Source organism: Acomys minous, assembly GCF_964271855.1.
Source record: "Acomys minous genome assembly, chromosome: 5".
NCBI classification, from domain to species: domain Eukaryota; kingdom Metazoa; phylum Chordata; class Mammalia; order Rodentia; family Muridae; genus Acomys; species Acomys minous.
Window position 1 is genome coordinate 47,376,390 of NC_140494.1, and position 919,284 is coordinate 48,295,673.

Sequence of the window (919,284 nt, forward strand, 5' to 3'; positions counted from 1 at the left end):
TACCTAACAGGTAGTTTTTATTGTCTCTGATATAAGGCAACTGAATACTAGTTTATTTTTTCTGTATTTAACTGAAACAAAGCCAGATACATAATCAACCTACTTCGGTGTGGGTCTATAGGAAAGCAGCCCCAAGTATTTTATAGTAAATGCAATTAGTATTTTCATTTTCTTGAAAATGGTTGACTTATTATGAAACTGCCTTCTATAGTTCTAGTTAAATGTCAGTGTATTGGTTATTAAATCCTCACTTAAATTCAGTAGCTACATTCTGTCTATTTCAACATCAGTTCTAAAATTCTAACTAATGCCTATGTGATACATTATCCACATTTTAACACTCATATTTTTATTTACCATACCTGTAATGTATCTTCAACCTGGCAACCAAGAAAGTCTTACATTAGACTAAATAAAGCCAAACTATTTCATTTTGAATCATATATTCATAGAGAAACTTCTGCCATGATTTTATGTTGGGAACACATTTAGACATTAGCATTTAATTCTTTGTTCTGAATTATATCTTCAGCTCCAAATACTCTGCAACAAGATATGAGCACAAGTATCTTGGCAATCAATTCCTGATCATTTCCTTTACGTGCCTTACTGTAGGCAATCACAACTTACCTCTATATGGAGATTCACCTTACCCACAGTCTTCTCCTTAATCCTTTTGAAATTCCGTACTTCTATAGATTCACCAGAAAATATGTTTCTGTCATAACTTTTTAGTGGTTTCTACAAAAACATTTAGTTTCTAAGTCTTTGCTGATTATTAATAAACCCTGCAAAGAAGCACCTAAAATGCACGTGTAGACTCAGGTAATTAATTTTATTCCTCCTCAGGTCTCTGGTGGGATTGAACACCAAATAGTTTAGTTTTACAATTAAGCTTAGTTGTTTAGTTTTTAGGTCTAGATAGATGTTTTAAGTTAATAATGAGGAGATATGATACATATAGATGTACATTCAGAAATTTAGACTCACCAAATTAGGAAAAATGTTTTCTTCAAGGTTGCCAAATACAAATAGGCAAAACACTATAAATGTAACATATATATATATATATATATATATATATATATATATATTTCCTAATTACTTCATGGTTCTTCTTGATGTAGGTAGTTTATTATATATTTGTAATAATATAAATGTATATGTAAAAATATTTAATAAAAATTATAAAAAATTGTTATTCTCTTAGTAGTTCCTGTAGTTTTATAAACACCATTTTGTGTAGAGTCTGTCTAAAATGTAAGTCAAGCATTGTATTAAATTGATACTATATTTATATCAAGATGTATCAACTATGATTTGTAAAACTTTGCTGTGAGGCATCAGTGTTGTGTCCATTCATGGCTATTTGTTGCACTGAAAGAAAGCAAAAAATACATATGCAAACAGCTCTCTGAACTCTCTGAGACCTTTTCTTTCATGTTGATAAAACTGTAGATTAAAAAAATAATAATTTACTGTTGCTTAAGTAAGTGACCATTTTATAGAGCATGATTTTAATTACTATTTTTTTTATTCAAATAATAGAATTAGAATCCTGAAACCTGTTTTGTACTTAAACTAATTAACTAACTCTACTTCCAGGGTCCATATGAAATGTAGCCTGGAATAGCTTTCTTAAGTTGTATGGGAAAGAAAAATAATTTGATGCCAGAAAGGGACAATATTTATCTTCATATTTAGATTAATATCAGGTTCTTAGAAGCAATATATCATTATAATTAACATGTAGTTAGAATTAAGTAAGTGTGCAACCCCTCATTCTACCAAACCAGTAAAATATTTTAATATTCACCACCATTTGAAGACCTTGACTTTGATTATTTGATACAGAATTGAAAGGATACACAGATTTCATTCTTCAAACCATCATTTGTGAAATAACCTGGTGAATATGCTTACTTATTAAAATATAATGGTAACGTTCTAAAGATTGAATGGAATTTTAATATTAGACACTCTTGGTCCTAGCAGATTACAGAAAAAATGACATCTAGGTTCATTGCATTTGCCATGGAGGACCTGCTCCTCAGGTAGAGGATGCTTCCTTGTTTCCATAATCAGACCATGAGTGTCCTCAGGCTGTTCTTCCTGCCCCTCTGTGTCTTTTGATTTAGTCGTACACAGGAAGGCACCTCGTTATGTTGTTTAAAAAATGATAAAGCAGCATCTGGGAAGCTACGGTGTTGTAAAAAGCTTAAGTTCCATTTTATTCCTCAGGCTTAGAACACAAACTGAGAATTATTCAAATTAGACTCAGTTCCAAAACCTTGAAACTGGAATATGACAGCACAAGGCAATTTCAAACAGAGGCACAGTCCCAAAGTTTGCACAAGGGTGGAATCAGAAAACACCATATAACTTTCCGGGGAAATTATATTATAATAAATTTAAAGATTAAATGAAAAACATCTATTCCTTCAAATACTTGATACCTCTTGTGTTTAAAAATTCCAATTTACCAACAATACATAGATGAGGTAATTCAGAGTAGTACCTTAATTTTCTTTTTTTTTTTACATAAAGCCCCCAAAACAAGAGAAAGAAATATTACTTAAATAAGTGTTTTAAAAGCCCCACGAAGTTATAAGGAAAATGAGATTATTTGGAAAATATTAAAATTATTAGACTTGTAAATTACATATTTACTTAACAATAGATTCACTTTTGAAGGTTTAATGAGATGTTTTCATCATGTGATCATTATCTATTAAAACATATGTACCTATATATGTTTAAACTTATGGCATCAGTAAACTAGATGATATGTTTACGTCTTCAGGTAGCAGAATACTTTGCAGTTGCCAAAGAGGTCTTACAGTGCCTGCTTTGTCCTCACAAGAGAACTGGGAGGTAGGCAGAACAGGCATTGACGTTTCTATGCTGCAGCTGGTGACCCTGATATTAAGAGACTCTCAAGGATATGTTTCAGGGGTCATCTGTATGATTCCTCTATTTCTTTGGCCCATTCCTACGTATTTAATAAATACCACAAGTACAAGGACTAACTGGGGAAATTGAGGCTATCTAAACCCACATGAGGAATGAAGTTGCCTAAACAATAGTAGATACCACAAAGTGATCAGACTAACTATGCGGCTTTCACATTATTGATGACTACCAAAGGTGGAAATAAGTGAACTGTGATGACGTATAAACATGTCAGCAAAACAAACTGATAACCAATTTTGGGTATAAGTGCACTAAAGTGAAAAGGGGATCAGAAGATAGATATATATAAAGTTTTCAATGTTTTATACAGGATGAGGTGTTTGTAATTATTTTTAAATAAAAAAATTCCCTGACATATCTGATGAACGGAGTCTACTCAGTCTATCAATTTGAAAATATTGTCTCCTGTTAACCTAAAAGATGATGGACAGGACAGAGACCTTTGTCTCCATGCTGAGAACAGTGCATGACCAGCGCACTGATGTTGCATATGTCATAGTGCAGGCAGCAAATCCCCGTGCTCCATCAGCTCTGTATGGAGGAAAGAAGTGGGGAGGGCAGAGGAAAATCGGACAGTCAAATCCATGACTGAGTTGCCTGGTATGTTGGGAATACCTCATGTAATTTAAGCAAAGGAAAAGAATGAGATCTGTCACAATAACAGATTAGGGGGGTCTCAAAATTCCACCCAGAAAAGTAGCAAAGAAGGCTGTGACTACCTCTGTATGTTTCTATACGCAGTGCACTTCACCATATAGATCTGAGGGTGATTTTTTTTAAGCACCCCCCCTCATTTAATTTGGCTTTGAGAAAAAGAAATCACAACATCATGAAATAAACATTCATTGTTTGGCTTAGTTCAGATATTCTTAATTAAACAGTACCATTGACTTTATTGAGCATTTGAAAATATACACAAGGAACAATAGTTTTTTTTTTCTGTATTTTTTTTTCTATAACTGACCTTCTTCCAATTAAATAACCCACTTTTGATCATAAAAAGGGCACTTGTTTCTACAGGAGCTGTGTACACCTTGCTCAGTTCCAAGTACTGTTTCCACTCGATTTCCTTGTCATTTTTGAGGCCATCTCTCCACTTGGTCGGGAAGCAAATTCTACAAAGCTCCAAAAATTAACCCTCTAAGTTGTTCTTTCAGATTCCATTTCTCCATAGAGTTCAGCTAACTTTTTAAACTCAGGCCCCCAGTCTCCAAGGTAGTGATAATCCTGGTCTGATTGTGTGGTTGCAGAGTCCAGCGAGCTGATAGACCCAGCTTCTGACCTCTGACCCTCGTAGGCGTAAGTCTGAAGAGAGTCATAAGGGGGCACGCTGGGGTCCAGATCTGCCTCTGCCAGTCTTTGCTTAATAAACTCCTGAACGTCTATACTCTCCATGGCGGACAACGACTGGTGTCTAGGAGCGAGCTTCACTTCAGGCCGAATGTCTCTGCGGTACTTGAACTCCTCCGCAGCGGAAGGATTCCTCAAAGCTGAGATGTCGAAGGCCTCGGTGTCTTCTTCCCCACCTCCCTCGTCATCGTATGTGACTACATTTTCCCGCACATCTTCTTCTGAAATGATCAAGGGCTCTTTTTTACTGCGTCTCAGGGTGATAAAAAGGACCACAATGGCTGAAGAAAAAATGGAAAGAGGATGAGGTTAGCAGAGAGAAAGAAAATTTTGAACTTCGGGTATCAGTGTTTTACAGTTCCTATTTCCTCCACTCTCTAGAGTTAAGACTGTATCGCAACACAACCTTGATTTGCATGCTACTGAATAACTCCACAGACATCTCCTTCAAGGAATGTCAAAACTGGTATCCTCAATGAACCATTGTAGATTTCCTGATCTCTGAAAAACTGTAATACTTTCATTTGCTAAGCTTGTGTCTTGGCACTCACTGCAGTACAAACAATAACCATAACCATCCATTGTCTTGTGTGATGGAGAAAAAAAATTCAACCTTTGAAATCAACAATTCAACAAACTGGAAAAAGTGTGTGTGTGTGTGTGTGTTTTAGATATTTATGTATATATATTTGCAGTTGTAAACGTGAGCTTTTAAGTATTTTTTAAATTTTTATTTTATTAATTTATTCTTATTACATCTCAGTGGTTATCTCATCCCTTGTATCCTTGCATTCCTCCCTCCTTCCCATTTTTCCCTTACTCCCCTCCCCTATGACTGTGACTGAGGGGGACTTCCTCCCCCTTTATATGCTCATAGGGCATCAAGTCTCTTCTTGGTAGCTTGCTATCCTTCCTGAGTGCCACCAGGTCTCCCCATCCAGGGGACGTGGTCAAATCCTATTGGGACTCTAGATGAGAGAAGCATGGGAGAATAGCAAAGTAGAAGGATCCAGAGGGTCCTAGAATCCTGCAAGTAGAAAATTATGGTAGGCAGATCTGGGCTCAGGGGTCCTGCTCAAACTATGGCACCAGCCAAGGACAATAAGTGAAGTAAACTTCAAACCCCTACCCAGATCTAGCCAATGGACAGGACATTCTCCACAGCTGAGTGGAGAGTAGGGCATGACTTTCAAAAGTTTGTGTTTTAATTCATGCATAATCATTTTGTTTAGTTTCACAAAAGTCAGGAAGTATTTCTACAATATTCAAACCTGTTAACATTTGGTCATTTGTAGAAAGTCAGTGCAGGTGTAGTGTGTATGATTGATCTCTTGCATTTTGCCCCTTGAGCTACATTATCGGGAACTAATATTTGGCATTTTCCTATAAAGCTCCAGAATATTTTTTTACTTTACTTATACATCCTTTGTACTATATAGAAATTGTTCACTTTCTGACATTTCTTTATAATTTATGTATTCCACAGAACAGAGCTGTAATTCGACTAAATTATAAAATGAAGAAGCAGAGACTAAGAAGAGAGGAAATACTGCAGCAGTCAACAGACTTACTGAGAAAGACACTAGGCAGAAGAACTGAGAGAATAGACATGATGTCATCACAAGGATGATGACGTTTGTAGTAAAAGTTACCCTCCGTAATACAGATATTGAGTGCATATGTTAGTGCAGATATACACATATTTAAAAGGCTGAGAAGCTAGACTGTGTTTTAGGGTCTCTTACCAATTGTAATTACTAATGTTGCAAACACTGGGTAAAGGCTTATAAATGTCTTGGGCATTTGAGTTTGGACATTTCTCATTGCCTTATGCCTTTATATTCTAGTAAATAAAATAGAATTTCAGTTTAGATTTGTTAGAGAAACTAATGCACATAAAAAAGGGAAAAAGTAATAAACACTATGACAGACTTAGGAAGACCATTTGTGTTCTTCAAAATGTAAATGCTTCAATACTTTGGTGTACAACATTAACACGATTCAATGTGAAGGATAATGATATATTTCTTAAGTTGTGACTTCTTGCATGTATCTGTTATGCAAAGGCTTAAAATAGTCAAGAAAAATAGAGGTATTTTTAGATTTAATTGTTTTAATTCTATGTGTATAAGTGCTCTTCCTGAATGTATGCAGGTGAATTTCATGCATGCCTGGGGCCTATGGACACTAGAAGATGATACTTGAGCCCTTGTTTATGCTCTCATGTGGGCCCTGGAAAGCAAGTCTGTGTCCCCTGCAATAGAATCAGGTATTCTTAGGTGCCAGACCACCATTCCATTTCCTCAAGATAAGTATTGATTTAAAATATAACAATAGTTACTTAAACATTGAATCTAATGTTTTTGAGTTTTGTTGTCATTGTTGTTTTTTGTTTGTTTTTGTTTTCTTTTGGTTTTGTTTTGTTGTTGTGGTTGTAGTTATAAATAAGGGTTATTTCCTAATAACCAGTAAATATCATATCTGATACTTACATGTATAACATAATAGCAAAAACAGACAATTGTACCACCTGATTTGTTTACAGAGGAAACGGATGTAATTTATACTCCTATAGCACATACATTGTCTTTCTAGTTACTGGAAACATCAAGTTATCTCGCAGAAGATAATTGAAACACACTTGATTATGGCCTGGCTGTTGTAAATCATATTTCTCAAGAGCTGTTGTTGGAGCAGGTGACATTAAGTAGATACTCCACAAAGACTCTTGTGGGTGAACAAAGAGAATTTCGATGAAAGTGGCATCATGCTCTGTGATGAGTGATTCCATGTGGCATGATTAGCCTTTCTGAAAATGTTGCTGTCAAGTGTTCCCTCTGAATCATTTCTGGGTAACTATTAGTGCTGTACCTAATTGTTCTGGACAACACTATGAGTACTTGAAACTTGAACTAAAGATTTTCATCAAATCCCACGAACAAAGGCAGATCATTTTAAGAACATGAGTAAAGATATTAATTATACAGATATATCAAAGACAAATAAAGTCTTGAAAACTTAGAGATGAAATTAAATATTCAAATAATCCACCTAATATTTGGAATTATGCACATAATATGAGTATGTTACTGTATAATAGGCTGATTGGGAAGTACAACATCAAGGAGCCATAATGTTATGAAAATAAATCAAAAAAGTGAATTTGTCTTCTCTGTTTATTATTATGAATCATCCTGGGATATTCAGTTGCACAACCTAGCATGGAATCTCCAAAATTTGTTGTACTTTTGAGATGTTTTCATTCTTTATTACTTTATTTTAGTTAGTGAAATTCTCTTTTCACTCATAATTTACAAGTTACAAAGAATTTGAGATTATTGTTACTAGTCTTGTTTATGTATGTTTGAGACATATTCTGGTGGAGCTCAAGCCTCCTCAACCTTACTTTGTAGGCCAGGATGACCTTAAACCCTCCGTCTTCTTATGTACTTTTTTCTCAGATATGTTCCTCTGCACCTGGTTTATGTCATGCTGGGGGTTGAACTCAGTACTTTGTGAACACGAGCCATCCACTATATACATGCTGCTGCATTCCTCCTTGATAATATAGATTAACTATTTAGTATAATTTAATGAGTGCAGATGTTCTGACATCATGTAGATCTGTGTACCACTTGCATATAGTGCCCCAAAGGCCATATGGCAGTGATGAAGATCCCAGAATTGGAGTTAGAAATGATTGTAAGTCACCATGTAGTGTTGGGAATTGAACCCAGAAACAACTGAAGTTAACTTCTAACTGCAATTAGAAGCCAATTTTCCAGCTTCCCTGGTACTATAAACAAAAATCCAAATAAAATTGTTTTGCTTCATTTATTAATTTTATTCTCAAGGAAAAGCACATTCAGAGAAATACTGGCTTTGTACTGGCTTTTTAGATTATTTTCCTTTGAATTTCTTATCATCCACATAAATGCACTACTCAGGGCTTTCCTGATTCATACATAATCCTTGTATAGTTTGCATTTACTTTTATTGTATGTTTAATCATAACATACTCTCTGCAAATAGCTATCATCACAGACGTATTTAACTCCAAATGTCTGTTGATTCTTTTATATGCCAAAATATCTTGGTTTTAAATATGGTAGAAATGAAGTGGCAAAATCACAGTGATTATGTTGATTAGCTCCATAAATGCTATTGGCAGCCAATGGTCATGGTAATTTTTTCTGAAGAATTTTCAACTCAGATACCAAGGGTCTTCAGAGTTTTTAAATTGAGAACTCGTTGGCAATTGCTGATAAAGGCTTCCTGCTTTTTCTCAAAGTCTTCTTTTCACTCGTCATCTTCTCTTTCTGCCCTTCTATATTGTTCTCAGGTCATCATATTTCTCCTAATCTATCCTAATATCTATCTATTAGTATTAGAGATTACTGAATGATAAGTGGTCATGCCAAAACCATGTGTTCTTAAGTGATCTTGGAGACACTAATAGTATCAGAAATTGTCAGTTTCTGAACTAGTCACATTTTGTTATAAGTTGCAGGCTAACAAGAACTATCCTGGTGACTCCTGCAAATAAAGAATATCATTGAAAAATTAATGTCAGGAACCAGAAATAGGGAAAACGGATCCCCTAATTTAAATAGTGAACTCTAATTCTATCATAAGATACAGCTTAGAGGTCTCTCTTTCATTATATATCATATCTTTAAAAATCATACGCAATGGGAGAGAGACACAGTATAGAGAGACAGAAGTGGAGATGGCTGGGAGAAGACACACACACACACACACACACACACACACACACACATACATACACATAGATGGAGAGAGAGAGAGAGAGAAACAGAGACAGAGACAGAGACAGAGAGAGAGAAGTTAAGTATAAGAGATAGAGAGGAAGGATATGAAAAAAATATGATCAAATTATGCTATATAAAAATTATTTAAAATATTTATTTAAAAATAATTAAAATTTTAAAATTTGCTTTTGCTTAGAACAGAGAGTTCCATGACTCATTTAAAGTTGTATTCTGTGTAAATAACAAACTATTATCTGGTGAATAATATATATGTAAATTGAATAGAATTAGATGTTAAAGCAAGTAAACAAAAACATGAAATTTGAGTGATGGCATTAATATTTTTTAGCTGATGTTTTCTTCTTATATGTTTGGGCATAAAAAGAAGAGAGTATTAAAGAAAAGAAAACCTTGGCTCACAATTAATCAAAGTGGGATTAATTTTATATAGCTGCTTTTTATAAATATAAATAACATAATTTTATATTAACATATTAATTTCAAAATTTGATCAGATTTAAAGATTGATTATTAGAATTTCAATTTGTAGAGTACAATTTTACCATACTCATCTCTTACTGGAAAATCAGAGAAATTATAAATAGATTTAAATTACAGATAACTAACGTGGGTCTAGTGACCTATAATACCTGAATAATAATAATTCAATAAAAGATATAATTAAAACTGATGTGCAATGATTATACATAAGAAAACAAGGTCAAAAGTCTAATGTTTTGCTTTCTTCTTTTATGTGTATTTTCATAAAAGTATAAATGAAAATTATGTTTTTTTATTTTTTATAAAAATATGTAATGCTTCACAAATTTGTGTGTCATCCTTGCTCAGGGGCCATGCTAATCTTCTCTGTATCTTTCCAGTTTTAGCATATGTGAAGCAAGCACGAAAATTCTTAACTCAACAATATATGACATCCTGCTAAAATGCACTAAACATCAGGTTCCATGAGGCTGAGTGTGATCAAGATTTGCTAATCAAGTTATTTATCTCTAAGTTACTCCTGACATTATTAGTAGATTTGATGTAAGACATATTTGTTTTCTTTGTCACCATTTTAGTTTTTGATATTCATAACACTACATGTTTCTGCTTTTTCTTCTTTCTTCATTACTTTCTTCTCTTTCTTTCTGCCTGTCTGTCTTGCTTGCTTTTTGTTTTTTTGCTCTCTCTCACCCTCTCCTTCTCTCCTTTTCTCTCTCCCCTCCATTTTTCGTATTTTTATTATTCTTTTATGCTTTTACCTATTTTTTGTTTTATTTACAGTTTCAATATACCTGCACCCTGGTCTTTCATTTCTGCACATTTTCTTTTGCTATCTCACTTGCACAACGTGTTCCTCTAGGGCTAAGCTTGCAAAATCTCATGGGACCCTCTACAAGATAGAGTCTTCCTTGATGCCATCCAAACTCACTCAAATATCTAAGAATCAAATGTTATTTGACTTTTACACAAAGTATTCTGTTTATTAATTTTTCTTTAGCTTCACTCAAAGTACACAGGTAAACACCATACCAAAGCATTGTGAAAGTTCATCATAAGAAAAATCCATGCTGCCATGTTTTTTATCCACATATGTAGGCCTTACTCTTCAATTCCTTCAGAGAGATGTGCCATAGTTATCACAAGAGTAGCCACTTACCAAGGAGAATGACAACACAAAGAAGAATAGCGATTAGGGCTCCTGTGCTCAAACCAGCCGAGGACAGGAAGGCTTCTGCATGGCAGGTCCGCACGTGCCCATCTCTCTCGCATGCACAAACCCTGATGGTGAGGGTGCTGCTGCTGCTGAGAGAGGGGATTCCACCATCAGAGATCATAATGGGCAGATAATACACATCCTGCATAGTTCGACTAAATCTCCTCCGCCTTGTCAGAATGCTGGCTGTGTTATCTATGACAGACATAAGCAAAACAAAATACACTTAGTAAATCTGCCATTAAATATTCACATTTCCTTTCATGGATACAATAGGTATATGTATCTTTCCAGCTTATTAAATGGCAACACGACACGAGGGGGCGATTTTTCAATGGAATAGCAAATATCCGTTCTCAAATAGAGAAACATGGTTGAAAAGTTAATAGATCCAACTGCAGTAATAGGAGGAGAGTGGCCTGAAAGAGCAGAAAGGAAAACAGAGAAAACACTTTGGACATAGACATAGTAGCTGAAACATTTAATGGGTGAAAATAGCATGAAGCCAGAAGCGAGCCATAGGAACCTGCTAAAACAGAAGGACTGCTGGCAAGAAGCTGGGCAGATGTTTCTATTCATTTAGTAAATGTTTTAGGTCACTTTATTTTCATTGATTTTTGAGTGCACAACAAAACTAGACAGTACAACTCTTATTGACCACTCTTTAGAGAGAACACAGAGATGCCAAGCTTAATTTAAGCTGTTAGCTTCTTTCCCAGTGTCTATCATCGTGATTAATGCTGTTATGCAGGCTGTAGGGGGGAAATGTCAATGATCATACCTTGTAGTGTGCCCTGTGTGCCACAACACTCAACCACTTGATAAACAGAATTTTTGAGGTGAATGAACACTAGAGATGCAGTTACATGTGATTACCACAAAAGAAGTAAGAAGTGCTTTATAGTAATTTGAGTTTATAATAGAACTTTTATGAAAGGGTGACATAAGACCTTTATTTTTCTTTTCAACTAAATATCTGATTATATAGACTGTGTGTGTGTGTGTGTGTGTGTGTGTGTGTGTGTGTGTGTGTGTGTGGAGAGAGAGAGAGAGAGAGAGAGAGAGAGAGAGAGAGAGAGAGAGAGAGAGAGAGAGAGAATATTCAGGAAGCAATAGCCTCTCACCTAGAAACGCTTATCATAGCAGAATAATAAGGCCCTGACAAGGGATATTCTGTACCTCATTAAAGCCATAGAAAATATACTTGTGTGACCCCTCAGTGAACTTGAACAGGAACTCTCAACATCAGGAACGAACATCAAAGTTGGGAAAAAACGTAAACTCACAAATATAAGACAGGCCTTAAGTGGCAATACATGCCTAGATAGACGGATGGAGATAGACAGATGAAAAATATATGGATAGAGAGATACTGATGAAGAAAATATAGAACTAGCAACTAAACTAAAATAATCATTGAAACACTACATATATATATGTATGTTACATGTATATACAAACATATACACATATATGTTACATATGTACACATATATGCATATATATGCAGCATGTATTTTCTAGTGACAAAATTTCACAATGCTGATGCTCCATATACTTTGATACAGTGTTTATCAGTATATTTTGAGTTAAGCTAATGGAAAATTCGTAATAGAATACTTTGTGTAAAAGTCAAATAAACTTTGATACATGTTTGAGTTAGTTAACATGGTATCAAGGAAGGCTATATTATAATATTATATTAATTATATTTACATATGTATAAAAGTTGATTAATCTTTTCACTAGGGGAATTAACATATTATTCACAAATCATGTCTACTGTTTCAAAAATGGCTTTTTAGTCAAATGGTGTGAGCATGGAATAACTCACTTAATATAATGATAAAATTAGAAACTAAATTACAGATAAAGAATTTTGAAATAACAAGGAGACCACATGCCAGGTACACATGGCATGTCTATAAGTAATTCCAGACACTGCTAAATTACTTTCAGAATACAACTTAGGTAATTGTGTTTGTAGCACATGCGCTATAAGTTCAGTGTAGACATACCAACAAATAAGTTTTACTTCTTTAAATAGTATACTTTATTTGCTACTCATACATATTTCTTACTCAGAAATGAATTTGCAACATGGTGGGTGATCCTGCACAGATATAATATTTGCTGTGGAAACATTATAATAATATTGTGATGACTTAGAAATAATGATATTCAAAGCCGTTGAAAAGCAATAAGATCAACTGTGGTACTTTATTTATGGAGCTATGAAGTACCAGAAGCATTTTGTACTTGATAATTTTGTGATATTTTTCATGAATGTATTTATAGTAAAGTATATTGTTGAATTGATGGCTGTCTTTCCACCTCTGTTTCAGTAACAATAAAAGGCTACAAAAGAAGAAGTGCAATGGAAACTTTTATTGGCAATAGAGTTTGGATATAATTTTGGAATCAATTTTATTAATATTCTATTTCTATATATTTTAAAAATATCCCACATAGTAGATCCTTATATCTGACCTACGTTTAGTAAACTAATTGTAATTAAAGTTAAAATGAGGCATGCTTTAAATATATGTTCAGTGGCTAATAAATTTCAATTTAAAATCCAACGTATCTTAGAAAGTATCGAAACCATGAAGGTGAAAAGCAATATATATGCATTCCTTGTCATTGCAATGGATTTTTGCTATCAAGTACGAAGGATGCATTTTGTACGAAATTCAGACAAACAGACTAAAGAAACGATCTTTCCAAACCCAAGTCAGCAGCAGGAACAATTGAGAGTCTCAGCAGGGTATCTCTAAATAGAGTAAATGTTTTAAGTTTTGTTTTTTTATTTATCTGATTTCAGCCTCACCCAGACAAATGAACAGGCATGGTTTTATATTCTCTATGTACCCCAGCACTGAAGCAGCTGTAGGAGCCATTCATAATTCAGCTGCAAGAGCACCAGCATCAAACAATGTGTCTCAGTTTCCTGTAAGGCTGTGCTTACATAATATGTTTTGTCATGAGCTGTACTCGGCACGAAGTTATCTTCTGTCACCTTTTTATTACATTGTCATGTCTTAGAAAATTAAAACCAAAGCAAACCAAGCAAAATGTACAATCCTTCCACAGCGTAGTCTGCTGGACTGTTTGGAGGCGATTCATACTTCCTGTGTTTCTTGCCTCCCCCTTCACAAAACCCTAAGTATGATTCCAATATCTGTCTCAGCTCTGGACGCTGTCAGTTCACTTAGATTTGCAAACATCCTATGGCCTCATTTGTCTGCCTGCCAGTACACCAACCTTCCATCCAACATATCAGTATGTTCTCATTTGCACCCGGTAAGACGATTCCTTTGACCATCTGCTACCCTTCTTCTTCATAAAATTTTAAATTCCAAATAAGCACAAAAATCTAATGGTTCTTCTTTTAGAATTACAAATATTTTTTTTAAAAATTATGTGCTAGTCACTATACTTAAACCACATGTTTTATAGATCAACAAAGCATTCAAAAGAGATTAGAAATCAATCAATCAAAATTTACTTTTCATAAAATACAGTAAATAAGCACTTTTAAGTTCTTTTTTTCCCCATGTTTGTCGAGCCATTCTATCATTCTCATTAGGAAAACATCTCTTCTTACAACTAAAGTAAATGCTTTATCAACTTTATCAACTGTAATAACGATATTCAAAAAACTCCTAGGTCCATTTGACTATTAATTATACAGAGGGGTTATAGGCATATATAACCAATCATACAAGACAGTAAGAAGAAAATATAAATATATATGAATCAAAAATGAATTTTCTGTTAACAGGAAACCTGCTCATGAATAACATGAGGGTTAATTTAGGAGAAGTGTCAAATAAGAAAACATTAAACAGGCAGGTGAGTGCATGTCCATTTATAGCAGCACTCAGGCAGCAGAAGGGGGTAGTAGGGGGCTCATGACAGCCTGTTCCTGGTCAGCTCAAATCCATGAGTTAAATTCACAGACGTTTCTCAGAAGAGAAGAAGAAAGAAACGGTGGTGTTGAGGGAAGAGATGATTGGGTCTTTAAATTTAAAACACACACAAAAAATTCCAAACAATTCATAAATATGGAATATTAATATAATGGTAGAAATAGTGGTAAAAGTAAATCCTTTGTTAAAAGGAATATCTCTAGTTATTAGCCATACAACTGCTAAAGGGTATTGCTTTTAGCATTAAATAGATGAGTCATTGCAGAGAAAATAGACCTTTAGCTACTGGAATTTCAATCCTTAGAGAAAGGCTTAATCAGCTTTGGTGAACTCTTTAAAATCATTGAAATATTCTCCGCCCTTTAAGTAGATGTTAGGCCATGTTACTCTAGCAGGGCTGTGGTCTTTCCAATGACTATAATGAGGTAAAAATAGGGCTACTGTGTCTTCGGGAGAAGAAAAGAAAGCAATATATATGGATTGATAAAAGTAGACTTTTTAAATTTTTTTATGTGATATTTCACATTTTGTTTTCTAAGAGAATGAGTCAGCTTTCCTTTTGTTCTCATTGCGAGTGGGAGGATAAAAGGTGAGAGACACTGCGGGTTAGTAAATCCATGAGGGGAGAAAGGATTAAAACAGCTGCATAAAAACAACACAGAAAACCAGCAATCCTTGAAACATTCAGAGAGAACAAAAGCATATTTTTTCTATCTACACTAACAGATTCTACCAAAACTCCATGCTATAGCAGAAAGTCACACTCTCCCTCCTTCAGGGTCCGATAGCGCACACACGGTGTTTAACTTGACGGTATTCAGCTCTGAGAATCTACAGCTAAAAAACAACGATGTTGTTTAGGTGAAGTCGGACAAATGTTAGTAGCTGGTGACCCTGAGATTTGACTGGTAGAGCAATGACCACAGTAGAACAAAAACATGTCCAGTGCCTCCTTGACAGGAGTTAAGTGACTCAGCAGGGCACAGTGGCTGCTGCATCCATTAGAGGATGTCTCATGTTTGGTTTGTAACTTAAGGGAGATTGTGTTTGTACTATTTTGTTTAGGAATGGGAGAAATCACTAAATGTTTTCCTGAAACCCTGTGGATAGAAACAGAATTTTAAATGTTTATGCTCGATGGAGAAATTAAGCACATTACAGCACCAGCTGCGAGTTCTTATTCGAAGGCCAAAAATAAAACTATGGGGATATCGACTGCTATGCAGCTGACAATGCTAAAGAAATATAAAAAAGCACTAAAAAGCTCCCAAGGCTTCTAATGTGTCTCAAACAAAATGACTACATTGCAATACCAATGCACTGTGAAATTTGAAAGAAAGCGTCAGAAGGTACATTAAAAGGTACATAGCTACAACAGAATTATTTTCTGTCGCTTTAAATTTTCAGTTAATGCAATCCCAAATACCCCCCACAAACCATCATTATACTTTTCTTTTAAATATTTTAATAAACATGTATGCACACTACAAGTAATTCATTGTATATTTTCAAAAGAAAAATTAATACTATCGAGAAATAGTATAAAGTAATACAATATAATTGAAGGAAAAATCATACTGTAGCAAAAATAAATACGTGGAAATAGACCAATGTCTTCTGGAACCAATGTTGTAAAGTCTTGATCACAAGCCTGGGGTCACAGGGGGTGCTAGACATTAATGAAGAGGATGCAACTGGGTTTTCGGGCCACGCCCACCTTTTCTGTACTCTTGCTTTCCAGCTGCCATTGGGTGAGCACTTTTTCTCATCAAGCATCCTGTCATGATGCTTTGTCTCAACTCAGGCTTAGAGAAACTTGACCATGTGACCCAAGAATGAACCTTTGGAATCCATGACCCAAACTGGGTTTTGTTTTTCCCTATTTCATTAATTCTTTCAAAAAGTATGTAAAATCACTAGAAAGCTGATCCAGACATAACAGGTTTTGGTGAAATATGATTAAATAACAATTGTCAATGTATTTTATTGTTATAAAATAATTTATATATTTTCACATTTGGAGATTAAAATACAATTACTTCATTAATTCATTTCATTACCGTCATCCTAACCCTCCTATGTAGTATGTACCAGCCTTGTGTGCCCTTGCTCCCTAACAAATTCATGGCCTCTTTTATATGTGTGTGTGTGTGTGTGTGTGTGTGTGTGTGTACACATATATGTATTAATTTGTGACATATATGAATTAAGAATATCTATATCTACCTGTTCCTAAATACATGAATATAATCTTTTCAGTCTGTATAATGTCTCTTGTAAACATATGTTTTCAGAGCTTACTGAAAGGGGAGGGGAGTAAACGGAAATGGAGAGAGGGAGGAATGGGAGGATACAGGGATGGGATAACCATTGAGATGTAATATGAATAAATTAATAAAATATATTAAAATTATGTTTAAATATATAACTTGAGGATGTATATCAAGTAAGAAATATAAAGAATATTAAATAATTTAGGTACTTATATTTGAAAATTACCATTAAGTCTCATTAGAAAATACCATTATACACCGTATTTGACAAAATATTAACTACTAGGAATGTTAAAAGAAGTAAGAAACATACATATTCTCAGTTAACCATTTTTAATACAGCGTTACCTGCAGTACTAAAGTAGAAAATGCAACAAAAACACAGGATTTCAAAAATTGTGGTATGAAATACCTATTCATGCACATATACACAAAATAGAACTGTTGGTGGCGCACGCCTTTAACCTCAGCACTCAGGAGGCAGTCAGGTGGATCTCTGTGAGTTCGAGGCCAGCCTAAACTACAAAGGGAGTCCAGGACAGCCAAGGATAAACAGAGAAACCCTGTCTCGAACAACAAAAATAAAATAAAACCAAACTATTTTTTAAAACACTGTGTTTTAGTATGCTGCAAATCACTTAGATGCAAAGTTATAGGTAATAAAATTCATTGCTAAAATCTGTAGGATTTACAAATACACTTTACAGTTACAATTAAGACTAGGACTAAGTCTGGGGAAAATCTATTTTCTTTAAATGTAGTATAGTCATTCACGACCCAGGAGGGAAGTTCATAAAACAAATCAGATGTATGACAGTTGACGAAGAATGGCTTTATGTTAGAGGAATAAGTTGTTCTGACATAGTAGCAAAGACATAGACAACACTGTGCTAAAAACAAAGCCATGATCTAATCTTTTAACGATTTATTGGCCGATATTATGGCTACAGCTCATTAACTATAAGTCTGTGAAACTATAAATCTAAACTTATTAAATGGATGGATAATTTTATTCTTAAAATTAAAATCATACCAATTAAAAAGGTAGCTTAAAGAAGGAAAATGTGCATATAGATCAACAAATGTTGCAGAGGCTACACAGTAGTGGCACACGCATTTTATCCAAGCACTTGGGCGACAGAGGCAGACAGGTATCTGTAAGTTCGAGGCCAGCCTGGTCTACAAAGTGAGTCCAGGACAGGCAAGGCTACAGAAAGAAATCCTGTCCTGGAAGAAAAAAAAAATTAAAAAATTAAAAATAAAAACAAAAAACCAAATGATTCATATATTTCCTGCTAAAAATTTAATCTTACTTTCTTTAACATGTTTTAATGCCTTTTTAGATTATTCGTTTATTTTCTTACTGTATGTTTTGTCCCATGTATGTGTATCTTTTGCATACTATGCCCATGGATGTCAGGAGAAGGCTACAGATGACAAGACAATGAAGTTATTAGTGGCTGTGAGCCATCATGTGGGTACTGAGGACCCAATCTGGTTTCTCTACTTTCAGAGATACCATTTCTTCAGTCCCTTAAATGTGCTTTAAATTTAAAATAATATTTCATCATTAACATCATATTACTTAAAAATGATAGAGTTAATTAAATTAAATGCTCATACTTTATTATACAGTACTTATAGTAAAATAACTATCCATTTTATTATGCTTACTAAATGTGATACATAGTTATTTATTTAACTAGAGAAAACATCTTTTCAGATAGACATTGTCAATTTCTGTTTAATATATAATATATTTTTGTTTTGTATAGTATATCTTCTATTGATAACAGTTTGAGTGTATCTGTCAAGGAGATGAATGGCAAATTTATTTTGTGATTTCTGAACATAGGCAACATTAACATATATATGAATGATACTTCAAGAAGAATTAAAATGTGACCAAAGCTCTGCACCAGTCCGCTGGCTAGAATTTTTCTAAACATTGCAACACTGATTCATCTGTCACCTGTGTAAACCTCCTTGTTCAAAAATGTTCTCTCTGTCACCCTATCTGGTCAGATCACATTTCTCATACCTTCTAAGTGCAACATAAGTGCTCTCTCTACAGTCAGTTTACTGGGTTGCATTGCAAATTACATCTCAGGCAATTCTTGTTTCTTGAACCACACAATAAGGGCCCTGGAAACAGGAGTGACAGGTGATTTAATTCTGTGAATTCCACACAGCTTATGCCACTGCCTATCACACTGCAGACCGCATGCCACTCTAAAGAGGAAGTAGCAGGAGCAAAACAGTGTTAACCAAAGAGCTGACAACAGAATTTCTCTTTGAGGAAAAAAAATAAATAAATCTTTCCAAGCAGGGAAAGGAAGAGAGGTGCTGGAGAGTGGTACAGTGAGAACTGGAGTGGCTCCTGCTGAAGAACAGTGTGAAATACTAGTTAGAGAGAGAAGGATATGTCTCTGCAAGCTGCATTACATTTAAAGAAAAATGAGTTTTCTTTTCTTTTTGGTTTTTTTTTTCTTTTCATTGTTGCCCAAGAAACGAGCACTGAAAAATTTCAAAGCATATTTAATATTGAGTATTGCTTACTTTGTTTTTAAATAAGTGAGATTTTATTTTATCTTATTTTTTGATTTTTAAATATATTTTATTAATTTATTCATATTACATCTCAATTGTTATCCCATCCCTTGTATCCTCCCATTCTTCCCTCCTTCCCATTTTTCTCTTATTCCTTTACCCTATGACTGTGAATGAGGGGACCTCCTCCCCCTGTATATGCTCATAGGGTATCAAGTCTCTTCTTGGTAGCCTGCTATCCCCCCTCTGAGTGCCACCAGGCCTCCCCATCCAGGGGACATGGTCAGATATGGGGCAACAGAGTTCATGTGAAAGTCAGTCCCCACTCTTCACTCAACTGTGGAGAATGTCCTGTCCATTGGCTAGATCTGGGTAGGGATTTGAAGTTTACTGCACGTATTGGTTGGTGCCATAGTTTGAGCAGGACTTTATCTTATTTTAAGTGTGTCTTGACGACAATATCTTTTCATAATGACATTTTATAACAGCTCATACAAAGTTGTTAAATTTTCTGAGCATTCAGTGGGTACATGTGACCTCACATCAATTCTAAGCGAGTTATATTTTAGGTAGGCAGTTGATTTATTTATTCTACTCCTACTTCTAAAACTAATAGTGGCTATGACTATTTGATTTTAGTTTGTGGAAGACTTTTATTTCCATTCAATATTTTTATAGTCTAAACTCATTGTAAACATTTTTCATCTGTAAAATTATTCTTGTTTTTAATATTATTTCTTTTTCATTTCACAGTTATAACATAATTACATTATTTCTTCTTTCTGTGAAAACCCTTCCTATCTTCATTCCCTTCCCTAATTTTTTTTCATATCCATAGCTTCTTTTGAAATTAACTCCTAACTACATAAGGTATGATTTGCTCAATCTGTATAATGTTATAAATATATATGTTTTCAGAGCTGACCACTTAGTATTGAGTAACAAACTGGTGTGCTCTTCCCTCCAGGAAGTTTGTTTTTCCTGCTGCTAGCATTTTTTAGTTGCCTGTGTTTCTTTATGCAGCACTGCTACTTCCTGCCTTTTCCCTGTCCATATTTGTGTGTCTACTGTAGTTTCCTTGCCTACCATTTTTTCTTTTTTACTTATAATAGAAAATATTCTGTATTATATACTATCAACTTCAGTGTTTTACATTACTTGACCCCTACTATTTTGGTTACTTTTCCATCACTGTGACAAAATATTAAGACCAAGAGCAATTTAATGAATAAAAAGTTTGTTTTAGTTTACATATCTAGAAAGACAGAGTTCATCTCTGGTGGAAAGGCAAGGCAGAGAAGCAGCTGCTAGAAGTGCAACGATGGCGTTGTCATCCATACAAGAATAGAAGAGCAGAAACTGAAGAAGGCCAAGGCTTTACACTCTTAACCCATCCCTAAGGAGACACTGCCTCCAAAAGGTCTACTGCCTGCTGAAGACCACTACCAACTGAGAGCTATGTTTTCAAAGATATGAGACTACAGAGTAACATTTCTCATTCAAAATATAAAACCCATCACAACCTGTAACTCTCTGCTTAAACAGACATATCTGATTTCCTTTCAAACTTAAGTAAAATAAAATTTTAGATACACTCAAAATTACTTTTTAACTCTCCATGTTTTCAAGTAAAATTATGAGACATGAATTTGATTGGTATGAGATTATGTACTACTACTATTGCAATCTTTTCCCACAACTTCAAGTATCTACCCAATGCAAGGGAGCTAATCTCTTACCATGGTGTGCCCGTGCTTTGTATGTGGTATAGTCTGTCTATTGTGCACACTGTACTGTGAGGAACAGAGAATTATAACAGGTTTATGAAAGTAAGAGTAGAAGGAGGAGTCATAGAAGCAGAGGAAACTGGGTTACAATAATGACTGTAACATAAATGATACACTGTTACAAACTAAAGGTTCTAGAAAGAATCCCAAAAAGCAGAATGTTCTAAAATGGCTGGTTAAAATATTACAACTTTAGTATATACAAAGAAAGGGGGATATTTTAGGACCTAAGCCAAATACATCAGGTTATTTTTAATACCATAAGTGGCCATATGTACCATACCCCTGTATGTGAGTTAACATCTCTCTATGAGGGAAATCTTTTTGGAATGCATGTAGCTTTCACATGGAAATAAAAACTAAACATGTATGAAAGCATCTGAAGACAGTTGCCCAGAGTTTCTGACAGCTTTGTAATACCCAAACTGATTGTTAAACCAATGCCTTTGCGGATATTGATTTAGAGTCATTCTTTGTTCTATTATTCTAAAATTTTTATGAAGCCATTACCATATTGGAACATAAAAATTGGTATAACCTAAAACTGGGTTTCCAGCACAAAGTAACTTATATTTGGCTCAAAAATAAACTCTCTTATTTCCTTGGATTTGAGAGTTGTGTTTTAAAAACATTATGGTCCGTACTAACTCTCAGATATTTTGAAAATATGTGTTCTGCTGCAAACCTTGGATGAGATTCTGAGTCAATTACAACTATATTCTAAATAGCAAAGACTTTAGTATATTAGGAGTATACACACAGCCATCATTGTGAAGAAAGATAATCACTGATTATCTTCTTTTCCAACCTAAGTTAATATCCAATCTATTTAGAGAACCAATTTCCAAATTTCTCTGGGCTTTTACAATGAAGTGACACAGAGAGTAAAAGAAATGGGTGTTTAGGCCAAATTGTACTCCACTGATTAAAAAAGTATCCTTGTAAAATGGGAAGCAAGTATCTCTTTAAGGAAAAAGAGAATCCCTGCAGCAAGATAAATAGGAAGAGTAAGATTCCAGAGAGGAGGAATTGTAAACAGATAGTCGACAGACAGCAAGTAGTGATTTGTTCTACCTTCACTTGGTTCTAAGAGGAGCCTCTAAGCAATCAAGATTAACTGGAGGCAGAGCAACTATGAGAGCTCTTCAAAGTTTCCAGGGCTGATACTGAATCTGGAAGTGAAAAGACTTTAAATAAGTGTGACTGATTTTTCCCTAAAGAGTTTTACTAAAGTGGGAGTTTCAATTAGAAATTACTTTTGGAAGTCTAGCAGAGAGCTGAAGTCCTAAACTAAAGTTCTATGAAAGTCAGAGAAATGCAAAGAGCTCATTCAGCCTCTCTCCATGTTGAGTAGACCATGGTCTAGGAGCAGTGTTATGGCACTGTTGGTGTAAGGGTCTTGTGAACTGTGTAGTTAACACTTGTTCATTCAAATGCTGATTTCTCTAGCCCACTATCTGGATTCAATTCAGGAATTACATTGTGATGTTTATTCTACTTTTCTCCTGTCTGAAGTTTGTGTAAACATTCCACCATTTGTTCTCTGTATTGCCAATGAAAGCGAAATAACCAATGCTAAGCGATACAGAGAATAGGATGGGACATCTTGGTCCAGTGAGGTGAGGAGAAAGAGCAAAAGTAGAAGACTGGAAAACATGAGGAAGAATGAGCTGGATCCAGGCAATGAGTAAAAACAAAGTATAATGTGAGAAATACAAATAGGAGGAAACTATACTAGCTTGGAAGTTTAGGATGGAGTAATTATTGTGCAGGACTGTGCTATAGGTTAATTAGATTTTAGTCTCTCAATGGGCTATTCGGAGATAAATCTGGTTAAGAAGAACCCACTGACTTACCTAAATAATAAATTAATATTAAATATTAATAATAATTCAATATGGCACAGGTTAACTCTCGGTAAAATCTACCAGTCTTCTAGGGACAGGGAAAATCAGACATCTACATGCTCTCCTCCACTCACTTTCTGACTGGATTCAAGTGACTGTTTTGGTGCGCTTTCTGAAGGAAATAGTGCATCCTTCTGTGGGAATGTGTTACCATGAGAGTATCTTCTAGTGCTAAAATTCAAATGTTTCAATCCCTTTCACAGTGAAAGCTGGAAATTTAATCAACAATACATTACTGTTTAGAGTTGGGTTCTAATATGAATTAAATAGATCTACTCCTCTTGAGTGGATTTATTCCACATGGCAAGAGCTCTTATGGTTACATTTGCTGATATCCAGAATGAATCTCTTAATATGAATATGATCAAGAAAATACGTTTTTAAAAATTAAAAGAAAAATCACATGTCTTGAATGTCTGTTATAAAAAATGGCCACCAACCAAAGCAGTGAATGTTTGGAACACATTTTCTCTATGAAACTTCCTGTTTCTCTAGCAGATCATTAGCTCCATGCTGGTGTTGTCTTTCAGCATATTCCCAGCATATGTCACTGTGAGTAATGAAAAATAAGAAAGCCTAAATAACTTTTAGTAATGAAATGAAACATTCTTGATGATTTTAGTTCTTCAATTCCCTGATAAATTAGTAGATTCCAAACTAACAATGAAATAAAATGAGTCATAAAACATGTAATGAAGCCAGGCTGTGCACTTGGGAGGCAGAGGCAGGCAGATCTTTGTGAGTTCAAGGCCAGCCTGGTCTACAAAGCGAGTCCAGGACAGTCAAGGCTACACAGAGAAACCCTGTCTCGAAAAACCAAAAACAAAAGCAAAAATGTAAAGAAACATGAGCATCATATTAAATCATGTTATTCAGAATGGAGTTCATAATAATCAGGGGATTATTATTACAGTACAGATGATAGAAAATTCATTTACCTGATGCAAGGAGTCTAGCTACCGCTTATTAATTAATCTAAGCCCAAGGACTACTATAGTATCTGTCCCAGATTATATAGGTGACTTAGAGGTTCTTAGAGAATTTCGCTCAAACAAATCAGTTACTGTAAATGGCTCTGTCTTCATAGTCTTATACCATATTAACATGCCATTATGTATAGATAGCGAGGTGTGGTGGCACAAGCTTTAATCCCACCACTCAGGGAGGCAGAGGCAAGCAGATTTCTGTGTGTTCAAGATAATCATGATCTACAAAATGAATCTAGAATAGCCAAGGCTATGCAGAGAGACCCTGTCTCAGAAAAATACAAGCGAGCAAACAAACAAAACCCAGCATTTAAGGTTGTTCAAAGAAGGTGCAGTCCTTCTGAATCTAGACAAAGTTATATTTTATATAAGCTCCACTGAGCCACATAAATTCTGATTCAAATCAATTTTGCCTAATATTATTGGATGAATAGGGATGATGTGCAAAACATTAGGTGCACGAGGAATATACAGTCCAAATGATCCATTACATATTGGCTTCTTGGACAAAAATCTTAGGAAGGAGGTAGTATTTAAAGAGTACTGTCCTGATATAACTAATAAAAAGAATATACTACCCCTGAACCTTAAAGGATAATTTACACAGGTATTACAAATAAATATGATTCTTTTGCCTTCTTACAATCTGTTTTCCATGAAAAAATTAAAGCACTCAGTCTTAAAGCTTACATTACTTCCTCTCAGTTGTTAGTTTTTATATCTTCCTTTTAAGACAAGAAATGGAGACTAGCTTTCAACAATCTATGAGGCTTGGATAATTGGAATTTATCCTTCATGGATATTCTTAATATGACTTCCACCTTTAGTAAATGTTGACATCATAGGGTTCTTACCCATTTCTTTGTTCTTATTCTGTAACAGTTTCACTCTTAGACACGTAAGACTCATTCAACTTCCTGTCTAAATCTATCAACCATTCTCCTCTTCTGATGCTAAACTTTCATCCTTTTTAAGTTGGTTTAAAACTCTTCCATTTCTGGTGAGAGTGCAAACTTCTACTACCACTTTGGCAATCAATCTAGCGTCTTTGCAGAAATTTGAGAGTAGTTCTACCTCAAGATTCAGCTGAATCATTCCTGGGCATATACCCAAAAGATACTCCACCAGACAACAAGGACATTTGCTCAACTGTGTTCATAGCGGCTTTATTTGTAATAGCCAGAAACTGGCTGTCCCTTATCTGAAATGTGGGACATTTACATGGTGAGATACTACTCAGCTATTAAAACCAAAGACATCATGCAATTCTCAGGCAAACTGAAGAACTAGAAACAATCATCCTGAGTGGGGTGACCCAGACTCAGAAAGAAGACATACATGGAAAGAACTTATAATGTACACAATAGCTATGGTACAATCCACAGACCCAAAGAAGGTCAATAACCATTTGTGGATAAATGGATTGAGCTAGAAATGATCATAATGAGTGAGTTAACCCAGAAGCAGAAAGACTCAAATGGTATATACTCACTTATATCTGCATATTAGCCCAAGGGGCATGTCCCACGAAAGCCTTCACTTATCAGGAAACTGAGACATAGGAGAGGACATTCTAGTGGGACTCTAGATGAGAGAATCATGGGAGAAAGGCAAAGTAGAAGGATCCAGAGGGTCCTAGAAGCCTACAAGTAGAACATTATGATAGGCAGATTTGGGCACAGGGGTCCTGCTCAAACTAAGGCACCAGCCAAGGACAATACAGGCGGTAAACCTTAAACCCCTACCCAGATCTAGACAATGGACAGAACACTCTCCACAGTAAAGTAGAGAGTGGGATATTACTTTCTCACATACTCTGGTGCCTCACCTTTGACCATGTCCCCTGGAGGGGGAGACCTGGTGGCACTCAGAGGAAGGACAGCAGGTTACCAAGAAGAGACTTGATAACCTATGAACATATACAGGGGGAGGAAATCTCCCTCAGGAACAGTCATAGAGGAGGGGAATAAGGGGAAAATGGGAGGGAGGGAAGAATGGGAGGATACAAGGGGTGGGATAACCATTGAGATGTAACAAGAATAAATTAATAAAGGAGAAAAAAAAAAGAAAAAAAAAAAAAAGAAGCTCAATAACAAGTAGGGCCCAAAGTAAGATCCCCAAATCTCACTCAGAATGGGAAATAAAGTAGACATCTGAACTAGATGGAGGGAGTAAACTGGGGAAGACCGGGATAGGGAGGGGTAAAAAGGTAGAGGTCAGGTGTGAGGAAAGGACAGGAGGGCTGCAAGAGAGAACTGAAATCAGTGTGGGTCACCACAGAGGCTCCTAGGAGTGGGATTTCGAGAAGAGGGAGGGACACACACACACACACACACACACACACACACACACACACACACACACACACACACTTTTTACCATTTCAGTCAATGACTGGCTCAACTTGAGTCACATGCCGTGAGAGAGAGATCACCATGGAGCTCTGTCTTAATAATATACTGCTATTCTTGCAGATAGCAGGCTAGGCTAGCATAAAAGTCATCTGAGTAACTTTACTCAGTAGCTGATGGAGACAGACGCAGAGACCCACAGCCAAATATTAGTTGGAGCTTGGGAAATCTAAAAAAAGAGGTTGGAGGAAGGACTGAAAGACCTAGAGAAGTCAAGGACACTGTAAGGAAACCTAGAAGTTCATCTAGCCTGGCTAGAGGCTCACAGAGACAAAGCCACCATCTGAGGGCATCCACAGGACAGTTCTAGACCTTTCCCACAACATTTGTAACAGATTTAGAGCTTGGTCCTCATGAGGGACCTCTAACTGCGGGAACAGAGGCTGTACCTGACTCTTTCGCTTTCCTTTTGGATCTGTTTCCTCTAACTACAGAGTTTTGTCTAGCCCCAATAAAAGAAGATGGGCCCAGTCCTACTTGATATGCCATAATGGGTTGATACTCAGGGGAGGTCTACTGGTTGCCCATTCTCTGAGAAGAAAGGGAGAGGCACAGTGGGAAGGGAGGAGAGGTGAGAGGGAGGGACTGGAAGGAAAGGACAGAGGAAACACTTCCTACAGGGGTGCTAAGTTAGTAAGTAAAATAAAGCGTGAAGACAAATAAACCTGCTGGAGACTTGATTCTAAGTCCTAACTCCAGGAAAAGGAGTGGCGTGTAAAAGCACACAAAACACTGTTTATTCTTGCTACCATTTCAGTGCTGTTGGTGGTTTATTGGAAAGAGCTTAAATTGGATCCTGGATGCGGTTCTGAAAAGAAAACCACACATTATGTAAACTGACATGGAGCTTTTCCAATCTCTACTCGCTGTGTATGTTAGACCATCTTCTATCTACACTAGAAAACTCATTAGACTTATCTGGCAAACTACTTCATTAGGGTGGAAACTAAAAGAACATTTCTCAGTTGAACTTTGATAATATCATTTCGCTACATTGTATAAATATTTTAACAAAGTACACAGAACATATACACACTTCACTGTACTACTGATGCTACTTTTCAATTCTGCGCAGAGTTAATTTTGTGTTTTATGTTTGCTTCAAATATGCAGAGAAAGGATTACATGCTTCCTATTAGATGAGTGAGCTACTGTCACCCACTAGGACACTAGGTCAAGAGGTGAATCCTAGGACAGAGCATAGTCAAGTAATCACCAAAAACATGAGAAAGTGGCATTGGTGCCAATTAGAAAAATTATATCTACTAATTATTTTAGTAGTCTCTGTAAAGTGCAATAAGGGCCTTGTAGACTGAGGACCTTGAGGAATCAGTAGACAGATAAGATTGAACAAAAATTAATTTAAAACCATCGTACAATTATACACATTTTTCTGTCCATTTTCTAAAACACACGTAAAATAACAAGAGGAAATAGAATTTGTGCAGCACTTCTTGAGAGTTTTACTAATACAGCATGATTTCAAACACTGCATCTTATTTCTTGACTCTCTCTGAAACACATTTTTTACTTTTCCTAATTTAAAAATATTTTCCCTTCTGGCAGTTGCAGTAGCAATCATAAACATGTTTGTCAGCTAAGATTTCTCTTAAAATTTGCCAAAGAACATACTACATGTGCAAATTCTTGTTTAGAGTAATGCTTATGAGTAAATTCAATGAACGTTATTTGTACGTATGACTCAATTTTAAATGCAAGATATTCATAGCCCACACGACATTAGCATCACATTGAGTTTAAATGCCAATTTGCAAGCTGTTCCTGGGTGTAGAAGAATACAGCACAGCTAATCATGCCCACACCCTCCCACTCACAACAGGTAATGCATAGATCAATAACAAATATTGATGATCACCTTCATTGTCCTTAAGTGTGAAGTTCGGGTTCACGGGCAGGCGTTGATCAAGAAAAAAATTAAATCTTGGTCCATTGGCAAAATCTTGGTCTTTGTCAGTGGCAGTGATGGTGTGAATAACCTAAAGAAAGTAAACACGCTAACAGTAAGTTAGATTTGTTTATGCCTTTGATTTAATTATGCTGTCATTTTGGTTTTTGTTCTTATCAGACTTTAAATATCTATTTTTCAACTCTAGTGTTTAAAATGAAAAATATCGATGAAACAATTAAGTTGCTTTCCATTCAATCGATTTTAGGAAAAGACACATAGTTTAATTTATAAATACCCACACTTTATTTCACTAAGCTTATTTTCTTTGTGAACCGCGATAATTTGGGGCTTAACTTCTCTGTGGTACATGAGAGCTTGGGGATAATTTGTCATAATATGTTGGTGAAAATTTTAAAAACAGGATACATTTTATATAAATATAACATTTCAGTTTCAAGGTAGAACAATGTTGCTATATAGATTGGTCTCTCTCCATTAATGTTAAAAGAACAATAGAGGCTGACCCCCAAATTTAAAGATTCAAGAATATCAACCAATGACAATGCAGGCACTCAATTTCATATGAGAGAAGACTGAGTCCCATAAACTGTGATGTGCCCAGTTTCTACAACAGTGGCCCAAGCTACCACAGAACTCTCAGTGATTTATTGATGCAATGTGTCCTCTGTGGTGGCTCAAACACAGGAGGCCCAATTTGCACTAATGCCTATTTAGGAACAAGGTGAGATAAAATATATGGGGGGAAAAAAGAATTCTGGTTGCAAATGAGATTATCCAAATTCTAATTACCTTGACTTATATGGTGGCAAAACCCCAAACAAACAAACAAACAAACAAAAATATATGATGTTTCTTACTTAAAAGATTAGTTTCCTAAACATTCAAGTTATCCACTTTCATTCTTTTAAATAAGGAAAGGGAAGCCCTAAAATAGATTCTAATTATGGAGTAGATTATGCAAAATGAAAAAGTAATGTTTTCTAAGGATATCCAATATTATGGTTTTACAACACATTTAAATAATAACATAATTTTAAAAAGTCTGAATCCTTCACTGTATACTGAGATCATTGGTTGATAAATGAGATAACTAAGAAAAAACAGGAAAAATAAAAGCCAAAACAACACTAGCCTGTCTTTGTGTCCTGAAAAAGGGGCAGTGTATACCATATCAAAGGGGCAGATGTCTTCCATGCACACTCAGACCTCAGTGTACGCCTCTGCCATCAGACAACCTCTATGACCTCAGAGGGACACTGTCCCTCAGTCCTCATGCTCAGTTTCTAGAGAAAGAAATCAATTGTGCTTTCCTAATTTATTTCGCCCTGGAGTATTTGCTGTAGGGCTGAAAGTTCATCCGCTTGTTTTCCTCTTCCATTTCACTTACAATTGCTTCTCCACTTAGATCTTTTCTTCCCTTCTGACTTTTGACTCCTAGTACACAAATATGCTGCTAGAGAATCAAAGGAAATCACACCATTTTTCTCAAATGTGCAAAAAGTTTCAAATAGAGTTCAAACTGCTGTGTCAACTGAGCAATATACTTGCATTCTCCACACCTCTGTTCTTAATATAATTTTAGCGAAAATCCTGTCTGATTTTCAAATTTGTTTTCACGGTTAAATATACTCAAACATTATACTTCATGTTTCACTTTCCAATACACACACACACACACACACACACACACACACACACACACATTTGTAAACACATGGAAAAACATGCAAAATACATGTGAACATGTTTCAAAGCTAATCTTAATCCCATGAGGTTTATTCATTCTCATTCTTTAGTTTTAAACCTTTCCACACATTATTTTGTACCATTATCATCTATTTGAAAATCACTTTTTTGTTTGTTTGTTTTTGTTTTTGTTTTTGAGACAGGGTTTGTCTATGTTATCTTGGCCATCCTGCACTCGATTTATAGACTAGGCTGGCCTCGAACTAACAACGATTCCCCTGCCTCTGTCTCCCCAGTGCTGTGATTAAAGGCCTGTGACACCATGCCTGGCTTTGCAAATCACTTTTACTCCTTGACTCAGGATTTTGGAAGGACTGTTGAAGAACAATTTATCTAGAGCAACTCAGTATTTTATCTTGACTCTGTGTGTGTGTGTGTGTGTGTGTGTGTGTGTGTGTACTTTACTAAATTCATAATGAATTTATAATCTTCTTATAAACCTGAGCTTCTCTGTGGTAATTGTGGGTCATTGTGTTTTCTGCTGGTTAATTTTTAAAAAATATTTTATAAAGCATCCTTTCTATTTTTGTACAAATCATTTCAGATTTGAATTTAATATAACCTCATTAATTGCAACTGTTTGTTTGAAACAACCTCCATTCTCACCCACAGAAAAATGAGAGCTTAATTTTGCATTGTGCTTCAATGTGTCCTCTGCACATCATACTCTTAAAAGTTTGATGGCCAAGCACAGGCATATTTATTTTTTAATTAATTTAATGTTGTAACTATGCTTAATTCTCCTTTGTATTTATCACTTCTGAGTTATATTAATTTCCCTGTGTATTTAAACGATTAAAAATTTAGCATATAATTAAACAGTTGACAGTTCTTCACAATCTAAAGATTTAATGTTGTCGTTTTTACACTGTGTTATGGATACTTTATATTTCTGTCACTGGAAGGTACAACTTCTACAACTTATTATTATTATTATTATTATTATTATTATTATTATTATTATTATTATTATTATTTGCACACAAATATTCTCAGTCATTGATCCAAGTTCTGTTTAATACAAAATATATTTGATTATTTTGTAAAACTTGACAGACAGAAAGTTACAAAGATAAGCATTTTAAAAGCGAAGGAGGAGAACTTCCTGTCCATCGGCTAGTTGGGGTAGGGGTTCGAAGTTTACTGCCTATATTTTCCTTGGCTGGTGCCATAGTTTGCGGAGGACCCCAGGGCCCAGACTCGCCTGTAGTTTTCCAGGACTCTCTGGATCCTTCTATTTCCTCATTCTCCCAGGCTTCTCACACCTAAAGTCTCAATAGGGTGTCCTCCCCTCTGACCCATTTTCCTGGTAGGTAAAGTTTTTCATGGGGACGTACCCTTTGGACTAGTGTCTAAATACAAGTGAGTATATACCATTTAACTCTTTTTGCTTCTGGGTGAACTCACTCATTATGATAATTTCTAGTTCAATCCATTTGTCCACAAATTCCGGAAATTCCTTGTTTTTAATAGCTGAGTAGTATTCCATAGTGCAAATGTACCACAGTTTCTTTATCCATTCTTCTACTGAGGGACACGTAGGCTGTTTCCATGTTCTGGCTATTATGAATAAGGCAGCTATGAACATGGTTGAGCATATGTCCCTGTTCTGTGGTAGTGCATCTTCTGGGTATATTCCAAGGAGTGGAATAGCTGGGTCTTGAGGACTGACTTTCACACAAACTCTGGTGCCCCATATTTGACAATGTCTCTTGGATGGGGATGACTGGTGGCACTCAGAAGAAGGATAATAGGTCACCAAGAAGAGACTCGATACCCTATGAGCATATACAGGGGGAGGAGGTCCCCCTCAGTCACAGACATAGGGGAGGGGAATAGGGGGGGAGGCGGCAGGGAAGGAGGAATGGGAGGATACAAGGGATGGGCTAACAACTGAGATGTAATATGACTAAATTAATAATAAAAAAGGGAAAAAATAATCAAAGTGTGTTATACTTAAGTATAACTTGATCTAAGTTTTATACAACATACATGTATGGAAACATCACATTATAATAGATATGAATACATAGAATTTCATGTTTTTAATTGAAAAAGAAATTTCACTCAATAATACAAAAAAAGTGAAGGAGGAATCAACTTGATATTTGCTAAGTACAAGTAAATAAATGCTAAGAAAAATTAGACAATATCTATCAATAAATATTACTGCTTTAAATTTTTTTATTGACCATAGTGTGTTGATATGAAAGTATATTGTTGGGAAACAAATTAAATGTAACAATTTTAAATTGATGTAACATTTGTCTTTGGGAGCACGTGTTTTTCCTTTCGTTAATTCATTTTTCTTTTGCATTTATGAAGCACTGGCGATGGAACCTTGAATCTGGCCATTGGTGTTTTTAATTGACAAAAATATATGTCATGTGAAAGATGTATTATTTAAAATTTTTCTTCTTCTTCTTATTATTATTATTATTATTATTTTCTCAAGACAGAGTTTCTCTGTGTTAGCATTGGCTGTATTTTTTTTAAATCTAAGTTATCCTGGATTTCCTAATTTCTATAGAAACAGAGGGCTGGGTGAGCACTCAGCCAATGGAACTATATTCCTAGCTAAAAAATAACTTTTAAAGTTATCTATCTCTGACTTTAACTTTAATGAATAATAAAAAGGTTACATCATATTTGCTATGAATCAAAGTTTCCAGTTTAGGCAAATATAAATTCTTTCAGATTCACTGTAGTTTGGGAATTGACTGTAAATTTTATGCACACCTGACTATCTGTGGTCTTCACTAAGTTATATAAAATAGATATTTTTCAGAAGAGTTAAGCATATTAACTGAGAGTTAATCAACGGCTTTGCTGCTGTTTATATCCCTGTTTAATCTGACCTAACTGCTATAGTACAGGTTTAGGGCTTCATAAACTTCCATTATCAACCATAGCAACATCATGACAAATTTAGTTGCTCAACATCTCTACAGAACAATATTCAAGCTTATAAAGAGCTATTACACAGAGAGGCGTTATTCTCTGAACAGTTCGAACAAATCAAGCTTATTACAAACCTCAAAGTCTAAAAATTATTGTATTTTAGCTTTAAGGCAAAATGTGTGGAATTCCATCAGAAATCTATCAGCATGACTTCCAGAATGCAGCCAAAAACAACAACTTATATATATATATATATAAGATTTTTCTATTAGGGGCCAATCATAGAAATCAAAGTGTCAGTATTGATTTGTTTGAATAGATTGAAAATAATACTTAGAGTTACTTTTTTCTCTCTACTGTTAAATTCATTTCAGTAATAGAGTTGAAAACATACTGAACATTAAAAAAAATTGAATTCCCAGGAAAATAATGCGGCTGGAGACTTCAAAATGGTAAAGATTACATGTTTTTGGGAACTTCTACACACAAAAACAGGGAACAGTGGAGTAAGTCTGGAACAGAAATATAGCTAATATCAGTTCTCAGGAAAAATCACCATGAACTGATAAGCTAATTACTGTTGAGTGTCATTTCTTCACACTTCAAGAGAGTATAAATTTGGCTAACGATCAAGCATGTATTGCAGAACTGCTAAAAGAGAACATAATATATTTTTGAACTTCTAAATGATTTCACAACCTAAAAGGTAACTTTTATATATTTGAAAATATATACATTTATACAGGTGTTTGGAGTAATGTTTTTTTTTATGTAAAGGTAGAGCAGGATGATATTTTTGAGTTCTAGGACAGAGTAGACTACACAGCAGGTCTCAAACCTGCTACACCTGTTTCAAAAGTAAAACACAACAATGTCTGTATTATGTTATAAATTGATTATATAATATATATTTAACTATATGTAATCTCTTATCACACAATAATATATGTACATATAGCATATTATGTATAATAGAATAATATAAATATAATATAGAAATATAGGTAAACTATACATAAATGCACAGTTAACTATAAGTGGCCTTAAAATGTCTTATATACTCATTTATTCCACATTATAAAGAGATTGAATGTTTCTATTTCTTCTACATTAATTAAATTTACAAACAAACAAATCAAACTTGATGGGATGCATATCTGAGTTTTACAGATTGCATATTTAAGGAATAATTGATGATAATAAGGGAACATTCATTTCTTGTTGTCTTAGATTTTCATGTTTAGTCTCTCTTTTAATTGTAGTCTAAGTAGCACATTGGCACTGTGCTTAGCAGATACATAAATCTGATTTAAATTTTATATATAGATGAACCAATTTGGCTTCTATTCTCAGAAAAATATTGACTGCATTTGTCCTTATTAAATGCTGTGGATTTACTTACTTGAGTAATATAATTTCTTCTATTTTTGTTTACTATTCTTTTATTTATATTGTGTATCACTACATTATTAGTGACAACTTAAATCTGTATTCAGAATAGATACCTGCTCTCTGTAGAACAATGAAGGATGATGTTGTAATTTATTTTGGTTCTTGTGCTGTTATTACCTTTAGTAACATATTTCTGGAGGTGTTTTGTATATGTAATCCATTTAGTTAAAAAGAACAGACCTAGAGGAAGGGAATAGGGTGAAAGCAGGAGGGAGGGAGGAATGGGAGGATACAGGGGTGGGACAACAATTGAGATGTAACTGGAATAAACTAATTAAATCATTAAAAAAAACCAGCAGTCAGTATTCTGGTGCCACTTTTGGAAAAAATTAAATAAATGCACCAATTCTAAATTTTAAAAGTCTTCAATAATATGATTTGTATTTACTACTAGCATGCCATACACCTCAAACCTATTAACTTGTTCTCCTTTACTATTCTTGGCATTGCAGTCTATTTTCTTTCTTTTCGTTTTCTTACTATGATTTTTTCTTTGCATGGGTTTCTTAATGTTTTCAGGAGCATGGTATAATTTCCACTTCATCTTTTATTGTTCATAAATATTTTTTTCTTTTCTAATGCACATAGGCTAAAACATAATTTTTGTAAAATCAAACATGAATATTTATTCTACTTTTATTGTTTTATTTTTCTATAATAAGAATTAGAATTAAAATTATGCCATTTATATGGAATAATTTCTGTGTATTTGATATAGCATATGAGCACTCTCATTCATTGTACATATTCTTATTTTTATAAGTAATAAGAATATTTATTTACTTATTCCAGGTGGTAGTTTTGGAAAATAATTATGAGTTTCTCCAGAAGGTTTTCTGTGAAAATAATAATGGAAACTATGTTTCCTAAGTTTTAAATCATTGTCATCCAGCCAGTATTAAAATTTTGTTAAGCATCTTGTGAATAGTTGCAAACATGTGTTAATATGAGATGAGAGTGGCAAAAATAACACTTGGCAATCAGGATGCTTTTTCAGTATCATTGACAAAAATTGTTTGTGAATATAGTACTAACTGCCATGTGGTCTCATTATTTCTGTTTGTTATTTTATATATATTTCTTCTCACATTAACAACATTGTATATCTAAATGTAACACTGAATGCTACTTTGTTGAACAATCTTTATTGTTAAAATCAAATCTGCCTCTGTAGACCAAATATGCTATTTGATAAATTTTATTTTTCTGTAATTGTATATATGTGTATATGTATGTACATATATTCTTATGTATGTTTTGTATTGTTTATAATTTTCTTTTTTCTTTTTTAATAATTTTTAAAATTTATTTATTTATTAATTCATTCATATAACATCTCAATTGTTATCTCATCCCTTGTATCATTCCATTCCTCCCTCCCTCCCATTTTCCCCTTATTCCCCTCCCCTATGACTGTTCCTGAGGGGGATTACCTCCCCCTGTATTTGCTCATAGGGTATCAAGTCTCTTCTTGGTAACCTGCTGTCCTTCCTCTGAGTGCCACCAGGTCTCCCCCTCCAGGTGACATGGTCAAATGTGAGGCACCAGAGTACGTGAGAAAGTCATATCCACTCAACTGTGGAGAATGTTCGTAAAAACTTTGTACATTGTTTTGGATTTTGTTGGATTTATTACTGAGAAATGTGTATAGAATTATAATTAATGGCTGTTTGCATAATGTTGATTTTGAAAGATACTGTTTTATTTTGAATTTTACAGTGTCTTATAAAACATCAGCTCATAATATTACTCATCCTTTGATTGTGTTTGGTGTACATTTTTAATTTCATCTTTAATAAAAGGAAAATGATATGTGTTTTTAAAAAATTACACATAAACATTTTTGCATGGTTTTTCTCTTTCCTTTAGAAGTGAGATCTTCCACAACAATGTCATGGCACATGTTTTGGAAGTAATATATATCCGATGCAGAAAATTCATATCATCTACAGTCAATTACATAATGATGCTCTATTTGGGTAGTGATCACAGTACCATCCTTAGTCCTTTAACCTCCAGAAAACAATACAATATGTTTTCTGATTCTATACTCTTCTGATTCAAAAAGTAGCTTGGTTTAGACTAAATATATATGTGTATATTATTCTGTCAGTATTAAAAATTAATAAGTACTATGTATGTTAAGAAGCTACTATTGGTCATCCCTTATAAACGCATATAAGACAAATACTATTTCATCATATGTGTCAATTTTGAGTTATGTGTCCATTCCAGTGAAAACAAGTATCACCAAGCTTGTCTAATGCTGAGCTTTGATACTCTCTTCCTTTGCCGGTAGTTGATAATTTGTAAGAATGCATATCCTTCTCTTCTCTAATCCCTTTGCCTGAAGTGTGAATAAAACCTGTATCTGTAACTGGCAACCAAATCTGCTGAAAATACTCATGTACCACTTAGCAGATTACATTGTATGAAACAACTGCATTTCAATGCACAAGAGAAGTTCATTTTAGTTAATGGATTAATAAGCAATTGCCTTTTTAGAGAAAGGCCATCTGGCAAGAAATTAGATGGGCTGTCTCACAAACTTAAGGGCCCTTAGTAGCTAAGAAAACTCCCGGAATTCTCCAGTTTAAGGCTAATTGGGAAGTGAGGCTAAAAACAATTTGTGAAACTCAATAGATTTTCCAGGCTTGGCTGAGAACAAGAATGCTGCAGCATTAACAGCTCTGTGAGACTCTAAGAATACTGGGGTAAGCCATACTTTAGTGTGGATGCAGAACAGCAACTGGGGCAATGCATGTACTTTGTTTTAGCTGTGAGTGCCATCTATTTTCTCATACAGCACTTAAGATGAATGCACATTCCCAACCTGTTTGTTTGCCTCAGATGCTCCTGCTTTCTCTCATGTGTTATGTTTCCAGACTCCTTCCCTGTCTGTCCTTTCCTTATTCTCACCATTCTATAACACATAGAGGCTCTTTATAGTGTACGTAAATTCACATCAACACACACACACACACACACACACACACACACACACACACACACACACATATACAGGCACCAACACAACGCATCTTTCGTAACTAATATTTCACTACCATGTGGCACTTCCTTAGAGTCCCCAAAGTGATATAATCCAGGTTCTTCTCACAGATACGGTATCTCGCCTCCATCATGCCATGAGAGGACACTGTTTACTCGTCATGTTGTGTAGGACTCTACCTAGGCTGTTCAATACAATATTATTGCCATGACAAATGGCTTATACCTACATGATCTTATTGTTCTGAATTACACTGTGATGGGAGGAAAATTTATTTTGTATAATGCTCAAAAAGAAATCTATTTGTACTTAAAACCTTATACAATTATTGTCACTGAGCATAAAAATGACACTGAGGGATTTGGTGAATAATACTTTAGAATAATAGAAATAAAGCTGCTTATTTCTCTTCTGTTCAGATGGTAGGAAGAAAAGAATTAACTTACCTGGCCAGGCTTAGAATTCTCACAGACAACAATATCGTATTCCCTTGCAAGTTCGGGTGGATTGTCATTGACATCCAGAACTCTAATGCCCACAGAGACGTGGCTCAGCAAACTTGGGTTGTCTGCAAAACACACAGGGGTATATTTAGTATTGCAAAACACACTTTAGAGGCTTGGCTTACAATAAATCTCCTTATTGCTGTAGCTTGCCTCTAGCTCTGTATGTAGTAGCAGGGCTGTTAGCAAAAGACAACTTTATGAAGGCTGTCCCTGTTAGAACTCATTAACCTACAGAAAAATGAAAAATGAACATCAGAGCTTGACAGGAATACAAAAATGATATTTTTTTCATATCAAGGAAATTACATATTTTCAGGAACTGGAGTGGGAAAAAATTCTCAGAATTCATTAACAGCTGTCAAAGCCTAAGGGACAAACAATTAGTTTTAGCAATGCCACAAGAATAGCACAGCAGCTACTACAAAACAACAACCAAACAAACAAAAATACCACACAAACAAAAAAACAAAGACCATAGAATCCGTAAAATATTCCAGCTCTAAATTATATGTAAACTCACAGAAATTATTAAGGAATGTTTTGTTGTTTAATTTCAATAAAATAAAAATTCAACATAGAATATTCACATAACAAATGCATTTGTAAATATTCAGTGTTATAAAATATGTCTTAAACTTAGTTTTTACATCTTTCTGAAAGTTCATTAACCCTAGTATGCATGTTGAGGTTTCTCTTCCCAGAGCACTCTAGGTTGATTTATGTTGCTAAAGCAGTAATCACAACAGTGATGAATATTCTCAAATACATGGAAGTAAGCAACATAGCAAATTAATTATAGAACACGCATAACCAATCATTCAACATACAAACAGGAAATAAGAAATAAAGCTCATCACCCACGTATTCTAGTAGTGAACAAAGTAGACAAATATTCAACATAAAATATTATTTATGATGAACACTAACAAACTTAATTAACTAAAGAAGAAAGAACTTAAGAAATAGTCTAATAAAGTATATAGGAGATCTATATACAGAAGGATTTATCAAATTTTATTGAAGGAGAATTAACACAATTAAGATTCCTATTATGTCTGTAGTCAAAGAAACAAAAATAACATAAGCCAGACTGTTCTCTCTAGGTCAATGTGTGGATTCAATATAATTAAATACAAGCCCTGATAGCCTCTCATAAAAGCTGAAATTTGATTCTAAAATTCATAAACATAAATGCTATTCAGACTTGCAGGTGAAAAGCACAGTAAAAGAAACTAGATGTATGATTTATTGATGTTGCTTTATCTTATTAAAAGTAGGTACTGTGGCAGTGTCAGGTAGAAAGTGAATGAGAAACAGAAAACAAAACACAGAGATATTCAGGACCCTGAAGATTGTAACAATGAAGGAAAGGAAGATAAATGGAGAGAGAAATGTTTCATCAAGGAAAGATTTTTCATTCTACTTGGTGTCTGCATAACAATGAGAATGAGATGTTAATGCTGGTATGTATTACATTTATTTCATGTCCGTATAACAATAAGAGAAAAGACATTAATGCTGATACATTGCCAATGACAAATTATATTTTCTTACTGCTGACTAGAACCAACCTTAAAGCATATTTGGAGGAACATAAATGTGTGGCATCAAAATACATATAAATTTTGAAGAAGTATTTACATGAATATATGATTAAGGTGAAAAATGTCAAAGCCCACATCATAATAGTCATGAATATAATAGTGACAAGCTCCCGTTTGTAATCCTATCTTATTACTTCCCATGTGTGACAAAAGAACAGTTCAAACTGAAGGTAATTGATTAAGAATAGGACGGTATATTAAAATGTACCTTAACTCCATATTATTTTGGCTAATCAGGGTATTAGTTAATTGTTTGTTTGTAAATTAGGAACTTCATTTGAATTTTTTCCAGAACTTATATTGATTCTTCAGTAAGTATTTTATCCTGATTGTCAAACATTTTAGCTGCAATATATATTTGTATATGCTAACACATTTTGTAAAACTAATTTCAGAGACTTTTCTAAGCTACTAATGGAATATTTGTTCTTGATTTTTTCCTTTTTGTGTCTCATTTCTAGAAATCAGACTTCTTATTGTTTTTTATAATGTTTTAATTAAAGTGTATTATTACTAGAGATACTTAAATACTATTTAAAGCATTCTGCAATATCAGGAAATGTATAAATTTGCTATTTTTAGACTTAGTGTGTTATCTAACTAAATTATATTGTAAGATGCAATTAAGGCATCATGCCAATATTAATACAGTGACCAATAGGGAAATTATAATCGAAAGAGTATTCATGTCTATGCAAAAATCATAAAAGAACAAAAATATGTAGTTTTGCTAATTCAATAATTGTACTTACAGTAAGATTTTCCCAAAGGGTCAGCTCTTGGTTTAGTGATTCTTTGTATTGTTATCTTTGTTTCTAATTTATTGATCTTAGCCCTGAGTTTGATCATTTCCTGCCATCTACTCTTTTTTGGTGTGTTTCCTTTTTTTGTTTGAGAGGGCTCAGATATATTGTTAGTATGTGCTAGTTTATTAGAGCACTTCCTGGTTCATAATCTACATATATTTTAATATCATTATCAAATATAATCAGGTATTTACAAAGGTTAGGCTAAAATCACTTACTAACATAATATAATTTACTTTCTCAAGTTGTGATTTTATTATAGTCTCCTGTTTTAAAGGTGAAAAGTGAAAAGATTTCACTTTATAGATGGCTTAGAACTCAATATGTAGACCAGAATAGCCTTGAACTTATAAAAATTCCTATCACTGCTTCCCAAGCTAGGATTAATGAAAGACATATGCTACTTCTACAAGTTTTTAGTATAATATTTAATAGTTTAGTAAAAAAGTTTACATTTTTAGTAAAAAAGATAAAATTGCCTATTATGCAAAAGCAAATTTCTACTAATGTATATTTTAAAAATTACAATCATACTTTAATTTCCATAAATGCACATGAGCAAAAAGGACTTATATATTAGTTTAAAGCAATAGCTTTTTATTTGTTACAAATATCAGCTGTTCTTTGTATCTTTGTCTATTTGTTTTTGAGGGAATTTCAGGTAGTGCAGGCTGGCCTCAAGCATGTGGCATTGTGCCCATACAGCTCAATTATACTATAAGGTTTACTTCCAATACTTTGAAAGTGCAATTGCAGTCTGTTTAGTATAGGTAAGTTACATAAGTAATATTTTAGTTGATCAAATCGTGGTCATATCAATTACTAGTCTGTTTTTATCATAAGAATATACATAGAGTGTAACAATAATATATTTTAAAAAATTGGTCACTGTTTATTAACTGACTCATTACAAAAGTACTATGGTAGATAACATAGTTCACCCTTCAAATAAGATTCTTTCATGGTCTTCTATGTTGAGAACACCTTCATCCTCTTCAAAATGAGCTGTCACTTTTTTCCCCCACTGGAGCCTTGAATTGTTTTCTGATACTATAGAAGCTGTGAATCAGATTTTTCCATGCAGATCGTGTCATACTTACCAAGAAATGGGGCAATCAAGGAGTGATGTGTTAAGGAATTTCTGTCTCACTGATTTTCCATAGTCATGTGTGGCCATGAGGTTGAGAACCCCTCATGCACTATATGATACATAGTCCTCAGCAGGATAACTGGTTTCACTGAGCTTAGCGAAGTTTCCATTGTATAGCTGGCACAGTCAGGGAGGCAGCAGTAATTTGCAGATCACTGAGCATAAATCAATTATATCTCAGATTCTTATGACTAATGGCAATTTGGTTTCTGCAAGTATGCAGAAGTTTAGAGCTTTTCTTTTCTTCCTAGCTATCTGAATCTCAGTATTGAACATCTATGTTTAATTCTTGTGAAAGTTTTTAGCTTTTCCTGAACTTGCTCCTTGCCTCAAGACACCTCTTTGGTCAATCTATTTTTTTTATCTTTAAATTTTCAGATTATATCTTACTTTTATCTTCCCATTCTCCCCTCCCTCCATCTTTCACCCTATTCTTCTCCTCTAGGCCTGGGACAGAAGGGGACCTCATTGCCCACCACATGATAGCAGCCTATCAGGTCTCATCCAGGTAGCCTGGCTTATCCTTCTCTGAGTGCCACCAGGACGCCCCACCAAGGAAAAGTGATCAAATAGGGGGCATCAGAGTTCATGTCATAGTCCATTGTGTGGAGAATGCGCTGTCCATTGGCTTGATCTGAATAGGGGGTCTAGTTTTACTGCATGCATTGTCCTTGGTTGGTACAGTAGTTTGAACAGACTCTTCTGGGTCCAGATCCACTGCCTTCATGGTCTTCTTGCAGAGTTCTAGGACCCACTGGGTCCTTCTATTTCCCCATTCTCCCATGCCTCTCTCACCTGGAGTTACAATAGGAAGCTTCAGCATCTTTTTGCAGGTATTTTACCTTCAATTTTGTGAACTTTCCTCACTTTTTCCTACAGTATTGCAGTAAAGTAAGAACCTTCTTTTTCTTCTCTATAGCTCCATGTTTCCAGTTAATAAGAGAAACTATAATGAATGATATTTTTATTAAAATATTTTCAAAGGTTCTCTTTAATGCATCATACAATTATCTGTCAGCGACTCATTCATCCCAGTACTTGGGAAAGCAGAGGAAGGTGGATTTTGGTGAGTGTGAGAGCAGCCTGGTCTACAAAGCAAGTCCAGGACAGTCTACAGAGAAATATCCATCTCTATCAAATGAACCAAACAACTGATATAACAAAAAACTCAAAAGCCCAACTAACTAACTAACTAAATAAACCATCACCACCAACAAAATCATTTGACAAACAGAATACTCAGTCTTTATTTTCTCTGTCAATATATTTGCTTGTTTGAAAATGAAGATAGTCTGGATACTTTTACTTGCAGATTTTAAAATTAATTTTATGAAAGTCACATAGTTTCACAGCCATAATTAGGGTGTGGTGTTTAGTGATATGATTCCAGTGATCCTAGTATTTTATTTAGTGTGTGTGTGTGTGTGTGTGTGTGTGTGTGTGTGTGTGTGTGTATGTGTGTGTGTGTGCGTGAAGGCACATTTATGCCATGGTATACTTCAGAAAGTCAAAAGAGTTTTTGTGGGTTAGTTCTCTCCTCCCGTTTTGGATTCTGGAATTTTACCTTAGTTGTTAGGCCTTCTTGGCAAGTACTTTTACCTGCTGAGCCAATCCTGTATTCATCTTAGGCTTATTTGATCACTGAAACTGCTTATGTTTAGGAGAGGCCTATGTTATTTATAGACTTTCTTTTTTCTGCCAATTTCACTTTATTTGATCCTGTCTTAATATCAAGAAATCACTATTTTAAAATAATGTATTATTACTGATATTAACATGATTTTGATTGAAAATGTCACAACCTTTGCTTTATAACAGAGAATTAAAATGCTTTATTTTAATAAATAAATGATTTATTTAAACAAATATTTGAGTAAATGTTACATAATTGAAAACTAAACTTCACATGTCTAAAACATTGATACCAAATAATGACAGATATTATTTTACAAAAAAATCTATTGTTTAAAAATACAAAAAGGGGGAAATTGGAGTTATAACATCTAAAATACATCTCATGTATTTGCTTAAGTTTTTTTTTAGTGAGGATTGTTTCTGCAAAATTATTTCATACTCCTCTTCCAACTTCCTGACTGAGATGAAGTGCTTAGAAGGAATGAGTTGACCCCGTTTACACACAAATCCATATCCCTGTAGGTATTCATTGTGATGGCAACACAAATTAGAGGATTCAAATGTAAGCTGTTCTTTTGATCTTTTAGAAATGAACACTGTCTTTGTTCTATATCATGACTCTAGAGTCAAAATAATTCAGTCTTACTTGAAATAAAAAAAAATATAACTCTTCACATTGATATAAAATAAATTAGGAACTATCCTTTATCTATGCAAAAGTGCTGCACTAGGTTAATCCAGTTAGAATGGGAAAATTTAGCTGAAATATGTCCTCTCGTGTTTCCGATATTTCCAAATTAACCATTTATTTCTTATCTTAGTATTCTTACTCATAGTATCTGTGAACTATTTTTTAGCTTACCTCTTTCTAGAATATATAAATTCATTACATAATCAACACTTATACTGTCCTTTCAACTCACATTTATAATTATGTTTCTGTGCTGCCTTGAAATTTGGAAATACTTATTTCTGAAGTAAAACCCAAGTATATCATTAACAGGAGAACTAAGAGCTTTTTTTTTTTTTACCATTTTCATTTTTATGATGTAGTAATATAAATATGAAAAAGTTTTGTTTTAACATCATTGATAACAGAAAATTGTAAATTAAAAATGGAAATTATAAGAAATGTTGTAGGAAACAATGATAGTACGTTTAAAGTATTTAGAAATTAAATGTTTGTAGTATTTGTAAGCACGATCATTCACCAATACTCAATTTCTCACTGAACTGAAAAAGGTTTATATTTTACCACATATTTATGTTCATTGGCTGCTAGTGCCAGGAAGCTTATAAAAAGGTCACACATTCAGTCATCTAAGAAGCTTAAAAGAGACAACATTTTAGTATTTATAGAAAACATTTTAAGTATTTATAAAAATAGCAGTAAAGAAAGGATATAAGGGAAGGATATAAGGGAGGATATAGATTTAATGAGAAAACAAAAGCCTTGAATTACACGGTCTGGTCAATACCGGTGCTGATATCACAATTATTTTAAACAAGTATTGGAATTCCAATTGGCCGCTTTAGAAGGTTAGTACAAAAATTATAGGAATTGGTAAATTATCAAAAATACATTAAAGCATATAGTGTTTTAAGTGTGTGGGATCAGAAAGGCAAACAAGGAAGTTGAGGCCCTATGTGGCTGACATAACTGTAAGTCTATGGGGAAGGGATCTCTTACAACAATGTGGTACTCAGATTAATATTCCTGCGATCACAGAGACAAACAATGATGAAGTTAAGGGTTAAATGGTACAGATTTCTAGGGAAGACATTAAAATGAATAATCAGGAGCAACTGTCCCTTGCCCAAATTCAAACAGATATTGAGTTTCCAAATTTATATGAGGTGCCAGGACTTCAGTGGCAGGGTACAGTAACAGATGTATGAAAGGAAAATATTGGGCTAAGGATTGTCAATCTAAAAGTGATATGCAAGATAATATTTTACCAGCCAGAAAGAGCAGGAGGTACCCATTAGCTCAGGGCCTTACCAAAAATACCAGCTGGATTTCCCTGCCCAGTCCAAACGTAACAGAATCATGGGAAAACAAAAATTAGGTATTACTGATCTAATGCATGCTACTGAAGACAGCAGCCTTGGATCTCACCTCAAATATATCAATTACATTATCTTCATGGGTTGAATGTTACAAAATATATACTGATTTTTACATCCATTTTCCTCCAGGGACAATGGGAATAATTCTGGGAAGAAGTGGATTGATTTCTCAGGCGATAAACATCCTGCCCTCTCACAAGTCTGTTCCCCATCCCACATTTGGGATCAACAACAAAACATGTTTATCTCTCCTACACAGCAGTGTCTCTAATTTGTATGAAATTCACTGAGAAATTATAAATACCTCACCTTTTTCTCAATTGCATGACTTAAAAAGAAAACAAATTTCATTATCCATCTTATGAAAACTTTGAGCTTACACTACACAAAACTGCTGTAGGATATCTGATCACACTGTGACACCCAGGACTGTGTATGGGGAAAACATGTTTCTAATTGTTGTGGCTCAGAACTTTAATCCAAGAGTTTTCTATAATGAGGATTAAATGAAGTAAACTGTAGGTCTAGAAGTGGAGCAGTTGACAGGGAGTGAACATAAAAAACAAAGCGCATAGAGATTGAGAGGAAATCTAAGGATGGATAGAGAGAGGCACAGAAAGTAGAAAGGGGATATTTTCAGTTTGAAGGAATTTTAAGACAGCACGGAGACGGACAAGGCACTTAGTAGGAAGGTCAGCTGGGTCCTTTCTATGCCTCTCTGAGCTTGTAGGCTTGGCATTTGGCTCCTAAGTATTGGTAAAATTAAATTAAGATTTTGTTAAAAAGCAACACTTAAATAACAAATCTTGATTCCTCTGTGTGCATGAAATTACTACTGTATAATATTTGTGTTGATTGTCTGTTTACAATAAATTATCTGATTCAGAAGTAGAATAGAAAGCACAGCTGATTATTTTCTCATGATGTCCTACCGTGCATTGTAATTTATTCTGAAACTAATAAAAGTCATTGAATAATCTGCTCTGTGACATCAGAAAGTTGATGATACAAAAGAAACCTATGCTTTTTTAGAGAAAAAGACAGAAATGACTAATTCTTGGGCTCCCAGGAACTTCTATGGTGCATCCATCAAAAAGAGTCTGGTTGTTTAACTCTTGAAAAAGGTACTGCCAAAAGATCACATGATAAATTTGATGGTCTACTATATATATCTAAAGTTTGTGTTGTTTGAGTCTGAGTGAAAGTGTTGTCCATGAGTTGGAATGTCCTCCATAGGCAAAAAAAAAGTGTGTCAGATCTCACGAGGCTCTTGTTAAAGGTGGTTGTTATAACAAATTGGGTGTTGAGAACTGAACTCAGATTCTCAGATATAGCAGAATATTGTCTACTACTGAGCCATATGTCCAACCATAACCTATGGTGAAAATTCCTTTAACCCCATTGAGCTATAAAACAGCATATCACAGAACTGTAGGGGACAGACCAATTACTCTAACTGACTCAAGGTTCAAGCTGGCTTCTGCTACCTATCACAGCAAGAACAGAATTCAAACTTGTTTTTCTACTAGAGACTTTTATCATACATGGCCAAAAATGTGAGAACTAGACCACAGTATATTTTGGCTTATCTGTTCTTTTTCATGTGTATACATACTTATTCAGGTTTTTCAATAGATGGGAAATTATAAAATTATAATTTTAATTAAAAATAGCATAAAAAGAATTGATAAAACATTCTGCTCTGGAAAAATGTGAGTACCCTATATTTCTGTCAGAATGAGTTGTCATCATAGAAGCAATAAGTATCCTAGTTACCTGAATCTGGGTAGGAAAAAGGAAGATAGAGTTGCCAGTCAATTAACTGAAAATATTCTATTGTATAAGCTGGTGGTTGTAGCTATATTTAATGTTTTGTAAGTTAGTTAATAATTAGAATCATGAAAATATTTGAAGGGACAAATATATTAATTTCCATGAGAAGATCATGATATAATATTCACAGTTTTTTTATCATAAGCCTAAACTTCCATAAGTGCACAAAATTAACTTGTGTGTGAGTTTTGTACAAGTTGAAATGAATCTAGGAAACACTTAAATCTAGCTTGAAACACATACATACAAAAATCATACAGACATATTCATACATACATGTAAATGTATGTGTGTATATAGACAGAGATAGAGAAGATATATATAGATGTTGTCTTTCTATGTAGATGTGTGTGTGTGTGTGTGTGTGTGTGTGTGTGTGTGTGTGTGTGTGTATTGTGTGTGAATAGCTGTTATGAGAATGTATAATTAACCTAAGGAAGAAAATAATGAACAGAAATCAGAAATGAATGTTTTATCATAAAAGGAAAATTATTTAACCTATCATAAAATATATTTTCTCTAAAATACAATTAGGGTAAAAAAAAAATAGTTCAGCAGTGAAAGTTCCCTACTGCCAAGCATAAGGACCCAAATTCTATCCCCGAACACAGATGTTTTTTCTTAAGCTTTTAAAGAATCTTTTTTTTTTTTTTTTTAGTATGTGCATTACAGGAAACAAAACACAAGAATCCAAGAACTAAGTCACCCAGTCACAAGCAGCTCAGCTAGTGTGTCCTTCTAGATTCTGCAACTTGTACATACACTTGGGTAATTGAGATTTTACAGCACGTACCATGCTTTCCCCCATATCGTGAATATTCACCAACCAAAAACTCCACACTACATGAGCATTCCCAAGAATACACCATGCCATCTCATTCTGTCAGACAAATTTGCAATCCTGTCTTCCTTGGCAAAAAAATTCATAGAAGACAAAAATGGCAGCAGGCCTCTAGATAGACTTATTGGCAAAGCCGAACCCAGATGTTAAAAAAAGAAAAGTGATTCCACAAATGATTTTCTCCTCACCTTCTGGGCTCTGACCATTAAATCCAATCTCAATCAACCATCCATATGTACTGTAAAAATTGTTAAATATATAACTAAACAGCTTCAAGAAAGAATAAAACTATAACAAATTACTTATGCCTGAGTTATGCTGAGGGAGGATGCTTAAATCTCTCTCAGAAGGGGAAATAGAGCAGACAGTGGAAGTGTTGAAAAGAAAGAACAGAATAGGGGAGGGAGTGCCAAAGGACATAAGGGTGGGGATCAAATGAGGGGAGGAGAGGGTGAGAGGACAAAGGCTTTGCAGTGAGAAGAGAAACCGTGCGCAAGAACACCTCTGAGACCAGCAGAAGACAAATAACATGGTAGGTGGGGTCCTTCTTGGATGATAAGAGGGAGACTCTAGCTGAGACTCCTAGTATCTAGGGTCATGGAGACTAAGGAGGCCACTCTCTAATCAGACAAGACTCCTAGTGGAGGGAGAGGAACACCAATCCACCCAAGAAATCTTTGACCCAAAATTTACCCTACCTGCAAGATGTGCAGGAATAAAGAAAAGGCAGCATTGGGGGGAATGTCCAACCAATGAGTGGCCCAACCTGAGATCCACCCCCATGGGAAAGAGCCAACTCCTGACACTAACAAGGACACTCCACTATGCTTAGAGAAGGGAGCTTCAAATAGCTTTTTTTCTGAGAGGGTCCACCCACCATTGGATTGAAACTGTTGTTGAGACTCACAAACATTACCCAGATCTCAGGTAGCATGTGGAAGAGTGGGGTTCGGGGATAGAAGGATCTGGAAAGGACAAGAGCACCACAAGAAGACAAACAGAGCCAACTAACCTGCCAAGTAGAGACTGAAGCACCAACCAAAAACCATGCATGAGCTGAGTCTAGGCCCCCTACACATATGTAACATATGTGCAGGTTGTTCTTCATGTGAGTCTCCTAATAAGGAGAGCAGGGGCATTCTATGACATAGATTAGATCAAACACAACATTAAACCTATTTCCGTAAAAGTTCTATAAGTTAATACATGTCTTGTAAATCTAGAGAAAATTGAATAAGTTTTTTAATAACTGAAAATATTCTCTTTTGTCAAATAATTCCAAGATATTAAGAACCCTTCTATCCTAAACACATATAACTCTAAACTGCTTTCCGCCAATGGGGAAATGAATCTTCATCATCATCATCGCTGGACTCCCAGCATACTCAGGTAATCAAGTTTATTCCTTCTCAAGTCTCTAATGGATTTGAAGACCAGGTATCTTAGTTTTACAATGAAGCTTAGTTGTTTAGGGGTTCAGAAGTTTTTAGGTCTAGATAAATGTTTTACGTTGATAATGACAAGAGGTGACCGAGATTGATTTACATTCAGAATTTTAGAAGCACCAAGATAGGAAAGATGTTTTCCTTAAGGCTTTCAAATACATATAGGCAAACCCTAAGAATGTAACAGTTATATAATTCCTGATTGCGTCATTGTTCTCCTTGCTATAAAAAGTTTATTGTATATATGTGTAATAATATAAATGTATAGGTAAATAAAAAACTACTAATGGAAAAAAAAAGAACACACCAATGGATGTGTTTGAGAGAGGAATCCTAGAAAGGTTTAACTGAGCAGGAACACAGAAAGAAGTAGCTGTGAACGTCAGGTGATACACTCCTGTGGCCTGGAATCCTCTACTGAATAAAATGTCATAACCAAAATCTGTGCAGCAACTTTATGGACAGACTTGAATATGAACAATTCACTAAAACTGTTCTCATTTTAGTCATCTACCCTGATGTGTGAAAGTATTCTTAACAGAAAAAAAAAAAAGAAAGTATTCTTAACAGGTATTTTAAATTTGTATTTGGAATACAAATCTGTCTTGTCATTCCTCAGGCTAGACACTGACAGATATATTCATGAACAGACTTCCACATAAGTGTTTTATTTCTCTTGCCTATTGGTGAAAGAAATACCAATTTCATTGCTGATATTCCCTTTGTGTGCCAGGCAAAGAAACTGTGCCAATTAGGATCTCTGTGTGTGCTAAGTAAAATTAATAATATGAACACATTTGTGGAAGACAGATGACATACATCAAAATATCATAGTGACATTAAGAAGATGATGTGTAAAAGCTTTGGGAACTTGAAACCACTCAATCTCTTCTAATAGATTTTTGAATTATTATATGCACCTGCATAAAATAATATCAGATTAAAGGCAACAGGGACTATATTCATAACTCCTAAATTTAATTTGTAGCACCTGAAGATACAAGTTGCACAGTTGAATTAAATTTAAAATTTGGAATTTAAATGTATTTGCATGGAAAGAAGAGAGTCAATTAATACAGCAGATATAAGAATGGTTTTTCGAAGAGTTGGGAGTGTAATAAGAGGAAAATCATGGAATAGTGAGTTAAAAACTATGTATTTACATCACTGCAAGGCACATACATTTGTTTCTGCTATCATTGCTTAGTTTGTAGAAAAATAAATTCTCTGATTCTCTAAAATCACCAGAATCATATTTTTTGGTGAGGGTAGGAGGAGGAAAAGGTTTATTTGGCTTATGCTTCATCATCATTGTTCATCATTGAAGAAAGTCAGGGCAGAAGCTCAATCTGGGCAGGAACTTGGAGGCAGGAGCTGATGCAGAGGCCATAGAGGAATGCCACTTACTGGCTAGCTCACATATCTTGCTCAGCCTGCTTTCTCAAAGAACCCTGGACCACTGCGAATGGCGCCACCCCAGTCAACACTAACAAACAAAATGCCCTACAGGTTTGCCTACAGCTTGATCTTACAGAAATATTTTCTCAAGCAATGCATCCTTCTCTTCAGTGACTCTAGGTTGTGTCAAGTTGACATAAAACTAGCCTGGCCAATGAGTGTTTTACCTGCGTGTATGTCTGTGTACAACACACATGCCATGCATAATGCCCTCAGTGGCCAGAAAAGTGTATTGATTCACCTGAAACTGGAGTTGCAGACATCTATGAGCTACAATGTGGGTGTTTTGAATCAAACCTGAGTCATCTGTTAGAGCAGTCAATATGCTCAACTGCTATAATCACCAGTCATTTGTAGATGCAAGAGAATAACAGTACTACACAAACTAAGTATGCTTCCTTTATTAACTCAGGATTGACACAAATGACCTGCCAGGAGGAGAAGAGGAAGGGAGATACAATTAGGATGCAAAGTGAATAAACAAATAAATTAATTAAAATTAAAACCTTTACTTTTCACATGGATTTTCTTTCATAGGTTCTCTCTCTCTCTCTCTCTCTCTCTCTCTCTCTCTCTCTCTCTCTCTCTCTCTCTCTGTGTGTGTGTGTGTGTGTGTGTGTGTGTGTGTGTGTGTGTGTGTGTTATCATTAACAAAGCTATGAATTAAATTGAGTAATCCCTGGAATGAATCTTTTTAAGTTCACATAGAATCTAATATAATACTGACCATTTAACTTCTACCTGCAAAAGGAAACTGGAGCAGAAACACAGCTCAGTCTGAAAATCCATATAGATTCCTGGTCATTAGTTCAGAATGAAGACAGAACTCAGCACTACTATATTTACAATACTAAAAGTTGAGATCCACAGACGGCAGAAACTCATTATATTGGAATGCAAAGTGATGGAATGTATCACTTAGGAGGTAGAATACATAGGAGCCACAATATATGAAGAGCTGTTTTGAAATAACATCTATGTGTGTAGGGGGGAGTGATATAGACATTGTAATCAAGATCTAAGCAAGTGTAAATTATATCACTGTGTATGCACAGGAATAGACCCAACAGTCCAGTATATAAGGATTCCTTTAATTCCAAACTCTTTGCTGTTGATAGACGTGGGCAAGGGGTAGCCGCTGCCTACATTTGTGTACACACTGATGGCTTCACTGAACCATAATGATGTTCCGTTCCAGTGTTCACACTGATGGTCTTGGATAAACGAAATGAGTCCTAAGACCAAACCTAAAATCCTCAATCTGAGAAACGGACTCTTATATGCACCGAGAAAGGCTAAGTTTTGAGAGGTGAACAGGAAATAAATGAGGATGTGGGGGACAAAAGTCAGAGCATATTATATATTTTTATGTAATCTTTAAAGATGCAATCAATAAAAGTAATGTAAGTAGTCTTGACTGATATTCAGAAACTGCAAAACTTAAACAGTATGAATGAGCAGAGCTTAGGTCACTCTGAAGTGAATTTCATGTGTCTCCTTGATTCGATCCTGAGTTTTTAAGGTGTCTGGTCACACTTTATTTTGTAACTTTCTATGTCACTGTTTTAGTTTCCATCAACATTTAAATCGGCAGGCCAAACAAAGCCCCTTCTTCTTCATGCTGCACTTGAATCTCTCTCATAGAGACCTGAGCACAGCAGAAATACCGACTGCCAAGCCACAAAGAAATCCCTTCCTGAAAGCATTCACTCTGAAACATGAGTCTCTGCTTACTCTAAGTCAGCTGGTCTCCCAGGCTGCTTTCCTACTCTGACTGTGCTTTAGAACAGTAAAGCCCAGAAAAGCTATGAGTCAGTGTCTTACGATAAATCACTCTCCCAGTTGTTGCCCTTCTTTTCTTCTCTGCTCCATGCCTCACACCCCCCCTCCTTCTCTACTTCCCTTCCTCTCTTCCTCACTCCCTCCCTTCCGCTCTCTCTCTCTCTCTCCCTCCAATATTCCCTCCAGAGTTCATACATACAAAATATGGCTGTATGGACACCTCCTTCCATTCAATTTCTCAACAGTGATGACAAATAAATGCATATGAGCATATCTACAACTTGGACAAGATATGCAGGTTTAACTTCTGATTCTTCTCCAGAAAACTGAATGCATTCATTAGCCTCTTGATGAAACCATCACTGAGAAATTAAACTCCACAGTTGCTTTTGTCATTCCTAGTAACACATATCCTTTCACTACAATGAGGATTTATAAAGAAACTTTCTGTTTGTGTTGTTCTTGGCTCTAAAACAATTTATAGTCGGATTAATGTATCTACCCAGCTTGCTGTTGAAATATCACTATCTAAAAAGCATCATTCACTAATAATGTAAAAGTGTATTATTTAATAAGTGTCTTATTGCAGAGATTATAAAGCATACCAAACCGAGGACTAACTGGTAAGCTTTTGGGTTTTTTTTTTTTAATCTGAAGAGACTAAGAAATCCAATAAGCAGAAAAACCCAATCTACATATGGAAGGTGGAGAACAATATTATTTGAAATTGAAATATCCTGCAACGGCAAGTGCACCCGAAGCTGATGATAGGTAGAAAAAAGGAGCTTACTTCAATATTCTCAATGTAATACATTTTGCCAAATAGAATGAGTTGAAAATCATATTTGACACAAGAGTCACTAGAAAGACCACAGAATTGACATCTGAAATCAAGAGTTTTTAAGCCATAAGAGGATTCCAATTAAACCTACTTACTGATGTATTTTTTTCCTCATCTTTTTCCATTTAATTCTATCTCAGAGACTCCAACAGAGTCAGCCTGTACCTCTGGGCTAGCCAAGTATTTACCATGTGTTCCTTCCCTTCTCCTGAATTCTAGGATTACAAGAGGTTTCTCCTCTAGTTTAAGAAACCCTTAAGTTTCTAGTTAGAGCAGCACAATTTATTGAAGATGCTTTTTTTTCCATTGTATGACTTTGGCTTCTTTGTAAAAATCAAGTATCCATATGTGTGTGAGTTTATTTCTGTATGCTCTTAGCAATTCCATTGGTCAGTTTATCTGTTTTCCATGCCCACACCATGCAATTTTTATTTCAATTGCTCAGTAGTGCAGCTTGAAAATGGGGATGGTGATACCTCTAGAAGCTTTTTTATTGAATAGGATTATTTTAGATATCCTGAGTTTTTTTCCATATGAAGTTGAGTGTTGCACCTTCCAGGTCTGAGTGTTGGTTTTTGGATGGAAATCGCATTGACTCTGTAGATTGCTTTTGGTAGGAGGGCCATTTTTACCATATTAACCCTTCAGATCCATGAACATGGGCAACTTTTCCATTTTTTGGTATCTCCTTCAATTTCTTTCTTCAAAGGGTTGTCATACAAGTCTCTCAATTGATTGGTTAGAGTTATACCATGATATTTTATATTATTTGTGGCTATTATGAAGGGTGTTGTTTCACTGCCCTAACTGGGTGTCTGCATGTAAAAGAATGCAAATAGATCCATACTTATAAAAGGCATTGGACTGAACTCGGCACAAAATCTTCCAAATATGTAATTCCAGCAGTCCCTCTTTTGGGCAGCACCCATACATTTGTTGTTGTTCCTTTAAGGCTTGGTTGGAAGCCCTCTGAGACCCTAAATCTAGAGTGATCTGCCAGACACAGCAACTGCAGCACCCAGAAGCCCATGTTGAGTGGGGCTGAGGCTGCCTGCAGGAAGCTTACCAAACACTGTAACCCAGGTAGCAGCCAGCAGTACTTTTGTTTCGACTTCAGATGGTGAGCTGGTCTGCCACCATCCCTCACTCTTTGATTCTATTTTCCCTTTGGGAGCACTAAGCATGGTCATTTCCATCTTCTAAGCCAGAAACTCTCAGCAGACCAGGGGCAAACTCACCTTTCTGACAGTTCTGCTTTTGATTGCACTCTGTGGACTGCCCTGTCTCCTCCTAATTAATTTGTTTTGACCTATTTATTTTCTCTTTTGGTAGTCTTTCCCCAACTCAGTAAATGGCAACTCCATTCTTGCAGATGCTCAGACTAGAGAAGCCTCCAGAGTCATCTTTGACTCCTCTTTATCTAGCATCCTGTGTCTAATTGTTTATATTGGTAATATAAACAACAGTGGCATACTAAAGGGTTTCTGAAGAAAACTCAGTGGGTTATTTACCAAAGTACGGTCAAGTTGAGGGGAAATAATAAGAAAGGGTGACACAACTAAGAGGTAGAAGCAATGACCAACAATGCCCAGAGGCCAGAAAGAGTAAGGGTAAGGAGAGCTTATCATATTAGCAAGAACTGTGGCCACCAATACACAGCTGCCCAACAAGCCACCAAACCTGTCAGCAAAGGAAAGCACCCATTGTCAAACAATATCCTGGCTGAACAAGAGAAAGGAGGAAGAAAAAAAAAATCCTCTCCTCTTGGCCTGCCCTCTCATCTCTTTTTGGGTAATTCTATTGCTTGAACCCAAGCAAAAGAGGGCAGGGGTTGGGGTTCAGGTATTATAGCTGCTGGAGATGGGACTTTCAGGCCATGGGACCAGAGTGGTGAGGATGAGGAAAGCGTGGTGGCACTTTCTCTTCAGAATTGTTCAGAGAACATCTTCAGGCTCATTCTTTGGCTGTTTTGAACTGCATCCAGAAACTAACTATCCTTCATTATCTCCCTAGTCTAAGTCATGGTTTCTCATATGAGAAAATTCATTATATCTGCCCCAGGCCCCACCCCTACCCCATCTATCCAGAGTTTTAAAAATTCTGTGATCCTTTAAAATATATGACTTATTTGCTTGCTCCTTTTCCATCACTCTCCACTCAAATGTAAATTTTACAAGAGGACAAACTTTGTCTTTTCAATACATATCAAATTAATTTTTAATGTAATTTGGAGTTGATTGTATTCAAAGGCTATTATGTGATTCAGATTCATATGGTGTGATGATTTGTTCATAAAAATGTATTTGTGCATATAAACATTCTGGAAGTATTTAAAACTTCATTAAAAGTGAATGTCACTGGGGAAAAAAGTGCATAAAGCTTGATTCCAAATGCATCAAAGACCTAAACATAAAACTGCATACACTAAATCTAATAAAAGAGAAAGTGGGAATAGCCTTGAACTCATTGGTATAGGATATAACTTTCTGAACAAAACACCTCAGGCATTAACATAAGAAATTAATAAATGGGAACTTTTGAAACTGAAAAGCTTCTGTAAGGCCAAGGAACTGTCAAAAGGACCAAATAGCAGCTATGAAATTGTAAAAGATATTCACCAACCTTACATCAGACAGAGGGCTAATATCCAAAATATATAAAGAACTCAATAAATTAACCAACAAATCAAATAACTCAATTAAAAAGGCGTCTAGAGATAGAGGATTCTCAGCAGAGGATTCTCTAAAGGCCAAGAGGCACTTAAAGTAATGGTCAACTACCTTAATGCAAAGAGGGAAACACATCTGACAGTTCATCCTACACCCTTCAGAATGACTAAGAACAAATACTCAAGTGATTGTGAAGGGTGGCAAGGATGTGGCACAAGGGGAACATCCTTCATTGCTGGTGGGAATGCAAACTTTTACCATCAGTGTGGAAATAAATCTCAAGGTTTCCTAGAAAATTTTGGAATAGAACTATCTCAAGATGCAGCTATACCACTTTGATTTGTACTCAAAAGATCCTCCATCATACCACAACTACACTTGCTCAACTACATTCACAACAGCTTTATTCATAATCACAGATACTGGAAACAACCTAGAGGTCCTTCAACTGAAGAATATATAAAGAACATATGTTACATCTACACAATGAAATACTTCTAAACTATTTTTAAAAAGACATCATGTAATTTACAGGCAAATGAATGGAACTAGAAAATATCATCCTGAGTGAAGTAACCAAGATTCCAAAAGACAGGAATGATATATACTGACTTACAAACAGATATTAGCCATGAAGTACAGGATTCATGGACCCAAAGAAGCCAAAGAGAGTCTAAGGGAGGAAGCTTGAATCTTATACAGAAAGTAGTGTAAAATAGTTATCTAGGGTAGATAAAAGGAATGAAATGGGTGGGAGAATGCATAGGTAGGTTAACTAGGGGGGAGATATTTTGAGAAGAAAGCAGGGTATTGGGGTGGAGCACATGTAGAGAGAAAATAAGTCAATGGGAGATATCTCTGGAACAGGGAAGGCTTCTGTGAGTTTATGGGGATCACTAGCTAAGAATCTTTGCAGAAAAGTTAAGGAGCCTGAAGTCTCCACCTCCAGTAGCCAGATGAAACTTCCAATAGAGGGAGAGGGCCATTACCAACCCTTAAAACCTTCAACCCAAACTTTATCTTGCCAACAAGAAGTGTAGGGATAAATATGGACCAGAGAGAGAGAGGAAACAGAAAACCAATGACTGTCGCAACTTGAGACCCACCCCACGGGAAGAGAGTCAATCTCTGATACTAATGATACTCTGTTATGCTTGTAGATAGGAGTCTAGCGTGACTGTCTTCTGAGAAGCTTCATCTAACACCTGACGGAAACAGATGCAGAGTCCCACAGCCAAAGAATATGATGAGCTAGGAGAGTTTTGTGGAGGAGGGGATATGGAGGATTAAGAAGCTGAAGAGTAAAAGACAATATAAGAAGACCTATAGAGTAAACTTAGCTTGGCCCATGGGGATCACAGAGACTGAACTACCAGCCAAAGACCATGCACAGCCTGAACCTATAGCATATATGTAGCAGGCATACAGCTGTCTCTGACTCTGTTGCCTGCTCTTGGATTCCTTAACCCTAGGCTGTGTGTCTGGCCTCAGCGAAAGAGGAGGTGCTTAAGGTATCAGGTCAATTGGTACCCCTTGTCAGTCTCCCCTTTTCTGATAAAGAGAGGGAGAAGGGGTGTCTGAGGTTAGGAGGAGGGAAGGTTCTGTGATTATCCTTTAAAGAGATTAAATAACAACTTCAGCAAAGTAGTTGGATACAAGATTAATTAAAAATAAAAACAGTAGCTATCCTGTATACAAGTGATAAATAGGCTGAGAAAGAAAATAGGAAATTATACCCATCATAATAGCCACAAATACTATAAAATATCTTGGTGTACCTCTAACCAAGCAAGTGAAAGACTTGTATGGAAAAAAAAAACAAACAAATCTTCAAGTCTCTGAGGAAAAAATTTGAAGAACATAAAAGAAGATGGAAAGATCTCCCATGCTCATACATTAGGAGTATCAACATAGTAAAAATGACCACTTACCAAAATCAAACTATATATTCAACACAATCCTTATCAAAATACCTACAAAATTCTTTATAGACCTTGAAAGAACAATCCTCAACTTCATATGGAAAAACAAAAAGCCCAAAATATCTAAGAGAATCTGGTACAAAAAAAAAAATCTTCTGGAGGAATCTCCATCCCTGATCTCAAGCTGTATACTTTAGAGCAACAGTAATAAAATGGCACAGTACTAGTATAGAAATAGGCTGCTTGAACAATGGGATCAAATAGAAGACCCAGAAATAAACCCACACACCTATGGACACTTGATTTTCTACAAAGAAGCCAAACCATGTAATGGAAAATGATAGCATGTCAAACCTGTTAGAATGGCTAAGATAAAAAATGCAAGTGAAATCACATGCTGGTGAGGTTGTAGAGGATGTGAGACATTGTTCCATTGCTGGTGGAGTGCAAACTTGTATAACCAGTTTGGAAAGCAATCTTCTGCTTCCTTAGAAGGCTGGGAATAGCTGTACCTCAAGACCCCCGCAATACCACTCCTAGGCATAAAGCCAAAAGATGCTCTACCATACGACATGGACATTTGCTAAACTCTGTTCATTGCAGCTTTATTCGTAATAGCCAAAATATGTAAACAACCTAGATGTCTCTCAATGAAAGAATGGATAAAGAAACACCACAATATATTAGCCAGATATCAAAAACAATGTAATTATAAAATTTACATGCAAATGAATGGGACTAGAAAAGACCATCTTCACTAAGGTTACCCAGACTCAGAAAGACAGGCCTGGTATGGTTTACATATCTTGTAAAATATACTGTGTAAAAGCCGGATGCCCTTTCCTCTGACAGATAAGCACCCAGGGGATCCAGGAATGTTATATGTTATAAAAGGGTTGTCCCTTCAATGGTAGAAATGCACAGTTTGTTTTCTATGCATAAAGCTGGGAGTTGATATAGTTTATAGCATGATGACTTTGTGTAATCTGTGTGGCTGAGACCACATGGATTTTGCCCCCAGACCCTTATCCTGAGCTTGTTTCTTCTCAATCTATAGACTCTATCTTTGTGAACTATATCACACGTACTTTGAGAGAGAGAGAGAGCAGATGGAGTCATGTCTTAGGCTTTGTTGTGTAAACAGAATTGAGTTCATTATCACTAGGATTGTTTTTACCAGATTACTCTGTGCCCCAAATATCCCTAAAATAAAGTACTTGGGCTCAAACTTCCTAAGTTTGAAGCTACACAGGATGTTTAACTATGTGGAACCAAACTGCTATCTTACCCCTGTGGATCTTTGCTCTGCTTGACATGGTGATCACAGAGACCCACACATAATAATAGTTCCTTTTGGCCACAGCAGAAAATTATATCATACTGCAGGTACATAGTTATGGCTTTTACCATGTGCTTAGGTGACTGAGCCACCACAGTGACCAAGGGCAACCAGATGGAAGAATCAACTTTTGGTCATATTTTATGTAGTTTCTTTTATTGCCTTTGACTCTCATTGAGTGTGCACGGGCTCCTGATTGAGTTCGCCACTGTCATCTACAGCATCTCCACCAGGGCTGACCAGTTGACAGAAATCACAGTTTTCTCATTTCCTTGGCAGACTCTCCCTCACTAGGTGAGGCTCCTGCCCCACATTTAGGGGGTATAGGCTTACATGTGTGACGTGCACCCCATGCTTAAGCAATCTTGTTCTCCTAAACTTTGATATATTGTCTCTTCTGCCTAGAGAGGGCTCTTCTCATATTTGCATAATCCGCACAGTAGAAAAAATAAAGTCCTTTGAATATTAACCAGTAGAAGCAATTCTACAGGAAAGTCTACTCTGTAGAAAAATATTACATTAAGAAGAGTTTTTAAAAGAATTGGAAAAAAATAACAACTGCACTACGAGCAACGTGTTTTGCCCATGTGGCTAATGTTTAAGTTAAGGATCACAATTATAGGAGTTTCTGCCAATACTACGGGACAGTTAGGCTCAGCAATCAGTGCCAGCTTGTGCACTTCTCTGAAACCAATCTGCCAACATGGTTATAAAATCTTAACTAGTGCTTATTCCTTCTGTACACCTGTTTATAGTTGGGATTAAATTATATTTCAGTAATGCTCATTGAATGGGTCTCTAAGGCTTTTTATTGCCAATTATAAAATGCAGGATTTTACAATTTACTATTCTATTTTACTTAATAGATATGTTTTAACTCTATCCGCACAAGAAGGAATAGCAAACAGGAAAAAAAATACTCTACTAAGTTGCTAAAGTTTTACTTTTACAGAAACAGGTCTTTCTTTGGTAATGACTACAAGTGATACATTTTTATATGCATGTCTGTGTTTATTTATAAGTTGGTTTTTACTTGCTGCAAATATTAAGGGGGGCATACGTGATGATTTAGAGTTAAATAACATTTTCTGTTTAAATGCCAAGAATTGTTTCTTTCTGCTGTTTATTAATGTTTTCAACATTATTTTAAGCATTTTAATGTAATAATTCCAGTTTGTCACCTGATTTTCAATATTATTTATTCAAATGCTTTTCAACAAATATACAAAATTACACATTTAGCCTGGATATTTAGAAAATAAAATTTGACCATAATGATATGAAATGAACCCATTTAGTGTTCCTTATAACACCAATTTAAAGGATCTAGTGAATAACTGTTTTTCAACAGTATAATGAAAATATAATTTAAATAAGATTAGAGACAGAAGAAACATTATAAAAGTTATAGGTTGGAAAGAACACAGTAAAATAGCGTCTTCTGGAAATGACAGGACCAAGCATTTAAGAACCCACAGTAGTCACTTCAGAACAAGATCAAGCCAGGCAACCAGTCAGTGTGGATGGGGAGGAGTTTATGGTGTGTCCAGACAGGGCTGAAGGGTTAGGGAGAGTTGATGACTTCTTGAGGTATATTGGCTGTGCTCTAGTAAATGGCCTCATATTCATGAGAACCTATATGGACAATACAAAATGGATTTTGTAGACTAGGAGAAAAAAAAGACTACATGAAGTTGGAAGGAAACGAAAGGAACGGTTGTGGTTCTGAGGAGGAATTATAGGGGAAAATGAGAGCGAATCAAAATACAATGTACACACTGACGAAATTTTCAGAAACTTCATTAGAATTATGTTTTTTAAAGGAATGTAAATAATATGTACAGAATAAATAAAAGGATTTGCATGGATTCATAACAAAGATATAGGACAAGACACAAGGATATCACTTCACACCCTCTGCAATATTGTTAATTGCAATATGCAGAATTTGGAACCTCATTTTCCAGATCACAAAAAATGTTGCAGCTCAACAGGAACATAGTTCGTCAGTGAAATATTTTAGTAAGTAGTAACCACATAAAACAGCAATTCTACACTTAAGAATAAACTCAATAAAATGCAAATGAAACATTCTTATCCTAGTATTTTCATGCATGTGAACAATATTATTAATAACCTAAAAGCAAAACTGCACTTAAACCCATTAGAATGGAGAGTTAAATAAAATTTGCTAGACACATACAATGTAGGAAGCTTTACTTATCAGTGAAGAGCTATGGAGTTGTGATGCCTCAGTCTACGATGTGAATCTACCATAAAAAATTATAAGTGAAACTGATCAGCCACATCGGCACACATTCTGTAATTATTCTGCAGCAACCACCAGTTTCTGCAGATATGGGCCATGGGTTTCCTTACTTTTCAAGAGAAATAAACATGGTTCTGTATTCATTGTGATAATGGAGGAACAACTAAATTATATAATTTAAATTGACAGACATATGCCATGCCAATCACATCTAAATGCATCTCTTAAAATATTTTTAAATTTCCTGCATCATCCTGAGAGATTAAAAAGCATAATTTTGGTTCACATGGCAATATTTTTTACTATTAAATACTCCTATAGCTATATGTATGTTTTTCATAAGTATGTTGAAATATTTCATAATGATTCAGGCCACTTTTGTCTGCAATTCTAAACTGAAGCTAAATGGTACCTTTTATTTATTTACTAACATATTAAGACATCATTATCAAAAAATAGATCTCTATATACTTCTTGTTTCATTTTTACTGACAGTCAAACTTTCTCTTTTGAATGCTCACATAAAAAAATTTTTTTTAATTTTAGATGTTTATGCAATGCCCTCTATCCGTGTCTATTCCAAAGCTTTGTGCTGTAAGATTTGTATAATGAGGGTATCCTTATACTTTTGAGATTTTCCATGTAATTCTATCATTGCAGATTTTATAAGTGCTAATTCAAGCAATAATATTCTAGTGACATCTAAAGGCTGAACTGCCAAGTTGATAAGTACCCATGTTGAAAAGACTTGGTGGCATAAGTGAAGTTTAAGTACCAAGAACAGAAAAGTAGCACAATTAAGAGGAAAAAAAATCAAGTACTCTTGACTAAAAGATGAGGACCAATCATTCTATAAAGCCAATTTTCTAACTTCATGCTGGGAAGAAAGTGAAGGAAAAGCTATAAAACTAACTCATTACATTCAGATTCATGAATGACTTCACCTATACATCCTGTGAGAGTCTGAGAAAAAATGGGCAGTACCTTGCTGACCTGGAAATCTGTGCATAGGATTTCATGCACAATAATTGTTTTCCTGGGATACATAAAGCAGTTTACCTTTTTCTGAAGCAGTCACTGTAATATTGTACCAAGGTGTTTCTTCTCTATCAAGTACTTTTGAGGTCTTAATAGTTCCAGTATTGGAATCAATATTGAAAAATCTGTCCTCTTCAGCACTGTGGTTGATAAAATACCTGCAAGAGAATGGAAATCTTCTTTGTAAGTAATGATAAATAAGGACAATATAACATAGTAAAGGGAGCTTTTAATTCTTTTTAATCATTAAGTCACATAGTAAGTGTACTACAGAGAATTCTATAATTAACAAATTCTATAAATAAAAATAGACAGTGCATTGGAAGCTGGAGAGGTGGTTCAGTAGCTAAGGGCAAAAACTGCTAATGCAGTTAAGCCACGTTCACTTCCAAACCCTCACGTTATGTGGATCTCAGCTATATACTGCCAGCTAGCATTTCAGTATAGCATGGGGTGTTTCAGTAGATGACCCCCCAGATCCATGAGTATGTAGTTAGCACAAACTGGACATTATATATTATATAGGCTCATATAAATATAATGAGTTGGACTGGATTGGTTGCCAATCTGGGAGAAGTTGGAAGGTGGCAAGGATTTAAACATATTGTACATATGTAAGAAATTCTGAAAGGATTAATAAACATATATTAAGATGAGGTCTAATCTCCTACATACAAGGAGAATTTTGAAATAATGAGATGCGTTAGTACATCAAGCACTCTTGACTCAAAGAGGATGATTATTCATTCTACATATATATTATACAGAATCTTTACACACTGATAATGTGAATATAAAATAACCCAAACATTGATAAAATTATGGAAATTCCACAAGAAATTAAAAGAGATACAGCACATGAATCACCAGTGTCATTTCTGGTTTACTTTAGGAAATTTGTAGTTTAATGAAACACAGAAGTTTTTGCACAAAATATTTGTTACAGTGTTATTTACAGTAGTCATACTAAGAATTAACTTAAGTCTCTTTCAATAATGAATTGATAAGTAAAATATGGAGTACATAACATACTGAATAAATCTATATTGCTTTCATGAAAATGGCTATAACTAGATGCTGCACACCTTCAGGTGTATCCCATTTTAAACATATGTCAGAGTATGTTGGAAAATGAGAGCTGTAGGGAAAATAACATAGAAGCAAAATTATCTGAGAGAAGATATGAAGCTAATGGACATGGAAAGAGAGAGGAGAATGTAGGAATTAAGTACTGTCAAAGCACTTAATTGTGCATTGAACTGGAATGCGCTTATGAAACCCATCACTATGTACTATGAATTAATGCTAATAATTATTATAAACAAAAGAATCTTATAGTAACATTTTGTAGATTTGTCACTGCCACATACTTACTATATTACATGTGAGATAACCATCAAAATAGTATATAGTCATGATGTAAAATATTTAGTGTCAATATAACTGGATTAGGAAATGCCAAAGATATTAGCAGAACACAACTCATGAAGATGTTTCATTAGAAAGTTAAACAATGTCTTTAAAAAATTGTGTAGGTATTTTGATAGGGATTGCATTGAATCTGTAGATTGCTTTTGGTAGGATGGCCATTTTTATTATGTTAATTCTCCCAATCCATGAGCAAGGAAGATCCTTCCATCTTCTCATGTCATCTTCAATCTCTTTCTTTAGAGTTTTGAAATTTTTTTAAAACAAGTCCTTCACTTGCTTAGTTAGAGTAACTCCTAAGTACTTTATATTGCTTGTGGCTAATGTGAAGGGTGTAGTTTTCCTAATTTCTTCCTCTGCAAGCTTGTCATTTGTGTATAGGAAGGCTACAGACTTTTTGGAGTTAATTTTGTATCCAGCCAATTTGCTGAAGGTGTTTATCAGCTGTACGAGTTCTCTGGTGGAATTTTGAGGGTCACTTATGTAGACTATCATATCATCTGCAAATAGGGATAATTTGACTTCCTCCTTTCCCATTTGAATACCCTTGATCTCCTTTTGTTGTCTTATTGCTCTGGCTAGAACTTCGAGTACTATATTGAAGAGATATGGAGAGAGTGGGCAGCCTTGCCTTGTTCCTGATTTTAAAGGAATTTCCTTGAGTATCTCACCATTTACTTTGATTTTGGCTATTGGTTTCCTATATATAGCCTTTATTATGTCGAGGTAAGTGCCTTGTATTCCCGATCTCTCTAAAACTTTAAACATGAATGGGTGTTGGATTTTATCAAATGCTTTCTCTGCGTCTAAAGAGATGATCATGTGGTTTTTTGCTTTCAGTTTGTTAATGTGGTGGATTACATTGATGGATTTCCGTATATTAAACCATCCCTGCATGCCTGGAATGAAGCCTACTTGGTCATGATGAATGATATCTTTGATGTGCTCTTGTATTCGTTTTGCAACCGGAGGAGTCTCTATACCTGATCTCAAACTGTACTATAAAGCAATAGTAATTAAAACAGCATGGTACTGGCACAGCAACAAGCTGTTTGACCAGTGGAATCGAATCGAAGACCCAGATATGAATCCACACACATATGGTCACTTGATTTTCGACAAAGAAGCCAATTCCATTCGATGGAAAAGGGATAGCATCTTCAACAAATGGTGCTGGTCTAACTGGATGTCTATGTGTAAAAAAATGAAACTGGACCCATATTTGTCACCTCGGACAAAACTCAACATAAAACCAGAGACACTAAGTCACTTAGAAGAAAAAGTGGGGAAGAGCCTGGAACATATTGGCACAGGAGACAACTTCCTGAACAGAACATCAACAGCCCAGACATTAATATCAACAATTAATAAATGGGACCTCATGAGGCTGAGAAGCTTCTGTAAGGCAGGAAACACTGTCAAGAGAACAAAGCGACAGCCTACAGACTGGGAAAAGATCTTCACCAACCCTACATCTGACAAAGGTCTAATATCCAAAATATATAAAGAACTCAAGAAATTAAACACCACCAAACCAAGTAACCCAATTGAGAAATGGGGCTTGGAACTAAACAGAGAATTCTCAAAAGAGGAATATCAAATGGCTGAGAAACACTTAAAGAAATGCTCAACCTCCTTAATCATCAGGGAAATGCAAATCAAAACAACTCTGAGATTCCATCTTACACCCATCAGAATGGCTAAGATAAAAAATTCAAGCGACACTACATGCTGGCAAGGATGTGGGGAGAGAGGAACACTCCTTCATTGCTGGTGGGAATGAAAACTAGTACAACCACTTTGGAAATCTATCTGGTGCTATCTCAGAAAAATGGGAATAGAGCTTCCTCAAGACCCAGCTATTCCACTCCTTGGAATATACCCAGAAGATGCTCCAGCACACAACAAGAATATTTGCTCAACCATGTTCATAGCAGCCTTATTCATAATAGCCAGAACATGGAAACAGCCTAAGTGTCCATCAGTAGAAGAATGGATAAAGAAACTGTGGTACATATACACTATGGAATACTACTCAGCTACTAAAAACAAGGAATTCCCGAAATTTGTGGACAAATGGATTGAGCTAGAAATGATCATAATGAGTGAGTTAACCCAGAAGCAGTAAGACTCAAATGGTATATACTCACTTATATCTGCACATTAGCCCAAGGGGCATGTCCCACGAAAGCCTTCACTTACCAGGAAACTGAGACAGAGGGGAGGACATTCTAGTGGGACTCTAGATGAGAGAAGCATGGGAGAATGGTAAAATAGAAGGATCCAGAGGGTCCTAGAAGCCTACAAGTAGAACATTATGATAGGCAGATTTGGGCCCAGGGGTCCCGCTCAAACTAAGGCACCAGCCAAGGACAATACAGGCGGTAAACCTTAAACCCCTACCCAGATCTAACCAATGGACAGAACACTCTCCACAGTAGAGTGGAGAGTGGGATATTACTTTCTCACATACTCTGGTGCCTCAACTTTGACCATGTCCCCTGGAGGGGGAGACCTGGTAGCACTCAGAGGAAGGACAGCAGGTTACCAAGAAGAGACTTGATACCCTATGAACATATACAGGGGGAGGTAATCCCCCTCAGGAACAGTCATAGGGCAGGGGAATAAGGGGGAAATGGGAGGGAGGGAAGAATGGGAGGATACAAGGGATGGGATAACCATTGAGATGTAACAAGAATAAATTAATAAAATAAAAAAGAAATAAATAAAAAAGAAAGTTAAACAATGAAATTTCTCACAATAAGCAGATTAAATCTCTGATAGACTCATAATATGCCATTAATGAGAAGTTGTGAAAAGTAGAAGGTAAAGTTTCACTAGAGGAAGTGTGTCCCAGGAACAGGAATTTGAGGCTTTATCTGCCCTAGCCTTTTCCTGCTGCAATTTCACTGCTTGATGCTCACAATGTCCTTCTTCTGATATATGGCTCCAACAAATGATTTTCTATCTCGTAGTGGGTTCAGAACACTGGGCTAAGCAAGAAATGAGTGAACCCTTTAAAAACTGTGAAACAAAATATGTAATTATTCTTACATTGCTTTTTACAAGGTAGATATTTGATAACCAATAAAATAAAACTAATATAATATTGTGAGAATTGCTTCAAATAAGTACCCATTAATAAGGTGAGGTTCATAATACTCCAGACTTAGATTATTGGAAGTACAATAAAGTTGCTGCTAATTCTTAATTGTCCAGTATTCCATAAAAGCCTTCTGCAGATAGGAGTTGAAAAGAAAGAAAGGGGCATATAGAAAAGTAAAGGGAGGATAGAACCAAAGATAGATTATTGAATCTACCCCTCAACTCAAAGGCCTTAATTGTTATTCTGATATGAGGTTATTTTTAATCCAATGGAATAGAATTTTGTATACTGATGCAAATCATCGTCATGTCAAATACTAGTCTAATTTTATCACAGGAATATATATCCTAGGTCTAACAGATAGATATGATTATATATATATATATATATATATATATATATATATATATATATATATGGGAAAATAGTTAAATAAGGTCTTAAAAAACCTCAAAGACCTAGAGAATATGGCATTTAATGATGTCTTTATTATTCTAACAACTGAATGTTTAGATGCACCAAGATAGGAAAGATGTTTTCTTCAAGGCTGTCAAATTCAAATGTTCAAAACACTGAGAATGTAACATTTATATAATTCCTAATTGTGCCATGGTTTTTCTTGCTTTAGGTAGTTTGTTGTATGTACATGTAATAATATAAATGTATATGTAAAAAATTTTTTAAAATGTTAATTAATTAGAAAAAAGAAAGTGAGCAGTTAGTGCTCCACTTACTCCAGCATCGAGCAATAAAGATTATTTGACAAGACAGGTTAACTCCTGGCAATACCAGCCTGCCTCAAAAAAGATAACGAGCATAAAAGAACCTCCTTAAGGTGTTGGCTTCAAATGTGGCAAAAGAGCCACTGGGAAAATTTCCTCATTTGTGCCACTGACAGATTTCTGCCTAAAAATGGGCAAGCTTAGATGCAGGCAGAGTCGATGGCCAAACTCTGCCAAGACAGGGCAATCAAGTTCTCAATAGTTCCTGCCTCGCAAATATGTCTGTCAGATATATTGGGTTAGAAGGCTGAAGATGATGCTCCAACCTTATAGAGAGTGTTGTGTGACTGTTCAGGCAGTAAACTGTCTCGGTCATTTTTTCATTTTGGAAGCTGCTAACCTGCACTACTGGTTCACTTGGGTATTTAAGTTTTATTCCTTCTTAAGTCTCTCACGGGGTTGAAGAGCAGACAGTTTAGTCTTACAATTAAGCTTAGTTGGTTAGGGGTCATGATGTTTTTATATCAAGATAGATGTTTTAAGCTAATAGAGATGAAATACGATAGATATTGATTTCCATTCAGAAAGTTAGACCCAACTAGATAGGAAAGAAGTTTACTTCAAGTTTGCCAAATACAAATGGCCAAATCACTATGAATGTAACATTTATATAATTGCTGATTGTCTTGTGATTCTTCCTCCTGTATGTAGTTTATTTTATTCATGGGTAATTATATAAATGTATATGTTAAAAAAGAAACATAATAACAAATCATGAAAAATAACCCTTCTGGGTTAGTTGATGATGTAATCATTAATATTTTAGCATTAGCAAATATGCTTCTGTTTGCAACTTACCTAGCAAGAAATCATCTGACAGTTTTCTTTCCTACACAGAATTATGAGTTATGATTATTTATTTTATAGAACTTCCTATTATGACATAAAACATGTGTATGTTAATACTCACAATATGTATATTTTATTTTATTTTATTTTTTTGCAGTTCAAACTGAAAGGTCTTCCAGCCCAGGAGAACTTTTATTTTTCTTGTGAAAAATAAGGAACAATTTTTCAAAACAAAAAGAAAATTTATTATTTCAATTAGCACTTCAATGACCAACACACAGGGAGACAAGCTATGATTAAAATAAGTATTCAATATAACGAATGAGTACATTTAATGATGATTTTCCCCAACAAAGAAATCAGAGAGTTCTTCATTTGTCAATCAATTCCCCGGTGATATTGTAGGAACAGGGTAAACGATAATTTTTTTTTACATTCAAGTGTATTGGAAAAGTTGTTTTTCATTTCAGTAACAAAATCTCATTTCTCATGGGTACTTGCTTTATTCTTTATAGACTTCTCTTTCAAAAAAAACTTAATTTCAAGCATGTGTTAAAATATATTTCTTTACTGATTTTCTTTAAGAGTATTAGTTAGACTAAAATACAAATTATTTCTATTATTCTTTGTATACTTGTAGGTAGTAAAGAGAACCCACTGAGATTTCTTTCTCATGTAGTTGTTTTCTAAGGTGGTTGATTATGAATGATAGTTGAAAAAACTCTTTATTTATCTCAGATCTTATGGGATAACATGGAAACCTGCATTTATCTGCAGTGAAATTAAAGGTCACTCATCTGAAAAATAGCAAGCACTTATATTTTTAAAAACATTTTCTTCAGAAGGCTAGGACAAGAAATATATTAACCATACAAATATCCAGAACATAATCATTCTTTTGTCAATAAAATTTTCAATAAATTTGTAAATAAACTAAAAGAAATATTTGTCATATGGTAATTATGGTACTACACTCCAGTGTATAATAAAATACCATGGGAAAAAAGGTAATGCAGATTATATATTACATACTAGTTGCCTGTATTATCCTGAGAGTTTGTCTGTGTTGTTAATCAAAAAGAAGTGTGTGGTGTCAGCATTTAATGTCTAATTTTTGATTGAGACCTCAACACTTAGAATTTCTATCTCAAGATGTTGTTCATTAATGAAACCCAGAAGGGCTGCTCTAGCCATCTGTGGGCTCCTTACATGTCAAGTGTCATATGTACACGGTATTTAAAGTAAAGTCTTAGGCATGCTTTTATTAACTGTATCTAATTGATTGTAACATATCTCAATGTTAAGGCAATGAAACAGTCTTTAAAAAAAAGGACTACTTTTTCTGTCTCTACTCATGTTTCATTAAATGATTCTGGTGGATCATCACCATTATATTTGGAGATTCTGGTACTGTTTTGATTAAGGCATTCTTATGATAGAACTAAAAGAACAACATAAATTAGTCTATGGTTTTTTTTGTTTTTGTTTTTGTTTTGTTTTGTTTTGTTTTTGGTTTTTCGAGACGGGGTCTCTCTGTAGCCTTGGCTGTCCTGGACTCACTTTGTAGACCAGGCTGGCCTCAAACTCACAGTGACCTGCTCGCCTCTGCCTCTCGAGTGCTGGGATTAAAGGCGTGTGCCACCATGCCCGGCTTAGTCTAAGTTGTAAATGAGATAAATTCTACATAAATTTGTCAATTGAAATCTATGAGTCAAGTACTTAATCTCAGATTTTTTTCTTTCAATTTAGCTTCTTCAGTGTTGCCAATCTGACTATAGATTTATTTTTAAATCTTCATTCTTCATGCGTTTTTAACATTCCCAGCTAGTGGAGCACTGGTCCTTTATATTCCATCACACACAATGTGAATATTACAGGAGGCATAAGAAAATCAGCATACCAGAAAAGATGCAGTAAACATCCTGGCTGTATTTACCCACCCACATTCTAATAAATCTCAGAACAGCCTACATAAACATTTACATTCTCAGCTATTATTTAAAAAAAAGATGTCATACTTTAAAAACTTATTTACAAACTGATTAATAGTTTAAAATATAATAATGATTACATTTCATATGTAAGCAAACAAATTAAGTCATTGGGATCATGTAAAATAATTATTCATTTTTTGTTCTTTTTTTCCTCTCTTAAAATAATTCAAGTAAAAAGGATTATTTCTTAATAAATATGTAGGAAAATTTAGATTCCAAATCAAGTGAAGGAAGTAAAGTTGCAAATAGAGGATATTTTATGTAATTTTAGCTTCAAATATTGCTTCTTGCAAGGAATGGCTATACATTTCCATTTTATGTACTAATGTTTAAGGTTATGTTTTTATATTGAAAAATTCTTACATATATGACCCACTTTATTACTTAGATATTAGAATGAAATGGAAAGGCACTGTCATCACTGCACCCACTTCCTCGTGTCTATATCAATCTATACAAAAACAGCCTCCAGTTAGGATCTTAATCACTGGCTTTTTTTGGGTTAATTAAAGCTTCCTTGATTTCCTAGCAATTAAAATTCAAGTTTTAAAAAATAGGCACTTTGGCCAGGCGTGGTGGCACTCACCATTAATCCCAGCACTCGGGAGGCAGAGGCAGGCAGATCACTGTGAGTTTTAGGCCACCCTGGTCTACAAAGCAAGCCTAGGACTGCTAAGGCTACACATGGAAACCTTGTCTCCAAAAACAAAACAAAAAGACACTTGGTTTTTGTTTCTTAATGGAAAATTTACAGTGCTTTGTAAAATGTGTTAAAATTTTACCTGTAAAAATGTAAACTCTAACTATTGTCATACTATTTCATAGAATTTCCAAGTTTTGGGGGGACTGAGTATATTCAGCCTACTTGAGACAGGATTTTGTATTTTCCAGCTCCTCCAAGGTAAAATTCCTTAATTCAGCTTCTATTAAGCTAGAAAGTAAGTAGACTGTCTATACCAAAGAGCTCTCAGTGCTTGTAAGCTTCCAGCTTCTGATTTAATGTATTTTTAAAGAAAAAGTGATGATTATATTTCTGGAAATTTTATGTGATTTTGAGCTAAACAACAGACAATGAAGAAAACAAAACAAAACATAACCTTGATATAGTTTGCTATAAAAATGTGAATAATCTAATACTTTTAAAAACTTAAGTACAAACGAATAAAATTAAGCACAATTTCACAAATTCCTCTAAGATTGCAAATAGTTTTATTATCAATTGTGTGAATGGGAAATTAATGCACTTCCTGGCTCATGCCCAGGAACATCCCCTCCGAGTACTTTCATGAAAGAAAGACTAATGGGGCTTATTTTTATTTTTGTGATTATTTTTCTCCCTTTTTCATTGTTCTCACCTTGCATCCTACATGAATGACACATTTTTATTAAAATCAAGTACAAATGTTATGTAAATTATACACGCTAGGAACAGCTTTAAAGTTTCTAATTATTTCAAGACAACTAAAGTAAATTCATTTTACTTTTTGAATCAAAACAAAACATAAAATAATGTGTATGCTAATAAACCAATTAGCATTTGAAGACAATGCATCAATCATCTCTCTGTAGCAACATTTAATGCTGTGAGGGGTCTGTTAAACTTCCAATAACATGTGGAAAATACTAAGGCAATTGGAAATATCACAGGGCAAAAAAATTGTTTGTAAAACTAGTTTATTTTTTAGATTGATTAGAGAATGTGAGGACAGTCACATGAGCATGCAGCCTATGATTTAGGAGGACTGACACTATATTCCATAAAGATCTTTAAATTTTTTTATTAATAAATTTTCCATAACATTTCATTTATGTTCAGATGTATCAGAATTTCTCCCTCTTAGCCTTATGTGTATTTGGGGCCCCAGAATTCTTTGTGATGTGATGTGAACGGTTTTACTGATTGAGTGTCCTGAGTTCTTTCAGTCACAGTCCTCACACTGTTGTATTCTAGACACTTCTAGCCATCAAAATGCATAGACAGGGTCTTTGGGAGGTTTAAAGTTGTAAGACTGGGAGAAGAGTCCTTGCAGATGAACCAAGTAGCTAGTTTGAGAACACATGTGTACTGAGGATATGCCATGGTAGTAATGGAACATAGGAGGCTTCCCCTCAATCCATATACACCAAGATCCTGAAATGGAGCTAAGAAAATAAAAGTACACTGTTTAGAAGCTGGCTATGTTATAATCAGATAAGTACGAATCATGTCTTTTCAAAAGTTGCTTATAACCATCTTGTAATCTTATCCAACCCCAATTGGTCCAGCATTTCAGATTGTCCTACACAGGACACTAATTAAGCCTAGATTTCTCAACATTTAAAAACTGGAGCACGGATGCTATTCCTAGCAAACTGTCTCTGTCATCTTCTCATTTGGGAAGCTGCTAACCTGCAGTCCCTGTATACTTCAGGTAATTAATTTTATTCCTTCTCAAGCCTCTGATGGGGTTGAAGAACAGAGAGTTTGGTTTTACAATTAAGTTTAGTTGTTTAGGGGTTGAGATGGGTTTTAGGTCTAGATAGATGTTTTACGTTGATAATGATGAGATATGACAGATATTAATTTACATTCAGAATTTAGATTCACCACAATAGGAAAGATGTTTACTTCAAGATTGCCTAATACAAAAGCCAAAACACTATCAATGTAACCTTTATATAATCCATGATTGTTTCATAGTTCTTTTTGATATAAGTAGTTTATTGTATATATGTATAGTAATATAAATGTATATGTAAAATATCTAATGAAAAAGAAAATTAATAAAACAAATCGAGAGCAAAAAGGGTTATATGACTACCTAAGACTACCTTTTTATGATTACCTGTTGGTATGACTGCCTTGTTATATCCACTTTGCAGTCATGCCTTTGTTTCAGGAGGACATTTGGATTAACCCCTGTAACCCCAACTATTTTGGTTGCCAAGTCCCCCGTTTGGAAACCCTCTACACTGGAACTATAAAAAGTTTTGTCTTCTTCACCTCCAAAGCTGACCATTTGAACTCAGACTTAAGGCTGGACAGCCCGTGTACACGGATACTAAAGCTGCTTTAATTATTTTGCCATGGTGGCTTATGTTGGTAGTCTTTCTCACCCATCTTTGGGATTGAAAATAAAACAAGAGTAAACAAGAGTTGAACCTACATTTTTATGGAAAATATTTTCTTTGTACATATAATCTTTACAATTAAACAGACACTATAATCAGCTTATAATATAAAATGGAGTGTTGTTGTTGTTGTTAATAAAGGGTAAAATACAAGAATAAAAACTTTATGAAAAAACTAGAAATTCTTAAGGGTGTAAAACTTTCTAAAATAAAAATTAGAATTCAATGGAGATAAATATAGACAAAGAATCTAAATGCATGTGCATATATGTAGTTCTTTTTGCCATTGATAAGATTAAAAAAAACATTTTTCATTATGTGAGAATATTAATTATTCTTCTTACATTATATAATTAAATTTAAGCTACAGAAAGCATTTATGTACTTAGGTTTGTACTAAACCCTTCATTTTATTCTACTTACATCTGATATATATTTCTTTATTTAAATATAATAAAGTTGAGAACCACAAAGTTGAAGAAATACCACTCACAGTGTAGTAAAGAAACATTAGTCTTTGGCCTTTCAAGTCTAGACTCTGACTTACTGTTCTATATTTCCTTAAAACCATTAGCCTTTATTGAGTGGTGGTTACATTCAGAAAATTCTACTTGGTGGTATGATCATCCTGTGACCTCACAACAAATCAGAAAGATTTTATGTGTCTTTTACAGAAAAAGTCACATAGCTAGTGTGGACTATGAACCGGTTGTCAACAGGGGTGTCAGAATTATTCCCCAAACTTTACCTTTAACATTCTATCCATATTTATTATCTTCAATTAATCAAAGTTTATCTAGTTAATTTTATGGATACATTTTTCCTAAATAAAGTATGCCAACTCTTTAAATCAATGGGAAATTTTATCTACGTTTTCCATAACACGGGGGTGGGGGCAGAAGGATTCTGTGTGTGCTTATCTGTCTTTCTGTCATTTCCATTCTGTCTCTGTTTTGGAATCTGTGTATCTTTGTCTCTCTGTCTGTGTCTGTCTGTATGTCTGTCGGCCTGCTTGCCTGTCTCTCTCTCTCTCTCTCTCTCTCTCTCTCTCTCTCTCTCTCTCTCTCTCTCTCGTTCTCTCTCTCTCTCTCTCTCTCTCTCTGTGTATCTGTGTGTAGGGTGTGATTCACACATATGTATGTCATGTGTGTGGATGTGAGTCCACATGTACATGTGTGTATATGGAGGCTTGAGGTTAATATGAGGAGCTTTCTTAATCACTCCTCTCTCTCTCTTTTATTGAGGGAAATTATCTTGTTGAACACAGCTTAATGAAAAACAGCATCTACATAGCAGTTGCTTCAAAGGACCACTATATTTGCCTTTGGACTACTCTAATTATAAGTTGAAATTTCCAACAGATGTTTAGATGACATATAATTCGGTATTCTTGGATAACAATTGCTATATATTGATAATTTAATAAACTCTTCTCTACTAAATTATTCAGATAATTACTTAATTGCAATAATTCAAAACCCATCTGAATAAAATATTTAACTATACTTTAATTCACATTAAATTACCTTAAGAAATAAACCAAATCCTCAAGCACTTGTGAGATCAAGAATATACCATACCTTACTAAGCTATTAGCAATGTCTGGATCCTGTGCCAAGACGGTGCCAACAATTGTCCCAATCTTAGCATTTTCATAGACTTCCATGACATAGGAGGGCATAGAAAACAGTGGTGGTTCATCCACATCTCCAACTATGATCTTCAGCATCGTGGCATCTTTAAATGGACCCAAGTGGGAAAAGCGGAAGTCCAGGTGTGTATTTGCTCCTTCGATGTTGAGTGTATAGGACTTTTTTTTCTCATAATTCAGTGGCTGTAAAGGAAAAACAGGGCAGCCAATGGTAAAAGTTTCACATTTTTTCAAACATAAGAGTTATTTTTATACTTTATGAGAACCATACTAGGTATAAGCCAACTTACTTTTCTTTCAAACAACAGCTATAGTATTTTCCTGAATTACGATATCCATACAGAAGTTTTAGCAACCCAGGGCTTAATCTGTAGTTATCTTTGCATAGCTCTAAAATGTGATGATAACTAGATACACAACCAAATTCCTCTCGGGAAAACAATATGCCTTTCCAGAGACACGTTTCTAGTTCGTCCTCGCCATCTTCCACCAGCTAGAAATATTTAAACGGATAATCTAAAAACATCTGCTGGTAACTTGTTTAAAATGTGAATGAGCTGGGCAGTGGTGGCGCATGCCTGATATCTCAACATTAGGGTGGCAGGGGCAGGGCTACCTTGGGAGTTTCAGGCCAGCATGGTCTACAGATCTAGTTCCTGGACAGCCAGAGCTACACACAAAACCTCTGCCTCAAAAAATCCAGAAATGAATTGATAAGTATGTATTTAAACAAGGAAAAGGAATAAGACTTGAAGTAGCTTTTTACATTTATGTGATTTTCTCACAGTATTTCTTTGTTTTAGTCACATATTTAATCTACTTTGTTTCTCAAATTCCTTATTAGATTATATTTGGAGCAAAGTTTTAATAGCAGCCTTTTTTCTTTGCTTCATTATAACTATTTCAGCTTTGACCCTATATAACTAGGTCATTATAATCATTTTAGTTTCTTCCTTAATTAAACATTTTCCAAGTTGGAGCATTTTGTGTTTTTGTGGAAAGAACCATTGTCTGATGCATTAAGAAAAATTCAATAATTGAACTATATAATCAGTCCTACAAAAAATAACTACCTTGATTAAAAATATATATTGGACATTGTAATTGACTAATATGCAATGATGTTATCCTACACTTTGTCCCAAAAATGAGATTATGTTATTTTAGGATACAAAATAGTAGATAACTATTTTATATTAAATTTGTACATCATATTGATTATTATTCATGTCAGCATTGGTACAAACTAATAAAGATATACATGTAAATATGTGAATTTACTTTCTGAGAACTGAAAGTTGGTAAATGCTAACCATTGGGTTCATTTATTTTTGTATATGGGTCTGTTAGAAAAAGTGATCTCAGATTTAGTTTTAACTTTATGAAAATTTGGATAGAGAATTTATAACAGATGGTATGAGAAGCTTTCTTTTACTTGGAATCTATTGAAGTATTCATTGAAGCTACTCATCTTGATAAATATCTGTTTAAACGAGTACCTAGAACTAGTTCATTCCTTTTACTCCTAATTTGAAACAGTACTGATTGAACATCATAGCCTTTTTGTTCTTGCTGGAACCAGATATATCCATTCCTTATAGATGGGCTAGGATACTTTCCTTTACCCAAAGGCCTGTCCTAGTAAATTTTGGTTGCTTAGATAGAACATCACAGGATTGGAGATTTTTTTTACCAGAAAACACAATCTTACAACAGTTCTAAATGCATGGATATTCTATAACAAAGAGCTAGCAGATCTGCTGTCCAATCAGGCCCACATCCAATTTTGCAAACAGACTCTTTCTGTATCCTTAGATTTTGGATATGGAAACATTAATTGTTTATGTTCTTATTAAATACATAATTCCTTTTGTGAATACATTACCCATGCCTAAGCATCTCTTTGAGACTCCACGTCCAGCTATTTCATAATGAAGATGAAGCTTCAGCATGTGATTTTGGGTGAGTCATTTATGCCTCACTCCACATTACAGAGAAAAGGTACCAAAAAAGTATTATTAAAGGGATCCTGTAAATATGATCCTCAGCACTATCAATGACCATGTCTTCTGACTCTTCCTGACTGCCTTGAAAATTGGACTTCTTAGGTTGCAAATATTATATAGACAAGATAACATCTATTTTGTTTCAAATCAGAGCTTAGAACTTGGAGGTTCCTAAAGCCATAGTGACATGGGTAAATATGGACCTCAGTAGTCATTTTATTAATTTTATTATAAGTAAGTAGCTTATTTGAAAAATCAAAAAAGCTCAAATTCTCAAAACTTGGACATAATTAATCTGCTTATATGCACATAGAGTAAAAACCTTATGCATTTAGATTTATACACTTTTAATGATAGGCTAATTAAATCTGAAGTCTGTAGTCTACTAATTGGAGTTATTTTTTTGGAGAAAGAGCTGAAACTAAAAATAAATCCTTAACATAATTAATGACTCTTTCTCCAAGAAGACCTAAGTCTGGTCAGGATATACATATTGAACACTTTTTTCTAGTTTCCATTCTGCTTTCAAGAAATAAGAATCTGTCTCTGAGGGCTTTATAAACCTCACACAAATTTAAGTACGTTATTCGAAAGTTTGTGAACATTTGGTGCATTTTGAAGATGAGGTTTGTGCTGGATAGAAGCTCAGTGTTTACAGGCCATAGAGGACCTCCTGCTGGTTTCCAGCACCCATATGGAAGTTCACAATTGTCCATTACTCCAGTTGGAAGGAACTTGATCACCAATGCACCAGGAATTCACATGGTTTTCATACTGATGGAACACATATTTAATTATACAATAAAATAATTAAATTTTTACATAACAATAATAAAAATAATTGTGGATAGACACTACCCTCTTTATATCTAGACCAAACTATGTGTATATGGATGTCATTGCTCAGAAGCAGAAGCCTAGATAACTCATATTTGCTTTAGATTAGTGCTTATAATATTATTTATTAAACCTTCTTTTGTGTATAATTTTTTGATCACTGTTCTCATTATTCTAAAATCCTGGTTATATTTGCTTTGCTAGTAGTACATCATTTCTTTCTCACAACATGGAATTTTAAAACGTACATCTTCATTCATTCATTCTTATAGAATTGTAATCCTTTTGACTCACTGAGTTAGTGAAGAAAGTATTGGTCACATTTAGGACTTTTTTTTTATGTTATTATTAAAATGTGTATTTAGGAGAGAACACAGATTTTTCTAACAGATCCTTTTGACAAAATAGATGTCACTTGTCTTAGTGCTGCCCACCTAATGGTAAGGTGCAGGCTGTTTTCATGGACACATGGTTTCATGTTAATGATCATCTAATATAAGCTTAACTACCTCCAGGCAGAGATAATCATCCTGGGAGGCTTTTTTGCCAAGACTGGCAGATGGATGGATAGGGACCATCTGCAGCCACAAAGAAAGAAGAGAATAATGTCAGATTGGGTCAGAAATTTAAAGACAGATTTACCATCACAATTGGAAACATATTAAGAGTTTCCTTTATGAACAATAATCGGTAATATTGAATTGTCTTATAGACAACTAGGAGGAAGTGTAATCATTCATGTATTTTGTATGCATTCAATATCAAGTACATTATTCTTCATATTATAATCACAGAAGTATATAAATACTACAATGTATTATGTACCTATATTGTCACTGTGGAAAACAGATTCACATATCCATCATTTATAATAAAAGAAACTATAAATCTTTGGATTTTTAGATTCTATATAGTATTCTTCTGTGGAGCTTAATATTCCTTATATACATGCAAGTTTCTTTCATCCAAATAAAATTCATCAAACACAGTATGTTAGAAATGGCAAAACCTATTTACCAAGTCATATAAATCAAAAGATCAAACTGAAAAGAAATAAAAGGGAAAATTCATTTGGACTATTGATGTATAATGAAAATCAATAACATGAAAAATCTAGGAATTTGTAACCTAAACCCATAGCATTTTCTACTTAAATATTATAAAGTTATGAAAAGTATATTATAAAGTCAATGATTGTTTATGATAAATTAAAGTTTTATCATAATTTTGTTTTATTGTGTCAAATACATGTTTCTATGTAATTTTCAAGCTAACAGAGGCATTATGGACACAGTGTTTCTCCGTTTTATGATATGAATCTTTATTAAAATAATAGACTCTAGTCCTTGGCAATTATTTTTATTATTATTTAAAGATTCTGTTTCACTCATATACTTGTTAGTGGTTGGGTGTGATTATTTGAATCATAGTTTACAGACTGCAGATCTGGAACAATCTCCTGGGTGGAATGCCTCATCTGCATCATTAGTTTGTATTTAGTGTGAGAGGCAGCTAACCTTACAATGTTTCTGCATCAAAAATAATAAAGATAAATTAAAATGCTTTGGAAAAATTCCAGGTATATAAACAAAACATTGCTCTGTAGGTTTTTTAATTCATTTGTTTAGTTTTCTTTCGTTTCTGTTTTATTAGGATTTCTTTTAGGTTTACTTCTTTTTTTAATTTTTTTATTGATTTGTTCATATTACATCTTGATTGTTAGCCCTTCCCCTGTTTCCTCCCATTCTTCACTCCCTCCTACTTACCCCCTTCTCCCCTCCCCTATGTCTATGATTGATGGAGACCTCCTCCCCCTATATATGCTCTTAGAATATCGAGTCTCTTCTTGGTAACTTGCTATCCTTCCTCTGAGTGCCACCAGGCCTCCCCGTCCAAGGGACGTGATCAGAAAAGGGGCACCAAAGTTCATGTGAGAGTCAGATCTCACTCAACACTCAACGGTGGAGAATATCATGTTTGGCTTAGGAAACAAATTATTGCCTTCCAGTCTCTGTGAGCTTTGTTGGTTTATTCAGTCATCTATTGTGATAATGACTACTGAACAGGGTACTACAAACACTAAGTAAATAACCCACCACTAAGTAGTTGATAAATCTAAAGTGAATGAATGAATGAATGAATGAATGAATGAATGATAGATGCACTCAGAAGAGGGCATCAGTTCCCAGTGTAGAGAGTTGTGAGCCACCATGCAGTTGATGAGAATCAAACTCAGGACCTCTGGAGGAGCAGACAGTGTTGTTAACTGCAGAGCCATCCCTCCAGCCGTGAATACATGAATTATAACTTAAAAAGCTACACTCACTATGATATACTGCAGGTAGCAGCTTTCCTAATTGATGAGTGAAGCACAGATCTATGATTATAGCAATATGTCATCACGGGCTGTTTTATTGATATGTTCATTTAACAGTATAATAATAATAGCGATTTCTGTTTTCTGAGTACTCATGACCTAGTTACTCTCAATTTACTGGCCTTGTTTTCAGTGTCAGATGTATGCTCCAACTAACAGAGTTGCCTTAAGTCTACCCAAAAAGTGGTTGTACAATCCAATAACATTTGTAACAATATTCTGTGGGAATATTTGGCAGGCAGGCCCAGTTACCTATTTGACAGGTATATGGTATGTAACAGCGTTTATGATTGAGGGAGATTGAGGATAAGACTCCCAGTGCTCTAGAAATATGCACGGTATGCTTCAGCATTGCAAATGATAGGCAGTATGGGTGAAGCTTCTGGTTTCTCATTGGACACATATAATTACTCCATGTTTAATGACATAAGTAAGTGGTGTGTTTATCAATAGGGCTTTGCCATCAGGATGTGCAAGGTAACAAATAGAATTCTCCAGTGCCCATGGTGGTTGGACGACTACGAGATGTCCTTTTGGCTAGCAAGACAAAAAGATGGAACCTGCTCTATTATTGGGGTTTTACTTGGTAACATATGATGCCTATCTGGGACATTGTGTAATGCATTATATAAATCTTTGTGTGTGTGTGTGTGTGTGTGTGTGTGTGTGTGTGTGTGTGTGTAGTATAGTGTATAAGTACACACACATATATATGCACTATATAAGTACAATAGAAGGAACTTTTTAAATTTGTCATATATACATTTAGGAAGCTTTTAGAATATTAAGTTTCCATATGCCTTTACAAATATCATTTGCTGTTAGTTATTATGACCAATATTCTCTACTTTATTCTTCCCTCCTTTCTCTTCCCCATTTAAACCTCTACAAATGAACAGTGTGAAGATAGCAAGTGACTTTGGGGTACTCTGTCTTAAATTGGATGCCATTAACAAACTCCTCACATCAGGACTCAGATATCTATGAAGAAGAAAGATTGCAAAGGCCAAAAGTGGTGAGTGACTTCCAGGAAATGTGTCTCCCAGTCACAACAGGACTCAGGGACATATGATCTCACAGAGACAGAGAGAGCTTGCACAACATGACCACATATTCAACCAGACAAAATTGAAGCAATGAAAAGACTAGTAGGCACAAAGTCCTACCTCTAAGAAAATATTTATAATGGATACCTGCTAAGAAAAGTGAATAAATTCTGTGTTCTCCAATGAAGTGACAGTGGCTATATCTACAATACTTCATGTGAGATATCAGGAAAAAGTGGCAAACATAAAATTCTGTCTTTTTTCTATGCTTGTTTTTGTTTCTCCATTATGTATTTTTTATTGTTGTTGTGTTTTGCTTGAGATAAAATGAGAACAAAAGTGTGAAATGTAGGGTGGTGTGAAACATCTTGGTGAAATTAGAAGAGTGGAGAGAATATGAAGAAAAAAAATATATATGTATAATATTTTAAATGCTAACAATGTTGTTTTTAACTACACTAAACTAGATTAGGAAAAAAAACTATATTCAGTAAAGTGAAAAGACTATGTTATTAAACTTGCTTGTTGCCATGCCTCATGGGTATTGCTTTGATTCTTGTGATCTACACAGTAGAAGGAGTGAACTGACTCCAGAAAGATGTCCTTTGTTTTACGGATATATGCCTGCATGCAAATGAAAGCACCACCACATACCCCAGCACACACATATGGGGGTGGGGGTGGCAGAGAGAGAGGGAGAGAGAGAGAGAGACAGAGAGAGAGAGAGAGAGAGAGAGAGACAGAGAGACAGAGAGAGAGAGAGAGAGAGAGAGAGAGAGAGAGAGAGAGAGAGAGAGAGAGAGATTTTAAAAAAATATCCAACAATCTTTTGTAGCCAAGAAATACACCTCATTGGAAAAAGTACCACAGGATCCTTTAAAGTCAAAAGATTCCTTATTCAGTGTAGGGACTTTGCTAAAAACTGTGTTTCTTGGCATTCCTTGGTTAGGTGTATGTTCAGACATTACTGGTAAGTAAAGCATCACTTGGTGTCTAGGCACTCTGATTGCACTGTTACTCAACAACCAGCCAGCGATGCCAGGGGTTTGTTCTGGAATCTCAGCTTAGCTGCTATGGGTAATAGAGATTCCTTTTAAGACAAACATAGATTTCAGACAAGGTAAGCACTGAGCTGAGTCAGTGGACTGCAAAGCTGCAGGCTCAGAGAACTGACCAGAGCCATAAAGGGTTGTCCTCAGGACTTGAAATCAAATGAAACGTACCTTGCTAGATTTTAAACTGCTTTTGTAGTAGAAATTTCTTATTTCATCCATTTTGTCAACTTTAAGATGTCAGGTGTGTTAACTGCATTCTGTGCCTCTCCTACCACTGCATTTGACTGCAAAAGGATTATTTTCTAAGCTTATAAGTCCACAGATAAAGATTGTTGCCCTAGTATCAAATATACTCAGAGTTTCACCAATATTAGATTTAGATAGAAGGATTTGGGTCTTCAGATTGAATTTGTTGAGCACTGAGATGTGTGAATGTGTTGAGGTGGGGTTGTGCTATGCATGAAATAGAAAGGAATTTTGAAGAATTAGATGCAGATTTTATATGTAGGAGCCAAATTGTGACCTGAATATACACACACATACACACACATAGACATTTAATACACATGCATATATATATATATATATATATATATATATGTGTGTGTATATGTATATATATATATATATATATATATATATACATGTGTGTAGTAGGTAGTCACACAAACACACCCACACACACACACATATATATACAGTAGATATATATTATATATATATATATAATATATGTACATACAGGTGTGATGATCTTATCTATTACACACATATATGTGTGTACATATGTGAGTGTTTGTGTGTTTGTGTGTGTGTATGTGTCCTCTTCTTCGATATGCAAGTGGGTGCTAAATCAAACTATAATAATTCTTCCAATTAAAGGTGTAAATAATGTAAAATATTGTCACCACATGCACAGAGATTGGTGCCTATGAGCCAAAACTTTCTGAGAAACACTAGAAGAATGCTTGCTCATGATGTGAACCTTTCATACAATTCCTCATATTGTGGTGGCCCCAAACCCTAAAATTAGCTTGTTGTTACATCATAACTGCAACATTGCTATTTTAGTAAATCGTAATATAAATATCTGATATGTGTCACCCAGATGGGCCACGACCCACCAGTTGAGAAACAATGCTCTAGAAGCTGAATGAAGCAAGAAAGGTACATCATCAGATGCTGGGGAGAGTGCAGTGTAGAGGTTGAAACTCTGAGGGAAGTAGTTCTACTGATTCAAGTGATTTTTGTGAGTGATATTTTGTTATACTTTCCTACAAGGAAATGGACATAATTGGATTCATTTAAACATGCAACAGAAATGATCTATCATTTTATTTCATGTGTCTGATGGGCACATAGAATTGGATTTATTTGCCTTTCCAGATTAGATAGAGCTAGTAGAATTGCATGTAGAGTGAGGTTTTACAGAAGTAGTTCATTTCCAAACAGAGTTTACCTTATTTTTAAGTCTTTGTATGTGTGACTATGAATATATCTGTGTAAGTACAGGAATGAAGATGCCAGCACCTACAAATGGACGTCACAGGATAGACTTGTGAGGCCCTTGTCTTCGATACTCTTTGAAAGCAAAATCGCTCAAGTTCTCAGGCATGCATAAATCAGTATTATTTGATTTTATTATTTCAAGGTGCCTTCTCAACATAGGAATCCTGGGATTATATTGATGTGTTATTGTGTTGAATTTACAGGTTTTCTGGAAACACAAACTCAGGTTATGTTTGTCTAGAAAGTTCTTTACCCACTAAGCAATGTTTCCAGCCTCTATCTATCTATCTATCTATCTATCTATCTATCTATCTATCTATCTACCTATAGTGTGTGTGTGTTTATGTGTGTGTTTGTATGTGTATGTGCACATGTACATGCACGCATGCACATATATATGTTTAATAAAATGGTATAAACGCTATTTGCTTGTTGTCTTCATATATGAAAAGTAAGGTTATCAGATACAAAACATTTTCTCATAGTCATTTACTGAGAGTATGGCAGATATTGCTTCAAAGATATTCAAACATAGTATCTCCGGCAAATGTCCCTGACATTCTCCCACTTCTCAAAAAGTGCTTTTTCTAAATTAATGGAGATTAAAAAAAAAAAAAAACAATTCAAGGGCAAGTGGAGGATACTACAGTCATCCATGCTTTGATGATACTGAACATCCATGTATTCTCCCCCCAAGAAACTATATTGTCTAACTCCTATTCAAATCTCATGTATCTTAAGTAATATGTGTTACAGGTAAAGTGACCTATAGTTCTTTATCACTTTCAAATATACCCATGTTTAACAGGCTACCTACCCACTTAAGCATGCAAAATTACATATATTTTTGTAATATGAATTGTCAACAGTTGCATGTACCCTAAATGTTTAATATAAATAGATTCACTTAATCCTGACATATTAATTATTCAGTTGTTCCTTTCTTAAAATTGAAGAATAAGAAGTCATTGATGTTGAGGAATTTCTAACTGAAAGCAAGTTTTCAATTCATGCCGTGTACTCTCAGTGTTGGGGGTGACATCATATTGCTGGACACCTAACAGGCAAAATAAATAGGATGGCATAAAATACATAAAGAATTAGGCTTCTTTACACATATTGTCCTCAGAAAAAATAGTTCATTCATCATTTTTAACAATTATTTGTTAATAATAAATGAGTCAATAAATTCTCTATTTCTAAGTACAAGATATTTGTTATTTTGTAATTTCCTTATTTAAAATAATTATATTTTTATGAAACTAACAGTATTTGGGCAATTTTTTTATCTTCTTGGTTTTTGCAAGAAGTGTATACCCAGGGGTTCCTTGGGCAGTTGGCTACTTTTCTTTAGCTACTGCTCAATACTCTAATTTAACACCTCATTTTTAATGATGTCAGTGTGAGTTTCATAGAAGATTTTAGTGTCTTAAATTTATCTCATTACTCTTAGTAACTGCCTTTGCTTATCATTGCTTTTTCTCACATATAATACAGCACTTTTGATCTTAATATTAATGCATTTCACATTTCTGTTGATGATTTTCATTTATCACATCAGTCTTGCTTCACCCAGCTTTATATATTTAGGACATTTTAATAGTTTCTCATTAATTTCTTCTACTGTCCCTTCAATCACCCTTGTGTGTTCTTCCTCTTGAACTATATTACCTTGAAGAGTATATGGACACTGAAACTATTATCAAACCAAAAAGAATGGGCAAATTTTCATGGAGTACAAGCAGAACTAATCGTTTTATTCTCAAAGGCAAAAGGAGAGATATTCAATTATATGTTATACCTATATTTGGATTTGCATTTCATGGTGAGTATATAATGATTCAGTTAAGCTTCCATTTCCATATATTAACATTTTATTTTAATAATGGAATACAGCCAAATTCCTAATAGTAAACATTATCATCTTTACTTATATTTTTCTTCAAAGCTTCCATTTTAAATTATGATATGAAAACATAATGAGAGATAGGATTATTTAAATTATTGATTCCTGGTTTGACTTTCCTTGCTTGGTATATTTTGGAGTCCTTTTTGAGTTTTTTTCCAGGGTGATGGAAATTCTATGGAAAGTAAAGTTTATGCATATGCTCTCTTGTTATAAATTTTACTCAACTGAAGATTGAGCATTTATTTGTGTATAAGTTCAATATGAATAATAGTAATACATGTTTTACTACTGTGACTTGAACATGGAAAAGGGAAATACATTTCATCTCAAATAATTATTTTATATCTAATAAGACCCAACTTTGTATATGTATATGGATGTTTGTATTTATGTGCATATACACTAGGTGTATAAATATATATTTCTATATATAACATGAATATATAAGCCAGAAAACCCAATTGCATCAGTATTCATGATTGAATAAAACTCAGATAATCACCACGTATTATATCACCAGTTTCCTACGATCGCACAATATTATTTTATGAATCATATATTAAAGACAATAATAAACATTTAGTGGTTTCATATGATTCATCATTCCAGGCTTGGGGTCATTACTAAAGGTAAACATCAAGAATAGGGTTTGCCCAAGAGCAGTCCTCTATCAAATATAATAGAAATAGAGCAATCCAGCTGATGAAATTGAAATTTGGACACTTATCTACATTGCTTTTAGATGATCAAAATAAAATCCCAACTGCCAAAACCTTGTAAGAATCAATTACTATTAGGATTAGTTTTTAAAAGTCAAATAGCAGACATTTTTTATAATGAATAGTATATTAGAATCCAAATGTGAAAAATCATGATTTTTTTTTTGCTTCTGTGTGCATTCAAAGATAGTTATTTTATCTTACTTGTTTCTTTGTGGTTCAACAAATATAAAAATGCACAAAAAATAAGAACAACTTGGCCTCATACTTTAACTCAAAGCAAAAGAATAACCATAAGAATCTGAATAAATTTTTTTTTCCTTTTGGAATTAATTTTATTTTATTATATATATATTATTAATTTATTCTTGTTACATCTCAATGGTTATCCCATCCTTTGTATCCTCCCATTCTTCCCTCCCTCCAATTTTCCCCTTATTTCCCTCCCCTATGACTGAATAAAAACAATTTTCTAAGGAGCAGAGATATGTTACCTGGAATAATCCAAATATGATTATAATAGAAAATATATCATATTTTTCTCTTAGAATCAACCACAGTGTCTCTGTGGTCATTAACACATGTAGTTCATTGAGTTATTATATACATGTAATAAATCCAGACACATAAAATAATAATAATATGTTAAATGGGTTTATGTATTTAAAGCATATATATGGAGTTATTCACAAATGGCATCCTACAAACCCTCCCTCCTAAATATCACATGTGAGTACGAATGTTATTAATTACCCACCACTACCTGAGAGTAAGGCCTATTGTTGACTATACCATTTATGCAATTAAACATAGAGAAATTAAGCTGGTGCCCAGTGAGAAGCTTCACCCCTACTGAGAAACAACCACAGGGATGGAAGTTTTTATGCTTTGCAACAGAGGAGAAAGCAGCTTTAATATCAACCAGCTACAAACTCTTTGACTTACAGCAGCAACCCGGCTTTGAGATATACTGGTGGCATAAATGATATGAGGCTATCCAACCATTTTACAAGAAAATAGATTTAAAGCTGACTCCATTAGGTGGAACTCATATCAAACACTGTCTCTCAGGGAGTAGAAACAGAAACTAGATAGGTCATGGGTTTGAGGGGACAAATGTACTGTATTATTCTGTTAAAGGAGCATAGCAATAAAATCCCCAAATTGTATCACTACAGCCATAGACCAGAGGATTGATTGACCCCTGTTAGAGAAGCGTCTTATTGTAGTAGATGGGAATTAACACAGAGACCCACAACTGTACAATTTATAGAGACTGAGAGCATTGGATTACTCAGAGCTGCTAAATGTATTAATCATAGCTTTCATGAAGGCTCAGGAATATTTGCAGGAGACGATTTTGGAAATATTGTAAGTCAAAGGCAGTGGATGGTTCTGAGAAAACAGTGTTTTCCAAACATGAAAGGACTGATGTACATATGAACTCAAAGAAACAGAGACAGTATGCTCAAGACATTTCAATGGTCAATAGTTAAGCAGGAATAAAGAGAAATAGATGCCAAATCCCAATGTTAATTAAGAAGCTATGTGAAGTTGAAGTTAATACCTACGAGTGAGGAGATAATCAGTGGTCTCCTGTGGAGTGACAGTAGGCATCTCAACCATTGTCAAAGGCAGACTTTATGCTCAGGAGTAGTTGGCCAACACAAAAGAAGCTCCATATTTTTGTATGATTTTTGTTTTGTATTCTTTTGATAATATTTATTACTTTATTGTTTTATTTATCTTTTTGAAAGGGAGAAAGAATATGAAGTCGGGGGCTAAGGAGGTAGGCAAAACCTAGGGGACATTAAGGGATGAGAAAGAATACAATAAAAATATATTTTATGTACTTATATTTGTAAAGCCAATATACACAACAAACAAAAAGCATACAGTAACAAGCAATAATAAGCATACTATGATACAGAGCATGAGATGATCAAATTAATCAAGGATAAGGGTAGATAAACGATCATAGGGAGTAGTAATCAAGCTAGGTTGAGGTGCATCTACAACAAAAATCTGCCTTTCTGAAGAATAGTAAATGCACTTGTCTTTTATTTATGTGAATACAAAGAATAAATAAAATGTCATACACTAATCTTAAAAATAAGTAGTAGAAGCAAGAGTTTAGGTCTTCAGTGAATGGATGAATAGAAAGTGGGATCAGACAGAAGACGATAATTAATTGTGAAAATGGCGGTTGATAAAAGAGTTGAGATAATGACTAAAATTGAAACCTTAAGTTTGAAACGACAGTTGCCAGAGAGATGGCTCAGGTGTTCAGAGGAATTGCTCTTGCAGATGACCTAGATTTGATGGCCAGAACTCACTCGGTGATCCATCAACCTTTATTTCCAAGTGATTCTATGCACTTTTCTCACCAGACACGCATATAAATATGTCCAAGCAAATACACATAAATGTATTCTAAACAAATGAAATTACAACCCAACAACTTTTGCACAGGGGACCTCTTTGAACAGCGACCATAATAAAAGGTTCTCAAAGGCTACTATACACAGTCCCATCCTACACCTTCAGATGGTTTTGTCAAAGAAATGAATAGAACTTTCATTCTGCCTTATCTTTCTCGCCTTTCCACCTCGTCAGGCTCCATTAAAGTATGAATGAAACTTATCAAAGTGTATTTACAATGTACCATGCCATGCGTCAGTGAATTCAACTTGGCAATTTCCTGATGAAGGGATGATATGGGCTGGGATGAGCCAGTATGCCGGCTGCTGATTTATAGAGCAGCACTGATTTTGATCTGTGAGGAGATTAGCTTTTCTGCTTTGCTGACTCAGGTGAGCTGCCTTAGAGATTAAATAAGAAACAGGTTTTCAAGGACTGCTTTATCTGTGTCTTGCCGGCTGAACCAGTATCATCTGAAGGTTAAAACACACTGAAGAACAGAGCTCATTTTAAAATTGCAATTACTTATAAAGTACACTGCAATGAAATAACTGATAATTTGATATGTATTTAAAGTTAAAAAATTTTCTAAGTCTAACATTTATTCAACTAAGAGCAAATATACCTAGGAAAGAAAGCCCAGGTTTTAGACAATAAGAACTAAGTATCAAGACTATTTTCAGTACATCTTCACTAACCTTTAGCCAATTGAAATAGTTTTACATATCCATTGGATGCTTAGAAAATAGGATGGAGTCAATCAAATATACAAATGTGTGATCATTAATTTGCTTATTTGGAAAATAAACTATGGTAATGTAGGTGGTAAGAGCTCTACATTGTCCTTGTTGATGTAAAAAATATTTGTATTTTTATTGGTACAGAAATCCAGCTACTACTAGTTTTATTTCTGAAATTCTAATTGTTTTGGATTGAATAGGAAGAGACCCATGGGGAGTGGCACTATTATGAGGTATGGCCTTCTTGGAGTAGTTGTGGCTTTGTCTGAAGATGTGTGTCACTGTTGGGGCAGGCTTTGAGGTCTTATATACGGCCAAGCTCTGCCCAACATCGAACACAGTCTCCTCCTGGCTGCCTGTTATCAAGATGTAGAACTGTGAACATCTCCATCACCGTAGTATCTGCTTAGATGCTGGCATGCTTCCTGCAGTGACTATAATTGACTAAACCTCTGAAACTGTAAACCAGCCCAGGATAAAATAGTTTGTTTTGTTTTGTTTTGTTTGTTTTGTTTTCTTTTTATTCAAGTTGCCTAGGTCATGGTCTTCATACCATTAAACCTTAGCTAAGATTCTAATCTTATTTTAAATTTTATAAAATTAGTAAGGCTCAGTACTAGGATGACCTCAAAATAAGCATGTTATAACTAGATTGTTGTAAATATTTGTAACTGTACTTACTTACTCTTCTCTTTTATTTGTCTCAGGAGTATGCATACTATCATAAACTACTATTTTTCCACTATTCCTTCACTTCTTTAAAGATAGTACCATCCTCTAATGCATCTTTAAAAATCAATGATTCTCTTGAGTTATCTCTTGCAGTTATTCTCTTCTGAGGTTTGTAGGGAGAGGGTTCTTTTTTCTCTTTGCTTAAATTTATAACTTCCCATCATGTTACTATTTACTAGCATCATAACCTTTTATACAATACTAAAAAGCTTTCCAAACAAGGTGATATGCTTCCATTTTTTAACAAATTTTTTGATTCCTACTCTTTTTTAATAGCAACATGATATTCATCTTGTGTAAATATAAAGTAGTCAGTCAAAAGACTAGAAAATATTTTATATCTGTATTTTATATCATACAGATAAATAAGTATATATGAGACACATTGCCAAATAGCCAATCATGATGCAGAAAATCACTTCAACATCTTTAAGTTAATATACAAATTTACTCAACTCATTTATGGACTTATTTTACAGGAGAAAAACTCAGGATCTTGCTAAAATATAAAATGTCCAGGGTCATTGTATATTTTTTTGAAAACATGCTTTGACTCCGACATTAGTACTCTGAAATTACCATCATAGGAAGATGAAATCTGAAAATATTTAAAGATTTGGAAACTTTCCATGATAATTTTCCCTGTACTTAATGAATTTATGAGGACTTGAATTTATTGTCATCTTAAAACCAAAAAATAAAATAAAATTTAAAAAAAAGAACCGAGGAGTAATTAATTGATTCATATAACTGACTTAAAGGTTCCTTGACTAAAAAACAATTTTTTATTTCCTAATGAGAGTAAGACAAGACTTTTGTGTCAGAAATCTATTGATATTTTAAAAATCATATAATTACTTAAATAGTGTTATAGTATAACACAGCTAATGGCAGCAAACAAATTATCATTCATAATAAATCTACCCTTCTAAAATACAAAAATTTGCTGCACAAACATAATTTAGAGAAAAGTGGATTAAATATCATTGAGAATTAGAAAACAGGAAAAATAAATAAAATGAGTCATACACTGAAAATGTTGGACATTTAAAGGAAGGATGATGCAGATTGCAAAACTTCAGATTCAAAGGAATGTGAATTTGAGAAGAAAAAGTGCATAGACAAAGATATAAAGATTAACCAACATTGTCAACAGAGAGAAGGCAGAAACACATCAAAAAACAGATCATGGCATATTTTTTTCAGGTTTTCCTCTGTGCAAATTTCTCTGGCATGTCATAATCACATCAAGTAAAAATTAATGGTAAGGTATTGCACATAAAAGAAAAGAACCAATGTCATCAAATTTTGAGTGGTATTTTTCTAAGAGCAATAAAGGATATTTTAATAAGTGCACTAATACTAATCAAAAGAGATATGTGAAGATACATAATTTTAGAAGTATGCCTCTTGAAAGCTGAAGTAAAGTACTAGAGTCTGAACTTCACAAATATTATGAATATAAACACACACACATATATATACACATATCTAAAAGAGTGTATACACACATATGTATATACATATATTTGTGTGTTAATAATGAACTCTGTATCAAATCTTCCTACCATAGCAACGTATATCCCCAATAAAGGATCAGAAAATTCAAACACACACCCACAAAAAATAAAATTTAATTCCATCTCAGAGTAATGGTAGTAAAAATCTTTGGTAGGCTTTCATGAAAGTTTGTGATGAAAGATTAACTCTAAGAGGGGGTAGGTTGTTTAAATACAGATTTTGGTTGATAATTGGAAATTAAAAAGTTCTCATCATTATGGATTATCTCTATGGAGAAAGCTATGCCACATATGAGGAGAATCATTAATTTAAAAGAGTATAGTGAAGGAAAGACGGCTTTCCTTTTATTCACAAACAGTAAAAAATATAATACTTTACACGTTCACTTTTAAGGATCAGAAAACTTGTTTTTTTCACATTTTTGCCAAAATTTGATTCCTAAAAATATTGACAAGTGGTGTGAATCAGCATGTTTCTGTCTGTTTTTGTTTTTGTTTACCTTCTTTAAGGAGAGTATTCCTTCTCTGGTGTCCTTGTCAGTGGAGATGGAGAATATCCCAATCCCATCTCCGTTAGTGATGGAGTAAGTCATGTCTGCATTTGAGCCTGTATCTGCATCGTTTGCCTTGATTTTCCCAACAGCTGAGCCAACTTGAGCAGACTCAGGAACATACAGCTGATAGTGTTCTGGAGAATATTTAATAATTATGTTACTTATGATACTTTTCATAAAGTACATATTTCATAAGAAAATAACAAGTACATCATCTGCAATATCACATGAACACAGTATAGAGTGAAGTGAATAGATATTTTTAAATCATTTAAAGTATTCTCTTAGGTTGTTATAAATATTTCAATATATCTATATAAAGCATTATAACATATGTAAAATAATATACTACAGCATGAAATATTTTATTTTTCTACAATACAAAACAACAGAAAAATAATTTTAAAAATTCACTTATGTTCCAACTTACCTTCTTTCACATTAGTATGAAATTCAAATATGTATCTACATGTGTGTGTGTGCGCGCGCGCATGTATGCTTGAAATTTGACAAGAGGGAGAAAATCATACCAGAAAATGTAAGCTACCACTTTATGTAGTTTCCTTACCAAAATATTATATTTTCAAAACTGAAATCAAAACAATGTAGCAGTGGAAATATAGAAGTCTACACACAAGGTTTTGTGCAGTTGTGCAATGGTTTCAGTTTTACCAGTGTTCTACTATGTGCAAAAGAAACTCATACTGTAAGTATCATTGTCAGGAATATGTAAACAAAAACCAAGTGAATGTTTTACTGATATAAAATATTGGGTCAATGTTGATAAAAGTATTTATTAATATACTTTAAATGAAGAATATCATAATCATAATATATATACCCTTGAATTTATTTATTTTGCTTTTACTTGCTTTTATAATTATTCACTTTACATCTTGGTCATAACCTTCTCCCTCCTCTCTACTGGTCCCACCGTCCATCTCTGTTTATCCCATCCTCCTCTCGTACTCCCCAGGTAATGGGAGCACCACCTACCTACCCACTCCAGCTTATCAGATCTCATCAGAACTGAGGGTGTCCCCTTCCCTTGTGCCCCAGCTAGGCAGCACTGCCAGAGGAAAAGTGACAAAAAAGCAGGCAACAGAGGCTGTGTTAGAGCCAATATCCACTTCCCTACTAGGGTACGCAAATAATGCCTGAGCTGCCCGTTGGCTACTTCTGTGCAGGGGGGCATTGTCCTGGCTAGTGTCCCAGTCTTCAAAAGCACCTTCTTGAGACCTACTTATTTGGCTCTGTTGGTCCTCCGATAGAGCTCCTGTCTCCCCCTGAGTCCCCTCTGAGTCCTCCATCCATCATCATACTCTTTCCCAACACTCCCAACTTGAGTTGCTCCACCCCGTGTTCGGCTGTGAATCTCCCCAGTTGCTTCCATCAACTGCTGGCTGGAGCCACTGAGAGAGCAGCCATGCTTGCTGACATCCACAAGCACAATAGAGTACTGTCAGTAGTTCCAGGGGTTGGCTGTCCTCCACGGGTGGGTCTCAGGATACATTAGCTGAACATTTTCACAATCTTTGCTCAATTCGGGTCCCTGCACATCTTGTAGACAGGGCAAGTCCTGGGTGGAAGTTTCTGTGGATGGGTTGGTGTTCCCCTACTTCCGTTAGGCATCGTGTCTAGCTAGAGAATATCCTCTACAGTCTCCATGATCCCTCCAACCAGGAGTCGCAGCTAGACTTACCCTTATAACCTCCTTGAAGCCTACCCAAGATCTCCAGCTTGTCACAGAGAAGCTCCAGCCCAGTGTTTTTTCTCCCTCTTTGCAAGCCCCCTGTCCTCCTGCCCCCACTCACCCCAACTCTGATATCAACTCTCATTTCTCTCCATGCTCCCTCTCTTACTATGTTCCTTCTCCTTAACCTTTCCTGCCGTCTATTCTATCTTCTAAATCTGAGTGAGATTTAAGCATGCTGTCTTGGGTCCTCCTTGTTGTTTATCTTCTTTGGGTCTCAGAATTGTGGTATGGTTAACCTGTATTATATAGACACACATTGAGAATACACACAATGTGTGTCTTTCTGGGACTTGGTTACCTTACTCAGGATAATCTTTTCCAGTTCCATTCATTTGCCCACAAATTGGATAAATTGCTCATTTTTAATAGCTGGGTAGTATTCCATTGTGTAAATGTACCACAGATTCTTTATCCAGTCTTAAATTGAAGGACATCTGAATTGTTTCCAGGTTCTGGCTATTGATTAATAAAATGGCTATGAACACAGTTAAACAAAAGTCCTTGTTGTAAAATGGGGCATGTTTAAGTATATGCCCAGGAGTTGTATAGCTGTGTCTTGAGGTAGAGCTTTCCCAATTTCCTGTGAAAGAAGAAGATTTATTTCCAGAGTGGTTGTACAAGTTTGCACTCCCACCAGCAACAGAGGGATTTTTCCATTTTCTCTTCATCCTTGTTGGCTTGTGCTGTCATTTGTGTTTTGATCTTGGCCATTCTGATGGGCTTAAAGTGAAATCTCAGAGTTGTTTAGATTTGCATTTCTGTGATGACTAATGACATTGAACACTTCTTAAAGTGCTTCTTAGCCATTAGATATTTCTCTGTTGAGAATTCTCTGTTTAGCTCCCTACCCAGTTTTTTAATTAGATTATTTGGTTTGTTGGTATTTAATTTCTTGAGTTCTTTGTATATTCTGGATATTAGACCTCTATTGGATGTAGGATTGGTGAAGATACATTCCCAGTCTGTAGGCTGTCAATTTAGCCTATTGAGAGTGTTCTTTGCTTTACAGAAGCTTTTCAGTTCCATGAGGTTCCATTTATTAGAACCTGAGCTGTTGGGTTCTGTTCAGGAATTTGTATCTTGTGGAATCTTTAATTTACATGTAACTAAATAAAATATTCTATTGAATATTATAGCAAAAATATTAAACAGGTAATATGCAGATCAATGTTTGGGATTAGGAAATATTATTGAGTTTAGTACACAAGCATAGAAAAATTGATGCCACATATTCTCCTTTATATGATGCTTATCTTTAATACTCTATTTTTATGTGTTTAACTTGGAGTTCCCATAGAGACCAAATATCTAGAAAGAGACTACTATGAATGTGGAAATAGAACTGGCAGGAGATATCATGCTTGGTAAAATTATACAAGGAAAGGATGGAGCAAGGAAGTGGGGAAATAGTTAATCAAACTAAAGAGAGTATGAAAATTAAATCCTAGTATCTTGTAAATAAGCAATAAACAATTTATTAAACAGAATTTTAGCAATGAAGATACTCTGCACTGCTGAAGAAATTTTCATTAGATGCCATGCGTTAATAAACGAAATTTACTGTGTCAGCTGTAGGATACATTCATATGACTTGTGGGTCAGAGAGGCTATAGATGCTGCCAAAATAGCTCAGGATCTTATCATTTCTATTGGTTGCCCAACAGAACATGGGCCGTGTGGCCCTATTGTTGAAGACACAGTGTGTTAGTAGTACCATATAGATAAGTGAAGTTGGAATTAAGTAGGACACTTCCTCATCACTGTCCAGTTTAAGGAGCTCTAAGAGGTCATGCAGTTAGTTGGAGAAGAAAAGGCATCATGCATATCACTCAGTTATGAATGCCTCTAAGAGGAATAGTAACCAGCCAATCAAGATGTGTCCATTGTGAAGTAGTGGTGTGCCTGTTCTGGGAGTTTCTAACTATTCTCCTAAACTCAGGCTCCAAAGGACATCATCCACACCTTACCAGGTGTGGTACATCCAGTCAAAACCCATAACAGGAAGGAGATCTGGAGGAAGGAGCTTAAGTCTGTTGTTTATCCTAGTTGATGCATTGTCTAATCTCATTTTAAATATATAAATACATCCATAGTTAATTACTACTTTCAGATCAATCAGAGAAGCCTCTCTTTTCAGGGAAATGCGGCAGCTGAATAAAGCTTCCTGTTGTGCTCACTTGGTGGGAAGAAGAGAAAGCTAAGTGCACAGCCCTAAACAAGACAATTATACCATTCTCTGAAAGGTACAGCAAACATTATGGAACAGGGGTTTGAAACAAAGTGGGACTCAGAAGATAGTAAAAATTAACTGCGAAAATACCGTCTTCAGAACAGAACACAGTCAGTTCAGTCAGTACAGAGTTTATCGAAGTCCATTTGGATATCAGCTGGGGATAACTTAGGCTCGGTGTGAATCTTGTGGCTCGCTGGCTGGCTGGCTGGTGACCCTGCAGACTTTCTCTGAGGACAACCTTCCAGGCCAGAACTGATTGTTACCAGCAATAGCTTCCACTGATGGTGGCAAGCAGGGGCTAGGGCTGATGGGTCCTATTGGGAGTTAGAGCTGATGGGTCCCAGCATTAGTGATGGCAAATGTCTAAAAAAGAAAGGGAAAGAAGGAGAGAAAAGAACCAGACATGCGGGGCGGGCTGGGGGCGGGGGCGCGGCCTTGGGTGGGGACAGGAGACATGCACATTTCATGACATAGTAAGACTCCAGCAAGAATTCTAACAACTTCTTCTTCTTCTTCTTCTTCTTCTTCTTCTTCTTCTTCTTCTTCTTCTTCTTCTTCTTCTTCTTCTTCTTCTTCTTCTCACTTTACACCCAGATTGTATTCCCATCCCCCATTGCTTCCTGGTACCACTCTCCCTCCCTGACCTCCTCCTTAATCCTCAGGAAGGGGGAACGCTCCTCCCCTACCATTTGACTTCATCCTATCAAAACTCTTCTGGTTTGCCTGTATCCTCTTCCTCTGTGCCCTATCAAGGTAGCTCAACCAGGCACACATGTCCAAAGACTGGTCACAGTAACAGTTTGAATAAGAACAGCCTATTAACAATCAGAAACTGATGTAGGAGAATCTTAGGGAGTTCCAGGCTTAACTGAGAAACTATTTTTTGATGATATGTTCAAAACCGGGTATCATTGCCTTCACTTATGCGTACCCAATGGTAATCCCACTTGGTATCAATGGACACTTTCAATCCAATGGTCAGGCAAATGGAACTAGTAACTAAATGAGTCAAATATTTAAAAAGTAATGAATCTAGCGAAGGATCCAGAAATAACGATAAAGGGTTCTTTGGCCTGAAATGGAGGGAGAAGAAGACAAAGAATTAAATAGTAATGAGAAACCATTAAATACACATAAGAAAATTTCCAAGAACTAAGTATAATTAGATAAATAATTATGCTTCAAGTAGACACTTTATATATCTCCTTTTTATTATTTCTGAAATTAATTCACTAATAATTTTAAAATATGTTAAATAAGAGGCTAAGAATAAAAATATGTATTACTAATATCAACTATACATAATGATAATCATAAAACAAAATGATCAGCACAGATACTAGTGAAATAATGAAAAAAGTGCTGCAACGTGTCTTTCAAAAAAAAATATTGACCTCAAGAGAAAAAGAATAAATTTTCCATTAACCACACTAAAAAAAAAAGTAAGAAACAGACAATTCAAATATAAAAGTTTGAGAAGAAAAGGAAGTTTAAAGTAGTTATCAGTGGTATTCAAAGAGGCATCATATATGATCAATGAATTCAACTTTTTTTAAAATTCAAAAAACTTAATACTTGATGATTTTCTGAATACATTTGACCTAGTATCATCAATAACACCACCAGCACAACCACCAATAAATCTACAAAAGGGATTGGTTTGAAGCACTGCTTAAAGGGTTCTCAGCTAAAAATCCCCAATACTGTAGAAATGTCCCCTTTATTTAAATATTCATAATACTTGACATATTATATATAAACATATATATTTGACATGTGTATAATACTTGATATATATGTATATATGTATATATATATATATATATATATATGAAATGCAACAGATGAACCAAATGAAAACCAATATAGTTACAGCTACTTAAACTCTGATGGCACTGACAAAATAACATATTGGAGAGAAGACAGCATCTTCAACAAATACTGCTGAACAAACCATGTATCCATATGTGAAAGAACAAAAATAGATGCCTATTTCTCACCCTGTTTTAAAAAATACTTAACATAAACCTGAACTCAAAGAGTTAGCGACTGACACATGGAGCACACTTAGAGAAGCAGGCACAGGCAAAGACTTCCTGAAAAGATGCCAAGAGCTCAGAAAAGAGAAGTGAGAATTGATAAATAAGATTAGTCAAAATTTAAACGTGTCACTGTAGCAATAAAATATCAAGTATGTATATATATACTCTACAGAACCAGAGAAAATATTTTCTAATGACCCATGGGAGAAAGGATTAATTTTAGATTATATAAATAACTCAAGCTGAGGATAGAGTTCAGTTTTAACAATATATCAATCAACTGATAAACTTATTCAGTAAAAAGTTCAACACAAATCTCAGAATTTAAATGCCAAGAACAAACAACACAATCAATATTTAGATAATGAAGAAATATTTATTTTAAAATGAAGTGCATATGGGCAAATGTAGAATTTATAAATTATTTATTAATTTATTATAAATTCAATAATTTGCCTTTTTCCTTTCTTCACTTTAAATATTCCCATATATTTCCACTTATTCTATTTAAAATTCATGGCTGATAATCTTTAATTGTAGTGGCATACATTTATGTATATGTAAAAACATACATATTACTAGATATAAAAATATGCATTGCCTTTTCTGCATAGCTTTGATTCCATCTCATTATTAATGTATGAATATTTAGTAACGGAAAACCAGTTGTGGTGTTCAGTCCTGTAGAAGACAGTTCTTCAGCATTATTAAAATGGACCTGGGATCTGAGCACAAAGTTCTCTAAGAGAGAAAAAGTGGCTAAGAACTTTTTTAAATGAGGGAATACAAATAACTTTGACATTTCATTTTACACCAGTCAGATCTTTAAAACAAAGACCAGTAAAGCAACCTGCGGCAAATGATAGTGACACTGAAAGAAACTGGAACTCTTATTCTCTTTGGTGGGATGAAAAAAACTGGTACAGACACTCTGGATGTCATTATGCAGAATTCTAAGAAAGCTGAAAATAAATCTTCTATATTGCCTAACTACACTACTCCTTGACATATGTCCTAAGGGCTTGAGATCCTCCTCCATAGGTATTTGCTCAGTTGTATATATTGATGCTCTTTCCCACAATATTCGGATAATAAAAACAACCTAAATGTATTTCAACTAATGAATTGGCAACCAAATGTTGTACAAAAACACTATTAAATAATATTCACCTATAAAGAAAATGGCAATCATGAACCTTGTACCTATTTAATATATGTAACATGAACAGGTTCAAATGAGGGAAGTAACAGTGTCACATATTCTCTCTCATCTGGAACTCAGTAATCAATATTTTAAACATTTTAAACAGTTGGTATTCAAAAGTTATAAAGGCTGAAAATAACCGATAGTCCAATAATTTTCAACAAGAAAGCAAATTAATGATCTAGTGAAAGAACTATAGGATAGTATTACGTATTTTCTTTAAAAATTTTTTATACATTTATTTTTATTGCACATGTATAAAACAAACTACATACAGTAGAGAGAACCATGTGACAATCATGAGAATAATGAGTTCTATACATGTTACATTCATAGTGAATTGGCCATCTGCAGTCTTCCAGTTTGAAGTGTCTTTCCTGTCTTGTTGGGTCTAAATTTCCGAATGAAATTCAATATCTATCGTATCTCAACTCTTATAGTTTAACTTCTTTCTCTTGATCAAAAATTATCTTATCCCCTAAGTAGCTAAACTTGGTTGTAAAACTATACTATCTTGTCTTCAATGGCCCTCAGAGACTTGAGAAGGAGTACAACTTAAATTCCTGAGTGAACCAGCAGTGCAGGTTAGCAGCTTCCAAAGTGTACAAATTGGCTTAAGATAGTTTACTGCCTGACCAGTCACCCAATACACTTTATAACATTGGAGCCTCATCTTCAGCTTTCTGGCCTAATATCACTGCCAAACTTGTTCACAGGGCAGAAATTATTGAGAACTAGCCTACGCTGACTTGGCAGAGTGCGACCGTGGAATCTGCCTGCATCTAAGTTGCCCATTTTTAGGCAGATTCTGTTTGTGGCAGGAACGAGCACATTTTGCTCAGTGGCTGGTTTGCCACCTTTGAAGCCATGTCTATAAGGAGGCTCTGTGATGCTCATCATCTTCTTTGAGGTTGGCTGTGTGTTGTCCGGAGTAATTGATAGACTTCTAGTCTATTTCCTATGATGTAATTTTTAAAAAATAACAGATATGTGTTCGAGTTGTTATTTGGACTCATATACTGATGTATATAAAGGATATTATGTTATATTTTACTAATTATAAGGTAAAATTTATTATTACATCTATATGTATAAATTTAAAAGTCTAAGCTATAGATTATGGAATAGAATTGGTTAATCAATGGTTCCATCCCTTCTATGAAGCAGAATAGGTTTTTAAAGGTTAATTATGATTTTAATATGTCACATATTAGAACTTCTTAAATGATAAACTGTGTATCTACAGACAGAATAAACTACATGAGGGGAACTCTGTTAAGGGTGGACTTCATTGAGGAAAAAATCATTTAAAGACTGTTATCTTTATAAAAACTTATTTTACATAATATAAACATGTACAAGTCATAGTTACCAATTAGATCTCAATAAACCCAAAAATTAACTTCAGGACTGATGAGAAAAAAAATTCATGGAATAAATCCACAAACACTCCAAAAAACAAAAAGGAAAGTTAATTCAATGAGCTGCATATGCCTCTGATAAAACTGAACATGGAGAATATAAAAATTAGCCTTATTAAAAACTAGGTACAACACTGAATACACCAACACATATTCAAGGGATAATACAACATATATTTTACAGAATATAATATGCACTGCATGATTTATTGCTATCTTATTTGTGTTGATTCTAAATTGAATGAGCATACTGGATTTGCATTTCAATCCTCAAAATAATATCTCCAGTTTCTGCTGAATTTTTATTTTAACACTTTGTATGTCATGAAATATTAAACATTTATCACAGAAATTTTGTAGCCAATGAAAAGGATTGTCTATGCACAGACACTCATGTCTCAGACAGACTCAGACATTCCCATGTAATGAGATTAGCAATATAAGTTATCTTCTTGTTATGCAGTTTGAATTCTTCACATCCCAATTGTAGCCCCCTCTGCCATCCCCTCCTGATGGCCTCCTCCTTACCTCATCCTGTCTCCCACCCTCCCCTAGCCCTCAGATAGGAAACCCTCCTCCTCTAACATATGACCTCAGCCTACTAAGTCTCATCTATACGAATTCTATCCTCTTCCTCGATGGCCTGGCAAGGCCACCCTTCCAGAAGGAAATGATCATAGTTGGAGAGGTCCAGAGACAAAAGACATAGTCATATTCATTATTCCTTTAAGCTGAGGCCTAGGAGAAGAACAAATCATGACTCTGAATTCAGTAATGGGGAGCAGTTGACAAGGAAGCTACAGAAAAAAAGCAAGAGAGCTAGCTGTGATGTGTTCAAGAGGTTTAAGTGCAGACATCTAATTTTAAACTGAAAGTTCAAGCTAAGGCATTTTGAGGAAATTATAGCAGATTATAGAAAGAACTTACATGATGGTTAAAGAAACACTAAGTAGCTAAGAAAGACCTTGCTCTTGCAGAATTCCTAGGTTCTATTCTAAGGCTCAAAACATCTGTAATCTAGCCCTGATGCCCTGCTATAACATCTCTGACATCTTCACACATGTGTATACACACACACACTTATGTACATAAATTAACATAAAATCAAAATAAGGATTACTAGATAAAAAAGGAAGATACTGTTCCAAACAACACATTTTCAATGCAGATCAGCATTTTATTTAAAATAAAACCAATAGCAAACTCACTCCATCTTATATTTAATGATTATGTCAATGCCTGGTTTCTAAGTTTAAAAAGACAGACTGGCTTATTGGTTATGGTTAGTGCAGCTGTGACACTGGGTAGAAATCAGTGCTCATTTACATAGAAATTTAATTTCCTAGAAATCCCAAGATATGGAGAAGTGATAATCCAAGAAAATAATGCTTGTGATTCTCTTAATGAGCTCTCTCTCTCTCTCTCTCTCTCTCTCTCTCTCTCTCTCTCTCTCTCTCTCTCTCTCTCTCTCTCTCTCTCTCTCTGTGTGTGTGTGTGTGTGTGTGTCCTCAGCAGAGGGCTTGCATATTTGCTTTAGAGTTTCACTGTTCTCTCCCATTCTTGCAAGTTAGCTCAATGAGATTGAACTTGTATTGTCTCCATTGGAATCCTGAACTTCTGATCTGCTCTTTTAACAGACAGATCTGTACTTTTATGTCATTTACATTCAAAGTATCTAATATAAGGACCTCTTACTGTAGACACCCAGGGAAACTGGACCCATCAACAGCAGTTAGTAGCATTATGTAAAGGGAAGAAGTAATCTCATGACAGCATTAGTATGACAAATTGGAACTGGTTTGGGATGATTTACTCTCACCTACAATGGATGTTAGCAAGGTCAATGCTTTAAATGTACTTCCATACATTTAGAAGAGAAAAGTATAGGACTTAGGAATGAAAATAGCTTTCCAAATAAATTACAGTGAGAACAGATGGGGGCATGTTTTTCTCCTCATCCTCCACACCAAGATTAAGTGTTTTATTTGGAATTCCTGTTTGTCTTCATAAATCTATCTGTAAAATCAATTTCTGTAAATGAAATTCATGACTTCCAATTGAGGTCATAAGAACAGTCCAAGACATGAGTAGAAAACTAGATAACTTCAAAAATATTTTGGAGCATAATGCACAATAATCCAAGGTTTTATTTTTCACTAGTAGACATACTTTTTATAAGACATTACAAAACATTCTAGACCTATGCATGTTATTTAAGTTTCTTATTTAACCCAGAAGCAGAAAGACTCAAATGGTATATACTCACTTATATCTGCATATTAACCCAAGGGGCATGTCCCACGAAAGCCTTCACTACCAGGAAACCGAGACAGAGGGGAGGACATTCTAGTGGGACTCTAGATGAGAGAAGCATGAGAGAATGGCAAAGTAGAAGGATCCAGAGGATCCTAGAAGCCTACAAGTAGAACATTATTATAGGCAGATTTGGGCCCAGGGGTCCCGCTCAAACTAAGGCACCAGCCAAGGACAATACAGGCGGTAAACCTTAAACCCCTACCCAGATCTAGCCAATAGACAGAACATTTTTCACAGTAGAGTGGAGAGTGGGGTATGACTTTCACATGAACTCTGGTGCCTCATATTTGTCCAGGTCCCCTGGAGGGGAAGACCTGGTGGCACTCAGAGGAAGGACAGCAGGTTACCGAGAAGAGACTTGATACCCTATGAACATATACAGGGGGAGGTAATCTCCTTCAGGAACAGTCATAGGGGAGGGGAGTAAGGGGAAAATGGGAGGGAGGGAAGAATGGGAAGATACAAGGGATGGGATAACCATTGAGATGTAACAAGAATAAATTAATAAAAATTTAAAAAGGAAAAATATGTTTTTATTATTTTAAAGATTCTTTGACAATATGACAAGTTAACTCCTGGCAACACTCAGCCTACTTCAAAGAAAATGAAGAGCATCAAAGAACCTACTTATGGAGATGGCTTCAAATGTGGCAACAAGCCAATGGGCACATTTTTCTTATTTATCCCACAGACAGAATTCTGCCTAAAAATAGGCAATCTTGGATGCAGGAAAAGTTGAAGACCAAACTCTGCCAAGACAGGGTAAGAAAGTCCTCAATATTTCCTGCCTCACAAGTATATTTGTCAGATAATCGGGCCAGAAATCTGAAGATGATGTTCTAACATCATAGAGACTTTAGGATGACTGTTCAGGCAGCAAATCATCTCCATCATCTTCTCATTAGGTAAGCTGCCAACCTGTACTCTGTGTATACTCAGGTAATTATTTTTATTCATTCTTAAGTTTCTTGAAGACCACTTTGTTTAGTTTCACAATTAAGCTTAGTTGTTTGGGTTTTAGAGATTTTTAGGTCTAGATAGATGTTTTACGTTGATACTGATGAGATATGATAGTAATTGATTTACAATCAGAAAATTAGGCTCATCATGATAGGACAGATGTTGTCTTCAAGGCTAACAAAAACGAATAAACAAAATACTGTGAATGTAACATTTATATAATTGCTGACTATTTCATGGTTCTTCTTGCTACAGGTAGTTTATTGTATATATATCAATACAAATATATATGTAAAGATAAATTTAATAAGATATAGTAAAATATATTGAGAAAAAGATTTTCTGCCTTTCATTAATGTGCATTTTCACTTTCTAATAAATTGCGATTTTGCTGGAATAAGTTTTAACTTCCTCTGTGATCCTTTTAATTCACAGGTTAACTATTCAATGCTAGAGGCCGACTGCAATTTCATATTAGTGTTTATCATGCCCCCATAACTCAATGCAATCATTCATTTTTAACTCAACATGAGATCCATCTCACTCCCTTTTTCTGCTGGAGAATTTTGAAGCAATTGGAGTATACCTAATTTGTTTAACTTCAATATCGATTGTTAGGAAACATAAAGAGCTACTGAGGGGGTGAAACTTTATGGAGTGACCAGTCTCTGAGCACTCACAATATACAGAATGCTCTCTGGGTAAATGTGTCTTCCTGTGTGGACATGGCTCAAGTGATCTAACATAATTCTAACTGTAACATCAAGATCTGTGGTCACAGACCACTGTGATAGATATTGTGATAATGAAACAGTATAAAAGATAATACCTGTTTCTGAAAAATTGTACATATAGAATTGTTTGAAATAGATCTACACAAAACTTTAATTTTCAAAAATTGCATTATTTGCTAACTGCAATAATATTAGGAGAATATGGTGAGTCACACTTATAAGAGAAGATTAAACTGAATAAAATATTCCTCAGAGATACTAAATATTCTTCAAAATGGAAAAAAAAGAGAAAAGGAGACATACCACAAAGCAAAGGATTCAAATGATAAGAATCGGACCCCTTTAATGGAATAACAGAAAAATAAAACAAGTATCTTTGCCAAGATATTAGTTTTGCTATGGATGAAGCATAGACCTCTTGAGATATTGAGCCCATTTATATGGGACTGTATACATTACACTAAATATAGTATTTTAAAAATGTCTTCCTTCCCATTTTGAATATTCATGAAACAGACATTCATTTGTTATATTGTACCACATTAGCACATTTTTCTGGTAATATGTTCAAATGCTGCTAATATTTTACCACTATAGTCAAACTGACCTCATTATTCCCCATTTTTGTTCTTGAATGGGCCATAATTTCGCACACTGTATGAGATCTTTACTCAAGATTTTTTTGACTCCGCTGTGAATGCCTAATACACTCTAAAGCATACTTCAGAAATAGAGACCTGATGGGTAATGAAAAGGTATTTAGTTCACTAGCCCTTGACCACTTTAATATATACATTTCCCTCCCAAGGCAGTGATAACTCTAATTGCTTTTGCTTTGCCAAGAACTAGTTGAGGAGAAAAGTTCAACACAATGACTTTTAAATTAGAAATATTAGGAAAAGGTTATAAATTAAGTGTGTTCATTACATTTAAATTAAAAGGGCGGTCGTCTTTATTTTAAACCAAGGCTCTGTACTAGAAAGTACAAATGCAATTGAGGATTTCATTGCTGAAATGTACGCTTAGTTAACATAGCAGATAAGATCATTGGAGAATTCTAAGAACAGAGAAGTAAATTCATATAGAGATTGCAAGTAGCATAAAACACTCAGTTTAAAGAACACTCATGGAAACTATATATGTACAGAGGGGGATAGGCCTGCCGTGTTCATATGGCAGATATGGTATTGTAATTATTGCCATAGAAATTTTAAAAAATGAATAGATTATAACAAATTTTTCTTACCTCTCATTAGCTAGATTTTAAAAATACAACCAGGGGGAAGAATAAAATCAGGGTCTATATTCATCGCAGTTAAATTGAAGAAAACAGAAGAGAATACATTACAACAAAATGCATAATTTGTGGTATAAAAAAGTATAGTATATTATTGCAGTTAGATTTTTAAGTAAACACAGGGATTATTTATTATAATAAAGGATGACTACTATGTACATGATAAAAGTCTTATTTGTCATACACATATTAATGGAAAAAGAAGAAGATTTGAGGGCCTGATGTAGGATGATATGATGCACCCATTCATAAAGTGAGTTGCAGTGATGTGGTAGGAAACATCACTTAGTTTTGTGAAGAAAGATTGAAGTCACAAGTGCATATATTATATAAAACCTCATATGTCAAGAGAAACAGAATATTGTGTCATTCCAAGTGCCAGATATCTACATACACCTTGAAATATTGAGAGATTCATGGACAATCTCATGCTTTGTGAAATGTAGTCTTTATTATATATATTTATTTTCAAATAGCCTATCATGATTTCCCACTATGTAAATATCTATTTGGTAGGCAACAATATAGGTACATAAATCTATAGATTCTTCTATTGCAATATATGATAACAGTGGTACCAAGTTATTCAAAATACAGCATTATATTTAGTTTTAATAAAAGTCAAACCTTATTTTAGACATGACACTATAAAAGATTCTGTGAAAATATATCTTCAAACCAAAATGCTCACCACATTTCTGAGAGTGTGTTCTTAACATACAAGTCTGTTCTTAACATAAAATGATGTAAGGGAAAGAAATGCACAGTAAGCTCAGCCAATGTGCACATCTCATGTTTCCCTGTCAGACAGGACAGTTGCTTTATATTTTGTTTTGTTTTGTTTTAATAATGAACGGACATGGTAACACCATCATTGTTATCAGCCAAAATTATAAAATTAGAAATGCATTTCTCACCTATATTCAGCTATATAAACCATATTATCAACATATGCTAAAAGTTCATGATTATTTATATCTCTTATAGAATCTTAACTGGCATATAAATGTAACAACTTTTAGAGATAGAAATAGAGATAATGGTAGGGACAAAATTAGGAATAGTTTGGAAATAGTAATTCTACTTCAAACAGTTGTTCATTAAATCCCTACCTTGTACAACTTGAGTTTAGGGACTATTTAGAACTCCAATATTAAATAAAAATTTGAAATAAGTACTTCTGAGAAAATAAGGGATGTTGGAGAGGGTGGTAATGGGAAAACCAGCGAGACAATTATGTTTAAAATACACTAAGTAAAATTCCTAAATAGCACATAAACATATCAATAAAAAGGTACTCTGGTATAATTGAAAGGAAGACAGAAACTTTCACGTTTCGAAAAACAAAACTTATATCCAGCTATTGTGTCATGTTTTCTCATTGCTTAAAATTTTATATTGTCATAAATTGATATAATACTTATACATATGTGTGCAAAATATTAAGTTTCAATACATTTATACCTTGTGTAATAATCCAGTAAGGAAATTGATATATCTATTACTTAAACATGCCATTATGTTTTATTTTCAGAGTATTTAAAGTCCTCTCTGCTAATCTGAAACATTCAATATATTCTTAAAGAAAAAAACTACTGAGGCAAGAGATTGTGGGCACTTATTAGCCAATAATAAAAAACTGGTGCAGTTAGAAAGGAGAATTAAATTTTTGTTATGATGTCATTAAGAGTACCTTTAAATCTCCCTTGTTACATATTGTAGAATGATAATTGTATCAGAGTAATGTATGTTCTATGAATATTATCAACAGTACTCTTAGAAATATATATTGCATGGGAACACAAATATAATAATACTTGGATATATTGTACTTTGTAAGATTGTTTATTGAAGTTTAATAGTATGTATGTTTAATTATAATGTAGACTCACTGTGCTCTATGCTTTTCTTTTGAACATGTATTTCCATAGTGAAAAGTCATATAATTGACCCTATTACAATCTGATCTCTGGCAATGTCATTTTAAAGAAGGTTTGATCTCAGTATGTAGTACATTACAGGGCTTTTATAATGATCATTTAAACTGTGATTGTTGTAAAACATATTGAAATTCAATTAATTAATTCACTCAGTAACACTTTACAGATTGAGGTAAGCATGTGAGACAACAATGCAACTCCAGGCTTCCATGTTGTAGAGGGAATATATGGGTATAAGCATGAGATGGACAAGGGTGAGAAAACCAGGGAGGAGGATGTTATCCATGATTGTGCTGATTCTATCATAGACTTAAACAAGCTGCAGCAGGGGGATTATAAAGCCATGTAAACACATAAAATCTCCAGATGAAATAAAGTGGGTAATATCTGAAAGAGGCATTGTCCCAGCATGGCTAGGGATGGAGATGCCGTGGTATGGACATCTCTCACTAACTTACAACAAATTTATGATTCATTGTATTATGCACTCGATCGCATTTTCTAAGCAGCCTTTGTGACAACTCATAAGCAGGGTTGGTATGGAAAGTTACCAATTATTTGATTAAAAGCTGACTCCAGGGTCTGCCATATCAGAAACACTGTATTATATTTTACTTACAAAATTGACACTCTGAGGTTTGCATAAAAACCAACTCCTTCCAAACACACAGAATTAACATATCTCTGCATCTGGACTGTATTTTGAATTATGAATTATGTTTTATACAGTCATATTCTATTCTGAAACATGACCTTATTAAAACAGTTTTAACAACCTTTAGAAGATATTTGTTTTGTGTGGAAGAGCATGCATGTGAGTGCACATGTGTGTTTATGTATGTGTGTGCATGTGCACACAAGCAGTATACATTTATTTTTAATACATTTGCAATTTCATAACCTGAATGTGATATTTTTGTCTGGATAAAACTCCCACATAAAAAGGTCAGTAAATATATCCATTAATGTGTTAATAACAGGTACCTCCTTAGTAACAAGTAAGAATTCATTACTGTTGTATTGCACTAGATGTGTCTCAGAATTAGAAGCTAGTAAGTCAAGTGATGTCTTTACACATGAATAAGAAAAGACACAAGCACAAAGACAAAGAGCTGGGAAGGAATAAAATAGTCTTCTTTGATAAAACAATATATTGTGGATTCAATTATCCAATTTGTTTTGCATAATTAGCGATGATAAGTGCAACATGTAGACAACAGGTACTTACTCTGTGGAAACCGTGGTGGGTTGTCATTGACATCAGTCAAGGTAATGTTGACAGTTGTGGATCCTGAAAGTCCTCCAACCTGTCCGGCCATGTCTTTGGCTTGAATGACCACTGAGTAATGTTCTCTGGCTTCTCTATCCATATTGTGTAAAGCTGTTCTAATGACTCCTGGAATATGAAGATTAAAAAACAATCAGTACCAGTAGTACCTTAAATGAGTAACATTTTGAGACTCATGATAGTTTTTAAATAGCAAATTTTAAGTAAGAACTATTTTTAAAAAAGAAAATCTTAATTGTTATTTAAAAACTGAGTCATTGACACATTTATTTTCATGCACATATCTTAAAACATTCTTTTTCGTCTCAAAAAAAAACTTTCATTGTTTATTTCCTGGGTAAAAGGACTCCCCAAGGTAGCCTTCAGCCTAGACATGCATATGGAGTCATAGGACAGCTTGTGAATAAATGTTCTCTCTTTCAGATCAAACCCAGGGTACCAGGCTTGGTGACAGCTATTTTTACCCACTGTATGACTTCACTGACTTGCCAGACATTTTGGAAACATCTTCATTAACATATCTTAGCCATCTTACCCTTGAGACAAACACCAGAAATATTCATCAAACTCATTCAATTAGTTTTCATTATGTCATATTAGAAGTTACCAAATATAGCTTTTGGTTCAATTGTTTTTAAAAAATTTTAAACAAGATATATATATGTAATATCTTGACATAATAGGATTATTTATAACCTAAGGTTAAAAATAAAAAGAGAAGCTATAATAGCAGAAAGAGTAAGTGAATTCAGCCACAGTATACAATGCAGAATGCTAAGATACTTTTTTTCTCTGTCTCTCTTCTTTTACAACTGAATTGATTTGATTTACAGTGACATAGATGGCAAGGCTTTAGGCACTAAGAAATAAGATACCACAATTTCAAGCATAATGAACAAATAATTTAGGGCATTTGGGAGAGATTTTCCCAAAGGTAAACAGAGAAGAAAATGATTGCTATCAAAATAAAATTCTAACAGTATGATAATAAATGATTCACCTAATTCATACATATGCAAAAGAGTCTAGTATTTCACTTGGAAAGAGCAGTGTTTCATCACTTATGCTAATTACAGAAGTGGTAATTGGAATCACGTAGGAATTAACATGCATAGAATACATAAATTTTTTGGTAAATGGTAAATATACTGTATATTTGTAGTATTTGAAAAATAGAGATAATTTTATTAAGAAAAACATAATATAAATTTGACTTATTGTCATATAGGAAATTAGTCTTTACATAAAATTATTAAATTTATATTTACAGAACATAAATATCTACAGGGAAAAAACAGTCATTGCACAGCAAATGGCAGTTTTCTTTTTGTATATACTTTTTAAAGTCAGTCACGTTGAAGGATCAAGTCAGAAAGAATATAGAACTTCCTGCTCCACAAATGCACTGAAGTCACTATATGTCACTTCTGGTGCACAGTATCTACATCCTGAATCAACTAGATCAACTAGAAAGAAACATAATATTCAAATTAAATATATAAAGAACAGGTTATATCCAAACTAGCACAGAGATCTCAAAAACAATGGTCTTGGCTTCATCTATATATACAAATTTCTTTGATACAGGACAGTATGTGATGAACTATTAGAGACATGTGAAGGATTAGATAATCAAACAGTTTACTGATTTGATCTCATTATAAACTGACCACTAACAACAAGTTTAGATGTGTGTGCCTGGGGGATCTGGTGGTGGATACTAGCATTCGCTTTCCCTTTTGTATAGTTTTTTTTTTTTTTAAATCAGATTCTATGCCCTCTTACAGTAAAACTAGAAAGGAGAATGCAGCTGAGTTAAACATACTTGTCATTTCTACACCCCCACAGAATTACAAACAATCACTGTCTCTTAGTGTGGGGCATTTTTTACAAGCCTTCATGGGCATCTCATTACCACGGTTAAAGCAAGGGTCTCTTTTGGTTTTCTACTCTCTATGAGTTCTGGCAGATACATAATGATGCATATCCACGTTTCTAGTTAATAAAGAATTTCCCTTACTCTAAAACACTTTTCTCCTTGGCTTAATCATTCTTCCCTTCTGTCATCATTGACAGTCACTGTATTATTTTTTCTTTTTGAAAAACTTAGCATTTACAAATATTACATAACTTGTATTTGTGGTATTTTCTAATTTGGATTGTCTACTTCATACTTAAGGTTTTCTCCTATTTTTCATACCTTTGAAGTTCCCGTGAGTGATACTTTATTATCTGTATGTAGCACATATTGTATATCAATATATCAACACATCAATACTTCACTATCTGGAGATAGCACATATTACATACCTATAAAATGCTGTGTTTTTTACTGCTATCTTTGATGATTATAGACAACACTGCTGTAAACATCTGCATACAAGATTTTATATGTTTACATTTTGTAAAAAAAAAAACAAGTGTGTAAATATCTAGGAAAGTGATCACTATATCATAAGCTAAAAGTATGTGTTTTTTAAAAAAATACCAAATTTGCCTCAAGTGTTATTATAACTTTTCTGATTCTTGCCAGTAATAAGCACCTTGTTTCCTACATCTTCACAATGCTTTTCAATGCTCTTTTTTTCTAACTATTATTTGTGTAGGCAGTACAATCTAATTTTTGTTATAATTCACATTTGCGTACTAGCCTATGATGTTGAACATTTATATGCCAATTTATCACATGTATGATATTTTGAAGAGGATATTTTTCAGGACTTTTGTAGATTTTAAATATGGTACTCTACCTTTCTATTGTTATTTACTATAATGATTTTTTACATAGTGGATAACTCTATGCATTAGTCAAGATTTTCCTGAAAATACTGCAAGTAGAATTGGTAAATGATAACAGATGATAGATTATAGATAGACAGATGCATACATGCATAAACACATTTCTTTATACACCTATGTAAATAGATAATAGATAATTAAGGAAAATTTGAGCCTAAGATCTTCTATAATGTCTATCTGCCAACTAGAAAAACAAGAAAAATGATGGTTTAGTACAGACCAATTCTAAACTGTTGACCATTAGAAGAATTAGCAGCAGACAATCTAGATAGAGCAACAATGTTCTGGCATAATCCAGCATCTTCCATCAGGATCCATCTTCCCATGCTTCATTCTATACTCTCTCTAAGCCCCTAGCAGATTGAGTGACTTTCTCTTGTTTTCACAGAAAGATTTTACTTTATCACATCTATAAGGTGAAATACTCATCTCTTCTGAAAACACTCCCTCATAGAAACATGGAATAATGTTTACACCATCAACTGGACTTCCTGTAACTCAACTCAACTTGGCCACATATGGTTTTGCACCTTTGTTCTCAGTGTTTGACATGACTTCTTTTTATGTTAAATGATATAAAAAAGCAAACATCTTAGCTAATATTCAATTGTGTTATTACACGACATGATTAAGATCATTCTTAGAAAAAAACTTTTTTTGGACCTTGCCTACTGAATCAGAGGGTTGCAGCCATGATTGATAATATGGCACCAACCAAAGACAACACATGCAGTAAACATTGAACCTCTACCTAGATCTAGCCAATGGTCAGGACATTCACTACAGATGAGTGAAGAGTGGGGACTGACTTTCACATGAACTCTGGTGCCCCATATTTGACCATGTCTCCTTGATGGGGAGGTCCAGTGGAACTCAGGGGAAGGATAACAGGCTATCGAGAAGAGACTTTATACCCTATGATAATATATAGGGGGAGGAGGTCCCTCTCAGTCACAGTCATAGGGGAAGGGAATAGGGTGAAAATGGGAGGGAGGGAGGAGTGAGAGGATATAAGGGATGGGATAACAATTGAGATGTAATATGAATGAATTAATAAATAATACAAAGTGCATTTATTCCAACTTCAAAAGTCCCATAGTTTTTCATAGCCTCAACAAAATTTCATCTCAAATCTTTTCTGAGACTCAAGGCAATCTCTTAATTATCACCTCCTAAAGAACAGAAAAGCAAATTGCACATTCCTAACATACAATAGCACAGGATACACATTACTGCCCAGAGGAGAGGAATGGAGGTGGTAATGTGAAGAAATGCTTGACTAAAACAAGACTGAATCCTTGCAAAACAGGATTCACTTGTAGGCTTCTAGGACTCTCTGGATCCTTCTATTTTGCCATTCTCCCATGCTTCTCTCATCTAGAGTCCCACTAGAATGTCCTCCCCAAAGTAGAACATTATGATAGGCAGATTTGGGCTCAGGGGTCCCGCTCAAACTAAGGCACCAGCCAAGGACAATACAGGCGGTAAAACTTAAGCCCCTACCCAGATCTAGCCAATGGACAGAACACTCTCCACAGTGGAGTGGAGAGTAGGATATTACTTTCTCACATACTCTGGTGCTTCACCTTTGACAATGTCCCCTGGAGGGGGAGACCTGATGGCACTCAGAGGAAGGACAGCAGGTTACCAAGAAGAGACTTGATACCCTATGAGCATATACAGGGAAGGTAATCCCCTCAGGAACAGTCATAGGGGGAGGGGAATAAGGGGAAAATGGGAGGGAGGGAAGAATGGGAGGATACAAGGGATGGGATAACCATTGAGATGTAACAAGAATAAATTAATAAAGGAGAAAAAAACCAGGATTCACACCCTGTAACTATAGGTAAGATGTCAAAGAGATTACATGGTGGTCTCTTACTTCCAACTTTGCTATTGCAACACATCTCTTTCTAGGGCTGGATCCACTTCCTATGGGCAACTTTTCCTGGTAACATCCCTTGGCCCTCATACTCCAACATCCTAGGGTCTCCAAATACAATCCAGGATTCACTTTCACTGCTTGATGTGATGGCTTCTTCAGGACTCCATGAGGTAAAACCCCAGCCACATTCCTGGACTCTAACTTTTCTTGCTCATGGAGAAAGGTCCCATAACTCTTATATATTTGTATACATCTTAAGACAGAAGGGCACGGCTAATGTTAACAAATTAAGATGCATGCTTTGCGTGAAACTTGTGTCTTCTTGATTTACATTTTTTTTCCTTTCAGCATACTAGCTAGGTGAGAGGTATCACCATGAGGACACCACACCATTTATTTCAGTTCTTCTGAACTATTTCAGTAGAAACATTGGCTCTGATACTAAATTTCAACATTTTTTCCTATTGTAGACTTGGATAAGAGGTACACAAATAAGCATAGGCCACAGTAAATATTAAGGCATCTTCAAGTCTCCATCACCAGCTATGCTAGTCTAAACACTTTAGTTTAGCTTCAGGCAGATATTTTATTTATTTGTTTGTTTATTTGTTTGTTTGTTTGTTTGTTTACTGGTCATAGCTGTATTCCTCCTCACCTCCCATTCCTACCTTCACTTTTCCTCATTCCCCTCCCTTAATCTTCAGAAAAGGGAGCCTCCATTCTCATCCACCCAAGCTCATCATTCATATCAGGGCTGAGCATGTCCTCTTCCCCTGTGGCCTAGCAAGGCAGTCTTGCAAGAGGGAAACAAATGAAAAACTGACATGAGAGTTCATGTCATAGACAATCTCTGCTTCCCTTACCGGAGGACCCACACGAAGCCAGAGATGTTCATCAGGTACAAATTTGTAGGGACCCAAGGTCTAGTTCATGCAAGGTTCTTGGTAGATGCTTCAGTTGAAGCAGGCCTCTCTGGGCCCTCGACAGTTGGCCCCTTTGGTCTTCTTGTAAAGCTCCTGTCACCTCCAGGTCATTTTCTCTTTCCCTTCACATTTCCATAAGGCTCATCACCCAATTTGTGGCTGTGAGTCCCAGCATCTGTTTTGATATGGTTGTATATGGAACCTCCTAGAGGACAACTCTGCTTGACCCTTGTCATGTGTGTCTTTCTTGGTTTGGTTTATCTCACTCAAGATTGTGTTTTCTAATTCAATATATATAAATCAATTATATATACATATATACATATACACATATAATTGATTTATATATATAATAATTTATATTATTATATAATATATATAATAAAAATGTGAAAGGGAAAAAGAAGAAGAAGAAGAAGAAGAAGAAGAAGAAGAAGAAGAAGAAGAAGAAGAAGAAGAAGAAGAAGAAGATCTCCCACTATCTTCCATTTCATTATTTTATTAATTATTCATATTACATCTCAATGGTTATCCCCTCCTTTGTATCCTCCCATTCCTCCCTCCCTCCCATTTTCCCCTTACTCCCTTCCCCTATGACTGTGACTGAGAGGGACTTCCTCCCCCTGTATATGCTCATAGGGTATCAAGTCTCTTCTTGGTAGCCTGCTATCATTCCTCTGAGTTCCACCAGGTCTCCCCCTCCAGGGGACATGGTCTAATATGAGGCACCAGAGTATGTGTGAAAGTCATACCCCACTCTCCTCTCAACTGTGGAGAATGTCCTGTCCATTGTCTAGATCTGTGTAGGGGTTTAAAGTTTACCGCCTGTATTGTCCTTGGCTGGTGCCTTAGTTTGAGCGGGATCCCTGGGCCTAAATCTGTCTTTCATAATGTTCTACTTGTAGGTTTCTAGGACTCTCTGGATCCTTCTACTTAGCTATTCTTTCATGCGCCTGCACACAACAAGAAAATTTGCTCAACCATGTTCATAGCAGCTTTATTCATAATGGCCAGAACATGGAAACAGCCTCAGTGTCCCTTGGTAGAAGAATGGATAAAGAAACTGTGGTAAGGGGCTGGAGAGATGGCTCAGTGGTTAAGAGCACTGCCTGCTCTTCCAAAGGACCCGGGTTCAATTCCCAGCACCCACATGGCAGCTCACAATTGTCTGTAACTCTAAGATCTGACACCCTCACACCAATGCACATAAATTAAAATTAAATAAAATATTTTAAATAAATAAAAAAAGAAACTGTGGTACATATACACTATGGAATACTACTCAGCTATTAAAAACAAGGAATTCCCAAAATTTGTGGACAAATGGATTGAGCTAGAAATGATCATAATGAGTGAGTTAACCCAGAAGCAGAAAGACTCAAATGGTATATACTCACTTATATCTGCATACTAGCCCAAGGGGCATGTCCCACGAAAGCCTTCACTTACTAGGAAATTCGGACAGAGGGGAGGACATCCTATTGAGACTCTAGATGAAATCTATACCTTAATTTCAGAACTTGTCCTTTTTTCTGTTTCCATCCTCACTTCCACAAGGAGAGAAGCCTCCTCTAACAAAGGCTCCTGAGGCAACACTCTTCTATCTCAACTCTGGCTCAAAGAAGGAGACCCATCTATCCTTGGATTGAAATATCTTAAACCATAAACTGAAATGAAGTCTCTGTCCTTTAAATAGTCTCTCTCACTTTGGCCACACAAATAAGTCTGATTAATACATAATATTTACATTATGTATTTAAGTATATAGTAAGTTTTGCCTCTGACATTTGTCCACGAATCCACATGCCCAGTGACTGCAGTTTCAGTACATTTTGATGTTGTAAAATAAATATGGTCATACCCTGCATCATTTTCATTAGCAAAATTTTAAAAAAATATAAAAAGTCTTTCCCTTAATTAGCATGTTAGGATATGTTCCACATGCTGTCATTAAACAGAAAAAGAAAATTAGGTGTACGATAGAGGAATGGCTGTGTCTTAGTCTGAATTTCTGATATATTTTTCTAACAATGTTTTGCACAGATTTAACAGGATTCATTGCCTTTTCTTCTCCTACGTTTCTGGGTTAAATCAACAGGATATGATTGCTTGCACATCATTCTGTTTTGTCCTTATTATTTTCCCGGTGAGTGATTGCAACTACCTTACTGCTGCACGTTATGTTCGGATGTTGTCACATGTGCTTTCCAATCAGCTTGGTAGGGAGGCCTTGTTATTCGGAATTATTCTCTGCTGAATAGGAGTTCTCCATGTTGAAGCCTCATCTACAGTTGCGAACATAATTTCTTGAGTCTCATTCATTGGCAGATCTAAAGAGTTTTCTTCCTAACTAATGGTATTCATGTAACAACAATTCACCAATGTTTTTCTGTATATCTCACTAGTAAATAAGTGTATAGGGGGAAAATACTGGCTAGCTTTGGTTCATTAATTATCTCCACAGAAAACTGCAAAATAAATATCACTAACACACAATAATAAATAAATACAGAACACAATCAGATTGCTACAGAAGTTTCTTAGGTTCCTGTAACATTTAGAACAAGACCTCATAAATACCCCTTCATGTGTAAACTAGACATGTTTCCTTTTGCTTAATTGCTGGGAATCTAACACATTTCTACAGCATAATAGTGCACATTGCAAGGATTACTGAACTGGTGAGCAAAAGAAGAAAATAAGTATTTGATCATGTGTAAAACTAAAGCATTTTTATAGGATCAAAGACTTAAAAATAAGGCTGGACACCAGATTGTATGAGAAAATACAAAGAATACATTGAAATATTGGAATGTGATACAGTTCTTTAGACAAGACTCTCAAATTACAGGAACATAAGCAAAGACTTTTAAAAATATTTACATTAAATTAGAATACAGTGCATAAAAATAATAATACAGATAGAGTAAATACTTATGTTATATTTTTCAGAAGCAAAATATGACTAATATGCAAATAAGCATTTTAAGGATTAAAAACAAGTGAATATATTATAATAAAATTATTTCTTAGGATTATCAAAGGAAGTCATTGATAGACATGATGAATTATAAGTATGACAGTTCATCATAATAATGTAAATCAAAATCAGAGTAATATACCAATTCACAAAAATGTAAAAATATCATACTTGTAAATGTAAAAATAGCAGTAATCACAAAGGAGCAAGGTAAACAGAGCTGAGGGGATACAGAGAGGCTAAATTATAACTGCTGTTCAAAGTACAGTAACATGGTTAATGCTATTATAAAAAACATTATAAAATGATATTATAGAAAGGCATGGTGGGACAAGCCTTTAATTCCAGCACTCAGGAGGCAGAGGCAGAAGCAGGCGAATCTCTGTGAGTTGAGATACTTTGTTTCAAATAAACCAAAAACCAAACTACAACAACAATAACAATAATGACATTGATGACTCAAGATGTCAGCCCCAAGTAAACAGCATAACTGAACAGGAGAACAACAGTGAGATCAGAGCAATTGACAGACCCCAAATCCGCAAACATCCATCTTTTCCAGTGAGACAAGAGCCCATAGTACATGAAACTCACGGCTCACCCCAGCTCACTCTGCTAAAACATAGAGAAACTCCCAGGATTTCTTGGGTGCAGCCTCAGCCTCAGGCCTTCTGGTACTTGGGCAGAGCAGCTACAGCTGTTTGCACCCACTATCACTGAATGGAGACATTCCAGAAGCTGAAGCTTATGGGGGGGCGCGGGGGTCCAACCTCAGACCCTCCCATGAGGTGGATACCTTCTTAAACAGGCACTTGCAGCTGCTACCTCGGGTGCCCATTATCACCATGCTGTGACGACTTTCATGATACCACACTCAAGGCCCTTCCTGTGGAGTGGATACTTTCTGATACCTAAGCAGGCAAATTCAACCACAGACTCCTCACCTGAATAAGCTCAGTGTCTTAGCACATTAACAGATCACAGTGACGGGCAAGAAAGCCAGTAGCAAAGGAGTCAACTCTGGGAGGTCCCTTCACATGAGCTAGATCCCCAGACTACTGAGGAGCCCTCTTGGCCCCAGGATTCTATAGCTGAGAAGAGTACCTGGCAAGTCCCTGAGAACCACCTGCCAATCCAAAAAACTATACCCAACAGTGTGAGAAGGGCACATTCAGGAATGTCTAGCTTCCTGCCAAGGGCTCTGCCAGCAACACCCCTCAGAACTCCAAGGGGCAAAAGGGCCTACCAGCCAACACCTTAGAAAACAAGCTTGCTAAAGGCCAGTGTAAAAACACAATAAACAAAAACCAAAGCAATAACACATCTTCAGAACCCAGATATCCTATGGCAAGCAGCCCTTGATTCCTTAACACATGTGAAACACATACACACAGAAATTACATTAAATCTATACTTATGAAAAATGATAACGGATGAAACAGAGAAAATCCTTAAAGGAATACAAGAATGTACAAGCAAATGGCTTGGGGTCTATAGAGATGAAATGAATAAATCACTGTTAGAATATCAGAGGGAAAAACAGCTGAAAGAATGGTACAAATCATATGAAGACATGGGAGGAAAATACAAAAAACTAGATGAAGAATATCAAGAAAACAGTTCAAGATATGAAGATAGAAATGGAAACATTAAAGCATAAACTGAGGAAATCCTGGAGAGGGAGAATTTATGGGTTAACATAGGAACTACAGAACCAACAGAATATAAGAGATGGAGGAAGAAATATTAAGAGTAGAAGACACAATTGAAGAAATTGATATGTTTGTCAAAGAAAATGTTAAAGCTAAAAATTCATGCCAAAAAACTTCCAAGAAGTCAAGGACACCATGAAAAGATGAAACCTATGAATTGAAGAAATTGAGGACAATATTTTCAACCAAATCATAGAAGAATATTTCTCCAGTCTCAAAACAGAGATGTCTGTAAGCATACCTGAGGCTTACGGAACACCAAAGAGATTAGACCAAAAAAGAAAATCACCCCACCCATAATAGTCAAAACACTAAATTCACAGAATGAAGAAACAATATTAAAATCTGTAAGGAGAAAAGATCAAATAACATATAATAATAAACCTGTCACATTTATATAATACCTAATTGTTTCATGGTCCTTCTTGCTATAAGTGGTTTATTGTATATATGTGTAATAATATAAATGTATGTGTAAATATTTAAAAAATATTTAATAAAAAAAGAACAAATGCAAAGAACATACACATGAGGGAATAAGTAAGTGGTCTTTTGAATAAATATTATATTGTCTGTTTTACTTAATAAAAAAAGTAACACAAATCCGTTTGTCCAATCTTATTATTACATAGTGTGCTTGCATGGTAATAAAATATAGCACGCAATCAATAAGGCACCCCAACAAAAATGTTATGTTTATGTATTTCAACAAAAATACAATTAGTATTAAATGATTAAAATTCTATTTTGCAAGCTAGCCATGCAGTTAGGAGGGCTCACTCCCAAAGGAGGAGGACTTGATGCAAGATACCTGGAATCTACATGAAGAACCCAGACATAGCTATACATGACATTATCCAACTTTTGGGAGGTGGAGACAGGCAAGTCCTGGGAGATACCTGGATGGCCTGCATAGCTGAAACAGGAGCTTCAGCTGCAGAGATGGTCTCTCTCTAGTAGTAAGGCCCCTGGCATCCTCCACTGTCCTCTGTATGATCAAATATAGGTACATAGTACATGTATCCTCTCCTCACACACATGGGAGACTCTCTTTCTGTCTCTGTCTATATGTCTCTGTATCTGTCTATTCTCTCTCTCCCTCTACACACACACACACACACACACACACACACACACACACACACACATACACACAAACACATGTATGCACAAGCAGAGAGAGAAGGGGGGGAAGGGAGGGAGGGAGGGAAGGAGAGAGAGAGCACAAAAGCTAAAAAAAACAGAAAAACAAGCCAACCAACCAAAAAACAAAAAACAAAAAAATTCTTTCAAATTGGGATTTTCTCTGTTTGTCCTTAGGTCCCCTGAGCCTCAAGATGATGACCAGGCCCCAGGCACCATCCACATTCAGGGTGCATTTTTCCTCTAGTAATGTATCCTAAGAACTGTAATTTATAGTGTGTTTTACTATCTTCTAAGCATCTCTGGATACAGTCACATTAATAATCAAGACTAACAAGGATGAATTCAAATTACCATTAAATTAAACACTAAAAACTAAACTATTTTTAGACTTCGTGTATTAGGATACAGGGGTGATGTGATAACAGACATAAATCTTGGTGACAAAATAATCGAAGGGTAGCCATACATGGACAAAACAGAGCAGCTTATTCATAATTAATAAAGCACACATACACACATATATGTATATAAACGCTATATAATACACAATATAATATATATAATACAATACAATATACTCAAAATATACAAATAATATGTATATATAAATATATATATAAAACACAGTTCACTCTAGAAATTTTTGAAATAATACGAACACTCAGAAGTATTGATATATTTAGATATTTCATTTGCCATTCACTGCAGAGCTTGATTTTTTAAACATAATTGTGATTTAGATAAGATATTAAATTGCTATCTAAGTGTATATATATCTGTATATTCTAATTTCTCCCTATTGGTCTAACAAGTTATTTGGGCCTCTGTAATTCTTGTCTCCACTGAAAGATGCATAATGAGATTGTCAATTAGCACCTTCTTTTGGAGGAACATGCCATGCAGTAAGGATTCAGAATTGCAGTTGCAGCAGAGTAATTAGGAAAGTGAGACCCACTATAGATGAATGTTTGAATCAAGAAAAAAATCATGGATTTATCATATGCATACATCCACACATACATACGTACATACATACATACATGTAAGAATGCACATATGCATAAATACATACACACATTCAACATAATACATATGTATAAACACACACACATACAAAAGTATATATAAAATAATGGTGTTCAAGTGCATGTCCAGATTGTCTAAACCACAAGCTCCTAGTTATTGTCATAGCTACAGCTATAGTCATTGTCATAGACACAGAGGCATCTAAAGTATGCATGTTTGATAAGCAAATTTCAGAGTGGATAGGGAGTAGGAGTAGTACTTTGGGTTTTTTTATCTTGTATAAATTATTTAATTAGTAAATATAAACGTAAAGTATCAGTAAGGCATTGGCATTACAAACTTTAAAGAAAAGCATAGTTTCTCTTAAAGCTATGAGCATTTAAGCAAATATCTATTGAGACTGATCTGGGTGGTAAAAAGAAATTCACCAAACCCTGAAAACAGGCTGACGGAAGTCAATCCAGAGTCTGATAGTGACAGAACTGCTCTTGGTAATTTTTCAATGAAACACTTTTTCCCCCAGCAAAGCAAGTGCTCAAATTACCACCTGTTTTAGAACAAAGAGAATGTCAGACCTGGAAATGAGAAAAATGCCCAAAACCGGGACCTTAGCTCATATAATATAAATTTGAAGTTAGTAAATAGATAATTATTCAGCATCTGCCTCAGTGCTTCCTACTCATTGTCAGTTAACTATGGAGACCACTGTAAACCTGTGCTGGTCTGCGCTGTGTGTTAGAGCCTCACTCATGTTTGCTTGTCTTCTGAGATGTTCACCTAAAGAGAAAATGAAGTGCTGAGATATGGTAGATTTTAATAAAAATAATGAATTGTCCCCTGGAGGGGAGACCTGGAGGCACTCAGAGGAAGGACAGCAGGTTACCAAGAAGAGACTTGATACCCTATGAGCATATACAGGGGGAGGAAATCCCCCTCAGGAACAGTCATAGGGGAGGGGAATAAGGGGAAAATGGGAGGGAGGGAAGAATGGGAGGATACAAGGGATGGGATAACCATGGAGATGTGACAAGAATAAATTAATAAAAAAAAAAGAATTATCTCTAATGCTTTTGGGTTTGGTTGAAAATAAGGTGGATAGCTATTGACATGTTTTATGCAAAGAAACAACATAATCTTATGTTTTAGCACAGTTAATTTTGATGTTGTGTGGGGAACAGACACCATAGAACAAGGCTGAAGTCAGGAAACAACTTAAGATATTATTACCACTAAGGTAAGGAATATAGAAATACAGAGCAGTATCAGACCCAGAACACTTGGTGATGAAAGAGCTATGTGGTATGAATGGAAAAAAATGAGACAAAGTATCATAGGATATGGTTGTACTTGAAGCATGTTGTAAGAAGTATTTGTGAGGAAGTGATATCCACTGGTTCCTATGGTGTGTGTGTGTGTGTGTGTGTGTGTGTGTGTGTGTGTGTGTGTGTGTGTGATATACTGTAAACGTACATTTAAACATGTCCAGTAACATCCATCTTAGAAACTCAGAAGAGATATTCTATGAGCATACAGTATATCAGAGGATCAGTTAGTATAACACTATAAACTTATCATAAAGATAAGAGTTATACCTTTTAGTATAGTGACGTTAGCAAAGGAAGAAGCATATATGAAAATGCTCAAATATTGAATCCTGGTTCAGAAGGAGGAGGAAAAAATGCACACCAAAGAACAGGGACAAGAGATTAAAAACAAGGAGATATGGCATTCTGCAAGCAAAGAGGTATTTCAGGGAAGAGGAACTGTTAAAAAAAAATGTGTCAAATGCTGCTGCTAAGTCAAGTATGATACACTCAGAACAGGCTGCAGAATGAACTGAAGGCACAGACATAATAATAATGGGAAGTGTGGCGGCCTGACCTAAGTTTTATCAGTGGATATGAGGTGAAGGAAATGTTATGTGAGGCATTTTGAAGTGAATTTTAAGGACAAGTAGAATGGGGCACGATGTCTGATTACAAGTGGGCTGTGAGAAAAGGGCATGTTACTAATGGCACTCTGGGATTTGGCTTAAGGGCCCAGGTTAGATGAGGGTCTCTCTACAGAAGGAGAAGTATCAGCTGAAGATCTCTGAAGAGTGTTAACTCTTGACTATATTGAACTTGATGTGCTTGAGGGATGTCTGGGAAAAAGAATTATGGGCAGTCGGATACACTGCACCATCTAGAAAGGTCTTGGGCTGACAAATGAAGATAATTGAAGATAATAATTACAATTTCAAAGAGAAAGATGAAGCTGTTCTTACTTCTGTAACACACCAAAGAATATGTCAATTATTATAATAAATGGTCAAAATTGCTCCTGATTGAATCTTCATTCCTTGTATTATATATAAAAGGCTACAAAAGTTAGCTTTTGAGAAAAGTGCATGAGATAAAAAATATGAAAAAGATTGGTTATTTTGACTGAATTTAACAATGATTTGGCTTAATATATGTATACATGCATATATACATATATGCATGTATAAATATATGTGTGTATATATGTACACACACACTAACACACAATTATATATGTGCCATTCAGAATAGGCAAGAAGAGGCAACTCTATTTAATTTTCCTCTCTTAAATTTGAAGAATCCCTACTTTACATAATTTAAACACTTGGAAAAGCAGGCATTCCATTCCACTAATGGAGACTAACATGATTAAAAGAAAAAATACTATTATATAAACAAGGGAGAGTTTTTAAAATGATGTTACCCATCTAAATCTATGCACACCACCATTCTGCTGCCTGTTTATTTGCTGTTTGTGCTGCTCATTTTTGCCATTCTGTAAACTACAATATATCTAGCCAGAAGAGGCAATAAAACATCCCATGTGGTAGTTTTGAATTTCTTGTGTTTTACATTGCATAACGCAACACATAAGGTTTTATTTTATTTTATTTATTTTATTTTTAATTTTTTTCCAATTAGCAACAATTTTGTTTCTCATTTTTAAATATACATTTATATTATTATACATATATACAATGAACTACATACAGCAAAAAGAACCACAGAACAATCAGGAATTATACAAATGTTACATTCCTAGTGTTTGGTTATTTGTATTTGGCAGCCTTGAAGAAAACATCTTTCCTATCTTAGGGCATTTAAAAGTTCAAATGTAAATCAATATCTATAAAGAATGGACAAATATGGATAAATAAACTAGGTGCATTTATGCAATGGAATACTACTAAGTTATTAAAACAAGATATCTTGAAATTTGCAGGCAAATGGATAGAACTGGAAAAGACCAGCGTGAGTGAGGTTACCCAGACCCAGAAAGATGCATGTGGTATATACTCACTCATAAAGAGGTATTATACAGGATATAATACAGTAAAACCACACTACAATACAGAAACTGATGTACCGATCAAGGACCAAGTATGATTTGGACCTAGATGCTCTGCTCAGATCTAGAAGATAGGCAGCACAGTCACCTCAAGGATCCCGCAATATGGGCAGTAGGAACATATAAGTTTAAAAGATATATTGTTTTTATTTTTAATTAATTAATTTATTTATTTATTGACTTTACATCCTGGTTGTAGCCCCACTCCCTCCTCTCCTCCCAGTCCTACCCTTACTTGCTCTTTCCCCATCCCTCCCCTATTTATCAGAAATGTAGAGGCCCTCTAACAACAAAACCCATCTCAACAAGTAGCATCAGGACTGAGCACCTCCTCTTCCCCACCAAGGGGAAATCATCAAAAAGCAGGTAGCAGAGTCCCTTTTACAGACAGCCTTTGCTCACCTTATTATGGGACCCACATGAAGCCTGAGTTGCTCATTGGCAACATCTGTATAGGGGTACTAGGTCAAGTCCATGCATTGTCATTGCTTGGTTGGTGATTCAATCTCCACAAGCCTCTCAGGTCTCTGGTTAGTTGGCTTTGTTGGTCTTCTGTGGAGTTTCTTCGTTCATAGGTCCTTTTTCCTTCCCCCAGCTCTTCCATAAGACACTCTATGCTTTGCCAAATGTTTGGCTGTAAGTCTCAGCATCTGTTTCAAAGTACTGCTGGGTAGAACCTCTCAGAGCTACAGTCTGCAAGCATAGCAGAGTATTGCAGTTTTTCATTTTTTTATTATTTATTTGATTTATTCAGATTACAACTCAATTGTTATCCCATCACTTGTATCCTCCCATTCCTCCCTCTCTCCTGCTTTCACCCTATTACCCTCCCATAGGTCTAAGACCGAGGGGAACCTCCTCCCTCACTATATGGTCAAAGGTTATCAAGTCTCATCTTGGTAGCCTGCTTATTTTTTCTTTGAGTGCCATCAGGCCACCTCACCAAGGAGAGATGGTCAAATATAGGGCACCAGAGTTCATGTCAAAGTCAGTCCATTGGGTAGATCAGAGTAGGGGATTAATGTTTACTACTTGCACTGTCCTTGGTTAGTGCAATAGTTTGAGCAGACCCACCTGTGCCCCGATCCTCCCATCACGATATTCGTCTTATAGGTTTCTAGGAACCTCTGGATCCTTCTATTTCCCCATCTCCTATATTTTTCTTACCTAGAGTCCTCACATCTACGAGATTGGCTCTCTTCCATGGGGGTGGGTCTTGAGTTAGGCTAGGCATTGGCTGGATGTTCCCTCAATCTCTGATCTCTCTGCTCTGTCTTTAATGTCCGCCTGTGCTGTAGGCAGGGTAAATTTTGGGTCCAGGCTTTTGTGGGTGGGTTGGTGTTATCCTTCCTCCACTAGGAGTCTTGTCTAGTTAGAGGGCGTCATCTTCATTCTACATGGCCCCTGATACTAGAAGTCTCAACTAGGGACCTCCTGCTATGTTCCCAGAAGCCTATATTAAATTAGGTCTCCAGATTGTCACTGAGAAGCTACAGTTTAACTTTCTGTCTTCTCCCCACCTCCACACCACCCCCTTTCCCTTGGTCTGATCTCCATCTTTATTTCTCTCTGTGCCCCCCGTTCCTACCTTGTTTCCTCTCTTTTTAATTCTTAAGCTCTGTGTCTAGATACTACTTTGATTCTGTCACTAAAAGGTTTGTATTGTGTGAGATATCAGCAAATGCTGAACATCGAGAGTGACTGCTCTCCTCTCCTATTCTCAGGCCAAGGACTTTGTTCCCTCGCTTACTAGCTGGATTGTTCTTTCCTCTGCAGAACCGACAAGTTCAGAATCCAGCATTTAAGGCAGCCTATAGACCAAGTAGAACAAATACTGCATTAATGAAGCAATGAACCACAAAACACGTGCAAGGTTCTGATTCCCTGGACACACATGAGAATTCTCTGCAATGAGTTATTTAAGATTTGAAGAATGATCTCTATTCTTCAAATAGAAAACAAAAAACTAATGCTTACAAAATGAAGCCAGAACTTGAAAGAAAATTAACACAGCAGTAATGGCTGAGGGAAAAATAAACAAGGCATTGATTTAGAATTTAAAGATCTTTTTTCTTTTAAAACAAAGTAGAAGTCATGTTATTTTTTTGTTGATTTGGGACCTTTCATTTCTAAAACCACCATTCACTCTTAATGTTCCAAAGAAATTATAAATGTCTTTCTATTGACTCAAGCATGTTCCTCACAGTCATTGCCAAAGTTCTTAACATACACACACGCACACACACACACACACACACACACACACACACACACACACACACACACACACGAGAGAGAGAGAGAGAGAGAGAGAGAGAGAGAGAGAGAGAGAGAGAGAGGGAGTTTTTTGGCCTTATCTTGTGCAGTATTTTTCTTTAGAATTGTTTGTAAAGGGAGCTAGCTAAAGAGGGAACACCAAATATAATCAGAGAGAAACCAGACGTTCAGGATGCTTCACCATATGGATAATTAGGGTGGCTTATAATTGAGGAAGATTACATTTCCATTGTAAAGCAGAAGCAGCAGGACGATATACCTGACATGTGATTCTTTTTTCTTTCACTACCCGCATACCAAGTGAGATTTAAGCTGATTCTCCACCTATCACATCTTCTTCTGAGGTAAAATCATCTCATGCGCTCAAGACTGCAATCTAAGAACACTATATTTTGCGTCTTTAACGTCTTTTTGTGTATTCACTCCAAAGTCACTGGAACAAGTATTTCTCAGATTCTAAAGCCATTTCAAAGGTATATGGACTATGATGAGAGATTTACTATATATCACAGCAATATTCATTTCTTTGTGGAAGGATAGGATGTAGACTGAGTGTATCTCAGTCAAAGAAGAGTTGTGTAGCCTCAGTGAGCTCTGGATACAATTAAGTTGAGCCTTTCCATCAGTAGAAAAAAAAATGAGACAAACTAAAATTAGTTTTTAAGAAGTGACGATATGGCAAAATGTGTTTAAATTACTGACAAGATAAAAAATAGTCACAATCTAATAACATTAAGTTAAGATACAGTATCATTCAAATTGTGTGTGTTTATTGTGTTCCTACTAAAACCCAGTGCCTTGCATTCTACATTGAGATACAAACCTCAGATCTTAAATTTGTGTTCTGAGTAAACCATATAAATTTAGATATTATGTTCATTCAAAATATAATTATTTTATTTCATATTATTGTAGCTCTCTGTTTTTGTCATCTGATGCCTGTTTCCATAGCTGGGGTTTCTCTTGGCCTCATAGGTATTTGACTGTACATCACATATGGCAATATGAAAAGTCTGAGAAGTTAGGAGACTTTGGTTAGACCTTTTAATTTATTCTATTTTTATTTATTTATTTATTCACTTATTTTTGGTTTTTCAAGACAAGCTTTCTCTATGTAGCCTTGTCTAGCTGGGCATGCATTTAATCCCGGCAATTGGAAGGCAGAGGCAGGCAGATCACTGTGAGTTGGAGGCTAGCCTGGTCTACAAAGCAAGTTCAAGACAGCCAAGACTACACAGAGAAGCCCTGTCTTTAAAAAAAAAAAAAGAGAGAAAGGAAACCTTTTTTCGGGCATGGTGATGCATACCTTAAGTACTCAGGAGGCAGAGGCAGGCAGATTGCTGTGAGATCGAGGCCAGGCTGGTTTAGAAAGTGAGTACAGTTTAACTCTTATGTTACTATTTTATTGCATGTTTTCCTCTTAAGTATGAACACAAACATCATCAATGTCCATTTTTTTGGTCATTATAAAGTGGTATTGGTCAAATCATCAATAATTTTAGAAGAATGAATATCACAAGGTGAACTCTCCATAGTAATTGTCCTCTCATAAGAGAGTTCTTGAATCAATTTTGCTGAGAGACAGACATATTTTTATTGAAAGAGTTAAATATTAATAGGCTTGTCTTTAAGATTAAATTTATTTTTATTTATTTTTACACCTGAATGAGTATTTGCCACAGGAATGTGCACCTACTGAGACCAGAAGAGAGCACTGGACTCCCAAAGCCAGAGTTACTAGACTTCAAGCTGCTCAACCCTGAGCAAGGAAGCAATATGCTTTTGGGGATGAGCAGTGAGTGCTCATAACGTCTAAGCCACAACTCTGGACTCACATTACAATTTTAAAACAATTTCTACAATTTTCCCTAACCATCACTGGTGAGTTTTGCAAACATGGATCTCGTTTAATTGTCTGTCTCCAACTGTTTTAACAAAAGTGGACACTTTCATTGTACCATAGTCATAACTACAATCCCACACCTAATTTTTCTCCCCAACAGAAGTTGACTGTACCATATTTTTATACGCAAAATATACTATTTCTCCCTCCACTCTTTCTGGGTAATTTGTTAATGTGTTTTACTATGGCTTGTTTCTAATTCATTTATTTATTTCCTTCCCAAACTCTGAACTTCATTTACCCTCCTGAAAATTATACTGAAACTTGAACTTTACCTAGCCTTTATTGAATGTCACCAGGGATCACGTTCTTCCTTCTAGGTCCCCAAATAGAAGTGCATTTATATACAATGCACTATGCTAAATATGAGTCTAGCGATTATGTAATTTAATCTTTTCCTGATCAAAGCTATTCTTTACAAACTCTCAGCAGTATGGAATATTTTAATGCCCACTGGTTCTTTAATTGGGGCAATATGGTTCAGGTGAAGACAACCTAATTGCTTGTATTCTCTGGATATTTTCCCATTACTGAAGTCCACACTGACTCTTATGTGTACAGTTTCATTTGGCTGGTGTATTGGCATCACAGCTGGCAACAAAGATTGTTCTTGGACTGTTGCAGTCCACTAAGCACAGAACACAGTGTGCTGTCTCCTCTGTAAGCCAGTGTGATGTATCCATTCATGGTGTATTAATTGGCCTCCAATGTGTATCCTAGCTTCTTGTGGAATATGAAGAAAATAAAATTCTCACAGGTCTTGGTAAATCTAAAGTCTTTTTCTACTTCAAGGTTTTCATTTCCTTTTTTTTTTTTGCTTCCAAATAGAATTTAATCATGAAACAAATACATGAGACTAATATGCCAAAAATGTTAAATATAACCTATTTTGTCCAATTTCATTTTGTATATTAGAACTAAAATGTTATAACAAATTACAAATCACAAAATGATTCAGTAGCAACTTAATGGTGTCATTAATTCAGTTAACATTAATTACATTATGAGATATGAAGTATTCTAAATAAAAATTTCATAGAAAACATTTTAATTCGATGTGTTCATAGATTAGAATATAATAATATTACGTTTTATAATAATGTTTCTCCAAAGGGTATTATCAAAAGTAAAAAAATGTTCTCCCTCTCTTTTCTTCCTTCTCTCATCTTCTTTGTACAATTGAGTAATGTACAATAGAGTGCAGGATTATGCTAAATTATTTCTCTGGATATTTAATCATGGTATGTGCTTCCCAATGTAAACATTTATAGGAAAATTAGTGTAACTACGCAAATTTGATGGATTTTTACTTGTCCTTTGGGACCCCTGTCCTTGAAAGACATGAACAATCGGCAGTGTCAGTGATCTGCTTCACACATAGCCAGCTCCTTTCCCTCAGATTACCATACAGTGCCTTGCAGATTTATAAGGGAAATTTTTCATTTCTCAGAGTTATTTATAATATGTGACCTATAATAATTTCCAATAATCATCTTGACACATTGATATGTTGCAATTTAATGGTTTCATATTTTGGTTTCTTTCTATTGGCTTGTAAAATATTTCTACTATACTGCACGTACTGTAGCAACTAAGGACATGGACTTAGGAAGTAGAATGATAGGATCTCAGGCCTATTCTTACTGGTTATTTCTGCGCTTTAATGAAACTATTGCTCTATGAATCAGTTTCTTATTTTAAATATGTACACAAGAATCATTGTTTGTAAGGCTACTATATCAATTAAGTAATACAACATGCTGAAATTCATAGAAAAAATGTCCAAATGTGCATGAATGAAATAATAAACAGAGTTAAATGTGTTCTTACTCAGCAACGGCATCAAGAGCGGTAGCCACAATTAGTTTTCTCCAAGGAAGTCTCACTGAAGAAACAAAGAACTTTTAAAGGATCATATGCCCAGAAATAACAGCTCACAGAAAATGAACTCAGAGGCACCCCAGGGGGGTTCTTTATACGTTAATGTTAAGTCAGGGTGTTTTGTTATTGTAGTGCTTTTGTTTGTTTGTTTTGTTGTCTTACAGATTCTTTGCAGATATATTATGGCTCCCAGGTTTTTTGTTTTGTTTTTCTTTTCATCTTCTGGGATTACTGAGTGTGCAAATGTTTGTGTCTCTGTATTCATATGCTCCTCTTGTTGCTTTATTCCTTTGGTTCTTTTTCCTGTTCAGGTTGCTTTGTCATATTCACATTTATTTATTTTGATTTATTTTATTCTGTATTATTATTATTTTTTATTATTATTTTAGATGTCTTTTTGTTTCCTGAGAAAAGACTGAAAAAGTTTGGATCCAGGGAAAAAGTAGGTGGAAAAGAATTGGAGAAGGGGAAGAAAAACATTATCAAAATATATTGTATGGGAAAAATCTATTTTCTATACAGAAATAAAGGGTTTTGTTAACTACATAGTAGAGAAAGAAGTACCCATATAATGTGTTTGAAATCTAATATTTTCATAATGTTTTAAATGCAGTTCTCATTGTATAAACTGAAAAGCAACATGATTTTCTTTTTAAAATACCCCTAGGGGATGAAAGTGGAGCCATGTATACATTAGAAGCACAGAAACATGTTTTGGTTTTTCCTCTGTCGACTCCAGTTTCCTTTTCCAAGTGAAGGGGTAAAAGGCAATATCAACATTACAATATTTTTTTCTAATCATAGATGTCCAGGAAGTACTGGATACCTCTTTGAAACACATATATTTGATGCGTTAAATGACATATGATATTAGACAATTCTCCTAACATCATATGAAACACAGTCCCTATGGTTGTATTTATGAGAATTCCAGATATTGCGTTCTGGTGACTGGCTTCTGAGACGGGAGGCCCTGCTGTTTTGCTGTTGATAAGATAATAACATTTGAAAGAACAGAGAGGATAGATTGTCTCCTTATAACCACTTAAGAAGCAATCTTCTCATCTTTTGAAGTTACATTAAATGATTAAAAAATAGGAAGAATTTTTAAACAAGAGGTGATTAATATAATTGTACCTAGTAGTATAAGATTGGGCCAGGTGAGTATCCTGCATTTGAATCAAACCAACAACAAAACATGAATCAAAGCCATAAAAAAAGCAAAGATGTGAGTGGTCACATCGTCCATGAATACTCATCACCTGTCAATTCAATTCCTTACTTTACTTGTTGCCTCACCTGGCAAACTGTCTCTGAACATAATTTTGACAGGAGAATTAAAGACATATTATCAAACTCTAAAGAGTTGTACTGAATATAATTCTCAAAGTAATTGTCTTGAAACATAACATCATTTTATGGATTTTGGTGAAGGATAACTAAGGGATTGCAATTAATTTTAATAAGATTTCATATTTATTATAGGTGATCGCAGTGACAAAAGTGGTTCATGAAGGTAGGGAAGGATTTTTCTCTTAGTAAAGTGCCAATAAATTGTGAAATATTACCCAATAAAACCACTATTTTCTGAAGTAGGCTTGGGTCAATGGATTTTCAATTACTAAGTTAAAACGTCCTCCTTTGACTTTCATGTAGCCTGATTCCGTTAAGAAAATAAATTCTCCAGAAAAACAGTATGAACAGTGGATTTATACGGATACCTAATTTTGGAGCTTACTTACTGATAATTACTCATCTCTTTAATTAATGTTTTTTTAATTGCCACAAACCATTATGTTTATCATACAGCCTGAGAGTTTCAGGACAATGGATGTGGTAGATCACTGTCTGCTGAGCTGATAACTTTATTTGAGCAGCTGTGACTACTTGAAACAGACCATCAACGTAAAGACTGTTCACACTCCCTCACAAAACAAAACTCTTTAGACGTTCTTCTGAGATCCTTCCTAAACTTACCTCCCAACTGTACGTGATTGGGCTCATGCTACACATGCTCTCAGCACACAAAGTGTGGCAGTTTTGCTGCAGTACATTTATGTACCAATGGGAGAAGTCATCATCCAGAGGGGTTGGGGGTGGGGCCTGTCTGTGTAGCTCCTCTGGTGGTCTACAGGCTCATCTTAGTAGTCCAACCCATATTCTGCAAGGAAGCTCAACATTCTCAGGTTCATCAGTCTGTAGCTGTATGAGATTCGGACTTTGGTCTGTAATTGGTGCTCTATCTGGTGGTGGTGGATCAAATAGTCTCCCCTCTCCAAAAAAGTTCCATGCAATATATGCTATAATATCATTAGATCTGGTTACTTAGTATACTTATTATCTCTAAGTGGTTACATTTTTTTCCACATACGAACACACAGCATGTTTATTCAGTTACTATATTTATTATTTTGGTGTCTGGACCTATACATGTAATGTTCTTATGATGTGTCTCAAGTGTGTTTAAAATGTATTTGACATTTAAATTTTATTTCTTCACCTTTAAATCTTTGAGTATCAATATAAGTAATATGTTATCTGCTTATTCTGAAGTTTGAGTTCTTTAGAGTTTTAATTCTTTACATTCCAGTTGTAGCCCCCTCTCCTCAATAGTTCCTGTCTCACAAATATATCTGTCAGATATACTGGACCAGAAGGCTGAAGATAATGCTCAAATTTTAGAGAAAGTTTGGGGTGACTGCTCAGCCAGTAAATCGTCTCTGTCATTTTTTTGGAAGCTGCTAATTTGCACTTCCTGTTTACTCAGGTAATTAATTTTATTCCTTCTCAAGTATATGATGGGGTTGAAGACCAGATAGTTTAGTTCTACAATTAAGCTTAGTTGTTTAGGAGTTAAGATATTTTATGTCTAGATAGATTCTTTAAGTTAATAGAGATAAGATACTTACACCCAGAATTTTAGACTTACAAAGATAAGAAAGATGTTTTCTTCAGGGTTGCCAAATACAAATAACCAAAACACTATGAATGTAACAGTTATATAATTCCTGATTGTTTCGTATTTTTTCTTTCTGTAGGTAGTTGATTACATGAGTGTGTACTAATATACATGTACGTGTAAAGAATAAAAATAAAGAAAATATTAAATAAAAAACCTTTGATTATAAAGTTTCGTAGCCACTGCTATCTCTAATCTCAAGCATGTATAATTGTTAGAAGTAAAATTAAAAATCTTTCAATCTATATATTTATACAAGGTTTGACAGCAGGCATAGTCACTTTAAAGTAAATAACAGTGCTCAAAATAGATTTTCTTCTGTGGCCAACATTTTCTTAAACCATGTTAACATATTAATCATAATTATACCATTTAATAGTAAAAGTATGAAAAAGGTGTAGCTGAAGTTTAATGATATATTTTCCTAGTTATGTCTGTAATCCACAGACATTTTGTAGTAGAAGCTCACCTATTTACATAATAAGCAACTTATGATTTATAAGTGCTGTTTCTCTCCTCTTCCAGCCAAAAATGAGAAAATAAACACTTTCTTCTCTCAAGCAAAACCGAGAGAAAAGACTTGAGCCTATGCCATCTGCGCTTCTTCTCTAATGAGTTTCTGTTCCTCTAGGGGAAATGAAGTCTCCAGAAACAGGTACAGTCTGTTTTTCTTATCAGGTTTATCTTCTTTATTTCTTTCACAAATCGTAACTTATAAAAGACTTTGTGTCTTGATTTTGTACAACATGTTATTTGGAAAAAAGAAATACAGTGCAAACTTGGGAAAAAGTTGGTGAATATTTGGATATTTAATGGGTAGGTTATGAACATTTCATTTCTGTGTTAGAAACACTAACACCTGTATTAATTACTCCATGTTTCTACTTCTTACTAACAAAGATTCTAAATGTTGCTTTGCTCTAGTCTTTTTTTTGTAACTTTTTTTTCTCTCAACCTGGTGTGGATGTTGGAACTTTGATATTCACCTCTCCATTGGGTAGCAATTTTTGAAATGTTTTATGAAAGTATTATAGAGTTGATTCATCACACATTCCTTTCCTACATTAAAAACTCTCCTGTGTAACCACTATTACTTTCTTTCAAATTTATATTCTCTTTTTCTTTAACTCTTTTTACTCTTCCTCCTTCTCTGTCTCTCTGTCTCTCTGTCTCTCTGTCTCTCTGTCTCTGTCTCTCTCTCTCTGTCTCTGTCTCTCTCTCTCTCTCTCTCTCTCTCTCTCTCTCTCTCTGTCTCTCTGTCTCTGTCTGTCTGTGTGTGTCTCTGTCTCTCTCTCTCTCTGTCTCTGTCTCTCTCTCTCTCTCTCTCTCTCTCTCTCTCTCTCTCTCTCTCTCTCTCTCTCATATGTCTAATATTACCTGTATGTATGTTTTTAGGGTTGAGTATTTGGTATCAGGCAAACAACTGTAACATTTCCTGAGGTAGATAATTCTTCCAGCTCTAAATGCTCCTTAGTAATCTACTGGCTTTTTTTTTTTCACCTATGGTTTAAACATTGTGACTTTCCTCCACACTACTCTCCAGTGCTAAGACTCTTCATCCTTCCTCCCTTCAACATTGCTATCCTCGATATCTGTTATCCTCTTGACCTGCCCTTTTCTAATCCCCATTGCTTCTAGTCTTTCTTTGCTTAGGTTTCTGATTCTCCCACCTTCAATCTACCTTATGACTATGAACCCCATATTTTTCGACACTATTCACAGTGACATGTCTCTCTTCCTAGCCACAAAACCCCCTGTAGTGTTCCTTGAGTTGTGCATGATGACGATGATAGAACAAATATTGGACACTTTTTAACAGTACTGTGAATTTTTTTGTTATATTTATGTTGTTTTGTCTATATTTTCTTACCTGACACCAAGAACATGAAACAATATTATTTATAAGCATATGTATATACTCATAGTTTTCATATTCAAGACATCTCAATGATTAATCAGCATTTATATGTTTTCAATAAATATTTCTTAGATGAGAAGAGTGGACAAATCTCAGAAATATAGATTACCTGAAAAACTGAAGAATGAATCACACAGATTAAATAATACCAAATAAGAAAACTGAAATGTTGTCCCCACTTATAAAGACAGAAGACCAGATGGCTTTATGGGTGGGAATTCTCCGACCCAGTTTACCAAATATAAATGTCAATATTTCTGAACCTTCACAAAAAATGAAAGCGGTAACATATACATTCATTCTACCAGGTGTGTGTTGTGCTGATACAAAACCCAGGTAAATGTACAATAATAATTAAATACAAACCAGTGTTCTTATGGCAATATGTCAAAGAATAAGAAAGAGCTATCACATGAAAATAATTATAATGAGTAGATTCTACTATTATTTTGTAAGCAAAATTTCACTTGATAATCAGTTATAAGCACAAATAGAGAAAGATTGCATTAACAAAACCACAAAATCAAAAATCAACTCATGAGTTAAATTTTTTTCCACAAAAGACACATATAAGAAGTCTTTTTTTTCAAACCTTCTAAGTTATACATAAAAAATCAATAGATATGTTTATAATTAACAAATAATGCTGAAAACGTTCTCTATGGAATGCAAAATAAATATCTATACTCTCCTTCACCTATGCTACTGTAAATAATCTACAGATACAACACAAACTTTAAGAAAATGTAAATAACATTACTTCCATAAATACTAAATTAATCCTAGAGTTACATTACTCTATGGTTTTGATATCTGTGAAGGTGACAATAATACAGAGCATAATATTCTTATTCATATCATAAACTAAAACAACTTTGAAATATAAAAGAGATACAGGAAACTATAAAATAGCTAAACTTAACCATTAGGAAACACTTTTCTGACAGTGGTCTCAACAAAAATTTTATTTTCCAGGATTCCAAAGGTAAAGAACAAACGCAAAAAACAGAGAACTGGTATTCCATCAAAATGGAAACCTGAACAGTAAATGGCACAATTAGTAGACTAAATGGAAATCTTACAAAATTGAAAAGAGTGTTTGTTAACTATACATATAATAAGCTTGATAACAATCAAAATAAACGTATCAAAATCCACAAACATACAAATAAAAATATTGAATTACATAATTAACAAAAGGATAAACAATATCTACTTCAATGATAGCAATACCAAGAGGAAAATATAAATGAAAACATTTTGAATTTCACTAACCTTTCAGACTTGTCATTTAAGAACACAAAGTAAATACCTTTTCAAACATTCACAGTGATTACTGTCAGAAAATCAAACATGATTGCTTGTAAAGATTTAGAGAAATTGCATCTTTCTGCTATTGCTGACAATGTAAATTAATAGAAAGTTCATGGAAAATATTTGAAGGCTTCTCAAAAAACAAAAGTAATTCTATAAGTACCATGGACAAGGGTTCAAATTCAAAGAAATGAAACCAGAGTCTTGAAGTTATACCTGTACTAAGGTATTTGTTGTCATGTTTTGCAAAATAGTGTGGATTAGGAAATGCTGACAATTTAATGAAGGATGAATATACAGAGGTTTCTTAGGATAGTTCACAAATATATTTATCCATATAAGAAATACTCACGCTATAGTTTTTATTATTTTTCTACTTTGATATTATATAAAACATTTCCTGTGTTTGCTCTCTTCAAACTCTCCCATATGTCTTTCCTTAATCTCTTTGAAATCCATGACCCATTTTCTCTGTAATTTCAACATGCATATATGTATATGCATAAACATATGTATTCCTAAATACATAATAAATAAATACCACATGAACAGTGTGAGAATAAAGTGGGAGTGTGTCAGTTTTGAAGTTTTACAAGAAAGAAATCTTGCCTTTTGATTATGATGGATGAAGCTGGAGAAATTCTGCTTTGTAAAGTTACCCAGATTAGCCTGATTTAGAAAACATAATACTAGGTACATCCACTTACAAGAGTAATTCAAATTTTATCAGATTATATATAAGTAGAATAATGATTTCCTGGACAATAGGGAGAGCAAAATGAGGGAAATTTTAGCAGACAAACATATAGCAATGTGACAAATGACAAATATACTCATTATTGGAAAAAATTTAAGATGGTATTTAATTCTACTTATTTTCATAAAAATAAAATTGCTAGTAAGTAACTATGTGAGATTAAAGATATAGATATATAATGAATACACATTTAAAAGCATTGTATCCCAAGATTTGAATATGCAAACCATGAATTTGCATGTCACCTCAGTGATAATGTGAGGGAAGAGAAGACATAACATTACTTGTAATTTAAGGGATAAGTGATAACTCACTAATCACATGTAGCAAATTAATCTATGCAAAATTCTTATTTAAATAAAAGATATTGGTGTTGGAGAAAGTATACAAATTTAGCAAACCATTCACTTAGAAGCCAACAACCCACTCTAATAGAGAATCTATGCCTGGCACTTTAAATCTGCCTTCCAAGCAGAAGAAATCTCCAGTGATGCAGCTTTGATGAAGATAGAAAATGGGAAAAAAAGACATCTGAGGCCTGATGGTACAGTACTCCTCTGCTTTGTAAATGGCACAGGAAGCAAAGAGTTTTCTATATAATTACACTTTAGCAACATACTTCAAAAAGTAAGAACTGTAGTGCAGATGAAGCAAAATGCCAAAGCTTGTCTAAAATATCGTGAGGCAAGGAAGACCAGTGCAAACAAAGAGGGCAGGACATGTACATGACTCAGGCCAATCCTTGCAGTAGAGAGGCGTCATAGCTAAGAAGAAGTTTTTATGAAATTGTTTAAAGGGAATAGTGATCAAACCATTCATTGAAATGAAGATTCTTCAGGGAGTTAAGTAATGAGAAAAAAACATATGTTTTTCATTTGACTGCTCTGGCCCCTTTAGAGTCTCTGAAATGGTAGTACTGGTTTACATCAAACTAGCTATCAACTTCACATGTGGAAATTTAAAAAAAAAAATTGGTAAGAACCATGCCTGCTCAAGTTAAAGCCACCCAAATCAATTGAGTAGTTTCCATTTGTTTGCAATAGTGGCTAACAATACATTCATTAAATTTAGAATACTCAGGTTTAAAGTGTGTTCATTCACTTAATCATTACTGAAGACAAATGGCTCAATTCTCTCACTTCTTTCTTGAGCTGAAGACATAAACATAGTAGCTGCATTTTGGTTATTACTGACAAGGGAACATGAGACTGGCAGATTGGCCCTGCTGTAGTTTAGGGCACTCATGCAGGTTCATCTTTATTAAACACTGTTAAGGATGTCAATGTCAAAGATAAGTCTTATTATAATCACAGTTTCATGAACGATTGTCTTTCAGATAAGTCAATCTGTGAGGTACCAGGCCGTCTTTGGTTCTCAGCTAGTACACACTTTACTCTTTTCTGGCTGCTTTGAGCAGGGCCTGTTAATTAGACAATCCCTCTTTTAGCGATAGTAAGACTGTTTATTTTTCTGATGCATTGAGTAAATCACACTGGAAGTATGAGAAGCACTGCACACTTGGGACCCAGACCACAAATACTCCGTCTGTTGGCCTTGTTAAAGTCAGGAAAGCTCAGGCAACCTATGTTACCTTGAAAGCAATTCACTATGGGACAGATAAGTGCTTTGACGGACAAGCTATATATCCTTGTTTGTCTATATCTATTTTTTTTGGTGATAAGAGTTTTTTTTACCATTTTATTAATTTATTCAGATTACAACTCAATTGTTATCCCATCACATATATTATCTGCTCCTCCTTCCTCCACATCCCTACCCTATTCCCCTCCCCTAGGTTCTTCCACACTTTATGGTCACAGGCTATCAAGTCTCATCTTGGTAGCCTGCCTGTTCTTTCTTTGAGTACCAGCAGGACTTCCCTCCAAGGGGAAGTTGTCAAATATGGGACACCAGAGTTCATGTCAGAATTAGTCACTGCTCTCCACATAACTGTGGAGAATGTCCTTCCCATTGGCTAGATCAGAATAGGGATTCAATGTTTACTACATGTATTGTCCTTGGTTAGTGCAATAGTTAGAACAGACACCCCTAGTCCCTGATCCACATGTTACAATGTTCTTCTTGTAGGTTTCTAAGATCCTCTGTGTCCTTCTATTTCCCCATCTCCTTTTTTTCTCTTACCCAGAGTCCCAGTAGGATGTTGTAACATCTTTGCCAATCTCCTGGTAAGTGAAGACTTTCATGGGAGCCTATTCCCAGTTTAATGAGAAAGCACCAGATAGATTTCCAAAGTGGTTTTATAAGTTTGCATTCCCACCAGCAATGAAGGAGTGTTCCTCTTTCTCCACATCCTTGCTACCATGTGGAGTCACTTGAATTTTTCATCTCAGCCATTCTGATGGGTGTAAGATAGAACCTCAGAGTCATTTTGATTTGTATTTCTCTAATGACTGAAATAGTTGAGCATTTCTTTAAGGCTTTTATAGCCATTTGATATTCCTCTGTTGAGAATTCTAATTCTCTGTTTAGTTGTAAGCCCCAGATCTCAATTGGGTTATTTGGTTTGGTTAATTTCTTGAGTTTTTTATATATTTTGAATATTAGATGTCTGTCAGAAGTAGGGTTGGTGAAGATCTTTTCCAAGTCTGTAGGCTGTGGCTTTGTTCTCTTCACAGTGTCTCTTGCCTTACAGAAGCTTCTCAGCCTCATGAAGTCCCATTTATTAATTGTTGACCTTAAGGCCTAGGCTGCTGTTGTTCTATTCAGTAAGTTGTCTCCTGTGCCAATTTGTTCCAGGCTTTTCCCCACTTTCTCTTCTAACCAATTTTGTGTTTCTGGTTTTATGTTGAGGTCTTTAATCCAGTTGGACTTGAGTTTTATGCAGTGTGACAAATATGGGTCTAATTGCATTTTTCCACATGTAGACATCCAGTTACACCAGCACCATTTGTTGAAGATGCTATCCTTTTCCCACTGAATAGATTTGGTTTCTTTGTCAAAAATGAGGTGCCCATATGTGTGTGGATTCATATCTGGGTTTTTGGTTCATTCCATTGATCAACCAGCCTACTGCTGTGCCAGTAGCATGCTGTTTTAATTACTATTGCTCTATAGTACTCCTTGAGATCAGGAATGGAGATTCCTCTGGAGAATCTTTTATTTTATAGGATTATTTTAGCTATTCTGGTTTTTTTGTTATTCTGTATGAAATTGAGATTGACCTTTCAATGTCTTTAAATTTTTGTGAAGTAATTTTGAAAGCGATTTCATTGAATCTGTAAATTGCTTTTGGTAAGATGGCCATTTTTACTATGTTAATTCTCCTGATCCACGAACAAGAGAACCTTCTATCTTCTCATGTTATCTTCAATCTTTTTCTTCAGAGATTCAAATTTTTTTAAGCAAGTCCTTCACTTGCTAGGCTAGAATAACTCTTAGATATTTTATATTGCTTGTGACTAATGTGAAGGCTGTAGTTTTCCTAATTTCTTCCTTTGCATGATTGGCATTTGTATATAGGAAAGCTACTGACTTTTTGGAGTTAATTTTGTATCCAGCTAATTTGCTGAAGGTGTTTATCATCTTTACCAATTCTCTGTGGAATTTTGGGGTTCACTTATGTACACTATCATATCATCTACAAATAGGGATAATTTGACTACATCTTTTCCCATTTGGATCTCCTTTTGTTGTCTTATTGCACTGGCTAGAACTTCAAGAACTATATTGAAGAGATATGGAGATAGTGGGTAGTCGTATCTGGTCCCCGATTTTAGAGGAATTGCCTTGAATATCTCTCCACTTAATTTGATGTTGGCTATTGGCTTGCTGTATGTAGCCTCTATTTTGTTTAGGGATTTTGTCAAATGCTTTTTCTTCATCTAAGGAGATGATCACATGGTTTTTTGCTTTCTGTTTGTTTTTATGGTGGATTACATAGATAGATATCCATGTATAAACCATCTCTGCATGGTTGGGCTGGAATAAAGCCTACCGGTCATGGTGAATGATATCTCTGATATGTTCTTTTATTGTTTTCCTAGTATTATATAGAGTATTTTGTGTCTATGTTCATATGAGAAAATCATCTGAAATTTTCTTTTTTATGTTGGGTCTTTGTTGTGTTTAGGCATCAATGTGACTGTGGTCTCATAGAAAGAATTTAATATTGTTCCATCCATTTCTATCTTTTGGAGTAGCTTGAAGACTATCGGTATTAGCTCCTCTTAGAAGTCTCGGTAGAATTCTGCTCTGAAACCATCTGGCCCTTGGCTTTGTTGTTTGGGAGACTATCAATGATTACTTCTATTTCTATAGGAGAAATATGGCTATTTAATTTGCTTATCTGATCTTGATTCAATTTTGGCAAATGGAATCGATCAAGAAAATTGTCCATTTCCCTTATATTTTCAAATTTTGCAGCATATATGCCTTTAAATTAGGATTTTATGATTCTTTGTAGTCCTTCAGTGTCTGTTGATATGGTTCCCTCTTCATTCCTGATTTTTTTTTATTTGGATAGTGTCTCTCTGTCTTTTAGTTAGTTTTGCTAATGGTTTGTGTATCTTGTTGATTTTCTTAAAGAATCAGCTCCTGTTTTTGTTTCTCTTTGTTTCTAATTTATTTATTTCAGCTCTGACTTTGATTATTTCCATACATCTACAACTCTTGGGTTTTTCTCCTACTCTTTTTCTAGGGCTTCCAGATGTGTCAGTAGGTTGCTTATGTGGGATGTTTCCAATTTCCTTATAAAGGCACTTAGTGCTATGGATTTTCCTCTTAGCACCGCTTTCAATGTGCCCCACAAATTTGGGTATGTTGTTCCTTCATTTTCATTGAATTTCAGGAAGTCCTTTATTTGTTTATTTCCTCCCTAACTCAGGTGTCATTAAGTAGAGAATTGTTTAGCTTCCATGTGTGTGTAGACTTTTTGTTATTTCTGTTGTTTTTGAAGTCCAGCCTTAGACCATGGTGATCTGATAGGATATAAGATATTATTTCAATACTCTTGTATTTGTTAAGGCTTGCTTTATGACATACTATGTGATCAATTTTGGAGAAGTTTCCACGGGGTAGTGAAAAGAAGTTATAATTCTTTGTGTTTGTGCAAAAACTTCTTTAAATATCTGTTAGACCATTTGATTCATGATGTGGTTAATGATGTTATTTGTCTGCTTAGTTTCTGTTTCAATGACCTATCCTTCAGTGAAAGTGGGGTGTTGAAGTCTCCCACTATTAATGTGTGGGGATTGATGAGTGGTTTAATCTTTGTTAATAGTTCTTTTACAAATGTTGTGCCCTTGTATTTGGAGCATAGGTGTTCAGAATTGTGATGTCATTTTGGTTGATTTTACCCTTGATGAGTATGAAGTTTCCTTCCTTCTCTCTTTTGATTAATTTTGGTTGAAAGTCTATTTTATTAGATATTAGAATGGTTATACCAGCTTGCTTCTTGTGATCATTTGCTTAGAATATTTTTTCCAGCCTTTTACCCTGAGGTAATGTCTGTCCTTGTGCATGATATATGTTTCTTGAATGCAGAAGAATTTTGGATCTTGTTTATGTATCCAGTCAGGTACTCTGTGTCTTTTTATTGGAGAATTGTGACCATTGATGTTGAGAGATATTAATGACAAGTCACTACTAAGTCCCTTTGTCTTTGTTGTTTGTTACAGTCGAGAGTGTGTGTGGTTGTGATTTTGCGATGGTGTAGTTATCCATTTCCTCTGTAGCTTTGGTTGTAATTTGTGCCTTGGGGGTGAAGTTTTCCTTCTAGTAACTTCTGTAAAACTGGATCTGCCAGTAGATACTGTTTGAATTTGTTTCTCTCATGGAATATTTTGTTTTCTCCATAAATGGCTATTGATAGTTTCATTGGGTATAGTAATCTGGTCTGGCATCTGAGGTCATAAGGGTTTGCAGGACCTTTGTCTCGGCCTTTCTGGCTATCATGGTCTCTGCTGAGAAGTCGGGTGTAATTCTGATAGGTTTGCCATCATATACTACTCTGCCTTTTTATCTTGCCACTTTTAATATTTTTTTCTTCTGTATATTTTGTGTGTTTATTATTATGTGGTGAGAAGATTTTCTTTTCTTATCTATTCTATTTGGTGTTCTGTAGGTGTCAAGTATGTTCATATTCATCTCCTTCTTCAGATTGGGGAAATTTTCTCCTATGATTTTGTTGAAAATATTTTCTGGGCCATGGAGTCGGGTATCTCCTCTTTCCTCAATGCCTATTATTCTCAGGTTTCATCTTTTAACAGTGTGCTTTATTTCTTGGATGTTCTGTGCCAGGAACTTTTCAGATTTAGCATTTTCTTTTATGGTTGCTTTGAGTTTTATGATTGTATCTTCAAGTCCTGAGATTTGTTCCTCCATTTCTTGGATTCTTTTAGAGAAGGTCACTTCTACACTGCTTGCTTTCTTCTCTAAGGCCTCTTGATCACATTTTCTTCTGTGTGTTCATTTATCATAGATTCCATTTTCATCTTCAGATCTTGAAGTGTTTTATTGATTTACTGTTTGTTTGTATAATGTTGTTTTCTTGTTTTTGTATTGTGTTTGGGTTCTCAGGGTTGTTTTCTTTGAGGTAGCTGGGATCTGGAGATGCCAAACTGTTTGTATTTTGTTGTTTGCATTCTTACACTGTCCTTCAGTCATTTTGCTCTCTCTGATGTTGGGAGGAAGCTTCTGCGGGCTTTATTGGTTGTTGAGAATGGATAATTGGTGAGTGATTATAGTTTGCGGGCCCTTGCCTGTGGAGACCAGGGAGTTCTTCCCAGGAACAGGCAGGCCACCCCTGGAGACTAGCTTTACTCGGTAGGCTCCAGACTGGGTCAGCAGAGGTAGGCTTTTGCCTGGTCCTTTTCAAGTTACTTCTGTGTTTCAGTCCAGTTGTATTGGGGACCCAGGCAGCAGGCGACACACTCCAGCTGGGCAAGTTGCTCCACGCTACCTGCTTTTCCACCGCCCTGTACTCAAGACCCCACCTGCCTATGATGCACTGTGCTGTGGCCACCTTTTAGATCAGAGTATAGATTCCTCAGGGTTGTCAGCCTCTCTCCAGAGCATGGGAGATCCTGTTGGGGCTGTAGGACCTGGCCAAGCTCGGTTCTAACTCCACAGGTCTGTGGCTCCACTGCTGTGTTTGGGCCTGTTCTGTCTCGTGCTCTAGCTGGGCTAGGTGGATCCAGCCACCTGTGTTTCCACACAGCCTCAGGGGCCCTCCGCAAATTGGCATGAGGAGGGTGAAGGGGTCGAAGGGCAGATTCACCTGCTTTCTCTAGACTTCCCCAGGCCAGGGGCTCTGGTGTACCACTGTCCCACACACTGAATTTAGGCTTTATAGGCGGGCTGCAGGCCAAAGGTGGGTTTTGTTTGAGTGTCTGGAGAGTGTTTTCAGGACCTCTGTGGGCTGTTGCTTGACCCAGCACAAGGCCTGACAGTGGTGTGTGCTGTGCGGGACCCCAGTCACCTAGAGTTCTATAGATCTAGCAGTTTGTGGCTCCAGAAATGTCCCTAGTCTCCATGCAGTAGATCAGGTACAGTGCGTGATAGACACTGCAATCTTGGAACTCTATATCTATTTTTACTTAATCTGCTGGGATGGGTTACCTATGTTTGTGACTCAACCAAAATTTCTGACAGGTGTTATGTGTTGAAGCCTATAGCTGTTCATTATGTGAATTCTTTATTGGAATATATATAATAACAGTGATCAGTAGAACTGATAGCTGGTGACAATTAGCTGCTTCTTATATGCATGCCATGGTCCCTTTTAGCTATGTCAACAGACTGCCTTCCAGTCCATTTTTTTTTTTGTGGTTTTTAAAAACTTTATTCTTGTTATATCTCAATGGTTATCCCATCCCTTGTATCCTCCCATTCTTCCCTCCCTCCCATTTTCCCCTTACTCTCCTTTCCTATGACTGTGCCTGAGGGGGACCTCCTCCACCTTTATATGCTCATAGGGTAGCAGGTCTCTTCTTGGTAGCCTGCTATCCTTCCTCAGCAGTCCTTTGATGCTAGTCTGGCAACACCGTATAATATGCTGCCTTGCAATATTGAAATATTATGCTTTATAAAAACATCCTGTCTCACAACAGAGGCTGACTCAGTCAAAAAAAAATATTCTCCCGTGGAACACTTTGCCTAATTGTGGTTTTTAGTACAAGGCCTCTTAGGCTGCCTACAGGAGTGACATTAGAGTCCAGTGGTTTCTGGTAGGGCGGCTGCTAGATCAGAGGATTCCTAGAAAGAAGTGAGAAACCTGAAACCCAAAGGTGTGAGTAGTAACATTATGAGGTAACATAGTTTGGGGGGCATAACAAAACAACTCTGATACCCATATCTCAGAGTGCCAACACAAGGAAGCAGAGGATCAAGATAAAATGCAATAGGGCTGAATTGTAAAACTAGGGATAGTGGAAGAATTTCAAAGAGCATCATCAAAAATGCAATAGGGAAACTGAGGTAAAGGAAGCTAGAAACAGTGAAAAACCAAAGATCACTTACCTAAAAAGACTGCAATACCTGTTCATTAGAGTGTTAGAAAGAATTGCCAAGTGTTCAACAGCTGGAGATCCTTACTTCTGTGCTCAGAAGATGAAACACTAGCAACTGCTAGCCAAAGAGACTTGCTCTCTAATTCCCATCTTAATTGAACACCATTAGCCCCAATTTTAAAATGTTGGAGCCCTAAGCCTTAATTCTCCCAACTCAAAGATTTTTGTCTCTGCTTTTGAAATTCATCTTGGGATCTCTGGGCTTATCCGTACCACAGGAGCCTTGCTGACCATGAGGTAGCTTATTGGCAATTGCTAGTGAAAGAGAACCATGTGAAATGACAGTGTTTCTACAATCCTTGGAAGTTTTAAGTGATATCTTATGAAGAACAGCCAAACCTGAGACATTAAGTTGAAGTGACTTGAATATTATATGAAGTCGTTAGAGCATTTTATAGTATTCTAACAAAGAATGAATATGAGAAAAAAAAGAAAATGTGGCTGAAGTAGAGTTTGTGGAAGGAGAGGAAATTAAGAGGAGAGTCAACAGAAGTCAGGTTGGGAAATACAAATCATGTATATTCTCTCCCATTTGGGTTATAGAGTGAACAGAAACATATAAAATAGAATGGACATTATTTAGGAAGATGAAGAAGAACAAGGAGAGCAGACAGGAGGACAATGAGGGTGATGGGTGTGAAAATGGCCCAAGACCGTTAGATACCAGAATGAAAATGTCAAAACTAAAAGATTCATTTTGTACAGCTATATATGCTAATGAAAAAAATTTAAAGGAGAATGAACAATGACAAACAGGCAAACTTTGGATGTCACTGCAGCCTAGGGCTTACTCTTCCACTGTCAGAATAACTGAATGTAGTTTTTTTCTGTTTGTGTTGCTATTGTTGTTGTTGTTTTAGGTTAAAGAGGTAGTTTATTCAGAAGCCAAACTTAAGTAAGTGATCATGACTCAGAATCAAATTTAGTTTACCCTGAATTTTGTGTTTCAGTGTGGAAGTAGTTTTATGAAGACAGTTTTCTATTACATTGTTGGAAACGTTATATAGGAGAGTTGAAGGAAAGTAGGCAAACTTCTGATAAATAAACAACAACAAAAAAAAAAACCAAAAAAAAAAAGACTACCCAATTACAATTTTAGGAATTTTTTAGGATGGTAGATACTAGTGGTATTTTTTTAAATGATCTATTTATTTATTATTGTATATACAGTGCTCTGTCTACATGTACACCTGCAGGCTAGAGGAGGGTATCAGCCTCCATGTGGTTGCTGGGATTTGAACTCAGGTCCTCTGGAAGAGAAGTCAATTCTCTTAACCTCTGAGCTATCTCTCCTGCCTGCAAAACTAGTGGTTTTTAATTATTGTATTCCAAAAATCTTTATTAATTAGTCTGAGTATTTTAGGTTAGAATAACTTGTGAGCATGCAATGGTTATTTAGAGGGCTAAAGATAGCCTATGATAAATTATAATTAAGGTTCAGACTAGCAACCTTCACAGCTCTTCGCAGTCATTAAAATTATAGGCAATCAATCCATTTTTTACTTTTTTATATATACATTTATATTATTACACATATATACAATAAACTACTTGTAGCAAGAAGAACCATGACACAATCAGGAATTACATAAATGTTACATTCTTAGTGTTTTTGCTATTTCTATTTGACAGCAGCCTTGAAAAAAACATCTTTCCTACCTTGGTGCGTCTAAAATTTTGAATGGAAATCAATCTCCATCCCATACTGTCATTATCAAATTTAAACATCTATCGAGACCTAAAATCCCCTAAACAACTAAGCTTCATTGTAAAATTAAGCTACCTGGTCTTCAACTCCATCATTGACTTGAAAAGGAATAAACTTGATTAGCTGAGTATGCTGGGAGTGCAGGACAGTAGCTTTCCAAATGAGAAGATGACAGAGACAGTTTGCTACCTGAATAGTCACCCAAAAGTCTTCATAATGTTAGAGCACCTTCTACAGCCTTCTCATCCAATTTTTTTCTGACAGACATACACAAAAGGACAGTGCATCTGCTTTTCAGGGAACTTTCTTCTTTCATTTAAATTATGCAGAATAAATCTTTATACACATTTTATTAATTTATTCATATTACATCTCAATGGTTATCCCATCCCTTGTATTTTCCCATTCCTCCCTCCCTCTCAATTTCTCCCTACTCCCCTCCCCTATGCCTGTGACAGAGGGGGACCACCTCCCCCTGTATATGCTCATAGGGTATCAAGTCTCTTCTTAAAGGGCATCTTATGTAGACCAGACTAGGTTCAACCTTGCCTTGTTACTGAGGATGACCTTCAACTTTTGATCTCCTACTGCCGTTTAACATGATGTTCAAATTAAACTTCATGAGAAGTGAGATATCTGCTGAAAAAAGAGGCAACACAATTTTGTGATGGAAGGTTTACTGAAGGGATTATTGGAAATTACCTTCTAGTTTTGATACTGGCATTACTTGTTTTTTGCCTGTGTATCTAGAACAATGGTCTTTCTGCTAATTGGGATGAGGTAGAATGAGAAAAAATATGTGAGGGGAAAGAACATTAATAAAGCATACTGTAGAGAGCACCTAGAAATATATTAAAAAATACTTTCTCAAGGATGTGAAACACTGAACTTAAAATGACACATGATATATTTATATTAATGAAAACCAGCATCGAAAAATCAAAGTAAACTCTTAGGTTAGAAAATGATGCTGATGTTATCTCAGAGTAAAGATTCAAAATAAATCATGGAAAAAAATCTAATATGAAGTACATCTTGTTATCATAAGAGTGCCAATAAAGTTTTTTAAAACTAAATCCCAACATAGGCAATGCTGAAAATATAAAGATGAAGGAAAGCAAAAGGATGAGTAAAATCAAAGTGGCATAGGGATCATTATTACTGAATCACAATGAGTTTTTCATATGAAAAATGTTCCTAGTGTTGGATAGAAGTTTCACAGTAAATACCATTTGTTTGGTTGGTTTGGTTTTTGACACAAGGTTATTCTATGTTTCCTGGCTTTCCTGGAACTTGGCTCTGTAAACCAGGTTGCCCTGCCTCTGTCTTTTCAATACTGGGATTAATGGCATGTGTCACTTACTGCCTACCTGCTGAGCAAATAACAATTTAACAGTTTAACAATAACAGTTTAACAATTTAATCATTCTGTTTAAAAAGCTCCCAGAGCAAAGTATATATTTGTTACATTAACACCCACCTCCCTAGGCAGGAGTCAAGGCCTTATAATAGAGATGGAGCAGTTACTTTGCTTATTGTCCTACTGTCTAGATGGCAAGTGAGTTACCTATGCCTAACTTGAGAGTAACAAGTACACAATTCAATCCTTCAGCCTCTTGTGAGTTCACACAGCCTTTCTGCAGTAGAACCTGAAGGTCAGCCCCCATCAAGCACAAATGATTTAATAGCAAACTTTACGCAAACTTTTGAGCTCAGTTTTCTATGGAGCTCACACACAAAGCAAGTCAACTGTGATGCTGTTATTAAGTCCACTGCAATATTTCACGATATGCTAATTAGAATGTCAATAATTATAAACCAGGTATACACAATACAATTTACTCAATATAATCCAGCCTGCAAAATTACACAATAATACATAAAACACTTCTTGATAATGGAGGCCAAAGGGGCTTGTATGGCTTTAAGCTGGAATTCCTTCTCTACAGTGTATTTTACAGCAATCTCCTTTTCTCCAAGTCTAAAGAGTCTTAAAATAACATATTTCAGTAAAAACCAAATATAATAAACCAAGGTGCTAAAAGTTGAAATGTGAAGAGTCTATGAGTCACATTTTATTTACACTATGAAAAACTCCGGGCATTTCTAGTTGACAGTGAGGAACCCCTGAGCACACTGAAGGACAAAGACCGCAATATCTCCTGAATCTGTTTTTATGTGAAAGAGTAGAGATGCACAAGATGCATATCTAGGAAACCAACAACACAGGATGTCAATTAGGAATGGTATACTAATACTTATAAGTTAAGGGTAAGAATTTAAAAATAAGGAAAATAACTGAAAAATATCCATCTTATTTTTTATTATGTTTCTGAATTCACTCAAACAACCACTCAGGACTACAATGCCATCAGGTAGAAAACACGGACACATATAATGTAAATTACATTTGGATTTTAGAATGGATATGATCTAAATATATTGTACTAAAGTATGAAATTACCAAAGAATAAAGAAGTAGGAAGATAATGGAAACTCAACAGAAAACTCTTTTGTACTTTTAATTGATGATTTCATTACCGAAAATACTATATAATTGTTTTAATTATGTTTATATGTAGATGATATCATATAATTATAATATTAATCAGAAATTATATCTCACAGCTAAGTCTTGTTTCATCCATTTGTTGTTTTTTTTTTATGGATGCTTTTTGACTTGGCAATCTAAGGTAAATAATGTAATGAGAAAAATTTATAGTAGACTAATATGACAGAGGCAGGTGATGTGCCTCAAACTTAATGCTGAGGTAATTCAGAAAAGGCTCCTAAATGCTTCAGCATTATTAGAGTAAGAAAAGCTGATGACTTCCAGGACACAATAGGCAGCTGCTGAGATGACCTCAGAGTATGCAACACTTGGCAGACCTAGGTAACACACAAGCCAGACTGACTCCCAGGACACTAGTGTAGCTGGGAACATATTTGTAGATGTAGATGAGGAACTACTGGCAAACTTTAGGATTAAGAACATTAACACAACAGAGCTGTATAGAAAGCAAGTAAGTAAAGACACCGAGGAAAGTCGCAGGCTACAGATGTGTCATTTTCCAGTCATGGTCATGCATATGTTTTTGAGGAAATATTTGAAAAAAATGAGTTTATGTAAGAAATGGGGTGCATAATCCTCAAATAGCAAGATGTAAATCAAGGTATATATCATGAAAAAACTGATTCTTTAATGTTAAAACATGAAGGGGAGAGGAGAAGACAAATTATTAGAATAAAACACCAACAGTGTTATTCTTAGAGAATTTCATACATTGAGTTTTATCATACTCACCCTCCCTCTTATAAGGCCTAACAAGTTTGACCCTTTTCTTTTCCCTCTGAACTCTGTGTTCACTTTTTCCATATTGTGGCCATTTTGTGCTGTCCAAATCTTCTTGCATGTTTGACTCTTCACTGAAACATGGTTAATTTACAAGGAGCAACATTCTTAGAGATAACTAAGCATTCCTCTTTCAGGATCTCATAACTCCCAATAACTAATCAGCTAGGGGTAAAACAATAAGCCAAGTTCCAATCTACATGGAGCCTAAATAACTCAAGCCACAAAGACATAGACTCTCCTACACATACCCCTCACACCCAAATTGGCAAAAGAATGGAATCAATCTTTCAGAAAAGAATCCTTGCAAATATTAAGTACATATTTTTTAAAAAATCAAAATTATTGATCAACAGCAAAATGCAAATCAAAACGCCAATTAGAACACTCCATTGCCTAGATTGAAGATAACAAAAGCTTGGAAGAATGTACAGAATGCTGAAACTTCTATTGCACATATTGATAGGATTGCTATTATTTCATTAAATAGAAAGCAATATGAAGTTTCACCAGCATTTTAAAATGGAAGCATCTGTAGGACCCAACATGCATTAAGAAATCATGTAATTAATTGTGGCTGCTGTGAAGGGTATAGTTTCCCTAATTTCTCTCAGCCTGTTTGTTGTTTGTATGCAGGAGAGCTACTGTTTTTGTTGGATTTTGTTTTGTTTTTAATTAATCTTGTATCCATGTACTTTGCTGAAGGTGTATATCTGCTGCATGAGTTCTCTGGTGGAATTTTTGGAAAATTTCTGCCAGTTTGTATCCATTGATCTCCTTTAGTTGTCTTGTTGCTCTAGCTAGAACTTCAAGAACCATATTGAAGATATGGAGTGAGTAGGCAGCCTTGTCATGTCCCTGATTTTAGTGGAATTGCTTTGAGTTTTTCTCCATTCAATGTGACGTTTCCTATCAGCTTGCTGTATACAGCCTTTATTATCTTTAGGTATGGGCCTTATCCAAGATAACCCCTTGGAAGAGAACCAGCCCCTGGCACTGTTAGCAACATTCTTCTAGGCTGGCAGAAAGGACCTAGCAGAGTGGTCCTCTGAGAGGCTTCACCCAGCAGCTCTTTGAAACAGATGCTGCAGTAGGCGATGCTTAGGAAGTCTTGTGGGAGGAAGGAGAAAAGATCCTGGAGGTGACAAGAGCACCACAAGAAGACCAACAGCGCCAACTAACCAGGGTACAGAGGGGCTTGTTGAGACTGAAGCACCAACCAAGGACCATGCATGGACTGGACATAGGACCTCTACACAGATGTAGCCAATGCTTCCTGTGGGTCCTCTAGTAAGGAGAGCCAAGGATGACTCTGATATGAACATTGTTGCCTACTTTTTGATCACTTCCCCCTGGTGGGACTGCCTTTCCAGGACACAGCAGAAGAAGACATGCTCAGTCCTGACGCACCTTGATGAGCTGGGTTGGGTGGAAGGGGCTTTCCATTTTCTGAGGAACAGGGGAGGGGGAAGGGGGAAAGAGTGATGGAGTGTGGGGCTTGGAGGAGAGAAGGAAGGAGGTTAACACCAGGATATAAAATGAATGCATAAATCACTTAATTCATGAATAAAATAGCATGTAATAGCTTTGTAAATGGACTGTGTAATTATGTGAGTTACTCTAGTTGTCTATTACTTGTTCATAACTGACAAGAACCAGAACACTTTAAGTTTCTGTCAGTTTATGAGTAGGAGAAGACAGTGTGATTCATACAGAGTGAAACATTGGTCAGGTACAAAACAGGGAATCTGGTCATTTCAGAAAATATTAATGAAACTAGAGGTGGTTTTGTTAATTGAGATAAGACAGACTGATAAATATAATTAATAAGGATCACCACCATGAATGAAGTAAAAATAAAATGGTAGACCTCATATTGCTATTACTATTGCTACATTTCTTTATGAAGAAAAAACAGAAGTTAGAAATGTTAAATTTTGCGAAAGGATATAAGTTAGAGCCAGGAGCAAACACGTATTAGATCTCATGGACTGTTACATGCTATAGTGAGTGCAGTAATGTTTGATACTGTGTATTCAAAAACACTGAAAGAGAAGATAGCAGAGATGGTTTGCTGCCTGGATAATTACTCAAAATTTCTATAATGTTGGAGCATCATCTTCAGCCTTATGGTTTGTGGCCCAATATATCTAGAAGACATATTTGTGAGGCTGTCATCTTCTCATTTAGGAAGTTGCTAAACTGAACTCCCTGTATACTCAGGTAATCAATTTTATTCCCTTCTCAAGTCTTTGATGCGGTTGAAGACCAGATAGTTTAGTTTTACAATTAAGCTTACATGTTTAGGGGTTAAGACGGTTTTAGGTCTACATAGAAGTTTTAGTTGTTAGAGATATGATATTGATTTACATTCAGAATTTTAGACTCACCAAGATATGAAAGATGTTTTCTTCACTGGTGCCAAATACAAATAGTCAAAACATTATGAACTTAACATATATATGTATAATACCTAATTGTTCCATGGCTTTTCTTGCTATAGGTAGTTTATTGTATGTATTTGAAATAATATAAATGTATATGTAAAAATTGTAAAAAAAAAAAAGTAAAGAAAGAAAACAGCCTGCCAAACTACAATATTATTATAATATGTATAACTTATAAGTTTTTCTGTACATATTTCTTTTAAATAAAATGCAATTGATTTGAAAAAGTAAATCAAAACAAAAAACAAAAACACAAACAAAAACACTGAAAAGATTATCAGTATCTTTACCAGAGAGATAAGAAAAACATATTTGAGAAAAAATGCACTTGTTCCAGTCTGCATGTTATATCCCCTTTATAATGTATGAAAATATCATATGATATATGCAATTAGTATGCATTTATAGCCCTTTAAAGTAAATTTAATTGTTTTCCAGGTGTGGTGGAACATACCTATATTCTATAATCTCACTACTTGAGTGTTTGAGGAAGGAGAACTAATCCTAACCCACAAACTGTGCATGTGTGCGGTGCTCACATGTGTACAAACACATACACATGAGAGAGAGAGAGAGAGAGAGAGAGAGAGAGAGAGAGAGAGAGAGAGAGAGAGAGAGAAGCAGAGAGATAATTAACATATTTTTAAAACTGGAAAAAAGGTAATATTTCTGAAGAAAAATTCTGAATTCCCAAATCATCGACTGTAGTAATTAAAGATTTCAGATGAAAGAATTCTCATTACTTAGGAAACTCATCCCTTAACAAGGATAATGGAAGAATATTAGCACCTGAACTAAGATAAGTGTTAAAAAAATTCTTAGAAGGCAACATGTACATATTGATAAGATTAGGAATAAACCCTAGACCATCATTTACTAGTGCTAAGATCATAGCCAATACGCCAAAGTCCTATTGCTATATTTAAGTCAATATTTATTTTCTCATGCATCAAGGAAACTAACTTTCTCCATATCTCTTATACAGGGAGTGGAACCTGAACAATTCTACTCATTAAGTGCCACATTGGATGTCTCTTCTCTTCAAGTTTCCCTCCTGCGTATTTGAAACAAGCTATTCAAAGTGCAAGGAGAGCAACAACAGCCCCAGAGCAATGCTTCTGTGCTTGAGAGAATCAGTTATCCTGGTGTCTCTGGCAGCAAAATCAATTCATGTACTCTGTCACTCTTAGAAAGGACTTTCTAACATGCTGTCAGCAGTAAATTCTACAGGATATCCCCCAAGTCAATTGTTCCTTCTATTTGGGATTAAGATAAAAGCAAATTGATCCTTCTCATACATACAGAGAGCATGTGAGAAGATAAAATTTCAGTCTCTTCATTTTTCCTCCTGACTGACAGATTTCTCTTGCCTTGCCAATGTAAAGTCCTCACTAATTGAAATTCTTGCTGTGACATATGCATCAGGATAACCAACAGGAATGTAATTTGCATGCCAGATACCTTCCACTATAGAAAGAAGGAAATGTAGTTATGAGCAACTTATTCTGGGCACATAATGTTTTAACTGACATGTCAGCTAGGTCATGACATCACCAACATCTTCCAAACACCTGTGATAATAGCAATTTGTGTTCGTTTTACTGAAATTGAGCAAATTTAGACTTAGTACTTGAAAAGTCTTCATAAGTTGTTTTTTTAAAATATATTATCTTAATATCCAGGGAGATGTCTTTAAAATTCAAGCACATATTTGCATAGTCAGAAGCAGGTGATGTTCCCATTCAAATGGATTTATTTATTCTTACTCTAGAAAACATATTCATAGCACAGATTAAATTTACAATTATCCTCGTTTTTCTTTCTTTCTTGAGTGGCACATAGATTGGTGCAGTCCAGAAAACTATTTCAACTAACCTGGATATTAACAAATTCAGATGCGGTGATCAGACATTTTCAAAGAATAAAGGATATGATAGAAGTAAAATAGATTATTCTATTTCTGAATATTACTTTTTAAATGCTTTTTAAAAGTTTTGTATTGGAGGCTGGAGAGATGAATCAGAAGTTAAGAGCACTGGCTATTCTTGCAAAGGTACTGAATTCAGTTGCCAGCAACCACAGGACTTGTCAGAATGCTAAGATCAAAAACTCAAATGCTGGTGGTGATGCGGAGAAAGGGGCACACTCCTCCATTGCTGGTGGGAATCAAAACTTGTACAACCACTTTGAAAATCAGTCTGGCACTTTCTCAGAAATTGGAAATAACTCTACCTCAAGACACAGATATTACACTCCTGAGCATATACCCAATAGATTCTCTGCCATACAACAAAGACATTTGCTCAACTATATTCATAGCAGCTTTATTCATAATAGCCAGAATCTGGAAACAATCTAGATGCCCCTCAACCATTGGCTGCTGAGGTAAACTCCCTGAAAACTGTATTGATCATGTCATCTCTATCTCCCCAAAAGTCTCTTCATAAGGTTTAAGTACATACAAACCTGAACATCTTTCCTAACATTTTTCTAGTATTTACTTATATATGAAAATAACTTTTAAATTATAAAAGATTTAGGATACCAATAGTGGAAATTACTACTACTTTTGAATAAAAAGTGATGATTCAAAAACATATGAAATAATAAAAAACATATATTTATGTGCTTGTATACCGAATTCCTTATGTTTAAATCCAGAACAGGACATATTAGGCAAGAGCTTTACCAGTGAGCTACATCAAACTCAATACTTTTTATTTTTTATCATGGATATTTGATTATTATGAACTGCAGAAATAATTATGAAGTGTTTCAACATAGATTTTTCTCTTGTTTTCATATGGTTGTTTTACTTATTAATTTAAAATTGTTGCTTCTGCTGCAGACTTAGCTCAGCTAATAGTTTATATCAAGCAAATGTCTTTGCTACTGTTTTGTATGTTTCAAAAATTGTATTTATTATAAATAAATTAAACATGTTATTCATAATTAGTATCAACAAATTTTGGTAGAAAAAAAATGCAGCTGATGGTAAAACTCAGTTATTTTTTCAGGTACCAAACATATATACAAGATTCATGAGGCTCTTTCTCTCTCTTTCTCTCTCTCTCCCTCTCTCTCTCTCTCTCTCTCTCTGTGTGTGTGTGTGTGTGTGTGTGTGTGTGTCGCACACACACACACACACAGAGACAGAGAGAGAGAGAGAGAGAGAGAGAGAGAGAGAGAGAGAGAGAGAGAGAGAGAGAGAGAAAGAAAGAAAGAAAGAAAGAAAGAAAGAAAGAAAGACAGAGACAGAGACAGAGACAGGAACCAAGCCAATATTTTCAGATAAACTCAAATTTTACTTCAGACTTTCTTAAGTATTAAGAATTGTCATCACCACATCTAGGGAAAGTACTTCATAGTGAATCTGGAATAGATTTCTCAGTGATATCTTATATAAATTAAAATGAAATGATTCTGCATCATTTAATGGCATGACATTAAACAAAAAAATATTGAATCAAGACAGTTATGCAATGTGCCAATCACATAAAGAGGAAAATCAGAATATTATGCTCTGGGGAAATGTAGGATTTGAATATACCCATCAATTCCAAATATATTAAAAACTACTGAAAGGCTTCAGTTTTGTGTCCTGCTAATATCCTAATAGTCTCAGAATCTTCATGCAGTATAATTTCTGCCTTTCTACACGTGAGCCCACAGGAACCAGCTGCATTTTGAAATCTAAGAAGCCAGTCTGTCAACAGACAGCAATAGCACCATCTACTTAACTTTGGACTGCCTGAAATTTTAAGAAAGAAAATATTCTAGATATTAAAAAGCTTTCCCTCACTCAGTTCCAGAGGATGTGTGACAGCACCATACTTGTTGATGCGTCTGCAGTTAAAGCACAGATATTCTAGGATGTGTGAACCAGTTCACATCTCACAATGTGATAGTTTTATATTGTTTTGAAACAAGGATAAACATAAATATTGGTTCTCAATCATTTAAGTGTTTTAATGATTGCTCCCAATTCCTGAAAGTAGTTTTAAAGAACGGTAACTAACATTTTACCTCACTGGCATCATTTCTTTTTCTACAGGGATTATACGGACCATAGGTTATAACGGTTCTTCAGAAAGCAACATATAAAAATGAGACAAAGAGGACATCAGAATTGATAGGTGTTTCTATTTTCCCACTTAAAACATGATTGAGATTACTTGTTCCCACTTAGGTTTTAAAAGTTAAGAATGATACACATGTTACCCAAATAACATATAAAAGACAAGCAAAGGGCCAGATAAATAACAAAACAATATTTGAAACAGAATAAAATATGGGGTTATAAGTATGACCCGAATGCCATACATATAAATGTATAAAGTACCAAATAATAATAAATGAGCTTCAGGCCTCATTCATAAGTGTTTATCATGACTGCATTTCAGTGACAAAACCAAGGATCCATCTTGGTTTGAATGCAGGCACCTAAGGGGAAAGGGGTCTTTGTCTGTCACCTGTGACTGTCATCAGGGCCTTGCATCTTTTTGGCTCAGTCCCTGCTGACAAGACTAGTTCAGTTGCGGTGATGCTTTGTGAAACATTTCTTTTATCCTCTCTACTGATTTGTCTAAAATATAAAAACCAAATAGATAATGCTGTGAAAGGATGGTTTGAAAAATTACATCATTGGCTAGATCTGGGTAAGGGTTTGAAGTTTACCGCCTGTATTGTCCTTGGCTGGTGCCTTAGTTTGAGCGGGACACCTGGGCCCAAATCTGCCTATCTTAATGTTCTACTTGTAGGCTTCTAAGACCCTTAGGAACAATCATAGGGGAGGAGAATAAGGGGAAATGGGAGGGAGGGAAGAATGGGAGGATGCAAGGGATGGGATAGCCATTTAGATGTAACAAGAATAAATTAATAAAAAATTAAGAAAAGAAAAATTACATGATTTATAAAAAGCATACATATGAAATTCTATGCATTTCTCTAAGTAATTTTTCACTAAAGTACTTATTTAATGAAGCATTTATGCAGCATGAGTTAAAGAGCAAAAAGTAGCACGAGTATATAGGAAGCAACAAAGGCTCTTGAAATCTTAGACTGCAGGTAACCACTGCTCTCTCTGTGATTTTAGGACTGAACGATTGATTTTCAGAGTTCTGGCAGCCATAATTGTTTTGCAATCATTTGACCTTTAGAAAGAGAAATTCCCAGGTCAATTGAACCTATTCAAGATCACTTTAAGTGCTGTTTTCTTCTTCTGGTAGCTGTACGTATATTCACAGAGATTTCAAATGCAGGAAATATGAACCACAGAGAGACTTTCTGTTGTGGGCTTGGAAAGGGCTGTAACCTTGCCAAAAAGGACCTTGGAACAGCTTTGCAGAATAGCCCATGATCCATGCACAGTCCCAGGAAGGTAGTTTGGCACCAGAGCTCTGCAACACAACTAGAAGGTGCTGGTTCATAGGATTTCCATGTAAAAGCCCAGCCAGCCTACTACACGGACTTCAACCATTGTGAGAGTCTATGCAGAAACTCAGAATGAGTGTCCTGGCCTTCTGAAATTCTACATGGAAGGACAAGTTTATTGTTTCGAATAACCTCCAAATTTGATGAAATCTAGTAAGCATCTTGAGATAGTAAGATTAAGAGGCATGTGATACTGTCATCCTGAAATCCAGCCATAGAGTGTTAGAAGTGATCAGATTGATTCATGTCCTGTCTAAGCTAAACAATGGCTCTACACAAAGTTGAGGAAAAAAGCAATGAAGAACAAATCAATTAAAAAAAACAACAAAAAACAAAAACAAAAAAAGAAGGAAAAGTTTTTAAAATATATCTTATTAATTTATTCTTGTTACATCTCAATGGTTAGCCCATCCCTTGTATCCTCCCATTCCTCCCTCCCTCCCATTTTCCCCTTAATCCCCTCCCCTATGACTGTGACTGAGGGGGACCTCCTCCCCCTGTATATGCTCATAGGGTAACTAGTCTCTTCTTGGTAGCCTGAAGGAAAAGTTGCTAGTACATAATATAATCAAGTGAGCACTTAATTTCTAATGCATACAGTTAGTTTCTCTTTAGTTATTAGTTTTTGATGAAAAACTTCAAATCACAATAGACTTCAGTTGTTCCTAGATCACACTAAAATGGAAGATGTTAGGGTGATGCTGCATTGACAAAACTGCTCAGCAGTTAAAGTCGCTTGTTGAAGCCTGGTGACCCCATTTCAATGCCTGAGGCCCACATGGAAGGAAAGAACTCACTCCCACAAGTTGTCTCCGGACTTCCGATCACATACTGTGACAAACACAAACAATAAGAAAATGTAATCTGAGCAAATGTGTTACATTATGGGAGGTAGAAATATGCCACAGTGGGAGATGACACTTCTTTATGACCATGATATAGATGCAAGCATTCGAGTTCAAAAAATAAAGTGTAAACAGCGAGTTTAATTTTTCAGGGGTCTACCTGAAGTTGGGGTTCATATAAGGCCTTATCACAGGTACAGAGAAACCAAGGAGAGGAGAAGGAGAGTGCTAGTCTCAGTATTTACTTCCTCATAGTAGAAAACTGCAACCTAATAATCACATCTAAACTCACATCCAGATCCATCACTCTTGAGATCCAATTCCTACAGGGGACTCTCCAGACCAAACATAGAATCGAATAACTAAATAATTACTTTGGCCCACTCTTTGCCTGTCTTTTGCTGCTTAGAAAGTATTTAAATTTTGTACTATTTTTAAAATATTTATATATGTACAAATTTGGGGTTGCGGAATGGTGCTGGAGACCATCCCCAGAGCCTCTAGCAAACTTTACTCCTTACTCCTGCCCTATCCTTGAGCTATATCCTTGGTCCTTTTATAACATGTTTAAATCTCATACAAAACTGCAAGCATATTTTCCGTTTGTTCATCATGCTCTTCCAATTGAAGTATTGGTGCATATTCTGAAAGCATAATGTGCGACTATTATATCCTTAACATCAGATCCTTAATGGATATTTTCATTTATTTCCAGCAAGCATTGGAACAGTAAGGCTCATGAAACATCACCTAGATATTTTGGAAGAGAAAAAAAAGAACAAATGGGTCACTTAGTCTCTAGGAGTGCTACGTCTTGCTGTGAAAATAGAGGCAAATATTATCCTATTAGAACTCTTGCTGTGACAGTATACTTCAGTGACATATACCTAGAGTTTATCACTAGAAAAGCACATAATTGGGCAATCTGTTATCACTACCATATTTGCCATATTTCAGGTTTAGTGACTTTAGATGCCCTATTATTTTAGATATACCAGTTAAAAATGTCTTGTGACTACCCTTTCTACCTGCACTACATGACTCATAGATGAACATATAAAGCTGAAGTCATACTCTGTTTATCATTCCCTATATATGCATTAAGTATGAATTTTTGTTTATTCATACTATATGGTATGTGAAGTTATACAAAACTATGAGGGATGAAACAATAAAAAACTGTATTAAGAATTATGGGTATCTGCTAAGACAAAATACTACACATGTGAAAGTCATAAGTAAGGTTAAATTTCTGACAAATTTAGAGAGAATCTCAAGTAAGTAAGGAATGCTGTGGAGGTGTTATAAAATGCTTAGCACATATCAATGTGTTTTCTATTTTGTTGGAGCAGAAGGAATAGGTCAAATAAAATGGGGAAGCTGATAATTATATAAAACTCAAACTTAACAGAGCTTAATAATTCTCAGATATTTAACTATTCCAATAATGCAAGTATGCCTTTAAGTTAACAAGGGAAAGAGTTCAGAACATCCCCTTTATAATACTAATGGGCATTTGGGTATTGAATACTTTTGAATTAATGGATTGAATTAGAGGATTGTGTCTAAGTAAATAACAGGACTGTTCATAAACTCTTCTAAAGGGTATCATTTAAAACAATATGATCCATTTTTATAAAACAGACAAAATGCAGATGCTAAATGCTATTTACAACTGTTTCTGAAAATATCCATATCTAGTTATTTCAAATTTACTTGTTCTTTCGTACATGCCTAGTGTCCTTTTAGGCCAGATTAGGTGTTAGATACCTTGGAACTAGAGGTACAGATTGTGAGCCCAATCCCATTTCTCTGAAATAGCATCAAGTGCTCTTAACTCCTGTGCTATAGCTATGGTCCCAACTCCTGTCTTTTAATAACTACAATCTCTAACAACCATGTATACAGCATAATGATTTCATGCATGCATACAATATGCAGTGAATGTATTTGTTAGAATTTATTATGTTATAATACATGAACTATAAAAATATAAAACATGAAATGACTGTAATAAACTCTACTCTCTCTCTAAAGGTTGTAAGGCTTTGTGTGATCTCTTCAAATTAAAAATATTTTGATATTCCTATACAATCCTTTTCTATAATCTTTCAATTATCCTGTAATCCTCTAGGATCACTACATAATTACAACATGTGCATGAAAACATATGCTCTTTGTGTGTTTTCTTTTCACTCAATTTTCTCTGATTTCTTTAAGCTTGTTCTAAGTGATAACACTTCATTTATATCCTATCAAGTTTTAGAGAATTTAACTAATACTTTTCAATGAAAGAAAACTGATTGCTGTTCTAATTTGGCCTTGAATTCTGCACCACATACATTGCAAAGTTTTACTTTGATGAAAAAGGCTTGGAAACAATTTTAAGTTAAAACTCTCTTAAGCCTGAATTTATTAAAGCTATGGTGGGGGCAATATTATGATATCATTAAAATAATCTCTGAAAAAGAAAAATTTAGTAAATAGGTAGAAATTATTTCCAAGTGGAATTATTTCCTTCTAGAAATAGTCAAAGAGCTATAGACACTAAGAAGGACAATGCAGAAAAGTAAAATATTTCTTTCTTATAATCCTAAAATTAAAAGTTATTTGACCAATAAACACACTTTTACTTTAATGAACTGTCACACAGAGTGCAGTTGCTTCTTTTATAGAAACATATTTGCTACTACATGACAGGAACTCAATATAGCATGTTAAATTTTTTTCTTTGGGTCTATGAATGTAGTATGTTTATCCAATATTATGTGGCTGAAATCTGCTTATGAGTTTATACATCCACTGTGCTGTTTTAGGTATGGATTACCTCACTCAGGGTGATCTTTACTAGTTCCCCCATTTGCCTACAAATGTCATGATTTTCTTGTATTTAGTAGCTGAGTAGTATATTACATTTTGTAACTGTACCACAGTTTCTTTATTCATTCTTCAACTGAGGGACATCTCGGTCGTTTCCCTATTCTGGCTATTACAATTAAGGCTGCTATGAACATAGTTGAGTGAACATTCTTCTTGTATGGTGGAGTATCTTTAGGTATATGCCCAGGAGTTGTATAGCAGCTTTTTAAGATAGAGCTATTCCCGATATTCTGAGAAAGGGCCAGACTGATTTCCAAAGTGGTTATACAATTTTGAAATCCCACCTGCAATAGAGGAGTGTTCCCATTTCTCTGAATAACATGGAAGATGCAAGGGAGATGCTTAAATCTCACACAGAATGGGACGAATAGACAGAAGTAGTGGTTGAAGAGCGGGAACAAAGTAGGAGAGGGAGCTCAGAGAGAAATAATGGTGGAGATCACTTGTAGAGAATTATCACAGGAGGACAGAAGGGTTGCAGATATAAGAAAAACTGTGAGTAGGGACATCTTTGTGACAAGTTGGAGAACTAAGTCAGAATGGGCCTCTGGGAAGATACGGGAGTGACTCTAGCTGAGACTCCTAGTGGAAGGGACTATGAAGACTGAGGAAGACAACCTCTCACTAGACAAGACTTCTAGTGCGGGGAGAACACTAATCCACCCACAAAAACTTTGACCCAAAATTTATCCAGCCCATAAGATAGGGATAAAGATAGAGCAGACAGAGCAGAGATTGAAGGAATGTCCAATCAATGACTGGCCCTATCCAAGATCCACCCTAAGGAAGAGAGTCAACCGCTGACACTATTAATGACACTTTGCTGTGTATGCATCCTGGAGCCTAGCAGAGTTGTCCTCCGAGAGGCTCCACCCAGCAGCGATTCAAACCAGATGCTGAAACTCAGAGCAAACATTGTGTGACGCACAGAGAGTATTGTGGAAAAGTGCAGAGAAGGATAGAAAGACCTAAAAGTGACAGGAGCTACACAAGAAGACCAACAGAGCTAACTAACCAGGGGGCAGAGGGGCTTGTGGAGACTGAATTAATGACCATAAATGAAATGGGTCTATGCCTTCTACACAGATATAATCAATGGGCAGTTCAGGCTTCATGTGAGTCCTCTAGTAAGAGGAGTAGGGGCTGTCTCTGAAAGAGACTTTGTTACCTGTTTTTTGAGCACTTTTCCCTGGTGGGACTGCCTTGCCAGGCCGCAGGAGAAGAGGACTCACTCAACCCTGATATTATTTGATGGAGTGGGTGAGTAGGGGCTCCCATTTTATGAGGAAAAGAGGAGGAGGGAAAGGAGAATGGAGAGAGGATACGGCTGAAGGGAGTGGAGCGAGGGGAAACCACTGAGGAGTAAAATGAATAAGCCAATTAATTTATAATATTTCTTGTTTATAAAATGTTAAAACGTTCTTAAGTACTACAGTAACAAATTAAGCATGTAGCTCACGGAACTATATTTAAGACAGGTATTTTCAATGAAAATAAGAATATAGAATAGGTCTATGCAATACGACAGGATGAACCATTTAATCTTATGGTGTTATTTTGGTAACAACCATTAAAAATTGTGAAGTAATTTGACTTCAAGCATAAGTCATGACATTATATATATACATATACATACATATTTATAAATAATTCATATATGTAATTCAAAGAAATATTTAATAAAAATTCTTCATTTATTCTACTTTTTAAAAGTCAACACACTCATTTTTTTCCTCAAGAAAAAAAAAGAGAGATTGAAATATACCACAGTGTTATGCTCTATAACCAAAATTGTGACAGAGAGCAGTAATTTTACATAAAAATATATTGTCTGCTATGCAAGCTACATTATCAGAGGAGGATGAATTCAGTTTTATTTTAGTCTAGTAAAAAGTTTGGTAAAATATACTAACAAATATTATCAAGAATAAAACTAAAATGGTACATTTCGTATTTCATAAAATAAATTCCAAATGTTGGAGAGACTTCCGGAAGGGGGAGAAAACAGAACAATATCAACCCAATGATTTTTCTGGAAGAGTTTACAAAATGCATTATTAGTAAATAAAGAATATGACATTAAAATGCATTTCCTCTTTCCTTTAAATATGTTGAAGTTATGATACAATTTTTAATCAGGAAAGTTGCTGTGTAAGCACACAGAAAATAGTTCTAAGTCCCTCCTTACAATATAATTTTGCAGAAGCCATTGTTCTCAAAGGAAATTGATTTTTGGCAAAATGGTCTTATCCAAGGATAAACAGGATATTTCGCTGTCACAGAAGTAGTGACAAGAGTCAGAGAAAAGGAAGAAAAAACAAACTCATAAAAAAATGAAAGAGGGAGGAAAGTAAACACTTAGGTGTTTTATGAAAGTACTATTTATGGCTTTGCCCATCTTTCTATGGGCTGAGAGGACAAGATAAGCAGGTCCATACAAATTTATTTACTTTCTTTAATTTCAAAGAGCTATTTAAAGGCTTTATTTATCTTTATAGTGAAATCAATGATAATGAAAATTTCAAAAATGATATATTACCATCTATGTGTTATGCTTTAATAAACATAGGTTTCATTTCAAAATATTACTAGTTCAGAAAATAAAACCATTATAGTCCTCAATAATAAGTAGGTGAGTGGCAAAAATGAAGAAATGGTAAACAACAGTCTAAGATTGAGGCATAATTTGTAAAGCTATGATGTGCATATTTCAAACTTTCCGTATTGTGTCTCTACAACATTGATCTAAATACATAGAACAGGATTGTATATATATATATATATATATATATATATATATATATATATATATATATATACATTTTATATACTTTGAAATTTCTATCCAGGAAATATCCCAGCCCAAAAATTAGAGGAAGGACAGCGGGTTACCAAGAAGAGACTTGATACCCTATGAGCATATACAGGGGGAGGTAATCCCCCTCAGGAACAGTCATAGGGGAGGGGAATAAGGGGAAAATGGGAGGGAGGGAAGAATGGGAGGATACAAGGGATGGGATAACCATTGAGATGTAACAAGAATAAATTAATAAAGGAGAAAAAAATTTAAAAAAAAAGATTTAACTTCTTATCCCAGTTAACATTATCCAGATCATTACCCGCAGATATGCAGGTACACAGAAGAACCATTTTCCAGGGCAGTCTAGATTCTGTAAAATGGACAACACTAACCATTTTGACTTAAGCTCCCTCCAACTTACACAAGGATCGTTGAAAACTTTAGAAGCTGTGTCGCTTTATTTGCTAGAATGTTTGTTCATGACACCATGGTACCTAATGTATGGTCAGTACTTTATCTGCTAGAGTAACTATATCACTCAGATTCCTGTGTGAAGTAGCACCGCAGGCTAACACACTAGGTAACCAGGAGAGTTCGAAGTTCATATCCACTGGCACTTAGGCAAGTCAGGTTTGACTCCTATTTTTACTTCTTTATGCTAGTCAACCATAAAATTAAGATAATTATATCATAGCAATCTTGAGAATTAAATTTCAGGGACAGGCGCTTATTAAGTAAGTGATAATTGGCTTTTTATTCAAGAGAGTGCTAGCTTTTCTCAAGTAATCCAGTGTTGCCTTTTGAACTGGAAAGTCTCTCCCTTTCAGTTTCTCATTTTTTTTTTTTTAGAATAAACCAATCCATTCTCACATTTTCCTATATGACTCCAGAAGCACCCGAATGCTCTGAAACTATTTTGAACAATCAAATAACTTCATGCATTTTTAAAAGTTAGATCATTGGTTTTAATCTAAGAATTCTTTATATATCCAAGAAATTTTAAATAGATGAATTTCAAAAGAGCAGTGATGTCCAGGGAAAGGCAATGCTATAATAATGAAGTTATTATCTGACATAAATATAAAAAGTTCTAAAAACCACTTCATATTGATATGAAAAGTATTGTGATAATGTTAATTAAAAGAGAATTAGGTGTCTGTCTTTCACAAGCAGGTCTGAAGGATCTAAATTCTGAATTTGGATTTATAAAGCCTACTATTTTGAACAATAGTACACGTTTCACATCACAGTTATTTTCACAGGAAATGATTTTCCTATCTGAAATAATTTGAAGTATTATTAAATCAGAAATATCTTTACCTGATGTCCTTCTGAATTCAGCTTAAGTAAGAATAGGCCACGAGTTATTTCATTCTACAGCAAACAATATCATGGCACATTAATGACTCGGTTTTTACTTATTTATGTCAGTGAAATGAGAGGTAATCCTGGGAAAGTCTTTTCACTGAGCTTTCCTTTGTACTCTGTTTAGTTTCTTGTTATATTTGACAAGAATTAATTCTGACAGTTAATTTAACTGTCATCAGGTAAAACGTGACATAGAACACCTTATTTCATAACAATAAATATCTTGTAGCTTATGAAACATTTAGAAATTAAACAAGCCCTTCAACCAGTTATTTGTGTATTTTCAATTATCTTAGCAATGAGCCCTACTTTATTAGGAAGTGTAGATATTTGTAGTATGAACTGTCGTAAGTCTCTTCTATGTTCAGTTTTGATAAATTGTAGCTTTTTAAGCCATGATATTTTAAGGTAAATAATAGTTTGGTAAGAGATACAAGTCATTGGCTGGATCTTCTGGTATTTATTTGGTTATCGAATTTAAGTATCTATATAAAGTATTATAGTTAAAATTTTAAAATTGACTCAGTTTTAATAAGTTTCATTTGATATGTTTATGCTTATATTTTACCATGTTACAAATAGATGGTTGTTTTAGAATGCCATAAACTCTTTACCTCAGTAAATGTGCATCATTTCAAAAGGGTATGAACATGCAGCCAATCTTATTTATGTAAAAAAATGATCTATTAATTTGGTAAACTGGATAATATGCCTACAATATTACAAACCAGAAAGTCTGAGAGCAGCTGAGGCTCCAAATCTGAAGTCACCAATATTATACCAATTGTATGTTTATGCCAAAACATCCATAAACTGGACAAATTTCATGGTTCTTTACAAGCTAGAATAAAATAAAGAGGAGCCAAGCAGAAAATACTCCTGCTTCCATTTTCCCCTGAAGTTATAGAAGAGACGATACTGAATTGTAAGAACAACCAGTTAACTTTGTGGTGAATTTAGGACAGAATATAGAATGAGAGGTAACCAAGGAGAAATAACAAAATTTTTCTTAGTGATATGCAAGTATGTGCTCAATAAATTTACATTTAGTTGTAAAATAGAGGCTATATTAAAATTGATAATCAATTAAGGATATAATAGAGAATGAATTAGAAATTACTTCAAAAACAAAATTAAAAGAGGGAAACAAAATTATTGGTCTTCGTCCAAATTACATCTAAAATATTGGTATCTGAAATGTTTGGCTTCTCACTTTTACTTTTGTAAATACTAAGATTATTTTTCCCAAATTCATTGACTGGAGATTTAGAAGATTATTTGTAGTTCAGTTTTATAATTTTTGAAAAATTTACTTTATAGGTAGCCAGTTCCAAGTATCTTAAGCATGTTAACTATAAAACTAAAAAACTATAAACACCACTGGTTGTCTGCAAACTCAGTATAGATTGTATATTTATATCTACACTGATATATATGAGTGTAGATTCTCTCTCTCTCTCTCTCTCTCTCTCTCTCTCTCTCTCTCTCTCTCTCTCTTTCTCTCGCCCCCTTTTTCCCCTCTGTGTGTGTCTTTGTGAGTGTGTATTACTGAGGAATAAATGATATGAATGTAAATTTTATTATTAATATGCACAATACAGAACACTTTTTAAATAATGTGTTTATCTGCAGAAACACACATTTAGAATATTGATATCATTCACATGCCAATACCTCAAATGGGGACCAGGAAATGCAATTTCTTAGTTTCAAAGCATTCATTTCGGTTTTAATTACAGAAAAATTAAAGATAATAAATAAGTAAATAAATTGTGGCTATAAAGATGGTTCAGAGTGTAAGAACACATATTGCTCTTGAAGGTGACCCAGTGTCAGTTACCAAGACCCACACATTGCTTCCCAGCCATTCTTCATTCTACCTCCAGGGGATGCATTTATCTTTTCTAACACTAGATGCCACAGCATGAGGCAGGCAACTGCACACGTGTAGACAAAACACTGCTGACATAAAATAAAACAAATGAATGTAAACAATTACAACTTTGTATTTTGATTCCTGAGCTTAAGGCTTAGACTCTATTAAAAATATATTTCCTCTCACAGTTTCTCTCTCTTCCTTTCTGCGCATGAGGACGCAGTGCGATAAGCACAAAGAGAAAAGACTATGCTTGCTGTAACACAGTAATCAATATCTCTGTTTTTCCTCTTACTTTGTACTCACAGAACCAACTTATTCTTCCTTTCCAAGACAGCAGCACAGCACTGCAGCATCACTCCCTAGAGTACGAGTTACTGCTCTCTGGGTTCATAGATGCAGCGTTCTGAGTCACTTTTACCAGGAGGACAATATGACTATCACACATCCTCAGGGACTTCTTACCCTATCACTGGGTACCATGCCACTTTTCTAAGTTATTATTCCTCACTGGTTGCCATCTCATTTGTTCACCTGCCCAGTGAAGGACACAGGGCAAGAAGGAAAATCGCTGCCTGCTACTTCTTTTTTTTTTTTTTAATCAGTGTCTATATTCTTAATCCTCACAGTTCCCTAAAACACCTTTAAAATTTTGTTATCTTATTTTCTCTGTGTTAAAAGAAGCAATAGGATCACTATTTTTTCCTTACAAAGTGTTGATTGATCCCATTGAACTCTTTAGGAAAAGAGGGCATGAGGTGTGAATTTTCTCAAGCCCCATTGAACAGTTACATGTGAACTATATTGACAGGGAAAATAGTTATAATTGTGTGGGCAAAATATCATAAAGTAGAAAAATGACCTCCTAGCACCGTTTTCATTAGCATAAATAATTACATTTTTTATTTATCATTTCTCATATTATCAAATACTCTACCACTTAGAAAGCCATTTCTCTTTTAGGTGCTTGAACTATAATAACACATTTCCTTACTTTTTATAGAAGTATCTTCAGACTTATTTCACTCTCAGGTGTTCTGGAGTTTATACTGTATAGCTAATCAGTAAATTCCCAGTTGGCAAGAGGTAGCAGAACTCATTCCCACTTTGCTGTTTTGAGTACTTTCTTCTGAACAGTTATGTCAATATTTTATATAGTCAAATACCACAGTGCAGTATTTGAAGTCTTGATACCCTATGAGCATATACAGGGGGAGGAAATCCCCTTCAGTCACAGTCATAGGGGAGGGGAGTTAGGGGAAAATGGGAGAGAGGGAGGAATGGGAGGATACAAGGGATGGGATAACGATTGAGATGTAATATGAATAAATTAATAAAAAATGTAGAATGCTTGGCTATAAAATACACTCAGACGCAAACTCAAAAAAAAAAAAAAAGAAATATTTTATGATGCATTTTTGCCACTCCGTGAGGACTCTTTTCATACCTGATTGCAGTTTCTCTAATGTTATTAGTTCTGAAGTTTTGTACATGCACACCAAGTCTTCATCCTGTAACACAGCTATCTTCCCCCTTCCTTCATTACCAGGTTCTGACTGTGCTGGAGGCAAGGCTTGGACTACAGAAAGAAGGTGCTTTATGGTGGCTAACAGATTTAATTTCTCGATGGCAAATTGACCCTGAATCCCTCTTCAATAACTGCTAGCTCGTAGTTTATTAAAGGACCAATTAAACTCACCAAATCATAGAATATCTAATGACATTCTGTTGCTTAACATTATGACTATTAATGTTGAGTGTTAAATTGTTACATAGTAACATCAGCCCACGGATCGCTCACTAAAATAATTTGTCAACTTAGACACTTTGAACACATTTGTTTTCATTTTACATGTCCTCAGTTTTGTACTTAAAATGACATCTTAGAGAAAAGGTTCCTGGTCCATAATCATTACAGTTAGGCTTAGATGTGCATCTTAAACTTCCCTGAAGGAGAGCAACTCCTTCATCTCTTTGTGTCCTCTAGGCAGGGTACCTGGTCACTGGATCACTCTGTAGTTGCTGATATGTGAGCAAATAACTGTAGAACCACTGCCAATCCAAGCGTGTAGTGGACACTGCCCAGAATCAGCCTGCAGGACAGGTCACTGAGCTACTCTTAAGAGCTCCAAAGAGATTTTCTCCTTTCCTTTTCTATGCATCTGTGCCACAGAATAGTTGGCTGTCCTTCCTTTAATTTCTACTGTTCCTCCAAATAGTTTTCTTTCAGATGAAAAACACTTCATAATATTTCTAAAATTGTGGAGTGACTGCTCTCACTGATTTCCTAAACCTCGGTAGATATCAGTCTAAAAGTGGCCAACGTTCATACAGACACCTGCTTAGCATCTGTTAAACTAAGAAATGCCTGGTTTTGTTGTAACTCAGCAACTTATTTCCAAGTAGATCTGCCTAATAGAGAATTATGTTCTTTACTATGCTTCATATTTCATATTAATAAGTAATTTTAACATTAATATTTTCTCCAACATGTTTCTTAAAACCAGAATCAATGGAAAAAAGAAATTTTTACTCATTAATTTGTACATCGTAGTCACACAAATTATGTTTTATATAACTAGTATGGGATATATATAATCAATATATCAGGAAAATAATAAAAAATCTAAAATTACATATCAGTTTTTGTTCTAAGAATGTAGTTTTATATGGAAAGTATACTGTACAAATTTAAATGCAAATTTAAGAACACTTCTGTAAAGATTACAGTTTTAATTGTAGACAGTGTAATGACTCACATATTACATAAGAAATAAAGAATGGAATGTTTGGGGTTGGGATTTAGCTCAGTGGTAGAGCACTGAGCCTAGCAAGCCTAGCAAGCACAAGGCCCTGGGTTCGGTCCTCAGCCCCGGTGGGGGGGGGGGGGGAAGACAGGAATGGAATGTTACCTGACTGAGAGGAAAACCAATGGGGGAAAGAGAGAGGGAAAAGGAATAAACCAGACATTCATAATTAGTAACTAGCATAGCCTGAAGGCAGACTGTTTTTCTCAACTTTTCCTGGGTTGAGTTTGTTAACCCCTGTGCATGTGAGCACTGAGCTTGGACCAGACCTTTCCAGGTCTGAATGCTGGCATCTTCCAGGTGAGACACTGAACAATTACTGAGATCCTTTTGGCTCTAGGAGCTTTCCCTTGCTGCAACTGGAAAAATGACCAGAGGCCATATGGGAATGGAACCACCCAGCCTCCTTAATAATGCATGATTTGTTCATTTGCAATTTGGAATCTTCAACTGAGGGGGGGGGAAGAAATAACAAATTAATTACAGGAAGAAAAAATGTTGGTTGAACTTCATGTGCACTGTGTAAAGATCGTCTTTATATATTTAAATGCTGATTTCTCTACCATCAGAGAGCTAAGTCCAGGCCAGACTTTGGTATTGTTATTCTTTGACTGCATCGTAGTTTGTAAACACTCCCTCCAACACCAACTCATTGGATTAATGAAGAGCGGAGTTGCCTAGAGCAAAGATAGGAGAGATAAACAGAAAGAGGAACTCTGGGATGAAGTCAGAGGAAAGATGATTTGATTCTCCAGTTGGCCTTAGAAGAAGAAACAGGGCGCTGGGACTGACAGACTGAGGAAAAGCAACAAGCCATATGTAGAACATAGATTAGTATAAACAGGTTAATTTAAGTTAATAGCTAGTTGGGAACAAGCCTAAAGTAAGGCCAAAGTTTAATAATTAATAAAAGGTCTCCTCGTCATTATTGCAAGCTAGTAGTCCAAGAAAGTCCCAATATGATTAGCACCAATGTCTATAGAGAAATATCTGAAGACGAAATAGTTATTGAATCTCACAGACACAAAAAAATCCAAACAAAATTTTGAGTCTATTTTTTTTTTTTCGGTCAACTACATTTGGGCAGGGGCCTTCCTTTCAGTTGTATTGTTATACTCAGTACACATGATACTTTATTGTAGAAAAATTTTAAATACAGGAGGTTAATTGAAAATAAGCTTCTAGGATAGGATTGGAAATTTGTGTACACTTCCCCTTCTCAGTGTTCAGATAGTTTTCTGTTTTGAAACTGTGCTGGTCTTGTGTGTCCTGCCTCAGCCTTTGTGAGTTCATATGTGTATTTGTACAGTTTATCTAGAGGAAGCTGGTTTAACTGCAACTCTGTAAGTGAAAAACTGACATAATAATAATTTTTAAAAATCTAATAAACTGTCGAAAGAACTGAAGGAGACCCCAGAAGATCTAGATGGATCTCATGTTTACAGATCCAGAGGATTAATATTGTGAAAACGATCACTTTACCAAAAGCAAATCAGTGAAATCTTTACCAAAATACCCACTCGACTCTTCACAGAGTTTGAAAAATCAACCTTTAATTTCATACGGAAGCATATACACACACAGACATATCAAAACAAACAAAAACAATCCAAACAAAATAGAAAAACAAAACAGGATAGTCAAAATAATTCTTAATAATAATAATAATAATAATAATAATAATAATAATAATAATCCAAAACCAAAAAAACCCGGAATTAGAGGTTTTCTAGTTTCTCCTCCTTTCTTCTTCCTATGTATTTTTTAATGTATTCCAGTTGCCACTTTTCTAGAGGCAGAACTATGGCTACTGTTACAGTTCAGATGTGTTTTCTTTCCTATTAATAGTCAAAGGAAAGAATATCCTAAGAGCAAATTCAAGATTTTGATTATATTTCCTTTTCTTTTCTTTGTATCGTTGTTTGTGCTTTTCTTTCTTTGTTTCTTTCTTTTCTTCTTTGGGTTTTATGAAACAGTGTTTCTTTGTATAATCTTGGCTGCACTGGACTTGCTTTGTAGAAAGGGCTGGCCTCCAACTCACAGAGACCCACCTGTGCATTACAGATTGCTGGGGTCAAGGGTGTGCACCACCATGTTTGGCTTGATTAGATTTTCTTATGTGACTTGCCCTGCAATGAAACAGCTGGTTTGCTCTTTTAAATAGACATCTGTGAATATCACTATGTCTGAGGCTTTGTTTACATTGCTGAATTCATGTCAGTGACTTATCTGGGAACAGATATTTTACTAGGATGCAAAACCTTTCACAAAAAAAAATAAAAGTATCTTTTGAATTAACAATAGCTGTATGCCAGTGTCATTTAACACTGCAGTTTTGTGGTGAAAATCTACATTGGACAATCCTTTTTCAGCTTCACAAGGCCAAATTATTCTTTCATTATATAATGATGTCATCAGCACATAGTCTGCCCTGTGTTGTCTTGTCCAGTTCAATTTCTTGCTATCTCTTTGTCGATGACGATGACCTACAGCCAGCACTCTTTGCTTTCATGTTCCAAATCTCTGCATCACGGACTCCAAGAACAAATCTCCTGCCTTGCTGTGGCTTCATTCCTCTCTATTACAATGGTGTTGCCTGGTTGACTTTTATGCTGTTATATCATCTTTGGAATCAATTTCTTAAGTTCCTGCTGCTTGAAAGAGATATTCACTCTCTGGACACTGATAGATCACAATACAGCCAGAAGAAATGTCTTCAAGATCACACAGGGAATTTAGAATTCCTTCTTATAAAACATAAGTACATCATTTTTATAGTCACTATTTGTAACACAGATGAAGAGAATAGAACAATTTACACACACTAGAAAGAGGAAAATGGTGTTCCTAGACTAGAGCATTTTGTGACAACAGGAAACCTCATTAATTGTTTGAAGTCCAATTATGAATAATTTCACCTTCCTATCAAACTTTTTGAGATACACTTATATTTCAAACATCTGCAGAATAGCCCATTGCACTATGATTTGTTGGCCACATTAAAAGTTTCCACATGTACAATGAAAAAAAGAGTTCTAATTATGGTGAGAAATACTAGAATATGTCTCTTGTGCCAAGAAGAGGAAATTGAGATATTTCTCAGGTTAAAAATGAGACTTTGGATAAAAAAAATCAAAGAGATTATATGATGCCTGTGTGTGTGTGTGTGTGTGTGTGTGTGTGTGTATGGGTATGTATGTAGATACATAGATAGATAGATAGATAGATAGATAGATAGATAGATAGATAGATATAGATATATATACCTTAGAGAAAAATGGAATAGTTTGATTCTCTGGAGAATGTGAACTTAATAAAATTAGTGTTGTAGTTTAAATGTTTTTTACAATGTAAATAAGGCATTTGCCTGAAAAAGAAAAACAATTAAGCACCTATAAAACTTGTTATAAACTTCTTCGTTTTAAAGACCATTCAGTTAAGGTTGCATTCTGTGACCAGAAAGTTGAAGGGAACGTTGATTGTAGACTTGATCAAACAAGTACGTATCAGTTAATGCTCAGATATTTTGGCTTCAGAAGTTTTAATTCTGATTCTTTGAAAATAGAATGAAGTTTTAGAAAAAGCAAGTGATTTTTTTGAGCACCTGGGTTATCTTCCTCTACCATAGAATTTTTATTGTGTAAACAACATTTTAAAAACTTAAAATAAAGTGAGACTGGCGAGATGACCCAGCAATTCAGAATACAGGCTGCTCTTTCAGAATACATGCAGATCAATATAGAGGAGGAGGAGCGCTCACATAGTGGCTCACAGGCACCTGAAAATTTCCTGTTCCAAGGGATCTGGAGTTGTGCTCCTCTGATCTTCACAGTGATCACATAATCACATGGTGAACAAGCAGACATGCAAGGCAAAAATTTCATAGAATAAAAGTAAATAAATCTATATAATTCAAAATAATAATAGAAACTGAAGATTGAAATAACAATAATTTTAATAGAGAATATTCCATTTTTTAAGCTGCTTGTATAGAATTAGTAAACATAGATACATTTCTACTTATGGCTGTAAATCTATTAAGAATTGTGTGAATAAATGGACAGCAATGGTATGTTTTAAACGTAGCCAATTAATGCTAAAGCAATCGATTGAAGAATATTTACTTAAGCTCACCAATTAAGAGAAGACTTTATTTTCCTTCATAATCATGAATCTGCACCTTTGTCCATATCATTTCTGACTATTCTAAATACAGAAATGTATCTTGACCTCACCGCTCTCACAGATATTAGACAAAAACAATGCCATTGAACTTCAGCCGTCTAGTTACTTTTTATTTTGAGACTGATTCTCACAAATTTGCCCAGGCTGGTTTTGAAGTCACTCTGTTACGCACAATGCCAGAAAATAAGTCCTCCTACCTTAGCCTTCTATGTTGCATCAGTAACATGCATGCACTGCCAGTGCCAGTTTTGATATCATATTTCAACGTGTCCTAATTATGTATAAAATTGACTGTAATTTAAAGGACCAACATGATGATTCTTCTAGGAAGTGATATAAATAAACTTGAATCTGAACAGTATTGCTCTTGATCTCCTCCTTCTTCTCAAGTAATAAGTCCATAAGTACATCACTGCATCTTTAAAGGGAATATAGACATAGAAACACAAATGCAGCCTCCAGTGATGGTGAATTTGTGACCCAGCACTGATAAATTTAACCTTTCTGTTCTGAGTTGCATACTACTTACTCCTATAAGGATATACTCACACACTAAAAAAAATTGTGCAACTTACTCAACTTGCATATTTTAATACAACTTTCCATTTTTTCGAGTCCTTTCTAAGAAGTAGTGTTGTAAAATTAGTGAAAACAATAAATAGAGTTTCTAAACTCTTAGACATTGGGGTTATTTAGATTTATATGTTAATGCAATTCAATACAAGTTCTTTGCCTGGAGAACAGTAATAGCTACTATTTTTCTTATTCTTATTTTATTATTGGGATTCCTATTATTATCATTATTTTACCAACACTGTGTATCAAACCCAGGAGGCAGATATTTGTCAGTATCAATATCACAAATGTAATTTTTTTTTTCTTTCTAAAACAGGATATCAGTAAATCTCCGAGACTAGCGTGGATGTGACGGTATCCCGGCAGGTACTGAACTTTGCAGCCTCCTGCCTTGGTCTCTTGAATAAGAGTGATCATAGGCTTGTACCCGCATGCATGGCTTCATGTGTGACCTTTTTAAATTCGCATTGCCTTCTAGAATTTACTGCTCTTTGTGGTCAACCAAAAGTTGTTTCTTTAATGTTGATTAAAGTCTGTTGATTGGCAATAATACATTGTAAAAAAAAAAAAAGTGAGTGCTGAAGAGGTGGCTTAGCTAGCTGAACACTTGCTGTGCAAATCTGAGTGCTGGAGTTTTCTGTAGCATTCCATGTACTCACATATACACATGTACTCACACACATGTGATCAGCATATATATATGTGTATGCATATATATATATATATACATAAATGCACACACTATACACATGTATGCAAAACCATTTTACCTAAATTGGTGAATAGGTGAATGAAAAATGTAACTCCAAAGGGATAATGATGTCATTAAGGAAAAATGTCCCAGACAGGTTTTCAAACTTGTAAACATTGGGATAATTTAGATTTCTATGTTAATGCCTTGAAATGAAAGGAGGTCTAAGGAGAGCTAGGCACTGTGGGTAATAACAACGATGCTGCCCCAAAGCACTGGGTTACAGTGATTCATGTGAGAGAAGCAGGACATTAGTATCCTTTAAATAATATTTTAATGTGAATTGCATAAGTATGTCTATATCTATGTGTGTGGCCATATGTGCAAGATACTGCAGGTAAGCCCAGCGGCCAGAGGTTTCAGGTTCTCTGGAACTAGAGGTAGTGATCAACGTCGTGAGTCAAGATACCTGCCTGCTAAGAAGAGGAACTGGGTTCTGAATGGAAGCAATAGATGCTCTTAACTCCTAAGCCATCTCTCTCGCAGTGATTTCCATTCCACTTGGTTGCCTAGGATAAAACATAAAACTTCTTTCCTGGAGCAAGATTAAGGACAGTGAGTGAGTGATTCTGTGTGAAGAGGAGAATGAGAAATATAGTTACAGCTTTCAGGCATCTCTGTATGCACAGGAAGGGATACAGAAATTTTCTGAAAGGATGCAGGCACTGAGGGTTTGGTTTCTCAGTACCGAAATGCCACAAAACTTAAGCCTTGTTTGTTGAACACATACATATTAAGAATGTATATTGTTATTCCATTGCATACTCTCTGCAAATATTAACTTCTTAAAAAGCTATCAGATTAAGTAACAGTGTAAGAACTCAGCATTCTTAAATACTAATTATCTATGTATTTTTTCATGCAGAGAATAGACCAATACCAGTGATGATTTCTTTCTTTATACAAGCAAATTAGCTCTTTTATTAGAATTAAAATTTAGACAATATTAATAGCTTTAAATATACTTCCTATTTTTTCATCATAATTGTAGAGCCTCAAATACCATTGTAAATTTCTCTGGCAATGACGCTAAGATGTGCCTCTCACAGGTTACTGTGGGGCAATCAGTGTCCTATAGGGCTGCAATCAGGAACCAGGCAGACTTTGTGAGCTTGCACTTTGAATAACTTTAGATGCCAGAATCCAATCAGAACTCATTGCTACTATGGTGTACTGCCACCGCTGCTTCCCTAATACTGGTGATTATTCTTCTCCATTGGACAACACTCTAACAATATAGCAGAATTCAATGGTTATTCACTTGTGTGTACTTTATAGTGTGTATATCTCTTTGTTGTAATTATGTTAGTCCATTTTATATAGATTTATTCCTGTTTCTGTGCTTGTATATGTGTGTATTTTGTGCTCGTGTGAAACTTTGTTAATCATCATGTCAATTTGATTGGTAATTTGGGCATTTGTGAGTTTATGTTTTCATTTATGTACTGTTTGTTTGTTTGTTACTTGTTTTTAAGGATTGTACACAAAGTATTTCTCATGTGCTTCCTCTAAATAACACGCAAGGAATGTTTTTCCACTTTATTTGGGACAGGAAATAGTGAGTTAATTTACTTGTACTTTATTAAATTAATTTCCATTCAAGATCAGAAGAAATGGTCACCCAATAAAATATCGTGAATTCTTTTACCCATGACTTTCTACTTCTCAGAAGGCACTACTATCTCATCCGTCCCTCTGCCTTCCTCTCATCTCTTGCTGCATCTGCTCTCGTCTTTTTCCTATCTGCTTCCTGCTCACTCCCCCTTTTCCCTATTTCCTGTCTCTGTAGCTCAGGACTAGATTACAAATAAGCAGATATACTTCTCAATTTGAAACCTAAGAACTAATTTAAAGATAGAGTTTTAGAATTTGGAAAGTGTTCTTAACCAATACACTATAACCAAGTTCTCAGGGAAATGGATATTTAACACTAAACAATTCCATGGCAGAATTTCAGAGATATATCTCTACTATCTATTGGCAGTCATTGTAGTGACTTTATGCCTTAGGGTAACTATTTCCTTAGAGCAGAAAAGCATTTAACGGGGCTAGGAATTTCATTTCCTTCCTCATTTTATTGTTATGGTATAAAAATGCTTTATTAGCCTATCATGATCACAGCTTCACATAATTTAATTAATTTTTAATTGAACCATTGTTTCAGCATAGATACTTTTAATCCATTAAATATTTCATGTAGATAAATTTCCCAAACAATACTCTAGACATCTTTTATTCTGAATTAATATTAGAAATATACTCATGGTAAATCATAAAGAAATTGTGTCATGCAGCTTTATTGGCAAGGATGTGCTGCAGAGTTTATGAGGATTTTGTCTAATCAACATAAACTTTAGTGGCAGAGAAGCCTGGTTTTTCTACAAGCAGTCCTCACTAAAGGTATTTTTAGATGGATCCTATGGTGAGCAGGTTATATCATCCACATAGATGTCACTGGAGTACTCCTCCTGTTAGCCACAAAACTGAATAGATCTGTCATTTGTTAAAACCTATTCTGATAAGGACCAACATTTATTTTTGTTCTTTTCTACTCAAGAAACTGGCCACTGTTAATTTCACCATTGAGAATGCAAGATTGGATGCCCAGTAGTTGTTATTTGGAAATTTTAATGGTTCCTGGTTTTATCCTATTAACTGAACAATTTTGATATTTAATAAAGAATAGAGAACACCCACATTAAGCCACAAATAAACTCTTAGTGAATAAACCAGGTGACATGAGTCATATATGAGTAATTTATACATGACTTATGTTTAAAACAACACCTTAAACATACAATAAAATACTAAATAAAACCATAAAGTGTATATAGTGACTAAATGTACCCCATTTTACTTATCATGTATTCTCACATATGCCAACAGTATTTAGCATTTGCTAGGGGTGGTGTACTGATTTTTTGAATGCAAACTAAAATTAAATCACCTTATTTATTTTTAATCACAATAAACCATAGATAAATTTCAGCTCAATATTTCACATAATTGATGTTAATACTTCTATATTAAACATATGAATTATGTAAATAGTGTTTCAGATTCACAGTTGTGAATTATATATGCACTGTTTTTTATTGTAGGCATATTGTTTGTCATACAAAGTTTGTGTTTGAACACTTAATTCAAATTCAAAGAATTCCACTATATTATCCAAGGCATTATCAAAATTGGAAAATGTACATTAATTTATGCAAGATTTATTCAGAAGCTGATTACTATCATGTCACATTAGTATAGGAAATCATTAGAAAAATATTTTACTCTGTAGCTTGATTCAGGTCTCTAGAAATATGAATCAGTGAATCATAATTTTAATAGAAAGAAAATGATCTAAGAATAAAAGTTCAGTTGTTGTTTCTTTCAGATAGGATTAGGGTAATTTGAAAGCCTTTCACAAAGTGATGGCAATATTGAGACTAGTGCAAGACTACTTTGACAACCAAAGCCTTAGTATGGTCCTAGAATCCTAGCTGTTCTGCAGGACAAAGTAGAAGAATTACAGATTCATGGTCAGCCTGGCAATTTAGTGAAATCTTGTTTCATGCTTACCATAATGAGAGAGCATGGAGGGAGGGAAGGAGGGATGGAGGGAAGGAGGGCAGAAGACATGTAGTTCAGAGACAAAACTTGTACATCGTATGCATAAGACCCTAGGGATAGTCTCAATACATAAGGAGCAGAGTAAACAGAAGGCAGATCGGCAACCTTGATTATATACACTGAGCTTTCATAGGGAGATTATACAGTATATATTCCTGCTTATGTTTTTATAGCCCCTCCTCTGCTTTCCACAGATGAACATCTCCTCCTATTTGGGGAACAGTTTTTATTGACTGTGTCCAAGGCCTTTGCCAGATATATGGAATATATATATATATATATTCTTCCTTCTTCCTTGGAATGATTCAACTCCTTTAAATTCTATAAAAGCAGCATTAAATTCTGTCTATCTCCGTCTTTAGGAGACTCAGTCATATTCTCCTTTCTACACACAACCGTATTCATTTGGGAAGCAAAAATTTTACAGAAATGTCACATTCTTCACTATGAGTTTGCATTGATTAAATGATTGCTGCAGTGTGTGAATATTTATTACTGTTTTATAATTTCCACATGGTAATCAAATGTGTGTTATTTCCATAGCATAAGTGTCACAATAAATATTTTTAACATAAGTTCAATGAAAGATAATATATATTGTATGTTTTGTAATAGTCAGTGTAATCTATGAGTGTAATAAGGGTTGTTACTTTGCATTTGACATATATTTTGAATTTATGAAAGCTAAATTGAATAAATAGAACAAAAATATATGCTCAGAATTATATAATGCTCTTTATAATAACTTTGTTTGATCTATAAGAAAGTTCAAATTTTAATAAACTCAAAGTCCAGGTGTGTATAGATAGAATTGTGTAAATTAGAAGATATCTATAAAAATGACAGAAATACAGGGTATTTTATTTTAATTTCCATTTTCTGTACTTTCTCATTTGTTTAAATAGTACAAATTTTACTTATCTGAGAAGAAAATAAATTAATGTCAGTTTCCTTTCATAACAAAAACTGAAAGGCTTAATTTCCACTCAGCAAAAATTAGAATTTGAATATCTATGCAAAAAAATTAAATTTGATAAGACTTTTACAGAGATTGTAAATTGGAATGGAATTGGATCGAGGTAAAGAGATAGTCCATTCTAAGTTCAGGTGACATGTCTTGGAGGATTTTGATTGATGATTGCACTAATATTTCAGGATGATCAACATCCTTCCTCTGAATTCAAGTTCAGCTGGCAAGTATATGCTGTCAGCATGAAAAACAGATGCTTTTCTTTATTAATATTTCTCAGAAGTCCCATGTGTTTTCACTTACTTCACTTTTCTACAGGGCCTTAAACATAATGGAGGCCTTTAGCTTTACAATAGTAGGATGAAAATTCAGCATAAACTCAACCCAGGATATACTCTAATCTTAAATACTGTATGTCATGTTGCATATTTTATTTGAAGGTTTTAAAGTAATCAATGTATTCATTTAAATGGTTATTATAACACTTATTCAATGCATATATAAGAACAAGCTGGCACAGGGATTATACACCTGACTTTCATAATCCTCATATTCATTGTTTGAGGTCTATGTTTTCACCCATGTTACTTATATTATTCCACCTGCAATAGAGTTGTTAAAAATTTAAGTAATGTCTTCAAGATAAACTTAACAAAAGAAGTCAGAATCTAGAAAGTGTGAAAACTATACATTTTTTTCTTTACAATAAAGAACAAAGTTCTGAGTCTAAAGACATTTTTAATTTCTTCCTATAAATGATGCATGTTTATGTCCTCCAGTAGTTTAATTGAAATTTTGAGCCCATTGGTAAAGAAGGATCATGTGGTAGTCCACTAGTTTATAGGAGAGGATTTGAGGCAAAGGCTAAGGTACATGACAGAAAGGTCTCTTCTATGGTACAGAAGGCTACTGTAAAATGTAACTAAATGTAAATCCAGAAGAGTACTCTAGAGGGCCCATTCATTTTGGTTCTCTAATTCTAAATTCTCAACCTTGAAAACTATGAAAATAAATCTTTGTTGATTCATTTATTCAGTCTATTGTCTTAAGTAGAACTGGAAATGTACTTTTTTTTAAAATTTGTGATAGACTTTAATGTACTCTTAAGAACTCTGTTTATGTGTATGCATGTGTCTGGGCATGTGTCAATGCCAGAGGCCAATAATGAGTGCTTTTCTTGGTTACTTTCTGTCTTATTTTGCTAGAGAGTGTCTCTATTGACCCTAGAGCCCATTAATCCTGTTAATCTAGATATACACTGATTCCTACTCACCATCTTCTTGAGACAGATGTTAAGGACACACCTCACTAGTCAGTATTTATTCAGTCCTCCACTTAGTCTCATTATTACAATTCCTTTTTGTAAATTTTTGTATCCTTTTTCACAATATGAAGAAAGACCCAATCATTGGTACAGACACTTTCTTATGTCCCATTAATATCATATTACTCTCAGCTGCACATTAATCAGCATAACATCCTGTCAACAAGCTTGGTCCGTGAGTTTTCCTTTGCTGTGACAATCTATCTGGCAACATCCACTGACAAGGATGAAATTTTATTTTGTTTCTTAGTTTCAAAAATTCAGTAAGTAACTGAATCATCATCATGGCCTTTGAGAAGGCAGAATGTCATGTGTAAGATGCGTCAGAGTAGAGATACTCACTTCATAACATCAAGGATGCAGGGACAGTTGATTTGTAACATAGGCTTCCTTCAAAGCTCACAGAACTCTATCTAGGCCATTATTAGCAACACTCTGGAGGCAGAGGTAGATGAGTCTCTAAGTTAAAGGCCAGCCTAGTCTAAAGAGTGAGTTCTTGGACAATCAGGGCTACATAAAATGTTTGTGGCAAACAGTAAAACAAAATTAAAGAAAAACAAAATGCCTCACTGAGCCCTGAAGCATACATCTACATAAATTCACTCAGGATGTTTGAGTTCACGATCTAGTCATCTTGGTAAAGCCACCTCAGAACATTTATGTTCTAAAGTCCTACCTGTAAGGACTGGATCTGTTCTAAATAAGATCCCAAACACAGAAATTTCTATGTCAACCTGTGCTTTTTTCCTTGGATACTTTGGCTGTATCTATATGGTAAAAAGAGCATCAACATGTTCAGAAAAAACATATGCATAAAATTGGAGAACCTTTCAATAAAGGTTTATGAAGGTGAGAATTTTAAATATAAACCAATAAACTTGTTTCTATTTGCTGTTTTTAATTTGGGGGGACAAAATATAACAGTAGTTCCCCTTCTTTTACTTATTCTAATATAACACTGTAGATTATAAGTGTTCACTAAGAAGTGAAGGCAAAGAAGTCATGTTCAGTCTTCACAAAATTCAATTTATTCATGTTCATAATTTAGAGATATAAATGTCAGACAGCATAGATATGTAAATAATAACTGTTGAGCAAATATCAGACACTTTCCTGAGTGTCTTAGAAATTTTATATTTAATCTCCAAAGTAATCACATTGGAAATTTATTGCTTCTCTGATTTCATAGGAGATGGCAACCAAAAAGAAGGAATGACATTTCTTATATATAAAAAAACATGTACTTTTGCATGTAAGCCAGGCTTATATAAATTAGTTACTGAAGCCTACTATTTGAAAGGAGATATGAAAAATATATCAGAATTGTTGCTTGCAGTAAGAATAAAAAGATGAATTGAAGAAATGTGATGTCCTCCCTCCCAATTTCAATACACACTCCCTGGTGTCCAGTATCTCTTATGATCTCTCTTGTCCATAGAGGATCATAAATTTCAATGTGGTAGAAGGGAATGCATTGCTAATGAGAATACTAAACTAACTAAACTCGATAACTACATACATATAAGATGTTAAATATTAAAGATTAAGTTATAGAAAACAATTTGCTGTAAAAATTAAGCCTCTTGGCAGTATCACTTTCTACTTCCTTGGAAGTAACTGAACATATTTGTGATATTTGACTCTTAAGGGATAGTCAGCCAGCAAGTAAAAACAAGACAGATGTAGCTTTGGGTTTGAAACCTCTATCAATCAGCTATCCCTGGTAATCAATCAATCAGGCATTCACCTGGAGAGCAGCATGGAATTGCTTGGCAGGCCTGAGAAGAACGTGGGCAGCAATGAGCCATTTTGACAGTTGTAAGGGTGCTGCTCAATTTGTTTTTGAAAGATATCATTAAAAGGAGTGGAGCCCTGTGAATCTGTAGGGTCTGTAACAGTGAAGCCGCACCATAAACACTCCGCTCTCAGAGGAAATGGCATATACAAAGCATCATAAATATGCAGTCAAGGAATAAATACATGAATAAATGTTTTAAAGATGTAGAACAAATGTCAACTGCTGCCCATAACTGTGCTATGAAACTTCTATATACTATGTATCTATATCCACATAAACATATATATATATATATATATATATATATATATATATATATATATATATATACATTTTATTTATAGTTAGTTTACATTAAGCACAAGATTGCAGGAGCTATTTAAATGTGTTGCTTGTCTCTCCTTTATTATCTTATTTTACTTTATTTTATTTTTTGTTTGTAGGTACAAAATCTGTACAGAGAGGCTTTGGGACCAAAAAGCCCTCATCTCTTAATACATAAGTTATTCCTGCCTCGGATGAATGCTTCACAAACTAAGAATGACAGTCTCCTGCGGGTGTTTTGAAAGCATCAGAATGCTGAAAGAAAAGCTTGCCTGTCAAGAAAATTCAGGAACTCCCTGTCCTGTGCATGATTTTGTGTCCTGGGGTTTTTCAATAGTGATTATATTTTCTCAAATGACTAGGCCATGTGCCTTTGTTGCTATGATAAAATTTAACTTACACCTCACATCCAGTGAACATTTTTGTCATCATATCCAAAGGAAGTATTAAGCAGGTATGAAATATTTGTGTACCATGCAGGAGATGGAATGCTTGTCTTGCATTTATTTGGTTGGTACTTTATCCTTGCTCCATATGCTGATCTGATGTATAAATGTGTGTGTATGTGTGTGTGTTTGTGTGTGTGTGTGTGTGTGTGTGTGTGTGTGTGTGTGTGTGTGTGTGTGTATGACCTAATTTAATTTTAAAATCAAAACTTCAGATTAGGAAAATACAATGGGGAAAATAGAAAAATAAATATATACAAGCAATCTGAAGAAGACATATAGTGATTATGATCAGTAAATGATGTTAAATAAGAAAACATGCTCCTTCATCATGAAGGGCCAGCTTTTATAGTTCTGGAAGGTGCTATGCATGCAGGAGAAATGTAGTCCCCTATCTTACATAGATGCAATAAAAGCTGTCCATTTAAGATATGTCCACTGTTGGAATAATGGCTCAAAAATATGGGCATATCCAAACTGTTTTTGATTGGATTTAAAGCCTGATTCACAAGATGGAACCCCTACCTAACATAGCTATCAGAACTTGTAGATAGAAAGGTCATCGCTCTGAGAGGTGAGCCTCCTATTATCATTCTGAAAAACAGACACCCCATAAAAATTGATCCTAACATCTCATTGTTATACCCAATACACAATAAAACAGTGACTCACTGAGCTCTCAAAAAAGAAGATTTATCTTGCAATACATGATTATCAAAGAAAATGATAACTTCAGAGAAAAAGTTTCTGTTGTCTGTTCAGCAATAAACAGGCCACCTATATCATGCCCTTAAGGACAAATTTCAGGGATCATTGCAAAAGAGGGGGCAGAATGATTATAAGAGCCAGATGTTGAAATAAATGAAAGCACAAAATTTTTAGGGAAATGGGTGGAACTAGAAAAAATTCTCTTGAGTGATGTAATCCAGATGCAAAAAGGCAAATATAGTATACATTTGTGTATATACTGTAAAGAGAAAATCAAATGTGGAATGGGAGGGAAAAAAGCATGGGCACAGAATATGGGGAGGGTCAGCTAAAAGTCAAGGCCATTTTAGGGGTCAAATTCAACAGTAACAGAGTAGAAGCTTCCTAAAATACATACATGTATGAGGGTGATGAATATGGGGTCCCCAGTTAATGTGAGAGACCAAATCCTAACTGGACATCTATAGTCGACAAATGAACCCTCCAGTTCTAGTAATGCATTATAGGTAATTTGTTTGACCAAAGAGGCCTCATGAAAGACCGTAACCTCCCAGTCTGTTGCCAAGGATATTAGTTGCTGTAGCCAAATTGAGAGTCAGGTCTTCGTTCTGAAGACAATACTAAAAAAAAAAAAAAACTCATTGAACAAGAAATAATTGAGCTAGTGTCTACCTGCTCCCTATGACTACTACTATATGACTAGTGGCCATGGTACTGGCAGGCATTCATCAGGCTACCAAAACAGAAGGGGAAACACCAATAAATTATAAACCTTTCAATCTACACTTGTTGTCTGTTTCCAAAATGTGCTACTACAATGCAAAATTGTGATGCCAAGTTTTAGTTAACTTGACATATCTATAGTCATCTGAGAGGAAGCAACCTTTAATGAGAAATGCCTTCAGAAGATCAGATAGTAGGAAAGTCTGTATAACATTTTATAAATTGGTGATTGATGAGGCAGGGCCAAGGGCATTCTGTTTTGCCACCCCCTAGTCTGGTTGCCCTGACTTCTCTAAGAAAACAAGCTGAAAAAGACACGAGGAGGAAGTCAGCAAGGAGTATCCCTCCACAGCCCCATCCCAGCAATAGTAACCATAACTTGAAAAATAATAAAACAATATCTGTCTAGATTTAATGTCTATTCCATGAGAAGGAATCCAATCCTGAAACAGCTCAATTGACTTAGAACCCGAGAGCAAAAGACTACAAACCTGTTGGGTGTGTATGTGGGGAAGGGGGAATCAAGTACTACTGTTATAGAAGTGGGCCATAACATAACTTTTATTGACATTAATTCTGCTGTAGTTATAGGTCAGTGCCTTCCTCTACAGTCATGCCTCCTCCTCCTCCCCCTCCTCCTCTTCCTCCTCCTCTTCCTGCAGCATTTGGGAACAGACACAGCTGGACAAAGTGCAGAGGGTAAGAGACGCTGGAACACTCAGTACTAAATGAGAGTTCTTCATCAAATCTTTCCCCTCAGGGTTCAGAAAACCCTACAGAAGAGGAGTCAGGAGGATGGTAAGATGGAGGACACCAGAGAAACAAAGCCTTCAAAACACAGCAAGGCAGATGCACAAGTGACCTCACAGAGACTGTGACAGTATGCACAGATGCTACATGGTCTGGGCCGGTGGGGTCCAAGGGCTGAGAAAGTAGACAGTAGTCATCACTTATGGCCTCTGCATCACCTCTTGCCTCCAGGATCCTACTTGGAGTTCCTGCCTTGATTTCCCTTAATGGACTGTGACTCCTCGTGTGTAAGCCAAAAAACTCAACCCCGCCCCACCCCTCACCATTTCATGTTCCTTCCCCAAAAGAGCCAGAAATATTGGATTATTGAAAAAAATAGTATATTCCAGATGTATATATGTATGTACTCATGTGTACTATACTACTATGTAAAAGCTCAAGTCCAACAAAATTCCAGCTTAGGATGGAGGGAGGAAGCATGAAGTCCTATTGTAGCTGGTTACTTATCGGTACTCCATTGCTTCAGGAAAAAGGATAATTGGTTTCCTTTAAGGCTGTGTCCCTGTTAGGTAAACCATCATACAGGAAAGGCCACAAATCCAAAAGTGTTAGAATGAATTTGGACAGAAGAATTGAGCTTGCTGTGTTAATAGAGAGGAGCAGGGAGGGAAGGTGGAGGGAAGAGATTAAAAAAGAAAAAGATAGAGGGAGTTCCATGGTACATGGAAGTGGAGGTGGTGGGCATAAGCGAAAAGAATGAATTTAACGAAAGTCCATTGTAAGAATTTCTCAAATAAGGAGTAATAATACCACTTAAAAGAGGATGATGGCATCAAGGATACAGAAGGCTTTGGTAATGTGAATGTTAGGTGGAGTGGAACTCTTAATTTAACAATATAGGAAATATGTTTTTAAAGTAATTATTTGTATTTTCTCTAGGTAGCTCTGTATAAGGAGAAAGATTGTTGTTTTGATTTGAGAATAAATGCCACACTATGTATCTATTGGTGTAATATTAATGCTTCTGATATTTAACATTGAACAGATTTGAGGCTAAAGAAAGTTCTTATGTCTCTATATATGCACACTGAGATTGTCTTTGGTACACTTGGAATAATACGACAACATAAAGAGAAGAAATGCACCCCACAATGAGTGCGATGGAGCCTTAATAAATGAAAATAGCAGGTCCTATTCTGTGAACAAAGAAAAATCAAGTGGAGATATCTAGCTTCTGTTTCAAGTTGGTTCTGTTTTGTATATTTAAAATTATCTCCAGAATTGTTTCATCCTTCAGAAAACCAAACAATATCCCCTATTGCCTGTGTGGCTATCAAGCGTTTGGGGAAATTAAACTAAAGTGACTTTTGTCCAACAGCAGGTGAGACAAGGGCCCTTAAAACTAAACTTGGCTTTTCTCGACTAACACTCAGGCTGAACCCTTCCTTTCATAAATGGTTTCTAGAAGCTAAATATTCCGAGAAAAAGAGAGGCTTATCTCTCTTTCCTCATACAGCATGCACTGGAAATCTGAGGGTGTTTCTTATAATTTTATATGAAAGTTTTATTTTATAAAAAAATGGTAAAAGTTACTCATTTTTAGAAAAAGGAGATAAAGAATAAGAAACAACAACAAAAAAGGATGTCTTCTCTGTTTACTGTTAACTTAGACATGTGTAAGATTGGAAACAGTTTGAACACATACGTAATTATAAGAGAAACTAAATGTGGTCAAGATATTCTATCATTTAGAGACTATTGTGTTTTACTTGGATAAAATGTACTAATCACCACATAAAATATGCAAATGAATAAGGACAACTCTCAGGGAGTTTGTAACTTATGAGTTTATTGTTCAATCATCCATGTACAAAACATACAGTTTTATCAGTAATGGTTTACCTAGTGAATCCATGACTCAACAGCAATTTAATTTATACTGGTGTCCCCAAATACTTTGTTTACTAACAGCTTTTCAGTACTAATTTTATGGTAATCATTAGAAAAGTCCTATATTTTAAGCTAAGCTTATGTGGCTAAGAGAAAGACACCAAAATAAAAACAGATGTTTATGGCAAACTGGAGAAATGGCAGATATTATAATATATAGTCAATGTAACATTAATATTTAAAAATGTTTGAGGACAGTAAGTTTTTTATGCAAACTATAGACAGTTTGGTAATTTAAACAAACAATGTGCAATAAGAGGAATCTTTTTTCTGTCAATGAATCTTTAAAATAATAAAAATATCTTTAAATGCCATATTCTGTATGTCTCTGAGGGCTTGAAGACCTCATATAATTATTTTATCTTATCTTTCTATAGAATCAGATCTGTCTGTTACACCTAGGATGGATTTTATTGTGATGAAAATAAGCTAGCTATTGATATGACCATGATATGATCAGCTAAAAATTAACTTGTATAACTTACCTTCAATAACACTTCAAAGTATTGGAAGTAAGTCTTGTATTAAAATTGAGTCATATAGGTATAATAATGCATATTAGGGTATATATATATATATATATATATATATATATATATATATATATATATATGTATATGTGTGTGTGTGAAGAATAATCTAAGAATACTCTTAAATTTGAATTCTATACCAAGGCATCTTAAATTAAACTTATTCTTCATCTATATACAAAATTCTATGCCAATGATTTAAAAATAACCATGTGAGTAACAAGAAAGGAATTAAGTTGAGTGGATTCATGAATCTACTTTTTGTCTATCATCCCTATGTATTTCTATATTCTCCCTTCTTTCTTTGCAACCCCTATCTTCAAATTTAAGAATGAAAGATAAAGGAAAAGAGAGACATTTCTAGTCCAGAGTTGTTTTCTTTCTAAATAAGACGAATAATAACTTATAAGCAACTCCCCATGAAAAGAATCATCTATCGCCCAAGAAAGCAATCAAAAACCTACCAAACCCCCCTTAAGAAAAATGGGGTATCATTCTCAAGGCTTCTTCTGGCTGACTTGTGATGAATAATAACTTTGTAGGGGACCAAATAAAATTGGGGAAAATGGATAAAGAAGCTAGGAATATCATTTATGGACCAGTAGCTGTGGTTGAGAAATTCCAGACTTAATTAGAGTCCTGTGTTGGACCATCTAAAATGCTGAACCAACTGGGTAGGAAGTTTCCTTTGTATCATTCCTGGGAGCTGTCCTGTTAGGATGAGGCACACCAACTGAAGCACTAGGTGTTAGAACATGAAGGATTCCAGATGTCAGTGTACAGCATGCTGAGAGGAATGCATCCTGTCAGGTCTGATCCAGAGTCAGTGTCATAGACAGGTTAATTCTTAGCAACACCCAGCCTACCTCAAAGATGATGAGCATCAAAGAACCTCCTTACAGAGAGAGCTTCAAATGTGCAAACAAGCCACCAGGCAAAATGTCATCCTTTCTACAACAGACAGAATTCTGCCTAAAAGTGGACAAGCTTATATGCAGGCAGAGTGGAAGGGGGCTGTGCTGGCTGATTTTAAGTCAATTGGACACTGGTTGGTATAGTTTTGGAAGAGGAAAGAACAGTAGAGAAAATTATCCCTCCTCACCATAGTGCCTGTTGGCAATTCTGTGGCTCATTATCCTAATTTATGCTTGGTGTCTGTGACAGGGTAGTACACAGGGAGTGTTGCATCACCTGGGCAGTTCGGTCCTGGGTGCTATAAGTAAGTGACCTGAGAAAGCCAAGAGGAGCAACCAGCAAGCCGCTCTTCCTATCAACCTGAAAGTCAGGTTTAGCCTTCATACTCCTGCCCTGCTTGAAGTCTTATTCTGACTTGCCAGTGATGGACTGTGGTGTAATCTACAATAAGGCCTTTCCTCCACAAGTTGCTTTTGATCATTGCTGTGTTTTATCACCGCAATAGGAACCCTAACTAAGACAGGAGCCAACAGTGTCATCAAAATAATGATGTTCGAACTTTGATGGGCCGTCCAGCAGTTGACAGAACGGTATCACGAGAACCACAGGGAAGCTAGGCTATCTGTTGAATGAAAGCTTCACAAAGTAAAATCAGAGCAACAACGGAATCTGCGAAAATCTGCTCCCCAGAGGGAGTAGACCACCATGACTAAGATGGGCTAAAGGTCCTTATCCTTTTGCATGTTTTAAATACTCTACAAAATGAACCTCTTTTTGTGTTACTCTGCCCCATACTGTCTCTTACAGCTTAGGAACTACAATCCTTCAAACCCTTTATGAATTAGACAAAGTGAGATAATATTCTCCCAGGTAACCCATGCTGAGGTACACTTCTGATTTAGTGCATTGGAATTATCTACAAGAGAATTATGTGTTTTAGCATGGAGAATGCTAAGTAACTGATATTGCTTATTATGTCTTATGATTATGTCACTTATGATCATATGGTCACTATATGATTTAAATGTAGTGATAATGAGTTAAATGAGCAAACATTACTATTATTACTTTTATTAATTATAGCATGCATTTTGTGGATCCTTTCTAGTTAATATTAGAATCCATACAACTTTACAAACATATTACATATTTTAAACATTCACAGCAGAATTTCTAATATTTTTATTAATTGGTGAAATGAAATGAACTTGCCTGAATTAAATTCAAACTATGATGAACTACCACAGGTGAACATATAAAAAGGTTAAATGCTAGTATTCATTTTTTGTAATTGTGTATTTCTAATTGTGATTTATGTAAATATTTGTAGAAAGTCTGAAAATATGCAGACAAAATGAGTTTTAGTGCCAAGTCCTCTTTGACATTTTAAAAATTAGGTTATGAGTGTTAGCTCTTCATATGGGATTTTTCATACATATTTTATTTTCATCCCTCTCCCCCCCAGTTTAATATTGTATATTGCATCCCATGTTTGTTCCCTGTACTCTGTTCTATTGTCTTCCAATTTAAGTCTCTTTTGTGGAGTTTTAGGTCCCCTTTCTAATTTTCTTCTCTTTACTGATGTTTACTCTCATCTGAATGCATAAAGGCTAGGTTATGCTAGGATATGAGAGTGACCATTTTAAGAATGTCTTTTAAAGCCCAAAGAGTTAACTTGCTTGGTAATTTTTACAGTTTCATTTATTTTCCAGCAACTTTCATTTTTATTTGTGGCTGAACAAATTTCCATTGAATGAATGTACCATTATTTCCTTTTCCATACATGTGTTTCTGAACATCTAGACTAATTCTATTTGCTTCCTGCTTGAAAAGAACTTCCATAAGTAGGACTGTAGAAGTGTTGCTGTAAAAGCATGTAAATCATATTGTGCAGAAGTCACATAACTGGGTTTTATGGTACTGTAGTTTGCATTGTCTGAGAACATTTCACATTGATTTTCATAGTGGCCACACTAGATTTCACGCTGTGCAGGGGTGGACAGGGGTCCTTTTCTCATAACTACATGCACATACATTGTCATTTGTTTTGTTGATGATTGCCATTCTCACTTGGCTGGAGTGGACCTTTAAAATAAGTTTTAATACATTTCCCTAGTGGTTAAGGATATGGAACACATAAAAACATTCGTGTCATTTTTATTTTTATTGCTTTTTAAACATTCATCTTTTTACTTTTAGTTATGTGTGTGGAGATGTATCTTCGTGTTTTTATGAACACTCGAATTCAGTTGCTCTCTGTGGCCAGAGGTGTTAGACACATTACAGGAAACTGTCAGTCTCCAGGCATAGGCACTTGATATTAAAATCTGGTTGTCCAGAAGAGCAGCGCATGCTGTGTTTCTAACTGCTGGTTCATCTTCCCAAGCACCAATTTTTAATTAGTCTTCTAAATGCTTAGTTAATTTATTGGCAAATGCAAGCCTTAGCAGTTTGAGTGTGTGTGGGTAGTCATGTGTATCTGTGTGTCTGTGTTTTTTTTTATTATTTTTATTGTTTATAATTCTTTATAGGTTCTATATATAATGGCCTTGAGTGAAATACAGCAAGCAAAGATTTACTGCCATCTTCTAGTCTATCTGTTCATTCTTTTAATAGTTCCTTTTTCTGTGCAGAAGCTTTTAAGTTCTTATAATACCATTTGTCTGTGCTATCTGTGATATTGTGTTTCTACTCAGAAATTGGTCGCCTTTATCTATGTCATAAAGTGTTTTCCCTGAACTCCTTTTGGTGTTTCATTGTTACAGCTTTAAATGAATGATTTTAACCTAAGTGAGGTCATTCAATTCTTAAAATAGAACATGTGCTACACTTAAAATTTCTGGATTTGATGAGCATTTTCAGTAAAGTAGGAAGGTACAAGATCAATAAATCTAAACCAGTAGTTTCTTTTTGAACTGAAAAATCACATTTCTGATATGAAAATCATTAAAACCATCCTGTCCACAATATCCTCAACAAGTGTTGGAGTGAATCTAACCTAAAGGTTGAAAGACCTCTGTAAAGAACACTTTAACATGATTAAAAATAAATTGAAGAAGACGCCAGATGGTAAAATTGCCTCTTGTGTTTTCAAATTGACAGGATTTATATTGCAATCTCCACCAAACTTCCAAGGACATTTTTATAGAACTACAAAAATAATTCGAGAATTCTTATAGAAACAGACAATACCCCATATATCTAAGCCAATTCTAACAAGAAAGAACACAGAAAAAAACAATAAATTACCTGATTTTAAAATGCAGTATAGACCACAGTGATAAAGACCCCCTGACACTAACACAAACACATATGTGCAAACTAATGGCATGTTCAGAAGTGCCAGCAGTAAATCCACACAGCTATAGACAGTTAACTTTTGACAAAACAATCAAAACCCTGAATCGGAGAAGTAGGTAACCTTTTCAATTAATAACACTAAGTAAATGGGAATTCACTTGCAGAAATTAGATTATGATTCCTACATTACACAAAAATCAATTGAAATGACAACTTTAAAAAAAAACTGTAGGAATCTAGGCTCGATACTTCTTTCATTCAATGTAATCATTTTTTATTTTGCATTCCAGGTATCACTACTCTAAAGGCATCATGAGAACCCACCATTGAATATTACTGAAACCTTATTAATACTACATGATAAAGAGGACACAGAACATTGGTGGACACCTGCATTTTTCCTGAGACTTGGCTATGAGCACTACACTGCTGTTCTTGAGATATCTAGATTGATACTACTATCCTATATATATATATATATATACACACACACATACAGGGAAACTGGAATATACATTTCATAGAATCTGAATAATTTAGTAAATTTAAGTGGTACCATTGTATCAACGCATAAAGTATCTTCAAACATATTCAATGAAAGTGTAATTTCTTGTAAAATATTATAAATTTAGTTTTATGTATCAACATTATTGAATATTTTAAATGAATTAATTATAACATGAATCTGTTAATTACATAAATATTTTGATAAGAAGGCCAAGTCAACTTCTTCACTAAATGTATAATATGCCATACATAAATAATTAGTGATATGACTTTAGCCTTTAGAAACACAAATTATCACTATGTAGAAGCCTCTATATTGTATAGAGAAAAATCCTGTGCCTGTGGGTTGGGTGTAATTTCTGCAGAAGTGTGTGATAACAAGAAATTTGATATTCAGTATCTGTTTTTTAAGCAGTAAACACTAAGCAATGTTTAAGATCTAAACCACACTAGGAGTGTTAAAAGTAAGTATATGTAGTGTTCTGAATAAATTAAAGTGAAGTAGTAAGACTTTATATTTTATATATCTGAAAATTAAACATGATATTTATGAAGGCAATGTTTTTATCTGATTAAATAATTTTAATAAATGTTTGTAAAAATTAGCATATATATAAGAAGATGATATAATTATTTATAATTAAATGTTATACAATGAAGGTACACCTGGAAACAAAGCAATTTAACCATTTTATTTAGTATGTGTCAAAAGCTAACTCTGTGACATGTACTCAAAGAAATTAATAACACCATTGTAGAATGACAGAGTATATAATCAGCTCATTTTAGAAAAACATATATAAATCTCAGTTTGCATGTGGTTAGCCAATATAGCATTCTTACATCATCCTTTATTTCTGAGTTCCTTTTTATCTAGATTTTTAAATTTCCTGAATTGATCTTCAGGAGAATTGAACACCATTGTGACTCAGACATTTCTTGTGTGCCTTAGCAGAAAATAACATGGAAAGCCTTCTGTTGCTGGCTGTGGAATAGCTAGTAAAGAGAAACATTAGATCACTATCAAAAGAGGGACATTTATGTAAGATTTCATTCCCAATTAAAAACTGCATATTTGTGCTGCATAGAATAGTTGATTCTTCCACTAATACACTAGAAATATATCTCCTCAATATCTGCTTCTTTGATCTAGATAATGAAACTAGATTCTATGTAAGGCCAGTTGATTATCCGGCTCCTACAGACATCTTCAACATAATAGTTTACTTCTAATGGTTTCGACAATATAATGATGTAACTAGGATTGAGGTCTCTGCTGTGTTAGACAATGATCCCGCCAGATTCCTCCCTAATAGGATAACTCCAATTACAGCAACTTTTATCAAATGTTTTCCTCAAGTGTTTCTGCTTTCAGTAATGGTAAACATTATTATTTGCTTACTCTACAGCAAAGCTTTGTACATATCATTCTGTCATAAATAGTGATTTTGTATGTTATTTCAGTATGGGTGCCTACTTTTCAAGTGGTAATTTATGTTAATAATAATACTTTAGTAGCCAGGCGTGGCGGTGCTTGCCTTTAATCCTCCTACTCAGAGAGGGAAAAGGAGGCTTACCTCTGTGAGTTTGAGGCCAGCCTGGTTTACAGAGCAAATCCAGGACAGCCAGCAACACACAGAGAAACAACAAGAAAAATTAAGTATAATAATAGTAATAATAATAATAAATTTTACAATTAATAATACGTTAGTAGGTGCTGTTCAGTTGTTTTCTACAGTGAGGAACATCATATCAAATATAACAGAGGTTACACAGTTTATAAATTATAAGCATTTTGGTTCATATTAATAATAAATGGATTTCAACTTAAAATGATATGTTATTAAAATATTATCTATGAAATAGGAGCAACAGTCCATATTTCTTATCTTTTTGATGCAGCTACTATAATATAGTTTATACCATGGAAAGACATAGTCTCTTTGGGAATTCATTATTATAAACTCAAGGTGAATACCAAAATGTACCTTGTAACATAGTGAAAACAAGGCAGCACAAGTAATAAATGTAATGATAAGCACTGAAATCTCAATTATATCTGGGCACAAAAGTTATGCATTATTATAAAATTGGAAATGTTTAGAGATGGATTATTCAATTAGGAGAATGAAATTAAGCTTTACTACTAAAGCCCTCCTTTATAAACGACTAGTATCCCACACTTCCTATATGACATCTCATCAAGGCAAACTGATTATCTAATTTTCACTATGTCTGTTCAGATTATATCATAGGCATTTTGAAGCACAATTGCAACAATATCCATTAGTTCTGAGAACGCTTAATTGCCTGGTAATAATGTTTTTAAGCACAAGTAGCCAAAAAGTGGATGCTCTGAAGATAATAAGGAGTGTTTATGTTAGAACTCTTCTTAGCACTTTCTGCAATAAATGTCTAACACATTTACTGAATTAATACAACTTTAAAAATACTTTCTTTCACTGCTGGTATCCTATGGAGCAGATAGACCCAGAGGTCCCATGACACTTTAGCAAGCGAAATACTGACACCAACACACTTCAGTATGGAAGCATGCGTTTCATCTAACACATTACACATTCTGAAGAAAAGAAAGAGCAGCCGGATCTATTAGACTGTCATACGTTATTAGGAAGTGTATTAGAGTCTATTTGTGTTTGAGATAAAACTCTGTTAATCATTACTTAACAATGTACCTGTAAAATATATAACTATACTCAAATGCTAATTATATTTAAATGTTATGTCACTGAAGGCACGCTGATTAGAACTGCTAAAGAACACAAATGAAAGGCATGCACAGCAGGGAAACATCACCTTCAAAAGCCTGCTTTGCCCACACAAGTTCCTACTCACACCCGTTAGCGTGGACCCACACATAAACATATGCAACTCTTCCCACAGTGATACACACAAAGAATGGATGTTTGTTAACCAATAATAGGCATAATAGTACTAAAGTGTAAAATACATTTTATGAAAGAGGTCTTTGCCTCCGTTTACTGTTAAATGAGTTTGATATTTTCTTATAAGTAAACATTTGACTAGCCTATGGGAGACTAATGGATTTATTTAGGTACATATGTGTTTATATATAGAAATGTGTGAGTATACAATACAAAACATAGCAATGCTACAGTTTATCTGCTTATTTCTTTCACCTAGTAATTTGAGTATTTAAAGTAGAAATTTATTTCTTTTGTATTTTAAAAAAGCAGTGTTTAGAGGAAACAAGAAACTGAGTACCACATATATCAAATAGGTGATTCAGATTTTCAACAAATTTTCAGTTGAAAAACAATGTAAAAAAACCATAAATGTGGATTTCTCTTGAGACATTTTTAAAACCATGTTCAAAATAATTTTCCTTAATTATGTAGTAATATCTTGGAACAAAAATAACTGAATAATTTATATCACCCTAATGATGTTTTTAATGCTTATTTTTTATATCACTGATGAAATATTTCACTCTATATTATCATCACTATACGTAATAAATATGTCGATATATGAATGTTTTTATGTGAATTTATCCTTCACTTATACTTCTCTCTTTGAATATAGGTGTTACGTATTTTCACTTGGGGGAAATGAGAGATACAGAAAGCTTCAGGTCTCTTCCTGGCACTGAATCTGAATTTTGGAACTCTTTAGGAAAATGGAGGAAGATTACTTAGTCAAATCCTCTTATACACGTGATAATAAAAACTGCTCAGAATAATCTAGTCGTACTAGGTGCTGAACATGTGCTTAAGACCTGAATCTTCTTAACGATGTGTGTGCCGTTATATAGGATGATTTGTGGCAGACAAGATTTGAAACCATCCACATGATGAAGAATTTCTTTAACTAATAAAATCCCTATACCAAGCACTGCAAATCTTCAAATGATTGGGCAGCAAAATCCAAGGAACTGTCCTAACAATACAGAGTGTGGACTTAGTCCTTGATTGACACTTCCAGACTGAAGGTAACACCCTATTGTTGAAGACACTGCCTACTCAGGACACAGAATTCCAATGATTACAGCTATATCAGACATGAAAACTTCCTCCTGGCAGTGTTTCTTCGAATGGACCAAAAAACACTAAGCAAACTTTCAGATGCTCTCTTCTCCAGCTGCAAAACTTATGAAGAGCAATAACCAGGATGTCAAGGTGGACAGAATATGCTACAGTGAGTGGCACTCTCTTGTTGATGCTATCTAATTGGACTAACCAAAGCTCAGTTAACATGAGGGAAATCATGGCCGGTGATAGAAACATAGGCAGCTGCCCAGGGTTAGGAACATAATGGGCTTTAGGTGGAAATATGCTACTGCCAATTTCCTAGATGAGCATAACTCCTTTTTACATCTTGGATCTTAACCTTATAGTCACAGAAAAGCATAGCTGCCCGCCCTCATTCACAACAGCTTCTCAAAATGATTGTACAAGTTTGCATGCCCACCAGCAATGGAGGCGTGTTCTCCTTTCTCCACATCTTTGCCAGCATGTGCTGTCACTTGAGTTTTTTTCTCTGAGCCGTTCTGGCAGGTGTATGGGAATAGTGCTACATCAAGACCCAGCTGTATCACTCCATAGAATTTACCCTAAAGATGCTTCACCATACAACCAAGACATTTGCTCAACAATGTTTATAGCAGCTTTATTTATAATAGACAGAATCTGGAAACAACCTAGATGTCCCTCAACCAAAAATGGATAAAAATAAATCTGTGGTACATGTACACAATGGAATACTACTCAACTATTAAAAACAAGGAAATCTTGAACTTTGCAGGCAAATGGAGGGACTAGAAATGATCATTCTGAGTTAGATAACCCAGACCCAGAAAGACAAGCATGGTATGTACTCACTTATAAGTAGATTTTAGCCATATGGTACAGGATAACCATATTATAATCTACAGGCCTAAAGAAGCTAAACAACAAGGAAGACTCTAGGGAGGATGCTTAATTTCCATTCAGAAGCAAATAGAATAGACTCTGGAAGCAGATGAAGAGACAAACACAAGGACACCAACCATAGATGACCTCTGAAACTCTCCATCCAGCATGAAATCAAAGCAGATGCCTCTGAGACTCAGCTAAACTTTGGCAGAGCACAGGGAGTATTATGGAAGAGTTGGGGGGTAGAAGGACCCAAAGGGGACAGGAGCTCCACCAGGAGACCAACAGAGCCAAACAAATCTGGACCCAGGAGGGCTGCAGAGATCGCTGTGCAAATGAAGGACCATGCATGAAGCAGACACGGACTCCATGGTAAGATGTATTCAAAAGGCAGCTCAGTCTCCATGTGAATCCCCAAATATGGGGAGCAGGGGCGGACTCTGCCAGGGACTCTGGCGCCTGCAATTTGATCACTTGCCCTTGGCCTGGTGGCCTTTGCCAGGTCAGGGAAGAAGAGGATGCAGGCAGCTCTGGTGAGACTTGGTTTGATGGAGTCAGATGATAGGGAAGGAGGGCTCTCCCTTTCTGAGGATAGGAGAGGGAGCTGGAGGGTAGAAGGCAGGAGAGTGGGACCTGGAGGAAATGAGGGAAGGGGCTACAATACAGACAGAAAGTGAATAAATTAAAAAGTAACCTTTGAAAAGCTTCTATTTACAACAAATAAAAACCATCACCGAAGCCAAATGCTGAAAAAAAAGATACATAAATCACCATACCATGGAGCATACAGCCCCAACAGACACACCTACAAGTAGAGCTTCGGTGTCTATGGCTCAGGGACCATTTCATTAGAGGGGGCAAAAGACTACTAGAGATTGCATACCAGAATGTCTGATGTGACAGACTCCTAGTAATTACTGCATAGACCAAAATCAATCAGTCAATCAATAAAAAACACATTCTAATGCAGAATAGGAAAATTTCACAGGTCTCCCTATTAGAATAAAAGAACAACAACAATAACAAAATTATATACAACTACTGATGGGAGAGGGAGAATTCATCTCTCTCAGGAATGAGCCCTCTAATCTCTGTTATGAATGAACTCTCTTAAGTAGTTAACCAACACAAAGTTTTCAAAGATGAAACACAAAACACATACACACAAAAAAAAAAACATACACAAAGAGCAAGGAATTCAAATATTTGTGCATATATATTTATACACATAGAAATGTCTGTAACACTAACAATGAAAAGAGAGGTTATCAGTTTTGTTTAGGAAGAAGCAAGGAGAAGTTGTTAAAAGGTACCTGGGAACGATTGGTAGGAAAAAATAGGAGGAGAATGATGTAATTCTAATTTAATTATAATGTACTAAATATATAGATAAATTGATTTCTTATATGCCATATAATGTATTAAAGGAGACATTTATGGACAGGCACACCTTATTTGGATACAGTTACAGGACTTTCCAAGAAGGTTCTATGTCAACTGATTCAGAGTGCATCTAGTTTGTTCAAAGGGCACACAGGGGTCTGCTAGAACCTCCTGGACTTCTTTTGAAATCTATTTTGAAATTGTTTAAAATTTTGTAGAACTAGAGAGTTGCGGGTTACTAAACATTCTCATGTGTTGGAAACTGGTATATAGTTCCCTCGTTTTACTGACAAGTCAGTTAGCCGGGACATTAGCTTTTGATGTTTTTTTAAATAAGATGATAAAACAAAAGGCTACTGAGTCCTGTAACTCGAATGATGGGATGAAAGAATGTCCCTATTTACCAGAATAAAAGGAAAAAATAGATAATTCATAGGTTTATCTGAGTAGGAAAAGACACTTAATAGTTTTGGTAATTATCTTAATTTATATAATTAATACATTAGAGTGATGAAAGAATTTATAATTCAGAAAAATAAATCCAAGGGGAAGACACAGAAGTAACTCAATGGACTGTACCTCATATACTTGTATTTAGTATGCACACAGATATACGTGCGGATCTTCATGTATGAGTTCCAGAGAAGATATTTCACAACCAAATTCTTATAAAGTACTACAAATTCTACTGAATAACTTCCTTTACTTGATAGAAAATTAAAAGTGGTGTGTAAATAAAAATACGTGTGGAACTATTCAATTAATAAAATATTCACTATTTCTTTTGAAAAGAGTATGTTATTATGTGTTATCGTAATAATCAATGGCAAATTTCCATTGGTATATATAGTAGAAATAAACAGTTATCTTGATATTTACAGTGCTTTAGGAAAATAGCAATATTTTTAAAGGTATTAGGTGTCATTTTCTTAGTAGGAGCACAAATAAAAAAGATCTTCCTTTTGTTTTATTGACAGAAACACTTGCACAACAATGTATATAAATGCACTAACCTGTCTTAGGATCTACAGAGAAATAAGGTTGTCCTTGCAGGATACTGTAAACAACTCGCGCGCTGTTTCCATAGGTGGGGTCATCTGCATCTGTAGCTGTCACCTGCAGAACAGAGGTACCTGTGCATTCAGGAAAACAAATTTTAGTGTGTGAACACAGTAAAAGAATTTGTTAAACATCAGCGCACTTCTAAAATGACTTTGTCCTACAAAATGTAATTCTTATTTTAAGATTTATTTTCATTTTTATTCATGTGCATGTTTATGTGTGTCTATATGCGAGCATATCCATGTGTAAGTGCAGGGGCACACAAAGCAAGAGGACGACATTGGATATCTGAGAACTGGAGTTACAGGTAGTTTTGGGCACCCTAATGTGGTCATTAGGAATTAACCTCAGGCTGTCTGGGAAGGTAGCCAATGCTCTTAAAAACTGAGGCAACTGTTCTGCCTACTGAATATTGCTTCTTATGTTTATGTACCAGATTTACTGCTTATCTTCTCTTTATGCTATCAATAAGATTGAATGGAACATGGGTAAGATTTTTTTTTTACCACAAAGGTTTTATGACACGGATCTTTGCTATAGAACAAGAATAATCTCAAATAAAACACTTGCTAGGTGTTGTATTATAATTCTTTATATGACAAAAAAATTAAGAAATTTAGTACAGATTACTATTTTGGGAGAATCAGATTATTCCTAGTGTTCTGCTTGCTGCCATTTAAAAAGAAATTAAAGAATTAGTTATTTTGTTCATTCTAATGAATAATTGTATTTCAAAGTTTATATGAAAAATCAGTATCTATTTATTTTTCATTGTTATTGTATGTGTTCTATGTTGAAGCCAGATAGCACAGGAGTGGAGGTGAGAATACATGTGTAGTAGGTTTTTCCTCCTCATCTCTCTCTCAATAATGATCCTCTCACAGTGAAATGTTCAGTTCCTTTATTGAAAGTTAGAACGGAAATTCTGTCAATGGTAAAAAAAGGAGAAAATTGCCAAATCACTAAATGAAGATTTAGAGAATAAGGTCTAGAATTGCATGAATCTTTTTGGAATATTGAACTTAATAATCTCAGAGAGTTATTTTGTTTTGATTAGAGCATATTGGGGCTACATCACGTTCCCTGCCTAACTGACTTTTCCTTAGAGAAATCTTGCCTAAGTGTGTGAAAACATTTTCTGTTTGCAGAGCATTTCTATTGAAAACAGCAACTCTGGAGACACTGTATTCTGAAGTACATAAGCCATTTCTCATGCAATGTTTTATTCTCAGTATTTCCTGTGGCACAGACTCGCTGTACAGAGTCTAGGGATTAGTTCCTCTCAGCTGATGTTTTATACAAATCTGAAAAGATTTAAATACATGAAAAAAGCTTTCAAAATATCTTCTTTACAATAAACCTTAAGTCCCTTTTTCCTCTCGGGAATGTACTGTGTCACTCTCTTCAACTGGCTTTTCTTTGTATGATGCTTTTTTAAATACCACACATTTTATCCAGTTGCATATCAATGAGAAGCAATTGATGGGACTTCTTTGAAAGCCCCTAAAGACCAATTTGACATGTTTAATAAGGTATTTTAATACTAAGCAAATACTCTCTGAGATTGCCAATTGCTATGCATAACTTGTCAGAGTTCACAGCTCTGTTAAAATCCCAAGAGAATTGATGTTGAGCAAAAACTTTGGATAAAAATAAGCTGAAAACTTATGAAGGCTGAAAATATTTCTCTGAAGGAGGCTCTTAAGGCTGACTCCTCAGAAGACTTCCCCAGGCTTTCAGGGAAAGCAAGACTCATTAAGACTCAGCATAAATTTTGTGCTACATAGAGAGACTAGAATTTCACCAACAGACTAATAAGAGCAGACTTTAGTTGTTGTGTAGTTTAGTCACACTTTATTCACTCAACAGTTATAAAATTTTTTTAAATAACTGAGATAACACTTATTATATATTTGTGCTGTCAGAAAAATAACTATTTTAAGACTGGCCACAATTTTCAAATGGACAACCTACTTGCTCCCAAGATAAGTGACCTGAGATTTTTCTCTAAACCCACATGATGGAAAATTCTGTGAATTGTCATCTGACTTTCTCATGCGACTCATGAGTACGTGCATGTGAAACATACACACACACACACACAAAGACACATGCACATACACACACCCACACAAAAGCATGTGCCCTCACATACACACACACACAAACTTTCAATCTTTATCTCCATTTTATTTAACACATGTGTTTAAATAATGACCACTCTTAATTATATATATATGAACTAATTTGACTATCCATTTTGAAATTTCTCATTAGGCAAATAAGTTTTATATTCTTTTCTTTAAATGAAAAAATTGTATTCAATGATACAATATGTATTTTAATAGGCTGTGTAAAAGCCATTACTATAAACCACTTAATTTAATAATTCAATAGGTGTATTGAAAATGTTATAGCTAATGATATTTACAAACATTATGTTGATATTTGAAAGGCTATACAATTTGAATACATTTATGTATTCTGAAAAACATCTATATATTTAATTGCCCCGCCCAGTCCTAATTTTCTCCTTTCCTTAAACTGTTCCACGTTTTCCTGACATTTTCTTTTATGTACCCCTTGATAAATTTCAATCCCATTTCAGGTGCAACTATATGAATTCAAGCACTTTTATTAGCCAACTCTATAGAGAAAAGACAACAGTATGAATATATTTTCCCAAATGAGTCTCTGAAGTAAAGTGTCAAGAAGAAGTATTTATTGTGTAAATGGCTTGTTGTTTCTTGCTCTTCCAGAGGTCCTAGGTTCAATTTCCAGTACTCCTGTCAGGCAACACACAGCCTCCTATAAGTCCATATCTAGAAGGGATCTGATAACTCTGGCCTAGCCTCTCAGAATACCTGCAATAGCATGCACCACCTACACACAGACACATACATGTACATATACTGAAAAATAATAAAAGTGAATCTTAATAGAGATTGACTTAGCCATTCTGACAGGTATAAGAAGGAATCTCAGTGTCACTTGGATTGGCATTTCTCTGATGACTAAGCACTTTGAGCATTTCTTTAAGTGTTTTTTAACCATTCCAGAATCCTATGCTGAGAATTCTCTGCTGAGCTCTGTACCACATTTTTAATCGGAATATTTTGTTTGTTAATGTTTAAATTTCTTGAGTTCTTTACATGTTCTGAATGCTAGCCCTTTGTCACATGTAGGACTGGCTCATCTCTTTGGGTCATATTACAATGCATCTTCTGGACACACAATAACCATGGGAGATTATCTTCACTTGTCTCAGAGTATGCTGACTTTTCCATCCTACATATTCCATAGTTTGTTTTTATACAACTATAACTTTTAGTGAATTCATTATTTCCTGTTGAACATTGATTGATTCAGTAGGTATTAGTCTATATTTCCCTGAAATTCATCAATTACTATCTTATATGAATTAGTATATTTTGCTAGCTGTACTAATAGAACACATTCAATATAAAGGTCCTGTTCTATACTCCGAAGTGCTATGCTGAGAAATTTAACACACACACACACACACACACACACACACACACACTCACTCACTCACACACATTTTAAATACCATACATTTTATCATGTTACATATCAATGAGAAGTGATTGAGCATACTTCTTTGAAAGCACTGAAAGACTAATTTGACATGTTTAATAAGATATTTTAATACTAAGCAAATACTCTTCCTCATTGTCATTTCCTATCCTTAGTATACACACACACACATATATATATGTGTGTGTGTGTGTGTGTGTGTGTGTGTGTGTGTGTGTATTCATTGAGTAAGTAATGGCAACTAAACAGGACTCTGAGATTCTATCTTAAACCCATCAGAATGACTAAGATAAAAAACTCAAGTAACAGCACATGCTGGTGAGGATGTGGAGCAAGGGAAACACTCGTCCATTGCTGGTGGGTGTGAACATTTGCACAACCACTTTGGAAATCATTCTGGCAATTTCTCAGAAAATTGACAATAGTTCTACCTCAAGACACAGCTATATCATTCCTGGGCATATACCCAAAAGATGTTCCACTATACCGCAGGGATACTTGCTCAACTATATTTATAGCAGTTTTATTCATAATAGTCAGAAACTGGAAACAACCTAGATGTCCCTCAACTGAAGAATGGATAAAAACAATGTGGTACATTTACACAATGTAATACTACTCAGCTATTAAAAAAGAATGGACATTATGAAATTTTCAAGCAAATTGATCGGACTAGATAAATCACTTTTATAAAAACAAATTCTTTGCTATGCCAACCACTACGGAAGAAATGTCCTTAAGGTATTGTCCTTTGATGAGTCCTGAATGCAACAATATCCTGAATACGCAAAAAACTTTATGAAGATAATTCAATGCTTTCTGATAGGAGTTTAGGCCCAGTGCATACAAAAGAACACAGACCTCATAGTGTAAACTAATCAATAACCGATGTCTCTAAAGCTCACAGGCCCTAGTAGGGAAGCTACATTTGTCTGCAAACTCAACATGTTATCAAACTACCCTCCCAGTCTTTATGGCTCTACTTAAGAGTTAGTACTGCTCTCATTCTTAGCCTGAAAATTTGCCTGAGAATGATTCACCTTATTTTTAACCCTTAGACTTATTTCTATGAATATTTGTAACAATGTAATATATACTATATCGCTATTGTTTTATAAAGTAATAAATTACTTTTTCTAGGGATAAATTTGAGAGACTGAGTACCCAAAGGACAATAGCCAGACAATAGGCACATGTAAGATACAAAATCATAATGGGGAGTAATTAGCACAGATTTCTGAGTCATTATCTCCCATTATCTCCAGGCTCGAAACCATAAACCAGATTCACCTGTAAATCAGACTCAGGGGAGTTCAGATAATCACTATTTGCTTTGTTCTGGGAAACAAAGAATAATCCTCCCAACAATGGCTCACAAATGATCAATACTTGATTAAAAGCTGACAATTTGCTTGTTTCTAATCCCCATTTCCAATTTAGGTTTAAGCAAAAAAAAAAAGTCTAAAATGATTTTGTAATCAATCTCCTGTGATAATACAGTTTTAAATATTTTTGCCTGCAATGTCCTTGTGCCAAAGCTTCTAATGAAAATATAAAAGTAGCTTTAGCTTTTTCATCCCAAATATCTGCATGTATTTGAATCTACGAAGAAGAGGAAATTATAGTGACTGATTTCCTTACTTGCATAAGAAAAATAATATTTTACTTGGGGGGGAGTTGGTAGGTCTTAAAGAAATAATAACTTCTTTTAGACAATAAGAAATTTATGTTAGTGCTCACTTCGGCAGCACATATACTAAAATTAGGACGATATAAAGAAGCTTAGCCTGGTCCCTGCACAAGGATGACATGCAAATTCATGAAGCATTCCATATTTTGGGGGACTCTAGATGAGAGAAGCATGGGAGAATAGCAAAGTTGAAGGATCCAGAGGATCCTAGAAACCTACAAGAAGAACATTATGATAGGCAGATTTGGGCCCAGGGGTCCAGCTCAAACTATGGCACCAGCCAAGGACAATACAGGCCGTAAACTTCAAACCCCTACCAAGATCTAGCCAATGGACAGGCCATTCTCCATAGTTGAGTGGAGAGTGGGGACTGACTTTCACACATATTCTGGTGCCTCATATTTGACCATGTCCCCTGGATGGGGAGACCTGGTAGCACTCAGAGGAAGGATAGTAGGCTACCAAGAAGAAACTTGATACCCTATGAGCATATAAAGGGGGAGGAAGTCCCCCTCAGTCACAGTCATAGGGGAAGGGAGTAAGGGGAAAATGGGAGGGAGAGAGGAATGGGAGGATACAAGAGAGGGGATAACCATTGAGATGTAATAATATGCAACACATTCTCTCTTAGAAATATAAGACAACTATTTTATTGAGATAAATCCAGAATAAACACATTGACAATATAACTGTAAATATCTATAAGTCAAATTTGGAAAGCTACTAAACTGTACTCCTGGCATACTCAGGTAATCAACTTTATTCCTTCTCATGTCTCTGATGGGGTTGAAGATCAGGTAGCTTAGTTTTACAATGACGCTTAGTTGTTTAGGGAATAATATGTTTATAGGTCTAGATAGATGTTTTAAGTTGATAATGACAATATGTCATGGAGACTGATTTACATTCAGAATTTTAGATGCACCAAGATAGAAAAGATGTTTTCTTCAAGGCTGTCAAATACAAATAGCCAAAGCACTAAAAATGTAACATTACTATAATTCCTGATTATGTCATTGTTCTTCTTGCTATAGGTAGTTTATTGTATATATGTGTAACAATATAAATGTATATGTAAAAATAAAAAATTTTAATTAATAAAATATATTCTAAATATTTACATGTATATATATGTAATATATGTAAACATTTGTAAATATATATTCTCTATTTTGAACCCATTTTTATTGCATTAATATAGATTTTTACATGGTAAATTATAGCTAATATTATACATTTGCTTCATGATCATAGAGATATTTGCAGCAGATTGTTAACTGAATAAAGAAGGGCATACCTGTTTACAGAGTGACAATGACTACACTATAGAACCTTGTTTCTGGCCTATTAACAGAACTATGGCTGTTGTTGTTTTGACGGTGTTTAGTTCTGTGGAATTTACTGGTCCATAATTCACCATGCAGACAAGAATAGCCCTGAACTTATAGACAACCACCTTCTTCTCCTTCCAGAGTGTTTGGGATTAAAGGCCTGTGCCACCACACCCAGGACAATTATAGATCTTTGAATTAATAGATAATCTTCTATTAGAGGACACAAGAATTTAATAGATTTGCTTTTCTGCAGCGATATGACACTCAATTTGTGATTATTTTTCCTTATGTTTTCCTTCTTCCATGAAAATATCCCATGTAATTAGTGCAACTCACATAACTGTCAAAAGGAGATTGAATGGGAATATGTCTTGTTGTCTTCTAGCAAAGAGGAGTCCATGCTAGTTCTCTTGCCATAGAACTACATTAGAGCTAACCCTTTAAGACCACCTAAGTCCCTCAACTGCTTGTCCATGACATCCACCTCCTCCTTGTCTGCCTTACTCCATGTGGTACTTAACAGACATAAGCATGAACAGCACCAAGGATCCTAAAGCCATCGGACAAGACACAAATATTAGAAACATGAAACACCCTTGACTGTGGCCCTCTAGTTTCTTTGTTGAGCCTGAAGAGTGGTCCAAAATGTGCGACGAAGTTGTTACGGGCTCCTTACCAAACAGTTGGAGGCACAAGAAAAACAGAAGACTTGAATAATGAGTATATCCCCAAATGCCACAGAAGCAGAGGAAAGGGAATTTCATCCCTACTGTGTGTAAGCTTATTCCTGAATATTGTGATCTCCCTATATAAAAAAGAACTTGATTTGAACACAAAAGAAGAAGAAACACAACCACCCATCATAAAAACACAAAATCATTGAATAAAAACAAAACAGCATGTCAGCTGGAAAAATACATATCCCATAGTAATAGTGCCTATGAAAAATAAAGTGGAACAAGTTATGGAAAATTCAAAATAATGATTGTGAAAACATGAAGGCCAGAAAAAATAGAATGATTTTATCTAAGTCCAGAGCAGCCACAGTTGTTAACCCAGACTGTCATGCCTACAAACACACACAAACAAGCACAAATACAAACAATTACATTAGAAAGAAATTAAAATGTTCCATAATAAAAACAAATTAAAGGAATTTGTGACAATAAAACCAACTCTACAAAGGATTCTAAATGAAGCCCTTCAATCAGAAAAGAAAACTAAACACACTCAAATGATCATATAGAATATATAGTTGTACAATTATTCAAAAGAGATATAAAAACAGCAAAATCAATAAAATTACATATATTAACACATATATTTCAATGCCACTGAATAAAAAAGACACAATAAACATATTGAATAATAAGACAGTATTAATTTTTTTATCACCTTCAAGAAACCATGCAAAACCAAATAAGGATGGTTAAATGTATTCAAAGATAATTAAACTAAGCAACAAGCAAATATAGCTATTCTAGTATTTTGGGTTGGAGGGATCTTCAAACAAAAACTTTCAGAAGGATAAGGAAAACTAAATAGTCATTAAAGGGAAAAATCTACCAACTAGATATTATAATCCTACAAATACACAACCCAGACACAGGTGATCATATTTGACAAAGGAAACAGTATTTTATTCAAAGCTGCAGCTTAGATCCACCATAGTGACATTCAGTGATTTCAATACCCTATTGTATCTGGTATCACACAAGTCATAGGAGGTGGGGACAACAACAACTAAACAGAATAATTTAAACTAAATTGCATTATAAGCAAAATGGATGTAATAGATATCTATAGGACATTGTATTCAAATACTAAGGACACAAATTTCATCACTTCATGGAAATTCCTCCAATGTTGATCACATATTGGGCCATAAAACAACATTCAACAAATATAGGAAAAATTGAAAAGACACCCTGATTTCCATCTGAGCACCATGAACTAAATGAAATAAATTAAATTAGTTGTTTAGAAATAACAGAATAATGTAGTAGAAGGAACAAACAGAAGTAGAAATAAATTCATAAAAACTAAATGACAAACTACTAAGACAGTTGAGTCAGAGATGAAATCAAGAATGAAAATGAAAATTTTCTACAAGAGTGAAAATAAAAACAACACCCCCAAATACATGAGGCACCATTCAAAACCACACTACGCTTCTGCTGAAACTTTCTGTTCATGTTACTTCACATGTCCAAGATCATCCATTTAAGTCATTTGGTCTCAGGTGGGAATGGTTCTCACATTCATCATAGGAAAAGGAAAAAAAAAAAAACAAGAAAGAAAGAAAGAAAGAAAGAAAGAAAGAAAGAAAAGAAAAAAAAAGGAGTTTCACATGCAGTTGAAACAAACAAAAAGCCATGCAAATGTAAGATATGCTGTGTAGTGTGATAACAAGGGAGCATGGTTTCAAATATTTTGTAGTATTTTTAATTCAGTACAGTAAAACACTATAGGGGCATTGTTATTGCAGTAGGAGGCTAAGTGATAGCCTCTGTCCCTGAGGAATGTCACAGAGCAGCAAAAGTACAGCATCTGCATGTACAGTGTAAAGTACAACTCAAGGCCTGGGCCTTTGAGCTTCTCCAATAGGGGTGTTCTTGTTATTGCAATATAATTGTGTTACTACAACATAAAACATTGTTGAAAACAAGTAACTATATTTCATCCTGTTACAGTGTTTCTGGGGCCTCTTTAACTTAGTAATTTAAAAACATTTTCCCATGATATGTATATTGATAAATAAGGGATAAATCAGAAAATATTTCCCTAAACCAAGATATCCACAATCAGAAATAATAGAAAAAAAGAATTACATAGTTGTTATTACTAAGCAAGCCTTCTAGAGTCCTGTGGGTAATGATGAAGCTAAATTTATAACCATTATATTTCAGTGAGAATAAATTATTTTATACAAAAACTAAACGCCAGGCTAGGTATTGGTTCCATGGGAACAAGTTATTCCTGAAGAAGGTTTAAAAATTAGATTTCCCTCCACCTATTTAAAAAGCTGGACATGTCTTCTTATACACATGTAACTCTGAAACTTTGGCATATAGGGTAGGGACAGGAGGAATTCTGTCCCTAGCTGGATTCTAATGAGGTCCAGGTACAGTGAGAGATCCTTTAACCAATATTAAAACAAATAGTGTCAAAGCAGACACCCAGTATTCTCCTTTGGCTTTCTCACACATGTGCATGTGTGTTTGCACACTGACACAGACACACACACATAACTAACACTCACACATTTTTAAATAAGTTTAAAAAGAAAAGTAAATATATCCATAAGTTTGTCTAATAAGTAAACATATTTACCTCAAATACCATCAAAATATATAGCTTGGTTTTGATTATTGTATTCAAAATTTCTTTATTTACTCTCTTATAGTAATGTATGTGTTTCAGTCTTCTACAAAGAAGTGTGTACATATGACAATATTACTTTGTCACACATAAAATATTATATATGAGTTTAATTTGAGCAAATTATGGCCCAGAAAATACATAAAAATATTTATTCTAATGAGGTGTTCACTTTATCAAAGAAATTTAAAAAGACAAAAGAAAAAGCAAAAAATCAGTTGTACTTAAAATTCAAACCACTGGTTCACCTAATGTTTTAGTAAGAATGAGACAATAACTTGAATTATTTTTTCCTCCTTAAATTTAGAATTAAAATATGTATTCCCAGGTGGGTTGGTATCCTGTTCTGTCCACCAATAGTCTTATCTGGTTAGAGTGTGGCCTCTTCAGTCTTAACAACCGCCAGGACTAGGGGTTTCAGCTAGAGTCACCCTCAAAGCCTGTGTGTCGCCTACCCTGTTGTAGGACTCCTTCTTGCCTCAGAGATGCCCCTGCCTACGGCTTCTCTTCTATCTGCAAGCCCAGCCTCATTTATCATAGCACTCCCTTTCCTATCCTGTTCCCTCTCTTCCACCACTTTCCCTGTCTATTCTATGTCCCTTCCAGCATCCTCCCTTTGGCCCTCCTTGTTTTAGCTTCATTGGATCTGTGAAACCTAATGTTGTTATCCTGTATCATACTGCTAATATCTGCTTCAAAAATGGTACTGGTCTAACTGGATGTCTATGTATATAAAAGTGCAAATAGATCCATATATGTTACTCTGCACAAAACTAAAGTCCAAGTGGACTTAAAGACGTCAGCAATAAAACAGATACATGAGGGGATCCATGATGGTAACGAGCTGGGTGGGCCTTGTTTAGAAACCAGATTAATCAAGGCAGGGATTTGGACTATTTTCTCGACTAGGAACACCAAGCTTCCCACTCCACCACAGCAGAAGAACTCCACTGTTCGACAGAAATAAACTACAGAAAACCGGCATATCTGTGAACTCACGGAGATCACGGACACCATGGAGAGCAGCCACAGCAGCTGCAGTATGGAGGCGGCAGCCACTCAAGCATATAGCCTGGAATGCAGGCAAGGTTTCATCTGTTGAGGTGATTGGTGTGGTGCCTGGAAGATCTGGGCAATACTAGGTCCAGTGGGAATACAGAGTGTATTTCTGGGGGATCACAGAGAGACTAAGAGCCTGGCAGAGGGCATGGATTTCTATGGGGAGCAGCCGTCAGGGCTGCACGCAGTAAAGGAGGTCACCAGCAACTCAGACAAGGCCCTTCCTACTGTGGTGATTAGCGTAGTGTCCCGAAGATCTAGATAACACTAAGTCCTGGGGGAACAGAGAGGGTATCCTGGGCCCACCGGTTCACAGAGACCCAGAGCCCATGCGGAGAACATGAACCTCTATGCAGAGCAGCCACCACTGCAGCAGCCAATCAAGCAGGTAGCTGGGAATGCAGGCAAGGTCCTGCCTGCAGGTGAGATTGGTGTGGTGTTCAGAAGATCTGGACCATTCTAAGTCCAGGGGGAACATAGAGTGTGTTTCTGGGCTTACCAGTCTGCAAAGAGTCCCAGAACCCGGCAGGAGACCAGGCAGCTGGGGTTACACTCTCCAGCTACAGTGTTAAAGCTGTGCTCTCATCTTCTCTGGTCTGTTCTAAGAATTTAGAAGGGTCCACTCTTCCCAGCAGCAGGACAGCTGCCTGCCATTATAAACCGGGAGCTTTGTATCTGAGACTGAACTCTGAGCAGTGTATCTCCAGGCTTGAGCTACTGGCCCAGGAAAAACACAGAACAACAGGTGGCTCTGATTCCAGACCAACCCGCTGGTCCCGAGAAAGCCCCAGGTGAGCCAGGTGAGCATGAGTGCAAAATCTAAAACCAGAGCTGAGGGTGTTGGCCTCACTTGTGACCCCTGTCTTCCTCTCAGACCATTCATGGGCCCGTTGCCCCAGGGGGAATAGAGAGCATAGATCTGAGCCTACCAGTCCACAGAGAAACCCAGGGCCCTCACAGGAGACCAGGCAGCTGTGGACACCCTGCCCCCAGACATACCCTAAAGCGGCATACTCAAGTGGTTTAATCTAAGAACGTGGAGGAAGGGTGCCCACTGTCCAACAACTGGACAGGTTCCCACTAGGGATAACCAGGAGCTTGGTATCTGAGACTGAACTTTGGGCAGTGTAACTCCAGACTAGGGCTGCTAGACCAGGAAAAAGACAGGAAAATGGGTGGTTCTAATCTAGGAATAACCTGCAAGTCCTCAGAAAGCCTCAGGATCTGGAAACCACTGGAGTGTGAGCACAAACCCAAAACTCTGAGCCAAGAGCATTAGCTTCAACTACATCCCCTCTCTTCCTCTCTGACCACCTGAAGGCATGATGGCCCAGGAGGAACGGAAAGCATAGATCAGGCCCACCAGCCCTTGGAGAGATCCAGGGCCCACACCAAGTCTCAGGCAGCTGCAGTCAAACCTCCAGCCACAGCTTTAAAGCTTCCCACCACGGAGGAGGTGTGTCTGTGTTCTTGTCACACCTGCCCACCCTTTGTCTCCCTCTCTGGATGCTCTGTGGGCCCGTAGGCCCAGGAAGAACAGAGAGAGTGGATCAGGGTCCCAACATCAGAGACAGCAAGATGACTAGATGTCAAAGCAAAACCATCAACAACAAAAACCAAAATAATATGGCATCTCCAGATCCCAACTATCCCAATGAAATCAAGCCTGAGAACTCAAACACAATTGAAGTACAAGAAAATTACCTCCAATCCTTAGTAATGAAGATGATAATGGGGAAAACTAATAAGATCTGAAAACAAATGCAGGAAGATACAGCCAAACAGATTGAAGACATTAAAGAGGCCAATGGAGAGGCACTGGAAAAAAATCCAGGTAAAGACAAACCACATGAAGGAAATCAATAAAACAGTTCAAGATTTGAAGACAAAAATGGAAACAATGATAAAAATTCAGACAAAAGACTGGAACAAGTGAACTCAGAGAAGTATGCAAGTAATACAAACCTAAGCTTCTCTAACAGAATTCAAGAGATGGAGGATCGAATCTTGGCAGTAGAAGATGCTATGGTAGAACTTGAAACAACCATTAGAGAAAAAGCTAAATCCGAAAAATTCCTGACACAAAACATCCAACAAATGAAGGACACCATGAAAAGAGAAAATTTGAGGATAACAGGAATTGAGGAAAGAGAAGATGCCTGGCTGCAAGAACCAGAAAATATCTTCAACATATAAGAGACCTATAGAAAACCAAATAGAATAGACCAGAAAATAAAATCCTCCTATCACATAATAATCAAGACACAAAATATACAGAATAAAGAAAAAGTACTAAAAGTGGCAAGGGAAAAGGGTCAATTAACATTTAATGGCAACCCTATCAGAATTATACCCAACTTCTCAGCAGAGACTATTAAAGCCAGAAGGGTCTAGACAGTGGTCTTGCAAACCCTAAGAGACCACAGATTCCAGCAAGACTACTCTACCCAGCAAAACTTTAAATAACTCTTGATGGTGAAAACAAGATATTCCATGATAAAAACAAATTCAAACAGTTCCTAACCACTAATCCAGCCTTAGAGAAGTTAATAGGAGGAAAACGACAAACCAAAGTGACAAACTACAACGAAAACTACACAGGAATTAGATAATCACAACATAATTACACAAGCACTCTACTGGAACTAACATAAAAATCAAGGGACTTAACAATCACTGGCCACTAATATCTCTCAAAATTAATGGTCTCAATTCTCCAATAAAAAGACACAGACTAATCGAATGGATGCATAAACAAGACCCAACATTCTTCTGCATCCAAGAAACACATCTCAGCCATAAGGATAGACATTACCTCAGGGTAAAAGGCTAGGAAAATGTATTCCAAGCAAATGGACAGAAGAAGGAAGCTGGTGAAGCCATTTTAATATCTAATCAAATAGACTTAACACCAAAACTAATCAAGAGAGATGAGGAAGGATACTCTATACTCTTCAAAGGTAAAGCCAAGGAAGATGACATCACAATTCTGAACATCCATGCTCCCATTGCAAGAGCGCCCACATTTGTAAAAGACCTATTAACAAAGCTTAAACCACACATTGATCCCCACACACTCATAGTGGGAGACTTCAACACCCCACCTTCACTGAAGGATATGTCAATGAAACAGAAACTAAACCGAGAATAACAACATTAACCAATGTCATGAATAAAATGGATCTAACTTTTCATCCAACACAAAGGATTATACCTTCTTCTCAGCACCTCATGGAACCTTCTCCAAAATTAATCACATAATAGGTCACAAAGCAAGCCTCACCAGATTAAATAAGATTGAAATAATACCATGTATCCTATCAGATCACCATGGTTTAAGGCTGTACTTCAAACACAATAGAAATAACTAAAAGCCTACACACATATGGAAACTAAACAAATCTCTACTTGATGACACCTGAGTCAGGGAAGAAATAAAGAAAGAAATAGAAGACTTTCTGAAATTCAATGAACGTGAAGGAACAACATACACAAATTTGTGGGACAAATTGAAGGCAGTTCTAAGAGGAAAACTCATAGCACTAAGTGCCTTTAAGAAGAAAGTGGAAACACCCCACATAAGCAACTTAATGACACAGCTAGGTTTCCTTGGGAAAAAAAAGAAGCAGATGCACCCAGGAGTAGACATCTGGAAATAATCAAACTCAAAGCTGAAATAAATAAATTAGAAACAAAGAGAACAATTCAAAGAATTAACAAAATCAGGAGCAGATTCTTTGAGAAAATCAACTAGATAGACAAACCGTTAGCCAAACTAACTAAAAGGCAGAGAGACACTATCCAAATCAACAATATCAGAAATGAAAAGGGAGCCATAACAACAGACACTGAAGAAATACAAAGAATCATAAAATCCTATTTTAAAGCCATATATGCCACAAAATGTGAAAATCTAAGAGAGATGGACAATTTTCCGAATGGATTACATTTGCCATAATTGAGTGAAGAGCAGATAAACAAATTAAATAGTCCTATTTCTCCTATAGAAATAGAAACAATCATTGATAGTCTCCCAACCAAAAAAAGCTCAGGGCCAGATGATTTCAGCACAGAATTCTACCAGACCTTCAAAGAAGAGTTAATACCAATACTCTTCAAGTTAACCCAAAAGATAGAAATGCATGGAACTCTACCAAATTCATTCTATTCATTCATTAGGTATCATTCATTCCAATTCATTCATTAGATATCAACCGTTCACGTTGATACCTAAGCCCTACAAAGACCCAACAAAAAAGAGAATATCAGACCAATTTCTCTTATGAATATTGATGCAAAAATACTCAATAAAATACTCACAAAATGAATACAAGAATATAACAAAGATATCATTCACAATGACCAAGTAGGCTTCTTTCCTGGCATGCAGGGATAGTTTAATATGTGGAAATATGGAAATATATGAATGTAATCCACAATATATACAAACTTAAAGAAAAAGAAAAAACACACAATCATCTCCTTAGATGCAGAAAAAGCATTTGACAAAATCCAACACCCTTTCATGGTTAAAGTTTTGGAGAGATTAGGAATACAAGGCACATACCTAAACATAATAAAGGCTATCTATATTAAGCCAATAGGCAACATCAAATTAAATGGTAAGATACTCAAGGAAATTCTTCTAAAATTGGGTATCAGACAAGGCTGCCCACTTTCTCCATATCTCTTAAATATAGTTGTTAGATTTCTAGCCTGAGTTATAAGACAACAAAAGGAGATCAAGGGCATCCAAATGGGAAAGGAGGTAGTCAAATTATCCCTATTTGCTGATGATATGATAGTGTACATAAGTGACCCCTAAAATTCCACCAGTCTACTCCTACAACTGATAAACACCTTCAGCAAATTGGCTGCATACATATTAACTCAAAAAAGTCAGTAGTCTTCCTATATACAAATGAAAAACATTCAGAAGAAGGAATTAGGAAAACTATATCCTTCATGATAGCCACAAGAAATATAAAATATCTAGGAGTAACTCTAACCAAACAAGTGAAGGACTTATTTGAAAAAAATTTTAAATCTCTGAAGAAAGAGATTGAAAAAGATATAAGAAGATAAAAGGACATCCCTTGTTCATAGATTGGGAGAATTAACATAGTAAAAATGGCCCTCTTACCAAAAGCAATTTACAGATTCAGTGCAATACCTATTAAAATACGCACACAATTTTTAAAGACATTGAAAGATCAATTATCAATTTCATATGGAAAAACAAAAAACTCAGAACAGCAATAACAATCCTATACAATAAAAGATCCTCCAGAGCAATCTCCATATCTGATCTCAAGCTGTACTATAGAGCAACAGTAATTAAAACTGTATGGTACTGACACAGCAATAGGCTGGTGGATCAATGGAATCAAATCAAAGACCCAGATATGAATTCACAAACATATGGTCACTCGATTTTTGACAATAAAGCCAAATCTATTAAATGGAAAAAGGATAGCATATTCAACAAATGGTGCTGATCTAACTGGATATCTGCATGTAGAAGAATGCAACTGGACCCATATTTGTCACCATGTACAAAACTCAATTCCAAGTGGATCAAACACCTCAACAGAAAACTAGAGACACTAAATTCGTTAGAAGAAAAAGTGAGTAAGAGCCTAGAACACATTGGAACAGCAGACAACTTCCTGAACAGAACACCAACAGCCCAGATCTTAAGGTCAAAAATTATGGGAGATCATGTGGCCGAGAAGCTTCTGTAAGGCAGGAGACACTTTCAACAGAACAAAACCACATCCTACCGATGGGGAAAAGATCTTCACCAACCCTAAATCTGACAAAAGTCTAATATTCAAAATATATAATGAACTCAATAAATTAATTACCACCAAACCAAATAATCCAATTGAGAAATGGCGCTCAATATTAAACAGAGAATTCATAGCAGAGGAATATGGAATGGCTAAGAAACACTTAAAGAAATGCTCAGCATCTTTAGTCATCAGAGAAATGCAAATCAAAACAACTCTGAGATTCCATCTTACACCCATCAGAATGGCAAAGATCAAAAACTCAAGTTACACCTCATGCTGGTGAGGATGTGGAGAAAGAGGAACACTCCTTCACTGCTGTTGGAATACAAACTTGTAAAAGCACTTTGGAAATCTATCTGGCACTATCTCAGAAGACTGGGAATAGGGCTTTCTCAAGACTCAGCTATTCCACTCTTTTGAATATACCCAGAAGATCACCAGCACACAACAAGAACATATGATCAACCATGTTCATAGGGGCCTTATTCATAATAGCCAGAACCTGGAAACAGCCTAAGCATCCCTCAGTAGTAGAATGGATAAAGACACTGTGGTACATTTAGACTATGGAATACTACTCAGCTACTAAAAACAAGGAATTCCTGAAATTTGTGGACAAATGGATTGAACTAGAAATGATCATAATGAGTGAGTTAATCCAGAATCAGAGAGACTCAAATGGTATATACTCACTTATAAGTGGACACTAGCCCAAGAGGTATGTCTCATGAATGTCTTCACTTACCAGGAAAGTGAGATAGAGGTTAGGACATCCTATTGGGACTCTAGGTGAGAGAAATATAAGAAATGGGGAAATAGAATGATCCAGAGGGTCCTAGAAACCTACAAGAAGAAGAAATCTATCATGGGCAGGTATGGGCCGAGGTGTTCTGCTCCAATTATGGCACCTACCAAGGACAATACATTCAGTGAGCATCAAACCCCTAACCAGATCTAGCCAAGGGACAGGAGCTTCTCCACAATTAAGTGGAGAGTGGGGACTGACTTTCACATGAACTCTGGTGCCCCATATTTGACCATGTCCCCTTGATGGGGAGGCCCGATGGCACCCAAAGGAAGGATAGCAGACTACCAAGAAGAGACTTGATACCCTATGAGCATATACAGGGGGAAGAGGGTCCCCCTCAGTCACAGTCATAGCGGAGGGGAATAGGGTGTAAGAAGGAGGGAGGGAGTGATAGGAGGATACATGGGATGGGATAACAATTAAGATATAATATTGAATTAATGAAAATTATAATGCAAAAAAGAAAAAAACAGACACACTAATCTGTTAGAAGAAAAAGTGGGGAAAGGCCTTGAATTCATTGGCACAGGAGATAACTTTCTGAATAGAACACCAATAGCTAAGGCTCTCATTACAACCATTAATAAGTGGGATTTCATGAAATCAAAAAGCTTCTGTAAGGCAAAGGACACTGTCAATAGAGCAAAACCATAGCCTACAGACTGGGAGAAGACCTTTGGCAGCTGTACATCAAACAAAGGGCTAATATCCATGATATATAAAGAGCTCAAAAAATTAAACACCACCAAACCAAATAACCAAATTTTAAAAAATGGTGTACAGAGTTAAGCAGAGAATTTTCAACAGAGGAATGTTTAATGCCTTAGAAACACTTAAATAAATGCTCAATGCCCTTAAGTCATGAAGGAAATGCAAATCAAAACAATTCTGAGATTCCATTTACATCTATTCAGTACGGCTAAGATCAAAAGGAAAAGTGACACCATATACTGGCAAGGATGTGGAGAAAAAGGAACATTCCTCCATTGCTAGTGGCAGTGAAAACTTGTACAACCACTTTAGAAATCAATCTGGTACTCTCTATGAAATTTGGGAATAGTGCTGCTTCAAGACCTAACTACACCACTCCTGGGAATATACCCAAAAGATGCTCCATCATACAACAAGGACATTTGCACACCTATGATCATAGAAGCACTATTCATAATAGCCAGAATCTGGGACCAACCTAGAAGTCCTTCAAACAAAAAATTAATAAAGAAACTCTAGAACATTTACCCAATGTAATACTATTCAGCTATCAAAACCAAGGAAATCATGAAACTTGCAGGCAAATAGATGGACAAAATAATGATCATCCTGAGTGAGGTAACTCAGACACAGAAAGACATGCATGGTATGTGCTCACTTATAAGTGTATATTAGCCAAACATGGATGTCCTCTGAGAGACTCCACACATGAAGCGATCTAGACAGATACTCAGACTCCAAACCTGGCTCTGGGCTAAATTCTCAGAGTTTCATGGAAGAGTTGGGGCATGGAAGGAACCTAAGGAGTCAGGAGTTCCAAAAAGAGACCATAAAGCCCATTTATGTAAACACAGGGGTGCCTGCACAAACTGATACCCCAACAAAGGATATTGCAAGCAAGTAACTTAGGCCTCCATGTTCAGAGGTAGCATATTGACAGCTCATTCTCCATGTTGGCAGGGGGAAGAGAGTGGAGACTGCCTTTGCCACAGGAACTTTGGTGCCTGTGATTTGATCACTGCCCCTTGGTGGGGTGGCCTTGCAGACACACAGAGGCATTGGATGATGGCTATTCTGACGTGTCCTGATAAGCTGAGGTCGAATGGTGGGGAAGGTATCTCCTGCCCATAAGGTCAAAGGTCTAGGGAAGAGTAATAGGGCAGAAGAGTGATGGAGCACAGTGGGATCAGGAAGATAAGAGTGAGGGGATAAGAACTGGGATGCAATGTGAATAAATTATTAAATAAAAATAATAATAAGTGAGTACATATCATGTATATCTTTCTGGGCCTGGGCTACCTCACTTAGGGTGATCTTTTCTTACTCTATCCCTTCCTACAAAATGTGAGAGATTAAGATTGAACAGAGATTGAAGGAACATCTAACCAATGCCTGGCCCAAACTGAGACCCACACCAAGGGAGAAATGCAATGCCTAATACTTTTAATGGCACTCTGCTCTGCTTGCAGACAGGAGCCTAGTATAGATGTCGTATAAGAGGCTCCATCCAGCAATAGATGCAAACATACATTGGGCAGAGCACAGGCAATCCTGTGGAAGAGTTTGGAAAAGAAGGACCTGGAGTGGACAAGAACTACACAAAAAGACCAACAGAGCCAGCTAACCTGGACACAGGGGGCCTTGCAGAGACCAAAGCACAGACCAAGGACCATACAGGGACTGTACCCTCTACATATATGCACTGGATGGGCAACTTGGTCTTCATGTGGGTCTCCTAGTAGGGGGAAGCAAGGGCTGTCTCTGACATGGAGTTTGTGGAATGCTTTTCTATAACTTCCCCCTAGCGACCTGCCTTGCCAGGCCACACTCAGTCCTGAGATGACTTGATGTCCTGGGGTGGGTGGTGGGGGAGCTTTCTTTTCTAAGGAGTAGGGAAAGGCGATAGAGAGGGAAGACAGAGGGAGGGTAGGACTGGGAGGAAAGGAAGGAGAGGGCTACGATTGGAATGTAACTTGAATAAATAAATTAATTAATTTAAAAATATTTAAAAGATATATTCATACATTTGAAAAAGATAAATACATCATTAATCAATTCAGTTAACAACAAAATTTAGCCATATATCCAAACAATGTGTGGCACATATTAGGAGTCTATCCTTCAACTAATTTCTTCTTCAGAGTGGAAGTATTTTTGGAACCAATTGTTGTGTCTTTACAGAACCAGTATCGGGAGTATGTTTTGCTTCAAGTGAGAAGGTTACAAAAAACTTTCAGACTAAAATGAAGTAGTCGTAGTCCTCCTGAGGTTCCTTTTCAAACATTTCTTTTCATTTTGGGCTTGGCCTTTACTTTCTGTCAGTAACATCCTTCAACGTAAACATTTTAAAATTAAAAACAAAATCCCTGTAGTTTCTCGCTCAGCTTCTGGGAATACTGCTGTTTGAGCACAGGTGAAGAGGACCACTCCTTCCTCTCCTCTTGGAGTCAAACATGGGCATTATTATTGTCAAGGCAGGAGCTGAGACCTTAAACAGGACAAACTGAATCACACAGCCTTACTCATCAGTGTGATCTATGAGAAAACACAAGCTAACTGTGTGTGACCATGTAATATAATACTGTGGCTACCAGGCCATCAAAAAACACAATGTATATTGCTTTGGGTTTGTGCTTGTTTGTTTTGTTTTGTTTTGTTTTAATGTAAAATATCGTGTAAGCTGGTGTGCTTAAAAACTTGACGCTTCGATGTTGGTTCTACTTTAGAAGCTCTGAACTATTTGGAAAAAGGTAAAAGCTTTGTGACAAAATGGACTACCGACAGCTAGTATTGAAGGATGATATCACACCTCAGATCCCAACTAGAACAGCTCTGTGTTTCCTGACTATGAACACAATGTGGTCCAGAAGCCAAGTCCTCCTTCCACAAAGGATTGTATCTCCTTAAACACTGAGCCAAAAGAAATTGTCCTTTAAGTTTCTTGTAGAGTGGTTGGTCACAGCAAATGTAACAAACTCAGCTACTATTTCCTGAACTTGCATTTTCTATAAGATGGAAAGCAAAATTTAAGAAAAGTTACCAGAAGAAAGAAACAAGAAAAAGACGGAAGTTGCATAACATGGCAATTTTTTTTTTTGTTCAGTGAATGAATGAATGGTTCTTCAGGTCCACCTTGTAAATCCTCAAGTAAGAACTAGGTGCTGTGTGAACTGTAATACAAGCCTCATGATACTAAAATCATATCATCCCCAAGATCATGTCTCCAGGGTGGATATTTGAATACAGCTTCTTGAATCCTGGCAGGTGTCCAGAGTGAAGCTCAGGGGATATGTGGGCAAATCTAATTCAAGGTCCCTACAAACAGTGCAATAAAAGACACCACAGCTGCTGACTGTTGCTGCTGTACAACAAGATATACACAAAAAGAGGATCTGGACTTCAAAGATCGGTGGCAAAAGATGGAGAGGAATATGAAACGGGAAGAGGAATAGGGGCATTTAATTAAATAGGACAGGGAACACAGAGTATTTAAGGATTATGTGTAAAATAAATAGTTTTTCCGATACCTGAAAATGTTTCAGTGCTCCAATGAACCCAAAGATAGTAAATGATATATACATAATTCTTTACATTGTATATAATAGATTAATAATCTCTATTTTATAATCTGTTTTAATGATTGAATATCTTAACCAGTTAAGAAGCACTCTCCTTGTGAGAATGTGAACTTCATTTAAATAATGTTTTATTTATTCTCCTTTTCATTTCTCAAGTACCATATTTTCACCTACCTCTAACTAAAATAATAGGTAGCATTGTGTGTGATGAGGACTATTTATTTGGACTATGGAACTAGAGCACTGAATTCATATCACCTTTTAGTGTCTCTCAAAAAATGACAAAACATTTCATACCAATATATAAATAACTTGGATCAGTATAAAACCCTATCCTCTTTGTTATTGGAAGTGAAAAATACTTTTAAAAGAGTGTTAGAGGGTGAAAAAAAGAGATCATTATTGTCATAATTCTGCTCTTGCTAGAGGCCATCCTCTAGAGGCTCACGTGCTGGAAGTTTGGTCCCTCGTGCAGTGATGATGAGACGTGACAGGACTTTCAGGAATTGAGGTGTAGTGGGATGTCACTAAGTCACTAGGGTAGCCACTCTCTTTAAGAACTAAAGTGGCTCTTGTGGGACCATAGTTAGTTACCATAGACTTGATGTTTAAAAATATGCTTGTTCCCCAGTCCCACAACCTCTCTATCATTGTATGGCCACTCGCATGTGTGCTGAGAGGAGACATCAGTTTTGTTGCTCGGGCTCAGGTATATAATGTGATAAGAGAAATGAACTGAGATGGTCACCAGTACTAGCAAGATAATATTTTGAAATAATGAACAAATGAAAAGTGTTAAATTTGCATTGATACAATTTATGTTTCTTCTGGACATACACAGGAAACTATTGACTTCAGTAGTGCCATAACAACATTTTACTCCACTGAAACTTACTAAATATGTATAGATATAAATAGGATAATATATACTTGGCATGTGCATATATATATATATATATATATATATATATATATATATATATATAGAGAGAGAGAGAGAGAGAGAGAGAGAGAGAGAGAGAGAGATGGGCATCTGCAACTATATGGCTATCCCTACACTGATTTACTGCAAATAATCTAAATAAAGTTTATAAGGCCAAATTTCTTTGAGTTTTGGAAGTTATAAGTCTCAACACTCAAGCCAGTGTTCTTCATTCTATAGTCGAGACAACTATAGTTCACCCACAAGTTTGTTCCGATTATGTTCTCTTATTAATTTGAATATGATAGTTAATATTTCAACACCAACTTTTAGTGTAGAATAACTTTAGTCAAAAAACTATATGTCTTGATCATGGCCAGCACTGCGAAATTCACAGTGTGTGGAATTCCAAATTGTACAATATATTCTTTTACCCATTCTTCTATATTTTGTCATTTCCTTATCATGTATACTCTGGGCTAGTAATTCTCTTTTTTTTCTCCTTTATTAATTTATTCTTGTTACATCTCAATGGTTATCCCATCCCTTGTATCCTCCCATTCTTCCCTCCCTCCCATTTTCCCCTTATTCCCCTCCCCTATGACTGTTCCTGAGGGGGATTACCTCCCCTGTATATGTTCATAGGGTATCAAGTCTCTTCTTGGTAACCTGCTGTCCTTCCTCTGATTGCCACCAGGTCTCCCCGTCCAGGGGACATGGTCAAAGGTGAGGCACCAGAGTATGTGAGAAAGTAATATCCCACTCTCCACTCTACTGTGGAAAGTGTTCTGTCCATTGTCTAGATCTGGGTAGGGGTTTAAAGTTTACCGCCTGTATTGTCCTTGGCTGGTGCCTTAGTTTGAGCGGGACCCCTGGGCCCAAATCTGCCTATCATAATGTTCTACTTGTAGGCTTCTAGGACCCTCTGGATCCTTCTACTTTGCCATTCTCCCATGATTCTCTCATCTAGAGTCCCACTAGAATTCTCAACTGTTAATTGTGAATGACTTAAAAAAATTTTAAGGATATTTAGCAATCTCTGGAAATGTCAGGCTTGGGTGTAATGTGAGGGATGCAATACCATGGATTAGGTATGAATGAATCTAACACTCCTACTGTGATAAGGGCATTTGCAAAAAACTTCAAGACTTGTAGTTGTACTGAGTTTTGGAAGTTATAAGTCTCAACACTCCAGCCAGTGTTCTTCATTTCACATATAACAGGAGATATTACATTGTGAAAATCACACAAATGAGAAGAAGATTTATATAGGAAAATTTTCTGAACCATTTGATTTATGTTTGCATCTGTTTTAAACCATCTACAAAGTGAGTGTTGTTTTATGATTGTTACTCTTTAAACATAAACACACTAGACTTTTTTTACTGAGTAGTTTCCCAAATAATATAATAGAATCCTCCATACCAAGAAAGCTTTTGATACTACCATTTCTGTAATCATTCCATGTTTTGAAAAGATGTGTAGATATTATTATCACAATGCTGTTTTTTAATTACCTAACAATACAAATATGTATACATACACAAGCACATTCTCTTTCCTCCTTTTCTGTATATATGTCCAGTAGAGGAAAAAGGAATATTTGTCATCACTTACTGTCTACTTAAAATGAAGTGTTCACTTATTTTAATCCTGTTTCTAAATGATAAGCCTTAGGCATTGCGAATAATCCATTATTACAGCTTTTGAGTGTGTAAGCTGGTCTTCCTTTCAAGTTCTTTACAGTAACACTAGACATAACTATATCAAGATTGGATGAGGCAACCCCAGTAAGATAAAAAGGGTTCTCAGAACAAGTGAAAGAGTCAGGGACACATCGCCTCCTAACGTTAGGTTTCATGCTAGCCTTTCATAAAAAAAAAATTCTGTAGTTTTTAATAATAATGGTATTCAAAACAAGAAAAACAGAACCCACTTTTCATATGCAATTACTTTCATGCATATATACACATGTCTTTCTCCCTTTCAGATAGTTTTCTGTGCATGGCTATGAATATTCTTAAACAAATTCATTCTATAGTATAAATTGCTGATTGTTTTATATGTAAATAGGGAAATTTTTATGTATGCATATATGTGTATTCTGGTTACTATTTCCACATAGTATATAATATTTCAATAGATATTAATGCATATATTGTTACATCTACATGGGATAACCTAGTGAATAGCTCCACAAAATATTTCAGTCCAGAAAGACAGAAGTATTAACCAAAATAATAAATATATTAAAAAATCATATTGAAATTTAGTAATTTGTCAGCCAATTAAATATATTTTAAATAAGAGTTAGACAGAATGTATCTATATGGCAGAATATTTTGTTACTAAAAGCTAATGTTATTGATCAGAACTCTAAATATCACCTAAAGACTATCTCCTTATTAGTTATTTGTCAGGAAACCACATTGCAACCTATTAAAAATATAGTTTCTGGTCACTCCTTTTGGCTAACCATCAGAACTAAATAATAAGTGTCTAAAGCATATGTTTATTACAAGTAGATAAATCAATCTGGAACTTAAACTTTCATAGTAATGCATGCTGCTAAAGAAAAGACAATAACAGTTTTAACTAACTGAGAACTCTTGGAACTACCACACCAAATTGGCAGGCAAAATACACTTACTAACTCAGCAGTGGCATGACTGTTATAGGAGTAACCTACCCGTCTAAGATAGGACTTGAATTCCACACCATGGGAGGACATTTATGCCTGATACTTGCAAAATTTTATGGCTGAAGAAGTTTTAAGCCCTAATGTGGATATGTTACTACTGTGTAGTTAATTTTAAAGTGATTGAGATGCCAATAATTATATATATATATATATATATATATATATATATATATTCTGATATATATATATCAGAAATAATTGGGAAAGCTTCTCTTTGAATCAGTGTTGGTGAACCCAGAGATGCATGGCTCCTCTGGTTGCAGAGAATAAGTGATGCTTTTCTTTTCCCTGAAGAGTCAGATGAAGATAAAGGCTGTGAAACAGTGGCCTTGTAGTTGTGGCATTATTCTATAGATTTAATTACTTTGCTTTGTTCTTCATTGTAGGAAGAATGAATACATTTTCAACATTCAAAATCTACTCATTTCAATCACTGTGATTCCTTTCCCCTCTTAAAAGTGACTTCACCATGCACTGGCCTCTCCATTGTCTTTCAACATTATTAGAATTACTACCTGTAAAAGTAATAGTTTTATTATAATACTTTTAATAACACAAAAATGTTACTACTTTCTCAAGAACTTTATATACCATGTTTGATGTAAAAACCCATACTTCTCCATCTAAATCTATATATACATCTTAGTGTTAATTTTTTTCAAATCATGGTCCCATATGACTGCATAAATATTAGATATAAGATTTTCTTTTTCTTCCTTTGTCCCAGGGATAAGTTTATCTTTTAACAGTAGAAAATTCTACCCCCCCAAATATGTGGTAATCAGTGGGATGTAATAGTAGTAAATACACATTGTTTAATGAGTCAAAAAGTTAACCTTATTTCTTTAAACTTTATGCTATAACATCTGTTTTATATTGCTACCACTGTGCTTCTGGAATATTTCTGTAAGAATTGCTCTTGAAATAAGTTGTATGCATATTTTAATATTATTTCTAAAATAGGAATAAAAGACTTAAAGATATACCTAACTGAAAATTTTCTATGTATTTCTTAATAAATATGTTATTTTAGACAAATAAGGCTATTCTGTATTTTATTTTTATTCTCAGTAAACCAAGAATAACCATCATGTTGACACTGTGATGAGAATTATGACAAATGCATGACATTGTTGTAAATATAAAAGATTTTGCTGACACTTAGCAAGTGTTTAACAAGTGTTCCTTGTAGTTGTCGGTTAGATCATTCTCACAGTTGCTATGGTGACCTACATTCAGATTCTGGCAAATTTTTTGTACAATTTGTGATGAAGGATTTGAAATATGTTTTCAGAGAAGAAAGCCTATATTAAAAAGAACAAATCTCATTACTAGATTAATTAGAACTTTTGTGAGTACAAATAATTTTCATTAGAAGCATGATTTGAATATTTGAAATAAGCAGGTCGCAGCACTCAAGCAGAAAGAAAATTTTCTATCATAGCAAGTTTTCTGAAATCATAATTAATCTGTAGGATAGTAGAAGAGAAAGGAAGTAGGAATCTCATATATCCACTCAAATCAAGATTCTTAAAAGAGAGCAGAATTACTGCTTCCAATAAGAAGTGGGAATAATTTGCCCATTCCAGCTCCCTCTATCCTTCCTCCCACTCTTTCAGAAGACTCTCCAAACTCAGCCTATTACTTAGCTGATGTTCTCTGCACCTGTTTCCATTGGGTGCTGGATGAAGCCTCCCAGAAGACAATTTTGCAAGGGCCCTGTCTGTAAGCAGATGAGAATGACATTAATAGCCACAGGGATTGGCTCTCTCCCATGCAGTGGCTCTAAAGCTGTACTAGTCATTGGTTTGTTATTCCCTCAATCTCTGCTCCATTTTTATCCCTCCACTTCTTTCAGGCAAGGAAATTGTTGTGTTGAAGGTTTTATGGGTGAGTTGATGACCCTCTCACTTCACTGGAAGTCCCAACTGGCCACAGAGATGACAGCTTCAGGCTCCATATGCCTTGCGGCTACAAGTCTCGGCTAGGTTCACCGCCATAGACTCCCTGAAGCCTCCACTGTTCCAGAGAGGCCCATAACTTGCCAATATCCATTCTCCCTCCCAGTCCTTGCCCCAACCCCACTCTACCCACACCTGAACCATACACCTGTTACACTCCCCAACTCCTCTCCCATCCAATTCCTTCCCTCTGTCTATTTCAGATGTCAATTTTATTTCCCTTCCCGAGTGACCCTTCTTTACTTCTCTGGGTCTGTGAGCCGTAGCATTATTATCTTGTACTTTATGGATAATATCCACTTACATGGGAGTAGATATCATGAATGTCTTTCTGAGTGTGTGTTACTTCACTCAGGATGATCTTTCCTAGTTCCTCCTTTTTGACTGAAAATTGCATGGCATCTTTGTTTTTAATAGCTGAGTAATATTCCACTGTGTAAATGTACCACATTTTCTTTATCAACTTTTTTGGCTGAGGGATAACCTAGATAGGTTGTTCCCAGTTTCTGCTATGAACATAGTTGGGCAAGTGTCTTGAGGTATGTTGGAGCATTTTGGGGTATAGGCTCAGTAGTGACATAGCAGGCAAATGAGTGGCATATGTTTGTAATCCTGACAGAGGAAAATTAGAAAGAGGGTAATCCCTGGGACTTGCCAGCCAACCACCCTGGTGTAACTAGCAAGCATTAAGCTAACATTTGCATGGTACTTTAGTAACAGTGAAATACAGCTTTCCAGTGCTTAGATGACTTGCAGAGTGGGTCAGAAGGGAAGAAGAATGATATTTGTTTACACAGAATGGTGCCCTTCTGTGAAGTGTCAAGCCCCACCACATAGCCTCCAAAGAACTTTCTGGCTCAATCAGTAGAGATCTTCTTATTCCAGACTATATAGAACTCTAGTTATTCTGTCTTGGGATCATTCCCTGTAATCTCCTACAATGCAATCAACAAACCTTGCTTTTCTAAAAAATAATCAGTACTTTAGGATTTGAGATCCACACAGCCTTCATCCCAACCGCTTAACTCTATTTAATGTTTAAATTATGACAGATATTTTTACATGAATAATTGACTATGTCTCTAGAAACCATGATATGCAAAGTCAGCAAGAACAGACTCTGTTCTGCTATTCTCTGATGCTCCCATGTCTGCAGTAAATTAGAATTTTATTTCTTCAATAATAGTTGATGCATCATCCTCCTTTCTTAAGTTGCAACACACACACACACACACACACACACACACACACATTTTCAAATCATCTTTCATATAGTAAATATACAATGTGAATTTTTATGATGACTTTACACACACACACACATACAATCACATATGCCTTTGTCACAATAATTAGCTACTGCTTTTCCAAAAACAAAACTAAAGTGTAATTTCTAATATTGGGCATCAGACCTCAAAGAAATTGCTGTCATGAAAATATTTTTGCCTAAAACCACATGGGTACAAAGATAGCACTTATCTGTCTTGTTTTGCTACCTTCAAAATTAAGGTTTTTGTCCTACAGAAAGTGCCCCACACATTCTTGTCAATATAATGTTAGCTATTCATTAGTTTCCCTATCTTTCATATTTCATATCTTAGAAATATTTATTTTTTTAATTTTTATTTTTTACATGTACATTTATATTATTATACATATGTAAGCAAGAAGAACCATGAGACTATCAGGAATTATATAAGTGTTAGATTCAGAGTGCATTGGTTATCTGTATTTGGCAGCCTCGAAGGAAACATCTTTACTATAGTGGTGCATCTAGAATTCTGAATAGAAATCAAACTCCATTACATCTTGTTATTGTCAACTTAAAATATCTATCTAGATCTAAAAACATCTTAACCCCTAAACAACTAAGCTTCATCATAAAACTAAACTGTCTGGTCCTCAACCCCATCAGAGACTTAAGAAGGAATAAAATTAATTACCTGACTAGACAAGAAGTGCAGGTTAGTAGCTTCCAAAATGAGAAAATTACAGAGTTTGCTACGTGAACAGTCACCTAAAACACTCTATAACATTGGTGCATCATCTTCAGCCTCCTTGCCCAATATATTCACCTTGCTTTGTGGATTTTATTAGAGTACACAGGATCCTTACCAGTACTCAAAAGTGCCAATTTGCATGTTTGGATTTCATCACATATATGTACCCATGTCTGTTTCAGGGTTTATCATTGTTATAATATGCCATCTACTTAGTGATTTGACTCAGATCTCTTATCATTCTATCATTTTCAACATCTCAATTTTCCTTATCAGCCATTACAGTTTTGTTTTATATTCAGCCTTTAAAAACATGGTCAATATTTGCCTGAACTTAGTTTACTTATGTTTCCTTCAAATGAGGAGTCTCCATGAAGGCTATAAACCCTGGATCTCTTTATCTGAAACTGAAAAATTCCATTTTCCCTCGCTCCATGATTTTTTTCATTCTTCGTCTTTGTTGTTGGGGACATACTTTGTTTCCATAATTTATTAGAAGTTCAATAAATGTGACTTTTACAGGCTTTTCATTGAGACCATGTTCTCTCATACCAAGATGGAAATCCAGCTGACTTAGTGACCACGTGTTATCTTAGGATATATGTAGATTTTGTTGTAATTTTCTTTTTTAATAGAAAGCATAAGAACCCAACTCCCCTATTCTCTCTAATGTATTATCTAAACACCTCCTGTGTTCTTCTTATTACTGTTCACTGGAAACTGCCTTTGACTGATGACAATTCTGCCTATTTCATTCTCTCTTGTTATCTCCATATGTCTCTGGTGGTTTTGTGTTTGCTCTTATTCTCCACCACACTCTGGCAGCCTGCTAGCAGATTTTTTAAAAAACTGATGGTGTATTAAAGCATGGCATATTTGTAAAATAGAAGGGACTTAGACATTGTGATGATGGCCTATGTGCCCTTGGCAGGGCATGGGGAATTATTTTCAAGTTTTTGCTCACAGACTCTTTCCCATTTTTTTCTTTATGTGTCCTTAGAGACCAATAAGCCTGAACACATTCTAAGCATCTGCCAAGAACTGCTACGGCGTTGTCCCTGAGCTCTGGTGTGGAGGGAAAAGGTTGGGAAATTGTTTTCTCCCCAGAGGCTCTGGCTGAGAACATCTTGCTCTTGATTTCCACCCTTTCTCTACTAGCTGAAGATCTACCTGGCTCCAGTTCTCTCAGGATAAACTAAAATGATCTGCAATAATAATGGGGAACAGAAATTCTCTTCTTCATAAGAAAGCTTCATGTAAACATTCACACACTGACCTGATCAGTGACTACAATACCAAATTTAGAATAAGATTGTCATATTATTTAAATGAAATTCAAAAATCACCACTCAAAAATGTGTCCAGAAGAGACTCATAAAGCAAAAAATTTATGTGATTGCTTAACTTAATTTTAATTACTTTCATGAAATTTATCAACGCAATAAAAATAAAGTGAAATAGATCAGCCTCAAAAATCAGTGAGCAGAGAACGTGGCCCACAATTCAAAAAACTTGAGAACTGATTCAAGATATTTCTTTTTTTTCTTTTTTTTCCTTTATTAATTTATTCTTGTTACATCTCAATGGTTATCCCATCCCTTGTATCCTCCCATTCTTCCCTCCCTCTCATTTTCCCCTTATTCCCCTCCCCTATGACTGTGACTGAGGGGGATTACCTCCCCCTGTATATGCTCATAGGGTATCAAGTCTCTTCTTGGTAGCCTGCTATCCTTCCTCTGAGTGCCACCAGGTCTCCCCCTCCAAGGGACATGGTCAAAGGTGAGATGTTTCAGTTGCAGTATAGTCATGCAATGAGGTGAATCTTATATTAATTCCCTGTTTATTTCCTAAAACTGAGATGTTTGCATGTTTACTTTATGATGATTGCACATTTAAAATAATCTTAAAATAACTAACATGGTTTTGTATATTTTGAAATAAATATGTAAATGCTCAACATCTGAATAGATTTATTGGTTAAAAAATAAATAACATCTAAAAGTAATGTTATTATAATTCAGAAGGACCTGTAAAGTTATAAATGATGAAGGCAGAAGTTCAAAGTGGTACACATTTTATCTTTAACACAGTTCCTGTGGACTGTGTTAGAATTTCCTATTACTCAACAATATGAAAGAAAATTTACATTATCTAAATTAATGTCAATTAGAAAAGTAAGAATTAAATATATTATACAATTCATTATTTCTACCTTGAAATGTTCAAACTGTGATCTATATATCCATGTTCATAAATTTATTTCAGTTAAAACATAAGATTCAGTAATGGATAAGACTTTATGCCATAAAAATATTCTAATATATAGAAGTTTCTCAAATTCTTACAAATATACATTTAGAAACAGTACTTCCAAAGAAAATTTTTGTGTTGTAAATTATGTAAATTAATTTCTTCACAATAAAAATAATTTTCTTACCCATATCTGACATTTCAGGCACAGTAACGATGTATGGTCCATCTGTGAACTTTGGAGCATTATCATTGATATCTTGAACTTTGATGATAAACTCAGATTCAGGTTCAAGAGGTTTGTTTGTCCGTCTGTCAATAGCTTGGGCGTGAAGCACATAATGAGTCTTCTGTTCTCTGTCCAAGCTTTTGGTAGAGTGGATGTCACCCGTGGTGTCATCAATGATGAATATAGTCCCAGCACCTTCTCCAGTAAGGATGTACTTGACAGAGCCATCACCTTTGTCAGAGTTGGAGTGCAGCTGGAAAATACACATGAAGGAGGTCAGTATGGCTGATAGTCTGATGACCATGATTTGTTCAACTAACAATTCCCTTGTATTACTTAACTATCCCAAGCAGCATGCAATAGCACTTTCAAAGTATTAGGAGAAATCCTTGTGTTATAGTTGAGTTGTATGGGCACAATACTTCATATTAGTGTAGAAATATATATAATGTGTATGAAGAATAATCATTTGAAGATGTTTTTATTAGTTTAAAGATTCTTTGACAATAAGACATGTTAACTCCTGGCAACACCCAACCTTCCTCAAGAAGACGAACAGCATCAAAGATCCTTCTTATGGAGATGGCTTCAAATGTGGCAAACCAGCCACTGGGCAAAATTTCCTCATTTCTGCCACAGAGAGAATTCTGCTTTTTTAAAAAAGGCAAGCTTTGATGCAGGCAGAGTCAATGGCCAAACTCTGCCAAGGCAGGGTGAGCAAGTCCTCAATAGTTCCTGCCTCACAAATATGTCTCTCAGATATATTGGGACAGAAAGTTGAAGATGAGGCTCCAACATTATAGAGAGTTTTGTGTGACCATTAAGGCAGGAAACTGTCTCTGTCATTTTTTTTCCTTCTCATTTTGGAAGCTGCAAACCTGCAATTCCGGGTCACTCAAGTAATTAACTTACATTCCATCTCAAGTCTCTGATGGGGTCTAAGTCCTGATAGTTTATTCTTACAATTAACCTAAGCTCTTGAAGGGTTAAGATGTTTTTAGGTTTTCATAAAGGTTTTGAATTGGTAGTGATGAGAGATGATAGATATTGATTCTCATTCAGAATTTTAGACTTACCAAGATTGGAAAGATATTTTCTACAATGTTGCCAAATGCAATTAGGCAAAACAACTTGAATCTAACATTCATAGGTTCTCTGATTGTTTTGTGGTTCTTCTTGCTGTATGTAATATTTCTACTTATGTGTAAGAATATAAATGTGTATGCCAAAAATAAAATAAAATAAAATATTAAATTAAAAAAAGAATATTAGTTCTCTTCTATACTGTGAACTTCATGTTACAGCAGCCATTTATTTTCTTATATTTTTCTCTACTTAGTATTTTATAGACATTCTTGAAGTCTCTGAGCTTCTATTTTTAGGTCTTTTTATTAAATATATTTTTATTTTTATATATACATTTATATTATTATACATATATACAATAAATTACCTATAGCAAGAAGAACTATGATACAATCAGGAATTATATAAATGTTACATTCTTAGATAACTATTTTAAAGAACTGATAAACAATAGGTTATTTATAGTATTGTAATAATGACCTGTGTTTCTCTGAAACAACATTACACTATGCAATGTGAACGTATCAATATTAGACTATATAATAAGAGAGAAATGACATTTCCACCACATCACTATTGCTTTCCATGCCTTGAAGAATAACATTTTCATTAGAAATTCTTAGGAAGATTCATCAACATGGTATTTTAGCATTAGATCCTGAAAAAGTGAGTAGGAGAAACTGAAGATAAAAGTTATCAAATTTTCAAAATGCCACAAAATTAGCACCAAGGTACTAATTTTATAATTCATAGAATATGAAGTATGACATCAGTTAGGATAGATGCTTCACATTAGAAATTATACATATTGTCTGACATTTTCAAAGATAGTTGAAATATAAATTATTGAAAAAAATGGCAAGACATAAGGAAACATGATTTTTTCTGGGTAAATGATAACAACCAAAATGTATCTAGTGTGATATCATTCCTAATTTCAGTTCTCTTTTTCCTAAGCATAAAGCATGCAACATATATTCTCCTTATGGCAAACACATAGCAACATACAGCAGACAAAATCACTTCGTACAAATTTATGTTGATATTTTTAAAGTAGAAAAATTAGCCAACTAAGGAGCTCAGAGCTTTCCACGAGTCCCACTTTGTTATAGATTCTACTCCAGGCCCAGGCTGTAGATAAATTGTGTGGAGACAATAGTGCACATGTATGGAGGTCATTTATTTGTTGCTGCCTGTCTCTTGACAAATCATTTCATCATCCAGAGTAAAATGCATCATTTATGAAACAGGTGCTGAAAATCATTGCTATAGCAATTAACTTAAGCCATTCTCTGTCTTTGAAACTAGTTGTACCTAACACACAATGAAAAACTAAAGCTGTTGAACAAAGGTTTCTAAAAGCTTTTCTAGATCAATTGCTACTAATAAAATAAGAGATAATTTGGAAATATTTCACATTAAAATGTAAATTAATAATGTTAATTATTATAGCTTACATAGCTGTCAAAAATGTTTTATGCTATTACAGAACTAATTTCAGAAAGATATAACTATGCTGAAAACAGAGCAATTTTCAGAATATATACGCAGAACTCACCTATATACTCATTGAAATTACTGTGAAAATTATTTTTGAATTTAACACTCATGCTATAATTAAATAAAAATAATTCATGTATATATAAAAATCACGAATGTTAGTTTTTACAGAAATTTTATATGCAAACTTTCCTTACTATGTATTTTGCATATTTCTTTTTTGGGGGGAGAGTCTTTTTAAAAATTTTTTATTAATAATTTATTCTTGTTACATCTCAATGGTTATCCCAACGCTTGCATTCTCCCATTTTTCCCTCCCTCCCATTTTCCCCTTATTCCCCTCCCCTATGACTGTTCCTGAGGGGAACTTCCTCCCCCTGTATATGCTCATAGGGTATCAAGTCTCTTCTTGGTAGCCTTCTATCCCTCCTCTGAGTGCCACCAGGTCTCTCCTTCCAAGAGACATGGTCAATATTTTGCACATTTCTTAAATTAGTAAGATAACGGAAAAATATCTGCAAATTTATGAGTTTGGCATTGCAGGCTTGAATCTGGTACAATACTCACAATATTTTTACAATTAGTAAACAATTCTACATAGAAGTTATAATTAATTTGAATCTAGTTCATCACTGATAATTTAGAAATATTTTAAAATTTGGATAAGATTACTAATAGTTACACAAAAATATTACAAAATGTATTGGAATTATTTATCAGTTGTTAATAATACTTAGAATGAGTATTAATAGATGTGATTATTTTATTAATGAAAATTTATTCTTTTAGAAAACTTAATCATGAAACCATCACTTACATACACAACTCTGAAACTATTACATTATCATTTAGTCGATTGCTTAATAATTTATATAATTTTGATGACTGCTGTTTCTGAAGGAGCAAAGAGATCCGCTCATATTTCCTTTCCCTGTTCCAACCTTTCTGTTATTATTTCTGATTGCCAAATTCACTCATAAATACAATTTTAGCCTAAGAGAACTAAACTCACTCTACTGTGGATTTTTGTTTACTAAGAGATTTATAAGTACCCAGAGAGATCGTAAGATTGTGTATTAGGAGTAGGAAAAATGAGATGACAGAAAGAGTAATGTATGATAGGATTGGTACTAGGAGAACGGAAAGGAGGCACACACACAGGTGGTGGTTGATATAAAGCATGGAACAAAAGACAGGAAAATTTAGTAGATGTAATCACAATAGAAATCTTTTCCTTTGCATACAGTTCACAATCATATATTAATTAAAAAGAACTAAGGGAGTATATACCATTTCAGTCTTTTTTCTTCTGGGTTAACTCACTCATTATGACCATTTCTACCTCAATCCATTTGTCCACAAATTTCGGGAGTTCCTTTTTTTTTTAATAGCTGAGTACTATTCCATAGTGTATATGTACCACAGTTTCTTTATCCATTCTTTTACTGAGGGACACTTAGGGTGTTTTCATGTTCTGGCTATTATGAATAAGGCTGCTATGAACATGGTTGAGCAAATTTTCTTGTTGAGGGGGAGACCTGGTGGCACTCAGAGGAAGGGTAGCAGTTTACCAAGAAGAGACTTGATACCCTATGAGCATATAGAGGGGGAGGAAGTCCCCCTCAGGAACAGTCATAGGGAAGGGGAATAAGGGAAAAATGGGAGGGAGGGAAGAATGGGAGGATACAAGGGATGGGATAACCATTGAGATGTAACAAGAATAAATTAATAATAATAATTTAAAAAGCTGGCTCTTACAAAAAAGAACTAAGGGTAAAGCATGGAAATTATAAATATTCAATATATAGATCACTGACTTAATAGCTATGAAATGTTATTCACTTAGATAAATCTTTGAAACTAAATTAGAAAAATATTAGAAAATACAGATAAATAGTACTACATAGGCTGGCATGTTTTCTGAAGATATTTCTTGACTCCGTACTCCGTAGTGAATAAACTTTTTGCTGACTTTGCTACCAAGTTAAAAGTATGCCTTCAGAGTATTGCAGTGAATCTGATCCATTGTGAATTCAGCTTGATAATGTTTAATATACCTTTATGAAAAAAAAAAAACAGTGCAAGCAACCTTGCTATCCTTGGATTTTCCATGCAAGTATCTTTCACAATTTTAACGAAAAGCCTAATTTTATTTATTTTTATTTTTTTATTATTATTAATTTATTCATATTACATCTCAGTTGTTAGCCCATCCCATGTATCCTCCCATTCCTCCCTTTCTCCCACTTCCCCCCTACTCCCCTCCCCTCCCCTAAGTCTGTGTCTGAGGGGGACCTCCTCCCCCTGAATATGCTCATACGGTATCAAGTCTCTCCTTGGTGACCTATTATCTAAAAGCCTAATTTTAATATATTTATGTATTCCTCCATGCCCTCATGCCCTGACCCAGAATTCTCTCCCTGTCTCTCTTTGTATCTCTGTGTCTCTGTCTCTGTCTCTGTCTCTGTCTCTGTCTCTGTCTCTGTCTCTCTCTCTCTCTCTCTCTCTCTCTCTCTCTCTCTCTCTCTCTCTCTCTCTCTCTCTCTCTCTTCTCTCTCTCTGTGTTTGTGTGTGTGTGTGTGTTATGGTAATCATTTTCTAAAATATTCCAGTATGTTGAAAGCAACCAAATGACACAAATGACAAAAATTTCAGAATTAGCATGTGAATAATATCTGCATGTAGATTTCAGTTCTACTCCGGGTCCTTTGTTTTTAGGATAGGAACTTTTTCTTTGTATAAAAAAATTTCTTTTAAAGATTTCTGTAAAGTCTTTTTCCATTATTTTCATAGAACATGTTTTGTATAGTATTCAATAAGTACAGAATAACTGCAGGCTTACTCACAGGCAAAACAGACAGCCAGATCAGGCAAGGCATTACCCCAAAACTACAGATTATCTGAAGATATAAGTTGAAAAGTGGAGAATTCAAATTTGGACACATTATTGGTCTAATTTATCCAATGGACTATCTCTGCCTCATTCTTTAATATGGTACCAATATATTTTGATGCCTTTTTAAGGTTTTTTTTTGTTTATTTTTTGTTTTTACTGCATTAGTCGATACACATGTTAAAAGAGTTGTAACAGGGTATTATAAAATGCAGGAGGAGGAATAAATATTTAGATACCTGAAGTTTTGTGAGACTTATATTGTCTTTCTTATGGGCCACGAGATGTAGATATTTTCTTTATGTGTCTGTTCACATAATAAAGCAATGCAAATAAATACCATTTTAGCAGACAAAAAAGAAGGAAGGGTAAAGAAAAAATAGAAATGTAGCCAACCAAGTAAGTATCATAAACAGTTTCTTTAATTTCCTTCATAAAGTGGATTTTTCTTCGTGTTAAATAGAAACATAGGAGACTCTCAGAGCTAATATAGCACACATGGATTCACTCCAGAAAACTATTTATGCACCCTAGAACATATTAGGATCATGACCTAAAGATTTATAGCTTTCAGTCCAATGCACAGTTGCTCTCTCAGATAATAATGTGGTTCCTTAGAGACAAATAATTTTAAAAGGTTAAAGACATGGTGGCAGTGTCATTAATTTTGAAAGTTGCTTTGAGTTAGGACTTCAGGTTCTATTACAAAGGTGGATCACAGAGTTAAAATGCAATATAGTACAGTATATAACATTTGGGTTGGGGAAATTTTTATCTTTCTATTTCAGTGGAAGAAGGAAATGTTCTGTCAGAAGGTAATGCAATCTGTCATTATCAATCCAATACAGTTTACTGAAAAATATTGGTAAAGTGATGAAAATATAAAAATTACAGTATTTTGTCTTATGGATAATTATTGTGTAGATTTAGATTGTGTTATATTTTTAATTAAAATGTAAATGTGTATAATAATAAATCGTTATCATTAAATAACTCATGTTGCCTGAAATGCATCAAATACTAGCAAGAGCTTGGTACCTACATACCAGTGTTTGTGAGAAAAAAAATAATAATTCTATCCTAAAATTACATTTCAATGAACTTACAGAAATGATTAAAAGAAAAGTTAATAAATACTCAATCAACATGGAATTAATGTAGTAAGACAAAACAAAACAGTACTTTAGAAAGCATGGAATGATAAACATTTTGTTTGTCAACATCAATATAAAATATATCTTGAATAAAAACTTAACATTTAAATTTTATCATATTTACATTTATTCCTGGAGAACTAAACTAATAAGTGAAGAATAGAAGGATAAAGAAGCCAAATGCAACATTAAATATAATATTAATCTTCTAATTCCAAGATTAGAAATCTTGATATGCAATATGAGCAGCCTCATTTCTCTGTAACTTGTAGTGGTCGTAGGACCATATCTCTGGCTGACACTTTGGCATGCCCTTCGATTTGTTCTTAACATTTGGTCACTAAGAGAGTACAGCCAGTGACAGACAATTTCCTTTTTAACTGTTGGGCAAACTGAAAAAGTAAAATGATCAAAGAAGTTGGACTGAAGCAAAGTTCGTTGCATAGATTGGTACCTGTAATGACACACTGGCTTTCTTTTGTCTTTCATCAGGGTCTACATAGAAAGAGGTTGCAATAAAAATAATTATAGCAATCTCAGACTTTAGAGCTAAGAAGAGTTATTAATTCTTCAGATTCCAGTGAAGAAATGCTGTTCATATTAGCCTGATTTGTAGTCAGAGGAAGAAAGTGTTGATATATATGAGAGGAAAGGGAAATTAATTGGATATATTTTTGAGAACTCGTGTGGCAGTAAAATAGAAAACAACTATTTGATGTGACCAACAGTTTTAGTTCTTCCAAAAGTCATTTCATATATAAACAGTATATCTGTTTTATTTTATTAAGTTTTCTGTTTGTTTGTTCTGTGATTTACTTGGTTACAATGCTAAAAAGCAATCAGGACATTCTAACTAGAGTCTAAAGACATTTAAATAATGTGAATAGAGCAATTAAGAGAAAAACGCAACTGATATGTACTATGCTAGTAAGTAACCATCAATACAGCTAAAATAAAAAGCTGGAGGGGGTAGAATAAAGAATTAATATCAGCTATTGTAGTATTGTAAAAAACAGTGCAGTTTTAAACATAGGCTATGCTACGCTCAACATTATGCACACAGAACTTTATCTGGCAATGGATATTTAATATAAATGAATAGAAAAAGTTGAAATTGAGGATATTGTTTCATCTTAAGCAACAACTTAATTATATTAATTATATGCTAAAGGAAAATGATATGTCCTTGTTGCTACAAGGGATAATAATGAAAACTCTGAGGCAGTTTTGGCACTTCATTCTGTTTTGGAAGTCTACGAGGCTTCACACAAGAATCAAAGGGAGGTCTCTTGAAACTAACAAAAGGGAGTAAATGCATTTTTTTCTTGACACTATAAAAGTGGCAGTAGCTCTGCCCACTTTTTACTTGAATCCAGTGGGAATTATTTAGAATTTATAACCCAATAATTTGTTGGGAAATATTGTTATGTGTCAATTTGGGGGGATATGCTGTAGAACTTGGAAGTGTTTAACTTAGAATCACTAGTGAAAACACATTTCAGCATATTCCAGAGAGACAACAATGTTTAACAAGTACACATCTTAGGAGAAAATATTACAAGGATAAAAAGAATCATTTTAGAAATATTTCTAGTAGATTTCTGAAACAAGATGCTAGTGTGATCAGAAGAGCGTGGTGAAGAGGAGGCGGGTAGGAAAGGATATCAGAGCATTGTACAGATGTGATCTTACAAATAATAGTACATGAAGTGGAGAAACTGGGGCGTTTTGAGCTGTGATTTTATCATAGCAAACTAAGACTTATAAAGGACGATGGTGATCTCAAACTGGGGAGGGGAATAAGCGGAAAATGGGAGGGAGGGAAGAATGGGAGGATAAAAGGGATGGGATAACTATTGAGATGTAAAAGGAATAAATTAATAAAAAAATAAAATAAAATAAAAAGAAGATTAAAGTGACAGTAAAGATAACTGCAGATCTAGGAGAATAAGAAAAAAAACATTCATAAAAGTAACTTTTGTCAAATTGATACTAAATAAAAGTAGTAAAACAGTTTCCTCCTATGTACGTATTCTGAAAGTCGAAGGTTCTACAAAGGAAAATCTCCATTATAAATTGAAAGAATGATGAAGTAAAACATGGTTTTGGCCACAATTACTGAAAAAAAAATATGAGCCTGCAATGGATCTGTTGAAAGATTAAGTAACACAGAACTTTTGAGGGACTCTGAGACACTACTTGTGCGTGTTGATTGAGATGTCCCCATATAAGGTCTCAGGGAAAAAGAAGGAACACTCCTTCATTGCTGGTGGGAATGCAAACTAGTACAGCCACTTTGGAAATCTATCTGGTGCTATCTCAGAAAACTGGGAATAGGGCTTCCTCAAGACTCAACTATTCCACTCCTTAGAATATACCCAGAAGATGCTCCAGCACACAACAAGAAAATTTGCTCAACCATGTTCATAGCAGCCTTATTCATAATAGCCAGAACTTGGAAACAGCCTAAGTGTACATCAGTATAAGAATGGATAAAGAAACTGTGGTACATATACACTATGGAATACTACTCAGCCATTAAAAACAAGTAATTGCCGAAATTTGTGGATAAATGGATTGAGCTAGAAATGATCATAATGAGTGAGTTAACCCAGAAGCAGAAAGACTCAAATGGTATATACTCACTTATATCTGCATATTAGCCCAAGGGGCATGTCCCACAAAAGCCTTCACTTACCAGGAAACTGGGACAGAGGGGACATCCTATTGGGACTCTAGATGAGAGAAGCATGGGAGAATAGCAAAGTAGAAGGATCCAGAGGGTCCTAGAAACCTACAAGTAGAACATTATGATAGGCAGATTTGGGCACAGGGGTCCCGCTCAAACTAAGGCACCAGCCAAGGACAATCCAGGCAGTAAACTTTAAATCCCTACCCAGATCTAGCCAATGGTCAGAACATTCTCCACAGTAGAGTGGAGAGTGGGATGTGACTTTCTCACATACTCTGGTGCCTCACCTTTGACCATGTCCTCTGGAGGGGGAGACCTGGTGGCACTCAGAGGAAGGACAGCAGGTTACCAAGAAGAGACTTGATACCCTATGAGCATATACAGGGGGAGGAAATCCCCCTCAGGAACAGTCATAGGGGAGGGGAATAAAGGGAAAATGGGAGGGAGGGAAGAATGGGAGGATACAAGGGATGGGATAACCATTGAGATATAACAAGAATAAATTAATAAAAAAGAAAAAAAGAGAAGAAAAAGGCGTCAGCACAAATGTAACAATTGTAGAAATAAAGTTATGTGATGTTATTGATGAACTAAGAATAAAGGACAGAGAATAGACTGAGTTCAGAATCTTGTTCACTAATGTCCAAGCAAAGCTGCTTCTGGTTCGTTAGTCAGATTGGTTCTTATTTAATGATGCCTAAATAGTTTATCTTTTTGTGTGCACTATTCCTAAAATCTGTGCTGAATTTCCAGGCTTTCTGCTTAAGTTTCCCAGGTATTTCTATTCAATACCTATTAATTCATTATTTTCAGGATTTCTTGGATTTTTTTTAACCATGATTCTTTTACCAATGTCTAGCTAATCTCTGTCCTTTCCATTTCTGTTCATAATCATAGATATTACCTGAATTAACACACTCCAAATAAGTAATAATGTCAATTAAACATAACTGTGTGCTAGGGAACATACCAATGTGAATTCAACAGAGATCAGTGTCATCATGAGTTTTCATATTTAGAGACCAAGGAAACACTGCTGACCCAGCCCTTCCTCATCTCCTATATTTATCTTACCTAGAGCCCAGTAGGATGTCCTCACATCTGTCCCTATCTCTTGGTAAGTGAAGACTTTCGTGGGACATGCTTTTTGGGCTAGTGTCCAATTATAAATGAGTATATACCATGTGAGTCTTTCTGCTTCTGGGTTAACTCACTCAGTATGGTCATTTCTAGTTTCCTCTATTTTCCTGCAAACTTCGTGATTTCCTTGTTTTTAACAGCTGAGTAGTATTCCATAGTGCAAAGTTACCAAAATTTATTTATCCATTCTTCAACTGAGAAACATTTAGGCTGCTTGAATGTGATTATTTTCCAGATAAAATACATGAAAAATTTCCCAATGATTTACAAGTAAATATTACTTTATTTTTTCTATCTCAGATTATGTTTTCAACTTTTGGATATCCACCATTTATACTAAATTAAAATAAAAACAGAATAAACTGGCTCCTAAATTGATAATAACTTAAAACTAATTATTTAACACATGTATTTTCCATTATCTGCATGGATTTAAATGATTTTATTTCAATTTTTGATCATTTCCAATAGCCAATTTGTGACAATTAATATGGCAAATTGACAGGATATAGAATCAGCTAAAGGAAAAAGAGACTTTGTGTAATAGACCAAACAAATAGTCTGCTGCTCCATAATAGTTTCACAGAAGTTCATATTAGTATACCACTCATCACTGTCTGCATCTTACAGCATCATCTATGCTGTGGTCCACATTTCCATGGTTATTTTAACTCTCACTCATGGTAGCACCAAAATTCCGTTCACTTCTTCCATAGCATCAAATCATTTTGATTACCAATAAGTATTCATTTATATATTTACTTTATTTTCTGGTGGTAGACCCACCACACTTTACCTTCCACTCCCTCCCTTCCTTCCTCTCTCCATCCTCCTCCTCAATCCTCAGTAACTGTGAGCCTCACCTACCCACAAACCGCAGCTCATCAAGTCTCCTCTGGACTGAGCACGTCCTCATTCCTTGTGGCTTGGCAAGGCAGTCCTGCCAGAAGGAGGTAGTAAAAAAGCAGGCAAGATAGTCCATGCTAGAGAGAGCTATCCCCCTCAATAGAGGACCCAATGAACCCTGAACTACCCACTGGCTACATCTTTATAAGAGTCTTAGGCCTAGTCTATGCAAAATCCTTGGTTGGTGCCTCAACTCAGCAGGTCCCTCTTGACACTGGTCAGTTGGCTCTGTTGGTATTCTTATGAAATCCTGTCATTGGTAGATCCTTTCCCCCTTCCCCCAACTTTTCCACTAGACTCACTATGCCTCGCCCAATATTTGGCTCTGAGTTTCAGCATCTGTTTTGAGGCATTGCTGGGTAGAGACTCTCAACAGACAACTCTGATAGACTCCTGTCTAAAAACACAGAAGTGTATCCTTAATACTGTCAGGGTTCTTTCTCTCCCATGGGATGGGCCATGGTTTAGGACAGGCATTGATTGGACAGTTCCTCATTCTCTGCTCTATCTTTATCTCTGTATATTCATAGACAGGGTAAATTTTGGGTCAAAGATTTTGTGAGTGAGTTGGTGTTCCCCTCTTCCTCCTAGGAGGTTTGTCTAGTTAGAAGGTATCCTTTTCAGTCTCTATTGCCCCTGCCACTAGGAGTCTCTGCTAGAGTCTCTCTCATATCCCCCAAGGAGCCTACCCTGACTTAGGTCTCCAAGTTGTCACAGAGAAGACCCCACCCACAGTTTCTGATTTCTTTACAGGCCTTTTGTCTTCCCATATCCCCAGCTCTCCCAGCTCTGATCTCCACCCTCATGTATTTTCCCCTCTCTTATATTGTCACAGACTAACTGAATGGATGAATAAACAAAACCCAACATTCTTCTGCATTCAAGAAATGCATCTCTACTACAAGGATAGACATTACCTCAGGGTAAAAGGCTGGAAAAAGGTATTCCAAGCAAACAGACACAAGAAGGAAGCTGGTATAGGCATTTTAATATCTAATAAAATAGACTTCCACACAAATTAATCAAAAGAGATGAATATGGTCACTTCATACTCATCAAAGTTAAGGTCAACCAAGAGAACATCACAATTGTAAAGATCTATGCTCCCAATACAAGGGCAACCACATTTGTAAATGAACCATTAACAAAGCTTAAACTACACATTGATCCCCACACGTGAATAGTGGGAGACTTCAACACCCCACTTTCACCAAAAGATAGGTCAGCAAAACAGAAATTAAATTGATAAATAAGGAAACTAATCAATGTCATGAATCAAATAGATCTAACAGATATCTATAAAACTTTTCACCCAAACACAAAGGATTATGCCTTATTATCAGCATTCCATGGAACCTTCTCCAGACTTGACCATATGTTAGGTCACAAATCAAGCCTCAATAGATTCAAGGAGATTGTAATATTACCTTGTAACCTATCAGATCATCATGGTCTAAAGCTGGACTTCAACAACAACAGAAATCTCAAAAAGCCTACACACATGGAAACTAAACAACTCTCTACTTAATGATACCTGAGTCTGGGAAGAAAGAAAGAAAGAAATTAAAAACTTTCTGAAATTCAATGAAAATGAAAGAAGAACATACCCAAATCGATGAGATACATTGAAAGCACTGCTAAGAGGAAAATACATAGCACTAAGTGCCTTTGTAAAGAAATTGGAAACATCTCATATAAGCTACTTAATGACACATCTGAAAGCCCTAGAAAAAAGAAGCAGAAACACCCAAGAAGAGTAGAAATTTGGAAATAATCCAAGTTAGGGCTAAAATCAATAAATTAGAAACAAAGAAAAGAATTCACAGAGTCAATAAAACCAGGAGATGTTTCTTTAAGAAAATCAAAAATATAGACAAAGTGTTAGCCTAACTAACTAAAAGGCACTATCCAAATTAAGAAAATCAGAAATGAGAAGGGAGGCATAACAACAGACACTGAAGAAATACAAAGAATCATAAAATCCTACTTAAAAGGCATATATACCACAAAATTTGAAAACCTAAGGGAAGTGGACAATTTTCTTGGTTAATTCTCCTTGCCAAAAGTCAATCTAGATCAGATAAACAAATTAAGTAGTCCTATTTCTCCTACAGAAATAGAAGCAGTCATTAATAGTCTCCAAACCAAAAAAAAAAAAAAAAAAAAAAAAAAAAAGAAAAGAAAAGAAAAAAAAAAGCCCAGAGACAGATGGTTTCAGCACAAAATTCTATCGGACCTTCAAAGAAGAGCTAATACTGGTACTCTTCAAGCTACTTCAAAAGACAGAAATGCATGAAACTCTACCAAATTTATTCTATGAAGCCGCAGTCACATTGATACCTAAATCCCACAAGGACCCACAAAAAAAGAGAACTTCAGACCAATATCTCTTATGAACTTTGACATAAAAATACTCAATAAAACACTCACATCCCAAACACAAGAATATATCAAAGATATCATTCACCATTACCAGGTAGGCTTCATTCCATCCATGCAGGAATGGTTTAATATACGAGTATCCATCAATGTAATCCACTATAAAACTAAAACTAAAAGAACTACATGATCATCTCTGTAGATGCTTAAAAAGCATTTGACAAAATCCAACACCCATTCATGTTTAACGTTTTGCTGAGATCAGGGGTAAAAGGTACATACCTATACATGATAAAGCTATATACAGCAAGCCAATAGCCAACATCCAATTAAATGGAGAAATACTCAAGGAAATTCCTCTAAAATCAGAGACCAGGCAAGGCTGCCCACTGTGTCCTTATCTCTTCAAAAATAGTTCTTGAAGTTCTAGCCAGAGTAATAAAAAAAAAAAATGAGGTCAAGGGGATCCAAATGGGAAAGGAGGAAGTCAAATTACTGCTATCTGCAGATGATATGATAGTGTACATAAGTGAGCCCCAAAATTTTACCAGAGAATTCCTACAGCTGATAAACACCTTCAGCAAAATGGCTGGGTATAAAATTAACTCAAAAAACTCAGTAGCTTTCCTATATACAAATGACAGTCATGAAGAGGAAGAAATTAGGAAAACTACACCCTTCTTGTAGTCACAAGCAATATAAAATATCTAAGAGTAACTCTAACCAAGCAAGTGAAGGACTTGTTTGAAAAAAAAAACCTTCAAGTATCTGAAGAAAAAGATTGAAGATGACATTAGAAGATGGAAGATCTCCCTTGTTCGTGGATTGGGAGAAGTAACATAGTAAAAAAATTGGCCATCTTACCAAAAGCAATTTACAGATTCAATGCGATCCATATCAAAATACATACAAAATTTTGTAAAGATATTGAAAATTCAATTCTCACCTTATATAGAATGAGAAGGTATATTTGGGAATATATTTACATACATACATGCATGTAACAACAATTAACTTAAAAGGCTATGAGTGTAAAAAAGAGAAAAAGATTATATGGGAATATTAGAAGGTTCTGAGAGAAGGAATAAATTATTTCATTATACAATTTCAAAAGAAATAATTTTTAAAACTAGAGACATTCCATGCAAAGTAAGTCAAAAACTTGAACAAACCCAAAAATAAACAAACAAACAAACAAACAACCTGATAAGTGACTTGGAATAAATAGACAGGAATAAATAAATATAAAAGTGTTCACAGCAAATGGCTACCAACTGTTGACAATGGATAACTAACATCATAACTATTCTTGTAAGAAAGTATTGTTCATGTTTATAGGCAGATGACTAATGACAAAGGCAAATGATAGATAGACAGAAATGTACCCTCAGATATGTAGATAAATGATTGTTACTCAAGGCACAGATATATAATAGATACTGAGTTGATAAATAATAACAAAGATATAGATAAAGGACAGATTTTCATAGGGCTGACTAATAAAATTAGACATCTCTCTTATTTAAATAAAATTATATGTAGTATATAAAAATTTGTATAATAGAACTACCATGTCTAAATATATTACAGAAATGGTCAAAAGTAGACTTATCTGTATGTAACTTTTAGTTTCCTCTTAGTTAAGATAGTACAATAAAATTAGATTATTCCAAATTAATATAAAAATGTAATAAATACAGCAAAACTTTCAAAAAATGTAAAAAATATATTTTAATGTCAGTATATTTACATTACAAAAATGTTGATATGAAACAAACCATCATAGATGAGAAGATAACAATATGATGAATGTATACTTGAATTACACGTATTTATTTATACATGTATCAGAGACTCTAAGCTGGGAAACCAGAAGTAATTGTCTTTAAGAGGTATGAACATACATGATATTGCATGTCTGTAATAAAATAAATAAATTTTTCAAAAATGTTGATTACCACAGACAAAAATCAACTTCAAAATAAAACAAAAACAGAATTGACCATATAAGTGAAAAATCCATCACCCAGCCTTCACAGAGAAAAAAATGATAATAAATGTCTGAACTTGGAAAGCATCTTACTTACAGATTAAAGTTGCTGCTAACGAACCAATATGGATATTTAATAATAAAAGAGCTAAGCCAGAAAGAGTTTACACTTACAAACATGAGCCCAACACCAGTTGTAATGAATATATGGAAAAATGAGACTCTGCAGGCAAAATACCCAATTAAACATGAATAGTGGCTACTTGATGGTGATTTTTGTAGTCTTTGCTTATGCAACTAGATGGAATATAAACATAAAATGGAGGACTTGAAAAATCTTGACCACGTCCCCCAGAAGGGGAGACCTGGTGGCACTCAGAGGAAGGATAGCAGGTTACCAAGAAGAGATTTGATAACCTATGAGCATATACAGGCGGAGGAAATCCCCCTCAGGAACAGTCATAGGGGAGGGGAAAATGGGAGGGAGGGAAGAATGGGAGGATACAAGGGATGGGATAACCATTGAGATGTAACAAGAATAAAATAATAAAAAATTTAAAAAAAAGAATCAAAAAAAGAAAAATCTAAGTAAAATATATTTAACAGATGTTTAGAAAAAATTTAAATAAGATATCACTGAACAATTTTATTTTCATAATTGATTCTTCCATATGAAGCATACAGAAGGAATCAATGTTAATAGTTTGATAACTAAAATGATGTAGTTTTTGCACTGCAAGAAAGGATTTAGGATCAAGAACTGAAAAAAAATATATAAGTGAATAAAAACTTATACAGTACACTTAAAATAATAATTGAATTAAGAAGAAATCACAAAGGAAATATAGAACTTATCTTAAATTTTATGGACTATAAACATAATGAAAATTTAAGAATCTATAGTTATAGAGCAACAAGTAATAAAGAAAAAAAGATGAACAATCAACAAGTTGATTGTTAAGTAAAAAATAAAAAAATAAATGACAATTTTAAACATTAGCTAATTTTTACTTTAAACATTACAATAAATTGAAAATCAACTATAGGGTAGATAAACAACAACAAACCATGTATTTGATAAGGATTCTGTTTCTAAAATTTATAAAAAATATTCAACATGAAAAAAAGTGAGAAACCAATTCTAAATGAACAAAAGATTTCATGGGCATATTTCAATCAAATATAATAAAAGTAATCATAGAACATGGGAAGTCGTTGTCACCGTTAGTCATTAGGAAAATGCAAATTAAATCTCCAAGAAGTTACCATTTAACACCCACTAACAGCTAAAATTTCAAAAAGACAGAAAATAAACAAGTGCTGGCAAGGTTGTAGAGAGCCTGGATAGCTATACCCTGCAGATGGAACTGCAACAAATTATAGTCATTTAAAAATATGATAAATTTTAAATTGTTACACACATAATTACTGTATGCAGCAACAGTTATAACTTCAGTTATCAAAGAAAGAAAATATGAGCTACAAAATCATCAAATCTGTATGCTGAAGAGTGCAGGATGGAAAACCAGGGGCATTGATTACTAATGAGGAGAAGATTTCATTTATGAGGAGGGATATGAAAATTTCTGGATTTAGAGGCTCTTATGATATCATAATTGTGAATCTATTAGAAATGAGTTTATCATAAACATGTAAATGTAAATTATATATTTTAATTATATGTATGTTTTGTTACATTTTAATTTCACAGTTCTTTGCTATTTTGTAACTAAATATTTGAATAATATGAACTAAAGGCAGAAACTTCTAAATTTTATAAAGAATAAGTATACATGTTGCCCATGGCCGTGTCCTTTACATATAAGAAACATGAAGGAAGAAACTAACATGTGACTCTTGCCCTAAGCATTCACAAGCATAGCTTGTGCTGATTGTGAAGGTGCCTGTAACTTGGGTGGATTCAGCAGGAGAGTATGGGGTTCAAAACTAATGCAGATCATATTGGCAACTAGCATTTTCAAAACTAGAAAGGTATTATTACTCAGCTATTAAAAAAAGACAACTTTCAATGTTCTTTTTTTCTCCTTTATTAATTTATTCTTGTTACATCTCAATGGTTATCCCATCCCTTGTATCCTCCCATTCTTCCCTCCCTCCCATTTTCCCCTTATTCCCCTCCCCTATGACTGTTCCTGAGGGGGATTACCTCCCCCTCTATATGCTCATAGGGTATCAAGTCTCTTCTTCTGTCCTTCCTCTGAGTGCCACCAGGTCTCCCCCTCCAGGGAACATGGTCAAAGGTGAGGCACCAGAGTATGTGAGAAAGTAATATCCCACTCTCCACTCTACTGTGGAGAGTGTTCTGTCCATTGTCTAGATCTGGGTAGGGGTTTAAGGTTTACCGCCTGTATTGTCCTTGGCTGGTGCCTTAGTTTGAGCGGGACCCCTGGGCCCAAATCTGCCTATCATAATGTTCTACTTGTAGGCTTCTAGGACTCTCTGGATCCTTCTACTTTGCCATTCTCCCATGATTCTCTCATCTAGAGTCCCACTAGAATGTCCTCCCCTCTGTCTCAGTTTTCTGGTAAGTGAAGGCTTTTGTGGAACATGCCCCTTGGGCTAATATGCAGATATAAGTGAGTATATACCATTTGAGTCTTTCTGCATCTGGGTTAACTCACTCATTATGATCATTTCTAGCTCAATCCATTTATCCACAAATTTCGGAATTCCTTGTTTTTAATAGCTGAATAGTATTCCATAGTGTATATGTACCACAGTTTCTTTATCCATTCTTCTTTTTGTTTTCTTTTTTAAATTTTTATTAATTTATTCAGATTACATCTCAATTGTTATCCCTTCACTTGCATCCTTTGTTCCTCCCTCCTTCCTTCTTTCACACTATTCCCCTCTCCTAGGTGTGTGACAGAAGGGGACATGCTCCTCCACCATATGGTCAGAGCCTATCAGGTCTCATCTTGGTAGCCTGCTTATCCTTTCTCTGAGTGCCACCAGGCCTCCCCACCAAGGGGAAGTGGTCAAATATGGGGCACCAGAGTTCATGTCAGAGTCAGTCAGTCTCTGCTCTCAAAACAGTTGTGGAGAATGTGCTGTCCATTGGCTAGATCCGAGTAGGGGTTCAATGCTTACTGCATGTATTGTCCTTGGTTGGTACAGTAGTTTCAGTAGACACCCCTGGATCCAGATCCACCCATCATGATGTTCTTCTTGTAGGTTTCTAGGACCCCCTGGGTCCTTCTATTTCCCCAGTATCCCAGACCTCTCTCACCTAGAGTCCCAATAGGAAGTCCTTGTCTCTATCCCAATCTCCTGGTAAGTGAAGACTTTCATGAGACATCCCTTTTGGGCTAGTGTCCAATTATAAGTGAGTATATACCATGTGAGTCTTTCTGTTTCTGGGTTAACTCACTCATTATGATCATTTCTAGTCCCATGCATTTGTCCACAACTTTTGGGAATTCCTTGTTTTTAATAGCTCAGTAGTATTTTTTTCCTCCTTTATTAATTTATTCTTGTTACATCTCAATGGTTATCCCATCCCTTGTATCCTCCCATTCTTCCCTCCCTCCCAATTTCTCCTTATTCCCCTCCCCTATGACTGTTCCTGAGGGGGATTACCTCCCCCTCTATATGCTCATAGGGTATCAAGTCTCTTCTTGGTAACTTGCTGTCCTTCCTCTGATTGCCACCAGGTCTCCCCGTCCAGGGGACATGGTCAAAGGTGAGGCACCCGAGTATGTGAGAAAGTCATATCCCACTCTCCACTCTACTGTGGGGAGTGTTCTGTCCATTGGCTAGACCTGGGTAGGGGCTTAAGGTTTACCGCCTGTATTGTCCTTGGCTGGTGCCTTAGTATGAGCGGTACCCCTGGGCCCAAATCTGCCTATCATAATGTTCTACTTGTAGGCTTCTAGGACCCTCTGGGTCCTTCTACTTTGCCTTTCTCCCATGATTCTCTCATCTAGAGTCCCAATAGAATGTCCTCCCCTCTGTCTCAGTTTTCTGGTAAGTGAAGGCTTTCGTGGAACATGCCCCTTGGGCTAATATGCAGATATAAGTGAGTATATACCATTTGAGTCTTTCTGCTTCTGGGTTAACTCACTCATTATGATCATTTCTAGTTCAATCCATTTGTCCACAAATTTTGGGAATTCCTTCTTTTTAGTACCTGAGTAGTATTCCATAGTGTATATGTACCACAGTTTCTTTATCCATTCTTCTATTGAGGGACACTTAGGCTGTTTCCATGTTCTGGCTATTATGAATAAGGCTGCTATGAACATGGTTGAGCAAATTTAAGGGAACTAGAAAGGATAATTCTGACCCAGACCCAGAAAGACATACAGGTTGTAAGTGAATATTAGCCCTAAAGAAAAGCATGATCATGCTACAATTCATAGACCCAAAGAAGATAAGTAACAAGAAGGGCTCAAAGAGGTCACAGGAATTTACTGACAAGGGAAAATGGAATAGATCATGGGTGGATGGTGAGGGGGTAAGCGAGGGGACTAGACAGGGATGGGGATGAGCATAGGAAGAGGAAGGATCAGTTGGCTTTCACCCAAAAGCCAATGAAAATCTGGAGCCAAAGAACAGACAAGTGAGTGTTGGGGACAGTAGGCCATATAGTCAATGTTTAGTCATCCTGTCCAAGTCTGCACCTTTAAGTCTCTGTCTTTCCCAAAGCTTGCCTTTCACCAGAAACTAGCTGAGCCTGTTGTGAGTCAGCAGTTAGACTAAAGACAGATAGGGATGGAGTGACCTTGTTGTGAGTCAACAGTTAGACTAAAGCTAGATGAAGACAGAGCAAGATGCCCTGTGTGGCAGGACATTATGACCCTCCTTGGAATTCCCTATGTTTCGAGAAAAGCCTGCAGTTCGGTTGCTGTAGCAATATGCTCCCCTGCCTTCTGACTTATAAAAGCTGCTGCCTGACTAATAAAGTTTGAGAGTTTGATCAATCAGACTTGCTCTCCTTCTTTGTGTGTTGCATTTTCAACAGGTGAACTCCATCCCGAGTTTTAGTAGAACCCCGCAGGCTGGGGCAAGTGAGTGAACAGGGAAGAGTATTTTCTGCCAAACTGAGCCTTATCTCAATTTGTTGCTGTTACCTCAATAGCAGTTCCAATTGATAGCTTGACCCCTGTATTGTGAGAGGCTTGCTGTCAGAGCAACCCAGCTAAGTTATGACTGAAATTCTGTTTCTTAGAAACTAGCACGACAAACATTACATGTGAAGGCAGAGTCATAACATAAATGGACACGTTTGATGGATATGTCTGATGGTTTTATCGTTTGAAGTTAAGTTAAATCCACATCTCAACATATTTGGAAGTTCTGATGTTGAGATTCATTTATTAAGCTAGTTGCCTCTGCGTGCAGTGACAAGAACTTTTTCCTCCAGTGATAGACACAAAAGTCTTATATTTTCATGTATTTTCGGTTATTTTATAAAGTATTTGTTTTAGCCCCTGATACTTTGGGAGAGAGAGGACAAGAATAAGACATGGGCATGACACACATGGGTGTTTTGAAAAATAATGTGCAGAATAAAGAAATCAGTTCTTATGAAACATTTGTAGTTTGGCTTCCAGTATATGAAATGAAAGTGACTGTTGCTAAACTCAAATCAAATTGGAAGTTGTCAACATACAAGATGAAAACTTGAGCTGTAATGTTTAAGCTTGGCCTGCATGGTTCATAGATTTTTAAATGTTTTCAAATTATATATGTGCTATATATTTTAACATAAGAATTGAATAATAAATCTACAAATTTTGGGGATTACCTTTATATTAGAGGTTCATGATGTTTGTGCAAATTACTAGAAAGTGTACAAATTGTATTTATTACATAACCATAGGCATTTTCCTTAAATGGTAGAGTACATTTACTTCCACATATCCAAAATTCCAATTTGTTCTCCACAGAACCTGGGAATTTGCACCCTAAAATTCCCATAAAAGTACTAAAGAGATGACTAACAGATAATCCTTGGCAGGAATGAAAAGCTAAAATTTTCATAGAAGCCTATCTGAAATTACCTCATGGAAGCATATGTACAAAAGTAGCATGGTATTGATACAAATTAAAAGATGTAGATGGAGGGGAGGGGAGTAGTAGGGAGGAAGTGGGAGGAAGGGAGGAATGGGAGGATACATGGGATGGGCTAACAACTGAGATGTAATATGTATAAATTAATAAAAATGTATTAAAAAAAGATGTAGATGGATTTAATGAAGCAGCCAATTGAGAATTAAATTCTTAAAGCTCTGACCTGATGTCTGACAAAAAGGGTCAAAATATGCATTTGAGAAAATTTGCATATTTAACAGTGGTGATGAGAAAGCTGGATTTCCCCATGATAGAGGAATAAATTTATTTCCACATCCTTCATCCTAAACAGAGAGCAAACCAAAGTGTATCAAAGTTTTTAATGTAAAGGCAACATTTTTGCAAATTATAAGAGTACCACTAAACCACTTCAAGATATTGGCACAGGCAGTCTTACAACCATTCTAATAACATGATAAATAAAACCAGAAGCTAGCAAATAATCACATAAAATTAGAAAACTAATGTATAACAATTTCAACAATCATGAGAGTAACAAAATACTCTTCAGAAAGGGAAAAAAATCTGTCTGGAGTAATTCTTTCCTAGTTAGTTTTAACAATTCTTTTAATTTTAACAACCTATAGTCACCTAAGAAAGTGATGTCAATTAAAAAATTACATAAAATACATTGGCCAGTGGCCATATCTGTATAAATGTGTTTCTCATAGATATAGAGATACCCAGACCCTGTGGGCAGCACAATATCTATATACTGGGAATGAATTATCCTGTAGATGTAGTTAAGCATGGGCCTGTGATCAACCACCATTTGGTACTCTTTTATGGTCCCTCTTGAGGTTGTACTGTAACTTCCCTCAAAAATGGACTGTGAACAGGAAACATAAGCCAAACAGACTTTTTTTCTGGCATAAACTGCTTTTGGCTAAATTGTTTCATTACACAAACACAAGGGATCCTAGGAAAACATCAGATACGACATTCCTATAGAGAGAGTATAAGGACATGGGAGAGAATTAAATGCCTGAGGGAAAGAATGATCTCATCAATCAATGGTCTAATAAACTAAAGAGAAAACATTCACAAGAAAAATAAGAACATCAATAAATAGCTTAAAATTTGTTTGACCTGTTTCATAGTCAGAAAATACAAATTAAAATTTCTTTTATGGTTCTAATCCCTTCTCGATAGAAAGGCTTTACATAAGGAAACAAATAAGAACAAAGCCTGGCAAAGGGCATAAAGAAACACAAACCACTATTTACAACTTTTGAGAATGAAAACTTTTGCAGCACAGAGGAAAGATTAAGAAATGTGGGGGAAATGAAGAGAAAAGGAAAATTTTATACAAACAGAACTACTGTGTCACCGATAAAACTTACTAGTATGCACTTGAAAAACAGAAAGTCTACATTTTATAAACACATAGTCACCCATGACTATTACTGCTCTATTCACCATAGAAAATTAAATTAGCCTGAACATCCATCAATTGCAGGTGCAGCTTCATTTTATTTTTCTGATTTGATTTGAAAAGCCATTATTCTCCTTTGTGGCTTATTTATCCTAGAATCTACTCACTGTGCCAATATGAAATGAATATGCAATAAATATATTATACAATCATAAACAAAAATGAAATAAGGAGTTTCCAGGAAAATTGAATGGAACAGAATTCGTCATGTCAGGTGGGGATATAAAGAACACAAAGACAGCCAAATATTGCATGTTTTCTCTCATATACAGAATGAATATAGAGATATACCTAGCACCAACCCCTGCTGTCAGGCTTATATTTCTGAGCTTAATACCTAGGGTGGTTTGACCTCAGTTTGTACAGAAATATCTGTGTGTCAGGACAGCAATGCTGAGAATCTAAATATTTGTGTCTGCAATTCATATGTTTAAATAGTAATATCTGTTATAATTAATTATATTAAAAAGCGGACTCTTGGGTAAGAATTAAGGGATAAGGCTAGAGATTTCAGGAGTGAAAAAAATCAGCCTGTCAAAGGAACCCCAGCGTGATTGTTCTATGAAAGAATAAAACAGACCTACATAAAACAAGACTATGTGGGCAGTATCACATAAAACTTCCAGTCTCAAAAACTGTAAGAATTTAAACTGTTTATGAACCAATTTGTCTGTGGTATCTTGTTGCCACTATAATACCGAAGCCCAATGATGCAGCTTATGAAAGCCAGGTTAGGAACAGCAGTGAAGATTAAGAACAGTAGAAAAGAAAGACAGCAAACCAAATTGAAATAGCTGCTCCCCATCGTGACAAGCCCCAGTGAAGACGAGAAGTCACTCCCTGATTCCTGACCATGAAAGGCCCCTGTGAAGATGACTAGTCACTGTCGGTATTGGTTCTCTTCCACAATAATCTGGAGTAGAGCTAAAGGGGATCAGAAATACTATTTTCTTCTTATTTCCAGATGAGGCAGATGCATACCTACAATGGGCAAATATGAAGCTTACACATGAAAAACGAGCATATGTTCACAATAAAACATTATGAAACATGAAAAAGTATGACTTTGAAAGTGAGAGCTACAGACTCACATTAAGATAAAGAAATCATTACCCTGTATGCAAAATGAAAAGAGGAATAAAGGCTGCAATTACAAAGATGCTCAAACAATATGAAGCCATTAAGAATGTGGAACCAATTGAAAAAAATACTATCTGGAAGAGTAAAATATGAAAATCAAAATGTTAGTGGGTTATTAAACAGTGGATATCACAGAATCAAATATATATGCATGAGAAGACTGAGTAGGGATTAGAATCATTACTATTATAGAACAGTAAATCCTAAAAGGCCTTTATTGTTAAACTTGTGTGTAGATGTGCTATTGTATATGTTTTTGTCTATATATGCATTGGTGTGTGAATATATGCACACATGTACATATATCTGTGTATGTGTGTGAACATAGATATCAGAAATCAGTGTCATATATTTCCTTTGATTTTTCTTCATATTGTTGTCTGAGTTATGGTCTCTCATTAAACATGTTGCTGATCAAAGACTCAGCTAACTGCTTGCTAATGAATTCCAGGTATCCATCTGGCCACATTCTTGCAGAGGGAGGGTTGCAGACAAATTGGCTGCATCATGAAAATTAGGTAAGTATGTATTTAAAATTTTTGAAAGTCTTAAGCCTCTCAATAAAGGTTGATACTAATGTACTGTAAATTGCTATGGCTAAAAGCTTAGAATAACACCTTAAAAATATAGAGGCCAACAGCTAATAAGTGAAGATTTGGACTTACAAAAAACACACAAAGAGGCCAACCACATCATGGTCTTCCTGAAATGCCTGTCTTCCCTACCATGAAAGACCTTGTTTATTATAAGATATTTTGTCATAGACTGCATTCTTCCATGTCACGCTTGCTGTTTTGTAATTGTTTAATGCTAGGACATCTGATGTTTTCGGTAAAGATGAAGGGAAACCATTTAGTGTCCTCTCTTAGGCAACACATTTATTATAATGTAAATTTCTGAGAACTGAGCAGTATCTTTTTATCATTGCTGGTAATCTTTCCACACAAAGAATAAGGACTGGGCTGCTACTGTTTGGAGCTAGCATGAGCCCTGAGGTGGCTCAATCTCCATGTACCTTTCCTGTATAAAGCAGGATAGTCAAGCCTCCTTCTGTTCCCATTAGCAAATAACATATTCACAGAACACTGGGAAAGTGAATCTTAAAATAAGCTCAATATGGGAATCTTATAATAAAGCAAAGCTGCTGTCTAGTAATAGTCAAACTCCTGATAAGGGTGACTGAAAGAGACAGGTGGCTGAGCTAAAAGGATGGCACGTTGTGCCAAGTCACTAACTCTTTATATCTTTTTTAACTTTAACTCTTTCTCATTCTTTTTATTACTCACACCTATCCTCTTCTCTGTTTCTAACTCTCCTTATATAAATGGTGACTTCCACCTTCTTCTGACTTGAATCAAAGCCTTCCTTGCATGCATGCACCTTGCTTTGAACTTCCTTCTACTTCTCAACTTCCAGAACTGTGAGGAATGATTTTTTTCCTGTATACACTGGGAAATATCTCACATTCTTTTATTTTATTAAAAACTAAACTAAACTAATAATATCTTCTCAGTCATAAATTGAGAAATAAAAACTAAGGATAAAACAGACTCACACAGTAAGTAGTAATAATGAAGGCTATGTGTGTGTATATATGTATGTATGTGTGTATCTCTCTCTCTCTCTCTGTCTCTCTCTGTCTCTCTCTTGCACTCTCTCTGTCTCTGTCTCTGTCTCTCTCTGTCTGTCTGTGTGTGTCTCTCTCTCTCTTTTGTATGTGCATGAAGAAACATCTGACAGATGAGAAAATTTCTTAGATATTCCAGAATCATGTAACAATTTCTTTTATCTACTCCCAATCTATGTTAGGTTTTGCTATTTTAATTTTTATATTTTACTATGCTGATGATTAGTTTTACTATTGTAAATTTGTACTATTTTAAAGTACATAATATCCATATTTGGAAAAATACAAATTTTCAAATTTACTAAAATAGTTACATGTAAATTATCATAATTGCAATGCTTTTGTGATTAGATAATTAGGACTACACTTCAATATTTCATTTCAAGTTGATTTCAGATTCATTTAGCCATTTGAAATACATGAGATTAACTGGAAATAACTTTGATAGGATAGCATTTGTATCCTTTGCCACTATTTTATCTTAACTAAAGGTTAAACAATGCATTCCAGAATAAAACTGCAGTTACAAACTTTATATTGGAAACATATTTGGTATTTATTCATTATAAATACTTAATTACATTATATATAAACACTGTTTTATATTTCAGAACATTCTACATTTTTGATTCATCATTTGACTACTATTGAAATGAATTGTTTTCACACACACACAGACACACACACACAGAAACACACACACATATTTATGTACAGTATACATATATGCATTTATGGTGTATGTATGCACATGTACACATATGGAAATATATATGCATGTATATTTGTGTATAGATATATTCTAAGCCCACTTATTGTTTAAAAAATTTGTATATAAAAGAGTATTTTCATAGTACTTGTAGACTGGTCAGTTTTGTAAATGCTGATTATTTTTCTTGCAGATTGTATGACACTTTAAAAAATAACTTATTCTAACTGGAAATCAATTATGTAATGTGTAAAGTAGGATAGTTAATAGTAACTGGAATATGTATGACAAATAACATATTTTATGTGTTGTTATATACATCAAATGCAGTGAATTATTTGTAGCTCTAGGCCTATTATAATTAATGATATATAAATGAAATGTCCATTTTCAATATATCCAATTATGTATTAAAATTAAACATAGTGTTGTCCTTAGCCACTTTTATACAGTTTCTATTAATGAATATCTGATTATATGAACCTAAGTGAATATCCAAGGCACATATGCTTATGTCCTTTTTTATTTTACTATATTTTTGGTTCCTCAATGTGTTGGATATGTTCCGAATACTCTTGTTCACTGTTTAGTGTTAATGATGAAGTTAAAAACAATAAAAACCAGAAATTGCTCTTGTTTTATTCCTTTTACTACATACAAAACTTTCAAAACTTTCCCTCATTCTTTGTTCCTTGCACCACATAATTCTTTACCGCTGAAAGATCAACTCTCAACTTCATATACAAACACACACACACACACACACACACACACACACACACACACACACAGAATAGTTAAACCAATCTGGCACAAGAAGACATATTCTGGAGGAATCTCCATCCTTGATCTCAAGTTATAGTATAGAGCAACAGTAAATAAAACAGCATGGTACTGGCATAGCCATAGGCTGGTTGATCAATGGAATCATATTAAAGGTCTAGAAATAAATCCACACACATATCGACAATTGATTTTTGACAAAGAAGCCAAATCTATTCAATAGAAAAGGGATAGTATCTTCAACAAATGGTGCTGGTCTAACTGGATGTCTACATGTAGAAAAATGCAAGTAGACCCATATATATCACCATGCACAAAACTCAAGTCCATGTGGATTAAAGACCTCCATATAAAGCCAGAGACACTAAATCTGTTAGAAGAAAAAATAGGGACGAGCCTGGAACTCATTGGCACAGGAGACAACTTCCTGAACAGAACTCCAGCAGCTCTGGCTCTAAGATCAACAATTAATAAATGGGACCTCACGAGGCAGAGAATGTTCTGTAAGGCAGAGAACACTGTCAACAAAACAAAGTGACAGCCTAGAAACTGGAAAAAGATCTTAACCAACCCTACGTCTGAAAAAGATCTAATATCCAAAATATATAAAGAGCTCAAGAAATTAAACACCACCAAAACAAATAATCCAATTTAAAAATTGGGTAGAGAACTAAACAGAGAATGCTCAACAGAATATTATCGAATGACTAAGAAACGCTTAAAGAAATATTCAACATCCCTATTTATCAGGGAAATGCAACTCAAAATGACTCTGTGATTCCATCCTAACCTATCTCAATGGCTAAGAAAAAAAAACTCACATGACAGGCAGGACATGCTGGCAAGGATGTGGGGAAAGGGGAACATTCCTTCATTGCTGGTGGGTGTGCAAACTTGTACAACACCTTTGGAAACTCTACGTCAGTATCCAGCCATACCACTCCTGGGAATATACCCAAAAGATGCTCCACCATAAAACAAGGACATTTGGTGGACTATGTTCATAGCAGCTTTATTCATATTGCCAGGATCTGGAAACAACCCAAATGTCACTCAGTCAAAGAATGGATAAAGAAACTGTGGTACATTTACACCATGAAATACTACTCAGCTATTAAAAACAAGGAGATCCTGAAATTTGCAGGCAAATGGATGGAACTAGAAATTATCATACTGAGTGAGTTAACCCAGACCCAGAAAGACTCACTTGGTACATACTCACTTATAATTGGACACTAGCCTACAAGGGATGTCCCATGAAAGTCATTACTTATCAGATTAGGATAGATGCTGCTACTCCCTACTGGGACTCTAGATGAGAGAAGTATGGGAGGATGAGGAAACATAAGGACCCAGAAGGTACTAGAAAGCTACAAGAAGAACATCATGAGGGTTGACCTGGACCCAGGGGTGTCTACTCAAACTACTGCACCAACCAAGAACAATACATGCATTAAGCATTGAACCCCTATTCAGATCTAACCAATGGATAGGACATTCTCTACAGTTGTGTGGAGAGTGGGGACTGACTCTTACATGAACTCCGGTGCCCCATATTTCACCACCACAGCCTACAGCCTATCGAGGCTGTGATCACCTGGTGGGGGAAGGTGTCCCATTCTGTCACAGACTTAGGGGAGGATAATAGGATGAAAGAGGGAGGGAGGGAGGAACAGGAGGATACATGTGAGGGATAACAATTTAGATTCAATCTGAATAAATCAGTTAAATAAAAACAAAAAATGAAGGTCTTTAGAGTAGGCCAACTTTTGGCTCCAGCTTGTTATGAAAAATAGGAAGTAAGTACCGGGATACAAGCTGACTCTGAAGATGATCAGACAAGGCAAAGCAAAACTGATTATCCTTGCCAACAACTGCCCAGTTTCGGGTAAATATGAAATAGAATACTATGCCATGTTGGCTAACACTGGTGTCCACCACTACAGTGGCAGTAGTATTGAATTGCTCACAGCATGAGGAGAATACTACAGAGCATGCACACTAGCTGTCATTGACCCAAGAGATTCTGATATTATTAGAAGATGCCAGAACAGACTGGTGAAAAGTAAACTAGGAAAGTTTTCCTTTAATAAAATGTTGCCAGAGTTCTTTAAAAAAATCTCAGGTTAGTGGCTTGGCCACCTGCATTTGAACACCTCCACTTTAAAATTTTCCTTTTAAAAACCTGACACTAAATTGCTCAACTGTACATAGATTAGTGATCCTCCAGTCTCAGAGTCCCAAGCAATTAGACTCTAGTTCTGTTCCTCCATGCTGTCCTTGAGATTTATAATAGTTATTTTTTATATAATTAAATGCATTTTTATATCTGTCCACAACTCAAGTATGTGACTCACTTTCAATTACAACTAATTTTCACTTTTAAAAAACGGGGCTCACAGACTACATTTTTTCCTCTTTGCTTAATTTAGTGATGGCAGCAAATAAATCAAGATTACATATTCATGTTATATTGCCTAGAGATGACTGAAACTCCAAATACAAATTACCACCATATAGACCATGGCTGAAGAGTCACTTTGATTATTTGAAAATAAAGGAAACACTCTGTGTGGTGAGAAATTATGGGCACAAAACACTGAGTAAGTTTCTCCAGCATAGTGTATGAGCTTCCTAGAGAACTATAAATGTTCTAACACTTCTAAATAAACACACACACACACACACACACACACACACACACACACACTCACACATGCACAAACCTGTACACTACACATTTAACCAATAATTTCCTGAAATGTATTTCTGTTAATAAGTGCTGAATAATTGTATTTTGCATTCAAAACAGAAAAGAGTATATATATATATATATATATATATATATATATATATATATATATATATATATATATATATTTATCTTACCATAGGACATCTAGCTTTCTGAAATTATAATTACTTTAATATTTTTCCTATCATGCACAACTGTATGAGGTATTTATTTATTCTCCCTAAGTGGAAAAGTAACTTCCATCAGATCCTGAAGCTGTACATTACAGAATTTCTGTTTCCCAGAAAAAGAAACAGCATCTAACTCAACTGGCTTTCAGTAGCAGAATTCTGAAAGTAATTACCTGACACAGCAGAATCCAAAGAGTGCTCTACTGTTATTTTCCAACTCAGACTCCAGATATGAATCAAATTTTCACAAGAAATGTGACAGAAGTAGGAAGGAGTAGATGTAGTTATTTATTTACTTTAGCCAAAGCTCATCTATATTGAAAAACATTCTGAAGGACACCGGTCACCCTTCAATAGTTCCTGTCCATTTTTCCTTATTTACTGATGTTCCACAATGTTTCTCAACATACATATATAAATGTTTCTCAACATACATATATAAATATTATGTATTTTTCATTATATAGGATTAATTCACCGTAATATATCTAGTGCCTGTTTTTAGACACAGTCAGTCTGTTAACAAATTTTATATCTCAAGTTTTCTAACTTGTTGAATGCCCAACTAGCTGTAAACATAATTTTTAGTGACATTTTCATGAGTTATCCCTGGCAGGACTAGCATCAAGTTAGTGGGATAAGTAAAAAATGTTTACTCTGGATCATATAGGAATACGCCATCATCTCCCCTGACATCCCAGTTAGAATACCACTGTAGAGGGAAAATGGACCTGTTCATCTAGAGCTGAGATATCTTTCTTCATCAGGCTTCAGAAGTCATATAAGCACTCCCATTTTAAGAATTGTGCCTCTGGGTGATGAAGGAGGCAGAGAAGTCAGTGACACCAGAGGAAAACACACAGAACCAACTAACCTGGTCCTACAGTGGTTAACAGAAAATAAACCACCAAATGGCGAACATACTTGGGAGAGAACCAGACCCTCTGTTATGTAACAGCTGTGTATTTCTGTCTTTCTTTAGGACTCTTAACATCAGGAGCTGGAGTTGTACCTTACTCTACTATGAGCCTTAGGATTCTTTTCCTTTAACTGGGCTGCCTTGCCTAGTCTCAGTAGGATAAAATGTGCCAAGTCCTACTACAACTTGAAATGCCAAAGAGGGCGATATCTGAGCCTTTCTGAGGAGAAAAGAGGAAGTGTGGGAGGATGGTGGGGAAGTGAGTAAGAACTAGAGACTGGGAGGAGAGCAGGAAGGGGAAATTGTGGTCAGGAAGTACAATAATAATAATGATCATGATGATAATGATGATGATGACTATGATGATGATGATGATGATGATGATGATGATGATGATAATAATAATAATAATAATAATAATAATAATAATAATAATATAGTTCCTCTGGTCTTAGACATTAAAGAAAAGAAAGGTTTAACTAACATAATCAATTTTATTGTTTTTCTAAGTTAAAGGCAGCACAGAGCATGACAGTTCATTCTTCAAATTTATGTAAGTAAATCTGTATATATGATAATATATCATATTTATATAATCACATGTCTGTGTTCAATTATCTATGGTTAGTCTGTTGGTTTGTCTGTAATGTGTTTTTTTTTTCTATTTTTATGTAAATCTCTAACTAAATGTATTGACTTAATGCTGCAGTTAGTTTTTGGTAACAGACCTCTTACAGCCTTATATATTTGATATTACGTGTGTTCATCATTTAAGAAACACTGATAGGATGCTACCAGTTTCTGATAGAGTCTGGTCTACCTAAACCACAGATACACCGACTTCTTACGTGACTGTAGAGAAGCCTTTTCCCACATTATTGCTTTTCAGGATATGAAAACCTATAGGTCTAGGGATTTCTTCTTTTAAATATACTTTGCTTTTCATAAAATGGGTGATCTGTGGGATGTGATTTTTTTCTTTCAGGAAATGTCCTTATTATTTTCGTTCACTGTGGATGTTTCCTATTCAGTGCTGTGATCTCCTTAACAGTCACAGCTGCTCTCTAAGCACCCATAGGAACATTCTCATGACATGAAGTTTCCAAAATGTCCACCAAAATTTTTACTGTGGTATTTTAAAACCAAGTAATTCATCTGAAAATGATAAGAAAATAAATATGTACTAACCAAAGGTAAATAGTTATTCAGGTAACAAATGATTTCTATTACAAAGGGTGGACTGGATATCATTCCTCCTCTTTCTGTTTCCAAAGTGCTGGTATAACAGAAATGCACACCACAAATTCTGTATTTCTGTTAGTTTCAATAACTGCTTTAGCTATTTCTCTATTTGTTTTCAATTCTCTTCTCCTTGTTAATGTTGGTGTGGTAATTACTGTCAACTGGTTAGCGCTCTATTGTTTTCTGTGTTACTCATATGATTGAAACTGTTTGATTTCTTCCTTACAAACCAGACCAAGCTGTAATTCCAATCTTCTTAGTTGAAGTTATTTCTACAAAGCTGTATATTTTCCAGATAGAAAAATGGGACTCAGTTTACCCTGGACTTAATTATTGCTAAGCCATATTGAATAATTAATGACTAGAAGAAAAAGGGAAAAAAAAAGACTCTCCCTTTTGTAACCTGTGCCCCAGTAGGTATGACTGAAGTTACTTCACCTAGCTTGTGTTTCAGAAGAGACCCTCTCTCAAAGCAAAAAGGGTAATAACAACAAATGTCTTCATGTATTTGTCACATGTATTACAAACATTCACCATATAAAGACCTCATACATAGACACCCATAATAACTAACAAACTAACTTAATTAAATACTCAGTAAAAGGAAAATTCCAAATAAAATACAAAGGGAGTCTCAATTTTATAATACATTTTCTACAAAATCTATATCGTCATATAAAACATTAATGGCAATAAAAATGAATAAAAAGATAGATAGATGATAGATAGAGAGTTAAACAAACTCCAAAGCTAGATTACTACTTCTTATAAAGTTTTTTTGATAATTGTTAGAGACTAAAAGTAGAATATCATAGAAAATGATAAATCAAAGAGAATGGTAAGTGAATATGAATTAGCAAAGAAACAAACAACAGGGATGAAGCTATAGCCAATTATGAGTCCCCCAAGTTGTACTCTGGGAGGCAGGAACAAAAGTGCTTTTAACGGTTATACCATCTTGTGAGCCTGAGGCCATAATATGTACAAAATTGCATAAAGCTCCATTATGAAGACATGGTTTTAATCCACTACAATAATTGAGTTACCTAGCCAGAAATTAATTCAGAATTTCAAACGTAAGTTGCTTGGCTACTCCGAAGTTTATCTTGAAGAGTAGTTGACTACACCTAAGGACTCATGGTTTCTATGAATATGGAGTTTTTAGTATTTTCTTTACAATCAGATATGTCCTTTCCGCCAAAGGATTCCTATAAACAAATATGATCTAGACTTGTTATATGTCTTAAGATTCAAGTAAGCATGAAGTTCACAATTACTTATATGTATGAATTCTTGTGTCCATAGCTTCAAGAAACTATTTCTTTTCTTAAAGAGAGTATTAAAAACACAAATAGCCAAAACAATATGAATGTAACATATATATATATATATATATATATATATATATATATATATATATATATATATATAATTCCTGGTTGTTTCGTGGTTCTTCTTGATGTAGGTAGTTTTGTGTATATGTGTAATAATATAAATGCATATGTAAAAATATTTAATAAAATTGTAATTGGGGCTGGAGAGATTGCTCAGTGGTTAGGAGCACCGCTTGCTCTTCCTAGAGGTCTTGAGTTCATATCCCAGCAACCACCTGGTGGCTCACAACCATCTATAATGTAATATGATACCCTCTTCTGCAGATAAAGCACTCATATGCAATAAATAAAATAAACAAATCTTTTAAAAAAATTGTAAAAAGAAAAGAAAGGTATCAAAAAAAACTGATAATAGTTTAATATAAATCTTGAGGCTTGTACCTCCCAGCCTTTGTGATCTTTGATTATTAGGGTTATTTAAAATCATAATTCTTTCATTTTTATACTTTATGCTACTCATCACTTCAGATTGCTATACTTGTCAGGTATGCGATGTTATAACTTATTACAGTTACAAAGTGAGTTTGATCTAGTCCCTTCAAAGGCCAATAGAAAACTACAAGACAAAAAGAGCACAGTTTATTTCATTAAAGCAACAGAAAGAATTTTGACTACATAGCATGATAAAAAAAATATTCATGCATGGCCTTGATTGTTAATGATGAAGACATATGCTTAAGGTGGCTAAAATTAATATGAGTATTAAAAGCAAGCAAATACTACACAGACTTATGTTAATTTTTTATTTGCCCACTGTTCCTGTATTTCCTTTTGGAAATTAGATTTGAAAAAATTATTCTCTGAACATCAAGTTCAGCCTGCTTCTCTTTAAGGCTCTGCACCTCTTCCTTCCTTCCTTTGTACCTGCTCCCAGGGCACTGATGCCAAACCAACTGCGTCACCCTCACTTGTAGGGTGAGCCCTGTTTTTTTTTTTTTTTACTATAAAATGCTTGTTACCTATGAAATGATACTTCATATGGATACAATACTCTAAATAAGCATAAAATCTTGTCACTCATACATCCTGTCAGAGATGTGTCACCTTTTTCCTGTTAATTTCTTCTGTACTTGAGAATCTTAGTCTAGGTTCCTGAAGCGGTGATGCACCTGATGCTGTCAAATTTTTATAAATGTTCCAAATCGTTTCCTGTCTGTAAACCTTTTATGGTGCTGCCCTGATAGAGCTGGAATACTCTTTCCTTTTATTCACTAGGATATTTCTTTCCTTGTCTCTTTTAAATGTTTATTAATTTATTCACTTTACATCCTGATCATAGTCCCCTCCTCCGTCTCCTCTTGGTCCCACCATCCCACCCTCTTCCCCTTACCCTTTGCCCCCTTATCCTCATAAAAGGGGAGCCTCCACCCTCCTACCAACCCACCCCAGCACTCAAGTTACACCAGGACTGACCACATCTTCTTCCACTGAGGTCAGGCAAGGGAATCCTGCCAAGGGGAAGGAATAGAAAATCAGGCAATAGAGTCCATGTCAGAGACAGTCCAGGCTCTACTTACTAGGGGACCCACATGAAGAATAAGATACTCATTGTCTATGTATGTGTAGATCGTCTAGATATAGCCCATGTGTCATTCCTGACTGGTGCTTAAGTCTGCCTAATTCATGCTGAACTCAGGTTATTAGAATCTGTTGAATTTTCGTGGTTCTTGTCCCCTCCTAATCTTTCTACCCTTTCTTTCAGTCTTCCATCAATGTTTGCCCTAATGTTTGTCTGTGAGTCTCAGCATCTTTTTCAATCCTCTGCTTGGTGGAGCCTCTCAGAGGAAAGCTATGCTAGGCTCTTGTCTGCAAGAATAGCAGAGTATCATTAATACTGTCAAGGGTTGGCTCTCTCAGGTCTCAGGTTGAGCCACTCTGGTTGGACATTCCCTCTATTTCAGCTCTATCTTTATCCTTGTACATCTTGTAAGTAGAGTAAATTTTGGATTGAAAGATTTTGTGTGTGGGCTGGTGTTCCCCTCCCTCTGCTAGAAGTCCTGTCTGGCCATACAGTTGACCCTTCAGCCTCCATGACCCCTGCTACTAGGAGCCTCATTCTCATAACTTTCTAGGAGCCTACTCTGTGACAGCTCACCAGGTTGTCTCAGATGCCCCCACCCCTTATTTCCCTCCTTTCTCTAATCCCTCTGTCCTCCAGCCTCCTCTCTCCCATATCTGATCCATGCCCTCATTTCCCTCCTCACACACTCCCCTACCATGTTCCCTGTCTTTATCTACTTCTGTTGTCTGTATTATTTCTCCTTCTGAGTGAGATTCAAGAATCCTCCCTTGAGCCATTCTTATCAATTATTTTCTTTGGGTCTGTGAATTGTAGTACGGTTATCCTCTACTATATGGCTAATATCTGCTTAAAAGTGAGTTCATACCATATGTGCTTTTCTGGGTCCTGGGTACCTCACTCAGGATGATCTTTTTTAGTTCTATCTGTTTCACTGCATTTTTTTTTTGTGTGATTTCCTTGCTTTTAATAGATGAGTAGTACCGCATTGTGCAAAGAGTTTCTCTATCCATTCTTCAGTTGAGTGACATCTGGGTTGTATTCAATCTCTGGAAATTATGAATAAAGCTGCTATAAATGTAATAGGGCATCTTTTGGAAGTTATATGCCCAGGGGCGCTGTAGCTGGATCTTGAGGTAAAGGTGTTCCCAATTTTCTGAGAAATCACCAGATTAATTTCCAAAGTGGTTGTACAAGTTGCACTCCCACCAGCAATGGAGTAGTATTCCCCTTTCTCCACATCATCGCCACCCTGTGCTGCTGTTCTTGAGTTTTCATTCTTAGCCATACTGTCAGGTGTAAAATGGAATCTCAGAGTCCTTTTGATTTGCATTTCATGGATGTCATTGAGTATTTCTTTAAATGTTTCTCAGACATTTGAGATTCCTTTATTGAGAATTGTGTTTAACTCTGTACCCCATTTTAAAATAGGATTATTTCATTTGTTTATGTTTAATTTCTTGAGTTCTTTATATATTTTGGATATTAGCCTTCTGGCTGATATACTGATGGTAAAGACTTTTTCCCAATTTGGAAGGTGCCATTTTTTCTTCTATTGACAATGTCTTTTGCCTTACAGAAGATTTTCAGTTTCACAAGGTCCCATTTATTAATAGTTGATCTTAAAGCCTGAGCTGTTGATGTTCTGTTCAGGAAGTTGTCTCTTGTGCCAATGAGTTCATGGTTGCTCCCCACATATTTTTGTAAGTCATCCACAGCCACTGATTTCTGTCCCTTCTGTACTCCTCTAAAAGTGACCTGGATTCATGCTATTCTTGGTAGCCTTTAAGCACTAAGTCACATTTGATATGCAACTCCTAAAATTCCACTGGAGCCAACTCCTTTTTCCCATAAATACATTTTGCCAGTCTCCTTTTCTTTTTTTCTTTTTTTAATGTACTATTTTTATTTATTATTTGGATATCTCACATTATGAACCCTGATCACATTTGCCAGTAAGGCTAGGTTCACCTCCTCCATCATTGTGGCCTGCTCTGCCACCACCGCCACAAAGAAAGAAAAAAATAAAAGAACAAGTCTAAGCTGTGAACATATAATCTACTCAGTGGAGCATGGTCAAACTCCCACTGGCTGTCCCCTTAGATATAGAGTCCTTCCACACATGCACCCCTACCAGAAGCCATTGATAGTAGAATGTACTACTTGAGCATCCTTATCACAAATTGTAAGGGTTATCTTGGATGATTTCCTTTCTAGGCTGCTATTTTGGGGGTGCGATGAGGGTAAGGTCTGTCACAGATGCTTTCTATGTCTCTTTTTCTCAACTGTGAGTCTGCCATCATCTATACTACTGTGAAAGGAGCTTCCTTGTCCTTTACAGTTAGCATGAGCATAAATCATAGTTCGCCACATGGTTTCTATTTTCTATGAATGAAAATGTTACTCTTAGCTCAAGAATTTATTCCTTTTTAAAAAAAATAATACTGGTTGAAAAAATACTCATGGGAGCTGCCTTTTCAATGTACCTTTATTCTTGTCTACAAAAATTATATTCTTTGGAAAAATGATATAAACCGCTTACATACTAGATAAATACAATTCCTTCCTAGTCTTTCAACATAAAAATGGATACCTGAATATATATTATGAATAGGTCTGAAGGTATCATCCTAACTGACATTATAACATATAGTTCATAAAACACTACTCTTGTAAATTTACCTTGTAACAAAAACATTTTGTTATACATGATGCAAAGTACTTGCATTTTCAAATATACTGTAGATCAAAATGAATAAATTAAGCTAGATGTGTGTTTGTATATGAAATACCGGCTTTTGGTAGGTGACGGTAGTAGATATAAGGTTTGAAAGCCATCCAAAAAAAAAAAAATAGGAAGTTTGAAGCCAGGCTAAGATGCATGAGACAGTGCCTTAAAACAAACAAAAAATTTTAAGTTGGCAAAGAGGTTAATTAGACCTTCTTGGAAGATATTATATCGAGGCCAAAACAATCATTTCCTTTTTGTATACTTGTTTAATATGGGGTCCTACAAGCATCATTGCTGTCAAGAGACAAGGAAGAACATATCAAAATTCAATTAAATATGATTCAGTTGGTGACATTTCTAACTTCTAGCGAGTTTGACACCAGGCTGTTCATGGTAAGCATATATAAACATGGTTCAATTTTGGAAAAAGGCTTCCTGGTATAAGACAACCCCCACTCCACAAGAAGGCATTAATTACTTTGACCCTCAAGTGCATGTGACTATGAAGATGAGATCTATAGCTTAAGGACCTAGGATCTGGTGTAAGACCCAAGAAAACATAGATACCATCAAGCTATAAAGGATATGTGACATTTCCTCCAAAGATGGAGCATGAAACAAAAATAAAAGTAAATATCTAGAGGAGAGTCTAGGAAGGATATTATAGGGGATTTGGTTCTACAAACAGTAGTGGTAACCAGGTCATTAATGACATCCACACTCAATCTTCTGCATGGAAAACAGGTATCTATTTCCTCCTTTGAGGAGACAACTCTATGTGGTTAAAATTCCTGTTTTCCCTCATAATCTGTGAATGTCAGGATGTTTGTGCTTCCAATAATCTGACTTTTGAGACATTATCAAATGAAGCTTGGGCTTCTTGGATTTAGTGTATATATTAGGAGGGCCTTCAACTCCAAACTACATTTCTCCACATCCCAAGTGTCTGGTTTAAAGGTAAATACCAATATACTCTTTCGAAAATAATTACATATTTTATTTTGGACAGTAGCTTATTTTTTCATGTCCCTATTATTATGAAAGTATTTAATCCCAGTAAGAGAATTATCCTATTTCTACTTAGAAAAAATATATATAAACATATGTACATGATCATCAAAATAGCCGATACAGACAGAAAATGACAATTTTACCATGAGTATTAAAAATGGTTTATAAATCTGATAATATCCTATCATTTGGCTAAAATCCATCTTACCTGAATTCTATATCAAGCAAATAAAATTTATATTTTTTACAATTTAAATAAAAATCAAACGTGCAACTGACCTACTTATATTTTTGGTGGTTAATTAATATCCAGTAAAGAATATAACCTAAGCTTTCATCTTTGTTGCGTATTTATTTGTTTTTCAGTAATGTTGTTTTTTAAATTAAAATTTAAAATATCAGTGCATAGGAAATAAAAATGTTTGTTTACATGCATAAAATAATGTGTTTGTTCGGATTAAAAGATCAGCTGTTCTTTGCATTTCTTAGAAAACCAACACACATATGATCACAAAAGGTATACAGCTATCAAATTTAGGAAAAGAGAGTTAAGATGCATAAGAATACTCACTTATATCTGCATACTAGCCCAAGGGGCATGTCCCACGAAAGCCTTCACTTACCAGAAAACTGGGACAGAGGGGAGGACATCCTATTGGGACTCTAGATGAGAGAAGCATGGGAGAATAGCAAAGTAGAAGGATCCAGAGGGTCCTAGAAACCTACAAGTAGAACATTATGACAGGCAGATTTGGGCTCAGGGGTCCTGCTCAAACTAAGGCACCAGCCAAGGACAATACAGGCAGTAAACTTTAAACCTCTACCCAGATCTAGCCAGTGGGCAGAACATTCTCCACAGTTGATTGGAGAGTGGGATATGACTTTCACACGTACTCTGGTGCCTCATATTTGACCATGTCTCCTGGAGGGGGAGACCTGGTGGCACTCAGAGGAAGGATAGCAGGTTACCAAGAATAGACTTGATACCCTATGAGCATATACAGGGGGAGGAAATCCCCCTTGGGAACAGTCATAGGGGAGGGGAATAAGGGGAAAATGGGAGGGAGGGAAGAATGGGAGGATACAAGGGATGGAATAACCATTGAGATGTAACCAGAATAAATTAATAAAAATTTTTAAAAAATTAAAAAAAGATGCATAAGAAGTATCATGTGACTGCTAAACATAATTAGTACATTTGAAAAATTAATCGTGATAATCTAATGCATTACATGCAATAATTTAAATAATAAATCAAAATATTAAAAATTATCTTATAGGTCATCATGGATAAAGGAAAAAACAAACAAAAACAGATAAAAGTTTAAAGTATATGTTCTTTTGTGTTTAATTTGGGAAAATAACAGCAATATATAAACTGAAGTTATTATCACATTGTAAATAAATCAGTTAGACAGTATGTTGAAAAGAATGTTCTGAATTAAGAAAAAAGCAAATTAACACCAAAATGAATGCAAGAACAAATAACACTATATTTCTGTAAATGTTGGATTATATAGTGTAAATAATAGTTACACAAACTTCAATATAAAAAAGTTTGTAATTTCAGAGTGTCATGACATAAATGTGCATCCATGTGTTCACATCTTTGTCCCAGTACTCTTAAATGTAAGCTTCCTCAGAGAAGAGTCTTTACAGCATGAACAAGTCAATGTTAGACCATTAAGATGAATTATAATTTAATATGATACCACTGCAAAAATACATGTGCAGCTTCATTTTATTTATTTATTTATTTGTTTGTTTATTTATTTATTTGATTTTATTTGAAAAGTCATTATTCTTCTTTATGGTTTATATATCCTAGAATCTTCTCATTGTCCCAATATGAAATGTGTAGATAAAGTAACTCTGAAGAAAATTTTCACCAGTAATTGTGAATAGCCCTTGAGGTCAAGTCCCCCAGTAGTTAGGAACTTTGCCGTTTACCTGCATGAATATTAACACATGCACGCACGCGCACACACACACACACACACACACACACACACACACACATTAGTAGTGCATTTATAGTTCTATATAAGTTGCAATGTAATATATTAATTATGCTGTTATTCTTATGACATGCATTGTTTTTCATTGGTAAGTTTTAAAAAATAAATTAAATCTGTAAAAAACTAAAAAATTCATTAATTTGGTCATTTAATTACTCAAATAAAATATAAATTATTATCTAAAAATTTAAATAACCTTCTATATATGATATGATTATCATATAATTAAAAGTCAGTTAAACTTAACTGAGATACCTGTTAAATCAAATTTCCCTTTGCTGTGCTTAGTTCCTTCTAGATCTAAAGTCACATAGGCTTCTAAAGGATTAGATGACCCATAAAATGTAATCCATAATTCTGAATTAACAAGGCACGATGTATTCATGCTGTCTGTTATTCATTTGAATTTCAAATATCATATTTTAATAATATGAACTTTTCAACTTCAAAATTTATCAACCTGATGATATGAAATAGTTACTGGGTCCATTTTTGGCTGTATAATTAAATATTAATTCAGAGTCCTTTGACATTAAAATTCTGAATTTTTTCTGAAAAGCTGAACATCTCAATAATGTATGATATTTTCTTTTTTTAATCTTAAATTTGTATATTTCATATAAATATTTGATATTTCAATCCAAAAAAAAGATTTACTGGTTTATTCTCTGTAAACAAAAGTACAGAAAACTGAAGCCATCATCAAAGCTTTCAATAATTTCACACTTTACAAACTAGAAATTATTTTAACTATATAATTTGATATATTAATTGTTCTCTGATGTTGTCCTTACAAATCCCACAAACACCAAAACGTCACTTTGCAGTTCTGAGCTTGTTTCTCATTGCCTCAGATATGTAACAAAATGATGATCATATTTGTTACAGATTCTTAGAGTTCACTTTTAACTTCTACATGATTTTAGTTGCTTATTAAACCCACAGAAGAGTAATGCTCTTCAATCTACATTGTTGGGTGAAAGGGGAGAGTAAAAGTGAGATAGATTTGCTCACTGCATTTTAAAAAATTTTTTATTAATTTATTCTTGTTACATCTCAACGGTTATCCCATTCCTTGTATCCTCCCATTCTTCCCTCCCTTCCATTTTCCCCTTATTCCCCTCCCCTATGACTGTTCCTGAGGGGAATTACCTCCCCCTGTATATGCTCATAGGGTATCAAGTCTATTCTTGGTAACCTGCTGTCCTTCCTCTGAGTGCCACTATGTCTCCCCCTCCAGGGGTCATGGTCAAATGTGAGGCACCAGAGTGCGTGAGAAAGTCATATCCCACTCTCCACTCTACTGTGGAGAATGTCCTGTCCATTGGCTAGATCTGGGTAGGGGTTTAAAGTTTACTGCCTGTATTGTCCTTGGCTGGTGCCTTAGTTTGAGCAGGACCCCTGTGCCCAAATCTGCCTATCATAATGTTCTACTTGTAGGTTTCTAGGACCTTCTGGATCCTTCTACTTTGCTATTCTCCCATGCTTCTCTCATCTAGAGTCCCAATAGGATGTCCTCCCGTCTGTCCCAGTTTTTTAATAGATTTACTTGATATCTTCAATACTTTATGGCTCAAGTATAGCGATAATCATGATGGTTACATAAAGTATTGCACAATTTAATAAAGTATGGTATAATTACTTCATCATAAAGTCCTAGTATTTATTAACTTTTTATCATATCTATCTTTATATCAACATAGGAAAACTGAAGGTAAATTCAGTAAAATGGTTCTATTAATCTACCCTAAATTATATAAAGCCTTTATTCTTAATTATTTAATTATATACAATATAGATGATGGTCATATACAAATATTTGAAGTAAACATGTTTTTTTTCATTAAAACAAAATATAAAGCAGACATAAAAATTCCACAAGGTTGCTCTCATATTCAGATACTAGCTCAAAAAATTTTACAGTTTAATGTGGAATACAAATGAAAATAAGAATAGTAGGATACATTAAAACTTAGGATAATAAACTGTGGAAAAATGAAAAGTACGATTGTGGACTACTGGAGGTGCTAAGTTTAAGCAGAAAGAGGTATGGAAAAAATGGGGTCAATATAGGGATACAGGTAACATAAAGTAAGGGTTCATAAAACATTATGCAGAAGCCTTCTATCATTAAACAATAAAAACATGGCGCATGTAGTAGAATCTGTGTGACACGAGAAAAGAGGGAGATAATACTAGTAGTTCTCATATTCAGGAACCAGGATGGAGGAGAAGCAAAAGTAGTCAGTCTTAATCAAAATTCAGTATGTGTAGGAGCATAGTGGAAAGTCACTAATTTGTAATATAATTTCAAAATAAACCTTGAAAAGGATTTCGACAAAATTATCCTGAGCGGATGGAAATTTTTGCTCCCAAAAGACATGAGTTATTACATGGAATTGCACTCTAAGGCATGGGATATCTCCTTAGGAGATTTTGGTGAGGTGTATCCCAGAAGTCTCTGAAACAACACATACTATTGGCATTGCCTTTGATTATCTGCCATAACACCATGGTAAGACCCTATTGCTGATGATGCCACATCTTTTGGGTGTATGACCAGGTAACCCCATCATGGGGAGCTAGCTCTCATAGTATTAGAAGGTACATAGTATATACAGGCTGCTGCGAAGAAAAAAAAACAATGATTTAATCTCTAACTGGACCCTTCATAGGACAAAACTGACCTGTCTTTCAAGATCTTCACACTTGTGTAATAATAACAGGATATTTATGAGTAAATGTTCTCTCCTTGTATTTATGGCCTGTTCCACAGAGGAGTATTTCAAGCCTGTTACTTTATTTAATAATGTTAAATTCCAGGCTAGGATGTCACAAGCTTTAAGACAGTATTGGTCATTTTTATTTTGCTAACTGGTAATATTGTCTCCTAAATATTAATGTTTATACTCATTTGACCTGTGCTTCTCTCAGTTTCAGTCAGACAAGCGTCTTTTTACAGAGGACAGGAGTCACTGGAGAGATGTTTAACTGGTTAGAAGCCTGAGAATAACAGACTGAGTGTTCATATTTAAAATGTACATCTTTATCACACCTGTGAGGCTCAGGAATGTTTTGGAATACTATAAGAGCACAAAAAAGTGAGGAACCCTATGAAACACTGTCTCTGGACTACATATAGATATCACTTTAATGAATTCATAGCTTCTTTGATTATTTGCATATGTCCTACACAAGAGGGAGACAATAAAATTCCATCTAGCATTTTACTCCAGGTGCCAGCCCTAACTTAAATATTCTGTAATTAGCAATATTGAAAATTTTAAATCCTGTTCCCCTTTTGTGCTATAGCTACTCAATCCAAACAACCACAATCCATGTGGAACTAAAGAAATGTTGTTGGTTATGTAAGTGTCCACATATTTTGGGGTCATCCTTCATCCATGCGACTTTTCTATTAAAACATGAGCAAGTGAGACTTTACACTATGAACCTTCAAACCTGCCTAATGTTCAGAAGTTTTCAACTACAAATTCATGGTATCGTGTCCTAGAAATTGCTTAGAAGGGATCCTTTCATTGAAGCATCATATTTCTTTAGACTAGTTATGGCAGAGAGGAAGGAAAAAGCTGCCCCACCCTTCCCTCTTCCCTTCAAAAATTATGTTTTCATATTTATTCAAATTAACATTAAATATGTGTAACTTTTTAATATTAAAGTGTTTTTCCATTTTCTCCAAATAACCGATACTTCTGTTTCTTCTGTTTTGATTTTATTTTTAAAAATTAAAGGATTGTCTGTTCAATGGAATTAGAAGTTTATAAAAAAATTATTTGCAACTCATTATGCTATGTTTAAATATTGATGTATTTGCCATTTCATGAAACACACTGCAGGGCAAAAGTACAAAATGAGAGATGAATTATTTGTTTCATTTAGATGTGAATATTGGAGAATTGTTTTAGATCTTTTTCTGTGTTTTATAAACTGACCTCTTGGTTTCTAGGAAGAACAGACTCCCCAGACTCCCTGATGGCCGTGTTATAAAACAGGTTGCTTTTGATCCTGCACAGCCTACATGCAAAGGAAGTACCATGGTCTGGAACAAGGACTATATCTTTAACCAATAGATAAAGCAAAACCCAAAACCAAAGCAGTCTCCTTCAGGGAGAAGGAAGGAGCTGTGGCTGCAGTCAGTGATCTGACTTCTGTGCAAACTGCTTCTCTGATGGGCATTAAATGGAGGGAAGTGCAGCTACCTCCACAAATAAGCAACCAGTTGTGAGTAAGCTTTCCCACTTCATTGTCTGCTCTAGAGTGAAAGTAATGCATCAAGATATTGACATGCAACTCGATTTTTAAAAGAACAAAACTTGATCTGACATTATTAATAATTTGCTAACTACATTCTCTTTTGATTTTTATTACCATGCACGGTTAACATATATTGAAAACAAAGCAACATATGTATGTGATGTATTAACATATATATATATATGTTAAATTATATATGTATGTAGATATATATGTTAAAATTATTTTTAGATATTAGATAATATGTCCATCTAAAGTGAAATAAATATTAACAATAGGAGCTAAAGTGTTAATTTATTTTTTGTTTTATTTTGTTTTCAATTTTTATTTTCTTTTTTTTATTAAATATTTTTCCTCTTCCCTCTGAACTGATTTTCAGCATTTTTCCTATTGAGAATCAGATGTGTCTAATACTCATTTATTACCAGTCTAAAAGCAGGCTAATCTTTGACACTACTTTTATTAATGTTCTGAAATTTTCACACACCAAAATATATCATTATCCCTTCTAGTATAAATTCTCTGTTGATAAAATACATAGTGTATTTTTTAGTAAAACCATATTCCACTGGGCTTTTGTGGGTTTTGTTGTGGTAGTTTTTAGTTTGTTTGTATAAAGTGTTATTTTAACATCATATCCATTAGCCAGAAAAACATAACTTATCAGGCAACAGCTGTGGACCAATGATAAAAATTGTGAATTTTAATACAACTTTATGACACAGAAAAAAAGGCACTTATTTGCATGTCCAATTAAACGTGTTTTAATTAGAAGAGAAGATAGCAAAACTGGTGGAAAGAGTAATTCAGTATATGTGAATCACTTTTTAAACTGATATAATCTGAAGGACAGTGCCTGTTTTCCACAATTTGAGTTTTCTAGTCAATGGAACAGCTTTCTATAATGTAATAAATGTCTTTATCTCTTCATTCATTTTCTAGCTCCACCTTTCATCTCATACCACAATTTCTCAAAAGAAGAAAAACTACCAGACAGTTCCAGAGAAATCAAAACAAACTTACTTTTCCAACATACTGTGGATCTGGTCCCATATGTTCTTCTAAAACAAAGAACTGGTTCCAAACCCATCCCCTCTTGGGACGATGATGAACTTCTGTTTCCCCTTCAGTGTGTTTGGTTTGGTTTCGGGTCACCTTGATGGAGTTGTGGTGAGCAGTTCCATAACACCTCTGCACAAAACAGAGACACACGAGGACTGGACAGATGCAAGATGTGCTCGTAATTTTCATTGTAAGATTACTTCCCGTTCACAGTCCTTCTTGTCTTCGTGGCCTACGAGGGCTCAGTGTGCATTCAAGAGAGAAGCCAAAGCATCTTTTGGAAGGACAGTCCAAAGTAGGTCATTTAATCTGTCCATGATTTAGCTGCCCATCACGGAAAGGTCAGACCATATTTACATCCTTATTCAGGGGTGGAATCATGGTGGCAGCCATTGGATCCCAAGCTGTCACTGTAGATTAGCAGAGGTCATCATTTTCTACCTATTGAGAAGACAGAATTGCACACATCACTAAACATGTGAATTTTAACTACATGTACTAAATACAAGGTTTACTACTTTGAACCATGCAGGTGATTAGTGTGGATTTGTCTAGAAGACACACCACTGGGCCCTGCTATGTAGTTATTTTTGAAGAGATTTGACTAAGGAAATTTTTACACCCCATGGAACAGGATTCTGTACAGACTAAAAATGGAAGAGAGGAGAAAGAGCTGAACTTACATGTATCTCTTCCTGATCACTGATTCTGGCTATATGTAAACACAGAACTCACACTCCTATTGCTTGCTTTCATCATCATGACAGATTACACCCTCTGAAACTCACTGAAACTATAACATAGTTACTACCTCCCCTAAGCTACTTCTTGTATGGTATTGTTTCCTGCAATAAGAAAATTAACTAAAAAAAATAATTCAAAATGTGTAAATATTTTCAAACGTACACAAACTCTTGTGCTTTAATGCATTTTATGTAGTTTCTTACCTTCAATATTCATCATTAATTATACACCTACTTATATATGTAATGCTATACTTATACTTTTGTGAGATATAATAAATACTGATGTGTATATTACAAATTAGTACTACATAAAAATCTACAACCAATAATTTACTAACAACATGCTATAAACACCTGTTATTATACACAGAGATAAATATATCCTTCATGACTGTCAAGAAAACTTCTTTCAATAGACAAAGAATACTTCAGAAAACCACAAGCAATCAAAAGTTGGAGATCTGGAGTCCATTTCCAATGGAAACAGGGAAAAGCATTCCTTTTCCTAAACAGGGATCATTGTGGAAGATTGGGTAGAAAGAATGGAAGAGCCAGAAAAACAGAGAGTTTGCTGTGAAATTGTATTTTCTAGTAACATAAGAAGAAATAGCCATAAATTCTCACCAACATGACTACACAAACATGAGCTGAACAAGTAATACACCAATGAACATACCATACTGGGACAGGGGGTGGGTAAAGTCCATGACGCATCAACCCTATATGAAGAATGAAAGCAAGCCACTAAGTCTGAGTGAGGGAGAGGAAGTCAATTTGGAGAACAAATATAGCAAATTTCTTTACAGTGGCTAATGGGCAGCCCTGAAAATATGCATGAAAGTAACACTACACAGAGTTAAACTGTAGTTAGTGATGCATATGTATGTACAAAGTTATATGTGCCATCAATGACAATTAATATAAAAGATGCCATGAAATTAAAGGATAGAAGAGAAAGATGAACGTTTACAATTTAATCCCAATATCAAGTAAAAACAACCATTGGAGTAGGGGCTGCCTCTGATTCTGTTACCTGCCTTTGAATCACTTTCCCTTAGCTGGGCTGCCTTGTCTGGTCTCATTGCAGCTTAGTCCTGCTGCAATTTGGCAAAGTGGGTTGGTACCCAGGGGGTAACCTCCTCTTCTCTGAGGAGAACAAGAAAGGAGTGATGGGGAGGGGATGATAGGGTGGGACTGGGAGGAGAGAAAAGAGGAGTCTGTGACGATGCTATAAAGTGATTATTAAATTAATTATGAAAATAATGAAACAGTTATTCATCTATTACACATATAACTTTTAAATATATACCAAATTTTCTCTCAATATTATAAGAAAATCAAGTAGGCAAATAAAATGCTTAGTTATTAAGAAAATATGGAATAGAAAAGATGATGCCCATTGGAAAAAATCTATGCAGTTGAAAATCTCCCCAGAATTGGGCACAGGTTGACATAGTCAAGCATGAGTGACAACATCAATTTGATGATCATTGGCCAAATATTTTCTTAGGTGCTTTTCAGAATGTCCTAATGTCTGGACTTATTGGATATCCAAGCAAGACAGATTTCCAAGTTGGGGAATGGCTTCAATAAAGGTTTTATTTTAGCACACAGTTTTAGCAGCTGTATCAAGAAAGGCTTGAAAGAAAAACAATGATAAAATTACCAAAAGAAAAATTTTTATTTGTTCATGTAACAAGTGTCCAGAATTTCACCTTATACTTTATAGTTAAAGGAAATGTAACTTTTTATAGGAAGCATGAGATGTTTTACTTTATTCCTTATTAATTTTCCACCCATCATATAAACCTGAGTTATCATGTCAAGTTAAGTGAATTGTATTCAGGTAGGCATAAAGTTATAGTTAATTGTTAATAAAACAAAATGAATCATCCTTCGTAGCCTGATAGTTATGTTTAATTGGAAAATGCCATCAGATGGTTAGGAATGAAAATGCTTAAGACCACCAGTATGATTTTTAATCTGTTAGCAATTTTTCTGATAAATTTGAATGGATTTTACATTTTTTTAACTGACACTACAGGAATAATATAGTATTGGAACTGGAATTATATCTAAAACATCTGAAAATGTGCTATTCAAATTTTTCACTATGTTGTGAGATCAAAGATATATTTTTCCAGTGACTTAATATAATTCAATATTCCCTGTAGCTTATAATAAAGATGTGTGTTATTCTACATTGAAAGTTGTATGGGCACTAGAAAGAGTCAGACCCCACAAAATTTATTATGAATCCTTTTTTTTTATAAAATAATTCCTCAATGTTCACATTTGAATAACAAAAATTACTTAAATCATAATATTCACATCTACTAAAACATTTGGCTTAAGTAATTACCTTCCTTCTTTCTACTTAGTACCAAATTATTTTGGTGGTATATTTTTAATTTCACACAGATTTTGTCAACTCATGAATTTAAGAAAGATTTTTAGTAACTCTTCTTCGAAGCCAATGTGACAAATATATAGAAGGTGTTATTATCTTAATGCTTTCTCACCACTTGGTGTGATTTTCAAATGAAATTAACATCTTTGCCCTTTATGCTGTTATTTAACAAAGCATAATTCATGAGTGCAAAGTGAAGAAAGTGAATTTTGAAATGCATTACCAATATGTTGAATGGGTGATTTTCTTTACAATGTTGATCTTGTGTACCATTGCAAAAACCTTTAAGTGCATTTTCATCTATATAAACATAAAATTTTAATCTCATCAATGTTATGAAATGTGATGAATGCATTGCTGGAATGAGAAAGGAACAAACAGAACTATTGCACTTGTGAACATAATTTCATGGTTCAGCAAATATGTCATAGTCCAAAAATGGCTGCATGCATTGAAGCCACACGCTGTTCCCCTCCATCGGGAAGTACATGTCTCTTCTTGGTCTTTCCCACATTAATTCTTCCTTTGCTCTAAGCATAATCTTATGGAGTCTCATTAGTTTGATGGCTGTAAGATACTCTTTTAATAATTATATTTTTTGCTTTCCAAAAAATGGTTTTTAAAAAAATAATTTCTGGTATGAATGCTATTATAATAATACTCCAAAATGTAATTTCCAAAAAATAGACTATGTGAACTAATATAAAAAAGACCACTTTCCTTTTTGCTCTGTGTTCTGCCTGAGTGTGTCTGACATTGCTTGCAGGGTTTCATCGCTGAAATATGGAAGGAATCACTTTTCTAAAAGGAGTTAATAATACCAATAACACCGGGATTTCTAGCTTGTAGTGCTCATTTTAAAGGACGATATGCAAATTCTATTTTTGCTTTTGGAGATTCATATTTCTATTTTACACTCTAAACATTATTTCTTGTAAATAAGATATTTAACTGGAACCACTTTTTAAAAACCAATGAAATCTTATATTTTAAAAAGCCTTAAACTATTTTATATTAAAAAGAAATATATTCCTGGGGCTGGAAAGTTGCCTCAGAGGTTAAGACCACTGACTGCTCTTCCAGAGGCCTTTAGTTCAATTCCCAGCAACCACACGGTGGCTCACAACCATCTATAATGTGATATGATGCCCTCTTCAGGCATGCAGCTGTACATGCAGACAGAGCACTATATACATAATAATAAATAAATCTTTTTTTAAAAAAGAAATATAATCTTAATCAAAAGTATATAACCAATGCTGACCTTCAGCTCGCGAATCTTTCCAGTCCACTTCTTCAGTATGTCCTACCACAATTCCTTCATTAATTATAATTAAAAAATAGGACACTGAACTGACTGAACAAGATTTCCCAAAAGAAAAAATGAATAACAAATGAGTAAGAAATATTTTTTAAAAAGTGTTCAGTGCCCTTGGTTGTTAGAAAATGCAAAGTGAAACCTCTTCCCCCAATCAGAATGCCTAAAGTCAAGAAAACAAATGACAAAAACTCCCGTGTTGCTAGGGGTGTTAGCTGGTGCCATTACTGTGGAGGTGTCACAAACTATTCCTGTAGATCTACAATATGACCTATAGCACCACTCCAGTGACATGTGCAGAGGCTATTTCCGCTTCTGAGACATGTGCCAATTCATGATCGTCTTATCAATTCACGATAGCTATGCCATAGAAAGTCTCGATTTCCATTAACTTGATGAATGGAAAATGAAATTCTGGTACCCCCATATGCAATGAAGCTTTATGTAGCAGTAAAGAAAACTGAAATTATAAAATTTACAAGTAAATATATAGAAAAAGAGTAAGGTAGGTGAGGTAACCGAGGTTCAGAAATACAAATGTCAAATATTCTAACACACACAGATCTTACAGGAGAGCCTTATTGTGTACATATTGAAAGAATGCAAGAAATAAGAGGCCAACGTAGTGGATCCTTGAGATGGGAGGAATCACACAGAACAAGTGGCATGAAGGGAAAGAGTAGGAACAGGGCAAAGCAAGGTTTAAGTGGGAAGAGGAGTAGGATGGGATTGTGGGATGCAGAAGGTATTAAGGTGAGAAGTAACTAATACCACATTTGAAAAAAACAAACAAAGAAACTTGTTATTACATAATGTATGTGGAGGTCAATGAAGTTACCTGCATAAACAATAATAATGCTCCTTTCAAAAGACATCGGTTGTCAAATAAAGAGGCAAATAAAAGTGCCAGGTGTGGGATAACTCTACTGAGTTGTTGGCCAGGGATATTCCAGAGACCACCCCCACAAAACAATAGAGACTATTGTCATTGCTTTTGGTTGCTTTCCAGAACTTGATGGTAAGACCCCACTACTGAAGACAACAAAAACTTTGTAACAAAAACCATAGAAATCAAGTTGGTACCAACTGAGATATTTCCTCCCTCTCTTCTAACTTTCTTTATTATTATTAATTTATTCATATTACATCTCAATTGTTATCCTATCCCTTTTATCTTCCCATTCCTCCCTCCCTCCTGCTTACCCCCCTACTCCCCCTCCCCTATGTCTGTGACTGAGGGGGACCTCCTCCCCCTGTATATGCTCTTAGGGTATCGAATCTCTTCTTGGTAAATTGCTATCCTTCCTCTGAGTGCCACCAGGCCTCCCCATCCAGGAGACGTGGTGAGAGATGGGGCACCAGAGGTTGTGTGAAAGTCAGATCTCCTTCTCCATTCTCTTCTAACCTTCATGGTACTGGAAGGTGCTACCATTTTACCGGGGGTGAGTGTGTTGTGGAGATTGTGAGATGCCATAATGTTTTGCTTTGCAAGCCATGGCCATGGATGGATAAGGAACATAAATGTTACAGGGGTGGTAACTGCTTTCTTATTGGTTTGGATTTAAGGCAAGATCCACAGAAGGAAACACATACATAGTACTATAAACCTAGATAAGAAGCCATGACTGAGGAGCTCACAGGCCAGAAAGGTAGATTAGTATTAGTATTTTGTTAAATGAAAACATTATTCAAAGGCCTGCTCATTGTCATCAGAAATTTTTGTGCAGTGGACTATAGTTAACGCAGAAACCCACAAATGGATAAAGTATAGAAAGCATCTGAACATTGCGAAGCCTAAAATGAAACATTAACATTACATCCCTCCCTGCATGGTTTAGGCTTATATGATACTAAAGAAGACAGGTACAGAAGAGATTATGAGAGTTAGACAGTAGAGGAAAAGAGCAAAATGCTTTCCTCTGGACATGACTGAATTCTGATAAACTCGCAGCGCCAGTTGTTACCACCTAATTTCTGCACTATATCAATTCATTCTACATTCCAGCAGGAAGATTGAGACTCAGTGCACAACCCTGGTTAATGAGCTACAGGCAGCTGATGACAGCAGGAGGAGGAATCAGTTTTTGCTATGTTATGCCCTTTAGTAGTTGATGTTGCCCCAGTGAGTGTGCCCACAATCCACGCATATGAGGAGCACAATTTGGAGTCAGTGGGTTGTTATTTTTTTAAAGCCCCAACCTGAGACTTAACCCGTGGGAGATAACCAACCCCTGACACCTGATTAATGATACTCTGATACATTTACAGACAGGAGCCAACACAACCATCCTCTGAGGCCCTAGCCAGCAGATGATTGATTCAGATCCTGAGATTCACAGCCAAACATTAGGTGGAGCTTGGGGGAATCTTACAGAAGAGTGCAGGGAATGACAGAAGGACCCAGAAGAGACAAGAACTCCACAGGAAGACGAACAGGGTCAACTAACCTAGGTTCATGGGGACTTACAGAGAGGGAAGCACCAACCACAGAACATGCATTGACTGGGCCTCGGACCCCTACACATACGTCACAGTTGGGCACTTGATCTTCATGTAGGTCTCCTAGTGTGTTGAGTGGGGGCTGTCTATGACATGGAATCTATTGCCTGCTTTTAGTCACTTCTCCAGGACCAGGGCTGCCTTGCTCAGACTCAGTAGATGAGGATGAGCTCAGTCCTGATGTGACTTGATGTGCTGGGTTGGGTTCTTCTGGGGAAGGCCAGCTCCTCTTTTCTGACAAATAGGGGAGGAGGGATAGAGAAAAGGGATGAGAGTGTGGGACTGGTAGGAGAGGAGGGACAGGGCTACGATAGGTATGTAAAGTGAATATACAAACTATACATATATTTTTTAAAAGGCAACAAAGTTGACAAGGCAGATAGGATGAATCTGGAGGATTTAAGGATAGCAATGAGGAGTAAATATAATCAAAATGCATTGTGTGGTGACAGGCATCGTGGTGCACACCTTTAATCCCAGCTCTTGGGAGGAAGAGGCAGGCATATCTCTGTAAGTTCTAAGCTACCCAGGTCTACAAAGCAAGTCCAGGAACCAAGGCTACACATAGAAACTCTGTCTTAAAAAATCAGATCAAACCAAACCAAACCAACGCCCCCCCAAAAAAAGCATTGTATGCACATTTTTAGTTCTCAAAGAATTAGTAAACAGTATAGTTAACTCATATATCTTCTTGTTTCATGTGTGTTGAAGGTTAACTTCATAAAAGCTTGATCTCATTTTTCCTGAATGATCCTTCCACATACTATTGCATTTACTCATAAAACAGAGTTAAGATCACCATGAACTTCTAAAGACTTGTATTATATATTCATCTTATGTAAAGCAACTATACCTTTAGTACTTATTCTAGATAAGGTGTACCACATTGGACGTCATTTATTTAGGAACTATTTCTTTATTTTGGGGATACATAAAGACATTTTCATGAGTAAAGCAACAGGGACATTGTGCTCAGTGCTGAGAGAAGTGCTCACTTAGAAACAATAGCCCATAGAGCAAGTGTTAATTTATTTAATATATATGGAGCCACTCTGAGAAAGTATAATTTATAGTAATAAATATTATCAAAATCTTGAAGAAATAAAACTATTGTGAAATAAATATTTGAAATTTTAAGTAGGCATCAAACTAAACTGGAATGTAACTTGTAGCTGAAATCTAAAATTCAGTGTGTGTGATGAATAGTCTTCTGTTTTGAGAGAATGCAACTTCATTTTTTCCTTTACAGGTTCGTCAAAAACACTGATACTGTCAGGCATATTAAATATGAAATGGTTGTATTTGACTATGTTGATTTTAATAATTAATGATGAAATTACAGATATTGAAAAAGATCACTCTTTATTCTTTACTTTTGATTCATTACATGTGCTGAATTAAGTTACATATGGCACATCTATGACTTTAGTCAAAATACCTTTCATCTCAAAACCCAGAGGTTTCCACTGATGTGGTAGACATGTGTGTTTCTTCCTTTGCCAGCTAGACATTCCTTCAGATACTTGAGGATGGAGCTGACCCTGGAGCTACAGCTTCCAGTTTGTGTTGGATCCACTCGTTACTATGTGTTTACAAGTCTTGCTTGGAGTTTGTTTCTTCATTCTCTGATGGAATGTGCTTCTTGGTTTTTATAATATGTTTCATTCCTTAGCACTCTGTTTTAATTCTTTACTCCATAACTTTGTGGAAGCTTTTATATCACAGTGTACAGTGTGTGAGTTGAATAATTAAATTCACTCCTCCATCTGCCAATTGACATAAATAGCTTGTGCTCACAGTTCACATGTAAATTTGTATACTCCACACAGAATCATTGAGAGCCTTACTAAACTTTTGTCCCTGACTCAGAGTAAGTTACCATCTCCATAATTATAGCTGTACCAGGCCAAGTTGTTTGCTTGCAGGAAGGCTAAAATACCATTCTCCTTCTTCATGTGGTGGCACATGCATGCAGTCACAATATTAGAAGGACTAAAACAAGATAACATGGTATGATGCAAGCTTGGGCTGCTCAGTGAGATCTAGACTAACCCGTATTATATGAGAGTTTATCTCAAAACTAACAAACAGAGGGTAAAAAGTTATTGTAATCCCTTAACCTTTCACTTGAAAATACAGTATTGAAGATTGCTTTTATAGTCTTTGTCTCTGCATTTTTTTTTAGATTTACTTTAAGCATTTTATTTTATTTTTTATTTATTCACTTTTCATCCCAATTGTAGTCCCCTCCCTCATTGCCTCCTGGTCACACCCTCCCTCTCTCATCCACCCTTCCATCCTCCCCTAATCCTCAGTAAAGGGATCCCTTGTCCTCTATCATGTGACCTCATCCTATCAAGTCTCTTCTGGACTGCCTACATCCTCTTCTTCTGTGGCCAGGCAGCACTGCCCTCTTAGGGGGGAGTCCATCTCAGAAGTACTCTTTGCTCCCCTTATGTCTCTAAATTTTAATAAACTTTATCTAAAATAGTTGACAAAAAAACACTTAAAATGAAGTAAGGGTTTATTTTTACTCACATTTTAGAGATATAGAACTCTTAGGGGAGTTAGGAGGAGATTCATGCCGCTGACTACGTTGGACAATCAGTTACAAAGCAGAAAATGATCCATAATCTTGCTGAGTTCATTTTGTCCCTTTAATTTAGTGTAGAACCCAAAGCATGAACAGTATCATTCACAGTTCAGGTGAATCTTTAAAACTGCATCTTTGGACTAATTCTGCTTCTTGGGAAAAGCTGGCCATCACACATGGTATTAGAGTTAGATCAGGCCCTTCACACTTAATGTGTTTTCCATTTCCATGCTAACAGGCTTGGTTTATTTCATTATTATAGACAGTATGTAAAAATTTGTTGAGAGAAGATAAACTAAAAGTAAACAAATTAAGTCCTGGCTCTGGTAGTGTTTATGTTGTTAAGATAGTTAGTTTGAATTTGTGACATTTAAAACTGTAGAATCCAAGTTGTTTAAGCAGGCTACCAAGATGACACTTGATACCCTATGATCATATAAGGGAGGAGAGGGTCCCCCTGGGTCACAGACCTATGGGAGGGGAATAGTATGAAAGCAGGAGGGAGGGAGGAAAGGGAGAATACAAGGGATGGGATAGCAATTGAGATGTAATCTGAATAAATTAATTAAATAAATTTTTAAAAACCACGCTTTGAGTCCATAAAGAAATCCTGCCTTTGACTTAATGTTGTGTTGTAATCACATTTCAAATTACCAGATAATAAAACTCTATTTTGCCAATAAAATTCGTCTTTTACTATGTTCCTTTAAATATAAAAGATATTAAGCAGTTCAAGATCAAGACAGTGAACATTTTAAGACCAATGCTTCTGTACATGGTACTAAATGAAGAGTTTAAAACACAGACTAAATATTCTGACCTTATCTCCAATGAGACAACTGTTTGTTTGTTTGTTCATTTGTTGTTTGTTTATTCCAGACATGGTTTCTCTGTGTAGCCTTGGTTGTCCTGGACACTCTTTGTAGACCACACAGGTCTTGAACTCACAGAGACCCACTTGCCTCTGCCTCCTGAGTGCTGGGATTAAAGGCGTGCACCAGCACACCTGGCTGAGAAATCACTTTTATATTGCTTAATTATGGAAACAACTTCAAATAGTACTACACAGCCTAACTAATGAACATCCAATATCTCAGCAGTTTAATGTAACTCTTCTTTTTTTCAATAGAATTCTTTCCTTCTTTTTTTATTTTTTATTTTTCTCTCAAGAGGGTTTTTCTGTACAGCCTTGGCTGTCACAGACTTGCTTTATAGAGCAGGTTGGCCTTGAACTCAGAGATCTGCCCTCCATGACTGCTAAGATTAAAGGCTTGTGCCACTTTTAATGTGAGATGTATAAGTAACATAAATTTTGGGAAACTGAGGTAACTTATTTGAAAAAGATAAGAGAATTTTAAAAATCATTGCATTTGAACTTCAGAGGTTTTCCGTGTAGATGTTAAATTCATGTACTGTTAAAATCATATACTCAGTTCTTTCTTAACCATGCAGAAAAGGCTCATAGGATACCCATTATGCCCCTGTCACTTCTCTAATACCATATATTACTAATTAATTACACACTGGATACCCTTGGTACTATGTTAGATTTAGTTAAAATGTAAAGAAATAAACATATACAGATATTTGATAGTATAATGCAATACTGTGGGAAAAAGCAAATAAACAAAATAACAAACTGAAAACCACATACATTTAAACAGGATAAAATTTAGGACACAACTAAATGAGTCATCAGGGAGAACTCTTCTGTATTAATGATTAATGCTGCCGGTCCTGTCTTCAAGTACATTTAAACATTGACATGTTCTTTTTCTGTTGAAATAAATGTCTCTTTAAGTGCATAGTCTATTTCTAATCTGTTTTTGTTTGTTTTACTCTTGAGTTGAAGGGATACCATGTACTTTAGATAAAAACCCAATCACATTAAGGACTAAAAGAAAATAACAACAATAAAACCTCTCCTAACCTGTATACAGATTATGTCTTTATTTCTTTAAACAGCCCTTCATCTTCTTGTTAATCTCCTTTCCTTATGGTATCGTATAATGAATTTATTGGTTTGTTTGACAGTTCCCATAAGTTCCTTAGACTTTCTTTTCTGTAGCATGGACTTGTCTTTATGTTCTTGGGTTCTTTTTAAACTCAAGAAACACGTATACTGAACTCTTATAGAAAATTAATCCCACGTCAATGATTGTTCTATTCACTTCCAAGATCCAAATAGTAAAAATCTCACTTATTATTGAAATTCCCATAAGTTTCAGGTATTGTTTTTCTTGAATTTGCTGAGCAACTTTTTTGATGGCTTTAACTTATTAAGTGATGTTACCATTTTATTTTTTAAGGTAGTATGGACCAAATAAACCTGATTGATTCATAATGCTTTTCTTTACTTGCCTTTCATCTTTGGGCTAGGAGTTTGTAAAACTGAATGGTACCTGAGCCCTGGGTGTTGAATAAACATGCTCCAGTAGAGGTTGTACTTCTGCTCATGAGAACTAAATGAAAACACCATGACTAAGACCTTTTCCTATTCCACAGAGTGAATCCTAGTAAGCAATGCTGAAAGGTCTTCACAGAAGAGAGCAGGCTGCCAAGAGACAGCAAAACAGGTTACAATAAAGCAAAGAAAAACCCCTCCTACCAAGGCTGGCCAAGGCAGTACAATAGGAGCAAAGTGGTGTAGTGAAGTGGATCTGAGAGAGAGGAGAGGCTGGCAGAGGCTGGAAGGCAGGGGAGAGAAGAATCTGCTCTTATTGCAATGTATGAAAGAATAGTTTTAGTTTGAGTAGGACTCCTGGGCCCAAATCTGCCTATCATAATGTTCTACTTGTAGGTTTCTAGGACCCTCTGGATCCTTCTACTCAAACCATGGCACCAGCCAAGGACAATACAGGCAGTAAACCTTAAACCCCCACCCAGATCTAGCCAATGGTCAGAACATTCTCCACAGTTGAGTGGAGAGTGGGATATTACTTTCTCACATACTCTGGTGCCTCACCTTTGACCATGTCCCCTGGAGGGGGAGACCTGGTGGCACTCAGAGGAAGGACAGCAGGTTACCAAGAAGAGACTTGATACCCTATGAGCATATACAGGGGGAGGTAATCCCCCTCAGGCACAGTCATAGGGGAGGGGAATAAGGGGAAATCGGGAGGGAGGGAAGAATGGGAGGATACAAGGGATGGGATAACCATTGAGATATAACAAGAATAAATTAATAATAAAAAATAAAAATAAGTTAAAAAATAAAAAAGAATAGTTTTACATTAAGATAGTTAAATTTTAAAAAGTCTTCAGAACTGAGTTCATATTTTTACTTTATTTTCCAGTATTTATTTAATTTTTACTTAATTAATTTATATACTCACTTTAAATCCTGATTGTAGCCCCTCCAGTCTCCCCTGCTGGTCCCACTGTACCATCCTCTTCCTCTGTCCCCCACACCCTTCTCAGAAAAGGGGGAGCCTTTCCTGGCCTCAGAGGATGAAGATGAGCTCAGTCCTGATGTGACTTGATCTGCTGGGGTGGGTTGCTAACTAACCTCTCTGCAAGCTACCACATTCTCATCAGATACCAGATTTTTTACATTTTATATTTTAATTATGTAGGTATGTATGGGAATGTGAATGAGTACAGGTTCCTTCATAACCCAGAAAAGGGTACTAGATCACTGAGGCTACACCTTCAGGTGGTTATGAGTTGGGTTAAGTGGGTGCAGTGAACCACACTTGAGTCTGTGAGAGCACTCTGATCTTAAGTTGCTGAACCATGCCTGTAGCCCACATGTTTTTAACTTTACAAATAGTTTAAAAGATACACACATATTTCTATTAACATAAGGAGCATCATGTCATAAATTATTTTTAAGATTAAATGTGTAATGTTAATCAATTAAAAATAGTGTGAAAGGGACATGTGATTTTTATCAAATTATTATATTTCTACTTGCTTAGAGAAGTCAGCCATGCATGTTTAAAAAGAAATTAAATAAGATAAGAATCTTACACATTATAAATTGGTTAAAATTCACTGTCTCTGAGAACTAATTTCGATTAAAAAAAAACTCTGAGTATGTGGAGTTTTATCAAATGGCAAAAATATTCTGCTTGACTGTGTGGATTGGTGATAAAGAATACAAAGGGAGATAGCTAAGAATGTTCAATTAGTCACTCATACCAATCAAAAACAAAAACAAAAAACAAAAAATGAGTGATTTTAAGGAGTTACTAAATTTTGAGGTACTAATAATACAATACCCATTAAATATCTCATTTTTACAAGCGGCACTGAAAGTCACAGATTTTGCTTTTACTATCTGAAAACTCATTGAGATTTTATCTGCAATTTGGTGTGCTCATCTCCAGATTTTGCATTATCCTGTTTATGTAGCTTTATAGCTTATAGCAATTAGGAAATAAAGTACGGGGGAAATGCTGCCTAGCACAGTCTTTCAAAAGGTTGAATATAAGGAAGGTACTCCTGGCTGTGTTAATACTCCTGTGGATGCTACAATTAACTGCTCTTGGCTACTGAGTTATAATTTTTTCAGCCTTGAAGAACAGAATAGTGCATTATAAAAACAAAACCTCAACAAAACTGTGTACTAATCTCTAGAGTATTATTAGATACATTAAAGCTATGCTTTCCTGGGGCACTTGCAGCATTTAAATATAATTGCTGCACTGTAGTCTTATAAAAAATAAAGGCTTTTAAGTTGGTGTCTTTATTGCAAATATTTTTGAAACTTTCATATAATTACAAGTTTACATCCACCTACTGAAACTATAATCTATACATAAAATTTCATCATGAAAATATTTATTGTTTTGTGGCTTTGTTATTTGATATTTTAACTGTTTTGTCTCCTGTGTAAGAAAGTCAATAAATAACAATGAAATGGATTGAGCTAGAAATGATCATAATGAGTGAGTTAACCCAGAAGCAGAAAGACTCAAATGGTATATACTCACTTATATCTGCATATTAGCCCAAGGCGCATGTCCCACGAAAGCCTTCACTTACCAGGAAACTGAGACAGAGGGGAGGACATTCTAGGGGGACTCTAGATGAGAGAATAATGGGAGAATGGCAAAGTAGAAGGATCCAGAGGGTCCTAGAAGCCTACAAGTAGAACATTATGGTAGGCAGATTTGGGCACAGGGGTCCCGCTCAAACTAAGGCACCAGCCAAGGACAATACAGGCGGTAAACCTTAAACCCCTACCCAGATCTAGCCAATGGACAGAACACTCTCCACAGTAGAGTGGAGTGTGGGATATTACTTTCTCACATACTCTGGTGCCTCACCTTTGACCATGTCCCCTGGAGGGAGAGACCTGGTGGCACTCAGAGGAAGGACAGCAGGTTACCAAGAAGAGACTTGATACCCTATGAACATATACAGGGGGAGGTAATCCCCCTCAGGAACAGTCATAGGGGAGGGGAATAAGAGGAAAATGGGAGGGAGGGAAGAATGGGAGGATACAAGGGATGGAATAACCATTGAGATGTAACCTAGAATAAATTAATAAAGGAGAAAAAAAAAAGAAATTTGGCATAAATTGGATAAAAAAGAAACAACAATATCAGCAAAAAAAACTTTTCCTTTTATCTATCTTTGTCCTAAAAAAGACATAAATAGTTTTACAGAAACTGAAATAATTAACAACTATGTCAACAGAGGATAAATGGAGAAAGAAAAGTAAACTGATGCTTTTGTATGATTGACTTGTTCTACATTGTTATTTCAATTATTTTGGATTTTATTTTACTTTATTATTTTGTCACAACAATTTATATTTTATGTCTATTACTTGCTTTTATATCCATCCCTTGCTGCCTTTTAAAAAGTTTGTATTGTTTTGAAAACTATGTGAACTCTATCTCCATCACTCTCCTATCCCTACCATGTTCTACTGTCTGCTGTTCCCATTCACTCTCTGCTCTATAGTGACCCTTACACACACACACACACACACACACACACACACACACACACACACACACTCGCACGCACAAACCACATAATTTGTGAATTTATATGACTATTATATGTGTGTATTGCTATATATATTCACCCTACTGAGCCCAATTAACATCTTAAGAAAAATGTGGTGAGGTACACAGCAAACCACTAAGAGATAAGCTAAGGTAAAAGAGAAACTCTCATGGGCCTTTGAGATAAGCAAGGACTACAGGCAAGTATGGATCCTGAAAGTGGGAGAAAGTCCTCCCCAGGGAAGATCCTATGCATTTGTATACAATACCAAGTGCTCCCCACCACCTTAAGATCATATACCTGCAGGGCTTTCACAAAGAAGGGGATCCACTCGCCCCTGCCTACTTCTGCCTCCCCTAGTGCTGGTATTGTAGGAATATCCCACCTTGCCCGGCCACAGAAATTTATTAATCAATGGTATATCAATTAATAGGCACATTATCATTTCAATGTAGCTTGTCCTGGTTGGAACAAAAAAAAAGTGACTGAACTAGCCACCAAGCATCAAGCACTGTTTCTCTGCCATGGCCTCTGCTTCACTTTCTGTCTTCAGGTTCCCTGCCTTGAGTTCCTCCTCTGACTTCTCACCAAGGAGGACTGTAAACTGTAAGGTGTAGTAAACCCTTTCCTCCCCAATTTGCTTTTGCTAATGTTGGTTATCATAGGAACAGAATCCTAACTGATACTGTATTCTCTGGAACTCTTTTGATAAGCACAAGTTTACAGGCTGATCTTGAAAAGTTTGAAAGGCAGATGCCAGGCCTATTCTGTGTATCTCCCCAAATGTGCAGGTAAAATGGATAGGTATGATCTCTGAGGTATACTTTTAATAGAAGTTAACAAGATTCAGAAAAATGCAAGAAGCTGCTGTTATTTTAAAAGGGTATGAAACTAGCTAATGATGATATGATATTATTTTGTTATTGGTTAGATAATGTTTTACAAAGGTATGTTTAAAAACATGGTTCAAACTGTGCCTAGCAGTCTCAGTCATGGGAACACTTGATCCCCAGTTGATGGTGCTGTATGGGAAGGTTTGGGAGATGTTGCTTGCCCCAGGGCTTTGTTACTGGTGGTGGGCTTTGAGAATAAAAATGCCTCACCTATGTCCAGTTTGCTCTTGGATTAATGCCTATCACTTAAGATGCAAGCCCTTAGCTCTCCGATCCTGCCACCATGCCTGCTGCATGTTGCAAAGCCTCTCTCTCCCACCACACACTCTTATCCTTAACTTCAAGCTCAAATAAACCTTTCTTTCTATAAATGATCGTTGTCATGTATCTTATCATAGCAATGGAAAAATAACAAACACAAGTAAATTGGATAGAAGTTCGTCTTTTCCCTTCATAGAGTTTATTGTAAATTCTTCATGTAGTTTTTGTTACTTGCTACGAGTTGATGATAAGAGGGAAGTCACCATGTTATTAACCAGCACAATCCCTCCCTACAATCTAAATATTCGCCATTAACCACAGAGAAGTGAAGTCCTCATGCCTCTTCAAGGTACTTTTTCTATGCAACAGACAGAGACCATTGTGGACAACAACCAATTATAATAAAGAGCTGTGGACACCGGCTCCAACAAATACAGCTAAAATACAACTCTGAATCTAAGACTCCGGAAATATGGAAGAAGGGCTGGGAGATATATAAGATCAGGAAGCATTTGCTGTGAGATAGTATCACCTAATATTTCCAGGAGTTACATCTATAAAAGCTCAACTCCGTGGCTGTCTAAACATGACCTGTACAAGGTCAACAAGAATAGTGGCAAAATAGGTAGAGGAAAGATCATGGGACCTCAGCCATACACACAGAATTACAATCACGTAAAGAATGCTCAGAATGGAAGAAATAGTCTTCCTCAGGGAAGAACTACCAACTGGTCATCCAATACCAAATGAGAGTCCCTGAAATATATATTATACAGACTAGGTATCATTACACAGGCTGAGTAGATCATTTATGGGAGAGAATTCATGACTGGTACTGTGAATTTAGGCAATTTCATATGGCAGGATATACCATGGAATCTAAAGGAGAAACTACTCCTGCTACTTTCCCAACTGGCATTATTTCTTACTGTATCCTAAAAGCTTATCCTGATGCTCACAGATGACTGTGGCTCTCACCATTCATCAAGGAAATATCAATCTTTCCTGCAAATGGAGATCATTAAGGATGATTTTGAAACATACAGCAGTAATTATTTGTTTAAAAGGAGACCATACATTTGAAAGATAGTAAGGAGGAGTATATGGGAAGGTTTTGAGGAGGGATCAGAAGGGAGAAATGCGGTAATTATATTATAATCCCAAAAATAAAAGAAAAATGAAAGCGGTAAATAAAAAGTGATTCATAAAGGAAAAAAGTTAACAAGTTTGTAATAAAAGACTGTTTGGCACCTCCTCGCCCTTCTGCTCATTCATGTATGTATTTGAATGATTCTAAACAAATGACATACGTGGAGCATCTGGCACTGGAGGTAGCATGCATCTTCCAGCTGTGCTTGATTCTCAAAACACAATATGTTTTTCTGTAGTAATGGTTTAATAATTACAATCCTTCTTAGTTAAAACAGATAAAGCTGCATGCTGATTTAATACAACTAAAACAAATAGGAGCTCATCACCCCTTATGTAGATTAAGAACATATTGTATTTGGAGAGTAATGCTTGGGATAAAAGAAAAACATCTCTTGAACTGATAACACATTTCTTGGATATTTTCAAGATGTTTTGGGGGAAAGAGATGCATTGTGTAATGTCGGAACAAGAAACATTATGTTCTTCATAGAGAGATATTGAATTTATCTAAAGTCAAGTGCATATTCATAGCAAAAGCATTTTGTCAACAATAGTTGAGGCTTCCTTTTTATCTCAATAAGCATTGTAAATTAAGTTATCATATTTTTCAGAAGAAAAGGCAATAAAATATAATGCAAGTTGCTGTGTATGCTTTTGAAATCTACTACTTAACACCTATAGCCAAGTAGCTTTGCTTCAACTGGGACTCTTTTTAGGAAAAAATTTCCTGGCCAACTACACAGAATAAGTCTCTTCACATACTGCTGCGTATGAATGTTAGTACAGCTCTATATGGTTACATACTCACTGACATTTATAGGATTAGTGTCTTATAGAATGCATCAGGCATGGCAGTGAATCATTTTTTTTCAGAGTCTCGTTGTGTAGTCCTAGCTAGCCTGAAACTCTCTATACAGACAAAGCTGGCACTTGGCTCAGAGCTATACCTACCTCTCCTACCAACTGCCTGAATTAAAGTTCTAGGTATAGGAAACCTATTTCTGAATTTTTGGTCAGAGAAACCCCAAAGGTATCCCAAAACATGGACTATTGATGTCTTTGTTTGCCTCCCAGGAACAGAAATTAAGACCACTTTGAGGAAGGTGTCATACGCCTTGGACAGATATCTGTGAATCAACCTGAAACTTGTCTGGCACCCTTGTTCCTAAGGACTAGCTCTTATTGTGTCTGATGCAATCCTACAAGCTGTAGATGAAGAAAAGCAATCAAAGGTTCTATCCAGCTGTAAGGTCTGGGAACCACAAAATTTATCAAAATCAGTAAAATATTCTGAAAGGTACAATACTGATGTTTATATCCTAGTTGTAACCAATATCACTTCCTTGAGCTTTATACCTACAAAATGGGAGGGGATTCATGATTGCTGCTGCAAATTCAGCCAATTTCTTATGGCAGGTCATGCCATAGAATCTATAAGAGAAACTTCTCCTGCCACTTTCCCAAGTGTTATTTCTTATGTATTCTAAAGATGTATCCTGATAACTTATAGATGGCTGTAGCTCTCATCCATCATGAATCTTTGCTGCAAAGAGAGATCATTATACTTCAAGATATGAAGTACAGAGTTTTGTGAGGTGACCTGCCCCATTTATGAAATGTATGCCAAGGCCTTAAACCTAATGTTCAGGGCACACTGCATAAGAGGAGACAGAAAGATGTTGAGAACCAGAAGACTAGGACATCATCTGCATGATAGTGTCTTCTAAAAACAGAAATAACATAAGATATCCATAAACTCATAAGATGAGGATAGGGAGTGGAAAGTGAAGAGAGAAGGAAGATCTGTAAGGACTTGCAGTAAATATGATCAAAATTCAGTGTAAAATATTTTCAAAGCCTTAATAAAAGGCTTGGCCATGAGATTGGCTATGTATTCTTGAAGAAAAATTTTCATCACATCAGATCCCATCAACATGTGAGAATAAAGCATAAAGTTATAAAAAAAATTATCTCCTCATCATCCTGCAATAATTACTATGCATTATCCTACACAGTTGTTGTAAAAGCTTTTAGAAAAATGGCTAGATTCTTGGCAATTGCATATCAGTGTCCTCTGTAGTTCTTCACAAATTCATATGTATGAGAATCAAATTTCATCCATCAGAAATGTTACAGACATACACTAAGCATTGAGTTTTGAATTAGTTCTTTCTTAAAGAACGACTTTGCTGGGCAGTGCATTGTGTGACTGGCTTGGTCATATGTGTCTGAAGCCAGGCATTGACCCACAAGTAATTTTTATCCCATATCTTAAAATCTTTAAGCCTAGAGTATGATAATCAGCTAGATTCAAATGAGCACATTGTCTTAAATAAGTGGTTCCACATCAAATCTTTACAGTAGGATTAATAACATTAGCAACATTACACTTATGAAGTAGCAACAAAATAATTTTATGGTTGGGAGTCATCACACCATGAGGAATTATATTAACGGATTGCAGCATTAAGAAGGTGGGGAAACAGTGCGTCAGGTGCCCAGACCATTCTGATTTCATACTTTATAATTTTCTACCACTCATGCTTGTAATCCAGTCGAAAGCAGTCCAGGCACTTTTAATTAAGCACAAACTAAGAAATGAAATGAAGTAGCCAACCAATGGACAATGAAGAGCGTCTAGATCTTGGAAATCAGTTTTTCTTAGGGTTTCAGAATGGACCAGTGAATAGCATTTTCTCCACAATCTTCTCTATTGCTAGATGAAGCAACAACTTCCTGTAACGATCACCTATACAATATAGAGGCTTTCTTCTGCAGTGTGACTCTAAGCATTGCCCTTACACATTCCTTGGGATCATTACGAGCGCACACACACACATACCAAACAAAGAAATAACAAAACCAAAACCAAACAAACAAATAAAACCCACAGAAACCACACACACACACACACACACACACACACACACACACACACACACACACAAACCAACTTACCAACCAAAAACAAAACAAACCACACACACATACACACAAACAAACAAATAACAAAACCAAAAATAAACAAGCAAACAAAAACCACACACACAAACACACAAACACAAAATAAACCCAAAACCAACCAAACAAAAGACAAAACACACACACACACACACACACACACACACACACACACACACACACACACGTAAAAGAAAAAAAACCAAGGATCTTCCTATGAGTATGAATAAAGCTACCCTTACCCAAGCTTGCCAGAAAGTCCTTTACACTTATGTTTGGAAACTGGCATGCAACAATACAAGAAAAGCAGCTACCACAGCACCTGTAGACATTAGGATGCAGGTGCATGTGGGTGTGTTCATTTTTGTCTTTTCTTTATTAAAGTCAGATATATAAAAATATAGCTTTTGCTACCATAAAGAAGCCAAATTCTATTTCTTTACTGAACTTAATCAAATACAGGTATAATCCATCTTCGAACTTATTTTACCTTTATCCAGTGGCATGTAGCAGGGTAGAACAACACTCCATATCTTGTACATAGGAACTCAATTTACCCAGGACAGAGGAAAACATTCCTGATTATTCCCACTGGGATTCCTCATCCCTGATCCATTATTGTACAAAGCTTGATAAAGATGTACATTTTGGGAAGATATCTGCTATGCCTGTGCATCTATGTTCATCATCGGTAAGATTCCTCTTTAACACTTTCATGGGATAGAATGGTTTCATTGATTTCTGTGTGATCTCATCTGCAAGAAACTGAAGGACAGAGCACTTTGGTTTTAACTTTGTTGTTTTTATAAGGTGACCGTTATCATTCTCCTGCCACCAGGGGTGATAGCGTGCAATGAAGCATGCTTCTTGTTTTCCCAGGGTGCAACTAGAGAGTTCATTGAGTCACTCTACTTTTGATTCATTTCATGTATTGTATACTTCATATTTATTCTCAAAGATTATATTTAGGATAAAAGAGATAAGGACCATATTTTAGGAAGTTCTCCTGGTTTCAAACTTTTCCATTTCTCTTTTCTGTTTTGTTCCTCAGTTAGCAGCTTCTTTGTCAAGTCTGTACTGTTTTAAAAGTTACAAAAACCAAACAAAATAAACAACAACCTCCGTAAAAAGTATTTCTCATTATTTAAAGCATAAACTTGTGGATGAGAGCTCTTCAGGACTGCATTTGAACACAGAAACTAAGTCTCTTAAAAGACATAAAGCATTTTCCCCTCTACAAAACTAACCGTGCCTTCGGGCGTTTCTATAATAAAACTGAGAGCAATAAGCCCGGAATGGAGATTGTGCCTGGAGAACACATAATCAGTATAATCAAATTATTATCCTGTCAAGAGAGAAATGTGTCCTTACAAAACCCAGCATCTAGGAATACCCAGCAGGCTTCTACTGACTCTTCAACTTAGTGTTCAACAGAATGATAGACTTTCAGCCTTGGACGCAGGAAGAGAAAGACTTAGGAAGGAATTTGACAACAGAAAAGAGTCATTATTGAGGGGTAAGAAAGAGACTGAGTGGAGAGTGGGGTCTGAATTCACACGAATTCTGGTTCCTCATATTTGACCACGTCCCCTGGATGGGGAGACCTGGTGGCATTCAGAGGAAGGATAGCAGGCTCCCAAGAAGAGACTTGATACCCTATGAGCATATACAGGGGGAAGAGGTCCCCCTCAGTCACAGTCATAGGGGAGGGGAATAAGGGGAAAATGGGAGGGAGGGAGGAATGGGAGGATACAAGGGATAGGATGACAATTTAGATGTAATATGAATAAATTAATAAAATATATTTTTTTAAAAAAAAAGAAAGACTATCTATTGTATAAGTGCAGGACAGATAATTAGAAAAGGGACCTGAACTTGATGCAGGATTTCACTAGGAGAAATTAACATGCTGGTTTCCAAAGGTCTCATTTACCATGTCCAGAGACTGTGGTTAAATTCTACGCTTTCCGTCTTTAAAACAATATGGATTTGGTCAATAAGTTTCTACTCAAATGTCAGCCCAAGGAAGTTTCTAGTGTGTAAAACTATGAGCCAATGACTAACCCCCAATGACAACATTTTGACAATATTTGCTGATATTTAATGATTATATAAACAGGGGCTTGAAACTCGGGATCACTGAGGTACCACACTTGCTCCTCGTTTAGAAATGGGGTGGGCCAAGGGAGCATCTGTTCATGCAGATGGCAGAGCTCATGCTCTCTGATGGCTGGAAGGATGCAGGTTATGTATACCTCTGCATAGATGACTTTTGGATGCCACCAGAAAGGGATTCAAAGGGCCGACTTCAGGCAGATCTGCAGGGCTTTCCCAGTAGGATCCAACACCTAGCTAATTATGTCCACAGCAAAAGATTGAAGCTAGGAATTTATGCAGATGTTGGGAATAAAACCTGTGCAGGTTTCTCTGGGAGTTTTGGGCGCTATAACATTGATGCCCAGACATTTGCTGACTGTGGTGTACCGCTGCTAAAATTTGATGGTTGTCACTGTGACAGTGTGATATCCTTGGCAGATGGTTATAAGTGCATGTCATTGGCCTTGAACAAGACGGGCGGAAGCATTGTGTATTCCTGCGAGTGGCCTCTTTATTTGAGACCCTTTAATAAGCGCAATTACACAGATATCCAGTATAACTGCAGTCACTGGAGAAATTTTGGTGATGTTTATGATTCCTGGGAAGGAATAAAGAATATCTTGGCCTGGACAACAGCTCACCAGCTGGTTAAAGTCACTGGAGCAGGGTGTTGGAATGATCCAGACAGGAGAATGATTGGCACGAACAAATCCGTCAAGCACTGTTTCGCTTTGGCCAGAAAGATATACTACACTGTATCTAAAGGCAGAGATCTACAAGGGCCCAGTTTTGCTAAAGGACCGAACAACTTCCTCGCCTTTTTTTCTGTTTCCCTTTTAAATAAAGTATTCCGAAGTCATAGCCCTTAAAAAACAAAACAAAAACAAAAAAAGAAAAAGAAAAAGAAAAACAAAAAAACAAAACAAGAAAATCCAGGGGCTTGATATATGGCACTATGGCTAAGAGCACTGGACTCTTAAAGAACACCGTAGTTGGTTTTACGGCACCCAAATGGTGGGTCTCATCCCATTTCAGAGGATCTGGTTCCCTCTACTTGCCTCCCTAGGCTTAATTTATGCACATGATACACACATATAGATAAAGAAGAAACACTCTCATACAGGATGTATAAATAAATAAATAATTAAAATAATCATAAAAGATGTGAACCTTTATATCATGAGAAAAATATTATTTAACTTCCTGTCACATGGCATTCTCTTTAAAAATAAAAGACGGTTTTAGTTAGGATAAATGTAATTTTACTACTTTAATAATCACGGTCATCTCAATCATCTTTCATTTCTGTGTTCTTATTTACCATTGCATTTATAATTTTAGTTTTATATCATCACAGTTACTCTTAGCTTATGCTAATTTGTCACTATGCAGAGGGATAACAGCATTAGTTATTCTAATCCTTAAGCTATGCATTGATATGAAAAAATTCATCTAAGATATGAGTAATAACTGCTTAGTTATTGTGTTGTGAAGCTTATTATTAAACAAATGTAAAAGTCTCAATCATTTGTGTGATTGCCGGGTAAAGAGAGAAACTGAGAAACAAACACAGTTTTATTAAGAAAACAAAAAAGTGTAACATATTCTAGTGTGTGTTTAATAGTATGTTTTATAAATTCACTTTAGACCAAAATAAAAATGTGATACACATAAAGAGAAGGGAAATATTGTTTACCTAATTTTTATATATAACATTTTTGTGTTCATTTAAATTTTTTTAATTTCTCTTTCTCACTATGATTTATTTATGGAAAGGACACTGGTATTTATAACATTTATTATGCATAATGCAGGTAAATAAAATAAAAAATTATATCCAATATAAAATATTATTTTTGTAATTAGAATAATATTCATGACAGGATAAGGATAGAGGCAAGCACATCCACTTACATGTATCTGTTCTTAGATTTTATCTTTGGTCAAGTGATCAACTTTACTTGCTTAAGAATGTCAAGAAGGATTTTTTAAAAATACATATTTTCAAGTTTTACAAATGTAATAGTTTCAAACATGATGACAACTCTGTGCATTAAAGCAGCCTTTATTATTCATTCCACCCAACTTTAACTCTTTTGCTCAATATCTGCCTTATTTATTTGAACTCTCATTACATTTCAATGACTCATATAGGACAAATGTTTACTACATAACTCCTGAAAGGTCAATGAAGGGCTTTATATTTTCATATGTCAGTACTTAATGAACTCTTTAATGAGGTTCCAATTAATAAAAAGTCTAGAAAATAAGTGAAATGCTTAATTTAATTTTCAAATTTGCCTTTTTATATAATTAGAGGGATCTAACTTGTCCATAGAATATTACTTTTCATCATTGGAGAAATGTATTAATTTATGTTTATTAACATATATAAACATGTGATTCTTTATAAAATACAACTAAACTAAATTATTAAATATTTTTTAAATTGTAAAATACTGTGACTAATTTTCCTTCATCTCAACTAATATGATTTTTGTAATTTGACTTCATATTCTGTATTTTAAAATATTTTTAATCAAATAGTTATTTTTATTAAAAATAACTCATTAAGTTAGAATTTTTCATTAATTCCTTAATAAAATTTAATTTTGTAAAGAATAAAATTTGCCTTTATCTTTACTTGCATATAATTCTCAGACTTTAACAAGGCTGATAAATCTCATCAAAATCTATATCTCTTGTAAGTTTATTTTAATTCCTTAAATATAGCAACACAGTGATGTTGCCTCATAGAATATTTCTTTTCTAACATGGTGATCATGATGTTATAGAACTGTTCTTTCTTGTGGATTCATTGTAACCACTGAGTTCTTGAAGAATATAAATGGCTGAAATGGAAGGTTACTTCTGTGCATTATGTGTAAAAGATCCCCAAACATCGTGCTTCTTATTTTCCCATTTACAGGTACTATGCAGAAGACTTCTGAGCCTTTGACCTGAGCAAACACAGGAAAAGAATGGAGATTCACCTTTGAACAAGGACAGGAAGTAGAAATCCCATCACTTCCCAATAAGCCTTAATTAGGAAATAAACTAAAATTGTTCCCTTGGTCAAGTGTACCTTCCGCTATTCATCAAACTCTGTTCTAAATTACTTCCTTGAAATAGAGCCCTATCATCACATTCTGAGATCTTAAGTCTTTGGTGATGTAATTGTCTCTTGCAGTCCTTTAGAAGGTAGATAAGGTAGATGACTTGCTGACTAACAGTGAAGATCACACAGTCTGTCAGTCACAGGTTCAAATAGATGCAGTGGCTGCCTTTATAGAAAGTCTCTAGAAAATGAGATTTTTCTCAATGACTGTCTATTGATGTTTAACTAGTCTATGGATTTTTTTTTTAATAAAAGAAAACTCTATTGTGAAATCTAAAGAAGGAAAGGAAAATATTTTTTCCTAAAATTTCTAAAAGAAATCTTACAATGTGTCAATAAAAAAATTGGATTGTTTAAAAAAAATCAGAAATAAGTACTGTATAAGCTAGAGAGACATATTTGTGAGGCAGGAACTATTGAGGACTCGCTTAACCTGTCTTGGCAGAGTTTGGCCATCGAATCTGCCTACATCCAAGCTTGCCCATTTTTAGGCAGAATTCTGTCTGTGGTAGAAAAATATGTCTGTAAGATATATTCGGCCAGTAGGCTAAAAATGATGCTCCAATACTATAGACAATTTTGGGTTACTGATCTGGCAGCAAACTGTCTCTGTCATCTTAGTTGGGAAGCTGCTAACTTGCACTCCCTGTATACTCAGGTAACTAATTTTATTCCTTCTCAAATCTCTGATTGGATTGAAGATCAGATAGTTTAGTTTTAAAATTAAGCTTATTTGTTTAGGGGTTAAGATGTTTTTAGGTCTAGATAGATGTTTTAGGTTAATAATGATGAGATAATGATATATATATTTACTAATTGTTTCATGATTATTCCTGCTATAGGTAGTTTATTGTATATATGTGTAACAATATCAATGTATATGTAAAAATATTTAATAAAATGTGAAAAAACTTAAAAATAAAAATAGTATTATTCTAAAAAAAAAAAAACACCACAAAGCTAGAGAGATGTTTCTGGAGTTAAAACACTGAATGTTCTTACAGAGGATTGTTGGTCCAATTCCCAGAGTCCAAGTGGTACCATGAAACCATTTATAGCTGTTTTACCAGGGAAAGCAATGTCCTCTTCTAGCCTGTATAAGCACTTATCATGCAAAATGTCAATACAGATTTTAAAGGGTGTTTTGTATGTACATTGAACTATACTGATCCAGAATACTTCAACAGCCTATATTCGTCAGAGAACAAAAGTGGCATACAGATAATATTTGAGAAGACAAAAAGGAGGGAGTAGGCTTAGTCTCTGTGAGAGGACTAGATGTCATTACTACAATATTGAACTTTAATAAATAAATGAGAGTCTTTTGGCTTCTTCCAGGACCTGCCCTACCTTCATCCACCCAGAGCCCTTTACCATCACCTCCACCTCCCATTATGACAAAAAGACTTCCCACATACGTCTTCAGGGCATAACTTGATGATAAATGAAGTCTTTACCACTCATCATGAAAACTTCTATCTGCAACAGTTGAAGACTTCTACAAAATCACCAATGATGGTGTAGTTGTGGATGTCAGTCCCAGTGAATACATCAACAAAACATTCCTGAGCGTCTGCAAGCTCAGGGGACTTTGCAGTAGAGTGGTCAGAAAGACTGTAAGAGCCAGAGGGACAAGGAGTGTGCTATAAGACTGTCTCCTAGTAATGTTAGAAGCTATACACATAAAATCTCACCCTCATGGTAGCTCAAAAGTGAGCTTAAAAAGAATGAAACCATTGAATATACCAAACTCGGTAGGGAAAAGTCATAAAACCTCAATCCTATATAGAGAAAACTACAGTGAATTGAATAAAACTTGGAGTGGGAGAGGTGGACCTCATAGAGGAAGTGCATAACAATTTGTTGTCTGGTACAAATGATCAGCTCTGAAATATATTTACAAGTAACATCATATGAATGTAGAAAATTATACTTAGGGATATATATGCATATACACACATATATGCAGTAGTATCTAATTTATAACTAAACAACAAAGTCGAAATGAAGACAGTTATTGTTTAAAGAAATGTTATGGACAAAAAAACAGTGATTTCAAACTAAGAATATGTTGACATTTTTGTGACTCCAGTCAGCTTTAGCATTGTAATGCTTGTATTTATAGGGGATATACAGGAGTTGATGCTTAGGAAGTTTTGAGAGGAAAGAGCCTGTGATACAAACTGTAGGTTTCTCACTTGCTTTGCAATGAGAATTAGACTAGAGTCAAGGGGACGATTAAAAGTTAAAGTGGCAAAGTCTGGAGCACTGCGGAAAAAGAAAGAGAGGGAATGGGGTTCTGGGACAGTAACAACAGGCCAGCTGTGCCACCTCTCTGAACCCTTAAAGCAGTAGTTCTCAACCTGTGGGTTGCAACTCCTTTGGGAATTACATATCAGATATCCTGCATATCAGATCCTTATGTTGTGATTCATAACAGAAGAAAATTACAGTTATACGTATCAATGAAATAATTTATGGTTGGAGATTAGCCTAACATGAGAAACTGTATTAAAGAGTCTCAGCATTGGGAAGGTTGAGAATCACTGCCTAAAAGGAACATATGTAAGGGAGTATTGTCTGTATGTGTTTTCTTGCCTCTAATGGAGCTATTTCTTCTGGACTATACTTTTTGTGAGGATGGCTTCTAATAAGAATACCCCTTCATCTATTTCAGGAAAAAGGACAGACCGTCGCATAGAAAAGGTTTTAACTAAGGTCAAACGCAGCCTCTTGGTCGTTGTCAGAACAAAAACAGCTCCTTATAATTAACAGCACTAGTGACTCCTACAAGGTGGGAGGGTAGTAATGTAGATCAAGTGATTAATGGGCATCAGACAGTAAATGTCAATACTTAGCAAACGCAGTCAGAGATGGACAGAAGGGAGCTTCAGTCACCCTTTAAGGGGTATGCAGCACATGAGCAGTGTATTGTCAGCTCCTGGATTGGGACAGGGAAAATCATAGAGAATGTTTGCCCACCTTTCGTTCAGCATTTGATAACACAAGTAACTAACTCTTCCCATAGAAATTACAGCAGCCTCTGTCCCTTTTCTACCATATCCCTATAAGAACTCTAAACAAATATTTCAATAGCTTTCTGCTCTTTTAGAAACCCTTCCCACTATCTGGAATTTCCCTTCGTTGTCATCAGTTTCTCATTTTCCTCAAATAAAGGTTGAATGACATTTATATATTCACAAAAAGATATGGCTTTAACACTCACTGCTGTAAAACAATGAACTTAGAGCAATTGACTGTAGGTGAACTTGACAGACAAAAATTTTGTGTATGGTACCCTCAGTCTTAGAGTCATGAACTGGGCTTTGAAATGTCCCACCCATTCTAATAAAAATGTCTGCTTTGAGGATCTAAGTCACAAATCACTTGCATCATCACTTTCTACTGCGCAAGGGACTGGTAATGAAATCACAAACTATAATAGGCTTTATGACTTATGAAGATAGAAAAAATGAATTTCTCCTCATTGTACAATATCAATGTCTCATTTTCAGGAGTGCTTAAATATTGGTATGAACCTTGGGAAATCTCCCAATCCTTTGGTATGAGATATTGATCCTGTGCTCACTTTGCCCTTGAATTTGGTTCGGTGAATGTTTCAATGAACTCTTCTTTTAAAGCTTATCATTTTTTCATTTTATGAAATTGCAGTCAGAAATCTTGAATGTGTCATATATGAGTGAACGCTTTCTTTTTACAAGGGGCAGGTATGTTTCAAGTGAAGGACAAAGACTGGAACTGTAATTTGATGACTGGAAGGCAAACATGTGGTTGGAATCCATTTATTGCTTAGTCAAATTACTTGGAAGCTTCCTTGAATGAAAGGTGACCATAGTCCTACATGTTGGAACAGCAAAATGTAGGTGGAAATGTTCCAAATAACTTATAGTCATAGAACTTAAAATCTTATCTTGCGAATTCAACTCCATTTTTTTCTACCCATCTGTAAGAAAGCAGAGGGAAATGATAACCCTGAGTTCTTAGCAAGAGTTTAAGCAGTTGTGGAAAGGTAATTACACTGGGGCCATAAGAAGCAGACTTAAGTAAGTAAGATATGTCATGGGTCTTGAACTCTGGAGATCTGAAAGATTATCTCAGTAATTCATTCAGGTGTACAGGAATATGACCCTACAATGATCTAAACATGCTAAGACTTTGATAGGATGTTATTTTAGTCAATAATGCTTATGCATAAAGATTCTACATTAATTTTTAATGGAAAACGTTAATTTTAAAATCTAGAAAGAAAAAGTCTGGAAAAGTTTTACTTTTCACTTCTGCCTCCTCATATATGACAGGAGGATATGTACAATGTATGTAAGTATACATGAATGTGGGTAGACAGGGACCATAATGTATGTTGAAGTCAGAGGACAGCTTTAGTCATTGCCTTCCAACGTGTTTGGGAAGTGCTTTTTCCTTTGTTATTTTCTGTTGCCTATAACAGGTTAGCTGGATCCTAGCTTCCAGGATTCTGCTGCTTCCATCTGCCATCTTGTACAAGTACTAGAGTGACAGGTATTGGCTAACACAGACAGCTGTCTTATGTGGGTTCTGGTGATTCAAATATTGGTCCTCTTGCATAGCATGTGCTTTACCAACAAAGTCATTTCTCCAACACTCTGGAAAAATCTTCTAACTGATAGTAGCACATTGGAGTATGCTTCAGGATACTGCACGGATACATATTTCAACTTATCAATGTTCATCTAGAAATAGATGCTAATTTAAAAAACTGAACAAGAGTTTAATGGTGTTTATGAAGATGAACAGCTTGCATAAAAGTAGAAACACATTACAGCTGTTAAAGGAATGTATGTTTTTAAATTGCATTTCCAATCTGACTATGTATGAGGCACTTATATTGGACTAATGAGAATGGCAAAGAAGAAGATGGCATTAATTCCCCTGTAAGAAAAAAAGATAAATCTAATACATACAACTTCTACTGCCTTTCTGCTACATCTCTGGCATTATTCTTGACTATTTATATTGTCCTTTAAGTGTTTCAATTGTTCATAGGGAGGGAAGATTTCATTTTACACACACACACACACACACACACACACACACACACACACACAAACACAGACACACTACAACTTTATTTGTAAGTTATATAATCAAGGTGATAAAATAATAAAATAAATAATAGTTTATTTAGTAGATTGAATTCTGGATTCATGTAGCCTTGACGATGGAAGAAGACTGTATATCTTATGATGCAAAGTAAGAATTAGACTTTCAGTTTTTTGTTTTAATACACTCAGCTCTAGGATAATTTTTCTAAGCTTTTAAACAATATATATTATCCAAATATCAAATGCCAAAACAAACCACAAAAGAACCCACAGCTGTGTGGTTAGTATTATATTTCTCCAATTGCTAGTTCTTAAAACACCCATTATTTGACTTTCTCTTTTTAATCATCTAAAGAAATAAATACTTGACCCAGCTATACCATTCTTGGACAGATGCTCGACCATACAACAAGACCATTTGATCCACTATGTTCATAGCAGATTTATTCATAATAAATAGAAACTGGAAACAACCTAGATGTCCCTCAACAGAGGAATGGATAAAGAAACTGTGGTAATTTTACACAATGAAATACTACTCAGCCATTAAAATCAAGGATGAAAAAGATCATTCTGATTGAGGTAACACAGACCCAGAAAAACACACATGATATATACTTACTTATAAGTGGTTATTAGCTCAACATAGATGTCCTGTGACAGACTCCCCCCAGCTGGCTATCCAGACAGATTGCGGAGACTTTAAGCTAGACTCTGGGCAGAGCACTGAGCGTGGTAGGAAAGAGTAGGGGGATGGAAGGACCAAGAGGGTTTCTCCACAAGGAAACCATCAAGAGTGGCTGATCTAGACCCAGTTAGGCCTGCACAAACTGTTGAACCAACAAGACAATGCATTCAGAGATCCTAGACCCCCTCTTCCCATTAGCCAATGGACAGCTCATTCTCTACAATTGAAGGGGAGAGCAGACACTGCGTCTGACATGAACTCTGGTGCTCCTGATTTGATCACTGCCCCTTGGCAGGGGAGATCATGTGGACATACAGTGGAAGAGGATACAGGCTATCCAGATGAGACATGATAGGCTGTGGTCAGACTGTGGGGGAGGAGGATTCCCACACCCCCCTACACTCCCACACTCCCCTGCCAGAGGTCTAGGAGAGGGGACTAGGGTAAAAGATGGAGGGAGGGTGGAAACAGGAAGATACAAGAGAAGGGAAAACAATCAGGATGTAATAGGAACAAATCATAATAAGGAAGGAAGGAAGAAAGAAAGAAAGAAAGAAAGAAAGAAAGAAAAGAAAGAAATGCTTTAACGTAGTATTAGATCTCCCTTTAAATCCGATGGATGCTGTCATGGTTTGAAGAAAGGATTTCTATAATCTCATAGATTGAATGATTAGTTACCAGGGAGCGGTGCTATTATGAAGTATGGTTTTATTGGAGTTAGGTGTGCCCTTCTTGGAAGAAGTATGTCACTGGGGGTGGGATTTGCGGTTTCAAAAGCTCCACCCAGGTCCAACCTCTCTCTTTTGTTGATGCTTGTGGATGAGGATGACAAACTCTCAGCTCTCATGTCGATCTGTATGCTGCCATGCTCCAGCCGTAAAGATAATGGTAAACCTCTGAAACTGTAAATAAATCTCAATGAAATGCTTTCCTTTTTAAGAGTTGCCATGGTCATGGTGTTTTTTCACAGTAATAGAACACTGGTGAAAGACAGACGGTTTTCTAGTCTATTTCTTTTCATTAAAATTAATTTGCTCAATATAGTTAGTGATTTAATCTAAGCAAGATGAACTAGAAAAAGGAAATGTGATATTGTGAAAAAGGAAATTCAGAGAATGGTAAGTGTGCTTTAAATTGAAAAAAACTTGTGTTAGCTACTAAGGGAATAACAAGGGGCTTAAGCGTACAGTTGACTGTTCTTAAAGTTAGAGTTGACAACTTGAACATAGGCTGATCTTACATAAATCTTTCTATTTATAAGGAAATAAGAAAATGGTTGGAAAGTGGGACAAACATTTAAAATGCTGTTTAACATTTGGTTCTGACATTTGTCATGTACAATGGTGGGTAAATTTCCTGAAATTACTTAATTATTTTCATCGATGTAAAAATAAATGTAAATGTGAAATGAGGCTATTATGACCCTAATAAAAACATATGCAAAACAGCCACTGAAATGCTGTGAATAATGTTCCAGTTATAGTAAACAGATGCAAAATTAGGAAAATACAGAAACACTAAAACATTAAGTCTCAATAAAGAGAAATGGAGATTCAAAGGTATTTAGGGCAGACATATGATTTGTATAATTGGTTCCCTTTTAAACACAGAGATAGACTTTCCTGAGTTTGGATCTCACAATTTTGAACGGTTTCACCATGGTTTCTTTTCAGTGTTTTTCTTCATGTCCTGCCTATTTTTATCTTAAAAATGATTTGATATCTTTAAAAAGTGTTATTAAATTGTTTTCTTGAAGATATATGTCTCAACGGGATGAATCAAAGAACACAATTTATATGTTACTGAGTCCTGACACATTGCATTTGAGAAGCACTAAATGACTAGCGCACTGTTCATATACTTGGTATAGCAAAATATGTTTTTCCAATGTATCATGAGCCAGGATCCTATTGTGTAAATACAACCACACAAACCATTTCCAAGTTGATCTCTCTCTCTCTCTCTCTCTCTCTCTCTCTCTTTCTCTCTCTCTTTTTTTTTTTCCTCCCTCCCTCCCTCCCCCCCTCTCTCTCTCCATCCTCCAAGTAAACCCATGAAACTACTTAGTTAAACAAAATTAGGTGGAAATACAAGATAAAATAACTCTGAACTTGCAACCTTGGAGTCTTGGCTACATTAGACACTAAAGTATATTAAACTACATCAAGTATATTAAACCACATCTTATTTAAATTAGTCTTCTGAACAACAAATACCATTGACACATACTGAGGTGAATGCAAATTGGGTAATTTAAAACAAGAAGAAGCATTTTTAGAAGCCCTAAAATGAAGAGTAATTATACTCATTTAGATTACCATCAAATCTATAGGATTCAAATTTCAAGCGAATTAAGCATTAAAGGATGGATTTACTGACAGTTTTTTGAAGAGCTCCTCTGATTTGCAGTATTTTGGTTTGATATGCATGTGTATAAGACCATCTACTTCGAAAATGAAGTGCAGGGAATAATGTCAAGAGATCAATTTGGTGCAATCACTGTTCTGGACTTAGCATTGCGCAATGAGCTACAGTAAATTACTGAAGTGTCTCATTTTGAAGGGCACATTAAATAGCATTTAATTATATCTGTTCAAAACATGAAGGGATTTTAATGCAACACCCAAAATATCTAAAATTAGATTGAAGAATATGTTAGAAACATTTGCATGCTCACAGAGAATCACTAAAACTTCCTGATAAAGATGCCACTTATTCTCACAAAGAATATCCAGGGAGGTTTAGTGGCTCATCTATTGCTAATCTTACTCTGAGCTCCTATTGACTCTGCCTGCTCTAATTGTTGACATCTCAAACAATTTCTATTTACTCTTGCTTAGCATGATGCCTATAGCCCTGCAGGGAGCCCCTTTGAATTCACACACTTAATTACTTCCATCTCTCTAGGGAAGTGTTAACTCTGGCAGAAGGAGAGGGGAAAGAGTTTATTAAATGGTGCCATAAAATAGACAGTGATATTGTGGAGGGCTGTGTATGAAAGGAGACGTCAGAATAGATATCCTTTGGAAAAATATTTCTCAAGGGAAAGATAGCATGTCCACATAATCCCTTATTTTTCCACCAGCTGAAGGTTATCTAAATGTGTAGAGACACATTACATCATTTTACGTTTTAGCTATTATAAACATCATTTTATGTTTTATCTATTATTGATTAAAGGTCAAAACACAACTTGTAGATTTTTATAAAGGTCAGACCAAGTACAAATGGCTCTAATACGTACCAAAGATGATATCAGGTGTGCTGATTATACTAGTTTAGTTTTGAACCAATAGCCTTACTCCAAGCAAATATGGTTCTTCATATGTTTTCGGAATCCCTCTTATGCCTCTGTTGGCTCCCTGACTGTGGAATGACACATGCTGATTCTCTATTGTATTAAAGTTATAATACATTTTACTCTGGCAAGCAGAGGTAAGTGATAAAAAATCATACATTTTGGATGGTATCCATGTGTGAGTACCCTCCATTATTCTTGAATTATCAAAATTCCGTTTGTACATAGCACATTATTATGTAAGTCTTATAGCATCAATATATTCATCTTAGAGGAAAGCATTTCACATGCAAAAGCAGGTTCTTGCTAACTTTTTTTGCTCTTTTTTGAAAATATGTCTTATGATTCCTCAGACAAACTACTCTCAGCAGAGCGATATTCTATTATTTTCAATTCTTATGGGTGTGGTTTTATTGGATGGATTTTTATCATGTCTATAAACGTTCAGTTATTATTGTACCTGGAGTCCTTTTGCACTGACAGTAGTAGTAATATCTTAATGCATTTAAGTGCTTGAAAGTACCATGTGATTTTACTGTTCAGGAGCATCTAAACTTTTAATATGAGAGATAAACTTGCAAAGACTCTGGTTACTGAACTACAAATGGCACAAGGTAAAATTCTACAGGAACATCCCAAAAATTAAAATGATTTGAAAAACTTACTTATAACAATTTAAATGACTTGGGGAATTCTATTCTGACAGTTAGAATATTATATTAAACTGGTGGTTTAGAGACATGAAAATAAGATTGACAACAAACCCAGAAATTCTGCTGCTTCCCATTACCATGAAGCTAGGGGCACATAAAAACCAAAAATAAGTATGTGACACATTACAACTAAATCACAGGAAAGCAAGTTCCAACACAGCGCCCACCAAATTGATGTCATCTTCCAGGATTTCCTTTCTTTATCCGCATTAGTTGTTTGGCTAGTAATCATGAATTTGTTACAATTCAATGGATTAAAAAGAAAAAGAATTGTAATTTTTTATCTAAATCAATTTTTGAAAGTTTTTTTAATCTTTCAAAGGCATATAAATGTAATAAACATAGAAGTCTGAATTGGTAGAGACATGACAAACCCATTTTTTATGCACTATGACTTTGGAATTGGTCATTTTGCATCTGTCAGGATTCTTACTGGTTGAAAGGTAGCATATTGTGTATTCAGTCTCACATATTATATATAAAGATTATATTTTTGACATTAACTATTCTGGAGACCAGAAAATAGAAAAGGCTTAAGGTTCTGGTTTAGTGTCAAATATTTATTCTAGTAGAGTTGTTTCTTATATACAAAAATAGATCTCAGCTTATAAGTACATAAGAATAGACTTGGGTTTGCTGAAAAATGTTTATTTTTGTAAATATTAAACTAACACCATTGCTTTATGTTATGACATCTTATTGCATTACATAACATTCAGCTGCTATTCATGGCATCTTTGTTTAAATTTCATTTGACTTTTTGAAACATGACTTAAGGAACAAAATTTGCTCTGTGTGCTTTATGGACCATGAAGTGTTTATTTCTTTTCAATGTGTGATTATTTTTATGTGTAGAAAAGCATGGGTTGTCAGCTGAATATGTCGCAATGTATAATCTTTAAACGTTTTATGGAGAATTCTGCAAATAACACATCTTTTCCTATATATTTTCAACTGACAGTCAATGGGAAACTAAAATTATTGCTCTTGTCGGAACCTGTACTCAACTAAAACATCTGAAACTAAGTTCTTTATCAAGATGGTCGTCTTCAGATCATCTACTGTTGTAAAATATTGTTAACAGAATTTTTCTTCTTCCAGTTTTGGCAATTTTGGCAGTTGAATCTGTGAGGTAAACTTAAGCCCTATTGCCACAAATGGAGGAGAAGAATGAAAGGAGAGCTAAAGAATCCTAAAAAAAAGTTGGATGTTTGAAAAAGTCAAACACAGCAGACAGTTTCCACAGCAGGTAAGTTCTCATTTATCTTGAAATCTATCATTCAGTTTTATGCTAATAAAACTTATAAAATAGTTCCATATTTAAAATAGCCATCTAAGAAGGAATAACGATAGTTTGCTTCATTACTCTTAGTACATAAATTATAAATGTAAAATGATCAAAATTGAAAAATCTACAGCAAATACCACTTAAATAGTTTTGAAAGAAGCAATACAGACCATTTCAAAATCAAAAGTATTTAGGCTTCCTTTAATATCTATTTGTTTCTATAAAGAATGAACATGATCAAAAGGAAATTATAAAGTGAAAAAATGAATTTTTTCTTACGGTTCTTGAGGAATAGTCAGTCATGATAGGACAGTGTGGGGCATGGCAGCAGCCAGCCCGAGCTCTTGAGGGCTATCAACATTCATAGGCAAGAAGCAGAGAAAGGAGACTGAAAGTGAGTACAGGCTACAAACTCTCTATTTATCCTCTATCTACCTATCTATCATCTATAAATAGATAACTAAACCAATCTACATGTATAAACATACAGATATAAAGTATATTCTAAATATATAATATATAAATTATTTATATTACAAATAATCTCAATACACTTCAAGAATTGCATCCTCCCAAAAAAAGAAGAGCTAAAAATTCACCCACAAAACACACACCTTAAATCATTGCAGGCATGTGGAAAAACATGGAAGGAATCTACTACATACAGTGGCACTGTTCATTTGTTTTAACTGAGCAGTGGACGCCAAGGAAAATTTTTAGTTTAAGGAAGGTTTACTGAAGCTATTGCTATCTTTTAATGCATACTGGTGCCTGTCTGGCTCAGGCAAATTCTTTAGCCTGAGCCCTTACTGCTAAAAGAGATAAAGGTGACAGGAGTACAGGTTAGTAGCTTTCCAAACACCTTTATCTCTTTTAACACTTACAGCTCAAGCTACACAGGTAATCAAGTTTATTCCCTCTCAAGTCTCTGATGGAGTTAACGGTCAGGTAGCTTAGTTTTACAGTGAAGCTTAGTTCTTTAAGGTTTAGGTCTAGATAGATGTTTTAATTTGATAATGACAAGATGTGATGGAGATTGATTTACATTCAGAATTTTAGACGCACCAAGATAGGAAAGATGTTTTCTTCACGGCTGTCAAATGCAAATAGCCAAAACACTAAGAATGTAACATGTGTATAATTCCTGATTCTGTCATTGTTTTTCTTGCTGTAGGTAGATTATTGTATATACATGTAATAATATAAATGTATATGTAAAAATAAAAAATGTTTAATTAATAAAAAATTAAAAAATGGAGATAAAGGTGACTCTAGGGTTAAGTACGTGTATCTTCTCTATACTTTACATTCTAAACTCAATACCTCCTGTTGGAGACACTGTATTGCAAAAGTCTGTGAAAAACACAGTAACCAAAAAACATGTCTTATTGTATTTTCCATCAGTAAATTTAGTAGTCATGAGCTTTATCATGGCTATTGTATTTCCTATCATTTTATGCTTCAAATTCTAAAGTGTGTATTTACTTTAAATAAATAACTGTATTGATTATAAATTTAGATATGTGAACATGCAACACACATATTAGTAATATTACATGTTAAAAATATATGGCAATATTGTGGCACTAAATGTAATAAATATTCATAGCGAATAAGATCACGTTAAAGAACAGAGTGTCAAGTAACTATAATTATAGAGATGGCTGGGGAACTCAAACTGAGAAAATTTTGAAATTTATAACAATTTTAATTACTAAAATACACATGTTCTCATGGTTCAATAATTCTAACTTACTGCTGCCATCTATGCAAATGCCATTAATTCTTAGGGAACCTTAAGAGCTATTGATGCTTTGTGAGATGAAGACGACTGTGATTGACATTTATTTTTGTTGTCTACCACATTCTTGCGAGAAAATCCTCATTTATCTTTGCAGTTGTTTTTATAGCGTTTGGAGGCTTGAATGTTAGCAACATTTGACCCTTGAACACTTCTATCTTCTCTCAGACTTGTCCAATATTAGCGAACAACAAAGGGTCATCTGTCACTGTGTCACACTTGCCTGGAGAATTTCTTAAGGGCTTAAGAAGAATGATGTGGTCGGTCTTTAAGCCCTGAGACTCCTGAAGATGAATTTTCTGCCTCTTTTTACAGAAATCATTCTGTCACTGGTGAAAGTGTGCTCTGTGCCTGATTCATCTACTTAATGTTCTTCTGTTGAGATAACATGAATAATCTGTTTTGAAGATACTTCAACATAAGCCTAGATTACGATCATTTGTAGGTAGACTTATATAGGCTGGGCTTGTGGGGAATATCCAAAGAAGACCTAACATTGTTGTGCTTATCATGGAAGCAAATATGTTTGCTTTGTTTATATTTGGTTGGGTTTTTTTTTTAATTGAGGAAATGGAGCTGCTATGTGTCCTTCCCCATCCGCCCCCCCTCCCTTTTTTTTAAACTGGATATCTCAAAAGCTCAATGGCCTCTATGATGTCTGTTGGCAGAGTCTGGGAAGAAGCCACAAGCTGTCATGTCAGGCCATAATTTTTATAAAAGAGTAGTTTTCCTCAGTAAGGCATTAGACATGCTATAATTTGTCTTTGTTCTGTAATCTTGAGTCCTGAAGAGCAAGGAGCTCTGGACTTAAAAATGACAGAGTTCCAAACCTTCCAGCACCTCCAAATGACCCAACAATTGCATTTCTGGGCACTGATCCCAGAGAAATGAAAACTTATGTTCACAGCAATACCTGTACACTACTGTTGATGACAAGGTTATTTGTTACAGGCTGTGTGTGGAAATAACTCATATGGTCTTCCGCAGGTACATAGTTAAACAAACCATGGTTTGCTTATGCCACAGAACACTGCTCAGTAATGCTTCACTGACAAGTGGAAAGTTTGAATAAATATCAAGTTAGGTATACCAAAATAAAAAGGTGAACTAAGACATTTGTATATGTAATTACATATATATATATATATATATATATATATATATATATAGAGAGAGAGAGAGAGAGAGAGAGAGAGAGATAATATAGTATATATTTAGTCTATACATATTGTTATTAAAATGACTAGGAAAACTAACATGCCAGAATCTACAGAGACTCTGAAAGCTGATAAATATGAACACAAACATTATGTAGAGATGTAGAGGAGGTTGCACATAGGAGAGAGTAATGGAATATTAAGGGAGATTACCATGGAATAAGTGCAACTACAAGGAAGGAAGAGTTATTTCATATTGTTTCCAGTGAGCAAGTAAGAATAATTAAGTTAGTTACTGGTCAGGAATGTCTTAGTATAAGGAACAATGTGATTCTTTGCCCCAGAGGTTCACATTAAGGAAGATGACAAGGGCAAGTATTGCATTATGTAACCTAAATTTTTTTTCACATTCTTCAGTTGCTCAGTTTGCTCATATTTGAATAATGCATTTAAAAATAATTTTTCATATGTAACAATTCCAGTTATTTACATACCTTTTGATTAAATCATAATATTCAAATTCATATATCCAAGTACATATTTTATGCACATTTGTAGCCTCAATTATTATAATTCTAAATGAGAAAAATTCAAATAATATTATCAAATGAGTAAATATTTAAACATATCCATATGCTCTAGAGCAGTGATAATAAAGTAATCATATTTTATGTTTCATCATAGACAAATCACTCAAAAGTAAGGTGAAACAAAAATATGTAACTAAAGATTATTCACTGTGAATGCTTTAATTTATTTAACGTCCAAATGTTGTTTAATGAGTCTGTGGATGCAGAGTCTCCTCACTATGTCTTGTGACGGACACAGGGTGCTAGAGACAACACTTCCGCTCTAATTTTGTTTGTTTATCTAGGTGAAGAGAATGTGAGTGAGTAATCCAAATTTCATTTTCATTTGCTGTTCATTTAAGATTTGTGTTCTCCATGAGCAGCACACATCAGTTACAGTTTGTGCTACTGATCTGAATATTTACTCATTACAGCAGGCAAGAAATAGGGTTTTCATTCAGCTTCTAGATTCGGGAATTAGATTACCTTTGCTAACTTGCGTTTCAATAACCACACACCTTCACATTTGTATTATTTACTCGCATATGAAAAGACTTAGGTATTTCCTCCTTTCTTAATGGTTTATACATCTAGAGGACCTGAGTTCTATTCTCAGTACTCATTTCAGAGGTTTTGCAATCATTATAATTATAGGCCCAGAGAATCTAGGATAACTAGCTTCCAAGGGATCCTGCAGGCACACGCACACATATATATAGATATAACTAAAAGCAATAGAAAGAAATAATCTAAGTCTTTCAAGAGGAACATGTAAATATATTTTGAATAGTTCATAAAATATTTATGGTAACATGTTTTACTCGAGCTACTGTTTCCCCGTAAGGACAAACATTAAATGTGGTAACATTTCAATCAATTAGTAACTAGGAAATCCTTTTTAAGTGTCATAACACAATCTAGTCAGATAATACTGTATATGCACAAATATACAGCTCTACAGGGCTTCAGCCTGTTCTGCCTACTGGAAATATGTGGAAACCATTACTAATAATAGTTAATTAGATGAGATGACTGTATTCATGTAAATAAATAATGTAGAGTCAATAATTAAGTTAATGACCATTCAACCATAAAGAATATGAAAATAACGCATTGCAACGAAGTGACATGTTTTAAGTAAACTAGAAAAATTTAAAAGGGAACGTTAGCTATTACTTGAGCAATGGTTTCCTGGATATGACACCTACATAACAACAAGAAAATCAAAGTGAGACAAGCAGAACTACCACCAATGTAAAATCTGCACGTGAAGGAGTGACTCAGAGCCTGAAAATTTCCCTGTGAATATGAAGGAAATATTTATATGCCATAAATCTCATAAGGGGTAATTATCAAAACATATTAGGAATGCTCATAATTTGGTAGCAAACACAACAATAGGCGAAGAACTTAACTATTCGCTTTTTCTATTCTTTCCTTTTTTTTTTTTTTTTTTTTTTTGGTTTGTTTTGTTTTTTGGAGACAGGGTCTCTCTACGCAGCCTTGGCTGTTCTGGACTCACTTTATAGACCAGGCAGGTGTCAAACTCACAGAGATCCACCTGCCTCTGCCACTCAGAGTGCTGGGATTACATGTGCGTGCCCTGCGTATATGGACTTCAAAAAGATTTAGTCACTAACTTTCACTTTCTATCCAAATCCCCAATTTTTACCCCCTCCCTCTTCTTCTCCTGACCCCACCCTCTCTCCTTCTTTTCTCTCCTGCCTCTCCTATTTCTCAGAAAAGGGGAGCCCACCCACCCACCTGCCCACCACAGCTCATCGAGTCACATCAGGACTGAGCACATCTTCTTTCCCCTGTAGCCTGGTGAGGCAGCACAAAGGGGAGATGTGGCGTGATTAAAAAGAAACCTGGTGGCTGCACAAGTATTTAATCCCAGCATTTGGGAGGCAGAGGCAGATGGATCTCTGAGGCCAGCCTGATCTACAAAGTGAGTCTAGGATAGCGAAGGCTACACAGAGAAACCATGTCTCAAAAAAACAAACAAATAAACAAAAAACAACATATATATATATATATATATATATATATATATATATATATATATATATCCAATGGTACACTGAATAAACATTTTTCAAAGAGAAAATATGGTAACTTATATAAGAATATTTGTTTTGTCATCACTAATCATTACTGTTATATGAATAAAGCACATATGCTCTCATACGTAACAGTGGTGTGTTAGCTACTCCCATAGTAAAGAAAATTCTAAAATAAGTTTATTTATTTATTTGGTTGGTTGGTTTTGGTTTTACAAGACAGAGTTTCTCTGTGTGTAGCCCTGGCTGTCCTGGACCTGCTCTGTAGACCAAGCTGGCCTCTGACTCACAGAGATCAGTGTGCCTATGCCTCCCGGAGTGCTGGGATTACCTGCAGTGCCACCACACCTGGCTAAAATAATTTTTTTAAAAGAAGGGTCAAGAGGATGGTTCAGTGCATCTGACAGCTTCCTGCAAATCCTGATGACCTTTGTTCAATCCCTGAATTCTGTATGGGAGAAAGAGATTAGATGGGGGCAAGTTCTCCTCTGACCTCACATCCTGCTACAGCCCACACAGACACACACACTTAGAACCACACAGATAGGTAGATAGATAGATAGATAGATAGATAGATAGATAAATGTAACTTTTCAATCCTAGAGTGAAAAACTCATTGTGCATTACAGTTACAAAGGCTGCAGACCAAGGCATGTGCAAAACATTATAATCAAGCCCCAGAAAAGAAAACTAAACAGCATTAGCATGATATTGTCATGCTAAGCAAAATAAGTCAATAATACAGAGACACACAGAGCATGCTCACACATAGGTATACTATGATTTTAAATATTATATACATGTATATATGGTTATTAAAATAAAACAGAAAATGGAGAGAAGAGTGGTTCTAGGAGCTGAGAAAAAAATACAAGGTTGCTGTTTAATAAGTATGAAGCTTCAGTTTTGTAATGAGAATTAAACCTTCAAGTCAATGATAAATATCTTGTAAACAATTAAAATCTTGTAATGAGTAGACAATACTTAGGTACGCACAAATATAATTTCAGAAATCAGACAGGTCCAAGATTCAAAAATGTTCTAATCATCTGAGTCCATTATATGTGACTGAGAAATGTTAATGCACACGTTGAGTTTAACAATTCTCAAACATTAGTGTTTTATCTGTGATTATATTTGTTCTATTCTTTTCTATTGTCTCTTCTCCTGAGCTTAAAAAAGAAAATTTCAAGAGATTATTCAAACCAGCACTGTTCTACTTATCAGAAGAAAAAGCACATAAGGAACAAAAAAATATCATTACTGATTTTCATAAGAGGAGCCTTTTAAAAATTCCAATACATATAGAATCAACCATAGATTTTGAACTGAAGAAGAGAGTATGAAAATCCTCCTTTGGCTGTTAAACCCTTTTTTCTTAAGAAAACCACTTAAAACCTGTAGCATTCAACTTCCTTTATAAAATCTGGGGGCGGGGGGCGGGGGAGTACAAATATATGGGCTAGCATTTGGTGAAGTCACTGTTGTTAGTTTTTGAAAAAATGATACTTCCTCCTACAGCTGTTTTCATATCAGTATTAGTGAATCCTCTAGGAATATTTTATGCGCTTTATGTTTAAGTGGAATGTTACTTTTTGTTTTGAATTCTGTTGATCATTTCAAAAGGAAAACATGCTTCAATTAATTTTTGAATTTTAATAGCAATAACCGAAGGAGATATATAATTATGAACTTCTATTTTGCTGCTTTATCTTTTTGTTCACACATTCTAAGCTATCTTTCTGTATTTTAAAATGATTCAATCAAATTATCCTTCAATATATCTACTAATTTGAATCTCCTACTTTAATTGTATTAAAAACATGATGTTAGAATTTAAAGTTTCTGAATTCCTAAACTTCTCACTGAGATAAAAATGACAAAATACTACAGTCCGACACGGTCTCTCTCTGTGTGTGTGTGTGTGTGTGTGTGTGTGTGTGTGTGTGTGTGTACATATATATATGTATATATACATGTATATATACACATACATACATACATACAATTACATAATTGTATTTTCACTATTTCTACCTCACCTATATGTGTCCAACTCCTCTCATGATCCACTCTCTCTCTCTCTCTCTCTTAAAATCATAATCTCTTTTCTTTAATTGCTAATGTCACATAATACATGAATATTTATGCATATATATAGACATATACATATATATATATACCCACACACATACATATACATATACAAAACTTACTGAGCATATTTAGTGTTATTCTTGTATGCATGACTTTATGGCTTGACATTGGAGAACCTATCAGGGCCGCAACCCTGGATATCACCAATTCTTTCCCTCTCACTAGTCGCTGATTGCCTGAAGATTTCTATCGATAAGTGAGGCTTTGTGGAATTTCAACCACCCATGTGGTCATGTTCTCAGATGTTATCATCGTGAAGGTCTGGTTTAGATAAACATCTCACTGAAGATGTAATGAGATATCATGTGCAATGACATTATTTTAATGACATGAATACTTAATTCCTTAGTCTCTGAATAATATTATGATATTTAAAGTTTCTGCCACATGCATTATTCTCTTAAATGACTCTACTGATTTACAATGAAGAGTATTCACAGTTAACTTTTAGTGCTAATTCCTTTCTCTTTATTGTGTTAAATATATGACATAGTTCAAATAAATACAAATGGAAATTGGTTCAGTTTTTTAGTATCAATGAAAAACTGTAGTTTATGTGTGTAGTCTGTGCTGATAATAAAATCACATAGTATATGTATGATTATCATTTTTCCATCAAGACAGTGAAAACATTCCCTGTTCCTAAGAATAGATCATGATTGGCTTACTTTAATAATAGTAAAATTTAAATATAAATTTAATGATCTTTTTCTTTCTTTCTTTCCTTCTTTCTTTGCTTTTTCCAGACAGGTTTTCTATGTGTAGCCTTGGCTGTGCTAGAGTCACATTTAGACCAGGATGGCCTCAAACTCATAGAGATCAGCCTGCCTCTGCCTCACCAAAGTTTGGTATTACATACCTGTACATTCCTGGCCTGAGAAATTTCTTTGCTTTGCTTTGCTTTCTTTCTTTCTTTCTTTCTTTCTTTCTTTCTTTCTTTCTTTTTGTTTGATTGTATGGTTTTGTTTTTTGAGACAGTGTTTCTCTATGTAGCCTTGGCTGTCCTGGACTCACATTGTAGACCAAGCTGACCTCAAACTCAGAGCAATCCACCTGCCTCTGCCTCCCAAGTGCTGGGATTACAGCCATGCACCACTACATCCGTCTGACAAATTTCTTTAATGATGCTTGCAATATTGTTGCTGTATTGCCTTCCAGCCTTGCTTCCTGCTTTCATATGTTCCCTCTTGAATTACTATTTGTTAAAAACTTAAGAGTTGCGATTGGTGTGTTGTACTACTGAAAAGAGCATGTAGGGTGTGGAGATACTGCTCATTGAGGAGGAGTTTTCATTGAAAGCATGGGAACCTGAATCTGATCCTCAGAAACCACTAAACATTTGACATGGTACAAAATTCTATCATTATACCACCAGGAAGAAAAACACAGCCTGATGAATAGTGCTCACCAGCCAGCCAATACACACACACACACACACACAGACACACACACACACACACACACAGACACACACAGACACACACAGACACACACACACACACACACACACACACACACACACGCACGGATGGTATCCAATGAATATCAACACCCATCGAACATCAACTCCAGATGCAAGCACATGCATGTGCTTGCTCACGTGCACACATTGTGCCCCTCAAATACAATGACACTCAAAAAACAAACTGCAAAACAAAACCAAGAAAAAATATGTGAAAAACTGTAGTGGTTAAGTGTTAGCCACCCAGGGACTGAAGTATCCACATTACTGTGTGGGAGACGCATTTCATGTCATCACTAAGCAGTGAAATCAGGGCAGCTTCATCCTCCAGCCAGATGCAATCTTGTGAAAGATTCAAACTCTGGTGCCTCATATTTGACCATGTCCCCTGGAGGGGGAGGCCTGGTGGCACTCAGAGGAAGAAGAGCAGGTTACCAAGAAGAGACTCGATACCCTATGAGCATATACAGGGGGAGGTAATCCCCCTCAGGAACAGTCATAGGGGAGGGGAATAAGGGGAAAATGGGAGGGAGGGAAGAATGGGAGGATACAAGGGATGGGATAACCATTGAGATGTAACAAGAATAAATTAATAAAAAATTTAAAAAAAAGAAAGATCCCTTCTCCCCCAGCTAAGTTGTCCTTAATTTTGACCCATAGGAAAAAAAGTGTGTGTGTGAAGTAATAATCATTTTTTCACTTTTCCAAGTTTAAGGAATACTAATACAGGTAAAAAGAATATAGAATTGGCATCATAACATCAGTTGCCAAATTCTTACTTCACTTGCTTCATCAAACTTCAAAATGAGAGTTAGCTGTTCTTTAGACTTGGTCATGTAGGTCCATTCGTACAGGGTTATTCCTCTGATAAACTCCAGTCAAGTGTTCCCTGTTATTGTGTCAAGCATCAGAAAGACAAGTCTATAAACCAACCTTTTTTGTCCTCGTTACCAGTTTTAAAATGAAATACGTCAACAACTTCTAATGTTAAAATTTCAAAATATATGAAATAAGTAATTTAAATGGAAGAAAATATTCACATTTTTGCTCAACAGCTTTATTCCAGTCAAATTTGGCTTAAATTTTTGCTACTAGAATTTAGACAAACCAAAAATAGTGGAAAGCCATGAATCATATCATAAGATGCCTGACCTCTCCACTGTTCAGAGCCAACCTCGGGTCATTCAAGGCTAAAAGAATCTACTGGCTATGGAAAAATACTGATGCCCCATTCCAAAGCTAACTTCCTCCTTTCATTCTCTGCATAACTTCCTCCTTTCACCCCCTGCAGATGTTATTTAGCAGGTTAGCTCAGGACTTTCCAAGAGATAGTTAGCTAAGATAAGATAGGAATTGTTCCAAGATGAACCATAGGATGTTCCCCTGATGACATCATCTGGAGGCATTCTCGGGCCCCCACCCCTGCTGCTTAGCCCCTGCTTCCACCCCATATAAGCTTTTGCTTTTGATTCAATAAACAGACCTTGATAGGAATGCTACTTGGTCTTGCCTTTCTCTTCTCCGTCCCATCTCTCAGGTATGGCTCCCCTGGCGACCCCATAATTACTGGTCCTGATGGACAGGACACTCCACCTCATTAGAAAGTCAGAGGGCTGATGCAATTGCTCAGTGTGTAAATGTGCTTCCTCTCATGCTTCTCAACCTGAATTCAATCCCCAGCCCTCTTATGGTGGATGGAGAGAACAGATTCCCACAATTCAATCTGCATCTAGTCTCCATAGCCACACCTAAGCACACAATATGCACAAATAGATAAATCCATTTTAAAAGTAAAGCTCTAAAAATGTTAAGATACATATTTGTAGTGCAAATACTTAGATTCATAACCTCTAATAGCAGGTTAAAAGGTTTGTTTTCGTTTTTTGGGGTCTTGGTGTTTTTATTTTTCAAATTTCAAAAATTTTATTAAAGCACAATTTGTACCAAATTTAAGTAGAGATTAATGCATCACTCTCCTTAGACATTTATTCTTTTCTTTTGCTTAATATTTCTAGAATCGATCCATCAAGTTTGCTGAGATGAACAGCATCACTGTTTTCAGTAGTAACCCTGTTATGCAGTACAAGCCTATAGCTTCCTCTTTCTAATTAAATAATCAATCATAGATTGGCTTTAACCTATCCTAAGAAACATCAATTAAAAACTTTATAAATAAATAGGTGTGACTGTGAGAAACTGAAGACAAGAAAGTTATGAATGAATGGTTTTCATGTCAAATTTAAGAGAGTTTGCAATCCATGTATCAAGAATGTATTCATTACAGAGTTTGAAAGAAAAGTTTGTTACTGTTCTGAGTAAGTATAACATGAGGAAATTGATTTTAAATTTTGAGAGGAGTTTACTGAATTAAAATCTAATACACTCACAATAAAGAAAGTCCTGAAAATGTTAAATACCACTTGAACTCGATTTTGTATTTGTGCACAAGAAAGGCTTAGTACTCAGTAAATAATGACTGGACATCCTACACGTATGACCTAATTAATTTTAATAGAGAAGATGATTCTTGAAAGAAACGAATTTATAAGTTTTAAAGTATATTAATATTTACATATGTAGTATTTACGCATAATACTTTCACAAACTTTTCTGTGGTAGAAAAAATTCAATAAAATATTTAATAAAAAATAAATAAATTTTTAAGAGAAAACAAAAAAAATAAATGATTTGGAACAATCATTTAATGTAACAAAGAATGGAACATTTGTAAAAAATGAGTTGTTTCTGCCATATAAAAGTTTGGTTTTGAGGTAAATTCTCTATCGTCAAATGGGACAATACTGAGTCTCTGCATTTCTACAAATAACGCTTCAAAGAGTTTGAGTTTTCTTTTTCTCTCACTTTGAAGTTTAAAAAATTATGAAATGAGTTTAATTGTAAATAAAGCAACATGCAACACTTTTGATCGTTAACATTCAAATAATATCATTGAAGAGAAACATGTATGAGCAACCACCTCAGTATCCTTCATAGTCTTTCTTCAAATTCAAAGTGTCCATAGAGCCACAATTGGCAGTATGTAGACAGAATTCATCAAGTATCTGAAGAGACAAATGAAGTAGTCCCCTTCCTTCTCAGTGTCAAGGACACACTGGGTTCCTGCCTGAGTCTATGCTGACAAAATAGACTATGCTCTGAAAATAGATCCCATCTTCCCAAGCATCTTTTTTGGGTCTCTGCTGAATAAGACAATTGAAAGCGATGACTCTGGAATTTCTGCTTGTGCTTGATGATTTAATGGCTCTACCTCATAAGAAGATACAGCCAAGAAAAGCATGGAACATAAGAGCATAAGAAAGTAGAGGGATTTATATATGGAAAATACAAGTTGTCAGCATACATAAAGGATGGGAGTCTACACAGGTACTTAGGCTCCATAAGACATAAGAAGAATATATGATGCTAAATTAGAAAAAAAAATCATTAAAAAAAAATCAGGATTCCAAGAATTTATTTATATGTAAACATTGCAAAATGTCAGAGAACTCACTACTCTAATTTTAAACCTGATGCTATACATTAACTATTCATGTAGTTTGGATAAATAGTATTAACTGCTCTCCTTTCTGGGAAACATACACAAATACAAACAAACATACATATAATTTATTATTTTCAAATATGATAATACTACCATATCAACTTTCATAAGAAGAGGAGAAAAATGTCTTTAATTATATTGAGAAATTCAGGATAACTGTAGTTTTATTCCTTGGGAAAAATGCAGATATATGCCAATATCACCCTCAATCCACATGATTTAGTTCATTGAAAGAACAGATCTGAAGGCAGCCATTACATTTCAGAACACCTATATCAAGAAGGCTTTCTATTTGTTCTTTTTGCTAAGAGATGTTTTTTCAATATTGATGAAGGTCTTCAGTTCAAATTACTAAAGAATGTAGTTCCAAATGTAAAGCCTGGAGGATTTGAGATATAGAAGGAAAAACAAAACAAAAATAAACAAACAAGCAAAAACACAAGTTCAAGTATTCCAACTCACACATTTGGAAGCGGTTTTGCCAAGAGGTAGTTGGATAAATAATAGCCAGGCTCTAGAATGGTCATACTGTTCCATTTTAATTACATTTTATCTAGGTAGAATTGTACAGGTTGGCCTAGTTTTCTAAACATATTAATCATAAAGGTTGTATAGAGAAATATGCTCCAGACTCTAACAGAGGCTTACAAAGGAATTTGAAAAGCACAATCTGTTTGCAAAGAAAGAATGTCTTCATTTTTCAGAAAGTGACTAATTAGTAACAATTCCTTTAGGATTCATCAACTTTATACAAAATACACCTGATTATCTCAGCATATTTATCATTTGTAGCTGCAGTCTTTCAGTGTATCTTTTCCCTTATGTTCTCTCATGACAATGGATGGATGCACGCTAGCAAAAGGTAAAGGGGGATTGTGTCTTCAATTTTATCCTGTTTTTCTTTCTTCTAACATCTGTAAGCAAAGGGTAATGCCACTTTGAGGTACCAGCATAGAAGCCCTGAGTCATAGGTCATGAAACAACTGTTTAAAATCCATAGACCCTTGAAATTTTCCAAAATGGCGACTAGTAAAGAATAAAGAAAAGACTGGCAATCTGCAGCTGTGTTTTGAACATATCAATATAACTGGTAGTAGTCAGAAATGTTTGTTATTTGGCAAAAATCATCTACTGTAAGCACCCAGACTATTTCAAATAAGTGCATTATTCTCCAAACACTACAATTTAAGAACTAGCCATCTACATCTTCCGAGCTTTAGCATAATCTTTAGCCACGTGTGTCTAAGTAAACTAAAATTTAAGTGAGTTATCGTTAGAGATCATGTGGGAGAGAAATTACCCATTGATGATCAGTTTACCACATGAAAACTAGATGTTGATAATTCTTGTGTTTATTAACAGGACTCATAAAAATTCATGAAGGCTGATGTGAACTTGCTGAGAGCAAGGGGATCATAGGATTTGTAAACGTAATTTGTAGGCATTAACAGCAAAGTTCTTGTATTTTTAAAGCTCTTAAATAAATATTTTCAATCCTTTGATCATTGCATTAATACTAATATGAAATGCATAATTAGCTGAGAAGTTCAATGTCAAAATTAATTTTAGCTCATAATTTATTAAAGTAAATACATATGCATCAAGATTTATATCATCTACTCAAATGTAGGAAATAATGTGCTATGGTGGTAAACATTTCCCTTTTTAACCTGAACAGGACCACATTTCCAGGGATAAGACTATGATGTAATAATTACTGTAGCACTTTTATTTTATGGGTCTTTAAACTGCACATAACAAGACCAAAGTGAAGCAGACAGTATATTAAACTCCAAATTTTCATGGAAAATAGGTTGAAGTACCACTCAAATATGTCAATTCTTAAAAAGGGCTTAAAAAATAAATCACTTTATCCTCTCTTTATGAACTCATATGAAGTCCTTAAAAATAAAAAACCATAGTTGTAGAAGATTTTATTTGTTAGCAATAGTGTTGGAAACATAAATAGGGCAGTAACGGATCCAGAAAATAAACAAGTTCTATCTACTACCAATCAAAGAGACATCAGTTAACCATCCAGTCCTGTTTTGTGCTGAATTTTTAAACAAATTATAATTAATATTTTTATTCACTTTACATCTCCATAGTAGCTCCCTCCCTCCTCTCCTCCCGGTTTCACCTTCCCTCTCTCTCCTCCTTTGTGCTTCCCCTGTTCCTCAGAAAAGAAGACCCCCCTACTCACCCACCCCAGCTCATGGAGTTGCAACAGGACACAGTGCATCCTCTTCCCCTGTTGTCTGGCTTGGCAGTCCCATCAGTAGGGAGTGATTACAAATCAGGCACTTTTTCTGTCTAAGTTATCACAAACACCAGCTTAGAGGGCCTTGAAAAAATGGAGTGATACACCATGGTGCATTTCTACTATGCCTACACACATAGATTCACAATATAGTTTTCAATCTGGGTCTAAATAAGACATTAAAACCTTTAAAATAATATCACCAATCTTAAGAAAAGCATCACCTTTATATATATATTATATAAATATATAGTTTTGTATTTTAGTTTCTGTCACTTTCCTTGATTTTCCTCTTTTTTTTTTTTTTTTTTTTTTTTTTTTTTTTTTTTTTTTTGGTTTGATATTGGTTTGGAGATGGGCTCCCTCTGTGGAGCCGAGGCTGCCCCCTAACTCACTTACTCTGGAGACCAAACTGGCCTTGAACCTTCAAAAAGTTTCCCTGCTTCTGGCTCCAAAGAACTGGGACTAAGAGTGTTCTGCTTTTCTTCCCTTCTAAATCACAAGATGAAAAAAAAAAAAAAAATAGGAAAGATATATTCAGAAGTTGCAATAAAATGTTATAATATCATTACGTGATGGGATGGCTGCTTTGTGAATTTACTAAGTTCAAAATTGAATAACTTGAATAATACTATGTTTATTTTATTTTATTTTTTTTGTTTATGATAGATATTATTGTACCGTGCACACCTAAGATAAATACATGATGATATACATATACAAGTCTTATTTAATCACCATCACATTTAATTGCATCAAAAGTCACTTTGACAACTACAATAAATTATTTTCTCTCTCTTTTTTAATTTTTTTTTATTAATTTACTCTTGTTACATCTCAATGGTTATCCCATCCCTTGTATCCTCCCATTCTTCCCTCCCTCCCATTTTCCCCTTATTCCCCTCCCCTATGACTGTTCCTGAGGGAGATTTCCTACCCCTGTATATGCTCATAGGGTATCAAGTCTCTTCTTGGTAACCTGCTGTCCTTCCTCTGAGTGCCACCAGGTCTGCCCTTCCAGGGGACATGGTCAAATATGAGGCACCAGAGTATGTGAGAAAGTAATATCCCACTCTCCACTCTACTGTGGAGAGTGTTCTGTCCATTGGCTAGATCTGGGTAGGGCTTTGAAGTTACTGCCTGTATTGTCCTTGGCTGGTGCCTTAGTTTGAGCGGGACCCCTGAACCCAAATCTGCCTATCATAATGTTCTACTTGTAGATTTCTAGGACTCTCTGGATCCTTCTACTTTGCTATTCTCCCATGTATCTCTCATCTACAGTCCCAATAGATGTCCTCCCTCTGTCCCAGTTTCCTACCAGTCATTAATCTAGTATTATAAGAGAAATTTGCAACATTTGATTTTTTTTAAATAGTCTTCTTATTTACCATCCCATTTTATATGTATTAAAGTATTGGTTGCAGGTAATAGCATGAATTTTCTAAATAATACATAACTTATTTGTGTCATTTTCATTGATGTTTCCTACTAGCATTAAAAAGAATTTTTTAAAACTTGCATTTTACTCTTCTTTTAAAGAAAAAAATCATTGCAAAGACTTTTTTACTTTAATTATAAAAATTGTTGGAGTATCTGATCACTCATTTAACACATTTGATGTAGAGAAAAGACCCAAAGAACTCATATGCTTAAATAGTTAGTGAAAGTCACTTTCTGAGATTTTAAACAATATTAATTTGATGTACTTATACCACTGACATGACAATGTCAGTACTTAGGTACATAGACCTGAAAATCTCATTTAATTAAAATTATTTTAGGAAATAAAAGTTATCTTTAATCTGTTTTACATATGTTATGAATAAAATGGAGCAGAAGTAAAGTTAAAAATATATGTGCAAAACATTAAAATCTATCCCCAAAGATAATTCTATGTGAATAATTTTCATACATTTATTAGTTTGATTTCTGCAAGTTGTAAGATGTTTCAGTGGGTAAGATGCCCTCTAGAACTGAATCATGTGTTGCCTGTTTGGAAAGCCTGTTGTTTTACATGGTGCACTATCCAGGATTACAAACGATATTGACAAGCAATGCTCAGCCATACGGCCTGTTTCATCTGAGCCCTGGTTTCTATTTCTTCCAAGTACACAGTGGTGAAGAGATAACCATTTGTAGGAGTGAATTTAGCTATATTTTACTGGTCTTTAATGCTAATACCAAATCTAATATTGAAATCTGCTTGTTAAAGTTCATATTTTTCTAAATCCAAGTTCAATAAAAATAGTGCTTGATTTAGAGTCTGGTCATTTACACAGGGCATAAGTACAGGGCAATAGATAAGAGCCAACGGCTGGATCAAGTTTTCAGATATGGTGGGATAACCTAGTTAAATTTCATATTAGCTGCACATGGCCCAGTTATTAGTAGAATATCTGCCATTTTCAGATGCATCCAATTTATCAACAAATGGAGACAGAAATACAAGAGTTGGGCCTTTTCTACATTCTTTGAGGAAGGAAGTAGATTGTGACAAAATCTTTCCTTGTGAACTGGAACTCAAATTAACCACAGATTCTAACGCCTTTATTTATAAATATCCCATTTACAAGGAGGAAAAATAATTCTCAATTAAAAAAAACTGCATAACTTTTCTAAACACAATAAAGGCTATATACAGCAAACCAATAGCCAACATTAAATTAAATGGAGAGATACTCAAGGAAATCCCTCTAAAATCGAGGACCAGACAAGGCTGCCCACTTTCCCCATATCTCTTTAATATAGTTCTTGAAGTTCTAGCCAGAGCAATAAGACATCAAAAGGAGATCAAGGGGATCCAAATGGGAAAGGAAATTATCCCTATTTGCAGATGATATGATAGTGTATATAAGTGACCCCCAAAATTCCACCAGAGAACTCCTACAGCTGATAAACACCTTCAGCAAACTGGCAGGATACAAAATAAACTCAAAAAAGTCAGTAGCTTTCCTATATACAAATGACAAACAGGCAGAGGAAGAAATTAGAAAAATTACTCCCTTCACGATAGCCACAAGCAATATAAAATATCTAGGAATAACCCTAACCAAGCAAGTGAAGGATTTATTTGAAAAAAACTTTAAACCTCTGAAGAAAGAGATTGAAAATGACATCAGAAGATGGTGGGATCTACCTTGTTCGTGGATTGGAAGAATCAACATAGTAAAAATGGCCATCTTACCAAAAGCAATTTACAGATTCAATGCAATCCCTATCAGAATACCTACTAAATATTTTGAAGATATTGAAAGAACAATTCTCAACTTCATATGGAGAAACAAAAAGCCCAGAATAGCAAAAACAATCCTATACAATAAAAGATCCTCTGGAGGAATCTCCATACCTGATCTCAAGTTGTACTATAGAGCAATAGTAATTAAAACAGCATGGTACTGGCACAGCAATAGGCTAGTGGATCAATGGAATCGAACTGAAGACCCAAAGATGAATCCACACACATATGCTCACTTGATTTTCGACAATAAAGCCAAATCCATTCAATGGAAAAACGACAGCGTCTCAACAAATGGTGCTGGTCTAACTGGATGTCTACATGTAGAAAAATGCAATTAGACCCCTATTTGTCACCATGCACAAAACTCAAGTCCAAGTGGATTAAAGACCTCAACCTAAAACCACAGACATTAACCCAGTTAGAGGAAAAAGTGGGGAAGAGTCTGGAACTCATAGGCACAGGAGACAACTTCCTGAACAGAACACCAACAGCCCAGGCCTTAACATCAACAATTAATAAATGGGACCTCATGAGGCTGAGAAGCTTCTGTAAGGCTGGTGACACTGTCAAGAGAACAAACAGACAGCCTACAGACTGGGAAAAGATCATCACCGACTCTTCATCTGACAAAGGTCTAATATCCAAAATATATAAAGAACTTAAGAAATTAAACACCACCAAACCAAATAACCCAATAGAGAAATGGGGCGCAGAGCTAAACAGAGAATTCTCAACAGAGGAATATCAAATGGCTGAGAAACACTTAAAGAAATACTCGACCTCCTTAGACATCAGAGAAATGCAAATCAAAACGACACTGAGATTCCATCTTACACCCATCAGAATGGCTAAGATCAATAACTCAACTGACACCTCATGCTGGCGAGGGTGTGGAGAAAGAGGAACACTCCTGCATTGCTGGTGGGAATGCAAACTAGTACAACCACTTTGGAAAGCTATCTGGTGCTTTCTCAGAAAAATGGGAATAGGGCTTCCTCAAGACCCAGCTATTCCACTCCTTGGAATATACCCAGAGGATGCACTACCACACAACAGGGACATATGCTCAGCCATATTCATAGCTGCCTTATTCATAATAGCCAGAACTTGGAAACAACCTACGTGTCCCTCTATAGAAGAATGGATAAAGAAACTGTGGTACATTTACACTATGGAATACTACTCAGCTATTAAAAACAAGGAATTTCCAAAATTTGTGGACAAATGGATTGAACTAGAAATTGTCATAATGAGTGAGTTCACACAGAAGCAAAAAGACCTAAATGGTATATACTCACTTATATCGAGACACTAGTCCAAGGTGTACATCCCCATGAAAAACTGTACCTACCAGGATAGTGGGTAAGAGGGGAGGACATCCTCTTGAAACTTTAGGTGTGAGAAGCCTGGGAGAAAGAGGAAATAGAAGGATCCAGCGGGTCCTGGAAAACTACAGGCGAGTCTGGGCCCTGGGGTCCTCTGCAAACTGTGGCAACAGCCAAGGAAAAAATAAGCAGTAAACCTTGAAACCCTACCCGGACTAGCCGATGGACATTCTCCACTGTTGAGTGGAGAAGGAGATCTAACTTTCACACAACTCTGGTGCCCCATATTTGAACCTGTCCCTTGGATGGAGATGCCTGGTGGCACTCAGAGGAAAGATAATAGGTCACCAAGGAGAGACTTGATACCGTATGAGTATATTCAGGGGGAGGAGGTCCCCCTCAGACACAGATTTAGTGGAGGGGAGGGGAGTAGGGGGAAAGTGGGAGGAAGGAAGGAATGGGAGGATACATGGGATGGGCTAACAACTGAGATGTAATATGAATAAATTAATAAAAAAATCATTTTGATGGAAAAAACTTAATAAAAAGAAACAATACGCAGACCTAAAGAAACTTACTAACAACTCGACCCTAGGGGAGTGCTTAATTCTCATTCAGAAAGACAAATAGATTAACACCAGAAACTGTTGAAGAGAAGAAACAGAAAGGGACCCCACCATAGAAAGATCCACCCAGCAGGAGATCCAAGCAGATGCTTAGACACACAGTCAAACTCCGAGGTGGAGCTCAGGGAGTCATATGGAAGAGCCAATGATGAGAAGTGTTTGTCACTACACCCAGATGTTATTAGTATACTCAGAAGTATGATTGCATGAGTAAATTGATAGAGGTGTCTACAAGGTGATACAAAAAAAAAGTACACACATTGATTTCTGTCTAAGATAATTATCTTTTTATGCACTTGCATTCATGGCAGGGAGAAATAACCATAGAACTATGAAGATATTTGGCCTAGTGTTTTTGCTTAAGCTTCAGTTAAACTACTATTATATATATATATATATATATATATATATATATATATATATATATATATATATATATGTTCTCTCTGTTATACATTATATAAGGAACTATATAATTCAACTAAGTAAGCCAAATAAATCATATATGTAAAAAGTATATTTTAAACCTGAATGCTGAATTCTATGTCCTTTTTTCTTCCTGGCATATGAAAATGGGGCAATTTCATATTGGTGAAAGTTCTTGTTTTGTCATGACAAACATCCTTCTGGGCCCAACTAAGTAAATTTTCTCTCTGATAATTTATCAGTTAACCTTGAGAATGTGGACAGTTTATTTTCTACTCAGGAAATAAATCAGCCCCACTATCATTCAATTACTGTGGCCAAAATAGGATGTAAAGGGGCGGGAAGTGGCTGAATGTAAGAACAGTTGCTTGAAAATTGGTGTTATTTGCAATTATTCGGGTAATATGACATGCTATGAAATCGATCCTAGTGAACTAGACCATAAACTAGCCAGCAACGACGAAGTAAGTCTTGTAAAGTGGTTCTGTTGCCTAAATAAACACATCTCTGTACAGTTTTTCATCGCCCCAGGATACATACTAGAGAATTCTCCTTATGGACACAGGAGCAGTGAGCGCTTGTACCATTAGGCTCCACATTATGAATTCCTGTGAGGTTTATATGTTTTCCATCTTCAGCAGTTGATTCTTCAGCTACACACTTTACATGAGTTCCCTTCTGATGGGTTCACAAATAGACATGGTCAGAGATATTTCTAGGCAATCAAATCAATATTTCTTTCTTTTATTAATAATAAATGAAGCTTATAGGCACCATTTGAGAGGAACGGAGAGACAAATTGGGTACTCCAAGAAAATATTGCAGTGCAAAAGTCAAACATGGATGCAATGATTTCTGAAAGCAATGTGCGGCATATGCAGATACTCATGTCTGTGCATTTGTCTAGATATTGGAGAAGAAAGCTGTGCCTACTATGGACAGTCTTTGCTCCTTTGAATCATATGGTTAAAAAGTATAGTGACAATAGATGCTAACTGAATATCCATTTAATTATTTTAAAATCATCTAATTTGTATTAAAGGCTGTGGCCTTTTAAAAAGAGAAGTCGTTATCTTTTAGATAAACATTCCAAAATGATGCCAGATCGGAAGTGTGAGTGAAAACTACATCTTGCTGGACTGACTAGGAACCTGGTAAAATTCCACACAGAAGGCAAAGCACCTTGAAAGGCCTATGCATAACAGCTAAGTGCACTGTTACTAAAACAGTAACATATAGACAGAAATCCCTTAAGATAAGCTGACGATCTAAGTGGGTACCAGCATATGTACATAACTCACATTGTGTTTTTAATTTTTAAACAGTAAAAAGTGGTGGTAAATGGTGTCTAATGCCATTTTTGGAGCCTGGTTCTAATTAAACATCACTCTTCTTCCTCAGTAATAAGCAAAAGGGAGACCAGATGAATACGCATGAAGGGGAAGTGTTTGGAAGAGGTTGCTGGTACTTGTTCAGTACAGAGAAAAAGATCAAGACAGAGAGGTTAAGAGTCCCAAATTAAAATTATATTAATGTAGATGGTGTGGACTGACTTTACGCCACCACTCACTAATTTATATTTTAAAGCTATAAATCACTTGTTCGTGGCATTTGGAGTAGAGAGGCCTTGGAAGGCAACACAGATTTGATGAGTCTTGATGGGGGTAGCTTAGTGACATTTCCATATTTTCTGGCATATAAAGCGACATGTTAACCCCAGAAAAATCCATGCTTCCCCTTGCTTCATATGTCTGGAGCATATAGGGATTGGGGTGGGGGTGCCGCAGCCTATTCCCTGCTCTGTGCTGGGAGGCCGAAGCAGGGAGGAGCTCCACACTTCTTCCTGTACCTGGAGGAGGAGACCTCGAGTACAGGATTATAGACTGGCTCTCCACCAGAACCTGTCCACTGGACTTCGAAGTCTGCTTTCCTGTTGAGTGTCCAGTGCGCCTTAAAGGGGCAGTGTAGGCAGGCACTGGCTGTCTGCTAGCTCCCTGCCGGCTAACAGATACATGCTGGAGTCTGCTGCACAGGGTGCGCATTGGAAGAGGGGTAGTCTTCTAAGGCAAGAATATTCCAAACTCTATTTTAACTGGAAAAGATGGGGATCATCTTATAAGCCAGGCATCTTATATGCCAGAATACATGGTAGTTCTTCTATAAGAAAAAGAAGTAAAATCTGACTCATGTTTTTTTTTTTAAAGGACAAATATAACTGACTAAATATCAGAATAAGCTAATTAATGGCAATGAAGCTATAGTATATAAAGGGGGAGGGGAAGAGAGATTGTGCTTAGGGTAGGGGAAGGGAAGGAGAGAGGGAAGTGGGAGAAGGGGCGAAGAGGGAGCACTGAAGCTAAATATCTGGATTATATAGTGAAGGGTCTTAGGAAGAAGACAAGCCCCGGCCCCAGATAGAGGGCTATGGAATGTCAGCCATGTCCTGCAGCAGGACCTAACAGAATATAGCAAGGCAGGTATCCTACTATTGCTATTTGCATAGTTTCCAGCCAAGAAGCCTACAGCGAAACAAATGTCTGAATTTCCTCTAAGCCAGAGCTGACTCAGTTGTATCAATAGATGTACTGAATACAGGAGTAGGGAGTGAGCTGCCAGGGATTATTTTGAAGATCATTCCTGAGCCGTAGATGTCACGGGGGGAAAGAGAGCCAGCTGTGAAAATTCTGCACTCCGTCTGGTAGGTGAGGTGCCTAATCACAGACACATGCGTCCTCAACTGGAACTGGAACGGCGCGCGAGAGATTTTAAGTGAGGGTGTCAGCAAAGTGGCTGGATTTACAGCTCTGGAAATGAGAGCAGACATCTGAGTTAAAGCTGTTCTTTGGGAGTGATCGATTCTAGATAATAATTAAAGATGCGTGTGAGTGTGCTGGGGAAGAAAGCAGAGGAGGAGAAAAGAAGAGCCCAGGATTCTGTGGCGATTACTAGCTAACAGCTGACAATTTAACAAGCTTTGCTAAAACAATGGGAGGTGAAACGGAGTCAGCTGGGAGGGAACAAGAAAGCTGGGTTTCCCAGAGGGCCAGGGCAAGCTTTCTTGAAGGTCTGTGTATACTCCAGTGCCTGAGGCTCCTAGAGAGTCAGAGATGACTCTGAAAGAAGCTCTGGATTCTGTGATCCTGGGAACACTGCCATCTGAACTAAATGGCTGTATTTCAGCAGTGTGGCTAAATATTAGACTAGAGAGGGAAAACATTGTCATATATAAAATCAAACAATTCTCTAACAGAAAATAAATGTAGAAACGAACACCAGCCATATTCTCCATCTCAAATCCTTCCTTTAAACTCCGTAAATGTTACTTGACCCTCATGTGAGTTAAGAAGAGGTGTATTATTTTACTAATAATCAGTGATGGGTTACGAATTGAATGACAAAAGATGCTATGAAAGCAATGATATTTGCGAAGGAGGAAAAACTGCCAAGGAAAGAAACAGTCTGTGGTCAGCCTGAAAATCAGATGTGTTCTGTGAACTATAAGGAGTTAGTGTCAGAACTAAACACGCGCGCACAGTAAGGCAGGATGGAAGCTGTGGGCAGTAAGATACGAAAGGAAACATAGGACGATTTAGCAAATCATAGTTAGCCATTAGCAGAGTTTAGATGACTCCCTGGGGGGATGATACACAGATGAGGGGAGCAGACATTTCCCGAACAGTATGGCAACCCTCTGAAGTAGTGACTCAGTAACTAGACTGAGCAAAGAAACCCAGGCCTGTTTAGGTATGTGTTAGAAAACTCTGCTATCTTTTTTTTTTTTTTTTTTACATAGTAATTATAAAAAAAATTTTTTTTTTCAAGAACGTTTTTAACCAGGGATGACTTTGATTCCTATAAGCCTGGTACTTACAAATGCAAGTGGTTTAAGTGAGATACTAAGAAAAAGAAGTGTAGTATTTATCAGCTTTTTTGAAAGTTACATTTCTAGTTCAAGAACAAAGACACAAATAAAATATGTCTGCGAAATGAATGTTTCTGTGCTTTTGAGAATCTCCAGGAAATTAAGGAAGGGAGAAAAGAATATTAAACATGTAAGCAGAAAGAATTAGAAACTTTTAAACATATTTTTTTCACTACAGGTAATAAATGGATTTCTAGGAAACAAACTTTTCTGTGCCTTGCTATTTTGTGAACCCAGTTGGAAAAGCTCAAGCAAGCAACTAAACAAAACCCACTAGACTACTACAGTTATAATGCAATGCTGAAATTGGACAATCTGTATCAACAGACACACACAGAGCTATCCTGTCTTTTATAAGCACATAATTAAAGGTAGGTTTCCAAGGGTAGTTTCTACATGTATGGGCCAGATGAATTAGTAATGCTGAGAGAACACCGAGAAATTACAAGAGTGGAAAAATGGAGAGATGGTACTGAGGCATCAGAGACAAAAATTCTCTCCTCAATACAAAGCATCCATGCCATCACTAGTGTCCCTGTCCCCTCATGATCAGTAAGAATACACTAGAAGAATATAAAGAATCAATTATTGCTAAACACACACATACATGCATGCATGCATGCACACACACACACACACACACACACACACACACACATATATATATATTCATCCTGTCAACAATGAGTTATGGTGTTAGCAATAAGGAGCTTATGTCATAGTTTTTATGATTATATGTTTATATCAGTAAAACTTCAGTTTACATTTATTTCGCACAGATTCATTACCTGATTTGATTTCAAATTATTTAATTTCACCAAATAATTCATGGAGATGCACCTCCTTGTTGAAGATTACCTAAGATTCTCCATGCTTTGGTTTAATTCCCATCAGCAGAAAAATTCAAACAAAAAATTACTACAAAAAACTTTTTACCTGAAGAAACCAGTGGAAATCTCTGTATGACCAATGTGATAGCATACCAATAAGCAAAGATTCATTTGTTCTCAGTAGACCAGTAAATGCTTTCTCAGAAAATAAGTCGTGTGAGAAAGCTTTGATGTACTACGGCACACTGCTTTCTTTTAAGAGGTATATAAAAGTGGCATTTTTGTCTGAGTATGCCTTTGATTCCTTACCCCTTTTACAAACTCCTCTGGTCATTTTCTGTTTGCAAGACACTGTGTCTTGAGCTCATTCCCCTGGGTTATTGCTCGGTTATTTTTTCTGTGGGTCTTTCTCTCATCAGCATTTTCAATTCGTACCTCTGCTGGCAGACCTGAGATCTCAGATTTCCTTTTAGTTGTCTGTAGCCACGATCAAATCCAGTTACCATCTTTTCATTTTAGCCATCAAAAACTCTGACATTTTCAGAAACTCAAGTGTTCAAAATATTGACTTGATTTCGTTCCCTGTGATTCGCCCAAAAGTTGCTCCTGAATATCTTGAATGGTAAACCTCCCAGTCACATAATTTATAAATTATTTGTCAAATTACAGTTCAAAAGTTTGTTCTCAATTTGCTACAGAGTTTCTGTAAGAAAACCAGCAAACAAACAAAACAAAAAAAGCTCCTCACATGTGATGGTCTTTATCACTGGTGAAATGCAGTGCACTTCAGGCACATAGAAGGTCACACAAACAGTGAAGCACATTGTTCAAATATGTCACATGTATAGACAGAAGACAAACAGTCTGAGGTGGACTCTATTCAGTGAAACTTTATTTTAAAAAGTATAATGCTTATTTGTTGGCCAAAATATTAAATCTGAAGTTGACAAAGTCATATTATGAAAATACCTTTTACATTCTAAGAAGACCAAAACATTTGCTGGGCCCCACTTTCAAGAATGAATAATACACCTTGAGGCTTAGCTCTCTACTTAAATCTTATTCAAAGCTATTTGCTTAACTGAATTTTAAGGGGAAAGTGTAACAACCAACTTTGCTTGCCTTGAATATCCCACGTAATCAACTTTTACAGCCTAAGCTAATACATAAACAAAATCTAATTATGCATACTTCCATGCCCCCAAGTCAAGAATAATGCATGTGAATTTGTTTGTACTATGATATCCATTTGCTTAAAACAGTTAACATAAAATATAAATGGTTTAATAAAATGGATATCCACCATAAATGTTTGACACAACATACATATATTACTTGACAAACAATTATGATTTTAGTCCTTTTTTTTTCTGGGTCAGTTGGGTTTTATAACTTAATCATTTTTAAATCTCTGTTACTTCTTGCTTTAATTATGGAAGGGGAATAAGGGGAAAATGGGAGGGAGGGAAGAATGGAGGATACAAGGGATGGGATAACCATTGAGATGTAACAAAAATATATTAATAACATTTTTTTAAAAAGAAAAAAATTATGGATATATTAGGGATGTACAGAAAGACAGACTAGTACAGACAGACTCACAAGACATTACTCAGGCCAGTACAAATACAGATTCATAGAACAGATAGAAAAAATAAAAAAGAAGATACAGGGAAAGATAATAAGAGAATACCAATTGGAACTCATTCACCTATCAATTAAGGGGACTTTCATCTTGTATGTGGTGGTTTGAATAGGAATGGCACCCATAGGGTCATGTTTGAATACTTGAGAAGTGGTGTAAGAAGGTGACACCTCATTGAAGTAGGTATGGCATTTTAGGATAAAGCGTATCGCAGGGGTGAGCTTTGAGGTTTCATAAGCTAAAGCCAGGCCCAGTAGCTCACTCTGTACTCCTGTTGTTTGCCAATCTGATGTGGAACTCTCAGCTTCTCCCCAGCACCATGTTTGTGTGCTGCCATGCTCTCCGTGACGAAGATAATGGTCTAAACCTCTGAATTGTAAGCCAGCATCAATAATATGCTTTCCTTTATGAAAGTTGCCATGGTCATGGTGACTCATCACAGCAGTGGAAACTTTAACCAAGACAAGAACTCTATTACAATTATATATTGAAGATCACTGAATGCAATACTTTCTCAAGTTGTCACCAGATTTTTTTTGGGGGAAAAATCTACCAAAGTTTGTTTAATGCAATGTATACTTAATGTCCAAAAGAATTTTTCTCTTCATTTTACTAGTTCTGTGACACAGATGAAAGCAGGAGGAGACAAATGAAAGAGAGAAAATAGAGCCATGTCATTTAAACTGGCATGTAACCCAGATGACAGGCAACAGTGGACACAAAAGGGGGACTGAAGTTTTAGAAATAGAGTAAGGCATACCAAAGTATTGGAATAAATATCTGAAGTTTGCAGAAGGATGTGCATAGAAAAGCATTAGGAACAAATAAAAATTTTTTTCTAATCATCCAAGGGAAAATATGTATAACCAACTTTACTGTGGTGTGTAAGTTTCTGCACTAGGAACATAAATTTGGGCAACAAGTAAAGACAAAAGAAAATAAGCAAAGTTATAATGTCTTATTAAATGACTAATTATTCTACCCATCATCTTGCCAAGGGTTAAAGGAAGACCACCTTCCCAGGTGTGGTCCTTAGCCATAGTGATTGCATAAACCTCTAAAAACGTGTCTCCACATGGGCTGGAGATGCCAATCCCTTCACTGTGAATGAGTTTCTCTAGTTATGAGTACTGCATGTTTTTAATGTAGGCTCACTTTGAGAAAATTCTCTATGATGAAGTGTAAAGCATGCTGTTTCTTTGAAGGAGTCCACAAATTATTTGAAGATTAAAATTTTTGTTACATATTAATTATAATTCAACTCCGTGTGCAATTTAAATTTTATTTAGATTTTTTTTTCTGTAACATTTCACACTGTCTTTTATTTCTACTTTTTTTCCTTTCAGTGAGGATTTTTTAAAATTATGCTTGTACATTATTTTAAAATTGTGGACCTAAAGAGTAAGATTTCTATTAGGAATCTCAGAGACTCAGAATCTTGAGATCCTAGGTTTATAAAACAGGCATTAGCATAGGAATAAAACTGACTCATTGTGCACACCTGTGTCCTTATCTAATGGCCTTAATGGAAAAGTAACTTTTGTTCTCTTGAAGTGATTGACGCCTCAGTCTTACTGCCTCCATCTGCTAATCTAAGCCTAGTCCTGGAAGCTTCTAGCCTCCAGACAAACTAATCTAAGCCCAGAATGATTTCAGCTTCTGAGCCTTGTTGCTGAAAAGTTCACACTTTCCTGCTCTTTTTGCACTTTGGCAGGCTGATTCAACTCAGCTGTTTTGGCTCAAACTAGTCTCCATGCTTAGTGACTCAAACTGTTTTTTCTCAGCTTCTGACTGAATTGAATTGCTCTGGTTGGCCTCAAACTAACTCTAATGCTCTGTCCTAATCTTCTGGCTCCTTCTCATTCTCTGGCTCATTCTGTTTTCACCTGTGTCTAGTGTGTTCTCTTTTCAACCCTTATCTGCAAAACTCTCATAGTAAAAGTGCCTTCACTCTTTCTTTCCCTGATTGCTCTTAAGTCACCTCTCTTTTCGGCTTCTTCTTCTGAGAGTTGGGTGTATCCAAACTCTGATTCATTCTGTCAAATCTTTCTCTGATTTCTCACTTTATCATTCCCTCAATTAACATCACTTTTATGTTTGTGAGCCTAGCCTTTCACTTAAACATCAGTGGTTCCTTCTACAAGTTAACCTTACCTTCATTGTTAGGGATTAAAGGTGTGTACTAAGGATAAATCTGTATTCCAGCCATATTAAACTGTAATCCAGGGTGTAGCTGCATTCCAGCTGGAAAACAGAGACCTAAAGGTCTTTGGATGTGATCAGAGCAGCCATGTTGTTGGATTAAAATTCCTCCATATATTCTCCCTTTCCGTTTAAGCTAAATATTGTGTGCAATTTAATTAATACAACAGAAACAATTGTCAATCTCCTAAATTTAACAGTCTGGCTGTCCTTATGAAGATCCACTGATGCTAAGAGCCTTCATGGTGGCAGTACTCCTTTCTGTATCAAGGTGTTTAGTCTACCAGTCTGATGAATGATCACACATAGACACTTAGGCACTGGCATTCCCTGACCGGTCAGCATATCTGGCTTCTCATTCTCATTCACTTAAGCCCAAAAACAATCAAGCCATGTTGCATAAGATGGCAATATACAGTGTCTCCAATACCTAGTTTAGCTGTTCCTAGTTGTGCTGTGGGTTGCTGACAGGAAATGTCTGGCTTGTGTTGTTTTGTTGACTGGGTAAGAGTGAATACCTTTAGGGAGTTTTCCATAATTAAAGGATTATCTTGTAGGGAGTTTCCCGTTGTTCAGGAATTACCTTGCTGATCTGTATTCATAAATTACTCTTGAATAGTTAATCCAATAGTAGGCTGTAAACAGTATCACACAGTAGATTTTGAAAGTCATTGTATATATTTGATCTCTTATGATCTGTACCTTTTGTTGTTGAATCTTTTGATTACTTAATTTAAAACCTAGATAGTCGATAGACCCTCCTTTGAATTTTTTTTTTTTTTTTTTTTTTTTTTTTTTTTAGGAGCAATCTGTATACCCCAACGAGGTAAAATACTTGTTGCTTCATTGAACATTCGATCTAATGTATGGGCTAACAATTTATCATTCATATAACTATAAATTATGGACTGAGGCTATTGTTTAAGAGTTATTTCCAGTGGCTGTGTATAAAATATTGACATACAGTTGCACTACTTTGCTTTCTTTGAGAAAGAACTTTCCTTTGGTAGCTTTTCACAAGTTAAGCATTGTTAAAAGTAGGCTATGTAAAGCAATTTTTTTTCTCTATCTTACTTCTATAAGAGGAATAGTAAAGAAACAAGATTTTAAGTCAAGTATTATTATAGGCTGTCCTTTGGTAATAGGATCCTAGGTGAGGGGACTGTAGTCCGTAGTAGACCCATAGGTAGGATCAATTTTTGTACAGCCCTTAGGTCAATCAACGTCCTCTAATTTCCAGATTTCCTTTTAATGACAAGTACAGGATAATTCCAAGGACTTGTAGCCTGTTCTGCATGTTGAGTTTCCAGATTCTCTAGTACCAGCTGGTCAATTGCCTGAGATTTTTCTTTATTGGGGGGGGGGCGGGTCATTGTTCTACCTACACAGGCTTGTCAACTAAGTATTTTAAAGGTACAGCTGTTGGTTTCTCAATATCTCCAACATTTCTTGCTCTATCAAGTGAAGCTTCTCAGCCCTTGATGGATGGGCCACTTGTAGTTAAGTCCAGAGCAGTGTTGCCTTCTGTATCAAGCCTTAGGTACAGTTTGGATAAGCTATTTCACTGATGGCAGGAAATGCCTGACTCCTATTATTTTGGGCATCAGATGTAGAAGTATCTTTTATTCTCCTGACGGAGGTTTCTTGGAGGCTTCCTCTGTCTGCTATCCTAGGCCTCGTTCTGGAAGCTTCTAGCCACTGTATAATCTAAGGTCACATAGACCTAGAAGATCTTTGGGTGGGATCACAGCAGGCATGTTGCTGATTAAAACTACTCTATACAGGGCAATATCGAGACCCTTCTTGAGGTTGAACTTCATCTGTATAAAGGCAGCAAACGGAATCTATTCACTTAACATTTCTGGATCACAAGAGCTAATGGATGGATGCACATTTGCATTAATACACTTCATGTCTCGGAGTGGCATTATTGCAAGCCTTTGAAAGGGAAAATATTACATTATTTATTGTCATATTCCTAAGCACGTAAAGTAGTACCTTACAAGTTAATACTCTAGAAGTATGTGCTGAACTGGCTTCTGCTATATAACGTAGGCACAGATTTCATTTATCCATGATGTTATTTTACTATATTATTTAAATCTTTAGGGGTAATGTAACTATTTTAAATTAAGGCTCAAACATGCGCTCATTCTAATAAATCCCTTATCTACAGGTACATTAATTATCTAGCTATTTGAAAAGGTGAATTGAAGCGTAGAGAAAAGATCCATAAGGTGACGCGACCTCCTGCCTGCAGGAAAGATGCTCGACACCAGGATTCTTCTCAGTCATGCTTTATTGGGAGCGCCCTTGAAGTTGAAGAGAAGGACCCCGAACTCCCTTAGAGCTTGAACTTAAATACCATCTAAAGCGGCGTGTTAGCACCTCATAGGTTCAGGCAGAATGCCTAATTAACATATGAGTGCAGATAGGTCAACAGCTTCACAAGCGTAGTTACCATTAGCATAGTCCCCCTGACGGGAGGGGCCACTAGAGATAGCTCTAGCAAACGCATGCGTACTGGCAATTGTTTACAGGTAGCAGCACACAGACCAGCACCATTATTGGGTGTGGCTGGCACAATCGTGGCTGGCTCCTTACAATAAGGCAGCCTCTGTCTTCATGATCACATGATTCTGAAGGAAAGTGAACAATTTTATAAGATTTTTAAATGACATATGTTATTGTTGTTCTACCATCATTTCTAAAATAAATTTCATTTTATGTGGTAATAAAAACCTCTACATATGTTAAGGCAGAGACACACTCTGTCAAGTTAGATCAGCATGGGCCTTAATCTATGATTTTACTTATGAAAATGAATTAACTCTCCATATGACAGCAATATTGTTGTTACAGCTAATGTTCTCCACAATTGCATGAACACAAATTTCTCCTTAAAGAAAAATTCACATAGAATTTGGGGAAATTTAGCAATATATGATGTGCCAGAATGATTTCTCTGAAAATTGTTGAATAGACTCTGTTTCAATACTGTGACATGATGCATACACATACGGTTTCTGGTTTGAGGTTTAAAGGGTTTGTGAGTAAACGAGTGTGTGTTTGCCTCTTAGTTTACATGAGCTTCTAGTGCTTTTACATTGGCTGATTTTGCTCATTTTTGTTCTTTCATGATCTGTTTTGATTTCATTTAATCCTATTTTATTATTTCATTTTATTTTATTATTATTCTTTAGATGACCGAGAGACAGAAATTGCTGATATGTATAGGAAAGGAGGTGAGAGAGAAACTTGGAAAATTGAAGAAGGGAAAACAGTTATCAGAACATATTATATAAAAATTTTTGTCAATTACAGGAAAAAAAAAAAGGAATCATTTTATCCCCAATGACAGTCAGTTGGAGAGAACTAATTTTTCTTTCTTTCTTTCTTTTTTATTTTATTTTCTTTTTTTCTTGGTTTTTAAAGTCAGGGTCTCTCTGTGTAGCCTTGGCTATCCTGGACTGGCTTTGTAGGACAGGCTGGCCGTGAACTCATAGAGATCTGCCTACCTCTGCCTCTCCGAGTGCTGGCATTAAAGGCATGCACCACCACACCCATACTGAGAATTAATTTTTCAAATGTGAACGATATCAGTTGGAGAGAGCTTCTAGGATAGGGATGGGGCGATGTGTCCACTTCTCCACTGGGGGCTGGGACCTTTCTGGCAAAGACCCAAGCAGGCCCTGTACACACTGCCACTGTCACTTCTGGTTTTTATTACATCATTTGTGCTATTTTTAGATAGCCTTGTTTCTTTGGTGTGTTCTGCTATCTCTGCCTCCTGTTCTGCAGGGATACCTGAGTCCAAATGGGAGGGATTAGATTGCAACGACTATTCCAAGTTTCTCACTCTCTGCATGCTTTTGTTTTTGTGGTTTGTTTTGTTTTGGAATGTTGCTAGGAATCATTTTATTGTTATATTCCTTTGGGGAAAAAAAAGGACTATTTGGTTTTTTCCTATTTCTGATGTAGGGGCAAAATTAATGCCATATCCTGTATGTAATCAGATACTATTAACACCCAATGGTCCTCTGAGATAAAACTACTCCCCTGGAGATTCAGCCTCCTGGACCCAACCTACCTGAGGGTCTACATTCCTAGATTCACAACTTTCCTTTAAGATCCACCCTCCACCTAATCTGCCTGAAGGTCGACATTCCTGAGACTCAAGACCCCTGCTTATGGGTTTTTCCTTACTCCCCTGTGACCACAAGCCCTAATTGCAGTTTTTCCTTATAAACCTGTTACCCTTGAATCTCTGGTAGCATTCTCCTATCCTGCTGCAACAGGAAGGATAGTGATCCAAAGCTCTGAGCCCATAATACAGGACCTTCTGCATACTGCATCTGTATAGAGTCCTGGTGGTCTTTTTTTTAGGTGGGTGGGGGGGCGTCTCACAATCTGGGTAATCTCGGCATAACATTTAGGGGCTTGTCCGGGATACATCAGACTCTCAGGACCCTGAATCGAGGGTCCTAGAAAGGTTGGTAAGTGTGTGTCTGTGTTCCTCCGTCTGTGCTGAGGCTCTGTGTTTTCAGATGACCCGGGACTTCTGTATCTGTTACAGGCAGGAGTGACTTAGCAGATGTGCTGTATAGTCATGGCTGCGGATCCTGTGAAGATTTCCCAGGTCCCATCTTGTAGGGGGTCTCTGACCTCTGTCAGGGTGGCCTTAGAGCCTCATCACGGGGCACCTCTATGCCCATCAGGATGTCTTAGAGCCTTATTGGGGATGCTTCTATGACCATCAGGACTGGGTTTCTGTCAGGGAAGCTTATAGCCTTACATCGGTTTAATACTGGATCTGGCCCCTGAATGCTCTCCTGGGTGGCCAGCCTGTCTGTGTGTTTCCTATTAAATCAGCAAGCTGGACGTGTTTGTGTGTCCAACGACTGTTGTGTATGCGTATAGGGTTGATTGAGATTTTGTGTATGTAGTGTTGATGAGACTGACAGACAGAAGGACAAGAGAGACAAGCTCAACTTTTGAGAAACAAAGCAGGTCGCTTCCAAAGTATGGCAGATGCCAATGTCTCAGTACCTGTGTGCACCAGGGAGTCTGATTTTGTTGATTTGTGGTTTGTGCTTTGTTTCTTTGTGATTGACTCTTGTGACTAAGAATATTTTGTAGGAATTCCAGACCAGGTCTGGTTTCTGATGGGCTGCTTGGAGTTTGGTTTCTGGCAGAACAAAGCCTGCTAGCTCTCAAGACCATGGCAGTTCTGAATTTTGGTCCTTTTCTCTCGCCGTATGGTACACTTGTTTTGTCTTTCTGTTTGCTAGTAACATTTGGTTTGTGATTCTGTTTGCTTGTAATATTCTATTTGTGTTTCTGTTTGCTTGTATCCATCTCATTCTAGAAATGGGCCAGGTCTCAAACATGGCCGCTTGAGTCTAGTTCCACCCACTTTCCATTTGAATATTTGGCTGCTGCTGAGTCCTTGGTACAGAGGCCTGTCCTGAGCACTAAAGGCCCTGTGGGGACCCTTGGGGCTATTAGATCCTTGCTGGTTGGAAACACCTGAGCCCGCAGCTAGCAGAGGCAAGCCCTGCTCCCCACCTGCTTGCGCTTTCTGGCTTGAATGTACAGCATTAGGAGAGGCATGGAAACAGGATTGCTACTCCCTCCTTGTCTTTTAAAATGTCCCACCACTTGCGCTGATCAAGCGGAACTGCAGGGTTTTAGGGGCAGCTGCTGTTTGGCCTTGGTGAAGGCTTTTTCCAGCTTGCAGTCTGGTCGCAAGCCTGGCCATCCAAGTGTGATTTGTCTGCCTGTCTTAAAATGTATTAATGTATGCAGCCACTATATGTTTGAATTTAAATATATACATTTATTATATTCTGCACACTTTGCTTATAAATTACTGGTTATTAAAGATGGTTACGAAAAAATAGACTCTTAGTTCTATTTAAACCACTCAGGCTTTGTGTCCTCCTGTATATCAAGCTAAGACTGGGTGCCATCCAGCTAATAGTTTTGAGGGTGCAGTGCCTGGCCCTACCTACAACAGGCTTACTCAGAGAAATAAATTTCAGGAAGATTGGGTCTTCAATGAACTTGTCAGAGGCGGGAATGTGGAGGAAAATTAATGCCATATCCTATATGTAATGTACTTTCTACAAGTAATATCGTGGTCTGTGAGAAGTTGTCCTCCAGGTGTTTTCACTATTTCCTGCATTCAGGGCAAGACCATGAGCTGCCATAAACTAGACCTGCCACAGGGAACAATCGGATACAATTAACACGCAATGATCCTCTGAGATAAAAACCGCTCCCCTGGAGATTCAGCCTCCTGGACCCAAGCTTCCTGATGGTTCACATTCCTGAGACTCACAACTTTCCCTGGAGATGCAGCCTCCACCCAACCTGCCTGAAGGTCCACATTCCCAGACTGACAACTTCCCTTTGATATCCAGCCTCCACCCAACCTGCCTGAAGGTCGACATTATAAATTTTAGCATATACATTTTATAAAGAGGCTACAAGATTATATATGATTATAAAAATATTTTAACTGATAAGCAGTGACTTATTTTAAGATATGTTTATAATAATATGAAATGGGAAATTTTCATATGGGGAGTAGAAACTGCTTCTGAGAAGGACCATGGTGCCCACTTGTGGATCACTTCCTCCTGGTGGGGCAACCTTGCCAGGCCTCAAAGGAAAACGATACAGGCAGTCCAGATAAGACTGGTCACATGTTAAGGGAGGATGGCTCCCCCCTTCTTAGGACTAGGGGAGGATGGAGGGGGTATGAAAGACAGAGGGTGGGACCGAGAAGCCAAGAGGGAGGAGGCTACAGTGGGATGTAAAGTGAACAATTAAAAAAAATAATGAAATAAAAGATACAGACAGATAAAAATTCAATGTTAACTTCTTATACATCTAATATCAATAAACACAATGACAATAAATAGTGGCTTTTTATTTACCAACTTATCTTTTAAGTAGATCAATGACTCTTAAAACTTTGGTACTATGTCTGTAGTATTTCCTTGAGGCTTAGAGAGAAAGTAATCCCTAGAGGTCGGATTATTTCTCAGGTTAATTTGGTTGAATTAACAATTTTAGAACAATTTTTATTTCAGTAAATTGTCCCATCAAATCATTGCAAGAAGAATTTTTCCCATTCAAGGCAATTAGTCCTTTTCATCAAATGTAAAATAAGCTTTGACTAGAAATAATTTAGTAAGGTATTATAAACAATAAATTATAATTATAAAAGCATCTCTTGCTCTGTGAATGTTTCACATATACACTGATGCAGCTAGGTCAGCTGAAGCATGCTCATATTTCTTTCTATCAGTGTGTGATATGGTTATAAGAGCTTGAAATTACTGCAAAATTGGAGTCTTTAAAAATGGTCAAGATGTTCACACATGGTAAATTTAGAAACATAAAATTTTTTTTTCGTGAAAGAACTTTGTAGACATTACAGGAGATCACGCCTGTCACATAATCATCAAGTGCTATCATGCAACTTAACAGTGTATCTTTTATCCTGTCAGGTCTATGGTTTTTGACGTGAAAATCAACTCCAACCTGCTCTATATGCTGTTAACAAGATCCTTGTTGCCTGTGACAAAGGAATTTAAAATCACTGAGCTGCCTGGTACTCTGCTGAATTTATTTTTAATCTTCCTTTTACCTGGGAAATGTGCATTCATCCTTGGAAATTTGTTTGAACTTTGTGTTGTATCATGTTAGCCTTTGAGATATTTCTTTTGCCATTATACTCTGGGTGAATAAATAAAAAATTACCAGTTATCAAAGAATTTAAGAAAGGCTTGTACAACTTCTTAGTAGCATGCCTGAGGTGTTGCTGAATGCTGAGCCCTTTTTGAAAAAGATATATGCAAAAAGTATATACACACATATGTATATGTATAATATATTACATCTTTTCTCCTTTTAGAAATATTTTATTCGTTGGCCAGTGAGATGGTTCAGTTGGATGAGACCGTTCCACAAAACACAATGACTTCACTTCATTCCTCAAGATCCACATTGTAAAAGTCCTGAAATGAATCCCTCAACACAGACATTGCTTTCCAGAATCCACATATAGGAAAATACACAAGTGTCAAAACGAACTAAAAAACACAAAGCATACTTTTCAGGTTTCTTATCATCTTCGACAAAGACTGGCCATTCCTGTGGGAAAATTGAGTCCAGTACAAATAATTCTATCTAGCAAGACTAAAATAGAACTGATGCAAATTTCTGTGCTTGATATTATCCAGAAATCCAGAAGTTGCTTTCTTTCTGGGCTTTGAGCTCTGAGAAACCATAGAAATATAGGGACTACCAAAACATATGCATACAGCTGAGCATCATACAAACATTCCAATTGAAAAGAACAACTGAACCTGCCTTCAAATTACCTTAATTTCAACATTAAAATCATGTGAGTGATGAAACCTCAAGATCCTTTTAGTGGCCAGTCAGTCAGTTAGTCCCTGTCCTCCCTCATGGTGTTCTGGACAACACAGAAGAAATTATTCTTTCTGAATGATGAAAGATTTCTGAGACACAGTTAACATGTGGACATGATTTTCTCTAAATAATTTTCTTACTTCTGTATTAAGTGTGTCCTTTTCTTTTCCCTGGTAGCTCTCCAGATCCACAATTGTAGAAGAAATACAAAGAAAATATAATTCTTGACCTTGGACCTTACTAGCCATTAGGAATATAACCTCATGGAGAAATTACATAATATCCAGAGAGACTTTCTTCTCTGTATGTCTTATCACTGTGCGACAACTCACCCAAGGAACTGAACTGGATAATATCTAAACTGACAGTGAAGTTATTTATAAAATGCTAAATATCAAGCCCAAAAGTCTTCAAAACATCTGCAGCCATACTTAAAGGCATTACTATTATATCACCATGTAATCTTCTAAAAAGGAGAGCTTTTCAAGACTTATATTTAAGCTGTAGATTCTGACAGCTGCCTAAAGCTGTTGCTCACCTCTAGTTGAAATAACTCTGCAGATCAAGTGCTATGCTATCCACCAGTGAGAAACAGTACTTACAGAAATTGTGCTGTTATCCAAAGAGGCAAGCAAAGTGTGGTCTACAGAAAAAAAATGAGAATATAACTAATTTTTCTCTGTATTTCCACAGCTGGATTACACTTTATTGTGTGTAATATAACTTCCTAATGTTTAAAAGCATAAAAACTGTAATGGTTTACAATAAGGAATTTATAATAATTACTGTTTTATATGTATATGTAAGGGTAAAAGAGGGAGCAAGTAGAGAAATGCGGGACGATATCAGGTCTGTGGAGAACAGGGTCCAGAGGACAGAGGGCTTGCAGAGAGACAAGAAACCTTGAGCAGGGGCTTCTTTGTGATAGGCTGAAACCTATAGGAGGGTATGCTCCTGGGAGGGTATGAGGGTGACTCTAGCTAAGACTCCGAGTAGCAGGGATCATGGAGACAGAAGAGGCGACCCTCCCTCTAGAAAGGACTCACTGGAAAGAGGGAAATACCAACCAACCTAGGAAAACTGTACTTAAAACTTACCATGATTACAAAATGTGCAGGGACCAAAATTAAGCAGAAATTGAAAAATGTCTGGCTCAACTTGAGACTCACCCCATGAGAGACAGGCAAATTCTGAAACTATTAACAATATTCTACTATGCCTGCATATGGGACCCTAGCATAGATGTCCTTTGAGTGGTTTACCCGCCCCCCCCCCCCAGCAACTGATGGAACAGTCAAGGACCCACAGTGAAACATTGGGAGAAGCACAGGGATTCTTACGGAAGAGTAGAGGAAAGGATAGAAAGACTCGGAGGTGACAGGAGCTCCACAAGAAGACTAAACAAAGCCACTTGACCAGGGTTGGGGTGGGAGTGTGGGGGGTGCTGTGAAGACTGAAGTTCTAACCATGGACCATGCATGGGTTTCACCTTAGCCCCTTACACAGATATAATCGATGGGCATTTGGTTCGCATATGGGTCCCCTAGTAAGGGGAATGAGGGCTGACTTTGACATGGACTCTATGCCTGCTTTATAGTCACATTGCCCTGGCGGGGTTACCTTACCAGTCCACAGGGGAAGAAGATGTCCTCAGTCCTGATTCCATTTGCTATGCTAGGGTGAGTGGCTCAGAGGGGTTCTCATTCTCTGAAGAGTAGGAGAGAGGGGAGTAGGGGAAACAGGAAGGGTTGTGGGGCCAGGAGGAGAGGGCTTAAGAGGCTATATAAGTGAGATAAATCGAATAATCAATAAAACAAGAAAGAAAACATACACTCTTAATACTAAAGCTAGGGACTTTTTGAAGTTTGCAAGCAAAAACAATATCCCAAAGTAGCACTGGCTGATGTTACTCTTTCAAACTGGGCCAGTGACTAAGATGATGATTAATTTTCTTATACCTTTGCCATCATCTTATACTTTTGCCATCAGCTTTCTGATATGATTTAGTAAAAATTATTAAACAGTCAATTCACTCCTTAAATGTTAAAGTAGAAATGAATGACTGTTTTTATGCAAAAGATTAGTTTTGTGATTCCTTTAAGATTGTTAAAACATTACCTTGTTGAAGATGCTATCCCTTTTCCATTGAAGGGATTTGGCTTCTTTGTTGAAAATCAAGTGACCATATGTGTGTGGATTCATATCTGGGTCTTCGATTCGATTCCACTGGTCAAACAGCCTGTTGCTGTGCCAGTACCATGCAGTTTTAATTACTATTGCTTTATAGTACAGTTTGAGATCAGGTATGGAGACTCCTCCGGAGCACCTTTTATTGTACAAGATTGTTTTAGCTACTCTGGGTTTTTTGTTTTTCCATATGAAGTTCAGAATTGGACTTTCAATGTCTTTAAAAAATTGTGTAGGTATTTTGATAGGGATTGCATTGAATCTGTAGATTGTTTTTGGTAGGATGGCCATTTTTATTATGTTAATTCTCCCGATCCATGAGCAAGGAAGATCATTCCATCTTCTCATGTCTTCTTCAATCTCTTTCTTTAGAGTTTTGAATTTTTTTTCAAACAAGTCCTTCACTTGCTTAGTTAGAGTAACTCCTAAGTACTTTATATTGCTTGTGGCTAATGTGAAGGGTGTAGTTTTCCTAATTTCTTCCTCTGCAAGCTTATCATTTGTGTATAGGAAGGCTACAGACTTTTTTGAGTTAATTTTGTATCCAGCCAATTTGCTGAAGGTGTTTATCAGCTGTAGGAGTTCTCTGGTGGAATTTTGAGGGTCAGTTATGTAGACTATCATATCATCTGCAAATAGGGATAATTTGACTTCCTCCTTTCCCATTTGAATACCCTTGATCTCCTTTTGTTGTCTTATTGCTGGTCTAACTGGATGTCTATGTGTAAAAAAATGCAACTGGACCCATATTTGTCACCTTGTACAAAACTCAAATCCAAGTGGATTAAAGACCTCAACATAAAACCAGAGACACTAAGTCACTTAGAAGAAAAAGTTGGGAAGAGCCTTGAACACATTGGCACAGGAGACAACTTCCTGAACAGAACACCAACAGCCCAGACATTAATGTCAACAATTAATAAATGGGACCTCATGAGGCTGAGAAGCTTCTGTAAGGCAGGAGACACTGTCAAGAGAACAAACCGACAGCCTACAAACTGGGAAAAGATCTTCACCAACCCTACATCTAACAAAGGTCTAATATCGAAAATATATAAAGAACTCAAGAATTTAAACACCACCAAACCAAATAACCCAATTGAGAAATGGGGCTTGGAACTAAACAGAGAATTCTCAACAGAGGAATATCAAATGGCTGAGAAACACTTAAAGAAATGTTCAACCTCCTTAATCATCAGGGAAATGCAAATCAAAACAACTATGAGATTCCATCTTACACCCATCAGAATGGCTAAGATCAAAAATTCAAGCGACACCACATGCTGGCGAGGATGTGGGGAGAGAGGAACACTCCTTCATTGCTGGTGGGAATGCAAACTAGTACAACCACTTTGGAAATCTATCTGGAGCTATCTCAGAAAAATGGGAATAGGGCTTCCTCAAGACCCAGCTATTCCACTCCTTGGAATATACCCAGAAGATGCTCCAGCACACAACAAGAAAATTTGCTCAACCATGTTCATAGCAGCCTTATTCATAATAGCCAGAACATGGAAACAGCCTAAGTGTCCCTCAATAGAAGAATGGATAAAGAAACTGTGGTACATATACACTATGGAATACTATTCAGCTATTAAAAACAAGGAATTCCCGAAATTTGTGGATAAATGGATTGAGCTAGAAATGATCATAATGAGTGAGTTAACCCAGAAGCAGAAAGACTCAAATGGTATATACTCACTTATATCTGCATATTAGCCCAAGGGACATGTCCCATGAAAGCTTTCACTTACCAGGAATCTGAGACAGAGGGGAGGACATTCTAGTGGGACTCTAGATGAGAGAATCATGGGAGAATGGCAAAGTAGAAGGATCCAGAGGGTCCTAGAAGCCTACAAATAGAACATTATGATAGGCAGATTTGGGCACAGGGGTCCCACTCAAACTAAGGCACCAGCCAAGGACAATACAGGTGGTAAACCTTAAACCCCTACCCAGATCTAGCCAATGGACAGAACATTCTCCACAGTAGAGTGGAGAGTGGGATATTACTTTCTCACATACTCTGGTGCCTCACCTTTGACCATGTCCCCTGGAGGGGGAGACCTGGTGGCACTCAGAGGAAGGACAGCAGGTTACCAAGAAGAGACTTGATACCCTATGAACATATACAGGGGGAGGTAATCCCCCTCAGGCACAGTCATAGGGGAGGGGAATAAGGGGAAAATGGGAGGGAGGGAAGAATGGGAGGATACAAGGGATGGGATAACCATTGAGATGTAACAAGAATAAATTAATAAAGGAGAAAAAAAAAGAAAAAGAAAAAAACCCATTACCTCGTAAGATAATTTTCTCTTTTTGGTACTAAAAATTACAACTTGCCAGTAAAGAAAAAGGTGTCTGAAAAATTACCTTGCTTGCTCATACTTTGTTAATATATAACAAGTTACTTAGTTACAAACATATATCGGATTTTGGAAATAACTTGGTTTAATGTTTATTTTCCACACATAATACATAAAATATTTGGCCACATGAAGGAATTCGGGAACATGTTTTTCTTATATATACTCATTGTAATCACTCACTTAAAGGAAAATAGAATGTAAGCATGTTGTGCTATTTCAACAGCTGGAAAGATCTTGCTGGGTTATATAAGCTGTGGGACAAATAATAAATTTGGTGGAACTCAATCTTTGGAGTTTCTTTCATCTGCCAAATGTACACATACAGTAGCCAGAGAGGTTGAAATATTTTTCTATGTGCAAAGATATATATATATATACATATATATATGTATACGTATATGTATATGTATATATGTATGTATGTATGTATATATATGTATGTATGTATATGTATGTGTTTAAGGTTGGGTTGGAACTCACCCTCTGCAGTTTGCTCTATCCACTCAATGTGTGAATGCGTATGTATGTATGTATGTATGTATGTATGTATGTATGTATATATGTATGTATGTATATATGTGTAAAGTAAGAGAAGCTTAAAAGAAGAAGCTTATTGGAAACTACCTGCTGGAGTCTATCTCACTTCATCATCAAGTGTGTGTCTGTGTGTGTGTGTGTGTGTGTGTGTGTGTGTGTGTGTGAGAGAGAGAGAGAGAGAGAGAGAGAGAGAGAGAGAGAGAGAGAGAGGTCTTTTTCTCTCCTCCTCTCCTTTTCTTTTTAGAAGCTTGCCATGATTAAGTGGAAGCCCACACTAGAGCCAACAGCCCTAGCTCAAGATGAACATAATTGGTGTAAGCCTGCAACAGGAAACTATGAGCACTGGCCCACCACCAGGAATTTAATTCTGGCCCCTCAGTCTGCCACTAGAATTGGAAACCACTATTGGTAACAAGCAGTTCTGGCCTGGAAAGCTACCCTCAGAGAATGCCTTCTCAGTGACCAGCCAGCCATCAGAACTATGTACCACCTCAGTTTACCCTGTAATGTCAAATCTGGTCTTTGATATTTTGTCAGATCTTGGCAGGTATAACTTAGTTATATGCATGTCTTTTAGTAGTGAACTCAAATCAGAAAATGCTAAAGTAAAACCTAGTGTCATAGAGTAATGCCAGCTCACAGCATATATAGCACTTTAATTAACTATATCACAATTTTGCCATGGCTAAAGATTACTCCGCAATATCATAGTCTTTATATTTAATTAACAAAATTATCCTTCTTGGTTAAAATTCCACATTCTCCAATGATAATTTTATGCCTTTTCAATCTAATCTCAGTTTTTATTTCACTTGTCAAAATAATGTCAGCTTAGTGAAACTTCCAACATATTATGGCTCATTTTCTTCTGTTTTACAGTTCTCAAATCCAACAATGAAGTCTCATTTTCTTGAATTAACATGAGTTTTAAAGTTCAGAGTGAATTTTCATAAATGTATTTTCTGTTTAAACCCTAAGTGTCTGTGAAACCTCTGCTCCCTTCTATTGACATTGTCTTTTCACCCATGTACAGGGAATGGTTTCTTTATGAGAATAACATCATTTAAGTAGAAGTCCTAAAATGTGTTGGTGTTTCAGTGAACAATTAGATATAGAAGTGGTCACTCTAATTATGAGGAAATTTGTGAGAGTCGAAGTTTTTGAATTATTGTAAATGTGAGATACCTCACATTTTTAAATCCAAAATTTTTATTAATGATTTATTCCAAATCATTTTCTCATTCTTCAATTCTTTCACATTTCTCTCCTCATTCCCTCTGCATATCTTTTCTTTGGATGTGTACCCCATGCTACCAGAGTTACAGTCTTATCTACACTTTCTTGTTTATAGCTTTAACTCAAGTTCTGCCTTTCCCTCATTCATGATATAGCTATAACTTTTTCTTCCTCTTTAAACGAATTTTACTCCAACTTCCTGTGTCTGTCGTCATAACATCTTTCTTGTGGGATTGGGGACCATAGTTTAAAATTCTGTGCAGAAAAAGACCTCAGATATTTAGCTTTTAAGCCAGTAGCACTGCAGACTGGGTGTGTAAGGCACTTAGTTTTCTAAAGTACAGTGTATTAGCACTCAACGTAAAAAAGAACATCAATCATCCTCCCTTGCACACTCCTTGTTGCTTAGCCTCTTTAGGTCTTTGGATTTTTATATGGTATTTCTGTACTGCATGACTAATATCCACTAATAAGTGAGTGCATACCATGTGTGTCTTTCTGGGTCTGGGTTACCTCTTCAGGATGATCCTTTCTAGTTCCATGCATTTGTCTGAAAATTCCACGACTTCCTTGTTTTTAAAAGCTGAGTAAATGTACCACATTTAATTGACTCTCACTCAGAAGAAAATAAAGTACACATCGGATGGAGATGAAGTGAGGGAACTGAGTGGGGGAGGATGTGGGGAGAGCGGTGCTGAGAGAAGAGAAATTTGGGAGAAATCTGAGAGAGAAAAGGAAAACCTATGGAGTGGGCATCTCTGAGACCAACTGGAGACCTGAGTTAGGATATGCTACTGAGAAGATATGGGATTGACTCTAGCTGAGACTCCTAGCAGCATGAATACATGGAGACAGAAGTAGCCAATTACTAGGCAGGCAGAACTTACAGTGGACGGAGGAAGACACCTACCCACACACAAAACCTTTGACTCAAAAATTTTCCTGTGTACCAGATATACAGGGAGTTGGATAGAGCAGAGATTAATGGAATGGCTAACCTATGTCTGGCCCAACTTGAGATCTACTCCCTGGAAAAGAGCCAACTACAAACAATCACGTTTAGTGAAATTCTGCTATGCTTGCAGAGAGGTGACTAGCATAACCGTCCTCTGCGATTGAAATCAATGCTAAGACACACATCCAAGCATCAGGCAGAGCTCAAGAGTCTTCTGGAAGAGCAGAGGCACATGACAAGGAATAGAAGGGCCAGGAAGGGACAAGATCGCTAACAACACTAATAGGAGACCAACAGAATCAACTAACCTAGGCATATGGGGGCTCACAGAGAATGAAACACAACCAAAGAGCATGCATGGATTGGTCCTAGGCCACCTACAAATACATAGCTAATGGGCAACATGGTCTTCATGAGGCTCCCCTAACAAGCAGAGAGGAGGCTGTCTCTGACATGGACTCTGTTGCTTGCTCATTGATCACTTTTTCCTGGCTGGGCTGCTTTGTCTGTCCCTTTAGTCCTGATCTTAGTTCTGATGCAACTTGATGTGCTGCAGTGAGTTGTTACAGGGTGGGGTGAGGGTGAGGGGAGTTGGGGGGAAGGGCTTTCCTTTTCTGAGGTGAAAGGGAAAGGGAAATTAGTGGGTTTGGAAAGGGGAGGGAGGGGGCTACAATTGGGATGTAAAATGAATAAATAAATAAATTTTAAAAAGAAATACATCAGGGTCCTGACAGTCGAACAAGGAGAGAAAAGGTCATTTCCCACTCATCATGGTGGCCCTCCATCTTGTACTTCAGATTCCTAGACCCAAATGATATTCTTGGAGGAATGATACCAATAAAATAGTCTACAATTCCACTTTCCCTAAAGCTTTCTGACACATTCATGCACCAAAGTTTACTTTCTATGAAGTGTGTAAAGACCTGTGTGTTAAAAACAAAGGCAGGAATACAAGCACAACAGAGGGCAAAAAGAAAAGAAAGGAAAAGGATTTTTATGGACAAGTACAGATGTGTCTCAGTATTGGAAAAGGGGGGAATTCATTAGAATCAGATAAAATTAGGCTTTGCTATCTGACAGCAAAGCCTTCATAGCTCTCTGTTGGCTACATACATGATTCCCTTTATTTATTGGAATCTTGTTTATGGAAATGTTTAGGGTAAGTTGTTATCTCATTACTGTGTTTTTAATCCTGTGTAAAACAATTAGTTATATCAGAAAGTTCTCTTCACTAGAGTAACAGCAGCTCAGGAATCTTCTACTCTATTGCATCAGAAATACAATATTGTTTTGTAATAATAACCGGAAAGAAACTGATAGTGTGCAGAATAAATTTGGCAAAAACATTTTATGCATCATAATTCATCCTGCATAAAAACCAAAGTAGTGTAATTTGATTTTCTAGCTTGTGATTTTGTTTTGAATATTCAAGATATCTTTAAATTTTTAGAAATAAAGAAGTTAATTTGGTATTATAGTGCTTTTTCCATACCCCACACTTAAGGAAGGAAAAGTGGCCAGCTTATAACCTCTCAAGGGAGGCTGTGCAATTATTAGATCCATTCTGGGAAAAATTAGTGTGTGCTGGCTGACTCCACCATGCTTCTCACTTTTTTTCTTTATTTCATTATTAATCAAACTAAGCTATGGACAAAGGTGAATATGTTATTGTATATAACAATAGGAAGTAATTTTGTGTAGGCACAATGTGTGTGTGTGTGTGTGTGTGTGTGTGTGTGTGTGTGTGTGTGTGTCTGCCTCCTCTCTCTCTCTCTCTCTCTCTCTCTCTCTCTCTCTCTCTCTCTCTCTCTCTCTCTCTCTTCTCTCTTTCTCTCTCCCTCTCTCTCTCCTCTCTCTCTCTCTTCCCTCTCTCTCTGTCTTCCCCCCTTTTCTGTTTCCTTCCTTTCCACTCTTGCCACCACATTTTTTCTCTTCATCCTCCTTCTTCCACTTCTACTTTCCTTTTTCTCCCCCATAGCTTTCAACTTTACAATTTCTGAGTGCTTAGTTTGTAATTGATAATGAATTTTTTACTCATAATGTGTCCCATTCAGTCTTTTAGTGACATAAGTTACTATTCTTGGTTTAAGTATCAAGGTTTGAAGGGGTGCTCTTTACAAGCTCCTGGGATTCACTAGGGGAAAATTTATATTATCATAGGTAGAAATCCATATTTGGATGATCTACATGTATCTACTGTATAAAACTAAGCATGCCTACTCAGTTGTACTTTCCTGATTTAGGAATCATGACCTAACAAATTCTGAAATTGTTCTGGGTCTCCATGTCAGACACTTGGCTCAGCTACAACTCAGAAAATCTTTACTTCTTAGTTATCAAAATTTCCCCTCTAGCAGAAATGAAAAAACAAAACAAAACAGATTGTTTTGGTTCTGTCTTCTGTTTTAACAATATCCAAGGGAGAGCTGCAAGGCATTTCTGTTATTTTAAAATAATGAATTATAAATGACATTTGTTTCCCTGGATAAAGATCTGGACAATTTATTGAAGAATAGAAAATAATTGGAATGTTTACAAAAGTCTTTAATACAAATTACCCTGTATTTTATGTTTTCTAACACCTGATACTTTGTGTCTGAAAGTACCACACTGACTATTAATAAAGTGGACATTTCTCTTAAAGCCATGACAATCAGTTGCGCTAATTTTTTTATTAGAATTGATACTGAAGTTATATTATAATTTCAGTTTAGGAATATGTTGTTTTAACTATTCAGAAAAATAAGGTAAACCTAAATTTTTGAATTTTGGTGAAATTTTAAGGTTCTTACTATATCCTTTAAAATTTAAATAAAACAATATTAATGCAGCCTTTAATAACTATCTTGCAATAAGTCTCTAGAAACATATGTCCAATTGATTTATTAAGTATTTTTATATAAGCTTCCTTTTAAGTTAAGAAGCTTTAAAATATTGATTGTATCTTTTACCTTAAAGAAGCTTTTCAGTTTCATAAGGTCACATTTATTAATTGTTGATCTTAGAGCCTGAGCTATTGGTGTTCAGGAAGTTATTTCCAGTGTCAATGAGCTCAAGGCTCTTTCCCACTCTGTCTTCTAATAGATTTACTATATCTAGTTTTATGTTAAGGTCATTAATCCATTTGGACATGAGTTTTGTGAATGGTGATAAATACTGATCTAGTTGCATTCTTCTGAATGCAGACATCCAGTTAGACCAGTACCATTTGTTGAAGATACTTTTGACTTCTTTGTCAATAACCTACATCTAAAAGAGGGCAAAACTCTCAACGTCAAGAAATTAAACACCAACAAACAAAATAACCCAATTAAAATTGAGGTACAGAGCTAAACAGAGAATTCTCAACAGAGGAATACCTATGAACTGAGAGAAACTTCCTCAGTCATCAGGGAAATACAAATTAAAACCACTCTGATACTCTATCTTACACCCATCAGAATGGCTTATATCAAAAACTCAAGGGTCAGTACATGCTGGCAAGAATGTGGAGCAAATGGAATACTCCTCCATTGCTGGTGGGAGTGCAAGCTTGTACAACTACTTTGGAAATCAATTTGGAGTATACTCTGAAAATTGGAATAGTCCTACCTCAAGACCCAGCTATACCACTCCTGAGCATTTATTCAAAAGATGCTCCACCATACCACAAGGACATTTAAACAACTATTAAAGCTATTAAAATATAAGGATCATGCAATTTTCAGGCAACCTGATGGAATTCGACTAGATCATCCTCAGTGAGGAAACCAGACCCAGAAAGACAGGCATGGTATATACTCACTTATTAGCGGACAATAGTTCTCTGGTGGAATTTTGGGGGTCTCTTATGTACACTATCATATCATCTGCAAATAGGGATAATCTGATTTCCTCCTTTCCCATTTGGATCCCCTTGATCTCCTTTTGTTGTTTTATTGCAGTGGCTAGAACTTCCAGTACTATATTGAAGACATATTGAGAGAGTGGACAGCCTTGCCTTGCTCCCGATTTTACAGGAATTTCCTTGAGTATCTCTCCATTTAATTTGATTTTGGCTATTGGCTTGCTGTATGTAGCCTTTATGTTGAGATATGTGCCTTGTATGCCTGATCTCTCCAAAATTTAAACAAGAATGGGTTTTGAATTATTATCAAATGCTTTCTCTGCATCTAAGGAGATGATCATGTGATATTTTTATTTTCAGTTTGCTTATATGGTGGATTACATTGATGGATTTCCTTATATGAAACCATCCCCGCATGCCTTGAATGAAGCCTACCTGGTCACAGTGAATTATATCTTTGATGTGTTCTTGTATTCGTTTTGCAAGTATTTTATAGAGTATTTTTGCATCAATGTTCATACCAGAAATTGGTCTGAAATTAGTTCTTTGTTGGGTCTTTGTGAGGTTTAGGTATCAATGTTACTATGGCCTCCTAGAGTGAAATGATCATAATGAGTGAGTTAATCCAGAAGCAGAAAGAGTCAAATGGTGTATACTCACTTATATCTGGACACTAGCCCAAGGAGCATGTCCCATGAAAGTCTTCACTTACCAGGAAAGTGGGACAGAGGGGAACACTTCCTATTGGGACTCTAGGTGAGAGAAGCATGGGAGAATGGAGAAACAGAACAATCCAGAGGGTCCTAGAAACCTACAAGGATAACATTATAAGAGGCAGGTCTGGGCCCAGGGGTCCTATTCCAACTATGGCACCAGCCAAATACAATCCCTGCAGTAAACTTCGAACCCCTACCCAGATCTAGCCAATGGACAGGACATTCTCCGCAGTTGAGTGGAGAGTGGGGACTGACTTTCACATGAACTCTAGTACCTCATATTTGACTATGTCTCCCAGATGGGGAGGCATGGTGGCACTCAGAGGAAGGATAGCAGGCTACCAAGAAGAGACTTAATAATCTATCAGCATATACAGGGTTAGGAGGTCCCCTTCAGTTGCAATCATAGGGGAGGTTTCTGTTCTTTATCATTTACTTATTTTGGCAGCTTTTCTTTCTGTAGAATGATATCTATGTCATATGAACAGATATTTTTATTCTAGTACTTATATAGAATTTATTTTAAAAGTGTGTGTGTGTGTGTGTGTGTGTGTGTGTGTTTGTGTGTGTGTGTATGTGTTCATATCTGTAGAAATAGCAGTGGAGTTTGGAAGAAGGATAAGGGAATCTCTGGAGCTGGAATTAACAGGTGTTTGTGATTTGCCTTATCGAGGGCTGAGAATAGAACTGTGCCCTCAGCAAGAGTAATTGAGTCCTCTCTTTCTAGGACTTGACCCAACATTCATAACAGGAAAATTACACATAAGTGTTCTCTGAGTGGAGAAATGAAGGTCTCAAGTCATTTTCTTATGAGTACAACTAGTATGTCCTCACATACAGTGGAAGGTCATACATCTGAGAGTCCTTGGACTGAACAAATTGATCTTACAGAAGAAACAAACAAGCAACAATCAACACAGCAGAAGTAAGTGGATAGGGAAGGGAGAGTGCTTCTATGAAGAGTTATAGGTAGGGTTGAATATGATAAAAATACATTGAAAATTATCAAAAGCTAACTTTTTAAAAGTTAATGTGTAACATTTAGCAAAAAATAATTTTAACTATATTGTATTGCTTTAGGTTATTTCCCCCACATAATTATTTTAAATCTAGATAAATAATTTTTTATTTTATTTTGAGGTTATAGTATAATTAGAGTATTTTCTCCTTACTTTTCCTTCCTCCAAACCTTCCCATATACCCTCCCCAACTCTCTGTCATATCCATGGCCTTATTCTTCAGTAATTGTTGTTGCATTTGTGTATGTATATCTCTGTAATACATTCCTAAATATTACTTGTTCAGTCTATATATTGTTATTTATATGTATGTTATCAGGGCTGACCAATTGGCACTGTAGTAAACCTTTTTTCTTTAAGAAATTGTCTGTTTTTTGACATTTTTACATATTCAATTATCATATTTTTCTAATTATTCCTTCTCTCTTTTATCCCAGCCTAATTACTGTCAAAATACTAGCAACCTACATATAAGTTGTTCCCAAAGATTCATAAATTTAAAAAAATATTCCATTAATTTATTCATATTACATCTAAATTGTTATCCTATTCTTTATATCATCCCATTTCTCCCTCCCTCCCATTTTCCCTTTACTCCCCTCCCCTATGACTGTGACTAAGGGGGCTTCCTCCCCCCTGTATATGCTCATAGCGTATCAAGTGTCTTCTTGATAGCCTGCTATCCTTCCTCTGAGTGCCACCAGGCCTCCCCATCCAGCGGACGAGGTCAAATATGGGGCACCAGAGTTCCTATGAAAGTCAGATTCCACTCTCCACTCAACTGTGAAGAATGTCCTGTCCATTGGCTAGATCTGGGTAGGGGTTCGAAGCTTACTGCAGGTATTGTCCTTGGCTGGTGCTATAGTTTGAGCAATTCAAGAGACACCAAATGCTGGCGAGAATGTGGAGAGAGAGAGGAACACTCCTTCATTGCTGGTGGGAATGCAAACTAGTACAGCCACTTTGGAAATCTATCCGGCACTATCTCAGAAAACTGGGAATAGGGCTTCCTCAAGACACAGCTATTCCACTCCTTGGAATATACCCAGAAGATGCTCCAGCACACAACAAGAAAATTTGCTCAACCATGTTCATAGCAGCCTTATTCATAATAGCCAGAACATGGAAACAACCTAAGTATCCCTCAGTAGAAGAATGGATAAAGAAATCGTGGTACATTTATACTATGGAATAAAACTCAGCTATTAAAAACAAGGAATTCCCGAAATTTGGGGACAAATGGATTGTACTAGAAATGATCATAATGATTGAGTTCACCCAAAAGCAGAAAGAGTCAAGTGGCATATACTCACTTATATCTGGACAATAGCCCAAGGGGCATGTGCCATGAAAATCTTCACTTACCAGGAAAGTGGGACAGAGGGGAAGACTTCCTATTGGGAGTCTAGGTGAGAGAAGCAAGGGAGAATGGGGAGATTCATAAATTTTATATTTTGTTCGTTCACTAGTGAGTAGCCCACAAGTTAGAGCTTTTCATTAGCACCTTGGTGAGCTTACTCATCAGGTGGGTAGATATCTGACAGCCGTGCATCTCCAGTCCCAAGAATCTGTTAACATCTTTGTTTGCTTGCCCTATGGTTTTGAGTCTGATCCAGGCTCAAGTGTACTATAACTACATATTAACTTTTATAAATAGATTATAGGCTGAGCCTTCAAGATATCTCAGTGGGTTACGATGTTGAACTCAATCTCAGGAAAACACAGGGTGAAAGTAAAGAACAAACTTTCTTTCCTCTTCAGGTATCCTATGATGTCAACAGGAATAGGATAACATTCACATGCTCACATGCATACACACACATATACACAAGTTAGTAACACTGTGACCATACATGTAGGTCAGTTCTCCAGGAGACCAGGTAAGGAGACAGCACTCTCAAGAATGTTATCAGCAATTTTATCAAGGAGGCTCTGGACAGCTTTCTAATCGCTACTATTTATTTTTATGAAGATTTGTAAAGGATATGACCCAGGCTTTTGTATTCACTCAGACACCAAACCAGGCAATATGATCTTAGTCTTCTAGCCTTGATTTGTGATGAATACACTTATCTTGTTAATAAGCCATCCTCTACTCTATCAAATGTTGTCAAAGCAGCCTAGACAAATTAACTTCATAATGCTCCTATAGCATATGGCAGGTGTCTAGGTGACAACAAGCAATCAAATTTTACTACCCAAAAGCTTCAAACATTCTCTGGATAATCTCCTAGATAGTTAGGAGTTTTTCCCTCTATTCCTACCTTGCTACACAGTGAAAAAGAAACAAGTTGAATCATAAATAGACATGTTTTAAGGAATTCATCTATCAAATTTTGTAAGGGTTTGACATTAATATGAATGCCTAATCAACTCTGCACATGTTCCTTTTATTCCCTTTTGCTGTTCTCATTCTGTTTGAATTCTTGTTATTTCATAGATGTCTAAAGTTTTCAGTTATGTTTTGTTCAAGGGCAGGATGTTATGATCAGGAAATTGGATGTCAAATAGGAAATAAGACATAGAATGCAATTAGATAACCATTCAGCATCAAAAGGTCCATTAAATCTTGGAGCCTAATCATTAACTCCATGCTCTAGGGCTGAGTTTCTAGTTTCATTCTCTGCTGAGTGTCAGAAGGATACAGACTGCCATTTGGACAAATTTGAAAATATATTTCAGATTAGTTACTCTGAATGGATGCTGATATTGCCTTTCAACAGGTGTTTTTTTTGTTGTTGTTGTTGTTTTTGTTTTTTTTTTGTTTTGTTTTGGTTTTTGGTTTTTTTTTTTGCTCCTGCAGTGTGATATAAGAGCATCAACCTGGGTAGAGTATGGCCTTTGCAATGTATAATCTATTTCAGTCACTGGATGACTGACAACTTAATAAATGATGTTGCCATTGTAAATTGACTCTTTGGCTCTAACTTCATGAGTAAATAAAATATATTCTTTCCTTTAATCTAGAGTGCTATAGGCTAAACATGTTCAGATTTTCCAAAATATGCAAAATCAAAATTTGTAGGTAACAGCACTGTTCTCTTTATATTTCCATTCTAATATAGGATTTTACTAGCATTGATTTCATAGAACACATAAGCTTGAGAGGGTGATCCCTTCTGAATAGATTCTTCAGGCAGACAATGATATCTATCTAGTCTTATTTTGACCTGATCCTAGGGATGCTGCTTAGAGACAGATTGGGGAAAAGAAAATGATTTGACTTCAGTATGAAAGGCAAAGCAATGTCAACAAGATACAGGGGTCAAAAGGAACCGCTCAGCAAACCTCCGGTGGATAACCATGTCAAGATATGCTCTGACCTTCCAGGAGATCCAGCCAAGGAGGCAGCTGGACTGGGAAACTTAACGCTGACAGTTTGATTAACAGCACACAGCAAATCCAGACTTATTTATGGACGAGAGTATTCTTGAATACTCTCTGCAGTTGACCCCTAGGCTTCACAATAGCATGACATCTCTTTTAAGTTTCCTGTTAGCTGAGTTCATTGTCAAGGGACAATGCTAGAAACAACATCATAAAGAGCAATGATTTGCAAAATGTTTTGTGTCACAGCATCTTATCTTGATTCAAACAGAATTTAAGACTCACAGGATAAAATAATTTCAACAGTCATTTTTTTTTTCAGTAAGAAAAGTAAGAATCAGAGAAGTTAAAAGATTTGACAAGCATGTAGAATTGTTATATGGTGAAGTTGGAATTCAAATGTGGTCTCCTGAAATGAAATGTCATTTTCATCCCACTCCACCATGTCAATCTAAGGAATTCAGTTTTCAAAGTGAAATGGGAGGAAACAGGAAACTAACTGTAATATTTCAAGGAGATATAGAATGAGTCTACACATATGAAGCCTGAGATAGAGCTCATGTTGTAAATAACTAAGCTTGTCAAGATATGAGAGCCATTCCAAGCTCGAACCTGAGATGAGATTTAAATGTCATATTTGAATAACTGTCCTCTGATCCATAATCTTTCTTAAATGTAAGATCTAATTTTAAACAAAATGAAAACAAACACATTGGCTTTTTTATATACCACTGAATAAACAATTCACATAAGAGGGTATGAATCTTCAAGACATAATTTTGATCAAAGTATTCCATTGACTAAATGCCTTTTAAGCCATCTTAATATCATCACATTTGAGCTTTAGAGCATTAGTGAATTCTGTTTGTAAATGAATTTCAACATTGTAATGATGAAAAAATATTTAATAATATTTTTCTTAATAAATGTATACAAGACTGCTAGATATGTAGGATCTTATTATTTCTAAGTTTATAGCAACAATCTCTATAGGACATAATCATGGAAAAATTCTCCAATTGTCACTCTGTATTATTAACAGTCAGCAGTTCTCTGATTTCATTCTGAGAACAAACTCTCCAACAATCAGGATGTCAAAAGTTGCATAACTAGCTCAACCAATAAAGCCCAGCAAAATGGCATTCAATTTTAAAGCCCTTAGTGAAATGAAGAAAATACCTGGTTTGCATTTTATCTACTTTTGCTTGTTTATTATATATACTATATTTCTCCAAATAATTAATCAGCTTTTACAATACCATACCACTCCGAATAAAGAAGACATTTTTCACCAACATGCTTTAATCAAGTTGATTTTTGTTTTTGTTTTTGTTTTTGTTTTTGTTTTGTTTGTTTGTTTGTTTGTTTTTTTAGTAGCAACACGGCTTTCTATTTATTCTAGGAAATTCTCACCCAGGAAGATAAACTTGTAGAGCAATAAATAATTCCACTGTTCCCATAAGGAAACTCCTGAAAACCAATTTATTTGAACAATAAATATGCTCATGTGGTCAGGTTGTCTTTTCTTGGGACAACCAATTATTTGCCCGGGCCATAGGTTTACTTATTTTTTTTTACATTTATTTTTTCTCCTTTATTAATTTATTCTTGTTACATCTCAATGGTTATCCCATCCCTTGTATCCTCCCATTCTTCCCTCCCTCACATTTTCCCCTTATTCCCCTCCCCTATGACTGTTCCTGAGGGGGATTACCTCCCCCTGTATATGTTCATAGGGTATCAAGTCTCTTCTTGGTAACCTGCTGTCCTTCCTCTGAGTGCCACCAGGTCTCCCCCTCCAGGGGACATGGTCAAAGGTGAGGCACCAGAGTACGTGAGAAAGTCATACTCCACTCTCAACTCTACTGTGGAGAATGTTCTGTCCATTGGCTAGATCTGGGTAGGGGTTTAAAGTTTACCGCCTGTATTGTCCTTGGCTGGTGCCTTAGTTTGAGCGGGACCTCTGTGCCCAAATCTGCCTATTATAATGTTCTACTTGTAGGCTTCTGTCTAAATATGCAGGATTACTTCATAATTTCATACAATATTATAAAATGAAGAATACAAAATAATCCTGTAGAACATCTATCCTATTTTAATCTAATATTAATGGATTGAAAGAATTGAATACTTAATATTTAACCTGAATCTAAACAAACTTTTAACTCTTAAAGAGTTTCTGCAGTTTACTAAGCGTAACTATTTAAACATTATAGTTTAAACATTCTTGTTACTAAGGTGTTGCTTTATTATTGAATATTCAACGCAAGTGGGCTACTATATAGAAAACATACTTTCTAATAGTAATTTCTGTATGATTCCAGCTATTACTGTTGGGTTTCTCTTCTCACTTATTCTTTAATTAGTAGCATTATTAGAAAGAAGCTCTTTGTCTTAATAAAAACTCTATGTTGACCTGTTCTGTTGACGATTGTTGCTTTATGTACATTCATCTATAGGCACTGTATACAGGGAGGTGAGATGCTATATAATTTTCCTTGTTCTCTTCCCCATATATAGGCACATGCTGGTGAGGATGTGGAGAAAGGGGAACACTCCTTCATTTTTGGAGGGAGTGCAAACTTTTACAACCACTTTGGAAATAAATCTAGTGCTTTCTTAGAAAACTGGGAATAGGGCTACCTCAAGACACAACTATTCCTCTCCTTGGAGTATACCCAAAGATGGTCCACCACACAAGGACATTTGCTCAACAATGTTCATAGCAGCCTTATTTCAATAGCCAGAATCTGGAAACAAACTACATGTCCCTCAGTCAAAGAATGGATAAAGAAACAGTAGTTCATTTACACTATGAAATACTACTCAGCTAATCAAAATAGGGGAAATTTGAGATTTGTATGCAAAAATCTAGATAGAACTAGAAATGATCACCTTGAGTGCGTTAACCCAGACCCAGATACACATGGTGTATACTAACTTATAATTGGAAACAAGGCCAAAAGGAATGTCTCCTGAAAGTCTTCACTTACCAGGAGATGGATATAGATGCTAGAACTTCCTCTTGGGACTCTAGGTGGGAGAGGTATGGGAGAATGGGCAAATAGAAGGATCCAGAAGGTCCAAGAGACCTACAAGTAGACCATCAAGGCTGGTAGATCTGGACCCAGGGGGATCTGCTCAAACTACTGTATCAACAAAGGACAATGCATACAGTAAATATTGAACTCCTCTGCAGACCTAGCCAATAGACAGAATATTCTCCGCACTTATGTGGAGAGTGGAGACTGACTCTGACATGGACTCTGTTACCCCCTATTTGATCACTTCCCCTTCATGAGGAGGCCTGGTGGGACTCAGAGAAAGGGTAAGCAGGCTACCAGGAGGCGACCTGATAGGCTGTCATCATATAGTGGGGGAGGAGGTCCCCTTCTGGCACAGACCTACTGGAGGGGAATAGGGTGAGAGAGGGAGGGAGGGGGGAACGGGAAGATACAAGTGAGGGGATAACAACTGGGATATTAAAAAAAAACTGAGATGTAATCTGAATAAATTATTTAAATAAAAAAAGAAAAATAATTAAACTTGATTGGCTATTCTAAGTAAAAATAAGAGAAAAACAAGTCTTAGGCTGAGTTAAAAACCATTTCACCTCTACTAAATATAGGTACATCCCTATTTTACGTGGGCCTCAGGATTCCTGGGAAATTTTACCGGATATACCTATCATTCCCCTATCTAAAATTCCAAATCAGAGGAGCAGTGGCTGTTGATGAGACACTTCTGCAATTCTTGAAGAAAATGACTGGAAGCCACATAGCATACATAAATCCACAGACATTAGAATGGAACAACAAAAATGTAAAACAAATAGAAAAATCATAAAAGCAGAAAAGATGACTTGTTGCCTTGGAAATATCAATATAAGCATGACCAGATACCTTGTCTGTAGCCACAGAGACATGGAGGGAATCCCATAGTGCTTTGCAAGTGATAACATAAAAGCACTTTCAACTGTGTATTCAGTATTCCGAGAAATTATGCTTATAAAATGATAAGGAAAACCACACACTCCCATAGGAAATACAAACGTACGTAATACTCTTCCATTCCTTGGAGGATCAAAATAGTAGTATGGTCTGATGCTGTGCTTTTAAGTGAGAGCAGATCCTGAAAAAATTAGCCTTCAATACAAGTAACAATACTGTATGCGCAATTAAACACAGATTGAGCAGGTTGTATTTATGAATTTAAGAACACACATACACACATACACACACCCACATACACAACTTTCTTAAAATTTGAAGATCTTAGTAACATATCTGTCCAGCTTCTAATCCTAGAATTCCTCCATTAAAAATTGGATGACATGTAAACTTCATGTTTTAATAATACATCTCTGGTTTATAAAAATGAATTTAAGAAAGATAATTTATCTTTTAAAAGCTTTATGTTTTAGGCACATAATTATCCTATGGACTCTCAGAACAAATCTTTTCGACAATACATTTTTCTTTTTATAATTGAATTTGAGCTTACTTACTTTTAATACTTATAGAATATGACAAAACTCCTCAGGTAAACCAGAATTAAAGGACATTTCTCAAATATTTATTTAATATTTTCCATGAGTGTGGAGCCAGTTATGAGGCTGACAGGTGAGAAGTGTGGAAGTTGTAGGGCAATCACAGCTGTCATTTGATTGTGGTCCTAGTGTGCTTGGTAAAAACGAGGATGTACTCTGTTCATTTCCAGCATCTGCTCTCATCAGTTATCTGAAGTACCCTTGAACAGATGTGAGAAAGGAGAAATCATAGCTCAGTGGGACAGACTAGAGAGGTCTGAAATTGTGTGAAACCCAGAATGTCATGATACATCAAACTTCTTTCCCCCTTTCTTGTATTTTGTAAAGATAAATGGAAATGATAACTTGCATGTCAGTGAATTTATGTTACCCATGTATGAACCTTGGTAAGCATGTAATTGAAAGCACAGAATATTTTTTAAAGTTTGATTAATCCATAAGCTTACCTAATTCTAAGTTCTCTAATATATAATTATTTTGTCCTTTAATGATATATACTAATCATTAACACTATTAACTTTAAATGGGCATGTTCCCCTTTATTATTATAATTTAGATAATGTTGCAATAGGTCTGTCATTTCGTGCTTCCTTAAGTAGTCTTTGATAATTTAGCTGGAGTAGACATAATGTCTCATTTTATAGTGAATGTAATTTTGAAAGCAATACTTTTAACTGTTATGGAATTCAAATGATGCTTTAATTAAAAAAAAAAAACCTGGACATTTGGCAAAACAATGCAGATTCTCATTTTAGGCAACTCAGTTTTTCAACTGTGTGGATGGTGAGGGACGTACAGCTGTTTATTATGATTACTCTATTTTGCCTTTTCTTCTCGCCATTCAGAGGTAGCCAGATGGTTATAAATATTTAGTAATCTGAAGGCATTTGAAAATTATCAAATCTGCTACATCGCAAATAAGAAAGCAACATACTAATTTTCAACTCACTGATTTGAACATCCACAAGCAGAGAAGCATGAAAAGAAAGTAAAATGGAAGATTCTCTTACTCTCCTTTACAGCTGTCTTGATTATCATGTAACAGTTACAAGTTACAAGACAGACAGAGCTCTAATCCAGCAGTCCTTCCTCCTAAGTTCAGATCCTGATTAATGGACACTTTTCTGTGCTTTTGCTACTCTCCAGTACAAAACACTCAAGACGCACAAAACACACTTCTCATTCTACAAAAAGTGGCTTTCTGCATAGCACTCTTTACTCACTAGCATCACATACATCCTCTTTGATGTAGCATACAAAATAGATGACATCTGCATAACTCAGGATAGAAGCATCTCAGAAAAGCACCTTGCAAAGCTATTCTCGACACGGTTATTAATGGGTCAGAATTTCCTACAGTAAACAACGTTGGCTTCTACATAGTATAGTCCCAGGTGTTAGCTCACGAGATTCTATAGGTAGTCAAATTCAATGCATATATTCGCCCACATGGAAGGAATTTGGTGGAGTATCTGAGGTAGAGGAATAAAGACTTTAAACAGACAGTATACCCTACACTTTCAATGATTAAGGATCCTCATACGCAAAGGGGAAAACTTTTTGCACACATAATATGTATTCTTTATAGTTTCCCCTCCTTTACTCCTCCTTATTCCTTTGCATCTCCCCTCCTATCCATACCTAACCGCACTCTATCTCATTAAAAAAAGTGAAATAGGCATGCTGGGAGAACCTGGAACTATTTATCCTGGGGTTGGGGGGGCATGCGGGGGCTGGAGCACACCATTTCAGCCTTTTGCAAATGGATAAGGGGTGACTTAAGCTTAAGTACCTCCTGCTGACAGTAGGGCAGTAATACAGGGGATTTAAAAGGCTGAAATGTTGGCCAGGTTCTGGAAGAACTGGCTGTTGGATTTGTTTTTAAGGGTATGAGAACATCTGGTCCAGCTAGGAGGAACAATGCAGGTCCACCTCATTTTTTTAAGTATAGAGAAAGGTAGGAATGTTAGTATTCTGCTTCGTTCTGCATACCTGTGATGTCATTGCCTACCTGCCACAGGGGCATGGCCCTGCCAAGGGCCATATAAAAGGACAAACCTCCACACAGCTCTCTCTCTCCCTACTCTCTCTACCTCTCTGCTTCCTCTCCTCTCTCTATCTCTTCTACCCCCACTGCCCATTCTCTACCTTCTCTCTCTTTGGGGTACCCCTCCCCCTTTTCTTTCTCCCCCTATGCTCATTTAAGAAACTCCATATAACAAAACAAAACAAAAAACAAAAACAAACAAACAAAAAACAAATAGGCCTCTAAGACCTAGCTATGTGAGGAATTTTAATATAATATCATGTACTATAACACAGTAAAACAAAAAATAACACATTGGAATTAGACAAATCAAATAAATGGAAGTAAAAGGGTTCACAAGAAGACATAAAAAAACAAAGACTTACTCATTTGCAATCTCAGGAATCCTTCATAACACTAAAGTGGAAACCGTAACATATACTTAAAGGATCTTTAGGGTAAAAATAGCATATGTATATATATATATATATATATATATATATATATATATATATATATATGTGTGTGTGTGTGTGTGTGTGTGTGTGTGTGTGTGTGTGTGTGTGTGTATGTATATGTATAGTGTATTATATGTTTTAATATAACTATTCAATATACATATATTTTAATATATATTAAAAGTAAGACAATATAAAATAATAATTGTGTTTAAAATGATATTATGAAGCATTTAGAATTTTTTGATGTAATAATTAAGTATAAGAAACTAAGAGGTAAACAATTTAAAGGAAAGTAAATAGTTAAAACAGCACTAAAATATAAAATTGAATAAAATTTAAGCATATAGATTCATACTCAAATGTTTGACAAATCCCTTCTGAGTACAATGTTATCAAATTCTCAGTTATGCAGATAAATTGAGAAGCATATCAGGAACATCAAACCATACTAGGATTTAAAAATTCCAGTATAAGATTGGTCTACGATTAAACCCCTACCCAGATCTAGCCAATGGACAGAACACTCTCCACAGTAGAGTGGAGAGTGGGATATTACTTTCTCACATACTCTGGTGCCTCACCTTTGACCATGTCCCCTGGAAGGGGAGACCTGGTGGCACTCAGAGGAAGGATAGCAGGCTACCAAGAAGAGACTTGATACCCTATGAGCATATACAGGGGGAGGTAATCCCCCTCAGGAACAGTCATAGGGGAGGGGAATAAGGGGAAAATGGGAGGGAGGGAAGAATGGGAGGATACAAGGGATGGGATAACCATTGAGATGTAACAAGAATAAATTAATAAAGGAGAAAAAAAAGATTGGTCTACGAAAGAAAATACAGTCTCTTTCTTGTTAGGCATTGTTTCTGTAGTCAACTTAGTATTTCTCAGTTCCAAGCATATTTTTTTCAAATTTCATTTTTAAGGCAGAATAAAATTCCTCCATGAGTGCATACCTCATTCTCTGTATCCCTTCATCACCTGAATGACAACAAGGCTGATCTCATTGCTTATCTCTCATAAACTGAACAGCAATAAGAACTGATGTATTGATATGACAAAGGTATATCAGCGCTTGAATATACATCAATAAGTGATACAGTAGAATACATGAAAAATGCTGTTTCTTCAGAGAACTCTGTGCTAATTACCAGAATGCCTGTACCAATTCAGTCTCCTACAAATGGTAAAAAGCCTCACATTTTCAACCTTTCCTCCAGCAAAATAATGGACTTGGAAGCACAAGTGACCACAGTACTAGGTATGAAAACATTTGCATAGATAGGGTGTGAGGAGGGTTACTCAAACGTGAAAATGTATGAAAAGGCCACCTAAAAACGACTCTAGATGAGAGAAGCATGGGAGAGTAGCAAAGTAGAAGGATCCAGAGTGTCCTATAAACCTACAAGAAGAAAATTATGATAGGCAGATTTGGGGCTAGGAGTCCCGCTCAAACTATTGCTCCAGCCAAGGACAATACAGGCAGTAAACTTCAAACCCCTACCCAGATGTAGCCAATGGACAGGACATTCTCCACAGTTGAGTGGAGAGTGGGGTCTGACTTTCACATGAACTCTGGTGTCCCATATTTGACCACGTCCCCTGGATGGGGAGGCCTGGTGGCACTCAGAGGTAGGACAGCAGGCTACCAAGAAGAGACTTGATACCCTGTGAGCATAGAAAGGGGGAGGAAGTCCCCCTCAGTCACAGTCATAGGGGAGGGGAGTAAGGGGAAAATGGGAGTGAGGGAGGAATGGGAAGATACAAGGAATGGGATATCCATTGAGATGTAATAAGAATAAATTAATAAAATAAAATTTAAACAATTTTAAAAACTTAGTATTTTATAAACTTACTAAAATACATATACCAAAAATAGGAACTATGCCTGTGTGGATAATGCTGCTCTCAGAAATTATAGTGTTTGAGATAAGAATCCCAGTGCTAGGTGAAGAATACTTCTGTACAAATTGTATCCCAGAAGAATCCCAGAGGCTTTACAAACAAAACATGCTACTGCCATTGCTCTTGCTTGCACATCAGAACTACAGGGCGAGAGACTGTGTTGTAAAAGATACCACACACTTCGGTTAAGAATGTGGATATCAACCTGAAGTTGTGTTGGAGACGTTCTTCCTATCCATGAGCCATTCTTGGAGATGTTGCATAGGCTACTGGCAGAGGAAACATTTAGAGTCTCATCTAATTGGAGTTTGCATGCTATGATAGTGACTTCAAAACAGTCATGCCACTGTTAGACTAGCATCAAGAATGTTTTATTTTGAAGGATAATTAAAAAAACATTAGAATTAAGTGTGTTTACTCTACTGTACAGCCAAATCTGTATATTATAGAAATCAAGTTAGGTATATACACATACATACATACATACATACATATATATCACAAATGTATTTATATGACATAATCATTACATGCTCATTTTAATCAGTTTCTTCTATGAATATCAATTATTTAATTAGGGAATTAATAAGATAACATGTGGAGATGGCAGTGGTATACTGGTGTCATTTACCAATATTACTTAGAAGTCCAAGGCAACAGACCTGCTGGCCATAAAAGAAAACCAGGATTTGTAGAATAAGACTCTATCTGAAAACAAAACATAACAAAGTGAGAGAAAGTAGCTGCTGTAGTTCCTGAGTACATCACGATGTGTCTTAAGCATCAGGATCCCAAGGCAAATCTGTTTATTAGTAGCTGTTCTGGTTTTATGTGCCAACTAGACACGAGCCAGAAATGTTTAGGATGAAACAACCTCATTTGAGAAAATTTGCCACCATTTTTGACTATTGCCAATCCTGTTGGTTATTTTTTTATGATTAGTAACTGGTGTTGGGAAGGCCAGGTCTCTATGGGTGCTGCCACTCCCCTGAATTCCCTCAATGATGGTCTGTGATGAGGAGCTGTAAGTTAAATAAACACTTCACTGCCTAAGTTGCCTTTGAATATTATGTTTCATCACAGCCCTTGAGATCTAAGACAGAAATCTATATATTTTGAAAAGCAATATTTAAAATAATATCATTTAATATAAATATTTTGGCCATGCCTTGCTTCAGTATACATAGCTACTTAAGACTTATAATAAGATGAAAAGATATTATGGTGGTATATTTATATTTTTAGATTTTAATTTTTTCATGCAACGTACTTTGATAATCTGTTCCTCTTCCCTCAACTCCTCCTAGATCCCCGCCCATATTTACCAATATAAAACAAACTTAATGACTGTTTTGTTTCTAAACCTCTTTTTATCATGTAAATGAACTATGCAACACCCACATAAATACATGCAGAACACATAAAAGTATATTAAACTCTAGTCCTATATATAGATAACCAATATGCAATTATCCCCTATATAAATAGTTACATATACTTGTATATAAGATGAAAACTATATATTACATCTAAGGACTTTGAACCCACCACATTAATATGAAATAATTCTTTGTATCTTTCTGTTCATGCTTCTCAAATTAAATGCATATTTTTCTATCCTCCATGCTTATATCATTTTCAAATTGCCATTTAAAAAGACACAAAGATGCTCAGTTGCATTATAGGAAAAACTGAAATGGAAATTTCACATTATTACAAAATTGTGGAACAGATTTTATTTTTCTCCCAAAATATCTCCAGCTACCTATTGTGAATAAAAATATGCTAACTAAAAGAGATGATCTACCTAAAAATAGAGAACTGTAAGAAAATATAAATTCATAAATAAATCAGATAGTTTTATTTATTTATTTCTTGTTTGGGATTTTACTGAGGTACTTAGTTCACAGATTGCTGCTCTTGCAATTCTTATATGAATTATGTATGACAACTGAAAACAAGAAGAATTGAAGTGTGAAAAATCTCTGAGAAGGATTAACACCCACAAATAGTCAAGGGATGAAGTTGCATCAGATTTTCAGCTCTACATCAATATTTATCCAGTCTGTTGAGCTTATAAAACACTGTGATATTTGATGACAAACGCACTTCATTGAAAACTGTACCAGGTGTATAGAGAAGTGCCCTGATAGGATATCAGTAAAAAATGAAAGAAAAGGGAACTATAACATGCCCTTGGCAAGTTTTATGTTTGTCTCACAAATGTCCCAGTGCAGTGGTCAGGCTACCAGACCTCAGTGCCATGTATACACCAAGCATTGGTTGTACAAAGTGGTAATACCTGAGTTAATAAAGGTAAAATACAAATGTAAAAGTAGACCCAATCTTGCAAAGCAGTTTACATAGCATTCCAATGTAGAGCCTACCAAGAGAAACTATAGACACTATGTACTTGAATGTTGTACTCCAACACCAAATTCTGGAATATGCTAAATGGGTATCTGTAATGTTGGATGGTTAGAAGCAAAAAAAAAAAAAATGACATCTAACCATGCATGATATTGTACATGGTGTTGTATGTAGGACTTGCTTAAGTTTTTGGATGAACACTTACACATCCAAAATAGCAGGACCCAGTCACATACCCTGTGGGGGGGGAGTGATGGTGTCCTTTAAAGAATGTAGTGAAAATTCTGCAGTGTGCCACCAGCATCATTCTTTCTTCTAAACTACCAAAATTTTAATTATTCTTTTATTCCTGTCTTTGGTTTTGTTTTACTTTAAAAAAAAGGGGGGGGGACTTTTTAAAACATTGTGGTATGGAGGAAGGAAACCTAGGTATGAGTAAAATATAAAAAAAAAAGAGAAAAACACTGAAATAACTTGAAGTACCTAAAGTATGGAAAACCTTAAAATAAACAAAATGTAGGAAAAAGAAACAATATGAAGACAAATAATGTTTTCCTATAATATATTTTTAAGTTTTAGCTGCTCTTGTATGAGATGTGTTAGATACAGCTTGTACGCAAATAAGCATTTGCATGTAATGAGTGGCTGTATGAAAATTTTAATTATTTTACATTTTATAGTCATTTAAGAAAACTTTAACAAAAATCTTTTTTTTCCTCCTTTATTAATTTATTCTTGTTACATCTCAATGGTTATCCTATCCCTTGTATCCTCCCATTCTTCCCTCCCTCCCATTTTCCCCTTATTCCCCTCCCCTATGACTGTTCCTGAGGAGGATTACCTCCCCCTCTATATGCTCATAGGGTATCAAGTCTCTTCTTGGTAACCTGCTGTCCTTCCTCTGAGTGCCACCAGGTCTCCCCATCCAGGGGACATGGTCAAAGGTGAGGCACCAGAGTATGTGAGAAAGTAATTTTTAATAATAAAAAAATTAAAGACATAAGTAAATGACTGGTATTGTAAAATTGTTTTTATATGCAGCTGTATATATAAATTTCTTCAAACTGAGTTTTAAAATAGTACTATTTCATGACCCTATTTTTAATGCTATCTTAGAAAATATCTTATTTGATTTGTAATGCTGACATTTTATGTAACAACTAATTTAACAGTGTGGAATCTTATTAATCACTGCTACGATATCAAGTGCCCAGGACTTGTAATTGTAGTCAATTTAAGCCTTAACTTTTCATATCTAAGTAAATTTTCAGTTGATACCACAGTAGAAGCATATGTGTATGTGTGTGTTAGGAAATCTCCTTGCTAAATTTATTAATCTGATCAACTGAACTTGCTAATTCTAAAGGGAGAAGACTACTTCATGATGTAATCAACAATAGAATTTCTATTTGTCTCAAATATAAAATTAAGAAAGAAACAAAGACTTTGAATTGCTGGAGATAACCTAACCTGAGATGATGCTGGAAGTGATGGACACATTACATAGGATAGAAATTTCAGTGGAAAACCTCTTCCCTAGAATTCATCATGGAGATCTGGTTACGAAGGTAAGCAGGGAGAGGGAGGAGGAGGAGAGGGAGGGGCCCACAGCTGGAATTTATTCTATGAGAGAGGAGCAAATAAATACATGAATTTAAAAGGATTGCATTGTGTAGATAACAGTCAAAGCAAGAAGAAAAAAATAAAGGATTTGGATCATTCAGTATATGTCAACAGTGAACTAATATATGCAAGCACAAGAATCAGTATGAATGAAACATGAAGTTCTTGGGACACCAAGAAAATATATAACATCTGAATTACACACATAGAAAAATACCATAACCAAGGCATAAATGAGATTTTCAATAAAATAGAAGAAGAATATTTCCCAGTAGGAAACGCCTAAAAAACACCAAATAGAATTATAAAAGTCAGAATCCCAAATGACTTTAATTGCTATTATAGAGACACTCACTCAACTATTATCATTATTTTTCTATCCACAATAGCATGGAAATAAAAGCAGCCCAGTTTTCCATCAAAGTTGGACTTCTAATGAAAATTTAGTACATACAGAGATGGAAAATTATTGAGCTTTAAAGAAATTATGAAAATCAAAACTATGAAAAGTTTTAGTACATTGCTGGAGATGGGTATAATCATTTTAAGTCATAATGCCCAGACTTGTAAAGACAAATGTTGCATGTTCTCTCCCATGTGTTGATGCTGTCTTTGAAGGTTTACATATGTGCCTTTAAACTGGAGCACTCACAGAAGTCAGGAAACTACAAGGGCCCTTGAATTTCACTTTGAGAGAAGGGACTAGATCACAAATGTTGTGAAAATTGAAAAAAAAAAAAAGTGAAACAGAAAGGGCTAATTGAGGTGAGAGATCAGAGGGCAGCTTGTAGGCTATGTGTTGGAATTTATAGCTAAACTTAAATACATTTGAAAAAAAGCATATGGAAGGCCACTACTCTAGATGGTTCACAAAATATATACACGTACACAGGCATTTACAAAAAGTTCAATGCACTTAGCCTATAACCAAAGGAAACTGCCTCCCCCAGGTTACCATGGGTTATCAAATAAAATGAATCTGTGGCCAGGGATGCGTTACTGCTTTTAGAACTGGGTCAGTCAGTTCTCATAAGCCCTTCACTCAAGCACTACAAGGTGTTGGCACTGCTCTTGATTACCCATTAGAATGTTACAGAATGTCTCTATTCTTGAAGAAATCACATACCTGCGATATGGTAAAATGGAGAAATCAAGCAGTCGTTCCTACCCTGCTGAGAAATGTTCATAGTGCCAGAAGGTCTTATGGCAGGTGGCCACAGGAAAAAAATTGTCAGTGGTCGTACCCAGCTATGGAGTATTTCAGCTGAGATAACAATTGATATGGCCTGCTGTACCCAATGTTATACTTGTGGCACAAATATTATGAAGTTAACAACCACCTCCTAATTGGATTATTGCTTGGTTCACAAGGCAGAATTCGTGTCCTACGTAGTTTACAGCGCGCCAAGTCACATGGTTAGCTAGGTCATAGGTCGTAAAGAAAATCCAATACTATTATATTGGTAAATGGACCCAGTGATAAAACTATCCACTGAGTTCTAATATCCTTATCCATAGATAATGCAGCTCTCAAACTTTAGAAAACCATCTTTATATGAACTCTGGTGCCCCATATTTGACCACTTCCCCTTGGTGGGAATGAGGTCCCCCTCAAACATAGACCTAGGGGAGGGGAATAGGGTGAAAGTGGGAGGGAGGGAGGAACAGCAGGATACAAATGATGGGATAACAATTGAGATGTAATCTGAATAAATTAATAAAAAAATGTCCTAGGTAAAAAAAAGCTTGATATGTGTTAACATAAAAAAGAATAAGATTTGTTATTAGGTTTTTATTTACTTATAAAAATAGAAAACTGTCTTTATGCCATAGATTGTGATTCAGGGGAGGCTGACATACAGAGAGTGCTCTGAGAATGTGGAGTTACCTCAGAATCTGAAATTGACTTATACTTATGTTCATCAAGTGATCAGAAAAAAAAAAAGAAAACTAGACAACACGTAGACACTAATAAAGAGAACAAATCCAATCACTGAGATCACCGAGCTCAACATCCTGACAGCCTGAATCTTAGACACTGTCACTTAGAGACACTTTTAAAAATAATTTATTTCTTTAGCATATATATATATATATATGCTATTTTATGCTATATACTATTGTATGCATTTTTAAATTTTTTCAATTATTTATTCTCAGTCAACTTTTCACTTTAAAGTACAATACCATGATGCTGCAGGAAAATGATAACAGTGGGATGAAAGACAAAGGCAATACCGGAAACACCATGCTTCCAAAGGCTATGAAGTCTATCATTTGTGTGAAAATGTGGAAAATAGAACAGGAAATATAAAGAAATATATATATATATATATATATATATTATTATATATATTAATATAATATAAAGAAAACAGGAAAATATCTCTCTATGTCATTATCTCAGCTGAAGGGTTGCCCATGGCATCTTAAGATAGCTGTCCATGGCAAAAGTAATGTAAAGAATAATATAAAAATATTTATGTAAAACATTAGAATGATTTGCAAGTCCTCTGGGTAATTCTGCATAATGCCGGAAACTAATAAGATAATAAAATGAGCTATCATCACAAATAACTAGAGCAAAATTGACAGTGGCAACAGCATTATAAAGCTACATACAATGGTATAGATAAAGGCATTTAAAAACGTGAAGAAGGATGATGGTATTGGGACATGATTTGTTCAGTAAGATGTTTTTTCTGAAAGCATGAGAAAATGGTTTTGGATTCCCAAAATCTACACAAGAGGAAAGATGTAGTAGGCTCTGTCTCTACTCCCAACACTGGGAGGCGGAGCTAGTAGGATCACTGAGCTTGCCAGCCAGATAAGTTGCTTCAGTGAGAGTTAGGATTAGTAAGAAACCCAGTCTCATAAAATAAGTTAGGTGAATAACTAAAGAATGCACTAACATCAATGTTCAGTTTACACACACAGTCACACATGCACGGGAGGGGGGAGAGGGGGAGACGGAGAGAGACAGAGACAGAGAGACAGAGACAGAGAGACAGAGAGAGAGAGAGAGAGAGAGAGAGAGAGAGAGAGAGAGACAGAGAGAGAGAGACAGAGAGAGAGAGAGAGAGAGAGAGAGAGAGAGAGAGAGACACAGAGAGAGAGACCTGCACACCCAATACATACACCACCCAAGCATATACTATATGAACAAATAAAATTATAGAAACAAAGGAATAAAATTGTGTTGTATTTAATGTATCTAAGATGATTAGACCAATATATTTTTAGATAGCACAAATGAGATTAAAACAAGAATTTACCTAAAGTATAATATGATGTCAATAAATTTACTATATGTATTTATAGTATTATTCCCAAGTGTTTATTGAGATTGTCTTGGAATTGGGAGGTTTTTTTATAGCTTCATTTTGTGTTCTATGTGCTTTCTAAAACCATTATAAACATATTAGCTCTATATTACTATACACAAAGAAATGAAAATATACCTGATGGTGCTGGGTACCAGTTCATACTATTTTATGAAAATGCAAGCTTTACTAATGCTTTCGGACTTCCAAATATATGATTAAAAGTATGTGAATTGAGTATAACACTTGTTGGTTTATAAAAGGACTGTGATAATGGATTTTGACAGAATTCTGACTAACAAGGAAAATGCTTGTCTGAACCCTGCTTTAAACACTGTTTTGTAGATTCTATCTGAGATAATTTAGAAGTTAAATGTGTTAAAAGTTCAATCATGTCTGAGTGTGCTGCTTCTTCACGATGTCATTAGAATAACTGGGTTGTGAATCTGAAGGAAACTGGGCACCTGGTCTCATTTCTCCAAATTTAAACGTAGTTTTCTCCCTCACCCTTTCATAAGCTGGTATCTTACACATACTTAAAGCCACAGTCCAGGGATACATTTTGGTGGCCTCAGAAACAGTGTGGGGAAAATAACTGAGTGCACTTTCTGAGCTAGCTTATTATAGCAGCAAAAATCTGCTTAACATAACACTGGACATTACTTCAAAAGTCAGTTTCACTTCTCTGGTGGTCAAGACCAAATGAAATAATTATCTTGAGTAGATTTAGTAATCCTATTAAGTATTAGAAAACAGCTAGGTGGATGAACAAGCCCTGTAGAATTATGGAGTGGCTTCTATGATATTTTTGACTCTGCTAATTGGTGAACAGAAAGATATACAGGCAGTCACAAATCACGTTGTCCTGTCAGCACAGTTTTTTCACTGATGTTAAATTTAAGGATGCATGTGTAAAAGGCAGATAGAGAAGATTGACAGATTATAATTGTGAGTAGGAGAAACATTCCCCAAGGCATTGTCTCTTTTTGTCAGTAAACAACTGCCTATGATCAACAGATGCTGCTATGATGGTGAAGATGTATATGTATGCCAAAAGACCAATTTTGGATTTTAGATCCACCATGAAAACAAGAAGTAAAATCTCAGCACGTGCTATGGATATGCCTCACTCATAAAAATAACAAATCATTGCTTTCAGGAAAGAAAATGAATTAACTGTATTTTGTGATTTTAAATATTTACTTTGTTTTTGATTAAATGCATTTGTAGTATAGTCTGAGTGTAGTTTTGTATATATGTAAGTACCTGAACAGGTCAGAGATATTAGATTCCTTCTAAGCTGGGGATACAGAAGGTTCCAAGCTGACTGACATGAATGTTGGGCATCAAACTCATCTCTTAAGCTCTCAGCATGGAGCTTGTGTTGTGTGACTTTCCACTTTCTACCCCAGATTCTAAAATTATTTATATATGAAGAGAGAACGGTTTTTTTTAGATAATATAAAAAGACAGTTGAAAGATCACTTTTAAAATTTTGGTACATTAGTGGAGTTTACTAATTCTTAAACAGTATTTCAGTACAGTGTTTCAGTGAAGGTTATTTATTCAATTCTGTTAATAATACATCCCATAATGACTTCTCTATAAAATGAAAATAATTTCGGATACAAAATAAGATAGCTTCTTATTTTTAATAGCTAAAATTATGGAAATCTGACAGGAGATTAAGGGAATGTGAATCTAGATAAAAAATATAAAATGATAATCATAATTTAATGTTATTACCTACATAATTTTATAGTGTAGAAATCCCTTAGTATTATACCTAAGGCATGAGTAGTGGTGCATTGGAAATTTTTTTCATGTCAATCAGAAGTAATAAAAAATCTGTGTTACTGAATAATAAAATGTAGCGCTTTTAGCAAAAGAATTCTAATGGAAAAATTGACTATTAGAAATGAGTTAAAAGTCTAGTTATCTCAGATAACCTCCATTAGTAAACTCAAAGTTATTAAATCCTAGAATTACTTACAAATTTACATATAATACATAATTGTTTAAGAACTTAATTAATTTAATTAACTAAATTAATTAACTAAATAAATTCAGTTTATTTAATTTAACAGAATTTAATTTAGTTCTGGTGAGCCATTTTAAAGTTGCTTGAGAGTGGATTCTAACATTTTGAAGGATACTATTTTAAAATGATGCACAGTAAAAGAAGCATACATTGCCCAAAATCAAAACTTCACTGAGTATGTATCATACTGACATTCAAATATTGGTAAAAATGTGTTCAATAGAAAACTAACTACTTAAAATGTACACTGTCTTTATAATACTCACTACAAGGACAACATCTATTTGTCACTAAAAGTTAAGAATTTATAATCTTTTAAAACATAATATAGTAAATATTATTACAATTGTGTGCAAGAAATAACAATAACAAACACGAGAGAACAGAAGTTACAGAAGGTGTTGGTGAACAACTAGGAGAGATTGCATTTATTACATAATGAGTTAATAGCACACACATGATTCCTATCTATAAGGTGATTATAGTGTAGTTCAGCCAACCCCAGCACACACCTTTAATCCAAGAGCTTTCTGTATACAAGGTTAAATAAAGTGAACCGTAGGTAAAGAGGCTAACAAGAAACCAGCTGACAGGGATTAAAGAGTAGGAGGGACTTTGAGTTGAAGGGTATATAAGTCAGTATGGAAAAGATGAGGCTTTTGAACTTTGGGCTAACAAGCCTTTGGCCTTGGGTTTTTTGGCTTTTTCCTCCTGGGCTGTCAGCTGAGCTAGTGAGCTTTTGGGGCTATTTCCTCTGAGACATGAGCTGAGTTGGAAGGTCAACTGGGTGCTTTCTCTGCTTTTTGAGTTAGCAGATTTTCACTCCAGCATCTGGCTCCTCAGTCTTCACTAGTAAAATCAAGCATTTGGTAATTTCAGTTTTTAATTTTCTTTTTTTATTTCTTAATGTGTTTATTTTTAATTTATTCAATTTACATCCCTATTGTAGCCCCTGCTCTCTCCTCTTTCCCCCTCCCCCTCCCCTGATCCTAAAAATAGGAAGCCTTCATCCCTTACCCTCTGACCCCAGCCTATCAAGTCTTGTCTGGACTGCCTGCATCCTCTTTCTCTGTTACCTGGCAAGGCTGCCCTTTCAGGGGGAAGTAATCAATGAGTGGGCAAGAGAGTTAATGTCAGAGGTAATCCCTAAATCCCATATTATGTAACCCACATGTGGATTGTGTTGCCTATGGAATACATCTGAGTGGGGAGCGGGGTGGAATCTAGGTCCTCTTCATTCATGGTCCTTGGTTGGTGCATCATCTCTGCCAGGCCTCCTGGGTCAGGATTTGTTGGCTCTGTTGGTCTCCTTTTGGAGATCCTGTCCCTTGTGGGTTCACTTATCTCCCCAAATCTTCTGTAAGACATCCTGTTCTCTGCCCCAAAGATTGGGTGTGAGTCTCAGTATCTGCTTTGATTCCCCCCTCCCGCCCCTCAGGTAGAGTCTTTCGGAGGACATCTATGGTAGGCTCCAGTCTTGGTCACCCTCTTCAACTGTTTCTCATGTCTATTCTATCTGACCTTCTGAGTGAGAATTAAGCATGGTCTCTAGTGTCCTCTTGTTATGATGAATCTTCGGCATTTCCTGTAGTGAAAGAATGGGCATCATTTCCAACATGCTGACAGGGTGTCCTAGTTTACTTCTGTCTGAAAGCCACAATTTTACACTCGCGAGAGTCAGCACTTCCAGGATGCTAATACCAAATTTAAGTGTTAAAAATACCTTTCTGCCTGCACATGAAATCTGCCTGCAATTCTTCTTCAGAGAAACAAGCCACTCCTGATGCACATTTCTAGTCACAGTCACTCAAGGACTGCCTTTGAAGCCAGTGAGTTCATATCATGGAAAAGCTAGTTCTTGTCTCTGCCTTGATGAACCGCGAATATCCATACACACTGAGGCTTCCAGTTTCAAAACTGCATCCTCTCCGTTTCCCATGTGAGCCACTAACAGGTTCAAAGATAATTTGTCATGATGGAACTTTCGCAATTTCCGCTAAATATATTGAAGCAAATGGTTTAGTATTCTAATTTATATTATAAACTCAAATGACCACCTCTTGAGAAAAATTATTATATATCATGTAGAACTTAGAATTTTACCATATTTTGAACACATATGTAACCATAGAAAACATACCTTAAAAAGGAAAATTTATAGTATGATATTCTTTTTTTAAAATATTTTTTATTTAATTTTAATTTATGTGTGTTGGTGTGAGAGTGTCAGATCTTGGAGTTACAGACAGGGGTGAGCTGCCATGAGGGTGCTGGGAATTGAACCTGGGTCCTTTGGAAGAGCAGGCAGTGCTCTTAACCACTGAGCCATCTCTCCAGCCCTATTCTTATGTTCTCTGACAATTGGCTTTTGCCTCTGTCCCTGAACACATGGACATGGTAAAATATTACATTTGGGTATTTTACATAATAACTCAGTAATCAAGCTATATGTTAGCTCTCTTGCTGCACGTAATCCAAAATAAATTCTTCTACTTGGAAAAAAGACTTGGTGTAGTTGATGTCTGGGTGAATATTTCCTTACATCACCACAGAAAAGTCACACAACCACCTTATTATTTAATTGTTACAATGTACACTTGTCACACAAAGAGCTAATAGAACCAAACACTAAATCAGAAAAGTAAGTAATGGAAAAATTTAAAGCTATTTCTGGTATGTTAGAAGTCGATGCAATACAGCAAGGGCTTTTGAAGACAGATAGATGCTAGTAAAATCATTACTACCTGTTGCTTTGACAGGTTCTGCCTGTGGCAGAAGTTACTACCCAAAGTCTTGGATCGTTTGAACATCTTCTGTGGTTTATATATCAGCTTTTGAATGAAAGTTCTCATAAGTCAACAAGGACTCTGTTGCATATTTATTTCCATTCTTTCCAAAATTACCTAAACTCAGATTGGAACAACCTGACGTATTTCCCTTCATTTGTTTGTTTTGTTTTGTTCTATCTCTGCTGCAATTGGCTATTGCACAGGATAGTCACTCACACTGCTGCTTAAAAATGTAAATGTTAGACAAGTCAATTTCCATCAGGCATAATCAAATATTTCCTTTCATAGAGAAAATATAAATTTCATTTTTTTCTGAGACACTTGATAATTTTCAAGATATCACTATTCTTCATGTTGGTATGGCAACTTTTCATTATTTTTTTCTGTATGTGTTATCTTCTTTAATATAGCTGGAACATAGTATGTATCACAGTAACAATTTCCTGTTGCTGCAGTAAAGAAGAATCTTACAGTTTCGGATCAACACTAGTTGTTGCTGAGAGGTATAGCTCAGAGCCTATCAGTGTCAGTGTATTTGTGCCAATGCACAAACCCGAGCTTTTATCTTTTCATTCTAGAAAGTGTACCCATCCTCGACTGGTAATCAGCTCTCTTCTTATAGTATCCGAACTAGTAACAGCTGACCCAGCTGTTCCTACAGCTTCCTACTTGGCCATCCTGTGACTTCTCTCTGACTCGCTGGTTTGTCTTGGAAGACACTTGTGACTACACCACACTTACTGACTTCACTGCACCATCCACTGCTTTACTTTGTCTAATAGACAAACTTAATCCTCCTGTTTTATAACAGAATATTATTATAGTGGTCCCCTGCTACATTGGACTTCAATATAGGTACATACAACCATTACATAATTTTTACTGTTAAAAGTATTGCTGTCATTTATTTAACAGGACTCAATTTCAGAAACATTACTTAAGTGACTTTTTGCCTGTAATCTCAACACAGGAAAGCAGTAAAAATCAAGCTGATTCAGCTTGTCTCAGGGTCATTGGGAGGTCCTGTCTCAAAGTATAAGTCATAGAGTAAGTAAGGAAGACACTTGTTGAATTTGATTCCATGTGTATATGGCCAGCATACACACACACACACACACACACACACACACACACACTAAATATGCATGTCCATATATCACAAAATGAAGAAAGATAAGAGTGGGCCTATGATGTTTGATGGTGTGATTAGTGTTTGTGTGCATGTAATACTTTATGAAAGAATGTTTTAATTTGCTAAGTCTTATTGAAAAACTCTCATAGTCTGGTAACCTTATATATTTGCATAAATATCACTTTTACAACTACAGTCATTTTTCCCTTTAATGCTGAAACTTTAGAGTTTACATCTCAGGTATTAATGGTTTCTCTAGCATTTCAATGTCTGGGCATAAATCACAAGTAAAATTGGATTGTTAAATGTTCAGCATCTTAATCATAATATTAAGGGAGGAAAGTATTCATAAATGATCTAAATGTCTTCACTATATTTATCATTGAATTAAAATTTTCAAAGAGTTAATACTGAGTGAGATTACTTTCCTGGCATAACCTAGTCATATCCAAACTGAAAAAAATACCACTACTATACTTATATTAGAAGCAAAACCTGCATTATTAATAAAAACACACCGATAATTAGAGAATTTTGTGGGCTGTGATTTTTTTGACATCAAGAAACTTTCCAGAGCTGGATGTGATGTCATGTTTATTATCTTATCATTTAAGAGTCTGAGAAAATAGAATCATTGATTTCAGGCCCATTGATTCAACATAGTGAAAGTGTATCTCAAAAATATGGTTTTATATTTCAGGATGATGGCACATGCTTTCAATTCCAGCACTCATTAGAAAAAGGCAGTCAGAATTTTGTGAGTTTCAGGCTTGCCTGAGATATAGATATCCATATCGGTGTAAAAATAAATTTATTGAGATATTTTTTTTAAATCACCAATATAGCTAATTAAATAAAGCAATCTGTATTCAATCATGTGTGTGTGTGTGTGTGTGTGTGTGTGTGTGTGTGTGTGTGTGTGTGTGTGTTCCTGTGTGGTTCTGGAAATCAAGCTCAGGTTCTAACATCCCAAGGCAAGCACTTTACTGACTGTAGATTCCCCCTTCCGACAGTGTCCCCTGAAGAATACACTCTAGCATAGAACATTGAAATATGCAAAACAAGCTAGGCACAGTGGATCATGACAGTAATGCCAGCAATCTGGGAGGTAGAGGCAGGCAGATCTCTGTGAGTTTGAGGCCAGCCTCGTTTATAAAGCAAGTCCAGGACAGCCAAGGCTACACAGAGAAACTCAATATGGAAGTTTCCCTGAAAAAAAAAAAAAGCCCCAAAACAAGCAAACACAGCAGATTGATAAATATCATTGTTTACTATATATTCTCATTTATATAGACATTCACTTCTCAAAAATTTAAGATATTTTTATAATCCTTTCCTGAAAGTGATCTTCCTACTTAGAATAATATTGAACGTCTTGAGGCCATGCAGTTCCGTCTGCTCTGGAGTTGGTTCAAAACCCAGGAATAACAGAGGCCATGTTTCAATGCCTCCTTGCTGTCTCTACTTGGCTTTAGTTTCTTTCTTTCTTTCTTTCTTTTCTTTTTTTTTTTTTCTCACTAGTACACTTTTATTTGGTCTCTAACCTATGAAGTTAATAGTATCTAAATTGAATATTAAAAATTGCTTTTTTTCCTTTATTAATTTATTCTTGTTACATCTCAATGGTTATCCCATCCCTTGTATCCTCCCATTCTTCCCTCCCTCCCATTTTCCCCTTAGTCCCCTCCCCTATGACTGTTCCTGAGGGGGATTACCTCCCCCAGTATATGTAATCAAGTCTCTTCTTGGTAACCTGCTGTCCTTCCTCTGAGTGCCACCAGGTCTCCCCCTCCAGGGGACATGGTCAAAGGTGAGGCACCAGAGTATGTGAGATTATGAAGTGTGTATCTTTATAAAAATTTAAAAATAGTAATAATCTTAAAAAAAAAAAAATGAGTGGTCTGTGCTGCCACCTGAGGCCATGGTAATATCTGAGTCTGTAGTCCTACTGCATCTGGGGCCAGTGTTCATGTCTGTGGCCCATGCTGCCACCTACTGCCAGGTGGATGTCCATGCAGTGTGGTTACCTGATAGCCATGGGTTTTGCTGCTGCAGGAGGCCACACTGATTTGAGATGCCTGGCTTACCATCTGAGGCCATGGTGATACCCTTAGTCTGTGATGTCACTAAGGGCTGTGACACTGTATATAGACACTGCATCAGCAGAGGGCCATGTTGGTGTCTGTCGTCTGAACTGCCATGCTGAGGTCTACGACGTGTGCTGATGCTAGAGAACGTATGTATGTCCGTGGTCTGTGTTGTCCTTAGAAATCATGTGTAAGTCCATGATCTACCCTCCTAAAGGTCAAAGAAGCTACTTTTGCCATGATATTGATGACTACAGACCCACAGCTGAGAAGGAGGGACACAGAAGGCTACTGTGACAACCCCTACACCCACTCCTCCAAACAAAAAGAAAAAAGACAAAAATAAATTGTAACAGCCTAGACAAAAAGCATGGAAAAGAATTTTTTCTTTTTTGGTTTTTCGAGGAAGGGTTTCTCTGTGTAGCCTTGGCTGTCCCAGACTCACTTTGTAGACCAGGTTGGCTTCGAACTCACAGCATTCCGCCTGCCTCAGCCTCCCGAGGGCTGGGATTAAAGGCATGAGCCACCACGCCCGGCCTAAAAGAACTCTTTAAAACTCTTAAAAATTGTGATAAGGATGCTGAAGTGTAGCTCTCCACAACCAATGGCTTCTGGCAGAGGTGCAGGTGGGGTAGGACTCAGTTTTCTTTAAGAGGCTGGCCACTGGAAGTTTGACCATGCTCCTGTGAGTAGACGGCAACAAAAAAATAGAATTTTTGTTTCTCTCTTCCTACCTTCATTACTTCTTTCCTTCCTTCCCTCCTTCCTTCCTTTCTTTTCTTTTTTGACTTTACAGGTTCAAAAATTAGTTACTCACTTTACATCCTAATCATAGCCTCTTCCTCTTTCTCTGTCCCACCATTTCTCCCTGTGGTCTCCCCTACCCCTCCCGCTCCCCTACTCCTCAGAGAAGAGTAACTCCACTCACCCACCCACCCCAGCTTTTCAAGTTGCATCAGGACTGAGGGGATCTCCTTCTTTTTTTGTTTTTTCTTTTATATGGGGGTGGGAATGCAGGTCACAAGGGTGGGGAGCAGACCTTTAGGTGACTGGGAATTGAGAGTGCTCAAGGCTTATGATGTGATATTCTGAAAAATTAGTAAAAACTTAAAAAAGAAAGAAAAAAAATCCATCATCTCCAGGATTTCAGGACTCTCTACACACTGGAGACATAGTCTCTTACTTGACTCCGTTCCTGACTTATTACATTCTGAGAGCTCTTTTCTCCAGGTTTTTCTTCTCTCCAGATTTGCCCTTGTGTTTCACATTTTTTTCCTCAACATTCCCATTTTTCATTTTAATTATATTCTACTAACCATTACATCTTATCCAGAGCCTGCATACGCACATTTTCTATGTTCCCTGTGTCTTTGATCCGGGAGACACATAGGACTCCTCCGTGTACAAGCCAAGCTTTAATTTATAAATCACTTGGTTTTCACTTGCACAAGGGATGGGATAACCATTGAAATGTAACAAGAATAAATTAATAAAGGAGAAAAATATTTTAAAAAGGCAAAAAATAAATAAATAAAATAAAATTCACCAAAGGCCTAAAAAAAAAAAAAAGAAAGAAAGAAAGAAAGAAAGTTGTTTATTTCCCTTGCTTTATCAATTATGATTTTCTTGTCTAGAACACAATATTTTCCCTTGAGCCTCTTCTCCAATATCGTCTGCATATTGTCTTTTAAACATCACATCCAACCTTTCTCTGTTTCCACTCTGTTAAAGGGCTGCTAGGTACTATCATCTCACCTCAGGAATCAAGATGACTCTGTCACTGGATCCATACTTTTGTCCTTGTTTCTCTACAGTCCAACTCCTGCCGAGTCTGCAGAGTTTCTTGTTGAATATATGACAGATAATGTCACATTTGTGCCCATAGCCTTTCTTTTCCTGCTATCCCAGCTCCCTTGGGAGGAACCCAGAGCCCTAGCACAAATCTTCCAGACCAGCAAGTGTGGTTTCTGTTATTGTTTAACTGTGTCTCCCTTTATGATCTAAGGGTCTTTTTTATTCATCTATAACCAAGTGTCTCAGATGGGAAAAGAATAAACACATTTCCTCTCAGTTAGGAAGTGTGAGAATCGCTCCAAGAAAGGAGAGAGAAAACCAATTTCTGAATGTTTGGGGTTGTTATTTAGAATTGTTCATTTCATCCGCTCAATTTGAAACAGAATTTCCCTATATAACCCAGACTTGCCTCAAAAAGGCTCCTCTTACCTCACCCTCCCCAAAATTGAGATGACAGGCCTGTGCCTCTTGCTATTTAAGCTGCAAATTAGGATCTTAATCCATTCATGAGTGGCACCCATATTTCATCCTGTGTCTCAATTTTTATTCTTTAGAAATTAGATCTTTAATGCATGAGTTTTTAAGATGCCTTCAGACTTTTTCTCCATGGTTGTTTCTTTAGCCTCTGCTGTCCTGCCTGGGCTTTCAGCAAGGCAAGCATCTTTCCCCTGAGGACTTGAGCATTTATCACTCTCCCTGGAAAGCACCATTATCCATAGCCACAGTTCCTCCAAGATTTTATTAAAAGTATTATTCTAAGTGAGCGCTTCTTAGACATAGTAGATAAAATACCAAGTCACCACCTACCCCTTTTAAATGTGTTCCCATATCACTGTAGTCTCTTCCTAATATATTTTTTCTAGAAATACTATGAAATACTGATTAAGTCTTCTTTATACAAGCCTCATCACACTGCAACTTATTTAATGAAGGATACAAATTCATAACTTAATATGTTTGAAGTTAAATATAATTTAATATTTTGTGGGCTTTACATATTTTCTGAAAATATGATGTTTTAAAAGAAGAATTAGTCACCAAAATAAAAAAAATTAAGTGTTGGGAATTTTCTGTCTTAACCACACAGGATTTTTTTCAGGCATCTAGAGTTCAAAAGAACCAATCACCCAAGAACAGGATATTCCATAAAAGACAGAGAAATACAGATGACCAAAATGTCATTCTGTATATTGTCTTTATCCATTAAAATTTGTCCTATTTACTACTAGCAAATGCAGTTAATTGCATTTACTTAGAAAGTAAAACTAATAAGTAACAAATGTTGGATGGAAAGACATAATTATTTCAATTTATCTATTATCCCAGTGTAGTTTTGTTGAAATTATGTTTAAATCTCAGTACATAAGAATATTCATTAAGTATAAAATACTATATTCAATTTGTATATAGTTATCATTAACAATATTTATTTAAACTACGAAATTAGCTTTGTTCAGGTTCTCTCTTCTTTTTTATATTTTGGCTTGCATCTAAATTTTTGTAATGGGTGTTTGCTTTTATTTTATGTTAGTTTACTTATTTTTATTATGTTTTGACTGTCTGTTAGGGCTTTTAGGTTTTGTTTTGTGTTTTAGAAAGGCCATCACTCCATTGTCTAGATTCACCTGGAGTTCACAGCAATCCAACTGTGTTGGTCTCTAGGAAGCTGTGATTACAGGGATAAGGCACCATGATTGGCCCCAGATGTTGCATATAAGGACAACTAGCTTTCCTTTTGTGGAAACAATATTGTACATTATTTTCTTAATAAACTAGTAAAATAATTCCACTTCTATGAAGAAAAACTATTGAAAATAATTGCATGATACCATGCTAAATTTATTTCAGTGTTCATAAATAATATGTTAAATAGTTAAATCACATTGAGAATATTTATACCAAATCAATGACTGTGTTTAAACCTTGATAGGTATTGAAAATAATATTGATGTAAGGTAAATTGAAAACAACTGTATCCAGTAAACTTTCAACTAATTGAGTTCCATATGAGATACAGTAATCATAGATTAGTTCAAAGTCTCAAAATTGTTTTGAAAATGCTCCCATTTACAATGGAAATGGCTGTTTATTTCCCCTCTAGTAGCCGAAGCTAGAAAACTTGAACTACCTTTAATTTTACTATCATGTCTTTTGCAAGGTGTACGTACAATCTTGAATTGCCAGACTTTATTGATGATAATCTTATAATTGTTTTAGTAAACAGTTAGAATACTTTTGGGCATCATACATATCCTATTTGCTGCTTTTGCCAAAAACTTTCCTAAATTATTGTGGCCTACCAATGCAGAAATCTAAACACAAGAATTTACTTTATACACAAAAGCAATATCTGTTCATTCTAGGAGAGTGGGGCAACTGTCACTTCTAGGTTTTTCCAAAAGAAAACATTTTAATATATTTCTACAACAGTACTTAAGCCATCCTGTGGTGTACTTAGTAACAAAAAGAAAATAAATTGCCATGTGTTATTTGAGTTACTTCAATTATTATTTTTAAGTCACTTTTTAAATTTTTTTTTTTTTTTTTTTTGGTTTTTTGAGACAGAATTTCTCTGTGTAGGCTTGGCTGTCCTGGACTCGCTTTATAGACCAGGCTGGCCTTGAACTCACAGCGATCCACCTGCCTCTGCCTCCGGAGTGCTGGAATTAAAGGCGTGCACCACCACGCCCGGCTTTAAAAAATTTTTTATTAATTTATTCTTGTTACATCTCAATGGTTATCCTATACGTTGTATCCTCCCATTCTTCCCTCCCTCCCATTTTCCCCTTATTCCCCTCCCCTATGACTGTTCCTGAGAGGGATTTCCTCCCCCTGTATATGTTCATAGGGTATCAAGTCTTTTCTTGGTAACCTGCTGTCCTTCCTCTGAGTGCCACTAGGTCTTCCCCTCCAGGGAAAATGGTAAAATATGAGGCATCAGAGTATGTGAGAAAGTAATATCCCACTCTCCACTCTACTGTGAAAAATGTTCTGTCCATTGGCTAGATCTGGGTAGGGGTTTAAAGTTTACCACCTGTATTGTCCTTGGCTGGTGCCTTAGTTTGAGCGGGACCCCTGGGCCCAAATCTGCCTATCATAATGTTCTACTTGTAGGCTTCTAGGACCCTCTGGATCCTTCTACTTTGCTATTCTCCCATGCTTCTCTTAAAATTTCTTTTAATTGATTTATTCAGATTACATCTCAATTGTTATCCCCTCGCTTGTATCCTCCCATTCCTCCCTCCCTCCCTTTTTTACCCTATTCCCTTCACCTAGGTCTGTGACTAAAGGGATCTCCTCCCCCACCATATGGTCACAGTCTACCATGCCTCATCCTGGTAGCCTGCTTATCTTTTTTCTGAGTGCCATCAGGCCTCCCCACCAAGGGGAAGTAGTGAAATATGGGGCACTGGAGTTCATGTCAGAGTCAGTTCTCGCTTTTCACACAACTGTTGAGAATGTCCTGTCCCTTGGCTAGATCTGAGTAGGGGTTCAATGCTTACGGCATATATTGTCCTTGGTTGGTGCAGTAGTTTGAGCAGAACCCCTTGGGTCCAGATCCACTCATCATGATGTTCTTCATGTAGCTTTCTAGGACCTTCTGGTTCCTTCTATTTCCCCATTCTTCAATGCTTCTCTCACCTAGAGTCCCAATATGGAGTTGTTGCAATCTATCTATCTATCTCCTGGAAAGTGAAGACTTTCATGGGACATGCCTTTTGCGCTAGTGTCTAATTATAAGTGAGTATAAACCATGTGGGTCTTTCTGAATCTGGGTTAACTCACTCAGTATGATAATTTCTAGTTCCATCCATTTGCCTGCAAATTTTAGGATTTTCTTGTTTTTTGATAGCTGAGTAGTATTCTATAATGTAAATGTATTGAAAGATCAATTCTCAACGTCATATGGAAAAACGAAAAACCCAGAATGGACATCTGTTACTTTGAAACTAGCTTTGCTTGGACATTCCCCTTCATTTTCCTTTAAATATCTTCCAAAACATTTTTCATCACCGATAGATCTTTATTTTGTACTGGCCTTCCCTTTATTCTGCAGTAAAATATTTGAATAGATAATCTGGTAAAGAAATGTAGCAAAACTATGCAATAATATGGAAGAATCAATTTATCTGATAATAAATGTACTAGGGGTACCTACTAATCTAAAACTACTTTAACAATGAGAAGACAAAACTGTTAGGAACTAACTGTACATCTCCAAATTTGAAATATATATATATATATATATATATATATATATATATATATATATATATATATTAGCCCTCTTTTGAGTTGTTGGTCAGGGCTGTCCAAATACTCTCAAAATGCCAAGCCTATTGCTGCTGCACTTGGTTACCCATTAGAGAGGAAAGTTAAGCCTTCATTTCTGATGACAGCATGTACTTCAGAAATAGTTGCAGAGACCCCTGAGCTAGTGCTCACATGAATGCACCCTGCCTGAGGACCAGTTTTCATGAAATCAGAAAGTGCACTAAAACCTTCCATCAGAGGGAGGCAACTAGTAGTTCTAGCAAGTTATAGTGCCCTTGTATTACATCAGCCATCACCATGGCAGGATAATCATCAGGGTGCAGGAGTGCATGCATACCTTGGTAGTAACAAACAGCTTTCTAATTGGACTTAAGAGCTGCTCAACAATAAGAAAAGTACTTCTGGTAGTGGAATCATATCTAACTACCCAGCACATTGTGAAGCCACGGTTATTGGCCACGATTTTACAACCACAAATTTCCTAAACCAGAATATATCCTAACAGTTATAAATATTTGTCATTGATCCACAGGCAAGTGTAGCTTTCACCTCTCAGCAAGGAAACTTCTTTTCTTTAACATACTGAAGCCAGCACAAAAATATTATATAAATCAGTATGCAGAATTGTGGAACTCTCAAACAACTGATATATTTACAAAACACTACTGTACCAGGGAACATTGCAGAAGAGGGAACAGAAAGAGTATAAGAGAATATGGATCATGAATTTCCTGTGAGATCACGTTTCCTAGAAATATTACAAGCTATACACATAAATTACCATCAAATTGATGTCCAAACATTCACTAAACAAAGAAGACATAAATGGTCATGCAAAAATAGATAAGGAAAAGCCCATGAGCCTCAACTGTATAAAAAGAACTATAGGCAATTGTAAGTCTTGGAGCAAGGAATGTGTTCTTCTCCAGGGAAGAAAACACTAACTGCTTATCTAGTACCAAATGATTAGCCCCAAAAATATGCATACAATTAACATTATATGGATTATTTGCATATAGTCTCAATATGTATATACAATATGCACAAAACAATATAAGATTTAAGCCACATATTTGTAGGTGTGGTGTGTTAAGTATATGAGATTGCTTGGATCAAGGAAGCCAGGAAGAATTAATTAAAAACTCAAAATTTATTTAAGAAAATCAGTAAAGCAGTCATATATAATGCTCAGTGTAAATGATCACGGGCTCTCAATGATCAATACATGTATATTTTATTAAAATCTACATTTAAATACATAATAATGCATATATATATACACATATATATGTTAATCTATTCTTTCAAGAATAATCCAAAGCATACCAGAATTAGCAATGACAGTTTCTTTTCCTGTGTGTAGTGTGATTGAATGTGCATGTAGAAGTTTGTAAGTCGGGGCTGGAGAGATGGCTCAGTTGTTAAAAGCACCACCTGCTCTTCCAAAGGTCCTGAGTTCAATTGCCAGCAACCACATCATGGCTCACAACCATCTGTAATGTGATCTGATGCCCTCTTCTGGTGTACAGGTGTATATACAGACAGAACACTGTATACATAATAAATAAATAAATAAATAAATAAATAAATAAATAAATCTTAAAAACAAGTTTGTATGTATATGGAGACACACATATTTACAGGTACACATACATGTTCACACTCATGGGTGTGAAGGCCCCAACATTGGTGTTAGGTGTTTTCCTCGATTACTCTCCATTTTTCCTATTTAAGAAAGGATCTCTCAAAAAAAACCTGCACCTTGCAAATTTTGGTTAAACTAACTCAGTCCTCTCTCTGTCTCTACATCTAAGAGCTGGTATAACAAACAGACACCACACCTCCTATACTTTTGCATAACACCTTTGGGACCCAAATCCCAGCGTTCATTCCTGTAAAATGATCTTTCTGGCAAGCTTTCCACAGCTATGTAGGTGATAGGCAGATTAGTCTTCATGTGGGTCACCTAGTAAGGGAGCAGAGGCTGTCTCTGACATGGATTCTGTGGCCTGCTTTCGACTGTTTCCTTTCCCGCCAGGCCACTATGGAAGAGGAAGTGCTCAGTCCTCATTTGACTTGATGTGCTGGGGTGGGTTGATGGTGGTGGGGACTCCACTTTTCTGAGGGCGAGGGTAGGAGAGATAGGAAGAAGAGGGGGCAGAGGGCTACAATTGGGATGTAGGATGAATTAATTAACTAATTTACAAAACGGTTCCTTTTGAAAACGTCACGTATCTATGGTTTATAATCCTGCACAGAAATTTTAAATGTGGTTGGTAATGGAGTAGAAATATGAAAAAAGTGGAAATTGATCTGTAACTTTAAATTGCATATTTCATACTAAAGTTGTACTTCATGAACTACATTTGAAGAGAAACTACTAACCTTTCATGTCAATGATTTTAACTAACCATCTAGCTTGAAGGTGGCATCCTGAATCAATATTAAATAACCAAGCCATCAAGAACACTGATCCTATGATAATTTAGCAACAATGCCATTGATATTTACAAATATAACCAATCATATCATTTGATTTATAAATTTATCACTGTTCCTGCTACAAATGGAAACAATGACTTACAAAGACCTTGTGTAGTATAGTGCTTCTAGGCTAAATCCAAACTCTGCCCCATCTTCAAATTTTGGACACAGTATTATCCTAGTATGCTACTCATAACCATCAATTAAATAAATAAAATGCTTTCTATTTCCTCCCAGTGCTCTGAATGAGGAAAGTTTACCAAGCATCCTGTACTACAAAACTGAGCATCATCTAAATGCACACATAAGGAAACATTACCCCCCCAACAATGAAAATGTAAACCAGAATCAGTCTTACATGAATACATTATTTTTATCTTTCTCTTGGTAAGTGTCTTTGTTGATTGTTGTAAAAATTAAAACAAAACAAGACAAAAAAAAACTTTGGCGTTCATTAGAAGTTGATAAAACCAAATATTTAGTATTTTAACATTGTCAACATTGTACATTTTATAACAGTGTTTTTGAAAAGGAAGAAACCTTTTAGAAACATTTCTAAAAAGAAACGTATGATGTACTAGAGTATAGGCTCCAAAATAAATTTTTAGAAAAAATATAAAGTGCCTACATTCCAACTTACACACAGGTGATATACGCTCCCTAAGCCAAATGGATTCTTTGTGAAGAAAGCCATTTAAAAACAGTCTAGGTTTATATTTACAGTCTGGTCATGGAGGGAAGCCATATTATTAATGATTTATCTTTTTAAAGGAAGTAACTTTATTCTAATCCCAACAGATGAGACTTTTTCTCAGTGCTCTTCTCCATTCCCATTCTATTTAGCATAGAACACTGTAGTGTCAGTCTTTCAGTATATAGAAAAAACAAGGATGGTATCACGACAGTGTTTCACAATGATATACTAAGAACCTATTGGAAATGTACAGCTTGCTATCCATCCATTTTCAAAGGCATGAGAGAAATCATGGGCAGAGCACTGAAACTGAAAACACATGATCAATTGTCTACTTCATTGCAGACTTCTGACCAGTGTGTAAACATGCCAATTTCTATTTGTGAGGGCAAGAGTTCACATTAAAGAACAATATTTTTCTTCACACACCAGAGTAAAGGTAACAATTTAAGAAGCTTCTTTTGGTTTTCTAAACTTTAGCAAAATGTTCCTTTAAGTTAATGTGTAGACTTGAAGGAGATTGTTACATTGGCTGGAAAGCTCAGGCTATTTCTGTGTTCTATAAAGAAGTAACGTTTAATGTCAACAGAGCCAATATTCAGATGCCCTGATCTAGAATACATGGGTACTGTACCTTCAATAAAAACACAAAGTTAAGAATGTTGAATTTTTTCTGTAGTATTGTCTCTAATAAGAAAAAAAGAGAATCATACATACTATGCCTATACTTTTCCTCAGACTATGCTACATCTGTCACCTGATTCAGGATAAGTGAATTTTTATCTTAAGTATTTTCAGTATACTACAGTGTACATGCATGTTTAGATGTTACTACATTTAATTTAAAAATATGTAAGGGATAGTTTCAACTCTTAACCACCCATAAGTTCAGAAGAGACACAAAACATTTTTGAAATGCGGTTATATTCATTGGGCCCCAAAGATACATGTAATACCTAAAATAGTATTCCTATGAGCCAATAAACAAATAATTTATATTTAGTTTATGGAATAAACTTTGTTTAAAATTTTATAATGTTATACAACTACATCTCCAATCATTTTACCATACCCATCTTAGCTTAAGGGAATAGGAGGAATAATAATCATTGATTTCCACAATAAAAAAACTTATCCAAATATCAGAAGCTGTTGCCAATGCTCATAACTTGTACAGCTAATTATATTCAGGGTTCACCAGTCACAGTTTCAAGTAGACTTTCCTATCACATTCCTTCTACTGTCTTATTCTCCTTGGCTATTGGCTTATAGTCTCCTAGGCATTTTTTTTCCTGCATTTGAAATAGCTTACTCTCATTTTGAACCACCCCTTGTTTTCAGGTAGGCAATCAATTTTAGCCATTAGTATCATTTTCTAGTTGTTTTCTGAAGTTAGCTACCCGTGTTGAAAAACACAGGAACTATGTAATACATGAAGTAATTATTGACCAAAGCCCATTAAGTGAATGCCTTACGGAGCAAATGAATTGGGTGAATGGCACTAGGTTAATACATTGACTGTAAATATAGAATCAAACATAGAACAGGAAGCTTGAAAACAAAGCTGCAATAATTGGTGCTTGGACCAGAATGCTACAAGAATGGATTCTCTTCTAGTGTCACAGTCTGTTCCCTCCTCCTACATGCTACAAGGTATGCACAAGATCTAGTGTGCATTTCAAACTCTTGATTCTGGGATGAATATGTTCTGTGAGGAGAAGATAGCCTCAGACGGAGAACAGTTATTGCAGAAGGACAGCCTCCTGCTTTTAACATCTGTGGGTGATCCCAGAGTCGAAGATAAAGGTTAGAAAATGCAAGGAGAGCATATAGTTAGGTTTTTGGCAGCATAACAAAAATCTTTCTCTTATCTCTCTCTCTGGGCTCAAAGCAGACATGCCATCACCTGAACAAACCAAAAAGCAGCATTTTTTGGGGGGTGGGGGCTAGGATTTTTCCCCCTTCAATTTCCAATTGAGAAAGCACACAGGATCGCTTATCTAGACCAGACGTGAGAGGCTCATTTAATGCAACACATAAGAGCTTTAAGGGTATCTTAATAACCCTAACTAATAAAATTGTTTTCACCTGTTACATATGACAGGTCCATAGCATCTGCATGCATAGCACACTCACATACAAGTATGGATGGGATTTACCTTGATTTTTAGATGTGGAAACAAAGACAAAATTAGATGACTCTACACGCAGAAAAAAAAAAAAAAACCAAGGTTAGGAAGTTATGGCAGTGACTGAGAGTTAACAAACAGGCAGACACCAAATAAACTAGCTAGTGATCACAGGACCCCAGCGGGCTTCTCTGCATCATTACTGTGCCTTTTGTAAAACATAAAAGTTTTCACCTTAGGATTCCAGAGACATCTATGAAAACCATTTTTGAAAGAAAAAAAATAAAAGGAATATAAAAAGGAAAAAAAACAAAACAAAACAAAACAACACATTCTAAAAATCCAAAGGAACAAAACCCAAAACAAATCAGGCTCATCTGGCAGCAGTTTCGGTGCGAAGATAGCATGTAATTTTACAGGATACTGAAAAGACAAGAATTAAAAAGCACTATGGAAAATCCAATTGCTATATTCCTGCTTGACTGACCACGCTGTTCCCACTTTTATAGATAGACATAGATGTCGCCTAATCTGATGCCCCCAGTATACAAATGTGCCTGACTGAGTCCCCTTCCAACTTCTTCAGAGGCAGGGCAGTAACAGCACATCCACAGAACAGCATCCACACAAAAACCAGCTGGAGTAGGAGCTATGCATTCCTTAGGCTCTAAAGCAGCATTCCGGCATAAGAAATACAAATTTATGCTAGCGGCAAGGCTGCCGCCTGCAACTTTCCCATTAGCACAGCACCCTGTGAAAAGCATCCAGGAGGAAGATTTCACCAATACCGTTTCACTCAGAACTGGGTAAGCAGCCCCATTGTATAAAAATATTAATGTCACGATAGAGTAAAGTGTGATGTATTGAAGCCTTACCTTGGCTGACTTGCCCTAACTGGTAGAAAGGAACTAAATTTATGAGAAGCAGAGGAGGTACTTTCTCAGAGCTCTGGGCACTGCTGCTCGCGGTCCTCCGAGAGCCCAGGCTCCGCCGGCTCCGCGCACCTCCAGCCCCAGGCTCCCAGGCTGGGTCTCTGCAGCTCCCGAGCGCTTCTCTGATTGGCTGGCAGCTCCTGTCGGCCTGATGCTGGGCTCTCACAGTCTCTCCTCCTTCCTCTGCTCCCTAACGCTCCCCCTAGTCCGTTCTTCCTCTTTTGCCTCCTTCTCCCCCACCCCACCATACATACTTTTGGGGTCTGTACAAATACGCTCTCTGCCCCATAGACAAGGTCACACAGATCGTAATAAGGTTAATAAGAATCATTTACAACACAAACAAAACAAAAACCCTGTGTTCTTGAAAAATGACGGCCAGGACGCCGGTGACAGTTTAGACCAGCAGTACTCTGCGGGGGGGGGTGGGGGGGATGGGAAAGTAGGGAAAGGAGCCTGGGGTGACTGTCAGATGGAGTGGGAGTATACATCAGAAGAGAAAGAGCAAAGGCAGACAGGGCAAGCGCTGATGTGGCAAGCTGATAATAAATTTTCATATTTCCGTGCAAAGTCGTCACAGCCTGATAAACATTCTACTGCTGGCTCGTTCATCAGCGACCCATAGTAGAGGGGAAGTCCAGCGATTTAGCTTGAGAGATGCCCTTTCATTGCCTTACCCCAAGTACTCAAGGCATGTAGGGTTTCTCTGAGGTGGAGCTTCTCCTTGGAGGTCAGCATTATATTTGTGAAGATGAATAGTGCTGCAGTGCCTTCGCTACCTCTCACTAGTGCCAGAAGAATCAAGCCAAGCATGAACTTCTCACCTCTTCTGACTCCTGAATAAATTACAAGGTTTTGTAATGTACACAGTTTGTGATACCAGGGATTCCAGGCCTGATTGGCTGTTTTCAAAACTGATGGGAACAGCTGAGAGGCATCATCCTCAGTAGTTTCTCCCAGCAGGAAGTCACCCACACTCACCCATCAATATGATCCTACATCTCACTGCGCGCATCATAGTAAACAAGTGTAGGTGTTTTCCTTAATTGAATGGCTATTGTAAGGGTCTTCTGGCAGGGATATTAACACTTATATGGGATTCTCAGTCATTGCCAACACCAAGAGAATAGCATTCCTTCGGATACATATTGGTTAAACTACCAAAGCCCCCCTTTTAGTGCTTTTCTAGAGGAAAATCACTCATGCTTAATAGATGTAGTGTGAAAGGGAGGCATGTGTGCTAATGTGCAAAGCGTGGGGCTCACAATCAAGGTTGGGATGTTCCCCGTGAGGTGGATGTGAGTGGTTATGCTGTTCCTCACCCTCAAGAGACTTTAAAAAATTTAGAAAAGACTCCTCTCTCGAATTTTTCCCTCTGTATGTGAAAAGTCATTAAAATATCTATGCAGGTATTAATAAATCATGGTAGATGTTTGACAAAGGTTATTTAACTTGTAACTGTGCCTACTTATTTGGTCTTTTTCTGCTTTGAGAAAGGTCGTTCGATAAGATAAGGTAAACGGTTATTTCTTTTAAAGTGCGGCAGATGGAATGTTCAGAATCAGCTACTTACATTTGACTGTCTTTGTTTCATGGGAGTATTGAATAGTAGAGATAGTTCAGTTGGTTTTGGGGGTTGGTATGTTAAAAGAGACAAACAGAAACAGTGCTGGGAGTGCTGGAAGTACTGGAAATGAGTTAAACCTTATTGGGAAAGCTTTGCATATTGAAGTACTTAGTTGCTCCTGCAAAATCTGTAACAAGTCAATTAAAATTTGAAAATGACCAACATTTAAACTAGTGGGGAACAACGGTGTCAGAATAATGAGCCAGTGTTATCTCAGGATTTGTTTATTCTCTCCTTTGTGGCTTCCAACACAAATGAAGGCTTTTCTTTATATAGTGTCATAATTTCATTTTTTTTAATTTGAAATCATAATATAATTAAATTATTTTACTCATATCTCCTCCCCCCAAAAGTACAATATGCAACCTTTTTTTATTTCTCTTTCAAATTTAGGGCCTCTTTTTATCACTAGTTGTTGATAATACATATATTAAATATATATATAATTATATACAATATATACCTAAATATATAATTATAACCTTCTCAGTCTTTATAATATTAATTTAATGCATTGTCAGTATAATGGTGTTTGCCTTTCATCCCAGCACTCAGAAGGCAGACTCAGGTTGATATCTGTGAGTTAGAGGCCAGCCTGGTCTACAAAAGCAAGATCAGGACAGCTAAGGCTACACATAGAAACCCTGTCTTGAAAAACTAAAAAAAAAAAAAAAAAAGAAAAACAAAAATGAAAAAAAAGAACAAAAACTACATAAATTATAGCTATTTAGAAAATCCATATTTACTTATTTAAATGAATATTGAAAACAGAATGCACTTCATTTCTTGCTCTGGTAATGAGACACTGATGAATGAGGGAAGGAATCGTTCTAATGAATAAAAAGGACGTGAAGAAGAGCATTTGGTCAAAAAGAAGTCACGTAGTTTAATTTTAACATTTGCCCCATAACATTCTCAGAAGAAGAACAACACTGTTTATTTCATCATTTCTAGTTGATTGGAATAAAATGTTTGTTGCTACCTGGCTAAAATTGTGTTTTTCTCAGATATCAGCAATAAGAATTTCAGGGATGTAGTAGAAAAAAAAAACAAAACAGGTTTTATTCTGCGTTGGGGTTTGCCACTATTAAGTCCACAATAACTGAATGGGATGGAGAAGCAGCATAAGGGTCAACAGGCACTTACTCAAAACGGCAAAAGTACAATCCATCCCTAAGAAAATACTCTGCTTATCAAGGGTAAATGTGTATCAATGACTGCACCCAGATTAAGGTCTATAGATGCTCTCAAAACCCCGTGATACAATGTGCAGTGCAGATAAGTGGTTTTAAAAGTTTGATGTTATGAACCTGTGCCAACTTTCTCCAGCAATAAGAAGGTGAGCCTTTTGTCCACCTAGTACGTGTTGGTATGTTTGCAGGGTGTAGAGAAGACAACAGATGGACTAATTTGGAGCATGGTGCTTAGAGGTAGGGATCATTTTCTTTTTTAAGTCAAAATTTAGTTTAAAAGACTTAGCAGAATTTACTATAGAGTTAATCTCAGAAACTGAAAGCATGGGCAATTCTGATACTGAACTCTTCTTGTGTTACTGTGGAATAGTTATAAGAATCCTTCTAGTTGGTGACAGAGAAGCATCCAACGTAAGATTGATGCTGGGCAGACCATAGAAACTAGAAAGACAAAATTGTAGTGCTAAATGGTGAATATTTTGAAAAAGAAACTCAGAAAATTGTCACTGTAGATGCCATCACGTGTTCAGTTGTACTGTGAAAAATTGTAATCATGTTTTCAAATACAAATGAAGCAAGAATCTAAAAAATGTCTGTAGATACTCTTCTTTTAATTCAATAGTGGGAAGGGTCAAGGGCATATGAATGCCAAGCTGGTTTATACTTGAATGTCTTTATTGGGTTGTCACAAGAACCTATACATAAACTTGAGTTATACAGCTTTTTCTGTGGATGTGTATTATGTAAAAAACAATTTCATTCAGATAATTAGCATATCATTTATCTCAAATGGTTACAGTTATATTTCCAAATAATTATATGTAATAAATGATTAGATTTTTATGAGATAAAAATCTAAAACATTATTTTTTAAGTTAATGAAAATGATTCTTTATATGCTTTTGATAGAAAGAATATGAGAAAGCCTGTACCAATACAAGTTTATCACATTACTACCCCTAAAGTTCAGAGAACATCACAGAAAGGGACAGACAGTCCATAAAAGGATCGCCATAAGATCATCTCCTCTGGACATGGCATGGCTTATTGTACCCATTATCAAAGAACAAAAGCCCCTGTTGAGAACAAAAGCCCTGCATGTTATCAAACCAGTTAACATTGCAATATGAACTGGAAAAAGACTGTTGAGACTTACCTACTCCTAGCTGAGAAGACACTGGTAGTTGATAGATGCTGCTGATATATGGAGAGAGAGAGAGAGAGAGAGAGAGAGAGAGAGAGAGAGAGAGAGAGAGAGAGAGGAGGGAGGGAGGGAGGAGGATAGTAAATTATAGAAAGAAAACAACTCACTTACAGCTGGAGAAAATTATGATCTTCATCTAGATGTTAGAAAGACAGTAAGAATGGTAGTAAGTAAACTGAGAGGTTGATGAGGTAAGAAAATACCTAGTATATATTTCAGTCTTCTTTCAAGGACTATGAATTAGGAACACAAGTTACTAAAGCCATGTAAACAGGGATGTTGCCCATAAAACAGAGTGCAAATTACTCTTTCCTCTGATGTTTTATTCTATGCAGACTCACGATAGATTAACAGATAGATGTCTGTCCTTAATGGTGATGACTATTTTCTTTACTCAGTCTATGAATTCAAACCTCTTCAACTTTTTTAATACCTATCTTCAAAGATACATAAGTAGAGATGTGTTGCCTGCTATCTGCGCATCACTCATTCTGGTTCATTTACACTTAAAACACAATGTTCACCTTTTAGAGTTTTCTTCACGTCTAAGATTTTTGACTAAGATAAAATGTATTCTTTAAAATATTCTAGGAGATTTAAATTTTATAAAACATACTAGGCATGTAATAATATTTATATGAGTTTATTGTTTTACATGGGTAACCTGGTTGAGTGTTTACTACTAATATTCACTGAGAAATTGTAGATATTATGAAGTCCAATGTGATATAGAAAATTCTTGGTTGAAATTCAAAGACATAGGCCAGGCTATATTTCAATTGCTTCTTAATTACTGAGGTGTTTAAGCATTAAACTTTAGTCTAAACATAATACTTTACATAGACTGGGATATTATCTCTACCCAGGTGAGCTCTTTGAGTCTTACACAACTTTATACAGGCCAAAGTTCACAATACCTAAGAAATTTAGTGCCCAGGTGAAATTAAAAAAAAACTATTAATAATATCATGTGAGGTTTTCTTTTACTCCTGGAAGGTATTCCTAGCAATTTTCTTTATTTTAGGGCTTCAGCAGAGGGTTTTTTTCCTGTTGAGAGAGCCATTTTGATGAGCAGAGAGAAGGTTGGGGAGGGTAAAGACATGGTACAGCCACTTTATGTATTAAAAAAAGTAGATGTGTCTTCATGTCAATGAAGCAGTCCAAAGAAGACAGAGATGGCAGTTAAAGGCCTAGTTAGCAAGTCTCTGTAGTGATCCTCAAGAGAATAACCATGCCATTAGATAGTCAGGAATGGGACAAAGCATTTCCGGGGTCAAACTCAGATACTGATAAGAAAGGTAAAAATCAAAGTCACCAGTTCTTATTTTTAATTATGTTTCACTTCAAAAGTATACATTTATATCATTACACATGAATAAAATAAACTACACACAGCAGGAGGAACCATGAGGCAATCAGGAATTATATAACTGTTACATCCATAGTGATTTAGCTATTTGTATCTGACAAACTTGAAGTAAACATCTTTCCTATCTTGTTGGGTCTAAATTTCTGAATGGAGATTAATATCTATCATATCTCACTGGAAGAGTTTCTGTTACCCATCAGAACAGTACAGCTTCCAGGACAGTGTTGTAGAAAGATTCTAGTGCCAATTGGTCCAGCAGTCCAGACTGTCCCACACAGGACTCCTATTAAGCCTGGAATTTCACAACTTTTGGAAAATGGAACACAAATGTTATCCATTTTTTACAAATTTTGGGGGTATGCCTTTCAAAGTTATGGTTTGCCCTAAATCAGTCTGAAGAAACCTTAAGAGAATAACGTCCCATTTCTTCTAAGAGGGGGGATGTGAATAGGTTTCTCTTTACTCACTTGGTCTACAGATGGTTATTTTCAATGGGAATTTGTTATAACTCTTATTGGTCTTATAGAAAGAGGAAACTAGGTTTGACTCGGGGACATATCTCTTTTCCTTTATCTTTCTTTTGTAGGTAAGGAGGTACGGGCTGAAAAGAAAGAAAGGGGGATATAGAAACAGAAAGAGGATAGAACAAAAGGTAAATTATTGAATCTACTACTCATCTCAAGGACCTAATTGTTGCTCACAAATAAGGTTATTTTTTAATTCAATGGTATTGAATTTTGTATTATGCAAATCATGCTCTTGTCAAAAACTGGTCTAATTTTATCACAAGAGTATATATTCTAGGTCTACTAGGTAGATACGATTCTATAGATATGAGGTAAAATAGTTAAATAGGGTCTTAAAAAACTCAGAGACCTACAGAATTTAGCATTTAAAGATGTTTTTGTTACTCTAAAGATTCTTGTACAACAAGACAAGTTAACTCCTGGCAACATCCAGCCTGCCTCAAAGAAGAAGATGAACATCAAAGAACCTTCTAATGGAGGTAGCTTCAAATGTGGCAAACAAGCCACTGGGCAAAAGGTCTTCTTCATCTCTGCCACAGACAGAATTCTGCCTAAAAATAGGCAGGTTTTCAGATGCAGGCAGAGTTCACAGCTGAATACTGTCAAGACAGGATAAGCAAGTCCTCAATAGTTCCTGCCTCGCTAATTTGTCTGTCAAATAATTTGGAGCCAGAAGGCTGAAGATGATGCTCCAGTATTATAGAGATTGTTGGGTGAAAAGAGTGTTGGGTAACTGTTCTAGCTGTTAATTGTCTCATTCAATTTTTTTTCTTTTCATTTTAGAAGCTGCTAACCTGCACTTCCAGTCCACTCAGATATTTAAATTTTATTCCTTGTCAAGTCTCTGCTGGGTTTGAAGACCAGATAGTTTAGTCTTTCAATTAAGCTTAGTAGGGTAGGGGTTAAGATGTTTTTAGATCAAGATAGATATTTTAAGTAAATAGAGATGAGATTTGCTTTTTATGCTCAACTGTTAGAAGAAGGAAACCAAGTATAAATCATCAAATTCTTAGTAGGAAGTTTATTATTAAAAAGAAAACTACATTTTCTGTGGAATATCCTGGGAGCAGTATTAATTTAGTTCATTCTTTCATTTCTGTACTTACCTCTTTGATGCTATATAATAAAAACTGATATGTTGGTGATCTCAAGACACTTAAAATGGTTAATCATCCAAGAAATATACTGAGCTCAGAATTAAATATTCATAGAACAGCAGAAATACTTAAAATCCATTTTGCACACTCAGTTTACAAAAGGCCCAGCTTATTTTATTAATGTTTCATTAATTAGAACTTCTAAACAACTAAATCACTGACATTTCAGGAAATATATTGAACTACTTTATTGAGAGTTTTTGACTAATAAAATTACCAGTAGCATACTTTTACTCTCAAATTCATAATTGTTTTCTTTAAATACTTGGAAAAACTATGAATATTCCTTGCTTTTAATTAGTTGTGTGTCAGAATTTCTATGTAAATAAAAGCTTGTGTTGAACACTTTCAATTTTCAGCATTGTTTTCTACAGTATATGTGTAATACAATTTATCTAATCTTTCAATATTAGTGAATCCTAATGTTGCTGAGGTTTTGAAATTCTGTTCTTTGATGAACAACTCTGATTATGATCCCGTGCTCGACCTCTGTCTAGCGCATTTGCATAGATTATATAGAAGAACTGCAACCATAGTCAAAAATCTTTGAATAGTTCTTACAGCAATGGTTACTCTGTTGCTTTGAAACACCATTATGTAAGAATAAGTAAACTACTGTTTCTTTGCTAAGCCTGAGCAATAACATTTTTTCAATTTGTGTAATAGCTGAAAGTTATTGTTCCATTTCTGTTAATGTGATTACTACAGTAATTATTGGCCATTTCTTGTTTTTCTCAAAATTCATTTCACATCCATTTTCCTATCATGTAATTGTTAATTGAGAACTATTAAGGACTTAAATTATCTGAATACTGAACCAAGTAGTAACATTAGAAGTTCATCTAAATTTCTGCAGCTTTTCCTTCTCACACTTGGCAAAATATGCATTTTATGTGGATGAATGAGTATGCAAATATGTAAACAAATAGATATATATAGATTTACTTAGAAAGCATGCAATGTCCCATTTGAAAATGCTGAAGTGATTTCATTGAAGGAGATCAACAGAAGCCAGAAATTTCTTGATTTAAGTTAAAAAAATTGAAAATTAATAAAATGCAAAATGATGCCATAAATTCCATAAGCTACATATGGACAAATATCTTTATTTAATAAAATAGACATAAATTCCAAAAAAGCTGATAATAGACACATGAGAAAGTCAAAATATAAAGATAATTATAAAACATTTATTAATAGATGGAAAAATTAAACAAAATATATGTTATCCAAGTAAATATTTTTAGGTATCTACTCTATAAAAATTAATTATTATAATCCTGTTATGGGAATTTGAAAATGCTTCCACAAAATATATCATATACAGACACAGTTCGAGAATGTATCTCATTTGTTAAGGATTATACATACATTTCCCTTTAGGTTCTCAAGGCAGGATTTACTGCAGAATTCTGACACATCTGCAAAGATGAGCAAAATATATCACAGTTTTGAACTATCTCTAAACAACCTCACATAGCCTTTATTGTTCTCATGTCTAGGCTTCTGTCATTACTATTATATACCTGCATTGACATGCTCAGTGGTTCACATATGATACATTAGACATCATGTAATAATGAAAATAGAAAAATCTAAAATGTGTGGCATGACAATAAACCAACATAATATATTTATGTTTTCTGGTTTTAGGATAGGCCAACCTAGTTGCAACCTTATCAAATATAACCATGGAAATGTATGATTCATAACTTAATCTGATCATAGAATGGAAGAATCTTAATAAACCAATATTTCATCCTAATGTGGTACTATATGATACACATGTAGAGTGCTTTGAAACCACATACATGCTTTTCTAATTGATCCTGAGCATGTAAAAACAGCTTTCTTTTTGCAAAGTTAGAGTTGGATGATGGAAATTAATTACACAGAAATGACAAGAAGAACAGGAAACAGAGGGAACTAAGATGTTTATAGTATCCAGTAAAGAAAAGAAATTTAGGCAGGAGAAGAAAGGGATGAAGGACTAACAAAGATGTATGAATTTGCTATGTAAAAGTTATGCTCTTGTTAAAATATTAGCCATGATTAAATGGAAGGCAAGTATCATGATGAAGTGTCATCAATTGTTCTCACAGTGGAATCTCCCACTAGATAACAAAGTGATATGGAAATTGTAAGTGTACTCACATAGATAAATATTAAGGAGTCAATGACTTGAAAAGTTTCACTAGCAAAAACAGTATGAAAATTGATGACCTCATGTTTTTTAAATTAGAAAGAAACATAGAATGACATTAAAAAGAATAGATATGATGGGTTATAAAAATTTAAGGCTGTTCTATTTATTATGGTGAGTAGAAATGGATAACAAAAATATAAAGTTATATAAAACATAAACTGAAGAAGTAAACTGTAGTTTGTGTAAGTCTCCCAGAAACATAAAAAGACACTAAAGCATACTCCAAACCTACTTCCTTTATGTTAATAAGATTTCCCATGCCAGTAAAAGGACTTCCACACACAAATCCAAAACATATAAGCATACCCACACACCCATAAACACACACACACACACACACACACAGTCACTTTGTAATTACAAACACAAAAAATATGTACATTGGCTCTCAGGTTTTTTTATTCTTAAAAGCAAGGTCAACTCTGCTAAAGTGAGTACATTGTTACTGCAATAGGGGTATCTTACCTCTGAAGTTACTAATTTCTAGATACCCAAATCAAAGCTATAAGCTTCGGATAAGGCTTTTATGGAAAGCTCCATTTCATACCTATGTCACTACTTCTACTAATCCTTGATTAATTAGTTACCTTCACATTTTCCATTGAACATTTTTCTCAAATCCATACTCTGCTCTTTAATGTTACCTAACTATTGGTTAAGTATTGCTAGATAGACCAGGAAATGGGTTGTCATGATCCACTGATGCTTGTTTTTATTCTACTGTGATACTGCAAACTATGTAATAAACGTCAGAAAGATGGGGAAAGTGGTATTTTTAAAAATATTTATAAAGTAGGAGATGTTAGGAGATTAATCAGAAAACAAACTCAATAAAAGAATGCAATAATCCATATATGAGAGAGAATATTGATAGTTCTGAGTTACCTCCCTCAGAATGGTCATTTGTAGCTTCCAGATTCATCCATTTACCTGAGTATTGCATTATTTGATTTTCTCTGCCTTGTAATTACAGTATAATTGCATTATTTCCTTATCCCTTTTCTCCTTCCAAAACCTCACCTATAGCCTTCCTCTCTACCTTTCAAAGTTATAGTGCATTTTCATTAATTATTGTTACATATATAGTAAATATATACATAAATACACACACATATATATATCCTGCTCAATTTGTATAAAGTTACATATATATATATATATATATATATATATATATATACATATATATGTAGTGTAAAACATTTGTTATTAGGAAATTAATTGGTATGCTCTTTGTTTCTCTTTACAGATAAATGACATTTGATTGTATATATATACCATGGCCTCATTATTCATTTGTTGTTTGATATACATCTAAACTGTGTGGTTCCTGGCTATTGTGAATACAGCAGCAATGAACATAGATAAGCAAATATATTTATATTGGGATATAGAAACCTGGGGCATATGCCGAGGACTTGTACAGCTGGATCATATGGAAGGACTATTTCTATCTTTTGAGGAACCTCCACAGTGATTTCTCTCATGACTACACCAGCTTGTCTTGTCCTCCCACCAGCAGCTGATGAGCACTCCCTTTTCCTCACATCCACATTAACATTTGTTGTTATTTTCAAAAATTTTATCCATTCTCATAGCAACAAGTTGAAATCTCAAATTATATATAATTTGTATTCTCCCATTCCATAAGTCATTTTTTTCATGCAGTTGGTGGTTTTCTGTGGTATACCTAAGCTTTTGAGTATCATAACACCAGATTTGTCAATTGCTGCTCTTCAATCCTGGCCTACAGTTGCCTTGTACAGAAATTCCTCACATATACCTCGATGTTGAAATACATTCATCAATTTCTCCTGGAACAGATTCAGTATATCAGGCCTTATGTTATGCTCCTTCATCAGCATCAAGTTGACTTTTTAGCAGCATGCCCAATGAGGATTAAATTTAATCTTTCTTCGTGTCCTATCATGTTGTTCAGCATTGGTTTTGGAAGATATTCCCTCTCTTTGTCTCTACTATGCTTTGCATTTTTTTATACTGAGATACAACATTATCCAAAAGAAATTATGGTAGGTTATGAAATGGTTTATTTGGCCAACAGCTCACAGTCTATTACTTAGGAAACTCAAGACAGGAACCTAGAGGCAGAACTAAAGCAGAGAACTTACTGCAGTGAATCCTGATTCTGCACATCTAGCCCCCATAGATAATCTACAGATACCTCTCTGGGGTGGCATGACTCGCAGTTGGGCAGTTTCTCCTTTATGCATTAAAATCTGGAAATTACTGGACAGACATGCCAGTAGGGTAATATGAATCAGACTGTCTTGTGATTGTGGTCCTCATGTCCCTGGCTTCTTAAATTGACAACTAGGAATTACTATCACAGATAGTCCAGAATTCCTTACTGTAACATACATTTTAGCTCTCTCTCTACCAGGTTTATATTTTCAGATCAGTTTTTAATTTCTGTAATGAAATAAAATTGAATATTGGTGAGAATTTCATGCACGCAGGTTTTTTTTTTCTCACATGTGGACACTTCTTTGAATCCTTAGATAATTGTGTTGAACTGGAGGTTCATAAAAGTCAAGAGAGTAATATAGGCCATAAGAGATATTTCTAGGAAACAGGAATAGAACACAAAAGAAATGAGGAAAAAAAGGATACTGTTGTTACTGTAAAGGAAACAGCAGAGGTGATGTCATGTTCGGAGTAGAAGGAAGAAAACTGTAATCATCATGATTGAGCATAATTGGGTTATGTTAGTATATTTGGACACTCTGGTATTGGCTGCATGTTCAAGAGATGTCTTAAGAGTCAGGTGAAAATAAAGTTGATGCTTTTGAAGCCACTTTGGATGGCAAAATTTTATGTTGTATTAACGAGTATTTGGCATTCGTGGCAATGATATTCACATTCGTATTGGTATATATTGTCATGGATAATAATAAGTAAGAGAAGTTTCCACAGGACCACAGAAAGAAGTAGCTAAACAGAGAGGAATAAGTGGAGATGAGTCAGGGAGACATATAGAAAAGAGGAGGGCGGAGAATGAAAGAGAGTAGATTCTATGATTGAAAATGATTTCTCGTAAACTGATAGAATCTTACAGGTCATTTTAGTACTTTGAAACCATGTGGATTGCTGATTAGTAAACAGATTTCTTATGCTTCAGAGACAGGGCAAAGTAGAAATGCAGAAACTATTTGTAAAGGTTTGGTCACTGTGGGCCTTGGGGGAGGGAAGTGGCAGCTAAAAATAGATCAAATTAGCTCTCAGTATAAGATGAATTTGCATATCCTACAGCATGCAAAATTGTCAAATGAAGTCTCATAATTTCCTTTTATTTTAATGCATGAGAAGCTTGATCTGCATTCAGGAGCGTGTGATTAGCTGTACATTACCATTTCCTTCCTCATTCAGTGTGGCTTTATGAAAGAATTGCCAAGGAGTGAGTATGGGTTATTATTCATAGAGGAAATTAAAGTTCTATGGAAAGCACAAAGTTGAAATGTGAACTTTACCACATGACCTTATTTTAACATAAAAGATAAATATGTGGCTGAGAGCCACAGTGAAGTAGTAGCTGCTGTATGTTAAAGGTTACTTTTATCACTAGAAATTAAACAGGAGGAGAAATGTATATACATACCTTAAAAGAAAAGGTGGAACATGCCATCAAGTTAATTTTTTACTCAGGGAAAAGTTACGGAAACTACCAAGACCATAAAGAACAGAGTAAGTTAAAAAGAGAACACTACTTAAGACATTAACCTGAAATTCTATTAAAAATAAATTGTGTATTACTAGTGTTAACTTGAGTGCCTAAGATTTTTTTCCTTCCTTTTATTATTATTTCCTTTTTTTATTAATTTATTCTTGTTACATCTCAATGGTTATCCCATCCCTTGTATCCTCCCATTCTTCCCTCCCTCCCAATTTCCCCTTATTCCCCTCCCCTATGACTGTTCCTGAGGGGGATTACCTCCACCTGTATATGCTCATAGGGTATCAAGTCTCTTCTTGGTAACCTGCTGTCCTTCCTCTGAGTGCTACCAGGTCTCCCCCTCCAGGGGACATGGTCAAATATGAGGCATCATAGTATGTGAGAAAGTCATATCCCACTCTCCATTCAACTGTGGAGAATGTTCTGACCATTGGCTGGATCTGGGTAGGGGTTTAAAGTTTTACGGCCTGTCTAGGGGTATGATTCTCGCTTAGAGTGTCTAAGATTTTTAAAGAAAAAATAGTATTATATTTATCTATTAGGATTAATAACATTGTTAGTTCTTCATTTTTATCCTTCAAGTATATTTACTATGGTGAAATAATTAATCCATTGAGTGCAGTAATTGAAAAATCGACTTATTTCCATCCTCTTAGATCATTAAGTCATTAAGAATTACATGTAAGGACCAGGGGAACACTGAAAATCCAGGCATTAAATAGTCTACTCTGCCTTGGCCTTCCAAGTGTCCATATCTAAATAAGGATGTGATTATGCTATACCCATAATGCTACAAAGTCATACTCAGGCCTATATTTATTTAGGCTTTAGCTCCCTGCCGATATGAAATTGTCATTGTAATTCAGTGCCAATCTAAAGTTTCCTCAAGCCACCAATACTCATTTGTTAGAGCTGGCAGCTTCAAACATTTTGTCCCCAACCATATGTTCTTGCCATTACTACCAACTAGTCATTACTGGCATGGGTTATTTCCTCATTATGCTCTTTAAGCCAAAATACATTCTTCCAAAGCGCTCTAAAACTATCAGGATCATGTCCACCCTGTTTCAGATTTTACTCTACCCATTACAGTTCTCCCATTGCTATAACATTTGTATTATTTCCATTTAATTAACCCATTGTGACCTTTTCCTTGGACTATATGGAATATATAGTCCACATAGGCTTCATTTTGTAATGTCTACCTCTATTCTGATTTTTAAAACAAAAAAAATTAATTGAAGAAAACTGTGTAACATTTCAATCAGGTATTAAGTATTTGATCAAGTTTACACTTACTCCTGAATTTTATATGTCGGCTTTCATAAGTTCTTCCTTTCATTATGCTTGTTTTAAATAGTATAATACAACATCTGTAGAAGAGAACTCATAGTGAATGAGTAAATTGAGTGAGGAAATAATTGGTGCAAATACCTATTAAAATGGCTAGTACATAGTATACACAGAAAGAAGTAACCAATACAATGTGATAAACACAATGATCAATATTTAACTTGAATATTGACATACAAGTTATTACATATGCACATAGAACACACCATGGAAGACAGCTAAACTGTAAATGACTGCACTGAGGAAGAAATTGCAAAATGAAATGCGGTGTGATTTGTGTCAGTGGCAATACAGCCTGTTTGTTGAGATAGCGTGATATTGAGATCACCTCCTTCTCTGCAAACTGAAAGTCAAGAATAAAGGGGGCATCAGCTTCCATTCACAATCTTCTCAGGGAAGATATAGATTTTTTCTGTATTTCAGAGTTCTAGAGGAAAAACTTAAGAGACCAGAGACAAAAAGGATCGGCTTGTCAATCACGGAACTTTTAGACCACAACAGTGTGTATGAGAAACAAAAGAAAGGAAAAAATTAAACCAAACAAAAGTACTTACATATGAAATAGTTATAATGCTAACTCTAACATTTTGAAGCATTGTCTGTGTCGCTTGTCCTAACTTTAACTGATTGTATTAAAACCCATTAGATGGGAGGCTGTATAATGAATGGAGGTGTATGAAGTGATCCTTCCCACAATGAAATAAAATTCAAAAGCAGCACAGATCACTTTTATGCAAATTGTATCATTCTCTTCCTATTTTTTTAAAAATATGCATTAAGAGTGAATGTGTGAAAGTATGAGTTTTGGAAAGTTGTGGTTTGAAGAATGATTTAGTCCTGTTCTTTCATTATTTAAGTGTCTTGGAGGTATACTAGTCCTTCTGCCTCGTAGTCTAAAGAGAGCTCAAGGGGACAGTTATTTCCTATCAATTGAACTGTATTTTAAAACATTTTTTATTGATTTTTATAAGATGACAAAATCTATTTTCTGTCTTTTGACTGTACCTAATCATATATTTAATTGAGAACATTTAATGAACAAGAAATATATTCAGGCAATTTATTTGCATCTGTGCTTTTATGCAGAGATCCTTAACTGATGACAAAGTCACTTCTCTAATGTGTTCACCATAAATGAAAAGTCGTGGGATTATAATTTATTTGTATACCTAAACATCATCTATGAGCATTAAAGCACTTTCTAGAGACTCTGTTTGCTGTATTGTTCTTGTGGCTCATATGCAGCTATATCTGGATATTAAAGGAAAAAAATCAAAAATCAAAATTCAGTTTCAACAAACCATGCATTGTTTTCACAATATTTTATTGTGGAGAACTGTGACTTACCGTAAGTCACAAATCATATCATACCCTTTGCCCATAGCATTATGACAGGCATGTTTTTTGTCAAAATGCAACGTCTTCATTTTTGTGTTCCAAGCGGTCTGCTCTGCTTTGACCTTCAATTTTTACTTTCCATCTCAGAGTCAATAGCTGTCTCTTAGACCATTTTCCCTGTTGTTCATTTATCCCCAAAACTTATCTCCTGCTTCCCATAAGACAATCAATGACATCATCACAGCAATGTGAAATCCTGTTAGCAACTGTGCATACCCACAGCCTCCCTTGTTTCCCTCACATGAAAATCAGGAGTGTAAATATTTTAGGTCCCCTCAATGTTATTCCTAGAAGTCATGCTTCCTCCCATAAAATGGACAGGTAGATCAGGGAGATAACTTTATTCAATGTTATGGCTACTGAATATTTATGAATTCATTAAACAATTATATTTTATATCTATGGATAACTAGGTGAAATTTAAAAAGCTTAATATAGAATAATTAAATAGTTGGGAACTTGTAGTGAAGCTCCCCTGTGTTCTCATCTTTGAGTGCTTGGTCTTCAGTTGGTGGTGTCATTTAGGAGCTTTGGGATGTGGCGTTGTTGGAGGACTTGAGTTGCTGGGACAGAATTCAGAGGCAAAATCTTCCAGCTACTTTTACTTCCCTCCTCCTGCTTTGTGCTTGCAGTTAAGAGCTCTGAGCTCTCTGTTCCTACCACCATGCCTGATACACGCTGCTATTCTTTCCTTCTTCCTTTATAGACATTGACTCCTCTGAAACTGTAAGCCAAAATAATATATTTATTCTCTAAATTGTTTTAACCAGGCTGTTCTATTATAACAACAGAAAAAAATAACTAATATAGAAATGGACAGGTAAAACTCTTCATTATGAGTTTATAGTAAGCAATTAGAAAAAAAACCTTGGAGAACAAGCTGGATAATAAAAGAGTCATGCTCCCAAATGCATTGTTGCTACAGCTAAAGATAAATGAAAAAGATGGTCAGCAAGAAAAATAAAATGGATTTTCTACCACAGATTGCATTCTAGAGTGCTTGTGAAATTCTTACCATAAGCTGAGAATAATTCATAAATACTTCTGAATGATTGTGAATTTAAAAATCTTTAACAAAATATAGCTGGACAAGAAAGCTATGTAAATTTGGGGTAGAAATTTAATACATGTAGCTTTTTGGTTTCAGACATCCATTTTTTGATCCTTACCTCCTGTAGGACCATGCCCCTACCCTTAACTTCTCCCTTCACTATGTAACACAGACATAATAGTTCAGCTGCTCTCTGTCCCCTTCTCCCCGCTCTCCTTCTCACATTCCCCTGCTCACAATAAACTTACATATATATACTGTAACTTTGCCTGGCAATTAGCTCATTTCTACATTTCAGTCAGTAGGTAGGTATTTTATAGGCATAAGTATACTATATCTCTGGAAATTTACTAAAGTCTCTGTCCTTTACTACTAATTTCAAATATATTGAAATTGTGTGTGTGTGTGTGTGTGTATATATATACACCTGCCAGCCAGAAGAGGGCACCAAATCTCATTATAGATGGTGTGTGAGCCACCATGTGGTTGCTGGGAATTGAACTCAGGACATTTGGAAGAGCAAACAGTGCTCTTAACCTCTGAGTCATCTCTCCAGCCCGAAACATATTTCATAACACAATATTGAGCAACTTTATGCATAACTAGTATAGCATAATTTGGGTAAATTAGTAATTATGTGAAATAAAACAAAATGGAACATGCAACAAATTTCTATTTCTAAATCATAGACAAATTTCGGGACTTATAAATATTTTGAAAATAAACATGATTTATTTATAAGAAAAATAAGAACTATAAAAGCCTTATAATCACTTAAAATGTGAAAAATAGCTCATAATGATTCTTAGATATTTATATAATGAACTTTATTTTATTTTATTTTGGTTTTTCAAGAGAGGGTTTCTCTGTGTAGCCTTGGTTGTCCTGGACTCACTTTGTAGATGAGGTTGGCCTCAAACTCACATCCCTCTACCTGCCTCTGCCTCCCAAGTGCTGGGATTAAAGTCGTGTGCCACCATGCCCAGCTATATAATGAATAAGTTTAACTCAAACTAAGGCACCAGCCAAGGACAATACAGGCCATAAAACTTTAAACTCCTACCCAGATCTAGCCAATGGTCAGAACATTCTCCACAGTAGAGTGGAGAGTGGGATATTACTTTCTCACATACTCTGGTGCCTCACCTTTGACCATGTCCCCTGGAGGGGGAGACCTGGTGGCACTCAGAGGAAGGATAGCAGGTTACCAAGAAGAGACTTGATACCCTATGAGCATATACAGGGGGAGGTAATCCCCCTCAGGAACAGTCATAGGGGAGGAGAATAAGGGGAAAATGGGAGGGAGGGAAGAATGGGAGGATACAAGGGATGGGATAACCATTGAGATGGAACAAGAATAAATTAATAAAAAACATTTAAGTTGGCTAACACTGCCCATATGATTTTGCACTGATGAATTATAGGTACCAAGAAAATTTCAAAGATGTGACTAACTTTTTTAAAAACCCAGGTTGTACATAAAGATCCAATACTTGCAAAACAGTTAAAAATACCAACATAAGGAAACATTAAATATATGGCAAAAATCTCATTTCAAATCATAAAATAAAACAATAGTTTATTTAATTAATTATGGAAAGTCATTTGTCTAACAATGATTCTGATATGAAGTATACCCATATTCATTAAAAGAGTAAATACTTAAAGTAGGAGTCTATTTTGTTGAAAAATAAAAATTGAATGAAAGCCAAGTAGTGAGAAGATGTGTGCTTGATATGCTCCTAACACGATTTAGGGAAAATGAGTACATTACCATGTTTAGAAAAATATGTGCTAAATGTTCATAACATTGATGAATGTGGACGAAATACTGGGGCATAACAGAGCAAAGTGAAGCAATGAAGCAAATACTAATGACCTATCAGTGATGCTGACACTCAAGTAAGAGAGAGAGCACCAACAGCTCCTACCTGAGATTTTTATGAGGCAGACTGATGTTTTATACATTACTTGGAAAGACATGTGTGTGCACGCATGCTTCTGTGTTGCATGCTTGCCTGCATTTGTGTGTATGTGTAGATTTATGTGTATGTGTATGTGTCTATATTCATGCACTCATATATGCCATAGGTATAACTGAAGCTTTCAGTATGCTAGCCACACCTTTGTATGCTATATGACCTAAGGCCATTTTACATACATACATACATATATACATACATACACACATATACATACATACTCATGCTAATTTCACTAATGCCTTGGTCCTTTAATCCTACCACAGAATGGTTGAATGGTTTTGAGAGGATTTTATAACTCATACGGCTAAGAACATCACTGTATTTACAGGCATAAGTGGCTGACTACTAATGCATTCTGAACCTCTGTGAGTTTCCCAATACTTACAGCGTCGTATCAGTTTGAATATGCACATCTATGCCTCATATAGATTAGGAACATATATCTTTGGAAAGGATGTAGTGACAATGAGTTTTTATGAATTGTATAATATATATGTGTAATTATATCTAAGTGTTATAAAAATGAATGCATTCTGAGGACCAGTGGTACATACTTTTGAGACACATTATCTCTTATGTTTCCTATTTGGGGGACCGTAGTGAATATCCAAGAACAAGCTTTTATTTTCCATTTTAATTAAACTAAACATTTAATTACATTTCCACTACTCTGTCAGCAGAAATGAATCTATAAATGTGGAGTGAAAAATTATGTGAGCTGGTCTTTAATATCCCATCACAAGCAGAGCATGTTATGGGCAATCTGTTCTTGGAGGGTACATGGCAGCCGTGGTTCCCATGAATGCTAATTTTGCTGGAACATTCGACTGCAGTATAGAAGTTTTATATTCTTAGCTAATATATATGTTAGTTGAAGCAAATCTCTTGAAAGGATATGCCATATTTACAATCATACCTTTGCCCCTCAGGGTTTTCATTTTCATCACAAGAGAACTGAATAAGTGGACGGACTTTGCATGTATATCAATTGCAAACTTACTCTGAAGCAGAGTAGGAACTGCCTATGTTCAATTCAAATCAATGAAATTATGTGAAAACATTGAGCTTTTATTTTATTTTCGGGGGCCAATATGTCTACAGCAATGCGCTGGGCACCATGGAAGCTAAATAGTGTCATGCATATAAGGATGTATGAAGGAAGGCCTGGAAATGGGAAAAGACAATAAGAAACAAAGAATGATGCTGCATGCCACTTCCTGCCCCGCCCCCACTATCAGATTTTATAAAGGACCATGCTTCCATATTGTTCAGGATTCTATCATCTGTTTTTATGACTGCTCAAAAATCTGAATCCATTAGGGATCAGAAATCATTTCTTTAGAACAAATTTAATTCTATATTTACCAAGATAAAAAGACTAGTACATAAAACTGATGTGGTGATGCATTAATAAACATTGGGGACTGTGATATTGAAATTGAAATAGAGAAAAATAGCAAGCTCTTGTTCAAGTGTGTCCCTTTATATAAACAAGAAGTATTATCAATATGATGAAAAGTTTGGAGAGACCAGACAGAGATCTTTTTACATTTATAATTTCAGGCTAAGAAAACGTAATTCTTTTTTTTTTTAATGAGCATTTGCTAATAACATATTTGAGGCTTACCCTTTGAGAAATAAAATTCTAATAGGTCTTTGTTTGCTAAAATAACTGTACTATTCCTTTTGGAAAGATATGATTACTTACAAATTTGATAGTGCTTTATGCTAGAGAGAACTTTACTTTGGTTCTCAGTTTGGTTCACCCATCACAAATAGCTCAAAACTGCTTGTAACTTCTCAGGTAAATTCAAGGTGTTCTTTATTCCACAGGCACTGCACTCAGCTCAACATACCTTACTAACACAGACCACAGCCATCAACTTGGCCCCTGATGTATCACAAGGAGGTCCAGGCAGACAGTAAACTCCCTCATTGCCCAGAACCAGGTTCATCCTGAAGCCAGGTGGTGTGTTTGGTGGCAGGGTTTGCATTTGCATAAGCTCCAGGCTTCTGGGCACCATCCAACCAACTCCACTGAGTACTGACTTGCTCCTTTGCTGATTCACACCTGCTGCTACTCTACCATCATGGTTCTGCCTCTCTCCACAACACACACTGCTCTGCTCTTCCAGCTTCCCCACTTCTATATATCACGTTGGTCATTGTAGTGGTGCCTGCTCGCCTGCCACACAAGGTGGAGGCAAGAGGCACCTCGGGTGGAGGGAACAAAAGGTAGGTCTGTAATAAATGTAATATACCTACAAGTATATTTTGTTAGTTTGAGAATTATTCTATGAAGTTACATTTGTTTGCTTCATTTTTTGTTATGTTGATAATGGTTTTTAATCATTGGTTTTTATACATTTTTTTAGTGGGGTGGAAGCTAGTAGAGGCCTTTAGTTTTGCACAAATAAAAGATGGGCATGTGTGGTACTCTTCCTCTACAATATTAAATATTGACCAATTTCTGTATATACTTTTAACTTTCTTGTATTTAGTTCTTTTCTTGTTTGGCTTTTATCTTTCACTGACAGGATATTTTCCACAGTTATGTGGAGAGTGGGGACTGACTTTGACAGGAACTCTTGTGCCCCATATTTGACCACATCTCTTTGGTGGCACTCAAAAAACGAATAAGCAGGTAACCAAGATGAGACGTGACAGGCTATGACCATATAGTGGGAGAGGAGGTCCCCCTTGGTCATAGACCTAGGGGAGGGGAATAAAGTGAAAGCAGGTGGGGGGGGGAGGAATTGGAGGATATAAGTGATGGGATAACAGTTGAGTTGTAATATGAATAAACTAATAAAAACCACTATCAATCCATTCTTAGGATAATTTAAGTTAGAGTAAAAAAAAATCAGTTCTATTTTTAGTCCCCCATCTCTCTGGTTATGCCATTCCAATACTGCCCCATACTTAAGGTTTCTGTTACTGAGGAGTCAAACATGGGCAATATTTTCAGACACTTGGTGTCTAAGGGAATCCACCTATATTTCTGTCTCTCACATCTGCATCCTTCATCAATTACTCTCCAAGTCTCTCTCTTCAAATACGCATGTTTTTCTTTTCCACATCACAATTTTGGCATTTAAAAAACACAAATAATCTTTATTTATTCACAAAATACAGGTTACTACATAACCTTTAAGATTCCTTTCTTAATTACCAGTGGAATTACCAATGCTGTTACCAATGCCCCTTTCAGGAATTGGGATGACTTTTTATTTCTACCGTATCTTACACCTTCCTACACACTCATCTAGTATTCATTACTCTGTCTTCTGACCTTCCAAATAGCCTTTTCAAGTCCATCTACTTCCTCCTACCTAAACTGACATAATTAATCCAATGTATTGTCATCTTTTTCTTAACATACAGAATTAGTTTCTTAATTAGTTTCTCTACATACAGTACTAGCTATATCCAAACAATTGTACACATCACATCAGAGCTGCCTTTAACCACAGAACTGATCCTTACTTGTTGCAACTTATTTCATAAGTGAAAGGGAAGTTGCTATTCTGTTTCTCTTTATTTTATTTTGTTATAATGTTTTCCCATCACTAGTGTAATCCCTTCTCTCGTATCTTCCCATTCCCACTCTCTCTCCCTCTTCTGCCCTATTCCCTTCCCCTAGACCTCTGACAAGTAGGATCATCCTCCCCAACCATATGACCACAGCCTCTCAGGACTCATTTGGATAGCCTGCATCCCCTTCCTCTGTGTTCCCACAGGGCCTCTCAGTCAAGGGGCAGTGATCGAATCAATGTCAAGCACCCTTCCTCATGTGGAGAATGAGCTGTCCATAGGTTACATCTGAACAGGACATCTTGGTCCTCTGCTTGCAACGTCTTTGGTTGGTGCATCACTAGGTCCTACACACACTACTATTTCGACATACAAATAATACATCTGTACTTAGTTATAGTTTTTCTAAATATGTAGAGTGGAATTAGAACACTTAAGAACTTTATAGATCATTGCTCAGTGAACATTAATATGTTTGAGGATTCTTCAACAGCACTTTTGTAGCTACATAGAAAAACTGATTAGCTCAGCATACTGGAATGCAAAACTACTTCAAGGAACAGTTGGAATAGGAAGGATAAAGGAGGGGCTATTGTGAAATGAAGTAGAAGAAAGTAAAGCATGAAGAGAATGCAGAGCTCACACCATGACAGGATTTTATGTGGAGTGTGAGAAAGAACCGAGCTGAACAGGAAACTCGTACAACCATGTTTGTAGTGTCCGTGCTTCGCAATAAAGTATTTTCTTGATGCAAGTTTCTTGATGCTCTATAATGATATTACAAAACTTCTCTGAAGTCAATGATTTAGGTCCCCAAAGAATGGACAAAATGAAAAGACAGTTTACTTTCTTACTTGGAAGACATATCAAGTGGCTTCCTGGTGAGAGTAAAATTGATTTTGAAGTTCCAATACATGAGTGGACATGTAAGAACATCCACCATTGCCTATTAAAATGGATGAGGTGCTACTATAAATGCTGGAAAGAAAGCATGTCAAAAATACCTAAAGGTTTTGGTAAGCTTAAGAAATGTTCTCCCATTAAAAGAGCATATGTTATATAAAACCAGTATAAACATATTACCTATATCAATAAACAATACTACCTATTAACAGTGATAAGCTGTTGTTACCGCTAAAGACCTGGAAGGTTTGAGTGTGTTTTCGTAGCAACATATGTATCATTTATATTTCTTTTTTTTTTTCAATATTTCAATGTGAGCCATTGGCCACAATTTTTTTAGTGAAAATAAAAACTTGTTCAACATAGTTTTCAGCTTCACTCCAGTTAAGCATTTTGTTTTGAGATGACAAGTATGACTTCCCTAATAAAATATGATGATTAGTTTCTGGTTTCGTTTCTTGGTTTTTGTTTTGGTTTTCTTTTTTCAGTTAGTGAACTGTGGTTAACCTGGACCTTGCCACCAGGAGAACTGACATAAAACTAGCTAGGTGGACCGTTTTCAAGCCCCAGATCTCAAACTTGATCAAAAGTAATACCAGCTATCTCCCTATTCTGAGCTTGCATGCCCTGGCACATCTCCATGGTTTTCCAGGGATTTTTGAAGCCAAGAATCTGGAATTCCTCTGCATCACCAGAATCTTAGCTCCAGCCAGTGAAATGCATTCACTCCAAAAACACCTTTCCACTCCCCAAGATTCAAAGCACTTGTTCCCATGGAATAAACATACACGTTGGTTCGCTAAATATCGTCTGAGTTGCTTATTCCTTGGGCTAGCTCTCAGCTACAAGTATAAGGCTAAAAATCCTCAGAAATGGTTTCCCTCCACAGCCCCAGATCCCCGCTTAGACTGAACTCCTTGCTTAGACTCCTTCAGGCTTATTTCTTTTTTTAAAAAATTTTTTTATTAATTTATTCTTGTTACATCTCAATGGTTATCCCATCCCTTGTATCCTCCCATTCTTCCCTCCCTCCCATTTTCCCCTTACTCCCCTCCCCTATGACTGTTCCTGAGGGGAATTTCCTCCCCCTGTATATGTTCATAGGGTATCAAGTCTCTTCTTGGTAACATGTTATCCTTTCTCTGAGTGCCACCAGGTCTCCCCCTCCAGGGGATTCCTTTATAGACTCTACTTCACCTCTCCAGGCTTAATGTCCTGCAGTGCTTGGACACTGCAAAGTGGAAGCAGGACGTAGAAACACATTGAGCTGCCTGGGTCCTTGTTCGTTTTGTTGTCAGCTTGACACACCTGAGAAAAAATTGAACTGAGGATTTGCCTCCACCCGTTTGGTATGTGACCATTTCAGAGGGATTTTTCTTAACTGTAAATTCCTGCAGGAGGGTATGTAGATGGTGCCATCTTTGGCTGAGAAGGTGGTCTTGAGATTGGTTGCTGATCTTGAGTCTGGCAGCAACCCAGCAACTGCCTTTCTACCTTATTCTTGCTTCCCTTCCTAACATGTCTTTCTTTCTTGGTAGACTGTCACTTGTAAACCAAATAAATTCTTTCCTCCCACAAGTTACTCTTGGTCAGAGTTTGTCGCAATAGAATAGCAAACAAGAATGCCTGTCGATAATGCAAATGTAGTGTAAATTCACTTGAGCTAAATTACTTAAAAGCAAACCTACCAGCGGGTCTCACAAGTGATGTACTCTCTTCTATGCTTACAGGTTTTTTTGAGGTGGGCGTGGAAGAGTTTTACATCTGTGAAGTATATTATTTTTCAAAAATTGGAAATTTAGAAACAGACCCAAAGATTATCCCCATTATGTCAAACAATGTGTAGGTGAAATTAATTTTTTCCTCTTTTACACAAAGTAACCTTCAACTCTTGATTTATTTCCCAGCCAGGCACTTCATAATTTAAATATATTTTTCACCATTAGCAAACAGCAATGATTTGGTATTGCTTCTGTAATCACATAGCTTCTAAAAAACAAAACTACCAGAAAATAGCTAAGCTTTTAGATATGAAGAGGGCATTACTTTAATAATGTAAAATAAATTTAGACTTTTATTAACATTTGCTACAATGTAAAAGAAGTTGCATATATTTTTAAACTTGTGTGTGTGTGTGTGTGTGTGTGTGTGTGTGTGTGTGTGTGTGTGTGTGTGTGTGTCTATGCTATGGTACAAGAGAGTAGGTCAGAGGAAAATCTTGTGAAGTCTGTTCTCTCTCCTCATTGCTATATTGGTTCTGCAGATCAAGCTCACATTGTCAAGCTTGTGCTTCCAGTGCCTACAGCAGCTGAGCAATCCATCTTGTCACCTCTAATTAGCAATGTTTTATAAATGCACTCAAATTTAAAATCAGTGGAATATAGCCCCCTTTCTCAAGAAACCAATTTTTCTATCCTGATTATCAATTATATCTGAAAACACTACTCACAGGAGAGCTTTGTTTTAGATTGCAAAGTCAAGGTGTTGCATCCATTGCAATGATAGTATACATGGGTTTGGGAGACATTATATAGACCACATGTATAGTAATATTGAAGTAGGGCACCTGCTCATTATGGCATTGTTTTAGCTGTTCCTGTTTCACTTGACCCTTCTGTCGATGAGGACCCATCATGATGTGCACAGTCAGTAGTTATTATGGTAGTTAAGTCTCAGCTTTAGCACCTTTATGAGTTCCTCATTATTGCGGAAAAATTGTTAAGCTTTTTAGACAGATGACCAATTCAGAATTTCAGAATGCTTTTAAATATCTCTCTCTCTCTCTCTCTCTCTCTCTCTCTCTCTCTCTCTCTCTCTCTCTGTCATCTAGGAGAGTATGAAAGACAAGATTGTTTTCAATACCTCTTTGTATCTTATTATGTTTATTAATGAGTTCTATTGATTGATTAATGCCATGATGGATTTTAAATATAGGAGCTATCCATCTCAAAAGAGTCATGTTCAATGACACAAGCCCCTCAGTTTAGAGTTAAGCGTTTTCTGTATAGATATTACAACAAGGCTAACAATAGAACACAGGAATATTAAATTCATAGCTACTGGGGCTGAAGAGATGGCTCAGTGGTTGTTAATGCTTGTTTTTCCTTGAAGAGAACGAGGATTCACCTCTCAAGGTCCATATGACAGCTCAAAAATATCTGTAACTTCTACTACAGAGGGTCCAACATCCTTTTATGCTTTCCACGGGTACCAGCCATGCATGTTAGGCACAAAAATGCATGCAGGAAAACACATATTCACAAAATAAAATAAAAAATTTAAACTCAAATCCACCAAATAACATTTAGGCAGAAATATCATGAGAGACAAACAATACCTTTGCAAATACACTATTTTGACTGTTTTTGCGGTGCCAAAATTAGAATACCACTTTGCTTAACAGAGTCAACTGTATTTTTTATTTGCTTACCCAAATGCTGCTAGCAGCAAGGAAAATTGTTTATGGTGAGTTCAAAACCATTTTTAGAATGCTTTTGTAAGTCAATAGATACCCTGCTGCTTAATATACCATTTAAGACAATGTGTCCCACTGTGGTTATGCGAAAATGCCAATGGCAGAATACCCTCCTTTCTCTGAACTTATACTAAGTAAGGGTAGAGGCTCACTGGTTATGCCACACAGGCATGGGGCTACTGCACTTCAGAAGCAATATCAGGTAAGTGCAAAAGTAAATACTGACCTGAATTTCAAAGCAATTCATAATGAATGATTCTGTGCCAGGTGCTATCGTATAATTAGAATCTAAGGAAATCAGTCCAGTTACTGCTTTTAAATACATACTATTGTGGTAGTTTGCATGAGACAGGCTCCCAAGGGCACAATATTTGAATGGCTTTTTCCAATTTGGTGGTGGTTTACAAAGGATTATGAAGAATGACCTTGGAAGAGGTGTGTCATTTGGTTGGGTTTGAGTTGTCAAAATCCAGCGCTGACCCAGGCTCACCTTTTCTGCCTCCCTCATGTGGAGAAGATGTAAACTTTAGGCATTTAATCCAGCACCACACCTCTCTGTATGCCTACCATCACACTTTCCACATCACAGACTAACCCCCTGAAACTGTAAGAAAACCCCCAGTTAAATGTTTTACTGTAAAGGCTGCCAAGCTATTGTCTCTTTATGGCAATAGAATAATAAGGAAGACAACATTTTAAGGGACAATAAAGAGAAAGAAAAGCTTCATGTCTGTAATGTGATGAACATTGTTATGATCAGGCAAGGTCCAGATGAGAACTTTGCCAAAAGTTATATGTGTTAACCAAAGCAAAAGATGGAGCTCTTCACAGACAATGTGCATTTGTGATGGTTAAAGCATGACAAGATGTCATCACAAACAGAAAGCAAGGATTGACTGAAGCAAGTGAACAGATTCAAGTTTCCATCTTTGTAATGAATATATATACACGCACACATTCAGATACATGAGTATCTATCTACCTATTTATAAATGTAAAGAATATATATGTGTGTACAAATATACACACACATATATGTGTGTGTATATATATATATATATATTCACTGTGATGTTCTGCCATCATCTTATAGAGTTATTTTATTTTTATACCAGAAGTATCAAAATATTATGAGCATGAAAATAGAATAGAATTAGTAGTAAAAAATTCAAAAGCTTGAGCCTGTTTGGGGAAATCCTGTTCCAAAACAGTTTTAAGGAAATAGGTAGAAAGATTTAAGTGGTTACATTTCCTGTTTTATTAACCTCATTGGAGAAATATTTGTTCATTGACCTGTTAACATATCATAACAATAGCAAAATTGCAGTTATGAAGTAGCAAAAAAAATCCTTTATGGTTGGGGGTCACCACAACCGAGGAACTGTGTAAAGGGTGTCTGCATTAGGAAGGTTGAGAACCACTGCTCTAGATTGAGAGAAGGAACCTTGGAATTTAACACTTACCACTTAACACTATTGAGGCAAGGATAAAATCATCTTGATCAGAGACAACAACAAAGACACTAACTATGATAACAACAATACCCCCAGAGGTCTTTAAGAAGCTGAGCTAGTATAAAGGACCAAGTAAGTTTGAGACTGCCATATACCTCTGTGCATGATTGATTTGTATGTCATATTAATACAAATGCTTGTTCAGGAATAGAGATGGGACATTTTTAGCTGTGAAAGAATAGACGAGAGCATCCAGATCAAGTTTCTTATAGGAACAAATTTCTTTGGAAGTGATTCAATATTTACTGTGTACCCATAACTAGACAAGCAAGAGAAAAAGATCTGGCCTTTTTCCCAGCACTCTGAGTAACTAAGCACAGACTATGCATCAAAAAGTCCTGACAGACACCATGGGAATATAGAACAGGAATAATTTGGATTATTATAAAATCAAGAGGGTGGTTGATTTATGATACTATTAGATAAAGGGCAAGAGCTGAACACCAGTGTCATATATACTCATGAATAGGAAAAATGGGGTTTTGACCTAAAGATAATCCTCTGATTTGTGACTAATATGTAAGTATTGATTCTTGCACAGCTAAACATGTGGATACTAACATATCAGCTACTACTTTTTTTTATAGTGAACAGTGTAAAAGTACAAACGGCTAAGGGGATGATTGAATGGTGTAATCATCAAAAGTCCCTAAATATTACTGATCATTTCTTGAATGTATGGATGGTAAAATGAGCTTGATTTCACACCAGCAGAAATGATGGGCAACTTAAATTTAAAAAATGCATAGTTACTTTAAACAGATATTTGCTTGTTTGTTTAGTTTCTTAGCTATGTTTCTGGTATTAAAAAGTCAGCAAAACTGTTGACAAGAGTAAGGCAGAAAAATTAGAATGAAGTCTTCATAGTTATATGTGACAAATAAAACCTTTTAATCAGGGGATTTAGACTTGTGAAAGGACAAAAATACAGTGCTAAGGTAAATATGACTAGAAGAAGAAACACAAAATACAACCTGTAAATCTAGCATGAATTGTAGTTAAGATATATTTTATCTCCTCAACAAAGGCTCACTAATATGGCCATGGTGTGAACGTGATAAGCATAACCAAAGGGAGCAAGAGGATAGCAGATTTTAAACTGTCCAAATGTTCGTGTGTGTGTGTGTGTGTGTGTGTGTGTGTGTGTGTGTGTGTGTGTACACATGCCTATGAGAGGAAAGAGAAACTAACTTCCTGAGTACTTACAAATATAGGCCTGTACAGTGGGGCATGGTGACCATGTGTATTTTCTAATCTACTTTTGGTGGTTTTGAAAGCACTGGTATATTTTTCCTTTGGAAATACCATTTAGCATTGGTATCAAAATGCCTCGATATGATTTTGCTCAATTATACAATTCCTCATATGTCAATTATTTGAAGTTTCCAATGCATTAATATTGTCAAATAATAAAGCAATGATTAATTGTGATAATTAACTAAAACATACATTTTAAATAATACTTCAACTCGATCTAATTGTTTTTCTCATGCATCATTATCTTTAAAATTCAAGTATCATTGTCAAAGTAAGATTACATTAAATCAAGAAGGGGAAAATAGGAGGGAGGGAAGAATGGGAAGATACAAGGGATGGGATAACCACTGAGATGTAACAAGAATAAATTAATAAAAAAATAAAAAAAAAGAATTTCCAAAATACTTTTAAAAGATTCTGATTAATTGATACACTCATTAATCATTGTAATATAAAATTATTTTAAAACATTCAATATACTGTTTAGGCAATATCATTAGTTATGAAGCACTAAATATATCTTGAGATACTCTCAAATACTTTAAGAAGTGCTTTCCTTAGATATTTAGATTGAGATAAATAAAAGAGATTTTTGTTTTTTTAAAATCAAGTTCTTCTGTTGCCAATATGATCAGAAAATATAAGAATGCTCCAATTTCAATTTCTCATGACTTTTCCTTCCAAGAGAAATGTCAGTTTTATTATTTTTGGATGAATTTACTCTCTTAGGTCCTTTTACCATTGAGAAAAGAAATGCTATTTTCATGGCTAATATTGTACTCAAGTCTGAACAAACCACTTACTAAGTCATTAAAACTTCATTGATTAGAAGGGAAAATAAAGTCACAAAAATAAGAATTGGCAAAAGCCACATAATACAATAAATAAATTATCCTGTAGATAAAAATTACTCTATTGCATTGGCTGATGTCCTTTTGAATGAGTGGATCATTTTATACTCATTTGATGACTAATGGCTGAAGATTGTGGTCACTTCTTTTTTGGTACCTGAGACAAGAAAAGAAATGAGCTTCACATGAAGGACTTACAAAGATAGAACACTGCAGTAGAAGAGGTTTCCAAGGCATACTGCTTACTGCTATCAACCTCTGCCATGAAAAGGCCTCAAGTCCATCATCTGTCACCTAAGGCTAACACAGGAAGTTAGGAGCTAAATGAATAAGTAGCCTTCTCCACATTATTGAAGTTCTGTTCCATTTCAAATTTCCTATCAGCTACATGGCTGTGATAGTTACAGTGGATAAACATCTGTCTGGTAGTTGAAGAAATGCACGCATGTTCTTCAATGAAATACAAATTTTTCACTGATTTCAAGTTTTACTATAATTTATTCAGATTACAACCCGATTGCTATCCTCGCTGGTATCTTCCTGTTCCCACACTTCCTCCATCTTTTGCCCTATTCTTCTCCCCTAGACCTCTGACAGAAGGGGGCCTGCTCCTCCACTACATGACCACAGCCCTATTAGATCTCATCCACATAGCCTGCTTTCCCTTCTTCTTTGTGCCCTGTGGGAAGTGATCAAATTGGGAGAACCAGAGTTCATGTCAAAGGCAGTCCCTGCTCCCACCACAAGCATGGAAAATGAGCTGTCCATTGGCTTTATCTGTACAAGGGAGTCTAACTTCACTACATGCCTTTTCCTTCATTGGTGCATCATTTTGAGCAGCCCCCAGCCCCTTAGGTCTATATCTGCTGACCTTGACGGTCTCCTTGTGGGGCTTCTGACGCCTCTGGGCCCTTCCATCCCCTACTCTTCTATACCACTCTCTGAACTCCAACAGAGTCTGGCTAAGAGTCTCTGCATCTGTCCAGTTTCCCCACTCGGTGGAGTCACTCAAAGGACATCTCTGTTAGGCTAATATCCACTTATAAGTGAGAATATTCCATGCATGTGTTTCTGGGTCTGGGTTACCTCACTCAGGATGATATTTCTTCTTGATGACTTATTACATTGTGTTAAAACAAACGAGGTTGAAGTGTGTGCCTTTTCACTAAAGTGTGGACTTCTTAATCTTAATTTTTAAAATATCACCTCTCTCAGCTTTCAATTTTATTAAATTTCAAACTGTACCATTGTTCATATTCTGAATTTCAAATTTTAGTGTTCATGTTTGAATTTATCTACTTTCCCGCTTTTCCTGTGGTTCCTCTTGGTTCTTATTGTCAACTTGACAGTGTAGAGTCACTTGTGAAGATGGAAACACAATTGAAGAATGTTGTCTATCATGTTGGCTAGTGGCCATGTCTGTGAAAAAAGCACCTTGATTGATGAGTGGCGTGCATCCCAAAGCAGGTGGGCAGTGGATATATAAGAAAGCTAGGTGATCATGAGTCAGGGAGTTAGCAAATATAAAGCATTCCTCCATGGTTTCTGCCTTCAGTTCCTGTCTTGAATTATTTCCAGAATTAATTATGACCCTGCAGTACAAAATGAAATAAACCCTTCCTCTGTAAAGTTCTTTTTGTTCTGGTGTTTAATCACAACAAAAGAAAGCAAACTAAAATACCCTTCATCAGACATTATCGTGCCTGAAAGTTCCCTGTGTGCCCCGAGATGCCTCCTTTCTGTTCAATCATTCACTGTTTAAACTTTGCATTAGCTAGCTAGGTAGGTCATTTACAAAATAAATAAAATAATTCTCAAGAGATAAGTAAAGGATTATTAAGGCGCATGGATACCTCACAGAATCTTTAATGGCACCAATATATAAGAAGAAATGACCACAGATCCAGAGCTGCCAAATGAGACACATTAACCACAGTCAACAGAAGTGTTGCTCTGAAATCATGTTATCTGTGAACTACTACAGACAAAACAACACTCTCAGCAATCTTAGTTCTGCAAACCGTGTGAAATGATTATAAAAACTTACATTTCATCCACAACTGATACTTCTGTAGATTCACAGAAATATTCTCTTTATATTTCCAACCAAGACAATCAAGGAAGCTACTTTGTTTGAATGGGTGTTGAATAAATAAGTTCCCACCACATATCACACATTGTGACTATAATCACACTTATTCAAAAAAAAAAGCACCAATGGGTCTGGCAGTGGTGGTGCATGTCTCTAATCCCAGGGCTCAGGAAGGCAGAGGCAGTCGGATCTCTGTGAGTTTGAGGCTAGCCTTGTTTACAAAGCAAGTCCAGGACAGCCAGGGTTACACAGAGAAACGCTGTCTTGAAAAACCACCATCAACAACAAAAACAATGGAACAACTATTCGGTCAAAATATTTTAATCACTGTCTAAGGATTTTCTTAATCAACATATAACCTTCATTCACAGGTTTGTACATTTTGTTTCTTCAAAAGTATTTTATTGTTGTTATTTGGTTGATTTACAATTTTTCAGTGATACCACTTCTTAAAATAATGTCCTGCCTTTGAAATATTGTTTAACATGCAGATATGCTGTTGTATAATAGACATCAATATACAGGATAAAGAAAGGATATAGGACAATAAAATGCTTAGATACATCCATCCTAGTATTGGATCTCAGTTCTGGAGGTGCATGCAAATGCTGAAGGCAACAACTGTGTTGTAAGATAATGCTGATGCAGTTCTGTCACTAGCTGTCTTCCATGATCTTTGATCAGGTGTCTGAACCTTCAACATTGCTCCTTGCTGAGCCCTGGTGACTGAGTTAGCCTAGCTCAAGGCATGTCCTCTGCTTCACTACCTCATACGTTTTCTTCTCTGTGGAAAGAATATCCATTCATAGTTTCCTCTCAGTTTCTCCACAAAGATGCATCCAGAAAGGCCTCTGCTTTATAAACCTTTATATATTCTTAGGCAGAGATAGCCCACCTCTCTTGCTCTGTAAACTATTCAGTTTTCTCTTCTAAGAAAAATGCACACCTTTATGCACTGTAAAAATTTCATTTTATGCTTGGCTGTGATCTGCTAAAGTGTGAGGTTTTATCTTTACCTGGGCAATAAGAGAGAGAGAAAAGTCACACGAATTTGTATAGAGCATAAGAACTGTACTAGGAGACAAGAAAAACCCTGAGATTATAGTAGAATGTTTCCTGGTTTTCATTCCTCTGATAGGAAATTCATCACAATTCCATCTAAGTTAAGAAGCAATGATGTAAAGCACAAAAGAGATTGATACACTTTTAAACTAGTGGGTATAAAAATATTCACACTTAATCATGTGGCTAATTGGCTAAAAGAAATCAATGTTTTTATTTTAATTGTCTTTTCCAAAGATGACCAGTGTGTGTTGCACAAATATGATTTTCTTCCCTTTCAATAAAATAATTTCTGGTGAATCCTGGGTCACTTTCAACCGCTATCATTTTCTCATAATCAGCCCTTTTGTCTGCAGTCTCATTTTTCTTTAATCTAGTCAGAATTTCCTCATTGTCATGACAATTCCAAATTATAATACTCACACTTGTTTCCTTGACTAGACACCCAACAAGTTCTTTATTTCACTATTTTCCACAACTTTTTATGTCACTACACATTTGTTTGTTTGTTTTTCTTTTCCATCATAAATTTAACTAAGAAATACTTTATTGACTATGCAACCATCCTAAAATATTACCATTTAGCTCTTATATAAATTTACATAAGTGGACATTATTCTTTCATAAGTAATATTTGGATATTGATGTTAGAGAATTGAACCAAGTGCTTTCTTAGAAAAGTATAAAAAGAACAGCTTGTTATTCTTTCACAGGATAAAATAATAAATAAATTGTTGAGTAAAATATGTGAGGGGCTTGTGGTTAGGCAGATTGGGTGTGCATTGATTTCATGACATGGTTGCTAGGAAGATTTTTTACAGCCTCTGACTTTTTTAAAGAATATATTTTAGATCATAATGAGTGAGCTAACCCAGAAGCAGAAAGACTCAAATGGTTTCTACTCACTTATTACTGGACACTAGCCCAAGGGACAGGTCCCATGAAAGTCTGCACCTACTAGGAAACGGGGATAGAGGTGAGGACATCCTATTGAGACTCTAGATGAGGAAAATATAGGGGATAGGGAAGTAGGTGGATCCAAGGGTCCTAGAAACCTACAAGAGGAACATTATGATGGGTAGATCTGAGCCCAGGGGTTCTGCTTGATCTAAGGCACCAACCAAGGACAAAACGTGCAGTCATCATCAAACCCCTACCCAGATCTAGCCAAGGGACAGAACATTCTCCACAGTTAAGTGGAGACTGGGGACTGACTTTCACAGGATCTCTGGTGCCCCATATTTGGCCATGTCCCTTTGTTGGGGAGGCCCAATGGCACTCGGAGGAAGGATAGCGGTCTACCAAGAAAAGACTTGATACCCTAGCACCATATTCAGGGGGAGGAGGTCCCCCACAGCCACAGTCATAGGGAAGGGGGATTAAGGTGAAAGTGGGAGGGAGGGAGGAAGGGGAGGATGCATGGGATGGGATAGAAAATGAGATGTAATATGAATTATTTTTAATTTTCAATAAAAATATGTTACTATTAAAAAAATAAAAAATAGATAAATAAAAAAGAATATATTTTATTAATTTATTCATATTAAATCTAAATTGTTATCCCATCCCTTCTATCTTCTCATTCCTTCCTCCCTCTCATTTTTCCCTCCCCTATGACTGTGACTGAGGAGGACCTCCTCCCCCTGTATATGCTCATAGGGTATCAAGTCTCTTCTTGGTAACCTGCTATCCTTCCTCTGAGTGCCGCCAGGCCTCCCCATCCAGGGGACGTGGTCAAATATGGGGCACCAGAGTTCGTGTGATAGTCAGTCCCCACTCTCCACTCAACTGTGGAGAATATCCTGGAAGAATGGATAAAGAAACTGTGGCACTATCATAATGTTCTACTTGAAGCCAGCTTTATTTACAAAATGAGTCCAGGATAGACTTGGGTACATAAAGAAACTCTGTCTCAAAAAAAAAAAAGTATCCCAAATGTATCTAATGTGTATGTAATATATTTAGAGAAATGTGTGACGGAGTATGATGATTGAGAAGTTTACATAGAGCTGGGTATGGTGGTGTACTCCTTTAATCCTAGCACTCAGGAGACAGAGGCAGGCAGATCTTTGTGAGTTCAAGGCCAACCTGCTCTACAAAGAAAGTCCAGGTCAAATAAGGCTCTTACATGGACAAATCTTGTCATAACAAACAGATATGCTTGATAATACTTTTTCAATTTGAGAAATGAGAATATATGGACATTAGAAAAGAGATATTATATAATTACTTTAATGCTATAATATATATAATATTCAAATATGTATATATCACTTATTAAACAAAAATGTATGAATTACTAATAACATATTAATACATTTAAAACATACTATATATATGTTTATTTTAGAGGCATTAGCTCCCTTCTCTTTGTTAAAGTATTATGGTAGCTAGCTTGTTTCTATGATGCTTTCTGTTTTCTAATGTTTTTCAGCTATTAGAATATCTGCATATGTATGTGACCTTGAATACTGTGCCTAGGTGAGATAAATATCTCTTGCCTTTTAAGCAACTTGAGAGAATCCAGCATACTTACATTTAACATCTTAATAACCACTTCATTGAGCAGCAAATGCTAGTTCCCTAGAATAATGTAAAGTCAAATAGACACATATTAGTCTAAAAATTATGCATTAAAATAGAAAAATCTCTTATCATCAGTTTTTAAGTATATTGTTGCTATAGTGTGTTGTCTCTGGAAAACAGACATATAGGCATCCACACACAAGAGCACACACACACATTCACACCCAGGCACACACATGCACACACACACACGCACATGCACATGCACATGTACACACATGTCAGTATATAGTAGAACTGGTCAGGCCAGGTGTTATGATGCTCAATGAGCTTCTTCACACTCAGCAATAGGCAAATAGTTAAGGGGCATTCCACATAGGACCAAAGTTGCTGTTAGTATGTCTTAAAGTGGGTTGAATTTTGATGCATCTCTTATAACTCAACGGATAAATCTTTTTTTCTCCATCATATTCTCATTAAACTATAAAAAAGGCCTGACTACTCTCACAGAAAAAAATTTTCTATTTGCAAATCGAGTAGTTAATTGAAGGCGTGGTCAAATTTTAAAGTTAATATTTAATTTAAAATTATTGAAGTTCTCCTGGATACTTACTTAAAAAGATTTTCTTGTGGTTATGATATTATCTGTATTATTATTTTTAAATGACTAATGACTAATTTTAAAATGAGTTTTGTATGAAACACAGTAGTGAATTTAAAATGTTTATTATTTGGGTTTTCAAACATGGTATGTCACATTAATCATATTACTTGTAGACATGAGTGATCGTAACTACATTAGTTTATATTGCTGTGTAACGAAGAATCCAACCTTAAGTAAGTCAACAAAGATATGTAATAAAAAGAAGACAGAGAGCCAGAGTTCTCTACTCATAACCTCATAAAGCAGAACCCAAGGCGTGTTGTTCTCAGTTCTCATATGAATGCTTGGGGGAAAGTTTGCTGTCAGCTCCATTCTGTCTTCTGTCAGAGTTTACTTGGAAATAAAATCAGTGTGCTGTAGCTATATTCACAGTAACTAAGATGCAGAACCATCTATGCATTTGTTATTTAATACATATACAAAGTACACACACACACACACACACACACACACACACACACACACACACACACACACAATGCTTCCCTGGAAAGCCATAAGTAATTGACCACTGAAGCAAAAGCCCCCATCTGCACCCTGTCAGGTATTCTGTTTGTTCGAAATTTGAAGAGGACATTTTAGACTATGGGTTATCACAATTAACTTATAAAAATGTCATTTGTCCAAAGCCTGCTAATTTTACGATGAGAGAAAGAAAACTGTGGTTTTCAGTGGTTGGGATGGTGGGAAGGTTCTAGCAGAAATGGAGGGAAGGAAAATCATAATCAAAATATACTGTATGGATAAAACTAATTTCAATAAGAGTAAATAAACATCAAAATGCCAAAAAATTGTATGTCCTTTTAAAGAAATGGCAATAATGTGACTCAATAAATACTACATAAATTATAATAATTTTCAAAAATACATAGAGTTAAAATATAGATTTTTTTCAATTGAAATCTAATTTCTAAATAGTAGGGATATGAATTAGAAAAAATAAAAACTCAGTGGTACGCATTTATATTTCTTTTTAAACACTTTTTTGCCTACAAATTAATTGTGTGTGTGTGTGTGTGTGTGTGTGTGTGTGTGTATTTTATAGGACAACTTGTCATAGTTACCTACTTCATGTGGGTCTGGGGACTAAATTCAGATCATCAGCTTGACAGCAAACTCTTTTACTTCCTGAGCCAACTCAGCTACACCTTAAGATTTTCAACAGAAATTTTTCAATGTCATTTGATATTGCTATATTGAATAACAGTAGAGAATACAACCAGGATTCTTTTGTTTGTGCAGGAAATAAGACCTTGGAAGTTGTAGTTGAAAATGTTGTGTCATTAACATGATTTAGAAGAGCTAGTTCCATGAAAGATTGCATTGCATGTGACGTTCAAAGTGGCAAGGAACTGAGTGTCCAGACTTCCCTAGTGTGGGCTTGTGATTTCTGAGAGCACTGGCCAGTTGGTTATCTGCTTCTGTTGGATGTCATACATTGAGGCCTTAATTCCTCAATTCCTCAATTCATGTTGGTGTCTGTGTACCTGTTTATTCTCTAAAAGAAAAGTTGAATAGTGACATAGATTTTTGGTAGAATTTGAAATAGCTGTTACTAAATTATTCTGTGTTCAAACAAGTAAAGAACAAATAAATAAGTAGCATAAATAAATAAAATATCCAGAGTGGGCTTCCATCTTTATTTGATACATTTTGATAGATGTAAGATTATGTTAATCAAGGCAGAATATATTTCAGACTCAATTACAGACATCTTTCCAAAGTTGTAAACGACAAAGGTCAATTTTGAGAGTGCATTTTTAGAAACTTCCAGTGACCGAGTAAACAAATGCTTTAGTAAAATTTTAGATCACAGAGGCTGCCATGTGATGAGGAATATGCAGTGCCCAATGTCTGTGGAAAGGCAGGATGTCACCAGGAAAATGTGGCGGCTGACACCAAGCCAAAGTTTTAGCTGGGGAGAGGCCAGCCCTCTCTCCACATTTCAGCAGTCGTTTCTCTGAATGGGCACTTGGAAATGTATGTCCTATTCTCTCTTTCTGTGACTATTTGATATAAGACTGTCATATCTGATCTTTCATGAAAAATATTTGTATAAAATACAAAACGTAGCCCTGTCTATGATATAGTTCAGTGGTAGAATCACTGCCGAGCATGCATGAAGCCTATGTTCAGTTCATAGTACTGACAAAGCAGTAACAGCAGCAGCAGCAGCAGCAGCAGCAGCAGCAGCAGCAGCAGTAACAAATCATTTATACAAATAAAATCACAATTCAAAGGAAAGACGTACTCAAAAGGTAACTGAACAGAACCTGAACTGGAGAACTCATAAAACACTGTGTTTTAGAACAAATCTGATAGGAGGAATGGTTTCCTCACCTTTCCCAGAGAAGCAAATCTCTAGCTTCTACCATTAACAAACACACAAAAACAGAAGTGCAAGCTGCTTTGTGTTCCTAGCTGAACAGTGATTATTCTGCTCCTGCTGAGAGGAAAATTACCTTCCAAGCAAATAGTTCTCAACCTTTTTAATGCTACGACCCTTTAATACAGTTCCTCCTGCTGTAGTGACTCCCAACATAAAATAATTATCATTGCTACTCCATAGCTGTAAATTTGCTACTGTTACAAAAAAAAAAAAAAAAAAAAGGAAATAATTTTGGAGGTACAAGTTGTGACCAAGGTGTTGAGAAGCAATACCCTAAGTACTACAAATGTAATGTACTCTTTGTCCCAGGGTTCTGTGGAATAAGTATGCTGAACTTTTGGAGACACTGCAAGGGATGAAGAGAATTTCCCCAAGATTTGTCTTAATTTCAGACCCTTGAGAACAAGTTTAATACTGGAGCTCTCACATGTCTTCAACAAGCATATAATACAGTCAAAGAGACAAGAAAAAGAAACTGTGAGAAAAAGTGATTTGTTTGTTTGTTTGTTTGTTTAAAACCTGATTTTTGTCTCATTAACCTTCTGTTGTTTCCCTGCATGAAGGGTTGGTGTATATGCATATATGCAAGTCCACACAGGCTACATTCTCCATGTGTGGCTGCTGGAAGACATATCCAGTGGTTGTTAATTTATATGTACCTTATTTGAGACAGGATAAGTCTGTTGTTTGCAGCTAGGCACACCAGGGGAAGTAGACTCTGAGTTTCTAGAGATTTACTGACCCTCCCTCTCTCCTCATAGTAGTTGTTCTGGGATTACACACACATGCCCCTGTGTCCAGGTGTACAGGGGTTATAGGATGAGAAATGAATTTCCTCACACATACATAGCAAGCATGTTACCCACTGAGTTGTCTTCCCTGCCTCTAATTATTATTTTGTCTGAGTGAAACATTGTAAAGTTATGATGGCTTTCTCTATGAATACAATAAAGTCAAATTAATTTCATTATGTTCTATTTAAATATTTTTAAGTTTTTGATTAACCTTTAATAATCATACAAATTCATGAGGTACATTGTGGGTTTCAACACATTAAAAAAAAATGTGCACAGGCCAAACAAGGTATAATTCTATTCTATCATTTCTGTATGTTTGGAGACAATTATCTCATGTTTTTCAACTAATATTTAAACCATATTATTTTGAACTATACTACCCTATGCTGTGGACTGAATATAAGAACTATGTTGTGGCTTAAGTTACTGTGCTGGCTGGTTTTTTGGGTCATCTTGAAGCTGGAGTCACTGAAGAAGAGGGAGCCGCAACTAAGGAAGGGCCTCCATATGATCAGGCTGCATGGCATGATCCTGATAGGCAATTGATGTGGGAGGTAACACCTTGCCTTGTTTGAGTTCCTGCCCCAGCTGCCTTTCAGTTATGGACTATGGTGTGGCAGGATAAACCAAACAAACCATCTCCTCTCCAACTTGATTTTGATTACGGCATTTTATCATAGCAAGAGTAGCCCTATCCAAGACAGTTGACTAATCACTGTCCTCTTAGTATCCCCATTTCATCATGCTCTAATAATAACACCACTATATGCACACCGACACTTGCCTATCTCTCATATCTAGGAGATAACCCATGACTGCTTTTATGCATCTTACCCTTTAACTAAATACAGTGTCTCCAGTTTCACCTATTTTTCTGCACACAGTGTGATTTTAGATTAAACAATAATATGAGCAATCTAAGTGTAGTTTAATTGGGGAGACACCATGCGGCTTTCTATAATGCCCATAGCAATTTACATTTTTGTTGACACTGTCCAAGATCCCCTCATTCTGTACTGTCCAGATAGGTATTAGTATACAGGTAAGTATTTAGCCCAAAATAATATAATTGTAATTGGTTTCCTTATAGGAGAAGACATTTTTCGAAAGAAGATAGTTAAATGCCAACCCAATATGTATGAAAAGTCCTCTTTATTATTAGCCATTAAAACATGAGAACATCAAAATCACAGTAGAGTGTACAGCATGTCACCCTATCACAAACTGATGCACCAACCAAGTACACTGCAAGTAGAGAAGTTAGACCCCTTGTTCAGACACAGCTAATGGACAGCTAATTCTCTGCATCGGGCAGGGGCAAAGTGGGGCACTACCTCTGATTAGAACTCTGGTGCCCATGATTTGATCACTGCTGTTTGTTGCAGAGGTCCATCTGGCATACAGAGAAAAGGGAGGCAAGCTAGCCTGTTGAGACCTGATAAGCTGAAGTCAGAAGGTTGGGGATTGGGGGTCCAGGTGGAGTACTCAGAATGGTATGGAAGGATTCATGAACCCCACAAAACTACCAGCAAGGCTGGCAGATCTGGACCTGGTGTTGGGGGGGGGGTCCTGCACAAACTGATGCACCAACCAAGAACAATGCATGCAGTAAATCTAGACAGTCTGTTCAGATCCAGCCAATGGTCAACCCATTCTCCATGGTTGTGGGGAGAGCTGAGACTTCTTCTGATATGAACTCTGGTGTCCCCGGTTTGAACACTTCTCCTTGATAGGTAGGTCTGGTGTGCACACAGAGGAAGGGGAAGCAAGCTATCTGAATGAGACCTGATAGGCTGTAGTCATATGGTGAGGGAGGAGGTCTCTTTCTATGAGAGGTCTAGGGGAGGGAAATAGGGCAGAAGAGGGAGTGAGGATGGCAACAGGAAGATAAGAGGGAGGGGACAACAATCAGAATAAAATGTGACTAAGTTATAATAAATAAATCAATGGAAATAAATGGATAAATCAGTAAATAAAACCCCTTCTTCTACAAGATGACAAGGCTTAGCAAGATAAACTCTGACATGACCTTCTTTGTGTGTAAAAAATGTCATTGCACTCTGGACCACAAAATATAGAAAACTGAAACTGAGGCATGCCTCTTTTCAGACAGACTGGTACACAGACACTCTGCACTGCTACACAGAAACACTTGGATCATTGCAAACAGATGTGGGAATAGCACATTAAATGGAATGAATAACTCACCAGAAGAGAACAGACTGTCAGGAAGTTAAAGTGTATGTTCCACACTTCTAAATACAAAAGGCTAGAAAACTTACTGAGGCTGTAGTCTTTCTCTTTTCTGGCCAGTTTTAAAATGTAAAGTATTTTGGAATGATAAAACCAAATATTACATCATAAAGCAATCTGTCCGTTTCCCTTGGCAACTAGTTCCTTTATGTTCTGCTGTGCTTTTAGCAGGAAAGGTACATAACTATTGTTTAATGTATACATACAGTAATATATTCCATTCACATTAATAATGATTAGACATCAAAATATAGTCACATATGTTGTTCTTGTTTGTATTTTTATGAATTTATATAAGTGAATTTCCATGTAATTCCTAGTTCCTCTAGATGACTAAATATTGTTGTAGTGAAAATATAAATATGGACTTTTGCTATATTTTATGCATGTATGTTTATGAAAATCACTGATCCTGACATAGCAAAGCACATAGGGAAGAAAAACATCATACAAGAATGGCACAGTTCTCAGAAATTACACAAAATTGAAAAGAATTGAGTTACAAAAAAGCAGATGGTACTGAAAGCAGCTGCACACGCTCTCTTCTGAAGTTCTGCAGACACATATGTGCATGGAAATGTGGAGTGTGGAAGGGGAGAAGCTCACCACCCATAAAAATGAGAAATTGATTTGTATTTTTGACCATGAAAGACATGACATGAAGGACAGACATAAATTTTCTCTCAACTACATTATTGTCTTAACAAAGGGATATGAAATAACAGAAATGAAAGAATCCCCTCTGTTAGTTTTTCAAATAATCTGTTCACATTAAAGTATTTCATATTTTGACTTATTTTCTAAGAAATCACCAAATTTGTTAAATTTTAAAGTCACAGTTTGGTCCACATAAATGTGCCTATATATATAATATTTGACCATGTTCCCTGGATGGCGAGGCCTGGTGGCACTCAGAGGAAGGATAGCAGACTACCAAGAAGAGACTTGATACCCTATGAGCATATACAGGGGGAGGAGGTCCCCCTCAGTCACAGTCATAGGGGAGGGGAGAAAGGGGAAAATGTCAGGGAGGGAGGGAGGAATGGGAGGATACAAGGGATGGGCTAACAATTGAGATGTAATATGAATAAATTAATAAAATATATTATAAAATTGTAATATAAATATAGTATATATATATGTATCTATACACACATACATATGATATTACATGCCATATTTTATGTAAGCATTATTTGAAATTATTAGAGAAGATAGTTCTGGAAAAAGGAAAGCAGGCAGTCTTTTGTTTTGTTTTGTTTTTGTAACCATTTCAGACTCATTGGATATATGAACAGAATAAAAGTTAGGATAAAGTTTTCTTCATGCTTGCACTATCCGCACTCTGTTTGGAAAGTTGTCCATGACAATGCTTTCTAATCTACTCTGCTGATTCTCCTATATCAGTTTGAGTGTGCTTGTTTTGTTGAGGTCTTTGATCCACTTGGCCTAGCGTTTTGTACAGGGTGGTGAACTTAGGTCTCTGTGCACTCTTCTACTTGAAGGTAGCCAGTTTGACCAGATACTTTCTGTTTTCAAATATGCATTTCTAGCTTCTTTATCAAAATTCAGGTTCAGAAGTGTGTGGATTTGCATCTGGGTCTTCAATTGATTCAACTGATCAACAACATGTCTGTTATTTTATGCCAATCCTATGTGGTTTGTGTTACTATAGCTCCATAGTAGAGCTTGAGATGAAGCCTGGGGAACCTCCAGAAGCTTTGGTGTTCTGGATTGTTAAAGCTCTTCTGCTCTTATTGTTTTTCCATATGAAGCTGAGAAATGTCCACTCAAGATCATCTAAGAATTGTGATGGAATATGATAGGGTTGCTTTGAATATTTAGGTTAGTTTTGGTAAGATGAACATTTCTACCATGTTTAGGGAGCATGAGAGAGCTTTCCAGCTTTTCATATTATCTTCAAATCATTCCTCCATGACTTGAATTTTTTTCACACAAGACTTTCACTTGCTCAGTTAGATTTACCCCATATTATTTTATATTATTTGATGCTATTTGAAGAGTGTTGCTTTCCTATTTTTTTTTCAGTCTTTTGAGATTTGTATATAGGAGGGCTACTTATTTTTTAGTCAATATTTTATCCATATTAATATTTCATTAATTGAACAAAGCAGCAGCTTCTAGATGAGGAAACTATTTTTTAGCAACTCCATATCTGATAGAGGACTAATATTCATAATACATAAAGAACTCAAGATATCAAGAAACCAAGTAATCCAGTTATAATATATGGTACAGATTTGAGAAACGGAATCACAAGCGTCTAAGAAACAACAAAACATATTCAACATCCTTAGCTACTAGGGAAATGCAAATCAAAACTACTTTGAGATTCTATCTTAAGCCTGGCAGAATGGGTAAAATCAGTAACACAAGTGACTGCTCATGCTGTTTAGGATGAATAATAGGAACACTACGTGGTGAGAGTGCAAACTTGCACAGCCACTATGGAAATCAATATGACAGCTCAGTGGGAAATTAAGACTTGATCTACCTAAAGACCCAGCTATACCACCTAAAGAATGCTCCATGCTACCACAAGGACAACTCCTTAACTACGTTCATGTGGCTTTATTCCTAATAGCCAGAAACTGGAAACAACCTAGCTTTCCTACAATCAAAGCATGAAAAAGGAAGTGTGGTACATTTACACATTTGGCTGTTACTCAGCTGTTAAAATATATGACCTGAAAATTGCTGGAAAATTGCTAGAACTAGAAAAAGCTTCACCAGTATGGTGAGCGATCCACAGTTATGAGTATAGTATGTATTTACTTATCAGTAGACATTAGCTCTTAAGTAAATAATAAGCTAGCAACACTCCATAGACCAAGAGGATAGGTAAAGAGGGGGGTCTAGCAGTGACACATGAATCTCCCTAGGAAGGAGAAATAAAATAGATTTTGATGGTGGGCTGGGGGCCTGTGGGAATAGGAGTACAGTTGGTGGAGAAGAGATGGAGGAAGACAATGTGGAACCAGATAGCTGGAATCCCAGGGCATTTGGGAGGGCAGTGTGGAAATGTGGGGCAGGGGAAACTTTCTGGAACCTATGAGGCTGACCCTACTGAGGACTTTTAGTAATGCAGGATCCAGTCTTAACTGATCATCCTTTGAGGTACAAACAATATTTATCACAATTTGTTCTTCAAGAGATCATATTGGAGAATATATACACAATTGATAATTATTCATGAAATCATTTTAAGATTATGTGCCAAATATGAAAAAAGAAGGTATCAGTATTTTAAAAGGCATATTGAAAGGCTGTTTTCTCTCTGCTGGCCACCAGGAGTGTTTACCAGTTTTAGTGTGTGGTAAGCCACCTGAGACAGGAAGAGTGACTACTTCTCATTTCATCAGTATCATTATTTACAATGGAAAAATCGCATTATCCAGCATGGCAAATAAGTTAGTTTTTACTTATTTTTATATATTAATTAAATATTTTTATTTTTTTACATATACATTTATATTATTACAAATATATACAATAAACTATCTGTAGCAAGAAGAACCATGACACAATCAAGAATTATATAAATGTTACAATCTTATTGTTTTGGCTATTTATATTTGACAGCCTTGAAGAAAACATCTTTCCTATCTTGGTGTCTGGGTGGCAAATAAACTATTATAGGCAAAACCAGAAATTGTAAATTATGAAGAAGAGAAATATGTATGGCAGCATATAGAGAAAGAAAGACAAAAACATCAAACAAAAAATGCTGGGCTGGTGGCGCACACCTTAATCCCAGCTTTTGGGAGGCAGAGGTAGGTGGATCACTCTGAGTTCAAGAACAGCCTGGTCTACAAAGTGAGTCCAGGACAGGCAAGGCTACACAGAGAAACCTTGTCTTAAAAATCAAAAAATAGAAAAAAAAACCCAAACCAAAAGGGGATATTAGTCCCAGGCCTGCCTTTGGACATTGTCATAATTCAAGCTTTTAAAGGACTTGATTAGAATGTAAATTTATGTGGCCATATTTTTGGATAATATATAAATATACTCATAAGCAATATTTTATTTTGTATTTCTTTAGAAATTCATATCTGGCATCACTCTGGAAATATGTTTCCAGAAAACAAGCTCACAAAAAGAAAACGCACAAACAGAAGAATCGTGCTGGTGCCAGGCTCTAACAGGAAGAACATGACAAGTAGAATCTGCAAGGCTTCTCAGAGAACAAATAGAATATTGTGTAAACTACGATGAGCAATTCTGAAGCCTTGACGATGGCTTCGAGCTGTAAAGAAACAGTTTTGTGAGGGTGGAAAGGAGAGACATTTAATTACAAAGGAAAAAGAAGATGCTTATTGGAAAGGATTGTTGGGTTCCATAGGTAAGGCAGCATCATGATTAAGCTTGTTTGTAGTTTTAACAACAACAACAACAACAACAACAACAAAACTTTTCACAGATCAGTGTTTATTTCATATATAAGGAAAGGCCTTTATTAAAGTGTGTTGTTGATTATATTAAAAGGCATAGCTGCAGAGAGTAACAAGACCCCTACCTGCCTGAAAACACTGCTTAACTGTCAAAGTTCTCTAAATAGATTCTCAGGAAGAGTCCCCAGGAAAAATGCACCATTGCAGCAAACCCTTCCTTAAAGTTGCCTCTTCAAGCTACTCAGCTGTCTTCTGGCAACACCAAAGGGTGGAAAGGAGGGGGGTGTTACTCAAAAAAAATGTGTATTTTAAGGCCTTTTACTACTTAAATGTCCTTCAGAGCATGTGATAATATGCTTCTACATATGTCTGCTTAAATCTACTCATAAATCCATCAAATATGTAAACATTTTGATTCAAAACCAAGGCTCCTTGGAGGAGATCATACATTATCACTTCCTTGGAAGACAAAACAGATAATGTGTTTTTTGTAATTATGAATAATTTAAGTAGTATATTAATGGTTGCTTAGAACAAAATGGTAAGGTGCTATATGAATCCTAACAAATTGAATCTAAGGATTGAAGTTCTCAAGTGTGTTGCCTACTAACTGTAAAAACACATACTCTTTTCAGTTCCCCACACTATATCTAGGATGATTTCTCAATATCTATATGCAATAGTTACATCTCATTGAATCATCTTAAATGAAATATCATCCAGACATCAAAATCAGGTGCCATTTACTTAGTTCTAATCGGTCTTTGCCATCCTTTTGCCTTCTGAGTTCAAAAGTTTCATTTATAAATCAAACCCAGTTTAGAAAACTGCATTTTAAGTATTGTCACCAGCAGATTGCTAACATTCTATGATATCTGCTCAGTGAAATGAGGCAATGTTATTGAATTTTAGTTTTGAAATGACTAACCACTTTAGTGGGTGGTTTTCTTTCTTCTTCCTGAGGAAATACAATGTACTGGTTTATGTGATGAAACAGTATAGACAGTAGTTACAGAAAAAGATGAGACAATAGGAAAAGGTGATGACTAAATAGCTCCAAGGATTATCTTGTAAATTTTTCTCCTGCCTAAATTTAGGAAAATAGATTATTGTGTTTTAAAGAGCACATCTTCCTTATGCTCTCATAATGCTTTCACGTCTTTGTGGTGAGTCAGCACTGGTAACGACAGAAAACTAAACCTTACTTTTCAGATGAAAGAAAAACAGCATAATCATTGTACTATTAAATAGAACTAAGTAAGGAATATCAACTTTGTTAACACATCAGATGCTATTTATAAATCATATGCATAAATATAAATACACTGCCTACTGCATCATGTGACCGGAGATATGAGAAATATCAAGGTATCGGGGTTCTTCTCATACATCCTGGTCGTAGAATTAAATATTCATGTTTCAACACAAGCTTATCATTTTAGATCAATGATGGGAACTGAGAAATACTCTCATAGTATAGATAAATACAATTTGGAATAGAACTGAAACAATTAACTTATTTTCCACATAACACGTCCAATGCATATTTTGGACAAGCAATTGTGCTTACAACCTAGGTATGAGGGTATGGACATGTATTCATAGCACTCAAGAGGGTAAGAAGGAAGGACCAGAAGGTCGTGCCTGCCTGGGCTTTGAAGCAAGACCATGTCTCAATAAGCTACGTGTACAACAAAACAAAGGACGAAGAACTAGAGCAGCGGTAACTCTGCACATAATTCTCTCCTGGCTTTCCTATTTTTACCTCAGGCTGTTGGTAAATGTGTCTAACACAAATCAAACAATATCTGTACGTTGTGAAAGATTAAAAGGGAATTAGAATAGAAGAAGTTCAGGAAATAGTGAATTCCTTTTTTTTCCAGAAGTGTATTTAACTTTCAATTTATTTAATACTATGAAAATGGCTAAAATAATAAAACATTTATCAAGAAATATACTGAGAAAGAATGATTTGATTTCATGTCAACTTTTGTCACCAAATCATTCATCCTTCTGTCAGTGTACCTCCATTTACCCACGGCACATGCTCATCTGGGACATGGCTTTTCATGTTCAGCAGTACTGATACTTTGAATAGGAAATTTATTTATGTATTTATTTTATTCTTTCCTAGAAATAAATAACATAAATGTGCTGCATTCTTTATTTGCCATTCATCCGACAGTTAAGATTTTCTGATTTATTTCTGCTAGTGTTCATTTATAACCTTTATCTTAGTTATAAGCTAAACCCAGACCTTTATTGATATTGTCACATATGGCTCTTTATTCAAGGTACTAAATGTTAACTCCTCTGACTTCTATTGCTGAGGTCCTATAAAGGGTACAGAAGCTGTGGATCAGAATGGAGACTGGATTTCTTTCATAGATCATCCAATTACAAGCCAGCTTCATGCAGTAAAGAACTATTATGACTTCTAAGGTGCTCTCTTTATAGTATTGAAAACTGCCCTGAGTAATTGGATGTCTTGTACTTGGAAATTAATGTATCCATAGTGACATGATAGTAGGGAGTATTCCCAGGTTCATCTTTCAAAGTCCATTGACCTATTAATCAGTTGAAGTCAGTAATTGTAATCCCTTGAGTTCTGAAAACTAGTAATAGGAGTCCAGCTTTAAAGAAAAAGATAAAATGGAGGCTAATTTTTTTATTATTATGTTTTACTTTGATGCATTTAGGCTAATAATTTAAGCCAAAAATTACTAAGCTTCAATATTCTTTCTGTAGGTTTTATTTCCAAAATCTTTTTACACACATTTCTAAACACCACATGCTGGTGAGGATGTGGAGAGAGAGGAACACTCCTTCATTGCTGGTGGGAATGCAAACTAGTACAGCCACTTTGGAAATCTATCTGGTGCTATCTCAGAAAAATGGGAATAGGGCTTCCTCAAGACCCAGCTATTCTACTCCTTGAAATATACCTGGATGATGCTCCAGCACACAACAAGAAAATTTGCTCAACCAAGTTCATAACAGCCTTATTCATAATAGCCAGAACATGGAAACAGCCTAAGTGTCTAAATTATGTAACTGTAGCAGGGGAGATGGTTCAGTCTGCAGAATTCCTGTTTTCAAGTGTGATTTCTTGGGTTCAGATTCCAGCACCCATGTAAAACATCCACAAAACTCAAGTCCTGGGGAAAAGTGCTTGAAATAGGTGGTGTCCTAAATTCATTGGGCATGAAGCCTATCCAAACTGATGAGCTTCAGGTAAACCAGGAGACTTTGTTTCAAAACATACAGGTAATGTGCTTCAAGGAATCACACCCAAAGTCTATCTCTGGCACCAGCACAGAAAGGTATTCATACCTACATTATTAAGTGCATGAACCACACACATGCATACACAAAAATTATTTGGTTCTTACTCTTTACATAGGAAAAGGTAAATGCTTGAGACACGCTGAATTAGGTAAATTTCATGTAGAAGGCAAAGAGGTGAAATACAGAATTAGTGTGTATGTTTTTGCCAAATAAAATAATAAGTCAGTGTTTATTACTGAGTCTTCCACCATCCTTTTCCTTTATTGGCAATTTCTGTTATCCTGCACTGTACTTCTGTCCTTTTTATGAAAAAGAAAATTATTAGTGACTTTTAAAAACATACCAATCACGCAGCTATTCTAAAGCTACATGGAAATGGAGACATGTTTCACGGCTTCAGGGGAAAAGTTAAACTTAGGGAAAGATTGACAGAAATAACTACAGCAGTAGGGTAAGGCTACTTGGTTAGGCTTTTCATGTTGCACCCCAAGAATCAGCAAAAGAAACATAAGTAGCTATGCATATATTTTCACCTCCCAAAGGGATGCTAACTTTCTCTACCTAATTATGTTCTGTTCACTCATGTATTTACTTCTATGCTAATAGTTCTAAAAACGTACTAGAACTAATTTAATGAAAAAGAAGTAAAGTAGGTGTTACATTCACATGTTAACCCTTTTCATAAAAGTCAGTTCTTGGAATTGTTGTCCTGAAGATGTACATTATGTATTTTTTGGAAGCTCATATGTTGGGGTCGAGAGAATATTGTGTCTGGTGTTATAGATCCACCACAGTGCCTCCATAAAATGGCAGTGCCTCTTCTCTCTACACATTTTGATAGAAAGTAATTGTAATTGTAATAGGATTAAGTTATTTTCTCTCAGAAATACAAGACATTTTAACTCAACAAATCACCCTACTTCTGTTACATAAAGAAGTGCTGTATGTGTTGTCAAACTTGATTTCTCATTAGAAAGTAAAGTGTATAGTGAAGACTGAGAAGCTGCCTTGGTTCACCTTCACATATTTTTTAAATGTTTGCTGTCATTACCTTACTTGTTGTCATTTTCTCATTATTCCCCTCTTTCTACTCCTTCTTTGTACGATCCTTTCACTTATGACATACGGTAGTAAGAAAACCATAGATTAGGTCATATTTTTGCATCCTCTTGAGAGCAAGTGCAGCCATGAGGATAACCTACTTTTCAGACATGAGGGCTGGGACACAAACAATGGCTTTTAGTCCATCACTTCGATTTGGCCCATGTTCAGAAGCCACATATGGAAAAGTAAATGTTAGTCCAAAGTGTACCTGCTCCTACCATACAAGCTCCATATTGAAGAACACAATACCACTCTATATTTAATATAAGTATTTGGTGTGGTTATTTTAAAAAATAGAAATATGGAGCCGGAGAGAGGGCATGTCAAACACTAGGCCTTATCTTTATCTTAAGGTGATAAAGACTGCCATAGGGAATTAGGCTGTAAGGTGGCTCGGCAAGCTCTGCATGGTATAAGAGTGTCTATGTTTAATAACTCAGGTGTTTGGATTTAAATATCATCTAACATTTATTAAACTCTTCAAGCTTACACCTGTTAACAGTAAGTGGCAATTGTTAATTGTATGAGGCAGATAAGTTAGTTCTTATACATCCTTCAATAGGAGGTAAAGATTTTATAGATTAATGGATTTGGTGATGGGTTTTAATAGCTGTTCTACAATAACGTCATACAATCCTCATCAATTTACTTCAGCTTCCCCCCCCCCCTGCCAGCCATTATAATGTTCTTTTAACTTTAATATTTGGAATTCATCTAAATTGGAATATCATAAATATTTTGTAATTAATCTACATTGCCATCTCAAGTGTAATAAATTATTATACCTGATTAATAGAATGGTAATCTTATTTCAGAGAAGGGAATTGAATTGATCAGTTAAGAGGCAGAACAGCACAGAGTCAACTGTGACATTCTGCAATAGATGTAACTTCAATCTTAAGTTCTTCTTTCTACTCTTCATCTTACTCCTCATTACTCATCCTGCTCTACTGTAGGAGAGCACTCTTCTTGTAATGTGGACTACATAATATTTATGGATTAAAATGTGAACATTTGCTCTTTCCTTTACCTGAAGGGTTTATTAACTCAGGCACTGTAGCACAAGCACTTAGCACCTGCCAGATCTTTGTAGTGAGACCGACTGTTTTATCAATCGGAATAACACAAACCACCTACAATAGACATTTTGCCACTCTTCTTCAATACAACTCTGTGTTTTGACAGTGCACTACCCAGTAGCTAATTAATTAATGCTCAGTTAATAAAATATAATAGAAACTTTTAAGAACGACCTTAAATACTTTTTGGTTTTTTTTTTGAAATTCAAGTGTGCCATAAAGTCTAGGCACTACTATGGTTAAAGAGTGGTGATTCACAACTTGTGGGACACAATTTCTTTGGTAGTCACATATCAAGAAAATCAGATACTTACATTAAGATTCAAAATAATAGCAAAATTACAATTATGAGGTAGCAACAGAATAATTCTATTGTTAAGTGTCACCACCACATGGGGAACTGAACTGTATTATGGGTCGCAGCCTTAGGAAGGTTGAGAACCACTGTTACAGAGCATCTTGTTACAATTAGTGCACTCTTCAGCATGTAGTGATGTCCCACTATGTGCTTTCCTTGCACTTATAGGTGTAACCACTGAGATCAAAAGTATGACTAGCAAGGATAAAGAATTTCTAAGATAGAGAAGCACCTTCCTCTTTACATGCTAAAGATTCCAAACCTAGTCAGCACAAAGATGCTCTTGTCATCTTTTCACACAAGACTCAAGGTCCAGATCCATGTCAGTGATGTGAACCAACTGATATTTAAGGAAGCAAGGGCTATGCCGATCCCAGTCCTTGTGAAGTTATAAGGAGAAACAATTGTTTGCAAGTCTTATTTACCCAACTTCAAAATGCAAAGCAACTGAAAAGAGAACTATAGCACTCACCTAAGCAAACATTTGCTTTCAGATAGTCTATTTTGAACGTCTAAAAAAATGCAGTCCCATCCAACTTATGTGGAGGCTGCTGTTCAAGACAGACGAGAAATTAGGAAGGAAGCTGAGTATTAGCAAGTATCACTCAGAAATAAATATTTACTGTCCTCCTTACAGATGTGAGAAGTCCTGTTTCTACATATAGTTCTAATTGGATTTAAACTGCTTCCTAATTATTCTAGTAAATCTTGGATTCTCTTAACAGACGGCAGCATCTCATTAGCTTGCTAAAATTTAAAAATCATTAGACAAAGACCAACAAAGATAACTACCCAGGCCCACGAGGGCTTACAGAGACTGAAGCACCAACCAAAGACCAGGCATAGACTGGACCTAGCCCGGTACACGTCTGTAACCGATGGGCAGCTTGGTCTTCATGTGGGTCCCCTAGTAAGTGGAGCAAGGGCTGTTTCTGGCATGGACTCTGTTGTCTGATTTTGGATCACTTCCCCCTAGCCTAGCCAGGCTACTTTGCCTGGCCTCGGAGGAAGAGGAAGTGCTCCGTACTGACATGACTTGATGTGCTGAAGCCGGTTGCTATGGAGGGATGGGCTCCCCTTTTCTGAGAAGGGGAGGGGAAAAGGGGGAAGAGGGTGGAAAGGTGGGATGGAAGGAGAGGAGAGAGGAAGGGGATGTATTGTGGAAGTAAGATGAATAAATAAACAAACTTAAAAAATACATTGAAGTGCAGAAATTATCTAAAATTAACCAAGAGTATTTAGTCAAGGGCTTTGGGGGTCCCTTTCAAAACATTAAGTGAGTTCAATGCATTCTTTAAGAAACATTCCCCAAAAAAGGATGCTTTGGACTCAGAGCCGCATGATTCTATTTATTTCCATTTCAGTTTTCTCTGTCGTTTTGATCAATTATGATCTAAATTGTATTAAATGTTTTTTTTCTTGAATTTTCTTTAAGATAAAAATGATAAAACTCAGTAACAAGGAATAACTGCGCATTTCATTTGTTTGTAGCTTTAATGTTTTTTACACTATTACTTGCAAAGAATGAGTCAATCTCATTGATTAGTGTATTAACCCGATGCCCTCCATGTACCTTCATATGATTTAATATATTATAAGGCTAGCCAGGTAGGAAAGCTTCATAAAAAGGGACTCCTTGGAACTATTGCTCTAACCAAGGACAATACAAGTAGTAAACATTGAATCCCTACTCAGATTTAGCTAATGGACAGGACATTCTCCACAGTTGTGTGGAGAGCGGGGACTGACTGACATGAACTCTGGTGCCCCATATTTTACAACCTCCCCTTGGTGGGGGAGGCCTGATGTCACTCAGTGAAAGAATAAGTGGGCAACCAAGATGAGACTTGATAGCCTATGACCATATAGTGGAGGAGGAGGTATAGGGGAGGGGAATATGGGGAAAGCTGGAGGGAGGGAGGAACAGGAGGATACAAGTGAAGAGATAGCAATTGAGTTGTAATCTGAATAAATTGATAAAATAAAATAAAACTTTTAGAAAAAGGGACTGCTTGGGGAAAGCTTTTGATGTGCTATTGAAACCCACACTGCTCCCTCTATGCATACCCAGGTTGAGTTGCTAGTGCGCAGCTATCTCCCTTGCTTCCTAGACTGTACACCTGTGATGAAGATTTTAATACAAAGGAGACAGCTACTGCCATCCACGTTTCAGGCATAACACGTTGAGTCTCAGAGATTTAAGTAAATTTGCAAGAATAAATTTGAAAAACTAAATGATATCATAGGGTTTTAAATACGCAGCTCCTCACCCCATAGGTATTACATGGTGATTATTCTATGATGAACATACGCACTTATAAAACTTTCCAGATTTTTGTTTTGCCTGTACAAACTAAACAAACTTAACCTCTCCGAAAAAAAGCTTACTAATTCTTTTCACACAAAGGCTTTATCTATCTGAAACATTATTATAGTATAGCTTAATATAATCTTTATTCATCTATTACTAGCTCTTTTAAAAATGATATTGATTTCAATAGAACATTTTGTAGGCAAATTGGTTTTTACAAAGTTTTCTACAAATCCACCTTTTTTTTTTTCAAAGCAATGAATTTGTTTTGTGTTGGAGAACACAATACAGGTAGTTTTTATCCTTCTAAGGAATGGGGCATTTAAGGCATTTCTCAAAGTATTTGATTCATAGTTCTCAGCAATGTAACCTAATAATGATTCACTACCATATATAGATTGAGTGAAAAGGGGTGAGATGCATATGTGGTATATTATTTATTTTATTCATGAAAAAATGAAATAATACACGATGCTAAAAGGAATTCACAAATACAATGGAGAGAAAAGTTCCAGATGGAGGGTCTGAACTCAAAGCATTAGAGAGCTAATCAATATTTAAACATGCCCTAGAGTTTCAATAATTCAATACAGACTATAAGATATTCTAAAAACAGTAAAAAAAAATAATGCACACAAATAAATGGTTCATAAAAAATAACTGATAAAATGTACTTTTTCATAACAATGAATGCGGTAAGAACAGTAATGACAAAACTAGACCACATTATAAACTAATCTACTTTTTTCTTTAATTTTTATATTGTTATTAATATGTCATATCCTCCCTCCCTTTTCTTCCTACACACCCTCCCTTTATCCCTCCTTGCTCTATCTCAAATTCATGGCATCTTTATTTGTTACTGGTTGTTTACAGGTATATATGCATATATGTAAAGTGTATCTATAAATGCATATATTCTTTTTTCTTTTTAAATTTAAATTTAATTTTATTAATTTATTCAAATTACAACTCAATTGTTATCCCATCACTTGTACCCTCCCATTCCTCCCTCTCTCCCACTTTCACCCTATACCCATCCCCTAGGTCTATGACCAAAGGGGACCTCATCCCTGACTATGTGGTCATAGGCTCTTAAGTCTCATCTTGGTTACCTGCGTATTCATTCTCTGAGTGCCATCAGCCTTCCCCACCAATGGGAGGTGATCAAATATAGAACACCAGAGTTCATGTCAGAGTCAGTCCCTGCTCTCCACATAACTGTGGAGAATGTCCAGTCCATTGGGTAGATCAGAGTTGGTGTTCAATGTTTACTACTGTATTGTCCTTAGTACAAAAGTTTGAGCAGATCCCACTGGGCTCCATCCACCCATTATGAGTTCTTCTTGAAGGTTTCTAGGATATGTGCTTAATCGTGTTCATAGCAGCCTTATTCATAATAGCCAGAACCTGGAAATAGCCTAACTGTCCCTCAGTTGAAGAATGGATAAAGACACTCTGGTACATTTTTAATATGGAATACTACTCAGCTATGAAAAACAAGGAAATCCTGAAATTTGTGGACAAATGGATGAGATTAGAAATCATCATAATGAGTGAGTTAACTCAGAAGCAGAAAGACTCACATGGTATATACTCACTTATAATTGGGCACTAGCCCAAAGGGCATGTCCCACGAAAGTCTTCACTACCAAGAGATTGGAATAGATGTGAGGACATCACACTGAGACTCTAGGTAAGAGAAATATAGGAGATGGGGAAATAGAAGGACCCAGAGGTCCTAGAAATGCATACATTCTTAAATATACACTTTATCAGAACATTAATGTTCTCATCATCATTAAATGATTGTCATGGATTTAGTTATGCCTCTATAATTCAAGTGTGATATTATAGCTAAGGAGAGAACCAACCTTGACAAACAAAAGTAAACCTTTCAAGGTTTCCTTAAAACTAGCAGGCAAGAAATTCCTACAGTAAGTCAAAGGTACTGACAGGCTCTAATTACAAGATGAAAATGAAGAGAGTATCAATAAGCTAGAAATAAAAAAATCTAATTATGCTTACTAGAGTTGAAAGTACAATGAGAAAGGTAAGAAATAAGGACAATGATGAAAATATAATTTAAGGAAAATTAAGATGAAAATATAGGCTAAATTCTCATTTCTATAAGCACCAATCTAGTAAATGATGAGAAAAGATCATTTAATAAAAGAGTGGCAGATCTGGGCTGGAGAGATAGTTCAGAGGTAAGAGCACGTACTGCCTTTGCAGAGGACCAGGTGCACTTTCCAGCACCCACATGGATGCTCACAGTCACTTGTAACTGTATTACCAAGGGATCTAACACACTTTTCTGGCCTATGCTGGATCCTGCACATGTGCTGTGCACATAACCTCTTATATGCTCCTATGAAATTAATAACTAAATAAATGAATCATTGTTAAATTTGCTTGTAATCTGCTATTGTAGCTATATATTTGCCTTCCTCCAATTCCAAAATTGATAAACATATTAGTAAAAATTTTGTCTTTGAACAAGTTGAGTTTAAGAATCTCTTTTGAAAAGTAGACCTGGCTTGTTATGGTGCCTTAACTCATATTATTTTTGTTTTTAAAAGCTTATAACTATTATGTTGTGCAGCACTGATTGTTTTCAGGCATGCTAAAGCTAAAGAGCTATAACACTGATTTCATTTTTTGGATCATTCCAGAAGTAAAACTCTTTATTTTCACTGTCCAAACATCAGTCGATATACTGGGAAAGCCAGCGGAAACTTATTTCAATTTTCACTACAAAGACATGCATACCAACACAGGAAGCCTGGAAGTTGTTTGCAGTTTCTTCCAATTATAGGCATGCCCTGAAATTTCAAACAGATAGCTATAATTGCTGTGTTACTAAGATTGAAAAGGCCAAGGCTTAAACAGGTTTCACTCATTTTAATTTTCTTGCAAATGGCTACATTTAGTACTTTCAAAAATGCTTAACCATTAATAAATTTATAGTATGGAGATATAGCTTACTTAAAAATACATGTATATTGACAAAGTAGAAAACTGGGATACATAAAAGCTTATTTTACTTTTTTATATAGTCAATAAGAAACATAAGAATTTGGGTGAAATATAACCCAAGCTGAATAGTGGTAGGTCCTTACTAACTAAAACAACCCAAGGTAATCATTGATCATAACCAAAGAATTCCCATTTTAAGTTTGTAAATTGCAAGACATAATATGTCACTGAACTCTGAGAACTAAGTTTTTTTTCTTTTTATAGTAGAAGTACTATTGGGAAGGGAATGCTTGTCATTCACGCTCTAGAAATCAACCTCTCTAGTAAACTACTTCTTTAATTTTTACTACATTTAATTGCACAATAACAGATAGATAGTCAACTTGAGACAATATAAATACAAGTAACATTATATAGGCTGAGCAGCTAATCAGGGTATAATTATGAACACACACAAACACACCACACACACATATACACACACACACACACATTACATGCACATACATTAAGAAACAAGATATTAAAATGGCAAAGGAAAAATGGGGTCAGAAAGAAAAGAAGATTTGTAAAGATTTAAACGTTCCTTGTTTTTACTGCATGCGTCAGTTGTAAGAAAGTTAAGTTCTGGTAAAATGTATGCATTATAGTGGTATTCAACCTTCTAACCAATCAAAGTCCTTGTACTCCATCACAGTGACCCTTTGAAAGTTGTGTTGTGTGAATTTCCTATCAGAGTGTCACATATCAGATTTCATGTGTCAAAGCATGTATCAGTTTGCTCAAATATGACCTATAAAATATGTCCTAGTTTGACTTTTTAATACTGTAGGAGAGTAAACTTTATGATGCCTAATCATAAGAAAGCTTCAGGAAAGAACTGGTCATGTGGTCAGTCAGATGAGAGGTTAAATGCACCATTTGATGGAGGGTCAATGAAATGACTCTGTTTAAGAACACTTGGCAGCAAGTACTGGAGTTCAATTCTTTGCACCTATGTGAGAGAATTAACAGCTGCCTGAAATTCCAGCTCAAAGGCATTCAAGGCCTCTGGTTTTTGCAGGTGCAGGCATCCCACATGCAGACAGACACCCCTGTGTTATAATTCAAAAGAATATGTTTAAAATGTGACTTATGGAAATTTTTACATTGTTATTTAAATATGTATGTATATTTTTTTGGTTAGAAGCACTGCACCGTTCTCATCGCCTAGTCTTTTGACTTCTTTTCATATTTTTGGTGTTTTGAATTATATTTTTATAATTAATTTATTTATTCACTTAAGTGGATCCTGGTTATAGCCCTATCCCTCCTACCTCCCAGTGCCATCTTCTCTCCCTCTCCCCCATCCTCCTCCCCTATTCCTCAAAAAAGGGGAACACTATTTCCAATCCTCTCCAGCTTGGTAAGTTGCATCAGGACTGAGCAAGTTTTCTTCTTTTGTGGCCTGACAAGGCAGTCCCTGGAGAAGGAAGTGATCAAAAAGCAGACAACAGAGTCCATGTCAGAGGAAACCCCCGTTCCTCTTACTAGAAGATCCACGTGAAGCCTGAGCTGCTTCTTATTGGCTACATCTTTGTAGGCTGCCTAGCTCTAGTCCATGGATGGTCCTTGGGTGATGCTCCAATCTCAGCAAGACTCTCTGGAGCCTGGTTAGTTGGCTCTGTTGGTCTTCTTGTGGAGCTCCTTTCCCATCCAGGTCCTTTTTCCCTTCACCCCACTTTCCCCCAAGACTCCCTAAGCATTGCCCAGTGTTTGGCTGGGAGTCTCAGCAACTGTTTAGAGTATGGCTGGGTGGATCCCCTCAGAGGACCACTCGGCTAGGCTACTGTCTGAAAGTATAGCAGATTATCAATAATAGTGTCAGGGGTTGGCTCTCTCCCATAGGGTGGGTCTTGGGTTGATACAGGCATTGGTTGGACATCCTCTCAATCTCTGTTCTATATGTTCTACCACTATCCCTACACATCTTTAGATGATTGTTTTGCCTGATTGCAGTTTTGTAAAAAAAAAAAAAAACATGCATTCATTGTCCACTGAGGCCAGGAGAGGGTCCCCTAGAAATGAAGCTAAAGACATTTGTTAGCTACTAGGTAGGAATTAGGTATTGAACCAAAGTCTTTTAGGGGAGCAGCCAATGCTCTCAAACACTGAGCCATCTCTCCGGGACATTTTATATTTTTTTCGCATTCTCCCCGCCCTCCCCCCCCAATGTTCTGGGTGATTTTATCTCATGTAATGACTGGAGTAATGACCGGGATGATTGTCTCTATATTTGCTTCTCCAGTTCTTACTTTAAAGTATATACTTCCCACGACACTTCTTAGCTTTTCCAAAGGTGAAAGCATCTACTTAGTTGATCATAAGAGTTAAGGACTCTTAATTTTTGGTATACATAATAAAATTATTTTTAAAGTACTCCTTGTAAATAAATATCCACACACTTTAAAGACTTCTGACAAATTCTGAAGAAACTTTCATATTTCAAACCACAACTGATATGCTTTTTGATATCACACAGAATTCTAACCTACTCTGAATTTTCTTAATTTCTTTTCTTTCTTTTTTAAATTTTTTTTACAGGTCTCTTTAAGCTCAACAATGCTCACCCATAATTTCTTATCAACACTAGACTGAAAGAGGAAACATAATTCAATTACAATTTTTTCAGTATTTTCCTGAAAAACTTCAGGTCTCCATGTTAAATCTTGAATTTATTAAAGCTAAAATACTTACAAGATCTGCAAAATTCTCAGGTTCTCAAATTTCAACTATTTATCATTATATATTTCAGCCAAATTTGTTACATCATCAGCTAAGCATTCTGGAGATATTTTTTCTTTGTGTATCCTTTCCAACAGCTCCCAATCTAACTCTGTTCTTCTACTCTTCATCTAAATTTCATCTCTTCTGTTTTCTGAAGGTAGATTCCAAACAGTCTCTGAATAGTGTGTTTGCCCACACCAAAGTCCTCTAGATTTTATAGTTTGTAACTCAATACAAGTTACAGTACAGTGATGTCACATCCATGTCTGGCTGAAAGAATCACTCACCCATCTTTTGGAGACTTCACTGGGGAGTGTTTTAAGCCGAGGAGAATGTTCATATTTGTGAAAATCCCTTCAGTCTGCTAATATTCACATTCTATGTTTTGGTCACATGAGAAGTCAACACAAGCATATAAACTTGAATCAAAACACAGGAGACATTTCAGCCCTTATACTGTGGAGATCATCATTAAAATTATGTGACATATTGAGGGTTGACTGATTCTTCCATAGTTAGAATTAGTGTCTTCAGTCTTGTATCTATCATGAAGACCCCAAGCTTCAGTAGACAGCTGCACCCCTGTCTTCATGTTGTCAACACTGTTTGCACTCCATGGGAACCAGGACAAAATCAAAACTAAAACAAAAGGTGCCAAACTAAGGCTGGGGAAGTAGGTGTTACCAGAGATAACCAGAAATGGTAAATATGGAAATACAAGAAAAGAAAATGTGTACATGCAATTAGAATGCAGTATTTATTTCTACAGAATTGTAAGAATTACATTTAAGATTATTACTAAGACAATTGCTGTTAGCAAAATGGCTAATTTAAGAAGTTTTCTCTATAATATAATAAAGAATAGAAAATAGGAAAAAATCATATATGACATAATAAGCAATCTGTCTTATCAGTCCTAGTTGGCCCCAACCTCTTCTGCTTCTCAATGAGACATATCAATAGTCACCCGTTCAAAAGCTTTTTCATATTATTGTCAGTTTCACTGAAAATAGAAACCAAATTATTGTGGATTCATTTCCCTAACCTATTTTCAGTTGGAATCGTTTTCCTTTACAAATCTGCTTCACAAAGGTGAAATGTTACAAAATATGCAACACATAGTAGGTGCTTAAACACTGCCTTTACTGTGTGGCACAGGAATACTAGAAGTATATTCCAAAGAGAAGGATAAGCAAGTTTGCCACAAGATTGTGCTAAATCAGGATTTAGTATTTAATTGAAAATGAGAATGGCCACATCAATGTCCTTTTCCCCCATAATTTTCAGTGTTTATTTTCACTAAAAGAATGAAAATCATTGAGGTAGAAAGGCTGCAGTGGGATGGAAGTTCCTTAGATCTGAGAAAACTTAGTTCTGTGGGTAATTTTTGGCATTGGGGGTTATAGATCTGTGGGTTACTTCCTTCCTACTACAATGTGATGGTCGTGTCTCTCCCTTTTGATGACCCATGGCTCCTTTCCCTCATAATTGTGCTTCACGTTAATCTAGCACTCTATTATCTTAAGACAGACCTCGGCTCCTATGACTCATCTCAGGAGCAGCAGCTAAAATGCAGAAACAGCTAGGTAGCCTGCAGATTTCCATGTTACTCAACCAAATGAGGGAATTATGTACATTCTTATATTTCAATATGTTATTAACCATCCTACAGAAAATGAATTCCATCCTTCCATCTATCGTGAAGTAGAGCCAACTTCTGATACAATCTCAGCTGCTGTAACCTTGAATGTGTTGGAGTCCCAGTCAGGGCAGAAGGTGGAATCCCTGGCTACAGGCTACAGCTGTGGAAGTCCTGGCAGTAATGCAGTGTCATGGTGCCTTCCCACAGCAATATCACCTTGCCTGCTTCTGTGAATGGTAGCCAACAAAAGAAAGAATCAATTTGCTTTGTTGTTCTTGGGAAATTTTTTTTACAAAATTAGGCTTTTATTATATTTTCAATTATTAAAAATATTGAGGGAATAATCATTGTAGATATGTCTAATTACCACTAAGAACTACTCCTGACTTATTATTAATGGATTGAATTATATATAATTCTTTCAATAGTCAGTTTATGGCCAATAAAATATAAGCCTCTTTCGTGGTGAAGTGTTCTTATGTTCAGGTTTGGCAGCCAAACAAGCCGTGCTCTCAGTTTTCAAATCCTGAATCCTAAAACACCTTTTCTTTCAGTTGGATACATATTTTTAAATTGTGGAATTATCTTATAACTGTAAGCCAAGTAGAGCGTGTGTGTAGGAAGAATGCTTTTTGTTGTTGTTCATAAGCCCGTGAGATAAGTTCTTCAAAAATATTTGGAATGTGTCCACTGCAGGAAAGCGTGTGGTAAATTTAGCTGCTGTATTTGTATTCTGCACCCATGCTCAGAGAGACAAGCTAAATGCGGATTTATAAAGTAAGTAAATAAACTCAGCTCACAATTGGCTTTCAGGAGAGCCTGCTTTCTCTCAGCAGCCACTGCTTCTGGATGCTGCTTCTTCTGAATGAAAGAAATGAAGTGTAGGAGAGAGGCACACCCTACTGAGTTAACACGCAGGTTCTTCTGTTTGAAGCATGCAAGAAGCATTGGACAAGACATTTACACTTTCATTTTATCACCTGGCCTGTAACAAAAGGTCCTTTATACAGAAGACAGGAATCCATAAGCACTTGCTTCTGAGATCAGTATGAGAAATTGCCATTGCTGTTTAGGGACAAAAGGAATTGGCTCCCCACCACATCTGCAACATTAAATTGGGATTGCACCTTGAAGGTTTCATTTCATTTCTAAAGTTAGACCCTAAAATACATATGTTCTAAATTTATAACAACGCATGTTCACAGGCAAAAGTGGGCAAGCTATTTTCTTAGAATAAATCTTCACTCCCTTCAATACAAATTTTCATATGAAAGGAGGTGCGCCCCAGCTCACTTTGTCTATGTAAATTAGCACCAGATTCTAAGTACATATATCAAGGAGTTCTCATATCTCCTTGAAAACAGTAAGAAAAAAAAATTCTTTCACTCAGAGCTGTTGAGAGAAATTAGGAAGCTGGAAAGAATTGCCGAATTCCCTATCTTCAACGCAAAAGGAAAGGTAGGTATAATTCTTAAAATGTTTTTTTTTCACTTCTATATAAGATGTCACAAAGCACAAGTAAATAAGACAAGACACTGACATAATGCGAACAACATGAGAATAAAGTCACAGTTTGTGTTCTTAAGTACTTGGTCTTCAGCGTTCACAAAGTGTCAAAAATAATAACAGCAACATAAATATTTTCTCACCGTGTAACTTATTACTTAAACATGGGTCTTTGAACAAGTAAGTCCCTTCATGCACACCTGATTCAAAGCGGAGAACAAAACTTTATTTAAAATTTTGCAAATATTCATCGATTCACCTGCTTTTTTCTAAATTAATTTAGTAAATGCTGTATACAAATACCTTGTTCTATACTTCTGACGGAGCTCACTTTCACCTTGGTATATAAAAACCGTTAAGTAATGCAAGAATAATGCATGCCACACTCTCTTTACTAACTCAGTAATGGTTTCTCACTTGCTAACAAATTTTCTAGCACTTCCTAATATTTTTAGACAATATTTCACGCACTGAACTTACCAATCTATTAAAAAAAGATGTTGTCCATAAAACTTTACTACTCCCTAAATATATAGCTTTGTCAATGACAAAACAATCATTGGGAAAATTGTGATTTTTTACCTCATGAGAAATTGGGATTCCATCTAATAATTGGTCTCTGCTCTTCAGAGAAGAAAAAAAAATATATTTCTCTCTTTCTAAATGATAGATTAAGTCAACATTAGGGCATTTTTAGAATATCATGGTCTAAATGTACATTTTCTTAGAAAGTAATGTGCTTAAGATATAATTAATAAACTACAAGATGTTTTTAACAATACTGTTCTTCAAATCTTGCATTGCATTTAATTATTTTTATTAGCTTACATTATTTTACTGTCTTAGGAATTCATACTCATAAACAATGTGTTTTAGTCAAATTGGACCACTCCTTCCCCTTAAACTACTTCTACATTCCTCTATATATGCAATATATAGACTCTTTCTATATTCCTCTGTATGTATGTATGTATGAATATACACACACACAGACACACATGTGTGTACATACATAAAATGAAAAATGTGTGTTTCTGTGTGTGTGTGCATACGTAAAATGCAAAATGCCTTACAAGCATGCCTACAGGCCAGTATGATGAAGGCCTTTCTTCCATTGACTTTCTTTCTTTATAGATGATACAATTATGTCTGAAGCTGACAGTAGCTAACCAACACACTCTTCACATATTACTGCATCCAATTATTAAATGTCATATTTAGCAGCATGAAATAAATATTTTAATATATAGGTTTACATAAAAGTCTATTCCTGTAAAATGAAGTCCATTCTCTTGTTACATCAAGATATTATCTAAGCTTATTTGGTATAATTTAGACATGGGCTACATACATTGAAGATGTGGTTCAATTATAATCCCTAAATTACAGTATCCTTCCACAGTTGATATATTCAAATTTTATAATCCAAACAATCCAGTAGATAACAAGCAAAAATTAAGCAAAATTAAATTAAAAACACATGGTTGAGCAAATTTTCTCATGGATTGAGCTAGAAATGATCATAATGAGTGAGTTAACCCAGAAGCAGAAAGACTCAAATGATATATACTCACTTATATCTGCATATTAGCCCAAGGGGCATGTCCCACCAAAGCCTTCACTTACCAGGAAACTGAGACAGAGGGAAGGACATTCTAGTGGGACTCTAGATGAGAGAAGCATGGGAGAATGGCAAAGTAGAAGGATCCAGAGGGTCCTAGAAGCCTACAAGTAGAACATTATGATAGGCAGATTTGGGCTCAGGGGTCCTGCTCAAACTAAGGCACCAGCCAAGAACAATACAGGCGGTAAACCTTAAACCCCTATCCAGATGTAGCCAATGGACAGAACACTCTCCACAGTAGAGTGGAGAGTGGGATATTACTTTCTCACATACTCTGGTGCCTCACCTTTGACCATGTCCCCTGGAGGGGGAGACCTGGTGGCAATCAGAGGAAGGACAGCAGGTTACCAAGAAGAGACTTGATACCCTATGAACATATACAGGGGGAGGTAATCCCCCTCAGGCACAGTCATAGGGGAGGGGAATAAGGGGAAAATGGGAGGGAGGGAAGAATGGGAGGATACAAGGAATGGGATAACCATTGAGATGTAACAAGAATAAATTAATAAAGGAGAAAAAAATAAATTAAAAACACAGCTATAAAGAACAAACAGATATAAGGAAATGAAAATTATATTTTAGATGTGTAAATATTCATTATTTGAATCTTTCAGGATTTTACCTGTGTTTCAATACTATTTACATTAAATTAAAAATACATAGTAGGGTTCCATTTCTACTAACTAGCATGACCTGAAATAACACCTATCGATTCAATGGGTACCAAGGAAGCACACCTGGAAATTAGGTGGTTATGACTCAAGCTGAGAAAATCACATATGAAATTATATAAATAATGACAAGAATTGAGAGATTTAAGTAACTATTTAGATGCACAAGTCTGATCTATAGTGCATATTTCATATTGTGATTTATGACGTATGAATATTCATGAGAATGTAATAATTTATTAAAATGAGATTCTTTACAATGGAAACACCATACTTTTGTGAAAAAAGGTATCTTTTTATGTAAAGTCAAAGACACATTTATCTGCTTTAATTAAGATGAATCACTCAGAGAATGGCATTTGGTCTGTGAGTTCTCTTTGAAGAAGCAGTCCAAGATTTACACATTACTTATTTTGAAATGCATGAAAACTGGTTCTAAAAGAAAACATCTCAGTATTTCAAAGATTCATGCTTCTTAGTGTGTGTGAAATTTAGTTTTTCTAGAGTTACTTTTGTCCTAGAATTGAAACATTAAAAAATCTGTTTTGCAATTTAAAATAGGTTCACATTTGTAATAGATTCAAAACGTATAAAAACAATTCATTGATTTCTTTTTTATAATTCCTTTTAGTCCTACGATCTCTGATGTGATATTTACAATGTGGATGACTACTATATTCTGGCAGCTTCAATGAAATTTCATGACAAATCTACCTCAGTGATTGGGTTGATTCAAAGACAAGTATGGAAGTAGCTTACAATTATTATTAAATTTAAAAGCCAGCACATTTCAGAAATAAGCACTAAATAATTAATACAAGTAATTCAGCAAATACCGTAACTGCTGTACTGTGATAATACGTAAGCATTTTAAAAATAAAATTACAAAATATTCTCTGCAGAGCTATTTGCAACCAAGAATAAAGCAATGTTTCTATCAATGGCTTGTAAAAGTTTCTTTGATTTAATTTTAATTTTTTGAATAAATTAATTTTAAAAAGAACCATTTTCAAAAAAAATGGTCACTATAACTGAGAGTACGCACAAGAAACTATTTAGAGGCTCTCTAAATGTTATCATTCATCACACTCAAGAACTTTTTTTCATGGGATTGTCTGTTTGTTGTTTGAAAACTGTCCAAAGGAATGTGTGGTAGATTACACTCAATTCCCAATTATGTGAATGAACAACATCAGCATAAAATTATTAGTCCATTTTACTTACCTTTATATCTTAATCATGTCATCTTTTAAAATTGGTATATTGTCATAGCAAAACAACATAACTAATTCAAGAAATTCGATCTCAAAAACCAAAAAAAAAAAAAATTCAAATAATAGGTCACAGATCTAAATAGAATTCTCATTAGAGAAATGTTAAACGACTGAGAAACACTTAAAGATATGTTCAACACCCTTAGCTACCAGAGAAATGCAAATCAAAAGTACTTTGAGATTCCATCTTAACCTTGTCAGAATGTCTAAGATCAACAGAACAAGATCTTACTGTCAAGGTTGTAGAGCAATGGGGAACAATCATCCATTAATGAGGGCAAAGCAAACTTGAACAGCCAATATGAAAGTCGGAGTCCTGGTTCACCAGAAAATTGGGAATTGGTTTACCTCAAAACACACCTATACAATTCTTGAGCATATACCCCATGGATCCTTCCTCTTACCACAAGGAAACTTGCTCAAATACATTTATTGTGGCTTTGTTCATAATACCCAGAAACTAGAAACAAGTTAGGCACTCCCCAATTGAAGAATGGATAAAGAAAATGTATTACATTTATACAGTGGAGTATTACTTAGGTGGTAAAAAAAAAATGGCGTCATATAATTTACAGGTAATAGAAGATACGGAGTCTAACTTGGCAATTTTTTGTAACCAGCAAAGGGTTCCTGTGGTGGGACTGAATTGTATTTGCTTGAAATATTGGCAGGGTTATCCCCTGGAGGTCACTAAATAGTATAGGACATAAAGTCACTCTCTAACAACTGACAGCAAGAGTTGGAGACAATGCAAAGGACAACAACTACACAGCACATTGAACATAGGCCCAAGCAGATGTCTGCATAGAGGCTTCACTACTATATACTAGTGTCTTTGGTCCAAGATGGTCTCTACAGTCTACAGAAAGAAAAACCTAGACACCAACACAGCTGCAAATCCTCCAGGATTTACTGTTACTGTTTTGCCTGCAACATACACTGGGATAATGGTGGCCAGGACTTGTGAAATAGAAAACCAATGTTTGGTTTAACTTGAGGCCCTTGTCAGGAGAGGGAGACTATGCCCTACAATGCCTGTATGGCCAGAAAAAAAGAGACGGAGTAGCCCAGGGACTGAAGTAGAGCCAAAACAGACTGGAAAAAAATAAATGAAATGATTTCTAATGATATTCTGCTATGCCCATAGATCAGTGACTTACGTAGTCACAAACAGAGAGACTTCTTCAGGGAGAATATGGGATCAGGTGCAGAAACCCACAACCAGATAACATGCACAAAGAGAGTCTCAGTTGGAAGTTTCCATCAGGTCCTTCCTCTTGAAGATCAGGTAACTCCACAGAAGAGAGGAAGGGAACAGCGTAGTAGAAATCAGAGGGGATGGAAGACACTAGAAGAACATAGCCCACCAAATCAACTAAGCAGGTCCCACAAAGGCATACAGATGGAAACAGCAAGCATAGGGCTGCATGGTTTCTGTCAGAGGTTCTGTGGATTTATAAAATGTTTGCTGGCTTGATGTACTTGTGAGAATAATAACACTAGGGTTAGGTTTGTCTCTGACTCTTCTGCCAGCTCTTGGGAATCTTTTCTTACTGTTGGGTTGTCCAGCTTCCATTGAGGGTTTTTGTGCTGTCTTATTGTACCTTGTTTTGTCCTGCCTTCCTGTTGTTGTCCTTTAGATGCCTACTCTTTTCTGAAGAATGATTGGAGAGGCATGGATTTGGGGGAGAGGGAAGTTGGCAGTGAGCTTGGAGAAGAGGAGGGAGGGGAAATTGTGGTCAGGGTATATTTTTTGTGAAAAGAATATGTTCTGAATAAAAAAAAACTATTTCACACATTTAAATATCCAAACTTTCTTCAAACATGCTGAAATCAGCATGGAATGCTATGTCAATTCCATCTGCAATGAAATGAAAGCTTAGTGCATCTCATGGGAGAGAGTGCTGAGCTAATAAGAGTTCTGAATGCCATAATGTATTCCTTGTTTATTCTTAAAATTTTTTGTACATTATTATTTGGTAATAGTCCTCCTCTCCCCAAGCTCTTCCATCTCCTCTTGAGTTTCCTAACCACTCAACTTCATGTTGTATCTGTTCTCTCTCTCTCTCTCTCTCTCTCTCTCTCTCTCTCTCTCTCTCATTATTTTTACTTTCTTTCTCTTCTGCTGTTTTACTGCCCTCTATTTGCCTCTCTCCCATTCTATCCCCCACCTCTTTTTTTCACTTTATTTTCTCTGTCCCTCTTTCTTTATTCTGTCCTCTCATTTTCTCCTTCACTCTCTCCCTCTTTCTCTTAAACTCCTATCTCTGTCTCTCTCTCTCACTCACACACACACACATGACATGAGAATCAAAACAAAGAAACGAATCAAAACGTTAATATGATTTGTTTACATAAAATAACATAAATACAAAAAAATCATGGGATCTGTTTGTGTTAGACAACAACTCCTGGGTTGGGTATTTGCCTGAAGTGTGGTTGATATACTCAGTGACACCCCACTGGAGAAAAACACTTTCCCATTTTAGAAGTTATCAAGTCCTGACAGCCTCTTGTTTGGTCGTAGAATCTTGTATCTACTTTCCTACTCCATGCTGGGATTTTATTTAATTTCAATGGGTATGTGTAATTCACATATGTGCTGCTACATTCTCCATGAATTCATATGTTCTTCAGACATTTTGTTTTTTTGTTTTAAGTCATCCACCATCCATAGCCCTTATAATCTTTCTGTGGCCTCTTCCTCATAAATATATAATTCTTGAAGGGATGGTTTTGGTAAGAACATCCCATTTATGTCTGAGAGCATAAAAGTCTTAGTTGCTGCAAATTTTCCAACTGTGGATCCTTATGTTAATTAGGATCTAATGCAAAAAGATATTTCTCTGATGAGAGAGTTGATTGATTTTCTGATCTATAGGCATAACTTTATATCATTAGGACACATTTTATTTCTGTGTTTCTTCGTTAGGATAATAGTAGGACCTGTTCCTTAGGACTCTTTCCTTATCTAATCTTCAGTTCTTAGCCACTTTTGTAGTGTCGTATACAGGTTCCATCTCAAGGTGGGCATCTTAATTCTATGCCAAGAGTGGCTGTTGCTCCCATAACATTTGTACAACTAGTGCATCAGTATATCTTGGAGAACGCTTGTTGTTTCAGGTTATAGAGTTTCCATATGTGTGATATTAACATTTTTTTTCTTTTTGTAGAGTGCACAGTGTCTTCTACCATGATAAAAAAAACTAGTAAGTAGTGTTTATGCTTCTATTTGGGCATCAGCTCCATTGCAACACTTTTGTGACATAAGTAAGGTGTGTTTTAAGCTATAGGATTTTAACTTCAGGGTCTGGAGTGTAACCAATAGCCTTGGAAATAGGCTATGGCATTATGAGGGGGGATATCAGAACTATTAACTAGCAACCTTAAAACAATGTAACCCAGAGGGGGAAATGTTACCCTTTCCCCCATATGGTGATTCCATTGAAGTTCCTCTCCTATTTATATAATTTAGGAGTCTTCTACAGTATTAAGTTTCCAAATGAGCTTTTAAAATACTTTTAGTATTAGTTGTCCTTCCCCTTATTCTCCTTTACACTGTTCTCCCTTCTCATCTATTTAATCCTCTTATTCTTGTATCTCCTTTATACACTATAATCTATTTCTCTTTTATGAGAATTCCTTCTTCTTCCATCATACACTCAAACTACTTAATCTTTCTTATTAATCTTGAAGAATAAAAATGTAAACCTTAAAATTTAACACCCAATTACAAGACAACACTTGAAATACTTGTGTTTTGGGTACTATGTTACTTCACTCTCAGTGATTTGTATAGCTTTATCCATTTACTTGAAAACTTTATAATTTGATTCATTAACAGCTAAATTATAATACTCGATTCTGTGGATATACCTTATTTTCATTACCTATCTGTCAATTGACAGTTTTCTAGGCTGTTTCCAATCTCAGTCTACTACTAATATAGCAAGAATAGACAATTATCAGTCTAGAAAGATTCAAAGTCAGTTGGATATATGCCCAAGAATAATACAGCTGGATCTTGTCATAGATCAACTTTCAGCTTTAACAAAATCCAACATTCCTTAACAATAAAAATCCCACAGAAACTAGAGATTCTGTGATATAGCTCAACATGATAAAAGCAGTTCAGAACAAGACCACAACTAACATCATCCTTCATGGAGAGAAACTCTATTCAGTTTCCCTGAAGTTAGGAATGTCCACTTTTTCCATATCTGTTTTATGTAGTACTTGAAATCCTCACAGAACAATATGACAGATGAAAAAAGTTAAGGTAATATTAATAGGAAAGGAAGAGGTCAAGCTATCTTCATCAGGAAAGGAAAAGGTCAAAGTATCTGCATTTGTCAATAATGTAGTTTTATATATAAAAAAAAAGACCCTCAAGACTCCACTAAGAAAGTTCTACATCTGTTAATTGTTTTTAGCATGTAACAGGATGAAAAAAGTAACACACACACACACACACACACACACACACACACACATACCACAGCAAAAAGAAAACCACAAAAAACGAAAACATAGTAACCTTCTTATATAAAATGACAAAAATCCTGAGTATCAAACATATTGAAAGATAAGAAGGATATGAGAGAAATAATGCCTTTCAAAAGAGCCTCAGAAATATCTTGGGATAACGCTATCCAAGCAAATGAAAGTTTATGTAGTACATGCATTAAGACACTGATGAAAGAAATGGAAAAAGACATCAGGAGGTAGAAAGAACTCCCATTTTTATATTAGGATAAATTTTGTGAAAATGACCATCATAATCCAAATAATTTATAAATTCAAAGCAATCTTCATCAAAATACAACACAATTCTCACAAAAAGAAGAAAATTAACCTCATATTTAAACACAAAACATCCATGACAGCCTAAACAACTCAGAATAATAAAAGAACTGTAGGAAGTATCACCAGATCTCAAGCTGAAGTGTAAAGTTCAAGTTAAGAAAGCATTCACTATACTGGAATTAGGAAGAAAAAAAAAAAGGTTGGTCAACCAAATAGAACTGATGACCCAGATATAATTCCATATAAATATAAATACAATTATTTAATTTTAACAAAAGTCAAACATACACAGCAGAGAGAATCAGTTGTTCAAACTACAGACCTTCATGGAGTATTCCTTCTTTAAAATTTACAGTTTATAGGTGTTATACTGTGACAAGTACTTTATATTTGAATCATGTATGTAGAATTTTGTTCAAAGTCTTAAAGTTATAAAATAGTGTGTTTCCTCAAATAGTCTTAAATTAATGGTTGATGTATTTATCAAATGTGGGTTTTTTTAGTTGTTAACTTCTTTTAAATACATTTTAATTCATGACTTCTTTTTATAACATATCATTTATCTATGTGAAATTAATGGGTCAATATTTCCAGTCACTCAACATTAGCATAATAAACATCATTTTCATCATGTAGTATTATTAAAAGTAAAATCAGAACTGTCCATGCTTCACAATTTAGAGGGATTTTTTAATTTTATAAATAATCACACAAATACTTTATTTAAATTTTATCTGCAAAAGAACAAATTAAACTTTATGCATATGGATTAGCTGCAGAGCTGGGAAATCTGAAACAGAACTTCATTGGGTACGAATTAATTTACTGCATCCGCTTGACTTGCCCAAACAATACATAATTACAACTATCATAAATAATCAAAATTCTAATGCACTTTCACAAAGATTCTTGATTGAACCAGAGGGCATTGATAAATGGCACATTTTGCTAGAGAACAATCAACCTCAGAATATTTAATCAACATATCAGTATAGTCACTATGGCTGTTGTTTCTATGTCAAACAAGATTTCCTTCTAATAACTAAATTTCATTAATTTAATTCATTGTTTAAATATTTGTTTGGAGCCATATATCAAACTAAAATACTAAATCTGCAATTCCAAATCACCTGTATTCAACCTCTTAGTATCTTTAGTTAAAAATATACAACTACCATTATACGGGATGTACCTTAGGAAACACTGATGAAATGTCAACTGCATATTTGTCTATTAAATAATCAGACAGTATGGTCCTCATGAATAAGACTTTTATAAAGTGTTATGCTCAAATTCTAAGACAAGGAATCATGGCTAAACAGTTTCCTTAAGTAACAAATGTATATTTGAAGTCACTTCGTAAAAATATCTTATATCTCAAAACCATAACAAAAAAATTATAAAGTATTCACAGTTATAACATTTATACATATTTACATTAACTAAATCTTCAATGTGTTCAGTGGAAATCCAACACTATTTTTCTTTTCTTTTCTTTTCTTTTCTTTATTTATTTTTTTTTTTTTTGGTTTTTCGAGACAGGGTTTCTCTGTGTAGCCTTGGCCATCCTGGACTGACTTTGTAGACCAGGCTGGCCTTGAACTCACAGCGATCCACCTGCCTCTGCCTCCCGAGTGCTGGGATTAAAGGCGTGCACCACCACGCCCGGCTCCAACACTACTTTTCAACAGAGAGAATTGTGAAATCTCAGTAGCTACACTGCATTGATGATAGTGACAAATAACTCTCAGGACTCTGGAATTTGAATAATCATACTTGAAACTCACTGATTTAATATCAATGTCACATAAACGTTTGATGGCATTTCTTAGTATTTCATGCACAGGCTGAAGAACAAAAAAAAAATGAATTGCCTTTATCAAGAAAAACTGGCAAATAAAACTTCCAGCCACATTGATTTATCCTGATTCTTGTATCTTGCAGTTAATTGAGAGCTGTGGTTTAGAAGGGGTTTATAGCCTATGAATTTCCCAGGATGACAAGAAACTAGTTCATCCATTATGACAAAGAAAAAATATTACAGTCCATTTAAATGTTTGTGTTGTTTTATCTTAATATTGACAGGATTTACTTCAGTGAAATATGCGACAGTTATTAGCCTATTGCTTGGCTTTTCTGTTACTCAAGTGGTTCATAGAACTTAACTGAAAACTTGATGCCTCTGATCACTAGAAGGCAAAGAACAAGTTACATGATGTTAGTTAATTAATTTCTGATCTGCAATTTTTCAGAACTCCTACATGAATGGTGACACTGAATTTAATGGCAAGAAAGAGAATTTAAGTATTTCTCTTTTTTTTTTTGAGAACTTAAGTATTTCTTATGAAAATATATCTTAAAACTTACACTTGACACTCATTAGACATGAGGAAAATTATGATGATGCTCTTATGTTGTTTGTTGATTTTTCCATTTGTATTGTACTAATTGTAAACTGAGTTTACAAAGCTTTATTTAATTTTGTTAGTCAATAAAACATTACCAATACATTTAAGATATATCTGTTAGTCTTTAAAAAAAGACAATACTAAAATTGTAATTAAGAAATCAAAAGGTTGTTTTCTGATAATTTCTTAAAATTTTATCATGATTATTAAAATAGTTTGTACATCAGTTTACACTGTTCATAGACTAAAAATTAAAAGATCTGAGAAAATGATTAAAATAACATACCATATCCTTGAAACTTTAAAACATAATACATTAATATCTACATACACAACATTTTAAACATACATTTGTTTATTTTTCAAAATTTGTTTTAATGAGAAGAGATTTTTTGTTTGTTTTTTGTTTTTCAAGACAGGGTTTCTCTGATTAACCTTGGCTGCCCTGGGCTCACTTGGTAGGGCAGGTTGTCTTTGAACTCACATTGATGCCCTTGCCTCTACCTCCAAGTTCTGGGATTACAGGCATTTACAATTGGGACCACATTGGGATTTTTTTGAAACAGGGTTTCTCTGTGTAGCCTTGGCCATCCTGGAACTTGCTCTGTAGACCAGGCTAGCCTTGAACTCAGAGAAACTCTTGCCTCTGCCTCCTAAATTCTTGGATTAAAGGCTTGCATGACTATGGCCAGACTAACAAAAGGGAATTTAAGAGGGTCAGATTAAAGGAAGAAATGTTTTATCAATACTTTAAAAATAGATTTGTATTTCTAATTATATCCATACATTTTAATGCCTTCTTCTAGGAATCAAACTCTACAAAGATGGTTAAAAAGGATCCAGTATGACTACTTCAGAGTGATAAGAAAGGTCACAGTGGATATAAGGATTTAACTTTACTTGCAACCTTCTCTCTATCTCTCTCTCTCATCCACTGTGCACTGTGTTACTTGATACTGTTCTAGACATCTGATAAAATACTACCCTACAAAGTTGTCTAGAGCCTTAGTAAAATAACCTTGGCCTGTGACTTCAAGTGTATTTCCCTTACTTTGTACAAAGCTGGGCTTGGGGAACTGGTGGTTCCAGGTGAGGGGTTGGGGCAGTCAGTTATCAGGAATGTGGAGACTTTCCTACTAGGGGGCAAAGTTGGAGAGAGGAGTGGGATTTACCAGATCATGTGGGGGAGGAGGAGGATAACTGGAGATGCCAACCTAAAAGTATACTGAACAGCATAACGTAAGATGCTCAATAAAAGTGTTGATTCTTCCATGTCCAGAAGATATCAGAAGCTTGAATCTGACATTCTCAAAATAAATGTGACTTTCAAATATCAAGCTATTCAGATATTGGTCATGGAAAATAAACTTAAGATATGTGTATATTCTTGTAGAAAATATTCAGATTTTTTTTGTTTTTAACCTTGAACCAAAATGCCAGAAGCAAAATAAGTAAATAGATCTCTACTGAAGGTTCTGTGTTATTTCCCAAATATCTCATTGACTACTACATGCTTGTAGGCAATCTGGATTGTGCCCTACAGGTTTTGAATGTTTGATGCTTACACTTACAGGAGGTAAACTTAAAGGGTTTCATTAATAATAGTGGGAAATTCTGTTGAGAATATTTGAGTAGCTAAAACTATGTAAATTATATGACCAAGTTATACAACCTTGGCATTTGCCCAACAAATTTGACATTATAATCTACAGATAATTACTCAGCCTTGACCACTGACACTCTTTCACACTAGCTTAAGGATGGAAACAACCTAAATTCTTTTAAGTTATGAATGAATAACGAACTGTGGTACATATAAATATAGAATACCATTCAACCATAATGAAAAATAAATTCAACTAAATTGATGAAATTAGCAAATATTATGTTGAATGACCATAATCTAGACTCAGAAAAAGTCATATTTTTTCTCTCATCTGAGATACTTAGCTCTCAATCTTCACATTTGAGTATAAAACCTAAAATAACAGCAGAAATCAAGACAATAAAAGGTGATAATGGGATAGGTGGGCAAGAGAAAACTAACAGGATGTAGGTGATATGGAAAGAGAAATGGAATGGAAATAGGGAATGGGTGGAAAAGGCATGTATATATCTTAAATGAAGTTATACCATTTGGGATGGCAGGATCCAGAGACTTTACCACACACGCCAGTAACAGTCTTGAGAAACCTCCTTTCAAGCTATTGATCAGGGTAACCCAAGTTTTTCTAGAGCAACATAGGTTATTGTTGAACTCACTTGTCTCTCAGAAGTTGAAAAGTTGTGTTTTTTTTGCTGAGGAAAGCATAATTTTCTGACACAGGACTCTAAAGTTTGAGCTGGTTCTAAACTTAAAGTCTCCTTTTTGGGTTATAGCTTTCATAGTACCAAAACATAAATGAATGCTACCAGAAGTGGGAAGAAATCAATAACCACCCTACCCCCACTGTGATGCCTATAAAGCACAACACATACCAGCATATAAGATATCCCTAAGGAAGTAATAGTGGCATGAATATCTTGGAGTTCACTAACAGATTTCTAACTCAGTGGTTCTCAACTGTCTTAATGCCGTGACCCCTTAATACAGTTCCTCATGTTGTGACTCCTAAACATATAATATATCTACCGGTAAGTACAGCTCTTACCCCTTACCAAAGAAGCATTTCTCTGAAGCAGATGGATAGCAACACAGAAAACTACAAATGGACAAAAAATAGAGATCATCTGATCTTGCTTTCCGATCTATAACATTCAGGGAACAGGTTCAGGGAACATCCCTGAAGATAGAGCAGAAAGATTATAAGGAATGGAAGACTGGGAAATCTTGTGAGACTTAGTCCTCTAGAAATGACAGCTATGATACTTCAATAATATGGCTGCCAAAGAAGACTTGAATATTGACGTGATAATATGGAAGGAGGAAATCACAAGGGCTCCTGCATGTAAATCTACAGGTCACTAGTGAAGGAGTGTTGGTGTGGAAGGTATTGAAGTGGTTAGGAAAAGAAAGGAAAAGAAATAATGGTGTGATTTTACTGTAAATTAAAAAAACGAATAGTAAGAGAAAGCATGACAAGGTGGACAAAGAAAATTGCCCCTAAGCCTTAGGAACTAGGGTAGATCCAGGACACACTTGGAAGATGTGACTCCAACATGTTGTCTTCTGACCTGTACAATGTGCTGTCCACACTGCACCACAAATAAATGAATAAATAAATGCATAAATATTAGTAATATAAGTAAAATACCGAACTCTTAATAAATTGTGGATTCTCCAATGTCAACCCTACAGTACAATACTTTGAGAAACACACAATCCCAGTCTTCATTCTTACTGTTTAATCATTTTCCTCTCTCACTTAGGTGAGTGGCTAATGCAATAATTTTATCTACTTATGTTCAGTCTCAAACTAATCATGAATTAAGACCCACATTTCTCTGTAATACAACTAACTATTCAAGCCATTTGTTCATTGTAATTAAATGAAAATTTTCTAGTGAGTAGTGGATAATTAATTTTTAACACAGTTATAAATTACAGAAAGGTTGCTCATTAATGATAAATATTGTGCATTTCATTCTACTATATGTGAATATATGTTCATTTATAGAGACCTATGAATAATTTATTTGCTCTCAAGGAAACCAAAGGTGAAACACTATGTTAGACACCTCTTTGGCAGGACCTTTTACCTTTCTTTTAAGCATATAGTTTGTTATGTCTTCTTAACAATACATATCTTTTCACAAATTTATTGTATTATCTGTGACTACATCATCTCTCTAATATAATATGATTTAATCTATTGTCTTTGCTTTATTTGGTCTATCTACTTGTATTATCATATTAACTTCTGACATGTAAAATGTCTCAGACAAGTTTTTACTTTTTTCACATTAAATTTATTTATTTATTTCTATGCATATTCATATATTGTCTTAATTTTCTTGACTAGTCAACTAGAAATAAAATTGGTAGGCTCTTCTGAAAATCTATATTTGATTTTTCAAAGATTTTGCTCTATCCCACATCACACCAGCACTATCATTTTATTTTCCCTCCATTTTCCTTAGAATCTGATATTGTTTATATTTTTATAGTAGCTATCACAGTGCATCTAAGATAATATCTCACTGTCAGTTTGATTTATGTTTTGTAAAGTATTTATTTATTTATTTATTTATTTATTTATTTATTTATTCTCTTTATATCCTGGCCCAGCCCTATCCCTCCTCCCTTCCATGTTGTAAATTCTCAATAAAGGAAACCAAAATAGTAAAGCACTTATAATATTGAATGTAAGCTTCTCATTGCTATTTAATGTAACCTTTAGTGACATCATCAATCTTCCCTAAAGACTGAGTTTTGCATTATGACTAATGTAAACAGGAGTTCAAATAGTAAGTGGAAAATGATTTGAAGATTCTATTGGAAAAGATAAAAGCTAAATAGCACTCTCTCTCTCTCTCTCTCTCTCTCTCTCTCTCTCTCTCTCTCTGTGTGTGTGTGTGTGTGTGTGTGTGTGTGTGTGTGTGTGTGTGTGTGTATGTTAGGGTGTTAGGGTATAAGCAAACATATATACGTCATATATGTGCACACACACATATATATGTAATAAAACATGTCATGTCTATTAAAAAACCCTAATATGTGTGAATATTGGTGAACCAACAAAAGGAGACTAAGAACAGGAGGACAAATGCGCCTCTGCTGTATTAACCTTATCTGTGATATTATTTAGTTTCTGACAATTTTCTAAAGAGAACCTGAAAAATCTTAATACCTCCATTTTCTAAGAATTGATTCTTGGTCATTGATTATTTTATCTACATATACTTGTATAGGTCAAACCTGACAAGCAAAACAAACAGAAAAAAAATATCTCAACATAGTTCATGTACCAATTGTGAAAGATGATGTTATTTTGTAGAAATCATGGTAGCAGCCTCATCGAATTGAGGAATGCCAAATAATTTTTTTATCAGAAATGTTTTGATGGAGCACATAATTAAAACAGTCAAAATATCCAGGCACAAATGGATTATTTTTTTGTCATTTTAATAACCCATTAGGAATACTAGTTCATTGATTTGATTGATAGCTTAATGCTTAATCACAGTAATGAGGAAATAAATCCAAATTTACTGAAATAATTTCATCAACTTGATTAATTCAGTTTTCAAATGTCTATTGATACTCATTTAACTCTGGATCTACCAACTTCATATACCTGACAAATGCTGTGAAGGAACGTTGTGTTCGTCCAGTCAGACCATTGTTTAATGATTTTAATATCCTCTTATTGTAGGGGTGATTCAAACAATCATCTTGACATTGATCCTATTCCACAACAGAGAAGCTTTTATTCCTGTGTACATACAATTGGAAATGACGGCAGAAGATGTGGCAAACAATTGTCAATTGCACTTCAGTTAATTCAAATAAAGGAGACTGATCATCAGAGATGACACCGCAAGGTTTAGTGGAAGATATATAAATGTTTTGAACATTTAGAAAATAAAGGAAGTACAGGTGAAGCTCAGTGGAACATGTGTTTAGCACACAGGAGATCATGGCTTTGATGTTCAGTTCAAAAGCTACCAAAGAAGCAAAATGTGTGTTAAATTAAAAGAAATAATACATTATAGAACAAGTATGAGAGCATGAAAATATAAAAGTATCTGAATCTGATTATTATAATTTGTTTTGCATTCAATAAAACTATTTAAAATTCAGTGTTGAAGAAGATATAGAAGTTTAACAGAGAGATATGGTTCTATAATAGATAAGGTAAAATAGTCAGAAAAGCTCTTCAAAAACCTCTGAGATCTACAGAATATGGCATTTAGAAATGTGTTAATTATTTTAAAGATTCTTTGACAATAAGGCAGTTTAACTCCTGGAAACACCTAGCCTACCTCCATAGAAGATGAAAAAAATCAATAAACCTCCTTATAGAGATGGCTTCAAATGTGGCAAACCAGCCACTGGGTAAAACATCCTCGTTTTTGGGCACAGAGAGAATTCTGCCTGAGAATGGGCAAGCTTGGATGCAGGCAGCATTGCTTACCAAGACAGGTAAGTCCCTGCCTCACAAGCATGTCTGTCAGATAGATTGGCCCAGAAGGCTGAAGATGATGCTAGAACAATGTAGAGTTTTGGATGACAGTTCAGGCAGCAAACTGTCACTGTTAGGTTCTCATTTTGGACATTGTTAGCCTGTATTCCCATCTACTCAGATAATTAATTTATTCTTTCTCAAGTCTCTGATAGGCTCAAAGACCAGATAGTTAAGTATTACAATTATGCTTAGTTGTTTAAAGGTTAAGATGTTTTTAAGTCTAGATAGATGAGATATTACAGAGATGATAGAGATGGTTTACACTTAGAGTTTAGATGCACAAAGATAGGAAAAATGTTTTCTTAAAGGTTGCCAAATATAAATAGCCAAAACACTATGAATATAACATTTATATAATTTCCAATTGTTTCATGTTTCTGCCTGATGTAGGTAGTTTATTGTATATGTGTGTAATAATATAAATGTATACGTAAAAAATAAAAATAATAAAAAATGGAAAAAAGAAGAGATTGATAGAAAACAGTTACATCTCAACAGAAAATATTTCTCCATCATATCTTTAACAGGTAACAGTGTTTTCCAACAGAAATCCTACTTGCTGTCTCATGCTTTCTCTCTACTGTAAACTTTTAGGTAAATATGATGAATGTACTCAACCTGATAGGTACAGAAAATAAAGATAGCCTGCTCCCCTTTCCTCTGTGTGCCATGCGGCCTGTCCACCAAGGGGAAGTGGTCAAATTGGGGTCAGTAGAATTCAAGTCAGAGGTAGTCTCTGCTCTCTCAACTTGTGTGGAGCTCTCCATTGGCTAGATCTGAATGGGGGTCCAGATGAGCCTGTTAGGCTGTGGTCATATTGTGGGGAAAGAAATCCCCTTAGGTCAGAAGTCTATGTGAGGAGAATAGAACAGAAGAGGGAGGGAGGGTAGGAATGGAAATATACAAGTGGGGAGATAAACATCTGGATGTAATCTGAATAAATAATTATATTTTAAAAAAACAAACTAAAGGGGAAATGGAAAAATTAAGATGAAAAATTTTGACATGTGAAGTGAAACTGGCATTTGAAATTAACATAGAAATCAATCATCTCATATATTTGAATATATCAGATGAGACTGTCCTTTTTAAGAAAGAAAATGAGGGTTGGGAAATACTTGAGTCAGGATGCCCCTTCCTGTTCAAACTTGAGACCCTTAGTTCAATCTCCATAACTCTTTTCTTAAAAGATAGATGGAAATATGTATAGGAAGCAAGAGAGAAAGCAAGGAAGGAAGGAAGAGAAAAAGATAGAAAGAAAAAAGGAAAAGAAGAAAGAAAATCAAGCAAATACAAAGTAGTTCTCTCATAATGTTCTTCTTGTAGGGTTCTAGGACCCTCTGGATCCTTCTACTTTGCCATTCTCCCGTGCTTTTCTCATCTAGAGTCCCAATAGAATGTCCTCCCCTCTGTCTCAGTTTCCTGGTAAGTGAAGGCTTTCGTGGGACATGCCCCTTGGGCTAATATGCAGATATAAGTGAGTATATACCATTTGAGTCTTTCTGCTTCTGGGTTAACTCCTCATTATGATCATTTCTAGCTCAATCAATTTGTCCACAAATTTCTGGAATTCCTTCTTTTTAATAGCTGAGTAGTATTCCATAGTGTATATGTACCACAGTTTCTTTATCCATTCTTCTACTGAGGGACACCCACTCAAACTAAGGCACCAGCCAAGGACAATACAGGTGGTAAACTTTAAACCCCTACCCAGATCTAGCCAATGGACAGCACATTCTCCACAGTAGAGTGGAGAGTGGGGTAAGACTTTCACACGTACTCCGGTGCCTCATATTTGACCATGTCCCCTGGAGAGGGAGACCTGGTGGCACTCAAAAGAAGGATAGCAGGCTACCAAGAAGAGACTTGATACCCTATGAGCATATACAGGGGGAGGAAATCCCCCTCAGGAACAGTCATAGGGGAGGGGAATAAGGGGAAAATAGGAGGGAGGGAAGAATGGGAGGATACAAGTGATGGGATAACCATTGAGATGGAACAAGAATACATTAATAAAAATTAAAAAAAAACAAAGTAGGTCTCTATATTCAATTATCTATTTCATAGAATCTCTGAGCAAGAAATGTGGTGATGATAGGTAAATTTACACTTACTAATATTGAGAAGGCAGCCTGTCTATATGTCTTTAGCTAGTTATCATTGTCCTTCATATTACACTCTATCGTTCTTTGTCATAAGCACAATAAAAAGCAGACATTGAACACTCCTTAGTAACTTTATACAATGCTCTTACTAAATGTTGACTAATCTTTGTATTATAATCTAAAGAGTTGTCATTTCCTCACTTGAAGGTTCTTACCTTGCTCATAGTATATTATGAAGTAAATTCCCAGATAATATGGATCTTTGTTCATAAATTTGTTACTTATAATGAGAAGGAGATGACTTAAAAATAATATAAATTTTGCTGGTGCCATTGTTTGAGCAGGACCCCTCGACCCAGATCTGCCCATCATAATGTTTTTATTGTAGACTTCTAGGAGCCTCTGGATCCTTCTATTTTCCCATTCTCCCCTGCTTCTCTCACCTAGTGTCCCAATAGGATGTCCTCCCCTTTGTCCCCTTTTCCTGGTAAGTGAAGACTTTCATGGGACATGGCCCTTGGGCTAGTGTCCAAATATATGTGAGTATATACCATGTGATTCTTTCTGCTTCTGGGTTAGCTCACTCATTATGATCATTTCTAGTTCAATCCATTTGTCCACAAATTTTGGGATTCCTTGTTTTTAATAGCTGAGTATTGTTCCATGCTATAAATGTACCACAGTTTCTTTATCCATTCTTCTCCTGAGGGGCACTTAGGCTGTTCCAGGTTCTGGCTATTATGAATAAGGCTGCTATGAACATGGTTGAGCAAATTTTCTTGTTGTGTGGTGAAGAATCTTCTGGGAATATCCCAAGGAGTGGAATAGCTGGGTCTTGAGGAAGCCTTACTCCCAGTTTTCTGAGATAGCACCAGATAGATTTCCAAAGTTGCAGTATCAGTTTGCATACCCACCAGCAATGAAGGAGTGTTCCTTTCTCCCCACATCCTTGCCAGCATGTGGTGTCTCTTGAATTGCACAAACTATGGCACTAGCCAAGGACAATATGTGCAGTAAACTTCAAACCCCTATCCAGATTTAGCCAATGGACAGGACATTCTCCACAGCTGAGTGGAGAGTGGGGTCTGACTTTCACATGAACTTTGATACCCCATATTTGAACTTGTCCCCTGGATGGGGAGACTGGTGGCACTGATAGGAAGGATAGCAGGCTACCAAGAAGAGACTTGATACCCTATGAGCATATACAGGGGGAGGAAGTCCCCCTCAGTCACAGTCATAAGGAGGGGAATAAGGGCAAAATGGGAGATTTTGGGCAAAATAAGAGCAATGGAAGGATACAAGGGATGGAATAACAATTGAGATGTAATATGAATAAATTAATAGAATATATTTAAAAATAAATATAGTTTGGAATTGCAAAAAATATAAATTCAATAATGTAAAAATCTCTCATTTCTAAATTCTTTGACATCACACAGTGTTATGTTCCATCTCAGCTCACGCCAGAATGAGGAATAAAAAACACTATACTCAGGTGGAATGTAGTCAACAAAATCTGACTCAGAACCTAATTGTTGAAGAAAGTATACTTCTTAGCTGGCTGTGGAGCTGCTCACCTTCTCTAATCCAAGCACTCTTGAGTTGGCTTCAAGAAGATGAGGAGCTCAAGCTCATCTTCAGCTGCAGAAACAAAACAAAAGAAACAAAAATCTCCAAAACCCAAACTACAAATATCGACATAAATTCCAGCCATGTTGGGACCCACGCCAAGAATCTGTTTCTGGGCTCCCACTGTCCAATTAGAGGAGAAGTTTCCACTCTACCATGCTTTTGAGATTAAAGTTGCAGCATAAACTCAGCTGCATTGAGAGTATCAGAGAAGGAAACTGCATAAATCTTTTAACAGAAGATTAAAAAGTCACACCTATGAAAGACTCCTAAAGAGACTCTCAACTTCAATGTTAGTGACAAATGAATTGTGGTCAGTAAGAATACAGTGGTCTGAAGAATCTCCGGAAAAGGCAATAACATGGCAGAGGTGTGTATTGCACTCAGCAAATCAGTCAGCATTAGACAAGTAAATATCTCCATAAATTTTATCCTGGTATTTGTTCCTAACTGGTCACAACAGTTTTGGAGAGAGTTGAAGCTACACAGAGTAAAAGTGTTTGTTGTTTCTTTGTACTATATTTCAATGGTATCCCATTGCACTGAAAGTGATTTAATAAATTAATCTCCAGTGACTGGATTTTAATTTCATTTAGAGTTTGTTTTGAATACACACCTCCATGAAATATAGATGGAAAGATTTAACATGCTTTTCATGTAGTGCTCTGAGGAAACACATGTTAGGGATGCTCTAGGTGCGGGCTTTACAGGGGATATATCAGGAAATTATTTCTCCCTTTCCATATTGCTGAATCAAATAGGAGATGTACATACATATAACGCATTAGAATCAGTAGTTGTAGAACTAAGAAATAATCTAAAGTTAGGAACAACTATTAATGTTATGGTTTGTTTTGATTAAGAGTTGAGAGCCTATGACCATAAGTTGGGGTAGGAGACCTTCCACATAGGTCATAGACCTAGGGGAGGGGAATTGGGTGAAAGCGGGAGGGAGGGAGGATACAAGCGATGGGATAACAATTTAGTTGTAATCTGAATAAGTTGATTAAATTAAAAAAAACAGTTCTTCTAAGTATCTGGATGTAGAGAGATACCTGCTGGATGCTCGCTACTCTTGCAAAGGATCTCAGTCTGGTTGCCAGCAACCATGTGGGCCAGTGAGATGGCTGGCAGATTAAGGATCTAGACAGGGCTCACACAAGCACCTTTCACTACAGCTCCAAGTGACCTGAAGCTCCTGACACCCTCAAGCCCTTGCACTCAGGTGCGTGTACTCTCCTGAAAGGCACACACACAAGCACACACACACACAAACAAGAATAAAAGGAAAACTTGATAAGAGAACAGACAGAATGCAAGCCCATTGCTATTCATAACCTTCAGCAATGCATTGAGATGGGTACCCAGAGCACAGAGGTATGTAGTGCATAGTTGTCATGTTTATGCTCCTCTAATGCCACGGGGATTCAACATGTGAGTTCATGAGCAATAATTCTGGAAATGCTCAGGAGAGAGCAGCATGTGCGAATCTTGCCAACTGTAAAACATACTTGAGGGCTGGATACACTGTTTCTTGTTTCTCTGAAATAACTGTTGTCACTTACTTGTTATTAGCCTTCCTCTGTTTCTAAGTAGAACACATTGGAACATTATATCTTGCAAAATTTTAAAAAATGACAAAATATTATTTTTCAAAAAGGCATCATTAATAAGGTTTTGCTTTGAGTGCATTTTTTCCTAAAGAGTATTTAAAAACAAAACAAAACAAAACCAATAAGTGATGGTTTGCTTCAGGTCTGATATGTGTGCCAATGGTCCAGGAATATGACTTCCAGTTGCTCAAAATTACATGCTACATGTTGGAAGCATTTATACGAAAGTTACATATTAACACACAAGTCATTAAGCAAGGCATTTACTAAACTCTTTAGCAAACCAATTATGTTGGTGGTTTCCAGCAAAGCAGGAAAGCTGCCACAGGATTCAAATGCTTTGTATGTTAACATTCTCAGCTTCTAAATTCATGGTTGCTACTGGCATGTTAATACATGCCCAGAGTTTTATCTGATAGTCAAAAAGATGCTCAGACACAGAGATGCTCAGTGGATAGTTATTAAGGAAACCAAGGATAGGTCCGTTATTCATAATCACAAACTTATCACCAGCCTGATACCACACTACGGCCATTTTTTCACCTTGGAAATATGGTGTAGGAAGCCGCTGGCAAAGTTGTATTTTATTCTACTCATTCATTTTGAGAAATAAATAGTATGTATTATTTTTAGGTTAATAAATTTGAGTTTATCAATGGAATATCTGATTCTCCTTGTCATAATGAAACCTGGAGGAAAATCTAGAATAAGAAGAGCAAGCTAATACATAACAGTTTAGATAATTTCTTGGAATTAGCAAAATTATCTCTATTATTTGAAGTAGGGTTTGTGTATATGATATTTCTTAACTTTTAAAGAAAAAGTCAACACAACACCAACAGTTACTTCTCAAAGATAGATCTAATGTGCCAACTTTGGAGAGAAAAGTAAATCGTGGCTTAATTAATTAATTAATTAATCTATTTATTTATTTATTTATTTTTCTTCTTGTTGTTTGGTTTTGTTCTGTTTGTTTATTTTCACAAAGAAGTAACTCTGTAGCATTAGAATCATGATTTTCCTGGCTCTCTCTGAATCTGAAGACCATTTCTTCAGCCTCTTAGGGAAGCTTTTTTTCTTAACACAGAATTCTGAATATTTTGCTGCACACTGTCTCCATATACTGCTTTGATGATTCCTGTAGATACTGGTTGTCATTGTGACAGTTTGGATACAACTGCTTGGCAGATCTGTCATAACTAGATTACATATATGATGGCAGTCTCATAAGATTGTCTTGCCTACGGGTGTCACCTAATTTACATAAGTATACTCAATAGTGACCTCACAGTCACAACATCTCCCTTAAGAAGCACATGTAGGAATCGCTTTTGGACATATAGCTGCATTAGAAAGTAGAGGCCTTAAGGGAAATTGGATCAAGAGGGTTCTCTCTTCTTGGGTGGTTGTGCCATCACCCAGTATTAGGCTGGAATTTGAATGAAAAATCCTCAAATCTGCCATTTAAGATTGCAGTTGAGTATAAATGTTCCCCATGAAAGAGTAAAAGGCTTCAAACCCTGCCTTTAAGATTGCAGTCTAAGTCTTATCCAGCCATATTTATTCATCTACTTACATTCATTAATAAATAAGTCTCAACACAACACAGGAGTGAAGCAACACCTTCCCAGAAAGAAGAAACAGGAACCAATAAATTGTTATTCATTAAAATTTATTCAGCCTGTTTTATTTTAGGACATCAGACAAAAAAAGGGGGGCAGAAACAGGGTACCATATTATCTTCCTTTCTTATACATAATACCTCTGGCAGTCATATGAGCAAAGAGTAAGAAAAACTCCAAAGGCTTACAAGAAAAGGAGGTGGGGGTTATGACAACATAAAAGACTGCAAGGGAAAAGTGACAGTCCTCTGAACTTGATTATCTCAATACCTAAGGCTTGTCTGAGAGCCTTAAAAATGGCCCTCAGAGTCACAGGGTGCCTGGAAATGCATGCAGCTAATGCCACAGAGCTATTTCTTCAAAATACAATTTTCACTCCATAGCTGGTACATCATTTGTGAAGAATCTGTTTTCTGAAATGATTATTGATGTTGGCCTGACTTGAGTTTAAAAAATCAGAAATGTCATATGAACACTGCTTCAAATAATAGAGGTGTTTTTGCTGATTCAAGGAAATTATATTAAGATAGTCATAATAATTAGTCTTAAGTCTCTCAGACCAACTCAATTCATTATAAATCAAGTATAGAAATGACAATAGCAGCCATTCATTCATCACAGTTGCACAGCTAAGACTGTGGATCACTCATTTTAATGCTTTGTGCTATATACTTTAATTACTGTATGAATATGATGATCATATCTTGTCTCTTACAATTAATTTTGGACATTCTTACTTGTTTTTAAGTAGCTCATTATGACAGATTTGCACAGAACAGTTTTTAAACTGATAACTGACCCACTATTGACTACTTCTTGAAAGAATGCCTTGCAGAAATAATTGCTTTGAGCTTTTGACACAAAGTAGCTAAATGAAGTGTCCAACAATCATTGAAATTAGTAAGCCAGATGATGAAGTAACTTCTTAAATTAATAAATACAAAGTGACATATTAGCACCTAAAATGGACTTTAAATGATGGTAGAGTACTGTAGAATAGATACCATAAAGATTATCACTTTCATGACTCTGTTGGTATCAGAGTTATCCACACATGTGTACTTTTAGAAGTATATAAAAATGTCAATATCTTTGGTATTTAATATAGGCAATACAAATCGCCCCATGGGATCATGTGAAAGCTTTTATATATGGCAATTTTCCATTGATAATTTGATAAGTCCTTTTAATTTCATATGTAAGTTCTACCGTGAAAGACTCTAAAGGCAAATAGTGTAAGCATATAAAATTGAAACGCCATTCCCATTCTTTGAATAGTATTATTTCATTTTATTCACTATATAATTATCTATTTTAAATAAAATGAAAACCTATTCATCATTGCCTAATAAATTACATCATTACTGAAGCAGTTTTCTGATTTTTTTTTTTATCTAACCACTCCATAGCCATACATTCACACATGGATGGGAACTAGTCTGGGAGGAACAGTTCATGGGAACATGCCTAATGTTTCATTTCTGTTGGACTGTCTTGATCATGACTTGTGGTCAGAGGCAGTCCGCTGCTATGTGTAGGCTTCTTTTAACCTCACTGAGTAGAAGAGGACAACCCAGTTTCTGAACCTCAGACGTACTCTGCAGTGAAACGTTATCATGTAAATAGTAATTTAGTTTGAGTCCCGGGTGTTCTTAAACTATTTCATTTCATTTTTATTTATTATAATTTATTCAGATTACATTCCTATTGTTATCAGCTCAACTCATTTTTATCTTCTGATTAGCACCCTCCCTCCCTCTTCTACCTCCTCCCCTAAACCTCTGACTGGAGAGGACCTCTTCCTCCACCATATCAAAGCCAAGCAGGTCTCATCCAGATAGCGTGCTTCTACTTCATCTGTTTGCTGCCAGGCCTCCCTACCAAGGGGAAGTAATCAAAAATATATAAAGAACTCAAGAAATTAAACACCACTAATCCAAATAACCCAATTAAAATGGGGTGCAACTAAACAGAATTCTTAACAGTAGAATATCAAATGTCTGAGAAACACTTAAAGAAATGCTCAACATTCCTAGTCATCAGGGAAATGCATATCAAAAAACCCTGAGAGTCCATCTTATACCCTTCAGAATGGCTAAGATAAAAAATCTCAAGTGTCAGCACATACTGTTGGAAACCAATATGATGCTTTTTCAGAAAACTGTGAATAGTTCTAACTCAAGACCCAGCTCTACCACTCCTCGACATATTCCTAAAAGTTGCTCTACCATACAAAAAGGTCATTTGCTCAACTATGTTCATAGCACCCTTATTTGTAAAAGCAGAATCTGGAAAATATTTACTTTAGAACCAACAGAGGTGAGTTGAGCACAGGCCACACCAACATTAGCTACTATCCCCAGAATTCCTGTAGGATACCCTGGAAAATTTGGCCTTGGATTTTTCTCCCCCTGCCCCAACTTCTCACAAGCTTGGACCCTCCAGAACACAGTCTGCACAACAGCAGAGGAGGCCTTTTGGAAGGCAGAGCAGCTTTGCACTTGGATCACTTTCTTTGCCTGTGGTTACTGGCCTGGCCATCTGGGCCACAGAGAGTGAAGCAGCAGAGGTGAGTAAAGAGTTGGCCAAAACTCACATTGTCCACCATACCAAGGAAGCCTGAAGGGCACCCAAGCAACTTTTAGCTTGGACCTCTCTCAGACAGCCTCTCTCCTGCTTGACACAACTGGGACACAGACAGAAAACTCAGCAGAGCTGAGAGAACTCATTGTCCTCCATCCCGAGGAGACCTCTGGAAAGTCCTATCAAGCAGCCTTTGGCTTGGAGCTCTCATCTCCTGCTCCCAACCTGCCTGGCTCACCCGGGACACAGCAACACCATTGGAGAAACTTGTTGGCCTACTGTGAATCCTAGAGACAACCAGAAGGCTAGAGGCCAGCACAAGAACACAAGCAAAACAACTCAGAGCCCTATGACACCATTGGAAACCAGTTGTCTGGTCACAGTAAGTCGTGGAGATAGTAATGCAAGGATATGTTAAATCTGAGGTGATAAAAATGCTAGAATCCTTGAATGAAGAAAATAAATCTCTCAAAAAATACATTCAAACGGATGAAGAAATTGAATAAATTCTGTAAAGAATTACAAAACTGCATTAAAATGGGAGAAAGAAATGAATAAAGTATTGTAGACCTAAAAAGTGAATAAGAAGCAACAAAGAAAGCACAGTCTGAGGCAATCCTGGAGTTGGAAACATAGGGAAGAGAACAGGAACTGCAGACCCAAGAACACCAACAAATACAAGAGATGAAAGAGAGAAATGCAAGTACAAAATATAGGGTTGAAGTTATTGATACAACAGTCAAATAAAATGTTAAAACTAAAAATGTCTTGACACAAAACATCCAAGAAATGTTCACAGTCATTGAACATAGGGGAGGGGAGTAGAGGGAAAATGGGAGGGAGGGAGGAATGGGAGGATACAAGGGATGGGATAACAATTGAGATGTAATATGAATAAATTAATAAAATATATTTTTAAAAATCCAATAAATTTCAGACTCTGTAAAAAGACCAAACCTAAGAACAATAGGAATAGTAGAAGGTGAGTCTCCAAGTTCCACTGGCCAGAAAACATTTTCAACAAAATCATAGAAAATTTCCCCAACCTAGAGAAAACAATGCCCATAAACCTACAAGAAGCCTAAGGAACTTTGCATTGACTGGGCTGGAAAAGAAAATTCGTATTTTCTTTTCTGTCACATAATAAACCAATAAATTTACAGAAAAAAGAAAGAATATTAAAAGCTGCAAGAGAAAAAGGTGAAGTCATATATAACGCAAACCTACCATAATTACACCTGACTTCTCAAAATAGACTATGAAGAAAACCAAAAGAGCCTGGATGGATGTCATGAAGACTAGGATGCCAACCTAGACTATTATACCTAGCAGAACTTTCAATCACCATAGATGGAGAAAATAAGATACTCCATGACAAAAAAAAAAAAAAAAAAGTTTAAGTAGTACCTAGCCACATTTCCAGCCCTACGGAAGATACTAGAAAGAAAACATCAACCCAATGAGGCTAACTACACTGAGGAAAACACAGAAAATAAATAATTCCATATCCACAAAACCAAGTGAAAAGGAACACACACACACTACCACTAACACCACCACCACCATCAAACAGGGACAAATACTGGTCATTAATATCTCTCAAAATCAATGACCTCAGCTCCCCTATAAAAAGACACAGGCTAAAAGAATGGGTGTGAAAACAAGACTCATCATTGTACTGCATACAGGAAACACACCTCATCTAATAAAGACAAACATTACTTCAGTGTAAAGGGTTCGAAAAAAGGCATTCAAGCAAACAGACCAAAGAAGCAAGGTGGAGTAGCCATTCTAGCATCTAATAAAATAGATTTCTAATGAAAATTAATCAAACAAGGTAGGGAAGGATGCTTCATATTCATGAAAGGAAAAAGTAACCAAGATGATGTCTCAATCCTGAACATCTGTGCCTAAATGTGGGAACATACACATTACTAAAGCTTAAATAACACATCAAACCCTATACATTAATAGTGGAAGACTTCAACACTCCACTCTCACCAACAGACAAATCACCAAGACAGAAACTAAAAGGAGAAACAATGAAACTAATAGTTGTCACTAATCAAATGGACCTAACAGTTATCAACAGAATATTTTACCCAAATACAAAAGATATGCCTCCTTCTCATCACTTTACAGAACCTTCTCAAAAATTAACCACACACTTGGTCACAATGCAAAACTCAACAGAAAGAAGAAGATCAAAATTACCTTTTGCATCTTATCAGAAGACCATGGATTAAAACTAGAACTTAACAACAATAGAACCAACAGAAAACATACCAAATCATGGGAACTGAAAAGCACTGTACTCAATGACTTCTGGGTCAAGGACCTAATTTAAAAAAAAAAAAAAAGATGTTAAATTTCCTAGAATTCAATGAAAATGCAACCGAATCAAGGACTCAGCACTAAACCCAAACAATTATGGACACTTGATTTTTGACAAAGAAGCCAAAACTATACAATGGAAAAATTCTAGTATCTTGAACACATTGTGGTGGTCTAACTGAAAGTTTACGCAAGTAGACCCTTATTTATTGCCCTGCACATAACTAAATTCCAGTGGATTACAGATCTCAACATAAAACCAGACACACTAAATCTCTTAGGAGAAAAATTAGGAAGAGCCTTGAACTCATTAACACAGGACATAACTTCCTGAACATGACACTAACAGATCAGGCTCTAAGATCAACAGTTGATAAAGAGGACTTCATGAACTGAAAATCTGTAAAGCAAAAGGCACTGCCAAAAGAACAAAACAATAACCTACAGATTTGGAAAAGATCTTCAACAACCTACATCTAACTGAGGACCAATAGCTAAAATAAATAAATAACTCAAGAAATTAAACACCACCAACCTAGATAAGCCAATTTAAAAATGGGGTATAGAACTAAACAGTATTCTCAAAAGAGGAATATGAACTGGCTGAGAGACACTTAAAGAAATGCTTAATTTCCATAGTCATCAGGAAATGCAAATCAAAACAATTCTGAGATTCAACTTATACCCTTCAGAATGGCTAAGATAAAAAAACTCAAGTGACTCCACGTTTGCTAAGATTTGGAGAAAGGGTAACACTCTTGCATTGCTGGTGTGAGTTCAAATTGTACAATCACTTTGGAAATCAATCTGGAGCTTTCTCAGAAAATTGGGAATTGTTCTATGTTAAGACCCAGCTATACCTCTCTGGGAATACACTGAAAGATGCTCCACCATATAACAAGAACTTTTGCTCAGTAAGTTCATAGCAGCTTTATTCATAATAGCCAGAATCTGGAAACAACCTTAGTATGTCTCAACCAAAGAATGGATAAAGAAACTGTTGTCCATTTATACAATGTAATATAACTCAGCTATTAAAAACAAGGACATCTTGAATTTTGCAGTTAAATGGATAGAACAAGAATAGATAATCCTGAGTAAAGTGTCTCAGACCCAAGATAACCATACTACAGTACACAAGGCTAAAGAATCTATATAACAAGGAAGACCCTATGGAGAATGCCTAATTCTCATTCAGAAGGGCAAACAGAATAGACACCGGAAGCAACTGAAGAGAAGGAAGAGGATGGGAGCCTACAATATAGGTCCTCTAGCGGTCTCTAGAAGGGATCCAAGCAGATGCTGAGACACAGAGCCAAACTTCTGGGTGGAGCTCAGGGAGTCTTATCAAAGAGTTGAGGGTACAAGGACCTGGAGAAGACAGGAGCTCCACAAGGAGACCAATAGAGCCAACAAATCTGTGGGTTGGGGCAGGGAGAGCTGGTGCAGGGACTGAGGCACTAACCAAGGCCCATGCATGGTGTGGATCCTGATCCTCTGCTCAGATATAGTAGACAGGCAGCCAGTCTCCTTGTGGGTTCCATAATATGGGGAGTAAGGTTTACCTCTGATATGGATTCCGGTGCCCACTCTGGAATCACCTCCCACTGATAGGGCCGCCTTGCCATGTCACAGAGGAAGAGGATGCAGGCAGTCCAGATGAGACTTGATAGGCTGAAGTCAGAAGATAAGGGAGAAGGGCTCTCTCTCTATGACGACTAAGGGAAGGGGTGAGGGAGGGGAGGGAGTGAGGGTGGTATTGGGAGGCGATGAAGGAAGGGGCTACCATTGGGATGTAAAAATGAACAAATTAAAAAATAAAATAAAATCTTTATTTTAATTTGTATAACACGTAGAGTACTTTCTTCATGTATGTGTGCATGTGCAAACGTAGTTCATTAAAAGTCTGGAAGAAGGCATCATATATTCCTTTGAACTAAGTAGAGTTTCAAGTAGATATAACCCACAAAGTAGGTGCTTAGAAAAACTTCAGACCCTCTGAATGATCAGCAAATGAAATTAACCACTGAGCCATCCCTCTAGTCTCCACAAGATTTTTATGTTAATTTTTTTAGGTTTCACTTTTTCACTAGAAAAATTAAAATAATAAAGGCATCATTTTTTAAACAGTGCTTGTCTTTTGTTTTATTTTGTTTTTATTTTTGTGTACATCTGTGTTTTATTTTTTATTCATTTGTTTGTTTGCTCTGAGAAAGGTTTCCCCATGTTTCTGATTCTGTTCTTGAATTCATGATCTTCTTGATTCATCCCATGCTGTGCTAGACTTATAAACACATACCACTTATTCAGATAAGAGATCTAATGCTTTTTGTTTCTTTTCCCTCTGGGAAGAAATAAGCAGTCTATGGAGAAGGTGAGAAAAAGAAGAAAGAGGGAGGAATCAACATGATCGAAGCACAAATATATTGTATAAATGCAATTAAATATAATGGAAATCATTATGTTGTACAAACAACAGATGCAGATAATAAAGCCTATGTATGGTTGGCAAAGTGCCTTGCTAAGCAGTCATAAAGATGCTTGAGTTCCTGCACTCATGTGGACTCTTGTCTTTTCTAGTCACATTGCTATGGTAGCAGAGGGAGGCAGATTCCTGGATCTGGCTGGATCTGGCCTAGCCATGTTACTAAGCTCCAGGTTCAACAAGAGAAACTCTGTCTCTAAAAGAAAAAGGACAGAGATATAAGAAAGACAATAAATATCAGCCTATAATTTCCATAAGAATGGACACATATTTGCACACATACATGCAAAGTGCATATTCTCTCTCTCTCTCTCTCTCTCTCTCTCTCTCTCTCTCTCTCTCTCTCTCTCTCTGTGTGTGTGTGTGTGTGTGTGTGTGTGTGTGTGTGTGTGTGTGTGTGTGTGTGTTCTGTGTGTGTCTGTGTTTCAATCGAAAAGTAAAAAAGAACAAGGATCAAAAATAGCCCCTGTTATAAGAGATAGTATGTTTATTTGTGAATAAATATTGAATACCATACAAATGTTAATAAATATACATCATTTGTTCTTGAATGTCTAAATTTACTAAAGCATTTTCCTTTTGTGTGAGTTGGTATAGTTCTGAACTTACTACATATTTTTTCCAAGAAAAGATATTCCCTTCACTAAATAATCTAATTACAAACTAGAAAAGGAAATTATGACACAAATTTTTAGGAGCATGTTTCTGAGTATTTGAGATTAAGATAAATTATACACCAAAATTAATACAAATGTCATGAGATAAAGCACTCAATTATTGCTTCAGTCTTCAATTTGGAATAAAATGTTATCAGTTGGCATTAGATAATGATTTTTTAAAATATATTGCAAAAGGAATGAAAAAACTAAGTTATAAACTTAAGCACAATAAATATCATGCATAAAGACAGAAGAGTAAAACTGACATTGTGAGCAAATTAAGGCCTATTTATTTTAGTAAACCTCTCAAGTTTCCATTTCTGTCTCATACTTACTTTTTGAAAGAGACATACATTTTAAGAGGAATCTATAATGTTTGCCTATGGTAAAAGCCTATGGTAAGATAGAAGCATCAAGGGCTTAATAAATATATGATATATATTTATTTTGTAATTATGAACACTTCCCAGATGTCTTATGAGATAGTAAGAATAATACGGAATGAGATCATTGGTATGATTTAATGCTTTCATATATTGATTCATTTTTATTCATTATGTGGATACTTTGGAAGAGATAGAGAAAAGGGAAGAGAGTGGGGAGAAAGAAAGATGAGAAAGAAAGAGAAAGAGAGAGTAAGGGAGAGGAGTGGTCATGAATACTGATGCACACATATCAAAGAGTGCATGTGGAGGTAGAAAATTATCTCAGAATGGGTCTTCATATTTCTCTAAAAAATGTGCTTTAAACTGTTTGTCTAGCTTGGAAAGAAATGATTTTAGCTTCTGGGTCATCAAGGAAACACAAGTACCTTTTTAAAAAATTTCCATTTACACACAAATATTGAGTTACGCAATCCCTTTAAAATTCATTTTCTATGCTGTGGGAAGAATGTCCAATATATCAAATTTCAATTGGACTGACTTGTGCTAGGTACTTACTTCTAAGAATAATGCGGCACTATTCTTCTACGTTTGGCATGAGTGTTGGCATTAACTTGTCCTTGCAATGCACACTGCAGTATAATTATGTTTGGAGCCTATAAAAACACTTACATCCAGACCAGTTATGCTTCAGATTGTGTCCTTCAGAGGAGAGAGTTACAAACTCAGGCGTCAAAATTCTCTGATATAGAGACGCAGAAGAGAACATTGCACAGGAAATCTAGTTTAAGTGTGCATTACGCTCATCTAAGCCTTGCCATATTGTCGTAGTCAGAAAACTTCATAACCTAACAATAACCTTTTGCTATCCTTTATGTAGTGTTGCCTAGATAAATTGTCCTGCTGTGCAGCTGAACAAGATTGATGACACAGCAAACTGCCAGTGCAGAGCTTAAGAGAAAATACCCCTTCAGGGAACCTCACAACATGCCAAATGACTACCCTGGGCCAGGATGCCAGGAGTCCCTCAAGGGTTTTGATTTAAAGGCTGCGAAATGCCAAAAATACAACTCTGCACATGAGAGAATATCTTTGAAAAGTGGTGCAATAAAACTTTTCTTCTGAATATAGTTCATGAGACTTTTTGTTGGTAGGAACAAAGTTGCTCAAAATTATAGATGAGATATTGACAATTAAGTGCTGCCTGGGGAGAAACAATGTATTGCCTTAAGGGAATGGAAGCCCTGAGAGGCTATGTATCCTTTATACATGTCGCTCAGCCGATGCCCATACTATCAGATCTAAATGAGCTGTGTTTATTTAGAAAAATTTCAGAAGACTGCATAGGAGGGATGGCAAAGCTGGATAAAAACACATGCTAGGTAGGGGAATAAGGGGAAAATGGGAGGGAGGAAAGAATGGGAGGATACAAGGGATGGGATAACCATTGAGATGTAACAAGAATAAATTAGTAATAAAAAATAAATAAAAACACATGCTACTCTTACAGAGGACCCCAGTTCAGATTTCAGTACATAGATAGAGACTCACAGATCCTGGTGACCAGATGGTCTCCCTGTGAACACTAGGAATGTATGTGATTTGCATGTATTTAGGCATGCAAAGCACACATAAAACATAAGATGAAATAAATTTTACGTATGAGGAATAGAGATGCAAGCTCAGCAAGGAAAGGAGAAACCATGTTCATAAAGGCTCTATCAAAATATAAATATATATATATATACTGGTCATTTATGTACATGTATATCTGTGCACAAAGTGCATGCATTGTGCACAATGCAAAAGAATATCAGATCTACTGGGAATGGAGATACAAGTGGTTGCAAACTACTGTTTAGGTGTGTTGGATGAAACCCAGCTTTTCTTCAAAATCATTCATTGCTCTTCTAAACAGTTGATACATTTCTCCAGGCCTATTTTTTTATCTCTTTAATAATCCTTTTTTGTTAACTTCATACAAGACTAATCTATCTACATCCACTCACATCCTTTCCTTTCTCCTTCAACTCGTTCATTTTCCTCCTTCTCTCAAAATTCCTGATCTCTTCCTTATTGATTTTACATATGGATACATAGAATGCATGTATCTACATGCATGCATGTATGTATACAGTCAGGACGAGGTGGTGAAAAGATTGTAAGAACCACAGGTCCTAGACACAGGCTGATAGATAGTGTCCCCTAGACATGGAAAATGAATCCTTCAAAGTTAGCAGGCAGTTGTCTAAACAAAATTGATATAATGACAATATCAATTCCTATGCCAGTGTGGCCATGGGAAATCTCACATGGTCCTATCCCTGAAGAGGATGACAAATGGCTGTAAGGAGTTTCCACAGACTAATTCCAAGAAGGCAGCTCTGGAAATAGACACATACAAAAAGTTCAATAAACTCAGTAGATTTTATTGTAGTTAAACACAAGTTAGAGAATGCAACATTCTTTCACCACGCTGGTCACAGCATTTTGTTTGCTTTTAGAAGGGAAATTGGTCCAAATGCCTGAAAATTTTTATACAAAACAAAATCTGCAGTGTGAAAGTCTTTCCTTCGACTGCATGATGTTGATTTTAATTCCATTTCAGTTATTTAGGTAGGTTGTCACCTGCTTTGTTTAAAAAGGCTGTTTCATAAATTTTTAGCCATTGTCTTCATCATTACAAGTCTCCATAATTACATGAAGAATACATATCATTAATTTTTTTTTGTCGTTAGGGACATAGAGTTTAAAAATTCAAGACCAGATAGTTTAGTTTTACAATCAAGTTTAGTGGTTGGGGGTTAAGATCTTTTTAGATCAAGATACATGATTTAAGTTAAGAGAGATGAGATATGATAGATATTGAACTGCACTCAGAAATTTAGACCCAACACGATAGGAAAGACGTTTATTTCAAGTTTGACAAATACAAATAGCCATATCACTATGAATGTAACATTTATATAACTCATGATTGTCTCATGGTTCTCCCTGTTGTATATAGATTGTTTTATTCATGTGTAATAAAATAAATATATATGTTAAAAAAAGATTCCACTTTGTATTTGGTTTTAGTGGAATTGCTTTAAGTTTTTCTCCATGTAACTTGATATTGGCTATTGGATTGTGTTATATTGCCTTTGTGTTTAGTTATGTGCACTTGTAAACCTGGTCTCTCCATGTAGCGGTGATGGGTTTTTTTCAAAGGCTTTTTCAGGATTTAATAAGATGATCATGCGGTTTTTCTCTTTCAGTTTATTTTTATGGTGGAAATCATTGATGGGATTTTGGTATGTTGACACATCTCTGAATCCCTACTTGTTTTTGTTGGTTTGTTTGTTTGTTTTGTTACTTTGTTTAATAGAATGGTGTGAGGAGTATCAATATTAGCTCTCCTTCGAAAATCTGGTATAACTCAGTTCTAAACCATCTGGCCATCTGGCCTTGGGCTCTTTTTGATTGGGAGACTTTAATGACTATTTCTATTTCTTTTGGGGTTATAGGTAGATTGTTCATTTGGTCTTGATTCATCATATGAGTTAGTTTCATTATTTCTCTGTTTAGTTTCTGTCTCAATGACTTGATGAGAGAGGGGCGTTGATGTCTCCTACTATTAATGTTTGGGGTTTGATGTGTGATTTAAGCTTTCTTAATGTTTCTTTTATGAAGGTAAGCACACACAAACACTAATTACACTGTTTAAAAGAACAGCCACTGAGTCCTTTTAGTGCTTCCAATACGGTCCTGTTTTGTGGATCTTCCACTGAAGCGGGGGTTTGGTCCTTTAAAAAGATATGACAAAATCTATCTCTAATTCCACAGAAGATGTATTGGATTTAGATTTGATTGGTTGTGCAAACCATTGTAGCATAAGTAACAGATTTGCTAAGTAAGAAAAAAAGAAACAATTGATAGGTTGAATTATAGTCAAATTAGAAGCAACAAATACTATAGTTTCAAGAATTATCTCCAAGCCAGCTAGTGGTGGCTCATGCCTTTAATCACAGAGCTTGGGAGGCAGAGGCAGGTGGATCTCCATGAGTTCAAGGCCAGCCTGGACTACCGATCAAGTTCCAGGACATCCAGAGCTGTTACACAGAGAAACACTGTGTCAAAAAATGAAAAAATAAAAAATAAAAAAAGATCTCCAATTCACTTCACTAAACTTCAGTGAGAAAATATCATGAACAGAATTATAAAGAAAGAAAAAGTCCAGGACCTATTTTAAGAGCCCAATGAACTTTGCCTTTGTCTAAGTCACTGATCTCAAAATAAGTTTGTTCTAACAGCCTATTGTTAAGGAGATGAATACAACTAAAAGATATAAAGGTTTTTAAACAAATTGATGATAGAATTGCAGATAAGGAACAGTGTTCAAACACCACCATAATTTTGAGTCCCATTTCTTGCTATACAGAGTGTGCATACATTTCCTTTTGTGATATGCATGATACTTGACAATGACAAGTGTTATTTACCTAAGCATAAAACAAGGGGATGATCTTTTGTTATACATACATGTTTCAGTTGGTATTTAGTTTCCTATTGGTTGCTTGGGATACAGAGACAAGTACAGTGAGTCTATTGGAATTCTCATTCATGAAAATAATTGTTTCTGGACTGCTCACAGAATAACACACATCTACTTCATAATCATTAGGGACAATCTGGCTAGAGCTTTCTTAGAAAAAGACTCTTAATCTTATAGAGAACACACTGTGTTTTAATTTTTTATCCTGCATACAACACGGGACAAAAGCTCTGGCAGGTGACTTCTTTTAACAAGGGGAACTAGCTTGTGTGTACATTGCCAGCAAATGAAGAATCAGTCAGTCAGGGAATAAAGAAACAAAGCTAGAGCAGAGTGAGCTGGGCAGGTTTACAAAGTGTTCCTGGACTCTCTCTGTGTGAGTTAGGGAAGCTACCTATCATGAAAACCTTTCCCTAGTGGCTTTTCTATAACTGAAAGGATGGCAACAAATAGACTGTTTCCATTTTTAAAGATATAAAAAATTCAAACACTGAGTCAAATTGCTCATGAGCATGATGCAGGTAGCTGGTCCATTGTCTTTAGTGCCAGCTTCTATGACTCACTACTATTAAATCCCTTCTGAAAGGATATAAAAATAGTCTTGACTCCAATAAAGAAAGATCTTGATTTATTGAAATTTATGGCTTTGTCTGGCTTTTGAATTTAAGAAAGTGAAAAGGTCCTGGCTCATACTTTTTCTAGTGTACTAATAAGATAAAAATGTAAAAATGTGTATTTTTTGATATAGTGCAGTTATTAAAACTTAATTTGTAGTCCCGTTTTCATTTTTAAGAGTATTGCTATTTTATCTTCTATCTTATGGAGCTGAGCTTTGTATAGGGTGATATGTACGGATCTATTTGCATACTATCATCCAATTTGATCAGTACCGTTTGCTGAAGATAATGTCTCTTTTACTAGGGAGTAATCTGTACTTCTTTGTCAATATCATACATCCATAGGTATTTGGATTTATGTCTGTGTCTTCAATTTCATTCCCTAGACCAACATTTCTGTTTCTATATCAATTACAATGCTGCTTCTATTATGATAGCTCTTAGTATAACTCAAAATTGATGATGCTGATATCTCCAGCATTTCTTTGATTATTTAAGATTGTCTGCATAATACAATTGTACAATAATGCCCCCAAAATTTTGGTAGTAACCAACTACTCTCTGTTTGGATTTCAGGTCCATTCCTAGAGATGGAACACATGCCTTACAATGTTTTATGTGTCCCAGAACCTAAGACTAGACAGGCCATAGTCCTAGAGAAAATTAAAGTCTATTCTTCTACTAGAAAAATATAGCAATGAAATGACTAAAAATACCTTTTCTTTTCTTTTCTTTCTTTCTTTTTTCTTTCTTTATTTTTCTTCCTTTTTTCTTTTTGAATAAAAAGATATGATATTTTTTTTATTTCAGGAAGGATAATGAATATTTATTTTATTTTATTCTGAGTGTTACTAGTAAAGAAATTCAACAATAATGCCTTTGCTGCTATGACTTACTATAACATTTTATTTTGTATTTTCTTTCTGGACTTATTTGGATTTATGTAAATGAAAATATATGTACACACACACACACACACACACACACACACACACATATATATATATATATATATATATATATATATATACATAATCAAACATGAAAATATGTATCAAACACTCACATGACATGGAAAATATATTTTAGTTTACTGTGAAAAAACCAGAACATTACCTGACATATTTTCAATCACTCTAGTCGCTGTGTTGATACTTAAAATATGTACATTTTTGAGTCCTTGAGTGTTCTGCTGAAGAAATCTTTCAAAGAGTTAACATATTCCTGATGCTTGCTTATTTGCTATCATCAGCAATGAGATATCTAGCAGGGAATTGTGAGCCCATTAAAGTGTAGCTATATTTATATAATTTTCATATATGTATATGTATGTATTTTAAGAAGTTTCTATAGGAATTGGTTGTCATATGACATATTAAAAAGCCCCTCAATATTAATTATGTCTCTCTGTATTTCTTCTACTGGATCTCCTAATTCCAAACCATTTAACTCTTACTGCTCCAGGTATCCATTTCCCTTTTATAACTCTGTATTTTGCCTCCTGTCCTTTGACAGGCCAACAACCACAGCCCCTTACCAGTCTCCTGGCTATGTGGATTTTCCAATTGAAATGAAGATCTTCAGATGCAAAGATAACATCCACAAATGAAAGAAAACATGACATTTACCTCTTTGAGTGTGAATTACCTCACTCACATAATTATTTCCTGACCTATCCATAATCTTGTGAATTTCATAATTGTATTATTGAAAATAGCATGTACCACATTTTCATTATCCTTTGATCAGTTGATAGAAAATTAGGCTGTTGTCATTTCCTAATGAGAACAGAGCTGCTATGAACAGTCACAATCAAGAGAGAGAGAGAGTAGGAGAGAGACTTTTGAGTATATTCGTGATAGGTGAATTATCACTGGGGAAGTAGTAAGATTTTCAATCTGGTTCTCATTTGAAGCCCACTGATATTCTGGCAGAACATGTATTGGAAAGACCATAATCCAGTATTGTGCTATTTTATGGTAACGTTAATGAAACCATTAACTTTCTTTGTGCAGGAAAAGGGCTAATGCTTAGTATCTCTGCTAATGATGATAGGGTGATAAAAAACTTGACCGTGTCTGAGACACTGTTAGATCTATTTAAGAAAGTTTGGTTTGATTATTGTATTTATGAGAAGTTTTGACAAGATATTGTTAAATTTTTCTGTTAAATGCAATTTCAGTTGAGATTTAATACATATCATTTCCTAGAGTTACTCTTTACCTCTGTTACTAAAAATGAAGCAAACTTTCTCAAAACTTACAGTGTCCTAATATACTGTTTAATTTATGCAAATTTCATGTGTGAGAGTTTAGGCATCATTAATCTTATAAAATTATTTTTAAATGGCTGCCAGTTCTCTGTTCAATCCTTGAATAGAATGGCTCTTCGGTAAATCCAAGCACATCGGCACACATTTCTTATCCTAGTATGTGTCTGCCTGAGTCAAAATGGTGGTGTGTTTTAAATTATAATTTACAAGGGCTACATACTTAGATTATATCTAAAAGAAATGTAGCATCCAAATGTCATGGTTTCAGAGGAGTAACCGGACACTATTAAGAGGGCTAGCTGTGGTAAGAGATGAAGTATCACTCATCAAATAAGGAGTTTAAGCCATTAGAAGATGAGTTTGGTTGTCTTAATTGCATCCTTATCCTGTAATTTTTTATGCACAAGGGCATGCTTCTGAAATTGTGCCATGACAAAGATACCTGAAGGAAATTTTGATTTTGGAACTAGTCTGATGCCAATAAATAGATAAATATGCACCCTACATGACATAAAAAAAAAAGCTTTCTTGTTTTTATCCCATTATTGAAGGAGAATTTTCCATTGAAAATGGGTAATCATATATAAGCTTTCATGAAAATGTTTTTGTATTAGCTAACAGTTTGTAATGTGAGGTATTTATTTGCAAATAATACAGATAGCCTCATTTTGTCAATCACCCCTAAGCACTGTATTGAAATTCTGTTTTTTTTAGCTGTTGATACAAATTATATTTACACATATATGTTAAATATAATATTCAAAGAATAAAAGATTCATAAGTGAATACAATTCAATAATATGGATTTGTGTAAATCAAAATCAGCCTCTAGATCAGAAGACTAGTGTTAAACTTACTTTTTAATGCAGTGCTGATTTTTTATTCCTTGGAACCTAAATATATGAAGACGTAAATGACTTTATCACTTTTATGAGAAGGATGACTAGAAAGCATGTTTACTGATGTTAAATTCTAACATTCATCCAACAGACCTTTCATACGTTGTGAAAAATATGTAGATGAAATTCATTACTAATTTAGAAAAATGAAGTAAATTTTGATCACTTTAATCATTAACTTTGACTTAAAATTTTTAAATGCCTATTAAAAATACTCTATATGATGATACTACTGTAATTATTTGATATGTATTTACATTATGCAATATCTGATGTGAGAAAAACAATTAAAACCTATTGAACACTTGTAATATAGATAGATGTCTACAACTATTTAACATTACTACTGAAACTTGATATTCTTGAGGCAACTTCTTCCTACTTCCATACCCTTAACTATTTGCAATCAGTTTTTTTATGCTCTGGCTTTTACATTTAAACATCATGAAATATATGCTTTTAAATGTGTTTTTTTGGGGGGAATATAGAGTAAATTAAATCCTCAACAAAAGTGTTATTTCGCTTTTTACGTCTACTATTTAACTTTCTTCTTCCCGTTTGAAAGTTCAAATAATATTATCCACAGCATTGACACTAGCATAGCGTTCCTTATCTACTCTCTCATCTTAAATGTAAGGATTCAGGAGTGATCGTGTGTTTTTTTTTCTTTCACTTTGTTTATATGGTGGATTACATTGATAGATTTCCATATATTGAACAACCCCTGCGTATCTTAGATGAAGCCTTCTTGGTCATAGGGAATGATATTTTTGATGTGTTTTTGGATTCTGTTTGAAAATGTTTTATCGAATATTTTTGTATATTTTGCATAAGGGACATTGGTCTGAAATTTTTTTCTTTGTTAGTTTTTTGTAAGGTTTAGATATCAAGGTGACTGTGGCCTCATGGAATGAGTTTGGTAATGTTCCTTCTGCTTCTATTTAGAGGAATAGTTTAGATAGAACTGGTTTTAGCTCTTCCTTGAAGTTGTGGTAGAATTCTGTGCTGAATCCATCTAGCGCTGGCCTTTTAAAAAATTATTATTAATTCGGAGACTTCTGATGACTGCTTCTATTTCCTTAGGAGATATAGGATTATTTAATGGCTTACCTATTATCGACTCAATTTTGGTTCTTGGTAGCTTTCAAAAAAATTTCCATTTCCTTTAGATTTTCAAATTTTGTGGCATCTATATGGCATTTATATCACTCTTGGGCATATATCAAAAAGATGCTCCACCATACAATAAGGACATTTGCTCAACTATATTCATGGTAGATTTATTCATAATAGCCAGAATCTGGAAGCAACCTAGATGTCCCTCAACTGAAGAATGGATAAAGAAACTGTGATACATTTACACAATGGAATACTACTCAGCCATTAAAGCAAGGATATCTTAAAATTTATCTTTAAATGGAACTAGAAAAGATCATCCTGAGTGAGGTAACCCAGACCCAGAAAGACACACATGGTTTATACCCACTCATAAGTTGATATCAGCCACATAATACCGGATAACTACACTATAATACAGAGACTGATACACCAATCATGGACTATGTATGATGTGGACCTAGCCTAGACTGTCTGCTTAGATGTAGTAGATAGGTAGCACAGTCTCCTTGTAGGTCCCACAATATGGGGAGTAGAGACTATTCCTTACATGGACTCTCCCAGCCCCCCATGTGGATCACATCCCCTGGTGAGGTGGCCTTTCCAGGCCACAGAGGAAGAGGATACAGGTAGTACAGATGAGACTTGATAGGCTGAGGTCAGGTGTTAGAGGAGGAGTGCTCCCCTTTCTGAGGATTAGAGGAGAGAGGGAGAGGGTATGAGAAAGGGTGGGTGGGATTGGGAGGTAGTGATGGAGGGGGCTAGAATCAGAATATAAAGTGAACAAACTAAAACAAATGGAAATTAAAAAACAAGAAATATGAGTTCTCATAAATTTTGTGTTGAGGAGAAAGCAATGAGAATTTACTATACAAGACAGATTTTTTTCCCACAGTTACCCACAAATATCACTAGAATTATATAACGTGCCACTACCCCTCCAGTGGAGTCTGTGTGACAAATGATACTGCAGGACCCGACGCAACAACCCTCACCCAGAGAGAGCCTCCTGGAATGAGTCTGATGTTCCTGCCAGGAGTAACTGATTGTTTTTCCTTTTGTTCATTTGTTTTGGAATAGTCTGCCTTTGTTTTCACTTTCTTATCATAACTTTTCAAACATAACTGTGTTGTTAGAAGACATCCTAACTTGGGACAGCAGGCAAGGGTCATTCAGGTGGTTTTACCACCAAGTTCCATTCAACATATTAATAAAAACAATTGCTAAAAATTAATCATATTTTATATTATGACTTACAAATAAAGTGTTTAAGAAAGCCCCAGATAGTGATGGAAGAGTTAAGAAAAAACTTTATTGACTCACAGATGTTGGGCTTAATGAGAGAACATTGACCTTTGATAAAGAGGGCACATGCGTAAAGATACCAAACTAGTGACTTAAGAATGATGATTGAAGATTTATGACAACATTATTACTGTGCATCTTCTATTTTGAATTGTTTGAAAAAATGTAACCAGGAAAAACACAACCCCATTTCAAAAGTGTGTATAAAAACCTAGCTTGCTTGTCTGCAAAATACACTCAGATTCAAACATTTACTCTGGGTTTGTCTCTGTTTGTCACTCGCCTATCTTTGTCCACCGACACTTTGAGAACCCCTATTCCCAAGGACCTATACCTGACTGAGACAGTCCATGGCAAAAATGAATACTTTATATACTTGAAATTACTAGCTATGTATGTTAAAGATGACTAAAAATGTTCAATGACTTCATTCCTAAAGTTTCTAAAATTATGTTCACTTACATTCTAATTCATGGTATTCTAAGTTTGTAAGGATAGAATAAGAGAGAAATTAAAAATAATAGCAATGTGACAAACCTTTTTTAGGTAAAACTAATTTGTTTAAATATTTACACTGAAACTTAAATTTAATCATAATTTATATTTCAGCAATAATGTTGCTAGCTCACTCTATTTTTTGTTTCAATCCAGCGGTTTGGGAAAGCACGAGGAATATGAACATTTCCAGTATAAACATAAGCTCAATTACCTCAAAATACCACTTTTCTTATTGATTTCTAAACATTTTTATAAGTGAAGGAATAATCATGAGTTGGGTGACTGTAGATATTAAGTCTTGTCTCTGAAGGCAGAAAAATAGGATGAGCCCTCCCAGTGCCATTTTGTCAGGCAGAATTAGGTACCCATGAATGTTGTAGGCCTGTGGGTCTATGTATTCATTTTTATAAGATCAAACATGTATCAGAAAATAATTTGCTCTAAGATTTATGTCAAGAACTAACTTTATAAGACCTAAAACAAGCCTTGTGTGACTGTATTTTCCAAACAACACACTACACTTGATAACCCTTTATCTCTGGGATTTATTAACTCTCTGGCTTCCAATACATTCTACAAGAGCCCTACACTACTGCTGAAGTAATTACTAAAAGTAAATTGTTTATTCACAACTTCCAAAGGTCCCCGGATCTACTAGACATAAGTCAGTTTGACCCATTTTTGCAGGGTGGAACCTGTAGCCTTTTGAGCTTTGTTCTTAGTGCAACAATTTGAGACATTTAAATCAGTATGTTTTTGGGGGGGGGGTTGTTTGTTTATTTTTACAACATAGATTGTTGTTGTGAAAACTTGATAATTTTCTTTTCTTTGCCCTTTTCAACCTCAAAGAAATTTGAATAAAGACGAAATTTCTTAAACATGTAAAATAAAACAAAGGATGAGGTTTATCACAACTCCCAGCTCCCAGGTTCTGAGAGTTTCAAAGTAAAATCATTTGCTCTAGATAGTTATTTTTGAAAATGAAATAATACTTGGTACTGCTTTCAATATTATTAGATAATGGAGATAATTAAGTTTGAAAGTTAAGGAGAGAAAAGTGTGAGAAGATAGTGGGGAAGAAGAGGGAGAGAAAGAGAGGTTCTGACAAACGACATCATGTTCACTTTTAACATTCAGAATTGTTGATCCTGGTGGTGTACACCTAGCCCTCAGGAAAAAGAGACAGGTTCTTTTCTTTCTAAGACTTTGAGGACAGATTGGTCTAAGTATACAGTTATAGGTCAGCCTGTGCTATATAGTGAGACATTGTATCAAAATAATTGGTTGTCACATAGATGGCTATGGAAATGTGGCTCACATTGAAATAGTGTTTACCAAATATAAAATGTGAAAAATTGTAATGCTTTTACTTTTATTTCTTATTAACATTGTATCACCCATAATTATAAAACTGCCAATCTAAACTTTCATTTAGCAAAATATATTAGCTAATATATAGTTATTATTATTTAATTTATGTCAATGGTTGTAGTATTTTTGTAACATGTTTTAAAATATTGAACCTATGTAAAAGATTATTTTAATGGGCTTTGGTTTGTAATATGAAATACAACACCAACTATATTAGCTGTATTTATATCCACTTTATTCTTATAGTAAGAGAAAATTAACAAAAGATGTTTGAGGACATGGAATACAGATGGATTCATTTATCAATGGAAATCAAAATATAATTTACCAAAATCATCTTCATAGAATACTATCCTAACTTGCACTTGTATTTGCCTCCTCTTTCAGTTTTTCTTGCACTATGATGCCTCATAATTAAAACAACAACAACAACAACAAAATTCCTGTTCATATTTGTTAACAACTAAATCTGGGCTAAGCCTGTCACTTATTATTTATTTTTGGTCATTGTTTTATATTTACCTGTTAAGAAAATGGTTGTACAATACTCCTTGACCACAGCTTTCTCTCCCTCAACTCCTCCAAACTCCCACTCCTCCCACTGTTTCCTCATTAGAAAACATTAGGTCTCGAAGAGAAAACACTCATGCAGGACAAAGTAAGGTACAATAAAACATGGCAAAAAGCAAAAACAAAAATTAAACTCAATAAAAATGTAAAACAAACAAACAAAAAGGAAATAAAAAGATTTTCAGTTAAAAATATTTAAACTTCAAACCCCTTCCCATATCTAGCCAATGGACAGGACATTCTCCACAGTTGATTGGAGAGTGGGGTATGACTTTCACACGTACTCTGGTGCCTCACATTTGACCATGTCCCCTGGATGGGGAGACCTGGTGGCACTCAGAGGAAGGACAGCAGGTTACCAAGAAGAGACTTGATACCCTATGAGCATATACAGGGGGAGGTAATCCTCCTCAGGAACAGTCATAGGGGAGGGGAATAGGGGGAAAATGGGAGGGAGGGAGGAATGGGAGGTTACAAGGGAGGGGATAACCATTGAGATGTAATAAGAATAAATTATAAAATAAAATTAAAAAATTTAAAAAACATTTTCCATCACAATAAAAATGAAAAGAAAAAAATCTTTGTTAAAACAAGCAGACATAAAATAAAATAAAATAAAATGGTCAATTTTCAATTATTACTATCTTATACAAAGATAATTTATACAACAGTAATTCACTTGTCATTTAATTTTCTTTAGTCTGTGACATGAATTATATTTGAGAACATGAAATACAGAAGGATCAATTTATTTATGGAAATCAAAATGTATTTTAAGAGAATCATCTTTATAGAATTCAAGCTTAATTTAAACTCATACCTGGAGGTTTTAGGTCCTTTTGGTTTCTTTTGCCTGATAGTTAAAATTTACATTTTATCTCCTATCAATCTTTTCTGTTGAATAATCTAGACAACTGACAGACATTTTACATGATTAGCCAACTGAAAATATTCATTGATGATATGTTTTCCCTTGTATTTTTATGGAACTTGATAGATACCTACTAGCTCATTACCATCCCCCAAGAGTCAAGAAATATAGACAAGATCAGGAAAATTAAGGGTGTTATGGCTCAACTATGTTCATAGAAGCTTTATTCCTAATAGCCAGAAAACAGAAACAACCTGCATGTTCCTCAACTGAAGAATGAATGAAGAATATGTAGCACATATACACAATAGTATATTTCTCAGCTATTTAAAACAATAACATCATCAAATATAAAAAAAAATAGATGGAACTAGAAAAGATGACCCTGAGTGAAGTAACCCAAACCCAGAAATACAAACATGGTATGTAGTGACTATAAGTGTATGTTAGCCATAAAGGATAAGCATTCTACAATCCACAGACCCAAAGAAGCTAACTAACAAGGAGTGCTCAGTGTGGAACATGTGAATCGAACCTCACTGACAAAAAGAAATAGAATAGATATTATAAGAGGACAGGGGGAGGGACCTGGACCAGGATGGGGATGGGAACAAGAGTGAACCAGTGTGGGGGGGCATGGAGGAAATGAGTGCTAGGAGAGACTACAGGAATAGGGGTGTGGGTGAGAATTTCTGGGATAAGCTAGATAGCTTTGGCAATTGAAACTCCTTAAAATCTATGAGGGTGACCATAGCTAACACTCCTAGCAATAGGGGGTTTGGATCCTTTACTGATCATCTTCCAATGGAGGGGTTGGGACTCCAAACCAACTACAAAACCCTTACCCTACCATTTATGCTGCCTATAAGATGTTCTTGGGTAAAGTTGGAGCAGAAATTTAGGGAGTGACCAACCAATGACTCATTGAACTTAAGACCCGTGCCAAGAAGGGGAGCCCACCTCTAAGACTGCTAATGATATTATGATTTACTCATAGATAGAAGCCTAGCGAAAACTTCATCAGAGAGGTTTCATGCAGCAACTGAAAACAGATGTAGGGACCCACAGCCAAATATTAGTCAGAGTTTCAGGAATCCTGAGAAAGAGGGAAAGGAAAAATTGAAGGATACAGAGAGGTCAAGGAAACCACAAAACACACACACACACACACACACACACACACACACACACACACACACACACACACACAATCAACTAACATGGTCCCATATGGGCTCACAAAAACTGAACCACCAACCAGAGAGCATGCATGGGACAGACGTAGGCCCTCACATGGATGTGACAGCTGTGCAGCTTGGTATTCATGTGGGACACCTAAAAGAGGGAGGAGAAGCTCTGTCTGACTCTGATGCCGCAATTTGCAACCCTCTCCTCCTAGTGGGCTGCCTCTTCTAGCCTCAATAGGTGAAGATGTGTCTACTCCTACTGCAACTAGATATGCCAAGGTGAGGTGATACCCATGAGAACCCTCCCCTTTTCTGAAGAGAAACTGAAAAGGAGTAGGTATGCAGGTTGAGAGAATTGGAAGGAATGAAAGGAGAAGTGGGAGAGGAAGCTGCAGTCAGGGTGTAAAATAAAAAAACTAATTAATTTTAAAAAAAGAATGTGGGAAGGGGATACAATCAGGATGTGAAGAATTTAACTGCAGAACAAGGAGGTAACTTATATTGCTAATCCCACTATGTGGGAATAGCTCTGAGACTGGCTGAAACATGAATGTCTAGGCATAAACAATGCTTCTTGTTGGCTACAGAACCTCTATGAATTATTATCAGGTGGCATTCTTCTTATGGCATAAATGAATATTTACAGATATCTTTTTGTCTGCTAGGACAAAGAGCAGGAAATCAGCCTTAATTGTTTTGTGCATCATGCACACTTTATGCACTTATAATTTTAGGTCTGTATAATACTTGTGAGAAATAATGTGCTTTCAGAACAAAACAACCAGATACTGACATTGGGTCAGACATGAGAGGATGCATTCCTCTCAGCATGTTGGACACTGGCATCCTGTATCTTTCTTGTTCCAGCACCAAGTGCTTCAATTGCTGTTCTACATCAGAACAAGATAGCTCCAAGGATGTTTTCTTTTTCTTTTTTTTTTATTAATTTATTCTTGTTACATCTCAATGGTTATCCCTTCCCTTGTATCCTCCCATTCTTCCCTCCCTCCCATTTTCCCTTTATTCCCCTTCCCTATGATTGATCTTGAGAGGGATTACCTAAGCCTTCACTCACCAGGAAACTGGGACAGAGGGGAGGACATCCTATTGGGACTCTAGATGAGAGAAAGATGGGAGAATAGCAAAGTAGAAGGATCCAGAGGGTCCTAGAAACCTACAAGTAGAACATTATAATAGGCAGATTTGGGCCCAGAGGTCCTGCTCAAACTAAGGCACCAACCAAGGACAATTCAGGCGGTAAACTTTAATCCAAGGATGTTTTCAAAGAAAGCTTCCAATTCCATTTGGTCCAGAAGTTCAGACTGTCCCACACAGGACTCTAATTAAGCCTGGAATTTCTCAACAGTTAGAAACTGGACTACAAATGCAATTCCTACCTTGTTTAACCATTTCCCTTATTTGATTTGCCTGCTTTCTAGGTAGTATTCACCCCTAATCAGCTAGAAGAAACCTTAAGAGAAAGATGCCCCATTTTCTTCAAAGGGGTTCAGGTAGGGTTTTGGTAACTTTCTTGGGGTATAGAGAGTTATTATTAATGTGAGTAGGTTACCAATACTATTGGTCTTATTTAGAAAGAAAACAGGTTCAAGTAAGTGATGTCTCTCTTTTCCCTTTTATTAATTTCTTAGGTTTAGGGATAGGGGTTGAAAAGAAAGAAGGGAGAATATAGAAATATAAAAGGATGATAGAACAAAAAGTAGATTAGTGAATCTACTCCTCAACTTAAAGCCTCAATTGTCACTCAAAGGTTATTTTTAAGTCTCTGGTATAGAATTTTGTATATAGATGAAAAATAAGTTTAATTCTAAATACAGTAATATAGAATTCAAACGTAAGCTTATTCTACACACACACACACACACACACACACACACACACACACACACACACACATATATATACTCTAATATGAGATATTGTACCTATATAACTCAATTACAATACAAGGTTTACTTCCAATACTTTGAAGGTGCTATTGCAGGCTGTTCAGGATAAATAAGTTATATAAGTTGATTATTAGCTGATCAGATCATGGTCATGTCAATTGTTGCTCTAGTCTTATCACAAGAATATACATCTTAGGTGTGGCAGATAGCTATGATTCTATAGAAAGATAAAGTAGGTTAGTTAGATAAGGTTTTCAAAAATCTCAAAGACATGCAGAATATCGCATTTAAAAGTGTTCTTATTATTTTAAAGATTCACTGACAATGAGACAGGCTAACTCCCAGCAACACCCAGCCTACCTCAAAGAGGATGATGAGCATAAAAGAACCTCCTTACAGAGATGGCTTCAAATGTGGCAAACAAGCCACTGGGCAAAATGTCCTCATTTATTACACAGACAGAATTCTGCCTAAAAAGGGGCAAGCTTGGATGCAGGCATAGTCGAAGGCCAAATTCTGCCAAAACAGGGTAAGCAAGTCCTCAATAATTCATGCTTCTCAAATATTTCTCTCAGATACATTGGGCCAGAAGGCTGAAGAAGAAGCTCCAACATTATAGAGAGTTTTGTGTGATTATCCAGGTAGAAAACTGTCTCTATCATCTTCTCATTTGGAAAGCTATTAACCTGCATTCCCATCATACTCAGGTAACCAAGTTTATTCCTTCTCAAGTCTCTGATGGAGTTGAAGACCAGGTAAGAAGTTTTACAATGAAGCTTAGCAGTTTAGGGTTTAAGATGTTTTTAGGTCTAGATAAATGTTTCAAGTTGATTATGACAAGAAGCGATGGAGATTGATTTATATTCAGAATTTTAGAAGCACAATGATAGGAAAGATGTTTTCTTCAAGGCGGTCAAATACAAATAGCCAAAACACTAAGAATGTAACTTTTATATAATTCCTGATTGTGTTATGGTTCTTCTTGCTATAGGTAGTTCATTGTATATACATATATATGTGTGTGTGTGTGTGTGTGTGTGTGTGTGTGTGTGTGTAATAATATAAATGTATGTTTAAAAACAAAAAAAATATAAAAATGGGTAACAAAATCCATACTTGCAAGACACCTTGATGGTGAGAGCACAGACATACCATATTTATAGACAAAACAGTGCACAGAACTAACATCAGCATTTTTTCTGAGGCTGGCATACAGATTTCTTTTTACTATATTCCACATCTATGCAGATATTGGGAGCAAAGGATTCCAAGCTGTGAAACTCTGACAATGGAAGAAATCTTGATTTTTTTAAAATCACCTTATGGAGAATTCCTCCAAAGGGGAGATGTATGTAAAACAACCTGAAGATGAACTAGGAATTCATTTTAAAGAAATGAAGGCATAGTATCCTTTAAATTTTTTATTTTATTTTACTTTTTATTTTTTTGGTTTTTCAAGACAAGGTGTCCCTGTGTAGCCTTGGCTGTCCAGAACTCGCTTTCTAGATCAGGCTGGCTTCAAATTCACAAAGATCCACCTGTCTCTGCCTCCCAAGTGCCATTTTTTTCAGTTTTAGATAAAGTTTCACTACAATGCCATGGCTGGCCAGGCACTCACATAAGTCCTCCATCTACATGCTGGGTATTAATATTAAAAGCATGTGCCACCATACACTGCTAAGAGATTGTTCCTAACTAGCTAATGAAAATTTCTCTAAAAAAATCAACTTCTGTGAGCCATCCACTGCCCTATAATGTTTGCATAAAACATGACAGAAATCCATGAGATATACAGAAAGATCATTTTGAGCATGAATTTTGCATTACCCTTTATTAAAAAGTAAAGTACTTAAAATGATAGATTCGTATTATCATATTAAAGGATTTTGTTCCTCTTGTTAACATTATCTCTCACTTGACAACATAAAGTACAAGATACATAAAATTTGTGAATGCACTCAGCATCTATAAACTAACGCAGAATGAAGTAAAGGATAATGTATACTTGCAGTATTACATGGGTCTGAGATGTGCTTCCTGTACACAGGAACTGCAGATGTAGGTTTATAGTGTCTACTATGGCAAGTTGATTTTCATTGACATTGTAGTAGTATATTTGCAAACTCTCCTATATATGTAGACAACTGTACAATGAATGATTCCTATTGAACTGTCAAGTACCACTGTTGTAAATTGCTAAATATGTGCATATATACCACATTGTTAACAGTGAATATTAAGAGGGAAATAGTGATTTTTCATAATGCAGATTATTCATATCTTATATTTCTCTACATACGTATACACATGTTTTTTCCCTGTTGGCTGAGGCTTTGATTTCTAAATTGTACTTGTGGAAGAATTTCACACTGAATTTTTGAACAGTCACTAAAAGTATTATCTTTAACTAAATTTAAAATTTTGCCCCAAGACTAAAATCTCAATTTGGTAGAAAAGTCACATGAAAATTAGGCAAGGAATACTGCTTTTTAATAAGGCAGAATCAAACATTGGGTATTTCTTTTTCTCTCCATGGACAGTTTTCACATTCTAGTAGAAAAGATGAACTTAAATATTTAACATAAACTAATGATATCTTAATGAATTCTTAATTTTATGTCCTAAATTGTAGCATTTTAGAAAATTTTATAGCTTTATTGGAAGTCTGAAATAGTATATTTCCATATTTCATAATTTATTAAATAAAAGGTTAATGTGTAATTTTTAGTTATAGTATGCCACTGTTTTTTAAATTATCAAAAGAATACTTATAGATATCTTTTCCAAATGTGCTCTTATTAACCATCAGCTAGCACATTATCTTTTAATGTTTTTGTTGTATTCTGCGTAAAAGAACTCTGCCTTTAGTGTGATCATCACTCAAATAATACCATATTTGAAACTTGTAATATTGGTCTCCTAAAAAATAACAATAGCACCTACTTCTTGTTTTTGCTTCTTACATACTTATTATGTTTTAATTCAACAGAGCTGATTTTATAATGTAGCTCTAATATATGAGAAATGATAAAAAAGTTATAAAGATAATTTTCTTATGTAAAAATATTTCAATACCAAATTTTTCAAAAAATTATTAACAAAACCAGCTTCATTGGCCAGCTAGAAAATGATAAGCTCAAAGAAAATTAATCTTTTAAGGAATGGCATCTAAACTTCTTAGTAAGTGTTCATTCTTGCTTCTCTGTACTCCATAGTCATTTATTATTTTGACGTTATTATTTCTCCCTTATTTTTGCTGTTCTTTTAGAATTGCCTTTGCTAATTTTATTTATAGACACTTATATGATATGGATCTGTGTATTCAGAGAAGTTCTTAACTCAAAATAAATCATTAATTCAAAATGGCCATTTGAATTAACAATTTTAATCAAAGAGTATATAAGCTTCTTAAATTCCCCCTTTTTTAGACAAGGTTTGTCTTTGAATCCCGGGCATCCTGAAACTGGCTCTGTAGACATAGCTGGCCTTGAACTAAGAAAATTGCCTGCCCCCAAAGTGCTGAAATTAACAACGTGTACTATCAGCACCCAGTGATTCTTAGAGGTTATTAAAAATAATCAGTACTTAAATAACCCTTGAACATAAACTACACAAATGCAAATTTTAATACAGAGATAAGACAACATGCTTTTTCATGTAAATTCCCCACCTTTCATAATAGTTGAAGATTAGAAACAGCTTAGCTATCCATCAGTTGATAAATTAGGAGTGAAAATATGGCACATTTATACAATTGAATATCATTCAGATCTTTAGAAAAACGAAGTTCACAGTTCAATGAATAAAATTGGAAACAATAATCTTGTGTGAAGTAATCCAGACTCAGGAAAACAAACATCATGTGTTTTCTCTCATATGTGTCTATAACATTTCGTGAAGGCCGGGAAACCAAAATTCGCTGATTTGCATTGAAAGCTCAATAGTATTGTAGGCTTATAACAAGATTAATCAGTTATCAGTGTTTTTCTAGACTGGTCTAACAGGACACAATGAAAGGAAGCACAGAAAGCAGATGGCAGACCTTGGTGGTGCTGAGTACAAAGAAAAATCCCACTGATGAGGGCCAGGAATCCAGCCTCAGTTTGTTGTTGATGGTAATTAGAGGAAATAATTAATGAAACTCTGAGCTAGAGGTTATCTTTGCCCACAGAGAAATAGGAACATAGGAAATGGAGTGAGAACAAGAAGAGGAGGGAGAAAACTTTTAAGGCTGTGGTCACTCTCAGGATGACAATGCTCCACTGGCAATGTACACATCCAATAAAATATGAGCAGCATAAACTTTACTTAGTGACATAAAAATGGTGGAGGAAACAATGCTGGGAGATTTGGATACAGGGCTGGGTCTGGAAGAAGTTGGCAGTAGAGGTGATTATGATAAAATATTATTTTACACGATTCTCAAAGCGCTAATAAAAACACTAGAAAAATCACAAAGGTGATTAAGAATTAATAACTTGTAAAACAGGAAGACCACAGCACATTCTTTACTGGAAGCAGAACACCTGAGAAGAAGAAAGAACCAATATAACTTTCCAGGAATAAACAGATACTTAGTTCTATGAGTTTAATTTAAGATAGTTGATAAATAATTCTGCTAAGAGGAGGGAAAATGATACTTGCAAGTGAAATATGCTCTCTCATATGAGAGGAGGTTCTAAGATTATCAAAAGCAGATTCTCTTCCCAGATGGCAGGCTGTGTCATCTTGGATATATTTCAGGAGAGCAGCAACAGTCATAACTGAAAATGAGAACGGAGCTCACACTGGTTTCCACAGCTTTGTCTGATAGTCTCCCTTTATGGAGAGCATTACGTCTTTCCTATCTTGATTCATGAAGGAATAAAAAAGTATGAAAAAATCATTCTTACTTTTTTTTGAGGACCTGATTCCTAGAAGAAAAGGGTCTTGTGTGTTGTCAAGTAGGGACAAATCATGTGGAATATGTAGGGATAGTCTAGTGTGAAAGAAAAAGGAATGTGGGACATGTAAAACAGGATGTTTTTGTATTTTGTTTCTGTTTTTCTTTTTGTTTGTTTGTTTTGTTTTGTTTTTCATCTATACATATTCCAGATGGCATAGAGAATGGGATTTTCTTTAGGTTCTAGGGAGGGCCATCCCAGATCAGATCAAATCGCTAGGGAAAAAATTCTAAGCAGTGTTTACCATCTGGTTTTCTGATTCTTGACTTTTGAATGAATATTGATTTGACAAAGAGTGGTGAAGAGATCTCTAGTCTCTTTACAGTCTTACAAAGAAACAAATTCCATCCTGGGCTCTACTCTCTCATTATTTCATGTAAAACTAATTGCTTCTCACATATGTTTTCCTAATAACACCATACTGAGGCACTACGTGTCAAAGTAGAAATTTTGGAAGTGCATAGTTAGCTCACAATGAGGGATGCTGTAAGAGTGGGGAACCAATATTGTTCAGACATATACTGTACACTTCTATTACATTACACTCTTATAAAGCTTCATCAATTATTGTGCTTAACCAGTGAGTAAAAATGTTTTCATTCATAATAAATTACAACCTATTCAAATCAACTCTGAGCACACCTTTCTCTCTTTATACATCTTATGTGACTATTAACAGCATAATCCTTAAGCCTGGAAGCCTGGGAACATTCTCTGTCTTTCTACCTTCTTAGTTTGACTATAATTCATATAATATTTGCTTTGAAGATAATTACAGGGCTGTTTTAACTACAGTGGATATGGGAAGTGTGTTAAAATCCAGTGTTTCTAAATTATGCATCCAATTTCCAAGTGAATATTTTTCTCTGGGGCTGTTGAGGTAAGCAGCCATTTTCTACATTTTCTACAGTTTGTACAGACAGCACAAACTGTCTACCTCAAATGTAATTTTGATTAATAAAACTGAAAACATCAAAAACATTTCATATTTTGTTAATATATGCTGATTTAGATATTTTTACTTTTAACCTTTTAATAAATTTATTTTTATATCATGTGAACTTTATTGTAGCAAAAGGAAATATTTGGTCATCATGTCATGATGCATAAAGAAGTGGGTAAAATGATGACTTTGGTTTAATAAACACTGGATTTTGTTTTTGTTTTGTTTTTTTAAATTTTATTTTATTAATTTATTCATATTACATCTCAGTGGTTATCCCCGATCTTGTATCCTCCCATTCCTCCCTTCCTTCCATTTTCCCCTAACTCCCCTCCCCTATGACTGTGACTGAGGGGGACTTCCTCCCCCTGTATATGCTCATAGGGTATCAAGTCTCTTCTTGGTAGCCTGCTATCCTTTCTCTGAGTGCCACCAGGTCTCCCCATTCAGGGGACGTGGTCAAATATGAGGCACCAGAGTATGTGTGAAAGTCAGACCCCACTCTCCACTCAACTGTGGAGAATGTCCTGTCCATGGCTAGATTTGGGTAGGGGTTTGAATTTTACTGCCTGTATTGTCCTCGGCTGGTGCCATAGTTTGAGTGGGACCCCTGAGCCCAAATTTGCCTATCAATGTTCTTCTTGTAGGTTTCTAGGATCCTTCAACTTTGCCATTCTTCCATGCTTCTCTCATCTAGAGTCCCAATAGGATGTCCTCCCCTTTGTCCCACTTTCCTGGTAAGTGAAGACTTTCATGGGACATGCCCCTTGGGCTAGTATGCAGATATAAGTGAGTATATACCTTTTGACTCTTTCTACTTCTGGGTTAACTCACTCAATATGATCATTTCTAGTTGAATCCATTTGTCCACAAATTTCGGGAATTCCTTGTTTTTAATAACTGAGTAGTATTCCATAGTGTAAATGTACCACAGTTTCTTTATCCACTCTTCTACTGAGGGACACTTAGGCTGTTTCCATGATCTGACTATTATCAATTAGGTTGCTATGAACACGGTTGAGCAAATTTTCTTGTTGTGTGCTGGAGCATCATCTGGGTATATTCCAAGGATTGCTTCATGGAAACACTGGATTTGAAAGCTAAAGTAACCAGAGGAAATGATATATGTAGGCCAGAAATATGTTTTATGTATCTACATTTGTATATAGATATATGTATGTATATCTAAAGGTATATAGGTGATATATTATGTGCGTGTGTAAAACTTTGGCAGGGAAATGGAAAAAATGTTTTAGCAATAAAATTTTAGGGACAAACTACCATCTTATATCATACTTAAAAATAAACCTTTATAATCACTCCTGGGTTTTATTAGGTTTATATCACATGTATTACATACACATATTGGTATATATACAGTGTAAAGATTGCATATATTTATAGAAACATGACTCTTTTTAATAATTTCTTTGTTTGGTAGGCCTAACAAAATTTAGATACTTTCCAATTTTATTATTTCATGAAATATGTTTCATATGAAATTTATATCCACAAATCCTAAGCATAAGCATTTATAATTATATTATATATGAATATCTTACACTTTAAAGTATAAAATGTTTTTGTATACCATACATCAAGGAAAACAAATAACTAAATTTGGCCTCATTCTGCAGTGTATTTTATCTGTTAAAGTATGCCTGGGAAAATTAAATGGGACTAATTCTTCTTCTTCTATTTCTGAAGTGCAACTTGTCTTCAAAGCTGACGGAGGGAAATAAGCTGAAGCTTAATGAGTTTTCCTGGGATTGCTTGGTTGTGTGTGTGTGTGGCAATCAAATCTGCCCTTTCTAACACAGTATTTGTTTAAATCTCATGGAGATAAATTGAGTGCACTGATTCTAAATTGAAGATCTATTAAGTAATGAGTACAATGTATTTACAGTCACCTCTGGGTTACAAACAATATTTACCAGAAGATAAAAACATGTTGATTTAGAAATAACTGCAAATTGAAATGAAACAGGTTTCAGAAATTCAGTCCTCATAATCTCAAAATGTGATGCTGTTAAGGTTTTTTAAATATTTCTAATTTATTTAATTCAACGATGATTGTTCTTTGGAACAAGAATTCAAGCACATTTTTATTGTACATCCTGTAATGTATACAGTACTTTTAGGCCAGTAGTGAAGAATAAGGAAATCACAAGTATCCCAACTTCTTAAAGGGAAAGTAGGATAAGTCACAATTTCCCTGACTCTCTTGCTTACTAATTTTCTGTTAAAATCTAAGGATGTAACTATACTTCTCTCATGTCTTCTGTAAAGACACAAAGTTGGGGCATAGAGATGCCAGGAGAGGTGGTAATATGACAGTAATAATGTTGTTGCTGCATGTGCAATTCATTATCATAAACAAATAATTTCCTGAAATTATCAGTGTATTAAAAGTGAATGCAAGCAGAAAACTGTATCCCCATACACTTAGCTAAATTTCCAGTACCACAGATTTGCCTGGTTTCCCGATGCATGAAGGCATTGGGGACCCCAGGTAAGCCCCTGCCTGCTAACTCCCTTGAAATCAAACTTAACTGTAAACTATACCCTACACCCTGTCCTCTATTTCCTGTCCAGCAATTCTGTGAGCTTTTTTGAAGGCATGTTGGGAATAGGGACAACAAAAATAGACCTTCCCCTTGCCCACCAGATCCCTTTAAAAAACACTCAACAGCTTCAATCTGCATCCCACTCCCTGGACTCCATTTTCTATCTCCAACTCCACCTTCTTTCGTGGGGGCCTGCCTTTATAAAGGACCCTGGCCATGTTGGTACTAGAGACTCCTGAGGCAAGGGTAACACCCAGAACCTAAGAGACTACACATGCCTCAAAAATACTCGGGGAGACACCCTACTAGACCTGGAGACTAGCTAGTCACCAGAATCCCTGACCACTCAGGCCAGAAGACAGATATGAAACAGAAACCAAGGACAAAAAGAAAAGATTTTTAAAAACTAACAAAAATAAGCTCAGGAATCAGGGTCTAAATCTATAATTCGCATAAAACTCAGATGGCTAAAGGCTAGCATGAAAAAAAAAATACCACAGTAATATAGGACCACCAGAGCCCACCTGCCCTACTACAACAAGGCCTGGAAATTAAAGACAGCTGAGGCTCAAGAAATTACCCTAAATCCAACCTTATGAGGATAATAGAGGCATTTAAATAGGAAGTGAATAAATCCCTTAAACAAATACACAAAATATAATCAAACAGGTGAAAGAAATGAATAAAACTGTTCTAGGCCTAAAAATGGAAGTAGACGCAATAAATAAAAATAAATACAGATGAAATTCTATAGATGGAAACCCTAGGTAATAGAACAAGAACAATAGAAACGAGGATCACCAACAGAAGAAAAGAGATGGAAAAATCTCAAGTGTAGAAGATACAATAGAAGAAATCAATATATCAGTGAATGAAAATGTTAACTATACAATGCCTGACAGAAAACGACCAGGAAATCTGGGACTACAAAGGAAACTGGCAAGTAACTATAAAAATAATATAAGGAATTAAAGATCAATGTCAGTTATTTCTTGCTATTTTGATGTTGGTGGTGGTAGTGTGTGCGTGTGTGTGTGTGTGTGTGTGTGTGTGTGTGTGTGTGTGTATGTGTGTGTATGCGCACATGCATGTTTCCCTTTTTTGGTTTAGCTGGGGTGGAAAATATATAATTTTCTTGGGTATAGTTAATCTCCTTATGTTGGAATTTCCCTTCTAGTGTCTTATGTAGGGTTGGATTTGCGGATAGTTTGTTTATTTGTTTTAATTTTTTTTCCATGGAAATTCTTGTTTTCTCCCTCTACTCTGATTGTAAGTTTTGCTGGTTAATGAATTCTGAGCTGGCATTAGTGGTCTTTTAGAGACAGCATGATACCATCCCAGATACTTTTGGTTTTTAAGAGTCTCTGTTTTGAAGTTTTTGATAGGTTTTGATAGTAATTCTGATAGATCTGATAGATTAAGGCAGACCTATCACATTAAAGGTCTGAAAAAGAAATTCAGAAACAACATCTTTCAAAATACCCAAAAATAATGCAGCATATCTTGACAAAGCTATGAAAGACCAGTATGACAAGAACTTAAAGTCTCTGAAGAAACATATTGAAGAAGTTATCAGATGATGGAAAGATTTCCCATGCTCATCGATAAGTAGGATTAATATAATAAAAATGACCATCTTACAATCTTACCAAAAGCAATCTACAGATTCAATGCAATTCCCATCAAAATTCCAAAACAAAAACTCAGGATATCTAAAATAATTCTGAGAAATAAAAGAATTTCTGCAGGTATTACTATCCCTGACTTTTTGTTTGGTAGGTTGGTTTGTTTTGTTTGTTGACACAGTTTCTTTCTCTGTGTAGCCTAGGACTTGCTTTGTATACAACTCAGAAATCCAGCTGCCCTGCCTCCCTGATTGCTGGGATTACAGATGTGCACCACTGTGCCCAGCTACCATTCTTTATTTTAAGCTGCACTACAGATCAATAGTGATTTAAAAAGTGCATAGTATTGGCATATAAACAGATAGGCTGATCAATGGAATCAAATTGAAGACCCAGAGATAAACCCACAAACACTTGATTTTGGACAAAGAAGCTAAAACTGTATATGAAAAAAGAAAGCATCTTCAACAAACGGTGTTGGTCTAATTGGATGTCTGCATGGAGGAGAATGTATGTATCTGTCATCATGCACAAAACTCAAGTCAAGGCAGACCAAAGACCTCAATGTAAAACTAGATACACTAAATCTAAGAGAAGAGAAAGTGGGGAATAGCCTTGAACACAATGTAATATGAGGCAAATTTTCTGAACAGAAACTTAAGAGCTCAGACACTAAGATCAATAACTAATAAATGGGAGCTCATAAGACTGAAATATCTGTAAGGCAAAGAACACCATTACAGGACAAAATTGCAGTCCACACAATGGGAAAAAAACTTCACCAACCTTACATCTAACAAAGGACTAATACCCAAAATACATAAAGAACTCAAGCAACTTAATATCAAGAACTCAATTAACCCAATTTTTAAATGGAGTACATACGTAAAGAAAGAATTCTCAACAGAGGAATTCTAATTGCGGAGAAGCACTTTAAAAAGTGTTTAACATCCTTAGACCTCAGAGAAATGCAAATCATAGTAACTCTGAGATTCCAACTTACACCAGTCAGAATGGCTAAGATCAGAAATTTAAGGGACAGCTCATGCTGGTGAGGATGTGGAAAAAAGGGGAGCACTCCTCCAATGTTGGTAGGAGTGCAAACTTGTACAAAATTTTGTAAATTAGTCTGGCAGTTTCTCAGAAAATGGGAGTAGATGGAATTCAAGCCCCGCTTGTAACACTTCTGGTCATATATCCAAAAAGATGCTCCACCATACCAATATCATGTTCATAGCCTCTTAATCTTAATAGCCAGAAACTAGAAACAACCTAGATGTCCCTCAACATAAGAATGAACAATGAGGATAGCAAGTTACCAAGAAGAGACTCAATAATCTTAGAGCATACATAGGGGGAAGAAGTCTCCCTCAATCACAGACATAGGGGAGGGGAGAAGGGGGGAAGTGGGAGGGAGGGAGGAATGGGAGGAAACAGGGGAAGGGCTAACAATCAAGATGTAATATGAATAAATTAATTAAAAAATAAAAAAAAAAAAAAAAAAAAAAAAAAAAAAAAAGAATGAACAATGAGGTTGTAGTACATTTACACAATGGAATGCTTCTCACCTATTAAAAATTATATTATGAAATTTGCTGGCAAATAGATGGAACTAGAAAATATCATCCTAAGTATGGTAATCCAGACCCAGAAAGACACACATGTATTCACTTATAAGTGGATTATAGGCATAACGTACATGGTAACCATACTGTAATCCACATACCCAAAGAAGCTAAGTAACAAGGGGAGCCCAAGGTTGGGACAGTTGAATCTCAATAAGTAGGGGATGTAGAATAGTGGTGGATGAAGTGAAGGAACTGGTTAAGGGAGTGTGTAGGGAGGTGACCCAAAGGGATCTATTAAGAGGATGGAGAGAATATTCGAGAGAGAACTGGAATTGGTGGGGAGGGGGGGAGGGGAGCATATATGGGATGACCTAGAAATCTATGACAATGGAAACTCCCAGGAAACTATAAGGGTGACCCTAGCTAAGATTCCTAGCAAGTTGAGATACAGAGCCTGAAATGACCACTCCCAGTAACTAGAAAAGATTCCGATGAAGGGAGTGGGACACTAACTCAGGCACAAAACCTTCAACCCACATTTTGTCCTGGCTACAAGAGGTGCAAGGGTAAAGATGGAGCAGGAATTGAAGAATGGCCAACCAATGACTAGACCAACTTGAGACCCACTCCACGAGGGAAAGCCAATCCCTGGCACTATTAATGATATACTTTTCAGAGAGGAGGCTAGCATAATCGTCACCTGAGTCGCTTTCCATCAGCACCTGATGAAAATAGATGCAGAGAAGCATAGCCAAACAGGCAGAGCTCTGAGAACCCCGTGGAAGGTGGGAAGGATAGATTGAAGGAATCAGATAGTTCAACACACCACAAGAAAATCTACAATATCAACTACTTCTAGACGCATAGGGGCTCACAGAGATTGAACCACCAACCAAAGAGCACATATGGGATGGGCCTAGGTTCCCTACACATCCATAACAGATGTGCACCTTGGACTTCAAGTGGGTTCCTCAACAACTGGAGCAAAGGCTGTCTCTGATTCTGTTGCAATCCTTCGGATCCCTTTCCTCTAAGTGGGCTCCCTCATCCATCTAAAATTAGAGAAGATGTACTAGTCAGATTGCAGCTTTGATATGTTAAGGACAGTTGCTATCTGAGGTGAGAGGGAGAACTAGAGGATGGGATTAGGGGTGAGGTGTGGGGCTCGTGGACTGTGCCTCAATGGCATGGGACTAGAGAGAGAGAACATGTTAAAACCCCGGAAATTTCAAATTTGAGACTTAAAATCTTATCCTGAGAATGGAAGGTGTGGGACAAAGTACCCTCCTGTCTCAGGAGCATGTGACACAACCCTTAGGTGGCTATACGTGGTCAGTCACATAAGATGTCACCTGTAACTTTATAGAACATCACCAGCATCCTAGCCCTATCCAATCAAATGCATTCATCCTCAAAGCCCCTCCCCATTGGCCAAGCTTACTAACTCCCCATTTCACATTTATTTCATGTGACCATCATTTACTTGGACTGCCTATTTCTTCTGAGCAATAACATTGGGGAAAGAAGGGTTTCCTTTCTCCTCAAGGAATTCATCACTGAATCCTGGCCGTGACTGCTGGCCAGGCAGTGGCTGCAGAATCAAAGAAGCTCTCTGCCTGCTGCAGTAATCATCTGCCTTAGAAAACTTCCTGCTGTTGTGGAAGCAGCCATTCTGTCTGCCAGAACCAAACTCCCTCCACTGCTTTTTTTTTTTTTTTATTTTGGAGCTCGGAGCCTCTGTTACTGACTGTTCCTTAAGCAGCCATTCTGTTGAACAAACTGGGCTTCTGTGGTATACTTGCCTGCCTTGGCTTCAGAACTCCAAGTTTCTGCTTTGGTCTGGTACCGGAAGTCTCATTAGAAGAGCTCATGGTAACACTCCATGGAAAATCTCTTTTCCACATCCCCAGTAAGACTGACATTTCTGTTTTACGAACCGCATCGCACGCATTTCAGATGTTCCTGAGGAAATCAGAACAGTGGACAGAGGACTCCACGCTTCAACCTTTTCTGCCTAGAAGCCAACAGCGCTTGGCTCTTCCTGCGGAAGGAAGCTTGCACTTCTGGCTTCGCGTCTGTTCCCGAAAGGAGCAGAATCACAATAGGGTGAGATGGACAGACTTAGAGGAGAGAAGACTAGGGAATCTGTGATTGGGATGTAATGTAAAATAAATAAATTGATTTAAAAAGATAAAACGAAAAAGTGAATGATATTCTCATAATATAAAGACAGAAAACTTTCACAAAATATGGTAACATATTTTAGGAAAATATTGAGGGCAAACAGTCTATGCATCATAGTGATAATGTTTTGTGCAAGACCCATGAAAATATTTACTGTTCATATCCAATTTATACAAGGGTCTAATTTACCCATTACTTTTGTCAAAGCTTTCTGAATATATCATTAATTAAGAAATCATGAAAAATATTTACAGATTACTTTTAAGCACTACAATGTAACAATTAAAGCAGCATTTGTAAAAATTTTTTACTAAGTGTTCATCTTGTAATAATATAACAGTGTTTGGAAACCTAAAGTCACTTCATGCCAGTGTCAGCATATAAAAAAAAAAAGCCTTCTAATTCCTCTGTTTTTCTAGGTGTCCACTTGTGTCATTTAAATTTCCTCTGGGCATAACCTCACCACCACAACAGGAAGTGGAGTTGCTATGCTGGTGAACAGAAGACCTTGCCCAGGAGTCAATCAACAAAATTGACAGTCTCCAGTAGCTGAGAGTTACAGGTGGCAATGAGGCTCTGTAACCTTTCCGTGAACATGGATGTCAAGAAGCTGTCATATGAAGTACAACGCTACTCCTTGCTTCCCCAATACTTAGTAGTTTGTTGGTGGGATAGGAGGTCAATAGGAAATACACAATTTCAAAGGTTAGTTTGGAATATAAATGTTTTTCAGTAGGACAGTAGTCTGAGAGAATCCTAATAAGCTCACAAGGTCTCAACGCTAGACATAGAATCTTTATTTTTGATCTGTTGGTGATCTATTTGTGGTCCATGGAGGACACTGTAAGTCTCACTAGGAAAAGTCACATAACATACAGTAAGCAACTAGTATGATAATATTAAGTGTAGTTTATAAGGATAAAATCAGAAAACTCTCCTGTGCCACTCTGTATGCAAACATTTTAAACGCACATACACTCTGTCATTAGACGTTTATTGAGTAATATTCTATCTCGTACCATTCAGTTCTAGAAACCATGTAAGTTCAGAAGTTCAAGTAATGTGAGAAAATGAATCTGAGCCGTAATTATGCATGCTCCAAGCATATACTGAGTTTTATTATATTTTTCATTGCTTCAGCATAATGGCTCCATGTAATTACAATATTTCATTAAAACTTATATTAAGCAATATATTTTATCTACAAAGTATTAAAATAAACATAAATCTAAATTTCATCACTATAATCAGTGTTTCCTCCGTGAAGTATACCCAGTCCCCAATAATCTACCACAGTATACATAAGATGGATGGAGACTTGAGTCACTACAGTATGAACTGATAGGGACAAAAGACTAACCATATTTCCTATATGTTTGTGGATTTTTTTCCTTCCTTACCTGGCATCTAATTAGATGGTGGAAAACATCAACTAGTAGTACATGTGCTAAATTCTTGGGTGTAAATAAGAATTGATTATGACAGGTTGATTGATGAGGAAAATTAATTCTTCCTACAGTGTCAAAAGTAGTGACAGAAATTCATAACAATGAGGTAGACTAAAACTTTATTTGCTATTCTCAGTTCTAAGAAATGTATATGGAACAAAACACATAAGAACAATAGCTATTTAAATGTATTATTACCTCCATTTTACAGATATACAAAGCAAAATGAAATTTGAGTAAGTACAGTTTTTATTCATGGTTATATGTGTTTGTGTGTGTTGGCATATTCTTTCATGTATATGAGCATTGGTGTATGTGGTGGAATACATAAGTAAACATGCATGTAGAGACCAGATGTCAACATCACATACCTTCCATAGTAACTTTTTACTCTGATTTTTAATGATAGACTCACCTGCTTGCTAAATCCCAGGCAAGAAGAACTTAGCCTCTTGTTGCCACCTCCCAAACATTGGAATTGAAAGCACAAGTTACCATGTACTTGAGCTCTAAATCCTGAATTACTCTCATAAATTGTATGAGCTGGATTTGTTTATATGCAACACCTTTCTGTTAATAAAATTGTTCCCAACACTGACCATTCATAGATTCTCACCTTAACCTAGTTCAGTAGTTAACATACTACACTGAGTATGCTATGGGATTACAACTCATGGGTTACTTTTGTATTCCTATATATAAAATCACAGCGGTGCTAATCAGATTTGGATCATTTCTCATCAGAAAATTACTCAGTTAAAACATGATAATAGCCTTTATTGTAGCATTTACTCATTTTTCAATTAATATATCATTTTTTTTACCATCATAACATTTGAATAAGTCTAAAATCCATGGTCAGTTTTACTTATTTATTTACTTATTCACTTATTTATCTCTTACATACATAAATCACTGGCTACATGGGAAACAAGCTTCTTTTCCTAAGAATGATGTATGATTTCCTTCAAATTTTCTATAATACTTCCAAAGGCAGCTATTTGCAAGGAATTTTATTGTAACTTGGTTTAATTTTTAAGTTGTTTTAAAAAAACATTTTCAAGAGTTCCCCAGTCACTGATTCTTCTGGAAGAATTAAATAAAATTTACCCACAGCAATGATCACATTTGTTTGTGTTTCAGAGAAAGAGGCATAGATTCATTACTTCAGCTGCATTTTAATTAAAAGTTGGTATTGTTGAAAAATATGTGAGCCCACAGTGTTTCCTACTATTTGTATTATTAACAAGAATAGATTCTAAGCACTTCTGAAAGAAGTAGCAGAAGTTTTCCTCTCAACGGGAAAGATAGGAATGAGAGAATTCAGCAGGTGCAAATACCAGCAGATGGAAATTGCTACCCATTAGCTGGCAATCAGGGTCCTAGAAGAATGGGATTTAAGAAACATGAAATGGCACAGCTTTCTCTTCCTGCTACACAAGGCTAATATTGTACTCCTGCGCTTACATACACATCTTGGCATGTCTGCTGCTCTGCAAGACAAATTCTGATGATCTTACGGAAAACAGGAGCATCGCAGGCTTTGCTCCGAACAAGAGGCCGAATTTCTGCATTATCCTGCTCATAAGCTGAAGCCGAAATGTTCTAGAGAGTGGGGTTGGCTGAAACACCAGAAATAAAAGGATAAAAATGAAGATTCAAATATGCTCCGCTAGTATTGTATCATTGTACCATAAAGTGCATTTTATAAACCCTAAATCTAAACCAGCCAGCACCATAACCATTGCTGAGGCTTTGGCGTTTGCAGATATAGCTCAGCAACAACACTGCTCACCTTGTTCTAACCCCTTAAGGAAGCATACGGGGAAAATACAATTTATTAGAAAAAAAGCACAAAAGTGAGAAAAAATAATGCTTTGTACTTCTCTGTATATTGTTGTAGGTATCTCAAAGTACCTCTGCTTCACATGTTTTTGGTTATATAGCTTCAGAGAACACAGTCCATAAATACACAGAATTGTCTCTATCAGACACTATCTCCCTACACTCTGCTCACTTAAACTCAGTCGATAGATGCATGCCTTTGTGTATTAAAGAAACCACTTTTCCCTAACCTGTCTGCTTGTCTGCATGTAGCCCTTTGTAAAACTTTGGTGGATAGTATCTAAAGGCCTTTTTTTTTTTTGTAGAAATAGTTATTTCTTAGTGGGGGCAATAAAACATTACTAAAATATCATAAAATATTTTAGAAATATCCAAACATTTTAAAAAGTTATGAATTTAAAATTGCGTGCCCTCATATATTTATTTTCTCATCTATGAGTGATTAATCTTGAATTGTATTTTGTAAATGCCAACTCATATAAATGCTTCAAATTAAAATATATTTTATTAATTAGTGGTTATAAAGATTTTGTGTTTACTCCATTTCTACTGGTCTAGAGGACTCAAATGAAAACAATAAACCATACCTGTGGGCAAGAATTCCACCTGTGAATGTTGGAATGGAAGGTGTTTGCTCACTATAATATATCTGAAAATGTATTTACATAAGCCACCTAATTATAAAACACATTACATGTATTGTATACTCATCACAAAGAAGTTTGCACTCATATTTACCATGATCCATGTTTATAAACATAATTTAACTTTCTTAAACTTAGTATCAATGCTTATGTAACAGTATTTTATAGAATATAAAGTAAATTCTACATATATAAACAATATTAATTGTTTTATTTTACATGTAAAGTCATACCATTCTATTGTATTATTATAAAATAATTAAATATATAGTACATTTGTGACGGCAAAAGGAAAAACATCCTTTACTCCCATGTCAGCTTAGACAATGTGACACTCGGGACTCAAAGCTACAGATGTGATTTAGCCATTGGTAGTTGTGTTGATGCTTTCAGTCTAAGACCTCCATTCCGTCAGTGCCAAATCATAGGCTGATAACTCTCCCATGTTCTTCTGGTTTCTGAATTCCCACAAACTCAGGGTACTTGGAAGTAAGAATGCCACTTACAAATAAATATTAAACAAATATATAATATCTCCTTTAATCATATGTTAGATGAGATCGAAGTGTGTAGACAACAGCACTTGAATTTACTGCACTTTAAAAAAATTAATTTATTCATATTACATCTCAATGGTTATCTCATCCCTTGTATCCTCCCATTCTTCCCTCCCTCCCATTTCCCCTTTACTCCCCTCCCCTATGACTGCTCCTGAGGAGGATTATCTCCCCCTGTATATGCTCATAGGGTATCAAGTCTCTTCTTGGTAACCTGCTATCCTTCCTCTGAGTGCCACCAGGTCTCCCCCTCCAGGGGACATGGTCAAATATGAGGCACCAGAGTACATGTGAAAGTCAGACCCCACTCTCCACTCAACTGTGGAGAATGTCTTGTCCATTGGCTAGATCTGGGTAGGGATTTGAAGTTTACGGCCTGTATTGTCCTTGGCTGGTGCCACAGTTTGAGCAGGACCCCTGGGCCCAAATCTGCTTATCATAATGTTCTTCTTGTAGGTTTCTAGGACCCTCTGGATCCTTCTATTTCCCCATTCTCCCATGCTTCTCTCATGTAGGGTCCCAATAGGATGTCCTCCCCTCTGTCCCAGTTTCCTGGTAAGTGAAGGCTTTCGTGGGACATGCCCCTTGGGCTAGTATGCAGATATGAGTATATATCATTTGAGTCTTTCTGCTTCTGGGTTAACTCACTCATTATGTGAAGATGTAAAGCATGGATATTTTGACTGCTGAAAGACGACATTGGAGTTTTGAGGCAAAGAGTCCATTGGAGAAAACCTGGAGTGATATGCAGTCAGAAAGGAAAAGAAACATGAATGAAGGGAAAAAAACTGGTCATCATGAAAAATTTTTATTCTTAGGGAGGGAGTATTGTGACATTTATCATTTTGTTACGGTTCCCACAGACAGGGTAGTTTACAGTGCTACACAAAAGGAGATCAATATCTTTGAGGGGCTTATCTGTGTTCTAAAGAACATAATTGTGCCACAAAACAAGCACAGCATGCCTTTCCATCTGAGAAAAGTAGATTTAAATAAGAAAACAGAGGCTGTGTCTCCATTATATCAAGTGCAAGCTGTGCAGTCACCTTGAGTATCAGTCTCCTCACTGAGAAGCACAGTGCAGTGAGGATTAAAAAGAATAGTATGTAGGAAAGTATTTAAACCATTGGGATTTAAAAATATCTAGGTAGATTAGTGTACTATTTTCTTTCCTTAAGATAGTTTTTACTCCATCTAACTTTACAGGAAGATTGTGAAAAGTAGGTTCTCTTGCAGAAAGGGAATATAAATTCAATTGCATTGTTGTGACTGTATATTGGAATGTATGTCCTGGAAGAATTTGTGACACTGTTTATGTCGTCTTATTTTTAAATGTAATTTTAGTACATTCTCATGAGAAAGGGTGCTCAATGACTAGGTGTTGAATTTGTAACTAACTAACTAAAACAATAATAAAATAAAACAAGATGTCTTTGAGGCAGCATTCCTTCTAGCAATATCTGGTGCTGGACATAGGGAATAAATTGGATTAGGTTTGTGTGAAACAATAGAAAGAGAATTTATGTATAGTTTCCTAGGTAAATTTTTCATGTCCGGTGTTCGTAGTTGTAAGGTACAGACTTTTCCAGCATAAAACTTTTATTAGAAACTGTAATATCAGACACAAACTGTGATGTGTTCTTTAATACTATTTTTCTGATCATAGTCCCCTTGAAAAATGTCTGAAGTTCAGAGTTACTGACAATAACAATAAACTTGTTTATAATGTAAGTTAATAAGTTTATCCTCACCATACGAATGTATATTAACAAAGGATTGCATGCTGTGCTATCAAAAAAAGCTTTCCTATTAGCTGGCTTAACTAGGAACTCAGGAAAACTCTAAAAGTAAATATAGATATTGATAAACTGTGGCTTACCTCTCTGCACTTCCTCTGTCTCTGTCTCTGTCTCTTTCTCCCTCCATGTGTATGTGTGTGTTGTTCTGAATTATAGAAGAAAAGAGCTTTCTGTGTCATTTTTCAGTTTCTTTTGTTCTGCTTTCCATGGTGGCAGAGTTTCTTACACTGTAATATTTTCATCTTATATATATTCTGTAAGCTTGAGCATGGCTTTCGACATGTGTCATTTACATGCTCATATTTCATTTGGGGGAATAAACTAGCTGTCAAAATTTTAGAAATGAACCTACCTAAAGAAAATCACATTCTATGGCATTTCTACCTCACTCCATATTCAGAGAATTTTAATTCAAAATGTCCATATTGGACATTTTCAATAAGCAAGGCTGCTGCATAAATACGCACAACACAGCAGAATGTTGAAATTCATCAATTGAAGTTTCATTTTGTGTTATTATGGTGGAAACTTCTGAAACTTTATACTTATTTCAGCTCACAAAAAAAATGATTCTCATTGATCATTTTCTCTGTATCTAGAGACTCTCAGGACCCATTCTTCACATTATAGTTGCATCATCCTTCTAAATCTACGGTGTTTTCTTTCCAATAACTGTAACACCAAGTGATTTTAAAGCTCACCAACAGTCTCTTAATGTCTTAATGGACACGTTCTGGAAACAGAAATGAATACCATACGTTAACATGGAGTCTTAAAACAGTCCAACTAGCCAAACTATTGTTTAAGAATGGAGACAAGATATTACCAGAGCCCTCCATCACTGTCTAACAAAAGACAACTCATAAAGTTTCAGCAATTAAGAAGCATGTTTTTACCATAATGGCAAAAGGTAGTCAAATAAATGGAAGACCTCTCAGTTATGAACTTAAACATCACACGATTCTTGACAATTTGACAATTCCTTTAAAGTACAGCAATGAAAAAAGAGATAGACCCATGGTGTCAGGTGACCTTAAACATACATGAATTTGGATATGCATTTATTGTTCCATTTCTCTAAGGAAAATTTATATACATTTAGTCTCTCTCTTCATGTTTCAATTGGATATGTGTGTGTGTGTGTGTGTGTGTGTGTGTGTGTGTGCACATACGCATGTGTGTATACACATATAAATTGAACATTATTTCCTCTGGTTTTAATGGTATTATATGATACAGTATATACATGCTGAATCAGCATGTGCTATAGTGACCTCACAAGTATTGCTTCAACACAAGAGCAGTAACTACAAAATAGAGAAGTCAAACTTCAAACTGTTGCTAAGCAGCTAATGAGTAGAAAGTGTAAGATGAATGGCTGTGCTGTACCAAAGGATATCAGTGCCCATGTCTGATGAACTGTGGTTCAGGATTGAAATACAATTACCAACAATTACAATTGTACGAATTATTCTGGAGTTTTCCATAAATACTTTCAGAATGTGTGAGGCAATAGGTTTTAAAACACTGAGGAGTGAAACTGACCATAGCCAACAATTGTATGAGGTATTTAAAGTAATACCACAATAGAAACAGAAACACAGGTAGTTGTCAAAACCCAGGAGAAATGCTATCAAGTGCTCGGTGGGTATAAAAACTGATCGGCACTAAATGTGTAATGAATTACACACTTGATGTGTTTAGGAAGCACTTGTCACATTGTGTATATGTGTTGTATGTTTTAGCATAAAAAAAAAACCCAGCAGCAATCATAGGACATGTTTTAAACTACTGTGTGTACTACCTGAATAAAAAGCCACTTGGCACGAGCTAAAGTGAAGTGATTTATGGGTGTTTAGTCTTCCCCTGGGAAGAAGTATTGCTTTTCCCCTCCCCTAGGCATCACTGTCCCCTTCAGCCACTACTAGATCATATCAGCTTAATTTTTCTCTTCAGAGTAAATTCCTACAAGGAAAGTCTAAATGCATTCCATCTACTAGAGAAAAAGTCTTTTGAGAGACACTTCTCACTCTCTGGGCAAAAAATGGATCATTCATCTTTTCTTGATCGTCTTCATTCTTTGTGTCAAAGACACTCTTACTTATCTTAGAGACATAGTCGAAAAGTACAAATAAAAATGATAGGGAGGAATGTCTCTTAAACTTACTACGAAGACATGATTCATTTGTTTTTCAGTAAAGATGGTTAAAATATGTCTAAGCTTCAAAGGAATTCTATCAGGAAAGAACAATTAGAAGAGCTTAAAACTAGTTTGTCTGTGATATTTGAAATGCCATGCTGTTAATCAGTCAAAGGCCCAGTTCAAGGACCGGGCTTGTTTGTACACCACTGAAGTGTTCCCACTGGCTTCCTTGGTGTGAATGAGTCAGTCGACAGGCCACAACATATTGATGAATCAGCTCCTTTAAAATACATAAAGGAACAGTACACCGTCTACACATGATTCCACACCCAACACAAATCAAAACCTTTGTCTTCCAGGAAAAATGTAGTTTCAGCTTATCATTTTACTAACAGTTTAGAACAAAATGTCAGTAGGAGAGAGAAGTTTCTTCAGAAAATTTATTTAATCTCTTATATTAATGAATTCACTGCAAGAAAATTTAAGGAAATATCACATCTTAGAAAAATAGATGTGCTATTCTCCCATGCTTCTCTCATCTAGAGTCCCACTAGGATGTCCTCTCCTCTGTCTCAGTTTCCTGGTAAGTGAAGGCTTTCGTGGGACATGCCCCTTGGGCTAATATGCAGATATAAGTGAGTATATACCATTTGAGTCTTTCTGCTTCTGGGTTAACTCACTCATTATGATCATTTCTAGCTCAATCCATTTATCCACAAATTTCGGGAATTCCTTATTTTTAATAGCTGAGTAGTATTCCATAGTGTATATGTACCACAGTTTCTTAAGAATAAATTAATAAAACAAGAAAAAAAACGAGTAACAAAAAAAAAAAAGAAAAATAGATGTGGAGGCTACATCAGAGCTTTGTACGAAGACCACTATGTTAAATGAAAATATAATAAATTTATGAATAACGTCCCAGTTAATAATCATTAAGTTTTCATTTAGACTTGTTCTTCTCTAGTGGCAAAATGACCAGTGGTCATATTTAACTACACCTACCCAAGGTTTATTTAGCCATAGGTAGTCTGCTGAGCAAAGCTTTAACAGTAATATTTCTTTTTTGTTGTTGTTGTTGTTTTCTTCATCTTTTTTTTTTTTTTGGCTTTTTTGAGACAAGGTTTCTCTGTGTAGCCTTGGCTGTCCTGGAACTTGCTCTGTAGATCAACCCGGCCTTGATCTCACAGTGATTCACCTACATCTGCCTCCCAAGTGCTGGGATTAAACACATGCTCACAGTAATATTTCAATCCCAAAGTGTGAAAAACTCTATAGGTAGATCATATGATTTATGTAACCTGGATAATTTACTTGTCACTTTTCATTAAACAGAGTATGGATCAGAAGATTTTGGTAGTAGGTTATTTGGGCTGGTGGGGGCGCGGGGAAGGTGAGAGACAGAAATTAGACAAGGAAAGGGAGAGAGGAAATGGAGAGAGAGAGATTGACTATTTTTATTATTATGCATTTCAGAAATAAACTGAATTTCAAATGTCTCAGGCTGACTCAAAAAGCACAGCACAATGTGGATTAATATCTATATTCAGGTAAGGTGGTAAAATGTACCCAAATTCAATTTTCTTTTATAACCATTATTATAGTACCCCTTGCGTTTTCATATTTTCATGCTTCTAACTGGTTTTATTTCTCAATATATTTAACTTAGTATGAAATTATGAAAAAAGCACAGGTAGTATCCACAGGCACCACTTTCTTCCTTTCCTTGCATTTTTATCACTATCATAACTCTGTGGCAACAAAAAAAAAATCAGTGCAGGGACTCTACCATTAACAAAATCCATAAGACTTTCAGATGTCCTTCATAGCCTTTCAAACATATGTCAGTTCTTGGTGAGGAGAGCACTCCAAACCTTCTCCACAAGCCACATTGAATTTGCAGACCACCTGACCATCCCCTCTGGATGGGATGATCCACCTGCTAACCTCATCTCTACTCTGGTTTCTTTCAGCTGCTTTCTCCATACCTGCTGCTGGGCTCTCTGCCTCTCTCCTGATGTTGCTGTGTGCCACCCACTTTATTCTTCCATACAGGCATGCCCCCACATTGCTACAACGGGTTCAAACAAGCTATTGTTGGAAATGAGTTAAGATTTAGGACTAAAATCTTACAGTCTCTTAATTATGTTTTCCTCAAAAATCCTTTTTCCTTACCCGATGCAGTTTTCCTCCCTGTGCCACTTTCTATATGGAGAAACCTCTGTTGTCATTCATATGTTTTATAGGTAAATTTTGTTCTGAGAAACAATTGCTTCATCTTTTTTGGTATGGCTCTTTCAGAGGATATTTCTGAGATAAAAATTATGTCATTGTCATAGGGATTTTATTTTAGATGTTTGTGTACTTCACTCCTTTATTATTAAAGTCTGCACAGTTAACTGTTTCTTTCTTCTTAAGAGACATTCTGTGTTTGCTGCCATTGGACTTGATACACCATTTATGTTTGTCTTAGAGAAATGTCTTTCCTATTCTTGGCTCTATTCTAATTGCATACGTTAGATGTTTTAATTACTCTTCTATAAGTTCCCATTGTGGTGGGGTTATTCTTGTTTGTTTGTTTAACTTTACATTTCAGTTTGGGATCTTTCAAGATCCCTGACCATTACTTTTTCACAGTGTTCCTTTCAGGGAGTTTCTAGCACTGTCAGTGGGTTCTTAATTTTTAGCATTTGTTGTAACTCACTTTTTAAATTTCTGTGCCTCTGACTATGGTAGCGCCCCGCCCCCTCACACACACATTTCTACTTTTTTCACTAGACTCTCTAACATGCTAGTCGGTTTTTGTTTTGTTTTGCTTTGTTCTTGCCTTTTTAAAAAATGATTATCTGATGACATTTACATCTACTCACTTCCCACTTGATGCTAGAATCTATTTCTTTTTACTAAATTGTTAGGCATGGCTTTAATGATAGATGCCACATTTTTACCTTTTTTGATTAGTTTTTATGCCTCCCTTTAGTTGTGATTTCTGGCATGCTCTTCCTTAATGAAACTGTGCCTTGACTTCTTTCACACAAAACCCCAGCATGTTTGCTGGAGCTATGCAAGTTGATGGGTTAGTTATCATAGAATCTAAATCTATTTGTGGAGCTATGCCTTGGTGCTGTATCTTGCCCAAGTGGACTAATGTTCTTCCAGATCTTTGTTCTTTTCTCTTCCTGATGACATCTGTGGTCTCTTTCCCTAGAACTCAAGGAACTAGGTTTGCATTTACCCATATGAGAGAAATATGTTGAAATAAAATTATAATAACTTAAACACACACAGAGACACACACTCACACACACACATGCACACACTCACACACACACACACACACACACACACACACACACACACTTCTATAAGTATAGTATCTTGGTTGGCTTGTAGGTATGCTTTAGATAAAAAAGCCTTGGAATATATTTCAAAATGATATTAATTCCTCTCCCTGACCTTCCTACCAGAGATTCATCCTCTATCTAGACTAAGAATACATAAAGTTCCTCAGGATAAATTTAGGAATAATGTGGTGCTTTTATCTTTAGCCTCCGGGTATTATCATGTTTATGCTTTGCTAGATATGGACACTAGAAATCCAAGATGCTATTATAGTGCTGACGTAGTTCAGCCAGCATAAGGCTGCATCAGCCCCAGTTCCACAGAAGCAGATTTCATCTCTGCATCTTTGAGCAGAAATGGTGTACTCTGACCTCAATTCCCTTCCTGATCTGCCAGTTATTAATTTTCAGTGTGTTCAGCTTATTCTTGTTGTGTATATATGACTGACGGCTTGCAACTTCTTTGTTTGTTGGAGATGAAACTGAAATGCAGAAATGCATTAAGTTTATTACCTCCAGCCCTTACTCTACTAATCTCTCTGAGGTTTAAAAGACCTTTCTGTCAAACTTTCAGAAAACTGGAGATCTTCTCTAATGCAGGTTGTTTTTCCTTTGAGCCGTGACAACCTCCTGCCACTTACTGAATTTCCATGTACTTGGATGCCACGGTTCAATGTTACCAGACTTTTTCTGTACTTGACACGTGTTCTCCAGCAGTCACACTCCCACTCAGCTTCCATTTGCAGCTGCACCATGTAATTTACTCTGAGTCTCCAGGAAGAAATCTTGAATCGCCTGGATGTTAATCTCACTGTGCACAGTGTTCAGTGCCTGTGAGTAACATCATACCTATTTTTATGCACATGTCTCTTAAATAGAACTTGCTCCTTGAAAACAGAAAATTAGATCTATGCATCCAACAGATATTTTAATAATTGGCTATGACAGCTGATTTAATTGACTTGGCAACACTACTGGAACTGATATAGAATAATACAAGAGAGGAGATCAGTAAAGTGAATACTAAAATAAGATTTTATTTGTGAGCATACAAATGATGCTTACATATGACTTATGAAGAAGAATCAATTGTTATTGCAGAAAAATTAAAATCAAACAAATAGAGGCCCAGTGAAGTCCCTGAAAATTGTAGGCAGATATAGACATCAAACACAGGTTTCAATCACATCTGCCTCAAAATAAGCATTAGATCCAACTCAAATGCACTGTTTATTCAGTGAGTAATGGAATCTCACCAGGTCCAAGCTTACCATATACTTGTATTTACATACTGAAACGTTCGCTCTTTTTACACTGGAGTCTTCCAGTCCTAGAATTTGAAAATCAGGCCACTTCACTTGCTTCGTTCCTTCCATGAGGATTTTTTTGTTTTGTTTTGTTTTGGGTTTTTGTTGTTGTTGTTGTTGTTGTTGTTTTTGGCTTTTTCTCCCTCATTTCGCAGTACTTTTATACATTCTTTGAGATACCTAATCTCTTTCTTGTTCCAGCATTTACTATGCTGCTGGAATCAGTGAGTGACTACTCTCCTCTCCATTTGTGGTTTTACTTTTTTATTTATATAAAATCTGTAGAATCCCCAAAACACATGCCTCACTGAGTCTACTTGAAGCAGTTTACTAATGTCACAGCAATTATAGGTCCAAATAAACTATTTCAAAATAATTTTAAAATAATTCAATTTCTCAAATACTTTTACAGGATTTCCATGGTATTATTAATAAAGAATGTACTGAGGGTTATAATAGATTAACTGCTGTAACATTTCTTCTATTTCGCTTTCCAGTTGTAAGGAGTTTCCTTGTTCTTACTCCACAACTGTGATGTTTTCATCACAACAGTTATGTTTTGGTTTGTTGTATGACATGACAGTCGTAGTTAGTGACCCTCTATGAATGATTTTTTAAACAATATTGTTGGATTTGTTTTTACTGATGCACTTAGCAGAAAGTAGAACTAAGATACTCTTTATCTATACCTACAAAGAGAAAAGTAAATTGTCAAGTGTCAGGCCCCCCCTTTTTTTTTTTTAATAAAACACTCCAAGAAAGTTAATGAAATTTTCAACAAAATAAAGGATCTTATGATTCTTCAATCTACCTTCTTATTTAATGTTATTAGAAAGAAGTAATGTGTCAATGTTATCTATGTCTATTCTGTACTCAGTTCTGACTTTTAAGACTATAGCTACTTGAAGAGACCAAATACAGTTTTGGAGGAGGCTATATTTTCCATAACATGTGTGAAAAAATCACTGAAAAGAAACAGACCTAATATGACCCCTGATTCCCAACTCTGTTTACTGAGCATCCACTGTGCTTTGCACTGAGCGGTCCATCCTGGTCCCTTCTTCTACAGCATCTTTTCTCTAGAATAGAATGTCCTATCTTTTGCTGTACCTAATAAGTCTGTCTTTGTTTTGATTTGGACCACTATTCTGCAGTATTTCCACGGCCCTGTCCTGTTCATACCAAACATATGGTGCTATGTTCCTCTCTTCATGTTGAGGCTCATCTATTTCTCTCCATAAATTCATATTAAGGTGATCCCCTGGGAATCCTCACTCTGAGGAATGTCATAACCTGATGGCCTCAGATCTTTCTTCTTAGAACTGATTTTTCAACACTCTATCTGTGCAAACTTGATAGGTTGTCTAACATCTGTATTTGAGTTTTTAACAGGCATCTAACATTTAACATGGTGCAACAGAACTATTCCCTGACGAGTAGTATCACAAAGAGGTTGCAAAAATCTTGACAATCATTTGCCATTCAAATATCAAACATTAGATGACTCCCTCTTTGGTCTCATTGCACAGCCTAGAGAAAAGACACCAAGTTGATGTGTTTCAGTATAGTGAGCTGTGATGTACCCAGGGTTCTCACTATCTAACCCGTTTCCTTGAGAGTGTTTGTTCCATTGGCATTTTCCCCCAGTGAAGATGCTTTCTTGATGTCATCCACATGGCAGTAGCTCCAGTCTCAAAATGCAGTCAATCAATTGCCACTTGCTCATTTGAAATTTATAATGTTTATATTGTATTGTTTTCTTCTTATCCGTTTCTTTATTTTAATGTATACCACTAAAAGTGAAGCTTCCTGAAGACAAGTTTTGCAATATATTTTTCTCTATCCACAGCCCTTTGTCAATGTTTAGTGTAACACAGCTATTAATAATAATTTTGAATGAAGGAATTATAGGTTTATATAAATAGACATGTTTATAGTAGTCAAATAAGTACATAATAACAATTAATAAATAATTAATTGGAAATTCTTCTAAAATGTTGGTTGTAATTTATTAATACTATCATAACCTCAAGCTATTTTCCTTTTCATAATTTGTTTCAAATGAGTGCTAATAATATTTCTCTTGAAAAATAATGTAAATTTTTTGGTATTTTATGTAGGCACACTTTTACATATTAGTCATTGAAATATTTTTACTGCATCATTGAGAATAGACTGAAAATTAAAATCATTGCTGTATTTTACATTTCTAAGAGAATTAATTCATTTTTATGGACATATTTCTGCCAAACTACTTGCAATGGACTCTGTAATGATGTTTAAGGTTTGTTTAGCTAAAGAAAAATATGACTTTGGAAACAGTGCCAAAAGGCTAATTTTACTCACTCATTTTCAATTTTAAGACATCTGATTACAATATGCTTGCAAAATATATCATCTGAGTTTAATTGCCATGTGTTGCATATTTAATACTTAGGGATTTGGTATGACAGCATGTATTTCCTTTCAACTTTGATTTTTTAGTGTGTGCATAACAAATGAACAAAAGTCTCTCTTAAACAAAAGCTTCACAGAATTACCAAGCAGAAGAAACTTGATTGCATTTGTGCCCTCTAGGCTTTGCAAAAATTGTGATTAGATTGCTATTAACAGTAAGAGGTAAATAATCAAACTAAGTAAAAAATAAAATATAAACAATTATATGAGTCCTGCAAAAGCCTTTAATATTCTCTGTATTTTTTTAATTCTGATATATTATTTTCTATTTTTGCACACACCTTAAATATAGGGATACCACAGAAACAACAGCAAAAATACACATCTTATTTGAATCATAAAATTGAATATTTGTTAAATTTTGGTTTTATATTTTAGTTTCTCCTTCCTCTAATATTTACACAAGAAGTTCTTTTTCTTGTAGCTATCCCCAGAAAAGCAAATCTGTTAATTTTTTAAAACTTATTTGTTCTTGGTGTGCCTATGAGGTAGTGTTTTCACGTAAGAATGCTGTTACATACATGCTCTGGCATGCATATGCCAATCAGAATACAACCTTGTAAACTGAGTCCTTGCCTTGAGTGTCTATGTAGTTTCTTGAGTCTAATTCAGGTCATCAGCCCTTCCTTGGTATCACCCTAATCCAATGCACTTCCTTGCTAGTTCTCAAAAATGTTTTGGTAATTTGTTATGAAAACTTCCATTCTAGATGAAAGAAGGACCAGAAGTCTATTTTCAAAAAAAAAATTAGATCCCTTATGATCAAAATATAGGATATCCTCAGCAATAGGATGTTGTCATCAAGTCATGATGGTTGATCAAGAACAGTAGACGCCTGCATTTTTGGGATGTCTCTGTCAACACCCCCAAGAGCAACAAGAAAAGTGATATGAGAAATAAGGTGTAAATCATAAACACTAATTCCTCTTAGCTGTTCTAACCACTGTTCTTCTAGAGATTTTATAGGTAATGTGATAAGTGAACAAATAAGAAAGTACAAACAAGCAAAACTTATAATGCAGTAATGAGAAAACTATAAAATGGTAAGAAAAATATAACCCTAGTATTTTCATGTTTCCTTCTCTAATTTAGTCTCACTTCTATTCCCTAAGAGGACAATTAACAAGTTTACAACTCACAAAAAAAAATTGTTGAATTTAGGTGAACTTTGAGTAACTCACTTTAACACCTAAAATATTGAAAGAGAAATTATTTTACTACGTAAACCAGTAAATCATTTTCAGGCCATAATCTAGTTAGTCTTCAGGTTACTTAAAAATGTGATTTATTGTTGCAAAAAAGAACCTGTTAAATAAACTAAGTATATGCCTTGCCCAATATTTTGATTCAAACACATTGAAGCTTATTCATATACTTCAAACTCTAAACTTGTTGAACTAATTGACCCCTCTCTCCATGGCAATGTGGAAAGGCATCAAGCATGAACCAGGGCAAGAAATCAGAACTGTGAATGTAAACTGAATATTTACAGCAACTTTCATACAGAATTTAAGGAGAGTCTCCATCCTAGCAACAGCTTTATAACTTCTTCAATCTGGTCATTAACATTCTCTAATAATATTCTCGTTTAAACACACACATACACACTATTTTCTCTCTCATACACACCTTCATTCCTTAAAACATCAATCTGAAATTTTACTTGTTCTCTCCAGTTTTATTTCAATAAAATATTTCTCCATCCATCCTGTCACTATCATTTATTATTTCTCATATGTTCTAGATAATCTTGTCTATATGATCTTACCAATAAAAATCTGAATAGGGCAGGGGAATAAAGGGAAAATGGGATGGAGGGAAGAATGGGAGGATACAAGGGATGGGATAACCATTGAGATGTAACAAGAATAAATTAATAAAGGAAAAAAAAGAAAAAATCTGAATAGGAATACACAATTTCAGCATGATTTAACAAAGATCTTTCTTTCTCTCACCCACCTAATTTCATTTCTGATTTCTAAAAATACATGTCCTAGAACCCCTCAAAACATTTCCCCTGGCATGATCTCTTTTACAATTCAATAGAATATTCCCTTCAAGCAACTCCAACTTATGTTCATAACATGGGCACTGAAAACTAGGATCCTCACACAGAGATAACATGACTTTAGTTTTTCCCCTGTCTCGCCTGCTCACCTTCCTTAACATAAACCTTTCCTGAAACATCTCATTTCTCTTAAAAGTTTCATTGTTTCATGTTTCTCCTTTAAAGCTGAATAAAACTCAATTGTGCTTATGCGCTACAATTTCATCATCCATCTCTTGATGGATGTCTAGGCTGCTTCAATTTCCTTGCTATTATGAATAAAGCAGCCATAAACATGCATATGCAAGAATGTCTATGTTAGAATATAAAATCCTTTGGGTATGTGCCAAGGAGTTGATATAGCTGGATCTTTATCTTGCAGTGATATCTATTTCTTCATCTACTAAAATAAAATAGAATTCCAAGTACGAAACAACAGTACAAAATCATCTCGTACATACTTATCGTTTTTTCCAATATACTTCTTTCTCTTCCTCCTAGATGCAAGCACAGCTTAATGAATGTATTTGGCCTAGTCACCCTTAGCTCTTAACTAGCCACATCATAGAGTCACCTGTGTAAAGTCTCAGTTACGATATTCCCTAGATCACTTTGGCCTATGAGCATGCGTATACGGGATTGTCAAGGTTGGTAATTGAGGTAGGTGAGAACACCATTCTCTTGGGCAGGTGGTTCTACGATAGATAAGGAAACTAGCTAAGTATGAACTTTCAAACTACCAAGTGGCTGCTTCTTGGCAGCGAGGTAAGTTCCTTAGCCAGAGATGATGCTGTGGGGACCAGGAAGCTGGGCTATCTTTATTACTTCAACTATAGACTCACCCCATAGTCACCGTTTTTTCAGAGTACTTTTGTCATCACAGCAGAGATAACTTTAGAAAAGAAATTGCAATTTTGTTGTGATTAACCTGACTGCGGGGCTTTGTGTGCCTTGGGACCATTTAGTAGGAGGATTGTGAATTTGTTTGGAACTTTGAGCTGGAAAAGTCACTGAGTAATCAGCAGCTTAATGAGCCATTCTTGAAAGAGTTTGGAATCTAGCAATCCTGAGAGAAGTGAAGACTGTGGAAGCAGGGTTAGTGAGGTTTCAGGGGGTGGGGTAGGACATAGTTAAGAATGGTTGCTAACACAACATCCAACAAAAGCCTGTCAGGCATGAGAAACTCACTTTCCTGATGTTGGTTTGGAGAGTCCAACAGACTCTCAAAACAGTACAGGCTATTGCTGGTTGTCCGAATTTGCCTCCCTGATGTTGAAGTTGAGTCCTTACTATGAAAGCCACCGTGTACTTTGCCCACAGGACTTGGAGGCTACAAGCTTTATCTGCCTGGAAAGCCTCTCTCTGATCACTGAAAGGTACTCTGGAATGGAGAACAGCAACCATTAGTCTTATTAACTGTGTTGCTTATTCACTATAACAACGGCCATTAATTGAGAGATTGCCCAGATCAGAGTAGCTCATGGTCTCATCTATGCGGGATTATCATGGCAGTGAGCTGGAGTAGAAAGTTACACGCCACTGCAGATGACATCATTCCCTCTTGAGTTGTTCCTGAACAATATGAGAAAGCCAGGCCAGACACATCGGCAACAGGCAGCATTTCCCACACAGTTTCTGCTTCAAAATTCTGTTTGAGTTCCTCATGGTTGCTCTCAATGATAGATGGTGTCTTGGAGGTTATAAGGCAAATAAACCCTTACCTCACTTAATTTTCTTTAGGTCATAGCATTTTATCCCAACAATAGAATAAAAATATGACAGCATTTAACTGATTTTTTAAAAACTCCTTGTTTTACTTGAGTGTTCAGTAGCATCTGAAATTCCCTTTGTAATACAAGGGAATTGGCATTTCAGGTCTTGAACTTGTTTGAAGTTATACTTTCGAGCTTATAATGAACAAGAAAATGGGTAGGGTGCAAATTATGGGACAAGAGAAAATCTTGTAGGTGTCTTTTTAGATAAGTATGATATTTGTAAAAGTAAACTAGTGGCCAATTAGTGACAATCATGGATATAAATAGCTTTCTGTACATTGAGAAAAATTATATATAATTTGTCAATAAATTCTAAGAATACAAATAAGCATCTGGCCATAAGACCGCAGAGTTGACAAGCAAAAAAACCTATTTCAAAATTTAAAGTCTGATTATTATTTAAATTAAGTCCTGAAGTGTATCTTCAATTTGGTCATTCTTTAAATTTTGATAATGGCATGATTTCTTATGTTTTATGTTCTTATTATTTGCCTTTGTTTGTTTATGATATTACTTCAAGTGAACAGATTCTACACCTAAATATGAAAATATCTGTATATTTTCATATAATGTTAGTAAAGCAAGGAAATGTAACATTTTCATTAATAAGAATATAATAATACTGTTAAATGTTTTAAGGAGAGCTATCCCTTACAATACAATGAATCACATAGGATGAATATCAATAGTTAATTAATTTCTGTGAGGCTTAATTTTTAAGCAGCTTCATTAATAGCCACTGGGCTTATATGCAGGCTAGTAAGCACATTAGGATCTGCTATTAAAATATTCAAGCAAAGTTACTATGCTACTACATGCCTACAACTGTCTATTGTATATGAGAATCAAGCAAACTTTAATGCAAAAGAACTCTGGAACAAGTAAGAAATCTGACACATCAGAATGGTATCTAGGGCTGGAGAGATGGTTCAGCTGTTAAAGACTAAGCTCACAACCACAAATGTAGGAATGGTGTCTAATTAAGATGCCAGGAAGAGATAAGTCCCCTGTAGACACTCTACTCCCAGTGCTGGCAGTATAGAATGCCTCTATTGGGTATTATATCACACATTTGTTTATAGAGCCTAATATTAAAATAAACTAAATTTCTTGGCGTTTTGGGACATTTCCTTTGTAGAAGGAAAGATTAAAATTCTCTCTCATGGATACAGAGTGAGTATTACATTTGCAGCTGGTTAATCCCCACAATCTATTACCCAATCACATCTCTCACAAAAAAAAAATTAAAAAAGCTTGCTAAAGGGAGATAAGATATTATCTCCTCACAGAGGGCTACTTCTAAGTCTCTAAAAAAAAATTATGCTAGTTAAATTTTCTTCTAAATTAAATATAAAAATAAGCTTAATACAGACAAGACAGTTTTATACATTCATGCTGAGTTGCGATACTAGGATGTCTCTGTTAGCTCAGCCGGACATCTCTGTTTGCAAGGCTGAGAACATAGGTAGTTGTTGCTCCCGAATGGCTCATTAATTTTGCTTAGAGAAAGTTCTTTTTAATAATTTATTAATTTATTTATTTATCCACTTTACATCCAGTCTTAGCCCCCATTCCTTGTCTCCTTTCAGTCCTACCCTCTCTCCCTTTCCCCACACCTCCCTTCTTTCCCCTATTCCTCAGAAAAGAAGACCAACCCTTTCCCATCCGTTCCAGCTCATCAAGCCATATCTGGACTAAGTGTGTCCTCCTCCCCTGAAGATGGTTAAGGAAGTACCACCAGGGAGAAGTTACGAAAAAGCTAGCAACACAGTCCACATCAGGGACAGCCCCAGCTCCCCTTAACTAGAGGACCCACATGAAGCCTGATATAACCATTGGCTACTTCTGTATAGGGTGCCTAGGTCCAGTCAATGCATGATGCTTGGTTGGCGCTTCTGTTTCATCAAGCCTCTCTTGGCCCTGGTTGGTTGGCTCTGTTGGTCTTGTGAGCTCCTGCTACCTCCAGGTCCTTTCCCTCTTACCCCCATTTTTCCACAAGACTTTCTACACATCAAGGAAAGGTTTTTTTTTTATCACTGACTTCTGAAGAGCTAACAGTTGCACAAATATGAGTCCTTAATTAAAAACACAAAGTTAAAGTAACTTTAACAGGTTTTTATAAATAGATATCTTATAAAGTATTTCAAGGTTTTAGATGTCAAGGTGTGCTCTGAAAATTACTGTTCCTCTGATTAAGGAATTAGCTTTCGCTTGGAGATAGTGGCTCACACCTTTTAAAAAAATTTAATTATTATTATTTTTTATTTGTATAAAGGGCTCTGCCTGCATGGCCAGAAGAGGGCATCAGAAAGCATTATAGATGGCTGTGAGCCACCATGTTGTTGCTGGGGATTAAACTCAGGACCTCTAGAACAGTCAGTGCTCTTAACCTGTAAGCCATCTCTCCAGCCCACATACCTTTAAACCCAACATTCTGGAGGCATAGACAGGCAGGTCTTTGAGAGTTTGAGGGTAGTCTGGTCTACAGAGTTTGTTCCCGGACAGCCAGGAAATCCTGTCCTGAACAAACTAAAATATAATAAACAAACAAAGAAACAAAAAATTAGCATACACTAAACAATTCAAATTATATCTATCTATCTATCTTATAAGAATCTTACAAGTTTCTTGCTGGGTTTGGAACTTTGTTCAAATAAAAACACTGTATTTCTGCACCTGATTGTATCTCTATTTTGGGGTTTTTCTAATTCAATTTATGTTCTGGTTATTCTTTCAGTTCTGTGCATCTGAAAACATAATGTAAAAATCGATGCATCTTGATTAAGGAGGCAATAGGAATGATGGATAGATTCCCAATCTTCTTTTATTAATGGAGTGGGTGAGAAGGTGGTGGTGAAGTATAACCTGTAGTTAACCACTCTGCTTGGGGTTTTCTGATCACAAATTAGAGATAGTTAGCATGATGGGCATGGAAAGCAGCCATTTGATAGTGTCTGTGAGTCAGGTTCTGATTATGTGATGTAAAAATGACTCAGACAAATCAGCCTCCCTGGCAAATCAACCCTAGACACTTTCAAATATTCATGTAGAACATCTTGCCTAGATCTGCAATAAGGTTAAACATGACTTTTTTTTTACAACAGTTAGCATTAAACAACTATGAGTAAAAAGTGAGTGCAACCTGATTTAAAAAAAAAAAATATATATATATATATATATATATATATATATATATATATATATATATATATATATATATACACAAAGGCAACAGAATTCATCATGCCTAATCACAAACCCACTCATTCTTTGCATTATTCTGAGCAGATTAGGCATCGTCTTGTGAAAGGTATCACATTTTCTCCCATACAAAATTGTCTACATTTACAAAGGGCCACATCTTCTGAACATTATATAAGAAAGCATGTTCCTCTGTTATCAGTGTTGGAAACAAGATTATTAAAATTTTATTATCTTAAGGAAATTTGAAAATAATGGAAAGAGTATCCAAATACAATTGACTATAAAAATAAAGTATTAATGTCATGAAATGGGACAAGTAGGGCTCTTTACAGAGCATCAAGTCTCCCAATTATACTTTTTGTTTCATCTATTTGTTGAAAGGTAACTATATTATTTATTTAATGTCCTATAACAGTGACCAGAATTTAGAAATTATTGGACAAATTAGTCACAAAAATTTTGACACTATTTTCAGCTAAAAGTGGTATTTATGTTATTAAGAATTTATCAAAAATAATATTTTCTGGATGCAAAGATAGTTTTTCACATTTAAGTTTCTATTAATAATTTTCATGGACAGAAATCCTCACTGCTTTGAAATATATATGGTTATTTTCATCTTACCATAGCATTGAGCACTTGTGAACACTGATAACAAAACACACAATGAAAACATACAGAGAAAATCATATTATTGTTCAAAATGTCATTGTTAATTCCTGTGATCCTGTGGGCTAACTAGACTTAGGTATTAGTGAACTCTCTGAAGTTGTGAATGTTTTTGCCTTTAGTAAGTGATTGTCAGAAAGAATTATGTCTATATCTCTTTGGTTCATTGCATATTGTTTCTCATAATTTGGGGTTCCTGCACAAGCCATTTTGTATGTGGGTAGTTATTATAAAGGATCATATAACCACAGAATCATCACCAATGTGTACATAGTCATCATAAATCTACCACACATAGTAATCCCAGCCTGTGTGAAGTAACTAAGCAAAGGCTGGGTCTAAGAGACATGATTATTTGAATTGACACAAGAGTGAGGAGACTTGTGTGTGCCCATAGCACTCAATATAAAGTGTTATGTGTTGCCAATATTCATTTATATATCAAACAGGGAAAAATAGATAATTTTCATCTAGTTGTAAGGTAAATTTGGGGTATGAAATAATATTCAGGGATTTTTAGTACTTGTATATTTTATTTGTGTGTGAACTATTTATTTATTTTACTGTAACTTGTTTTCCATGGAATATATAAAGAAGCATTTTTGAGGCAAGTAGCTATGCCATTGCCATCTCTAGTCAATTTTGTCAAACGTATAGGAGACATTTCACCATTTTGATTTCATAATATTTTAAAGCAATGTGTCATCTGACCATAAGGCAAAAAATATATTAAAAGTATTATTCACATGTTAATTCAAAAGAATTTTTCTTCAAATTTCACTCTTTGTATTAGGTAAGATGACTCTCCTTAGACCAGAACAAGATGAAGAAAACTGGTCTTTTATTTAGTGTCTACTTTCATTGAAGTTACAGTCACTTGGCACCTCAAAAGTATTTAAAAGTTCTACCACAAGGCTTCACACCTATAATAAGTAGTGAAAGCTTATAAAAATCAAAGTTAATTTCCTCAAGACTAGTTTTACAATGCCCACAGGACAAAAGGCTGGTTCCACTTTACTGCCATTTGCTATACTTCTTTCTAGCTTGAATTATTTTTTTCATAACTACTCATTTTCCTGACAAGTCATTAATGCAGTCACAGTGTCAGTCTCCTCTGTTTAATTTTTAAAGTATGTTGAGTATCTTTCATCAGGAGGACAGTAATGTTGCACAGTTCAACATAATGCAAGAAGCAGACAGACTGCACAATCATTTAAAAAGTTATTCAAAATGCAATTTTCAAAAGATTATAAAGTATTTATTATTATTTACGATTCTTTGACAACAAGACAGATTAACTCTTGGCAACACCCAGCCTACCTCAGAGAAGATGATGAGCATCAATGAACCTCCTTATAGAGATGGCTTCAAAGGTGGCAACTGGGGAAATTGTCCTTGTTTCTGCCACAAACAGAATTCAGCCTAAAAATGTGCAAATATGGATGCAGGTAGAGTCAAAAAAGGTCAAACCCTGACAAGACAGGGTAAGCAAGTCCGAAACAGTTCCTGCCTCACAAATATGTCTGTCAGATATACTGGGCCAGAAAGCTGAAGATGATGCTCCAACATTATAGAGAGTTTGGGTGACTGTTCAGGCAGCAAACTGTTTCTGTCAATTTTTTTTTCATTTTGAAATCTGCTAACCTGTACTTCTGATTTACTCAAGTAATTTAAGTTTTATTCCTTCTGAAGTCTCTGATGGGGTTGAAGACCAGATGGTTAGTTTTACAATTAAGCTCAGTTGTTTAAGGGTTAAGATGTTTTTAAGTCTACATAGATGTTTTAAGTTGATAGAGATGAGATATGATAGATATTGACTTACATTCAAAATTTTCGACTTACCAAAATTTTCGACATAGGAAAGATGTTTTCTTCAAGGTTACCAAATTCAAATACCAAAACATTATGAATGTAACAATTTTTTAATTCTTAATGGTTTTGTGGCTCATCTTGCCATATGTAGTTTATTATATTTATGTATAATAAGAAAAATGTATATGTAAAAATATAGCATTGTGGTAAAGAAAATTATAATAGAGCAAAGAATGGGATAAAGTGAAGTATCTAGCTAAAAGGTACATCATCAAGAAGAAAAATAAAAATTAAAAATGTAAACAAATTACTTGCTGAAAGTTTTCATACTAAATGTATTACTTTTGCTAATATGAAACACAGTAAGACACAACTCCAAAATGATTATAATTTCCCATATCATACATGGTAACATGTGTGAAAGCTCACCAAATTTTGTAGGTGTGAGAAATAATCAGTGGCTATCCTTTTCTTTTTAGAAAATGAATGTATTATGCAAATAATAACACTCGTGTGCATAAGTCTTTCTTTTTTATTTAGTTGATTCAAATATTTTACATATGCCAATCAGACATTAAACTTGAGATATGATACCTTCATCTGCTTCAATGTTGATATACAGTTATGTGTAATAATGCCTGCCTAATGTTATCATTTACTGAACGCAAGTAAGATTTTTCATACATCTAAGTCAATAAGCCAATATTGTAAGTGTCAGATTTCTACTGAGATCGTAAATGTGGGTGACATTTTTAAATTTATTTTTTTCTCCTACATTCCATCCATACCAGAGTTTCCTCTCTCTCTTTCCCACCCATTCCTTCACCCAAACCCATTACTAATCTCACTCACTCCTCCTCCATTTCCCTTCTGAAAAGAGCAGGCCTTCAAGGGATATCAACTCTGGCACATCAAGCTGCAAAAATACTAGGCACATCCCCTCATGTTAAGACTGGACAAGGCACCCCAGCAGGAGGACAAGAGTCCCAAAACTAGACAAAAGAGTCAGAGACTGCTCTTTGTCCTACTGTTAGGAGTACCACAAGAAGACCAAGCAATACAAGCGTAACTTAGATGCAGAGGACCTAAATCATATCCATGCAGGCTCCCTGATTGTGGAATCAGTCTCTGTGAATCCCTAAAAAGACTCTTAGTTTCCTTGTAGTGTCCTTAACCCTTCCATCTCCTTCCTCCCAATCTTCAACAGGATTCCCTGAGATCTGCCTAATATTTGACTGTGATACTCTGTATCTGCTCCTATTAGTTGATGGGTGAAGCCTCTCTGATAAAGACTATGCTAGACTCCTGTCTATGAGTCTCATTAGAATTCACTGACTTTTTTTTTTTCGGTACTATTTGGTTCTCTCCTAAGTCTCTGAGCTATCAAAACTTTGGTCCTGTACCTACAGGCAGTGTCACTCAAAGACTCCATCTTGTGGCATGAGTCTCAAGTTAGACTAGTCATTGGCTGGTCATTTTCACAAGTTCTGCCCATCTTTATCCCTGCACATTCTTTCAGAGAGGATGTGTTTTAAGTTGGAGGTTTTGGCACTGGCTTGGTGTCCCAGTGTCTCGACTGGAATCCTTGCCTGTTTGTAGAATATGGCCAGTTGAGGCTCCATATCCTCCATTGCTAGGAGTCTTCACTTGTACTGGGATAGACAAATGAAATTGGGGGTCATTTTGGGGTCAAGCTAGAAATTTAGTGTAATGGAAACTCTAAGAAATCTATGAGAGTGACCTTGGCGAAATGTTGATAAATTTAAAGAGAATTATAAAGATACTGGTACAGATATGGGAATTAAAAGTCTCACCAACTACTTTAAAAGTAGGAAAACTGTGTATTTTATTTAAAAAGATGATTTTGAAAATTTCTTCATGAATGGCATAGTGTTCCTCCAATGTTTACCAATATGAGAGCTTTCACACTTTCCTCTTTATGTCAAGTGGAAAAATTTATTTTAAGTTATTAAGTTAATTAAGAACAAAGTAATTCTTTAAGTAAACTGAAATAATTCACAATTTATTCCTAACATGATTCTCCCATATATTTAAGAGTGATTATTACAGAAACAAAGTCAAATGATTTATCTATTTAATAAAATATGATTTCTGCAATGTTGAGCTAATATACAATAACAATGTTTGCATAAGCTATCTAATGTTTTTATTGACTTCAGGGATACAACATAAAATCTACTGGTCTCGTTTGTATCCCTCTACCCATTCCTGAATAATTAAAGAAAAATTAGCACAATGAGCAATTTATTTGTAATTTAACTCTATATCATTTGAGTCAACAGTAATATGAAAAATAAAGATTTTTAGAGATAATTTAAATTCATATTTACATAAGCAGGATGACTAGAAGAAATTACCTTAGGAAGGTATAATAAAAGTATGAAACTAGAAATTATTGTGAGGTATTTTATTATTTATATTTCTCACTGATATGAGAAAGCATAAGATGATATCTAACAAGAAGAGCCTAGAAGAAATATTGATTTTTTTTAATGGGATGAACTCTAAAACAGTGATAAAGGTATGGCACCACAGACATGAGGAGACTGGTCATTTGGCTTCATCAGTCAGGATGTTGGGAGTGCTGGATACTGGATCAAATATTGCTAAACTTGATTAACACTGTTAAGTTTTTTTTGAAGAGTCCTAGCAGTAAGATGTGGTTTTCCTTTCTGGTCATTGTATGGGTCGACGTAAGGCATTTGCAAATCTTCCTTCATGCCTTACTAGTAGTCGCCTCTAATACTAAGTCACAGAGAATCTGTGGTCAACATGAGGCCTCTATGCCTTTACATTCATGTCTCTGGCAGTGGCAGAACTATTCTCATGTAGTGGGATTAGGAATATAAATTACCTGCTTGTTCTGTAAGTTGAGTTCTTTACATCTCAATACAATGACCAGAAAACTAGCTTTAATTTTTCTGTGCATCCCACACACCCCATACAATTATAATGTTAAAACTGTATAATGCTTGTGAGAAATTATGTTTTCAGAAAAAAATAACCAGCTTGATCATACCTGACAGGATCCATTTCTCTCAGCACGATGGACACTGACATCCTTCATTCTCCTAGTTCCAACCCGGGATGATTCTGTTGCTATTACCCATAAGCTTTGGACGGCTTCCAGGACAATGTTGTAGAAAACTTCTGATCCAATTTGAACCACCATTTCAATGCCCTACTAAGCCTGGAATCTAACATTTAGAAACTGAACCACAAATGCAATCACTAGATTGTTTAACCATTCTCTCCCATTTTCTGGGGCCTACTCCAAGATTTTATTCTCCCCAATTCAACCTGAAGAAACCTTAAGAGAATGATGCCCCATTCCTTCTAAGGGCAGGGGGCGTTGGGTCTGTATAGGTTGCTGTTTGCTCATTTGATCTACAAATGCTTATTCTCATTAGGAGGTGGTCATAAGTCATTATTGGTCTTATACAGAGAAAAATTTAGGGGAAACACAGAAACAACTCTTTTTGCCTTTATCTTGTATACATAGGCAAAGAGATGGGAGCTGAAAAGAAAGAAAGGGAGATTTAGATACATAGAGGGAGGATAGAACAAAAGCTAGATGATTGAACCTACTCTTTAGCTCAGGGCTTTAATGAAGGTTATGTCTAAGTCATTGCTAGAGAATTTAGTATATAGATACAAAACATGTCAAATACTTGGCAGAGTTTAACACAAGAATATATATCCTAAGTCTAGCAGATAGATATGACTTTATCAATATATGTGGTAAAATAGCTGAATAAGGTCTTCAGAAGCCTCAGAGACAAACAGAATATGGCATTTAAAGTTGTTCTTACAATGCTAAATTTCTCAACAACAAAGTAAATTAACTCCTGACAGCACCCAGCTGACCTCAAAGAAGATGATGAGCATCAAAGAGCCTCCTTATAGACATGTCTTCAAAGGTGGCAAATCAGCCACTCAACAAAATGCTCTCATTCCTGCCACAAACAGAATCTGCCTAAAAATGGGCAACTTAGATGCAGGCAGAGTCAAAGGCCACACTCTGCCAAGTCAGGGTAAGCACGTCCTCAATAGTTCCTGCCCTGCGAACAAGTCTTGCAAACATATTAGGTCAGAAAGTTGAAGATGAGGCTCCAAGGTTATAAGGTGTATTGGATGACTTCTCAGGCAGTAAATCATCTTCAGTCAATTTGTACATTTTGGAAGCTGCTAACCTGCACTGCTGGTTCACTCAATAATTTAAGTTTTATTCTTTCTCAAGTCACTGAGGGGTATTGAAGACAAGATGGTATAGTTTTACAACCAAGTTTAGTTGGTTAGGTGATAACATCCTTTTAGATAAAGATAAAGAAGTTAAACTATTAGAGTTGAGATAGGATAGATATTGAATTTCATTCAGAAATTTAGACCCAACAAGACAGAAAAGGCACTTAACTTCAAACGAGATGAACGCAGATGGCCAAGTCACTATGAATGTAACATATATAGAACTTATTATTCTCATGATTGTCACATGCTCTATGTAGTTTGTTTTATAAATGTGTAATAAAATAAATATATAAAAATACAAAAAATCGAGAGGTTGTAACAACAACAACAATAACAACAACAACAACAACAACAACAATAATAATAATAATAATAATAATAATATAAATCTAGAGGGAGGATGGAACCAAAGGTAGATTATTAAATCTACTCCTATTCTAGTTTCTAGTTACTCTGAACAAGGCCTAAAATGACCAAAGAGACGAAATAAACATGTGTGTGTGATGTTGAAATTTTTTCTAGAATTTAAAAATGTTTAAAGTTTTACCTAACAAAATAATGCTTTTATATACTAGTCCAATTTATCTGTGAGATGCAGATGTGATATCACTTTCATTTGCATAAGTAAAATGCTCAGTTGCAAGACCTACAATAAACATTAAAGCATTACATTGTTCACAAATTGCCCCTTATCATTTACACATTGATATATGACTTTACTAATGCAGTTAAAAAGAGAAAGGTATTTTAGCTGACAGTTTCAAATCATCTTGGAGTTATTAAAGTACCTGGAAGATCACTGAGATGTCTAGTGAGTATTCCCAGGGCAACATTAATTAGGAAATCATTCTGATAATTAGATCAAAAATTTCCACAACTTATATTTTAGTTAATGAAATAGCTTCTCGGGTGGCAATAATAACAATTAGCTTTCCAACCTTCTCGACGCTGCTTTCTACTTTGAGTGATATAAACAAAGTAGAGTCAAATGCCACTCCACCCAAGCCCGTTAGTTTGGGTTAATTTAACTCTTGGTTCTTCATAAACCTTACTTGCCCTCTGCATTTATAAAAACCAATCTATACAATCATACACATTATACCAGTAACTCAGAGAACGCTCTCCATCCTGTTTTTCTAAGATGACTAATTTCAGACAGCATATTTTTTAATTGGAAAAGAAGAATGTGAACATTGCAGAATAAGTTAGTATTTTAACATCTAGAAGTAATAAAGGAGTGGTATTCATATTAATCTTTCTTCTTATTCTCATAACATCATTTTAAATTTTGATTATATAACTGATATCTCTTTATAGTCAATTATCTTTTTATATAAAACTACATATTTCAGCTTCTAATTATTAACTAAACTTGAATTTATTTATTAAATTGCATTTAGTGGTACATTTGTGATTTGATAAAAATATTATTGATAATTTGGGATTGCTCAGTTTTTCAAGAAAATATAGACACTTCTATGTTTATTACAGTGTTTCTAGAAGAATATATTTTGCTTCTTGTATCCACAGAGCAGAAGTCTTTGGTAACTACTATATTTTATCAAAATGTAACCACTACACTATGACATGCTCTTTTTGGTAAAGACTATATGTCAAACATTTTAATGCAAATGACACTGATAAGTGCATCCCTCTCTGAGATAATTTATTCAGGCATTCAGTGACAATTTTTGTTTAGAAAGCATTCTTTTTATAGTATGCTTTATTTCTCTGAAATGCTAACCCTGTTTAATACAACATGAGATATTTTTAGTTGTGACCCTATAATGTTACAATGTCTTTATGTTTGCCTTTCTAAGAGTCTTGGCGTCTTTTTAATTAATGTGACTGACTCTTAAATATGACATAAAGTAAATAACCTGTGGCTTTTACGTAACCTCAATATTGAGTAACAGTAATAAAGATGCACAAGAAAAGGAAGTATGTATGAAAGAAGTCATCTATAAACAACAGGGAGAAAACTTTCTTAATGGTGTGTTTGTTGTCAGGGAGCAGCACCAAACAAAGGCAACTCAAATATTTAGAATAAAAATGCTCCTCATGACACACTTCTCAGAAATATTGGTACCTGAAAATGTGGCTGAAGGCTAATGTAAATCACAGGCATTTATAATCAATACGTATAAAATACCTTCTGCTGTACTATCAATTACAGAATTATGTGGATGGATGTTCACAAGAAGGATTAGGTGTTGTCGCCTTTTCTCTCACAGTGATATTAAACTTATGTTCTGATAGGCACTTTGGGGTAACTACGAAAAAGCTTGTGGGTTTCTCAAATGCAAAGAACTGAAAGCTAAGTAAGAACAATTGACAGTAGATTCCTGAGGTGGGCTGGGCATTACGTAATGTGAGGATGAAGGAGTGTGGAGCGCATAGAGGACAGATTTTAAGGATTTGTGCACATAAAACAAAAAAAAATAAGGTGGGGTACGGGAGAGAGGAACTACTAAATAAATTTTTTAAATGGCTGTCTCCTGCTGTGGATGGGTCCTACCATGAATGTGCTTGAAAGACTCAATTACACTCCATGGGTGAAAATGGATTTTTTTTTTCTTTACCAGCAGGTATCAATCGAAAGTAGTTTCTTGATTAAGGGTAGGAGTTTATGACCACAGCCCCATATCAGTACTGATGTCTTGTATGGTTTGAACCTGTGCAAGTGTTGTGCATGCCACCAATAATTATCACTTCTTTGTGTAATCTCAAGTTATTTACATATCCACTCACTGATTATTTCTACTACTGGTGTGTCTGAGGAAGTTGTGTACTGATATTAATTTAAATTTGGGCATATTAGCCTGTATCAAAAAGTGTAAATATGGGGCACTTGTAATCTGAATAAATTAATTAAATAATAAAAAAATTTTAACAGCAAAAAAAGAGAAAAGTATAAATAAACCTTATTTCAAAATAATAACCTTAAGAGCCTTTGGCACCTTGAGCAGAGCCTGAAAACCTATCAATAACAGACTATAGGCCAGGTATTAAATGCTACCTGTCTGAAGGTAACCTGACTACATCTTTCTTTTCCTTCTCAGTTGAATAGACTTAGCTCAAATTACCTAAAAATAATACATATTTCACTCTGATTTTTAGAAAATGTAATTGACTTTAAGTCCAGTTATTTTATTGTGAATTCAGTGTGAGGATTTCTCGCATCACATGTTGAAGAAAACCACATGTTCTTTTCCAAACATGTGGTTTCAAGGCTATGCCTGGAGTGTTTTTTATATAAATACACTTGGATTTTAATTTTCAAGCATTGGTTCAACTGCACTTATTTAATACTCTTCAGTTAGGGTTTATACATAATATAAAATACACTTTAATAATCTGTTTACAATCTTGCTTTTTGACAAAAATATAATTTCTAATATACTGTAATTTAGATTCTTTGTGTTATTATATATTGTTTTTCATTTTTCCATATCTCTTAGCTCATTTTAAAATTTAGTTCACATTTCTTATTTGTGTGGTTGACACAGATTTTTAATATGCCTCTTCAACAGCAGGGAGTTTTCCTCTTCTTTTTTATTCTTTTTATATCATGTAATTCAAAGTTGGATTAATGGTAGTTTTCCATGGCTCATTTTACAGGAAATCATTCTCTCTCTCTCTCTCTCTCTCTCTCTCTCTCTCTCTCTCTCTCTCTCTCATTTTCAAAAATATTGAAAAAGTAAAATCCATCTTCCTGAGGTTAACATCCTTGTATCTTCCCTTGCTCTTGTCTTTCCTCATTATCCTACCCAGCTCATTAAAATTCCTCTCCTGCTTTTGACTTGGGACTTCATGTTGGTTTATAAGTCTCTAGGGTTCATAACCCAGAAACTTGGACAGCTTCCATGCTATTGACCTTCCTATACCCTGTCGTATGTATTTAATAATTGGGGTCTTTAATTTCAACTAACTCCCAAGATGGCCAGTTTCAGAGACTTCATTGGGATGTTTGCTAAGCTTTCCATTGACCACATGATGATGGCTCTCAGTGATACGATTTATAAGGCCATCACATGGTTTCCTCCAGCAACATGTTAATATAATTATGTTTCATATATATTACCATTTAATTCAAGTAATTTACATCTTGGGATGCCAGAGAATGGCATGTCACCTAGTATTGTTGGAGTGTTAGTATGTTAACTCTCTAGTCTTCTTTTTTTTGTCTTCCAAATGGATTTTTAAATAAAAATTTCTGCAAATAAATAGTATTTATCACTATTAATGCAGTCTTCCTAAAGTAGTTTTGGAAATAATATTTAATCAATCCTAAATGCATATTGCAATATCTCAGGTATTTACAAATGAAAATTATTCCAAACACATACACTCGGTATTAGGTCAACATACAGGACTTGAGTTTGATAATATGCTGGGAAATGAAATACAGCAAGGCAGTCTCAAAAATGATTTAAGTTCCAACATATCTAAATTATTCATTCCATTTATGTCCCATATATGCAAAATGAATGCATAGCATAAAAGTGCACATACATGAAAATATAGATATATGAATATATATTGTAAATATATAACATAAAAATGAAAAATATAAGGATATGAATAAAATAGTTGGGGTAGTGATTGCACACACTTTCTGGGCTTCCAAAGCTTTATAATTTCTTTTGTACTTATGCTTAATCAGACAATTGCTTTATTACTTTATCACAGCAGCTCCAAAACATATGTCCCTCTAGTTTACCATCTACCCTTTTTATCCACAATGCTAATCACTTGGTTAATTAAAGGCTACATTCAAATTTTTATGATGTGCATAGAATCTGTTTAGCATGTGTTAATACAAGGTCTCTTTCATTGATCATCTTAACTAACCTTCGTTTGGTCATTCTTTGTTCTGTGCAGTGCCTAGTCTAAGTAAATGAACTATTTTTTTTATTACACCTTTCTTGTTTTTTCTCCTCTTGAAATTCCAATGGAATGGTGGATTTGTACATTATGAGTTTCATGCAATTTCTTTACATATATTTCAACAGTGTGATGGAAGAAAATTGCATGGAAGAGACAATTAAGCTGAAATGTCTGTCTTCATCACATAAGAGAGCTGTTTTCTCTCCTAGTGAGCCTGAATCCTGTTTACATTTTTCCTCGGCCATGAAACTCAAATGCAGTTCTCTGTGGTCCAAAACCTGCTATATTTCAGAAAATACTTTATGCCATGGCACAGAAATTCTCTCCAATTTTTCAACTGCATTTGGGGATTTCTCAGCAGCTATGATCTCAACTTCAAACTCTTGCTTCTATTTCTGTGAACCCAGATTCAAATCCCATTCTTTCTTATCCTCCACATTTTCCCCTTTCCTCTACTATAAGACTGAAGATAAACTAACCAGGCTCTTGTAAGTTCTAATTAAGACAGCCAAAAAAGAAAAATTAAATACCTAGAGCAGGTGTGAGAGAAAACCTTTTTCAATAATTAGTGTAAATAGACTTTCCCTGTTTTTTTCTAAAGTAATAAGTGTCCTGCTTTTCTCACACAGCAGGTGGCAAATGGCTACTGGGAAATTTGTAACAGCAGGGTGTACAGGCAATAATACTGCCTTCCTCTGCTTTCTGATTCCCATTCCCAAAGCATTTCTTTATGGATGTGAGTCACAACATAACTACAGGGCTGATAGAGCAGATATTGTCACCCTTCACAGATGAGAAGATGCATTGCACAGAGAAAGCTAGTGCCAGGATGAAATTTCAACCCTAGTCTTTGGGAATTAAGTAGATCATTTTTGCAATTTCATGGTTCTGTTTTGATAGGGAGCTGTGCTAATGAAATCTTTCAGGAAGAAATTGATCATCCTTCAAAACAGAATAGACAAGGCAGATCTAGCAGGTCTCTAGATTCCGAGAGCAGTCAGAATGCTTTAAATTTAAACAAAGAATTTCATGATATATAGCACCAGATAAACTTGAAGCTTTTTACAGAGGCAATGATTTATGTCTTTGTAAAGGAAATCTTCGTGTCAGTAAATATTTAAGTGAAAAACAAGCAATGTTAACAGTAACAGAGACAAAAATCCACATCTACAAGCACCTTCTAAGCATAAAGAAATACCCAGAAATTTTAGAAATTTCTTAAAATGGGTGACAAAAAAAAAATCTTTCTAACTCAGTTAGTTCATCAGTGTTAGTGAAAGTGATACTGAAATGGCCTCATATTACATTTTCAATTTGTGTTTACTTTTTCAATTTTTCGTATTTTATTATGTATTATGTATACAGAGCTGCCACCCCTTACCTTGCCATGTTAATTTCTCCTACACTCCCTTAACACAAATATACCTATATACAAAAATGTCTTTTGAAGCAATTTTACCCTGTTAAAATGTATGTGTTAAGGGTTATTCCAAATAAAGAAAATAACTGACTGTGTGCGCCCAACTCCAACCTATGTGTCTACAGAAGATTCCAGGAACATAAAATAAGAAGGAGCGGAAAGTTTGGAAGAGAAAGGACCAGGATGTCTGCTGTGAGGCAGTGTCTTTTATACACTACAGGGAAACTGCATATAAGGAAACTCAAAAATTATGGGTTTCTAAACAACATCTGCACCATGATGAGCCCCACTGACATGCCAATATGCATGTGGGAAATCTCACAAAGGCCAACCACTCGATGATAAGCTAAAAGCAAATTATGGTTGGAATGCTCAGGTGCAGGAAGGAGTGGTCTTCTCCAGGTTGGGGGCCCTGGTAGATTATCTAATCACAAATCAATGCTAAATAGAAATTCATATAATATTAAGTAATATTTTAATGATCATAGGACGCTAAGAAACATTTCTTCAAAATTCTGAGAACAGTTTTAAGAAATATGAAAGGAAGACAAATGACAAATTTTTTGATTGTTTAGCATAATACTAGTGAATAAATAGCTAATTGACCGACATGGAGTATTAGGAGCTTAGAAAATGAAGAAACAAAAACAGAGGATTTCAATTTCATACTTTTTTTTTTTTTTTAAATTGGATATACTTTGGGAAAGGTCAATTTCCCTATCAAAAGTTACCAGTGGATTATAGTTCTTTGCCTGTGGGTAGAACCCTAAAAGGTCCCCCTACTCTGTGTTAATATGCTTGTTGATATTCTCACTGTTCAGTTTTTGTTTCACCAGCGTTTACTAGGGAACACGGTTTCAGAATGTGGTTTCCGGCATCTTGGATTTTAAACTCATTGTCCTCCCTCTTCTGTGCTCCCTCAGAAGCCTTAGGTGTAGTGGTTACAATGTAGATGCATTCGCTGTGTTCAGGTGTAATGGTTACAATGTAGATGCATTCGCTGTGTTCAGGTGTAATGGTTACAATGTAGATGCATTCGCTGTGTTCAGGCCCCCAAATCCATTGATCTTTGCATTGTGTCCTGTGGTTGTTTTTCTAGTTGTCTCAATTTCCCATAAAGACAAGCTTCTTTGATAACACGTGATACTTATGTATTATGTAATGTACACATATGTGTGGCAATAAAGATAAGGTATAGAATACAGTAAATAATTGTGCATATTTAGAGAAGGAATTGTATAGCTGTCGTAGGTTCTAAGGTCTATCAAGGTCTTGAAAGAATTGTGTTGGAAATTTGAAGGAAATTGTGTTAAATCTGTGGATTGCTTTTGGTATTTGGATTACTATGTTAATCCTACCAATCCATGAACGTGAGAGATCTTTCTATCTTCTGATATCATCTTCAGTTTCTTTCTTCAATGACTAGAAGTACTTGTCATACAGGTCTTTAGTATTTTTGGTTAGAGTTATACCAAGATATTTTATATTATTTGTGGCTACTATGAAGGGTTGTTTCCCTAATTTCTTAGCCCATTTATCACTTTGTATATAGGAGGGCTACTGATGATTGAGTTGATTGTTTAACCAGCCACTTTGCTAAAGGTGTTTATCAGATGTAGGAGTTGTCTTGTATAAGTTTGGGAATCATTTATGTATAAGATCATAGATCACATTAGTTGTGAATAACCATGCTTTGGCTTATTCTTTTCCAATTTGTATTCCTTTGATCTCCTTTACTTGTTTTATTGCTATAGGGATAACCTCAACATTATATTGAAAAGATACAGAGAAGATGGGAAGCCATGCCTTGTCCTTGCTTTTAGAGGAATTGCTTTAAGTTTCACTCTATTTAATTTGATGTTGGCTATTGGCTTGCTGTATATTGCCTTTAGTGTGTTTAGGTATGTGCCTTTTAAACCTGATCTTTCCATGAAGGGTATTGGATTTTTGTCAAAACCTTTTTCAGCAACTAATAAGATGAACATGTGGCTTTTCTCTTTTAGTTTGTTTATAAGGTGATTTACATTGGTGGATTTTTGTATATTGAACCATTCCTGCATAACTGGGATGCAGTTTACTTGATCATGGTGGGTAATGTGTTTGATGTTTTCTTGGATTGGTTTGTAAGTATTTTATTGTGTATTTTTGTATCAATCTTAATTACGGAAACTAGTCTGAAATTTTCTTTCTTTGTTGAGTCTTTTTGTAGCTTAAGTATCAGGGTAACAGTGGCCTCATAGAATAAGTCAGCCAACATTCCTTCTATTTATATGTTGTAGAATAGTTTCAGGAGTAATGGTCTTAGTTCTTCTCTGAAAAACCTTAAACCCCTACCCAGATCTAGACAATGGACAGAACACTCTCCACAGTAGAGTGGAGAGTGGGATATTACTTTCTCACATACTCTGGTGCCTCACCTTTGACCATGTCCCCTGGACGGGGAGACCTGGTGGCACTCAGAGGAAGGACAGCAGGTTACCAAGAAGAGACTTGATACCCTATGAGCATATACAGGGGGAGGAAATCCCCCTCAGGAACAGTCATAGGGGAGGGGAGAAAGGGGAAAATGTCAGGGAGGGAGGGAGGAATGGGAGGATACAAGGGATGGGATAACCATTGAGATGTAACAAGAATAAATTAATAAAGGAGAAAAAATGAAAAAAAAAAAGAAAATGTAATAGAATTCTGCACTAAAAACATGTACCCCTGGGCTTTTTTGTTGTTCTTATGAGGCTTTTTAATGGCTTCTTCTAATTCCTAAGCATTATACATCTACTTAAATTGTTTATATATGATCTTGATTTAATATGATAAGTGGTAGCTATGAAGAAAATCATCCACCTCCTTTTCAAATATGTGGGGTATAGTCTTTTAATATAAGATGCAATGATTATTTGGATTTTCTCAATGTCTATTGTTAGCCCCTCCCCCTTTCCATTTCATTTCTGATTTTGTTAACTGGGTATTTTCTCTCTGCTTTTTAGATAGTTTGGGTAAGCATTTGTCTATCCCGTTGATTTATTCAAAGAACCAGCTCTTGGTTTTTTGTCTTTAACTTGTTCTCTTTGTTTCTAATTTATTGGTTTCAGTGTCTAGTCGTGGATAGCTGGCTAGGGTGTTAGAACCAGTTTGATTTCCCTCCTGCTGAGTAGTTCTTCATTTTAAGTAGATTGCTGTGATTTATTACCAATATGCTCTGCCTCTATTGTTTCTTGGGAAATATCTTGCCCTGGTGATCATTGCTGTGGCTTATAGGCATCACAGCTAGATACTATTTTCTATATCAAGATGGGATAGTACTTTCTGGAAACATGAGAGATAGACTGCAAGGAGAAGATTTTTAGTTAGATATTGCTTTTAAAAATATTTGCTCCCTCTCTTATGGTATGCAGAGTCGTCAGTAGTAGATACTAATCTTCAACCTTCTGAGAGGTACTCAGAGCAACAGCAGTTATTACATTTACTAAATCATGAATAAAAAAGGCTGGGACTTTTCTCTATCCATTTTCCAGAGGTTTGAAAGCACTAATGAGAGTAATAGTGCATAAAGGGGGAGGGATACACACAGGAAAAGGAGAAACTTGTCCACGTTTGCAGGTAAGGTGATATTATGTATAGGAGATACCAAAAGTTCTACCAGTAATATTCTAGAACCAATCAACAATCTCAGCAAGGTAGAAGGGTACAAAATCAACTTACATAAACTAATCTTTCCATAAACCACCAACATATATGCTCAGAAAGTAACCTTAGATATGATCCCATTTAAAATATTATCAAAGACGATGTAATATCTTAGAATAAATAAACCAGGGAAATGAAAGTCCTCTATAATGAGAATTTCAAATATCTGAATAATTTGAAAGCAGAAAGACAACCCCTTAATAATTATTTATCAATTATAATATTAATTAACATTGTGAGATGAACACATTACTAAAAGCAATTTACAAAATCAATTCAATTAATATTAAAATACGCACACATACTTCATAGAAATAGAAAAGAAATCTTAAACTCATACGAAGCCCCAGCAAAGCTTGGATAGCCAAAGGCTTCCCAAGAACAGTACTGTGAAATTGCCATTTCCATTTTGACTATCTGTTATAGAGCTATTGTAGCCACACAATATAGCCCTGCAAAAAAAGCAGGCATGCCAGGATTTTTTTTTTTACTAAGAAGTCGTAATAACTGATAAAAATTGGTCTTGATTTAAGGATTGATATAAAAAGTTTCTGGTAGATTTGAGGGTACATTTTAGTTTTTCATAAGTGAGATTTTACCAGTATGATTCTACAAACATGTAGCTTTCTGTGGGGAAGGGGTGAGGTGTATGTGCATGTTCCTGTTTCTGTGTAAAAGTGACCCTATGTGTAAATGGGTTTGAATCCCAGTGATCTATTCTGCATATCATCATCATGTCTGCATCACCTTATGATTTGATTAATTCTCTCTCTCTCAATCTAGAGCTGCTGATTCAGCTAGATTTACTAACCAGCAAGAACCATAGGTTTATCTCCCTACTGCTGGGGATACAAGTATGCACAGTAGAACACAATTTATGGATGATCTGCCGAATGCTTTCCCATGATATCTGTGATAAGTACTGTTATCCTAACTGGTTTCAAAGCCTCACTTATGTTAAACACAGTAGCCCATTTTATACAGGCTCATTTGCAAATACCATATGTTTTAACCAGAATTTTGGTTCTTGGAATCAAAGAAATCTTAGTAGTGTTACTCTTGCTCTAAGTGTCATCTATATAATTATTTGGAAAATACATGGCCAAATAAAACTATAAACGGTATGATTCACTTCATTTTAGACATATGGTTGTTTTGGGGGTAATATTGGTTTATCTAATAATTGTTTTGGCATATACAATGTTAGTGATCAATGTGGGAAATAATAAAAATGACACATTAGAATATATGTACTTAATACCAAGTATTTTCTTGCTTCAGTGACATTTGGAAATATAAGTTGTTCTGAACCAAACTCAACTAAAATATAAAACTCAGAGAATTAGTGGGATGCTCTCAAATGTACTCACTTTCCATTTCCTTTTAACTTACAGGAAAATTCATGAAATATATAAATTTATATATTATGCAGTCACAAAAATAACCTTTATAAATGTAGGATTAATGAAGTCACATTAAAGAACAGGCACAAGGACCTAAAGTGAGGAGCAATGGGTTATGACTTTGTCCTCCTACTCACTCTGGATCATCAAGCAGGGTTACGCTTGATCTAAAAGATCTCTCTGATGTTAAAGATAAGATAAATGCCTCTTATATTCATAGATGATTCCCTATGTAAGAGAGTTGTGTAATCATTTCCCTGTTTTATTTTTGCATCTTTTCCCATGTCTATTCATAGACAAATACTTACTTTTAATCTAAGAGAAAAATATTAATGGCTAAAACTGTCTCAGCCTGAACACATAGTGAAAATCCCCTCATAACAAATAGTGAAAATCTCTGTAATTTCTTGGTCCTGGTATGTTTCATTCCTTGGAGTAACATGGTTAAATTTATAGAGACAATATTGTTATGTTTCAGTTGAAATATGTATATATAGATATAAATATGTTTCTGTGTGCACAAATACAAGTGTTATTTATATTTCACACCTTATTGGCTATTTGGTATTTTTTTTGTTAGCATCTTTTCACTGTTGAAACAATCAGTGCAATAAATTTGTTTATTTTCTCGGGAAAGCACAGTGCTAGGAAATGTCTTTATGTGGAAATGAATTCACTAGTGCATGAGTCCTTCCATGGAATTCTTTCCTATTTTCATGAAAATGAGACCTCTTAAGATATACTTAGGCTTTTGGTTATTCGGTGAATTTATGAAGAATTGCTTTCTTTTTATAAAACCAAAGACCCTGTTTTAAATTTCAGGTTCCTATTATATCTAAAATTGACTGTTGTGAAACATATAGATTCAATTTGTTAGTAAACATTCACTTAATTTAAATCAGAGTTGGTCTATTCACAGGCTTTCCATCTCACATCTCTCTCTCTCTCTCTCTCTCTCTCTCTCTCTCTCTCTCTCTCTCTCTCTCTCTACGTACCTAGCTACCTATCTATTTATCATATATCTCACTATTGGTAAATATTTTTATCAATTAAATATTTTTTATTTTTTTACAATTATGCTATTACACATTTAAACAATAAACTACTTACAGCAAGAAGAACCATGGCACAATCAAGAATTATATAAATGTTGCATTCTTAGTGTTCTGGCTATTTTTATTTGACAGCCTTTAAGAAAACATATTTCCTACCTTGATGCATCTAAAATTCTGAATGTATATCAGTCTCCATCATATCATGTCATTATCAACTTTAAACATCTATCTAGACCTAAAAACATCTTAACCCCTAAACAACTAAACTTTATTGTAAAACTGAGCTATCTGGTCTTCAGCTCCATCAGAGATTTAAGAAAGAATAAACTTTAAAAAGGGCAAGCTTGGATGCAGGAAGAGAAGACAGCCTAACTCTGCCACATAAATATGTCTGTTGCATATATTGGACCAGAAGGCAGAAGAAGATACTTCAACTTTATAGAGAGTTTTGGGCAACTATTCATGTAGAAAACTGTCTCTGTCATCTTCTCACTTGTAAAACTACTAAACTGCACTCCTGGCATACTCAGATAATCAAGCTTATTCCTTCTCAAGTCTCTTATTGGTCAATATTAATTCAGCTTTCAGTCACCAAACCTGGTAGTGATTTTAGATTATCTTTTTCATATCCCATATCTGATTCTACAGAAAGTTATTTTGTCTTCAAATTAGAGAACTGGATAACTTCTTTCTATCATCTCAAATAGCTCATTCATATCAACTCTGTAATGTTTGTCTTGGAAGACTGTCATAACATCTTAACTGGTCAATTTACATTTGTTACCAAGACCTTGTATATTTACAATGTATCACTCTTACTTATTTTTTTTTTAAGAGCAAGCAATATCAAACAGGTCTGCTGCTCAAACATCCTTTAGCCTTTTCATATTCTTCAGATGGAAATTCAGTCTGTTTACAACTACAAATCACAACACACCTTGACATCTTAGCCTCTTTGAACCAGCTTTACCCAACTCATTTCCTTTTTAATTCATGTCTGTCACTCTGAAGCCCCCTCACAGAACTAAAGGGTGACATACTTTTCTGAGGATTTTGCTTGAGTACTCTCTTCCATAAATAGATTCTTAGGTGCCCTTTTCAATGCGTAGAATTATATGTGAACATGAACGAGATTTATTGGATAATGTTACATAGACACTTATGTTTCCTTTCCTTACTTTTTTATGTTCTTCTAATGTGTTTAAAGTACACATATACTTTCAGTTACCATCACATTATCTTTTAGTTTGAAGATTCATTGTAGCAATTAAATATTCTCTGTTGTTCTATTTTATACTAGGTGCTTGGACTTCTACCCGATGCACTTTTGGCATGTAATAAATGCTTGTTGACAAAAAAAAATATTGAGCTGATGAGATAAAATGACGAGTATGGGAAGAAAGTATGAGGGGGATAAAATGGACAAAAACATATTATTAAGATATCCTATTGAGAATTTGAATAAACAAATGGTGCTTCAAAAATATGGCATCAATGTGCAAAGAAAGAAAGTTGAAAATTTATACCATTCTCCGAATCACCTCAGTTTCATAGACTTAATCTTACCACACCACTTAAAACCTTAAGACTCTTGCTATCAGAAAAAAAAAAAAAACCAGAAAATGAATGTTAAGATTATTCACCTTTCCCAACTAGAATGTGTAAAACACAGTCAGTATGAAAGACAATAAATTAAAGGTAGAAGAACAGTGCTCACATATATAGGTAGCAACCCACATCTGTCTAATGGAACATAAGGCCCAATAATCAAGAGAGAAATCATGTTTTGTACTGGAAATATTACAAGTTCTCTGGGCCTGCTGAGGTCATGGACTTAGAAAAGAAATATATTAGCTGGGCAGTGGTGGCGCACGCCTTTAATCCCAGCACTCGGGAGGCAGAGGCAGGCGGATCGCTGTGAGTTTGAGGCCAGCCTGGTCCACAAAGCGAGTCCAGGACAGCCAAGGCTACACAGAGAAACCCTGTCTCGAAAAAAAAAAAAAAAAAAAAAAAAAAAAAAAAAAAAGAAAAGAAAAAAAGAAAAGGAATATATTACCCCTAGTTTTCTAGACTGGCATAATTTTTACCTCATTCAAAAGCATATGTGTAATTAGAAAGGTAAGTGTACCTACATCTGCTCATCAAAGAAGGATTCACCATTTACTGCATATGGAGACCATCATAAAAAATTACAACTGAATATAATGCAGAGATGAAGAGAATATGGGTGTCCAATCTTAACAGATGGTTCTACATCATACTTTTGGCACGTATGGCCCAGGCAACATAGGGAAAGGTAGGGTAGAAAGATTGTAAGAACCAGAGTAACAGAAAGCCTCAGGTAAACAGTCTATTCTATGAATGCTGGCACAAAAAGTTAGAACAACGTCAGTATTAATGAATTTGCCAATGTTGAAATGAAAACTTTTATAGAGTCCTACCATTATATAAAGAACTACAGACAACTACTGATTTCTGGGAAAAGAAGAATTAGCATCTTCCTGAGATTATCCCATAATTGTTCAGTACATAGTAGTTTAGTCTTGAAGCCAAATAAACAAAACAAAAACAAACATAGGAAGTTCTACTTATAGTGATTTATCTGTATAAACATTCAAAGAGGTTCAGGGGAGGGAGCTGGGAGGGCTAGAGGGAGAAAATGAAGGGGAAATAGATATAATTATATTTCAAAGAAAGTATTTGAGAAGAGTGTGTGAAAAGTCTTCAAATATTAATCATAATATTCAAATTTATGATGTGACTACGCCAGGTAAATTTCTATTGAAAAAGATACAAGAACACAAATACTCATATACATGTTTATAGAGGCAAAACTTGAAGTGATTAGAATGAGACCTTTTCATTCATACACACACACACATTTATATATGTGTGTGTGTTTGTATGTATGCATACATATATATGTGTGTGTGTTCAAACACATATATATTCAATTAATAATACATGAAAAATACTGTGTTTTGGTGTTGAAACTGAAGCATAGGTCAGTGGAACAAAACAGAAGATCATTAAATGATCTGAAACAGCCATAGCCATCTGATGCTGGAAAAAGATTTCAAAAATGCATATTGGAAAGTAACCTTTTTAAGAAGGGAAGGTGAAAAAGCATTTGTTGATTTCTACCAGAACTAATAAGGATCAATATTTATTACGCTGCGAGAATCAATGTAGATATAATAAAATTTAAACCCCTATCCAGATCTAGCTAATGGGCAGAACAGTCTCCACAGTAGAGTGGAGAGTGGGATATGACTTTCTCACATACTCTGGTGCCTCACATTTGACCATGTACCCTGGAGGGGGAGACCTGGTGGCACTCAGAGGAAGGACAGCAGGTTACCAAGAAGAGACTTGATACCCTATGAACATATACATGGGGATGTAATCCCCCTCAGGAACAGTCATAGGGGAGGGGAATAAGGGGAAAATGGGAGGGAGGGAAGAATGGGAGGATACAAAGGATGGGATAACCATTGAGATATAACAAGAATAAATTAATAATAAAAAATTAAAAAAATATGTAATTGTAAACTTTACTAGAGACTAAACTTACTAAAGAAAGACGTCTCAAGTTAACACCATCTGCAAAAATTTCCTGAAAACAAAAAAAAAACCAAAAAAGCAGGGATCCAAGATGGCAGCAAGCAGCATGGACCATGTTTAGGAGCTCCAGAAAATGATTCAGGGAATTGCACAAAATTCTTAAACAGGAACACTAAGCTCCCCACCCCACTACAGCAGGAGTACTCCACAGTTTAATAGGACCAAAATACGGAAAACCTGCATACCCCTGCACACAGAGGAGCACGGATGTTCTCAGACCAGAGCAGTGGCAGGGGCAGCGGCTGAGGCTTGCAGCTGGGAACCCTCAGATAGATGCAATTGGCATGGTGACTGGTGGGAATTGCTTCAGGAGAGGGGACTCAGTGCAAGATTTGGGCTCTGTGACCCTAGCAGAACTCGACGCACAGTTCAGGCCACTTGACCCAAGCTCTACTCGGCACATGGCTTGTGCCCTGAGACCCAAACTGGACTTGATGCATGGTTCAGCCCCTGAGGACCTAGCTGAGCTCAGCCGTGGTTTAGGCCCAGAATCCCTAGCTGAATTCAGCACAAAATTTTGGCCCAGAGTCCCTACCTGAGCTTGGCATGCAGTCCTGGCCCTATGACTCTGGATGGACTTGGCACACGGTTTGGGACCAGAGTCCCTGGCTGAACTTGGGGGACAATTTGGGCTCAGAGAACCCAGCTGAACTTGGCTGGCAGTTAGTGCCCTGAGACTCTAGTGGAGAATGGTGCGTGGCTTGGGTCCCAAGACTCTAGCTGAACTTGGCAAGCTCAATGTGTTGTTTGGGCCTGAGACCTGCCTTGGACTCAGCACTAACTGGACTGAGTGTGTGAAGTAGGCCCTGAGACCCGTTAGGGTCCAGAGACATGAACTGCAGTCAATACTCAGGTTGGGTCCAGAGATGCTAACTGGACTCAATGTGTGTGCAGTTTGGGCCCTGTGACACTAACCTAGACTCTGCAAGCGGACTGGGTCTTGAAACACTACTGGGAACCAGAGACCAGTGGAGCATCAGAGCTCCAGGACTAAGGAAATTTTGGGGAGACAGGGAGTAGAATGGCCATCAGACCCCCTCCGCCTGACCTGCTTCAGTCCCTGGAGAGCTCTGGTGCCACAAGGGGACCTAGAAGGCTGTGGACACTTTGGCCTGACCCAGTGCACATTCTGAGACCCAGGACGATTGCAGGACCCACAGTACAGTGGATCTGGGGATCACTGGCTGTGAGAGACCCAAACTACAGGGCAAGCCTATTTCCATCCAGACCAGTAAATCATCAGGGCTTCCAGCTTAGTCAAATCATGAGAAAACAAGTGAATCTATCTTCAAACCCCCTCCACCCAACTCCAGAAGCTACCTGCCAAGAACAGAGAAGGCAAAATGAATAAAGGACAGCATAAAATCATACACAAAAAACACCAAAACTATATGGCATCTCCAGATCCCAATTATCCCCAAGAAAACAACCCAGAGAACTCAAACACAATGGAAATACAAGAAAATGACCTCAAATCCTTAGTAATGAGCATTATAATAGAGGAAACAAATAAAGTTCATAATCAAAAGCAGGAAGACACAGCCAAACAGGTGGAAGTCATAAAAGAGGCCTATAGACAGGCACTGCAAAACGTTCAGGAAAATACAAACAACCAGATGAAGGAAAACGATAAAACGGTTTAAGCTCTAAAGGTCTATAAAGAGGCAATGGGAGAAACTCAGGAATATACTATCAATCAAATGAAAGAAATCAATAAAACAGTTCAAGATCTGAAAAAGAAAATGGATTCAATGATAAACATACAGACAGAAGAAAAACGGGAACATGAGAGCTCAGAGAGGAAGGTGAGCAGCACACAGAGGTGAGCCTGTCTAACAGAATCCAAGAGATAGAGGAATGAATCTCAGGTCTAGAAGATACCATCATAGATATTGAAGCAACCATGAAAGAGATGCCTATAAACACACAAGAGGCCTACAGAACACCAAATAGAATAGACCAGAAAAGAAAAACTTCCCGTCACATAATAATCAAAACACAAAATATACAGAACAAAGAAAAGTATTAAAAGCTGCAAGGGAAAAGGGCCCAATAACATTTAATGGCAAACCTATCAGAATTACACCCAGAAGAGACCATAAAAGCCAGAAGGACAAAAATAGAGGTACTGCAAACCCTAAGAGACCACAGATGCCAGGCCAGACTACTTTACCCTGCAAAACTATCAATAGTCATTGACAGAGAAAACAAAATATTCCATGACAAAAACAAATTCAAACAGTACTTATCCACAAATCCAGCTCTACAGAAGGTACTACAAGGAAAACTCCACCCCAAAGGGACAGGCTATAACCAGGACTACACAGGAAACACATAAGTACATCATCGCAAAAGCACAGCCACACAAATGCTCCACTGGAGCCAACATCACTGGTCATTAATATCTCTCAACATCATTGGTCTCTATTCTCCAATAAAAAGACACAGACTAACTGACTGGATGCATAAAAAAGATCCAACATTCTTTTGCAGTCAAGAAACACATCTCACCCTAAAAGTTCGACATTACCTCAGGTAAAAGGCTGGAAAAATATTCCAAGCAAAGAGTCACAAGAAGCAAGCAGGCATAACCATTTTAATATCTTTAAAAAAAATAGAATTTCAACCAAAATTAATCAAAAGGGATGAGGAAAGACACTTCATACTCATCAAAGGTAAAGTCAACAAAGATGAAATCACAATTCTGAACACCTAGGCTTCCAACATAAGGGCATCTACATTTGTAAAAGATCTATTAAGGAAGTTTAAGTCACACATTGATACCCACAAAATAATAGTGGGAGACTTCAACACTCCATTCTCACTGAAGGATAGGTCATTGAAACAGATACTAAGCCAAGAAATAACATCATTAACTAATGCTTGAATCAAATGGATCTAACAGATATCTACAGAAGCTTTCATCCAAACAAAAAGGACTATACCTTCTTCTCTGTCCCCAATGGAACCTTCTCCAAAGTTGATCACATAGTAGGTCACAAAGCAAGCCTCAACAGACTCAAGAGGATTGAAATAATACCTTTTATCCTATCGGATCACTATGGTCTTAGGCTGTACTTCAACAACAAAAGAAATAACAAAACGCCTACGCATACATGGAAACTAAACAACTCTCTACTTAATGACACCTGGCTCAGGGAAGAAATAAAGAAAGGAATTAAAGAGTTCCTGATATTCAATGAAAATGAAGGAACAATATACCCAAATTTGTGGGATACATTGAAACCAGTGGTAAGAGGAAAATTCACAGCACTGTCTTTAAAAAGAAACTGAAAACATCTCACATAAGCAACTTAATGACACAGCTGGAAGCCCTAGAAAAAAAAGAAGCAGAAACACTGAAGAGGAGTAGACATCCGGAAATAATCAAAGTCAGGCCTGAAATTAACAAACTAGAAACAAAGAAAACAGTCCAAAGAATCAACAAAACCAAGAACTGGTTCTTTGAGAAAATCAACAGGATAGACAAACCATTAGCCAAACTAACTAAAAGGCAGAAAGACAGTATCCAAATCAACAAAATCAGAAATGAAAAGGGAGAAATAACAACAGACACTGAAGAAATACAAAGAATCATAAGATCGTACTTTGAAGGCATATATGCCACAAAATTTGAAAATCTAGAAGAAATGGATGATTTTCTTGATCAATTACACTTGCCAAAATTGAGTGAAGAACAGATAAATAAGTTAAATATTCCCATTTCCTTTATAGAAATAGAAACAATCATTGATAGTCTCCCAACTAAAAAAAGCCCAGGGGCTGATGGTTTCAGAGCAGAATTTTACCAGACCTTCAAGGATGTGCTAATACTGGTACTCTTCAAGCAATTCCAATAGATAGAAATGGGTGGAACATTATCAAATTCATTCTATGAGGCAATAGTCACATTGATATCTAAACCTCACAAAGAAACAACAAAGAAAGAGAATTTCAGACCAATTTCTCATCTGAACATTGATGCAAAAATACTCAATAGAGAACTTGCAAAACGAATACAAGAATACATTAAAGATATCATTCACCATGACCAGTTAGGCTTCATTCCAGGAATGCAAGGATGGTTTAATATATGGAAATCCATCAATGTAATCCACCATATAAACAAACTGAAAATATAAAACCACATGAATATCTCCTTAGATGAAGAAAAAGCATTTGAGAAAATCCAACACCCATTCATGTTTAAGTTTTGGAGAGATCACGGATACAAGGCACATACCTCAACTTAATGAAGGCTATATTCTTCAAGCCAATGGGAAAATCAAATTAAATGGTGACATACTCAAGGAAAGTCCTCTAAAATCTGGAACAAGGCAAGGCTTTCCACTCTCTCCATATCTCTTCATTATAGTACTGGAAGTTCTAGCCAGAGCAATAACACAAGAAAAGGAGATGAAGGGTATCCAAATGGGAAAGGAGGAAGTCAAATTATCCCTATTTCAGATGATATGACAGTGTGCATAAGTGACTCCCAAAATTCCACCAGAGAACTACTGCAGCTGATAAACACCTTCAGCAAATTGGCTGGATACAAAATTAACTCAAAAAAGTCAGTAGCCTTCCTATATACAAATGAAAATCATGCAGAGTAAGAAATTAGGAAACCTACACCCTTCACATTAGCCACAAGCAATATAAAATATTTAGGAGTTACTCTAAGCAAGCAGGTAAAGAACTTGTTCAAAAAATAATTTTGAAACTCTGAAGAAAGAGATTTAAGATGGAATCATCTTCCTTGCTCATAGATTGGCAGAATTAACATATTAAAAATGGCCATCTTATCAAAAGCAATTTACAGATTCATTGCAATCCCTGTCAAAATACCTATACAATATTCAAAGACATTGACATTTTAATTCTCCACTTCATATGGAAAAACAAAAATCCCAGAACAGCTAAAAGAATCTTGTACAATAAAAGATTCTCCGGAGCAATCTCCATACTGATCTCAACCTGTACTATAAAGCAACAGTAATTGAAACAGCATGGTACTGGCACAGCAATAGGCTGGTTGATCAGTGGGTTCGAATCGAAGACCCATATATGTATCCACACAAATATGGTCATTTGATTTTTGACAAAGAAGCCAAATCTATTCAATGGAAAAAGGATTCCAACAAATAGAGTTGGTCTAACTGGATGTCTACACTTTAAAAAATGCAATTGGACCCATATTTGTCATCATGCACAAAACTCAAGTCCATGTGGATCAAAGAACTCAGCATAAAACCAGAGACATTAAACCAGTTAGAAGAAAAAGTGGTGAAATCCTGCAACATATTAGCATAGGAGACAACTTCCTGAACAGAATACCAACAGCCCAGTCCAAAAGGACACAAATTAATAAATGGAACCTTATGAGGCTGAGAAGCTTCTGTAAGGCAAGAGACACTTTCAACAGAACAAAGTGACAGCCTATAGACTGGAAAAAGATCTTGACCAACCCTTCCTCTGACAAAGGTCTAATATGCAAAATATATAAAGAACTCAAGAAATTAAACACCACCAAACCAAATAACCCAATTGAGAAATGGGGCTCAACAGAGGAATATCAAATGGCTGAGAAACACTTAAAGAAATGCTCAACCTCCTTAGTCAACAGGGAAATGCAAATCAAAACAACTCTGAGATTCCATCTTACACCCATCAGAATGGCTAAGATCAAAAATTCAAACGACACCACATGCTGGCATGGATGTGGAGAGAGAGGAACACTCCTTCATTGCTGGTGGGAATGCAAACTAGTACAACCAGTTTGGAAATCTATCTGGTGCTATCTCAGAAAAATGGGAATAGGGCTTCCTCAAGACCCAACTATTCCATTCCTTGAAATATACCCAGAAGATGCTCCATCACACAACAAGAAAATTTGCTCAACCATGTTCGTAGCAGCCTTATTCATAATAGCCAGAACATGGAAACAGCCTAAGTGTCCCTCAGTAGAAGAATGGATAAAGAAACAGTGGTACATTTACACTATGGAATACTACTCACCTACTAAAAACAAGGAATTCCTGAGATTTGTGGACAAACAGATTGAACTAGAAATGACATGAGTGAGTTAACCCAGAAGCAGAAAGAGTCAAATAGTATCTACTCACTTATACTGGACACTAGCCCAAGGGACATGTCCAATGAAAGTCTTTACTTACCAGAAAAGTGGGACAGAGGAGAAGACATCCTATTGGGACTCTAGGTGAGAGAAGTATGGGATAATGGGGAAATAGAATGATCCAGAGGGTACTAGAAACCTACAAGAAGAACATTATGATGGGCAGGTCAGGGCCCAGGGGTCCTGCTCAAACTATGGCACCAGCCAAGGACAATATGTGCAGTAAATTTCAAACTACTATCCAGATCTAGCCAATGGACAGGACATTCTCCACAGTTGAGTGGAGAGTAAGGTCTGACTTACACACAAACTCTACTGCCCCATATTTTACCTTGTCCCCTACATGGGGAGGCCTGGTGACACTCAAAGGAAGGATAGCAGGCTACCAAGAAGAGACTTGATACCCTGTGACCATATACAAAGGGAGGAGGTTCCCCTCAGTCACAGTCATAGGGGAGGGGAGTAAGGTGAAAATGGGAGGGAGGAAGGCTTGGAATGGTACAAGGGATGGGATAACAACTGAGATGTAATATTAATGAATTAATAAACTATATTTAAAAAAACAAAAATAAAAAAAGAAACCAATCAAGCAAAAATAAGACAAAATAAAAATGAAAAATAAAAACAAACTCCAAAGCCCAGGATTATAAAGTAAGAATTAGGACTTCATGGAATTAAAGTATTTCTGCACATAATTCCAATAAGTTTGGAGAGGGAAGAGACAGCCTAAAGACTAGGTGACAATTTTGCCATGTACTTATCTTGTGGGGGGATAATCTTGAATATATACAAGGAGTTATACAAGAAATGCACAGAAAGCTATACAAGTGAAATATATGTAAAATTATATTATGTAACTAATACATTTTTAATTCCTATTCACCTAAATAAAATAACTTTTATTGATTAAGTAAAATGGTGAATTTGTGTTATAGTGCTCATTTTTTTCAAAAGTCTCTAATATTGGAAGTAATAAATGAAGAAATATGGTTAAAACATCACTTTGTATTTTGGCAGTATGACATGTTAGAGAATGATTTACACAATAATATATTCCTTATCTTATTGGTCACTCCAGATATTTATTATGAGTCTCTTATTGGCTACACTCTCTCTGACCAAAACGATAATAAAGATTAACCATTTTCATCATCATCACCAACACCAGTTTTTCATTACCATCTTCATCAACATCATTTTCAAACTGAGCTCATTATGTGTGTCAAGAAATCTACTAAATATTTTATGTGCTCCGATGAGAAAGAAGTAATTATCTATGATTCTTGTTGTAGCAAGTATAAATGGTTTCTTCAAAATTAAGCAGATGGCAAATAGTGGAACTGACATTTCAATTCTGTTTTGACTGCCTTATTACAGTGTCCTCAGAACCTTCCTTTTATTTGCTTTCTCACTTATAGACCTGTTCCAAATACAAAACCATATATAATGTACTTTATTCCAGCCATATGTGATTTATTTTTATTTTACTCAAAAGATGCCATCTATTTGTCTTGCTGTATATTCATTTTTTCTGAGAATTGATTTCTTACATTCCTTTTACCTCCTTTATGTCAGTAAAATTACTCCTTTTTTAAAAACTTTTCATCACCTGGTTCTCTCTCTGTCTCTCTCTCTCTCTCTCTCTCTCTGTCTCTCTCTCTGTCTCTCTGTCTCTCTCTCTCTCTCTGTCTCTCTCTCTCTCTGTCTCTCTCTCTCTCTCTCTGTCTCTCTCTCTCTCTTGCTCTCTCTCGCTCTCTCGCTCTCTCCCTCTTGCTCTCTGTGTATGTGTGTGTGTGTGTGTGTGTGTGTGTGTGTGTGTGTGTGTGTGTGTGTGTGTGTTAGCTCCCAGTTAAGGCAAGTATCTTAACTCTTATCTTCCCCAAGGAATGCATCATTCAGCCAATTATAAAAGCACATCTTTAAAAGCCGTAACTGGATTTAAAAAAGGAAAACAGATAGTGATAAAAATTGTGATCCATTTCTTTGTGCATCCTGGTTTAACTGAAATTAATTCATTTCAGAAATGAATATCCACTGCTCCTCCAAAAGGTGAAAATATTATTCTGCCCAAAAAAAAATCATGTTTAGTAATTATACTTTGTTTTCACCTACTGTTTTGTTCCTCTTCAACGACTTAGACCAGAAAATGAAATTCTTTCTTTTCTTCTGCCCTATTCATCTTCTGGGAGATTATCCCTCATCCTGACTTAATCAAGGATCATACTAACTTAATCCAGGGTTAATATAACTAGAATGACATTTTAAACTTATAATGCTATAGAGTAATTCAAACAGAATTCTGGCAACTTAGCTCATACATACACAAGGATTTTAATTGTTCTTTGGTGAATTACCCAGAGATTCTTAAGTGCACCTAGGATTAAGATGGAAAGCAAAGTAACCCAGTAACAGGGATAGAAGGTGCAGATTTTCAGCACTATTGAGTGTTTCTCTGAATAGAGTTGACCTGGTTGCTATGAGTGATTTACATTATCCTTCCTCACTACTCTTACCTGGATTTCTTCTCCTGAGAGACCAAAAGGCAATTTCAGATTTTCATTTAATCACCATAACCTGAAGCCTGATTTAGTTTCTTTCTTCCCTCTAGGCTTGTTGTCCTTAGATATAATTATCAGATTCAGTTTTAACATTTTATTTTCTTATCAGAATCTTTTCAAAGTCTATGTTTGTCTGGATAAAAAGTCAAATGTTTTTATTTAAACTATAGTGTAGTATAATTGAAAAGAAATATAGTATAGCTAAAAGGAAATACAGTATAGGAAATATAGTATAGCTAAAAGAAAAATCTAAAATAATACACATAGGCTCAACAAATAACTATACACAAGAAACTGGTTTGTGTATAAACAATTATCAGTGTCATCAACAAATATATCATGTGCAATCAGATATTCAGTGAACCAGGAATTTCACCGACTTGTAATTGTTTATGCACTGTAATTATGAAAAAAGATTTTAGCTCTTTAAAAACATATATTCACACATTATTTTAATGCACTTATATTTTAAGGGTTTGCTTATAATTTGTACCAATGATGCCTCTAGCATCATTTAAATAGTGATATTTAGTACATAATAAATAACCATAGTATATCATTATATTTGATTAGTGTATTTATCAATTTATTTTATTGTTTCAGAGTTCATTTTTATTGTTGTGAAATTGTTCTTTTTCTCTATGTATGTATTATATTACATATATGCATTTCTCAAACAGGGCAGAAAGGGGTGGTGATCTCCTAATACTGGAATATAAACAGGTAGGAATTGTAATGTGTGTACTGGGTATCAAACCTGGGCTCTTTTCAAGAGCAGCAAATGATCTTAATTTCCCAGCTATGTTTCAGTGTCTATCAAGTTGATTTGGAATTCACATAACACATTATTTACTCTAATAAAGTTAATCATGACAATTTAACCATATATGTACCATATAGAAGTTATCTTTTGTTAATAAAAATCTTTTCTAAAATAACTCTCAGAAATTTATTATATAATAGTAAATTATATTGAAACATACACAGCACAGGGATAGAGTTTAGCAAGTAGAATATTATAAAAAATTCTAACATATAAAACTACAAAAATTACAAGACAAATTTTCTTGTCTATACATGTAGACTCCCTGGCACATCTATAATTGAGCATATTAAAATATTTTAGAATACTTTAGTCATTGAATAAACATGTTTGTTTAAGGTAATGTTTATATCCTCCAAAAATTACAGAAAAATAAAACATATTTTATATTTTATTTACAACAAAGATAAGCACACATTATATATACATATATAATATATACATATATACATACACACACACACACACATACACATATATATATATACACACACACATATTTTTTATATACTATTTTGGCAAGTTAAAGTAGGACATATCCTCAGTGGGTATACACTCAATTAACATCATTTCATATTAAATGGTTTATTTGTCATAGGACTTTCATTAGTATTGAACCACTTCCACATATCTAAGAGAGAAACTTAAAAATCCCTGACCTTGACATGTCGAAAGGACACTACTTGTCTCCTGACTTTACAAAATCAAAGCAGCTGAAATAAGTTGGTTAGAAATACGTGGAACTCTGGGTAATACCTGGTTTTGTCGGTAGCTTGAAAAATTGGCTATCTTCCTTTAAGAAATGGACATCTGTTGAGCCTATAAGTCAGTGAGTAACAGATGAATCTACATCTGTTTGCTTTTAAAGTGAGAGACTGAGAAGCAGGATGTTGTTTAAAATGTTTCAGTTGGCCGTTTTCATTATGATGTTTATAATGACACCCGCTCCAACAGCATTGTTTTCCCAGCCCTCTGAATCTCTTCTCATGTTTGGTCATAACTGGCAACACTCATTAATTTGGCAGGCAATATTTTGAAAGCTGTAAATCTATTAACTTGCTTAATCAGTACAAGCAACAGAAAGGCTCTACATTTTTTAGTCTCTGTTTTAGAAACATAGGTGCATATTCGTCAAGTTATTTCTGAGACTCCACAGATAATATACTGAAATTCGGAAATTACACACAGGGAATATTTTGCTTGGCCCTCCTCTATCATTCCTTATCCTAGTCTATTGCTCAATGAAAAGGTTATTCTTGCTTTTCATCTAAGAGCAAAGTCAAAATTAATTCCATTTTTTTCCTAATAATGTTACTTTACTAGTAAGCAGACATTAATTTCTCCTCTTTTCATAGTCTTCAGTTCATGTGGGTTTTCTGAGAGGGTGACTGCATTGCCACAGAAGCACTTCCAGTGAGAATAAATGTTGCATTTGATGATAGTGTAAGTATGCAAGCTGGACCCCCACTTTTTCATGTTCTGTAATGGGCTTGGTTGTTTATTCTATTTAAAGTTACCTCAGCATTCCAGTTTTATTTCTGATACTGTGATTAAAAACTCTGACGATAGGACACATAAGGGAGGAACCAGTTCATCTGGTTTGTACATGGTGGTAAGAGTCCATCACTGAGAAAGTCAGGGCAGTGTTTTAAGGCATGAACCTGCAGTTAAGAACCATGCGGGACCATTTCTTGTTATCTTGTTCTTCAGGTCTCTCAGGCTCACAGCTTGTTAGTTTTTCTTATGTAACCCAGGGAAATGCAACTTCTACAATGTTCTGTACCCTTATACAGCAGTTACCAGTCAAGGCAGTCTCTCACTTCCAGGCTTATAGCGAAAAATAATCAGTTAAATAAATGGAGCACCTTTCTCTATTTTCCATTAATTATAAAAATCCGATGCCATGTTTTTTTTTTAACAAACATCAGATTTTTATCATATCATATATAAAATTTAGTCTTAAATCAGGAACCAGAAAATGATTGCTCCTTCCTCTACTTAAAATCTTAATTATTCATAGAAAGTTAGTTGATCAAAGACAGTATAATTTTTGCTCATGGGTGTTGAAGTATTGGATCAGTAGACAAAGTTCTTACTAGGTAAATTTGTGCATCCTAGTTCAGATCTCTGGAACTCACATAAGTGTCAATTCTGAATGCAGAAACAGAAGATCTCCAAAAGGAAGGTACTGTTCAGATATGCTGTATCTATTTATGAGTTCTGGTTAAACTGAAAAGCACTGTATTGACACTGAATGTGGGTAACAGTTGAGGAAACCTCTGAATACTAGCCTTGAGCCTCCACATAGGTATCTGTATCTCTGCAGCTGTGCACCGGAAAATGAGCACACATGAGAACAAACATGAATGCAAACATAATGCATGCTCACCTATGAATAAAAAAAGGAACAACAAAATTCATTAGGACATTTAGCACATATGAAAAATGCTGTATACTATTTCAGTAATGTGTTATCCAATATTAAACAGCCCGTAAAATGTAATTAAAATGCTTTGTAAAATGTTATCCTCGTATGGATTATTCCTATCCTTATTTGTGGGGTCCCTATAAAAATGCAATTGTTTGTAGTGCTAAGGGCATTAACATGCTACAATCCTACCCTTTCCTCATTGCTTAACATGGAGGTTATTCACATTTACATTTCCTACATTTTAATTTCATTCATTTTTCAGTAGCTAAGTTGGTTAAACCCAGAAATATATCTTTAATTAGTTAATTAGTTAATTAATTCACTTTACATCCTGGTCATAGCTCCATCATTCCTCATCTCTCAGTCTTATCTTCAGTCTCTCTCCCACATCCTGGCTCCCCTATTCCTCAGAAAAGGGGAAAACCACTTCCAATCCACCCCAGCTCATCAAGTTGCATCACGGCTGAGCACGTGTTCTTCCCCTGTGGCCCGCAAGGCTGTCCAGACAGCAGGTACTGATCAAAAAGCCGACAACAGAATCCATGTCAGAGAAAGTGTGGGCAGGAGTATCTCTGACGATCTGCAGACCCAATGAAGGGTAGGCTCCTGGGAAGATATGAGGAGGACTCTACAGAGACTGAAGAGGACACCTTCTAACTGGACAAGTCTCCTAGTAGAAGGAGAGGAACATCAACTCACCCACAGAAATCTATTTTTTCAGAGTTCTGTAGGCTCTCTCAGCAGAGCCACATTCCTCACCCAGTGTTCCCAAGTCTTCCACACTCTTCTACAAAACAACATGGGTAGGTGCTAACAAAATAATAGTCTACTTTTTGGCATCATTTTTTTGTTTGTTTGAGACAGGGTTTCTATGTAGCCTTCGTTGTCCTGGACTAGCTTTGTAGACCAAGCTGGTCTTGAACTCCCAGAGATCTGCCTGCCTCTGCCTTCCAGGTGCTGGGAAAACAGGTGTGTGCCACCACACTGGGTGAGGCACCAGCTTTTTAACAGTTACTTTTCTCTTGCAAGGGAAGAGTTTATTTCAGCTTGTGATTCAAGAGGAATAAAGATCTATTATGATGAAGCATGGCAGAAAGCCACAGGCATGATAGCAGAACAGGAAGCTGAGATATGGCATCTTGTACAAGCATGAAGCAGAGAGGGCAAACTGGTAGAGACTCAGAGTCTTTAAACTCTGAAAGCCTGTTTCCTGTGATATACTTCCTTACTCTACAAGGCTGTGCCCTATAATGTCCCAAAACAGTGCCAGTAAGTTGGGACCAGGTGTCCAAATGCCTGAATTCTTAGGGACATTCCACCTAATAACTGCCACAGCTAAGTTCCTTTCCCTCTTCCTTTCCCCCCTTCCCTCCCCTTCTCTCCCTCCCCCTTCCCCTCTCATCCCTTCTCTCTCTCTCTCTCTCTTTCTCTCTCTCTCTCTGTCTCTGTGTCTCTGTCTCTGTCTCTGTCTCTTTCTCTCTCTGTCTCTCTGTCTCTTTCTCTGTCTCTTTCTCTGTCTCTGTCTCTGTCTCTGTCTCTGTTTCTCTCTCTCTCTCTCTCTCTCTCTCTCTCTCTCTCTCTCTCTCTCTCTCTCTCTCTCTGTGTGTGTGTGTGTGTGTGTGTGTGCATGTGCGTGTGTGTGTCTGGTAGCTGCGAATGCATCCATATTATGTGTGTAACTATTTGTCTGTCCTGGAGCACATGTGGACTGGCTGTGTCCACATCAGTTGGAATGTATGTCTTTTATCTCAGATGTCCTCACTGGGCTCTTGAAGACTGTTGAATCATTAGATTAATTATTGGTTTTATAGCTGTACTTTTCTAAGTCATTGCTTTTTTATTTGCTTTACATTCTTTTGATATAGAATCCTTTTTTTTTTTAATGAAAAACTACTTTCTGAGTTACTTCTAGATCTTAAATTTGTCTTTTTAGAGTAGGAATCTTCCCTGAGGATTGGAAATGTGTTTGCATTTGCTCATGAGCAAGCCCTTTTATAGTAGATTTCTTGAAAAGACATCTTTGTGGTTTTGTTTTTGTTTATCTTTTCTTTTCCAAATAGGATCAAATTGATTTTGTGTTGTCTTTATGTTCAATAGCAATTTAAGAGAGTACATTTACGAACTCATTGAAAAATTATCAACACTTTAATATAATTTTACTAAAATGCCTGTATTTTGAATATAGTTAATTCTAAAAGTTGTGGGTATTTTTTACTGCTTGAAATTTTTATGCACGCATGTATGTAAAGAATTGATTACTCTGCTACTCTTCCCCCCATCTCCCAGTTCTCACCTAGTTTCTACCTCCCTTTCCCCTCCCAAATCTATATGTTTCTCTTTTCACTCATGTAGTGCAGCCGATGTGCACATGGGTTGGTGAAAAATTAGGAATTTTAGCCTCATATCTAAATGGATTTCAGATGTTTCATATCCTCCTATTAGTTGTGGACTGTCCATATGTCAGGCTCCTAACATTTTACATAAACTTCTATAATAGTCTTTCTGTTGAGCTCGTTCTTATTCTATTTTTTTTAGTGACCCTGAAGGGGTCCTGAGGAAATGTGTCTGTTCTGCAATACAAAATGATTCCACCAGCTGCACCATGAGCCTTGAAAGCCAGCAACAAAACAATAGAAATCTGTAGCTCCCTTTTATGTCTTACTCTAACTGAAACTTATCACATTTCCCCATGTCTCTCACAAGTATAGAGCTCAAAAGTGATTAAACTTGAAGTGTTCTTTCTTCTTTATGCAAGTCTATGCCAGTTGTTCAGTTAATGTATGTGTCACACCGCTGTTCATTTCTGACATATTATCCACTACTTTACCCATCAATACACAATCAAATGTTTCTTTGTCAGTACTCATTGCCAAAGGACAGGGGCATTCTGAAGATGTAGAAATGTGTAGAGTGTGGCTGTGGCATACCTACTCCACAGAGATACTAACAGGAAAGGGAACATGCATAGGGAGTCATGGGCACAACACACATTTTGAAAAGATAGGACTAACTATATACTTAAACAAAATTTAATTTCTTTTCACAAGTAAAAAGGATGAACAATATCTCTATTTACAATGTGTATAAGAATAAACCTTCGATAGGGCTTTTGGAGACATCATGATTATGACTTTATACAGATCTAGTGGGTCACACACACTGAATACAGTTAATATTTTCATCTAGGTAGCAGAGTTTCCTAACAGGACCAACCATATGCTCTATACAAGATAAAAAACTGAAATACGGATTTCTCTTTCCTCCCTTAACTTAAAGGTACCTATGAATAAACTGGTAGAGAACAGACAAGGTCACTGTAGCAATGTATATCATATTAAGCATTGAGATTTAATTTAGCAATTTTTATGTTTAAGAATTATATTCAGTTTTGTTTATTTTTAAGAGTTTTGTTTAGGGTGAAAAACATGCTTTGCCTCAAGGTTCATTGATTTAGGCATTCAAAAATAATAGGACAGGATGCTCACTTTTTAATCTTTTCAAATATTTATTCCTAGACAATTTCATATATGAGTACAAAGTACCTGGTCATATCTAACTGTCTTTTTATCTCTAACTCATCCCAATACTCCTAACGTAACATCTCTTTCCCATTTATGTCTGTCTGTTTCTTTTTTGTTCCTTTTTTCTTTTCTTTTTTTCTTCTCCTTTATTAATTTATTCTTGTTACATTTCAATGGTTATCCCATCCCTTGTATCCTCCCATTCTTCCCTCCCTCCCATTTTCCCCTTATTCCCCTCCTCTATGACTGTGTCTGAGGGGGATTACCTCCCCCTGTATATGTTCATAGGGTATCAAGTCTCTTCTTGGTAACCTGCTGTCCTTCCTCTGAGGGCCACCAGGTCCCCCCTTCATTTACCAGGAAACTGAGACAGAGGGGAGGACATTCTAGTGGGACTCTAGATGAGAGAAGCATGGGAGAATGGCAATGTAGAAGGATCCAGAGGGTCCTAGAAACCTACAAGTAGAACATTATGATAGGCAGATTTGGGCACAGGGGTCCCACTCAAACTAAGGCACCAGCCAAGGACAATACAGGCCATAAACTTCAAACCTCTATCCAGATCTAGCCAATGGACAGGACATTCTCCACAGTAGAGTGGAGAGTGGGATATTACTTTCTCACATACTCTGGTGTTCCTTTTTTCTTAATTAAATATATTTTTTAATTTTTTACATACACATTTAATACATTTTACATATACATATATACATTTAATATACTTTTATATTATTACACATATATACAATAAGCTACCTTGCAAGAAGAACCATGACACAATCAGGAAGTATATAAATGTTACATTCTTAGTGTTTTGACTATTTGTATTTGACAGCCTTGAAGAAAACATCTTTCCTATCTTGGTGCACCTAAAATTCTGAATGTAGATCAACCTCCATAACATTTTGTCATTATCAACTTAAAACATTTATCTAGACCTAAAAATATCTTAGGCCCTAAACAACTAACCTTCATTATAAAAAACTATGATACCTGGTCATCAACTCCATCAGAGACTTGAGAAGGAATAAACTTGATTATCTGAGTATGCTGGGAGTGCAGGTTAGTGGCTTTCCAAATGAGAAGATGACAGAGATAGTTTGCTATCTGATCTTCCTTATCGAGATGGCTTCAAGTATGGCAAACAAGCCACCGGGCAAAATGTCTTCATTTCAACCACAGGCAGAATATTGCCTAAAAAAAGGGCGAGCTTGGATGCAGGCAGAGTTGATAGCCAAACTCTGCCAAGACAAGGTAATCAAGTTCTCCATAGTTCCTGCCTCACAAATATATTTGTCAGATATATTGGGCCAGAATGCTGAAAAAGATGCCCCAACATTATAGAGTTTTGGGTGATTCTTTCTTTTTTAACTGAGTGATTCCAGTTACTCCTGTTCATATAAATATGGGCTCATCCAAGGGGCATGGGAAATCTAGCAGTAGTCCTTTTTTTTTCCAGAAAATTGACTCTTTCTCAACCAGAAACCATCTAATGCCAAGAGCTTCTCAGCCAGGACAAGGGTGATCATTTCATATGCCTCTCTCATTTGCCTTCCTCTCTTTTCATCTAATACTCAATTTACATTTCCACCCTCTGTTGCTAGCGTTTTGATCACTTCCTCCTGTGTACATTGTGGTACAGCCTTAACAAGTCACAGGGGAAGAGGAAGTGTTCAGTTCTGTTAGACTTAATGAGCTCAGATGGATGTGAAGTGGCGAGGGCTTCTTTATCTGAGGAATAAGGGAAGGTAATAGGGAAGAGGGAGGGAGGGAGGGAGGATGGGACTGGAGGAGAGGAGAGATGGGGCCTACAACCAGAATGTAAAGTGAAAAAATAAATTAGTTAGTGGAAAAGAGAAAAATATCACTTAAGCAGTTTAATGTTATCTGAATTTCAGGGATTGATATGCAACCTCCTTAAACATTTCTGCTTAATTCTCTGTAGCAGAGTTAGGTTAACCTTGTTAGTTGTTTTCCATGCATGCTATCTCCGTTTGAATCTGATATGGGCATTACAAGCTTGTGTGTTTGAACTTGGTCTCAGACTTGTGGCACAGTTTGGAAGGTCATAGAACTTTTAGGGGATAGAGGCTATCTTTTATTAGAGGCAGGCCTTAAAGTTTTATATCTGCAGCCTACTTCATGTCTGTTATTTGCTTTGTGTTTTTACTAAACTTACATGTGACCTGAAACCTCATGCTTTTGCTGTCATATCTTTTGAAGGATTATAGAATGTCTCCCCAAAACTGTAAAGGGGAATGTCATTTTCCTTCCTCATGTTGATTCTTATGAAGTATTTGTTCATAGCAATGGGAGATATAAATAATATTTGCATCCATACATATAATCTCTTTACATATGCATGGCGTTCCTCATTGATATTTTTCTAGTAATTATTGGTTTATGTACTTGCAACAAAATTTTATACATAGATAGATAGATAGATAGATATAGATAGATGATAGATAAATATATAGATATGTAGATACATAGATACGTACTCTGACAATTGTTATTTGTTTAATAATATGACCTTAATTTTTTCCAAATATTTCAAGTAATTTGTGTTAATGTTTGTTACATATATCAACTGAAACACAGTACAACTGTTAATAGTTCATCATAACTATCTCAAAAACAGAAAGGAAAATAATTAGACACTATAAGCACAGCACAAAGTTTTGTTGTGGTCTTTTGTTGATGATTTATAGATTTCAAGAACACTTTTTGAGGTCTAGTAAGATGACTCAGTAGGTAAAGACACCTTCCATCAAGCCTGATAAACAGGAGGCCAGCCTCCCTTGAGAAGCTCCTGGTAAAAAGAGACATGAATCCTCTTAGGTAGACATAGAAATAGTAGACACTAGCTTAGATAATAGACAATAGATTCAGTATAAAGTAGATAGAGCGATAATATATAATAAATAGATAATTATAATAAAAGAAGCTATTCATGAGAGAAAAGGGAGGCAAAAAACAACAGGTGTTGGAAAAAAAGTACAGGCATAAAAATAGTGCCCTCATGGGAAATTTTTTGCATAAGTAGCCATTAAAGCAGAGCTCAACAAATTATGTGGAGTGTATTTATCTTGTTAATCAAAGGAGTCAATTATTTTAACCCTAATACAAAGATTTTTTGTATATACAGAATAACTGTATTTTACAAATTTGGGGAACATGATTGTATAAATACTGAATTATACAACTGGGTAAACTTTCATAAAATAGCAATTTCATACTTCATTGGGTTTAGGTCCCCCTAGTGGTAATTGATCAAGATTCTGCAAAGTGCATAAAGCACTTAGACAAGCATTTTAAAGTGAATTTGCAAATTCTTTCTATTTTTCATATTTTGCAATAGATCTAAAAATTATGCATCACCTGAATAGATTACAAAGTCATGTTGGAATAGAAGATTTGTTTTATTTCTATATTAATTATTGCTGATTACCATTAAAGTGCTCTGCATTATTTTAATAGCAAATTGAGATATCAAAGTGAGTAATAAATTCTCATTTATTATTTTTAACATAGTTCAACAGTTTGATAAGAGCACTTACCAATAACATTAAAAAATGCATGCTACTACTACTTAATGAGTAATAGTAATGTTGTGTTCTTTTAGTGAAAGAATCAAATGTACAAAAGTTTGTTTTACCCAATATAAACAGCAAGACCTAACTTTTTCATTATAATTCAGCAAAACTATAAAATGTTATTAAAATATTTGTCTTCTTTATATATGCATCACTGTATACACACACACAAACACAAGCACACACATACACACACAAACACACACACACACACACACACACACAGAGAGAGAGAGAGAGAGAGAGAGAGAGAGAGAGAGAGAGAGAGAAGCACAGAGTGGCCTTTGCTTGCAAACTGACTAGAGAAAGAAGGCATTTGAGAACTTATTTTTATAATTACGTTTACTGTCATAAATGATCTATATGTTTCATTACTTTGTGAATTTACATCCTGAGGCAAAGCACTCCTGAGTAGAGTATAAAGTAAAGATATTTATTTGAAATAAAAACTATGATACACACATAGCTATGATATGTTGGAAAAAATTCAGTATGTAATTAGCATTAAATTACAGTTATTGGGTTTTGACAAAGTGCCCCTCATGCTATTTTTTTTTGTTATGTTTAGTAAGTGTGTAAAGTTTCCTTGGAAGCTGCCTTCATTCCAAGAACCTTCAGGCCTGTCCTTGTTCTCTTATGCCCTTCAGGTGTCTTTTTTCCCTCCTTGGAAGATATCGCTTTGTCAACTGTGATATAGTTTGTTTCTGACCTACTTCTATGAATTATATTGAAGCAAAGACATGTCACATCGATGCATCGTACAAGGATGAGAAGACAGATATTTTTAGATTAAGAAAAAAGTAGTAATGAAAACTTTAGTGTCATATGTGTCCTATTGTTTTGTCAGAATTGAAATGTGGTGCAAATAGTTACCCACATTCTAGGAACCAAAGAAGTATCTCCAAGGAAACAAATGATAGTCACCAGAGAACACTAAAATAATCTATTTATAATTCTAATTTTGTTTACGATGACAACATTTTGTGGGTTAGTGTTATATGTCCAACCAAATTTGTAAGTATAAAAATCAATTATATCTAGTTTATAATAAATAGACATATTAAAAAATCTGACATTACAGTTTCTATTATTCCTAATATTAGTCAACATATTAGTTATACTTTCTGAAATGTGAGAAAAAATAAAATCTTTTTTATACTACTTAGTATTTTTAGTCTATTGAGTTTTTCTACTTCTACACAGACATACATATATATATATACATTCATATATTGTATTAATATATACATACTATAAGGCAGATTAATATGCATTAGCTATATATCATTAAACATGTTTGTATAACTTTCCAGTTCATACTCTAACATATTTATGTGTTTACTCACATTTGCTCACTCACTATTTTCTCTTCTTCAGTTCTATTTTTCAATAAGTATTAACTGTAAATATTATAGGAATTTTTGGATCCTTTGTTCATTGTTCAATTACTCATTAATGGTAATATATTTATAAATATACTGAATATATAAAGTCCAGAGTATTTGACCACGTCCCCTGGAGGGGGAGACCTGGTGGCACTCAGAGGAAGGACAGCAGGTTACCAAGAAGAGACTTGATACCCTGTGAGCATATACAGGGGGAGGAAATCCCCCTCAGGAACAGTCATAGAGGAGGGGAGTAAGGGGAAAATGGGAGGGAAGGAAGAATGGGAGGATATAAGGAATGGGATAACCATTGAGATGTAACAAGAATAAATTAATAAATTAATAAAAAATTTTTAAAAGCGAGGCATTTTTAAGTAATACTCTATATCCTTATGATTTCTCCTTAACTCTTGATGTAAAATTACAATTTACTTCATACAAAATCTATATTGTATTTTGTTCTCTTCTTATCATTTGGATTTGGGTTTTGTTTGTTTGTTTTCTTCTGTTATGTTTTGTTTTATTTTGCTTTGTTTTATTGTTTTGCAGTACAACCTCATTCTGTAGCCCAAGATGGTGCTGTGGCCTTAAATGCCATGCAACACAATTTAGTCTTAAATCATGTTGACTATCCTGACCCAGATACCTGATGTTTTTTTTTTCACTCTCTCTCTAATGTCTCCTTTCCCAGCCATTACAGTCTAAATCTAACAATGTCAAACCTCCAGTTTCTACAACATTTACACATTATCCCTCATTTATTCATTCTAGATACTGTTCAATATGTGTTTCTCATTGTCAATAATATAAACTTGGGATCAATCCTCAAAAAAGACACATGATCAAGTGTCTTCTCTTCTTTTCTTCCATGTGACTATCTAGTACAACATTGCATATCTATTAACTAGGAGTCACAGCTTAGGTAGAAATAATACATGAAGAAGAGCTGATGTTAGACATCCTAGGTCCCAAGACCCCGAGAAGGAAACCTGTTTACTTCTATTTGCATGGCCTCACATATTTCTTATGTCAATTTCGTATATCAATCTAAACTCATTAGAATACCAAGCCTGGTGTGGTGGTACATTCAGGTAATCCCAGCACTTGGGAGGCAGAGGCAGGTGGATCTCTGTGAGTTCAAGGAAAGCCTAGTCTATAAAACGAGTCCAGGACAGCCACAGCTCCACAGAGAAACACTCTCTTGAAAAACAAACAAAAACTCAACTAAACTAAAAATGAAAGCAATATATTTTAAAGTACATCTATTGTGCAAATGAAAGACAACTTTTGTCCAAGTTCGAAATAGCCAATCATAGAGAGCACATAAAATAATATTTAAAGAACCAAAAAGGATAGAAATGTTCCTACTACAATGAATAGTATTAATGCAAAAATAAAGGATGATGCCTCAGAGCACAGGTACAATAAATATTAATAAAAATAAAACTTTCAATAGAACTTTCGGTGTGCATTGTGTTGTAGGAATTCAGGACACAAGACAAGCCAATGAGATGTGTACCTCAATAATCTGCCAAAAAAAAATACATGATAAAAGTGACTTTTCAGGGGTTCAAACAAAGTACACAATGCAGTTAAATGGGCGGCAAGTGTAAGGATAACAACTGGTTTCTTATAAAACAGACCATTAGATTATTATAGATAAAGATTCTTACCCAGGTTATGCTATTTTTTTTTTCAGAAGTTAAACTGAAGTCAAGATTAGTTTATTGTTAAGAGTCAAACTATTCTGGGATAGATTACATTATAAATTAGAAATGTTGAGAATATTTAAGAAGTAACATTCTTCAAGTTATTCTCAGATAGCACTAATATATTAGAAAGCATTTATATTAATGTTTTGAACAATTTACTCAAAATATGCATTTCCACAAAATGAACAAATCTTCAGAGGAAACTGAGGAAGAAAAAGAAAATCATTTGTCTCAATAGATATCAAACAATGGACTTTGTACTATAAACATCTAAGAACAGATGTTTTAATTGCTAAATTCAGGATTCAAGGAGAAATTAAAATAACTTTACTTAACAATAGTAAAAGGGAAAAAGGCTAACACTTTCCTATTGTAATTTTCAGTTAGATAGTTACAGAAAAGTAAACATAATATTGTAATATAAACTCCATAATTCCCAACATGTTGTTATATCAAGTCCCACAAGTTATATCTTTAAAGGCAATTTATCACAGTCTGGGGAGCTTATCTAACGAACTGGAAATCTCACCAAAATCCAGTAGCCTTCTTAATGTTCTAAAACTTGATGCTTCCTTTTTTCTTCTAACATAAGAAAATTAATAGATCCAACATCACTAGACTTTTCAATCTTTTACACGAGATGATCTCATGAAGTTAAGGAAAGAAAGCTAATGAAAATGAATGTGTTATAACCCATGGAGTATCAAATTGTAGCTTCACAGATAAAATGATTTTCTATGATGAAAACTATCAAAAACTGTTAACAATTAATATGTTACATAATTTCTTTAGAAAGATTTCAAGATGCCATAAAATCAGTTTATCTATGCAGTTTCAACAAATATCAACAGGTAAATAAAATTATTTCTATTTTAAGCAAGATTAAAATGAAGCATTAAATGATACATATGGTAAAAGTTCAAAATCACTCTCACCAGAGAAGAAGGGAATCTAGATACAAATCATCGTCTCTCTCTCTCTCTCTCTCTCTCTCTCTCTCTCTCTCTCTCTCTCTCTCTCTCTCTCTCTCTCTCTCTCTCCTCTCTCTCTGCTCCTCCAAATCCAATCTCCTAGTCCCATTTCCAGACCTGCAACACCTGCCGCAGCCTCTGTTTCCCTGCTTTCCACTTCACACAGATCTCCTCTTAACCTCCCCTGCAACTCGTTGCTTTATTTCAGCACTCAACTCCATCAGGCATCCAGGGAACCAACAGACCACTCTGGCCAGAGAAGCAAGTAGGCTACCAAAAAGATCTGCACCCCTCCCTCCGTTCCTCCAAGTCAATCCTTCCGTCAATCCCTGCCTCTCAAGAAGACTTTGTGTTCTCATGTTTCCTCATTCACTGACCCTCTTTCTGTGGGACTAAGCAAATCCTAGTGGAATACCATTCATTATTCCCTCCTAGAACCACACCCAGACCATCTCTGAGTCAGCTCTCAATTCTCAGAAACATGTTATTCCTGGAGCCCTCAGTACTTATACCTGTCAAGACCCCAGAAGAATTTCCAGCCAGGCAACAGACAGCACACTCTTTTAAAAACCTGAGAGAAAACAGGTATCAAGGAAAAACATCCATCCATCAAAGAGAACACCAGACATCCACACTTAGAACAATCTTCCCAACCCTAAATATGTGAACACCAGCATAAAATACAATCAACTATGCCAGGACTGTATGACACCACTAGAGACCAGCCTCCTAACCTACCTCCCCTGACTCATTGCTTTATTCCAGACACCAACTACAACTGGCATTTCCTGGGAACACACATGATACTCAGGCCAGCAGGTAGCCTAAGTGTAGAAACATTTAAAGAAATGCTTAGCATACTTAGCCATCAGGCAAACTAAACACAAACTGCTGAGATTTATCTAACATCCATCAGACTGGCTAGGATCAATTAGGGAAGTGCCAGCTCCTGCTGATGAGGATGTGGAGCAAAGAGGACACTCCTCAATTGCAAGTAGGACTGCAAGCTTATGCAGCCATTGTGGAAATCAGTGTGTAGATTCTTCTACTGCTGTGATAAAATACTATGACCAAAGCAACATGGAGAGGAAAGGATTTATTTAGTTTACACTTCCACATCACTAATCACTGTTTATCCTCAAAGGAAGTCAGGACTGGAAGTCAAACAGGACAGGAAACAGGAGGAAGGAGCTAATGAAGAGACTGTGGAGGGTTGCTGCTTACTGCCTTGCAAACCATGGCCTGCTTAGCTTGCTTGTCTTGTGAAACCAAGAGCCCAGGGGTGCCATCAGGCACAACCCAGATTAAATTTTTTAAAGAAAAAAAAAAGAACCTGAAATTAGAAGTTACTAAATGAATTAGACTGTAACTGTAATAAAGAAAAAAATTATGTGGAAGTGTAAATACTGTATCCTATAATTTATTTTGCTTATCTCATAATTAAAAAAAACAAAAAATGTTAAAAGTAATATAATTGCAATTAAAAAAAAAACAAAATAATCCTGTGTATACAGCTGTGGATTCTATTTGTTAATGCTTCATGTTACTGTATTAATTTTATCAGTTAAGAATTAAAAATAAAAAACAACAGCTGGCTCCTCCTAAAGCACTTTTCTCAATTGATGTTCCTTCCTTTTTGATGATTCTAACTTGTGTCAAGATGACATAAACCTAGGCAGTACAACCACTTTTCAGCATATATCCAAAAGCCTTCATCCTTCCATATACACATTTGCTCAACTATATTCGTTGCTACTGCTCTATTCATAATATGCAGAAGTTGGAAACACTCTAGAACAGAAGAATGGATAAGAAAAATAACTTATGTATCAACTTCTATAAATCTTCCCTACTTATCTATGGTTTCAACATTATTCTGGGATAACATAAGTAAAACTTGGTTTTATATACTGACAAATAAATATGAAATTATTAGTTAAATCAATAAGTAAAAAAGAATAAATAATATATTATTCTAAAATATAAGTTTATAGTAACAAGATAATGTATCATTCAGACAAAAAAAGCCAGACGAATGTATGAGAGGAAAGGCAGCAAGAGACTAGGGTCTGATTCTATTTGAGCAATTGAATTTTGGTGAGCATGCTCAAACAATAACTGAAAAGTGGTTCTTTGGACAGCCAAGTAAAGATTGCTGAAAACTATGAATAGAAATTTAACTATATAAAGTGTGGGATAGAAAATAAGCCCACGAAAGTATATGCAGCAGTGTGAATCATTAGAGAAATACATAATAAAACAAGACAAATACAGTGTTTTGAGAACATTTGAATAGGACAAAACTAGTGATTATCTGTCGCAACAAGTGTTGGCAAAATTGTGGAGGGTGCTTCCTACGCCATCACTGGCATTGGAAAAAGGAAAAACCACTCTGAAATGCTATTGATGGTAAGATAATATCATTTCATTCCAGGGATTTTTATTAAAATAAAGAAAGTGGGCCTAGCAAGCCATGGAGAGCACGTCAGGAAGCAGTGCTCCTCTGTGGCTCTGCTCCAGTTCCTCCCTTCAAATATCTGCCATGTTTTCCTGTACTGGCTTCCCTAAGTGATGAACTTGTAAGCACAAAGGTGAAATAAACATTTTTCCTCATGTTGTCTTTGGCCACTGTGTTTCATCACAGCAACAAAAACCTTAATAAGACATATCCTTATGTTTTACTCTAGCCCTCTCTTGTAGAGCTTTTTTGTCCCCTCTCATTGGCTAATTTTAGTCTTTTAGTCTGTAGACACCCTCACTCTCACCCAAACATACATATATAAAAATTAGATCTGAGATCCACATAATATCTGCGAAAGAATACACTGTCTACTGAAATGTTAATACTGTTGTGTATTGTATTATTAATACTTTTGTTTCTTTAACAAGGCCAATCAAATCAGCACAGGTGTCAAAATGAAGGCATTGTTTTGTGGACTTTGTCAATATTAAATAACAAAAATATGCTTTTATCATCTGAATTATGCCTCTAACATCAATCCCCAAATCAAACAATCTTCATATGACATCTATATATGATAAACACATGACAAAATTTATAGGATGTCAAAGCAGGGGTGTGAGTGTGTGTGTGTGTGTGTGTGTGTGTGTGTGTGTGTGTGTGTGTGTGTGTGTGTAAGAGAGAGATACGGAGACAGAGACAGACAGAGACAGAAAGACAGAAATAGAAAAATAGGGACAGAGATGCACAGACAGAAAGTGTGTGCGGGTGTAAGAAAGAGAGAGACAGAGACAGAGAGAGTGACAGAGACAGAGACAGAGAGAGTGACAGAGAGACAGAGAGACAGAAACAAAGAAATAGACAGAGCCAGAGATGCACAGACAGAAAGTGTGTGTGTGTGTGTGTGTGTGTGTGTGTGTGTGTGTGTGTGTGTCTTGTATTATCAGCTGCCAGAGATTAAGAGATGATACTACAAAGATGGTTTCAAAATTAAATCCTAGCTATCTGGGAAGAAAAAAGTATTGAATCTCAGTCCAGACACAAGTTCATATACTTTGAAGATTATTTAAGTCTTATTTAGTTTGAAGCATTATTTACATTCACAGCATATTACTGTTAGCATAATCATACCTGGGGAAAATTACACAAAAGTTTGTGATAATGGATGCTATATTAGTTAAACACGCACAGGTTTATTGAAGAGAAAATTGAAAGCAATTCTTGTCTGAAGTTTTAGTTTTAATTTTGTCTAAGGAATTAAAAACATAATTTAATAAGAAAAATAGTTAAGTTCATGTAATGTTTGATCATAGACTTTATTGGAAAGAAAATTGGTTATAAATAAAAATGTGATATAATTACGAATCTGTTATTTTATTAATCATTTGATGAATACATGTATTTTATCAAACATACATTTCATTTGAAACCATTTTAAATAGAAAAATATCACAAACTGTAAGTAGAGAACCAAACTAATGAACACATATAAACAATATTTATGCCCTGACTTCTATTTTCATAATCAAAATGGCCCCTGCCTTCTGTATGGAATTTTTTATGGAAACCAACAACTGAAATGAACAAACATCCCTATTTTGCTTGTGACAATGCTGTGCAAATATATCTATAACTAGGAAGTTCGTCAAAATGAAATTCACATTCATTTCTTGCTCAAACAAAATTATTAGGTAGCCGGGCATGGTGGCAAATGCCTTTAATCCCAGCACTTGGGAGGCAGAGGCAGGCAGATCGCTGTGAGTTCAAGGCCAGCCTGGTCTACAAAGCTAGTCCAAGATAGGCAAGGCTATGCAGAGACACCCTGTCCCGAAAACCAAAAAAAAAAAAAAAGAAAAAAGAAAAAAGAAAAAAGAAAAGGTAATAACCTAGTTCTTAGGGAAACCCTTTTTATGAAGTCACTCAAGTCAAGATTCTGACACATTGGAAGTTGTTTGCTACTTATGTGATGCCAAGTTCTCTGGAGTTGACGTCCCCATGTGATCCATATAGCAAGATGGCATATAAGAAAATAAAAAAATAAAAAAAATTAAAAATTAATAAAAATGGATCCAAAAGAGGAGCTATGTTCATGCTGGGTTGAGAGGAAGAAACTTCATTTTTACTCATTGTCCATTTCTTAGGACTATTTCTCCACAGAGTTAACTACCTTATGATGGGAAGCCTGCTCTCTGCATTCTTACATATCTTATACTGGTAGGCAACTGCATAGTCTTTATCAGGTGTGGGTGACAGTTTGGAACATTTTGTCTTCAAGTCTTATCTTAATCTTTTTTATAGCTTTGTAACGAACTCTAAATATTAATATATTTACTTCTATATATTTTGACAATGACAAGCGAGCATCACTAGAGTTAATAAAATCAACCCCTTTGGTCATGTATTAGAACATGTACCTTAACTAGAAATAGAAATCTCTCTATGAAATACGTGATGATTTTTGTTTAAAACAGAATTAAAAGCCTGCTAGTAGAATTCAATTGCTACTATTTCTCAAATTTTTAAGAAAGTTAATTGAACACTTTAAAACACCTAAATAAAGCTGAATTCTTAAAAAAAAAAAAACCACACAAATGAAATTGCTGAAAGTTTATAGTAGAAAAGCATTAGAAAGTCACTCCATTCCCAAAGGTGGATATCAAATTGCATATCTAAACTTCAGAGAAGGTACACTAATTACCTAAGGTCATGAGGAAATAAACATTGAAAGACAGAGCTGTCAATCATGCCTGTATCCCTAGACTCACAGCTGAACATTTGACATAGTTCAATTAAATATTTATTACATCTTACTGAAATATTGAGCATCATGAGGTACTTAAATATTTTCATTCCAAATTTTGCAGTTTCAGCAGTGCAATTGAAAAAAAACAAAAGAATACCTCTTACTATATATTCCAACCCATAAACTATCTAATAACAACTTACCGATATTAATTCCTATATGAGAAAGTTCACTTTATCTACACTACTCTAATCTAATCTAATAAAGGAACTCCACATTATGTTTCACACGCTAATGAGTTCTACTTATAGACTGTCAAACCTGTCACGCTGCTGTCCCTTTCTTCGCACATGCTCACATTGGACTGAGACCTTATGACAACACTGAAAGAACAACTTTGAGGCATTTAAAAGAAAAGTACATTGTATTCCACAATTTTCAGAAAACCTAAGTTCTGAGAATCTTCAAGGGAAGATTTAATTCTAAAGTATTGGTGCAGTTTTATGGTTTAGATGGGGATAGGAAAAAAACATACCTTGCTTATGATAAATACTTGCAACGATTTCATATTTTCTAAATATTATATGATTTTAAAATATTCCGGAAAAAGAGATGTTTTGAACTCTGCATAGTTTACTATAAAAATGCCTTTTCAGCTATTATTCCTTTTTCTCAGAAAGAAACTATTTAAAAATAATATGTAAGCATGACAAGTGAAGAAGCAGAGAATCACAAGGGATAATCTCGAGAATAAGAGGAAATAAGGGGCGAGAGGAAGCAAGGGGGAGGAGAAAGAGAAGAGAGACAGAGACCCAGACAGAAGACGATAAGTACTTCTCTTTAATATATTCAGCAGATTTAATATATGATCCTGCACAAACCAATATTTGGTGGAAAAAAAAAACTGCAGAATACAATGACCTCAAGAGTGACTTTGAATCTCATGTGATTTACTGGTGCCTAGAGATTGCACTAAATCAGAACTAAATGGAATTTTGTTAGTACATATGTCTTCAGTTCTGCACAATGGCTTTCCTTGTCCTGATAGAGTAGGCATAATAAATAAAATCTACTTCCTTGCCAGGACAGTATTCAGACCATGTTTTAAATGACAAAGCAATGAGCATACACTTTCTTTCTGATGTCATTGAGGTAGATGGCACTCTATTGCAATATATTCTACTTTTAAACTTATGAAGCTATATCAAAGAGGTTCTAAAACATAAATATGTCTGGATTTGAATATAAGAAAAATGTTACTGAATAAATTTATTTTTTTCAGAGACAGAATAGAAAAGGCAACAGCAGTGAATATGATGAAATAGATGCCATCAGGACAGCTGAAATATAAAACATATCCATGCATATATGGGCAGCATGAAATGAACTTAGTGGGCTATCAAAAGAAAAAAGGGGGACATGAACTTGGCAGTAAGGACACTGAAGAATAAGGGAAAAGTTGGAGAGGATAATTTGGTGGCAGGAATGAATATTTTTTCTGTGTACATGTATGAAATTCTCAAGAACAAAAAATTTAATTTTTAAAATGTAGTAAAATTATAGCTGGATTGGTTGACGTCATTTTAGTTAACTGAGAGCTTACAGGCCCTATACTACAGTAACTCAGAAACATTCATGAGACATGTGGCATATTGAAATAATCCATACCATCCATTAATAAAAATAGACAGTAAAACACTGAAGAGATTTCTCAATTGTTAAAGGTACTCAACTGCTCTAGTGGTTACCTACTCAAATTTGTTTACATAGCTTCATTTTTCTAGCCATTGTTGCTTCATGTGATCAAACAGATAACTGTAGGGTACTACAACAAAGAGAGTACCTAGCATTGTATCTAACATAAACACAATTTATTTATTTTATTTTTAATATTTTATTAATTTATTCATTTTACATCTCAATTATTATCCCATCCCTTGTATCCTCCCATTCCTCCCTCCCTCCTGCTTTCCCCCTACTCCCTTCCCCTATGTTGTGACTGAGGGGGACCTCTTCCCCCTGTATATGTTCATAGGGTATCAAGTCTCTTATTGGTAACCTGCTATCCTTCCTCTGAGTGCCACCAGGCCTCTCCATCATGGGAACAAGGTCAAAAATGGGACACCAGAGTTCACATGAAAGTCAGACCCTACTCTCCACTCAATGGTGGAGAATGTCCTGTCCGTCAGCTAGATCTGGGTAGAGGTTCAGGTTTACTGCCTATGTTGTCCACAATTTAAATATATAATTTTATTCTTTTTCCTTTTTATTTATTTATTTTTTTGCTTTTCTACTTTTGTTTTTCTTTTTATTTTTTTAAATTACTTTATTCAGATTACACCTCAATTGTTATCCCCTCACTTGTATCTTCCCATTTCTCTCTCCCTCCCTCTTTTACCCTATTCCCCTCTGTTGGTCTGTGACAGAAGGGGACCTCCTCCCCCACCATATGGTCACAGCCTATCATGTCTCATGCTGGTATCCTGCTTATCCTTTCTCTGAGTACCACCTGGCTTTCTCACCAACTGGAAGTGGTCAAATATGGGGCACCAGAGTTCATGTCAAAGTCAGTCCCCACTCTCCACATAACTGTGGAGAACGTCCTGTCCATTGGGTAGATCACAGTAGGGGTTCAATGTTTACTGCATATATTGCCTTTGATTGGTACAGTAGTTTGAGCAGACCCTCCCCATGGGTCCAGATCCGCCCATCATGATGTTCTTCTTATAGGTCTCTAGGACCCTCTGGGTCCTTCTATTTCCTCATTCTCCCATACTTCTCTCACCTAGAGTCTGAGTAGAAAGTCCCTGCATCAATCCCAATCTCCTATTCTTAATATCTACAGCAGGTGGCTCACAACCACCTCTAGCTCCATCTCCAAGGCATATGATGCTTTTGGTCTCCAATTGCATTGATACTCATATACAGATACCCACACATAAAAACACGTATTCACATCATTATAAATAAAAATAAAAGAAAAAAACACAGAGTAGCAAGGTATGAAGGTAGTGACAAGGTGAGAGAAAATTGAGTCTTTAAGACTACTTGAATTGCATACAGTTTTCTGCCAGACTAAGCAACAGAGAAAATACTAAACATCTCATTAACAAAGGCAAAACAAACTATAAAATCATCAATATATAAAGTACAATGAAAATCTTCACAAACCTATTGTGCATTTTCTGTGTTTCACATTCCTGCTTGACTATCACTTTCTAAGTAGCTTCAACATTTCCGTGTGATATAATGCATTTTCAGAATCCATAAATAAAAAGCTAATTGCAGCAGTATATTTTGTTTATAATACTGTAAGTAACATGTAACGTAATGATATTTTACTGCCATGTTGGTTCCCATCCTTGATATAGGAAGGGGGTGTGATGAATAAAGATGAAAATGTCCTTCCACATTTTCGATAGCGGAGCTTGCTGTTCATATACAAAGTCCTTGGCACTGAAAATATATATATGAGCAATAAATCTGCAACCACCTCTTTAAGGGGTGATAGCTCAGTGGCTAAGGTACTTGACTCTAAGCCTGTTAACCATACTTCAGCCCATAAAATTCACATGATGGAAAATGAAAAGAATCTTCTATGAATCATCGTCTGATATCCACATGTGCATCATTGCACACCTGCAAACACACACACACACACACACACACACACACACACACATACACACACACCTCATAGTGAATAGGAACTGAAGTTTCTTTTTAAATAAAAAAATTCTTTTTTGGTGATATTGTAAGTGAAAAGTTCATATTTACTGCATGCTGGTTGAGGGTTATTTCGTCAGTGAGACATTTTTCAAAATGCTGTCACTATTGAGTAAGAGAGGTATAAAAGTTTGACTCTCTTCAGTATGAGTAATGCAGGTCATCAAAAAATGTGCAAGCCTGAAAGTCCATAGTCATAATCTTTCTCATAAATAGTCTGTTTGACTATGTCCCTCAGAGGATTAGGTGTATTTATAAATTTCATGTTCATGATGAGATAAGAATCAAGCACAAATTTCTGCATGCCAGACTCCTGTAGTCAGACATGTGTCAACCAAACCAAGGAAATATTGAAGGACTCTTATTTGTGAAGAGGAATCCCCTGATGAATTCTAAATTTTCTGCATAAAAAGATTCACTCATAATCAGCAAGTGACTATAGAAACTAGGTCTCGGTGTGGACAAAAGAAACACAGAGAGGCCAGTCATTAGGTTGAGCAGGTGTAGACCATGATTCTTCTTATGCCAAAAAATAGAGATATTTCTCAAGAAAAGAAACAAATCAAATGTGGGTCATAAAATAAAACTATTATTTGCTGTTTAAAATCATGTTTAAAATTAACTCTCTAAAATCTTCCAATGTTACCCGTAATCACCGGTTGCATAAAGTATATAACGTATTTGTGGGGTTAAGCAGACATGTGAAAGCAAACTAGCATACCATTGGGTGAGCACAAAAAATAAAATGTGCATTTTCCTAGCAGATTATATGACCAGACATACGAAAGATAGAATGTTGGAGACAGCGAAATCTAAATATTAAATAATATCTTCAATCAAACATAGTTAATGCACTTTAAAGAAAACCAGAGTTCAGCAAACATGATCTCAGATAAACTGAAACTAAATAAATATGTATAAAACATTTACTAAATTTAGTGTATTTAAAAATATAAAATGCCCAGGGGTCCCCCTCAAACTATGTCACCAGCCAAGGACAATACAGGCCATAAACTTTAAACCCCTACCTAGATCAAGGCAATGGTCAGAACATTGAGTAGAGGGTGGGGCTGACTTTCACATGTACTCTGGTGACTCATATTTGACCATGTCCCCTGGATGGAGAGACCTGGTGGCACTCAGAGGAAGGATAGCAGGTTACCAAGAAGAGACTTGATACCCGATGAGCATATACAGGGGGAGGAGGTCCCCCTCAGTCACAGTCATAGGGGAGGGGAGTAAGGGGAAAATGGGAGGGCGGGAGGAATAGGAGGATACAAGGTATGGGATAACCATTGTGATGTAACAAGAATAAATTAATTTAAAAAAAGGAAAAAAAATTTTAAAAACTAAAAAAATAAAAAGATAAAATGTCTAATATTTGTGTCAAATATGAATTTTAAAAATACTTCATTGTAACTAAATCATAAATAAAACATCAAACAATGAGTTAATGGTGCCTACATGAAGAAGAAATGTGCTCTTAGTCACAAATTATGAAGTTTGAATAACCATCCTGTAACTAAGGAGTGTTTTCAGGTTTTATTACTTCATGATTAATTACATATCTATATGTTTAATATCCACAAAATAAGAGAATAACCATGACAGAGTTGAAACTAGGAAAACAACTTGTTCTATAATGTCTTCATGAACCATGTATTCTTTAACCCTTCTTCATCATCTAAAATTACTTTCTTGATCTTTTTAAATTTAATATTCTATGCACCCATCCTTACAGCTGTTTACACACCATACACACACACACACACACACACACACACGCACGCATGAGTATATATAGACATGTGTATACATATATACTTAAAGCCTTCAATTCACATATTAGGGCAAACATTACTTTTGTTCTCTCTAAGTTTAGGGAATCTTTTTATTATTCATAATAATTTAAACTCTTATTTAAATGAAATAAAAATTTAAATTATTGAACTACTGACCACTGTATAAATATTACTTGAGTTTTAGTTTTGTAAATTACAATTTTGCAGGTATAGTTTGTATTCTGTATGAAGGCATCATCAAAGTAGACACAAGGCTGTATTGAAAACCTCTTTGTAAAGATAGTCGAAGATAAACAAATTTTTTCTGAATTGTAAGCCTATTCTTTATTTAGACAACTACTGACTAAATCACATGCATTTTGTTAATGAGGATACATTTATCAACAATTTCCAACATTAGTAATCAACATAATAATTTTTTTTCTTTTTGAGCTTATTACTTTGAAGTCTCACATACTTATTAAAACCACTTTATATTTCAACCATAAAATATTGTGTCTTATCATAAACTTCAAGAGTCCTTGAGAAGATCCAGAGTTTAAGTAGAACTTAATATGGAATCAATATTAAATAAGTCCTTGCCCCACTGTCTAACTACAAACAATTGGAACACAATTTCTCTCTCAGACTTATTTTCTTCCTTAATTTTCAGTGATAGAATCTAACAGATGTTGATTGACTTTAATAGTTGATCAGTATCATCAACTTTCGCCACTGATAAAAACCCTGTTTCTTCAAATGAAAATTTAGAGTCCACGTGAAAATTGTGACACATCCTTATTGTATAGATAAAACTTCTTAGTTAACCACAACCATTTCTGAATTTAGCTGAATTTCAACATGAAAATTATATGATATGTTATTAATCTAAAACTTCAGGAATATATAGAATATGTGCTAAAAGGTACCTTATATAAAAAGTTAAAAGATTGCATTTTATCTCATGCTTATTTCTTTGTATATTCTGAAGAGAGGTAAGTTTCCAATAGGTATATATTATATACATTAATAACGAGAATGGTACAAATACATTACAAACTGATAACAATTAATTGTCATTTTCATCTCCCTTAACAATTACAGAGAAAGACTTTTGTTCAATTACTTAGTGTAAATGATTTATATATTTAAATGATGATTAATGGAACATCACATCACTCTATTTATTTATAAATAAATTTAGAGTTCCCTAAATTAACAAAGTGCCTGCTTATCTTTGCATGCTCTATAATGTATTATGAACAAAGTTCTACTAGGCATGTTGGCACACCACTATAATCCACACTTAGAAGGCTTCAGAAGAAGAATTGGGAGTTCAAAGCTAACCCAGTGTGCATCCCATTACAAGTTTGTGAGCCAAGTGAGCTATGGCTACATAAGATCAAATAATAAGATAAAAATCAAATAATAATTAGGAAGAAAAGGAAAGAGAGAAAAGGAAAAATCATTTACTAATGTTAGCAACTGATAAACAGGTTTTAAGTGTGAATTTGAATTGCAGATGAAATTGGTGCTGTCACATCCCTAAAAATCTTACCAATATTGGAGAAAATATTTGAGACAAATTACATGCCAGCAACTTGATATTTGTGTAACTTTTTCATGTAGGAAATAGAACATATTTTACCTTATATCAGTCTATGAATATTTGGTGATAGGTTTCTTCTTAGCTTTTTCAGTGTTCGAGATCTACATAGGAAAGAAAAAAAGAAAACATGAAAAACCATGGGGAAGGAAATCTAAGCTATATCTCTATGTATCCTTACATATTTACTACTAAAATAAAATTTACTTATTGTTTTATAACTATATGTGATTGACTTTTGATAATAAACACTTAGAAGTAATTTAAATATCTAGTTGTTGTGTTGATTTATTTCAGTGTTGGAAATTGATGCAAGAGAGCTTTGTTTATATAAAGAATCCAACAGCTGAAGTACAGCATCAGTTAATATATATTTAAGGGGTAAAAATTTTAAATGCTAAAATGGATAAGAAAATTGGGATTCGTAGCAGAATGTTAACATGCATATAATGACTTAAATATCTAGAATTTTCTTTATATTGTGTACTATGAAAAGGGAAAACAGCATTCAGCTGCTTCAGTTGGTACTTTTTCAGTTTGTTTACCTAATTGCATCTCCTACTCGGTGTTACTTTGTCTGATCAAGAAAGATCATTGTAAGGAAGCAAATGGGGGCAGTATCTTGCGCAGCAACTAAAAAATATCAATTTAAAGGTACCATTCTCACTACTGATTGTAAAATAACTCTTAGAATAAAAATTGCAAAGAATGTAATTTGTTTGTTTTTTCTTTTTTTTCTCCTTTATTAATTTATTCTTGTTACATCTCAATGGTTATCCCATCCCTTATATCCTCCCATTCTTCCCTCCCTCCCATTTTTCCCTTATTCCCCTCCCCTATGACTGTTCCTGAGGGGGATTACCTCCCCCTGTATATGCTCGCAGGGTATCAAGTCTCTTCTTGGTAACATGATGTCCTTCCTCTGAGTGCCACCAGGTCTCCCCCTCCAGGGGACATGGTCAAAGGTGAGGCACCAGAGTATGTGTGAAAGTAATATCCTGCTCTCCACTCTACTGTGTATTTCAATAACTTTTCACTCTAAAGACAATGGAATATTAAATTCTGGAATAAAATCTCAGAAACAGGACTGGCCACTACTGCCATGGAAGGAAGTAGGCTGACTGCAGATTTTTATCCCTCATTCTGCTGCCAATCCAATATCCTAGTCTACAGAACACTTGTGTTCTCAATTTGTTCTCTAAGGTCATCTACAATGGATGACAAAGATCTTCTCCTCCAACTTTCCTTCTCCCAACTAACAGTAGCCTCCAACACCATCAGACATCCAATGGGAACACCCAACACAATTCTTTTTACAGCATTCTCTCCTTTATGTCCACATTGACTATGGGTTCTGCAAATCTTCTCCTACTAAACTCTTTACTTCCCCTCTTTGCTTTAGCCCATCTCAAAACTTATCAGGCCCTCCCTGCTCACCCACTTCTTTGCCTTAATCCATATATTCACCACGCATTCCATGTCTGTAGACCCAACCCCCTAGTCTCATTCCCTGCTCTATAGTATACCTTCTGTGGTGAACTCTCTTCACTGTCATCATTTCAAAAAGAGTGATAAAGCAGACCTTGGTGAAACCTTCCTCTTTCAACCCCCTAAGGAACCTAGCATATCCCCATTCCTAAGTGACAGATTTCAATACCAAGATACTCAGTGTGACTGGAAACCATTTGAGAAGCACGTTTAAGAAAGTGTATTGAAAGCTACAATGGAAATTCCATCAAAAAACATATAATGGCAGAACCACTCAAATTACAACAGTCTTCTCAATAGAAACTCTAAAAATCAGAATAACCCAGACAGGTGTGCTACTGACTCTAAGAGACAACATATACCAGTACAGACTACTATATTTAGAAAATGTTTCAATGACCATATATGGAGAAAATTAGACATTCCATTATATAACCAATTTAGGCAATATCTGTCTGCAAACACAGCTATAAAATAGGTGTTAATAGTAAAACTCCAACTTAAGTTTAGTACAATCGTGAAACACAAACACACACAGACACACGCACATGTGCCCATACACACACACACACACACACACACACACACACACACACACACACAGACATCTAAAGAAGAGAAACACGCAGACAGCACAACCACTAACAAAAAGTAACAGGAATAAACAAGTATTGGTAATTGAAATCTATGGTCTCAATTCCCAATAAAAAGAGACAGACTATCAGAATGAATTGGAATACATCTAAGAATACACCTCACCACCAAAGATAAATATTACCTCAAGGTAAAAGGTTGGGAAAAGTATTCCAAGCAAAAGAATATAGGAAGCAAGCTAGTATAATCATTTCCCATTGAAAAAAAAAGACTTCAAACAAACTAATAAGAAGAGATACGAAGGGCACTACTCATCAAAGGAAAAATCAACCAAGATGACAGACACTATAATTCCTAGCATCTGTGCACCAAAACCAAAAGCAAGCAATCTCATGAAAAGAATATCATCAAAGCTTAAATCACACATTGATCTTCACACATATAAGCCAAATGAACCTAACAGATATTTACAGAACATTTCTCCCAAACACAAAAGAATATACATTTTACTCTATACCTCATGAGACTTTCTCCATGACAGACCACATATTAGGACCCAAAGCAAATCTTAACTGATAAAAGGAAAGTAAAATAAGATCCTGCCTCCTATCAGACCCCCCTAGATTAAAGCAGGATTTCATCAACAACAGAAGTAATACTGCTTACAGACTCATGGAAACTGCACAACTCTCTACTTAGCTTAAAAAGAGTCAAGACAGAAGTTAGGGAATTGAATACTTTCTGTATTTGAATGAAAATGAATACACAATAAACTCAAACATGTGAAATTCAGTGAAAGTGATTCTAAGGCACAAGTTCATAGCACTAAATGCCTAAATAAAAGAAAAATGGAACAATTTCATATTAACAACATAACAGCACACCTGAAAGCTCTTAAACAAGAAAAATAAATGACATCCAAAAGGCGTAGATGGCCAGAAAAAAATCAAACTCATGGCTGAAACCAATAAAATGGAAACAAATAAATAAAAACAACAAATAAAAAGTATACAAAGAGTTGGTTCTTCGAAAAAAAATCAGTGAGATTGACAACCTTATCCAAATTAACTAAAATGGTGGGCAGGAATATCAAAGTTAAGAAAATCAGAAAAGAAGAAGAGGGTATAAAACAGATACAGAAGAAATTCAGACAAATTTTTAAAACCTGTACTACAAAAAGATTGGAAAAAAATTTTCAAGTGAGTAACTTTCAATACTTTAATGACACCTTTCAAAGATAAATAGACTCTTATAATCAATTTAAATATATCAATAACCCACAGTAAAATAGAAGAGTTTAAACATCCTAAGGCCAGGCTGTTTTATCATTGAATTCTTTCAAAGAGAGTTAGTACCAATACTACTCAAATTATTACACAAAATATGAATACAGGAACATTTCCCAATATGTTTTATGAGGCCACAATTACCCTGATGCCTAAACTGCATAAACATCCAATAAAAAACAAGAATTACAGACCAAATTCCTTTATGAACATAGATGCCAAAATTGTAATTAAAATGCTTCAACCCAATAACACATCCAAAAGATCATCCACTGTGATCAAGGTGATATCACTATTGAGATTCAGAAATTGTTGGATGGTTGTAAATAGATAAATGTAGTCTGCCCTGTAAGCTAGTTGAAAGACAAAAACCACATGGTTGTCTCATTTTGTGCAGAAAATATCTGTGAAAAATGCAATACCCATTTATTATAAAAATCCCTACAGAAATTATGCATAAAACTGGTATAATTTAACATAATAAAGACAGCTTATAGGAGATCCATACCCAACCTCAAATAAAATGGAGAGAAACTCAAAGCAATTCCACTAAAATAAAAGAATGAAGACAAAGTTGTCCACTCTTTACATAGCTGTTATACATAGTACTTGGAGTCATAGCCAGAGCAGTAAGACAACTGAAGGTCAAGAAGATAAAAATTAGAAAGAAAGAAATCAACGTATCTATATTTACTGGGGATATGATAATATACATAAGTGACGAAAATTCCACCAGAAACTTCCTACTTCTATAAAACATTTTCAACAAAATTATTTCACAAAATCAATATTGTTTCTAATGATAAACAACAAATGAACTGATAAAGATATCAAGGAAACAAAGCCTTCCATGGTAGCCTCAAATAATACTTAGTATATAGGGGGTAACTACAAACAAACACGTTAAAGACATGTATGATAAAATCTCCAAGATTTTGAAGAAAAAAATGAAGAAGACATAAGAAAGGTCTCCCATGCTTATGAATTTTTTGGATTAATATAGTACAAAGGACATCCTACCAAAAGCAACTTTCAGATTCTATGTAATTTACATTAAAATTTCAACATAATTCTTCACGGGTCATGATAGGACATTTCTCAAAATCATATTCAGACAGTTAAAACAACACTGGGTAATAAATAACATTCCAATCCAGGATAGATAAAAGAATACTGAATAATAAGGAACTGCTGGAAGCATCACTATTGCCTATTTCAAGTTGTATTACCAAGGTACAATAATTTTAAAAAACCCAGCATGGTACTAGTATAAAAATAGACACACTGATCAACAGAATCAAATTGGAGACCAAGATATAAATCTACACATGTATAGTCACCTAATTTTCGATAAAGAATACAGAAATACACCCTGAAAAAAATAATATCTTTAACAAACTGGATATCTACATGTAGAAGACAGCAAATCGATCTATACTTATCCCCCTGCAAAAAACTCAACTCCAAATAAGCCAAATACCTTCAACTAAAACAAGGTACATTTCTTTGATGCTCCTGATGAATCGATCCTGTTTGCCAATCCATTATTATAGTGTGTTTCTTTTTATTGGGTAATTGAAGCATCGATATTGAGAGATACCAATGACAAAGGGTTATTGATTTCTATTATTTTGATGTTCTTGTTGGTGGTGGCCTTGGTGATGGTGGTGGTGGCTGTGAGTGGTGTTTGTGTGTGTGTGTGTGTGTGTGTGTGTGTGTGTGTGTGTGTGTGTGTGTGTATGTGTGCATTTCTTCCTTCGATTTTTTGTTGTGAGATCACTTATTCCCTGTGTTTTCATGGTTATAATTCACTTCTTTAGATTAGAGTTTTATTTCTAGCACCTTCTGTAAGGCTATATTTGTAGATTTTTAGTTACTAATTTTTTTTGTATAGAATGTCTAATTTTCTCCATGTATGGTGATTGAAAATTTGGCAGGGTATAGTAGTCTATGCTAGCTGTACTTGTTGGAATATGAAAAGACTTTCTGAAGAGAATACTATTAGTACAGACACTAAAGTCAACAATTATTGACATGTGTAACTGAAAGAGTTTTTGTTTTGTTTTGTTTTGTTTTTTGTTTGTTTGTTTTTACAGCAAAGGATGCCAATATTTGAACAAAATGACAGCATTCAGTTTGGGAAAAAACTTACTAACTCAAATCTGATAGAGGACAATGTCAAAAATATATAACTAACTAAGAAAATAAAGATATCAAAATCCCAAATATCCAATTAAAAATGTGGTACATATCTAAACAGAGAATTCTCAATACAGAAAATTCAAATGGCTGAGAAACACTTAAAGAAATGTTGAGAATTCTTAGCATCAAAATAAAACAATTTTGATATTTCATCTTACATCTTTATGAATTGCTAAGATCATTAATATAAAAGACAGTTCATGTTGGCAAGAATGTGGAATAATGGAAGTACGCGGTGATGGTGCTAGTGCATACTTGTACAGCTACTGGAAGTAAGTGTGGTGTACTCAGAAAGATAGGAATTGCTTTACTTCAGGATCCAGATGTATACTCTTGGCCATATACCCAGAGGATGATTTACCCTACAAGGTTACTTGCTCAATTTTGTGTATTGCTTCTCTTTTCACAATAGCCAAAACACAGAAACAACCTAGTCACTCGATTTTAAAATGGGTTAAAAATGTGATACATTTAAACAGTGGCATATTATTTAGCTCTTAGAAAAATGACATCATGAAATTTGCAGGCAAATAGATGGAATCAGAAAAAAAAATCAAGCTGATCGAAGAAACCCAGACTCAGAAAGATAATTATAGTGTTTGCTTATATGTGGATATTAGTTATTAATTAAATGATAACAAAGGTACAATCTGTAGATCTAGGGTTTTAGGTATAGATGGTGTTACTTAGGAGAAACATGGATGCCTCTGGCAGGGGAAAATGACTAGGACAGGAGATGGGGTTACTGGAACAGGAAAATCAGATGGGAAGGGAAGGAAAAGAGGGGAAAGATAGCTGGATCTGAAGAGAACTTGGAAGATGGTTTGGAAACATAGTTCAGTAGAAACTTTCTAAGATATATAGTAGTAAAAAATGAAGTCTCCAAGTAATGAGGAGACACACTTTCAACTTGTCATCTCTTGTCACCATGAGATTCCAGTACCAATAAATGGTTTACACCAATTATTGAGGGGATATAATGCAAAACAGTAACATTGAGTTATTGTGAAAAGTCCCATGAAAATTCTCAAACAACCTAGGTTGCTACTAATGCAATACATTACTCCAAAAATCTGACATCAAGGCCCCATAGCTGAAGACAAATCCACACAATTAAACACAGAGAGGTTGACCCATGACTATGTAGACCATTCACTCCTGTTATAGTGTATTTGGGATAGGAGAGTATTCTGCAAGTTATCTAAAGAAAAACTTCTACACAGAGACACAAAATATTTAATCTATAATACTGTCCTGCCTGGGAAATACGCTAGATCAACAGTGGCTCAGATTTGTAGTATTTACCAACCAATAATGGATTTGACTTGAGGTTTACTCCAAGAGATGGCACCCACATTCGACACTTCTCAGGTGATCAAGAACCAGAGACTAGATAGCTCAAAGATCTATGGTAAAATTAAACACTACTCTTCTTAAAAAAATAAAAAAGTAGTGATAAAAGTGATTCCAAATGATATTATTCTATACACATAGATTAGAGCTTTATTCATTTTTCATCTGAGATGCTTCCTCCCAAATAAGTCTTGATAGGATTTCTCAGTGACTGAATGAGTGGACTCTAGATTTTTTAAAAGATTTGTTTATTTATTATGCATATAGTGTCTACCTGCAGGCCAGAAGAGGGCACCAGATCTGATTCTAGATGGCTGGGAGCCCACCATGTGGTTGCTAGGAGTCGAACTCAAGTCCTCTGGAAGAGCAGACAGTACTCTTAACCTCTGAGCTATCTCTCCAGCCCAACTCTGGATTTTTTTTGCCTTTTCTTTTGCTATTTTCCTATGGTTTGCTTGCCTTGTCTAACTTCTATATGATAGTTTTTGTTTTATCTTCTTTCTTTTTATTTTTTATTAAACATTTTTTCATTTTTTAAATATACATTTATATTGTTACATGTATATACAATAAACTATCTATAGCGAGAAGAACCATGACACAGTCAGGAATTATATAAATGTTACATTCTTAGTGTTTTGGCTATTTGTATTTGACAGCCTTGAAGAAAACATCTTTCCTATTTTGGTGCATCTAAAATTCTGAATGTAAATCGATCTCCATCACATCTTGTCAGTATTAACTGTCTCCGTCATCTTCTCATTTGGAAAGCTACTAATCTGCATTTGTGACATACTCAGGTAATGAAGTTTATTCTTTCTCAAGTCTCTGATGAAGTTGAAGACCAGGTAGCTGAGTTTTACAATGAAGCTTAGTTGTTAGGGGTTAAGATGTTTTAACCTCTAGATAGAGGTTTTAAGTTGATAATGACAAGTTGTTTTACCTTCTTTGTATTAATTTTATTTTGTTGTAGTCTCTTTTTTTTTTTTTTTTTTTTTTTTTTTTTTTTTTTTTTTTGGTTTTTCGAGACAGGGTTTCTCTATGTAGCCTTGGCCATCCTGGACTCACTTTGTAGACCAGGCTGGCCTCGAACTCACAGCGATCCGCCTGCCTCTGCCTCCCGAGTGCTGGGATTAAAGGCATGCGCCACCACGCCCGGCGCTGTAGTCTCTTATAAGAGTGTGCTTTTTCCTAATAAGCAACAGAAAGAAAGAGGATTCAGAAAGGAGGGGATGTGGGAAGGATCTGGGAGGAGTAGAGGGATGGGAATCTGTAAACAGGATATATTGTATGAAAAAAAATCTATTTCAATAAAAGGAAAAAGATTTGAGAAACTGTGTAATATAAATAAAACATTTTTATAACTATAGTGTATTGTAAATCAATACATATATCAGCCTGAGATAGATGCTTTAAAAAGGAAGAAAACCTATTCAATATTGCATGATGTATACAACATAATTTCAGATGGACAGTATTACGAATGCTGAAAAGCCAATATTGAAAGATCACTGAGAAGTGTGACCTCAGAGGATAATGAATATTTTATAGATGCCAAGGGCACGGTATTATATGTATTCCTTGACCTTCCAAGAAAAAAAAAACTCAGTTTAACTTGTTTGTAGTTGTCAATGCAATTCAATTTGTAATCTCTGTTTTCCAAAATTATCACTACTGCCTGTATAGATGCTTTCATAATGAACTAACAAGAATATGTTTGGTTACCAAGTTTTCAGTATCTACATGGTATAAATTTATTTTTATTGTAGATACAATAGTGTAAGAAAACAAACTAACAAAAGACGTTCAGTCATGATATTTATGTTTGTGAGTTGAGTGGTAAAAGAAACAAAGACAGGAGCTGGTCGGTCGGTGGTGGTGCAGGTCTTTAATCCCAGCATTCAAGAGGCAAAGGCAGGCTGATCTCTGTGAGTTTGCGGCCATCTGGTCTACAGAGTCCAGAAAGCCATGGCTACACAGAGAAACCTTGTCTTGGAAAAAAAGAAAGAAAGAAGAAGAAAAAAAGAAAACAAAAACTGGACCTTCCACCTACACAAAGACATATAACATATAGGACTATTGTAAGTTCTAGAAAAGAAAGTGAAGATTCAAGGATCATGAAACATGGAATTTCATCCAATAAATATGTCAGAATAGGCAACATATTGTGTGGGACAAGTGAAACTTAGGGAATAGCACTATGAATCTGAAGTGTTCATTAAGAGTTCGGAGCCAATTTTGAATTCTTTAAAGTCTGAGAAACGAAATATGGTAGCCATTAATATAACAATACCAGAAAATATCATATGATGTTCTTTGAGCACTCTGTAGAGAAAGAAATGTTCAACGATTAGACAATCTATTTGTCGTCTATTTGGTCACATGTCTTTATATCACCGTTATAAACAGAGAAAAGCAAAATACCACAGATTAAAAGAACACACTCTAGATTCTCTAGACTCCCTAGACTTTGCCCAATGTTTTGCTGTGTCAGCCAAACCGCTGCTGGGTGGGGCCTCTCAGAGGACAACTTTGATAAAGCCTGTCTGCAGGAACAGTGGGCGGGATGTAGGTCCTCTACGTGGATGTAGCTAACGGCTAGCTCAGGCTTCATGTGAGTCCACTAGTAAGGGGAGCTTCTGAAAAGAACTCTGTTGCCTGCTTTATGATCAGTTCCCCGTCTGGGGACTGCTTTGCCAAGCCACAGGGCAAGAGGATGAACTGAGCCCTGTTTCAACTAGATGAGCCTGGGCGGGTGGGTAGGGAGGGCTCTCCTTTTCAGAGGAACAGCAGAGGGAGGATGAGGTAGGGAAGGTGGGACTGACAGAAGAGGAGGGAGCAGATTACAACCAGGACGTATAGTGAATAAATTAAAAAATAAAAATAAAAAATAGAAGCCTACTCAACATTCTAATAAAATACAGGATTAAGAAAAAAAAAAAAGGACACCCTCTCTGAAGTATCATGTTCCCTATGACATTCGTAGAGACTTACAATGTTTTCTTACAGTAATAAATATTTAAACTGCATGGCTGGTTTGCAACTTCAACTCTAGGAACCATGACAAAACAAAGTTTTCATCTCTCCGTCAATTCATTGTAGACGTGACTGTTCCTAGGGCATGGTGTACACACAACACTTTGTAAGATGATCTGCGGTCAGGAAGCAGCAAAAACACCTAGAAATAACCTTTAGATTTGGATTATCTCAATATTCTACAGAATGGAAACCTGTGTGCCGGTGGAATATATATACGGATGACGCATATCTCCTGCTGAACTTAACATAAATTCTTTGCAAATAAGGCAAATGGCGGGTGCTTTTTCTCCGTGCTCCACTGCTAGCATACAGGATATACCACCCTCAGATCGGCAGTCCAGTGTATTCTTTAGCTAAATGGAAATTTATAAGAGATAAATAATCTACAAATGATCTTTACTTATTGCACAATGTTCAGCCTGGAGCCATCACCAAGAAATAGACCTGCTAGCCTTATTAACATATTTATTTGAGTGTAATAAATAACCCAGTTATAACAAACCTAAAAAAGGATTTGTAATATTGTGTTCCCATATTAAGAAGATATTTCATTTTTGTCTTATTTTTAATTTTAAGTCCAGAGTTGGTTGTGTTTATAGAAATGGGAGTTCAATGCCTTGGCTTGCACATGCTAGGCAAGCATAGCTGTATAATATGGAGTTACAGTGTCATCTCATTTTTATGTTAAGTCATACTATCTTGGCCTCACATCAACAATTTCTGCATGTCTAGTGTTTTAATAATTCAACAATTACTTTAAAGAAAATGTCAATAGCATTCATTTTACTAGGTTATTTACTGAATAATAACATTGCAACTTGTTAGTAAAAAGGAGTTTAATATGCATGCATAAGATGTATTCCCACTTATCATATAGGTCACCCTCTCAAAGCCTTTCAAGTTATGCTGAATTCTACTCAATTTCAATTCATTCTTCAATTTACAATCTTATTGTGTATTCAAAAAACCAAAGGCCCCATGAGGTGTTCAGAAAAATTGAGTGGCTGCATAATAGCACAATATTAAAATGCTTTGCTGCTGTTTCTAATAGAGTTTACAAGAACCAGGTCAATTGAATGAGAATTCTAAGCTTGACTCTGAGTAAGAATGCCAACAAGAAAACAGATATACTTATTTTAAGATTTGAATTGAAGAAAAAATTTTTCATCTTATTTTCTCCTTAGGAAACTCAGATACAATAGTTATTCTTTCATCAACTATTTCCTCTTTATTATTTTTGCTATTTTGAACCTAACCTTTGACAATGTCAGTAAATCTTTTTCAAGAGATATGAATTTGCTTAACATATTTTTTGAAGAATTGCAAATGAGTTTTTCCATTAGCGTATGCCTTTAATGACAGCCTTTAGGCAGAGGCAGGCAGATCTCTGAATTCAAGGCCAGACTGATCTACAGAACAAGTCCCTGGATAGCAAGGTTACGCGCGCGCGCGCACACACACACACACACACACACACACACACACACACACACCCAAACAAACAAACAAAACCTAAAAATAACAATCAGCCAAATAACACTCTTTCCAAATAAAAATAAGTGAGTTTTCCAGGCCCTTAAACCATTGAACAATATGCAACTTTTCAGAACCAACTTGGGCCATTTCACAAGCTGGTTTTCACATTTTTTTCCTTCTGGAACCCAGAAATTTGTAACTATTTAGCTTCATTGTCTGGTTAGAGTGAAGGAAATGTTTTGCACTCTGATAAACTTGTTTCTACTTGAGGTTTCCCACAGAAAATTGAATTCCTGGAGCTCTAACTGGTGAATGACATCAGGCATGTGCTTAGCATTATAGGAGTTGAAAGCAACGGTTGACTAAGTACCCTTTACCTGGTTTAGTTTCTTTAGTCCAATACAATGTGACTTTAATGAGATTGACTCTGAGTTGATGCACAAATGAAGTTTGGCTCTTAGGAAACCCAAAGGTAATAAATGTGTTTCACCTTTGGAAGGACTCAAATAGTGAAGCAGTTGTCAGGTCCCCACTTTCTGCTATATAAGTCTTGTAAATAAATATTGTATTCCTTGAATGTGGTCTAGATTTAAGTATAGATACTTAGTCTTGTGCTTGGGTCATGTTAGGAAGGGTTCCTTCAATAGAAGATTCATTTTCCTCCTGTCTTTGCAAAAGTACAATGTCATGGTCCTGCCTTACTAAAATAATGAGATAACCTAAGACATGGAACATTAAAATGTTTTGCCATGCAAACACAACTTCTCTGGTGAAGAAAACAACTAACAATAGAAAATAAAATTTTAAAACTGCCGCTCTCTACTTCTCTACCTCTCTAGCTCTCTCCCTCTCATTTCTCTCTCTCTCTCTCTCTCTCTCTCTCTCTCTCTCTCTCTCTCTCTCTCTCTCTCTCTCTCTCTCTCCCACGTGTGTCTCCAGAGACGGTTTCTGTATCTCCTTATTAAACCTCTTAAGTGGAAAAAAAAATTTAAACTGCCATTGGCCTGATATGTCTGTGAGACATATTTGTGAGGCAGGAACTATTGAGGACTTGCTTACCCTGTCTTGGCAAAGTTTGGCCATTGACTCTGCCTGCATCCAAGCTTGCCTTGTTTTAGGCAGAATTCTGTCTTTTGAAGAAATAAGGACATTTAGCCCAGTGTCTTGTTTGTCAGATTTGAAGCCATCTCCATAAGGAGGTTCTTTGGCACTCATCATCTTCTTTGAGGTAGGATGGGTCTTACAAGGAGCTAACCTGTCTCATTGTCAATGAATCTTTAAAATAATAAGAACATCTTTAAATGCTGTATTCTGTATGTCTCTGAGGTTTTTGAGTTTTTGGTGACTGTTCAGGCAGCAAACTGTCTCTGTCATCTTGTCAGTTGGGAAGTCTCTAAACTGTATTTCCTGTTTACTTGGGTAATTAATTTTATTCCTTCTCAAGTATCTGATGGGGCTGAAGACCAGATAGTTTAGTTTTACAATTATGTTTAGTTGTTTAGGGTTTAATTTTTTTTAGGTCTAGATAGATGTTTTAAATTCATAATGATGAGATATGAAAGATATTGATTTACATTCAGATTTTTAGATGTACCAAGATAGGAAAGATTTTTTTTCTTCAAGGCTGTCCAACAAATAGCCAAAATACTATGAATGTAATATTTGTATAATTTCTGATTGTTTCAAGGGTCTTCTTGCTGTATGTGTTTTATTGAATATGTGTGTATACATAAATGTATATGTAAAAAAATTCTATATTGCAATATAGAAACCTAATGTGATGATAAGCATATGCACATTTAACATGTGTTTATGTAGTCTTCAGCACTTTTAGATGTACCAAGATAGGAAAGATCTTTTTCTTCAAAGCTGTCCAACAAATAGCCAAAATACTATGAATGTAATATCCCACCCACTGTGGGATAAAGTTCATATAATACACACGAGTCTGCTACCATGTAACATGGATGCTTTGAAAGACTAATTTTTCTTTTATAGGCAGAAGTGTCCCTATAATAAAAGTAAATAATAGATGACTAACCAATGATTAAATTAAGCAATTATCTTGTAATATGTGCTGACGACTACATAAGCACATGTTAAATGTGCATATGCTTATCATCACATTAGGTTTCTATATTGCAAGTTCATCCTGGTTTCGATGTCAACAGTAACTTCTCAGATCAATTGAAGTCTTAGAGAATAAACTTGGTGTATATTGTTCTTATTGACCAAAACTCTTTTATTAACATGATTATTACTTTTATTAAGACCTGAATGTTACAAAGTTAAACAAAGTAAGCTGACACCAATTATTACATAATTCATTTACCCTTACAACTACAAGGAACAAACCTTTCCCTACACACACAAAAAAAGTTGAAGAATACAAGCCGATAAGCTATGAGATAATAAGTAGGTGACAGTTTAAACTGGTAATATGATTGATTACTAGTTATATAGAAATTGGTATCTAATATATCCATCTAGTTTCAAAGTGACAGTGGGAGCGTTATTTCTAAATTAACTACCTGTTATAAAATGACATCAAAACATTATTTCAGTATTCCCCTACATTCCCACTTCTGTAGTACCCAGTTTTGAATGTTAAAAATTTACAGAACTTCTATGATTATACCATACATATTTAAATATATATTTATGTTTAAAAAGAAAAAAATTATTTTTTAGATATATAGGACCAGTCTTTTGCTTTTTCTATTGATCCACATTACCTGTAAAAGAATGGTCATTATTCTTTCAGTACTTTTCACATGTCATGTAGTAATTGATGATGCAATATTCCATAGTTTATGGTCACTAAATCAAAACACTCATACTTGCAGTCATTTCCAATGTAGTATTAATTTCAGTGTAGCATCAGCACAGAATCTCTTGATTGAGTCTCATTGGAAAGCTACCAACTACCCTACTCCATCTCAGGATATGATGACGAATGCAAGGAATAAGTAGTTGTTAGTCCTTGATACAAGGTGCTGTTCCTTCATTATAGCAAGGGTCATCTGTAAACCAACGTTGTTGTTGCCCTTAGACAACACTGTTGTTAAATTGTGATCAAGAGGAAACCATAAATTGGGAAAGAATTGTAATGGCTGTTATCTTCATTAGCTAATGAGATTGCTAATTATGTCCTTAACTGACAGTGATTTAGTAGACCCTGGCATAAAGGGCTCAGAGAGCAATAATCAGGACAAGCATCATCAGTGTGTGCTCACAGTGGAGGAAGAGAGGGGAGTATAAGGATGAGTACTGTAATTAGGCTATGTATAAAATTATTCACTGAAAAGCTCTCACTTAGTTGTACAATTAGTTCAGATTTTGTGCTGTTTATCCACATACAATATACTTGCATCAAATCTAAAGCATCGACGATGTTGTATATAAAACAACTTTCATGAGAAGCTTCTACTGTACCCTCCTTTAACCCCTGGAGGTAACGGTTTTTCTTTCAGGAGACTTGAGAGGACAAACTAATTTAATGATGAGTAAATTACTTGGCTATGTTTGACAGTGGCACTGAAGGACAAAAATAATGATGGGTAAAGGATACTGGTTTTGATCCATCCATTTTACAATGGGAACTTATAACAAAACAATCATAGAGAATATCACTAACATGAAATTTCACATATTATGAAAAATAATGAATTTCAAATAATAGTAGTGCAGGATAAATTAGCAAACTAACTCTAAACATAGCTCCAAATATTTAGAGTTGAATCAGTAAGAAAAAATTGAAAGAGAAAAATAAAAATAATAATCAAGCTCCAGTTTGGTGTTGATTAGTGCATATAGCCCTTTCACATTTTGTAAGAGTAACTAGGAAATGTGCACACAGCACGTATACTGTGCCAAGATGCCTGATGGCCCCTTCTAGGTAAAGGAAATTACTGTGTGATATTATGAGAAGAAAACTGTGAATTAATTTCTCCAGTTGTGCACTGAGCACCATTTTCTTGACAAGGTCTCACAGAAGGGGAAAAAAGTAAGAATATGCAAATATAATAAGTAACAGATTATGTCATTAGACCATGATAAGACATTTAAAATATTGTTTATATAATGATATATAGAGGAAAAATAAGGTGTCTGTATATTGAATATCATATAATAAGTCCAAAAATTGAGATAGAGTAAATAATTACTGTTATAGCACATAACATAGGACATATTTTTGTATTTGCAGTGTTAAATTTTTGAGTACATCACAAACTTTCCTAAATGTGAAGGGAATATAAAAATTCTCACTCACATTTTAAGTTTGCTTAGAAAAATACACTGCTATAAACCTAAACCCAAAACAACCATAGGATGGCAGTTTCAATGTATTAAACTTAAAGTATATGAGTAGGCATTAAGAATAAGGAAAAAAAGGGAGAGAATATAAGTTGGGACTGGAAAGTTGGCTAAGCTGTTAACACCACTTGTTGATCTTCTAAGGTAACTGGGTTCTATTTCCAATACCCACATGGAAGTTCACATCTGTGTGTAACTACAGTTCTATAATATCAAATTCCATGTACTGGCCTCTTATGGCTCCAGGGAGCACAGACATATATGCAGGTAATATATATATATATGTGTGTGTGTGTGTGTGTATTTACAAATAATATAAAATAAAGAATTAAAATGAGCCAGGTGCTTTGGTCCATGCCTATAATACAAGCATTCTGCAAGGCAGAGGCAAGCAGATCTCTGAGTTTGAGGCCAGTCAGTTCTCCAAAATGAGTCCAGGAAAGCTAAGGCTAGATACAGAAACCCTGCCTCAAAAAACAAAGAAATAAAAAAGAATTTAAAATAAATGAATGAAGTGATACACATAGACTATCTCTCCAAATATTTAAGAAACAGGTTTTAACAACTTTATGAATGTCAAAAATATTGATGACATATTCAAATAAGAATTGTAACAATGATGACTCATTAATGCTAAAACATAGGGAGCTAATTAATTCCATGTAATAGGTAGGTATGAAAAATCTCTGCTTATCTTTTGAGAAAAATAGCACTAGGTAAAATGTGCTTTTCTCATTTGCTCAATAGAGACTGTCTTAAGTAATGGTAAAAAATAAAAAGGGATAAAAATCTGTTTATTAGCATGGTAAAATACTATGAACCAGCATAAATGAATAAATAAATGAATGACTCACATTCCAGTTCTACTGATTTTATGGGGAAACATCAATAAATAAAAATACTACTATGCAATTATAAAAATTTCAAAAGTAAACAAACAGTAGATGCTAGCTGAATCTTATAAGCCTTTCAAAAAATGTGAAAGCTTTACTGAAGCAAAAACCAGCTTGCCTGTCACTCAGAACAGGGAAGAAGGACGGGAGCTCATGTATGGCTCGGGTGGCCGGAGGATATATATATACACACACACACACATTATGATACCATCATTTTTCTCCTATTCATCTTAAAGGCAAAGAGAGTTTTGTAGATACTGAAGCATTTATTCTGACAGAAGTTGAACAAGTAGGGGAATCACACAGACTCCTGTGTGTGAACGTCATGAAATGTAGCACTAAATGATATCCTGATAGTTCTTCTAATACAGGAGTTTGTTGACTCTGAAGAGTGGAGACATAAGATTTCCCAAAACCTTCTATCTTCTATGGGCCTTTATATGGTTTATATGCTTTTGATGTGGTTTGTAGATATAAAACTACATAATAATTAGACACAGTACAATATTTTAAAAAATATATATCACTTAAAATGGCATAGATATTAAAAAAAACAATGCATGGTGTTCTCTATAAATCATGTCTTAGTTCTTGAATATCTGTTAAAATCCTAAAATACTTTGTACAAAGTGACTTGCTTTTCAGTTGAAAGATTAAATAATTGAAATAATGAATTTTCAATTTGATACACTTTACGCCATTATGGAAGAAATTCACTGGTGATAGTCACAGGGGTCAGTTTTAATCCAATTTTCTGTTCCATTTTAAGTCACATGTAAATCCAGGAATGAAACTAGAAGCTTTATTTCATTAAAATCCTTTACATCACATTTGTGCAATCATCATGGTTTCCACTGGCCGTTCATTGAAAACTATGCTGCCAGAAAAATAAAGTGACTTTAAATGGAAAATATCATGTTCTACTATGTGTAAAACAAAATAAAAAGTATGATGCTTGTAACATATTTGTCTAAAATTATTCTCAAATCAGTGACATTTATAGGCTCCAGTATGCTTTTAATTACAAAAATAATAAATATATAATACTAAGTCGTTTTAGTGACTAACCTTCATCTCTTTTTAAGATTTATTTTTGTTATTTTTTCCTTATGTGTAGGTATGTGTGTGTCTGCAGGTGGACAGGTGCACATGACTGCAGGTACAGTCAGAGGTGAGAGACATCTCCATGATCCCCTGAGCGCCAGTAGCTGTGGATGCTAGGGACTAAGCTCAGGCTTTCTAGAAAAGCAGCAGTGCTATTTGTTAGGATTCTGCCTCAGTCGGCCAACTGTGATGTCACTGCTTACCTGCCATGGGGGCATGACCCTGCCCAAGGCCATATAAAAGACAGACCCTCCATGCCTTCTCTCTCTCTCTACCCCCCTCTCCTCTCCTCCCTCCTCTCTCTCTCTCTCTCTCTCTCTCTCTCTCTCTCTCTCTCTCTCTCTCTCTCTCTCTCTCTCCTTCCCTACCCTCTCTTACTCTCTCCTCTACCCCTCCTATCTAATTTCTCTCCATACCTCTTCTTCTCTCTTTCTGGGGTACCCTTGTCCCCCTTTTCCTTCTCTCCCCATGCTCATTTAATAAACTCTATATAACATAATATCTGTTGTCTAGTACCTTCTTATATCTTGGTAACTTCAATCTACCATTGCTTTAATCTTTAACAATAAAATTGGTTATTAAATATCTTTGGTTATTATTGGTGCCTTCTATCTATCACCTGCCTTAACTTTTATATATAGCGTTGGTGCTGAACTCGGGTATGAAACTTAGAGGTCTATCCCTTCTGATTTCTAAATTTCTTTCTCTAAGTACTATACTGCTCTCCCACTTCCCTCGGCCACAGGCTGGGAAATCAACCTACCTAGAGAGCCTTCCTGCCAACCTTTTCAAAACCAATGAGACTACTATTCTAAGCTGAGGTCTGTTCTGAACTCTGTCCCCATGGCTAAGCATCCCTCCACCTCCGCTGCCTGCTATATTATTGATAAGCTACCTGTGGATCTCAACTTCTACTCCTCCTATTTTTGCTAAGCGCTCCGATCTGCCATGGACTTTTCTGGGTATAGCCAAAAAATCTTTTCCGCTGATTGGACTCCAAGTCCCCAGAACGCTTGTGTCTCAGATGGTCTACTTTGAATAAGAGGCAAACCGAAACGGCCTAACCCTCTCTGTTGGTTCTCTGCCCCAATGGCCAGCCATTTTTGTTCAGCTGCCATCGTCACCACTTTCACTGCCCCAACAGAGCCTGGCTGTGTCTCTGTTCAGTTTTGTTCCTGCTGTGTGGGCTGAGCGGAGCCAGGACTGAATGGAGCTGCATAAGCTCCATATCCCTTTCTCTGCTAAGGTTCAGCCACCCTGAGCTTTTAAATCGGCACGGTAGCCGCCATGCTAAAAATACCCTTTCTACTGGGCATCTGGCGACATGACCCCCGGCTTCTGCCCACTACCCCAACACCTCCCCCTTCTCGGGTATGCCTATAATTACTAAAGGTTCCTGCCTGCCCCCCCCCGCGCCCCCCAGTCCCGCCTCCAGACCTCAGATGCAGCTTTGCTTTCTCTAAGACTATACCTTGCAACTCCTAAAAACAAAAATGTCTCTAATTTGTTTTCTGCTTGATGTGTCCCGCCCCTCAGGACAAATCGAATCAGGGTTCACCTGAAAGAGGGAGTGGGGATTGAAAGTAGGTTACAGAGATGCAAGAAATTACTAGTCAAGTCTAGAAATTTCTGATCAAGGCTCACTTTAACGCTGACTAATAAGAATATATATAGAGCAAGGTCAATAGGATCTATTCTAATCCCACTCACCCTAGCCCCCAGGCAAGAATACAATAGCCTGAGTCACTCCCTGTAGAACTTTCTAGTTCTCTGAGTAACTCCCTTTAAGAACTTCCTATTTCTCTGAGTAGTTCCTTTTAAGAACTTCCTTCATCCTCTGGGTGGTTTCAAATTGGGACTTCCCTACTTCTTTCAAAGGCAAATAGTCCAAGGATAGCCTAGAACACAAGACCTCATGAGGCAAAGGTCAGGAACTCGAAGGTCACAGCATGCAGCCTAAGCACAGTATTTCTGACATGGCAGAATTTAGCATGGCTCCACACATCTACTCTCAAAAGAAAAAAAAAATCATACAATTGTTTATTAGGTATACAATTGTCTATTGGCTATGTTTTTATCCTGATCTAAATTGTGTTTGATTCTAATCTATGCTCTGGCTAATTCCTAGACAATTAAATAAATGCCTTTTTTTCCTGTCATCAGCTAACCTAGATTTAACTACAGGCTTCCTGGCTAATGGGATTGATACATTTTAAAATTTTATTCTATAATATTCTACTGTGTAACATTCATTTGTTTACAATATTAAATTTTAAATCACTTTCTTAAACCATGCTTAGCCTAAAATTCTAAATGTAAAGTCATTAGTAATAAAAAACTGTTCTGCTCCTTTTGGACTGTGCTTATGTTATTAATGTTCCAACTTAACAGAGTTAAAACCTAAAGCCTTTGTCGTTAAGTATTAAGATAAAATATGAACAAAGTTGCTATTTAAATATTCTTAAGATAGACAAGACTGTGTTCTCACTGCCATTTTAATTAAAAGAATGAGTATGTGTCCTGAGCCCCATATAAGAACTGATAAAATTTTCAAACCCAAAAGGGCCTTGCCAACAGGCTCAGGTACAACACAAGGCTCCAGGCCTTAACTACTACCTCCCAAAAAACAAAAACAAAAACAAAAAAAAAAACAAATATTAAAACAACAACAACAACAACAAAATCCAGAGGTCTGCATGCCCCTTGCTGCCTGGGTCCAGCCTGAGTCAGCTCTGCCAGGGACCTGTTTCAGATGCAACCAAAAGGAGACACAGGTCTCACAGCTGCTATAACAAGAATGGGACACTGGTCTCACAGTCCAGTATGTTGGCAAATTTGTCCTATGGATGTCACCGCTCACATGCAGGTTTGTTCTCTGTGCCTAGCCACTGGAGGTTCAACCAACACAAGAGTTGTGAACATTTCCAGCCTTCAAGCTCCTGGACCTGGTGGAGGACACATAGCTCTTAAATTCAGCAGCCTCACAAAACATGGTAACACTAATGCTACACATCTGTTTCAAACTCATACTTGGGTTACATAATCTCATAGCCAGCTTCTATCATGGGAAACTCAGGTACCTTCACAGCCCTCTTCATATACAGGAGACCAAACTTTAACTGTCAATTTCACCTATTGCTAAAAACTACCAAGAAGGTGTTTTAAGAACATGTCTTAACACAAAGTTCTCTTTCCCCAAGCCTGTGCTATTGCTATATGTCTACCACCCTTTTCCTACAATGTGTACATGTCTAACAATGTATGTTTCACTATAGATTATAAACAGTGAAGATGCTAAATTTATCTCCCTTTATGAACTTAAAAGGATTTGTGTAAGCTATAGGAAATCCATCTCTCAGGTCAAATGGAGTCCAGATAAGTATTGTAATTCACAGCCTAAATTTCTCAGCTATCTCCTATCTGTAAGGGTGGGATTACTCCCTCTTTTCACTGGCTTTGGGACTCCCCTTTCCCTAACTACCTCATTGCCAACTTTCTGCATCCAACACCAGCTAAATTCTCCCTTCCTAGTAGTGTAAATGCTTCTCTTTGTCCAAGAGATGGTCAACACCTCTCTGGTTCACTGGGAGCAGAGATACCCAACCTCTTTGCTGACCTCCAACTAGGCTCATCCCCATTGAGTCAGTTTTCTGATGTGGTTTTTTTTTCTACTGTTCTGTGACAACTGCTGATTAAAAATTCTAGTGCACTCTTAGCTGCATCCTTGAAGCTAGGTCATCTGTAGAGCTAGACTGTTGGTTGCTGGTTAGTACCGACGAGCTACTAACTGGTCTGCACCACTCCCTTGGGTCACTATCCATTTTGAGGGATGCCCTGATGGCTTACTGACTTCACCTCCTCATGGGAAATGTTCAGCCATCTGTTCCTTCTAACATGCCTTTTGGATACCTTCTGAGAATCTCAAATCCATATGCCCACAGTAAAGGCTTCTAAGCTTACGTGCCTCTGCAACCAAACTTGGGCAATTCCAAAACTAAACTGTTTTATTTATTGCGAGCAATCAGGTAAAAGGGAAGGAAGTTCCTTGTATTTGCTCTCCCAAAATTTTCACAAATTGTCAACATTGTCTCTTTGCTCTTCCAAGAGTTTCAAATGCATACCTAAAGGGAATTTTCTCCCAAATCTACCAGCTTTGTCTTCTGACCACATATATATTCCAGTATCCTGCCAGATTGCCTACATCTGGAACATCATGAAAGCAGCTACACACAAGTGCCAGCTGGACCTGTATTGGTTCTCCCAGCTGGACCTGCATTGCCCTTCCCAGCTGTAGATGTTCTCAGAGCATGGACTGCAAACACAATAGCCTGTTCTTCTGGAACCTGGCCAACATTTCAACTTTTTAATCCCCCTATTACCATCCTACTGTCAGCAGGAAGTAGTTAAGATGGTTACTTCGCCCCTTATCCATTTGCAAAAGGTTGAAATGGTGTGCTCCAGTCCTGGGACAAACAGCACCAGGTTCTCCCAGCACTCCTAAATCCCTATCTTCTGCAGGACATGGCCGACATAGCTTGCCCTCCACCTTAAATTTTCAAGGCAGAACTTTTTCTTCCCCTTCACTATATAATCTGGACATTTGTTGCTATTGCTTTTTTCTCTCTCTTTTCTCTCTAACCTACATTTAACTTTAACTTACCTTATATAAGAACAATCCATGGTTCCTCATTTTTTTAATTATAGGAAAATGTAAGAATGTTAGGATTATGCTTCAGTCTGCCTACCTGTGATGTCACTACCCAAGGCCATTTAAAAGACAGACTCTCCATGTGTTCTCTCTCTCTCTCTCTCTACCCCCCTCGCTCCCCTGCCCCACTCTCTCTATCCCCCCCTCTCGGGTACTCCTTTCCCGTTTCCTTCTCCCCCCATGATCATTTAATAAACTCCATATAACATAATATCTGTTGTCTGGTACCTTCTTATATCTTGGTACTTTCAATCTACCATTGATTTAATCTTTAATTATAAAACTCCTAACAATTACTTTATTTATCCAACTACTTACCAATACTCACAGGTAAGTGTAGCTCTGATTCCTCATATAAGTAGTTTTTTTTTTATAGATGATAGAGACCATTACTGTTACTTTTCTATTGCTGTGACATAATAGCATGACCAAGACAACTCACAGAAGGGTGGGTCTCTTAGACTTCTAGTTCCAGAGAGATAAGTAGTCTATATTCATTATAGTAGTGTAACATAGCACCGGGGATTGAAGATGTTCTGTAATAGCTGAGAACCCACATCTCGAACTAAAACAGAAAGCGTAGAGCAGAGACCAAACTGCTCATTATGAGTTGTTTTGAAGGTTTAAATCCCAACCCCCGAGAAATACTTCTTCTAGCAAGTCCATATCTCCTAAGCCTACACAAATAGTGACACCAACTGGGGAACAAGTGTTCAAATATCAGAGGCTGTGGAGGACATTCTCACTCAAAATTCCACATTCAACCACATGGCCCTATAAGATGGCAGACCACAGCAAAACACAAAATACATTTCAGTCTCAGTTTCACATAATGGTCTCTCAGACTTTCTATTCTGAGACACCACTGCCACGTACTTGGCCTCAGGATCTCTCTGTAACTCTACAAGGGGATTATATAATCCTTTTATACTGACACTGCCCAGTTTGGCCGCCAGTCCATGACAGAAGTTGTCCCCTTGACTCACATGTGTACCAGCTTCTGTTTGTTATCCCTTTGTAGAAGCAGAAACTCCCTTAAGCCTTTTTCTTTCACACGATGAAAGCCTACATGGGTGGGGTGTTTCCCTGAAGGGACCTTTGCCTTGATGCCAGAGCAAACAAGGTCTCTCCTTACCCTCTTTCAGCACAAGCCTGGGCTCCTGCCCTTTTTCTTTTCATACAGGACATTTCCTTCTGTCCTACTTGCTCTTCTTCATTTGATATATGCACAAGGGTGATTATTTGTAAAGATGAAACAGAATCAATATTAAGCCAACTTTAAATATCCTCTGCCAAAGAAATTACTTTGAAATTTTACTTGGGGAAAGGGCAAAAACAACTTATACTCTTTGCCAAAAATATCACAAGGGCCTCTGCCTAGTGGTTGATATTCCCACACTAAACAGAATTTTTTCTAAGCCTCAACAGTCCACATAGTTCTTTACACTACTGTCTTCCACCTTCTTACTAGTGTGTCCCTATACGCTCTGCTTATAGTGTTTAATCACTCATCTAGTCTAACATCCCAGTGTCTTCCATAGTTATTCAAAAAACAGCATGACCAAATTTGCCACAGTAATTCCTAACTTCTGTATCAACCTCTTCATTAGTTAAATTTCTATTGCTCTTATAAACTCTGTGACAAATGGAATTTGAAATAGAAAAAAAAATTGCTCTGCTTACAGATACAAAGGGATCATAGTTCATCACTGTAGGGAAGCATGCCAGAAACTGTGTTTGTTGTCTAGAACAGCTGAGAGTTCCTATCTTGAACCACAGGAAGGAGTCAGAGAAAAAAAACATAGAATAGTACTTGGTTTTGAAACCTCAGAGTCTATTCCGAGAGACCTATTTCCCCCAGCAAGGTCATACCTACTATGTACGACTCCTCAAAGAGAATGAATCAACAACCACAGCAGGAGCTAAGTATTCAAAATGTTAGAGAATAAAGGAGATTTTTTTCAATCAACAGCAATTATAGAAACGTGCAACTGATGAAAATGCAGAGAGCAACAGACTATGACCATTCCCAATCCACACGTTTACAAGGGAACCTGGAATACTTGGGAAACATAATAGAGCAGAGAAGAGAAGTGCTGAAAGAACCAGTGGACCATATGCATTTTGACATATTGTATCTTCTATGCATGACAGGGAGTAAATGTAATATGAACAACACCACTATCACTTTACATGTTAACACAAAATTGGGAAAGGTCATAAGATCCCATTTTTTTTTTTTTTTTGGCGAAGATGTGTAATTAACTAATTACTGAGGAAAACAATAAATCTTCCCCATGAACGATCTTACTAGCTGGTTCTCCAAAACCAAATGTTGAGAGCTAAAATCATATATGACTAAATGACTCTACTAAATGACTCAACACTAAATGACTCACGAGGTTGTGTTTATATATAAGGAAAGTTTTAATCATGCAGGAGGAATTGGAAGAAAGAGTAAGAAGAGGAACTTATGTAAACACATACAATTAAATGAACTTTAAAATAATTAAAAATATATACATAGTTCTAATTGGGGAATTTACCTAAAAGTATTACTAAATACATCTACTCTCAAAGTTTTCACTGTTATACTCTATTCCTGAAAATAGTGCATTCCCTACTTCAGAATGCTATGCTGTATTAAGAATACAAATTACAAAGACTATACAGTAATAATGAGGATGAAAAAAAGAAAACAAGGGCTTCTAAGAAATAAAAAGTGGGTCTTATTAAACAATCAGAATAAATGGTTTGTTTATATTATCTGATATCTATTTTCTTCAGTGTGTCAACTAATTGTTACTAAATATAAAGTCACATAAAGGTTCAAGAGTTGGAAGACCCTGCTGTTTTTTAATTTTGTTTAGTTTTTTGTTTTTGTTTTTGTTTTTGTTTTTTGTTTGTTTTTGTTGTTGTTTTTTTGTTGTTGTTGTTAGGGTTTCTCTGTGTAGCCTTGACTATGCTGGACTCGCTTTGTACTCAGCCTGGCCTCAGACTAACAGCCATCTGCCTTCCTCTGCCTCCCAAGCCATGTGATTAAAAGCATGTGCCACCACCACCCGGTTTTGGATCCTGCTGTTTTAGTTTGAGGTCCACAGTCCATCATAATCTGTCCACTCTTCTGAGCTCTGCAAAGAAGGAAGGACTCCATTTCTCGGCAGTGGGGTGGGGGCGGGGGGCTTCTTTCTTTCTGTCCGCATCCATTTAGAGAGTGTATGGATGCATCATCCCCACCCTTGAGAGAGGTCACATAGCCTTTGGCCAAAATTCAGGCTCAATTTTCTTCTCCTCATAAGAAGTTGAGTATCTGCAATTCGTAGAATGTAAAGCACTCCCAGTGCTTTAAGATCTAGCCAATAATATACAACTACCCTAGGACCACTTTCCTCACCTGCTGGAAGCTGCTTCCAGAAGTCACTCGTACCACTGTACTTCTGGGCAGTCTGCACTCCAAGTCCTTCTTCTCTACCCACTTTACCCTCATGACCTCACATCAGGTGAGGATCACTGAGGGAAGGGAGGGTCACATCATATCACAGCTGTAAAATGTATCTCTTATAATTGGTGTATTTTAGTTTATATTTGATGATTAGACCATAATGGCCACTACATTTCCTAGGCAAAATACTTTTACATTTTGTTCAGTCACATAAGGTTTATCATAGCCATCCTTCCTTTCAAAAATGAAGTCAATACTCCTTGGTCAAAGAATGTGAGCTTTGTTCATTTGCATGGCTAGAGTAATAATGGGATAATTGAAGAATACATACACCATCAAGTAAACTCCACTGTGTTGCTCTGATAAAAGTATCAAGTATTTTATAATGTAAGTTTGGCTATAAGAAGCAACTTTAATAAAAATTCTACAAATCAATCAATATATTCAGGAGTTTCACACATGTACTAGATTTTGTTTTTGTTATTATTTATAGGTTTTGACTTTGGTTTTTTTGTTTTGTTTTGTTTTTGTTTTGTTTTGGGGGATATTTTGAATAGAGGTTGTTTTGGATGAGGAGAAGAAAATAGCATCATTGTTTATGTTGTATGTATGAACATGTGTATTTTAAAGCAATGACAGTAATGGTAGACCATATTTGTAAACACAGCTTTCTAGAGACTAATGTATGAAGTTCCCATATTTAGGATCAGCCTAAGCTCTAAAGATTTCTTGTATACTAATGTCTAGATCCATGTGAGTGATGACTACTGAAATATATACCTGGATTAGTTAGGAACAGTCAATAATAAATCTCAGATAATATGAATACCAATTCAAGAAAATGAAAAGTGTATAAAGGATAATTTTTATTTTATAATGGTTAAATTATTTAACTCAATAACATTTATCAAATAGGATGCTGCTGTTGCCCACAGTACATTCTTTAATTTCAGATAGCATATTGGTAGTTTTGTCAGGTTGAGGTTCTGAGTTAGTGTTCTACTTTTCTGTATGTAGGACATATAAATACACATACATAGGTATACACCAAAACATATATATATATATATATATATATATATATATATATATATATATATATATATATATATACACATACATACATACATACACCTATATATGTATATAAACATACATATACATATATATTCCACATGGTGAGCTTGTATTTTCTGGGTTCATCTCAATGTTACTCAATGTTTTCACTTTCAAAACATTTTATTTTAAACAATAAAATAAATGGAACATGTTCAGTTTTATTTGTAAAAATGATCAATCAATGTGAAAAGAAATAGATAACTTATAACTGGATAATTGTTATTCCTATCATTAGATTCATTATGTTATTTGTCCTTGTATCAAGAAAATTACTTGAATGGTATATAAATAGATGTACCCTCAATTTTTCTTCTAAATAACTACATTTATACCCATAGACAAATACTCCACTTGGCCGAAATCAGAACAGCAATCTTTTTTCAATGAATTGCATTGAACACAGAGACTAGTAGCTGCCCTAAAATGATGAGAATATGTGACTGTTGGTTTCATGACCTAAATAAAATAAATATGGCCAACTCTATAAGACTTAGGAATTAATGTGTAGGAGGAAGAAAGAAAATACACAAGAACTGGAAGACAAGGAATGAAGGGACTCTGGCCTGCCCGACCCTGGCAAACACGGCTCTGGCAGGCCTTGCCCTTCTCCCCTATTCTCTCTTCCTTTATAATATAATAATATAATATAATAATATAATATATTCCTAAAGCTAGCCCTCAGGCTCTGTTCTCTTATTTGGGCACTTCCTCTTTCTGAGGTTGACTACCAATGTCCAGCTATCAAGGTACTGAAGTCCAGCAATCAAAACCCCCTTTGGCTCACCTAATTAACATGCCCAATCAACAACAATCTTATTCATCCTAACAGGAGGTTTCCCCTTTTACATGTATAAACTGCCATTTACCTATGTCTCCTCTCTACCTAGAGGGTCTTTTGTCCCTCTGGGATAAATATCTCTTCTTCCTTGTCCTTATTCCTTTCTCCTTTCTCCCTTGTTCATGATCTATCTTGTGTCTTTGTCTAAATTCCCTGACCTCTGTCCTTCTGAGGAAAACAAATATCTTTTGTGCTGAGAACTTGGTCTTGGATTATCTCATGCCAAATTCCAGTCCCTTCAGGAAGATGTGCTGGGAAACGTCACGCCCTGGGAACAACACAAACATTGCAGTAAAGAATTTACAGGTTCGGCAACTATTTGCACTTTGCCTGAAAACTATCCCTGTCAGCAATTAGTCCAGGGTTGAGGAAGAGAGTTTATAAGGCACTACTTTTTAATACCAAACTGAAAACTCTTAAAAGCTTACAGATGAAGGTAGTCCTTGTGTTTTGTTATGTGTGCATTAATGAGCATCCCAGGCTCCAAAGAATAGTTCTAAACTCATAATTACACTCATAGGCTGGGATAACCTAAAAATATAAAAAGGGGACCTTTAAGGAAGAGTTGGAGAGGAAAAGATTAGGAGGGAGATTAAAGTAGATGCAAGTGAGTGTCATCAGATGCCCTATATTTAATTAATACAACTTTTAATTAAAGTAATAAAACTAAGTAACTATTGTATTAATGGAAACATAACCTCTCAGAATGTAGCTCAGTGCAATTTGTTATTAATAGCTAGTTTTTAATGAGATATACATTTAGCTACTATTTACAATCGCTAAATTATAATCACTCATGGTCATTTGCTTATTTTTTGTTTTTGTTCTTTTTTTTTCTAAATAGTAACTATTTATTTGTATTGTGATAAAGCACACAAAAGTAGTACGTAAAATTACCATAGTGCATACTGTAAATAAAGAGTGTGTGATTAAAATTGAAATAATCAATAAATAAACTATAAGCTTACTGTTGGGCTGTATTTACTGTGACTTGTAGATAGAGTCTAAGATAAAAATAAATTGTCCCAAGTCATGGTATTAGTTATACTTTTTAAAAAACTGTTAACATAATTGTTCTGATCTATGGCATTCTCTTTCAGAGACTTGGAACTGCCTTGAGATCTAAGGATTGAGGTGACTCAGCAGACAGCAGCAGCAGGAATTCTTTATTTACCATCTTCATCCCTGGTGACCAATTTGTGATCCAGCTCACTGAAGCCGTTAAGAGGGGATTGTGTGTCCCTTGAGCAGAGAGTGGAAAAAGGGGGCACAAAAGCAGTGATTGAATAAAATAAAAACCATTCACCTGCATCATATCAGAAACTTCTAGCCCACTTTTAAGCCTGTATAGTTCCTTCAGTCTAAGAAATAAGTTGCTGCAGTACATGTATTACTGCATATAAACTGGTTACTGTACTTTTCTCAGAATTTAATAAACAAAACTCCTTCATTATATCTTATGCTAAGATGAAGCTCATTTCCAGTTAGATCATTTTCTCTGTTGAAAATTTTTCTTAGTTCTTTGGGCATAATTTCTGATTGTGAACCTAACCTAAGCTGATCAATAACTGCTTGCAGAAAAGAAGTAAACTAGAGGTTTAAATTTTTATTTTTATAAAAATTACTAACCTTACCACAAAATAAAAGTTAAAAGTAAAGCAAGCATATATCATTTGCCATACCCAGATCAGAAATAATCAGTAATTTATTTAATAGGTTATACAAATTATGATTATAAATCATGTAAATTAAAAAGTTAGGTAAACAGAAAATTCTGGGAATGCATATGCAGGTTTAAAGACACAATGATGTCCCTTGCCACATATTTCAAAAGGTCTAAACCTAAGCATTTTCTCCATTTAAAAAATTCTTATATATTCCTTCATTGAGAAGTACATAAATGTCAAATGATATGCAAGCATGAAAACCTTATAGCCTTAGCACTATGCAAAGAAATACAATTTTTAAGGTAATCTATTTTCAACTCACATAGGATAGCAACCAAGACAGAAAGGCAAGAACACACACACACACACACACACACACACACACACACACACACACACACACACTGAATTGCGAAGAGTTGAATAAAGTACTAAAAAATATTCCATAATCCATAAATCTCCTAGAAATATCAGCTGGTTTGAGAGTTTGATTGAATATTCCTTACCGTTGTAGACCAACAAGCACTCACATGAAACAAATCACTGTGTGACTTCCCTGTATGCCATTAAAATGCTATCAAATATATCATGCAGTCTAGCGCCATGGAATAAAAGGAAGAAAAATGGCTTTGATGAAACTGACCTGAACAACATTTGTTTTCTGAAATGTATCCATACGGAAGCAGCCAAAGCTTTTGCGGCAATTTGTATGTTTGATATACAAAGCGTTGCATAAGCAAGAAAGCATTGCACAAGGTCAGAACTGGAATGCATCTGAACCCGCTGTTAACATTCAGCAGAATTTACTGCAGATATTCTGGGATCCTTTTTTTTTTTTTTTTTTTTTTTTTTCTGTCACTGAGGATAAGATGACATGCAACCTATATAGAATGTGAAGGCATAGATTCTTTTCTGAAAGAATATACTTTGCAATATAAAAAGAATGGTGTTACAGCCACAGTCAGGCACTCACTCAGCGACTTTCTCTCAGAAAATGGAAACATTTGACTGTAATAGATATCATTTACAAGTATTTGAGTATGTCTCAGAGAGTTACTGTGCCAGTTAAATACCTGGGAAAGCATGTTGATTTGTGATCAAACTCCTCCACTAAATACTAATATTTTCTTCTTATAGGTGACAAAACAAATGTGACTAGCAATACAAAATACAGGAAAAATGAACATTATTTTTAACTCCTGCTGATCAGAGCCTTTGGTGCTCAAGCTACATAAAGCATCACTCGGTTCTAATTTCATGGGATCCTAGTAGGTATATTATGATATCTTGCTATCAGGAAGGAGACAAACAAAAGTAATAACAACTGTATTAGGAAGGGAAATCTACTATATTTCTTTTTAAGAAGTTATTTTTACTACAATAAGATCAAATTGTTTTATAGTTTTAATAAATGATCCATAAAAAACCAGAATGATTTATATTAACAAGGTGTGATTTGTTATGTGTCTCCATGCACACACATTTTCGCAATCAAGTCAAATATATTATCTTAGTAAGTAATTGTAACTCTTTTCACTTATTACATTTATTATGGAAAATACATCTAAGATCTTTTATTATAGCTTTTAAAAACGTACGGCATAGTATCATGAGTGTTTGGTGATGTTGCGCACGCATACACTAAAGCTTCATGGTTCTGTCTACTTGGCACTCTGTCGTCAGGGTTCTCCAGCCCTTTGTCTTCAGTGTTTTCTCCAGTCTCTAGTAATGGTCATTGTAGCTTCTGTTTTTGCAGATTTGAATTATCTTTAAACGTTCACAAGGGAGAGTATGCAATACTTGTCCCTTAATATCGGGCACATGTTACAAAGCACTGTGGTCTCTACTCCAATCCATGTTGTATGAAAAAAAAAAAACCTCATTGTTTTTCAGGAATGTGTGGCGTTTGTTTGTGTACTCACATCGTATTTATTTTATTTCTTTGTCACAGATGTATTCTTAGATTGTTTGGGTTTCTTGGCTGTCCTGAATGAAGATGCAGAGATCATTAGAGTGAAGTTGTACTTGTCATGTACTTTGTAATTTCACTTCACTTGGATATACTTGAGAGAGTAAAACTGTTGAGTCACATGCTATGCCAGCTTTCAAATTTTTGAGGAATTAGTATGCTAGTTTCCTAAGTGGCTGCACTAATTAACAAGGCAACAACAGTGCCACAGCGCTTTTTTCACTTTCTATACTTATTCACCCTCTTTGCAGTTATTCTTGCTAATGTCACAGGACCTCTCCTTGTGGGTTTGCCTTTAGTTCCTAGAGAGATTAATGATTATTAGTTACATTTAGTATACCAGTTAGTCATGTCTGCGTATTCTATTAATGAATGTCTATTTATATAAGTTGTTTATTTTTTAAAAGGTTGTTTGTTTTGGTTATTATGTTTAGAGAGTTTTCTGTACAGTGTAAATTACAGTCTCTGGTTGTGTGAATTTTACTGTAGAAATAAGAAAAGACAGACACACAGTAGCACTCACACATGCTGCACAAAACAGTTGTATACACAGGAAAGAAATGCATATACATTGGATATTGTTTTGTACTAGCTAAAACTAATGGTGTAGATCCATTTCAGCAAATGCTGTCCCTTCTTGAACAGATGACTTATTACAGTAACTAGAGGGTAACCGTGCCTCACTATAAAAGATGAAATGGGAGAAGACCAAAGTTAAGAGAGCTTGGTGGCTAGGGCGATGAACAAGATCCTTATTGGCATATTATATTGGAAGGTACACAACAGGGAACATAAGGAATTTGGAATGAATAGCTACTTCTGAGATACATATTAAAGAAAAATCATTCACATTTCCAAATATAAATTTTATTCCTCAAAAATTAATTTTATGTCCATTCATTGTTCCGTTTTAACTAGACATGGTGTTTCAATCTTGACCATCTTTCTAGTCATACAACTGAAATCTTTCCACGATCATCTCATGATTATGCATCCCCTCAAGGTTTCACACACGTTTATCTAATGAATGATTCTGGATCACGGCCCCAGGTGAAGAAATTCTCCTTACTCTCACTAACCTAGTTTTGATAGACTTCATTTAATATATTCAATATTAAATATAGGGTTAAATGTATAGGTGTTCATATTCTACTCAGTACATACAAACTCACTTAAAATTTAATTCACAACTCATTTCTTCTTAAAAAAAACAACCCAGTAATTTGGACTAATGAATTTTACTTAAATAACATACGCTGAGCTGCTGCCAAAACATGTACAATTAGGAACAAATCACAGCCAAGGCAGGAATTAAAGAAGTCTAGGTATAAAATTATGTTAGTTGCAGTTATAAGTGGTATCTTCAGTGGCCTATGGAACATTGATCTTCAGAAGTCTGCAGAGACCTTACTCCATGGTGCTGTGTATCAGAAAGCCAGTTACACTAGGTGGCAATAATCAGGAATCTTCTCAATGACAGGAAAACAACAAAATGCATGTTCTGTCAATGGGCCTCCTGCATAACACTTTTTGAAATAAGCCTAAAAATCCCTAACTCATTAAATCTATTTTTACTAAAATCTAATGAGAACACGGAACACAGAACTTAAAGTTTATTTTAAATTGTTCTTATTTGAAGATGTTGTAGCAGCAGTAGAAAAGCAGCAAGGCACAGTATAGACTAACTTATACATTAACTGTGTAGAGTCAATGTAGTCCTAACAGTGAGAAAAAGCACACGAGTGTGAGGAGAGGGCTCACTGGGTAAGAGTACTGGGCAGGCAAGCACAAAGACCGGAGGACAAGATACTAGTACCCACAGAAAAGCAAGGTGTGGCCATACATGCCTAAGGCATCATCCAACTTTCCAATTTAACGGGGACCATGGGACAGGGAAATAAGGCAGACGATGAGCAGAACATTTAGGATCTTTCTCCTAATGTGTCACCGGGTGTCATTATGGTGCACGACAAAACAAGCAAACAACCTTCAACGACCAAACAACAGAGATAAAGTTGAAGTAAATTGACAAAAGTGAGTACAAAGGAGTCCACGAAAAGGGTATGAAGGTAGTTGTGTGGTGTGTGTGTGTGTGTGTGTGTGTGTGTGTGTGTGTGTGTATGTGTGTGTGTGTTAATGAAATCTAATTATCAATTGTGTTAAAAATATTACTCTACTTATAAGAATTTTGGAATATATAAATATAATGCTCAAAGTTGGGAGATTATAAATATAACACACTTTTAAAAAATTTATCACACACAGTGTGTTCTAGAGCTGCATTTTCATGCATGTGCATAACTGTATTTTGCTCATATCACTACCTAGTAATGTCTCATCCATCCATAGCTTTATTTCTCAAACACAGTAATTCCTGTTTATAGTTTTATATCAGGTATATGACATAATTACCTATATAGCACAATCAAAATCTTCATGTCCTTATGTCTCAGATTCTTAATTAGTGAAATAAGTATAAAATTCTTATGTTATTAAAATAGTACACAGATATAAAGTAGTTGTAACAATAATAAATATCAAAGAGGAGAGCAAATTTCAGATACAGACTCAACAGGAGCATGATAATAAAAGGACATCACAGATAAAACATACAATGACAAAGCTATACAAATACATTTGTGTGTTTTTGTGTATATGTGTATTCCTTAAAACAAGGTCCTATACATCAAATACAAAACATAGTATTTGTTTTTCTGAACTTGGATTGTTTGATGAAAATGGTGATCTACGGTGTGTCACTTTCTTCTGTTGATGAATTAATCTGCATGATATAATACATTTTCTTTATCCACTTAGTTTTGAAAGGACAAGTAGGCCTTTCTGCCTAAGTCTTTTCTAAATGCGGAGGAAATGCATTTCTTCTTCATGTAGTGTGTCCTGTTCCTCAGGCAAGCATCAGAGTGAAGTGGTTGTGAGTATGGAGCTGGTTCTCGCTAGTGCTGTGGGCCATACTTATGACTTTACAATTCAATCTGTGATGCCGTGAGAAACACTGAAAATTTTAAAGCAGAGTGGGCATGTCGAGTGAAAATAGTAGGGTGAACAGAATGTGGGAAAGGTTAGAGGAACAAGATTGGACACAAGGATCCTGTTTTGAAAATATTAAGCTGACCAAAAAAAGGCACCAAATATGACAACATTGGCAAAGATAAGAGAAAATTAGCTTTCATAAATCATATTCATTTCATAGGTAATCTTTTGAGTATAAGAGAAATTATATTCCTGACCTAGACATAGTCATGCCTGGCAGTGTTTATTTTATAGTTAACTGGGAAACAATGAATAATAGTTAATAATTAAGGGGTAATTTCAGGGTTAGAAATATTGATGGATGCCATTGCAATGCAATATTCTCAGAGATTAACTGTCAGATGACAAGGCTAAATGCTTCAGTATGGGAGGAAAAGAATAAAGGCTGTTAATGTGAGAAAGAAGATGAAGGGCGGTCTTGAGGGTGGTGATGGGGATCTAAACACAGGAAGATTATACACAGCTTGGAGAAGGTAAGCACAAAACCCAACATTGAATAGGGGAATACAAAGGCCATTGTAGCATCAAGAGAAAATCACAACAGATACAGAACAAATATTTCAGCATTTGTGAATTTAAAATAACACACCTGGTTGTATAGGAAAGCACGGTCTAAATATTTCCGTGACCAGCAAACATTTTATTGCTTCCTTGTGAAATCATTCTTAGAAGAATAGGGTATTTTAAAATGCAGTTTGTTGATATAAAAAAAACTGAGTGAAATATTGTTCCATTTCCAGAGAGAAGAAATAATTAAGAATAAAGTCTGCCAACATGCAGCTTTGATTTTCCTTTTTATTGGTCCCCCGTGCAAAGTAGTCCAAGCCAATTTAACCTGGCTCCACTGATCCTAAATTGTCTTTGTTTTATTTATTTTTCAGTGGGGAAATTCTTAAATTCAGAATATCTCCCCTGCTCCTACTGATTTTTCTAGCCCTAGTGCTTATTTTGATTTACCTCAGTGGTTAGTCTCACTCTCTAGCTCTTTTCTTCTGGACTCCCTTTTATTTGGATGTTTCCTAAAGGCTTCAAATGGCCTCCACATTTCAAAGAAAGATGTTTGCATGTGACAGTCTCATTCAAATGACCTGCAGAACATGGAGGCACTTGCATTCATCTCAAATATTTAGGTGAGAAAGAAGATTTTGTAATTACTACTACTACTACTACTACTATTATTATTATTATCAGTTGTTATGGTTGAGAATAAGATTGAATGAGAATAACATGAGAAACAATAAATCTTATCTGGCATTTCAATTTCAGATACTGGTAAATAGTGTTGTTTTGCTTTGGATAAAATTGAGTTTAAGAAGAAAAAGTTGCTAATGTAAAGAAATAAAACAAACATGTGATTGGTCACAACCAGAATGGTCACCCACTGCCTAGCCTACAATGCTAACATTGTAGTAGACTTATCTTCCCTAAAAACATGAAGAGTATCCACTGACACTTACGTTAGTTTCCTAAGACTGGCTTATCAAAAGAAGGTGGCTTAAATGAACATTCTCCTCTCTCATTCTAAAGTCAAGTACTCAAGAATGAAGTTGGCAGCTGTATCATGCTACATTAACATTGGGCTTTTTTTTTTTTTTTTTTTTTTTTGCTGGGAGGATAAATCTGTCCTTTACTTTTCTACTAAGTACCAGATTTGTCAATCCTCATGGTGATGTGAATAAGAATGACACTCATAAACACATATGTCTCTAGTTGGTGGCATGTTTCTTAAATCTTAGGAGGCACGGCCTTTTTGATGGAGGTGGGATACTCTCCCAGTGCTTTCTTCTCTCAGTATGTTGTTAGCTTTCATTTACTGTCCCAGATCAGCACCTGGCTGCCTGCTGTTCCATTCTCCACCACACTGGCCACAGACTCTAACCCCAAGAAATTGTAACAAAACAAAACAATTTCTTTTATAATTTGTCTTGGTTATGGTTATGGGGGCTTGTCTTTTTAAAACCATAGAAAAGTAACTAAAACAATCATTTTGGAAATCGTTGGTTTACAAAAACATTACTTCCTTCCAGCCATCATTATCACAAATATTTTCTTGTCCTCTGCAAATCTATATCTTCTTCTTCTCACAAACTTTAACCCAAATTGATTGTAAGTGCCAATAGTCTAGTTCTATAGGTCATAAACAATAAACAAAATATTTGTGTGTGTTTGTGTATGCATGTGCATTAATGTGTGTATGTGCATGTGTGTGTTTGTAAAACAATAAAAAGACCACAATTTTGAAAAGGAAAAATGGAACATATATTGAAGTAGTTGAAGAGGAGAAAAGAAAAGAGGAAAATAATGTAACTATATTAAATTTACAGTATAATAAATTAAAAATTTCAACATATCTTCTTAGGAACATGATTTGACTTATCATGTCTGTTAGCAATTATACTAAAATTGCTCACAATGATTTAGGACAAATGAAAAACTTTATTATATTTCAAGTGAAGGAAGAGTGTGTTGTATGTAAGAAGTATGCTGACAGAAGCTTTATGTAAAGGCTGATTTTAAAAAAACATTAATCGCTAAAGAGCAAGAATTCAGAAAGTTTGTAGGTGCATAGCCTAATGGCTATTTCTTTTCTGTCCTTTTTATTATTCTTTTTTTCATATCTTATTACACATAAATACAATAAACTACATATGCAGCAAGAAGAACCATGAAACAATCCGGAATTATAAAAATGTAACATTTATAATGTTTTTGACTACTTGTATTTGGCAACACTGAAGTGAATATCTTTCCCATCTCGGAGAGTCTAAAATTCTGAATGTAAGTCAATCATATCTCATCTCTATCGACTTAAAACATCTATCTAGACCTAAAAACATCTTAGAGGCTCAACAACTAAGCTTAATTGTAACACTAAAGTATATGGTTCAACCTCATTAGAGATTTGAGAAGGAATAAAAATTAATTACCTGAGTAAGACAGAAGTGCAGGTGAGAAGCTTACAAAATGAGAACATGACAGAGACAGTTTGCTTCCTGAATAGCCACCCAAAACTCTCTATAACGTGGGAGCATCATCTTCACTCTTCTGGTCCAGTATATCTGACAGATATACTTATCCTATTTTGGCAGGGTTTGGCCCTCAACTCTGTCTGCATCCTAATGGCTATTTCTTTTGGGCTCTTTTTTAGCCCAGCAAAGAGATAATCCTAATCTATGGCTGTATAAGACCTAATGTTCTAGAAAAACAGATAAATATATTTGGGGTACATTAAATTAATCAAATTCAATTCTCCAACCCTGGAATGCTATCAAATTATGCTAATCTTCCTGGATGAGGGCTACATCTTTGATACACCCACGAATGCCTTTTAAAGATGACTCAATATTTTACTTTCTGTGTTCTGTTATTGAATAATTTCACAGACCTACTTCCACATCAGGACATGGAAATTGGGATGATTTAGCCTCACATTTCCAAACCTGGGTCACAGATAAATGGCTCTGGAATGTATTATTTCCTATTTACTTAATAAAAGACCATGCAAAATGATGCACACATGGATTAATAAGGAAAATACATATGCTGGGTGAGTAGGAATAATGAATATTAGTACATGAGAGAGAAAATGACCTTTTAACATGGTAAATAGTTTACGTGGTTTAAAAAATATGATTACATCTCTGGGATTTTTATAATTGAAGAGTGTATGGGAAATGCTCCAAATTTTAATTTTCAAGAAATAATGATTAAAGACATAGATAAATTAAAACATCAATTTATTATCAGTTAAATAAGTAATATCTATTTACATTAATAAGGCTGAGGTATAATAATCTTATTCAGCTTAGTTGATCTTTGTATAATAAATTATTTAATCTACTTTTACTGATGAATTTTCAACTATACATATAGAGAATCTTTTTTTAATCATTATAATTTTTTATTAATTCATTCATATTATTATTATTGTTATCCCATCCTGTGTATCCTCCCATTCCTAAGCAACATATAAAAACCACAGGAAATATCAAAGCTGAAAATAATCACAGGTGGAAATGTACTGGTATACTGTTGGCTGGTTTGTGGGATCTTGAAGCATCTTTAGTTCACCGAACTGCTTTTACGTACTTCCTTTCAATAAAATTATCTCATACCTTCTTCAATAAATAAGTCATAAGTACATATTTAATAAATAAATATATGTATACAGGTGTGTGTGTGTGTATGTATGTACTTCTAGCCTTAGATTTTATCACTTGATTTGGGAAAAGCCACATACTATATTTAGTAATTTTATATGCATGTTTGGGTACAGTAAATTACATAAATTTTGTTATTAAGATAGTATTTGAATGAACCTTTGGTATTTTGTTTATCTAATAAAAAATAGCTACTGTGTTTAAAAATTAAGCAACTTTGCATTCAGCATATCGTAAAAGCTTATTATCAAGTATTTTTCCATTTTTTTTCACAGCACAAAGTCTCCAAGGTGAAATGATTGTTCCTCTTAGTTGATGGCAGAAAGAAATACTTATATTAAGCCAGCAGTATGCACCACAAATATATTCTGTTTCTCTTCTAAATGGATGTTTTGCTTGATCTTTTCCCACATAAAAATATGGTTATTAAGCAATATATTCCTGTTCTGGCACTCTCTGTGTGTTTCAGACCATCCTGGTCTAGAGTGAGTTCCAGGACAGCCAGACTGACAGAGTAAAATATTAACTTGAAAATATTAAACAAACAAACAAAGAACACTAATAATGTCCTTATCTTCAAATAGATATTATGATGAACACTAAAAGAGAAATGAAACAAAATAAAATATCACTTTACTTTTCCTAACAGATTAAGGGTTTTTAAAAAAAAAATATCAAAATTGTCACATGATGAATACATTTTAATAGAGTAAAATATGTCCTATGTCTGTGTACTTACAGGACATTTTTTCATTATTTTAAGAGCATACCCTGACACAAGAATACATATAGAAATATATAGAACTATTAGGGGATAAAAGTAAGCGCATAAGAGAATATGAGGAAAAAGAAGAAATGATTTTAAAATCATTTTACATATTGCTATCAATTAAATGAAGACATAAAGGAAATATGACTCTTATGGAATCACTAATGTCTCAGAAATAAACATTCACTGAATTGTGCCCTAGGCATATTTATCTCAGGAAAATAAGAACAGCAGCAATAAATAAAATAAATAACAAAGCCCTTTATAATCTCAGACTGGGATACAAAGTGAGTTTTGTTCTCTGTATTTACTGTCATGCTTGACAAGAGAAATCAATCTGCTTACAAATTCCAATTGTTTGTAATGCCAGTAAATTTATAATCTTACTAAATATTTATAGTGTTTCACCATGACACTGTTAGCACAGAGTTAATCAATTTATGTGGATGTCATACTAATGAATTTCTAATTTTTGATTTTTAGTATGCAAATTATGTTACTTGTATATAATACGTTGTAAATAAATAAAATCTCATATATATTAAATATTGTGAACCCAGGATATATTTCCAAAACAGTCATTGTTCCTAAGTATTTTATGGCAAGATTTTAGGATAAAGAACGTTTTCAGGTTACTAATATTAGTTCATATACTTCCTGTACTGGATATAAATCCTATTAATTAAGGTGTTTGTGTGTGTGTGTGTGTGTGTGTGTGTGTGTGTGTGTGTGTGTGTGTGTGCAGGTCATTTATATAAAGAAAGGGGTAATGTCGACTACCTCAACTTTTTTTGATATAAAATATTAATTTTTCTTTATCAGTAGAGCATAAATTTCATATTCAACGTATCATATCATGTATTTCAGGGAATATTTATTTCAATATAATTTAATTCATTGAATGATTCCAAAATAGAGAATTTAATTGTTTAAAAATATATTACATTTAAATTCTCACACACACACACACACACACACACACACACACACACACACACACATATTCCAAAACACACCTATAGGGAAAGTGGCTTTTAAGAGAACAACCACCAGTAAAACTTCAGAGAAAAAGTGACTCCAGATTTCCCATTCTCAGATAGAAAATGTATAACATAACCTCGACATTCAAATTTCAGGAACCGTCCTGGAAGATGAGGTGGAAAGTTTGAAGAAGCTTAGAAACAGGTCTTCTTGATTATATATGGATGCTGTACTCATGAGCTCTCAACAATATGGCTACTTGCATGAGACCACACCAATCTACATGCCAAAATGATTTAACCAAATGTACATTTGTTCACACACTATGGTAAAGAACTATACATGGTAACTAGCTGCTGAAGGATGAAGAGTCAATTTCCTTCTCGGCCATGTTCCCTAATTACTTACCCAAGTCCATGCCAACTGGCCAAAAAAATTATGTACATATACACTGCACAAGTGAGACTAATGAGGCATGTATGTGTGTGTGTGTATGTGCATATGTGTGTAATATATGTATCTTTATGGAAAGACTATGAATTTAAGATCTATCTGGGGATGGACATGCAAGAAGAAGAGGGAGAACAGCAAGAGTAGATATCATGTAAATGTAATTTATTCATATAGAAAATTCCTAAAAATCTTCAATAAACATGAATTCACTGTAAAAATCAATCTATCAGGTATAATCCTTAAAATTTCAAACAGGGTGCTCACTTTGGCAGCATATGTACAAGCATTTCAAGCAGAAATTAAAATTGATATGTAAGCCTACAGGAAAAAGCTGAAGATTCTGAAAGTAGAAAAGGAAATGTATACAGTAGACTAATAGGTTTCAATATAATTTTGGAAATCTAAAACGTTTGGGATAGAGATGGAGATGCAGAAATGGGTCACATGGAGAAGGTCTTTAAGGGAACATCTACCTCAAGTTATAGGTTCCTCCCAGACTCAGATTCCAGTGTGTGTCTTAAATAACCTTTTATCTCACAATGTAGTGGTGGCAGTATACAAATGAGCAGAGCAGCTTTTCATAAATTAACAGCTATGAAAGTATCCCTCAGACATGCCCACAGACTAGGTGACGGCAGTAATTCTTCAGTGGAGGTTCTACTTCCTAGGTGTTTCCATAGTTGGCAAGCACTTTACTGACTGAATCATATTTTCAGTTTTTTTTTTGCTTTGTAAAAATAAATAAATACAAATAAATAAATGGAAGATATAAGAAAAATAATCAGAGAAGACATACTGTTCAAAATATCTTAGAAGTTCAAGATCTAAAAGTTACAGTCATTCTTTACAAATTCATTTAAATTGGTTAAAATAGTGCAGTAATATACATGTATTTATGCTTCATTAATTTGAGAAATGTTCTTTATTCTTAGTCATTGCATTTCTTAAGTCAGGAAATAAAATGTTATATAAAAGAAGATCATTTTACTCAATGGCCTTTCACCATAATTGGCATAAAACTTTCATCCCTCAAGTGCTGATTCAACCCTGTACAATTGCTATATAGTGTGAGAAAATGCAGTGTGTTTCTTGAAATTTCCAAGATCACATGCTATACATATGCGGTAAAAGAATAGCTTCCTAACATATTGACTTAGAAGTTGCATTGTTGGGTGATGGTCTAATGTATTTTGATGCTAATTAATTAAAGAGCCATGCCACCTTGGCAGTGAAGATGAGATAGATTTTTTTATTAATAATTTTTTAAAATTTATTCTTGTTACATCTCAATGGTTATCCCATCCCTTGTATCTTCCCATTTTTCCCTCCCTCCCATTTTCCCCTTACTCCCCTCCCCTATGACTGTACCTGAGAGGGACTTCCTCCCCCTGTATATGCTCATAGGGTATCAAGTCTCTTCTTGGTAGCCTGTTGCTGAAGTTCCTGGGCATAAAGAGGGAGGGATCCTTGGAAGAGGAAGAAAGACTACCACGAGAGGAGGAGACACCCGAGGAGAAGGGAAGAGACGAAGGCAGCAAGGGTTAGATGGAAGAGAATCACATGGCTGGTGTGGATGGAGAATCTGGCCCAGATGAAGATCATTATCAACTATTTGGGATTATGGATGGGATGTATCTTGATAGAACTTAGTAAAAGCAAATGGCATGGGATTGAGGCAGGTATGTGATACCTGCCCCACTATGGGAAGTAGTTTATTTTTTTTTAAACTTTTTTTCCTCCTTTATTAATTTATTCTTGTTACATCTCAATGGTTATGCCATCCCTTGTATCCTCCCATTCTTCCCTCCCTCCCAATTTCCCCTTATTCCCCTCCCCTATGACTGTGCCTGAGGGGGATTACCTCCCCCTGTATATGCTCATAGGGTATCAAGTCTCTTCTTGGTAACCTGCTGTCCTTCCTCTGAGTGCCACCAGGTCTCCCCATCCAGGGGACATGGTCAAAGGTGAGGCACCAGAGTATGTGAGAAAGTAATATCCAACTCTCCACTCTACTGTGGAGAGTGTTCTGTCCATTGGCTAGATCTGGGTAGGGGTTTAAGGTTTACCGCCTGTATTGTCCTTGGCTGGTGCCTTAGTTTGAGCAGGACCCCTGGGCCCAAATCTGCCAAATTAAATACCACCAAACCAAATAACCCAATCGAGAAATGGGGCATGGAACTAAACAGAGAATTCTCAACAGAGGAATATCAAATGGCTGAGAAACACTTAAAGAAATGCTCAACCTCCTTAATCATCAGGGAAATGCAAATCAAAACAACGCTGAGATTCCATCTTACACCCATCAGGATGGCTAAGATCAAAAATTCAAGTGACACCACATGCTGGCGAGGATGTGGGGAGAGAGGAACACTCCTTCATTGCTGGTGGGATTGCAAACTAGTACAACCACTTTGGAAATCTATCTGGTGCTATCTCAGAAAAATGGGAATAGGGCTTCCTCAAGACCCAGCTATTCCACTCCTTGGAATATACCCAGAAGATGCTCAGCACACAGCAAGAAAATTTGGTCAACCATGTTCATAGCAGCCTTATTCATAATAGCCAGAACATGGAAACAGCCTAAGTGCCCCTCAATAGAAGAATGGATAAAGAAACTGTGGTACATATACACTATGGAATACTATTCAGCTATTAAAAACAAGGAATTTCTGAAATTTGTGGATAAATGGATTGAGCTAGAAATGATCATAATTAGTGAGTTAACCCAGAAGCAGAAAGACTCAATGGTATATACTCACTTATATCTGCATATTAGCCCAAGGGGCATGTCCCACGAAAGCCTTCACTTACCAGGAAACTGAGACAGAGGGGAGGACATTCTATTGGGACTCTAGATGAGAGAATCATGGGAGAATGGCAAAGTAGAAGGATCCAGAGGGTCCTAGAAGCCTACAAGTAGAACATTATGATAGGCAGATTTGGGAAGTAGTTTAGAGGATTGATATTTGCCCTGCCCCAGGTTAACTAAGACTATTTTAAAATATAACAAGTGTCTTTGTCTTCACTGATAGCTAGCCAGGCATACTGATAATACAAATAATAATAAAACACACTGCATAATGCAATGATTATAATGTATGACACCCACAATACAAGAAAATAAGAGGAGTATAGCTGGAGTGGAAGCTCAGAGAGCATGGGATGACAATATATCTTCAGTCTTAGGATCAATGGAGATCACTGTGGACATTGTGGTAACGGGAGAACAGGAGTGGACTTGGGTATTAAGATAACATTTAGGGCCCGTGGAGACATGTTAGCCACCTAATGAGACGTTCAGGTGAGAAATGGTATTTGCTTAGTTTTAGATAGTTTTTCAATGAGAAAGTTAATTGCAATATCATTCTGTAAATGTTCTTTGGTGTCAAAGGAAATCATATTCTGAACAGTTATAAACATTAGAGAGGCACTAGAGAAGACATTTCACACATGCTAAAACAGGGAAGCAGCAGTTACTTAGAACATGAAATCAAGCCTCCTCTGATATATTTCATAGGCATTCAATTCTTAGCAGGGACAGAGAATATCTCTTGGGAAATACAGGTGGACAGCAACTGCAAAATTGCTCCTTGCCTTGAGGCTGTTCACCTCATATTAAGTACAAATATTCCAAGCCACAAACAAGAGCTGTGGCAATCTCATTATTGAAAAACTTTCTAATCTTTTAAATCTTATTATTGAGTATCCCTCACCCTGGCAGTGAAGTTCAGTATCACTTTGACTTTGTTTCGTTTTTCTTTTCATGGATCAGGTTCAGTCTCACATTAACTTTCAACATTCATATTTTTACATATGATAGATGAATATGGAGCATTTGTGAAAGCACTGTGTTTGCAAAGCATTATGTCTTAAACAATGATCCTCTCTGGTTTACTTTTCTTGGAACATTACTACTATTGTAAGCTGGATTTCCCAGAACAGAACTAATAGAACTTACCTACTTTACATTGGTTTGCTTAAACAGTGAAAATAAAGATTCCTTTCCTGTTTATGAAGATCTTTCTGACTGTATAAATGAAGGCAAAGAGAGGAAGTGTTGGCATGGAACACTACTAACGTTAAATAGCCTAACTACTTCAGGGCAACAAAAGTACTTGTCAAAGTTATGCCCTCACCATTTAATTTCAGAAACATAAACGAATACCAATGTACATAATAACCTGAATCATTCTTCTGTGAACACTATGAACAGATGTTTCAAGCACAAATGCTGTCAGATATAGGATTGTTATCTGTGAGATCTAGTGTTCTATTGTATGTGAAGCGCAAGGATCTAGTGTTCACAGGTTCTCCTTTAATAGCAGTAAGGAAATGCATAAAAGGAATAAAATGCGATTGAGTGTTGCTTTTCCTTATCAAGAGTGAACAAGAGTTGTCTCTCCTCAGAGGACTGGACCTCTGGAAAAACAAAAGTAAATACATGTGCACATACCCATACACATATGCACATAAATATGTCTAAGTGTTCAGGACAAACTTGTTAAAGATTTCCTGACACACTGATATCCTGGCTATTATTCTGATACTTTACAAAGAGAATTGTTTTATTTAAGTATTGATAGAGGAAAGAAAATAAAAGGAATGTATAGAATCTTGTGTTGGGAATATATAGGTACTATAATTTTGTCTTAATTTCAGCCTCTTTACTATATTACATATCCACTTGGTAAAAATAGTGTCTTGATATATCTCTGTTCATGTTGTATAGGGTGCCCTCAAAGTAAAATTTTATTTTTGTTTGTTTCTTTTCTTCCTATCTTCCATTTTCTTTCTTTCTTTCTTTCTTCTTTCTTTCTTTTTTGTTTTGGATACAATGTTATACTATGTACCTCTCACTGTTCTGGAAGATACTATGTAGACAAGGCTAGCCTCAAACTAACAGAGATCCTTCTGTCTCTTCATTCTAATTGCTGGGATTAAAGGATTATTCCATCAAGCTTAGCCAAAAAAAGCATTTCCAAAGAGTGTAAAATTAAAATCTTTTCTTGGCACTAACAATGATATAAAGAGTGAAATATATAAAAATAGGGAGAGAAACATTTGAACACAATGTCAATTAATAAGTTAATTATGATGAATATTTTTTACTCCTAAATAACAGAAATGACAATATTGATGCTTAAGATAGAAAAAAATGTAAATAATTTATACCATATATGTGATACATGCAAAACATAAGTATAATGATAGAACTCTTCTAAATAAATATTTGGTATTAATCTCACTCAACTCCAATGAAGGTTTTTTCATTTACTCTGAGCATTCATTGATAAATAACAGTAGTGTTAAAATGTAGACATGTTAATTATGATATGTTAATTTAACTAATATTTCCTATGCATTTGTTGCATTTCAGTTTATCATGAGCTTCATATTCTGAAAAAGTTTTTATTTAAGTTTCAAAATGAAAATTTAAAAAAATACATATTTTGTTTCCTTGAATTACTTTTATATTTCTATCTGGCAAATCCAATCTATGGTCTTTGATTCACACATACACACTAAGAAAACAAGGAAAGCAACCCAATCTACTCATTGATAATAAAACCATGTCAAAATATAAGAAAGTAGAAAGTCAATTTTTTATTTATGTATTCAATATACAAAGATGCCCATTATGTACATCAACTCTTTCTTTCTTCGTGTGTTTTTTTTTGGGGGGGTGAGATAGTAAAATAAATAAATCTCTTTAACTTATGGAATCCAGCATATGATGCTTTCCAAACGATGTCAATTATTCTGTACACCGAGAATAGTATTTCCTTTTATTGTGACTTTAATAAAGAAATACATAATTAAATGAATACATAATGAAATGAATTTCTATATGGCATGTAATATAAAATTAAGTTTTGTTTTCTTTCTCATTCTACTTAGCATTCTTATAGCTTAAAAATAAATAAGGTCAAAACTCTGAACTTTGTGTTATTGTTGTTCTAGTCAGCAGCAGAAAACTTGTGTTATTTTGTCTTTAAATTCCCCAAGCACATATCTGTATTTGCTGTTTCATGCCCCATTTACCATTATTATTAGGTTTCAATCCACATTTTATTCCTCTGCTTTATTTGACAAAAAAAAATGCTTAGCAACTCACATAATAGTATGAAGTCATTTTCAAAGCCGAAGAAGATGTTCCCACCAGAATGCCAAGTACTGCTTTCAACCCTGGGATGTACTGATCACACGGATTTAGGAATTTTACGCCAGTCATTTCTTCTAGTTGTGGTAAAAGAAGTAAGGAGGAGAATGTAAACACACACACACACACACACACACACACACACACACACAACACATACACACATGCACAAAAACAAACATGCACACACGCACACATATGATAAACAGTTATCTGGCTCATAGTAATTTGTTGCACTTTAGAGATAACAATATGAATTCCTATAACATTTAGTAACTCATATGCTCTTCAATTGCATTATTTGGCTCACTTTGGTGTATTACATTTGATACAAATCTTATTACTTATGGCACACTTTAATGAGTTCACTTAACTCTCATTCTAATTTATTTGGTGAATATATTTTTACTCCAGTATGAAGAACAAATAATTTGTTCACACATTTATGTATATCTCTCCAGATAACCATTCTAATGGGTTCCAATAAAAATTTTTTATTAAATTATATCTTAACATGATCACATCTACTAATGCTTTATAACACCCAAGTCCTGTAGTAATGTTACTCAAAATTGCCATCCCTGTTTGTTGTAGAATAGTCACTAAATTCTTTAAATATACGTATCAAAATTTTATGTACCTTGCTTCAAAAGTAAAGCAGAAAATATTTTCCCTGTTCCATTTATATCAAACACTCTTACTAAATCTTATTGTCAAAGTCAACAAGTGAGATTTTTGCTCTCTCTTTGCTGACTACCAACTGTTGATCAGAGAACCACTTAAAATGATTACAATTGGAATACTCTCTTACCTACGACAGACATTAAAAGCAAAAATGATGACTAAAAGAATGTTACATCTTATTATTTAAAATATTTTGGAAGTTATACACTCAGTTATGTATTCTTGTTAAATATGAAAAATAAACAGTTTTGCACTGATATAATAATATTCTACGCAAGGACAAAAGCTCACGGTAGCTGTAACTGGAGCAGTTGTTTAGATCTCAGATTTCTGATACAGGTACGTGTCTGATTTTTCTTTGGATATTATTATTAACCTCAATCAGCAGGAGTTGCTTTACTGAATCCAAGGGACATCTTTGTTTTGCTATTATTCATTTATTGAAAATACATTTATTTTATATAATATATAATAATTATTGTTTCTCGCAACTAGTCCTACCGGTCCCTCCCTATGAAGCCTCCCATCTAGATGCAGTCATCCCTGTCTTTCATTAGAAAACAGGCAACTCTGACCAGAGAAACAAGGAAATTAACTGCAGGTCTTCACTCTTCCTGCACCACCAAATTCAATACTCTAGCCTCATTCCCATCTGTGCAACAGCACATCTGCTTCACCTTCCTTCCACTTGTACCACCCCCAGACCTCTGCAGGGTCACACAGATCTTCCCCTACTAACCTGCTTTCCCCAACTCTTTGCTCTATCCAACCTTCCAAATCGAGCAGGCACTCCCTGGGAATCCATAAGACACTTTGAAAGAAGATAGGTTAATAGCAAATGTTAAACTCTTCTTCCATTTCCCCAAGCCCAATCCCCAATCTCATCCCCAGTTGTATAGCAGACCTTCTGATTTGTCGTCTCCTCACTCTCTGTCCTCATTTTTTTTTTCATATAGTCTCTCATGCAGTCAGGCCACAGCAAGGTGAGGCTGGAGACACAGCTCACTGAACAGATTGCTCAAACCAAAACCATGGGCTGCTCAATAATTTACTCTTTTCTACTGTTTTTTTTTTTTCATTTTAATAACTATGATGGTTAATCTCAGTTTTCAAACTAATGAGATCTATATTCAAGTGGGAGAATAACCACTGCACATAATCATGGGGGGTTTTGTGACTCTGCTAATTGATGTGGGAATACTGGCCCATTGTGGATGGCACCATTCCCTGTGCTGTATGAAATGAGAAGACAGTATGTTGAGAATAAGCATTCATCTGTTTCTGCTTTCTGAATTTAGATAGGGTATGACCAGCTGCTTTACCCCCTGATGTATTACTATTGCTGCCATGATAGAATGCACCTTGAACTCAGAGCTGAAATAAATCCTTATACTATTGAGTTATTTTTGAATAAAAACCTCAGAGAAAAGCCACACTAATAGCTTTTGTCATCCACCGTCTGTCATAATTTGCCAGTCTCTAAAATTAGTCTTCTCAGTGAACCATTTTATTAACATGCTAAATATTTTATCTGTCTATGATCTTCATTAAATAAAAGTCTGAATAAGTTTGTTTCCTTTGTGTTTATTTTAAAACATTTATTATTAGCCGGGCATGGTGGTGCATGTCTATAATCCCAGCACTCGGGAGGCAGAGGCAGGTGGATCATTGTGAGTTCGAGGCCAGCCTGGTCTACCAAGTGGGTCCAGGACAGCGAAGGCTACACAGAGAAACCCTGTCTCAAAAAACCAAAATTACAAAAAACAATAAAACACAAAAAACAAAAAAAGTAGAACATTATGATAGGCAGATTTGGGCCCAGGGGTCCCGCTCAAACTAAGGCACTAGCCAAGGACAATACAGGCCGTAAACTTTAAACCCCTACCCAGATCTAGCCAATGGTCAGAACAGTCTCCACACTTGAGTGGAGAGTGGGGTATGATTTTTTCACATATTCTGGTGCCTCACATTTGACCATGTTCCCTGGAGGGGGAGTCCTGGTGGCACTCAGAGGAAGGACAGCAGGTTACCAAGAAGAGACTTGATACCCTATGAGCATGTACAGGGGGAGGCAATCCCCGTCAGGAACAGTCATAGGAAAGGGGAATAAGGGGAAAATGAGAGGGAGGGCAGAATGGAAGGATACAAGCGATGGGATAACCATTGAGATGTAACAAGAATAAATTAATAAAAAAATTTAAAAAATAAACAAAAAAATTGCTATTGTCATTAGTTCATAAATGCCTGAAAGTCTATGCTAATTCTTGGAAGGCAGCTCTTAATGGAACTCTACACAATCCTGGGTATTCTGTTACCTTCTCTCTGTCCTGTGTACAGTCTTAAGTCTCCTTGTAGATTATTGAACTGCATATGAAAACGTTTCTTGTTTTGGTTTACAAAACTATGACCAAATCATTTCAGTTTTGAGAATCATCTTCCTGTGTTTCTAGGTGCTGTTAATACTCATTATAGGGATAGAGACATAGTTCACTCCTTAAGGGGAGTTTTTGTTCTTACAGAGTACTCAGGTTTAGGTTCAATTCTCCATACCCACTTGATGGCTTACAACCATTGGTAACTCCAATCCCAGATGATTCATTGCCTTTTTTGGGTCATCATGGGCACCAGTCCCACACTTCCTACACATATATACATCTATTTGCATCTGATGCTGGATGCAGTCTCTCAGAAGACAGCTATGCTAGGCTCCTGTCTGCAAGCATAGCTGAGTATCAGTAATAGTGTCATGGAAAGGTGCCCTCCCATGTGTAGGTTCTCAGGTTAACCGAGGCATAGGTTGGACATTCCCTTAATCTCTGCTCTATCTTTATCCCTGCAAATCTTATAGGCAGGGTATATTATGGGCCAAAGTTTTTGAGGGTGGATTGTTATTCCCTCAACTAGGTATGCTGTAGAGTTAGAGGGTGTCCTTTTTAGTCTACATGACCCCTGCTACTATGCATCTCAGCTAGAGTCACCCCATATACTCCCAGATGACTACCTCATCCTAGGTCTCCAGCTTGTCATAAAATTCCTCCTTATATAATGTGATTTCTTATCACAAATCTCTAGCAACAATTGATAGCACATAGACCACAGTCTCTGAAACCACTAGAGTAAAAGAAATGTAGTAAAACAATAACAAGTATAACTTTCATACTTAAAACATGGATTATCTCAAGTATCCTTTTATAGTGAAAGGAAGCTGACTGGCATGTTTTGCTGGCCAAGGTCTCACCTGTTTCCAGGGGTTATTTTAATATCCAATAACTATGGGACATAGCTCCCTGGCTGGAATCTCTTCATGATTTTGTGCTTATCACTTTCAGTTCTAAATATTTTCTTTCTCTTGTTTTATTCTTGTTGTTGGTGACTATTTGTGTCACTGTTTTTGAAATAATTTGGTGAACCTTTATTTTATGTGTCTCTATTTTAGATGCTGACATTACCAAGAGACATAATTTCACAGAACATTCCCTGACCATCATGATTTTTTTTACAAGCTTCTTCCTGCCCAATCTTTCACATTGTTTCATAAGCATAGGTGAGGAAATATTTTCTAGATAGGTCCGTTGAAACTGGTCTCCAAAAATCTGCATTATGATTATTGTGGTTTTCAGTGGTGATGTTTCTAATTTCTGATTAATAGATTTCTTTATTTTAAAATATGCATAATTACTAATTGATTTTAAATATAGAAAAGAGTACTTTTTAAACCATAGATAAGCGATCAGCCAATATTTTAGAATTAAAAAAAAATAGTATTCTATTCAGCTATTAAAAACAAGGAATTTCTGAAATTTGTGGATAAATGGATTGAGCTAGAAATGATCATAATGAGTGAGTTAACCCAGAAACAGAAAGACTCAAATGGTATATACTCACTTATATCTAGCCCAAGGGGCATGTCCCACGAAAGCCTTCACTTACCAGGAAACTGAGACAGAGGGGAGGACATTCTAGTGGGACTCTAGATGAGAGAATCATGGGAGAATGGCAAAGTAGAAGGATCCAGAGGGTCCTAGAAGCCTACAAGTAGAACATTATGATAAGCAGATTTGGGCCCAGGGGTCCCGCTCAAACTAAGGCACCAGCCAAGGACAATACAGGCGGTAAACCTTAAACCCCTACCCAGATCTAGCCAATGGTCAGAACACTCTCCATAGTAAAGTGGAGAGTGGGATATTACTTTCTCACATACTCTGGTGCCTCACCTTTGTCCATGTCCCCTGGAGGGGGAGACCTGGTGGCACTCAGAGGAAGGACAGCAGGTTACCAAGAAGAGACTTGATACTCTATGAGCATATACAAGGGGAGGTAATCCCCCTCAGGAATAGTCATAGGGGAGGGGAAAAAGGGGAAAATGAGAAGGAGGGACGAATTGGAGGATACAAGGGATGTGATAACCATTGAGATGTAACAAGATAAATTAATAAAAAAAAAAAAAGATCTGGAAAAAAAACAGAACAGTATTAATCAATTAAAAGCAAAGATTCAGTAGAGGATAGAGTTCACTCTGATCTTTCTGTATGACCCTATAAGGATTTAATTTTTGTAATAAATTTAAAAAAATGACAGAATAGACAATTAACATTTAGCAGAGTTCTGCTATCTTACCATGAGGTTTTTTTTTTTCAAAATCATTTATTGCATTTCCTTCACTATTCCTTCATTTTGAATTCATTTAAAATTTAGAAATGTATACACATAATATAAATAGGATGATAAATGACAAAAAGCATTATGAATATAAGTGAAAGAATTTTACTTAGCTTCTGGATTCTTTTATATTATTTATATTTAAAAGTAAATTATTAGTAATAAATACTATAATGGTATATTCTCATATTATTCCAACACTGGCTCATCTTGAATGCTTAATAAGGTAAATTTGTGTTTGAAAATGCAAAACATACTTACACTTAATGAAAAACACACTGATAATTTAAGGAAGTTCTGTCTCTGAGTAGAAACTTTCTTAAGTTTATTAATTATGAATTAATTGAAATTTGCTTTGAAATGAGATAAGGCACTCATTAAAGCTTTATATTTAACTTGAAATGAAATATATTTTGACCTTGCAGAAAATGGACAAAATAGTAATGCTAAGATAGAACCAAAATATAGTAGCATTTGGTGAAATGGGAAACAAAAATAAAAATGAGAATAACACTGACTGATTTATTTAATTTGTTTTATACATATGCATTATTTTAAATTCTGTGACATATTATTTTTTAGACAATTCCATTGTTAGAGTTTGTTTCTCTTACCAAATATTTTGATGGCTACTTTAAATTCAGAAGTAGAAATGGTTTACAAGGACAAAGATGCTAAGAATAAGAATTCTACAGCTTTAATTAAAAAAACAAACAGCAGGAACAATTGCTTATACAAAAATGTGAACTTTGTATTGGTGCAAAGTATAATGAAATTTCAGCTTACTGGGTTTTTTTTTGTTTGTTTGTTTGTTTTTTGGTGTTTATTTTTTTCCTGAAACGTGGTATTCTAAATCAATTCTTAGAATTCCATCATCTCTGCTGAGAAGGATGATACCACACTGTAAATATCTATAACATCTCCAAATTTCAACAAATGTCAGGTCAGAATAAAGTTCAGGTATATGTGTATGTCCATGGTGACAGCTGCATGAAGAAGCATTTATTAAAATGCAATTTCTTATTCTTTCACTTGGAAGTACAATTGAAGGCATGTCAAATATAAGACATATTTATCTGAAAATTTATGTTGAAATATAAATCTATTTCATTCTCTTCCACTATCTAAAATAATATTGTTATTTTTATCTTTTGGGTTTTTAAACAAATGGTTTACAATAGTAATTTTATCACTTAAGAAGTTAGTATTTCACTGATGAAAATATCTGTAGTTACAATATGGTTTTATTTTTTATATGAACAAAAGTGACAGGGATGTAATTAATTTGGATAGGCATATATTTCAATAGTTAACCTCCTTTTAGTGAAAATTATATTTTAATAATTTTTATAAATTAACTTAGTCACTTTTGGGCATCTATTAAAGAAAATTCTAGGTATAAAGGATTCACTTTAAGTACAAATATATTTCCGTTGGTGTTTGTGGCACAATGTGGATGTTGGAGTGAAAAAATTTCCTTATACTCATGTGTCACCCTCCTACCATAAAGATGATATGGGGGGAGCTGCACACCTATAATACTTCAGAGCAAGGTCAGAATGTTGAAAAACAAAAGCTACATATCTATTCAAATAATCTTTAGAACTGCTGTGTAGTGTGTCCTTTTTTAAGAGGGACATTTGAAATGCAAGATTGTTTGTTAAGATCATATATATGTGTGTGTAGTAATGGAAACTAAGTTCACTGTTTTTCAAGCCTACCATTTTTATTACAATAATTATCACAGAAGTGTTATTATTGTCTTTGTTTGGTTTCTGTTATTTTATCAGAATCTTGTAGTATGCTACAGGGAAGAAAAGAAATGCTGATTTACCTATCTATCTATTTATTTATTTTTAAATAATTTATTCATATTACATCCTGATAGTTATATTCTCACTTGTAACTTCCTGGTTCACCTCCTCGTTCCCTCCCTCTTTGGCCCTTAGTCCCTTCCCCTAGACCTCTGACAGAAGGGGACCACCTACCCCACCATGTGACAATAGCCTCTCAGATTTTATCCTGATAACCTACATCCCTTTCCTCTGAATGCAACCATGTCTCCCCTCCAAGGGAAACGAAGTGGTCAAATAGTGGGCAACAGAGTTCATGTCAGAGGCAATCCCCACTCTCCCCACAACCGTGGAGAATGAGCTGTCCATTTGCTAGATCTGAATAGGATGTCTAGGTTTACTGCATGCATTGTCCTTGGTTGGTGCAACAGTTGGTACAGGCCTCCCCTGGGTCTAGATCAGCCAGACTTGATGGTCTTCTTTACCCTTGGGCTGCAGAGCACCAGCATCAGAGTTGGCTGGCCAAGTAGGGAGGCCAGGGTCTGGAGCAAAGTCTCAGGATCTAAACCCAGTTCACCTGCCTGATGCAGGGAAGGCTGTCCTGATCCCCACAGGAGAGGGTTCTTGAAATATAGCCACTCATCTACGCACTGCTCTCAACACCCAGTGAAGGACAGGAGAAACTACCACCCAATGTCAGAAACAGCAAGTTGACTAAAGGCCAGTGTAAAAAACACAAACAACAAAGGCCAAAATAATATGGCATCTCTGGAACCCTGTTATCCCAAACAAATAGCACAACTGAAGCACAAGAAAGTGACCTGAAATCCTTCATATTGAAGATGATAATGGAGAAAATGAATAAAATCCATTACCAAGTACAGGAAGACACAGCTAAACAGATTGAGGACCATAGAGAGGCCATGACAGAAGCCTATAAAGAGGAAATGAAGAAATTATTGGAAGGAAATGCTGATTTAACAAAAGACAGTAGAATCCTCAAAATTGTCAAATATATATATATATATATATATATATATATATATATATATATATAAACAACCAAAGAATAAGACATACAGCCTCACTTTTCTTTATTTTTCATTTCCTTTTTCCTTTTACTAGCTCATCTATGAGAGGTAAATCACCCTGAAGAACTGCACTGAAGAGTATATAGAAACCACTAATATTTCTTGAATACCATTTTTCATCATGAGGTAATTTGCTGTTTCTTTTAGAGTTTCCTCTCCACTCACAGCTTTTAGGTTATCGGGAACGCTCTTACGAGCTGTGTTAATTCATGTTATTTGTGGCCTGTATTAGACTCTGTGTACTTGTTTATTTCAGAACACTACTTTTTTTTTCTTGTTAGCTGCTTCCTCTTGAACCTGATTTTTTTTTTGCTTGTATATAGCCATCACTTTTACATTCTTTACTAAGACAAATTGCACTTAGTACATCAACCCCATGCTTGAGATGCCTAAATGATTCTCTTTAATTAGGCAAAGTATTATAAGCCTTGATATGACACTTGAAATCTCTCACATTTTGCCAATATTCTGCTATGCTCCTTTTGGTGATTTGTGATTGAGTTACTGAATATATCCTATCCACTCCCTATGAATGTTAATATACATATGTGATATTTTTATTTATTCTTTGGCAATTTCATAGATGTTTATAATGTATTTGATCATAGCCATCTCCCATGCCTTTCCTTCATCTTCTCCTCAACTCTGCTCCCAGATTCAGGTTCTTTTTTTCTCTTTTCAGCCTATTGAATCTGGTGAGATCTGCTTATATGGATATGGAAATGGCCTTATCAAGTGGGGCTTGGGGACAAAACTCAAAACAATAATAAGTTAATAAACCAAGGCCTGGATTCCTGAAGAAAAGAAACTCACCTGAAAACAAGCAATCACCTGAGAGCTTATCTGTATGTTTTTACTGCCTCATCTGTACCTTAAAGGATCAATTTACAAAACAAGTTCTGGATACCAGAACACCTTCATTTTCAAAGACACAATACAAATGCTGGTTCCCCAGTAAGCTTTCTATTTTCATTTTGAAATCTATATTTTAAAAATAGTTAATTTTTTTTATTTTCATCCTTTAAATAAGTAAAACAGTTTAAATTTGTCTTTAAAAAAAACCACTGTACTTTAAAGTCTTGCATGAAGAAAAAAAACCATGATTTTGGTGAACACTTGGCAAAAAAGAATAGGTTAAATTTCAAGTGCATGTAACAGTTAAGTATCTATCTAACTCCATATGCAAATATACTTATATATTTCACTATGGTGCACAGCCTTATTCCCTATTCATGGGAGGCTGAAACAGGTGAATCTTTGAATTTGAGACCAGCCTAGACTATAAAGGGAATTATAGGACAACCAGGGACACAGAAAGAAACTCGGTCTCAAATAAGCAAACAAACAAAAGAAATAAAGAAAGTCTAACAAGCTAACAAACAAAAAACAAAACTCAAGACGATAATAAGTTAATAAACTTATGTAACACTAGAAAACAAAACTATATAGCAAGACATTAAACAGGCTATTTATGAGGCTAGTGAATGTATTTTCCCTACTTGCTCAATTATTTATCTAGTTCTATATCGTAATAATGGGTTTAAGTAAATTATTACATAGTTGTTTTTAGTGTTTGTTTATGGGTGTGTGTGTGTGCATGTGTGTGTGTGTGTGTGTGTGTGTGTGTGTGTGTGTGCTCCTTTGCAAGCTACCTCTATCTGCCCATTCTGCTTGGATTGAACTGAATTTTTTTAAAAAAATCATAAACCCAAGAAGAAAGTAGAGAAGTAGAGCCTTCCAGATTGCAATGTTGTGTTCTATCACTGAATAAATTGACAGTCTTCTTCAGTTGTGTTTCTGTTACTACTGAAATGTAATCATTTCTTCTCCTTTCTTCCTTACTCTCTTTCATATCCATTACAGTCCTTCATTGAGAAGTCCTATAGAGAATATATACTAATAGTTCAATAAGAAAGAAAGAAATTATCTTCATACAGTGTGGCATACACAATAGGCCATGGCCAATCCCTAACCTGGCTAGACACAAGCCTCTCTTTTGAGCAATGTGAAGCCTACTCTATGACAACTCATCTTTCAAGACTCACTTGGTTTAGAGTCCAACCTTGTTACACATAAATACAGAGGTGTTTTGGCTTGTGGGTAATTCTCTGTGCTGATATGCTTTAATCAAGATGAAAGTCTCCATGGAACTTCCTATAAGGAAGCAGGTGAGACCTAGCTTCATACTATGAATCATGAGCAACTCAGAAATATCTATTGAATATAAACCACTATTTTAGAGCTGAGTCCTCTTGAATAACTCTAAATTGCTTACTTGTTATTGCACACACTTAAAGGAAAACAAGACTGGTATTGTTATCCACAATGTATGAGCACAATACAGGTCTTCAGGTCCACAATAGTATGGCTTGGGCAATGTCTCACATGTTTGGGCCTCAGTTCAAGTTATATATTAACAGTACTTCTGAAGGTCATGATGAGAATTAAATGGGATTGAAAATACAGAGTAAAAAGCGGTGCCCAAGATAAAAGAGCCTAACAACAAATGTCACATATGTTAAACTAGTTTCCTTTGTAAAATTAGATTTGTTTCATTAATTAGAAGATTCCAAACTAAGTCAGAAGGAATATAAATCTTCAAAGAACTCATGAATTGACAAAAGGCAGCCTGACAAAGTGATTCTAACTGCTATGTTTTGGTTTTCACAGTAACACTTTGAAATTACAGGCTCCATAAAGAAACATATTATGCTAACTATCTATGGAAAGCAGGCTAAGTGAGAAAATGTGCAAGACATTTGCCTGTGACGTTGATTCCTTTTGTAATCCTGAATATCCAAACATTAAATTTAAGCCTTTATTTTAATGAATATAAAATAGAGAGAATATTATTTAGTATATCAAGAAGAGTAACAGTGATCAAATATATATTTTAAAAGCAAGTCAAAATGATCGGACAGGAATATTTTCTATGCAGTCTGCATCGAATTTAGATGTGAATGAATGCTTTAATATATTTACTATGGTGAATAACAAGATAAAACCCTTAAAAGCAAAGCCAAGCATGAGAAGAATGAACACACTTTAGGCATTAGTTGAAGTCCTTACCATGTCTGCATTAAATTATGCATTTGTTCAATGCAATGTAACATAGCTGTATACATAACCATCAATGCATAGTACAAATTTTAAATGGATTCCAGATCTGTGACTTAGGAAATATGCAAAAGTTATCCTCAATGATAAAATAAGCAAGATACCTTTTTCTCTCCTTTTTGAATGTTTTGCTTAGAATTAATGTGAAAAGTATATCATTTGCCTTCAAGAGACACTATTATACATTTATAAATGCAAATAATTTCAATGTCTTTCAAGAGAATGAACTTTACATTGAACAATGCATGGAGTACTTTTATCAGGCATATGGTTTGCTTGTTCTATGTGTTTGAAAATGGAGAGAATGAAAGATAAGAAGACATACTTTCTAAGTCATGTTAAATAAATAAAATAATAATAATAATAATAATAATAATAATAATAATAATAATAAATCATACTTAACTACCACACTTTCCTTTGTGGTATAGTGATGGAATTTCTGAGGTTTGCTTATTTATAAACAATGATTAAATTTTCTGCTTCTGAAACGTAAGTAGCCCATTGTAGGGGAATTTGGTGAGAGTCTGCTTGCTATGTCATCCCCTGAAAAGGGGCAATGAGAAATCATATTTATCTCAGAACAAAGGGAAGAACAATGTGCCTGTCGTCAGGAAGCCCCTCACACAGTAACTACCTCAGACTTTTCTATCAGTCCATTCTTGAGACAAATTATGCATATCCTACCATTGACCTGAAGTTTCTGACATCTTCACAGTAGTGCACTGAGGATTAAATTACTAGTGCGCTCTCTCTCTCTCTCTCTCTCTCTCTCTCTCTCTCTCTCTCTCTCTCTCTCTCGTTTTTTGTTTTTCTGACAGGGTACTCTGTGTTGTCTTGGCTGTTCTGTACTCCCTTTGTAGACCAGGCAGGCCTTGAGCTTATGGAGATCTGTCTGTTCTGCCTCCCTAAATTCTGGGATTACAGGTGGGCTTTTAGAAGACACTGATCACAGGACATTTGTGGCCATGTTTTCAACCTTTGGATGTTTGGCATACACACTAAAGAGAGACCAATCCTTTCTTTTTATTGTTCCATACAGTTTCAGTAGACATTACTATTGTGCATTATCTACACATCTACATTTATATACTTTGAGGTACTACATGATTTTTTTAAATAAGGAATTCTTGTCTTAAATAGTTCTTCTTATGATTTTTTTAAGGACCAGGTACAATATAGAAAATGTATAACATATACGTAAATGTTCACTTTTATTTACAATATTCTCATGACAGGACCACTGTAAATTAATTCATTTGCAAAAATCAAAATAGAACATTTCATAGAAATGCTGACATAATTAACAGAGAGTATATCAACAGTTGTAACATAGAGATGAAATTAATGTGGCATGTTTATTGTAGAAGTACCAAAAATTTAATGACTAGAAGATAATTTTCTTTTTTTAGTATTTAAAGAACATTTTGATGCATTTAGCACAACCTCAGATTTGTGCTTTCTTTTTTGTTAGTCTCATGGTGCATTCTGTCACTGACAACTAGGTTATAGTTATTGGAGATTTGTAAGTATATACTGCTACAACCTTACCATCGCCAAATAAAGAAGCCAGTGTTGTCAGAGGAAACATCCCGGAGCACTTCACTATGGATGTGCGATGGAATGCGGTGAAGGACCTGAATGAGTGGGAAAGGCTGAGGGTTCAGAGGGCTTTATACCCAGAGCAAGAGAAGGAACAGAAGCATGGAGGCACAGGTGATTATTGATATGTTTTTGAGGTTACGTGGAATTTTAGATAGTGCCGATATTTGCATTTTAAAACATTCAACTTATGAATGTTTCTGTTTGGTTAAACCATGTGTGAGGCCAAATATATAAAGAACAAGTGGCATGGAATTAAGTAGATGTTACCCTAAGATTTCCAGAAAACAATGCATAGGAAGTATTACTTATGTCAAACAGACACTTGGTCCACGTTTTTCCTTCCAATGGGGGAAAAAAACAAGAAATCACATATGCATGTGGCATTAGTAACATAACTCAGTATTGATGGATAGAAAAGGCCTTTAGACTGCATTAACATCCCATACCACATTCTTTCTCCAGATTTGAAAAAATAGCAGAAGACTGGTTTAAAACTCTATCAAGGATTTCTTTGCCTTGACATACCCCTATTATTCTTTTTATCTCCTTTTTTCCAATGAATTAGTTATGACTTGTATTTTTCTTTTATTAAAAAAATATGTTTAAATTCTTCTACAACAGAACATTTCACTTAAACAAGCAAGAGTTTGTGTTCCTAGAGTTTGGCCTGTTAAATTTTGTTCAACGTAAGCAGTCTTGAATTCTCTTACAGTAAGGATGTGTTTAATGTTCTCAAGAGTAAAGATTTGGATTCTTTGTATTATGTATTTTTCTTTTTTAAATATTTATTTAAATCTAATTCTTATATATTTTGTTAAAATATATTACATTTTTTATATTTTGTTAAAACATATAACATATTTATTTATCCCTTCACCAATTCTTCATGGTTCTCCACATTTTCCTTCCCATGTAATTTCATTCTCTCTCTGTCTCTCTGTCTCTCTCTGTCTCTCTGTCTCTCTCTGTCTCTCTCTGTCTCTCTCTGTCTCTCTCTCTCTCTCTCTCTCTCTCTCTCTCTCTCTCTCTCTCTCAAAAAATTCAAATCAAAGTCCACAAACAAAAAACAGAAGATAAAAAACAACAATTCAAGAATGAAACAAAACTCATATTTATATTTAGTGTGGTGTGTCTCTTAAAATTATTAATTTAAATTCTATATTATAAAGAACATCTGGCGGTATAGCCATCCCTGATTTAAGGCTGTACAATAGAATAATCTTAATAAAAACCACATGGTATTAGGATAAAAACAGGTAGATTGGTTATTCAATGGAATGAAACTGAAGACAAAGACATGTATCCAAATACCTATGGACACTTTCTTTCCTTTTTTATAATGAAGATAGAAATATACAATGGAAAGAATAAAGCATTTCAAGAAATGGTGCTAATAAAGCAATATCTGTACGTAGAACAAAACCCAATGTCCAGTGTATCAAAGACCTCAAAATAAAACTGGATACAGATACCCTAAATCTAATAGATGAGAAAGTGAGGAAGAGCCTTGAAGGCATTAGTCCAGGAGACAGCTTTCTGAACAAAACACTAATAGTATAATTAGTAATTGGAATCTCATGAAACTAGGAACCGTCTGGAAGGCAAAGGATACTGTCAATAAGACACACCAGCAGCCCGGACATTGAAAAAATACTTTCACTATCTCCACATCAGACAAACTTGATATCCAAAATACATGAAGAACTCAAGAAACTAGACTTCCACAGATTAAATAATTCAGTTTAAAAATGAGGAAAAGGTCTAAACAGAGAAGTCTCAACAAGGAGATCTCACATGGCCAAGAAACACTTAAAGAAATGTTCAGAATACTTAGCAATCAGGAAAATTCAAATAACAACTACTCTGAATTTCCATCTTACATGCAACAGAGTGGCTTAGGTAAAATTTCAAGAGACAGCACATGCAGGCAAGGATCTGGAGGAAGGGAAATACTTACAGGTGGGACTGTAAACTTTTCAACCACTTTTGAAATAGATCTGGTGGTTTCTCAGAAAATTGGGGATAGATCTACCTCAAGACCCAGCTACATCCACTGGACACATACCCAATGGATGATCCATCCTACCACAAGGACATTTGATGTTTTCTTTTTCATAGCAGCTTTATTAAGAGTGGTTAGGAACTGAAAACAACCTAGATGTCCCTCAACTGTAGAATGTATATTTTAAATGGTACATTTACACAATGGAGTATTACTCAGCCATTAAAAATTAAAATAATGAATTTTGCTAGCACATGGATGAAACTAGAAAATATCATGCTAAGTTAGGTAACCCACTGAGACCAAAAAAGACAAACATGGTGTGTAGACATGTATAAATGGGTATTAGCTGTAAATAATAAACATACTATAATCCACAAACCCAGAGAGGCTAAAAGTCAAAGAGGGCTTAACAGGACATGGAAGGATCTTTATCAGAAGAGGAAATAAAAGAGACTTTGTGGGTGTGTTGTGGAAATATCAGGATGGGAACAAGAGGGGTCAGGTGTGTGTGGCTGGAGGGAGAGAATTGTAGCAGAGACACTGGAACTGGCGGGTGGGACATGTGGTGGTGACATTTCCAGAGTGAGGTAGAAACCTAGTCCAATGAAACGTCATGGGTAGTTCTAAGACTCCTAGCAATGGAAGATAACAGCCTGGATATGCCATCCTCGATAACCAGGGAAGGCTTCTAGTGGAGGGGTTGGGACACCAAACCAGCATCGAAATCCTACATACAGTTTGTCATGCCTGCATCATGGTGTTCTGGGAATGGAGACTAACATAATTGTCATTAGAGAGACCACAGTGACCTTATCTAGTAACTAATGGTAGCAGATGCAAAGTCCTACAGCCAAATATTAGAGGGAGCTTGGGAAGTCCCACCTAGGAGGGGGAGGATTGGAGAAAGCAGAGGGATCAAGGACACCACAAGAACAAGACCCACAGAAACAACTGACAAAGGCTGAAGTGGGCTCACAAGATCAGGGAGCTGTGTGGCTCTAACCAACTCCTCTGCATATGCTATGGTTGTGTAGCTTGGTGTTCTTGTGGGATCCCCAAGCATAGGAAAGGGGTCTGTCTTTGAATCTTTTTGCCTAACTTTGGGATCCTTTTCCTCCTACTGGGATGTCTAGTCCATCCCTGAAGTGAGGATATATACCTGGTTACTGTAGCTTGTTTTGTTGTATCTGTTTTGTTATCATGTCACTGAAAGGCCTTTTCTTTCCTGAGGGGAGGGGGAAGGTAGGTGGATCCAGGAGAAGAGGGAGGTGGGGAAGGAGAGGCTGGAGTAGAGAGGAAGGGAAACAAAATTCAGGATGTAATATATGAATGATGAATAAATACAAAGGATAAAAATGATTTTTACTTCCTCCTATAGAAAAAGAGCCAAAATGCAGAGCTTATACCAACTTCATCAGAGACAAGGTTTCTAGAATGTATGTGTATGCATGCATGCACATGTTTGTGTGTGTCTGTCTGTGATTAAAATTAGCATAATGAGTAAATTTACACATTATCTATTTTCTTTTCTTTTCTTAAAATATATTTTATTAATTTATTCATATTACATCTAAATTTTTACCACATTCCTTGTATCCTCCCTTTCCTCCCTCCCTCCCATTTTCCCCTTACTCCCCTCCCCTATGACTGTGACTGAGGGGGGCCTCCTCCCCCTGTTTATGCTCACAGGGTATTTTCTTAAAGAAATTGTAGTTACTATAATGTAGCAAAAGGCCCCTGTACACAGATGGTTTTGATATTCTGATAAATAGGTGTCTGCAAGAAAATTACAAGGGGTTTCTATTCTACATCTATTGCTCCTGACAAGCATGTTTGGATATGGATTGGGATCACTAACCAAGGAACTACAAGCTCATTAACAACAAAAGATGCTTACTAATTGCTTAATGAAAACATTCAAAGGTGGATGTGAAGACAAATATTTGCCTTATTGGTGATTATAACATCAGAGAAAATACTATTCAGAATGTGAGTGAGCAGAAAGAAGTCCAGATAAATGCAGCAAAAAGATTAATGAGGTATCATTCAGTGGAGATATTAGTGCCTTTTCAAAACAAAATGATGCTCTGTTTTTCTTTATGACGTTTGTATGGTTTTTTCATGATACAGCTTTCCAGGGTATGAGGGGTCCTGATAGGTTGTGGTGTCACCTAAAGGAATAATAAACATTGCAGTCCATTGACATAGAAACTGAAAGATGATAAGTGCTGTAGAAAAACCCAATGAGAGCATTTGTACCATAGTGAGAAACTACATAATAGAAAAAAAAAAAAAGAAGCAAAAAAGGAAGGTGATTTGGTTTCACATTGCTTATTAAATGCACAGCGGGAAGAACCATTAAGTGACAAGAGACTGTGATATGGCCAACTTCATACAATGTTAAATCTCATATATGTTTTATGAGATCTCTTTTCCCAGGATTCAGAAACAGAAACTGCTCCCCTACCCCTTCCTTCATCCTCAAAATAGTAAAACAAATCAAGAAATCAACAACTTAGTATTTGTCTACACTCTAACACATTTATGTTTCTTAGCTACACAAACATAGATAAAATACGAAATATATGAAAGTGATTGTTTTCATGAAGCAAAATCTCATCTCATTTGTTATACAGGAAAGCATCAAGGTACAGAGCTGTGTCATTAAACAGTAAAGACACATAAAGGTCATTTTTGCCAAAAGTCTAGACAAGTACTGCATATTGATAGTGCTCTGGTGATAAGATTTGATTAGTGCTTTAAATCTAACTTTGCCTTTCTCAGTACAAAAGATCAGATTTCTATGCAATGTGATTCAAGTTTATACAGAACACGGACCCTTAACACATAATCAGAACTCAGCGAATACCCTGAATTCTGCCCTCCTTTTGCTCTCTAATCTTCAGAATAAACTGGTTTATTTTTAAAATGAGAATAACACATGGGAAATCTTTTCATCTTATTGATAAAAGAAAGTGTTTGATCCAGGCAGCATTAAAGTTCAAATACTCAGATAAAAGATGAAATAGTAGATTATTGAAGAGAAGTTCTTGGTGTACGCATTCATAGCAAATGAATATATGAAAAAATGTTTTATTATCACTGTGTCAAGCACTGGAAATGTTTGAGCTTCTTATTCACAAACATGAAAGGTGTAGAATGTCCACTGCATTGCAGATGTCTAATTTTCAAAAATTGAGTCTGTATGTATCATTTCATTTTTTATTTTAAAAATTTTGTTAAATATTTTTACATATACACTTATTTTACTACACTTATATACAATAAACTACCTAAAGCAAACAGAATCACAAAACAATCAGGAATAATATATATGTATGTTACATTCATAGTGATTTGGCTACTTGTATTTGGCAGTGTTGAAGAGAGCATCTTTCCTATCTTGGTGTGTCTAAAATTCTGAATGTAAGTTAATACCTATCATATCTCATCATTATCAACTTAAAACTTCTATCTAGACCTAAAAAACATTTTAACTCCTAAACAACTCATCTTAATTGTAAAACTAAACTACCTGGTCTTCAACCCCATCAGAGACTTGAGAAGGAATAAAATTAATTACTGAGTATACAGAGAGTGCAGTTTAGCAGCTTCCAAAATGAGATGACAGAGACTGTTTGCTGCCTGAACAGTCACCCAAAATTCTCTATAATGTTGGAGCATCATATTCAGCCTCTGGCCCAATATATCTGACAGAAATATTTGTGAGGCAGGAACTATTGAGGACTTGCTTATCCTGTCTAGGCAGTGTATGGTTGTTGACTCTGACTGCACCCAAGCTTGCCCAATTTTAGGCAGGATTAAAAACTGGGATATAATTTCATTTCGATTCTTAATGATTTAGAAAAATCTGCTAGAGTCAAAACAGTAAGAATTTTGGTTATGTTATACATAATATCATATTTCAAAATAAATGTGCATTGCATGGTTTCAAAATGTAGCTAAGTTGATGCATATAAATTAATCATGAATGACAAAATACTTCCCCTACATTACCCAACCTGGAAGCCAAAACTGTGGAGTTTCAGAGAAAACAAGGTCTTCTGTGGAAAGTTTTACATGTGATTAGAATAGGGGTTTTCAAAATGCAACACAAGAATCAGAGGAATGTGTTTGTTGCCTGTCAACCCTTCAGATTATTATTTTTTCTTTTAAACATGTTTGCAATGTTTAAGCTAAGAAAGGAGGCCATAAGCATCTCCAGAGATATCTTCTACAGAGATAGTTCCAGAGAAAATAACATTTTGTATAAAATGCTTTTTTTGGGGGGTGGGGGAGGGAGGTTGGATAAGGAACCCAGGTAAAGATCATATTAACCACTTTTAGCATATAAATAAAATATTGAAGCTAAGAGCAATGAGAAATATATATTAACATATCACTCTCCTACCAACCCAGACAGCACTAAAGAGAATATAAGGAAGTTTTGTGGTTTGAAAGAAAATGGCCCCATAGGGTCACTGAGAGGGACTTTATTAGGAAGTGTGACCTTGCTGGAGTAGATGTGGCAGAGTATGGGGGAAAATATAGAGGGAGAAACATAGATTCATGGGCATGTATCTTAATTACATTTCCTTACAGTGAGAAAAGACCCTGAAAAAAGCAAGGTATAGAAGAAAAGGCTTATTTTTGCTCAAGGTTCATTAGAGAAAACCTGACAGCAAGGAGCGAAAACATGGGCTTGAGCAGAATGCTGGCTGAATACAAGACGTCTACACTCAAACAGTGCTAAGGAGGAAATGGGCCTCAAGGCCCACTAGCCGTGGCACACTTCATTGGTATGTGCTGTTTAAAGCCAGACTGAGTTACCATGTCATCTCAATAAAGAAAGGGAATTCACATACTACACATTGTTAGAAATGTAAATTGATCCAGTCCCTATGAAAAACTGTATCTGAACTGGGACAGAAGAAAAGGCATCAGCAGTCTTATTCAGAACTGGACCTTACATGCTGTAATACTCCACAAATAATTATGCCACTGTTGCTGCTTTGCCAACTGCTTAATGGTGGCAAGAGGTTTTTTTTGGAGGCAACCTAATATACTCTTATTTGGATTTCAGTCTTTCTCCATGGAAGGGATTTAAAAAAAATGGAGCTCTACATCTGGTCAAAGATTCTGGTGAACCCATTACTCAAGAGAGAGTCTATTTCTATCGTTTCTCTATATTGTTGGCTTGTGGAACTGTCTTTAAATATTTATGTTGGCATTCATAGATTTTTTTTTCTGCTTTCAACCTTGGTCAGAGAAGGTTCTCATTGTAGTTGGAAGTGGCTAAGAAAGAGAGCAATTATTTACAAACTGTTGAAAAAAAAAGCAATTATAACTGTTTAGCCATAGATGAGTAATCTATCTCCACTTTTTTCTTCCAAACACTTAGGAAGAACGTGAAAAGGGTGTGAAGAGAATTGTGTCCTGTATACCATGCCCGCTGGAAACTCAGGAATATCATGAAATGGAGAAGAAAAAATTGAAGAGCTAGTGGACTGAAGAGCTGGAAAAAGAGCTGGGTATGATGTGGCTGTTGCATGAGTAAAGTCATGGAAGTTGTGATTATCTCTGCAAGACCTGGACAAGATAAAAACACTTTTAAAATTCTAGCAGCAAGTGAGGGGTGGTTACTGAGCTCTCCTGACAAAGCAAGGAGCTGTGAGCACTGGGACTGCTGTTGGACATCCTGTTATTGCTGTGTGTCAAGGAGATTCTAAATCTTTGAATCTGTAGGTGTAGTCCCTTCATGTGTTTCAGCAGGTCATACATGGGGTAGATGTTTGGGTGAGGTTCATTCAGAGCCCTAGATCAGGTCCCACTCACTTGTCCTTAGATAGGGCTGGCTCTCTTGCTTCAATGTCATCACAGCAGGGCCAGCTCACCTGCTCCCTCACCCACTCCTGTGTCCTCAGGGCAGGGCTCACTCTCCCACTCCACTGTCATCTTGGCAGGGCCAGCTGTTATCACGGCAGAGCCCGCTCTCCTGCTCCCATGTCATCAAGGCAGGGTCTGCTCTTCTGCTCTCTTGTCATCATGGCAGAGTTAGCTCTCCTGCTCCCATATCGTCATGGCAGGGCTGGCTCTCCTGTTCCTGTGTTCTCTGGGTAGGGGCCAGTTCTCCCACTTCCATGTCCTCAGGGCAGGACCAGCTCTCCAGCTCCTGTGTCCTCAAGGCAGGACCATCTCTCAGGCTCCCATGTCCCCAGGGCTGGTTCACATGTTCCTGTACCCTAAGGAACAGCTCTCCTTTTCTTGTTTCTTCAGGGCCAGCTCTCCTGCTCCCGTTCAATTTGCCAGATTGTTGCTGGCCATCATGGCCTGGTTGGCCTCCTACCCCTGTGGGTACTGTATCATGTAGGCCATCAAGTAGGTATCATGTAGAGGCACCTCAAAGTCTTTGTTGAGTAGCTCGCAGAAACCATTGATGTTTTCCCAGCTCAGCTTCTTGTCCTGGGGAACCTGTGGCTCTGTTGATTCATGCCTCCCGAGTCCAGTCTCTGGTTGAAGCCTCTGCTCCAGCCACGATGGGGCCCCAACCTTGGTGCTGCTCCTAGTATCCACATCTGCATGATCCTGCTCTCAACACTGAGCATGACTCTAGCCTCTAAAAGGAGGTCCTTGAGGCCTGTGGTGTGAACGATGCAGACCTTGCTTAGGCTTGACTCAACAGCACCCCTTCCTGGAACGCAATCTCCTTGGCCCACACTGCACTGTGTCACAACCCAAACAGTGGTGGGGGCGGCAATGGAGGTCCCTGGGAACTCACCAGAGGGTGGTGCCATGGTCCTGCAGTGGGAGGGCATGGATGATCCACATGATGGGACTTCTTTCTTTCTGGGAAACACCATCACTCTGTTTTGGAGCTCTTAGTATGGTCCTTTGATGGCTGTGCAGTCACTGCTCTTCGGTGGATCAGACACAGGGTGCAATTGATGCCGTCTTGGATGATCTTGGCTTGGGTATTTCCATTACATTACACTAAGTATTTCCTCCCAATCAGGCTGCTCCTGGGGGGTGGGGTGAACATTTCTGTGTTGGTCTGGAACACAATCATCTTCCTCAGATTGCATTGAGGAACTCATCTTTTGAACTCTGTGGACCTGCACCCATTGCCTTTCTTTTTTTGTTTTGTTTTACTTAATATTGCCTGGGCTTATCCAAGAACTCTCAAAACATTTGCTGTTGTTATTGTTGTTGCCACTGTCCTCGTTTGACCCTCAGGTGCAGAAGGTGGTTCCTCTTCCTATATATGATGCCCGGCCTAGAGGACACTGAGCTGGATCTGATCCAAGTGGAATAGCTTTCCTGGCACTAGAAGGCGACATGCAAACTTCCAAAAGAGAGACCACCAAACATACTACCCAACTGTGATCCTTGGGAACACAAGAACTACCAGCATGGCACGATAACCATAATAATATTGTAGTAGCACGCATACTTTGGTGGTAAACATCAACATTCTACCTGGACATGGGACCCACTCTTCATAAGGGAAACCATAATGGTACTGAAAACTTAGCCCCCAACCCAGGGCTAATGAAGTAATGTTTGTTGGAGAACATAGACCACCACAAGCCCTAAACACATTTATACATTAATATATATATGTAATATTATATCTATGCAATGAGGACTGAATTTACCTGTGAGGGAGATATAAATGAGGAGCCCTCATTCCTCATCAAAGAAACTTCTCTTTGCAACTGACAGACAGCAGCACAGATAAGTACAGCCAATGAAAAACTGTGAATAATTTTGATATATAATTCACTATTGTGTATGTTTCCATGAGAAATTAAGTGAAGAACTATTATGTGATCACACATACTGTGGGTGTGTTCATATTAGTGAAGATATGTAATAAATGTCCATTGATATGTGAGTGGGTAATAACATGTTTTATACAATACATATTCCAATGTTACTAAGCCAGAAAAGGAGGGCCTGTTGTGTGGTTGAAAAAGAAAACACAGTGATATAATATAATATAGTAATATAATATAATATAAGCTTATGGCAATTGCCTAGACTCAATCAGCATATAATTAAATCAAATTAAGATTGCATTCTGTCCAGTAAATGCAAGGTCATGTTATGTTGATATAAAAACAAAACTAAAAAATCAATTTGAACAAACTACAAAATTTACTTTTTTTATGAAGTTGAAATGGAAAAACCATGATCTCAGTGCTTCCCAATAAATGGCAATAACTGACTCTTCACAAGGAAAAGCAACATAGGTCTGAGGAGACAATTCATCAACCGGCTGTAGTTGCTTTTCATATGGGTGTAAGCACTTGGCTTTGAATCTCCAGAGCCCATGGAAGGCCAGATGTAGATATAAGAAATTATGTAATTACAGCCCTTCTAATGGATAGGTAGATGGAATATACATACAGAAGATTCCCTCAAAGCTTTTGAGCTAGCCGTCTTGACATTTACTGTGTAGAAAGATCTGTACCATGTCTCAAACATGGTGGAAGGTAAAGACTGACAAAAGAGGGCCTTCTCTCACCACTAAATGTGTGTTATGACACGTATGTGCACACACTTATGTGCATAGACACCTAAACGCACATTGTAGACACAAACAGACACTTGCACATAAAACATTAATTAGAAGCAAATACAAGATACTGTATAGTAATGTTTGATATATTCTGTTATATAATTTGTTTTAGATTCCTAGGGAAAGAACATTTTAATGTATTTTTACATTGATTTACTTATTTCTTTACATCCCAATCTCAGCTTTCCCTCCTTCCTCTCTAGCATTCCCTCCCTCTCACCTCACCTCCTTTTCTCCTCAGAGAAGGGGGGAACCTCCCATGAATATGAACCTACCCTGGCAAGTCAAGATATAGCAGGACAGGGTGCGTCTTCTTCTATAGAGACTAGAAAAGGCCATTCAGTTAGGATAAAGAGATTCAAAGGCAGACAACATAGTCAAAAACAGCCCCTTATTCTGTTGTTAGGGGTCCCAGATGAATACGAAGATGCACAACTATTACATATGTGTACAACCTCGAGGTCTGTCCCATGCAGGGTCCCTGGTTGGTGGTTCAGTCTCTGTGAGCTCCTATGGGCCCAAGTTAGTTTAATTTGTAGGCTTTCTTGTGGTGTCTGTGATGTCTATGGCTCTTTCAGTCCTCCTTCCTCCTCTTCCACAAGGTTGCCTGAGATCTATGTGACGTTTGGCCGTGAGTGTCTGTATCTGCTTTTGTCAGCTACCGTGTGAAGCCACTCAGATAACAATTATTCCAATTTCCTGTCTCTAGGTATAGCTAGATATTATTAACACGGTCAGGGGTTGGTTCCCATCATGAGAATCAAGTTGTGCTAGTTATTAGTTGGCCATTCTCTCACTTTCTGCTCACTCTTTATCTCTTCCTCTCTTATAAGCAGGAAAAGTTGTATGTCAAAGGTTTCTGTGGCTGGGTTTGTATCCCCATCCACCCATTGGATGTCTTCTTTGGTTATAAGATGTGACCATTTCATGTTCAATCTTGCCTATTGCTAGTAGTCTTGGCTAGGGTCACTTTCATAGCATTCTGGGAGTTTCCATTGTCCCTGATTTCTATCTTGTCACAGGGATACCTCCAAATTGATTCCAGTTCTCCCTCTTTCTATTTTCCCCTCTTTGTCCCTGCTATTCCTCTCCCTGCCCCCTCCCCCAACTACTTCCCATGTTCTTGGATTCCTAGGATTAACATAGTAAATATAACTATCCTACCAAAAGCAATCTACAGATTCAATGCAATTCAAACAAAAATTCCAACACAATTATTTACAGACCTTGAAAGAATAATCCTCAACTTCATATGAAAAAAAAAAAAGCCCAATGATAGCTAAAACAATCCAAGATCTTATAGGCATCATGAGTCCTGATTTCAAGATGTACTCCAGAGCAATAGTAATAAAAATAGTACAGTGTTAGCATAAAGACAGACAGATTGATCAATGGAATTGAATCAAAGACGCAAAAGTGAATGCTCACAGCTATGTACCTTAGATTTTTGACAAAGAAAAAAAAGCTATACAATGGAACAAAATAAGCATCTTCAACAAATTGTGCAAATCTAACTGGATATCTTAATGAAGAATTCAAACATAATCATATCTATTACCATGCAAAAAGCTCAAATCCAAGTGGATCAAAGACTTCAACATAAAAGAGGATACAGGAAATCTGAAAGAAAAAAGTGGGAAATGACCTTGGACTTACTGGAATAGAGGATAACGTCCTGAACAGGAAACTAACAGCTCAGTCACTAAGGTCAACAATTAATAAATGGGACCTCAATAAGCTAAAAACAAAACAAAATTTCTGTAAGGCATAGGATACCACTAAAAGGACAAAATGGGAGCATATAGATTGGGAAAAGAATTTGACCAACCCTATATCCAACAGAGGGATGATATCCAAAATATATAAAGAACTTAAGAACTTAGCCATCAGCAAACCAAACAACCCAATTAAAAATGGCTACAGAGCTAAACAGAATTCTCAGCAGGGTAATCTTTCATGGCAGGATACACTTAAAGAAATGTTCAACATCCTTAGTCAACAGGGAAATGCAAATCAAAATGACCCTGTGATTCCATCTTACATCTTTCAGAATGGCTTGGAAAAAAAACTGAACTGATTAGGCTATTTGTATTTGAAAAACTTGAAGTAAACATCATTCCTATCTTGTTTAGCCTAAAATTCAGAATGAAAATCAATATTTATTATATCTCATCTCTATTACCTTAAAGCATCCGTCTAGATCTAAAAACATTTTAATATCTAACCAACTAAGCTTAATTGCAAGACTATGTAACATTTATATAATTTCTGATTGTTTTATGATTCTTTCTTCCATATGTAGTTTATTTTATTAATGAGTAGTAATATAAACTTATATGTTAGAAAAGAAAAAAATAAACAATGAAAAAATGAACTCATAGCCCATGCTGCCAAGGGTGTAGAGCAAGTGGAACTCTCCTCCATTGCAGGTGAGGTTGAAAACTTCTACAACCACTTTGGAAATCAATCTCATGCTTTCTTAGAAAATTGGGAATAGTTCTACCTCAAGACTCAGTTATACTACTCCTGAGCATATACACAAAATATGCTGCACCATACTACAAGTACAATTACTCAATTATATCCATAGCAGGTATTTATAATACCTAGAAACTGGAAACAACCTAGATGCCCCACATTTGAAGAATGGAAAAAGAAAATATTGTACATTTAAATAATGGACTATTACTCAACTATTAAAAACAATGAAATCATGAATTTTTGGGCAAATGGATAGAACAAGGAAAGTTCATACTTAGGTAACCAAAATCCAGAAAGACAAAAACAGCAAGTACTCACTTATGAGTGAGTACTTACCTTGAAGTACAGTATAACCATCCTACAATTCACAGACCCAAAGAAGCTAAGTAAAAAGTAGGGTTCAAGGGAGGATCACACTAAGAGAGGAAAGGAAATAGCCATTTGGGGTGGATGATGGGAAATATTTTTTATAACTAACCACACTGTTGCTAGCAAATAAATGAAAGAAATCAAATTAAAATTCACATGTGTAAAACTTACTCCATTTTCTGGTTTAAGTATTTTAAAAGGTTGCTCTTCATAATATTACCTCAAAAAGATATTCACTTTTCATTTCAAACTCCTCCATCTTGTGACTGAGGAATAAAAGGGCAATTATGAGAAAGATCTTAGGCAGAATTCACATGCAGGGATGTCTCTTATATCTGTGTACAATTCAGCCCTGGATCATGGTTTCCCGTTCAGTACTTTCCCTAGATCCTCCTCATGACATTTGAGTGATAATTCAGCTGTTCTTCTAGTGCCATACATTTCACAAAAGTCACAGAGAATAGGATGTAAGGAAGTGACTAAGAACTTAGATATAAAAAAAATAAAGCATAGGAAACATGATTATTAAAAGTAAGTTTTGGACCTGAGTCACTGAGAATGTTATTCATCATTGAGGCCTCTTTTCACAAAAATTAGCTTTTTCTGAAACACAAGTAGATGTATGAACAGGAAGCAACCTGATATGATTCAGAACCTCAAAGGCTTCTACATGCTGAAATTTTGAAGAAGCTAAAAATGATTTTTAAATACCCATAAAAACTAGCTACCCACATCACTTTTATAAAGAGGTTTGCATGACTGATCCACTTAATATTACAATAAACCTCTTGTCCCATCTTCCTCACCCTGCTAGCGTGTGTATGTTATAGATATATCATTCAAGTTCCATATGCACTGTTTGCATGTATCACATTGATTATTGGATATTTTCCCTTTATTAAAAAAGAACTCTTTAAAAGAGGAGAATTTTTATTCACTAATATATCAATTCTTACTTTTAGTAAATACTATTTGTGAAAAAATTCATGAAAATATTTATGATTCTTTAAGAAAAAATTATATATATACATATATATATATACATATATATATACATATATATATGTATATATATACACACACACACACACATACATATATGAGCCTATATATTTAAGTCCCAAAGTAACACAAGGCACATATGGTTACTTTTTCTGAGCTTTCTTTGAACTGGATGAATAATTTATATACTATTTTGTCTTCCCAGAATGAACTTAATTGTTTAAGTTAACTGAAGTAATGGAAGCAGACACTCAGTCATGGATATTTGTGGGTTTTATCATATCAAAACTCAATATATAGTGTCATTTATTATTATTTTAGGTCAATTCAAACTTTCTTTTTCTCCAAAGCACATAACTTAATGTAACATGGAAATTATGGTCAGGGAGGTGACTCAGTGGGTATGGGTGCCACTGCACAAGCCTGATCTCTTATCCCTGAACCTGGAACCCATAATAGAAGAAGCCTCATGAATTCTGAAAGATGTCCTCTGACTTTCACACATGCAGTAGCATGTGGGTACCTCCAAACATATATTAATGTAATAATAGTGAAAAATAGTAAATATAATTTAATTGTAAAAATTAAAATTACAACTTGAGGGAGGACAAAACCTCAGGAAGCTGTAACTGCCTGAACTCCCAGTGAAATAGGTTAAAGTATAGCTTTAATTTTAAATACTCCATTTTCTTTATCCTTTTCTTTTTTTCTTTTCTTCAACTATTCTGCTTTTTAAAAACACGATTGCTCTTTGTTCAGTTATTTTCCTGACTCTATTTTCATCACTGAAGCAAGGTCATATATATAGTAATGTGACTTCTTCTAACTTTGCAGGGTCCTATGAGGATGCATTAATCTACTTGTCATCTGTGGAGTAACTGGAACAGTCAATGAGCTGTTTTTCTAATATGCAATATTGCTTATTTGTTTTTATTTTTACTTTCAGGATTTCCCTTTCATATTTGCAAGTATGTATATGTTCAGTGTTCCAGTGTCTCACATATAAGCAAGTGCATGCTTATCTGTAATATGAAATTTTCCACAGGCTCTTCAGGGGAGTCTCACTGGGGAAAAATTACTCTTAAGGGTAGCTACCATGCCTAGTGGTAGATGCTCCCCCCCAAAAAAACCCAAACCCAATTATATCATTGGAGTTGATTTATCTTTTGATGTTGTTTCAGGCCATTGTTTTTAGCCTTAGAGACGCTTTGCATATATATATTATGGCCTTTGCTTTTGTGTTTTTATAAGATTCATTTGAGTCAGAACATGACTGTCTCTGCATCTTTATGTGTTTATGCTCTTTATTTTGGATATTTTTCTTCTTTTAGTAATTTTACATGCTATTCCAATTGATTTGCTTTGCATGATGACGACGACGACGACGACGATGATGATGATGATGATGATGATGATGATAGGGCAGGTGAAGAATAACTAGGAGGACATGAGGAAGAAACAACCATATAGTATATGGAAAAATCTATTTCGAATCAAAGGGGAAAAACTATTTAAAAAATTAAAATTTCCATATTATTCCTTAGCAAACAAGTATATACTACTTATAGAGTGCTTTTCACCAAAACTGGTGTTTCATTAAAACTATATTCAGGATTTGAGTAAACTCAAATTAAGGAGGAAAAAAAAAAGGCTACAATTGCCTTGCAAAAAAAGAAAAAAAGAAAAAAAAAAAAAAAGAGCAGTCAACACCAGTATGAGATCAGCATACTCACTTAAATCCTATTCAATTTATCATTCTGAAATACACAGCCTAGCACTGTGCATGATCCTTCATAGGAATGATCTCGTCTGACTCACTAGGAGTTCAGGCAGTTAGTCACAGCTTCCTGAGGTTTTGTCCTCAACCTTCAAACTGCTGGCACCAGTCTCCCTGGAATTGCTTATCTTTCAGCCATCACCATTATCACCTGAACAAGCCTGATTCATTTTGTGACTATTTCCCAACTCTTTAAAGCTGTAATTTGTCTTTTCTGGTACTCTGAGTCAGCTGAGTCCCAAGAGCTGCTACATCCTTTCTCCCTTTCTCTCCCAGGGCAGAAGGCTAAAAGAAAGTAGGCAAGCATCCCTCAATAATAAGCTTAAGGAAGCCTTTCCCTTTGTGATGAGAACTTAGAAATCCTAACAGACCCCTGGACAAGTCGATCTGCTTTCTTTAAAAAAAAAAAAAGTCATTTTAAAGAGAAGCATTTTTAGTTTTGATTCTATCAGAAGTAAAGTTAAATTCTTTAAAAGGGACATCCTAGCTGCATTATTTTTTATCAGAAGTGAAATAAGCTCACTGGCTATGGACAGTGAATTTCTCGTGTGGTTTTGAGATAGTTTTAAATCCTCACTACAGCACAAAACATTATAAATAATACATTAAATAGAAGCATTTTAAAGTGTAACACAAAATGGAGAGTGGCACTCTTCTACCCAATTATTTAAAGAGCTTTCAGTTTTAAATTTCACATTAACTGATTTAAAGAGAGAGCACCCTGCCTTGTAGGAAGGAAAATATACTTATGTTCAGTTCATCCAAACTACTTTATTCACAATGAGAAAAATTATTTTAATATAATATAAAAAAATTATTGTAGGCTGAGGGATCTGTCTGGGAGCTACAGAGCACCAGAGCTGGAGTGTCCTGGGTGAGAAGACTCCATGAAGGAGCCCTTGAGTCTCTGCAGATGTGTGCCCAGTCCTCAGAGTCTGCATGCATGCCTGCCTGTGAGCTACATCTATGCTCTACATCTAGGACTCTATATCTGGGACTGATCTCTGGGCTGGAGAGCAGCAGCATCTGGGTACACTATGTCAGGGAAGACCCCAGAGTGTGAAGCACAAGTGTATCTGACCACAGAGAGTTCACATATCCAAACAGGTGCAGTCAGAGTCTCCAAAGGCTAGTTAGCTACATGCAAGCCAGAGAGCAACACAGGTGCTCTGTGTTTCAGATGGAACAGAACCCAAGTCACCCATCTGATTGACTAAAGAGTTCCCTGATCACCACAGGTGAGGAATATCAATCTAGAACCACTCACCTGCAAGTTTTTCTCAATGGCCAAGGAAGGACACCAGAAAATATCATCTAATGCAAGACACAGCAAAATGAATAAAGGCCTGTGTAAAAACACAAAGAACAAAATCAAAAATAATATTGCATCTCCAGAACCTACGTATCACAAAGCAATCAGCTCTGGAAATGCAAACACAACTGAAACACAAGAAAATGACCTCAAATCCTTCATAATGAAGATGAAAATGGAGAAAATATAAAACCCATAAACATATATGGGAAGATACAGCCCAGTAGGTTAAGAATCTTAAAGAGGCCAGGACAAAGGCCAATAGAGGTGAAATGAAGAAATCACTGGAATAAATTCAAGAAAATGCAAACAATCAGGAGAAGGAAGTTAATAAAACTGTTCAAGGTCTGAAGATGAAAACTGAAACAATAATAAATGCATAAATGGAGGAAAGCCTGGAAATGAAGAACTTAGAGAAGAAAAGAGGAACTGCAGAGGTAAGCATCATCAACAGAATACAAGAGATGAAGAAAATAATCTCAGGTGTAGAAGATAAAATGAAAGAATGTGATGGAACCATCAAATAACATGTTAAATCTTAAAAATTCCTTACAAAAACATCCAAGAAATTAAGGGCACCATGGAAAGATGAAAACTAAGGTGAATAGTAATTGCGGAAATAGAAGATGCCTACTCCAAGTCCTATAAAATATTTTCAACAAAATAATAGAAGAAAATTTCCCCAATTAAAGAAAGAGAGCCTAGAAACATACAAGAGACCTACAGTACACCAAATAGAGTAGACCAGAAAAGAAAAACCTCCCATCACATAATAATGAAAAAAAAATGTACAGAACAAAGAAAAATAATATAAAAAGCAGCAAGGGGAAAAGGCTGAGTACCATACAATGGCAAACCTATAAGAATCACACCCATAAGGTCTCTTTCAGCAGAGACCATAAAAGGCAGAAGAGCCTGGGCAGACATCTACAAACCTTGAGAGACCTAAGATGCCAGTCCAGACTACTCTTCCCAGAAAAACATTCAATAATAATAGATGTAGAAAACAAAATATTTTGTTATAAAAACAAATTTAAAAGTAGCTATCCACAAATTAGTCCTACAGAAGATAGTAGAAGGAAAACTTCAAACGAAAGAGGCTAACTACACCCAGGAAAACATTTTACTTTAGCGAAAACAAAAAGGAGAAAAACACACAAACACACTTCCAGAACCAATATCAAAATAAAAGTGGGTAACAGTCACTGGTTACTAATCTCTCACCACATTAATGGTCTCAAATCTCCAATAAAAAGACACAGACTAACAGAATGGGTGCATAAACAATATCCAACAATCTTCTGCATTCAAGAAAGGTGTCTCAGCCACAGAGATAATTACCTCAGTGTAAAAGCCTGGAAAAAAGTTCTCCCAGGCAAGATGATTCACCAACCAAGAACACTTTCTCAACTTTGTTCATAGCAGGCTTATTCATGATAGCCAGAATCTGGAAACAACCTAGATATCCCTCAAAAAAAGAATGGATAAAGAAACTGTGGTACATTTACAGTTACTCAAGCTATTAAAGGCAAGGAAATCTGGAAAGTTGAAGGCCAATGGTTTGAACTAGAAACAATCATACTGAGTGAGGTAACACAGACTCAGTAAGACATGTGTGATATACTCATTTATAAGTGGATAATAGCCCAAAATTGATGTCATGTGAGAGATTCCACCCAAGGGGTATCAGAACAGATGATGGGACTCATTGCTGGATGCCAGTGGAGAATGGTATGGATGTATGGGTACATGGAAGGACCCAGTAGGTTCAGGAACCTGACAAGAACATCATCAAGGCTGTTGTATCTGGATCCAGGGGGTCCTATACAAACTGCTCCATTGACTAAGAACAATGCATGGAGTAAAGCTAGACCCCCCCTGTTCAGTTGCAGCCAATGAATAGTTGATTTTTCACAGTTTGGGGGAGAGTGGGGACTGCCTCTGACATGTACTCTGGTGCTTCCAGTTTGATCACTTCCCCTTGGTGAGGAGGTACAGAAGCACACAGAAAAAGGGGAAACAGTGTATTTAGATGAGACCTGATAGGCTGTGACTATATGATGTTGGAAGAGGTCCACCTCTCTTAGAGTTCTAGAGGAGGAGAATAGGGCACAAGAGGAAGGGAGGGCTGGAATGGTCAGATACAAGGGAGGGGATAACAACCCAGATATAATTTGAATAAATTATAATAAATTAAGATAAAAAAGAAAAACAAAAACTGTTCTCTCACTTGAATCCCATCATTTTGATAATATTCACTACAGAAAAAAATAGCCATTGACATTTTTTAATGGAGAAAGTTTAGTATCAGTAATTGGAAGAGGAAGGACATTAAGAGATGTAATGAGTCACTAACTATGAACATATTTCTATCAAAGCTCTTACTGTTAAGGATGTAGTAGACCATGATTCTCAGGATCTGTTTAAGGAAGCCCTTCCATCAATCTCATGGAATTAGACTTTCCTCAACTGTTCCCAGGAAAAGACAGAGCAAGACAAGCTTATCAAGGTAAATAATTTCTGGCTAAACTGCTTTTAAAGGCATTCTTGCCTTAGAGACTTTTCTTGCTGTCATACTAGAGTTTTCTTAGGACATACCCTTTTTAGGGGAATGAAATTGTGTTCATATGCTCTAAACATCCTTGCATATATTTCCAGTACTTTCTCCACATCCCACAATTAGATTTGCCTTTAATACTAGTCCTATACATTTAATTATTTGATGTATATTGATTAACTAAACTGTATTATACTGGGCAGCAGTGGTGCATAGCTTTAATTCCAGCACTCAGGAGGAAGATGGAGGGAGATCTCTCTGAGTTCAAGAACAGCCTGGTCTAGAGAGCCAGTTCCAGGATAGCCAGAGCCACACAGAGAAACCCTGTCTTGAAAAAATTAATAATAAAAGTATAAAATATATATTTAAGATCAGATGAATTATGTCTAGCTCCTCAATAGGACACTAGTGGGAACTCTAAAGCACCTGTTTAGTTCAGTTCAATTTTATGGACTTTCCAAAACCTCACCGGGATGTGTCTAATGTTCCTCACATCAATTCAAAAAAGCCAGTAGAGCAATAATACTTTCACTCCACCTCAAATTATACTTGGCTTATTAAAAGCATGGAGTGGCCATATTTCATGCCTGTTCCAGTCTAATTAATTTTGAAAGAATTTCTTGCCTAAGATTGGTATGAACTGAGAAAATGGATACTATTCATTAGTTGTAATTAGGATGGGTTAAACTTTATAAAGAGAAGTGTGTGTATACTTTTAGGAAATAACTCAAGTAAGGTAAATTTATTTTTAGATATTTGAGGCTATTTGCCATATTGAAAATATATCCATATAAAAGTGCCTATTTTGTAAAACTTAAATCAATTCTCACAAAAATATGTTTTAAAAACTATTTACAGAGAATATTTACTGAAAGAATAAATATGCTACTTTTTTCCATTCTTAACATTTTTCATTTTTAACATATTTTATTAATTTATTCATATTACATCTCAATTGTTATCCCATCCTTTGTATTCTCCCATTCCTCCTTCCCTCCCATTTTCCCCTTACTCCACTCCCCTATGACTGTGACTGAGGGGGACCTCCTCCCCCTGTATATGCTCATAGGGTATCAAGTCTCTTCTTGGTAGCTTGCTATCCTTCCCTGAGTGCCACCAGGCCTCCCCATCCAGGGGACGTGGTCAAATATGGGGCACCAGAGTTCGTGTGAGAGTCAGCCCCCACTCTCCACTCAACTGTGGAGAATATTCCGTCCATTGGCTAGATCTGGGTAGGGGTTCAAAGTTCAAAAATTAAAGAAAAGAAGCTTAAGCAATAACATAGGCATCAATACTATAATATGCCGATGATTTCTATTTAAAAATACTCTCATTAAGACATACTAAGCAAATATTATTTTAAATTATACAATTCATGAGGTGTGTAAAGGCAAAATCAATGGAGTCCCTACTACATGATAGTGAGAGAGAACACATTCACCTCCACAGAGCAGAACAGAAGCCAGAGAAGGACAGACAATACATGGAAACTCTTCATATGAATACCAAGTACAAAACTGAACTAATGACAAGTTAAAAATCATAAAGTGGAAGGAAAGAAACAAGGGTTTATACTTTTATGTCATAATCAATACTAGCATACCTAGGAGAAAATGTCTTATGTGAAGGCTGGTGCAAAGTCGTGATGCTCTTCCAGTCTTCCTGAGCCTGAGTGCTAGGAAACCAGGTATGGGACCAGATTTATTTGAGCATATTGGGAAATTAAGTCAGGGTTTTGTTCATATGAGGTAGACATTGTCCCAACAGAGCTACATACCAGCACTCCTTATAAATATTGTCAGTTTAAAACAAAACTAAGAAACCAAAAACAAAATGTTATGAATGAATTTCAACCATCACAAGTGGGAAACAAGGATTTTTATTATAGCCAAATAATTGACAAGCAATTCTGCATTCAAAATTAAACAATTGTCATGAATCTATACACTTATGATGAAAATTAAAAGAGAATAATATAAAAGGAACAAAAAATCTTTAAAATTGATAATTTAACAAAACATTAAAGTGAAAATTTTCTTATTAAATTGTTCTAGGTTATGGAGAAGAAAATAAGATAGAGAGCAACCAGCAAAAACAGAAATTTCTGCCTGTGTACGTCAAGATGAAATGACATCACATTTGCTTAATGAAATCTATGTCAAAATGTTCAGTAATTTGTAAAACACAGAAAAAGTTACTGAAAGTGGCATTGTGCTTCTTGTCACACGTTGAACAATGAAACCATTTCTGACTGTGACCAATTCTAAAAAACAAAGACAAAGGAGAACAAACAAACAAAACAATTCACAGGGGACCATAACAATATCATGTGGAGTATAAGGACATACTTCCATCTATTTTTAATTTTGGTAATTTACTATGTGGGTTTACAACTGTGTATGTGTGCATGCACATTTGTTTGTGAGAATTTGAACATATGCATGTCAGAATGCAGAAGTGTAAGTGTAGTTACTTCATAGAATTTACCTTTTCTGCGAGAGGCTAGCTGTCATAGTAGCTTCCTAGGATGCAGTGTGTGTGTGTGTGTGTGTGTGTGTGTGTGTGTGTGTGTGTGTGTGTGTTTTGTCCCTGATACTTTTGAAGGAATGTCTGGCTTTTGATCATTCATTCATTGTAGGCCTTAGATTTTATATAAGTTCTGGGCAAGTTTTTTTAATGCTGGTCCTCAGGCTTGTGTTGCAATTTCTTTTAGCCACTAAACTATCTCCCAAGATATCTGCCTTTTGGAGTTTTTGTTTGTTTTAGTGTTTGTTTGTTTTTATGACAATTCTCAAACTTAAGTGCTCTAAAAGTTACTGTTTACTTGGAAGAAGTACAATAAGTGAAGGGTGTTTGAATGTAAATGAATGGTGTTTGAAAGTAGGTAACAGTACATACTCAAGTAGAAATATATATTTCACTTCTAGGTTTTTATTTTACTATTATAATACATGCACACTTATATACATATGTACACAGGGACCTGGTTTTGATTTAAGGCTGTTTCCTTATTTCTCTTTTGTATAATTTTTATTTGGAAATATATTTTTCATACAATATTCTTATAATAGTTTATCCTTTCCCATATATCAAATTTTCTTTTTTTTTTTTTTAATACATTTTTATTAATTTATACATATTACATCTCAGTTGTTAGCCCATCCCATGTATCCTCCCATTCCTCCCTTCCTCCCACTTCCCCCCTACTACTCCCCTCCCCTCCCCTAAGTCTGTGTCTGAGGGGGACCTCCTCCCCCTGAATATGCTCATATGGTATCAAGTCTCTCCTTGGTGACCTATTATCTTTCCTCTGAGTGCCACCAGGCATCTCCGTCCACGGGACATGTTCAAATATGGGGCACTAGAGTTTGTGTGAAAGTTAGATCTCCTTCTCCACTCAACAGTGGAGAATGTCCATCGGCTAGTCCGGGTAGGGGTTCAAGGTTTTTACTGCCTATTTTTTCCTTGGCTGTCGCCACAGTTTGCAGAGGACCCCAGGTCTCTGTATAGTTGATGTGTTTCATTTAACAACTTAGAATTATTTTTTTCATAGAAAATGACACTGCTATTATGGGAAAATTGGCCCAAACCTAGTAGGATTAAAATCTGGCCTTCATATAAATTAAGAGGCATTACAGAATCGAATTTTTTACAGTATCTTTTGTCCTTAGAGTGTTTTCATATTACCAATAAAATGGAAACAACTGAAAGAGTGATCAACCTATCCATAGGCATGTTCTTTGTGAACTGTGACTTAAGTACTTACTGTTCTTTGAACTTTGGTGCTCTTGCCATTGCTAAATTACAGGAGAACACTGGTTGGGAGGATTTTTAACTGTGTTTTGAAGTGTCCTCAGCCACTGGAGCCTTTTTTATGTACACTAAACTTTGACTAAGAATATTCATTACTCCATTCTCACAAACACAATTACCCTCCAAGAGGCATCGCTAATGCATTTCTTAGTCACATATTTCTTTCAAATCAACTTCTAAAGAATATATTAATGAGATTTTTGAAATATTTCAAGCTGAACTTTTACAATCCTTATCACTATATCTTCAAAAATAGTTCCTAAGAAAATGTTAATTTTAATATTATGTAAAGGTAAAAATGTAAATTAATATTCACAGCCCACTGCCTTATGTGGGAGCAATATACAGGTACTTGAAAACTCATCTATAATGACCCTTAAATTTTAATCTAATGAGTTATCTGATATTCATTGTGAATACCATTAATACAACATTCTATATGACTGTGTTTATAGAACCATTTAAAATAATTATTTAGACCAATATAGACTCAGATATTCAGGGCTTAAATAACATCTACTTCTTTCTTCACTTTAAAATAACATGTGGTTATGGCTAACTTGCATCTCTAAATATAAAGTCAGGGTTAATCGTTGTTCAAGTGCATTAAAGAAGGGGCAGCATCTTCATGCTGGCACAGTTTTGCTGAACATGTTGAAGATTTATTACTGGGAACTCTGCCCTAGGTAAACACACTTGATACGTGAGCATGGCCTCTTGGCTCTGACATGCTCAGCTCATCTGTTACGTTGGCATCATTCCTACTTACAACTTGGTGGGAACTGTGTTCCAAGGTTTAAGTGCCAACATGCAAAATTTTAAATAAGACAGTGCATATAAATTTTCCTTCCCTGGGCAATACATTCCCTATTAGTGAGTCTGAGCAATAGCATAAAATCTGGCTTTATGCTTCAACACAAAAATTAGTCATGTGAAGATGACACAATTATATGATTAACTATGTCCACACATTAAAAGAAAATTTTTATGAACCACATTCAGCAACACTCACAATTCTTCAAGATATAAAATATGAGTTCAAAAGCCAGATTATTTTATGTCTTACAATCGATTAATCAACCATGTAACAATTTTTGTATTAGTATACAACTAAATACTGATGTATTTAATGTACACACATCTATAGTATTTTTTTTAAAAGAAAACAAAGCCAGTACTAACAGAAAGAAGGATATGTCCCACATTTTAATTTGGCAACTTTTTTGGTTGTATGAGGAGTTAAAAATCCTTGGTTTGGTGTTCCATAAATTAATGACTACATCATCGATGATGGCAAATGAAAGAAAGGACTGAAACTAGGAAGTGAAAGAAGTCTAAAAATATGTATAATTCTAAACCAGAAAAATAAAAGACATTGATTTGTGTACCAACTAAGGACTGAAAATATCCAATAGTTACAATTAATTAGTAGAAAGACCTAATAAAAATCCATATTAAATTTAAAATGAAGCTATTAAGTGATACCCTAAATAAAATATGGCAAGACTAAATGGAATGTCCTCCATCAGCTAATTTATATAACTTTTTAGGATACTAAACATCCTTTCTATGTTTTCCTGTGGGCTTTTAAATTGGAATTCTAGAATCATAACAGTATACTGATCCAAAATTTCTGTAAGATTTTCAGTTCTGAATTTGGTACAATAATCAATGTATTCTATTTCTCTGGTTTATAGATATATATGTTTTTTATACTTCCTTCCTTTCTTGTTTTAGCCTTTCCATTCTGATGCCATCATCAATGATGTAGTCATTAAAGAACCTCAGAAAAATGCATTGCTTTTGGGTGCATTCTTGTCAAATATAACCATGTATAAGCTGTAATATCATAAGTGAAATGTGCCTATATGTTCTTTCTCAAAGTTAAACTTGAAAAATAATACTGGGAGGACATCCTATTGGGACTCTAGATGAGAGAAGCATGGGAGAATAGCAAAGTAGAAGAATCCAGAGGGCCCTAGAAACCTACAAGTAGAACATTATGATAGGCAGATCTGGGCCCAGGGGTCTCGCTCAAACTAAGGCACCAGCCAAGGACAATACAGGCAGTAAACTTTAAACCCCTACCCAGATCTAGCCAATGGACAGAACATTCTCCACAGTTGAATGGAGAGTCGGGTATGACTTTCATATGAACTCTGGTGCCTCATATTTGACCATGTCCCCTGGAGGGAGAGACCTGGTGGCACTCAGAGGAAGGATAGCAGGTTACTAAGAAGAGACTTGCTACCCTATGAGCATATACAGTGGGAGGTAATCCCCCTCAGAAACAGTCATAGGGGAGGGGAATAAGGAAAAAGTGGGAAGGAGGGAAGAATGGGAGGATACAAGGGATGGGATAACCATTGAGATGTAACAAGAATAAATTAATAAAAAATAAAAAAAAATAATACTGAGGATTGTAATATAGTCAGACAGTGCTTATAAATATCTTCATTAAAATTCAGATGTCTGTTAAGAAAAAAACATGATTCTGTTTTTTGTAAAATCCTGTGTGGTTGTTTTTAATGTGGATCATAAATAAACCTGAATTATGGCTTTAGCTATTTTTTGGAGAATGTTAATAATTTTAATCATTTTTGATATTTTGGAATTACTATTTATATTTTAGAAGAAGAAACTGAATACAAATTAGAAATTGGGAAATATCAAATGTAAGGATAAATTACTCTGATTGAGGAAACCTAGTCCTTGGAAAATTAATAGCCATATTTTTAATGAATATGTGGATCTTATCATAGAGTCTCTATTGCTGTATTTAATGTGGCCTCCCTATAAAATCTGGCTAGTAGAAAGGGGCTGTTAGTCATGGCTGGAATAAAGGTCTTTTGTGAGAGTGGTGTAGTAGAATACAGTTGATATAAAAGGGAAAGAGGGACTAATAGAGAAAGTTGTTTACATGGGGAAAGGATGGGAGACTGGACAGATAGTGAGATTTAAGTTAGATAGAAAACACTAAATATATTTAAAAGGTTATATGAAAATATACTATGCTATATGCTTTCTAATAGCCATAGATTTTTATATATAAAATGAGCTTACCTGGCATTAACCTAAGTATTCTTGATCTAATTCCTAAATGTATTATTTTCCCTGTCATCTCTATTATGTTATTACTTAAATGAGAAATTCACAGTAGAATTAAAATTTGATTTTACAAGTAGAATTGTATATGAAAAAACATATTAACAACCTGACCTTTAATATTTGACAAGAGTAAATCACCATGTATTTAATATGTTTTGTTTTAGGAAAATATTCACTGCCTCTATACAACTTAATAGCACTTATAATTTTTTTTTTTATTTTTGCTTCTTTGAGATAGTGTTTCTCTGTGTAGCCTTAGCTGTCCTGTACTCATTTTCTAGACCAGGCTGGCAGCAAGCTCATAGCCATCTGCCTGCTCTGCTTCCAGAGTGCTGGGATTAAAAGCAGCCACCACTACTACCATTATTTGCTGTGAATTGATTTGGACTGATGATTAATATAATTTAAGAGTGTCTATCCGTCTCTCCTATTTCCTCAGGATTCTTTGTCATACTATATAGATTAGGCAGCCTAAGTGAAAACCTAAAAGTTAATGGTATGAATTTGAACTGTTGAGTAATTATTTGTTTCCAAGTTGTGGACTCCTAATGTGGAGGAAAATGAAAGAGAAAGAGACTGAGACTAGAAAGGAAGAAGAAAGAGAGACAAAATGCAGCTCTTCTGATAATTTGATGTAAAAGACTGTGCTCACATTATTAAATTTGTACCAGAGACTATACCTAATAGTAGTTACATATCAAACACTTCATCCTCAAATACCATCTCATTGTTTTGAAAGATTTAACACAATCTTGGAGCAATGTAGACAGTCTATGTTTTGCAATACCTGATTTCATATAGGCAGGCCTACACAATCCATTATTACTGATATAATTTAACATATTTTAGGCAGGCAACTATTTAATTTTATTCTAAATTGACCCCTCAAAAGTACAAGATCAGGCATATATCTAGAATCCATGCTTATTTTATACGTGTAGCAGCCAAAATGTTTATTCACTTATTTGTATTCATATTCATTTACTATCAATGATTAATAAAAGAAATTAAACTTATTACTACCAGTAACTGGATCAGAAACTTTTTTCCATGGACTACAACTTTCAAAATCAACTCGGAATTGCTGCCACAGCCGCTGCACTAGAAAGAATGGAGTCATGCTTCTGGTTTTTACTGGTATCTACTGAACACTTGGTAACAATCACGCTGTTTTGTGTTACCTCATTTTTTATTTATATCTTATGGAAGACATATTGTCCCTCCTTTCCATTTCATTTATACTTGATATTCCCAGAATTCTGGCAACATTTATCTTCTGATGCCCTTAGTTTCACTATGATACCAGATTTTAAGGTCTAAGCAATGCAACTCAATGAAGGGAGATGCAAATAAAATGAAACTTTTGTGCTCAGTGAGAGGAGATGTGAATAAAATATGTCACCAATTGAAGATAAATTCCATATTGAAACTCAAATTTATCATCTCCAAAACTCAGATTTTTGGACACATTTTTTTTATCTTCCATTATCCTTATCTCATTTCATGAGACAGAAAACCTATAGTGGTGATTGATAGTGCTTGCTTGCTTGTCACTTACAACCACTCAATCAAGTCTTGCTTTTCAATCTCTGATGTATCTTTTAATTTGTCTACTTTTTCTTGATTCAATTTTATTTCTTTTTTACATTTCAATAGTGTAGGGCTAGTTTTCAACCTGTCATTTTTTGCAAATCTATAATGGAAAGAAGCAAGCTGAGCTAAAAAAAAAAAATGCAAAAAGAACAGCTAGAGGGAAAACTGGGTGGGGTACCAGGAAGTATTTACAGATTAAAGAAAAGCCTGATGTTTAGAAGAATAAAGGAAGTGCTGACCTCAGAGGAAAACCCTATATAGTTGAGTTTTCTAATCTGTGAAAAGGATTTAAAGAAAAGAGAAAAGGAAATAAAGAAAAGCTTAAGGCTGGCAATGATGTTACACACCTTTAATCCCAGCACTCAGATGCTGGTGGATGTCTAAGTTTGAGGCAAGCCTGTTCTATAGAGCCAGTTCAAGAACAGCCAGGCTTAGGCAGTGAAAGGTGGTGAGGATGTGATGGAAGGAGGGGGCCATGTTCCAGTCTCAGCAAGCAGCAGAACTTGGCAGCTGCAGCCATGTGGTTCTGGCTTTAGAGTCAAGGATAAAGGAAAGGGGTTGTGGAATCTCTCTCCATAGTTAAGGAAAGCTGCTGAGTCCAGTACATCAATGTTTCTAATATTACCTCTTAGGAGAAGGAAGGGACTTAGTGATACCCTGTATGAAATATCTGAACATTTGTAGAAAAACAAGGATGTCTCCTTTTAGCATACTTGAACACACACACACACACACACACACACACACACACACAAACAAACACAACCTCACACAAACAGAAAGAGAGAGACACACTCGTACACACAACCACCCACAGTAGAGATAAGTGATAAAATTGACCTGCTTCCAAAGTGCATGATGTCTCTTAGTGTGATCTGGAAGATGACTCTCTAACAGCCACAGACCTCAAGTTGAAGATAAACAACACAAAGTCTCATTATACGATTATCTGAGTCATAAAGGAAGCTTAATCCCCAGCAGCTAAGGAAGGACACTGACTGGAATAAAAATGGGAGCTTGTGATTTCGGATGGCAATGGGGAAGAACCCTGAAGTGGTTGAGAGGGTTGAATCATTGCATTCCAATAGACTCACTCCGCCTGAGGAAATTACCAATCCCCTCTTAGCAGTGAATGCATTCCCATCCTTACTGCATACAGTACAGTCCTACCAGGGGAACTAATCCTGCCTACTCTGTAGACCAGCTGATGTGTTCACTTACCCTAAATAGCCGAGTTAAGGCTAAGTAAGCCTCTAGAGATGACAAAGAATGTTGCAGTTTATGAGCTTGCTAATTCATACAAGTAGAAGTCTGGAGATAATTTTAAGGGCGTTGGATAGTGATGGAAGGAATATATTATTTGATAGGCTGAATTTATGGAGATGGGTTCACGGACCAAGATTTTTGATTTTTATATGGAAAGTCATGCAGTTTGCACAAAGTTCCAAGAGTTTATTTTTTGATTTGTCTAAGTATTTGTGAAAACTTTGACCTGCTGAGAAAGAGCTAAACATAGCTGATATTCATTGGCTTGGTGCTTATGAAGGGATTTTAAATCTCACAAAAATCAAAATGCTTGACTTGATGCGTTTGTTCTATCTGCAAATGAGAGGGACCAGAAGACCTGCCTTTCTCTACAGCTTTGCACATATAGAGATACTTAACTAAAACAGTTATATTACTAATGAGTTCTGAGTAATTAGAAATTTTATATGTGAAAGTCATACCCCACTTTCCACTCAACTGTGGAGAATGTCCTGTCCTTGGCTAGATCTGGGTAGGGGTTTGAAGTTTACAGCCTGTATTGTCCTTGGCTGGAGCCATAGTTTGAGCGGGACCCCTGGGCCCAAATCTGCCTGTCATAATGTTCTTCTTGTAGGTTTCTAGGATCCTCTGGGTCCTTCTGCTTCGCTATTCTCCCATGCTTCTCTCATCTAGAGTCCCAATAGGATGACTTTCACACATACTCTGGTGCCTCATATTTGACCACGTCCCCTGGATGGGGAGACCTGGTGGCACTTAGAGGAAGGAAAGGAGGATACCAAGAAGAGACTTGATACCCTATGAGCATATAAAAGGGGAGAAAGTCCCCTTCAGTCACAGTCATAGGGGAAGGGAGTAAGGGGAAAATGGGAGGGAGTGAGGATACAAGGAATGGGATAACCATTGAGATGTAATAAGAATAAATTAATAAAATAAAATTTAAAAAAGAAATTCCATATGTGTATATATATTTTTCCTAATTAGCAATTTCTAATCACTTTATTGAGTAGAATCATTAATTTATTTTCTTGTATATAACACAGAAGACTCAGCTCTTTGCACATGTTAGAATCAGCAGGAGTTGACTGAAAAAACATAGATGTTCGATCTGGTAGTCAGATGCTCTGAATTAACTGGTCTGAGAAAAGGCAAGAGAAAAGGTACTTTCTATATTTTTGTTATTACAATTATACTATCCAATGAGGACATGACAATTGCTGATGTAGAAATATGGTTCAAAGAGAGGAATGTTAAAGAAAAAACAAACATAGTACTTACTACTATGTTAAATACTGGAAGTTCCTATGGCCATATGCTTAAACAAAAGTACTCTTTATATAGTAAAAGTGTGTGTGTAAAAACATTGGTATCATATGACACAGAATTTTCTGTGCCTTTAAAACCCTGACTTCACAGTGGACCTATAAAGTTTTAATTAGCTGCTGATTATTTCAAATAGTACGTTAATTTATAGAATTACATTTCATGTTAAAGCTATTTAAATGATCAAAAAATAAGTAGAGGACAATCAGATTATAAAGCATTCTAAACACAAATAAAAAAGAAACCTGATATAGGACTATATTCTTCAATTTGAGTTTAAGAATGTAGAAAGATAAAGCTTTCCCAACTTAAAAAAAAATAGTAACACTGAGATAGTAACATTTTTATATCTCAATACTTTTGAGTAAAATGATTTCATTTTACATGCTGGTTTAAATTCTGAGTCAATGAAAAATGATTTTTTCTTTTTTTTTAATTATCACTTGGCTTTGAAGAGACAGTGCTAACACTTGATACATTGAAACCTTTCCATTTCGAGCATCCAACATTGGCACCAAAAGCAGAGTGATAGCTTGCAGTACTAGCAGTGGAGCAAACTGAGTTTCAGTTCTGATGCCAACAGCAAGTGCACATTCCCAGCCCTACCTTGGAGTTGGCTTATAGTTTCACACATCTTTTGCCCTCCATCTGTGCATTGTCATTCAGCTCCCTAGTCAAGCATTAGGTACAGTTTCAATGACACAGATGATGTCCTGTATTCACACATAATTTATTACTTTTTGGGTTTTGAGAATAAAGGCCATATTCAGTTCAGGCCAATAGAGCAGTTTTATTTCTTTTGAGTTTCCCTTTATTTTATTATGCTTGACTTTTCCTTTTATCTTGAGAGTCAGCTTTTACTTAGACTTAGAAATAAATCTTTCCCCTCTCCTTTTTCACTTGCCCTTGACTGCTATGGAGACAAAACAGAGCTATAGAAATACAGGGAAGTGGTTTTAGGTCCCTTGTTGGACTGTTGGAAAATTATTCAAGTTACTTTTAATCTGCTGTGGAATTAAATGGCTAAACCTGTAGTGTATTTACAATACAGAATACTACTCAGCTACTAAAAACAAGGACTCCTGAAATTTGTGGACAAATAGATGGAACTAGAAATGATCATACTGAGTGAGTTAACCCAGAAGCAGAAAGACTTACATGGTATATATTCACTTATAAGTGGGAAATAGCCCAAAAGGCATGTCCTATGAAAGTCTTCACTCACCAGTAGATTGGGATAGATGTAAGGACATTCTATTGGTATTTTAGGTAAGACAAATATAGGAGATGGGGAAATAGAGGGATCCATATGGTCCTAGAATCCTACAAGAAGAACATCGTGATGGATGGATCGCGGCCCAGGGGAATCTGCTCAAACTATTGCACTAACCAAGGACAATATAAGTAGTAAATATCAAACCCATACTCTGATCTAGCCAATGGACAGGACATTCTCCACAGTTAGGTGGAGACTAGAGACTGACTCTGAAATGAACTCTGGTGCCCTGTATTTGACCACCTCCCCTAGGTGTGGAGGCCTGGTGACACTCAAAGAAAGAATAAGCAGGTTACCAAGATAATATTTGATAGCCTATGACCATATAATGGGGGAGGAGGTCCCCCTAGGTCACAGACCTAGGGGAGGGGAATAGGGTGAAAGTAGGAGAGAAGGAGTAAAGGGGGATACAAGTGATGGGATAACAATTGAACTGTAATCTGAATAAATTAATTAAATTTAAAAAAGACATTCAAGCATGATTTAATTGAATCTAAACTGTCTTACTGTTGCACAACTGGCAACAATTGTAAGTGTGGTTGATTTCATGTGTCTTTGAAATGTCATTATAAATATCTTACACTGGGGACACCCCAGAAATAGTATATAAGATGTTGTACTTCTTAATAAGTTTGTTTGGCATAAACCATAGCTTGTGCACGACCTTCTGGTTCTAAATGTATCTATCTCTTTGTTTTCTAGTCTCCTGGTCTTGTCTCATTGGACCCTGTCACTGAAGAGCAACCTGGTGGTCTACGTCAACATGAGTGCTTGAGCCTCTGAAAACAGTAGTTTTAATACATGACAAAAAATAAATCTGTAACTTAAAAAAAAAAAAATCTTACACTAATTGCAACCAGAAAAGAGAGGAAAATAAAATTTAGAAAGACACATGATGTTATCTCAATAAAATGAGATAACAATTCATTTGACAACATTCCAAGCTACATGTCAATTTTCGGGGTTTTTCCCAATAAATTGCTAGCTGTCAATGTCAGACCCAATATTTTGAAAGTGATAATGATGATGATGATGATGATGATGATATTTTATCAGAAAATCATTTTTGATGGCTACTATTGTGTCAATTAATCGATGACTGTGGTTGGAAAAAGAAGATGGAAAATAAGCAATGCCATTCTTTATTTTAAAAATGTGACCCCCATGTCACTGCACCAAATTTCAGTGTCATGCCCTCAGTGGCAGATATCACCTACATCATTTCCTTTTTAGAAGTTAATGTATTGTGAGATTATTATTAATTTAAATATCACGAGAAGCAGAAATGTGAGCTAATATTTAAGAAATATAAGCACCAATAATGGCTTACATGAAGCCCTACATAAAATTCCACAGTGTCTCTTCTAACTCCATTGACATTCATAAAATTGCATAGTCTTGGGATCTGGTAAAATTTTTTTGAAAATAGGTTTCTATGTCTCTCATATAATATATTCTGATTATGATTTCCTCTTCTCTATTCTTCCTGGTTCCTCCCCAACTCCCATCCAGCTGTGATCCTCCTACTTCCTATGTCTAATTAAGAAATAATAAGAAACCTAAATTAACAATAATCAATCAAATAATTACTGATGATATTTTACTATAGTCACAAACTAGTGCCTAGCCACTCTGCACAGAAAATATTCACTTAACAACTGATTGGAGCAAATGCAAAGAGCCACAGTGAAGTATTAGGCAGAGCTAACAAAGCTAGGAAACTTCACAGAAGAGAAAGGGGAAGGATTATAGAAACCAGAGGGGTCTAAGACACCAGAAGAACACAGCCCACAGAATCAAAAAGGAGGGGTGATAGGTTATCACAGAGACTGAAGCAGCAATACAGAGCCTGTAAGGGCTAGGTTTTATTTTATAGTGGTATATCTTGATGTTCTTGTGAGAATCTGAACAGTGAGAGTAGTGGTGTCTCTGACTCTTTTCGCTGCATTTGGGCCTGTTTTCTTCTACTGGGTTGCTATACCCAGCCTTGAAATTAGGATTATTTATTTTAACTAGTTATGACATGTTTGGTTGATATCCCTAGGGGGCATATTCTTTTCTGAAAATGAATGGAAAAGTAGTGAATCTGAGGGAGAGTGAAGAGGGTGGGGAGAAAGGGGAAATAAGATTAAGATGTAATGTATGCAAGAAGAATAAATATTAAAAAAATTAAAAGTAAATGTAATGATGAAAAAATAAAAAAAGGCTTTTGTTATAATGATAATATAAAATAGAGCATAGTATAATAACATATAGTATGATAAAAAAAACTTAGAATGTCATAGTAGCACAAGACAATCAAATCTAGTTTGCAATGTTTTATGATAAAATTTTTTAAAAATAGAATGTGGTAAAGTCTTTTATGTTTTGTTGACAGAATTGTACCGACTTCAAAGATTTCTTCAGTCAATAGCTACGTTGTTCATCATGAGAAGAAAACAGATACTTTATAATCAGATAAATTAATTGGTATTTTAAATCCTCATTATTCTTAACATCGCCATCTTATATCAGAAATAACTGATTTATACATGTTAACATTTCATTCTTTTTCATTGTTAACTTTGTTTCGCCATTTTAATCATGAGGCATTGGAAAATTAAATAAACGAGTGACTATCATTTATTTGCATCATTCTTGGACTACTCAGACTTATAAACTTCCTGAAAGATATGTTTGAAAATTATTCACAAAGTCTCTCAAAGTTCTCCATTTCTTAATACTTTATTATGTGTGTGTAATTTGTACTTTGAGTAAATATTCATATATGTTCAAGTGTGTTAGGTTGGACATGGACATATTGAAATCACTGGACAAACTCATATTGCTTGTACCTCTTTGTATGAGACAGGAATTTTGTTATTTGCCATCACCACCATGTTCACCAGGTTAGTGTAACTTCCAGGAATTTCTTATATCTGCTTCTTATCCTGCTATAGAAATGCTAGCATTACTGATTAGAACTACTGCTCTCAACATTGTGTGGGTTCCAGAGGATCGAATCACGTGGTCTGAGGAATAAGCCCTCTCCCATTAGTCGTCTTCTTAGTCCTCATTTACTTAAGAGATGCTTGCTGCCATTTAAATGCTGAGTATACAATGTTAAAAGGCTCATGGTAAATAAATGTGCAATGTGCCATTACTATGGTAAAAGAAACAGGTACATGACAATCGTATTTCTAATCAGCTGGTACACACAGTTTGGCAGAGTGTACTTTATCTGTGGTAGGTGCCTGGTGAATTCATTGCAAATGAATAAATGTGATGTGGAAGACCAGAATCCTCCAACCTGAGATGAAAAAGTCAGTGGCGCAGTAACGGATGAGCTCTACTATTAATTTCAACGTTATATGTCGCTATTTCCTATAGAAACATTCCCTCTTGGAAGGAGAACTAAAAGGGCTCAGATTCAGGAAGTAAACAAAACCTACAAAGCTCAGATAGTTTTGGAAACTACACCAGAAACCTCCCCCATCCACAATCAAAGGATAGCAGTAAACAATTGCTAGAGACAAGAGAATCTCCAACTTGTAGTGGGGTACACTTGCTAGGACAGTATACTACTGAGATAAAGGTTTTATGAGCCATCCTCCGTGCTGGGCAAGGCATTCCTTGATACAACTGTATGTGAGTACCTCTCAGTCATACCCTGGTAAGCACCGACAATAATCCCAGGAGTCATTAAGCTAAACTTTGGTGGAATAAGTTTGTTTGGTTTGTCTTTGATGTCCCTTCTGGAGTGAACATATGACTGTTCACACTTTATCAGGAAAAAAAAACACAATAAAAATTATTTAATTACTCTTCAGAACAAGTCCCAAAGTGGTAGTTTGGGTCTAGGAAACACTTTGATGAAACTCTTTTCAAATAGGACATGATACTGAGACTAAGTAATTACTTAATTCAAAGATTTTTTTTTAATTAAGTCTATAAGAGAACTTAGTATGAATCTAAACAACAAGAATAGGCACCATATTGGTGATCTGAGACCAATATCTATAACCATCCCTGTCTTGTTATGGGCCATGTAATGTGCTAAGAGCTATAAGCACACAAGACGTAGATAGGCAAAGCCCTCATCCATTTGCTGATCAGTGAATTATAGGTTCCTTTGGACAAGTTTTCTCTCTTTTTAGTCCCCACATTAAATTGATCCAACTTAAGCCAAATGAAGCCATCATTCATAAGAGTACAGAAATAAAGTCCATGGTGATTCAGCTTACTCAGAATTTACAAGTGCAGGGCTGCAGTATGAAGGGAGAGATGTGTATTGATCAACAACCAGAGTACAGCTGAGACAATATTGTGTCTCTGGTTTCTCCTTTCCAGAGGAAGAATAGTTAATCCTCTAAGTCAGAAGTTCTAAACCATGATAAAAGGCAAACATTTTCTCCCTTTATTTAAAAAAAGAACCAGGAAGTGAAATGTCTCACTTGTTTTCTTTTATAATCACAAACACTTTTACATTTCTAGATCTTTCTAGCATTCTTTAGGTCATTACAATATAAACATGGCTTTCTACTCTCAGAAATCATCTGTCAATTATATCCAAATACACACATGAACCTCCACATAAAAAGTCATTTGAGAATAATTATGATCCATAAATAATAGGTAAAGCAAAAGCTACCAAAATCAGAACCAAGGAAAGCATTAAAGCCATTATAACAAAAACATCCAGTTCTGGTCAAAGATACGTCTGTTCCATTAAATACCCAAAAATGTAGTAAAGTTTGTGAATAGAACTAATTTTGAAGTAAATGTTTTTGACTAAGATGAAAATAGATTTTCTTTTTTAGCATTAGCATGAAGTACTTATAAGTTGATTGCATTTATGTGAATTTTTCTATGTTAGGCTTTGGAAAAAATCTGGGCCAAGAATTCATCTCTGTGAGTCCATTTGTTGTATAGGTATTCACAATTGATGAATTACAAACTATTTAATTTGGTTTGAGAATGACAAAAGTAGCTTCCTATCCGTAGCACTCTTGAAATTTCTTCCTCCTATTGATTCTGGCCCTAGAACCCAATGAATTTATTTTTTTATGTCTGCTATTTTACACTCTCTATTATAGTTCTGCACCTTGCCTGCTAGGTAAGAAATACTTGGTTACAAAGACAGCATTCATTTACCTCATGGGGTAAAATATGAAGATTAATCACCTGCTGCGTGGAAAGCAGAGTTGCGGTGAGACTTGCAATAAAACTCAAGACTGATAGCAGCAAGCAAAAGAAAAATCCCAGGTATTCATCATCTCCTCAAGGAGTAGCACTTAAATCATGAAAAAAATTGTTTCTGACACAATTGAGACGACTACAAAAACAAACAGCATCTCATAAGAGTTTCCCAGGACACGCTGCTCTCTGAACATGAAATTTCATTGTAAATAGAATCATTTTGACTTTAACTAGAGACCATAAAGTTCCTGTCATGTTCCTGAGGTGTGACTATCAACATATCATTAAAGAGAATAATGTGTTTCTTACATTTTAATTCATTTGGCTCACAGAACATAATTTTTCTGCCTTGGACATAGGTTTATATGATTACCCTTATTTTTCGTTCTTCTGTCTAAATTATTGAAGATATTGAAGGAATCAGTCTAAAGACTACATTAGACTGCTTTGGAAAAAATACTGCTTCTTCTTCTACTAACAACATTCCTTAGTAGCCTGTAGGTGTTTTCTTTTGTTTGGTGTGTGTGTGTGTGTGTGTGTGTGTGTGTGTGTGTGTGTGTGTGTGTGTGTAGGGTTACAGTCATGTAGCCTTTCCGCCATCCACTTTATCACGTCTATTATTGTTGTTCTTGTTCAGTTCATGGGTCGGCCATGATGTAGACGACACTTTATGGTTGTAGCTTCTCATATTGCCAGGAGACATAGTCTTAGACCAAAGTCTGTGATTCTCCGGTTCTGAAAAATCCTTCTGCTCCTTCTCCAATGTTCAGAGCTTTGGTGGCAGACGTTGTTGTTTGTAGATATACTTATTGGTTTCAACCACTAGCTAGTGTATGAAAACTGGCAGTACAGGCCTTAGTGATAACTGTTTAAATGTGCCCAATGCCCCCTAATGCCTTCAGTTCCTCTTCTGTATTTTATATATTGCAATAAAGTTATTAACTATGAAATGTCAAGAAGCACTGCTCATATATGTCATTGGCTACTCTGAAATTCTTAAATTGACCTACACTATTATTTAGAACTCTGCATAAGACTGAAACTGAATATATGAGAAAATGAAAGGAACAAGTATAACATGAACTAAATCAACATTTCTAAAATTCTGGAAAATTTACCACATGAACTAATTATTATGTTATATGTGTTCATGTTTGATTTTGAAAAATCTTAACACAGAACAATTGTTTTACTATTGAGAAACAAGTTATGTTAAGAATGAATTTTGAAAGCTAACTTGTGTTTTTGCAAGAATTTGAATGATGTTTGGTCTGTAACATTCTTGTTTTTATTTGAGGAGGTTGCTAATTGGCTTACTTTGGTGTATTAAAGGTTAAAAAAAAGGTTGATATAATGTTCCATTCCAAGTAGAATAAAGAGATGTTTGACATTAAATATGTTTATTATTTATAATAGCCAAGATAGAATCTGTGTTCATTAACTGATGAATAAGAAAAGGAGGGAATACAAAAAATGGAATAACATTTGGATATAAAAATAATTAAATACTTTAGTTTGCAACATATAATATTCTTTATCTGATACTAGATTTTGTAGTTGACAGTAGATTGGTGGTAAATGGTGTCTAATGCATTTATGTTACATTTATAGAAATTAGATTTATACCTTATTAGAAAGAAAGGCACTGAATAAACAAATTTATCTGTAAAGGCGGCGATGAATGCATTTATGTTAAGAGAGGACTTTGCGGTGTGTTAGGCAGTACTCAGATGTAGATGAAAATATAAAGTTTTTTCTCACAAATAAAAGACAGAGCTCAGGATTCTTCTTAACCACGAGGAATCGAAAAATTCTTGAGACTTGAGAGATATTTGCCTCCTGTTAATACTCCACACTGGGTATCTGTACATTACATTAAGTAGAATGCCTTTATTCTGCACAACCTCCACATTCTCATCAGTTAAAATTAGTCCAATTAGTGAGTATGCCAATTAACCTAACATATACATTGTGCCCTTCATATGTCAGTTTACACAACTGGCACCATAAGGTATATATTGACTGTGGACAAAACAGGAGGGCTGGCACTGTGGAATGTGTTGATTCCTCCACTTGCATAACAAAGGATGTGCCAGGGAATCCCTAGAAGCTGCTGACAACATTTTCTGAAAATACAAATTTAACACTATACTGGAAAGCAAACCCCAGAATTTTTAAAGTTGCCAAATATTTATATCACCAATAACTTTATGAATCACAATTCTAATTTTTGTAGCATCATAAATAAATATACACATATACACACATACATAAATATAGATGATGCTGTAATGATGTGCTATATGCATGTATTGATATATATGATAAATATGATATATTTATGGTGTTATAGTATGATGCTATATATTTCTTTCTCTTTCTTTCCTATGTTTTTTCCTCTCATATATTATATCTTATTGCAGATTTCCCTTCCTCTATGCCTCCCAGTCCTTCTCATGACCAAACATTCCACTCAGCAAATCTACTCCTCCTCCATTCACCTTTCAAAAGAAAGAGCAGGCCTCCCAGGGATACAAATTGCATATGGTCTAACAAGTTACAATAAAACTAGGGAAAAGAAAAGAAATGAAAAGAAAACAACCTCTGATGAATATAACAAAACTAAGTATTTTGTTAGAAACTATTTAAAATATATTAAGATATATAAGTTACTGTAATCATGTATTTTAAATGTTATAAAGTCAATGAAACTAGGAATAATGGTTTGTCATAGTTTGCAGGAAACATGTTTATAATATGAATAAGTATTTTAAATTCACAGGAAAACCATAATATAAGCATAATTTGATCAAAAATGTTTCATTACTCTGCTTTAAAATATATTATTCACCTTATTACCAAAAAAAAAAAAAAAGAAAGAAAGAAAAGAAAAGAAAACAACCTCATACCAAGGTTAGAAGAAGCAACCCAGTAAGAGAAAAAAGGTCCCAAGCACATAATTTTTCTCATAAAATGTTTTGTAAATAATAGTATCAATACATCTTTGCCAATGTGAAAATTGCTGATTTATGATTATCATCAGCTATTCATGTTTATGTGTGAAAAACAAAATTGTTGCCATTATAGAAATATTTAATAACAATATAAAGATATTAACTGCTCATCATGTAGTGACTGTAGAAAATGGGGTGCTAAGGAGGTGTTTGCAGTGAGAAATGGCAGGGGTGTGACATTATTTAGAAGATATAGGAAGTTCTGAATAAATTAATAAAATATACAGTAAAAAATATATAGGGAGTAAATCAATGTATAAGACACCACTATCATTTTAGATTTTATATATACAGACTATTCAAAATTAAATATTAAATATAAATGAAAGTCATATTTTATATTTTCTGGGTAATTTTATGAAGCTATAACTTCAGAGGTTGTCATGTAACTGAGGAAACAACAGGATTAATTAAAATTCAAAAAACGAACCACCTCATCATCTTAACTTCATGAATTTTGCTTTTAAAATTCTGTACAAGATAATAATAATTTTTTCCTTTGGTCTTAAAACCATTACTACAAGAGTTTTAATGTCAAAAATTTCATTTTTTTCTAAAAGGGATTGTTCTTTTTATCTAAGTTTGTTTAAAAAAAAAGATAGCTGTTATTTTAAGTGCACATGCTCTAGGAATAATAATGGAAGAAGGTAGGTTTGGTCTAAAGTGACACAAAGCACATGAACTTGTTTCCATTGATAAACATGCCTTTAGTTTTTCTCTTTCTTATGATTAATAAACTAAGGAAGGACATACTTGAGCTACGTCCCAGGATGAATACAAGAATCTAAATCCAAACATGAAATTCCAAATGCCTTTTTGACCTGAATATTCCTAAGCTCACACACTATACAGTGTTATTCAAGAACGTCATTGTAGTTTAAATGAATGCAATGTAAACAGTTATGAGTAGTTAAATCTTTTCAGAGGTGAGGGTTCTCCAAAAGTAAATCACTTAGCTTTCAGTGCCCTTGATGTCTGTTTTAAGAACTGTGGTCTTTTTTCCAATTAGAAAACAACAACAGCAACAATAAATAAATAAATAATGTATTGAAATCACTTTTCAATGTGTATAGAATATCGTAAAAATATATCACATTAATTCCCCTATCATTTCTACAAGTATTGTTCAACTTAAAAAATTTGGATAAGATTATATTAAGACATGTATGAGTGTCAAGAGGAATACTGTGGGCAGGTGGACATGCTTGTCATACTCCATGCTTTCCAGCTATCTGTATAGTAGTTATGATAAAATTGTGTTCAGTAGTGTACCCTGCTTAACCATTTAGCTTGAGAGATAAAGTCAGCATGGCTTTGCTGATCACAATCAGAATATTTGTCATCTCTCAAATGTAAGATATTAAGAAAACTGCTACTGTGACCAGGTCATTCATCCCTTCATTATTTTTAGTTTCCATATATATATTAACCATAAGTATTCCTTATTTAAAAGATCATAAAATATTATAAGCCCATATTTGTTCAACATTCTGTATATTAATTCCTAAGATTTAACATGTTAACTTCAGATTCTGATGACTAGCTTCCATATTGTCAATAAGAAAATTCCTTTACTATAATTACAGTCACAGAAAAAGGCTTAAAGTGTATACTCATATACTTCAGCAAATGATGACATGCTGCAGGCGGCAAAGAAACTCTCAGTGAAAATATGAGAGCATATATTGTTTATATATAATTTGAAATGTAAAACTGATGAATGTCCTAATAAAAATACAGTTTGTGAGATGAGTGTTGCCTAAATCCAGTTACATGCCTGGATATATGAATTTGGTTCAAAGATCAAGTTCATTTTGCACCCAGAAAGATTAGTCAGTAAAAGTGTTACACTTGGAATATGAACAGTGTTTATTAAAGAGAAGTATAGGGAAATGAGAACTATGTTATTCATGATCATTGAAGAATAAGTATGAGAAAGGAGAAAAATGAAGCAACCCAGACAGCTGTAGGTTTGTGACCCCAATCACAAAAACTAAATTGGTCTCCTAGATGGCTATTGAAAATCAGACCAAGGTATTTGATGGTGCAGGTGCAAAATGCTCCAATATCTGAATTCCATAAAGCACATCAAATGTTGTGTTTTTTTTATTGTTTTCTTTCAGTAAAAGATGGACTGTGGTTTCTAATGATTGATGGCTGAAGGTACAAGTGGCTATCTTTACAGAATGAGGGAAGAAATAGCAGAATGGAAATAGCAATTTCTAAACTGTAGCACCTCTTAAGATATATTTGTCAATTTGCCAGCATTTTGTGTGATAGGCTGAAGGTATTTTAGAATGTATATTTGATCTCATTGTGTTTTACAGCTAAGTACAAAGATTTCAAAGAAAGACATATCTAGATTTAAGTTCAATGACAAAAACTAAAGTTATATAACTTTATGGAGATATTTAAGCATGCTTAAGGTATTTTCTCATGTAACTTGAAATAATAATCATATTTTACTCAGATGGTTGATAAATAATTAAATATTAAATTAATGAATGAATGTTATTGTTTTGATTAAAATATATTATTTTAATTTATTCACTAAACTGCTTGGATTCTAATGAAATTTCAAAAAGCAACAAGTTTTATTTTTCTCTATGGTGTTCTGAACTGTATTTTATATAGTATATCTTCTAAAGCAAAATTAAACCAAGGCTAAATCAGATTTCAAGAGAGCAGGTAGGGGATATTAGTTGTAGGCATTGTAAACTAGACAGTATTAAGTAAGGAAATTAAAATTCTATATATACTTATATATGGTATTATACATATATGGTAGTTATATAATAAATTTTAAATAATAATCTTTTAGTGTGTTATAAAAATGACCCATTTTTTCAGGGTACCATAAAGATTTTAACAAAATTAAACCACACATGGAAGATGAAAAGGCAAAGGGCATATACTAGTTGTTTTGTAAAATTAACTACAGAAAATTATTCTGGCACTAAGTGTAACTATACTCATTTTAATGGGATAAACAATAGTTTAAATTATGTACCATTAGTGTAAATGTTATTATTTTAAGGCCTAATGCCTCACAATGTCCTATGAAATAATTATAGAGACAGGTTCAAACATGTTCATAAAAGTGGAAAGGTTGAAGTAAATTGTTAAAGTTTACAGTATTTGAAATTCTACTGTTTGGGATTGATGTATTTACATATTTACATATATGACATGTGAGTCAAGAAGAATAGCATGTACATATTTGTAGTATTTGTCACATCTAACTGATTTCCACATTATAGATTCAGATGAGTCCACTGGGAATTATATCCACACATCGAAGTGGAAAGCAGTGATAAAGAGGAGGCAGAAGCAGAAAAGTATTTTTGGTGGCTTTATGCTTCATAGCTTTTCCTTTAAGAACGGTGATACTGGGACCTCCCAGGAGGTCCAAACATCTGTGAACTATTAATTTAACTAAACAATTCTATGAATTTTAGTAATTTACTTAAAACTCATTATCTTAATGGTTTTTAGATTGTAATTAAGTCAAAATTTCCATATCTGGACCACATACTTCTTACATGAGCTTAAGAATGCCTGAGCATCAGTGTGATCTTTATAAACTTGTGATAAGGAACAAATGCCAAGAGTCATTGACACAAATCTGAGAAGCTGTCCTGTGTTACACTGAGTAGTCTGGATCTAAATGTTTTGAGCCCCCAAAGCAAAACCTCTCTCTGAAAAGAATGATGTGGAATGAGAGCGTAAACCTCCTTGACAAGCACCATGTCAGCAAGAGAGGCAGGGGATTCCTTTAGGCTAAGCTGGTGGGTTTCAGAGAATCCTGATGCTAACTGTGATCCTGGGATTTGCAGAATAAGCAACTAAACATTTATGTTTCTGACTTTCTTGCTTATACAGAAGGGAAAATACGGTGGTTCACAGAGGATTGAAAACTTTTGGTTTGCTGAGAATCACTTGATAAAACCAGTGAGGCATGAACGATCAAGAGTGAAATGAGATATTTAAAAGCAGGGATATAACAGTGTTTTTCATTTCAATCTCTCTGTCTCTCTGTCTCTCTGTCTCTCTCTGTCTCTATCTCTGTCTCTCTCTCTCTTTCTGTGTGTGTCTCTGTCTCTGTCTCTGTCTCTCTGTCTCTGTCTCTGTCTCTCTCTCTCTCGCTCTCTTTCTCTCTCTGTCTGTCTGTCTCTCTGTCTCTCTCTGTGTCTCTCTGTCTCTGTCTCTATCTCTGTTTCTGTCTCTCTCTGTCTCTGTCTCTGTCTCTGTCTGTCTGTCTGTCTGTCTGTCTGTCTGTCTGTCTGTCTGTCTGTCTCTCTCTCTCTCTCTCTCTCTCTCTCTGTGTGTGTGTGTGTGTGTGTGTGTGTGTGTCCTCCTCTCTCTCTGTCTCTCTGCTTCTGTCTCTGTGTTTGTGTATATAATAACATAGTGAATGAATATTGCACAAATACTATAATTACTGAAGTGCCATATAATATGTAACTACAAGTGTCCATACTATGCCCCACAGGCTTACCTCCATTATTCCAAAGTGGAAATTGATTTACTTTGAGAGAAAGAAAATAAAATAAATACAAAAATATTAATACAAATTTCATGTATTTTATATATCTCTATGTGTGTAGTTTTTGATCCACCATGAGACAATAAAGACCCATCTGTGTCTGTCATGGGTTCATTATGAGTTCTCTTCTATTCATCTTGAGGAAGGAAAAATAATCTGATCTGTTTTATTGTTAAATTAGAATGCAAATTCCAGAAAGAGGGGGCTGCTCTGTGTCTCGTACTTATTTTCTGGAGCTGGCAGTTCTGCAAAGAGGATATTCTTCTGATCTTGACAGCTGTGCTGTGGGTTTTGGAATAAATGACCTGTTCTCACTAGAGAGATGTGATTTACTACCAACATCTCTCCAAACTCCAAGTGTAATGATGGCAAGTGTTCTTGACTGCAGGAATTCACCACAGAATGCAGTGTCAACTTTAACAGCAGTAAAACTGTATATCCAGCTCACATACATGTATTCTGCAAATGGTGTGCAAGCCAGGAGCAACTTATTTCAGATGCCAGGAGTATATGATAAAGTTACAAATATATTCACTTATCTCCCATTACAAACGGTGAAACCGAAGCACATAATAGTTTCAACACTATGCCTGAAGAATTACAGGAAATAAGTATAAAAATTTGTATTCTTCCTAACTTACTTCACAAAGTCAGTAATAGTTATATTACTTATGTTAATAGTTATGTATACAATTATTTTTGTATTATGTAAGTGTTATACATGTTTTAAATGCTTCCCAATGCTATTTTGGATCCCAAAGTTTTGTTCAACTTATACAAAACATCTTAAAATTTTAGTATATGTCAGTATATATGTGTATATATACATATACATATATATGTGTGTGTGTGTGTGTGTGTGTGTGTGTGTACACATAGACACATGCTGACCCACATATATACAAACAACAGTACTCATGTGCTATATGTTTTGTTAGCTTGCTTCTTCTGCATCTCTTTTTCTTGCTATAAACATGTAGTCTTTCTCACCTTGGAATTGAATACACAACTCAGCAAACATTTCTGTGAATGGCACACAGAATATGTTTTTTTTTTAGTCAAATACAATATCATTTCATTCACAAATATTCAAATTCCTATCATTTCAGTTCTCACAAAGCACAGGTGGTTACATACAAGAGGACTGAGAAGGTTCTTCAATAGATACTGTAAACTTCACTTACCTACCTTGGTCTATCCTCACTTATAATAAAAACACACATTATAGACTGCTTTGAAAATTATGCTTCTGTAGACTGATTTTCCTTCCTGGTGGCTGTATTTATAATATAGAATTTATTTAAAATGTGGGAAGAATACCAGTATTCACATAATATAATTATGACAAGGGTAAAAATGGTATGTATAGTGAGAGGGTGGCTTCTTCTTTCTCCATGATCCCTGCTACTTGGGAGTCTCACCTAGAATCACCCTTGTATCCTCCCAGACCCTACTGTCTCAAGGTTGTCACAGAGAAGCCCATGCCAAAGGTTTCTCTTTTCTCTGCAAGTCTTCTGTCCTCCTAGTCCCATTCTCCCCTATTTCTTTCCAGGCTGCCTCTCTTACCTGTCCCATCTCCTTAATCACTTCCACTGTTTATTCTATTTCCAATTCTGAATGAGATTTAAGCATCCTCCTTTGGTTCCTCTTTGTTACTTATCTTCTAAGGGTCTGTGAACTATAGTAGGGTTTTCCTCTACTACATGGCTAGAATCCATTTAAAAGTGAGTATATATCATGTGTGTCTTTCTGGAACTGTGTTCCGTAACTCATATTCAGTTTTTCCCCCAATGTATTTTAGATACACACCAGTGTTATCACCTTATTTAGCTTTTACAACCTATAGTCTCATTGCTTCTAATATTCTTTTGGTTTTATGCCTTGTCATTAGACCTTGCAAGGACCACACCCTTAAAGAAAATTACCTTTGTCTCTCTCCAGATATATGCTACCAATAGCTACTCAGCAAAAAATAGAACACAGTGATTACTTCCCCTCCCAATGCTGGTTTTAACGACATGAGATATTATAGGTATTGTGCATGCTGTCACATGTAGTCAGTTCACATGTGAAAATGCCACAAAGTGACAGTTATATTTGATGTTGATATTTTTAAAATAATATTTAAAGTCATATATCAATATGTCTGTATTACATACACACTACAAAATTAGTTCCAGCTCTCTATAACCTTTTATTTCAAGGTGAGTATTGTTAGAATGTAAGTGACTTGTATGACATTCAACTAATGTAGAATATCAAATTCCTGGATATGAAGGGTAGCAAATGCTATACATGGAGTCAACATATAGTGCTGAATGAATCATGATGGAAGACAGAGCACTTAGCACTTTCCCAAGTTTCCCTTTTGTGTATTTAGAACAGTGGTTTTTCACCTTCTAATTCTGTGACACTTTAATACAGTTCCTCATGTTGTGATGATGACCAACTGTAAAATTATTAATTGCTACTTAATAACTGTTATTTTGCTGCTGCTATGAATCATAATATAAATATCCGATATGCAGGATGTCTTGTATGTAATCCCCAAAGCAGTTATAAGGCACAGGTGGAGAACAACTTATTTACATTCACAAAACAATAAAATTCCTGATTTATAAGTGATGATTATCTTTAAAAAGACCTCAATGATAACCTGCTGCCCTTCCTCTGAGTGCCACCAGGTCTTCCCTTCCAGGGGACATGGTCAAAGGTGAGGCACCAGAGTATGTGAGAAAGTCATATCTCACTCTCCACTCAACTGTGGAGAATGTTCTGACCATTGGCTAGATCTGGGTAGGGGTTTAAAGTTTACTGCCTGTATTGTTCTTGGCTGGTGCCTTAGTTTGAGCGGGACCCCTGTGCCCAAATCTGCCTATCATAATGTTCCACTTGTAGGTTTCTAGGACCCTCTGGATCCTCCTACTTTGCCATTCTCCCATGCTTCTCTCATCTAGAGTCCCAACGTATGAGCATATACAGGGGGAGGTAATCCCCCTCAGGAACAGTCATAGGGGAGGGGAATAAGGGGAAAATGGGAGGGAGGGAAGAATGGGAGGATACAAGGGATGGGATAACCACTGAGATGTAACAAGAATAAATTAATAAAGGAAAAAAAAAGAACTCAATGAAACTAACATTAAACTGCTGTATATAAAATAAATATTATTGCTGGTGAATATAATGATATTAATCATAAATGTTGCTAACCCATTGTAATTAGGCAGTGGGTTGAAAACATGCATGATTACACTAAGTTCAATTCACATAAAATAATAAAATTTTGGCAGTAAAGTCAAAAAATCAGGAAAAAATTTATTAATGCTGAAACTAGAGAACGAACATAAAGTAAAGTTTTTATAACATTTTCAGAAGACATTACAAAGATGCATTGAGTTTTCGTGAATGTTATATTTCTAGATTACAGCAAATCTCAGTAGAGAACTATTTTGAAATCCTTAGTCAGTGAATGATCAAATACAAGTAATTTTACTTATTAATAAAAATTAGTTCAATTCATTTGTCCACAAGTGTCGGCAAATGGACAAATGGATTGAACCAGATATGATGATAATGAGTGAGTTAACCCAGAAGCAGAAAGAGTCAAATGGTATATACTCACTTATATCTGGACACTAGCCCAAGGGGCATGTCCCATGAAAGTCTTCACTTACCAGGAAAGTGAGACAGAGGGGAGGACATCCTATTGGGACTATAGGTGAGAAAAGCACAGGAGAATGGGGAAATAGAAGGATCCAGAGGGTTCTAGACACCTACAAGAAGAACATTATGACAGATGTATCTGGCCTCTGGGGCCAGCTCAAACTATGCCAACAGCCAAGGACAATATGTCTAGTAAACAGAAGTCTCCATGGTTAAGAGCTCTTACTGTTGTCACCTAGAAAGAACACCTGAGTTCAATTCTATTCTTGCAACTGGACAGCCTACAACTACCTAGAATTCCAGGTCCAGGTGTTTGTTGTCTCTGGATTATAAAGGCACAAGTACTCCCCTGAGGGAACAGGGAACTCTGCACTGGGATGGGGGGTGGGGTCCAGAGCAAAAGCATGTTTGCAGCATGGCCTCATCCTGCAAATCTTTTCTTTAGAACAGCAGGATTAGGACTCTTCCCTCCCTGTTCTTGGCTTGCATGTTGTACCACACATAACATTATGGGCCCTACTTCTGGCATCCTTGATGTGGTCATATAGCCTGACAGCCAGGTTTCTGGTTTAACTTCCTTTCTCCTTTCATGTCCAGCAAGTACCTGGAATTCCTATTCATGTAAGTATGGCATTTCCAGAACGTTTGCCCCTGACAATGATGTACACTCAAATCAAAAGCCTCAGCTTATTCCCCAAAGTTTTAACTAGTCTTTGTTTCCCCCAATTAAATGAGCTTTCACACTGAACCTGTCTCCCCAAACCCTCTATGCTCATCACCTTCTGAGGTCTCCATCCCTAGCCTTTTCTGTCTTGCTCTTCCTCCAGGGATCCATAGATTTTGATTTTAGGCAGTCACAAGGATCCGGGAACATCACTCATCTGCATCTAATCACCCAAACACATCCATAGAAAATTTTCAAAAGCACATATGTGTGTGAATACACACACACACACACACACACACACACACACACACACACACACACACACACACCACTGTTAATGAAATGACCTAAATTCTGTTTTTCCTGTAAAATATTTAGAATATATGCATATCTCCCGGGAAGGCCCATTGTAGTCTGAACACTGAAGTTTCAAACATCCAAAATTAAACCTGAACACGGATCATTTTTGCTGACATGGCAAATGCCATTTTACATTTGTCTATAAGTTAAAACTAAAGTTGAATAATTTCATTCAGGTCCTAAGCTTTACTTAATACACCTCTTGGATACTGACCACTGAAATATGAGTACATTTTTTTCAAAAAAATGCAGTTTAGATAAATTAAAACCATAAAGAGATTATTTGCTCATTTTATATACTGAGTCTTAAAATAACTATATTTCAAAGTTATAGTCAAAATGCATTAGTATTCAATTTAAAGTATAACAGTAATCATACGATAGCAGTGTGTCTTTTCAGTTTGTCCAAAAATGTAACCAAATACATAATTGCCAATTTTGATGTGAAACTATCTCTGAATAACTTTAGTTCAATTTCTGTTACTGCATTATTCAGAAACCCAATCTATAAAACAGTCACGTTTGACTAACACCAAAGAGCAATTTCAATACTGTTCTGTGACCAGAGCAAAAAACACACTGCAAGGTTTGTTCTGTCTGCCAGAAAGATTAGCAGATACTCAGAAGGGAGAGGCAGAGCAAGAACAGTGGAGGAAAGCAATTAACAAACAAAAAGAACAAAAAGAAAACCATTCTGTCACTCACCACTGCTTCATTTATACAACACATCTGTCTGATAAGACCTTTTTTCTTGAAGGAGGAGGTAATGCAAATACCAATAAAACAGAAGATTAAGAATTAAGTGAATAATTATTAAATACTATATCTTATACATATCTCAGAAATTGTTTTTCTAGATTTAGTATAATTCCTTATCATTGGAACCAAAAAGTATGATAAAATATAAAACTAATTTAGATTTACATATGAGAAGAAATGTAAGGTGCTGACATAGTGGAAAAGTCAGTGCAGGAGGAAGATTTGATTTCTGATGAAGTAATGGGAATGGATGACTCTTTTTTTTTTTTTCAGGATTTTTCAGACAAGGTTTCTCTGTGTAGCTTGGCTGTCCTCTACTCACAGTGATCCACCAGCCTCTGTCTCCCAAGTGCTGGGACTAAAGCCCTGTGCCACCACACCCTGCTGGGACTGGATGACTCGTAATAAACCATCAATGTACAGATTTGCCTTAGCCACAAGTGAGAAACTGACACAAAAAACAGTAATTATTTAGTGACATGAATGCTCAAATTTAATAATAGTGTAATTGATGAAAAACTACTCCTTCTCATTTATCAACAGTTTCTTCACTTTAAAAGTTAATTAGACACAGTAAAAGTGGTAAAAGGAGAGCCCGTTGCCTCCAAACCTGAAGACTAGAGTTTAATGCTTTGGACTCATATGATTGAGGGGAGAACCAACTCTTTCATTTTGTCCTCTGACATCTGAATGTACTTTGGGGTATACACCAATAAACAAGTGATGAAATAAACATGTGTACCATACATTTTAAAGAGTAATAAGTAGAGATTGAGCTCCTTGAAACATAAAAACATATAGTGTATATTATTTAAAGATGTACAGTACTACTCATGGTTTTTGTCCATAAAGACACGTCCCCACACTCCTTAGAGAAGCATCTGTTTGCAGCAAACGATGACGGACATGGAGATTCTCAACTAGAGTAGACTCTGAGCTATAGAGAGTGCAGAGATTTCAGCATGAAACGGAACACAAATATCTATAGCAGAGCCTCTTCCTAAAGGCTCAAGGGTTATTACTGCACAGTGGACAGAAATGCTGAAAAAGCCAGAAGTGCTGAATAAAAACAAAGAAACAGTGTCTTCAGGACAAAGCAGGAGAATTGCTCAAATGAACATAGAGCTCAGGAAACTCACTCTTGTTAAGTTTCAGTAAATGCTCATGAAAGAACACCTGAACAAAACATCAAGAACATATTTTAACTTTGTTCACTATCATAGAAAGCGTTTCATTATCAGAATCCAATGTCTGTATTTCTAAAGCAAAAATGCTTTCTAAATATAGTTATTTTAATGGTAAGTTTTGACTCAGATATCTGTTAATAAACCAATGTTTCTGGGCTGCAAACATCCATGTATATACATTATACACATGTACTGTTGAATTTAGGTTGAAAGTAGCCAGTTAATAATTTGCTTCATGCAAATAAAGAGAATGACCTATTTCCATTTATACAACCAATAAATACTTGTGCATAATGGAACACAAACTTGATATCATTTAGTATTTCATGATTTGTCCTTTATTTTTCAATTGTAAAGGAAAATATATAATGGAAAATCAATATGAAAGAGCACAAAGATTAATATTCACATGACTAAATGATAAATCAGTAAATTCATCAAAGGGATCTACACACACCTTTCCTCTGTGAATGCAGAATCCTTTGGCAAATCCCAAGAGACAAGTCTGTAAAATATTGATGTTCTATAGGGAAATGTAAAAGAGTACGATTGTTTATTATCTCATGCCTTTAATGATCGCAGTATTTCCTCTTTCTAAGCATGTTTGCATCCAGCATCTCTCCTCTAGGGAGTCTTGGAGAGTCTCCTTTTCAGTTTTTGATTCATTCCTTTTTCTTCATAAGATTTATGAGGAAGCCAGTCTCTGTTTTAAGTGAGAATACTGTTCTGCCAAATCCCCAATGACTTTTCTAGTTGGGAGTCTACACTTTCTCGAGAATGAGAGAAAGTAGATCAAATAAGATAAATATTTTAAAAATTAAAGGAAGCAGAAAAAAAGGAAAAAAAGAAAACATGAATTTTAGAGTTGCCAAAATATTTGACAGTGGAATATCACAAACGTAGGAGGATCATTTATATGCAATGTCACTAAGGTGACCAAATAAAATTATTAAGCCTGCAAATAAATCTATAATCTAAAATGATAACTGCATTATTTGTAGTTCGCCTAGAGCTAAATAACTTAAGGTCTATTGTCATAAGTTCCTTTTTTTCTTTACTTTTTTAATGTCTGTTGGATTTTGCAAGTAACTATAAACCATAAGGAAGGATTCCAGAGGCTGGAGAGAATGTTCAGCGGTTAAGAACACTGGCTGTTCTTCCAGAGGTCATGTTTTCAATACACAGCAGTCACATAGTGGCTCACAACCATCTATAATGTGATCTGAGGCACCTGCAGGTCTACATGCAGGCAGAGTACTACATACATTATAATAAAACACATAAATCTTTTTTCAAAAAAAGGATTCCAGTTGTGTGTTCTTCTTTCTATATGATATGCTGAAGACTGGAACATTCAGAGATTGAAAAATAAACTGTGTTTCCATAAACATCAGCATGCAGCAACAATAGTACATTTGTAGACAATAGAGTGCATGAAAATGATATGTGAGATTATCCTAGGACAGGTAACCATTCTATAATATGTTTTATTAAATTATGATCCAAAATATGAGGACTAATATGATACTAGAGTCATTTATATAACAAGGTATATGGTAGTAATTAAGGTTCATTTAAAAAAGAGTATGTTAAAAAATTGATCTAGAGATTTTTTTTTTTTTAGACAACTGTATAATGTTTGAATGAAGCATGGGGTTTCTTCTATCCTTTACCAGTGTGTTTTGTTTCTGTTATTAAAAAGGAGCTGTATATAATGAATGTAGATGTAGAATGAGGTAAATGAATAGTAATAAAATGCAGTTTAGTTCTTTTTAAATTCTGTACACCTGATTGGGACAACAATTAAGCAAACAATAACTACATGAAAGAATATGATCTCTAACATTCTTAGAGAGATTTGATTCATTGTTCATTCTTTTTTTTTTCTTTTTTTGAGGGGCGGGGTTTCAAGACAGGGTTTCTCTGTGTAGCCTTGACTGTCCTAGACTCACTTTGTAGTACAGGCTGGCCTCGAACTCACAGAGATTCACCTGCCTCTGCCTCTTGAGTGCTGGGATTAAAGGCGTGCGCCACCATGCCCGGCTCATTGTCCACTCTTTACATGCAAGACATAACATTTAACAACATATTGCAGGTTAATCTATTTTCATAGTGAGAGCTGTGTGATATCACACCATTTAGAGCTGAGTAAACTGAAGTTTACACAATTCAAACTGACAAACTGCAGAAATGAAATATTGTAACTTATATCCTTGATTCTGTATAATAACCCATATCTCAAAGGCATATATCCTGCCAACAGGTCATAATGATATTTATACCTCTATTCTCTGTAGTCATTGATAACTATCTGTGTATCCCTCAAGTATACATGTTCTCTATGTAATGCATATTTGTTTCATATGTACCTATAAAAGTAGATTCTAAACCAATTCAAATATACTTCTAATAAAATATTCTGTTCATATTTCATACAGAGAATAAAAAATCAAATATACTACAAATATGAATATCAATATAAAACTGACAAATAGTACCATATTATATAAATTAATATGGATTAATTATTCTTGCATTTTACTATACTAATATCATTATATCGAGTTTCTTTTATATTGCAATTTAAATTTTTTTAATGCATGTTTTGTAATTCAATAAATTCATCTGAAAACTACATAAAGAAACACTTCATCCCCTGAAAATGCTTTTATATATATGGGTGTTTGGCTGAATTTATGTATATGATCTCTGTGTATACATGATGTCCAGAGAAGACAGAAGAGGGTGTTGGATTCCCTAAAACTGGAATTCAGTATCATGTGGAAGCTGAGAACATGCTCAGTCCACTTCTAGAGCAAGAGATGATAATTGCTGAGCCATCTGTCCAGTCCTCACATTTTTTAAAAATTTATTTATTTATTTTTATTAATTTTTTCTTGTTACATCTCAATGGTTATCCCATCCCTTGTATCCTCCCATTCTTCCCTCCCTCCCATTTTCCCCTTATTCCCCTCCCCTATGACTGTTCCTGAGGGGGATTTCCTCCCCCTGTATATGCTCATAGGGTATCAAGTCTCTTCTTGGTAACCTGCTGTCCTTCCTCTGAGTGCCACCAGGTCTCCCCCTCCAGGGATCATGGTCAAATATGAGGCACCAGAGTAGAACATTATGACAGGCAGATTTGGGCCCAGGGGTCCCGCTCAAACTAAGGCACCAGCCAAGGACAATACAGGCGGTAAACTTTAAACCCCTACCCAGATCTAACCAATGGGCAGAACATTCTCCACAGTTGAGCGGAGAGTGGGGTATGACTTTCTCAGTCCTTACATTTTTAAACATATACTTCTTAGAAAACATTTTTGACTAGGTGTAGGCCACCATACACAGATGTAGGCAATGGGCATCTCAGGCTTCATGTGGATCCCTACTAAAGGGAACAAGGACTCTCTCTGACATGGACTCTGTTGCCCGCTTTGTGTTCAGTCCGCCCAGGTGGGGATGCCTCTCCAAGCCACAGGGAAGAGGCCTGTTCAGTCCTGATTCAACATGATGAGAAGGAGTGTGTGGATGGAGGTGGGGTCTCCCCTTTCTGAGGACTAGAGGAAGGTGGATGGGAGAAGAGGGAGGGAGGATGGGGCCAGGAGGAGAGGAGGAAGGTGCCTATGACTAGGATATGAAGTGAATAAATAAATGAATTTTTAAAATATTTTTGAGAATTGCATATATGAATACTGTATTTATATCATTTCTACTTCCATCGCCTCCAATTTTCCTAATGTCCACCCTGTTCAGATTCAAAACTTTTTCTATAAATAATGTGGAAAGATATATCTGTATCTATATCTACATCTATATTTGTGTCATCTCTATATGTCTAGCAATCTCACTATATATGCATATATATTATATATAGAATGAATATAAATATTCATTGAACCTTCAGGAAAACATGGAAGAATCTTACTTAGAAATATAATTTACTTGAAACAATGAACCCTATCTAATTATCAATATTGAGCCAATTATTGTATATGTTACTCTAAGGTTCTATTGTGAAACTTCACAAAAATTGGGCAAATATATGAACACATGGTCTTTGATAATTAAAATGGATAACTAGCTAATCAGGATGCTTTATATACTTTGTTGGGGATCTGGCTGATAAGTGTTTTTAGTTCTATTTGTTTTTTCAATTTTTATTTACTTAATTTATTCAGATTACAGCTAAATTGTTATCCCATCACTTGTATCCTCCCATTCCTCCCTTGCTCCAGTGTTCACCCTATTCTCCTCCCCTAGGTATTTGACTGAGGGGGACCTCTTCTCCCACTTTATGGTCATAGGCTATCAAGTTTCATTTTGGTAGCCTGTTTATTCCTTTTTGTTTGTTTGCTTGTTTGAGTGCCACCAGGCCTCCCCAGCAAGAGGAGGTCATCAAATATGGGGCACCAAAGTTCATGTCAGAGACATTCCCCACTCTCCCCATAATTGTGGAGAATGTCCTGAAACAAAGCCTCCAGGAATATATTCTGCTTCTCAGAGATGAAGAAATATTTACTACACTTGGTTAACACAACGTTGGTTAAGATTAACATGTGTTTAGAGGTGACCACAGATTTGATGAACCTAACAGTAAGCATGCCACTGAAAGAAAAATAAAACTGAAAATCTTTCTCCCTCTCTCTTACTGGCCATTGATCCCTGGAGCTCTTCACCTGAGTGGGAGGCCTTGTAAAATTTTCCCCTATAGATTCCATACCAACCCTCAGCATTATATCCAAGATGTTAAGTTCACTCTAGACATAGTTGCTCCAGCATAATGTTTACTGATCTATTTACAACAGCAAAGAAACAGAAATAGGTCAAAGGTCTTTCAAGCTATGAAAGCACAATCAAGGTTTCATACATATACACAATGGAGTTGAATTTACCTGTTTAAAAAAAATCATGCAACTTTCAGGTAAACAGATGGAACTGGGAAATCTAATATTCTGTGAGATAAATCAGACACACAAAAACAAATGCCACATGCTGTATTTGTGGATTCTAGATTGGAATATTTATATCTGCATGTCTCACTTGAGTTAACTTTAGTGAAAAAGGAAAATGGAATGGGTGAAGGGGGTGAAAAAGGAGCTTTGTACATAGGGAGAGCAAGACAAGTTGCCAAGAATGGGGGAATGGGCAATCAGAAGTGTGACTTTAACTGGGAGGGATGAAGAAGAGAAATTCAGGAGAATGGGAAAGCAGAACTAAAAACTAAGAGAAGTCACTATTTTATAAGTTAACTTAAATGTATATAACATGTATGTAAGTGTGTATATATGTTATATATATATATATATATATAAGGATAAAAATGTCTATGTCTATATCTGGTAATATTAGTCTTATGAATGAAACCTGTTGACAAAAAGACTCATCATTTGTCAATTGCTGTTATTTGTTCTTGTTGTGTCCCTATATTTCACAGTAAAGTCTACTAAATATTCTCAATAAGGAGGTTATTAAAAATAATTGATAAGAACGGAATTATTTTTATGCAAAACTCTCAAAACTCTCAAAAAAAGCAGAGTAGAATCTAGCTTAGGAATATTATTATAATTTATTTAAGATAATAAGCCTCATTTAGTTAACAACAGTGAACTAGATGTTGAATTATTACTCTATGCAAATGTCACTTTTATTTCTTTAGATGTTGGGGGAAAAGATGAAAGCTGTACCCAGGCTTTACCAATACATGTCTTGGGTTGACTAACTGTGCCTAGGCATATTTCTTTTATTCTTCTGTTCTTCTGTAAGTCTGGACATTGAAGGATCCAGTTCCAGCCTACACCTGCTAACGTGGGCCTAGAGTGTTTCCAGCCTCTGAGACATTCTCTTGAGTAAGCTTACCCTTTCTAGTTCTTCCTGGACTCTGGCTGGCTGGTTCAATTCAGTTGCTCTGGTTTATAATGTCTCTCATAGCTGACTGATTGACACTGGCTTCTGCTGCTCACTGAATTGTTCTGCTAAGAAAAACTGCCACTGTTTTTCACCAACACAACAGCATGAACTCAACTGCATCAACTGTACTGTAATCCTGAACTCTACAATTCTACGGTACTGTTTCCACAAACTGTCCATACTCTCTGCCTTCCCTTATGTAGTTCTCTCTCTCTCTCTCTCTCTCTCTCTCTCTCTCTCTCTCTCTCTCTCTCTCTCTCTCTTTCTCTCTGTCTCTGTTTCTCTCTTCCTCTTTCCTCTCATTCTCTCACATCTACCTTGTTTTCTTGTTTTTGATTGGTGTTATGTTTTTGCAAGGAGAGTACAATACTTAAAAATTTAAATACAATTTTTATAAATGTATGATCATCAAAGTATAAGAGACACTAAGGGATACTTGAAAATTAGACATAGTCAATGACAAATTGTCTGTGATACATTTTGAAATTGTCCTTGGCTGGTGCTTTAGTTTGAGCAGGACCCCTGGGCCCAAATCTGCCTATCATAATGTTCTACTTGTAGGTTTCTAGGACCCTCTGGATCCTTCTAGTTTGCCATTCTCCCATGCTTCTATCCCCCTCAGGAACAGTCATAGGGGAGGGGAATAAGGGGAAAACGGGAGGGAGGGAAGAATGGAAGGATACAAGGGATGGGATAACCATTGAGAGGTAACAAGAATTAATTAATAAAAAATTAAAAAAAAAGAAAAGGAAAAAATGTATTTTCTCAGAGTGCAAGAGTGTTGGCTTCACTCTGACGTCTCAGTCTTTCGCATGAGAAAGCTGCCTTCTCCTTACCCATATACGCTCCTTTCTGCCTCTGCTATTCATATGGAAACATCAGTTATCAGATTATGGATCAATCATCCTCATATCACATCATGATTCTATTTTCAAATATTGTCGTATTCTAAAATATGAGGTTATTTTCAATTGATATTTTACTGACTTAACAATTTTTGGGGGAGGGCAGATAGTTATTAGGTTATGGTTTTGAAAATTCAAGTTCAAGCTCTGATCATCTGAAGTGTCTGCTAGATCTGCCACACCATAGCGTCGTGATATGAGCATATTCAAGAGGAGATTATACGTTCAGTTGGAAAGCCAGAGAGAGAGAGATGAGAGGATGCTGAGAATTGCTCTTCAAAAAACACCAATTAATGAAAAAATAGGTCATGAATTTGTAAGAGGGCAAGGGGAGTTTGGAAGGAGAAGAGGGAAAGTGAAAATGCTGTACTTATGGTATAATCTCACAATATAAAGGAAGTAATAGAAAAGAAACATTTATCTGTTGCAGAGGAATAAGGATTTGCATACAATCAGATAAATTAGCTTCGGCCTATTTCATTCTCACCTGGGATTTCCCAAGCAAGAGAAGTCCTTCAAATATTCCTTGGCTTAAGGTGAAATGGGTCAGCTCTATTGAATACAGAATTGTTATTCCAATGAGGAAAGAAAATTCATGAATAATATTCTGGTGATTCCCTCATACACAAAACTATAGTTACCATGACTACAATTCAAACGTAGATGTCACTTGTGCATTTTATACATTATGAAAATGGCTAAATGCGATGATAGTGTAGGCATGTCAGTACCCACTTTATTCTGCTACTTTCCACAATATAAAATATCACCGTATTTTCTATAGTCAGTGCTGTGTGTCAGGCTAAGAAAGTTACCAGATTAATTAGGCAGTATGCTATTATGTTACATTATAAAGGATATACTAGTTAATATTTCAAAAGCCCATAGTTCTTTTAGAAATATCCTTACAAAAGGTCATAACAATAACAATATCAGCTATAATCTTATGCTCAGAACCACAAGCAAACGGCTCAAGTGTGCTCAGGACTATTATGCATTCAGTCCTGTGGCAAAAATACAAGTTAAAACCACTTCTTAGTAAAGACCATCACCATCTATGTATCATATTGTAAACATCATTGCATTCTAGAGTATTATTTGAGAGAGTCATAGCCTCCCTGCTTACTCCCAAAAATTTTCAAAAAGTCAAGAGTAAACCCTCAAGCACAAAAAAGAAACAAATGTAGACATGCTCTGAGCTGTTTAAGTGTAAAAATACCTATGAGAAAAAAATTATAAAGAAAAATAAAACATTTCTAAGCAGAATTGAAAGGTATTTGTCTTTGAAATTTGAGAAGGTTGACATGGATCTTGCATAAGTTTTATTTTTTCTTTTTCTTTTATTTTTAATATATTTTATTAATTTATTCATATTACATCTCAATTGTTATCCCATCCCTTGTATCCTCACATTCCTCCCTCCTTCCTATTTTCCCTTACTCCCTTCCCCTGTGACTGTGACTGAGAGGGACCTCCCCCCTGTATATGCTCACAGGGTATCAAAAAGACTCTCTGATGAGCCTTTTTGGGGCCTAGAGATAGAAACAGAGAACTCACTCTTACAAGTTGTCCTCTGTCACTAAGGAGGCAGGCCGATCTGCATTCAAAGCCAGGCTAGTCTACAAAATGAGTTCCAGGATATCCAATGCCAGACAGAAAAACCCTGTCTCAAAAACCCATGAAAAAAAAAAAAGAAAGAAAAAACAATAACAAAACAACTAAACTATCTACAAGTTGTTCTCTGATCTCTACATGTATGCTTGCCTGGCATAGTCATAAGCTATACAAAAAATGATACACTTTCCCTCACATAAGCATTGTTATTGTTTGGTATCAAACACAATAAACAATTGTTAACAGGAAAAAAAAAAAGAAAATTGAGAAGGTTGTTTATTTTAATAGCTTTTATCACTGTCACTCTTTTAGTTCCTCTTACCTTCTAATTTCTTTACCTTACATTCAACATAAGCTCCTCTAACTTGCTAACATTTAAAGAAATTACATGTAGAAACACCTGATCTATATAGGTGTCAAAATATTTTAGTACTATAACTGAGATCTTTGGTTGAATGATTGATCAATTGATAGGAGTTAAATCACTTCTCAGTTTTATGCTGTATAGCAATATATTTTTTAGCAAATACAACTGCAAGATTGTAAGAGAGAAATTATAAGTTAATAGCGTTCCTCCATGACATTGCAGTAAAATGTCAAGTTTTGAGATAAATGTACTTCCTCCATTGATTATTCGATGCTGTTGTGGAAAACTAACCCACCCACCAATTCCGCCACACTGTTAAATGAGCAACTATTTGATTTATGATCTCTTAAATTGAAATTCAAAGCACACCTCTTACTATTATATTTCTGTGTTTATACACTAGGTTATCTCACATTAGTTTATTCTTTAGTTTTCTTTTACTGTACAAACTGAAATAAATGTGCCTATTATCTTAAAATATCATCTCTCTTTGTATGTAATGTGCCTTTGAAATTTTTGTGGCACTTCATTTGGGCTTAAAAGCCATACCATAATTAAATAAAACTGATATCCAATGTATTATTAAATAAAATATGCATATGAATATTGCTTACCATTGTATATATGTATATGAAAATAGATGAGCTAATTTAATATTTTTCTTTTAAATAAAGTCTCTTTACTAGTATAAATTGTTTATATTAAGATTCTTAATTTCTAGAAATTGATATAACCTAGATAAGCAATAGGGAGAATATTTCAAAACTGTTAATTGCTGTATCCTCATATTAAGCACAACAAATTGATTTCCAAAGTAGTACTTAAATTCATACTTGAAAACAATTTTACTGAATTATTACATTATTTTCATAATTTAAATAACAAAATAAAACACTAAATAAAGATAAAAATACTTTTAGTAAATTAATCACTTATAAAGTATACAAATCTTCTTTTAGCCCAATGTTGTTTAATTTGTATATAGATAGGGAAAATGATGTGTTCTTAAATCAAGAGTGCTCAATTGTAAGTAACTGAGGAGAATAAATGATCCTTGGCCAAAAATGGTTTGACAGGGATTGAGTTTAAAAATCTACAATGGAACCAAAAGATTAATTCATAAAACTGTCTTCTGATCTGTACAGTTAACATTGCATGCCAAGTCCACATTTAACATACACACACACATACACACACCATGTACATGCACATGCACACACACATGCATACACACAAGCACACATGGACACACATGTGCAAAAAGCATGAAAATAATAAATTACATTTAAATGAGTATATACCATTTGAGTCTATCTGCTTCTGGGTTAACTCACTCATTATGATCATTTCTAGCTCAATCCATTTATCCACAAATTTGGGAATTCCTTGTTTTTAATAGCTGAGTAGTATTCCATAGTGTATATGTACCACAGTTTCTTTATCCATTCTTCTACTGATGGACACTTAGGCTGTTTCCATGTTCTGGCTATTATGAATAAGGCTGCTATGAACATGGTTGAGCAAATTTTCTTGTTGTGTGCTGGAGCATCTTCTGGGTATATTCCAAGGAGTGGAATAGCTGGGCCTTGAGGAAGCCCTATTCCCATTTTTCTGAGATAGAGATGTAACATGAATAAATTAATAAAGGAGAAAAAAATAAATTACATTTAAAAAGTAATTCAAGGCTAAGCAGCTGAGCTAAAGTAATCACCTTTTCTATGTAACCTAAGTAGTATTAGTTCTTTATCATTATATGTGGCATGATACATTTTTATTAAACGTGAGTAACATACTTTATAACAATATTAATATTAAAATCTACTTAGTATTGCATTAATTTGTTTTATGATCTAAGAGAAAGTAGCAACTGGTTTAATAATTTAAAGCAAGAATAATTAATGTTCTTCTCTACTGGTAGGGTGACTTTGTTGTGAAGATAAAATAGAAAAATTACCTCTTAGTAGTTATTTTGATAGTCTCTAAATTATAGTATGCAACCTGATACTGGCAACTTCAAATTGAAAAATATAAATTGAATCATCTGAAGCCAACATCCTGTATGCGAATGTGTTTATATTTGTAAATATGTGAAGTGCTGAAAGATTTCAGATGGATAAAAGAGCACAGATAGTATCCTCTCATACATTACTGGTCAGAAAAAAATATTATTTGATTATTCTGTTTGTGGTATAATATATTTCTAATACAGTAGGGATGTTTCACAAAGTTAGAAAGACAGTAACTGTCCATCTTCTCATACATATGGGAGAAATGTCTATAGAGATTGCTACCACATCTGTTTAACTGCAAAGATAAGACTATCATCTGTGAGTTTGTCAGCATTCACTCCTATTACTCAGCTTAAACCTACATTATGGACAAGATGTTATTGCATACATCCATACCCTGAGAATAAGTTATAACGAATAAGGAACAGGAGCATATAGATGTGCATGATGTTTTCCTTTTCAGTTCTTTTTTTAAAAAAATAATTAATTTATTCACTATAAATCCTGATCATAGCCCCCTCCCTGCTCTTCTTTGTGTCTCACCCTCTCTCCCTTTTCCCCATTTCCCTCTTATTCCTCAGAAAGGGGAGCCCCTCTACTCACTCACCCCAGCTTATCAAGTCACATCAGGACTTTGTCCTAGATAAGATGGCCTCCTGTGGCTAATGATCAAAAAGCAGGCAACGGAGCTCATTTCTAAGTCAGTCTGTGCTCTCCACATAACTGTGGAAAATGTCCTGTCCTTTAGCTAGATCAGAGTAGGGGTTCGATGTTTACTACTTGTATTGTCATTGGTTAGTGCAAAAGCTCAGGCAGACCCCCCTGAGCCCTGATCCACCCATCTAGATGAGACTTGACAGCCTATGACCATATAGTGGGGAAGGAAGCCCCACTTGGACATAGACCTAGGGCAGGGGAATAGGGTGACAGCAGGAGGGAGAGAGGAATAGGAGGATATAGGTGATGGGATAACAATTGATTTGTAATCTGAAAAAATTAATAAAAATAGCACAAAAGGCAGGCAACGGAGTCCATGTCAGAGACAGCCTGAGATCCCTTTACTAGAGTGTCCACATGAAGCCTGAGCTGACCATCAGCTACATCTGTGTACGTGGCCTAGATCCAGTTTATGCATTGTCCTTGGTTGGTGCTTCAGTCTCTGACAGCCCCTCTCAGACCTGATTAGGTGTCTCTGTTGGTCTTCTTGTAGAGCTCCTGTCACCTTCAGGCCCTTCACTCTTTCCGCCATTTCCCCACAGCACTCCCTATCTTTTGTCTGTGAGTCTCAACATCTCTTGTGATGTGCTTCTGGGTTGAAATTTTCAGAGGAGACCTTTGCTAGACTGTGAGAATAACAAAATGTCCTTAATAGTATCAACGCTTGCCTCTCTTCCATGAGGATTGTCTCAGGTTGGGCCAGGCATTGGTTGAACATTGCCTTAATCTCTGCTCTGCCTTTGTCCCTAACCTGAACATGTTGTAGGCCAAGATCACAAATTCAAGTGATAGCACATGCTGGTAAGGATGTGGAAAAAGGGAACAGTCCTCCATCACTGGTGGGAGTGCAAACTTGTACAACCTTTGGAAATCAATCTGGCACATTCTCAGAAAATTGGGACTAGCTCTACCTCAACCCAGCTATACCACTTCTGGACATATACCCAAAAGATGCTTTCCCATACAACAACTACAATTGATCAACTATGTTCATAGCAGTTTTATTCTTAGTAGCCTGAATCTGGAAACAACCTAGATGCCCCTCAATCAAAGTATTGATAAAGAAACTATGGTTCGTTTACACAATGGAATACTACTTAGCTATTAAAAATAAGGAAATCTTGAAATTTGCAGGCAAATGGATGGATCTAGGACTGATCATCCTGAGTGATGTAACACAGACCAAGAAAGACACACATGGTATGTACTCACTTACAATTGCATTTTAGCCATATAGTGCAGGATAAACATACTACAATTCACAGGCCCAAAGAAGATACATTTTCAAATAGGTATATATTAAATATACCCTAAATTCTGAATTATATTAGTAGATAAATGGGAAACCAAATTACAAAATAAAGTTGTACAGCAATTTTTATAACATATGAATTCAGTTCTTTACCACATTTTGTCAATATTATTCAAGTTGTCCTCTAGCTGCTGTTAACAGAACTCAAAAGTATCGAGTGGTTAAACTTTTACCTGGCTTGTATAGGTGATGCAACATACTCCTACATCATCTTTATAGTATCTGTCACTGATGGTAGCAATGTATTTAAATTAGGTCAAAGAGAAGGTTAAATGAGATTCTGTTGATAGATACATACATTATTTGCATTTTTATTTTATATTAAATACTTCACAATAACAAATGTACTATTCAAGATACATAGAAAAATGAATCTCTTGAGAACATGTGTGAGGAAAGTAACTATGATCTACTCAATAAGTTTGTTTTAATCACATGTTGTGGCATTCTGTCTTAGAAGAGTTAGAACATTTCCTTCTGAGAGACACAACAGAGTACATTTCTGCAGTTCTGCCTGAATTACATGTAAAAGAAAGAAGAGTAACCAGTATTTTATTTAATATTATGAGCACTCTCAGATAAACATTCTCAGAGACTGGGCTCCTGTTTAGAAATCATGAACAATGGCATAACATAAACTCAACGGCAGGGAAGCCCACACATTCTAAGCCCATAGATAAAAGCAATTTATTGCCACTGAAGTTCTAGAATATTTTAAATTCATTAGTCTCTACAATTTGTCAAAAGAAATATTATTATTTTGTGGAAATTCTCGTATTTGTTCTCATATTTTCATGAGGGATTGTTTAGAAAATATCAACAAGACAAAACATAATTCAGTTAATATGAAGACAAGACAAATTTCCAGGTCAGAGAGTTAGAAAGTCATTAAAGAACACATAAAAATAAAGCCAGGACAGAAGAAATATAGTCTCAGTAGAGAACACAGACCCTCATGCATACACATAGATTTGGTCCAGAAGAAGCTGGTTGTCTGAGGCATTTTCTGTGTTTTATTATGCATGAAATGAAGGGAGAAGCAGTCTGGAAACACTACCAGGGTCATCCCAGAATTTTAGACTGCCAATCTGCTGGGACTCCATAGTAGAGCTTTAACAAGCAGAAGTCTGCAGATACGGAATGTTCTATACCAAATGGCTTCTCTTTGTAGGTATGTAGATCAACATGTGCCTTTGTTTCAATTTCCAAACTTATATGAAACATTCTGTGACAATAAAAACTCACATTAGAAGAAAATGGAGACTTGCAATAACAAGCATTTATGTCAAAAGTTTCTCTCAATAACTTAAAAGGACAGTAAGGCTAGGTGGTGGTGGTAGTGCTCCCTTTTAATCCAAGCACTCCAGAGGCACAGCAGGTGAAAGTCTAAGCTTTAGGCTAGCTTGGTCTACAGAGTGAGTTCCAGAAGATCTAAGGCTACACATTTAACTTATTTGACAACTTGTTTTGCCTTGATAATCAAGGTTGTGTTTCTGTATTACTACCTTGTCTGGTTAAAAAGAAGGCAAGAACATATAGAAAAAACAATCAAAACTTAATTGCTTCATTCCATTAAAAGGATACAATATTTTATGTGATAAAAGATGGACTGATATGGTTAATTTTTAAAATCTTAAACATATTCTTGCAATTTACAGTCTATCTTTGCATTTGATTTCTTAAATTCTCAGACCTAATGTTTCCCTCATCACAATTGTTTAACTTTCTTAATGTAAGAATGTCAAGGTCAGACAGGCTGTGGTGGCACAAGACTTTATTCCCTGCACTTGGGAGGAAGAAGCAGGCAGATCTCTGAGTTCAGGGCCAACATGGTCTACAGAGCGAGTTACAGAACAGCCAGGACTACACACAGAAACCTTCCCTCGAAACACGTACCCCCTCCAAAATCAAGGTTGCTTTTTACTTACATTATTTTGTGTTTCACAACTATGTATAGAAAATGAGAAAACTGAAAATTAAAGAAATTTGATAAGCAGCCTAGTACTGCAAATTTCAAAACAATTAGTTGGTCTATATTACCAGTACCATTTAATCAATCTATCATTATCTGGTAATTAATACACACACACACACACACACACACACACACACACACACACACACACACAATGCTGCAGAATTAGAGCAAGGGATGCATAGATATTAACACAAAATGACAAGGAATATAGTCAATATTAATAAATCAGAGCCTTCTACTTCTAATATAATTCAAGATACACAGAAATTATAAGCCGTTGCATGCAAGATGTTTGAAACCCAAATCACATATATGATGACAGGTTACATGGATTCTCTATATCACTTCATTGTTTAAGAATCTTTATGACCAAATGACACGTAACTATTTAGTGTATTGTAAGATATTTGGTGTCAGTGTTCACACCATCATAAAGAAAACTGTTTGTAACCATTAGGGAATCAGTTCAATGTGATATTCATGATAACTATTTTCTCTTTCACTCCATGCTTTCATACTAGTTTGTCCTCACACTTTAGTTACTAGTTCCTAATGTAGACCACGATTTTTACTTTAGTCAAGAAATTCACTTAGTAGTTGTCAGCATAAAGTAGAAAACTTCATTTCTCTCTCCTTCAGTATCTTGCGCTTTCTTCTTTTATATAAATTAAACACTTGATTTCAATTATATGACTAATTGGAAGAGGGATACTATTAACTTTTTGTGTAAAGGAATATTATATATATTTGAAAAATATATATGAATGAATTAAGAATACTATTGCAGCCTTAATTGTTTATTTAATAATTAGATATCAGTTTTTACAAATACTGTTTGAATAGACATTTGAAAATAGTTGGATCATAGATTATGTAAAACTTTTTGTAAACCTAAGAGCCAGGAATTCTTTATGTATTTCCAGATCTTTTTTAAAAAATTTATTAATTTATTCAGATTACAATTCAATTGTTATCCCATCACTTGTATCCTCCCATTCTTCCCTCCCTCCTATTTTTCCCCTATTCCCCTCCCCTAGGTCTATGACCTAGGGGGACCTACTCCCCCACTATATGGTCATAGGCTATCAAATCTCATTTGGTAGACTGCTTATTCTTTCTTGAGAGCCATCAGGCCTCTCCACCAAGAGGAGGTGGTCAAATATGAAGCACCAGAGTTCATGTCAGTGTCAGTCCTCGCTCTCCACATAACTGTGGAAAATGTCCTGACTATTGGCTAGATCAAAGTTTGATGTTTAATACTTGTGTTGTCCTTGGTTAGTGTAATAGTTTGATCAGACTCCCCTGACCCTTGATCCACCTATCACGATGTTCTTCTTGTAGGTTTCTAGGATCCTCTGGGTCATTCTATTTCTCCATCTCTTATACTTCTCTTACCTAGAGTCCCAGTAGGATGTCCTCACATCTATCCCAATCTCCTGGTAAGTGAAGACTTTCATGGGACATGCCTTTTATGCTAGTGCCCAATTATAAGTGAGTATATACCATGTGCGTCTTTCTGCTTTCATTTCTTAGGCTTTCTCAATCCATTATAGTCATTTATTAAAATTTCTCTCCAGTTTTCCTTTTGCCCCTGCTTGTTGGTGCTCTAGCAGTATAGATGAGATAGAAATATTGAGCCTTGCAATAACTTCATAAGTCTTCTCAGAATCTATGTGCACATACTTAATAAGTATTTGCTTAGGGATCAAAAATCAAAGCTGTGAAAGTATTTAGCGGTGAGTGATGTGCATTAATGGGCATGGTTTCTAAAGTGAGCTCTAGTCAATAGTCAGCCTTAAAAGTGCAGTGTCAATGCCTGAAGGGATTGAGAACCCCTGGAAAACAAGGCCCATTGGATCGCACCATGCGCCACAGAAACTGATTCAACAAGCGCAGAGCCTACATGGGTCTGCACCAGATCTACAGATAGTTTAGCTATTAGTTTAGTATTTCTATGGGACTCCTGTCTATGAGAAAAAGTTGGTCTTAGACTCTTTGGACTCTTCTCTTGTTTGCTGCATCCAAGTTTGATATGACAGTTTTTACTTCATCTCACTATATTTTATTTGGTCATATTTGGTTGTTTTCTAATGGAAATCTGTTTTTTTTCTAATGAAAGACAAAAAAAGGAGTGGATAGTGAAGGAACGGGATGTGGGGAGAAAATGAGAGGAACATAGGGAGAGGAAATTGTGATCAGGATATATAGTATAAGAAAAGAATCTATTTTCAATAAAATACAAGAAAAAATTTTAATGTAATTTTTATACACATTCATCCAACACAAAGTTTTGTATATTTTTGTTTTTTTATTTTCATTTTATTTTTTATTCATTTATTCTTGTTACATCTCAATGGTTATCCCATCCCTTGTATCCTCTCATTCTTCCCTCCCTCCCATTTTCCCCTTAATCCCCTCCCCTATGACTGTTCCTGAGGGGGATTTCCTGCCCTGGATATGCTCATAGGGTACCAAGTCTCTTCTTGGTAACCTCCTATCCTTCTCAAACTAAGGCATCAGCCAAGGGCAATATAGGTGGTAAACTTTAAACCCCTACCCAGATCTAGCCAATAGACAGAACATTCTCCACAGTTGAGTGGAGAGTGGGGTATGACTTTCAGATGAACTCTGGTGCCTCATATTTGACCATGTCCCCTGGAGGGGGAGACCTGGTGGCACTCAGTGGAAGGACAGGAGGTTACCAAGTTTTGTATATTTTTGAAACACTAAAGTTAATATGTGTGCATATATGTATATATATATGTATATTATATATGTGTGTGAGTATATTTATTTAATAGGGTATAGTAACAGAATTTTATATTATATCTTATATAATATAATTATATAATATATTATTAAAATATTATGCTTATGATATTATCTATAGTGCATTTTATAAATATTAATATAATATTTATGAATAAATAAACAATTTTAACAGAATAAGGCACTTTTATTGATTCACAGTATTTTCTTTTATATTGTGGTTAAGAAGGAACAACAACAAAAAGGCAAGTATAATCACCACAAAAACTGTGTAAAAGGAGAAAGAGGAAACAAAGAAATGGAAGATAGAAAATGGGTTATAATTTAATAAAAATAAGTAACTCTTTCTGTAATAATGGTTGTCATAGGCTAAACTTCCACACAATTAAATCAAATATGAGGTATCATTGTTGTACATCTGTTGAAGACCCAAGACTCAAGTGCTGTGGAACTCAAAGAAATTCCAAGGATCAACTCAGGGAGACAATTTAAGCAAAACCTTTGCTTGGAACCAATTCAATGACTACTTTTACTATGGTGGAACTGTCAATTTAAAATGTAAAATATTAGAAAATATTAGAAAACAGGACAGACACTAACCTTAAAAATGTGTCCAAAATAGATTAAGTTCCTCTTTTAAGTAACTGCACTAGAATCAGTAGATATGAAAATCTGTCCCTACACCAAAACATTTAGTATCTACTGGTGCAACAGTGGCATAACTGTTATGGATCAACTAACTATTTACTTCTTTGATTTTAAATTAGCTACACAGAAGCTAATTTTGTGCCTCCCCTATAACGTTGTCAAAGGCCTGTAGCTGACACTGAGAGACTGAGGGATTAGCCATAAAGAGTACATCTCTATTAGCCCACCACCACCACCACACAGGGAAGATAAACAGAAATATGTAAGCCCTGGAAGACTATGAGTGTTGTGAGATGCAGTCTTCTGATATGATGTGATTGTCATACTCATAAACTAACACGCACTCTGGTGACTTTCACAAAATCTGAATAGAATCAAGACAGTCAAAGTTCTGACATGGATGTGATAGAGGATATCCGTGTCCCCAGATGTGGCTTATAATTGATTTCCCACAATCCAGTGGACTGCCCTTCCCCAATATATATGTATGTATGTATGTATGTATGTATGTATGTATGTATGTATGTATGTATGTATATAAAGACTAAGTGGACAGAGAGAAAGGCAGGAAGAGGGAGGGAATATTAGGAAGGGGTATGGAAGGTAAGGTAGTATGTGGAAATGTGAGCTTGGTGCTGGAAATAGGGGTAGACATGATTATGCTTCATTGTATAGAGGTATGAAATCCTCAAAAATGAAGAAAAAATTGTAAAATGAAAACTTGTCAGAGATTTACAGTTAAAACTTAGTAGTTATTATTCTGTTCTTATACTTGTACATAGTTGGAGAATTGAAACAGGGGAATTTAATGAAACATCAGCTATTGAGTTGAATACATGTAAAAGAGTAGTATTATAATTTACCTTATATGAACCTGATTCATCCTACATTTTTACTTTCTGTAAATTTCATGTTTTTTTAGTAATGCATGGTTACAAAGATACTATTTTTAAAAATTTATTATTTTACTAAAAAGACAAATTAATTCCTTATTAACTAATATTAGAAAACATTTAGTAGAGAAAACTAATCAACATTTCTTCCCCTATTTGCAATGATAAGGTTTATAAGGAGTGGTCTGTGCCTTATTTATTCCCACAGGCTATCAAGAACTTATCAGGCATTTGTAGGGTTTTATCCAAAAAAGTGAATTAATGATAAAATGTCATTTCAACTGGAGGATCTATATCACATTAGAATTAGATAGATGCAATAAAATATTATTTAGTCTTAAAACATATTTTGATGTATTGACCTATGTAGGAGAATACCTGTACACACTTCTGAACTTGTCTCTTCTGAGTACTGATATTGCATGTATGCCTGTCTACTTATTTGTTCTACACTCTAAAAAATACATCTGTCCTGTCTAACAAGATCCTTTTTTGTTATATAAGACATTTATTCCTGAGACAAATTGTGAGGTGCAAAAACATATATGTTTCTTTTAAAAAGTCTCACTGTTTTTATCTAATAGTCCCTCACCATCAATTAGTAGCAGTTTTCAAGTTAGACTCATCTAAATAGTGTATGGGTTCTTAAGCATTTTTCTCTCCTTCACTGCTCACTGGGACTTCATTTGCTGTGAACAAAAGAAATCCCCAAACAGAGAAAATGCTAGTCTAGCAGTCAAGTGGAACCTAAATTATTCCAATTATTTGTTAATAAATATTTTAGATGAAATTTAGAATTGGCTGCAAAAATATATTTATTTGATTATATATAAATATCATTTGCATATAGAAGATTTGTTGACCATCTGTAGCTTTCTCTTCAAGGCAAATCAAAATTGCTTAGCTCAGGCACATTTATGCAACACTTTTGGGGAGTATTTTTTATTTTATTCATTCGCAGTTGGTGATTTCTTCCACGCCACCTTTCTAAACATAGTCTAGAATTAAAGTAATGGGGAAAATTGCTCTGGGTTACAAAGATACTTGTGACAAACACTAAGCATTAGAACATCATTTAGAGTTTATTTCCTTAATTTGCACACAATTCTAACAACTTTGATTATCTGTTTTCTTAAATACTGCAGATTAGAAAAAGGAAATTAAAAGCAGGGGCTGGAAAACTCTTGCCAATTAACTACATATGAGACAGATACAAACAGACATCACCACATAAGGCATCACAATGAACAACTTGGTCTTTATAACAGTTTTCAGTATAAGTGAAAATTATTCTGACACAAGTTAACATGACAAGGAAAAATTTACTCAAGATTTTTTTTCTGATGAGTCAAGTGCATTGTAATCAGAGAGAGAGAGAGAGAGAGAGAGAGAGAGAGAGAGAGAGAGAGAGAGAGAGAGAGAGACTCAACTCTTCCTAAAATAGAATATGAGTGCAGATTTGCAAATGGAAAATTACTACAAGGTGTTTGGAGGTGGAAGAGAAACATAGCTAGGTGTCAATAATCTCTAAAAATTGCTTTAAGATTATTTAGTATAGGTAGACTTAATTCAAGACAATGTTAAGAATATAACACGTGTAGAACAAAGCATAGGGGAAAGGGATACATCTTAGTTGTCAGAGTGCTTTCTCAGTGTGGATAAGAGCCTGGTTTGACCCATTTTACTGCAAAGTCTTGGTGTACTGGTTCAAAATATAATCAAAGTGCTTAAGAGATGCAAACAGAAGGATCAGGAGTTCAATCTCATCATGAGGTACATAGTGAATTCAAGACCAAGCTAGTATACATGAACTCCTGCATCAAAAACAAAACCATGCACCAACCAAGGACAGTGCATGCAGAGAAACTAGACCCCTGTTCAGATGTAGCTGACGGACAGCTAATTCTCCATATTGGGGGGAGGACTGCCATTGAATCTCTGACATGCACTCTGGTGCCCATGGTTTGATCTCTGCCTCTTGGCACTGAGGCCTTGAGGGTGCACAGAGGAAGGGGATGCAGGCTGTCCTGATGAGACCTGATGGACTGTGGCCAGACAGTGTGGAAGAGCTGCACCCCACCCGCCCCTATAAAAATATAGTTGTGAAACATAAAAAAATGAAAAACAACAATATTAAATATCTCAGTAGTCTAATATCAGTGGATTTAAGGGAGGAGTCTCTGTTCTAGAATGTAAAATAGCATGTGCAACATTTGATATCAAAACTTGCATTGAAAATGCTTATTCCCACCAATTATGCCTCCTAAATATCAGTCTCTCATTATCAAGAATCACAGTGATTCAAACTGCCAACTTCCTAATGATGCTTTGCCTGATTGATTACCATATCAAATAAAATAAATGGCTTTTAACTTTTCTCAAATTGAAAATGAACATCTGTAGATTAGCGCCATTTGTGGTAATCATGTAATAACCATTATCTGTCCTATGACTCAGAGTCTATTACTTGGTGAAGTTTTAAGCAGAGTAGATGGAAATTAACAAACAGGAAGAAAATAAATATTTGTTTAGAATGTGTGAGTCAGTAGTTATATAGCAACTTCAGGAACCAGTGAGCTGCTAATATCAATTAATAAGATGCCTCCTCCTGTGTTTTCATTGTAGTACCTTCCACAGAAGCCTGGAGCATCTCCAAGAGTCTAACTTTTTCTTTTTTTTTTCTTTTTTTTCTCCTTTATTAATTTATTCTTGTTACATCTCAATGGTTATCCCATCCCTTGTATCCTCCCATTCTTCCCTCCCTCCCATTTTCCCCTTATTCCCTTCCCCTATGACTGTTCCTGAGGGGGATTACCTCCCCCTGTATATGTTCATAGGGTATCAAGTCTCTTCTTGGTAACCTGCTGTCCTTCCTCTGAGTGTCACCAGGTCTCCCCCTCCAAAGGACATGGTCAAAGCACACAAAATTTGCTCATCCATGTTCATAGCAGCTTTATTCATAATAGCCAGAACATGGAAACAGCCTAAGTGTTCCTCAGTAGAAGAATGGATAAAGAAACTGTGGTACATATACACTATGGAATACTATTCAGCTATTAAAAACAAGGAATTCCCGAAATTTGTGGATAAATGGATTGAGTCTATCTTTTTCACTCATGTCTGCCATACTCACTAATGTCTTGTACTTAGGTATCTGCTTTCTTTGGTTTGAAAGTCTCTGTGCACTCTCACCTGGTTAAAAGTCTCCACTACTTGCCATCAGACGTCACTACTAGCAATGCCATCTGTCTTGTCATTGCTTTAGAGGAACCAGGTCTTTCTGTCTGCAGTTCATCTCATCCCACAAATCTCTTTTCTTAGGCTGAATGTACAAGCACGGTGGCCCAGAATTCAGAAAGCATGTTCTGGAGCACTGGGGAATAAAGGACAAGCAGTGGAGGAGGATGGAACCTATTATTTGCTAAATCTTAAAGAGTCTCTCTAAGAAAAGAAGTGTGTGGGCTTATTGCCTTTCAGAATAAACCTGAGGAATTCACCAGAGAAGGGTAGAATGATGTGCAGATAGGGTCATGGGCCGTGGGAAGGCTTCTTGACTTTCAGTGTGTATCTGGTATCTTCCTAATTGGAAATGGAGAATGACCCAAGTTAAGGATTTCGTAATGTGTAGGCTCGATGACCTCACTAGTCATCAAGTTTTCTATTTGATGGTGGGAAGGGCGAGCTTAAAGGATTACTTTAAAGTAAATTCCCATAAATTTGTAATACAGATCTTGATGGATTGGACTTTTGTAGAGCTAAAACTAGGGGTCCTATGACTGGGATAACTACTCCATGTTACAGTATAGCCCAACTGACTACTGGAACCTTGCCATTCTTGATTGTTTTGTCAATGTAGAGGTAGGCACAGGTAGACTGTCCCATCTAATCCCCCTGTTCTCACTTCCCTCCAGTTGAGGCCTTCTATCTTTCACAAGCCTTCTTCTCCTCTAGGCATCTTCCCTTCTCACTTTATCATACACCTTCCAGGTCAACACATTAGGAGCAGCAGGAGAATGATGAGGGATGAGGGACTGACGTTGATCCACTATGGCACTGAAAAAAACTACACTAAGCTGGAGCCGTTCTCTGCATGGCTGAAGCAATGACCCATGTTCAAGCTGATTTCACATGTGTTCAATGCAGCAGTTGAGAGCTGAAGAGATGCCAGTATACCTTAACACTTCCTGCCTGCAAACTGTGTATAATCAATGTGTTTCTTGGCTAAGTAAATCATATCACCACTGTTAACTAGTGTGCCTCTAACTCCACGTAAGTGGCTTGATTCTTAAGTGTATTTATTTTATTTTAAACAAAATAAAGCCTCTTTCAACACTCATGGATTTAATATTAACCGTCATTTATAGATGGAGAAAATGATATGACCCCTTATGAATGTGCTGTTTGCCACCCATAAGCGACTTACTCAAAAAGTATATAAAAACACTTCATGGGTTTCTGAGTCTAACACTTATTTTAGGATCCTATACATTCAGAAATATAACATAGATTTCAAGGTGTCAAACAGTATTTTTGTAATCTATTAGACATGACAAGGAGTCTTAACTTTGTTGACAAATATAAAAATCATTTTAACTTTATGGAAGTTTATTAGATGTGTATAGGAATATCAAACATTAATAAAATATGTTTAAAACTCATAATTACACAGAAATTTGTGTGTCCTACATCATATTAAAATGTTAACAAAAACAACAGTCCCATTAGGATCCATCTGGGCCATTATCACATATCGAAGAGACTATTTAAGTTCTCACTGCCTCCTTTATTGATAGTAAGAACCAAACAGCACTTTAGTGCTAGACAGTCACACAGATAGAAATGACGGTAGATCTACTTATGACCTAATAGGCAATAGCAGAAGCTGGTAAAAGAGTGAATGGTAGAAGGAAACTCAAAAGGATTTGTATTTCAGTGTAATAAAAACAACTAGGAAGAAAAATATGAGGTTGGGTAGATGGAGTTCTAAGGATCTGTGAGATGCTGAGGAAGGTGAGAAAATATGCTCAATGCATATTTAAAACAGCCAACTACTACTGCAAGGAGGAGTGTTTCTCTGACATAATTTTTCCCTTTCGTCTCTACTAATTGTCCTAGATTTAGGGCATCTAACACTATTAAAATCTAAGGGACAGGCTTTAAATCAAAGAAATCAATGGTTAAGATGGATAGATCTCTACGAATTTAAGGTTAGCCTAGTTCACACGATGAATTTAACACTAGCCAGGACTGTTTTGTAAAACGTGTCTCAAAGAAATGAATAAATAAATAAATAAAGTTTCTTTGTTTGTAAGTTTGAGTTTAAGGTTGAGATTTGTTTTCATTCCTTGTAAAACTGAGTATTTTCATTGTAATATTAATGGTACCATATGTCAATAACATAGACATAGAAAATGTCTTATGACCATGAGAAACTACACAAGTGAAAGATATACTGATGTTACCATACATTTCTTTTTTTTTTTAATTGCCCAGTTGTTTAGAGTTTTATTCAAAGAGGAAATATTTGACAATGCATAGATTTGACATCTGTTGATAAGCCACTTGCTGGGACAGAAACAGAGAGAAAAAAGTTTTACCTTCTAAAAGCTGTGTCAGATCTGTTCTGTCAGAAGGTACAACACCAACAAGGTGGACAGAGTGCAATTTCAGCGCCCTGCGCAGTTCTCCGATCACCTGGGACTCCATGCAGTGGGGAAGCCATACATCTCACATGGGAGATGCAGATACAAAGAACAGGGGCCCAGCAATCTTCGACATCAGAGAATGGAGTATAAAAAGCTTCATGGAGACAGTTGTACAATGGTCATTGAAGCTGAGCTGTGTGACAGTGGGTCACGATTGCTCACTGAAGCTTTCTGAATAAGGCCTGACTGCTGTACCGACAATTTGCTGATTTCTCTTGTGAAGTCCCTTTTGAGGTAGGTGGTGTACTTCTGTAGTCTGTGGCAGGGGACAGACCTTGGAAGTCAAAACCACCTTCACTCAAAGAGTTATGCTATATATTTCCATATATGTGTATATACATATAAAATAATTCCAAATGCACACCTGACCTCATGATGAAAAGGAATAAAGGAGGATACCGTTATGGACTAAATTGCACTTAAAATACCTAAAAATATATAGTCAAAATATAAATTTGTTTCTTTTTTATTTTCATATATATGTATATATTATTAATTTATTCATATTACATCTCAATTTTTATCCCGTCACTTGTATCCTCCCATTCCTCCCTCCCTCCCACATTCCCCCTACTCCCCTTCCCTATGACTGTGCCTGAGGGGGACCTCCTCCACTTGTATATTCTCATAGGGTATCAAGTCTCTTCTTGGTAGTCTGCTATCCTTCCTCTGAGTGCCACCAGGCCTCTACATCCGGAGGGTGGTCAAATATGAGGGATCACAATTCTTGTGAAACTCATTCCCCACTCTCCACTCAACTGTGGAGGATGTCCTGTCCATTGGCTAGATCTTGGTAAGGGTTTACTGCATGTATTGTCCTTGGCTGGTGCAACAGTTTGAGCAGGATCCCTAGGTCCAGATCTGCCTGTCATAATGTTCTTCTCGTAGGTGTCTAGGACCCTCTGGATCCTTCTATTTCCCCATCCTCCCATGCTTCTCTCACCTAGAGACCCAATAGGATGAGAAATGCTCAACATTCTTAGTCATCAGGGAAATGCAAATCAAAACAACACTGAGATTCCATCTTATGCCCATTAGAATGGCTAAAATCAAAAATTCAAGTTACACCACATGCTGGCAAGGATGTGGAGAGAGTGGAACACTCTTTAATTGGTGGTGGGAGTGCAAAGTATTACAGCCACTTTGGAAATCTATCTGGCACTATCTCAGAAAACCAAGAATAAAGCTTCCTCAAGACACAGCTATTTCACTCCTTGGAATATACTCAAAAGATACTCCAGCACACAACAAGGACATATGCTCAACCATGTTCACAGTGGCCTTATACTCAATAACCAGAACCTGGAAACAGCTTAAGTGTCCCTCAGTAGAAGAATGGATAAAGGCATTGTGGTACATTTACACTATGGAATACTACTCAGCTAGTAAAAACAAGGAATTCCCGAATTTCTGGACAAATGGATTGAGCTAGAAATGATCGTAATGAGTGAGTTAACCCAGAAGCAGAAAGAGTCAAATGGTATTTACTAACTTATATCTGGACACTAGCCCAAGGGGCATGTCCCATGAATATCTTCATAATTTGTTTCTTAACTAAAGGTAATATTACAGGTTTAATATTTGTTAAAGTGCTACAGTATGTTAAAAGATTTATAATGTACATTATTTTATAATATTCAGTTATTGTACAGAGAAAAGAGAACATACAGCTTTGATGAATTTAGACTCTTAAAAAGTTAACCTATGTGGAAGTTAATATAATAGTTAAGAAGGAACTCAGAATGTACAAATTATGGCAATCATGGTGATGCTTAATCTGAAACAGGCAGTATTTATATGACATTAAATGCATAAATTAATTAAAACAGAATAATGATAATAATCTTAAAGATAATTATGCTATAACATGAAGGCAAAGTTATGATTGTGAAACAAAACGACAGCCTCGTCAAAGCCATTACTTGTATGCTGAGATTATCTGTGCCAAATTACGTACAGTTTGAGGATCAGCCTTACAGAAGGCATGTGTCATTAACCTTGGAATCCCTCAGTGCAGTTATTTACACCAAAACCTCTAGTGGGACCAATGATATGGTAAATAAGAAACAAGGTATGTGTCCACAAATCCATTTACAAACTCTTACTGTATTATACTATTCATTCATTAAATAGCTTCTATATTCTTTACTTTAGAAGAGGACATTTCTGGCATATAATAGGATCAACAAATATTAATTCCTATAATTGAGTAAAAGCTGATGGGCTTTGAATTTTGAGTAAGATGATAGTCATATACAGCTTTGTCAATGAATGTGACCTTAGTTCAGAGAGCAAGCTGGGTAGTGAGAAAAGAAGGGGTTTAACATAATATAATTTTTAAGCATCACTTCACCTCCAATTGATTGATAGACTTTAGGCAAGCAAAGCAGGAAGAAAGATTCAAGTTAAAAGGCTACTCCTTTGGAAGGAGGATACCGTTATGGAGTCTAAGGAAGGCAAATGATATCAAACAGTTGGTAAAGTGATTGAGTGATATTCAGAAAGAAGTCTGCAAGATACAGCTTTCATTGTTGATAGAAACAGTTGTTTTCATTACTTCCTTTATTTTTGAGATTATAGCATAATTATATTATTTCTCTCCTGACTTTCCTCCTTCCAAACACTTCTATATACTCCTCGTTGCTCCCTTTCAAATTCATGACCCCTTTCATGCACATATATGTGTATGTATTCTTAAATATAGCCTACATGGTCTGTACATTGTTATTCTCATATGCATGTTTTCAGACAAACCATTTGGTACTAGAAAAATAAACAAGTTTGTTATTCCTTGGTCAATACATTTCTCTAATCTCAGCATTCCTCAGTTTCCAGTACTTCTTTGTGTGGGATTGAGGCCTATTCTGTTTCCTAGTACTATCAGGTACTACAGCCATGAAGACTTACTAACATGGCTGCTTAAACCCAAGATGAATGAGGACAACCAAAAGAGACTTACTAAAGCTGACTGGGGAAATGATAATGCCATTAGGCTGAGAACTGAATATCAGAGGCTAAAATGACCTTTTGATCCTTTTTGAAAAATAAACCAATATAACTCTTCTGTAACTCAAATATTTAGAAAGTGATTCATTTGTAACTAGAGCCATACAAATAAATCTCTGTATCATAAAAAAAATAAATATGGGATTTTATTCATACAAAATTACATTATTCTTTCTGATAGACCCTATTTTTTATACTTACATATTTGCTATAAATTTCTGGCTTCTATGGACTTTTCCATTTAAAACTATTAAATATAATTTTTATTTGACATTTCACGATCCTCACCACTTTTAGCATATAAAAGCTTGGTTTAAGGGTGTTTTCTTGTGCTTCAGCTGTGCTGCAATATTCAGAACCTGCTGTAGTAGGATAGCTGGGCTCTGCTGTTGATATATTGCCCTAGCATGGTTGATTTTGTTCTTATACTAGCCCCTAGTCATCTGAGCTTGTGGTAATTATAGGTTTGTATGGAGATTTCTGAGTTTGTCTTTGTTGCATGGCTGTGTTTTCTATTTGATTCTGTTTCTTCTTTGGTCTTCTGGCCCGAGTGGCCTGTAGCTCTGGTGGCTATATTTTTGTCTGTTTCAGTAGGGTGACTCTACTGAAGTTTTGGTGCCCTGAATGACATCTGGGGTTATGGGTGTTGGGGTTATGTGTCTCTGGTAAAACAGGGAGCTTCCATGAGAGTTGTGGGGTGAGGATTGTTGAAGAGAGGTGGTACTCTCAGGGATAGGCTGCATGGGCACTCAGGAAGTGTTGGAAGTCTAAGAGTAGGGATTTACCTAGGAATCAGGGAGCTTGTGTGGCTTCTGTTACAGCAGCGGTATAGAGCAGAGATCTCCAGTGCTCATGGGTCAGTGAAAATAGCCATTTTACCAAAAGCAATCTACAGGTTCAATGCAATCCCCATCAAATTCTATCACAATTCTTTACAGACCTCGAAAAGACAATACTCAGCTCCGTAATGAAAACAAGCAAACAAACAAAACATACCCCATAGGAAAGATAAAAAAAAAAGTCTTATAATAAAAGAACATCTAGAGGGGTATCAAACCCTGCACTACAGAATAACAGTAATAAAATCCATATGGTATTTGTATAAAAACAAACAGGTTCATCAATGAAATTTAATGAAAGTCTTAGGCATAATGTCACACACCTATGGACAGCTGATTTTTGACAAAAAAAAAAGCAAAAATGCAAAATTGGAAAAAGAAACAATCTTCAACAAATGGTATTTATCTAACTGGATGCCAGCATGTAGAAAAATGCAAATTGATCTATATCTATTATCTTGTACAAAGCTCAAGTCCTAGTAAATAAATGACCTCAATAAAAAAAAAAAACAGATACACTAAACTTAATAAAACAAAAAGTAGGAAACAGACTTGAATGCATTGGCACAACAGACAACTTTCTGAACAGAACACCTGTGGTTCAGGCACTATAACCAACAATTAACTCATGAGACCTTATACATTGAAAAGCTTCTATAATGTAAAGGACACCATCATTTGTACCAAACAGCAGCCTAGAGTGGAAAAAAGATTTTTTACTAACTCCATGTCTGACAGAGGGATCGTATCCAAAATATATAAAAATATTGAAGAAATTAGACATCAACAAACAAAATAATCCACTTTAGAAAATGCTATACAGATCTAAAAAGAGAATTCTCAACAAAGAAATAGGAAATACCCAGGAACCACTTATGAAATGCTCAACATCCTTAGCCAGTGATGTGCAATCAAAACTACTTGGGGATTTTTTTTTTCTTAAACCTGTTGTAAAGGCTAAGATAACAATCAGTGACAGCTCCTGCTGGTGAGAATCTGGAACAAGGACAACACTCTTCCATTGCTGTTTGGAGTCAAAACTTACGTAGCTATCTTTGAAGTAGATATGGTGGTGTCTAAGAAAGCTGGGAATTATTCTACCTCAAGACCAAGCTATACTACTCTTTGGCATATACCCAAATAATGCTCCATCCTAGCACAAGGATGCTTGCTCAACCATGTTCACTGAAGCTTTATACATAATAGGCAGAAACTGGAAATAACCTATATCGCCCTCAAGTGAAGAACAGATAAAGAAAATGTGGCCCATAAACACAGTGAAGTATTACTCAATTGTTAACACAATGACATCAAGAAATTTGCAGGCACACGGAAGGAACTAGAAAAATCATCCTGAGTGAAGTCATTCAGACTAAGCAAGACAAACATGGTATGTTCTCATTTATTAGTGGACATTAAGTGTTAAGTAAAGGATACTTATGTTAGAATCCAAAGACCAGGAAAGGCTAAGGAATAAGGAGGATGCAAGGAAAGACCAGGATCTGCCTAGGGATGTGAAATAGAATAGATATTGAGGATGAACTGGGAGCAGGTTGAAATGGAAAGAGGAAGGATAGCTCAGGGTGTGGGAGAGATAAAGGGAGAAAACATTGGGAGAAATGACGGGAATTAGGGAGTATTTATAGGGCAATATAGAAACCTAGTGAATGGAAACTCCCTGAATTATATAAGAGTGATATAAATGATGTTTTCTAATAGTATGTGATTCGGACCCAAACTGGCCAATTTCTATAACCAGGCTTCTAGCAGGGGGACTGGGACATTGACCCAGCCACAAAACCTTCCACCTGTAATCTGTCCTGCCTGCAAGATTTGCTGGGACAATGGTGGCACAGAACTTACGGGAGTGGCCAACTCATGACTCATGGAACATGAGAACCACTCCGGGAGAGGAAGACTATGCTTGACACTGCATGGTTGGCCAGTAGCCAGAGGCATGAAAATCCAGAGACCTAGAGTAGAAACTAACACGACTAGCAGAACAAACAAACAAAAACATACACACACACACACACACACACACACACACATACACAAACACACACACAAATCAAATTATTTCTAATGATATTCTCTTATACTAATAGATCTGTGCGTAGCTCAGCTGTCACTAGATGAGTGTTATCTTGCGCCCACACACCACACACACACACACACACACACACACACACACACACATATGTGTGAGGATAACACTCATCTAGTGAGACTCAGAGCCAAACTGTAGGCAGACACAGGGGAACTCCACAGAAGAGTAAAGGGGGACAGGACGGATTATAGGCACCAGAGGGCTGAAGGTACCATGAGACCATGGCACATAGAATCAACTAAGCAGGGTTCATATGGGCTCACAGAAACTAAGGCAACAAATGTCAACTCTGTATGGGTCTGAGCAAGGTACTCAGCATATACCTTATGGTTATATATCTTGGTGTTCTTATGAGATTCACAACAGCGAGAGTGGGAGTTGTCTGCATTTGGGATCCTTTTCCTCCTATTGGCTTACCACATTACTGTGATATGAGGATTTGTGCTCAGTCTTATTGTATCTTGTTAACTGTCTTATTTGGTGCATATCCTTGGGAGGGCTGTACTTCTTCTTTCTCTACATTTTCGTTTTGAAGGGAAATGGGAGGAGTTGATCCAAGGATGCCTGGCCAGGACTTGAAGGAGTAGACAGAAGGGAAAATGCAGTGAGGATGTAATATATGAGAAAAGAATACATGTTAAAAAGAAGGTTGTGATAAAACAGAAACAAATGAAATGATTTAACTATAACATTCTTCTAACATTCAACTATCATGTTGTAGGAATAATCATTCAAAATTGTGCAAGATTAAAATATAAGATTAGAGGTCACTTTATTTATATTCTTAATGATTTCTTGTCCTTAAACTTTACTTGAGAAAATTTGACTGGTGGAAGTACTTTTAAATCATGCTAAATTTTAATGTTGCTGAAAAATTATGCAAATAAAATCTCAAAGGCATACACCTAATGTTATGTAGTTAATTGGGTATTTGAAAACATGTACTGAAAGAAGACAATGTGTGGGATAAAAGTTGTCCTTCAAAATATGTTTATATAACGACAATCCAGGTTGTTCATGGAAACCTAAGGATCTGATTTTTAGGATAAAAAATGCCAATCAGACGCTGTTAAATTATTTTAGACAGTGTTATATTTTATGAATGAGAGGTTAAACCTAAAATTAGGGTTGGTGATATATTTCAGAAGTACTGTCCTTGTCTTGTATGAGTATGCACATAGAGTTCATCCCCATTTAACCCTGAAAGAAACTCTTCTAAAGCTAACGAACACTTGATGTATCTTCTGACCTAGCAGTCCACAACTACAGTTGGCTACCTGTTATTGCTATATCTTGCTTGCTCAAGAAGATGAAAATGGATGTCTTAAAGCTGGAGTCTTCTTGAAACCTGATTTTCTAACAGCAATCCATAGTTTACACCGTTTGTTTTTCCTCTTTAGAAGTATTATGTTTGCATTGACAATTACCTGCTTAGAGAAATCCTTTAAGAAAATCCTACTAGATGGAAGTCATCTCCCACATAAGCTCAAACATATTGTCTAAGTTTTTAATTGATATGCATAAATATTCACTAAGAGACACATTCTGTTTTTTCTCCTGAAGATTCATAAAAGTAATTGTCTTATTCTATCTAAGCTACATATCAACTTAATTAAAAAAACAAAAAATTTACATGTAACACAAATCTATTTCATGTATATGAGATACATTGACATGATAAAGCTACAAGGTCACTTCTGTTGAGAGGGTAGAGTACCAAACTAATTCCTATAGCGTGTTAGAACTCTTTTCTTCTGGACAGAAACCAGTGAACATAAATGTACACAAAATCAAATATCTGCATCATCCTGTGTTGTTGAGTTTATGCTTGGGCATATGTTATAGTCTTCCAGGAATACATAGACTTAAATGCATAAATATATGCATACATCATACATACATACATACATACATACATACACATGGATGAGAATGACTCTGATTGTGGAAGTTTTGTATCTGTGTTTTTGTCTGTATTTGTAGTGTGTGTGTCTGTGTGTGTGTTTGTGCCTCTAGATTCTATCCTCATAAATCTAATTTATTTGGTCTCCAAATCAATAGATATTATTAAGAGTTATAAAGTTTTGGGGTAATGTGTTTTAAAATAATATTTAATTTCTTCTTTGACAAGTTTATACAAGTATTTAATGTAGACTAATTATTTCAGTCACATGCTGTCTTTTCTTCTTTTCTAACTTTTATTACCTCCTTTCTTTTTGTCATAGTGTATTCACTGTGCTCCGTTTTATTTAGCCTGTTGTGTAAGTTATAATTATAAAAGGAGTCTTTCTGCTTCTGGGTTAACTCACTCATTATTATCATTTCTAGCTCAATCCATTTATCCACAAATTTCGGGAATTCCTTGTTTTTAATAGCTGAATAGTATTCCATAGTGTATATGTACCACAGTTTCTTTATCCATTCTTCTATTGAGGGACACTTAGGCTGTTTCCATGTTCTGGCTATTATGAATAAGGCTGCTATGAGTGAGTTAACCCAGAAGCAGAAAGACTCAAATGGTATATACCCACTTATATCTGCATATTAGCCCAAGGGGCATGTCCCACGAAAGCCTTCACTTACCAGGAAACTGAGACAGAGGAGAGGACATTCTAGTGGGACTCTAGATGAGAGAATCATGGGAGAAAGGCAAAGTAGAAGGACCCAGAGGGTCCTAGAAGCCTACAAGTAGAACATTATGATAGGCAGATTTGGGCCCAGGGGTCCCGCTCAAACTAAGGCACCAGCCAAGGACAATACAGGCGGTAAACCTTAAGCCCCTACCCAGATCTAGCCAATGGACAGAACACTCCCCACAGTAGAGTGGAGAGTGGGATATGACTTTCTCACATACTCCGGTGCCTCACCTTTGACCATGTCCCTTGGACGGGGAGACCTGGTGGCAATCAGAGGAAGGACAGCAAGTTACCAAGAAGAGACTTGATACCCTATGTTCATATAGAGGGGGAGGTAATCCCCCTCAGGAACAGTCATAGGGGAGGGGAATAAGGGGAAATTGGGAGGGAGGGAAGAATGGGAGGATACAAGGGATGGGATAACCATTGAGATGTAACAAGAATAAATTAATAAAGGAGGAAAAAAAAAAAAGGAGAAAGTAAAGCCAGAGTCATCCTTCGATAGTAAATGTGTTTGCTGCCAAGTGAAAACCTCATGTTAATCCTCCTGTATACTAAATGAACGAGGAATAATGACATTTTCAAGTTTTCATTTGACTTCCATATGTGTGCTATGGCACACTCATACAAATACACACACACACACACACACACACACACACACACACACACACACCTATTCAAGATTGTACTTGAAGCCTTACTAGAGCAATAAAACAACTGAAGGAAATCAAAGGAATAATAATTAGAAAGGAAGAAGTGAAAATACTTTCATTTGTAGGTTATATAACAATATACATAAATGACTCCAAAAAAAATCCACCAGAAGACTTTTTCAGCCGATAAACACTTTCAGCAAAGTAGTTGGATAGAAAATTAACTCACAATATCAACAACCCTCCTATGTACAAATGGCATACACTGAAAAAAATTCAGTGAATCAAAATCTTTCACAGTAGTCTTCTCAATTAATATAAAACATCTTGAAGTAGCTATAACCAAGCAAGTGGAAGACTTGTATGATAAAACTTTAAGAAATATAAGAATATGTAAAGATATCTCATGCTCATAGATCTGTAAGATTAATATAGTAATAATGGATATCCTTCCAAAAGCAATCTACAGATTCTTTGCAATCTCCATAAAAATGTTAACAATTCTTCATAGATCTTGAAGAGGCAGTTTTCAGCTTCATATCAAAACACAGAAAACCAAGGATAGCTGAAACAATCCTGAGGTAAGAAAATAAAATTTACTGCTGGAGTCATCACCATCCCTGTCTTCAAGTTGTACTATAGAGCTATCATAGTAAAAACAGTAAAGAATACAATTAAAGACTTAGACATAAATCTACAAGTCTGTGAATACTTGATTTTTTTTTATAAAGAAGGCAAAATACACACAAGACAAAAGACACCATTTTCACCAATTGGCACTGGTCAAACTGGATGGCTGGATGTAGAAGAATAAAAACAATCCATACTTATAACTCTGAAAAAAACCTCAACTTGAAATGGATCAAAGGTCTCAATAGACAACTTTATATATTGAGTCTTATAGAAGATAAAGTAGAGAAAACTTATACTTATTGGCCTAGGAAAAATATTTTCTGAAAAGAACATATCTTAAATTTTCCTGAAAGATTGTGGAAAAATACATGGATGGTTCTACTTTAGCACTTTTAATAAAAATTGTCTTGTTAATTTCAGGAAACAGTCCATTAGTTTCCAACAATATAGGTTGGTCATACAGAATTGTTTGGTTTTAGAAAATATGCATTAATAATTAATACACAATAGGTATATGTCTGAAAATATCTGCTTATTTGGTACTATACCTTTTTCAAAGGAGATAAATGTGAAAATATTTTATTTTGAAGTTTTTATTATTTCAAGCATATTCATAATTGTTTATACATTAACTTTGATATATATGTTTGAAACAATAACATGTACCAAGGTTCATTTGGACTGTTCAAATGACCATGAAGTATCGTATTTCACCGATTCTTCTCCACACCCCAAACCCTTCTACGTGTCTCTCCCCATTGTCTTTCAAATCTTGGCCTTTTTTCACTAATTGTTATCTCATGCAGTGTGTGTGTGTGTGTGTGTGTGTGTGTGTGTGTGTGTGTGTGTGTGTATCCATATATGTTTGTGTGTTCCTAAATATGACCTCTTCAGTTTAAATAATGTTACCACTATGTCTCTGTTTATGGCTGAGTATTGAAATTTATAGAAAATGGTCCAGTGGAGACCCATCATCATGGAGAAGGCTTTACGTGCTGAATACTAAGGGTGTTGGTACACTGCACAGCAAATATGTGAATGGCAGTTAAGTGCCATATACATAAAACTGCTAAAATGTTTTTGCCATTATAGTTCCAGATACAGGGCATAGGTATTAAAACTCTTTATCAATATAACAGATTCCAGGATAGGCATGCCTGATTTGAGATACATATGCAGTTGTGAGAAACAGTGAGGGTGTGATTTACTTAGTGGAAAAAGCCTACCACCATTAATAAGCCAGCATTCATATTTTACTTGTATGAGAGGTCAGAAACTTCTTTGTCCAAACATCGCTGAAAACAAAATGGAAAGAGTAGTGTCTAAGGGCAGAGGACTGAGAAAGGTCCTAGAAAGTGGGTCTAGAGCATCTCATTCAAAATGGACCAAGTGTTTAGTCAACAAAGGAGGGCAAATGTTTGAACAATGTTCCTTCACATATCTTCAATGCCTATTAATTAGTTAATTAATTAATTAACTACCTTTGGTGTTCCAAGATAGCTTTTCTCTGTATAGTATTGGCTGTCCTGGACATGCTTTGTAGACCATGCTGGCCTCAAACTCACAGAGATCCACCTACCACTGCCCCCTTAATGCTAGGATTAAAGGTATGCACCACCATGCCTGTCTCATTTTATTTCTTCTTTAGTAAATTTCTAACATTTAGAATATTAACATGACAGGAAGAACATGAAAGTACAGTTGTAGCATCTTTCTCTAAATAGTGTCTATTAGATATATTGGGAAGATGTTCCAAACATGTGATGGTACCATCATCGACCAATTCAGCCTCATCACCATCCATCGAATCGTGCAATAGAAGTAATTACTGAATCACAAGATACAGGAGTTGTGGTATCTATGTTGGACCATTGCAGTCTTGCCTCCCATGTCATGGAACAGACCCTTAAGCTTTTCCATAATTTCTTATACACTAAAGAAATGCATGCCACTATGATGTGATTCTTCAAGAAAATTGGTTTGACAGAAAATTCTGTCTTACTAAAAAAAAAAAAAAATAGAGACTGTTTAGTAATGCATCATGAACCTACTCATTTTCTAATTTGTTTTAAAAATACTTTGAAAACTATATATCAACCCTTAAGACAATCCATCTTAAACTTGAGCAAAATGACATTGACACCACATTGTTTTAGAATTTTATATTTGCAGATGGTATCTCTTCCACACTAAGTTGAATGTCTAATACAGATGTCTAAAAATGTGATTGATTTGAATGGCAGGAGAGGCAGTAAGTGGAAATGCTGTTCCTTTTGTAATTAATTGGAGGACACTTCTTTAGGAAAGAGCTGAGTTTTTATGAATGTCGCACTGACATTTTCAAAATTGATTTGTCTTGACATTTAGAATAGTTCTTCGGAATTATGTGTACATGTTATAACATTATGCAAACTACAATACATCTGTAATGTTTAAAGCTTTTAAAGTAAGATGATTGTTCTGCGTGACAGAGAACAAGTCTACTTTTATAAGTAAGCAATTTGCAGAATTAAAAAATGAAACAATGACACCTGACTCTATATAAAGAATGTACAGCAAAACAGGCCAAAAATTCAAATTATTACGAAAATGGTGTATTACTTATTATTATGAAGCTGTTGACTTACAAGGTCCAAGGAGAATAATGTAAAATAACATTTCTAAGGCAAGTAAATAAAGGTCAAATTAAGGTAAATAGCAATACCCAACTATTCTTACTTTATGCATAAATAACTTTAAGTGATATAATGTGAAAGCTGGTATTTCCTGAGTGAAATATGAAATAAGCAGCTCTGTACTTAGGTTATCTTACTCAACCCTTCAAGACTTGTGTTTTCACAGATGAGATTTTTTTACAAAGAAATTAAACAACACATGCCACCCAGGCCACCAAGAAAAAAATTGCATATGCACTTGAACAATATAATTATATCTCATATGTATCCTAAACTTTATGATAAAAGAATAGCCACAAATTTTTACTTTTCTCCAGAAATGAAAAATGGGAAATATACTAACATAAAAGATTGAATGTGAATGCTTAGTCATACTTGAAAATGCTAAACTTTGGAAATTTTCATGTAAACCTGTAAATGTGTGTGAAGCAATTTATACAACTCAATAATATTATGAATTTTTAACTTTATACACAATCATAAATCTGTTTATCACTGGACTGTTTCAAGATTTATACACAATTGAAATATTATAGCTGTATTTTTTGTTGTTTATTTTTACATTGTATTTTAATTATAACCTTTCTTCCTTCCCTTTTCTCCTTAAAAATCATCTCATATACCCTTTATCATTCTTCTTAAATGATGGCTTTTTAAATCTGTTGTTATTGCATGAATATATGTATATATTCCTAAATATGACATGTTTAGTCTATATAATGTTTCTTGTAGTTATGTTTCAGGGAAGACTGTTTAGCACTGTACAACCAATTGGTATCTCTTTACTTGAAAAAGGCCACCTCTCCTGTCTCCAATTTAACTCATGTGCTTGCAGTTCTTAATGTAGGTTTAAGGAATTGCAAACTAATCAGTGTTATCAAAGTCATAGTTATTGAAGGAGAATCTACAAGTACTAATTACTAACTAGGCACTTAGCAAAAAATTATAAACATTTGACCTCATATCCACAGATAAGTACAGCTGTACTTCTCATCCCTTTGATGTTCTTGTTCAAAGGGTAGCACCCTGGGATGGTTGTGGACTCAAAATAGTGATACAGGATGTGTGAGCTCAAAATAGTGACCCAGTTCTTTTGAAGACATTGAGAGCTCCACAAAAGTAAGAATATGGCAATATATTAGTAACTTCCAATTATATTGTAAGCAGTAAGTAAAAGTATGAAAAAATGGCCACCTACCACATAAGGTCATCTACTGGCTACTCTTTCAGAGGACTAAACTTTGATTCTCGCATCATCATGGGGGTACACAACCATCTCTAACTCCATTTCGAGGGTATTTTACATCACTCCTAACCCCTATATGCCCTGCATGCATGTGGTAGAACACAGACATGCAGGTTACATCGATACGTGCAAAGAAGTAAAATAAATAAGTTATACATTCAAAGTCAGATTGAACATTGTATAACTCTGGAAGAAAAAAGAATGGAAGCCAAAAGCTTATTCAGTGGTATAACAAACCCATCTCTTTGCAGGGTACAGAGATACAGGAAGGTGAGAATGGTGCTTATACAATGAAATTGCTGTTTCTTTCAGTAACATTTGCAATGAGCATGCATATATGTACCCCATGTACTAAGCATACATGAATAAGCATTATTTTATAGGTAGAAGTTGATCTTCTCAATTGCTTTTAGTATCATCAGTTAGGTTCCCATGATGATTGCAAAGGATGAATTTGGATCAAATCCCTGATATTTACTCTTTAAATATGCTTAAAAGGGAATATGCCAAATTTAAATTGTTAGTTAGTTGACCTGGAGTTTTGAGATACATTGTGAACTCTGGTGCCCTATATTTGACCATTTCCCCTGGAGGGAGAGACCTGGTGGCACTCAGAGGAAGGACAGCAGATTACCAAGAAGAGACTTGATACCCTATGAGCATATACAGGGGGAGGTAATCCCCCTCAGCAACAGTCATAAGGGAGGGGAATAAGGGGAAAATGGGAGGGAGGGAAGAATGGGAAGGTACAAGGGATGGAATAACCATTGAGATGTAACAAGAATAAATTAATAAAAAATTTAAAAAATCTATCAGGGCTGGTTAGGCATAAAAGAACTCATGTAAGTGTCTTTCAGATAAACTCAATCTTCTCACATCTCAAAAGAGAGGCCTATTACATCTCAATCTTCCTTTTTAAGATCCTTGATTATTTTTAAGATCTTTGATTTTAAAGACCACTGTGTCATTCTACACAAAGTTACACCTAAATGGAAACTTAACATATAAGTTGTAAAACAATTTCAGAAGATACTCACGCATCCTGACTGGGGAATGTGACAAAGCTAAATATAGTCCCTGTAAATAGCTGTGGCCGGAGCTTTGTTTGTATCTGTCATTAGAGAAATATGCTGTCTTTTTCTTATATGGAAAAAAATAAAGATAAGTGATAGATCATAAATATATGGCTAGATGACCAGAAGGTAATAAACAGATTATATAACAGTTAGATTTCCTGTTAAAATAGGACTACCTATATTTGAGAACCTTAGAGATTAGTAATTGAAAATTTCACTAGGTAGGCAAAACATAATATGTTTAACATGGAAATATGCTGTTAGAAATCTTACGTACTTCATAGTGACTAAATATAAAAATAAAAAAACAAACAAACAAAAAATATTGTTTGGAAGGACCTTGAACACACTGGACCTAGGCCCCTTTCAAGGATATAGCCAACATGTAGCTCCAACCTCATTTGAGTCCTCTGTGGAGGGGAGCAGGGGCTCTCTCTCACATGGACTCTCTTGCCAGCTTTATTGCCAGTCCACAGGTAAGGAGGAGGGTATGCTTGGTCCTGGTGCAACTTAATGTGATGGCGTGGGTGGATGGGCTCCCTCTTTTGAGGAGGGAGAGAGGAGAAGGGGGAGGATTTAGAGGTGAGGAGGGATAGGACTGCCACTGGAATGTGAGGTGAATAACAAGTAAATAAATAAACAAACAAACAAATAAATACGTGAAAAAGAAAAAAATAACTAGTTGGATTTCACATTCAAATAGAAACTGTACTAATGCCCATTATCACCCAAGGAAATGTACTAAACATCCCTATTCAGTTTTCTGGGTATAGGGGTTATCTCGGACTCTGTTGCCTGCCTTTGGATCCCTTTCCCTTTGCTTGGCTACATTGTCTGGCCTTAGTTTAAGAAAATGTACGTAGTCCTACTGTAACTTAAGATGCCAGGGTAGGTTGGTGCCCCTTATGGCCTTCTCTGAGAAGAAAGAGAGGAGAAAAGGGAAGAAAGGGCACAAAGGCGGGCCTGGGAATAAAGGTGGCTGGGGGCTGGGATCAGCCTATAAAGCTATGAAATAAATAGAATGTTAAAAAAGAACTAAGTTGAGTGTGTAAATCACATCTGCTACTAGCAGTACAGGATAGCTCATTACAACATGAACTATATCCAGCTGAAAATTGAACATTTTCTTCAACAACACATGCACTAAAATCAAGGAGACATGATAGCCACTTCCATACTAGGTACATGAAATACTCTAGAAGCCTGAGGAGGGAGTTTGAGACAGCAACCCCATCCTTCTGGCTTTTCTTTCTTTGAGGACACTTGGAGGGGCAGTCTTTCCACACCCCTCTGTTCTCTCAGTGACTCCTTGGGTCTTTGCATCTTATCTGCTGCTTATGTTTTTTTTTCTTTTTAATAAGAGGAAGACTATTAATCATAGCATACAACACCCTTTATAGTTCATGTCTTTATTCAGTTCTCTAAACTTATTTCTAAGATTTAAATTTTAGTTTTTGGAATTCAAAGAAGACTTTTATCCTTCAACATAAATGAATAAACAAACTAACCTGAGAATTTAGAGTTATTCCTGATAGAGAGAACAATAATACTAACTGCAATATAAATCATAGTTGATATGAATGTTTACCAAATGTCTGCCACTGTGAAATATTTTTTCATGATCAAATATAAAAATGATCTCCTCTAACTTTTACTATATATTTAACTATATTGCACAATTGAGGAAAACTGAACAAAAGGAAGGACAGACACTTGCACCAGTAAATGAGTCTCACTAATGTTAGCCACATTATCTGCTTCAACATAGCGGATGTTAAGATTATGACAGTCACTTGTGCTTCAGCCTTTATTTAAAATTTTAACATTGCTCTCCATTTCATTTCTAAGAGGACAGTTTATGACATCATCATGCTTCAGAAGAAAACTACTAGAATGAGTAAATTTTTTCTTCCAGAATTAATAACAAAAGAGAAAAGGCCAGCTAGAGTCAATATACCTACGTGTTTTCCTACATTACTGACATTGGCCAAAAATTCATTCATGGCTCACTGCATTATTCACAGATCTGTGATATGGCCAACAGAAAACTATTACTTTCCAGATCACATGATTATACCATGACAGATTATAACAAAATAAACATTAATATTAAGTCACTTAAGGTTCTGTAAATTAGTAGAACAACAAATGAATATGACAACTCTAAATGAATATGACAAGAAATGACAATGGAAATAGGCAAGGCACCTCCCTTTCTACACATAATTAGGACTTATAATAAGTCCTGACAGTGTAGACGGTAACAATATATCCTACAAGGACTAGTTTACCCCAGCAGTGATGTTGGTTGGAATGCATTAATGAGTCAAAAAAGAAGAAGAGAGAAAAATGTTAAAGGAGATGTCTGAGCTACACATAATAGAAAAGGAAATGGGCTACACTAGGAATTTCAAAGAGAAAATAGCTATTTACAATAACAACAGCATAGTTAATACTGAGGCCTATAATTTTTATGAATAAAAAAGTATGAAACTAATAGATTGCTCAGAGTATAAGGACAGTAACTTTAAAAGCATATATTTAACAAAAATACATGCACACACTTTACAATTTTTTAAAGGATCCAGAAATAACGTTTTCATGTTAATGTGTCTCTTGAATTTATATTGTTATGATGGACATATTAACAAGAGCCGTCCATAAACATAATCTGCATTAAAATTCTAATGGTAGTACTAACCAAACTAGGACAAACAATCCTGAAATATATTCAAAACTATAAATGATCCAAATACCAAAATATTCTTAACAAAATGAGCAATATTGGAGATAGTATAAAATTATATTTTAAACTGTACAATAGAAACATACTGTAGGTTCTTAGAAGTGTATTGCATTGGTATCAAAATTGATACAATAAATGAAACAGAAGACACAGAACTAAATCCACACAGCAACATTCATAAGATTGTTTATGAAAGTGCTAACAATATATATTGAAGAACAGACTATTTCTATGATAATAATGCAGAGAAAATTGGATACAGACATGAAAAAGCCTGAAATTAGATCTGTGTATATTGTCCTATGTAAAAGTCAATTTATGACGGATCACAAACTTTAATATGTGACCTGTAAATCTACAACCATAAGTCTAAAAGAAATCCCTACAAGATGTAGGCACTGCGAATGACTTTCTAAATAGGATTCCAATGACACAGGGGGAAAAACTACTATGAATTAATAAAGAGAATATCATGAGATGTTAAAGTCTATGCAAAGAAAAATAGTTGACATTGATGGAGTGAACAGAACTGAAGCAAGTCTTTTCAAGATTTTCTCCAACAGAAATTATATATTATAAATGACTAAAAAAGTAACCAAATAGTAAATTATTATTCAATTAATCAATAATTATTCAATTATTAAGTGATTGAGCTAATTAAATGTATCAATTTCAAAATAAGTAAGAAAGCAACTATATACATGAAAAGCTACTCAACATTCTTGCCTACAAGGAAAATCTAAGTCTTAACTCTCATTCCATTTACCACAGTCAAAATGTCTAGGATCACAAACACATGAAACGTAATCAGATGATGATGAGAATATTGATATTAGGCTCAAAGAAATGCGACTTACTATAAGCGTAATGGAAAAAGCATAGTGAGTCTTAAAATGCTTTAAAATTAGTTACTATATGATTTTCTTCTGCTAATTAAATATATATACTTATATATTCGATAACATTAACATCATGATGTCATGGGATGGCAAAATATTCATGATTTTTCACTAATATCTTTACAATAGTCATTAAATGAAATCAGTATATATGCCAATCAACAAATGAGTCATAATCAATAGTTTGGTATATCTAGATGTATATGTATCGCACACAAACACACACACACACACCACATCCCCTCACACATCTGAGTTTTGTTCAATAGTTTAAAACCCTATATATCCTATTATGCATGGGAAAATGATTGAACTAAAACTCATTGTAAAAATAAATATAACTCAGGCACAGGAAAGCTGAGGGCTGTGAATTTTCTCTTATACACAAAATCCCAATTTAATTCACAATGTGGATCAGCTATAGCTCAGTAATAGAGCATTTTTCAGCTTATATACTGTGTTAAGTTTGTGTCCAAATACTCTATGAATTTAAAAAATAGCCATCCATGAAAAGGGAGGGGTTTTTATGGAGGTGTGATCTCATAGCAATTATTGGACATTAATATAAAGAAATGTTATATTAATATAAGCAAATTACTCTGTATGAATGTATGGAAAATTTACAACAGTATATACTGTGGAATGAAAGTATTATACTTCATTTAATAAAATGACATTTATGAACAACCAAAATTAAGACAAGTCAACTATTATGTTCCCTTTTCCTTTATAGCATAGCATAAACTTGAGTAATGAGTCATAAATTATTTTAGCACAGGAACTGTTTAAAAAGAAAACCAACTACAGTGAAGGTATTTATCTGAATACATCCTGAATATGTATTATTTTGCTGCTATTATTTGTTGATAAATGTTTATGATAAGATGTTGGGGGCATGAGTCAAAACATACATGTATTCATCTATGGACATCTCTCTACAATTGATTCTCTTCTACATTTTCATGTAATTTGGAAACATATTTTTGGTCATCAAAATTGTGTGGCAAGCACCTTTCCAGTGAGCTTGCAAATTTCATTTTAAAGGTAAATTAAAGAATTTTCTGATTCATATTTTGTTGTGGCTTGGTCTGCTGCTGTGTATTTAATTAATTTCTTGTTCCCTAAGATCCTTACTGTTTTGTTAGCAAACGCTTATGTATAACAAGTGTTGCTGTCTAACCTTGCCTCCAAAATTATCCAGGATTGGCCAATTAAAAATGCCTCTACCTGGGTGTAGCAGAAAAGAGGCAGGCAGAGGTAATGTTCAAGGTTTGAAAGATAGGAGATCAGGTAGGGAGTGAGAGGAGAGGAAGGAGGAAGACAAAGGAATAGTCCACATGGGTTATCATAAGGAAGAAGCACATGTCTGGGAGGAGATTGCTCAGAGGACCAGGAGATGGAGAGAAGACCAGCAGGAGAACATATACACAAGTACTTAGGAGGAGTATTCCAGGTAGGAATGATGAAAGCAAATGTCACTGGGTTTGAGCTGGAAGAGAACAAGGCAACTTAAGGGGTTCATATCTGCCTTTCCTCATTGGGTTGAGGTTATTAAAAATCTAACAGGTGCCTGTGTACTTTTCTTTCTATATTAGCAGGTTAATAATAACTGTTCCATTAAAGACCATATGAATCAATATTAAATATAATAATTTTTTGAACAATATTAAAAAATGTTTGCTATGTAGCACGTACTCAAATTACACATAATGGAATGAACCATCTTGCTGAGTCATGTGATTTTCAGAAATATTTTATGTGCCCATAACTAAATAATATGGAACAAAGGACTCACTCATTCAGTACAAATCATTATTTAACACTATTCCAGTAAATAATAAATCAAAAAATATTATTCATGGTGGAGATATCACCTATATGAACATATATTGAAAAACTGACTTCAATTTTTATCATGTATTACATTTGAATTCTATGTCAGATATTCATTATTATATACAAATGTGTTTTTCACAGTTGTTAGGAAATAGAAGGATGCATTTCCTATATTTAAGGATTTAAATCTTGAAGTAAAAATTGAAAATATCAATCATTATCTTCAATAAATGGGTGAACTCTCTTCACACAGTGGATTTGTTAGGGGCACTCAGTTTGTCTTCTCTAACCACGGTTCCCCACTTTCAGTGACTATGTAACAAGAAAAACATAATCGCCTGTGTGGAGACATTAAAATCCTATCTTAGAGAAGTCTGAATTTCTGGTTTCCATCAAGTTATGCACATATACATGTTGCTTTGTGTTGTGTATGATTTTGTATTGGTTGTTTCTGCGAAGTGCCTGTGCCCCCAGAGGTCAGAAGTTTGGGGCTCTTCTAAAGCTGGAGTCATGATTTTCTGCTTGTCTATTGGGTCTCAGCATAAGATTTGAGGTCGAGTTTTTTGCTTTCCACACAAAATCTTGATGTGTCTAATCATTGTTTACCTAAATGTATGTAAGGAAAGTTTTCAAAATTTATTTTTTTAGTAAGAGAATTATATTGATGTTTTGATTATATAGGGATATAATTTATTCTATGAAAAATTAATGTAGTTTACCTGATATATTGATAAAATATAAATATATATTTTTATGTGTATATACACATTATTTTTAAATATGAAAATATCAATTCAGTAAATAGATTTCTACATTTAGAAGTTTTTGAAATTTTAGTATCACTAATAAACAATCATATATGAAGCCAAATGTCTTACATCAAAGAGTAAAAATATAATGCATACTCATCCAATAATTAATTTCAATATATTAATATATACAAACATGTATATATTTATATTAATATATTTGTATATTTTATTTACTTAATATATTTTATATTAATATATTTGTATATTAATATATACAAATAATATACAAATTCCAGATAGTGAAGTATATTAGTTGTATGTTTGGTAACAGTAATTAATACAATGGCTTGTGTCTCATAAATAAGAAGTATCATTTACTATAGTATATTATCTTAAATTACATCTTTATTACACTATTCCACAATCCTTATCATGAAAGTAAATAGGATTGCTTAATTTTCATGTATATCCTCCTCTCAATTTATTATATCATTGTCAACAATTAGCATAAGTCAGTGCAGCATCCCCTGAAGCTGTGAGGTAACATTGAGGCTGTCTTTATCAACAGTATGCCCCTCACAAACTGATTGCTGTCCTGTCTGTCATTTCCATGAACTCCATTTCTCTCTGAGCACCATGCACTTCTGAAAATGTCATACATTTTGTTTCTTTGCAAAGAGATTATTTTTATCCTTTTCAATTCTCAGCATGCAAGAGCAATTTCAAAAGATATCACTGGAAGCTACAAAATATATTTAAGAAGTCCTAAACATATGGTATCCATAGAAAGCTTTTTACTTGCATTTTAAGTAAATATGCATTGCTTAAAATTTTGAACTCTGTACTTATACCTCTGTGAGCTCTATCAGTATATATGTTAAAAATGTTTTCTTTCCAGGAGATGCACTTGAAGCATTTCTGTATATGCTTAAGATATTTCTTCTGACAAGGGATTCATCCCATCACTTGGCACCACATGGCAATTCATGCAGGGAATCCAAATTACAAAAATTATACTTCGTAAGTGCAGCCATTGGAACTTAGAAAAATGAGTGCTTTAAAATAAATTTCAGGTAACAATGGTTGACTTTCCATATCTTTAATCTATTTTCTCTAAATCTACTAAAAATAAATTATGTTGGTGTGGAAGTTTTTATCATTTGGGATTCTGTTATTTTACACAGTATTACGAAATCTGTATTTTATATGTATATGGCTATAATTGTGCAAGCAAACCTTTTAGTGTTCTAATATACTTTAACAAATGAAACTAAAATTACTTTTAAAAGAAATTGGAATTAGCTATTTTTCATTTTCTGAGTAGTTATAAAAGCCCAAGTCATTAGGTTGCATGGAAGATACTAATTTAAAACAAGCCTTGGGCATGAAAAGATATATTAGTCAATTTTGTTGTTGTTATTTTGGTGGTTTTGTTTTGTTGTCGAGAATGGCATAATGAGAAAACATTGAGGGTTCCTTGTAACTACACTTATATACTTGCTTAATTAACAACACTTTATTTTTTATGTGTATGGCTGTTTCGTTTCATATATGTCTGTGCAACAAAATTTTGCAGAGGCCACAGAAGCCAGAATAAGTTGTTGATTGTCCTGGAGCTGGAGCTACAGATTGCTTTGAGCTACGCAGTGAGTTATGGCACAGGGATCCAGGTATTCTGAAAGACCAATGTGGGTTCTCTTAAATTCTGAGCCATCTTCTCAGCCAGCCCAGCCTCACTTTAACATTCAAGTTTGTTATAAAGACCTGTGTGCTAAACGAGCAAACTTGTACAGGAATCTACGATAGGTTGACAACTAACAACCCAGCTACAAATTTTTCAATCCACAGTGATGACCTTCCTGCAAGATGCTAAAACAATAGTAGCACAAAGTTTATGGGAGTTACCAACAAAGAACTGATCAGATTTAAGGCCCACTGGCTTCTATGAAACCCACCCACAATACTGCTCAAGTGGTTTAGGGCCTGAGACCAGAGAGGCCAGGGACTTAAGGGAAAATCAAATACTAATATCCTGCTAAAGGTGTGTGTAGACATTATATGACTCTTAGAGCTATTCGGCTATATCCTGAGATCAGTGTCTTCCTCAGCCATCATCAAATTAGCTTCCTCTTGCAGGAGCTGGGAACAAATACAGATACCCTTAGATAGACATTATGAGAAGTGAGAGACTTTGAAACACTTAGCTCTAAATGATATGTCTTCATCAAGCCCCCTACTACCACCTGGCTCATGGAATCCTGCAGAAGAGGAAGCAGAAAGATCCAGAGAGGATGGAGAACACTAAAAAAACAAAGATGTCTACTCAAGGCAGCTGAGACTATGGCAGCACGCACATGGTCTACAGGTATCTGCTCCAGTTTGGGTCCCTGACCTGAGAGAAGGAAAACAAGCCCCCCATCTTGAGTACAGACGCTATCTCAAATTTCTAATCACTCGAAAATAAAAACTGAATCTCTCCAAGGAGAGTCACTGAGAATACAAACCACGCGTAGGGGCAAGCTGCATGCCCAGCAGTAGATGGTTAACACAAAACAAACTCAATGCTGTTAGTATCTTTGGAGTTCCTTTGTCCCGTAATGTTTTGTAAGGGCTTTTTCTCCCTTACACATCCTGTACAAATATACATATATATTATACAGACATATGAAACCACCAACCAAAGAGCATGCCCAGACTGGACCTAGGCTTCCTATACATATGTTGCTGATTGGCAGCTTGGTCTTCATGGTTGGTCCCCTAACAATTAGAGCAGGAACTGGCTCTGACATGGACTCTGTTGCCTGCTTTTGCATCACTTTCTTCTAGCTGGACTGCCTTGTTGGGACTCAGCTGAGGAGAAGAGGATGTGTTTAGTGCTAATGTGATTTGATGTGCTGGGGCAGGTTGGAAGGGGTTGGGGAGGAGGGCCACGCTCTTCTGAGGGGAAGGAGAGGGGGTAAAGGAGGAAGAAGATAGGAAAGTGGGGGTGGGAAGAGAGGAAGAAGGGTGCTGCAATAGGGATATTAAATAAATAAATAAATAACGTTTTAAAAGTATTAAGATTACAATGTGTCTAAATTTCCCCAGCCAATACAATTTAAACACTAAACTAAATTTCGAAAGATAGACAAATTTTACCCTTGTCCATGCACTAAACTTACTTTTTTTTTTTTTTTTTTTTTTTTTTTTTTTTAGAAAACAGTTGGTGTCTTTTGGAAAATCAAGACACTGATATACTGTCAATGAATTTAACAATTTGTAGCTTCAGAGTGAAAATATATATGAGAAGGCAACTATTTTGGAATCCTCCAGACACTCATACTCTTTTGTCCACAGAAACAGCATCATAAAAAATATATAAAATAACTGAAGGAATTGACTCTACAGTCATGGAAAATTGCTAGTTTTGGCAGGTAAGCTCATGACCTTAGAAAGAATCATGAGTACTGTTCATTTCTGAAAGTCACAGCCTGGTGACTTATAGATGAACCAACAATGCAGTCAGATCAAAGACCTTAAGCTTTAGAACGTCCTCTTTGTCTGATGACATGGCTCTCCTGCTGTATTTAGGTCCGGAGTTGATTGAATGAGGCCCAAGCCTTACAAAGAACAGTCTGTTCTTTTCAGGGACCACAAATTCATTCCTTGAGCTCACCAAGCCAGCCCAAAAGGAATATACAAACAATTTTTTTTATTTAAATATGTGGCTACTGTATTTCAACTACATCACAACATTAAACATTATAAGAATACATATTTAGAACAATTAAAAGAACTTGTGCTTTTTGTCATGCATATAAAGAAACATACCTTTGAGGAGAAAGAAAGTCTATAACATTAGTGCTGAGAAAATATCAACCACTTACAATAAGTCACAAAATGGAGAACTGGAGTGAATAGAAATTTCTTATTAATTAATGTATTCATTTACTTTTAGTTATAGGTATGTTCGGAACTTCCCATGAATATGTGCACAATAGTGCCTTCTTGCAAAGTTCAGAAAACACCATAAAATCTCATGGAAATAGTACTTTATGTCATGATTCTGTTCCTTTAGAAGATAGAAAAAGATGATTCTAACCACTGAGCAATCTATCCAGACACAAATGGACATTTCTTTAAGAAATGACACACACATGGTCCTAAAGTATTCATTATGTACATGCATTGGATAAATAAAATTAATAATACTCCAAGATTGCATCTCACCAAAGTTGAGGTGTCAATCATCATCGAAGCAAGTGACAACAAAGGCTAATGATGCTCTTAGGCTAAGGAGCTCTACTGCACTCACTGCTGGATAGTATATAAACTATTGTGGCAACTATAGGTATCAGTAGAGAACTATCTTTAAAAAATAGAATAATTGCATGATCCAGTTATATCTCTCTTAGGTATCTATCCAAAGCAAACTGATTCAGCATATGCCACAGAGATACTTGCAAACCTAAGTTTAGAGCGTGTGTGTGTGTGTGTGTGTGTGTGTGTGTGTGTGTGTGTGTGTGTGTGTGTGTAAATATATAAATACACACATATACAACATATGGAAAAATATAGGTTGTTAAATAAAAGGGCCTAAAGAAAAGGAGTATAGAATAAGAACAAATGCTGTTAAGAAAAACAAAATACAAATACTACATGCTGTCTCTCATATGTGCCATCGAGAATTAAACACATACCCAAACAATAGCTCATCATTCTTAGAATAAAGGTGACTGATATTAATGAGTTTATTAGGTGAAGTTGTAGTAGTTTTCATCTGATATTATAATTTTCATAAAGCACATTTTATATTTTAAGTGATTTTATATTGTTTCAATTGCCTTTAGAAAAATATATGAAAATATTACAAGAATACAAAAACAAAAGGTGTGTCTGAGATATAACATAGTTTCTTTCTTCATGATATCTCAAATGTTACAAGTGAAATACCACTGGTAAGATTCCAGGTTGTGCTTTTTAAAAAAATATATATAACTTTGCCTTTCAATTTGACAGGAAAGGTTGTGCTTGGCAAAAGTTCTCAGCAATAAGTAAATGCCATAATCATAGAAAGAAATCTTTACAAGTTATGTAAAATACTTCAAGAATATTTAAGGTTATGAAGAATAACATTAATATCACTGTGTAAGATAATGTTAAATCTGTCTTAAAGTAAGTTCAGTATCTCTATACTTCTGTTTTCTTTACTTTTAAATTATTTTGTAGTATTTCATTCACGTTTTCATTCTGCAGCCCATGGTATTCTTGAATTGGAAGAAATTCCCAGCCTTGCTTCTCAAATGCTAGAATTTTATGTAAAAAAAAAAAAACTACACCTAATTATGTTCATTTTCTCTTAAAGCTTTTTCAAATGCATGCCTCCTTGTATCAGTCTTTGATATCAAATGAGTATGATGTTTTTAGGTAAAAGACTAAACATTCACTGGTATAAATATTTATGAAAGCACTTAAAAATCTTAGTAAACCTGAGATCAAAAGAGTTAAGAAGACAATAAAGTAGAAAAAAATATTTTATATCAAATTCATAAGGATCATTTCATTGTCAGAAAACCATGGATATTTTCATCATTAATTTACATTTTTTATTTGGATTCATACAATCTCTCAAATCAATGGAAGAAGTCTCTTTAATATGCTATTTACTATAACCTGAGGTTTAGCCAATAGCATACATAAGTGATACACTCAAATGCAGAGAGTAAAGTACTTAGGCTTTAAAATAAAAAGAGGAAATCTTAAAATGTATTCTGAATGGTAGAAATAACTAGATCCACCCGAGTACAAATGTTGCCAGCTTTTCATTAGCCACATTTTTTAGAACAATGGCATCCAAAAGTATGTCTAGGTTGATAAGAGGCAAAATATCTCCAGAGAAAACATACTTTTGAGTAATGCACAAAGAAAAGGAAAATGAGAGAGTGATGGCTGTGTGTTCTTTTAATTTTCATAAAGGCTGTTTGTAATTTTGGGCCAAACTTGTTCTGAAATTGCAGAGAACAGCAGATATGGATAGTGCTATGTGGTAATTCCTTGTACTTAAGGTGTTAATTTATAACATGTCACCCACAAACAAGTAAATAAACAAACAAATAAGGGAGGGGATACCAATAAACAATATGGGTCTAAGTATTTTGATAAAATCTTGTATTTGTTACATTGACATTGTTTCATTAATTCTGACTTCTCACTTGTTTGCCTGAACATCTGCCATTTTTTTCCACACTACCACCATTTGGCCATTTATTACCACTAACTGCTCCATCTCTTTAAATTTGAAAATGTTCTGTATAAATCATTACTGAAGAGTAAAATTCTTTCTCCTTCCCATTTCTCCATTTTTCTGTCTAAGGTGTTGTTTGAAATACACGGGTTTATTTTATAAAATTAAACCTCCTAATTAGACTGCTGACACATGTCTATCTGGAAGCATCGAGTGTCACTGATACACAGAGGAAGGCAGCTAAGAAAAATAAGCCAAATGATACTTTAAAACAAAGAGTCAAGAATTTACTAATGTCTCCTTCAGAAACAAATGGATGCTATTACAACAATGGTAGACCATTCAACAACAACCATGCACTGGTGTTTAAAAGTAGTTGCTCATTTATTAATTTCCATTTCTGACTTTATATTTTTTCAGCCCAAAGAGCTGTCTGATCTGTCTATACAAACAAGAAGTAAAAATATCAAAATCAATTATCCAGTAAACAAAATTTTCTCTCCGTTATATCTTAACCTCATCCTTCTATCCTCTTTCCCTCTTTGTCTCTGATGCTAGTGACCAATCTCAGGGCCTTGAGCATGCTTCGACACTGAATAAAAGCTCTTTAAAAGGATAATGCAGGAATGTTTTTCACTAATGCAGTATTTATCTTGTGAACATAAAGACTGGAGTCAATTCCCATTACACTAGGTAAAGAAAGGAGATTACAACATAAAAATAAATAAATAAATAAAATGCCATTTCCGTATTTACCTCATACTTCATGTTCCACTTTGTTAATTTTGTCTGTTCCACTCTCTCTTTTCCTTCTTTTCCCCTATTTTCTCGCTGTACAATTTAGTCCATGACCCTTAGCTTCATTTTCTTCCCTACAGCATCACTAATGGAATATGGGTAATGGCCAGGAAACATGAAATAGGAAAAGCAAAACTGTAGTGTAATTGTTCCCTGAGTTATATGGGTTCTTTCATTTAAACACATAGCTAAAGCTTCAGAGCAAATGCTCACAAAGTGCAGAAACTATGCAGTTTTATTTTTCTGGGCCCCATTCAAAATAATAATTTCCCAGCAGGAGATCCAAGCTGATTCCGAGACACAGGTTTAACTCTGAGGTGGAGCCCAGGGAGACTTATGCAAGAGCTGGGAAATAGAAGGACCTGGAAGGGTTGAGGTGCTCCACAAGGAGACCAATGGAGTCAACAGATCTGGGTGGAGGAGGCAGGTGCTGCAGAGACTGATGTTCCAACAAAAGGCCATGCCTGGTGTTGACATAGACCCTCTGCTCAGTTGTAGTAGATAGGCAGCACTATCTCCCTGTGGGTCCCATAATAGGGGTAGTAGAGACTTTTCTGACATGGACTCTGGCCCCCACACATTGATCACTTGCCCTGTAACAGGGGAGTAAGCCTTACCAGGCCACAGAAGAAGAGGATACAGGCAGCCCCGATGAGACTTGATAGGCTGAGGTCAGATGCTAGGTGAGGAGGGCTCCCCTTTCTCAAGACTAGTGAATGGAGGGAGGGAGAGGATACAAGGGAGGGAGGGCGGGATCAGGAAGCCAAGAGAGAGGGGGCTACAGCTGGGATAGAAACTGAACAAAGTAAACATTTCTTTAAATTATATTTATGTCCATTTACTAGCTCTTGATTAAAGGAAGGGACAATGGATTCCATTATTTCATCCTTCATATTCTGCTGGGGAATTTCCTGTACCAGGAGCACAATTTGGAAGGTCCCTTTTGCCCTACTTTTCTCATTCAGCCTGCATAAACTTCCCAGCAACCAAGACACCAGAACTATCCATTACTAAATATATTTTAACACAGACTGGAGAAAGGTCTCAACACTTCAGAGTAAGTGGTGCTCTTGAGTGGGAACTGGGGTTTGTTTGTTTGTTTATTTATGCATTCATTTTATTTCCCAACACAGGCCCCCTCCATCTTTTCCTAGTGACCCCCTCCCTCCCTCTTCTCCCTTTCCTTCACCTCAGAAAAGGAGAACACATCACCACCACCATCACCACGTACCCATTGCAGCACATCAAGTCACATCAAGACCGAGCTCATCCTCTTCAATGGCGGCCTAGCAAGGCAGCCCAGCCAACAAGAAGTAATTGAGAAGCATGAAATAATCCTTGTCAGAGACAGCTCTCAGTCCCCTTAGTAGGGAACCCAGATGAAGACCAACTTGTCCATCAGGTTCATGTGTCTGGAGCCTAGGTTCAGTCTATACATGGTACTTAATATTCGCTTCAGTATTTGCAAGCTCCTCAGGGCTTAGATTAGTTGGCTCTGTTGATCTTCTCATGGAGCTCTTATGCCTTCCTGGTCCTTCAGTCCTTTCCCTTACTCTTACACAAGGCTCTCTGAGCTCTGCCCATGGTCTCAGCATCAGTTTTGATCCATTGCTGGGTGGATCATCTCAGAGGACAACTCTGTTATATCCCTGCCTGAAAGCATAGTAGATTGTCCTTAATAGTGGCAGGGTTTGGCTCTCTTACATGGAATGTTGGTACCTTCCTTCAGTTTCATTTTATCTTTATTCCTGCACATCTTGTACGCAGGATAAGTTTTGGGTCCACATTTTTGTGGGCGCATAGGTGTTCTTTGTCTTCTCTGGTTAGAGGGTGGCGTCTTCAGTCTCCACGTCCACCACTACTAAGGGATCTCAGCTAGAATTGTTTCATTATCTTCTTCACAGAAGTCTACTCTGTTGTACGTCTCCAGCTTGTCTCAGACATTCTCTCTCTCTCTCTCTCTCTCTCTCTCTCTCTCTCTCTCTCTCTGTCTCTCTCTCTCTCTCTCTCTGTCTCTCTGTCTCTCTCTCTCTCTCTCTGTTTCTCTCTCTCTCTCTCTCTCTCTCTCTCTCTCTCTCTCTCTCTCTCTCTCTCTCTCTCTCTCTCTGTCCTCCTGCCTGCCCTTATTCCCCACATCTGGTACCCATGCTCATTTCCCACAGCACTTCCTCTCCTATCCTGATCCCTCATTTCAGGCACTTTCTCTGTCTATCCTATTTACCCTTATCAGTGAGATTGTATAGAACTAGAAAAGACCATCCTGAGTGAGGTAGGTAACAAAGACCCAGAAAGACTCACGTGGTATGTACTCACTCATAAGCAGATATTAGCCGTATAGTACAGGATAACCACACTGCAATTCACAGACGCAAAGAAGCTAAGTAACAGAGAGGGTCCCTGGAGGAACTAAGCTTTTTCACATTGCTTAAGTCAGGTAACCCACTATCAACTGAAACACCAGCTCCTTGATAATCAAAACCTTTTGCCTTTTGGATTCCACAGTTACCCAAATTAATATGCACACACACACACACATACACACACACACACGCACACTTAAAATGGTATAATTTTACAATACAACTTTATATGTGGTGATTATAAAATGAAGAATCAAAATCTGCTTTTAGCGTTTTATGTAATCATCTTAGAATAGTGCAAGATGAAGTTTTCTTGTATGACAGGTTATTTCCTTCAAACTAAGAAGATTAATAAAGAAAATATATGTAGGTGTCATACTTAATTTGATCACCTTGAGCATGAGAATATGATATGGTGGCTGAGGTTAACGTTTATTACCAGTAACCAAAAAAACCTCAGCGATTTCCTTCACATTAAAAAGTTGTTTAGTGCCTAAGGAAAAACAGTACTTTTGAAGTTGGCAGAGATTTTGACATACACCATGATTTTTAGGGCAATTAATATTAATGCATTGATTATTGAAGTGAAGTATTGAAAAATATAAACGTTTGCTTATATGCTGGTCATAATTTCTTTCCTTAATCTTAATTCAACAGGTTTTTAAAACCTATATTCACTTAACTATTAGTTAAAAAACTATTTCATATGGTATGTTTAAAGGCCAGTGGAAAACAAGATCATTAATTTGACCATAGAAAAAATATACTGTATGCTAGAACAAAGAAACAGTTGAAACAACACTCCTTGAGAAATGACCAAAGTAGGTCTGTAGAAAAGGTTCGATAAACTACCAAAAGAAACAGAAGAACAGTCAGGGTTAGTACATTTATAAAGGGGAATTGGGCATTTTGATGGCTTGACATTTTTCCATGACAGGTTCAACACCTTAAGTGATTCTGGAAATGTCAGAGAGGAGCTTAATAGGCACCTCAATGAAAACATTAACTACACAATTAAACTTAATGAGAATAAATTCTCCATTTATGAGAAAAAGGTCAATGTTAACTTGATCTTAGAAGGGAGAAAAGAGCGTTTCCACACACGCAGGAAGAAAGCCAATTAGTGCTGATGTTAATGCAGCAAGGCACAGTGAGAGGCCTTCCCAGCCTCCTCATCTCTCACTGTCACACACAGACCTCTACTGTCATTCTGAATTCAAATTTGCGGTATCAGATAACCAGAACAACCGTATCTGTTGCCACTTGGATGAGCCATACAGACCCAAAACAATTTCAGAATTCTAAGTGTAAGGTAACTTAGCTATTCCTTTTGCCTTCTCTTCTATTTTTTCAATCAGCATGTCATGAGATGTGTTTATATAACATAATTCTGCAATTTAAAACCTAAACTAAAATTATTTTATTTCAGTTTCTTCTATTGTTTCTTCACTTTTAAGATAAAAAAGATAAGTACTCATTATTATAGGGCTACCACTAGATCTTTAAAAATAATAAAGTTATCACAAGAATTTTTAATGAATTTCTCATGTAAAGATTTCTTTTTACACTCAAGAAATGTGCTAATTTAAGTGACGAAGTCAAACAGCACACAAGAAACCAATCTGGATTCCATCTTCTAATAATTTCACAGTATTTTCAGCATTTTGTTCTTTGGTTTTTGCCATCATTGATGAAACCATGCCAAATAGACTCCATCATGGTATTGCAATGTTGATTTTTGTAATTGTACTTAAAGATGTATTTGTACATAAGAATATTGAACATTAAAATTAGCACATGACTTCATATAAATATCTACAATTTAAAAGGTAATTTGAATCACTTTCTTGAATAAGAGTTTTGTAGTGACCATATGAAAGTTTTTTCTTAGAAGAAACATCAAATTTTGAAATATAAATATATCAGAAAATTAATATTATATCAGATGTATATAATTAATATTCAAGTAATATTTGAAAGTTTACTATAGTTTCAGTGTATGTAGATACTAAAATAATTGTATAGGAATCAAGATTTGATATAAAATAGTAACAATGAAGCTAAATTAAATGAGAGGTTTTGGCCTTTGGTGAATAAAAGGTTAAAAAATGTATTTTTCATCAAAATATCAAATAATTTATTTATAGGAAGAATTTTAAGAAAGGGAAAAATGATATTTCAGAGATAATATATAGGTAAATAATATTAGAAAAATGCATGTGTGTTGTTAAGAAAATCTCTTGTAAAAATTCTAAAGCTCAGATGCCACTATAGCTTTTATTGTTTAAGGTATCTTAAAAAAATTTAAGAAAGGGTACAAATTTAAATGAAGATCATTTATGAGACAGTATTATATCATGTAATGTGGTGTGTTTTTATAGACAAGTAATTATATATGCTTATTTCTGGGACTCTGTTGAGTAAAGTTGCAGTCTGATTTCCCCAAACAGCCTTTCTGCCCCTTGTCTGTGAAAGCAGATTCCTGTTCCTTAGCAGGGCTCTCACTCCATCTCACCTGGTAACCCCAGATTTTGCAAGGTGAGTCACATAGGCATCAGGGAAGATTAAAACCCCTGACTCTTTCCTGATAAGAAACTTGACCAGCAAGCACAGGGAATTCCTGAAACTACCCCACCCAGTGAGGAGATCCTAGATACCAGCAAATGACCTTTAATTGTACCTAGAAGTCATCCATTTACACATAGGATAATTAAGTACTGTTTTCTTCTTCATGTGATAGGACATCCCCCTCCACCCCAGTGTTTCTGCATATAAATGAACTACTGTACCCTTGTATGTAGATTAAGTATCCCAGCACCCTTGGACACATTCACCCTCAAAACCCCTCCCCACAACTCAAGGTTTATAAGTAAAGTCTGACTGTGTTGCTGGGGGAAGTTCCTGCTCTCTTACAAGCCATTCCTCTACCCTAACCATCTGAGACTCCATTTATTCTGGAGGAAACTGCCACTGGAGGCCTGGTGGTCAGGCACGAATCGCAGAACTGCCTTTTCCAGCTACTGGGGCCTACTCCACTAACATGGATAGCTTGGTGCTGACCCCCACTCAAGCAGCAGTGGGCCTGCATCTCACTGGACCTGTCTGCCAGCTGGTTTTAAACACCCCCCTGCTTCATAGCTCAAACAAGGAGCTGGGTACCATCATGGGCTTGTAGAGCTCCAGAGTCTCCACTGACATCTTAGACCTGCAGTCTCATTCCAGAAAGAGCTAAGCCGATGACACTCCATGGAAAACTCATTTTATTTATTTATTTTTTTTATTTTTATTTTTTCTCTTTGGCTGATTCACTTTTTCACAGTGGAAGCCTCTCTTTTAAAATGTTGTTTTGTTAGCATCCTTTAATTCTGCTGAGATAAAACCTCAGAATATGCAATAAAAAGCTATGATAGAATTAAAATCTTTTTTTTTTTGCCTGTTTGATGGAGTTTTTTTTTAATACATTTTTATTAATTCATACATATTACATCTCAGTTGTTAGCCCATCCCATGTATCCTCCCATTCCTCCCTTCCTCCCACTTCCCCTCTACTCCCCTCCCCTCCCCTAAGTCTGTGTCTGAGGGGGACCTCCTCCCCCTGAATATGCTCATACGGTATCAAGTCTCTCCTTGGTGACCTATTATCTTTCCTCTGAGTGCCACCAGGCATCTCCGTCCAAGGGACATGTTCAAATATGGGGCACCAGAGTTTGTGTGAAAGTTAGATCTCCTTCTCCACTCAACAGTGGAGAATGTCCATCGGCTAGTCCGGGTAGGGGTTCAAATGCAAACTAGTACAACCACTTTGGAAAGCTATCTGGTGCTTTCTCAGAAAAATGGGAATAGGGCTTCCTCAAGACCCAGCTATTCCACTCCTTGGAATATACCCAGAGGATGTACTACTACACAACAGGGACATATGCTCAACCATGTTCATAGCTGCCTTATTCATAATAGCCAGAACTTGGAAACAACCTACGTGTCCCTCTATAGAAGAATGGATAAAGAAACTGTGGTACATTTACACTATGGAATACTACTCAGCTATTAAAAACAAGGAATTTCCAAAATTTGTGGACAAATGGATTGAACTAGAAATTGTCATAATGAGTGAGTTCACACAGAAACAAAAAGAGCTAAATGGTATATACTCACTTATATCGAGACACTAGTGCAAGGTGTACGTCCCCATGAAAAACTGTACCTACCAGAATAGTGGGTAAGAGGGGAGGACATCCTATTGAAACTTTAGGTGTGAGAAGCCTGGGAGAAAGAGGAAATGGAAGGATCCAGTGGGTCCTGGAAAACTACAGGCGAGTCTGGGCCCTGGGGCCCTCCGCAAACTGTGGCAACAGCCAAGGAAAAAATAGGCAGAAAACTCATTTTATACTCCCTCCGAGAGGCCTGAATCTGGCCTAGCACCCTCAGCTTCAGGCTTTACCATAAACTGCCATAGCCACCCCTGAGATAAAGTGAATTAATTAATTGTGATTACAAAATAAATCTAGTTTTATAAAACTACTATTTTCACAATTACTTTGGGAAACTCTTTTGTTCAGGGATTTTATCATAGGAATAAAATTCTGCATCAGATCAAATGCACAAATAATAATCAATTAATTATACATTTAACGAATCAAGTAATGCGTTAAATACTGAACCTCAGACTTGTGCTTAAAACCTGGGTATAGGCTAGTGTCCACATGGGTCAAATAAATACAAACATGCTTTAAATATACTTTCAGACAAGAAATCCTTTAATTATCATTTTATAACAGAGTTCACAAAACTAGTTTCTTATATTTAGAAAGTATGAAGGATTTGAGAATATAACTTAGAATGGATATAAAAAATTTTCCAAAATTAATGCCGTGTTGACTTATGATTTTGCTTCAAATATCTGGAAAGGATAAAAATAAATTTAAAAATCACCTGAATTCCAACTAGAAAATACTCAACTTATTCAATTCCTTCAGTTTGAAAATATCTATCAGGCATGCACATAAATAATTTTTATGAAAAATCCAGCATGCATTTGCATATATTTTACTTCTGAGAATTTACTGTCAAAAATATTAATATGAAACTTATTTCAGTGATGTAAGATAGTATGTTTATGCTCTGAAATCATCAGCTTGAATTATTTCTTTGTGGGTGTATACATACAGCTTTTCTTTCCTTTTTCTTTTTCTTTCTTTATTTTTTTTTTTTTCGAGACAGGGTTTCTCTATGCATCCTAGGCTGTCCTGGACTCATTTTGGAGACCAGGCTGGCCTCGAACTCACAGCGATCCGCCTGCCTCTGCCTCCCGAGTGCTAGGATTAAAGGCGTGTGCCACCACGCCCGGCTTCATACAGCTCTTCTTAAGCCTGGTCTTAAAGATATTCCTTCCTTGCCCACACTGCTTTTAATATGCATTGGCTACATATTTCTTCTTTTTTGCTTTTAATAGTTGGGACAATGTATTTTTTTCTACAAATAAATCTAAATCTGATTCTGCTTAAGTGAGATAAGGCTCACTGTGTGATGTGTGAAGTTCAGTTGGCAGTGAGAGACTGAGCTCATCTGTATGTACTCTGGCGTGCTTCTGCTTATGGGAACTCGTTCTTCTGTGTCTCTTTTTCAATTGCACAAAATTTTAGTCTTCATGTTTTTACATGATGACATACTCGTGTTACAGCACCAAGATCTTGCATTACTCTATAAGATCTTAGATTAGGAAATTTAAGTTAATGTTAAATGCAAAAAATTACATATAGCTTGTTTGAAATTTGTGTTTTTCATCTCTGCAAAATTTCTGTTTAATCCACAAATATTTGTTGCAGACCTACAGAAAAAGCTGTTTTCTTATATTTCTCTATTTTATGGATATATCTTCCGGAATAGTGTTCATGGTGTTAGATACCAATGACCAAGAATGACGCTCTTAGTGGCAACTAAAAGGAACACAAAAATATGAATCTAAGTAAGAAAAGGAAACAATAAGAGTAGTAAACCTGAACACTTGATCTGTTGTGGTAAAGTACTGCCACATACCTGTCACGTAAGCATCAACAGGAGCCAAGCACTCCTTTGAAACTAACAGATATTTGTTAAAAATATACATGACTAGAAAGGTGATTCAATTTTTCAATAATATGAAGTAGCTCAATGGTATAATATTGTCAATAGTAGTACTTAATCGAGAGAGAGCAACATTCTTGCATCAACTCAGAATCCCCAAAAGACCGGGTCCCTTATGACCTTTGTACCTTATGTTTTCCAACCCTCCATTTACCTTTTCTTGCCCATTATAATAGAAAATCCAACCACATTGAGAAGGCCTTGTCTGTTCCCTGTATGTTTTATTTTATTGAGAAAAAGAAGCTCTATACAATTTAGCAGGTTTTTTATGATTAGGTCTAGATAGATTTTTTTAAGTTGATAATGATGAGATAGGATAAATATTGATTTACATTAAGAATTTTAGACACACCAAGACAGGAAAGATGTTTTCTTCAAGGCTGCCAAATGCAAATAGCTAAACACTATGAATGTAACATATATGTGTATGTGCGTGTATAATACCTGATTGCTTTATGGTTCCTTCTTACTATAGATAGTTTATTGTATATATGTGTAATAATATAATGTATATGTCAAAATATTTAATAAAAAGTATAAAAAAGAAAAACAAAATTACATTCAATTACATTCAGGTAATTGTGCTGAGCCAACGCATCTGTTACATATGGCTGTCTAGCATACATTACTAAAAGTGTGTCTTTGAACTTTTATTTATAATCTGTTTGAAAGGGGAAAATTTTCTTGATACTTTTTTCTGCAAATTTAGAAATTTTTCTAAAAGAGATAGAAAACAAAGTTAATTTTGTGTTCTCTTTTTATGAGTACTGTCAGACCTCTAATTCCTTAATCTATAAACATTTACAATTCTCTCATCAGCAGAGCCAGAAAAAATATGAGGTTAAGCTTCTTGACTAATTGACTGACATTAACTTAATTAAACATATTAAGATCTGGATTGATAGCCACTGAGTGAATTTAATGACTAGCATGCTCATTATTGTTAATTTGTTATTAGGCATTTAATCTAATAGACTCAGCAGAATTTAAAGTTATTATTTTGAAATTTTGACATATGTGTTATATTATTATTGTCACCATAAATTATATATTTAACAGTGAATAATAATTTTTATATGTTTAAAACACTTGCAATGGTGTCTACATTATAATGTCATGTTTTTTAACTTTGTGGAGCATTTAGTGAAAGGTGGGATTATATGCAAGGGAAATTCATAACTGCTATTTTCATTAATACATTGATTCATTATTTTTGTGTGTGATGAAGCTATAGCACAGCACTGCAACGAGCTGGAAGAAACACTGGTAAAGTGAAGGGCATAATAGTTTAGAAAGGTGCTATACCTTTATAAAAAAAAAAGATATGTCAATAAATCAAATGAAAAGTATAAGGAGAATATTTTCTTCAAATAATGTACCAGGTTATGGTAGAAAATAAGACCAAAGGCAGTCAGAACAGGGACATTACACAGGTCTGATTCAAGTAAGGCAACAGTACAACATATTCCAGAAAAACCAAGTGTCAAGGGAAGATGTCACTAGGGACTTGTGCGTAAACTCAAGCTTAGATGGCCATATCAATATAGCACATAGAGCATAGTAAATATATTATAACCAAACATACAGTAGCTAGTTTTCTAATTGCTGAGAAAGGATATACTTGATAAAGCATCTTAAGAAAGAAAAGTGTTATTTTGGATCGCAGTCTGAGATCGCAGTCTGTCATGTTGGGAAATGAAGTTGGCAGAGCCGTAGACCAGATGTTATGGTTTTGTCTATATTTGAGAATGAGGAAATGGTGAAAACCGAATCTTAGTTTGATTTTTTTTTCTGTCTTATAATTTGAGACCCAAGACAATAAAATGCTATGTTCCAAATTTGTGGTAGATTATTACAACTCAATTCAATGTAAAACAAATCAAAACAAAACCAAACAAATACCATGACAGATGTGAAATTGTCTCCTAAGTGAGTCAAGGTCTGTCTAGCTGATTGTTAGTATTAAATATCACAGAATTAATGGATTATTTTTCTATATTTTCATTAAATGTTTATATTCTCCTGTTTTTACAAGAATAGAACTGATTTGTTATACATTATTTTATGTCTAATTAAAATATGCTCTACTGTCCAAGGCTCCCGCTCAAACTAAGGCACCAGCCAAGGACAATACAGGCGGTAAACCTTAAACCCATACCCAGATCTAGCCAATGGACAGAAGACTCTCCACAGTAGAGTGGAGAGTGGGATATTACTTTCTCACATACTCTGGTGCCTCACCTTTGACCATGTCCCCTGGAGGGGGAGACCTGGTGGCACTCAGAGGAAGGACAGCAGGTTACCAAGAATAGACTTGATACCCTATGATCATATAGAGGGGGAGGTAATCCCCCTCAGGAACAGTCATAGGGGAGGGGAATAAGGGGAAAATGGGAGGGAGGGAAGAATGGGAGGATACAAGGGATGGGATAACCATTGAGATGTAACAAGAATAAATTAATAAATAAAAAAAGAAAAAAAATAAAAAATAAAATATGCTATACGCACTGATGTATAATTTATTTATTTATGCTCTTATAAAGAACTATGAAGGTTGTATATGTAGGAACAACGGGGCAGAAGTTCATTAATTATACTCCAATGTGTTCCTATGTTTGCATCACATTTCATAAGCTAGTGAGAAAGTCAAGTTAAGCCTTGGATACATAGCACTTATATTACTTCTTTTAACGTTTGTTTTGTGTCTTGAAGTGTGGTCTCCTTATAGCCCAGAATGGCCACAAACTCACAGGACTCCTCTTGCCTTAGACTCTTACATGCTGGGAATAGAGGCGTGTGTAATCATGCCAAGCTACCACCATACTCACAGAGAGGAAATTTGAGCATTTATATAATGGAAGAAGAAATGACAATGTGAGCTAACAAGGAGGATGTCTTATGCACTATCTAAGGAGGGACAGCTTAAGAGAAATATCATTTAATGAATTGTTCTTAAACTTATGTCGAGAACTTTAATGTTTGTACTTACATCCACCCTGAATGCATTTTTTTGTGGAAGTCTTAGCTAATTAAAACAGCATCAAAGGGCTTTTGATCGTGGCTAATGGTAGTTTTTATCCTTCCATTTTGAGAAATTACTATAAAGGGTACTAAATGAATATGGGTTGGGATGATTTAAGTGCAAGAGATAAGAATGAATAAAGATGTTTGGCAAGACTGTGGCATGTATATATATATCATACTTAGCTATAGTTTCTGACATATTTTTATCCAACAATATATATATAAGTATCATTGCTAAAGTGGAAAAGAATTTATTCTCCAATGGATAGAGTTTCTACTCAATTGAATGTTTACTAATAGCATAGTGACCTATCATCAGAGGTACCATATCTTTCTTTGAAGGCTCAAAGGCACACTTATCTCTGGATTTAGGTTATATTAGAACTAATAAATGAATGTTTAGAAATATCTATAATTGGGTTAAGCTAATCTGAAACATTTCATATAGTGTTGAGTTTTCATAGGCATTATTCATGGTTTAAATCTTCCTTAATAATCACTTCCTAAGTGATGCTGAAAATGTTCATTTTAACTAATGCTAAGAAATGTTTGCTGAAAGCAGGTTTGCTCATGCATTCACTTTGCAAATGCCTGCTTATTCTTTGCCATCAGCTGAGTTGACATTTTACTGCTCTATACATATGTGAAGAATGCTGGCAAAGGAATGTGCATTTTCCAAAGCATTTCCCCCTATGGTAACTGTCTGTGCATTGACCCTAAGCAAAATCTGAGTTTAGCTGAATGCGTGTTTAAAAAATACATGATTATTCTGATTCTAGTTGGGCATTGTGGTACAGGAAGGAAAATTGCTGCAACCTCAAGTACAGCCTGGCTATGTAGAATGATTCTGTCTTATTTCTTCCCCTAAAACAACACTGATAACAGAGACGTATGTACATTGCTTGTATCATGGAGTAAAACATATTAGCTGAAGATAGTATGTTACATTTTAGTTACAGAGTATTCCTATATTTTAATAAAAGTCTTATTTATATGAGAAAGACAGAGAAAGAACGGGAGTGAAAAGTCAAAGACAGAGGAGAGACTAGAGGATTGGATAGGAAGAAATGGAGTGTTAAAGGAGGAGAGAAGAGGAGAAGAGAACAGAGGAGCAGAGAGAGAAGTAAGTATGTATGCTGTAACATACATGTATGAAGCTATATATTTACATGTTATATTACAAAATGGCCTTTTTGGTATAAGGTTTTACAAATGATAATTATATTTTATTTATATAATATGAGCAACACTCATTTTCTTAGGTTGTGAAAACTAGACCTTCAACACTAAAGTTTTATTAAACTAAATAATGTCTGATTTCTTCTCAGTATTTTAAATCTGAAATATTGTGTATTTTTTTCTTTAAGTGATTTATTTATTCACTTTACATACAATGGCAGCTCCCTCCCTTCTCTCTTCCCAGGCCTACCCCCCCCCCACTTTCCCCTATGCACCCTTTCCTTCTTCTCAGAGAAGGCAGTCACCTCACTCCTGGCCCAGGCCATGTGCCATCGAGCCTTGTCACCTCTAGTCACATCAAGACTAGGCTCATCCTCTTCCTCTGAGGCCAGACACATTGCCCAGCTAGGGAAAAGTGATCCAATATCAGGCAAATGCATCCATGTAAGTGACACTCTTGGCTCCAGTTGCTAGGGGACCCACATGAAGACTCAACTGTCCATCAGCTCTATAAGTGTAGGGGGCCTAGGTCCAGTCCATTCAGAGACTTAGGTTGGTGGATCCATCTCTATGAGCCCCTATGGACCTAGGTTAATTGACTCTGTTGGTCTTCTTGTGGAGGTCCTGTCTCTTAGGGATAGGACCCAGGGAGGATATGTGGAGATTCTAGTAGCCATGGATATGGAGACTGAAGTGGTCACCCCCTATCTATAGATAGGACTTCCATTGGAGGGAGGGGGACACCAACACACAATTGCAAATCTGAACTCACAGAATTTGTGGCAGCATTCACAAGGTATGGGAAGGCTCAAGACAGAAATCTTCTAGGTGTGCACTCAACGCAAACACTAGCTACAGAGTGACTGGTACTCCCTAGCCCCTGGAAGAGAGAGGTGTTCAGTCATCAGAAAGGTGTGGATCTTGGCATATGAACTACTCTCCACTGAACAGGTACATATTCAAAACCATACGGCAGCACAAAAAGTACTTTTTTGTTTTGTATTTTAATAATTTATAATAATATAAGGCATAAGATAATAAGCTGCCAGGCAACATATATTAGAATATATAAGGTTTATTATATGAGCATGGAGAGAGAAGGATGGGGGGAAGGGTACAGAGAGAGAGAGAGAGAGAGAGAGAGAGAGAGAGAGAGAGAGAGAGAAAGGAAAAGAAGAAGGAGGAGGAGGAAGAGGAAGAGGAGGAGGAGGGAGGGAGGAGGGGAGAGAGAGAGGGAGTAAGAGTTTGTTTTGTATCTTAATAGTAAACAAAGTTGTTTAACCAGGGTGGTGGGTGGTGAGGAGTGAATATGATCAATATATTGGGCAAAATTCTCAAAATTATTAAGAATGAGAAAACTAATCACAAAGTAAGATTAAAATTATAGGGAAAATTTTCACACTGACACATTTTAATTACAAAAGTAACCTCAGGAAAAGTGCTTTGAAATAAAGAAGAAAATTATATTTAAATTAGCAACTTCTGCCTTGCATGAAATACTACTTTAAAGGTAGCAAAAAATTCTATAGCCCACATTTAGGCCGAGTGATCAGATATTTATGGCGAGTTGACAGCTAGTGGTAACTGGGCAAATGTAAAAATGTGCTAAGACAAAGAAATTCAAAACAGATGGTAAAGATAAACAAATAAACAAACAGATAAAAACTGAATGGTACTGTAGAGGCAGAAATATTCAAGAGAGTAAGCACAAGACATTATGTAAGCTTTCTAATAATTGTTAAATCCCCTTGAAACATAGTTTGTTGTTTGCTGATTGGTGCAAATCTTAGTATTCCCACTATGGTTTTTGGCAATAAGGTAGAAAGTTTTTAGTTTGAGGGGGGCGGTTTACACTATTGTAATTGTAGGAAAAAAGCTTACTTAAATGATAATTGTGTAGATATTTACATAAAATGTAATGAAATGATTATTTAGATCATTTAGATTATTCAAATCACTAAATACATTTATTATTTTAAATATTCAATAATAAGTTGATAATATAATAATTTAATAAAGTAAGTCATAATAATAAATAAAGTACATTTAGTTTTTTCATTTAAAATTAAATATAAATGACTGTAATACTTTAAAATGGTCAGGTAAATCTATTTAGAGGAAGCAACCACATATCCCTCCCTGTACATACTACAGAAGCCCTGCTGAGACTGTTTGATAGCAGGGGTTGAAGAAAGTCTACAGCCCAGCAGGAGACAAGTCTTCCCCTTCAGTTCCTAGAGCAGACTCTAAAATAAATGAGTCAGGGAAGAAGTCACCAATCTTGATCCAGACAAATTAGATACTAATTTCTCTAATCATTGTAAGATCTAAATGCCAATAAAAATAAATATGAGTCTCTCTCTTATCATGATGGAGTGAATTGACTAAGATAATGCCCACACTAGCAAAGAATGTTCTATTTCTTTTTGAAAGTATTTATGATGTTGATGTAAGTTATAAAGTTAAAAATCCTTTGCACTTTTCTCTTTAAAAAACAGATTGGGCCGTGCTGCTAATTCAATTTCTAAATGAAAGTGAAAAGTAAAGCTGTAGTTGATAAGTAAAATATAATCCACTTACAGGGTACTTTCTACATGAAGTGGCTATTTACTTTGTTGGGAAGATTGATAATGACAGTTGAGTAACAGTATGGCAGAGGGTGATTGCTTCCAAAGGGTTCGCTCAGCAATATCCAACATTAGTGGAGGAATTCTTATTCTCTAATGAAAAATAAGTTGGTTTTCATATTTTGACTTTTTATAATTCAAAAAGATTATACTTTTATTTTTTCTTTTATTGAAAAATAGAATTCTTTCCTTACATAATAAATCTTGATTATGTTTCCACTGTCTCTACCCATCAAGGTACCTCTCGTCCTCCTCTCCTTCCTCCATCCACTCTGTTTCTGTTTCTTTCTCTCATTAGAAAACAAGCAGGCTTAAAAGAGATTAATATAATATAATATAATATAGTATAGTATAGTTTAATATAATAAAACAAGAACTAATAAATCAGAATAGTGCAAAACAGAATGAAAAGAGTCCAAGAAAGGGCAAAAGAAGCAGAATTTCTGATGATTAAAAAAGACGCTGGAAATAATTGTTCAAGATCGCTTAGGAATGACTATTTGACATTTTAACCTACCTCATTTGAATGTTCTTTGTTCCTGTGTTTATATGACTGTAAGTATGGTAAAATCATCATTTCTACAACTTAAATACCCATGAACTTATACACATACTTAAGCAAGTGTGACATGTAATATGTGTGTTGCTTCTGTGGAAGGTGATCAAATATACTATAAGTAATAATTTACTCCTTACCATATGTTTAAAAATACTTCACAAGTACAATAGGAGATGCTTTCAAATTCTTGAGCTAGCAAACAGAGATGTTGACTCCTTGATTCTTCTTTGGCTTAATGAATAATCAAATAAATTCAATACAAATTTATCTATGACTTTTATGTCTAGTTTATTATTTTACTTTTTATCATGTAACATCTTTATGGTTGTACTTTTGAGGACATATGTGTATAAACATATGTATGTGTATATGAACTTAAACTTATTTCATCAATTATGTGGTTTTATACATCTTATATATAGCCATATGTAATTAAATTTTACATACTTATAATGGAATATAACAGATTTGAAAGAGTATATATTTTCTTCAGCCCCAAATTTTCTTTAGCATTTCATAGATAGAAAGAAATGATATCTGTGACTTTCAATAATCCCCAAGAGTACAATGGTGGAAAGTTTCAGCTTTAATAAGAAATGAAGAATTTGATAGCAAAGACACCAGGTTTTCGAAACAGGTATTACTGAGACTGGAGGGATTTTCCAGGTTGTTTTATCATTTTTGTAGCTGTCAAAAGCCAAATCTGAAGCTTTCTTGTCTATATTTATGTGAAAAGTTGCACGCAGATTCCTCTGTAAGTCAGCGAAGGCTTCATTTTTCCCAGTCTGTGAAAGAATAAAAGGCTTCAAGAATAATAACAAACCATAAAAAAGATAAACAAAAGGAAGTGATGTGATCATAAATAACATGAAGTACATGCCTTCTCCAGGCCCCTGACTGAAGTAAATATAGCCACGATCGTGAGATGGTTGATGACTTCCTAAAGGTGGTATTTCTCAGCAACCCAGTTTTCTTTTTCTAGAAATTTGAAGGCAGTGCTTTGTGCTGCCTCAAGATCAGAGAGGTCTCGTAGACAGAGCAGTGATGTAATGTTCCTACCCAGAAGTGTCACTTCCTAAGACATTCTACACCGGTGAAAAGCTCAGATGTGGCTGAGACACTGCTGTAAAATCTTCCAGATAGTGTCAGTGCAGAAGAGAGGAGAGTCCATTTTTAGAAATACTGCTAAGCAAACCACACTGTCATTACCGAATGATCACCTGAAACAACAGATGTTAAAACAGACAGATGTGGACATCGTTAGTATTTGTTAATGGAATTTGGTTCATTAAAGGAACCAATATTATATGTATGAATCACAGAGCTTAACCACCAATCTCTGTAGGCACAACTATATCTATAAATATTCCAGAATCTAAAAGGTACTGCTTACCCAGTATTCCCATACCCCTCTCCTCTCAGATTCCACTCAAAAAAATCTCTCTTTCCATGTTCCCAAAATTAGCAAGTAGATAAAAAGAAAAGGAGGGAAAAAGCTGGTGTGGTAGGCAGTAACCAGAGAGATAGGTTTTCTCATCTAAATTTATTACTAAACAGGCTTATCCAACTTACATGATCTTATCACACATATGCTTCTAGAGGTCAGTGTTCAAGGTCCGATGTCTTCCTTGATCACTCTCTGCCTTATTTTTTCATATATCTTCTCTTCCTCAACTTGTATTTTATGAATTTATGAAGGTTGACTGGCCTATAAGCTTCAACCATCTCTACTCCTCAAGCCTGATTATAGGGTTAAAAGATATGAGAACTATGCCTAAAATTATTGCTTTTCACATTTTATCCAATTTTTAAAATACATTGGACACTATCCTCTTTAACTAGAATTAGAAATCAACAGTATATGTATTGGTTAAATGTCCCAAAGCTATTTTCATATACATGTTCTGTACATACACAACAACTTGAATAATAAGACATAGATTAGTTGAGTTGAAGATTTGATTGTAAAATCTAGTGCTTCAAGGAGTAGCAAGGGTTTCATAGAATCAACAATACTTGGGCAAAACAGAGGTCACATTTTGAATGGCATCATTATTGTTTGTGTAAAAAGAGATGGTAAGCCTGCTTATGCCAAGGGAGGATATCAAAAGTTTGTAATGAGAGAAAAGTTAAAACACTCTTAATATTGTGAATGAAGACAATATTGGCTAAAATGATGGGTCGGTAAAATGGCGTACAGATTTTAAAACATACATTTGCAAGCCCAGAGTGGTAGTGCACATCTTTAATGCCAGCACTCAGGGAGGCAGAGGCAGGCAGAACGCTGTTGGTCAAAGCCCGCCTTGTCTATAAAGCTATTCCAGGACAGCCAATACTACACAGAGAAGCTATGTATCAACCCCCTCCCCAAATGTACAAAGACATACATACATACATACATACAATACACACAGACAGAAACACACACACATTTGCAATTTCAAAATCTCTAATTAGAACTCTGTTAGAAAATAAACAGTGTCTTTCTTGTAAATTAGCTTCTTTGTGTCTGTGATTATAGCATGATTATCCTAGACCTTATGGTTAACATCCACTTATATGTGAGTACGTACCATGCATGTCTTTGAGGCTTAGGTTACCTCACTCAGTATGATTTTTTCTAGTTCCATCCATTTGCCTGTGAATTTCAAGATGTCATTGTTTTTGTTTATTTGTTCGTTGTTTTTTCACTTTACATTCTTTTTGTAGTCACCTCCCTCCTCTCATCCCAGTGCCACCCTACCTTCCTCATCTTCTCTTCCCAATTTCTCAGAAAAGGTGATTCCCCTTACCCACATCAAGTCATGTCAGGACTGAGCTCCTCCTTTTTCCCCGTGGCCTGGCAAGGCAGCCCTGCCATAGAGAATAGCTGAATAGTATGCCATTTTATATATGTACCACATTTTCTTTATCCATTCTTCAGCTGATAGGCATCTGGGTTGTTTTCAGTTTCTGGCTATTATGAATCAAGCTGCTATGAACATGGTTGTGTCTCACTCAAAAAAAAAAGGAAATAAAATAGCCATTTAAGTGGGAGGGAGAGAGGAAATTGAACAGGAGAGGGGATGGGGAGGGAAGCAGGGGGTAGTATTAGGAGTAGGAAGATCAGGTGAGAGAATGAAAATTGGAAGTGGGGAGGGGCATCTCTGAGATTTGCCAGAGGCCTGGGATAGGGGAGGCCCCAGGAAGTCTATGGGGCATCACCTTAGCTGAGACTCCTAGCAGAAGGAGAAATGGAGCCTGAAGGGGCCACCTTATATAACCAGGCAAGACGTCCAGTGGAGGGATGGGAATGCCAACCCATCTACAAATCCTTTGACCAAAAAAATTGTCCTGCTGACAATATGTGCAGGGACAAATATGGATCAAAGTTTGAGAGAATGTCTCTCCTAATACTAGCCCTGCTTGAGACTCATCTCACGGGAGACAACCGATTACTGACTGATGCTATTAATGTTACTCTGTTGTGCTTGTAGACAGGAGTCTATCATAACTCCTCTGAGAGTCTTCACCTAGCAGCTGATGGAAACAGATTGAGAGACCCACGGTCAAACATTAGAGAGAGCTCAGGGAGTCACTTGGAAGAGTTAGGGGAGTGAATGAGGGAACTGGAGGTGTCAAGACACTACAGAAGACCTACAGAGTCAACTGGCCTGGGCCCAGAGGGGCTCACAGTCTGAACCCCTGACCCATAGGCTCCCTTCACAGATGTAAGAGATGTACAGCTTGGTCTTCAGGTAGATCCTTCAACAACTGTAGTAGGGGCTGTCTCTGACTCTGATGCCTCCATAACTATGCTTCCTTGTGTGGCCTCAATGGAAATAATGCACCTAGTTTTGCAGCAACTTAATGTGCCAGAGCAGGGTGTTACCATGGCAGACATCCCCCTTCTCTAAGGAGTAGAGGTAAGAATGAGGAAAGGGAGTGTGTGTGTGTGTGTGTGTGTGTGTGTGTGTGTGTGTGTGTGTGTGATGGGGGTACTGTGTGGAAAGGAGAGGAGTCTGCAGTCAGGATATAAAGTGGATTAATAGATAATATTCTAAAGGTGTACACATAAAAAAAAGGAAACAATGTGTGGTTGAGTCATTGGGTACTCAGTCCCAAAGAGACAAATGTTTTCACTAATGATACAGATTCTTTCATAGAAAATGTTGATAGTATATAAAGTATAAGGAAAATAATTATCATTTTAGGCATTAATAATAGAGTGTTATATATATTTTCTTTTTTAATCTTTTTATTAATTCATTCATATTACATCTCAATTGTTATCCCATCACTGGTATCCTCCTATTCCTCCCTCCCTCCTGCTTTCACCCTATTCCCCTGCCTTATGACTGTAACTGAGGGGGACCTTCTCCCCTGTCTATGATCATAGGGTATCAAGTCTCTTCTTGGTAGCCTGTAATCCTTCCTCTGAGTGCCACCAAGCCTCCCCATCAAAGGGACGTGGTCAAATATGGGGCACCAGAGTTCGTGTGAAAGTCAGTCCCCACTCTCCACTCAACTGTGGAGAATGTCCTGTCCCTTGGCTAGATCTAGGTAGGGGTCCTATGTTTTCTGAACACAATGTCCTTGGTTGGTGCCATAGTTTTGAGAACAATCCCTGGGCCCAGATCTGCCCATCAAAATGTTCTTCTTGTAGGTTTCTAGGTCCCTCTGGATCCTTCTATTTCGCCATTCTCCCATACTTATAGAGTGTTATATTTTTCCAAAGGAGAAATCAATGACCTTTATTTTTATATGCAAACGTTATGTCCCAGATGGATTATAGACTGACATATAAATTATTTTATATGAATATAATTTATTCATAAGTATTTTCTAATCACTGGAACCAATAATAAGATTCATCAGGATAATTCATGATTTGAGAGAAATTCAGCTAACCATTCAATTTTCATAATGAGGTGTGTGCCAAAATCACTATAGGATGGGATCAATACAAAATGGTTTTTAACAGTAGCATATCACAGTTATAAGAAATTCTTAGAATATACTGAATCTAATCTGGACATGTATAAATAAATATTAAAAATAATTGCTTTGCGATTCCAATTCAAGTCTAACATTAAAAGATCACTTCTTGACAGGTGCCAGAACCTCTAGGCAGTGATGTTTGGAACCCAGATCTTTTCTGATTCTTTTCATGTCTAGTTTCCATAGGATGCTTGCTGCTCCTCCATCACAACACATGTTCTCTCAGCCTCAACAGACCAGAAGTAACAGAGCCACTGGATCATAGACACAAACTTCCAAAATGATGAGCAGGAATTAACCATTCCTTACTTTAAGTTTATTTATCTTGGGTATTTGTGATAATAGCAGTAGTCACAGTTCTGGTTTCCAACTTTTTTTTTTCCATGCCTGAGGTCTTTCTTCTTTTGCTTTTTAAATTTTTATTCTTTTATATATTGCATCTTGACTGCAGATGAAAATCTCTGAACCATGAGCCAAATAAACTTGACTTCCCATTAAGCTGTCTGTCTCAGGAATTAGCCACAGCAGCAGAAAACTGACCATCACAGGGGCATTGGATGGGTGCAATGACAAAAATAGTAGATCCATTGCTTAAAAAGACAAGCTCTACTATGCAAGGACCAGAGAGAAGTCACTGGCAAACAAGAAAATGAGGGCTTCAGTCCTGCATCAGTAAGAAACTGAAACCATTACAACTGGAAAGAGATCAGAAGAAGTCTCAAGCTCTAGCAGACAAGAAAGCTGGCCAGATGCTTGTGTGTAGCCTGAGGAGAGATGTCAGCCTTCCTGGGCCAGATATCTGTTCTACAGAAACTGTGGCTGATATACAGGCACTTAAATAACCAGAGAAAAATGAAAACACTTCTTGTTTGAAAATAAGTGAACGTATTAAAGTAGCCATGTAAAATCAATATCTAAATGTAAGAGTGTGTGTAGGCTTGATTTATCCATGTCAAGGTGCTTCCACTAAATCACAGAGTGTGTGGGTTACTAATATATATATGAATACATGTATGTTTAAGTACAGTATATATATTTGAGTATGTGCATGTGTAGTGTGTACATGTATACAAATAAGTATATGTATACCTAAAGTTATACAATTCAAGAACAATGGAGAATATTTGTATTTTCTTTTTTTAACCCTAATCCATATAGTACATTTGATAATATACTATATATCTGACTTACTCGGCATGGCCATGTCTTTAGATAATAGAAAGTAAGGTTTCCCTTAAATAATTCAGATTCTCTTAACAATTGTCATAGCACAAAAGTATTCACGAACATAAATTGTTTTAAGCTTTAACTGAATGCATAAAAACAAATCAAATACTCAAGAAGAAATAAAATTTGTTTTTCTTTACAAAATAGTAAACAAAATTACACTGATTTTTTACTACTAAAGAAAACTAAAATAATTTTGATTAAATTGTTTACAGAGAGTACCCCCCTTATCAACATTTTCTCTGATTTCTTCACAGGTGATTTCAGTAAAATCCTTCTATCCTCTTACTATTAAATGAATATGTTTTTTGTTGTTCAAAGCAGTTTCAATTCAGTGCATACCAATAAGCAACTGTCTATATAATAAAGATGGAAGTGCAACCAACTACGTAGTTCTGATAGGTGCCCAAGAGTGAATTCTAGTATTCTTAAGAACCCGTGAGAAGAGAAGAGAAGGTTCATCTGTAGGCAAAAAGAGTGACTTGTGCAAGCTAAGTCCAAGCATGCCACACTGCATTTTATAGCCTCTAACATATTTGGTGTTTAAAGGAATATGCAATGGAGAGTAAAACAACTGGGATTGTTTTAATGAACAGTTTGAATCTACATAAAGCAGATCAGCAAGGGATCTAACTTTAGTTTGCCTCCACTGTGTATGGTGGTTTTGACTTAGGGAAGATGTTGAAGCATGATATGACGATCCAAACACGGTCCACAGCATGTGCTGCTGCATGTAAGCAGGTAGGTGAAACCTAGAATGGTCCAAATCTCAGAATCAGTAAGACTAAAATAATTAGATTATTCATGTATAGGACCTAAGTCCAGTCCATGCCTGGGCCTTGGTTGGTGCTTCAGACTCCACACGCCCCTCTGGGCCCTGGATAATTCACTTTACTGGTCTTCTTGTGAGGCTCTTGTCACCTCCATGTTGTTTTATCCTTCCCCTCACTGTTCTACTAAACTCCCTACGTTCAGCTGTGAGGCTCAGCTCTCTCAAACTGCTGCTGAATAGAGCATCTCAGAGGACAACTATGCTTGGCTCCTGTCTGCAAGCATAGGAGAGTGTCAAAAGTCCTGTCATGAGTTGGCTCTCTCACATGGGGTGGGTATTGGGTTGGGACGGGCATTGTTTAGACATTCCCTCAATCTCCAATCTATCTGTTCTACTTTAATCCCTGCATATCTTGTCTTGTAGGCAGAGTAAAGGAGGTCTTGGAGGTAGGAGAGAGGGGGCCTATGACTGGCGTGGAAAGTGTAAATAAATTAAATAATTTAAAAATAGTCAGATTAACTATTTATCTATTATACCAGCCATGATATATATAGGAGAGGGCCCCTGTCCTATTTTCCTTAGATTTGCTCCCTTCTGATTTGTTTCAGATTCTACCACTCTCCAGGCTTTAACCCAGGCCATAAACTTTTAATTATAACTTTAATTTATTTATATATAATTATAGACTCCAAATGGTAAAAAAAAAAAAATGAGCACACTTTGAGAACTCATATTCTACGATCTATATTGAATCTTTGTGGGTCCATTTATGTTAACAGGGAGTGGTGCTATCATGTGTAGCCCATTAAAAAACAAAGCTCTTCAGCATGTGATAATTTGCAAGACTATATCATATTCTTAATCAATAGCCAGCATGTCAGCTGTCCAAGTTTTTAGTCATTAAACCTTATTAGATAATTTTAGTCAACTTCTGAGTTTGAACTTCACTGAGGTGACTAACTTCCTGTTCTGACCTCTGGTTTTCGTTTTATCAGATAGTTTAGGAATAAGGAAAAGGTAAGGGCAATAGAAAAGAACAAATGAATGTAAAATCCTCTCCTGTTAATTCAGAAGGACACTTTAAGAAAATGAAATGGAAAAAGTGGGAATATGAAGATATTTGCTAACAGTTTCCACATTGGTAAAATATCTAATAACTTCTTTTTCTATCTTGAAAAATTATATGGCCACATTAGGTTATGGCAATTCCATGCTTTTCCATCAAATTTCCCCATCTGAGCAAAGTAAGTCCAGTTTACTAAAACTATATTTGGAAAATGAGTATTCTGCAATATGTGGGGAGCCAAGACCATAGCAGGCAAGCATCTCGGACCTTGGCATAATACATTGAGTGGATCTGGGGCAGGTGGCCTTGTGACCTCTAACCTCCTTGCTTCAGGGTACATTCCAGAAGGCTGCCTTGTGACCTCTTCCCCTTCCTCAAGGTACTCTCCAGCTGTTCTCAGTATTCCCAGAATTACAGAGGCCTTCAGATGATGAGCAGAACAAAGTCTATAGATAACATCATGTGGTTCCAGATGCCTAACAATTCCACCCAGCCCCAGAACCACAGGGGCCCTTGCCCTACCAAACTTCCTTACTTCCTGATATCTTGCAAAAACCACCCACCCGGATCACCCCACTCAGCGTCCTGCTTTAATGGTATATAATTGCCTGTAAGAAAATAAAATTTTGTCAGCTTGATCAGACTCCTTGACTTGCTGTCCGTTCTTCATGTCTCTTGTCCTACATTCTCTCCCTAGGGGTCCAAGGGGCCCAGTTGATTGTCTGGCGGGTCCGGACAGTAATAGAGCATCAAATTAATCTCTTTCTAATTTATAGGTCTGAATTTGAGATTCTTTTTGACTTTCTAATAGAAAACAAACCTCATTTGACTGAAAGACTCTTAAGACTTAAAAAGTCTTATAAGTATCAATTTTCTTTCCAATAGAAAGGCTAAAGGTGTCGATAGGTTAAATGTTCTACTAGGCTAAATTAAAACAACAACAACAAAAACCAAATGTGAGTACAAGACTTAGGCAGAAAATTAAAATATAAAATTCATGAAAAGAATGATATATAAAATAAAAATGGACAGAGCAGAGTTAAAAACTTCAAATTAAACTGATCAAAGCTGGTTTCCCAGTGTATTCACCAACTGCATGTTCTGGTTACTTTAAATGAACTGGCATTTCATCTCTTGATTTCAGTCTATTACTGCTCACAATAGACTAGGCTGCATAGTCCAATATATCAATAGTAGCCCCCTAATTATGTAACTGTAGTGGCTTTAGCTATAAGCACAAATGCCAGATTGAAGGAATATCATGCTGTTAAAGTACCTTGACCTTTTGGTCTTGTCTGGATTTGTAGCTGAAAGCATATGTGGCTCTGGTGGCATCTCATGCAGAATAATGACAGAATAATCACTGGGCCATGAAACCACAACCTGTGGGGAGTTGCTCATGACCATTAATCTCTGCCACATTCTTTTGTTCTTTGAGGATGGAAGTAGTGACAGAAATATATTTCAGTTTCTATATTTAGTGAATATTAATGAATCTATCCTCAGCTTCACAGCCTCTTGGCAAAATTGAAGGAAAAATATCACATTAATAATTTGAAATTGGGTATTGTGTTAAATTGATAAGTTCTGTTTTAAGCGCTGATGCTTATTTTTGATGCTTGCATTAAATAGATGCATATGTGCATTTCCAACTTATTGTTGAAGTTTTCACACGTCTGTACTATAGAAAATATTTTCTTTTTTATGACTTTTCTTGGTTGACTTTTTTTCTTATTATACTTAATTATAATTTATTCTGACTATATCCTGATTGTTATCCTCTCACTTGTATCTTACTGTTCCTTCCCTACTTCCTTTACCCTATTCACCTCCCTTAGACCTCTGACAGAAGGGTACCTCCTTCCCCACCATATGACCACAGTCAATTACATCTAATCTGGATAGCCTGCTTCCCCTTCCTCTGTGCAGCTGGGAGTCACCAAGGGAAGTGATCCTTGTTTAAAATAAATAATCACTCACAATTTAAAGAAAAACTACTTATCTGCTTTAAATGCTGCCTTTTCATACTGAAGTCTCTGACCTTAAATAATTTCCCACCTTTCGTTATAATTATTAGAATCATGAATCTCTAATATGCCATTGTCAAAGCCAAAAATAGCTGATAGAGAATTAGTAATTAATATTAACTTTACTATTATATCTTTTTTCACATTGAGACCTAATACAAAACCTGCTGTTTATTTGGAAGAAAATGGAAGTCAATGAATGAATAGGGCCTCTTTGTACATTTGAGAAAATGGTAGAATTAACATTTTAAATAAATGAAACATTTTACTAATGTTGCTTAAATAAAAACTCTAAGACAATTTTGAAAAAAGATGTAATATATCTCAAATGCTCATCTTTCTTTTTTGTCACACACACACATATGCACACACAAGAAACTAAATATAAACAAATATTAGTAATAAATGGTCATGAAAAAATTTGCTGTGAAAAGTATCAGTCTAACATGAAAATATATATGTTGAAACAGTTACATAGTAATTTTAGATGAATCATAATTGTTTATAAATGTTAAAACTAAAGAAAACAATGTTTTTGGATACTTAATAAAACTAAAAATCAATATAAAATTAATATTCATGTTTGAAAACCCAAGTTACTGATTTTTCAATTGAATACTATTACAAATACTATTAGAACAGTCACTAAGGTTTGTCACTGTATCAGACAGTGGATATATTCAACTAATTAATACATTAGTTTCACTTGGGAAAATACATAGACTAGTGGTTGTGTGAGAACAAAGGCACTTGAGACTTGTTAAAATTAGTGTTTTCCTTAATATAAAAACTGTGATAACTAACTGACTATGCTGGCTGTAGTAAAGTAGTTGCCTAATATGTATGAATTTAATCTCCAGAACAGCATCTGTGCCTGAGAAGTTCTCGTACGTGATAAATGACTACTCAACTCAGTATACTCAGTGTTCACCTCTGGAATACCACATACACACACACACACACACACACACACACACACACACACACACACAATGTGCATAGAGAAACACACATATGGATAAACACTGCATATGGACATAAAATTTTACATATACATACATTTAAGATCAAACAAAGAACTATTTGTACATACCAACACAGGTGTCATGAACCACAGGTAGTTGCATTATTGGGTCATAAGACAAATTAGTGTTAAGTTCTCTATTATTCAAGAAATTTCATTTTAAATGATATTGGTAATACACGTAATAATTGCAATGAATATAAGTGTTTCCTAGTTGAACTGATTATTAAAGGATCCTTAAGAAATATATGTCATATCCCAAAATAACATTATGGGTTTTTTGTTTATTGTTTGTTTGTTTTTTCTATAATAAAGACAAATTGGCGTGGTGTTGTGTCATTGTTTCTCACAGGAGAATCCTGTGAGAGATAATTGTGTGCAGTGATTGAGTGAAAAGTCAATATCTTAGCTATGCCCTCAAGGTTTAACATTAATTAGATTCGCATCCCGTACCAGGTTATTGAATACATCAAGTATGGTTTTCACATATAGAGAAAAATTTAAATCAATTGTAGTAAAATTGCTATTATCATTAGCATTATTGCAAGAAGAGAAGTGGTAAAATGAAAGTGAGATGAATACATGTCAGTACAAATTTTATTAGCTGATGAATAGAAAAAATGGGAAACAGAATCTACATAATGTCTTTGTCAGGTTGTTTTATGGCTTCATAATTTATATAATAAACATTCATGTGTTTATATAATGTGTCTATATAATATAACTTTTATACATAATTGAGCATACACACACTAAAGAATATCTGCCTATAAAAGTATTGCTGGTATGTAAATGTGTTATAGTTTTATTTTATATGAACTTTCAAACTAATTCATATACAAGGTAAGCATTCACCTTATTAAGCTATCCACTTAGAGGCAATAGTTTAACCATTTCTTCTGTAAAATTCATATTGTTCTCAGGATTCTGACTGTTTGTATATGCTTCATAGATAAGTTAGTATTACTTTGGTCTTTAAAGAATCAAATAATAATAAAATATAATTTTACTATTTGGACACAAACCTGAAGATTTGAAATGTTGATCATGTTTTGTATTTAATATGTCCAAACTTGCCCAGAAAAATATTTTCAATACTTTAGAACTTCAATAAGATGTCTGGGAAACACCAAATCCATATCTTGCCCTTGCCAAATCACAGCTGAATACTTGTTGCCAATAATTCCATATGTACAAAATCATCCAAAACTACTCTCAAACGGATGCAGGAATTCTAACAGAATATTTTCCAGGACATTTAATGCATGGTTGTCCCAATCTTTCTTATGATTTAGGTTAGAGATACTTGTTGTTATTTCAGAAATAAAATAATTTCAGCATTTTATTAAACAAAATGCCACTTATATTTTAAATACCTGTATGTGTTTAGTATGTTTACTGCAGTTGACAAACAACAGAAACAATATGGATCTTGAATATAGCAACATTTTAGAGGAATATAATCTTACATTTAGACTCTAGTTTTATTTTATTACTCCTGTAAATATTGTAGAAACATTAAATGTTCACTCCTTTGTCTCTGATTTTTTAAGGCACTCTTTATAGTTACTTTTAATAATCAAGAGCAAATTGGAGAACTATTCACAAGCATACATACTAAGTATGTGTCCACAGGTGAAAAATTGAAGATAAATTTCATGTGTAAATAAGCTTCTTTTATATTGTAGTTTCTGTTCATGCTCTTTAAAAATATATAATAAAAACATGGAAATGTCCTTTGCTCTGGACAAAAGTAACTATATTTTTGATACATAAATATTTGATAAATATAAGCTTATTTTTATTGACATGTAGTCTATGAGAAAACAGGTTAAAATTACTGGTGAAAGAGTCATAATGAAATATTAAATGCTAAGCTTCAAAAAGTAAAGGATTTTTAAAAACAAATATAAAAAGCAGTATATTTAAGGATTTTACACACAGTGTTGTATCCTGTTCCTATGTACCTGGAGTGCATTTTGAATAGAACATAATGGATAACACTGGAACATTCAAAGCTTGTTAGTAAGATAATATAATACTAAATACAATGGTGCTAAATGATGCTAAGTTAAAAGTTACCTTAAACATACCTTAGAATATACCCAGAAGATGCTCCAACACACAACAAGAAAATTTGCTCAACCATGTTCATAGCAGCCTTATTCATAATAGCCAGAACATGGAAACAGCCTAAGTGTCCCTCAGTAGAAGAATGGATAAAGAAACTGTGGTACATATACACTATGGAATACTACTCAGCTATTAAAAACAAGGAATTCCCGAAATTTGTGGATAAATGGATTGAGCTAGAAATGATCATAATGAGTGAGTTAACCCAGAAGCAGAAAGACTCAAATGGTATATACTCACTTATATCTGCATATTAGCCCAAGGGGCATGTCCCACGAAAGCCTTCACTTACCAGGAAACTGAGACAGAGGGGAGGACATTCTATTGGGACTCTAGATGAGAGAAGCATGGGAAAATGGCAAAGTAGAAGGATCCAGAGGGTCCTAGAAACCTACAAGTAGAACACTATGATAGGCAGATTTGGGCCCAGGGGTCCCGCTCAAACTAAGGCACCAGCCAAGGACAATACAGGCGGTAAACCTTAAACCCATACCCAGATCTAGCCAATGGACAGAACACTCTCCACAGTAGAGTGGAGAGTGGGATATTACTTTCTCACATACTCTGGTGCCTCACCTTTGACCATGTCCCCTGGAGGGAGAGACCTGGTGGCACTCAGAGGAAGGACAGCAGGTTACCAAGAAGAGACTTGATACCCTATGAGCATATACAGGGGGAGGTAATCCCCCTCAGGAACAGTCATAGGGGAGGGGAATAAGGAGAAAAGAGGAGGGAGGGAAGAATGGGAGGATACAAGGGATGGGATAACCATTGAGATGTAACAAGAATAAATTAATAAAGAAAATAAAAGAAAAATTGAAAAAAGTAGAATAAAAAAATACCTTAGATTAACAGAAATTCTAAAGTACATTCAGTGGGCTCAGTATATGGTCTCCAATTTACTCTGTTCCTTTTTTGTTGTTGTTGTTGTTGTTGTTGAAAAATCCCTTGGTACTATGAACAAGTCAAAAACCCAAAGCTGGAAGGTACATAGTCCCTAGGAGGGGACTCATTACTATTGCTTAACTTAACATGGTAATAAGTACATTCAAAATATTTACTTTAATACAATAGAAATTCCTACTTGTATCCTTAATCAAACAAATTTCTCTTTACCATAAATGGAACACAGAGACTCATGCATGTGCAAAGTGTCTAGAACCATAGAAACCATAGTGTCAACCTGCTAGAAAAAATAGGCTCTCTGTTTTGATAGGCACTATTGTTAAAATTGGAATCAACTTCTCTTACACTGAGTTTCTGCGGGGGGGGGGGGAATCAATGCAGCATACTACACAATCACTCCTAAACCATATATACAATGGTAATTGTGATATAGTTATTTCTGTATTTAGTGTTTAATTTTGTTAATACTATTTTATGCCTCTCCAAATTATGCCTAGATGCTAAAGGCCTTAGGTGCTACAATTTCTTAACCTAGCACATAAATCACAAGTGTTACAGAAGTCAGATAAATGGTCCACCACATGACACTGCACCAGGGTCAAAGCGGGTATAGATTTGGATGCTGAGCAATATACAGGATAGACATAAAAAAGAAAGCAACAGCAAAACCACATTTATCAGACTAGAAGTATATGTATTTAAGCATACATTTAAACTCAACAGGAAGCTGAAGGAGAGGCATCACAAGTCTAAAGAAAGTCTGGGATATATAAGGATTACAGGACTTCCAAGAATATTTACCCAAGAAGAAAGAAAGAATGAAAGAAAGAAAAGGAGGAGGAAGAGGAAGAGAAGGAAGAGGAGGAGGAGGAGGAGAAGGAGGAGGAGGAGGAGGAGGAGGAGGAGGAGGAGGAGGAGAAGAAGAAGAAGAAGAAGAAGAAGAAGAAGAAGAAGAAGAAGAAGAAGAAACAAACTTGGGGTTAACAATCAGAGTAATATGGAAATAAATTATAAAAAAAACTAAAAAAATATTACTTACAAATTTAAAAAAGCCAACAACTTCTTCACTGGCAACCACCACAACAGAAATATCAAATAAAACAAAAGCTCTGAAGCAAATGTCACTAAAGAAATAAAATTTGAGTAAAAATTTACTGGCAAAAAGAAAGAAGAGAAAATGGACTCTCCCTTCCCTGGAAGCCAAAACCTCCGGAAGGACTGAGGGCACACACAGTGTTTTCTACCTCCGGAAGGACTGAGGGCACACACAGTGTTTTCTATCTGATGCTAGATTATTGACTGGCTTGATCTCGTGTGGTCAGACACAGATGCTGAGTGTCTATAAGTGCAACAGCCTTGTCATTTCCCGAGTTCACTGCCTTGCTCTGGTTTTCTCTTCTGCTCCATTCCTTCTCATGTGAAGGTTCCTAAACCATGGGAGGCTCCATTTGCAGTTGAGCTTTTCACAGTCCCTTACTGTCTACACTTGAAACAGTTGTGAGTTTCTACATTAACCAGCACCTACTGCAAAAAGAAACATTTCTGATGAAGTGTGAGTTTTGCAAGAAACTTCATACACAGATGCAATATCAGAGAGACTTTGATCGTCTGCGCAATTAGTGCATTAATAGGGGTAGGTTCATTCTTGAGGCTTGTGAGCTTCCAAGCATGGATTCTGTGTGGCTCCTGTGATGCTGCCCTGTCCCACAGAAGTACATGTTCACTGTAAATTGGAGTCAATTGGTTATTGACTTAATAAAAGAAAGATACGAAATTAGGTACATATGGAGCCAAAATGAATCAAGGGAGAATTAGGAGGATGTGGGGTGAATAGGATCTAAACATATTGTAGAAATCAGATTTTCCTACACAGATTCATATCTTTCCAGTGTTTAGGGAGAATCACATTGAAATATAGAGAAACAGTTTTATATATTTGAAGATATAAGATAGTTTTTTGTTTTGTTTTGTATAGTCTTATTTTTGTTTTGAGAGTCTCAAGTAACCCAATTTTGTCTTCAAATGAGTATGTAATCCAGGTTGACACTGGGCTTCTGAACACTCCATCTCCATGTCCTAAGTGCTTAGATGACTGACATGAAGCAGTACCTCCAGAGATTTTTGTGATGGTAAGATAAAATCCTGGACTTCATGCATGCTAAACTTGACTCACTGTGTTAAATCAACAACTCTTTAATATTTAATATTGAAGTTTTCTTCATGATGGAAAACTTCCTAGGAGGCATGAGGTAACATTTGATTTTGCAAAGTTGAGTTCTAAGCTGATTTCTAGTTTCCATTTAATTACAGTAATGACTGCAACAATACATAACTTAGTAGGACTGAGTGAGCTTATGGATAGAATGCCATGAGACATTCTGGAAAAAAATCCTCTGTACATTATATTACAGAAAAAAATCATTATCATTAGTTAAATAATAGAGAATATTCATTTATACTAGACAAAACTACATTAAACACAGGAGGAAAAAGTATAGAATATGCAGTTAAAAAGTAAGAACAAATGTATGAGAGAGAGAGAGAGAGAGAGAGAGAGAGAGAGAGAGAGAGAGAGAGAGAGAAAGTGTTCTTCTTACTGGAAATGTGCTGTAGAGCCAGTGAAACAAGGGCACATATAACCAAAAATCTAATAGACTCAGAAGCAGAAGAGCTACTGGGAGCTAATGCCAATGTGTTTCTGATATGAACCTTTAGTCATGAGATAAATCTTACCTGAATAATTTTAACTAGACCCTATTCCTTGATTCTTTCTTAATGAAGACACTTTTATTTTGTCAGAGATTTGTGTCACCAGGAAACCTCTCCAAAGGTGGTAGTGGTAAATCATCTCTCAATTGTCAGAAAGTTGTCAAAGCCTAGGAACTACATACTTTTTAACTCCTTCAAAAGCAAGGTCCTAGGTGCTTCCCTACCTGACAACTAAATTCTCTAAGGAAGTGACTAGTTAAATTACTCCAAATGGAAATTGGGCTTGGACTTCTGCATCTTGGGTCATGAGCTACAATCTGATTTCCACTTAGTGTTAATGAAAACAGAAAGAAAAAAATACATATACACACTCTGTTTGACCATAAACCTTTTCCAGGGCTGTTCTTTGCTTCTTAAAGAGTGCCTATGCTTTGTTGCCTATGTGAGAAATGTACTCACAGGTGTGCCTTTTACATTTTATTTCACATTTCCTGCTCAGAGCAAAACACTGTCAATAAATCAGGAAAGATCTAATTTTTTTTCTTTACCATGCAATGTTTTTTAGTGCTCAAAATAGACAAGTATGTGGAAGTCTATGCATAGAAAGTGAAATTAAATATTTTACTAAATTCACAAGGAATACCAGATAGTAGCTAATATGTTTGTGAACTATTTTCATCAAAACTAAGGAAAATTACATATGCTGATAGACACAAATACATGAATATAGATATTTGTGAACCTAACAGACTCAATGTATCATGTTTTATATAGTTAAAATTTTATATTCAGTAGTTTCAAATAATGTAAAAATATGATAATTTAATGACACAATTTGAAATTTCAAGGTTTTGTATACTTCTAAAGAAAATATAAATTCATAGTACAGAAATACTTAAAATAGCTAAGAAAATGTCCTGAAGTAAAAATCTCATTTGTACATACAATTTTAATCAATGTCAATTTATTTTGCATAGCACTGATTTTATTTGACAATTGTACTGATAATAAAATATTTCTTTCTCCTTTATTAATTTATTCTTGTTACATCTCAATGGTTATCCCATCCCTTGTATCCTCCCATTCTTCCCTCCCTCCCATTTTCCCCTTATTCCCCTCCCCTATGACTGTTCCTGAGGGGGATTACCTCCCCCTGTATATGTTCATAGGGTATCAAGTCTCTTCTTGGTAACCTGCTGTCCTTCCTATGAGTGCCAAAAAAAAATAAATAAAATAAAACAAAAAATTTAGACTCACCAAGATAGGAAATATGTCTTCTCCAAGGTTGCCAAATACAAATAGGCAAAACATTATGAATATAACATTTATATAATTCCTAATTGTTTTATGGTCCTTCTTGCTGTATGCAGTTTATTGGATATATGTGTAATAATATAAATGTATATGTAAAATAAAAAAATAATAAAACAAAAAAATTTAAAGACAAAAAAATTAAAATTAAAATAAAATATTTCTTATAGCTTGACTTGGTTTTACTTCACATTTGAGTACACTGTTATTTTAAGCGATGACACTATATTTTCAGAAACCCATAAAACATTTATCTACATTAGAGATTCAAATTACATGGTAATTTAAAAAATACTTCTTAAACTTAATCAAAATGTTTTTAAAGCTTTATATCAAAAACAAAAAAACAAAAAGAAAACAAACAAAAAAGCTTCATATCATGTTAACATTAATAACATAATATTCATATAAAAAGTAAAGAGTGTTTTGTTTCAAAGCTTTTACTGTTTGGATGATTCTAGGTTTAAAGGCCTGACACTCATACTACAGATCATTTAATGTTTTCTTACCATGTCAATAAATTTCAAGAGCACTCTCTATCCATGCCACAAGAACTAGATTTACACACACACACACACACACACACACACATCATTAGAAACAAAAGCTGGTGTTTATTGACACATTATAAATTATAGAATCTTGTTCAAGGATTATACTTCAAATAATGAAAGTATATTTCAGGTAAAGAGTCTTGGTGAAATATTATTGTGTCCAGTTTGATAGGCATATTCAGAGTGATGAAATATTTATGTCTGAACAGATATCGTTTCTGTGTTCCTACTAGGCAGTATGATTATTTTAGAAGTTGGAATGTTCAGGAATCAATTAGCTTAATCTACATATAATGAACTAAAGATGAGGTCCTAAAATATGTTGGATATTCTGATAAAATCAAGAAAGTTACATTAATACTCTCTCTGCGTCTCTGTCTGTCTGTCTGTCTGTCTGTCTCTCTCTCTCTCTCTCTCTCTCTTTCTTTCTCTCTCTCTCTCTGTGTGTGTGTGTGTGTGTGTGTGTATTGGAGAATATGTATGTGTTTCTCTCATACACCCATTCACTTTTGTGTACTTACTGCTCAAAAAATTGTGTCTGTGCATATTTTTTTATATTTTTGTACATATTGCATTTTCTTTGGCTCCAACAAAATTTATTTTTCTCTAGGTCTTTTAATATCCTCTAAAGCAAAGTTCTCTTTATAAGAAGAAATATTAACTCATAGCCATAAAAGCAATTATTACAAAAACAGATAAAGTCATTACACAAAAGAGAAATGACAATATTCTTCATGGTTCTGCCCTCAGATAGTCTTAGCCAATATGACTGTTATTTTTATTTGTTCTGTTTTTATTTTTAAATACTTTTTATTCTTATATATTCATTTATATTATTACATACACATTCAATAAACTACTTATAGCAAAAAATACCATAGCACAATCAGGAATTATATAAATTTAACATTTTTAATGTTCTGGCTGTTTATATTTAGCATCTTTGAAGAAACATCTCTCCTATCTTGCTGCATCTAAAATTCTGAATGTAAATCAATATCTTTCATATCGCATCATTATCAACTTAAAACATCTATTTAGACCTAAAAACATCTTACCTCCTAAAAACTCTTTTTATTATATGAGATTAATAGTTGATTCCAGCCAAATTTTCTCCTACAGCTTCAGACTGATTCTCAAGAATTTTTTTGCCTTTGCATGTATTTTGTGCTCTTTGTCTCCAACTCAATTACACTCTAAACAAAACCAGTTCCTACTGTTCTTCATATGGATCCTCCCTTACATAAATTTCCCTGTATATAGGTCTTCTATCCATCCAATTTCTAGTACCAAAATAGAATATCTTCTTGACATTTTATTTACATCAATAATTCACAGTACAACAAGACATTGATACCTCGTAGTTTTCTGAAGTCATTCTTCACTTCACTTAAAGTTGTCCTACATATATTGTGGTGTTTCTTTTTTTTTTTTAATTAATTTATTCTTGTTACATCTCAATGGTTACCCCATGCCTTGTATCCTCCCATTCTTTCCTCCCTCCCATTTTCCCCTTATTCCCCTCCCCTATGACTATTCCTGAGGGGGATTTCCTCCCCCTGTATACGCTCATAGGGTATCAAGTCTCTTCTTGGTAACCTGCTATCCTTCCACTGAGTGTCACTAGGTCTCCCCCTCCAGGGGACATGGTCAAATATGAGGTACCAGAGTTCGTGTGAAAGTAATACCCCACTCTCCACTCTACTGTGGAGAATGTTCTGACCATTGGCTAGATCTGGGTAGGGGTTTAAGGTTTACCGCCTATATTCTCCTGGGCTGGTGCCTTAGTTTGAGCGGGACCCCTGGGCCCACATCTGCCTATCATAATGTTCTACTTGTAGTTTTTTAGGACCCTCTGAATCCTTCTACTTTGCTATTCTGCCGTGCTTCTCTCATATACTGTCCTGAATATGAAAAGGAATTTATAAGCTGATCCATGGTATCACATGCTAGTGTGAAGCACAAAGATATGGGAAAAAAGAGTGAAGAATGATCCTCTTTTGAAAAATGTGTGACAATGTAGACCTGATGTTATAAAATGACTGATGTTCAGATTAACTAAAATTCATATTTAAAGCTCCTCAATGAGAGCAACTTCTGGCTTTGACCTTTTTTGCAAAGTGACTAGTTCTGAGTCCTGTTAAGACTATCAAAGACTATCAGAGATGTCACCTGAAAGTCTTCACTTAGACAGAGTTTGAAAAGGATACCGGGACTTCTTATTGGTATCTAGGTGAGAGAGGTAATGAAGAATGGGGAAATAGAAGGATCCAGAGGGTCCTAGAAACCTACAGAAAGACCATTAATGCTGGAGGATCTGGACCCAGGTGGGTCAGCACAAACTACTGTACCAACCAAGGTCAATGCATGCAGTAAACATATATCCCCTATCCAGATTTAGCCAATGGACAGCACATTCTTCACAATTGTGTGGAGAGCATGGACTGACTCCGATATGAACTCTGATGTCCCCTATTTGACCAATTCCTCTTGTTGGGGAGACCTGGTGACACTCAGAGGAAGAGTAAGCAGGCTACCAGGAAGAGACCTGATAGGCTGTGGTCTATCATGGGGGAGGAGGTCCCTTTCTGTCACAGACCTAGGAGAGGAGAATAGGATGAAAGAAGGAGGGAGGGGGAAAGGGGAAGATACAAGTGAGAGAATAACAAATGCAATATGATCAGAATAAATTACTTAATAAAAATTTAAAAAATGCTAGTCTATGATCTTGCCAAACAAATTTCTGGTAAAATGGCCCTGAAGCACCCATATTTGAGGACTTGGACAGTCATATTAAAAAGATGTAGCTCTCTGTGGAAGATAGTGGCATTTATTGTGAGCTCTCTTCCTGTCTTGTATATTTTTCTTTTCTTCATTTGTGAACCATCATTTGGACTTTTCCTAATTTCATACACATAACTTAATTAACATATAAATACTATTTTGTAAGAATTTAAATATAATTATATAATTATAAAAAAGTTATTCAATTCTGATTATATTTATCTTCATGAAAGTTAAATATTCACTTAAGAACCTATGATCTACTGTATATCAAATAGCATGGTAACAACAACAGTCCTTGGAATAAATAGATAGAGGATGATGATAGATAGATAGATAGATAGATAGATAGATAGGTAGATAGATGATAGATAACATGAGACAACTGGTGTCAATTGTTATTATAGTATGAACCATGCTTGAGACAAAAAAAAAGTCAATTTAGTGGTTTCACATATGAATATAATGAGTCATTATATTCATGTTTTTGTTTGACAATTGTGGACCATCATGCAATATTCATTTAAAAATTTAAATTATATTGAAGTTTTGGTAGATAAATTTTTATTTTATGAAAATCTTATTTAAATCAACATAATTTTTTTTTTGCAATGAAATGATTAAGTACTTGGGCTTGAAGTTTGAAACATTTATACTTGACTTCTGAGTACCATACACCCATGATCTCTCTGTAATGAAACATTTCTAAACATTTATATTAAACAAATTCAAGGAAATACAATATTAATTTTTCTTTATTATTATGAGTATTAAATTAAATATATCATGCAATATGCATACCTTAGGATACTTAGAATGCATTCAAAAATAATTGAATGCCTCTATTGAAATATTAAAATCTCATTTTAGAACTATTGCAAAATAATTTTTTAAACTAATAAAGTAATGCTGAGAAATCAGAGGAATATGAAAACTTATAATGAATAAATGCCTTAATATATGAAAACCAAGAAATCACTGTGTAAGTACTTAAAAGACCAGGGTTTAAAGGTAGTCTCCATAATTCGATGGCTGACCACAAACATCCCTATTGAAGGATAAAAAAGCATTAAATGTTTGTTCTGTGCCTCCCCAACGGTAGTAAAATTAATTAGGGAGAAGTGCAGGATGCTGATTCATTTGATTATATGTTACTACCTAAAGTGTGAAATTTCCCTTCAGCCTAGAGGAGTTTTGGTTGATTCATCACCTCTCTCAGAGGGTTGATCATTGCAAATGGCTTTATTGACCTGTGGCTTGGTTCAGCATCACATGCTCCAGTGAACCAAGCAATCAACAGCTGTTAAGTGCAGGTGAGAACTCATCATGGAAAATGCAAGGGCTGAATCAGCACTTCTCAGCCATCAGGACCCCATGCTGTCACAGATTTCTAAACTTCATCAGAGACATGTTTTTAAAGAGACTTTCCCTAGACTAAAATTTACTCCAGGACTTTGTGACTTTCAGGAAACCATAAAGGACACTATTTTCAGAATCTTTGCATATGCAGATGATTAATCATATTAAAATTAATTTCTAGCACTTTACTATATGACAATGAAAATCTCAATCCAAGTAAATTTGAGAAACCAAGAAACTATTTTAAAGAATTAAACTGCTATAAAAAAAATCCAGTGATATGATATCTAAACAAGACAATGGAACTAAACTGATGTCTATTAAAAATCAAAGAAAAATCAGTAGTGAGGCAACCAGCAGACATTTCACATCTCATGTTCATGAGCCATTTGCCAAAGTATCCTTTTCAGAGTCTCCACTAAAAATACTCCAGTTGTGTCACTAAAATAAACTGACAGTCATTCAGCATATTGTAAACAAAAGTTTTTCAGCTTATGGTTTTTCAGTCTGCGAAATCCACAGCTATAGGATGTGCATCTCTTTAGGTTCTTTTACCCTTGTAGTAATACATCAAGCAAGCAAGCAAGTATATACAGAAAAGAGAAAAGGATGGGGGCTGAGATCTTTTCATTTCTTTTCTTTTCTTTGTCTCTCTCCCTCTGTCTATGTATTTCTCTCTGTCTCTCTGACTCTCTCTCTGTGTCTCTGTCTCTGTCTCTATCTCTCTCTCTGTCTCTGTCTCTCTCTGTCTCTCTGTCTCTCTGTCTCTCTGTCTCTCTCTCTGCTCTCTCTCTCTCTCTCTCTCTCTCTCTCTCTCTCTCTCTCTCTCTCTCTCTCATGTTTGCCTGTAGAAATGTGAGTTGCATGTGACACAGTTAGAATGTGGAGGTCGGAGGACAACTCTTACCTTACACTTGCTTAGAGACAGGGACTCTGTATTCCGCTAACTATGCCAGATTTTCTTGCCCACATGTTTCTCTGTACTCCACTCCTTTGTCAAAATGAGTTTTTTTAAAGTTCATAAAAGAAAATTGTCTGAATTAAAGTAACTCCAGTTTAACAATTAAACAGTGCTATGCAAACAACTGATTACTAACGCATCCTTTATGAGATTTTAAATACTGAACTGTATCCATGCTTTTTAATAATGTTATGTTTTTCTCCAAGTGTTCAAAGAAAAATGGCTGTCCTAAAATAATACAAGAACAATAATTAATAATAATAATAATAATATTATTATTATTATTATTATTATTATTATTATAAATAAACACATATATAGTAAGTTACATATGGCAAGAAGATCCATGAAACAATCAGGAATTATATAAATGTTACTTTCAGTGTGTTTTGGCTATTTGTATTTGGCAGCCTTGAAGGAAACATCTTTCCTATCTTGTTGTATCTAAAATTCTGAATGTAAATCCATATCTATCATATTTCATCTTTATCAACTTAAAACATCTATCTAGACTTAAAAATATCTTCCTCAAAGAAGATGATGAGCATCAAAGGGTCTCTTCATGGAGATGGCTTCAAATGTGGCAAAGAAGCCACTGGAAAAATGTCCTCATTTTTGCTACAGACAGAATTCTACCTAAATATGGTCTAGGTTGGACACAGGCACAGTTGATGGCCAAATTCTGCCATGATGTGGTAAGTAAGTACTAAATAGTTCCTACTTCACAAATATGTCTTTCAGATATATTGGGCTAGAAGGCTGAACATGATGCTCCAATGTAATAGAGAGTGTTTAGTGACTTCAGGCAGCAAAATGAAAGAAGTATACTAAAATTTTTAATTTAAATTTCTTGAGAGGAATTTTTAGATCAATACCATTATTTTTTTCTTTTTTGTGTATAATATCACACATTGTATTACTTTTTTCTTTTTCAATTTTTAAAATTAATTTATTCAGATTATATCTCAATTGTAATCACATCAGTGCATTCTCTCCTTCCTCCCTCCCTCCTGTTTTCACCCTTCTCCCCTCCCCCAGGTCTATGACTGAGGGATCCTCTTCCCCCACTACATGGTCATAGGTTATTAAGTCTCATATATGGGGTCACCTATATATAGGTAATATAGGTCAAATATAGGGCACCAGAGTTCATGTCCCTGCTCTCCACATAACTGTGGAGAATGTCCTGTTCATTGGCTAGATCAGAGTAGGGGTTTAATATTTACTGCTAGTAATGTCCTTGGTTGGTGCAATAGTTTGAGCAGAACTTCCCCTGGGCCTAGATCCAGCTGTCATGGTATTTTTCTTGTAGATTTCTTGGACCCTCTGGATCCTTCTATTTCATCATTCTCCTATATTTCTCTTACCTAGAGTCCCAGTAGGATGTCCTCACATCTATCCCAATCTCCTGGTAAGTGAAGACTTTCATGGGACATGCCTTTTTGGCTAGTGTCCAATTATAAGTGAATATATACCATGTGAGCCTTTCTGCTTCTGGGTGAACTCACTCAGGATGATCAATTCTAGTTCTATCCATTTGTCCACAAATTTCTGGATTTCCTTGTTTTTAATAGCTGAGTAGTATTTCATGATTCAAATGTACCACAGTTTCTTTATCCATTCTTCTACTGAGTGACACTTAGGCTGTTTCCATGTTCTGGCTATTATGAATAAGGCTGCTATGAACATGGTTGACCATATGCCCTTGTTGTGTGGTGGAGCATCTTCTGGGTATATTCCAAGGAGTGGAATAGCTGGGTCTTGAGGAAAACCTTTTCCTAGTCTTCTAAGAAAGCACCAGATAGATTTCCAAAGTGGTTAGACAAGTTTGCATTCCCACCAGAAGTGGAGGAGTGTTCCTCTTTCTCCACATCCTCACCAGCATGTGGTGTCACTTGAATTTTTTTTATCTTAGCCATTCTGATAGGTGTAAGATGGAATCTCAGAGTCTTTTTGATTTGCATTTCTCTGATGACTAATGACGTTGAACATTTCTTTAAGTGTTTCTCAGCCATTCAATATTCCCCTGCTGAGAAATCTCTTTAGTTCTGATCCCCATTTCTTAATTTGGTTATTTGGTTTGATGGTGTTTAATTTCTTGAGGACTTTACATATTTTGAATATTAGACCTTTATCAGATGTAAGGTTGGTGAAGATCTTTTTCTGGTCTGTAGGCTGTCTCTTTGTTCTGTTGACAGTTTTTTCTGCCTCACAGAAGCTTCTCAGCCTCATGAGGTTCCATTTATTAAATGTTGACCTTAAGGCCTAAGCTGTTGGTGTTCTGTTCAGGAAGTTATCTTCTGTTCCAATATGTTCCAGGCTCTTCCCCACTTTTTCTTCTAACCTATTTAGTTTCTCTGGTTTTATGTTGAGGTCTTTGATTCACTTGTACTTGAGTTTTGTGCATGGTGATAAATATGTGTCTAATTGCATTTTCCTACATGTAAACATCCAGTTAGACTAGCACAATTAGTTGATGATGATATCCTTTTTCAAAGCTAATTATGAACAAAAGGACATACTAAAAATTTTCAGAACTATCCAAATATATGATAAAATTATAATTGATTTCCTCACTAAAGAGTTAACTAAGATGCAATATACTCTTCAAAAGAGATAAAATGATATTGAATTCTAAAATTGCCTTTGAAACATACAGTAGTAGTAATACATTCCTATATCCAAAAGAATTACTTAATATTTACTAAGTACTACATTTAGAATATGCCAATTACTGAGATACAACTTTGTATCAATCTTATGTTCTTTAGCAGGAATAAAGTATTAATTGATATAAAATGCCTAAATGGGAGCTGGTGGGATGGCGCCATAGATAAAGTGTTTGGCGTGTATTCAAAGTTATTTTCTTTTGATATTATAAACTATCTAGCAGAAATATTTGCTGGCTTGTTTGTTCCAGGGTATAATTTCATGTCACAGTCCATTATTTATTGAAATAAGGGTAGGACTTTCTATATTTTCTTCCTATTCTGCCCACTATCTATCATTTCCAATTCCCTGTTTTGTTTTTTTCTATTTTTATTTTTTTATATCTCAATTCTTTTTTTATTAATTTATTCTTGTTACATCTCAAAGGGTATCCCATCCCTTGTATCCTCCCATTATTCCCTCCCTCCCATTTTCCCCTTACTCCCCTCCCCTCCCCTATGACTGTGCCTGAGGGAGACTTCCTCCCTCTTTATATGCTCATAGTTTTTAAACACATGGATTTCACTTAGTGCTACTTGATCTGCTCAGGTATACAATGATCTATGAGAATGTGGTTAGCCTCTCCTTGGCCATGTCTCTGAAATCTGACTCTCCTTCTCCCAACTGTCATCAATGTCCAGTACATCTTCAGCTAGGTGTGGGACTTCAAAGCTCCTTCTCTAGCCTCATTGGAATTTTGCATCGCTCATACTATGCAGGCCTAGTGCATGCAACCACTGTGTGTTCATTTATGCAATGGTCCTGTATGTCCAGCCATTACTGTATCATTGAAAATGTCTACTGGCTCTTAAAGGATGCCTGCCTACTCTTTCCAAATTATAGATATCTTGGAGAATTTTCCATCCTGTACCATCACTCATTCTCTCTACATTGATCAGTTGAGTATGTTTATTCTAATTACCATCTACTGTAAAATAAAATTTCTCTGATACATATAGAGATTATATATATATATATATATACATATATATATTACTATAAAGATAAACTTAAGAAACAGGTTAATATGAAGTTCATTTTGTAAAATCATAAATTAAGGCTATTTAATAGAACATATACCATAGCCAGTCAGGACTTTTTGGCTCAGTAAATGCTATTACGTACAAATTCCACCTTGTAAAACTAATGGGAAAGTGTTTGGTTCTCCTATAACATTCATACCAATGTTGCACTAGTGCGCATGCTTTACAAGGTCAGTAATTATTGTACTTTTCAATGTTCACAATTGAGAAGACTCCTTTCTTTTCCACATTACTGTACATAGAACTTTCAAGTACTAACATAGAAGGCCTTAAGTTTCTTGAGTTTCCTGACTGTTTCTCCAATTCTTTGACTGACTCAAGTATGTGGTGGCATGTTTAGCAATAAGTTCTCACATCAAGTTTAGAGGGTACCCAATAACAATGGCAATAACATGCTATGTTCTATGTTTAATAAAATAGTCTACATAATTTACAGTTCTTTATAAAGATATTTTGAAACTCTTTTTAAAAACCTAGTAGTATTATCTAATAGTATCTAAACAATTAGGTTTGAACTATTAAAAAATATTTACTGCTTTATATATATAATTTTTCTTCCACACCAAGAGTAAAGTTTTTATTGTAGATAAATATATTGTCCATAAATATATCCAAATGGCCAAGTATACAGACTCAAAGAAGTCAAGTATCAGATTTACTCCCTATCTCTGCCATTACGTTTATTATGTATCTAATTACTAGAATTATGAGCATTTGGACTGCTGTCTTTGGTGCTGAGCATCACTTCTTTCTCTTCTGCTGGTGATGGGTTTATCCCTTCCAACCTTCACATACCTTCTGCTATGCTGACATCAGCCCATAACTTCTGAGTCCTTGCATCCAGAATAATACTTAACATTGATAGAATTAACTTTTTATAAGAATTCATAGACCATTTGGTGATTAAAAGTTCTTTACTTGGAAAAAATACCGATGGTTGTTATGAGACAGGATATTGATATTAAATGTGATTTTAATAAAAACTTCAATTTAAATAAAGTTAATGGAATTCCAAAAAAGGAAATGTGTGAACTACATTTTTCTTTATATTTTGTTAATGTTGGTATTGATTTTCTTCAATAATTTAAGTGACTCCTTGGAACATTTCAATCTATGTTATTATATGGAAGAATAAGAAAATTAACTATTAATCATCTGTTCATGTTATAGTTCCAAATTATGTCAATGCTTACCTTGGCATATACATATCAGACGTACAGATTTCAAGGCATTATAAGATGGCATATTTTATTGCAGTTTGTACTATTGAAATGTTTATTTTTAGAAAGCAGCCAAGTCACTTAAAGTTGCTATTGACTCATAAAGATAAATTCTATAGACCACTGATTTATTTTTCCTTTATCAAATTTATTTTTGCTTATTCTATATGTGTCCTTTTGAAGCTTTCTGACTCTTGTGTAACAGTTTGATGTAATAATTTAAAGCTATGCTTTTATGGGTTGTGCTTTTCTTTGCTTATTTCTTGCTTATCTCTAATATCTCAAATAGAGTGAAACTAAGTAATCTATTTTAGATCTTAGATTCAACATTACATGTAAACAGTTAAAAAGACTTAACTGGTCTACTGGAGCCACACTTGCAATGTTTTTTCATCAACACAAGTAGACATTATTGACTACTTAGCTGACTAAAAACATTGGACGGTATAGATGCTCAGCACATGACTTACTAACAAATATATCATTACCCTTCAAGAGCAAAGATGTGACCATACAGATAACTTGGAGTCATTATGTATAACCCACTTAATTTACTGTTTCAACTTCCAGTTTCAATTAAATTTAGTCATTGTTGAGTCAAGAATTCACAAACTAGAATGGTTATTTCACTAGGAATTTTAAGATATATCCTGGTGGACTAAAAATACAAGAAAAAACAGTAAGATAGCAAAGAGGCAGGCTTCAACTGCAGGCATGGAAGAATAAGAAAGACTCCCAATTTTTCTGCTTTCTTTTAGGTAATGATACATGGTTTTAAGACAATACTATGACTTGGCACTTTCTGACTTGCAATCCTCCTTATTTGTTAAGCAAAGTAATTTGAAATATTTAATTTTCTCAATGACAACTACTTTAAAGGGTGTAAACTACTAAAAGGTGGAGCTGTTGGGGTAGAAAAACATGATGACTGATGTTACACCCTTCTGGGTTGCAGCAAAATCAATCCACAGGGTATCAGAAGCAGATAGAAATGGGAATCTAAGGGTTTTGTTAGCTTGTGTAAGGTAAAGAAAACTGTACAATTGATCAAACAAGAGCAATCCCTAGCAAAGGAAAAGAGAGTGCCTTTATTTGGCTTGCCTTCCAATTCTATAATAATCTTGATAGAATCTAAAGAAAGGAATATGGAAAAGAATAAATGTTCTTTCAAGAACCTAAGCCCAGACTCTCAGAGGAGATCATGAAAGGATATTAAAAAAGACGGATGAATAACGGATTCAATTTTCTATCTTGTTGAGTAGATGAATAATTTTCATCTATTTTTATTCATCTTCATAGATACTTGAATCTCAAAGAATGAAATATGGTCATGATTGTCATTAATTGCTCATAGGTCTGCCAGAGTAATAGATTAAAAAGGAACACATTTGATTGAGAGATATTTATTGTTAGCATGGGTCTTGCTGTGATTGGTTTGTCTATACTTAATTCAGTCCTCTATATGAACTGTTTACCTCAATACACAAGTCATCCTTACAAAGCATCTGTCCTTATTAATTCATTACAAAGAGGTTTGGTTTTAATAAATAAATTATTCCGTTGTCTAAAGTTCTAAAATGGCATGGTATAACAAAGTTTCTTATATGAAAACACCTCGCCATTTTTATACATTTTTTAATATTTTAGATTGTATATACACACAATATATATATATATATATATATATATATATATATAATTTAGTCTGCTATATTTAAGCAATATTGAGAAATTATTTCACTTTTGATAGTTTTCTTTTTGTCCAATCACAATTAATTTACAGCCTACAGTTCTGTAACTCAAATCTAAACAACATCATCTTTCTATTCTTTCTGGGAACGTCTGATTCAGTAACTCAGAGATAGATGTGCAATATTCTAACTAAATCACACATTGCACCTATGTGCAATGGTTCTTGATTTTTGGAAAAGTACTGTATTTCAGTGAATAGTTCATTCTCACCTTCTTACAAATGGTTTCAAAATTGGGCTTGGCTATTCTCAGTGATAATTTTATGCTGTAGTTTAAAGTGTTCTTCTCTCACTATGTTTTTGGTACAGTTTGTCAGAGAATACTCCTGGAAATCAGTGACATAGTTCTATGATTCCAGCTAAAAAGTTAAACTGATATTATATCAGAAGAATTCTACAGCTAGATAGTAGAAATTAGACCTTGGATACACCTCTCAGACAGCAACTAAGCATATGAAAGGAAATATTAAAAGAAAATATACTTTATTCTTTGAATGGCTGAGGGAATGGTTCACTTACTGGGGATAAGTGCACCAACAAGTGCACAGATGTAAATACTTAGAGAAAAATGTACGGACACACAGAGAGTAGGTCATAATACATTTTTCTGTGTGTTCACTGCTTCAAGATGCTTCAAAAATTTTACTAGTACAATAAGAAACTGATCCAAATATTTGTCTCTAAGAGTAACATCTTTTCAATCGACACAGAGAGCTGAAATAGATATCTTTGTTGTTTCTGTATAAAAATCTTTGCTTTCACTACAAATTGTTCTATTCATTTCTCTAGAATGTATGCTACTTATTGTATAAGGACTTCATGTAATCCATGGTATTTTTAAGTTGTTAAGGAGCTATTCACATTACATTTACTGTCATTATAGATACAATTGCATGTTATTTTTAATGAGCAGACAGAGAAGTTAAGTGGCACAACTTCAAGCTTACATGTTCTATGAATCCATGCAAGGATGTGAACACAAGATTGTTCAACAGATCACTTTTCTGCTATCTCAAATGAGATGAGGCAGAATGAAAAGAAAAGATACTTGAAACATAAAACCATGTTCAAGAGTGTTATCTTTTCTTCAAATAATCCTCGCTTTCAATATTTTTTCTTATAGTAATATACATTAATATATATTCTGGAAACTGTACTCTGAGGCTTTAAAAGATGGTCAGACTTGCATATCAAAGTAGCACAATGGGTAGGAGGGAAGAATGGGAGGATACAAGGGATGGGATAATCATTGAGATGTAACAAGAATAAATTAATAAAGGAGAAAAAAAACAAAGTAGCACAGTCTCAATGGAAGGATATAATGGATACATAATATGTGTTTAGTTAAAAATATAAGCTTTGTTTTTAAAGGCATAAAAATCCTCAAGATGAGACTTCAGTATGGTCTCCATCTACTTCAAATATAAGTTCCCTTAATGAGAAGAGCTATTCTCATGTGTGGAGATCACTAGACCCAATGGGATGCATCTGCAATAAAAATCCTGAACCTATCTCAAGAATCATTGCAGAAGAGGGATAAGAAAGATGTTAATAGCCAGAGAGTCAGAGAGTTTTCTGTGAGATGGTATCTCCTAGGAATGTCAGAAGCTATCCTCATAAAGTCTCAATATGAGCTGAACAAGAACAATGTTAGTTATACTAAAGTGTACAGAGAAAACCCTCCATTCCTCAAAGAACTATGAGAAACTAAGGAATGCTGAGAGTGGGAGAGTTAACAGCTAGGGAAAAGCATTTTAACTGGTTATACAGAAACAACACATCGGCCCTGAAAACATATATAAGAGTGACATTATACATACTGAGTCTCATTCATTTATATACTTAGAATACATAAACATAAGCATATATCTATATAACAACTATTAATGTAAAAAGGGGGCATGACTTTGAAAGAAAGCATGACAGGATATTGTCAGGATTTATTTGGGAAGAAAGAGGAAATAGGACGTAATTTTATTATAATCTCAAAACATTAACAAAATTATTTCAACAATATGACATTTAGCAAATAAAAAATTATCTATTGAATTCTGTTATTCTACTTTTGCTTCATCCTATAAATTACAAATAAATATAAGGAATAAACAACCAAAGAACTCCCCAGGCTTTCAACTGCCATATTCATACGTTTGTTTAACAAGTGTAAAAATTTTTGTCAAAAATAATATTGCCAGTTGTTTGGAGATATGTTTTCTGAAGATTAAAACTAGTTTCATACTTTTAACAACAAATGAGTTGCTATAACCAATCAGAAGTATACATTAAAAGCAAGAAGACACACTGCACATCTATTAAGCCATGAATTTGAAAGAGAGTGAGGACGTTTATATGAATAGATTTGAAGTGACAAAAGGAAGACTACACCATGCAATTACATTATAATCTAAAAAAACTAAAGAATTAAACTTTAATAATATGAAAATCTAAAATGGAAAATTCTGATAAATATCTGGAATAATAACTCTTATTATTTGCTAATGGAAATGCAACAGCAACACACACTTAGGAAGACAACTTTACAATTTCTTATGGAAGAAAAACTTAAGAGAACACACTGTCAGGCAATCATAATCATTATGATTTCCCTGAGTTAACTAAACTTATGTATATACAAATGCTTTCCACTAAATTTCATGGAAACTTGACTAATGGCTCCCCAAATTATAAAGCATCAAGGCATATTGCTGTTGATGAATGGATGAGAAAACTGCCTCAATCATTTATTAGGATATTATCCAGGTGGCACTCAGAGAAAGGATAAGCAGGCTACCAGGATGAGACTTGATAGGCTGTGACCATATGATAGGGGAGAAGGTCCCCTTGTCACAGACCTAAGGGAGGAGAACAGGGTGAAAGAGGGAGGGAGGGAGGAATGGGAGGATAAAAAAGAGGGGATAGCGATTGATATGTAATCTGAATTTATTAATTAAATATTTTAAAAGATATAAACTATTAAACAATGGACACATGTAAACAATTTTAAATTCATATTAGTCTATAACAGGAGACAGCCAAAAACATTATACTGTCTTACATGGTTATACCATTATGGAAGACTATTAAAGGCATATCTGAGGACATAATTTGAACATGGCAGAGCTCCCGAGAAAGAACTGTGTAAGCATAGTCATGTCAGGCAAAGGAAAGTACAAGGCAATAAAACGTATGCACGGAAAACTATTTTGGCAGATACCTATCACTGTGAGTGGATACACCTCTTCGACTAAATGATGTAAAACCAAAAGAACTTAAAGACATGTGGCACAAATGATACCTTGGGTGCACATCTTGAGCTATCAATTACAATATATAAGCCACCCTATGATGTTCATAACAGAGAAGCAGTATACAGAGTGATGTAGAGTTGGGACAAGAGAACATAAGAAAACAATAATCTTCATTCTCATTTCTCCTTAAACCTAACATCGTTCTAAAAATTGCCTATTCCTAAAACAACTATGTTATGCATTCCTAAAGCCAATCTGATATGTCCATACCAAACATGTTACATACTAGTGCTCGCTTCTGGACAATCTCAACATGTTTTCTGTCAAAAGCAGGTGAGAATTGGTACTTTACTCCAATGATTTGCATTGATATAGATGAAAGTCATGTAATAATATTTAATTTTAACTTAAACATATTACAACTAAAAAAGAGTATCATTCTGAAATTCATTATCTTCTATTAGTCTTAAAAATTCTGTGCCAAAATATTTTCATTAATATTTCATACTATGAACAATAGTATTCAAATGTTAACTGTATAACTCATGGAAAAATTCAAACGAGCAGAAAACAATGTACCAGAGAAACCTCATGTACACATCTAAGGTCAGAGACAGAATTTAATATAAACTAACAGGAGATAATGGCAAAGATAAGAGTTTTGTACTATGATAAAATATTGAATATAGAAATAGCATTTGCTGAAATTATAAATAACATAAAACAAATCCCAAGCTGGCTAACAGCACTGGCTACTCCTACACAGGACAGATTTGATTCTCAGCACACACTTGAGGGTTTGTAAACATCTCTAACTCTGTTTCTGGTAGATGCAACACCTTCTTCAGGCACCAAAAATAACTGCATTATTGTGTTACACAGACATACAAGAAAAATAAGTACATTTTTTAAAACGATGATGGAATGATCTTCCTTGCTCATGGATTGGGAGAATTAATTTGTAAAAATGGTCATCCTACCAAAAGCAATCTACAGATTCAATGCAATCCCTATCAAAATACCTACACAATTTTTTAAAGACATTGAAAGTTCAATTCTGAACTTCATATGGAAAAACAAAAAAACAAGAATAACTAAAACAATCTTGTACAATAAAAGATCATCTGGAGTAATCTCCATACCTGATCTCAAGCTGTACTATAAAGCAACAGTAATTAAAACAGCATGGTACCGGCACAGCAACAGGCTGGTTGATCAGTGGAATCGAATTGAAGACCCAGAGATGAACCCACACACATATAGTCACTTGATTTTTGACAAAGAAGCCAAATCCATTCAATAGAAAAAGGGTAGCATCTTCAACAAATAATGCTGGTCTAACTGGATGCCTATGTGTAAAAAAAAACAACTGGAACCATATTTGTCACCTTGCACAAAACTCAAATCCAAGTGGATCAAAGACCTCAACATAAAACCAGAGACATTAAGTCAGATAGAAGAAAAAGTGGGGAAGAGCCTGGAACACATTGTCACAGGAGACACCTTCCTGAACAAAACACCAACAGCCCAGGCCTTAAGATCAACAATTAATAAATGGGACCTCATAAGGCTAAGAAGCTTCTGTAAGGCAGGAGAAACTGTCAAGAGAACAAAGCGGCAGCCTACAGACTGGGAAAAGATCTTCACCAACACTACATCTGACAAAGGTCTATTATCCAAAATATATAAAGAACTCAAGAAATTAAACACCACCAAATCAAATAACCCAATTGAGAAATGGGGCTTGGAACTAAACAGAGAATTCTCAACAGAGGAATATCAAATGGCTGAGAAACACTTAAAGAAATGCTCAACCTCCTTAATCATCAGGGAAATGCAAATCAAAACAACTCTGAGATTCCATCTTACACCTATCAGAATGGCTAAGATCAAAAATCCAAGTGACACCACATGCTGGTGAGGATGTGGAGAGAGAGGAACACTCCTTCATTGCTGGTGGGAATGCAAACTAGTACAGCCATTTTGGAAATCTATGTGGTCCTATCTCAGAAAACTGGGAATAAGGCTTCCTCAAGACCCAACTATTCCACTCCTTGGAATATACCCAGAAGATGCTCCAGCACACAACAAGAAAATTTGCTCAACCATTTTCATAGCAGCCTTATTCACAATAGCCAGAACATGGAAACAGCCTAAGTGTCCATCAGTAGAAGAATGGATAAAGAAACAGTGGTACATTTACACTATGGAATATTACTCAGCTATTAAAAACAAAGAATTCCTGAAATTTATGGACAAATGGATTGAACTAGAAATGATCATAATAAGTGAGTTAACCGAGAAGCAGAAAGAGTTAAATGGTTTATACTCACTTATATCTGCATACTAGCCCAAGAGGCATGTCTCATGAAAGTCTTCATTAACCAGGAAACTGGGACAGAGGTGAGGACATCATATTGGGACTCTAGATGAGAGAAGCATGGGAGAATGGCAAAGTTGAAGGATCCAGAGGATCCTAGAAACCTACAAGGAGAACATTATGACCGGCAGATTTGGGCCTAGGGGTCCCACTCAAACTATGACACCAGCCGAGGACAATACAGTCTGTAAACTTCAAACCCCTATCCAGATCTAGCCAATGGACAGAACATTCTCCACAGTTGAGTGGAGTGTGGGGTCTGAATTTCACACGTTCTCTGGTGCCTCATATTTGACCTTGTCCCCTGAATGGGGAGACCTGGTGGCACTCAGAGGAAGGACAGCAGGCTACCAAGAAGAGACTTGATACCCTATGAGCATATAAAGGGGGAGGAAGTCCCCTTCAGTCACAGTCATAGGGGAGAGGAGTAAGGGGAAAATGAGAAGGAGGGAGGAATGGGAGGATACAAGGGAGGGGATAACTATTGAGATGTAATATGAATATATTAATAAAATAAAATAAAAATAATAATAAAAAAATGACAAAACTGAAAGGTAGTCTTATAGTACACAGAACTTACACAACTTACTTCACTGGAAAGTACAACAATAAAATAGAAACATTTGTGTTCATGCAGTATTATTAATCTCATTTTGTTGCATTGGACTTAGTAAGACAGAACCTTCTTACTTCTTTTTGAAGTTTTATACAAGCCTTTTATATAATGTCATCCACATCTATCTTTCTCAAGGTAGTAGAAAGGCTCAGAAGATAAAAATCTAACTTCTACAAGTACGTCCCTTGAGTTCAATTCCAAAAATCCATTTAAAAATTTAGATCAACTGTTCAAACTTGCCTGGCCAGACCTGGGGATGGAAATCGGAGTTAGGATGAGCACTGGTGCTTACTGGTTTTTACTAGCCCAGCTCAAGGTTCAGTGAGACTGTGTTAAGAACATTAAAGTCTAGAAGCTAGAAACATGGAGAAAATAGACTCTTTTGTAGAGTTTCCAGAAGATAATGCTGTTCTGGTGGGACCTTGATATGGACCGATGAAATCTGTTTTAGCTCACACTATGGAATACTATTCAGCTATTAAAAACAAGGAATTCCCGAAATTTGTGGATAAATGGATTGAGCTAGAAATGATCATAATGAGTGAGTTAACCCAGAAGCAGAAAGACTCAAATGGTATATACTCACTTATATCTGCATATTAGCCCAAGGGGCATGTCCCACGAAAGCCTTCACTTACCAGGAAACTGCGACAGAGGAGAGGACATTCTAGTGGGACTCTAGATGAGAGAATCATCGGAGAAAGACAAAGTAGAAGGACCCAGAGGGTCCTAGAAACCTACAAGTAAAACATTATGATAGGCAGATTTGGGCACAGGGGTCCCGCTCAAACTAAGGCAGCAGCCAAGGACAATACAGGCGGTAAACCTTAAGCCCCTACCCAGATCTAGCCAATGGACAGAACACTCTCCACAGTAGAGTGGAGAGTGGGATATTACTTTCTCACATACTCTGGTGCCTCACCTTTGACCATGTCCCCTGGAGGGGGAGACCTGGTGGCACTCAGAGGAAGGACAGCAGGTTACCAAGAAGAGACTTGATACCCTATGAGCATATACAGGGGGAGGTAATCCCCCTCAGGAACAGTCATAGGGAGGGGAATAAGGGGAAATCGGGAGGGAGGGAAGAATGGGAGGATACAAGGGATGGGATAACCATTGAGATGTAACAAGAATAAATTAATAAAGGAGGAAAAAAAAAGAAGTAAAAAAAAAAAAAGAAATCTGTTTTAGACGTTTAATGCCTAGAATGCTAAAGGAATTCATTTCTGCTCTTTACTAACTAAATCTTTTTCAATCTGTTATATCTCAAAAATAAATAGGTTTATGGACAAAATTCTATTTATCAAAAAAAAAAAACAACCTACTAACCAAAGAAACAAAAAACCAAAAGGTGAAGAAAGATAGACCAAGTCAGCTGATTCACTACTTCACCTTCCCACAAACGTATAGAAGGGTATATATGCATAGCCATGTGCACATATACTGCAAACACACCAAGGCAAACACATTGACACACACACACACACACACCACACACACACAAACTCACACACACATACACACACATTTACACAAACACATTTTTTAAAACTTTATTTTGATACAAGATGATGTAAGCATATACATCAGTGATATTTTCACTTACTTGCTACTAAAAAGAAATATTAACATATCAATCTTTTTCTAGGCAAAAAATGACCTACATACAAATTTAAGTACAAAATTTGCACTTTTTATTCATTGATTATTCTTAAGTTTATCTCTTGTCTCTTACCTTATGTTTATTTAATATAACAGACAATGTCTCTTAGAAGAAATATAAAGTTAACAAATCACACTTCATATCCTTTCAGTAGCAGAATTTTCATTCATAACCCTGTTGATAATTAACATTATATTATTTTTATTTTAATAACATCTAGATCAGTGGTTCTCATTTTCCTAAAGCTGCAAAACCTTTGAAAGATTTAATACAGTTCTTTATGTGGTTCCCTGCAGCCCCAAAATTATTTTTGTTGCTATAAAACTGTAATTTTGCTACTGTTATTAGTCTTTATGTAAATATTTTTGGAAATAGAAGTTTCTCAAAGGGATCATGGCCTACAGGTTGAGAACCTCTTATCTAGATAGATTTTGGAGTGTCTTTTATCATGTAAGATGTTTCTAATAGTCATACCTTTCAACATATACACATATCTAGTTTAGTACTACAAACCTTGCATCAGTGCATCAGATACAGTGCTTGTGTCCCTGTCATGTAACCTTGCTTGAATGCCTAAGCAAGCTTTGCAATAAATGATCATCTTCAGGATACAATATGGGGGAGAAGTAAGTTTTCACCCTGGAAGAAAGTGCATAGTGCAACTCAACAACCGTGGTGACTGAAAGTGATATGAGACCCATACTTTTATCCTATAATGAGCAATCCCTCAATTATATCTATGACAGTTCATAGTTATGAAAGGAAAAAAAACACATTTCAGAATTTAAAAATTCTCTTTCTACACGTAGAGTGGCGTTCATTCTATCATTTGTTTTCTCTTCTCCTTAGCTTGATCCTGTTTGTACTTTTTGAAATGTAAATTCCTTGAAAGGCAGAGTCTCTGAGAGTCTCTCTTCTGGACTCAGATACTTGAGAATAAAGTAAAACTAAGTTTGTTGGATTATTTATGAGCATATCTCCTTAACTCATAACATTTACAGTTCACTAAATAGCCATATTATATTTCAGCTATTAAAGGTTAAATATCTGTATAAATTAATAAATTGAAAGAATGGGAAGCATAAATATGTTTATTTTCCTTTGAAAAACATATTTCTTACAGACCTTAAAACTTTCTGTTTTGTGAGTAGAACTATAGAAAACATTTAAAGCACTATCCATGCTTTACAAACAGAAATGGATGCAGTACCACATAGCTGTGCTTCACTGAGTATAGCACAGGGAGAAAGAGCCCCCTAATGGCTTAGAGAGTTACAGAAACACAGGTGGAGAAGCTTTCTCAATTTTTGCTTCAGTATGGTTAGTGTGCTTAATCAGAAGAGACATCTGATACTATGGGGGTTAATGAGAATGTGAATAAAAGGTCAAATCAACTTCGGTCACAAATGCAAAGAGAGAAAAGAAACTGAAGATGAACCGGTTGAATAAACTGTAGATTTTAGACTAGGAATAATTCTTAGGTGTCTCACTCCCAGGACACAAGTCTTCCTTGATCTAGTTTGGAGAGAGAGAGAGAGAGAGAGAGAGAGAGAGAGAGAGAGAGAGAGAGAGAGACAGAGACAGAGACAGAGACAGAGACAGAGAGACAGAGAGAGACAGAGAGAGAGAGACAGAGACAGAGACAGAGACAGAGAGAGACAGAAATGATTGCAGGGGCCACATTAATTAGATGGCTGGAAATTGAAGTGCTTATTTAATAAGAACTCTCTTCCTCCAATCACTGAATATTTCCTGACAACTACATGGGGAATCAAATATTCTAATAGAATTGTAAATTTATAAGAAATAAAAGAAAAATAAAAGTAATATTGAGAGTCCTGTGAGTCAGTGTCCACACATGAAGGCTACAGGAGTTAAGATGTATATCAAAGGGCTTTTAAAAGGATAGTGCTATATTGTAGAAAAATACTATGAATGTTTTACATATATTTATGCTAAAATTGAAAGAAGCTCATAAAAACATGAAATGCAACTAGGAATTAGTCACTTTTATAGAATGGTACAACCTGTAAAGTAGTAAGAAGAGTATACCATAAAAACAGATTTGTACGTAGTTGTGAGAAAATCATTAACTGTAAATAACAAACTAGGGTATGGTTAAAAACAAATAAATGATTCGGTTGAAACTAAACTATGTCCTCATAGAGGATAAATCAAATAATTTTCATCAAGTAAAATAATAGTACTGGCAATTTTGGCATGCTTCTCAGAAAGTGTAAATAACACAGGATATTGATTGCCATGACAGGTATAGCTGATTTAAAGCAAGTGCTGAGTTGCTGTTAAAGGTAAAACTATTGCATCTGTAACAGTGTGTGCTAGTGTGCTTCCAGTTCATAGTGTGATAATTGAATCTCAGTCACAATATTCAATAGGTAATCAACATAAAATTTGTTTAAGTGAATCAATTTAGAATAAAAAACCGCAAATCTCCAAGGAAACATATAGATATAGATATAGACATAGACATATAACTCTATCCAAGGCAAACTTCCTGTAATTTCTATTCACATTATTATTATTACTATTATCTAATGCTACTATCCTGAGCAATAATACTACCCAGGTATCTTAAACTACAATTGAAGAATAATGTGATATAATAAAGAAAGATGTTCTGCATACATTTTTTATTTAAATAAGTCTAAACATAAGATTACAAAACACAAATATAACAGTTTAGACTATGTTAACCTCTTCATTTCAGATATTTTATTCCCAAGAGGTTTGGCAACCTTGTAATGATTTAATAACAGCATAACATAATAAAAAGTTTGATCACTTATCATAAAGTGGTATATTCTCTAATAAAAGGAACAACCCAGAGAACCTCACTCAAAAGGACAGAGAAATAATTGCTGTAAATTAGCTCTTCATTGATTCAAAAGTAAATACACTTATACATTCAAATCACAAATCACTGTACTTTCCGCAAGCAAGGAATGAGCCGCTTTCAGCACCATGTTCTCCCTTCGAACACCCTAAGGTTAGTCATCTCCATCAGTACTGCAATGCTCCAGCCATAATGCGTGTTCCATCCCATCAGTTCCTAGAGAAATCATTTTGTAAAACCCCGATCTCAGAAGAGAATTTCATATTGGAAAGGCCACGTGTGTTCATAGGCACTTTGCCCGCACATACCGTCTCTGACACTTTTAAATATTAATTGATAGGACTGCAGCTCAGCAATGAACTCTGGAATGCCTAAGCATCTCCAGACTCAAATTTCTTTCCCTTTGCACAGGACTCTTTTGAGAGCCAATAAACCATCCACAGCTATCATAAAAGGGCAGTCTAATGTCACATTGTTGGGAGGACACAATACGCTTACTCTGAAAAGTTAAAGCTGCACTCAGAAAACATATTTCAGAAAGAGGAAGCAACTAAAAAGCAGAGAGTAGATTCTATGTCTGCCTCAAATTAAAACTTGTGGTTCTTGCAATATTGTCCTTCTTGATGTGAATTCATTATCAAAGTCAATGAACAGCAAAAAAAAAAAAAAAAAAAGGGGGGGGTGAATATTTCTGAACATGTTGTAATACTGTCATTAAAATGGCCTTAATATTTTAAGGGTGGATTTGACTTAATTCTCTTCTACAAGTGGAGAAGGTACAGCATAAACATATCATGTGGGGATTGTATTAAAAAAGTGCATGTACCTGTGAGTAAACATGCAAATGTATTAATTTAAGCATATTCATCATATATTACAGATTTGACTCTAATGCTTTACTGCAAACTCAGTTTTGAAAGCAAGATTAGCTACTATGTATCTTACTGTGGCTGCCTAAAAGCAAACACATGGGGGAAAGAAGGTAATAATTTCCTTACCTGGAGCATGAAACTGTTCTCTTTGCAGTGTAGCAACGAAGAGGGGCTGGGTGAGGGCTTGATTTCTGTTTCTCTTCAAATCTGCCTTTAATGCTGATGAGTGTGTTGAGCTATTCCAAGGTGAAGTCTGTTATTTCTCGCTGGCTCTCAGAGCTGACATCCTTTTTGTAAAAGAAAAAGCAGCTCAGTAAGTTGTTGGCTGAGGCTGCTGGGGAGCACGATTATCCACCTCCAGCAGCAGCAGAGCAATTCTGTCTCTCTTCCTCTCCTCTCCTCTCCTCTCCTCTCCTCTCCTCTCCTCTCCTCTCCTCTCCTCTCCTCTCCTCTCCTCTCCTCTCCTCTCCTCTCCTCTCCTCTCCCCTCCTCTCCTCTCCTCTCCTCTTCCTGATGCTCATTCAGCTCTAAGTCTTAGCTGCTGCTGCTATGTAATCAATCTAGCCTGTCTGAAGCTAACAGTCCCCTATTTAACCAGCCAATCAATAGCAAGGATCCCACTGCTAGTCCCAAGAGCCTTTTCCAAGTGTGGTACAAACAATAAGAGTTTTGCCAGCAGTTTAGGCAAGTATTTTTCATTATTTTATCTCCCTTAGCGATAGGATTTGAGAGCAGAGGCTCAAAGCAAGCTCACAGTTGTTGCAAATTTTGCATTTAAAACTTTAACCCTTCCTTTCCACCTGACATCAATGTAATAATTATGCATATTCACCCTTTCAATCACTATTTGAAACATTTTGCAGAATAGCAATGACTAAACAAAATATTTTGTATGACAGTATATGTAATCAGTAGCACAGCTGCATACAGTGGAACCTGCATTGGGCTAAAAACAACAATGCCTCCAGCAACCCTGTCTCAGATCATTTAAAGAACACCCAGGCTGTTGAATGATTTTGAGTTATCCATTTTGTTCTTGCAAAATTGTGATCAATGTTTTTGTTTCTCATAAAAATGACAGATGATATTTATAGATATTTTTAAAGCAAGATATGAGTCAGATGCCAGTGTATAAAACATTTTTTGAAAACATAAATCTACAAATAGAACTCCAAAGGAATCAAAGAGAACAACTCACACATAGTTCAAACATTCAAGGTTAAGAAGATTTTCTTCTTAAAGTGACACTTTTCTTACTCAGCTACTATGACTGGGCATAATAAAGAAATACAAAGTGAGCCTTTGGAGACAAGACTGGGCATTCATTTCCTACATGCTGCCAAACAGATAGGAGAAGACAGAAAGAAAGTAAGGAAAAAGAACATAGGGTCTTAGCTACTCTAATGGGTGTTAGATGGAATCTAGGAGTCATTTTGATTTGCATTTCTATGATGACTAAAGACATTGAGCATTTCTTTAAGTGTTTCTCAGCCATTCGATATTCCTCTGCTGAGAATTCTCTTTTTAGTTCTGAACCCCATTTTTCAATTGGGTTATTAGGTTTGGTGGTGTTTAATTTCTTGAATTCTTTACATATTTTGGATATTAGACCTTTGTCAGATGTAGGGTTGGTGAAGATCTTTTCCCAGTCGGTAGGCTCTCCCTTTGTTCTGTTGACAGTGTCTCCTGCCTTATAGAAACTTCTCAGCCTTATGAGGTTCCATTATTTAATTGTTAACCTTAAGGCCTGGGCTGTTGATTCAGTAAGTTGTCTACTGTGCCAATGTGTTCCAGGCTCGTTCCCACTTTTTCTTCTAACCGATTTAATGTCTCTGGTTTTATGTTGAGGTTTTTGATCCACTTGGACTTGAGTTTTGTGCATGGTGACAAATATGAGTCTAATTGTATTTTTCTACATGTAGACAACCAGTTAGTCCAGCACTATTTGTTGAAGATGCTATCCTTTTCCATTAAATAGATTTGGTTTCTTTGTCAAAAATCAAGTGACCATACCTGCATTGGTTCATTTCTGGGTCTTTGGTTCAATTCCACTGATCAACCAGCCTATTACTGTGCCAGGACCATGCTGTGCTGGTGAGGATGTGAAGAAAGAGGAACACTCCTTCATTGCTGATGGGAATGCAAACTTGTACAACCACTTTGGAAATCTATCTGGCACTTTCTCAGAAAACTGGGAATAAGGCTTCCTCAAGACCGAGCTATTCCACTCCTTGAAATATACCCAGAAGATGCTCCACCACACAAGGACATATGCTCAACCATATTCATAGTAGCCTTTTTCATAATAGCCAGGACCAGGAAACAGTCTAAATATCCCTCAGTTGAATAGTGGGTAAAGAAACATTGGTACATTTACACTATGGAATACTACTCAGCTTTTAAAAACAAAGAAATTTCCAAATGTGTGTGCTAATGGATGGAACTAGAAATGATCATAATGAATGAGTTAACCCAGAAGAAGCAGAAGGACTCACATGGTATACACTATTTATAATTGGACACTAGGCAAAAAGGCATTTCCCATGAAAGTCTTCACTTACTAGGAGATTGGGATAGATGTGAGGACATCCCACTGGGACTCTAGGTAAGAGAAATAAGGAGATGAGGAAATAGAAGGACCCAGAGGGTCCTAGAAACCTACAGGAAGAACATTGTGCTGGGTAGATCGGTCTGATCAAACTATTGCACTAACCAAGAACAATACAAGTAGTAAACATCAAACCCCTACTCTAATGTACCCAATGGACAGGGCATTCTCCACAGTTATGTGGAGAACAGGGACTGACTCTGACATGAACTTTGGTGCTCCATATTTGACCACCTCTCCTTGGTGGGGAGTCTTGATGACACTCAAAGAAATAATAAGCAGGCTACCAAACTGAGACTTGATAGCCTATGACCATATAGTGTGGGAGGAGTTCCCTCTCCATCTTAGACCTAGGGGAGGGGATAGGGTGAAAGCAGGAGGCAGGGAGGAATTGGAGGATACAAGTGATGGGATAACAAATGAGCTGTAATCTGAATAAATTAATAAAATTAAAATTAGAAAAAGGTAACACAGAGTCTTTGTTCTACGTTATTTTTTCATAGTCTCTAATACAAGGGTTACCACTTTTATCAACCAGGTCTTTCATTACTTTTTACTTTCTTATAATCCACCACTGAACTTTAAAAGGAAATGGAAAAATACTTTATTATAATTCAGTTCCCAAAATATACTAAATTCTAAACAGTACTTTCAAATTTCAATGCCAAGAAATAAAAATAAAATATGCGAGGCTTGTTTACAGGACTTGAGAGTTAAGCTCAAAGAGGCCATAGGATTTGTATGAACATATAGTAAAGCTTAATTAACATCCAAAGTATAAAGTATTGTAAAGTCTACTTGAAGAATCACTTTTAGATTTAATTGATCCAGTTCAGTAAACATTATGTGATTTTTTTGTTTCCAACATTTTCTTCCATTAATATGTATGTAATTATCTAGAGTAGAAGAAGCTGCTTTGTGGTCTTGGTAACTTTTGCGAATCATCCTCTAATTAAACCCCAGGAGCTTACAATTAGGTGAGTCTTAAGGAATCCTCAAGTAATCAAATGTAAGGAAGAAGAATCTCCTCCTACTTAAAAACATAACTCAAAGAGTAACAAGAACTCAAGGAAGAGATCTTTACTCCCCAGGGGTAGTAGAAAAGAAAAGAACAGAAAAGAAAAGAAAACAAAAGGAGGATAAAATTCAATAATCCTTCTCCCAAAGTCTAGAAATGATTTTAAAAATGAAAGAAAAGGTGATGGGGAAGTTACAACATTAACTAAAAGATGTGAGAGTGGGAAGGGTGTTAATGGAAGGAGATTGGTTGTAACATCTGGGAAAAGGTAGAGCAAAATGTAAAAGGAAAGGATTGACAGTATGGAGTAACTCCAGTGCTTACCAAAGAGTGATTGGGCAACTGGTAGGATTTTCAAAATGTCTTAGCAGAGGACCCATTAATGTTAAACTCAGCAATAACTATCTTGGTAAATCAAAATTATTTGCTTCATTAGCTTAAGATCTAAGTGAGAGAAAACCATTAAGCAGGTGTAACAAATGGCACAACCTACGCCCTGAGGGTGTGGATGAACAGGCTTGCAATGATACTGGAAATTCTCAAATATACTGTGGGCAGGATGGCAACCCAATAAGGATTGTTGACACATTTCACATTTCCTATGGTTGTCAGTAACTACGAAAAAAATGATGATAAGTGTCACGTGCACATATATTTTATGATTCTGCCTCAAAATTTATTTCAACATAATTGTATTTTGCTTAACACTCTTATTTAGTTTTATATGTATTTTCTAACTACACTATTAGCTGAATGATAGAAACAACTTTCATCCAATGTGGTTTTTTTTCTGAAAATTTTTCTTTTTAAGATTGATTAAGTTGCTTGAGTAAATTTACTAATAATTACCTGTTTTGGAGAAATGAGATGATCACTGAATTTTTTTCTGAGTAAAATGGAACACAAGGTTTTAGTAGTTACCTAGAAACTACAGGTTTCAAGGTCACTAAAGATAGAATACAGTCTTAATCAGCTTTTGTCCTGCTGAGAGAGAAGGCTGGCCCTTCTCTAAGTTACTTTGTATTTTGTAAAAATGTGGCTTTTGAGCTGCACCCAGTGAGCATTTTATGAAGCACAATTTGATTGTATTTTTAGTGCAAATGTAGAGGCACTATGGCTCTGCACCATATTGTCATTATGAAACAACCCCCTAAATAACATGTCAAGTATGTTGGGAATGCTGAAGCACATAGGCATACTGAAATCGTTACAGAGGGGTTGCTCACATTCATGCAGAGAACGTCAAAAGGAGATTTTATTTCAGCTATTACATTGGGCAGTTCATAGCCCCTGCCACTTTAATCTGCTACTGATGTGCACATATGAGGTGCTCACACACACACACACACACACACACACACACACACACACACACACACACACAACACACACATTTAAAAATAAAAGAAATTTGTAAAAAGAAAAAAAACAACCACAACCACATCATAATGAGGAGATGTGAGAACTAACAGAACAGGTGGATTATGGGTATGAGGAACCAGGGAAAGGGGGATGAGTGGCAATGGAGACCATACAGAGTCCTGGGAATCAGACTCTAGAGACCAGACTCAAGGTGAAGATAAAACTTTATTGTGTAGGGTATAATCATTTTTACAATTGAAGGGCCAATTGTACTATCCGAGCTAGCCTCAAGAGCCAATAACAATCAATCAGGTTGGTGTAACTATAAGGAAATTGGGAGTGGGGCAAGGTCACCAAAGAAGGACAGAGGAAGCAGTTATCAACCTAGCCTGAGATCCATTTTGTGACCCCAGTGGTGTGCTATGTGTCCATAGTAGATCAACACTGTGTGCAGTGGATCAGGAGGTCTGGAGGACTCTTAGCAGCCACTGCTACCTTTCTCTCCATTCCCTAGGGGCCTCCAAAAGGTTTATCCTGAGACTCCCCACAATGGATGGAGTGACAAATGTAGCCTGCAGACACTGTGCAGGTGATTGGTGTGCCAATGGCTGGATTCAAAAAGAAAAAAAAAAAAAAAGGTAGCCTGTCAACACTGTGCAGGTGATTGTCATGCCAATGATCACACTGGCTGGTCATCTCACTATTCAGAATAAATAAGAAGATATCTAGAGGTCACCAGAACTTCAACTCTTCTTCTTCCACATGGATTGTATGTCCCATACAAATTCCTCTTTGTTTTTTTTATTGAATCCTTCACCTGGAGCCATCTTGTATGTCATTTCTGAGACACTGTCCATCCTGGTCCTCCTAGGGATATCTCAGTCAAGGCTCACATGTGAAACACACGAAGCTACATTTCAGTTTCAAATGCCACCCGTATCTCAAAACAGTGTTGTTAGTATTCGAACCAACCACAAGCAGTTAATATTTGAATCCATATAAGTTCTCTGCCTCTGATAGCTTAATGACTGTTTGAAGTCTGCAGGCTCTTCATTTTTGAAGACACTCTGAAAAAAAAAATATATATATAGTCAGAACTATATGAAAATTATATGAAATGTACATATTGTTTGATCATTAATATTAGTAATTACCACTGGAATAAAATAACAATATAAGTTAGACAATAAAAATTATTTTCAGGCCTAACATGTACATTTGCTAGATTAGATTTTAGGTGAAATATACTTTAATAATGCGATCACATTCAGATGAAGAAATTAAAGTAGATCCAACAACAACTCATAGAAGAAAATTTCTTACATTTAGATTTTTTTTCACTTTTATCCCAATTAAAACCCCATCCTCATACTCCCTACCTCTTCCCTAGTCCTTGGAAAACGGAGCCCTCCGCCCCTAACATCTGACCTCAGCTATCAAGTCTCATCTGGACTGCCTATGTCCTTTTTTCTGTGGCAAGAAAAGGCCAGAATCCATGTCAGAATAGAATAGTTCCTACTCCACATATTATGAGACTCACAGAAGACTTCTGACTACTACACCTGAGCAGAGGGTCGAGTTCATCCTCATGCATGGTCCTTCCACTTCCAGAAGACTCCCTGTGTACCACCCAGATTATGCTAAAGAAAGAGATGGCAGATTTAGTAAACAAATAAATAAAACAGGTTTCGCAAAGATCTAATGATAGTAGAAGACATATAAAAAATATGATAATTCATCATGTTTTGGCTTTTTGTGTTTGGTAGCCTTGAAGAAAACATCTTTCCTATCTTGGTAAGTTTAAAATCTGAATGAAAATCAATATCTATCATATTTTTTCTTTTTTTTCCTTTATTAATTTATTCTTGTTACATCTCAAAGGTTATCCCATCCCTTGTATCCTCCCATTCTTCCCTCCCTCCTATTTTCCCCTTATTCCCCTCCCCTATGACTGTTCCTGAGGGGGATTACCTCCCCCTGTATATGCTCATAGGGTATCAAGTCTTTTCTTGGTAACCTGCTGTCCTTCCTCTGAGTGCCACCAGGTCTCCCCCTCCAGGGGACATGGTCAAAGGTGAGGCACCAGAGTATGTGAGAAAGTAATATCCCACTCTCCACTCTACTGTGGAGAGTGTTCTGTCCATTGTCTAGATCTGGGTAGGGGTTTAAGGTTTACAGGCTGTATTGTCCTTGGCTGGTGCCTTAGTTTGAGCGGGACCCCTGGGCCCAAATCTGCCTATCGCAATGTTCTACTTGTAGGTTTCTAGGACCCTCTGGATCCTTCTACTTTGCCTTTCTCCCATGAATCTCTCATCTAGAGTCCCACTAGAATGTCCTCTCCTCTGTCGCAGTTTCCTGGTAAGTGAAGGCTTTTGTGGGACATGCCCCTTGGGCTAGTATGCAGATATAAGTGAGTATATACCATTTGAGTCTTTCTGCTTCTGGGTTAACTCACTCATTATGATCATTTCTAGCTCAATCCATTTATCCACAAATTTCAGGAATTCCTTGTTTTTAATAGCTGAGTAGTATTCCATAGTGTATATGTACCACAGTTTCTTTATCCATTCTTCGACTGATGGACACTTAGGCTGTTACCATGTTCTGGTTATTATGAATAAGGCTGCTATGAACATGGTTGAGCAAATTTTCTTGTTGTATGCTGGAGCATCTTCTGGGTATATTCCAAGGAGTGGAATAGCTAGGTCTTGAGGAAGCCCTATTCCCAGTTTTCTGAGATAGCAACAGATAGATTTCCAAAGTGGTTGTACTAGTTTGCATTCCCACCAGCAATGAAGGAGTGTTCCTCTCTCTCCACATCATCGCCAGCATGTGGTGTCGCTTGAATTTTTGATCTTAGCCATTCTGATAGGTGTAAGATGGAATCTCAGAGTTGTTTTGATTTGCATTTCCCTGATGATTAAGGAGGTTGAGCATTTCTTTAAGTGTTTCTCAGCCATTTGCTGTTCCTCTGTTGAGAATTCTCTGTTTAGTTCCAAGCTCCATTTCTCAATTGGGTTATTTGGTTTGATGGTGTTCAATTTCTTGAGTTCTTTATATATTTTGGATATTAGACCTTTCTCAGATGTGGGGTTGGTGAAGATCTTTTCCCAGTCTGTAGGCTGTTGCTTTGTTCTCTTGACAGTGTCTCCTGCCTTACAGAAGCTCCTCAGCCTCATGAGGTCCCATTTATTAATTGTTGACATTAATGTCTGGGCTGTTGGTGTTCTGTTCAGGAAGTTGTCCCCTGTGCCAATATGTTCCAAGCTCTTTCCCATTTTTTCTTCTAAGTGACTTAGTGTCTCTGGTTTTATGTTGAGGTCTTTAATCCACTTGGATTTGAGTTTTGTGCAAGGTGACAAATATGAGTCTGGTTGCATTTTTTTACACATAGACATCCAGTTAGACCAGCATCATTTGTTGAAGATGCTATCTTTTTTCCATAGAATGGATTTGAATTCTTTGTCGAAAATCAAGTGACCATATGTGTGTCGATTCATATCTGGGTCTTCGATTCGATTCCACTGGTCAACCAGCCTGTTGCTGTGCCAGTACCATGCTGTTTTAATTACTATTGCTTTACAGTACAGTTTGAGATCAGGTATGGAGACTCCTCCAGAGCACCTTTTATTGTACAGGATTGTTTTAGCTATTCTAGGTTTTTTCTATTTCCATATGAAGTTAAGAATTGAACTTTCTTTTTTTTTCAAACAGTATTTTTTTCTCCTTTATTAATTTATTCTTGTTACATCTCAATGGTTATCCCATCCCTTGTATCCTCCCTTTCTTCCCTCCCTCCCATTTTCCCCTTATTCCCCTCCCCTATGACTGTTCCTGAGGGGGATTACCTTCCCCTGTATATGTTCATAGGGTATCAAGTCTCTTCTTGGTAACCTGCTGTCCTTCCTCTGAGTGCCACTAGATCTCCCCCTCCAGGGGACATGGTCAAAGTTGAGGCACCAGAGTATATAAGAAAGTAATATCCCACTTTCCACTCTACTGGGGAGAGTGTTCTGTCCATTGTCTAAAGCTGGTTAGGGGTTTAAGGTTTACTGCCTGTATTGTCCTTAAAAACAAGGAATTCCCAAAATTTGTGGATAAATGGATTGAGCTAGAAATGATCATAATGAGTGAGTTAACCCAGAAGCAGAAAGACTCAAATGATATATACTCATTTATATCTGCATATTAGCCCAAGGGGCATGTCCCACGAAAGCCTTCACTTACCAGGAAACTGAGACTGAATGGAGGACATCCTACTGGGACTCTAGATGAGAGAATCATGGGAGAATGGCAAAGTAGAAGGATCCAGAGGGTCCTAGAAGCCTACAAGTAGAACATTATGATAGGCAGATTTGGGCCCAGGGGTCCCGCTCAAATTAAGGCACCAGAATTGAACTTTCAATGTCTTTAAAAAATTGTGTAGGTATTTTGATAGGGATTGCATTGAATCTGTAGATTGCTTTTGGTAGGATGGCTATTTTTACTATGTTAATTCTCCTGATCCATGAGCAAGGAAAATCATTCCATCTTCTCATGTCATCTTCAATCTCTTTCTTTAGAGTTTTGAAATTTTTTTCAAACAAGTCCTTCACTTGCTTAATTAGAGTAACTCCTAAGTATTTTATATTGCTTGTGGCTAATGTGAAGGGTGTAGTTTTCCTAATTTCTTCCTCTGCAAGCTTGTCATTTATGTATAGGAAGGCTACAGACTTTTTTAGTTAATTTTGTATCCAGCCAATTTACTGAAGGTGTTTATCAGCTGTACGAGTTCTCTGTTGGAATTTTGAGGGTCACTTATGTACACTATCATATCATCTGCAAATAGGGATAATTTGACTTCTTCCTTTTCCATTTGAATACCCTTGATCTCCTTTTGTTGTCTTATTGCTCTGGCTAGAACTTCGAGTACTATATTGAAGAGATATGGAGAGAGTGGGCAGCCTTGCGTTGTTCCTGATTTTAGAGGAATTTCCTTGAATATCTCACCATTTACTTTGATTTTGGCTATTGGCTTCCTATATATAGTCTTTATTATGTTGAGGAAAGTGCCTTGTATTCCTGATCTCTCTAAAACTTTAAACATGATTGGGTGTTGGATTTTATCAAATGCTTTCTCTGCATCTAAAGAGATGATCATGTGATATTTTTATTTTCAGTTTGTTTATATGGTGGATTACATTGATGGATTTCCGTATATTAAACCATCCCTGCATGCATGGAATGAAGCCTACTTGGTCATGGTGAATGATATCTTTGATGTGCTCTTGTATTCGTTTTGCAAGTATTTTATTTAGTATTGTTGCATCAATGTTCATAAGCGAAATTGGTCTGAAGTTCTCTTTCTTTGTTGAGTCTTTGTGAGGTTTAGGTATTAATTAAACTATGGCCTCATAGAATGAGTTTGGTAATGTTCCATCCCTTTCTATCTTTTGGAGTAGCTTGAAGAGTATCGGTATTAGCTCGCCCTTGAAGGTCTGGTAGAATTCTGCACTGAAACCATCTGGCCCTGTGCTTTTCTTGGTTGGGAGACTATCAATGATTGCTTCAATTTCTGTAGGGGAAATGGGACTATTTAGTTTGTTTATGTGTTCTTCACTCAACTTTGGCAGGTGAAATTGTTCAAGAAAATCGTCCATTTCCCTTAGATTTTCAAATTTTGTGACATATATGCCTTCAAAGTAGGATCTTATGATTCTTTGTATTTCTTCAGTGTCTGTTGTTATGTCTCCCTTTTCCTTTCTGATTTTGTTGATTTCAATACTGTCTCTCTGCCTTTTAGTTAGTTTGGCTAATGGTCTGTCTATCTTGTTGACTTTCTCAAAGAACCAGCTCTTGGTTTTGTTGATTCTTTGGACTGTTTTCTTAGTTTCTAATTTGTTAATTTCACCCCTGAGTTTGATTATTTCCAGACGTCTACTCCTTTTGGGTGTTTCTGCTTCTTTTTTTTCTAGGGCTTCCAATTGTGTCATTAAGGTGCTTATGTGCGATGCTTCCAATTTCTTTTTAAAGGCACTTAGTGCTATGAATTTTCCTCTTAGCACTGCTTTCAATGTATCCCACAAATTTGGATATGTCGTTCCTTAATTTTCATTGAATTGCAGAAACTCCTTGATTTCTTTCTTTATTTCTTCCCTGACCCAGGTGTCATTTAGCAGAGAGTTGTTTAGTTTCCACATACATGTAGGCTTTTTGTTATTTCTGTTGTTGTTGAATTGCAGCCTAAACCCATGATGATCTGATAGGATACAAGGTATTATTTCAATCCTCTTGTATCTGTTGAGGCTTTCTTTGTGAACTACGATGTGATCAATTTTGGAGAAGGTTCCATGGGGTGCAGAGAAGAAGGTATATTCTTTCTTGTTTGGGTGAAAGGTTCTATAGATATCTGTTAGGTCCATTTGACCCATGGCATTGGTTAATGATGTTATTTCTCGGCTTAGTTTCTGTTTCAATGACTTGTCCTTCAGTGAGAGTGGGGTGTTGAAGTCTCCCACTATTATTTTGTGGGGATCGATATGTGGTGTAAGCCTTTTTAGCAGATCTTTTACAAATGTGGATGCCCTTGTATTGGGAGCATAGATGTTCAGAATTGTGATGTCATCTTGGTTGACTTTACCTTTGATATCATATTTCATCTATACTTAAAACATCTATCTAGACCTAAAATCATCTTAACCCATAAAAAAGCTAAACTTAATTGTAAAACTAAACTACCTGCTCTTCAAACCCATCAGAGAATTGAGAAGTTATAAAACTTAATTATTTGAGTAAACCTGTAGTGCAGGATAGTAACATTTATTTAATTCCTGATTGTTTCATGGGTCTTCTTGTTGTATGTAGAATTTGTATTTATGAGTAATAATATATACATATATATAAATAATAATAAGTGGGAAAATTGTGATAATATGTAACTATTCAGGAAGAGATAGTAGGAAACTTAAAATAACCCAAAAGAAATAAACACTTTCAAATCTTAGGAGAAAAGTTGCAAAGGACATTGCAGACAAAAGAACGAATTAGTAAATAGGAATATAAGACAAGGAAAATCATTGAGAATAAAGAACAGAAACAATATATAAGTGAGTGAAATGAGGGCTATTTGCAGGGGAAAATCATGAAACACACACTATAAAGTGTTCAAAAACATACTAAAAGTAACTAGCCGGAAAATGTTCAGATTTGATGAAAGACTTGGGCATAAACCTCAGGCTTGATTTCAACATATCTAACAAAATTTAAAGGCTGGGGACTCTGGAAGTGATGAACATTAAATTCCTCCCCCAGAAAAGTAGAATGGAGACTCCAGTGACTATTAGAGTAGAATAGCCAAAGCCAGTGATAGAAAATAGTAAAGCCAATGCATTAATAATTTTCTCTCTAATAAAATCAGCAAATTTGACAAGAACTATATTGAGTAAGAAGGAAATGCAGGAGACTCTGCAAAAACAAAGAGCACCACGAGAAATGGAGCAAATAACAGAAGATTGAGTGACCTCCTCATAGAAATGTGATGTCTACCTAGACCACAGAGCCATTACACATGGCTGCCAAATCTACATAACTGTATCGTCACTAAAGGATACATGATATCTAAGCAATGTCTAACTACTATCTGTCGTCTTGGTTTTTGCCAAAAAAAAAATATATATACTACCACCAAACAGAATCTATTCCTTCATTCTATGAGAGAAGGATTAGGCTGAGACTAAACCAGAAACAGTTATTACAAAAGAATGGTTCAAACATATTTTATGCAAGATTATCTTTAATACGTTTAAAAAACTGATTTGAGCAGCATGATACAATATTCACACATGGAGATCGAATTGAATTTATTTGTAGAAAGTGAGAAATTTTAAACATGAAAACTGATTAATATAATACCAAATGCTTGCATAATTAAGTAAAATGGGCATCTAAAAGTTCAATTGATTTGAGATAAAGATAACATTCAACAAAGAATAGACAATAAAAAAACATAACATATTACATTTTAAATACAGTGAATGTACTGGACAGCTGACAGGAGAAAGGGAAGGTGAGTGTTCTCTCCATTTTCTTCTCATATCAAATCACTAATGTTTAACAAAAGTATAATTTCACCGGTAACAGGATTCTGAAATACATATTACTTCATTATGAAAACAATATTTCCAACAGAACTATAGAAAACTAAATGGAGAACTCAATAACAATGTTACAGAATTGATTTTAATCAAACTGGTACCACCCTCCATTGATCGATCCAACATAGCACTGAATGCCTTAGGCAGAGAAAGCAAACACTCAAAAAAATAAACACCAACTAAATAAGAACAAAAAAATACATTATTTCCAATTCTATGCCATACATTTATATAATATTCCACAAAATCCCTTTAAAAGGGTAAGCAAATGTATTCATCCATTATTACTATTATGATCATCATCATCATCATCATCATCATCATCATCGTCATCATCATGTTTGCTCATAAATGTGGGTACTGACATGTCACGAAACACTTGTGGAGGTCAAAGATGATGAAACTTGCTCTCCAGCAGTATCTAGAGCTTCAATCTCCCTGGTTGCCACATTCCCTGAAGTGTGCTGAGCAGGCAAGAAGCCTGAATGTATAAAAGGATGCACAAAATAAAAGATTTTTTTCTATTCCTAAGAAATTATATCAATGTATTTTGTGAGAAATTTGGTACTGACAAGTAAAAAGAAGTTGCAGTATAAAATATTGTGTATAGGAAAATGATGTAGTGAATCTCATTAGTCTGTGCTAATTAAAAAAAAAAAACTCATGTTGTTTAAAAGTAATAAATAAAGTAGAAGAAAAATAATTAGACAAGAAAAAGAAAATCACAGTATGGAGATGGGAAGGTGAGGATCATAAAGAAAAATGATAGCTGAAGAATGAGAGACTGTAGACAAGGCCTTCATGTCAGCCATCATTTTGTTCAGTGAATTTACAATAATGGTGTTTTTATAAATTGGGTAAGAAAATAAGTATTCAGGAGAGATTGTTAGATGAATTAGTTCAATTACTTCAAAAATATTGTTGTACATCTTGTGGTATATTTTGTCTTTTATTTATTTATTTATTTATTTATTTATTTATTCTTGTTACATCTCAATGGTTATTTTAAGTCTTACATCTGGCATTTGAAAGTATAATCAGAAATTTCCTTGTACTTTTCTCAAAATAATAAAAAAAAATCCAAAAGGTTTTAATTACAAAAGCCTTTCATGTGTTTAATTATTAACGTGTAATTTACACTATGATTATTATGTAGAACCATGATAACAATGAAAATAGAAAAGATTGTAATTTCAAAACTTACATGTGAATGTTCTGAAAATGGAGAGGAAAGTGTAATCAGAATGAAAAGGGGTTTTGTACACATGGTTCTGTAGTTGATACTATGTGCTGCTCTTTCAGAGAGACTGGAGTCAGCCTCCTAGCACTCACTTCGGGAAACCCATAACTTCATTTCATTCCAGACACAGGGGATCTGATGCTATTTTCAGGCCTCTAGATGCACTTTAACCTAAGTTCACATATCCACACATGTAAACACTGGCACACACTCTATTTATATAATAAAAATAAATCTTTAAATATAAATGAACAAAAATTACAATGAGCCAGCTGTAATAGCATATATCTTTAATCCCAGCACCTCCAAAGCAGATCCAGTTAACTCTCTGTATGTTCAAGGCCAACCTGGTCTACAAAGCAAGTTGTAGACTATCTCAGTTAAATAGACTCTGATTAAAAATTAAATATGCAAATAAACAATACATGGAATAACTAATAAAATGAGAGAGTATAGGTGATCCTAGTTTTAGGTTCATAGACTTTTAAGGTAGATCATAAGTAGCTGAAGTAAAAACTAAACTTAAATCAAGAAATAGCATATTAAAGCAAGTGAAAACAGAAGCTCAGCTGAAGAAATGAAAATGTAAAAAACTGGTAAGAAAAAAAATTTATATTAATTGTTTAAGTCCTGTCTAACAGATCAAAATATTACAAAAATGTTTAAGACAAAACACAAGCATATTTATTGGTACACTATTTTCTTTCTAGATCCTCTCAATAATGCCAAATACTCAGAATACAGGGTGAGACATGACTGCTGATCTTCTCTGAATATTGAAAATTAATGGAAAGAAGATACTAACTAAGGGATGCCCAAGAAAACTGGAACCATTCATAACTTGTTTGGGAAAATACTGTTTTTGATAGTCTTAAGGGAAAAACACAAATGAGATTTTAAAACAGAAATCCCAGTGCCTGTATATAGCTTTCATAACAGCTTCCTATGAGTTTTTCGCCAGAAAGAGCTCCAAAAACCAATTCAGGATATTGCTAATATTCTTGCCTGCCAGAACTAGATATTAGATGGCAAGATTCTTTCAGAAAACACCTCAGTATTTTGATATCACACACACACACACACACACACACACACACACACACACACACACACACCAAACTGAAATACACCTGGAGGCTAATAATGTCCCAGAGTATGCTATGCAGAACTTTGGAGATGATTCAACTCTACCTGTATTAAATCATCCTCATGTGCCACATACTATTCTAATCTGCCAGGCAGGATATACACAACAATAAAGTAATAATTTAACTGTTCAGGGAAATAGCTAAGCCTTTCTTACCAGATCTCAGGCCCATCCCACAGCAAGAAGTACATGAATTATAAATCTGGTCCAAAGCTTATGGTTGATATGTGATAGGCCCATGAGGAAGATTACTACTCATATTTTGGTAAGTGTATTTGTAGTCTATCTTCTAAATGTGCATTTTTATACTCATGGGTTAATGCTGTCTTCAGCCTTGGTCTGTGCATACATGCATACATATGTGCGTGTGTGTGTGTGATATTGATGTTGAAACTGATAACTTGTCAATCTACTAAGAATAAGAGACTACTGAGTCCTCCTTATCTAAATAGAAAATCTTCCACACATCGATTCTCAATGGAAACATAATGGTCAAAATAATGTTCAGAGAATACTACAAGACACACACACACACACACACACACACACACACACAGAGAGAGAGAGAGAGAGAGAGAGAGAGAGAGAGAGAGAGAGAGAGAGAGAGAGTGAAAGGAACAGACAGACAGACAGAGACAGACAGAGACAGACAGACAGACAGACATGGAGAGACAGAGGGGTGTGTAAATGTGACAACAATGTATTTTATACAAACTTGAAAATGGCATCAATTAATAAAATTATTTAATTTATTTTTAAAAGCTTAGGTATTAATATAAGAATAATGATTATAAAATTAAATAAAGTATATATGTGATAAGGTTATAATTTCTATAGCAAAACAATAAAACTTTAGTTACAGAAATAGAAAATAGGCCACACATATAACCTAAACTCATGATTTATATAGACTATTTTCTGATTTAAGTTTAAACCAAGGCTGATATCATATAAGGAATATGTTATAAAATCAATGACTTGTAAAGTAATGTTAAGTTGGGAGTTACTCCTGCAAAATTAGAGCCTTAATTCTTTTTAGATCTTTTCTGATTTTCAGTTCCTAGACAGAGGTGAGAAAACACTGAGAGAAAAGATATATGCATCTGAGAGGCCTTATGGTGCTAAGAGGCATAGTGCAGTTAGACCAGATTGCTCCAGACTGCAGAGAAATGGATACAGACACCATGTCTAGCACATGTTTTCAATGCTACTAAGCTTCTGGTTATTGATTTGAGAGTCTTGAGAAAATTCTGTATATTGCACAGCTTCAAATATATTTGCCTGTAACCTGTGTTGTCACTGAATTATTTTAACACATAGTTCTACGTTTGTCCATATGATCTACAGAAAGAAATAACTTGATATTGTGAAGGATCAATGTATAGTTTTTCATTCAACCATCAGAAGCATCATAGAATTCAGCAACAATTGAGTATCTAAGGCAATGTTGTTTATTGACTGGTGGCATTTTATTAAAAGGATTTACCATGTAATCTTATAGAAAAGCAGATAATCTTGCCCCCAAAGATATATTTACCCAGATGTTTTACTGTACTTTGATTTCAACAGAAAATTACAGTAATTCTGAAATCATCAGAGCTTAGGAAGTTTTATAGCATTTACAACTGATAGTGAGTCCTTTTTCACTTTATGAAGAAACTTCAGATATACATTAGCTTGCTGTTGCCATTTATGTTTCAATTACATATATGAAAGAGAAGATATCATAGCTTTCAAGATGGTAAAAGCTGGACTAGAGACTCAAAGTGGTAGTTTGAAGATAGGAGAGAAAAGAAGAGTAAGAGGGAAAAAAATCAATATTCTCACTGATAAGAGAAAGCAGCTGAGAAATGAGCAGCATTGACTATCACACTAAAAGGAAAACAAGAAATCCAATGTGGATTTTGTAAAGAATTGTTTTAAGGTGCTAGAGAAAAGGCCTGAAGAGAAAGACACACTTAGATAATACCAAGGCAAGCTCATCGTACTTTCAAACCTAAGAGACACATCAAGGAACATACATGAAAGGGAAAATCATTGTGAGTTACCATACACATCTGGGCCTATATGCATATATATTCACATATATGTACAAACATACAAAAATATACTTGCTTTCATGAGTAGAGATGAAGTCATTATTTTTGCTTAAATGTGTCATATTTATTTATTTATTTATTTACTTATTTAATCTCTTTATTGCCTGATTCCAAACCCCTCTCTGCTCCCAGGACCTCCCTCGCTGCCCCCTTTCTCCCTCTTTGTCTTCTCAAAGAAAGGAAGGTCCCCAAAGGATATCAGTCCCCTGTGGCACTTCAAATAACAGCAGGAGTAAGAAAATCCTTTCTCACTGGGGCCTGAAAAGGCAGCCCAGCTAGGGGGAAGGGATACTGCAATTTAAATTAAGGGTATTTTCACAGCAGTCCTTACAGGTCAATACTTTTATCTCTATATAGCAAAACTAACATCAAAACAAAAGATAAATTGAAATATTTGTACTTGTGCTGGAATATAGCAAGATTGCAATAACTTTAGTTAATATATTAAGCAAATCAATTATTACTACTTTCTTTAAACCTTTATTCAAGATAAACAATAGATGGCATTTAAACAATTAAGGATTGTGTCAAGTTATGTATCTTCTCAGGCATGCCTTTATATTCATTATCCAAAGCCTAAAATTCCAGGGATGAAGGAAGAATATATCTAAACCTATATCTATATCTGTATATGTATATGTATTTCCAATTTTATTTTTGCCAGTGATTTGATTGGTTTTATACTCATTGAAGTTATTCTCATATGGTCCTACTCCTTCAATTAAAATGTTATCAGCCCACAGACAATTCTTGCTATGACTACCTAACCAGGGAAGCCTGCTTCTGAGTGCACCCTTAAGTGTCCCACATTGTAAAGATAATCTTAAATTCATATAAAATTGCTTCTGGGAGAAGCCGAAGAAGCTGCTCTGACCCAATTTTATGCCTTTCCTAAAAATTTTTTTTAAAAGTGTCTTTTCTTACTTCACAAGCCATTGCCCTATCTTCTCTTGATAGAAACTGTTACAGGAAACAGCGGGAGTCATTTAGTTCCACTTTAAACATACTCATTTTTAAGAGCTTTTGCTGGGACACAGAACTCAGGGGATATGAAAGAGAGAGGTCTAAGTTACTTCTGTGAGGGACCTTAGGAAAGAAAGAGACAGGAAGGGGCTTTCCAGTTACACCAACAGAGGCATGATCAGCTTCCTTTGTAAAGGTCACTGTCTTCGATGCTTGCTTAGATTTCCTTGCAATCTTCCTTTCACTAGATCTCCATGTATCAAAGGAGAAGACATGACTTGTACAGTAGAGGACAATGAAGAGGGGATAGCAATGGACATGAGTTTATACCCTCAATTGGGTGCACTTTGTGCTGTCATCTTGTGCATATATTAATTATCTGAGCAGTCATATTCTTATATCTGAGAGATAGTTGAGTTGATTTGCTCTGGACATCTGCTAGCTGATTCCCTTTATTCCTTGCTTCCATATGGGAGCAGTACCAGCTTCTGCTTTGCAGGCACATAACCTGCCTAACCAGTCCTGGTTTCATGTTTGTCGCTTGTGGCTAGCGTTACCGTCTCGTCAGCAAGAACGACGCTGCACACACAAACAGGATCCTTCTGCAGTAAAGCTTTACTGCCTCTTGAGAGGAAGAGCATAAGCTTACAACACGAAAAACGGAGACAGAGAGAGCAAACAGCTGAAACCCCTCCCTTACATAGGAAACTGTCCTCCGCTTAGGACGTGTCAGTCCCTGATTGGCTGTTGCTCATCGGGCGAGATGATGCCACGGGAGAGGCAGAGCACACCGAGTGGAAAATCCCTTCGCACATGCGCAGATTAGTTGTTTGTCAGCATGGGACACAGGGTGTCAGCGCCATCTTGTAATGGCGAATGTGGGCGCGGCTTCCCACAGTCGCTTTATATCATATTTGTAACTTTGCAACTAGTCTGTTTAAAGTCAAATTCTCCTAATATCTATGTCTTCTCTCTATGGTAGGTATCATGGATCTTTTATGTTCCAATTCCAAACAATATTAGCTGTAATTAAGGAAAAAAAAGGGAAAAACTTTTAAAATTATTAGTAAACTATCCAGAAAATTTTTTTCAGTAAATTGCCTTCAGAGCCACATATAATTTGGAGTCAACTTTGAAGTTTATTGTCTGATAACTTCCTTGTGATTCATTCTAGGTTTTCATGAATTTGTCGATATATATTGTTTTCCTTGTATTGTGTCTGTTTTCTAAAAGACTTTGATATACATTTACATATTCTTAAAATTTAGAAGAATATGACAAATGTGTTCACAGGTAAATGACATGGAGCATGGACTTGGCATTTCTGAAAGGTGATTGAACAAAATGTGTGTCTTTTATAAAGTAGATGCTTACGTGAGTTCTGTATGTATTTAACACAGGTTCTGTAAAGAATGTGAGGAACCTCAGTTTCTCTGTTTTAGGTCTCATGATGTAATGTTGCTTGCTCTGATGCATGCTCCCCAATGTCACCATGTGGAGGCTTCACCAGGGCTGAACTGTGACTGATCCATGTTCTGTGTCATGTCTCATGTAATTTGCTATGTTAACATAAAAGTAATAAATGAAGAAGGTCTAATTCCATACTTAACCCACAACTTCAAGTCAGGAAATGAATTTCTCTACATAGCCTGTTGTTTGCTCTTTCTTTTTAATCCACCTTTCTATTATCTTCTTTCATGTGCTGAATAATTGTGACTGTGTGAATAAATGTGATTGAAATGGGATCTACTATGTCAAATTTATCTTACATCATCTGTAATCTAGGCTCTTGTTTCAGTTTGATTTGCTGTGTGCTCTTTTACACTTCTGTTTTCCTTGTTTTAAACAGTTATGAATTTTCTTCTGTATTCTATAAATGTATAAAATTTTAAAGAATGATATACATTCAAATATTTTCCTGATACAATAGAGATAATGTATCAGCATGAAAGAATATCATATATAATCAATATTTATCCAGTCAACACTAAATTAAAAATAAATAATCAATTCTTGTATCACATTATACAGATTAATGATTTATGATAAATCACAAATCTAAATGTAAGTGTAAGAGCCACAGCGTATTGAGAACACCACAAGAACAGAACCCTCTAAGTCAAATGAACAAAGGTCATATGAAACCACAGAGACTGAGGCAGCAAGCACAGGGTGAGCATGGATCTGCACCAGGTCCTCTGTGTATATACAGTGGCATCCAATTTACTGTTTTTATTGCACTACAGAGTTTGTGAATGAGTGTGTCTCTGATACTTGTGCTTTCTCTTAGGCTCTATTCCTTCTGATGTTTTGCCTTGTGATGGCCTTTGTTTTATTATGTTATATTTTATCTTGTTATATTTTGTTGCTATCTCCTAGACTCCTGTTTCTTTTTTCTAATAAGAGACAAAAAGAAATAGGATATGGGTGGGTACAGATGTGGGAAATAACTGAGAGAAGCAGAGGTAAGGAAACTTTATTCAGAATATATTCTATAAGAAAGGAATCTATTTTCTTTTTATTTTTTTATTATTTAATTAATTTATTCAGATTACTTCTCAATTGCTTTCCCCTCTCTTATATCCACCCATTCCTCCCTCCCTCCCACTTTTACCCTATTCCTCTCCTCTAGGTCTATGACCCAGGAGGACCTCCTTCCCCACTGTATGGTCACAGACAATCAAATCTCATCTTGGTACCATGATTATTCTTTTTCTGAGTGCCACCAGACCTCCCTATCATGGAGAAGTGGTAAAATATGGGGCATCAGAGTCAGTCCCCACTCTCAACATAACGGTGGAGAATATCCTGTCCATGGGCTAGATCTGAGTAGGGGTCCACTGTTTACTGCATGTATTGTCTTTGGTTGGTGCAGTAGCTTGAGCAGACACCCCGGGGTCCATATCCGCCCATCATAATGTTTTCCTTGTAGGTTTCTAGGATCCTCTAGGTCCTTCTACTTTCTCATTCTCCAATACTTCTCTCACCTAGGGTCCTAATAGGATGTCCTCACATCTATCCCAATCTTCTGGTAAGTGAAGACTTTCTTGGTAAATGTCTTTTGGGCGAGTGCCCAATTATAGTGAGTATGTACCATGTGTGTCTTTCTCATCTTGTGTTAACTCACTCATTATGATTGTTTCTAGTTCCATGCTTTTGTCCACAAAGTTCAGGATTTCCTTGTTTTTAATAGCTGAGTAGTATTCCATAGTGTAAATTTTCAATAGAATATAAAAGAATAAAAAGTGACAGAACAATAATTCTTTGTAAAGTGATATGATAATATATGCATGAACTTGAAAACAAATTCTATAGTTCTGCAACAAAATAAATTGGGATTAAGTGTTTAATGGAAATTTAGATAGACTTCAAAAATTATAAATTCCATTTTATACAGATTATAATACTACAAAATTGAAAATCAAGATACAAACTTATAACAAATAATCTTTGAAAGTAAGAGAAAACCTTTATTTTTCTAGTCTAATCTACCAGAATGAGTATAGTTAATAGCTCTAATAAACAAGATATAATATTGACAAAAAGAATTCTGTGCATTAAATTACAAACAAAATTATCACAGCCAATTTTGGCAACATTGCAGCATTATCTTCTAAATACAAGTATACTTTTACCCTAGTGTCAGATACTGGACTTTGTGAAGAATATATGGATGCTTGTGTTTATTAACCAAGACACATAAAAATGTTATAGTATCTCTATGTGCAACATCACAAGCTAGAAAAAATTCAAGTACCCACCAGAAGGTCAAATTTGTGGATAAATTCTTTTATGGAATGTAACAGAACAATATAAATAGTTATTATGAATTCTGGTAAAGATACAGTAATAGTGGAATAGGATTTAAGTTGAATAACAGTGTATCATATATAAAAAGTTACTGACTTACATTCCTTAAAATTTTTATTAGACATTTTTTAGTTTATACATATACATTTATGTTATTATACATATATACAATAAACTACCTATAGCAAGATGAATCATGACACAATCAGGAATTATATAAATGTTATATTCTTAGTGTTTTTGACAATTTGTATTTGACAGCCCTGAAGAAAACATCTTTCCTATCTTGGTGCATCTAAAATTCTGAGTGTAAATGAATCTCCATCACATTTTTCATTATCAAATAAAACATCTATCTAGACCTAAAAACATCTTAACCCCTAAAAAACTAAGCTTTGTGGACACCAGGCCTGACTGGGCTGCCTGCCTGTCCTGATGTTGCATGTCCTGTTATTTGCAGCTTCTGTGTCTGTGCATATGTTGGGTAGCTAGTCTTGTTTACAACTCTGAGAATTCACTAGGCCTCCCCATCTAAGGGATGTGCTCAAATATGGGGCACCAGAGTTCGTGTGAAAGTCAGTACCCACTCTCTACTCAACTATGAAGAATGTTCTGTCCATTGGCTAGATCTGGGTAGGGGTTCGAAGTTTACTGCCTGTATTGTCCTTGGCTGGTGCCATAGTTATTCAATAGCAAAAGGATAGCATCTTCAACAAATGGTGCTGGTCTAACTGGATGTCTATGTGTAAAAAAATGTAATTAGACCCATATTTGTCACCATGCACAAAACTCAAGTCTAAGTGGATCAAAGACATCAACATAAAACCAGAGACAATAAATCAGTTAGAAGTGGAGAAGAGCCTGGCACACATGGGCACAGGAGACAATTTCCTGAACAGAACTCCAACAGCCCAAGCCTTAAGGTCAACAATTAATAAATGGGGCGTCATGAGGCTGAGACGTTTCTGTAAGGCAGGAGACACCATCAACAGAACAAAGCGACAGCCTACAGACTTGGAAAAGATCTTTACCAACCCTACATCTGACGAAGGTCTAATATCCAAAATATATAAAAAAAAAAACTCAAGAAATTAAACACCACCAAACCAAATAACCCAAATGAGAAATGATGCTATCCAAAATCTTAATCAGTGAACAGCCTTACTACAGGAGACTAGAGTTACACCCATTATGGAGGATGCCTTCATAAAGGACCTACAGATGCTGGGAAGCTTGCTAAAAAGCTGAAGCCACGCTATAGCGCTAGGCATCCTGCTATGTGCCTTGGGAGGTTTTCTATTCTGGAGCCTCTGCTGCATGAGAAACAACAGGCATTTCAATAGTTCCATACCAAACAGGTCCCAATGCCCTTGGCAAGGGATAACCCCACAGCCCAGACTTGGCTGAGCCTTGATAAATGAATATCCAATAACGGATAAAACCATGGAGATACCTATCAACCTAAGACAGGAGGGTTTTGACGCACAAAGCCTTTCCAATGACGGGTAAAATAAGAAACTGATGTCCTGGCAACATAAGACAGGAGCTCATTTGTATATTATATAAAGGGAGGGCCTGTGGGAACTAGACCCGACTGGACTGCCTGCTTTTCTTGATGTTGCTTGTCCTGTTTTTAGCAGATCCCATGTCTGTGCTTATATTGGGTAGCTAGTCATGTTTACTGCTCTGAGAATGTACCTCTCCCTTCCTTGGGACTTTCCCTCCTGTATGTAATCACTTCTTGAGGGATTTCACCTACGAGTGGCATTCCTGCTTTCCTGCCTATAAAAAGGCTCTTTAGACACTGAATAAAAGTGGCCATCTGTCACTCTCTTAGCACAAAGGACCCACTGTTTTATTATGTGTTAAATCCGCAGTCCTTCGCCCTTAACCCAGTACCATGGTGGCGCAGGCGCCACAAAGCTTCATTGTAAATCTAAACTACCTGGTCTTCAACTTCATCAGACACTTGAGAAGAAATAATTTATTACATGAGTATGCCAGGAGAGCAGGTTAGTAGCTTTCCAGATAAGAAGATGACAGAGACAGTTTGCTATCTGACTAGTCACACAAACTCTCTGTAACATTGGAACATCTTCTTCAGCCTTCTGGCCCAACATATCTGATACACATATTTGTGAGACAGGAACTATTGAGGACTTGTTAACCTTGTCTTTGCAGAAGACTCTGCCTGCATCCAAACTTGCCCCTTTTTTAGGGAGAATTCTGTCTGTTTTAGGAATGAAGACATTTTTCCCAGTGACTGGTTTGCCACATTTGAACCTCTCCCTAAAGAGGTTCTTTGATGCTCATCATCCTCATTGAGGTAGGCTGGGTGTTGCCAGGAGTTAACCAGTCCCATTGTCAGTGAACTTTTAAAATAATAAAAACTTTTAGAAATGCCATATTCTGCATATCTCTGAAGATTTTTAAGACCTAACTATCCTACTTTATCTTTTTATAGAATCATATCTATCTGCTGCACCAAAGATGTATATTCTTGTGATAATAGTAGAGTAGTAATTGATATAACCATGATTTGATCAACTAACAAATAACTTGTAAAACTTATTTATCCTAAACAGCTTGTAATAGCACTGTCAATATTTTGTGGTCTTTGGAATTAGAACACTGGAGAGACATATACTGACTCGAAGGAATCATGAGGAAATGGAATTACTTGGAGACATGTAAATCTTCTTTCCACAAGTGATTGTCAAGTTCTTTATATATATGAAAGCCAATTGATAAGTAAACTGAAGACCTGTAATCTTTACCTTTTAAACTGAAATCTCAATTTTTAAAATAAAAACAAATCTGAAAATGAAGTAAACTTATTTTAAGAGATGTTTCTTGGATATGTAGTTATGATGTTTGATTTATTTGCTATATGTTAGATGTTATTATATTTACCACAGTAGTCCAAAATCATTGCACTTCTGATATAAAATAGTTTAATCAAAATTTGAATAGTATTGTGCTTTTAAAATAAAAATGTTATACCACATATGGCTGTATATGTATGTATGTGTATATGTGTGTATTGAACATAAGAAAACATTTATACCTTAAAAAATATGTTATAAAATATTGATTTTGTTTTTATTTTACATTATATGTCTGCATAAGATCATGTTTTGAAGCAGTACACACACACACACACACACACACACACACACAAATATAATTATATAGTGATAATTGGAGTGTTATATGACAGTTTATTACAAGAACATAGTTGGTAAAATTGGGAGGTAGTTGAAATCCCATGAAAAAACAATTATAGGATCCAAAAACAGTTATTATAAAGTAATCATAATTTCATAGTCCTGCTAAAACATAAATAAGTTAACAGTTATAGACATTATAGATTATCACAGATTGAGAATATTTTACAAGAACCAATAAGATTATTCTATAACAGAGAAAACACTTTTGATGAGATGTCATCAAAGGCTTGACTACATAGAACAAATTTCAGATATGGTACAAAGCTTGAGATTGCATAGGTCATACAAGGGGCTGAGAGAATATTAATTTCTATTGGGGTTGAGCAGAGAGCAAGGACTGCTTTCCACCAACATCTCAAAGATAGCTTAATGTCATGTGCTGAGTGGCAGATGCTGAACTTCCTTCCGTAGTGCATCCTTGCTTCATCAGCTGTGCTGGCATGCTTCCCATTCAGAGATACTCTTCAGCATTTGACAACAGAGATGCACACACAGTCGATCTAATCACCTGCACAGATGCCCAGGTGTCATCTCTGCTCTCTTTCCAGTTCATTGTAACCATCATTCTTTCTGGAGCTTGTTTTTGCTCCCAAGCCAATCCATTTCATATCTGGATTTGACATTTATGAAAGGATTGGATCAGGAAATATATATCATTTTCCATCTGGCCCTGAGATATAAATGCTAGAAAAGAGCAGTGTTAACAATAGGACCGCAGAACTGATCAACAACAGAAAAATGCACAAACACAGTGGCATAAAATGTGGAACAAATTTTGATAGGGAAATAATCCCATGTTTAAAGACTTAAAAGGCTAAAAACATTTTTTCCCAATTTTCTCCTTTTTACAGAAAAAAAAAAAAACTGAAGGCGGGACTATGGGAGTGCTTCCATAATGTGCTTTTCTCCACATTTACTCCGTCATTTTAAAAAAAGGGGTGGGTGAAGTCTGTTCATGAGGGAGAAAACAAACTGATTATAGACAACTGGGCAACATTTTGAATATAGTTCTTTGGATAATTTTTTAATGAAGTCTCCAGCTCATCAGCTGGAAATCAGGTAACTAATGCAGGAGAGAAAGGCACAAGCTCTCCAGTCATCTGAACACAAATGCAGCCAATCCCTTTTGTATTTAGAGTCTCCCAACAGAAGTCTTATGCTCTCCACATGTTCATATGTTTTCTTTTCTCTTCACATAGATTGAACTGCTCAGGAACATCATAGAGTCTTCTTGTACCATTCCAAATCAGACACAACTAGAAAGGTTCTTGGAGACTGCCTCTCAATTCTGTTGACATATCTTTTAATCTTACAAATGAAAACTTTATTTTGTAGCAACAATATACACTACATTACATCATACATATAATGATGGAAGATCTGAAGATATGACATACAAATTATATTTTGAAATCATGAATTTGTTCAGAAAGAATGAAAACTGGTAGACATTTTTAGAAGAATACAATAAAACTGTATTAAAAAACATGCACATAACTTACATTATGCTAACATTAAAACAGGCAAGAATATTGAAAATATTCAAGGGTTTTTTAGATTTAGCATTTTCTTTGACTGCTGTATACATTTCTCCAGTCATATTTTCTATCTCTGATATTCGTTGTTTCATCCCATTGTGACATGTCTGAATGAAGCCTGTGGTTGTTGGATGTTTGGGCACTCAGAGTTTTCTTGGTGGTCTGTGGTCAGATCCACTTGTGTTCTAGTCTGTGGCATCTGTTCTATGTGAGGACCCATAGACACTAGTATTTTAGGGAGTAAAGGCTTTTTTTGTCCCCAGGGAAATCAGATGCTGTCTGCCAGCCTGAGGAGTCACACGCTCTGGGGAACTCCAGTGGTTGTTGGGTCTGATGGAGTTATTGGTTGGTTTCCTAGGTGGCTTGTAGTCAGATCCACTTGTGTTCTAGTCTGTGACATCTGCTCAAGCTTATGACCCATATACCCTAGTGTTTTTTGGGGGGGCAAAGGTTATTTCTGCACCCTGGGAAAACAGACACCATCTGTCAGGCCCTGGAAACCTCATGCGCCCAGGATCTTGGTGTCATCTTGCCCATCAGACGTGTGGCTCAAGCCTTCTGATCCATGGGTAACCGGGTCTTTACCATGTTCCACACTATTTAGAGACCTCTCACCACTGGGTTACTGGTGCTGTTGTGGTATAGCCCTCAGATCAGTCCTTGTGATGCTTAACTTTCACTGCCCACCTGTTGCTTAAACAAGATGTGTGTTAGGTGCAGCTATCTTGGATCCACGAAGAAAGAGAATTTCAGACCCATGTCTCTTATGAACATTGATGCAAAAATACTCAATAAAATACTTGCAAACTGAATCCAAAACATATCAAAAATATTATTCACAATGACCAAGTAAGCTTCATCATTGGAATGCAGGAGTGGTTCAATATACAAAATCCAGTAACATAATCCATCATATAAGTAAACTGAAGGGAAAAAAAACCACATGATCATCTCCAAGGATAAAGAAAAAGCATTTGACAAAACTCAACACTCATTCATGTCTAAAGTATTGGAAAGAGCAGAATACAAGGCACATACCTCAACATAATAAAGGCAATATACAGCAAGCCCATAGCCAACATCAAAACTAAATGGAAAGAAACTTAAATCAATTCAACTGAAATCAGGGACGAATCAAGGCCGTCCACTCTCTCCATATCTCTTCAACACAGTGCTTGTAGTTCTAGCTAGAGCAATAAGACAACTATCAGAGATGAAGGGGGTACAAATAGAAAAGGAAGAAGTCAAACAATCACTATTTGCAGACGACATGATAGTATATATAAGCGACCCTAAAAATTCCACCAAGAAACTTCTGCAGCTGAAAAACCCATTTGGTAAAGAGGCTGGATACAAAGTCCACTCAAAAAAATCAGTAGCCCTGCTCTATACAATTGATAAATGGGCTGAGAAAGAAATTAGGCAAACTATACTCTTCACTATAGCCACAAAGAGTATAAAGTATCTTGATGTAACTCTAACCAAAAAGTGAAAGACTTATATTAAAAAAACTTAAAGTCTCTAAAGAAAGAAGATGGAAAGATCTCCCATGTTCCTGGATTGGGAGAATCAACATTGTAAAAATGTCCATCTTACCAAAGGCAATCTAGGGATTCAATGCAATTCCCATCGAAATTCCAAGACAATTCTTTACAGATCTTCAAAGATCAATTCTCAAATTCATATGGAAAAACAAAAAACACAGAGTAGCTAAAAACAATCCTTGCCATTGGGCAAAATATCCTTGTTTCTGCCACAGACACAATGTTGCCTAAAAATAGCCAATCTTAGATGCAGGCAGAGTGGATGGCTGAACTCTGCGAAGACAGGGTAAGCAAGTTCTCAACAGTTACCGCCTCGCAAATAAATCTGTCAGATATATTGGGCCAGAAGGCTGAAGATGAATCTTCAATGTTATAGAGAGTGTTGGGTGACTGTTCAGGTAGTAAACTATATCAGTCATTGTCTCATTTTGGAGGCTACTAACCTGCACTTCTGGTTCACTCAGATACTTAAGTTGTATTTATTTGAAAATTTCTGACGTGGTTGAAGACCAGATAGTTTAGAGTTTCAATTAAGCTTAGTAGGTTAGGGGTTAAGATGTTTTTAGATCAATATAGATATTTTAAGTTAATTGAGACAAGATATTATAGATATTTATCTTCATTCAGAAATTTGGACTCAACAAGATAGGAAAGATGTTTATTTCAAGTTTGCCAAATACAGATAGGCAAATCACTATGTGTGTAACATTTATATAATTCCTGATTGTCTTGTGGTTCTTCCTGCTGTATATAGTTTATTTTATTCATGTGAAATAACACAAATTTATACACAAAAAAATAATAAAAAAGAAAATATACAAGGGCACAAAAATAAGTAAAAGATAGTCAATAATTTTTTAGCACTCATGTAATGAATGTAGTGGGCTTTTGTTGTTACACTTGAAGAACATGATTCATAGTAATTACAAAATTACTATAGAAAAAATTGTTCTAATTCAAGATGACATTAAAGATCTTAAAATATATTTAAACATGAAGTTTCAGGTTTATTTTACTTCCTCAGAGACATTATATATATATATATATATATATATATATATATATATATATATATATATATATATATATCATAAAATACTTGAGTCATCTGAGAGCCACTTAATCTTTGTAAACACTTCACATCCAAATAAGAATAAAGTCTATTATTGTGTCTTTTTGAGTCATCCATGACATGATAAATATTGTTATTCAACTAGAAGAGTTGCAAGTGTTCTCAGGGCAAAGTCTCTAGAAATGTAAACCATGGACGAGAGGTGAAATGAATTAACAGGAACTAGGAGTCATCCTCTAAATGCCATTTGTCAAATGAAAGAGATATCTTTGCTATGACACAAACTTGTGTGGAAGAAAGGAAAACTGTTTCTAAATACTGCTTTGAATACTTAAAAAAATCGTGTTATGGATTCATTCCACAATTTTTTATGTTTATTGCTCTAGCCACCATATAATGGCAAACCATAAAAATGACAGGTAAAAAAAAAGCTTTGGCTCAGCCTACTTGCCCTCAGTTTCCTGGCAAGATGATTTCTTCACTGGCATTACAGCCAATTTGGTTGAGATTCCAGCAGAAATTGAAGATGAGCTTAGAAATTCAGCATTTTGGACTGAACAGCTACTGGATGTTTGTACTTTCTGTTGGGAGTCAGACATTGCTGGTCTATCTAGACTGTAGACTTTAAGACAGTATAGACCTACTCATTCTATCTGTTTGTGGTGGCAGGCAGATACCTGTGAGTTTGAGGTCAATTTGGTCTTCAAAGTGAGTTGCACGATAGCCATGGCTGTTACACAGAGAAGCTCCATCTCGAAAAACCAAACCAAAGGAACAAAAATGATTCTATCAGTTTTTTTCACAATAACACTGACTAATACAGATTTTAGTGCCAAGATTAGCACTACATGCTACTGCTATTGTAGATCTATTATCCTGTATTTCATTTTATCTCACCTGCTCTAATGTAAATAAAAATTCACTAAAAAATTTTTTAAAACTTAAAAATTTCCATAAATGATGCAAGATATGACTTTTCTCCAGTAATAACTTGAGTGTGGCTATGTGTGTCATAATTGAACTGATGAAAGGGGGAGAGCAAGAGTAAGAAATGATATAATAAAATATGCATGTGTAAAAATCATAAAAATAATATGAAGATGTGTGGCCATTTCTTTGGTACAGTCTATACTAAATATTAGACAATATAGCAAAGTACCAGAACCTGGTGGTTACTCAGTCCATGAGGATGGATATTTTAGAACCCAAAAGTCCTTCTAATATCTATAAAAGAATATTATAACAACGGAATAGACTGACTGCCTACCTTGCTCTGCTCTTGGTTATATGACTTAGACACAAAACATCAGCTCAAAATCACATCCTTCTTGGGAACACAGTTTATTGGTAATAAACATGCCATATAAATAGAAAATATGTTTTAGAACATAATAATTACAAATAAGTAAACAGAATAAAATTACGGCAATCTGATTATGTGCTAAGGTGGATCTGGGCCCAGGCAGGTCTGCTCAAACTATTGCATTAACAAAGGACAATACAAGCAGTAAACATCAAACCCCTACTCTGATCTACCCAATGGACAGGACATTTTCCACAGTTATGTGGAGAGTGGGAACTGACTCTGACATGAACTCTGGTGTCCCATATTTGATCACTTCCCCTTGGCGGGGAGGACTGGTGGCACTCAGAGAAAGAATAGGCAGGCCACCAAGATGAGACTTGATAGCCTATGACCATGTAGTGGGGGAGGAGCTCTCCCTCGGTTATAGACCTAGAGGAGGGGAATAGGGTGAAAGTGGGAGGGAGGGAGGAATGAGAGGATACAAGTGATAGGATAACAATTTAGATGTAATCTGAATAAAGTAATAAAATAAAATAAAAACAAGAAGAAAAGATGATCATGAATCACAGATGCTTTGGTAATGCAAACAGAACTGTGGATGAAGATCAGGGGTGTGGAGAGCAGAGTGTGGGGACTAGAAGTGGGGGAGCTCCCAGGAGTCTGTGGAGATGACCCTAGCTGAGACTCCTAGCAGGTGGGGTTTAGGAGCCTGAAGTTGCTTCCCCTTTAGGCAAGTGAGTATTCCAGTGGAGGGAGAGGGACACCAATTTACCCCTAAAACCTTCAAATTAAAGTTTGTCTTGCCTACAAGAAATAGCCGGATAATGATGGAGCAGAAATTGAGGGGATGGCAAACCAAGACTAGTCCAGCTTGAGAAACATTCCATCAGAGATAACAATCTCTGTCACTATTAACAGTATTATGCTAAGATGGCAGACAGGAGTCTGGAATAACTGTCTTCTGAGAAGCTTCATACAACATTTGATGGAAAAGGATTTAGAATACCCTAGCAAAACAATAGGCTGAACTCAGGAAGTTTTGTTCTAGAGAATAAAGATGATATAGCATAGTTTCAGAATCTATTCTACAAGCACATCCATAGAGATTAGTTGTTAGATAGGATAGATTAAACAGATGGATGACTCACAGGATTAATGAAGAACTACAAAGATTGACAGAGAAATGGTAAATAGATGCACGTAAAGAAAAAGAAGACATAAGTTTCATAAAATTTCAAGATATCAAAGATGTAGAAATGCCATAATTGACATAAAACATGAACAATATCAAATAATTAGAAATACAAATGTTTATAATGTAACATATTATAGCTATTTTAGAGTATAGAAAAATCAACTAAGTCCACATTGAAATAGTGACTCGGTTTAAAAAAATAACACAATGTGCATTTATGAATGTCTAAATGATTAAATATAATGGAAAACTATTTAAAAATTAACCTCAGAGAAGAACTGATCATGAGTAAAAGTCAGTCAGATAATCTATATCTCTGCAGTAAAGTAAGCACAGATATTCAAATAATATGTCCAAAAAATAAAAAATAAGAAGTCACCACTTCAGTATCACCAACTAAGCACAAGGGTGGACTAAACAGAAACTCACAGATTCCAGGCATTGGAGCACAGCCAACAAGAAGAATAGCCAGGCACTATTTGTTACTCTAAGGTGTGTCCTGAAGCACCACAGAGATGTAGCATTAATGCATTATCATGTCCACTATGCATTCTTTAGAAGTGATATGATTTTTCTCTTTAAGTTGCTATGTAGGTTATATTTTGTTAATGTGCTCTTGGTATATGACTATCTTATTCCAGGAGGAAGCCCTATAAAGAATTAAATGCTTGTATTAAAAATTAATTGCTACTGTAAAGATTAAGGCACCAGGGAGAAAGTGCATTAATAGAAATGTAGATTTACACTCAAATGGCAAAATACTGGTGAGATTAATAAAACAAAGAAAGAAGTATATGCTGTGAAATCAATGAATGAAATAGGAATATTAATGAAGCCCAGCATTCCAACAAGCAGAAACAAATTTAATAAGCCACAATGGAAACCTCAAGATATTTAAGAAGGAGTGCTCTACATTCCTTCTGTGAGTCTATTACAGTATAATGGCCTTAGAAATCTATAATAAAGGACAGGAGACATAACTGCACATATACATATACACACAAATACTCTCAGCATATGAATGTATACAAAAATACATCTTAGCCACCATTTAAAGAATTATTTTAGGGTTGTAAAAATTTTTAGATTTTACAATATATCTCCAAATTTGTGCAAATAAGTATACAACATCGGGCGGGGGGGGGGGGAGCTAAAGAATTTTTAAAACAAATGACTATTAGGTACTTAATCATGCTTAATTATATCTGCTTTATACCCAGTATATTAAAAAACAAACAAAGGTAAAGGAAATCTATAGTAGCCTATGAACATATTATATGTAGAAGATAATATGGTGGTCAAATGAATCACCACAGCATAGACACCTATGTAGTGTGTGTGTGTGTGTGTGTGTCAGGGGGAACTGAGCATGGACACATATGCACTGCAAAAGTAGAGTATAGCAAATGCTCATGTCCTAAACTCACTCTATATTCCAGACAATATACTCTTACAGCTGACAATAGATGACTTAGTTGAAGTAGTTGTTATGGTCAAGCTGGGCTTTGAGGACCTAGTTAAAAAACACAGACAGGTTTACTGCCTATTTTTTCCTTGGCTGTTGCCACAGTTTGCGGAGGACCCCAGGGCCCAGACTCGCCTGTAGTTTTCCAGGACCCGCTGGATCTTTCTATTTCCTCTTTCTCCCAGGCTTCTCACACCTAAAGTTTCAATAGGATGTCCTCCCCTTTTACCCACTATCCTGGTAGGTACAGTTTTTCATGGGGAAGTACACCTTGGACTCGTGTCTCGATATAAGTGAGTATATACTATTTAGCTCTTTTTGCTTCTATGTGAACTCACTCATTATGACAATTTCTAGTTCAATCCATTTGTCCACAAATTTTGGAAATTCCTTGTTTTTAATAGCTGAGTAGTATTCCATAGTGTAAATGTACCACAGTTTCTTTATCCATTCTTCTATTGAGGGACACGTAGGTTGTTTCCAAGTTCTGGCTATTATGAATAATGCAGCTATGAACATGGTTGAGCATATGTCCCTGTTGTGTGGTAGTGCATCCTCTGGGTATATTCCAAGGAACCCCTACCCGGACTAGCCAATGGACATTCTCCACTGTTGAGTGGAGAAGGAGATCTAACTTTCACACAAACTCTGGTGCCCATATTTGAACATGTCCCTTGGATGGAGATGCCTGGTGGCACTCAGAGGAAAGATAATAGGTCACCAAGGAAAGACTTGATACCATATGAGCATATTCAGGGGGAGGAGGTCCCCCTCAGACACAGACTTAGGGGAGGGGAGGGGAGTAGGGGGGAAGTGGGAGGAAGGGAGGAATGGGAGGATACATGGGATGGGCTAACAACCGAGATGTAATATGAATAAATTAATAAAAAAATAAAAAAAATAAAAAAAATAAAAAAAATATTTTCTCTTATGCAACAAGAAAAAAAAAACACAGACAGAAACTGCCCTTCCTTTGCAAAAACAGAGAACATGCAAGTTAGGAGACTGTATTGAACATTGGCTGAACTCAGAGATAACAAGCACTACAGAGAGTGATTTAGACACTAAGCTGACAGAAAGATTAATTAAAATGCTAACACATTTTTTTTCTAAATCTCCAAAATGCTGGTAGTAAGTCTTATATGAAATATAGGCACAAGACAAGAAGTTTACTTTCTAGGACAGTTAGTTAACCTTCCATCTAAATCTTCTCAAGCCACTCTACCAAAAATCAGTCTATATGTTAACTTGTAAAGTAGAAAAAAACCAATGAATATGAAATACATAATAAAAACATGAAAATAGTAGGAAATTTCTCTGAGTTTATTTTGAATTCAATCAAATCACATGCCATCAAAGGAGCAAAATTGGCGTGGGAGACACACCCCTATTGTGGATAAGATAGCTTGCTGTTTTTCAAGAGGATCAGGGTTCAGAGAGCAGAACCCATGTCTGCCAATTCAAAACTGCAACTTCAGCTGCCAAGGAGCCAACATCTGTTTGTAGTTAGCATGTGCACAAAAACACACAAGCACTCAAATACAAACCAATAAAAATAAAGTAGAGAAATATTATCCAGGAAGCATAATATCAATAACAGTCAGGAATGATAAAATCAGAGAGCATTCTTTAAATTGTTGAAACAAATCATTAAAAGTGATCCAATGAAAGTTAGGTAAGAAAGCTATTATTTAATGATAGGAGAATGTGCTGATTAATTGTTTTCATGTTAATAGGATTTAGAATCATTATGGAAACACATGGCTGACTACATCTTTCAGCGTAGTTTCAGAAACATTTAACTCAACAGGGAAGTCCCACCTTGAATACTGATGCAACTATCCCTTGGTAGTTTACCCAGACAGAAACAAAACAAAAAGGAACAAACAAAGAAACATCAAAAAGAAAAAGCCAGCCAAGAAATAGTCACCTCTTCTCATTTCCTGACTACAGATATGGCATAGGCAGGCTTGCCATATTCCTGCTGTCATGGCTGTTCTTCCACGATGGAGGGTTTCATAAAAATGCAACTCAAACCTTTCATTCTTTAATTGGTTTTTGTTATATACTTTATAATAACACTTAGAAGATCACTTAGTATATAAAAATTGGTACTGAGAAGTAGGGTCATTACTGAGCCCCCTTAACAAGTTATACTTTATGACCTGAACAGCAGAAATGGGAACTTTGGACACAAAACCTCTATGTTAGAAACTGCACAGACTGGGCCTTTCAGTGGAAGTTCAGAAAAGCAGAATACCAGCAATAATATGAACAGTGGAACATATGGTTCTTGTGCTTTTATAAAATAAAAAGATACTCATCTCCCTGAGATAGATACTATTCATTTCAAATTCTGACAAAGAGCATGGCCTATGTACTGAGCACAGCACTGAATTAAACAGCAATTGACTAATGTTTGACTGAGGGTCTTTGTGTCTGCTTACATCAGTTCCTGAAGGAATCCTCTCTGATGACAATTGGGCTAATCACTGATTTATGAGTATAGCAGAATATCAGTGGAAATCACCTAATTGACTTTTGTCTGGTAGCTTGGGCCTCAAGTTAGGTGGCACTCAGGAAACCCCTTGGAAGATGGAGAGAAAGGCCTGGAGAAGCCAAGAGGGTCTAGGATACCAGGAGAACAAGGCCCACAGAATCAACTAAACAGGACTGAGTGGGACACACAGAGATGGAAGTCACAACTACTGACTCTTACTGGGTGTGTGGTGTTCCCTCTGCATATATGCTGTGGTTGTCTAGATTGTTGTAAGAACAGAAAATAGATAGATAGGCATCAGTATTTATCACAAATGCTTGGAAGAACCTGATTTGATAATTCAAACATGAGTAACAACCAAATTATAAACTTATAAGCATCTAGTAATAAACCAAAGGCATGTCCCATGTAAGCCTTCACTTACCAGGAAATTGGGATAGATGTGAGGACATCCCACTGGGACTCTACATAAGAGAAATATAGGAGATGGGGAAACAGAAGGACCCAGAGGGTCCTAGAAACCTACAAGAAAATAGTGATGAGTGGATCAGGGCTCAGGGGCATCCTGCTAAAACTATTGCACTAACCAAGGACAATGCAAGTAGTAAACACTGAACCCCTACTCTGATCTAGCTAATGGATAGGACATTCTCCACAGTTATGTGTAGGGTGGGGACTGACTCTGATATGAACTCTGGTGTCCCATAGCTGACCATCTCACCTTTGAGGGGAGAACTAGTGGCATTTAAAGAAAGAATAAGCAGGCTACCAAGATGGGACTTGATAGCTTATGACCATAGAGTGGGGGAGGAGGTCCCCCTCAGTCATAGCCCTAAGGGGAGGGGAATAGAGCAAAAGTGGGAGGGAGCGAGGAATGAAAGGGTACAAGTGATGAGATAACAATTGAGTTGTAATCTGAATAAATTAATTAAATTTTTAAAAGAGAAAGAAAAAAAGAAAATGAATGACAGCATCATGTCTACAGTTCCTAAGAGTGGATGCAGTGTCATTAGGTGCCTCATCTTGTGCTGCTGTTTTCCCCAACATAATGTACTGTGCTAGCAAACTTCTTTCAAATAGTTCCTTTTCTATTTTTTTAAAAATTTACTTTTATTCACTTTGCATCCTGTATGCACCCACTCCCTCCTCTCCTTCTGATCCCACACTCCAACCTTCTTCCTCCTTCCCTCCTTCCCCTTCACCTCAGAAAAGTCTGCCGACCCACCCAACAGCCAACCAACCTTTGATATATCACTTCTGTAAATAATGGGCACCTTGGTTTTCACTGGGTCACAAGCAAGTGGAGCGGGGCCTGCCTCTGACATGGACTCTGTTGCCTGATTTTAGATTATTTGCCATTAGCCGGGCTGCCTTGTCAAGAGGATGTACTTCAGTCCCCATATGAATGAATATTCCCTTTATTAAATTGTTATGATCAGTGCTTTTTAAGTGCATCAAGAAGAGTAACTAGTGCAACTGAATTCTTCAATGGGAGACTATTCTCAGGATTTTGTTTTTTATTTTATTTTTTAATTGTTTTTATTTATTTTTACATATTCATTTATATTATCACACACACACACACACACACACACACACACACACACACATATATATATATATATTAAACTATCTACAGCAATAAGAAACATGACACAATCAGGAATTATATAAATGTTATACTTAGTTTATACTTACTGTTTTGGCTATGTGTATTTGACAGCCTTGAAGAAAACAGCTTTCCATCTTGGTGAGTATAACATTCTGAATGTAAATCAATATCTTTCATATCTCATCATTATCAACTTAAAACATCTATCTAGACCTTAAAACATCGTAACCCCTAAACAAAATTAATTAATTACTTAGAGGACCCTGTCTCTTGTTATTTTTTTTCTTTGTTTTATGATTTAATTTTATAATTTTTTTATATTCACAGCATATATAACTCTCACCAAAATACAATTTTCAAATTTTTCATTTATGAGATTCTAGAAATTATTATACCATTTTCATTCTCACACTTATGTGTCAAAAAATTCAATCCAATATCTTCACTAAACCTTCATATTACCCTTCTTTTTAAAAACTAATTTAATGGGTTTGAAACGGAATCTCACTATGTTTTATCTTCTCATCTCCTAAATAAGTAGCAATGTTGATTACTAGTTAGGTATTTCTACATTTACTGAAGAAATGTTTATGTGAATATTGAAATGTCTTCCCTTGTCACTGAATATTTCTTTTTAGTAGAACTCTAAAAGTTGTATACCCATGCTGTATATGAGATCCACAAAAGATGTGTTAGTGGTTTGCATATATTTTCTTCTATTATTGTAATTTTCTTTGTTTAATTGATATTTAAATGTTTAATTATTAATTTCAATTTTTTATTAATTTCAATTTTTATATAAGTTGTCAAGTTATAGGTTTCTTAACACTATTTACACACATGTTGATTGATCCACAGCTAACACATCTTGAAGTAACCTGCTCATTATTGTTAATTCTTTGTTAGAATGGAAGAATAAGTTACGAGGAAGACAACAGACATTTATAGGAAATTTCAGAAATGTTTACAAATAATAGATAAGTATTGCCTCTCTTAAGTCAATGGAATTTTATAACTATATCTTAATAAATATGTTGAATGATATGATACAAACTTTTATTATCTCACCACTCATAAATTAGAGACAGGACAATAGACTACATAGAAAGATTATATCATGGAAAAAAAAAACAAAGGTAAAATAAAAACAAAAAACTTAAGCTACAAAACAAACAAAATGAATTCTAGTCTTCGTCGATTATACAGTTTACTGTATAGTGAGAAGCCCTAAACAATTCTGCAGACTTTAGATGGTTTCTTTTTAAATGGGTTTATGGTTACTTTAAAAGACAAAGATATTTTTTAAAAAATATTTTGTGTAGAATGTGTAGAATTCTATAGGATTCTTCATACACCATTCCTTTGGGTTATTCTTCATTCATCTCTAGGATTCCTTAGGTAGTCCTGTGGCCCTCTTGAGGAAACCTCTCTTTGTCTTTTGCATTCTTATTTCTACTATTGTTTCTACCTACAATGTACAGTCCTCCTTCGTTAATGTGCTCCCAAAGGCCTTTTCCAGTTTCTGATTGTGCTACAAGTTACGGACAAAAACAAGAGATTTGATGCTAAATTCCACTCATGAGAGAGACTATATGGTGTTTGTATTTCTGGGCTAGAGTTACATCATTCAGAGTAACATTTGAGTTCCATACATCTACCTGAACCTTTAAATTTTTCTTTTCACCTGATTATTATTTCTCACTGTATGTATATCCCACATAATTATGGTTTATGTATTGATAGACATCTAAGTTGATTTTATCTCTTAGACATTGTGAATAGATTCCCAGAGTTCCTCCTAATGATTGGCTGTGGTTCACTACAACTGTTTTCATCAGCTGCTGAGTGAAGCCTTTCAGATGACAGTTATTCTGTCTGAAAGTATAGTAGAATATCATTAAGAGTGTAAGGGATGGGTTGTTTCTCATGGCTTGGTTCTCAACTAGTGTTAGTCATTGTTTGGCTATACCTTTAATTTCTGCCCATTTTTGTCCCTATATATAAGCAGGATAAATTGTCGGTTGAAGGTTTTGTGGCAGCATTGGTGTCCTCATCCCTCCACTGGAAGTCTTGCCTGGATACAAAGGTGGCCATAGGACAAAGGTTCTTTTTCATTAGTAGTTCTGATATAATTAATAGGACATGATCTATGCTTCATCAATATCTATTTAATGGAGTATATTTCTGTATTGATGAAAGTTTTCAGTCAGAGTTCTGCATGAAATATTATCTGAATAAACAAGGAATTATCATTGTAATATAAAAATATGTTACAGTAAATATACTAGAGTGTACTTGAGAATGAGTTAGTATAAAGAATTTAAATTACAATACCAATACTCTAAAATTTTTAAACATAACTAAGTTCCAAAAAATAAATTTAAAAAGGTTATTGTTTTTTAATACATTATTTTCTATTATAGGTCAATAAATTTTATGATGGCATATATTAAATTTGTAATGAAAAGAAAGGTCTAAGAAATTAACCAGGGCTTCCAGAATAGTTCAGACAATAATGGTGATGCTACTACTAAGCATGGCCACCTGGGACACACACACACACGCACACACACACACGCACACACACACACACACACACACACACACACACACACACACTCACTCATACACACGTGTGTGCACACACATGTGCGCTCACATGTGCGGGTGTACAATAAAAACAACAACAATAATATTCATAAATATATCCATTCATTTCAAATATTTCATATGACTTCTATCTAAATTTGATGATTCACAGTAAAAAGAAAAGAATATTGTGTAATGGCAATAGCACTTGCGTTTCAATTCCTTGTAATTCCAAGATGTGAAACACTCAGTACTGGGTGTTCTCTTTACTATCTAAAGCCACTGTGTATTTATGGTAGAAGTTCTTTGCTGTGGACAGTTACAGTGATTTTTATACTAATTAACAAAACAGAAAGAAAAACACATTAAATGTTAAAAATAGTATCCATTTATTGAACCTAATTTGGTGTATTCTTGGCTTTATCTGGAGTCATGGTATTTTAAAGCCAACAATTCTCTGCTCTTTGAGCTACTATAATTATTTATGTATACGTTACCACTAAGTTATGTCCCAGAATGACAATCATATGGCTACAATGTAGATGAGGTATTTTATTATCAGAGGAGTGAATGAAACACATGAAGCTGATTACACCATAGGAGGTACTACTAGTTCAAACACAATTTACTACAACGGATAAAATCTCCGTGACTTTATTGACATATTTTTTAAAGTTCATCAAGGAGTTACCTATTTAATTAAAACAATCAAGAAAATGATGTTTTTTCTTCTTTTGACCTGGGCTCTCTGATGAATTTATTGTACTACCTCCTTCACTTTCAGAATAATGATTGACGTTTGTACCAGTAAGAAATATTAACAAGGTCTGGGTTGTACATGTAAGACAGATTTTGAAATAGAGCAATTAATTAAAAAACAATGGAAACAGTTTGTAAGCTCAGATCTTTTAAAATTAAATTTTAGCTAACCTAGTGAAATCATACTATCCTTTTGTATTAGTGAAATATTATGATGTTTTGATACAAGCATACATTTTATACTTTAATAAGATAAATGTTATCTATTTCTTCAAATATCACTTCTACATTTGTAAAAGTGCTACTTTTACATTTGTAAAAAATTTTTAATTTCTCTTCTTCTTTCTATAACCTTCCTGCTTTAGAATTCCTTCACTTGAGATTAATGCCCTAACTAAAAGTTAGTACCATTGAATCAAACCTTTGGCATTGTTGTGCCCTTCATATCCAGGATTGTGACAAGGGTTATTGTTGGATTCCACCTGTGAATGGTACAACACATTATTTGTCTTTCTGTTCTTGCCTTACTTTCTTAACAGAGTATTTTCAGCCCCATGCATGTTGTCAGGAATGACAGGATTTCACTCTGTTTTCAGGCTACATGGTGCAAACCACATTTTAATCCACCTATTAGTTGATGGGCACATAGTTTGCTCCCATTTCCTGTTAATTTGAATTACCCTGCAGTGAAAAAAATAAGGTGCAGCTGTCTCTTCAAAATGTTGATTTCTCACTGGGTCACAAAACAAAAATGCATGAGGGTAAGAAAATATAAGCAACATGGAGATAGTTTGACAGCAGTGGGAGGTGAATACTTAGAACGGATTTTTATATGTTTGAAAATGACTAAGAAAAAATTTAAACATAATATAAATTCTTGATTTTTTCCTTTGGAAAAACATCAGTAGACACATCTCTTATGTTTTTACCTTAGCAAGATAACTATTTTAGATAAAACATATATGAGTTCCAAGGTGTGCTTTGCTAAGAAATAACTTTCTCTGAAAAAAATAATCATAATTTTGGGCAAGTGTAGTAACAGTCTATTAATATAGTGATTATCTTCCTATTCCTGACATATATACTTTAACTTTGAACATAAGCAGTTGTGGTTGTCAGTTCTGAGATGATGCTATGTTCTCAAGACACTGTTTACCTGACCAAGTGAAAATGCCCTGCAGAGTAAATAAGATAACTTTCTCTGATTCATATAGTAAAGGAGTAGTGTGACTATGCAAACCTGTTGGACCCCTGACATTAGAGAAGAAACTGGAAACCTCAGTACTGTAGCCAGAAGGAACTGGATCCTTTAAATACCCTGTGAGAGACAAAATACATACTTAAAAAAGTTTTTTTTTCAGTTGTAGATTTTGTTCTAAAATAAAAAACTAATAAAGTGGACCGGCATTTAAGAAATTCTTTTCCTCCCTACCCTTCTTTCTTCCTTCTTTTCTCCCTTCCTTCCTTCCTTCCTTCCTTTTTTTTTTCTTTTTTTCTTTGTTTGTTTCTTTCTTTTCTCTTTTCCCTATAATTATTTAGTTTTATATTTTCTTGTTTCCCATGCCAGCTTCAACTTTTATTTAGCCAAGAGTATGCTTGAACCTGCAACCACCTGATGTAATGGTGAAGCATGGAGCAGTGTAACTATCCTATCCAGGTACTTGAATCCACCACGGCTTTACCAATCACTCTAAGAAACAGGGGTACATCTCAAGCTACACTCATGCTATTCACAAAATTAAGTTTGCGAAGAAAATTACTATTTTATTATTCTTAATTTTTCAGTGTCAATAAATGTAGAGACTAAGATGTCCTCTTAGATCCAAGTTTGAAAAGTGTTCTACTCTAAACTAAACAAAAGTAGAAAAATTGTATTTTAAAGCCAGATACTTTAAACATGTGTTAGAATAACACATACTGTAATACAATTGGTTTTACACAATTTAAAACAATCTTGTAGTCCCCATTAATCAAAATATTTTATTAGATGTTGCTGTAAAATAATTTAAAATTTTAATTGATTCAAAATTACATTAAAATGAATACGTTGGTGGTTAAAATTCCACTCAGTGCTATTTTTGATTAAGAGAATGCATAATGTCAATAACTGCATGAATTTACTCTATTTTTTCTTTTTTTGTTTGATTGATTGTTTGTTTGTTTGTTTGAGACGGGGTTCCTCTGTGTAACCTTTGCTGTCCTGGACTTTCATTGTAGACCAGGCTGGTCTGGAACTCAGAGTGTTCTGGCTGCCTATTCCTTCCTGAGTGTTAAGATTAAAGGCATGCACCACCATTGCTTGGCTGCACTTAACGCTTTAATTGAATATAAGTAACATTTCACCAAAAAGATAATGTGTTCTTTTACTTATAGGAAGGATAATGTAAGATTTCACTTAAAATGCAACATAAATCAAGGAATAAATTTTAAAAGGTTATGATTTAAATTTTGTTTCTCAAGATACCTCATTAATGCATCATGCATGGAGTAAGTACTACCTAAATATTCATAAACAATATCAGTTTTACAATATTTTTATAGAGCCAAAATGAAAAAGGATCTGTGAAATGGCTCAGTGACTAAAATGCTTATGGCCAAGAAAGCCTCTATGTGTTTGATCCCTATTGTCCAAATGGGAGAAAGGCTGCGTTAACTCCTGAATGGTGCTCTCTGATCATCACAAGAGAATCATAATGTGCATCTGAAAGTGCATTTACACACACACAGAGAGAGAGAGAGAGAGAGAGAGAGAGAGAGAGAGAGAGAGAGAGAGAGAGGGAGAGAGGCACATGCATGAACAAGGACTAACTAAACTAAACTAAACTAAAATGGAAAATACTATGTATCAGTCTTGTTAAATAACTAAACTTTAGATAATTTTTCCTAAAGAGCAAATTACTATGGCAGAAGGCACCACAGCTTTGTAGTAGAACAAAAAAAAATCTAAATGAAATTAATCTGGATGCTTCATTCCATTGGATAGTTATCCTATAACATATTGGTCATAAAGCAATGTCCTAAAACATTCTGATATTGTATAGTGCTCTAAGATACCATGTATACATCAGAGTAATCAATGACACCAAAATTCACAGATAGTTGTCTGCTCTGCTTGCAACACTAAGCCTTCCAGAAAGATGTGACCAATGGTGCCATAGTGATATATAAAGTTTAAGGAGAAGCTGCCAGTTCTGATTAGACTTATTGTCCACTACTTAAGGGAATTACTATCCATTACTGTAAACCTTGTCAAAACCCATTGCATGAGAGCTCATAGGCTCAGGTGGAGAAGCTAATATAGGGTATTGTGGAATGTTATCTTCTGGGCATGAATTGGTTGTTGCTCTGATAAGTTCTTATTATCTCTGATTACTTGTATAAACTACTGTCAAGGTTCTACGGGGAGATGGGTAGGTGCTCACAAGGACCCTCTCAGATCTAAGGGTTTATAACCAGTTGATGGATGATAAGGCTGAATGATTCATGATGCCTCATCCTTCATTGAGGATATACAGTGTCTTAGTGGTTCGTAGGACTTTAGACCCATTCTATCCATTAGAATCCACTGCACAGGCAACTTGCCAATAGTGTGGTAGACAAATGCTACCAACAATTTCAGTGAGTCATTATAGTTCATTGAGTTGAGAAAGGGAAGATGTAAGCAGAAGCTGGAGCAGTTGGGAAGAGGCAAAGGGTCCTGCGGAGTGTGAGATGGATTAGAATGAGAGTGGGCTCAGGGAGTGTGAGTAAAGTACTTTCCACACATATGTGCTAATGCCATAATGGGGCCTGGTATTATTATTTATAATTTATATATGTTAATAAAACTTTAATTCTTGCCTGTTGTATGGTCCAACAGAATGAAAACACAAACAAAAGATAATCTTCAAATAACTTTTATTGAAAATAAAAAAGATATTCACAAAGTATTCTAGTTATATAAATTCCACTTTAATCCAAGTTACCTGATAGTCTTTCGTGGTAACATCTGAAAACACAGAGCTCTCTATTTATGATAAGAAAGAATTACAGCATTTTTTTTTATCTTAAATTTTATCTGAAACTTAATTGAAATACGAACAACTCTCAACTGAGGGGAAGGTAAAGAGAAACAAGTGCAGAAAAGCTTTACCAGCTTTGTGCCTCTGTAGTCCACAAAATAATGAGAGATTATCGTCTCCAATCTGATCCTGATAGAGACTACATGCAGTTATTTTTCATGAAAATCTGAAAGCAGAGGCTGGATTTCAGATAAGTTCATACTAGCAATCAATAGATCTTTTTTTTAAACAGGGTAAATTAAGGAAAATAAAGTAGAACAACTAGTTGTTTATTTCATTTTTTCTGTTAATGCTACTTAATGATAGGACTGGAGACTGTGAAAAGCAGCTCCTGTCAGCTGTAAATTGGTTGCATATATTCAAACACATTAAGAATTTTCTAATTTTCTACTTTGGTTTATGAGAATGGATCGCTTTCAGCTTCTTCAAATATATTTCAATGGAAGCAGTTTTTATTATGCTTAGTGATATTTCTGGCCTTTTGACAACTCTGTGATATCCTGAATACAATGATATCCCCTACCCAGCAGGTAATTCTAAATGAGTACAAACAAAATTATCTATGTGCAAATGTTCCTATAATTATGATTTGACATGAACAGAGATACTTCATTTTCCTTATTATCAATGGACAGATTGAGGACTAATTTTGTATTTAAGAATTGCCTAAGGCAAGTAAACAACTCATTTAATATTGAAGTTATACATCATAGAAAGAACTCTTTATATTTTCATTTTCTCTTAACATGAATATAATACGAAATTACTATAATCTATTCTTTCATAATGATATATTTTATAATCAATTGTGTAGGATTATAATTATTTAAAAATAATTAGTACTTCTTGTGTAAGTATTGTAATACTATATATATATATATTATATATGCAGAGAGTTATGTTGATACATAATATAAATGTATATTCCATTTTATTTTTATTACTCAGAATATAATTGAAAATTAGAGCTATTGAGGTGTCAGAATCTTTTCGTTTCCAAATTTGTAAGTTGCAAAGCCTCTCAGACTTATTAATTCTAAGAGTGAGTAAATACATAGTATTAAAATCTTGCTGCTTCACATCTCACCAGCTCTAGAAGTGACCATCTGTTACACATAGCTAGAGAATTTTAGCATAAGGTCTCTATGTACTAGATGCTTGTGTTTTGTAAAATAAATGGTAGAAAGTACACAGAAATGCTAATGCAAATGCGTTAGACTTTAATCTCTGCCATTGAAAAATGGGCTTCATTTTCCCTTTTCTCACTGCAAACAACAAAGTATTCTCTGGAGAGTTAGTTAAATGTTGCCTCTAGCTGTTTGCTGCTTTTTGTGTATGGATGTGTTGCATGGTAGCAGCATTATTATGTGTAGAGATTATTTACTGTTTTTAAAGAATGTATTTATTTATAATGTACATTAACTTACCTTGACACAGAAATATAGACCTCCAATAGTAATCAAATTAGTTGAGGATTAAAAGCAAGTTCAGTTACTTTATATATACTAGTATTTTTATAATTTTAGGATATAGAGTAACACAAAAGAATGAACATGTTTGATTTTGAATAACAATTTTAATATACAAAATACTTACTTATGAACATGATAGACACTATTAGCTTATAGTGAATGATACAATGTAAAGGAACAAAATTGATTATGACCAGACCTCCCTATAAAGATCCAGATGACAAGATCTGCAAGTGGCTATTAGGTTCTTAACATTCCAATTTCAATCAACAGGTAAAGTGAGGCACCTTTTGCCATAAATTGACATCAGTTATTTATTTAGCAGAAATGTGTAAAATACGTGTAAATATGGACACATGTAATTCTAATGTAAAATTAGACAATATGAAAATGCACACTTCTGTGCATCATTGCTACACAAGTTAAACTTACCCTACAATTCTTTCCCCTTAACATATCCTGAGATCTCAGACAGAATATTGATCAGTGTAAGGAACCTCTCTATTTTCCGCCAGTCTCTCTTCCACCTTCCAGCCTGCACTGCTCCATATTCCATACTTGCTCCTCAGCCTGTGGTTGGCTAGAGTTGTCTGCGGTTGGAAAGCTAAATTATGACTTCCCCCCTCCCCCAGGTCAATTCCTCAACCGTCACAGAAAACATAATTAGTTGTAGTCAACCTGAAGCCTATAGAACGCAGTCTACTCCTACATGACCAGGACACTTATAGACGAGAGATTGGTGAGCACAGATGGGGAGCAGATGTTGAACAACAACGGAGACTTACACAAATCAAGCCTTGGAATCATCTGCTCTGCAAGTTGCTTCATCTTGGATTTCATATTTCAGAAAGAGAGATGATTAATCTCTGTCATGTGAGTCACACAGTCCTTTGTATTTTGTTACAGGAACAATCATACATCTCACAAGAAGTAAACTGATTTCTTCCAAGTAACCACAGGAATGCGTATCTGCATTGCCATGAGGAGTGCTGAGTGTGAGAGTTTCTCCTCAAACCCTAAACACGTCACAGTCGGCATCTGTACATACAGTAGCAATATGCTCGTTTATGCACAGTTTTGTTTCTGTATCCACTATTGCTCAATAATAAAATTACCACATTCCCATGTCTCCATGTTATAATTTCAATGTATATGACAAGTCATCTCCTCAAATATGCTAAAACCCAATGAAATTATGGCATGAAATTATTTAATTAGCACTATGTCATCACCTGAGTTATTCTTCCAATTGGTTAAAAGTGTCACTGAAAAAGAGTGGTATTCAACTTTAACTCCAAACTGCATAAACTGTGAATGTGGAGGCATTTCTAAAGAAGATTAAGTTGTTATACATAAATTTTTATGAGCTATGATATTCATATTTCTAAATATAGCAAACAAAAGTTTTGTCATGGACTCCAATCTCCTTACTTGGCAGCAACAAAATTTCATTGACACTATTTGATTATCAGTCCAGGCACTTTATGTAAATGTTAAAAAATCATTACCAGTCAGAAAATGTTTGCTTATACTAATAAAACATGTTATATAGCTCATGTAGTAATTAAAATGTCTCAAATTTATTCATAATTTCCTGTTTAGAAACCTGTATGTCTGAGTCTATGCTACATAGTGACTCAGTTTTATTATCATGGGGCTAAAGGAAAAAATAGGAGCAGAATAACACTTTCAAAGCAAGAAAAATATGAACAAACTTTCTTTCATAGTAAAAAGCAAAGTATATCAAGTATCTATTGCAAAAATTAATTCTGGATGTTCAAAACTAAATCTCTATCCAATAAAAAATAGAATGATTCCCTGTGACAGAGCTAGGCCATCTGTTTGAAAACAGGAAATCACTGAAAAGGAAAGGCATCAAGTGGGCTGCAGGTTCCTGTCTACATTAAATACATTTAAACATACATTACTATACATAATTGAAAATATAATTCCTAACAGAACCATGAAATTGGAAGAATCATCATTCTTTGTCTCCAGTCATTGTACATCCTTCCACTTGGCTTGTATGGATTTCTACATTAGCAGCATTACTTTATTCACAACCCCCATTGTGTTTATAGAAGCAACAATGAAGTCATAAGATGTTCCTTTTTGTTTTTCTCATGTGTTTATATGTGTATGGTCCTTTATAAGATTATTTGGTAAGTTGCAAATGTGTCATATTAAAATTACAAGTGGGCTTTGTTATTTTGCAGGGTGGCTTCACACCACTTTTACTGTCACTCAGAGAAGAGAAGATAGAAGTGGCAGAGTGTTTAGTGAAAAGGGAACATATATACATGTTGTAGATGACCTGAAAGGTAAGGTCACTATAATTAAGAAGAAACAATACGCTAGGTTGACTTAGTTACTTTTATTTCTATGTTCTTGTATTTTCTACTTATTCTAGAGGGATTATTCTATATGAGGTAGGGATATTCTTATGATATAGAAATTATTATCACAGAATAATACAGTACATTTTCTGTATTTTGTGTGCAAATTTGAAGTAAACAGATAGTTTGAGAAGCAATAATATGTACTGTGAGTAAAATACAATGAATTTTCCTATGTGAAGGATATACTATAAATATGAATTTTAAGAATTTTTTCCTTTTTTTTTCTATCTTGCTTTCTTTTTCTTCTTTTTTTGTTTTTTTATTTTTTGAGACAGGGTTTCTCTGAGTAGCCTTGGCTATTATGGACTTGCTTTGTAGACGAGGCTGGCCTTGAATTCACAGAGATCTTTCTGCCTCTGCCTTCCCAAGTGCTGGCATTACAGGGGTGTGGCACAGTGGCCAACTATGATGTTTTCTTATTAATACAATTAAGTTGTGGGTCTAATATTAGTTGTGACACTTATCAAACTTGTATGTCACATTTTGTCATGCCTTCTCTTACAACTCTTCTTGTATTATTTTATTACATGCTATGATTGCCTGAAACCTACTATGTGTGTTGATAACTCCAAAAGGAATTGGCAGATACATCAGGAGAAAATCACATTATATCTGATAAATAGATGTACAAAGGTTCACAGACAACATAAATATTCTGAGTTCTGAGGAATGTCTTGGTTGTTTAGACATATGTTATTTTTAATGTCAAGTCAATGAAATTCACCTTAAAATATAACGCTAAAACCCTCAGTTTGTATGAATTTTCACAGCTTTTGCTATGATACAGTATGCAATAGCCATAAAGTCAATACAAATTAAATCCTGTTCTTTCTTACTGCCATGTTGGAGCACTGGCTTTTTACAACCCCAGAAAATATAATTGTTTTCCTTTCTAAATATGTGCCATTAAACTGTTCTTTTAAATTATTTTTCATGTATTTACTTATTCAGAGAGAAGGGAGAGTGGAAGGGGTCAGTACAAGGCATGGGATTTATTTGGAGGTCAGAGGACGGTTTCAATACATACATTCTCTTCTTCAACCACCTAAGTCCTCAGTATCAAACACAGCTCATCAGGGTTTGCAGCAAGCGTCGCTATCTGCTTAGCCATTGTCTGAGTATTGCTTTCTACTGCTGTGTTAAAATCCTGTGACAAAGGTAATTTGTAAACAGTTTGTTTCAGCTTAGAATTACACATAATGTTTCTCATAAAGGAGAGTCAGGGCAAGAATGCAAGGTGGGACTTTATAGTCATGAACCAAACCAGAAGAGAAGAGGAGACACTGTACACTGGCTTCTGCTCATCCTGCCTTTCTCCAACTTCTTTCTTTTTTTTTAAATTTTATTTTATTAATTTATTCATATTACATCTCAATGGTTATCCCATCCCTTGTATCCTCCTATTCTTCCCTCCCTCCCATTTTCCCCTTGTTCCTGAGGGGGATTTCCTCCCCCTGTATATGCTCATAGGGTATCAAGTCTCTTCTTGGTAGCATGCTATCCTTCCTCTGAGTGCCACCAGGCCTCCTCATCCAGGGGACGTGGTCAAATTTGAGGCACCAGAGTTCATATGAAAGTCATACCCCACTCTCCACTCAACTGTGGAGAATGTCTTTCTTAGACAATGCAGAACCACCTGCCCAAGGGTAGAACTTCCCGCTGTACGGCAAGCATACCCATATCAACCAACGATCAAGAAAATATACTAAAGGCCTGCTTACATGTCAATCTTATGGAAATATTTCCTCAGCTAGTATCACCTCTTCACAGTAAGGCCTAAACAATATCAACAAAATTGGCCAGTGCAGCCATCTTGCATATGCTCTAAAGGTATGCTCTAAACGAGAGTATACCTTTAATTTTTCTGTTATTGGATTACTTTATATGAGTACTTTACTTTGTCTGCATATAAGCTTGTGTTTTGTGTGGCTGGCGTTCGCAGAAGTCAGAAGAAGGTACTGCATCTCTAGGAACTGGAGCTGCTGGTGGTTGTGAGTGCTATAAAACAAACCTGGAGTCTTGGAAGACCAGCCAATGCTCTTAATCTCTGAGACAACTCCCTAGTCCTTCTTTCTTATCAACATCATTAATGATATATACATATTGTTACATTTTTATTTTGATGTATATTGACTATTAACTACTCCAAAATAGAAAAAAGAAATACAGAAAACTTGAGACAAAAGGGAAAGACAGAATATAAAATGGCACAAAGAAAAGGTTTTTACTTAGAAATATTAGGCAACAACTGATTTCAATTTTTAATTATCCTAATATTTGTAGCATTTCATAATGAGAATGATATTATTCTTGAAATTTATATTGTCCATCAGCACTGTTGTCTGGTAGCTGCATATATTTTTAATAGATTCATATCCTCTTGGTTTTATTTAATTAACCAGATAACAGCTTATCATGTATGACAATCAATCTATCATGTAAAATTTGTGCTATAATCACACTCCTCTGCTAGATACCAAATACTGTCTGTGAAAGCAGTAATGAAGGGATTTAAAGTATTTCTTTCAATCATCAAGATAAAAACATTTAAGATAAAAATCAAAATATTCTATTATATTAAGGTTGAAAGGCCTGATCACTAATTTCTAATGAACCCTTGTTAATATGCAATATCGCCAAGGCTTTATTATTATGTTATTGTTGCTGTTACTACTGTTGTTATGGTTATTATTATATTGTTATTTTTCATTCACAGAAATGAATAAAAGCACATTTTCATATATATTTTTAAAAGTGTCTGTGTCATAACCAGTAGTCAGACTATGGTTTACACTAATAAGTATTTGAGGATCGATATAAATAGATATGAGACAAATATAGGCACACATAGTTTATGTATTTTGATTCTTGATTACAAAATGTATTACTGAGTCTTTCTATTTATAAAGGTTGAGTCAATCAATGAAGGTCTAAAGATATTTCTCGATTTTACAGTGTTCACTTTCTGTAGTATGAATAGAAAACAAACTGGGGAAAAGGCTATACTATAATTTTATTCTTCTCATTAATGCATGCTCACAACATAATTAGTTCCTGAGCATTTTTCATTAGCTAGGTTGCTGATGTAGTTTAGACTCAGATTTTAGTCAAAATTGGGACAATAAAGTAACATTACACAAAGTAGCTTTAAATGATTCTTTTTAAAATAATATCATTATTAATGCATTTATATACATCACATGGACATTTATTTCCTCTAATACTGTGTTTTATATTTTTTAGTTTATTTTTGAACTTCATTTAAAATAGTTATGTTATCCAAATAAAAGCACATATTATCATACTCTTAACAATTGAAGCAAAGATCATTTCAGAGTATTAGCCTTTGTTTTATTTCTACTTGAATGATAAGATCACTTGCTTAAAGAGCAAGCCAAGACAAAACACAGACTCTTATATATCAAATATTTCCTTAACGTCACCAGAAAGAAGATTTTATCTACTTAAGCTTTGTCTACTTTTATGTCTCAAAAAACTTACTATGTATTCACTAGACAATGAGATAAGTGGCTATAAAACCCTAAGTCGATATTGGAGCTGTCTGATTGGGCAAAAAAATGTCACTGCATGTTGCAAACTCAACACAGTGACTGTTTATGTACACTTAAGAAGCCATTTACTCTCCTAGTAATAATTGATACACTGTACTTGGGATGGCCTTGTTAGTTTATTAAGGTTATCCCTGAAAAGCATCACAAACTGAGGACTCAATGCAGAAGAAATGTTCTATGTTTATGAGTTTTGGATATACAAGATCTAGCCATCTAAAGAAATGAGATTTCCTTGTTGGGAACATTGTCTTATTCTTGGCTTCAAGTGGAGCAGGCCAGCACTCATCTTGAAGCACTCTCTGTTGTCACATGATGTTCTTTCAGCAATATGTCAACTTACAGTACTAATTACATCTGCAACAGATAGTAGTTATAAATAAAGACAAATTGTGAGTACTCAAATATACAGTTTGTAATATATTTTCACTGTAAAATAATTCACACTTCAAGAAGCCTTTATATTTGTTCTCAAATGTGTAATCCACTCTTCTATAATTTGTGTATATTTTATGCAGTATCTCTAATTAGATTTTTACATTATCCCTTTGAGTTTGGAGACAAATGTATTTAAAGTTATGGTTTTAAAAAATTCTGTAATGATTAGGTGTTGATTTAAGTTCCTAGAAACAGCCCACAATTCCTACACTTTGGGAAGGCTACATATAATATCTTGAGATTGTATTGAATCATATTTTGCCTTTCCTGATACATGGAGTTTCTGATGTGTCATAGGAAAATCAAGTGTTTCCTTGTTGGAATACTATGCACCATTTTTTACTACCTCTTCCCAGGGAGGGAGAGTAAATAGAAATAGAATCAAGCTTTTTTTTCTCTAAGCCTAGTGCATGGTGGTTGTCCCAGCTGTGTGCATCTTTTCTCCTTTCTCTATAAAGTCATTTCCCCTTGTAGCTCCTTCATCCTTCAGCTCATGAAATGCTGGCATAACTGACCAATAGCTGGACAGACTGCAAGCTTTTAGGAAATAGAAGAGAAGCGCTTATGCCCAGAGTATGGTTCTGCCAGTTTGGTCAAACCCTAAATGATAGTTCTGTCCTTGCAGAGATGAAGCCAGTCAAAGCTAGAAAAGGCCATCTTGACCTCCTGCTCTCCTTGTGAGTCCAGCTTTGGTTTCTGTACATGCTCATGAAGGAATCCAGGAGAACAAAAACGACCCAGCTTTTCAGAGTTCCATCAGGCCAGGGATACCTCCATCCCCTAAAAATGTGGGGTAAAAAACAATTTGTCTCCAACCCATAATCTACCTCTGAATCACACTAAAAGTAAATATGATCAAAATATACTAATAAAGCAAACACAGTTTGGAGTGCCTGAATGCCTTCCCAGCTCACAGTTTACAAGTTTATGCCCTCCTTTAGGCTCTTATTAAATGTTTGCTTTGAAATGGTAGGAGTGGAAGGGTACTAGAGATCATACCTATATTCTCTGGAATTTCTCAGGGAGACATTCCACTCAAGCTTTCTAATTTGGGATATATGTATATGTATATATATATATATATATATATATATATATATATATATATATATGTACATATATTAATGCATTCTGATTACATATCAACTGTTATCCCATCTCTTGTATCTTCTCATTCCTCCCTCCCTCCTGCTTTCACCCTATTCCCTTCCCCTATGACACTGGCTGAGGGGGTCCTCCTTCCCCTCTATATGATCATAGGCTATCAAGTCTCATCTTGGTAGCCTGCTATCCTTCCTCTGAGTGCCACTGGGCCTCCCCATCAATTGAATGTGTTCAAATATGGGCATCAGAGTTCATTTGAGAGTCATTCCCCACTCTCCACTCAACTGTGGAGAATGTCCTGTACATTGGCTAGATCTGAGTAGAGGTTCGATGTTTACTACACATATTGTCCTTGGTTGGTGTAAGTAATTTGAGCAGAACTTGGGCTGTATTTTTTAATTTTCCTCATATGACTGTGATGAAGAAGTCCTTGTCTATGAAATTTCAAGCAGAATGATGTTCTTTGGTGTTTATCTATATTTTAGAATCAGTAGTGTACCATCCATGTGAGAAAGATTAAGCTTTGTCACAGGTGGAAACAGTCTTAACAGGCTTTACCCTTGGGGCAAGCCATGAATACCTTGTGACAGACTGTTTGGAGCCTTCCTGGGCTTAGAATTCAGAAAGCCAACCTGAGAACCCCACCGTGGCTATTGTTTTCCTAATTTACCCTCGAAGGGAGAAGGAGACCGCCCTTTGCATGTGACTGGGAAGGTGGGGAAAAGAAAAACAACAGGTGAAGGCGAGCAGGGGTGTGGAGAGAGAGGAAGAGACTGGACCAGCTCATGGGACAGAGACACCTAAGGACCCGTCCTAAAAAACGGATTCCAAAAGGTTTACTCTTCTGTCCCTTTAACCTTTTTTTTCCTTCTTGTATATGCTAGTTGGGTTGTTTAATAAAGTTTAATTGTTAATAAACAGAGCCAACACATCCATGTGAATATCATTTAATATTATTTACCATCTAAATATTAATATGTAATAATTTTAATGTTCTATTTGCTCATTAATCCATCAGTGAACAATTCAATTATTTCACTATCTTACCAACTAGAAAATAATTCTTTTGTTGTTGTTGTTGTTATAGTTTTTCAAGATAAGGTGTCTCACTGTAGCTCTGGCTCCCCTGTAACTCACTATGTACACTAGACCAGCCTTGAACTCAGAGATCTGTCTGCCAAGTCCTTGACTTAAAGACTTGACACACCACCAACCAGCCTAGAAAATTTTTTTCTTAAGAAAATGTATGAGGGCAGTATTTCTTTGATGTTTTAATTTTATTTTCATTTAACAAAAAGGCAAAAGAGTGTTTTCTCAAATATACTATATTACTTTTAAAAATATTTGGGGGAAGTTCCATATTATTGTAAAAACTAAATATATCATTATGTGTTTCCATCAACTGTAAAAGAATTTTGCCATCATTTGTATCCTAATTGAAACTCGGGTTTTTCTAAAATGATGATTGTAACACGTAGATCACTAGGACATGATGATGACTTTCTGGTGAATGCGAGTGTCTGTCCTGAGCTGAGATTATTGACACGCTCTCACTTATAATTTTTCCATAGAAATCATTTGAATAATATAGGTCACACTGTTCTGTCACTGTCAACCACACAAACTAGAAATGAGAAAGTCTTTGCTAGACATTAGTTTGGTGACATCTTGGACAATTCAGTCTCTAACTTTATAAAATAAAAAATCAATATTTCTGTTGTTTCTAAAATGTCCAATCTGTTGGATCTTGTTATAGTGACATAAATTAAAGTACATTACCTTTGTTAAACCTATAGGCAAGGAGAAATTGATCATTATGTGTATTAAGACACCTACTTTACTCGTAGTCAATGGAGTAGTTTAAAGATAAAAGTTAATACTGGAAACTCCAGACAAGTACAGAAATACAATTGGTACACTAAAGTAGAAAAGTTAAACTAAAACGGATGCTATTCTGACTCCAGCCTATTTCATCATAACCGAGCACCACTTGTAACGTAGAGCAAGAGCTGCCTTTGGGATGGACATGAGCCATAATAAGCTGCATTGCGAACTCAGGCATTCCCTACCAAGGCCACCAGCCCATGGGTGTTTGAAGGGGGACACCCTCCTACAATAATCAGACAGCCAAATTACACTAGTTTGCCCAGGGATATTATAGAACATTATTTATATGATTTACGAAAAGAAAAACACACCTCATACTGAAATAAAAGGCATACCTAGACACATGAAATGTAAACAGGCTCAAACATCTCTGATGAATTATAAAATTTTGAATTTAACATTTTATAACAAGAATTATCTCCCACCAGTACATAGCATTGATTCCAAGAATGCAGAAAATGTGTTTGACACATGCAACACAAACTCTCCCAAAAATCTCTTGGCAAAGCTTAGCATGGAGTAAATTTCCTTTCACTACTTAAAAAAAAAAATTCAGCTGCAGCTGAAAAGAACTCAGTGCTTCAGACAACATGAGCTTCTGCAGCGAACTAGCATTCAGTCTCCAGCATCTAAAGGAAAACTACGAAATGTGAGCTAGCAACACGAAATGTGATAATGAGAAACTACCTAGTGTTTGAAGGTCTTCATTAAACAAGAATGAATCTACCACCATTTTACTCATCATAACATTGGCAGTCCTCCCCAGCGCGGCAAGCCATTGTCCATGCTACTCTCACACTGGAGAGTACAACATTTCACCTTGCGGTGAACTGTATCCCTCTTCTAAATTAAGCTCTGTTTTTTATTACTTTAATTCTTTTAATAGAGATGCAAATGGACAGGAAGCTAAGGAGATTCAAGGGTGAGAGATGTAGTGAAAATTTTGATGCTGCTGTTAAATTCTGCAAATTTACAATTCATATGTGAGCTTCCTCTATTCCTTGCAACTTTTATTTGCCTGGTGATAGTTTTGGAGACTTTTGATATTATGAGTTGAGTCTATAGAAATACCTGATAAATATGCAACATACTTTCCATATTTAAAATACAGGGGGAGGTAATCCCCAGCAGGAACAGTCATAGGGGAGGGGAATAAGGGGAAAAGAGGAGGGAGGGAAGAATGGGAGGATACAAGGAATGGGATAACCATTGAGATGTAACAAGAATAAGTTAATAAAGGAAAAAAATTAAAAAAAAATATGGGACATAATCTAAATACTTGTCAAATAAGTGATGTAATATTAAACAATGTAGAGCTTAGAAATGATATTCAGAAAACATACAAAATTTTAAATTTAATTTTAGTTTGAGGTATATTTAATTTTAATTTTAATTTTTCTAGGTTATTACAAGTACTGTCACTGTTCTCTGTCTTTCATTTGCTGTAACACAATTGCCATATTTGTAATTATTTTAAAATTCTCATCATATTCTGTGTTGCCATTGGGACTAGATTTTTGAATCATGATATTCATTCAATCTTTTATCTATTGCACAGATTAAAAGTAGAGAACGTCATGAACAATCACATTTTAAAATATGAGAGGATACATGTGCTTGTTCGGTGTGGAAGATAATAGCACATCGTTCATATTTTAGCATATTTATGAAGCTGTACTTTTCACTATGCATGACTATATTGATATCTCAAATGGAATATGTGAATAAATATGAGTAAAATCATGTCTACAGGGAAATCGCTATCTGAAGTATGCATAACAAAGGGTGGTATGTCAGAACATGTGAAATAGCACAGTGTGCTTCAAACAATCCCTCTACTTAATATTCAAAATAAAAATCTTGAGCTTCTTTGATTTTTTTTTTTGTTTGATGGTGCTCATGTTTAATCAATACATTTTAAAAACAAATCCTTTCTTGTTTTCGTAGAGTACACTGCTATTTTATGTTAGTGCTGTTTGCCTGGCCTTTTTAAAACATACATTTTGTAATATCACTTTTGGTTTTCTAATTAGCATAATAAATTTCAACAAGTTTCAACTGTCAGAGTCATCCTAGACAAAGAGCAATGGAAGACACTCACTAGTGCTTACAACAGAGAAGTTCTGAGGGTCAGTTTCAAGAGAACGGCACGCTTAATCTCTCTGTAAGGAAGTACAGTCTCAACGGAAATGAAGGAATAGTGAAACCCTGACAAAATTCAGCAACTTTCCCAGTGCTGTTCTATTACCTGGTAGCATGCAAGCACACTGGGAATGTTTAGATTGCTATTTGTTCTGCGTGTTATTGGAGATCTTTCAATGCTGCTATGGAGTCCTTGAAGCCAGTACATACATATTAATGTCATTTACTCATCTGCAAGCTAGCAATGCTCTCATTCCCTTGACATATTGTTGCAGGTTCTATGAACCAGGTAAGTGAAATAGCTCACATGTATAGGATTTGTTAAAAGTGGATGTCAGTTTAATAATTTTATGGGAAAGTTGTTATGTAGGCCTAGATTGTCTATGGTTTTCTTAATTTTCAAAATATTTTTATTATTTTAATTCTGTCAGATCTAAACATGTGTGGAGGGGAGGGGTGTGTGTGTGTGTGTGTGTGTGTGTGTGTGTGTGTGTGTGTGCCAGAGGAGTTGTATTTCCTACATCTGGAGTGATAGGCAGTTGGAAGCCTCTGACATGGGGGATAGAAACAAGAATGAGATCCTTTCTAAGAGCAGGCCATTGTTCTTAGCTGCTGAGCCATGCTTCCAGTTCCATGATTTTTCTGTCTGTTCACTTAGCAAGTAGTGGACACTTTGATTTTTTAAGAAGCAGTTGATAACATCTAAGTATTTCTATAAATAATTAATAATTAATTGGAAGACCTCAGCTGTATTTTATTATGTTTCATTCTCCATAGTCAAAGTTCATAGACTAAATATTAGAACTATGTGTAATGAACGTCATTGAATTATACATGCCTTCTGAAAGTGTAATGTAAAATATTTTTCTAAATATGTGTGGTGGTTTGAGTAAGAATGATCCGATAGGCTATTATATTCAAATGCTTGCTCATTAGGGAGTGGTATTATTTGGAAGTATTAGAGGGTGTGGCCTTGTTGAAGTAAGGATAGCCTTGCTGGAGGAGTGTTTCATTGGAAGGGTACTGTGAAATTTCAAGGGCCCCAAAAAAGTACTGTGTCTCTGCCTTTGAATTCAGATGTAGAACTCTTAACTCCTCTCGCACCATGTCTGTCTGTGCACTGCCACTTCCCTGCCATGATGGTAATGGACTAAAATTCTGAAACTGTATGCAAGACCTAGGTAAATCCTTTCTTTTAAGAACTGCCATGGTCATGTGGTCTCATGACAGCAATAGAACTTTGATGAAGACAATGATTTACCTGCATTTGGAGAATGATTTATAACCGTTTCCATTGTATGACAAAATTTTTTTGTTTGCTTTTTATTTATTCTTCTCTAAATATATAGCTGCATTTTAATTAATATAGTATCAAATTTAAATTGTGTGTGAGAGAGTTTCTTGTGTTTTATTGAAAAAAGGTTTAAAATATTTAAAAACAAAGATTAGGATTTCTGACATTTTGTTGATACATGTTAAACCTACATGGACTACTATTTACATTTCTCTATTTTTAGCAAGTGGTAATTTTTCAAAAGCACAGAAAAAAATCTAATGTATCCATTGCTTCTAGGTTCTTCAATGCTAATTTTGCTTTCAGAGTTTTTTGTTTTCTTACAGAGAAATTCGCTTATTGTAAGAAACAAATTACAGAAGAAAAATGAAAACATAGACACATTTCACCTAAAAACAATGAAAATAAACCTTCCCCTACCTGAACCTTTGACATCTTCAAACCCTGAGTGTCAGTATCGAAGGGTACAGGAAAATGCACCTTGTAGTATGTGAAGAGATTATAGTTGAGAGTAGGGCACTGGAGGGCGTGGTTTTACAGATTCAAACTGCATTGCAGATAAACTATTTCATCAAAATTGACAGGTAGGGCATAAGTAGATAAGCAGTTGTGTCCTCCTGCTCCAGGGCATCGGATGGGTGTAGGTTGCTTTCTCTAATCCTGTAGGCAGCAGGTGTCCTGTAAACTTGGACCTGTTCTCTGGATTGGGTTCAGGTTTGGGGTTGCCTTCATTTCTCCACCTCTTGTACCATTAATACCAACCTTTGTGCAGTAAAGCATGGCTGCTGATTTAGACAACCATTTGAACATGTTCCTTCTAGGAACCAGTGTGAAATTCCATTAAGTATCCTCAACACAATTTGGTTAAGATTTAAAATTGTTATTATTTAATAAAACAGTCATATTTATGATGTTGTATTACGCTTGCTAATTCATTATCTCATCTGATCAATGTTCTAGCACAGTTAATAAAAAAATAGATAAAAGTACTACTGTACCACATGGAGTTTATTAAACACATAAACCATTGTCTTTCTAATTATAATGATGATGATGTAAATAGTATGTGAAATAAAATAAAAATGAAATTTATTTTTATTGGTTTTATATTTTAGGTTATAATATAATTACAGCATTTCCCTTTTCCCTTTCTCCATTTAAAATGTGTGGACTGTTTCTTTAAATCATTGCTGTGGCATACACACACAGACACACGCACACATTAAATATAGCCCTTTCAGTTTGTGTGATGCTGTTTTTATGTATTTTGTCCAAGCTGACAATTTAGTATCAGTTAACTAATTGGTGTGTTCCTGGGAATGGGGGTGGGTGGAAGGGAAACTATGTATTCCTTTGATTCCTTATGTAGGATTGAGGTCTTTTGAACTCTGTACCCCATCTCCAAACTCATCTTCCACTTCCCACCCTCCTACTTGTTCCATTTTTTCATATCTGTGGCTGTTCCTTTCAAGGTCATGTTTCAACAGCAATATTGAGGAAATAGTATGGGTGTAGTTTCTGATATTCCTAGAGGACACAATCTCACCACAACTTCTCTCATCCTGTGGCTCTTAGTCTCTTTAATATTCATTTATACAGTGTTCTCTAAGTTTTAGTTAAAGGGAGTTCTTATTCTAAATAAAATAAAGTCATGTAATTTAACATGAAAGATAGATGCATCTACAACGGTCCTGATTGTTATTTCTGTTGTCAGTGACTTCATCTGGTAACTAACATTTTTTTCATATGTGAGCTCAGTTCATGGTTACAACCATATATTGTATTGTTTTCTTTTTAAAATATATCTTATTATTTTATTCTTGTTATATCTCAATGGTTATCCCATCCCTTGTATCCTCCCATTCCTCCCTTCCTCCCATTTTCCCCTTATTCCCCTCCCCTATGACTGTTCCTAAGGGGGATTACCTCCCCCTGTATATGCTCATAGGGTATCAAGTCTCTTCTTGGCAGCCTGCTGTCCTTCCTCTGAGTGCCACCAAGCTTCCCCATCCAGGAGACATGGTCAATTATGGGGCACCAGAGTTCGTGTGAAAGTCAGGTCCCACTCTCCACTCAAGTGCGGAGAATGTCCTGTCCATTGGGTAGATCTGGGTAGGAGTTCAAAGTTTACTGAACATAATGTCTTTGGCTGGTGCCATGAAAGTCTTCACTTACCAGGAAAGTGGGACAGAGGAGAGGGCATCCTTTTGGGACTCTAGGTGAGAGAAGCATGGGGGAATGGATCCAGAGGGTCCTAGAAACCTACAATAAGAGCATTATGATGGGCAGATCTCGGCCAGGGGTTCTGCTCAAAATAATGTACTATTTTCAAAATCTCATTTTACAAGTGAGAATGTAGACACCCCCACAAATGAGATACATTGGCTTAGATGAGTCTCAAGAGTCTAGCACTAACATGACAGTGTGTTTTGAATTATGAACCCTAGATAACATTTTAGCCGTGTGCTGGGAGGACATTTGGGAGTAGCAAAATCATCAGCCAAAAAGAAATATATACTCCATCCAGACTGACAACTGGGTAAATCATTTCATTTAAAAGACGGCTGACTTGACTTCCATCTCTAGACTGCATAAGAGGAGGAAACTGACTCCAATTGTCGGTGCTCTAACATTAGTGTTTACTATTGTACACTGGTGTTTAGACTCACACATGCATCATCATCACCCTCAAATTTATAACAATAAAGAAAATGAAAAAAAGTGCAAAGGTATAATCAAACAGGCTGTGGAATGTACATTTACAGGATAACAGTGAAAATAAGAAAGTCAATTGTCATAGTGGCTGACCCTTATAGTGGAAGTTTTGGTTTCTTTAAAAACTCACTTAAGTTATATAATTCCAAGTGTTGCACCTGGGGCTGACACAGCCTCCTGCATCTTGGAGAGGGTAATAGTGTTTGCCAGCTACAGATAATTTAACTCTGAGGACTCTGAGTAGGTATAAATACAAGAGCACAGAGAGAAAAAGAGAACACTTCGAGGAGTTGCTTGGAAGAGGAAAAAGGCTGCTGGTTAGTTAGCAGTTTGCTGGTTAGCTAGACTGCTGGATTTCATGTCAACTAAGACTGGTATTGCCCCAAAGAACCCAATGACTCTAACCAGTCAGAAATAGTTAAATAGAACTCTTTAACTCTTCTTTCTCTCCTACTTAGGGTTAGTGGGTTGGCAGAAGGCAGGTAGAAGTATAAGGAACTGCATTAACATAAATTAAAAAGTAAGCCTACAGACCTAAGCTGTAAAAGGATCTACTATGTATTTATGTTTATCACCAGTCTACTTATAGACTCTGATATAAGAGAAGCATTGTTTTCATCATAATATAAAAAAGATTAAAAAAAGAAAGAATGAAAAACTCAACTCAGTATGAGTTTATTGTATAAAGTCCACAATTAGTGAAGATTACTGGTGATTAGAGGAACTGAGGCCTGTATTTATAAGCTTGCAATGTGACCAAAAGATTCTAAAATCTGGGTCTGCAAAGACTTCTTGAATAATTAGAGTTGCAGTGATGTGGATGACTGGTAATGTTATAGGTCTAGAGTCTAATTACAGTTTAACTTGGTCTGTGGACTGTCTACTAAATAGCCGTATTTTACCTTAATTTGTGCTGAACCTAACATATTCTGACTACAAGATAATTCCAATCTAACATCCTAGCTAACAGCCAAAAGTACTTTAGAAATATATTAACAAATCCTTAGTTTTCCATAAAAGATTTGACTGGTTGAATAGCTAGGCTTTTTACAGAGTTCTTCCAACCTGGTTATAATCTCCTGCCTAATGTAACTGAATGAGAAAAGAAAAAAAAAAAAAGAAAAAGAAATAAAGAGGAAAGGAAATCACATGGCTACTCCTTGGTATGGTGGAGGAGGAAGTTTCCTATATATATGTAGAACAGCAGAGCCAAAGGCATAGATATCTGGGAGAAGCCAATGAATATTATACAATAGCAACATTGTTGTTAAGGTGCCACATTATTCAGTCTCCACAATTTACAAGAATATGCTGTTTCCCAAGCCTAATGTACCCCGCAAACCATGTTTTTCAACCTATGCTGAACTTGTAACCCAACGATGTTTAATGTACACCTTTGCCTTGCTAAATTCCTGAACACCTGTGACAACGCCCCTTCCACATGAAGTATTCTTGCTCTTAGCTGCTCACAGTCAGTCTTGTGCCCCGAATCTGGAACTCTTCTGTCCAGGTGCTAACAGCCAGGGTCTCAGGTGTTTTCTACTAAAATTAGCCTGTCCCCTTAAAAGAGACCTCAAAAGCCAATGAGTGGCTACTTGCTGAAAACCTGATTTAGGGGAGGCAGTCACTTAGTCATTTCCTCGTACATTTGTAAATACAACTTGCTTTAATGAGATATTCATGGAAGTCTGCTCCCCTCTGCTCTCAGGTTGAACAGTAAAAAGAGGACATGTGAGGAGATAGGCGAGGGGAAGAGAGCGAATAGAGAAGGCAACTAGGTGCAGCAGTCAAGAGGAAAAGAGTACAAAAAGGGTCAGTTACACAAAATAGCTGGATTACGTAGGTAAGGCTCTAGTGGAAGGGCAGCTCAGCATCTAGGAAGGAGAAGTTAATGGTATGGAATGAGGTACGACAGCCATACCCTGTAGCAGGTAGGGACTGAGAGATGCTGGGAGAAGGAGGGAAAGTGGAGGAGATTCCCATTTTGATAAGTTAAATAAGCACCTCAGCAATTTGTCCTGTGTTTAATACTTAACAATAATCATGATATATTTGGAAATACATCTTGATTTATGGCCGTTTCATCTTGTTACTATAAAACAACAGCAACAAAAATCATGAAATTGCTAACACATTGGAATATGACATTTGATGAGATCCAAATCTATATCCCCAGACTATCACCAATTATCTTTGTTGTTTATTATCAGACTCCGGAAAAGGCTGAGCTGTCTACTGAACATGTCAATATGGACCTGGCCTCTAGATTCTCCCGGCATCCCTCAAACAATACCTGTTGCAGGATATGACTGGCTAAACTAACCCTCTACCTTGAGCTTTTCAGCCCAGAGGCTGGGCTTATTCTACCCCAAAGGCTCTTCTGAATACAATTCAGAGATTTTGGAAACAGTGAACCCACCCGAGAGCCATCCCAAATAAACCTGGCTTGAATTTGGCTTGAATTGCTTTATTTCATTAGCAAAGAAAACCTATTATTTGTCTCTAGAATAAACTACCTCTTACCCTTTTAACATAAGCTTTGTTATTTTGTCTCAACAACATTGTGCTAATGAATACCACATAAGGTTTAAAGCTCCACAGTTGTCATTGCTATTGATGATGCAGTTTGAAATTAGAGTTCTTTCAGTTTCATTAGATTTTTACCAATGACATGTTCATCACCATTCTCTTTAGCTGTTTGTTTGGGATCTTTGACATCTGGATTTTGCATGGTGAAGGAAGATTAATTTAATGATTTCAGACTTCATTTGTTGAGGATTATTTGTCAGACTGTTTCATTATGGTAATATGTATGTGTTTAGAATGTGTGTGTTTACTGCAATTTTCCAGTTATTAGGCATTAGACATTTATATATTGCGCTTCAAATGTGACCTCATATTATGTGCAGTAGCAATTTAATAGTCTTGTGCTTTCTTGAATGAGGTTATTTTAACAACTACCAAATTACTTACCAATGCAATTACACAAAATTGATGGCTCATAAAACTTTTTTTTAAATATACAATTACAGGCACATGATCAGCATTTTACATAGTGAATACATGTCTCATGTGACTGACTTATTTCAAATGATTTTGTTTGTTTCTCACACTAGTTATTGAATTGCTCTTATAAAATCTAACAGGAAGGAAATTAAGGAAGACTAACAAACAGTGCTTATTACCATAGTCTGTAAGTTCCCACCAACAAATTACCTTAATTTTTAAATTCACTGATTTGCCCAAAAGGATTGAACTAGTTTCTTTCCCATGACTATGTTTCTGTTTTCCTTTTGAGGAATTTTGCCCCATTGTAAATGTGAAAGACGTGGGAGTGCCCTGACAGTGGAAGCATATGGAGGGATTCCTTCCCTCACACTGGAATAGCATTAGAAAGAGAGGCTAGAATACAGAAGTAGGCTGTAACCTGCTCTTAGTTACCTAGGCCCACCTGGCCCTACCATGTTCATTTTCCACTCATTCCAGAAACAGCTCTGTAAGCCAAAAAAAAAACCACATCAACATGTGAGTGTCTGGAGTACACTGCAGAGTGGATCCATAATAGAGACACTGAGCTGTCTTTATAGAATGCTAACCAGTGGCTACTTGTCCATGGTACCAATTAGTTGTTGCAGCCAATAAGACAGAAACTAGGGAACAGGAATCAAAAAGAATTGCCATTGGAAAACTGGCCTGTGGGCACACTAAAGGAAATTGTCTTGATTAATTATTCATGTGGGAAGGTTTACTCCACTCCAGGTGGCACCATCCCTATTAAAGTGGGTCTGGACTGTATACAAAAGATAGTTGAACACTCCAGATAAAGTGAGCCCATGAAAAGAATTTTTTCATTGCTTCTGCTTCCATTCTTACCTGTTGTGAATTCCCTTGGTGGTAGAATATGACCTTTTAGTTGTAAGATTTTTTTAATTAAGTTTTTCCCCACCCCCATGTTGTTTTGGTTATGATATTTATTACTACATCAGAAAAGTATAATAGTACACCCAATTATACACTTATGAACTCATAGAAAGTAATTCTGCCGACAAATGTGAGCAATATGAAGGAACAGGAGAAAGGATACAACATTAAAACACCCTGTTAAGTGTTAATCATTTATTAATTAATTATTGATTATATTTGGAATATGTACTATTCTACATACTTCAGAAGCTTAACTCAACACTCACATTAGTATTTCTGTGACAGAGGTAAAGAAACTAGCCACTTAATGTTTAGTTGTTTTAGTCAAAAACACAGACCAAGTAAGTGATATAAAGAAGGTTAGACTCCTGTGTGATCTATTTGCATGTCATTAACCCTTGTGTGCCAGAAGGTGTTAATTTCAGGTCCTGGTTCCACTTACCACTGTTCTCCTAAGTTTCTCCAAATAAAGAACATCTCCATCCAGTTTTTAGTGTAGTCTTTAAAAAGCAATTTTACCCTTTAAAAAGCAATTAGAAAATAACCCATACCTTTCTTTGACATATAAATAGGGCCAGAGGAGCATATTAACGCAAAACACTTCTGGCAGCTTTCACAACCAGAAGAAAAGAATCCCAGTATGGAGATGGATTCCCTCACTCTATCTATGGTAGCTATCAGCAACTGACAAATGCTAGGAGAGGCAGAGTTGGTTTTCTTTAAAGGTGTTGTCACAAGTAAGTCAGCTACTTCCTATTAATGGTCTCACATCACTCTTATATGGACAGAAGAGATGGCCTTAAACTTTTGTGTATGGAATTTCAGAACTCATGAGCACTAGTGCTTTTTATGGAAATGGTGCATACAATTTATTAGACAGTGAGAACAAAAACAAGTCCCTGAAACAAAATAGTCCTATCCTTGGGTTGTTTTAATTCTGATTAATTGTTTGTTGTAGTGTTCACCTCTTAAGCACAAAGATAATTAGAGTAAGAAGGACTTCAAGCTGTTAAACACTATGTTTAAGTGTTGTGCTTCTTGTCTCTTAGTTTTATTACTTTCTTATGGTGAATTTATCTAAGGTTTGTAAATAATATTAATCTATTCTAAAATCCATCTCTTTGTTTCATGAATTATTTATTTTTGTTGTTGTTGTTTTTGCTATCTCATCAATTTCAGGCCTGATGTTTGTTATCTTTTTCTACTTACTGTTTTAGAATGTTGATTCTTCTTGATTTCCAAGGTCTTCAAAGGCATCTTTATTCATTAATTTTGAATCCCTAAAGTTTTATTAAATGTAGCACTTAGGGCTATAATTTTAGGTCATTTTTAGGACTGTATACATTGTGCCTATTTTGTTATGTTATATTTTCATTTTGATGCTTTTTAGGAATAGATAGATAGATAGATAGATAGATAGATAGATAGATAGATAAATAGATAGATAGATTTCTTGGCCCAATTATCATTTAGTAGTTTGCTGGTTAATTTCCATGAGTTTTTCTGTAGCTTCTATTGTTCCTCTGCTGTATCCAGAAAACAAACAAGCAAACAAACCAACCAACCAGAGTTTACTTATAGTCACTCCCTCCTCTGGCTCTTACGATATTCCTATCACCTCTTATTCAATGATTGTTAAGACTTGGGAGGGGTATGATATAGATATCCCACTGCTGAGCATTCTGCAGTATCTTATTCTCTGATCTTGATCAATTGTGAGTTCTCTTCTACTGAATACAGAAGTTCCCTGATAGAGGATGAGGGGCACACTGGTCTTAGGCTATAAGGTTATATCAGCAGAGTTATGTACATTTAGCTGACTGGTGTTATTAGCTTCTTCACTAGGGCCAATTAGCTATTGAGCCATAGGTTAGAGGTTCCAATAATTGTTTAAGCTATAGGTTTTATGATATGGATAAAATTCAATACATGCCCTGTTTTTAATTAGCTTATATTAGTTGTATAAAAGGATGGGTTGTTAAATCAAAGTGCTAACACAAATGCATTGATTTTTATAATTACACAACCTCAATTAGATAAAATATGATAAATATGCAAATCAAGACATTGGTTCAGTAGATAAAGATGTTTGTCTTTAGCAGATGACCAAATATGATTCCCTGGATCCACATGGTAGACAGAGATGCATTGAGACTACAAGTAGTTGTTTGACCTCCTGTTACTAAAATTCCTTCCCTGGGAGAGAAGTAAGCAAGGTCTTCTCCCTTCCCCTGGTTCCTGATGACAAAATAAGGTAACAAGCCATCAAAATTCACCCTGGGAGAAACACTGAATTTATTGGGTTTACTTACAGAGCATAGGTAAGCAGATACTTACAAGAATTTGAGAATTTGCCACATAAACATTACACCAGAGGTCTTTATCCAGCATGATGACTTGCAATAGCACAGATACAATTCCCTCCTGTAGTCTGTCTCCATCTGAATACTCAAGCCCCACCCTGAAACCTTGAGGCCACGTGTTCCTAAGGATGAATTGCTTTCAGCCTACTGGGAAGGATCATTGACTACTCAGATGAGAGTCATATGACCCTCCCTGGCACCTATTTTTATGAAAGAATTCAGTAGTTAACATACAAATCTGGAACTGTAATCTGAGTAGGTCCAGGCTGAAACTGTAATCTGAGTAGGTCCAGGCAAAGTCTTGAAGGCAGTGTTTGGCTCAGATAATTATTTTATAAATCACTTGAATGTGTTTACCTTCACACACACACACACACACACACACACATACACACACACACACACACACACACACACACACACACACAGTAAAAAATAGATGCAATGAAAAAATTAAATAGTTAAATCTGCATTAGATTATTTGTAGTATTATATCTATCCCACTGGTTTGCTCCACTATTCTTATGCTTACAGCAGGGTGTTTAATTTTACATGGCTCTGGAACATTTATAATATAAAGTCTTTTAGCTGTATTGGTTTAGTGTATATACAAGCTTCTTGTTTTGTGTTTTAGTCCATGGAATGCTGACTTTGATTTCTGTGAGTTATTTATTGGTGCATAGCAGTACCTCTGATTCTGGTCTGTTGAATTTACAGCCCGTTACTATAATAAAAGTGCTTGGCAGACCTAAGAGACTACTGGTAGAGTCTCTGATGTCTTTTAAACATAAGAAAATGCCATTTAGAAAGAGGGATAAATTAACTACTTCCTTTCCTCTTTGAATCCCCATCTGGAAAGAGAGGTTGTTGTTATGGCGTTCCTGATGTTGAAAAAAGTTATGTTCATTTATTACATCTAATTTTCATTGTGTTCAGATAAGATGATCATTATGAAAAGATATTTTTTAAGTTTTTCCAAAGACAACATCTCAATATGGCAAAACAATGTTTGTGAACTTTTTGTCTTTGTTTTATTAATTGATTTTATTGCTTGTTAATTCATATACGTTCAAGTTCCTTTAGGGAGTGGTTTATATAAGAACATTTCCCAGAAGCTCAATGTTTGAATACCTGTTTTTTGTTTGTTGACACTATTTGTGAGGGTTAAATGGTATGTCCTTGCTGGAAAACTAAGTTGGGGAGCACTTTGAGATTAATAGCTTCAAGTCACTCTTAGCGTCCTCAAACTGCTTTCTTCATGCATTTGAAGACTTGAGGTCTGGGAATCCCATTCTGGTTGTCGTTCCTGCCTGCTACTATGTTTCCCTTCTGTGATGGACTTTGGTCCTTCCAGAACTCTAAGCCCAATAAATCCCTCTAAGTTTCCTTTTTCATTATGTATGAAAATTAAGATTATTTTTTAAAAGTTAGTTATCTATGTCTTAATCTGCCTTATATATGTTTTTCTTATAGTCATATATAATTTACTCTCCTAATTGTTTTATGCTTGTGAATTAGCAGTGTTGAACATGTACTGGGGGTAGGGTGGGAGTGAAGGAGGGGTGTTATGTGTGGATGCTAGAAAAACAACAAAAATGAATGGCACTTTTCAGGTACTGTTTGCTTTTATACTCTTTAATTTTGATATATGGTATTTCACTAATATAAATTTACATATATACATATGTATATACATACATACATATACATATATATTTACAAATATAAAGGATAGCCTAGCTCACCACTGTCCTGGGAATCGGCCTGGTTCCATCTTTCAAGCACTGATATATAACCGTACCTGGGTTATTTTTCACATGGCTTCTGAGAATCTAGCTCAAGTGGTCCATTTGAACTATCTCACAATTCACAAAAGAATTTGATATGGTCTGTATGAAAGTGTCCTGCCCACACCTTTTCAAAGTATAAAAGCAAACAAGATATGATAGAGAATGGTTTAGATACAAAAATTTAGACCCACCTAGATAGAATACATAGTATTTTCTTCAAGGTTGCCAAACACAATGAATGAGCTAAACATTTTGAATGGAACTTTTACATATGGCTTTCCTGATTGTTTCATAACTAGTCTTACTGTATGTAGATTATTATAAATAAATAAAATCCATATGCATTTGGAAAACTTACTAGACTGTACTGAAAAGAATTTTAATGATCACGACATTAAAAAAACTAAAAAATAAAAGCAAAGTCTCATACAAAGGTCATAGCTATTTAAGACACAAATGAAGTTCCAATCTATTACATAACATGTTATAAAGGAGGCAAGGTGGTCTCTGAAGGTGTGATTCATGGTTGTTTGAGCTCCACTCTCCGTCTATGCTAGTGGTACCATAATAAACTCATTGGCAACACTTCAGCTCTAAATAAAATTATTAACAGCCCATCACTTATCTATGGTGCTGACTTGCTCCCCAATAGTCTCTAAGATTAACAACTGTCACAATTTCTTCTGGGGCTATAGATTTGTCAAGCCTGTTGTTTCAGTTAACTCTAAGTGGGAAAATATGTGTGTGTGTTTGTGTGTGCGTGTGTGTGTGTGTGTGTGCGTGTGTGTGTGGGTGTGTGTGTGTATTTGCACTGCTTCCCACAGTTGACATTTCATGTATTTCAGCTCTCTTTCCATTTCAAGAGGATCTGTGTGAGTTTTAAACCAGGTGAAAAATCATTTCATTATAGCTCAGCAGGGATATAAAATAATTTCCCTGAGGCTCAGCTGGTTTGAAAATACAATGACTGAGAATCAGGTTGGTCTTACTTGTTGGCAGCTTTAGAAATCAAAGCATTACACACTTTGAATTACATTTAAATTAGTATTCACAGAGAAGGCCATAAACTATATCCAATTATAATAATTTTACTAAAATACTGGAAGTATCTTTGACTTGGTACTGGACCATTATTTTACAGTTACGTGCTCCATCATGCATCAGATGTTTGTGCTGAGGGAGTGAGTACCGTTTGCCTATCAGAAGCATGCGCCATGCATGCAATAGAACATTCATCCTGCCACTTAGCAAATTTACCTTGAACAGAAACCAAATATTTTTAGATTTATAAGGCTCAAAGTGACTAACAGTTATGGCAAGAAATGTCCCCTTTTTTGCTATATATTAGGCAATGAAAATGTCATGAATACAACACACATATATGTACATATGATATATGTAAGATATATATATGATAAATACGAACAAGATCAATAAAATTATATTCACTTGGACATTCCCACTATAATAAAATTTTACTTTCGATTTAATTTGACATAGCTCTCTTTTAGTTTGAGTATTTGCTGTAAACATACATTAATTTTATGATTACTCTCAATGGACAATTTTTCTCGTAAACAATAAAAATACAGCAGAATAAATGAACTTATTTACCATTACTTTTATAAATACTCAAATTATAAATAGAAAAAGCTGAATAGAATAGTTTTCGTTTATTTTTGCTCAGATATTTTGCATATTCCTCATAAACATTCAATATAACATCTACTTCTAAGCATGGCCATTGACATACACTATTGATAAGAACCATGAAAGATACATGCTATTTGTTTTACTCCAGTCATATCAGCAAGCTGCTTTATCCTCTTCCAAGCATATTAAAATGCCTTTTGTATCCAGGTGGGACTTCCAGTGGTGGGAGGGGGATGCCAGCCCACACATAAAACCTTCAACCCAAAATTTGTCTTGCCTTCAAGAAGTGTAGGGAGGGAGATGGAGCAGAGATTGCGGGAATAACAAAACAGTGACTGGCCCAACTTGAGACCCACCCCATGGGAAAGAGCTAACCGTTTACTATTCTTGCACACAGGAGCCTAGCATACGTGTCTTCTGAGAGGCCTCATCCAGCAGCTAATGGGAACAGATGCAGAAACCCACAGACAAATAATAGGTGGAGGCTCGGGGAGTCTTGTGGAAGGGTGGGAGGAAGGATTGAGGGAGCCAGAGGGCCAAGCACACCACAAGACAATCTACAGAGTCAATTAACCTTAGGCTGAGACTAAATTACCAACCAAGGAACATCCATCGGTTGGACCTAAGCCCCCTGCACATATGTAGCAGATGTGCTGCTTAGTCATCATGTGGGTCCCCTAACAATTTTAGCAAGGGCTGTCTCTGACTCTGTTCCTTGCCTTAGGATCCTGTTTCCCTAGCTGGCCTGCCTTGTCTGGCCTCAGGGAGAGAAAATGCTCTTAGTCCTGCTGTGACCTAATGTGTCAGGGTGGCTTGTTAACCATGGATGCCTTTCCATAAGGGAATGGGGAGTGGGAAGAGGAGGGTATGAGGGTGAAACTGGGAGGAGAGGAAGGAGGGCTTGGCAGCAATCAGGCTGTGAAGTGATTAAATAAAGTAATTAATGAAAAAATAAATAAATAAATAAATGAGAAGTAAGTAAAATATCTTCCTCCATTTTGGTAATTTATAAGTGCTTAAACTTTGTTTATGTGAATTCTCCTTCAACATTAGCTAGTTTAACAAATTCAACTGATTTCAATTAAATAGAATTTAAATGTTTTAAGAATAAATGTTTTCATAAAAAGTCTTCAAGTTTCAATCAGGCAAAATGTCTAGTGCGTAAAGATACCTTCTGTTAAGCTTGTTTGGTTGTATGAAGCCACAGGTGAAGGAAAGAATAACTCTGTCAAGTTTTCTTCTGACCTCCACATGTGTGCTGTGGAACACATGACCCCGTACACATACATGCATAGAAACAAATATAGAATCAAAACATTTAATGAAAAACTGTGATTGTTTTCTCACCTTTTGACAGAAAAAAATTCTGGCTTGCAATTACTTCCTAGTCATTTTCTTATTGCAGATTAGCTCACCAAGTGTATTTTCATAGTCAACTGTGTGCCCTGGTTTGATGGCACTATTTGGAAAGGTTATGGAACTTGGAGAAGATGGAAACTTGGCTCAAGATGTTGTTCAGTAGAGCTGCTTTACGGGTCTATGGCAATGCCCTACTCCCTGATATTCCCCAGCCCTCTCTCTCCTACCAGGGAATGGTTGTAAATCATATCAGTTCAGTTTTCTATTGTTTCCTCCCCAGCTTTCCTCTCTACTGCCATGCTTTCCAGGTTAATGAGGAACTCCTATTTTTGGATCTGCAGGCCATAATACATGTCTTCCATCAATTGCATTTGGTCATGATATTTTATCAGAATCACAAAAACGTAACTAATATAACAGTCAAGCATACTTTGAAAAAATTCCTTTCCGTAAAAAGCTTAAAATGGAAATAATGAAAAAATCTAATTAGCCTCAACAATTTGAACCCAAAGAAAAAATATGACTGATTATCTCTCACAGAGTACAAAAGAACTGTGGATGCCAGCTTCATTTAGACAGTAATTCTAGAGCTAGCAAAAAACAAAGAAAGGAAAATACTGTCCTGTCTTTCTGGGCAACAGTTTTATCAGCAAAATAAACTACACTTTAAACAACTATATCTGAGTGACCAGGACTTCATAATTAACCCATTCAGGTCCTTGCTCTTTCCTAGAAAATGTCAGCATTTTAAATTTGACATTTTCAAGTAACCAGAGCATTTTGACATCAAATCCAATAAAAGCTAATTAAAATTAGTCAGTAAATGTCACAAAGATAAGTGAGACAAAAGAATCCATCTTTTTCTTTACAGTTACAACAAATTATTTAATAAGTAAAAATGGATAAATAATTGGGAAATGCTGCTGACCACTGCCTTTTGTTTTGTTAAGGAGAAATATAAGCATGCTAACATTGCTGGGGTTTCTTAACTTACTCGAGCTGTCTAGTATGTTTAATGCTAGGAATAAAAAATAAAATTAAGATTACTTTTAAGCAGTAAGAACACAATGAATTATACAAAAATCCAAAACAACCAAATAAACAATAATCTAAAAAGCAACCTCAATTATAAAAGGAAAAGAAAATAAATCCATGCTAGGAAAAAGGATACAGGATTTTAAAAGCTAAACATGTTTATTTTTTTTATCATGATCTCATTGTATTTTTATTTTATTTTACTATAGAAAATATGCTGTAATTTTGGCACTTTTATAAATTTGGGATGGAACAGCACTTGTCTTAATCATAGAAAAAATCTGTAACAGAGAAAGGAAGAAGGGAAAAGGAGAATTATGAAAGTCTCATGCTTACAGGGCTGTGAGAAGCCAAATATTTTTGTTTTTCTGGAAGAGAGTGTCCTTTTGTACTTCTACATATACCTTCCTCGTAAATTGGGCATAGCAGGTTTGCTCATTTATCCACTGTTATTACATACATAACTTTTGTAATATATTGAGGATAGTTGCATCATATAGGAGCTCCCAAGGCATAACATGGTAATAACAGTTATCTGATTTCTACCCGGGAAGAAATGCTGTCCATACTGAACTTAGAAAAACACATTTTTTAAAAAATTTATGTTAAAACAGGTCAAAGTTAACTAATAATTTACCTAATAGAAAAGGACCTGAATTTTCTCACTAAGCTTTATATTTCAGTTATTCATACCCATAATAGCCTAGCACTTGCTCTGAGGTCATGTTGTCTGAGATGGGAAAGTTGGCCAAGATGTCACTTGAAACAGGAACTCTAAGGAAGATAAAGGTAAATGCTAGACCTCTAAAAAGGCAGTATCATATCATAAAGGGGAAAACTGAGTTGAAACTGGGTATGTTTTAGTCATACCTGAACGGCTAGAATGCACAGATGCTACTCAATGTAAAAAGATAAAGAAATCACTTTGGAGAGAGATGATGTTTCCTTTCTACCACTGTTTTAAATATTTCTGTGATGTAATGCAGTGAACAATTGCTATAGTATAATAATGCCAGATAGCTAATATTTTGACAATGATAAATATCTCCTATATATCACTGATCTCATAAGAAAATATAATTTATATGTCAATGAATTATTTCATTGTACAGAAATAATATATAATGTCACAATGAATTTCATAATGTTGTTCTTGATGGAGAAAAAAGTCTATACAATTTAGATTTGAATAATCTGAGTTATGTATGAGTTAAAGCTACTACGTATTTACCTATTCGATAAAGCACTGAATATATAAAGTTCTGCACTTCAATTTAATTTAATGGCATTACTAGCAGTTGACAATTCTATAGAACTCAATCACTGTCAGACCTCTCTGTTAATTTACTGCTGCTACTGGTTGTGCAATATGTGTATTTCCCATATCATCATCTATTCTTCACTTTCGTTATCGAGATCACACCTTCAATGGCATTAGAGCTTACTTCTTCAGAATTTTGTAACTTACTGAATTCTGGCAGAGACATCTAGCATGGCTAACTGAACAACTATTGCATCCTTGGACCTTTGTTGGTAGACAGCTGTTGATACACAAGCTGGACCACAGGCTGTAAGCCCTTCTAGTAAATCTCTTTCCTATATGTATATATAGAAAAGGAGAGATGATAAATAAATGATAGATAAATAAATTGATGATGAGTGGGTGATAGATAGACAGGCAGATAGACAAGTAGAGATAGAATTAGAGATATGTATTGGTATAGATAATAGAAAAGATAGATAGATAGATGATAGATAGATAGATAGATAGATAGATAGATAGACAGATGATACCTTGCCTCATATGCTCAGAACAACTCCATAGATCTGCTTCTCCCCTTGGTGTGCATCCTATAGTTTTGACATCTCAAATATCTTGGGGTCTGCAGTACAACTGAGGCTGAACATTCACTATTGCAATCTTTTGCCCTCTATTTATCTACATAATAACAAAGCTTGATCTTCTCATATGCCCTTTCTGCCTCTGAAATATCCACAGCAATTGAAACATTATGTTCATCATGAGAAGTCCCTCGAGATTTTATTCAAGATATTTAACCATGTCATGTGATGTCAAACCTCAATTGTTCCCCATACCCTCTTTCATATCTTCAAAACAAGTTCCGCTTGGGGAACTCTTCACATTATTTCCCAAGTTCTATTAGCAGCTTGATTTGTAGCCTTGATTCCCTTAGATGATAGATTCACTGTGCTGACACTGAGCAAAAAATTCCCAGAACTTTTCCTCTCAAAATGCTGATCTTTCACAAGTAGAGTTGATATTTCAGTACCAGTGAAGTAGCATCCATTACCCCAGTAAAACAAAGCTTGTGCTTACACAAACTCCTAGTCCAGTGTTTTATATAAATAGCCTCTATAGAATCTTGGTGCCTCCATGAAAATACAAGAGCCAGCCCTTCACAACTTGTGTTTCTTTCAAAATTCTCACTTAAGCTTTATCAACAATATCTTATGCTGAAAACTTCTGCAGCCTAAAATTCTAAATGTTTCTAAATCCTCCCCAAATCAACATGACCAATTCTGACTCGACACCCTCATTTTCCTAGTAACAATTTCTATTTTAGTTTTTTTTTCTGATTCTGTTACAAAACACTGTAACAGAGAGCAACATGGAAAGGCATGGGTTTATTTTTGCTTACACTTACAGCTAATTATTGAAATCCATGGAAGTAATACAAGGCAAGCATCTGGAGCAGACATTATGGATGAATGGCACTTTCTGTTTTCCTTTCTAGTTCTACTGTGCTTTCTTACACAGCCCATGTTTACCTATGTAGAGATGGTTCATCCCACAGTGGGATGGGCCATTCCAAGTCAATCATTGGTGAAGACAATTCCCCCAAACCCATACTACATAACAATCTATTCAAGGCAAACTTTCCAGTCAGACTTTCTTGGATAAATCTGGGCTGAATCAGTATCATACATGAAGCTAACTGAGACATACCTGTACTATAATTGAGAAAAAGTAGAAGAGATGTTTTGGAATCTGTATTTCCATTTATCTCTTCAGGTTCCTCTTACAAATTCCTACCTTAATGATCACTAACTCCAAGACTGTGTCTTTCTATACAACCAAGAGTCTACTGACTAACACATGTTTTGGCAGATGTTGAATTCCTAGACACATCACCACTCTAAGCCTTGCTAGTTAATGATTGTTGGTCATCACTGGCCACCGGGGTCTCACAGGGCTAAGTTCCAAGTTTATAGTATTATTAGCTATGACATAAAAAATGATCACTCCCTGAATCATAAGACATTTCCTGAAAGGTGAATCTGACATTTTAAAATAGTGAACATTTTCTATATTTCTTGTTTTACTTTTATAAGATCAGCAAACAACAGACTAGCTTGATATAGGGTCAATATGCATCATACTCTATTCTTTATATAATCTCACTTCAAATCAATTTTGGAAGTTACTATGAAGAAGACAGTAACAAAGCTACCAATTATACCTGTCTTAGGGTTTCCAATTGCTGTGAAGGGACACCATGACCATGCAACCCTTAAAAAAAGAAAGGATTTAATTGAGGCTGATTTACAGCTTATAGATTTAGACTATGATCACCTTAACAGGCATCATGGTGGCATACAGGTAGACATGGTGATGAAAAGGTAACTGAGGTTCTACATCTGGATAGGCAGGCAAGGAGGAGATGAGAGAAAGAAAGAGAGAGAGAGGGGGGCGGACTGGGCCTGGCTTGAGCATGTGAAACCCCAAATCACATACCCAGTGACACACTTCCTCCAACAAAGTCACACCTACTACAACAAGACCACACCTCCTAAATATCTACTCCCTAATGACCAAGCATTGAGCCTATGGGGCCATTCCTATTAAAAAGAAAAACAACCATATGCCTAAGAATGAATGACAGGTTCTGTATTATATTGATTGGTAGAAATTTGTGGAATTAAAAAAAATGGTTTTACATTTTTTGAAAACATAAAATTCCATTAAGTGAGTATAACAATTTACTTAACTAAATAATATTGCATATTTTCAATAATACTCAAACTCACAGAAAATGCCCACACCATAATTATTATGACTTTTAAAAGCATAGACATTCTTGCACTCTTATTTCAATGTCTAATGAAAATTCTGATTAACCTAAGTCATTTTTCTGTTGAATTGTTACCTAAACATGAGCTTTGTCTATTAC

General features: G+C 35.5%; 1 protein-coding gene across 8 annotated transcripts; it reads right to left on the reverse strand.

Moving 5' to 3' along the window:
* Positions 1-2,207: 2,207 nt before the first annotated feature.
* CDH18 (cadherin 18) lies at positions 2,208-841,107 on the reverse strand. 8 transcript variants are annotated; one of them, XM_084783759.1, is made up of 14 exons: positions 648,022-648,083; positions 617,892-617,953; positions 418,628-418,677; positions 282,561-283,040; positions 235,932-236,226; positions 203,948-204,067; positions 110,323-110,490; positions 93,138-93,325; positions 75,696-75,949; positions 62,927-63,063; positions 38,144-38,265; positions 28,535-28,655; positions 10,756-11,007; positions 2,208-4,604 (listed from the first exon to the last, which is right to left on the reverse strand). In XM_084783759.1, the coding sequence occupies exons 4-14, from the start codon at positions 282,786-282,788 to the stop codon at positions 4,114-4,116; spliced, it is 2,376 nt and encodes a 791-aa protein (XP_084639885.1). In that variant the 5' UTR covers positions 282,789-283,040; positions 418,628-418,677; positions 617,892-617,953; positions 648,022-648,083; the 3' UTR covers positions 2,208-4,113. The 8 variants fall into 8 exon arrangements, with proteins under 8 accessions (XP_084639885.1, XP_084639882.1, XP_084639884.1 ...); XM_084783756.1 differs by lacking the exons at positions 418,628-418,677; positions 648,022-648,083 and adding an exon at positions 840,824-841,104; XM_084783758.1 differs by lacking the exon at positions 418,628-418,677 and having other exon boundaries at positions 648,022-648,086.
* Between the last annotated feature and the right edge of the window lie 78,177 nt (positions 841,108-919,284).

Coding starts and splice junctions, on each gene's coding strand:
- CDH18 (XM_084783756.1), bottom strand. CDS start 282,788: ATGAAAATTACGAGCACATCTTGCATCTGTCCAGTCCTCGTGTGTCTC. Junction 38,266..62,926: donor AGTGACTGCTTCAGAAAAAG/GTAAACTGCTTT, acceptor TGTGTTTTGCAG/ACAACCCAAGTTTGCTGAGC. Junction 28,656..38,143: donor AGAATTCTAAGCCTGGCCAG/GTAAGTTAATTC, acceptor TACTTTCTTTAG/GTTATTCACACCATCACTGC.